At 34.3% G+C, this 1153433-nt stretch overlaps 3 protein-coding genes and 1 non-coding gene across 4 annotated transcripts; 3 read left to right on the top strand and 1 right to left on the bottom strand.

Annotated features, from left to right (window-relative positions):
* The first annotated feature begins 196170 nt into the window (after nt 1–196170).
* LOC118193542 (teneurin-m-like) lies at nt 196171–1023074 on the top strand. The gene is made up of 35 exons (XM_085808642.1): nt 196171–196461; nt 420614–420653; nt 590127–590147; nt 748866–749048; nt 807873–807936; nt 809996–810189; nt 815390–815482; nt 821627–821925; nt 834961–835072; nt 838186–838290; nt 850503–850697; nt 855436–855645; nt 880516–880701; nt 888880–889029; nt 896169–896382; nt 910782–910808; nt 917388–917507; nt 933056–933341; nt 937241–937508; nt 944011–944151; nt 956779–957028; nt 963327–963562; nt 968769–968923; nt 971810–972523; nt 977376–977712; nt 980953–981218; nt 985374–985682; nt 987152–987531; nt 989425–989892; nt 998938–999435; nt 1000850–1001109; nt 1002631–1002826; nt 1004958–1005313; nt 1013787–1014066; nt 1016678–1023074. The coding sequence occupies exons 4-34, from the start codon at nt 748934–748936 to the stop codon at nt 1014062–1014064; spliced, it is 7482 nt and encodes a 2493-aa protein (XP_085664768.1). The 5' UTR covers nt 196171–196461; nt 420614–420653; nt 590127–590147; nt 748866–748933; the 3' UTR covers nt 1014065–1014066; nt 1016678–1023074.
* Nucleotides 1023075–1023201: 127 nt separating this feature from the next.
* Nucleotides 1023202–1033958, bottom strand: LOC146999590 (uncharacterized). The gene is made up of 2 exons (XM_085808628.1): nt 1033679–1033958; nt 1023202–1024641 (listed from the first exon to the last, which is right to left on the bottom strand). The coding sequence occupies exons 1-2, from the start codon at nt 1033721–1033723 to the stop codon at nt 1024273–1024275; spliced, it is 414 nt and encodes a 137-aa protein (XP_085664754.1). The 5' UTR covers nt 1033724–1033958; the 3' UTR covers nt 1023202–1024272.
* Nucleotides 1033959–1051802: 17844 nt separating this feature from the next.
* LOC118193543 (uncharacterized) lies at nt 1051803–1148439 on the top strand. Its single transcript, XM_035364645.2, has 5 exons — nt 1051803–1052129; nt 1133685–1136829; nt 1141991–1142171; nt 1146415–1146994; nt 1148069–1148439. The coding sequence occupies exons 2-5, from the start codon at nt 1133702–1133704 to the stop codon at nt 1148074–1148076; spliced, it is 3897 nt and encodes a 1298-aa protein (XP_035220536.1). The 5' UTR covers nt 1051803–1052129; nt 1133685–1133701; the 3' UTR covers nt 1148077–1148439.
* Nucleotides 1070129–1070201, top strand: TRNAA-GGC (transfer RNA alanine (anticodon GGC)). Its single transcript has one exon. It is a non-coding gene; the product is annotated as a tRNA-Ala (tRNA).
* Nucleotides 1148440–1153433: the final 4994 nt, after the last annotated feature.

The following is a 1153433-nucleotide window of genomic DNA, read 5'->3' as shown; positions in this document are numbered from 1 at the left end:
GGAGGGAGTTAGGAATGCGAAATTTTCCGTTAATCATGATTAAACGGTGGTGGCATGGGAAGGCATAATGATGGAGGGACATACGCCCCAATGCTTTTTCAGTAGCAGATCTATGATCGGCTAGAGATCTCAGGCTGTAAGGTTTTAGAATCTTACACTGAGACTTTTCAGAGGTGTATATGGATCTGCCTTTTTATTTATGGCTGATAATATTCATCCACATCGAGCGAAGCTCCCTCACGAATTTCTTAAAATTGAAGATATAGAGGAAACACTGTTGCCAGCAAAGTCTCCTGATGTTATGAGAGTACCTTGGAAAAGTAGTTGCGTGGAAGCTTCCTCCTGTATTAGAGATGTAAATGGCCTTGAATACCGCATTGCTGGAGAAACGGAACTTAATCCAACTTAAACTGTTATTGACAGCATGTAAACACTTTGTGTGTGCAAGTAATGGGAGATGCATTCAATATTAAATTCATGAACCTTATTTTGGTGCGAGTTATTTGTTTCTTGTTGAGCTCTCCTTTTAGCATATAATTACCATTCCTACTGTTTCATTGTGCAATTTTATATCATATACAGTGTCCTTACATTTTGTTCTTTGTATTTATGCGTCGTTATATTATACACTATTCCACCCAAATTCATAAAATTATAGTTCACACTTTCTGAGAAGATCATGATTTCATGCATGCAAAAATAAACTTGGACACAAGTGTTTATTATCTCTATAGTAAAATTAATTTTCTGTCTCTACCTATGAAATTAAACTTGACAAATCTCTTTTATTTTCATTTTTAAATCTCGGAAATGGTAGGTAAATTAGCTTAAAGATAATATTATTAAGAAATATGATAGAGTGAACTAATCATACTGAATTCTGAAGAACAAGGCTACAAAGTATTCTAGTTACAAACCCTTTACATTGGAGTCTCAGTCTACCAGCACAACAACCAACTACATTAGAGTGAGGAGCTCGCAATACCATGATGTGAATCACCATGGACAGTCACGTCCTCTAGTACTGCATTAAAATACTGTAATTTGCCTCTATGACACAACTGTGTCAGGCAAGTATCAGCAAGAATTCCAAACACATTTATCAACTGCAGAAAATGCTGTATGACAGCTGTAACTGACTCAAAATCTACCAGTATTATTTAGGACACATTATTAGAAACAGCCTCGAGGGAGAAAAAGAATTCTTTAGATTTAACTCCACTGTATTCTTTTTGCTTAGTAAACACTTTGCCATAAATGAATAATTATATGCCACTTAACCTGCTGTTAAGGTCTCACCAGGAATAAATAGACAGCTCTGTTAGCATGGTGATGGAAAAGATTTTGCCATAGCCTTAGGCCCAGAATTAAGTCCTGGAGAAGGTATGAGTGTTTATAATGGTACAGTGTATTTGTAGTATGGACACATTTAAAATATTGCCGAGCCAAACGTTCTCTGAAGAGGTAGTGGTGGAGGAAAAGGGGTAGAAGACTTTCTTATTCGTTTCCTATGGTGTTCTACAACAAGACTGGGAGAGAACTGCTCGTGGCGAAGTGGGATATTCATGCTTTCACCCACGAGATCTCGGTAGCCTTTATCAGTGACAGTCACAATCCCTTGTCTCCTGATTCGCGGATTCGATGAGATTCAGATTAAGCGATTCAACATTAAAGACAACAACAACGGAGATTAACAGGACAAACTGTAGGAATCAAAACAAGTTTGTCAAAACTGTGTAGGACGCTTCCATCTAAGATATCAAATTTGGGACCCAACTGATCTAATATCTAAAAACTATACTAAACGAAAACAAGAAAAAAAAATAAATCAAGATATGCAGAATATGTACAAGCGAAAATAGAGTTTTATCCTACAGATAAAGTATATGGTTCGTAAACTGCGAGATGCTGGATTATTTCAAAGAACTCTTATCATGTTTGTTCCACATTTTTAAATTTCTCGAAACCATTAGTTGATAATGACGCAGGAAGGTACTTTCTCTAAGTCCTCTGAAGCGGAGTACCCTCAGTAATAATAATTAATGCCAACATCTGATATACTACGTGGACATATGGCAATATTTGAAATTAAATCTCCTAATATACATCGAATTATGTTTAAGATTAGGTAAAGCTTGATCGGATGGCTATACGAAATGCATTTCGGAAGGAATCTTGTGTATGAATCTGAATTTATATGATTGATCATTCCATTTATTCTGTTGTTTGATTATGCTTAGCTCATGCAACTTCATTTTATTATTCCAATCGAAGGTTTCAAGTCGATACTGGGTTTTTTACAGTAGCTTTGGCTAACATATCAGCTATTTCGTTCCCTTTCGTGCACGTGTGACTCCTAATCCAGTAAAACTTTTAACTTCTCTTGGAATCTCTTTGATGATTAAGTTCAATTTTCTTGTTCCTTGTTCTATTTTACTTGTTACGAATATCCAATTAGCTTTTAAAGCAGTTTAGCTGTCAGAAGTATTGCTTTACATCGCGGGGCAGATAAAACTGTGTAATGAATAAGGCAGGAATCTATGGGCTAAACAACCAGGAATATAATAGTGCCTAATACTGAAATAAACCTTATTTGAGGTAGATTTTAAGTGACACGGAGGTTGCCTTCGTTGTGTCCTCAATTTTCGGATCCTTTTGTTTCAGCTCCTTAACATTTCAGACTTCCAAGATAAAACTTCTTATGAGTTTCGAAATCTACATGATACATGCTTTAAAGCTTTTCTCTGATGAAAACTGTGTGCTGTAAACTCATCATTGATTCTTGATATGAAATCAGAATTCTTCGTGCGTAGATTACGATTAAGATTTAGTACACTACTTTGGAACAGATTACACTGGAATTTAATAAAAATCGGTTTATCGAAACCGAGTACTATAATAATGACTAAAAGTTAATAATACTGGGGCAGATTTAGAAGTTAGGGTACTGGCGCCATCTAATTGTTGTAAACAAGAAAACTAAAACATTATTTTCTTAAAGACTGATGGTGAAAATGGATTGGAATTAGGGCCGTTAACTAGAATAGAAAGATTTTTTTGAATGAGAAACCCCTCTAAAATAGCTAATTCATGAATGGGAGATGATCTTTGAAAAAGGCTGCAGAAAAATGGAAACTGTGATTTTCTGAAAACCAGTGTTGGGAAACAGAGGACTTCGGTGTCTCCTTTATCATAACATTTGCCGCATGTTCTTTCACGGGAAATTTCAAGGTTCTGTTTAGTTTGAACCAATGTAAATTAAACCACACTGGCAAGGAATCTTGTAAATGCTGCAGGAATTCATATCCGGAAAAGGATCTCTAAGTATGTAACTGGGAATTGAAATGGTAAGAGGGAAACTCTACTTGAAAATAAATTTCTGTAAAATAAGTGCAATTTTATATATAATCAATAGAAAGAAAGGAATGACAGCAGAAGTCTTATAATCTAGTAAAACAAGACTTACTGTGCTTTATAAAATAATCAGAACGGTATAAATTTGAAACGCGTCAGCAATGTTTTTCCTTCAACAAGGTTAAACGTAAAAACGTGAAATAGTCTTTACAGCAATCGAAAACACTCAATTTCCGCCAACATTTGGACATCTTACAAACGATGAAATTTGACATCTTTGCAACGTCAAGGCCGACGTATTTGCTATAAAATCACGGCGATGTTGTACAGCTTGGGTAGGATGTGTAAAAAGGTTATTGTTAGTGAATCAGTTGTTAAATAGATATGTCCTTTCATGTCAAAAAATTCTTTCAAGATCAGTTAATAACAGAGTTCCACAGTCTTCTGAATCCTTTCACTTTTACATTCAGCTTATCCTTACCCTTCACTGTGAAGAAAATATTTTAAAGTTTTGTTGCATTAAACCATCCAGTGGAAGACAATTTCCTAGTAGTGCCTAATTAAATCAAGCTAAACTTTTAAGCGACTAAGGAGTTATTGAATTGTTATAAGGATTTCCAATAGCTTGTCTCTTAATTAAAACTATAGGATTACCCACCTACCTTCTTTAGCAGAGTATCCCTTCGTTACTTAGAGCGTTGTAATGGGAAATGTAAACACGTTCTTTAATGTAATTCCTACTTACAGATCTATACCATCCTTTCAAATTCTGTCTCCTAATTCCGAGATGAAACCGAGAATCCTCTACTATGTATTGTTCAGCTATTGATTACACTCGGTGTACATGCTGTATCTGCGATAGTCTCGTAATGGGCAACAAAGGGAGCTTAGAGTTTTGGCGAATTTGTAGCATTTATTTTTGCTTCATAAGGAACGAACTGAATCGTAGGGGGGTTTGTAGCACAACCTCATTAGGAGATTTGTTATATTTTATCGGATTTATTTCCCCGGAGTCTGAGGGCTGAGTGCGCAGACGTCACATTTGCAACGTCAGGTCGATAACAAGAGAATCCAATGGGGGATATTCGAAGGTTTGTTTACTTCTGAGCTAAACGTGGCCATATGTCTTTATTTGGGATAGAAATGAATTGTGGCTTTAAACGATATTCTCAAGTGTTTGGCATCTTATCTGAGGCTCGGATGAATAATTTCTTGTCCCATAGAAAGACGTTCTGGATATCGGACAGGAAAATTAATAATGAACAATAGCTGGCAAGTTAAACTATAAAAGTGAGTACGCTTCGTATTAAAAACCGATGATTGTGTAGAACTGATGGTTTCACATAGCGAGAATATTTGTCCTCATCGTAAACAAATCAGCAATCAAATATTGTTAACTATTACTTGAGGTTGTTATATAGTCACACAAAGTAGCTGTAATAAGTTGCATTACTTATAGTCTATACTTATAAAGTTAATGTCTTATCATGTCCTGACATTACTAACTTCAGGATATCCTAATTATGTATAAACTCACAAATCAAATTCAGCTTTTCTATTCAGAAAGATTAAAAGCTTAAAGACTCAGACTGCCTTCTAGTCCAATATAATGCTACCATCTTATTTAAAAAGTGAAATGCACTACAAACAAAAAATCATATATCTAAGTATCACACATTAGCCGCCCAGTCTATATAGTGGTCAGGGAAGCTGACTGCGATGCCGAAGGACCTGGGTTCGGATCCCGGAGAAGGCATGATTGTAACTGTCCGTCCCTTCATAGGAAAGGCGATGGTAGCCCACCTATTAGGTGCCTCCATAATAAAGAGACCACCACATCCGGCCTTGTATAGATTAATGGACTAGGTTACATTTGTAATTGTTCACTATCTGCCATTGGAAAGAAAAGTGTCATACCTCAGCGTTACGGGTTTAGCGCTGAAATTTCGAAGTTTCTCAAAATGTCATGAATAAGTGGTATTTTCTTGATTTTAATTACGAGACTACTCTCTCACTTTGTACCTTGATTTCTTCTCTTTAAATATACGTCCAAACCGAAATCGGATACATTAAAAGCTAGCAGAAATTTTCATGTGTAATGAATAAAGAAGCCAACCTTCTGTACAGAATTTTCCGGCCGTAGCGTTGAGAGGCTTTACCAAACTCGGAAATAAATTTAAATATTTTCATAATAATTTACGATAAGAGCACTTACGTTTAGCTTAATTTACGATAAGAGCACTTACTTACAGTGTAAAACAAGCAATTCAATCTTATATTATGCGTCCTTCATGTGGGGACATACCACAAAAGAAATTCTTTTATAAAATACGAATTTCGTAATATAAAGCTCTTAAAAAATGTTTTTATTACTTATGTTCACTTGTCTGACGGTAACATCAGCCCAAGTCCACGAAATTCCACATGGCAAGGAGCCCAAGATTACGCCAGTCGTTGGAAACAACCTTGAGTACCTTATAGATGACAGTGCGATTTGCAAACATCCTTTATGGGATTCAATCCCGGGCCTTTTGGCACAGTAGTCAGCGACGCTAACCTCTACAGGTCACCACAAGAATAAGCAGTTGCAACGCCTTTAAAAAGACTATCAATGGAGTGTGGAAATATCTACAAACTGCCAGACCCATCCAAGCGGGTCTGGGAACCAGCGACATTTATGTTAAATTTTCCACTTGTAGATGTTTTAAATTTTTGCACACAATTTAACAAATTAGTAAAGAAATAATGATCCAATTTTTTAATGCTTCTCTACATCTATATGCAGGAGTAAGAAGGAAATAAAAAGTCCATCCCAATGCAGCTCCAACTAAATTAACTAAACATTAAAAAAATTTTAATGTTTAAACCACATAAATTACTTGTGCGAAATATTAAATTAAAAACATTTTTTCTGCATGTCATTTAAACTTATTTCTTCGAATTTCATTACAGATAGTTTTCTCATTCAATTAATTCAGTTATCACTTCGCAGCATGAGAAAAATACATAAAACCTCAAAATATCTTAGTTAAAAATTGAAAAACGTAGGAAACATAGAAAACATTAAAAAAAAATACAGTTGAAACAATTAAAAAACAGTTTTTGCAATTAAAATGAAAGTTTCTGCGCAGAAACAAGCAGTTCGGCCAGCAGGCAAGAAAGCAGATTTTTCGGTACACAAAACTGAAAGTTTATTTTTGATTCCGTTCAGTAAAAAGACATTGAAGGTGCAGAAACTGACTTAATTCACTATTCTTCTATATTTCAGATTAAACAAATATTGCTGCTGTGTTAAAAATTAGGCTTAGCTGCACTTAAACAACGTTTAAATTTTGGTAATTCTACAACAATCGCATGCAGATAAACTAAAGGCATAAAAACCTTAGCCGTAAGATAAGAATAACATAATTCAATAATTTTTAAAGCAAAAAAATGCACAATTTACCAACACAGAAGAATAAAAATAACTGAGCTCACTGATCCGAGTAACAGAGTGGTTACAGAATAGATATATATATATATGTATATATATACATACTTTTGGTTCGGCCGATTGCAACCAAAAAATGGAAGCATACAACTACATGTTATAGCAGTTCTATAAACAAACTTTCAACGTTCTGAGACTACTCGTTTTAAAGTTATGCGAGATATATACGTACCTACACACCTACGTACAGACGTCACGAAAAAATCCCTTCTGAATCCATTTTAAATCCTTTTTGCAACCCATTTTGGGGAAAAGGGTCTTATATTCTGTCCATACGTACAAATGTCGCGCAAAAACATCGTTAAATTGTATTTGTTAGCGGTCAAAATTGAAATTTTCGTTGAAATATGATATCTGAAAATTTTCGCGATTATAATATTTCCTTTACTTCGTATAATAAAGTGAAAAATATTAATATATATAAATTACTTAACGAAATTAGAGCCTGCTTTCTTAAAAAGCTGGCGTAAATTTTGTTGGTGTTTAAGTAAGTGTTTCTTGGTGTTAAGTGGTGTTAAGTTGGTGGCAACAAGTAAGGAACATTTTGATGGAGCTAGGGCATTCAAGATTACCGTGCGACAGGAGTCTAAAAGCGAAACTTTCTGAAGCTACCACCTTTGGAAGGTTAAATTTATGAAAGACAACAAGTACTTGTTTATTGATGCAACCGTTAAGTATATGAAATTTCCTAATTTTAGAGCTGGTGTGTAAACGCAGGGAAACCATATTTCCCGACTGCGAAGAAGATTGCCTTGGTTACGCGAATCAGTGTTGCATTATAAATTACTTCACGCTTAATGGCAGCATTATCCGATAATCTCGTTAAATACCGCTGGTAACGTGAACTCCCGAAACTTTGCAGAAGAATTTTAATTCATTTAGGGGCTTTTAATATAAAATCATTGACTCGGAAAAAATTGAAATATTACCGGCATTTTGTGTTCCCTGTTCGTGTGTGCAGTATGTTACACAAGCTAAAATTTGCAGAATAGAAAGGCAAAGCTTCTTAACATTTGAATTTAATTCAATTTTATGAGATTTGATTTCAGTTAATTTCTAAGTGAATGAAAATATTTTGGAATGTTTTAGTAAAAGCATTTTGCAGACAATTAACAGATTTCGTCTTTTCCAGTTTTCATGCTTTATTGTGTCATTTTAATCATTTTCATTCGATATAAAAATCCAGTTGCAGAAATAATTATTCAAATACTCCTCACCTAGCCAGGTCCTGTACAGCAAATAAGAGAACAGAAATCAAGCAGACGAATAATATCAAATAATCAATGTAACCAGACGAAGACTGCTTATTTTAGTTCCACTGTTAGTCCCGGTTTGTTCGACCATTTAACAATAATAAGAAAACATAAGATAAAATAAAATTAAAAAAAAAAACATTTAAAAGATTTCAGATTTTAAAGGTCGCCCAAAAGAGTTTTTTAATGTTTTTACGACTTTGCTGAGGTCGCAGTCTACCAGTCTGCTGTTATACTCACTACAACTAACCCCCTTTTTTTTGTCTTTTTAACTTCATTATTAAGCATCATTTTCTTCTCACTTACGCTATATATTATTCAACAAGAAAAGTACAAAAATTTTAAAAGCAGCATAGCGATATACATTTAGAATTATCGATACAGCGTTGGCACACTTTTTTTTTGGGGGGGGGCGTTCCTTAGTTCATCGGTGTCGGCCGATAACATCGCGGATGAAAACGTCGTGGAGAAAACAACGCAAGGCGAAAACGTCGTGCTACAAAACATCGTGGGAGAAAACATCGCAGTTCTAAAACATCGTGGTACAAAACATCGTCGTTGAAAATAAAGCGGTTCAAAAACTTCGCAGTTTAAATCCTCGTCGTCGAAAATATCGTGGTAAAAAATAAAGTATCTACAAATCATCGCATGACGATAACATCGCAGACATGCTTTTTTTTCAGGTTTTAATAATTGTAAATGGATATTCCCATAATGATTTGTGAGCGCAAGATGTAAAGAAGGATAATTTTTACTTTCACATTTTTTTATTAACTAATACATTTTTGCTGAAAAAGTAAGAAGGAAACTTAAGCATAGAAAATTAAATGCAACTTACAGATTATACTTTTTGTGAAAAATTACCAGTAAAAACTTTATAAAAAATGATTTATTAATGGCTTTTGTTAGTTAACTATGTCGGCTTACAGCAAATTTGGGGTCGATCCGAACAAACTCTTACTATTACAGCCTGTACACGAACCAGTTTCTGTTAGAAAGTCCTCCACGAAGGCATGCCTTTCCTAACGCAGATAGACTTAGAGTGAGTTCTTTGCCATAATCTACCAAACTAAACCTTACTGTCACTACTAAAATGCCCAAAATCTTGGTCAAAAGAATGTACAACCCTTTCCTTCTTGGTTAAATGATAATTCATGATGAAGTTGTGGACTTAATATACACGGTGTTCAAATCAAGAGGATTAATTACAACATTTGAAAATCTAAGATAACATATAAATGCATTTTCAAGTATAAATAATTTGCTTTGTTTCCATTTTCGTTTTTGATGTTTTAATTCTTTATTATTTCTACTGATTCTTTTTTACATCAACTAACTTTTAAAGAACTTTCAAGAACGAGAATTAATGGAGTAAGGCTTTAATGAAGGATTTAGTGAGATGAAGTATTGCAATCGCGCAAAATTTCGCGCATCATATTTCAATGAAAATACCTATTTAGACCGCCCTTGAATCCATTTAGACGATCTCTTGACGTGAAATCTGTACGTACGATTAGAATAAAAACCTTTTTGTTTTCAAAAACGGATTTTAAAATGTATTCAGAACGGATTTTTTCGAGACCGTCTGTATGTATGTATGTATGTATATACCTTGCATAGCTCAAAAAAGATTCTCTGTAGAATATTGCAATTTTGTATATGAGACTGCTATAACTAGCTGTGCACTTCCCTTTTTTGTTGCAATCGACTGCACCCAGCATATATATATATGTACATACACTCACGATCTTAGTCGACATGGTCAGCTCTTTTTTTATTCTTATAGGTTGGTAAACTGTAATTTTTTTCCCTTTAACTGTGATTGAATTAACGAGTTCTTATGCTATGTTTAAAGTTTTTGTGCCTTTAGTTAATCTGCATAATTACCAACAGTTAAAAGTTTAAGTGGCTAACGTGAGCGCCATTTGTTTACATTTGAAATGCTTAGAACAATAGTCATTTGGTGTACCAAACTGTCTTTTCACCAGTAAGACCAAAGATTAATTTCAAAATTGTGCTCTGAAACTTTTGTCTTTCTGTCCGTTAGCCAAATTGTTTGCTTTTGCATAGAAACTCTAATTTTAATTGAAATTTGTTTTTAACTGTCTTTAACGCTTTTTGTGTTTTAGGTCTTTCTGCGTTTTAAAATTTTGAATGAGGATGTTTGAGATTTTACGTATTTCTGCCCTGCCGCGAAGTGAGAACGGGATTGATTGAATGAGAAATGTATCCCGAATGAAATGTGAGGAAATAAATTTAAATGGAATACACCAATAAACGTGTATCATTTAATAGGCCGTGCAAAGACGTCATGTGGTGTCCACATCAGAGTTTTTAAATTTTGTCGAAAGCTATTTGCGGTCGATTAGAAGAAATCTGAAAAAGTAAAGACAAATCAAATTACAAGATTCTTTATTGTTACAGTTACTCTCTGTTTGGTACATTTACTTGTTTTTCAAAATAAGAAAATTTAGTAACTAGCTACAGAAAAGAAACATTTAAAACAATAGAATTAGTGCAATGATTGGAAAATAGTTGTACTTTTCTTTGTTTAAAAATTGATAAATCCATCTTTTGAAATACATTAAATTTTTATAATCGAAATTAACCTCAAACAAAAAATACCTATTTGCTAATCATGAAATTCCGGTTAGTTCTTTCATCCATTATCTAAATTAATTGTTCGCTGAGTGAACTACTAATTATGAAAAGAATAAAAAGGGGATTTATAATTTAATGGGTAATCTCAATTAATAAAGCTAAATTGATTTTGAAGATTAAACAACTATATTAAAATAATTACTATTTTTTGGAAAAGTATAAGAAATTCCAGAGAAGATAACTTGTTACATAGCTTTTAAAAGAAATTAATTTAGAAAGGATCGCTTATTATATTATTTTTGAAAGCACTGTCTCAGTTTTTAACCCATTAAATACTAGTGAATTGATTTTGAAACGAACAGCATTGCAACAGAAAATCGATTGATTAAAAGGTACTTCTAATCAAATTATAAGGTACGTATCATTTGCATGCGATGAATTTTTAATTATCTAAGGATCTGTAAAATTATTTTAAATACTCTGTGTCTCATTCTAAATGGAACTCTTCAGTAATGACAAAAATGGGAACAAATACCCTGACAATTCTTTTGCTTGCATCCGTGAAGCAATTCTCTGTTCATACGTTAACAGAATATTTTCTTCTATATTAGGCCAGTTTTTTTTATCATATTGTGGTTTTTACACACGAAATGGTATTAAAATTTCATATTAATACATAGGAAATTTATTTGTTTTATCTAAGCAGTTATTTTGTGTTAAGTATCTTTACTGTCGTCCTCCCTTTTCGTTTCCCTTCCAAAACGTTAATTTCAGTTCCGTGTGTTTACCGTGTGTTTAAATGCGGAAGAAAGAGTTAGTTATTTAACCCTTTCTGGCACACTACCTTTTAAAGTCTAAGTTTTGATAAAAAATAATAAAAAGTAGGCAGTCTAAGTAGGCCTAAAGGAGTACACAAGTAAAATTTTGTGAAGAGAGCACTTATCGTTTTAACTCTGTGGGTGTAGCCAAAGTGGCACACTGATTGAATAGGGCTTCGATAAGAGTGCTGAAACGAGTATTGTTGTCAATGAACTGATCGATGAGATGCGGAGAAACAAAGAATACAGAATCTCAGTTATCCTAGATAATCGGTGAGACCGCTCTGGGCACACCTAGGGTTCGCCGGTTGGTTTTAGGCAAGATTTCGAGGTAAAAATTTAAAACCAATATAGAATAAGGAGATTAGCATACAGCCAAAAGAATAACATAGAAATTTCTTTTCAAACAATTCCTTTTATATCCTAAAAAAAATTTGGAAAATTTCTTTGAAAAATGATGGTCTTAAAAAAACTAAACATGGCTAAAATATATGAACTGATTTGTGTTGAGCTGCGATCTACTATAATTAAAGAAGATTCCGAGTAACATATAAATCGTTTTTCATTCAATTTTTTCTGTGCTTACAGAAGGAAAGTTTTAGGTGTGTCCAGACGGGACACACGGTGCCGCAAAGGGTTAATCGAGATATATAAATATATTGATTAAATTGTTGTTCCTTGATTACAGCATTTTCCTTTGATAAATAGATAAATTATTGTTTCTTCCTTATCACAGCAATTTCTTTAATAAATTTTCATTTTTCTGTTCTTCTTTTCAAAACAGTAACATGCATGTGATTTGCGAGTTTGAAAATTTTGGAAAATACTACTTTTAAAATCATGCTTGTTTTTATCTGAAGTAGAAATGCAAAATTTTCACAGTAAACATAATTTAAAATATTTCGCGTTTTGGAAATAACAAACAAAGAGTGTAACAGAACTTTGATACTTATTACCTAAATTGAATTCTCTAAAATTAAAAATTTCTTACTGACAAGTACGCATAACATATATTATTGTCTTTCTTCCTTAATTTTCTGTATGTTTGTTTAAAAACACGTTTCCAAAGTAAAATATTTAGCGTTACAATTTCTTTGGAAACAGAAACATAATCCTTCTCAAAAGCTGCCAGATAAGCTTCCTAACTTATCACATGAATTATGCCCTGCCTATACCATCCTCTGCAAATCAAATCTTGAAAATCAAAGTATTCAAAATATGTGAGGGATTTTTTTTTTTTTTCATGGAGAAGCCAAAGAAAACTCCTAAACGTGCTATTGTTGTGTACTTCGATTATTATTCATGAAGAAAAAAAGATCATTTAATCTAAACATTTCGCACTTTTAATATTTGTAAAGATTTAACCAGCTTAGAGTATTTTTTATCAGTAAAAACATGAACTAATTTAGCGACGTGCTGGTTTATGCCCAGGTAAGAAAAAAAGCAAGACTGGGCAGGGAATCTTTTTTCTCACAGAACAAAGACTCATTTTTTAAAGAGTATTTGTAAATTTTCTAAAATTTAAACAGTTTCTGCTCTTCGTAAATTCTTAGAAAAACAAAGCAAGGAAGTAAAGGGGGGAGAAAAAAAGAGCGGAATCACGCTTTTGTTAAAGTCAGCCACTGATAATTGCTTCCATAAAAAAGTTAAACACCTTTTAATTAAAATTCTACTTAACTTTGCTCTAATATTTTATCTACTCCTTAACAATTGCTAATCTGTTCGGGAAAAGGCTTAGCTCTTTTATTATTTAATGCATTAAATAGCAGTTTTTGTTTAAGCATTATTATAACTCAGGAAAAACAGTTTCCGTATTTGCATCTTTTGTTCGTTTACCACGTGTGCTGCTTCTCACGCTTAAACGTTAGTATTTTCGGCGGTCCTGACGGAGGAGGTGGGGGAGTTTCTTTGTTTTTGTACACTTCCATAGTTCTTTTTAATCTCTTCCATAGTGAAATACTTAAATAAAAATGCACGCGTGCTAATACACACATTATGTGCAGACGTGTATTTGCTTAGGAAAACTTTAATGAATTTTTATGTGTTTTAAAAAGATTTAAAATTCTTAAAGCGATTAAGTTTTTTTACTTGGTGATTATTAGTGATAAAATACTAACTTCGAGTATGAATTTTGACGTATATGCTGTTTCGTTGATTCTAGAAGCACGTTTCTGTCTATACAAATATTTTTGAAATAGCCTGTACCTAGAATTATAAATCTTTTTTCGAAAATTGTGGCATCTCGATTTCAATTCGAAATCTAGTTGAAATGACTACCATTTATTGACCTGACGTCTCAATTCACAACGTATGTGATCCGGCTGCTGAACAGCCTTTCACTGAAATTTTCCAATATATATATATATATATATAGAGAGAGAGAGAGAGAGAGAGAGAGAGGGCACCGCCATTAGTTTATATGAGGAAGATAAAAGCATGAAGCAAAATTGTAACTGCAATTTGCAGTAGTTACGTAACGCTTTATTTCAGTTTGGGCATGTCCCTTTTCTTTCTAATAGTAGTAACTGCTTATAATAAACTTCTCTAAATTGTGTCATTTCGAAACTAATAGCCATCAAAGGACTCTTACATGAGGCTGACCAGCTAGTGACTTAAATGGTTTTGAAAAATCGAAATTCAACCAGCTAAATGGAGTTATACAGCGTAGCTAAGCAAATAAAACTATAGCACTCAGAATCGCGATTTCCTCTCAAATTCATTTTTCAGCTTCTTCTTCTCTTTGCTAATTATGCGTTTTGTGGCTTTCCCCATGTGTAAAGTATATACGAGCCAGTTTCCCTTAGAAAGTTCTCCACAAAGGTATCCCTACTCTTAGGCAGATAGTCCTCGAGTGCTTTGCCGTAATCAAATAAAGCGAACGAAACCACTATTTGGAGATATTAACATGTCCCGTGAGGTCTCTAAGAGCGCTCTATAGGGAATTAAACATTAAACATACGCACAAACTAAAAATTTATTACACTTAAATTAAAAAATAATTTTTTCTTAGACTAAATGCGAATGCATTTGCAGATTTTTCTTAGACTAAATGCGAATGCAATGCAAATGGGTCTTTCACTTATACATTTTAATAAAATTATATCTAAATATTTAAATTATGTTTAAAGTGCACATGTAATAATTATTATTACGTAAGGCAAACGTTTAATTAGTATGTTTCTTAGTTAAATGTCGCCGCTTGGACGGTATAGTGGTTAGGGGAGCTTACTGCGATATCGAAGTGTCCGGGTTCGAATCCCGGAAAAGGATTGATTGTTTGTAAATGTATAGTTTCTGTACGGCATTGGGACATTCTAAATATGCGGCGAGCCGAATGTCTTCTCGAAAGGTTGGTGATAGGGGAAGACGGGTGAAAGACCCTCGAGCCCATCTCCCGCGGAGAACTCCCCTTCAAAATTGGGGGTGGTACGCTCATCTGCATGGTGCTCAAGGCTTTTGCCATCGAAAGTTTCAATCTTACACTCCCGACCACGATGAATTTCGTAGGCTTGTTCCGATGTTGCTGTCAGACAAGTGAGATTTGCGAGTGTGCTTTATATTCCGGATATAAAAATGATAGATTTAAAAATAAGGAAAAGATGCGCATACAAATCCTAGATTTCTACATTATCCAAATGCTTATATGAAAGAAGTGGCATAGCTTATGAACTTCTAAATTTCCATTACCGGATAGCGTAAAAGGTTCGTCATATTCTTACTCCGTTATACGTTCAGACCCATCATCGAATTCTGTGTCATCTTCACAGACACTGTTACACTTGATCCATTAATAAATAATCCTCGTCCGTTCCATCTAAATTATTAGAAATACCATCTTTTTTAAATGGTTTTTGAATTAAGCCGTGTTTAACCCTCTGGGCGTCCAGGGTTTTCTCTAAGAAAGCACAAATTTCCCAAAACTACTATGAGAACAAAACATTTTTTTGGTTTTAATTCAAAAACTCTCCTGGTATTTTATACCTGGATTTGTTTTCTTTTGATATATTGCCTTAATTTCGTTGACCTATTTTAATATGCACGTATATATACGTTCTTACAGATATCAAAATAAATATTTCAGGCTGTATATATACGGCCTTGCCGCTTAGAGGGTTTCATTCCTTGCGTTTCTTATTCACTCATACACTATTTCTAGAAAGGCATAACGCATTTGCCTCGTTTTGTAAATGTTTTTTTTCACTTTCTAACATTCACGTGTTTCACTGTCGTTTTAAATGTTCTTTGAATGTTTTACTGACCCACACACCTAAAGGCTGAACTAATCGCGTTAATCGGCCTAGATTGACAGCCACGTCTGTGTAAATCTGTTTTAAAAAATTCTTTGTATTATCCATTAGATGGGATCTCAAGATGTTCCAAACTTTCTGGATTCTTTAAGGTAACTAGACGCTTTTGCCAAAAACTTATTTCCGCATCGTTTTTGTCTATCTATTTTTTCTCAATGTGAATGAAAATAACTTTTGGGAAATTAACATTTTGGTACCGTCTTTCTCTTAAAAATAACCATGGTTTCTAATTTTTGTACCAAGTAGGAAAGCACTATGATGACCGTAAGATTTTTCGTGACCTGTTGTTTTACGTAAATCTTTTTGTCCTCTTCACATTAATTATGCATATTGTTCCCCTTATCGCTTATAAATTCAGTGTAACATCGTTCGAAAGTCTAAGAAAAATTTTCGAATGAATGACTTTTTTTTCTTTTAAAAAGCAGGAGAGATGAACAATGAGCAATGCCCTCGCCCAGACTCGAACCTCGGACCTCTCGAATACGCGTCGCGCGTGCTGATCACTACACCACGAAGGCATCCTAAGAAGGCAGTAGAAATACCTTATATACTCCCCTTTTTAAAGAGTGACTGAAGATTAGGGGACCCAATCGCGAAATCTTGGTAGTGGAGAATCACTATCCACCACCTTTTAGTTCGGGCGCCACTGTAGAGATTAGTTTTTTTTTTCTTTTTTGAAAGCAGAAGAGATGAAAAATGAACAATGCTGTCATGACGTGATGACCACGCATGCGCAGTTTAGCCGAACGGCCTGCAACGCCTCTCTCTCATGTGACTTACTAGAGAAGAGTCGTTAGTTAGTAGCTGGTAGCGAAGCAAAGAAGGTAACATGATGTATGCCAGCATGGATGAAAATAGGCAGTTATACTTTTGTGTTAATCGCTTGTTCTTATTTTGTTCCTGTGTTAATAAAGTTTTTGTGCCATTAAAATGGCTGGTTTATGTAGCGCCCACATTTAGTGCACATAACGATACGTCTACGGTAGAAATTAAATATATATCCAGAACCTACACGCCCAAGAAGACGGATATGACAAATGCCTTCGCCGGGACTCGAACTTCGGACCTCTCGAATACGCGTCGAGGTTGCCGACCACTACTCGACAAAGGCATGCTAAGAAGGCGGAGAAATACCTTATACATTTCATGTTTCTTCGTACAGAAAAGAGTGCGCTTTATACGGCGAATATTCCTAAAATTTAAACTATGTAGTTTGAAATTATAGATTATTCACAAATGCTCGTTATACGCTGGATTGTAGGACATTTCGAAGATATTTTGAAATTATAACTCTACGTATTACAGACTGAACTTGGCAGAATTTAATAATAATGATAAAACTACAATAATTAAATTTATACATCGAATTGGAAGATTTAAACAAATAGTATCTCAGCTAGCTTTATAGCCATCAGTCCGAAGCAAATATACATAATTACTTGTTCTCCCTTATTTGCTTCGCAAATGTTGCACTCATCACTCTAATCTAAGAGCAGATTTAATACCGAGGTAAAATCGTATGTTCTGTTCAGGATTTGGCAAGCTTAACTTTGAATGTTTAGTTTGTAGCTGCACATTGTAAATTGGTAACATTTTGGTACCTTTTGTTATATTTATTGGTAACATAAATTACATTATATTGTTAATGATAGCAAAAACACCAAGCCAGTTTATAAATGTTTATAATACATATAAAATATTTGCACGAAATCAAAAGCCAGTGCGCATGTGCGATTCCCTGGAAAAAGTTTTAATAATCAGCAGCTTACAGAAGCATCTCAAATAACAATTTTAACATAGTCCCGATTATTCTTCATAAATGAGACCGAAAGTTGATTAGTTAACCGATTATGTCGGATAATTGAATAGTCGAACCTCAAGTAGAATAGATGAGTAAAAAATTATAATTTGTTTCAGTTTTCACCCAATAGAGGAGCGACATAACTGGTTCACACTGAAATCGTTAAAAATATATAATTTTGTGCATAAAATGTGAATATTATTTTATTACATACACCAGTTTAATTAAATTAAACTAGTTTCTAGTTTTTAATTACAATTAAATTTTAGTAACCAGTTTATCTTCAGGCAATCTATATTGTCAGAAGGAGGTATTTGAATTACCTGTTCATTGCATTTTTTAAAAATCATTTTGTGTTCAATGTTTATTGTTCAATCCTACTTCTCTAGTAATAATTTCACTGCCTCATTATGTTTTATTACAGTTTTGGAGTTCAGTAACGCTTAGTAATATAGTTTTATGATTTTTCAACCATTTTATTTACTTTATTTTAAAGTTTTTCATAACTGGAGAGAGTATTTTATTTTTCTTCTTCATTCTTATTCCTTGCTCATAATTTATAACTTATGTTTTCAAATTTAGCTTATTATTTTTCTTTGTATAATTATTTTTTAAAAGAATATGTTGTATTTTTTGCGTATGTGAATTTCAGGTTTAGATCAACTTTGTACTTTTGTTATCAATAATTTTTATTTCCTTAGTTATTATGTCGGCATAAATTAGGTTTCTACATGTAAAATTTTGGGTTTGTGTTTATGTTGCTTTAAAGTATTTTGACGTGACAAAATTCTAGTAGATTTATTATTGTGTTGATATTCTTTTGTCTTAGAAGTTTTCACAATTTTTATAATTTATAAAATTTTTAACGCACTGAAAGTTCAAAATAGATTCATATATTTTTATAATATTTTTCGTATATCTTTGATAGGTTCTCCTCTGTTCACTGTTTCTCTCATTTTTTTCTTGATTTGGTAATTGCATATAACATTGTTTGTTCTAATTGTTTTGGAACATGCTTTATCTAGAATGAAATTTTAATTTTGCATTGCCTTTAGATTAATCTAATTATTTTAATTCTTTCAGAAATAAATTCAGAAAACTGGCTGATCATTTGAAAGTGCGTCCTCCTCTTTTTCGGTCGGTGAGCTAGTATGGTACGTAATCTTTCCTATTTCTGGCGTAACTTTCATATTCCGTTTTATTTAGATGTTTTTTTTTCCCCTTTCTCTTGATTTTTACCAATGCCTTTTAGGTTTGCCAACCGTGAAAGAAAAGATACTTTTTCCTACACTTTCTTTACTTTATCATCATTTGAAAATATATAAAAAGAAGTTAAATGATAAATGAAACAAGCAAGTTTAATAATAAATTATAGAATCAAAACTAATGGACACCGCGCGAAAAAAAAAAAAAAGTTCTATATCTTTCGTTTTACTGCGCCGATTGACGAAATTCAACTTGTGTTTTTCATGTTGCGAAAGTGCGATTTAAAATATGTATCAGATTTATATGTATAGCGCTGTTCTAATATAGGTATTTTGACACGAGTTGGACTTTTTCTGAAATGTCATGTCAATTTTTATCCACATTTGGATTCTACGATTCAAATTATGCCAAAATTCCAAGTTTTGTAAAAATCGCAGAAGTAGATTTTAAAAATTTAGTTCTCAAAATTTTAGATCTTCAATGTTAATTGAATTTGATATATATTTATTGATATCACTTTTTTTATTAAACGTACTTAATTCTTTCTTCCAGAATTCAAAATTTAGGCTTAATCAAAATATAATTCGAACCTGTTTTATGATTTATTTTTAAAATTTGTATTTGTGAATAATTTTTATAAATTTTTGGGAAAAAAATTTTAACTATTACCTATAGAATGTTTACCATCATCTTAAAGTAGATGTATTTGTAAGTAAACCTGCAAAAAAATCAGAGCTCTTTATTCAAAATGTTTGGAGATATATAATTTCAGAAAAGTGTTTCAATTTCCTGAGGTTCCTGTTCCAAAGTTCCTGTGATTTCAATTTTGGAATGATTTTTGTTAATTCTTTTAATTTTTGGTTTTAAATAAAGTAGTTATTTTCTACGATCCGGTGTATTATCCAGAAATAAAAAAGGAGTTAAAGATTATCCACTCATAATTCGTTTCTACAATAAAAGGGCAATAAACAACGAAAATATTAGACTATTTCACTAACTTTCATTTCTTGAAGGTTTAGAAATAGCAAATCTGTTTTACTGATACACAATATTATCCGATTTTGATTGGAAATACATGAATATATTATTAGGAAATCTCATAACCAACTAATCGAGCATCACGAGAGGTAATTTAAACCTACCAATTTAGTCCCCTCATGCACAGGACAAGTGATAATTTTGCAAACATCCAAGTTCAGACTGAAATTCAATGCAAATCCATTAATCACTGCACTGATTAAATGTGCGTATTATAAGCGAATATATAATGGAATGTTACGTCTACATCGTCTTCTCTTTTTTGAACACGAGACTGAAATTTAATGTATATATATATATATAAAGTAAAATCTGAAATGTTTTAGATTTTACATTACGCACAAAGAGGCGTTTTTTAGCGTTTTGTTTGTGTGTTACCTTTATTTATTAAATATCATGTTCTTCGCACTTAAACCATAAAATTCAATTAAACAGCAACATCGCAAAATAATTTAAAATGAGCATATCGTTAAAATCTCTGATAAACTGTCTCGCGCGCTGAAGATAAAAATGTTTTTAATTTTTCGTACAGTGTTGCCATTGCTGCCTTTGAAATAGCTGAGTTTGTTAATCAAAAATTCATTAAAATGTTACAAAATATGAAACCGATCATAAAACAAATTTCAAATTTTAAATTCGGCTTCTAGATGCTCATATTTGGGTGTGTAAGTACGTTATTCAAAATTGGATGGCTCTAGGTACCGTTGCTTTATCACAATGTTAGAAACATATGTTCATTTACGCAGATTCTTCATTATTTAATTTCTTTAAATATAACACAGGGATCTAATATTTGGTGGCAACAATTTGAAAAGTGGTTTGCCGTTTATAGTGGACAAACGCAAAATGCCGAAACGAAATTAATAGGCCTTTTGGGCTAACGCCGTTTGCGCTAAAATATTTACTGCATTCGACTTAATTTCAAAAAGTCTAAAACTTTTTAATTAGTTTTACCTGCTTTGCATGATTAAATTCTAAATTTAAAGCATACTTAGTTACTAAACTCCACTTTGCTTAACGTTCTTGTGCTTTAGACGATACCACCCCCCCCCGTTTGCGCTGAGAAATATAGAATTCAAAGATATTAAAGGATAGGTAAAATTGAAAAAAAGACTATTATTAAAAGCTACATTATTTTCGTAATACAACGAAAATATCGTAAAACTTATGTATCACTACTTGTGAAGATATCCCAATTTTTATAAATATGTAAAAACACAATAGATACTTGAAAGCCTAATCAACGCAGCTATGGGGACAGCGGATGCTGAAACTATGTGCTATTAAGTACAAAATCACTCACCAGCTATTGATCTGATGATCACAGACTCACGATTCAGGAAATAAATTTCTTTTACATCGTTGCAGCAACTTTCTTTTTAATTTACTGTAAAAATACTTAAACTAATAAGCTTTCAGGTGTAGGATGATGGAAGAAATAAGAGTTATATGATAGAATAAGCATAAAAATATCGTCTTAACTAAAATAAATTTTATAAGTATGAAGAATATTGTGTTGTTGAGCCCAAACAATGTATGTTATGTTTAGAGTCTATAAGCAATATGTTTATTTAAATATGTTTAAAGGCTGTATGTAATACGCTTATTTAATGTTTAACCCTTTCTGGCACGCTACCTTTTAAAGTCGAAGTTTTGTTTAAAAAAAAAAAGGTATGCAGTCTAATTAGGCCTAGAGTAGTACACAAGTAAAATTTTGTGAAGATAGCACTTATCGTTTTTATTCTCTGAGTGGGCCCAAAGTGGCACACTGATTGAATAGAGCTTCAAAACGAGCGATTAGATGCGAAGAAGCAAAGAATACAGACTCTCAGTTGTCCTAGATAATCGGTGAGCCCGGTCTGGGCACACCTAGGGTTCGTCGTTTGATTTTAGGCAAGATTTCAAGGTAAAAATTTAAAACTAATATAGAATAAGAAGATTAGCAGACATTCAAAACTATAGCATAAAAATTTCTGGAAGATTTCTTTGAAAAGTGAGGGTCTTATATAAACTAAACAGGGCTAAAATATATGTACTGGTTTGTGTTGAGCTGTCATCTGCTATAAAAAAAGAAGGTTCAGAGTAACCTATAGTAACCTATAAATCCTTTCTTTTTTTCAATTTTTCTGTGCGTACAGAAGGAAAGTTTTAGGTGTGTCCAGACCGGACAGACTGTGCCGGAAAGGGTTAAAGGCTATATGTAAATATAATATGTTTCAAATTTATATAAAGGAGTGAAATTTAAGTGACGCAATATCTTCGGATTCTTTAGAAATAATATGGGGAAAATCATCGAAACCTGCCTTCGCCGATCTGTATCATACAAAACAATCGCATGACGATATAAATACCAGAAATAAAGAAACAAACCCTCGTTTGCTTCACATGAGAACGTCAGAGTTAATTACATGAGAATTATTTCTATTTAACGTAACTTATGCTCTCTAATCTACACAGATACGAGAATCATAAGCATCTAAGAGGGCCACCAGGGGCCGAGCCGTAAAGTCTCTGAATACTGGTAATTCGGTGCGAAGTTCAAAATCCTGCGAACGGGTTGGCTGCATAGGCATTTTCGTGGTTACTTATTGAGTCCCTTAACAAGCTGAGTGTCCCTTAACAAATTATCCACGAAGGCTTCGCTCGCCTTAGGCAGATAGCCCTCAAGCCTTTGCCGTAATCCCATGAACCATAAACCATAAGCAACCATAACCGTAAACTATAAGTCGTTCTGAGTAATTATATCCATCCCCGTCAACCACCTTGATACCATTATAAATTGGCAGAAGTTCATAGCGCCATATTTCTCCTCTGCGTTCTGAAGTGTTAGTTACAAACGAATGCTGCTTGAGTAGAAAATCTAATCCGAGACTTAAAAACGGAAGCACTTGTTTTTGGAAATTTCGCGAATTCTACTATATTAAGATGCCTTCATCAAAGGCATTGCTCTGACATAAAACAAAGAATATGCAAATTTCTTCCTATAAAATTTCGTGAGAAATGAAAAATCCAACTGAAAATTAAATTCAAGCAAGACTGTGTGTCCCTAGGAAAAGGAAGCATAAGTTGGTTTCTGGTAGTTTCATACTTTCGGGGCATCCTTTGCAACTACTTACATGAAAACCATTAGAGAATGGTGGATACCTAGATGTAATACGTATCTAGAATTATGTGTACATCTAGCTATCGACATCAGAGCCGTTATTCTGATGTCCAAAACCGTAAGTAAAAAATCAATGTATACCACTCACGCAAAACCCTCCGTTCTCAGAAAACGAGCAGATGTTATGCTAAAAAAGGAGTGTATTGCAAAAACTGTAATTATTAGAAATACAATATATTGATACTTCAATTGTAAATTTTAATTATTTATAATAATACCTGTTTCGATCATTATTTGGGTTCTTCTAAAATATAATAAAATAACTGATGTGAACACCACATGACTTCCTTGTACGACCACCTAAATTATTTCGCGGCAAGTCAAAAACGCATAAAAAATTAAAACATCTTCATTAAAAATTGTAAAACACAATAAAACCTAAAACACAAATAGGTTAAAAATAGTTAAAAAATCTTTTTACAATTACAATTATAGTTTCTACGCACAACAAGCAAAATGGGCCAAAGGGCAAGGCAGGAAGACCAAATTTTCTGTGCACAAAACTGAAAGTTAACTTTTTCTTCCACTTCGCAAAAAGACACTGAATTTGGTGCACCAACTGAATTTACTATTCTAAGAGGTTCAAATGCACACAAACGGCGTCCTTGTTAGGCCTAGCACCACTTAAACTTTTAAATTAGTGATAATTCTACGCCCGTTGCATGCATATTAACTAAAAATATAAAAATCTTAACCGTAACATAAGAACAACATAATTCAACTACTTTTAAAGCAAAAAAAGCACAGTTTACTAAAATATAAGAAAACAATACTGAGTTTCCCGAGCCGGGTCTCATATACAAAATTTCAACATTCTACGGTTACTTGTTTTTGAGTTATGCGAGATACGTACGTACAGATGTCACGAAAAAACTTTATTTTGAATGCATTTTAAATCCTTTTTACAATCCGTTTTATGAAAAAAAAGTCTTTTACCCTGTCTGTACGACAGATTCCGCTCAAAAAAAGCCATTGAGATGGAATGGAGTGCGGTCTAAATGGATATTTTCGTTGAAATATTATACCCGAAATTTTTCCCAATAACAATAATTCCTTTACTTCATACAAGGACGATGAAAGGGCTGCATAGCGAAGGGATAAAAAAAATTACCATTGCTTATCCTAATAAAAATGAATTATGTTCTACACAAAAGTTATTGAATACCTTGTGGGTGTAAGCTCTTTTATAACACAGGTCCTGATTTAAATTAAGTAAATTCTTTCATAAAAATTAACGTAAATTAAGTTTGATTTCAAGAAAGTCTTGTAATTTTTCAGAAATATAAACTGTTCCATCTTGATTGAGAAATAAAACAAAACATAATTCCTTCCAATGCTTGATTAAAAGTTATTCCTCATGCTGCTGTTACAAATACCGGAGCAGTTCTTTTTCCAACTCCTTTCTCTTCGGGATCCGGGAAAAAAATTTTCTCAGTAATTAGCAATTTTCCGGTATTTTATGCACCCATGTTGAAAAGGCCCTAAGTTATTAAAACGTGGAATGCAGCGGCTTAGACCAATTATTGGACTCGATGGAAGAAACGAAGGCAGAAAAAGTAATGCTGGTACGGAAATTAATTGCTAGTGAATTTCAATAGCTGATTCAGTTAAACAACGCTGGAAGATTTAATTAAACATTTCATGTGTTTTTATTGGGGTCTGGGTTAGAATTGTGATCGATAAAGTAATTTTCGCAACTCGACGAACACAGTTGCAGTTTCCTTACTTCTTATTTTATTAACTAGGGATTTTTTTAACATTATTTCGAATGATTATTGACTACCGTGTTTACCAATAAAACGGTCCATTTTTTTAATGCGTTCGGTTAGAAAATTCTTGTTTCTGTGCAATAAGAGGTACCTTTGAGTATTAGGTTCAAACTGATAACTTGAAACTTATGTTAACAAATTTTCCTAACTGAATTTTAATATTGTTGCGTTTCTAAAGGGTTCGTGGATTTGGAGTGATTTAAGACAACATATGATGAAGTATCAAAACACAATTTATTTAGCCAGTATTACTCAGGACAGCTTCAAAAACATGCTTACAGTCGTCGAAAAAATACTATAAGCACGCTGAAACAATCAGCAACACAACCTTCAGGATATCAGGCTATAACGGTGAAGACAGCTTCACGGTAAAGTGCTAGCGTACAGCTCCAGACTCGGTTGGGTCGTTCTTGGAATTCACCCCATTCTCCAGACTCTCCATGCTACATATCGCAATGCACCACTCGACAGCCTCAACGATGCACCAACTCCCGATACTGTTGACGACCAACTCGACACTAGACTGACAATCAACTCGATAGACTGCTACTTCTCCTACAAGCAGGGTTTATATAGGTTTTGCCCTGCCTTCGAGAACATTCTGGGCCAAACCGATAAGTATTCGTTCCAGAAGGTTTTCCACCCGTCCATGGTATATCGCCAATTTTGTCACCAAATGGGCGATTCCGCGCCATATGTGGCAATCGGGCCTTCCCTTGCCATTTTCTGACAACCCAAAACACACCTTACGGGGAAGCTATCTTATCGCAGCTGGACATTTCGTAACAATGTTTACGTATATGCTACAAAGACAAGAACAATTCCAATTACAGTTATACTATTTGAATGACTTTAAACTTGGCTTCCGTCTGTTTCATGGAAACACTCGGTAAATTTTGAGAACACCTTTCGTGTGTCAAGAACAATATACATTTTGCCTTCATTTCTTTAAAAATGCACCGTTGAAATAAATAAATAAATTTTCTTGTTTTTTTTTTTTTTTTTGAGATTGACTTTGTCAGGTGTCATTTCTACAAAGAGCATTTTGTGCGAAACCAAACTTAATGCTTACTAGCTCCATTTCTTTGGGTCGCCCAACTAGTTTATAAAGACTGAGAACGATTTAATAGAGCTCAGGTGTATAAAGCTTTAGTATTGAGAATACCTAAACTAGTCAATTTCATCAAAAATTTCAGGTCAGTAACCTGTTCCTCACATAAACGCTTCTAGGTTGGCTCTCAACGTGTATAGCCATCTTGACCACTGTAAGAGCGGTATAACCTCCAGGTCTGTCACTTTTGGCAGTTTTCGGGGCTGTGTTCTGCTCCATCCATTGAGATTACCTTTTTGATCTTTCCTCTTAAGTTTTTTCAACCCAAGTACCTTTGGCAATTTTCAATTCACGGGCACGCTTCAGTTTTTTTTTTTTTTTTTTTTTTTTTTTTAATCTGAAAGGTTTCAAATTTTAACGGTCTGACCTCACGGACTACCAGTCTGCTGTCACATTCACGCCTCCTGTTTTTTTATCTGCTTAGCTTTAATATTAAGCATAATTTTCTTCGCACTTATGCCATGTATAATTTAACAGCAAAATTACAAAAAGTTTAAAATCAGCATAACATACGTTAAGAATTTCCGATACATTTTCTTTTGAGTCTTCGCTCAGTTTATCATACTAATGTAAAGTTTTCTAACTAAGGTGGTTTTACAAAACTTTTTCTTGTCTTTTTGTTATTAACATTTTGTATTCTTACTTTATTTATTAAATATCACGCTGCTGGTGCTTATGCCACATAAAATTCGATTCAACAGCAAAATCACAAAATATTTGAAAACAGCATACCTTTAGAATTTCCCATAGATAGTCTCACGCGCTGTAGATAAAAATATTTTCTCCGTACAATGTTGTCACTGCTGGCTCTGAAATCATTTACTTTTTAATCAAAAATTCATTAAAGATTTACAAAATATTAAATAGGCAAAGAACAAATTTGAAATTTAAAATTCGATCTTCCATTTGCCCATGTTCGGGTAGGAGACTCCGCTATTAAAAATTCGATGACTCTACATACTGTTGCTTTTTCACAATGCGAGAATACATACGTACATTGATAAAGATTCTTTAAACGTAACGCAACACGATAATATTAGGTACAGCAATTTTAAAAATAATACAACGCATTTAAATGTTCCGAAGCAAAATGTGGTTTCGAGATTAATAACCTATTCGCGACTTACGTCTCTTTTGGGCTAATAAAAATGAAGATGTCAAATATAACAGTAGAACGAACAACAGTAATAGTAGAAGTACTACTAATAGTAGTTTAATGATAATAAAAGTATTAATATAAATAAATGAGTAATGCAACGACTGTAATTTTTATTGAAAAGAAAATGAACGAAAAAATGACGTAATGGCTTTGAAATTTAAGGCAAAATAATTACAATCAAAGTAAGTAAAATAAAAGAATATAATTAACGTAAGTGTTTAAAAATCGTAGCTTTTAATGAATTCAGAAAACACTGAGAAAATTTAATTCACTAAATGAAGAAGAATGGACGGTAATTTTAGTAGAGCTGATGATAAAAATATAGTAAAGTTAGGAACAATGATTATTCAGGAAAAATTAATTAATTTCTCTTTGTTTGATATAAATAGGCTTCTTTTCTTTTAAAAAGGAATAATAGTCTATTTTATTAGATATTTTAAGGAAAAAACGGTGTAGAATTGGTTTCCTTCTTCAAGAAAAAAACGACTTTCTTTGTTATAACCACCATCGCCTGTAGCAAATTTTTGCTTTACTCCTGAGGAATACCTTCTCATCTTGCACTTTTTTCATTTTTCACGTAAACACGAATTGTTCTCTTACAGGTATTGAGCTTGGAATTCTGATTTGACTTAATGTCCATATTTAGTATTCAAATGTTTGCTTCGGATTCTTATGATATTTCTGTTATATTGTGAATCAAGGAGAATTTTTATACTGACAAGGTTTCAAAGAACGCATCTTTAGAAACACCCAAGGCAAAGTGGGAACTACATACGTGATCTTGTACATACACAGACGAGCCAAAGCATTATGACAATCCCCACATTTTTCATGTCTGGATGACGTGGAAGGCACATGATAAAGTAGGAAGGGTATTTAATTTCTGTTTTGGAGAAGGTAAGGAATCATTCTTGGATTTACTTTAACGAATGATGGGAAAGACTGCTGATCTAAGAGAATTTGATAGAAGGCAGATTGTAATGGCCCGAAAACACGGAAGAAGTATCTGCGAAACTACACGACTGGTATGTTATTCGCGATCTTTCATTGTTAGTATTATGTTGTAGTTTATGCAAAGTAGTTAAATGACGGTGAAATCAGTAATAAACGCTTAAGGTGTTAGATGTCCATGCGTCATTAAAGAGAAAGGACGTCAGAGACTGTCCCGTTTGGTACAGCAAATTCGACTCCAGACACTGGCTCAGCTGGCAGCCCAATACAGTGCAGGTCCAAGTGCAAGTGTTTAGAAACACACAGTTCAACGGACACTGTGGGGAATCTGGAACTGCGCAGCATACGTCCCACTCGCGTGACTCTCGAACAAGCGTCATTGCAGTTCCGTCTACAGTGGACCGGGGAACATCGAAACTGGACCATGGATAAGAGGAAGACAGGTTCCTGGTCGGATGAATCACGATTCGTCATTCATCACGTCGATGCTCGTGCCAGGGTACGCCGTCTTCCAGGCGCGAAGTTGCTTATGCCGTTCATCAGGTCATAAATATACCATGAAAGCTGCAGGCTACCTGAACATAATTGCGGATCATTTGTACTCTTACATGACATCTGTCTTCCCAACTGGAAATGGAATTTTCCAGAAGGACAACAATCCATGTTACAAGGCTCGAATTGTGTTAGAGTGGCTCGAGGAGCATAAGGATGAACTCCAGTTAATGTACTGGCCACCTAATTGACAGGATCTTAACCCGATAGAAAACATTTGGGATGACATTGAGAAATAGCTCAGAGCTCAAACTCCTCTCAGAATATTTCGACTTTGCGTGACCGCTGCTAAGAAATCTGGTACAACCTGTCTCCAGCCATGTACCAAGAACTTGTGGCATCCATACCAATGCGAGTCTCAGCTGTTTTGCAGAGCAAAGGTCGCAGAATACATTATTGAGTAGGTAGTCATAATGTTTTGGCTGATGCCTGTAATTGTGGTAGAGAATCGTATTTTATATTCTATGAAGGGAGAAAAAATTCATAAAATATTATATATATATATATATATAATCTCATATTTTTACAATTTTAGCTCTAATTTAAGAGGTTTTGTTTACTTTATATAGAGGCTTTGATGTTAAGAACGACTTACGCGGAGTTTTTTCAAACATTTTGGGCTGTTGCATCATGTTACCATACTATAAAATCCCCCCCGCTTTCCGGCAAGTACTGCCATTGCTCACGATGTAAGACCTCTAAATTTGCTTTCCGTGATTTTCAAATAGCCAATTTTCAGATTTCTGTTATTCATCCCAAACTGAGGCCTTGAAGGATTATATTACACTAATTATCATAAATTAAGGAAAAATCACAAAAATAGCGATAACTTCCTCAAAAATAAGCCAAACCGTGTAAAATTTGAATATGCTGCCTAGTAAGGGTAGCTGAGTAAAACTGCGATATGCAAATTAGTGGCGCTGCTTACGTCATCTGCGAGGAGCATAAAAGTCCATGTTTGAGAGCAAGCCCACATATTTTACTGTGACAGTGACATCAGAAATCTGAGATAGAAAATTCGTAACAATGACCTCCAGACATCATTTGCCTACAGAACTGCGATGGAGAGCCATTGGGAGACTAGAGGCAGGACAAAGTCAAACAGAAGTGGCCAGATGGCTAACTGTGAGTGTGAGTCCTTCTGTCGTTCAAAAACTTTGGAGGCAATTTCAAACCACAGATTCGGCATCTAGGAGGTTCAGCCAAGGACGGCCAACTGCTACGACGAGCGCCGATGACCGATATTTGACATTATGTGCACGCAGGAATAGAACCGCTACTCCGACTCTTCTTAGATCCTCCCTTGCTGCAGCCACTGGAATGTTCGTGTCAACGTCAACTGCGCGTACAAGGCTTCACGAAGGTGGTCTGTATGCGACGCGACCAGCCATTTGTGTGCCGCTCACGTCATGCCATAGTAGGGACAGTTTTCAGTGGGCACGACAACATGTCCACTGGATGCCTGAGCAGTGGAGGGCTATTCTCTTTACGAATGAGTCCAGTTTTAATCTAGTAGAAAGCGATAGTACGCGTTATTTGATATGGAGAGAACCTAGAACCCGTTATCATCCGTCAAATATCCGTGAAAGAGATGCATAGAGAAGGGGCAGTGTCTGTGTTTGAGGTGGCATCTCTTTGGGTGGACGCACAGACCTCTATGTCTTTCCAAGGGGAACCGTGAATGCTCAGATTTATAGAGATGACATCCTTGATGTTTATGTGCGCCCATATGCTGGGGCAATAAGTGATGCTTTCCTGTTACAGGACGACAACTCAAGACCACAAAGGGCTCGCATCGTAGATGATTATCTTCGAAAGGAAACAATTATGCGCATGGAGTGGCCAGCTCGATCCCTGGACTTGAATCCTATCGAGCACGTTTGGGAAGCTTAAGGGAGACGTCTAGCTGCTCTCAATCCGTCCTCTCAGACCCTTGTCGCGCTTGCAACTGCTTTGCAAGAGCAATGGCTCTCGCTTCCTATGGTACTGATAGACCGCATAATTGAATATTGCTTCTAGAGGCGATCATATTCCATATTGAAGGTACTTTTCCTATAGCAAACTGACACCTTTTGATTTTGGTTTGGTTTTGATTTTGATTTGGAAACTGACACCTTTGGAGGATTTGTTCATTTTATACATGTGCTAATTTCTATACTACCATATTTGCCTGGTAATTTCTTTTTATGTTATTTGATACCTTACTATGTTTTGTATATTATGGGTAAGTTTCATTAAATTCTACATGTAACTTTTTCAGTAATCGTGATTTTTATGATTTTTCCTTAATTTATGATAACCAGTGTATTTTATACTAGCGGTTACGCTGCTAGGCTTCATCTGGCTTCTAAATGTACCAGAAAAATGCCTAAAGGGAACACCAAACATTACATTAAATTTAAAAACTGTACAGAATTTTACTTTGCAGAACAAAATGTATCCCTCCCCCAAAAAACATACAAATTTCAATAAAAATGTATTACATTAAAAAAAATTACAATGAAACAAGCAACATCCCTTTATACAAATATTAATTATCCTAATAAAGAAATTAAAAAACTTCGTTTTGCCTTCTCTCGATAAACGTCCAGTATCCAGGAGAAACATTAAACTGAAAAACTGTACACAATTTTCGCCCTCATTTCTCCGAGAACAGTACTGATATCAGCAACAATGGGAACAGTGCTGATATCAGCAATAATGGCAACAGTGCTGATATCAGCAACAATGGCAACAGTGATATAGCAGTAACAATGGCTGCGTGCCTTTGTTGCTGATATAATGAGAGAGAATTATCTATTTGGCGCGTCCTGGTGTAGTGGTTTTACTCGCTGGGCCAGTATTCCATAGGTGCGTGGTTCGATTCACGGCGAAGGCGATTGTTCATTTTTCATCTCTCCGTCTTTTCCAATTACCCTAGGCAAACACATACAAAACGATCGGCGAGCACAAGTTTGGGGGCACCGTTGGTTTAGAAGATCATACCGAAAAATGGAGTATAAAGGTAATATATTTGACAATCTCCCCAACACTGAACAAAAAGTAAAAGGTTTCATGGAATTAAATCTGAAGCCTGCATTAGCCATGGCGTTAACACTTTTTCGCTTTGTCCTGGGTCCTTCCTACCTATATATTTACTGCAAATTTTGAATGATGTTTTCATGCTGACCTGACCAACAGGGATAGCAACGAACAGCCAGGGTTTGAATCCCGGAGATGGCATGGATGTTTGTAAATGTAGAGTGTCTATGTCACATAGGGACATTTTAAATAAGTGGCGAACCGAATGCCCTCACGAGAGGTTGCGTGTAGCGGAGAGGGTGGGCGAGGGTTAATAATGGCTATTTTTCTCCTTCAAAAATAGGGTCGGAACTGAGCAAAGTCATGCTTTCACCTGTATGGTGTCCAAGGATGTTGCCAACGACAGATACAATCTTGCCTTCTTGCCACGATGAAATTCGGGGGCTTGCTCTGATGTAAGACAAGCAAGATTGGTCACAGCAACAACAATAACTTCATGCTGAAATGTTCTTTTTCTATGTTGGCGAGTTTTTGCCATGAAATATTTATCACCTTTTCTTGAAAAACAGCTTAATACTCAGTGACACTTTATCTAGCAATACCTGGTGAGTTATAACTGAAGCCAAGAATTGCACCGCCAAAAGTGGGTAATTTTCTGTAATGCAATAATGAAATTTCAAGCGATTTGCTTCGTTGAGATTTACAGGTTTACGAAACCAGTTTCATACAAACCCCGCAAGTGGTTGTGTTTAACCAAAGAAGCACTCAAAAGTGTTTTCCAAATTGTTTTTCTCCGTGGAGTTGTTTAATAATGCTGAGTGAGATCTGTAATATGACAACCATTGGCACTGGGAGTAAAATATCATGATAATTTCAGTTGTTATCCTTCCTGAGAGATTCATCGTGGCAAATTTCTCGTAGATGCTAAGAGACTGTGTGAGGTATTATCCTCAAGCACGACAAAGCCCAGAGAAGAGTGTAAAAAACCCTTTACTAACTCACAGTCACAAATGGTATCGACTCTTGCTTACCAAACCCCGTACATGTGACTCAACTCAAAAGGTAACAAGTAACTCAAAACAGAATAGAAATAAATTAGACTAAAGCCTTCCACGTGCTATTTAGGTACTTAGGCTTCTTTACTTTTGCAAGGTGTACAATAAAATAGAATCGTGAATCGTGATCATAACGTTCAAGTTTTATACATTTTTCGGCGACAGACGATAAATAATAAAAGACAAATTGGCTCCATCGGAGAGAAAAGAAATTTCAACATGAACCCTTGGAATAATTTATTTTTTAGGAGCTTTTTTAATGCTTGACTTAAAAATAACCCTATAAAAAACCTTATCTGCATTCGGCTCTAAACGTTCTAATTCAAAAGAAAAGAAAAAGATGAATCTTTATGATCGTTGCCAATCCAAATATAAGAGAATAAACTTGTTAAAGTAGCTCTGCTGGTTATTTATATGTTCTTATAAGTTGGGAATACATTGATATATATAATCTTCCATGAGGGAAGCCTTAACCTCCAGAGTAAAATCGACCTTATTTTACCCGTTTCTCTAAAAGACGCAAGTTTGGAAAGAGTCTTTGTAAGGGAGGGTCTCAGAAACAAAAAATCAGAATCTTACAAAAAGTTACAAGTACCTACTAGTAAAAGCCGTTCCCTTAAGATTAATTTAAAACACAAAGATTTTCTACGTCCTGGTAAAAGACATTCAATCATTCTTCCATTTAACATTGTCTTTACCGTTTTTTACTCTCAAGATTATATATATTTTGTTCTATTTTTTCATTCTTCGGTTTCAAACATTCTTATGTTTTTCTTATTGCCACTTTTTTTTTAAACTTTAAGTTGAAAGTCATGTTACTTGCGGAAAGATTACAAGCGGTCTTCTGATTATGCTTTCAAGGATTCTTTTCTTTTTTATCTTAGATTTCAGCTTTCGTTTCTTTTCTACACAAGTTTAAAAGAAACGATTGGAAATCGGAGATTTCTTTCTAAGTTCTCTTCAATTGCAATTGGATTCACAGTTTTATTAACTGCCTATGTAACGATTACCGCTTCTCGGAACGTATAAAACAGTAACTTCTTTTCAATGCGGCTGTTTATTTAACATTAAAATTCCTAAACTAGTTCATAATGGAGGTCATAAAAATGGAATAGGATAAATTAATAAATTTTTAGTTCTATTTTACGATTGTGTTAAGATTATAAATATTATCATCTTGACCCTCTTCCCCTACCACCGACCTCTAAGAGGACTTTCGACTCCCCATATATTTAGAGTGCTTCCATGCCGCACAGACACTATACATTTACGATCATGCATGTCTTCTCCGGGATTCAAAACCGGGCCCTTCGGAACGGCAGTCGAGGTAGTGGGCGCATTAACATTTTAACTGCCACTATGGGAAATTTTCTATGTAATTTCGAAAGTTTCTTAGTAAAAATCTTTGAATACGTTTTGAAAAAGCGGTCTTTGAATTTGGTAACCATCCATTCTGTATATGATTTGTCGTTTCCGTGGGAAATTTTCAGTCTTGCATAAAAAATAAAATAAAATAAAATAACTTAAAGCTTTTAAAAAATAATAAATACTTTTTCATAATAATCCCCGAACTAAAAATTGCAGTAAAGAAGAACACTTTTGATTTACTTTTAAAAATACATCTTGCCTGAAAATTAAAGACTAAATTAATGTTATTATTACAAAATAAAAAAGGTAATTAATAAATATGATTTCACAAATTGTCGTAAAAAGTAAGACCTCGAAGTTATGGCATGAAAATCTTTATTTCTTGACTGCAGTACATACGGAAAACTATTTTCTAATAATGGAACATCAGAATCTTTATCCTCTATTTTTTCCTTATCAACCTGGCATATTAGAAGATTTACAGATGCTACCGACACCCGACCATTACGAACAAATTACTCTACAATGGTAGCAGGATATATTCCTAGCGAATCTATGGACTGTTCTGAAACGACACATTGTAGAGACATTAAGAATTTTCGGGAGCAAGAGAGATTGAAAAATTAGCAACGCCTTCGCCAGGAATAGGCCCGCCGACATCTGGAATACGTGCCCAGCCTGCAGACCACCGCACCACGAAGGCAGAAAAAATACCTTATATATTCTCCATTTTAAAGGGCGACTAATGTTTTTAGGGGACTCATTCGCCAAATCCTGGGTGTAGAGAATCATTATCCACCATCCTTTTAGTTCGGGCGCCAGTGTAGAGACATCAGAAATTTTTGGAAGCAACAGAGATTGAAAAATTAGCAATGCCTTCGCTCTCAAATACGCGCTCAGCGTGCAGACCACCACACCACGAAGGTATGCCAAGAAAGCGGGATAAATACCTTATAACTTAAATTTATATTCTACGGCACACCCTTCCAGAATGTTAAGTATGCTGCATTCAAATCAAGTTCTTCTTTCCCCCGAACCCTCTATAGCGTGAATATGAACCAGCTTTCTTAATATGATCTTAATTTTGTTGTATTTCAAGTTTCAACAGTTTTTCGAGACAAATCATCATATTTTTACCTTAATTTTAAAATATCCACTTGCTAAATTTGTCAGCAATGGAAGAAAATGCGGTAAAATTTCTGCAGCAGAATACAGCATTTTGCAGCAAAATGGCTAAAAAGAAAAACTGTTTTGAATTCTTTGTTGAAACGATATTATGAAATTTTCTCTGAATAAAAGAACTAAAAACAGGTTTGTAAGTAGAATTATTGATTGATTTTGGTAAAAAATACCTAATTACAACGTAAATTGTGTAATAATATTTAGGTATGTAATATACTTTTTTCCAATGAATAGAATGGTGACATATGGCATTATTCTCCGTTTTCCCCTTAAAAAGTCGCCAAACTACGCCAGGGTGGTTATGTTAATACGAAAGTACCTTTTTTTTTTTTTTTTTTTTTTTGTTGTTGTAAAAATAAAACAAGGTAAATTATCATCTAAGATTTTCCGGCAGACATTCCTTATATTGAAGGAAACAGTTAAAAATGGATTAACAATTATAATTATTAATACTACTTGAATTCATTTTAAAAGACATAAAAATACCATTTAACAAAAAGTGAAATCTTTTGAAATAATTCCCGAAAGGTATATTTGTCTGTAAAAATTTTATATTAATAATTCTAAAGAATTATTTTCATGCAAGCTTTACTTAATAAATATAAAATGTTTGTTCATCTATCATTATTCGAAATTGATAACTACCTGTATCAAAATATTTCCTTTATGTTTTTGAAAAATGCAATTTCCATAGACCGAAGAACCTGTGGGGGGGCTGAAGGAAAGTACATATTATTTAAGTATAATGCTTATGCGTTTCACCTTTTCATAAATATGCCAATCATTTGCTTTCTGTTTACATAGGATTATTCAATGAAAGTGTTTCTGCTGGGAATAAAATGATTGCCTTTACGTGTCTCGTATATTATACGGGTTTCAAAGCAACTCAAATATCTTTCGGTAATGTTGTTATTTGCTTAAGGTTATAAGACCTATTTTCAAGTTTTCTCTTACAAGAATCCCTTTTGCTCGCCTCGTAGAATTTCCGCTGCAGTATCTCGTGAAAAGAAATGAGGTTATATAAATATATAATGATCCTACAATGAGGGGCTGCGAGATAAAGGGATGCGTTAAAATATATTTTCATCACGTATGGACCATATATATATATATATATATATATGTAAAATTCGAAAAAAACAGTTTTTCGTGAAATTCAATTAATGTCACCTCCTGCAAGAGTAATGGTTCGTGCCTTCATTTAGTCCCAATGCAGTGTAAGGGAACTTTTTCAGATGCCTTCAAATAATTTCGATCTAATGACAGCTTGCACATGAATTATTGTTATATTTATTTACGCGATAAAGGAAATTTTGTAATGGTTTTTCTCGAATAAAAACTTTGCTGAAGTGTATTTATTATACAGCAAATATAATAAAAGCTTTTCATGTTTATTCTTTTGATTTTCAAGGTCTAACATCATGACTATTTTTTCCCAACTTCATTTTGAGTAATTTTCCTCAAATATTTATAGTATAGTATATCCCCAAATAATAAACAGTATAAGGTATTTATCCCCTACGTCTTAGCGTGCGTTCGTAGTGTAGTGCTCTGCATGCTGGGCGTGTATTCCAGATGTCCGTGGTTCGATTCCCGGAGAAATCCTTGCTCATTTTTCATCTCACTCCTGTTTCAAAAATAACTTATGTCTCTACAGTGGCGCTCGAACTAAAAGGGTGGTGGATAATGATCCTCCACTCCCAGGATTTGGTCATTCGTTCCCCGAAAATCCCCAGTCGCCCTATAAAAGGGGGAGTATATAAGGTATTTCTACCGCCTTCGTTGTGCAGTTGTCTGTATGCTGGACGCGTATTCCAGAGGTTCGTGGTTCTATTCCCGGCGATTCCTCATTTTTCATCTCATTCCTGCTTCAAAAATAACTAATGTATCTGCAACTGTATAGAACGAATGACGATTTTGGCAAATTTCGATGCACACTCGGCTATTTAAGGAAGCTGAAATACATTTAAAAATATTCACTATTTACTAATTTTTTTGCACCATTTGATTTAGCTTATTTGAAATTCACGGATCTAGTACTGTGGATAGATGATATATTGTATTAAAAAATTACAGTAAATATCCATTTTTCTTTTGCGTAACATTACTTTGCACGACATTAATAAACTACGTGATCTAGTGAATTGGCAACTCGTGTAGAAAAAATCTCGTTTAAGGTAGTTTTGTAGGATGTTTAGACTGCCTACAAATGAAAAGGATTGTTGTAGTTACTGATCCTAACTGGACTAGACCAAATTCATGAGCGCAAACCGTCAATAAATCCAAAACGAAGGCAGGCCATTTCAATGATCCTCCTTTACAAGTCCCAAACAGGTGAAAAGAAATTCGGGAGTGAAATGATCAGTATTACATTTCCAGATCAGTATTACATTGGGGGAAATCGTATTTCCCTGATCAAATTTAGGGCATTTTTGGTGTTCACTTAGAATCCTCGTTAAAGTAGTGTGCTGAGCACGTTTACCCCCAAAAGCAGTGGAACTTGCCGGCTGCCTGAAGAAGGTACCAGTCATGAGCCGGATGAGAATTCCAGGAAGAAGCAACAGAAGATTTAACTCTCGAGCAGATATCCAAAACGGTCAGAGTGCCAGCGGTTGCAGTCGTTGGATTACCTCCCTCAGCTAGAGCATCAGCCATTCTGACAAAAGGTTTTGATTGAGTCTGTATTAATAAGCTGGTCATAAAGCTATTTAAATCTGATGGGAAGGCACTTGTCTGGGTTGAAGATTTTCTGAGTGGCAGATCTTTCTTTGTCAACTTTAATGAAGGAAAGGATAGAAGGGTATTGTTCCACTTTATATCTTTCATAAAAACCATAGCGCATGATGAAACTGTACTGTTGACTTGATGTTGATGAAACTGTACTGTAGACCAGATAGGTACAAAGATGGTAAGATATAAATAGCTGATCGCTGTCCTCTCTCTTCCAATCTTCAATGGTTCAATGTACCATCTTTAGTTGCCACCTCTAAGTCTTGAAACTATTCAAGGAGATAAAGCAGCAAACAATCAAATGAAAAGGACATTATCCCAATAAAGAATGAAGATATTCGTTCACCAATAGAGACATGTTTTTACAATTCTGCAGCGTGGGCAAAGGAGACAAGAACCTTCTTTGAATTGCTCATTAAATATTTAGCATATGATATCCCATATAACTACGCGGTTCCTAACTAGCTATTAGTCTAGTATGAAACCGCATACATGTGAACATCAAGAACTCTTTTATGCAAAAATCTTTATTTTCATGCCCTATAATGCATTCGTATGATGTACCATGAAATGCATTTATTTACATTTTCCTTTTAATGCAGAAACATGTTAGGATATAGTTCTGATTATTAATAGTATATCTCTAGTGTCTTAACGCACTTGTCTCCCGTTTATTATCATGATATATTCATAGAGTGTACTATAATAACTGCGTCGCTAATGGATTGTTCTTACTCACCTATTCCTGCCACACAGTACACATGTTTCCCTCTATAAAGCACGTATTTACCGTATCATATGGTATCTTTTCATGTTATTTCAAGTTTTTAGAGTAGTTTTTTAAAGTTCGATAATGTTTTTTGAAACTCTGGGAGCATTCAGAAATTTTTCCACATAAACTAATAGTAATTGCGATTTCGAGTTACGCCATTTCAGCTTACGTAAAACTTCACCGGCAGGTTTTATTTACATAAAGTTAAAGAATATTGTTCACAAATAAAGTGATTTAAAAGCAAAATTCGTACTTCTTTTTATACTTATGTTTTATTTTCAATAATATACTTAATTATTCTAATTAGTAATACATATAACTTTTATAATATATTTAAATGAGCACTTTTATAATATATTTAAATGAGCACTTTTATAAGCAATTACTTCCTTATTGTATTTAATAAAAGACATTCTTAGGATCATATATTATGCATCTCGGAACAGAATAATCATTTACGCGCCGTAATACATATATTATTACGCCACTGCGTGAAAGCGTCATAATAATATTAATATTCAAAGTCAAGAATATTCTACGTCATATCGCGTGAGCCGTGTTAGATTGTCTTTTCGTTTTATAACACGTTTTTAGTTTTACCGCCTTACAACTTAGTATTATGATCCAAGATTTAAGCAGATCCAATATGTATTTTAGCTATAAAATTTAGAATTATGAACTCAATTTAACGAAACTCGGAGAATGCCTGACAACCTCAAAACAAAACCGTTAGTTGAAATACCAGATGAAAACAACGAATATTCGTTGTGACAGAGCATTTTAAGTAAAACGTTTTAACAGCGCTCCCCGCAAAATATATCGACATTTTTCTTTCTTAATTTGATAGTCATATATATAAAGCAATTTGTTTAGACGTTTGAGTAAAACCTGTGCAATTTCAGAACAATATGCACAACGTAGTGAGCTAGCTATATCGCCGTAACTTTCTAGTGGTAGCTAGAGAACAAAGGATTTTCCCCAAATTGTCATTTTCTTAAGTAAAAATCTTTGTTCTTTTTGATATTACACGTGTTTGATGTTCAAGCACCATTTCTCGTCGCCTATATAGCATCAGACACATAATTTTCATAGTATTATTTGATTAATTTACTTCAAACGTTAGATACGATCATATTGTTGCGTTCGTAGTGGTTCGTAATAAATTGAATGCACATGTCCAATGAAAAGTGAATAAAATTTATTATTATCACAACAAATAAAACAAAAATGCTTAAATTTCCTGAGATGTTCGTACAATATGGCTATGACTCAGTTATATTTTAAACTACTAAAACGTTCAACAGAACTTAATTCAAAACAGAGAAAGCTAATCTTCACCGTGAATTCGCTGCAGTAATCACAACAGTTATCCAAACAACAACTGAATTCAGATGTTTTCCTGCGGCTTTTATAAGATTTCTAAATCACCCACGAGAATTTTCTCGTATTTTCTGGACTTTTCTGGACAACGAAAGAGTACAATTACGAGATATCTGTTTATTAAAATGTTAAATGCGCTTGCTACTGTATTTTAATTTTTCCAGCGTTGCTTTCTCTTCAAATATGTCTCGTGCTGCATCGCAAGGGAATATAAAACAATTTAACGAGAATTCTATTAAGATAGCAAACTAAATAAATACAAAACAGGTAACGATATCATGGGGAAAATCAGCTGATGTATTTCACGTAAGCGTTAATAAAGATATTTTATTTAAATCTTCACAGTTCATCGAATATTTACTGCTTTCATTTCAATTTTCTCTTAAATATTTTAACGTGGTCTGTGAATTTGTTAATTTAGTTGAAAACTCTGCTCTTACATACCTCCCTCTCAAAACAAATTAACTGAAAAATATTTGCATCTTCTTTATCGTATGCATTACTTTTACTATGTTCAGTTAACACCCCAAACATTGTATGAAGCCTTTACTGACTCAAAAAAACTTGCATATGCTTCTATCTTGGAGAAGAAAATTGAAAAATACTTTGAGGCAGGATAAACAACTGTTCAGGTTCTATTTCTCTGTCGCAGTTCCATTTCGAAGTCTAGTTTCGCAGATGTAATAATCTCGGAAGATCTTTTTAAATTCCTTGTAGATTTATGGGTCAACCGTCACATTTTTTGGAAAGTTCCAGATAGGAATTTCAATTTGCCATTCAGATCACGGGGAGAAGCAGGAGGAATAAGAAGATGGTATTAGAACAGCTGCCATTTCTACAGAAAAGAGAGAAAATGGAGTCGGTGAATCATTTTCACTTCTACCGCAAAAGACTGAAAAAATAAATATATGTTTTCAGTAGCAGTAAAGTACTGCGCTCTGAATACTTATTTAGGTCCTAAATGGTGTTACCGTGGATTAGTGAGTAGGTGACGGTAGGTAATAAATTTCCTGTGCGTTTCATTTTTCACGCTGAAGTTCTCTTCACTAAAAAGTATTCTACATATTATGTTCGCGTTTGTTTCAAAATGATGTCCACCTTAAATTAGTTTCAGTTCACTTTAAAACAGTTTCCTCTTTAAATTAAAACTTTCAGTTTTAGTAAACCAATAGCCTGTTATAGGTAATAAGCTTTAATGCTTTGCGAATGGCATAATTAATGTTCATAAAATGGCGTCATTGTCTTTAAGCTGAAAAGCAAAACAACCTGTCTTTACGAGCCTCGGAAAGCAGTCTGATTCAAAATCCACCTAGAGAAATCTTAATTTGGCTGTTTCTAGAAATCAAGAGCATTAGAGGGGAAAAGTTACAAAGGTTAATATAAACTCACAATAGCAGTCCACGAACAGCTGCAGAGATTAAGGAAGAACACTTTTGCAAACGTTAGGGTTAGTTAATCCGTTAGCTAATGAAATTGAAGTAAGCTTCAAGTTTTACTTCAATTTCATTAGCTAACTATTTATGTTTACGTTTTTTCTTATTTTCTATTCTACGTTTATTGGCTCGTCACATCTCTCAAACAGAAACCAGAAGTTTACGCAAGTTGTACTGCAAAAGGCTTAGTTGAAAACTAAGATATAATCTTGATTGTGTTCAGTTTGGAACTTATTCCCTATTTTTGCCATTTTACTCTGGAACCTGCTTGCACAGTAGTGGTAGAACACTTACGTAAGTGTTACTTTGTGTTAGTCTCAGTGTTAGTTAGTTACGTTTTCTTAGTGTTAGGAAGTAGATGTTTTTAGTTCTGGACTAAAGTGTACTATGGATTTTCACTGGGTTTAAAATCTCGTCTTAATTTTAATATGCCCGCAAGCAATTGTTGTTGCAAACTTGATGAGCAGTATTGAGGTTTGGTTTCTTTGTAATAGTCGTGTATAGTGAAATTATGTTACATATTTTACATCTGAGTCTTGTTTTGTGTATTTATAAATATTTTCTTATACATGTATTATAGTGCTAAACAATACGAAGCAATACCTTTCCAGCTATTGGATGTAACTTCTGTGGACTACTGTTAGGCACTGAGGGCAAGCAGTGCAGCGATAATTTCTTCCGTATAAGTTGAAGAATTAAGTTTGCAGAAAAAAATTAACAATGTGATATTTATTTATTAATATACACTTAAACAACGATCTGGATATTCCACGAATAATAATCAAATTAATTACTGAAGTGTTTGATTTTCGGTAATATCTTTATCCAATTGTGTTGAACAATTACCTTTGCAAAAAAAAATTAAACAATATGATATTTATTTATATGTACACTTAAACAGTGATTTGGATGTTCCAGGAATAATAATCATATTATCTACTGAAGATTTTAATATGATTTAGTAACTTCAATCAAAAAGTGCTTAAAAATTCCTAGATGAGAAAGGAATGTACACTGCTGACCATTAAAATTGCAACACCAGAACGGAATGATCTGACGAACGTCAAAATTACATGAAAGGAAGAAGTTGAGATAGGCAAATGATTAGTAATTTAGAGCATTTGGACGACGCAAGAGAGAGAAACGACATCTGATAACACTGCATAAAAGAAAAGTTCGTAGTATATTTCTCATTCGGAAAATGCTTCGTAAGTTTGGAGTTTGCTCAGAATACCGTGTCATGCCTTGAATAAGAAGACGAAATATTTACCAGCAAATTTCGAAATTCGATAGAGGCATGATTGTTGCCTATCAAAAGTGTAGATCATCAATCCGTGATATCGCCGGTCGCACTAGTCGCCATCCAACCACTGTCATGCGAATACGGAATCAATGGATTGCTGAGGGTCAAACTGAACTGCATGCAGGATCTCAACGCCCTCCCATGACTGACGCCAGAGAGGAGAGACATATTTTGAGGTCATCCCTGCGAAACCGTACGACTATATCACGGACCATTAATCAGGAAATGGGCATGTTTGCAGCACGCCCAGTATCAGCTGGTAAGGTGCGTCGACGTTTACAGCAGCTTGGACTATCGGCAGGGTGACCATTACTTCGGTTTCCCTTGACAATGCAGCATAGAGAGAGACGGCGACTCTGCTGCGCCAAACGACAAAGCTAGGTAGAGGAGTTGCAGAATGTCTCCTTTACAAATGAGGCCCTGTTCTACTTGCAGGATCCTCGTGGCCGTACGTGTCTGGAGCGTTCGAGGAGACCTCACGTCGCCTCCCTGCATTCAATATAGGCGTAGGAGCCCTGCAACTGGTGTAATTGTTTGGGCAGCCGTTGGTTACACGACACACACATTTCTAGTTCGGATCGATGGTAATTTGAGCGCAGATGTGTACATTTCTGACATCTTACGTCCAGCGGTTGGGCCCTATATTCGAGGCCCCCAAAAGCCGTGTTCCAACAAGATAATGCAAGATCACATGTTTCAGTCGTGTTCTGACCTTCCTCGATACACATGTATTCGACCGATGCCCTGGCTCCTGATCTGTCACCCATTGAAAGTATCTGGTTATGGGTTGCTGAAAGACTGGCCCGCCACCCCTTTCCAGCTAATGTAGTTGATGAAGTGTGGCGCAGACATGAAGTTGCATGGAATGGGTTGTCCATTCTTGTCATCCAAGCCCAATTTGACTCCATGCGTAATGGGGTAAGGACCGTTTTAGCTGCCAGGGGTGGCAGCTGTTTCTATTAAATTCGCACCCCTGTAAACCTCCAAAATGCTTACAAATTTAATCAGTTTGTCTTCATGCCATGCTGTTTACGTGCAATAAATATCTTTTTTGTATTTTCTTTCCTTAATGGTGTTGCAGTTATAATGGCCAGAAGTGTAACTTTAAATAAAAAAATATGTGATGTTTATGCAGTATACTTTCATACTCAAATTTCATTTCAGCAAGTTCATGAAATGAAATTAATTATTTAATGATGGTGCTCTTAATTTCATCTTAAATTTCAATAGAATCGTATATGTGCAAAAGTTTTTCAAAAGCAAAGAAATTGAAAGTATGGTAGGCAGCAGATTTTGTTAACTTTTTTACATCATCGAATCATTTATTTATGAATATAAAACATATTCTGCTGTGCAGCTGAATATTTTTATTGAAACTAAGCACGTTTTTTGAAAATTAAAAATTGGTAATAGAAATTCTTCCTCTTTTTAAAGCTTAGCATATACATTGACATGTTAATACTGATTCTCCAGACATGATTCATTTGTTAGATTAAATTTTTATAAATTATTCCCTTTAATACTTTTTTACATTTCCCTCGTTATGAAGCTTAATTTAAGCATGCAAACGACATGTAAAATTGAACGTAAGAAAATTAATACATGAAAATATCATCTAAAGAAATAAATTATTTTCGAAATTTTAGAATTTAATAAAAAAAGAAACTAATTTTAATATTCTAAACTTAACAGTTTCTTGTATGTAATTACGTTTAATGTAACTAACGTAAGCTTAATAATATTCCTTAAATATTAATAAAGTTTTTTTTTTTTTTGAGTTTAGCATTAAATATGCCTAGAGCTGTCTGGAAAATTTATTAGCAGGAGGGGAGGAAGGCTTTTCAAATATCTAGAACTGAGTCTTTGAGAGAGATTATATATCGCAGTTTTTTCCCCAAATACCTAAACACTTGGAAATGTTTGATAAAGTAAATGATATACTTTGACCAACTATCTTGTTTAGACGTATGAAGTCGCGTTTGCTTTGCTTTTCTTAAAACAAAATCTCTTAAGTTTCTAAATTAAACTGAAATTCATTAAAAACCTCCGACTCGAGCTTAACTCTATTTTCACGATAGGAAAGGCTCTAATGAGAGCATTTTAAACGTCTTTAAATATGCAGATATCGTTTCCTGGTTCACACAGTACAAATTTTCCAATGCACTTATACCAAGCGCAGAATACCAAGAATATTTAGACATCACAGTGCAAGTTTATGCACTTCAGGCATTTTCACTTCCTTGTACGAAGTATAGGAAGTATTGATATTTTCGGGTGTCATATTTTAACGAAAATATCCATTTTCACCGCTATCGAATGCAATTTAACGATGCCTTTGCGTGACATCTGTACGTAAGGACAGAAAATGGATTCAGAAGAGATTTTTTCTTGACGTTTGTACGTAAGTATGTATGTCCGTATCTCGAATAACTCAAAAACGAGTAGCCTCAGAATGTTGAAATTTTGTGTATAGGTCTGCTATACCATGTGGCTGTGCACCTCCCTTTTTGGTTAGAAACGACCACACCAAAAGTACATATATATCCAGTATGTTACTCGGCTCAGTGAGTTCAGTTTTTTTTTAATTCTTATATATTGGTAAATGCTGCATTTTTTGTTTTAAAAACAGTTGAATTATGTTTCTGCTATCTTTCGGTTAAGGTTTTTATGCCTTTAATTAATCTGCATACAATAGCTGTAGAATTATCAATAATTTAAAATCTGTTTAAGTGCGGCTAAGCCTATTTTTTTAAACCCCAGCACCACAATTGTTTACATTTGAAACTTAGCAGAATAGTAAATTAAGACAGTTTATGCACTTTCAGTGTCTTTTTGCCGAGTGAGACCAAAAATAAACTTCCATTTTGTGCACCGAAATGTCTTCTTTCTTGCCCGCTGGCCGAATTGCTTGTTTTTGTGTAGAATCGCTAACTTTAATTCTAAAACTTGCTTTTTAAATTGTTTGAACTGTATTTGGTATTTTATATTATTCTACATTTTTCACTTTTTAAAAGCTATTTTGAGGTTTTATGTATTTTTACCTTGAATTATTTAAATGAGAAATATATCTCTGATAAAATTGGAGGAAATAAGTTTAAGCGAAATGCAGGAAAAAATGCGTATTATTCAATATTCTCTATAAGGAAAGTCTATAAGGAAATTAAGATCTTTTTAATATTGCCTTGTGCTGAGCATTTTGAGTAGTTTGAAATGATAACAACTGGTTGTGTTTTGTCTTACTTAAAAGAGCTGTACGAATACTTTTGGGAAAAGTTCCAGAACTGTAAAGTGTTTTGGGGAAAATATATTTTATCAAGCTATCATCGGTTCTGTGTGCTTTAAATTCAATACGAATACATAGGCTTGTAACTTTTTCACAGCAGGATTTTTCAAAGGATTCATTTTGGCTACAATGTAACTCATTTTTAAGGAGTCCTTTTTCCCTCTTTCCGGAAATCCAAATCGGAGCAATTTTTTAATGTTTTCTGATAAAGATCGATGGTTCCGTAACTCAAAATATCATTCTGACAGCGCAACGTACTTAATGTCTAGGCTCATTTTAAATTTCCACTCCAGTGTGTTCCTGGAAAGGCGGGGAAACGCGTTATTTCGCGGCTAGGCTAGAGAAATGGATTTCTCGACATAATATCATTTTAACTGGAGGGGGGAGGTTTTTTTTCTTTCCAATTTTACTGGAGCAAATATATAAATGCAAAATGTCTCTCATCGCTGTAGCTTTCCGTATTTGCGTGCGCGTGAAATATGAAGCAGAACCCGAGAAAAATAAAATGTAGGTATATATCCAAGGAAAATACCGGAATGAAATGAGAATGTGAAAAAATATTCTCTTTGGACCGTCCCACTTCCTTGACGAATAAAAAAGGCAAAAATGAAAAAAAAAAGTATATATACACGCAAGCATATATATATATATATATATGTCTTTTACGTTTGGAAGAGAAGGGGGTGAATAAAAGAGGGCGCTGCGATTATGGGAGATGGCATATAAAATAAAGAGATCGAATTCTATGGCGTCGTTGATATGTCAAGGATTTTATATGGTTAGAGGGTGTAGCAGCCAGAGGGTCGATTCTATCGCATGGCTAAACTGCTTTCTTGGGAGTATTTATTGACATTTTTAGGGAAAAGGTGGACTCTCATATTATTCTATCGCTCGATCAAAAATTTTCCTTCCTGACAAAAGAGCTCTTTCTCTTCGTTAGGAAAACACAGACGTATAACTCGCTTGTTGCTACTGGGATCCGTGTGTTTCGTTTTTGTTGCACGTCATCTAAATGACAGAGGCGGATGATCGGAAGAAAAGGAAGCAGCGCATTGGAGAGATGCATTAATGCGATATGCTTTCAGAATAAGTTAAACTTACTGTATTTGTTGTGATGATGTAATAACCCATATTAAATATTTATTTCTGGCAGATATGGATGGTAGGTTTTGTTTAGATATTGAACATGCTATCAGGTTAGTCTAAAAACAATTTAATTTGTTGATTCATATTGTTAAAAGAATTAATTTGTTCATTTATATTGTTCAGTTACTGCATACTGTTTAACTTCACAATTGCTGAAGTATCCATGCTAAAATTACAAGTATATTTACATTACAGGTAGTGTCGCTTATACGGTATTTCTCCCGCCATCTTAGCATGCCTTCATGATGTAGTGGTCAGCGCATTTGGAGAGTATTCGAGAGGTCTGGGATTCGAGTCCCAGCGAGGATATTTCAGATTTCTCACGTTTCCTGCTTCCAAAAAACTTAGTGAATCTTACACGTTGAAGTTGTGTTACTTTGGAGTATTTTTAAAACGCATTTCTCTAAAGGTATAGAATCAAAACATAAAATTAAATAAATAAAAAAATAGAAAAAAAGATCTGAAAGATTTCAGACTTTATATTACGCCCAAAGTGGCTTTTATTTAACATTTTGCATGTAACCTTTGTTTATTACGTATCGTGTTCTTCACACTTGAACCATAAAATTCAATTCATCAGCAATATCACAAAATAATTAAAATAGATAATATCTTTCAAATTTCCGGTACACAGTCTTGCGCGCTGGAGATAAAAATATTTTATTTTCCGTACAGTGGGGCCATTGCTCGCTTTGAAATCTTTGTGTTTCTTAATCAAAAATTCATAAATGCTTTACAAAATATAAAATAGATAATAAAAGAAATTCCAAATTTGGGCACTCAGATGATCATATTCGGGTGCAGACGTACGTTATTCAAAACTGGATGGCTAGATACCGTAGTTTTTTCAAAATGCGAGAAACATGCATATATTCATGCAATTTCTCCATTAATTAATTTCTTTAAATGTAACACAGGGCTCTATTATTTGAAGCAACAATTTAAAAAAATAGAACGCCGTTTATAGTGAAACGCCACAAAATGCCAGTAGCCCTTCTGAGCTACTGCCCTTTGGGTTGAAAATTAGGTGTTTTCTGTTAAAAACCGCAATGAAAGAAATTGCTGTTTTTATAAAAGAAATTTCAAAGTTAAAAACACATAAAACAATTATACTAAAATTAAAAACCCTTATATATGTATATTTATGAGCAGACAGAATTTAAAACTCTTAAAAATTTACATTTATTTCAATTGGTTTTTTTCACCCCATTCAGATATATGATAAAATGTTCTTCTAATCAATTATCAAATTATTATGTAAATTTTAAAATTTAACATTTCTTGTTTATAATTTAAGTAAACTTATTAACTCTGATTAGTGCAAATTATTTTCGGTTTCCACCACCAGAATAGTTTCGGTCATTCAATCGGAATAAAATATATTGTGATTCCTTATTTTATTTAGGTTATTAGCTATTGATGGTAGCTTGAAAGCTTTGACAGCACCAACATAAAGATCTCGCCGGGGGGTCGACAGGGATCAATCCCAGCTATCTGACTAGGTCAATAACTAGACAGACTCGACTCCTGGGAAAAAATTAACAGGCTTACAGTGACTAGAACCATTGTTTATTCGGTAGTATGTTCAGGCTCGGCTGGACAGTATGGTCCTGTCTTGTCTGTCTCTTGGCTGTGAGGACGCTACATATTCAGATATCGGAAGTTGTCCTGGGGGCAGTCGATGTCTAGCTATGACTTTGTTCCCTTTATGGTGGATACGTAGCCGTCCACCTTCGACATATATGCTTATAACCCAGACTGTGGGAAACATTTAATTCCCCTGGGTTGACCGGGGGTATGCCTCCTAGGATCGCCTGTAGGTCGTGGGGCATTAACTGTGTAAAGTCAGCCACAATCCAGCCAGGTCTGGGTGCACCTTCCTCCTAGTGTACTGTACCATCATAAAAAAATTTTATTTACTCTGAAAATGCATGGTGTAACAAAGCTCATTTTCATTTCATATCATCTGTTCTTTCGATCAGCACATACATGAAATTCCAACAAAGGTTTTCTGCTAAGACGGCAGGTAATTCTAAAGAACGTTTCAAAGGCATATGGACATTCAAGCCAATGCATATATTCATAATATATTCGATTGCACTGTTAAGATTATTGTTGGATTGGCCAATATGGGCCAATCCAACAAAAAATTCATGCAGAAAGCTTAGAGTTCAAATCCGGGTGAATATATCACGTAATTGAAATAACACAATTGAAATTTCTGCCTCGTACCAATGGCTTGGTTTATGTGATTACGGCAAAGCCTTGAAGGCTATCTGCCTAGATGCCTTCGTGGAGGACCAGCCCTTTCGCGACATTTGAACCTCGGACCGAACTATGAGTGTTCAGCGACTTTACCGCTCGGCTGCTGGTGGGCGCCAGTGTACCAATGCGTTCAGAAATTAAAAATTGTGCTGCTGATTCATCAAATATTAATTTGAAACTTAACAAGTATGTATCTATTGATTCACCAGACTTTCACTTACATTGTAGAGACATTAGGTAACGTTTTGAAGCAAGAGAGATGAAAAATGAGCAACGCTTCATCAGGACTCGAACTGGAAATTAGGGGGCCCCAGTCGCGAAATACTGGTTGTTGAAAATCGTCATCCACCACCTTTTAGTTCGGGCGACACTTTAGAGACATTAGACAATTTTTTGAAGCAAGAGAGATGGAAAATTAGCAACGTCTGCCCCCACGGGCGTCTCGAATGTGCGCCGAGCGTGCAGACCTCTACGCTACAAAGGTACGTTAAGAAGGCGGGAGAAATGCCTTATAATGCTATAGCGAAAAGGTTCATATTTAACAATGTATGCCTTAGTTATAAAATAATCTTTTCTGTGTAATTTTAAATGGTGACTTTTTTCTACGTATTTTCATGATTTTGAGGATAAGTAACTAAATTGCTTCTATTTTCAATCATAGAAGACCATCAAACACGCTTGGCAAAACATTGTTGATTTTTAAAATTTGCGTGGCCATTATTATTTTATTTACAGTTTCAGCTAGTACTATCTCTCCTCCTTTCCGTTTCTCTACCAGAATGCAAATGAGGCAAATGTTCTTGAGAAGAATGTTTTCCTAGAGAGGTCACAGATAGAGAAACAGAGGTGGGAGACCCTTGAAACTGACACCCAAGATGCTCTTCTGTAGGATCATTATAATTTTGACTAACCAGCTTTTAGACCTTGACTATAACTTCTTCGTTTCCGCTTCCTCACCAGAAATGATAATCAATTAGAGAGTATTTAAGCTGAGGATTATGGATTGTGTTTCTCACTGTCAGGACCACGTTAATAGGTTTCGATTGCACTGTTAAGATTAAGTTCTTCTGACTTACGTTATAGTTGAGGTCATTAAACTGTACTTCCGGTGAGAAGTTTTAAGCCAACTTCACGCGGAACCAGTCGTCTTTGAATACTAGACTTGGTTTTAAATTGGAATTAATTGCCATTTTAAGTTACATCACTACAAGTGGTGGTTGATTTTTAAGAACTTATGTTGAAGTTCTAATTTAATAAAAAGGTTTGCTTTAAAGCTTTTCCAAGACTCTGCCGTTCATTTCAGAACAAGCGATAATTTGGTCTTACGTCTGCTAGGAATTGGATATCAGTTTGTGCTACCAAAGAAAAACAGACGACTTAATCTACATTAAAGGAAAAGAAGAAGAAAAATCACATACAGCGTTCTTTTGAAACTAAGAATATTTCTGTTCCATCTGATAAAAAGTTATAATTAGAAGTATTATAGACTAAAACTAGTATTAATTTCATAGAAAGCTTAAGTGCTCCCTTCTGAAAGGAAAATGCTGTGTCTCCTAAAAGCAAATAGAGCAACGGAGCACATGAAACGAATTTAGAAGTTCTTATGAATATCGCTACATCTTCGCCCGGAAGGGTTATTAGTTTCGTTTAGGCATTTTCAGTTGATTCCCTATAAACGGTGATTCACTTTTTAAATTGTTGCCATGAAATATTAGAGCCCTGTATTATATTTAAAGTAGTTAAATAATGGAAAATCTGCATAAATGTATGCACGTTTCTCGCATTGTGATAAAATAGTGGTATGCAGAGCCATCCAATTTTGAATGACGTACGTCTCCACCCGAATATAGTCATCGGAACGCCCAAATTTGGAATTTTTTTATTATGTATTTCATATTTTATAAAGCATTTGTGAGCTTCTGATTAAGAAACTGAATGATTTCAAAGCTAGCAATGGCAACACTTGCCAAAAAAAAAAAAAAAATCTGCAACTCACGAAATTGTGTATCCGAAATTCTAAAGATATGCTCTTTTAAATATTTTGTGATATTGTTGTTGAATTGCATTTTGTGTTTTAAGTGCGAAGAACATGTTGTTTAAAAATAAAGGTAACACACAAAACGTTAAATAAATACCCATTTGGGTGTTCTATAAAATCTGAAAGCTTTGTGATTTTTTTAAAGGAACTCATACCCCTCTTTTGCAAGACTTAAAATATTTTATTTATTTTAAAAACAATTACTTCCAACATTTTATAGCTGACTGTATAATATAGCTGCTTTGGAAACTAGTAACCAGAAGATTTGTGTTACCACAAGTATTTTTTTAATTTAATTCGCTTTGTGACAAAATTTTTCGTTCTGTTTCCACCTTGCGCGCATGATATTTTAAAAATGGCTAATGGCACATACTTAAAATTTGATGGAATTCTTTACATGGGCACTAGTTTCTAACTGAATCAAAAATCTGATGAATGTTTTAATATTAAGAAGTTTTATGCACGAAAATATTACAGATGTTTTTAATAAAATAGATTTTTTAAACTCAACTCCAAATAAAATAAAAATTGAACATGAAATTCTTAGAATGTTTCGTTCTCAGTAGTTTCCAAATGTTATAAAAGCTATATATTAAATGTGGAATTAAAGTATGCAACAGAATGTTTTAAACTGTGCGTGCAAGGTGAAAACATGACGAAACCTTTTGACACAAAGCGGATGAAATTATGAACATATTTGTGGCAACTCAAACTTTCTGATTGCTATTTCAGAAAGCAGTTATATTACGTAGTCAGCTGTAAAAGGTTGGAAGTAATTGCTTTTAAAATAAATAATTTAACCCAATTCTTGCAACAGTCACATATTCGAAGATCTTATTTGTTTTAAGGTGTATGAGTCCCTTAGAGGTTTTTACTTCATTCGAATTTAACAGTTATATTTATATTGCTTTGGAAAACAAAGTTTTGTTGGCTGAACAAATACTTAGTTTTCTAAACCAGAAACATTATCTCACATTATCTCACGTAGACCTTTGAGTTTCTTTCTTCGTAGTATTCTCGTGAGCATGACATTCTTACTCTGCATGTGATTAGGGTAAGTCTCTTCTCGTTTGTTTGTTGTTAGAATCGACACCCGATGCAATATATCTGGTAATGGGGATGTCTTTGCGTGAAGTTCTGTTTTACAATAGCTTGACATTTCCTCCAGTTTTTCGGGATGCCACTAGAAACGCACAGGAAAGCGACCCCTCTTCCCAGAAATAAAGTCGTTTGAGATACTTTATTTTATTCTATTCCTGGTGATGAAATAAAGTGTAAGTGCCGAGGACGGCGAGAGTATTTTCAACTGCCATAAAAGAAATAGACTTTCGCGTTGTTACTCTGTAAGCTGAAAATATTGGGGGAAGTACGGGTCATTGCCAAACATTACTCCTTCGCGTTATTCTCACTTTAGATATCGAGGAAATGGTTCGGCAGTCTGCCCCCTGTGCACTCAAGTAAGGTTTTTTTTTTTTTTTTTTAGTTGTTGTTGCCGTTGTTTGAAGTTTCGAAGAAATGGGCACGAGAGTGCTTTTAGGCTCTTTCAGTGTTGATTTCGTAGGCTGATTTAAGAATTACTTTATGTTCTTACAATACAATTATGTGGAAATGGGAGAGATTTAAAAAAAATCTAACCAAAATACAGTAAAATCTCTAATATTAGATTATTTTTTCATTTAAAATGTTTTATCGAAATTCGTACCCGTTTCATCTGAGCAGTCTAACGTTTAAAAAAAAATCTACTTTATTTATCACTTATCCTTTATCCTTTATGAAAACGAAAAGTTATATTCTTAGTTTAAATTTGAAGGAAATTTCTGAAAGGTTTAGTTCGGTATGAATCACGTGAAACATTTTCAAACTAAAATTTGCGGAGCAATACTATACAAAAGCACGTAGTATTTTTGCTTGTGAAATGTCTTGCGTTCATACAAGATGTCATTTTGGATGGGCCAAATGCAGAAAAAAGTAGTTAAAAAAATAACTTTTACAAATCAAATTAGAGTTTCTACGCAAAGGCGAGCAATTCGGTCAACGCATATATATATATATATTTCCTTGTTTAATAGTTTTAATGAGTTTGCATTATTTTAATATAATCGAAGGAGAAGGTGGCGGGGAACAATTTTCTCAAGAAAATTTAACTCTTGTATGAATTATATATTCCGATTTGAAGATTGCATTTAAAAGACTCACAGATCCTCCAATTTCTTAACGATTTTAAATTATCACTGTGAATAATTTTAACTCAAGTTTACTAAATAGCTTTTTCCAGTAATTACATAGTTTGTTGGTTACATTTTCTCTTTTAACTATTTCAGTTTAATAGGTCTATTTTAAATTTCAATAATTGCATTTTAAATATGCTAATGAATTCATTCAATTCACAGAATTCTAACAATTATTTTTACAGGAGATAATATATTAAATAATGTACTAGAAAATAATTTATTTGTATTTTATTATTAAAGTATTTTATTAATTTTGAAGCTTTAACGCAAGTATTAGGCAATTTATTACTTATTATTACCTTGTTTACTTTATATGTAAGTCAATATATATATATATATATATATATATGTGAACTTATAAAGTATTTCTCCCGCTTTCCTAGCGTGCCTTCGTGGTGTAATGTTCTGCATGCTGGGCCGGTATTCCAGAGGTCCGTGGTTCGATCCCCCACGAAGGCGGTTGCTATTTTTCATCTTTCCTGCTTCCAAAAACATCCTAATGTCTCTGCAGTGGCGCCCGAACTAAAAGGGTGTTGGATGAACTAATATATTATCTCCTGTGAATTGAACTAAAAGGGTGTTGGATGAGCACCCTATTAGTTCGGGCGCCACTGTAGAGGCAGGTGGTTAGCAGGTGCCAGATTCCTTTTTGTTTTCTTTAAAATAAAACAGGATTCAGAAAAAGTAAATATTAAAAAAGCGTCTTAATGATAGTTCTGCCTTTTCATATATTAGGAAATAGGAGGAAATGGCATGGAGGCAATGCGAAACTTACTGAAAATTTTAAAATAAAGGAGATCATGAATGAAAAATAAAAAGTTAAAGAGGGGGATAGGTAGTAAAAGAAATCAGCGTGAAAAATATTTCAGGGAAAATAATTATCCCACAGCGGATTTTTTGTGTCCTGGTTTATAGCGCACACTAGAACTTTTGTGAACAGTAAGAAACATAATGCCTTACCTTTAAAAATTTTCCTCACATAATACAAAAATTTTATAGTTTAAAATTGCATCTTTTCTTTACAAGAGTGCAATAATAAAACTTTTTAACAAGAAATGATTAGACAAAAATGAAAATATACTTAAAATGAATGCAGACATTCCTCTGCAAAGAAAGGTTTTGGAAAAATGTAATAAACTGCAGTAGAATATAGTTTGTTTGAATACATTTGGACAAGGAAATTTTGAATAATCTATGACAGCGGTTCTCAACCATTTGACTGACGCGTACCATCTAAACAAAAATTAAAAACCTTTAGTACCACCACTACAAAGTACTACTACCACCACTCTTGAACAAAGCTCAAATCGCATAAATTTACGAGTGTTGGAGAAAAAACTCAATCAGGATGTTGGGGTTTTAAATTTTGAATTTAATAGTTAAAAATACTTTGCTTCTTTGCGTCCCATCTATTTTTTCCTTGCGTACCACCGGTTGAGAACTCCTGATCTATGGTAATTATTTTAGGTTATCAAAAGTATAAATGAATCAGCATACGTAGCTGCGCAGAAATGTGATTTATAATGCATTTACCTACCTATATATTATTTAAAATAATGAATTATCTGCACCTTTCCAGATGCCTTCGTTATATAACGGTTAGCCCACTCGGCACGTATTCGAGAGCTCCAGGTTCGAGTCCCGGCCTGAGAATTGCTCTTTTTAAACGTCTCCCGTATTAAAAATTCCCAAATAAATGTACAGTGGCGCCCGAATTAAAAGTGGTGGATGATGATTCTTCACTACCAGAACTCGGCGATTCGGTCCCTTAATCCCCAGTCATCCTTTAAAAGGGGGCGTATATAAGGTTACAAATGAGAGGAGTACGACCCGATCCACCTGGTCTAAAACTAGACCATTTGATCTTGATAGTTTCCCCTTTAATTTCACTACAGAATAAGGAATCTCACCACAAAAACAAACTCAAGCACAATCACAACATTAACACACAAAGTATAAACACACAGTTAACAAATACCAAGTAAAAAAAAAAAAGGACATATAGAAATTAAAAGAAACACACAATGCATAAAATTAGTATCTGAATAAATAAAATTACAATTAAAAACTCCAAATCAAATCTATAAAATTCTAAGATCATTAAAATGCAAATAAAAACACAATAAATAAAATTTTTAGTTAAAACAGCTATAATTTTGATTACATAAAAACGCTACATGCACTCTGTTTGCCGTTAATAATTCTTTGGCAAACTTACGTAATTTATTAAGGCTTATATTTTCGAAATTTGCAATGGCTGCGTGGTGTAACGGTCAGCGCACTGGGTGCGTATTTGACAGGTCCAGGTTCGAGACCCGGCGAGAGCATTGCACATTTATTTCACGTCTCCTATTAAAAAAAAAAATGTCTGCAAGCTTTCAGCGCTCTATTCTCGCTGAACTTCCAACGGCTGTTGTCACTCCACTGTTTGATGATTAGTATATAGAATATCGAAAGCAACATCTTGAATAATATAGATTTTACAGATTTTGTTTTAATATACATTTACTTAACATTTTTCACTTTTACGTTTATACATTATGAGCAAAAGAATAAGAAAAGATGTATATACATAAATCTTAAAACTTTCAGATTTTATATTACATCCAAAGGGGCGTTTTTTAATTTACATACATATACACGTTTGGAAAGTATTTGGGCTAATGTCCGGTTGGGCTAAAATATTTGAAACCAACATGTCTTTAGAATTTCCGATAGATAATCTCACGCTCTGGAGATAAAAATGTTTTTTCCCCCGTGCAGTTTAAAGCTATTTCACCCACTTTCTTAGCATGCCTTCGTAATGTGGTAGTCTGCACGCTGAGCTTGTATTCCATAGGTCCGCTGTTCCATTCTCGGCGAAGGCGTTTTTCATTTTTATCTTCCATGCTTCCTAAATTTCCTAATGTCTCTACAGTGGCGCCCGAACTAAAAAGGTATTGGATGATGATTCTCCACACTCAGGATTTGGCGATCGGGTCCCCTGAAACCCCAGTCACCCTTTAAAAGGAGGAGTATATAAGGTATTTCTCTCGTCTTCTTAGCATGCCTTCGTAGTGTGGTGGTCTACATGCTGGGCGCGTATTCCAGAGGTCCGTGGTTCTATTCCCGGCGAAGACGTTGCTCATTTTTCAATCTCTCTTGCTTCCAAAAAATCCTAATGTCTCTACACAGTGATGCCATTGCTCGCTTTGAAATTGTTGAGTTTTTAATGAAATATTTGTTAACGTTTTAAAAATTTGAAATAGATAATAAAACGAAGCTTCGAAGCAAGAAACCTGAATATCCAGTTGCCTTAACCAAGATTCAAAACACGGTTCTTCAACTTCTAGCTAGACGTGATATATCTGTTTGCCTGAAAAATCATAACTCATTTTTTTCTAGTTTCTTCAAAGGTTTTATATTTATATAAAGAACAGTGGTCAGTGGGTAGTGAGCACGCCGTTTTGTTCGATAACTATTTGATTTCTTTTAATGAGCTTCTTAATTCCTCATTCACAAAAGAACCTATCTTTATCAGAAAAAAGCTGAACAGTGTACTAACTGGCCTCGTTTAATTTGAACGCCATATCGCGAAACAAATTTCAAAAAGAGCTAAACAATTCTGACGGCACCAGCTGAGGTGATTATGATTCGTGTGGCAACACTTTTAATCCAAGCAACAATTTTTGGCCGCACAACCGGTATAGCGGTTACCGTCGCTGACTGCCGTGCCAAAGTGCCCGGGTTCGTATCCTAGAGAAGGCACGGATGTTTGTAAATATATAGTGTCCGTGTGGCATGGAGGCACTCTAAATATATGGCGAGCCGAATGTCCTCTCGAGAGGTTTTTAGTAGATGAAGAAGGGTAGGAGACCATCAGACCCGTCTCCCCCCTCAATCAAAATTGGGTGCGGAATTGAGCTAAATCAAACTGTCATCTATAAGGTGTTCAAGACTGTTGCCAACGACAGGCGTATCTTGCGTTCGATACGCCTGTCGAGCGAGCATTATTAGTCAAAGAGCGAGCATTAGTCAACAACAATAATTTTTGTCGGCGAATGCTCACGCGGTTATCTGTGATGGGATCCCGATGTAATTGAAGTCGACGATTTTCGAATGTTTATTTGTTCCATATCTAATAGGTCTAATGAATATTAACTGGAGCAATGATAAACAGTTTCTTGAACCTGCGTAATTAAGTGAAAGTTCATAATGACAACACCAAAGAAGTAATGTGAATATTTTTTTTTCAGTTACCAACCACGTGTGTGGTGAGGTTTCCAAATTCCTGCCAACAAATCAGTTCGAACGTGTGCTGTCGCAAATTAGACAGTTCCAACGAATCCATCTTCCAGAAACTTCCAGAGCTCATTAATGGTTTAAGAAATGCATTCCATGTCCATAACGCGAGACCACACCCAAATTTGATCACCTGACCAAAATGTTTGGCATTTGGATGAAAGGTGTTGACGCAGAAGTCATACTCGTTTGAACTTGTACCCTTAGACTTTCATTTATTCCGCTCTCTTGAAAATTTCTCGCGTGCTATAACACTCAATTGAGGTGAAGCCGTAAATCAGCATCTTGTGTAGCTTCTTCGCTGATAAAGCTAAATTCGATACGAAGCTAATTAAAAGAAAGGAAAACGTTATCGAACAAAACAGGCAATATACTATTGACTGATTATTGTTCTTTATACAAATAATGGACCTTTGGAAAGCCAAGGAAACGAGCGTTATGACTTTTCAGAAAATCTAATATATGTATAGTACAAGGGTTCGCACGGGAGAGGGTATAATTGTCTGCATTCTCTCTATTTACACTCATGTCCATAAATTAAGGATAATTCGGAGTCACGCATAAATCGAACTCTAAAATAAATATATCACCTGTAAAATCACTACACACATCTTCAAGAAACATATGCAAATTTCAGGAAGTAACCAGATCACACCGATGGTACGTCACAGTGACGAGAGTGTAAGAGACTGATATATAAGGAATACAGGCAAAGAAGTAAACTTGTTCGCAGGCATTTCAGTGCAATAACAGAATAGTTATGACAAAAAGCACGCATTTGGATGATTTTTTATGTGGTAGAATTATCGGTCGTCTAGAATGTGGGCGTACCCAACTGGAAGTATCAGACGAACTTGGAATTGCCCAGAGTGTCATCTCCAGTGTATGGACTGGCTTTGGCAACGATTCCAAGATGATGGTAATGTGAGTAGACGTTACAGCACAGGTCGCCCTAGAGTTACAACGCCGAATGAGGACCGGTATTTGGCAGTTACTGCCAAAAGAAACAGGCGGAGCACAGCCTCAGACCTGTCTCGTCAGCTCTCTTCAGCCACTGGTACGACAATTTCAAGGCAGACCGTGTACAGACGCTTAGGGCGGATTGGTCTATATGCTCGTAGACCTGTCAGATGTGTTCCACTTACTGCAACTCACTGTCGCCTGCGGTTAGCCTGGAGTAGAGAACATGCATTGTGGACACCGCAACAGTGGGCTTGTGTGATGTTTTCCGACGAGTCCAGCTTTAGCTTGCAGTCTGATTCTCGCCAGACTTTCATATGGAGAGCTCCAGGTACCCGTTACCACCAAAAAAACATCATTGAACGACACCGTTACGGTGTTGCCGGAGTGCTCGTTTGGGGTGGAATTATTCTGGGTTCCAGAACTGACCTGCATGTTCAAATTGGAACCATGACAAGCCAAATCTATCGGGACGTCATTCTGGAACAACATGTACGTTTTGCTTCGGGGCGCCATGGGCGCACAATTTGTGTTTATAGATGACAACGCCCGTCTTCACCGTGCAAACATCGTAAGCGAATACCTTCAATCGGAGGATATCACCCGTATGGACTGGCCAGCATTCTCACCGGACTTGAATCCAGTAGAGCACGTGTGGGATATGCTTGGCCGACGAGTTGCAGCCCGTCAACCTCCTCCTACATGTCTACCATAACTTCGGAGAGCATTGCTTTTTGAGTGGTGTAATATCCCCCAAGATCAGATCGATAATTTGATACTCAGCATGCCTAGGCGTTGTACGGACTATATTGCGTCGTCTGGGAGACATACAATGTATTAACAATCATACCAACCATGTAGTATTGGTTTTTTGTAAATACTTTTTTTTTGTAATTTGCTCTAGGGAGAAAAAAAAATCGCTAATGTTTTTAATAATATCAAACATATAGCATGTTTTTTGCTCTTTTGTTTAATAAGTAAGTTTTACAAATAAGTCAAATTTGTTTTGCTTCTAACTCTTCCTTTGCCTGATTTTGCATTATCCTTAATTTATGGACATGAGTGTAAATGGCGCAGGGAGAAAGCCATGAGATTTATTAGAATAAATGAAGGTCGTCCCTCATGTACTAGTTCGCGTTTCACTCTAGGGATTCATTAGACAGTTTGAGCAAGTACTTTCGTCGAAATTTCAATCACACTTTTAACTGCTAGCTATACATGCTAACCGCTTACACAACGAGGGTACGAATACGAAAATACGAAAATTGCATGCAACGTAATCTGAAATCTTAGGCAAAGCGATTTGCCTATCTTCTTCAATGTTGACTTTTAAGTGTCTTGTGTTAAAAAAAAGAAAATTTTTAGCTCAAAAGGGATATTAATCTCGTAACGGCATTTTGCGTCGAATCACTGAAAGCATTTAATCACTTTTCAGCTTGTTGCGACCAAATGTCATCGATCTGTATTATATTTTAAGAAATTAAATGATGAAAAGCTGAATGAATATATGCAATTTTCTCGCACTGTCAAAAAACCGTACCTCGAGCGATAGAATTTTGAATAATCTAGTCTTTTACTCGAATATGGGCACCTAGGAGCCTGAATTTTAAATTTCGAATGTATTTTACTATCTGTTTCATATTTTGTAAAATGTTAACGAATTTTTGATTAACAAACTCAACGATTCCAAAGCGAGCGTTGGCACTGTACGGAATAAAACATTTTTATTTCCAGAGCGCGAGATTCTTTATCGAAAATTCTAAATATACGCTGTTTTTAAATATTTTTTGCCCTAACAGGTGTTAGCCCAACTGCTCTCGAAGCGGGTTTCGAAACGTGTATGATTGAGTAATGAAAATAGAAAAACGCCTCTTTGGAATTTCGCCAAGCAAAGTTCAGTTTATTAGAACCTTGCAGTATGCTAAATACATTAATAAAAGTCAAATTATCAGTCTATATTAAGGTATCCGACCTCGTTCGGGTACCATTTTTTTAAAAACAGTTTTTATTTTAACTATAAACATATTAATTTGAAGATAAGCATATTAATGAGTGAAAACAATTCAAAACGTAATGCTAAGTAATTTTAATTTTGAAAAATAATGAAAAAAGGGATAATTTTTGCTTAAATTTTGCCTTTACGGCAACAACCACGGTGAATAATGTTTATATAAATATGCAGTTTTTTTAATTTGTATTTATGTTTACACTTGTTTTGTATGCAATGAAGCAAAATAATTAAGAAATATTCATATATTCTTGAGATATGTCAAAAGGTATAGTATTTACTGTATATTTTCCCATTATTGCATCCAAAATCTAAAAATAAAAAGTAACAATTCAACTTCTAATTAATATTTCTAAAATCTTTTGCTTCAGAGCATGCATCAGATTATATGAAACATATATAGAAAGTATCATTAAATTTTATCCATAAAAGCTTGAGTTATGGTTGTTACCATTGGCAATATTTACAGAAAAAACATTTTTCAGAAAACAAGTTTAAAGTTTTCATAAAACAATTTCTTAGTGAAAGAAGCATCCCTGATAATTAAAATTCCCCTGCTTTTTAACTTGACACCTTGCTTTTTTCTTCCCACACTTTGCACCTTTTCTTTCTAACAAAGCCTAATTTTTTCTTTGGGTTTTTGTAAAACTCGTGGAATACCACCAAAAGTCATGATTTTTCACTTTATCAAGTTTTCGAATTCCCTGCTCAGTGTAAAATTCAGGGCACATACCTAACCTTGAAAGTGCTTCAAGCAAACCTATAAATCCATCATTAAATAACATTAAATAACAGAACACTTACATTTGCTCCAAACATTAATATTTGCAAGTTTATGAATGTTTCTTTCGGAACAATTTGCAATAAAATGCCATTAAAACGTTCCTTGATATTTTGAGTTTTGCCATGTAGACACTTTTTAATAACTCTTGTTTATGTAGTCAACACCATATACGTAGGTTTAATTAAATTAAAAATATATATTGATATACCAGAGCTATTGCCTAATTTTTTTCTTTCTGATTTTTTTCCTGATTTCTGCAGTCACACATTCATAGTTGCACCATTTCATTGATTATTGAGTAGGGCATTTGCTTCGAAGAAGAGCTACAATGCAACAAGCAGTTAGTACAACCTGCTGCATCTCAATTAAGTTTCAAACATGACTTCTAATTGCAATCCATAATTCTGCAGTTTATCAATAAAATAATCAGTCAGTTTACCTTTTCCTTTCAATTCAGGAGCGGAGATTTTTACTTTCCGTAGTCAACTACCAACCCTTTTCTGTACATGTTCAATGCATTCCACTTTCTTAACCGAATCTTTACCATATATATCTTTCACAATTAAAAACCCCTTAGAATCCCCATCCTCGTAATACTCCGTGTACTTCAGCTTTCGTAATGTAATAGATCATTCAAACAGGGGATGAGCACCAACTGCTTCCATACCCGAAGCTGCTTCTTTATAATTTTCAGAACAATTATGTTACGCTTTACATATGTCGTGCTGAAGATTGCATGCCATTCTGTTTATTTTGTTGCAAATGATGCAAAAATGTGACATAGCTTTCAAATCAAGCACTTTATCAACGCTAATCGACAAAGCAGCAACACATACATTCAACGTCGAATACCCTCTGCGCCAAACTAAATACGAAATTAAAGGAAAAAACTAACACCAGATTCTTAAAATGTATTACAAAATATCTAAACTTAGTACGCAGGTTTATAATTTACAAAATCGTGATGATAAATAAAGTTTCTAAATAGGTATATCTATTTAAACGCTCACTTCCGGCCCAGAATATTGGAACTTCCAGTTTATTCAGTTACAGAAAAATGCTTATAACTTCAGTTCTAATTAACCTATCAACAAGCAAAAACTTGTATTTGATAGCTAAAGATGTATTCTTTAAGATAATGTAATAAAGTAAAAATCGAAATTTTGACCGAAAATCGTCTTTTGTACGAGGTCGGATACCTTAAACACCGATAAGGAAGTATAATTTAAATAATTCTGGAAACTTTATTAAATGCCTGTCAAGAGAGAAAAAGAGGAGAACGGGTTATCTCTCTCTCTATGTGTATTATGTATATATATCTATATATTTACAAGCTTGCGAGTTTGCTCTGAGGGGAAATTTCTTGCCAAGATTCTGTCAAAAGGGATAGAAAAAACCGCTCTATCTGTGTCCGTGCGATACGGACTAGGCGAGGGGAGTTCTCGAACAAAAAGAGAGGTCCGCGTGTGCATGAAATACGCTTAGTAGCCGAGAAGACGGATTACTGTTCGATCCAGCCCACCTTCTATTGAGAAGACTACACCCATTGTCCAGTCTGTTGATTTTCAAAACACCCTGGGTTGCAAGCGTTTTCCTCTTCTGCCCAAATGTAAGGTTTGAGAAGGGGAAGAATGCTTTTTTACCCTCTGAGTGAGTGGGGGTGAAACAGATTGTGTCGCGTTTGCTTCGGCGTATTGCTTTTGATCAGAAAATGGAATGTCCTCCCTCTGCTTCTCTTTTTCATTTATTTATTTTTTCCTCTTAGGCTACTGGTGGACTTCCGTACTACTCCCATTAGATCTCGGGGCTTTAATGTTTGTGCTCAGCGGGAAAAGTTTGGCGAAGTCCACTAATTGATTTGCTAGATGTCTTCACCGGGCAATGGTTTCAAAAACATTTATTGTTTGAGGGGAAACTGAATCTCTCTTTTACCTCCTCGCAAAGAAGAAATCGTGGATTTTTCAGGAATTATAAATCTTTACGTCCTTTTATTTATCGCATATCATATGCAGTCAACTCACCTTTCATCAGAAGGGTATTAACCGGGTTGTTGTTTAATTTGGTTTTGTCTAAAAATACATATATTTCGTCATTTCTCAATGATGAAAAATACTTTTTTTTTTTTTTTTTCAATTGGCGAACACTTAGCCGACTTAGGCTTGACCACTATTAAGGCCGGTAGCGGTGTCCACTTTATCGTAGAATACATAGGTGGGCCACCGTTACATCCTATGATGAATAATTACACCCATGACTTCCCCGAATTTAAACCGGGCCCGTTGGTATCGCAGTAGGCTTCCCTAAACACTATACCGTCTGGGCTGCATGATGGAAAATACTACTTTGCAGCAAAGCTATCTACGTAAAATACAAAAATAAAATGCTCGAGATAATATCTGTGATAACAGATGATAACTATTAAATAAACTCTGAGAAGTTCCTTCTCCGAAAAAAAAAATGCGTTATACCGTGATTATTTGAACTCCGTGGCATTCTTCCAGTTCTGGTGCGTCGCTCAGAAGCCAAGCGGCAAATCGTTAGCCCAGAGTGGCTATTAGTATGGTACATCGCTGGTGTACCGCATACTTTGACCTATACCTGTATCAGTTTTCAAGTTGTCGCCAGCAAATATTATCGCCCTGTATTGCATTAAGGAAATCCAACAATGAAGAATTCGCGTAAATGTATAAATGTTTCTCGCACTGTGAAAAACGAACGGTACCTAGAGCCATCCAATTTTTAATAACGTAGTCCTCCGCGCAAAATGGGCACCCGGAAACCCGAATTTTGTATTTCAAACTTGTTTTGTTCCTAATCCTTTGCCTCATGCCCAGTATTATAAGATTACTGTACAAAGAACTCTATAAAACACCATTTAGTGCTTGTTGCCAGTTAAAATATACTCTAACGTTGTTCATGAATTACCAGAATATGCCTTGCACCTGTTTACAGAGAGAATAATTAAGGATATTTATGTATGACAAATCTAAGCTTCGAACTAAACTACTTTCGACAAAATTTCCGTGTCGAGGAACTCAAGTGTTCTGTAGTACCGGTAATTAGTAATTCTTAACGTAATTACATTCGAAAACATTCCCTTTGCGTGTGTGGCAAAATCATTAAGCGATGTAACCTAGCTGCAGTTTGACGTATGTAGGATTGCGAGTTGCCCAGAGGAATACAAATGTCCTCAGGAGGAAAATCGATTTTCAAAATCTTAAATGAAGCCTCACGCGGTATGTCGTGTTACAAGGGGATGGTTTTGCTGTCTCCATTTCACAACGCTTAGCTCTATTCTGAGAAATGAAAATCGTTGAAACGAAATAAATTTTATGCTCCAAAGTTAAAAGGTTCCTGACTACCGTATTGAAAAGATTGATGTTTTTCAAATAATCTACTTCAAGATTTGCATTATTTTAGTTAATTAATTCGCAAATGCCAAGTAGGGACCACTTATCTTCTCAACTGAGGATGTATGAGCAAAGAATTTAATGTGAAAGCATGTATGTATATATAAATGCAAACCTTGCACCCAACAAAAAGGACAGTTCTGTATCTTCCGTTCTACTAGGCTGATTCACGAAGTTCAACTTGCATTTTTCATGTTTCGAAAGCGCGACTTAGAATACGGTGTTATGAATTTTGTATTTAGTCAGATATTTTTAGTGGAATTATAATTAAAATTGTTGTATTTCTCCGTGCAATGCAGCATGAGATAAATTTTAAGAGAAAGCTATGCCGGAAAAGTAAAATTACAGAAGCACGTGCATTTAACCTTACCCAGGGGGCTGGGACATATATGTTTCGCACTTGCAGTTTCACTACTTTAAATATGTCTGAAGAAATTTAAGTAAAATATGGAGATTTAAAATTTACTCCTTAATATGGATTAGGATGTGCAAGACCCTGTCGATTTGTTTTTCTGTTCCGTTCATTTAAAATAAGTGACTAAATGGCCATAATACGTTCGAAATTGACCCCTATAACCCACGGGAAAAGGTTAACATTGAGTAAAGGGTTATCTTGGTAATTTGTATTGTGATAAGGTCGTATAAATGTTCTTTGTCTAGGATGAATGGTTTCAGAATGCAATAGTACCTTTTTAAGTACATAGGTGAAATCCTGTTACAATGAAGTCCCTTTGTTAATGAAACACTTTTGACACTTAAAGTTAATACGTGTGACGTCATGATTTAAAGTTAATGTAATATAACAATATTTTATGAATATCAAATAAAAGAATTAACGTGGCAATACATACCGTATCAATTATACTAACGTGAAATAAAAAGCTGCCAACAATAGATATTTAATTTAAATGCTGACATTAACGAAATAGTTTCGACATACAATGACGTCACACGCAATCGCGTGCTTTCTTTAACGTCAGAATATGACCCTTATATGATAATAATATGTTTAGTATTTGGCAATGCTATTTTTACTTTAAATTTTATAAAACTTGGAAATTTTTTATTAACAAACTGTACGATTTGAACGCGAACAGTGCCAACATTTCTCGAAATAAAACAGTTTTTTTTATCTCCAGCGTGCAAGACTGTTGCCACTCTGAAAAACGAGGGCGAAAATTAGCGTTTTCCGATTTCTTAATTAATATCTCAGCTAATACAAGTGGTACGAAAATGAGAATGGTCGAAATGGCTTCCCACGAGTTTTGGTATCCTGGGGTACTTCTCTCGACACTCAACTCCCCATCGTTCGGGAGGAGATCGTTGTTGTTGTCTTGTCCATATTACGTGGAAAAATGGTTGGCAGAGCCAACTCCGAAGAGATGTTGGACTTCTGTTTTCCACACCCAATTTTGCTGAAGAGCACCCCGGGATGGATCCGAAGATCTTCCACCCCTCTCCTCAACAATTCACACGAGAGGACTTTCGTCTCGCCGCATATATATATATGTGTATATATATAAAATATACATATATGTGTATACATATATGTGTATATATATTATATATATATATAGTATATATATATATATACATATATGTGACATGATATGTATGATTTGGAACTTGGTGATGGCGTAATACATGCCTAGCGAAGAAACTTGGCAAGACAGACAGGGCCAGATTCAAGATGATTTTATTATTGAGGAAAGCAATCAGAATTCTTAATATTTGGTTCACATAGGACGAACGTTCTTAGATACCGTACATTTTTGTGCAGCTTACATTTTAAACAATGGACAAAATTAGAAAAGTAAAACTAGTGGCAAGGCGACCCAGCGAAAAGAAGAAGAGGTGAAGCACGAAGAGAGAGAGAGAGTGGGGACGCAATTGACGTTTTATACCGGATTATATTTTATATATATATATTACTTTTAGTACTCCTGATTGCAATAAAGAGAGATGCACAACTAGATGTAATACTAGTCCCATATACGAGATTTTAACGTTCTACAGTTGATCACTTTTGACTAATTCGAGATACATAAATACATCTTGCATACACCCAAAAAAAGGGAAAGTTTTCTATCTCACGTTCTGCTGAACCGATTGCTGAAATTTAACTAGCGTTTTCCATGTCTCGAAAGCGCTACTTAGGATATATATTAGATTTATATATAGCATTAATCTAACATAGGTATTTTGATACAAAATCCTACTTTTTCTGAAATAACATAAATATTGTTTTCCATATTTGGATTCTACGACTCAAATTATGCCAGAGTGCCGAGTTTTGTAAAAATCGCACAAGTAATTTAAAAAAAAATATATATAGCTCTTCTGTGTTAATTGAATTTGGTCCATATTTATAAATGTCTCTCTTTTTATTAAACCTATTTGATTCTTCCTTTTACATTTAGAAATTTACTTCATTGCAAATAAAATTCCTCTGTTTTTTTAGGATTTATTTTTAAATACTTTTTATAAATTTTTTTTATAAAATTTTGAATTATAATCTGTAACATTCTTACCATCATCTTAAAGTAGATGTATTTCTAGGCATGCCTGCAAAAAATGTAGAGTTTTATATTCAAAATTTTTGTAAGATATGCGTGAATTTACATATTGGCGCGTTTTGAAGTCTGGTGTATATGCTGTAACTGAAAATAACGTCAAATGCGGTTTACGCCCTTTCTTATGCTTTTATGCTTTGAAAGAATGATCGACACACTTTTTTTTTTTCCACTCGCGCATCCCGGGAAGGAAAGGAAAATAGGCTATCAGAAATTAGGAAGTTTGCCAAGTCAATTATTCTTGGCGCAAAGTGAAAAAAATGCGCCAAGGTAAATTTTTAAATTTCTCCATGCATTTGTCACCAAAAATTACAATATTTAATATCGAGGCATAATATTAGTCTTAGAATTGAAATATGGAAAAAAAAATAGTGTGTTGTTTCAGAAAAAGCCGATTTTATGTCAAAATACCTATGTTAGAACAATGATATATAATAATCTAATATATATCCTAAGTCGCGCTTTCGACACATAAAAAACGCAAGTTAAATTTTGAAAATCAACCCAGTAGAACGGGATCTATATAACTGTCTCATTTTATTTGTGCAGCGTGTATCTACGTACGTACAGACGCCAGGAAAAAATCACTTTTAAATTCATTTTACACTCCGTTTTCAGAAAATAATTTTTTTATTATGTTTGTATGCACAGAAGTTACGTAAGAAATAGGCAAAATGGATTCGGGAATTGTCCAAATGGATATCTCCACTGAAATTTGATAACTGAAATTTTTTGCGATTTCTTTACTTCCTTTGCTTTGTATGAATATGTAAAACATACTTTACTACATAAATGTGGAGAGCGTGGATTAAATTAACACAGAAAATAGAAAATATCCTTGCCTGTCAAAGAATATTTAAAAAAAAACCTGCATCGCAATAAATGCAATACCTATTATAATCGTTCTTCGCGTAGATCAATATTGGCTCGTGGCATTAAAACCAGGGAAAAGAATGAATAAAGACTGCTTTGTGGTTGCGAATAAAAATAAACGACTTGCGGCTAGGAAAAACGTAAACAAGTCCTTTTGGGGACTTTGGGATATACCGTATTCTATTCACAAAACTCTCTCTTTAAGTCGATTATTGTGATGGTGAGTCTATTCTATTAATCTATGAAGCTTGCATTTAGACTGAGTGCATGAAACTACTAAACATCGATAGTTTCTTGAGTCAGCAGGGTACATTTGCCTTTGAGTTTTCCTTCCTTTGTTGTAAATAAGAAACTGTTTTTAAGAAACCCTTCAAGGAAAATGCTTCTTCTATGTTTCTGTCCTAAGTAATTACTCCTCACCTGTTAATTAGTTTTTTACATTAACTTATTGCGTGTTTACCTTTGTATTTTCTCTACATTAGAAAAATTTCTACGGGATAGATTAGACGTATCAGATTTTCTTCACTGGAGGAGAATGCACGCAAAGAATCTTCTCTAAAAAGATACATGCGTCCACTGATAGTTAAAAAATCTGATGCGGATACCACATGACTTCCTCTTCCGGTATATTAAAATATGCGCATTTTGTTTAAACTTATTTCCTCGAATTTCATTAGTCATAAATTTCATCAATGAACTTCATTAGTGATATTCCCATTTAATCAATTCATTTCGGAATTCGTGGCAAGGGAAAAATACATAAATACTCACACCATCTTCGTTAAAAACTTTAAAATGAAGAAACATACCAAATACAGTTAAAAGCAGTTGAAAAATAATATTTACAATTATAATTAGAGTTTTTACGCAAAAACAAGCATTTCGGCCAGCTAATTTTAAGAGAATTTAAAATAAAAATTTTAATCTTCATTACTCATTCATTGAACAAAAATCACTAATACCGATTGAACGAAAATTACTAATACTGATTGAACGCAACGATTGAATCACTACCGACTGAAAGAAAATCGCTAATAAAATCCCTGAATGAACGAAACCTAGATTCAGATGAAAAATTTCATAAAATTTCTCCGAGAGGAAAACATTTCTCGTCCTAAAATTCTAAAGTACTATACTATAAAATCAATTTGCTCTTCTACATCAGTAATTAGATTTCATAGATGAACATAGAAAAATCGAAGTGCAAATCTTGAGCCACCGAAGATTATTGATTTTAAGCAAGACATCATTCTACACTCTATATTATGTTACTCCAGGAAAAACATTCGTTTGCTAAAACGAAAACACTTCAATAAAGTTCAGAAGGAATATTTCCATACGGAGAAAGATGATCTCATGGAGACTTGTTAAGAGAAACTGGCTAGTTTTCATATTACATAAGGAAGTAATCCAGAAAACACTTACACTACCAGCCCTTCCGCCTGGGATACACGCCTTACAAGCTTTCAATGTTACAATCATCTGCTCAGTGATGGGCCAGATGAATAAAATGACAATAAACACATTTGTTCTCATCTGACAAAACAGAAAAATCTTCATATAAATGCAGTACCTATAAGATCAGTTTATTACCTGTAGCTTTGTTATCTTACTAAACATTAAAGTAAACATTCATCGCCACACTGTAAGTAGTCGTGAGGGTATTCTTCGGTGCGAGGAAGCTGTAGACAGCTTATTAGCCTTTAACACTGGCTAGTAAATTTTGTTTAAATACAGTATTGACTCTCCTATTTCTCTCCCTCCTCTAGTGTTTCAGCATCGCTTTAGAAACTTCTGGTGTATGATGGCAATATGATGTGTATGTATAAGAAATCTACCGTGTAGGTAAAAAGAATGTTATTGAAATAAATTCTTTTGAAATACATAATAACTATTCGCACATGTTTTAGGTGACTATGCTTTGCTATAAAAAATTGCCTCTTTGAAAAATGTGTTTTCATTGCGATTGAAGTTTTGAAAGTGTAAATTATCGTCTGTTATTTGATAAATTTGTTTTCATGCAAAATGGCGCTTTTAAAATAGAAATGGATGGAAGGCTATGTTTGTGCTATTTAGGAGAAAATTATTCGCATTTAATTATTAAAAATTTTGTGAAAGCCATGATGTTTCGGCATTTAAAGCCTCAATTCATAATAACGTCAATAAGAAAGGGAAAAGACATCAAAGTTTGGGTTCAAGGAGAAAACTTGTTCAAAATACACATCTAAGGAAAAAAGTGGAATGTTTTGAATGTTGGAAAGGAAAGAGCTTTAATGTTAAAATTAAGTCTTCAAAGTCAAAATAAATTTGCATCATCGTTAAAATGCTCAGTGTCAACTATAAAAAAAGTGATTAGTGCTGATTTGATGAATCTTAAACTGGTGAAACAATGTAATGAGCACCGTCTTTCTCCGAAAGCAGAACGCGCTGTGGAATTTTTTATGAGAAACAATTATTCGGACAAAAATGGAATAATAGTCAATCTTGGGTACATTTATATGATCGCAATGAAAAGAGATCCGTTTATTATCATCAATGGGAAAAAATCTTAGAACATGGTTCGAAGAATCTAAAGAAAGTTTTTTAAAGGGATTTAGGATAGTTGTTGGTTTTTGATATAACGACAAGTAAAAATTGTAGAGAGTTCAGAAGACTCTTGAAGTCAGCTTTACATATTATTAGGAATAAATTTTCTACCCAGTTTTCAAATATGAAGTACCTTCTCTTTATCCATAGTGCAATCCAACAGTAGAAATTACATCAAGGTAAAGCCTCACGTCAAAAAATCCACTGGTAATTTCCTCGAAAACATGGAACAATAAACGTGTGTCAAGGCCATGCCCTTCAGCCATATCTCTAATAAATCTTCTTATGCATCATCCATGGAGTTTTGTGCCTTTGGACGATTAAAAAGCCGAGTCTCTAAACGTCGATTGACAACCCTCTTTAGAGTTTAGAAAGATGTCCAAGAGGAATATGAGATAAAATACCTCTTCCGCTACTAAAAGCATCTTTATTGTCTTGAAAATGACGGTGTAGAAAGATTGTGAAGAATAAGGGTATCAAGTGGAATATTTAAAACACAGAAAGTTTATTTAAAATATTTCTGTAAATACAATAAAAATCGTTTAAAAATGGGCGAATATCCTTAATGGTATGTCTTTATGTGTTGTTTTTAATGTCCTATAGTTATCATTTAAGATGTACTTTTAGAAGTAGTATGTATAGCGTAGTTTTCTCTTTCCTCGTTTCAAGCAGTGAAATTAATAGGAAAATGGGGGAATATGCGAGTATATACGGTATTCCATTTTATAATAAAAAAATGCTGATTTTTTTTTCCAAACGTCAATGATTCATGTTAGTAATAGTCTTCGAAATGAGAATTTGTATGAATTATAGTATTGTAATTTAAATCATTCACTTTCTGACTTTGAATGCGCAGTTGTATATGCGCATGTACATTTATACATGTGCATCTATTAAACAATGCGCTTAGTCTTCGCTGTCTAAATATAAATACCCCCTGAAATTTACAAATGGATTTCATTAGTGGACATCATACAACAGAGTTTTAAATGTATTCGATAGCAAATGTAATTCGCAAGCGCTTGGTAAATAACGTTTTGGAATGCCCCTCTTAAAACGAAGTCGCTTTCATCGTCGGAGGAAGGAGTCTCTTCGTGAACTCAAATGTATGCACAAAATATGACATCAGGCATATTTGCTGAAGGATTAATGTTGTGTTCAGTCACCTAGATTTAGGAATGTGTAAGTGGACCTCATTGTTTGAAAGAGAGTCGAAGTTGGATCTAGTTATTAGTGAGTTAAGAGATTTATAATGAGAACAAATATTTCCATGGACATAATTTAGATCCTCTATAACAAATATATGAATTTAACCGTTCTATTCAATTAATATGACTTTGTTTGCTTCTGAAAATATGAGTTAATGGTAACTGTCTGGCGTACTACATTAATACTATTTATATTAAACTAAGAATTTAACTTTCATAGTCTTGCTTTGGAAATAATTTCCAATACTAGAATCGCCATTCGCCTAGTCTTGCGTTAGTATAATACATACCTAATTACTTTTAATAGAAATTAGTAGGGCATTTTATTAATCTAAATGATATATCTTAATTAAAAATTAATCTATACATGGAAATGTTTATTAATCTTTCCGAAACATAATTGTTTTTAACGCCAAAGGGCTACTAGTTTCAAACCAACTCTGTTGCGTTTCACTATCAACAGCGAATTACTTTTAAAATTGTTGCTACCAAATGTTATCGCCCTGTATTACATTTAAACAAATTAAATAAAGAAGAATCTGCATAAATGTGTGTATGTTTCTCGCATTGTGAAGAAATGACGGTACCTGGAGGATCAAATTTTGAGTAACGTATTCCTCCACCCAAACATGCTCACCTGTAAGCCTGAATTTTGAATTTAGAATTTGTGTTATTATCTACTTCATGTTTTGTAAAAACCTTAAATGAATTTCTGATTAACAAACGCAACGATTTCAAAGCGAGCAATGGCAACACTCTACAGAGGAAAAAAAAAAAAAAAATTATATCCAGCGCGAGATTGTGTATCGGAAATTCTAAAGCTATGATCATTTAAATATTTTGCGATATTGCTGTTGAATTGAATTTTATAGCTTTCAGAGTTTTTTCTGTTTTTTTTTTACTTTTTGTGTGTTACCTTTCATGTTCTTCGCGCTTAAAACACATAAAAGTCAATGCACTAGCAATATCAGAAAATATTTAAAAACACCAAAACAGCATATCTTCTGTATTATTTTGCGGCATTGCTGTTGAACTGAATTTTATGGTTTAAGTGAAAAGAACATGATATTTAATAAATAAAGGTTACACAAAAAACGTTAAAAAACGCCCCTTTGGACGTAATTTAAAATCTGAAACCTTTCAGATTTTTTTTTGTTTATTTTTTAATAGTTCCTACGATTTACAGCTATTTATTTATTTTTTTATTATATAAGGTCATATTCTGACGCTGAAGAAAGCACGCGATTGCATGTGATGTCATTGTATGTCGAACATTTTTCATTAGTATTAGCATTTTAAAATAGCTGCTGATTCACAATGTTTTTTTTAAGTTAGGTATAACTAACACAATATGTTACTGCTAAGTTAATTCTTTTATTGATATTGTGAAAAAGGTGTTATATTACATTAAATTTAAATCATGACATCATACGTATACGTATTAAACTGAAGTGTCAAAAGTTTTCGTTTCCTGGTTCGGCAACAAAAAATTATTTACGAATTAGTTTTTGCTTGGAAAGAATAAACTGATTTCATCCATATTGAAATGTTTTTGTTCATTTTCTTGTCAGGTTAACATATAAATTTTGCTTAGGCCGCATCTAGCAAGTTAAACATTAAATTAATTGTTCGTTTTAATTTATTATAAAAATTTGACTGGAAAGTTTGATTGAAATCAGAGGGTGTTAATACAGAGTGTTAATTATCTGCCACAGAAATTGTAAATTACATTCGATTTCATTCACGTTATATAGAAATCTTAAGCTGCTCTTTAGTTTTGTTAATTTCGCCGACATGTTAGTTTTAATGAATATTTTTATTCGAATTTATTTGCATTATTTCTTTGTTCCATTTGAGCTCTAATCCACTGAGTGAAATATCGTCTAGCCACTAAAGTTAGTCACGTACAGTTAGCATCAGTAAAGGTATAAGGTATTTCTCCCGCCTTCTTAGCTTGCCTTTGTGGTGTGGTGTTCAGCATGCTGGGCGCGTTCGATTCCCCGCAAAGGTGTTGTTCATTTTTCCTCTAACCGACCTCGCAATAACCTAATATCTTTAGAGTGGCGCCTGAACTACAAGATGATGGAAGGCGATTGGGTCCCCTAAAATCCCCAGTCCCCCTTAAAAAGGTGGAGTATATAAGGAATTTCTCCCGCCTTCTTAGCATGCCACATCGTGGTGTGGTAGTCTGCATGCTGGGCGCATATTTCAGAGGTCCGTGGTTCGATTTCCGGCGAAGTTGTTGTTCATTTTTTAATCTTTCTTGCTTCCAAAAATCCTAATGTCTCTACAAAGTAAAAGAATTTACTCAAACGAAATGTAGACATTTGCGTCAACAAAGCATTTCATGTTTGCTCCTATGTTTCACAATAAGAGTGTATGTTTGTGTTTGTTAAAATGTATGCTTTTCCTCAAAACTATTCAATCTTCATATACGAAATGTTTAAAACATATTGTTAATTGTCATTAAAAATTACTCAAACGAAATGTAGACATTTGCGTCAACAAAGCATTTCATGTTTGCTCCTATGTTTCACAATAAGAGTGTATGTTTGTGTTTGTTAAAATGTATGCTTTTCCTCAAAACTATTCAATCTTCATACACGAAATGTTTAAAACATATTGTTAATTGTCATTAAAAATTACTCAAACGAAATGTAGACATTTGCATGTTTACTCCTATGTTTCACAATAAGAGTGTATGTTTGTGTTTGTTAAAATGTATGCTTTTCCTCAAAACTATTCAATCTTCATATACGAAATGTTTAAAACATATTGTTAATTGTCATTAAAAATTACTCAAACGAAATGTAGACATTTGCGTCAACAAAGCATTTCATGTTTGCTCCTATGTTTCACAATAAGAGTGTATGTTTGTGTTTATTAAAATGTAGGCTTTTCCTCAAAACTATTCAATCTTCATATACGAAATGTTTAAAACATATTGTTAATTTCATTAAAAATTCCCAAAAGTTTAAAATTTCTCCAAACTATGCATTGTTTTCCAATGTTACCTATATATAACCTGTTTTGTTTATGTATTCATCATAGTAAATGTCTGCGTATCAGTTTGAGAAAAGCCGAAGCAAAAAAAATTTAGAGTCGATATATATCACATCTGCTTTAAAAGTGTTAAATTTTTACAGTAAATAATAGTGCAAATGAAATGAAAATTTGCAGTCACAACATAATTCAGAAATGAAATTTTGCACTGAATTTTACAATGGTCAGTTTCACTCGTCGTTCTAAAGGATGCCATAACGCCTTGTTCGTGATGGTCTTATTCATTGCTAAGAATAGCTAAACATGCTTCCCTAGTTTGCATTTCATCGGGCAGCTGGACCAGTTGCCATACCATAATAGCTGTGCACCCCCTCCTCTCCTTCGTCTGCCCTTCTCCTTTCTGGCAGGAAGAGTCCAGATTTAATAAAGCTCCCATTGATGTGATTCGACCGGCTGTTCGTATCAATGGGCTTTTAAACCTGGACCGTTTTAATTAAAGGATGAAGAGTCTTTGCTCGGTCGTTACTTCCTATTGGTCGGAATTACGGAAGCGGCCGAGATCCCTCTCACGGAAGTGTGACGTCGGGGCGCGCGCTCTTTGTAAGAGAGACTCTCGCGTGAGTGGAGGCACCCTTGTGTTCGGAACTCTGGATCCAGGTTGAATTATGCCAGAGCGCGCGGTTAATTTAGATTGGCTCTCCGTTGTCTTCCATCCCCTCTTGAATTTCGAAGGAAAGTTAAGGGCGTCCTATTATTGACGAAGATCGATTGATTGTAATGGAAATCGGAATTTTTCTGCTCCTTCGTCGAGGGACCTTTGCTTCGACAATGGGCAAAACGAAACGAACGCCGACTTTGTGTCGCGAAATTTCGCTAAGATTTAAATGGTCTTAAGCAAACTTAAACCTGTGGCATTAGCATGTCCTCTCGAATGAATGGGATGCGTTTCTAAAGATAACTCCAAAGTGTAATTCTCCAAAGAACGAATTATTATTCACTAGTAACTTTATGTTATTGTCTTTAACGTGCCACTCAACTAATCGCAGTTTGTAAATACACGACACTGCTTTAATATAAGATTGTTTTATAGTCTACGCTTACCTATATTTTCACCTTCATGATACAGTATCATGCGTTAGGCTACCACATAGTGGACCATTGGTCTTTGCTTTACTGTATTCGTAGCAGCTTTGCAAACAGCCAGTTCACTCAATATAAGATCTTTAATTTTATGCCAGTATGTAATTTCTCCTTCGGGATCATCGGTGTTTCAATGTAAACCACTTAAAAACGTATGTACATCTTAAAACAATATTGTAGGCTATCGTTGGTAGCAACTTTTATTAATATTTATATCCGTGTCCTAATGAGATACATTCCGTTGACCTCATAAATCACGTGACTTAATATAGCTTTTCTAACCAAACAATTCAGATGACATCAGAGATCACGTGACTTATGTATAGCTAATGCAAACAAGCAAGGTCATTCTTCCTCTTCCTCTCTTGCGGAATGTATCTCATTAATAAAATATGCTCATAAAATTATGCATTGTATTTAGTGGATGCAGGACCACACAGGATAAAAACAAGCATTTTAGACACCAGTACTTTATCATGAGGTGCAGGTGCAATAGATATTGTCTTGCAGTGCCTCTACTCTTTACCAACACCTTAGTAGCGTATGGTACTGCTTTGACGTACTTTTACGTACCGTTATTTTTTTGATGGGTACGCACTCTCAGGCAAAGACTTGTTTCATATAGTTATTACTTGCATACAGCTCACCCTTGTGTTGAAAGTTTATCTGACAGTTTTGTAGATGTAATAATGAAGTTTCAGAGTGTTTATCAAAAGCTTTTGAAAAGTCTAGAATCGTTCATAATCGGTTTAACCGTCTGACGTACTTCCGTTAACGGACGTGAGAAGAGGCAGTATGCCGCCCAACAGGGACAATGATTAGCGAAGCTGACTGCTGTACCGCAAGAGCTCTGATTCGAATCCCGGAGAAGGCATGGATATTTGTAAATGAATAGTGTCTGTGCGGCATGGGACATTCTAAATATACTGCGAGTCAAAAGTCCTCTCGAGACGTTGCTGGTAGGGTAAAAGGAGTAGGAGATCGTCGGGCCCGTTTCCTCGGGGAGAGCTCTCTTTCAAAATTGGTAGATATTGCTGTCGGACAAAGGAAATATGTCTCAATAATAACAACAGAGGTAGTTTTCTGGTGTTCTTTTATTCAGCAGTTTGAGGAAGCGATATTATTTTTTCCGAATAATAGAAAAGGAAGGAATAGATTCTAGATATGAATACATTTAAATGGAGATTAGTAACAGATCATTCCTTCATCTATTTCTTTAATTAACTTGTATTTCTTCTACTTTGAGTTATAGTGTTTTGATCACTCAGCTAAATTCCATATATTTATTTTGAGAGTGTTTCTTTTGTTTATGTACGACCATATCATGTTTCTATCTTGGAAATCATATCCCGCAACTACATTTTGACAAAGAAGTTGACGTTTTCATTTCTGGAAATCCCCGCATTTCTATCCAAACGAAGATGTTTTCCTGTCCAGCCGAAGTTAAAGTTAGATTTCTTTTTTCGAAGCCATAAAATATCTCTCGTGTTACTGAAAAATAATGTGTTTTATTATGCGTTTACTATTATATGAAATGAAAAGAGAGTTCGATGGGATTTTAAATTCTCTAGTACCCACACATGTTTACAAATTGTGATGATTGCCTTATTCAAATCATATAGTAAAGTAATAAGGTGGCGCTCAGTTTTAGTATTACATTGGCATCGTGAAGTTAAACATTGCATTTAACCAAACCAATTATCTAAACACTTCTGTGGTTATTATAAGCGGGATTAGACGAATGTATTAATATTTACATGCATGTTGACAACTACAGTAATGTGATACTATTGTATTATTAGCATATTTTGGAAGAGCATTTTTGAACATGTCATAGGCTTTATTTTTAAACGGGGGCGTGAAAAATGTGCAATACCCTCACCAGGACTCGAACCCTGAACATCTCGTATACCTTTCGATTGTGCTTCCAATTACATCACGAAATCATGCGGAAAGGAGGGAAAAATATCTTACATACTCCCCCCTTTTAAAGAGCAACTGGGGGATTAGGGGAGTCAGTCGCGAAATCCTCGTGGTGACGAATTACCATCCACTACTTCTTAGTTCGGGCGCCACTTGTAGAGTCGTTTTTTATATTTTAAACAGTAAAAAATGCTATGTTTTCACCGGAACGCAAGTCCTGGACCTCTCGAATATGCGTCGAGTGTGCTTCTAATTACTCAACGATGGCATGCAGAAAGGAGGAAGAAAATACTTTATATCTTTAATTTGAGGTTATGCGGGTATTTGTAAGAGCTATTTATTTTCATCTGCAATTTAAACCTGTAATGCCGCAAACTTCACCTACATAACAGGCCACTTTGCTTCAAAACATGGAGCTCACACACATTGTAAATTAGAATTTATAATATTCCTTATTCGGATTGGCAAAAATGTACAAGTAAATAACACGTTTGTTACTTAAAACCTAACCAAAGTGTTTTGAATTAAAAATTTAAGTATTTATACAAATATGCATAAAAAAGAATAAAATCCCGAGCTTAGATTAACAGAGAACATGTAAGTTTCACTTAAGTAAAATTATTAAATATACCTTTTGACTGACCGTAGCTAATACGCAAAACCAATCGAATCTTCGAAGATTTTATTAGTAAACCAGATTAATAGGTATTCGAAAGTACAAGAAAGTTCTTTGCGCATTGGCAAGACAAGGAGATTTCTTTTCCTTAATTTAAAGATACCTTTTATTGAATTTAAAGAGTCGATTTTCGCTGGTTTTTTAGTTTAATTTTAAATACACTCAGTTTAAATTTCTGATAATTTTATTCATCATAGAACATATAACTACATTTAATTTAACATATTGTTTTAGGTTAAAGAAATTTAAACAAATTCCAAACATACATTAATGTTTTACAGTGTAATGCGGATAGCTCTTTTTCGTAATTGAATTAATAAAGTTATGATAAACGATTAAATCACTTAAAACCTTTAGAATTCATGATGTAAGTGATATGACAAATAAAATGCCCTTAAGAAAAATAATTGGTTTATTTATGTCATGTTATCTACTAAAATTTCAAAAATATGATTTAGTGTATTTATTTCTCTTTTGCAGAAATTGCAGTTGTATTTGCTTATTAAATTTTTTTAGTATGATATAAAATGTCTTAAATACTTTATATATGATATTTTTAAGTTAGAGAAACTGCGATTTTTCTTAGCTTCCATTGCTCTTTTCTATTGTCTCTTGGGACCTAAATTATGAATGCACTGAACGTACATAAAGTTTGCTTAAACCAAGAATTCAAATAAATACGTTTCGTTGTTTTTACCACCTTAAAATTTTCTATCGTTGATTTTTTTAGTGCCTTTATTTCTTAGACACAAAGCAATAATTTAACTGACTCGAAAGATTTCAAAACTTATGTTTAGGATTGTTCTTAATTTGACTACATAAAACTTTTGCATTCTGAGAGTTTAATATAGCACCACGAAATCATCCACTATGTCCCACAGGCTCCATACCTTACGCTAACGCTGCTGAATAAATAGTTTTATAGCAACGAAAATATGATTTCTAATAAATTTAAAATCGTAAAGGGCAAAAGTATTCGTAAATGGAGGCATAAAATACTTAATGTTGGAAGATAAAAGTTGTACAAAAATCGTATTTTAAAAACTTGCAGCACAGGACAAGGACCCTTGCAATGGTTTGCATTTCATTGAATGAGCCCAACAAAGTTGCTAAGAAGCTCATTGCATCATTTCATGCACGTTAGAAGAGACTGTTTAATATATGCTTTTACAACCAAATAAGTTACTCATAGATGCTTCCTCACATAACCTCTAGAAACTTGGGGAAGTTCTAGATTTGCCTATATTTTATAAAATATAGCCTGTTCAGTCGCTGAGGTTGTCATTTTATTTCCAAAGCTGTTAACAAATTTTAAACGATTATGCAATATATAACACATTTTCGTTACCTTTATTATTAAAATACATATACGGAGGCTATTTGCATATTTTTAGACGACTTTGCTTTGCTATAAAAAAACCGCCTGCTCGAAAAATGTTTTTAACTGGAGTTACTCGTATATTTCAGAAAGTGTAAGTTATCATCTTGTACCCACCAATTTTGTTTTCATGAAAAATGGCCGTTTTAAGGAAGCCGTGGACAGAAGGTTATGTTTGTGCTCTTTCCGAAGAAAATGTTTCGTATTTAGTTATTAAAAATGCAGTGAAAGCCCTGATATTTCGGCAGCAATAGATAATAATAATGTTAATAAGAAAGCAAAAAAAAAATCAAAGTTTAGCTTCAAGGAGAATTGCAGAAAATACGTATCTAAAGGAAACAACCGAGTGTTTCAAATGTTGCAAAGGTTAGAACTTTAACCCTTTCGACGTCCTCTCCTGTCCGCGAAAATTCCTCCCCCCCCAGCGGCCGTCTGTTTTTCGTAGCGTGTAATGTTCTGTATATCATAACTTTCCATACATGACTTTCGTAGTGGATGAATGTCAATGAATATTAAGTAAAATTATAAGGAAATAAAGCATAATGGAAAATAATAATATCTCTGCTTATTTCTTAACAGCAGGATAATTTGATAATATCTGATCCACTTGGGCCCATTTTGTTGTTGTAATCTTTTACAATTATTGGCGTTTTTTACAGTTCTTTTCCGTGTTCCAACATCCATCATTGACTTATTATGGACTGTGCTCATCAAACGTATATCCTTCTTGTCTTTCCAATTCACAACCCCATTTTTCTCTTTTTCTGCCAAGTAGACGTTGATGATCTCTCAGTGTCTTGTATATTATGTAAAATGCCGCGAATATTCATAAAACCCGAGGCAAATTTAATTAGAAATAGAATGCCTGGTGAGTGCTGCCCTCTAGAACAAACAAAAATAAAAGGTAACATTTAGAAAGCGTTTTAAACGTTTAAAAGTTTTAAAATGTAGAAGAACGCTTGAGGCGCGTTACGGCCGCCCTGCGGAAGTTTCATTTGAATGCGCTAGACGCGTTACGGACAACGAAGAGGTTAATCTTAAAATCTTCAAAGTCAAAGGACTTTTCTCTCTTTGTGTTTATTTATTTATTTATTTATTTATTTATTATTTATTTTTTTATGTGTGTAATTTGTGCTTTATGTGTTCCATGTCATAATTTTAATTAATTTTAACGTGTATATTAATGTGTTTTATTTATCTCTTGTTTGTAATTTTTATATATAACATATGTACTACGTTCCCACACAATGTCTTACATCAGTTATAGCCCCTGTATGGCCATCTAACAAATTTATTTAAGATTCAAACGAACTCCCGGTGCAGCCTCCTGGCGCTCCAGGGAGTTGTTTTTTCTAGATAGTGGAGGGCGCGGGACATACGCCTGTTTACCTATGTTAAACACCAGGCGTCCCCGTCCTCCGTAACCTGTACCTGTACCTGCAAATCATTAAAATTCTCAGTGTAAACTGCAAATAAAATAATTAAAGTGCTGAATTGAGTTATAAAAAGAGGAAAAATTATAAGTTGCCTCGTCTTCATTCGCCATATACCGCCGAATGCAGAACGCGCTGTAGAATTCTCTATGCGAAACAATTATTCGGACAAAAATGGAAAGGTGTTGTCACATTAGATGTGCCTTGGGTATATTTAAATGACGGAAATAAAAAAAGACCCATTTATTATCATCAAAAATAAGAAAAAAATTTTAAGACTTGGCTCAAAGAATCTAAAGAACGCTGGTTTTTCAAAAGGATCGCTGGTGGCTTTTGGTATAACGACGAATCAAAATTAGGGAGAGTGCAGACAACTTTTAGGATCAACTCCACAAATTATCAGAAACATATTATATACAGAATTTTCCAATATGAAATAACTTCCCTGTACCGACAGTGTCATCACTCAGTAGAACTGCATCGAGACAAAGCAGCCGCACATCAAAATTCACTGTTAATTTCCTCGAAAAAATCGAACAAGAAACGTGTATCAAGGCCCTATCCTTCATCTATAATAAATAAGATATAATAAATAAGATGTATAATAATTTAGCATCTTATTTATTATTTAATAAGATGCTAAATACGATACTTCTGAAAATTTTAGGATTATATCCAAAGAATCTCAACCATATGTGATCGCATTTCTATTTTCATAATTAAGATAGTATGGCATATTAGATGCACAGACTCCGATACTTCGTACTAAATAACTGCTTCATATATATCATGATATTCTAACCTAATAACAGTATTCAGGAGTTGCTGCTCCTATAGTTTCTAAGAGAAATAGTTATAGGGGGCGGGTTCTAGTCGGAATCTTGGAAGTCCAATCTGAAATATTATCGGAACCACAATCTGCCTTCTCTAGCTTCATGAGATTGAATTATTTGGCTCATTTTAGGCATCATCGTATTCCATACTGTCATGGGTAGAGCATAAATCTCTTAATAAGCTGCATCACCTCCCGAATAGGAGAATTATCACTCAGATATCTGCTTCTGAAAAGAGTATTTTGTTCAGTCTTAATTTTTTGACATTTTTTTTAAAATTTGAATTGAGGTACTCCTATATTGAGCATTTCAGTTTTTAGATGTAAAAGTTATTTGAGTTTTCAATTCTCCATTCACTTGCAACTGAAATTTTCTTTTCCCGCTACTTTTTATTTGTCGTGGAAAGTTGTTTGTGTTGTTTTGATTTTTTTCCTTAATCTTTTAGATGTCAGTAACTTTAATAAAATGCAACAAAAATGATTATTTATTTCACTTCACAATGAAACTGCTTCGGATAAATGTGAGTTAAATCAGGACATAATGCGTTTCGAGCCAAGGGAAACAGACAAATCATCAGGATGTCTCTAGGCTGAACAGGATGGGCAAACGTGCAGTATATTCAACAAAAGGAAAAAGTAATCGATCATTCAAAACACTACATTAGTACAACTATTATTCCTTAGCAAAAACTCAAAGTAAATTATTGTAATTTCTTACAGTTATATCGCCATGGCAGATAGATATCTAAATTTTCGATAGCGTAACTCGTCTCATGAACTGAAAACACGGTCGGAATACAGAAAGGAAAAAAATGTTTGATGGTTAAGATGGTAGAACATATCAACACAAATGAATCATTTAAAAGAATTTTAATAGAGATAAGTAGAGTTACCACACAGTTTAAGTAGCCTTTCTCCAGCTCCACCAATTTTCATGCAGCAAGAAAAATTTCAGAGAATAGAAGAAAAATCTGATGTGTACACCACATGACTTCCTTGTACGGAATATTAAATTATACGCATTTTTTCTTGCATTTCGTTTATACTTATTGGATTGAATTAAATCTACTTCGCCGACAGCGCACAAATCACAATAGAATAAATGCATTCTTTGAAATTCACTCTATTTGTTTACCATAGCGACACTCTGGCGCTAGGTTCACTTAACAGTATAACATTTCGCTCAGAATGCACAAAGTTTATATCATTTAAAGAATTATCTAATCGTTGCCACATGTTCTATTCAAATACTACAATAAAGCTAGAACGATATACGAAAGAAATTAAGCAAACAAAACAAAAAAGAATCAGTTTTTTACAGACGATTGAGTATTTCTCATTCAATTAATTCCGTTTTCACTTCGCGACAAGGCCAAAATACATAAAAGCTCAAAATATCTGTATTAAAAATGACAAAGTAAATCTTAAAAGCTTATTTCCTCGAAAAAAATCCAGAAAAAATTAAGCATGATTTAATTCGCAATAATAAATGAAGGCGTTAGCTTTGTTGTTGCGAAGCTACGTTTCTCTAGATTTGCAACAAATCCACTACTCTGCTGTTTCAAATGTAAACAAGCAATGGCCGTCATCAAAAAAAATATTAGGCTTAGCGTCATTTAAACAACTTTAAAATTGTTGATAATTCTAAACATATTGCATACATATTTACTTAAGAACAACATGATTCAATCATTTTTAAAGCAAAAAATATACAATTTACAAACATATAAGAGTAAAGAAACTGAGATCACTGAGCCGGGTAATAGAGTGGATATATATATAAATATATTTATATACGTTTGGCGCGGCCCATTGCAACCAAAATACGAGGTGCACATCTACATGTTATAGCAGTCCTATATACAAAATTTCAACGTTCTGAGGCTACTCGTTTTTGAGTTATGCGACGTTTGAGTTATGCGACGTTCGTACAGACGCCACGAATATTTCTCTTCATAATTCATTTCAAAGCAGTTTTATAATTTTTTGGAGGAAAAGAGTCTTTTATTCTGTCCTTACGTACATATATCACGCAAAACCATCGTTAAATTGCATTTGAAAGCGGTCAAAATGGATAATTTCGTTCAAATATGCTGCCTGAAACTTTTCGCGATTATAATACTTCCTTTTTACTTGGTACAAGGAAGTAAAAAGGACATTACTGCGAGGAATCTACAATTTAATCAAATTCCACTTGAAATGCATACACTACACGGAATTGCGAGCCCGAAGGTAAATTTGTCACTGCACCTCCTGCTCGGGAGAATTAAACGGGAACTTGCTAAATTAATTGGCCTACAATTTATTGAAGGATCAGCAGGATACGTTCAGTTTACCTTAATTCACCCGAGTTGGTTGCATTGCCGTTCACAAAAGAAAAGTATTTTCGTTCCATGTGAGGTGGACCAAATATCGATGCATTCGTGTGAGCAGGGTGATTGTTTCGGCATTAAACCCTTGAAAATGTCAATTTTCGAAGAATACGTATTAAATTTTCACCGTATATACATGACGACATGTTTGGACCACGAATTGCATATCTATAGCTAAGAAGATACTGAAAATACTTGCTCGTCACCATTACCCCAAGTATAACCGAGCAGGATATTTCATGTTTACGAAAGCTGACTGCAAGATATCGGTACCCGATCACTGTAATTTCATGTCGAATGTTATTTGCCCTTCTGGAACGGTGCGTCGATTGATGATATAAACTTTCACTTTTAAGGAAACCGACAGGAAGAAAGAAATTGGGGGTTTGTGTCAGAAAAATATGGCGGACATATTTCTTAGGAAATGATGATAAAAATATCTTCGATTTTGATCAGTTGATATCCTAAAGACATCAAGAATTTCCCTTCTCGTTTTCCTATGTCATAAGTATCTTCATAACTTACTTGAATAGCATGATTTCCTTGAGTTCAGTATCGAAAGTATCATCCTTTACTAAAAGTTCAAAGTCAAGATCAAATTTTAGCCCAAAATTGCTTTTATCGTTGTATCCAGGATTTAGATGTAACGTACTGCACTATCGCATCTGAAAACGTTCTCCCAGTACAGCAGGTATTGCAATTGATGTGTTGCCATTTGTTGGCACAAATCGCTCTTTAATGTTACATGATATATTTTCATAAAAATATCTTATATATTGGCCTTGGTTAGTGAAGTAATGCAAAATTTAGCGTAAATTTCTTTTGAAAAAGATTATTCAGGTGTGTACTGCATATGATTCAAAGACAAATATAGAAGAATATTCACATGTAGTCAAATATAGAGTATTCAAGTGTGTACTGCATACGATTCAAAGACTGTATTATTTAAGAGGTGTATTGCATACGATTCAAGATGTCCCTTGCTTCAGTATTAAGATCATCTTAATATGCAGTGTTCTTCAGTGACCCACAGGAAAGATAAACATATTAACTCATAATTAGCCTTTATGCTCTAATTGGAAGCATACTCGCCATGTATTGGAGAGAACCAGGGTTCCACTCCTGGAAAGGCCAATACAAATCTTTCACGCTTTCTGTTTCAAAATAACCTAATGTATTTACTGTGGCGCCCAAACTAAAAGTTAGTGGAAATAATTCATCACTACCACGATTTGGCGATTGGGTCCCCTCATACCCAGTCTCCCTTTAAAAGGGGGAATATATAAGGTATTTTCACTATCCTTTCCGCTTGCTTTCGTGGTGTAATTGGAAGTAAACTCGATGTGTATTCGAGAGGTCCACGGTTCTAGTCCCGGCGAAGACGGTGTACAATTTTCGCGTGTCCTGCTTCAAAATAACCTAATGACTCTACAACATTAATGCGAATCAAATTAAGATGCCTCACGCTTTTTTGTTGAGTTTGTGTAGATTTGTATTTGGAGCAACCTATAGAATAAGAAGGCTCCGTTAGTGCGTTTAGATGTAATGTATATAAATAAAACTATATTTAGTGTATACTTACTTTTAACTTCTCTAACTGTTAATTATATTAAATGCATTATTTTCTATTCTCTTATTCCCAGCATCAAAATTCAACTGGCTTTAAGTATGTAGAGACATCAGGAGTCATAAAAATTGAGCAATGTCCTCGCCGGGACTCGAACCTCTTGAATACGCGCCGAGCGTGCCCATTACACCACGAAGGCATGCTAAGAAGGCGGAAGAAATATCTTACATACTCCCCCTTTTAAAAACCGAGTGGGTATTAGGCGACCCAATTGCCAAATCCTGGTAGTGGAGAATCATCATTCACCACCACCTTTTTTAGTTTGTGCGCCACTGCAGGGACATAAGGTTATTTCGAAGCAGGAGTCATGAAAAATGAGCAGTTCCCTCGCCGAGAGTCGAATCTCGGACCTCACGAATACGCGCCGAGCGTGCTGACCATTACACTACGAAGACATGCTAAAAAGGCGGGAGAAATACCTTATAAGTAATAATTTGTAACAACTTTTAATTTGAGCAAAAGCTTTTATAGGAAATGAAGAGCTTTTAGATAATTTAGAGTGAAAAATAAGGAAAACGAGCGATGAGATATACTGCGTAGTATTATATGGGATTTCTCCTTATTTTGTTGAAACTGTAATCTCACGAAATACATTTTTATCTTTAACCGAGATGAAGTATGCAGATCCAACCTTAACATATAACACATAGTATCACTGACTGTTAAGCTTTTTCAATTTATTGGTTTATTGTAAGTAATAAACCTTATTTTTACTTTGCTGATTTGATCTGAAGTCAAATAAACTACGTTTGCTGTTACTTTATACATAAATCTTAAATAAACCGTTACAGTTTATATTTTTCTCCCAGTGAATTCCCTATCTACTGAGCCAACATCGTGGGCGACATCCGTGATGATATTAAAATCACGATTGATCCGAGGCCAGATGACAAAAACAAAAGAGGAAAAAAATGGAAAGAACGCATAATCGTATTTGCGTATATTCCGGTTTATAATGCGCACTTTTAATGCAAAATATAAGATTGAAATTTACGGATGCGCATTATACGGCGGATATAAATGATAGATTTAAAAGTAAGGAGAAGATGAGCTTACAAAAAATAGATTTCTAAGCGAACCGAAATTCCGTTTATCTAAAAGAAATGTCAGGCCTTATAAACTAAAAAATATTCATTGCCGGATAACATGAAATTTTCATCATATTCATCTTAAGTTATATCTTCAGGCACATCATCAGATTCTGTTTCATCTTCACCATTACTGTTACTCTGACTCATCTCACCTGCTTTAAAAAAAAAAACTAATGTCCCTACAGTGGCACCCGAACTAAAAAAGTAGTGGGTGATGATTCTCCGCCACCAGAATTTGGCGATGGCGCCTCCTAATCCCCAGTCGCCCTTTAAAAGGGGAAGTATATATGGTATTTCTCTCGCCTTCTTAGCATGCATTCATGGTGTAATGAGAGGTCCGAGGTTCGAATCCCGGCGAGAGGACTGCTCATTTCTTCAGTTTCCTGAAATTGAAAAATTCTAAGATACTGTACAGTGGTGTCCGAACTATCAAAGGTGGTGGATGACGATTCTTCACCACCAGGATTTGGCCATGGGGTTACCTCATTTCCATTCGTCCTTTAAAAGTGAGAGTACATAAGGTATTTCCCCCGCCTTCTTAGCATGCTTCGTGATGTAGTGGTCAGCATGCTCGGCGCGTATTCGAGAGGTCCGTGGTTCGAGTCGCGGCGAGGGCATTGCTTATTTTTCATGCGTCTTGCTTCTAAGTAACCTAATGTTTCTACAACATTGATTACACATATATTGTTCCCCTTATCGCTTGTCAATTCAGTATACCATTGTACTAAAGCCTGGAGAAAAATTCTTCAAATGAATGCTCAACAAATAAGAATATTGCGCATGTATCTTAAGTTTTTCGTAAAGAAATGGGTGAGCGTTATACGGCGAATACACCTAAAACATAAACAAATGTAATTTGAAAACGTTATTACCGGTACGTATTATACACCGAAATATACGATTACTGAAAATAGTTCGATTAATCTTTAACTGTGTTTAAAGAAAAAACAGAATAAACTGATTTGTTCTTTTAAGTCAAATCAGTATTTAAAGCAGAAAAGACAGTAAATAATGAAACAATAAATATCATTAAAAATAGAGACGGTAAGTTATAAATGATATTTAATAAATATATTTTGATAGAGAACTGTCAATGATTATAAGCTCACATAATAAACCTCGATTAGAACAGCGGTCGCCAACCAGTGGTCCATGGACAACTGGTGGTCCATAAAAACGTTTTGATGGTCCGCAGAAAAATTGGGACCTTATTTATATTTTATTAAGATTCAGTTTAAAAAAAGTCGAGTAAGAAAACCTATTATGGAATATGGATTACACTTTTTTTTTTTTTTTTTAAAATTTTAGCTACTACTTTTAGCGAAATTATTTCTGAATTTAGCGACATTTTAGCTGTTTAGCAGGTGTATCTAGCGACATTTGAAAGTGAGAGTTGGCATCCATGGATATGCTGCTGTTATCAATAACAGCGCGAACTGGAATTCTCTTTTCTTATCAATTACAATCATATGCTGTTAAAAACACAGTTTTTCTCCGTGTCACTAGGCATCTTGATGGAGTTTTATGATAATATCTGCCTTCTTGTTTATAATTGCATCACTGAAAGTTTCCATTTTTGTTTTGTCTAACAGTTGATCGATGGCGCCATTGCTGAGAAAGCGATGATTATTATGCTTACAATAATTAAAAATTTGTGGCATTACACTGTTAGCTTATTGATATTGCTTTGCGCTTGCCGATTTGTTCTTTCTTTTCTTCTTTCTGAAGTTCCTTTTCAGTGATATGGAAATGTGAGGCTTTCTGTACAAGAAGGTAAGATTTTTGTACTTTTCATGTAAGTTTCCAATGTGCACGAAATATGTGTAGTTTGCTGATTATTATTGCATAAATGTATTTACCTTCTTTTTTTAATTCATATTAGTGGTTCGCTAAATATAAATTAGATGTGTAGTGGTCCGTGAAGTTCTAGGAGTTGACGACCGCTGGGTTAGAATACCTTATTTTTACTGTAGAATGTTTGTATATTTTGGATTGCTTACGTTTAATTTACGTACTATTCTTTATAAAAGAAACTTTTAAATATTGTGACATCATCTGTTACTCTTACTGCTATTTCACAGAAATTTCCTTTCCCTTCTTGTTTTTTCCATAGAGAGTTTTGTTTCACGCTGATGGTTTCTGATATCGTTTTTTTTTTCATCGTTCGATTATAAGATCGACGTCATCTAAATGTGCTGAAATACTAATCATTTGCATATTCCAAATTCTTCCTTTCCTATGATTTTGACTTTCGTCAGATGATTCCTTCCTGGTGTTGCAATTTTAATGGCCAGCAGTGTACTATTATTTACGCGTTCCACTCTAAGATACTACGCGGAAGAGAGGAATGCTCTTCGTGAAGGACTTTCTCTAATGGAAACTGGCTCGTATTAACACGTTGCACATGGCGAAACCACGAAAATGCCCACGCAGCCAGCCCGTTCGCCGGGATTCGAACATCGAACCGAACTACCAGTATTCAGGAACTATACCACTCAACCGCTGGTGGACCTTACAGTGTGGGATTGACCGTAAAATTCCCATTCACCTCTCTGAGTACGAAAAGTTGTAATTTATTTTCTTAATAAAATTTGCCAGCCTCAAATTTACATTTTCTGAACACTGGGGCACATAAATGAAAGCCTATTATTTACTTTGTTTTGTTGCTAAATCTTAACAAAGGAGAGAGAGAGATACATAAAATATTTCTAATCGTATATGAGCCAATAAGCTTCAAAACACTTGACTGCTGCCATATATCGTAGTATTACCACTCAACACTGATTATGAGTCTCACAGGACGTATATGCAAGCTTTCGGTCTCCAGAAATGAGTAATGGATAGGCTTACTGTCTGCTCCTGAATGACAATTATTAATACAAACCGTAAGGAAAGGGCTTTCCCCTCGCACTCATCCCCTTTTATTTAATTTGAGTAACATTTTTCATCGAGTGTCAACGTCATTTTTGTCTTCTGCGTTTTTATCCTTTTTTTTTTATCTTTCAGAGAGTTAAAAAATGATGCATCCATTTTTCTCTCCCCTTCCATACATCTGTATAGAATGGTAAGAAAGATTTTGCTTGATAAATGGTATTATTCGGATTCTGATGCATCGGACACCGGCAGAGGAGTTTAAAGAGGATCGGATAATCGTTTATAACATCGCTCATGAGAGGGGTGCCCGTTTTGACGCCGGCGAGATGGATAGCGCTTGGGATTTTTTGGAGGATCAAGTTTGCAGAAACTCGGTTGGGAAGAGTTTCTACACGATGGACTGAGGCAGTGGAATTTTGAGAAGACTTGTTTCAAGATTTTTTTATTCTTTTCAGCTACAGAAACGCAACTGTTTGGGATAGACTACAACTATAGTTTTAAAAACAGGTATTATCTGTTCCGGTATATATGCTTTAATGTTGCAGAATAAAAATATTAGTTTTAATTCTAAAACTAATATTTTTATTCTGACTTCCGAAATGAATTTTGAATTTTAATAATCGCACACATACAAGGCATTACGGGTTTCTAAAACCTGTGAAATTTTTCTGTGTAACTGAGTTTAATTTGTAAATTGATTTTAAAATTGGTAATGAAACAGCCTTGTATATGGCGTAGATTTGGACAAGAAGTCAATCGAATTCGAGGGCAAATAGGTCCTTCTTCATCAGGAGCAAAGAATTTTGCAACACAGGAAAGCAGCGGTCCTATTTACACCCTACAGCAATAAAGCAAACAGGAAGGTAGCGCCATCTGTTGGCAAAATTAGTAACGAAAATTGAAAAATTAAGTTAACAGAATTTTAAAAGCGTTAGGAAGGACTTCAATGGGCTTAAGGCCATTAAAGAAACAAGCTAAATATTTATGAATGTGAAAAGCTTCAAGAAAAGGGACAACATATGACGCTACCATCCTGGTCGTTCACTGCCGTTAGGGTATAAATAGGACCGTAACGCCCGCTGCTTTCCAGTCTTGCAAATTTCTTTGCTTCTGATGAAGCGGGACGTGTTTGCCTTTGAAAATGATTGAATTTTTTGTTTAAATGCAAGGTTCTTTCTTTACAAATTTGAAGTTTCAATATGGTGGGATTCTCTTCTGATTCAATTTGATCTGTTTTTCTGCTAATAGATACGTAGATTGAAATCAAAATCGTTGCTTTGTTTGTCATGTGCCGAGCTGCTAAAATGGCTACAAGCGTATTGCATTTGAAGTAATCCATTAGACATTATAGTAATAAAACATTTTAAATGAGGAACACTGCCGTGAAGAGGGAATCAGAACTCTTGTGAAATGGGAAAATACAACTTCGGTATTTTTGTACATTGAACTAATTTGCACAGCAAAAAATCTATGATAGCATGTGTGGATAGAACTCGACAATACTTGTCAAAATAAAAAAAAAAATAAAAAAAAAAACTTTAAACTAGTTCACATCATGGAAAACGGTTTTAATTCTTTTAAACTTGCAATCCAATACCATTGATCAAATTGCAAATTGATCATGTACCTTGAGGAGATTAGTGATATGAAGTGGCAACCAATCTGTCAGAGAAGTTGTACGAATTTGCAATTATTTTGGAATCAAAAGAATATACAGTTAAATTACAATCGCAGTCCACGTCACATTATAAATATATAATTTAGTTCGGGAATACCTTGAATATTTTTACTGTGACTCATAGCTACGATAGCCCATTCGGCGAAGCATATATAGGAACAAAGAGACTCATTGTTTTATGACATTGTCTTTTAATTTCAGCTACCAAATAGAGAATTACGTCTAGACATTTAGCTTCCTTTTGGAGTTGAATGTCTACGAATCATAATCCGGTTATTAATATTATAATTTCATGTCTGTTTCGTATAAATAACTGTAATGTATTGATTCAAATTCATACATTGCATTCTATTTACGTTTAATGTTAGTAGGAAGTTGAATGCTTATCATTGCATACTATGCGTTAACATACTTACTCAGAATAAATGAATAACTACGATATAAAAAAATCTTATGTGGACACACATAATTTTCCTGTAAGGCCTATTAAATTATGTAATTTTTTGCTGCATTTCCTTTAAATTTATTGATCTGAATTTCATTAGACATTTGTTTCCATTTCAATCAATTCTGTTCTTACTTCGTGACAAGACAAAAATACATGAAAACTCAAAATATCTTCATCAAAAAGTGTAAAATAAAGAAAAATGTAAAACACCAAATACAGTTAAAATAATTGAAATTAAAATTAGAGTTTATACGCAAAAACAAGCAATTCGTTTAGCGGGCAGGAAGACTGATATTTCGGTGCACCAAACTGAATGTTTAGTTTTGGTCCCACTCGGCATAAATCCTCTGAAGTTGGTGGAGAAACTGACTTAATTCACTACTCTATTAAGAGTTTGAGATGTAAGTAATGGTTGCTTCATTAGGTTTAGTGGCACTTAAACAACTTTTAAATATTTGATAAATTTACAACTGTTGCATGCAGGATAACTTAAGGCATAAAACCTTAACCGGAACATAAAAATAGCATAAATCAATCATTTTTAAAGCAAAAATGGACAATTTACCAACATATGAGAATAAAAAAAGCTGAGGTCCCCGAGCTTGGTAACAGATTGGTTGTATAAACCAGTTCACATAATGGAAGATGATGTAAAGATATATACACACTTTTGGTGAGCTAATTGGCAAACAAAATAAGACGTCCACAACTACATGTTATAGCAATCTTATATACAAAATTGGAACATTCTGAGAATACTCGATTTATAGTTATGCGAGGTTCATGCATATGCACATCACGTCCAGACTTCACAATTTTTTTATGAATCCATTTTGAGAACACGCGTCTTTTATTCTGTCCGTGCCTACAAATGTCATGCAAAAGCATCGTTCATATGGATACAAGGGCGGCCAAAATGTATATTTTCGTTGAAATATGATAACCGAAATTTTTCGCGATTACAATATTTCCTTTACTTCGTATATGGAAGGGAAATTGCCATCTGCCGAGTCAGGTGATTCGCCTGTGAAGGAAGCTAAAACCTGCTGTAGACGGTGACTGTCCCAGGAAAAAGACCAAGAATCTAAACATTGATTGTGTTTAAGGGAGGAGTAAGAAACACATATGTGTAAATTACATGTTTTCAGCCTGAAAAATGTGTGAAAATTCCATCCGCAAGTAAAATTTAATTAAATTTGATGTATATTACTTACTTTTACTTTATAATGCATGTTAGCTATTACAAATCATCAGTATATTTCCATTTAATATATTTTAGACTAAAAAAACGGCTGCAGGTATGTGCTTTTCGGTCCATTTGTTCACCTTTCTTCGCGAAAATAGGAATTTAAAATTCAGCCCACTAGTATCTGCTCATTTAAGCAAATAAATTATAATTACCTGTCCCACAGTTCTTATGAGAATTAAAAGGGAAGTAAAAAAAAAAAGAAATCTGAAAGGTTTCAGATTTTAAATTACGTCCAAAGGGACATTTTTAACGTTTTGTGTGTAAACCATAAAATTCAATTCAACAGCAATATCGCAAAATAATTTTAAATTGAGCATATCTTTAGAAATTCCGATACACAGTTTCGCGCGGTGGAAATAAAAATGTACTTTTTCCCCGTAGAGTGTTGCCATTGCTCGCTTTTAAATCGTCGGGTTTGTTAATCAAAAATTAGTTAAAGATTTATAAAATATGAAATCGCTAATAAAACAAATTCGAAATTTCAAATTTGTTATTCCAGATGCCCATATTCGCAGTAGGTTTACGTTATTTAAAACTGGATGGCTCCAGGTATCGTTGTTTTACCACAATGCGTGGGAAACAGACATACATTTATGCAGATTCTTCATTATTTAATTTCTTCAAATATAATACAGGGCTATAGTATTTGGTGGCTACGATTTGAAAAGTGATACAGCCTTTTAAAGTTTTCAACGCGAAATAGCAAAACGAAAACAATAGTCTTTAGAGAAACAAAGCCCCATTTGGACTAATGAAACCTAAGTGCTCCGAATACAACACTCAATGAAGATAGAGCTAATTGTAATACTCTTTTAAAAGAAAAAATAAAAAAAAATATTTTGACAGTAATTTCTCATTTCTGGTAAAATGTTTCAACTTCGTTTCGCAAACAGACACTTTGTAAACAATATTTCATCAGATATCTATTGACTGTTCTATCAGATCTTTTAATTTTTCACCTAAATGGTACCTAATGGTATCTGAGTACAAAATCCGATTAAATAAGTTCTTCCATGTATAGCATATTGTGTAATATTCTCCTTAAAAAGAACAGCAGACACCAAAATTTTGAAAAGAAACTACACAAATTACTGAGAAAAGCATTTTAATTTGCTGTCCATTAAATATTCATCAAAAGCGGCTTAGGGAATTGCAATAACATTTGTACGCTTGATTCTCTTTTATTTTGCAAGCAGTTCTGTTTTTTAAATCTAAACATACGAACATAATGGATAAAAAATGCTGAAATTTAATTACAATTGCGTACTTTTCTAAATGAACTAACTAGCTGTGCATTCTCGATTGTTCGTTACAAAATACAAATATTAAAAATGAACTTAATTTCTGTATTTTTAATTAGTTTTAGATAAATATTAAAAATGATATCAACAAGGATTTTCAGAACATGTTATTTGTTTAATTTTTATGAATTATTAATACCATACTTTGTTCCGCAAGTTTAAATTTCTACATAAATTTGAATTATTCCGTTGTTAATTAGTTTGTTTTGTTGCTATACCTTTGCTAATATACCATTTATTAGATTTCGAAGATGTTTCAACGAAAAATATTCATGTCTAACATCAAACTTTCTGATATGCAATGCAATTTACATTTATCAAAGGTTTAGAAATAAAACGTTAAATATAAATAATAATTATGAATGGAAAATTTTAGTTTTTGAACTGCTTTAAAAGAATGACTTGGAATGGATTTCTTAAGAATGCGCATGTGACCGAATACGTTTTTTATGTACATGCGCATGATTTGTTAATGTTAAAAATTATATTATGTGTGTAAAAAACGAACTTTTAAATTGTTGGTAATCTGAAATGTTTCAGATTTTAAATTACGTCCAAAGGGGAGTTTTTCTTTTAATGTTTTATGTGTTACCTTTGTTTATTAAATATCCTGTTCTTTGCACTTAAACCATAAAATTTAGTTCAATAGCAATGTCACAAAATAATTTCAAAATGAGCATATCTTTAGAATTTCCGATAAAGAGTTCGACGAGCTGGAGATAAAAAGGTCTTTCCCCTCGCAGAGTGTTGCCGTTGCTCGCTTTTAAATCGTTGAGTTTGTTACTCAAAAATTCGTTAAAGTTTTACAAAATATGAAATCGATCATAAAACAAATTCCAAATTTCAAATTTGGCATTTCAGACGCCGATATTTGCAGTAGGATTACGTCATTCAAAATTGGATGGCTCCAGGTACCGTTGTTTTATCACAATTCGAGAAATAGTCATACATTTATGCAGATTTTTCGTTATTTAATTTCTTCAAGTATAATGCAGGACTCCAACATTTTGTGGCAACAGTTTGAAAAGTGAACCGATATTTATAGCAGTCCGACGCAAAATGCCAAAAGGAAAGTAATAGTCCTTCGGGACTCAAATCTCTTTGGACTAATAATATTAAAACTTAATAAACCCAGACCAAGATTAAATTAGAAAAAAATGTTTTGTTGCAATTTACTTAATAATCAGTTTATAGTTTCTGATTTTAATTTTTACTTTCTTGCATGAACTAAAGGAAGAACTGTAGTCGCAATCGGGTATCATATTTCAACAGAAATATGCACTTCGACTGTTCTCAAATCACTTTGCACGATTTTTTGAGGGGTAACGTCTGCACGCGCGGACAGAATAAAGCGCTCTTTTATCTAAAGCAAAATGTAAAATGGATTTAAATTTGATTTAAAAGGGTTTTGTTTCGTAACGTCTGTACTTACTGTATATATGAATATGTAAAACCTCGCATAATTCAAAAACAATTAGCACCGTAGAATATCGAAAGTTTAAATATATTGGACTGCTAGAAAATCCATCTGTGCACATCCTTTATTTATTGCAACGGGCAGTATATATATATGTATATATATACATATATTTTATATATATACTGCCGGTATATATTTCGCAATCGTTGGTATTTATATTCTGAATCTTTGGTAGTAATCATATACTTCCATATATAGAAGTGTTTCAAATGACGAAAATGTTCATATTTTGGCAACGTCAAATAAATATTAATTTTAGACAAATAACGAAATCTATATTCTAATGCGGTCTCCAAGTTCCTATAATTATATTTGGAAAAGTTGTATCTCGTTACGAAAAAATAAAATTATAGGAACTTTGACTCTTCTACGACAAAAAATGACTGGGATATGTAATTTGAAAATTTGTAATTTTTGTTGTCATTTTTAACATGCTTTGACGGATCATTTATTCAGGTTAAAATAATTAGAAGAAATAAGTTTGAATTAACTGAAGCAAAAAATATATATAATTTGAGAGGTAGTACAAGGAAGTCATGTCCCTTCAGGTTTTTTTTTTTTTTTTGTTGGTAATGTGATGCTGCTGAGATAACAAAGGGACAACTATAGGTATGAAAATAATGTAGCTGCTATGTCTTTCAAAAATACAGTAAGCAAAAAATTAAATTGCATATTTATAAAAACTAGAATTAAATTAACAAAAATTACAGTTAAGCATGAGCATAAAATCGTTTTCTATGTCACATTTCATCAAAATAAAATTTCGAAAACAGCAGTGAATATATATGGGCTAGATAGCGCTTTGGCGGCTTGTGCAACGATGCTTTAGTTTCATTATGATCTTGCGTAAGTAATTTGTTATTCTTTTAGGCAGTCTACAAAAATTTAATTAATTCTTGCGAGCAGAAATACCTTACGGCAAATAATCATTCAAAAATGAATAACATTGTCAAATTATGTTCCGCAATTGCCGACGGCAATATTGACATACTCCTGCTTTCTGAATGAAGTTAAAGTTTGTTCCTTCGTTCCTTAAATGCATGTTATTCTTTCTACAGGAAAAATAGCTTTGAGTATTAAATTAGTTGTAAGTTTTGAATTTTTTAATCGAAGTAATTTAATACATTTTTACAGACACGGAATGAATAAATGTTACACGAATAAACGTTATCCATGTATGGATTAAATTTAAATGAAGAAATGCATTTAAAAAAAATCTGATGTGTACACCACGTGACTTCCTTATACGGAATATTAAATTATACGCAATTTTCTTGCATTTCATTTAAACATATTGAACCAACAGTTAACGAATTTTGAATTAAATCTACTTCGTGGATAGCGCGTAAACCACAATAGAATAAATGCATTTTTTAAAGTTCATTATATTTATTCACCATAGGGACACTTCGGCGCTAGGTTCACTTAACAACATTACGTCGCATTATTTTATAACTCAGAGTGCACAAAAACTATATCATCTAGAGAATTACTACACGTTTTATTCAAATACTATACTAAATATAAAACGATGTATAAAAGAAATTAAACAAATAAAAAAGAAACAGTTTTTCGCAGAAGATTCAGCGCCGCTTACGAAATGCGAATGCGCTTCTAAATTAATTTAATTCTCACTTCGCGGCAAGGCAAAAATATATATTCAAAATATTTTCATTAAACTTTGAACGATAAAACACCAATAAAAATTAAAACAACCATAAAACACCAAGACAATTAAAACAAATAAAAAAACCATTTTTACAATAAAAATTAAGTTTCTACGCAAAAACAAGCTAATAACTTAAATGATAATTCCAGATGAATTAAGCATAACTGAATTCGCAATAATAAAAGAAGACGTTACTTTGTTGTTGCGAAGCTTAGTTCCTCTAAATTGGCAACAAATCCACTATTCTGTCAAGTTTTAAATTAAAATAAACATGGCTGGCATGATAATAAAATATTAGGTCTAGCCACACTTAAAATTCCTTTAAATTGTTGATTATTCCTCAATTATTGCATCCAGGAAAGGCATAAAAATCTTAACCAGAACAACATAATTCAATCATTTTTAAAGCAAAAAGGGCACAATTTACAAACATATAAGAATAAAGAAACTGTGTTCATTGAGCCGAGTGTGTATGTATTTATATATACTATATATACTTTTGATGGGGCCGATTGTAATCAAAGTACGAGGTGCACATCTACATGTTATAGCAGTCCTATATACAAAATTTCAAAGTTCTGAGGCTATTCGTTTTTGAGTGCGAGATACGTACGTACGTAGGCACAGACGCCACGAAGCATTTTCTTCAGAATTCATTTTAAATCAGATTTATAATTTTTTTGGGGGGGGGGAGGGAAGTCCCCCCAAAAAATTATAAATCTGAGTCTCAAAAGATTTATAATACTTTTTTTAGATTTATAAATCTTTTGAGTCCTTTATTCTGTATTTACGTACAGATGTCACACAAATGCATTGTTAACTCGAATTCGACAGGGGTAAATATGGATATTTTTTTGAAATATGATACCTGAAATTTTTTGTGATTACAATACTTCCTTTTCACTTCGTACAAGGAAGTAAAAAGAGGTTTACAGTTATAGTAAAGGCAGCTTTGGAATAATCTGGCAAAATTCTGAAATGTGTCAGGTAGAGTTCTGAGCCACGATCTCGAAGAAAAAAGATGAAATGTATTAAATTTCCTTGCTCACAGCACTTTATATTCAATCTCAGAAATAGTTAATGGAACTAATTATAAATTCTAATATGTTTTATATATATTTAATGTAACGTTCTGAAAATGTTTATTAATTATTATAATTTTACAATGTTCAAAAATTATAAATGAAATGTATATTAGAAATTAAATTTTAACAATTAATAAGATAAAAAAAATACAAAAAAATCAAAATCTGAAAGCTTTCAAATTTTATATTACACCCAAAGATGTGTTTTGTTCGGGGGGGGGAATTAAAACGGGATTTAAAAATATGACACAGTCGCTCAAACTATTAGACGCAAAATAACGTTAGCCATTGTAATGTCTTTGCGTTGCTATGCTATCAATATAATACCAGAAAGAAATGTAAAGAAACCTCACGCATAAAATATCCGTGCTTGAAGATACAGCCGTTGTTAATGCTAATGGAAAGTTTTGAAATCATTGAGTTTGTTATTCAAAAATTTGTTAAAGTTTTGCAAAATATAAAGTAGATAATAAAACAAATTCCAAATTTGGGCTTTCAGATGCTCATATTCGAGTGGAGGACTACGGTATTAGTTTGATGTCTCTAGGTATCTTTGTTTTCTCACAGTGCGAGACACGTACGTTCATTCATGCCAGATTCTTCATAATTTAATTTCTTTAAATACAATGTAGGGCTCTAATATATGGAGGCAACAATTTGAAAACTGAATTAAACTTTTACAGTGAACCAACACAAAATGCCAAAACGAAATTAATAGTCCTTCTGGGCTTACGCCCATTTGGCTTAAAATTATAATTAGGAACAAGTCCTTTTATTTATTTCTAATCTTGCAGCTTATTAAGCTAATGCAGTTATAATCTAAAATGTAAAGTGAAAACCTTGACAATAATTAGACAATAATAGATTGACAATACTCTGAAAACCAACAATTTGTGTGCACGCAAATCCACATATAAAAAATAAAGACTTCTTGTTTTAGACGTGTAGCACTTGCTTGACATCGTGGATATAAATGCCCAGCAGCATAACGTGATGGAACAGCTGGAACGGTTGGAAATATTCTAATTCAGATATTTTCAGCGTCTATAATAATCAATCAGTCTTAAGAGAGTTCAGTAGTAATCATCCAGTAGTTATTACATCAGTAGTAATTACATCCAAAAGCGATTATAAAATTGCATTTATTTTGTTTGGTATAAAATGATAAACATGCAGTGCCATGTAAGAGTCCGAATTAGCAGAGTTTTTGTATTAAAATCATTTGTTTCTTCAAATCTTCATTTTCAGTACTGCTAAAAATAAAAATTCTCTGCTAAAATATGCATTGAATGGCATTTGAAATGCCTTTTACTGATTTCAGTGTTATTGTAAATGCCCATAACTATCAGTCTGATGTGTTATAAATATATTTTAAATTAAGTCAGTGAAATTATAAGGTATTTCTCCCGCCTTCTTAGCATGCCTTCGTGGTGTAGTGGTCAGCACGCTCGACGCGTATTCGAGAGGTCGTGGTTCGAGTCCCGGCGACCTAATTGTTCATTTTTCATCTCTTCTGCTTCGGAAATAACCTACTATCTCTACAGTGGTGCCCAAACTAAAAGGTGGATGATGATGATTCTCCACCACCAGAATTTGGCGCCTGGTGGTGGGTCCCCTAATTCCCAGTTCCTCTTTAAAAGAGGGCATATGTAAGACATTTCTCTCACCTTCTTAACATGTCTTCGTGGTGTAGTAGGTCAGTGGTTCGAGTCCCGGGGAGGACGTCGCTCATTTTTCATCTCTCCTGCTTCGAAATAAATGATAATGACTCTACAAAATAGGTACTATTACTCAACGTTCATCCTACCGTTGTGTGCTGCCTGTTCATAAAGATATATGTCGGGAGCAAACTCAACGGCTGTGTAAATGTAACTTTCCTTCAAGTTTTTTTTTTCACGGAATTCGCAACACTATATTTTTATTTTATGTTTACAATATAAAAAAATAAGAACGGCGAAAATTAGTTATGTTTTTTCAATGAAAATGTTTCAATGCTATGTTTCAAACAATGATGCTTTAGTAATAACACGCATTAAGATTGAAGCGGATGGCAAAGATGATCGTGGTAAAATGGAGGACGATGAGATTCATCTGATTTTCACTATTGCAGAGAGAGATTTCCAAGAATTACGTTAAATTTCCGAATCTGTCTCTGATATTGGCAAATTTAATTAATGTCTGTTAAGATTAGAAAAATTAAAACAGCCTTCTTTTAAGTTAACTTTACATATTTCAATCTAGTGTGTAAAGGTTTTGTCCTTCTTCCAGCTAGTCTTCAGGTGGTAACTGGAAAGGAGCTCCGGCTAGCAGTCGGCAGGTCCGGAGTTCGATACCTGGGAAGGGCACTGAAGAAGTTTTACGTCTCCTGCTCCTCAATAAAAATCCCAAATGTCTAAATGTATGTTTTGAAATATTTGTTTTCTGATCGAAATATTTGAAAATCATTTTGAACTTGTATATAAGTCAACTCTCAAACTACAGCATTAAAAGTTTCGTTAAATTTTCTGTCTGCTGTTGCTGGTTTTTCGATCATGGATTGATTTTTCTATCTTTGTAAATTATAACCATACGGAGTCTTACGGCTTTCGGCACACTACTTAGGAAACACTGTTATACTTCGTGTCATGCTTTTATAAGGTATTTGTCCCTCCTTCCAGTATGCCTTCGTAATGTAACGGATACACATTTGAGAGGTCCAGAGTACGATTCCCGGCGAAGGCACTGCAGGTGTTTCCTGTCTCCTGCTAATAAACTAATGACTGTCTAAAAGTTGGTGGATAATGATTCTTCACCACCAGGATATGCCGATTGGGTCTCCTAATCACCGGTCGCCCTTTAGAAAGGAGAGTATATAAGGTATTTTCTCGTACCTTTCCCATACCTTCGGGGTGCAATTGGAAGCATACTCGACATGTATTCGAGAGGTCCAGGGTTCACGTCTCGAAGAGGGCACTGCACATTTTTCACGTCTCCAGCTTAAAAAACAAACCCGAAGGACTCTACATATTTTAACCTGATCTTATCTCCTTACTTTAGCAAATAAGGCTTTTCTTAGATTATACGTTTGTTTGGTATTTTAACAGATAGGTTACGAGTGGTAAATCCAATTTTAAGTTTTATAGATAAATTTGTATGTTTTCGTCTCTTTCTTCGAGCTCCTTTTATGCAGTTTTTAAATCTACCATAGAATTTGCTAATAACATAATTCACTATGAACGTCATGCTATCACAGGACGTTAAATATTTCATTTTTCTTCATATTATTATGACAATGAATAATTATTCCGGAATAAATTAAGCAGAAATTGCATTTACCCTAATGATACTATTTGAATAGAACTTCGTTTTGTTCGGAGCAACATTTTCTTTAATTATGAGCAAGAACAATTTTTCAGACATCATATAAGCCATTAAGGACAATCGACGCATAAAGAACGGATTTCTAAATTGTTGATGTGACTGTGCCTCCTTATATCCACTCGACTGAAAACGTATGGAAAAGAATTTGAAATCATTTCTAGCTCAGCATGTCTTTAAACGACTGAGATGATGAATATTCCCAATTCTTTTTGCAGATTAAGCCCTCGTTGATACCCTGGCGTCCTTTCATAAATGACCTTTATTTCTTCAGTTACGTAGCATTAATAGGTCTCTTACTATTAAGACTGTGCTGCCTTTTTATCATTGGGGATTCTAAACGATTTTGGAACTATAAATGTAATTTATGCTGCAGTTTGAAAGGAGTACATCTTTTAAATGGTTATAAAGGTTTCGAAATAAAACAGCCCGCTTTCGCTAACTGAAAATTGCTAAGTGTATACGTACGTTGGAAGTAAATAGCTTCTCTTAATACCTGATCCTTAAATGGTTCACAAAATGTGTTTTAAAAGTGGCTCCATCCTTCTCTTAAAGAAAATAAAATGCTCAGATCCGAAGATTCGAATCCAATCCGAAGTTAAGTGCAGCCGAAGTTTGCAGAAAACCACATCCTTAAAAATCCTAAAAGGATAATAATAAAAAAGAAGAGGGAAAAAAGTAAAATAATCAGAACTTTAGGAACTGAAACTGGATAATTCGTTCAAGTTTGCGCTGGCTTTTTTCTATTCCTCATTTCGAGAAGGGAAGAAATGATAGTCATATAGCTCGCAGCAATTTAAAGAAAAAAATAAAAAAAAAGTACCGTTGCAAAAGGGAAAATAAAGTAAGTAGCACATGTAACTGAATTTTTGAGAAGAAAAGCGTGGTAAGTCAAATATAGAAAAAAAAATGTGTTTCTTATTTTCTCCTTTCTTTTATATTCATTACACTAGAATTTGAACCGAAGATAAAATAATGCTATGTTGTGAAAGTTTTTATATGCGGTGCACCTGAACTCAAATATTCAAGCTATCTGAGAACACAGCCCATCCGGAATATGCGGCTATCGTTTTCCAGTAACAGCGCTGGCATACATTAATTTATTATAATGTGCGTCACATAATTTTATTTTTTCGTTTAGTTACTGTATTTCAACAAAAATTACTACTTTCAGAAATACTTTTATTTCCTTGACAAAGAATTTAAAACGCATACTCTTTTGATAAAGTTAAGAATCACATTGTTTTTATATGCCTGAAACACGTAATCTAGACTCATTTTAACTAAACGAATGTAGTGATACTAATATATAAATACGGAATAAATAAAATATAGGAATATGAATATATGAATTTTAACAGTGCTGACGTAAATTGGTCTAGAAAGAAAAAAACGCTGCGTGTAATTGGAGATGTAAATATCGGCAGTCCAGGTATATGGAGTTCTACTTTTATTTGATTTATAGAGATTTCGAGCACCATGTTAATATTGAGTTTTGCAAATACTCAACTAAAATAAAATCTTGAACCGTAACTTGGCACTATGCATTTTTTTTATCATTTCCGTGTTATGATATTAATTATGTGTGAATGCTTTTTTAAATATTTTATTCACCGTATAAAAATACTCAAAATTAAAGCCACAAGTTTTATTTCTTGGGCTAGGAAAGAGAGATATTAAGGTGAAAAATCAAATATTTTAGTTCTCAGGTATATAAACCGACTTAGTTTGCGTTATAATAAAACACCTAAAATTCCATTGGAGCTACCTTTCTAATTGTAATCATTACCCCTAAGTGTTTCTTAGAGTAGAACTTTAAAGGTTTAAAAGATGTCTGTAAGGGTATACCTAAGGGAATTAGACACTAGCATGAATAAAAATGAATGTAAGGAAAATAATAAAAAGTCTGAAAGCTTTCGAATTTTCAAATGTAAATGCAAGGAAATGTAAACAAAAAGAAATTTCAAACGTAAGGAAATGTTGTGTAGCGAATTTAATTTAATTAAGTGATTCATAAAAATCAAAATTTTAATTTGTAATTATTCAAAATTTGAGCTACACAAGTTTGGTTATATTCTTTTTGGGCCTATTAATTCTAGTGTAATATATTTTGGCTTTCCGAGTTTACGCGAACTGCGTCTTCATTCTTGTACACGCAAACAATGGATAAGTATTTTTTTTCCTACGTAATAAACTCAGTTTTTCATGTCAAAAATTAATTTGATTTTTTAGTATATTACTGTTAAAAAATTTTAAGTGTTATGTCAACAGAGTAGGAAACCTTATTGGTACCGTGAATTTTGATCATAACTTATTGGTGCCATTTGATTTCTCTATAACATATTGGTGCCGCGAACCTTCGAACCAAATTTTAGCACTTAACAATTTTTGTTGTGCTGTTTATTTTTGCATCACTTTTGGCTTGCGCTTATAGTGGAACTTAATTTTGACTTGAGACTGGTGATTGTCATGTGTACTATTGCATATTTATGTGAAAGTTTTCTTCCACATGTCTAGGCTTTTTACTGAAACCCTACTCGTTAGTTAGTTACAGTGACAGGCCTATACAGTGGTCGTATTACTGTGCTTATTTTATACTTATTGTTTGAGGTTGCATACCAGATATGTACTACTGATACACATTTGGACTTTAAAACTATTGTATCCAACACAAACATTTTCACGCAGTACCTGTTTAGTTAAGTATTTTGTTTTGTGCAAAATTTTGTATTGCATGTTTACATATTGATTTTGAGGATTACTGTTTCACACTTTTGCAACTGTATGTTTGCAACATAAGGTTAAAAGGCACGCGTGTTAATCACAAATTGGCATACATCCCTACTTTATGTGCTCGAAATTGCTGATCGCAGTTTAAAATGCTGTGACGTCGTGGATGCTTAAGTGGGAACGGAATCAACACTGATAGTGGTGATGCATCACTTTTTAATAACACAACATATGACAGATACAACATTAATACATTTAGAAAACTTTAGTAGATATCCGAGCTGGTGACACGATCAGAGACGTTAACGAAGATGGTACTCGTCATCAGTCGACAAACAAAGTCTCCACACCTCAGCTCGCTGGCGGAGCTTCCTAAACTCTCTCACTGACAGGCGTCTCACAGAAATCTCATCTCTTTACGCATGCGTAATCCTCAGTTAAGTCGTTGCCATTCACAGTTTTTTAAAATAAGGTGTTAAAATGAATTATAGTACTCGTACTGTGAGGAGTTTGCTAACGACGTTCTCTCTAGTCAAGAGCATCATAGGTCTTTCTAGTAGAGTTCAGGAGCGTTCTTTACAGACTAACTCCTTCCGCCTCCAGATTTTGTTTTCCTCGGACACAGAGGAAACAAAACGTTTTTTTTTTTTTTAGTTCCCACGTGATAAAATACAAGTTCAGGCAGGCATTCGCTACAAACAAACATCTTCCGCCTCCAGTTTTTGTTTCTCCGGACACAGGAGAAGTAAACGTTCACAGTTTATAGTTTCAATAGATTGTTCAACATTTTACCAGTTAATTTTAAACCACACTGTTACAAAGGCTCTCCACTCTCATAACCAGGCCATCATAAAAAATACATACAACAATACATATACAATATATGAAAAACCAACACAGAAATTTTGTCTTTAAGAATAAAGCTAACAATTTACTATATAGTATGAATTTTAAAAAAAATACAATATACATAATCAAATAACAAGACAACTTAAAAGAAATGATAACTAGTCTATTTAACTGGCATGTACAGAGTTTCTACTTAAGCAGTCTACATTTAAGTTGTTACTTCCCTTTTTATGATGTATCGTAAAATTATAAGATTGCAAGGCTAAGGCCCAGCGTAATAATCGACCATTTCTACCTGAATTATTTTTTAGCCATACTAGGGGATTATGGTCCGTTTGAATTGAAAATTTAGTCTGCTCATCTATATACCCTTTCAATTTTTTTTATTCCATACAGAATTGCGGCACACTCTTTTTCAGTGGTGGAATACTTCCGCTCACTATCAGTAAATTTTTTACTGAGATACAATATGGGATGTTCTTTTCCTTTATCATCCTTTTGGGCTAAAACAACACCATATCCTTGATCTGACGCGTCTGTCTGTAGTATAAATGGTTTAGAAAAATCGGGTGCATGTAGCACAGGCCTACTAGATAGCTTTTCTTTTAAGGATTTGAATGATTCATTACATTCATCATTCCAAACAATTTTACCCTTTTTGTTATTCCCTTTTAACAAATCTGTCAAAGGTGCGGCTATAGCAGAAAACATGGGTATATATTGTCTGTAATATCCAGCTAACCCTAAGAAAGCTCTAATCTCAGTTTTAGTTGTGGGAACAGGAAAATTTTGAACCGCCTCGAATTTTAGTTCTGCTGGAGAACGTTTTCCTCGACCTACTATGTGACCGAGATATTGCACTTCTTCTTGTGCAAACTTGAACTTAGAGGGTTTAATAGTTAAATTGGCTTTTCTTATTCTTTCTAAAATTTCATGTAAATGTTGTAAATGTTCCTCCTACGTTTCAGAAAAAATAGCAATATCATCTAAATAAGGGGTAGCATATTTCTCACATCCGCACAATATTTCGCTCATCATTTTACTGAAATAATAAGGAGCATTTTTAAGCCCAAATGGCATGCGCAAAGGCCTATATACACCAAAGTTTGTAGCAAATGCAGCAATTTTCTGCGCTCTAGGGGTCAGCGGAATTTGCCAATAACCTTTAGTTAAATCTATCAAGGGGATAAATTTGGCTGCTGCAACAGTTTCAACACGTTGCTCTATATTGGGGATCGGATAGAACTCAGTACGCGTTATTTCGTTTAACTTTCTGTAATCAATACACGGCCTAGGATCCCTACCTGGTGCTTCAACAAGGATCATGGGTGAAGTATACTCAGAGGGTCCTGGTTCAATAATCTGGTATTTTAACATTTTTTCAATCTCGACTTTAAGAATTTCGTTCTGTCGATTTGTCATTCTATAAGGCTTATGCTGTACGCGTTTGTCACTGATTAGTTCGATATCATGTTCGAATAAATTTGTTTTCCCTGGAATATTCGAAAATATAGCAGAAAACTTTACCAACAACTTTCCCAACTGCAGGATTTGTTTATCACTAAGTCTTTCTTTAAGATTATCTTTTGCTATTATTTCATTAAAATCAAACACATTGGGGTCGGTTAACATATAAGGAAAATCCTCCTCTAATTCCGAGGGTTCAACTATCTCCTCGTTGTCAAGGAGCACCATATTCAAAAATTCAGGTCTCTTATGATAAGGTTTTAACATATTGATGTGATACACTTTATTCCCTTCCTGATTCCCTTCAAAACTAACCACATAGTTTGTTTCTGATAATCTTTTCTCTATTTTCCCCGGCCCTTTCCATTGGGGAGCGAGTTTATGGGGTTGGTTCACTGCTAATACTAATACAGAATCTCCTTGCTGGAATTCCCTTTTCACGGCATTTTTGTCATACCATTTCTTCCTTTTGTCTCTCACCTCTTCCATTTTCTCTGTAGCTAATTCTCTACTTTTCTTTAACCTATTGATTAATTCGAAAACATATTCTATAACGGTATCTTCTTTTTCCTGAGGATCTAACCATTTCTCATACAATAATGCGACAGGTGTTCTGAGGTTGGTCCCGTACACTAATTCAGCTGGACTAAATCCTGTACTATCATGCGTTACTGTTCGCAGGGCAAAGAGAGCGGCAGGTAATTGTACTTCCCAATTTGGGGCAGCTTCAATACATAATACCTTTAAGACCCTTTTTATTGACCTATGGAACCGTTCTACAGGATTGCTCTGGGGGTGGTAAACCGAACTTCTGGAAATTTTTATACCAAACCTCTTCAAAAATTCAACGGTTAAGCGACTCATGAAAGATTTTCCTTGATCAGTTTGAACCTCCCTTGGAAAACCCATCCGACTAAAAAGAGTGCACTTACAACAGATTTCGACGTTATATCCGGTACCGGGACGGCGTCAGGATATTTAGATGCTAAGCACATAACTGTAATAAGATATTTATTACCTTCAGTAGATGTAGGCATAGGCCCGCAAGCATCTACATTAACCTTACTAAAGACTTCCGATATCACAGGTACTATTACCAACGGTGCTTTCTTTTTCTCACTTGCTTTTCCTACACGTTGACAGGAGTCGCATGTTTTAACGAATTCCTCAATGTCTTTATAACAGTTTGGCCAGAAAAAATGTCTTAGTAACCGGTCTTTTGTTTTCAGAACTCCTAAGTGACCTGAAGTTCCTTCATGACAAATTGCTTTAATTTGCTCTCTGAGGTTTTCTGGAACAACAATTAAATGTTCTTCTCCTCCTAACTTATTTACTTTCCTTTTTACTAAAACTCCATTTTTTATCCCATAACTTGTTTTACTTCCGCTTTTTACTAGTTCTAATAAAGGGGCAAGTTCTTTACTTTTTTGTTGTTCATCAATGAAAGTACTTGAGTCAATTTGAATTGCAGGACTTGTGGGGACACAAAGGTCGACAGGAGGTAATATCTCTCTGTTTTCAGACCTCTCATGAGCATCGTCCTCCTCTTCCAATTCTAACTCATTCTGCTCAGAATTTTGATTCGTCTCACATAAATTTTCCGCTTCCTTTAATTGTCGTGCTTGAGATCGAGTAACGACCGCATTAACATTACCGACATACGACGAATAATTTTTCTCAGTTCCTCTGAGAAGAGCCGCTGTCTGGTTGCCTAATATATATCGTCCTTGGTCTAAGTGGTCTCCTATAACAGCTGCTTTGGTGGTTACTGTACCCAAATCGCATTCAATATCTACTTCAGCAACAGGTAAACAAGTCATATGATCATCCAACAAATGTCGAACCCACACATGTTCCCCCTTCATTCTATCTCTGTCTACATATTTCTGACAAATAATATCGACCGTTGCTCCCGTATCTCTTAGAATAGGTACTTCAAAACCATTTACTCTTCCATTTAACGTATAGGGATCTAACAGATTCTTCTCTCATCTCCCGCTTATCCGATACAAATCTGCCTTTTGAGTTTTTAAATTAGGGCACTGAGGACGTAAATGGTCAAAAGATCCACATTCATAGCACTGGAGTCTTTTTCTCCTATCAAAATTCGAGTCCGACGTTTTCCCGACATTGCGTGCGTCATCATCTTTTTTTAATTGTGTGCCATGAGGGTTTTTTCTATTTTTGAAAACGTTACCAGTGGACTGAAAAACACCCATTTGTCTACCTGATATTTTCGTTTTCAGTTCACCCAATTTCGTTTTCCCAACCATCGTCTTTTTCGCATCTTCAAATTCCTCTATTTTACCCACCAACTGTTTTGGTGAAGTGATCGTGGCCCATTCATCTATAAAATGTTCCTTAAACTCATTAGGCGTGCGCCTTTTAATCTGATCTACCAACATTAAATCCTTGAGTTGCTCAAATGTTTCGATTTTTAATCCCTTGAGCCACCCATCTAAAATGTTTTAATTTCGTGATAAAAATCGTACCATGTAGAATCCGGATTTTTCTGAGTCTTAACAAAAAGTTGCCGAAACTTCTCTGCACTTAATTTAAATCTTTTAAGTAGTAATTCTTTAATATGTTGGTAATCTCTAGCCTGTTCCTTAGGTTCCCTAGCAATTATATTATTTACCTCAACCGGAAGGACACCAATGAGATATGACACCCATTGATCCGTGGGCAATTTTAGAACTTTAGCTTGCCTCTCAAAAAGTTCTAAGAATAAACTGATATCATCAGTTTTTAAATTAAACTTGGGCATTAGTTTCTGAAAATTCTGATTAAATACCGTTTCACCTCCAGGTTTAGCAGATTCAGTGTTCTGTTTTGCTTTAAGGCATTCTAATTCTAACTGTTGCTTTTCAATTTCTTTATTTTGCTGTAGTATCTGAAATTCCCTCTCCCTAGATTCCTGTTCTAACTGTAATTCTTTCGCTCTTGTTTGCTTCTCTAAGTTTTCCTTTTCTATCCTATCAGTCATAATACTTTCTAACAAATTTTTAACAAATTCTTCTTCATAATTTTTACTATTCGTTATTAATTGTTTTAAATCTATCACTTTCATATCTTCTAAAGCTATTTCCCCAAGTTCTGAAGCGACAAGGAATAGATCCCTTTTCTTAGCTTTCCCCAAAAATGCCATTTTCGCAAAAGTAATTGTTCAAAACAAATAACTCAAATAGTTTTTCACAAGTAATACACATAAAAATATATCAGAGATATAAAAAACACTTTCTTCTTTCTTACAAAATTAAGCAAATAAAAATAAAAGGTTAATAAAAGCATTAATCATTTTGGATTTATTTCCATTCAAACATAAAACGAATAAACAACCTTACTGGATACTTCGTATAAAAAAATAATAACAAATTCTTTTCATTTGGTACAGCCAGACAGAAAAAAAACCAGAGTGGTGCCAATAAATATAAACACCTTTAATTAACTATCGTTTCAGATACTTCCGTTAGCAACCACATGGCCAACGCAAATACTACGTAAATTCGACAGGCGCAGGTTTAAATCAGAACACTATTAGAACTTTTCTTTACTGCTCAAAGCTTTAAAATGTAAAATGAAATGATAAAATTTAACATTCTACTTCTCAGAAAATACGCATCCTATTAAAATACAGCACTGGTGTGCTTTCATGAGAAAACCAAAGTAACAAGTTTTTAATATCTTCAACAACTTATTTCTTTCACAAGAATTTAACATAAATTTTCTTCTAATGACTTAGAAATGAAAATTGCAATATTGCACTGATGTGCTTTCACATATACACAAAATAAACAGTTCAGATTCTATCACACCAATTTATAACGAAATGTTAAACATAAATACACTGATGTGCTGTTTATTTACGGGAATGGATTTTCCTCATTATCATACTAAAGAAAAATATCTCGTTAGATATATAAATGCAACACTTTGATTGTTTTAAAAACTCTTATGCACTGACGTGCTATAAAATGCACTGATGTGCTACGTGTTAATGGGAAAATGTTTTCCCGAATATACCACAAAAGGAAAATATCTTGTTAGATATATAAACCAAACACATTGAGTGTTTAAAACTCTTATGCACTGATGTGCTACTTCTGCTTGGGGAATTGATTTCCCGAATAAGTAATAAATAACTACATTATACACTTCAGGCCTGGAAATGAATATTGTGGAGAACACATACCTGGTCTCTTGTCACACAAATCTCGGTTGGAACCTCCAATTTTTTTATTTTCTTTTGTCTGTGACGTCGTGGATGCTTCAGTGAGAACGGAATCAACACTGATAGTGGTGATGCATCACTTTTTAATAACACAACATATCACAGATACAACATTAATACATTTAGAAAACTTTAGTAGATATCCGAGCTGGTGACACGATCAGAGACGTTAACGAAGATGGTACTCGTCATCACTCGACAAACAAAGTCTCCACACCTCAGCTCGCTGGCGGAGCTTCCCAAACTCTCTCACTGACAGGCGTCTCACAGAAATCTCATCTCTTTACGCATGCGTAATCCTCAGTTAAGTCGTTGCCATTCACAGTTTTTTAAAATAAGGTGTTAAAATGAATTATAGTACTCGTACTGTGAGGAGTTTGCTAACGACGTTGTCTCTAGTCAAGAGCATCATAGGTCTTTCTAGTAGAGTTCAGGAGCGTTCTTTACAATGCCAAAGAAAGTGTCAAAACGAGCAGCCAGAGCGGCTAGTAATAGTGCAATAGACTGGGAGGAGAGTCAGGAAGTAATGGCTCTATCAGTTTTTGGTTCTGATCCTCTGGATTCTGTTCCTCTGTTCTCAGGTGCAGACAAGGGAATTAGTCTGAATGACTTCTTAGATAGGATTGATCTCATTGCCACTCATGTGGGTTGGTCAGATGAAGATAAGTTAACAGTGATCAGAGTCAAGGTGGCAGGTGAGGCTGCAGAATTAATTAGGAATAATCCTAGGTTAAAGAAAGAAGCCAGTCTTGACTATGTTGTGAAAGCGTTGAAAGAGAATTTCAGTTCAGTGCACAATTTGCACTCTAACATCCGTGCTCTTATTCAGGCTTTTCAGAAACCACACGAGTCAGTGCGACAATTTGCAGCACGTATAGAGGCTCTTTCGTACAAAACTGTACCAGTGGAAAGAAGCAGTGACCCTGCAGCAGAAGCACAGAGACAGGATTTACTTCTGCCAGTGTTTATCGAAGGATTGCAATTGCATTTGCGACGCTTGTTGCTGCCACAGAATCACAAAACTTTTGCATCTGCTAAACAGCATGCAATTATTGAGGAAGACATGTGGGCTAAGAGCCATGCTAGTAGTGATTTTGCAACAGCTGATGTTAGAGCAGTGAATGCTGCTAAGCCAGCAGTCGAGAAGGCAGTTACACCACCATCAGGTAACCAACTCAGAGCTCACTACAGCTATTAAGATGCAGCAGGAAAATATAGCTCAGCTTACAAAAATGATGGGCTCTCTCCAAACACAGGTGCAGAGTTTAATATCACAAGGTACTCGTTCAAGACCCATACAGCCTCGTTGTTACAGATGCAACAGAATAGGGCATGTTAGCAGGGACTGCTATGCGAATATTGTGCCTAATCAGCACTCTAGACAGGGTCAACAGAGATTTCGAAATAACCAAACAGCCAGGAGACATTCTAATAACACCACACCAGCTGTTTCGGGTGCTCCAAATACCACAAGTGTGGCTACAAATGCTTTGAATACCCAAGCACCAAGTTTTAATTTAAACTAATTCAGGGTGGGGAGAAACCAGTCTCCGTTTCGTCTCCTAAAACCCTTTTGGAGGTGCCATCGGTTTTTACAGTATCCACTAGTGAGGCGTCTTTGCCTATTGTTGAGGGATCTATTTTGGGGAATAAAGTAAAGTTTTTATTGGACTCGGGGGCAACTGTAAACATCATAGAAGCTAAATACATTCAATGTTTTGGAAATAAACTCTCATTGGATTCCTGTAACATATATTTAAAGGGTATTGCTGCAGAAAAAGTAAAAATAAATTTAAAAAAATGAATTTAACAATAGAATTTCAACAACAATATTTTGAAACAGAATTTTTAATTACTGACACACCTCTTTCATCTCAGTATGGTGCTTTATTAGGAACTAAATTTCTTGCAGACCACAATATGCATTTGGATTTCTCCACTTCTCAACTCTTAGGATCAAATGTAATTCTTAAATGGAATCTAAGTCAGCCTAGTGCTATGAGTAATAAGGTTTTCTCAACTTCAGTTTCTCAGTCATTTTGTTACTCTGTAACCAAACATAAATTACCACCTTTTTCTGAAAATATCATTAAGCTCACTGCTCGTTCTGTAAATTTCACTACTGATACTGTCTTAATTGAACCTTTAATAGAACATGCTCAAAGTCAATTTTCCATAGCCAGGTCAGTTAATCAGACTTCTTCATCTAACGAATTTTATGTCAAAATTGCAAATTTTTCACCGAATACACTACATCTCAATAAAGAAATGAAATTGGCCAGTGCCCAACCTGTGAATGTCATCACACATAACTCTGAACTTGTAAACACCACCACCATAGAAACAGGGGAGGATTTCGAGTCTTGGGGTGGTGAATTTGATCTTACACATTTACCTGAGCAGCAACAACAACATTTATCACACCTTCTCAATCAGTATAGTAACATCTTTCCTGCCTCAGTCACTGAGTTAACAGGGTGTGACACCATCTTACACAACATCAACTTGCGTGATAATATTCCTGTTAGGCAAAAGCCTTACAAAGTACCTTACCATCTCAGGGATGAATTAGATAGACAGGTAGCAGAGCTGCTTGAAGCCAACATCATTCAAGAAAGTGACAGCCCTTACAGTGCTCCTGTTTTATTTGTTAAGAAAGCGGATAACACCTACCGTTTAGTCACTGACTTCCTCAAGTTGAATGAGAAAACGATAGAAGACAGTTTTCCTCTGCCTTCCATGATTGAATTGATAGAACAGTTAGGAGATTCAAATTATTTTTCCACACTTGATTTAACTTCAGGGTTTTTCCAGATGAAAATTCATCCTGATGACACCTTCAAAAGTGGTTTCTCGACTCCTTCTGGGCACTACGAGTGGTTACGAACACATTTTGGCATGCGAAATGCTCCTAGTTCCTTTCAAAGGTTCATGTCTATAGTTTTGGCCAATCTTTCACCATTAAAAACAGGGATTTACATTGATGATATTGTCATTGCTTCTAAAACTTTTGATGAACATTTGGAAAAATTGAAGTTAGTTTTTGATAGACTAAAACAGCATAATTTAAAACTTAAACCTTCTAAATGTCATTTTCTGAAAGAACAAATTACGTATTTGGGATATAAAGTTACCAAGGGTATTATACAGCCTGATGATGAAAATTTAAAGACCATTCAGAGTTTTATTGCACCTAAAAATAGGAAAGAAGTTAGGCGATATTTAGGCCTTATTGGCTTTTACAGAAGGTTCATTCCAAATTTTGCCCAAAAGGCACTTCCTTTAACTCAGCTCACTAAAGATAAAGTTCCATTTTATTGGTCACATGAAGCTCAGCATGCTTTTGATATTCTAAAAGCTGAACTTCTGAATGAACCCATTTTGGCTTTACTTAATTTTCTTAAGCCTTTTTCCTTGTGTACAGATGCTTCTAATTATGCATTGGGTGCTGTCTTGTGTCAAGAAGATTCTAACGGTTTCCAACTCCCAATTTGTTATGCTAATAGAAAATTAAAAGGTCCTGAAACACGTTATAGTACTGTAGAGAGGGAAATTTTGGCAGTTGTTTGGGCCACAGCACATTTTAGACAATATCTTCTTGGTAAACCATTTACAGTATATTCTGATCAAGCTTCATTATCTCATGTTTTAAAACTTAAAGATCCCACTTCTCGAATTGCACGTTGGATTATGGGTTTATCCCAGTTTGATTATAAGATTGTTCACAAACCAGGTAGATTAAATTTAACAGCAGACTATTTATCTAGAGCAGTAAATGTTACACAGTTAATTCAAACTTCCATTACTCCTGAATTGTTGGATTTATTCAAAAAAGAACAAGCTTCTGATCCTTCTTGCCAACAGATTGTAACTGGTCTTAAGAATAATAAGTCTCCTACACCTAATTCTCAGATATTTTTTGTAAAGGAAGATGTTTTGTATTGCAAATACAAGAAACCCAAATCACGTTGGCAGAAACAAGATAGACTAGTTGTTCTTAAAACACTAGTATTAAGAATTTTGCAGGAGCATCATGATTCTCCTACTGCTGCACACTCAGGCTATCACAGAACACTTCATAGAGTTCAAAAGTCTTTTTTCTGGAAGGGTATGCATAAACAGGTGCACAATTACATTAAGTCCTGTCACTCCTGTATCCAGAGGAGGGATCATAGACCTGCTCATAAGGCTCCCCTTATGAGAATGCCTATGGCTACCCGTCCCATTGAGCGAATTGCGATGGATATAGTGGGTCCCCTTCCAGTTACTGCGGCAGGCAACAGATATATTTTGGTCGTAACTGACTATTTTTCACGATGCCCTGAAGCTTATCCTTTGCAGGACACTACATCCATATCCATAATTGAGAAATTAGAACAATTTATTTCAACTCATGGTATACCTCAGCACATTGTTACAGATAAAGGTACTAATTTTATTTCTCAAGCTATAATGGAAGTTTATAAGAAATTGGGGATTACTAAACATACTACTACGAGTTATCATCCACAGTCTGATGGTGTAGTAGAAAGATTAAATGCCACCTTAATTAATTCACTTAGCCACTTAGTTTCTCAAACTCAGGAGGATTGGGATAGAGATCTGCCTTTTGCCTTATTGGCACACAGAACTGGTCGTCATAGTGCACTTCAGGAATGTCCAGCTTTTATTTTATATGGCAGGGATTTGTGCTTACCAATTGATTTATTATTGCAAACCAATTTTAGAACTTATGATGACACAAACAATTATTCTAAAGATTTGGTTTTGAGATTACAAAAGGCTTTTAAATTAGTAAATCAGAATTTAACAGAGGCTGCTGATAAGCAAGAAAATTTACGTGGAAAGAATTCTCATGATAAGGACATAAAAGTGGGAGATTTGGTGTATTTATGCACTCCAGTAGTTCAGCCAGGTATGGCTAGAAAACTCTCTAAATTGAATCAGGGACCTTTCAGGGTTATTGAGAAACTGACTAAAGTTAACTATAAAATTTCTTCAATTACAAATCCTGATCGGATTCAGACGATACACGTAGACAGACTCACGAAGGTACCAGAGAGAATTATTTTTCCCACACTTCAAAAGGATGACTCAATTTTGACAGATAATGTAAAGAACTCATCACACGATTCACCTTACCATCTAAGGCCTAGAGATACACATGGTTTTGTGTCGAAAAAGTGAAATGAAATATTTTGAGAAATAGTGTGTTTTGTATACAATTTTGGTTAAATTATTATTTGTTTCTGGTAATTGTATTCTTGTAGTCAAATTTTATAATCAATTAGTATAGTTGTTGTAGTCTTCTTGGCTTATCATTGGTCGAGTGTTGCATTTGGATTTTACATGTTTTGGCATGTGAGGTTGTGATCAAGTTGTCTTGGCTGGGAACTTTCTAGTCTCAATAGCCCAGGTTTGTTTTTTTTGGAGGTTTTGCTGGGCTGGTCCCCGCTTTTCTCCTTTTCTTAAGTTCAAAAATTTTTTTTTCTCTTTCTCTTGATATCCCTTAGCCATGGTAGTCGGGATTTGTTTCGGTTAGAATTTTTGACTAGATAGTTTTCCAGCCAACACTTCGTGGTGATTGTCTTCTGTTCTTCTTAGTGCAACTCGTTTTTACTTTTCTTATGCCAAGAATTTATTAGTAATTTAGTCGGCGCTGTACAGTCGCGGTGTTTACTCATTTGCCCTCTCGTATTGGTGGGGTGTCAGTTCTTAGGGAAGTGAAATTCTGTGTGTTAGGGAAACTTAGGATTTATACGGTACACTTTTTCCTTAAGCGTACTTTTGAGTTGATATTGTCACTTCAATGGGTGATTGCAAGAACTAGTTTGTTTACATTTTGTGTCAAGCGCCAGTAGTTCTTGAATTGTTTGCTTTAAACACTCGTATACTCAGTGGTGTTTGTTTATTTACATATATTTTTATTTTTACACACTTTTCACTTGATTTGCCTTTGGGGGGTTTCGTGATTTTACATTTTACTTCTCACATTTTATTTTAGGGCGTGTCACGTGTTGTTTGACAACATTTTTATTTTGTTTGATGTATGCTTGTTGTGTGCCAGGGACACTTCTTGACCCTCTTACTCGGTTCACTAAAGGATTTGCTAACCATACAATTATGGTAGGATTTGGATTTGCTAACCATACAATTATGGTAGGATTTGGATTTGGTAACCATACAATTATGGTAGGATTTGGTGTTGCTAACCATTGTTTTGGTAGGATTTATATTTGCTAACCATACAATTATGGTAGGATTTGGATTTGCTAACCATACAATTATGGTAGGATTTGGATTTGCTAACCATTGTTTTGGTAGGATTTATATTTGCTAACCATGATTTATGGTAGGATTAATTATAAATAGGTATATGTGTCCTTCTTTGTGATTAACATGTGGTACCATTATGTATTTTTTTTTCCTCTTCGTATTTAGTAACTTATGTTAAACTTTTCCATTGTCTGTGGGTCCTAAATTTTTTTTTCACGATCATCGAAGGGATGTTGTGTAGCGAATTTAATTTAATTAAGTGATTCATAAAAATCAAAATTTTAATTTGTAATTATTCAAAATTTGAGCTACACAAGTTTGGTTATATTCTTTTTGGGCCTATTAATTCTAGTGTAATATATTTTGGCTTTCCGAGTTTACGCGAACTGCGTCTTCATTCTTGTACACGCAAACAATGGATAAGTATTTTTTTCCTACGTAATAAACTCAGTTTTTCATGTCAAAAATTAATTTGATTTCTTAGTATATTACTGTTAAAAAATTTTAAGAGTTATGTCAACAGAGTAGGAAACCTTATTGGTACCGTGAATTTTGATCATAACTTATTGGTGCCATTTGATTTCTCTATAAGATATTGGTGCCGCGAACCTTCGAACCAAATTTTAGCACTTAACAATTTTTGTTGTGCTGTTTATTTTTGCATCACTTTTGGCTTGCGCTTATAGTGGAACTTAATTTTGACTTGAGACTGGTGATTGTCATGTGTACTATTGCATATTTATGTGAAAGTTTTCTTCCACATGTCTAGGCTTTTTACTGAAACCCTACTCGTTAGTTAGTTACAGTGACAGGCGTATACAGTGGTCGTATTACTGTGCTTATTTTATACTTATTGTTTGAGGTTGCATACCAGATATGTACTACTGATACACATTTGGACTTTAAAACTATTGTATCCAACACAAACATTTTCACGCAGTACCTGTTTAGTTAAGTATTTTGTTTTGTGCAAAATTTTGTATTGCATGTTTACATATTGATTTTGAGGATTACTGTTTCACACTTTTGCAACTGTATGTTTGCAACATAAGGTTAAAAGGCACGCGTGTTAATCACACATTGGCATACATCCCTACTTTATGTGCTGGAAATTGCTGATCGCAGTTTAAAATGCTGTGACGTCGTGGATGCTTAAGTGGGAACGGAATCAACACTGATAGTGGTGATGCATCACTTTTTAATAACACAACATATGACAGATACAACATTAATACATTTAGAAAACTTTAGTAGATATCCGAGCTGGTGACACGATCAGAGACGTTAACGAAGATGGTACTCGTCATCAGTCGACAAACAAAGTCTCCACACCTCAGCTCGCTGGCGGAGCTTCCTAAACTCTCTCACTGACAGGCGTCTCACAGAAATCTCATCTCTTTACGCATGCGTAATCCTCAGTTAAGTCGTTGCCATTCACAGTTTTTTAAAATAAGGTGTTAAAATGAATTATAGTACTCGTACTGTGAGGAGTTTGCTAACGACGTTCTCTCTAGTCAAGAGCATCATAGGTCTTTCTAGTAGAGTTCAGGAGTGTTCTTTACAGACTAACTCCTTCCGCCTCCAGATTTTGTTTTCCTCGGACACAGAGGAAACAAAACGTTTTTTTTTTTAGTTCCCACGTGATAAAATACAAGTTCAGGCAGGCATTCGCTACAAACAAACATCTTCCGCCTCCAGTTTTTGTTTCTCCGGACACAGGAGAAGTAAACGTTCACAGTTTATGGTTTCAATAGATTGTTCAACATTTTACCAGTTAATTTTAAACCACACTGTTACAAAGGCTCTCCACTCTCATAACCAGGCCATCATAAAAAATACATACAACAATACATATACAATATATGAAAAACCAACACAGAAATTTTGTCTTTAAGAATAAAGCTAACAATTTACTATATAGTATGAAGTTTAAAAAAATACAATATACATAATCAAATAACAAGACAACTTAAAAGAAATGATAACTAGTCTATTTAACTGGCATGTACAGAGTTTCTACTTAAGCAGTCTACATTTAAGTTGTTACTTCCCTTTTTATGATGTATCGTAAAATTATAAGATTGCAAGGCTAAGGCCCAGCGTAATAATCGACCATTTCTACCTGAATTATTTTTTAGCCATACTAGGGGATTATGGTCCGTTTGAATTGAAAATTTAGTCTGCTCATCTATATACCCTTTCAATTTTTTTATTCCATACAGAATTGCGGCACACTCTTTTTCAGTGGTGGAATACTTCCGCTCACTATCAGTAAATTTTTTACTGAGATACAATATGGGATGTTCTTTTCCTTTATCATCCTTTTGGGCTAAAACAACACCATATCCTTGATCTGACGCGTCTGTCTGTAGTATAAATGGTTTAGAAAAATCGGGTGCATGTAGCACAGGCCTACTAGATAGCTTTTCTTTTAAGGATTTGAATGATTCATTACATTCATCATTCCAAACAATTTTACCCTTTTTGTTATTTCCTTTTAACAAATCTGTCAAAGGTGCGGCTATAGCAGAAAACATGGGTATATATTGTCTGTAATATCCAGCTAACCCTAAGAAAGCTCTAATCTCAGTTTTAGTTGTGGGAACAGGAAAATTTTGAACCGCCTCGAATTTTAGTTCTGCTGGAGAACGTTTTCCTCGACCTACTATGTGACCGAGATATTGCACTTCTTCTTGTGCAAACTTGAACTTAGAGGGTTTAATAGTTAAATTGGCTTTTCTTATTCTTTCTAAAATTTCATGTAAATGTTGTAAATGTTCCTCCTACGTTTCAGAAAAAATAGCAATATCATCTAAATAAGGGGTAGCATATTTCTCACATCCGCACAATATTTCGCTCATCATTTTACTGAAATAATAAGGAGCATTTTTAAGCCCAAATGGCATGCGCAAAGGCCTATATACACCAAAGTTTGTAGCAAATGCAGCAATTTTCTGCGCTCTAGGGGTCAGCGGAATTTGCCAATAACCTTTAGTTAAATCTATCAAGGTGATAAATTTGGCTGCTGCAACAGTTTCAACACGTTGCTCTATATTGGGGATCGGATAGAACTCAGTACGCGTTATTTCGTTTAACTTTCTGTAATCAATACACGGCCTAGGATCCCTACCTGGTGCTTCAACAAGGATCATGGGTGAAGTATACTCAGAGGGTCCTGGTTCAATAATCTTGTATTTTAACATTTTTTCAATCTCGACTTTAAGAATTTCGTTCTGTCGATTTGTCATTCTATAAGGCTTATGCTGTACGCGTTTGTCACTGATTAGTTCGATATCATGTTCGACTAAATTTGTTTTCCCTGGAATATTCGAAAATATAGCAGAAAACTTTACCAACAACTTTCCCAACTGCAGGATTTGTTTATCACTAAGTCTTTCTTTAAGATTATCTTTTGCTATTATTTCATTAAAATCAAACACATTGGGGTCGGTTAACATATAAGGAAAATCCTCCTCTAATTCCGAGGGTTCAACTATCTCCTCGTTGTCAAGGAGCACCATATTCAAAAATTCAGGTCTCTTATGATAAGGTTTTAACATATTGATGTGATACACTTTATTCCCTTCCTGATTCCCTTCAAAACTAACCACATAGTTTGTTTCTGATAATCTTTTCTCTATTTTCCCCGGCCCTTTCCATTGGGGAGCGAGTTTATGGGGTTGGTTCACTGCTAATACTAATACAGAATCTCCTTGCTGGAATTCCCTTTTCACGGCATTTTTGTCATACCATTTCTTCCTTTTGTCTCTCACCTCTTCCATTTTCTCTGTAGCTAATTCTCTACTTTTCTTTAACCTATTGATTAATTCGAAAACATATTCTATAACGGTATCTTCTTTTTCCTGAGGATCTAACCATTTCTCATACAATAATGCGACAGGTGTTCTGAGGTTGGTCCCGTACACTAATTCAGCTGGACTAAATCCTGTACTATCATGCGTTACTGTTCGCAGGGCAAAGAGAGCGGCAGGTAATTGTACTTCCCAATTTGGGGCAGCTTCAATACATAATACCTTTAAGACCCTTTTTATTGACCTATGGAACCGTTCTACAGGATTGCTCTGGGGGTGGTAAACCGAACTTCTGGAAATTTTTATACCAAACCTCTTCAAAAATTCAACGGTTAAGCGACTCATGAAAGATTTTCCTTGATCAGTTTGAACCTCTCTTGGAAAACCCATCCGACTAAAAAGAGTGCACTTACAACAGATTTCGACGTTATATCCGGTACCGGGACGGCGTCAGGATATTTAGATGCTAAGCACATAACTGTAATAAGATATTTATTACCTTCAGTAGATGTAGGCATAGGCCCGCAAGCATCTACATTAACCTTACTAAAGACTTCCGATATCACAGGTACTATTACCAACGGTGCTTTCTTTTTCTCACTTGCTTTTCCTACACGTTGACAGGAGTCGCATGTTTTAACGAATTCCTCAATGTCTTTATAACAGTTTGGCCAGAAAAAATGTCTTAGTAACCTTCATGACAAATTGCTTTAATTTGCTCTCTGAGGTTTTCTGGAACAACAATTAAATGTTCTTCTCCTCCTAACTTATTTACTTTCCTTTTTACTAAAACTCCATTTTTTATCCCATAACTTGTTTTACTTCCGCTTTTTACTAGTTCTAATAAAGGGGCAAGTTCTTTACTTTTTTGTTGTTCATCAATGAAAGTACTTGAGTCAATTTGAATTGCAGGACTTGTGGGGACACAAAGGTCGACAGGAGGTAATATCTCTCTGTTTTCAGACCTCTCATGAGCATCGTCCTCCTCTTCCAATTCTAACTCATTCTGCTCAGAATTTTGATTCGTCTCACATAAATTTTCCGCTTCCTTTAATTGTCGTGCTTGAGATCGAGTAACGACCGCATTAACATTACCGACATACGACGAATAATTTTTCTCAGTTCCTCTGAGAAGAGCCGCTGTCTGGTTGCCTAATATATATCGTCCTTGGTCTAAGTGGTCTCCTATAACAGCTGCTTTGGTGGTTACTGTACCCAAATCGCATTCAATATCTACTTCAGCAACAGGTAAACAAGTCATATGATCATCCAACAAATGTCGAACCCACACATGTTCCCCCTTCATTCTATCTCTGTCTACATATTTCTGACAAATAATATCGACCGTTGCTCCCGTATCTCTTAGAATAGGTACTTCAAAACCATTTACTCTTCCATTTAACGTATAGGGATCTAACAGATTCTTCTCTGATCTCCCGCTTATCCGATACAAATCTGCCTTTTGAGTTTTTAAATTAGGGCACTGAGGACGTAAATGGTCAAAAGATCCACATTCATAGCACTGGAGTCTTTTTCTCCTATCAAAATTCGAGTCCGACGTTTTCCCGACATTGCGTGCGTCATCATCTTTTTTTAATTGTGTGCCATGAGGGTTTTTTCTATTTTTGAAAACGTTACCAGTGGACTGAAAAACACCCATTTGTCTACCTGATATTTTCGTTTTCAGTTCACCCAATTTCGTTTTCCCAACCATCGTCTTTTTCGCATCTTCAAATTCCTCTATTTTACCCACCAACTGTTTTGGTGAAGTGATCGTGGCCCATTCATCTATAAAATGTTCCTTAAACTCATTAGGCGTGCGCCTTTTAATCTGATCTACCAACATTAAATCCTTGAGTTGCTCAAATGTTTCGATTTTTAATCCCTTGAGCCACCCATCTAAAAATGTTTTAATTTCGTGATAAAAATCGTACCATGTAGAATCCGGATTTTTCTGAGTCTTAACAAAAAGTTGCCGAAACTTCTCTGCACTTAATTTAAATCTTTTAAGTAGTAATTCTTTAATATGTTGGTAATCTCTAGCCTGTTCCTTAGGTTCCCTAGCAATTATATTATTTACCTCAACCGGAAGGACACCAATGAGATATGACACCCATTGATCCGTGGGCAATTTTAGAACTTTAGCTTGCCTCTCAAAAAGTTCTAAGAATAAACTGATATCATCAGTTTTTAAATTAAACTTGGGCATTAGTTTCTGAAAATTCTGATTAAATACCGTTTCACCTCCAGGTTTAGCAGATTCAGTGTTCTGTTTTGCTTTAAGGCATTCTAATTCTAACTGTTGCTTTTCAATTTCTTTATTTTGCTGTAGTATCTGAAATTCCCTCTCCCTAGATTCCTGTTCTAACTGTAATTCTTTCGCTCTTGTTTGCTTCTCTAAGTTTTCCTTTTCTATCCTATCAGTCATAATACTTTCTAACAAATTTTTAACAAATTCTTCTTCATAATTTTTACTATTCGTTATTAATTGTTTTAAATCTATCACTTTCATATCTTCTAAAGCTATTTCCCCAAGTTCTGAAGCGACAAGGAATAGATCCCTTTTCTTAGCTTTCCCCAAAAATGCCATTTTCGCAAAAGTAATTGTTCAAAACAAATAACTCAAATAGTTTTTCACAAGTAATACACATAAAAATATATCAGAGATATAAAAAACACTTTCTTCTTTCTTACAAAATTAAGCAAATAAAAATAAAAGGTTAATAAAAGCATTAATCATTTTGGATTTATTTCCATTCAAACATAAAACGAATAAACAACCTTACTGAATACTTCGTATAAAAAAATAATAACAAATTCTTTTCATTTGGTACAGCCAGACAGAAAAAAAACCAGAGTGGTGCCAATAAATATAAACACCTTTAATTAACTATCGTTTCAGATACTTCCGTTAGCAACCACATGGCCAACGCAAATACTACGTAAATTCGACAGGCGCAGGTTTAAATCAGAACACTATTAGAACTTTTCTTTACTGCTCAAAGCTTTAAAATGTAAAATGAAATGATAAAATTTAACATTCTACTTCTCAGAAAATACGCATCCTATTAAAATACAGCACTGGTGTGCTTTCATGAGAAAACCAAAGTAACAAGTTTTTAATATCTTCAACAACTTATTTCTTTCACAAGAATTTAACATAAATTTTCTTCTAATGACTTAGAAATGAAAATTGCAATATTGCACTGATGTGCTTTCACATATACACAAAATAAACAGTTCAGATTCTATCACACCAATTTATAACGAAATGTTAAACATAAATACACTGATGTGCTGTTTATTTACGGGAATGGATTTTCCTCATTATCATACTAAAGAAAAATATCTCGTTAGATATATAAATGCAACACTTTGATTGTTTTAAAAACTCTTATGCACTGACGTGCTATAAAATGCACTGATGTGCTACGTGTTAATGGGAAAATGTTTTCCCGAATATACCACAAAAGGAAAATATCTTGTTAGATATATAAACCAAACACATTGAGTGTTTAAAACTCTTATGCACTGATGTGCTACTTCTGCTTGGGGAATTGATTTCCCGAATAAGTAATAAATAACTACATTATACACTTCAGGCCTGGAAATGAATATTGTGGAGAACACATACCTGGTCTCTTGTCACACAAATCTCGGTTGGAACCTCCAATTTTTTTATTTTCTTTTGTCTGTGACGTCGTGGATGCTTCAGTGGGAACGGAATCAACACTGATAGTGGTGATGCATCACTTTTTAATAACACAACATATCACAGATACAACATTAATACATTTAGAAAACTTTAGTAGATATCCGAGCTGGTGACACGATCAGAGACGTTAACGAAGATGGTACTCGTCATCACTCGACAAACAAAGTCTCCACACCTCAGCTCGCTGGCGGAGCTTCCCAAACTCTCTCACTGACAGGCGTCTCACAGAAATCTCATCTCTTTACGCATGCGTAATCCTCAGTTAAGTCGTTGCCATTCACAGTTTTTTAAAATAAGGTGTTAAAATGAATTATAGTACTCGTTCTGTGAGGAGTTTGCTAACGACGTTGTCTCTAGTCAAGAGCATCATAGGTCTTTCTAGTAGAGTTCAGGAGCGTTCTTTACAATGCCAAAGAAAGTGTCAAAACGAGCAGCCAGAGCGGCTAGTAATAGTGCAATAGACTGGGAGGAGAGTCAGGAAGTAATGGCTCTATCAGTTTTTGGTTCTGATCCTCTGGATTCTGTTCCTCTGTTCTCAGGTGCAGACAAGGGAATTAGTCTGAATGACTTCTTAGATAGGATTGATCTCATTGCCACTCATGTGGGTTGGTCAGATGAAGATAAGTTAACAGTGATCAGAGTCAAGGTGGCAGGTGAGGCTGCAGAATTAATTAGGAATAATCCTAGGTTAAAGAAAGAAGCCAGTCTTGACTATGTTGTGAAAGCGTTGAAAGAGAATTTCAGTTCAGTGCACAATTTGCACTCTAACATCCGTGCTCTTATTCAGGCTTTTCAGAAACCACACGAGTCAGTGCGACAATTTGCAGCACGTATAGAGGCTCTTTCGTACAAAACTGTACCAGTGGAAAGAAGCAGTGACCCTGCAGCAGAAGCACAGAGACAGGATTTACTTCTGCCAGTGTTTATCGAAGGATTGCAATTGCATTTGCGACGCTTGTTGCTGCCACAGAATCACAAAACTTTTGCATCTGCTAAACAGCATGCAATTATTGAGGAAGACATGTGGGCTAAGAGCCATGCTAGTAGTGATTTTGCAACAGCTGATGTTAGAGCAGTGAATGCTGCTAAGCCAGCAGTCGAGAAGGCAGTTACACCACCATCAGGTAACCAACTCAGAGCTCACTACAGCTATTAAGATGCAGCAGGAAAATATAGCTCAGCTTACAAAAATGATGGGCTCTCTCCAAACACAGGTGCAGAGTTTAATATCACAAGGTACTCGTTCAAGACCCATACAGCCTCGTTGTTACAGATGCAACAGAATAGGGCATGTTAGCAGGGACTGCTATGCGAATATTGTGCCTAATCAGCACTCTAGACAGGGTCAACAGAGATTTCGAAATAACCAAACAGCCAGGAGACATTCTAATAACACCACACCAGCTGTTTCGGGTGCTCCAAATACCACAAGTGTGGCTACAAATGCTTTGAATACCCAAGCACCAAGTTTTAATTTAAACTAATTCAGGGTGGGGAGAAACCAGTCTCCGTTTCGTCTCCTAAAACCCTTTTGGAGGTGCCATCGGTTTTTACAGTATCCACTAGTGAGGCGTCTTTGCCTATTGTTGAGGGATCTATTTTGGGGAATAAAGTAAAGTTTTTATTGGACTCGGGGGCAACTGTAAACATCATAGAAGCTAAATACATTCAATGTTTTGGAAATAAACTCTCATTGGATTCCTGTAACATATATTTAAAGGGTATTGCTGCAGAAAAAGTAAAAATAAATTTAAAAAAATGAATTTAACAATAGAATTTCAACAACAATATTTTGAAACAGAATTTTTAATTACTGACACACCTCTTTCATCTCAGTATGGTGCTTTATTAGGAACTAAATTTCTTGCAGACCACAATATGCATTTGGATTTCTCCACTTCTCAACTCTTAGGATCAAATGTAATTCTTAAATGGAATCTAAGTCAGCCTAGTGCTATGAGTAATAAGGTTTTCTCAACTTCAGTTTCTCAGTCATTTTGTTACTCTGTAACCAAACATAAATTACCACCTTTTTCTGAAAATATCATTAAGCTCACTGCTCGTTCTGTAAATTTCACTACTGATACTGTCTTAATTGAACCTTTAATAGAACATGCTCAAAGTCAATTTTCCATAGCCAGGTCAGTTAATCAGACTTCTTCATCTAACGAATTTTATGTCAAAATTGCAAATTTTTCACCGAATACACTACATCTCAATAAAGAAATGAAATTGGCCAGTGCCCAACCTGTGAATGTCATCACACATAACTCTGAACTTGTAAACACCACCACCATAGAAACAGGGGAGGATTTCGAGTCTTGGGGTGGTGAATTTGATCTTACACATTTACCTGAGCAGCAACAACAACATTTATCACACCTTCTCAATCAGTATAGTAACATCTTTGCTGCCTCAGTCACTGAGTTAACAGGGTGTGACACCATCTTACACAACATCAACTTGCGTGATAATATTCCTGTTAGGCAAAAGCCTTACAAAGTACCTTACCATCTCAGGGATGAAATAGATAGACAGGTAGCAGAGCTGCTTGAAGCCAACATCATTCAAGAAAGTGACAGCCCTTACAGTGCTCCTGTTTTATTTGTTAAGAAAGCGGATAACAACTACCGTTTAGTCACTGACTTCCGCAAGTTGAATGAGAAAACGATAGAAGACAGTTTTCCTCTGCCTTCCATGATTGAATTGATAGAACAGTTAGGAGATTCAAATTATTTTTCCACACTTGATTTAACTTCAGGGTTTTTCCAGATGAAAATTCATCCTGATGACACCTTCAAAAGTGGTTTCTCGACTCCTTCTGGGCACTATGAGTGGTTACGAACACCTTTTGGCATGCGAAATGCTCCTAGTTCCTTTCAAACGTTGATGTCTATAGTTTTGGCCAATCTTTCACCATTAAAAATAGGGATTTACATTGATGATATTGTCATTGCTTCTAAAACTTTTGATGAACATTTGGAAAAATTGAAGTTAGTTTTTGATAGACTAAAACAGCATAATTTAAAACTTAAACCTTCTAAATGTCATTTTCTGAAAGACCAAATTACGTATTTGGGATATAAAGTTACCAAGGGTATTATACAGCCTGATGATAAAAATTTAAAGACCATTCAGAGTTTTATTGCACCTAAAAATAGGAAAGAAGTTAGGCGATTTTTAGGCCTTATTGGCTTTTACAGAAGGTTCATTCCAAATTTTGCCCAAAAGGCACTTCCTTTAACTCAGCTCACTAAAGATAAAGTTCCATTTTATTGGTCACATGAAGCTCAGCATGCTTTTGATATTCTAAAAGCTGAACTTCTGAATGAACCCATTTTGGCTTTACCTAATTTTCTTAAACCTTTTTCCTTGTGTACAGATGCTTCTAATTATGCATTGGGTGCTGTCTTGTGTCAAGAAGATTCTAACGGTTTCCAACTCCCAATTTGTTATGCTAATAGAAAATTAAAAGGTCCTGAAACACGTTATAGTACTGTAGAGAGGGAAATTTTGGCAGTTGTTTGGGCCACAGCACATTTTAGACAATATCTTCTTGGTAAACCATTTACAGTATATTCTGATCAAGCTTCATTATCTCATGTTTTAAAACTTAAAGATCCCACTTCTCGAATTGCACGTTGGATTATGGGTTTATCCCAGTTTGATTATAAGATTGTTCACAAACCAGGTAGATTAAATTTAACAGCAGACTATTTATCTAGAGCAGTAAATGTTACACAGTTAATTCAAACTTCCATTACTCCTGAATTGTTGGATTTATTCAAAAAAGAACAAGCTTCTGATCCTTCTTGCCAACAGATTGTAACTGGTCTTAAGAATAATAAGTCTCCTACACCTAATTCTCAGATATTTTTTGTAAAGGAAGATGTTTTGTATTGCAAATACAAGAAACCCAAATCACGTTGGCAGAAACAAGATAGACTAGTTGTTCTTAAAACACTAGTATTAAGAATTTTGCAGGAGCATCATGATTCTCCTACTGCTGCACACTCAGGCTATCACAGAACACTTCATAGAGTTCAAAAGTCTTTTTTCTGGAAGGGTATGCATAAACAGGTGCACAATTACATTAAGTCCTGTCACTCCTGTATCCAGAGGAGGGATCATAGACCTGCTCATAAGGCTCCCCTTATGAGAATGCCTATGGCTACCCGTCCCATTGAGCGAATTGCGATGGATATAGTGGGTCCCCTTCCAGTTACTGCGGCAGGCAACAGATATATTTTGGTCGTAACTGACTATTTTTCACGATGCCCTGAAGCTTATCCTTTGCAGGACACTACATCCATATCCATAATTGAGAAATTAGAACAATTTATTTCAACTCATGGTATACCTCAGCACATTGTTACAGATAAAGGTACTAATTTTATTTCTCAAGCTATAATGGAAGTTTATAAGAAATTGGGGATTACTAAACATACTACTACGAGTTATCATCCACAGTCTGATGGTGTAGTAGAAAGATTAAATGCCACCTTAATTAATTCACTTAGCCACTTAGTTTCTCAAACTCAGGAGGATTGGGATAGAGATCTGCCTTTTGCCTTATTGGCACACAGAACTGGTCGTCATAGTGCACTTCAGGAATGTCCAGCTTTTATTTTATATGGCAGGGATTTGTGCTTACCAATTGATTTATTATTGCAAACCAATTTTAGAACTTATGATGACACAAACAATTATTCTAAAGATTTGGTTTTGAGATTACAAAAGGCTTTTAAATTAGTAAATCAGAATTTAACAGAGGCTGCTGATAAGCAAGAAAATTTACGTGGAAAGAATTCTCATGATAAGGACATAAAAGTGGGAGATTTGGTGTATTTATACACTCCAGTAGTTCAGCCAGGTATGGCTAGAAAACTCTCTAAATTGAATCAGGGACCTTTCAGGGTTATTGAGAAACTGAATAAAGTTAACTATAAAATTTCTTCAGTTACAAATCCTGATCGGATTCAGACGATACACGTGGACAGACTCACGAAGGTACCAGAGAGAATTATTTTTCCCACACTTCAAAAGGATGACTCAATTTTGACAGATAATGTAAAGAACTCATCACACGATTCACCTTACCATCTAAGGCCTAGAGATACACATGGTTTTGTGTCGAAAAAGTGAAATGAAATATTTTGAGAAATAATGTGTTTTGTATACAATTTTGGTTAAATTATTATTTGTTTCTGGTAATTGTATTCTTGTAGTCAAATTTTATAATCAATTAGTATAGTTGTTGTAGTCTTCTTGGCTTATCATTGGTCGAGTGTTGCATTTGGATTTTACATGTTTTGGCATGTGAGGTTGTGTCAAGTTGTCTTGGCTGGGAACTTTCTAGTCTCAATAGCCCAGGTTTGTTTTTTTTGGAGGTTTTGCTGGGCTGGTCCCCGCTTTTCTCCTTTTCTTAAGTTCAAAAATTTTTATTTCTCTCTCTCTTGAAATCCCTTAGCCATGGTAGTCGGGATTTGTTTCGGTTAGAATTTTTGACTAGATAGTTTTCCAGCCAACACTTCGTGGTGATTGTCTTCTGTTCTTCTTAGTGCAACTCGTTTTTACTTTTCTTATGCCAAGAATTTATTAGTAATTTAGTCGGCGCTGTACAGTCGCGGTGTTTACTCATTTGGTCTCTCGTATTGGTGGGGTGTCAGTTCTTAGGGAAGTGAAATTCTGTGTGTTAGGGAAACTTAGGATTTATACGGTACACTTTTTCCTTAAGCGTACTTTTGAGTTGATATTGTCACTTCAATGGGTGATTGCAAGAACTAGTTTGTTTACATTTTGTGTCAAGCGCCAGTAGTTCTTGAATTGTTTGCTTTAAACACTCGTATACTCAGTCGTGTTTGTTTATTTACATATATTTTTATTTTTACACACTTTTCACTTGATTTGCCTTTGGGGGGGTTTCGTGATTTTACATTTTACTTCTCACATTTTATTTTAGGGCGTGTCACGTGTTGTTTGACAACATTTTTATTTTGTTTGATGTATGCTTGTTGTGTGCCAGGGACACTTCTTGACCCTCTTACTCGGTTCACTAAAGGATTTGCGAACCATACAATTATGGTAGGATTTGGATTTGCTAACCATACAATTATGCTAGGATTTGGATTTGCTAACCATACAATTATAGTAGGATTTGGTGTTGCTAACCATTGTTTTGGTAGGATTTATATTTCCTAACCATACAATTATGGTAGGATTTGGATTTGCTAACCATACAATTATGGTAGGATTTGGATTTGCTAACCATTGTTTTGGTAGGATTTATATTTTCTAACCATGATTTATGGTAGGATTAATTATAAATAGGTATATGTGTCCTTCTTTGTGATTAACATGTGGTACCATTATGTATTTTTTTTCCTCTTCGTATTTAGTAACTTATGTAAAACTTTTCCATTGTCTGTGGGTCCTAAAATTTTTTTTCACGATCATCGGAGGGATGTTGTGTAGCGAATTTAATTTAATTAAGTGATTCATAAAAATCAAAATTTTAATTTGTAATTATTCAAAATTTGAGCTACACAAGTTTGGTTATATTCTTTTTGGGCCTATTAATTCTAGTGTAATATATTTTGGCTTTCCGAGTTTACGCGAACTGCGTCTTCATTCTTGTACACGCAAACAATGGATAAGTAATTTTTTTCCTACGTAATAAACTCAGTTTTTCATGTCAAAAATTAATTTGATTTCTTAGTATATTACTGTTAAAAAATTTTAAGTGTTATGTCAACAGAGTAGGAAACCTTATTAGTACCGTGAATTTTGATCATAACTTATTGGTGCCATTTGATTTCTCTATAACAGAAAATAAAATAAATTCTGAAAGCTTTCAATTTTTATAATTCGCCCAAAGGGTTTTTTTTTCGTAGGTTTAGAATTACTTTATTTATTAAATACAATTTCTTCGCATTTATAACCCATGTAATTCAATTCAACAGCAATATCACAAAATATTTAAAAATAGCATATCTTTAGAATTTCCGACAGACAGTCTCGTGCACTGGAGATAAGATTATTATTTTCCATAGTGTTACCGTTGCTTGTTTTGAAATCGTTAAGTTTGTTAGTAAACCATTCTTTAAAGGTTTACAAAATAGGAAAAAGATAATAAAACATATTCGAAACTCGGGTTTCCTGCTAACCATGGTCTGGTGGAGGATTGCGTTATTCAACATTTGATGGCTCTAGGTAGCGTCGTTGTTTCACAATGCCAGAAACATACATACATTCATGCAGATTCTTCATTATTTAATTTCTGTAAATAAAATATAGGGTACATTTGGTAACAACAATTTAAAAACTGACACTCCATTTGTAGTGAGCCAACGCAAAATGCCGTTTTCGAGACTAATAACCCTTCTTGGCTAACGCTCTTTGGTCTAAAAATACTTGCGAGAACGTTTTATTCGCGAGAGATGTGAGATTGATAAAGGAAGTGACGTAGCGACCCCGGAAACCGGTCGAGGGATACTGGTGGGGTGAAAACGAAGACTTGGGACTTGGAAATAGACCAGTAAGCATGCCATTTGAAAGATATAGCTAAAACATGTTTTGCGCGCCTTATATATATATCTTAATATATAATAGTGGTATTTGTTTGTGTTGTGTATTGGGATGTGTAATAAATGTGTGGATAAAACTACCTAAGGGGTGAAGATTATTTTCCTTCTATGGTGAGCTTTAAAAAAAAAAAAAAAGAACCAGCCTCGTGTATGGAATGGTGGGAGGTGACAAATACATAATACTCTGAGGATATTATGATTTGTTTTAAACAAACTGCAACTGATATAAATAAGTTGCTGTGCATAGGTTTAGATCTCAGTTTTCCTACATAAATTCCATTTGGTGGCATCATTTCCTTGTAATTCTGAATGCTTCTAAAGAACCGTTCCCACTGGTATTTATCTAAACTAACGGAGTCAGTTCCATGTGTTGACTAGCTCTGCTATGTCTGCAGTTCATATTTTTCAACTTGCTACCCTATGTGTAAAAACTGGTTTGGAGATGGGTCCGCTGCGTTAGTTGTCCCCGTTAGCTCAGATAAACCCCAGTTGGTACAGCCCTTTAAGAGACCTGAATGAACAATTCGTTTGCGCTGTCCAAGTTTCGTTTGCTTTTAATGCCAATGATAGCAGTCTGGTCATCAATATTTTATAAGTACATCAGATCGCTTCAAGCATTTCTTTAAAACAATTGATAAAAATTCTTCGTATCGCATTTAAGTAAATTCGAACAACCGCTTCCAGCAGTTCTTTAAAGCAGCTAGTAACATCATTCTCATCGTATTTAAGTAGCGTCTAACAGTTGAGAATATCTTACAACGGATCCCGGCTCATATTGGAATAACTGGTAATGAATGAGTTAAAAACCTTGCTAAAAAGGATCTGAAATTTTCGAATTTAATAACAGTGGGTACCTGGGTTGATGCTTGCTAAAAACAGAACTGAAATTTTCCACTATAATAACAGTGGGGTACCAATTGTTTCATCAATGAAAAGAACAATTAAAAATGCTTTAACGAAAGAATTTGATATTACATTACTTGAAGAAATTAAGAATAAGAAGTGAAAGGATTCCATGTATAGTATTCCAGACTCTCCTAGATCCCTCGCGGTTGCAGCATTTCGTTTCCAGCCTTGACATGATTGCGTCGCTAGACATCCGCACTATATTGGTATATATGATAGTCCCTTGCGCAATTTGTGCAACCAGAATTTTGAGATGGACTGAGATTAATTACTAAACTGTTCCTTTCGAAAGGAAGGAAACCTGTACATTCGATATTGGCGGGCTAGTGAGTAGATGCAGTTGATATCCAACGACTCTTTTTTTTATCTTAATGTAGTCATATCTCATACCATTTCTCAGTTTCGATGTAATTATTGTCATTGTAATGATGTTAATTACTATTTTGTGTTTTTGTAATTCTAATTTTTATGCTCCGATCTCATGGATCTTTCCTGTACGGGAACCAAAGATTTCTTTGGAATAAAAAATGTTAGGTTATGCACTTTCTAAGGTTTTCTAAAGTCTTCTTTCTAAGGCAGATAGCGCAAATCGCAAAATTCAACAAACAACCTTTAGTAACATAATATATTTAGATTAGTTTGTGAGGATTTATCAGTGTAATTTTAAGTTTTTAAGTGTTAGTTAAATTACTTTTCTGTCATTCTCTTTCTACCCATTCTTTTCATGCCATCATGTAAATGAGATAGAAAGCGTTTATTCAGATTGAGGGAGAAAGAACTGCTATTTAAGCGAAGGTTTTGCAAGTTAACTATAGAGAGCGTTCTGCCTATTTGTGGCCACGTTGTACTATGACTTATCAGCGGTTAGATACTGTGGTGTTGAGTGCTTATAGCCATTAATCTTGTCTCGCCAGTTTTTCTACGAACCAGAGCCTTTTCTGCGCGTTACTTTATCCTGCGAACCGTTATGCTAATATATTACGTTTAATTTACGGTATAAACCAGAAGTTAAACCAGAAGTGTTGGCTTGTGTAAACTCAGGCTGAATAATTGTTACTTCTTTGTCTTCAAATAAAAGGGTCTTATATACCCTTCTTCTGACTTTTGTTCTCGTAATCCCAAGACTTGAAGAAAATTTTTCTAGAGTATTTTTAAAGTCTGTAGGGGTATGATTCGTAAGAAAACCAGACTTTAATTAGTTAGTTAAGTTATTAATTAGTTAATTATACTTAAAATATACCTCTAATGTTAAATATGAAAGAGCACTATTATTATTAAAATATCTTAATTATCACTGTTTTATTTCATGAGCAAACGACCTGCAAATGGTACACGAATAGATGCTTTGTTTAAAGCCTTCAACTTAATGTCTACTAGACATAAATATCTAATAATCATAAAGCCCAGCCCAAGTTCAAAGACAAAAGAAAATGCTATTCATAGACACAACATTTTTAAATGAACAGAAGACATTTCCTGAGAGATAGAATTCCGAAAGCGATTAGTGTCTACGTAGTTAGTTCCCCTTGACCATGAAGAAGTTCATCACTCGGGTGGTTGAAGTCCATTTATGGCTATGATGATGGCCGATGGTTGCTTTGCTGTGACATGTATACGATTAGCGATGATGGTAAGAGAGATTTTTAATTAAAGAACACAGGAAAGCATAATGGTTTAAATCACGACTCGCGCCAGAAGAATAAAGATATGTTTATTGTGAAGGAAAAGGTCCGAAGAGCTTGGACATTGTCCTATGCAAATGTGCAAAGTAATAAATTAATAATTAAAACACAGAAATTTACGTTTCGAACTTGCAGATATTTAATGAAACGGGATATATTTAGATATTTTATGCTTCCATTGAAACAGGAAGCTTGGAAACTATGAATTCTGTTAAGTGATGAAAAATCTTAAAAATGAAAATGCATGATACGTCAGGATAAAATATCTTAGTATAGATTAGACCATTTAAAAAAAAATCTGAGAATTTCATACAAATGTTAGTAACTTAGATCTTGCCGATTTGTGTAAAATACCGCATTTAGCCCAAGGAAAAATGTTTTACGGATTTAAGTAGCATATAACAGTTTAAAATACGTACTTAATACATACCAATAAATGTACAGTTTGGAATACAAATTACCAGTTTAAAAGTTTGAGTAGGTCATATTTCCAAAATATTTTTCATATTCGCAAGACATTTTTCTTAATCGAAATGGCTACGAAGGAGCTAACGGGACATTGCATTTCTTGCTGAGTTTGGTTGTTGCCCTCTTGTTTTGATATAATTTAAGATGATACAACATCTTTTAAATCCGTCATTTGTATATCAATCTATTTTCTCCAATGGGCGAATATTTATTAGAAAACTATACGTTTGCTGGAATCCTTCAGCATTTAAAATGAAAGTAAGAAAGCAAAATATCTTAAGCTAATATGAATCAAGTAACATCATGACCGGATAAAAACGGTCATGCCGCTCAGAGGGTTAACTGACTCATCACTTAGAAAGTTTCCAGATGCATCTCAGGAAGAGGAGAAAATCATACAGAGTTCCAATTTTCAAGGAGGATATTCCAGATAATAGATATTAGAGTTTCTTACCTCTTTTTGTTTCCTATCATTAGTCTGTATAGAGGACTTTCGACTTGACGGTATTTTAAACGCCTCTGTACCGCACATACATTGTATACTTACAAACATTCGTGCTTTATTCGATATTCGAAACCTGTCGGCCGATTTCATGGTTTATTTGATTACGCCAAAGCACACGAGGTTTATCTGCCTAAAGGAAGGGATACTTTCGAGGAGGACATTCTGAGGGAAATTAGCTCGTATACGCGTTACACACGAGATAAACCATGAAAACGCGCATGCAGCAAGCCCGTTCACCGAGATTCGAGGCTCGAACCGAACTACCCGTGTTCAGCAACTTTATCGCTTGGTCTCTGGTAGGCCCTCTACCGTCATGCTAAATAAAATATGATAGAATATTTACCAGTTTTTCCTCTTGTTATGCTTATCGTTTTCATATTTTTTCCTAGAGACGTTCTAAAGAGGCATAACACCGCCCTTTGTTTAATCCAGAAGGGACAATTTTCATGCACGCAGTCTGTGAATAAGAACAGAAGTGAATGGCGACTGATAAGCAGTCACAAACAAAGAGAACATAGACTATCCTCCAGTATTTACCAAGGGGAGCCAAAATTCAAAGGAAAACCGTCGATATCTAACCATTTAACGTTCCCAAAATCAAGGGGCAGACAAGACACTTCCAGTACGTCTGTCGAACCTGAACGCAACACCGAATAAACGATGCTTCTAGTCACAGTGAAGACTGACTATTTACTTCAGAATTGAAGTCGGTTGCCGACATAATAGGCGCTTTCATAATAATGTGGGCACCACTTCCGACCTTAGTAGTGGTTAAAACTAAGTCGCCTAGTTTTCGCTATTGGAAACAAAAAAACTCTCAGATCCAAATATCTCACCAAAGAAGAAGTTAAAGAAAGTGAAGATTAAAATTATAATAACTGATTATTTAACACAAAAAACCTTACAGTGTCTTCGTGTCTCTTCAATCTCCTGTGGATTGCATATCCGATCATGTTTTCCTACGTAAATATGGATCATATAGACATTTTCTACCTTCCTTGAAAGCGTCTATGAGGAATTTTGAGACTCTCTGTATAAGGACTTCAAAGACACCTGTGGTCATCAAAGCAATTGTTTATCAGTGATGTAGACTGCAACTGGCGTAAGTTATTGATGCGTGTGGAGCAGTAAACATAGGTACATTAAAATTAAATCGAAGCAGTTGAAATTTGCTACTGTTTTTCGATTTAATCATCTTAAAATAAAGTAAACCACAAGAGATAAGTGTCATTATCTTTGGGCTGACGTCATCGGAGAGATGAAATGAAATGTTTCATCCAGTAGCAAATCTGTTTGAAGCGCGTGGGTGACAAATGCAAACAAGAGTAATGAAAGTAGTTTATAGAGCTATTAAGTATTTGTTTCAAGCAAGAAATCAGAGGAAAATCAGCCATTTCTTTGCGGATATTCGACCTGCAGATCTTTCGAATCTTAACGAGGTGAGCTACCACATATGCCAAGAAGGAACACAATAAGGGAGCCAAAAATTCCTTAAATTCTGTCTCATTTAAAGAACAATAGAGAAAAGCAGAAGACGCTGTCATCAGATCTAATTGGTGAGGAAATGTCGTTTACAACATTTTAGTCGGGCATCACTGGAGAGCTATCAGGCTTTTCAAAGCAGAAAAAACGAAACATCCACTATACCAGCACTAAAATTCTAACTCTGGGATGTTTCGACTGCTAGCCAGGTGTGATATCAATTATATCACGAAGGAAAGCGTAGGAGAGAAAGCAAGAATTCCTTACAATGTAAAACAACTGAATGCTACAAAATTTTTGATACGCTGCTCTAAGATCGTTCTAACTATTAAAAAAATGGAAAAACTTTACTCGGCGTGTTTTGGTGAGACTTTTTAATGAACAAAAGTCAGATGGGTGAAAAACACTAATTTTCGTATTAGCTTTAAATTTAATTAGAAAGAGTATATATTTCAAACACGGGTAAGTGCGAATCAAGCTTTATGATACATTCATTTCCGTCCTGCAGATGGATTAGAGTTTATTTGAAAATCAGAACTTTCATGTTATGAGAAGCTCGATCATTATTTTTGCCCGTTTTCCTTGTTTTTTATCTGCTTTTCCGTGAGGAGAGGCGGTTACAAGTGCTGAGAAAGACTATCTATACTGCTCGCAATCCATCTATCTGCACGTCATGTTTGCAACGAGGAACGTTGCTGATTGTTAATTTATATCTTTCAGAGGAAAGAGTAATTATTTTGGTCATTACTCAGTGTCTTTCATTTGAGCATTAATCACCTCCAGCAGAGTGCACCCTATCTTCTCGCGCTTTGTGTTATTACCATTAGATTCGCATTGGAACACCTACTGTGACATCTCATACATTTGGGTCATTGACGGATTAACGTCCTTGAAATCAACATGGTTGCTGGATGGAAGACTCGCACGAAAGCCTTTCCCATTCAAATGTATTAATTCAGTTTCTAGTAAACTATAGCTAGTCTTTTGACTGCGAGTTCTGCCCGTTTTAAAATAACAAATGCAACTGGAAAAATGAAACTTTGACGGAACAGCGAAATGATTAATGCCCAACAAACATAACTCTGAATGCTTCGGTTCCATGGAATGGGGAAAATTTCTGATTCTTACATAGATGCATTAATTACGAATATGCAATTTATAATAATAGCTATTTTGTTTCCGGTTATGATTTACTATTTAAGTATAAAATTTTATATAGAATAAAGGTCATTTAAGAAATTTTATTCTGTCACGGATGGAAAGGAAACACTACATTGCAAACTTTTATATGAATATATCTAATTTATTCAATAAATACCAACGATAACGATTTTTCCAATAAAGTGAATAGTAAAGACTCGTGAAAATGAATATTTTTTAACTTAAATGAAAATATAGAGTCATTAGGTTATTTTGATGCTGGTTACGTGAAAAATATGCAATGAATGCCCTTACCGGACTCGAACCTGGATACGTGCCAAATCTCGAATACGTGCCAAATGTTCTACCGTTACACCACGAATTCATGCCGAAAGGAGGGAGAAAATACCTTATATACTCCTCCTTTTAAATGACGACTGGGGACTAGGGAACCTAGTCGCCAAATCCTTGTGGTGAAGAATCATCATCCACCATCTTTTAGTTCGGGTGCCGCAGTAGAGATATTAGGTTATTTCGAAACAGGAGATCTGGAAGATGTGCAGTGCCCTCACCAGGACCCGAACTTTGACCTCTCGAATACGCACCAAGTGTGTTACCGTTACATCACGAAGTCATGCCGAAAGAAGGGAGAAAATCGTTTCTAGAGATTAAAAAAAAATTAAGTAGTAACTGAGATTTGCTCAAACTCGAACTGAAAGACTGATTTTTTATAGATGGGATTGACTGTGTTCGAGTTAATTAATAAGATCTACTCCAACGCTCTGCAGAAATAGAGCACAGATAACGTAATAAAAGTATTTCATATACAGGTCGTCGATAATTTCAGATCTTCAGTTGTGAAAGATATAATACCGAAACCCAGCATTCTGTTGTCGGGACAGAAATCATAAATTCCAATTTCTGAAGTTTAAAATTATTACGGAGCTGCCTTTCCATTTGGCTTTCTCATAAACTTCCCAAATTTTCCAACATAGTAAACTCATGAATAACATAGTTTTTCACTCACTTCCTATCGGAGGAAGCAAAATAACTGAAAAAGCTGATGGAAACATCATCCCTTTTATTTTGATCAAGCAGTTCCGCATTTTACGTTTTAATTTTTATTATTTCCGCTGTAAGAAAAACATTTAAGAAATTTAACAAATTCAGGTATAAATTTAACACCTGAATTCCAACAGAATTTGCTACCATTTTACACTCGTTTGTGTTAATTTTTGCTTCTAAAAGTTTCATTTGCTTATTACTATGCACGGCAAATTAGGACAATGGTTCTGAACTTTTTCTGGTACCTGCAATGCTTTTAACATTGCTTTAAAATCATTCCTCTCTCGTCCTCTGAAGTCAAAAATGCATATAAATTTATTTAGTTTAGATTATTTTATAAATTTTAGCTTTAGCCTTGCAGTAGAAAGTAAAAAAGTAGTACTAGTTTTGCTTAATAAGAAACCGTGTTAGATATAAAATGGCCCGACTTCAGAAATATATTAAAATAGCCAAAATTTGGAACATGAGTAAGGCGAATGAAAGAAGACTGAAATGTAATACCCAAGCTTTCTGTCGTTTGCTGCTGTGAAACAGAGTATTGCGCTCATATACCTGTTTCGAGAAAGACTAGCAAGTGGGCACTGAAGAGTCACAACCGATTAATATGACCGCTGTTTGTGTGTGATACGATGTCTGTGAAACTAATCGCTGCACATTAACCTGCTTCTGACCTTGTAGCCCCGATATGATAATTAACCTCTGCAAACTGTTTACAGAAAGCTACATACAGTCAGCTGTTATAGAGTAATTAGCATTTTTGATGCTAAACAAATCTGAAAAATGAGCAATGCCCTCGTCGGGCCTCGTCGAACCACGTACATCTCGAATATGCGTCCCGGGTGCTGACCACTACACCACGAAGACATGCTAAGAAGGTGTGAGAAATATCTTATATTCTCCCTCTTTCAATGGGCGGCTGTGAATTAGGAGAACCGATCTCCAAATCCTGGTGGTGAAGAATCATCACCCATCACCTTTTTTTAGTTCGGGGGTCAAAGTAGAGACATTAAGATTTTTGATGCTAAGAAACGTGAAACATGAGCAATGCCCTCGCCGGGATCGAACCACGGACCTTTCGAATACATGCCCAGTGTGCTGAGCACTACACCACGAAAGCATGCTAAGAAGCCGGGAGAAATACCTTATACTCTAATCCAATTAACAAGTGATTTGTGTATCACAGGCATTCTTGTTGAGGCCCGTTTAAATCTCGATGATCTCGAGATCATCTAACCTAAACTCTACTATAATGGAATCAACTCATCCGTACAAAGCACAAGAGCAGAATATTTGGATAGATCTCTATAAAGAGTAACAGTGATTCATCCATAAGATCTCCATAAACAGTGATTCATCGATAAGGAGTTTCTCTTTTCTCTTCAGGTTAATTAATGACGGTTATTAGTCTGTAGAATTTCATGAATAGCTATTTTGCCAGTTCCAATGATATTATGCTTTATGCAGAGGTGGTATTGTAATGTTTTGGGCAGGGATTGCTGTCGGTGCTCGCTCTGATCTCTACATCGTTCTTCACTTATAATGACTACAATGCGTATTCGAGAGACAAAAGATAAACTGAACCCATAGCAAATGAAAATTAAATGAAGTGTAGTGCGATATTATAAAGGTGGCCCAAGATTGTAAAATTGGCCCCAAACAAGTGAAATCTGAAGGAACTGAAATGCCATATTATAAAAGTGGCCCAAGATTGTAAAGGTGGCCCAAAACAAGTGAAAACTAAATAAACTGAAAGGCGATAATATAAAGGTGACTCAAAATAAACCGAAAATGACAAGATTGATTTCACTTGTTTAGGTTCATCTATCTCAGGCCACTCGACAGAAATCATATTCCATCATTATGTTTATCCATTTCGTTCAGATATGTCTTGATTCCTTTCTTGTGGATATTAAAACGCCATTCTCAAGGCTCGCACTGTCGGCCAATACTTAAAACTTGACACATTGTTGCGCATGTCATTCCACTTGAATTTCATCGAGTTTAAATTCTCTCCACGAATGCCACTAAAATCTTTGAGTGTTACGAATATGCATGTTTCATGAACAGGGAAGGATAATTCAACTCTCTAGATGTGACCTTATTCCTGGTATGAATCTGCAATGTTGGGAATACATAGGCTGATGATTTATCATACGCCTTCATCAAAGAACGTTTCTGGAGAGTAAACTACATTTTTCATATACATTATTTAAGTATTTACTAGTTATTTTCTTTGCATGTTCTTACTAGTGTTCTTTTTAACACATTATGATCTATAAACGAAAAAATTAGTTGAAATAAATATTTTTGCTTTCATCCACCAGCTTCCATTTTATCGCTTAAATTTGTTGGTATAAGTAAGCCTTATAAGGTATTTCTCCCGCCTTCTTAGCATGCCTTCCTGGTATAATGGTTAGCACACCAGGCGCGTATTCGAGAGGTTCATGGTTCGAGTCCCGTCGAGGGCATTGCTCATTTTTCATCTCTCCTACTTAACAAAAATACTAATGTCTCTACAGTGGCGCCCGAACTAAAAAAGGTGGTCGATGAGGATTCTTCGCCACCACGATTTGGCGATTGTGTCTCCTAATCCCCCAGTCGCTCATTAAAAGGGGGAGTATGTAAGGTAGTTCTCCCGTTTTTTAGCATGCCTTCATAGTCTAATGGTCAACATCCTCTTGGGGTTGATTCAGGAGAATTCCTGGGAAGTACTGGTTAGGATCTGTACATAGGCAATCTCAACCACGAGGGCATAATCACAGAAGGCCTGAGGACTCTCGGCACAGAGTAAGGCTCAGCAGGGACCATACTGATACTGCCTTGTCTGCCCTTGTTCAGTGGGGTCGCAACATGGTAGACTGTGTTTCGTGCGGGACGGCACTCAATTCCGTGTGGTAACATAGCTAGGTCGGAAGCTGTCCTATCACTTTGCGTTGTAATGATCAGCACACTCAGCGCGTATTTGAGAGATCCGTGGTTTGAGTTCCTGACAGGGCATTGCTCATTTTTCATCTCTCATGCTTAAAAATAATACTACAGCCTCTCTACAGCCTGTTGTTACGAATTGCATTGTATTTCGTAAAACAAATTAGGTTTAAGTAAGTATGATTTTATTATTTTCGTCAAGAAAAGGAAGTATTGTTATCGCGAAATATTTCGAGTATCATATTTCCACAAACGCATCCATTTTTACTGCTCTTGAAAGTTTTTCCGTGACATCTGTACGTATGGACATGTGTATGACACTGCTAGAACGTATAGTTGTGCATCTTTCTTCTTGGTTGCAATTAGTGAAACCAAACTATATATATAGACCCACTCTCTTACACGACTCGATGAGCTAGGATGTTTTATTCTTATGTGTTGGTAAATTGTGCATTTTTGCCTTTAAAGTAGTTTAATTATGTTGTTCTTATATTCCGTTTAAGGTTTTTATGTCTGTAGTTAATCTGCATGCAATGCTGTAGAATTATAAACAATTAAAATGTCCTAATTTAAAAGTCAAACAACAAAAATTAGCGTTATATTTTCAAATTTTCACAGGACTAGTTTCGATGGTACCACCATCGATTTACCGAACCATCATCCTCAGCTGCAAAGTATGGAGCTCCATACACAAGGATCCCACTCCGGATTTGAATTCCTGGGAAATTTACAGGATTCCTTGCCAGTGTGGTTTAATTTACATTGGCCAAACTAGGAGAGCCTTAAAATTTCGCGTTAAGGATCATCAGGCATATGTTAGAAGAAAGGAAACACAAGTCTTTTGTTGTCCAGCATTGTTGGTCCGAAAATCACACTTTCAATTTTTCTGCAGCTAAAAGTATTCATAAAACATCTTCCATTTATGAACTAGATTTTCTAAAGGCATTTCACATTCGCAAAAAATCTTTCTGTTCTAGTTAACGATCCTAATTCCAATCCATCTTTGCCTTCAGCCTTTGAAGAAATTATGTTTTGGTCCTGGTTTCATCAACAGGTGGCGCCAGTAGCTTGACTCATGTCCGTTCTTTGTTATCTTTTCTCGTCTAATCACTATATCTCATCTCGTTAATTTGTGCTTTTGCAGCTGTGGATGATGTTTCGGTTAAACCATAGTCCTGTGAAAATATGAATATATAACGCTGATTTTTGTTGTTTGACTTCTAAATTAGAACTTGTTTGGAGTGTAATTGTATCATAATTAAAATGTTGTTTAAATGGTACTACGCCTAATGAAACCAGCATAGTAGAATAGTGAGTCAAGTTAGTTTGTGCACCAACATCAGTATCTTTTTGTCGAGTGCGACCAAGTATAAAATTTTGGTTTTGTTCACCGAAAAGACTTCCTGCCCGCTGACTGAATTGTCGTTTTTGCATAGAAACTCTAATTTTAACTGTAAATGTTTTTAACTGTATTTGGTGTTCTCTTCTCTGTCTTTTATAATTTTCAATGAAGACGTTTTGAGTTTTTATGCTTTCTTGCCTTGCCACGAAGTGAGAACTGAATCAATTGAATAAGAAATGTATCTGTAATGAAATTAGAGGAAATAAGTTGAAATGAAATGCAGGAAAAACTGTGTATAATTTAATAGATCGTACAAAGAAGTCATGTATTGTCCACAAAAGATTATTTACCTTTGAATATGTTGGACAAAATTTAGTATCAAATACGATTTATGTATAAGGTGATGCAGAAAGACGCTAGAGAGAGAATGAAGAGAAACACCTAGTCGGTTTATTTTCCAATTCTTTTTTCAATATGCTTACTTATTAATAATATTTCATAGTAATAGTTCAGGCTATGTTAGTTTTATCGGTTATAAATTTGTAGTAATACATTTTTCAAAACACAAATTAATCATCCAAAGACCTTAGGGTGAATTCACAGTTGTCCATTTATATTTTCGCAGGGATTTAAATTCGGTTCTATTAGGACTAAAGCACTGGACGTTTCTCAGACATGGTTGGCTGAATATTTCCTGTATGTAGGTGTTAATGACTATCGTTATAACTACTTGTTATCCGTGTATTACGAATGTCACTGAAACTCTGCGAGTAATTCAAAACTGTTTCAGTGTGTGACTGTTTCGTCGACCTTCTAACAGCTAATTTTCTATCCATCTTCTTTCTATACAGTATAATAAATTAAATTATTTGATGAAAATATATATCTTTAATTTCTTTGGAATGTGATAAATAATATTAAGAAATAAAGTATTGTTTTAAGAATTAATTTTATGCTTTATGGATACATAGAGTAATTTACTACTATAACAATTAATTTAATATTTAATGAAAGTTTAAGAATTGATCCAATTAATTTAATTTCTTTGTTATATTTTTATTTAATATTTATTTTTATTTTTATTATTAAGTTAATATTTTTTCTCTTAACTCGCAGTAGAATGTTAAACAAACAACAATAAAAATAATTAAAGAAACTTATTTAATAATATTCTGAGTAATTTAATTTCACTGGGAAACTTAAGAAATAATTTAATACACTTAAGAATTAATTAATATAATTCATTAATTTTCTTACCTCCTACAAAAATATAAACCAGTTATAATTGAAGTAAATTTTATTAATAAAACACAGCTTGGTATTCCTTCAAATAATCCTTTTGCAGGGACAATTGCATCCGATATTCGCAACTTAGCTCTTAGGAAGATTAAGTATATGTTTCTTAATGCATATATGTGGCTGAAATTTATATATATATATATATATATATAATTGTGTAGTATTTTTATAATGTTGTATCAAACATTTAAAACTACGAATAATGCAAAATTTTCTAAAGCTAGCAACATGAATAATAAACTACGTTAAAAGGTATTTTCTAACTCTCTTTTGTATGCCTTGTTGTAGCACACTTGGCGCGTATCGAGAGGTCCAGGTTCGAGTCTCGGCGAAGACGCTGCACATTTTTCATATCTTCTTAAAATAAACTAAAAGGTGGCGGGTGATAATTCTTCAACACCAGGATTTGGCGACCCAGTCGCCGATCAAAAGATGGAGTATATAAGGGGTGTGCTCCGTGCTTTCCGCATGTCATTGTGGTGTAAAGGTAACACATTCGGCGCGTATTCGAGAGTTTTAGGTTCGAGCCTCGCGAGAGCACTGCTCATTGTTCATGTCTCCAGCATCAAAATAACCTAATGACTCCAGCTTGAATAACTGATCTTCCAGCTGACAATCAGATGTGCTACTACTTACACCATGAAAGAAAACACACGGAAAAGTGATGATTTCATGTATCTCCTGCTGATACCAGCACGTAAAGAGCGACAGATTAGAGAGGAATGGGACCCAGTTAGATTAGAAGTGGTGTCGAAATATGTTTCACCACACGTTATTTGGGCATTGCTGTGGAAGTGTTATACTTTTTAGTGCCAAGAAACTTGGAAAATGAACTCTGTCCTCTTCGGTATTCGAGGTGCAAATACTCTGATCTCCAAATTGACGCGCTACTACAGCACATGCGCGTGGACAATCCTTCCTTAGAATCTTAATGGGGGTGTTACAAATATGCAATATATTCTCAAAAAAGTGTATGGAAAACGAACAGGGCATGTCAAAACATGTTGCGTTGTAAAATCAGATTTTTACCGATTGAAACGTTCCATCGTAGTAAGATTTCTTTCTACTTTTAAATATAAACCATGTCAAACTAGTCACCCAGACGATGTAGTTAGTGGCTACCGAAAAGTATGGACTCGAATCCCAGAAAAGGCGTGGCTGTAACTGTATGTCCCTTCATAAGGAATTTACGGTGGCCCACCTATTAGGCGCTTCCATAAAAAAGGTAGCCTCTAGTTTTAGCCTTGGTAGTGGCCAAACGTAAATAGGCTAAGTACCCGTCAATGGGGTAAAAATCATGTGAGACTTTCCTAGTTTCATCTTCAATGCTTTTAACACTCAGAAAAATATTTCCTTTAAAAAGGTGTGTTTAGAAATTTTCAGTTTTAATATTACAGTTTGCAGGCTATTCTCATAAACATAAAACTACAATTTATTATCAGAGTGTCAAAGTAGAGTTACTGAAAATGCTGTAAAAAAACACTTATAAGCAACAAGATATTATTCATTCTTTTTTTTCTCTTTCTTTAATATCAGCGAAAATTCCTGAAAACATTTCTTAGAAACGCAGATGGTTTCCTTCGCTCTGTTTTTATTCTTAATCGATTTTTAGGTGACAGATCACGAAGTACATGGCTGTTCGGAAACTCTTTTGTCTTTGGAACGTAGCCTACTCTTTTTTCGCCAAACATACTTACAAATGAAAGACAAAATCTCCTAAAATGCTGTTTTTTCTTTCGCGACATTATAGCCCACTTTCTGATACTTGTTTTGAAAAATGAAATGGTGAAAATCTTTAATTCAGGGGTATGGTGTTATCTTTTGTTTAAAGAAAGACATTTACTGCTGCATATAATTTTCTTGCCTTTCTCGCCTAAATAGCTTTTAAATGCGTCGTAAGGATGTAGGTTATTTTCTCCCTCCTTTCCACATGCCCTCTTGGTGTAACGGTAGCCCATTTGGCACGTACTCGAGAGGTTCAGGATCGAGTGTTGGCGAGGGCATTGCACATTTTTTACGTCACCTGCTTCAAAAAAAATCTTAATGACTCTTCAGTGGTGCCCGATCTAAAACAGTTGGTGGGATGATGATTCTTCACCACTAGGATTTGGTGATTGGTTCCCCTAAATTCCAGTCGCCCTTTAAAAAGAGAAGTATATAAAATATTTTCACCTTCCTTTCGGCATACATTCGTAGTGTAAGAGTAGCACACTTGGCGAGTATTCGAAAGATCCAGGTTCGAGTATATGTATAAGAACTAGTACACTTCATATGCAAGAAAGGAATTTTTTAATTTTTCATAAATATTCAGCATTTTGAGCTACGTTATACAGAGATCTGTCGGATAATCATACTAAGAAAATTTATCTTTTACAGAAATAGGCAATGGTTCATAAACAGATATGGGAGAAATTTTCATTAACATGGATGTTTCAGATTACCAAAATCATTCATACTGCAAAGTCTAAAGCACTAACCAGACATGCATGAGCTCAGTGTAGTCGCACTGCTCTAAATGAATTGACTAATTTTGAATATACTTATAAATGGACTGTCTGACTATCGACTCCAGTATTTCCAAAAGTTACAGTATTGCCTAACTACTGCTAGAAGTTGGCAAGAAATGGCCGTTTATCGCCAACCATACACCTGACCATACACGCTATAATCAATATACGTTAACCGCAATTCTGTTCTTATCTCAGGTTCTAACTGAGCTATCTGAGTAATTTGAATGTCGATCGATTCAAAATTACAACATGAGGCACAAAATGCAGCCTAAAAATTAAGACTAAGTGAACAAATACGTGTTTAACAAAATTCTATTTATTTATAAAATGTATTTTAAAATACAAGTTTTAAAAATAATCATAAAAAATGGGCGAATATTATTTGGAATGAGCCTATATTTCGAAATGTGAAAGGAAGAAAGAAACAAGTTTAATAATTAAAGAGAGAATAATAAATGTATACAAATTCAATTAATATTGAGGAGCTAAAATTTTGAGAGCTAATCTTGTGAAAACTGCTCTTGTGATTCTTGTAAAATTTTGCAAGTTGGCATAATTTCAGTAGTAGAATCGAAATATGGAAAAAATTGGCATGTCATTTCAGAAAAATTCCGATTTTGTGTCAAAATACCTATATTAGAATAATGCTATATATAAATCTAATATATATCCTAAATCGTGCTTTTAAGACATGAACATCGCAAGTTGAATTTCGTCAATCGGCCCAGTAGAACGGGAAATAAAGAACTGTCTCTCTTTTTTTTTCTTTTTTTTCTCTGTGTAACTTACTAATATACATCTTTAAAAGTTAATTCTTTTAAATGCTTCGTTATGTTCTGATGTACAACGTTTCATATCTTTTCAACTGTTCTTTCACGGTGTGCCATTTTCTTTTTCAGCCAGCGTTTGCCATATGCATGTAACAGAAAGGTTACCCTGAAAGATTATATCATTAGACTGCTACGTTGAAAATCTGAAACTATATATGATGGAGGTAAATTTTATATTGTACATTTTTCACGTCTGGTAATCTGATTATCTATTCCAAAAGTACAAATAACACAATAGGGGTTGACAATGAAAATTGTTAGCGCTCATAGTGATGCAGTTTGCTTTAGTATGCTTAAGTTATTAGTCCAAAGGGATTTGAATCCCGAAGGACTATTAGTTTCGCTTTGGCATTTTGCGTCGGACTCATAAATGTCGGTTCACTTTTCAAACTGTTGCCACAAAATGTTAGAGTCCTGCATTATATTTGAAGAAATTAAATAATGAAAAATCTGCATAAATGTATGTATATTTCTCGTATTGTGATAAAACAACGGTACATAGAGTCATCGAATTTTGAATAACGTAATCCTCCAACAAATATGAGCATGTGGAAGACCAAATTTGAAATTTGAAATTTGTTTTATGATCGATTTCCTATTTTTTAAAACTCTGACGAATTTTTGAGTAACAAACTCAAGGATTTCAAAGCGAGCAATGGCAACGTTGTGCAGAAAAAACATTTTTATCTCCAGCGCTTGAGTCTCTGTATCGGAAATTCTAAAGATATGCTCGTTTTAAAACTATTTTGCGATATTGCTGTTGCACTGGATCTTATGGTTTAAGTGCGAGGAACATGATATTTAATAAAGAAAGGTAACACACAAAATGTTAAAAAAACGCCCCTTTGGACGTAATTTAAAATCTGAAACATTTCAGATTTTTTTTTAGTATAAATTTCTACATTCAGAGCATAGAATTTACATTATATTACATTAGTCTAGACATGAAATAATGCTCTATATCATTAAAATATACGTAGAGATAAAACTCCGTATTTGTAAAGAGCATAAAGAGTTTTATTCAGTGTTCAATAATGTGTAATTTTCAAGTAATAAAATTTGGTGTGGAATCATTTAATCGTCTAAGATGAAGAACTTCGCACCCAATAAATCGTTTGCACTTCCTGTAAAGTGGTTTCCTTTGCAGCTAGATGTCTAATGCAGAGAAACCCGTGCTACAATGACTGTAAATTACTTATCTAAGGCACTAAAGAAGAAAAATACCATTATGAAAAATACTTCTATTCCAAAAGTATAAATCACACAATAGGGGTTGACAATGAAAATTGTTAGCGCTCATAGTGATTATGTCATATTAATAATAAATTGTGCTGCAATTAGTTTAATTATTAGGACTATGAATGATTTTGCTGTATAGTTCACTTTCATTTAACAATCATTTCCATTTCGTTTAAAATATTATGCATTACCAGTTATTATTATTACTTTTTTCTATTGCATTACCAGTATCAATTCTCTTTAATAATAAAAACAAAATTAACATTAAATTTAGTTATAGAGTTAAATCAAGAATCACAGAATTTTAATCATCACATTTAATTCAGTTTTAATATCATTAGTTACCATCATTATTATTCCACGAAAAAAGTGATTAAATGCTGTTTCTTTGAATGTTTGCAAGTTTTTCCTTTAACTGTTTAAAACAGGTAGTATCAAAATCTTATTTATTTAACTAGAAGGGAAATATGGCTGCATAAAATTAAAAATTAGTCGAAATAAACAATCTTAAATTCGCCAGCTTTCAAATAAAATTATATTCATTTCGAGAACAATACTAACAATTCAATTCTAACAATTTTACAAAATTTTCTATAAATATTATTGTTGCTCCACCAACCACTGCAAAATTTTATTTTGTTGTAAAAGGCGGATCTATGACTAATCGCCCTCAAATGAATAATGTACCTCGATTGTACTTGTAGGCAGGTATATAAAAAGGAAACATAACGTTTTATTTTCTGTAATTTCAGTAATGATTTTTATTGATTACATGAGCAAATACATCTTTAAAATGTTTATAAAATATGTGACTTGAAGAATCCACATTATTTAAACTAGTTTTTAGAACATAATATTACCCTAGCTAGTATAAAAATCAAATCTGTTGAGAAGTTACTGTCTAGTTTTGATAAGAAGAGGCCCACCAGAGGCCGAGCGGTAAAGTCGCTTAACACTGGTAGTTCAGTCCGAGATTCGAATCCCGCGAACGGGCTGGCTGCATGGGCGTTTTCGTGCTTTTCTCCATGTGTAACGTGCATACGAGCCAGTTTTCCTTAGAATGTCCTCTACGAACGTATCCCTCCCGTTAGGCAGATAGCTCTTGTGGCTTTACCATAATCATACATATAGTACACAAAATTTGATAAGAAGAATGATTCTGTACATTAAAACACAGGAGAAATATTTATAATTTTTATTAATGAATATTTCAAGCAATAATTAATGTAGTCAAAATATAATTACGAATTAATCGAATTGCTGGTAAATTGATTCATGTTTAAAAATTAAATTTGTTTATTACAGAATGATGCAAACGTTGTTAACACAAATCGTCAAGGTAAAATAAAACTGTCTGCGGAAAATACAAAAACGAAAAATCACCTGTGAGTGGGAAAACAGCAGCGATAGTAGTTAATGTTGAAAAATTGAGAATCATTTCTCTTCATTCAAAACAGTATTTTTTTTTATTTTATATAATCCGAAATATATGAGTATTAAAAAATATTTTAACTGAATGTTCCAATTCCACGGCAATGTTTATACTCTACTATAAATTCTAATCTTTAATATTATTTATAATTTAGTTTCTGTATTAGAAAAGATGATTATTCTGCGATTGCTTACAGTGCGGTTTTTGTTTGTTTAGAATGTGGATGTTTCCTTTAATTGAAATTTGGGTTATTCGCCTTTTTCTATGATTTTTTGTAGCTTCTGTCTACTTTACTGAGATTTTTATTTAATCCTGGTATGCAGGAGTTGACTTAATTAATATATTTAATTTTATAAATAGAAAGATTAATGCGATTATTTCAAACTTTGAATTAAGTTTTATTCAATATAGTTTAGGTTTTTAATTATGATAAAATCAATAAGAGTCTCAAAACAGACTGAATTGGAAGATATTTATGTATTTCTGTATGAATATATCTCTGTCTATCTATCCATCTACGATTATGTCTATTTGTACAAAGATGTTTTTTGAAATGAAATAGAATTTGAGAAAAATTGTTTATTCTCAAATGAATGAAGTTTAGAGCAATGAATAGCCTAAATATAAAAAAATAAATTACTTTCAGGAGTTTACTTAAAATTATATTGCAATGAAGGCGGAATAATTAGTGAAGACAAGAACATTAATACATTTCCATTTTTAATATTAAATTCACAATTAGAAAATGAAACAAAATATTCATTTATTATGAAAGGTCCAGAGAAATACAAGATCATATTTCGAAGGTTAGACTAAATAAACATATCAGTTAATTGAGCGACAAACTGCCTAAAGCAAAACCTGTAAGACCTTCTGATCGAAAGTAAAACTTTCATACATCGCAGCAAAGGTAATAAATACTTATTTTCTAGGAGTAAGCTCAATTGCTTTGTTAATTTTCTACATAAATATTTTGCAGATGGATAGATGTGTGCTCTGTGGATGTTCTGGGGAGAGTTTGCAGCGTAGTTAGAAAGATGGCACTCGAATAAGAGACTTGTAGACCAATGTATCCGAATTGAATGTTATTTTTTGGTGGATATAAACTAATTATTGAAAATATATTTTTCGCCGCACATGAGAGTGAGCGAAATACGAACTCCACAATGTTTTACAGAATGTCACATTTTAAGATATGGGCGTAGGTAGCAGCACGACCAAGAAAGGAGACCGAAGTAGCGTTTTGGCAGCAAGACAACTGAAGCTAAAAATGAGCAGTTACCCAATATATCAACATTTCGAGAGTTGAAACCTTTCTGACCAAGAGAAATTTTGGTTTAGGCTAGAAATGTTTCAGTTCTCGAAATTTTGAATTCATATTCCCATTTAACTACATCATTAGCGTTACGCAATTAGTACAAGATTTATTGATCTACAAATAGCGCATTCCATAAATTTTATTACAGTTTTTAAAACAAACAAGGAAATTACAGGATTATCACTAGTTTAAATTATAATTTGTATTTACACATATATATACATTCTCTTTCGATTAATGCCATGTACTCTACCCTTAAATAATTGTGTATATTGTCTTCATTAATGCATTATTTTATCTTTTCCTATTAGTAACTCTGTTAAATATTCGTCGTCACAGTGCATTTCATTGCTGACGGTACCATGTATATACATGTAAGTCAGTTATACGTATATCTGCATTGTAAGTATCTGTAGAAGACTTGGCTTTTGAGAGAGTGAATGAATGATGGGGAACTTGGGCACCATTCCTCTACAATTGGGGTTAATCAGTTTAGTACCACGTACACCATTCTGTAGGGATACCGACTTGTGAAGTTGTTAGGAGTCACATAGGGACCCGACCACATAGTGGTCCCTACTGTGGTTAGGAGTCACATAGGACCCCGACCGACGGAACCTAGCGCCTAATACATGCTCACTGCCGCCTATTAAATCGCAGTGGCCATTGGGAATTGTAATATTGTTGATATTTAAATACCATAGATATTACAAATTGGTTACATATTGATTACAAACATGTTTATGAATATTACATATCGATACAGGTACACTGCGCTTAAAATTGGGACAGTTCTATACCTCTTCTACTGGGCCGATTGACGAAATTCAACTTGCCTTTTTTATGTCTCGAAAGCGCGACTTCGATATGTATTAGATTTACATATAGCTTTGTTCTAACGTAGGTATTTTGACACAAAATCGTATTTTTTCTAAAGTAACTTACCAATTTCTTTCCATATTTCGATTATAGGACTCATATTATGCCAAATTGCCACGTTTCGTAAAAATCGCAAGAGTAGTTTTTAAAAAATTAGCTCTCAAAATTTTAGCTCCTCAATGTTAATTAAATTTTATATATATTTATTAATATCTTTTTTTTATTAAACTTATTTGAATCTTCCTTTCATATTTCAAAATGTAGGTTCATTCCAAATAAAATTCACCAAATTTTTATTATTAATTTTTAAATAATTTTTATAAATTTTTCGAAAACATTTTGAATAATAACCTAATCAAATTTTCCATCATCTTAAAGTAGATATATTTGTAAGCATACCTGCAAAAAATTAGATTTTTATTCAAAATTTCCTAAGATGTGCGTGAGTTGATATTATGACGTTTTTCCGCTCGTGGACAATGAAGAAAAATGAAACTAAAATAGGTTGCGATAAATTAAGAAGTTCGCTAAGTGAGTTATTCTTGGAGCAAACTGAAACAAATTCGCCACGATAAAATTTTAAATTTCTCACCAAATATTACAAAATTTAATATGTAGGCATAATAAGAATCGTAGAATCAAAATATGGGACAGAATGGGTATGTTGTTTCAGAAAAAGTCCGATTTTGTGTCAAAATGCCTATGCTATAACAAAGCTACATATACATCTAATATATATCCTAAGTTGCGCTTTCGAGCAGTAGGAAACGCAATTTGAATTTCGTGAATTGTCCCAGTAAAACGGGATATATAGAACTGTCCCATTCTTCCCGCAGTGTACATAAACACATATTGATTACATACCGCAGTGCATATTGATTACATTGATTACATAATAGTGTATTAGTATTGTGTTACCATTACAAATTGCATTAAGGGGCCACACGAACACCTCATACCAGTCGCCGATTTAAATTGCAGTACCATACAAAGGCCATTTGTCTTTTGAAAAGGACCGTTTACTAGCACCTAGGCTAAACACAGGCCTGAGGATCCTCTAATCCAGGAACTTTTGTAACAATTTCGTCTACGAGGCCACTCACCGCCCCAGTTGGCCTCGCCATCGCTGGGAAGAAAGAATTAGCGCGGTAAAGAGAAAGTAACGTAATGTAAAGAAAACGGTTAAACTTTTCCCAGAACAAATAATCTAAGCGTATTTGTAACGTCAAAATATATTGAAAAAGAATCTAATCTTTCAATTTCATATTTGATTTTTTTATATATACATAGCAGCGTAACATCACAAACTTTAAGATCCTAAAATATTTAGAAAGACATTTTTAACGTCCAAAATTTAAAACAAATGATCTAGTTTTCAATTTATGTTGCTGTGTTCATATAGAGACGTAACGTAGCATAATAACGCAAGGTTAAAAATTTCGTAACGTAAGCAACGTAAGGTTAACAATTTCGGAAATACTTAGCTAAGGAGGTTTCAGATGTTCTCCTAAAAATAAAAAATTCTGATGTTTTTCCAAAAATAAAAAAGTGATCTTTGTGTTATGTTTCTATTTCTCTTTTATATATGCATAGTAGAGTAACATAATATAGTTCAAAGACCGTAAGGCAAAAAATGTTTCGAATAACTTCGCTAAAGATCCTTATGATAAGAAAAAAAAAATTAAGAAAAAGCCAAAAAGGTCTAAAATGCTAAGCAGTGATCTTTCTTATCACCTTCATATTCCTTTTTTTACATGTGCATGGGAGTGTACACAATTTTAGCTCCGTAATAAGAATTTAACGTAAGCAGTGTATAGAGTACGAGGAGGAAGACGAAAATATTTCGAAAGTTATAAATATTGAATATTGAATGATTTAAATATCCTAAAATAAACTTTAAGCTATCATTTTACACTTTCATATTTCTTTGTTAACTCATCTCATTAATTTAAGATGCTAATTGTTAACGTGGTTAAAACATAAACAGGTAATGTTCCATTTATGCATTTTTCTTTCTAAAAACGGCATAAATTTATAGCAGTATTTTTAACTGCGTTCCATTTATGCAATTTTTTCCTTTTAAAAACGGCATAAATTAATAGCAGTATTTTTAACTGCGTACTGAAAATAATCATCGTCTAGCGTTTTCAAAAACTTTTATTGCGACCTAACAAAACATTTTATTAGGTTCAGAAACGAGTGTCTGATACTGCGACTGATAAATGTCACAGCGGACAGGTCTTTGACATATCCCATTTGTCTGAAGAACGGTAAATTGGTAAGTTGAAAAAAGTAAACGTTGAAAGTACTAGTGAAGAAGAAAAGTAATAGAAAATGTAGCCTAAGGCGCCTTCTGGCGGCCGAGTTTTCCACATCGATCCTGCCTCATTAAACGAAAGGTTGGAGACGACTTGTTAGAGATGGTTGCTATATCTTGGCGCGACGACCACAGGACATCTTGGCATCATTATCATCCCCTTTACAATGATACTAATGAGGGTTCTTTTGTTTATGCGGTTTTTCTTCAACTTTAGTTCACCTAATTCCTCGAGATGGCTCCTTTCTTTAAGTGTTTTTATGAGTTTTTTTAATCAGAGATATTTCTAAAAATACATCTAAATTGCTCTCAACCGACTTTTCGGTCAAAATCATTTATTGTGTATACTAGTATAATATTTCATCCGCTTCGTTTTATTTCGAAACAAATTTAAAATTTTGCATAGTTTACGTCCCTGCCACGTTCATTAAAATTTTCTATTATATATTGAACTCTTCTTATTGTTAAGACACAATAACACGCCGAATAAATACTGATTCAGAAGACAAACAACAAAAATCAGCGTTAATTCACAAAATTTTCACAGGACTAGTTTCGATGGTTTTACCGAACCATCATCTTCAGCTGCAAAACCGCAAATGAACAAGATAGGAAATAATGTTTAGATAAGATAAGAAAGCCTGGACAAGAATAAGCAAGTGGCGCCATCTGTTGGCGAAACCAGAACTAAAACATAATTTCTCTAAAAGCCGAAGGCAAATTTGGATTGGAATTAGGATCGTTAACTAGAACAGAAAGATTTTTATGAATGTGAAATGCCTCTAGAAAATCCAGTTCTCCAATGGAAGATGTTTTTTGAATAATTTTGGCAGCAGAAAAATTGAAAGTGTGATTTTCGGACCAACAATGTTGAGCAACAGAAGACTTCTGTGTTTCCTTTTTTCTAACATATGCCTCATGTTCTTTGACGCGAAATTTTAAGGCTCTCTTAGTTTGGCCAATGTAAATTAAACCGCACTGGCAAGGAATCCTATAAATACCCCAGGAATTCATATCCGGAATGGGGTCCTTGAGTATAGAATTTGGAATTTTATTGATGGAAGAGTAAACAACCCGAAAGTTAAATTTCTGCAAAATATGTGCAACTTTATAGCTAATTGATGGAAAGAAGGGAATGACAACAGAATTTTTATAATCTCCTAAAATAAGAGTGTGGCTTTTAGTGTGTTGAGATGAGAATTTTTTAACTGCTTGATTAATAATGTTGGGTGAAAAGCCCCTGTCAATACCTATTGCTTTTAAATAATTTAGTTCTTCATCAAGGGCTAGTTTGGAGGAGCAAACTTGAAGAGCACGGAAAACATAGGAATAAAATGAAGCTAACTTTTGTTTAGTCGGATGACATGATTTAAAGTGTGGTGGAAGGCAAACCGATGAAGGTTTACGGTAAACTGTAGTACTGAAGTTGGATGTGTTACGTGTGACCAGAATGTCGAGAAACGGAAGAGAATTGCAAGTCTCAAGTTCAAAAGTGAACTGAATAGCAGGATCAATAGAATTCATTGTTGAAAGAACTCTATTTAAATCATCTTTATTACCTTTAAACAGGGTAAAAGTATCGTCTACGTAGCGGAACCATGCCGGGAAGTTTAAAGTTTCAAACAATTTTGATTCATAATAATGCATGTAGATATTAGCCAGGATGGGACTGAGGGGGCTTCCCATGGCTAATCCCTCAGTTTGCTTGTAATATTTATTTTGGAAAACAAAATGTGTTTGTTTCAAACAGAGTTGAGTGAGAGAAATTAGCTCATCAATTTCGATGCAAGAGAAATGAAATTCGCGAAGTCTGGTTTCTAGACATCTTAATGCACCCTCCACTGGGACATTGGTGAATAATGATTTTACATCAAAAGAAACCATGAGTAAATTACGAGGAGAAATGTTTTTAACCTTTTTTACAAACTCTATTGAATTTTTTATGGTGTAAATGTTATTGTCTAATAGAGTGGAAAATCTAGAAACTAAATATTTAGCTAATGGATACGAGGCAGTACCTAAATTTGATACAATAGGGCGGAAAGGAATACCACTTTTATGAATTTTCGGAAGAGCATATAATCTGGCACAATTCGCAACAGATGGGATAAGCGAATGTTTTAAGTTACTTGAAATGATTTGCGAAGATTTGATCGCAGTTTTTATTTTGGATAAGTCCGAAGGTGAAGGATCTTTAGGGATCGGATTATATGGTCCTTCGTTTAAGAGTTTAGTGACACCATCGATGTAAGTGTTCTTATCCATGACGACTATCTGGCCACCTTTGTCGGCCTTTGAAATGACAATATCCGGGTTAGAATGAATCTCGCGCATTGTAGCTCTTTCTCTCGCAGTTAGATTTGGTTTCAAAGGTTTATTATTGAATTTCACATTATGAGCGATAAGATGCCTAATCATTTCTTTCTGTGAATCTGAAACTTTACTGAACTTGAAAGCTTTTTCGATAGGAGCCAAAATCTTTGGAATCGAGGGTTTACAGGTTTGTGAGAAGTTAAAATTATATTTTAGAATTCTCTCTTGTTCTTCTGAAAGACTAACATTAGAAATATTAACTATTGGCTTGATGTTTACAATGGAAAGATTTTTTGAACTACTTGAACTGGAAGACTGTAAAAGAAGTTTTTCGAATTTAACTGCAAGGGTGTTTTTATGACGGTTAACTGCATTCTCTGTTCTAGACCAAGACTTTTGTTCAAGGGCAGTGAATTTTGGATATGTTTTAGCGAGTTCCAGATGAAGCTTATAGAGTTCATGTTCAATTTTGGACAATTGTTGACGTGTATCCCTTATCACGGATCGAAGTAAGGCAAGTTTGCAATTTAACAGAATTCTTGAAACGCGACTCGAAGGTTTTTGATTAGATTTAATTTGAATAAAATTGGGGATCAATTTTTTACATTTACATTTAAGTAAAAAGTCAAGATGATTCAGGAATTTCTGCCGTTTCAGGCGTAATTTAGTGAAACGATTAACGGATGAAGGCATGATAAACAATGCAGAAAATCAAACTAAATTTACTGAGCAATAATAAAGTACACACAAAATAGCAGAAAAATCCCTCACTGAAATGAATAGAAAACAAAATGTTTGTAAGCAAAATGCATGAAATCAGACAAGCAAAGCGCAATATCCAAATGTACAAAACATAAATATAACTTGAAAATTGCAAAAATGTACTCACCGAAACTCCTACAATCACAAAATGGCGGCCACACCACGTGCAAAAAAGAAAGCAAAATGTAAGCCTGTTTGGGCTTCTATAATTAAGACACAATAACACGCCGAATAAATACTGATTCAGAAGACAAACAACAAATATCAGCGTTAATTCACAAAATTTTCACAGGACTAGTTTCGATGGTTTTACCGAACCATCATCTTCAGCTGCAAAACCGCAAATGAACAAGATAGGAAATAATGTTTAGATAAGATAAGAAAGCCTGGACAAGAATAAGCAAGTGGCGCCATCTGTTGGCGAAACCAGAACTAAAACATAATTTCTCTAAAAGCCGAAGGCAAATTTGGATTGGAATTAGGATCGTTAACTAGAACAGAAAGATTTTTATGAATGTGAAATGCCTCTAGAAAATCCAGTTCTCCAATGGAAGATGTTTTTTGAATAATTTTGGCAGCAGAAAAATTGAAAGTGTGATTTTCGGACCAACAATGTTGAGCAACAGAAGACTTCTGTGTTTCCTTTTTTCTAACATATGCCTCATGTTCTTTGACGCGAAATTTTAAGGCTCTCTTAGTTTGGCCAATGTAAATTAAACCGCACTGGCAAGGAATCCTATAAATACCCCAGGAATTCATATCCGGAATGGGGTCCTTGAGTATAGAATTTGGAATTTTATTCATGGAAGAGTAAACAACCCGAAAGTTAAATTTCTGCAAAATATGTGCAACTTTATAGCTAATTGATGGAAAGAAGGGAATGACAACAGAATTTTTATAATCTCCTAAAATAAGAGTGTGGCTTTTAGTGTGTTGAGATGAGAATTTTTTAACTGCTTAATTAATAATGTTGGGTGAAAAGCCCCTGTCAATAGCTATTGCTTTTAAATAATTTAGTTCTTCATCAACGGCTAGTTTGGAGGAGCAAACTTGAAGAGCACGGAAAATATAGGAATAAAATGAAGCTAACTTTTGTTTAGTCGGATGACATGATTTAAAGTGTGGTGGAAGGCAAACCGATGAAGGTTTACGGTAAACTGTAGTACTGAAGTTGGATGTGTTACGTGTGACCAGAATGTCGAGAAACGGAAGAGAATTGCAAGTCTCAAGTTCAAAAGTGAACTGAATAGCAGGATCAATAGAATTCATTGTTGAAAGATTCTTCAAATCTTCGCAAATCATTTCAAGCAACTTAAAACATTCGCTTATCCCATCTGTTGCGAATTGTGCCAGATTATATGCTCTTCCGAAAATTCATAAAAGTGGTATTCCTTTCCGCCCTATTGTATCAAATTTAGGTACTGCCTCGTATCCATTAGCTAAATATTTAGTTTCTAGATTTTCCACTCTATTAGACAATAACATTTACACCATAAAAAATTCAATAGAGTTTGTAAAAAAGGTTAAAAACATTTCTCCTCGTAATTTACTCATGGTTTCTTTTGATGTAAAATCATTATTCACCAATGTCCCAGTGGAGGGTGCATTAAGATGTCTAGAAACCAGACTTCGCGAATTTCATTTCTCTTGCATCGAAATTGATGAGCTAATTTCTCTCACTCAACTCTGTTTGAAACAAACACATTTTGTTTTCCAAAATAAATATTACAAGCAAACTGAGGGATTAGCCATGGGAAGCCCCCTCAGTCCCATCCTGGCTGATATCTACATGCATTATTATGAATCAAAATTGTTTGAAACTTTAAACTTCCCGGCATGGTTCCGCTACGTAGACGATACTTTTACCCTGTTTGAAGGTAATAAAGATGATTTAAATAGAGTTCTTTCAACAATGAATTCTATTGATCCTGCTATTCAGTTCACTTTTGAACTTGAGACTTGCAATTCTCTTCCGTTTCTCGACATTCTGGTCACACGTAACACATCCAACTTCAGTACTACAGTTTACCGTAAACCTTCATCGGTTTGCCTTCCACCACACTTTAAATCATGTCATCCGACTAAACAAAAGTTAGCTTCATTTTATTCCTATATTTTCCGTGCTCTTCAAGTTTGCTCCTCCAAACTAGCCGTTGATGAAGAACTAAATTATTTAAAAGCAATAGCTATTGACAGGGGCTTTTCACCCAACATTATTAATCAAGCAGTTAAAAAAATTCTTATCTCAACACACTAAAAGCCACACTCTTATTTTAGGAGATTATAAAAATTCTGTTGTCATTCCCTTCTTTCCATCAATTAGCTATAAAGTTGCACATATTTTGCAGAAATTTAACTTTCGGGTTGTTTACTCTTCCATCAATAAAATTCCAAATTCTATACTCAAGGACCCCATTCCGGATATGAATTCCTGGGGTATTTATAGGATTCCTTGCCAGTGCGGTTTAATTTACATTGGCCAAACTAAGAGAGCCTTAAAATTTCGCGTCAAAGAACATGAGGCATATGTTAGAAAAAAGGAAACACAGAAGTCTTCTGTTGCTCAACATTGTTGGTCCGAAAATCACACTTTCAATTTTTCTGCTGCCAAAATTATTCAAAAAACATCTTCCATTGGAGAACTGGATTTTCTAGAGGCATTTCACATTCATAAAAATCTTTCTGTTCTAGTTAACGATCCTAATTCCAATCCAAATTTGCCTTCGGCTTTTAGAGAAATTATGTTTTAGTTCTGGTTTCGCCAACAGATGGCGCCACTTGCTTATTCTTGTCCAGGCTTTCTTATCTTATCTAAACATTATTTCCTATCTTGTTCATTTGCGGTTTTGCAGCTGAAGATGATGGTTCGGTAAAACCATCGAAACTAGTCCTGTGAAAATTTTGTGAATTAACGCTGATTTTTGTTGTTTGTCTTCTGAATCAGTATTTATTCGGCGTGTTATTGTGTCTTAATTATAGAAGCCCCAAACAGGCTTACATTTTGCTTTCTTTTTTGCACGTGGTGTGGCCGCCATTTTGTGATTGTAGGAGTTTCGGTGAGTACATTTTTGCAATTTTCAAGTTATATTTATGTTTTGTACATTTGGATATTGCGCTTTGCTTGTCTGATTTCATGCATTTTGCTTACAAACATTTTGTTTTCTATTCATTTCAGTGAGGGATTTTTCTGCTATTTTGTGTGTACTTTATTATTGCTCAGTTAATTTAGTTTGATTTTCTGCATTGTTTATCATGCCTTCATCCGTTAATCGTTTCACTAAATTACGCCTGAAACGGCAAAAGTTCCTGAATCATCTTGACTTTTTACTTAAATGTAAATGTAAAAAATTGAACCCCAATTTTATTCAAATCAAATCTAATCAAAAACCTTCGAGTCGCGTTTCAAGAATTCTGTTAAATCGCAAACTTGCCTTACTTCGGTCCGTGATAAGGGATACACGTCAACAATTGTCCAAAATTGAACATGAACTCTATAAGCTTCATCTGGAACTCGCTAAAACATATCCAAAATTCACTGCCCTTGAACAAAAGTCTTGGTCTAGAACGGAGAATGCAGTTAACCGTCATAAAAACACCCTTGCAGTTAAATTCGAAAAACTTCTTTTACAGTCTTCCAGTTCAAGTAGTTCAAAAAATCTTCCCATTGTAAACATCAAGCCAATAGTTAATATTTCTAATGTTAGTCTTTCAGAAGAACAAGAGAGAATTCTAAAATATAATTTTAACTTCTCACAAACCTGTAAACCCTCGATTCCAAAGATTTTGGCTCCTATCGAAAAAGCTTTCAAGTTCAGTAAAGTTTCAGATTCACAGAAAGAAATGATTAGGCATCTTATCGCTCATAATGTGAAATTCAATAATAAACCTTTGAAACCAAATCTAACTGCGAGAGAAAGAGCTACAATGCGCGAGATTCATTCTAACCCGGATATTGTCATTTCAAAGGCCGACAAAGGTGGCCAGATAGTCGTCATGGATAAGAACACTTACATCGATGGTGTCACTAAACTCTTAAACGAAGGACCATATAATCCGATCCCTAAAGATCCTTCACCTTCGGACTTATCCAAAATAAAAACTGCGATCAAATCTTCGCAAATCATTTCAAGCAACTTAAAACATTCGCTTATCCCATCTGTTGCGAATTGTGCCAGATTATATGCTCTTCCGAAAATTCATAAAAGTGGTATTCCTTTCCGCCCTATTGTATCAAATTTAGGTACTGCCTCGTATCCATTAGCTAAATATTTAGTTTCTAGATTTTCCACTCTATTAGACAATAACATTTACACCATAAAAAATTCAATAGAGTTTGTAAAAAAGGTTAAAAACATTTCTCCTCGTAATTTACTCATGGTTTCTTTTGATGTAAAATCATTATTCACCAATGTCCCAGTGGAGGGTGCATTAAGATGTCTAGAAACCAGACTTCGCGAATTTCATTTCTCTTGCATCGAAATTGATGAGCTAATTTCTCTCACTCAACTCTGTTTGAAACAAACACATTTTGTTTTCCAAAATAAATATTACAAGCAAACTGAGGGATTAGCCATGGGAAGCCCCCTCAGTCCCATCCTGGCTGATATCTACATGCATTATTATGAATCAAAATTGTTTGAAACTTTAAACTTCCCGGCATGGTTCCGCTACGTAGACGATACTTTTACCCTGTTTGAAGGTAATAAAGATGATTTAAATAGAGTTCTTTCAACAATGAATTCTATTGATCCTGCTATTCAGTTCACTTTTGAACTTGAGACTTGCAATTCTCTTCCGTTTCTCGACATTCTGGTCACACGTAACACATCCAACTTCAGTACTACAGTTTACCGTAAACCTTCATCGGTTTGCCTTCCACCACACTTTAAATCATGTCATCCGACTAAACAAAAGTTAGCTTCATTTTATTCCTATATTTTCCGTGCTCTTCAAGTTTGCTCCTCCAAACTAGCCGTTGATGAAGAACTAAATTATTTAAAAGCAATAGCTATTGACAGGGGCTTTTCACCCAACATTATTAATCAAGCAGTTAAAAAAATTCTTATCTCAACACACTAAAAGCCACACTCTTATTTTAGGAGATTATAAAAATTCTGTTGTCATTCCCTTCTTTCCATCAATTAGCTATAAAGTTGCACATATTTTGCAGAAATTTAACTTTCGGGTTGTTTACTCTTCCATCAATAAAATTCCAAATTCTATACTCAAGGACCCCATTCCGGATATGAATTCCTGGGGTATTTATAGGATTCCTTGCCAGTGCGGTTTAATTTACATTGGCCAAACTAAGAGAGCCTTAAAATTTCGCGTCAAAGAACATGAGGCATATGTTAGAAAAAAGGAAACACAGAAGTCTTCTGTTGCTCAACATTGTTGGTCCGAAAATCACACTTTCAATTTTTCTGCTGCCAAAATTATTCAAAAAACATCTTCCATTGGAGAACTGGATTTTCTAGAGGCATTTCACATTCATAAAAATCTTTCTGTTCTAGTTAACGATCCTAATTCCAATCCAAATTTGCCTTCGGCTTTTAGAGAAATTATGTTTTAGTTCTGGTTTCGCCAACAGATGGCGCCACTTGCTTATTCTTGTCCAGGCTTTCTTATCTTATCTAAACATTATTTCCTATCTTGTTCATTTGCGGTTTTGCAGCTGAAGATGATGGTTCGGTAAAACCATCGAAACTAGTCCTGTGAAAATTTTGTGAATTAACGCTGATTTTTGTTGTTTGTCTTCTGAATCAGTATTTATTCGGCGTGTTATTGTGTCTTAATTATAGAAGCCCCAAACAGGCTTACATTTTGCTTTCTTTTTTGCACGTGGTGTGGCCGCCATTTTGTGATTGTAGGAGTTTCGGTGAGTACATTTTTGCAATTTTCAAGTTATATTTATGTTTTGTACATTTGGATATTGCGCTTTGCTTGTCTGATTTCATGCATTTTGCTTACAAACATTTTGTTTTCTATTCATTTCAGTGAGGGATTTTTCTGCTATTTTGTGTGTACTTTATTATTGCTCAGTTAATTTAGTTTGATTTTCTGCATTGTTTATCATGCCTTCATCCGTTAATCGTTTCACTAAATTACGCCTGAAACGGCAAAAGTTCCTGAATCATCTTGACTTTTTACTTAAATGTAAATGTAAAAAATTGAACCCCAATTTTATTCAAATCAAATCTAATCAAAAACCTTCGAGTCGCGTTTCAAGAATTCTGTTAAATCGCAAACTTGCCTTACTTCGGTCCGTGATAAGGGATACACGTCAACAATTGTCCAAAATTGAACATGAACTCTATAAGCTTCATCTGGAACTCGCTAAAACATATCCAAAATTCACTGCCCTTGAACAAAAGTCTTGGTCTAGAACGGAGAATGCAGTTAACCGTCATAAAAACACCCTTGCAGTTAAATTCGAAAAACTTCTTTTACAGTCTTCCAGTTCAAGTAGTTCAAAAAATCTTCCCATTGTAAACATCAAGCCAATAGTTAATATTTCTAATGTTAGTCTTTCAGAAGAACAAGAGAGAATTCTAAAATATAATTTTAACTTCTCACAAACCTGTAAACCCTCGATTCCAAAGATTTTGGCTCCTATCGAAAAAGCTTTCAAGTTCAGTAAAGTTTCAGATTCACAGAAAGAAATGATTAGGCATCTTATCGCTCATAATGTGAAATTCAATAATAAACCTTTGAAACCAAATCTAACTGCGAGAGAAAGAGCTACAATGCGCGAGATTCATTCTAACCCGGATATTGTCATTTCAAAGGCCGACAAAGGTGGCCAGATAGTCGTCATGGATAAGAACACTTACATCGATGGTGTCACTAAACTCTTAAACGAAGGACCATATAATCCGATCCCTAAAGATCCTTCACCTTCGGACTTATCCAAAATAAAAACTGCGATCAAATCTTCGCAAATCATTTCAAGCAACTTAAAACATTCGCTTATCCCATCTGTTGCGAATTGTGCCAGATTATATGCTCTTCCGAAAATTCATAAAAGTGGTATTCCTTTCCGCCCTATTGTATCAAATTTAGGTACTGCCTCGTATCCATTAGCTAAATATTTAGTTTCTAGATTTTCCACTCTATTAGACAATAACATTTACACCATAAAAAATTCAATAGAGTTTGTAAAAAAGGTTAAAAACATTTCTCCTCGTAATTTACTCATGGTTTCTTTTGATGTAAAATCATTATTCACCAATGTCCCAGTGGAGGGTGCATTAAGATGTCTAGAAACCAGACTTCGCGAATTTCATTTCTCTTGCATCGAAATTGATGAGCTAATTTCTCTCACTCAACTCTGTTTGAAACAAACACATTTTGTTTTCCAAAATAAATATTACAAGCAAACTGAGGGATTAGCCATGGGAAGCCCCCTCAGTCCCATCCTGGCTAATATCTACATGCATTATTATGAATCAAAATTGTTTGAAACTTTAAACTTCCCGGCATGGTTCCGCTACGTAGACGATACGTTTACCCTGTTTGAAGGTAATAAAGATGATTTAAATAGAGTTCTTTCAACAATGAATTCTATTGATCCTGCTATTCAGTTCACTTTTGAACTTGAGACTTGCAATTCTCTTCCGTTTCTCGACATTCTGGTCACACGTAACACATCCAACTTCAGTACTACAGTTTACCGTAAACCTTCATCGGTTTGCCTTCCACCACACTTTAAATCATGTCATCCGACTAAACAAAAGTTAGCTTCATTTTATTCCTATGTTTTCCGTGCTCTTCAAGTTTGCTCCTCCAAACTAGCCCTTGATGAAGAACTAAATTATTTAAAAGCAATAGGTATTGACAGGGGCTTTTCACCCAACATTATTAATCAAGCAGTTAAAAAATTCTCATCTCAACACACTAAAAGCCACACTCTTATTTTAGGAGATTATAAAAATTCTGTTGTCATTCCCTTCTTTCCATCAATTAGCTATAAAGTTGCACATATTTTGCAGAAATTTAACTTTCGGGTTGTTTACTCTTCCATCAATAAAATTCCAAATTCTATACTCAAGGACCCCATTCCGGATATGAATTCCTGGGGTATTTATAGGATTCCTTGCCAGTGCGGTTTAATTTACATTGGCCAAACTAAGAGAGCCTTAAAATTTCGCGTCAAAGAACATGAGGCATATGTTAGAAAAAAGGAAACACAGAAGTCTTCTGTTGCTCAACATTGTTGGTCCGAAAATCACACTTTCAATTTTTCTGCTGCCAAAATTATTCAAAAAACATCTTCCATTGGAGAACTGGATTTTCTAGAGGCATTTCACATTCATAAAAATCTTTCTGTTCTAGTTAACGATCCTAATTCCAATCCAAATTTGCCTTCGGCTTTTAGAGAAATTATGTTTTAGTTCTGGTTTCGCCAACAGATGGCGCCACTTGCTTATTCTTGTCCAGGCTTTCTTATCTTATCTAAATATTATTTCCTATCTTGTTCATTTGCGGTTTTGCAGCTGAAGATGATGGTTCGGTAAAACCATCGAAACTAGTCCTGTGAAAATTTTGTGAATTAACGCTGATTTTTGTTGTTTGTCTTCTGAATCAGTCTTCTTATTGTGTTTTATTACTATAATGTTTGGTTAAAATGTTAAATATAGTTGTGTATTTAAAAATATGTTATTTTTTCCTTATATCATAATAATGAACCAAGACATGCCTGACAGCCTGTTCAGATGGTTTTAATATGAGGTTGTTTGGAGTCTTAGAAAGCTTACCTTTTATTTATAAAGATCTGAATTTAAGGTTTTAAACCAGATGAACTTAGAATTTAGATTTTCTTTATTCTTCAGGTTAGTATCCGGGTTGTTAGAGATATTCCATATGAAACGAGTTGAATTTTAAGTTATAGTTTTATTTTTATTCTTATTTTATGAATGACACTAATTTCGGAAGTATGGAAATTAATTTAGAGTAAACTCACTTTTATTAACGTAATTTAAGGTACAAATATGCAAGAAGTTAGTATAGCAGGTGTAGCAGACATGAGATCAAGTACTCGACTTACGACTGCCCGTTTTTTAATAAAATTAGTTAGTATTAGTCCATGGTGTATTTAAAGGGACAAATTTAAGTGGAATAAGAATACCGCCAATGTCGCTGAAATTTGATCCAAACTCTAACTGTTAAAAGTTTCGTTTTAAAAGTTTTAGTTATTAAACTATCTTTAAACTCAAGGCACACGAAAACTCCGTATGTACAAAAATATAAGTTATTTACAAATTTTGCATATATGCCATGGTACAATGCGCAAAAAAAAAGTGAGACATTTCTAAATCTTCCATTCTACTGGGCCGATTGATGAAATTCGACTTACGTTTTTCATATCTCGAAAGTGCGACCTGGGATATGTATTATATTTATATATAGCATTGTGATAGTATAGGTATTTTGGCACAAAAGCGGAACATTTTCTGAAATGACATGCTAAGTGTTTTCCATATTTCGATTCTACGACTCAAATTATGCCAAACTGCCAAGTTTTGTAAAAATTGCACGAGTAGTTTTTAAAAAACTAGTTGTCAAAATTTGCGCTCCTCAATGTTAACGGAATTTGGTATACATTTTTAATCTCTCTTTTTTTATTTAACTTATTTGATTCTTCCTTTGACATTCCGAAATTTAGGTTCATTCCAAATAACATTCAAACTTTTTTATGGTTTATTTTTAAAATTTGTATTTTTAAATAATTTGCATCAATTTTTCGAAAACGATTTTTATAAGGTATTTCTCCCGTCTTCCTAGCGTGCCTTCGTCGTGTAGTGGTTCTGCACGTTGGGCCGGTATTTCAGAGATCCGTGGTTTGATTCCCGGCAAAGGCAGATGTTCATTTTTCATCTTTCCGGCTTTTCCAATTAGCCTAACGTCTGTACAATTTTGAAATATATCCTGTAACATTTTTATCATCATCTTAAAATAGATGCATTTCTAAGAATACCTGCGAAAAATCAGAGTTTTTAATTCAAAATTTCCGAAGATAAAAGCGACAATAACATCACATGTGGTTTGCACTATGTTATGTTAAAATTATTTGAAAGTAGGAAAGATGTGACTTTCCTCCGCTCATTCACATTGTAAAAAGCGAAAGGAAAATAGTTTGCCATATATTAAGAAGTTCGCCAAGTGAATTATTCTTAGCGCTAACTGCAAAAATAACGCCAAGATAAATTTTTGAATTTCTCCGTAAATGGCGCACCAAATTTTACACAATTTAATATTTAGCATAATCTGAGTCGTAGAATCGAAATATGGAAAAATAAATTGGTATGTCATTTCAGATAAAGTCCGATTTTGTGTCAAAATTCCTATATTAAAACAATGCTATATATAAATCTAATATATATCCTAAGTCACGCACTTTTTGTTTCGCCGCGTACTTGTAAGCTGCAGGTATTCTCTTTCCAAAAACTATCCTAAATTTAATGAAACTATTGACTTGTTAGTCATTAATAAGTATTTCACTGTAGCTGCTTCGTCTGTGATTACTTCTCTGAATGTGTTGGCATTCTCGTAGCAGTTTATTTCCCCGAATTTCATTAGAGATAAATTTCGCATTCAATTAATTCAGTTATTATATCACCGCAAAGTAAAAGAAAATAAATAAAATAAAATAAAAATAAAAATAAAACTACAAAATATATTCATTAAAAATTGAAAAATATAGAAAAACATAAAACACTAAATGCAGTTAAAACAATTAAAAAGCAATTTTTACAATTAAAATTAGGGATTGTACGGAAAACAAGCAATTCCGCCATCCAGCAAGAAGGCAGATTTTTCGGTGCAAAAAATTGAAATTTTACTTTTGATCCCACTCGGGCAAAAGAAACTGTCTTAATTTACTATTCTGCTAAGTTTCGGATGCGAACAAATATGGCTGCTATGGTAAAAAATTAGGCTTAGCCTCACTTATAGATACTTTTCTTTGCGGCCGATCTTATATATACTTTTGGGGATCTTATATACACTTATATATACTTATATATACATTTGGTAATCTTATATACACTCATATATATTTTGCATACACTTGTATATAGTTTTATATACACTTATATATCTTCTGTATACTTATATAACTTTTGGTGCGGTCGAAATAAATCTTACAACGTAGTTCAGGGAATCTAAAGAAAATTTTTCAAAGGGATTTATAATTGTTGCTGGTTTTTAATATTACGACAAATAAAATTTAAAGAGCGTGCAGGAAACTGTTAGTGTCAACTCTACATATTATCAGGAACATATTTTATACCAATTTTCAAATATTAAATACATTCTCCTTGCCCACAGTAACATCAGTTAGTAGAGCTGAATTAAGACAAAGCAAACCAGCCGCAAGTCCAAATTTACTATTAATTTCCTGGATAAAACTGGGCAAGAAACGATTATCAAGGCCATACCCTTCACTCATATCCCTACCAAATCTCTGGATATATCATCCACGGACTTTTTTCGCTTTTAGACTTTTAAAAATCGAATTATTCAGATGTCGAAATATAACCCTCTTTGGAACATAACTCTCTTGAACAGCTTTGGAAAGTTGTTCAAGGAAAATGGCTGAACACTGGTAGTCGGTACGAGGTTCGAAAGCCACGAACGGGCTGGCGTCATGGGCGTTTTCCTGATTTTCCCCATGTGTAACGTGTATACGAGCTAATTAATTCCCCTTAGAAAAGTCCTACACGGAAGCCCTTAGGCAGGGGCCTCTGCCATCGAGGCTTTGCCGTAATCTCATAAAATCAAGCAAGGGCTTTGAAAATTTCCTAATACAACTATATAATATTCGCAACTTTATTTTGTAAATATCGTTGTTTAATATCATACTAGCTTTTGATTAGCAGTGACTTGGGATTGTATCCTTTGTATTATAATAATGTATCTTATATTTAGTACTGTCAATAAAAATAATGAAGATTTTTTCAGATCCTTTACTTACGAAGTAAGTTTTCAGTTTATGATGGACAAAATGGAATTTCAGATAACTGGCCTCTAGACTCGAAGTCATCCTGAGATAACAAGATAGCGTTTCATTTGAAAAATATACGAATTTAGATGCGTTTATTCTAAAGTATATGTTATCTAAGAATGGTAATAAAAATATACATTTATTGATTTACAAAACTGCGAAAACAGATCATCTCCAAGGACAAGCCTTTCAGCTTAAGATGTGCTGTGCTAGTTCTCCGCTTTTTCGGATGGCACAGATTTTTATTCACCATCGACACACAGACTTGTATCATCGATAAGCAAGTGGGCGCTGTTTATCATGACCGCGTATGTATGCATGCATGGATGGATTGATGGATGTGTTCATGTATGCGTGTATATATTTACAAACATTTGTATTTTTGTCCGTATACACATATATATGCACATACATCCATTCACTTTTGAATCTGGTTCTGTAACATAAGAGCAATATATTTATTCTATTCTAAAGTGTCACAACTGATTAAAAACAATTATTGGCAATTACAATGATATTCCGTTTGGATAAATGCTTTTATAAATTTAAGAACAAACATATGTTTTTATGCCTATTTTTACTTCCTTGTACGAAGTAAAAAGGAAGTATTGCAATCGCGAAAAGTTTCAGGCATCATATTTCAAAGAAAATATCCATTTTCACCGCGATCGAATGCAATCTAACGATGTTTTTGCGTGACATCTGTACGTAAGGACAGAATAAAAGACTCCCCCCAAAAAATTATTAAACTGATTTAAAGTGAATTCTGAAGAGACTTTTTTGTAGCGTCTGTGTGTATGTACGTATCTCTCATAACTCAAAAACGACTAGCCTCAGATCGTTAAAATTTTGTATATAAGACTGCTATAACATGCAGATGTGCACCTCATATTTTGGTTGCAATAGGCCGAACCGAAAGCATATAAATATATGTATATATATATATATATATATATGTAAGATAAAAATGTATGAATTAGAATTATAATATAACTATAAACATTAATTCTTCCTCTCTATTCTAAAATCGTAATAACTTATCTGCATTGCGTCATTCAAATTAATCATGCGATCTTACGTAACCGTTAATACCAGATGCCTTTCTCTTCGCGTGCTTCCATCTTTCATAACTACGCACTTCAGCTTTTGCCCTCTACTCTGCTAAGATGTAATTTCGCTGGCCTGCTTTCTATCTCAACAATATCAAAAATGTAAATCTTCTGTGGAAAGGCACGACTAGAGTGCCAAGTGATTGTGGCCACAAATATCAATTGGAAATAAAAATGGAATTAAAACTGCCTCGACTGCCAAGTTCTTTAAATACTACGCAATCAAAATTCTTCTTCAATATGGATCTAAGCACGCATCTACAGTGTCTTTTCCTTTTCCTTTTGCTTTTATTATGACAATTAAGCCGGCAGGATAGTTTCCTGCAGCCTGAAACCTCAATGGAAAATTTAATTCAGCTCTTCAAATCATCGTTTTGTGATAAATCCAAGATAATGTGAAAGAAGTGAATCATCAAGTTTGTTTTTTCAGTGTGTCAAAAAATAACAGATCATTCTTCTGCTGTGGTGTTTTGCAAGTGCTTCAAAAGAATAATCACGTGTATTGTTTACAGATTGAAAGTGATCTCTCGATAAATTGAGAAGTTCGAATGCCTAGTGAAAATAAAATCATCAGTGAATTACCGTTTAGGAATTAAGCATTGCAGCGGGTTCAAGGTCGATCTGAGTTAGTGTTTGCAAGTATGTGCGACAGAAAATTATTTGCCCTTCCGCTTTTTCAACAGCTCAAAAATTATTACATTCGTGTGAATCTAGCTCAGGAACTAAATTATTTAATGTGCTTCGGATTCTATAGTTTATATTTCAACTTTGGTTAAAATTTCTGCAATTTGTTTTGAGAAAATCTGAAATTCTTGTTCATTAATTTTTCTAATTTTTCATAATTATGTGTGAGCAAATTAAGTAATTAATTTTAAGCTATTTAAATTACTCATAGGGAAGGATATTAAGATAGGTTTAGGTTTTTAGGTTTTTGAAATTCTGTTGAGAATTTTGAATACGAATTTTATAATTATTCTAAAAATGAAGTTGGTGTTAAAAATAAATGAAATTAGTACAGATACGTAATATGAAATTATGGTAAATGCATGTAAAATTTATGGGTAATTGTATGTTAAGTATAGTGTATGTCGAGGTATTACTGGGTTCCTAAGCAGAGGCCTGTAATTACCTCTGTACAGTTGCTCCCTTCACTCTCTTCAAGTAAGATAATATTGGAGGCTCTCATTTTATGAATGTGTGTAATTTTTTTTATATTATTATTATATTTTTTATTATGGAATGTATTTGTGCAGTTCGCAAAGGCCAGTTACCTTATGCAAGGAACGGAGGCCTTTTCAAGTAACTGCCTAGGCACCCTGGGCACCAGTGCAGAGAACACACTGGTTAGCTCAAGAGGAGAGCCCTATTGATGGATATGTTTGTTTAGAAGTATTGCGAGGCTTCCAGTTTGGTAAAATCAGGAATTGTAAATGAAAGATGATAACGGTGAAACCATAAATTCTGAAAATTTTAATCCTATTATTTATCATGTTAAATTATAATTTATCAGTATAGAAATAAGTATCATAAATATTTATGTGCATTACATTAAATTATAAGTAATGATTATGTAAATGTTTATTTTGTGATATTCTGCGATAACAAGAACCTTCCCTGAAGAATTATGATTATGTAAACTCTCAAACAAAAAGACTTTTGGACTGAAATGTTGAAAAATTCAATAGGACTCTAAAAATTAAGAATTTATTTTAAAAAATTGATATTTATAAATAATACATTACAGGATCAAAATTTTATTATTTATTTATATTTTTTTTAATTTGCTAATGCTTTAACTCTCTCTTTAAAAAGGCTTCTCTGTCGCTACGCCTTTTTCTTTTTGAAGGGGGGAATATGTAAGATAAAAATGTATGAATCAGAATTATAATATAACTATAAACATTAATTCTTCCTCTCTATTCTAAAATATTCTAAAATCGTAATAACTTATCTGCATTGCGTCATTCAAATTAATCATGCGATCTTACGTAACCGTTAATACCAGATGCCTCTTGACAACAAATCACCGAATTGTAAACCAAAACTTTTCTCTTCGCGTGCTTCCATCTTTCATAACTACGCACTTCAGCTTTTGCCCTCTACTCTGCTAAGATGTAATTTCGCTGGCTTGCTTTCTATCTCAACAATATCAAAAATGTAAATCTTCTGTGGAAAGCACGACTAGAATGCCAAGTGATTGTGGCCACAAATATCAATTGGAAATAAAAATGGAATTAAAACTGCCTCGACTGCCCAGTTCTTTAAATACTACGCAATCAAAATTCTTCTTCAATATGGATCTAAGCACGCATCTACAGTGTCTTTTCCTTTTCCATATATATATATATATATATATATCCACTCTGTTACTTGGCTCAGTGATCTCAGTTTCTTTATTCTTATATGTTTGTAAATAGTGCATTTTTTGCTTTAAAAATGATCGGATCATGTTGTTTTTATCTTCCGGTTAAGGTTTTTATGCCTTTAGTAAATCTGTATGCAATAAGCATAATTATTTTTGCGATGGCGTGCATGTTTGTTTACATTTGAGACTTGGCAGAATAGCAGATTCGTTGCCAATCTAGAGAAACTAAGCTTCGTAATAACAAAGATAACGTGTACTTTTATTATTGCCAATTAAATCATGCTTAATCCATTCTGGAATTTATTCGAGAAAATAAGTGCTTAAGCTTTACATTAATTTTTAATATACATATTTTGAGTTTTTACGTATTTTTTCTTGTTGCGAAATGAGAACTGAATTAATTGAATGTGAAATACTGAATCGTCTGTGAAAAATTGTTTCTGTTTTGTTTGCCTAATTTCTTTTATACATCGTTCTAGATTTATTATAGTATTTGAGAAGAACATGTGGCAGCGATTAGGTAATTCTTCAAATGATATAAATTTTGTGCATGAGTTATAATATGAACGAAATGTAACGCTGTTAAGTGCACCCAGCCACAGAGTGTCGCTATGGTAAACAAATATAGTGAATTTTAAACAGTGCATTTATTCTGTTGTTGTTTATGCGTTATCGACGAAGTATATTTGCTTCAATCCAATAAGTTTAAATGAAATGGAAGTAAAAATGCGTACAATTTAGTATTCCGTAAAAGGAAGTCATGTGGTGTACACATCAGATTTTTTAAAATTGATTTCCTGTGGTTTCCTTTTTCTAGTTTTTATTCATTATGTTTCTATCGCATGGCACTGTAATACGTCAGAGGTAAACATTGCCGACCATTCCGCATCTATGCCAACAGGTTCGGGTATAATTTAAACAAAATTAACCATACTGATATTCCCCCATTTTAGTCAAAGTACTTGTAACTTGAGCTTGACATACTTTTAGTTATTTTCTGAGTTTGGATTTGTCGGAAGAAAGTTTCGTGAAAAGAGATGTGCTACTTCAGAAAGAAATATTTCATGGCATTCCTCAGAAATCTGGGCCAACCACATACCGAGAGAAATTCTCTTGCTTCTCTTCCTCTTTCTTCGATTTGAAGTCGCATTGATTCGCAGGAAATGGAATCCGAGGTTTTCTCCAGACTTGGTGGGGAGAAAGATGGATTGGCAGATGGGTATTCAAAATTTTGGAGAGGAAGTACATTTTCTTAGAAAACGGAATTCTTGGTGTCTGAGATGTAGCAATTAGTAAAGCCATCTATTTGCAGCTTATAGAGATTTCTGGCTTCAATGGCTTAATATTTAGCTTGAAACATATCGTCTTAAATACAAGAAGTAAGTTCGAAAGTCACTGGATGACTGCGAAAACAAAAAGAGTACACAAAATCTGAAATCTATTGACCAGTTATTTAGATTCTTACTCAACTCCTGAAATCGTTTATTAAAGCATCGATGACTTTGAGCTGACGTTTAAGGCTTTGGCGTTATTTTATATTCAAGTATAGTTTCTTTACACCTGCTTGTTTCGTTAGAAAGAGAGCAAATAATATTTGTTCTCATGCACTCATTTGTTGTCAGGCTTTCGAAAAAAAAAGGGAAAAAAGGGAAGGTCTTTTCAGGAACCATATATATATATATATATATATATATAAATTATTTGTAATTTCGCTCATAATTACGAAGCGTTTCGAGAAAGAATGTCCCAGTGATCAAAATAAAATCGCTGACTTAATCTCTAATAAATATAAAAGATCTGAGGTGGACGCCAAATGACTTTCCTTCCTTGTACAGCCTATTAAATTAAACATATTTTTTGTTGTATTTCATTTAACTTATTTCCTCGAACGTTTCTAACTTGAATAATCGATCCCTCAAAAAACGTTAAAACGACATCAAAAATTGCAAATTTTGAAAGTAAATATTTCGGTCAAGTTTTATCTTACGGGAGTCGAGCATCTGGCCCGAAACATTTAATTGACGATTACTATGAAAACAGTAGGTCACAACAAAATGTAATAGCAGTCCCATTTACAAAACTCAATTTTCTACGTCTAACCGTTTTTGAGCATGTAAGATTACATACATGCTTATGTACAGACGTCACTAAAAATCCTTTTTGAAGCCATATTAAGGGGACTGATACACCTTAAAACCCGTAAGATCTTCGAATATGTGACTGTTGCAAGAATTGGGATAACTTATTTATTTTAAAAGCAATTACTTCCAACTTTTTACAGCTGAATACATAATAAAGCTGCTTTCTGAAATAGTAATCAGAAAGTTTGTGTTGCCACAATATTTTTATAATTTAATCCGCTTTGTGACAAAAGTTTTCGCCATGCTCCCATCTTGCGCGTACACTTTAAAACATTCTGTTGCATAATTTGATTCCATATTTAATATGTAGCTTTCATAACATTTGCAAATTATTGTTAACCAAAAATTCTAAGAATTCCATGTTAAATTTTTATTTTATTTGACGTTGAGTTTATAAAATATATTTTATTAAAAATGCTTTTGTGCATAAAATTTTTTAATATTAAACTTTTCAATCAATTTTTGGTTCAGGTAGAAAATAGTGTCCATATAAAGAATTCCATCAATTTTCAAGTATGTACCATTAGCCATTTTTAAAATATCATGCGCGCAAGGTGGAAATATGAAGAAATATTTTGTCACAAAGTGGATTAAATTACAAAAATATTTGTGACAACACAAGCTTTCTGGTTACTAGTTCCCGAAGCACCTATATTATGTAGTCAGCTGTAAAAAGTTGGAAGTAATTGCTTTTAAAATAAATAAGTTATCTCAATTCTTGCAACAGTCACATATTCAAAAATTTTACGGGTTTTAAGGTGTATGAGTCCCCTTAAATACATTTTACAACATGTTTCGGAAATAGAATCTCTTACTCTGTCCGTACCTATAGACCTCACGTAAAAAAATCATCCAAATGAATTCGAGAATGGTTAAAATTGTTATTTGAGTTGAAATGTGATGTCCGAAATATTTTGCAATTACAATACTTCCTTTACATCGTACAATGTGATAAAAATGCTTAGAATATTATGGAAAAGCCATTAAAATGCTACCGCATTTTACCGCCGAAGTCATCGCAAATGAAAAAATCTTTTTCATGTTATATGATCCAGAAAAACGCCCATCAAAAGATTCAATGATTTTTATTAGAATTTAAGAAATAGTGTTTAGATTAAGTAAATGTTCTAACCTTTAAAGGTTGTCTCCCGAAAGAGCGATCTAGAAAAACGTATTTTGGATAAAGAATTCAACACCAAAATGACGTTTCAGATGTAAGAGCTTCAGGCTTTAATATCTTAATCATTTAATTAGTCTAAATTCAAAACCATCAAATGAAGCATTTTCATCTTCATGCAAAACAGTTTAAGTACAAACGTATCATTTTAAACCTCATTATTAAGATAATGAGTAAGCTAACATTCAAGTAAAGTTATGAAAGAAATAAGCACTTGGATGATTAAGGCAGATATATTCTGCAGAACTTCATTTTTATTAGTTCTTTGAGAAATATTACAGAAATCTCTGTGAGCATGAAGTTAAACTTAATTATTTTTAAACAAATTTCACAATGTATATATTCCTTAGTTAAAAAGCACAATCTGTATTTCGTATGTAGCTCTTCTATTAACAACCTCTCGACAGGGCTTTTCATAATGGTAGATTTTAAGTACCCTAATTTTACAAACACTACACCATGATTTCCCGACCAGCGGGTCCATTAACCCTTAGAAAAACGAAGCGTTTGCTAACCTGTAAGCTTAAAATACCGAAACGCTTGTCCCTGTCCGTTACGCGTCCCGTCCATTTCCTTCCCTCCCTGTCCATCAACGCGCAAACAGGTGTGAAGGTTTCAAATGACATCCTTTTTGCTTTCTATTAAAGGAGCTTCCATTAGCCTTTTAGGGCAAGCTGTCTGCAATAAACTGATACGTTGCATTTGTGGAAACTGCACCTGCTACTGCATACCTTAGGGAGAGGGAAGAAAACAACATCGCAACCGCGAGCGTTGTGGTCGTTTGAATGAAAAGTTGTTTCTGGCGTTTTGGCCTTCAAAGAAATATAGGAGTAATTTCAGAGAAAAACTGGGATCTTGGGACATCATTGCGGTCTATGATTCATCAACTCCGAGTCTTTCTAATGATAGTTAGGTGGACGAATCACTACATCACAAAATCAAATCAGAGGATTGGCTTTAATTCCTTATCACTTCCCAAAATATTAAATCACACCCAAAATATTAAAATTTGCACCATTTCATGTAAATGCGGCAAAAAACAGCAGGGGTTATTTATTTATATTTATTAAATGTGATGATAACATTTGTATTACTAAAGACTTAAATGATATTTATTAATATAATAAACCTTAAATTTATATTCTTTTTATAACGTATTAAAATAAAATCTTCCAGCTTACACGTCATTTGGAATACACCACTTGAATTAAAACATCTTTTCGGCGGTGATAATCACTTACTTGTAGTGAATAGGATAGACTGGGGTATGAATATTTCGAAGATTTTGCGTATAAATTTACATAACCTCATAAGTAAATACTTTCCTAATCCGATATATGAAAAGCAGGGAATGTTTTCTTCCCTCACAATTGAAGTGTTGAAGAAAACGAATTTTTTCGCAATTATGTTTGCTAATGGTAATGATATAATATAATATTAAAGCTAATCATTACAGTAATACTATCCATTTACATTCAAAAGAAAAATAATACGAAATAAAAAAGGGGATATAAAATTTAAAGTTTTTCTCATTAGGTACTTTCTGAGCAATATAGAATAACTAAAGAATGAAGATTTTCAAAAGGAACATATTTTTGCATTGTTTTTTATGAATTCGAAGCTTAGAGACATTAAAGATCAAGCTTGCGTCGTTTCAATGATTGTAAAAGAAATATTTTTATTCATTTGTCTTTAGGCTGGGCTCACAAGAACAATAATCTTTGGCTTAAGGGTAGTATAGAGAATCGTGGATTTCCGTTTTCAGATTTGTTCGTTCTATAGAGATTATTAAGTTTATCTATAATTATATAAATGAATTACCCGACAAGAACCTCTTGGTGAGAAAATCTTGATTACATTGTTTAGCTTAGCACTAAACGTGCTCTGATATTCACATATTTTGACGCTTGAGCGAAGAATTCGTAGTGTTATTCAAACAAAGTTAAACATCCGCTTTCCAGGACTGAGGATTGGATGGAGCAGTTACTGCAGAAAGTATTTTCGAATGGAGATTTTCTAAGATTTACATAAATGAGAAAATAACGAAAATTTTGCAGCCAGTCATTTCTATCAGAAGTAAACAAACTCAGATAAAACACCAGCGTTTCGCTGTGGTAACCGCTCTATCACTGGTGTGCCAGTTGGTTAATATTGATTCATTTCAAATGGTCTAGTGCTAATACAAATCCCTGTTATTTAAAAACTCTAATAAAATATTTATAATTTTAATTTTCTTAATTTTTAACGTTTGTTACCACGTAAATTAACACTAAATCGTATTACTGGCTAACCAGCGGGCATGCGGAATGATTTCTGAACATTGGTAGTTCTGTCAGGGCTTCCAATCCCAAGAAACGAGCTGTCTGCATATGTGTTTTCATGGTTATTAATGATTTCATGGTGTAATGTGTATACGAGCCATTTTTCCGTCGAAAATTCCTCCACGAATGTATCCCTGCTCTTAATAGATAGCCCTCATATGCTTTGTCGTAATTAAATAAATCAAACCAATTCTCATTATTAAACTTGGATGAATTTTTGCCATAACAGTTGTATTTTAAACTTAATTTTTCGGTCTCCTCGTGCCTTCTCGATACAGTCTCTTCTGTAGGCATTAAGTATTGTTACAAATTTTGTGTACATGTAAATAATATTAGTGAAATTATATGTGGAATTATAGTATCTTTTGTAAAGCATAACATGAAAAGTTTAAAAAAGCAAAGCTCTGACTTAAAAATAAAACTACAAACACAGTTCTATTAAAATTGAGATAAATGGCTGTCCTGTTAAATTGGTGAGATGTCGCCAAGCTGACGATAGTTTTTTTTTTTTTTTTTTTTTTTTTTTTTTTCGTTTAATTTTTGTCGCCGACTTTGCCGAGAAATCGCCATTTTGGTCATCTCCATTTGGCGACATTTTGGTGCGATCAATGTATAACTGTAATTGATCTTTATATGTAACTGTAAACTTATCCAACCTTTATATGTATCTTTAACCATATATGTCTCTCTATATCATATATGTCAGTAATTTCGAAAAATGGAAGGTACTAGAAATTTCACTGCGGCCGGGGGAAGCTATATAAGACTCAGAATCAACTACGGAGTATCGATATATCTCCGTGCGAGCTTCGCTGCTAAGATTCGCTTGCATTGCACTGTTTTTAACGTTCTTAGTTGTTCTTGTGTGATTCTGAAAAGAGCTATATGTGTGCTTTTGCGAAAAGTTAGAGAGAACTGTAAGGTGTTCCATTTTGTAATATAAAATTTATCAAGTTATCACCGGTTTCATGTGCGTTTAATCTGTTATGAATCCATATGTGCGTAACAGTACATTACACGTTAAGGCGGAAATGGGGAAATAAAGTAATGCAAAACTTTGCAACTTTACGGGAAAATACTAAATTTCTTTATTCAAGTTTAATTCTATTTTTGTATTTCAGTATTTCCTTAAATAAAAACCAGTTAATTTGCATCATGGAATTTTGTTTCTTCTTTTCCTAAAAATACGAAAAGACGTTTAGTATCTGCGAATGAGAAAAACGAAACATATTTTCAAATTGATGTTATGCAGTTTTAATACACACTGGTGTGCAAAAATTAAGGACGAAGTCGAAAAATTAGCATATCAGCTGAACGAAGAGGCAGAGCGTACAGAAAGACCAATCAGGAGATTAAGTAAGGTGATATACGGTAGCACATGCGCAGATATGCAGGTAGACGTAATGGGAGGTGTCTGAGTAGTATAAAGCATGTTGTCGGTGTAAGATCAGTATTTCTGGCAAAGAGATTGCACGCCGTATAGCAGTTAAAATCACACCGAGTTGCTGCCTCAGCGAGAAATGGCGAATAATCAATCTGTTAGACGACATCTGGATGCTTTTACCCGAGGTCGAATCATTGGGAAGTTGGATGAAGGCCGCAGTGTGACAAGTGTGGCTGCAGAGTTCTGAATTGCTCACAGCATCGTTTCACGACTTTGGAGACAATTTCAAACTACAGGAACAGCTATCCGGGGGTTTAGCAGTGGTTGTCCACGAGGAACCACACCCGCAGATGACCGGTATATTTCCTTACAGGCCAGAAGAAGCAGGCGGCAGACAGGGGGAGAAATCGCTAGACACACGGCACAGGCGACTGGACGACCGATATCACGTTTTACCGTGGCCAGAAGACTGCACGGTGGTGGTCTGTTTGCACGATGTCCTGTACGGTGTGTACCTCTAACGCCTGCCCATCGGAGAAGGCGTTCTCTGTGGTGCCGGGAATACCGGAATTGGAGAGACAATGAATGGGGACGAGTACTCTTTACAGATGAGAGCAGATTCAGTCTGAGTAGCGATTCTCATCGCATACTCATCTGGAGAGAGCGGGGAAGCCGCAATCATCCCTCGAACATCATTGAACAAGTGTGGCTGCAGAGTTCTGAATTGCTCACAGCATCGTTTCACGACTTTGGAGACAATTTCAAACTACAGGAACAGCTATCCGGGGGTTTAGCAGTGGTTGTCCACGAGGAACCACACCCGCAGATGACCGGTATATTGCCTTACAGGCCAGAAGAAACAGGCGGCAGACAGGGGGAGAATGATTTCATGGTGTAATGTGTAAAGGAACAGGTATGGAGGTGGCGGTGTTCTCGTTTGGGGAGGCATCATGCTTGGTAGTCGTACAGACCTTCAAATCTTCGACGCAGGTTCAGTCAACGGGACCCGTTATTGTAACGAGATTCTTCTTCCAAATGTGCGTCTTTTTAGAGGCGCTATGAGTCCGCAGTTCCTTTTCATGGACGACAATGCACCATGTCATCGCACAGTTGCTGCCGAACAGCTCTTAGAGAGTGAGGATATTGAACGTATGGATTGGCCGGCACGATCTCCGGATCTCAATCCCATCGAGCATGTATGGGATTTTCTAGGCAGACGCTTGGCAGCTCATGCCTTACCACCAGTAACGATTCCGAAGCTTCGATTGGCGATTCAATTAAATTTACATTTTTTTAAAAGTTTCTGTTTTTAGTCAAACACAGTAACGTTCCGCTTTATCTAAATTAAGCTTATGACCCTAAGCTTAATTTTAATAAATTTTATCTTTCCGTAATATTTCTAATGTGTTCAGTTACAGCCTGTACAGTTTGTAACACATGTTCCAAATATCATGGCTAGGTCAAACTATTATAACAATAAGGTGTTATATATGTTTGTTATATCGAAATCAAATGGCACCAATATGTTATATCGAAATCAAATGGTACCAATATGTCATAGAAAAAAAATCATGATACCAATAATTGTTATAAAAAAATCATATGGTTTCCTACTCTGTTGACACTAACGCTTAAAATATTTTTAACAGTAATATACTAATATCTATAAGCCCTGTACATTTTGCGTTGTGTTTTCGGATTAACCCTGAAATCAACTTGAGAATGAGAAGGGTGAAAATCATGAGCACACTCACAAAAATTTAACCTTTGAATGATCTAGAAAAACTTATTTATTTAACTATTAATGCCAATTATAAATATATATATATATCCATTAGTTGAAAAAAAAAATATCAAAATATATTCAACAAAATTTGAACTATTGTTTTACACATTTTACATCCTTGTAATTACTATTAAATTTAATATTGCAAATCTGGTAAAACATACCAAAATAAACTATAAATTTAAGAACACTACCCTCCCTGGGGAGAAAATAATAAAAAAAAATTAACAAGCTACACTTTCTACTTCACACAGAATTCATCAATACAACAAAAATATTGCTTAATATTGCACTTAATATAATCATTTAAATACTATTATTGCACATAACAATTTTATTTATTTAATTTTTTTTTCTTAGATTAATTAAATATGGTTTTAACCGGATAAGATAAGTATTGACACATTTACTATTCTACAAACAAGTTCGTCCTGAGAAACAAGAATGCTCTAATACAAGCACTATTTCAAATCATCCTCACCAATGAGTAATTCAAAAAAAAAAAACATTAAAGTAAATAATTTCCTGAAGAACTTAATTTTCTTAACCATTAAGTTAAGTTACAATAATTTTAATAAGGTTATAAATCTTTATTCCATTTAATGCTTTTACTTGATTGATACACCAAAGAAAAATGATTTCTATAGAGTTAGGATAAAGCAATCAACTACAAAAAAAATTTAGGGTTCAACAAATTAACAAATTAAGTTAATTCAATCATTTTAACTGCAGGAATCTATAATATTTAACTAACCAAGAATTAACCAAAAAGAAAAAGGAACTTATCTGTTAAGGATCATCAAACAAAAGAAATCTATCGAAGCTCATGAGGAATGCTGGCAGCCTGTTGAATGAAAAGAAAAAAAAAATGTTCGTCGAACAGTTTGGATTCAATTACTGTAGCCTAGAAGTTCTAGTAGATTTTAGGATGAACAATTGAGGTTCCATTACGGCAAGATAAGTGAAATACAGTGCTGGCGGCCTGTTGAATGGAAAAAAATGTTCGTAGAACAGTATGGATTCCTTACGGTAGCCTTGAAGTTCTAGTAGAATTTAGGATGAGCAAATGAGGTTCCAAAAGCAACGTGTTTAATTTATTCATTATGGTAGCCTTGAAGTTCTAGTAGAATTTAGGATGAGCAAATGAGGTTTCCAAAAACAACGGTTTTTAATTAACGCTCTGGTCTCGAGTGAAGCGAAGAATCAATGGTGCGCATCATTTTTCTAGAAATTTACTTCTGTATATTTTCCTTGAGATGCACAAACACACACAACAAAAACTGATGAAAGAATTTCGATTTGTTTTTTTTTTTGAAGACATAGATGCCCATACCTACGGTCCGCGCTCACAGCGCTTAGCCAAGAGGCCCGTAGGCCTATCGGGAAGAAGCTCCATTTTCTTCGTCGGAGTCAGCTGTCGCCTCCGGCCAATTCAAAGGGCAACAGAAGTAAAGTGCGAAAAGTGTCAAAAAGTGAGTTCGTCCCCTAAAACAACCCGTTAAAAGGGAGAGCGCCGGACTGCCAAGTTGGCGCAACCCATTTTTTCGCCGAAAGTTGAAATAGTTGCAACCACAGCATACCCTCATGTTATCAAGCTCGCCAAAACCACTATTTTGAAACCTCAACGGAAAATCCAAGTCGCCAAACCCTCGCCAAATAACTGCCACCTGCGACCGGGGGAGATTAGGAATTTCAACAACCCTGCAAGGGTCCCAACGAAAGAACGCTGAAAACTCTCGAAAAGTGACTTTTCAACCGGAAAGAAGGCATTTCATCCCCCTTTAACTAAATCACAAGCGAAACGAAGAAAATCTACTAATTAAAGCTCATAACTGAAATGCAATTAAAGTTAGAAAAATGAAAGTTATGCCAAATTAAAGAGCTAATTTTTCTGCAACTAACGATATTAAATACTAAGAAATCAAATTAATTTTTGACATGAAAAACTGAGTTTATTACGCAGAAACAAAAATACTTATCCATTGTCTGCATGTACAAGATTGAAGACGCAGTTCGCGTAAACTCGGAAAGCCAAAATATATTACACTAGAATTAATAGGCCCAAAAGAATATAACCAAACTTGTGTAGCTCAAATTTTGAATAATTATAACTTTAAAATTTTGATTTTTATTAATCACTTAATTAAATTAAATTCGCTACACAACATGTTCTGTGAGGTGAATTGTCTACACCAGAATAACTCACCATCAAAGAGACAAGTAAAAACACTTTAAATGTATCTAAGTCTACCATTCTGATAGATTAAATTAATATATACAAACATAAAATTACCAACCAACCTGGATCTAGTTTTGGCGCAAGCTATGTGTTCACAATTTTTATCAAATAAATTTAAATCTAACATGGGCTCAAAATACAAGCTGCGCTTAGAGCGCAACAGAAATTCAAACACACACTTGCCGAAACAGAATATAACTTTAATGTACGGTTCTTGCAGCAAGACTAGCACTAGTCGCCAACAGACATTTTCTTGAATCGACCGCATCCCAAACTCTCACATCCCAGTTGGTTCATACGTGAGAAGATCCCTTGCGTTCAGCCCAATAGAAAGGCTGAAAAATACATAATGGCGAGAAGGTAGGTCAGTGAGATAATTCCAAGAAGTAGCGCAAGACTGTGCTGGATCAGGATGAGTATAAAATGAAGATAAGGACAAGGGTGATGCAGACTAAACCAAATGAGAAGTGTGAAGTGTAGGATAGAAAATCGTAAGAGGGCGAGTGTGTTATGTAAAGTGAACATGTGAAATAGGAACGAAGCAGGTAATCAGTGAAATATAAAAAATCCAGAAATTGCAATACAAAAGTCGCAAAAATGAAAATGCAATGCAAGAGATACTAAGAAAATTGATGTATACAATATGTACAAACTTAAAAAGAAGGTACAGGTACAATGAGAACATAATTTAAAAGAAAAACCATAGTCCTTCGTTAAACATAGCCGCAAAACAGAAATAAAATCTTTAGAAAATTATAAGAGAATATAGGTAGTGTATGCGGATTTTAAAGTGAAGAGGTGAATAAAAGTGTTATGTGCCTATGATGGAAGAAGGAAAGAAACGGAGGAGAGAAAGCTGAACTGAGGGAGGCCAGGAGCAGAATCCTTCGAATTCACAGATCTGTAACCTTTACCATAAAACCGGGTGCCACTTAAATCTATACAGATTGTAGAATCAGCGAACCACGTCTGGAAAGGAAAAAAGCAAATTATATAACATTTCATAACAACAACAACATTTGTACATCCCTCCTGCGAATAGTGACGCAACTGGGAGAATCGACCTACTGTGAACCCCCATATCAGGCAGGGAGAGGTCGTGGCAGGTAGGCCACAAAACGAATTCGACTTAATGGGCTGGAGTCGTGGGGCCCTATCCAAAACTTAGCCTCAGCCCGACTTTTACGAAGACCACCTAGGAGTTTTAAACTAATCCTTAATGTCTGAGGAGCCGGGTCCCACACCGGATCTTCCCCAGACTGAATAACTCTAAAAATCCTCCGCGTACTGGGCCGGGCCCGAGGGGTCACCACTCCCTGTTCTTGGCTTTTCGACGGAGGTGTGACCTGAAAACCTGATGGACTTGACCGGTCGTTAAATGCTCCCGCCAGTACTACACGGGCAGTGCGTCCCATCAGGACATTACCTAGCAAACTCGGTGCCGTCCCACACCGTGGTGCCGTCCAACACCAAGCTACAGAACCATCTGGTATACGTCTTATGCCTTTCCCCCGGGGTCCAGCCATACAAATGACCCAACCCCGGGCTCTGGAACCGCCAGGCTCGTGATTTTATACCCCCGTGGCCGAGACTGCCTAGGTACAGATCCTAGCCAGTAGCTTCGCAGAGTTCTCTACGTCGACCCCCGGGGTAAAACTTGAATGTAAGTTGTTGTTACTTATGCTCTTTCATCTGACAGTAACATCAGCCCAAGAAATTCCTCGTGGCAAGGAGCGCAAGATACGCCTGTCGTTAGCAACAGTCTTGAACATCATACCGGTGACAGTCCGATTTAGCTCATTTTCGCCCCCAATTTTAATAGGGGGCACCCCGGGGAATAGTTCCGAGGGTCTTCCCTTCCACCAACCCACACGAGAGGACGTTCAACTCTCTGCATATTTAGAGTGCCGCCATGCCTCACCGACTCGTAAAAATCTGTGTTATCGTAAATATGTTTTTATCTAGAATATACGAATAATTATTACCTGGTTATGGTTTAATCCTAGATCCTCCATTTCCTGTAATTTAGTTATCTACTCCATAGCTACGAAAGCCCGCAATTTGCATGGCATGATTATTCTTTCTTCTGATGTTTAAATCACGGCAAAGTTAAATGCCAGTGTAACGAAGTTAGTATTCCTTCAAACCTTTAATTTAATCGAGAGATATTCCATATATTTGGCTTTAGACAGATGTCTGAATGCTTCCTTTTCTAGCTTGGATATCTGAGTGCTCCTGCTGTCCAGTACCTCCTCCTCAGTCTAAATATGTCTGCTATTAAGTTACAATACGTAAGACCATCTGCACATGTTTCCATTTCTGGCGATGAGGCTCGGAAAATAAGTCTTTTGTCTTAAGAGAAGGTGGCGCATAGTGTATACATCATGTTTAAATAATAATAAACAGATAATGAATGCTGCAGTAACTTCATGTGGTTATGAAATAATAGTATGTATATAAACATTTAATGCCATATATAATACGGGTAATTGAAACATACAGTGAACCTTTGAAAAAAGTCTTTTAAATGTGCTTTTAAATAGCTGCATTCTACGAATCGAGGGATGAGGGCTACCATGACACGTCTGTTTATGTTCCGTGGAATAGAGCGGATATTTCACCCTTGATGACGTCTTTAGTTCTTCAACGGCGTACAAACGATATACAAAAACACTCTCATTCGTATAATTCAGAAGAAAATATCCCGCGGCTGTCAAATCTGGGAAGCAAAATCGTTAAAGTGAAAATTAAAGAGTTTGGAAATATATATCGGAACATGGCCATACTTGCGTTAAACATTGCGTCGTCATTTTTAGAACCGAATTGCATCAAACGATTGTCTGAGCCACAGTTCTGGCTATCTTCTTTGTTCTCCTGCAATACCCGCAGTGTGTTTGTAATAAAGCCTGTTTAAATGAAGGCTTCGATCGCAATCTGAAATTTCACTAGATAATGATCCACAGTATAATAATTGTCTGCTTCCTAACTCCCTACTGATTGATATAGGTATGTTGCAATTTGAATGTGCACTATTTTATAAAATGTATAAAGGCGCCAAAAGTGGTAGGAAAATTAGAAGCCTAAAGGTTATAAAAATGCAATGGTAATATTTTATAGATTTAGTTGGAATAAATCGCGTCTTGATTAATTTGACTAAGAATAAAAAATTCTGCATATTAATTTTTGCATATTCATCCATGCTTAGTAACTTATCGGCGGATATGTACATTGAGTACTGATAAAATAAAATAACCTGAACATAAATTATTTTAACAGAAATTTTGCTTGCTTACTTGTAACGCCACTGTATGAAAGAAACTCTGACAGGTGAAGAATTTATTAGGTTGAGCATAATTGGAAGAACAAATCGGAACTGATGCAGATTCTTGAATATATATTAATAGCTGTGACAGTAAAAATTTCAACAGAATTCGTTTGAAAATGTTGAGAAAAATCCAGTTAGAATACAGTTACGTTGATTAGTGTAGTGAGGGAATGGTTTTCAATCCATATTCATCCATGCTTAGTAACCGCATATCTTTGAATAACTAGTCGAATAAGCGGCGGTGGAAAAGATCTCATAAATATATATAGAAGTAAATTAATTTATCACCGCCTATATATCTGTCCGCCACTTGGTCGTTTGAAAATTACTCAGCTGATTAAGGAATGAATGCATGCTTTGTTTCTTTAAAGTTCCAAGAAATTGTTGGTTAGATGATCCAAGAAATTGTTGGTTACTTACATCGAAGTAATCTCTAACATATTTATATTGTTATAGTTTCTTTACAAAAAAAAAGGGAAAGAAAAAAGTAGTTTTCAGATTTTAACGACTCCTCAAAGGATTTTTTTAAACGTTTCATGTGTTACCTTTATTTATTAAATATCATGTTCTTCACATTTAAATGATAAAATTGAATTTAACAGCAATATCACAAAATAATAATTTTAAAATAAGCATATCTCTTTGAAATCGTTGAGTTTGTTAATCAATAATTCCTTAAACTGTTACAAGATATGAAATCGATAATAAAACAAATTTCACATTCCATATTAGGGCTTCCAGATGCCCATAATCGGTGGAAGATTACGTTATTCAAAATTCGGTAGCCCTAGTTACCGTTGTTTTATCGCAATGCGAGGAACAGGCATGCATTTATGCAGATTCTTCATTATTTAATTTCTTTAAATATAACACAGGGCGATAATATTTGCTGCAAACAATTTGAAAGTGAACCGACATTTAAAGTTTACGGCGAAAAATGCCAAAGTGAAATTAATAGCCCTTGTGGGCTAACGCTCTTTGGGCTAAAAAGGAAAATCTGAAGACGATATTAACTTCATCGCACTATACCAGTGGAGAAAAGGCGCGAGGCGATTAGGGGAAAGACAAGTGTCATCTTTACCCTAACGGCGTGGTGTCAAGACTCTTAGTGAAAGTCTTGTCAACAAGTTTTTTACATCATGTTCAAAGACGATTATGATAAAATGAACGATTTCAAATTCTTAGACTTGTCTTTCCTTATTACTGCAGGAATGCAACTTAAATTGGTTGATACTATACATGCCATCCTGTAATTTATTACAGCTTCAGTTGTTGATTTATCTAAATTTCTGCACATCTATATAAATGTAAGTACATTTAAGAAAAGTAGTTTTAATTTCCCAAGCGAAAACTCTGGTTTTCATCTTCCTCTTGAACTGAAGTTTTTATTCTGCTTTCTTAGGAAAGAATTTTATGTAACAACGTTTATTTACTTGCCGTTTATTTGTTCTAGTATTTTTAAATTATACCGTGCATTTTTATAAAACGCCATTTAATTAGAATTACGTAATACACACATACAATTTTTACAAAGTTCCAGAAAATCTGCCGAAAGATAACTGACAGCATTTATTAGTAAAACATTTCAACTTGCCTTTCCTAAAATATTATCTGCTTACAGATAGGATTTTAAGGAAGCAATAAATAACGATAAAGTTTTGCTGCAAAGTGGGATTAATTCTGTTATTTTAAATAGAGGAAACGTTGTGCTTTTTTATAATCTTGAGACAAAATGGCTATCACCTCGTTGGGCTGAATAATGTTCGCAGCAGCTATAGATAACTCGGTCTCAGAAATCTCGAGCAAAGATCAAATTTTTGACCGTTTTTGATCGGAAAGGAATATTCATAATGAATATACTTCTGCGAAATATACACTGAACTCTCATTATTTTACGAAGACATAATGAGTAGGTATCAGTGCGGTAAATCTGAAAATGCTTGCTCTGTGTTAATACTGAAAGTGTAGGATCTTAAATTGCTAAAATGGAAACTGAGAACAAACGAGAAATAGTTGAGGTATATCTTTCTGCAAATAATGTGAAACGTTGCTCCTCCAAATCCCCTAAATCTTCTAATTTGAGACGGAAATTTTTATGAAAACCATACAAATTCAGATGTCCTATCAAAACGCGAAATTAAATGCCATCGCTTATTTAAAGGTAAAACCTCAGGGTTGTTTTTTAATAATTAACATATATTCTGCCATTCCTTCTGCCAAAAAATTATTTAAAAGCAAGTTTAAATCGAATAGTGGGCAAACTACACTTCTTGCCACTTGACTACCAAAGGCAATTGGGGTTATGAAAGAATACTCGGGAAAATACTTCGGGTATACTAATAGTTGAGATCACGAGCTACGATATATTTTCCTGTCAGTTATATTATGTTTTGCAATAAAAAATAATAAATAATTGCTAGCTTAGTTATTATTTCAATTTCCTATTAATTTAATATCTTTACTGTTATCTTTTAAACATGTGCACTCATTAATTTTATGTTAGCCACAAATTATGTAATTTTCAGCAATTTCCAATTCTTAAAATATCTGTAGCTTCACCCCACACAGTTTAAATGAAGTAGAATGTAACCGAGTTAAATGTTCAGAAAAATACGTGCATTATTTGAAATAAATTTTTGAAGGATGTGACTATTAGAAATCAGTTTGACTTTAACAGTAAATAAAACAATGATCGTGAAATTTTGAAATTCAAGTTTGGAAGTAGTAGTATATGCGTAACACAAAAGACTCGTATCGTATTCTGATGAAGCAAACAGAAATTAGCAGCAACTGATTTGCCACTTTCGGTATCTTAGTGATAGGTTTGTCTGCCGTCCCGAAAAAGACACATTAAATCCGTATTTGGGCTGAAATCGTGGTACATGTGAATGGATTGAAGTTGAAATTTTTGATATAGAGCAGTATCTACCAGAGCGACATTGCACTAGTTGGGACACTTTCCTTTACGAACAAATAAGATAAAGTACAGAATGGGAGTGTTTAAAATCCCATTTTTTCTTAAGAAAACTTCATGTATGTTTGATAATAAGACCATTTTGTACTATCTGAATCTACCATCGAATTGGGTTAATGCCTAAAATATCGTGGGAGAAAATAAAGCAAAGAAGAAAATATCGTGGTACAAAATTTCGTCGTCGAAAATAAAGCGGTTCAAAAACTTCGTAGTTTAAAAACATCGTCGTCGAAAAAATATCCTGGTAAAAAATAAATGTTCAAATGATCGCATGACGATCAGATTAACAAAAGTGGAGAAAATAATTTCATAATTACCTTAGCAATTTTTTTATAGATAAGTCCATGAAGTTACTTAGTTTCCTCTTTCTAATCTTTCTTATAATATACTTACCATGGAAAATTACTAGTAAACTTTATAAAAAATAATTTATTGATGACCTTTGTTAGTTAACTAAGTCAATTTAAAATTCTATTAAGTGGAATAAGTTGCATTAATTTTCTATGATGCTTAAGTTTCCATTTCACATTTTCAGCAAATATTTAATAGTTAATCAAAAATATGAAAGTAAAAATTGTACTTCTTTCCATCTTGTGCTCACGATTCATTATGCGAGTATCCTTTCACAATTATTAAAGCCTGAAACGACGACGATATATTAAAGCCTTTCGAGATTTGATCATTTGTACCGAGACGACAAATTTTGATTCAACGTTCTTAATAAAAATCCAAAGAAATCGAAAAACTGTTCAGGCCGCCATTGCTTATCGAACGCTTAATCAAAAGTTGGCGCTTATTAGCTGAAAAATAATGTAGATTTATTTTTCTGTAGTATTATAACGTGATATCGAAGATACTTTTTTTCCTGAGATATTCCAATGTAGCACAGCTTGCTTTGTCTACTAATGAAATTACTACGTTAATCCATAATGTATGGCATTGTTCTGGCAGTCTGAACAATGCCATACATTATGGATTAGCGAAGTAACTTCATTTCACTATAACATTTTCAGATACAGTAACATGTAAGCCAGGTCCAAAATTGTATTCTGTTTTAAAAATGTAACTTATGTATACGATTAATATATTTTCCTTACAGAAAATACGTTTATTCAACTCGTTTGGACATGACTGGGATAGTGTCGATAACTTTGTCTAAGCCGGAAATCTAATATTAGTATAAACATATCAAAATTATTCCGGTTACTAAGAACCTAGGGCTTAGTCTAGTTCAACAACCCATTTCTTTGATATAGCTGCTCAAGACCTCTGGTTTCTTTCTAAAACACAAAGCTCTTACATTCGGATAAAGTACGAGAGCGGAAAAGATGTCACAAAAACTATGTATGACAACTTTATAAATACAGAAAAAATATTTTCCTCGTACTGTGATAAGGATCTACCAGAAGAACAACTTTGAGCCGCCCAGACGGTATAGTGGTTAGATTATTTAATTACGGCAAAGCCTCGAGGGCTATCTGTCTAAGGGGAGGAATGCCTTCTTGGAAGACTTTCTAAGGGAAACTGGCTCGTATGCACGTTACACATGGGGAAAACAACGAAAACACTCATGCAGCCAACGTGTTCGCGGGATTCGAACCTCGGACCGAACTACCAGTGTTCAGCGACTTTGCCGCTCGGCCGCTGGTGGGCCTAGTGCTTAGAAGAGTCTACTGCGATACCAAGCATAAGGATAAGGATAAGGAACGGGGAACGTTGGCACTATGCCTGTACCATACGGTTAATTAGTATAGCACTACGTGCGCCATGATCTAGAGAAGCCTTAGGACAACACTCATTCAAGTACATGAGTAAATAATTGAAAATGAATGATTCATTACAAACAATTGTGATATACCTTGGCAGTAAAATTGTTGCATTTGTGTAAATAACAGGTTACGATACATTTAACATAATACGATGTAGTTAAGAAATGATATGTGTTACTGCATAAGACTTCTAACAAGTGATATATCATTAAACTTAATACAGGACACAGCGCGAGAATAAACTCCTGAGAAGAAGTCAAACATATAACTATAGAGAGATTATAATATGATAAAAATACGGTTCAGTATGATAAAAATCCAGTATAGGATGACAAAAATACAGTAGTTTACAGCAGATTACAGTAATGATGAATACAAAGGTATGGATTAATATGTTTGCGGTAAAATACATTGAAAATATAATGCCAGTTAAAAATAGATGTGCATATGACACAGTTTAAACAGGCAATAAGGAATTGTTGCATTTGTGTAAATAGCAGATTACGATACATTTAACATAATACAATGTAAATACGAAGTCATATATGTTATTGCATAAGGCTTCTAATAAGTGATATATGATTATACTTAATACATGATACAGCAACTGCGATACCAAAGGGCCCAGGTTCGAATCCCGGAGACAGCATGGATGTTTGCAAATGCATACTGCCTTTGCGGCATGGGAGCACTTTAAATACTTGGCCAGCCGAAAGTCCTCTCGATAGGTTGGTAATAGGGGAAGGAAGGTGGAAGACCATCGGACGAGTTTTCCCCCGGGTTGCTCTGTATCACAACTGGGGCTGTCATGTGTATAGTGCTCAAGGCTCTAGCCAACGACAGACGAAACCTTGCTCTCCTTGCCGCGACGAATTTCGTGACCTTGTTCTGATGTTATTGCCGAACAAGTGAGACAAGGCGCAACAACACAAGAGAATAACTTTGAAAGTACGAAGTATATCTGTATTGAAAGGAATGGAGGAACTTGATCACTATGGGAAAAAAATGTTTGCTATGTAAATTACTTCTAAGAAATTAAATCTCTCTTTAAAGCTTTCTTGCGTCATATAATAGTACTGTTGCAAATGCTAATTAAAATCTTCTTGATAATATTTCGCTCAAGGGCATTTGTATTTTTATTTGGAACTTTACTAACAGAGTCTAAGCTGAGTACTTATAAACGCATTACGCTTAACGTTAAAAATATTTCTCCCCTCATCATAGATGCTTCTTCCGATGCATCTTCACTTTCATCCTCTAACTGCCATCCCGAGATTCAAGCTTGTCGTCGCGCTTTTCAGCCAGACGACCTCGCTTATCGCTTCATTTGGCTACACTCCTGGCGACGATCTTCGACTCCAGTAACACCCCCGTTGCCCTCGCGCTCTCTCTCCCGTTTTATTCCCGGGCAGAACGGGAGCCACAGAAGTGTCTCCGGCGCTCACCGAACAAGTTATCGGCGCTCTTGTAGCTCGCGGATGTGACAGCTGCACGTGTGTCCCACTCATTCGACTCTGGATAGATAGCTGTATCCGTAACTTCCCAGTTTGCGTCCCCATATTAATACTTAATTAACCGTGGTCTCATATTTCACGAAAGGTAGACTTCGTGTGTTTTTTTTTATATTTATTATCTCCTCGGAGAAATTCTACGCGAACTTTTCTGCTGGTGGAAAAGTTGACTTTTCTCTTCATTCGACTGACTGCAGGTAAGATCTCGATAATCTCTATTATTCAAGTTGAAAGAATCTCTTCGCTTAAATGTTCACCTCGTTTAATAAAACTGTAAAGAATCAAGGCGTGAATGAAAGGCTACCATTTTATTTACATGTAATTGAAAAGTACTGATAACAATTTCATAAAAGGGAATGGTAAGCCAAATAAATCCCGTTTCCAGAAGTTTAATGTGTGATGAAGTATTATTACTGTTACAACCGATGTTTGATTTTACGAAACCGACAGTAAGAAAAATGGTAATTTAGAAAGCTATGAAGGAGGATGGCATTAAAAATCCATAACTCGTACCAACGGAAATCATTAAAATATTATTCATAAAAAGGCAAGCCCGTTATATTAAAAAATCTTCCTAGTATGTTAAATTTGGAACGTAATTTTTGTTAAACTGTAAATCCTTCCGAACCGGCAGGTCTCAAACCAAACAAAATGTTATCAAAATGGTATAACGTTTTCTCAACAGATTAGCAGATGTCGATTATGTAGCTCTAGCCGTTGTATGTCAGATAAAGTATTACCATTATTAAAACGTAAATACTTTACACTATTAGGTTCGGTATTCTAATTCTTACGTCGTGAGACTCATTTGAACGTACTTAATCTAAACGTGAAGAAGAAGGTAATCAGTTTCCAAAGGTAATCAATTTCAGAAGTCCAAACCTCCTTTGATTATCATGATGTTTCCTAGGAGCTTGCATCGTTGAACTCTTTAGATCTGGTATATGCAACATCTCTGGCATATTCTGGAGCAAGTTTTAATTGTTACAAAAACGAACGATATCGATTTACACTAGCTTGGCTGAGTATACCGTAGTTTTTACGGAACTGCGTTACGTAAATTTGGTTCCGCACGCCATGAATATTGCTTAGGTTTCACTTTTCAAGGTTTACTGCTTTTCAGTGAAAACATTTTCTGTTAATTGAAAAAGGTGAATTGTTATGTTAGTGTAATTGATTTTCTTAAAACAAATATTTTCTAGTGTTTCTAAATATCAAGTATTGATGATTAGAATATGAAATAGGATTATTTTATTCGTCATCAATACGCATTTATTAGTTTTGTCAGCATGTTAATGCTTTATCCACCATATTTCGGATAGTGTTGTTGCGATTATTTCTTTACACTTCTGATTTACATTTAATGTTTAGAGAACTTTAGCGATACTTTATTTTCTTCCAAGTTCGGCTGTATTTCATGGTTTCATTTTTAACTTAGAATGTATCTGCATGTGCCATATTGAGTCATTTATTGCAAAATTTAAATATGCTTTTTATTAAATCCAATATATTTATTTTAGTTGCTTCTCGGTGGTATTATGATACTTAGTTATAATTAGTGAATTATAATTTATAATACTCGTACTTTAGTTGTCGGTTGTATTATACTGTAATACTTCAGAATGTGGTAACAGAATTAAAACTTTACTGCAAGCGCTGTCCATTCGCATCTCTCAAAAGGGATGGAATTTCAGCCTCTTATTTTTTAAGTTTGTAGTTTTCAAATTGAGTTTATTATAGTAAGTCAGCATTTAATAAAATTGACTGTGATGGCGTCACGTTAAGAACAAAAGCTACTGAAAAAAAAGGCTATCGTGAATAGACTGGATTTTTTTTAATTAGTGTCAAATATTACAAATAATGAAAGATTAATTTGCTTGTTCTTATCTAATAACTTATGTGTTCACAGTGGATTTACCTTAACTACCTTTTAATGCCTGAAAAATGACTTCATGATTTGAATCTTGAAGATATTCGAATTTTGTATATTGCGTGATGCAGATATCATTTACGATTAGTTCATATGAAATTTTCTGTTTTTTACAGCTAAATGTTTTAAAACTTTAAGTCGAGCATGTTGAAATTTTTAAGCTTAATTAAAAATAGTGAAAGTTTTCAGAAACCAAAATCTTTTGCTCCATTTATCCTAAAAAAGATTTCAAAATTGTATTCAATCTTTTTCTTAGTCCGCTGACCTTTGATGTTCCAGTGGTTATTCTGGCTGCGATTAGCTAGCGAAAATCACTAAAAATTTCGCTGTATACAAAGTTCTTCGTGAACTCTCACGAAATGAAATTCTTTGGGAGAAAGACTGTACCTTTTGGAACTTAATTGTTTGAGATACTGCGGGATTTCTGGCAAGGAAGTTGGTTCACGCTTCCTTATTCATGTATTGTAAAGTGTTTCATTTTCATCTTTTTTTTAATTTATCAAATAGTATTCAGTTTATTTGCATATCAATATTTTAAAAAAATGAACACCTTATTTATTAAAGTTATAATAACATATTTTGAAAATCCAGACATATTTTCTGTGTCTCTTTCTGAACCCCCTATGGATGATTATTTTCGTCGTGGTTCAGTCTTCTTTACAGAACCTTTAAAGTATTATTGTAAAATTTGTATAAAAGTGTGATTTAAAGATGAAAATTATAAACTGAAGCGTTAAGTATTAATAATATAATCACATATGAAATTTTAAATTTGAATCTTTAAGCTTTTTAGTACCGAAAGACTATATATCGTCGTTAGCTGCACTTGCGAAAAGTCCGAACGACGTTACGTATCCAACATCACCTTGCTGATTGCATTGTGAGAGGACTCTCTCTCAACATAAATTTATGAAAATTTATAAACGGTCTGATTTCATTTCAAAAAAATTGTTTTTGCGTTTTCGTAATATTTTATATTATTGTTATTCGTATGGACTAAAAAATGTTGAAATGCAATTAGCATTACTTTGTTTTTTTATTTCGTAATATGTTGCTTTTTGTAAATATGATTCTTTGCTTGGTTTTTATAATCTTTTTCCCAGACCTTGTCAAATTCGTTAAATTGCACCGGTATAATTCGCATTCGTACGATACTTTCGTTCGGCACTAAATGGGTTAAAATTCTTATCAAAATGAGTGTACTTGACTGTATATCTCGTTTATCCACTTTCTTTACTCCGATATCAGCCAAAAATTTATTATAATTCATCAAACGTTTGCTATTACTTCCATGATATGGTTATTGAATCACAAGGACATTTAATACCGGTCATTTTGTGTAAAAGATTGTCTTAGAATGCAATTTCACTGATTATGTCTGAAAAATTCGGATGTTTTGAGATACCTCGTTTACTAAAATAAGAAAAGGACTGTAAGGACGTTTACTGAATGCAATGCTTTAGTTTCCCCACAGGATATGCTGTTTCAGCTTTCTGTATAAACGTGGGTACTGGCAGATTTAGTATGTTACTTACACACATTTGGATTTTTTCCTAGTCCTAACTGTATCGTGTGTGATCACGAAGTTCTAGACGCAAAACAGACTAATAACTGTCCATCTGTCGTGGAAAATGGTTTTTACAGATATTGTCGTAGTAATACTAAGACAGATAATTTAAATCTTTTAAACTCGTTTACCATTTTTATATGCGGAATTTAATTGGATATTTTTAGCGTTATAACAGGCTGGCTTCTTTTCCTTTTAGTGTTTTTTTTATAATTTTTTATTTGGTCTAGTTCCTTCTGTGTTTGTCCTCTGGTTTCTAAAATCAATTGAATAATCTTATAAACAATTACTGGTGGGGATAAAATTAATAAAATTAAAAAGAATCTTTTTCCTTATAAATTGATTTCATCATCATTCGAACGAAACGGTTTGCATTTAAAAACTCAGACTATGAGTATAGATCTACGTCTTGTTCTTTACTTACATGGCAATAAAATTCAAGAACCGTAAAATGTAAGATAATATATCAAGAAAGAGAAACCTTTATACTTATTTCAGAAGCCTCAATCTTAAACCCTTCATTTTATTTCATATCTCGTTATTTGAGTTTTATGCAGATTTACGACTGTTTCTAGGAAAGGAAGAAATTTGATCTCAAATAGCTGAAGCAATCTACGATGAATTTCGAAGGATGCTACATTTGAAATGTTAATGAATGTTAGAACTATGAAAGAGTAAGGAAATAAAATTTATTTCTATTCCATTTTTTTATCTCTTCAGTCGTTATTTTAATCAACCACTTTTAAATATACAATACCAATACTTAACATATGCTACCGCACTTTGTCGTAAATCTAATTAATGGTTGTTTTATTTACACCCGATGTCTGATAATAACGTTAATCGTTTTTGATCTTTACTGGAAATCGCACTTTAATCGTACTTATGAAAGTACTTATGAAAGTTACTTTTCATAATCGTACTTATGAAAACCACGAGTACTCTTACATATTTATGTTATGTATAACACTAGCTTGAAATCATTTTAAGGTTCATATTTATGCTTTTATATTTTATAAATACATAATTTAGCGAATAAGAGTTTTTATCATATGTGATTGTAAATCACGTATTTTATGAGGAATTTCAAATATAATCCGGAATTTTTATGCATCGCTCTTGCAAAATGTTCAATGTATGCATGACTCATTCGGTAAATACCTAAAGGCGGGAATTTGTCAGTAACAGTAGTTTTTTTTTTTTTTTTTTTTTTTCATTTCATTTATATTCATCACGTTGGTATATTAGTTTCCCAAAAGTTCGTCGGTGTAGGCGTTTCGCAGTGAATAATTATTAGATTTTTTACTAACAAAATTGTTCATTTTCACACACACAGGTTTATTTGAGACTTTAAAATCAATTAAATCTCTACTAAAACCGTGGGCATCGTTTTCAGTAAACCTTATCTGTTAAGTTTACTTTGCAACTTTTAGGAAGGGTAAAACTGAAGTCAGTAGACGTAGGTTATTAATGCTGTGCAAGAATGTACGAATTTGCAATCAAAATACATATCCATCTGAAAATAAAAACGTTCCTGAACGCTCGAACACGAGTATTATATTAGTAGCCTCTTCGTCGTCCGTAACGCGTCTAGAGCGTTCAAGTGAAATTTCTGCTGGGCGACGGTAAAGCGCTTCAAGCGTTCTTCTACATTTCAAAACTTTTAAACGTTTAAAACGCTTTCTAAATGTTTACTTATTTGAGTTTATATTTTTGTTTGTTCTAATACCTGCTAGAGGGCAGTACTAATCAGGCATTCTATTTCTTATTGAATTCCCCGGGTCTTTATGAATATTCGCGTCATTTTACATAGGATACAAGAGAGTGAGAGATATTCAACGTCTACTCAGCACAAAAAGAGAAAAAATGAGGTTATGAATTAGAAAGACAAAGAAGATATACGTTTGATGAGCACAGTCCATAATAACTCTACGATTGATGTTGAAACACGGAAAAGAACTGTAATAAAGAGTTAAGATATTTTATGGTATGTAAATTAAAAAATACATTTTGCAGTGATCCACAACCGTTTACTATTATGATGCTAGTATGCCCGAATCCCGGGATGATTTAGGCATTTCAGATTCGCAAAACGTTGTTTCAAATCTCAATACGCAGAATGCAAAATTATGCTCCTTTCAGTAGCTTAGTATTAAAATACATTTCTGTATCGAACCCTCCGTTATATATTTATGTTAATGCCATTACTTCCCAGAAGTAGATATTTGATTTTTACGCTAAAACGTAAGAAATTTAATTTCTTCCAATGCAGTCAACATTACAAAACAGTTTTCAATCTGTGGAATCGTTTTACTTCGTATACGAAGCAAAGGAAGTATTCTAATCACGAAAATTTAGGCTGTCGTATTTCAACGAAAATATATATTTTAGCCAATTTCGAATCCATTTCAAAGATATTTTTGCGTGAAATATGTACGTACAGACAGACCAAAGCTCTCCTTTTTACAAAGAGATTGTAAAATTCATTTAAAATGGATTCAGAAGAGATTTTATTGTAACATCTGTACTTACGTACATACGTATTTATCTAAAAAAAATCACTAGTCGTATAACGTTGAAATTTAGTATATGGGACTGCTATAACATGCAGTTGTGCACCACCCCTTTTTTGTTGCAATCCGCCACAGCAATATATATATGTATATATACTCCCGTTCTGTTACCTGGTTCGTTGATCTCGGTTTCTGTTATTGTCATACGTTGGTAAACTGTATTTTTTGTCTTATAAATGATTCAATTATGTTTTTATGTTCCGGTTAAGGGTTTTATGCCTTCAGGTTATCTGCATGCATTAGTTGTAGGATTATAACAATTTAAAAGTTGTTTAAGTGGTACTCAGCCTAAAGAAGTCTCTATTCGTTTACATTTGAAATTCGTAGTAGAATATTGAATTAAGTCAATTTCTGCAGCAAATTTAGTGTAAATCTTGCCCAAAGGCACTGAAAGTTAACTTAAAATTTTGTGCACCGAAAGTTTGGTTTTCCTAAACCGTTGGCCGATTTTTTTTTTTCTTTTTTTTTTTTTTTTTTTTTTTTTTTTTTTTTAAAGTGTGGAAACTCTAGTTTTATGCAAATTTTTTTAAAACTGTTTTAACTGCATTTCGTGCTTTGAGTTTTCTGTAGTTTCCAATTTTTAATGAAAACATTCTGAGTTTTATGTGTTTTTGCTCGCTGGGAAGTGAGAACTGAATTGATTGAATGAGAAATATACCGCCTACGAAATTCGAGGAAGTAAGTTTAAATGAAGAACAGCAAAATATATGTATAATTCAATAGGCATGCAAGGAAATTGTGGTGTCCATATCAGTTTGGTTTGGTTTATTAGATTACGGCAAAGCACTCGAAGGCTATCTGCCTTAAGAAAGGGATGCCTTCGTGGAGGACTATTTAAGGGAAACTGGCTCGCAAACACGTTACACATGGGGAAAACCACGAAAACATCAATGCAGCCAGCCCATTTGCGGGATTCGAACCTCGTACCGAACTACCAGTGTTCAGCGACGTTACCGCTCAGCCGCTGGTGGGCGTCCATATCAGAATTTGTACTTTAAAAGTGATTGAATTATATGGTTTTTATGCTCCGGTTAAGATTTTTATGACTTAAATTAATCTATATCCTAAGATTGCAGAATTAATCAATAATTTAAATGTCTAAAAACGCTAGGCCTAACTAGACCACCATTTGTTTACGTCTGAACTTTGCTAGAATAATTAATTAAATTAGCTGTGGGGGACCAAAGGTTAACATTCAGTTTTGAGCACCGAAAATTTGTCCCTCCTCCCTTCGGGCCGAATTGCTTGCTTTTGCATAGAAACTTTAATTGTAAAAATTTTTTTGTAGTAGTTTTTAACTGTATTTGGTGTTTTAGATTTTTCTGTACTTTACAAAGTTTAATGAAGATGTTTTAAGATTTTATGTGTCGCCACGAAGGGAGAACTCATTTGATTGAATTAGTAATACATCTTAAATGTAATTCGAGAAAATAAGTTTAAAATGAAGTATAATTTAATAGACCGTGTAAGGAAGTCTTGTGGTATCCACACCAGATAGTTTTTTTATAGTTCGTGGGGAAGATATAATATTTAAAAGCAATGTTTTTAATTGTATTTTATATCACAAAACGTTATGTATTTTATTATGGTTTTATTGAAATTATTTTTTTTTATAATTTTCCTTACCTATTTATTACATTTCATGCTTATACTTGAATAAATCCAAATATTAAATGAGCTCTGTGGCACAAAATCTCAGGTTATTAATTATACAGCCCTTGAAACACATGAAAGTAAAGTTTTGTTTAGATTTCTGATCTTAAGATCACGACATATTTTCGAAAATCTATCGGAATAATGCATTACAGCAAAACCTGCAAAAGCACATTATAACGGATTAATGAAACGATATTTCTTGTGTCAAATATATGTATTTTTAAAGTATTTGTGAGAGATACAGAAGAAATTGGAAATTGATCCCTTTGAAGAGTTTGCTTTGTTTGTAACGTTAGACACATCCCTGCACATCCTCAGTGGCTAACCCTAGAGAGGACACATGAGAATCCCATGAACTTATGACTTAACTTTAACAGCTTTTGCATATAATCGTACCCTAAACCACCTTTAAAATTGCAACTCAAACTTTGGAAATATATTTTTATTGAGAGTCATTAGGTTATTTTGGTTATTTTATTCTAAAAATCATTAGGTTATTTTGGTTATTTTATTGTAGAGTCATTAGGTTATTTTGGTTATTTTATTGTAAAGTCATTAGGTTCTTTTGGTAATTTTATTGTAGAATGAAAAGGTTATTTTGGTTTTTTTATTCTAAAACCATTAGGTTATTTTAGTTATTTTATTGTGGAGTCATTAGGTTATTTTGGTTACTTTATTTATCTTATTGCAGTCATTAGATTATTTTGGTTATTTTATTGTAAAATCCTTAAACTCTTTTGGTTATTTTATTGTAAAATCATTAGGTTATTTTGGTTATTTTATTGTAACGTCGTTAGGTTATTTTATTGTAAAGTGATTAGGTTATTTTATTTATTTTATTGTAGAGTCATTAGGTTATTTGGGTTATTTTACTGCAGAATCATTAGGTTATTTTATTGTAGAGTCAATAGGTTATTTTTGTTATTTTATTGCAAGGTCATTACGTTATGTTGAAGCAAGAGACGTGTAATCGAGCCCTGGATCTCTCGAATATGCGTCGAGTGTGCTTCCATTTATACCACGAAAGCATGCAGAAAAGAGGGAGAAAATATCTTATATACTCCTCCATTTTTAAAGGGCGGCTGGGAATGAGGGAACCCAAACGCCAATTCATGGTTGTGACAAATTTTTGTGCAAAACCTTTTAGTTCAGGCACCACTTAATAAAGTCGTTAGGCTATTTTGAAGCGGGAGACGTGAAAAATTTGCTGTGCCCTAGCCCGGAATTCTCCAATATGCGTCGAGTATTCTTCTAATTATACTACGAAACGATGCGGATAGGAAGAAGAAAATATAAGGTTCATAAAACGAAAATTTAGCATTTTGCGTTGGATAAAAAATATTTGAATTATTATTATTATTATTATTATTATTATTATTATTATTATGTAAAGGATTCAAGAATTTGGCATTCTGAGAGATTAAATTAGTATCAGTACATGCATTTAAATTTGAGAAAATGATGCATCCATCCTACCTTTACGAATAATTGTTCTCTTTGCTTTGCTAATTTCAAAGATATGAATTTCGAGTCAAGTGAGCCAAATATTCTGAAAAATGAATTTTAAACAGTTTTGAGATATTTATTATCTTGGGTGCAAACTCCTTCTTCCTTATGCCCAAAAATTAAGAAAAAAGTGTGTTGGACGCTACTAACAATGTTAAATCTGTAACTCTGCTAAGAAACAAAGCCCGGAAAGCACACAAAAGAGAAAACCCGAAATGAGTTTGTCAGAGGAGAGATTAGGATTTTCCTTTCCTTTCAGTCTCCTTCAGAAATATCGGGGATTAGTTACGATAGAAGATTATGTCGTCTTAAACCCGAGCGGACCTGGATTTGGAGCGAAGAGAAAGCTTTTCTTTTCCCACCCATCTTCGACCTCTTCTAGTATTAGAAGAGGAGGTCAACTGGATGGAACAATTCGAGGGCTCCTTTATTTAATTTCTTTGCTACACAATTTACGGAAATTCAATTATATTATAAAAGACTGCACGTTTCCTCCTCAGAAAAGATTTATTTGTCTGAGTCTTAAGTGTTATATGTTCAATATCTAGGAATATTAAGCAATTTATATTCTCGTTTCTTGCTTTTAATCGAAAAGCTATGTTTTAAAGGAGTTAATTATGTTTCAGGTTCTCCGAAATTTATATCCGTATACAAAAAAATAAATAAATAAATAAATAAAAGGGTCTTGTTAAAAAAAAAAACAAAAGTCTGAAAGTTTATCACTTAGTTTCAAAATAGCTCACCCGTTACAAAAGAGTTGATAAAATATTTATGATAGTAAAAGATGGTTCATAAGCAATTTGTCTTTTCGTAAATAGGACAGTCCGACAGCTTATAAAAAGAGTTCAATTTCAATTCATAAAATAAATCATAAATAGCATAAGTAATAATTATAAGTGAATCATATGTAGAGTTCATGAACAGAAAGTTAAAAATATAGATAGAGTTTATGAATGAAGAGTGAACTCTAACGTTTAAAATTAGTCAAAAAAATCCACCTGTTGGAATAAATGTGCAAAAAAACTGTCGATATTGAGGGTGATGAAACATGAGCTCAATAGAGACCCCTATGTCGTCAGAAGCATTTTATTTTCTCTTGAAGAAGAGGAACCTGTACCTGATACCCTCAGAAAACAAAAGAGTTGTATTCGAAATCTACGTCATTTTCAACTTATTTTCCTGCTTAATTTAAAATTTTGCACCTGAGCTTTCCTCTTCTAAATATCTCTTATTTCTATGCAGGTCAGTGCTCATTTGATGTCATCAGAGATTCAAGTATAATACTTATCGGAAAGTTATGTTAGTATTCTATTTTAATTCTCCTGTTCATAAGGAATCTATGTTATATATGCAGAATTCCAGAAGATCAAGAAAAATTAATTGTGTTGTTTAATACTAATTACTAGGAACAGCTCTTTGTGAAAGTTGTATTGTCTCAGTCAGTACTATCAGTAATGGTTTTAAATAAATTTACCCGATGAATCCGAATAAGATGAGTATGAACGAGAGTACGAAAGAACCGAATACCAGAAGTATTTTAAGGGCCCGAGCGTCTCCAATGTGATTTTGACGTAGCATGTTTCTTTCGTCGATGAAAAAATGGCGGAAACAAATGTTTACAACTGGAAGAAAATAGAAAAGAAAATATTTGTGCAAGTATTGCAGTAGAAGCAATGATTGTGTTAAACGTGTTCGCTAACAATCCACTTAGGAATGCAATAACGTTGCAAATAAATGCATCATAGTTGCTATTTTTTCATATTATCCTTCAGACGAAAGGCTAGCTGAATTCTCACTGGCACTGTCTCAATTCACAGAGAGATAATACTGTCATCATATGATTCGATCAAATATGAAATTTTATTTATGATTCAAATTGGGTTTCTGTATGGGATTATAGTTCATTCATTAGTTTGGAAAGACATTAGGTACTTCGGAGCAGGAGAGATGAAAAATGAGCAATGCCCTCGCCTGGCCTCAAACCATGGGCTGAGTGGGCTGACTACTACACCACGAAGGCATGTTAAGAAGGCGGGAGAAATACCTTATAAGTTAAGCAAAGAACGGTGAACAGCAATAGTGGTTAATTACAGAAAATGATAACTCTAAACGAGAGGAATTCTCTCCATTTGATATATATTAGTAGAGAGGAAGAACATGAATGCATTCCAAGTTAGAAATGAAATGAAGTTTACTTTTCAATTCACCTTTTCTCCCATTAATACCATTTACATCTCAATTTATAAAATCCCTGTCTCGGGTATGAATTTCTTGGAATGGTTTTTCATTCATCGACAGAGTAGCTTAATCTATATTATCAAAACAAAAAGAGCTTAAAAATTTCGAATTGCAGAATATCAGACACTAGTTCTTTCTGTAATAAAGAAAGAGACCGATATGTTTCAAGAAACATCGAGCATTTCGAAACATTTCATATCTGTAAGTATTCTTATGCTTTCATATTTCGAATTCTATTCCTAAATGGGATACATAACGTGGAATAATCGATCTTTTCTTTCCTTTTCTTGGAACACTAGAACTTCCTCGTCTTTCAAAATATAAAATGTCTGAAATGCAGAGCTGCTGGTTGAAAAGAATTTTCCAATGTTTTTAAATCAATATTCTTTTTTCCGTTTGCATATTTTTTCAATGTACAATTTTCAAAAGAGAACTTCTGTTGAATTCTCATTTTTTTAACTTCTTGTATGTTTTCTAAAATCTGAAAGACCAGCGAAATTCAGCCTTTATAAAATATGACCAAAACAAGAATACTCTTTCGTATGTATCGTATTTTGTTGCATTTTCTAAAATCATTCACTCGATTTTCATTTTAAATCTCAATCTAGCTTACGTTTTAAATTTAATTCATATTCAGTGTTCAATATTTTTAGTTTTCCCTCAAAATTAATTATGCGGAATGCTGTCAAGTTTTAATAAATGATCCAACTGCTGTCATCTGTCTTTCAATAACGTTTTACATTTCTAATACAGCCTTTATTTTTCCACTTAAATGCTTATAATGGGCCACGTGGTATGAAATAGTGTATCAGAACGTCTTTTAATTTAAATATAATTTTATATGAAATAAGTCTGGTGGAATCCTATTTTAGAAAGAACAAAAAGTAAAGTTCATATGATTCTTCATTAACTATATCCAGAAATATAATAATCTTTATTATTTTAATGTTATTTCTTCCTAGAATTTTGCCTCAAACAGTTCTACCATCTCGCCATTAAATAATAAAATTATACCGTTAAACTGTAATAAAAATACAACCATTCCTCATAATGATGTTTCATGTTATGCTCTTTTAATGACTTTAAATAAATTTGAAGCAGAAATAAAATTTATAGTTTGATTCAATGCAGTAAATAAATGTACTGCTCGTCAAAATTAAAGGATACTGATTGAAATCAACTGTTATTTAAAAAATATTCAAAATCAATTTGTACTAAATCATTATTTACCATAAAGTACATGTTTTCCAGTTCATTAATGTCAAGATCTTGAATTTAAAGTCAAATTTACGTAACTTCAGGAATGATGGAATAATGGTCTTTACTATTCGTGGCATATTTTCGTTTTATATTGTGCACATTCACCTACCACAGAAACACATTTGATTTCATAGAATTTCAGAAACTGTTAAGTTACGTAGAATCTCACGTCACTCGTCTGAAATTGGTATGTTTAACAGGGAAGAATTTGGCATGCTGTAATTTTAAAACAATGGCATCGCACACATGTTCAATTAGGTTGTTGCTTGGTGAGCAAGCTAGGCAGTCCACTACAGTGATAACTTCAGTTTTGAAGCACTTTGACAGCAGGGATGATCTATGCAGACGAGTATCATCGCCAAATAGCAAATAGTATGACCTAAACATCCTAAACAATATTGTATTAGGTTCCAGGACATCATTCACATACCTGGTATCGTTTACGGTACATCCATAAAAGATACGCAGCTTAATGCGGAGATTGTTTAGCAAGTCCTCCCAAACCTTGAAACAGTTTCCATGAAAACTGGATCTCTCATGAAGAAAGAAAGTCAAGTTACGTGTTCCTTCCACTCTTCGTATCAAAATATAGTTAGAATCACAATTTAGGTTATATGCACACTCACAAAAGGAGCACACTGTCTAATTCTTCTCAGCTATGTATAACATGAAGACAGCTCCAGCTTGAAATGGTCATTCTGGAAGATGAAGTGAGTGAGATACAATCAATTGATTTTCTCGTGTAAGGTCCAAACTCCTGACCTTCATGCAGCAGCAGAACGGTTGATTGAAGTTCCTGTGGCAACCGAAATGTCTCAAACCGACTCGCTTCATGTCATTTAATAGTTTCTTAAGTTAACACTGACAGAAAAGACCTTCAGATTCTAAGATTTGCTCTTGCCTAAGCTGTATATTAACCCACTCATTGTTTAGAAACAGCTTCAAGTTCTTGATATGAAACTTTGAGGAGTATGCAGATCTTAGTTGCCATTTGCTTGTGTTTGATCTGCTATATATATATATATATATTATATATATATATGTCTACCAGTTTACAGCCGTTTTTGCCTTTTAGTTTGAATCATAGTTAATGAATACGAATCACTGTCAAAACTTATATCAACTTTAAGCAACGGTGCACACTCAATTCTAACATGCATCCGATACACAGCACATTATCAGCCATTTAATTTGAATATTTCGTTCGCTAACAGTACTCAAAAGCTCAGGTTTGCATTCAGTGAGAGATAATTATCGTAAATATTTACACTACTGGACGTTAGTTGAAAATTTTAATCAAATAAAAATACAATGTTTTCAAGATTTTTGCTTCACTCTTGATGAGCAGATAGAGTACACGTTCGATAATCCGGCAAGTTTGGAATATCGATAATGTCAAATTATCAAATATCTGACCAACTTATTATGAAAAAGCACAGCAAAAACAATTTTCAAAACGTCATTTAATACGTTCTGAGATTGCGAAAGTTCAGGAACGTGATGTAAAAATGAAGATCTCATCGGGTAACTCTAGAAATTCAATAAAGGAAAATATGTCGCAAGATAAGTAAAAATTATGTATAATGTATTATTCAAAATAATAAATATTTATTATATTTTCTAAACCAATATTCAAAATAATAAATATTTATTATTTTGAATATTGGTTTAGAAGCTATTGCTTTGCTGTTGCATGAAGACTACTCAGAATTCGATTTCGACCTCGTTCTCAAAGCATCAGTGGACAATATTTTCATTATTTTCCCATAATTCTATTAACAGTTCTATAAAGTACATTAATGCTATAGAGTGTGACCTTCTTTGGTAATATACACTAGAGTCCAACTCCTAACAGACTTGGATGAATTATCGCTGTATTTGAAATTAACGACAGAGACTTAAGAAGGTTAAAATAACATCAAATTATTAAATCAGAACTTGAACATAAAATGCACGTCTCGTATTCACAAATCAGCGTCCATTTGTGGCGATGTAATTTATAGTAAGGCTTAACACCTTATTTTAAATTCTAAGTTGGCTCAGAACTTCTCACCGACGTAACTGTTAAATTTCGAGGGAAATAACACGAAGCAATTACTATCTTATCGGACCTGGCGAAACGTTGGCACGAGAGGCAGAAAAGCGTTGTCTTGCAGTCCGAAAACCTCGACTTAAATACTCTCTAACTGATTTACATTTCTGGTGGCTCACCACCGGCCGAACGATAAAGTCGCTTAACACTGGTAGTTCGGTCCGATACTCGAATTCCGCGAACGCGCTCGCTGCACAGTCGTTTTAGTAGCTTTTTCCATGTGTAACGCGTATACGAGCCTCTTTCCCTTAGAAAGTACTCCACGAAGGCATCCCTCCAACTAGGCAGATATCACCTCGAGGTTTTGCCGTTAATTGCATAAAGCAAACCATTTCTGGTGAGGAAATGGAAAAAGAGAAGTTGCAGTAAAGGTCTAAATCACAATAACACAGTGTAAGAGATAGAAAATGACGCGAAAATATCAGAATAAAAAAATAACTAAGAATGCAATACTATATACTTATATTTACATGATGTCAATAATGCAATATTACATACTGATATTTACATGATGTCAAGAATGCAATATTACATATTGATATTTACGTGATGTTAAACTAACAAAAGGTTTTATACTAAGTATGCTACCACATTGCAGTACTTTCCCCAAAGATGGTTATTTGCTGATAGGTTGAGGTCAAAGACGGTGAAACTATCATTTTTCCTTTATTTTGTAAGAAACAACTTTATCAGTATGCACAAAAGAATTACTCATATCGTTCTTGCAACAAGAAGAGGAAATATTTAAATAGGAACATTTCTTTTGAGTTTGTGTATAATTTTATAACGATATTATCTCGATGAAGAGATTTAAGATGTGAGCTAATGATGAGAAATAAATGTGAATCCTTTGCTGCTAATCACTTTGGCAGGAAAGGCATCATGTGACATTAACGTGACGTGATAATATAACTTCGTTCTACACGCCAAATGAAGCTAACTTGAGCTCTAGTAATCAGCTTCTGAAGATGATCGGCAAAAAGGTAACCATGCCACATTTATATAATGTGATAAAATAACTTATCAAATTATATAAATGTCGCTTCCAGTAACTAAAAAACGATTCATTCAAAATCCCCCCCCCCAAACATGGCTTTTCTAAGAAGTGCTGGATTGTAGTAAAAGAGGAAACTATGTTGTGATATTTTTGTTTTTTACATTATTAAAAATAAGGAACGCCGTACTCGCTTCATAGCTTAGTATTCGTATCTAGATTTTGCTCCATATAAACTTGTGCAAAATTAAAATTTTAACATGAGCAGTTTGTCAGAAATTTTCTTATTCCATTGACCACGTTCTTGTAATAAAACTTGTTAGCACGTCAACTTGGCAACTGGTTTGGATCCCGGCAAAGACATTATTTTTTCTTAGTTCCCGCCTACAAAACTCAAAGATTATAATTTGTAATTTCAAATTCCCGATTTTAGGCAATGTTAAAAATTACAACACATTAACATAAATATAAAGTAGACACAAAGATACTAGAAATATTTATTTTCTATTATACAGCATGAATGCTATATTGCTCCATTTATAACTTATGGTGATTTCGTGTTGTAAGATGCAGTTGATTTTTATCTCTGCAATGATGCCCAGATTAATATGTGTAGGATAATAACGCGTTACCCCCTGGTTTGGCTAGCAGGGTATCGTTCCCACTTCCTTTTCTACCTAATACTTCTAAGAAATTTGAGGAATTATTGCATTTCTTCAATGCTTTCGTAATATACTTGTTTAGCACTTCCACCAAGCAAATGGACGATCGGCAATTCAAATCTTTGTGAAAATTTAAAAATAAAATTTAAAAATCTGAAAGCTTTCAGATTTTACATTACTCCAAATAGGGCGTTTCTTAATTTTTTTGTGTTACCTCTTTTATTAAATATCATATTTTAAGTACTCGAACCACAAAATTCACTTCAACAGCAATATAGCAAAATAATTTTAAAATGAGCCTATCTTTAGAATTTCCGATACACAGTCTCGCGCACTGGAGATAATTTTTTTTTGATACAGTGTTGCCATTGCTCTCTTTGAAATCCTTGAGTTGGTTAATCAACAATTTGTTGAAGTGCTACAAAATACAGGGTGCTTCAGCGTTCATAGCGTAATTTGACTTGCGTAGCACCATGATGTACTGCATGAATGCGCGCCACCTCGTGCCGCATTCGTGTACTCATGAGCTGCCATTTCGAATGGGAAAGTGATATGGATCGTTGGAATGCACAGCATCGTGCCTTTGCTGTTGAAAGTTATTTCAAGAATAACTGCTCTGTTACTGCTACCCAGCGTCTATTTTGGCAACATTTCAACTTGAGACGTTATAAGAAAGTTCCAGATGGACGGACCATTGCGACAGACATTTCCATGTAATTTCCCGTTTTGGTGAGATTTTCCTAGCCGCCTCGATCACCTGATCTTTTACGTGCCGACTTTTGGGGCACCTGAAGCAAGAAGTTTTCCGAACACGTTGTGCCACCATTCCTGACTTGAGGGATGGATCGCATCCGAACTGCCGTCGGCAATGTCCCAGGAAATACGTTACCCCCACATATGGCAAGCTTCCAACGGCGCCTAAATGAATGTATTGTGCAGAGGGTTCATCATATTCATTAAGTAATCCACGCAATGGACAATGACTTAAACATTAGTAAATGGCATATCTTTAACAATTAATTGACATAAGAGGTAATAAATAAATTACATTTACTGCCTTTATGGTGTGCTTTTAATATCCTACTATGAACGCTGCCGCACCCTATATTAAATCGATAATAAAACAAATTTCAAATTCAAATCACGACTCCCACACGTCCATATTGCATTGTATGGAAGATAACGTTATTCAAATTTTGATGGCTCTAGATACCGTTGTTTTATCACAATGCAAAAAACATACATACATTTCAAGGGATGAAATACAATATGTTATAAAAATACGCTCGAATGTTTATATTAATACAAATATACATGAGCATTACGTTTACAAAAACTCGCGAGCTCTATGCTGTTTGCACGCAAGCTGTCAATCTATGTTATATATCTTTGGGGAGACATTTTTATATGAATCTGCAATTACACTAAGCATGGGAAATAGATTTAAGTTACGCACAGGTAAGATCGTGAAAATCACATGCCGCTACCCCGTTTACCGGGAATTAGAATAAGGGCAGTACTAATGGCCGAGTGGATAAAATCACAAATAGGCTGGTTGCATGCGTGTCTTCTTCATATATAGTGGGAATGCAAATAAGTTTCCTTTAGGAAACCCGTCGCGAAGGCATCAGTGTCTTCAAGTAGATAATAGTAATGTACTTCTTATTACCCAGATTGAAATAGAAACGGGTATAAAACTACAAGTATTCATGTTTCCTTTTACTACGAATTGCAAACAAAGGAGAGAATTTTTCTCTTCAGTTTGCCGATTGAAACATATTTCCATGAAGAATGCTTGTGTGAAACTTTTAAGTATTTAAAGAATTTTATTTGGAATGCATAATATATATAACGTTATTTCAGTTAAATAAATCAGTTAAGCTTCTCTTTCCCTCTTTTTCTTGACAGGCGCAGATTTCCTGTCTACGCAAGTGCTATGTCAAATGAGTTAACAAATGGTACTCTGCAAGATAAATGCAAATTCTTCATCTATGTTTGGTGGAAAAGGACATTTAACCTTTTCTCATCTTCAAGAACGTTTCAAATATCGAAAAGAGTAGGTCTTTAAAAAACGCTCAGACGACCGGAGATGTGACAATTTGTTTCCAGGGGCCAAGCGAGAACCAATTACCCGAACCGTCTACCCCCGAGCGTTTAGTAGCGGGGTGTCCGAACGCCGTATTAATTATGTTCCTTTTTAATCAAGTTTTGGGCCAGTTCGATACAGCCGTCGTATACAGACACTCATTTTGCACGCTCTCAAGATTAAATGGTAGGCAGAGGGACTGCTAGAATCCCGCCTTATTGGCAGTCCCTTCGGTTGACGGAAAACTAATGAAGGCAGACATTTTTTAATGGCCCTCGGATGATGAGCGAATTTAATCAATCATGTGCTTAACAAAGAGTTATGGATTTACGCAAAAGGCATACGAACAGAAGGCATTAAAATAAGCTTCTGCTGCTGAGTTTTGTAATATAAGGTTTGGTCTGACTTAGCTTTCTTTAGTTGCTTAACATTACTTTGCGGAGACCATTTATCATTTACTTAAACTACACAAAGTTATAACGGAACTTAAATAACAATAAATATTAAACTCAGTTAAGGCTTTATTTCTTATTTTAAATTAAAACTCAAAAGTAGCAAAACTAAGCACTTCTACTTCTGGGGTTTCTATTCAATATAAGCATTCAAGCAATAAGAATATAATGAAGATATCACCTATTATGTTTCGGCTTCACTTTGGTTTCTTCCGATTAAGGCATATCTATAACACAAAGAGCCCACCAGAGGCTTAGTAGTAAATTCGCTGAACACTGGTAGTTCGAGTCGGGTTTCGAATCGGTCCACCAGCGGCCGAGCGGTAAAATCGCTGAACACTGGTAATTCAGTCCGAGGTTCGAATCCCGCGAACGGGCTGGCTGCATGGGCGTTTTCGTGGTTTTCCCCATGTGTAACGTGTATACGAGCCAGTTGCCCATAGAAAGTCTTCCACGAAGGCATCCCTTCCCTAAGGCAGATAGCCTTAGTGTGGTTTGCCGTATTCTTAATACACTATACACCATCGGGTTTCGAATCCTAGCGAATGGAATGGTGCATAGGAGTTTTTGGGGGTCTTCGCTAAGTGAAACCTGTATACGAGCCAGTGTTCCTCATAAAATCCTCCCCGAAGGCACCCCCCCTTCCTTAGGCAAATAGCTCTCGAATGCCTTAACATAATAAAATAAACCAAACCATATCTCAATAGAAAGAAACAAAAAAAAAAAAAAAAAACTTATCGTCAACCAAAAGAGACATTAGATTTCAATGGCACGGTTGAGAGATCTTGCTTTGCTGGATAAATAGATTGGAAGTGTGTCAATCCACATTATCTAAAATTACTTGCACTTGCTACTCAGTTTTCGCTTTTTACAAATTTGCTGGTGAAAGTTGAAGGAAAAACAGAAATAACAGAAAAGAATATGCATAAAAAACTGGTTAATTAGTTGAACATTACAAGTTAAGGATGCATAACTGCATTTTAAAAAAATAGTTTTCTAGTTTCAGACAGTGAACGTTTAAGACAGTTCTAGTTTAAGACTAATTTTCTAGTTTAAGCTAGCCTCTAGTCTAGCTAGACTTTTTCTAGTTTAAGACAGTGAACAGTGGATTAGGCATATATAAACATGAAGATTTGTAAATATGTAACAACAACAAGTACATCTAACAGCCAGCCATAACGCAACCAAAGTTAAAACAACAATACTTGCAGAGACTTCAAAATAGGCTTCTTCCTACTCAAGATTATAACATAATCATTTTTTGAAAGAAATAGTGATAGGGGAATTTGCTCTATTGCCCGTTAAATATAAAACAAGAAAGACCAGTGAAATGAATAAGCGTGGATGGACTTTGTAGATGTTTTAAAATTCTGGTATTCTTAAGAAAAGAGTACATGTACATTATATTTGACTGAAGCGGGTGTAATTAATAACGGTTTCCTGAAACACGACCTAGAGATAATTGAATCATATTTCAAGAGTATTTTATGCATGCATTATGAATTATCGCTAACCTCGCAGTCTAAACGTCTGCTCTTGAAATCACTCCTCAATAAAATCACTCCATTCTTTTTGTCATTTTAGCTTTATTATTAAGCATAAATTTCTTAGCATTTACGCCATGTATAGTTAAACATTAAAATTACAAAAAAATTAAATCGGCACAGCAGTATACGTTTAAAATTCTCGATGCAGCGATAAGTGTTGTCATGCATTTTTCTGTATTTTTTTTTCAGTTCATTATATCAGTGTTTACTTTTCTTACTAATATGGCTTTACAAACCGTTTTTTATTATTATTTTTATCGTCTTGTGTGTTTACTTGATTTATTAAATATCACGTTTTTGGCGCTTACGCCGCATGAAATTCTATTTAACAGAAAAACCCAAAATATTTAAAAACAGCATATCTTTAAAATTCCCGAGTGTCTCACGGGCTAGAGATCAACATTTATTAATACGCAGAATGTTGCCATTGCTCGCTTTGATATCGTTGAGTTTCTCAATCAAAAATTGATTAAAGTTTTACAAATTACGAATTGCAAAGCCTGCATCTCTTATGTTACTTTCTTTGTTGTTTAAATTTTTAACTTTTTACTTTTGTTCCGATGTTCATTTATTCTGATTAAAATGCTTGTTTCTTTCAATTATATATCATTGTTCTTGTGTGAGACTTGAGCTCTTTTATATGTTTGGATGGATTTCAACGATGGATTTAACACGAATTTTTAAGATATCTTTCTTTGAAGATAATGCAAGGATGGTTAGAAGTACGAAAATGTATATAAATTTGGAAATTCTTTCAATAACACTAAATTTATTAACATCAAAGAGGATTTCGGAAAATCTCCAAAGCCTGCAGATCACCGATTGGCTGCCAATTATCTGCCTTATTTCAAAACTCTGGTTATCTTATTGTATAACTCTAAAGGCCATTCCTTCTTTTAGAAGCGCTCTGTGCTTGTTGATTGATGTTTCAAGAACAAATTATTTATAAAGAAAGCAAACAGCACATTTCGAAAGTATATAGACTAATTAAATCGCACAAAAGAACTCTAGTTAGTTTATTAAATATATTTCTATTGATGAGTTCAAATAAAACAATTTTTTTGTGAGTGTGTTCCACAACAGCTCACAATATTAACACGATTTTACTAATTGCAGTCTCTTGCATGACAAAGAATATCTATGATGAGTAGAAGATCTTTTTTCGTATGTAGAAAATCGGGAGAGCAAGTATTTGAATCACTACGTAAAGCTCGCAGAAAGATAATTTATCCCATTTCCCACCTTTGTTTGCTCTAAGAGAGATAAACATGGTTTTTAAAAGCGTCAATAAGAGTATTATTCGAGTTTCTTTTGAGGATATCTTCTTTTTTTTGACAGAAAAGAAGGGAAAGAATCCAGGGTTTTCAGACTGCACCTCATTTAAATAATTCCGCTCAAATTTGAATACCATTTTTAACATTTAATATCGAGGAAAGAAAAATAAATCTGCATAAATTACTACGAAATAAATATGAAAATTGCGAATAAATTCAAGCTTATCTCTGACTAAAATAAGCTTCTTCCTCTCGAATGCAAAACATATTTCATTATTCTTTCGTGTGTTTGTGCATCTGTGAAAATCTTCTTATTTTTAAATAATAACAACAAAGATTGGCATGAAAGATTAAACCCAGTTTTCTTCTTTTGCAAGGTCTTTTTATCAAACCGACAAACAATTCTTTAAACTCTGATAAATACTTTGTGGAATTTACAAACTCTCGAAACCAAAGAAATGTAGAATATTTTCATATAAATTTGCATAATACTTATCATAATGCCACGAAGAACAGAGGCAATTCTAGTTTTCTTAATATTACTTTGAAATTATAAGCGTATCAATTTAAATAAAAAAGAGGCCACATATGTATGACCAAAGTGATACATAAATGTATAAATTTGGTGTTAGATTCTCTGCATCGCCAGTTTTTCTGCAAAGGTAAGTATTTTGTTACTTTGAGAGTTTTGATTATTGTGAGTGCAACTTTAAACTGTTGCAACGGTTTCAAAAAGTGTTACGTGAAAAATCTTCAGAATTTAGCAAAGGCATGAAAGAATGCTCCGAAGTAAAAGATTATTCAAAATGATTGATTTGATTTCAAAAGGCTTCGGTTTTGAAATCAACATGCAGAGACGTATAAATAATTCATAGCAAGGAAAGAAAATTCCTTAAAGTTTTGTTTAATGGCTTATGTTACTTTCTTTAGTAACACGGAACATCAAAAGGAAAATTCATTCCATTGTTATTTCTACTCTAACTTATTCTTTGATGCTGAATCTACCAGAAGAATAACGCAAATGTGACGGGAAATGCGTTTACGGACAAAAGTGTCAAAACTTCAACATTTTTAACGTGCTTCACAAGCAACCTATGCTTATGTCATCAGATATGATAACTTACAAAACTAGTTACGAAATATTTAAGTCGTTAGATCTATTTGTGTCTAACAGAGGACTGATAAGGGATAAGACAAGGAGGGATAACATAGAGGGGACAAGGAGAGATAACGTGGAGAACATATTTGTAAAATAATGCAATTCAGTTCTATTATTTTAATGATAATTTCGTTTTCACTTGTTAAACGAGAAATTTGTGTTGGCTAATTTGTACAAAATTACGTTCTTCTACAATATAAAAGATTTGATTCCAACGAGTAGGATACCAATCATTTAAATGTAATCTCAAAAATAAATAAGCGAAATTCTAAAATGTATAAAACGTTAGTTTTGCTTTCTAAAATTTGATTTTAAGTCATAACTGAAAGCAAACCTTTAACGAGGATTTAGTAAAATAAAGCACGTCTTTTTTTAAACAAAATAAATTTACTATAAACGTTTGTAAATTAAGAAGCGTAAGTTTCCTAACATGCATTTTGAGGAACCTGCTTCCTCTGTAACCTTTTCTTCAAAATAAGCTTTTCAGGAATAATCTCTTGATTTTTTTTTTTTGGCCCAGAAGGGCTATTATCCTCGAAACTGCATTTTGGTGCTAAATCACTAAAAGCGCTGTTTCACTCTTCAAATTGTTGCCACCAAATATTATCGCCGTGTATTCTATTTAAAGAAACTAAAAAATGAAGAATCTGCATATAAGTCTATATAAGTTCCACGCATTGTAAAAAAATAAAGGCTGTATCTAGAGCCATCAACTTTTGAGTAATGTAATCCTCCACCCAAATATTGGCATTTGCAAGTCCGAATTTTGAATTTCTTTTATTATCCGTTTGATATTTTGTAAAATATTAATGAATTTTCGATTAACAGGCTAAACGATTTGAAAGCCAGTAGCAGTGGAACACTGTTCGAAATAAAATATTTTTATCTCCAACTCAAGAGACTGTCTATTGGAAATTCTAAAAATAAGCTGTTTTTAAATATTGTTACGAAATGTACAGGCGCGGTGAGACAGCTTCCCCGCAAAGAAGGTTTAGGGTTGCTATAAAATGGCAAGGGAAGTCAGGGTTGCCACATTTGGCGAGAAATCGCCTATTTGGCGACAAAATTGGCGTTATAGCATGGACGGATGGAGAACCTTCTGGGACGAATTCTTACTGGTTTAGCCCAGAATGTTCTCGAACACAAGCCGAAAGTTATATAAACCCTGCTGGTCCGCAGTCAGTAGTAGTATGTGCCTCGTCTAGAGAGCTGTTATTCAGTCAGGGTGAGTGTGCCTCGTCGAGTGCGAGATACTCAGTCTCGAGTTAGTCAGTCCGTGCGGAGTCGATCGAGTTGACAGCCGGACAGCGAGTGCTGAGTGGGTCGTTGAGTGCATCGAGTCTCTTAGTGTATCACGGTTAGAGCATCGTCGAGAGAGAGTGTTGAGCTCCAGGAACAACTGAACCGAAGAGTCGGGAGCTGTGCTCTGTGTGTCGTCGAGTGCATCGCGAGTTGTAACGTTGAGAATCTCAAGAGTACGTGGAGTTCCGAGAATGACCAAGCAGAGTCGGGAGCTGTACTCTGGCTTTGCAGTGAAGCTGTCTCCACCGTGATAGCCTGATAACCTGAAGGCTGTGTCGCTGATGGTTCAAGCGTGTTTGTAGCAGATCTTCGACGACTGTAAAAGTGTTTTGGAACTGTTCTAATTAATATTGGTAAATGAAGTGTATTTCAGTATTCCATCGAGCGCTGTCGTCGTTATTCACTCCAAATCCACACGAACCCCGTACGAACGTGGAGGAAGAAAATAACGTGGTGTCAGAAGAAAAATGCTACAATATTTTTAGCCGAAAGGGGCATTAGCTCAAATCCTCTCGAAGCATATATATGTGCGAAATGTAAAAAAACGCCCCTTTGAGCGTAATGTAAAATATAAAAGGTTTTAGGTTTTATGTTTTTAATTTAATTAATTAATAATGTTTTTGAAATATGTCAGTAAAAATGAAGTTGATATATTTATATATTTTCTATGAGAGCAATTTAAAGAAAATGAAAACAGTTAAGTGAAATCTCTTGAAAAAATTGCCGGAAGACTGAATATCCACAATACTGAAGTGCATGCAGAACAGGATAACAGGAATGGTCTCCACAAGTTACACCTTCTCTCCGAATTTTATTCCTGCCTATATTCAAGAGTTAAGCAGTGAAGAATTTCTAACATATTCTGGTCACAGTTTAAATTAAACAAAATTTTCTTAATTTTAAATTATAGTAATGCAAACGAGTTCCAAATCAGAAATCAGAACTAAATGTTTTCTCCCTTTCACCGAAAATTAAACATTAATCATCAGTTCAAATTATATTAAAATTGTTACGTAACCTGTCAGTTTATGTTCGGCACCGTGTTAATATATCGTTGTTTTTTCTTTACCCTTAACAAGAATGTAGTGCAAGAAAGGAAACTTTAATTCGATTCAAATAATATCAAGAACTCGGCGTATAAATAAAAACAAGAGGTTTATTTAATTTCTTTCACTGTATTCATTTATATGGAAATCGAAAGAAAAAATAAAAGCATTCTTCAACATTAAGCTATACTATTAAAATCTGTGCGCGTTTGTTTGTTTGTGGCATCATCTCTTTCGGAACGGCATGGAGTTGAGTTTCCAGAGAGGTACTCACGGATTCCAAAAATTCGTGAGAAGCCATTTCGGCAATAATCATCTTTGTACGACTTAAATCAGCCGAGATATTACTTAAAATCTTTGAAAACGCTAATTTTTCTCATTCATTTTTGCGAGTGGCAACAGTCTCGCGTGCTGGGAATAAAAGTCTGCTTTATTTCGAAAAGTGTTACCACTGCTCGCTTTAAAATCGTGGAATTTGTTAATAAAAAATTGGAAATTTTACAAAATATCAAATAAAAATAGCATTACCAAACATTAAATGTGCTATTTAGGATCATATTCTGACGTTGAAGAAATCACGTGATCGCATGTGAACGTCATTGTTTGTCGAAAACGTTTCGTTAATGTCAGCATTTTAAATAAATACCTGCTGTTGGCAACTTTTCTTAAGGTTAGAATACCTGACATGGTATGTTGTTGCCATGTTAATTCTTTACTTGATATTGAGAAAAAGTTGTTATATTACATTAAATTTAAATCATGACGTCACATGTGTATAGATTAACCTGATGTGTCAAAAGGTTTTGTTGCCTGGTTTGGCAACAAAAAAAGTATTTAAGAATTGGTTCTTGCTTGGAAAGAATGAATTAATTTCATTCATATTGAAATGATGTAATGCATTTTCTTTTCAGATAAAGTTGTTATATTACATTAAATTTAAATTATGACGTCATATGTGTATAGATTAACCTGATGTGTCAAAAGGTTTTGTTGCCTGATTTAACAACAAAAAAAAGTATTTAAGAATTGGTTCTTGCTTGGAAAGAATGAATTAATTTCATTCATATTGAAGTGATGTAATGCATTTTCTTTTCAGATAAAATTGTTATATTACATTAAATTTAAATCATGACGTCATATGTGTATAGATTAACCTGATGTGTCAAAAGGTTTTGTTGCCTGGTTTGGCAACAAAAAAAAAAGTATTTAAGAATTGGTTCTTGCTTGGAAAGAATGAATTAATTTCATTCATACTGAAATGATGTAATGCATTTTCTTTTCAGATATACATAGAACTTATAAATTTTCCTTTGCCCAGGGCTCGCTGATCGGGAGGCTTGTCCGCTAGTTTTTACATTAAATTTAGAAAAATAAATATAATAAACGCAATGTTAGGAATTATTTAATTATTTAATCGAATTGTATATCACGTAAAATAAAATTCAAAGTAGAAAATGCAGCATAATAATAATTATAATAACCCGCATTCTTAAGAATGTGCTGATGAGTTTCATAAAGTGTTTATCACATGAAATAAATGTCACTCAAATTTAGTGCCAAAATTTGTTTTCACTCCTGCACTGAATCAAATGTTGAAAAGAAATCTATTTGAAAATCCCAACAGCAATCTATATATTCAATATTATATCCCCAATTTCTCCCGTTCGCGCAGAAATATTTTTGTTGCCACCAATATTTTTTTAACTTCCGAGAGAACCTTGATGGCGTACTTTTTGTATGTAATATCTTACCTGCAACAACAACACGATTTCCGCTTCAGAGTCATAAGGAAATTTTTCAGACTCGCACGATAAGCCTAAGCACGTTATATTTACTAAGTTAATGAAAGTCAGGAAAGGTTATTCGTATGGCTTAACTTTTTTCCTTTCTTATTTATATAGAACTCCTGAAAAAGGAATGTCTTTTCCTACCTCTAGTTTCTGTGTTTTATTCTTTTCCCCTCCCCTTTCCATTTCCCCGAGAACGTGGAGTTGCGATTCATTTCTCCTGACGAAAAGAATAAAAAGAAATAAATAAAAAAAAGTGAAATAAAATATACCATTAACGGGTGTTGAAACGTCCCAAGATGAATGACGTCATTAGTCCCATGACGCGTGACGTGAAGAACTTGTCATTTCCGCTCAGCGCCATCTACCGACGCCGCTGGTCTCTATTTGTCTCCCGGGGGAGTTTTCGTGAGGGCAGAAGACGTTACACATTTCGTTTTTCATTATTTATTTGTGCGGGGATAATTGAGAGAGATGAGGATGCTAGAAAAAAGTATACCCCAGGATACATTTTTGCTATATTTAAATGTTAAATGTGAAGTAAATTGTTTTGGGATACTTGCATTAATATCTCTAAGAAGTTGTTTAAATTTAAAGGTAACTAATACGTAGTAAAATTTGTAAAAATTAGCCTCATTCCTTTATATTTATTCCAACAAATATTAGCAATCTTAAAGCATACATATATATTATAAAATAAAAACCAGATCGGCCTTAATTTTTAACTATACTCACCTTCTTCCAGCAGTATTTTATTTAAGCACATGAGTCCTAGAATTTTTCCTGTTATAATTTCGCGAAATGATGTTCTACGCTTCAGTTAATAAGCGCATTATTGATCTCAGAAATATGTTTAGTAGAGTGGTTCTCAAACAATTTACAACGTTGGGTTACGTTACTTTAAGGTACCAAGTACTTAACATCCACTTCCTTGTTAGTGTTGCTACTATAGTAGTATAATACTTCTCTACACTAAGCTTATAGCTCAGTTTTGATTATAATTGCATTACAGGCCTCGCCCAATAAAGACACAAACGAGGGTGACCAGCGAGCGACCCTGCCATGCCCAAGAAACGGCCTATAAATGATGTAGTATATAAGCGACCGGAAAACCAAAACCGGAATCCTGAATAATAAAAGAATTAGCATAAGGAAAAGGAAAATCAAAGTACCACATTCAGCCTGAAGTATGCCAAACAGAACTGAAAGTGTGAAGGAAATCTAAACAATATGATAAATAAGACCACAAATAAAACTCCTTTCGAAATGCTTCCCGGATATTCACCAAAATTTAACGACGGATTGATGAGGATGATTACAGATGAAGACGAAAATGAATGGGAGAATCCAGTAATCTTACAGAATGAAGCTAGAAAAAGAATTGAGATATGCAGATGAAAATAAAAGCAAGCAAATTATGACAGAAAGAAAAGTAATTCTTTAACATTCGAACGAGGTGAAATAGTAGTTATGGAAAGAGTACCTAAATCAACTGAAGAATCAACCAAAACACAACAAAAGTATCGAGGACCTTTGGTAGTTAACAGAAGTTTTACCAAGTGATACCTATAGAGTACTCAATTAGACGAGAAGGTGAAAGGACGTTTCTTTAGTACAGCTCACGTGAGCCAATTAACATCACGGCAGTGTCAAGCAGAATCAGAGGAGGAGAATGATGATTGGTTATGACATTAGTGTTGCTGGGGGTAATGATAACAACACGCCGCATACTACTAAAACGGAAAAGGAATAGAAAACGGCGGTGAATCTACAGGATGATTAAACACTTTCGAAATAATTATTTTAATATTACAGATTTAGTTTTTTAAGTATGAGTTTTTGATGTTCCGAAGTCGTAACAAAGTCAGGATGCCCGAATGTAAACGTTTTTTTTTTTTAACCTCTCGCTGCGCATCTCCCGATTTCCACGGGCAACGTAAAAATAGCAAAATTTGCGCAACTCGCGATTTCCGCGTGGATGAATTTTTGCCGTCTATTTAACTGTGCAACTCGCTCTTTCCCCGTTCAAGGTTTCCTTTCGGCTTTTCTACGATGTTTAATTGTTTATTTAGATGTAGGCTAACATATGGCTTTAGTTGTCCCACATTTCTGCCAAATATACTACAAGAATAAGTAATGTAGCATTTTGCGCGCGCATTTCAGGGCTCAAAGATGTCTGGCAGGAAGCGTTTCGCGAGTGATATAATCTATATTCCTGACGATATTTTTGACACTGATAGTAGTTCTGACTCTGACTTCAAGTATATTGAAGATAGTTATAGCGAAACTGATGAGAATTGCTCGGATTTTTCTGCAGATAGTGATGAATCCGAAAATTCAGTTTCCATTGAAAACGTTCGACAGTGGTGCAAAATTGATATGCAAAATATTACATTATGCAAATATTTTCATTAGTATGTATGTTTTACCTTTGTATTTTATAAAATAAATCCTAATTTAACCAATATTAATTTTCAAAATCTTCCTTTTATATCATTATTGTTCAATTTCAGTATTATATGTAGATCAAATATGTCAAATATATGTAGATTTGAAATATGTAATAAAAAATACGCAATTTTTGAACCTATTTTGAAAGTACGCAGTAAGAGGGTTAAATGTATTTTCCCGATTAACAACAACAGTTTTTTTTTTTTTTTTGTTTTGTTTTGTTTGTTTGACGGCAATGTTTCGGAATAAAGCAAGTATCTAACAAGTAATGTTTAAACGGGTAATATTTGACGGAAATGTTTTGGAATAAAGGAAGTAAAGCAAACATTACCGTTAAAAAACACTGTTGTTGCTAATCGGAAAAATACATTAAAAAAACCGTTTACACTATATTGCTAAATTTTCCTGTTCCATTACATCAAACGTGATTCACGAATTTCTGATAAACTTAATGAAGAATTTATAATAAACCACTCTTTCAAATTAATTATTCACCATCAAAAAGAAGAATTATGAATATAAAATAGTTGTTCTGATAAGATTTGTTAAAATACCACATACAGATCATAACTGTCCTGAAGGTCTAATTGAAAGAAATACGAAAATAAAGCTTCAACGTTAATGAAATTTATTTAAAATTTCAAAGCTATGGAAGGTAAAAGTATGCATAAAATAACAAAACACATACGAATAACACATACGAATGCGTTACCCCGTTTCATTAAAAAAATGGAATTTAAAAACTAATCGATGTTTTAATTGGTTTTGACATAACACTACCCTTTAAGCAATCAATAACTTGTCTTTACTCCATCAAAAAGATTTTATAAAATGAAAGCACTAGCGAAATTAATGAAATTCTACTTTCGTTTTTTCATCCTTTCTGCTTGAGCCTTCGTTTAAAGTTTCCTATCTTCTTCACTCATCTTTCTAAAAGTAGTAATTTGTCAACTAGACTACTCGAAGTCCTTTCTTGTCATTATAAAACCCTTTCGTTCGTTTAGTTTTTTATTTCATTTTATCAGTTTGACGGTAGTTTTCATTTAACTCATCGTCGTAAAGCTGATAAATGGTTAAAACAGAGCTTTCAGCTTGTTCCCCGTGAAAAATGATTTCACGTTTTAGTGCTGTATTATTAGAAATATTTTTTCTTTTTACCTTTGTCAGATTTTTCTAGATTTTTAATCATATTGTGACAACCCTCCATTTTTGGGCTGGAGCCTCAGATGTTAAATCTGTAGTTCTACTCAGCAAGACTAGCAATGCCTCTTGAGAAATTGCGATTGCAATTAAGCTCTGGAAAAGAAAACGTGTTTTCCTGCTTTTATGATTGAATTATACACGCACGAGGGAAACTTCCTCCATTGAAATAATTTGTTTTCGGGTTATGTTCATCTCCCTAACGAAGTTTAAATCCTCTGAAGTATATAAAATCGTCTCGCTTCTCGAATCAGCTGTGAGGATTAAAATCTTATGATGCGATATGAAACTTCCCCGAGAAAGTATGCAAGCGAAAGGCTAGCCTTTTAACTGCCTTAAAAATGCAAAAGGCTCGAAGTTTTAGTGGCTTATAGAGTGAAGGAAATAAATTAAGTATTAAACTCAGTTGTTTGACTTGAATTCAGTTTCAACGCATATTCAACATGGCATTTTGACTGCATAGCTAAACATTATTCAAGATTACACACGTACTAGTTAGTACCTATGAACTGCATTTAAAAACTCTTCAAAGTCAAGCCATTGTTATATTAAAGACAGCTTACGAATTATATTGTAATAAGTTCATAATAATGAGTTATTTTTAATCAATTTGTAAAGTATATTTCAATTTCATAACAGTTATTTTAATTTAAAAGTGCTTTTCTATCAATTATTGTGTTCACCACAACTCCCTACCAGAACGAGGTTTTAGAATCGCCTTGAATACAAATGAGAGAGAAGCAGTATTTAAGAAAGGTTCAATTTACTTTCAGAGACAGAGAGCTAGAAATCCTGAGTAGCGCACTTTGCCTACGGGCTAAATCACCTTTGAAGCTGTTACGCTCGGCCACAAATTATGTGCCTTTTGATATTCGTCGATTGGTGTAAATTAAGGCCCACCTACATTAGATATTTGTATTAGCTTCCGCTAAGTCTCTTAGTTAGTTCTAATTTAATTTTTATTTCTTAATATGAGTTTAAGCCCAAATGGAGGCTTTGTTGTAAGCCCGAGAAAGGAACCAACTGTTCATCTTTTTTTGAGTGAAATAAAGGGTAGTTAATACTTCTTGAGTTTACGACTTTTGATATTTGATCTCAGCGAAAAGTCGCTCAACAGTTCGCTAAGTTCCTCCACATTTTACTTTAGCCAAAAAGAGTGACGAAACCTACAAATGAAAGAAAAGTGCATTTCTTAAGAGCAAATTTTATTTTGCTCTATTTAAGAAATTTTGAAATTGCATTGTTGTTAGGCGTACGCATTCGAATTCTAGAATGTTGCTTTGGTTGAATAAGACCTTTTGCACATTCTCCTTTATTCAAAACTTTCCAAATCTAACGTAAAGTATCTTTTAACATTTTGATACAAAACTTAAGAAAAATATTTTTTTTTTTGAATCCTAAGGTAATGTCCACAGTAATTAAAAAAATAATAATGGTTGCAATTTAGTAGCGGTAGATCATAAGGATCCATTCCTCATAGTCTGTCACATCCTTAATTTTCTGGAGAGAATTTAGCGTTTTTTGTTAACTCTGAACTTTAGTTCTGTTAGCGTTTGCTTTCATTTAAAAATTCTCTGAAAAATGTGTGACAATAAACTACTACTGAAATAATTATTGATAGATTATACACTCTTTTTGCAAAAAAATCGAAACACCAAGAAGTACTTTTGCGATCGTGACGAAATTTGATATGTAAAAACATCTTAATCGTACATGCAAATAATCAAAGTTTCAAGGCAAATGAACAGGAATTGCCATCGTAGCGCGCATTACTATTGCGCAGTTCGCAAAGCATAAAACCCGTAACAATTTTTACAGTAACCAGTAACAACCAGAAAATTTATCTTTTTTTTTTTTTTTTTGTTGTTGTTATTGTTGTTGTTGCTGCCATTGTAATTCCGTAAAGAAGCAACTAAAGATGCCATTACGATGATATCGAAAACCTTATAGATAACTAAATGACTTCGAACGTGGTCACATTGTAGGGGTGCTATAGCAAGGTTTATTAAGTGAACTCATAAATAGATTGATATCAAGATCTGTACCTAAAACACGTATACATAATTCTGCGTTCCTGCTGTTTGTTTTAATACTTATTGCCACATGTTGCTGTTTACCAACATCAATTAGAGTTAATATACAGGATGATTCAGAATTCATCATCAATATTTGATGGGGAGGTAGGGAACAGGAAAAGAAGAAGATTTCACATAGAAATGCATGGGCGTATGCAATGTTGTTGTTGTTGTCTTGTCCATATTACATGGAATAATGTTTGCCAGAGCCTACTCAGAAGAGAGGTTGGACTTCTTCTAAAGAGAGGGATGCCTTCGTGGAGGACTTTCTAAGGTAAACTGGCTCGTATACACGTTACACATGGGGAAAACCACGAAAATGCCCATGCAGCCACCCCGTTTGCGGGATTCGAACTACCAGTGTTCAGCGACGTTACCGCTCGGCCACTGGTGGGCCGTATGCATGTAGTAGGGCAAATTGACCCCACTTCAATGATGGAAAGAACACATAAGAAGGAAGTAGTAAGGGAAAAAACATTTATTATCTTATATGTAACATTTCTTTGCATTGGGTTTTACAGACTTACAAGAGGTGCTCGAACTGCTGACCATGTGTTAGAATGCATGACTCGCAACGGCGTTTCATGGACAACCGGACCTTCTGGAATATGCCCGGCATTTACATGCATATTTGCAAGTTCATTCCACGTATACCGGTTCATGTTACTTCTGCAAAGTCACCTAGTCGAATGACGACTGGCTGCACACAAGATCAAGATCATCCTTTTAATTTTCTAGGTATCAACTACTTAAGAATTTTTGCCTATAATTCTAGTAAGGCCGAAGGCCGCTCATTTTTAATTCAAATTAGTTAGCGTGCATTAGCACCGCGCCGCAGGCGAAGATGACGAGGTGGCAAGTCATACGGGGAAGATATTCTTTATAGATGAATTAAATCACAGTAAAACATAGCAATAAATGGTCGTAAAATTTTGAGAAGGTGCTGGGGCAGTTTATCATACTGAGGAACTTCGTCAACTAAAAATGAGCATGGATACGTGAGAGTAGCTAATGTACATGTGACTGAAAGTCGCAATTTGATTTGCAGAACACAAAAAGTAGTAATTCACTTGAAACAATTCATTAGAGTCCATAACCCTCTGATAGCAAGTTAATACCTGAAGGAGTTACTAATAAGAAGTACTTCTTGGGTTTAAACACAGTAAAATGTTGAAAATACTTTAGAAATCTTGTAAATCTGTTGAACTATTAAAAGTGGGCGTGACGGTCACGTGAACCAATCGGAGAAACACAAATTTTGCTGAGTCGGTTAACGATCGCCCTGTACACCACCATACGTTCGTCTGCGCCCATACTTTCCTATGTGAAATCTCCTTCTTTTCCTATTCCCTACCTCCCCACCAAATACTGATGATGAGTTTTGAATCACCCTGTATTTTAACTGTTATCCATGTTACAAAAAGGTTAATACAAACAGCAAGATTTTTACCATTTTTGTTTTTGGAGAAGCAGTATAATCGTAACAAATTGTTTATATTTTAAACGGGACGGAAATGAAAATTAGAAGATAACAATAATATAAATATTATCAGTAAACTAAAATTCAAACAGCGTACTTGGTTTTTAGCATATAAAATACAATATATTTTAAAACATCAGATGAAATATACTTTAATATTCTATATCAGAGATAGCCAACTCGTGGAACACATGCCAAAGTGTGGCACGTCGGAGTTTTAACAGTGGCAAGCGAAGACTTATTAAAAAATTAAAATATTTGAAAAAATAAAGGCATTTGTATCAACTCGTCGATAAATATACGCATAAACACATTAGAATAAATATATAAATTCAATTTCTGTGAAAGACTTTAATTGTTACCCAGCAATTTTCCAAATTTACGCGATCTGGCTGTCAGATATTGTTGTAGGTTTGGATCAACATTTGTTTAAGAACAAATGTTTCCTATTATGACCATAATAAAATCAAAATATCGTTGAATATTAACTGATATGAGATATAAACGTTAAACATCTAATTTTGTTAGCATCTTCAAGAACGAATCCTAATACAGATGACTTGGTAAAAAAATACATATTCTCAAACCACATTAATTAAAAACTGACTGTTTAATAGTTATTTATAATGAAATATTTACAATCATTCATTTTTTTATTCATAACCTTTAAAAAATTTTTAAACCTTTTTTTTTCGTTCGCTGAACCTTTACAAATGTTTATTAACAATAAAACCCTAGTTTGTGCGTTTGTTTTACTTATTATAATACTTTGTAAACTCAGACTTATATGAAATCCCATAATCGGCCTTTAAATATTTTTTTTTCCTCTTTTATATGTTTTAGTACGTTGGAAAAGTTATAAGTGGCACGCATAACTTTTTTCAGTTAATTGTACTCTTTTTTAGATGGTTTGCCACCCCTGTTCTGTATACTCAACATATTAAACATAAGCGGATATTTATTTTGGTGATGAAGCCAGTTTTTTAAGTCTAGAGTTTTCTCTGAGAGCAAAAAATCAGCTTCCTTCTTAAAATAACTTGATGATAAGAAAAGGTGTAATTCTAAATACTTTTCTAGGAAACATCTTTGCGAAATATTTGGAATGCTACGTTCCCTTACAGCGAGATAGGTTACCTTTCACATATCATCTGCTCTTTCCAATAAATGCTGCCATTACAGTAAACAAAATCTTTAATTCACCTTCCATGAATCTTCGCTCAGATTTAATCCATCTGCACATTAACAAACTGAGTGATTTAAAATTAATAAACATGCTCATTAAGAATTTAAATCTTTATTTTATTTTAATATTAAATTTATTTAGTTGACATAAATTAAAAACTTTTTTAAAATATTTTTTTTAAAATTACATTTAATGTTATCAGTATTAAATTCGTAATTTTGATTAAAATTTGCAGCCTTACTTTTAAGCATGAAATATATTTTAAATGATGTATTTCGTACACAGTTGTTCTTTTCTCATGTTTATGGCTAGTTACTGTACGGCTTAAGATTTGAATAATAAATATAATTTATTAATTATTTTATAATTATACATTGTTACGAATTTTGTATATATTTATAAATAATTTTAGCGAAATCATATGTGAAATTGTAGTATTTTGTGTGTAATGTAAAAATTAAATGCTTGAAAGAAACGACGATCTGCATAAAAAATAATATACAGAGGTAAGACTATTTAACATTGATATAAATGGCTGTCTTGTTGGCGAGATATTGTCAAAGTGGCAATGGTATTGGCGACTAATTTTTGTTGTCAAATTTGCGAGATATCGACAAAAATGGCCGAGTTTGGCAACCACTAAACGACGATTTTTGTTTCGTAACGCCGAGTTTGGCGACGCCTTAGTGGATTTGGTGACTAATTTTCAAATATGGCGTCACATGACTAATTCACAAATATGGCGTGTCAAATATGGCGTACAGTGACATAAAGGGATTTATAAGAATTATTCAATTACAGTACCAGCAGTTATACAGGGACCGAACCAAAATGTCGCCAAACTTCCTATATGTACCTGTAACCGTATCCGGCCCTTATATATAACTTTATATGCTTTCCGGTAATTTCGAGAATGAAAATACGAGAGATTTCTCGGCACAACTATATAAGCCTGAAGAGAGCATCAGCTCCCAGTTTTCTCAGTTCAGAGTCAATTACGGAGTACAGAGATATCTCCGTGCGAGCTTAGGTGTTTTGATACACCTTGCATTGCGTTGTGTTTAACGTCCTTAGTAGTTTCAAGGGTAACTACTGATCGTGCGCTGTGACACAGAATAGAGCTGTACGAGTATTTGTGCGGAAATTTCCAGAACTTTTAAGTGTTTCTTTTAGTAAAATAAATTTTATAAAGCTATCATCGACTGTCTGTCCATTCAATCCATTGCGAGCCCGAACACATATAACAATATATTCCATTATGCATCTTAAAGCAATGCATGCTTGAGGAATTTAAGTCTTTTGCATTAAAAAATAATGATAAAAAAAATTGCGCCTCTCCTTTTGAATAAAAACTGGGTTTGATTTTTTACATGCAAATTAAAGCTTCAGAATTTAATCATGGGAACTAACTTCCACTTTTTTAATAATTGTCAAGGAATTAAAATTTACGCTCCCATCTATCAACGTCAAAAATGTAGTCGCCTATTTTTGAGAATAAACTAATCAGGCTAATGCTCAGTAAGTTAATGCGCAGTTTGTATTGGACGTATCATAAAATCATGATGAAGGATTGATCTCTTAGGATTGGCAATTAAATTTCAGATAATTCTTTTTTCTTTATGCAATATTTAAAATATGCATACTTCGTTAATAGTACATATAAAAATAGAAAGCTGCACTGTATTTTCAAAGTAAACTGTTTAATATAGTTTACTATACTGTCGGACCGTCATGTGTTATAAATTACTCCAGCTGGTAACAGGGCCCACAGGGGTCCGAGAGATAAAATCGCTGGACACTGGTAATTCAGTTCGAGGATCGAATTCCACGAACAGGCTGGCTGCATGGGCGTTTTCGTGGTTTTCCTCATGTGTAACGTGTACACGAGCCAGTTTCCCTTAGAAAGTCTTCCACGAAGGCATCCCTCTCCTTAGGCAGACAACCCTCGAGGCTTTGCCGTAATCACATAAACCAAACAAAACCAACTGGTAACAAAAAAACATAAAAATAATTAAAATATTTATGTCATTTCAACTTGAAATTTACAAACAATAAAAATAAGAAAACTAAATCTCTACTTCTTGGTGCCTTTGTAACATAGTAGTAGTGTAATATTTATAAATCAAAATAATGAAGGCTACAACCTGACTACAGTTGTTAACGTTCTCATGCGACTAGAAGCGCAAAATTAACTCATCAACTCTAAACTCAGATTTCCGCTAGTTAACTAAAGCTAATTAGTTTGCATTTTCTAGATAAGGCGGTACATGCGGACAAGTGACGGAGGACGCGAGCACTACCCGTCTACCATAGCGGTTAATTGGTATAGCTTGTCTAGAGCAGCCCAAGATTATATGGGGAAGGGTGAGGAGGGCCACAGAATCCTCTCCCACAAGTGGCCAATTTAAAATAATGCTAAGGTTTGTAGAGCATATTCATTACAATCTTGTCGGAAATACCATATGTAACGGTGTTATCTGTACAAAAGGTACATGTGCAGCATGTACGGCATGTAAAGGCGTTACATGTGATAAGTGATAAGTGATAAGTTACGGTGGACGTGGGCACTATCCCATTTCCGTAAAGATTAATCAGTACAGCACCACGTCCACCCTTATCTAAAGTTGGCTAGAGATTGCATATAGGTACATATAGAACATAATAATTATTCCTGTAATTACGCAAATGAACTTGGGAGAGCTTTCATGCAGGGCTAGTACATATGCACTACATGTGTGCAGAAGGCTGTTGCAACTAAATTACTTCAGTGCACGTATAAATAGTGCTGTGCATATACATATTTACATAATTATGACATTGCATGTCTTATATAGACACTATGCGATACGGCATTGACATTATATATGAGGTATGAGATAATAGTGGTATTACATTACCATTATTGACATTACATTTACGAATTACATTATGCAGATTCAACTCTGTAAATACATTGTCAGGAGCAACATTGCATATAGAACACATTTATAACACTATATTTGCTCTTGCTTTTATGTGATTGAGCTTCAGGATGGCGTACAGGCATACCTGATATATAGACATTATAGGTGCTCAAGGCAGAGGTCCTGCTGTACCTGTGAGATTTTTGTACAGGCACATAGATACTTATTTATGACAGTGTTTGCATATAATGCGGTACTGTAAGTATTTTCTATATTATGTTACGTAATTCAATACAACATCGCATATGATTTTACATTACTATTCAGAAATGACGCTACACTTGCCTTACGTGGTATTACATTTACAGTTTGTGCAGCGTTCGCATTCAGCAGTGTTTTTATTATGTCCAACGTGACATTAGATTTTTGATACATATTGAGCAATATAATTGCTCTGGCAGTTATGCAAATGAGGTTAGGATGTCTGACATGGCGGGGCATGTGAGTATACATTTCTACTGTTCATAGGAGCATCTTGCTATGTCACTGCGGTGTAAGGACGATTTAGCATAATTAACGTATGAGGTGTTTCTCCTGCCTTCTTTGCATGTCTTCGTGGTGTAATGGTCAGCAGACTCGGCGCGTATTCGAGAGGTCCGTGGTTCGAGTCCCGGCTAGGGCACTGTTCACTTTCCCCGTCTCCTGCTTCAAAAATATCTATTGACTCTACAAGCGTATTAATGAAGCACATTGTTGAATGCATACGGGTTCGTAATGGCTGTGATCGCACTGAACAGATGATAGCTTGATAAAATTTACTTTACCGGAAGAAACAGCTTACGGTTCTGGAAATTTTCCCCAATAATACTCGTACAGCTCTTCTGAGTATCACACAGCACAATCAACAGTTACACTTCAAATTACTAAGATCGTTAAACACATTGCAATGCGAAGCTGATCTAATGAGCGAAGCTCACACAGAGATACCTCAAATCTCAGAAATCACGCTGAACTAAAGAACTGACAAAGTGATGCTCTTACCCGTCTTTATGTAATTTTCACCCGGACATCGAGAAATATCTAGTAGCTTCCGCTTTTCGAAATAACTAAAAGTCATATAACAGCCGATACGGTTACAGTTACATAAGGGATAGATCAATTACATTTATTTAATCGCAATACCAATTACTGTTTTACACACGGACCAGACCAAAATGTCTTCAAGTGATCGCGAAGTTAGCGAGAGACTAAAATTAGTCGCCATAAACTATCGCCAGCTTCGCGATATCTCGCCAATTAAGAGAGATAGCCCTTTACTCAATATTAATAGACTTGCCCCTGTATTCTTACTTTTCCAGCAAAAGCTTCGTCTCTTTAGATTTTCATGTTGCACTATACAAACAAAGTGCTATCATTTCATATATAATTTTACTAAAAGTGTTTACAAATGTACAAAATTCGTGACAGTATCTTGTGGAAACTAAACATTTACTGAAAAATGGGGAAAAAAAATCATACTAGCTGAATTCCATATCACGTAATAAATACATGAATAAAGGGAAATTCAAGGATATATCTTTCATTTTTGATGATTTTGTTTTCATAGATTTCATTTTCTTTCCCTGCAAATACTCAAACTTCCGAAACATATAAAAAATACATCTACACAGAAAAAATTCATATGGCTCTTTCCTGTAAATGGAAATTTTGGTGGGATTTGAGGCTATAGTGCTTTTTATATTTCCTACATATCCTTAGATCAAATTTCTCTGTTCCCTCATGTATGTCGATGTACCTAGATACGATACTTATCACTTCCTTTGTAGAAAGATGAAACATGCCTTCGCTGGGAATCTAACCACGGACCTCTGGAATATGCTCCCAGCGTGCAGACCACTACACCACGAAGGCACGATAAGAAGGCGGGAGAAATGCCTTATATACTCCCCCTTTTAAAGGGCGCCTGGTGTTTTAAAGGACCAATCGCCAAATACTGGGTGTGGAGAATCATCATTCACAACTATTTTAGTTCGCGCGCCAGTGTAGAGACATTAGGTATTTTGGAAACAGGAAAGTTGAAAAATGAGCAACGCCTTCCCCAGAAATCGAACAACGGAATTCTGGAATACTCGCTCTGCGTGCAGACCACTACACCAGGAAGGCACGCTAAGAAGACAGGAGAAATACCTTATACCTTCTTTGACCAGATTTGAATAGTATTAGCTGAAGACAGAGCTTTTACCAGAAGTCAAAAGATTGTTGGACTCATTATTTCTTTTGCAGTAAATTTACGTTTTCAGTATTTCCAGTGATTAGCGTAATTTTTTTATTTAATAATCTAGAACATTCCTTCGGCTTTTGAGAATATTTCCTTTACACTTTTAGAAGAATTTAGAAAAATATGCAAAACTTTTCAATTAAATTAAAATCCCGAATTCTCTGAATGAGAACTAATATACGTCTTATTTTTACGTCAGTGCTTTTACGTAGATTGCCGAGATTTAAACTAATTTTAAGTTGCAAATCTGCTAACTCAGAATTCCACCCAGAAGTAATTAACTGATAAATACTGTAATTATGTTTGAAGTGATTAGCAAGTCCTCGGCTATTATCATAATCAACAGTATTATGCTTAATTGTAGTAAAAGATATGAAATAAATCTTCCAGAATCAATAATATCATTCTTCGTGCGGCGAATACCTTTTCTAGGATTAAGAATATGAATTTAATTTTACTTTGATCTGTAATGAAGCTTCTAGAAATAACACGACTTTCTCGAAAAAGTTATTCGTACAAAGTTAAATGAGACAAAGGCCAGAAGCACACGTACTTTAATTTTGTACTATAGTAATGTGAATATTTAAATACTTGCATAATTTTGAGGATCAAATATAAATGTTCAATAAAGTCATAAATTGTTTGAATTTTTCCTGTTTTTAAGTATCACAAAGAGCTATCGTTTGCATTTTGTTCTTTCCATCATTTACGACTGTTTCCAGATAGTTATAAATTTCATATCAACACTTCAATAAACGCACAAAGTATGAACCTTAAAAATTTGATTTGCTTTTAATTTACTACATTAAAAATAGGATGTGTACACTACGTGGCCTTTCTCGTTAGATCATATGCATTATTCCTGCATTTCATTTAATCGGATTTCCTTGAAATTCATTAGACATATATTTCTCATTCAATTAATCCAGTTCTCACTTCCCGACAAGGCAAAAATACATAAAGCCTCAAAATTTTTTTATTAAGAACTAAAAAATATAGAAAAGATAAAAAAAAAAACAAATATAGTTAAAACAATTAAACAAAATTTACAATTCAAATTGAAAGTAGATTTTACGAGTGTTCAACGTGTACAGCGTTTCAAAATAGTTATCTCCCGTAACGTTTCAGTTTCGTGCCCACGATGATCCCTCAAAATTACTTCCATGGATTTCTAGTTCTAGGGTTATTTGAAATTCAAGGTGTATATCACATTCACGGTACTTAATCAGACTTGAAGGATGTCATAAAACATCAAGTTATACAGATTTCTTCTGCAGTATTATTGCCTTGGTCATTGTCACCAACAATCTCTCTAATGTGATGCATAATCGTGTGCGAAGATGGGTTTTTAATTCTAATGAATGGTTTATTGTGATAACCTCAAAGCATGCTAAGGCCATCTTGCTAAGGGAAGGGATTCCTTCGTGGAGGAGGTATTAAGGAAAACTGGCTCGTATATACGTTACACATAGCGAAAGCCACGGAAACGTCCATTCAGCTAGCCCATTTTCCTGGAATCGACGGAAAGTCGGAACTGCCAGTATTCAGTGACGTTACCACTCGGGTTAAAATTCTAATAAAAGCTTTTTTGACTCTCTTCTCTTGCGTTGTTATTAGTCGTTTACAATGATCTTCTTTGCAAATGTTTTACTCCGGCAATTTTCGTTATACGTGTATCGTTTCAACGCCATTATATTTTTCAGTGGGTGCTGCTATTTGACAAATTCGAACCGTAACTATAAAAGTTCCATTGTTTTAAATCATCACGATCTAGAGTGCATATCTTCAAATAAAAATATATAAAATTTCATTTCGATTCGTTGAGCGGATAAGCCGCTAGGGGTTTATAAATCGAGAAGTTTATTTATGACCCTCTGTATTATCGCACTTTAACATTATTCTTTTTTTCTGGAACAAGCATTGCTTTCGAGTGAAATTATGCTACAACTTCTACGTGCAGACATTTCATAGTGATTTATATGTAATTTCAGAGTTTATTTTTGAAACTTATGCTGAATGCTTGCAAATATTCAGTGCCTCATTATTGAATACATTGAACTACACATTTGTGTTTCAATTCTATCAAATTTGATTCTGGAACAAATAATCTGCTTAGCGTTAACATATAAATAAGTTTACTTAAGACATTCGAATTACGTCATTATTTACGTCATTATTCACGTCATTATTTAAGACACTCGAAATATTCTATGGCAATAATGAAAAGATATGTGCACTGCGAAAAAAATTAAAGAAAATCTGAAAGTTTTCAGATCTTAAATTACGTTCGAAGCGGCATCTTTTTAAACATTTTGTGTGTTACCTTTATTTATTAAATATCATGTTGTTCGCAGTTAAATCCATAAAATTCAGTTCAACAATAATACCGCAAAATAATTTTAAATTGAGTATATCTGTAGAATTTCCGATACACAGTCTCGCGCGCTGGAGATAATTTTTTTTTTCTGTACAACGTTGCCATGGGTCGCTTTGAAATACTTCAGTTTGTTAATAAAGCATTCGTTAAAGTTTTACAAAATATGAAATCGATAATAAATCAAATTCCAAATTTGGGCTTCCAGATGCTCATTTATTTCAGTAGGATTACTCCATTTTCACCTGGATGGCTGTAGGTACCGTTGTTTTATCACAATTCGAGAAACATGCATACATTTATGCAGATTCTTCATAATTAGTTCAGTAATATATATTCTTTAGTATTGTTACGAAATTTGTTTACACGCAAATAATTTTAGTGAGATGGCATGTAAGTTGCAGTATCTGTTGTATAATGTACATGAAAACCTCAAAAACGAAGCATTGCAGAAAAAATAAGGTTACAGGGTTATCACGATCTGACAATGAGAGAAAAGAACTATATCGTAAAGTTGGCGAGATAAAGCGATAGTTTCTGCAACTAATTTTTGTCACCAAATTTGGCGAGGAATCGCGAAATTCGCCTACTTAGGAGACAATTCAGCTACACTATGGTCCTATCCATGTGTATTCGGTCTACAACTGTATCCGGTCTTATATAACTGTGTATGGCTTCCAAGAATTTCGAGAAATCCAAGGTACTGGAAATTTCTCGACGAACGGGGAAAAACTATGCAAGATCGAAAAAAGCATCAGCTGAAAGTTGAGCTTAGAATTTTAGCTTAGAGTATTGATAGATTGCTGCGCATTTGAGACTTTCTGTATAGTCTTGCGTTTAACATTCTTAGTCGTCCGAGCTGTGCAAGTATTTTAATGAAAAGTTCCAGGACTGTAAAGTGTTCCGTCGGGGAAAATAAATATCTTCGAGCTACCATGGGTTCTATATACATACAATCCATTAGGAAACCGTACGCACATAATAGTATTATTAGGTTAGTTGGCTATCTTTTGAATACCCAGTATTCTTTCTTTACGAAGAAAATCTTACAGCGTGTGTTTTCTACACTGATTGATGGACTGCATCATTAGCAGAGTCAGAATGTTGCATTAGATGCCTCGTACAAGATGAAATAATCGATACATTTCTTTTTTCCAACTTGGGTATAGCATTTTTCTGCCGTTTTATCCTCATCTGTCGGCACTAAAATTTGATGGATGCTCAAAACTTCGCCTTTATTTTCTGGCATTTTTCAAAGCTGCATACAAAATTTGTCTACATTTTTTGGAGTTTCTTTCTCTCTCTGTATGTCTGTTCTCCAGTGTGATTTATCACAAAAGCTTTTAAAGCTCCCTTTACACTCTTGAAAAATGAAGAGGGGACCTCCGGGCTTAATGCTCAACTTCGCGCTTGGCTGCCTCCGATGTTATTATCACCCGCGCCAATTCTTTTGTTGGAGCGCGTTAAGAGGTGCTAATTATGACTTATTATTGTACGGAATTCGCGTGTTGCGACGAAGAGCACTGGCGGTGCTAGTGCCACGAATTTACACAGGAAGGTGTATACAAGCAATTAATGGTGAATAATTAATATTCTGCCACCCGCTCGGTGGACATGCTACCTTGATTGGATATGTTAAATAGCTTTGTCAGGATATTTCTGCTTTACATACGATTCTCAGTTGGAATCTGGTTGCAGATAGGTTGTGCTTTGCCACTGAAGCAGTAGCGAACCACTTCCGCAATGGGTCTGCAAATTTTATCTTGATATAATCTAGCTATTTGAGCATATTAATACTTTATTCACTATCTCTTAAAATTCCACCTCCTTAGGTTAGGCTAAATATATATTCCCTCGCAGGAATAATGCGTAAAATTATACCGTTTGTAATACACCAAAAAGCGTTTTCTGTGTACTTTCCTCTAATATTTTGAAAGATAATTCTTGCATGCCATAAATAATGATTTTATGTTTCGCAGTGAAACAAAAACTTATATATATATATATATATAGTATATATATGTATGTACATATATAGATAGATAGATAGATAAAGAGATAGATATTTAGCACCAAATTAAGTAAGAAATTTAGAACCAAATTCACAAAGACACGAAAGAAATTAAATTCAATGCCCCTAAAATCCAAAATTCTCAATAAATAATATTAACCAAATGTCACCAAACCAGAAGCATTCTCAAAAACTACAGATATGTGAAATGCAAAAAGTACAAAATGTATAGGGAAACGAATGCAATCAATATCGGATTCAACGTTATCGGGAAGATACTATTATATACATACACACGCACACCATATATGTAGACAGATATAGATATAGATATTTACACTATAGACCGAATATTTGGTGATATTATTCTATATTTGGACCATCACCGGTTATTTTGCAGTAAACAAGACTGTATAACGTAAATCACATAATTAAGTTTATTATTGGTGTTGTTTTTTCTCGTTCAGAATTACAGTTCGTTTTACGTTCAGCTGTTTATTCACATTAATTAAGCTTTTCCTATTTTGAGATATAGCATTATATGTTTTAATAATAAAATATGATTTAGAAACATAACAAATATATTTTTATTCTACGTTCGCCATCAGTGAATGGCGAATGTCGACAGTTTTCAGTGTAAGTCATAAATAAAGATACTTAGCAAATATTTCGGAGATACACCCCATTTCGGTCGCCAATGTCGACATTTCCCAGGTTTCGGTCTTTCAGAATAATATATATATGCATATAAAACAAATAATCTTCGGTATATGATCCAAGTTTAATTAATTAAAGCGAAAAGTATACTGTTTTAAATGCCATAATTAATATTGAAGCCAAAAGTATGAAAAATTACATCCGTTCCACATAGTCATCCTCAAACGAAATTTTTATGTAACGAAAGTCATCAGTTGTGTAATTAGACCTTATATAGTTTTTCGTTGAAAATCAAAATATTTTAAAGACTTTTCGTGTGTCTATGAATAAAATATAATATATTTAGCAATAGATTGCATTTAAAAACCTTTCAGATACTTAGACAGTCGGGTACAGCTTGTTTTTTACTAAAATGCACTAAAAAACATTGTCGTTATAAGGTATTTCTTTCGCTTTTTATCATGTCTTCGTGGTGTAATGGTCAGCACACTCGGCGCGTATTTGAGAGGTCCCTGGTTCGAGTCCCGGAGAGGGCATTGCTCATTTTTCATCTCTCCTGCTTTCAAAATATACCTAATGTCTTTGCAGTGGCTCCTAAACTAAAACGGGGTAGTGGATGATGATTCTCCACCACCAGGATTTGGCGATTGGGTCCTCTAATCCACAGTCTCTCTTAAAGGGGGAGTATATAAAGTATTTATCCCGCCTTCTAGCATGTCTTCGTGGTGTAATGGTCAGGACACTCGGCGCGTATTCGAGAGGTCCGTGGTTCGAGTCCTTGCCAGGTTAATGCATAATTTTCATCTCTCCTGTTTTCAAAAAATACCTAATGTCTCTATATCGTAATTAAAAATTACATATTCTTTGCTTAAATTACAAACCATGTTAAATATATTTCGTTTAGAAAATAAAGTAAAATATCATACATTTTTAAGAGGTTACATTAAAACATATTTAAGTACTTCGACAGCGGATGCTGTGTGTTCTTCATTTACACTATGCGCAGTATTTGTCTAATTAAAAATTTTATATTCTGTTATGAAATCGTTAAGCACGAATGCCAAAGACATTTCTGTTTATAATGCATTTAGTAACACATAGAATTTGTATTTCGTACAATTAGATATTCAAATACACTTGATTTCTTATTCACAGCTAAAAATAAGATTATTACCTTTACATGGAAAAGAAAAATTCTAACAGTGAATCGAAAGTTCTTAACGTCTCACTTAAGTTATTCATGGTATATTTTTAATCAAAATTTCGTCAAGTACTTTTCCTTCTTCCTGAAAGTCTGTGGAGAAGAATATTGAATTCTCTCACACATTTCGTTTCCTCAAAAATATGTTTCAACTCCTTAAAAACTACACTTTACTTTAAAACTTTAGTACTCGTAATCTTATAAAATATGTTAATTTAATGTGCATAGGTACAGAAAAACTCTATTGTTAACACATGAGACATTAACATTCCGTTTCAAAATAAGTGATGAAAATGGAGAGTATGGGAAATAACCGAAGGCATGTTATTCCTATTCCATTTTTCTCTGCAGTAGTTTCTGATTTCCAAAATCTTCCAATAAACTCAGATATGAGATGAATTACATTTGTTATTTTCCTTTATTTAGATTTAAATTAACTATATGCTTGGTAGATAGTGAAGCTTAATTTCACATGCATTCAGTATAAGCCGGTAATATTGATGACTGCTTTTTAAAAATATGTATACTTGTGTAACTATCACCTGTTTTATTGGATGAAACGAGAAACACAGAAGTCCGCTGTTACAGAGCATTGTTGGTCCGAAAATCACACTTTCAATTTTTCTTCAGCCAAAATTATTCAAAAACCATCTTCCATTGGCGAACTGAATTTTCTGGAGACGTTTAACATTCAAAAAAATCTTTCTGTTCTAGCTAATAACCCTAATGTCAATCCATCTTTGCCTTCAACCTTTAAAGAAATTATGTTTCAGTTCTCATTTCATCAATAGATGGCGTCGGTAGCTTAACTCCTGTTCAGCCATTCTTATCTTATCTTATCTCGTTCATTTGCGCTTTGGTAGCTGAGGTTGATGGTTCCGTAAACCATCGAAACTAGTCCTGTAAGAATCTGCAAATATAACTCTGTTTTTTGTTGTTAGACTTCTAAATTAATATTTGTTCGGCGTGTTATTTTACCTTAAGACATAAATATTTGAGTTCTGCAGGACGGTGAAATGCTTAAATTATTCATTTTTAACATTTTAGTTGATACTTTCGTTAACACACCATAATATCATATACATCTCCATAATAAACTGCTGCAGAATAAAAAAAAATCTACTTTTCAGTACTAAGCTTTTTATTGATCGAAGTATTTTCTTTATGTTTTTTGTTTATGTTTCAATTTTTATTTTTTATAATTTTTTTTTAGTTTGCAATGCTGCCTAAAGTATAAGTTGTGGCTTTTCTAACATTGAACTAAATTTATTTGAAAATGTCCATTCTTAAAATATAATATCTATAATCATAAAGGATATACCCACGAAATGTAGGAAGACTCTTAAGTCGTAACTTTCCCATTTAAAAAAAAAGGACACAAGTTTTAATTCCATGCAGCAGCTACATTTGCGACTATTCTTAATCCCAAGCCACGGGAACAAGCTGCATATTTCTCAGTTTGCAATCAATAAATACAAATAAGTTCTGCCGAGGAAGATAAGGCTCAAGATTTTACTTCAGAAATGGCTTTGTTATTCTTCAAGTACTAAGTTGCACTTGGAGAATTCAAAAATCTAACTAATGAATAATTTTCTTAATGTAGAAGGCCTCCATTTTACCGCCTTACTACTCTGAGGTTCATTTTAACAAGATGAGTGAGAATTTAATTACTGAGGAAGAACTCGGCTAACAATGGAACTCTGTTTCTGCTTTCCTGCTTTTCTAGAAGTGAATCACTATTCGTTAAGATAAAAGGGCGTGAGAACGTTAAATGTTGTGCACTGATGAGCTGCTCATTTGGGAAAACGCTTTTACATGTATCTGATGCATTTCAGAAGGAAGTGGTGGGAGTGCTAGAAGAATTTACTTCTTTGTTAAAATCCCAATCTTGTGTTCTTTGACACAGAAATGAGAAGTAATGAAGTACTTAATGTAGCATAAGTAAGGAAATAAAAAAAATTTAAAAAAAAAAAAAAAAAAAAGAAAGTCAAAATCTGAAAGCTTTCAGAATTTATATTACGCCCAAAGGACTTTTCTTAACGTTTTGTGTGTTACCTTCATTTATTAAATATCATGTTCATCTCACTTTAAACCATAAGATTCAATTCAGCAGCAAGATCACAAAAATATTAATAAGAGCATATCTTTTGAATTTCCGATACACAGTTTCGAGCGCTGGAGATGAAAACTTTTTTTCTCGTACCGTGTTGCCATTGCTAGCTTTGAAATCATTGAGTTTCTTAATCAAAATCTCATAAATGCTTTACGAAATAGATAATCAAACAAATTCTAAATTCTGGCTTCTAGATGCACATATTCGGGTGGAGACGTAAGTTATTGAAAACTGGATGGCTCTAGGTACAGTTGTTTTCTCACAATTCAGAGACAGTGTTAACGTTGCTTCGCAAATATAACATATTCAACCTCAGTTATAATAGTTTTTTCAGCCCAGAAGAGACCCTACACTCTGATGAAATATTAGTCTCGAAACAGTATTACGTCGAAGTACTTAAATGCGTTGTATCGCTTTTAAAATTGTTGGCACCAAATATTATCGACCTGTATCTTATTAAAAGGAATTAAATAATGAAATATCTGCATGAATGTATGTATGTTTCTCGCATTGTGAGAAAACAACGGTATTTATAGCCATCAAAATTAGAATAATATAGTCCTCCCTCAGAACTTAAGCAGCTGGACCCTCAAATTTTGAATTTGTTTTATTATCTATTTCATGTTTTGTAAACCTATAAAGAATTTTTTTATTAAGAAACGATTTGAAAAGGAACAATGGAAACACTGAAAGAAATAAGGCATTTTATTTCCAGCGCGCGAGACTACCTATCGGAAATTCTGAAGGTATGGTTGTGTTTAAATATGTGATTTTGCTATTCAACTGAATTTTATGTGGTGTAAACACGAAGAACATGATATTTAATTAATAAATGTAACACACAAAACGTTAATAATAAACAAACAAAAAATTGTAAGTAATCTTAGTTAGAAAACTGTATGTTGATATGATAAAATAAGAAAAGACTGAAAAAAAAAAAAAAAAAAAAAAAAAAGAACAGAAAAATATATGCCAACATTTAAAGTTTCATCGGGAAATATAAACATATATTGCTATGCTGCTTTTAATTTTTTTTTTCAATTTTGATGTTGAATTATATATAGCGTAAGTGTGAGAAAATGATGCTTAAGAATGAAGCTAAAAAGACAAAAAAAAATGTGGATTAGTAGTAGTGAGTGTACTATTTGAAACTACAAATAAAAATTTCGGTTTATTATAATATCGAGCCGTTTCCCTTTCCTTTGGTTTTTCTACTCCTTTCGAGTTATTTAATCCCGGACATCATTCCCGGTATTGACCTGTAAATGAGATGTTAATCGTAAAGGTATATTTAAAACAGCATAGCATTAAATTAGTGTATGAGCTGTAGCAACCTTTTACTTAGTTAATTTGTTACAATCTCAGTTTCCAATTGTCAGATCCACAGGAAGAATGATCCGGTAAATTTCTCCATGAAATGCGGCTATCTGCTTTGATCAATAAAACTATGCAGTTTATCTTGCCTAAATTTATAGTTCACATTTCTCTGTGTTTGACCAGTCTATGAAGAACATAGATTGCGAATAATATTTGTTTAGAGCAAAATTAGTAGAGAAAAAAAAAAAAAAAAAAAAACGTTTGAATACAGAACTGAAGGATGCTTATCCATTTATGAACTTGTTTGCATGATTTTAATTGGAGGTAACGGTCACTGAAACCCATAACATCTTATTTTTGTAAAGGTTAACAAAATACATTGATTCTCGGTTATAGAGAGTGATGTTAAGTGATATATTTATCTCTTTTTACATTCATAATACGGCTTTCGCCAGTGTAATACAAGTTATATCATGAACGTCTAAATTTAGCGTTTAAAACTGCTAATAAAGCAAAAGAATGGTTGTAAGAAGGCGTTAGGAGTGGTTTGTTAAAACAAATGTTAATGCATTTGCGTTGGCAATAACATGAAATGGAAACATTTCCAGCAAACATATTATTACTATAAAGATGTTGTAAATAAGGATATGGATTTTTTCTGTCACGGGAGAAAATCTGGTAAACAATTTATCAGAAAATTTTCCTCTCCTCGCAGATTACCCTCTGTTACAACTGGAAGAACGTCTTATCAGTCCGGATTTCAAATCTTGGAAAGAACGTAGATAACTTTCTCATTTGCGCCCCCCCCAAAAAAAATTTAAATCACTCTGCCAGCTACTCTCAGATTAAAAATATAGTAGATGATAATTTATCACTAAAAATCCCCTTTTAAATAAATGAAAATGCAAATATATTTTTTGGTCTTTACCAAATGCGTTTGTGGTGTAAATAGAAGCACATCTGGCTAGTAATCGAATAGTCCGAAGCTTGAATCTTACTACAGGCATTGTTGATTTTTCTCGTTTTTTTGCTGCGAAATAAACCTAATGGTTCCACTACTTTTTCTCAAGAACCTTGTATGTATCAATTGGATTACTGTCAGCGGAAACACATGTTTACATCATTAGCTTATTTTGACCGTGGTAAAGTTTTCCTAAAAACCATAAATTCAGTTTGAAAACCTTTATTTAGTTATTTTTAGTCCAACGTCTTTAGTCCAGAGGGGCTACTGATTTCGTTTTGTCATTTTTCGTTGAAAATTTTGCGTTTTGGCATTTTGCGTTGAATGTCGTTTCACTTTTCAAATTTTTCCACCAATTATTACAGCCGAGAATTATATTTGAAGAAATTAAATAGTGAAGAATCTGCATGAATGTAGGTATGTTTCTCGGACTGTGAAAACACATCAGTATCTAACGCAATCACACTCTGAATAACGTAGTCCTGCACTCGAATATGGACATCTGGAAGTCCAAATTTAGAATTTGTTTTTATATCTATTTCTTATTTTGTAAAACGTTGACGAATTTTTGGTTAACAAAATCAATGATTCCAAATCTAGGAAGATAAATATTGTACTGAAAGCGAAAAATTTTAGCTCCATGATGAGACACTGTGTATCTAAAATTCTAAAGATGTGCTCATTTTACATAGTTTATGATACTGCTTGTTGAATTGAATTTTATGGTTTAAATGCGAAGAACATGATATTTAATAAATAAAGGTGTCATTAGGTTAATTGGAAGCAGAAAAGATGAAAAATGTGCAACCGCCTTTGCCGGGAACCACGGACCTCTGGAATACCGACCCAGCGTGCTACCGTTACACCAGGAAGGCACGCTAGGGAAGTGGGAGAAAAATACCTTATAAAGGTAACACACAAAACGTTAGAAAATTTCCCTTTGGTAGCAATATAAAAAGCTGAAAGTTTTCAGATTTTGTTTATTTTTTATTTCTTTAATGTTTATTTTCTATACATTACTAATTCAGAAGAGAATCTAATGAAGATGAAACAAGCGCATTGTCTTAATATTATTTCATTTGGAGGCTATACAAGATGAGAAATAATTAAGAGCTGTTCTAACTCTGTATTAGTTTTGTTAATTGATTTTATGAATGATTTTTTCTGGAATTAAGTTTATCTAACTGCCAGTAAATTTATATTTGTTGCAAAATTTTATCCCGCAAACTCTTTACAATTTTGATTTGCTAGCAAATGTTACCCGCTGGTGTCTCTCGGACTGTGAATCATTGTCAGATCATGCAATGATTGAATTCGACTTATCTGTTTCTGATGCTTCTTTAATTGCTGTCAGTAGAATTTTGTTTAATACAAAAAAAGCAAATTGGGGATATTTTGAAAAATATTGTTCACAGTATATTTCTTTGATCATTAATGGTTTGGATTCTTGCTCGAGCACTGACTCACTTAATGCGATTGTAGATTTTATGACTTCAGTTATTTTTCGGGCATGTATTAAATCTATGCCTATTAGAAGGACTGGTAGGCGAAAAGTACCTTGGTGGTCATTGGAAATTTCCATTATGAGAAAGAGAGTCAACGCGGCTAGACGGAGGTTCCAGAGGACTACTAGCAATGATATAAGGGACTTGTATAAGCGGAAATACCTTGATTTAAGGAAAAAATACAATGAAATGCTTATTGAGGCCAAATTAGAGTCTTGGAGGAAGTTTCTTTCCGATATCAATAATGAGAATGTGTGGAAAAAAATTTACACTTATGGTATTAAAGAAAATTTTATGAGGAAGATTGAGATCTCGGGCCTTCGGCTTTCAAGCGGTAAATTTACGTCTTCCTTGGAGGAAACTATCGATGCTATTCTTGATAAAGCTTTTCCTCCTGATTGTGTGAGACTTGATAATGACTTTCATACTCAGTGGCGCTCATCTGCTCGCAGTAGTTATGCGTCTCAGATTGATCCTCCTTTTTCGCAGGCCGAGGTTGATGATGTAATTCGTAATTTAGGGCTTGGCAGGTCTCCTGGCCCGGACTCCATTCCCAATGAAACCATAAGATACTTCCATCGTCTTTTTCCTGCAGTTTTTCATAGATTATTTAATATATATTTGAATTTTGGTGCTTTTCCACGAACGTGGAAGAACGCCCTTGTTATTGTGATACCCAAGAAACAAAGTATCACTGTTCCACATATGAATAATCTTAGGTGTATCTGTCTTCTTTCTTCTTCAGGTAAATGTTTTGAAAAACTAATTACTAACAGAATTACTTGGCATCTACATAAAGAAAATATTCTTAGTGCTGACCAATATGGTTTCATTGCTCAAAAATGTGCTGAGGATGCACTTCTGCGTCTTAGCAACATTGTACAGAGGGGTAAGATGAGAGGTTTGTACACTATTTTAATTTTTCTTGATATTGAAGGAGCTTTTGATAATGCATGGTGGCCTGCTATTCTCAATTTACTAAAAGAAATGAAGATACCTCAAAATGTGTTTAATGTTGTTTCTGATTTGCTGAAAGACAGGACGGTCGAGCTTACTTTGGGTGGCACCTCAAGTGTTCGCCGACCTCAAAGAGGTTGTCCACAAGGTTCTGTTTCCGGTCCCAAGCTTTGGATTATTATTATGAATGATCTCTTACAGAAACTTTCTGATCTCTTCAGTTGTGAAGTCATTACCTTTGCAGATGATTTGTTGATTTGTATTTAAGGAAAAGAAATGCAAAAAGCTTTTCGTCTCGCCCAAGATGTTATAGATTTCATTTATCATTGGTCAATAGATTTTAAGTTAAAGTTTAACCATGCAAAATCCAAGGCCATGTTTATTGATAGAAACAATACTACTTATGAAGGATATCAATTGCTTTTAAATGACAATCCCCTTGAGAGGGTGAATGAAATTAAATATCTAGATGTTTTTTTGGACAGCAAATTTAACTGGAAAAAGCATATTTCCTACATTTCTAATAAATGTGAGAGACTTCAGCGTGGGCTGAATCGAATTGCTTGTAATAGTTTTGGTGTTAAATCGAATGTTAGCGCAATTATTTATAAACAAGGCATTGTACCCCTTATTTCATATGGATGTAGAGCTTGGGGATTGTCTCTAAAAAAGAAAATTAACTCTAAACGCCTGCTTCGAGTTCAAAGACGAATTTTGCTGCGAGTTATAAGCGGTTACCGAACTATTAGTTACAATGCTGTTTTCTCTCTTGCCGGATTTCCACCACTGGATTTGTTTATTCTGACTTTTATAGATTGTAAGAATAGTCTTTCAAATTACTCCAATTCTCACTTTGGTCGTTTATTGCCCTTGTCTGTTCTACCACATCCTTCTGTAAGACAACCAGTACAGATTCTGGATAGTACGGACACTGATGTTAATTCATTCTCATTTGTGCTGTATACGGATGGTAGTAGGATTGATGATAAAGTTGGTTTTGCTTATGTTATTTTTGAAGATGATATTGAAATTGAGTGTCACCAATTTTGCATTAGAAATGAATGTACTGTATATATTTCTGAACTTCTGTGTATTAATTTTGCAATCAAGTGGATAATTAGCCAGAATGGAAGTGGTTCCAGCTACTTAATCTGTACGGATTCACTCTCTTCCCTGGAATCTCTTAAAAATACCTCTTTATGTAATGATATTATTGTCAATATACAGCAGTCTCTCGGAGATCTGGAGAAGAGGGGTATTTCAGTGTTTTTTACATTTGTCCGTGGTCATTCGGGTAATTATGGAAACGAGAGAGCTGATTGGCTTGCTAAGAATGCAACTAAAAATGATATTAACGTTGATGTAAATATTCCAAAATCTTTTTTAAAAAAAACATTCAAAGCTAAAATGATTGAGCGGTGGAACTGTGATTATATCTCTTCTGATAAGGGATCTGTTACAAAAGCATTCTTCCCAACTATTTTTGAAAGACTGAAAAGTAAGGACTTGTTGCTTAATTTTAAAGTTACGCAATTTTTGTCTGGACATGGTAAGTTTAATGTTTATCTTGAACGATTTAAGCTGATATCTTCCAATTTGTGTAATTGCAATCTTAGCGTTGAGCAAAGTGTTTTCCACCTGCTTTTTGATTGCCCACTGCTTGATAAAGCAAGAAATCTTTTGAAATGTAGATTGAAATTCATTGGAATTCATTGGCCGCCGAAATGTTATGATTTTGTATCCTCGATTTCGGCCTACCGAGCTTTCAATTATTTTGTTGACTTTTATTTTAAACACTGTTAATGATTTCTTTATACATTTTTATACTTTTGTATTTACTTGTGTTTTTTTTTCCTTGTTATGATTTCATCGTATTGTTGAAAACTGATGATATTACTTACTATTCTGCCTTTTTCACTTACGATTTGTAAGTCTCGTGCGATACTTTGTGATGCACGAGGATTTCTTTTTCTTTAAATAAAAAAAAAAAACTCTTTACAATGAACTATATTATTCTCGATTTATAAATTTGTACCTTTATTTAAAGGCGTCAGTACTGAAATCTTAAATCTTTTAAAACTATCGAAACCCCCAAGAGTTAGAGCTAATTCACGAAGGAAAGAAAACAGTGCTTTGACAGAAAGCATATGCTGGCATTAAGACGCTATGTAAAAATATGTTTCAAAATGCTAGTTTTTACTGTACATGAAATTTTACTACTCATCTTCATTTAACAAATTACTTTTCGTAAATCTCCTAAAACACGGAACTAGTTTAATCTAAAGCATCAAGTAAAATGAGTACGAATACTTTCAGAACAGTATCACACGCGAAGTTTCAATCCAGTAAATGTTACGTTTGGTGATTAAAACATGATGAAACTGTTCCAAATGTCATTGCAAAGCATGGATATTTGTAAAGAACAAATGTTCTTTTCATCGATTTTTATAAATCATTAGTTCGGACAATCATTAAATCAACAGGAGCTCTCTAAACAATTGAAACAATAGTTCCACCCTTATTAGTTGCTGACTACCTTTTGTGTTCTAGGGTTTCATGAAACATGTGTCTATAGCATATTTATGAAAAGAGCTCGTCTAGAATAAGCGAACAGTCTTTGTAATCCGATACAATAACTTTGAATGAATGACTTACTTTAGTAAGAAGCTGAAATATTTGGCGCTATATAGGAACCGGTACAAATGGCTGAAAACCTCAGAACAACAAGTGAGACCTAAAAAGGACTTTTACATCTGAGGAGCAAGAGAACGGTGGGCCATGAATTTCTGAAGGTCTGTCTTAAAGCGCACATATTTATAGAAAATATTCAAACATTTTTGTAACGATTTAAAAAAAAAATATACACAATTTTATTTTCTAATATGTTCTTCCTGAAAGCCCTTTTGTTGAACTATCCTATTACATCTTGATTTCAAACATAAAGGTCCTTTTCTTAAAACACCAAAGTTGATTTTATTCCACTCCTCCTTCACAATCTTCCAGAGTCCATCCAATGATTTGGGATGTCGCTTATAAAGAAATTGTTTTAAGAGTCCAAATGCATAGCAACCCATGACTTGTGTGCGATGCATTTAAAGGGTTTGCTTCAATTCCGGTTTAATTTCTCAATTTTTTCAAGAAAATAGAGCAGTAGATTGAGAAGTATGACCTTTTCCTGATGGAATTTAACACAGCCTATTTGGTGATTTAAATGTTTCTATATGTTTCAATTTTATTGAAACTATTTTGAGATTTTATATTATTTTGATTATTTGAAATATTTATCTAAAAATATTTTCATTTTTTCCCTTGCCGCGAAGTGAGAATTGAATTAATTGATTGAGAACTATATCTTTATTGAATTCGAGGAAATAATTTTAAACAAAACGCACGAAACAATGCGTATAATTTAATATTCCGTGCAAGGAAGTCATGCGGTATACACATCAGATTTTTTATTGATGTGATGCAATACATTAAGAACTAAAATTTAAAATTCCTTAACAGGATAGTGTATGTTATCTGCTACACACTCATATACGCACAGACATATGCATATATCATTACATACACGCACATATATATGTGCGTGTATGTAATGATTTTGAATGCGCAGTCGAACGCCGGAACCCTCAACAAGCCGCCAAACCCTTTGGATGTTCGTCATGGCTGATGGTTAAGGCATTTCGATTAAGATAACAAAAACTGGATTTCTATAAATCACCAAGCTTTATTTTCGCACATAATCAAATCATTACTTAGTAGATATGATAGTTCTAGATCATAAGAAATTAAAATATTTTTATATGCACGTTATATCATCTTAGAATAAGAAAAAAGGAGGATATAGCAAAATAGAGATGTTTGCAAGGCGGAAGCTACGAAAGGAATGCAGCATAATAATGACGTAGTGAACTCGCCGGAGGTATTTATACCAAAGTAGGTGCGATTCTAAAGACAAGCTATGATCGGTTAAAATTATTTGCCCATTTCCAGTAGCGTTATATAACGAAAGATCTCCAATTTGGGAGAACAGATGAATTTAGGGGAAGATTACCAAATCTAGAATGTTAGAGATTGAAGAATCACAATCTTTATTTTTCACGCATATCAAATTATTCTTTTGCAGACTTAATTATAGTTGAATACAGTAAGTACGACGTTATCCTAGAAAAAATAAGCAGCAGCGTGGAAAAGCAGCGTTTTGCCGGCAGGGCAACGTAAGCGAAAGAGAACGCTGCAACACAAAGCAAGAAGAAAAGGAGTCAATAGTTACATTTCGAGTTAGAGAAAGTTTTGGTTTACAATTAATCTGATTGGACAAGAGGTATCTGCATTAAAAAATAGCATAACCTAGAAAAATCTTCATTCTGAGAGAAGAGATGAATTTAGGGGAGAGAACCAAATCTAGAATATTAATTTTGAGTCGCCAATTATGTTTTTTAAGTCAGATATCTTATTTTGTTTAATCTTATATATATTGTTGCGTTTTTCTCTTCCCGACACCAGTTGTTACGTTATTTTCTTCCTTCCCGTTCGTACGGGGTTTGTAGATTTGGAGTGAATAACGACGACACTTGATGAAGTATCGAAACACACTTTATTTACCAGTATTGTCAGGACAGCTCCAAAACACGTTTTACAGTAGTCGATGAACTACTATAAACACGCTGACACCATCAGCGACACAGCCTTCAGGTTATCAGGCTATCACGCTGGAGACAGCTTCACGGCAAAGCACTAGAGTACAGCTCTTGACTCTCCTTGGTCGTTCTCGAAACTCCGCGTACTCTCGAGACTCTCCACGCTACAACTCGCGATGCACTCGACGATACACAAGAGTATAGCTCTCGACTCAGCACAGTCTAAGATAAAACTTCGGATGCACTAATTCGCGATGCACTCGGCGCTAGACTTGGAGACACTCGCTCAATGACTGACTGTCAGCTCGCTAGACGAGGCACACTCACTCTAGCTGATTGCGGACCTGGGTTTATGTAGCTTTCGGCTTGTGTTCGAGAACATTCTGGGCTAAACCGGTAAGAATTCGTTCCAGAAAGTTCTCCATCCGTCCATGGTATATCGCGAATTTTGTCGCCAAACGGGCAATTTCTCGCCAAATGCGGCAACCCTGCTTTCCCTTACCATTTTATTGCAACTCTGAAACTGCTCTGCGGGGAAGCCATCTTACCGCGCCTGTACATTTCGTAACAATATATATATATATATATATATATATATATATGTGATGTACCAGCTTTAGTCGTAACTTAAATTATCAGACGATAAGTTTTTAAAAAAAACAGGTTCCATTTATTATTATTCAGGAGAAATAGCAGTTACAAAATCAGATATCCAGAGTAAGTAAAAAGAATTACTAATAACTTTTTGTATGAAGTTTACTGCATCGTGACATTTAAGAAAAAGCCCGCGATATTCCTTTGCGAGTGCTTTTATAGCCTCTGGAAAGGCGGAGCTTCCAAGAAATGACGTCAGCCTCGTCAGCCAATCCAGTTCGCTTTAAATATTTCCAGAACATTCTATAACTGTACGTGTAGAAAAGGCGGGAAAAATGACTTGACTACGGGGCTGTGGATTTAATTCCACGTACTTTCAAATAAGAGAACGTCGCCATTAAAAATGAAAAGAACATACAGTTAGAAATTTAAGTGTATTCTTGACTATGGAATTTTATTATTACACACACACACACACATATATATATATATATATATATATATACATATAGGAAAATTAATAACGAGAACTTTAATACTAGGGAAGTAAAAAATTCATTACTAGTAAAATGTTCAAGTATTGTCTTTGAGAAGTAAAATATTATTTTAATTAAACGTAAATTTAACGAGAAAAACCTTGAAAATGCTTTTATTTCTTTTGGCATGCATCTTTCGAGAAAATACAAAACAAGTCTGAATGATCAACATGTGTTTTATTAAAAACAAATTTTTTGAATACTTGAAAACCATTTATTTACTTATTTAACTATACTTTACTAATCACTTCAATTCCGCTCTCATGTAAACCGAGTCTTAAAAGAGTTTAAGTAAATCATCCATAAAAGGACGTACTTGAACCTGCACGCTCAACATGTACGAAATAACGTTTTTGCTTTCGCTTCGTACTTTTTTTTTTTCCTGATACGGTCTTCCAAAAGAGTGATTTTTAAGGTAGATAGTATCCTTATATGAAACCTAAACGTGCAGAAAATAATCTCATTTCTTTCAGAGCTTCCTTTTTCTATTGGAAGTGTTTTCGCACGAGTATTGGAAATATTTTTTATTCGAGACATGTAAACCTTTTATGTAAATTGGTATTCTTTCAGTTTGCGATTTTGATGTCCCACCTCTCACCCACCCGTTTTCTACTTTTTCGTTGATTATTTGCCTCTTGTAAGAAGGCGTTATAAGTGGGTGCATTGGTTGCTTTCAAACTCTTCTTTTGCCTCAAAGTAATAGAAAAAAAACACTTTCATACAATACATATCTAAGGTAGATAGTTTGTGGAGAATATTAGATAAAATAATATGGGTTCAAATATTAAATAAAATATTCGGATTTCTGAACCAGTGAAATAGTGGTGTTTTCTCATTTGTAATATCTATGATTGTTTATGGTTCATAAAAATAATTCTGTACACAACGATTAAATTTATACTAGCGGGCAAGCCCGTCAAATGAGCTATTTGCAGCCAAAGCAAAATTTGTAAAGAAAATACATACAACCATTTCAATATTATAATAATCAATAAACTCAGTTCATTCTTTCCAAACAACAACCAGATTGTAAATAATTCTTTTTGTTACCAAACAAGGAAACAAAAACTCTTTACACTCTTGGTTAATACGTATGCGTATGACGTTATGATTTAAATTTAATGCTATATAATAATATTTTATCAATATAAACAAAAACATTAACGTATCAGTAACATCTCGTGTGTAACATATCGTGTATATGTTACCGTGAAAGACCAAAATTGGAGAATGTCAATATTCACCAAATACGTCGGTGAAAGATCGAATATTGCACTACATTCTTGTATATTCGGACTCTCACCGGAGTATGTCGACAATTACAGATATGCTCTGGTGAAAGTCTAAAAGAGAGGTTATAAAGTGCCATAATAGTTTAAGTTATTGCAATAAATAAGATTTGAATCACATAATTTAGTAAGGTTTTTACTACTGTTATTTTATTTTCTCATTTAGAACGTACTGCATAATTAAGTAAGCTTTTAACTTCTATTACTTTCCCTTCTCATTTTGAATGTATTGTGTGTTTTAGGTTCTCATGTTCTTAAGTTCTTATTTCAAGTCTCAAGTGCGTTTATTCGCGACTGAATTACGGAGAAGAAAATGTAGCATTTTTATATAATCAACATTCGCCGAACGATTTTTATATAATCGTACATGGTGAATGTCGACATTGACCGGTGTAAGAAATAAGAGTATTTGGAAAATATTTCGGACATACACCAAGAGACTATGTGAATGTTGACATTCACCGGTGAAAGTCGACATTCTCCAGATTTCGGTGTTTCACCGTAACATATACATTAGGTTATCCTAACCTGAAACAAAAAAGTTGCCAAAAATAGCTATTTATATAAAATCCTGAACCTTAACGAAACATGTTCGACATAGAATGACGTCACTTGCAATCGCGTGCTTTCTTCAACGTCAGAATGTGATCTTCTATAATAAGATATTTAATGTTTCGCAATACATTTTATTACATATTTTGCAAATCTTACAAATTTTTATTAACAAAAATCTATGATTTGAAAGCGAGCATTGGCAACGCTTTTTGAAATAAAGCATATTTCTCTCTCCAGTGCACGAGACGGTTGCCACTGGGAAAAAATGAATGCAAAAATTAGAGTTTTAAATTAATACCTCGGCAGATTAAATTCGTACAAAGATGAGAATGGTCAAATCCCTTTCGATGTAGCTTTAAAATCGACGGTACCTTTCTGGAAACTCAACTGCCCGCCGTTCCGTAGGAGATGATCTTACAAACAAATAAAAAACAGACGGACAGATGCGCACTGATTTTAATAGTATAAATTTCATCGAATTATTGCCACAGAAATTAAGAATATTTAAATGAATGATTAGTGAGTACTATGAAAGTAGTCATGCTTCTGTGATATGATTATCCTTTCTTTGCTGTGAAAAAGGAAGAACCTAAATATAAATAAAATGTAGCTATGGTTGTTATGATCTTGCGATCCTTATGTTATGGTATACACAAGAGTTGTTGAGAAGATTGGAAACACCAAATACTTTAAAGATTTGTGCACCTGAGATAGTTTAGACGCAATTTTGCCATTTGAAATTTATGAGGTCTGAAAGAGAGTTATACAAATTCTGAGTGAGTACGAAGGTTCTTCTGTATCATTGTTCTGCCAGTAACTATACTAATTTCTTAAAAAATTCTGAAAAGGGAAACATGGTTCAATTCTCTTTTTTTTTTATCTTCTACTGGAAAGATTCAAGGATATTTAAGGCTAGGCTATGCAAGGCAAGTAAGCTGTTTAACTTTTATCATCGCGTTCTTCAAACTAACATATGAATGATCTGATTTTGGTGAAGGAGAGGAGATTCGCCATACAGTCTTCGTCACTGAATGGAATTGATTCCTTAAAACGTTAGTCAACGGTAGTTATTTTTTAAGATGATATCGGAACCAATCCTAGGGCATGAACTAACTGCCATAACATAACTGATCAGTCCTCAGTGTACGAAGTATTTAGTTTGAATTACAGGATTTTGCCGGTATTGTTTGCTCATAAACTCGCCCTGAAAGGGGAAATAGTTTAAAAGATTTAGAAGGATTAATCTGAAAACAATAATTGTCTCCAATGATTACTAAGCACTTCTGAGATAGCAGCTCTCGCAGTAATCCTATGCCGATGCTATTCGCTAATTACTGTAGCTGCCGAAACTTTGTTCTGTAGATTAGATATTAAATGACCCGTCATGGGCAGTCACCCATTTCAAGTGAGATTTTTTGACATAAATCTCTCATTTACCATCATGTAAACAAGGTTTGTTATCGTCCCACAACTGTCTCATAACTCATGTTTTGCAGAAAGCATAGTGTTCTGCCATGACTTTAGATATAATGCCTTAGGATATCGTCAATAATTATATTTTATAAATTATCACTATTTCCTCTTCCACAGAGAGTACAGACGTACAATTTATTTTCTGTGATTGGTTTTTATTTTGAAGTTATATTGAAATTCAAGTTACATTTTAACTCAAGCAAAGTTTATTATGTATATGAGCAAAGTGTTTCCGTAGTCTTTGATTGGACATGACTGAAATAAAGAAATAGAACAAACCTTTCCTTTTCTACCTTTTCTTAAAAAGTGAGCACGAATATACAATTCTGTTCTTCTGCACAGTCAACATATCGATTCGGTAATCTGCGGGGGGCAAAGAAATTGAAAACTTCTGTGAATCTTTTCTCTAAACATCTCTCGTTTTATAACTTGCACGTGAACTGAAACAGTGATTAATAATTTATCAAAGGATATGAAATCGTATGCTGTGGATCTTTTCCTCTTCTCAAGTCAAGACTAAGAATGAAAGAAGATAAACAATTTTTCTCATATCCAGAACGTATTCTTACTGCTACGTTACAGCAGTTATGTAAACAAACACATATTATGATATGAAGATGACGATTGCGTGTAAGGGTAAGATGACGATTGCGTTTCTTTGCTTTCACACCTTTCTTATCCTCGCAAGATTCAAATTTTCACCTAACGTTTAAGGAATAAATTATTCTTTGATATGTTTGAAGAGTCATTAGCTTATTTTTAAAGCAGGAGACTTTCAAAATGAGCATTGCCCTCCCAGGGGCTCGAACTTGGACGTCTCGAATACGCGCGAATGTGCTACCGTTACACCACGCAGGTAGGCAGAAAGAAGCGAGAAAATACCTTATATACTCATCTTTTAAAGGACCAATGGGGCTTAGCAGAATCCGTCGCCAAATCCTAGCGGTGAAGTATCATCATGCACCTCCTATTTTAGTTCGGGCGGAACTGTAGAATCATTGGGATTTTTTGAAGCAGGAGATGTGAAAAATGTGCAAGGCCTCCTTTAAAGGGCGACAAGTGATTAGACGACCCAGTCATCAAATACTAGTGGCGAAGAAGCATCATCCACCATCTTCTTAATTCGGGTTTCACTGTAGATACATTAGGTTATTTTCTATGTCAGGAAGCTGAAAAATATGTAGTGCACTCGCAGAGAATCGAACCTGGACCTCTCTAATACGCGCCGTGTGTGCTAACCGTTATAACACGAAGGCTTACAGAAAGAGGGAGAAAATGCGTTATATGTTCTGTTGGCATGGCTATCTGCACAACATTGTGATAATTTAAAGACTTGTGAAAACATCATAGCTTTATTTAAAGGTTTAAATCTTAGGTCCCGACAGTGACTATCATAATAAAAACTGATAAACGTTAATTCTCTGTCAACCTGTTCTGGTTGATTTAGAATACCCGCTTTACCAGTAATTGTAAGGAAACGAAACATTCTTTCCATGTGGTCTTAATCTGAATATGATCAGCATATCAATCTAGTAACCCGAAAACTAGAATTCGATTTCTAGCGAAGGCAACAACAATAAATGTTTCGAAGATACTTGGCTTCAGAAAGTTTAAAGGATTTTCTATGAAGAGCTGAAATTCTTAGAAAATTAATCAACCTTCCAATGTCAGTGCGTTCTACACAGCCATACTCTTGCGTAATATGGGTCGCACAAATTAACCAAAGATCAAATCACATAGTTAAAGGTTCCTAGGAACACCATTTCTGAAGTCCGCTAGACAGGAGTTTCTGATTTCAGTCTCAACCGGAACTCAAATCTTTATAAACTGATTATAAAATCTTCAGTAGTTGTGAATAACATAATTTTGCCGATTATAATAACATATATTAATGTGAAAAATAAATGTGAAATCTTTATTTATTTAGTTTACTAACCATGTCAATAAAGCTGATTTACAACTCGTGAAACCTCTTAGGTATCAATGACTAGACAAAGAAGTGCACAATATTATAGAAGCGAATTCCAAAATCAGATTCTAAAATATGCACTGCACCTCGCATATGTTAGAATTTCAGAATCTTAGAATTCTTGTATTTCAGATATAAAAAAAGTCTTAGTCCTAAAAGTGGGCGTATTAATTACAATTATAGCCGTTTTAACTATATCTTCCATCCTCAGTTTTTCTACAAATAAGTATTTAAAGTTTGGTTTGGCTTATTTGATTACAGCAAAGTACATTTGAGCATTCTACCTGAGAGAGAGATGTTGTTGTTGTTGTCACTTATGCTCACTTGTCTGGCCGTAAACATCAGCCCAAGCTCACGTAATACCTCGTGGCAAGGAGCGCTAGTTTACGCCTGTCTTTGGCAACAACCTTGAACACCTTACAAGTAACAGTGCTATGTTGCCCAGTTCCGCCCCCAATTCCCCAACGGAGAGCACCCTGAGGGGACGGGTCCGAGGACTTCCTATCCTTTTTTCCTTTCCACCAAACCACACAAAACGACTTTCGGCTCGCCGCATATTTAGAGTACCGCCAAGTCGCACCGACACTATACATTTACAAACGTGCATGCCGTCTTCGGGATTCGAAACCAGGCCCTTCGGCACGGCAGTCAGCAACGCTGCCGCTTGGGCAGCTAAAGAGAGGGCTTCGCAGATGACTTAATAAGGGAAACTGACACTTATACACGCTACACGTGGGGAATCCACAAACAAAATGCAGCCAGACCGTTCACCTGGAATCTAACCCATGTCGGAACTACCCGTGTTCAGCGATTTCACCCCTCGGCGTCTTGTGGGCTAGAGGCTGAAAGACTCATTTTGCTAGTTACATTGCTGTTATAAATAATCCACCTGTTTTGACCACAACTCAGATCATGTCTACGAATTTAATGCATAAGAGAGTGTAACACCTATCTTCACATAAAGCAATGAACACGTTATCGGTGATAGCATGAGTTTATTCAGCTTTTTTTCTGTTTTGGTGAATATTATCATGAAAAGCAAATCCAAAGCATATTTCCTTCTCTTGTTTACCATGAACCTGTCTATAAGCCTTTAGGTTCAAAGGAATTCGACATGCCCCCTCTCGTGCCTCAAAGACATTGTACAGTTACAAACGTCAGTGCATTCTCCGACACTCGAGCCCAGGGTCAAAGATATAGCGGTAGGTATTCCTAATAAAAACTCAGATCGGTATTAAATAATGTTTCCCTGATAACGGCCGAAAACAAGATTAAAATTTTGTTGCCAGATGTTTTTGGATAGAAGGGTATCCCCTACTGTTTAATTGTCCTCTCATTCTAAATTTCGACCGCCTCTGCATCTTGTATAGGCGGTCGACATTTAGATAATAGAACGTATAATAAATAATAATTTCCTTGCATTCGGGAGAATAAAACGTATATATATAAACGTTTTAATCTGCCGATTGCAAGGAAAAAGGGGTGCCTTACTGGATGATACAAAATTTCAACGTTATATGGCTAATCGTTTTAGTTATACGAGATATATAAATACGTACATACATACATACTTATATACGTACAGACGTCACGAAAACATCACTTACTTTTGAATCGACTTTAAATCAATTTTATAATCCTTTATTCTGTTCATACCTAACTACGTCAGGCAAAAATCGTGCTAATGGATTCGGGAAAAGTTAGAACGGATATTTTTGTCGAAATATGGTATTTGAAATTTTTCACGATTACAATGCTTCATTTACTTCGTACAAGAAAGGGAAATCGGAAGCAAATTAATTGTGTCGATACCTCTAGTAATTAACCAAACAATGAAAGTGTAGTCAGTACTGACCTATACATATCACCTTTCAAAATAGCTGCAGTACTCAACTTGTTTGTTTTATACACATCACCTTTCAAAATAGCTGCAGTACTCAAACTGTTCGTTTTATAAGATATCTCTGTGTAATGCAATCAGAATTCAGAAAATTCAATTGGACAGATAAGTTTTCTTTAGGCGCTGTATGTCGATGCTTATTTTTTTCGCTCTCGGGCCTTAGACACTTCGGCTTCCCGTTTAGTTTGCTACATAACTATATCTATACATTTTGTATATACATATTTATTCCTCCGCTCACAATATTATAATGGGAAAAACGATTTTCTTAACAATAGGCGACAGGGAGGATTTGTATTACGGTTCTTGCTCTTTTGAATTGCAAATGTAAAGAAATACGCTGGCGAGCAATAGACAGCAAATGAGTTTTGCGCCTATTCGTTCCGTCTCGTCTTTTTCTCTGTGTATGTGTGTGTGCGAGAAAGAGAGAGAGAGAAATAAACTCAAGTTCGAATTCAACAGATGTATTTGCGAGATGTTTTATTTCCTTTTGGTATCCGATAGAATTTTACCAGAGATTTCCAGTTCATAATATTCCTCCCAAGGTCTCTCTTAGAATTTTGGACTTTCAAGATTTGCCAGCACGGGCGAATCCTTTTCCTGTGGGAGGCCATGTTGCAGATTTTATTTCCATCGCTTTTATACATTTCAAAAGACCTGGGATTCAAATATCGTGCGTTCCGCAACAGAGTAGAGGAAATGGTATATAAAATTTCATCATTTGGTATCGCGAGATTGGGTTTAAAGTTTAAGACATTCGAGTGGCGTGGATAATATCAAAGATTTGATATCAAAATTCATTTTGCAGTCATAATCGTATCGTATAAATCTGTTTCTTCTCTCATATGAAAACCAGATACGTATTATATATGTTGGAATACATTGACAGAAAATTTTATTTACTTCTGCATCTTGCTTGTTTTAGGTAGATCAGACTTTCCAAGTCCCTTCCAGTCTTGAACTAATATTCACGCCTCAAGGATCCGTGCTTAAATGCCAGATAGGATTAGCCATGTATCGTATTTACGCATTTTGTTATTTCTAGAAAACCTTCGATTCTACGTTAAGGTCGCTTCAAATTCTTATTGTGCCTTACAATGTAAAATAAGACAAATAAGACATTATAGGAATTGAAATAAAACAGTAAAGTTCATCAAGCGAATATTTGTGGCGACTTTGATTTATTTTCAATTGCGTAATGTCTATTTAAATTACAGACTTAGAAAAATTAGTCAATTTAGAATAGTTAGTAACAGAGAAATATCTTCAATTCATCGATTCTATAACACATCGAATGATGTTTTCTAAAGACGCTCATATACGAAAATGATGCGCATGTAACGTGTGGTCAAACTACTGTTTCTGATACGTCATATGTTTACATTCATTTCAAACCTCATACTGTAGAGAGTTCTTCAGCGTATTGCATGTTTTTCTATCGGTTTTGTACGAAACTCTGTCTTCCAGAAGATCATGTAGTTGGAAAAGAAGACTTTGAGGCATGTTTTGCTTTAAGAATACAAATTGGGAACCAAAGCTGCAGAGGCCGCTAGAAGAATATGCTTCACATTTGGAGAGAAGTCCGTGAGTGAACGGACTACTCAAAAGCAATTCATTCGATTTTCTTCCGGCCTTGAAGACAAACCTCTTGTTAGTCGCCCATCGACCGACCATCGATATACGAAAATGATGCGCATGTAACGTGTGGTCAAACTACTGTTTCTGATACGTCATATGTTTACATTCATTTCAAACCTCATACTGTAGAGAGTTCTTCAGCGTATTGCATGTTTTTCTATCGGTTTTGTACGAAACTCTGTCTTCCAGAAGATCATGTAGTTGGAAAAGAAGACTTTGAGGCATGTTTTGCTTTAAGAATACAAATTGGGAACCAAAGCTGCAGAGGCCGCTAGAAGAATATGCTTCACATTTGGAGAGAAGTCGGTGAGTGAACGGACTACTCAAAAGCAATTCATTCGATTTTCTTCCGGCCTTGAAGACAAACCTCTTGTTAGTCGCCCATCGACCCTCGACAAAGTCCAACTGGAGGCGGAATTCAAGTAGAATCCTCATCAAACCTGCCTGGAGGTTGCGTACAGGCTTGGAGCATATGATGAAACCCATTTAGTCACATCTTCATAATCTTGGGATGATACGGAAACTAAGCAACCGTGTTCCTCGTATGCTGTCCGAGGGAAACCAGCTGCAACGGTTGAACATCTGCCTGTGGTTGATGTTGCATCATTATAAAGCCTCGTTCCTGGACCTCGTTCCCGTCCTCTTTCCAAATGGTAAGTTGAAATTAAAAATCGATAGGAAAGAAGTTTAACTAAAAATTTCACTGTTAATAAAATTAACGTAACCCTTACAAGGTGTTATGCAGTTTTAATAAAAACCAGTAAATAATTGATATTAACAGTTTTGCTGGTCTTGATTCTGATAAATAAATTTGTTAGGTATCGAAACACAAGATAATTCTTATGTGCTCCTGTGTTGTAATGATTTGCCTTTTGAACTAGTTATTCAGATATCGTGTTTGATTTACAGAAATGACACAATTTAAATAGAAAGACATTTCGCTCCTTAAGTCCTTTTTTTCTGCACAATCTAACAAATTTAACTCTAAGCGCAGCTAATTTAAGAAGAAAAGTGTAATTTAAACCTCACTTATAGGGGAAACCTGACAAACTAGCTCTTAGATATCCTGCTTCGCAAACGTGCAGGCTGGCAGGAGACGTGAGGTTCTCACAAGGAAATTCAGACAACGATAGCAAACAAGAAACAATGAGCATGGGATTCAAGCTACAATCTTCGGGATTGCTGGACACCAACACTAGGACAGCAGGATTTGCAATGCTGTAATTCTTCACATTCTCCCTCCACTTAAAATGTGGTTACGAACAAATGTAAAACTCAGTCAGTATACAGAATGACTAAGCCATAATGTTTTAATGCGGGTGTCACTTTACTGATGGATAAGTTTCTCGAAGCATGCAACATATAAATGAATTGAGCCCGCACTGCGTTCAAATCACCGATCTTCCAATTCGCTAACTAGACTTTCTAACCACTTATAAGAACTCGCACGGGGGAAAGGTATTATAAAGTATTTCTCCCACCTTCCTAGCGTGCCTTCGTGGTGTAGTGGTCAGCACACTGATCCGGTATTTCAGAGGTCCGTGGTTCGATTCCCGGCGAAGGCAGTTGCTAATTTTTCATCTCTCTGGGATTTCAAAAAATCCTAATGTCTCTACAGTGGCGCCCGAACTAAAAGGGTGTTGGATGAGAATTCTCCACACCCAAGATTTGACGATTGGGTCCCCTAAAATATCCCAGTCGACCTTTAAAAAGGGTAGTATATAAGGTATTTCTCCCACTTTCCTAACGTGCCTTCGTGGCGTACTGGTTCTGCACGCTGGGCAGGTATTCCACAAGCCCGTGGTTCGATTCCCGGCGAAAGCGTTTGCTATTTTTCATCTTGCCTGTTTCAAATAATCCTAATGTCTCTACAGTATGATTTCATATCGTAGCATACCGATCCTTGTTGTTTATTCTGTATATATCTGCGTTTTATTGAAGAGAAAGATGCAGCTAAAAATACAAAATGATAGGACAGAAATGTCAAACTCTTACCTGGAACGTTAAAGTTAAAAGAAACCACTGCTCTTCTCACGAAAAATATTCACTTATTTCCAGAAATAAACCAAACGTAGCAGAGAATTTTATAAAATATTTCTCTGAAATCAACCAAGGAATCCTTGTTACAAAGGTAAATTACGATAAGTTGACACATACATAAAACACTTTTCACTTTATCTCCAGTGTTGCTATGAATAGATTGGAAGAAAATTGTGCTTAAAGGAAACGGTTTTCTCGTTCACTATCCTTTGCAGCTTGAATGCATTTTATTTACTGATCAATTTTTGTTTCAGATCAAATCAGTTGTATTGGTTTCACGTGATTCAAAATCGATTGTTTTATCAGTAATATAGAATCGTGTCGTGTCTGCTTTAACTGGAGCTTGAGTTATGTAATCTTAAAAAAAGTTACAGATATACTGTAAATTTCATGGAAATAAATAATATTGAAATTATATAATTATTTTGTAATTACATAGTGAATAAATATAATGAGAGTTATCTATGCTTAGATTAATGAAGATAGCAAAATTTAAAGAAATTTAGGATAATATAAGAAAATGAAAAAACAAAATGTGCCTTAAACATATGTAAGAAAGTTTTGGATGTAAATTAATAAAGATCAACGAGAAATATTATATTTTTGGAGGAAATTTCTTTTCGTTCTACGAAAGATATTGCCTTAGTGTAAAAATTGCATTTTTATTGCACGAGAGGCATTATTTTTATCTCAGAAAAGTACTAACCTTTTATAGAAAGACTGTAATTTACATGCAAGCTATTTCTTAATCCGTTGTGCATATATTTCTATATTGTAGTAACTTAAGTTTTAATGTGAATAATGGCCGCCTAAACGGTATAGTGGTTAGGGAGGGAATGGAACTATTCGCCGTGGCCGTTGGGACGTTCCGTCGTCGGGATGGTTCGTCGTCAGTACATATTTTTCTTTACATGACTATATTATATTTTCACGTATTATTTTAAGTTGATTTAGTCTAATAATTCTGTTTACCTATTGTATGTATATTTGAGAGATATTTTTTTATATGCCTATATTATATCTTGCCACATTATATTATAAAGTTTATTTAATTTAACAATTTTGTTTACCTATTTTAAATCTCTAGCTGTCTTAAATTTTTAAAGAAAAATACCTTTTGCCATTTCTTGCAAGTACTTTACTAACACTCTAACTACAAGTACTGCAAGTACTTTACTAACTCTACTTACTTTTAAACAACTTTCTAAATATTTGTCATTTAAAGAACCAGATAGTTTGCTAACTTTTACAGGCATTAAAAGCTTTTCAATAATGTATACAATGTTCTTGCGTACATATTTATAAAAAATACATCGTTATACATGACAGATGAATTATAAGAGAGTAATGTGCTGACAAGATTCCAAAATAATTCCGTTTTCAACTCGGATTTCATAAAAATGTAAATTTCCTGCTTGCATGAGTGATTGCTGTCAAGTACCGATTAACATTTCAGGAAATTTTGACGAATCGTGTAAAACTTTTACCTGCATAATTTTGAAAACTATAATATAACTTCTTTTACATCAGAGGTTTAGCCCCAATTCTCTTTGATACTGACAGAAGTTTCTAACTAACTATGTGTAATTTCTTTCCATCTTATATTTGTAAACAACTATATATAAATTATAAGAACCTTTGTTACGTTTAAGAAAGGTAAACACAATTATTAAACTTAATCAATTTAATACGAGTATAATACGGCAAGATATGATGCAGTCATCTAAAGAAAAATATGCCTTGACGGCGAATCGGCTCGATGGCGAAAAATCCCGACGGCGAAACGTCCCGACGGGGAAACGGCCACGGCGAAATGGCGACGGCGAAAAGTATTAGAAAAGTCTACTGTGATACCAAAAGGCCCGGGTTCGAATCCTGGAGAAGACATGGATGTTTGTGCATGTATAATGTCTTTGCGGCATTGGTGCATTCCAAATATATGGTGAGACGAAAGTCCTCGTGTGGCCTGGTGGTAGAGGAGAGGGATCAGAGACACTCCTGCCAAATATGCAGGACTTTCAAAAGGGCAACAGTCTGTGTAATGGCATAATTATGTTAGTGGAACACGTATATTAGAGACACCTTACCCCCTGATGCCAAAATTTAGAATGGAAATTGAAATCCAACTTCCTTGAATCTCTGGCAAACATTCTTCCATGAAATTCATAGGCAAGGACAAAAACAGCAACAACAATGTGAATAAGACAACAACAGTGGGAAATAGAAGTTCAACTTCCTTAAGGCTCTGAAAACCATTCTTCCCTAAAATTCATGGACAAGAAAACAACGTATTATAAACATATGCTATCAAAATGCAATTAAATTGCACAAAGTGATGTAGTAAAATACTCTCCATCTATATCAAGGTGACAGGCAGTCTCTGTTTAAAATATGCTCTTAAAAAAGATATACTATAAGGTTTTTTCCCTCCCCCTTTCCTTAAAAAAATCAGTTTCGATTTTAAAATATAATTATTAAATAATAAATTTAAAATTTTCTACAATGAAATACATCATTGTATTTCCATCTCTAACATAAGAACTTAAAAATAATGTACTTATATTTGAATGGGATATCATTTGTGTTTTGCAATAATAAGATTAATATTTTATTTCTTAACAAATTTATTGTCAATATTCACTCATTTCCGTCGTTTTTCGTGCCAAAAACTGTAAAATAACGGATGTCGTAAAAAATACGTGTAAAAAATACGACGCGCGCGTGCTCATGTAAAAAATTGCCAGGCGCGCGTGCTGGAAGGTTAAGACAAAGGTTCAATACTCAGATTAGTGCCTTCAAGCATTTTGAGGTAATAACTATTTTACATTAATTCCATATGACAAAGAAATAAAGTAAGCTACGTTTTATGAAGAGAAATTAAGATTTAAAAAAAAATAAAAGTGCCAAAATTCAGTATCTTCAAAACTTCCAATGCAAAAACACTTCTGCATATCAAGACTTTCCGAGTCCGATAGTTGGTCGAGACGATATTTGGTAGTCAAATATAGTCCGCTACCTCTCAGCGTTTTTTGGCATATACGATGGATAGTAGCAAACACGGGCATGAAAAATGATGAAATTTTGTTTAAGAATAATAAGCATCTCAGTGCCATAATTCGCCCTCAGGAATCTGCATGAAATTAACGGTAACAATCAGTGGTTTAAGAATTGTTTATCTCCTGCCTCTTGATCCGTACTTGCAGCGCTGAGATTCTAATTAAACCTAAATAGCGCTAGTTGTATTTTTTTCTCTCATGCTGCCTTAGTTATCTACGAGATGTTTTCGAAGCTTAGAGATTCAATTAATGTCTTTAGAGGTCGTTAAATATTCATTGCCGTCTTTGCAGTTCACGAATGGAGGCTAAATACCCAGGAGCCTTATAATTTCCATTAAATTTTTAATTTAGCCATTGTTCCCAAGATTATAATCATTAAATTTTCGTTATCGGTTTGTTTTCTAGTAAACAAGTATAATTACTCCATTTTTAAAAAGTACGGCACTTAAAAAGATATGTTTTATTTCGAGGGAATTTTAAAAAAAATTAATTGGAATATGAGATATTAAAATAACATTGTGATATCGATCGCTAAGTTAGAAAAAATGTATGGAGGCTATGACTACTAATTACTTTATCATTGGATAAAAATAGTTTTTTCAACAGCATTTTACATACTTTTAAAAATGCTTTTATGAACTTCGAGAGCTTGATGTGGATAAAATCTTTCATTTTTGATAAAGAACACTTCAGTTTTCTAAGTCGTAGAATTTTTTGTTCGTAACGTCTACATTATAAGTTAAAATGACTTTGAAATGCTTGAAATGTATGATAAACAGGGGTTAAGTTTATACAAACCTATACATAAGTATATCACTGCCTTCTACATTAAATATATTACGAGTAATAATGTTTTTTTTAAATTCTGAGGGCTTTCACATTTTATACTACGGCCAAATGGGCGTTTTTTACATTTACGCATGCATACATATTTCGAGATCATTTGAGCTAAAAATATTAGCATACCTTTATAATTTCTTATAGACAGTCTCGCGCGTTGGAGATAAAAATATTTTATTCCGTACAGTGTGTTGCCACTACTGTTTTTGAAATCGTTGAAATTCTTAATCAAAACTTCTTAGAGTATAGCTCGGAGTAATTTTTTTTGAGCGCCTCGTATTGTTATACCCGAATATATATCGGGAGACGTTTATTTCGGCTTCATCTCTCTGTCAAACCGGACTACATCTCGGGAAAAGTTAATGTGTGCTCAATTCAATAGATGACAGCACTTTACTGAAGATTTTAAAGCTTAGAGGTTATACGTTCTTTGGTTCAAAGTGCACGGGATCTTTTTGTTGTAAAATGGCGTCCAGTTCTTTGAAAAGTTATGTAGATGATTTATATTCTTCAATCGAAGATGAAGGATGAGTGTTTGATGAGCAGTATTCATGATACTTCCATGGTCAGCTTCTAAAATAAAAAAATGGAGATATACTCAAACCTAAGATTGTTTCTGACTACAGTCTAACTACGGGTGGTGTAGATCGCTGTGATTAGGAAATATCCTTTCATCCAACAATCCGAAAACGTCAGAAAAAATATTATAAAAAGATATTTTTACATTTACTAGACAAGGTACTCTGGAACTCATATTTGCTCTATAAAAATGTAGTTGGGAAACGTATTACATTTTTAGAATTTCGAATGCGAGTTGTAGAAGAGCTTTTACATAAATATGATGATGCAGCTTCTGGACAAAAGAATGTTGGCAGGCCACCTACAATAGATAACCCTGTCCGTCTTACTGAACGACATTTTATATCCCATATTCCTCCTACTCCTGCGAAACGTGAGCCTACAAGACAGTGCAAAGTGTGTTGTTCGAAAAAGGATAAAAATGGAAAAAAGATAAGGAAGGAAACACGATTCTGGTGTAGTGATTGTGGAGTTGGTTTATGCTTGGAAAAGTGTTTCCAGTTGTACCACACAAGACTGAATTACTGAACTGCTAATAGGTATTCACTTTTATTTATTTATTTTTTAGAAAATAATTAATTTTTTTTTCATTTTTAGAAAATAATGCTCCACTAGAAGCGAACTTTACAACTGCCATGTTGAGTGGCAGCAGCCTCAAGCAAATATGCAGTGGCTACAAAACTTTAAAAATTTTACCCATGTACTTCAAATATCAATTTTTAACTACTTAAGTATATTTTATTTTGTACTAAACATTTGATTTTTGCAATAAAAAAATGTGACAATTTGTGTACCCAAATCATCAAAATAACTTGACAGTTAAAGGGTTAATCCTAGTATCCGGTGCACACGGGATTTGACTACTTTTGACGACTTTATGATGAGCAGTGAAAACGGGACATATACGATGAGTAGTTAATGGGTCATTCAAAGAAAATATATAGTTAAACATAGTATATACTATGTATATAGTATATATACTATGTGTGTATATACCAGAGGCGTAGCTAGGGTTTTCAGCATCCGGGGACAACTGAAGATTTTGCGTACCTTTCTCTGTACCAAGAACCGGCTTCCAGGCGCCCATATTCGGGTGCAGGATTATGTTATTCAGAATTTGATGGCTCTAGGAATCGTCGTCTTTTCTCATTGCGAGAAACATGCAGATTCTTTAATTCATGCAGATTTCTTTAAATATATTTGGTGGCAACAGTTTGAAAAATGATACACCCGTTTAGAATGATTCGACGCAAAATGCCGCTTCGAGACTAACGGCCTTTCTGTGCTAATGCCCTTTTTGACTAATAATCAGATTGTAGAGACATTAGGATATGTTTATAGCAGGAGTGATAACAAACGAGCAACACCCTAGCCGGGAATCGAACCACAGATCTCTGGAATACGCGCCCAGCGTGCAGACCACTACACTACGAAGGCATGCTAAGAAGGCGGGAGAAATACTTTATAAAATGTATTTAATTTATGGAGCATAATTTATTTTATTATATTTTATCTGAAATTTCTAGTACAAATATTTTAAATTCAGTAAATTTATCACTCAACGTATGCGTGAAAAATATAGCGCAGTATAAGTGTGATTTCTGATCAATCACTAATAATGTTTCGATCAGCGAATGTTCTGATCTATGGGATGAACGCAAGTTCCTTACAAGCTCAGGGTTACATCAGAGTAAATTTTTATTTCGCTATTGTCTAATCAATTGTCAGAAGGAATAATTTTCAGTTTTACTAGTCTTAAAATAAGGAAATGAAATTATTCACCTCGCATCTTCGTAGCCTCAGTAAACTTTCATCAACTGCTTGGGAAGTCTTTAATAAATTCTCAACCAAAATAGACAGTAGTGCTTAACTGTAGTTTCCTCATCTTAAGAAAAACCTTTTTGCTATTTCCCAGAACAAATCTATAAGCCAAACAAAAAGCGTTGCTCTTTTTTGTCTCATTCTGAGCCGACGTGGACTGGAGCACTTCCATTCCTTTCGATTGCAGGGCACTCTTCCAAGCTTTTTTAGAAAGCTATGTGAATATACGAGTCTTTTGCGGAAGTTTACACTGTCTGTAGCGAGCATTACTCAATGAGTTACGGGGGTTCAGTGATAGGCCTGGGGAGAAGGAATTCGCAGCCCCCCGTAGAAAAAGAAAGATTTTATTTGGAATAAAAATCTTCAACATAAGAATAGTTTCCTCTCGAGGGTTTCGTTAGTCTTCCACTGAACGTCGAAATGTTCAAATTGAATTGTTAGGAAAAAAGGGGCGATTCTCTCAAAAAATATTTATTTTCTTAATGGTTTCGAAGCATTCCATTTACTTAACAAAATGGAAAAGATGAATCAATGGGCGAGACATATTTTGGTTTATATTTCTAAGAAATTCTAGAAGATGAAAAGGGTAAACTTTAATACAGTGCTTAGATGTCCACTGCACTGCACATTATGTTCTCAATCGAGCAAATGGCTTCAGAATTAATATGGCGGCCATTCAAATGATCATTAATCATGTTCTTTTCATTGTGAAGCTTAAACATCTCTTTAATCAGAATATTTTAGTATTTAGATGTTAAGAGATTTTTATGTTGCATACTCCTTTTTAGTGGAATAGTTAGTGCGCAATAAATTAGTTAGTAGAGCCATCAAATTTTATATAACGTAGTCCAACAACCGAATAGGAGCCCTTGGAAGCCTGAATTTCTAATTTGATTTATTATCTATTTAAAATTTTGTCACACTTTAACGAATTTTTGATTAACAAACTCAACGAATTTAAAGCGAGCAATGCCAACATTGTAATTAATTTTTTTCCAGAGCGCGAGACTGTATACCGGCTATCATGCATTTTCACCTCCTTTTTGTTTCAAATTTCCTCTGTAGCTTCTTGACGGGTGCTCTTCTGATTATTAAACTGCAATGAAGTTGAGATATTAATACCACTTCTTTTAATTTCTGACATTTTTCTTCCGAAAACTGGCGAATGCCACACACTTACAGAGCAAATATAAACATTCCTTAAAATTATTTTCTAAGATACCCAGCAACCCTACTCAAAAAGCTAGACAGAGACCTAGAACAATTTTAATCATAATATAAAAGTAAAATCAGCAAAACAACGACCTTGTGTTTGGCGTAGATTTAGAGAAATCAATAGATTTCGAGGGAAAACAGGTGTTCTTCATCAGGAGCAAAGAAATGCACAAGACTAGAAAGCAATTCTTGGATCTTGGATCATATCTTTACTGCTGGCTTTAGCTACTAGGAGCTCTTACCAGTATATTATCATTATACCATAGGCCATAAAGTTTAAAAATACACCGCGCCCGAAGGCGAGATCAATAAATGAGAGAACTCATAAAATAAGTTTTGCTAAATTCATATCATGGCATAGCATAGGTGATTATATAAATGGCGGCGAGAGGCGAAATGAAAGCCTAAGCTTCTGGGTGAGTCTAGAAGAGCAGAAACACGTGATCAACGTCCGGCATTTAGATTGGTCGAGGAGTCAGAGTTCGAAAAATGAAGTATTTTGTAGTTTTTGGAAATAAATAAAGTTCGAAAATAGTAAAAGCAACATCTCTCTGTGAATTTAAAAGTCCTATGTCTTTTGAAACACTTGAAAATCTTCTAAACTTGCGATATAATCATTAAATGAATAGGAAACTGTAAAAGGCGAAAATGAGGTCATGTAAGTCACTAGGGCTAATGAGTGAGAGTAAGTACTTTGTGTTACCACGAACTTTGATTTTAAAGCACACGATACGAAATAGTAAAAATAAAAATCTTGGTTAAATAAGTAGTAAAACTAAGAATTCATCGATGAAAAATAAAATCCTAACTTTTGCAAAGTTCATCTTTCTTGAATAGTAACTGCAGAGGAATAGTAATTTTTTTTTTCTTTTTTTTTTGTTTTGTTTTTTGTTTGTTATATTATATACACTACCACCACTTAGAATTGTGGTGGATCGTTCGAGGTCTTTTCACTACGTGCTCAATAGTAGAGTCATAGTCTGTAAGCGATTTAATAGCTTCATAGGGAGAATTTCTCATATCTTCAAAGAAGTTTGAGTGTAATGATCATATTTATATCCTGCGGCAGTGAAGCGAACGAGAAGTTAGCGCCATCTGTTGGCAAAAATAAGGGATTGTTGTTTTTAAATTTTATGTTTTATTTTGGTGAGTTTCTCTTCTGTTTTTTCATAATCCATAGAATTCTTTCTGTAGGTAATGTATATTTATTACTGCTCACTAACTGCTAGACGTTCTATTATTTTTACCGATTACGGTCATGAACTTTCTGCAAAATATTTATCAGTAATAGCTGAACACAAATATTTAATCGAATCCTTAACAATTTATACATAAAGCCGAGTAGGCGAGAAATGTCTTGTAAAGGACATATTTAGTAATAATAAATGGGTCGTAATGAATGCTGTTTGATCATAAGTTGTGAGTATAAATATCTGCAATGTTCCCTACTTGTAAGAATGATTAAGTCACATAATAGCAGAGCGCATATTATTTTTTCGTCAACCAGCATCAGCAAATATTACCAGTTTAAAAAATTTTTTGCTAGTACATAATTCATTCGGCTTCCCTTTCTGCTTTTGAAGCATATTCGTGTGTAACATTGAGATGAAATGGGAAATTCGAAAGCGCGCTGTAGAATACAAAATAATCCTTTAAAATGGTTTAAGTGGCTCGTGTCCATGACCAGAATTTTAATTATACGAGTGAATTATATGATTACATTTTCATATAAGCCTTTCACAATGAGTCCAAATAACACTCTTTCAGTTCGCTTAATTTCCTATAATTCCTAAGTATTATAATTCAATGCACTTGCGCTGAGAAACCTTGTGCTTATAACGCGGCCAGCTAAATATATTTTCATATTATAGCAGCAGTCAAGAATCAGTTTATTACAGCTATTTGCATTTTATCTTATACTAACTGAAATATGATTTTAAATGTATTACAAGCTAAAACTACAATATTCAATTCAATCGTAAGAACTAAAATATCCTTAATATTATTTTAAACCGCTGTTTTAAAATTGTTTTAATCTTTCAGTCTTTCGTTTCCCTTGTGATTTATCAGGGGATCCTAAACATTGAACTCACATTAACAGAACTACAAAAGATTATGTACAGCCTACAAAAAAAAAAAAAAAAAAAAAAAAAAAAAAATCTGAACGCTTTGATATTTTACATTACTCCCAAAGGGACGTTTTATTAACGTTCTGTGTGATACCTTTATTTATTAATATCATTTCTTTGCACTGAAACCATAAAATTCAAATCAACAGCAATATCGCAGAATAATTTTAAAATGAACATCTCTTTAGAATTTCCGATACACATTCTCGCACGCTGGAGATAAAAATGCTTTTTGTTTGGTACAGTGTTGTCATTGCTCGCTTTGAAATCGTTTAGTTTCTTAATAAAAAATTCTTTAATGTCTGACAAAATATCAAATAGATAATGAAACAAATTCCAAATTAGGGCTTCCAGATACCCATATTGGGTGGAGGATTACGTTATTACAATTTTGATGGCTCTAGGTACCGTTGTTTAACACATAACGGTTATGCAGATTCTTCATTATTTAATTTCGTTAAATATAATACAGGGCGATAGTACTTGGTGGCAGCAGTTTTAAAAGTGAATCAACGCAAAGTGCCAAAACGAAGTTCATTAACGTCAGGAATTAAATTTAATGTAATATAAAAACTTTCCCTCAATTATCAATAAAACATTTAATGTAGTAATAACATACCGCTTCAGTTATCCTAACCTTGAACAAAAGAGTTGCCAACGGCAGCTATTAATTTAAAATGTTGATATTAATAAAAACGTTTTCCGCATTGAATGACTCCCTATAAGATAGAGTACTTTCTTAAACGTCAGAATATGAACTTATATAATAATAATAATATGATATATTTAATGTTTGGTAATAGTACTTTTATTTCATATTTTGTAAAACGTATACACATTTTTGATTAACATACTCTAGGATTTGAAAGTGAGAAGTAGCAACACGTTTCAAAAGAAAGCAGATTTTTAACTCCAGCGCGCGAAACACTTGCCACTCGGAAAACGGAGGGCTGAAATTAGCGTTTCCAGAGCTTTTAATTAATATCTCGGCTGATTAAAGGCGTACGAAGATTAAAATGGTCGAAATGGCCTCCCATGAATTTTTGAAATTCGGGAGTACCACTATCAAAACTCAACTACCCGCTGTTCCGTAGGAGATGTCACAAGCAAATAAGCAGACGGTCTGTTTATAACAGTACAGGTTCCCGTTGCCAGGTTTATGAAAATTTTAGCAATCAAAATTTCTTAAAGTAGAGAACTAAGTAAAATAAACAAACTACTAACAAAACTAAAGTAAGATTTATGTTCAAACAATGACTCTGAAACGCGGACTTTAACTGATGTCCAAGCCACTCATCTAGATGTTTTTGAAAGCAAGGGTCCTACGAAAAACCTTCTATAAATTATACTATAAACATTGAGGGTTCAGGCCTGGTTATTAAGATTGCATCGGTAATATCTTTAAAAGTGTTGAAACTGTCAACTACAATAGCTGTCTAAGCACAGAACGGAAACAAAGAAATTTCTAAGCAAGGCCATGACTCTCACGCCAAAAAAAAAAAAAAAAAAAAAAAAAAAGTTTTTTACGTCGATGAATTAAAAGATATTCGAAGTGCTTTCAATTAAAATATATACTAATATTTTCTGTAAAGAATTATTTTAAAATTCAGCTCATTTCTATCAAGAATTTGATAAATCCATTTCAAAGAAATTTTAAATAATGGCCTTCTCTAATCGATCACATAAAGAAATGGCGGAAAAATTTAAACAATTTGAGTTCAATAAAAAATCAGTCCCCTCCCAAACAAAGTTAGTTTTTAAGACAACTTAATAGCCCAACCCGTTTTCTTAATTTTATGTTACGCTTTAAGGAATATAAAATATTTATCATAAAAAGTATCTTTTTGAACTCAAGTACAGAAGTGGCAGCATTTATTATTTTCAATTGTCGATCGTCAGGGAAGTAAAATGAAAATGATGAAGTTTGCGGAACATGTATAGAAGGCCTTGTGAGCCAGGTGTAAGAAACGTTTTGCGGATCTTCTGCCAACAACAAATCTCAACAAACCGTAGAAACAGGAGAAGTTTTGTATTGGTAGCAGGTGGAACGCAGCGTTATAAAAAAGAAGTTCTCATATTCTTTTCTCCCACAAATAGATCTAGATATTGCCTTCAAATTCTGCAGATTTTCTGGTAAGAGGAAAAGAAAAAATTCTGCAACAGAATCGTCCATTCGCTTCAGTTGGACGTCACTCCATGGCACGTCTTGATCCTTTACGCAAATATCCCACTTCTTATCATTTCTTTCGCCGAAGACAGAATATCGACAACTCCACTCCACTCAACATCTCCATGACTACAGGAACTCATTCTGCTTTTTTTCCCCTTCTGCTTTCAAGACTCACTGTACTTTTTTCGTTTTAACCTGTAGCCGTGACCAGCTGCCCGCTGGTATTTTTCACGTCATCTGTTTATCTCTTTTCCTGGAGACAACTGCAGGATAAAATAAAATGTATACCTAGCTGAATAGCTTAGATTTAACGCCTCAGATCTTCTGAGGAGGATATTGCTTAAAACAGAAAGTATAGCAGTACGATGCTCAATACGAACAGACCGTATTATTGAACTCAATACAAACAGACCGTATTATTGAACTCAATACGAACAGACCGTATTATACCACTTTACGTGGGAAAGCATCGTGCATTTTTAAAAAATTTTATATTATCTTCCTGATACCAAAGTTTAATATATTGCCTGAACCCCAAACTCTCGGTAGCACACTCGGCGTCTCCTGATGACTCTACAAATATATGCTCAGTTTCGTATTTTATAAAGACGTAATTGGCAGTTATCTACAGATTATTCAGCGTATCAGGACATGAAATGCTCAATTAAAGAACTGTTTTGTGCTGCGTCATTGTCGTTAAATCATTTCTAGCTAAGAAAGTTGTCCTAGTTGTCAACTAGTCTCCTCCTCCAGTTCAAAAGATATGGCATCTGTAGACTAATTAAGACACAATAACACGCCGAATAAATACTAATTCAGAAGTCAAACAACAAAAATCAGCGTTATATTTACAAAATTATCACAGGACTAGTTTCGATGGTTTTACCGAACCACCATCCTCAGCTGCAAAACCGCAAATGAACAAGATAGGAAAGTAAATATAACGCTGAATTTTTGTTGTTTGACTTATGAATTAGTATCTGTAGACTACTTTACCTTCCTTGATATTTAAATCTAAACCAAAAGGCGTACAAGCAACAGTGCCTTCTCCAGGGTTTGAACACGTGATTAGAATTATGGCAGCCAGCTTGCCAACAGAGCGGTATAGGACCTGCAATAAGCAGTTAATGTTAGAAATGTCTGTAATGGAGATCCTTTAATTTCTGTGCCTGGAGTTACATTATATTTTCACACCGATTCGATGGCTTTAAAAATGTTGCAGTTTCAGAAGATATAAAACCATTATTTTATCTTTTCAAAAATAACCTATAGTCAGAGTGCTTTTAAAGCAATAAAGTGAGTTCTCAATAAATTATGCCAATATTTTCCTTTAAAATAATATACCTATTTTCTATAAATTTTAATGTGTTTTAAATAAATTTCTACTATATTTAAATATCCACTTGATAATTTTAAAAAAGTTTGCATAGTTATCGGGATTAATAAAATATATTTTAATATCATATGCTACTCACCAATTTACAGAATAAACACTTGTTTTTTAAGGTAAACCTTTTCATACTCAACGAATAATATTTGTTTACTACATTTAATATTCAGTTTAGAATTTAAACGCCTTGTTGCCTAAGAAAACTAAAAAAATAATTATCAATTATCAAATTATCTTATCTATGTTATCTCTGTGGAGTCTTGGAGTAACATATTGGGGATATAAGCAACGAAAATATATATCTAGTGTACGTAATTTAATAAATATATTTTCAGAAGGAAATATTGCTTATGCGAATGAAGTTATAATGCAAAAACAGAACTAGTTATACTATTTCTTTTGTACATGAGGCGCAAATACATATTCATATATTTAAATTTAATTTAACTTAGTATTCATTTATTTAAATAATATAATAAAATCATTTTTATGACACATGCCGCAATAGATTCTAAAATAATTATTACATGTAAAATTATTTTTTAAATATTGTTTTCTATTGTGTGCTTCTAAAATCTTTTCTTTACGATTTTTATTGATCCTAAAAAATAAATGTAATCGTCTATAAAATGTAATCGTATTTTTCCTCAACTACAATAATTATAATATAGCATATATATATAATACTTTAAAAGTTGCAACACACCGAGGCTCAGTCAATAAATTTGACTTTCAAATTTATTGAATAATAATTAATTGAAGAATAAAAATGCAGATAAATCAATTGTTCGATTGTTTAAACCCGAAACAAAATTTGAAAGAGATCGCTGTATAATTAAAATTAACTTAGAAATGTGTATAGGTACTTACGTACTATCGCAATCACCTTAGTAGAAATAGCCAAATTTTCAGAATGTGCCAAACTCTGGCAACCATGCACATATAACAAACGCTTCAGTCAACCTACGCCGCCATTTTCGTATGTGTTCTATTTAGTTGCATTATAAGTTTCAACGGTTTTCTTATACGCAAATCGTGATTGTTTTCCCTTAAACTTAGAGTCAAAATATGAGCTGATGAAATTCGCCAGCAATGGAAGAAACTATGGTAAAATTTAGGCAGTAATACAGAATTTTGCTGAAAGTTTTCTAAAGTGATCAATGAGAAAATGCGTTTTCTAGATAGCCGTTGTTGACGAAGATTGCACTAAGCCGAATCTCCGCAATTCTGTAATTAAGTGAAAATAGATCGCAGGGTCCTTTGGGAGAAGAATAACGTAAGGAAAAGTACAGAAAGATTAGAAGACGAATGTAAGAGTTTTACCTGTTTAAAGTATGACATAATCCTTATTTAATGATTCAAATTTTTAGTTTAAATTGGTTTTTTTTTTCTTGTATTGATATTATTTGCCAAACTCACTCTAAATATCGATAGTTTGAGAATCGTTCTAAAAAAGAACCGCGAAAATCACCAACTTGCACATACTGAATAAATTTTAAATTTTCTTCTGTAAAAAATTGCCAAATTCGACTACGATGGTCGCGATAGTACATAAGTACCTTTTCAATAATATTTAGAATTCAGAGTCATAATTTATAGTTCAATAAATTTTTTTTTCAAATGCAGTTTTATTCAAAGTAAATAAAGAAATTATTCATAACACTATGAAATTTAAAGTGAAGAAACTGTGTAGCTGATGCCATTTAGGCAAATATTCTTGTGGTTAAATGATTTAATGAAAATAATGAACGACACTGAAAAAATATTTAAATATTAACAATATTCAACACAATTTACATTTAAATTATTATTTTTTTTGGCTCATATTTTTCTTCTCCTTTAATACTCGTATTTCTAGACCTAATTAATGTTGTTATAATGGCTGATTCCACTCCTATAAACTTACTTTAAGAATTGAACAACTTACACTGTAGAGTCATTAGGATTTTTGATGCTGAGAGAGTAGTCATGTTCTCGTCGGGACTCGAACCACGGACCTTTCGAATACACGTCGAGCGTGCTGGCTACTACACTACGAAGGCACGCTAAAAAGACGGGAGAAATACCTTATAATACTACTGAGTTTGTTTAAACAGTATGTTTCATATAATGTTACTAAATTGCCCCACCTGAACTTAAAATGTGAACAACAAACCTGCTAACATGAAACGCTTTCGTATAATAATAGTGTTTGTTCATAAGACAAATATACAGATCTCGTTGTGCCTCGCATGGCAAATGTAAATCTGGTCAAATAATATTTTTGTTTAGCGCAGAAATGTTTAATAAATGTGATATTTATAGGTACTTAAATTTATTTTAATATACTAATAAAAATGAACTTGCTAATCAGTGTTATGTTTCCTATCCCGGTTGATAGATGCAACCATTTAAAGTAATTAATCAATACCTAGATCTCTTAAAGTGTGCTATCGAAAAACTTTGGAACACTTTGGAACAATTGGGAAGAAAAGGATTGATTGAGTGGTGTGTAACTGAAGATTTAAACGGTTTTGTTCACCTCTCGGCAAATTATCTAGTGAGATTTAAGGATTTGGAAACCAGACCTCATATTCAACACTATGTGAAGTATGTGGGGTGTAATAAAAAATGGTTTTCGAAGGAAATGACAGCGACAGTCCGGACACTATTTTTCATTTTTACTTTTGTTAATTTATGTGGCGACCGCAGTACACAGATTATAGTTTAGATAATTTTAAAACGTTTTGGATGCTGTTGAAGAATTCTCCGTGTCTCACATATCAAAGAAAACAGAAACTTTTAAATAAGGTTATATCGATATTTCCTTTTTGTATTGCGTAGATTAAATAACATGTACTTACATTTTTATGTTATTTCCTTGTTTGATTTAAGATGAAATTAATTGAGTATTTTGTTTTAATTATGTTTTATTGCATTATGTTTGGACGCCATTTTACTGGGGAGGTCGTTGGATGTAAACAGGAATGGCGCCAAATAATCGCCAATTTTTGCCAAGGTGTACTATGAAATATATTTTTACAACTAAGAACCCCCAGAATTGAGCAAAATGCACAGGCAGGAAAAAATGCTTATACAGAAGAGAAAAACGAGCGTTTTGTACAGTTTTCAAAAAACCAAACTGAAGAATTAGCTAGGCCGGGAATAATCAAATCTCTTACAGCTGCTTGTATCATAGAAGAATCCTCCACAGCACAGAATATCCTCATTTCGTCCTACTCAAGTCACAACGAACCGGAAGATCTTGAGTATATCCTGAAGATGTAGATTCTCAGAGGTTTTGAGGACTTCATCATTAAGATTCTGAGGGTATTCGTAATATATTTGACGTAAACCCTACCACCATCAAACATTGATACATTTATTATCAATTCTAATGATTTAAGCTTAACAAACATAGTTGCTGACGTTGTAGAGATATGAAGGGATGTGGCTCTTAACTTTCGAAATCATAACTTAAAGGACCATTTCAGGACGTGCTATGGATGTGGAAAGCTAGGATATTAAATCCTCACAATATCCCATACACTGTCTAGGAGGACGACAATGTTCTAAAGATGCGACATTGTCTCAGGCACTAGTGAGAGGAGACACTGTGATTCTTTCTTTTTTCAGTGGTACTCATTGACTTATCTATTGCAGATTCTTATAACAGTGATTGATTCATGGTCAAAGTAAACAGGAATTCCACAGCACAATAATCTACTGTTCGCGTAAGCTAAGACTGTTCCGTGATCAGATTCTACATAAAATGTGCTATTATGAGTTCTGCGCTTGCGAGAATTTTTTCGTAAGGTCGGAGATATTCTAGAATTATATAGATTGGAATTAATGTTGACTTCAAATTGAAATTCCCAGTTTTTGGCTACATTTGCACTACTCATAGAAGCTATTTTTATTTCGGTAATTTTTTTATATGTAACATACACACACACATGCATATATACTTATAATTACGATTAACACGTATTGACGTAAGTGTGCTTTGCATTACATACACTCTCTGCTTTGGCGGATTATTCGCTTTAGAATAACTAAAATTGTATTACTACATAGTTTACACCAAATAAATAATAATCAGGTAGATTTATTAGTGAACCGAACATATGGTTATGTAAATTAGCTAAAGCCTCTGAAAAATATTGGTATGCAAATGCATAGCAATTCTGTGTGTTATCCTATTAACAATCTTTAACTATTTCCAAAGTTTAACAAATTTCTATTCTCTGACGAGATTCCTCGCCAGCTGCCTCCTTTTAACTAACTTCTTAGATTGTCAATTCTGAATTGACTAACCGGTAATTCAGCAAGCTGAATTTCGACAGCTTCCCGTAAATACTACTAATCAACACAGCATTGGCTGTAAGATACAGCTTCAAATAGCCAACTAGCGTTTAAAGGCATGAATAATTGCTTAGTTAAACTATATTCAGCACATCTTATCGAATTTTCATCGTCGTTTTTACTGTTAGTTTTCAGTTTCTAAAACGAATGTGCTTTTCTTCGAATTCGAAGAATCCTAATGCAGAGTAACTAGAACTCGAATAATTCATATTAAAAACAATCAGAGTTTCTAACGTTTATTTTGAAATAACCAGAAAACATTAAATGAAATCAGAAGATAAATACGCCAAAGTGAAACATAAAATTAGGAAAAAAACAACCTTGTATTTGGCGTAGATTTAGACAAAAACTCACTCGATTTAGAGGGCAAACAGGTCCCTCTTCATCAGGAGCGAAGAAATTCGCAAGACTGGAAAACATCGTGCATAGCGGTCCATTTATAACTTACAGTAGTAAAGCTAACGGGGAGGTAGCTGCATCTGTTTGCAAATTTAGTAATGAGAATTAAAATATTAAGTTAATGAAATTTTAAAAGCTTTAGGAAGGACTGAATTGGACTGGAGTCAATAACTTGGTAATATGTGATATATACTCCCATTTATCTGAAATTTCCTTTTTTGTGAAAGACCTGTAAACTTGCAATTTTATGTTATACTTTGTCGGAGAGTTTAGTTACATTGAGATAAATAAATATTTCGATGTTTTCCTCTAAAGCTTTATTTCCATGAGCCTTCCTTAAACAAATACACAAATACAGTTATACAAACGCTTTACTAAGCCACTAGGAAGTTTATCGAGATATGATATATAGGTAATAGGAGAAATCTATCTGCTTAGCATCAGTAAATTATAATTTCAGTAAAAGCTAAAAAGGTAAGTGCTCTAAATATCAATTTTTTTCCGCCCAGACGGTATAGTGGTTAACAAAGCCTGCTGCGTTACCGAAGGTTCCAGGTTTGAATCTTGGAGAATGCATAGTTGTAAATGTCCGTCCCTTTACAGAATGTAAAGGTGGCCCACATATTAGATGCGTCCATAATATAGTGGCCACTACTTCCAACCTTAGAAGTGGTCAAGCCTAAGTCAGCTAAATGCCCGCCAATGGAAAAAAAAGTAAGTTATAAAAACCTCTTCTGTATTCACTTACGTAGTACATGCTGTAAGAAATATCTTAGTTAGAAAAGAGCTTAACAAGTTGTTTATTGTTAAATGAAGATTAAGTACATTTTAAATTTTATCAACTACAGACACTATTAATTTTTTTCAAAAAATAAAGCAATGTAAGTAACTGAGAAAAGCTTCTGCTCCTTTCAAGTTTATTTTGTTAAGCAGCTGCAAACTGAAAGGTAAATTAAAGATCTCACATCATAGTGTAAGAAAGTATAGCCTATCCCGTGCGTTCTTTTCCGGTGTAAGTGGTACCATTTCCGGGTAGGATTAATAGCTGGAATCCCTGCGAAGCCACGCATGACGGTTCTTGTTATCTACTGTAAAAAATGTGGTATCTGTACAGTGGCTCCCGAACAAAATGTGTTTAATGATAATTCATCTAGGTCTCTCTCCTCTTTTTCCAACACTTTTTTTAATTAGGGAAAATATCAAGAATTATCGCTTTCCTCCGTGTGTGTTCTCATACCGTAATTGCACGTCCACCTGCCATTTAGAAGATGTATTGTTCGAATTACAGGGAAGGCATAGCTAAATTTTCACGATTCCCGCTCTGGAAATCTGATAGCTAACAGGGTATTTCTAGCCTCTTTAACATGCATTCAGGGTGTAATGGAAACATACTCCACCCGTATTCGAGAGGTCCAGGGTCCGAGTACCGGCGAATGTATTGCACATTTTTCCCGTTTCCTGACATCAAAAAATTCTAATGATTCCAAGCTTTACAATGTCAAATACCACTCTGAAAAAATTTTATTTTTCAAATTTTTTGAAAGATAAATTAAAGAAATTGTGTCTTGTACAACCCATTAACAAGAAAATACCGGACTCTTCCGTACGTGCTGTGGCGATATAATTGGTTTAGCACGTCCAGCTAGCAACTGCAAGCCCAATCATTTGAATCTCATTCGGGGCACAGTTAATTTTTATAACCTGACTTCAAAACTTTGATAGAATATGTACGTTTTTCTGATTTCAAATCACTAAATTGTTGTGTAATGAAGTTGAAATGAAGTACATGAAATTTGACTTTACAAACGTCATTTACCAATGAAGAATTCAAGTGATTACAAAACTTTTCTCCTGGTTATATCCGAAACGTGTTTTAAATTGCATAAATTAGATTTTTAGTACTTTAAAATGCAGACTTAATACAGTTGCGCTTATTTCTTTTCAATTGCTGAATTTTTAGAGGTTGGGTTTGGAAGAAATACTTCTTGTATCAGGCCGTAAGGAAACAGTTTGTAAACTTTCTATTTCCAAGATTACGCTGAAATTAAAACTACTAATGTTTCGAGCAGTAGCAGTACATTCTAAGCCGCTTATGTACTAAATGTCTGGTACCAGATTATGATGTAATCGGTTCAAAGATTTCTGAAGCATTCTAATAAAGTTGTTTTGCTACAATGTGTTTTTAATTTGATAACTTACAATTCTGCATTGAGTCCTTCACTGTTACTTTTTATTTATTTATTTATTTTTTTTTTTCAAAATCAAATCAATCTATGCCCATTCTGAGAACTGTTTTTTTTCCCACGCTTTACTCTGCGCCACTCTGAAAACATACATTTATGGTAAGCCCTTATTTCCAGCTGGGGAATTTCCTTACATAAACGCAAAAAATGCATTCCGACAACACCGGATAGAGCAAAAGGTTTTAGGATAGGGGATGGGCGAGTTATATAGTAATATCGGATTTTTCTCCACTTTCCCAATCTCCATCAAAATGTGCCTCTCAGCCATCTGCGCTCCTGGCAATCGGGGGTTATCCTCTTAACAAAACTCGTTCCGGCCCCTTTGAAAAATGATTGATGTTTAAATGTGATACGCATGCAATCATTTTATCAGCTGTGCAGCTAGGTATACATTCGAGTTGTTAAGATTAAGAGTATAATCTAACTGAATTTTTCATTTGCCGGGAATTTGATAAAATTGCTAATTAAACGCCGTTTACGGATATTTTACTGGTAGTTTTTTGTTTCCAGGAAACCTATAAAACGTATATGAAAATTACAAAACCTTTATGAAAATAAAATGTTATCTAAACATTAAATATAAAATGACAGTGCACATTTTTGTAAATATTTTCATAACTGTTTGTGCATATTTGATTATAATTATGCTTTCCTGTATTGTTACAATGCTACGCATTTTTTAATTTTTTATCTTAATATTTCCGTAATTAAATTTATGGCTACACTTTCACACATTTTGTTTGTAAATGTTATTTACGTTTTAACTTTTAGTGCTTTAATTATGAAAATATCTCAATTGGAAATAAAGATATAGGCAGAAAGTTTGCTGACGGCCTTCAGTGAGAATTCTTGTTACCAAGTTGGGGCTCACTAGCGGCCGAGCGGTAAAAATCGCTGAACACTGGTAGTTCGGTCCGAGGTTCAGGTTGGCTGCATGGGTGTTTTCGTGGTTTTCCCCATGTGTAACGTGTATACGAGCCAGTTGCCTTTAGAAAGTCCTCCACGAAGGCATCCCTTCCCTTAGGCAGATAGCCCTCGAGGCTTTGCCGTAATTAAATAACTTAATCTAACCTAACCTTGTTACCAAGTTAAAAACATCCGGCAATTACGCGCCGACTTAACGATTTTCTGGAAATTTTCAGAAACGCATTTTAAATGGTAGAGGAGAAAGTATTTTTTCCGACACTTCCAGAGAAGGTCTTGTGTGTTTCTAAGCTTTTATCTAACAGCTAAGTGTGTAGGAACCTCCTGAACACTTAAGCGAATAATCGCTTTAGTTCAGAAAAAGATACTTAAAACTCATGAAGGGTTAATTACCCTTTATTTCTCAAAATAAGAATTTAACAGATGGTCCCTTTCTCAAGACGTACAGCAAAGCCCTCACTTGGGCTTGAACCTAAAGTAATAAGAAATAAAACTTAACTAATGCTAACTAAAAGGACATAGCCTAAGCTATCAAGATTTCTAAGTAGTTGGCCCTTAAGTAGTTGGGTTGTTTGAATGCAAGGAAGTCTGTTTTTTTTTTTAAATTCACTTAAGTGATTCTTTAATGAATATTCCCTTAGAATTAACTCTGTGAGTGACATCGGAGATCTGCGATATTTTTCGCATGTTAAAAGAATATATTCGATCTTCACTTTTCCTTTCAGTTATTTATAGCAGCTTAGTTTGCTGTGTGTTAGTATTATTTTAATAAACTGTGAATTTTGTTATGTTCATCTATCAAAATTATATAAGTGCTTTCCACGAACATACAGCTCGTAATTATATGCAAAGAATAATTCAAAATAATTTTCGATTTGTGAATAAATAAATATATATGCACATAGAATCTTTATTGCTTAAACATTTGGAAAAATCTATCTAATTTTTAAAGTTATAATTATCATCATTATGAAAATTTCAATGGGTAATAAGAAAACTCTTGGGTTGCAGATTGTCCCCACTGTCATGGGCCATGCCTTATACGTAGAGTAATCAACAAGTGATAAAGATATGTTTGGATAATCAAGTGATTTTGTAATACAAAATTTCCTGGCATCTACTACTTCGTTAATCGATAATTCAGTGATATTCTAACTTCAGTTCATTCGCTACTGCAGAATATCTAGTGTCTTCTCTAGTCAAGCATTCATCTAATATCAAAATAACTGCAACGGGTTAAATTTTCATCAAACAAATCTGTCTATATCTGAAAAAAAAAAATTGCAGGACTTCAAAGTAAATAATTCGTCTTTCTTCTATAGATGCCTCAAAGAATTATTAATTTTGTTACTTAAAACTCTATTTTCATCTGTTTGTCCGTCATGAATTCAGATGGGATCCAGTCCATGTAGTGCGAACAGGCGGACTGAATTTGACATTTATATTAGATTACCGAATTAGTGTAACCTAATGAAGATTCACTGGTAAACATTTCAACATATAGCGTACCTAATAAAATATTATTCTGAATAAATAAGCATATTGGACAGAAAAGTCTGCATTTTAAATCCATTAGGTTTTTAAAAACTTCGGTTTTCAAAAATTAGAAATGTAAATATAAAACGTATCAGAACTTAGTACACAAGATTTTAACATTAAGGTACTTTTGTTAAGAATTCTATTAAGAATTAGAAGATCTGACAAAACATATGAGTTTTAACATTAGGAACATTTTAACACTCGTTAGTTCTTTACTTCAGGGGTATATAAATCTGACTGTTGTAGTTAAGTTGCAAACGATTATTTTCGAACCAGTTATTGCGTCGAATGCCTACGTGTTCGTTACATTTTTTTCACGTCGCATTTCCAAAACGTTGGTTTTCCAAAATACAACATTACAAAATACGAATCAGAATATGTCTGCCTTTAAAGAAAAATGATATGTTTCTGCAAAAATTTCATAGAACTTTCTTCATTTGCATTCAAATATCCCAAGTGTATAATTAAAAATTCAGCTAGAACCAAAAATACCGCAATTTGCATTCTAATTAATACAACCAAAACAGCATATACGAAAATGGCGACGTTGCATATCTAAACGTACAGTTGTCTATATGGTTACCTGAAGAATTATTCTACGCATGCTTGCCACAGGTTGGCGAATTCCGAAAATTTGGCGACTTCTACTATGGTGGTTTGCGATAATTTTAAAATACCATTATAGGTTAGGTTAGGTTACTTAATTACGGCAAAACTTCGAGGGCTATCTGCCTAAGGGGAGAGATGCCTTCGTGGAGGACTTTCTAAGGGAAACTGGCTCGTATACACGTTACACATGGGGAAAACCACGAAACACCCATGCAGCCAGCGCGTTCGCGGGATTCGAACCTCGGACCGAACTACCAGTGTTCAGCGACTTTACCGCTCGGCCGCTGGTGGGCCAAAATACCATTATAAGTTTAATATTTAAATGTTTTTATAACTGACTGTATTTATTACATGAATTTTTATGTACTTATCTAAATAATGTTGCGATAACGTTAAACGCTGAAATCTGTTCTGTTAAAATTCAATTTACGTCAATTACCCTTGTTACGCAAGAAATGTTATTGTTCTATTTGATGAATGTAAATATTAAGGAAATGTGTAAATTGGTTTTTCTGGACTTACTTGAAGCCTATATACTGCATTTTGTTTTGTTTGGTGAAATGATTTCAGATGCTGCATTGCACTTCCGCTGTTGTGAAACTTTTGTTGTAGTTGGAATCTGCCATACTGAAATTAAAACAGTCTAGCTCTTCACTCAGTACCAATATTATTAAATAGCTGATACATGGAGTCGATCCAGTATCCCATAGGATATCTTCCATGAAAATATTTTCCTCCTTAGGCAGATAACCAACGAATGATTAGACGCAATCAAATATTTCTTGAAACCGCAAAATTCCGCTTTTGGTATGGGAAATATTTCTCGGTTTCAGCAGCCACGCTGTAGTTATGACCTGTGAGTGATTACCAACGATATTTTGCCGACATAAAGTTTTTAAAATGTTGCATTTCCATATTACGCTAGAAACAGCGTAGATGCAAAATGATTTTTTTTTTTTTTTTTTTTTTTTTTTTTTTGCAACCAATGATGTCTTTATTTTCATTTCTATTTCTTTCCTATATTCAAACGTTTCATCTCATCTATTCTCTCCAAAGGTATGTAAGTGAAAGAATAAATTGGAAGTAAATTGTAATTAACTGTTATTAACTGCAACCATAACAAACTAAGTTGTTTCCTTTGTCGCTTCCCGACACGTTGAGGATATTTAAATTCAACTATTGAGTGAATAATGCAATTATCCCAAAGTTTGATTGCCTGGTAGTAAATTTAGTCTACTTTACAAGCCTAGTTTAGAGTGTGATCTGAACTGATTAACCTTAGTAATGCTTTGAATTTCTGTTGTTACTGCAAATGAATTTAATTGGAATTCTACTCAATGAACTAAGTAACATTAAGTACTCTTTGTTTAGTTTCCTACCTTCCTGTTGGAGCTTCAAATCAATTTATGTTATTTATTTTGTAATGGTGTTTATTTAAATTCTATTTTATTGACTAAATCAGGAACTCTGGCTTAAAGTCTTTAGGTGAATATTAAAAGCATAATATGTTGGCAGCTAATATTCTTCCGGTAACAAAAAATTGTCTCTAAGAAAGAAATTCAAAAATGCCTCTTACTATGTTGCTGTCGGTGATCTGTCTTTTCCATAACCAATAAATTAATTTCATCTCAAATTCCATATGACTCACAAGAAGCGAGAGCCTGAATTCTACGTATTTACCGACGGCAGTCTTCTAAAAACATTTTAAGCGTTATCAAACATGGAAATGAATCAACTTCTGGAGTAATGTTATGTAGGTTTTATGCTATTGGTTTTAATCGATTTAATTTGTTATTTAATTTTAATTTGTGTGAATGATTGAACTTTGATTTATTGGATTGTTGCAAGAATTTGGTTTACGAATTAAGGAATTTGAGTTGCAATTGTTTTATGTAATTTGTAAGGGTTTTTGTTTACTTTTCTTAGTAATTTTTTGTCTAAAAGAATGTGAAATCCTATGAGTTAATATTTTTTTAGAAAACTAAATTATTATTTTAAGTTGATGTATACTTTTGAACATAAAAACTTAATCGATTCAATTAAAGTTATTAAGTATTTCTCCCGCCTTCTTAACATGCCTTTCGTAATGTGATGATATGGACTCCAGGCGCGTATTCCAGAGGTCCGGTTTCGATTCCCGGGGAGGTCGTTGCTCATTTTTCCCTTCTCCCAAAAATGCCTAATGACCCTACATTGGCTCCCGAACTAAAAGGGTGGTGGATGATGGTTCTCCACACCCGGGATTTGGGCATTGTGTCCCCTAAAAATCCTAGTCGCCCTTTAAAAGAGGGAGTATATAAGGTATTTCTCTCGCCTTCTTAGCATGCCTTCCTAATGTGGTGATCTGCACGCTGGGCGCGTATTCAAAAGTCAATGGTTCGATTCCCGGGGAGGTCTTTGCTCATTTTCCACTTCTTCGGCTTCCAAAAATATCTAATGACTCTACAAAGTAAAAACTGATTAAAGTAAAAATTTTATCAGTTTTTACTTTAATTTTCTCCCTTAACTGTCGCAAAATTTAAAAATCATTAGTTTCTGTTCAGCTGGTATTTTTCGACTATATTCTATCAGTAACTTAGTATTTCGCCATTGTCCAGAACCCACAGAACAGCGCCTGAAACGTGCTTCGCATGACCGTAATATATACAGCCTAAGACTGTCAAACGTATGGCATAATTATAATGCCATTCTGTGATACGGCATAATCCTGGAAGGTGACATGCGTGTCATACGTTAGTGAAAAATTGCTAAGTACATGATAGAAGTACAGGTATGATCAACCGTTGAAAGACAGTGCTTGGAGGAATTAAGTACGTTTATTTTACATGAAAGTTAAATTGTTGTAGTTTTCATGTTCTGGTACAAATATTAGCAATGGAAGTGATGCAAAATTACGCTATAGACGAGGAGTATCCAATGTACATTGACAACCACTTTATATTAGTGTAGTTTACTCTATGGAGGCAACAAAATTCCGTAGCTATAAAAGTCTGATAGAAAAGGCAAGCTAATACCGAAAATGTGCGGTAAATTATCACGCCTTTTACGACAGCTGGCACAACAGAATACAATGTGACACGAATTTGCTAATATATTCCAGAAAGAAGTGTACATCAAATTTCAGAAATCACTTAACATGGGAGGACTCGTTGGAAAGAGTGCTTGAAACCTCATAGTTACTACGCCTTTGCCCATCTATGGTTGGAAATACTGTGAGCGCCACTTTATACTCTTGATCGGGTAACACACATAAGGGAGATCTCTGCCCCACCTGTACGCTAAAACGGAGAGCTTATGATAAAACAGCGGCCCTCATCTACACCACACACGAAGGCAGCCAGAGACACAACCCCCCCCCCAAAATCATTAAGAAACCGGGATATAAAGAAAGAATAATTCAGTACCTACACTCCGTATAAATCACGTCTATAGTCCCAAGTAATAAAAAGGCTGAAGAAACTAAAACTACTTATAAACGTTCGTCTAGCTTGATTGCAAATCCAACTCGTCATTCATAGATCAAAAGCTGGATAGGCGACACAAAAGGAAAGAAGAAAAATGAAAATAATTGGGTCCTGATCGGGTGTCGGACGACAGCAAAATGCCATAATTTACACTGCTGTTTTGTTCCCATGCTTTATTACAACTGAAAGCTTCTGAGAAGTACGGTTTCCTTATACTTAAATTCAAGAAACGTACCTTCATAGAGTATGGAATTCTAAATCCTTCCATTACCTCGACAGCAGCATAGCAACATGTATTCTCAAAGATGGCTTAGAAGGGAGAATTGAATCCAAAATACACCAGATGTCGACCAAATCACTGCTAAATAATTCCTAAGAAGTTTCCTGCTTCGATTACGTGTTATTCGTAAAATATTTCTGATACTAAGGGTAGAAACTGTTTGAAAGACAGAATTTAAAAATTAGCTTCTAATTCTCTCTTATTTAACTTGTTAATGGGAATTAAAAATAAATTTTAAATCATATTTTTGGCATATAAGGTTCATATTTCTGTACGAAAATACTTTATGTCACTTTTATAGGTTTTTTAACAAGTAAACAACCAAATTTTAGCTTTATCAAAGCGCAGGAAATCTCGAATAATTTTCATATCTCAAGGACTACATAAACATTAATTAAACCGCAGTTAAAAAGTGTTTTATTATAATTGATTAAGATGCAAATTAGACAATTCAAAATAATTGGCAATCTTCTTTTGAACAGATTTTTTTTAAATTGCTTACTATGTATGTTAGGGACACTTAGTATTTCAAGAGCTTTGCTCATCTGGGAAGGTATCATAGGTAATGCAATTAAACGATGTAAAGGTGAAAAATTTAGTTTAATTTACCTAGATTGCTCTTTAGACTTTTATTCTACCCAAGCATACTCGGAACGTAGTCACTAATAATCTAATATGCTTCTATTATACTCGTTCTTGAAGAGGCACCGAATGTGTATGAACACTTTTTTCTTTTTAAATTACGAATTTGTCCATGATAACCTTACATACCGAAAAAAAATAATTTAGTTTACCTTTCTTAAATACAAGCTCCTTCTTTGAACTGATTTCATAAGTAACTTTAGACTGTACTTACCCTGTATTCTTTGCAGTGACGGGCTACGTCTTGTACACTTCAACACGTTTTCCTCTCTTCTTCGCCGTATTGCATTAATCAACCACTCAGCCCAACAAATTGCTAATTCACGCTACCCAAAGTAGTGTATTTATCGCCCAAATTAGAAAAGCACACTTCTTCTCAACATATAATTAAAATAGCCGTTTAAGATCAGGTCCTTTTCGGCAGCATTGACTTTGTTATTTTTCGATGGCTTCGGATTGTATAGATATTTATATCATTACCATATTTGTTAAAATGTTAGTAACATCAGAGAATAAAAGGTTTTCTGTAAAGAACGCAGCTTTTGAAATGCCCGCCCTTTTTGTTCTACTATGTTGGCAGCACTGGACATTATAAGATTTTCATCTGTTATCTTCCGGAGCTCCCGGAGATTACCCGAAGAGCTGCCGCTGATATCCAGCCACAATCTCAGATTTCCGGCTAGTACAGGTGACAGAATCCCGTGCAAACGGTACATTGTCAAAAAGGCACTCTTCAAGAAGTTGGAGGCTATTCTGGATATCCTGGCAGCAAACGGGCTGGATTTGCATGATATAATTTAATTTCTTCTTTTTCGTCCCCATAGCAATATATAGATTTTGTGTAAACATCACTCCTACGAAAACTCCTTTCTTTGCCGGACCACACCGTGAAGCGTGTTCTAGCATAACGAGAAGCGTGGGCATATCTAACTGTCCAATATGATGGCAAAGTACTGGTGCCTCCATCCTTCGTTACCTGTTAACTTGGTGGTAATAGTACAGTGGGAAATATTGTCAACAAGAAAGTGATGTTCAGTGATGAGACTCTCTTTCTATTGAACACCTTCGTGAACAAGCAGAGTTGCAGGATTTGTAGCCATCTCCGAAGAAGTGCAGGCCAGTTATGCCCTCAGCCCAGACGCCACACCACACAGCCCCACTTTGTGGATATAACAAATTGTCAATAATTACGATAATCGATTGTCAATAATCGAGGGTTTTCTGAGCTCCAACCTGATCACGGAAGTGTTCAATAGAAAGTGCTCTTTATAACTAAAAACTGCTTTCTTGATGAAACTGCTGTCTACTCCACTACCAACCATAAAGAAAACCGATGAAAATCGTGTAACGTTCAGTACTAGAACAGAAATGGTTGGACGTTTCAAAACTTGCGTTTTTTATGGTACACCCTTTATTTCCGCTTCATATTTTATGTTACAGTTTTTTTTCTAAAGCTCAGTAAAAATGATTTTTTCCGTTTAATTTATGATGCAGATATAAATTTATTGGGGTTTAATATTTATATAAATACATTATGTGTAATTAATATACAGGGGTTGGACAAAAATATGGAAACACCTTTAAAAAAACACTTTTCTTTGCTTAATATGGTGTAGGAAACTCGTTGGCATCCAAACCAACTTGCAGTCTTCTCGCAATGGATAAATACAGTTCCTGTATATTTGCCAAGGGAATATTATACCATTCTTCCTGGAAAATGGTGGCAAGTTCAGATAACGATGTTGGCGGTGGATAACGAGAACGCACTTTCCGTTCCAATGTAGACCACAAAGGTTCGATAATATTCAGATCTGGTGACTGTGGTGGCCAGGGGAGATGGGACAACTCATCCTCGTGCTCAGAAAACCAGTCCTGGACAATGTGAGCTGTGTGAACAGGGGCTTTGTCGTCTTGGAAGACACCATCACCATCGGGGAACAAAGTTTGTACCATGGGATGAACTAGATCGGCCAAAATGTTCACATAAGTCTTGGCAGTCATGTGCCCTGACACAGGTATCATGGAGCTAGCAGAGAACCACGATATGGCTGCCCAAACCATAACAGAACCCCCGCCATGTTTCACTCTTGGCAACAAGCAGTCTGTATTATAGGCTTGAGATGGCGTTCTCCAGACGTAAACTCGGCCAGAAGTGGGAAACAATGTGAAAGAAGACTCGTCAGACCATATTTCTCGCTTCCACTGCTCTATAGTCCATGCTTTATGACTTAAACACCACCTTTTCCTGTTACGGGCATTAGCATCACTGATGAGTGGCTTCTCAATTGCAGCACGGCCAGCAATTCCCTGTTTATGAAGCTCCCTTCTAATTGTTTTGGCACTCACAGGGTTCGGTAACACAACATTCATTTCAGCAGTAACTTTTGCAGCTGTGGTCTTCTAATTTTTCGTCACAATTGCCCTTAATGATCGTCTGTCACGATCACTCAGGACACACTTTCGTCCGCGCTGTGATTTAGCAGATGATGTTTTTCCGCTTTTCAAATATGCGGAATAAATCTTCGATACAGTACCTCTTGAAACATTAACACCTCGGCTCGGAAGCACCTACCATACGTGCTCCAACAATTTGCCCACGTTCGAAGTCTGTTAACTCTGACATAATGCAATGACAACCTCACATAACAGTACTTCCGACAACAACTGAACTGTTTAGCACATTTACGAAGTTGTATAGGTGGCGTCAGTAGTCAAAAATGCCATCGCCACCTACATATTTCATTAAAATCAATCTTTCTTTTCAAACATGCATTTCACAAGGTGTTTCCATATTTTTGTCCATCCACTGTATATCTTGAATGATAGAAGAAAAAACTGTAAATTTCAATGATATCTTAATTGTAAATACCTTTCTTGAACATTAATATGTTTAGTACGATTCACGGCACTAAAACATTCTGCTGAAAAACTTACTTTCTCCCTCCTTTTTTCATTGCTTCTGGGTGTTACGGTAACACACTCGCCGCGTATTCAAGAGGTGCACGTTCGAGTTCCGGCGAGAGCATTGCTCAATTTTCGTGCTTTCTGCTTCAAAATAACCTAATGAATCTACAGTGCGACCGCACTAAAAGGATGGATGACGATTCTTCACCACCAGCATTTGGCGATTGGGTCCCCTTATCCCCAGTCGCCCTTTGAAAAGGGAGTATATAAGGTACTTTCTCCTTTCTTTCTGTATGCCTTCGTGGTGTGACGGTAGCGCACTCGGAGCGTATTCGAGAGGTCCGGGTTCGAGTCCCGGCGATGGCGTTGGTCATTTTCCATGTCTTCTCTTTAAAATAACCTAATGACTCTGCAAACTTATTATTAGACTTTAGAACATTTTTAATGAATTATATAAGCTTTTGGTACAACTCTAATATACGCTCTAATTTCACCAAATGTGGCGATATGTGTTCTGCGCTGGTTTTTAGCACGATTGCTGTTCTATGGCAACCCTGTTGACATTGAAAAATCTTTCGCTGGAGCTCGTTGATTCGCCTCTGTGTCTGAGAAGATGGGAGGGAAAGATAAAATGGTAGTTGTTGAATTGAAGTTCGGCAAAAGGAAATATCATTGTGGGTATCCTGTTGAGGGGTAGTGGGTATTTGGAAGTGTGGAAAGATCGTCTGGGAGATTATTTTTAATGGCAGTGCATGATAGAAGTAGGGATTTGTGATTTTATTTATTTGTGAACCATACTATAAATTTTCTGGATAGTGTGTCTGGCTGTCATGTAAATATGATAGTGATTACGTGGCGGCATATTAAAGGCGGTATGAAATTTATATTTCTGCTATTCGAAAACGCATTAATTCATGGTAAGTGCATTTTATTTTATCCTTGTTCTTATTTTGTAGAATGTTATGTTCATTGGTTCTTTATGAATTTCTGTCGTTATTGTTGTTTTTTTAAATTGTTTGAAATTTATTTTATTTTGTTGTTTAGTGTCTAGACTGTGCAATTCGTAGATGTTTTTTAAAGTTGAAACAGAACGCTGTGTACATGGTATTATTTGAAATTTATTGTTGTTATGTTATTTTATTAAAGCGAGGAGTGCGTAGATCGTAGATTCCTTCTTTGCCTAAATTGTGCAATTCGTAGAATGTTTTTTAAAGTTTAAACAGGATGCTGTGTACATGGTATTCTTTGAAATTTATTGTTGTTATGTTAATTTATTAAAGCGAGGTAGGTGTGCGTAGTTTGTAGATTCGTTTGTTGCCTACATTGTGCCATTCGTAGATGTTAAGTTAAAACATGTCGCTGTGTACATGGATTCTTGTCAAATATTTTTGGTTAGAAACTTTACGTTTTTGCTATCTAAATTTTTTGTTTTTGTTTCGGATTTTTAGCTAAATTGTATGTTGAAAACGTAGTTTTTGCATGTGCGAAAACCGCGTTTTTGGAGATATTTTAGGCTCAAAGTTCGAAATGTACACAAAAAATTTAGATAGGAAAATGGCAGCGTGAAGTTTCTCGCCAAAAATATTTGGCACGAAATTTGGCGACTTGAGGGCGCATATCAGAGTAGTTCCAAGCTTTTTTATTTAGTTATTAAATTAATTAAAAATGAAAAGCATGCCAAATGATAGCAGCTATATTAAAATAAATACAGTATCTGTAGCAGATCAATACACTAGCAATGCATGAAATTCTTCTAAAATCTACAAAGATTACAATTAAATGTAATTAGCGAATGTGCGAAACATTTGCTACACATCAGTAGATACATCACCATATTACTGTTGTACTCATAGATATTAGGCTCACAAAGCTGAGTTATTGAAATCGATCAATAGTCCATTCTAAACCCAAATCGTATCATGCTGATGTAGTATAGATATGGAAGGTTTTGCGAACAGGATTATGTACTCGTATCTTGACAGATTTATCAAGCTTTTTTTTTATTACATACATTTGTTTATTCATTTGCTTTTTGCAGTCAATGAACATTTGAAGTCATTTTCACAAACTACACAGAAGCTCCAATTGAATTCAGCAAGTTAGTGTTGTTTTTGTTAACAAGAGTTTGATGAGCTAATTGGCCATTAAAACGAAATAACGATATCCGCCTGAATACAAAACGGATTCACATATAAAATGCCTCTGCAGATTTGAAAGTATCATAAAGGGGAAACAGGGACTGCAACGAATGAACCCTTGTCTGAGTTATCATATTAAAGAGATTATGTAATATCATAACTTGAGGTATTAATAAATACGCACTGGCTATCATTAATTAAGTAAAAACCACAAAAATGACAATTACTCGTAAGGTTATATGTATAATTTAATGAAACTGACCCACATTCAACACATAGTAAGGTTCAAAATATTATGGTAAGAAATTACCAAGCAATTATGGTGTTTATATGCATAAAATAAAAAAATCGGATGTGTCAGTTTGGTATCGAAACATTACCTACAATATGGAGTATGATCTCGTCTAGAAGCAATAAAACACATAGTGAGATTTGCGATGATGTCTATTATGCACTCTATCAGTTCCGTAGGAAATGAGAGCCATTGTTCTTGCAAAGCAGTTGTAGGCGGGGCAAGGGTCGGAAGAGGAGGACTCAGAGCAACTATACGTCTTCATAAAGCATCCCAAACATGCTCGATAGGATTCAGGTTCGGCGATGGAACTGGACACTCCATGCGCTGAATTGTTTGCTGCTGGAGATAATCATCCACGATGCGAGCCCTGTGCCGTCTAGAGCTGTCGTTCTGTAGCAGGAAATCATCACCAATTGCCCTGAGCATTTACGGTTCCATGTGGAGAGACATGGAGGTCTGTGCGTTAACCCAAAGAGATACCACCCCAAACACAGACACTGCCTCCTTCGTGTGCATCTATTTCAAGGATATTTGATGGATGATAACGGGTTCTAGATTCTCTCCAAATTAAATAACGTCTACTATCACATTGGAGACCAAACCTGGACTCATCTGTAAAGAGAAAAGTCCTCCATTGATCAGCCGTCAAGTGGACATGTTGGCGTCTCCACCTCAAACGTTCCCTTCTGCTTCTTCCCTTCACATGTGTTTGCCGTTGAAGGTAATAATACACGATGCGAGCTTTGTACGGTTATCGTCCTGTAGCAGGAAATCATAACCTATTGCCTGGTATAGGGTCGCATATAAGCATCAAGAATGACCTCTGTGGGCCAGAGCACGTTCCACACGGAAAGAAAGCGAGGTCTCTGTGTCCACCCAAAGAGATACTACCCCATACAAAAGGTAGTTGCCACAAAGGACAGACTAGACTAACAGGAAAACAGAGTACCCCTCCCCCCGAAAAAAAGGTGCTGGCAAGAGGGAGTGCAACAGCAGACTGGTAAACTACGAGCTCAGCGAGAGAGTAAAAAGCAAATGGTGGTGACCGTTAAAATCTGAAACCTTCCACATTTTGTTACATTTTTTTACTTTATAGTCAGAATACAATATGGCTCTTGAAAATACTGTTGGTCACGTCTACATATAAACGAGAATGGAGTAAATAATGTGTAAAAAAGAAATTTATTCCTCATATATATAATTATTGCTCATATATTAGCATAGCTACTATGCAGTACTTTCGCCGCAGTGCCCCATACCACCTTCCTAATATTCATACATTGTTAATGGATAACAACTTATAAACCAAAGATATACGTTTCTTATGCGAATATGTTTAGTTCAAGAGCTTTAATGCTGCATTAATATATTTAATATTTTCAGTCGGTTCTAATAATTGAAAAACGTTTCATAATTTTATAAATTTAAGCTAGGGAATGGAAATTTTTCTTACCAAATGTAAAATAAAAATGCATAAATATATATTTCATTTTGAGCTTATCATATCTTTTAAATAAATTACATGTGGCGCCACCTTAAAGGCAAAAAAAAGTATGTAACTCTCTGCTAGTGATCGAAATTTTCATTTTTTTTTCCTGCAAATACATCGCAGATTCTTTTCTATCATTTTTTTTCTTCGTTTACCCCCATTATGGGAGCAATTATTTTTGGCTCTAATCAAGCATCCATTTTACGTCACTGACTTCTTTTGGCACAGTTTTCTGGCGTCCTCCTTATCTTCTCTTTCTCTTCTTCTTACTCCAGTCCTCCTTTTTTGTGCTCTCTCTGTCCTAGATGCGAATATTTTTATGTTGCTTCTATGCTTTTGGGTGCTCTTCAGTTCTTTCTTTTGGATCACGTTCAGTTGAAGAGCGAGCAGAACGCATCGATGAATTTAATGGTATGTTACTGTTTTCCTGCTGGCTTTTGTTTTTAATTTATTGTTGCTGTTGCTGTATATATCGGGTGTAAGGAGGGTTCTGCGCTGCTTTCTAATGCGTTTTTCATTTCTTGATTTATATTATCGCTATTTATTATTATTTTTTTCGTTTCATATTATTCCATTTTTCCTTTCAATAGTCACGTTACATTAGATTTGAAGAGCTTACGTCCTTTATTAAGTCTTCAGCGTTGTCGATAAAGAATCGTCTTGGAAAAATTTATTCGACACTTATTTAGATAAAAAAAAAAAGCAATGTAAGATTTCTGAGAGAATGTTGTTTTGCTCGAAGATAATTCGCTTCAGAATGTAACCCGCAGTAAAAATAAAAGTTTTATTTCGCAATTTCGAAGTGATATGTAGACTCAGAACAAGCAGTTACTTTTTATTTCTTATTTCTATGCGTAGTAAAGTAATACGAATGAAATAGATAGTGTTTCTGTATTACTAGAATCACGTGTGATAGTGCTTTTAGGAAGTTTATTTAAAAGAGCGAAACAGAAACCAAAGCATTTCCATTGTTTAATCGTAGAATGTAACTCTTTCATGCAGCATGTCATTCAAGCGTCTCATTGGTTAAAGAATTTTTAAAAAATATGATGTGTAAACCACATGACTTACTTGTATGGAATATTAAATTAGACGCATTTTTCCTGCATTTCGCATAAACTTATTTCGTCGAATTTCATTACTGCTTATTCTATTAATTCAGTTCTCACTTAGCGGCATACATAAAAACTCAAAATGTCTTCATTAAAACTTGAAAGGTATAAAAACATAAAACAACAAATACAAATAAAACAATTAAAAAATTATAATTAAAATTACAGTTTCTACGCAAAAACACACACTTTGGCCAGCAGGCAAGAAGGCAGATTTTTCCGTACACAAAACTAAGCATTTCCTTTTGGTTCCACTCAGCAAAAGGGCACTGAAGGTGCAGATAGAATTAATTCACTATTCTGATGAGTTTCAAATGTAAACAAATATGGCTGTTGTGGTGAAAAAATTAGACTTAGCCGCACAACATTTTTATTGTTGATAATTCTAAAACTATTGCATGCAGATTACCTAAAGGCATAGAAACCTTAGCCGAAAGATAATAACAATATAATTCAATCAAATCATTTTTAAAGCAAAATGAATGCACAATTTACGAACATATAAAAATAACTTTTATATTCTTTTAGTGCGGCCGACTGCAACCAGAGAGAGAGAGAGGTGCACAGCAACATGTTATAAAAGTCCTATGTACAAATTCCAAAGCTCTGAATCTACTTGTTTTTTAATTATGCGAGGTACATACGTAACTACGTGCGGACGTACAGACGCCACGAAAATATCTCTTCTGACTCCATTTTAAATCAGTTTTATAATTCGTTTGGGGAGGATTCCTTTATTCTGTGTTTTGGTGCTGAAACATCCTTAAATAGTTTGCAATAGCCGTCAAAATAAATATTTTCGTTGAAATATGATTACCCGGAACTTTTCGTGATTACTATACTTCCTTTATTTTGTGCTAGGAAGCAAAAATCAGAAACTCGTGCTGTAAGAGTTCATAAGCACTCCTTCATAGCAGTTTTTTTGTAAATATAGTTGAATTAAATTTGTAAATTTAGTTTTGTGAATGCAGTTGTATTAAATTAAATTTTTGTAAAATTAGTTTAATTGAATTATTTTTTTACTGTTATAAAATACACAGATTAATTCTTAATAGTGCAGTGAAACTATATATAACATAATGTTCTATATAAATGTTTAATGACCATTGACTTCTAATAAGAGTCCTGATACCCTATCGCCATAATTTCGTTTCACCCCAATGTTTTAAAGTTATTGCACATTTTCTAAATTTCACTGGAAGAGCAGAAGATCTCGATTTCCATTTTTTGATACATTACTTTTCTTTCTTTGGAGGCCACATATTATACAGATTAGTTAAATTTGTGATTTAATAAATGAAAGAGAATATTATTTATTTTAAAATTAGATGACATATTTATTAAATTAGAATCAAGACTAAAGATATATATTCTGCAAGAGATGAAGTGGGAGAATGACCTTGTTTGTTTACATTAGCTATACGTAAATCACGTGAACTACGAGGCCATCAAAATATATTTATTACGAGAGAGTCAGTCTTTCAACTTCAAAGTGCTATTTCTGATTCAAAAAAAAATAGTTTTTAAAACTGTTGAAGCAACCACCTTAAATAATTCGGAACCAACAACGTCGTCTTTGAGAATCGATGCATTGGAATGCAAAACCTATTCCGGAAAATCCCGCAATATTCTTGCGGATTATGTATATAACACCCTCCGCGATCTGAATTTATTTCCTTGTCAACAATGCAACTGCTGGTTGAATCTTTCATCAAGTACCTCACATATTGTCTCTCTTCTCCCCACAGGGCAATTCATATTATGCTAAAAGCTGCACATTTCCTCGATGACATGAAGAGTCTATCCTGCCTTAAGTCGCAACTCAGCTTTGATTATCTGTGATTTGACACTATAAATCCTTACTTCTGACTTAAGCTTGCTTTACTTTCGATATATAGGAGTGGCATCACTCTTCTTTATATAAAGTCTTATTCATATAATATAAACAGATATCTTTTAAACACCACTAAGTATTTTCTATTTACTCTGTTTTAAATCCACGTATATCTTTTCCTTCTTAGTACTTTTCTATTTTTTTTTTCATTTTAAATGCACAAGCACGAATGCAGTTCGAGGAATAAAAGATAAAACTGTGCTTGTTTTATGTCTGCTTCAGTTTTTTGTGGTAATATTGACTTAAGCACATTAATTACATGAAGTACTAATGTGCTTAATAAACACTAATAGTGACTTAATAAAAGTCACTATTAAGTCACTATTAGTGTATAGCTTAAATAGTGACTTAATAAAAGTAGCGATTTAAAGTGTCTACATTATTATATGGTAGTCATATTTGTCCCTATACTCACCATTGGAGATCGCTGAAAACTGTTAGATGTACCCGCATTCAAGTTCAGGTACAAAATTTGGTTAGGTGGTTACTTTTCCGGGTTTTTTTTTTTCCATTTTTAATTTAAATGCTAGCCAGTTTCTTTAGAAAGTCTTACACGAAGACATTTCTTCCTTTAGGGAGCATATACATACTACTTTGCAGGAATTAACTAAACTATATATGTGATAATTTAGAGGCTCGCAGTCATGGCACGTTTCACTTAGCAATCATGGTCGAAGTGTAATACTCGTAGATACGATGTACATGCACGCGGCGTAATAGATGTCTTGAATTCTTAGAAAAACCATAAAATCATTGGATAATCAGAATATATATTTATTACTTGACGATTACCCTGTTAAAACATCATATTGAATATCACAGCATGATGGTTGGAATTTACCCTCCAAAATGTTTAAATGGCGCTCACATTTTTTTAAACAATAGAGAAAGAAGGTGATGCGAGAAACGTGGTTCTTTCAAGCAGTAGAACGCGAGAAAAAATGACTCCTATTAACTTCGGTCGTATTTATAAGCCAAACAGTCTTTGTTTTAATCCTGAGAAACTATTGGAGTAAAGATTTCGCAGTGCAGAGACATTGGAAGGAAAGAATGAACATACTGCATATTGACGCAAAATGGTGCAAAGCGTATGCTTGAAGAGGAGACGTGTTTAGTTAAAATTATTATTTTAAAGGCCTATTGGCAATTGGTTCCAATTCCGATATTATATTTTCGTATTTCATATTTTACATATATATTTTCAATATTATAATTAGAAAAGAAATATGAAAAATCTGATGTGTACACCACATGACTTCCTTGTAAGGAATACTAAATTGTACGCCTTTTTTCTTAAATTTCGTTTAAACTTATTGGATTTAATTAAATCTTCTTCGCCGACAGCATATAAACGACAATAGAATAAATGCATTCTTTAAAATTCACTCGATTTGTTTATCATAGCGACACTCTGGCGCTAGGTTCACTTAACAATATTAGATTTCGTTCATATTATAATCAGAATGCACAAAATTTATATCATTTAAAGAATCATCTAATCGTTGCCACGTGTTCTATTCAAATACTATAATATAGCTAGAACGATGTATAAAAGAAATTATGCAAACAAAACAAAAAAGAAACAGTTTTTCACAGACGATTGAGTATTTCTCATTCAATTAATTCAGTTCTCACTTCGCAACAAGGCAAAAATACATAAAAACTCAAAATATCTGTATTAAAAATTACGAAGTAAATCTTAAACACTTAGTTCCTCAAAAAAATTCCAGAAAGGATTAAGCACGATTTAATTCGCAATAATAAATGAAGGCGTTATTTTTGTTGTTGCGAAGTTACGTTTCTCTAGAATGGCAACAAATCCACTACTCTGCTGTTTCAAATGTAAACAAGCAATGGCCGCCATCAAAAAATTATTAGGCTTAGCGGCACTTAAACAACTTCAAAACTGTTGATAATTCTAAAAACATTGCATAGAGATTTACTAAAGGCATGAAAACCTTAACCGGAAGATAAGAACCACATAATTCAATCATTTTAAAGCAAAAAAATTACAATTTACAAACATATAAAAGTAAAGAAACTGAAATCACTGAGCCGGGTAACAGAGTGGATATATATATAAATATATTTATATACGTTCGGCGCGTCCGATTGCAACCAAAATGCGAGGTGCACATCTACATGTTATAGTAGTCCTATATACAAAATTTCGACGTTCTGAGGCTACTCGTTTTTGAGTTATGCGAGATACATACGTACGTACGTCTGCACATTCGTACAGACGCTACGAAAAATTCTCTTCAGAATTCATTTTAAAGCAGTTTTATGATTTTTTTGGAGGAAAAGAGTCTTTTATTCTGTCCTTACATATATCACGCAATAACATCGTTAAATTGCATTCGAAAGCGGTCAAAATGGATATTTTCGTTGAAATATGCTACCTGAAACTTTTCGCGATTACAATACTTTGTACAAGGAAGTAAAAATGTTGGTCATTTGATCTAACTATAAACATTAAAATTAACTTTCAGAAAATATATGTTAATTTCAGATGAATTTCACTAATTTCTCATAACTAGTAAATGACCCATGATTCACCGGATGTACACAGGGATGGATACTAGTGTTTCATCCCGGCACTGATTCAGCAACTGACATGGCTATTATATAATACTTCCATAAAACTCTCTGTATTATTTCAGTATGATATAGTTTACTTTTAACACTCCCTCAAGGAAATATCATTCTTAAGGACGATAATATTTCTCAATTACTATATTGTGTAAAGCTGTAAATAAAGTTGTTATATGGTATTAAATAATTTTAACCAGCCAAAAAAACAGTGTTTAAATTTCACATGGAAGAAAGCTAATGTTAAGATCTTAATTCGAAAGTAAATAAATGTTCGATACATAATCATATTAGGGCATATAGTCACAATTTTTAGTTTGTTCTCGAAAATTATTTGTGCCAGTTGTACATCGTATTCCCTTGAAGTCTTTCTCATTCGCAGAAACGTAATTTCTTTAATTAATGACATTCATTCCAATCTCAACTTTTATCAAAACTATCGAAATTCTAATATCTTAATTTTTCACTTTCCCTTACTAAATGCATCGATAGATGGCGCTTTAAAAGGTTTGGCTTTTCTAGTTGTTCTTCGGATGTTTTCGCTTTACTAGTTCTCTCACCTTTTTAAAAATTATTTTACTGCTAAAGAAGAGGAAATTACGTCTGATCATCTTCGAAGTCAATAGAGTTTCAAAATTTAACCCAATTTATGTTTTTTTTTTTTTTTTTTTTTTTTTTTTTTTTTGTTTAATTTTAAATTTTAGATTCGTTTGTTTTTATTCCGAATATACTTTACCTAATCCGCAATAAATGGCAAAATTCTGCTTGCAAACCAATTATAATTAAGTAAAAAACTAAGCGCTATTGCAAAATTTTTATTGACATTTATAAAGATAAAATTTAAGAATTTTCATTAAAGAGAAAATAAAACTTATCGGTTAAGATAACTGCACTTGAAGATTTGCTTGAAAATTTAGAGAGAAAATAAGTAAACGCCAATAGGAAATTCATTCTTTTTTCTAAATTATGTATCATTAAACCTCGATACACAATATATCAGGCTCCATTAATTAGTCAGATTATATACATATTTTTATACTTCCTGTCTTTTATTTCGTCTTGTATCGGACAGAATTATTAGCTAGAAAATAGAAGGAAAATAAAATTTAGATCATAATTAAACTTCCGTTCTTAAAACTCCCTAATTAATAGGGTATCTAATTTTAATTTTCTGGGCTTTCATATATAAGTATTTTTTTTTTTTTCGAACTGATAGGATTGAGCCTCTTCATTGGTTAAACAGCAATTAGTTGCATGCTGTATAAGTAAATTCACGCGTTATTTAAGTTTGGAAAATATCGCATGCTCTAAGGTTTTAGCTTTTAAACTTTACTTATTATTTCAGAATGCGAAAGAGGTTTGAAACCGCGTGGTTTGTAAGTAATGAAATTTTCTGGCGGGTTGCCAGAAAGTAGTAGTTTTGCTGTTCCAACGAATTCCTCAAAGAATATTTTCAGCGAATATATGAATTAGTTATATGTAATATATGTATCATCTGCATAAGAAATATCCGGTTTGTGACTTTCAATTGAAGAAAGGATTTTTTGCATACATACAAATAAACATTGATTTGAATGCTTTAAGTATTATTTATTATTTGAATCCTTTAAGCATTAATATTTCAAATATAATGGTGTAGGCTTTACTTTAACTAATACATTACTTTTAGACCAAAAGAAGTTAGCACAGAAGCGCTATTAATTTCGTTTTGACATTTTGCGTTGGTTCACTATAAATATCTGTTCAATTTTCAAATTGTTGCCACCAAATATTATAGATCTGTATTATATTTAAAGAAATTAAATAAGGAATAATCTGCATACGTGTATATAATCTTCTCGCATTGTGGTAAAACAACGGTACCTAGAGCCATCCAATTTTGAATACCGTAATCTACAACCGAATATGGGCATCTGGAAGCCGTAATTTGGAATTTGAAATTTGTTTTATTATCTGTTTCATATTTTGTAACACTTTAACGAATTTTTGATTAACAAACTCAACGATTTTAAAGCGAGCAATAACAATACAGTATGAAAAAAAAAATATCTCCGGCGCGTGAGACTGCGCATCGGAAATTCTAAAGATATGCCCCTTTTAAAATTGTTTTGCCATATTGCTGTTGAATGTTTAGAGACATTAGGTACTTTTGAAAGGCAGGCAAGATGAAAAATTAGCAGCGCCTTCGCCGCGAATCGAACCACGGACCTCTGGAATACGCGCCCAGCTTGCAGGCCGCCACACCGTGAAGGCATGCCAAGAAGGCGGGCGACCTTATAAATTGAATATTATACCTTATAAATTGAATTTTATGGTTTAAGTGCGAAGAACATGATATTTAAGATATAAAGGCTGCACACAAAACGTTAAAAAACTCCCCTTGGGCGTAATGTAAAATCTGAACGCTTTCAGGTTTTATTATTTTTTTTTATTATTGATACTAATATTAACTAACACGTTGTTTTATGTATTTTTGCCTTCACAAACTGAAAAGCAGGTTAATTTTAAATAGCGACCCGCTATGAAACCCAGCGAAACAGATATTGCAAAGCATCCAAAAGTAGTTAATATCCAGTACCTTCTATTGTACATATCAATGTACTTTTGAGAAATTTTTTTATTGAGATTTTTTTATTGAGATTATTTGAGAGATTTATTTGTTTCAGGCTAAGTGCATTTATTTGCTGCAGATTAATACGTTTTTACTTTTCAAGCTTCAGAAAAAATTTAGCTTATATAAAGTAATTTCAAATTCCTTTCTTTACGCCATTCTAAATTTGAGAAAATTTTAGAAAAATTCTCCTTAACTATATGCAGCATTAGATCTTCAACGTATCATTCACAGGTCCTCCCGAACAGTCAGTTCTCAGAGTACTGCCATTCGGCAAAACGTAAGATCTTAATATATCTTTCATATTCAATTAATCTAATTCCTTAACAAAACTTTAAAAGCAATAAATATATTTTTAGCAATCTGAATTTTTAATTTTTAAAAACATAAGCCACTTTCACGGCCAATCATCTATTTGCAATCTGTTACTTGAAAACAGGCATAGTGATCATACACATTTTTATGTAAATTTTATCACTTTTTGTAATATTAAATTCACTAATTTATTAACATGGTCTACAGTGTAATGCACTTTACATATAAATTGGAAAACCGTTTCAGCACCGTTTTTACTTCCTTTATACAAAGTATAGGAAATACTGTAATTGCAAAATATTTCGGTTATCAGATTTCGAATGTTTTATCTATTTAGACCGTTCCCGAATCCATTTTGACTATTTTTCCAAACAGACGGACAAATTAAAGGACACTTTATTCCAAAACGGACTGCAAAATGGATTCAGCATGGATTTTGTTGTGATATCTGTACGCACGGATCTTATGGAACATTTTTACGTAGGAAAAAAACAATACTGAATATTATACATTAATTCTTAAATACGAACATTACAAATTAATTGTTCACAGTAAAATAATATATTTACTAAGAATAATTAATTTGTTATGGAAAATTGTTATGTATCATTATTTTGTTGTGTACAATTATTTCATATTATTTTTACTGTGCATAAGGTATTCTTAGTAAATATATTATTTTACTGTGAACAATGAATTTGTAATGTTTGTATTTAAGAATTAATGTATAATATTTATTATTGTTTTTTTTACATAACACGTACAGATACTATGTATCTCGCATAACTCAAAAACGTTTAAGCGGCAGAACGTTCATATTTTATATAAGGAAGTGCTATAACATCCAGTTGTTCATCAGTCATTTTTATTGGAATCGGCAATACCAATCGGCAGTATCCTCCTCCCATTACCTGACGTAAAATAGCCTATCCGGCCTTAGGCCCATATCAGTGGCCGAGCGGTAAAGACGCCGAGCATTGGTAATTCGGTCTGAGGTTCGAATCCCGAGAACGGGCTGGCTGAATGGGATTTTCGTGGTTTTCTCCATGTGTAACGTATATACGAGCCAGTTTCCCTTAGAAAGTCCTCTACGAAAACATCCCTTCCCTTAGGCAAATAGCCCTCGTGTGCTTTGCCGTAACCAAATATACTCAAACGCTTGCCCGGATTATAGATTTATTTGCAGACAGTGTTACTAGTCAGCCAAATTTACCCAGCAGTATAAGGAAAATATGGCACTGCTATAACATCTTGTTGCTCACCTCGCTTTTTCATTGCAGTCTGCAACAACAAAATTATATATATATACACCCACTCATAGCCCGATCTTTATTTTCACAGTCATATGATTATTTTTTCAAAATTTGCAGTTTTTGATGTCGTTTTCGACTTGTCTTGAAGGATCGGTCAAGCCAGTGAAAATAATTGTAAAAAATAAGTTTAAATGAAACGCAGCAAAATGTGTGTATAATTTAATACGCCGTACAAGGAAATCAAGTGGTGTTCGCATCAGATTTTTTTAATTAAAATAACTTTGTTTTATTCAGATTTTAAGCAATAAAAATTTAACTACTTGGGCAATCGAAGTTTTCTTATATTACTAAACAAATCCTTTTATTTTTGGGATTTAAACATAAAATCAAAAATTAAAGTCAAAAAGGGTTTAAACAAATTACTTGTCAATTAGTAGGCCTTTTACTTTACGCATATAATATTGTAACAAACTTCTTTTCCTTCTTCTCGAACCACAATGAAACACAGAGATACAAAAAAAGAGTTAAAAATATGCGAGTACATGCATTTCTCAATTTTCTTACTCCCAAACGCAAAGTGGCGTTTAGGAAATTGATGAATAAGCCTCGTGGGTCTGAAACCTCGAAGACTGCGACAAATGATGCCTCTAACTGCGGGCGACAAACGAAAAGGAACTGGGAACAATAGCACGCGAGACGGTTGCCACTAGACACCGAGAGGAGAAGAAAAACGTTGCTGGAAATAAAAACGATGCATGAGACTTCGGTTTGAAATGACAATCTTTTTAATGCATATTAAGTTTACGAAAAAATAAACAATAACTAGAAAGATTTTATTCTTTCACTTTGTCCACAAGAGACTGAAAAAATGATGGAATGGAAAAATGCAAGATAGTTTTCTTTTTCTTTCTCTTCTGGGAATAACTATATTTCAGCTGCCGTTAGACCTTGCGTCGGAGCCCATTAGCCCGTTGAAGTGAAGTGAAAAGCGTTTTATTTTTGCCCGAGCATTTTGACAAATTGTTCGTGAGTTTCTTAACTATCGTCTTTCCACTCGTGGTTGGCTCGCTTGCCCATTTACACAAATTCTTGCTTCTTGCAGCTAATTACACGGAGTTTCGAGATCGCTGGGTGGAACAAAAGGCGAAATGTATTCCCAGAGCGAACGTTTATAGCGGCTTCTGATAGAAATTTCCAAAGCAGTTTCTTTCTGGAACTTTGTAAAAGTCTTGAAAAATGAATTTCGAAATGCTTGAGGATTTTCTTGAAACTGAGGTAAGAAAATATATATTTTTTTAGAACGTCGGAAATTACAATTTTCTCACATTTAAAAAGTAACAATCAAGATGCAACGTTTGCCAAAGCCAAAAATAAAAATTTATTTTGAAATGATAGAGTTGGATTATTTAATCATAACAAATTACGCGAGGTCATTTCCTAAGCACCATTTTGATTTTGATTGAGTGCATGGAAGTCTGGGATCGCTTAGTCTTCTTTTTCTCTAATGCAAATTCTCGAGAGGATTGATGAATAAATGGATTTAAATGCTTCTTTATTTCAGTGAAACTATTGTCAAGCATCTATTTCTAACTCAGTTTTTGAAACCTAGACTATCAGCAGAGTTTTCAGGTTTTTCTAGACATAAAAATATTTTAAAGCGGCAAAAGCTATCCTGGAAATTCTTCTCTTCTTGAATCTAAGTAAAACTAACTTATTTAAGATAAACTGATTACAAATACAACTCCTTGCAGAAAATCCAGAATGCTTGAATGATTAATAGCTTATATAAAATCGACGCCAATTATTGTTGATTATTTTACAGTGAATTTTAGTTCGTGTTTGAGGCCCAACTCGCTATATTTTTAAGTACATAATTATTTATATAATTGCATGTTCATTAAAATAATTAAGTATTCCTCAGATGTATGCCTCAGAATTATGTATACTATCTTCTTAAAAACTTGAAAATATTTAGCAAATCTCCCGCTATCTATTTTCAAATTTTTAAAAAGATAGTATAACTTCCTCTGAGGTTTATTTACACGCAATTATATAAATAGTAATATACTTAAAAATAACATATAAGCCTTCTAATGATTAAAACGTAAAGTGTTTGGGATGTTAATATTGATGACAACGAGTGCATATGCTAAAGCAGCTCAGCAAACGCCTTGTTCTGGTAAAATAGTTTATTTAATTTACTTTCACTAACTTTGCATAGAGCATCCAGTTTTAGAGCAAAAAATATGAAAAATCAACTATGAACTGTTGTATTAATTATAGATCATTCTCGAGACTATTTATTATTATTTATATTAAATATTTCTAAACCAAATGTAAGACAAATAACTCATCCGAGTAAACGGACTCATCCGGTTATGGTAATGCCAAATATTTGTCGGTTTTGAGCATACAGGGTGATTTAAAACTAGGGGAACAAACTTCTAGGAAGGGTAGACTGCACCTAGAGGACTAGGAATCCCGCAGGAAAGCAGGGTCGGAAATACAGTCCTAACGAGTTAGGTGAGTTGTTAGGGACCGTCGCAGGAAAACCGTCGACACCCACAAGCAAAGGTATTAGGAGGGAAAATATGAATACATCATGATCGCAAACTGGCATTCCAAGATCGTAAGCTTGAAATATGTCACGACAGCCCTGATACTGAAGTTGCCCGAAGTTTCGTAACACAGATACCAAATAGAAACTCGGGAGTTCGTGGTAGTCATGAAGATTCGTCATTCGAAACGTCCAGTGTACATCAAAACATCCGAGGTTCCATGTCTTATGCCAGGTTACGAAACGTCGGGAATGCTTTTGTTGTCTTTAACTATCAGTCAGCGATCTCTGCCTGTTCATGTTTCCCATCGTAACACCTCTGTGGGTTACGATGTCTGTAGTGTCTGCGGGTGTCTGTGGTTTGCTTGCAACAGCCAATAGTATCCTCTCTATCTCGTTAGGATTATATTTCCAACCTTCATTGCTATGAGATTCCGAGTCGTTTACACGTACCCTACCCCTCCCAAAAGCTTGTTCCTTTAGTTTTGAATCACCACGTGTATCTGCCAAAGTTAGTTGAACTTGCTGATCACATATACCAAGAAATTATGCAATGTGGAATGCGATACTACTTTACAAACTATCAAACGGTTAAATTATATAGTACACTACAAACATGTCGTTTATGATTTTCGTATTAAATCTTGTGTTTACTAGGTTTAAATTCAAAAAGCAATAATTAAGTACGACATCTACGTACTCGTATAAACTGGAAGAGGCTCAATAGGACAAGTAAAATCTTCTGTATTTAATATCGTATCGATAATCCAGGAGAGGGTTACAGGATTTCACATTTAAAAGACGAATGGATAGAATAGCTTATGTCTATTGTTATATCTTTAAACCTAGCTGATGAATTACATTAAAAATATCTGATGACGACACAACAGGACTTCCTTATACAGCCTATTAAATTATACACATTTTTGCTGCATTTCATTTAAACTATTTGTCTCGAATTTTATTAGAGATATATTTCTCATTCAATTCAGTTCTCATTTCTTCATTAAAAATTGTAAAATACATGCGACATGCGACGGAGGACGTGGGCACCACCCCTCCACCATAGGTTAATTGATGTAGCACCACGTCCACCTTTATCTAAAACAACCCCTGAAGCCACACAAGGGCCCCACACCTGGCGCCCAAACCCAACGCCTAATTCACCCCGGTGGCGGTCCTACTGACCAAAACTGCCCCCGGGAGTTCACTCCATCCTACCGCCCGGGCCCAGTATTTATTAAATCATAGAATTAATATAAATATGGCCTTACAAGGGCTACATACAGATTTCGCTTTCTGGCACATTATATTGCTTTCTAGTACATTATAATTCTGTTTGTTACATTTTTATTCGATTATTACATATGATTGTCTGTAATTACTGATACATATAGTACAGTCATTGGATTTCTGTTTATTAGTTCGGTTCATTGGTAGTAGTTCATGTGTTATAAGCTTTGAGACATTCATAGTGTCGTCCATCCTCGGGTTCCTGCTAAACTTATTTGCTGCAGTTTATATTCACATCCCTTATTTGCTGCAGTTTTATATTCATATCCTGTTGTGAACGTTTGCTTTTGCACCTGTAATGGTGCTTGCTATCAATAGAAACTTATTTACATATTTACACCATTACATAACTTTCTTTCCACATTGAGGCAACACTTGTAATGTTGCTTGCTAGACTGAGGAGGCTTAATTACATATTTGCACTATTTATGCTGAAATCAATTTGCGACGCACTCGATTAATACTTTTGCATCAATCATATTTACATATTTACATACGCAGAGCATATTACATATTACAAGCGATGCTTATGAAATCTATTTACATATTGAGTATTCTCTTAAATACTAGATCTATAATCTTTACTGATACCATTGGGTCTTATGATTGCATAAGATTTCTTATATTAAGGATGGCCTATATGCACTATATGCACATTTTCGAGTATACAGTGCACATTTTCGGGTACATATGTGATAATGCTGTGTGCCAGTAAATTGAAGTACACTTGAAAACACACTTGATTAACACGCTCGCTTAATAAACACATTTGCACTGAGCATATTTACATGTATATAGCGTTTTACTTTGAGGGGGATGCACTGTACATTGCTTGCTTGCACCACGCTACATTTCTGTTTGCATTGCTTGTTGAAGGTATGACTCATGCACATTTATATAGTATTACTCGCGAGCTTATTATATTTATTTACATATTTACTTTCTTAATACTCTCATTGATTCTGGGTCTATAATTTTTACTGCTGACATTAAATCTTATAGTTGCATAGGGTATTTTATTTTGAGGATAACATACGCTTTATGTTACGGAGCTAAATTTGTCACAAATCCAGATTGAGTTCCGCTAATTTGTCCATTAATTGCACAATCTTTTTAACTAGGTGCCGTTGCTTAGAAAAACATAAAACACCAAATACACATAAAAGACAATTTTTACCATGAAAATTAGAGTTTCTGTGCAAAAAAACAAGTAATTCGGCCAGCGGGCAGGAAAGTCAATTTTTCGGTGCACAAAACTGAAAGTTTACTTTTGGTCCCACTCGACAAAAATACACTAAAGTTGGTGCAGAAACAGACTTCATTAACTATTCTATTAAAAGTTAATGTAATGAACTATTCTATTAAAAGTTAATGTAAATAAATGGCGGATTCGTTAGGCTTAGTAGCACTTAAAAAATTTAAATTACATCTACTGCATGCAGGTAAACTAAAAGCACAAAAATCCGGAACATAAGACCAACATAATTCAATCCCTTTTAAAGCAAAAATGAATGCACAACTTATCAACATATAACAATAAAAATCTGAGCTTACCGAACCGGACAACAGAATGGATATATATGTGTTTATATACATTTGGTGCTGCTGATTGCAACCAAAACGAGAGGTGCACAACTAAATGTTACAGCAGTCCCATACCCGAATCAGAACTTGAAGACGTATGTTTTCTCAAAATTCCGATTACTCGGTGTCATGACGTACGGAAAAACATTACTTCATGAAAAATGCAGTAACCGTTATACAGATAATAAAGTTGTTGCTTGAATTGAAACAATACGAAAGTTTCATCTTGGTAGCTTGTAAAAGGCCACTGCTTACACCCTTTGAGCAAGGCGCTATGTTATTAGTCTCATTACTTTATTTAGAAACCTCAAATATTCTTGTTGTTGATAAAGCATTTTGATTGCGACTAGTGACATTACACTGTTGCCTAGATCTGTATTTGTGATTGAGATTACCTCGAGAAATCGAATTTAAATCTCTCTCAAATCATCTTCCTTTATCCCTAACCTCTCGACTTTATTTAACCTCTCGACCTTTAAAGATTTATATAGCCTTTCTCCTCTTCTATATAAATTCTAGAAGACCTTTCTCATTCTAGTTACAAAATTTCATGGCTTATAAAGGATTCGAAACAAAATCCATCGGTATTGTTTTATTTAATATAAAATATTATGTAATTGTAATAATGGTTATCTGATATTGTAAAATAAACCATTGACTTAATATTCGCAAGCGGAAATAACCATTATTCTCATAAAAATTCGAAACTTGTGTAAGGTTCGATATCATATTTGTCGGCATGCTAACTTCAAACAAAAACAACTGATAAAAATCGTATACGTGCGTGATGTATCAAGAATTTGAAATCCAATCTTCAGTGTGGTAGCCCGGACCACAATTAATCCTCTGCTGCTCAATTTGTGAACCGAAATCGCTTCAAAAAATGTGTATTTTTTTGCATATTTTAAAGCTATAAATATTGGAGAACTGAAATATGCATTTTTTTCTTTGTAGAAAAGATTTTTATCATGAGAAACTAAGCTGTCAATTACACCAATTTCAGATGTTACTGCAATTTTTTTTTAATAAATTTCAATTGAATTACAGTTAATTTCTATTTATTACATAAAATAAAAAAATAAATGTATAAAACTTAAGAAAATATAATGCACTGAGAAAACCATACCTTAGAAATGTGGGTTCGAAACAGGTATGTAGAGTGTGTAGAGTTCGAAACAGGGTTCAGAGCAAAGTCTTTGCACCAGATTCGTGTTTCTTTGCGAATTTTTTCTCCATTTGCATCTTTCTTTTATCAATCTCTGAACATTTCCTAGTAGCCCTTATAGAGACATTAGGTTTATTTCGGAAGCAGGAGTGATAAAAAATAGCAACGCCTTCGCCGCGAATCTAACCACGGATCTCTGGAATGCGCCCCCAGTGTGCAGACCACCACACCACGAAGGCATGCTAGGAAGGCGGGAGAAATACTTTGTACACTTTCTGATTAGAAAAAGGCAGCAAACATAGTGATGTTAGAGCGGTAAATACCAAGTGCGTTCAAATGCCGGAATTTAGTGGACGACTAATGGCATATGTTTTTAAATACCTAAATTAAACATGTTATAGTGTATATAATTTATTTCACTGGTTAAACGGTAAAAAGGCAGGATACCCTCCTCCGTAAAGTAAGAAAAACAAATGCCCGCGAAAATCGCTGAATGAGCAAATTTTGCTACATTTGATTTGCCCGTGGAAATTGCGGGATGAGCAGCCCGAGTGTTAAACATAATAATCATAAGGCTTCATGCCTAATACTGGATCCCAAGCGAAGATCATAGTCAAATGAACAACCAGAAATAATGATCGCTATTTTCTCCCTGCTTTATGCTTGCCTTTGTGGTGTAACGATTAGCACAATAGGAGCGTATTCCAGAAGTCCTGGTTCGAGTTCCGGAGACGGCACTGTTCATTGTTCGTGTACCCCAGCATCAAGAATACGTAATGATTCTAACAATGGCGACCGAAACTAAAAGGTGGTGAATGATTATTCTTCACCACCAGGATTTGCCGATTGGAACCCCGAATCCCCAGCCGCCCCTTAAATGGGGGGACTATATAAGGTTTGTTTTCCTTTAGAACTCAAATTCAAGCCAAAACCCATCGGCATACCATCTCCAGCCATAATTAACCATTATCTCCATAATACGTCCCTCAGAGGATTCATACCCATGATAGCCAGAAAAAAAAAATTATTACAGATACAGAAATGCATGGTTTAACTGGTATTCGAAAGCAAATTCATCGGCGTATACTTTGTTAATCATTATGTACAAAGGTAGCTAGGTTGACTCGTTAATCCGGATCTTACCATTCATGAGCAGCGCTGAAGAATAGTGCATTCCCTTTGCAAATCATCTTTTCTCGCTAAACTCGTAAGTTGTTTATTCCCAAGAAGCTAAATAAGTTACGAGTGTCTTCATTTCTCCCCATCGTTATTTTCATCGACAACTCCACTTTTTCCTACCACTCAGCGATTAGCTAACTGAACCATAAAAATATCATCTCATATATATTAAGGGTGGATGCAAAAGTGGTTGGAAATCCATATTCGGAGCTAATCTGTTCCTCAACGAGCTCGGGAACCCCGAGCCATTTTTTACACCAAATTGTCTAAGTTTGAAACACGTTTTCTCAAAACAATTTGCATTTCACTTTCCAAGATATCTTTTCTCCTTCATTTCCGCATGGTTTACGCTCTTCTTTCCCCTCCGCAAGAAACCGATGCCCGGAATTTATATATATGTACGTATGTATGAAAAAAATGGCTCCAAGTAATACGATTCCTTTTTTCGACACCCTTTCTACGTGGAATATTATTACTTACGCATTTACCGAATCCTTTCAGATACGGGCGAAATGTTCTCAAAATTGCGAGTAAATTACCCTGGAATCATCCCTTTACATCAATGGTGAACACGCATGGTCCATTAAACGTTCTTTTACTGCTTTTTTTACGTTATTTTTCCTTTTTTTATTTTTCCTCACTTTACTTTTGCCCTTTTTCCCGAAGGAAAAGGTCTTTAGTCTCCCGTAATCGCCAAAGCCTCAGTTTCGGAAAAGAAATAAAATAGTTATCTTAGTAACCGAACTGGAATTCTGCGACTGTCGAAAACTTAGGTCAGAAAATTCCCTTCAGGGATAGAGAGAGAATATAAACATTCCTTTGAGTTCGAAATTAGGTTCTGAATAATGTGAGATAAAATAATTGATTCGGGGAAATTTGTCATTAGTTTTGTTCCGTTGAACATTTGCTTTACTTACTGGGACGTGGCGAATATTTAAAATAACTTCCAGACTAACAGATTATTCTTTTCCTCGGGAATCAGGAAGTATAGAAAAAGAAGAATTTTATATTAAAATTTATAATTATTAATTAAGGAAATGGATTCGGAAACCAGAGAACTATATTAAAATTAATGTTGCCTATAACGTAGTAACTATATAAATTATTCAACATTTGCAAAACAAGCAATGGAAGCTGTGCTTTTAAAAGAAAGAAAGAATTACAAGGAGAAAAATTTTAATGAATTTGACCATTTATATAAAAATGACTTAAAAAGTAAAATCCTAAAATCCTGCACTATGGCGGCAAAGATTAAAAATTTAATTTATTATAGAATATATAATTGAAAAATTATTTCCTAGAAAATGTTAACTGAAATAGAAAATTAAAAATCTGAATTTATGTTTAATAAAACTGGAGTTGGTAATTAAAATGCTTAATAAGGAGTTAAAAGAAAGCAATAATTGTTGTGTGAACATAATGATTCATTGTTGTGTCAATACGTTTTTAATTTTTTAAAATTAATTGTAATTAATTATGTATCATCGCATCAGGGAATTATTTCCCATTTCTGAACTTAAGCTTCAAATTTATATTTTATAAAATGGGTCAGATAATTTAGCATTGAATTGGGGATTTTGTTCAGAAAATTGGAATAACGAAACGCGATTCTCATGAATAGTTGGTGGATATACGGAGAGATTTCAAATTCCCTTTATAAGTCCGGATCTTTCTATGGTATAAAAATTATATACACATACAGGAGGTAAATCGATAGATAGATATAGGTATATAAGTACATATATACATTTAAGTTGTTTCTTTCTTGTTTCAACGTATTTTACTCTCTTAATCTAGACGTCTCAAGAACTTTTACGGCTACAAGTGGCTAGGTTTAAAATAAGAAAAAAATTTGTAACTGGTATTATTTCGAGTAGACCTTTGGCTGATGCTTGCCTACAGAACTGCGCGTTCGAATACAAGGAAACATTTGAAGCTGACGTCATTGGTAAGTGTCCACAGTAAGAATTAAAACGATGGCTCACCAACAAGTACAGGTAACTTCTAAAGATTAGCAAATAGGGAACAAGCAGTTAATAAATAATTCGACACGTTTAGATTTTAAAATCTAAATACAGCTAAAGCTTACATCCTGATGCAGATATATAATTTAAAGTTTTATAATTGAAATTAAATATTAACCAACCTGCTGTAACTCAAGTTGCTAAATTTGGCATTAAAGTTAAGCACTTAGATGTTGTTATTTGGCCTTAATACCATATTTAACAAGCGTAAATGTCATAAAAATTACCTTTTTGCTCTTCTCATTGACGTTTGTTAGGATATTAGGGCGCGCGGTTAAATCGTCTTCATCCAGCATCGAAAATTCGATGCCTCACTTTAATTGGAAACTAAACCCGTAATTTGGGTCTCATTTACAGATAAGCAAGAATTAAAAGGTGCTCTTTAATTCTTAATTAAACGGCAAAGCTGGTCCAAATCCCCAGATGCCCCTTCCCTTCGTAAATAAAGGCGTAATTTGCATTCCACTTCCACGCGCGGATGCACCGGAGATGGTTATCAGTTTCGTGGAAGAACCCTTGGGAATTGCTGGCTTCTCTCTCTTCCAAAAATATTGCTGCAGAACGTAACGACCCGGCTAGGCAGGTTTCTTCGTAAATATATGTCAAGGGAAGAGCAAGAACCGCGGTAAGGTATAATATTTATTTGAATGTTTTCAGTGGAAACCGTAATCCCAGTCTAAATTTCTGCTTAATGACAGGAATGAAAATCATTCATTTAAAAATTGAAAGAAAATGAATTTGTCACAGAACATTACGGGTATCATATTTCAACAGAAATATCCATTTTGACCGGTATCGAATGCAATATAACAATGTTTTGGCGTGACATCTGTATGTAAGAATGGAATAAACGATTCTATTTCCCAAAACGAGCTCCAAAAAGGATTTAAAATGGATTCAGAAGACATTTTTCGTGATGTCTGTACGCACATACGTATGTATGTATCTCACATAACTCAAACGAGTAATCTCAGAACGTTGAAATTTTTTATATAGAACTACTATAACATGTAGTTGTGCATCTCTCGGTTTGGTTTCAATCTTCCACCTCAGAAGCATATATCTGTACATATATATCTCTCTATATATGCCCAAACTCATCTATTATTTGACACGGTGTGCTCAGATTTTTTTATTCTTATATGATGGTGAATAGTGCATTTTTTGCTTTAACTTATTCTTCTCTTCCGGTTAAGGTTTCTGTGCGTTTAGTTAATCTGCGTGCAACAGTTTTGGAATTATCAACAGTGTGAAAGTTATTTATGTGCGGTTAAGACTAGTTTTTCTTTATCATAGCTGCCATAGTTGTTTACATTTGAAAGTTAGCAGAAATTGAATTAATTCTTTCTGCACCTTCGGTGTCTTTTCGCCGAGTGGAACCAAAAGGAAACTTTTAGTTTTGTGCACCGAAAAATCTGTCTTTTTGCCTGCTAACCGAATTGCTCCTTTTTGCGGAGGAACTCTATTTTTAATTGTAAAAATTGCTTGTTTTAATTGTATTTGGTGTTTATTTTTATTTCTAGTTTTTGCGTTTTTCAATTTTTAATAAAAATACGTATTTTGAGGTGAGGTTTCATGCAGTTTTGTCTTAACCGGGAAGTGAAATCTGAATTAATTGAACGAGATTTCTATCTCTAATTAAATTCAAGAAAATATGTTTAAGTGAAATGCAAGAAAAAATGCGTATAATTTAATATTCGTACAAGGAAGTCATGTGGTGTCCGCATCAGATTTTGTATTCGGTATAAATGGTTAAATGTATCGCGAGAGCTTGTTGTGACGCTTCTTACTGCTTCTACATATTGCAGGACTAAATTCATACAAATTCGGAAACCGGAAAGAAAAACAATATTTTTACTCTTTAGGCTTCAATTTACCTCTTTCTAAGCCTGCACAGCTCTTGGCGCGATCACACAGCTGTTATGCGTGGAACATAACTTTGAAACACTTTTCTGTTAAAGTTTTCTGAATAACTTCTACATCATTATAATAATGGCCATGCATGTGACACTTTAGTTTAGGCAAGCGCACGTAGTTTGTAGATATCAAATAAGATGAATAAATGAGAAGGGAGAGAACTGTGAAGATTTTTTCAGCTAGAAACACTTTGACGGTAATAGAACTGGGTGCAAGCGCACCGTCGTGTAGCTGAGACAAAATGAAAACGAATTTCTCTTTTCTCAAGACAATTTTTCTTGCAGTTTTTGCATTTTTCTTACGAAATTTCTGTATATTATCTTCATATGTTGCAATTACTGCGTAAAACCAGAAAGGGAGAATTCTGTATCTCCCGTTCTACTGAGCCGATTGACGAAATTCAACTTGCGTCTTTCATGTCTCGAAACGCGACTTAGAATATGTATTAGCTTTATATATAACATTGCTCTAATATAATTTATTTACTAAAGAAATATTGATTATATTATCTCCTAATATAAATTTAGTAGAATGTAACAAAAAGAGTTAACCCATATGTAGGAGAATTTTAGATCATTCAATATTGTTCTAATATAGATATTTTGACACAAGATCTTACGTTTTCTGAAATGGCATGCCACTTTGTCAATTTTGTCTCCAAAGAGGCAATTTCGCGCCAAATCTGGCAACCTTTTTTGGCAACCCTGAAGCCACTTTGTGGGGAAGCTATCTTACCGCGGCTGGGCTTTCGTAGCAATATATGCAACCTTATATGCTTTCACACTGTTTTATAGTTTAGAATTGAACGTGTATTATGTTTTCACATTTTTAGACGGCATTATACTCTCTGCAACTGTTATTACTTTTGCTTTTGAATCACGAAAAGCCTCTTAGTTTTTAAACTCTGTAAATATACCCTTTTTTCCTGTTTAAAATTGTACTTGCTAGCCCAAAAGGCCTATTAGTCTGGAAAACTCGATTTTGCGTTGTTTGACTTCGAGTATGTTCGAGTACTTTCGACAAAATATAAGATGTTTCAGATTTAATCTGTCTGTTATTGATTTTCAAAGATTACTAGTTAAAAGAAGTAGATGCAGTTCTTAGGAATATTATTTTTTTAACTTTTTAGATGTACGGAAGCTATCTATGTAATATTCTCATGTTAGCCTAAATATGCATATCATCCAGTATACTAAAAATATTTCGCTGCCCCCCGCAGGACATCTCTATCGATAATCTTGACTGGTAAACTATATTAGACTTTAAGAGCGCTTTGGGGCGAAAGTTATAATTTGAATCCTTTCAGAATTATATTTCTTCTTGTTAGATTCAATAATTTATAATTATCGTCTAAATGATGCATTTTGTTGTATTTTATTGTTTTTGCTATTTTTGTAATATTTTGCAACGTCGAGGATGGGACTATGGCATCACTAAATCAAACATTGAATTATTATTAATGAATTATCATGGTGTTGTGTTAATTTTGTATGCGGCGACAACGACTCTCGCTGCGACATCTTCAGCCGAGTCCACAGGAGTCTTAAATACTAAAGAGTTTATGTGCCTTAAGAACAAAAAGTCCAGTGGATTGTTCGGTGAGCGAGGAGGCCAAACCACTGTTCCACCACGTCCGATCCATCGTGCGGGATATTCCCTTCTCAGATTGGAATGTTAACCACGGTAATTATTGCTTCGTCTGGAGGGGTACTACTATATCTCTTATTTTGTAAAAAACAATTGAGACTCCCCCTGTATATTAAATACACAGTGTATAAATAACAATTGTAAAAAATACTTATTCCTAATACAAATGAACAAACCAACTCTAACAACCCAGCATGGCCTAAGAAGAATCAGGACACAGAAGATGAAAATGAAATGTCTATTTTTACATGGAATAAAAACCCACCGGAAGAAAGCAAAAGAATTCCTACAGAAATTTAAGAATGCAAAGTGAATGATGAGTAAACTTGAAGTCGGCAACTCTGCCCTCGTTTATTTTTCAAGTATTGATTTGGAATTCTAATTTTAAAGAACTACAATTCCTCAATCTGCAACTCGTGACTTTACATAGTTTTTATTTAATCAAGATTTTACTCTCCTTTTTGAATTTTGTGTATTTTCGTGTAATTGGGCTTCGAACACTAACCACTCATCGCATTGGTTCTCCAAAGCCTCGCCTACATAGTTCAAGTATTTCATTTTTAACATTAATAATTGAGTATAAATAGTGCAATCTGTATTTTTCTCATTGCTTTGGACTATGGACAAATGGAAAATACAAAAATGTATTTCGTTATAAGCTAAATTTTAGTTTTACTAAATTCATGAGCTTTCATTATTATTTTTCGCCTTGTGCGACGATGTACAAGTGCACATCTTTCATTATTTAAACCTAGAAATCTCCAAATGGTTATAATTTTCAGTGTACTGGTAAAATCTCTTAGTAGTTGAGGCTAGAAATAAAGACACAATTCAAGATCCATGACTTATTCCGTCTATAAACTTGCTTAAAAACTTCATATTTAATTTAGGTATTTTGATATCGCTTTCTTTATAAATCTGTAGTTCAAACAGATAAATTAATAGAGCTCTCAATAAATCCATTTTGTTACTAAATCTGACACATGTTTTGATTCTGCTTGGGTTTACAAACTGCAAACTCTAAAATATAAATTTAGTCGAAAACTGTTTTCATGATATTACTCAGTAAAATGTATGCTATAAAATAAATATTTTTTTTTTATTTCCACATCTTTGCTGCTAATTTCTGACATTTATTTAGACGTTTGCTCTTCCCCCAGTGCTTGCGTAGCATTTAAAAGTAGGCACGAATTGATAGTGTGTATGCGAAGGCTACCTTTGAATTTGCCAATCTAATCAGAAATGTTTAAATTTTACCTATTAGCACTTTTTATGTATTTTAGGCTTTTGTACTAATTTTCTGGTTTCTACTTAACATTAACTTAAACAGTATTTTTACGAGTACGTTGGTGAACTCATAAGAGTGGTTGTTTTATCAGTTAATCAGTTATGACAAGGCATGCGGGAACCATCTACTTCGGGAGAGATGTCTTCCCGAAAGACTCATTAAGATAAATCACTTAGTTTCGCTTTACAGTGAGAGAGAAAACCATTTTACAGTTACCTAGTTATTCTGAAGCCACACACTGGACATAGTACTATATTTATTTGTTTTCCATTAGGTCAGTTTGTACCTCAACATGTAAGAAACTGAATATATTTTCCCTATGGTTTATTGGTTTAACAAATGATAGAAAAGTTGTGCTTACATATATTTAACATAAACATAAATGCTATTACTTTTGTATCTTCGTGCTATCAAAAGAACAGGCAAAGTTTATTCCCCAGTTTAAATGATTTTTATTGTTTGCCGCAAAGCCAATGCTGAATCATACATATTTAAATAATTAGAACAATAATAAATGTAAACGGAATGTCGTTGCTTTAACTGTAAGTAAAACTGGACCACGACGGCTCAAATGAATATTTTTTGACCAGTTCTTGTTGTAGTCAGACGTTTACTTTTGTTGAGAGTAAAATTTCGCATTCCTTAGCTAGAGAAGAGAAATTTTATGACGGGCTTCTTAAATATAAAAACTAATATCAAAATAAAATAAAAAAGACGTTAACGGGCATCCGTTGCTTCCATCCCGGATCTTTTGCGGCCGGATGGAGACCACGAACTCCCGAGTAAGACTGTCACGGCCTCAAGACATTTCCAAAATCTCTCGCCCGTGGTAAAACCTGGCGTTCCGTGACGCGATGGCTCTAACGATTAATCGATTAGCATCGCTTCCCCGGGTGCATGAACGATTGAGCAAAAGGACATTTCCGATGCTCAGCGTTTGACATGCAACTCTTCGTGACATCATTTATTTTCTGACTCTCTCGCCCTCTCCTCAACCAACTTTCTCCCCTTCGAAAGGAGTACTCTGATCCCTCCGGTCCAAACTTTTCCGGCTGTCTTCAGAAAGAAAATCGCAAGAGGAGGTGATTTTTCGGAAAGAGAGCGACCTCTGTGTACTCGTGTGAAGGCCAAGTCACTTAAGTGACTCCTTTCATGGCAAAGTTTTAATGGCAATACGATAGATACTCGATTTGATGACGGAAGCAAATCCTGCCTAAGTACTCGTAGTTCTAAAGGTCTGGCTACCGTTAATCTCGAGTCCAGTGCAAGTTGTTTATTCCCTAAAGACTCTTCAACAATTCTAGCTCAAACATCTAAGGTCATCGAATTTTGACTGTGTATTGATTTAGAGTCTTAAGATCTTGATAAATAATGAATCGAAAACGTTACTGTTTAGCGGTGAATTCTCTTTCGGAATCCACAGCTCATTTCATCTGCTTTGTTTGTGTAAACTTATGGATATATTAGTTTGAACTCCAGTCTATTTCTCTAAAATAATTAGTTATCAATGTTTTCTGAGATAAACCATTAGGCTGTTATCAAATATTGATTATTTTATTTTCCTGTATTTCGTCGGTTTGTTTTGGTTTGGTAAATGTGATTATGGCAATGCCTCGAGGGCTATCTACCTAAGGGATGGATGCCTTCATAGAAGACGTTCTAAGGGAAACTGGCTTGTATACACCTTACACTTGGAGAAAAACCACGAAAACGCCCATGCAGCCAACCTGTTCGCGGGATTCAAACCTCGAACCGAACTACCAGTGTTCAGCGTTCTTGATCGCTCGGCCGTCGCTGATAGGCCGTTACGTCTTCCACATTTCTGGGAAAACTTTACAAGTTTTCTGGATCTTGGGCATAAATTTAGAAAAATTACTTGTTTATATCTCATATGTAAAACAAGTTATTTTATAAGAAGGAAAAAGAAATTAGTTTTCAGTCTTCGCAAGAAAAATTAATGTGTGACACCATAATGCAAAATTAAGTACATTTTAAAAAAAGGACTCTTCCATAAAAAGTCTAATCCTGCACTGAAAATAAATTTTAATGTATTTCTGTAATAATTCATTAAAATTAAAAATGACATTGCTATTATAACTAACTGTGAACGTTTGCCTTCATGATTAATAATTATTACAGCTGGAGAATATCACAAATGGTTAATCTTTCAGCTTAAATGGAGATCGTAAAAGTGAATTTTAAGGATATGCATGATGTTGGTAGCTATTTTCTCTCGTCTAATAACCATCACCTGCCTGCTATAAGCAAACTGTGGATGTAACTTTGTATTCAGTAAAAGATTTGATCTAAAGCTTGGAAGAAATTCACACTGTGTATCTTTATTTTGATAATTTTTTTGGAATCAAATCATAATTAAAAGAGTGTTAAATCACTATCTAATTAATATAAAGTAAATCATAAATAAATCTAATAAGATAAAATAGATTAATACTCAAGCAGTTAAAAAATTCTTATCTCAACAGACCAAAATTCACACTCCTGTTTTAGGAGATTATAAGAATTCTGTTGAAATTCCTTTTTTAAATCAATTATCTATAATTTGCACATATTTTACAGAAATTCAGCTTTCGGGTCGTTTATTCTTTCATCAATAAAATTCCGAGTTCCGTACAGAAGGATCCCATTCTGGATCGAACACTTTAGCTGGGTATTTACACGATTCCTTGCCAGTGCTGTTTAATTTACAATGGTCAAACTAAGAGAGCCTTAAAATTTCGCCTTAGGGAACATGAGGCGTATGTTAGAAAAAAGGAAAGACAAAAGTCCTCTGTTGTCCAGCATTGTTGATATGAAAATTACACTTTCCAGTTTTCTGCACCCAAAAGTATTCAAAAAAACATCTTCCATTGGTCAATTGGATTTCCTAGAGGCATTTAACCATCTCAACGGCGAGGATTTTCGCTAAGAAAGAAGAAATTTCCGGAAACTACTATAAGAGGAAATTATTTTTTTGATTTTAATGTAAAAACTCTCCTGGTTATTCATGTATGGATTTGTTTTCTTTTGATATATTGCCTTAATTTCTTTGACATATTTTAATATGTACGTATATATACGTTCTTACAGATATCACAAAAAATATCCTAGGCCGTACATATATGTATACGCTTAGAGGGTTAACATTCAAAAAATTCTTTCTGTTCTAGTTGACGATCCTAATTCCAATCCATCTTTACCTTCAGCCTTTAAGGAAATTATGTTTTATTCTCATTTGATCAATAGATGGCGTCAGTAGCTTAACTCCTGTCCATCCATTTTTATGTTATCTAATCACTATATCTTATCTTGTTCATTTGCGCTTTGGCAGCTGAGGATGATGGTTCTGTAAAACCATTTAAACGAATCCTGGGAAAATTTGCAAATATAACGCTAATTTTTGTTGTATGACTTCTAAGTTAACACTGTCTAATTATTGAGCGAATGAACTAAACGAAGTAGTATTCTTTTTCATCTTTCATGCGAAAACTCATTTGCGTGTTGTGTTATTTTGATAGGAGGATAAATGGAATTTTTTTTTACCAAATTACAGACCATTTTTCCACATATTGGTTTTAAATAGATTAATTAAAGGAAAGTTAATTCTTCCTGAGAAATATGAAAGACCTAGGAGCTAAAGAGCGATATTTTTTTTTTTTTCTTTTCTGGGAGGTACCACGGGTTCCCCGTGAAAAACTGATAAACCATGTGTTTATTTATGCATTATCTAGGAATTTTATTTTGTCCCTGTTGGGATGAAGTAATTAATAAACAAAAAATCTCTGAAAGATTCAAATTTCAACGGTCGCCCAGAAGGATATGTTAAGATTTTGTATGGTCTTGCTGAGATCGCAGTCTACCGGTCTTCTGTTATACTCACGTCTACTAACGCATCTTTTTTTTTTTTTTTTTTTGTCTTTTTAGCTTTATTATTAAGCATCATTTTCTTCGCATTTACGTCATATACAATTCAACAGCAAAATTACAAAAAAAAATATTAAAAGCAGGATAGGTAGCATTTGTTTAGAATTCCTAATGCAGCGTTAAGTGTTGACATATGTTTTTCTGTCAATTTCTCAGTTCATCTTATTAATATTCAGTTTTCGTACTAAAGTTGTCTATAGAAACCTTTTATTTATCGTTTTATCATTAACGTTTTATGTGTTTACTTTATTTCCTCATTACTTTCTTACGCTTACATCCCATAAAATTAGATTCAACAGCAAAATTACAAAAAATTTAAGAACAGCATATCTTTAGAATTTCCGATTGACAGTCTGGCTCCCTGGAGATGAAAATGTTTTTCTCCGTACAGTGTTACCACTCCTCACTTTGAAATCGTAGAGTTCGTTTGTAGAGACATTAGGTAATTTTTGGAAGCAGAAGAAATGAAAAATTAGCAATCGCCTTCGCCGGGAATCGAACCACGGACCTCTGAAATACCGGCTCAGTGTGCTGACCACTACACCACGAAGGCACACCAAGAAGGTGGAAGAAATACCTTATACGTTAATCAAAAATTTGTTAAATATTAAAAAAATATGAAATAGATAATAAAACAAATTCGGAATTTAAAATTCGGACTTACAGGTGCCCATGTTCGGGTGGAGGACTACGTTATTCAAAGATGTGATGGCTCTAGTCACTACTGTTTTTCTACAATGAGAAAAACGTGCATACATTCATACAGATTATTTATTATTTACTTGCTTTAAATATATATATAATACAGGACGATAATATTTGGTAGCAACAATCTGTAATGTGATGCACCGTTTATAGTGATTCAAAGCAAAATGCCGTTTCGAGACCAACGTCCTTTTTGGGGTAATGAAGCAATTTAAATATAAATGTGTGAATTTTAATTTATGTAATTTGCAAATTTTTTAAATTTTATTTCACTCATCATTCGTCCGAGACAAATTCAAAATGTAAAATGAAAATTCACAAATTCATACAAATTCATTCTTGAGATAAACATATTGCATCTGAGAGCAAGACTGGTGGGGAAAATCTTGCCAGCGAACGCAACAAATATTTTTCATTCATATTTAAAATTTTAGCTGCAGTTATTGGTGTAAACAAATAGTTATCAAAATAAACGTTTGGCGTGTATACGGACTGAAAACGCTGTGAAACAATCTAAACTACTTAATAATAATGCTCATTTCTTAACAGCATTTTGCAATAAATTATTAAAATTTTATAGCGCCATACGTATAATTAATAAAAAATTTTCTAAAAATTCTTTATCTAGTTGTTTATTCTTTATCTAATTATTCTAATTATTCTAAAAATCTATTTTATAGTTACTTATTCTTTATCTAATTATTCTAGAAATTTATCAGAATTTTTTTAAAACTCAAGATATTGTTTTTTCTCCTTCACTGACTCGATAGCCCAGGGTGGAATCTGGCCTTATCCATGCATCTGTGCTTTTGAAAACTGTTTTCTAGTTTTTCTGTTTTCTAGCATGTAAATTGCAAAACTTTGTATCCAAAATAACTATATAAATATTTTTCTACTTTGGATGCTACTGTTATATAGAATTATGTGAAGCAAATATACTTTGATCCATAAAATTGAAATTAGATAATAATTTTGCTTTAATATTCTACAAAAGTGTACATATTTTCTAAGCAGTTACCTTCCTTACATCCTCTGTCAAAAATGTTCAAATGTTCCAGGACAAAGGTCGTAAAAAGTAAAAAATTGTGTTTACCAAGTAACGATCCTAGCTGCTATCAAAGTACTCCCTTTGGCTATCTCTACACAATTGTCAACGTTTCTGGAGGCCTTGGAAGCAAGTGGGAAAATCTTAACTGCGATGCTTGCAAGCTCATTTGTCACAGCCCATTGGATCTCTGCAATAATCTTGATGAAGTTTCCCTTTCAGTAACTTTTTCACTTACAGAAACAGGAAAAAATCGCAATAATCTTTGCCACAAAGTGTGGGATCACGTATGGCTCTATCCAATATTTCAGCAGAGATTCCTTGTCTTTCCTCTTACTGTTTATCTCTTAGAAGGTGAGGGACGATTCTAGCATTAAGTTTCCTTTTCCCTAAATACGAGTATTTGCGTAAAATATTATGACACACATCACGATTTAAATTTAGTTCTTTCAATATCATGCGCACAGTTACATGACGATCTTCTTACAATAAATTGCCTTATACGCTCCACGTTTGCATCGGTATGTGCTATAGATGGGCGACTAGCTCTGGGGTCGTCTTTTACTGAATATCTGCCTTCACCAAACCTTTTGTGCCACTCAGAAATACTACTTGAAAGTGTCTCGCCTGCATATATTTGCTTAATCATGTTACACGTTTCACTAAGGGTTTTCTCGAGCTTAATGCAGAACTTAATGTTCACTCTTTGCTCACAGTCAGCATCATTATGTTACCTTAACGATTGCGACAACAATCCGAATAGTGTGTTGCTAAATACAGCCTTGCTGTTTAGTAAGAAACATGGTAAAGGTCATGTTAAGTACGAATACATACCAGGTAACATAAAAACAACATTTGTTCCTTTTTAGTACTGCAAATTCAGAAAGAACAACAAATTTGTCCTGCAACTTTTCTGACATCGATGTATGTGAGATATTTAAAAAAAAATAAATTAATAAATTAAATTAAAAATAAATAACTAGATAAAGGTAAGTAAAACATAAATAAATAAACTGTTTAAAATTTTAAAAAATAATATTTGTATGGGTTTCATGTAGCCGTAATGTTTGATGAGCTATATGTCGTGTATTGCATCACTACTTCCATAATTCTATGTTTTAGAATGTTTATCTAAATATATAAAAAAGAATGTCTGTGTGTTTGTTCACGATTGACTCAGTCACTACTATAGCTCTCGTCACCAGATTTTCTACAATTCTTTTCTGGGTCTTGAAAAAGGTCGACGACCACTTATTCCCCCAAAAGAGTGCTAAAACCAGATATATTAATTAAAACTTCATAAAGGCTCTCATTTTTCCGCGTGGCAACAGTCTCGCACGCTGGAAACAGAAATCTGCTTTATTTTGAAAAGTGTTGCCACTGCTCGCTTTCAAATCGTAGAGTTTGTTAATAAAAATTCATAAGTTTTACAAGGAAATAAAAATAGCATTGCCAAATATTAAGTACATTATTCCCATTTCCACAAATTTGTGGGAAGCCATTTCGACTGTTCCCATCTTCCTACGGCTTTAATCAGCCGAGATATTAATAAAAAACTCTGAAAACGCTAATTTTCGCATTCATATTTCCGAGTGGCAACAGCCTCGCACATTAAAGATAATAATGCTTTATTTCGAAACGTGTTGCTACTGATCGCTTTCAAATCTTAGAGTTTGTAAAATTTTAAAAAAAAATAAGTTTTTCAGAATCTCTATACATGAAGAAGAATGCCTGTTTGTGTGTTTGTTTGTTTGTTCGAGTTTTTGATTTCTAGTCAATTTTTTGCCACAAATAATCGACTAAAACTGTAGCTAGATGGAACAAGCTTTTAGGACAATGTGATTAGAAGACGAAAATCATTCAAAACTGCGAGTCACTTTTTCTGATATAATGAGAGAGAATTAGTTTAATTTTCTAAGTAAATTTTTTATGTGGATTCCATATCGCATCAGACTGAAAAGGTATGACTATGAATCGTATTTTTTGCATCGTTATTAGAGATGGATTATTACTTTTGCATCGTTATTAGAGATGGATTATCGTTATTAGAGATGGTTTCTCTCTGTTGTTAGATACATTACTCTGTATCTAACGTAACGGGCATCGGTTACTTCCGCTAGTAATTCGGTATAAAATAATAGATTTGTTCGAAGATCCTAAGCTTAATTTACTTAGAGAGGCTTTCATTAAAAATAATTATATCTCTAGTTTTCGTAAACATCCGTCGTTTATTACTAGGACCTGCTAATGAAAGTAACGAATAAGCTGATATGGAATGAATTAAGTGCTCAAACAATGGACGTCCTTCGAGTAGAAAGAATCTCGCCAGATAATCGGCAACTGACACCAAATCAATAAAACAACTGCAGCTAGTCGACACGTCATTGCGTGTGTGACAACCATCGAAGTTTACCTGCCGCCGATAAGCAACCAGCATCTCAAATCAGGACAGGAAATTTCGCTTCTTTCGCCTGCACTCAAAAGGATCATTTTGTCGGTGTGCGAAGTCCTTAAATCGAAAATTATGCCGAGAGAAGGGCACGCGAACTCCGATAATTGGAACATAAAAACGATAGTTGAGCTATCTTGCGAAATAAATAAGCGGTTTTGTCGTTTTTCTGCGAACATCGGTAAAGTACAGCATAACAGATGTTACAGAATTTTTCGGAATATTGTTTCTAAGGGAATAAAGTGTGTTGAGAATACACGTATTCGTGTTGCTATTTCTTCTAGAGTCTCGAAGAATCAATAAGCTTTCATTCTGTAGCTCAATTATGAGCTTCAAAGCAGAAGACCTGTAATGTGAATTAAGGCGTCGTTAAAGTGAAAATGTATGTCTATGCAGCATTTCATGTCTATTGCATAATATTTTGTCTGAATCTTTAGTGATAATTCGTAACTGAAAATGCCTAAAATTCTATGTTATTTCTGACTTTAACGAAGTGAAAATATTGAAAAAGAGGTTACACAGTAGATAAAAATTAATTAATTAATTAATTAATAACGGCTTTCGCTGCAACACGTTATTAAAAACATTATTTACCATGTTTGCTAATTTTATTAGAAAACATCTGTATTACAACTGTGACTTTCCAATGATTAGTAGGTACACTGCGGGGGGAAAAAGGCTTATATCCCGTTTTACTGGTCCGATTGACGAAATTCAACTTGCGTTTTTCGTGTCTCTAAAGCACGACTTAGGATATGTATTAGATTTATATATAGCATTGTTTTATATAGGCATTTTCATACAAAATCGGACTTTTTTCTGAAATGACATGCCAATGTTTTTCCCTATTTCGATTCTACGACTCATTATTCCAAATAGACACATTTTGTAAAAATCGCACGAATACGTTTTTTTAAAAAATTAGCTCTCAAAGTTTTATATCCTCAGTGTTAATTGAATTTGATGTATGTGCATAAATATATTTTTTTATTAAACTTGCTTCATTTCTTCCTCCAGAATTCGAAATCATGCTTAGATATTACAAAATTTAATATCTATGCATGATTTGAGTCGTAGAATTGAAAAAAAAAAAAAAAAAAAAAAAACACTGATATGTTATTTCAGAAAACGTCCGATTTTGCGTTAAAATACCTACGTTAGAATAATGCTGTATATAAATCTAATATATATCCTAAGTCGCCCTTTCGAGACATGAAAAACTCAATTTTAATTTTGTCAATCTGTTCAGTAGAACGGGAAATATAGAACTGTCTCATTTTTGGTTTGCGCAGTGATATCTCATCCCGTATTTAGGTTATGTTCGACTAACATGTTCCTGATAAACTTTCCTCTGAGAACGATTGTCTTTCTGTGGATCCAATTAACAAATTATAAATGGAAAAAGAGCGCGGGATGTATCCAAAATTTACAAGTTTCATGGTACTTTCTTTAAATTTTTTAATTATTTTCCAATGCCGGAAGCTTTTCTAGTTACGCTTTCAACGGAAAGTTAAAACATATTACCAGTCTCATTGCATTATCATTTACCAGTCTCATTGCTTGGACAGGGACAGTCAACCTGGTTCCTACCACCCACTAGTGGATGATTTAAGTTTTTACGGTGGACGTTGGATGTGTTTGTCCTAAAATGATCAAGGTAAATCGAAACATGCATGGATGTGTTGATATGTACCCCTTAAAGTTTAGTTCTCTACTTGACCATACCTCTTCGCACAGTGCTCTTCTGTTTCCCTACATTTATGTGGCTTTGTTGTTTTTAATGAATTTTCTGTCTATTAAAAGTTTAACATTGTAAATTACAGTATAAATAAATGTATAAATTTAACTATATATCTTTTATGAAACATCCACTTCTCTGAAAATGCGCAATATTGAGTTACAGTTAACGGGTGGGCGGTATAGAAATTTTACTGGCTACAAATTGGGCGGTAGGTAAAGAAAAGTTCATTATCCCTGGCCAGAATGTTGCCACGGGAGGCGGAGAAAAGAACGCAAAGCGAAAACGTAGGGGTACAAAACATAGTGTGAGAAAAGAAAGCAAAGAGAAAGCATTGCAGTTTTAAAACATCGATGGTAGAAGAAATATCGTGGTCAAAAATAAAGCGTTTCAGAAACATTTCAATTTAAAAACATCGCCGAAGACAGTGTCATGGTAAAAAATAAGGCACCTGCAAATCATCGCACGACGATAGCGTCGAAGTTATGCAATTTTCTGGTTTTTAAAAGTTATAAATGCACATTCACATAAATATTTGGAAGTGCAAGAAATGTTAACGACACTTTAAAAATAAACGGAAAGGAAACAAGATATAATTTTCGTCAAACCAATATCAGATTAACAAACGTGAAAGAAAGTAATTTGATAATTAACTAAACGATTTTTATAGAGGTAACCTCATGCAATTATTTATCTTTCTTTTCCTAAACACTGGCTGTATTTTTCATGAAATATTATGAGTTTATACTCTTTATATAAACGGATTAATTTATTAATGACCTTTGTTAAGCAACTATATAAATTTAAATTTCTGTTAAGTGCTATAAGTTGCATTAATTTTCTATTTTTAAGTGCTTAAGTTTCCTTCTTATTTTTCAGCAAACGTTTATTAGTTCATTCAAAAATATGAAATAAAGTAAAAATATCCCTCTTTCTTTCTTGCGCTCCCAGGTCATTATGCGAAAATGCATTCACAACTTTTAAAACCTAAAAAATGCATGTCTGCGATGTTATCGTCATGTGATGATTCGTATGTTCTTAATTTTTTTACCACAATATTTTCGACGACGACGTTTTTAAACTGCCAAGTTTTTGAACTGCTTTATTTTCGACAACGATATTTTGTAACACGATGTTTTAGAACTGCGATGTTTTCTCTTTGCTTTCTTTTCTCCCACGATGTTTCGTACCATGACGTTTTCGCTTTGCGTTGTTTCGTCAGCGACGTTTTCGGCGGATACCGAAAGCTCCAACCTAATTTTGATAGAGACTACTTTGGAAAATGGATCCAGTGATTTGTCATCTCTCTTCCCCATGACATAAAAGTGACCAGGCTGCAAAAATAGTCTTTACTTACTACAAACAATCCGTGCCTTCTCCGGGATTCGAATCCAGGTGCATGATGACATCAGCCAGCTCTCCTTCAAGCTTGAGAAAAGAACACCATTTTCTAAAATTTGAAACATAAACTATGGTATAAGAAAATTCTTGCGGGTGAAGAGATCGCCTCGATTGTTAACAAATAATGCAGATGTACTTGTAAAGAATACATGACACGATTCAAACTGGAGACGAACTAAAGCCCAATTTAAAAAATCGGAGGTAAAACATTTTCTAATTTTTCAATATAGAATGTGTCATATATTTCATGTTAAGTGCATATCATATAACGTATTTTGTAAAAAAAACTTCTAATTGAATATTTTTCATTCAAAATTAAAATAATTTAAAGTTTTTCAGTCCCTTTACCTATAGTTTGTTTTTATTTTGCATTATGTTAATTTATGTAACTCTTCACTTCAGTTTCATCCTATTTTCGTGGAGGCAGATAGCGATCGTGTGCAGTTTTTAAACATTCTTTTGAGTGCGCATTTCAATGGTAATAGGCTATATTGGTAAAGAGGTGTGTACTTTTTTTTAAAAAACGGATTTACTGATCTGATGAAATTATCTGATGAAAATAAGCAAAGATCCAGAGTCTGACTTTTAAAAAAACAGAAAGCATTTAAGTACGAAATTAGATATTTCTTATTTGCTTCTGCTTTTTGCTTCTGTTTGTTTCTTTATTCTATGTGCAACGAGAACAAGCACATTATAAAGACGAGCTATCCTTATGAAGCTAATAAATGTTATTTTCTATGACAAATCACTTTTCAAATAAAGGGATACTGCCACCAAATGTTATCGTTATGCATTATTTTTGAAAAACAAAATTACAGCTAATATATTACAAATGGCTGACAACACTCTATCGGGAATTCTACTGATACTCTGAATTTTTTTTTTTTTATTGTTGAGTCGTTCTCTGATGAATTCGAAACAGTCTATGACTAGAGGATATACTACAGTCGATGGAATGTACAGTCCTATAAGATATGGTAATTAATAATTGAAGCAATATTTGGACTGATTCGGATAGAAACAAGGAATTTTTCAGATTTTTTAAAATAAAAGAGAGAATGCGGCTTATTAATAACACTGATTTGTGCATTTACTTACGGGACATGGTCGTTTCCCGTTTTATTTGCACAGATTTGGTATACAGGAAAATCAGAATTGTCTTCTTTGCAAAGCATTAGGAAATAATAAACATTTTGGGTGGATGGGGTCTAACGTTTTCATTCCATCAAGACAATAGGTTCACTTCTACAGAAGATTGATATGATAGGAAGAATTATAAGACTGCTCGAGAGATCATGAAAATTATTAATTCAAATAGGGAAAAAATTGGGGTTATGGCTTGAGTTCAACTTTTGACGGCTTGCCCAACTTCAACAACTTGCTTGACATTAGCTTTTGTCTGTTTTATATTCTTTTAACTTGATGTCGTGCTAACCCCTTATTTACTTGTTAGTTCTCTATTGTCTCGTAATTTGACGTCTTTCTGGTTTTTATAGCTTTGTAACCTTGAGTTACTATTGTATTTTTATTGTATTGCATTTTTTGTATTGCATTTTTTGTTCATATTTTTTTTTTGTGTGTATAGGTGTAATATGGGCGCAGCTCCTTTGTGTCATAAGACGAACTTAACTCGTTAGGAGGGCTGGACTGCGTTCTAAATAAATAAATACTGCAGTCGATTCGATATTTTCAAGCCCACCAGCGGCCGAGCGGTAAAGACGCTGAACACTGGTAGTTCGGTCCGAGGTTCGAATCCCGCGAACGGGCTGGCTGCATGGGCGTTTTCGTGGTTTTCCCCATGTGTAACGTGTATACGAGCCAGTTTCCCTTAGAAAGTCCTCCACGAAGGCACCCCTCCCTTTAGGCAGATAGCCCTAGTGTGCTTTGCCATAATTGAATAATCCCAATCCCGATATTTTCAAATCAAAGTATGAGAACGGATATGTTTACAAGTACGTATATATCCAATTACGGAATAATAGACTAATAAAATATGATTGGTGTTCATAATTAACACTGAGTTATATGTTTATAAATAAATTAGTTTTGATATATAAACGATCACTCGGAAGTGATAGTTTACATAAAGCTCGTTGCTATTTGACCAGTTCCATATAAAATATGAAATTAGCGGGAGTTCATGCAAGTCGCGCCATCAGACTTTTGTTTTTACTTTCTTGAACGGAATAAAGGAAGTATTGTAATCGAGAAACATTTCGGGGTATCACATTTCAACGAAAATATCCATTTTGACCGCTCCCGAATCCCTTTGAACGATGTTCTTGCGTGACATCTCTACATGCGGACAGAATCGATTTCAAAATGGATTTAAAATGGAGTCAGAAGAGAGTTTTTCGTGACGTCTGTACATAGGTATTTATCTCACAAAACTTAAAAGTGATTTGTCGTAGAACGTGGAGATTTTGTATATGAGACTACTATAATACGTAGCTGTATATCTCCGGTTTTTCATTCCAGTTTTGCACACCAAAAGTATATAAAAATAATATATATATATCTGTTAAAATTATGTTCAGGTTGAGATTTTTATGCCTTTAGTTTATCTGCATGCAATACGTTACAATTATCCAAAATTTAAAGTGTAAAAGGCGGCTAGGCCTAACGTGGCGACTGTTTGTTTACATTTAGAACTATTAGTAGAATAAAAAATTAAATCAGTTGGCATGCGAATTTTAGTGTGTTTTTGTCCAGTGGGACCAAAATTTAACTTTCAGTTTTGTGCACTGAAACTTTTATTTTTCTGCCCGCCGGCCGAATCCTCGTTTTTGCGTAGAAACTCTAATTTGTAAAAAGTTTTTTTTTTTATTGTCTTTAATGATTTAGATTTTTATGTACTTAAAAATTTTTAATGAAAAACATTTTGATTTATTATGCCATTTTGCTTTACTGTGACGTGAGAACTGAATAATTGATTGACTGAGAAATGCACGTGTAACGAAATTGGAGGAATTAAGTTTAAATGAAATACAGCAAAAATATGTATAATTTATAGGCCGTACGAGGAAGTCATGTTTTGTCCACATCACATTTGGTAAGTTATTTTCTTTTCATGAACTTGTAAACAATGCCGTGTGAGAAATTTGAACAAGAATACTCTAATGGGAAATAAAAATTACAAAGTTCTCTCTTCAGAGAAAAATAATATACTTTAAAATTTTGCTCTAAACCGCGCCAAAGTTAACATATTTACTACGAAACTCTGTCCCGCAGGAAATCTAGTCATTCGAATGCTTTTAAACTGCAATCAGCTCCCTCTTGCATAATTCAGCGACTATTTTATTCTATATCAGTTCTCTTTCGAGCATAATAATCCAAGTAAATATATAACTTTAAGCGATTTTTAAAAGCTTTCAGAAAAACTATTTATGGAATGAAGTGAAACACCTGTTCAGTATATTCTAATGAAATGCTCCCTCTTTCATAATGTTGCAATAGGAATTTTAAAGGCACATTAATACGTTCATCAGACTGCGATCATTCATACAATGCTTGACTTTTAGAATGTTTATGGTAATGCAAGAAAGAATGAAAACAATATATTTTAAAATCATAACTACTATGACGTTACAATCTTTTCGGTCTCTAATTTGTACTTTATGCAAGTTAGAATAGCAAATTAAAAAAAGTGCACATGCGTATAAATTAGAATTTCATTTTCTCATTATACGAAGTATTTCCGACAATAGAATCCATCTTAGAGTTTCAATTATATTTGAATGTATTTTGATATCATGATATCATAAATTATTCATAATTTAAAACACTGAATTTAGCAAGAGATTCCATTTTCTTTGTCATGTTAAAGAATAATTTTAGTCTGATCATTTGAAATTCCATTCAAGTTTTACAAAGGCGATCAAGAATTATCATTTGAATTTAAACGACTGCGAGAACAATTTTCTCGAATTTAAGACGCATTAGGAAATATGTCACGATTTCTTGAAACTGCAAAAATTTGTTTTCAGTGAAAAGTTATCTAATATACATCTAGAGAATCAAATTAAATTTAATTTGTAAATCTTATTAAATAAAAGAGAACTTTTCAGAATCAATATATGCATGGCTGACAATTCAATACGATTTGTTAGCCATTAATATTTCTTAAAGGAACGCAAGATTACGTCTTTGGTTGCAACAGCCTTGAGCACCATGCGGGTGAAAGAGCGATTTAGCACAGTTTCGCCCCCCCCCAATTTCAAAGGAAAGCACCGGGGGGACTAGTCCTAGGGTCTCCCCTCCCTCTTCCCCTACCACAACCTCTCGAGAGGACTTTCGGCTCGCCACATATTTAGAGTTCCCCCATGCCTCACGGACACTATACATTTACAAACATCCACGATTTCTAAGGGATTCGAACCCGGGCCTTTTGGCACGGCCGCCATCGACACTAACCACCATACCGGTTGGGCGGTTCATTTTAAATGCGGAAATATAGAATTCGTTATTTATATTAGGCCTATTAGCTGCGAACCTTAAAGTCGCTGAATACGGGTAATTCGACCCAGATTCAAACTCCGACGAATAGGCTGGCTGGAAAGGAATTTTTGATGGTTTTTTCAATGTGTAACGTGGATCCTTAGAAATTCCTCCATGAAAACATCCTTTCTCGTAGGGAATTAGCCCTCCAGTTGCTTTGCCTTAATCCGTTAACCTAAAGAGTGTTTCCAGTAATTATGAATCGACTGCAGTTCTATTTCTTGTTGACAAATTATACATAAGTAATTTATTTACATATACAATACATAAACAATAATGTATTTTTGCGTGCGTATGGGACTGTAATAGATTGAATCCCCAAGTCCGGTAAAAGGTTAATAAAAATCTATTTTATGAAACGAAACATTCCATAACTCTGTTTTTTTCCGCAGAAATATTCGTACAAATGTTCATAATATCACGCAGTATAATCAGTACTTACACTTCAAACGACTAAGAACTTTAAACACAAAGAAATGCAAAGCGCATCTAAAGAGAAAGCTAACTCGGATATCTAAATTCGTGCGGAACTAACAGTTCGTAACAACAATAACTAAGCAACTGAGAGCAGATGTTCTCTTTTCGGCGTTGAATAGTTTTCAACCCGCCGCTGGGCTATTTCTAGTATTTTCTGCTTCTGGAAATTACCGGAAAGCAATACAAGGGTTGAATTACGGTCACAGCTAACATAGTGCTCAATTGCATTTATTCAGTTTCAATACATATTACAGTGATGCAGGGACCGGACCCCAATGTCGCCAAATGGTAGCCAAATTTGGCGACGTTTGGCGATCTCGTCCTAATTTGGCGACAAAATAAGTCGCTAAAACCGTCTTTGTCAGCTTTTCGTTATCCCGACAAATAACCGAGATACCCATTCACTCAATGTTAAAATGCACTTACCCTGTATTCTTACTTCTCTGGCATAGCTTTCTTTTAAAATTTGTTTCGCGTTACATTACACAGAAAAATACATTTTTTAAAAATAATTCTGCTAAAATTACCTAAGTATAGAATTCGTAAGAGTATAATTTCAAAATATTTTATATTTAGTGAAGCAATGTGATATGTAGAGCATTTTTCTTCTTTCCTTCAAGCATTTCATTTCATATTTGTTTATTCATGAAATGTCGCCGTAAGTCATGATTAGGAGAAAATCACGAATAAAGAAAGCAGCGAAGCATAATCTATTATCATACCGAATGCTATCTTAACTTCCAAGTTTTCCACTAACACTCTGTGTTTCGAGTACTCTCCTAACTTAAATAAATGCTCGCGGTTTTGTTCGCCCTCTTCCTCCCCCTCCTTCCTCCGTCACTGACGCGATGATCACGATTTACGAGATCCATTCCGGGAGGTGGCGTGTACGAGGAGAACCAACCGACCTGCACATTTCTCACAGCTGCAGCAGATGGAAAAGAAAAATTACACATGTGACTCAGGTATCGGAATATATTCCATAAAATTCTTATTAACACGCGATGATAAAAATATAAATAGAGCACTTTACGCGCCGTTAAGAGCTTTTATTGGTACGGCGTGGATTCTAGTGTGTTTTGAACATTTAAGGAATTTCCAGAAATAAACTTTAAAACGAGAGTCATCTTTGAAATGAAATATCCAATATTTCAGACCAATGGCCCATCCGAGTACAAGCAGAATTAAGGGTTTTAGCCCAAACGGCGCTATTGGTCTATTTTGCGTTGCTTAGCTATAAAAGCCATATCATTTTTCAATTTGTTGCCACTAAATATTATCGCCCTGTACCACATAAAAAAATTTAAAAATGGACAATCTGCATGAATGTATGCATCTTTCTCGCAGTGTGAAAACACAACGGTACCTAGAGCCATCCAGGTTTGGGTAACATAGTCTTCCACCCGAACATGGGCAGCTGGAAGCCATAATATTGAACTTCAGATTATGTTTAGCGCAAAGGGGCAATTTTGCTCAGAATTTCGTTTTGGCGTCTTGCACTGTAAGGGTAAATGCGATGAATCACTTTTCAAATTGCAGCTACCAAATATTATCGCCCTGTGTTTTATTTAAAGAAATTAAATAATGAAGAATCTGTATAAATGTATGTATGTTTTTCGCATTGTGATAAAACAACGTTACCTAGATCCCTCCAATTTGGAATAACGTAATCTTCCACCCCAATATAGGCATGCGGAAGCCCACACTTGGAATCTGGAATTTGTTATACTATTATCTATTTCATATTTGTAAAACTTTAACGAATTTTTGATTAACATACTCAAAGCTTTCAAAGCAAGAAATTGCAGCACTGTAAGGAAAAAACAACATTTTTATGTCCAGACACTGTATGTCGGAAATTCTAAAGGTATGATCTTTAAAAATTATTTTGTGATATTGATGTTGAATTGAAGTTTATGGTTTAAGTGCGAAGAACATGATATTTAATAAATAAAGGTAACACACAAAATCTTTAAAAAAGCCCCTTTGGGCGTAACATAAAATTTGAAAACTTTATAATTCTTTTGTTATTTTTCATTTCATATTTTGCAAAATTAATGTATTTCTGATTAGCAAACTCATTGTTTTAATAGCAAGCAGTGGCAACACAGGTCGAAATAAAACATTTTTATCTCCAGCGTGCGAGACTGTTGCCATTGGAAAAAATATAAGATGTTTTAGAGTTAATTTTCTTGCATGTGCTTGGTTGCTTTTAAGTATTAAAAACATTAAAACATGCTTATTTTGCATTGTTGTTACTTCTAATAAAAAAAAAGAATTCTTGCATGGTAACAAATATATATTTAAAAAAATATTGTGAAACACAGATATTGAAAAGAAAGAAAAGTAGAAAGGTGATTCCTTTTTCATAACTTAATTCATACCTCAATATTTCTTCCTAATATAAACGACAAATATTTTTTGTAGTTGTATAGAATGTTATATTGGTTTCTACTTCATTTGGGCATTTAAAAAATTACGTTTTACATACCTTAATACGGAATGAGGACATAATATTGGGTTGTTAGGAAAGTAATTTCGTTTCTTCCCAACAGAGGGATTAATTGTATTTTTGCACAGCCAACTTCATATTTAAGTCGCATAAACGTTATATATTTTGACAGCTGATGTAGCAAAGCTTGTTTGTGAAAGCGTTTGATTATTCTGCGATTTTTTAGGCGGTACTCTTTCAAATGTGGAAAATGAAAAGCAGCATTTTCGGCATATTTTAATTTTTTACTAACGAAAAAGGTAAGCAAGGAAAGGATTAAGTTCAAGCAAGGATTTGTTCAAGCAAGGACAAAATTATCCGATGTGTATAGAGAAGATGTATTGACAGAACACCAATGCCAAAACTGGTCTGCAAATTTTTGATCGGGCAATTTTGATTATGAAGATGCACCACGTTATGGATGGTCAGTTGAAGCTAGCGTAGAGCTTCAGAGAATGAGAAACCCGTATGTCGAGTTTTGAGATAAAAACTTAGGCTTTTCAAATTCGATAAATTTAAACTCTCAGCGACCTCAGGAGATGTTATTCGTCGGTTTTCATCAATGGGTAGAGCTATTAGGTTATTTGAAAGCAAAAGACTTGAAAAATGAGTAACGCCTTCGCCGGGAATCGAACCACGGACCTCTGGAATACGCGCCTAGCGTGCAGACCACCACACCACAAAGTCACGCTAAGAAGACGGGAAAAGTGCCTTATAAATGAATGCCTTTATTGTGTCTTCATGATCTTCAACTGGCCTTCCAGAACGTGGTGAATTTTCACGCTCAAATTCGCCGGATCGAAATTTTGCAAACCAGTTTTGGCACTGGCGTTCTGTCAATTCATCTTTCTATACATTTCGGATAATTTTTTTCTTGCTTGAACAACATTTTAACTTTTTAGATGGCAACAAAGTAAAATATCCCGAAAATAATGCTTTTCGCTTTCCATATTAGAAAGGGCACCAACCAAAAAACTGCTGTTTAAAATCAATCGAACCTTTTCGCAAACAAGCCTTGCTATATCAGCTGTCAAAATATAATGATTATGCGGCTAGTGTGAAGTTGGCTGTGAGAAAAATGCAATAAAGATCTTTGCCCGGAAAAAACGAAATTACTTTCCGAACAACCCAATATAATGAACCCAGTCTGTACTACTAAACCGGAATCCACTGTACTGTATAAATTTGAAAAGAATCTTTTTCAATAGCCAATTCTGCTAAAGCATATGCATCAACTTATTAATATGTTAAAGATCGGTCTTTTTTTTATGTCTTTACCCAGTATTTCCGATTATGTTTTTCATTCATGTTATCTACGTGATGAATGTTTTCCTTTTCTTTTTTTCTTTTTATTCTACACTCTCATTGCAGTTCAGGAGATTGGAATAACATTTCTAAGATGGCTGTAGCAATCAGTATGTAATATTTCATATGTGGAATGTTTTTGAATATGATATATTGCAATGTACGGGTGTTGTCTGTGAGTATCCGAGTTCATATTGCTATTTGAACATTACAAATCGTGATTTGATTACAAGGTTTTGCATTTTAATGATATGTAATACGTTCAGACAAATGTTTGCTCAGCTGGAAAATTATTTTTGGAAATTATTGGAAAACTGAAAATATTCTACTAAATATCTTATACATATCCATAATTACATTTCAGTAAGCTGTTGCATTATTTGTTTACCTGAACATCCTGTTATATTGCGGTAAATTTCAAAATAATACCTACTCATCTGTATTAATCGGCCCCTGAGCGGTAAAGTCGCTGAACACTGGTAGTTTTGTTTAGGGTTCGAATTCCAGAGAACTGGCTGGATGCATAGGCATTTTCGTAGTTTTCTTCATGTGTAATGTGTATACCAGCCAGTTTCCTCTAGAATGTGCTACACCAAGGCATCCCTCTCCTTAGGCAGCTAGCCATCAAGTGCTTTGTCACATTTAAATAAATCAAGCCAGGATTATCTGTCTCAATCACTTATGATCCAGCGCATATATTTTGAAGCTAACAGCCATTCTCACATCGTATTAGTACTTCTTTTTAATAATATTTACTAACTTAAATTTAGTCTAATATTTTAGGAAAAGGTTTGATTTCTTTTTAAATAAATCATTGCTGAAAGACTGAAAACAATTTTCCCAAACAGAGGTTATTTATCTGCTAATATATTATATATATATATATATATAAATGACAAGCTAATAAATAAATATATTGGGTTAATAAATAAATATATATAACGCCCAAAGGGGCTGTTAATTTCGTTTTGGCATATTGCCTTGGATCAATATAAATGTCGTTTCACTTCTGAAACTGTTACTGCCAAGTATTAGAGCCCTGCATTATATTTAATGAAATTAAATAATGAAGAATTCCATATTCTTCTACTCCCATATTTGAGTAGAAGAATGTTCCATATTCTTCTACACAAATATGGGCGTCTGGAAGCCCGAATTTGGAATTCATTTCATTGTCTATTTCATATTTTGTAAAAACTTAACGCATGTTTTATTAACAAACTCAATAACGATTTAAAAGGTAGCAATGACAACACTGTACGAAAAAAAAGGACTTTTTTCTCCAGCGCGCGAGACTGTGTATCCGAAATTCCAACCATATGCTGTTTTCAATATTTTGTGGTATTGTCATTGAATTGAATTTTATATTTTAATTGCGATGAACATGATATTTAATAAATAAAGGTAACACACAAAGCATTAAAAAGCATTAATTCCCGATATTTTTATACTTCTGCGATAAACCCTTTAGTTTTTAAAGAATTCTAATTTGAAACAAAGACACTTTTATTTTACTGAATTTCGTATTTATTAACCCATCTATAAATTGATGTCATAATAGTTTTGCCTTTGCAGTTTCACTAACATTTTAAAATATTTTGAAATTAGTATCATTTTATAATCGAAAACAGCATACATTAACTTTCAAGAACCAATGAGAATTAGTATTGATATAGAAATATTCAGTTCTATCCCCAATATTCCCCCCTCAAATCTTAAAAGACACGCATTTGTATCCTACATTTCAAGTTAAATATAATTAAGTAACTACTCGGATCAAACATGTCATGCTGACTGAAACATTGACTGTGAACGCTTATACTGTGTTCAGAAAATAAGCAGTTAGTAATTTAAATACAAACTTTTTTTTTATGAGTGAGTAGATTTTTACGGATTTCTACCTTTCCATTTCTGTCTCATATATCAAACGCAGCCAACGTATAGGCTCAAAAGAAATTCAATAGCATAGAAATGACAACTGAAATCATATACTATTCAGCCACTTTCTCAGTCAATTTTCAAGATCCAGGAGAAAGCTGATCGAGAGAAATGGTATATCGAACAGAAGCAGCAGGAAAATTTTCAGCGAAGAAAGTATAGTTCAGATTATTTGAAGAAACAAAAAGAGTACAAGTCCATTATCGTGACTACACTAGCCCGGCCTACGCTTTTTCCTGAGATATGTTTTACTGAACGTGGAAGACTAAGAAATGAAACAAGATGTCTGTATAGATGAAGTAAAGTGGAAAGACTTTTATTTTACTTTCTTTTTAAATTGCTCTTGAGTATTTCTAGCTGAAACGGGAAGTACTAATATTAGTACGACCTTTTCTAAGAAATTTAAGGAGAGATGAGTGGTATTAATGCATACAGTTGGTCAAACAACCTGAATGCAAGATATCATTCATATTACACCACTGGCTGTTGAGTTATCAGAAAATATCGTTTTGAAAGAATGTAATGTTTAAAACATTTTAAGATAAATACCTTATTTTGTTCCTAAGTTTCCTAATTAGTATCACCAGAATTTATTGGAGCCCACAAAAGCCCGAGCGGCCAAATTGCTGAACAATGGTAGTTCGGTCCGAAGCTCGAATTCCGGAGAACGGGTTGGTTGCATGAGCCTTTTCTTCGTTTTTCCCGTGTATAACGTGTATATGAGCCAATTTTTGTTAGAAAGTCCTCCACAAAGGGCATCCTTTTATACAGGTAGATAGTCCTTAAGTGCGTAAGGTATATCTCCCGCCTCCTTAACATGGCTTCCTGGTGTAATGGTCAACATATTCGGAGCGCATTCGAGAAGTGCGGGTCCCGGCGAGGGCATTGCTCATTTTTTAATACGCCTGCTTCGAAATAACATAACTCTACAGTGGCGCCCGAACTAAAAGAGATGGAGGAGGAGGATTGGCCACCACCAGGATTTGGCAATTGGGATACCTAATCCCCAGCCACCCTTTAAAAGAAGGAGTATATAAGGTATTTCTCTCACCTTCTTAGCATGCACAAACATACATTCTTCTTTATGTACATAGATTTATTACTGTCAATCACCGGTGGCTGGTGCGGCCCGAACGGAATGTTCAGTGTCAGCCACCGGTGACGTTCGTGGCACTTAACGTATTAGCCCCAAACATTGAAATATTTTTAATAGTTGCATACGCGAAACATTTATGTATATAACAATAGTGGCAGATTTAACATGTTTCATTCGTAATAAAAGTATTTATAGAAATTTATATCTTAAAATAAAAAATTGTATAATTATTCTGAATAAATTTCATATTTCACTGAAATTTCACTGGTGTTATGTATTAATATGGCACTTTTTAAGTGTGAATGCTTTTTAAGTGATTGTTAAATGTGATTGAATTCTTTATGTATATGAATGAATCAATGAATTAATTGGCTAAAACATACTTTTCACTTCTCAGTTTTAGCAGTCAACAGTTAGGAGGTTAACTCTTCTTTACAGCCCAGCGAATTATGCTCTACTTTCAAGTTATACACTTCAGTGATATTTTCATGTCAAATGAAAAGTTGGTACAGAGTTCTTTTCTGTAGTGCATGTTCAAAATATAAAATATGATAATATTTTCAGAGTTACGAAGAAAAATTGAAAATATGGTATTCAGTTAAAAACTTTTCTTATTCTTTATTTAATTTCTTATTCTTTATTTAAGTATCTCTTTATTTAATTAAGTATCTCTTTATTTCTCCAATGCGGTATTTTGCCCCTCCTTTTTGCATGCCTTCGTGGTGTAGCGTTCTGGCGAGGAAACTGCTCATGTTTCATGTCTCATACTGCAAAAAAATCTAATAACTCTACAACGTGAACAGAAATATTGGAATTCAGTACAAATTTCTCCAATACGATGCGTTAATGACTCAGAATTTGAATGTCAAATATCAATATAATAACTTCCTGTTTTCTTTTATATTTTCTAAACGTAGAAATATTTAAGCTTTGATATACTATTTTCGAAAGACTAATCTGCACTTCTGAAATGCAACTGAAGGTTACATATTATTTTATACCCAAATATAAATCTGAAAATTATTTTATACTTTTCCATTACATTTCATTCATGTGTGAATGTCAGTTTTCGGAATAAAAAGGACGGGAAAGAACAAGCCTATATTAAGTCGCAGTTCCATCTTAAAAACTCTCATTTCTTTATATTCATAGAGCACTCACTGCCGTCTTTAATCAAGCAACATTCACCAAAGCATAATAAAACTGAGATTTTTAATATTATGTTATGCATATGATATTTGCTACCAGTAGTTTACCAAATCATATATAACCTAGCTGTAGAATGCAATTTTATGTTATCTTGCGAAATATATATGACATACACTGTCATTTGACTCAAGAGAAACGAAAAAATTTTTAAATCTAAGGATATGGAATCTACTTTCCTTTAATAATCCGGACTTACGTATTGCAAACCGAGATAAAACATAATTTATTGCACTTCATTTTCACATCTATTTAAGTATAAGCAATTGCTGCATTTTTACCAATACGAATTCGGGATGTCATAACGGAATTGTAATATAAATCTGTTTAAATTGTTCCTCTGTTTATTAGTTCTCCGATATTGAAACTCTTCTCTCAGGATGAATTTTTCTCATTCTTAATACGATATGTATCTCCATCCATTAAGTATCTCTTTATTTAGAACGAAATGTCTGAAAGCGTTTGAAAATAAATAATGTATTCTGGGAAGTTATTGGTTACATAGTAAATAACATAATAAAGTTTAAAAACTCTCATTAAGCTTTGTCATATGATAAAAAGATGAGGGATAATGTATTTTATTATAAAGCGTGTAAACAAATTGTATGAAATTAAATCCAGACAAAAATGGAAAGCTTCCGGAATTCAACTAATGAATCTGATTGCAAAATAGTATTTAAATTCTGTGATACAATAATTTTTGTATGGGTATATGAATCCGTCATATCTATATCAAGACAATCTGTTAAAAAATTTCAATACAAAATAATAAGAAATGCAAATCAAACTCATTTTTGCTAGAAAACAGCAGCCTCATCATTGGTTAATTTTACATTTATTAAATACTAGTGGAAGTACCCGACGCCAGTTAACTTAGATTGACAGTAACACACGGGTCGATACCGCTGTAATCCTTCTTTAATAACGACGCAAAAATTACCATTCATAGTCATAAATGTTTCAGATGTGATCTAGAAACTACATAAAACATTTCGACAGAAAAATAAACTAATTCTATCTCATTATATCAGCAACAATAGTACGCAGTCTTCAATGATTTTCGTCTTTCTAATCAAATGGTAAATAAAGCTAAAATTCCATCCAGTACTTTACCATATTCAAATTTAGTCGATTAACTGTGGCAAAAAAATTATCATAATTGATCAGAAATCAATAACGCGAACAAACAGACATTCTTCTTTATATATATAGATTTTGTACAACTTAGAATTTTTTTGATTAACAAATTCTACAATTTGAAAACGAGGACTAGCAGCACTTTTCCAAATAAAGCACTTTTATCTCCAACGAGCGAGACTGTTGCCACTCGGAAAAATGAATCCGAAAATGACTGTTTTCAGAGTTTTTAATTATTATCTCGGCTGATTAATGTCGTATGAAACTGGGATTAGTTGAAATGGCTTTTCTCACGAATTTTTGGAATCAGAAATAATGTGTTTAATATTTGGCAGCGCTATTTTTATTTCGTTGTAAAACTTATGATTTTTTTCTGAATAAACTCTACAATTTAAAAGCGAGCAGTGGCAACACTTCTCGAAATAAGGCAGATTTTTATCTCCAGAGAGCGAAACTGTTGCCATTCGGAAAAATGAGGTTGAAAATTAGCCTTTTCAAAGTTTTTAGTAGTTTACTTGAGCTATTTTTGGGGAAAAAGGAGACGTCGATTTTTATCAGGACCCAGAAAAGGATTGTAGAAAGTTTTATGACGATGGCTGTAGTAGTGACTTGGGTAATCGCGAACAAACACACAGACATTTTTCTTTATATATATATAGATACTGTGCAGCAGATTTACAAAAAATATGGAAAAACTTTGTGGTAATTTGTGTGCTGCTAGCACCATAGGGTCAAAAATTCTTGTGTTTTGGCAAGTGTTTTCAGAAGGTTATAGAAATAGCTAAGTAGAGTTTGTTGAATGTTATTTTACCAGAATGATGAATCGAGCGAAATTGGGCCCATGTATTGGCCTCTAAATTGCTATTGTTTTTCCTCGCTGGATTTCTTTCGGCATCACGTAGAAACACGTTTAAACTGAAGAACACACATCCGCAGTCTTTTGCACTTGAAAGAAAGAATTTGCTGCGTTGAGTGTTTGCGTTGAGTGTTTCCTATAACATCCGCATAATTTGAACATTGTTCCCGTAAAACGCGTTATTAATGAGTCATTTATTTAGGACACAGTCCGGCCCGCCTGACGAGCGGAGCTCATCTTACGACACGAAAGAGCTGTGCCCATATTACACTACACACACACACACACACAAAAAAAAAAAAAAAAAAAAAAAAAAAAAAACATATGAACAGAAAATACAATACTAAATCAAGGTTACAAAACTATAAAAACTAATAAGAGTTCCCATTACGAGACAATAGAGAACTAACAAGTAAATAAGGGGTTAGTGCGACATCACGTAAAAACAAAATAAATAGGGGGTTAGCACGACATCAAGTAAAAACATTATGAAACATATAAGAAACATACAAAAGCTAATGTCAAGCAAGTTGTCAAAGTTGTGCAAACAGTCAAAAGTTGAACTCAAGCCATAACTCCAATTCTGTCTCTATTTTGAGTTAATAATGTTCATGATCTCTCGAGTAGTTTTAGAATTCTTCCTATCATATAAATCTTCCGTAGAAGTGATCTTAAAATTATGAAGGAATGAAAAAGTTAAACCACATTCACACAAAAGGTTTATTATTTTCTAACTCTTTGCTAAAAGGACAATTCTGATTTTCCTGTATACCAAATCTGTGCAAATAAAACGGGAAACGACCATGTCCCGTAATCAATTGAATAAAGTCAATGTCATTAATAAGCCGCATTCTTCCTTTTGTTTTGAAAAAATCTGAAAAATTCCTTGTTTCTATCCAAGTCATTAAAGATATTATTCCAACTATTAATTACCATATCTTGTAGGACGGTGCATGCTATCCTCTTAGAGCCAGGAACCTCTATTTCCATTAAAGAATAACATTTGCAAACTCTTTAGCTAAAGAGCCCGCCCTCTCGTTGCCAGTATAATCTACATATGCTTTAATCCATGAGAATTTAATTCTACATCCTCTATTATTCAACTCATAAAATAGGCCCTTTATTTCTTTATAAATCTCATTATAATAATCAGGGCGGGAAAGAACCTGTAAGGCAGAAAGACAGTCAGAACATTATCTCACATTGTACTTTCAAGTATTAGAAAATACCATTATCTCACATTGTACATTCAAGTGTGTATATGACCATTTTAAAGCATATAGTACAGCGGAAAGTTCTCCTGATATACCGAATTATATGCGTTCATTCTCAATTTGCCACTTCCGATTTCGGTGCCAAAAATATACAACAACAGTACCACGCAGACTCTCGCCCATTCCGGAACCATCAGTTTATATGCCATTCTCAATGGATTATAGGAATGTCTCTAATACAATGTTATGGCCATTTGATCTCTAGGATGATATAATCAATGTTGAACCTTTCAAAAGCATACTATATTACAATCTTTTCCTCACATGCTAAAACGTCCAATCTTCCAGAGCGTAATAGAAATTTATTATAAAAGCAGCTGTATGACAGCGAGAGAGGCCGGACGCCAACCAAAGTAAACACCAACTCGGTCGGCGTATAGTCCTGAACGTTCTTGTGATCGCCAGCATTCACCCGCCTTGAATTGTTTCCAACTTCAATCTAATTCTTTTCAAGTCTGCCGCCCTGGATTTCCACTGTCCAATGATAATGAATCATACACGATAACGTTGCAACTCTGTCCAGTATGCATAATCTTCTATTCAAAATGTTCACGTGAAAAGATTGCACAAATGTGGAATTTACGATGACTGATTTTGGGTGTTAGATCGTGTTAGCATATTCTCTGTAATGTCGACGATGCTGTCCTGAATGAATGTCTAGTCATTTTTGTTGTAGTTCAAATAATGTTTAAAGCACTTTTCAACTCTCTGGACCGACGCCGCTAAGTTAGCAAAAATCGTTTAAACGAAAACAAATTTCGTTTCTATGATTAAAAAGACTTCTATGATGCCGCAGCATTCGTATTTGCCAGATTCCGCGCTTTTTGACACCGCTGTTCTCTGTCATCCATATAACTTATGAGATAAACCTTTTTAACAAATTCATATCATTCGAAATACCATAATGGTCATAATTTTCCAAAATAAGCAATCTACCACTGCTTCCAAGAACGACAGAAGAGCTGGAAAAAAATCTTTGCATTCCGATGGTTACCACTTCGAAGGTAATCGGGTAATAATCGTTTTTCATTTCAAACATCTCTTCTAGCATCTACGATTTCGTGAATATTTATTTACTTATACTATAAGATATTTCTCCCGCCTTTCTTGGCATGCCTTCGTGATCTGGTGTTCTGCACGCTGGGCGCATATTCAAGAGGTCCGTGGTTCGATTCCCGGCGAAGGTGTTGCTAATTGTTCATCTCTTATGCTACCAAAAAACTCCTAATGACTCTACAGTGGCGCCCGAACTAAAAGAATGGTGGATGATGATTCTCCCCACCCAGGATTTGGCGATTGGGTCCCCTAAATCACCCTTTAAAAGGGGGAGTGTATAAGGTATTTCTCCCGCCTTCTTGGCATGCCTTCATGGTATGGTAGTCTGCACGCTGGGCAACAACAGAATTAAAAGGTAATAGTGCAGTGCATTCGTCACTAGGCTTCGAATCCTTGGACTGTCCAGAGTTAGGAAGAGTACACACTGAAGAGTCCTTAAATCGAATTTTAAAAAGATGGGCTTTCAGACAATCGTGCTCTGTCAAAAGACGAAATAACGCCACGGCTGCAGGACGAGGAAAATGTGGAATAACTGGCTTTGAACTAGTGAGACTCTCCCAGACTTTTCCCTTAGCTTCATTTGATAGTTGGAGGTAATCCATCTCTTAAGATCTAATTTAATTTAAGGTTTTGCAGAATTAAAAGTCATATAGTTATTAGTGGTTGGTAAAATAATCGTTCCTTTCTTTTCCAGGAAATCGGCTCTTTCATTTACCTCAATGTCACCATCAGCAGAAATCGTGAATATAACCGTATCAACTCTTAGCTGCAAAAATATAGCTCAGAATATATTGCATTTATTTCCATTGCCATATAAGTAATAACGAATCCCTTTAAAATATCCGTCATATATTATTATGACTGTCCGCCTCCTTATCAGCCGTCTTTGATTGTGTTCTCAATTGTCGAATTTAGGCATCTAATTGAAAATTGACGTAAGCTTGCAACGAATACAATTCTCTCAAAACGAGAAATATTTCGATTTTATCTTTACTGAAATTAACAAAATACTATGCGCACTGGTATATTGTAAAACATAAAATGTTTGACCCTCGTCGAATATGTTCCTAAAAGGGAGGACTATTGACAGCTCAAAGCGAGAAACCAGCGCCACCATGAAGCGGATTGAAGCTATTATATACCACCTTTAATTTACCGTAAATTTTCATTATACCGTCTTCCAGTAAAATAGTATTATATTGCTTCTAATAAATACTCTTGCTAGATGACTGAAACAAATAATAAAGATTTTAAAAATTATCGCAGATTTGGACACTAATGTTCTTTGATAGAAGTCATAAAGCTAACTTCGTGAAACAATTTTAATTAAATTGTTTCTTACTCATAACCACGCTGCAATGATTATCATTTAAATTTGCAATGCATGGGTGCTTGAAGCTGAATGCTAAAAATATTGGTATTTTATCAAATTATCAATCAGTCTTAATATCTCAAACCTAAATATGATAATCTCTTTCCGAGAACTTCTACAGTTGAAAACTGGATTTTAGTACTTGTTGAAACAGAATATATTTTATGTCGCCGGAAAGTCACTTGGAGAAATTTTTGAGGTGTGATCTTTCTACATTTTAAGTTCAAGGTAGGAACTTATGGAAACGCAGTAGGCAGAAGACTGGAAATAATGTTACTCTGCAATCAATGTTATACTTTCGGAAGTAGCCTCAGTTAACAAAAGAAGAATGACTTTTTCTCAAAACAGGTTTCTGTTTGCAACTGTCCATCACGGCATAAACGTTCAAAGAAGCAGCTGAGTTCAGAGTGTGCAGCTGCTACTGGAACTTTTGAGTCTTGGTAAACTGAATGCACAAGGCTAAATGAGAATGACCTTTATGCCAAATAGCTAATCACTCAGGCTTCATGAATGTCATATTAAAATAGTATCCATTGGAATCGCTGGAAAGAGAAACCAGATTTGCCATTTGCAACAATGGCCTGTACTTCCTTCAGTCAGATTTTATGGGGAGAGATAATATCAATGAGTCAATTCACTCCACGTGCTTAATGCAGGATTTGCTGACTAACTCGAGAGACCGAGATGAAGATCGATAGTACATAGAGCAACCCTAGTTGATTGATTTCTTGAAACCAAAGGCACTGTGACAATACATTGGATAGCCAGATCTCCCGATATGAATCGCCAGACTTTATCCATACAAAAGGCAACTTGACGTAAACTTGTATTCATTAGATTATTTCATTCTGGAATGTGGAAAATGTTACCGGGACTCAAACCTGCACCTTTCGAATACGCGCCGAGTATACTTCCAATTACACTACAAATACATGCGAAAATGAGGGAAGAAAATATCTAATATACTCCTATGGTCAAAATTGCACTCTGAATATTAATTTCTAAAGCTTTGGTTTAATATTTCCCATCTGTTTTCCTTTGTCAGTGCGTGAAATATAAAAAAACCAGAGGCCTATATATTAGTACTTTCTGGTTATATTTTATGATTTATCTTTTGTTATATTTTTTAACTCTTTTTTGTTTTGTTGGGGCTGTCGTTGTGGCGCACTTGCTGTGGCGCAGCCTATAAAAACATCATAGGGCAACACAAAGTCTGCCAGGAACTTTGAGCTGCGACCCTGACATCACATCACCTTCACATCACTCCCTCTTTCTAACGGGCGACTGGGGATGATGGAATCCGTTTACCGAATTCTGGAAGTGAGGAATTATCGTCCAATTCCCTTTAGCTCGGAAGCCATTTGTAGAGTTGTTTTAGAATTTTTCGATATCAGGAAACTACAAAAATATGCAGTGCCTTTGCCGGGACTCAAACCTTGATGATGATGATGTCGTGTCTATGACAAAGTGCAATTATATAGCTTCGAAGCTGTCAATGACAGCTTTTGCAACCTCGGCAGCTCTATCAGTATAAAGTAGGTCCACTGGGTCTTCAATGCCGATGTAGAACAGTTTGGACTGGATTGCTGGGCAGCTGAAGATGTGATGATGTCTGAAGATGTGATGGCCTGGATTGCTGGCAGCTGAAGATGTGGGCAATGAGGACAAATGTTGATGTAACTACGCTCAAACCTTGACCTGTCGAATACGCGCCGAATGTGCTACTGTTAAACTACGAAGGAACGTTTGAAGGAGGGGAAAAATACCTTACAAACTCTTTTTGGGAGAGTGCGTAGAGAAATAATTTTTGTAAGAATCTCAATCCGTTGAAGGTCTTATGCACTAAAAATGGTTAATTACTTAGTTTAGGCTTTAGTTAACCACCTTCTTAACAGCACAAAATCACTTTTCATTATGGATGCACGAAGGTAATAATGCTAAAAGTCTGCATTTTTTCATTGATATTTATTTATTTTTTTTCTTCAAAATATCTTTCTTACTTATTTTTTCCATTTTATTTATTTCATAATATAATTTTGTATAGTATATATTCATACCTATATTTTTAGTATGTATTAATGTTAAGACACAATAACACGCCGAACAAATACTAATTCAGAAGTCAAACAACAAAAATCAGCGTTATATTCACAAAATTTTCACAGGACTAGTTTCGATGGTTTTACTGAACCATCATCTTCAGCTGCAAAACCGCAAATGAACAAGATAGGAAATAATGATTAGATAAGATAAGGAAGCCTGGACAAGAATAAGCAAGTGGCGCCATCTGTTGGCGAAACCAGAACTAAAACATACTTTCTCTAAAAGCCGAAGGCAAATTTGGATTGGAATTAGGATCGTTAACTAGAACAGAAAGATTTTTATGAATGTGAAATGCCTCTAGAAAATCCAGTTCTCCAATGGAAGATGTTTTTTGAATAATTTTGGCAGCAGAAAAATTGAAAGTGTGATTTTCGGACCAACAATGTTGAGCAACAGAAGACTTCTGTGTTTCCTTTTTTCTAACATATGCGTCATGTTCTTTGACGCGAAATTTTAAGGCTCTCTTAGTTTGACCAATGTAAATTAAACCACACTGGCAAGGAATCCTATAAATACCCCAGGAATTCATATCCGGAATGGGGTCCTTGAGTATAGAAGTTGGAATTTTATTGATGGGAGAATAAACAACTCGAAAGTTAAATTTCTGCAAAATATGTGCAACTTTATAGCTAATTGATGGAAAGAAGGGAATGACAACAGAATTTTTATAATCTCCTAAAATAATTATGAATCAAAATTGTTTGAAACTTTAAACTTCCCGGCATGGTTCCGCTACGAAGACGATACTTTTACCCTGTTTGAAGGTAATAAAGATGATTTAAATAAAGTTCTTTCAACAATGAATTCTATTGATCCTGCTATTCAGTTCACTTTTGAACTTGAGACTTGCAATTCTCTTCCGTTTCTCGACATTCTGGTTACACGTAACACATCCAACTTCAGTACTACAGTTTACCGTAAACCTTCATCGGTTTGCCTTCCACCACACTTTAAATCATGTCATCCGACTAAACAAAAGTTAGCTTCATTTTATTCCTATGTTTTCCGTGCTCTTCAAGTTTGCTCCTCCAAACTAGCCCTTGACGAAGAACTAAATTATTTAAAAGCAATAGCTATTGACAGGGGCTTTTCACCCAACATTATTAATCAAGCAGTTAAAAAATTCTCATCTCAACACACTAAAAGCCACACTCTTATTTTAGGAGATTATAAAAATTCTGTTGTCATTCCCTTCTTTCCATCAATTAGCTATAAAGTTGCACATATTTTGCAGAAATTTAACTTTCGAGTTGTTTATTCTCCCATCAATAAAATTCCAACTTCTATACTCAAGGACCCCATTCCGGATATGAATTCCTGGGGTATTTATAGGATTCCTTGCCAGTGTGGTTTAATTTACATTGGTCAAACTAAGAGAGCCTTAAAATTTCGCGTCAAAGAACATGAGGCATATGTTAGAAAAAAGGAAACACAGAAGTCTTCTGTTGCTCAACATTGTTGGTCCGAAAATCACACTTTCAATTTTTCTGCTGCCAAAATTATTCAAAAAACATCTTCCATTGGAGAACTGGATTTTCTAGAGGCATTTCACATTCATAAAAATCTTTCTGTTCTAGTTAACGATCCTAATTCCAATCCAAATTTGCCTTCGGCTTTTAGAGAAATTATGTTTTAGTTCTGGTTTCGCCAACAGATGGCGCCACTTGCTTATTCTTGTCCAGGCTTCCTTATCTTATCTAATCATTATTTCCTCTCTTGTTCATTTGCGGTTTTGCAGCTGAAGATGATGGTTCGGTAAAACCATCGAAACTAGTCCTGTGAAAATTTTGTGAATATAACGCTGATTTTTGTTGTTTGACTTCTGAATGTATTAATGTGTTTTAATTTTATCTGTCACCGCGAGTAATTCATTCTAAAATCTCAGAGCAATTTTTTCTGCCTGAAAAAATACATTTAGAAGTTAGTGTTATTACCACGTGATACTTTTTTGTGTCTGTAAAAAATTATGCACGCAGTTCTGTGGCTCTTAATCCTCAACACTTTTATCCTTTGAACTTTCTCCGTAAAAAGTGAAACATGAATAAAAAGTAGTTTCTTGTACCGGAGCAACACTTTAGAGGAAATTTCTGCTTAATATGCAAAACGCATTAACGTATAATTTATAACTCCTTTAAAATCGTGTTTTATTGGGGCGCAAGATTTTGTCGAGACCTTACTTTTTAAACTTGTTTTAAAAGTTATTCTTCTTGGTTTTCTTTTATCTCCCTGCATATTGTGAAACCCTATTGACATCATCTGATCTGCCTAAGTGCTCCTGGGTATTGAAATCCCTTAAAATTTATTTCGTTCTCTTTTTCAGCCTTCTTAAAAACCTTTTTTGTTGTTTCGAATTCATTTTAAGCTTGGACCTTTTTAAAGTTTTTTTAGAAGAAATACTAAAAAAAAAAAACGAAAAGGAGAGAGAAGAAGGAATAAAAAACTAGATTTATAGAAAAGAGCTCTTAAAGGATATCAGAAAGTAATTTATTTTTTTTTCCCTAAATATTTAACTTCTTTGATGTTTAAAAAACATTCTTGAAAAAGTTGAACAAACAATATAGTTGGTAAAAAAATAAAAGCTAATTGCATTTGAATTTTATTCCTTTTCGTTTTGCTCTTATGGATACATAGTTGTGTTCTCAATAAACATGGTTTTTGTTTATTCTGAATTCTTTAGAGAATAACATTAGTTTATGCCAGCTTTTAACGCAAACGAAACAAAGTTTTATCTTGACCCGAATTGTTGTTTTCTTTTTGCATTAGCTATTAAACCGAAAACTCGTGAATATCTGAAAAAGATTTCAGATAAAAAGCTTACTTTTAGAATGCGATTTGAGTGTAAATTAGATGAACAAAATTTAAATAGTTTTATTCAAATTCGTAGAGAAAGATGTCATAATATGAAAACAGTTAAAAACGTTTCCTGGAAATTGCTGCAATGCTTAGAAAACTGATAATATGAGTAATGAAAAATAATTATTGAATAGTTATAAATAGTTAATGAAGCTTGTAATATATATACGTTATATATATATTACAAGCTTCAATAACTTCCTAAAATAAAATATTGGCTAATGATGTCCCATTATAAAAAGCGAAGATATCTATATGAAAGTCAGTTACGGTTCGAAAAAGCAGAACTCTTCAAAAGGATACGTCAGCATAAAATTGATCAAACATTTTGGCAGATAAGTTTCTAATTTGAATAAAATCAATCTTTATAAAGTTACGGACGCATTTATCCTGGTACACTGCTATCAGGAACATTTTTCATTTGATTCATTGGCCACAGCAGCAATCCTAAAACCTAATTGCTCACAGTGGTAAAGATTGAACCATACATTTTTTAGAGGCGACGTTTTTTAAACTATAGATTGATCTGCATAAGTCAGGAGCATCTTAATAGAAGGGCAATTTTATTAAGATTTCTGTCTTTTCTAAGAATAGACTACATTAAATAAGCAACTTTATGAAACGGTTTAGCCTTTAATATGATGTACCCGTTGCACAAAGAAAAAATTGGACCGATGTAACCCGTTCTACTGGGCCGATCGACGAAATCTAACTTGCATTTTTCATGTCTCGAAAGCGCCTCTTGTACGTAGATTTATACATAGAATTGTTCTAACATAAGTATTTTGAAAAACATAAGATTGTTTTGGAAATAAACATACCCGTTTTTCCCTTATTTCGATTTTCTGACTCACATTATGGCAAAGTACCAAATTTTGTCAAAATCGCACGAGCAGTTTTTAAAAAAATTAGCTCTCAAAGTTTTAGCTCCTCAATTTTAATTCAATTTAGTATGTATTTATTAATATTTCTTTTTTACTTCCTTGTACGAAGTAAAAAGGAGTATAGTAATTTCGAAAAATTCCGAGTACATATTTCAACGAAAATATCCATTTTGACCGCTATCGAATGCAATTTAACGACGTTTTTTGCGTGACATCTGTACGTAAGAACCGAATAAATAACTCTTTTTCCCCAAACGAATTATAAAACTAATTTAAAATGGATTCAGAAGAGAGTTTTTGTGGCGTCTGTATGTATCTGCCATAACCTAAAAACCAGTAGTCTGGGAACGTTGAAATTTTGTATATAGGACTGCTAAAACATGTAGTTGTGCACCTCCTATATTGATTTCAATAGTCTGCACCTAAAGTATATAAATATATATATCCCTTCTATTACTCGGCTTAATAAGCTCAGTTTTTAAACTCTTATATGTTGGTAAATGGTGCGGTTTTTGCTTCAAAAATGATTGATTTAAAATATAACTTTCTGCTCCTTCAGTGTCTTTTTGCCGAGTGGGATCAAATGTAAACTTTCAGTTTTGTGAACCGAAAAATCTGTGTATTTGCCTGCTGGTCGAATTGCTTGCGTTTGCGTATTAAATGTAATTTTAATTGTAAAATTGTTTTTTTAATCGTTTTAACTGCAATTGGTGTTTTATATCTTTCAATTTTTAATCAAACTATTTTGAATTTTTAAGTATTTTTGTTTAAATGAAATGCAGGAAAAATGCGTATAATTTAATATTCCGTACAAGGAAGTCATGTGGTGCACATACCAGCATTTTTATTACACTTACTTGATTTCTTCTTTCAGAGTTCGAAATTTAAGTTAAATCCAGATAAATTTCGCTGGTATTTTTGATTTGGTTTTTAATTTGTATTTTTAAGTAATTTTCATAAATTTTTCGAAACATTTCTGCATTAGAACCTATAACATGCTTACCATCACCTTAAATTATATGTAAATCTAGGCATACTTGGAAACACTGAAAGTTGTTTTATTCAAAATTTCAAAAGATATACGTGAATTTATATATTGTCGCGTATTGAAACTTCACATAGATGTTATAAGCGATAGTAACGCTAAATGTTTACGCACGTTTTTAAATTTATTTGAAAGAATGGACGAAGCACTTTTTTCTGCTCACTATATTGAAAAAAATGGGGAAAAAAAGGTTACTATAAATTAGGAATTTCACCATTTCTTGGCGAAAATTGCGAAAAGTGCGCGAAGATAAACTTTTAAATTTCTCGCCAAGTCTCTCACCAATTTGTTTTTAATTAATATTTGTGCATAAAGTCTTAGAATCAAAATACGGAAAAAATCGGTATGTTAATTAAAAAAATGTCCGATTTTGTGTCAAAGTAACCAACATTAGAACAATGTTATATGTAAATCTAATACATGGCTTAAGTCGCGCTTTCGAGACATGAAAACTGCAAGTTAAATTTTGTCAATCGGCTCCATAGAATGGGATATAACACTGTCCGATTGTTTTAAAAAATAATTAAACGAAAGCTGAAATTAAGCAAGGTGAACAAACCATTAGAGTAAAAATTACAAATTCGAAATTAGAAAGTTAAAAGAATAGAAAATTAGAGGAAAAATGTCTTAAAGTTTCAAATTTCCACAACAGAAATAAAACCTTGAATACATTTAACTCACTGGTTGTAATCATCATATTACATATTTTATCATTACCTTATCACTCAAAATAATTTTCATTGAACACGTGCATAATCTCACATACAAGATTCAACTCATACGCTTTTAGTTTTAAGTTTTGTTAATTCAAACCAATCTTTTAAGTTCTCTTCTACTTGTATATTTTCCCCGTAAGGTTTGTTCTTATTTCCAGAAAAGTATAGCAAATAGCTTTAACAGCATTTCTATAATGAAAAAAAAAATTGAAAAACACGTTTATGCTTCTGAAACTAATTAGCTAAAATGCTTATCGATTTTGCATTACGTTTGAGGCAGCTGCTTTTGTACATCCTCACTTATTGTAAACTGGCAAATGACATTTTGCAGCATGACACGAATACCCTCGAAATATAACGCTTTTAAATTTTTAAATTAGTAACAATACATTTAAAAGAACTGAGCGCAGACAAGCAATTCGTTTTCTTTTTTCACGTTACATCATAAATTATTCATGCTTTTTTCCAAACATTGTAATCGCAAAATGTCGATAGAATGCAACAATGCAGATGTAGACTTAATATTATGCAAAGAGTTTTTTATTCTGCATATCGTATATTATACTTTAATTTCACATTTATAACAATAATATAAAACATTCTTCTTGAGCTGCTTATTTAATTATTAATTTGCAATCAAATAACTCTTTTCCAGGTTTTTACCTAAAATGAAATAAATATCCAATGTATGCATTATCATTGTTGTAAAAGCTATTATATACGTTATACGTATATATAACACATACACTATCATATATGTAACCTATATAAGCTTAAATAATAGTATTTATTAAAATTTACATCTTTTGAAACTAGCAACTATACTACGTTTCAATCAGTCTGTGAACATGATGTGATATTGTGATTCGAAAAGTAGGTATCGTTTAAAATTTTCGTTATTGTGTGTCTTTTTTTAAATGTATTTCAATATTTGAGTATTTTCGTGCAATAAATTATGCGTGTATTTTTATTTAATCGAATATGTATTCCGATTATTTATTTCAAATATAAAGGTTTAGATTTTGCACTATTAAATCAAGCAGCGTTTTAAATTGTGAAAATAATTTCATTAGAAGCAAGATATATAGGCAAAAGATCCTCTTATGGGTCTTGGCGATAAGGTTCGCCACGTTTACGATATTTGGTGATTTCTTGTCATTTTAGCAACTTTCTAGAAGTTTCTTGGAAACGTGTTTTCGCCAATTGAGAGAATTAGATCAGAATTATGCGACTAATGCTTTACAGGTTATTCTGCTAATTAAAGCTTATTTATTGATCGTCGACAGTTTTCAAGTGCTAAGGAGAATTTTTTTTTATTTCTGTTTCCTCCTTGAACTATTTATCATTATTTTAATAACTATGAGTTGTTATTTATTCCATCAAATCGTCTGTATTTAATTCCTTGCACGAAGTAAAGGGAGTATTGTAATCGCGAAACATTTCGGGTATCATTATTTAAAAAAAAATATCCGTTTTGACCGCTCTCGTACTTAGAGTCATCCAATTTTCAATAACGTAATGTTCCTCTGAACATGGGCATCTGGGAGCCCGAATTTGGAATTTTAAATTTGTTTTATTATCGATTTCATACTTTGTAACACTTTAACGAATGTTTGATTAACAAACTCAACGATTTCAAAGCGAGGAATGGCAACAGTGAACGAAAAAAATTATATCTCCAGCGCGCGAGACTCTGTATCGTAAATTCTAGAGATATGATCATTGTAAAATTATTTTGCGATATTTCTCTTGAACTGAATTTTATGGTTTAAGTGCGAAGAACATAATATTTAATAAATAAAGGTGTAGAGATGTTAGGTATTTTAGAAAGATGAAAAATTAACAGCGCCTTCGCTGGCAATCGAAGCGCGGACCTCTGGAATACGAGTCCAGTGTGCAGACCACCACACCAAAAAGGCACGCCAAGAAGGGGGGAAGAAATACCTTATAAAGGTAACAGACAAAACGTTAAAAAAACGCCTCTTTGGGCGTAATGTAAAATCTGAAAGCTCTCATATTTTATTAGTTTTGATTGTGTTTTTCTTTAATTTTTTTCATTATATGTTGCTATAGGCATTTTCATAGATTTTTAACAAATATTTCAGCGTAATAACAGTCTTCCTATAGCTGCGGAAGCATTTTATGCAAATATGTTATGTATCCAATTTAGAGGCAGGTGTGGGGAAAGAGCGAAAACGTTTAATAAAATGTACTTTTTTCTAAATAGGAATATATTTATTTAAAGTACAGAACTTCTTTTAAATAGACGCTTAGATAATTCTTTCGTATCTTCAGATAACTACTTCAGCAAAAATAAGAACAACTTTAATAATGCATTAAACATTTTTTTGGCAAAATATGAAAATCATTTCAAGCGCCTTATCTTCCGCGCATTTCAAAACAATTAATGTCGATAAGGATTGCATTTCTTCTTAGCTTTTTTAGAGATGTTTACGAAATTGTCAATATTTCACATTCATGAAGCAGTAGGTAGGCGAAGTATGCAGGAAACACCGTTACGGATTTAATGTAGTCTCTTCCTGCATTCTTGATAGGTACGTATAGAGAACGGCCAAAAAAAAAAAAAAAAAAAAAAAGAATTTCCTAAAGATCGAACGTGATTAGCATTGCAAATGAAGGAAAAGTAAAACTGGCTAGAGGGTAGAAGAAGAAAAATATATTTCTTCGGTAGTCGACTAAGACAATTAATAGTCGTCGATTCTTCGAAAAGGGGAAGTTCTAGATTTTTTTCTCTTTTTTCTCTTGAGATTTTCCGCCAGAGTCAGTACTCATCCCTTTTTTACAAGTCCTGATTTTGGAAAATTGCTTTATTCTTTCCGCCTTCCATTCGCTCCTCAAGCATCGAGAGTGAAGATTACAAAGCAGAAAGAGGGAACGATTCTGCAGTTGTACCTTCGAGGCTTTTGAATATTTTTCATCGAAAATTACGCCCACTAATCCTCGAGGGATTTATTCTTAAATTCTCGGAAAACGATAACTTTAACCTCTTGTTAATCTCTGAAGAATGTTCATTCGTTGAAGGATTAAGTTTTCTTATCGACAAATGTTTCTATGTCCATGAAATTCCATCAGCTTAAAAGGACCCGGAACATTAAAAGAAAGCTTACGTTTTTCTCTCAAATTCGAAAATGGTTTAGAAATACGTCTGTAGTGCATATTTTGAAGTAATTACATAATTAAGCAGTGATAGAACCAATATTTTCTGTAATATCTATCTATCTATCTATCTATACATATATTTTTTCCTTGTTTTAGTTTCAATTTTGTTTTTTAAGTTCAAATTAAATTAAACTTACAGGCACGTCGGGAAAATGGAAGAAGCTATTGAGACTTTATTTATTGATCGTCGACAGATAATAAGATAAATTAATTTAATAATTTTATTAATGAATTACCGCTTTCAGTATCAATTTTTTCGTTTTACGAAACATGCCTAAATCATTAGCTAAATTGGATATTTCGGGCACTTTTCCCTTGATGAGTCTGTTTGAAACATCTAATTGAGCTAACTGACCATTGATTGCAAGTTTTTTGTATATAATTTCTTTGTCTTTAAAATGCTTTTGATCGTTTGCGAACAAAATATGATAATTTTTTTTTTTTTTTTTACTTTAGTCTTTTCAAATTTCCAATTTTTTTATTGTTGTTTATTTAACTTCGTAGTAATTACAATAGGGTTTTTTTTCCCGTAAAATTTAACTGCTTTAGTTGCTAGTTGAGTATTATTGTTTTTACTTGGTGCTACATGTATACTTTCAAATTGCTGCATCAAATGTACTTTAAAACCTTAGCGAATTTTAAATGTCAGAAATAAAGTAATTAAAAGTAAATTAAATTGTGTTTCTTGGAGATGGTATATGGAAAGTTTTTGTATATGTATATATATGTTACTGGCAAAGTATGAAATTCGGCATTCTATAGAATGCCCAGGCATTGTATATAATGCCTAAAACTAGCCGGCAATGTGTAGAAAGATTCATATTTCACACATTTTCTAGGCGTTCTATAGAATGCCAAATAACAAAACAACAAAGTATAAAATACATTTCCGAATCGTTTCGAAGAAGCGAAACTACTTAACAGAAGTTAATAAATGATGTAAAAAGGCCAAAATGACTCCTAAGAAGGAACCACAGAACTGATTCGCTAGGATGTGAGGCTGCTGATTTGCTAGGATGTGATGTTTGTGGAAAGCAAAATCACACTCATTTGTCCTGTTAAAGAAAGCGTCAGCACTGTACAGTATTGCGTCACGGACGCTGAGTTATTTTCCGTATTTCATGGAAACTCATTTGAGTACTTCACAGGAACGACTTGACAGAATGTCGAAAGAACTTTTGACCAATTACAAAAAAAGTTAAGCGTAATGATATTGAACTGTAACAACCACCTTTGTAAGCCTTGCCAGAAAATACAGAAAAATATTAAAAAGGGCAGTGATTTGTGAAACTTATGATTATTTCTGAATTTAACTTCCGTTGTCAGATAGATGTCAACGATTCCCAGTGTCAGCCAGATAGAAAATACAAATTTATTACGTTGTATCAAGATCACGTCACTATCGTTTTTTTTTACATATTTCGAGAAACAGTTTTTTAAAGCACTCTTTCATTACTTTTTCAAAATAGCATTTGTATTTTAAAAGAATGAACATCTTTTAAATAATAGCCTTATCATAAACCTTTTCGCATACTTTGCCTAAAGAGCATTAGTCATTCCATAGAATGTCTAGGTATTATATGCAATGCCTAGGTAAAGTATGTAATAATTCTCTTATTTCATACTTTGCCTAAAATCGTTCGGCATTATATACAATGCCTAGGCATTCTATAGAATTCCGGCGTTTTATACTTTGCCGGTAACATATATATATATATATATATATATTAATCCTTTGGATAATGTTCTTTTGTTAAAACAGGCAAATTTAGATTTGAATTTTTCACTGAAGTATTTTATTACTTCACTAACGTTTTCAATTCTTTCAATAAAGTTATCTTTTTTAAAGGTAAACACTTTTAATTAGACTTTAGTTTGTTTTTTCCTTTGCTTTGGGGAAGGGCCAGAATTTTTGGATGAGCTATTATAATTAAAATACACTGAAATGGCTCATCGGCTAATTCTGGATACAGAAAAGCAAGGGTTTTTGTGGAAGACAGATTTCAATTGATTTCAGTGTTCCTCCTCCTGACGAAGTGACGTTGAAGTTAATTGAATTCCTCTTCTGTTATATTCTTGTTTTGTTTAAATTTTATTGATTTTTTAATATGAGTATTGCTTGTTTGAGATGTTTTGGTTTTAACATTAAATTATTTTTGCATTTATAGGATTTTTTCAGATTTATTACTTATGAATTTCAAATTTTCGCGAAAAATTTGTTGTAAATTTCTTATTTTATGTCTTTACTGATAATGTTTCAGCAGCTTAATGTTCGAAAATACTAGGCTTGATTAAATATTTAAAAAAATTGTTTTATATATATATGATGAATAAATGTAAAAGTATAAAGAAATTAAAAACCTAGTCCAATCGCACGCTAATAGCAGCAACATGTGGTGATAATAAAACAAAGTAAAATATAAAAATCCGTTTTATATTTTATTTAACTCACTACTAACCGGTTTTTATTAAACTCAAATAATAGTAATTTATAGTCACTCTTGACCGCTGATGAAAAATAAAATAGCTCTCAAAAGCTCAGGCAATTCTTTCACGAAGTGCGCTAAAAATAACTTAGTAAGTACCCACCTATTTAAAATCCGTCAAATGTAGATCTGCAGAGAAACAAACTGCTGCTGTCAAAATATGCCTAAGAAATTGTTAACAGAAACGAGCATAAAAATTAAGCAAGCGCTCCCATAAACTCCAAACCGTATGAGAAAAATTAAATTTTCTTTTATTAAGTTTACGCTTCGAAAACCTTTCCCATTTCTAATTTAAACTAATTTATTTTCTTTAGAAGTACAAAATTTTTACGAAATGTAATTTAGTTCGTTTGAGAGCATAAAAAGTAAATCAATTATTTATTTCAGTCAACAATTCTATTTCCAAGCTTCTTCTCGGAAATTGATTTATTTTTTAAATGGTATTTTACCTTTTATGTCTTAAATACCTAACCCTCTTACTATGAAGAAAGACCTGTTCCTCGAAATAAAGTCATAATCTTTTGCGCGAATTATTATGTAAGAATACCTCCTTTATCTTATATATTCTGCGAATTTCCTCTGATATAACGCGACATAATGAATAAAAATCATAATTATTAGATATGAGATCGCCGGTATATTTTTAAAACGTTTGTAACAATTAGTTTTGTTCGATGAAAATATATTGATGTATAGAATGTAAGGTTGCATTTCCCCGTGTTGCTCTCGTATTTTAAGCGATTAGCAACGGTATATCTGTCGCTCACCTTTCCTGCTTTGAAAAACAAACTAGTTTTCACAGTGGCTTCTAAATTAAAAATCTCTTTAATAATAATCCTACATCTTGTGGATAAACTGAATTTGCATGATGGAAAGTATTGCATTCAAACTGTTATTCAATTGCATTCACATTTTCAGTTTGTTATTCATCTATTAAATTTGAAATATAAATTAAAAAGTTATTTTGGCAGGCAACACTGTGAGAACCAGCTATGCATGAGGGTGTGTAATATATAGATTATAATTTTATGTTTCGAGGAATGGTAACATCTGACAAGGTTGTTTGTATATTTTTTCCGTTATTCTCACCCGCCATTACTGCCAGGAGAAGATTTGGTATTTTAAGAGATATAGAAACAATAAATTTCTTTCGAGGTATAAAAATATTAATTTTCACAATTGTATTTCTTCAGTTCTTCTTTTGCTTTGTCTGTTTGCTGGTAAAATACAGTATGATATAATAAAACTGTTGTGTACATTCCTTAATTGACACTTCATTTGTTATCCTAAACATTTCATCTACGGCATTTGTTATTCCAGATTGTTATTTTTATTCAAAACTAGCAAAAGTATCCGAAGTCAGTTAAGTTAAATTGAGAGTAATGTATCTAACGACAGAGAGAACGATACCGCTGTAATTACTCTCTAGAAACGATGCAAAAAATACGATTCAGTCATACATTTTTCAGTCTGATGCGATACCTCTCTCATTTTGGCTCCAGCGAGGGCAACAATGGCACGTAGGTTTTAATGATTGTCGTCTTTCTAATCAAATTCTAATCACATAAAAGTTATGCTTCTCGAAATAAAACAACGTTAAAAGTAATCCTACATTTTTCAAACAGGAAAAAGAACTTTGATTAAAATTTCTTTGAATGTCTAATTATAATTGCAATAATATACTTACATGTCGAAAAAATGAAAATTTTATCACAACTATTTTGGCTGAGTGTTATGCACTATCGAATATTTAGTACTTCGTTATAGCGGTATCCTAGATTGAATTGGCAATCAAAATCTGGCTATGTACTCATATATCTCGCCCCGTCATATTATATTAGCACCAGTTGCGTCTTCTTATATCTCACCATGTAATCTTATATTAGAACCGTGCCGCATTTTTGCTCACCCCGCGTGCTCTCATATTATTCATTTTTAATGAGGCTTTCGAATTCATATTGTTTATTTAAAAATTGCTTTTTGTTTGTGAATATTACGTTAAGAAACTTTAATTTATTAAATAATGAGATTAATACCGTATCATATTTTCAAGAAAAGATCTTTTACCTGATAAACGAGTATGCGAAAATGGCCACAGCCTGAAACTATATGTTGAGATGAAACGGTTTGGAGGTTCAATGTTAAAAATTGCAAAATTAAGAAAGGCTTCCATGTTGGAAATCGTGTCAGCGCTTCCAGAATATCGTTCGTCACTGCTTTAGATTTGTGTATTCTTGCGCAGAGGATTTGATGTCCACGCAATGGTGTAATAAACAAGTTAACATGTGCGAAACTGCTGCAGTTGACTGGAACAGTTACGTGCGATAAAATAATAAATCCGAAAGCTTTCAGATTTTGTATTACGCCCAAGGGATCTTTTTAGACGTTTTTTGTGTTCCCTTTATTTATTATATATTATGTTCTTTGCAGTTAAACCACATCAAATTGTATTCAACGGCAATATCACTAAATATTTTAAAAAACCATATCTTTAGAATTTCCGATAGAGCGCACTGGAGATAAAAATATTTTTTTTCCATTATAGTGTTGCCATTACTTCCTTCAAAATCGTTGAGTTTCTTAATTAAAATTCGTTAAAGTTTTACAAAAGGTGGAATAGATAACAAAAAAAAAAAAAAAAAAAAAAAAAAAACTGGAAATTCAAAATTCGGGCTTCCTGGTAACCATGTTTATGTGGAGGATTATATTATTCGAAATTTGATAGCTCAAGGTACCGTCGGTTTTTCCCAGTGTGAGAAACATACCTACATTCAAGGGGATTATTCATTATTTACTTTCTCAAATATAATACCGTGCGATAATATTTGGTGGCAACATTTTAAAACGCGATTCGCTATTTACAGTGAAACGCCACAAATTGATCTTTTGAGATTTATGGCCCTTCTGGGCTACCCATGTCTTTGGTAAACTTCTGAGCTAAACATGTCTTTGGACTAATAAGGATAAGGGTTCTTAAAAATATTCTTAGGAAACGACATGTGAGTATAATTATTATGATATATCGTGTTGTTTATTTTTACATTACCGGAATAATAGCTGAGATCTTGGCGCAAAACTAAAACTGCCAACCGCTTAATAAAGAAGTACCGACATTTTTTAGCTAATGTTGTTTTCGAAAAGATTGCTTGTAGACTTTTAAATTTAAAAATTACGAGCTAGTGTAATGTAAAAATAATTATTGCCTTCAAAGTAACAGCTCTCTGAATACAGAAATTTGATCACATGCTCTTGTCATTCTTGGAAGAACTGAGAGAAACCATAGCTTGTTTTCTCTCGTTGAATGGTAATTTAATCGTTCTGGATACATTGAACTATCGGAAATTGAAATTCGTAGAACTAAATTAATAAGAGGGAAACCTGAAGTCATCGGATGAGAAATATGAGAAATGATATGGTTATAGGCTATTAGTGATATTTTTCTGGTCAAAAAAATCAATGTGTCTCTGTTAACATTCGACCTCGAGTTAAATAGTTAAAAATGCCTCAACATTTTACACTACAACACGAGCTATGTGGGATGGTGGAACTTTTTAAATTTTTTCGTAGTCATTACACACACTTTGTTAAACAGCCTGTAGACTCATTAGGTTATTTTGATACAGTAGACGTAAAAAATGAGTATTGCCCTCGCCGGGACACGAACTGGACATCTCGAATACGCAACCATTACACCACGAAGGTATGCAGAAAGTAAGGAAAAAATACCTTATATACTATCCCCTTTATACGTCTACTGGGGAGTAAAGGACCCAATCGCCAAATACTGGTGGGGAAGAATCATCATCCATCACCTTTTTAGTTCGGGCTCCACTGTAGAGTTATTAGAATTTTGTTAAGCAGGAGACATGAAAAATGAGCAGTGCCCACGCCGGGATTCGAACCTGTATTTCTCGAATACGCGCCGAGTATGCTAACTATTACACCTCGAAGGCATGCAGAAAGGAGAGAGAAAATACCGTACAAGCCAAATTCAAATACTTTAAGTCTGACGCAAGTGACAGGAATTTTCCTTTTACTTTTTGAACAGAAAAGTAATTTTCTCCATGTATTCCGTTTACGTTTTTCTAGCTTATGCTTAAATCTTCTTAACTGCTATTTAATTGTGGAGTTTTTCAGCTACTCAGCCTTGATGCATTTTTGCTTTTATAGTTTCTGCCATTTCTCCCATTCAAGCACGTCCGACTTAACAGACCGTGAAAGTTGCAATAAGCCATGCGTGCAAGTGCTTATGAATAACATAATAAATGAATCATATTAAACGACGCAGCATTTTTTGCATATTCGGAAGCACAGCATGACTTAACATCTGTTAATAATTTTCCAACGCTGAAATATGTCTCTTCTTTAAAACGTACATGTACTGCATAATAATTAATTATTTAATTTATCCTTATCTCATTTTCTTTTATTTTGTAAACTTTCACTGATAGATAGAGTTATTTTACATGGATTCATTTGATTTTTAGTGGAAGCGTACCAAATCAGCCATCTCTATTTGAGTGGTTATCGTAATCGTTTTCCAGATATCTAAAACGTCTTACGGTAAGATGCGAGGTCATTTTTTGTTCTTTAAAATACCTCTAATATCAAACAGGGTTCTCTATATAACAGTTCAAAATTTCCACTATAATTTCAATAAGTTATTAAGAAGAGATTTTATCTTAACGATGTTGACAAGATTCCGTATCTGTCTCCTGTTCTTCATCTAACTCCATTTGGATCCCATTGTCAGTGTACCTAAAGATGAGACAAGACAAGCAACTACTAAAAGTTTTAATTAAAATAGTTATTCAGCAAAAATGTCCTCATTGAATATACGCATAATCGCGAATTAATTTTACTCATGATCGTAAAGTCTCCGCTTTGTTTGATATTATGAATATGATATATAATTTATATTTGACAATAATGTAAAAATATATAATTTATGTTATGTGTAAATTTCAAATTCGATTTGTCGTCAATTTGTAAATCGTAAATTCTGTACTCTGTTTGATCTACATATCGTTTTGATGTGATGCGCAGTTTAGTTTTGCATTATTTGAAACCTCTCAAAATTAGTAGTGAATTAAAATTATCATCTGGCCTTGAAAATTAAACAAATGATGCATAAAAAAAGAAATTCATTTATGTAATATTGGCAACTTTTATTTCTGATTCAGCTTTCTTTAAGCGTTGGTTTTGACTTCCTTGCACGAAACAAAGTTAAGCATTGTAATTGCGAACATTTTCACTGTAATATTTCAAAGGAAATTTTGACCATTCCCGAATCCATTTTGACTATTTTGTTCTTGACATTTATGCATATGAATAGAACACTCTATTCCAAAATCAATTGTGAAATGGATACAAAAGTGTTTTTTCATCACTTCCGAACATCCGTATGCATGTATCTTGCACACTCAAAAACAATTAGACATAGAGCCTTGAAATTTTGTATATGAGGCTACTATAACATCTAGTCGTGCACCTCCCTTTTTTTTGTATTCGGAAATACCAAACATATATACGAGGGCAGATCAAAAAGTATGTTGCACTTCCAAATTATGACTATTTATTAAATTGTCGATACAAAAGCAACACGGCTATGACAGCATACAATATAAGTTCACTTTTCCACATAGGTTCCAAGAGATTCTAAACATTTCTGCGAATGAACAACCAACGTTTCCATGCCGGATGCATAGAAATCTCCTCCAGCACTCAGCTCTGTCTCTGTGTGGTTGAGGAGAAATCTCCTTGGCCACACAGAGACAGCTGCTTTCACCTCCTCATCATTTCAGAATTGTTATCAACCGATATCCTTTTTTTAAGCTCACCGAAAATATGAAAGTCATATAGCGCTAAATCGGGACTGTATGGAGGATGTTGCCATACCTCCAACTGCAGTAGGTCGCAGGTTTTGCGGGCCTTGTGAGATGCTGCGTTATCGTGTAACAAAATCACACAGTCGCTCAGTTTTTCCCAGCACTTCTCTTTAATTGCTTTATACAATAGATTCAACGTTTCGCAATACGTAGCCGTGTTGATATTCGTACCTTTCGGCAAAAATTTCGCGTGCATCAAACCCTCCATGTCAAAGAACATTGTCGCCATCACCTTTCCTGCTGAAGGTTGGACACTGGGCCTTCCTTCGTTATGGTGATGAGGTGTGCACCCATTCCATCGATGTTCTCTTCGTTGTGAAGTGGTGGTTCCACATTTCATCCCCTGTGATGATTCGCATTAGAAACTCGTTGCCCTCTGCAGAATACCGTTGCAAAATTTCTAGTGAGGCTTTGGAACGCTGTCTCTTGTGATAATTGGTGAGAAGACGTAAGACCCATCTTTGACATAGTTTACGAAATCCAAGGTCCTCGTGATCAGTGCGGGAACATACTATCATACGAAATGTTCAGCATGCTTGAAATTTCCCGCAGTTTCGCCTCTACACGGTCAACATTTGCAAAGGTACTGGATTTTTCGGGCCTCCCTTCGCGATATCCATGCTTCCGGCTTCAAATTCGTGACACCACGTTTCAATACCTTGCTGAGAATTTGTGCTCTTACCATATACAGCAGGGATTTCACGATGAATTTCCGTGCAGCTCATCCGTTTGGCCCATAGGAATCTGATTATTACATACAACTCCAATTTGGAGTGAACATTCATTTGACTCGCCACTGATTTTAGCCCACTACCCACACACAACAAAACGGGATACTGCACCAACCTTCCTACCGGATATCTCAGCAGTTTATGTGCCTTCTCCGCATTGCCCAAAATTACGACACACAGCGCGCTCTTGTGGCGAGTTAGTGCAACCTAATTTTTGATCTGCCCTAGTACTTTAAAATTCCTTACCTAGCCTTTATTTTCGCAATGACGGACTCTAACTTTTAATGATGTCTCTCGATTCCTATATTGATATTCAAAATATGCTCTATATAAAATAAGAAAATTGTTAAACGTTTGACTCAGTACGACAAAAAGTAACCGGGATATTTAATTTCAAAATTTGCAGCTTTTCATGTTGTGTTCACTTTGCTTTGAGGGATCGGTTTACTAAGTTCTTCGAATTATTAATTCGAGGATAGAAGTTTAAATGAAGCGCAGTAAAAAATATGTATAACTTAATACGCCGTACGTGGAAGTCATGTGGTGTTCATATCAGAATTTTTAACTCATTTTTCGAATATTTAACTCATCGTATTCTTTTACTACTTTTGAATTCTCAATACACATTTATATAAATTAGAAACTGTTAATAATTATAATCTGTCTGTTAAGAAACGTTCTTAATTATACTCTAAAAATTATATTTTACTTAAATATTTTGAAAACGTTGAAAAGGTGTCACACTGATAGTAAATTAAATTGTGTAGGTATACCACTTGAAGCTGAGAATTCATATGAGTTCACTTCTCGATTGATGATTATTTTCGCTATGGCAAAGCACGCGAGGACAATGTGCATAAGCGGAGGGATGGCTTCGTGAAGAACGCTCTGAGGGAAACTGGTTCATGTACACAGTACACATTCGGAAAACCTCTAAAGAGCCGATACGGAGCCCCATTCGCCTGGAATCCAACCTAGGTCGGAACTAGCAGCATTCAGCAGCATTACCACTTGGTCGCTTGTGTGCCAATTGATTGATGAATAGTGCATCGAGTTTTCAGGGTTCTTATTGTGTAAAAAATAAATAAGAATAAATAAGGATTTTGTTTTTAAAAATCCTTCACAGACGTACTTGTACTAATGCAGATTTCTCTGAGTTAGAATCTATAAAATATGTGTGGTTTGTTTTGACCGAATTTGTTATTTAAAGGTTCCTTTCTTGAGAAATATTTATTTGATTTAAAAAAATAAAGTATTGAATGTACGCTATGAAGCATCATGCTATCACTATAGTATGCTGTCACTATGCTGTCATCATGCTGTCACTATAGTAATGAATCTTAAAAACAAAAAAAAATTACATTCCTTTTCTTATTATGTTGTTATTAGGTTTATTGATGCTGGAGCCGTGAAGTGTATTCAGTGTCCTGGCTCGGATTTGAACTCCGGACCTCCCGAATATGCGTTGTGTGTGCTTTTAGTTACACTACGAAGTGTACTCTCACTATGCGTATGCTTATACTACGAAAGCATGCGGAAATAAGGGAGAAAATAGCTTATCGTTATTATACATACGACATTATTCACTGATTGCTTATTATTGATTTAATATTTCCAACTGAATGAATGTAATGATAAATATAATTGAAATTCTATAACCCTGGATAATTATCATTCATTACGTAATTCTTTCCTATCCAAATTTATTTAATTGTTCAACTTAATTAATATTGTACTGAATTATTGTCACATGAACTAATCAATTTTAATTTTGTGTATTACGCTTAATTCACTAGCTCCTTTGCCTGAATTTAAATTATTTTCTTCAAAAATATAGAATAAAGTATTCTTTTTCATGTACCTTCTTATAATGAAATTGCAATTATTAGACAAATTACTAAATATTTTTATATCCATGCATTTCAACTCTCATTAAATTAACTTATAAAGAAAGTAAATGGCGAAAGCAGTGAAAAATTTTCTCCATTAATACAAAAAGAACATCTAATTAAAATATTAACGAGAATTTTCACATTCAGTTTAATAAATGTAATCATTATATATCTCTTTGAAATTCTATTAAGTACCATTGTATGATTCGAACTTACTACATAATTCAGTGTGAATACAAAAGGAAATAATGTTGCATAAGAAATCATAAAAGAAACAAATAAACGGTTATCTTCGTTTATTACTAAGTAGTTTGCCGTGATATAAAGCGAATACTGAAAATCTTTTCAAACAAGACTTTGTAACTTGTTTTATAAGAGTCTAGGCGTGTATAAATAATCCAGTTTTGGAATAATTTAGAGCAGATTGGCAATAGTACTTTTAACTTTAGACTGAAGTTATTCGCTAACGACATTAAACTGGGAAAAATTTTAAAATACCTTTGCAGAATCAGTTTTCAAACGGGAAATAATTCAACTAGTACAGATATACTGAGAACTCTTTCGGGAAGTCCTGAGGCTGAAATTCTCACTAGCTACAAGTTTATTTATCCTAGAACGAAGTTACACTTATTTTCTTCCAAAATGCTGAAAATTAAATATTAAAATCTAGATATTAGAGTTATTTGTCATGTTACAGTAACGCTGCAGTTCTCAGAACCGGTATTCCAATTGACCAAAATGTCTGTTTTCTCAAAGCCAAGTAAAATGAAGCTTTTCTATTTATTTCTTTGATCTAAATGATTATTCTTTAAAATCATGAATTTATTTAAACTACAAAATCATCATTTATCAACGAAACAAGTTCAAGAGTAGAAACGAAATTAGCTCAATAACATTTTAGGGAAAGGCGGCAGCGTGCAATTGTTGAAAGCGCTTCTGCTGAAATGTAGCTGAGCGTCAAACATATTGTTTATGCAGAGTTAGCCTCAAAGAAATAAACACAAGGAAATTTTGTGAACTGAAAATTCTATGTTTTTTGTCACCATTTTATAGAAGCAGCCTTCAAGTTTACGATCTCCTTCTTTCGTTTGTTCCCGTGCCACTAACGTCACGTGAGCATAACTGGACATCCCTCGAGTAATAGAGTCGATAATGAGGTAAAAATACTTTCCCGGGAGTTACTTCAATAAGCAAAACCAAGTTTTGTTTCTGTTGTGCGGCTTCGGTTTTAGGGTACAGTATGAACAAAAATCTACGTTGACACTGAAGTGACCGTTCATCAGACCAGAATATGGTTCTGAAACATTGGCTTATCAAAAAGCAGGATTCAACACCGTGTGAATGCTTTTTGTGGGCTTGCATTCTAAGACTCTGATTTTAATACTTCACTTCCAACCCGATCTAAAACAACGCATCACAACAGCTTGTAAAGTCATTTGGTTTATTTGAAGCAGGAGACATAAAACATGTGCAATACCTTCGCCGGGACTCGAACACCGTGACCTCTCCAATACGCGCCGAATGTACCAACTGTTACACCACGAAGGCATGTTGAAATGAAGGTTAAAATACCTTAGATGTTCCTCCTTTTAAAGGGCGACCGGGGATTAAAAGTCCCAGTCGCCAAAACCTGGTGGTGAAGGATCATTATCCACCACCCTTTTTTAGTTCGGGTGCTACTGTAGAGACATTAAGATATTTTCGATATCAGGAAGCTGATGAAATGCGCAATGCTTTTCCGGGACTCGAACCTGCACCTCTCGATAATGCTCCGAGTGTGCTAACCATTACACCACGAAGGCTTGCTGAAAAGAGGGAGAAAATACCTTAAAAGCTGAACTTGTTTCGTTAGGTGGGTCGGGCTGCCCCCACCTTTGGTACGGTTTAAGCTTCTGCGATTTTTAACGCTGATAGTTGGGAGTATGGAACTCCCATCCCTTGGACCACGCGGGCCCAATACCTAGGCGTTATCCTTGACCAATGTCTCATATGGACCCCACACATCACGCAGCTCATTGCCAAGTTCCGAGTGCGTAAACGTACAATCTCCCCATTAATTGCTCGGAACAACGTTCTTTCTATTGACAATAAATTACTCAAATCCATGTTACGTTCCATCATCACATATGCCTGCCCTGTCTGGGGGTATGCAAGTGAAACTAATATAAAAAAAAACTGCAGTTTCTGCAAAACATTGCATTAAGACAAGCGGAGGCTTGTCCGTGGTTCAAAACGAACTCGGCGATTCACCGCTAACTGAATATGCCGTATATGCATGTCTACATGGCCACTCTGGCCCATAGATTTTTTCAACAACATCCCCCAGGGTATTAAATCCTACTACGCCTGTGCAAAATTATAACTTTAAAACACGGGAGTATTGAAAATGGCCACTTGCAGTATAATTAAAAAAAAAGACTCTTTAACTAACTTGTTATCCTATGTGCATTGTCAACGTATCATGTATATTTGTTCTCTCATGTATGTGTATACTCCTTGTCTTATATGTTATACCTTATACCTTATTTTTCATTTGTTTTCGTGTATGTAATTAATTACCTTTTGCTATACACTGTTGTCGTCCTACTGCATTTGTATGATACGTACCAGGATCATATCTATTGTGTCACACATTTGGACTCTCGGACTCTCCTGCAATCACTGGTGTTTCTTTAACTCTGTACTGCCTTACACGTTGTCTTCGCTCGACATGGCATATCAGTTTCAGTCGTAATGCCAAGTCTCGTTAGGACTCGTTTATTTTGTTCTTCATGGTCATACTTACAGATCTGAGTGCATATTACTTATCTCACATGTATGGTATGCCATGCACATGTTTCGGAACTTTATAAAATCGAAAATCGGCTATAATATTCAACCAGGGTAGCGCTCCACGTGCGGGTACCTACATTCAACGTAAAAATTGCCTGAGCCGACAGTTGAAGATGTGTTTCGGAAGAAATTGACTATCGTGTTAAAGTCTGCCAAGTTTCAAAAGAACATTTATAGAACATTATTAAACCTACCATATAAATTCCAGAACATATTCTTCTAATCATATGAGAATTTCAACCTTGCTGTTAAAACTACTCTTTTTGTACTGTTTCTGTAAACATTGAAAGTATCCAGGTCTTTCCGTTTAACCCTAACACTAAGTAAGGCAACCCAAATATTACATTGTAGGCCATTTTAGCAATCCCTAAGACTAATATGATGGATTTTAACTTTCTCGAGTTTTTGCGTTATAGTGCCATTGTAGACCAGACTGTTTATTTACTGAAAAAAAAATTATTTCTACTAAGAATGCAGGAAGATATTTTTTCATTCTTGTCACTAATATATGTGATGCACGTTTATGACAATTAATAGGTTTCAGAGGAAAAGCTTTTGCATTAAACCAGACAGAAATATATGGCTGAAAAGTTTAATTTGAACGATTATTACTCTTATGTATTAGACACATATTTAATAAAAGGTATGGGAAATGGAAACTCAAAGTTTTAAACTTTTCACTATTTCCATTAATCACTGTTTCAAAGTTAGAAAACAATTTTGAAATTCACGAGACAATCCTTTCTCTGAAGGATTTCGAAGACTTAAATGTCGATAGAAATTCGACTGTGTTAAGTATGCTTCGGAATTTTTAATCCTTTAGGAAAACTGACAAATGAAGTGACTGTAAGTTATAAAGAAATTTAAGTTACTTTTGTTTTTATATCCCAAGTAATCCTTCGTATTCTGTGAAAAATCTAACAGATCATTTTGCTTAGAACTACAGGGAATTTCTTAAACAATTTCAGATGAATTATGATTCATTTGCACGCGCATGAAAATAATGAACAGTATTATTTATAAATGATATACTTAATTTTATTCACCATTTAATTCTCTCACAAAATAGCAATTTAATATTGTTTGATTACGTAACTAAATCTTTAAACTATTTTTAATTATAATTTTTTTAAAAATTTTGTTTCTATTTTATGAGGAATCAAAAGCAATCCTCCCTTGGGTTTTTCTAGTGCAGAGGTCAGAAGATCATTCCAGCACTTTAAAAACTTGGATTAAATCCGCAAAAAAACGTGGACTAGAAACATTTATATTATATTACGCTCGGCGAAAGTTAAAACATCTACACTATTAAAATATGCGCACGTCTTTCTGTTTATTTGCTTCTGTCATTATCTCCTCCGGCGAGGAGTTGACGTTCGAGAAATGTATCCCCTATTTCCAAAAAGTCTTGGAAAGTCAGTTCGAACATTCTCATTTTCTTGCGACTTTAATTAAACGAGATATTAATTTAAAACTCTAGAAATGCTACTTTTTGCACTCATTTTTTGAGTGGCAACAGTCTCGCACGCTGGAGATAAAAATCTGCTTTATTTCGAAATGTGTTGCCACTGCTCTCTTTCAAATAGTAGAGTATGTTAATAAAAAATTTGTAAGTTTTACAAAATATGAAATATAAACAGCATTGCAAATATTAAATACATTATTATTATATAAGCTCATTTTCGAACGTTGAAGTAAGCACGCGATTGCAAGTGATGTTATTGTAAATCGTAACGTTTCGTTAATGTCAGCATTTTAAATAAACAGCTGCTTTTGGCAACTTTTTTGTTTCTGGTTAGGATAACTGACACGGTATGCTATGACCACGTTAATTTCTTCATTCATAATGAAAAAATCGTTATATTATATTAAATTTAAATCATGACATCGTGTGTAGTAACCTGAAGTGTCAAAAGTTTCTGTTTCCTTGTTTGGAAATAAAAACGTATTGTTACGTTATTTTCTTCCTTCACTTTCATACGGGGTTCGTAGATTTGGAGCGAAAATAACGATGACACTTGATGAAATATCGAAACACACTTTATTTAGCCAATATTAATCAGGACAACTCCAAAATCACGTTTAACAGTCGTCGAAGAACTATTATACACACGCTGACACAATCAGCGACACAGCCTTTCCACTATCAGGCTATAACGGTGAAGACAGCTTCACTGCAAAGCACCAGAGTACAGTTCCCGACTCTGCTCAGTCGTCCTCGGAACTCCACGTACTCTCGAGACTCTCCATGTTACAACTCGCGATGCACTCGACGACACACAGAGAACAGCTCCCGACTTTTCGATTCAGTCGTTCCCGGAGCTTAACACACTCTCTCGACGATGCACTAACCGTGATACACTAAGAGACTCTTCGACGGACTCGACGATCCACTCGATACTCGCTGCCCGGCTGTCAACTCGATTGACTCCGCACGGACTAGCTCGAGACTAACTATCTCGCACACTACACGAGGCACTACCTGACTGCGGACCAGCAAGGTTTATATAGCTTTCGGCTTGTGTTCGAGAACATTCTGCGCTAAACCGGTAAGAATTCGTTCCAGAAGTTTCTCCATCCGTCCATAGCATATCCCCGATTTTGTCGCCAAACGGGCGATTTTTCGCCAAATGTGGCAACTCTGACTTCGTAGCCGTTTTTATAGCAACCCTAAAACTGCTTTACGGGGAAGCTATCACACCCCACCTGTACATTTCGTAACAGTACTTACGATTTGGATATTGTTTGGAAAAATGAACTCATTTCATTTATATTGAAATGTTTTTGTACATTTTCTTTTAAGAAGTACATAGTACTTATATATTTTGCTTTGGCTACAGCCCGCTCATCTGGTGGGCTTGCCTACTAATTTATGCTTTAAAGTTTGAAAAGTCGTTATTTTATGTGTTAGTTTTTGAAATTTGACTTGCGAAAAAGGCTACTCTTGATAAAACCCACAATAAAATGCTATAGCACGTGAAAGTAAGTTCAGTTAATTTCCGAAACAAGCTTTATAGGATTGAGCACTGAGTAAAGTTCGCATTATTCCTTTACCACCAAACTCATTACTGTTTTAAGAAATCATTCTTAAAGTATAGGCGGTAAATTAAAAAATCTAAGTAAATACTTTGCTTTAAATTTAGGCATTTTTTTTTCTTTTTAATAACAACAGTGAGGTTCTAAAATCATTCTCGAATTTTTCGAATAAGAAAGCTGAAGAAATCCGCAGAGCACTCACCAGTACTTGAACTCCGGATGTTCCGAATACAAGTCGAGCGTGTTTCCAGTTACACCACCGAGGCATGCGGAAATACAGGAGAAAATACCTTATAAGATTTTAAGAATGTTTGCCGCTCTAACTGTCAACATTTACATGCAAATAAGGAAATTGGGTATGAAGCTAAAAAAAAGATGATTCTTAGCTTTTCTAAACTCACTTCCAGGTATTTTAGACCACGTTGCCCTATGCTAATTCATATCGTAGTGTTAGTAACTGCAATGAATCATGTGTTAAAATTTTAGTGATTGGTCTCGTTTAGATAACGTTTCATATTTGAAAATTGGGTATATAATATATTTCTGATATTATGTAGAGTTAACCTTAAAGTTTCCTGCCCTGTCTTTAATTTTTATTTGCCGTTACATCAAAAAATAACGACAGTCATAATCCCCTACGAAATACATTTTTTAGATTCTTTGAACCATGTTTTAATATATTTTTTTCCTCTTTGATGATAATAAATGGATGTCTTTTTATTGCAGTCATTCAACTATACCCAAGATTCATCTATTGTGACAATATTGCTTTGCAAAATTCGAAACATACCGTTTTTTCCTTGGGTATATTTTGAACAATTTTTCTCCTTAAATTCAAACTTTGAAGTTTTTTTACTTTCTTATTTTCATTATTATCTGCTGTTGCTTTAGATACTGGAACATCACGGCATTTTAATAACTAAATACGAATAATTTTTTTCTGGAAGAGCAGAAACATAGCCTTCTGTCCATTGCTTCTTTAAAAGTGACAGTTTTCATGAAAACAAAATTATTAAGTAGCAGACGATAATTTACACTTTGGAAAATAAAGCTGTAGTTAATTTTTTTTCCTAAGCAGGCGATTGTTTTATAGCAAAGCAAAGTCTTCTAAAACATGTGCATACAGTCTCTGTATGTTCTTTTCTAAAGGACTTACTAATCAAATTCCTTTGCTAATCAAAAAAAAAAAAAATTCTAATAATTAAACCATGTTTTTGTTAACTCATCTTTGATGCGTGAGGCAGATTTACTTCATCTGTGCGGAAGCAGAGTTTACATACTTGAATTTGAACTTATTGCCAAATGATAAGAATGATCAGGATAATTCACGGGTCCTTCAGTTCACTGTATCATCTTGGTAGTGAGTGCTAACCTCAAAATATGTCAATATGGATGATATAAAGTTTCGTTTGATTAACACTCTTATTTCTTACGTTACACTTTTTAGTTTACTTCTATTGTTCCTTAACTCCAACGTGAAATGCAAATGAAGCGCATTTTAAGTAAGAATGAGGATATAAATTAGATGAGCGGTGTGAAAACATCAGATTATAATAATTAAATCTCTTTTTTACTCATGGCCTTGTTCAACTTCCCCTGCTACTAGATTTTTGCGTATGTCTTCATTAGAAATAACTTTAGTAGGAAAATAGCGAAACCAGGTTTCTAGGCATGCAGTTGGTTCTGGATTTGCAGTATTGCTTTTAATAATTGTTTATTGTGTCTCTCTCAATAAGTGGAAGTAAAATTTGTGAATAGATTGGAATCACTAGGTTATTTTGATGTTCGAGATGAGGAAAATGAGCAACGCCTTCCCCTGGACTCGAACCCGGGCCTCTTGAATATGCACCGAGTGTGCTAACCGTTACACCATGAAGCCATGCAGAAAGGAAGGAGAAATACCTTATATAACACGTCTTTTAAAAGGCGACTAGGGATTTAGGTACTAAATCACCCAATCCTGGTGTTGAAGGATTACCATACACCACTTTCATTCGGGCGCCACTGTAGAATCATTATGTTATATTGATGCTGGAGAACTGAAAACTCAGCAATGCCCTCCCCTGGACGCGAATCTGGACCTCTTGAATACGTGCCGAGTGTGCTAACCGTTGCACCACGAAGGCATGCCGTAAAGATGGAGAAAATTGTTGTGTAACTTAAAAGAAAGGTTTTAATAAGTTTCTTTCGAATTGCTTCTTTTGGTATTGAAAGTTTAAGACTATTTCAAACTTCGGCAGCTCTCTAGGAGTTTAGAAAGGTTGCAGGACTTTGAAGATTACATAAAACTGAGTTTATTTATGTCATTCTCTAATAATAACATTGAAATTATATCACATTATCGGTTTCGAAAGATTTCAAGATTGATAACAGTTAGATTTAAAATTTCGAACATCTTTGATGCAAAATGTATAAAATAACTTAAAAGTTTCCATAAATTTCCTTAAAACTAAATTTATCAATTCTCTTTCCTCGTGTAATAGAAAAAGTACGTCCCCAGCTTTTATTTTTGCTTTTAATTTACGGAGAACCATTTTTATCTGAAATATATTAATTCAAATTAAATTCTGCTGCAATTTTACTCTAGAAAAATTCTATTTTCCAAGAGGCTGTGAGAATCCTCCTCATTTTATCGTTCCTAACTAAAAACATGAATCTCAGGAGAAGAATATTAAAAGAAATATTATCCATTTTTCTGAAATCTCTGCAAGAACAAAAGACTGAAAAAGAAGTTTTATCCTTTGGCATCAGAAAAGAGAAGAAAGAAAAATTTTCTTAAGTAATCGATTGGCTATATATCGATAAATCAGGAGAAGTTGAACCCATAGTTCACTAGATGTCATTATTTGGGAAAGATTGTCTATAAAAAGTATCGCTGTCGATACAAAAAAAAAAAAAAAAAAAAAAAAAAAAAAAATAGAAGAGAAAGGTCCACATCTTGCATCGAAAAAAATGGTCTCTTTACACTACTTTAAAAACAAACAAAACACGAAAACTTGATAGGTAATATTTTGTCACTCTACGTCGATGGAGTTATTTGAAAATTTTCCTTTCTGCTCATTTTAAGATCCTTTTTTGCATAGGGGGATAATATAGAAATTGAACCGCTACGCGTGATGACCAAGAAAGCTATCAGGAATCTAGTTTTTACGTTTAAGAATATGAATTTCAAAGCTACTTTCAGAATTTTATTTGTACTCTTTATATCGTTTTAATCCAACATGAACAATTTAATATTAAGTCCAGTTTCATGGAAACAAAATATTATGCCACTTTAATAATTTTTTATTCTATAATTTAACCTAAAACGTATGCATCGAGTGCAGTTTTAATAATGTACTTTCTGAAAAATAGTTAATTGACACTATTAGAACGATTCTAAATCTGAGTAAAATCTGCAAATTTAATTCCAAATGCCGATATTTAACCCTTTGACTACGAGTTAAAAACTATTACCCAGTTTTTTTATCTAAGTGAACAAAATATGTCATAAATAAGGCACGTAGCATTTGGAATCTCTTTGTCAAACGGTTTTTCAAGCGAAAGGCTGGATGGAACACAAATGTCCCAGCCGCCGTTAAATGATGGGATAGATATGTCCCAGGTGTAGCTATCCACTTACTATAAGCCCACATATTATTTTGGAAAATGAAATAGATATTACATCGTATGGTACAGGGTAAAGCATTTCTTGCATAACCCAACATTACACATTAAACAACTCATATTTGTTCTTTTCCTTATGTTCATTTTTGTACAACGATCACAGCGGCTTCTTGAGTTTACAACTATTGGAAGGTGATCCCCAACATTCAGGAGATTCTAAGTACTTTTTAACCCAGCAGTAATGTTTAAACTTTGAGAGGGACACATATATTTCTGTTAGTAGTCAAAGTGTTAATCATTGCCTGCCGCTCAAACGCTGTCTATTATACAAATAAAAATCTTGAAGATGGCATCTGAAAGCGAAGTTTATCTCTTAATTTCTTATGCTAAATGAAAAGAAGTGTTTCTAAATATTTTATCCGTAGTAAATTCTCTCTATGTCTACCACGTAGGGTTTCAGACGATTTTGATCTTTTGTGTAGGGAAAGGCCTTCTATAAGGTGATATTCATTAATGATATTTATTTATGTCCTCAGAAGCGTTGGCCATTTAAAGCTGGTCTTGTTAGCGTGATGATCGTCAGGATAAGGTATAGTGCACGCAATATTTTCTCTCAATAAATATAGCATATTATTTTGCATATTGCAAGCAATAAATACTTAATAAATATCGGAATTTGATAAATAATTAAAATTAGATTCTCTTCAGAGATTCAAGTCAACATGAATTTCTAAAAACAACGAATACGTGTATCCTTCTATGTTGCTCAGACCAAATGACCAATGGTGGGTACCGTCTCTTAATTAACTGATGAAATCTCATACAGCTTTCTTGGTCTGATATTGAGCTGATTTCTTAGTCTTGGACCACGGGCCACACTTTTGGCATGATCGAAGGAAAACACCACAGCATGATGCATTGATTTGAAGAGTACATGGATCTTTGTAGTTGCCACATTTGTCCTCGTAGCTGTAATATTCGATTACCTTTAATGTTCAGCATGTTTGGTAATGAAACGTTACACTGGTATATTACTTTTTCGTGGATCAGTAGTTGTGGTTACCCTAAGCAATGTTATCGGTGAAGCACTCGTTGATTTGGATAATCCGGGCAATACTTATCAAAGAATGGAGCGTTGAATCAAAAAATAGTTTTTAAGTATATTTGGTCAAGCTTCATGAAATTTATCAAGGACTTACAGAGGCCAGAACTGACTCTTTCGAGGAAATTGTAAGATAAACCTTTTTACTGATAACTCTTATTCTTATATAACTATTTCGTAATTCTTATATATGTATTAATTTCACTATGTCGAAATATTAGAATTTACTTTAGCGTTAACTTTCTTTCAAAGTGAACCAACATTTTCCTTTTTCTTGCCATTCTGGAGAGTTGAATGATTGAGGGATCTTATTTCTAAGCAAAAACAGTGCTTAGAAATCTCGGTGCATGAAAATCGAAGTGGGACCCTTGCAGCGAAACACGCAGGCAAACAGGAAGGAAGGCGTCGACTCAAAGCCTTCTAATCCTCGATCGGTATTCCATGCACACGGCTGAGTGTACGTGATGCCACGTTCATTTTGAGTTCCACAAACTGTGGACTCTTGTTTTTCAAGCTTTACGCTTGTCTTTTTAATCTCGGTTTGTCACGTGCCGGAAGAAGATCTCAGGAGCTTGTGTGAATTGTTTGATGAATCCATGATCAAACTCCAGGGGATTTTGTTCTCCAGCTGCTCCCTAGCAAACATCAGTAATGTCACTAAGACACTACAAGATTACGGAAGATAGAACAGTTCGTGAACTCAGTACTAACAGAAATAAACTTACTCCCTGCTTTGAAGGCATATATATATAATTACATTTAATTTTATTGTTATTTTATTGTTCGATATACGGGACCTAATTCTCTTGATTTTTATCTTGTTACCGCTTTTAAACAAAAATGAAAAATTTGCAGAAGGCAGGACCCTTTATTATATTTCTCACCTTCTTGATTTATATTTACAATGCAGAGATTTTATAAGCAAAGTTCTCAATTTCCCCCCCCCTGTACGAAGTAAAAGTATTGCAATCGTGGAAAATTTTCCGGTATCATATTCCAAAGTAAATATCCATTTTGACGGCTCCTGAATAAATTTCACCGACTTTTCTGCATGATTTCTGTACGTATGGACACAATAAAGGATTCCCCAAAATGGATTTAGATGTTATAGTTAGTGATGGCCGTACGTACGTATTTACGTATCTGGCATGTACTTACCTCGCATAACTCAAAAACGATTAGCCACTGACCGTTGGAATTTTGCATATGGGACTGCTAAAACATATAGTTGTGCACCTCCCTTTTTTGTTGCAGTCGGCCGCAACAAATGTATATTTAAATATATACAATATACCCATTCTTTTATTTGTCTCAATGAACTCTGATTCTTACATGCTGGTAAATTGTGCATTTTGTGCGTGCTTTAAATACGATTGAATTATGTTGTTTTTATATTCCGGTTAGTTTCTTATGCCTTTAGATAATCTGCATGAAATAATTTAATTATCAACAATTTAAAAGTTTAAGTATGGCTAGGTCAAACTAGGCCGCCATTTATTTACATTTGAAATTTTTAGTACAAAATTCACTATTAAGTCACTTAATGCACCAGCTTTATTGTCTTTTTGCCCAGTGGGGCCGGAAATTAACTTTGAATAATTGTGAACTGAAAATTTTTGCATTTCGCACTTTGGTCCTATCGCCTGTTTTTGCGTAGAAACTCTAATTGCGAAAAATGGTTTTAAACTGAATTTAGTGTTTTAGGTTCTTCTGTATTTTACGATTTTTAATGAACATATTTTGAGTTTTTATGTATTTGTGCGTTACTGCGAAGTGAGAACTGAATTTCTTGAATGAGAAATATACCTCTAAAGAAACTGGAAGAAGTAACTTTAAATTAAGGGCAACAAATGTGTCTATAATTTAATACACTGACTACCAATAAGTATTTGGACACCTGTGATAGAAAAGAAAAACTAACTTTATTCAAAATCAATAGTTGGTAGAGCCTCCAGGAGAGGTAATTACAGCGTGGACCCTCCAGGGCATATTTTCCACAAGTCTTTGTATGACAGCTAGTGGTATTTTCTTCCACTCGGCTTGGAGAAGACATAGAAGTTCCTTCACCGATTTTACACGGGTTGTGCACCCCTGAATTCGGCGATGCAACTCGTCCCAGAGGTTCACGATAGGGTTCAGGTCTGGACTCTGGGCAGGCCAGTCCATTCGATGAACTCCATTGGCACCATACCAAGCCTTGGTTAACGTCGAAACGTGACAACTGGCATTTTCGTCCTGAAAGTAACAGGGGTCCAACCCGTAAAACTGCCACAACGTAGGAAGCACATTGTCATCCAAAATAGTGCAGTAGGCATCGGAGTTGAGCTTACCATGAATGGGGACCAAGGGTCCTAGCTCATACCAGGAGAAACACCCCCAGACCATAATTCCACCTCCGCCGAACTTGACTGTTGGCACAATACATTCTGGCAGGAGACGTTCTCCAGGTAGACGCCAGACCCAGGCGCTGCCATCCGAATGGTAAAGGGTGAACCTTGATTCGTCACTCCAAAGAACCCGTTTCCACTGATCTACGGTCCAATTTCGATGTGCTTTGCACCACATTAACCGAGCAGCGCGGTTGGACTTTGTGACCAAAGGCTTATGGGCAGCAGCACGACCATGAAAACCAAGCAGATGTACTTCCTTATGGATGGTATTCATTGAAACAACACTCCCGGATGCCTGTTGAAACTCCTCGCGGATGAGGGCCATCAGCTGGGTGCGGTTCTTCCGAATTTCTCTGGACAGCACTCGTCGGTCTCTATCTCCCAGTTTCATTGGTCTGCCGACTCGGGGCACATTCGAACAATTACCACTCATCTTCTACTTCTTAATAACATAGGCCACTGTCGATTTTGGGTACTTCAGATCGCTAAATATGTCTCTTAAGGATCGGCCACATTTGTGATACCCGATAATTATACCTTTCTCGAAATCAGAGAGGTCCGAACTGCGAGGCATCTTGCATGCGACTAAAGCCGATACTGTTTCCTACACGATATATACCTGCGGAGTCCGTGACTTACCTTAGGACTGCAGATATCGTCATTTGCATAGGTGTCCAAATACTTATTGGTAGTCTGTGTAGTTACAAGGAAGTCATGTGAAGTGCATATGAGATATTTTATTATGAATTTCTTCATTTAAAGATTGTTATCAACCGCGACATTGAAACTTATTTTAATACGTACTAAATATTCATTACAACTCAGCTTATGTACATTTAAAATTGCTTTTGTTATTAATGATCTGAAAACTATCACGACCAAATATCATATTCATAAAAATTAAATTCCTTAACTTGGTTTAACACTATATTACGCATAAATTTATTAGGCAAAAAAGTTCAAAATAGTTCTACAGATTTCAGACCGAAGTTCTCCATACATATAATAAAACTGTACTTGCCGAAAACTGAAACTCATTTTAAAACCTCTAACCCTTTCCGGCGCAGTGTGTTCGGGGTGAACACATCAAAAATATTTTCTCTTTAGACACTGAAAATAATCGATAAATATCACGAAAACTACACTAATGGTTACTTTTAATCTCTATGAATGATATATGGAAGCACCACACAAGCAAATCATTAACTTTGAGATATATTCTATTTTTAAAGACACTGATTTTTCAAAGAAATGTTTCAGAAAAGTTTCAAAGAAATGTTTTTTTAAATATAAAAAATATCAATGAAAAACAAATCTTTATAAAATTTTGTTGTTCGTATGCTAATCTGTCTATTCTGTATTACTTTTAATTTTTATCTTTGAAATATTGCGTATAGTGAAGTCTTCAGTGTATGGAAGTGTTCGCTTCGAACACACCCACAAAATGGAAACGGTTTGTGTAATCTTTGTAAAATTATACTTGCATACTCTCCGAGGCCTAAATAGACTGCCTACAATTTTCTTTGATAAAATTCCAACTTTAAAGAGTAGCGTGCCGGAAGGGGTTAAGCTGAAAATTGTGATTTGAAACAACTGTTTTTAATTCTGCAGAATTTTTACCTTTTGCTATTGGTTGTAAAGAGATGTTTCGAACACCTTTTCTGGTCTAAACAGTGGATTTTATACACACGTGAATTTATTATAGAATTTTTGGAACACGGGTTTCTAGTGCCATAGCTTTCAAATAAGCATTTCTTATGAATTACTTGATATTAATCAAAACGTTTTAAATAGGCGGACTTTCTTGAAGCTTGTGAAGAAACATTTTCTTGGTCGAGGCTAATTTTAAATTCCCATCTTAGATGGTTTTCCTTTTGCGTCTGACTTATAAGTCAAAATCATATTCCTATATCTAATAATGATTCCTTGAAAGGAAAAGCTCATAATTATTTTCTGCCATTAGTATTAAATCATTATTAAAAGCCATTGAATCCATAAAAGCAGGTATTCTGCATAATTTCAAGCAAATATGTCAACTATTTGTTTAATAGCGGGGCTCTAATTTAAAGATACAAAGAAAACTTTTTTCAAACTAAATAATTTTCATTGCGACTTTTTATCATTTGGCAAATGATTTGAATATTTCGGTTTTACAATTTTTAAACGATAGCTGTATGTAGACAGTTTGCTTAAAGTGGACTAATTTTTATTAGTTTGTAAGGTATTTTCTCCCACCTTTCTGCATGCCTTCGGTGTGTAACGATAGCACACTTGGCACGTATTCGAGAGGTCCGCATTCGCCCGCCGAGAACACTGCGGATTTCTTCAGTTTCCTGACATTGAAAATTTCTAAGTTTCTCTACAGTGGCGCCCGAACTAAAAGAGGTGGTGGAGGATGATTCTTTACCGCCAGGATTTGGCGACTGAGTTTCCCAATCGCCAGTTGGCCTCTAAAATGGGAGTACGTAAAGTATTTTGTTCCTCCTTCTGGCATGCTTCCGTAGTATAACGGTAGCGCACTCGGCGTCTATTCGAGAGTACAGGTTCGAGTCCCGTCGAGGGCATTGCTAATTTTTCATTTTTCCAGGATCAAAAACCTTAATGACAAATACGTTAGGCAATATTCTGATGAAATATTTCATTTGTATTTTTAAGAACATTAGATCATTTTGATTTTTAATAAGGTAAAACCAAAATTAAAATTTTATTTATTCCTAAACTTATAAATTTCGCCAGAGCTATCTGCAAAAAATCTCTACTAATTTTCCATCTTAGCATTAGTACAAGCTAAGACATCTTTGAATATCTTACCCAGCATTATTTTCCTCCACAACACAACAGTTTTGCTCACAACACAACAGTTTTTCCACAACAGTTTTGCCTATCGTATATTTTCCATGTTCGTGTAAAACGTTCCTTTGATTATTAATATCAGCAAATTAATGTTAGTAGTAATATACATATAAATTACTTTTGATATTAAATCATACTATAGATAACAAAAACTATCGAATTCAAGCTTGTTAACCATATAGTAGATAAAAGAAAATGGAAACATCGTATATAATAATAAGGTGAATATTATGCTCAAGTTTTTTTTCCTTCATCGTAGTTTCTGTTTAGCCATACAATCGGATTCTACTATTAAACTCAAACCTCTTTATTATAGAAATGTTCCTGTTGAAGATAATATTTGTCCCGAACTTCCTAAAGTATTTCCGAATTCGAAAAGTCCCTAAGAAACATGCCTATAAAACTGGGGAAGGACGAATCCAAAAGATGATATTTCAATCAGAAGGCGAAAGGTTAAAATCCTAATCATCAAGGAGAAATAATGAGAAGCGGTGAAAAGGTTTCGCATTTCACAACGGGTCTTTAGTTAGAATCTTAAAAATACGGTCTTAGATCAAACTATTTTTGATCGCCTTTCTGTAAGTCAAGCGCCATCTTTATCTATGTTGTCTTAGGAGTTAGGCGCCATCTTTATCTATGTTGTCTTAGGAGTTAGGCGCCATCTTTATCTATGTTGTCTTAGGAGTTAGGCGTCATCTTTATCTATGTTGTCTTAGGAGTTAGGCGCCATCTTTATCTATGTGTTAGTATGGGTGAAATAACACTATCACCACTACAACATTAGATTCATCGAATGGTATTTCGGCCACACCATAAACTGAAGCAAATTAGGACATGGAAGTACTAAGGTAGCATATGATTAGATCCCAATCCAGTCATCAAATAAAAAGGCCAATTCTACCAACATGAGTAGACTAGAGCAAAAGCTTTGTGCAATCCGCTTTAGACCTCAATTCATTAGCGAAAGTTTGTAAGTTGAAGTTTTAAACCAGAGCTACTCAACGTCCTTCGAGAAAGGGAGATATGATTTTCTATAGACATTATCTTGTTGCACCGATGCGCAAGAAAAAAGCAAAGAGCTAAACATTCTAGCTGATTTACGTGTCCTTGGCTACTAAAACTTTAGGGAAGTGTCTAGCCACTATTTGGGTGTCTAGCCACCACTTGGTAAGTGTCTAACCACTTTAGGGAAGTGCATAGACACTATTCGCCGGTCTGCTCACAACTATGAGTCCAAAGAACTACTATATGAATCCAAAGAAGGGTTTAAATACCCTCTTATTTACTCAAAAAATACTAACGGACAGCCCCTCTCAGCCTTAAAAGAAAGCCTTCACTTGGGCTTTAACTTAAGATAGAGAATAAGAAACTAAGCTAATTCTAACTAGCTAAACTTTAGCCGAAGCTGTACAAAGATAATTAACCGTATTGGGCAGTAATTAAACATCGCCGTCGAATACTAACAGGCACTTAGGACTACAGCCGAACGTAGTAAGGTAGGCTTAAAGCAACGACTTGGCCCGAAGGCAGAATACGCTCTACTGAGAATTTCTGAGCTTACCTACGGAAGTGACTGAACATCCCATAAATACTGGTTTTACTTCATAAAACGCGATACTGAAATCTCATTCTGGCAGGGAGTTTTTGGTGGAAAACAAGAATTTAAATGAAAGGGTTTCAAAATTAAAAATAACTATTAGAAAATTTAAATAATACTTAAAATTGTATAGACTGACACTCATGAGGGATTCAGAAACACTGTTCTATCGATAGATCAATTATCGGCAGTCTGGTTTTAGTCACGTTCCTTAATTCACGAACTTCCTACCAAAGTATTTGCATTCAATCCATTTACGTGTTCGTGTTTTTTTTTTTTTTTTTGAATAACTTGTTTTAGTTTTTTTTTAATTTTTTTTTATTTTATTTGTGAATAGCTTTCAATTATTTAATAACAAAAAATAGTCTCTTTCTTTACTGCCTTGTTTAACGTTTCGAGAAATTTCAACCGAAAGGAACGAAAACATGGTATAAACCAATAAACCTTTGTAGCTAAGCCATTTAAAATATATTTTATATTCAAGTACAGAGTTAAAACATCTAATCTCGATTTCTTATTCCGATCACATATTTCCGTGGCTTTGGTTCCAAACTGAGGCACTGGCCAAAACTTGGGTTTTTCATTTTTTTAGCCTCTGTAGTGGAACCGTTACTGAGGACGGATTTTTTATCATGCGGTTCTTTTTTTCCTCCTCTTTTTCTTATTCTCCTTCGCTCGAACAAGCAAGCGATCTCTGGCTTTCATCTTTTTCTCTTCACTTAGCCGATGGACTTACAACTGGAAACTCCTGTGTGGTCGAATTTCACGAGAGGGGAGACACACGGTTGGAATTCGTTTCTTCTCCCCTCTCCCTTCGGAGTTGGGAAAATGTGGGCATTTGGTGGAGTGGTTTTCGCACACGTTTTGCGCAAAGGTTTTCCTTTAGGAACGTTAGAAGGTTAATTTCTCCTTCGCGGTCGTGTAAAGTGATATTAAAGATGAAAGAAGGGAATGGGAAGAGGGTAGGGGAAGCAGCTTTTGGAAATGACGGGAGTTACAACTCTCAAAAGAGAAGGGAGAACAAACTGCTAGAACTTGTTAGCTTTCATTAATGATGACCCGAGGATCAAAATGAAGATATAAATGAGATGGGAAGAAAAGGGTGAAAGTGCAAAGCTAAGCGTTTTAAAGATTTAAGATTGAAGAGTTTTTTCAACATTAAACAGAAGATTGAAGAGTTTTTCGAACATATTTGCATGTGGAATAAAAAAAGAAGCACGGAGCCCACAATTCTTCGATTAAAAATGTAACTCCATAAAAGCCTATAAAGCATTTTCATGATTTGGCAGCTTTTTAAGCAATAAATAAATGCCCATAAAATGAATGTAAATTTAGTTACTAATCCCGTTATACTTTTATACGTTTTATATAAAAGAGAAACAAAGAGATCAGTCAGTAATTTTCTGAATTCAAAAACAAAATAGAAAAAGAAAATATTTTTTCAGGATTATGAATAAACTGTGTTTAAGCACGCAATACTCGCATAAAGTTTAAAAATTAGGATAATGTGCGAAACACGTGTAACAAATGTGAATGTTTAAAGTTTGTATGTATTAAGTTCAATCTTATTATTAAGAAAAAAAAACGATGGATGGTACTGCGTTAGTTCTACAGCTATGTAGCAATTATTTCATCACTGTACTGAGAAACTATCCACTGTGTGGATACAAAATTACCGGACGCCCACCAGCGGCCGAGCGGTAAAGTCGCTGAACACTGGTAGTTCGGTCCGAGGTTCGAATCCCGCGAACGGGCTGGCTGCATGGGTGTTTTCGTGGTTTTTCCCATGTGTAACGTGTATACGAGCCAGTTTCCCTTAGAAAGTCCTCCACGAAAGGCATCCCTCCTCTTAGGCAGATAGCCCTAGTGTGCTTTGCCATAAATAAATACACCAATACGATACAAAATTACCTAAAATTTATTTATGCATTTGTTTTGAATTTAAAATGAATCTATGTAAACAATAACTTCAGAAAATTAAAAATTTGGAATCCATGCACAGTGATACATATTTAAAAGCTCGAAAATTATACATTCAACAATAAAGTTCTAACAGTGTTTGTTCTGTTTGTTTTGTTCTACACGTTTTATACTTTTTTACAAGAAAGTCGAAGGATTTCTATTTAACATTTCTACTGCAAAAGGTTTGGTTTGGTTTATGTAATTATGACAAAACACACTAGGGCTATCTGCCTAGGGGAAAGCATGCTTTTGCGGAGGACTTTCTAAGAGAAACTGGCTAGTATACACGTTACAATTGGGGAGAACCATAGAAACGCCTATGCAGCCAGCTTTTTCACGGAATTCGAACCTTGGACTGAACAGCCAGTGTTCAGCGAATTTACGTATCGGCTGCTGGTGGCCTTATTGCGAAAGGTGGACACATATTTCAGTTGCATAACCTGCACACTTTCCTTTTACATCGTTTACATGTTATTAAAGTGTCATAGCAGTGTACACGTGCCAACTGCTGTCTAATTATGCGTTAGAAATAATACTTTGCCATTCCTGTTTTATTGCTTAACTTTTCTATTTTCATTTTGAATTTTTATATAAATCCTGATTTAAAATTTTTTCATAGCTCAAAACGCTCTATATTTAAAATTCAGTTCTGAATTCTTTCAAATGAATGAATCTTAAACAAATAAACCGGGACAGGTTTCCAAATATCATTTTTTTGGGGGTCACACCGCTTACACTTAAGTGGGCATTTACTCGATACCTGGAAATTATACAGATTTTGTAAAGATTGACTTCAAATACGATTTGAAATCAAGCTTGATTACAAATGAGGCTAAAGAATCAAATGCTTTCTTTACTTTTTAAAAACCTACTTTAAAAACGCAAGAAGATGTGAGATCGCCGTATGTTTCGTCCAATGCAATAACTTTTATTGTGTAATGTAATATCTGATCGCATCGTCTGCATGTAGCACGTAGCATCGTAATATGGCATTCATCGTCTTAATGTAATACTGGCCCACCAGCGGCCGCGCGGTAAAGTCGCTGAACACCGGTAGTCCAGTTCGAGGTTCGAATCCCGCGAACGGGCTGGCTGCATGTGTGTTTTCCCCATGTGTAACTTGTATACGAGCCAGTTTCCCTTAGAAAGTGCTCCACGAAGGCATCCCTTCCCTTAGGCAGATAGCCCTAGTGTGCTTTGCCATAATTAAATACACCACCACTTAATGTAACACTTGAAGCTGGACAAACAGGTATATTTGAAGCAAGAACATACAAATGCACACTGGGGGGATGGGGCAGTGTTATATCTCCCATTTTACTGGGCCGATTAACGAAATTCAAATTGCGTTTTCCATGTATCGAAAGCGTGACTTAGGATATATATTAGATTTATATATAGCATTGTTCTAACTTAAATACCTAAACACAAAATCGTACTTTTTCTGAAATAACATGCCAATTTTTTTCCATATTTCGATTCTACGACTCAAGTTATGCCCAAGTATAAAATTTTGTAATTTTTGGTGAGAAATTTTTGAAGCTATTCAAAAATTTATCTTGGCAAATTTTGTTTCAGTTTGAGCCATGAATAATTCACTTTCCGAACTTCTTAACTTATAGCAACCCATTTTCCTTTGCCTTTTTTGTGTACGAGAGGGGGAAAATTCATCGTTCACATTTTCAAATACTTTTAACAAAGTGCGTACACCGCATTTTCGTTAATATCGCTTATAATAAATACGTCAAATTTCAAAACGCGCCGAAATATAAATTCAAATATATCTTAGCAAAGTTTGTATAGAAAACTCTAATTTTTTGCAGGTATGCTTCGAAATACGTCTACATTAAGATGACAGCTAACATTTTATACGTTATAATCCGAAATGTTTTCCGAAAAATTTATAAAAATGATTTAAAAATACGAATTTTAAAAATAAATCATAAAATAATTGGCGAACTTTATTTGGAATGAACCTAAATTTCGAAATATGAAAGGTAGAATCAAGTAAGTTTAATAAAAAAAAGAGAGAGGTTAATAAATATATACCGAACTCAATTAACACCGAGGAGCTAAAATTTTGAGAGATAATTTTTTAAAAATCGCTGGCGCGAGTTTTACAAAACTTGGCAGTTTGGCATAATTTGAGTCGTAGAATCGAAATATGGAAACAAATTGGCATGACATTTCAGAAAACTCCGATTGTGTGTCAAAATACTTATAGTAGAACAATGCTATATATAAATATGACACATATCCTAAGTGGCGCTTTCGAGACAGGAAAAACGCAAGTTGAACTTCGTCAATCGGTTCAGTAGAATGGGAGACACCAAGCTGTCCCATTTTTGTTTCGCGCAGTGGACATCTTTCAGTTCTTTAATTAGTTTTTATATTCCAACCCACGTGTTTTCAAGTGAATAAGACTGCTGCGCACTGGTAGCTCGACCCGGGCTCAAATCACGGCAAACGGGTTGGTTACATCTTCCCTCCTATAATGAGGAGACAAGCCAATTTTCCTTAAGCCCATTTTCCTTTTCCCTTAAAATAGCTAAAAATCAACGTTGCAAGCATTTAAAATGTATAAACAATGTAAACTTTGCTCTTTAAATTTTGAAGAAAATGCAAAAAAAAAAAAAAAAATGTATTTCAACAGTTAAAATTTATATATTCGCCCAAAAAAGTGTTTATTAAAAAAAAAAGGCTAGTAATGTCAGGATTGACAACTGTTTATGAATTTAACTTCTGTTATGTCAATGCTATATGCGTAGAGCATGGGGAAACTCATTTTCCCTATTCGTTGCAAAAAAGGCCGGATCAACGTCGCTTGAACCAAAGCAAAAAGAGAAGTTTACCTTCTTGGAAAAAAACAGAAATAGTAAAAAATATTGTAAAACGTTAATAGATAATGTAAATGTGACAAATGAAAGTAAAAAATATGGTGCGGGTGAATTTTAAAAGTTTCATTGAATATAATGCATAAATTGTTTCTCCCTATAACTTTGAATCACATACCAATTTGAAATATGTTTATATTTGTTATATTTAATATTACGAGATTAAAAATAGTTAAATGATACAAAAATGTTATCTAGCGTTTACAAATTCATATTTAAAGTTAATTTGCTGTTTCTCATGACCATGTATTAAATGAAAGTTTGAAGAAAAGCTTTAAATTCGGTTTTCACTAAACAAATTTTTTCGCAGTACCTATGTCTTGAAAATGCTCCATGCGACTCATTTTTAGTTAAAAATGAATGATATTTGGAAGAAACTATCTTGTTATATGTTACAGTAGAACTGTGTATGCATTTTTGAGTACGAGGTTATTAATAAATTTAAACTAGTAATAATATTTAACAAAATGTGATATTTTTCCGAAAACTGGGTTTAAGTTCACAAAAGTCCTTATTAAAAATATTTGATTCATTATGTTCAATAACGGATACACAAAATCTTGTGTTAAGTCTTTATAACCAACTAAAAGGAAAAAAATATCGAAAATTAGAGCGCAAGGAGCATTTTTAATCTTTAACTAAAATAATTAATCTTTTGTTTTAAAAATTTTTAATTTAAAATAAATTGGAATTTTGAACATGTTTTTTATAAACTGATGTTATAATATATGTATATGTGTAAAAGCTTTTGTTAAAAATACAAAAACTTAAAAAACTAATTTTTAAAGTCCACCGTCCCCTTAACCCTCTGACAGATAAAGTCGTAAATATGCGTCGAAGAATATCTAGTTGATGTTTTTTAAAACGTATATAAAAGGGCATCTTGAAATATATCCAAACGATTTCATTAAAATTTCTTAAATAGAGGTATAAAGAACTAGGGGCATTTTGGACTAGGGCAATAAAACTAAGAAAATATATCTTTTCATCATAGTTTTCGGGAATTTGAGCTTTCTTAATGAAACCACGTGCCGGTCATAGGATTTTGAAACGTTCTCTATGTAGGCATCTTTCCGGTTAGACAGTTTCATCATCAAATAATTCAAACCATAGCATAACTTACATCCCAGCCGCAGAAAAGTTGCTAACTTGACAACCTGTCTATGCTCATGCCGAAATTTCATTCACCAGTTTCATTTCTGGCGCCAGATGTATAATAAAGAGTATTTAAGAGAAAGTTCGGTAAACCTTCACTGTACTCTCAACTAGATTCTATCGCGGAATCTCTGAATATTCCTTTGCTAACCTCTAAATGCTTCACGATAACTCAGTTCCAAATGTTTCACACCTCCATAGTCTCTCTTAGGAATTTGAGCAGTCAAATAAAAGATATTACTTCAGATGAAAACATAAGCAAACCTCCAATGTCCTTTGCATAGTTGGGCCCACCAGCGGCCGAGCAGTTAAGGTACTAATAGTTCTATTCCTCCTTTCTACCCTTCCCCTACATCATGGAATGTGCCAACAGGAAAACATTTTTTTTTTTTAACTGGGCTTTTATACTACGTGGCAGCTTTTTTCATAAAAGCTACGATACGCCCGTGGTCGTGTTTTAAAATTCAGAAAATACTTTTTTCTCAAATATTTTGTTAATTGCCGTGTATTATTTTAATTTGAATACATTTGGCTCTGTAAATTTTATGTCGGTTTTCACGGCAAAAAAATATGTGCAACCAGCAGATTTTGCTCGGATTCTTCAAGAATTGTCTGATAAAGAAAATGAAGACAAGGAAACCTTTGGATGGTAGAACAACAGTGATTTCCATTCCTTATTTTCTTCTATTTCTATTTTTTGGAAATAAATAAAAACATTAAAGTTAGCTTAAAGTGCGTTTTTGTAACCAGTAAGAAGCAAATTTCCTCGCAGAAGTAAGTAATGCTAAACTTAGTTTTTTCCTACCAAGGTGTTTTCCTTTTTTACTATCTATACTTGTCACTGATGAATATTAAAATTAGCTTCGATTTTAAAATATAATTATTAAATAATAAATTTAAAATTTTCTATCATGAAATACATCATTGCATTTCCATCTCACTAACATAAGAACTCAAAATTAATTTACTTATATTTCAATGTGATATCATTTGTATTTTGAATAATAAGATTAATATTTTATTTCTCGACAAATTTATTATCAATATTCACTCATTTCTGTCGTTCTTTGCGCCAGAAAGGGTAAAATAACGGATGCCGTAAAAAATGCGACATGCGCGTGCTCTTGTAAAATTGCCAAGCGCGCGTGCTGGAAGGTTACGTAGATTGTATTCCAGTGCTTTGTCATAATCAAATTAACCAATCCAAACTTTGCAACCTACTTCAGACTGAAGTAGGTTCACTGCATGAGCACATGCCAAGAATGCCCTTAGTTTGTATGGTATTTATTTATTTCGATTATCTAGTCTTTTTATATTGCTCATCTTTATACTCACTTCTTCCTTTCCCTTTTCCTGCCAGAATGTTAATTTTCGCTCGCACGTATTTACATGAGGTAGAAAGAGACACTATTTAAAGGAATTGAATTTTTACAATAGCATTCAGCCCACCAGTGGTCGAGCGGTAAAGTCTCTGAACACTTGGTAGTTCGGTCCGAGGTTCGAATCCCGCGAACGGGCTGGCTGCATGGGTGTTTTCGTGGTTTTTCCCATGTGTAACGTGTATACGAGCCAGTTTCCCTTAGAAAGTCCTCCACGAAGGCATCCCTTCCCTTAGGCAGATAGCCCTCGAGACTTAGCCATAATCACTCACACACACACAATAGCATTCAGTCTTTTGCTTTGCTTTTATTCTTACTAATAGTGCTTGTCAGAACGGTGTAGGTTTGAGATACTTGCGCGCTAGTTAATTCAGAGTAGGCTTTGGTAAACGTAAGAATTAGGCAGCTTTAATTTGAATTCCATACTTTTCAGATACGTCGTAATTGCCAGTTGGTTTGGTAAGCAAAACAAGTGCCTTCTGTTCAGTTATTTGAGTTTTTAAAAAATGAATCTTTGGTTAATCTTCGGATTATGGTAACTTGGCCATTTTTGGCGAAAATTTGGCGACCAACCCTGCTACGGCAACCTGATAGTTTTTTATTGTACGCCATTTTGTTTTCACGAAGTAAAGGCATTTTTTTTAACTCAAAATTTTTTTACAACAATCTGCTAGCCGAATTACGCTTATGCTAGAACTTTTATGGAACAAAAGTGCTTAATCGTAACGAAGATTAGGTGCGAAATTGGGAGAAAGTGCAGAATCGCCCACTGCTTGCCGCGTTTTTAAGAATTGCACATACACACTATCATCCATGTACACGTCGACCTATTTTCAATTAAAAAAACATCCCAGAATTGCACAAAAATGGCATTGCGCACACTCCTGACTTTATCCATGTACACTGCTGAAGTCCTAGCTAGTAACCTTTATCGCCCTGCCAAAATGTCGCCAAACTACCTGTTACCATATTCCAAAGATTAGCCGAATCTTTTACATCCTTTTTTACGTTTCTGTTGTTAATTTAGGCAAAGCGATAATTCGCATAGGTTTATTTACAAAATCCTATGCGAGTCTTGACACAGTGTATGCTATATCTAAAAGCAGGAAACTCTTACAAGTTTATTAAAAGGTTTAAGTTATAATTTGTGGAAAATAAAATTAAGTAAACACTTTTCATATGATCCTTTCATTTGAAATAGAAATATTTAATATTTTTATTAATAGTTATATTTAATTATTTCTCTTCCAATAAAAAACGTTTTCTTGATAAAACTCTGACGTCATGTAAACACTTATTTTTAAATGGTGGCAACCAACGTATTCAGTGCATCTAAAGGTATTTTTGCTTTTAACCTGAACGTTCAAAGGATTTGCATGTTTCTAATTGTATAATATCCTAGATGAGGTGAATTCTTAATTTTCTAGGAGGCGAAGTAGAATCCTGAAGAATTCTCGAATCTTTTAGATCTCTAATCACTGGAATGTTTCATATAAAAATAAAAAGATTAAACAAAGGAGAAAAATAGCTTTTACTTTAAAATAAAAATTTTTAATGTGTTTTTGATGAGAAAAAATGTATAAATACAGTTGTTAAAAGCAGACTTATATCTATTGAAAAAAGATGCAAATTAAATTTAGTAACATGAGTACATAATTAAAACTCTTGAAAACTTGAGGTTCAGTTTCTCAATAAAATATCTTCAAAGTGTTTACGAGCAGTTTACGTGTCTTTCTGAGTTTCAGAGAAATATTTTAAATCAAAATAAGCGCACAGAGGATTATTTCAAGAATTAACATTGCAAAAACACTAGACATTGAATCTTCAGAAAGTTTCTTCGGGAAATTAAAAGTACGGTTTGCCTGGAGACTTCAGTGGGATTTGGGGGATTCCGGTCGACTGAAATTCCAACATTGCGTTCGATGTGGAAACTAATCTTTCCAAAATTTTGAGTTAAGACGATTAATATTTGATTTAGTATATTTTTTGTAACGTTTAGATTCGAATCACGAGAGGAACGGAAAATGCTTAAAGACTCGAGTCTCTGGATCTTGAATATATTTCAAGAATTCCCGTTACCAAAAATAAATGTATGAGATGAGATAATTCATTTAAATGATGGTATAGATGTCTACCACTTCTGGTGAGCTAGGAACAGAAATTTATTTTTAGCTATGTTTTATATATAAATGATTTAATTCTAGCTCGGGGTCTGTTTTAAAGTTATACTGAATTTCGAACTCATAAATATCTAATTTTTCATCCTCAGCCTTTTCAAAGACAAATTTACTTTCAGCGCAAATAGCAAAAATTGTCGACAAGCAGCTACTAACGGACCGAAACGCGTTTCCGAGGGAGGAATTAAGCTTTCGAAATCATTCATAATTTTGGCCTGAGTGGTAATTAACAGAATTGCGATTTCCCCATCTCTGCACCAGAAGGATTTGAAAGAGTGCTGCAGAATTAAGTTTTTCGCAACCAACATTCATCATAAGGTGTCCCCGAGCAGTTTAGCTAACTCTTATTCGGAAGTTAATGTAGCGACTGCAAATAAATGATGCAGAAGTTTGGATTCGAGATCCTCCCCATTCGGCGTTTAAGTCCTGATGCCATCCCAAAAGTGCCAGACGACCTACGTGTATATGCCCGTCGAGCTGTTTCATTAAAGCGTATGTGAGGACTTTGTTTTACTGTGAGAACACTGGTATCTTAACATGAATGTCACGTAGGATACATTAAGACCTCTGCATTGTTTCTTTATGGAAATTACGGGTAGATATGGCTGTAGATAAACAACACAGAAGTAACGCGTCAATCTAGTATATAAGATTTTTCCACAGCTGATAGAGTAAAAGTGGTATTGGTATAGGATTCAATGATGAATGCTTTTCGAAGTATAATTATTAGCCGTAAATAAACTATCTGAATATTTAAAATTCTAATTCGCCATTCAAAAAGTAAAAACATAAAGAATTATTTTATTTCTTATACGGAAGTAAATAGCAAATCCCTCGAGCACCGGCAGATCCGCGTTTCGAATCCAGGGAGAAGACATAGTTTATATACTCTTGTTCCGCAAAACTCAATAAATTATAGACTGTTACTTGAACTGAGATGTATTGTACAGTCGTTAGATTTGTTGATGCTAGAGACGTGAAAAATGAGCAATGATCTCGTCAGGGCTCGAACCAGGACCTCTCGAATAAGCGCCGAACGTGCTACCACTACACAACGAAGGCATGCTAGAAGGAGGGAGAATATTTCTTGTGGTGATAACAAATAACTCGCCATCACCTGAATTTACTAGACCTGATTTCTGTTTTCTCCCCCGTTGACCTCCACTGAGAGGGAACAGAAGAATGATCCCTTTCCTGGATGCATATTCTCTTGATGTAAGGTTTTAACTCATCATTAAGTTAGCAACCGGAAGATCTTTGGTTCGAATCTCGGAAAAGCATAATTGAATCACTATACTTTTTGGGTTCACAACATCTAATTATTTCTGCAACGACGCCCGAATTGAAAACGTGGACTATAATTTGTATCCATCTGAATATGATCAACTGGATCTTTGCATTTTCCGCAATCGCTTTATACGAGGTTAGAGAATCTTAGGATCTATCTCAGAGTTGACTTTTTTATGTTTCCCGGCTCAAAAAAAACTTGTAGAAAAACAGATACTTATATCTTAGTTTTTAAACAGAAAAAGAATTGTCTCAGGATTTGTATTATGAACATAGTAACAGAGCCATTTTTGATGAGGCTCAGTCAACCAGAAATGGCTATTTCTCGCGCCAGATGTCATTTTCGAAAAGAATTGATTTTTCACAGTTTTTATGTGTCATACTCTAAAACGTCATACCATTCAGCGTCATACCAAACGTCACACTATTCAGCCTTCAAGAAGTCTTTGGAGCCAATGTTTGCAAGGAATATGTCATTTTATTATATTATAATGTTTCTAACTTCTTGTCTATGCTTAGTACAAACCTTTTTGAAGTATGGAGCGACTTATCGCTGAATCCAAGTGTGTAAATGAAAAGTCCAAAGAAGGGTCAAACTCACCCTTTTATTATCTCAAACAACGAACACAGATTGCCCTTTTCTTGGGCTTACAGAAAAGCCTCCGTTTGGGTAAGAAAATAAGAAACTAATCTAATGCTAAACTAAACTGAACTTACCCGAAACTGTACAAAATTACGTATCTTAGTTGGCACTTAATTAAATTAACCGGCGAATATCAGCAGGCACGCATAATACGGTCTAGCGTAGTGAGGTTTAAACAACGAAGTATCCTGACGGTAAACACGCGCCAATAAGGACTCCTAAGCTGTTCTGCTGAAGTAAGCGAAACCTTTCTTTAAATACTCTACCTCATGTACATGTAATGCGATACTAAAATATTATTCTGTTAGGGAGTAGTAGGTAGGAAACAAGAATAGACAGTAAATCATGTTTAAAAATTGAAATGACTGTTAGAAACTTAAAATAACGTCTACAACCTACTCAAATTGAAAGTGCGATTGTTATTTCCTTCTCTGTTATCATTCCATAAGAAGTGTTCTCCTCGAAGCTTTTAATGAATATTTTAGAAAAGCGAACAACTAATTGTGTAAGATCTAGTTTTGTTTGCTAACATACACTGCTACCAGACCTACTAGAAAATCTGTGTAGCGACTTATCACTAAGGCCAGAAGGTGAATACAACAAAGGAATGTTTATTGAACTCAGAGTTATAAAAATAAATTTAAAGGTAAGCTAGTAGCTCAAAACTACACCAATTACTCTGAAATCTACGCCGGCGTGATAATAACTTCGGAGGTAGGAACACGAAGCCGAGATTCAAAATTTAAACTGGTAGAAGTAGCAACATGCACACGGAAACAGCGGAAACACGCTCTTTTCACTACTTCAGTTTAAATATAATCTCGTTCACCCTAACTCATTTATAGTTCGACCGTCTCAAATGCAACCCTAGATGGCATTCTGCCAAAATGCATAGACTCGTCTAAAAGGTGCGTTATTACTTGCTGTGACGTGAACGGTCACGTGAAAGTCTTCTCTCCTCCAGGTTCCATTATATGCCGGGTGTAACCTGTATATTTGCAAGCTTTTTGCTGTCTGTCATCAGTTAATGCTGCAAAGAGTGATGCAGAGATAGAAATGTCGTGATAAGTCTCGGAGACAGGATCAAACGGGAAGAGGAGCGCAACACATAGTCACGTGGTGCGTTCAAAGACATATGATAGGCCGAGGAGATAGTTCCAAAAACATGATAATAACAAAATATATACAACGTCAGGTACAAATACATTATTTTCCCGTAAAATGCGGGTCGTAAATCATATAGTAAGGATGTTATGTAGTAAGGATCATGTCAAAGGATGTTATCTTCCCTTCTCTGGAACGAGAGAGTTTATATGCTGGAGAGAAAGAAAGTCCTAATCCTTCCACCCTATTTTGAGAATTATTCCGTCCGAATGGCGCATGCGAGTTTGCGCTCATGGCCGCGGATGAGGCAGTCGAACTATACAGCATGGCGAGGAAACGCAAGGTAAGCAAGCAGTGATAGAGAAAGCTAACAAACTAAAATAACTATTAGTGAAAATGAGACATCCCTATAATTGTATTAAAGCTAGCTCAAAAATCATGTTTGATATATAAGCATTATTGTCCTTTCTTAAAAATAACAGTTTCGGTTATATGTTCAAGACGACACAAATTTATAGCTATATCTCATGTCATATATAGTTTTTAAGAATGCTGTCAAAATAACTAACACGATGAATAATCCTACTTAATATTACATTCTCTTATGACAGTTTGTGTTTCGCCTGGATTATAAAAATGACACAGATATTTCTTGCCCTGCATTTTGCACCTCTGATCTGTTGGCAACTCCACGTGTATCGTTAAACGTCTGCGGCAGTGACGTCAGAATACACAAACTCGTTTATTTTAATTGAGCATTATTTTAACATATTTGCATATTTTTGTACCCGTTGGTCTCCAGACTATAGTTATCTATGGAAGATAATTGTTATCACATCAGCTGTACTGCCCAGTTACATAATTCTAGGTAACTTCGAATGAACAACCAATCTATCTTGATTGATGTTCAAGGGTATAATTTGTATTGTTGTCTAAGATATTTAATCCCCCCCTCTACGAAATGCTGTAATGTATAAATAATTTTAGGCAAAGCAATATTTTGATAATTTATGTACATGGATTTATAGACAGTAATATTAAAATAAATATGAAATATATCCTACTTTAGCAGACATGACCTCTAGAATGCACTTACGCAGTGAGTCGACAATGCATATAATTTTTACTTCTGTATTATGAAACCACACTTTTTCATAGCGAAATGATCCGAAACGCCCGTGCATTCAAACATCGGCAGATCGCCCTAACGCATGCATCCATTTTCTATTTGGTGCTTTCCTTCGTCACGTTTTACATAGCTTATTGGCTTCGGCAATATATCATCAGTTAATGCTGCAAAGTTGTTAAATGACATGCCAAACATTCGTTTTAAGACAAGCATTCTTCTAGCTCTCTTACTTGAATAAACCTTCCCTCTCCTTTGTTTACATTCAACGTTTTTCTATTCATGTTGGCATTTGTAATCGTGTCATAAAGGGAAATTACATACAGTGGATGAAACCGCATAATCCTGCGTTTTAAAATTTTTAATCACTTCTTCAGTGTACTTCTTCAGTACTTCAGTGTGTAAGGTATTTTCTAACTTCTTCCAGCATGCCTTCGGGGTGTAACTGTTAGAACACACGATACACATTCGACAAGTCCAGGTTCGTGTCCGGCGAGGGTACTGTACATTTTGCACGTCTCCAACATCAAAATAGCCTAATGACTCTACAAATGATTTCATCATTCCATCAATAGGAATTAGATTTAGAATGCCATCTGCAGCGAGAAAACTCCAAAGAGGGTTTTTGAGGGTATTTCATGTTTTGTTGGATGTGCTGAGGTCTTACCTAATTCAACCTTGCTTCTCCTAACAACATTAGATATATAACCATGAAGAAATAAATGAGTGTCGTCGCTGAGGTTAGTAACCAATTCTGTGTGGATTACGTAATACTTTGGGACAGAAGCCAACTTAGCGGATTTCAAACATTTGTAGTCAACAGTTCGGATATTTTATTCCACAATAATCATTTTTACTTCATTTGACGTGGCGGAAGTCTTTGTTTAATTGCTCTCTCCTCTTCCAACTAGCAGCGGATGAAGAATATCACTACCGATAGACAATAGATCTCTTTTAAAGCTTTTGATAGTTTTTGTTGGATTAGTAATGCTATTTCGGAACAGGAATCGATAAGATTTTGGAATTGTTTTTTTTTTACTCCCACATTCTTCCCTTCCTTTCTAGAGAAAATGATCCAGAATTTCAGAAGCGCTCAATTTTCCAATACCAACTGCTGAAGCAATATTTCTTCCATCATGAATGTGTTACTGTTAAGTGCAATAATCTAAGCTCTATAGGCGTTATTTCCATTTCAGTGCACTATTATGAACGAATGCAAGAGCCTTTTAAATTGTATGCAAAAGCAACCTCCGCTACTTCCAGAAACAAGCTTAAAATGGTACAATAATCCTAATTTATTATCTAAACTAGTTCTACGTGTCAAAAGCAGACGACATTAAGGCAGATGAAGTTTCTTTGAGGGACATACTGACGCCAGCTTGTAATCTAGCTTACAATTTGTGAAACAAATCGGTTTGTCCAAATTTATTCGACACTAGCAACTGCATTGTGCTTATAAGAAGCGTTACATTGTTAAAAAGTTCATTGAACAATAACAAGTAAAATTCACATCCCCTGTGTAAAATACATTCATTACAAGCAAGAAAGATTTGAGAAAAGCTGCACAACATGTGATAAGATGTTTGTTCATCTATAAAGAATGAGAATAATTTCACGAAGCTGATGGTATCAGACTTAAACCAATCTTCAGAAAGCTAAATTAAAATGTTTCAAAGCATTCAGTCATTAGGTCGAGTGGATCTGCAAGATAATTAAGATATCAAATTTAATTAGTTTAAATTTACTGCGCATTTCTACTTAACACGATCTTCTGTTATAAGATATGGCATATCTCGACTTACAGCGGAAAAAACAGAGCTTTGTAAAGGATTAGGATGCAATACATTAAACTAATTATCATTCTCTTATCAAATTAAGAGAACAGAAGAATAAGTGAAGCACGAATGTGAATATTTTTATAGTTTGAAATTTAACTACGAGATTTGAAAATTAAATATTCACTCACGTTAATTAAATTATCAAAGGAGAAAATATTCTTATTGCTAACATAATTTTTATATGAATTTGCTGAAATTATGGTATACTTTTCACAGCTTCTTACAGATTTTAATTATTAAAAAGCACAATTTTTACACCGAGACACAAAATGAATACAAAATTACAGAATACTATTTTTAACTAGGAAACTAAAGCAAAAGTAAATAATTATTAAAATATAAATTAATTATTCATAAACTAACTCTTTACTACGACATTTTAAATAAACTATCTAATGCAGTTTTTAATTGTACAATTCGTATTGTACGCTTATTGGGACAATGAAAAGATTATGCAAAGAATAAAAAAGCCCTTCTTACGCCTCCGCTCTATAAGCTAATAAAAATATTTAAAAAATATCTGAAAGCTTCCAGATTTTATATTATGCCCAAACGGGCGTTGTTTCATTTACAGACGCATGCACGTTTCGAGAGCATTTGGGCTAACGCCATATTGTGCTACAAATATTTGAAAACATCATATCTTTAGGACATTCTCGTGTGCTGGAGATAAAAATGTTTTATTCCCTATAGTGTTGTCACTACTCACTTTGAAAATGTTGATTTTTTAATAAAAAATTCCTTAACGTTTTACAAAATATAAATAGCTTATAAAACGTATTTCAAATTCGGGCTTGCAAGTGCCGATGTCCGGGTGAAGGACTGTGTTGTTGAAAATTTGATGACTTTCGGTACCTTTTTTCTCAGATTTCGGGAAACATACCTACATGCATGTATATTCTTCATTATTAGTTTCTTTAATACATACCGTTAGCATTTAGTGGCAACAGTTTGAAAAATGATTCAACGCAGAATGCCGTTTCGAAACTAATATCTCTTCTGAGTTAACCCTTATCTTGGCTAAAAATTTAAGAATTTAATACTAAACCATTCCATCCATACGCATATTTGAAGTGAAGGCATAACTGTTGAAATTTGTCGCAATGAATATAGTTCAAGGCCAGCCATTTAAAAATGGTCAAGCTTTCGTCTCTCTCTTTCTCTCTCAGTTCTGAAAATGATTACAGTCGCGTGCTTTTATCTAATATGTTTGACATCAGGAGCATGAAAATAGCTGTGGATCATATCTACCAAATTATGACACTTGAGTTAATATACTTGGTTGTTTTTATATACTTATTTGATTAGTCTGTAACCGGATGTTCTTTTCCTATTCATTTATTATCCGATATTTTCTGAAAACTTTTATTCATGAATTCATTGCATTCTTTTGCTTTTAAACTGCTTTTAGAATTCAAGCATTGTTAATCAATTTCATTCTGATCACACTTCTGTCAAGAATATTTACAGTAAATTTACTACAGTTCCGTAGAATGAACGCCGAGACAAATGAGACTGGATATATGTCCTATAACAATGCTAAAAATCCCTGTTTTGTAAACACACGGTAATGTTTATGTAATATTTTTCCCTTTTTTAACCAATTTTATTTTAATTTATTTTTTTAACCAAATTTATGGAATTAGGATGGGTAAATTATGAGAATAATTTAAGTTACGAAGCACGTGATTACAATAAGAAAACGTAAAATGAAAAGTATTCATTATTAAACTACCGATAACCGCTAAACTATTATTTATTTAACAGAAACATCTATTGAAATAAAAATAACTATTATTATTACCATTACAATATCTAATAAAATATTTTTCATATTTCTAGTTCCCAGTACCTTGAATCTCACCGCTTCCACTGTTAACCCCTAGACATTAAATCATTTAAGGCTTCTCTGTAGCTCTTTATGCTTCTCTTCTACAACTTGCATGTCGTCGAAGTCGAAGTCTTCTATGTTGTCATCGTTTTCGTCACGGTTCAAATCAGTCATTTTTCGCGGAATGACCTTCAAAACCATCAAAAACATTATTTTTAAGCTAATCATTATTATTTCGTTCCATATCAGACCGTATGCACCCAAATTTGACGAGGAAATTAATTGTTAAGAGGAAATTAGTCACCGAACGGGCGAATATATTTTTAAATTTAAGGCAGCTTGCTTTTTGAAGGATTTGAAGAAGAGAACAGCTATGTGAATATTTAAAAAATTAACAGAATAGGGCATAAGTAGAGAAATGCTTCTTTGGTCTTGTAAAGTGTTTTATAAAGTCGATAAATTAAACAATTTAAATATTTATTACCGTAAATTCTAAATATATTACGAATAAAAACTTTCCGCTGTGATTATTCCGTTTTTCTGCTGATTTTGCTCACACGCAAAGAAGAACGTTCTACAGGCACAGTTACCAAGCAGACGGTTTTTAAGCTTTATGAAAGTAGCTTTTACAGTAATTTTCAAACATAAATCCAACTTGAATTTTTAATTATAATTTTATACTTGAATTTTTTTACAATTTTTAAAATGAAAAGTATCCCAGAACCTATCAGAATTTTTGAAAATCTACAATGAGATTTTGGAATCTATAATGGGATTTGGGGTAATTGAGACGAAGAAAATAATTTGTATGTACTAAAATAATGAAATTTTATGAAAACATTTTTAGAGATATTACAACATACACTAGTTAATTATTTTTGAAAATCTACAATTGGGTTTTGGAATCTATAATGAGATTTTGGGTAATTCAGACGAAGAAAATAATTTGTATGTACTAAAATAATGAAATTTTATGAAAACATTTTTAGAGATATTACAACATACACTAGTTAAAGCCAAAGACAGTTATTTAATCGATATTTTCTAATTCTTTTTAATGCAAGACTACGGTGGGTAAAAACTTATTACTTTTCTATTTAACATTTTTCATTTTTAACACTTTGTGATATTGTTACAAAATTAAAAATTACACTTGATAAATAAATAACGATCAGTAATATCAAATTATAGTTTCGCATTTCATTTGTGACCAAACATACGGGGTCGGAAACGAGCATGTTGCGAACGGACAACATATGTTAAGAATAACTACTGAAAGAATTCATTTGGTAGTGATTACTGCTTAGAAAATTGCTCTTATGGATCATCTGTATCAAAGCAAGTTAAGACAGGCTAATCATTCTAAAAAAGTTAGTCTCCTTAATATGACGTGACATCAAATCTTCAAAACGAAATCTTTTGTTTGAGAGTATACAGTCTCATATCTCAAACTTTTTATGATTTAAACCCTGCTAAAAATGCCCCGTAGAAACCCATAAAATTTTTTTACGGGGAATTGGCCTACGGGTACCCGTACAGCTCTGTGGGTACCCGTAGGCCAAATCCCCGTAAAAACCCATAGACAGAAACCCGTACAACTGTACGGGTACCCGTAGGCCAAATCCCCGTAAAAACCCATAGAAAGAAACCCGTACGCCAAATCCCCGTAAAAACCCATAAAAAGAAACCCGTACGGTTGTACGGGTACCCGTAGGCCAAATCCCCGTAAAAACCCATAAAAAGAAACCTGTACGGTTGTACGGGTACCCGTAGGCCAAATACCCGTAAAAACCCATAAAAAGAAACCCGTACGGTTGTACGGGTACCCATAGGCCAAATACCCGTAAAAACCCATAGAAAGAAACCTGCATGGCTGTACGGGTACCTGTAGGCCAAATACCTGTAAACAGAAACCTGTACAATTGTACGGATACGAGTAGGCCAAATCTCTGTAGAAACCTGTAGAACTGTAGGCACTATAAACAAAATCCCAGTAAAAACCCATAGCCAAAAATCAGATTTTTATATGCATATCCATTGGCCAAATTTCCATGGGTATTCATATACAGAATCCCTATAAAAACTATACACAAAAATAGAACTGTAAGTCAAATTTCCATAAAAACATAAACCAGCAGAAGTACATAATTAGCACTGAAATGTACAGAACTAAATGGCTGAGAAAGCATGTAAAGTAATTTTAAATAAAATTCAATTCATGCAAATAAAAATTTTTAAATATCTAGAAGCCTACGAGCCCCTGTCCTTAATGCACGTCAATATCTATAAACATATTATAAAATATTTGTATAAATTTTCTTTACAAAATTTTAAACTACTTTTATATAATTTTGAAAATAAAATGAAGAGAAAGATAATAACCAAAGTCATGATTCACAACCATCGAATGATATATGTACATATATATATGTAAGAAAAATAAGGAATAAGCAAAAGGTTAAACTAGCAGCATAAAATTAATTTTCCTTCTCTATTCTAAAAACAGTAATCTTTCTGCACTGCATCACTTCGAGATTAATTCATGTCATATGACGCTTACATAATTTGATGTTGTAAAAGGAACTAAAACTCAAACAGTCAATAGTAATTTTATAGCAGTATTAACTATCAAATACGAGTAAAAATGCATCGAGAACCAAAATTAACTCGGTCTGAATTAAGATTTCACCCTTAACATAACGTATTTGCTTTTTACGCTTTGGCCTAGCTGAATTGCAGTCTGTCTGCTCCTTGTTTCTTACTACACATTTATCAAAAATGGTAATTTTGGAATAGGCATAAATAATGTGCCAACTTGTTTGTGGTTGCAACATATTCGCTGAAAGAAAAGTTGAATTAAATCTACGTCGACTGCCAAATTTATTATTCATTGTGGATTGGAGTTTCAACATCTCTAAGCCGTCAAAATTCTTGCTGTTTATTACGGATTCAGCTGCTTGTATTCGACTACAGAATCTATTACACACACACACACACACATATATATATATATATACATATCATTTCATTTGATGGTTGTGAATCATTACTTTGACTGTATATATATTATTGATTTCATTATAAATATATACATATAGTATCTCACTGCATATATTTGTATTTCAGTTCTTTAATTGGGAAATTAAACAATTGTATTTAATCACATCAGCTTGTTTAACAATTTGATACCTAATGAGAAATGTATTGCCAAAGGATGGTACTTTCTAGCATCTGCTTAAATTTTAAGTTACCTACAATGCACTAAACCATATTAAAAATCAAAATTAGAAGAAACCCAAATTTTCAGGAAAAGAAACATTATTAACAAGCAAGCAAAAAGAATACGGGACTTGCAAATTAGAAACTTAACATAGAGTTCAAATTTAGCATACTTGCTATCCTCTTAAGGCTCGCTTACCACTGATAGTAACACCCTACAGTTTATTATGACACGCATACACATAGATGTTTTGCGTGGAAGAAAGGATGAACCCTAGAATATAATGTAGTGACAAATAATAATAGCTAATCTTTGGAATATGGTAACAGGTAGTTTGGCGACATTTTGGTAAGGCGATAAAGGTTACTAGCTAGGACTTTAGCAGTGTACATGGATAAAATCAAGAGTGTGCGCAATGCCATTTTTGTGCAATTCTGGGATGTTTTTTTAAGTGAAAATAGGTCGACGTGTACATGGATGATACCGTGTATGTGCAATTCTTAAAAACGCGGCAAGCAGTTTGCGATTCTGCGCTGTCTCCGAATTTCGCGCCTAATCTTCGTCATGATTAAGTATTTTTGTTCCATAAAAGTTCTAGTATAAGAGTAATTTGGCTAGCAGATTGTTGGAAAAAATGTTGAGTTAAAAAAAAAAAAAAAAAATGCCTTTACTTCGTGAAAACAAAATGGCGTGCAAAACTAGCAGGTTGCTGTAGCAGGGTTGGTCGCCAAATTTTCGCCAAAAAATCGCCAAGTTACCATAATCCAAAGATTAACCATAATAATATACATACACTGTGTCGACCCCTTATTACAATACTTTGAATGTTACCTGTATCTCTCAAAAGATAAATGAAACATGAAGATAACATATAATAAACTTAATAATACCCAAAATACAATAAATCATATTGTAACAAAACGAATTTTAAAAAATTTACAAGTCTCAACATATACCAATTCTCAACGCACAGTTCGGGAATTAAGCAAATATCTCATAGCGTATAATGTTTTATTCCGTATCTCACTTTTAGTGCTATATAATCTTCCACAGATTTTATATAAATAAAATCTATAATATAATGGGTATTTATACTATATGTAGTTCTTGATGTAAAAAAGATCAACTTTCGTACTGTAAAAATTCCATCTATGTGAATAAGTATGAATATACTCATATACACATAATTATACTAAATAACTAATTTAATGAAACTAAATTCCTATAGAAAAATGGGGAAAGTGTAGAATCGCCCACTGCTTGGAGTGTTTTTAAGAATTGCACATACTCGGTATCCATGTACACATGGATGTATTTTCACTTAAAAAATCATCTCAAAATTGCACAAAAATGTCATTGCGCACTCCTTTGACTTTATCCAGGTACACATCGACCTATTTTCACTTAAAAAAGTCAAAGGAAAATTGACAAAAATCCAATTCTTTTTACTTTATTAAAAAGTACCAAATAAATAAGTAGGCGATTATGCACTTACCCGAAAAAATGTATAAAAATACCATTTACCTATATATATTAATAATTTATTATTACACAAGGTTTTTCATATATCATCTCAAAGTAACATAAATTTAATTAAAGCGATGCATTATTGGAATAAATTTAGTCAGTGTTTTAGGTGTAAGTTATTTAGATTTCTATTGTAGAAAGAATACTTTAGAAAATGTATAGAAATATTATTTTGAACCATAAAAATTCTAAAGAGTAAAATTTAAAGTACTGAAATGGTAGCTAATGTTTTTGACAGTAGATTATATAATATAAAAATACCTCATGCTGAGCATTTTCTGAAATTACAAATGAAATTTATATAGTGCCAAATGAAATTTATATAGTGCAGTATTTAGCAATAATAACTTTTTGTAAACAAATGTAGCTATATTCGCTTAATTGTAATGACTGTAATTTTAACTGCATTTGTATAAGGCTGTACAGAAGATTTATTTATATGGGATTTCATCCGCAGAGAGCAACCGGATTCTCTGTGTAAGTGCTTCCGAAAATAATGTTAAAATATTACTCTAACTATACTTGAAAGCAATGCTATAACAGTGCCCTTATAAGACTCACGATCCGAAAAGCTTTTGTTTTAATTGTCTCGTAAAAACTTTCAATTACCTCTGCAAAATTCATACCCATGTAAAAATTACTACACCGAAGTCAATTGATTATACAGCAAAACGTTCCTAAAACAATCAACTCCACAATTCAAGATAATGGCAGTTTCCTGTAGCCTGACAAATCTATGAGTGATTTTTTAAGTCCTGTTATTTAATTATTGTCCTGACAAATGTGCCATTACCAGAGGTGGTCATTTAAGAAAATAACCACTATATGAGGTTTCAACTTAATGTAATTTTTTTCAAATAAATAATTCACTTTTTATACTCCCAAAACTAGTACATTTAATATTACATAAATCTTATTCAGAAATATATTTCTATTTCAAAAGCAATTTATGAAAAACCCATTTGAAATTTTCTTCATCAAACAAATAATAATGAAAACTAAAGTATGCATAAAAATGATTATATGTGTTTTAACAAAATAGCACAAAATATTTAATGTAAAAATGTGGTTCTAGTCTCATACTTGTAAAGAAAAATAGACCAAAAAGAAAAAACAATGTAAGCTACTATGATCATCTAAATTTTCACATAATTTTAGTAGTGGAAAAAAGATTCCTTAAGCTTGTATGTCTTGTCTACCCCATTCAATAAGTAATAAACACATTAAATATGTCAATGTTTATTTCATTAATAAAACTTACCTTTTTTGCTAGCGAAATACAATTAGTACATTTTTTAAAACGTAAAAAAAGTATTCTTTTTGCTCGGCCACATCACATTAGTCGAAAAATTGAAAACTGAATCATGCAAGATCATTTTTAAGTAAGGTATGCTCAAATTTATTAGTACATAATATTCAAATGATAAAGCATCTACATGAACAAGCTTTAAAAATGTATTTCTAAACTGTAATCAAAAAAATAAATTTTTTTTGATTACAGTTTCAGTAGAATGCAAAAACTATATTTCTGCATCTGATCACTGAACCAAATTATCAAGTCTGAAATTATCACTTTTCAGTCTTTAAGCTCATTGTTTTTCAGGATAAAAGTAAAGATGGAAAATCAATTTCACGCTCAGAAACTCCCATTTCACAACTAGTCAGTTATCAGCAACGTTCTCTCAAACATTAGACACGATTACACGTGCATGGCTTTAGTGGTATATTCATAGTCAATGCTGGTATTTTCTTATTTATTATTAATTTCTAAACAGTAAAACATAGTAAAATTTGTAATACATTAAAGTATAGTAAATAATATATTGCATTACTACAACTACGAAGAAAATAACACCACCATCGCATAACAATAACTAGGGCGGCGCCATATTGCTTATTTGGGAAACTTCTAAGAGTGGAGGAGGGAGGGGGAATTTTTTCTTCACGTCAGCGTTAACAGAGAGAAAAGTTTTGCGATTGTGAATGAACTTGTTTGCGTTAAAGAGATGTTAGTTGATACCGGTGTTTATTTGTAATATCAGAAATGTAAGTGCTTATGTGTGTGTATTCAGAGAACCAACTCGTAGCAAAAACCACCTCCCTAATACGACCGCCTCTGAAAGAGACCAGTATTTTTGAAAACATAAGTATACTTTGGCATTGAATATTCCCTCTGTAAGGCGACCATTCACAAAGAAAATTCTGCTAGTGTGGCTGGTCGCCTTAGAGAGATTCATTCCGTAGATGCAATCTCCCTAAGACGACCACCTCTAAAAGATAATCGTGTCTCTGAGAACGTGAGTACATATTGGTATTGAGCATCACTTCTCTAAGGCGACCACTTTCAAAGATGAGTTTTTATTTGCGGCTGGTCGCCTTAGAGAGACCTCGTTGTGTGTGGTGTATATGATTACTGTTATTGTTTCCGAAAAACAATTTTTAAATCAAATAAATAAGCATATTTAGTAAAAACCCTGTCTAAAACGACCACCTGCGTTTCCAGGTTACTCTGATGGTCTTAAAGAGATCATATTTTCATTCTGTTAATTTTATTGTTTACAAGAAGTCTATTAACGTCAGATAAAAAAATAGCATAAACCCATATAAACCAACAGAAGATTTATTATTATATTGATACCAGTAAGGAAACCATCTAATTAACCAAGTCAATATAAACCTATACAAACCAGTACAAAGTTCTGCCGTCAAGTGATACCAGTAAGAAAAACCCACAGAGATCAATAGAAACCAGTAAAAGTCAGTAGAGACCATCAAAAATTCTATAGGTACCAGTAGTTAGTTTTACTGGTTTCTATGGGTCATTTTGATACCAGTAAGAAAAACCCACAGAGACCAACAGAAAACAGTAAAAGTCAATAAAAACCCATAAAATCTTATGGGTACCCATAAAAAGTTTTACTGGTTTCTATGGGCATTTTTAGCAGGGAATACAAGATTAGCTTGTAGTATAATAAGCTGAAAGACGTCAGCCGTTCTGAGATCATCGCCACTTATTTTTTAACTTTTCCCTAATGAATGCAGATTTAAATTTCATCCAAACGCTGAGATTCAGTTTATCCAATACAACCCCTTTGTAGAAGGCATCTTTTTAAAAAACAACGCATTATGTCAAGAAAAGTTTAGTTCTTTGCAGAGTGTTAAAGGGAATGAGACAGAATTTTTACAGTATCTGTTGTTGTGTATTTTAACTGTGAAACATAGCATCATTCTCGTGATTTAAAACGTTAGAATGCCATACAGGGAACTCATATATAAGCGACTGGTTAGAAACTTAGTTTGAATATGTTCTCATGCAGCATATTTCAAATTCTAGGAAAATACTGTTTAAAAGACATGTCTGCCCTGATTGTTCTGTGCAGAAATTGGCCAAAATATCTTGTAAGTGTAGACCGAAATCTTTCAGAAATAAAGTTACAATTTATTTCACTTCTGGCAAACAGAATATGGGATTATATTAATGTTAATGACGCATACTATTTTATTTATTCTTTACAAACTCAAAGACCTTTTCTAAGAAATCCCAAGCCTCATAATTTAATCTTCAAATTCTATATTTCAGCATTTTTTATCATAGTATTTTGCAAATTAACATCCCGATTGCTATGGCTAATTTATTTTTTCTCTTTATCAGTGTTCATGCATTTACGTTGTGATGTTATTTTGGATACTAAAACTATACCCTTTCTTTCTAGGATACATTCAAGATTTTCCTAAAGTTCGAGCTGACTGACTGTAAGTACGTTTTACTAAAATGTTATTTAATATATGTGGAGAAAATCCAATTTTTTTGCATGAAATGTTGTAGAACAAATAGACGTTAAAAGCAACAGAAAGGTTATCTGCTTTTCAATTTCTGAACTATCACTATTCTGATGAAATGAAATTCTGTTACATTATATTGGCACAGATTCATAATGACTTGAGTGAATTGAAGTAGACAGGAGAAAGAAAGAATAATTTTTTTAATAATTTATATTATAACTTTGTACAGTTGTTTTTTTATTAAATTTTAAAACCTTCATGCGATAGTCGAATAATAAGTTAAAATATTTTTATTTGTAACTAAGCCTTTTTTTCTTTAAGAAAGTTATTTCTCCTCCAGATTACATCAATGGTTTCAATGGATACTTATTTAAAATTCTGTGCAGTTCTTGTTAAACTTTTCTGCATTTTTTAAACTCCAGAAATTTAAATCTTGACGTAGCTCAAAATTGCACAGTATGTATTAACAACAGCAGGTTAACACAGAAACAGAGAGAGGGTTCAAAGCAGAAAATAACAAAACAGTTCGATTTCTAGCTTAAAATATAATGACTGTGGTTCATTAGTTTGCAATGATTGTCTCTCGATCTGAAGTATGCGGGGAACTCAAAATAAAAATTGGAACTTCAATTGAGAAAGCATTTCAAGTAGTTTTAATTTTCAGTCAAAATATTACATTTTTAACTTTATCCAGACAATGGCGCGACATTTGCACCATTTATAAGTGTGCATCTGAATAAGAATTTAATAGGTACAAAGTATTTGTAAAGCTACACATTCTGAATGAAGTATACTCTCTTGTGCGTACCTGAAGTCCGTTAATTGATTGTGTAAATTACCTAAATAGCTATGAAACGAAATATCTTCAGTTAGCGTTTCGAATTTTCACTCCAATTATAGCAAAAGAATTAAAGTATCCAACTATCATAATTCTCATAATACTTATTCACTTAGAGCGAATTCAAAGAGGTATGCAACTTATTATTTAAAAGGTTATACAATTAATCTGCATGATTTTTAATAAGATAAGTGTTTATATCTGAATACGAGGCTGTAAGGGTAAATTCACTTTTGAATTGAATAAATATTTTAGCTTAAGTCCTTCTCGGTGAATACACTAATAAGCTATTGATATATTAAACAATCTTCCTGAATAAATATGATACACGAGTGTTTATTGTTTATGCAATCAAGATACGCAAAACTGTTTTTAAATTAATTAATTAATATTCCAAAAGATTTCATTCGTTTGGTTCAAATGCATTTACAGCCACTTATGCTTTTAAGGGGTGCTTTTGCTTACATTGTGTTTCATAGAAATTACGTTATTTCGAAAAGCCGTGTAAAATTAGTAATTATAGGTAATTTTTAATGCTGGTCCTTATCTCTCAATACGCGTGTTTCGTTTAAAATGTTCTTATCTTTAGATTATTCATGACATAAGCATTTAGAAATTACTTATTGAGAAAATGTTGAATAACTTAGAGAGGAAACGGTGTGTGTGTGTGTGTGATTATGGAAAAGCCTCGAGGGCTATCTGCCTAAGGGGAGGGATGCCTTCGTGGAGGACTTTCCTAGGGAAACTGGCTCGTATACACGTTACACATGGGGAAAACCACGAAAACGCCCATGCAGCCAGCACGTTCGTGGGATTCGAACCTCGGACCTAACTACCAGTGTTTAGCCAGTTTACTGCTCGGCCACTGGTGGGCGAGAAGAAACAGATATAGCTCGTATTGAGAAAATAAGTTATATTTGTATGACCGATTGTGAAGGGAATAAAATGAACCATAAATACGTTACCATATAAGGTATTTCTCCTGCCACCTTTGCATACCTTCGTGGTGTAATGGTCAGCACACTTGACGTGTTTAGGAGAGGTCCGTGGTTCAAGTCCCGGCTAGTGCAATTTTTCATGTCTCCTGCTTCGACATAATCGTAATGTCTCTACAGTGGCGCACGAACTAAAAAAGGTAGTGTATGTTGATTCTTCATCACCAGAATTTGGCAACTGGTCCCCTAATTCCTAATCGCCCTTTAAAAGGGCGATTATTTATATAAGGGATTTCTCCCCGCCTTCTTAGCATGCCTTTGTGGTATAATGTATATATGCATCCCGCATAACTCAAAAACGAGTAACCTCAGAGCGTTGAAATATTGTATATAGGACTGCTATAATATGTAGTTAGAAACCTCCTATTTTGTAAGAATCGGTCGCATTAAATCTATATATATAAATATATAATTTATGTTTTTGTTAATCTGCATGCAAGAGTTATAGAATTATCAACAATTTAAAAGTTGTTTAAGTGCTACTTAGCCTAACGTAGCTGTTATTTGTTTACATTTGAAACTCTGGGGGAGTAACTAATTAAATCTTTTAGCTGAGAGAGACGAAAAGTAAATTTTAGTTTTGTGCACTGAAAGATCTGCCTTCTTGTCCGCTGGCTGAATTGCTTGCATTTACATAGAAACTTTAAATTTAATTGTATTTTTTAACCTTTTAAGTATATTTGGTGTTTTATGTTTTTCTGTATTTTACAATTCTTAAAGAAGATGTTTTGAGCTCTTATGTATTTTTGCCCAGCCGCGAAGGGAGACCTGAATTAATTGAATAAGAAACATATCTTTAATGAAATTCGAGGAAATAAGTTTAAATAAAATGCAACAAAAATGTGTATAATTTAATAAGCCGTACAAGGAAGTCATGTTGTGTCCACATTAAATAATTATATCTTGTATTCATATTACTGCTTTCTCTGTAAGGGATCTAAGGATGCTGAAAGAAATATGAATAGAAATTCTGATACACTTGCGGTTCTTTTTATTTTGTTAGTATATTGGGAGATCAGACTTATGTAGGAATAACAACCTGAGCTGCACAAGAAGAAACTTGTGATTAAGTGGCACAATATGTAACTAGAAAAAAATTCCACAGGGAGAATTTCGCCTGGAAAGAAGTGCCGAGTCTGCTGATATCGACTTCCCTTAGAAGGGTTCCGTCTAATCTCTCCAAACGAACCGGAACTGAAAAACCTGATGACCGGTGAGACCAGAGACAACCATTAGGCAACTGCTAAGTCTCTTCCAGAAAACTAAAGAAAGAAAAATGTAGCTTCAAAGTTGAAAGAGAGGAAATGTTGTGGGCGAAAGAAGCGAGATTGAAGATTATATTGGCGAGAAAAACAGCAGTATCGGTTTTCGAGCAGTTGGCGACAGTACTGGGATAAAAATAGCGACATACGATAGATACCTTTGAAGTTTTAGATTTTCACGCTCCTCTAGATGATGGAAAGATAGCCGTATTGCAATGAAATCGCTTTCAAGCTTCAGTAGGTAACTATTTCTGAAGACAGAACTACGATTCTGAAAATAGATTTGAATGGGTAGATAGATATATGGATACCTTCGAGCCTTTTCTGTGTTTCATGTAAGGATGGAAGGCTTTTTATTCTTTTCAAAGTTTCCTTTTGAAATCTAAACCATTCGAAGACGAGTGTACCTTTCTCAGCAATCCAAAGTAGCTTTTTTGCTGTATGTGAGAAAGTCAAAAATTCACATATTCAGTTTACGGAAAGTAATAAAGCCACGATAATTTTACTTCCACGTACGAAGTAAAGGAAGTGTTGTAACCACGAAAAATTCCGGGTACCATAATTCAAAGAAAATTTCCATTCTGACCGCTACAGAATGCAATTTAACGATGTCTTTGAATGACATCTGTACGTAAGGACACAATAAAGGTATCTTTTTCCCCAAAAAACTATAAAACTGATTTAAAATAGATTCAGAATAGAATAGTTTTTCCCTGGCATCTGTACACACGTACGTATGCATCTGGCATAACACAGAAACGACTAGCTTAACGTTGACAGTTTGTGTATAGGACTGATATAACATGCAGTTGTGCATCTCCCTTTTTGCCCTTTTTGATTGGAATCAGCCGCACTTAAAGTCTGTCAGTGTGACGGTTGCAGGGTGCGCTGATATACTACAGTATCGCATCATCCGTAAACTTGTAGATATGTTATGAAGAAAAAGTTTCGAAACCAAGGTTAAATAGTTTTACTTCTAGGTACCATGTTATATCTGAAATTCCTATATTGTTAAATGTTAAATATGAAACTACTTGCCGTAAAAGGCAGTAATCGTATAGTGAAACGTGTACAGCATTTTTGCGTTGTGAAAAAAATGCATTCCGGGACCGCGCCGTGAGAGGATCGAAAACATAAAACATATACAAGATATAAAGGAAAAGTTCATATTAAATATATAAAGAAAACATACTGTAAGAGGTTCCAGATTAAATATCAGTTTATTCAATTACAACACAATAAGAAAAATCTTAACCTCATCTGAGAGTCTGTTCATTTAAATTCATAAAAAAACTTAAGGTTTGTCTGGTGATTTAAAAGAAAGGAAAGGGAAACAATTTAAGGCCTGAGAGTTAAATTTTAGATTTGACGTTGTTTTTTTTTCTGCTAAGGACGTTTTTGAAAAGCTTGCCTAAAGTTCAAACACACCAAAAAAAATAAAACTTATCTTGAAGGGACATCTTGAAGCGGAGGACTCTTATCTTATCCCGCGTTGATGTCGGCCGGGCTCATCTTGACACTGGTTCTAAAAATGTAGACCCACTTCACTACTGTAGAACAGAAACAGGAGCACTGCTGCCCAGGACGGCTATCCGCTTGGTCCTGAAAGTCCTATGTCAACACGCAGGTAACTCGTTCAAATTTCGCCGGTCAGAAACGTTGTTGCTAGGAAATTACGGCTCGCCTGTTCTTACTCATCCCAAGAGCAAGCTTCACGGGTAACGTCCCAAGTAAGTTCCAGAGTAACATCCACAAGTCCAGCCAACCAGTAAGTGCGCGAGTCCAAAAGTAAGAGTGTCCAGAGTAAGTGTGTATCCAACTCGAATTTCCTTCGTCTCCTTCACCAAACGGGCTCCCACTATGGCTTCACTTATCGCCCCCTTAATTATGGCAAAATCTTCGTTTTCAACTCCAGAATGCAGAAAAAAGGGTGATCGCGCATGCGCGCCCTTCTTCACTTAGCCAACAACCGGACCCTCAATCGCCAAAAACCTGAATGACTTACATTGAAAGACAAGTAGCAACCTTTGACCTTTCCGTCACGTACTTTCCTCTCTTAAGGTCAACTAACAATGAAAATTCTTTCTCGAACATTCTAAAACGCGCGAAATCATGACTTGGCGAAAATTGCCTCCCTTTCCCTGCTTCTTTCACAATGAATAAAAGTTTGTACAAGATTTGCAAATAAAAGAAAATAAATAATATTCATTTATACTAAATAATATTTCCCGAAGCATCTGTTTCTCCCCAAAATTAAAGCCTTAAATTAAATAATTCAGAATCTAAATAAAATTTAAATTTCCATAAATCATAAAATCATTCACATAGTTTTTACAACGCTATCAGATAATTTCTCTACATAACATTCCTTTCCCCTAAGGAATTAAATTTTGGTTTACCAAAATTTAGCAGACAGACACTTCTTGAAATACCATAACTCATACTGTGCAATAAGGCTAAAGGATAACATAATGTAACAATATTTCACACGACTACTTGGTACAGTGACATTACTGACACATTAAATTTCAAGTCCAAAATGTGCAAGTAAAACAACAAGATTAATCAAAGCAATTACTAATTAAAATACTCAAGGAAAATCATCAAAAATAATTAATCAAAAACATCAATTAAATCACTTAATTAATTACATAGAAATATTCAGAACACATACAAAAATAAAAATAAAAATAAGGCGTTAATCACAAACAAAATATGTCTAAGATCAATCAATAATGACAAAAAGAATTTTTTTTTTTCAGTTCATTGCATCACACTAGTGTTGCAGTCTGTGTGGCCACAATTCTGAACATGTAATTATCTATTCATTCCATTTCAGTCCATTAATGTGAACAATTTCACCTGAGGTCGAACACATTCTACTATTGTGATAATTTCTGCTGAGCACAATCATGGAGTACATTAAATGAGTACGGAGTTGTCAATGCAATCGAGGGAAAACCCTGTAGTTAGAAATCATTGTGTTAGCAACTCCCCCCCTGCAGCCTTCAACGCGAGAAAATGAAAGCAACCAACCCCGGAATGTGAACTCAGCACCACAATACTCCTTAGTAGAGGAACTTGACCTTAAAAGAAACCAGATTTCACCCTCCTACGTCTCACCTTCGACCAAGGAAGAACAATCACTCTTTCAAAGTTGAAGAAGACTTTATCTTTCAATTTTTCCTTTCGATAGATAAGCCACTGAATGTGTTCGAATACACACACCTGAAGAAAGAAATAATCTAATCCAATTGCTCACACCACAAAAAAAATGAAATAAATAAAAATAAGATAAATAACGCGCCGCAGATACATAAAATACATTCCTGAGAAAATAACACACTAATAATTCAAACAATTCCAAATAAAATATGTCACATGAACGTATTCAAACAAAGAGTAAAGATCCCCCTAAGTACTACGAAATTGAATAACTTCCCGGAATGAATCCCAAACAATCACGTCTAAGAACAGAAGCGGCCTGATCAGGGCCCAGCATCAGAAAAGAAAAGAACGTTACAACACAAGGAACCTCGGAACCAGCCGAAAATACCCCACACAAAAAATAATCAGAAAGAAAGAAAACGTGATTGTCCAAAAATTCAATCCAACCAAAATCAATTCCGAAAATAGCATCCAGAATACGCTGTGCAAATACCCATTAGAATTTTATCCAAGACACACAAAAATAATAATAATAATACAACCTAATGCCTATACAAAATAACGTTTGGCCAAACTGAAAAAGGTCAAACTATATACAACAAAAAAATATATATCTATATGTATATATTTCGCTAAAGTCTGATTTACTGAGTCCAAAAATAAATGTTTGCAAAGCCCTACATTAGTAAGCAACAAAACCCTGCGAATCCCTACGTCTCAGGTTATAAGGAATATCAGCACATTGATTATGAATTCTCTCTGGAGCATCAGAGTTGCACGCCTGCAATGAAGGAAAGTTTATACCTTCAGGTACCTTTGTCAATCTATCCACATGTACTACCTGCGACTGCTGTGGGCTCGTAACTGACTCAATTTTAAAATTCACTTTGGTGACCTGTTCGACCACTCTAAATGGACCCTTATTAAACTTCGCAAATTTCTTAGTCAATCCAGGCCGCAACACAGGAGTATAAAGATACACCATATCCCCTATTTTAATATTTTTTGAAAAAACAACCTTGTCTCTAATCTTTTCCTGTCTTTCAGCCGCTTCCGTTAAGTTTTTATTTACTAAAGAGAAAACCCTGCGGAGTCTTAAAATTAAATCCCTTGAATAAGTGTCTGTGTCACGATAAGTCTTAAAGTCTGTTTGTGTCAACAAATCAATAGGTAAATTTAAATCTCTTCCATAAAGAAACAATGCTGGGCAGTCCCGTAATGCGCTATGCCGTCCAGTTCTGTGCGCTAAAAGTGCGAAAGGCAAATGTCTGTCCCAATCTTCCTGCGTCTCACTCACAAGGTGGCTGAGAGAATTTATTAGAGTAGCATTTAAGCGTTCAACGACTCCGTCAGACTGCGGGTGGTAACTGGTGGTGGTGTGCTTAGTGATGCCTAATTTCTGATATACTTCTTTTATTGCATGTGAAATAAAATTCGAGCCCCTGTCAGTAACTACATGTAAAGGCACACCGTGAGCCGAAATAAAAAGTTCCAGTTTTTCTATGATAGATTCAGAAGTAAAGTCTTTCAAAGGATAAGCCTCGGGCCACCTCGTAAAATAATCAGTGATAACTAAGATGTATTTATTTCCCTGTAAAGTAATGGGTAAGGGACCAACAATGTCCATGGCTATTCTTTCTATCGGACGGGAAGCCACAGGCATTCTCAGAAGAGGAGCCTTGTGAGAAGGCCGGTGACCCCTCCTTCCGATACAGGAATGACAAGATTTTACATAATTATGAATGTCCCTATACATGCCTTTCCAATAAAAGGATTTTTGAATACGTTGCAGTGTGCGATGGAACCCGGAATGTGCCGCCACCGGCGAATCGTGGTGCTCTTGCAGAATACGTGAAACTAAAGATCGTGGAACAACCAACCTGTGCAGTTTTTGCCAACGGGTACGTTGCTTAGCATATTCACAATATAAAATGCCATTACGCATAAAAAATTTCAAAAAACGAGGACTAGGAGTCAAATTTTTTTTTATATCTGAAATAATCTGCTTACAATGCATATCTGAACCCTGCTCTTCTTTGAACGTCTGTAATAAGTCTGGACTGACAGAATTTTGAACAAGGTGCGTTACATTTACTGCTTTAGACAAGAAATCAGCTGTTACGTTCAATTTCCCTGGTTTATGTATTATTGTATAGTCAAATTGGGACAAGCTCATAATCCACCTAGCTATCCGAGAAGTGGGATCCTTCAATTTTAGCACGTGGGACAGCGACGCCTGATCTGAATAAATTGTGAACCTTTTCCCTAAAAGGTACTGGCGAAAAAAGGCAGTAGCCCAAACTACTGCTAAAACTTCCCTTTCAACTGTACTGTATCTGGTCTCCGGATCTTTTAACTTCCGGCTTGCGTAACAAATTGGATGCAAGAACCCAGTATCATCCTCCTGACAAAGAACAGCTCCTAAGGCTAAATTGGAAGCGTCCGTACAAAGCGAAAACGGTTTGGAAAAATTGGGTAGAGTTAAAATAGGTTCCTTTAAAAGTTCATTTTTAAGAGTGTCAAAGGAATTTTGAGCTTCATTGGTCCATTTAAATACAACTTTGTCTTTTGTTAGCTGTGTAAGAGGAAGAGCCTTCTGTGCGAAATTAGGTATAAATCTTCTATAAAACCCTACAAGCCCGAGAAACCTTCTAACTTCTTTTCTATTCCGAGGAGGAACAAATGCTTGTACAACTTTTAAATTTCTGTCATCTGGTTGTAAGATACCTTTTGATACCTTAAATCCTAGATAAGTTATTTGGCTTTTGAGAAAATGACACTTGGACGGTTTCAACTTAAGATTATGATTTCTGAGTCTGTCAAAAACTATTTTAAGCTTTTCAAGGTGTTCGTCAAAAGTACTCGAAGCTATCACAATGTCATCTATGTATATGCCTATTTTTAACGGGGACAGATTGGCTAAGACAACAGACATGAGCCTTTGAAAGGAACTGGGTGCATTGCGCATTCCGAAAGGTGTCCGAAGCCATTCGTAATGCCCGGAAGGGGTCGAAAAACCACTTTTAAATGTGTCATCCGGGTGGATCTTCATTTGGAAAAATCCCGAAGATCCTGGTCACGGCACCAATGTTATGAAGAAAAAGTTTCGACACCAAGGTTAAATAGTTTTACTTCTAGGTACCATGTTATATCTGAAATTCCTATATTGTTAAATGTTAAATATGAAACTACTTGCCGTAAAAGGCAGTAATCGTATAGTGAAACGTGTACAGCATTTTTGCTTTGTGAAAAAAATGCATTCCGGGACCGTGCCGTGAGAGGATCGAAAACATAAAACATATACAAGATATAAAGGAAGAGTTCATATTAAATATATAAAGAAAACATACTGTAAGAGGTTCCAGATTAAATATCAATTTATTCAAATACAACACAATAAGAAAAATCTTAACCTCATCTGAGAGTCTGTTCATTTAAATTCATAAAAAAACTTAAGGTTTGTCTGGTGATTTAAAAGAAAGGAAAGGGAAACAATTTAAGGCCTGAGAGTTAAATTTTAGATTTGACGTTGTTTTTTTTTCTGCTAAGGACGTTTTTGAAAAGCTTGCCTAAAGTTCAAACACACCAAAAAAAATAAAACTTATCTTGAAGGGACATCTTGAAGCGGAGGACTCTTATCTTATCCCGCGTTGATGTCGGCCGGGCTCATCTTGACACTGGTTCTAAAAATGTAGACCCACTTCACTACTGTAGAACAGAAACAGGAGCACTGCTGCCCAGGACGGCTATCCGCTTGGTCCTGAAAGTCCTATGTCAACACGCAGGTAACTCGTTCAAATTTCGCCGGTCAGAAACGTTGTTGCTAGGAAATTACGGCTCGCCTGTTCTTACTCATCCCAAGAGCAAGCTTCACGGGTAACGTCCCAAGTAAGTTCCAGAGTAACATCCACAAGTCCAGCCAACCAGTAAGTGCGCGAGTCCAAAAGTAAGAGTGTCCAGAGTAAGTGTGTATCCAACTCGAATTTCCTTCGTCTCCTTCACCAAACGGGCTCCCACTATGGCTTCACTTATCGCCCCCTTAATTATGGCAAAATCTTCGTTTTCAACTCCAGAATGCGGAAAAAAGGGTGATCGCGCATGCGCGCCCTTCTTCACTTAGCCAACAACCGGACCCTCAATCGCCAAAAACCTGAATGACTTACATTGAAAGACAAGTAGCAACCTTTGACCTTTCCGTCACGTACTTTCCTCTCTTAAGGTCAACTAACAATGAAAATTCTTTCTCGAACATTTTAAAGCGCGCGAAATCATGACTTGGCGAAAATTGCCTCCCTTTCCCTGCTTCTTTCACAATGAATAAAAGTTTGTACAAGATTTGCAAATAAAAGAAAATAAATAATATTCATTTATACTAAATAATATTTCCCGAAGCATCTGTTTCTCCCCAAAATTAAAGCCTTAAATTAAATAATTCAGAATCTAAATAAAATTTAAATTTCCATAAATCATAAAATCATTCACATAGTTTTTACAACGCTATCAGATAATTTCTCTACATAACAGATAAACATCTCTTCTAAGGTATGAAGTTTATGCAGGATGGCTCTCCACAACATATTGGTACACATGTGAAATATCTCTTGCACAGATAGTTTGGTGAAGATCGAGTGCTGAGCCGCCACATCCGCCACGCTTGACCTCTCAAGTCCCCAAATTTCAATCCATGTGATTAATGATGTTACCTGAAATCGCAACTCTACCGTGATCATCGGATCACTTTAGGGATGCTAAAAGACAACAACCGACGGTAATTTATCACCATAGCTATAATAAATGTTGTACAGTAGTGTTAAAAAAATTGTCCCTCGACTAACAAGTATTGTTGATGAATGACGGCCGGCATGTTGAGCTGTAAACAGCATAGTTTTGGCCAAAAATTAATTGTTATGCTAATTATTGCTTTTGTTATCATTTTAAGTTCCATTTGTTGGTCGTTTCAAGCATTTTTTTGTCTTTTTGCTTTCGATAAATCCCCATGACATCTGAAGAATGCGTTTCAGTTTTTAACTCTATACATATATTATTCAGTGAATTACTGAATTTCGTAAATGTTAAGGGATCACCCTGTACATTGATATTAACACAAAATGGCATTCGAGACGGATTATTTTAAGCGACTACGCTTTTGATAAGTGATTTATACCTGCAAAGCTGCTATGCAGATTAATACATTTGCATATAGTCTTACATATTGCTCTTATATCTTCCCAAGATTTAATTTGGAGCTATCATTTGCTCACCTACTGTTCTAAAGAACAAATTATTATCTTCCTCATCTTCAGGTTATTATTTGCAGAGAAATGGCTTCTCATCATTGATGCAGAGTTCTTGTATTATTAGTTTTTTAGCTTAAAGAGAACAGCATTGCATCCGAATAATGGAATTCATTAAATTTACTTTGGTAAGAAGACGTATATTTTTCTGTATGTTATTTTTTTCTACGTGCTAGATTATATGATATCATGTGCTTTGCCGTATCCTATTGAAAAAATTGTCACTTGCTAATAATTTTCATAATTTTTATCTCTACAATCTCGCCAACATCTTAACTCCATTACTATAAAATAGCGTACATAATATATAAAGCTCTTATAAATGTTATTTCAGAACAGAACAGCTTTATGTTATTTCCTTATTTGCATTTTTGATACGTGAAAAAAAAGGAGCATTATCAGTTAGCAGCTGAAAGGTAAGTCCTGTAATTCCTGAAAAGAACATAGTTGATAATTCAATTTTCGTGTCTTCAAAGATATTGAGGTGACCCTAGTGACACCCGAGCTAAAGACATGGTGGTTAATAACTTACCTTGATTTGATTCACATTCATGACACCTAGATTTCACCGACTGAGTCTCATGCTTCAGCCATTTAGGCTTTCATTGGAGGAGAATATTAGAAGTTCCCAAGTTCTTGTGTTGTACGTGTTAGCAAATTCAGTTAATAAATGGAAATTCTTTTTAACTGGGGAAGAATTCGTATTTTGCCATATTCACATTTCTGTGTGTGTGCAAGAGGCAGCACGTCCAGCTAAGCAGTTGGAAGATCTGTTAAAATCCCAAACAGGGTGTAGTTAATTTTATAGACTCATAATTTTATAGACATCATAATTTTATGACACCAAACAGGGTGTAGTTAATTTTATAGACTTTTATAGACGTATCTAATCTCTCAGCAAGTTTGGTACTGACCCATATCGGACCATATCTCCCGTTAATACACGATGGGACATCGGTGGCGTTGAGGCATACAAGTCCTATATGATATCCTGCGTCATCTCATGCAACAGTCGACATAAAAGCATTTTTACTTCGATCAGAATCCCGGTCTGCCCATCTTACAGTCCCAAAAGATCCTAGAGATGGTCGATAGGTCCAAAATAGAGGGATGACAAATCAAAACCTCTAAAAGGTGATAATGTGGCAGAGGCATTCCTGTGATGCCCTTGCTGTTTTTCACAGGGTATAATCGTATTAAAAATGCCTCCTGAAGGCCTTCCTATGAGCAGCAACACACGTTACTGTAGGGTGTCATCTGTAGGATCGTTGTGCCCGTAGGATCGCTGTGCCTACAAACCAAAGACAGGATTCAGGTGTATAGTATGGAACCTTCACATGTATTCTTGATGAAATAAATCAATTGGTATGGCCTAGTTCCTTCGAGAGCGACGCTATTCCAGAGGCGAGGGTGGATGGGTTTCACCGTCAGAACACGTAATTGGCGTTGCGATACCAAATGCTCTTCAGCTAAGTGCCTCGCGATGGCATGAACGGACAGTGTTGAAAGTGGCTTGTGTCACAGTGGCACAGACAGTGGATCGTGTTGAAAGTAATACCTATATCTAGTAATGCGACGGTCCTTTCGGCTAATGATATGCCGACAGTGTCTTAGCCTCGCTGCCGTGTATTCGACTTCTCTCTTATCTTCTGGTTCTAAAAAGCTTCTTCTCATTAAAGTTAAAGAACCTCCGGTATGAGCAACTGGTAATGCTGATCTCCCGGCTTCGTTCAGCCGGTTCAGGTGGGTCGGGCTGCTCCAACTTCTGGTACTTTATATACTCTCCCTTTTAAAGGGCGACAACATCCACCACCTCTTTAGTCCGGGCGCCACTGCAGAGTCTTTTTTGAAGCAAGAAATGTGCAATGACTTTGCCGGGACTCGAACCTGGACCTCTCGAATACAAGCCGACTGTGCTACCGTTACATCACGAAGGCATGCAGAAAGGAAGGAGAAAATACCTTAAAACAAATCAACTCAATTATTTTTTTTTCTTTTTACTATGTCCAATGAGGAATATCCACATCTCAGATCTATATTAGGTAGTTTATAAAGTACTATTACAAATGAATTTTTTATGTCATGTTTTGGAAAACTACGATTTTTTTTTGTAATATCTACATTATTTTCATGAAACCGTAACAGAAATCTGCATTCAAAGAATATTCGTTACACTGGATTATTTAATTCTAAGTTATCAAATAATAAGTTGATAGTTAAAATAGTTGAACCGTGTAGTTAAATTCAATCATCGTTTCTTCCGGAATGGATTGATTAATATTACGAAACTTCAAGTCATACCATCAATTTCCCATAACAAATGGTAATTGGCAAAAATATGCCAAAACTCCAGGCTGTCTGTTCAGTCAGTGTTGACTCGATCGTCCGAGAAGACAAGATTGTTGAATACTAATTTTTTGACCAGGGTCCAAATTTCAGCGAATGAATTGTTTGCTTGGACGTCTTTGAAGTTTCCCCCCGTGTCGATGTAAAATATATGCACAAGTCAGTTTCCTTCAGATCGTCCTCTTTCACATTAGGCTTGTTTTACTCTAATAAATCCAAGCCTAATTAATCCGTTACTAAACTTTTGCAATTAATGTAACAAGACATTTTTATCTTCAGAATTTGAATATAATTTAGTCGTGAAAACATATAAGTAACAACGTAGTAAAAATTTATAGAAGTTTGCACAGATTTCGAGTAATAATAGATTAATGAAAAAAGTAAAAATATGGTCATTTTTCTAAAGATTACTTTTATATTTTTAAATAACAGGACATAAACAAATATCACCATTGTCCTGTATCCTGCAGCCTAGTGATGGGACGGATGACTGGTTCGTGTCAAGTGCAGCTGTTCAGCAGTTGGGAGAACGAGGGAAATTTCCAGAAAGGAGTGAGTACAGGGCCATTAATCCCTAGCTTTGGCGCAACTGTCCTTTGGCGAGTGTATCGAAAAAGGCGGTAACCCTATCTCTTAAAAAACAGACTCCGAAATTGAGCGAAAGTCTTGGCAGAGAGTGTCCGATTTTTCTTAGTTCCGCTCTGATGGATGAAGTAAGGTTTATCAAAACCTCATTTTCTCCTTCGCGACCCCTACCCTCTCTGCCGCCACCCTTTTGTCGCCTTTATTTCCTTTTTCGCTCTCTCGTTCTCTCTCTATTTTTTCTCTTTTCCTCTCACTCGCCTATTTTTGTGAAAAGGGTCTTTTCGGGCCGCCAAATGTGCTAAATGCCCGACGCCCTTTTCAGCAGGGGCATTGGGGCGAAAGTGAAAAATGTGATAATTGCACCGGCCATAGTACGAAAGCCTGTTCCTCCCCTCCAAAATATGTTTTTTTTTATTTCTTTTATTTATGAGAACGTGTTAATAAGGTGAGATAGGGGAAGAAATGTGTTATTCTCTGACATCTACGCTGTACAAATTTATAATTTTTCACTCCCATGATTTCTTTATTCTATTTTAAATCGATATCTAATAACAATTCTATAAAATGAAAATAATATTTTGGGAATTTTTACAGCCTTTCTTCACAAAAATGCCTTAATTAGGCTTCAGAGTAAAAATAGATCAAGTGATATAATAAATAACGTATGCTATTATGTAGACTAACGAGGACGAGAGCAGTTTTTGACGTTAATTGTTACATTTTTAATAGACTAAATCTTTATAGCTTTATTTTGGGTCATCTTTCTTTGTTGGAATAAACTACTGGAGCAAAGATCAAAATACATTCACAGACCTTCCTATTTTTGTAAAGTGTTTAATTCAAAATTTACAGGAAATAGTTTAATGATACGAGAAATTACTTATCATACTGTTGCTTTCTGTACGGGTTCAGGGATTTGGAGTGATTGACGACAAGACCTGATGGAGAAACACACAATTTATTTAGCTAGTACTACTCAGGACAGCTCCAAAATCACGTTTACATTCGTCGAAAAAGTACTAGAAGCACGCTGAAACAATCAGCAATCACAACCTTTAGGCTATCAGGATACAACGGTGGAGACAGCTTCTCAGCAAAGCACCAGAGTACAGCTCCCGACTTGGTTCAGTCGTTCTTGGAATTTCACGTACTCTTGAGATTCTCCACGCTACAACTCGCGTAGTAATCGGCGATACACTCGATAGACTCGACGATGCGCTTGCTGGACTGGCAATACTCTCGACGAGCAACTCGCCACTAGACTGACGATCAACTGTGAATAAATAGCCTTTGAGTGCTTTACCATAATTAAATAAATAAACCATGTATAAACGTAGCTTTTTCAAATAGTAAAGATTTAGCCAACTAGTTTTTTAGATATTGGTTCTTTTTTCCTTTTAATATAAAAGAGGCTTGTTTAATAATTTTACCTTCTTGTACAAAGGAAGTATTGTAGTTACGAAAAATTCCGGTCTCAAAGAAAATATCCATTTTGAACGTTCCTGAATCCATTTGAATTCGTTCCTATTTCCTATTTTCTTTTGTGATATCTATACGTACGGATAGGATAAAAGACTGCGTTTTCCTAACTTGGTTGTAAACTGAATTTAAATTTGATCCAAAAGAAAATTTTCTGTGACGTCTGTGCGTAAGTATGTATAACATATAACTCAAAAACGCATAACTCAAAAACGATTAGCTTTAGGATGTTGAAATTTTGTAGAAGTGTCTGCTATAACATCTAGTAGTGCGCCTTCCTTTTTTATTGAAATCATCAGTACTAAACGTGTATGTAAGAAGGAGGATATATATGTGTATATATCCTCCTTTTTAAGGGCTTAATCGTCTTTACCTGGTCTTTATTTTCGGAATTGTTAGTTGTAGTCATATACTTCCAATTGTAGAAGTGTTTTAAATGACGGATATATTCATGGTCTCATAATGTCAAATTGAAAATTATGTTACTAATTTTAGGCAAATAACGAAGTCTAACATTTAATGCATTCTCCCGGTTCCTGTACTTAAATTTGGGTAACGTTTTATGCTCATTATGAAAAAAAAAATAGAAGAAGTTTGCTGTAGAACATAAATTACCCGGGATATTTAATTTCAAAATTTGCAATTCTTGATGACATTCTCAACATTTTCTTGAGATATCTGTTAATTAAGTTAGAATAATTCGTGGGAAAAAGTTTAAGTAAAGTGCAAGAAAAATGTGTATACTTTAGGCTGTACAAAGAAATCATGTGATATCCACATCAGATTTATTTCTCTTATTTATGGGGGTAAATTTCTTCCAGCACTAGAAGTACCAGAAACAAAATTCATGCTTGGTGAACGACTCCATCGAGTGTATCAGAAACCTGTCTTCTAGTATCTTAACTGTTGTAAGAGCCTCCTTGCTGACAGAACATGAGTTTTCTCATGAGTGGACCGGCGGTAACAATTCTTAAGCAGATCTCTCCAAAATCTCTGCAGCCAGTCTGGGGCTTTTCTTCCATTTTTATCTGGGACTACAGACAGAAAAGTGGCTACACTTGTACCGTAGCTAATGCTCAGGGAGCTGAAATGGCATCAAGTCTTCTCCCACATCTTTCCAAACTCGAAATCTCATCAATATTTATAGCAGTAAGCTCGCCGTCTTATTGTGCTTTTTGAGCGTGTTCAATTCGCCCAGGATTCTTGATTCCCATTACGTATTCAGGTTTCGTGCTCAGAAATATATCGTTTTAAGAGCAAGGAGAAAGGAAAGGGAGAGAGAGAGTATCAAGGGTTTTGATGGGATTCTCTGCACCTCCTTCTATCTATCAAAGACTTCTCCAAGAAGTAAAGAAAATTTTAATACCCCACGTATTGGATAGATGTACTCATCGGTCTCAAACGGTTGCCGTTTTATCATAAAACCAAATTTGAAACAAATTTAACGTGTTTGAAACTTAATATCTTTCTAGTTTTTTTTTTTTTTTTTTTTTTTTTTTTTTTTTTTTTTTTAATAAGGTTACCGATTTTTCCAAGTTTAATTCCTAGTTTGTTATATTAGAAAATATTATACATTTGGTTTGAACAGAATAATAAATAGGCTTAAAAATTGAGGAAAACTGTAGGAGATTCTTTAATTCTTCATTTTGTTTTAAACATACGTTCTAATAGAACTGCATTTTGTAATCACATAAAACTTTTATTCAGAAGAATAGCATGATAAAATTGTAGAAACATTAGGAGTTTTTGTAAGCCAGAGAGATGAAAAATTAGCAATCGCCTTCGCCAGGAATCAAACCAAGGACCTCTGGAATACCGGCCCAGCGTGCTGCCGTTACACCATGAAAGCACGCTAGGGAAGTGGGATAAATATCTTATAAAATAAAGTTCTGACCCTGCTTACGCAATTAATAAAATATAATCTGGAGTTTAGTAAAAAATTCAATTTAATACCAATCTTTAAACTGAAATATATTTGTACTTTTATTTGGGCTTTCTATTAGTTTTTTAGATTGTTCCAAAGCATTCTACTACTTTGTTCCCTCAGACTTTCTACAAGTTAATAACTTCTAAGGCGGTAAATAAATTTAAACATTCTTTTAACACCTATCGGATAAAGACAATCTAGTGCTTCACGAGTGCTTACACTTGGTGAAGATGTGAGGTTCATTTAATTTTAGTAAACATTTATTTTGGATCTGTATTGTCACTTCTTCCTTTCGTTTTCTTTCCAGAATTCAAATTTAGTTCGTGATTATTTGAAGTGAGATTTTGAAATTGTAAGAAAGACCGTATTTTGTCCCTCTTGGCCTATTAAATGGGTTGCTATTTTGGATTTCTTGTCTTCGGCCTTGTATTATAATTGGCGATAGTTGAATTACACGCCGGTGAAGTTCTGAGCCAACCTCGCCTTGAACTTATTATCTAACTTCAGCTACTAGTTTTTTAAATTGTGACTTATACATGATTAACTACTTTGAGTTTCGCGTCATAAATGCTCGCGGAGTTGTAAGCACTTCGCGGAGTTGTAAGTGCCTTCTTGTAATTTTATTTAGTTTAAGGGTTTTTGCCAAGTTTCAGTTGTTAATTAGACTTAACGATAAGTTTACCAAGAGTTTAATTACTTTGGATGATACTCAAGCACGTTAAACTCTACAAAGTTAATGTAATGCTTGATGACTTATTACCCTTAGTACTTCTAAACTATCGATGCAAAATGCAGTTCAAATGTAAAAATGGGAACGGATCTTTATTTGCCATCCTTGTTAGGTATTAGGAAACGTAAAATATTAGTAACCTAGCACTTCTCTTACAAACGTTTCAGCAACACTACTGTTAGCCTTTATGCTGAAATCTCAATTTGGTTACAATAATATCCTAAATTCAAATTTACAAATACCTGCATTCTAAATGAACAATTTACAGAACCGCCAACAACTATCGGTAGTTCATTCACAGTGACTGCAGACAGCTTTCAGAGCAAGGAGACTGAGATGGATACAAACTCCATTAGGCTCACTTTTAAGATTGACATCCTGCTTTTAAATTACGCTGCTTGTCATTCAGTTTATGTAAGCACCTGGTTTGAGCATTAGTCGTGACAGAACGAGAAGAACTGGTGTAGAATTAATCTCGCGACTAACAGTAAGTAGAACCTAATTGCATGATTATCACATGTTTATTAGACATGAATAGTTTTGACTAAAAATGATCTAAATACATTTTTAATTGCAGTATTTCAGATTTATCAAACACGTTTAATGAACAACATGTAAGATAATATTAATTTATTAAAGTTTAATTTGCGGTGTGTTTACTAGGTCTGCTTACGTTTATGACCACGCACTCTTATCCTAGAAATAAATTAAATGATTTAAAAGAGAGGGCAGGTAGGATTGGATAATTCCTAGAATGCAGATTATCTGTTATCTTATCAATTGGGTACTTCGTTATTATATGTCACTGGTAAACTGTTCAAAATTTATTACATTTATCTTCTGACAGAAATCATATCAAATGCAATACTTAACTTCGTTCTGGTCCACACACATTCCTAAATTTATTTAACCCTTTGCACCTTTAGATGTGCCCGGTGTGGGCACATTTAAATATTTCCTTCTATAAACAAAAAAAAATGAATGAAAAAGGATTTATTGTTTACTATAGGTTACGCTGAATCTTCTTTATTTACTGTAGATGGAAGCCAGTCCATACATTTTAGCCATGTGTAGTTTTTAAAGGGCCTCATTTTTCAAAGAAATCTTCCAGACTTTTGTTTCTCTGCAGCTCGCCGGTCAGCTCATTCACAACAGAAAGGAGTGTCCACCCACATCTGTGTTTCATTTCCTGTTTTTGACTTTTACTTGGGGGGGAGAGGGGAGGTTTGGTTATCAACTAAGAAATTGTTGAGGTTATTTTCCGAAGGTCAGAGGTAATTTTATGAGTTAGCTGTTTGGTTTTTCACTAGGGCAGTTCTCTTTTACTCTTACGCTTTCGTTCAAAAAAATTTGTAGTGTTACATTTTAATAGGTTTGAGTTGTAGAAGTTTATTTAATTTTATTTTATAGTTTGTGCTACACAAATTGCCTTCAGATAGTGAATCTGATACGGATACCGGCACATGTGCAAAACATGCAATGATCGGGTGTGCTTTTCCAAAGGTGGTGTCACTTTCTTCGAAAAGTACCACCGTGAAAAATATAGACGAAAGTTTAAATATGAAATGAAAGTAATGTAACTCCCATATATACTCAAGTTACTTTATACGCATGTAATCATCATATAACCAAGAAGAGGTAGAAGAGGTTTTTAGGGGTTGTAGAGTAGCAGTCCTCCCCGTGGCACATCCTCGGTAATGCTAAATCTGCTGCGGAAAAACTAGAAACTAGTATTTTTTAATAGTAATCAAAATTTCTTACTCTTTTACCCGCTTCCTAACAATGCTCGTTTCAGCACTCTTTTCGAAGCTCTGTTCATTCAGTGTGCCCGCTCGGACACACCCACAGAACTAAAACGATAAGTGCTATCTTCATAATATTTTACCTGTGTACTCCTCTAGCCTTCATTAGACTGCCGTTCCCCTTTGTTTTTTCGAAATTCCAAGTTTAAAAGGTAGCGTGCCGGAAAGGGTTAAGGTACTTCAAGAAGTCATAGAAATATTCAAGTGGAAAAATGTAAAACTAAGCAGTGTCCTTGCTCAGAGTCGAATTGGAAGACTTAGAATTATCCGAATAGTGCTCTTGATCCTTGCTTCATAGATTTGCATTAGATGAATACACTTAATCTCTTCCATTTCATCACAATTACGAGAAACTTAAGGACGGAAGACGAACTCATATCGATCGATCCAACCTCGTGTACAAAATTAAAATCTTTACACATTATGTCGAATTTCTGAAAAATTAATTGAAAGATTTTTAATGAAATTTGGTATGAATATACATTTATACGAGATATAACATTCAAAAGTCATTTAATGTACGCATAATTATAAGCTTTGCTGATATCGAAATGAAAATGACTCTCTTTTTATCGGGTACGGTCCGCTCTCACAGCTAGACGGGTAGAATAGCTTGACAACATACTGGACAGGAGACAGTTGACAAGTCCTTGTGGCATTTGTTCCAATTTCTGCAGCAAGGCAGTTCTAAACTCCGGTATTGTGATGGGATGGCGAGATGAAATTGCCTTCCCAAGACCATCCCATGCGTGCTGTATAGTATACGATCAGAAGATCTGTATAGCCATCCATGCAGTGAATATCCTCAATTTCCAGGTAGGTTGAGCCTTATCGTTCATTAATAGTAACCCGCTGAAAATGTCAAACATAAGGTTAAGATCTCATCTCTATACCTCGTAATACTCAGGGAGCCTTTGTCAATTACAGTCAGGGGTGTGAGGCGCCAAACCATTACACCTCCATCTCCGTAATTACAATTTTCCGTGATGAGGGAGGGATGTATCGTGTTTCAGGCTCTCTCCAGATACAGGTACTCAAGTTGAATCTCAAACCATCTTTAAAAGGCATAGTGATCCTACTGAAACCTTATCCAATTCGCATGTTGTCTGCCCCATGCTAAAAGCCCTTTCTTGTGTGCTGCAGTAAGCGGAACGCAAAAAGTGGGTCTTCTGGTATACATCCCTATCTCATGATGCTTTCGGGCTACTGTAGATCGTGATTCCAGTTTCAGTATACAGCTCATCTAAGAACTGTGAAATGGTAATAATCCTATGTCGCTGCATTGAAAGTGCAGTGCCTAACAAAGCTCTACATTCGTCGTCTACATAGGCCTTCTTAAGGTCTTCTTGATATGGATCCAGCGTCAGTCACAGTAGCTACCTTCTCTTGTGACTGACGTGCGTCCAGTCTGGTGATAATTCTCCATCTCATTCCGATTCCTGTATGCTGGTGGCTACTCGTTTTAACTGATATGTTATAAAATTTACTCAACCTTTGCAAGAAACACGGCGAATATCGTGAAGGAGTACCAGCACACAATTCTCCGAAAACCTCTCATGCGTTTATACTCCCTTGCACAATCACAGCTCCTCAGACACGAATGTGTACCCTTACATATTCGACTCTAAATATCTGCATAATTCGTAACAGATAATTCGTAACGGTTCGATACTTTTCGTAAAAGTAAACAAAATTTGAAAATTCTCATAATTCTGCACACGTATGCAATTCTGCTGATTCACTTTCGTCCGCTGGTATGGTGGTCATATGTAAAAATGGTAAATACATAAAAATGTTCCGCATCATATGCTTATGCAGAGTACTGGACTTATGCTGAGTAAGAAGCAAGTTCGAGAGAGATCATTAGTGGCTTAGAGAAGTTATCAACAATGAATAAGATGCAAATATGGCTTCAATAAAATCTAAACTTATTATAAAATTATTTTCTATAGTGCTCCATACAAGTTCAGAGTAACTAATTTTACTTAATATTAATTGGCTTCCAAACCAGGATAGTGATTACCGATGCTAACTGCCGTACCCAAGGGCTCGGGTTCGAATCCCGGAGAAGGCATGGATGTTTGTAAATGTGTAGTGTTTGTGCGACATGGGGGCACTTCTAAAGTTATGACGACTAGAAAGTCCTCTGGAAAAGAGAGCTAGGAGACAGTCAGAAGCGTTCACCCCCGGGGTGCTCTCCTTTATAATTGCGGGGGGGGACTGTGCAAAGACGTACTCTCACCGCTATGGTGCTCAAGGCTTAGGCGCAATCTTGCACACTTTTCCGCGATGAATTTAGCGGGCTTGTTCTGATGTTACTGCCAGACAAGTCGGAAAAACAACACTGCATCAAATGACTGTGCTGTCATGTTATTATATAATTACAAGATTTCCTTCTGTAAATGACTCTTAAACCTATAGTCCTTCCCTACTTAAAAATCATTTCCTGATAGAGAGGTAATAAAGGTGTATAGGTATGAATCTAACTTTGAAGCTCTGGTGTTGCGTCATGCGCGGAGGAGAGAAGTTTGAAACTATTGAAAGCAGATGTACCCTTGCATAGACTTGAAATCGGGACCTACCTGTTATCGCATCTATGTGCGGTAACACGGAATCTTACACTGGAAGAACGCTTCGGATAAATATTTTTAATTTTACCTCCATGATATTTAGCAAGTCCATAACTCGCTAAATTATCTTAACACAGTTCCGTGATTACCTTATATTGTAGTTTTTGCATTTATCATGGGAGTGTATTCAAAAACCTATATTTTTATATTGCCTGTGGAGACAAAATTAGTTAAAGCATAATTACTTCTTTCTAGTCTAATGCTGTGTGATCGTAATTAAAATTGCTCGTTTCTCCAGAGATTTAAATGCAAGTCTTAATTCATAGCATTTTTATTTTAATTCCTTTCCTTATTCATAAGCTCTCATAACGGAAGAAACCCCTTTTGTTCTCGTCGCGGTGAATCCCTTTAAGACGGTGCTTATCCTCTTCGGAAAGCAAAACGCTGTTCCGCATTTAAAGAAGTTGTTTGGCAGCAACGGCAGATGTTTACGATCAGACGGCTTATAAAGCAGGTAATTAATTTTGCTAGGAAGAAACACGTCGAGCCTTAAGGCAAGGCACAGCAAAATACTAATCAAAATAAAACGCTAAATGAAACAGTGGAAGAGGAAAGGGATAGCTTTGGAAGGATCATTTTACAACTCTGTAAATGTTTGATCAGTTTCGCTCTCAGGAAAGATATGTTCCTCGGAGTTAAATGTTGTTTCTGAAAAATAAAATGAGCTCAACGGACAGGAAAATTCACCAAGATGAGAGCTGAAATGTGGCAAACACTGTTTTAATTATTTGCAGATAGAAGTACATGAGAAGAATTAAGTATATTAATGATAGAGTGACGCTTTCCCGCCTCACAACTGCCTTGTTTGGGATGAAAACACGCCATTGGACCAAGGGTCGTCCAAATACTGTTAAACAAACGCACTGGCTCGCACAGGAAGTGAGGAAAACATCCTTCTAGAGAAATGTTTTTTCTTTTGGATATAAATTAAAATACAACAGGAGCTTGATTTTAAAGTCCTGTTACTTAATTATACTATCAAAATCTGTACTTGTCTGTTTGCTTGTGACATCATCTCCTGCTGAACGGCGGAGAATTGAGCTTTCGAGAGAGGCACTCCCGGATTCTAAAAGTTCGTGGGAAGCCATTTCGGTCATTATTTTAGAAGTCAAACAACAAAAATCAGCGTTATATTTGCAAATGTTTCAGGACTAATTTCAATAGTTTAACTTCGCTAGTTATAAATACACTTTTTGGAAATATTTGTAAGGTATTTCTCCCGTCTTTCTAGCCTGCCTTGGTGGTGTAGTGGTCAACACACTGGGCCGGTATCCAGAGGTCCGTGGTTCAACTCCCGGCGAAGGCGCTGCAACTTTTTCATTTCTTCTGCTTCCAAAAAATTCTAATATCTCTACAGTGGGCCCGAACTAAAAGGGTTGTGGATGATGACACTCCACTCCCAGGATTTGCGATAGGGTCCCCTAAAAACCCCAGTGGCCCCTTAAAAAGAGGGAATATGTAAGGTATTCCTCCCGCCTTCCTAACGTGCCTTCGTGGTGTAGCAGTCAGCACACTGAGCCGGTATTTCAGAGGTCTGTGGTTCGATTCTCGCCAAAGGCATTGCTAATTTTTCATATCTCTGCTTCCAAAAATTACCTAATGTCTCTACACATTTATTAAAATTACTAAAAAATATAAATTTTAAAAACGAATCAGAAAATAGCTGCGAATTGTGAGAAAAGGAATCTAAAAAGCTCTATAAAGAAAAGACATATTAATATATATATATACATACTACATTGAATTAAGACTGAGCAGCTAAAAAATAGAGAGCTAAATTAAAAAAAAAATACACGTGCGGTTTTCGAAAACATGTCAATTTTTCATTATTTGAGTTGTAGAATCGAAATATGGAAAAATATCGATATGTCACTTCAAAATGTCCGACTGTGTCTCAGAATGCCTATATTAGAACAATGCTATATATAAATCTACTATGTATCCTAAGTCGTGCTTTTGAGATATGAAAAATGCCAATTATATTTCGTCAATCGGCCCAGTAGAACGGGAGATACAGATCTGTCTTTTTTTTTCCTGCAAGGTGTACGCAACCTAAGTACCTTAAGTTATAATATCTGGCTTCTTGGAGACAGCCAGCAGGGGACATATCGCTACGTCCTGATCTATCAGCAGAGTAACATCAACCCAAGGAAAGTTTTAAACAAAACTTTTCATTGGTTCTTCATGAGTTAACAACTTGTGCGGTTTCAAAACTTCAATTCATGAATTTAACGGAAAAATTCTGCTTCTCTCGGGTTTGAGAGAAAACAAAAGTTAGTCAAATATTTAAGATATCAGATGCACAAGACAAAGTCAATAAGCTTTGGCTAACACAAACAAATGCAGCTGTCACGGCCAAGGCCGATTCAGGTAAATTAATAAGCTTAAAGAATATAGTATATTGAGACAGTCCACGATCGCTGCCAAATCCTAAAATTTAAGTATTATTCTTAAATATATTAATTAATTTTCATCCTAGTGTGAGTCGACAAAAGGGGAAATAATATTACAAGCCAAGTAATAAGATTATCGTAAAATTAGGCAAAGCTGTATCCAACAAGTACAGGTCCCTTTTCATCAGAAACAAACAAAGGAGAAGCCATAGTCGTATTTATACCCAAAGCAAAAGAGTGAAGCGAACGAAAAGGTAACGCCATGTAGCCACAGATACAGTGAAGGAAACATACATAAAAAATTTAATTAATGGAATATTAATAGTAATAGGAAGCATTGTGTTGGTATTAAAGTCGTAAACTAAGCAAGATAAATCTTCAGCATCTTGAAACGTTTCAAGGTAATTCATTTCATCAAACAAAAAGGATTTTCGGATACTTCTTGCAGAACCAAAGTTTGCATCTTCTTATCAGATATTCATGTTCTTCAATGCGAGCCTTTAACATTGTTTCAATTTGGCCGATATATCATGAACTCTATTGACAAGGTATGCGATAAATACCCCATGAAATAAAGTCAAAAATTGCGACAAGAATCGAAATATTTGAAGAATTTAAAGATGGATTTTATTGACAGGTTAGAAAGTGACTTTATAAGTGAACGTTTGGAAAAACTCGTAACTGATAAAAGGATGAAATGGAAGAACAACAAGTTTAACAATGGGACTTCTGCCAGCGGAAAGTCTTCTTTGATGGGAAGATGTAAAGTTTTCAATGACTGTGGAAAAAATTCCTTTGTAATGGAAACTTTTTTCAAATAATTAAGTTCTTTGGGGAGCAACGATTCTGAGGAGTAAACTTTGAGAGCGCAAAATGTATAATAGTAAAAAGAAGCCATTTTTTTCATTAGCTAAGTAACATAATTTAACATGGCAAGGCAAAAAACAGAAGAGAGTTTACCGTAAACCAGTAGTGCTGAAATCAGTTTCCTTGCGTATTATAAGAATACCGAGGAAGAAAAGGTTATTGTCAGTTTCAGTTTCAGAAATGAATTGGATGGCTTGGACACATTTGGTGAATTGGATGCATTTATAACTGGGAAACAAATGCAAATTGAAACGTAAACAACATGCACGACGATTTAGCGTCACAAGAGCAATAGAAGCTCATTAGTCCATTGTCGGTACTCCTTCCTCAGTGGCTACGCTGATGTGCACTTGTGAAATATGCACCTGGGACGCCACCCCGGGCTACCAGAGCCCTCAATTCTAGGAATTGTCAGACTCTCGGGCCGGCTAATAAGCGGCCTTTCCGGGATTTCTTCCTCCATTCTGTATGGCTTCGTAGTATAACGGTTAGTACACTTGGCAGGTATTCCAGAAGTCCAGATTCGAGTCCCGGCTAGGGCATTGCTCCTTTTTCCTGTACTTCTGCTTCAAAAATCTCTAAAGTCTCTACAATATAAGCTTCAATAACGGAATATGCCATTGAGATAATCTTTTAGTTAGATTTTTGAGTACTTTAATATCGACGTGAAATGCACGAACTAATTTTAAATGAAGCATTTCAACATTTCTTCCACTAACAAATCTGAAAGATCTATATAATGAATACAAAATTTATGCTTTGAAAACGACAGGAGGAGATAATTATCACGTGCTTTGTATTTCGCATTCCTTCCTTGTAAGATTGAGAAGCGTTTCCCAAATTAGAAATTTGTCTTGCCATTTTCCCGTCGTTCAGAAACGTAATGCTTTTTTCCTGATTGATGAGAAGATGAGCAAAATTTGTGAAGAAAAGATTACAGGCTGCTACTTTCTTCAAAAACCTTATTGCAAGTTTTGCATCATTAAGAGAAAAAATAATTATATATAATTATTCTTTCATTCTTCTTTTATAACTGTACATTTAACAGCTGCTCGCGGTCTTCGGAGTTATTTGATAATAGTGTCTGTTAAGTGGTTTGAAAATATAGAAAACTTCGAAATCTCCGAGATAATGAATTGATGGAACGATCGGAAATATGGGAACAGAGCAACCTGCTTGTAAAACTCTCGAATATGCATAACAGAATATTGAGTTCTTTGCACCGATTTTTATCGCTTAATACAGATAAAATAGCACGTTAAATTTTTCAAGTCACATGACAAGTTACAAACGAAATTTTCGTTAAATTATCAGTGTTCGCCTGAAGTACATGGGCAAAAAATGCCACATGCGATGCAGGAAGATAAGCTTTAATGACGCCAGACAGTTCATGGTTCCCTGCCTGTCCGCCCGGAGACTGGAAAGCCTGCACGCCAGTTCGGGGTCCAAAAAAAGGAAGAAATGAAGGAGAAATAATTGCCGGCAACCATTAAATTTCAATTTGCTGGAGTTCCCAAATTCCAGCGATGGAATTATAGCAAATGTGAGATTCGCATTTATAAAGTTAACAGTGTCGTTGGAAACGCTTTCGTTTGCGCTGTTACACATTAGAGAAAAGAATGGAATAAACTAAAGAAGCGCTGAAAAAGTGTTTTACATAATGAAAGCGACATTTTATGAATTTGCTCCAGATTCGGTTTCTGATACGGGATTTAAAATATATTAATCCTCTCGAAGAGAGTTAATTTTGTTTACAAGAATTAAAAATGTCAAGAAATCAAATCTTTAATTGTTGTTGTATGTTTTACTCTAATAGATAACGCGGTGTATTATAAATATTATTATTTAAATGATAGACAACTTTTCTGCCAGCATTATTCATGTTCTTAACATTATAATTTGTAGAAATATATATGCAGTGAGTTCGAAAAAAAACCACAAGATTATTTGTATTAGCCTTGACGATCTCTATCAGGCAGAGTTTCCATACCGTTTTTAGTTTTGGGGGTCATGACGCTTGAATTATTCGTCAAATATTAGTTTATGTTGCTGTGTATTCGTGACTTCTACGCGTTTCCTTTTAAATAGTCACCATTTTTTTTTCCTTTAAGAGGAAAAATCTGGATTGGACACCCCGTGACTTCCTTGTAGGGTCTATTAAATTATATACGCATTTATTGTGTAACATGTGAATTTATTTCTTCGAATTTCGTTACAGCTGTATTTCTCTTTCAATGAATTCATTTCTCACTCCGCGGCTAGTCAAAAATACATAAAAACTCAAAGCATCTCAATTAAAAGTTGTAAAATGCAGGAAAACCTAAAGCAGCAATTACAGTTAAAAAAATTTTTTTTAAAACAAAGAAAACAATGTTTGCAATTAAAAGTCAAATTTCTATACCAAAACGAGCAACTCGCAAAAGGGCAGAAAGACAGAAATTTTTCAGTGCACAAAAGGTTTAAAATGTTGTGTCCTACAGGGCAAAAAGACTCTTAAGCTGCTGCACCAACTGACTCAATTCCTCATACTACTAACAGTTTGCAACGTAAACAAACAGCAGCCATGTTAGGCTTAGCACCTTTTTAAATTGTCAATAATTCTACAACTGCTGCATGCAGATTAACTAATGGCATAAAACCTTAACCGGAACTTAAAGAAAACATAATTCAATATCGTTTAAAGAAAAAATATGCAGTTTACCGACATATAAGAATAAAATAGCACAGAACTCACTGAGCCATGTAAGACAGAGACGTTTGGAGCGGCAGATTGTTAAAAATAAATAAACAAAAATCAAGAAATTATGCAGTTCACAAAAATGTGTCGATTCATTCAACGTTTTCAATATTGCATGAAGTTTATTTTCATTATTGAAAATCTTGAATCAATCTATACCCAAGTAGCATATGACGTAGCAAAGACGTTGCGAACTGGTCCGAGAGGTTGCAAAATGGACGTAGTATAGTATGTCATGTGATACTTGGGTAAATAGTTGGAGCAAGAACAGTTCCGTTACTTGCTTTACAAAAGTTGCGGTATGCTCGCTGCGACAAAATAACAGAGTATTGATTTTCGAAGTAAAACTGAAAAACATTTCGATATTTGATTGGTGGTAAAACTTTCTGCCAGAGCATTTCCAAACATTAGTTTTACAACAAAGAAAAAGTATAATACAAAAACATTGTTTACTATTTAAAACATAACTTCGTTTATGCGTAACGCTATTTAATGTAATTAGTATACCCATTAAAATTTACAATATAAATATCAAATAAAAGGACTGTTTCGTTGAAAGTAGGTTTCCATGAAAAGAGGAAATGATATGGATTTATATGCAAGTTATTTTGAGAACAGAATTTGAGCGGCTTCTAACGGGTTACGACAAGTTTAAAATCATGTCATCCAAACAAACTGACAGAGTGACAAAGGAGCATTTTTATTGGCTTCACGGGATTAATATCGAAGCAAGAGAGTAAATCTCTAGTCTTTGATGTTCGTTTTCTTTCAACTTTTCAGGCTTTCAAAGAGAGGAACTTTAAGTTCTCTGTAACTAGTGTTTTTGTAAGGAAATAGATTAAAAATCGTAAACTGATTTATGTTTTATGCAAATAAACAACCTTTTATCGTAAAGGTAACATTTAACTTTAGAACATCAGTCCCAGATAAAGGACATTGTTAAAGATATAATATTGTCCTAGAAAAAGGACTCAAGCAGTTTCTGGGAGGAATCTTAATCATAAGCTCCAAAGCTTTTCACAGCTGGAAGAAATTGCTCTGTTAAGGCAGCTATTACAGAAATATACATTAGTTATCATTAATTAAGAAAAAATCACAAAAATGACGATTACTCAAATAGTAACATGTAGAATTCAAGGAAACTGACCCACACTATACCACAATTAGGTATCATACTGTAAGGTACCATATAGGTACTATACAATAAGGTAGCAAACAGTTACTATACAATAAGGTAGCATAAAGGTACTATACAGTAAGGTACTACAATAAAATACCTTACTGACCACAGTAAGGTATAAAATATCATGAAAAGAAATTACCAGACAGTTATAATGTCATAGAAATTAGCATATATATAAAATGGACAAATCCGATATATGTCAGTTTGATACAGTAAATCTACCTTCAATATGGTATATGGTCTGCCCTAGAAGCAATACAACACACACAGCAATGTGCGATGCTATCAGTTATGCAGTCTATCATTTTCGTAGTAAGTGAGAGCCATTGCTCTTGCAAAGCAGTTGCAAACATGAATAGGGTCTGAAGAGGAGGATTGAGAGAAATTCCACGTCTTTCTAAACATACTCGATAGGATTCAGGTTATCCCAAACATACTCGATAGGATTCAGGTCCCGTGATCGAGTTGGCCACTCCATGCGCTGAATTGTTTGCCGCTGAACATAGTCATCCACGATTCAAGCTCTGTGCGGTCTTGCGTTGTCATCCTGTAACAGAAAATTATTATCTAGTGCCCTGGCATAACGGAGCACATAAACATCAAGGATATCATCTCTAACACCTCAGCATTCATGATTCCACGTGGAAAAACATAGAAGTCTGTACGTTCACCCAAAGAGATACTATCCGAAACACAGGCACTACCTTCTCCGTATGCATCACCTATCACGGAGGTTTGATGGATAATAACGGGTTCCAGGTTCTCTTCAAATCAAATAACGTCTACTGTCGCTTTGGAGGCTAAGCCGGGACTCATCCTTAAAGAGAACAGCCTCCATTGGTCAGCTGTCCAGTGGACATGTTAACGTGCCCACCTCAAACGTTCCCTTCTATGACCTGACGCGAGCGGCACGCATAGTCGCCTCGCGTACTGACCTCCTTCGTGAAGCCTTCTACGCACAGCTGACGTTGGCGACAACCTTCTGGTGGCTGCAAGTAAGGGAGAATCGGAGTTAAGTCTCGGTTGCAGTTCTAATTCTTTTGTGCACATAACAACAAATATTGGTTATCGGCCCGCGGCGCAGTGATTGCCGTCCTTGGCTGAAATTCTTGAATGCCTTATTCAAAAGAATTATTTTATTATATAGCTTTAGCGGAAGAAAGGTATGCTTGAGATAGCCGATAATGATTAACAATGCACCATCTATCAATTTCATTTGTAGAGTGCGACCTATAATACTTAACATAAAATTACAACCTACTTTTCAGATAATTTCTATACTTAACCTCATTAAAACCATAAACAAGTTCAATACTAAGATAAGGTGTAAAAATGAAAAAAAAAAAAAAAAAAAAAAAAAAAAAAAAAAAAAAAAAACAGATTTGAAGGTTGCATCATTGGAAGACAAAAACAACAATAAATTTGAACTTACTTATATGACTATATTCCTACTATTACTGGCTTTCTCAGCGATCTCGTAATATGCACATCTCCTTGAAACAATAAAGAAGATAAGTACTTGATGACTTGAAATATATTGCTCTAATGGAAAAATATCCATATAACAAAACAATATCCTTGTAATATCTTGAAGACTTTGCTCACTAGATCAGCGCACATCCTTCAGAATATTCCTCTTAGCTTCCCACATTTATCTTCTAGAGTTCTTAATGTAGCACATCAGTATATCCGCACGAATTTCTAGCTGTTCTCTTGTAACAGTATTATAGAGTCGTTATTTAGAATTTTTCGGTGTCAATTAAGTGAAGAAATTCTAAATTCCTTTTTACGGGATTTGAACTCCGAATTAAGCTTCGGAAGTGCTATGCTGTTATACTCCGAAGGCAAAGGGGGGCAAAATACCTTTTATATAATCAATATTATGCGGATCTACAGTTACACGTTTGACATCCTTGGGACATCCCGGAATGTCTCCTAACATATCTTGTGTGCTTAATGTCAGATACCGGTCGAAAGGTTAATGACTAAAGTATTAAGAATAGACACCCACAGAATATTTGGCGACGCATCTCTCCGGAAGATGCAGTGAGCCGGTGGAAGGGAGTCCCAGACCTGGCTAACTCGTGGTCGCCTAGCAGTGTTAAAAACGCCCCAACCTCCAGGGGTCATCCAAAAGGGCACTACTGTCTCCCCCTGATCAACCCATGGAGGTAGGAAGTAAGATGGAGTGGCCCTAAACAAGTTTCTCCCGTACCCTGCTCTGAAGCACCGGCGATCCCTACGTGGTGACCAAAACATTGGGTCATTTATCATTGAGTTCTATGGGATTTGACGCGTTCGGATGTAAATATTTTGTAATTACGTCGTAAATATACATATAAATGCATATATTTTCTTTTTCTACAACACTTCAGAGTCCTAAGTATGTGAAAACAACATATTTTTAAACAACATTTCATTCTGAACGGAATTAAATGCTATACTTTTCACAGGACAGTTTTCTCAGAATGATTTAATTTGAATGAAATGTTTTCACAAGTCTTCGTTAATTACATTAGAAAAAAAAAATTAAGGTAATTCGATTTTATTCGGTTAAGGTACAAAAATTAAGATCAAAGTTTATTGTATTATTAATATTAAAATTATGCATTATTTCTTTTCTATTCATAGAGCTTCTTCCTAAAATACTTTCTTAAATATGACATGATTTTTTGGCTTCTGAGGCACCATTTAAATCGAAAAATGTAAGTCAATTTATAATTAATGCTCTATTCGGTTCATTTTAAATTAGAGAATTATTAGGAATTAGCGAAATACTTTAAATAAGTATTTCGCTAATTTCTAATAATTAAATAGTATTAAATAGTACTTGACTTTCTCTGAACATTTCTGAAAGGGAATAAAATAAGTTTTTTTTTTTGTATTATTTAATACTTGTAACTGAGTTATTATAAAATGTAAGGGGAATAATTATTTTAATTATACTTATCAGATTTCTTTTTACCCTTCATTTCAACAATACATATTCCAAAACTCTTTATTACGTTCTAGCATTTGCTTTACAATACCTTTTAACAGATTGCTTTCCAATACGAACAATTCTTGCTTAAATAGCTTTATAACATATTTGTCAACAGGTTTTCAATTTATGTTTACAATATAATATTAAGGTTATTATATATTTAGATAACATTTATAATCATTATAAATTAGATACATTTAATAATTAGATTTCTTCACAGTACTTTCAGAGTTGTTTATAAGTGAATAAATTCTTCATTTCAAATACATTTATAAATAATGTAATGAATATTTAAGTATTTTGTCAAAGGCAGATACATGCTTTTTGCAAGCACATGCATAAATACCCATACATATTTCCTATTTTTCATTTCCGGCATGTGCAAATCTTTAATTTCTGTGCATTCACTATATTTTTCGTGTAAAGTAATTTACACTAATTTAGCTTACACCTCCAAAGTTTTACAAATATATATATATGAATATAATTTGAATGAAAATTATAAGTATTATTTTTAATACCCACTCAAAGGTCAGTTTTTCTTCAAAATTCCTCCACGATGGCATCTCTCTCTTTAGGCAGATAGCCCTTGCATGCGTTACTCTTTAATAAAAACTTAATCTGACCTATGTGCCTAATTACAAATATTTTAACAAACATAATTTTATATTTATAAAACGTGTAAGTCCAAAGTGATTATTTTTCAGATATATAAAATTAAAACGATGGGTTTAAAATGAGCAGCAGTAAAGCCTCTCTTCTAAAAAATTTTAAAAGGTCCATGTTACAATAATATATGGATGTGAAAAAAATTTATTTTATTTAAAACATTTTGACGTTTGGAAAATAAAATAAAAGTAGCGAATACTCTATGAAGAGTATCGAAAGACGTATACAATATTAAATGTACCGTAAGGTATTTTGCATTCTTTAAGCATACCATTTTTCTTAAAATCTATATTTTTGTAATGCAACAGCTTATAATTTTATAAAACAAATTCATAATCAAAATCGCTGTTGTTAGTTATCGAAAAATAACCAAGATGGGATTTTTGCGTAAATGTCACTAAACTATACAAATTGCTATTATCCATCACACTATGAATGTTTCTTTCATGCGAAAGTGTCCCTTTTTCGATTTCTATGGAACTGTCGTGTGTCGAAATACTATCAGAATCTTGTCAAGCGAGCTTCTGAATGTAAACAAATGTAACACCCCATCTGGTGACCCAAGCTTCAAAGCAGTGCTTCACTTTTAGCGCGGGTTGGCCCCTCCTCCCTTTCCTACCTCCATGATCAACCCAGGGGGACTTAACAACGTCGGACACCATCCGGCCTCAAGAGTTGACCAAGGGAAGCCACGTCGCCGTATAATCCACGATATCTGACAATGTAACGTCCCCACATCCAAGGGGCAAACAATACAGTACCGGTCCAAGCCTGAACATACCACCGAATACACGATGGCTCTAGCTCTGTGAAAACCTTTTATTTACGTCGATCGAGGCTGTCTGAACATTGATCTAGTCAGAAACATTCTCAGGATATTAAAAGACGAAGCCTTCAAGAACCTCTTAAAATTAATAACTTTAGGACATCTTCACTTATACCAGGACACAGCGACTTAACAGCAACAGAATTTTAAATTACGTAGTCTTCCGGATACCTGAAAATCAAGATCCTCAGCATATTCTCTGTATGCTTCAGAACACTGCATCTAATTCAGGACCCCATGATCATATTGTGTATCATGGGATTGAGGTTGTAATATTACCAAGCCTTTATTTTGAAATAATATCTCACACACTAATGGTTCACCGAACTTCGACACATCTGACCCAGTTCTCATATAGTTTGTTCAGGAAAACTATAAAATATTAAGAAAAGAAAATCATAAATAAATGTTTTTTAAGCTTCTTTGAATACTTAGTTTGCATAACCTTTAACAAAATACAAAAAAAGGCTTTTTTAAAAGTAAAGAAAGAATCACTAAGTATTATTTTACATGTTATAATCTGATTGCAACATCTTACTTCCATAAAAACAACTGATGGGTACTCCTCAATACTTTCTTCCCCGTCGCTTTCTGGTGGATCCAGTGATAATTTTCGCAATGCCAAATTAGCAATTATGACAAATGTTTGAACAGCAGCTCAAATGGAATTTTCGAAATCCGGTTTCAAAATGTTTTAATTCTTCTACGGCAGCTTCGTCAATAAATAGTAATTTTGCACTGCAATTGCAAATCCTGCCCACAGTAATTGAATTATGAGAAGAAATATTCATACATTGGAATGAAAAAGGAAATTTTTCACGATAAACACATGGAATTATTATGGAGGAAATCTGTTATCTAAATATTTGGCTAATGGATGGGAAGCAATTCCTGAATTAGAAAATAACACATCAGAAAGAATGTGCTAGGCTTAGGAATTTTTCTGTGATTTTTGTTGTCTCTTGTGCTAGTAAACTGGCAGCGATTCCTTTTTATTTAATTTGCCTGATTATCTCCATTAATATTTAGTCCAAACGCAGAGTGTTTCCTTAGTTTTCTTATTTAATAATGGAACAGCGTCATTGTGTGCATAGTTCACCACCAATAATTTGTGCTTTCGTATGAGTTTCCAGGGTTTGAGATATTTCTAGCGATACAATTATGCACATCATTTTATTCGAATACCATTTAATTAATGGAAGCAAATCAATTGTATGAAATAGTTCCACTGAGGTTCCAGTCGAAACAAGATCTGTTAAAATTTGCAAATGTAAAGCTGATTTGCGTTGTTTGATTTCTATATTAATATTTCAGATGTTCCATATGGAAGTTAGAAGATGTATCCTTGGTCAGATCATAGTTAATTTTCTCGAATTTTCAGGTTCCGAACAATATAAATAGGCTCTACAGTGGCACCGGATAAAATATGATAATTCGTCCTCATCTGGATATGGCCTACTGAATATTTTTGCTTTCTCTCGCCCCACTCGTCTTTTAACTGTACGAGAATTATTAGGGTTATAAGAGGCTAATTAGGGTTTTCTGATCTCAAGTAACTGAAGAAATCAGCAATTCCCTTGGCGAGACTCGGACCTAGACCTCTCGAATTCGAGCCGAGTGTGCTAACCGTTATATCACGAAAGCATTCAGAAAGGAGGGAGAAACTACCTTATATACGCCACCTCTTAAAGGACGACTGGGGATTAGGTGACCTAATCGCCAAATCCTGGTGGCGAAGAAACATTATCCACCACCTTTTAGTTCGGGCGCCACTGCAGAATGATTAGTATATTTTAAAGCAGGAGAATTAAAAATGATCAATGCTATCGCTGGGAATCAAACCTGGACCTCTCGAATACGTGCCGAGTTTGCTAACCGTTGCACCACGAAAGCACGCAGGAAGGTAAAAATTAGCAAAAATGTACGAATTTTAGGAGATATAAATATCATTCAAATTCGCACTGCACATAGAAGTTTCCCTGCTTACTTAAAAAGGTTTCACCTCCAGGAAAATGATATATGTAAAGTTTGTAATAAATTCGGGGATTCAAAGCATTTCTTCGAGGACTGTTGCCTGACTGGAAGTGTGAGAGGAAAATATACGTTTGCGAAGTTTGAGGATTTATTTATTAACTATAAATTGGTCAGAAAATTTGCAAGAGATATTATGCAAATTGTGAATGAAAATAAGAAGAATATTGGTATCGAGCATAAAATCATACTGGAAACAGAAATAATTGAAGTAACTTATAAATTTAAGATGAATTTTGATAATATAAAGAAGATTTGAATAATTTTGATAATATAAAGAAGATTTGAACTTAGGAAAAAACACAGAAATGGAAACGACACATCTATATACTATTTCACCGAGAATATTTGGAATGTTACGTTCCTTTCGAACGATTGTATAATCTGAACTCATTACCAGATGTTTATTAAGGTTGTTACTTTCTGTTGCTTTAACTTTTTTTTTTGTTATGCTTTGTGGCTTGGCCTGTCTCCTCATAGCCACATGGCAGATTTGCCTGCTAGTTGGGCTGGGGCCAGTGCTTAGAACTAACTAACTAACTTATAGTGTACGGTGTAACTAGAACCCCCATCCGGCCGGCAATCGTAAGATTTATGACTCGAATTCTCAACACTCATTATCACATTTCCTAGTATGAAATATATAAAACTCTTACGTATGTATTTTTGATAGAAAAAAGTACTGATTTTTTGCTGCTCTAATTAGAAGAGTTAATTCCATATTGGTATTTGTATTACGTTTGCTTGGCATATAACAGAAACAATTATAGCAAGTTTAATAATTGTCTAGTCAGGCATAGCTAAGCTAACGTTTTTGCTCTGTGTTTCATTTGCAATACATAAATAATAGTATTTGCTTATCATCATATAAAGTATAATTATTCATTATTGTTCTTGGATGAAGCATTTTTAGTATTATTTTAATATAGCTTGCAAAGCAAAGTAGTCCGTTTTCCGATCTTAAAGCTGGTTAGAAGTATAATCTCAAGAAAATCTTCAACATGTATTATGAGGTAATTTCTTCGTCCTTTCTGTAGGCCTTCGTGGTGTAACTGTCAGCACACTCGGCGCTTATTTGAAAGATTCAGATTTGAGTCCCGGAGAGGACATTGCTCGTTTCTTCAGCTTCCTGACATTGAAAAGTTCGAATGACTCTACAGTGACTCGCGTACTTTGTGGTGTAACGGCTACCACACTCGGGGGTGTGAGGTCGAGGTTACAGTCCCGGTGAGGCCATTGCTTATTTTTTCACGTTCCCTACTTTAAAAATCTTAATGACCCTAAAAAGTTATGAAAATTTTAATATCTCAATTAGACTCATTACGTTGGAATTATTTAAAACACTAGTATCCTTAATTGTGCAGGTTTCAAATACACGCTTCATCCCTCTTGACTATCTGAGTGCAAAAACTAAAAATATAGAAGTTTAAATTTAAAAAAGTAAATTAAATCTCGAAATCGTTTACAAAATACGTACACCCCATCTCAAAGAACCAACAGTAGGGTCACTGACCATCTGTGTACATTGGGTAATATGTAAGGTGCCTCATATGTAGAACTGCTATGTTTTGAGCTGAAGAAATCAGTAAACCAAGTTTATAGAGCAAAGTCATCAGGACAGAGTGTAAGGTCTAACTGTCTTTGTTATCATAAATACCATTAGATCTCGCTAAGGAAACTGACGCCTTCTTGCGCAGGCGTAAAAGATACAGAAGAAAGGTAAAATAACCCTTTATTATTCGTCAAACTCTTAACACAAATGCACGCATTTCGTGCTTACAGCAACACGGGTGACTTGCGGTGGAACTTAAAAATAGGTTACAAATAAATTCAAAGAGTAGTGCCGTACTAACAGTTTAATTTAAGGCTAACTGGGCTGACTCAGCAGCCTATCTGGCGATGTACTTATTAAATGGCCAAAAAGGCGTATCAGAAACTCAGCGTAACAACAAGAGTAAACCAGTAACGTGCGCTGGCTAGCAAAAGGACTCTCTGAATAAACTACAAGATTAGTCTGACTTTATACTTACTTCGCTGAATTGTAAATTTGCATCCTGGCGGGGAAATGCGTGGGGTAAATGAGTGGTTCAGGAAAGACATCAATCATAAAATAATTTTCTATGCAAAATAAGAGAAACACTACAAGAGGATCGATGAGTAAAACTGAAAAGCAGAATGTGCGGAAAATGTTCGACTTTACACTCTTTATTCTGGACTAGCCACCACTATTCATCAGCAAAATATATAAAATGTCCTCAGAATTAAATCACGCTGTGTTTTCACGAAGGCAAAACTGCATAATAAGCCATAACAATAGACTTGCGAATTTATATAATAACAATATTTCTTAAAATAACAAACCGAATTCTAGGAACTATGTATAAAATAGTCATGGCTATTTTGAACCAACAATTATAAGATCTTGCGGAGTCACTAGGTTCTTTTTGAAGCAGAAGAAGTGAAAAATAGGCAATGCCTTGCCCGGGACTCAAGCCTGGACCTCTCTAATACGCGCCGAGTGTGCTAACCGTTACACCACGAAGGCGGGATAAAATACCTTTCATGTGATTTTCAGCTAATTTCATTTCAAGTTAAATTGAATGGACGCAACATGTTTCCTAATTTCCAATCCTCTGATAAAATACATCCAGTAAAATAAGTCTTCGTGCCTTGATAATAACATAAAACTCCGCATATCTGTTCTGTTGACTTCCTTATATGCAGTAGTAAGGACTTCTATATGGATTCATGTTTGCGTTGATGCGAAAACTTCGTCTTCTGGAGCGAAAGCAATTCCCTTTTTATTATCATTCCAGTTTGATCACCTAAACCTAGTTCTGTTAAGACACGAAGAATTGATGAGACACTGAGTAGTGAGTTTTAATTTTTATCACAGCCAACAACAATTCACAAAAGCGGAGCGCTAACTGGGAAAGCGTTACGCTGCCAGAGAAACTCAGAATAGCTTATAAATTGATTAAGATGGGTGATCGCTTGTGGCTTAATTAGGTTATCTCTCCCTTCAGCGAGATAACTATCGTTTCCCATCTTTCATGCAAAACTTGTTCTCCATCATTTGAACGCCGTCTGACGGTATTCAGAATAAATTTCAAGTTGTTCTCACAGCTCTTAATGAAGAGACTAATTGTGAAGTTGCTTCCCAATTCCAGTAGGAATCGAAAAGCCCGATAATAAATATTTTACACCTCTGATGCCTTGCATAACAAAGTTTATAAGCTTGATTCTTTTCTTGACTGAAATATATATATATATATATACACACCCTTTGCTCAGAATATGAAACTTTTAGGACAACTTGAAGGTTCTTTTCAGCTGTTACTAATTTTATTATTGGTTTCATATAATTTGATTTCTCTCATTGATTTTGGTTGAATTTCAGGCTTGTTTGTTTGTGCTCAAGCATTAAATTGATTCTGATCACGCTCTGTCAAGCAGATCTACATGAAACTTTGAAAGATATTAGTGTGCAATAACAGTGTTAATTGTACAATTATTTTTTCAAAGTAGGCTATAATTAGTCGCCGTATAGTCCGATGTATAACGCGCACCTATGGTTTCAAACCACAATTTTTAATTTTTAGGTATATTCGCCAGATAACGCGCATCCTTTTCTTTACGAAGAAAACCTGAAAGATAAATGTCCGATGCTCTTATCTTTAGAACACATGTATTCGAAGATTTTTTTTCAGGCGTTCGAACAATGACATATTGAATTCACAAATGATAAGGGAAACAATATGTATGTGGAGGATGGAATGCTTGAGGGAGTAAATAATTCTGCAAAGAGAGTACTTTGTATTCAATGCAGCTGTGCATAAGAATGCTATTCTAGTGTTTCGAGAAAAAGGAGACATAATTTGAGGTGAGAATGTCCTTCCGCCCTGATTGAATTCGCTGAATGAGGAGTATACGGTATGTATTTTGTTTATTTTGTGTTGAATGTTTTTTCTATAAATCCTTGTTAAGGCAATACTAATCATAGCAAAAATTTGATCTTTACTCTACCGGGCAAACAGAAATACAATCCTCTAAATGGGGGCTTTTGGGAAGTTGTAATACAATTTGCCAATGATATTTTTTTAATGTTGTTTGATTATTTTACCTACGTGTAGCTGCTAAAAACGATGGCTTTTTAAATCAAAATATTTAGTTCTTCATTGCTAGAAGCCTCATTAATTGACGATGACATTGGAATTCTAAATCAAATACAAACGACATTACATAAGAATTACGGCAGTACATAAAAATACGTCGGATATAGATCAAAATGTAAAGATGTCACAATATAAAGAGTAATTTCCTTTAAATTCAAAAGTAAAGTTATTCCACATTCTACAGTCTAAAACGTACGAAATAAACAATACAAAATTTCATTTTAAATTAATTAGTTTTATTTAAATACATGAAAAAGTAAAATGCTTTAGCGATCAGTAACCTTATTGGTTAGCAGCTTCATGACTTTACCACGATAATACACACACATGCCAAGGGGAAAAAACTTTTTTGGAAGATACCAAACGATTACTACAGCAGAAGGATAGATTACTGCCCCATTCTATCTCTCGCGCAAATGTAGTACCTGTCGCGCAATAGATTTGTGGAGCAAAGGTTGCCGAGCAAATGAAAGTTGAGCAAAACGTACCAGACCCAAATTAATTATGTCTTAATATAAAATCATTATAGAATATATTTAAGCCTGTTCTTTCCTCAATATGAAAAAAAAATTATTCCTAAATCATATGATACTTCATAAGATATGATTTATTCGACACTATTGCTACCCTTTAGGCCGTGACATTAGGATTGTATCCATTTCTGCGTATCTTAACCCTAAAACCTGAATGCAGAGAACGACTTAATAATAGAAACCTAATTATAATTTTATAGATATCCGAGTTCGAAAATCACCCGCTTGCGCTTAGCAACTGTTGCAGTCTTCAGTTTAATAGTCATTTAGGAGACTGGAAAATTTAAACCTTTTTGCTTATTTTGAGGCATATCTCAAAATGTTGAAACTTATTTAAAATAATTTATATATATATATATATATGTATTTTTGACTATGGAATTTTATTATTACAACTATAGCTGGTACATCATATATATATATATATGTGTAATTGTGCAAATAGCGTACTGCAAGTACCTCCACAATACAAAGTTAAAGGTTTTCAGTAACACTTTTTTTCGTAAGCTGAAAACTTGCAAAACGGATAAATAACTGCCATTAACAACATGCTTCAAAATCATTTGAAAACATCTCGAAAAGAGTTCATATAAAACAAATAAATAAAATAAATCTGAAAGTTTACAGATCTTATATTGCGCCCAAAGCTGCATTTCTTTAGCGTTTTGTGTGTTGTCTTTATTTATTAGCCATCGTGTTTTTCACACTTAAACCATAAAATTCAATTCAACAGCAATATCACAGAATATTTAAAAACAGTATATTTTTAGAATTTCCGATAGACACTCTCGAGCGCTGGATATAAAAATGATTTTTCGGTACAACTTTGCCATCGCTCGGTTTGAAATCCTTGAGTTTGTTAATCAGAAACTCGTTAAAGGTTTACAAAATACGAAATAGATAATAAACCAAATTCCAAATTCGGGATTCCAGTTGCCCATATTCATCTGCAGACGTACGTTATTCAAAATTGGATGGCTATGGTTACCGTTGTTTATCACAGTGCAAGAAACATACATACATTTAAGCAGATTCTTCATTATTTAATTTCTTGAAATATAATACAGGACTTTAATAATTGGTGGCAACAATTTAAAAGTGATTCGCCATTTATAGTGAATCCACGCAAAACGTCCAAACGAAATTAAAAGCCCTTCTAGGCTAATGCCCTTTGGGCTCATAAGTAAATTAGGAGATGTTAAATATCAAATAGAGGATTATAACCATCCCCCATAAGGAAATGACAGCCTTCCAAAGGAACATTTCGTAAGCAGAAGAATAGCTAAGCGAGCCACCCAGACGGGGAAGTGGTTAGTGAATTTGACAGCCGAAGGGCTCGGGTTCCAATCTCGGAGAACGCCATAGATGTAAATTGTCTATCCCTTCACAGGAGGCAACAGCGGCCCGCCTATTAGGTGCCTCCTTACTTAAGTGACCATCTCTCTCGGCCTTAGTAGTGGCCAACGCCTGTAATGGCTAGTGACCGCCATTGGAAAAAAAAAATAATACCTCAGCGAAGAAATAACTGCACGTTTTAGCTAAGGGAACATTTTGAGCATTTGAAATCCCACAAAGGAACTTACCAAATCGTTATAAATAGAAAACAAACTGAATTAATGCTGTTGTGTAATACTGTTAGGAACATAATAATGAATATATAATTTATATAAAACAAATCGTGTGCGTACAAACAGAACATAATGTGCATACAACATTGTTTCACTTTTCAGTATTGTGAAGACAGTGCGCATTGAATGCACAGTGGACTCATTGGACCTGAATTATCACGGTTTAATGCACAGCAAGCGTGATACTCTTCCCATTATTTCGTAGAAGATAGTCCTGTTCGCATCATTACACAATAGATGGTCTAAAGGCGATAATGATTGCGAAGATTCAGGATTAGTTTAGATGGCCCACTAGTATTGATGACGGAAATGGCAGTGATGATGAGGATGCCTTAAACTAAGATTATGGAGGACGGTAGTGTATGGAAGAAAGGTAATATTCCCATTGCTGTTTAATTCTACAGCACAGGCAAATCGCCCTACAGTTTACACTTACTTGAAGTTGAATGCAAAGATTGTTTTCTGTTGTGCTATACACGAAATGTTTGAGGTATTGCAATGTATTTTATTGGGCTCAGTCACTGTCAGTCATATTCAGTCATGTAATACATGTCTGCATGTACATTGCTAAAAAAAGAGACACTTCTGTATCTCTCGATCTACTGGGTCGATTGACTAAATTCAAATTGCGTATTTCATGTCTCGAAAGCGCGACTTAGGATATATATTATATTTATTATATTTATTTAAGCATTGTTCTAATATAGGTATCTTGACACTGAATGGGACTTTTTCTGAAATGACATGTCAGTTGTTTTCCATTTTTCGATTCTACGACTCCGATTATGCCAAACTGCCCAGTTTTGTAAAAATCGCGTAAGTAATTTCTAAAAAAATGGCTCTCAAAGTTTTAGCCCCTCAATGTTAATTGAATTTGGTATATAGTTAATGTATCTTTTTTTATACATATACTTGATTCCTTCTTCCAGAATTCGAAATTTAGTTTTAATCCAAATAAAATTCTCCCATGTCTTATGATTTATTTTTACAATTTCTATTTTTAAATAATTTTCATAAATTTTTCGAAAAAGGTTTTGAATTTATAACCTGTAACACTTACCATCACCTTAATTGTAAATGTATTTCTAAGCATTCCTGCAAAAAATTAGAGTTTTGTTATTCGAAATTTCACAAGATGTACGTAAATTTACATATTGGCGCGTTTAGAAGTTTGGTATATTTGTTGTAAGCGATAATAATGCCAAATGTGGTTTACGCACTTTGTTAAAATTATTTGGAGTAATGAACGATTACTTTTTTTTCCTCTCGTTTACAATGACAAAAAGAAAGCAAAATAAATTGCTATAAATTAATAAGTTCGCCAAGTGAGTTATTCTTGGCGGAAACTGAAAACAAAAATGTGCCAAGATATATTTTTGAATTTCTCCGTAAATTTTGCACCAAATTTTACAAAATGTAATATTTAGGCATAATTTAAGTCGTAGAATCGAAATATGGAAAAACATTGGCATGTCCTATCAGAAAATGTCCGATTTTTTGTCAAAATACCTATATTAGAAAATGCTACATATAAATCTAATATATATCCTAAGTCGCACGTTTGAGACATGAAAAAGGCAATTTGAATTTCGTCAAACGGCCCAGTAGAACGGGAGGTATCGAAATGTTCCGTTTTTTTATGACTGTACTCAGAGCATGTTATGAATTTGCGTAATTTGTTTTACCACCAAAGTTATAGCCTTACTTTTTATAACACAATTTATTTAAGGTTTATTTTATTTAATGCATTGTTTTCCTACATTTAATTTTTTCTTTCACTCCTGCTTATCTCAGCTCCACGAAACTCCAAATTAAGTGAGTCAAAATAATGAGTCATAATTTGATTTAAAGAAATTGAATTGCCAGTTTTATCCAAGAGTTGTGTAACTGTCAGCTTTTACCTGTAACAATGTTGAAGTGTTTGTCTTTATCTTTGCTTACAGTTACATAAGAAGACACATTAGAATAGAACAAAGTTTCTGGTGTCTAATTTGGTATTTGATTTTAACTAATTAAAATACTACAGCACTATCAGCTCTTAAGGAGTAGATTTTATGAAAGATTGCTTTAAGATTTAAGATTGCTGTTTTCACTTTGTTAACTCAAAAAAGCGTCCGCTCAGAAGGGCTATTAGTTTCGATATGGGACTTTGTATTGAATCACTATAAACGGCTGAATCACTTTTCAAATTGTTACCACCAAATATTATAACCCTGTATTATATTATATTTAAAGAAATTAAATAATGAAGAATCTATAGGAATGTATGCATGTTTCTCGCACTATGAAAAAACGACGGTACGTATAGAGTCATCAAATTTGGAATAACGTAGTCCTCCACCCGACCATGGGAGCCCGGATTTGCAATTTGTTTTATTATCTATTTCATATTTTGTAAAACTTTAACGAATTTCTGATTAATAAACTCGATAATTTCAAAGCGAGCATTGTACCAAAAAAAAAAAAATCTTCATCGCGCAAGATACTTTCTATCGAAAATTCTAATGATCTGACAACATTCTAAATATATTCAATTATTTTGTGATATTGCTGCAGAATTACATTTTTTGTGGTCTAAGTACGAAGAACATGATATTTAATACATAATAGCACACAAAACGTTAAATATCCTCCCCTTTGGGTGTAATATAAAATCTGAAGGATTTCAGATTTTTTTAATCATTATGTTTCTTGTTAAAGATAGTATGAGAATTCCTTCGACAGTATAGAATTATTATCCCAGTATTTTGATTAAATGTTATTACTAGTGTAATCTTGCGGTTTGATTTAAATTTAAGGGAAAGTATTATTATTTTTTTTTTTCAAGTTTTCAATTTTCGAGTTCTGTTTAAGTCTTGCTCTTTTGAAACTTTTTGCACAAACAAAGCTCTTTTCATTCTTTTCTTTTCTTTGTAGAAGAGAAAATTCTCCTTAAATTTCAGTTCCTTAAAGAATAAACTATTAATGTAATTGTAAGCGTGACTTGCCGGCAAATAAATTTCTGAAAACCTGTGTGGTATTTTACCTGTAATTGTGTATTTATTTTTATTTTTCGCCAATTATGTATGAAGGCTACGCCAAAATGTGAATATGTTACCCAGGCAATGTTGCACAAACCTTAAAAATGCTTTTATATTAAATGTATTTGGAATTTTGTTAACGAAACGTATAATACGCTTATGCACAAGTCATTAAGAGCAACAAAATGAGCAACAAAAAAACCCTCCCTAGAATTCGAATCTGGAACTCTCGTATACTCTCCAAGCGTGCTACTGTTACACCGCGAAACTGGGGTTTAGGGGATCCATCGCTAAATCCTAGTTGTGAGGAATTATTGCTTAGTATCTTTTTTAGTTCGGACACCCTTATAGTGTTTTAGGTTATTTTGAAGTAGGAGTTGTGAAACATGTGCAATGCCCTCGCCGGGGCTCGAACCTGGACCTCTCAAATACGCGCCAAATGAGCTACCGTTACACAACGAAGACATGCTGGAGGAAGGGAGAAAATATTTTAAATATGCATAGAAGTTTTTGAATCAATCTGCCAGGGTAATTTGTCCTTATTCTCATGGATTTGAGACATGGCTTTAAATTTCGGTATAAAGTTTATTTTATTATGAAGAGTGGAAATAGCAGACTTCAAAGTGAGATATTTAAGAGGCATTTCATCTGTTATGTTTCCTGTTAGTCGAAACTGACATTTCTAGAGACGCTGGATAATATCAGGGACTGGTCGGACGCATCTTGTTGTGATCCGTCGCTTGAAGCCAAAATTCAATCATGTTTCACTTACCCTTTAAAACATCATAAATATTTATCGTGATTGGTCGGATGGCGCAGAGGTAATTGTTGGAACCGACGATCGCCCCTTTCGCTGTTCCTTCTCCACAAGCATCCATCATTTTCTCGTTGACAGTCTGAGACGCGCCCGGTTGCACTCAAGACTTCTTCTTCGACGGGATGTCGTCGTCTGCCTAGTGATAAATGTTGGACGGCGATAAGTGAAGTGAAGTGAGAACTCTCGTTTTGAATGTCCCACGTGCATTTTCTCATGATGATGGGGTCGTCTCTCTTTCTTTTTTTCTGCCTCTCTCCTCGTTCCGCTTCCTTTCCTATTTCTCTGAGACGTCTCGAAAAATTTGCAGATTTTATGTCAAAGAATATTCATGGCAGGCATTGCAGAAAATATGTTTTGTAGATTTTTATTTCCTAACTGATGCGTATTCGGATCATTGATTTCCATTTTTCTTTAGAAACGTGAAAGTTATGTGTATTAAAATTAATCTACTTTAACGAAAAAAATCAAATTGCTATGAATTCGGCGATAATGCTTTAGTACGCTTTTGGCTTACGTCGTATATCTAAAGTACCCGAAAACAAAATTTTTACCTCATGACCTTCCTTGTCCTTGTAAATCCACATAACGCTTGGCAAAATTAATAGTAATTGATTCCTTCATACAGCTCATCTTTTGAAATACAGTTTAAGGTTTTAGTTCTAGTTTTCTAGAACTAGGAACTGTTAGAAGCAGAAAGTTCTTCTAGATACACCGAAATAATGCTTTGCAGCTCAAGATTTCGTTTTGGGTAAAAGAAAACAATGTGCGAGTGGAATACCTGCTGAATAAGGTAGTAAACGTTTGAGAATTTTGATAATTTTCTTGCTAGGAACCGCGAGAATGGACTGCGTATTGTTGTACAGCAGAAATTAGTTATTTGATTGAACATTTTTAGGCCTAACGCATTAAATTCTTATCTGAAGTTTGTTTATTACATTTAGAGAGTTTAACATTTTTAGGCTTAACGCATTAAATTCTTATCTGAAGTATGGCCATTACATTTAGACAGTTTAACATTTTTAGGTTTAACGCATAAAATTCTTATCTGAAGTTTGTTTATTACATTTAGAGAGTTTAACATTTTTAGGCTTAACGCATTAAATTCTTATCTGAAGTATGGCCATTACATTTAGAGAGTTTAACATTTTTAGGCTTAACGCATTAAATTCTTATCTGAAGTATGGCCGTTACATTTAGAGAGTTTAACATTTTTAGGCCTAAGGCATGAAATTCTTATCTGAAGTCCATTCATTTCATTTTTAGAGTTTGGCGTTTTTTGGTAGCCTAAAGTTTTATCGAACTCCTAACAGATCGGGAGAGAAATGACTCTTGATCTGAAATTGACGACAGAGTCTTTGGATGGTTTCAACAAGAAACTGTTTTTCTTGGATCAGAATGAGAACACAAATGGACGTCTCCTGCTTGATAAAATCAGCCAACCACTTGTGGCGACGTAATTTATAATAACAGTAATTTCAATATTTAAACTAGGTCTAGTAGTCGAAGAATATACAAGTGATCTAACGTTGGCTCAAACTTCTAATCGGCGTAATAGTTTAAATGTTGACAACTGTACTCCAAGCCCAGAAATGATAATCTATCAGCGCAAGCGAAACCTATTAACGTAACTCGCGGGAGGATAAAACGCAGTCTTTTTTACAGTCCGTAAAACCTCAGCTTAAATATTCTTTCCCTAATTTGTACGCTGGTAGGGAAACGAAAAGGAGAAGTGGGAATACAAGCTGAAAACTATAAATAACTGGTTATATAAAATAATAATGATCTTATGGTTATTTTCTTTCTCCTTCGCAGTGTAACGGTTAGCACACTCGGCGCGTATTCGAGAGCTCCAGGTTCGAGTCCCGGAGAGGGCATTGCTCTTTTTCACGTCTCCAGAATCAAAATAACCTAATGAATCTACGGTGGCGCATGAACCAAAAGGTGGTGGATGATGATATTTTGTTTCTCCCTTCTTCCAGCATGCCTACGTGGTGTAACAGTTAGCACCCTCGGCGCGTATTTGAGAGGTCCAGGTTCAAGTCCAGGCGATTATATTTCTGATTTTTCATGTCTCGAACATGAAATGCTTAGTGACTGTACAAGCGTTTAGAGTGTCACTCTTTTAGATAGCATACACTAAGTCTCTAATAGATTTAAGCGAATTATCGCTATATCTAGATAAACAACAGAAACGTAAGAAGGGTCTAAAAGACCATTTTAATCAGAACTCAATATAAGTGAACAAAAGGCACTTCTTGTGTTTACAAAGCTAGCCAGCATTTATGGTGTAAATCATGAGATAGAATTTCAAATGAAAGCTAAGTCTTAGGTTAGCTAAAGGCTACACAGAAATAATTAGCGAGCAAAGTGGCACAAGCCTACATCGGGGTGACACAAGCACTATTAGCGAGAACAAAGCAACGTAAAAACTACCGTAGAAATTCAACTACTACCGTAGAAATTCTACCGTAGAAATTCAACTACTAACTACCGTAGAAACTACCGTAGAAATTCAACTACTAACGTGGCCTTCAGCAGGCGGAACACGCTCTGTCTAAGCAATTTAAAATCTCTCTTTAAATATTGTCTCTTTCTACCTTATTTGAATTTGTGCGAACTAAAGTTTGCATTCTGGTAGGAGAGCAGAAAGGGAGAAATGACAGTAAAGGTACGTAACGTAAAATAACTGGTTAAGCGGGCTCATACACCTTAAAACCCATAAGATCTTCGAATATGTGACTGTTATGTTATGACTAGTTTATCTTGCTAAAAATTGTAGATTATATAAAACTATTGACAATTCCCTTGAAATTTTTTAATAAACATTTTTAATCAACGTTTTGCGTCTTGAACATCCAAATATTATTACATATACAGTAATATTTTTATTTTATTTTAAGTAGTGGATTAATAATAAAAATTTTAATTATATCCTCTGCTTGTACTTATTATTCAAATTCTTTTTTAGCGGCTGCTTTATTTTGATTTGGTTTAATGCACTTTGGCGGTAAACGAAGTGTTTATTATAAAGTGAAAATCGACTAAAAGATGTTAGAGCTGTTATTATAACTATTAATTGCATCAGGATGTTTTTTTTTTATTTTAAGTTTAAAAGTATTTTGCAAAAAGATATATATTATTTTCAATATATTAGTAATATATTGTAAATGAATAGTAAATTTTTATAACATTTACAGAACGATTTTTAAATAATAATAATAGGGATGTTTATCTGTTACGAAAAAAGAAATGAATTTCAAATTTTTACTAAAAACTGAATATGAGATTTAAACAAAATTTGGCATTTACTTGTATATTAATAATGTTAATATTCTACTGATTTTAACTTTCTGGCCCATTTCCGAATTTGGCTTGCACGTGCTGTCCCAGAATAAAATTAAAAAATTAAAGATAAATTAATATTTACAGTTTAATCTGAGCAATGTATTGCATAAAATGATTATAAATATATTTCTACAATTTAAAATATAACAAAATCAATTGAAAAGTTTTAGATAAAAACTTAGCAAATGAACAAAAATAATTTGTCTTTACTTCATGTCAAGTCCGTTACCTTGAGATTATTTCTCCCCAATTAGTTTGTAAATTTGCCTAAAGAGGGGCAGCATATATTAAAAGTAGTCAAACTTAGCTTGACTAATTTATCTTTGTCACTGAATATGTGCGACCCCTTTTAGACAGATTTACAAACTAATTTTGAGTAAAATAATCTCAGGGTAACAGACTTGACTTGAAGTGGAAGATAAATGATTTTTCTATTGATTTGTTAAAGAAAAAAACTTCTGTAATCAGTATTTATCATGCAAATAGCACACTAATAGTTCATATTTAAAATAATTAAACTTCTTTTGTAGAGCCATTAGGTTATTTCGAAGCAAGAGAGAGGAAAAAAGAGCAACGCTTTCGCCGGAACTCGAACCACGATCCTTTCGAGTACGCGCCGAGGGTTCTGACCACTACACTACGAAGGCGGGAGAAATGCCTCGTACTTTATTAAAAAGAATAAATTAGGTTTCAAAACAAAGGGGTTGAATAACATGAAACTTGAAAAGGACAGGCTTTTTTGTCTACCATCACACATTTTAAGATTTATATGTAAAATTATCATTTTTTTATATTTTGAATTGTAGAAATGCATTTATAATCATCTTTATGCAATGTATTTATCAAATTAAACTTTAAACATAATTTATCTTCAATTTTTCTTTTTTTTTTTCTTCTGGGGTAGTAAATGTAAGCAAAATTTGAAAATGGGGCTTTTACTTATTTCATTTAAGCAGATTTAGTGCGTCTTAAAAGCAACATTTGAATGTACGAAATGGTAAATTATTTCTCAAGAGCGATACACTTCTCAGATGATTATTCTAATAAAATCGAGCTAACGGGAGAAACAGAAGCAACATATATTGTTGGGAAATACAGCAAAACAGAAAAAAAATGTATGAAAATAACCATGAGAAAATCTTTTGTCAAAATTCTCGAACTTTTATTTTTGTAATTAGACCATTCGAAGAAAAATTACAATCCTCTTCAAAAAGATTTACTTTAAAAAAACGCCTATTTTTTACTGTGGCATAATTAGATAATTTAATCATAATTTGCTTGAAACTTTGCGAAGCTAGGAGCTTTGGTTATGAAAGGAAAATCTTCTCTCAGACTCACTTTTTTCTCTTGCGAAAGAAAACTACAGGAATTAAAGATTTTCCCCATGGATCATCAAGGCGTTGTAGTCTCAAATAGGAGATTCTTTTTTTAATTAAATTTTGATCTTTTGTTGATGTTTATTATTTTACCTTCTTTTGAAAACTTCAAGTTTTTTTTTTCATAAAACGTTAACTCAACTTTTGCCCATTATGCTACATAACAACTCGTTCTAAGCGATGTATTCCAATATCAGTCTTCATGCATGAATTTTTTACTCATGAAATTCTTTTGTGCGCACGTATGCGTATGTGGGATGAAAATGTACTTAAACTGATTTTAATTAAGACATTATTCGTTTAGCGTTAATTATGCAGGGCCAGAGAACATTTTTACTTACACTTTTTTTTTCTGTTATTTTCTCACCAAGAAGATTTGCCTTTTCTCTTGTCTTTCGTTTGCATTTAGCGCTTCCTCACACAAAAGAGTATTCAAATAACTCTTTCACAGAGAGAAAAATCATTGCACAGGTTTTTTTTTTTTTTTTTTTTTTTTTTTTTTTTTTTTTTTTAACGGAAAGATAAAAGTATTGAATTCAAAGTCTGCATCAAAAAGCTTCTTTGTTAGTTTATCTAATGAAATAATAAAAAAACGCAACGTTAAATTAATTTTCCACTTGCGTAAGAAAGGGAATAATATATTTTAATTTTGATTCCTGCAGTGCTTTAAAATTCTTTGTTTCTTTAAAAGAATGGTTCTTAGTATTAACATTTTAGGCCGTTATGAGGAATTAGCAAATTCTAAAGTTTCTAATTACAACCACAATTAAATTACTGATGCAATCCTTACATTTTTTAATTAATTTTTTCAGGGGTACTTATTAAAAATATGCATAACAAAATGCTTGGTAGAATAAAATAAATGCTGGGCAAAGTTTAAGCATAGAAATTAATAATTTAACCATCCTACTGCTAAAATTTTGTTTTATCCTTATAAAAGCGTTTATTAAATCTATCCCCAACGAGATGCTTTTAACCATTTGAGTACTAACAGGTCCCACTAAAAGTTTTAAAACTACTGCTGGGTTAAAAGTACTTAGAATCTTTTGAATGTTGGGAATCATCTTATAGGATCTTGCACACTCTGTCCACATAAACTCTACTAAATCTAACTAACTAAAAACCTGGCGACTTTTCTCACAGGCGTGAAATAATACCAGCACAGAAGAAGGGGGAAAGTAACACTTTATTACTAACAACTATGAACAGAAAGGCACGTACATTGTGTTTTACAATAACACCGACAACTTGCGGTAGAACCTAAGAATCGTAAAACAGTAAATTCAAGTCTGAAGAGAAGTGCTGGACTAGCACCTTAAGTTAAGGCTAACTAAGTTGACTCGGCAACCTACCCGGCCGTATACTTACTTGAATCGGCAAAAGGCGTCTCAGCAACTCCGAGTAACAGCAAGGGCAGAGTCCGTAACATGCGCTTGCTAGCTGAAACACGCTCTGAATAAACTCCAAGAATCACCCGCTTAACTACTCAATTCACTTAACTTTAAACTAGTATCCTCCCGAAGAAATGCGAGAGGAAGTTGAGGAGTTCAGGAAAGATAACAAAAATTTGAATAATTAGTTAATTGAACTAAAGCTATAATCTTCCAATGGTTTAAAACTCAAGACGCCGCTGTGCCCGTTGTACACAAATGAACAAAAGAAAAGAAACATATATGACTTGCCCAATGTCTAATGTCGGGTTACGCAAAGAATGTACGCTTTTTACCCTGTACCATACGAATTAAATCTATTTCATATAATAAAGTTTTCCAGAATAATAGGTGAGTTTATAGTGTGTCAATCGCTACGTGTGGGACATACGTATCCCACCATTAATTACGGCTGGGACATTTATGACATATTTTGTTCACTTGGATAACGGGGTAATTTTTATTTCGTAGTCAAAGGATTAAGTATTAAACTAACTGCTCCAGAAAATGTTATGATATAATCTGGTAAAAATAATGATGTTTGTAAATAGTATCGATCTTTGGTATGAGGTTCAATCCTAAATGTGTTAGTTTATGTAGTTCTAAACCTTTTGCAATATGCAATAAAATGTTCCATTGAAGCCAATAACTGACTCGAGTTCTGAAAAAGAATGAAACGACCCTTCATTCAGCTCAAGGTATTTACAGTTGGCACGCCAGTAAATGCAGGGAACACGCTCTGCCAAGTAACTCAGACAACAGTTTAAACAGTATCTTTTTACCCTACTTTGCATATGACTCGAAACTGAAATCTCATTCTGGCAATTAAGTGTGGGTTGAAAATATGATCAATAGGAAAGTTTGCTTCAAAATAAAATTTACTGTTAAATAAATCCCCACAAGCACACGTTTATAGGCGATAGCACACGTTTATAGGCGATTCACCCTTGCCTTTTAAACACATTTTAGATTACGACAAAGCACATTAGGGCTGTCCGCTGAATGGAGAGATACTTTCGTGAAGGTTACCTAAAGGAAAACATGTTTATTCTTCTGTTATGTATTGTGAAGAGTACGAGGCTGCCGTTGCAGCCAGCTCATTCTTTGGGATTTAAATCTGGCCAGTGTTCAGACGTCTTAGCTGCTTGTTTACTGAGATAATTCCTGTAAACATTTTCTAAACATAACTAATGTATCTCTTGGCTGCTGGTGGTCAGAAAAACCTACAGAAATATCAGCTTTGACGCCGATTAAGACATTATATATTTCGGCGAGCCGTTTGCTTTAAAAATTAATGTTTAACGTATGCTTCATTGAACACCAAGAGTGCAGCATCCATTTCCTAGCTTGCTTCTTTGAGCTGCCTTAACATGTTAATAGCTCTCCACACTCGGAGACTGTACGGAGGGGCGCCACACCCACCGATCAGCCCGCGGGGATTTCTCATGTTCATAGCCACACTCCATCGCCGGGTACTGAGCGGGGAGCCAGCTTCTCCCCGCACAGCCTTTAATATCTACATGAGAGCGTCCCCACATCCAAGGCAACGGACACGACAATACCAGTACGGTCCCTGCCAAGCCCGCGCCTAACACCGTATAAACGATGGTTCTAGTTACCGTGAAGACTGATTGTTTACCCAAGAAACCGAAGCTGTCAGGACACAATTCCAGCCAGTGATCTGGAAGAACCCCGGATCTCCTCCTAAGAATAGTTGGTTCCGGAAATTCCTACCAGTCGATCCCAAGGGATAAGTTGTCCACCATTATTAGCCTATGCCAACCAGAGCCTAAGCACCAGTCGACATAGTTACTAGCGGGCGCCAGGAGGAGGCTGATGCTGAACTGAGGGAGACGAGAGCAGGTTTCCCCGTCTCCATTCCCTCAACCCCTGCCCTTTAGTGAAACACTGGGTCCCCTGCCTTCTCCCACTGCTTACAACGGTCTCCTGCGCACCGTTCTTGCCGCTTACAGTAGGTTCCAACAGGTTCTGGACCTCCGTCCTCCGGGTCAGGTGCCGGCAGTTCGTCCCTAAGCTCAAACACCAGGTTTTCTCCCGCAAGCGGTCGGTTCTGGATATTTGTCCTCGGATACGAACGCCACGGACGTATGGTACATAGATTCTACAATGAATGGCGGGGGTGAACAACTTAGGAAATATGTTATAGCGTCTTGTACACTTAACTATCATAAACAGATCTCGCCGTTAGACGACTATCTAATTATTAACTAATCACGAAGTCTTTAAAGTGTTACAAAGTCAGGAGAAGGGTGTAAAGGACATTTTATTAACTCAAATCAGGCAATAGCTCGTGATCATAAAATCCAATACATTTGACTTAACTCGAAAGTTAATGAATAACTTAAAATTAAATGAAGTTAAGTTTAGCTAAACAGCTTCATGAGTTAACCATCGTGCAAGCTGGCTGTGATTCGAAAATGTCGGCGTAACAATCCCAATAGCAAGAACACCTAAACGCCGCAAAAAAATCTAATCGCTAGAAAATCAGAGATAGCAACGTGGTCTTCAGGCTCTGATTTCACCTTCAAAAACCTTATGTGGAATACTGACTTCTTTCTACCTCGCGCAGGACGATTTGCATTCTGCCAATAAAGTGTGAATTGAAATCAAGACTGTTAGGAAAGTCGCTGAAACGCAAAAAAAACTGCTAAGTAAATTAAATTAATCTCTACATTGCGATTGGATTCTTTTGCCTTGGAATCGGAGAAACATACATTTTTCAACATATCTATCTATACAATTCAATTTTCAACATTTATTTTCTGGCTGTCTTGTATATTATCTATATCTATGGCAAAGTATGCGCCCGACGAGAGGTATAAAAGCACATGTTCATTATTGTATGGCTTTTTATCAGTCCAGAATTTTACCACTATTTTTTTCTATGAATCCCCAAAATATCCTGGAATTACTTTTATGTAATTTTGATTCCTAGATACTGTTTGTAATTACCCTCAAGTCTTTATTCTTTTGATAGGGACATTTCAAATGTATGATGAGACATTTTTGCTGTAACTCAAAGATGTTCGATAAGGCTAATATTTTTTTAAAATGTTTTATGCATAATTAAATTTTTTAACGCTCAAACAGAATAGTGATTAATGACTCTGACTACCGCACCGAAAGGCCGGGGTTCGAATCCTGGAGAAGACATGGATGTTTGTAAATATCTAGTGTGTGCGTAGCATAGGGGGCACTCTAAACGTGCGAGAGCAGAGTGTCCCCTCAAGAGGTGGGTCGTAGGGGATGGTAGGTCCCCAAGGAGTGCTATTTGGTGCCCTTTGGTTCTTTCCCATGGCAGGCGCAGTCTTGCCCCCTTGGCCACGATGAATTTCGTGTTTTTGTTCTGATATCAGGTATATGAGATTAGTCATAAGAGTACAACGAATTTTGTCTCGTAACACAACGTTGATGTTTGGGTCATTTCAATATGATCTTCATGATTATTAAGTGAGAGACATTAGCGGTCATTTGCGTTTTATGCCACTTTAGACAACGTATGCGTGGCCCGCACACTGGCATATGCGTTGCAATTAATATTTTTATCGAATTTTTTAGAACTATTGGGACGCGAGAAGGTAAATGACTCTGGTGCCTGACATTTATATTATGACTAGCAAAATGGGAACTACTCATGTGATATTTACGAATGATATGTCCAGATAAGCACCTCATATAAGCCTGTGGCACCCTAAAAGCTTAAGATTGAGAAAAGGAGTTATTAACTTTTAACCAAGTCTTATATAACAATTACTGTGGAAAACCAATGAGACATTTCTGTGTGTCCCGTTCTACTCGTACGATTGAAAAATTAAAATTGCATTTTCCATGTCACGAAAGCTTGTTAGATTTGTATACAGCCTTTATAACATAGGTATTTTTAAACAAAATCGAATTTTTCTGAAATCACATTCCCACATTCTTTTATTCAGTTTGCGCTAAAAATAATTCACTTGGCGAACTTTTTAATTTATAGCAACCTATTTTTCTTTCCTTTTTTTCATAGCACACGAGCGAGAAAAGGTCATCGTTCATATTTTAAAATAATTTTAACAAAGTGTGTAAACCATATTTGGAGTTATTATCGCTTATAACAAACATACCAAATTTCAAAATGCGCCAATATATAAATTCACGTATAACTTAGGAAATTATGAATAAAAAACTCTAAATGTTTTGCAGGTATGCTTAGAAATACATCTAAAATACAAATTCTAATAATAAAATATTGATGAATTTTATTTTGAATGAACTTAAATTTCGAATTTTGGAAAGAGGAATCAAGTAAGTTTAATACAAAAGAGGTATTTATAAATATATATCAAATTCAATTAATATAAAGGAGCTAATATTTTGAGAACTAATTTTTGAAAAACGACTCATGCGATTTTTAAAGAACATGGCAGTTTGGCATAATTTGAATCGTAGAATCGAAATATGGAAAATAAATGGCATGTCATTTCAGAAAAAGTCCGATTTTCACATAGCCTAAGTCGCGTGTTCGAGACATGAAAAACGTAATTTAAATGTCATCAATCGGCCCAGTAGAACCGGACATATAAAACTGCTCCATTTGTTTCGCAGTGTAAAACTTTACAATGAATACTAGATTTTATTTATAATCATAAATTTGTAACGAAACGAATTTCGCGCTATCGTTTGTCGCTAAATGATGGTGTGTGTTTTCAGTTACAGCACCAGGTAGCGAAATATTTTCACGGGAAAAAGAAATTTCTCAGTTCACCTTCTTTCACCCACATCTCGGCATATTAGATGAATTCCAACTGCAGAAGAACAAATGACATGCGACCGTTTATCGCACGCATCTGTATTTGAAGATTCCTTTCAATGCTTTCTCCTTTGATTTTAAACCTAAGCCCAGTCTAGTTAGATACGCGGTTCGTAGAATTTAAAATAAAAATATATAATTCGTCTATGTAAATACATAATTTCGTACTGAAGTTTCATAACAATTTGAAGATTTTATATAAGGTACTCATTAGGTAAACACATTTTCTCCAAAATATTTTTAAATGTCTCAACAAAGATTTCATCAGAAACAAATTTTTACACTGTAATAGAATATACTATCTTCTCTACACTCATAAAAACATAAATAAAGAGTCAAAGTTTTTGAAAAGCGGTATTTGCATTCAGGTTTAATATTCAAAAAGGGAACTAGACACCAGACGTTTTCTATGCGAAAATGCAAATATGAGAAATTTGTTTGGTTATCGTTCTTAGCTCCGAGAATATTTTACCCCGATTTACATTCTGTAACTTTTCTACGGGATTTCGCTCAGCGTGTTTTCCGTTTCTCTATTTTCCAAATGCAGTTTTCCCTACTGTTTGCTTACATAACTAAATAAAGCTGATTGCCATTATATCTGTTCTTTTTCTATAACATTTTTAACTTCGTTGATAAGAAAATTTCATTTGTAAAGTTTACTTATATTTGTATACAATATGATACCAAAACGAAGAAAAATACGCCTAAGTGAAACATAAATTTAGCAAAGCAACAGTTTTGTGTTTGGCGTAGGTGTCATTAATCGACTGGCAAACAGGTACATGACCTTCTTCAACAGGAGCAAAGATTTACTTCTTGCAGATTTCTTTGCTTCTGATGAAGAGGAACCTGTACCTGGTCTCCCTCCAAATCGATTAATATTTGAACGCACAAATCGATTAAGACCTTCACTATATCTACGTCAAGCACAAGACTATTGCTATGCTAATTTTGTTATAAAACCAGTTCGAACTATTTCGCCAGTCACTGCAAATTTTTATTTTAATTTTGTATATATAATGTAAATGTATAATTTTCTTTAACTGTCGCATTTATTTCAATATATACATACAAATGCATTAAATAATACGTTAAATTCAAAATTTGGCATTAATATAGTAATATAAAATAAAATCCTTAGCGTATTTGGAATGAAAGCAAATTTGGAATTCCCCGGGAATTGTACAGTCATTAGGCATTTTTTTGGAAGCAAGAGAGCTGAAATGATCAAACGCCTTCCCCGGGAATCGAACCACGGACCTCTGGAATACCGGCCCAGAGTGCAGAACCACTACACCACGAAGGCACGCCAGGAAAGTGGGAGAGATACCTTATATACTCCCCCTTTTAAAGGGCGACTTTAGTTTTTAGGGGATCCATTCTCCAAATTCTGGGTGTGGAGAGTCATCATCCACAACTCTTTTAGTTCGGGCGCCACTTGTAGAGTCATTATATTAATTGGAAGCAGAAAAGATGAAAAATATGCAACCGCATTCGCCGGGAATCGAACCACGGACCTCTGGCATACCGGCCCAGCGTTCAGAACCACTACCCCACGAAGGTACGCTAGAAAAGCGGGAGAGATACTTTATAGCATATTGTTATTTTTCTTTAGAAACAATATTGTAAGTAGCAAAATCCTGAAAAGAAAGAAAGTATTCTTTGTCCTTTGAAAACAAATTTGCATTTCCATTAATAAACACAAATTTTTCAAATCATTAAAACTCCAACTAGTCAGCTTCTTTTACATCTTTGAATATCTGCTACCGGGATGGCCAAACATTTCTCACATATTATGTAAAATTTAATATAACGTTTTATATCTATCATTGTTCTAGGTCGGATATCAATCTTACTAATGTTATTCGGGAATCTGTACCGCTCCAAGGCGTCTCGAGAACCTAACTTCATGATTTGAGATCAACAAATATTCTCAAAAAGCTTTTAAGAATGGGCCCTACTAGCGGCCGATCTGTAAAACCGCTGAACACTGGTTGGTCTGAGCTGAGTTCGATTTCAGGTGAGGGGACTGGTCATGGGACTTTCAGGTCATGGGAGTTGTGGGTTTCCCATGTAAAACATGTATACGAGCTAGTTTCCTTTAGAATGTCATCCACGAATGCATTCCTTCCCTAGTTGCTTTACTTTGTAGAGATATTAGGATTTGTTTTTGAAGCAAGAGATGAGAAAAATGAGGAGTGCCCTCGCCGGGACTCGAACCATAAGCCTCTGGAATACTTGCTGACCATTATACCATCAATGCATGCTAAGAAGGTGGGAGAAATACCTTATAACTTAACTAAATCAACCATTTTTAAGTACGGAATATGCATGAAGGATGTCAATAAATTTATGAATTTGCCGTAGTTAGAATTTCGTTATAAAGTACATGTAAAGTAAAATTTCATTTTGTAATATAATCTTCTATTGATAAATTTGCTACTTTTAGAAACATTACGCTGGATGTTTCGCATCCGCAGACACTTTTCATGCTAGTAGTACATAACATTCTGATAGATGTATTGTGTGTCAAGGAGGTAGTATTAAATTTATGTAAAGTTTTCAAGCTCAGTTTTTTCAGATACATATACATTACATTTTAATACAATTCATCTACCTATCCAGAGAATCTCTGCAGTAATCCTCCTTCAAGAATTTCTTAGTATAATTTATGGCAGCTCTATAAAAGTGAAAGTTATATGGAGAAAATAACTAAGCCTATAAATATGGGAAAGCTCCTTTGCGGATTTTGAATGTCTATCCATAAATTATTTTCTTTCTAAGCATCAGGTAAAACCGTTAAGCTAATGACGTTCCAAAAGATATTATCGGCTATACTGCTGCAAAAGCTGTAATCTATCTTGGTTTTGTTGCATATGCCTATAACATATTAAGCACTATTCATAAGCTTCTTCGCCTTCAGTGAACTATTATTGCTTGCATTTTATTCGGAGCGAGTAAATTTCTAATTAAATTTTAATTACCGTTGCGCTATTCCTGAACTTTATAAGATCATTATTGCCATGTAAGTAAATTTCTTTCATTGAAAGAGCCATAAAATTCTGCAACAGCGGTTTACATTAAATTGTGATAATAATGATCCAAAATGACTAAGAAGATAAAATTCAGCAAGCTGTATGGGTGTTTATAGCTGGCCATCTATTAGAATTATTCTATCCTATATATTAATATATGTAATTGATAGAAATTCAGTAACTCTGGTAAAAAATAATTTAAAAAAAATATTATAAAGTGTATAAAAAGTATTATAATTTTTAAATATTTAACTTATAATTTTTAAACCAATATCGATACAAATGTCAAATAGGTTAGGTTAGGTTACTTAATTACGGCAAAGCCTCGAGGGCTATCTGCCTAAGAGGAGGGATGCCTTCGTGGAGGACCTTCTAAGGAAAACTGGCTCGTATACACGTTACACATGAGGAAAACCACGAAAACACTCATGCAGCCAAATGTCAAATAGAAAAAATAAAACTATTATAACTTATATAATACATTTCAGAATGATATAAATATTATTAAAAGTATCGACTCAAACTGTAGTTTTAGAACCATATTCTGATAAATTATTGTTGCGTTCTGCGGGTTTGTGTATATGGAGTGTTTGACGACAACACTTGACGAAGAATTAAAACACAGTTAAATCGCCAGTATTTCTTAAGAAAAACTGGTTCCCCATTACAAACAAGCTGATAGCTGATTGGTTGAAAACGAACAACTTGCAATTTTTTTTTAAACGTCACACGTCTTTCTTTCTATATTAAACCAGGCAGAAAAATTGTCCGAAACAGTTGTTCATGCGAAACAAACGCCGTGTTATATGAGCCTTACGCGACTGTTAATATCTGATATTTTTCAGATTTTAATTTCCTATAGGGGGAAACGGGACGCATATTTCACAAGTAGAAAATCTCGTAGTGCTTTCGTTTTATGAGTTTAATTAATCGCTGGCAAATTCACTTTCGCGATTTTTACCACACATCGAAAAAATGACTCAAGCTACAATTAGCCTCGAATATTATGCATTTCCTAACACCTGTGGATTAAGAGAACTCAAGTGTATAGTTTTTTTTTTTTTTTTTTTTTTTTTTTTTAATTGAGCTGAGAGGGCCTGGAAGTGTTACAATGAATCTAGTGTTTTCTTATTTCAGTGCTTGCATTCTTTTGATTTTTAAAGTGTAAGAATCAGAATACATATTGTGTATAACCTGATTATATCCATTGTTAACATTAAAAGTTATATGTGAATAAATTGAATATATTCGTTCTGATTAAGATACGTTCATTCTGTTTGATGAGTATTTCTTGTGTAGACCGTACATTTAAGAGTGAGCAGTTATTAAATCTGAAATTTAACATACTAAATATATGCGAATGCAAATTAGTTCGTACATAAAAAAGTTCACTTTGAGTAAAATTCTGCCTTGGCTGTTATTTTAGAACAGCTTTTTTATATAGACAGTAATAAAAAGTGCTGACTTATATTTACATATTCAATATCGATGTAAATATTTTTCTCATATGCGTGGTTTTATGAAAAGATAGAATTGGGGCTCATATGTTGATCACATATTTCTTTTTTCATCTTATTTACCACTTATTAAATAATATTTCACGTGGATATTTTTGCGGGGTGTCCAACATGTGCTTATATGTATTTCAAATTCTTTCAACCAGGTAGTAAAATCTTCACAATTGCTTATATTTGATCTAATTTCGCAATGAAAATTTTCAGAAGAAATAAACGATGATTAAATTATTTTGCGCAGAAAATTGCGCAAAATATTTTCAACCATCTTGCTTAAATCTTAAAGCACGCGAAATATCATGTCACATGACAGAAATGTTACTGGATGCCCATTGGTCCCTCCTAGAAGCCACTCCTCGGTGGTTATACAGATGTGCACTTGTGAAATGGGTAAACGGAACAAGTCAAGTAAGTGCTCGCCAAAAATGAAACCCCGATCCTTAAGTTTCAAAGTGATAGCCAAGGAGGTTAGAATAGAAGGAGGGAGGGTTCGCAGTTTCCTCCACTATCGGGGAATGAAGCTCCATGGAACAAGCGGCGTCCATGTTTGTAACTTCAAAACATTTGCCATACGGTAGTGAAACGTACGTGTTTCTCAGCTGTTAAATGCAGGGATTTTCCAGTAAAAATATCTTAAATTTATAATGAAATGCTTCGCTATTGTTAGTTTTTTGTTTTAAAGTTATAAAGATGATATCCGTGATTTACAATGTACAGAAAATCATTAAGAAATAGTTCGAAATCTAAATGATGTTTCTGCATAACTTCAAGAATTTGTATAGGTTTTATTATCAACTTGTTGGGTATACTTTCCAATTGTTTCTTTAAGAAGTGATATTTCTGATTTATTCGTAATATTATTACAATTTATTAAAGAATCACTTAGAATAATTTTTACCTGAAATTAATAGCAGATAATTATCTAAAAAAATGGTAACATGTTGCTTTTTTTAAATGAATGTTTTAAATAGATTTTTTTCACAACCAACAACCTTATATCAACAAGCAAATAAATATTAATAAAATAAACCAGATTTATGTGAATTCAATGATTTCAGGTTATGCGCGTTTCATATTTATAAATCTCAAAGAAATTACCCTGAATTAAGCTGAATTACAGAAATGTACCTATATAAATTTTTGGATATATCTTTCCACATGTTCAATTGTGTAAATATTTTACTTACTTTTATCGCAATACTGCCTAGAAATTTATAAGCTTATGCAAAAACATTTTAACAACTGAACAGTTTATCTCGATGAAATGCACAAATTATTTTCGTAACAGTTCACAAAACTTAAAAATGAATAATAATTAATGCATAAAGAAAGCGTTGCTTTATTTAACACTTTTACAATTCATAAAAATAGTAACAATTGATTTTATACTTTTCATGAAAATTATGAAACTATTTACCTAAGCGTTCAAATCATACAGTTTAATTACTAGCACATATCATTGTATGTTAAGGAACGAAGATACCAGCTGTAAGCAAAAACATTAAAATGTATTTAACATGTTTAGATTATTATTAAGTCTTTTTTTTTCACATCTGGAAAGAAAACAACATGACATTGTGATATTTTTTAACATATTTATGAAATTACACACACACACACAAAAAGAAAATCAATACTTACGAGTAAACAGTAATCCCAGGAATATTTTTTGAAAATCTATTTGTGCATCCATATGAAATATAAGCTGACATGCTTCAAAAAGAAAAGGGGGAAATATATTACAATTAGACTTCTTTGCACAAGTCACAGTGATAACAGTAACATGGCCGACAAGCTTCACCGTTTGAGTTGAACCTTCCCTCCTTCTATTCTAACCTCCTTGGTGATAGCGTGATAACCAGTACGCGTTTTTTATTTTCACGTGTCAAATTATGAATTTAATTTGGCGATTTTCTTTGTCACTGTCACATCCAACGTAGGTCTCACAAAACTTCTGGTAATGAAACATATTTAAGATTAGCAAACTACAAGTCATTGCTGAGCTCATAGAATTTTGAGCAAATTTAATCCAAGTGCAGGTAGTACGGCTTCCTGTAAATGTTGTTTGTCTGCAGTTACAGCAACCTAGCAGACAAAATCAGGCATTGCTGTCCTACTCGGCTTCCGGTTAGAGTCAACCTAGAAGATGATAAAGCAGAATAATGTAATAAAAAAAAAAATAAATAAATAAATAAATAAAATAAAATTTAAATACGCTCAAACGGGCAATTTTTTAAGATTTCTGCGTTACCTTTATTTACTAAATATCATGTTCTTCCCTCTTAAATCATATAAAATTCATTTCAACAGCAATATCATAGAAAGTGAACGTAATACACAGTCTGGCGCGTTGGAGATTAATTTTTTTTTTCGTACAGTTTTGTTATTGCTCGCTTTCAAATCGTTTAGTTTGTTTGTAGTGTCGTGTGGCCCCAAGTTGTCAGCAATTGTAGTAGAGCGCGCAGTATATTCAAATTTAGCAGAAGTAAGTTTAGTTTAAATAGAAGAAAAACGAGATTGTAGGTGTGCTTCTTGAATCGCGAACATGAAGGTTGCTAGGTAGAAATTTAAGAACCGCGCGTTTCGGCCTGTGTGCCTATCTCGGCAGTTTTTGCTATCTTTTAACTGCTTAATTAGTAAGCTCGCTGAATTTCAGCGGTATTTTAGAACGCCGTTAGGTTAATTTTAGATCTCAGATCCTCATGGATAGTGATCTCGCTATTTTATTCATCCAGTCATTATTGTTCAGTGTTACGTTCTGTTTCGGTCAACCGCCGGGTCGGCGTAGTTTGTGAGCGTCAAGTGGACGCAGCTGTTAATTTTAAAGTTGAATAAAAAGGGCTTGAAACCCTTCTTACGTGTCTATGTAAATTCAAACTTCGTAGCAGTCACTACCACAATTGCTGACAGTTGGGGCCACACGACACTACATGTTAATCAGAAATTTGTTAAAGTTTTGCAAAATATGGAATAGATAATTAAACGAATTCCAAATTCGGGCTTTCAGGTGCCCATGTTCGGGTGAAGGTTTACCATATTCAAAATTGGATGGCTCTACGTACCGTAGCTTTTTTACAATAAGAGAAACATACATACATTGATGCAGAAGGTATTTGTCCCCCCTTCTTAGAGTGCCTTCGTGTTTTAGTGGTTCTGCACGCTGGGACGGTATTCAAAAGACCCATGTTTTGATTCTCGCGAAGGCGTTGTTAATTTTTTATCTCTCCGGCCTCCAAAAATCTCCTAATGTCTCTACAGTGGCGACGCTGGCTGCGTATTCTAGATGTCCGTGGTTCGATTCCAGGTGAAGGTGTTGCTCATTTTTCACTTCTTGTTTCAGAAATAACCTAATATATCTACAACATATCAGTATTATATATATATATTGGTATTTTCCATCTGGAATCATTCTGATTAATTTCTACATACGCTGCAGCTCGTAACATCAACATAAATTATTAACTATTCCTTTCCTAAATACTGCACATGTTTTTAGTAAATATGTAAAATAATTTTAATTAAAGTAAAATGTACTTACAAGAACTAATTTCTGAGGTTTCATATCGAACTAAATACTCATAACTTTGTTAAACATGTTTATGTGTTTATGATGTTCGCCGACAAATATGTAGATTTGAATTATTAGATTAGAGAAAAGAAAACAAAAAATGTACGCCTACAGAAGAGGATGCCATTATGAAGAATTTTGTTAGAGAATTTCTCTCTCATATACAGGGTGTTTCAAAACTCATAAGCAAAAATTTAAGAGGTAATAAATTAGAAAAGTCTTCATTAGTTGAGGTGCATTCATCAATGAATAACACATGTGCACTGACCATCATCTGCGCTGCTAGCTGTCGCAAAAACTAAAGTGCAAACTCGGCATGTGGCGTATAATCTACAGGTATCAAGACTTTCCCTTTCTGTACGTGTTAAGGGTGTAATCCTTTGTCCAGTAATACTCGCCAAGAAATTGTGTGGGGCACATTTACGGGTACGGGAAACCACTCGCATGCTAATATTTGAACGATCTAAGACTCTTGGTAGAATGTCTTCTACAACTTGTAGTGCCAGTTTACTCCTGCCACGTCCTGTATCATGCATGTCTGTGACAAAGGATCCCGTTTCATACAGACACCAATGCAATCGCTCGAATATTTTCCGGTCTGGCAGGTGTTTTGTCGGAAGTGCAGCCTTAACAGTCTTTCGGCATCCAGGTGTTTTCTATCACCTCTTAACGTTTTGCCTATGAGTTTCGAAAATCATTTATATAATCTTATCCTGCTGAATCTCGGTTCGCTTTAGCTTGTCAAAAAACGACTCTGATACATAATCAGTTTGCTTAATTGTTCGTAAGCAACTATTTTAATAACAGTATTAATTGGAAGTTTTTTGTTTATTAAATACAACATATAGTTTCAATAAATAGTTAAAAAACAAGATACATTGAGACAATGTACTGTTTATAATGTAGGGACGATATAATGAGAAACAGACTACTGCATGAAACACGATTATCAGTGGAAAAATATCTTAATTTATGTACATTAGAATAAATGTTCATCAAATGGAAATAATAAAAATAGATACAGTTGTAAACATAGAGCAAGACAAGCCAGATAAACATATTAAGGAAACAACTTAAGAGGCAAACTTCGAGAAATAAAAATAATATTTTTTTAGACACGAAACATTTCATCAATATCGAAACTGTGCATGTCAAAAAACTTATTTTGCATGTAAAACAGCAAATTTGTTTCGAAATCTGTAAAGAAGATATTAAAAGGAGAAAAAATATCCGTATTTAAAGAAAAATTTAATTACAAAATAGAGACTCTGAGGGAGAACTAAAATTTTGTGTAGATGTACTAAACTCTAGCTTGCATAACAAAGGAGACAAAACTGATTTTTTATATAAAAGTAAATCAAAGTAACTTTAATTTTCAATTGGATTCTGGAACAATGTACTATGCATTTCTAAAACTAAAATGAAAATGCTGAATGTCATAATGAAGAACCTGAAAGTAAACAATCAGCTACTTAAGTTCGAAATTAAGTAGATTTAACTACTTCGTATTACGCAACTACCGGTACAGGAACTATTATATTATAGAATTCTACGTCATTAAAAACTCTGTTATTTCGTAAGTTTGGTCATATTCCTCTTTCTGAACCAGTCGTTAATTTTTAATACTTATTTCTTGGTCTTTAGCCCTTAAATACCTAAATCTTCCTATTTTGGATTGATAAATCCAAAGGAATTGGAAAGTCTTCAAATGTGACAGCGTCTGTCAAAAGAATGCAAGGTTAAGAAATAGTTTTCCCAATTTGTTTTTTTCTCTGGAAGTCAGCCGGATTTTGGTCTTCACTTCTAGAGGATCCATGAAAAGAAGGAAAAAACTTAATCCTCAGCTAGTCCGTCCTTTTCTATAACTGCGCCAGTTTTAAACGAACTTTCAAGAATTGGTCGACTTTTCTTTTTCCATCGCCATCTTTAAAGAAACTTGGGTTCCCTCTCTCCTTCCCTTATCAAGTTTAACCCGAGGCAAGAAAGTTCAAGTCTTTTTCCAAGTTTTTTCCCCTGAACAATGTCCACAATTTTCCAGAGAGAGAGGTTTTTTCCCACGCAGTTGATATAGTTGTTTTTGTGAAGGTAAAAAACTCTGTGCAGGTCTTATCTTAGCGATAGGCGCAAATCTTTTACTTTAGTAGTTTTAGGTCCTTGTATTTTCTTCACCTTTCTAAAGCCATAAGATTTCTATGAATCTTGTTTTTTTCACTATACCATCTTGGCGTAATTCTGAAGTATTTCTTTCTTACCAAATGTTTTATTAGTCTTATTTATAGTGATATTTAGGAAGTTAGAAAAGGGATTCCTTTTTGTATTTTTTACATTAAATTTGTGGCAAGTCACAAAACTTTAAGAGATTGTTTTACAAAATTTATTTGTAGATCGCAGTGTCTGCTGCTCAGTAAGAATGTTCCATTACAGTAAGATGCATTGAAAAACGTTTTATGGCAAACATAGGTTTTTCAAATTGTAGCACAAACTTTTAATTAGCGTTTCCTTCATAACGATAAGACTGTTCAACTAAGATTTCCTTCTAAGGTACCAGAACTTGACGCAGCCCGATCCACCTAATCAAACAAGTTGGTCTTATGGTCATAACAGGCCACGTCCTCTTTCTTTCCATATGCCTGCATCCTGTAACTGGAAGCATATTCGACGCGTATTCGAGAGGTCCAGGATTGAGTCCTGGCGAGGGAATTGCACATTTTTCGCATCTATTGCTTCAAAATAACCTAATGACTCTTGCTTTGGAACTTGTTTACTTGCACCCTTACTTTGGACACTGTGAAATCTCAAAACAATAACAGAAGGTTCGAAAACAATGCAAGATTATATTGCAGACGAATAAAAATCCCCAGTGGAATCCATTCGACCAAAGTAAAGATTTTGTATCATGAAACACAAATCTTATATCAGAAAAGGACAAATTAACAAGTCTTCGATAGCTAATCACAGGGAGAATTTAATTATTATTTTCACTTTGGGTTTGCAAAAATTCTGTAAAAGGTTTCTTGCATCGAGCAGTTGAATTTCCTAAAAGCTTTTCACCTGCACGAAGATATATCTTCTTCAGTTAATGACTCTAATTTTCAACCTAGTTCTTCATAATGCTTTTAAAATTCTATTAACTTAATTTTTCAATTTTAATTACTATTTAGGCCGGCAGAAGGCTTTGCATTCTCATTAGCCTTACTCCTGTTGGGTATAAATACAACAGTGAATTTACCTTCGTTTCGGATTTCTTTGTTCTTGATCAAGATGGACGTCTGTTCGTTTGCTCTCGAAATCGATAGAGTCTGTGCCAAATAGAATGTTATTGCTTTCCACATTTTATGTTGAAATCTTATATTTAAAATGAATATTAAAAATGACAAAGCCTAATGGTAGGAAAAAAATGACTAAATATTATTTCACAGAAAGTTAATGCCACTCGCTTGGAGATTCGTGTACTTACGTAATAAGGAAAATATTCAATTATTCACTACGAGCTGTTCATATATTTCGCTGGATTGAAAACGCTTAAGAATTGGAACAATAACTTTCCTCAAGTTTTTTTTTTTTTTCACAAGATCCGAAAACTGAAAATAACAAATACGTCGAATATGTTTCAGTTCGAGGTGTTTAATAGTTATACATGATTTTATAGTAACGCAAATTGTGTAGAAGTATATTTTTATGTATACAAACAAAATACAGTAGAATATACATACTTGTTAATTCTTTATTTTGTGCAGCAATTCCTTAAATCTCATAGATACATTTTTCGTTTAAACACAAAACATAATATGTACAATATTTAACAAGATGTACCTAAAAGGGATTTCAAGAATAGTTTTCTAGTAGAAACAATTCTTTTGCAAAGTTCTGTACTTTAATAAGATGAGAGTAACTAAGAGTAATTAAATTTGAATGACTCTGAATTCTTCAGTCATGTGTTTAGCAAATTAAATGCTATGTAATAAATGCTTTTAAACGATTATAACTTCATAAATGATCAACTTACATGACAGAAAATGAAAATTAATTTCAGTCATCGAAAGAGAATGTGAAAGAAGTTATTTAATTAATTATTTAATTACTTCTGCTAGCAGAATTTTTTTCTTTAGTCTAGCATTTAATTACGGTTCGAATATCGCATTATTTGATTGATTGCTTCTTCATCTAGTAACGAGTAAGTTTAAACTTTCTTTCTACTAAAGCTGGGAAATGAATAAATTAAACTATTTTCGCTCATAATTACTCTTATTTCAATTAAAAACGCTTCTTTTATGAAATGTTAAACGTTAAAAAGCAAAATAATTGTGGTTTAGATTACTTGATGGAATTTGTTGTTGCAGATTCCCATGGCTTTATTCGGAAATCAATCCATTCACACCAGGTCACTTGCCAAAAAAAAAATCGAATTCAAATTACATCACCGAAATATTAAACACTTAAAATTCTTCAGTGGTTAGAGGCAAAGAAACTGATCTTATGTTCTCAGGACATAAGATCCCTACTATGTTGATTACCACTATGTTCTAACTTAGGATCAAGGTCAACTTAGGGTCAAGTTCAGACGAGCAAATGCTGCTTATTTGTAGTGTCTGTTCTACACTACAAATTTTAATTGTAGTTACAAAATTACTACAAATTAAATTATTTGTAGTGTCTGTTCTACAAATAAGGCATTGGCTATAGGCTATTATTCTAACATTCTTTTATTTAATTCGCAGCTCAGGAAAAGCTAAAATATTGGAAAAAATTCCAAATTTTGAAACAGACTCCGTTACTAAATACAACTACGCGGACTAATAATCAGCAGAAATTTAGTTCAGATAATTTTAACAAAATTGGTTATTTTAGATTAAAAAATTCGTAAATATTAAACTTTTTATGACTGAAAGTTGTATGTGTGCTACCAACGGTTTTCAAAATAAAGCCAGCATAATTCTATGGGCATAGTGTATAACGACGCTAATACAAGTACCGTTTTTGATACCGAGGCATGAATAAATTTAACAATACAAGCTCTATATTTTAACGGTATTACGAACACTTAAATACATCTGCAAATATAAAGCTCCAACTACAGTCTACTAAGTTTTCATTATAGTTGAAAGGTATCAAACCAGTTGCTTAATAATGGAAGTTGTTTTGCACCTCTACTGCTTACAATGTTATGGTATCAAGTACTCGTTGTATAATGCAGCACTTTATTAAGGTATGGGTATCCAAAATGTTATAACATAATGTCAATACATTTTATTAAGGCATGGAATTTTCAATTGATGACTCAGCAGTAACAAACAATACACTATGTAAAATTTACACATCAGAAAAGACCATGTTAAACAAAACCTTTATCATAATGTGATTTATTGATTATCCGATATTGCCGATACTTAGCCGAAAACACATTCCATGACTAAATTCTTGCAAAACATTTGCAACCGTAGAAACCGTTCCGGTTTCTTCTATTAAAGAAAGATGAAATTTTATTTTTCCTTTCTTGTTAAATGCTGTATGTTTTCGGCTAAGGATGTGGACTCCTTCTTTCCATAAATTTCCTTCTCAACTTTAATCCCCAGACTGTCGTTCACACTTAAGTAATGGAACTCGTATTGTAATCACCTAAATGGAGAAATTAATGGCGATTTGGTACGTCTCGTCATAACTTGCGTTTTAACTTCTCAGAATTCAAGTAGAAGTAGGTGCAAACGTCAACAATCTCCTTTGACGCCATTTTGAAAAAGAAATTCCAAATAATAAAGATATGGAATTTTCAGTCAAGGTTCCAACACCTGATAACTGACAGTTGATTGGAAGATAGAGACACCCTTCTAAGAGGATTGATGACATTATATCGCGTCCCTGCATATCTAGAATTAGGAGGTGTATCAAATAACAATGTAAGATATTCCAGCCGTTGTGGCTCAGGACATATTACGTAATTTACTTATTATATTATTTTAGACACTCAAATTATTTTATAGCTAAACAATGCACTTTACAAAAGCAACATTTTACAGACACTACCGAAATTTACAGACGTATATTGCGCGACATTCAAATGCAGTACTCATGCAGCGAGTTAAACTTCTAAAAAAATGCTGAGTGACTACTAAACTCTTACTCTAGGCAATGTTCCTATTAACCTCCCTCCAAAGAAGTTAAATTAAAGTTTTAAAAAAGTATGTAACGAAGGTCAGTTCCCTGTTTCACTAGCTTGTCGATAACCTTGGTGATACTTGCCAGCAGATGACGTTGTTTCATCATAAACTTACAAAGGGCTTGTGTATTGTTACTGGAGATTTTAAGATAATGGTCTCTAGTGAGTGAGCAAATGGTAAGATATTGATCCGGAGTATCACTTTCTAAGCAGACACAGAGATCGGTGTTGCTGACTCTGTGAAGGGATCAATGTCCTGTAATAAAATCTTATTACTTGCAGGGAAGTGATCTTTCGTTCGTCGTTTACTTGTGAGATGTAGTAGTATGTGCGGCGACCTTGTTCACATTCCTCCTACTCTGTTTGCCGTTTGATTTGTGCCTTGCATTTCAGTTGCTTCTTCAAGAATGAGCGGGCCCGAAGTGCTGGTTGCGAATAATGAATATCAGATCCAATATACTAAATCCAAACGGTGAAGAGTTATCATCAGTCACACATTTAGTTAGTAGATTACTTTAAAGACGACTATATTCCTTAGAGTGAGAAATAAGATAAATCAGAGGGCCGTAGCTAGGATTCAAAACAAGGATCTTCCGATGCTAAATGGATATATCAGCCTTTTACACTAGCAAATCAGGGAAAGTCGTAATTATCCACATATTGGTGGGTTACGATGGTCGTCTCAAACAGGCTTCCCCTAAGCAAATCTCTGCAGTCTCCGAAGACATTTCAATCATGAATTTGTTGCCAATAGAAAGTCACAAATGTGTTCACATTTTAATCATTTGAAGTCCGAGTTTAATCTAGTACTTTCATTATCATTAAGAATTACTGTCAATAAAAATCTGTAAATGGATCTAATTAATTTACAGGGATGTATAAATTTCATCCAAAGATTTGCAGATACATATTTTATTAACTTTTGTTCGTAATTGTCAAAAAATAAATCAGTTAAGAATTTTTGTACTACGAACAAACTTTTAATTCCGAAATACGTACTTATTGTGAACAGTTACTTCTCGTAGTTGGAAATTAATAAGAAAAAACCCTTATTGCTTTTTAAGCATCTACAATTCGTGAAAAAGATACTTTCTAGTAATTTTTTTCCTAGCCTATAAGTTTCATCAAAATCAAAACGCCATCAAGTGTCAAGCTCTAGTGAGAAATAAAAGAAGTTTATAACTACTTATATACAAACATACATATTTTATTTATGCTTTGAGGAAAAATTTAGTAAATAAGAGAAAGTGACTAAGTTATCATAATTTATTCTCAAGTTTTTCTCCTACTTGCAAAATTTTCTGTGAAAAGTTAAGGAAGTTGTCATAATTTCTTTGTTTCAACTAATTTATTTTATGATTCATTAAACATGTTATAATTATTTTAACTAAACGTCAGTATGAAAATTTAATGTTTAGCTGCCTAGTATGTTTGAATTCCAAATTATAACCAGCAAAAATGTCTTGCAGATAGCAAGTTTTAGATTTCACATAAAAATTAAACAACAAATTATTTTTTTTTCTTTTGCGATGTTATTATTATTGTTTATGTAGATTTTGCAAAATGCTTAGAAAGAGAAATTTAAACTTTATTTTATACACGTTTGTGTTATTAAAAATGTATGACTTTGTTGAAAACAAATTCTGGCTGGTCAGCTGTTTTCAGATCGTGGAGATGACCCGTAGTTTGAGTTTGAGACCTCCGGCTACGATATTTGCTCCACTGAAGCATAAAAACCTTGAAAATTAATTTATTCTCGTTCTATTCTCAGAAATATAATTAACGATAGTTGTTGCATTAGTTTATCGAAGTGTTAAAGGTCACAAATCTGTTTATTACGTTGGGTTACTTCCGAAACATAAATTCATCATGTAATACAGCCCCCTGTGAAACTGGAATGCGGTGCGCGTAAGACCATGGTTATGACAACAACTTTATCTGTTAGCTTGTTGTTGCTGTTGCTAATCCTCAAGTCTAGCTTCTGCTAGACGAGATCCACGAGTTTATTTACGTTCAAAAAGTCATAGACTAGCAAAGAAGACTTAACCAGGTCGTCGTATGATAAACCCCGACACCTAAGAATATGTGCCGGAGAAGCCTGTTCATTGTTATATTTCGGACGAATCAGGTGTGTTTTTTTACCTCTCTGGAAGGCAAGGCTTCTTAAATGGCCACTAAGAAAGCGGGAGATTGCCGTGTAGGTGCATAACTCACAGTTCATAGCGAGGGATCCACCAGAGGATATTTGTCTAGCTTTCTCAGTCCTAGTGCTAGGAAAGATTTTTAAACTCATCTTTGAGCAGATCTATCCCAGTTTACGTGGTTTCGCCACCTATTGAAGCTTTAATAACTTCTAGCAGTGCAACAGTTTGGGTAAAATATAATTTTTAAGCTATTATATCTTTTGTTTAATAAATAGAACATGCACTTTGTTTAACTAAACGCGTTTGGTCAAGAAGAGATAGTTTTTTCATAGAACTATTCAGTCTCAAGATTATAGTAACCAAACAAGAGCTACATTTACATAATGACACCATATGCATTCCATATACCAACCATACTTTACTAAAATTTAATACTAAAATAATTTACAACTGTAAAAGCTATGATCTACCTTACACTAAAACTTTTATAAATTCTTCTATTTTTAAAGCGAAGTTTTCTGTTTTTATTTCTTATTTACTGAGGTTATAGTGAAAACTGCCATTCTCTTTTATTTGAAAATCGCCATCTACTGAAAAATCGAAGTTTTGGGAGGGGTTGGGAACAAAGTGCTCTCATAGAAAACAAAATGAACAGAGTGTGTCAAGAATAGGACAAAATACTGTGACAGAAATTGTCCATTTTTTTACCCGAGTAGAAACGATAGTGACCGAATGAAAGGCAAAACAAAAATAAGATCAAGCACACATTTCTGCCCCCTGCACACCTGCTAGAGTGATGAAATTTTATTACTTTTACTTTGCTATTCGGTACTGCTTTTGTCCGATAGTTTTTTTTTAGCCATGAACAGCAAGTAAGGCTGACTTCACTGATAAACAGGCGGTCGATGTATGGAAGAAAGGTTTTTGCCAATGCTAAACAATAGCCAATTTTGCTATTTTTTTCTTTTTTCCAGCTTGTGTTTTGACTGGTTTGCCATCTTCTCGCCTTAAAATCCTAACTCTCACTTCATTTTTTTATTATAAATTGTTTTTATAAATATATGTTTATTTCTGCTTCTCCTTCGAGTGTTTCACTGTATACAAAGCTTATGATAGGAAAGATTTTCATATAAATTTATTCAGGTTTTATTTTCTATTTCGTGAAATGTATTTTTATGACTTTCGAAAACTTTCTTAGCGCTCTTTCGAACAGTAGATGCAATAAAAAGAGGGAAGACATAAGTCTGTATACTGAAACCAATCTGAGAATACGGGGAAAATACTGAAGTTTTTATTTTATTTATTTTGCGCTATCCTGTACTCTATCTCATAAATATGCATTTTTAGTTCATTCTGCGGAGTAAAGGAAGTATGGATATGGATATGGAGAAATGTGGTGGACACCCATTGTTTAATCATTGGTAATGTAGGTATTGTCCAGCCACACTAGATATCCAGATAAATTACACCCCACAGGACTTGCAGGAGATTCTGCCAGGCGTTGCTTGCAATGCTTTGTATTTTACCAGACCGCAGGCAGTGCCTTTCTTTTTCCCTTAAATATACATTGGTGTTTTTACAGTTGGTGCCTGTAAAAACACCAATGTATATTTAAGGGAGTAGTGTAATAGCGAAAATTTTCGGGTATCATATTTTAAAGAAAATGTCCATTTTGACCGCTATCGAATGCAGTTTAACGACGTTTCGGCGTGACATCTATACGTAAAGAATAAAGGACTTTCTTTTTCCGAACGAAGTATAAAACTAATATAAAATAGATTCAGAAGAGATTTTTTTCGTGACGTCTGTACATACGGGCGTATGTATGTATCTCGCATAACTCAAAAATGAGAAGCCTTCCGGTTAAGGATTTTATGCCTTTAGTTAATCTGCATGTGACAGTTGTAAAATTATCAACAATTTAATAGTTGTTCAATTGCGGCTAAGCCTAATTGTTTTTTACCATAGCATCCATATTTGTTTACAATGCAAACTTAGCACAATAGCAAATGAAACCTTCCTGCACTTTCAGTGTCTTTTTGCTGAGTGGGCCCAAAAGGAAATTTTTAACTTGTGTACCGAAAAATCTGCCTTTTTGCCTGCTGGCCGAATTGAACGTTTGCGCAGAAACTCTAATTTTAATTGTAAAAATTGTTTTATCTATATTTGGTAATTTATGTTTTTCTATAACTTTCAATTTTTAATGAAGATATTTTATTAGATTAGATTATATTTTTATATATTATATTTTATTATAAGATTATGTATTTTTGTTTTGCCGCGAAGTGAGAATTAGATTAATTGAATGAGAAATATATCTTGAATGAAATTCTAGGAAATATGTGTTTCGTATTCGTGTGTTCGTTCGGAAACTGGCTCGTATACACGTTACACATGGGGAAAACCACGAAAACACCCATGCAGACAGCCCGTTCGCGGTATTCGAACTGGGACCGAACTACCAGTGTTCAGCGACTTTACCGCTCGGCCGCTGGTGGCTTAAAATTATTTGAAAAAATGAACAATACTCATTTTTTTACGCTCCTTCACAATGGAAAAAGGAAAAGGAAAACAAGTTACCATAAGTTAAGAATTTCGCCAAGTGACTTCTAGCGTGAAGAATTTCGCCAAGTGAATGCGTAATGTTAAATTTCCAAATATCTCAAATTTCTCACCACATTTTACTAAATTTAACATTTGGAGATAGCCTGAGTCTCAGAATATGGGAGAACATTGGGTATGTCATTTCAGAAAAAGTTCAATTTCGTGTCAAAATACCAATGTTAGATAAATGCTATATATAAATTCTAATATATATAATATAATATATCCTAATATGTAATATAGTAATCCTAATGTATAATATAATAATTTTGATTTTTTGGTGTCTGTGTGTGTGTGTGTGTACAAAGTGTGCATATATATATATTTACTCTGTGTTTATACTTTTTTTAAGTTAGTGTTTTTACATAAACAGGATGAGAAATATTCCTAATGGAGTTACAGCGAGCTTCATACCTGCGACAAAATAACCGATCTTGTAAAATCAGCCGTGCTGAAAAACTTATACTTATTACATTCCGGCAACTTTGCAAAACGTTTCTCCTTCATAACTATGACTATTGTTGAAAATTGTAAATATCACCTCTTGGTCTCTTTCTGAATATTCACCATCGGATTGTCATTCCCTCGTGAATAGTTTCAGTCTATAGCTGCTAATGCATACGTTTATCGAGAGAATACCACAAATTGAAATACGTCAACAAACTGAACAACTTTCCTGCTGAAGGAGAAATGTCACAAATATACCTCCATCTCTACAAACACTAATGAAATTACATCTTTCTGTGCTTTGGATTTTAAGAGGACACATAAGGTTAGCATGTCTTCAAAGCCCATGCAATTTTGAAAGTAACCCCCCAAAAAACACCAGGCTGGTTGCGTATAACAAAATTGTTTTATGCACTAGAAATTCGATTGATGAAAGCAATATGTGGATTAAAAATAATTTTATTTATAATGCCTGATAAGTGAACTTTATTTTTAAGTCAAAGAAAATCCAAATTAATCTTTATGATGTAGCTCAACGTTCATGCATTTTACACATTAAACCTCTGCCCATTCTCTCATTAACTTTGGATCGTTATCAAAGTCCGTACTAAAGAAAAGGAGAAGATATATATAACATCTTGCTTGTAAATGATTTGACATTTATTACTCTTTTAATTTATAACATGCCTACTGCATGGAAGCGATTGGAATAATGTTTTCTGCCAAGATAATGCGCGTAGAAAAAAATATCGTCTCTCTTAAAGAGCATTAGTTATCTTCTACCAAGACACACATTTATGAGTTTACGCAAAAATTGTGCGGTTATTGATAAATGGTTGGGCCATCGAAGGAACGGGAAAAAATTTCAGAACTCGGTAAAAAGAAAACGACATAGCTTGTAAAATGTGCTATCCGCCGGCCTCGCGAGACTTTCTTTCTGAACTGCCATTTATTTCTGTGACCGTGACCGCGGAATTTTGGTGGACGGCGTGCATATATAATTATTACTTTGTCGTCGGATATAATTAAGTTTAAAAGTTCAGGTTTGCTATCTCCTGGATATGTAATGGTTATTAATTCTTCCTCTTCTAAACCACGGCTCGGATGACGGGAGTAATTATTCACGGTAAAAGTTCGAGAAAATTCTACTGTGCTAACTACATTCGTTCTCCCAAGCGTGTCATAACGATAAAATATTTCGTAGGAATAATTTTTTTATGATAATTTTGTAAGTGTGCATTTGATGATTTCTAAATTATCTGCAATTGTTTTTGCGTTACTTTTCATTTCTATTTCCTGACAGAAGTAAATAAAAAATTCTGTTCTATTTTTAGATGTAAGATTGTATCCAAGCGAAATTTTATTTTCAAATATGCCTCTCTTCCTAAAGTAAATACATTGATTCACACTGCTGCTATTTGTTGCGTTTCTGAAAATTCGGGGATTCGCGAAGACATTTCTTTCCCACTTGACAGTTTTACAATCAATTTTATCTTTATGTGGTCACTTTACTTCAGCTTAAAAGATTTATTCTACATCAATTTCATCAAATTCATTGCGCTGTTGAATCATATTAACCTCTCTGTCGACCGTAATGCGTCTAGCGCGTTCAAGTGAAACTTCCGCACAGCGACCGTAACGCGCCTCAAGCGTTCTTCTACATTTTAAAACGCTCTCTAAGTGTTTACTTGTTTGAGTTTTTATTTTAGTTTGTTCTAATACCTTCTAGAGTGTAACACTAATCAGGCATTCTATTTCTAATTGAATTTGCTCCAGGTTTTATGAATATTCGCGCCATTTTACATAAGATGCAAGACAGTGAGAGATGGCTTCAACTTCTACTCGGCAGAAAAAGAAAAAAAATGAGGTTGTGAATTGGAAAGACAAGAAGGATATACGTTTGATGAGTACAGTCCATAATAACTCGATGATGGATGTTGGAACACGGAAAAGAACTGTAAAAAAAAATGTAAAAGATTACAACGACAAAAATAGGAGGAGTGGACCGCCTGGATCAGATGTTATCAAATTATCCTGCTGTTAGAAATAATCAGAGACATTATTATTTTTCCATTATGCTTAATTTCCTTATAATTTTACTTAATTGACATTCATCCACTACGAAAGTCGTGTATGGAAAGTTATGACGTACACAGAAAACAACATTACACGCTACGAAAAACAGACGGCCGCTGGGGGGGGAAATTTTTGCGGGGAAGGAAGAGAACGGCGAAAGGGGCCATACATTTTCCACATTTTTAAATATAAACCAGAGTAACATTGCAAATCGATAAAACAAAAATCTGAAAGATTTCAGATTTCAGATTTTATATTAATCCCAAAGGGGCGTTTTATAACGTTTTGTGTGTTACCTTATTAAATATAATGCTTTTCGCACTTGAGCAATAAAATTCAATTCAACGGCAGTATCGCAAAAATATTTAAAAGTGCATATCTTTAGAGTTCCCGATACAGTTTCTAGCGCTGGAGATAAAAATGTTTTTTTTTTTTTTTTTTTTTTTTCCTTCGTACAGTCGTTGAGTTTCTTAATCAAAATTCTTTAATATTTGGCAAACTATGAAGTAGGTAATAAAACCAACTCCAAATTCAAAATTTGGGTTTCCGGATGCCCATATTCGAATGGAGGATTACGTTATTTGAAATTTTAGGTCTTTAGGAGCCGTTGTTTTATCACAGTGCAAGAAACATACATACATCCATGCAGGTTCTTCAATTTTCTTTAATATAATGCAGGACTCTAATATTTGGTGGTAACAATTTGAAAGGTGAACCGATATTTATAGTGAACCTTCTGGGCAAACTGCTCCCATTTTTTACTTTTTTTACCCATTGTTTTTACACGGAAAGGAAGGGATGCCCTGTGGAAGTCTTTTTAAGGAAAATTGAAACATGGGGAAAACCATGAAAACGGCGATGCAGCCAGCCCGTTCGAAGCGACCTCACCTCCGGACCGAACTACCAGTGTTCAACGGCTTTTACCGTTCTGCCGAGGCTAATAATATCCAAGCTCCAAGCTAAGATTAAGCGAAATCACAATGAAGTGGCGTCTGTTGCAACAGATATCATTGGATTTTCTTTCTTTTTCATCCTTTTTTTTTTTAACTGAAACAAAATATTTTGATTATTCACGTTTGCAAAGTTTTCTAATAAATTTTTGCGAAGCTCTTACTGTGCAAATGCTTTTGCAGTAGTACATCTTAGTGACAACTTCTGCTGTTCATTATATAAAAAATTTCCTTAAAAGAAACAAACTGTTTTAAATTGACAGAGAAGGGCAATTTTAGCAAGCTATATTTATTTTTCAGTGACTTTTATTTGACCAATTGTACAGCAAGTATATTAAATTTAACTTCAACAGGCAGTGATAGCTTATTGCATTTCAATAACATATTCCTACTACTATTAATTTATTATTTCTCTGAAAAAAGTTCTAAAATTTCGAATTCCTTAGAACGTCCTCCACGAATGCATCTCTCCCCTTAGGCAGATATCCCTCGAGAGTTTGCCGTGATTAAATAAACCAAACAAAACCTAAAATTTTGAATGATCTCTATGATATATTCATATTAATAGTACTTCGCAACATCTTATATATACCTTCATATTCAAAGTCGAGTGCTAGTAAAATATTACCAACTACTTCCATATTTAATGCATATTCATTGGAAAAGGGAAACCAAAGCTGCAGACAGAAAACTGTTTCTTTCTCTCCTCTTTCGTTATATACAGCCATAACATCGTCGTTACACACCATCTTAAGAAAATATTTTATTTTCATGTATTTTCACGAAAGCAGATATTTGATTAAAAATAATATACTTCGACCTCTGAAAAGCATATCTTTCGCCTATGTTGGAACCTACCTAATTTAATTTTTATTTTATTAACGTTGTGGAACATTTCCTCTGAAGCTTTTCTTGTTCGGAGATCCTTCCTTTCCCGCTCCCATAAACAATGTGATAAGATAACTGAACTTTCTTTTAAACTAAAAGCTACATATTTGCTTAGACATTTCTGCTTTCCTCATTTCTCATACAACTGGCTGAAAATGTATTCTTATTTTAAAGCTTTAAAAATTTGTTATAACAAACCGAATTTACTTATTCTTACCATTAATGATTTTTCACTTACTAAGAAATATAGGTATTTACATTATAGTTGGATTAAATTATAATAGTTCTTAGTAGTGCAAATATAAACAGTTGTTAAATTTTATAAAGCTCGTGAAATTTTAATTTTAATACAAGTACAACCATCTCATTTCTTTGTCAGTTATGTAAATTGATATGATTTAGGAACCTATGACGTTATATAATTTCTAACACTAAATTTATTGCACTTGAGTAATTAAATTTATTTAATATTTAAAACAAATATTATGTAGTTGCCCATTTGCATGTATCGTAAACGTGACTTATTTTTAACGAGTTAGTATTGTTACGAAATTTGTATATAGATAGATTATTTTAGTGAAACTTTTGTATTTTCTGTTTAATGTAATATGAAAATCTAGATAGACGGTTCTCTGCCGGAAAAGTAAAAATACAGGAATTAATTACATTTTATTTTAAGTCTATATAACATTGAGTAAATGGTTATCTCGCTAATTTGGCGAGAAATCGCCGAAAGTCTCCAAACTTAGCGACCATTTGGCGACATTTTGGTCCGGTCCCTGTCTAACAGTAATGGCTATTGTAACACAATAAATGTAACTGATGTTCTGTGTAACTGTAATCGTATTCGGCCCTCATATTCCTTCCAGTGCAGAAAGGACTAGAAATATCGCGACGGCCGGGTGAAAATTATATAAAACCAGAGAGAGCCTCTGCTTTCAGTTGTTACTTCAGTGTGAGTTCGAAGTATTGTGATATCCCCGAATTAGCTTCGCTCTTCATATGCGCTTTGCATTGCTTTCTGTTTAACTTAATAGTTTAAGGTGTAAACGCAGATTGTACTCTGTGATTATGTGAAAAGTTGTACAACTATTTTCTCGGAAATTTCCAGAACTCTGAAGTGTTTCTTTTGATAAAAGAAATGTTTTCAACCTATCATCAGACCTGAGTGCATTCAATCTATTACGAACACGAGCGCACGGAACAATCTCAAAAACTGATAATATGAATGTAACATTCGTTACCTGTAAAAAGAAAATCCGCAATGTAAAATACGTCTAGGCATTCTTTGCAATGCAAATCGTGCATGAGCGTTCTCTTCGTTTTGACCATGTGACCAGTGTGTATGAACCAGTTCCCTTTAGAAAGTCCTCCACGAAAGCCTCCCTCTTTAGGAAGGTAGCCTTCAATGTTATGCCTGCTTGAAGGCCACATTGTTACTTTGACTTACTAGTACTTTGATTCTGTGGCATTGAGTGCTTCTAGCCATGAAGCTTGTTTCCACGGGCTTCTACGAGTCAGAGCCTTCCCGCGCGTCAATTTATCCTATGATCCGTTAGGCTAGTTAAATTACATTTTATTTTAATTTCCACATTACCTGTTTGAGTTAATCCGAAAGTATTGGCTTTATGAAAGCCCAAGTGGGGTCGTCTGTTCAACTAAATGTGATTGAATTAATGGTCCTTAACATCCTTCTTCTAATTTTGTCTGTTGTTGTCAAGGATAAGATAATCAAATAAACCAAACCAATACGGATCAAGAAGTGGTTTTAGCAAAAGTATTTTTGATAATGATGGCATTGTAAATCTAACTTATTATATACAAAGAGTTATACATATTTAATTGTAAACTTACTCGATAAAATGCTGATGAAAATAAAATTGATGATAAAAATGAAAATTCGTCTGATGTAACACTAAATCATGAATATGCAGAAATAAGACATTTTTGACCCATCATATGGTTTATTGCTCATTTTCAAACTGAATTTTAAAATATTTTTAAATAGAAATTATAAATGTGTAAAGCGAAAAACTGTTTTTTAAGCTTTAGAAAACTAACTGAGCATATAAGTTATTTCTCCAGCCTTCTTGGCATGCCTTCGTAGTGTGGTGGTCTACACGCTGGGCGCGTATTCTAGAGGTCTGTGGTTCGATTCCGAGCAAAGGCGTTGCTTATTTTTCATCTTTCATGCTTTCAAAAATACCTAATGTCTCCTTGTAAATGCTGAAAAATGAAGTGTAGTTACCTGCTGCTGGATTCAGATTCGCAGTTGAATACGATATAAATATTTCGCCGAAAGCACAGCTAAGTAGCACAGCAGTGCTTAACAGGATTACTTACCTGATACCATTTTAATAGCTTTCTTCGATAACGTGCCGGCAAGAACCATATTTAAGTTAGAGCTGCAAGCTGTACGAGGTTTGCTAGCAATTTCGGTATAATTTAACCGTTATTCAGATAAAATTTCAGTAAAGCTAACAGAAAACTTATCAGTTCAGAGTATAGAGTTCATTAATGGTTCTTCAGAGCTGAAAGAAGCATTAATAAAGTTCTAATCTGTTGCTACGTATTTGAAAATGCAAAACATGGATCTGTTTTGAAGTCGGGATAACTAATTAATTGTTATTCTTCCATAACGAATTGGACTATTCAGTTTGTTATCAGAAATAGAAAGTCAAAACGGTATTCTCCAGCTTTCTTAGCATGCTTTCGTGGTGTAGTAATCAGCAAGATCGAAGCGTATTCGAGAGGTCCGGGGTTCGAGTCCCGGTGAGGGCATTGCTCATTTTTCACATCTCCTGCTTCTAAATAACCTAAAGTCTCTACAGTGGCGCCCGAACTAAAAATGATGCTGGTTGACGATTCTCCACCACCAGGATTTGGCGATTGGATTCCCTAATCACCAGTCTCCCTTTCAAAGGGGAAGTATATAAGGTATTTCTCCCGCCTTATGGTGTAGTGGCCTTTTTGCATGCCTTATGGTGTAGTGGTCAGCACGCTCGACGCGTATTCGAGAGATCCGTGGTTCGAGTCCCGGCGAGGGCATTGCACATTTCATTCCCATTTTTCACAAAAATATTTAAGGCGCAAGATATGTCTTAGTAGAACGCTTTTATGTCAGTAACTCCAAAAGCTATAGTTTTCGAATACAAATTGCAAACAAATCCAAATTACAAACAAATCCAATTTTTACTTTTTGTGCGTTACAAAAAAAAATTTAAATTGGATTTGTTGTTTATCCATAGTAGAGTCTCAAAGTTAGGCAAAAATACACAATATTGTGATGACGTCACAAGTGCTCGCGCACGAGTTACATTACGATACTTCTCAGTTTTATGATGGAGTCGATGGCGAGCGGCTGTGGGAGCGGCGTTGATTTTGTTTGTACAAAAATTAATATAAAATCCAGAAAAATAAAAATGCGCTAAGAACACAGCTCAAGAGACAAGCAAAAAAATTAAAGAAGATAATAACAAACGTTTTGCTATAAAAAGGAAAGAACACAATAAGTGATATTATGAAAATACTAATAAAAAATTGCCTGAAGTTGCTAGTGTTAAAATATGTCAAGGTGCTTCAACTTCTTCTACTGTTGCCAACAATAAACTGTCAAATTTGGGTGTACCTTTACCATATTATAGTGGAGAAACTTTTCTCCAGTGCCTGACAAATAAAAAAAAAATTATCAGTTGTGTAAACAATATTTTGTCAAGAACATGAAGGATAATGAGTTTGGACATGTTTGCAATGCTTGTGACAGATTATGGTTTATGAAAAACTTAATACCAGCCAATAAACATGAAAATGTTGTCTCTTTGTTGCGGGCATCGACGAGGATATACCAATGATTACTCTGGGAGATTTTAATATCGATGTAAAAAAAAAATGACAAGGCATTCAGTTTTATGAAACGACCCTTAACATGTTACCAAAGTACTTAAAGTAGTTCATGTATATATAATATATTTACGAGGCACATCAGTGCTGAATTATTGAATTATGTTTCTTTTTTATTTTTCGTATCATCGACCCAAATGTACATAAAGTTTTCACTACTTCACATTACATTCAGGAATAATGGTTAAGAAATAAATAATTAATAACAATCCTATTAATTTCATTTTATTTTTCTCCAAATTTCCTTACCATTCATTCTTTAAAGTAACAAAATAACATGTAAAATAAGCAAAAAGCACTTCATGAAAAGAATAAAAATTACCAAACATTAAAAATCCCAAGAAATAGTCTTCATACTATAATCTAATGAATGTATAATGTTGCGAAGCCCCAACTTGTCAGCAAAGTGGTAGTGACTGCTTTGAACTGTAAATTACACAAACTCGTAAGAAGGGTTTAAATTCCTTTTTATTCCACTTTAGAAATCACAGCTGTGTTCACTTGACGCTCACAAACTACGCCGACCCAGCGGTTTAACAGAATAGAAAAGTACAACTAAAAATAAATGACAGGATGAATAAATAACGAGATCACTAACTACGAGTCTCTATAATCGTAACTAACTTAACCGCGTTCTAAGATACAGCTGAGATTCAGCAAACTTACTGATTAAGAAGTTGAAAGATTCAACGAACTGCCGAAGTAGGCACACAGGCCGAAACTCGCGGTTCTTAAATTTTCTACCTAGCAACCTTCACGCTCGCGATTCAAGAAGCACACTTACAGTCTCGTTTCCCTTCTATTTAAACTCAATTTACTTCTGCTAAAATTTGAATACTCTGCGCGTTCTACTACAATTTACATACTCTGGCATTAGCAATTCTAGGGGAAAGTAAAGGCTTGACAGGAAAGATAGCTTAAAATAAATGTTAGTTAAAATAAATATAAACCCTACAAATGTTTTAACAATAAATATGTTTTGTTTAACAATAAGAAGGAATGCAAAACATCGTGCATAAAAATCATAATAAATTGTAATATGAGTAATGTATTTCAAAATTTTGAAATTTTAGTTAGTCATTAAAAAATCAAATATTTTCTCTTGAAATCGTGACGTTTAAAATTTCCGATATGTATTGCTATCACATTCAAAGCAAATATTTTCCAGCACTTTGCTGCGTAAATTTGTCATTATAATGAGATCAGGTGTCAGTTTTATATCTCGTATTCATGATTATCAGGCATATTTTGAATCTGAACTTATTCACCGTGAAATCACCCGAAACTTCATTAGACATCGGCAGGTCCCCCGAAGGCCTGCTATATGGTGCTTTACCCCATCACGTCAGTACATGGCTCATTGTCGTTAAATAACATGCCAATCATATTTTTGAAGCGACTAAAAGTAGATCTGTTATTCAAATGTACCTTTACTCTCTTTTGTTTAGCGTCAACGTTAAGCTATTGATGCTCATAGTTGCAATCCTATCCTAAGGATAAACTGCACACAACGGGTGAAACCGCACAGCGATCCTCAAGGGAAAAGTTATCGCTTCGCTTAAGGAGGTTATTGTGAACTCTGTTATTGTTAACGCCGTACGTACGGGCGTTTCAGATGTATTTTGGCCTCTACCGATGCGAAAGAGTTAATGACAAAACAAGGTAGCAAAAAGAACATCTGGGGTCTTTAACTAAATATTTCATTTAAAAACTTACTTCAGAAATTTTTAATTTAAAGAAGATACTAGTAAATGTTTTCATAGATATTAAACAATGCATAATAAGTTTAAAATACCAGAATAATGCGGTAAACAAATTCAAATGATAAAATAGACTGTTGCCTGAAATTTAATTGTTATGGGGAACCATCTTTAAAAACATTCATTAATTATATTTTTGACATCCAGTTTATTGTGAAATTTTTTTCTATCAAGAAAGTGCTGCAAGCCTCTGTATGGATCGCGTATGGGTAAAAATTTCTCATTAAACCTTTAACGAGCCCTATTTGAGGTATGTGATTTAACACTATTTTGCGAAAAGGATCAAGGCAGGCCGCTTGGTTTTCTAGGCCTTTTCAAGTTATCTAAATGATGAACAACAGATGTTTGCTTTAATTGTTATGTAATTTGCTTGTTGTTTAAAACAAACCCCACCTTCCATATCTCATCATTTGCAGAACAAAATTTTCTTCATATGCAGTCTGTGTGTATTCTTGTGAAATTTGTCTCTTTAGGGGGCCTAAAACACTATCTTTCTGAAGGAACTTTGGAACAAAGAATTCTTTTCAACTCCAGTAACAACGCGCAATAAGAAAATAATTCATTTTTTGTGAGTAAAGTACAAATTAATAGTTATCGCTGACGGTTTTCAGCCAGGCATCAATATAAGAAGATTTCCAACAAATTTTATTTGGCCTTCTGCTTTTACTGTTAGCAGTGAAGCTTTTCTGCTATATTTTAATGATGATGTATGAAATTGATACTATTAGCCACTTCAGTTCATTTTTTGCGTCCCCTTTTATTAGTATATTTCTAGCCTTGTACTTCTCCCAAGCATTTAAATTTTCATTTCGCTCTTTATTAAACCAGCTTTGGCACTGACTTTAACATATCACCTGGGTTGTATGGAAAAACAATGATGTGGACACCACATAACGTACTTGTATGGCCTATTAAATTACACACATTTTTTGCTGCCTTTTATTTAAACTTATTTCTTCGAGTTTCGTTAGAGATACACTTCTCATTCAATTAATTCAGTTCTCACTTCGCCGCAAGGCAAAAATACATAAAAACTCAAATTATCCTCATTAATAATTGAAAAATATACAAAACCATGAATTATCTGATACAGTTAAAACAATAAAAAAATTACAATTAAAATTACAGTTTCTACGCAAGAACAAGCAATTCGAGCGGCAGGCAGTTTTTTTCGATGCACAAAACTAAAAGTTTCCTTTTGATTCCAATCGAAAAAATCACACTGAAGGTGAAGAAAGATTTCGTTCACTTTTCGGCTAAGTTTCAAATGTATATAAATATGGCTGCTATGTTAAAAAAAATTAGGCTTGGTTGCACTTAAACAACCTTTAAATTCTTGATAATTCTTTAACTATCGCCTGCAGATTAACTAAAGCATAAAAACCTTAACCGGAAAATAGGAACAACATTATTTAATCATTTTGAAAGCAAAAAATGCACAATTTACCAACATATAAGAATAAAAAAAACTGAGCTCACATTTTTCGTGATTACAATGCTTCGTTTACTTCGTACAAGGAAGTAGAAATCTCTTCTTAATCCATTTTACAATCCTCTTTGGCAAAACGTGTATTTTGTCCTTTATTTTGTCCGTAAGTACAGATGTCACGCAAAAACATTGTTCAAATTGTTTCGAGAGCGGTTGAAATAGATATTTTCGTTGAAATATGATACCTGAAATTTTTCGCGGTTACAGTACTTTCTTTCAAGGAAGTGAAAATTAATTTTCCGATTAGTTTCTAAAGCATTTCCTTGCAGACGAAACTCATCAGCCTGGAAATGGAGAATATGTAACTTATTATATAACCTCATTTTCCTGTAGATGAAATTTATAAATCTAATTTAGGGTAGTCGTGGAGGAAAGTGCATACAATGGACAGTATAAATAAAAGTATGTAAAAATTCCGATGGCAAAATCGCTTCTGTGATGTTTGAATACTGGTAAACCCAAAGCCTACATTACTTTCTGATCACGCTAATAGTTTCTCTTAAAAGCATTTCCTCGTTACAAGATTGTTCTATAATTCAGCTGTTACGATCGGTAATTGAAGTTATTTGTATTTCTGTCTTTTCTGAACCTGAAGGTTATATTTTATTCAAAATTCCATTCTTTAAAAGCGAAATCTAGTTTAAACCTTTATTGTTTTTCATTTTCTGTAATGTCCAATTCCTTGGGTATGCGCTTTCCAAAACAGGCAATTTTCGTTCCTATAATAGGCGGCCACAACTTTTGAATTATATAAAGAAATAATCTCTTGAGTTTACTCGTGAGAAAAAAATGCAGCTGCATCATGTCTTTTATATCCTTTTTTTTTAAGAAAAAGAGGTAGAATTTATTTTCAAAAAAACTCAGTGAAAAGGACTTGAAAACGCAAGCCTGTGAAAAGAAGACGAAGGGACAAAACCGTCGCATTTCGAAATGCAAATAATGCTCGTGTGTTTCTCCAAGTTTGATATTAAAATCTGAATCGATATCTATGGGGAAATGTTGAAATATTGGCACAAGCTGGCTTTAAATTTAACCGATATTGGGATCCACGATGGCTATATGTTATTCATTTCGCTTTTTCATTTTTCGATGTCGGTTTTACTGTTCGCTGTTGAAAAGAACCGTTTCTATTTTTCCCCCAGAGCGTACCTGCAGGGAATTTTAACAAGATGCATTTTTTCTATCTCCTTTCTTGCCAGGTAGTTGAAAACGCTTTTTAAAGAAAAAAGAATACAAGGAGCGTTTTGGCTGTCATTTGTGATTGATTGTTTTAAGAATTCTTCGAATAGCAAAAGCAATGTGCTCTTTGTGTATCTGAGAGTTTTGCAAATGGCTTTGTGCAGGAATTGATCACAGTATCATAAAAATATTTAAAAGTATTTTATCTTAGTGTGAGTTTTTCTCATTTGTGACATATATGTGAGCAACTTTCTCTCAAAATTTGTTTCCATGGTATTCCTCCTCTAAGACAGATAACTTTCGAGTGTTTACCTAACTTCAAGTTGTTTGAGTTTGTAGATATTCAAAAGATTCTTTGTATTTAGAAAACAAAGTTTCTTTTTTTCTGTACGTCGTAGCATACAAGGGCTGACACCTAAGCGCAGGAATATTTTCTCAAATGACTTTCTAAAAAATTCATATATATATTAGACTTTAAATAAGAGAGGACGTTTGAAACCTAGCAAAAGTCGTAAAAACATTTGTTTATCCTATTAAATTTCTGAAACTCTGTGTAAAATAAGTGACAAATAAAATTTTAAAAATGTGATAAATCCTATCTAATTTACAAAAAAAAAAATGGAAAACGTGCACAAAAAAATATTAATGTTAATCTTCAAAGCTTCAAACAGAACTTATCAAGGGAAAAGCTTCAAGCTTTCAACCAAGTTGATTAACTAAGAGCACTTTCGTCTGTCACTTTTCGTCTGTCAAAACTATTGAGATTAAAGGTATTAAATGAAATCTATTTTCTTTTCAGACTAAAACTAACAAAATTGCTATTTCGTTAGTTTACTAATTTGGGCTATTTTTGACCTACTAGGTCATTCGGTTTTTAATACCTTTTCCTACTTTTCACTTATATATATATATATATATATATATATATATATATATATATGAATTTATTTGAATTTATATAATATTTGCATATATATATATAACAAAATACGATGGCTGCTTTAAAAATAATTGGCGACCTCAAAATTAACTCTTCTAGATTTGGTGCTCTACCCTTAAATTCATCTATTCTCTAAAATTAGAGATCTTTCCATGTTACGTAACACTTAATGCAGATACCTCTTGTCGCTTAAGCTTTCCTCTTGACAAGACGCTCCTCATGCCCGCTGCTGCTTATTTGCCTAAAATGACGTCGTACTGTAAAACCCGTGCGTATGGAAATTATTGCATTCAACTATGATTGAAAAACGTCTTATTTACAGAGAGATTATCTGATGTGAATTATCCTGCCATAGAATTATGTCTTGAAACGGCCATATCTGGCAGTTTTCGGTTTGGGCATTCATCCGTCCAACTACGCAATAGGAGTCTTCGGAAACCAGAAATTAAAGTACCGGATTCAATCATCTAACGCATTAAAATATTACTACGCTTCTATCTTAAGTGTTCTTACATCAGTGTTTCCAAAATTGTGCTTTCATTACATAAATATTAATATGCAATACATGCATAGAAATCCACTTAAAAGTCCTGCAGTTAGTTTATTTACCAGGCTTTGAACCACGTGGAATTATCTGTGTTACGTGGCTTTGACTTTTACAAATACTGTAAAAGGTTTGAAAACCTTTTATAGCATTTGTAAAGACCGGTCCTAGGAAAGAACACATTTATATATTTAGACGATATCATTATTACTAGTGATAATTTGGATCAACATATAAAAGATTTCAGAGTGGTGTTTTCATTATTAAATGTGGCCAGTCTAAATGTTAATGTTGAAAAGTGTGAATTCGCATCCACTGAATTACGATATCTGGGGTATAAAATTTCCCAGAAAGGAATCGAAACGGATAAATAAAAAATAATAGCAATTCAAAACTATCCGCCGCCAAATATGGCAAAGAAGCTGTCTTCTTTTCTAGAACTTTGCTCATATTATAGTTCTTTAAAAGATTTTGCAAATATTGCTGAGCCATTGATAAAATTAAAAAGGAAAAAGGACAGATTCTCGTGGACGGCCGAAGCCAATAGTGCTTTTGAAAAGTTAAAACAAGCCCCTGTTTTGAAATTTCCTGAGAACGACGAGAATTTAGAAATTTCAGCGAACACTTCGGATTATGCTGTAGGAGTAACTCACTAGTTGGCAACCTGAAAAACAAAACAAAATGCAATGAACAAAAGAATAAAATAAAGTCGGAACAAAAGAATAAAATAAAGTTGCAAATTTTTTCATTTACAGACACATACACGTTTCGAGAGCACTTGGGCTAACGCCACTTTGTACTAAAAATATTTAAAAAACATCACATTTTTGTAATTTCTGAAAGACAGTCTCGCGTGCTGGAGATAAAAAAAAAATTTTCTCTATAGTATTGCCGCTGCTTGCTTTGAAATTGTTGAGATTTTTAATAAAAATTTTGTTAAAGTTTTACAAAATATGAAATAGACAATAAAACAGATTCCAAATTCCAAATTCGGGTTTCCCGTGTTCGGGTGCAGGACTATGTTATTCAAAATTTGTTGGATCTGGGTATTGTTTTTTTTACAGTGTCAGAAACATACATACATTCATGCAGATTCTTCATTATTTAGTTTCTTTAAATATAATACACAGAGATCATGTTCTGTGGCAACAATTTTAAAAGTGACACATCTCATTTAAGTTATTCGATGCAAAATGGCGTTTCGAGACTAACAGCCCTTTTCGGCTAACGCTGCTTTGGGCTAAAAATATGTCATACGAAAATCTACGGATTACTTGTGGGTAAATTGTCTTATAATATGTTTTCCCTCCGATAATATGTGTACATTCTAGGAGCAACGACGCCTGAGTATTTACCTACTAATAAATAACATATTTAATTCAAGTGTAATGTTAAATTAATGACATTTTTTCCTAAAATTATATTCCTGATGTGTTTCTAGTTTTTATGTCTTTAAAATACAGTACAATAATAGTTGCATTATCGCAACAAAGAGTTTTAGAAGAAGTTTTGATCTTGTTTAGTACTCTGTATTGCTTTTGGTACTTTGATGTTAAACGCAATATGTTAAAAACTCGGTTGTTATAGCTTAACTGATTTAATTATATACAATAATAATTGTAATAATGTGTCCTATAAAAACGGTTATCGTCAAGTGTACCAAAAAATGAGATAAGTTAGGTTTCTAGCTGTCACGGTATTTGTGACTTTTGAGACTAAAATCAAGAATGTATTAAGGATTTTAAGTCTAAACTGCCAAAAATAGAATTAAGTGAATAGAAATAATAAATTGTTATATACCATTTTTACGCAGCCACTTCTACTATTCCTCTAAATTCATTTAATGCTCTAATGCACTTATCCAAAGTCCCAGGACTTCAGTCACATATAACCGAGAATACTGTAATAGCTAGTTTTTAATTTTTTTAGTGCACTTAACTATAGTTTAAAAGTTAAAAGCGTGTATAAAAAATTTTGAACTTTAGCTTAAAGGATAAGTGAAATGCTTAAGATTACATTAGTAATTTTGAGCCTAAAAAACTTGTACTTTCTAACTACAGTAGCATCGACGATTATATTTCACTTTTGATTGTACAGTTTCCGAGCTGTAGGAAGATTTAAACATCGCAAATTCAATTTTTGTTCGTTTAAAACTCCGATCTTATTACGATTTAAAATCGTGTGGTTATTAAAAATAATGGATTAATATTTGATTCATAAATGAGTCATCGTTAATAGATGCATGTTGCTAATCTTAAAACTGTGTAGCATCAAACAATAAGAATAATGAAATGCCATGTTAGAATACTTTTCAGGCCACTAAATTCTTAATTTATTTCTACTCATATAAAGCAGTACGTTTCCCCTTTTTTAGTTTTAAATACTTCATTCATTAATATTTATCATTTTAGATACATCATTTTCTATATTCAGCTTGGCATATTTTCATGTAAGCATTTCTTACGACTTGTGTGATTACCAATTTGATGCACAAGAAACATTTACGACAAAAGGAAGATGTACGATTTTTTAACAAAACTTTAATAGTTTCAGTAAAGTCCAAATACCTTAATTTTTAATCGTAATACTGAAAGAAAATGGCTATTTTTTTAAAACAATTGACTATTTTTTCAAACAGTTTTTTTTTACTGGAGTTATCTTTGAAGAATATTTTTCATTGAATAGAATCCCTGTATAAACATTTCATTTGCCTTTAATGGTGCATTTTTCCTCATCAAATAATTAGATCAATTAACTTATAAGTTATTCTCGCTCTTCTTTCCGCATGCCTTCCTGGTGTAATTGAAAGCCCACTAGACGACTACTCAAGAGGTCCAGAGTTCGAGTCCCTGCAAGAGCGCTTCTCATTTTTCATGTCTCTGGCATAAAAAAAACCCTAATGACTCTACAGTGGCGCCCGAACTATAACAAAAAGGTGGTGGACAATAATTCGTGCCTACCGAGATTTGGCGATTGTTCACCTAAACCCCAGTCGCTCTTTAAAGGTGGTAATATGTAAGATAATATTTTCCATCTACTTTCCATATGCCTTCATGCTGTAATTAGATGCATACTCGACGCGTATTCGAGAGATCAAGGGTGCGAGTCCCGGTGAAGGAGTCACTCATTTTTCATGTCTCCTTCTTCAAAATAATCTAACGACTATACAAAACAATTAGTGCTAATAGTACTATGAGGGAAGAATTTGTTTTCTTTAAAACTATTTATATTCATTTTATGTTCTTTTAACTATGTTCCTTTTAACAAAATTCTCTTTAAATTACTTTTCCTATTCGTGAGTTAGTTCTTTTATTTTTGTTTAGATAAAATCTTGAAATCAAATGTTGATCCTCTGCTACATTTTCTCTATATTCATGAGCTTCTCCTCGCATTTCTCTGTCCAATGGCAATGTAATATGTCACAGAAAGGATTCCTGAATTCATTCCAAGTATATTTTATGAATTATCCTCACAAAACTTTGTTTAACCGTGACATTGATTACCGAAGAATATTTTGATCTTTATACCATCCGGTAACTGAAACAAAAGCATTCGAAATGATGACGTTATTTACAAGTTCTCTTGAAGTTTGTCAACCTTCTATGAGTTTTCAAAAATTATTCGATTTTTTTAATTACAGTGTAGTTGCTAAAAGAATTTTATCACAAGATTTTATCTTTCATTTATGAAGCCCGTAAAAACCTTCTATGATATACCATTGCTCTGCAGATCGTATATCCTAGTGTGAATACAATTCCGGTTGGTCACAATAATGATATTTTACAGTAGTACTGTAAGGATTTTATTTCATTTCTACCCAACTATTTTTAGTTTTCCTTTCCCTCCTGATTTCACTTTCCTGCCAGAATGTAAATTTTTTATGATGCAGATTCTAATCTAAACGTGTTTCAAAAGCAGTATTTAAGATGCGTTTCAAGAGTTCGAAATGAATAGTAGTGAACTTAGTTTCGAGATTAGACTGCGTATTTGAATATAGCTCTCTAGTTGGTGTTAGACACCTTTCAGATTTACACTTATATTTTCTAGTCTCGGCTTTGCTGTGTGCAGCCGATGTATCGTTAGTTAAGCTAAGGAGCCAGTATTTAGCTATCTTAATTTAATATGCATTTTACATTCTTATTTTCTGTTAATTCATTTAGCCACAAGTGGTGGTGAATTGTGAACACCGAGTGCGTTCAATTTACTTAAAATAAAAGGTTATTTAAAATCTTCTTCTGCAGTATTTATTCTTCAAGACATAGCGAGAATTCACTACTTCGTCATCTACGTAGAGTCTACATTGTATGCTACCTAAAAGAACACGGAGACTCTATAACTATTTCTCAGCTATTTTAATTCATAACTCTTTCTCCATTTCGCAAGCTACGATGTAAATTACAAAGGTGTATTATTAATTCTTAACGATTTTATTTACATTGTTATCTGCTTAGAAAATGCTTAAACTATAAATTGAAGAGAAATAAAAGATAATTATTAATAATTAATGGATAACATTTATTTCATCATAAATGCAGCATCATTGTTTTTCTTATAAAAATTAATAATAATAATAATAATAATAAATTATTAATTTGTTAGTAATAATAACAGTTAATTATTAATAATTCTAATTAATAAGAATATATAATGACATTTATTTCATGCTAGCTCTTCCCGATTTTGAGATATAATGCTAATTAAATAACAGATTTCCACTTTTGTTTAAGAATACGTTCAACAGATTGTTTAATTGTATGGAAGTAGAAATTGATTTCAAAATCAATATTTATTATTTCGCATCAATGAAAGGTATTTAATTTCGCCTTTCGCTCGAAAGCAAATTGAATTTGCTATGATATTCGTAGCATAGCAGTAATGAATCTCTTTGAGTTAGAAATTTTATTTTTTGAAATCATTAAACGGTTGCCAGTGTGTTCATTCTATATGAATGCATTAATGGATATCCTGAAGTTTTCATTGGCAGGTGTCAACACAATGAATATATTATTACTTCCTTGTACGAAGTAAAAAGGAAGTATTGCAATCGCGAAAATTTTCAGGCATCATATTTCAACGCAAATATCCATTTTACCGCTATCGAATGCAATTTAGCGATGTTCTTTCGTGACATATGTACGTAAAGACAGAACAAAGAAATCTTTTCCAACCAAAAAAATTATAAAACTGATTTAAAATGAATTTTGAAGAGAATTTTTCGTGGCGTTTGAGCGCACGTACTCAAGTACGTACGTATCTCGCATACCTCAAAATCAAGTAGCCTCAGAACGTTCAACTTTTGTATTTAGGACTGCTATAACATGTAGATGTGCATCTCGTATTTTGGTTGCAATCGGCCGCACCAAAAGTATATATATACATATATATATATATATATATATCCACTCTGTTACTCGTCTCAGTGATTTGTTTCTGTCAGTGATTTCAGTGATTTCAGTTTGTAAATTGTGCATGTTTTGCTTTAAAATATGATTGAATTATGTTGTTCTTATCTTCTGTTTAAGGTTTTTATGCCTTTAGGAAATCTGTGTGCAATGTTTGTAGAATTATCAACAATTTAAAAGTTGTTTAAGTGCGGCTAGGCCTAATTATTTTTGCCATGGCGGCTGTGTTTGCTCACTTTTGAAATTCGGCAGAATAGTGATTTGTTGCTAATCTACAGAAACTAAGCTTCGCAACAACAAAGATAACGCCTTCTTTTATTATTGCGAATTAAATCATGCTTAATCCATTTTGGAATTCATTCGAGGAAATAAGTGTTTAAGATTTACTTTCTTAATTTTTAACATAGATATTTTGAGTTTTTATGTATTTTAGCCTTGTAGAAGACTTAATTAGTTCGAGTGAATGAGAAATACTGAATAGTTTGTGAAAAACTGTTCTTTCTTTCTTTTTGGTTTGGTTAATTTCTTTTATACATCGTTTTGGATTTATTATAGTATTTGAATATGAAAAATAAAAATATAAATTGTGTGCATTCTGAGTTATAAAAGGAATGAAATGTAACGCTTTTAAGTGAACTTAGCGTAGCGCCAGAGTGTTACTATGGTAAACAAATATAGTAAATTTTAAAGAATGCATGTATTCGATTGTGGTTTATGCGCTATCGAAGAAGTAGATTTAATTCAATCCAATAAGTTTAAATGAAATGCAAGAAAAAATAATAATTTAATATTCCGTACAAGGAAGTCTTGTAGTACACACATCAGATTTTTAATATACGTGTTTGCGAATAATATATCAGAAAATGAGAAACTATAATAAATCAAAAAGTGTGCTTCTTAATATTTCAGATACATAAATATAAAGCAATAAATAAATCAGATATAAATTAACATCTCATTGAAACATTTATTCACATTTTCAGGAAAGCCTTTAAAATGTTCTCTTAGGTCATGATGCCGTAACTTAACAGGTAGTTAGTAATATCTTCTGGATTCAATCTTCGTAAGAATCTGCTGTATTTCCATTGTATTGAATACCATTGTATTTACAGAAATACTTCACCTAATGTTTTTCAAAACGTTCTATTTGATTACCCTAATTCTACAGTATCTTTCTACACCATAATTTCCCAGACAATAAAGTCTTTTATAGTATAGGAAGAAGTATTTTTTTTCACATTCCTCTCGAACAGCTTTCAAATTTTAAACGGGTTTGTAAGTAGACGCTTATACAAACGCTTTTTAAAATTCTAAACGCGCAGACATTCGTGGATGATACATCAGGAGATTTATTAGGGATTATGAGTGAAGGATATGGCCTTGATGAAAAATTCCAAAACTTTTTCAGTGTCGCATTCGAAATCAAAAAAATTTAGAATTCTTCCCAATTCTGATAATTTATTTTCAGTAATTCAAAACTTAACTGTTTTCGTGATATAAATTCCTGTTCTTCATCTTTTGTCTACTATAGAAAACTAAAGTTTCTCTAGAAATATTTACTGTTTTCGTTTCTCAAATATGGAATACGTTTCTTCCACATTTCCTCAGACATAGATTCGATCCATTTCTGTTCTTTCTTAAAAACGTTTTAGAAGAACTCAACCGAAAATCTGTTACGGATCCGAGAGCGATTAAAAAAACATTTCCCGCACTCCTTCATCATATTCCCGCGCTTTGCACCTAAGTTAGTAAGTAGCGCCCTCTATTAATCAGCGTCAACTTCACCTGGCCCACTCACAATCCTCAAACGATCATTAGTCCACAACGTCTCTGGAGTCTTTCTTTCCGGCAAATAAATGACTTCAACTTCCACTCTTTCTTCTGAGTCCTACGGAAACTCTTTTAATTTGTATATCCAGGATTCTCATAATAATGAGAGATATTTTGAATTGATCGTTAGTAATTAAAAGAACGAGTGAGTAAGAAGAAAGGAGGAGATTAAAGGAAGGAAGCGGAATTTAAAAGAAAAAAAAATAACTCCTGCCGGAAATCTCGATAATGATCATGATGTATTTTTGATGGAAGAACGTGGAAAAGCAAAACTTGCGAGATTCCAATTCGAATTCAAGCTGCCTGATGCACTTAAAATGTAATATGAATGGATCAAAGGGAAATCGAAACTTTTTTTCTTCTTTAAGACTTCGCTACGTTTTAATCATAATTCTTGGTGCAACCACCTTTAATCATGATTAGATTGAGATTAGATTCATCTTGAGATTTTGTAAAAATTTTACCTTCATTTTGCATTGTCAAAGAATAGAGCTTGCCATCTAAGAGGTATGCCAATTTGCCTTTATTTTCAAACACCGTTAAGTGAATTAGCCGCTTTGCAATAAACTTGCATGTGTCACTTGCACTTAAATCTGCGAGTGATCTGTGTGGAAAGTAAGATGGAGGTACATTTTCAATTACACAAAACAACTGGTTCCGTTTTATAAATCTCGGATTTTAACTCCATTTGACGTCAAAACACAAATCTTGAGTTGCAAGGAACGTAACTCAATTTTGTGTTAATTTTAAAAGCTGAAAAGATTTTAATTCGGTCGCAGGTGGGTCTCGCAACTAAGGAATCAGAGATTTTGTTTCTAGATGTAATTTTTTAACATGAATACTACTTTGTCTTCCTGAAGTCGAAAAGGATTGCGATTGTTTTTATTTTTAATTATACAAGTACTAATCAGCAATCATTATTTTGATTATTGTTACTCATATGGACATTTCATTGACTTCCATGTTCTGAAAGAACACGTATTTGCTTGACATACAACTGGAGTTGAGTATATTAGTAGACAGAATTAATATGACATACGTTTATTAAATAAGTCTAAAATTAGAATACTGAAGGTCTATCCCTTCAGTATTCTATCATCTATTTTGGGTCATTTATAGTTTCACTGTGTCAGAACGCTTTAAAAAATAGCATATGCCTGAAAATGATAAATTACTTCGACTGCATTTCTCAGCAAATTTAGTAAAAGCAACATGCAAAATACGTCAATATTAACATAAGAGAAACAAATGTTGTCTGATTTGTTATTTCGTTTATTATTATTAGGTTATTTGAATGTGGCAATACTTACAAGATCTATCTGCCTAATGATATGGAAAGTTGGCTCGTTACATACACATTATTCACATTACACATAAGAAGTACCACTAAAGCCAACGATGCAGTCCATCCCTTTGTCTAGGTGCAAACCCAGGAAAACAAAAACTCGGCCACTGGAAGGGCTCAGCTAAAAAAGCGTTACTGAAAATGTGCCGCAAAGCATATAGCCCTAACTGATTTCAAGCTGCCATTGTAATAAATAAAAAGAAGTTATCACTGAAAAAAAAAAAAAAGGAAAGAAAGAAAAAATATCTGAAAAATTTCATATTTTATATTTCGTTCAAAGAAAAGTTTTTTGATTTACATATACATACACATTTAGAGAGCATTTAGGCTAACGCTCCTTTGGGCTAAAAATATTTAAAAACAGCATATCTTTACAATTTCCGTTTGACAGTCTCGCGCGCTGGAGATAAAAAAATGTTTTTCCCGTACAGTTTTGCCAATGCTATGAAATTGTTGAGTTTGTTAATCAAAATTTCGTTCACGTTTAAAAAAATATAAAATGGATAATAAACCAAATTCGAAATTAAAGATTCGGGGTGCCAGGTGCCCATATTTGGGTGGGGGACTACGTTATTCAAATTATCATGGCTCTAGATACTGTTGTGTTTTCACAATGCGAGATACCTACAAAGAGGACATTCACACTAAAGAAGATTTATATATATCCTATGTCAGCATAAAAAGCTTCCAAGATCACCCTGTCTTACACCCAGGAGATCTACCCATCCTTCCCTGGTACAAATCGCCACCCTCAAGGACGAGTAGGGGCAGCGTTCACGGTCGTTTCGAATAATAAAGAAATTTATCAAGCACAATTCCGTATAAGCAACCATGCTTCAGTCTTCCAAGCCGAGTCCCTAGCACTCAGAGAAGCAGCACTATGGTTAGGTACGCAACCAGCAGTTCACACTTTATTCTTCACAGATAGCATGAGAGTTCTGAATGCGCTGAATTCCTTTCCTCCAAAACATCCGCACACGGCAGCACTTAGAGAGTTCCTCTTGACGTTAGGCTCTTCCATACCTTTAAAAATCAACTGGATAGAAGGACATACCGGGAAGAAAGGCAACGAACGAGCGGATTAACTAGCTAAGACTGCAGCTCTCAAACCAGAAATTGACAAGGAAGTTCCGCTTTCCGCAGAAGTTGCAAAAAGGCTCCTCAAGACAACATTTCAAGAGACATGGTCCTCACGATGGCAGGAAGAAGAGACAGGAAGATTTACTTACATCTTCTCAATACCTTTTCTCAAGAGGCTCAAATGCAACCGATTCTTCCTCCAGGCTTGTACCAACCACGGGAAATTCCCAACGTATTACAGACAATTCCTCAGACGGGACGTCAACTGTTCTTGCGGTTTTCGCGGGGAAGACGCAGACGCACTTCATTACCTGCTCTCCTGCCCTCTGACAGAGCACCTTCGATAGCAGTTCTTTCCTTCCGACTACATCACATATCCTGTGAATAGACTGTTCACGGACTATTACTGCAACAAGGTTATCTTAAAGATAACGAAGCAAGTGAATGAAAAGAATTATATTCAAGAAACTAAAGATTAATGTAAAATGTAGAAAGGCGGCTTAACCGTTAGATTGCTAGCAATTACTAGGATGACTTCTTAACCCTGTAGTAGTGCCATTAACTAAGTTTGGCGGAACAGGTTAAGTAAAGTGACCATACCATACATATATTCACGCAGATTCTGCATGATTTAAGTTCTTTGAGTATAATACAGGGCGACAGTATTTGGTGGCAACGATTTTAAAAGTGATACAGCCGTTTATAGTGATTCGACATAAAATTCCATTTCGAGACTAATATCCCTTCTTGGCTAACTCCCCTTTGGTGTAATAAAAACAATAAAAAATCAATAACAAATAGTTTCTTTCGATAAAAATTCCGAACCTGTTCTAGGGTTTGCGCAATGCTTGCAGGAAAAGAAAATCATGGGCTGCTGGTGTACTAACCTTTCATAACATGACCTTTCACTACTTTGCTGAGGGCAGATTCTCAGTGGGACAAAGGCTTATAGAAACAATTGTTTTTTAAATTTCTCGTCTGTAAGATACTGCTGCAGAAACCAGGTCTTTGTTTATCAGAAAGCAAATTCACATCATACAAATTAAAAACCAAGAGATTTTAAGAGTTGACTGTTGCTATCTTTCATTTTCTGCTTATTCTACTTACTCAAAAAAAAAAAAAAAAAAAAAAAAACTCTTTTACGTTTATACAGAAATAATTGGATAATTGGAGTATTTCTATGCTAATAATTAAAATATTAAAAGTGGATAAGTGGATTAAGATATCAGTTATTACTTACAAGGCAATTACGTAGGCACAGATCGAGCAGTTAGTGTTGTATTTCTAGAGAAAATCCACAGTTTGAAAATAACAGCAATTTGTATGGTGCTTAGTTCCTATTCATAAAATTAATCTTTTTCAAGCGGAATTCTATTGAAATGCAAAAGAAAACAATAGAGCAAATGGCAGTTAACAATAATGGCAGTGCAGCAAATTAACTTCATTAGTTTTGGGATTTTCTACAGCGAGTCTGCCTTTCAAACTAAAAAATTGTTAAATGCTTCTAATCTTGAAAATTGACACAAACGGAAAATAAATTTTGGGATTAATTAACAAGCACTAACTATACAAGGCTTAAATGTATTTTCGTAAAACAATAACTTACTAAACATCAAATAAAAAAAGATATATAATTAAATAAGTCCGAAAGAGATAATTATTGTTAACACTCGTGTATTAGACGATAATACAAAAATATACTGCCAGCTATCTATTGCCCATTTTTAGGCGATGAAATGTATTTCCGACGTATGCAGATCGGCGAAACATGTTTTCAATTATTTTTCCGATGGGTATTATTTGTCAGCAACAGTCAAAATTGCATCGCATCGTTATACTCTCGGCAAATATATGAACAACTCTCTGCCTCTATATGAGGTAATAAGGCAAGTGACTTCTTTCAAACTAATTCTCCTTTGATTTGGTTTGGTTTATGTGATCATGACAAAACCTCAAGCGCTATCTGCCTAAGGGGAGGGATGTCTTCGTGGAGGACTTTCTAAGGGAAACCGGCTCGTATACACGTTACACATAGGGAAACCACAGGAAAGCCCATGCAACCAGTCCTTTCGCAGGATTCGAAACCTACCAGTGTCCAGCGACTTTACCGCTCGGCAGCTGTTGGGCCCAATTTTCCTTCGAGAGAGTCACTTTTCTCCTTAGTCTATTATTTCACGCCCACCAGCGGCCGAGCGGTAAAGTCGCTGAACACTGGTAGTTCGGTGCGAGGTTCGAATCACGCGAACGAGCTGGCTGCATGGGCATTTTCGTGGTTTTTCCCGTGTGTAACGTGTATACGAGCCAGTTCCCCTTAGAAAGTCCTCCACGAAGGCATCCCTCCCTTTAGGCAGATAGCCCTAGTGTGCTTTGCCATAATTAAATAAACCAAACTATTATTTCCCATAAAGGCTATAACCCATGTGGGCTGTAATTTCCACCGCATATATTTCGTCCGGTAAACTTCCATTGTACAATAATTTTACCACCGTATATTTTCCGTCAGGTACAATTTTGTTGTACAAGAATTTTAAACACTCGCGAGATAATTGCGGAATTCCATATTCTGGAAGTTCTGAATTGTTTCTGCTTTTTTTCTCGGCAAATCTAGTGAATGCCTGGTGCAAAATGCAGTAAAAATTAGCATAAGACGCATAAACAATGTCCGAAATATTTCCACTGGCAAAGAATTACCAAAATTATTTATATAAATAAAAATGACAAAAAGGAAACATGTGAACTGCTTGGGAACAACAAAGAAGAACTCATAAATATTCTAGTTGAATGTTACTGTTAAAAAAATTTTATCAACTTTGTACTATTAAAATTTTTTGATCATTAAATAGATAAGTGAAAGTTCACTTACCTTCTAAATAGGGCTGCCCTGAACTGCCTTCTTTCCTTCTTGTCGGTATCTGTCTCTATGATGAACTTCGATTTACTGCGCAACACAGCTATAAACTTTTTAAGAAATTTTAATTCGTATGAAAGATATCTACAAAATATTTACAAGTTATAATGATTACAAGCATAATTTATACGGAGACGGTCTATCGTTATACATCTGTTAGACGCGTCAGCCGTTCAACTGACTACTTTTAGTCTCTTTCGCCAGAGGGCGTCCGTGGAAGTCCGTGGAAGTAAAGTTCTAGTAAGCAAACGCGACACTCCCACCTTGAGGTCCAGTATCAACAGAGGATGGACCTCAACTGACCTGTAGTTCAAGTCTTTTGAGTTTTCGTCATACGTCGAGTTCTGTACCTCACTAGCATATCCGACTCAGGTGTAAAGTTGAGTTCAAGAGGTATGAGGTTCTTAGTAGGTCTTATAATCTCCCCTTGTGCAGTTTTCAGTTTCACTAATCTAATGTGTCCGTCGTGGGATGGAAAAATTTCCACGATTCTAGCTAAGGGCCAGTTTATCCTTTTTTCGTTGTTGGACACAATTACAAGATCACCAACTTTCACAGAAGATGGTTCGCGGATGAATTTTGAGCTTTGTTTTAATTGCCCTAAATATTCTGATCGAAATCTTTTTCATAAATCTTTTCTCAATTTGACTCTGTAAAGGTATCTTTTATTGATGGATTTAGAATCCAAAAGATCTAATTCAGGAACTCCAGTCTCTGGAATTTCTGTTAGAAACATTGCTGGGGTGAGAGCTCTTAAATCCTTTACGTCTTCTGACAAATACGTGAGAGGACGGTTGTTCATAATGCTCTCGCAGTCACAAATGATTGTCAACAGTTCTTCGTAGTTCAGAGAAGATTTTCCTAGTACCTTTCGAAGAATTCTCTTTAGTACTCCAATTAATCTTTCCCACCACCCTCCCCACCATGGCGAGGAAGGGGGAATAAATTTCCATTCAATTTTCTTAACTGTTGCATTTTCTAAGATAGAATTCCAATCTATGGTCTTAAACAAATTATTTGATCCAACAAAATTGGTTCCATTGTCAGAGTATACATGTAGTATATGAATCGCATGAACGCGTGCAGGAAACTTTCAGTTGATAGAGATGAGACTAGCTCTAAGTGAACTGCTCTATATATTGCGCAAGTAAAAATGACGATCCATGTTTTTTGGCCTCCTTTTAAAATTAAGGGACCCGTCAGATCAACACCAATAATCTCAAAAATTAAAGCATCTCTTATTCTCTTCTCAGGTAGTGGCGCTTGAGGAATCTTATATGAATCAGAGTCGAACCTTCGACATCGTACACAGTTTTGGATAACCTTGCGTACGGTCTTCCTACTCTTTATGATCCAATATTTTTCACGCAAAGCGCACATAACGAATTGTACTCCAGCGTGACTTAGCGTTTCATGTTCAGATTTGATCAGTTTTAATACTAATGGATGTTCTGAGGGAAGTAAAACTGGGTAACGAAAGTCAGCATCATCGACTCTCTGAAAGATACGTGTTTTCACTTTTATAAGGCCACTGGAGTCCATGATAGGTTCTAGAGCACGTATTCTTTTATCTTTCAATCCTTCGAAAGATTCTCGTTGGATGAGTCGGAAAACCACTGTTTCAGCTCCTTTTAGTTCTTCGACTGAAATTCTCCCATGAGTTCTTTCAGATGGTGGTGTTGTAGCATTTTTAACGAATCTAAAGATCCAAGATACGACCTTTATGATCTTTTCGAATTTTGAAATATTGTCAAAAAGTTTAAATTTATCTGTATTCGTGTTATTGCTGGCTGAAACCACAGTTCGTTTTCTCTCTCCATTTACTATATCGAAGTCAGGATGTTCTCCATCTGCAATAGGCCACTCTTCTTGAGGTCGATAAATCCAATCTGGTCCTTTCCACCATTCGGATTTCCTCAATTCTTTTGCAGAGCAACCGCGAGATGGCAAATCCGAAGGATTAAACTTTCCGGGAATGTGATGCCAGTGATCTGGGTTACTCAGTTTTCGAATCTCATTTACTCGATTGGCTATAAATGTGGACCAATTTTCTTTCTGTTTTATCCAAAAGAGAGCATTTGTGGAATCCGTCCAGTAAAAAACTGGAACCTCTTTTAGTTTCAAGTCTTCTCTTATTGTATGAGAGAGCCTGGCTCCAATAGTGCAAGCGAGTATCTCTAGTCGAGGTATGTTGAGTGCTTTTAGGGGAGCAACTCTCGCTTTAGATTGTATCAATTGACAAGTGACTCCACTCTCACCGCTGTGTCTAAGGAAAATGCAGGTCGCATACGCGTCCTTGCTTGCGTCCGAAAATACATGCAGAGTGGTACTTTTGTCTATTTTGGGAAGCAATCTAGGAATTTTGATGTCTTTCAAATATTTTAACTGAGATGACCATGTGAAAAATTTCCTTGCTAGAGCATTCGGCAGATTAGTATCCCAGTTAATTTTCTGTTTCCAGCACTCTTGCAGAATCAGTTTAGGCATGAGAGTAACTGGACTAGTAAACCCAATTGGGTCAAAGATTTTACTCAATTCGGAAAGAACAGATCGTTTGCTCAATACAGGGTTTTCTTCATATTTTACGTGACAAGACAAAGTATCGTCAAACAAGTCCCATTTCAATCCCAATACTGACACAACATCTTCATAATCTTTATCAGAAAGGTTTAGAATTGAAGTTTCATTTTTAAGTCTATTATGTTTCCAACCTCTTAGGTCAAATTTTGCAGTAGCCATGATTTCTCTAGATCCTTTGATAAATGAGTTTAATTCTTCAATTGATTCCACGCTCGCTACGCAGTTATCCACATACATGGCTTTCTTTAGCTTTGAAGCTATTTCCTGATGATGTTTTGGTACATTTTCCAAATGGTAGTTAATCGTGGCAGCGAGTAAAAAGGGGCTGGCGTTTACGCCGAATACAACCCTTCGGTGCCGATATATAGTCAGTTTTTCAGGCTGTCCTTTCTCCCACCATAGGAACCGGAGAAAATCTCGATCCGCTGGGTTCACACCTATCTGAAGAAATGCTCTTTTTATATCCGAAATTACTCCATACTTCCCCTCTCGAAATTTCGTCAAAATTTTGGGGATCAATTCAAGATAATTAGGACCCTTTTCCAGACAGTCGTTCAGAGATACCGAATTTTTCTCCTTTGCAGATGCGTCGAACACTGGTCGAATTTTGGTAGTCGAATTTTCCCGAAACACGGGTCTATGTGGCAGATAATGCCCTTTGATCTTTTCTGCCTCCGAAATATCGATAGGTTCAATTATTCCCTCTTCTACCCAATCCTTTAAAACAGTTTCGTAGGCTTCTAAGGAATTCTTTGTCTGAAGGGTTTTCACGCAAGGCTTCAGACGCTTTTCTGCAAGGATTCTATTATCTGGCAACTCAGGATGAATTTGAAGCCATGGAAGTGATACCTGATACCTTCCAGCGTCATCTCTTTCTAAAGTACGGATAAAATAATTTTCTGTAGCCTTTTGTATTTCTTGTTTTGTTTGCGAAAGAGCTGGTTCAGTTATCCCGATAGAATCAAGAGACCACAAGTCACAAATTTTTCTGTCACTAATGTGTAGTGATAAAAGAACTTCATTAAAATTTTTTCCCTTTACCTTCGTTCTCCCTAATATTGTCCAACCAAGGTGTGTATTCATCGCTACTAAACTCTCCGTTACGTGTATTATTTCCCCTGTAAAGAGTTTTCCGGCATAATCTGCTCCTACAAGCATGTGTATTTCGTTAGGGTGTTTTTCAAATAAACAAGAATTCTCATTAATTACATCACTGGGAAAAATTTTGTAACCTCTTAGTTTCTTTAAGCATTCCCTATCCTCCAATTTTGGAATATGTGAGCATATGGTTTTTTGGCTCAAAACCTCCATTTCGCATGTGAATCCTGTTTCTGGATTATTTAACTTAATCAGATACTTGTTGTGATTTTCCCTTTTTTCTATCCCTCCAAAAAGCCCATGAGTCACACTTTCCTGACCTAAAGATTTTAGTTTTAATTTCTCCGCAAGAAATGTGCTGATATATGATCTGCTACTTCCGGTATCCAGAATTATTCGTATAAAATTGCTTTCACCATCTCCGTAAACATTGGCAATTAAAGTTTGCAAGATTACACTTTCATAGGATGAATTATTCGTTAAGGCCTTATTTTCAATTTGTTCTTCCTTAACTTCTCCGTTTTCGTTTTTAAAACACATTATAGTGGCATGTCGTTGTTTACATAATTCACACCTTATTCTAGAAGTGCAAATAAAACTAAGATGCCGTGGGCGTAAACAACGATAACAGATCCCTTTCGCTTTGCATTTCTCCCTTTTTTTCTCAGTAGACCATAAAGATGCTTGTTTACACGTTATAGACTCGTGATCAGAAGAGTCGCAGAAAACACATGGTGTTTGTCCCCCCCGCAAACTTGCGTTCGTCAACTCCGAAGCTGTGTGTTTCGCAATAGGTCTGGTTTCAATCAGTTTGTTATGCTTTTGCGGCGCCGCCTTTGGCTGGACCGTCTGGAATGTACGTTCCCGCGCAACTAACTGTTCAGAAAGAAATTCCACTAGGTGACTCAAATCGTAATTTGATTTCCGAACTGTTTTATTATACTCCAAAACCAAATCTGCGGGCAATGTTTTAAGCAAAATAGGCGTTAATAAAGCTCCATATGTTTTTGAGGTCATATTTAATGATTCAAGACATCGAATATGTTTCTGTATATAATTGAATAACTTACGGAAATTTTGAATGTCATTACAATCCTTTAGAGGTCTTATTTTCAGTAATTTATCTATATGGGCGTTGATCAGTACATCTTTATTTCCAAATCTTTCTGTGAGGAGTTTAACTGAAGTTTCGTAATTTTCTTCGGTTAAATCGAAACCGTCAATGGTGTTATAAGCAGTACCTCCCAAAAAGGATTTCAAATAATTAAATTTGCTTATAGCGTCAAGCGTTTTATTTTGGTGTATGACTGATGAAAAAGTGTTCCAAAATGTCAGCCATTCGCAGCTCTCGCCATAAAACTTCGGAATCGTAAGTTTAGGAAGCTTCACATTATGACTTTCGATTTTAACGTTTTCTATAATACTTTCACTTAACTGTTCAGTGCTTCGTAACACATTAAATTTTTGTTGTTCTATATTAATTTCTTTCAATTTTTGTTAGCTTTGTATTTAAATGTAGTTATTCTTTCACGATATTCGTCAACACCGTTTAATTCCTGGTCAAGATAATTTATGTCTATTAATTTTTCTATATCGGCATCTATTTGTTTTAACTCGTTCGATTTTTCATTTAAGAGTTCTAAGAAAATTTCTAGTTCCTCTGCATTCACTTCTGTTTTTGGTAATTCAGTTTCGATTCGGCCAATTAATTTTGTAACGGCAGCCCTTATGTGGCCGCGTTTCCTTTTCAATGTATCGATGAATTCCGTCATTGTTTAATATTCAGCAATTCAACAACTATCAGCAATCACTAATTATTTATGCTTATGTATCATCTATATAACTGATATCAATTTAGACAGTTTCAATAGTTAGGAAAATAGCAGTTACTGGCAGTCCCTGTTCGGGCGCCATGTTAAAAAAATTTTATCAACTTTGTACTATTAAAATTTTTTGATCATTAAATAGATAAGTGAAAGTTCACTTACCTTCTAAATAGGGCTGCCCTGAACTGCCTTCTTTCCTTCTTGTCGGTATCTGTCTCTATGATGAACTTCGATTTACTGCGCAACACAGCTATAAACTTTTTAAGAAATTTTAATTCGTATGAAAGATATCTACAAAATATTTACAAGTTATAATGATTACAAGCATAATTTATACGGAGACGGTCTATCGTTATACATCTGTTAGACGCGTCAGCCGTTCAACTGACTACTTTTAGTCTCTTTCGCCAGAGGGCGTCCGTGGAAGTAAAGTTCTAGTAAGCAAACGCGACAGTTACAAAACTGAAACACTAATGTCATTAGTTCATCATTTTCTTTTTCGTAGCTGAGAAAGAAAGTTAACTTCTTCGAAACTATAATATTAGAAATTTATTCGTGTTACGCTGATTTTTGTTTCTTTTAATTACTTTCTTTAATGTCATTTATCGATTACAATAACCCTACAACTGTTCATACAGTTCATACATAGTGAATGCAAGAGAAACTTGTATGGCAACTTCTAGCAAACCTGCCAAATGCTAATTAACAGCATTCGTTATTGAGATAGATTCCAACAAACCTGCCAAATGATGGCTAAAAGCATTTCTTTTCCTATGACAAATTACAGCAAACTTGCCAAACGATAATCGATAACATTTGTTATTATACCATTTCAACTTACTTTTTCCTGTTTACGAACAGAATATTCAATGCACGTAATTGTTTGCTTTGATCCAGTGACCGCCTGTTCTGATGTGTTCAAAAGCTAGGCGAAGAATCGAAAAAACCTTTGACGTAAAACGCGATAAGCAGCATAAATTTTCAAAAATGTTATCTGTAACGTAGCCAGAGCTTTGCTTCTACAAAATATCAAAAATATATATGAAACAAATAAAATTCGCATGTTCTTTTTTTTTTAAATAATATGTCCTTCTAAAACGTCATTTTACATGTTTTCTATCAACTAGAAATTTTACGGCGGTTTTAGAAGTTTCTTTTCGTAATCCAGGGACTGTTCCGTTGGTAGTACTTCAAAACTTCTTAAACGCCAGGTATTCATAATTAGATCTTAGGTAATTCTTAATCAGTTGGTACTCAAAAATACATTCCACATCAAATAACACTTATAGCAGTCGTGAGAAAAAATTGCTTCTATAGAAATGAGTTTTGGACATTGTAGTTTAGAATAATCCACTTAAGTTCAATGCGATCTATTTCCATCTATATTTTGTCTTTCCAAGCATAAATAAACCTTTCACGCATTTTCTATTTCAATGAGATATTCTTATTTATGTTGCTGTGATAATAATTTAATTGGCATTAGTATTTTTCATTCAAAATTTTTGATGGAATAAGAATGGCATAGCAAGAATATGAAGCTGTTGAGAAATCCTTGCGAGTTCTTTGGATACGCTGTCTAGTATAAAACCTGTTTAAAGAAAATCCAATTCCCATGACAATTAGTATCTTGAGATTCCTCACAAGTGTGTAAAACAGATGAATGCTGGTTGTTTGATTTGGTATCAAATCCAGAAGACCGGTCTTAACCGCCTGAAGTTTTAGTATTTTACCCTAACTTGGGGTATATAGACCTCGCAAAAACAAAATGAGACAGTTATATATCTCCCGTTCTTCTGGGCCGATTGAAGAAATTCAAATTACGTTTTTTCTGTCTCGAAAGCGTGACTTGGGATATATATTAGATTTATACATATCAATTGTTCTACTTTAGGTATTTTGACACAAAATCGAGCTTTTTCTGAATTAACATGTCATATTTTATCCATATTTTAATTCTACGACTCAAATTATGCCTACATGTTAAATTTTGTAATTTTTCTTGAGACATTTATGCAGAAATTTAAAAATTTATCTTTGTACATGTTTTTTTTCTCAGTTTGAGCCAAGAATAATTTCATTGGCGAATTTCTTAATTTATAGCAACTTATTTTCCTTTCCTTTTTTTTCGTTGTTCAGTGCTGAATGAAATATAACGAGTTTAAACATGATGTTTTGCTTAATTATTGAGGGAAAATGGCAGTCATCTTGCGTCGATCAGGTGAGGTATACCATGGCCGCTGTCATTTCGGTTTCAAAAAGGTAGATACATTCGTATCTACATTTTAGTATCTACATGTAGATTATTTTTGATTGGAAAGGAATAGTTGAAGAGGAATTTATTGCTTCGGACGAACGAGTGAACGTCATGTTTTACAAAGATGTCATGAGCAGACATCAGAAGATAAGGGTTAGGCATGAAAATGCTCTATTCAGTATCTGGTTTCTTCTTCACGGTAGTGACTTCACGGGGAGTATATAAGTATTTCTTCCGCATTCTTAGCATGCCTTCGTGGTGTAGCGGTCAGTACGCTCGGGTCCGAGGTTTGAGTCCCGGCGACGGCATTGCTCATTTTTTATGCCTTCTGTTTCCAAAAATTCCTAATGTCTCTACAGTCTCTTCTCCTTTCCCAGATTTGAAAAATGCATTTACATTCACTAAATTTATATTATTTATAGCGTTTTTCATGAATTAAACAAGAAAATGTGAATAAAATGTTAATAAATAACCAAACTTGCATAAAAGTAATTTTTTATTAGCCCAAAGGGACGTTAGCCCAGAAGGGCTATCGGGCCTGAAAACGGAATTTTGCCTCGAATCACTATAAACGGCTGTGTCACATTTCAAATTGTTACAACCAAATATTATTGCACTCTATTAAAGCAATTAAATAATAAAGAATCCGCATAAATGTATGCATGTTTCCCGCATTGTGAAAAAGCAACGGTACCTTCAGATTTTGTATAACATATTCCTCCACTCCAGCATGGGCACCTGGAAGTCCGAATGTGGAATTTCGAATTTGTTTTATTGTTTATTTCATATTTTGTAAAGCTTTAACGAATTTTTGATTAAAAAGACTCAACAATTTCAAAGAGAGTAGTGGCAATCCTGCACGAAAAAAAAAAAAAAAAAAAAAAAAAAAACATTTCTATATCCAGCGCGTGATACTGTCTATCGGATATTCTAAAGATATGCTATTTTGAAATATTTTTAGCCCGAAGTGGCCTTAGCCCAAATGCTCTGGAAACGTGTATGTGTCTGTAAATGAACACAACGCTTGTTTGAGCGTAATAAATATGAAGGCTTTCAGATTTCCTTTGGTTTTTATTCATAAGCTAAAATCAAATACTTAACAAGCAAAAAATAAATAAATAAATTACCCCCCCCCAGAATGGAGGGATTGCCACTGGGTGAAAGGCAGTAGAGCATGTAAAGGTTCAAAAAATTCGTCATATAATTGGAAAGAATTCGTCGAAGATGCTTTTTATATTAATAATAATACTGTACTAAAATCTAATTTCCTACTTTATCTGAACTCTAATAGATAGGTTGAGGCTATTTACTTCAATATACATACATAATAAATATCATTCTTAGTTATCACGTAAGTTTGAACACAACAGCTCACAACATCGAGATCTTTGCATAGCTGGAAATAGGCTACTATATTATGCAGGACTCTAAAGCAACAAGCAGACGGTACACATAAACATAACTTCACATATCCTTTAACAATATCGAAGGCGGTCATAAACTTCCTAAATGCCAAGAGAGAGCCATTTTGGGATTATTTATAATACATAAGAATGCGTATATTTGCACGAAAGTTACGGCGGCTATTTAGAAAACTCCAATATCGGCCTAGGATAGGAGAGAAAGAGAAAAAAAAGGACAGAGATACTAATATTGCATGGAAAGGAGATGACCAGCCAGAAATAGGTTTGTTCAAAGCCTTCCAAATGAGACTATCTGCTTCCTATTTACGAAACTACGGGTTGCCATATTTGGCGATTTCGCATTTAAATGTCTTTCATTCATTCTACAAGCAGTGTTAGAAATCGATACAGGATAATGCTTACTGTCTTCATTTGTTCTGTTAATCTGATATTCCTATGTGATTGATTGTTTTAAAATTCGTTGATTTTGATTTTCTGTTCCAAATGAGTCGACCACCATTTGAGGATTTAAAAATTCCCTGTGTCTTAAGATGTTACTTTATACCGAAAGTAGAACTTTTTCATAAGAAAGAAAATTATCTAAAGAAAACTTCACATCACAACTTCATATCACAAATAACTTAAATATGCAGTTCAGAAAGGAAAGCATTTTAACTTATTCTAAAAAAATGGTTGTTACGAGTTTGATTCGAAGTAGAAAACCGTTGGGCTTAAGAAAGCAAAAGTAATTTACGTATATACGTCAACATAAAGAATGTATATTCGACAACGTAAAATAAGAGTGGTATTTTACATTAAGGTACACATCAATGTTTATAAAATCAGGTCAAAGCATCAAATTTAAATTATATCAGATTTTATGTAAAATTCGATCAATTTTAAAAACGACTGACACAAGTCTTTCTTCACATAAAATGTTTTTGCAAAAGGTTCTGCTAACAAATACTGCAGATTATTGTTTTCTTCTTAAGAAAAAGAAACTTCTTTTCCTTGAAATCGATATAATATTCTTTTAATTTTACGAAGACATAAGGTAATGATTTGTTTTGAATTCTAAAATTAACTATCACTATACAGTTGAAAGGTGTAGGTACGACTTTATTTTCCAAAAAAATTATTTTAATATAGCAAGAAACTGGTAGCTGTTTAAATTAAAAAATCCTGTATGCGGAAATGTATTCACGCAAATCCAGCGCGCAATTTTTAAAACCCCAATTACACGTATGGTAGTTTGTTGAAAAATTCAAGCAAGACATTTTTTTTTTTTTTTTTTTTTTTTTTTTTTTTTTTTTTTTTTTTCTGAAGCCCACCAGCGGCCGAGCGGTAAAGTCGCTGAACACTGGTAGTTCGGTCCAAGGTTCGAATCCCGCGAACGGGCTGGCTGCATGGGCGTTTTCGTGGTTTTCCCCATGTGTAACGTGTATACGAGCCAGTTTCCCTTAGAAAGTCCTCCACGAAAGGCATCCCTCCCTTTAGGCAGATAGCCCTCGTGTGCTTTGCCATAATTAAATACACCACACCACACCACCATTTTTTTCTGAACATTATTTTCATTTTAATAACAAAATATTTAAGACAGAATAAGTCCTTTGTACTCCTCATAACATGTTATCTCTTCTCAATAAACTAAGGGTTCGAACAACCAAAGCATCGGAATCATTACCGTATATTCCGGAGTATAACACGCAATTTTATTACAAAAAACGAGATCAAAATTTACGAGTTCATTTTATACACTGAAAATAAAAGTCATAGATTTAAAAGTAAGGAAGATATAAGCAAAAAAAAAATTGTTTCTATATGTACCTAAATGCTGTTACTGGCGATTCGAGCGATTTTCTAAAACACAGTTCGCAATACGTTTTTCTAAGACAGTCCATTTCTTTATATATATTACATTTATATTATTAGCCCGAAGAGCGGTAGTCCAGAAGGGATATTAAATTCGTTTTGGCATTTTTGCGTTGAAAATTTTAAATGTCGGTTCACTTTCCAAATTGTTACTATCAAATATCTCTGTTATGTTTAAAGAAATTAAAGAAATAAGAATCTGCATAAGTGCATGTACGTTTCTGCATTGTGAAGAAACAACGATACCTAGAGCCACCAAATTTTGAATAATGTAATGCGTTACCGAATATGGGCATCTGGAAGCCTTGATGTGGGATTTGAAATTTGTTTTATTATCGGTTTCATATTTTGCAACACTTCAACGAATTTTTTATTAACAAACTCAATGATTTCAAAGAGAGCAATGGCAAAGCTGTACAAAAACAAAACAAGCAAACAAACAAACAAAAAGAAACATTTTTATCTCCATCGAGCGAGACTGTGTATCGGATATTTTAAAGATATGCTAAAGATTATTTTGCAATATTTGTGTTGTGTGTTACAAACAGCAATAACTTTATAGTAACAGCAACTTTATAGCAACAGCAATAACCCTAACAACAGCAATAACTTTATAGTAACAGCAACTTTATAGCAACAGCAATAACCCTAACAACAGCAATAACTTTATAGTAACAGCAACTTTATAGCAACAGCAATAACCCTAACAACAGCAATAACTTTGTAACCATTTGTGTGTTACTAACGTAACTCCTCTTACACTAAGGTATGAAACTTTCACAAATACCAAACATCCTTGCTGCAGCACGGTTTACATTTTCTTTCCCGAACTGAAGGTCTCCGCATTTGAAACCAGAACTAGCTTTTTTCGTTTAACAGGACTAAACTATTTACCACTAAAATGAACGTTAGATGAATCATCAAAGCGAATTCGATTTACTAAACTTTACTAAAAATTTACTATTACTTTTCTTGATGTTGACTTCAAAATCACGTCTTTAAATGACTGCAGAAAGAAAAAAAATATATGTCTTCTAATACAGCGAATTCATTCGGGTTGGAAGTACATTCGTATACCAAAATATTTTCGATTTTTCTCTAAACCCTAGAATAACATTCTTGTACACACCTTCACTGAATATAACCCAACGTCTTTGCAGAATTATTTACTCTCTTAAGCATTCCCCCCACACACATATTGTTCGAAAGACTACGGAAAATCTTTGAATGAGCGTCTTCAAAGATAACAGCATCTTTCATGTTTCTTCCTTACGAAAAGGGTACACGTTATGTGGCGAATATACCTAAGAATTTTAAAATGTAATTTTAAAATACAGAGGCGCGTTTTACATCGGAATATACAGCAACTTTGGTGAAAACAAACTAATCACATTCATAGTTTGAGTTCTGTACTTGATTTTCCCATGTGCAACATAAATACAACACGGGTTTTCCTAGAAAGGGCTTCAAAATTATCCCCTACACGAGATGGATAGCTTTGTATTGCTTATTTAAACATGAAATTTATATGAATATTTAAATACGGATAGGAATATTTAAATGAAAAACAAACTCTTTTTTTTAAATCTTTTTGTATGCAAAGTTTCATGTAAAATTTAAAAAAAGCAGGGGAGAATACTATTCGTTAAGAGTTAATTTATACATGAAATAATAAGAACATGTTCAGATAATCATCACAGAAGATATATGTTGTGTAAAAAATGTTATCAAAATAACTGAAATAAATTTCAGTTTCATTTAAATATAAAAATTGTAATGCATATTAATTCATTAGCTAGTTGCTGAATTATTATCCGAAAGATAATGACTGTCTAGTAATAATTTATTTTGAAGATTATGGAAGTAATTCAGTATTAAAATGGAGAAAATTCAGTTGTGTAAAATTTGTTAATCTTTCTTGATAAATGCGTCAAATTAAATTAAACTTTCAGCTGCAGCCTCAGTTAAGTGATTTTATTATTCTCAAAGAACTTACATTTATTTATTTCAAAAGAATAGAATGTTTAGAATTCAGAATTAATAAGCAGAAATTATTCAAAATGAACTGAAGTATTAGAAACGATTATTAAAATTATTTTAATTTGAAACTAAAAAAATTATAAATATGTAAACTGCGTTATTTTATATCTGAAAACTCTCAGGTATTTCTCAGGAATTTGAAATGATTTTGAAATATTAATTTTATTAGTTAATTTGGTTTTAGCTTCCTTTTCTTAAAACAATTTAGTTCGGCTTCAGTATTTTCTTTTCAAAATTTTCTCCAGAACGGAAATCGCTTTGAAAAAATCTGATGTGGACACTTCATTGTTGTGTTGAGTCATTAGGATTTTTTGAAGTCGAAAACATAAAAAATGAGCAATGCCCTCGCCAGGACTCGAACCTTGACCTAACGAATGTGCGCGAAAGTGCTACCGTTACGCCGCAAAGGCATGCTAAAAAGGCGGAAAAATACCTTATATACTCCCCATTTTAAACGACGACTGGGATTAGAGAACCGAATTTAAAATTCTAGTAGTGAAGAATCATCATCGAACACCTTTTTAGTTCGGGCGCCACTGTAGACTCAGTAGGTTATTTTGAAGCAGGAGACGCAAATGCCCTCGCCGGGGCTCAGACCTGGACCTTTGAAATAAGCGTCGAGTGTGTTACCGTTACACCACGAAGACATGCAGAAATAAGTGAAAAAATACCTCATACAGCCTGTTAAATTATATGCATATTTTGCTGCATTTCATTATAATTTATTTTCTCGAATTTCACTAGAGATATATTTCAATTAATAATGGCATTTAATTTTTGAAAGAAAAATATTAATTATGTTCTCAAAAATAAATTCTGCTCATGTTGAATTATATTTTGCCCATTATGAACGATAATTTGTGCACAGAATATAATAAATGTTGATAAATAAAATCACTCCATCTTTTTTTCGTGAAGAAACAAGAACTATATAGCATTTTACTTACACACTGTGTAAGTTCATACCATAGTTTTTATAAATAAAATTGAAAGCAATAATGTTTTCAGTGTTACATGTTATTTAAATTAATAACACATTTACTTTATAAAGTTAATAAGTCAATAATTTCTGCAATTTACATGCAGTTAAACTTCTCGAAGAAATCCAACCGCTTTATCTGATGATATTGTGTTTCTGTTTACGTGTTTATCTTAGAGACGTGATCTTTAATACGAATCTTTGTGTCATGTGTATCTTAGATAGGCACGATAGTCTTCATTACAAAAATTTAATAGAAAGTTAGCGAAATTAAAAATATTTCGACATATTTTGGCGGACACTAGCCGTATTTAGGCTTTCGCCTCTACTAAGGCCAGATTGGGTGGTCATTTTATTATGGAGGCACCTAATAGGCGGCCACCGTTACTTCCTGTGAGGGAACAAACAATTAAATGCATGCCTTCTCTAGAATTCCAACCGGGACTCTTCGCTATCACAGTCAGCTCCCCTAACGCTATACAACTTGGACGGCACACTTGGATACATAAATGGGCACGCTGCGGGGGGGGGAGGGAATTAATTTGTCATCAGACTAACTGTGATAATGACTAGTGAAAATGCGTCACATAAGCAAAATCTTGTTTTTCATTGTCCCCAAAACATAGGGTTTAATATATGTATGTGCAATTAACAGAAAGTTTCAAGCTAAAATTTCTGGTTCAAGCAGCGAGGATTAATATTCTGAAAAGGAACTTGTAAGAATTGTCATTACCTCCGCCTTTCCCGAATGGTTGTTTTCAAAGGTGTGCGAATTAAACAGATAAATGAGTTGAATCCAGGGAAAGGCACACTTACTTCGCACTTTTCCTGCATTGACAAGCTTAGTAAATTTCACAACCGTAAACAAGGCCTGCTCCAAGCCTAGACAACATAGATAATAGCCTAGACCGCAAACGTTTGAATGGGTACTAACGAAATTATTTTTCCAAAAGACAAACATAAAAGTTAATGAAGGAAATTCTACTTCGTCTTGAATTATTAAAGCATTTAATCTTTATGAAACATCAACAGTACTAGCAGCCTAGTATGCCGAAAGTGCTAGATCTGGGAATGTATTTTCTCCCTCCTTTCTGCATGCCTTCGTGGTGTAATGGTTAGCACTTTCGACGCGTATTCGAGACGCCTAGTTCGAGTCCCGGCGAGGGCATTGCTAGTTTTTCAAGTCTCCCACATAAAAATAAGTTAATGTCTCAACAGTGGCGCCCCACGTAAAAAAGTAGGGGATGATGATTCTTCACCACCATCATTTGGCAACTGGATTCCCTAATTCCCAGTTGTCCTTTAAAAGGGGAGTATATAAGGTATTTCTCCCTCTCTTCTGCATGACTTCGTGGTATAACGGTTAGCATACTCGGCGCGTATTCGAGAGATCCAGGTTCCAGTCCCGGCGAGGCTATTGCACATTTTTCATGTCTGTGGCTATACAACAATCTAATGGCTCTACAATCTAACTAATCTATGGCTTGTTTCCCATATTTTTGATAGATTTTAAAATAAAAATATAAGATAAGTACCAAATTAAAACTGCTTTGGAATGTTTATATGCAAATACTAGTTTGCTAATTTTAGTTTTTCAATTACGTATTAATTATACGGATTTAAAACGGAATGCGCTTTCAGAATGCGTTGAAATATATGGTACCAAAACAAAAGTATTCAAGGGCTCAGAGTTTACGGATGGCCCGAAAGGGGTCTTTTACAGTTTAATACTGTTTATGAATCGAGATTATCAACATAAATGGCCCAGGTAGAACAGCGAATCATTTTGCAGCATATTAGATGATACACATGTAGATTAAAAGGGGAACATTATATCTTCTTTATATTGAAAAGTTAAATAATACATGACGTAATTATATAAAAATATTTAATATTTTTAATTCATGAATGATCATGAATTAACTCCATTTTCATATAAATCAAATAAATTTTTAAAAAAATTAAATCTGAATTCTGTCACATTTACTCCCAAAAGGTCGTTTTGTATGTTACCTTTATTTACTAAATATCATGTTTTTAGCACTTAAAGCACATAAATTCAATTCAAGAGCAATATCACAAAATATTTAAAAAGAGTATATTTTTGGAATTTCCGATGGATAGTCTCGCGCGCTGGAGATAATTTTTTTCCCCGTACAGTGTGCAATGGCAGATCGGTTTGAAATCGTTAAGTTTGTTAATCAAAAATTCGTTAAAGTTTTGTAAAATTTGAAACAGATAATTAAAATTCGGGCTTCCAAGTGTCCATGTTCGGTTGAAAGACTACGTTGTTCAAAATTGGATGGCTCTAGGTACCGCTGTTTCTTCACAATGCGAGAATCCTTCATGCATTTATGCAGATTCTTCTTTATTTAGTTTCTTAAACTATAATACATGGCGATAATATTTGGTGCCAAAAGTTTGAAACTTAATTCGACGCAAAATGTCGTTTTGAAATTAATAGCCCTTCTGGGATTTGAGCTAGTAATATTCTTAAGAACTGCAGCTGTTTCTTTTGAAAAGTTTAGTTTGCCAATCAGCAACAGATAAATTAAATTTGAAAGATATCTCACATTTTGCCGAACGACAACAGACACGAATGAAACGTGAAAAAACGCAAAATCGTATTTCGATACCAGTAGCCCTTTTGGGCTATGGATATGTAAGCTAAACGTAGAAAAATACAATGTTACCAATCTCATTTGTCTGACAATTTGTCCGCACAAGCCTAGACATTCATTTGGCAAGGCTCCAAATGAACCTGTTTTTGCAAGAATCGTGAGCACTGCATAGGTCTTAGCCTGATTTTAGCTGTTACGCCTCCAGTTTTGAGAGAGAGAACCCCGGGGGGGGGTGACAGATTCACAGGTCTCCCACCCCTCTCCTTCTGTCATCAACCTCTCGAGAGGATATTTGGCTCACCGTATATTTAGATTGCCCCCATGCCGCACAGATACTATATCTACAAACATCCGTACCTTCTCCGGGATTCGAGCCCGGCCCTTCTGCGACGGCAGTCAGAGTCAATCAATAAATATTATCCCGGTTGGGCAGCGGCAAAAACATATACATACGTTTATACGTTATGCACGTGCAATAGGCTTATATGGAAGTTTTCCAAAGCTGTGCATTTTATATACGAAACACAGGGCTACTATTACTTGTTAAAGAGATTTGCCTTTAGTCTGATTGGCGCACATGCACTACAGGAGACAATGGTCTCTCCATCTTTGCCTTACTTTCTAGACTATTTCCGGAGTTTCATATCCTAGCTCGTCATGTGTCCTCAGAGGCTTTATTTTCTTATCTACCTTATTAAAGCCTCCTGTGGGGTTACGTAAGTAACTTCATAATCCGTATCCGTATGCTGAAGGAAAATCGATTACCTGTGGTAACGGTAAAATCACTAGAAGGTTTTATAACGTTCTTAAATTTTTACACTGATTTCCAATTTGAAATGCCTGAAGTGCATTTCTTTAAAGAATATAAATGTTATTGTTGAAGTGGTAAGATCTGCAGTTCACTTAACTTAATAGATTTCACAGAATATTCTAACACTATGGAGAAATATGGAAAAAAAAAAAAAAAACATGTAAGAAAAGCGAATTTTTGCAGTTAACACTTAAATTTCTGGGGGTCATATTTTCTTTTAAATACCTAATTAGACTGTGTTTGTTGATATGAGTGTTTTGCGTTTGGAAAATGCCAAACAATTTAACCTGGGTTGTCAAATAAAGCAAATCTTATAAAAAAACAGGACTGCCGAATTTACGCATAAATTAGAACTCAATGATTTTTACATGCTTCTGGAACATATTACTTATCTTAATGAAATCATCCATGATTTCTTTAATCTTTGAAAGAAGAATTTTTTTTAAAAAAATTTAAAAATCTGATAGATTTCAGATTTTACATTGCGCCCAAAGGAGCATTTTTTAACGTTTTGTGTGTTACCTTTATTTATTAAATATCATGTTCTTCGCACTTAAATCATAAAATTCAATTCAACAGCAATATCGCAAAATAATTTTTAAAAACATGTCTGTAGCATTTCCGACATACGGTCTCGAGCGCTGATATATATATATATATTTTATTCGTACAGTGTTGCCATTGCTGGCTTTGAAATAGTTTAGTTTCTTAATCAAAAACTCATAAATGCTTTACAAAATATAAAATAGATCATAAAACAAATTCCAAATTTGGATTTCCCGATGCCCACGCTCGGGTGGAGGATTACGTTATTCAAAACCGGAGGGCTCTAGGTACCGTTGTGTTATCACAATGCGAGAAACATACATACATTTATGCAGATGCTTCATTATTTATTTTTTTTAAATATAATATATGGTGGTACTTTTGGGTGGCAACAATTTGATAAGTGAAACGCCGTTTATATTGAAATGGCACAAAAAGCAAAAACGAAGTTAATTGCCCTTCTGGAACTTTTGCTTTATTTTGTACTCACGGATAATTGAATCCTGAAAGTAAAGGGAATAAAGCTTTGACGTAAATTTATCTCTTCATTAAACTTTAGGAAATGTTTCTTTCTGCCTGCAAGATGAAATATAACAAATAAGTAATTCCTTTGGGCGTCGTAGTACTATAGAGTAATAGTTATCTTGTATTACATTATTATAATACAAACTCAGAATAAAACTATCTTTTGTAAGGAATAAAATTAATTATTCATAGATAATAGATAAAGGATCTCATTCGACTCGTACTTATTTGCATAACAAAACTTTAGGAATTACTCACTTAGAAAACTGAGCATGATATCAGTCATTTTCTGTTATCTTTTCATTTTCTATTTAGGTAATTTTTATATTATCTTAAATTATAATTTATTTTTATAATAATTTTTTTAAATTGTACTGTTAATACTTTTTCTATATATACCAATGGATTTCACTTTCTTAGGACTTAATATTTACCTTAGTTGAATTATATTCAATATGAATTTTTAATTAAATTGTAACTTATGTTTTAAACTGTTGATTTTCTTTCTATGAAGGCACTTGTTATAAAACTGTTTTTCAAGACATTGTGAAATTTTATTAAACGGTAAGTTAACGAACGAATCAATATTTATCTAAACGCAGAATCGATTAAATCCATTCATCTTCGTTGCATTTAATCGCAGAAAACGATAATTATCTTTCCTGCTTTATTTTATCATCAGCTTCAAAACTATGTTTTGCAAAATCTTGGTTTGGTTACGTGTCTTGCTTTTTAACAGAAATTTAGAACTTATGAATTTCTTTCTAAAACACAATCCTAAGAAAAAAGAAACAAGAACGAAAATAAAAATTATTAAAGTTTTCAAATTGTATATTACTCCCAAATGGGCATTTTTTTCATGTACAGACACATGCACGTTTCCAGAGCATTTAGGCTGACGCTACTCTGGGCTGAAAATATTTAAAAATAATATATCTTTACAATTTACGATAGATAAAAATATTTTATTCCCTACGGTGTTGCCACTGCTCTTTTTGAAATCTTTGAGTTTTTTAATCGAAAATTAAACAAATTCAAGACAATGAAACAAATTCGAAATTCCAGATTTGAGCTTCCAGATGCTCATGTTCGGGTGGATGGCTACGTTATTCAAAATTTGATTTCTCTCGGTACCATTGCTTTTATGCAATGCGAGAGATATGAGAAATATACATACGCTCATGCAAATTCTTTATAATTTAATCTCTTTAAATATAATACAGAGAGATAATATTTAGTGCAATAATTTGAAAAATGACTCAGACTTTTATAGTAATTCAACGCAAACTCCCGTTTTGAGACCGACATCTCTTCTTGGCTAACATTATTTGGGCTAAATAAACATAATCAAGTTAATTTGTAGTGGTATTTCTGTGAACAATAAGTATCTAAATGTAACAAAATGTATATAGCTTAAAAATATAGCAAATTATGTCTTTTTAATTGAAAGTAACAACACCCATGTAAAGAAAAAATGCCAAAAATTTGCAGTTTTTCATAACAGCAAACAAATTCTTTTTAATAGTTATTACTAGATAATTACAAATAATTAATAAATGAAAAAGGAAAGGCAGCAGCGGATTTAGTGTTTGTTTTCAGAGACTAACAGAGTAATAATTATGTTTTCTCGCGTGCTTCAATTAGGTTCAATTTCCGAGCTAACATATTCTTTCAACTATTAACACATTGATCGCCATGCGGGTCAACAATGACCATCATCTGGTTATTTCAGTTATTTCAATAGCACCATGGGTATCAGAGGTGATCGACAAAGTTCTGCCCGTGGTTCGAATCCCGGCGAACGGGACTGGCTGAATGCGCGTTTTGGTGGTTTTTCCTATGTGTAACTTGTATACGTGCCAGTTTTTTCCTGGAAAGTACTCCACGAAGGCATCCCTCTCTTTACCCAAATAGCCCCCGAGCACTTTGCCATAATAAAATAAAACAAACTAAACCAGACCTTTTCTTTGTACACGACAATGTAATAAATGTATCTATGCCACATTTATGTCATGAGAAATTTATACAATATTGTAAGCGTTGTTAGGAATATCTATAATAAAATGTTGCAGATATCTTACATGCAAATTATTATATACTGAATCGAGAAAATCGCAAAATTACCGTGTTATTCCATGCATTGTGAATGCAATTAAGCTACGTAAAAATCTCATATCATAATATTCCTCTAACGTATCTTAAATCATCATAATGTTGTACATATGTATGCATATGTTTTCGGTGGAGTGATCAATTCCGCACTGTGTACAATGAATGCGGGCATTCCATGCAATTCCGGTCTATATATATAGAGAGAGATAAATATAGATATATATAAGGTAATTATTAGTAATAAATTGTCTAATATTTGCGTGAAAGATGGAAAGTAATAAAATAATAATTTATTTTCTAGTATATTTCAGAATATATTTATTATCTCCTTTGAAAAGTAGTTAGAATACTATTGAAACGAACTTACTGATTAACATATTTAAAATTGAATTAATAAAAAGGAGTAATTAAAAGCGAAATGGCAACAAACAGACTAAGTAATTATCCTCATTGACCGGAAATTAGTCGACGTTTCAATATGAACAAACTAGCTTCGGATCAATTAACAATAATTAAAAGATGCGAAAGTATTGCATTTTTTCCATAAGTAAGAATCAAGACTGAAAAAGCTGTTAGTAAGATTGAATTAAAATTGTTCTAAATCCTAATTAAGAATCAGTAAGAAATTGGCAGTTCTGTCTAACTTCAAATGCAAACTACAAAATCATGATATATTATTAGAAGAATGAGTGTTTTCTTACTTGAGAAAATTGCACCCCGACAGTTTCGCCATTGATAATATTAAAACACTGCATGGTTCATGTTGTCTCATGCTACATGTGCCTCTTGCTAAATGCTATGCTCTATCTCTTGCTATATGTAATTAGAGTTTACGCTTTATTTTCTTTCTACGCAAGGGCAGATTAAGTTTAAACTCCTTTTCATATCATTTTAAAAGTAAACTTTGCATATTTCTTCAGGAATTTTCAAGTATTAATTAAAATCGTGCATAAATTTTGATTTTTTTTTGGATCATTACCTTCACATTTTTTAAAATCATACCACTTACAAATTTTTCAACTGAGAAACGTTTTACCAATGATTTCCTAAAAGATGCCAATGCTAAAAAGTTACGAAATATTGAAGTCTTGGTATCTGTCTCTACTCATGTAATAAGTTATGGTACAAAGGCCTTTGGGGTCATATGTTTGGGATGCAGTATGCATTCAGGAAGACTTTTTAAAGAGGAAGCTGTGTTGGATTTACGTTAGATATGTGCAAGATAACGAAATTCTATACATTTATCCCGTTTCCTGAATTCCTGTACAACTGGAACTATGTTCAGTGGACATATCCACTAGTGAACTTTTAAAATATGCGCAAAAATCTTTTTATTTACTGAGCTCACTGAAAGTAATACGTACTGCTAAGGTAATAAACACATCATAGACCTCTTAAATTAATCCTGAAGTCTAATTATTTGATGTAGAATAGTGTATATGTCATCACAGAATAATGAGTATATAGTTTACTTTTTGGTAAACAGTTTATACAGGAATCTATTCTTGAACCATCTTGTTCATATGTAAAACTTCAGGCTGTTTGCATCGCAGACATAGTCCACATCTGAATTCGCAAATTTCTCTAAAAAAAAAAAAAGGAAAACTTCACCAAATTAGTTTTTTTTCCCCCTCCCCGAGGCTGAAATAAGATACAAACAATTCTGGGAGATTTGTAGAAATTCTTTTCCTTCCACGCTCCGGAAAAAACACATCAACGGCGGTGCTTCTTATTCCTCAATTTTTATGTAGAAGATAATGGTGCCAAATTTTGGCGGCGTGCTGTTAGAGCTGCTCGCTGTAGCGCATTTTAATATGGCAACCCCACGGCAAAATGCGCCATAACCGGGACCGTAGGATATCCCACTGCAAGCCGTTACACTCTATAAATTTGCCGCCGGAATAGCGCCGCCGCCCCTTAATGGCATGCGCTTATCATCCCTCTGGCTCTACAGGTTTCTTTATGGGCTTCTATCGCTGTGTGGAGGTTTAGCGTTGGATTCTTGCAATCCGATTCCTCCTGCGATGAAATGATAATGACTTTGCGCCATCCAGAGCTCCACCGCTGTGTTCGAGTGAGAGAGGGAAAAAAGAATGGAAAAAGAAAAAGAATTACCATTTGGAAAGTTTCTTAAATGGCATGACAACCATTCTTCAAATTGTCAAATATTTATTATTTATTGCTTGCTGAAAAGTCCGTACATAACGAGAAAAGGAAATGCGTTTTTTAATGCCCTTTTTTTGTGATAAGATATTCAGATTTAAATGAGTATGTTCTTTAAATATTCACCACTCATCCAAGGATCTTTATGACTAAATTAAGATTTAATTGCTATGCGGACATTCGTTCGATGCAATGTATCTGAGACGCTAAAGAAATGATATTATTTTATGAGTACTGATAAATTTTCCGAAGTTTAACTGGGGCATCCCTTACTAACAAGTTTCGGTAAAAGATGAGCGTTCATAAATTCGTTAAAATTTCATAAGAAATGAACTAATCAACTACTAACACCAAATTTTAATTTGGCTGTGCCTGTTTTCAAACTAATTGATATTTCTTTTTCAAACGCGAAGCAAAGTCAGTCTTCATAAACATAAAAAATCTTTTCCTTCTATACTTATACACAATTTTTCCCTTATGGTGCTATCAGTTATGTTGATTTTCACAGCGTTAAATGTGGCGGTTAATTGAGATGATTAAACTCGTTGTTGCTACTCTAAACAGTTTTTCTCTTAAACTGTGCATTCTCTGTACATCTCGGTCATTCACAAATCAGCGATCTTCGCCCCGAAATCATCTCTACTAACAGCATACATTATTTTTAGAGTGTAACTTTGATAATGTTTCAAATAGGATGGACACTTAATTTAGCAATACCTATCTCACGATCTGCGTACCGCACAGCTTTCCTGAAATTCTGGCGATGCGTTCCTCACATTTCTTTGTCTTGTGGAACTTAACGATGTCCGGGGTCTTCCGAAATGTTACCTAGGTTTCTTGTGGGCATTTTGAACAATTCTATTTGCCTCAAGCTTCTCTCCTATTTGAATAGCATAGGATGAAGCAGTGGTTCAATCTGAAAATCTGTCTTTGAACGTACAGAACACTTTCAAGCTTCCGGTAGCGTTTTACTTTTCTGTGCTCAAAGATTAATCTGGTGGTTCCGAATTTTTTTTTTTAAATCTGCGAGAAATAAAAATTAAATAAGTTATAAATTCTAGTTTTCTCCGGTATCATACACTATAGACTTTAAAAAGACTATTAAAGAATTATCTTTTAACCTTGTGAAACAAAGAAAAGTCAGAAGAAGGTTATAAGACTCTTTTATTCGAACGCAAAATTAACAATTGCCCAACTTGGGCTTACACAAGCCAAGCATTTCTGGCTTAAATACGTAACGCTGAACAATTTCAAATGTGGCAGATTAGCCTAGCGGCTCACAGGATACTTTAATGCGGAAAGGCTCTGGTTTGTAGAAACTGGCGATACAAAGCTAAATGGCTAGAAGCACTCGAAGCCATCGAATCAAATCGCTAATAATCGCGGCACAACGTGGCCTGCAATAGGCAGATACGCTCTAGCACTAAGTTCCGAAACTCTTACTTAAGTATAACTTCTTTCTACCTAGATCTGAATAAACACTCTCTATCTCATTTTCATTCTGGCATGAGAAGCGTGGGGAAAAAGAGAGTAGTAGGAAAGTATCAAAACTTAAAATTAACTATTAACTATTAGTTAAAATTAAATAGATAAACTTCACAAAGTTATTAGCCGTTACTTTCTATCATATAGATTAAATATATTATTAGCTTTTAATGTATATTATATAAGCATTCGTTACATCATGTAATAAGATTTAATGCAGCAAGACTAATAATTAACACTTTGACTGCCGACGGCAATATTTATGATCAGGGTGACAGCTTTCCGTATTCGGGTGACAGTTCTTTGAATATTTAAGAGGGAAAGCTGGTATTTGAAAAAAAAATTGCTGATTGTTCAAGGAAAGAAATGGAAATGATTATTGCCGACAGATAAATTCATTCCATTCACTAAACTGAACTGTGCTTTCCTTGATATCCACCTTTCTTTCTTCCTAAAAAACAGTTCTTGTAAAACATGATCAGCAGTATCTACATTACATTTATTATCGCTGCATTTATCAGTATTCGAATTAGAATCTGAAGACGTAATTTTGTTTATCTTTCTGAAATATCTCGACAATTCCTCATCTCCTAATATTCGAATTTTTGTAAGCTTAGCAACAGGTTTCTTCTTCATTGCTATATGATTCACTTGAAAATTACTCATTCTTTTTTCTTTTGGACATTGCACAAAGCTGGGACAACAATTTTAGCACAAATAATTTCAAGCATTTATCACTAAAGAAAAAATATTTAGGAAAGAAGTAATTATTCTAAAATTTCGCATTTTTTCTTGAGGAAAGATTTTAAGCTGAATGCGTGTCCCAAAATGCTTCGTTCTGGACTTTCTAATCGATCGGGAACAATTGATGCATGGTATAGCAGTGATGGTGGCTTAAAGGAGAATTTCTTACAAACTTGCGTGACAACCAACGTGTGACAAAATCTTTTTATGCTACATTATTTCTAATTATTGGACATACTGATTTATGGAAGCCACCTAGACTATATAGTGGCTAGGGGAGTAAACCCCTGAGTTGGCTTCCGACCCAGGTATAGATATATCCATGCAGAATTGGTTACCAACTCAGCGGGAGTCAACCACTAGCTGCCAGGCCGCAGCCCTGGGCAGCCCCCGGCTGAGCAGACGACATTTATAAAACGCAAAAAAGAAATATACATGTGCATACAAGGCACTTGAAGAAGTGTACAATCAAAATATATGTATATACATATAGATACCAACTCAGATACAGATATATACACACTTACATACATATATATTCTGAAACAAATAAAAGCATACATACTCATATTCATATATACATATATATATATATATGCGTTAGCATGATAGTTAAAGTTTACACGAAGCATGCCATTGAGGTACGCGTAATCCCTAGTATAAATTAGGTACCATAAATAAGAGACATAAACATACACAGATATATTACAGCATTCAGATACAGTACGAACTTTGTGTTTGAAAACCTGGCACAGCATAAGTATAAAATTACATATTGAACATACATATATCGCATACTCTGTTGCTGACATATTGAACTAGATTATATAAACTTTTATGGCTACTATCTTCCAACGTCAGAAGAGTAATTGCTAGTACAGTAGTCCATTATTGTTTTCAGTTTCCGTTGGGCAATTCTGTTACTTTGTAGATTTTGGAAACAATTTGGCCAGAATCTGGCTCCTGGTTGCTTGAGGCTTTTAAGTGCTGTGTGTGCGCGGGAGAACACAAAATGGTTAGGGAAGCCTACTGCAGTACTGAAGTGCCCGGGTTCAAATCCCAGAGTAGGCATGGATGTTTGTAACTACGTTATAAGGTATTTCTCCCACTTCCCTAGCGTGCCTTCGTGGGGTAACAGTAGCACGCTGAGCCGGTATTCCAGAGGTCCGTGGTTCGATTCCCGGAGAAGGTGGTTGCATATTTTTCATCTTTTCTGCTTCCAATTAACCTATGACACTATAAGGTAATGTCTTTGCGGCATGGGGGCACTCTAAACATATGGCGAGCCGAAAACCCTATCGTGTGGAGAGGTGGTAGGCGAGAAGGATGGGAGGCCCTCGGACCCCCACCTGGAGTCCTGTCCCTCAAAACTGGGGTGAAAGTAGAAGTCCAACCTTCTTAAGGCTCTGGCAACCATTCTTCTATGAAATTCATGGACAAAACAACAACAACATCGATTTATGGAATTTTTAAAAAACATATTTAGTTAAGAACCTTTTCCTTTAATCTTTGAATTCAATAAAATATGATAATTTAGTTAATGTTAATATGCTTTTTTGGACAAAATAATACAAAAAGCATGCAACACATCTGATTATGAGAGAGAGATGGAAATATAAATGGTGTCTGCACTTTTAAAATTAAGGGCAAATCAGCAACCCCTATTCCGGCAATGTTAAACTGGCCATTTTCGATCTACCTCTTCTCAAAATCTGCTGTAGAAACACGCCTGAAATTTTTTGTGTAATTAAAGTATACCTATCTGATTACACTGAAATGAGGCTTTGAAACATTTTGAATTTTACAGTAATTTACAGTATATTTTGTTAGGCATAGTAAAATTTAGTACTTTTCTCACACACAAAAATATTTTAATTTTTTCCCCTTAGTTTATCCCAAAATAGCTCACTTTAGTAAATATTAGGAAACCTAATAAAAAAGCCATAAAAATTTTAGATACCTGTGAGCAGTAATTCCTGAGAAAAGGTACATCGTCTATAAAAAAATCACGTTGGTAGAAAAACACGTTTTTATGTAAAAATCCTCATTGATTAAAGCATTCGATGACAAATTAAAACTATATTTTTTACAGTTCTAATTTTCATAGAGATTAAACAATGGTATTTTTTGGAAAGATAAAAGTGTAGAGAATTTGAAAATGCAAAAATCCGAAATCACCATTTTTTTAAACTTTTTGGGTTCCAACATCCTTTAAGTAATTAAAGCGCAACACATCAAAATACTATTTCAGTGACCTGAAAAAGTTTCAAGTGGTAGCTTCTTAAACATTCCATTCAGTACACAAGATATAATGCAGGGATTTTATTATTTAACAATTTCTACAAAGACAGAATTTAATATGATGAGATAAATCCCTTTCATAAAATGTTGTATTTACCTCCTTGTCAATGATGAAGTTGAAATACCCAAATGATTGCAAGCAGTAAACAGGCGTTTAACACTGCTTGAGATAAAATATTTCATTTTAAAATTCTGACGCTGCTGAACTAGTAGAACGTAAGAAAGTCTGATAAATAGCGTAGACATATACTAATGTCATATATATTGATCGTGATTTATAGTTATTGTCATTGCTCTGCTCGGAAAATTGATGACACCAAACTGGGCTTTTAACAATCGAATATATTTAAAAGAGGATTTTTTTCAATTCTAAAGAGAAATCGGGTGTTTATTGTGAAGTAAACTCTGTACCTTGTAAAAGAATATATGTTATCGCTATTTTATGTTATCCAATATTCGGTTAAAATAAACTTAAGTTTTAAACTGCAATATTTTTAACAAAAATTGTTGCAACTGATGATTTATGATTTGATTAAATAACTTACCTAGTTTTGTTTACTTGAGCGATATTTTTAAACCATTCCTGATCATATTGTGTGGAATTAATAAATCCATACACTAATTCAAACATTCGGGCCATAAATTTCTTAAAAGTTTAGTTTAATAACTATAATATATGTACATCACAAATAAAACTAAATTATCAATGTATATAATAAATTCCTATTAGAAATAACTTCATCAGTTAAAATGAATAATTTTAAAAAAGAAAAGTTAGTTATTGTTAATAAAAAAAAGTGTATACAATTGCACTTGTAGAGTTCCTCACTTTGTAAATTCTAAGTTACTGTTGGAAGTAAAGAATCTTAAGAATTGATAAGCGAATAATCGCTTGAGTTCGTGTGACAGGAAACAACAAGACAGAAGGGTAAACTAACCCTTTATTATTTCAACTAAGGTTTGACAAAACTCAGTCTTGGAGTGTACAATAAAGCCGACACTTGGGATTTGAACTTAACAGACTAAGAATAATACTTAACTAAAGAGGTATAGCCGAAGCTATCAAAAATTCTAACCGAGTTGGCCCCTTAACGTTAATAGACTGCGAAGCTATCAAGGGCCTAAAATACGGCCGAGCTTACGAGAGAGTAGCCTAAAAAAAAAGGCGGACGCGTGCGGACAGAACACCTGGTATGTCTCTCACTAAGATCGAAGAACTTCGTGGTTAAATACCGCTCTTCTTCATTATGTATTCAGATGTGATTCTGAAACTACGTTCTGGCCGGAAGAGTGTAAGTTGAAGTCAAGAATTGATAGGAAAGGAACTTTAACTCAAAGTTTAACTGTTAATAAAATTAGCATAATCCTTACACACTGTCTGCAAAGATATCTGGATTTTGACTGACAGTTGTAGTTCTATGCAGCATCTGCAAAACTGACCTCGTATTGGTGATTTTTGTTGTGTTGAATTCTTCGTCAAAATTTTCCTTTACAAGAACAGTGCCATATTCATTCACTAGAATCATACATTTTTAGTAACTGCACAGAATACACTCGCCAGAATTGTATTTCATAAAGGTTGCGCAGAATGTGATAACATTTCTCTTTTCAAGAATGATAAACCAAATGAAATTAAGCCATCTTTTGCCCTCGCAAAGTCTGGATACTAAGGCTTTGTATTTGCTCCTAGGTATCGTATAAAAATATTTATTTCGAGTAACAGTTCCAAAATCCCGGCAGCATATTTCACAAGTGCACATCAGCGTAGCCACTGAGGGAGGGGTTTCGAAAATGAACCAATGAGCTGCTATTGCTCTTGTGACGCTAAATCTTCATGCATGTGAGCGTATGTTGTTTACGTTTTAATTTGCATTTGTTTCGCAGTTATAAATATAGGGCTTAATAGTAGAAATCTTGCAGTGCTTTCGTTTTCTGAGTTTGATTAATCGCTGACATTTCACTTCCGCGATTTTTTTCACGCATTAATATTAGCATTGATGTTCACGGCATATTATGTGAATTAAGAGAAGTCAAGTGTATATTTTTTTAATTCATCTGAGAATGACTGAAACTATTCCAATGAATTTAGTGTTTTCTTATTTCAGTGCTTCCATTCTTTTGATTTTAAAGTGTAAGATTCAGAATACATATTATCTGATTATATCCATTGTTAACATTAAAAATTATATGTGAATAAACTGAATATACTCATTGTGAATACGATAAATTCACTCTGTTTGATCAGTATTTCTGGTGTAGACAGTACATTTAAGAGTGAGCAGTTATTAAATGCCAAATTTAGCACACTAAATGTATACGAATGTAAATTAGTAAAGTTCACTTTGAATAAAATTCTGCATTGTTTATTATTATAAAACCTCCTTTTCATATAGATTGCAATAAAAAGTGCTGACTTCTATTTACATATATAATTGGTGTAAATATTTTTCTCATACGCGTAGTTTTATGTAAAGATTGCATTTGGGCTCAGATGTTTATCACATATTTCTTTCTTCATATTATTTACCACTTATTAAGTAATATTTCACTACGATATTTTTGCGAAGTATCCAACATGTGTTTGTATTTATTTCAACCGTGTAGTGAAATCTGCATAATTTCCTATAATTGATTTAACTTCGCAATGAAAAGTTTCAGAAACAATCGACGATGCTTTTATTTTGTACAGAAAATTGCATGGCAGAATATTTTCAACCATCTTGCTTAAAGCACGCGAAAGGTCATGTGACATGACAGAAATATTACTGGATGCTCATTAGTCCATCCTAGAAGCCACTCCCTCGGTGACTACACAGATGTGCACTTGTGAAATAGTATGCATCCCGGCATCTCCTAGATACGTCATTCTCACCAGAAGGAAATCCTCCTGAAATTCAATTGTTTCAGGGGGGAATGCGATCAGCCTTTTGTTTTAGTTTTAGTTTATGGATATAAGAAATTATTTTTTGTTATAAAAGTTTTGGTATTTATTAAAATTTTCTGTACGTTTTGTTGTTTAAATTTAAATTATTTTTAATATGTATTCGAAATTAATGTAATACATATTAAAAATAATTTAAATTTAAACAAATTTATGAATAGTGTTCGAATTTTGGAAAGGCGGATGTGATGATCTTCTAGCAATGATGAAAAAAGTGCATGCGGAAAACAGGCTGAAAACCACTGTGCTAAAAGTATTTATGTCAGCATGACATTCAGAAGATTTTCGCTCAAAAGTGGACTGAAAATAATATTGTTGTTTCCCAGAATGACGCAGATACAGAAACATATATTTCTTTTGGAAGTCTATGTTTACAAATAGCGTTTGTATAAATACAATGAGAAGGCGGTAATTCGAATCGGGGAGCTTACAAGGGATTAAAAATGATAAGTAGTTATTTTTTTTTTGGTATACGAATGTAATAGTAGGTATGCATTGTGGTATATAAATGAATTTACATCAGCAACCCTTTGTCGCCCAGGTAAATTTGTGTGATTAGCAGTTTGTGCGGAGCAAACTAGTTGAGATACGCACAATCACATAAGCGGAATGTTGCCACAGGCAGTGATGATATACGACAATGTTGTTCAAAAGACAACATGCTTCGAATTATGGTTCATTTGAATAACCGCATCCTCCATAATTCGATCCTGCTGCATTTCAGAGATGATTGCATAATAACATTTATAACTCCAGAAAAAAAAAAAAAAGAAAAAAAAAACGTTCAGTCATTATTTTTTGCACATCTTGAATGGGGTTTAGATTTAATCGACAACTAAGCTGCGAAAGAACATCACGCTGCGGGCGGGTGTATTAACATAGCTTCAGATGTTATAATTTTGCTGTCATTATAACAATAAAACAGCAAAAGTAAAATTAAAACTCTCTGACCGCCAAGGCCTTATATATATGGTATTTTTTGTAATGTCTGTAAGAACGTATCTATACGTGCATCTTATTATACGTCTATAAAATTAACGAAATATATGAAAAGTACATAAATTCAGGTCTAAGGCACCAGGAGCATTTTGACATTAAAATCAAGAAAATAATTCTTTCTCATAGTAGTTTTGGGAAACTTTTGTTCTCTGTGGGAAACCCTGGGCCGGTCACAAGGTTAAATGATGGCCAAGTAGACATTATCGTGTCTTTATGTCCTTGAGGTGATGGAATTATTCGGTTGAGGGTGTTCAGAAACTTTAAAATACAGCGCACTAGGAGGAAGAGGCACCAAGACCTGGCATTCTGGAAGCTGCCTTACAAGGTTAGTCGTCCGAACCCCTAGAGGCGATCCAAGGAGGCATAAACCCCCGGCCAACCTGAAGGGAGACAATTTCAATTTCATAAAATCTGGGTTTTGTAACGCTTAGAACAATGGTGGACTGCAACGAATCCACCGAAAAAACTTAGAACGCCTGTTATACATCGACCATCTCCCAATGTTGACCAAGGGAAGCTAAACCCACAAGGACCACCTTCCAAATTCAACCATGTAGCGTCCCCCAACCAAGGGGCAGAAAAAACAGTACCATATTGTCCTACGGAGCCTGAATCTAGCACTGAATAAAAGATGGCTCTAATCACTGTGAAGACTGTTAATTTTTCCCCAGAAGGTCAGATCTGTCTAGATACTGACCTAGCCAGAACGCCGGGACTAAATACAATAGAGAATTATTTTATCGTTCATCCCTCTAGGTAAACAATAAAATCGGCGTTTTTAGCATGTTCCCTCTTGCTGATTTTGTTACGTGGATATAACTTATTTGATAACACGAGAAACTTTCACAAGTAGGTATTAAACTAAGCCACAGCGCGGTTTGTTTATTAAACACAGAATGTTTTGAATAAAACAAGGAAAAAATCCGTTTGTGGCGTAACGCTGGCCAACTTTCTTACTCAAGGAAGGCGGAAAATATTAAATAACGATATTTTCTCCCGCAAGGTGCAAAACAGTCGCTCGATAAAATAGTCGATAGCGTGGAAAAAATGTTAAAGGAAATAACTTTTACGCCTCCGCAAAGTCCCTTGAAGCAAAACTTTTACCCGATGGGACTGAAACAAAAATAAAATTTCGTAAATAAATAAAACAATTTCGTAATAAACAAAACAAGCTTAAAAAACGAAATAAAAGAAAGACCTCCATGAAACCACACAGTGCCAGTGTGATTGGGGACTAAAGAAAAAATCGAAAAACTTTATTTTTCATCAGATTTCCTTTAATAATAGCAAAAAATACGGAAGTCGGAAACCGAAAGAGGGAAGTAGGAAAAAAAAAGTAAATCAAGTTATTCTCCGACAAAACTAAGTTAAGATTCGAGACGAAATTTAACGTTCTTCTGACTTCATTGTTCTGATATATACTTTTCTTTCTTGCCGACAGAATTTCTGCGTTCCCTTCTTATCGGGTACTTTTAAAAGGTCCCCTATGGGCCCTGGTTTCGATTTCTATTGGTCGAAAGGATATGTCAACAGAACTTTTCTTTGCTGCAATTCTTGAAGTTGAACAAAAGCAGGAGAGAGAACACTTAAACTCTTCACCTTCCAAGAACCTTTATTTTTAGCAAGTTGTAAGATTTTGGCATTGGATTATTTCAAGAATAAGGAAAGAATAACAATCATTGGAAAGTGCGTTACATTTTTGAGGAATTGGTGCTCAAATAAGACCACGGGAAACCTTTAATTTTCAGTTATAAAAACGCGGACGTCCAATAGTAAGGCATTTTAAAAAGGTTCTTTTATGTACTCTGTCCAATGAAATACTTTTGATTTGAACTATGCCTGAATTTTTACTCGTAGATACACATTTTGATATAGCACTCGTACAACATTTTTTATGTAAGATATTTACCTGTGATAAGTGATCGAGTCAAATATTCATCCGTCAAAAATAATGCATTCAATTTTAGGCTTAATTATTTTTTCTTTCGCCAGAAATTTATATTCGAGCTTGACATATGCTCAAGCATAAATGTGACTGCCTTAATATATAGGGATGTAAATTCAAGTCGCAGTTTATGGGTTACTGGTGTGTCTCTTCAAATAATTACTTCAAATGAGCATGAAGAAACTGATAATTAACGGGCAAACAGCACAGTGCACAGCAAAAAGTTAATAAAGAAATAAAGAAAAAAATTTTAACGTTTTCAGATTTTACATTACGCCCAAAGGGAGTTTTTTTAACGTTTCGTGTGCTACCTTTACTTATTAAATATCATGTTCTTTGCACGTAAATTACAAAATTCAATTCAACAGCAATATCGCAAAATAATTTTTAAATGCGCATATATTTAGAGCATGCGATGCACGCTGGAGATAAAAAAAAAGTGTTTTCGTATAACATTGCCACTGTTCGCTTTGAAATCGTTGATGTTGTTAATCAGATATTCGTTAAAGTTTTACAAATATGAAGTAGATAATTAAACAAAGTCGAAATTCAAAATTCGATGGCTCTAAGTACTGTCGTCTTTTCACTGTGCGAGAAACATACATACATCATACATTCATTCAGATTCTTCTTTATTCAATATCTTTAAGTATAATGCACGGTGATAATATTTGGTGGTAACAAATTTAAAAGGGATTCGCCGTTCACAGTGAAATGTCACAAAATGCCGTTTTGAGACTAATAGCCCATCTGTGCTACCCACCTTTTGGCTAATTAATAATTGCGAATTGCTCAAGGAGAACGTTGATATTAAACAAATATTGCTTAGCGTATAAGGAATGTTGTAAATTACTGATATCTCTCTCGGAGAAACTCTAGAGTGAAATTTAGTGAAACTGTTTTTTATCCTCAGCCTGTCAGATTTGAATAACAACTGATTCCTTCCGGCTCTCGGAGCCACCCTTATACAGTGTTGAGCAGACTTCTCGAAGCTTCGGGAAAAATCGGTCTTTGGGTTTCGAAATGTTACTAAGTTGGCGAAAATTGCAAATTGTTGCTTGCAAGACGTCAAACCATGTTGCCAGGTGTCTGTCATGAACTTTTTTGCCATTATCTAGATTTCTAAAGGAGCTATTTTAGCTCTTTCACAGCGAAGTTGCCCGAACCGCCCATGCATTCAGACATCGGCAGGTCGCCCGAACGCTTGCGTTCCTTTCCTACGGGCTGCTTTCCCCTCAACACATTAGTGCAGGGCTCTTTGGTTTCGGTTGAATGTAAGAATTTGTAAAAATTTGGGCTCTTACTTGAATGCTCATTTCCTCTCTTTTGCAAAGTGTTAACGTTTAGCTAATGGTGCTCCGGGATGCAATCGTTTTGTAAGGGAAGACTGTATACACTTGGTGAAACCGCACAACCATCCCTAAGGGAGAAGTTATCACTTCATTTAAGTAGGTTATCTGTAAAGCTGTACCATTCTGCTTTGTCTGGGCGAATGAAATCCATTTCAACCAAAATTCATATACACGGGCGTTTCAGATGTTTGAGAGGACCAGATTTACGCCTCTACCGAAGCGAAAGTGTTAACTACTTAAGTGTTGTTGGATCTAAAATTTAAAAATCTTCCCTTCTATACAAGAAATTAACATTTATTGACGACACAAGAGGCCATATATTAAGGTACATCCAAAATATACCCTAAAACTATGAACCTAAATGCAAAATTTGTTTTAAAATGTATAAACAACAACTATGCAATCGAATGAATTTAAATATTTATAGACATTTGCAACCGCATCCTTTATTAAAAGGTATTGAGAAGTATTGAAAACAATAATCGCTATTAAGGAATTTCCACTCTTGCATTAGATTTTCATACAGTAAATAAATACTAAGCAGACGTCTTTTAACCTCAATAATCATTTTTCCATTTGCAAAATTCCATATTTCTAGAGATCACAATAATGAGAATCTGCAGTGCAGCGGTTTTTTGATTGTTGTTACAATGCCAAACGTACATAAGCCAACGATGAAAGAAAATTTTGACATCAGAACTTCAAATTACTCGGATTATTTTAGCTAAATAGCATCAAAAATTAATTAATTACTTAAATTCCAACAAAACGAGTCCATAATTAGGCTTTCAATGAATTTCGTTTCCATTTCCATGTATTTCGTACACATTTTTCTAGGATGTAAATGCAAATTCGATTTACTTTAGAAAGTTAAATTTTTAAATTTCCGTTCCTAGTCTTGAGTCGAAATTAACTTTTCAAAAGAGCTTCTGATGAGGATTTGAAATGCTCCTTGGAATTCGTTAGATTTTCTGCTTCGTTTTTAATGAAATCCACTCTTGTTTGCAGACATCTTTTGAAGGTCGACCAACCGAAATGGCTTTTGCATTTGATCTCAAATGGAGCAGGTTCTCAAATAGCTGGCATAAAACGGTTTAATGTTTTGCTTCTAAACCATCGTTCAAGACAGGAGGAAACTGGAAAAAAGTAATTGCAAATCCATGCTGGATGTTGTTGTTTCAAACACAAGTAATTTCAAAAGGTGTGTCTTTGCAGCGTATCTTCTTATCCGTATCCGATTTATAGCTCGTCGATTTAATTTATTTAATTACTTTTATTTGAAATGTATTGTAATTTAAAGTGAAGACAAAAGTAACAATAACGACTTCTGGGGAAAAGGAACATTCTTTTGAGTTACTTCTGTGCAATTGTTTATTTATTGAAAGCCACTGAGGTAAATAGCATATCAAACCGCTGAATACTGGCACTTCGAAAAGTGTTCAAATTTCAGTTAATGGGCTGGCTGCGTCTGTTTATTATTAGCCAAATGGGGCGTTAATCTATAAGGGCTATTAGTCTCGAAACGGTATTTTGCCTCGATTAACTATGTAAGGTATTTCTCCCGTCTTCTTAGCATGCCTTCGTGGTGTAATGGTGCCCAAACTCGGCGCGTATTCGAGAGGTCCGAGATTCGAGTCACGACGAGGGCATTGCACATTTTTCATGTCTCCTGCTTCGAAATAACCTAATGTTTCTACAATGGCGCACGAGCTAAAAGGATGGTTGATGATGATTCTCTACCACCAGGATTTTGTCGATTGGGTCCCCTAATCCTCAGTCGCCCTTTAAAAGGGAGAGCATATTGCTCCCGCCTGCTCGCATGCCTTCGTGGTGTACTGGTCAGCACACTCGGCGCGTATCCAGAGGTCCCAGGGGCAATGCTCATTTTTTATAAATAACCTAATGTCTCTACAACTATAAATGTCCGTTCCACTTTTCAAGTTCTTGCTACCAAATATTTTCGCCCTGCATTATATTTAAAGAAATTAAATAATAAAGAATCTGCATGAATGTACGCATCTTTCTCGCTTTGTGAAAAATCAACCGTACGCCTAGAGCCATCAAATTTTAAATAACGTAGTCCTCCACCTTAATATGGGTACCTGGAAGCCCGAGTTTGGAATTTCTTTTATTGTCTATTTCATATTTTGTAAAACTTTAACGAATTCTGGATTAATAAACTCAACGATTTCAAAGCGAGAAATAGCAACACTGAACGAAAACCAAAACGTTTTTATCTCAAACTCACGAAACTGTCTATCGGGAATTCTAAAGATGTGCTGCTTTTAAGTATTTTTAGCCCAAAGAAAATTAGCCCAGATGCTCTCGAAAAGTGTATTTGTGTGTAAATGAAAAAAAACGCTCCTTGTGGCGTAGTAAAACATTTGAAAGATTTGAGATTGTTTTAATAATAAATATTATTATTTATATGTGTAGCTTAAATGTGAGACATTTTCTTTTAGCTGAGCCTAAGTGAATTCATACCTTAGAAATTTGCAAATAAACAAGACTAACACAGTAACAGTTAGGATTTTACAGTAATATACGTCAGTAAAAATATCTCCAGTTCAAGTACAAATTAAAATAAAATTGATAAGAAAGTATAGGAATATATACACAATGCCAACTTCTATTTTTCTTATATTACTTTATTTGATATCACAGACCTACATTCTTGCTTTTCACAATAATATAATAACTGCAACCATAATGCACTTGAGATTGCAAATTTACAAATTAGCCAGTCTCATTAAAATATTAAATAAAACTGTATTGCTTATTTAAATTATAAATTATCAAGCATTTACCTAAAATACAACTTCTTCACAGTCCCCTTTCTCACAGTTACCCTCGTACTCAGAAAATGAGCAACACGCTCAAAAAGAAAAGGTACAAATGTAAAAAGGAAATTAAAACATGCAATTTACGCATGAGGTGGAGGTTAGATTAAGCATAAGTACAGCGGCCATGACATGCTTTTTGAAATGTATTTTTGAGTTGCATCCTGAAGTGAGAGCTTGGCCATGGAACGGTTAGTTTCGTTGCTGAGATGGAAGTTGCATCGTCAAATACAAATAGGGAACCAAAATTAACAGAAAATGCAATCCCGCAGTCACACCCGAGCGCATGAGCATGCCTGATCTATGAATCAGTTCGCTAGCAGTTCTGTATAATCCGAGATAGCAAACGCGGAAAGCATGAACCTAAGATATCATTTACAAGGCGAAATGCGTTGGAGGGCTGTCAGGATGTTGCAAGCTAGTTTAAACCAGTCCGCTGGTGCCAGAAAGCTCAATGTGTATCAAAGTGTCATCAATAGACTCTGGAATTGTTAGCAAAGGAATCAAAACCATGTAGAATCCGTGGGTCTGGATACCAGAGGATTATTTCAACGGCAGACGATCGCATCCTGTTGCTATCTGCAAGATGCCGTAGATCACTAACAGCACTACAACTGCTGCTGTTTCAACTCTCAGCTGCTGTAAAACGGCCCATTCTCGCTAAGCTGTGTCGTGTCAACTGCATGAAGGTGTACTGTACTCCCGACTATCTGTGCTTTTTTATCCTTTGTCTCCATAGCATATTATAGCGCAGATGAATTGGGCCCATGAACATTGCAGTTGGATGCCAGAGCAGTGGGCTACGTACTGTTTACGGAAGAGTGCCTATTTAACACCCAAAACGATTCCGAAATGTAATGTTATGGCGAAGGCCAGGGACATGTCGAATCTCTCCAGAGGAGGATGCATACTTGTATGAGGTGAGATAGCAACGAACAGCCTCAGCAACCTATATGTAATTTCTTGTTGGTTTCGCACGGCCGTTCGATATCCCAACGAAATTCTACACTCTTTTTATGTGTCCTTTTATTGCTACAATGGGTACCGACGCGATATTTATGAGCCATAACGCCCACCTGCAAACAGCTTGAGAAGTGCGTAGTTATTTGGAGATTTACACCTTTGGCCTACTACACCGTGGCCTACTACAGCACCCGTCCTGAACCCCTTAGAGGATTTGTAGGACATGTTGGGACGATGAAACAGGTCGCAGTGTAACGCTAGGCACCCTTCAAGAGCTCCGACATGCATTGCGATAGGGACGAGCGCTATTGCTAACTTGCCTCACCGTTGTCAAATAAGCATTTCAGCTAGATGGTATCATACTCGTTATTAGCGTGATATTTCCATTGCATATTCTTCCGTCAAATATGATGGTCGTAATACATGTCTTCTTTTATGTCTTTGTTTTAGTGTTTGCTATGTAGTCTAGTAATACCACACACCAACCTCTTGGATCAATTTCATGCATATCCATTAAATAGTTTTTTTTATGCTGTGTTCTGCCTTTGTTGCTTATTCTTTCAGCAGGAATGTATTTACGTAGCTTAAAATGTCTGTAAAGCCTTAGCTTTTATACAACTCTAAATTAACAGCTTTAAATTTCAGTATAAATCATGAAAAACTAAAAATTAAAATGATAAGTGTATTTTAAACCTAATGTAAATTTTCAAACGGAATGAATGCATACATCGAATTGAAAAAAAGCGTACCTTATCGAGGGGGGGAAAAAAAGAGAATTCGTGCAGATAATTACAAATAAGCAACTATGACTGAGATCGCTTCTAAGACATGTTCTCGAGTAGATTCAAATTACCTACTTTGATAACTAAAAAAAATTAACTACCAAAAGATGGGAACAAGCCTGCGGTAACATTTCCGAATTCGTTTTCACTTTCAATGCCATAAACGTCTAAAAAGCGTCAGATTACACTTATAGTTGTTCCTTTAAATCTTCGATGAGCTTTCTTAACTTTTTTTAGACTTCATTATCTATGCAACGATACTGTTTATGAAGTTGCTTGTGTGGCCTCAGATGTGGCCTTAATAAGATATGTAAGCAAATAAACCACTGAGGGCATATGACTTTGATGAGCTAGTTGTTAAAACTATAAGAACGGTCAAGAAAGTGAGGTAAAAATGAGGAGACCATTGTCCTCCTTTACTGCATGTGCGCCAACCTAATTGAAAGCGACGAGAGACAAAAGGCGCACTGAGCAAAAATCATGTAAACGTTAGTTACGAAGTTGTGATCTGTAAACACGTGAGCAGCAAATGGTATGATCAAATTATCTTCTGGAATGATTCGGTAACTAATAAATTCTAAAACCTTTGACGTATCAGGGCAAGTCCAGTTTTGCAGAAACACTTTTTAAATTTAGTCCACTAACGAGGAGAAGTTTTCAAGGTTTCATGTAATCATGTAATGAGCGTAGTACCTGAAGTTCTGCCTTTGAGGCTGACGCCCAAGTTGCAGATGCGTGTATAATTGGCCTTATAATGCATAGGTTATATCATTCTCTTTTTTGTTGAGAGACAGTCCAGAGTAATTTCCAAGGAGTACAGAAAGTTGGCTGGCGATGTCACAGGTTTTTCCTATGACGTGCTTAAGATAACAAGTCCATGTGGGCCTTTGTTTGACGATAACCCCTAGGTAACTTACATTATTTACACGGTTTAGAATTCATTATCTAGTTTTTCGCATTCATATTTAAACAGCAAGAAAATATACATACCTGACGCAAGCGGACCAACAACAACTACGTCATCTTGGGCATGTGCAATAGCTATCCGAAATTTCTTCAGTCTGTTAGTATTAAAGAGATTGCTTCAAATTCTTCATATTTTTATACTATATTTTATTCTTGCCCAAATTAATTGTGAAATCATTTTTTCAAAATATTAGAGGTAGCTATTGCGAATTGCTGCAACAAATGTGTTTGTAACTTTAATTTCGGACACAAATATGCATTTGAGTTTCATATAAAACATGAATTATAATGCTACAGAAATTACTTAGTCTTATTTCTACTTTTCAACTTGTTTGAGAAATATTGCTAATTATTTTAAGTAAGATATATTCTGTAACATTCTTTTCAAAGACATGATGTATCCGAATGTTTAGACAATAATTATAACTATCTTCAAGTAGCTTTCGTTGACATCAACATTTGATTAATTATTATATGCGTGAATTATGCTTCGTGTATCAGCAACATATATGTTTCTTAACACACTTCTGAAGCCAGTGCATAAATTAACAAGATTTATTTTTAAAATATTTGCGTTCAAATAAGGAAATGCATCTTATTTCGGAAGCAGTATAGTGAACCTAGCAATACATTCGAAATGAAAAGAAAAAAAAAACGAATCTCTTTCATTCTCTCCCCGTCAAGTGAATAAAAGAATGCTAACTGAGAATGAAAAATGGGCCCAAAAAAGGATTAGAAAAAAGAAAACTAAAAACTACTTTTTTCGTCTCTGAAGGAAAAACGTATACTGAAAGACATAGATTCTCTGACGAGCCCTCTCTTTCTCTCAATATTTCCATAATGAATGAGGTAAACATTCAATTCTTCTCCACTCTCCTTTGATAGGATTTATAAAGAACAGGAAGGATTGTTGTTTTCGTAAAACTTTGAGTGCATTTGTTTTACGCAAGACAAAACTAAATAACACAATAGGTTATGATCAAGTAGGCATTTAATATTAAAAATACTGGATCTTCATTTCAATAATGCATTTCTATAGAATTATTCAAAATTCTTCTTAGGAAGTATAAAAATTTAAGGAGTAGTTCAAAACAACTGTGTGAGCTGTTAAACATTGAAAACAAGAAACTTGAAATAACAAGTGTGTTCTTGCCGTGTTTTGGACCACGGAATTTTCAAGTGCTAGTTGGACGTGTTAACACACATTGCGTAATGCGGTAATTCCTTATGTTCATCCTCATGTAATGTTTGTTTAACACACATGAGTTAGGGCATCCATTAAATTTTAGTTTAGGAGACAGTTCAGGTATTTTAGCTGTGTTAAATGTGAAAACTCGGTGTTACCCTCATTAAGATTCGAACCCCAGAGTTGGTAGCATTCCAGTTGTTAGCTCGATTTAGATCACAAGAATTCACCGCTTACATCCCAAAAGTACAGCAAAAGAAAATAAAATAGTTCTCTAGAGAACTGTTATAAATGGAATAGCGGTCGGAAAATTTCAGATTACAGTCTAATGTTTAGAGAAGACATTGCCATTAAAATGTTTTGTAATTAAGAAAACAAAAATGTTTAAACATTTATGAACTCTAATCTTGATATGCTGCTTCAAGTTTAAAGCTTAAAACAGTTCTGTGCCGCCCAACCGTGATAGCGGTTGGTGACTCTGGCTACTGGGATTCGAGCCACACGCTAACCACTTACATTCCAAGAGCATAAGCAGTTATGAAATGTTTCCCTACTCTCTTTGAATCTTTCGACAGTTTCGAATTTTTATGAAGTTTTTGGGAGTTTAAAAAGAAATATCTGCTTCACAATAACCGGAGTTGTGTAAGAAAGAGGATTAAAAATAGTTAAAGTTTCTGTCGCAAAAAAAAATGCGCAACGATAGCGGCATTGTACTAGGAAATATTTATTACTTTTTAACTTTTATAGTCTTTTAATTTTAATAAACCATGTTCAGCTGCACATAATTTTTTCTTTTTTCCTCACGGCTTGGGTCTTCATCGGTTCTGAACCCATCTGTTATTTAGTCATAACATCACCGACAACATTATCCTAGGAGGAAATTGATATTACATGATCGAGAAGGAGAAGACGAGCACATACAAGAGGCCTTAAGAGGGAGTCCAACTCGTAAATTTCAGGCTAGCATTCAACATCTCTTAATCCAAGGATAAGCTGCTTAACAGGAAGCATGAGACTTTTATTTAAATTCATTTAACTGAACCATATTTACATCTATCATACTACATTATTATTCTTACATTCATTTATTCCGTTTAAACATATTGTTGCGAATTGTGCACATATATAAATAATTTTTGTAAAATTATATGTAAATTGCAGTATTTTTGAATAATGGAACATGAAAGGCATTAAGAAAGCGAAGCCTCACCAGGAAAATAAAGTAACTGGCTCAGGTCTATTTAACATACAGATAATGGCTTCCCGTTATAGCTCCGAGTTAGCGATGGTTTTGAATACTAATTTTTGTGGAGAAATTTGGCGAGAAACCTCGAAAGTCGTTAAATTTGGCGACCATTTGCTATATTTTAGTTTGATCCCTGTATAATTGCAACTGCGTCTGCAAATTAGTGAGCCGATCTCTGCATAACTGTAACTATATCCGTCCCTAAGTAACTGTAACTGTATATGCCTTCCTGAAATTTCGAGTACTGGAAATTTCTTGACGGAAGGACAAAAACATTATAAGACCGACGAGAACCATTTACAGTTTAATTCACAGTTTAGCTCAGAATATTGAGATATCACTGTGCACGTTTAGGCATTTGAGGCTTATTTTACTCCCTTGTACGAAGTAAAGGAAGTATTGTAATCAGGAAAAATTCCGGGTTTCACATTTCAACGAAAATATCCATTTTGACCGCTATCAAATACAATTTAATGATGTTTTTGCGTGACATCTTTAATAAGGACTCTTTTTTTCCCCAAATGAATTTTTAAACTGGTTTAAAAGGGATTCAGAAGAGATTTTTTGTGTCGTCTGTACGTACGTATGTTATGTATGTATCTCGCATAACTGAAAAACAACGAGTAGCCTCAGAACGTTGACATTTTGTATACGGAATTGCTATAACATGTAGTAGTGCATCTCCCCTTTTGGTTGCAATCGGCAGCGCCAAAAGTATATATATACATACATACTACTTTGTTAATCGGCTTAGTGAGCTGAGATTTTTTATTCTTATATGTTGGTAAATTGTGCATGTTTTGCTTTAAAAATGATTTAATTATGTTCTTTTTAATCTTCCGGTTAACATTTTTATGCTTTGGTTATCTTGCATTCAACAGTTGTCGACAATTTAAAAGCTGTTTAAGTGCAACTAAGCCTATTTTTTTTACCAGAGCAGCCATATTTGTTTACGTTTGAAACTTAGCAGAACAGTAAATTAAATTTTTGTACACCGAAAATGCTGTCTTGCTGTCCGATGGCCGAATTGCTCGTGTTTACGTAGAAACTGTAATTTAAATTGTAAAAATTGTTTTTTAATTGATCTAACTGTATTTGCTGTTGTATGTTTTTCTATATCTTTCAATTTTTAATGAAGATATTTTGAGGTTTTGTGTATTTTTGCCTTGCCGCGAAGTGAGAACTGAATCATTGTATGAGAAATATATCTCTAATGAAATTCGAGAAAATAAGTTTAAATGAAATGCGTGCAGTCTAATGTTCCGTACAAAAAGATATGTGGTGTTCACATCAGATTTTTTTAATATTGTCTTCTGTTGAGCATTCTTAGTAGTTTGAAGTGGTAACTACTGACTGTGCTTAATATTAAGCTGTACTAATTTGTTGAGTAATTTTGCGGAAAGATCTAGAATTGTAAAGTGTTTCTTTTGAGAAAATAAATTTTATCAAGCTGCCATAGTTCCTGCGTGCATTCAGCCCATAACGAGCTCGTACGCACATAACAATATCTTCACATTTCGTAAGTTGAGATGTAAAAGTAATCTTTACTACTAGTTATGATTTGGCAATATCGGTATGATTAAGGAAAACCAGGAAGCTTGAACTTCGTAGACTATCTTTTTTGAAGTTTGTAAAGGCATGAGGTTATTTTTTGGAAGCAGGAGAAGTGAAAATGAGCAACGCCTTTGCCGGGACTCGAACCACGGGCCTCTGGAATACGCGTCCAGCGTGCATACCACCACACCACGGAGACATGCTAGGAAGGCGGGAGAAATACCTTATATACTCCGCATTTTAAAGGGCGACTGGACCCAATCGCCAAATCCTGAGTGTGGAGAATCATCATGCTCTCAGAACATTCCCGGTGTGGTCCCTTGAGGCCCCAGGGAGCTGCTGCTACTAGATAGTGGAAGGCGAGGGACACATGCCTCTTTATTTCTGGTAGCCACCAAGCGTCCCCGTCTTCCGTCACCTACCTATCTGCCACCTACCTACCTACTCTTTTAGTTTGGGCGCCACTGTAGAGACATGAATTTTTGAAAGCAGGAGACTTGAAAAATTAGCAACGTTTTCGCCGAAAATCGTACCACGGACCTCTGGAATACACGCCCAGCGTGCAGACCACTACAGCACGAAGACACACTAGATTTCTAGCGGGAGAAATAACTTCTAAGTTTCTAAAACATATAACATACTTGTAAATTAGATCATAAACTAAATTTATTTACCATGTCTCGATTTTAAAGATGTCTATTTCATATTCCTTTCATTATGTCCCGTATAATAATCTGTATCCTTCCATCTATTTATTAAAAAAGGGTCTGCAGTTTTTTGTGAAAGAAGTCGTTTAATAAGATCGGTTAAAATCCCTTCAGCCATTTTTCATCGCCGCAAATCAAAAATATAGCACGGAACACAGATATGCAAATGAACTTCGGAGTTCGTAAGAAGTAGCAGAGGTTTTCATTGATTTATTTTTGAAACTGTTTTTTTTTTTTAATTCTTAGTACCAAGCTAAAAAGAATTGAAATTCTTTAATATCGGACAAACTTTTTCAGAAGAAGCACCTTAAAACCTTAACTCTTTGTGATTAAATGCGATATTCCTGAATCCTGGACTATTCTTTTCCTAATTATGAATTTAAAGGACATTTTTTTAATCTCCGCTAAACTCACCATAAAGAGAAAAAGTTTTAGAAAAGTTGTTAAATAAGGGTTTTCTTCAAAATCTGTATTGAAATTCGGGTTAATAAGATTCGCTATTTTTTTCGTACCTAAGGTTTCTATTCATTTATATAGATTTTATCCTCTGTTTTCGTACGAATTCATTACTTTTTATCTAAAGCATGCATAGTAAATTGAATTTTGTTTTAATCCCTTCCACGCAAATTTATTTTTAGAAACACCATTTTTTTAATAAATGCTTAAGATTTTAGAAAACGAAATGTTTCATAAACGGATTTATTTGATATAAGTTTTATATTAAAGCTCATAACTTTCTATTATAGTATACGTTAGTTTTAATTTGCCGAACTTTGGTGTATCAATGCATATATTCTTCCACACTGCACATTGTTTTGATGACGCTTGCACTTTTATGACCCCGAGAAGGAGAGATTAATATTTGGAAATTACACAGAATAAAGACTTGGACTTAAGAGAAGTTTGTTGTGTATTCTTAGTGAATAAAACAGAAGCTTTCATTTTAAATAATTTTTGATTTATTTCTGATAATTTCGAATATTAGATAAATTATTTTATTTTTCAGTGCGTATACCTTAAGGATTTCGTGAGTATGGGAGTTTGTCGCACCGTTTAAAAACTTTGACATTTAAAAACAACTAAATTTGAACACACATATTCTTGTACCGAAAATATGCATCTACAAATTAAAATTTTGAGTTTCAAATTTTTGTATCATATATATAAATCTAAAAGAAAATATCAGAACGAAATTGAAAATTTTTTGTTCCTTCTATATGAAAATTTATCCTTTCTTCTCCTGGTAAAAAATGACCAAATTTAATGGAAAGTAAATTTAATGGAATTTTCAAATATGGTATCTGTAACTGAAATCAATATAAAGAAAAGAGAGTCTCTTTTTTTTTTTCAATTTGCAGAACATTATACAAAACAAAACAAAAAAAAATAACTTTTTCTTAATCTCCTCTGTTTCAAGCTTCAAACAGGACTTGTCAATGGAAAAGTATTTTGAAGCCTTAAACCAAGTCGATTAATGAATTTTGAATACATATTTAGTTCCTCTGAATTTTTGAGACTCAAAACCGCTTTTTATTATCCAACCTTCACTTTAAAACTCAAAGCGGAAAGCTGATTTATGTGTGTATACATTTATATATATAATATGAAACAAAATTATTAAACTTAATTGAATCAACTTGCAGTAGATCTTCAAATTCATAAAATTAACTTAAACGCATGCCCCTTCAAGGGACACACTTTGCAGCGTCACTCTGCCGCATGTTATTTCATTCCTTCTTTGCAATCTCTCTGCACTGCGTCATCGGTAGCTCAGTCGTTGTTCAGGATTAAAACAATGACTTTCTGGTTATAAATAGGATCGAAGGGAGTGATTTTCTTGCTTGCTATTGCCTAAGTAACCCATGTCTCTAGCTTCGCCTTCTTTCTTCATTGTCTAAAATGTAAGCTGCGTGTATCAAAATTGTGGGGCGTGTTTAGCAACCTTAGTGATGTAGCAGATTTAAGTAAAAATATATTTCTCAATATTTATTCCTGTGAAAAATAAAAATTATATTTTAACAACTAAGCCAGTTGTGATTTTTGCACCAGTCGTCTCATATATATATATATATACGACGGTTGGGGCAAAAGTCATGTTAACTATTTTTTCTTGTAGATATGTGAACGGATCACAAAACACATATGTGTCGTGTCGAAGTTCTGCAGGCATAGTGTGTATGCAGAGAACAACAGATGGCTCTGTGTTAGCTGGCTCTGTGGTAGCGAGAGCTCTCAAATCAGTCAATTGGTGAGTGCCGTGAGAGATGGAAGTAACCCGTGTTGAGCAGCGCGCTTACATCAAAATAGCCGTTCTCCGAGGGCGAAATGCGATAGAATGTCACAATAAATTAGTAGAAGCCCTTAGGAATAATGCCCTACCATATCGTACAGTAGCACGGTGGGTAGGAAAGTTTCAGCAAGGACGTATGTAAACCAGTGATCAGCAACGTTCGGGACGACCGGTGAGTGTGCGGACCGACTTGACACGTGCCGTCATCGAGCACCTCATGAATGAAGACAGACGATGGACATTACTGGAGTTAGAGAGGGCAAGTGGCATCGAGAAACGCACCGTCCACAGGATATTGCGTAATGAGCTAGCATCAGAATCCTTCCCCAGTCAAATTGATGGTGATCGTCGCGCATGACGTCAGGGGTGTCATTTTTTGCTTCTTTGTTCCTCATAGCAGAACAGTGACCGCACCACAGGGACTTCCTGGTGGTGCGACGTGGCTTTCGGGATAAAAGTCCGGATCTTGTGTACAGTGCAATAATTCTGCACGACAATGCAAGACCACATAAAGCAGAGTATGTACGGTAGCTACTCCGACGTTGGGGAAGGGAAGAATTGGAGCACCCACAGTACTCTCCTGACCTTTCGCCCTGTGACTTTGATCTTATTCCCAAAATTAAGGAACCAATATTTGGTAGGCGGTTTGCAACACGAGAGGACACTGCTCATGCTGTGCGCCAACAGATGACCCAATTTACACATGGTGCGGCAAATGCTGAGGCTGATGGTATTCAGCGCCTCCCAAATCTTTGGCACCGTGTGGTGACAGTAGCAGGGAACTACACTGAGGGTCTTTAGGCCCAGGTTTGTAATGTCAACTTTATGTGTACTCTATTATCATTCTTTTGCACGATGAAGGCTATATTGCTCTGTATACTATCCTAATAAATTTGTGTTTTACGATATTTCAGTGCTATTCATTGTCCACACATGTAGTTAAGACCTTATCCTTTCGCCTGTATATGTCACATTTTCAACCGGACTGGTATCTTCAAGAAAAAAAATAGTTACCATGACTTTTGCCTCAAAATTAACATTTCTAGATTTCGTGCTCTTCCCCTAAATTTATCTGTTGTCCCAAACATTACGTTATGTAACGCTGCTTGAAAAGGGCAACTAAAACTAACCAATCATAGATTGGTTGTACTTGTACACCAAACTTGGTCATTAAACAACTAATTACGTCATTACTCTGCTAGCTTCTACCTTGCTAATAACTCCTCGCTTCACTTCTGTAAAATGCCTCGTCATTCTTTTCAAAAAAACAAATGTGTATTAGCCGTAATTGTATTACCGTAATTGTATGATTATAGAGTATGTTGTCTACTAGAAAAGTACTATGTTAGGAAGTATTCTACTATGCCTGAAAATCTGCAAAAGATGATAATTGGCTAAATCTAGTTTGCTATCATCATTGTAATAAATTAAAAAAATATCCTATAAATGTACAAAGGAAGAATTTAACAAATGTTAAAATTAAAATTGTTCAAACAGTAAAACCCAAATTGATTGAATTCCTCTTCTTTCATATTCTTTTTTCTTCATTTATTTTTGAATTTGGATTTTACTTGTTTGAAGAATTTTAGTTTTAACATTTGCTAAATTCTTCTTTCATATATTTATAGAATTTTTTTAATTTATTGCTTATGAATTTCCATTTTTGGTTTTTGTGACAAATTGGTTCTAAATTTCTTTGTTTATATATAACATATGTTACCGTGAAAGACCGAAATATCACAGATATGCTCTGGTGTAGATAGAAAAGAGAGGTCATAAAGTGTCATATTAGTTTAAGTAGTTGCAATAAATAAGATTTGAACCACATAATTTAGTAAGTTTTTTATTACTATTATTTTATTTTCTCATTTAGAACGTATGGTATAATTAAGTAAGTTTTTAAGTTCTTATTTTAAGTCTCAAGTGCGTTTTTTCGTGACTGAATGACAGAGAAGAAAATGTGATATTCTTATATGTTCAACATTCACCATTAATACTTGGTGAATGTCGACATATACCGGTGTAAGTCAGAAATAAGAGTATTTGGAAAATATTTTGAACATACACCAAGCGACTATGTGAATGTTGACATTCACCGGTGAAATTCGCTATTCTCCAGATTTCTGTGTTTCATCGTATTTATTTCTTAATTATTGTTCATTGAACGGGAGTTGGTTTGTTTCCCTTGAAAAGTCAATTAATTTCCGATCAGTGGCAATGATTACTTGCATTTAATTTAATTTCTTGCTTTTAATTTATTCCTTTTGCAACTAAAATTCTGTTATTCATTATTGAATTCAATTCCCCGTTAAACATTTTTAACAATATACATTCAAGTTACTTCGAAACATCTTTCGAAATAGAACTTACTAAATATGGATTCACTCTCTTCAGATTATTCTACTATAATTAATCTTAGGAGATAATATAATCAATATTATTTAATAAATAAATTATATTTATATATATTTACCACCCCGCATATTGTTACAATGATACACTCTTCTTTTTTACGACCTCAAGGGGTTGAGATTAAAATTTGAAAATTTCACAGAATACACAGTTTGTATTCTGTGTCATTTTCCAATTTTAATAAAGACTTAGTATTAATTCTGGGCCAATTTTAATCTCTCCTTTTGGAGTTTTGTGTATTTCAATGTATAAAATAGAAGCTTTAATTATAAATAATTTTTCTTTATCTTATTTAAATTAAATTATTTTTATTTTTCATTGCGTAAAATTGTATTAGCGTATTATTATTTAACGACTGGTAATAAAGAATAAAATAAGGATAAGCTTTTTTTTTCCTATATTTCAGCTATAATTCAACTATATTTTTATTCCTTTTGGTAACTTATTCTCGTTCATAATAGGCATTTGTGCGACTAGTATTTATATAAATATGAAAATTAAAGCAAATATATATGGATAAATTTGTAAAAAAATGTGTAAAATAAAACACTTATTCCAGTTTTTATAGCAATAAAAATATGAAAATGAATGCGTAGAAATGCAATATAAATAGTTGAAATTATAACAACCCAAATAACTGGATATATTAGGCAACAAATGTCCCACATTTAATTTTGGCTTATTTCCAATTTTTTTTATTTTCGGTATTGGGCTACGACAAAACATATCTTGTCATCTGATTCATAAATTAACCCTTTTGTCATCAGAACCGTTCTTTTTATTGCACTGTGGTATGAGTTATCTCATATTTGTCCCCATATTAGCCTGTCCTCTGTCATCTAACATATCTCCAACCAACCCAATAATCAAACTGATCTTCTTCCTTCCACCATTCTCTTAGACGTCATCTTTACCCGCCTTTATTTATGCTTTATCTTTGTTCTACGCCAGCACTACACTACGTCTCTTGGGTTTCGTGGCAACGTAGAATACACTTGGTCCAATTTTATTTCGAAGCCTTATCTCCCATTACAACCGACATCTTTAGGCTGGTTATAGCTTTTTCAAATTTTCGAAATTACTCGTATAGTTAAAACTTAATTACTAGTGAAACTTCGAGTGGAAAGTTCTTTTATTTATGTTACATAACGTGCTAAAATATGGCGGTGATAAATGTTTTCTTTATATAGTTATGAATTTTGTATCTATATGCATAATTGGGGTGAAACTGTTGAATTTTTGTGTATAATGCAACAAGAAAAGCTTGAGAGAAACGATACTGCGTTGGAAATATATATTTACGGGGGCAAGTCTATTTAACATTAAGTGAATGGCTATCTCGCTAATTTGGCGGGATATCGCCAAGCTGGCAGCGATTTTAGTGACTAATATTTGTCGCGAAATTTGGCGATACATCGCCAAACTGGCAACGATTTTGGCGACTAGTTTTTGTCGCTAAACTTCGCGACCATTCGGCGACATTTTGCTCCGGTCCTTCTGCAACTGTAATGAATATTGTAATTGAATAGTACTGTTAAACATTATTCGATCTAAATTTATCATGCTTTCTAATTAGTGATCGAGTGTAAAGTTACAAGGTTTATGTAACTAATAGTTCGGTGCAAAGGAGTTGATATAAGCAGATTTAACTGCGTTAACTTTTCATCCTGTGAGTTATGAAAGTGATTTCGCACAAATTTTTTCGTAAATTATTCTATCTGTGAATAAGCGTGAGATTTGTGTTTATTTTTATCGACTGACTTAAGTTAATCATTTATTTGATTATTTTATCGACTGTCTTAAGTGAGTCATTATAATGATTTATCGACGTTTATTTAGACCTTAAATCAAACTTCCTTTACCCCAGTGGTATTCAAATGATTATTCACCAATTGCAAAATCATTGTTCAGCAGTGTTCTAATGGAGGGTGCAGTAAGATGTCTAGAAACCAGACTTCGTGAATTTAATTTCTCCTGCATCGAAATTGATGAGCTAATTTCCCTCAATCAACTCTGTTTGAAACACACGCATTTCAGTTTCCAAAATAAATATTACAAGCAAACTGGGAGTTTAGCTATGGGAAGGCTTCTGACTGATATCTACATGAATTATTATGAATCGAAATTATTAGAAACTTTAAACTTCTCGGTATGGTTCCGCTACGTAGATAATACTTTTCCCAATTTGACGGTAATAAAGATGATTTAAATAAAGTTCTTTCAATAATGAAATCCATTGATCCTGCTATTCAGTTCACTCTTCCTTTCCTTGAGATTTTAGTCACACTTAACACATCCAACTTCAGTACTTTGGTTTACCATAAACCTTCATCCGCTTGCCTTCCACCACACTTCAAATCATGTCATCCGACTAAACATAAATTAGCTTCATTTTATTCCTTTGCTTTCCGTGCACTTCGAGTTTGCTCCTCCAAATTGGCTCTTTATGAAGAACTAAATTATTTAAAAGCAGTAGCTATTGACAGGGGCTTTTCAACCAATATTATTAACCAAGCAGTTAAAATATTCTCATCCCAACACACCAAGAGGCACACTCTTGTTTTAGGAGATTATAAGAATTATGTTGTCATTCCTTTCTTTCCATCAATTAGCTATAACATTGCACGTATTTTACATAAATTTAACTTTCGGGTCGTTTATTCTCCTATCAATAAAATTTTGAGTTCCATGCTGATCCCATTCCGAATATGAATTCCTGGGATATTTACAGGATCCCTTGACAGTGTAGTTTAATTCACATTGGGCAAACTAAGAAAGCCTTAAAATTTCGCGCTAAGGAACATGATGTATATGTTAGAAAAAAGGAAACACATAAATCCCCTACTGCCCAGCATTGTTGGTCCAAAAATCACATTTTCCATTTTTCTGCCGCCAACGCTATTCAAGAAACATCTTCCATTGATGAATTAGATTTTCTAGAGACGTTTCACATTCAAAAAAAATCTTTTTTTTCTAGTTAACAACTCTAAACCCAATTCATCTTTACCTTCAACTTTTAAGAAAATTATGTTTTAGTTTTCTTGTTTCATCAAGTTTTGTTCATGTTTTTTCTTGTATCAGTTGGCTTATTGAGGTGGAATTCTTTAGTTTCCGGACATTCAAAGGTATAATGTTCTGGGTCTCCCAACTTGCCACAGTCACATAGATCTATTTCACTGAAAACGATGAAGACAGATCAGAAAAGGACCATGTACAGTGAGGAAACTCGTTATCCAAGTCGTTTTACCGAGAAAATTCGTCAATTACTTTTGGAACCATTTTGAATGTTCTTCTTCCAGTTAAAGCTGTTTCCCAACTCGTTTGTCATTTCGACATGAAGGATTGCCATATAGTGGCGTTGAGGTGCAAAATCGGTAGTGGCACTTATGTCTGTTGTGTATATGTGGACATAACTGCTTATTTCGCAAATGGTCAGCTATTTCATTTCCCTGAATTCCCACGTCTGCCCGGAAAAGTTAATAACGGTCTGAGGAATGAAAATTTAACAACTGTTGCCGTACACTGCGGGGGGGGGGGAAATCAGTTCCATATCTCTCGTTTTTCTGGGCCGATTGAAAAAATTTAAATTGCGTTTTTCATCTCTCGAAACCGCGACTTAGGATATATATTAGATTTATATCTAGCTTTCTTCTAACATAGGTATTTTGACACAGAATCGGACTTTTTCTGAAATAACATACCATTTTTTTTTCCATATTTCGATTCTACGACTCAAATTATGCCCAGATATTAAATTTCGTAAAAATTGGTACGAAATTTACGGAGAAATTCAAAAAATTACCTTGGCGCATTTTTTTTTTTTTTTAAGTTTCTTCCAAGAATAATTCACTTGGCGAACTTCTTAATATATGGCAACCTATTTCCTTTCCGTTCCATTTTGCCGGAGCCGGAACAAAGGCACTTCGTTCCTACCATTTTGCATTGTGCATGAGCGGAAGAAAAGACACATAATTCTAGTTTCAAATAATTTTAACAAAGTGTCTAAGCCACATTTGAAGTCTTATCACTTTCAACAAATATGTTAAATTTCAAAATGCTCCAATATATAAATTCACGTATATGTTCCGACATTTTGATTAAAGAACTGTATTTTTTATTTTTATTTTTATTTTTATTTTTATTTTTATTTTTTTTATTTTTTTTTTTTTTCAGGTATGCTTAGAAATACGTCTATTTAAGATGATGGGAAAATGTTATAGATTATAATTCAAAATTGGTTTAAAAAATTTATAAAAATTATTTAAAAATACGAATTTTAAAACTAAATCATAAAAGGTGTTCGAATTTTATTTGGAATGAATCCAAAGTTCGAAATGTGAAAGGAAGAAACAAATAAGTTTAATAAAAAAAGAGAGATTAACAAATATATACCAAACTCAATTAACATTCAGGAGCTAAAATTTTGAGAGCTAGTTTTATAAACCTACTCGTGCGATTTTTACAAAACTGGGTAGTTTGGCGTAATTTGAGTATGGAAACAAATTGGCATGTCATTTCAGATAAATTCCGATTTTGTGTCAAAAATACCTATATTAGAACAATGCTATATATAAATCTAATGCATATCCTAAGTCGCGCTTTCGAGATCTGAAAAATGCCAGTTGAAGTTCATCAATCGTCCCAGTAGAACGGAAGATATAGAACTGTTCCTTTTTTTTTTTTTTTTTTTTTTTTTTTTTTTTTTTTTTTGCGCGGTGTACTTCACGAACCAAACTATTTCTGCGCTTGTAGATGCAGAAAGTCTTTAAGCCAGAGGCAGAGTCTGAAAAGATTGTGACTGAATGATTTTTTGCATATAAGTCTGCCCTATATTTAACTGTACATGTATCCGCTCCTTATGTGTAATTGTAACCGTATATTCCTCCCAGCAATGACGAGAAAGGGAAGACGCTGGAGATTTCTCGACGGCCGGGATGAAACTATATAATGTTGAAGTGAGCACCAGATCTCAGTTTTTCAGTTCGGAGTATTGAGATTATCTCCGTGGAGTTTCTTTCTGTAGATGTGCTTGGCATTTGTTGTGTTTAACGTTCTTAGTAGGTTGCAATGTGACTATTGATTATGCTCTGTGATACTAAAAAGAGCTGTAGGAGTACTTTCGTGGGATTTTTCCAGACTTTGTAGTGTTTCTTTTGTTATTCATTTCCCGGTTGCCGGGGTAAAACTGTAGAAGTTCGGAGAGAACATCATTTCTGAGCTTTTAGTTCAGAGTTAGATCTCCGTGCGAGCTTTGCCTTTTTAATGCGATTTGCATTGCGTTGTGTTTAATGTTCTAAGTCGTTTGAAATGGTGACCACAATCATGCTATCATACTGAGAACAACAGTAAAAGTACTTATGTGGAAAGTTCTAGAACTGTTAAGTTTTCTTTTGTGAAAATAATTTTCATTAAACTATCATCGGCTCTGTGTACATACAATAAATTACGAACTCGTATGCACGCAACAATATTTTACATTACGTTCTGTTACGTGCTGATGTATTTTGCTATCGAAATCGGTAGACCGAGTCTAAAAGAAATTATAACTTGCTCCACGTGTGTTCGGCTAGTGTAAATGGTTAGCACATCCAATTAACAAATGCGGGAACTGCGATTCGACAGGGGGAAAATCCTTTTTTCATATTTGACTTCGAAAAATCTGAAAGTTTCTACAAGGCAATCACGAGAAGATGTATTTGGTAGCGTAAAATATGCCGTACATTCTTCTTCCTCTGCCGTACATTGTACTATCATCGATTAATAAATTCATGATCAAATTAAGTAATATGAACAGAAGAATGAGTATCGTATGGGTGTCCTTTTGTGATTCCTTTGCATAAGCTCTTTAAAACCATTCACCTTTCCTTAAAAAGCGCGATAATCTTTCAGAGATAAAGCTTACTTAATGATGAAGAAACAAAGGACATCCGTAATCCTTAATGAATAAGAAACAAGAAGCACCTTAATCCCTTTTCTGCTTAGCAGCCGACAGTCAGCGGATCTTGTTTACAGTAAATAGAGCCTCTTTCCTTGCATTTTACCGTCGCCTACGCGTTCAAGGGAAGAAAATTATGAAAACTCGCTAAACGTTACAACTGTCTGAACAACAGAAGCATAAATTTCAATAATTAATGGAGCTTGTTTCTCTGGCCTTAAGTTACGAGCATACAGGAACATTACTTAATTCTAATTACTACCCCGGCAATATCTAGACTAAAAAATCTGCTCATTAAAATGCATGACATTGCTTTAGTGGATATTATGCATAATTCTGGGGACTCTCCTTTCCCCCCAACTATATTGTAATTAAGCTCACAAAGTACTCCCCCCCTGCCGAAAATTACATTACCCTCGAACTACAAACGTGGAATAACTTAATTATTCAAATCCGTTAAAACTATTTCAAACTTCGCGATGAATTTTCAGTGTTCGCAATCAGCGCCACCTTGCACATTCTAGAAGAATGGTAATTATTTTAATTACCTTTTCGCGCACTATCTTGCTATAAAGATTGCTGTTTAGCTCTGTAACCCCGAATTCGTTGTTTACGAATTTCGTTCCAGAATCTTGCTTCGAAGCCCAGAGCAGTAAGTGAAATTGTTTGGATGCCTGCACGCCAGGGAGCTGAGTACAGGAAAGAACTTCGGAAAGACGGAGGAGGGGAAGACCTTTCTCTTAAACATTAATTTTCTTCTGGAACCAGAATCTTATTCCAATCGTATATCTTCGCTTCTCAGTTTCGCCCCGAAAAGTGCTAAATTCCATAATACTTCGCTCTGGAAAATATCTATTCGGAGACTTTATTCTGAATTAAAGTAAATGCCCATGAGAACCATATCAAAAGTTTCTTATGATTTTAAAGATTTTAAGAATTATATGAAAGTATGTATTATGTTAGTTTCATGTAATTACAATTAAGCTCCGATCATTATGAGGATAATAAAATTTTGCGTTCATGAATTTATTTCTGTATTTCCTTTATAGCTTCTTCGCGTCTTGAAAAAGAAGAATAATTTTATCGGATTATTATTACATACATTATTACATATTATTAACAATATAGGTTAGATAATGAATAACACTTTTTCTTTCAGCATTATTTACATTACGACGAAGTAAACATATTTACAATTTATGCAAGTATATTTACATTATGTTTCCAAAGTAATATCGAGTAAATGTCGGCCATTGTTAGCCTCGTACATGTATCTGGAGAATGTAATCCATGTAATTTTCAATAACTTTTGTTAAAATTTCGAGTCTCATCTCTTCAGTTGCTCTTCGAATATTGTCTTTAAACTACTTAAGATCCTTGGCTTATTTGCATAGAGTTTTCCTTTACATAGTTCCAAATAAAATATCTGCTGTCGTTATAACTGGAAGATCGCAATGGTCAGCTAAAATTAAAAAATCGAGAAGTATTGCTATTCAAAAGTGGATCGCCAAAACTCTCCAAAGCTTCTCTCAAAAAAAGCCTTTATTGGCCGAAAAATGGTGAACCAGTTAGTAAACCAGAGATGCATTCCGGACATTAAAAAATTTGAAGTGTTTTTAGCGTGCGTGAAAATAATATTAATTAATAAAATAAAATTAATAAATTAATTTGAAGTGCGTGAAAATAATATAGCATTGATTTTGAAAGGAAAGACAGTGGCAAAATGTTTCATTATTAGGTCTCTAAGTGTCTCAAAATCGAACAAGGAAAAACAAGCTTGTTTACTATATTTAGGTGATAACATTAATTATGCTTCACGCTACATATCTGGTGGTGGTAAAGCTGACATATCGTAATGGAGGTAACAACATATAAATTTAGCGTCACTGAACTAGATATTTTAGATTGATACTTCTTCATTTGCCGAAAGAACTTAATGACAAAATGTATTCAAGCAGTAAACGCCTCTTCATGAAACATGACGTCATCTGGCTTAGAATCCTCAATAGATTATCAATTCAAATTATACTTTTAATAATCTTAAATGCTCAATTCAGTTTAAAAATTTATTATAGTATGCTTCTTGACGAAAAATAAGGACGAAGAAAAATGGAACCACCACTTTTTTTGTTTAAGCCAACTTTTTAGTATGACTTAAATTAACAACAACAAATGGGAAAATGCGTTCTGATATAATAAATCTGCTATCACAACGAAATTAAACACATTCTTGAAAATTTCATACTACAGAATAATTGTTCATTCATAATACCAATGAAAAGCAGCCCCACAATCAAATGAATCTGGACTACGTCCCTCGAGACCCGACAAAATCGCCTTGTGTTTTATATCCCTTTCCTTTTAGTGTTGGCAAACGCGCGGGCTTTAGGGATGTTTGGTTCGTTTTATTGGGATTACGACAAAACACACTAGGGCTATCTGTCTAAGGTGAGGAATGCCTTGCTGGGGGACTTTCTAAGGGAAAACTGGCTCGTATACACGTTACGCATGGAGAAAACCACGAAAACCCTCATGCAACCCACTTGTTCGCATGTCATCGAACCCAGTTCAGAACTACTAGCATTTAATGACTTTTACCGCTCCGCAGAGGTGGGGCTAGGCCTTAGCTTTGTGGAAGTTTTCATGATTTTCCCCTTGCGTGACATGGTATGAGCTAGTTTATCCTACAAAATACTCCATGAATACATCTCTTCCCGCAGGCAGGTAATACCAATTTGCTTTGCCGTTATCAAATAATCCAATTCAATTCAATTTTATGCAGTTAGACACTAAAGTGCTTATGATTGCTCTACTTATCATAGTAATGCCACTAAAAATCCAAAAATTTACATACAGGTATGTGTATAAATAGTAAACTCAACTCAGTGGCGTAACAGCCCTAATGGGCCAATTTCTGCAGTGCCCCGAAATCTGCTTTCTTGAACGTGGGCCCCGAGGTGCGTAAGCATATGCCCTGAACAAATGATCAGCTTGTCGCAGGACCCCCAGTATTTAGTCCCCCAGCGAACTTAATATTCATTTTATCGACCCAAGAGATGGAAATCAAGGGATGAAAGGCTGAGTCGACCTTGTCCAGCCCGGGGATCGAACCCCGGATCCATGGTGCAGCTGCGCGATGCGCTATCCACTGCGCCACCGGGCCTCGTGTATAAATATTATGTGTATAGAATTATTATTATGATAAGACCACCTTCATTTAAACGAAAAAACATTTGGTATGATTTTGAATAGTAATAAAACAGATATTAAGAACACTTAATTGATAGATTAAGTAATTAAATCGACAGATTAAATAATCTATAGATTACGTAATATTTATAATTTCAATAAATATAACACTGAAGAGAAGGAAATTTGCTGGCATCCAAGAATTTGAGTAAAACAGAAATGCGATGCCTAATTATTTACCAACATTCCAAATTAAACATTTTACTCATAAATGAATTCCTTAAACCGATCTAATTTAAACTTCGCAATTAAAGGCAAAGTGAATCTCGCATCTAAATATTTATTATGTTTCTTTCCAATTTGTTTCTCATAATCCCAGAAAATAAACATCGTGACAAATAAAATAACATGCGAATAAAATATATTGAGTAATTAACGAATGATAAGTAATGTCTAGCCGAGTTGGCCTGAAATTCATTTGGTTAATGCATCTAAAGACACTAATTTCGCTCTTAATCAGATTTCAATGAACATTCTCATTCTGCAAGACGATAAGCAGGATGCAGCGCTAGCCTCTAATTTAATTGCATAGAAATAGTAAATGACTAACCACTCAAACAGTGTAATAATGTTACCTTTGAGGAGGAGAATTAAATTGCATAGATGGATTACAGGGAAATGCATAAGATGCTTCAAAAATATTGCATGATTAAATTTTTGAAATTGAACTCATGGTAGATTCCAGTTAAGGAACGAATCCAAGTTCAAGAAATGAATCGCATAAGATAGGGATAAAAGCAGCTAAATTTTATGTCTGCTAAAGCGTTAGCAAAAGACAGAAAGAAGTTGCGAATGAAAAAAAAAAGATAGATTTGCACTGCAGTTAAACATAAAAAATTTAGTGGAGCAAAGAAAATTCGAGGTATTTTTGTGTCAAACACGCGGAAAATAACTTCGATACTTACCTATTAATGCAACCACCTTAGCAGAAATCGTCAAACTTTCAGAATATGTCAAATTCTGGCAACCATGCACATAGCCATTCTTCCGGTAACCATACTCATAACAATTCTTCTGTCAAGCAAAGCCGCCATTTTCGCATGGTCTTCTTTTTGTTGTATTCCAAGTCCCAATTGTTTTTATAAACAACTCGTGATATTTTGTGCCATGAACTTACTTGTGAAATTTGCGAGCTTGTGAAATTTGCGAGCAATGGAAGGAACTGCCGTAAAATATCTGCAAGAATACAGAATTTTGCTGAAAATGTTCTCAAGAGAATAATAGAAAAATGCATTTTCTTGGTAGCCGCTGTTGCTGAGGGTTACCCGAAACCGAGTCTCTGCATTTCTGTGATGATTTTTAAGTGAAGACAGATCGCTGTGTACTGTGAGAGAAGAATAACAAAACAAAAAATGCAGAAAGATATGAAGAAGAACGTGTTTTATTTTTTAATGAATCGCATAGCTCTTATTTAATAATTAAAATTTGTATTTTAAGTTGCTAAAGCAACTTTCTTTTCAACTTTCTTTTCATATGTTGACGATGTTCGCCAACTTATGGTAAATCTTTCTAAGAAAAAGCATGAAAACCAGTACTCCATAAGTAACCATTACCTCATAAATAGATTTTATCTTTTCATTCGTAAAAAATTCTTGAATTGCGTTAATACGTAAGTACCGTAATGTTCCTCTAGAAAGAAACATACTGCAACTTGTTCTCCAGCGAAAACAAATTGTTATTAGCAATAGTGTAATATTTCTAAACCTAAGAAATGTATCTCTTAGGGTTAGTTACTTCAGTAAAAAAGAATGAAATGCAGTGACACACTTTGAAAAACTTCATGTTGATAAAACTCACTTAAAGGAATAATGATGTGAATGATAACATCAACACATTTAATTTTCAATTTTCCAAAATTATTTCTTTCTAGATGAATTAGTGAATGAATAATTTTTGAAGCATCCATGACATCAGACTACGAAAGGTATCGCCGCTGCGCTACATCATTTATTTTTGTGAAATTGTATTGATTGGAATATGAAATTATTTTTTATTTATTCTTTCGTTTCAGTTTGTTAATTTTTTGTTTGTTCAGTGGAACACGAAAAGAAAAAGGGCGTGATGGCTGTTGGATTGAGTGGCTGATTTTCTAAAGGAATTTAGGCCATATTCACGTTAGACATGTGGAAAACCACGGAATGGCCATCTTATTCATAAGCATTCAAAACTGATTCGAAATACCAAACGTTCTTAACCACCTAGTGGTTACTAGTGGGCTTTTCCTGACTGAAGAGACTGTTCATGTACTCTGTCTCCTACAACAAATCATCTAATTGAACTGTTAAAGAAAGGTTTCAAGGCTACTTTCGACAGCTAAAGGAAATTTGTAATTGCCGAAAATAAATATTTAAGGGTTATAGAGGGCGTTTAACAAATGCCTCTCTTCTTTCCTTTTAGACCTTCCATCGGCCGAGCGGTAAAGTCAATGAACAGTGGTAGTTCGTTCCGAGATTCGATTCCGCCTGGCCGAACGGACTGGCTGCATGTGCGTTTTCGTGGTTTTTCCCATGTGTAACGCGTAAACGAGCCACTTTCCCTTAGAAAGTTCCTACGCGAAGGCATCTCTTCCTTAAGGCAGATAGCCCTCGAGTGCTTTGCCATAATCTAATAACTTTCCTTTTGACTAACATTAATCTAGAATACTTCGCCGTAGCTGGATTAAACATGTATAATTTCGTACAAAATGTGAGGTTTCCCCAAAAATTTCGTGATTAAGAATATTTCGAAAACGCGTCTTATACTATGATTAAGTAATGTGCAGATTAAGCCAAATTTACTTTGACAAATTTGATCACAATCGTTTATTAAAAATTCTGGAAAATTTTGATTTTTAAGCTTTCATTTTCCGTATAAAGCTGTACATTACTAAATTTACTAAATATATTTTTTATAAAAAAGAAATTTGTTTCAAAATATGTAGTTTTTGTCACCCAAAATTGTCAATTTATGTGACTTAAGCCACATTCAACTGATTGAAAGGGAAGCAAAACTTTTCATTTAATCTGTCTTGACAGACTCATTTTTGACAACAAATCTTAACAGTTTTTTTATATGAAAGATATATTTTGAATATTTCATTTAAAGTTTATATATGCATATATTATTTAGCAATACATATATTATCTGTGCATATACATCTCATCTGTACATACATATATTATCTGTATATGTCAATACATATACATATATTATCTGTGTGCGTTTCTAAATTACCCTACGAAAACGTTAGTTGAAAATATCTCGAAATGTTTTAGTCATGTGAAGATGCTTTTCCATAGATCTAAGTGAAGACATTTTTAGTTATGTATTTTCTTAAGATTCTGAAATAAATAACGCACATTTTTAATACTGTCGCTTGCGTACGGGTTGCATATTTCACAAGTGCACATCAGCGCAGCCACTGAGGGAGGGGTTTCGAAAATGGACCAATGAGCTGCTATTGCTCTTGTGATACTAAATCTTCGTGCATGTGGGCGTATGTTGTTTACGTTTTAATTTGCATTTGTTTCGCAGTTATAAATATATGACGTAATAGTAGAAAATCTCGTGGTGCTTTCGTTTTCTGAATTTGATTAATCGCTGACATTTCGCTTTCGCGATTTTTATCACGCATTAATATTAGGATTGATGTTCACGGCATATTATGTAGATTAAGAGAATTCAAGTATATATATTATTTAATTGAGCGGAGAATGACTGAAAGTGTTGAATCTAGTGTTTTCTTATTTCAGTGCTTGCATTCTTTTGATTTTTAAAATGTAAGATTCAGAATACATATGATCTGATTATATCCATTGTTTAACATTAAAAATTATATGTGAATAAATTGAATATACTCGATGATAAATTCCCTCTGTTTGATGAGTATTTCTTGTGTAGACAGTACATTTAAGAGTTAGCATTTATTAAATGGGAAATTTAATGCTCTAAATGTATACGAATGCAAATTAGTAAAGTTTTATGTAAAGATTGCATTTGGGCTCAGATGTTTATCACATATTTCTTTCTTCATCTTATTTACTACTTATTAAATAATATTTCACATCGATATTTTTGCGAAGTTTCCAACATGTGTTTGTATTTATTTCAACCAGATAGTGAAATCTTCATAAATTCCTATATTTCACTTAACTTCGCAATGAAAAGTTTTAGAAGCAATCGACGATGCTTTAATTATTTTGTAAAAAAAAATTGCGTAGCAGAATATTTTCAGCCATCTTGCTTAAATCTTAAAGCACACGAAAGGTCATGTGACATGACAGAAATATTACTGGATGCTCATTGGTCCACCCTAGAAGCCACTCCCTCGGTGGCTACACAATGTGCACTTGTGAAATATGCGTACGGGTTCGTAATGGACTGAATGCACACAGAACTGATGGCAGGTTGATAGAATTTTTTTTTTCCCAATAGAAACACTTTACAGTTCTGGAACTTTCGACAAACGTACTTGTATATTTCTTCTCAATATAATTCAGCACAATCCGCAGTTATCGCTTCAAACTATTAAAAACGTTAAACACAACGCAATGCAAACCTATGGCAATGATTAAACTCCATCAAAAGTTGGCATAGTAACAATAAGCGTAGAATAGCCAAAATTGTTTTATATTTTACTTTCAAGATTACATTGCCATAATACGTTTCCTCTCTGTTATTTTCAACTTGTAAATAAATGAATAGATTTCTAGAAACTAACCGAGTCATGAATTGGAGAACTTATCTCCGATTACAAACCTCTAAAGAACGAAGCTGGCATGGGGGTCACTCAATACTCCGAAGTCTACTCTGAACGGAAAAATTGAGAATTAATACTCTCTCCTGTCATATATAATTTTATCCTGGCTACCAAGATATTTCTAGTGCCTTCCATTTTGGAAATTACTGGAGCGCAAATGTAGTTAAAGTAATATATGGCTATAGTTACATAGAAATCAATTACAGTTGTACAGTTGCAATACCAATCACAGTTATACATTGTCCGGTCTTTCTTTGTTTTTGCCATCGACAGAACAGCTGGCCCATTAGATTCTCTTCAGCCTGTCGGATTCCATCGATGGAATTTTTTTTAAAAAAAGAGCTTATTACTGTGTCTTCCGGGAACTGACTATGTTGTACCAGGAACATTGAAAGAAGGATCAAAACATGGAAAGAAGGTGCATGGTGGGAATGTTGAGAAGGCTACGTTCAGATGGCGACGTAAATGTCACAGAGGCATAGTCACAAGGAATAAATTGCGGAAGTTCCGTTCTCAGCTGCGACACAGGGTTTAAGCCGCACCCATTTAGAGAAGATAAATTTGCTACAACTTTCTCGTTCCGTTTTCCCATTCAGGTTTCGCGTGTTCGCTCTGATTGATCGACGCTTATCCCAAGTCGGCATAAAGTTCAAAACTTCGAACTTTATGCCAAGAGCCCTTAACCAGATTTTGTGACGTAGCACAGACTGGTTACCTGCCAACGTAGCTCGGCTTAAACCACCCTTTATACCGTCGTCTGAATGCATCTTTATTAGAACAAGGACCAATCTAAAATTTCGCCAAATGATCGGTAAGTTTGGCAATTTTCGCCACATTTGTTGAGAAAAATTAGTCAACCAAAACATCGCCAGCTGGGTGATATCTCGCCAATTTAGAGAAATAGCCATTTACCTCAGGATTCAATAGATTACCCCAGTAATTTTATTTTTCCGTTAGGGCCTCGCTTTTTCAAGGTATTTCATGCTGCATTATACAAAAGATATTATAATTTCACATATAATTTGACTAAAATTATTTGTATATATTCAAAATTCGTAATAATATTTTCACTGAAATGAGCCTTGTAATCAAATCTAAACCTTATTTGATTCATTCCTTGTTACCGAGTCCAAGTTTCTATCACCAATCGCTCAAGACATACACAAATTATATGAATTACTTACTGTCTTCTCCTCATACGTGTTTACATGTGCATTTTTTTTTACTTTGCGTGTAGGCTGTAAGCATAGAAAAGGCAATAAATATTCCTTCATCTAAACTAAACTCAGTGGAGCAACAGCCCTGTTGGGCCAAGGCCTGCAGTGCCCAAAATTCTGCTTTCTTGACCGTGGGCTCCGGGGTGCTTAAGCGTATGCCCTGAACAAGTGGGTCAGTTTGTCGCAGGACCCCCGGTGTTTAGCCTCCAAGCGAACTTGGTACTCATTTTATCGACCCACTCAAGGGATAAAAGGATGAGTCAACCTTGCGCAGCCCAGGGATCGAACCCCGGACCTGTAGTGCTGCTGCGCAACATTCCTTCATCACTGACTTTTTATTCTCCATTATTCTATCAGACAATTATAAGTGCTGTACTCAAAATTCCTGCGGTTAAAGTCTTTTAATCAAATCAGCAATGAAAATTTTAAAAATATAGTTTTATAAATAAAATTAAGTAAAATGTTATAACGTAAGGCATTTTAAGCATCAGCCTGAGTAAATATTTCAGTAAGTGCACATATTTGCTAGCTTTATTTTAGGTTTTAAGTATTAAAACTTAAGGTAATTATATCATAAATATTTTACAGAAGGTTATTCAAAACATTCATCTCATATTTCTTTAAGCACTGTTATGGGAAAGAAAGGCATAATATCTTTTCCTCATACTGAGAAAAGTAGCAGACGTAATTGCTTTTATACGAACCGATGCCAGTACTTTACCAACCAAATACCATCTGTTTGCCTCTGCAAAAATAATACGTAACTGATTCTGTAATCTTGTAACTATATTAAGGTGCTACCCTATTGATTCTTCATGCAAGTTTTACAGATAGCGCCTCAAAAAAACAAAAGAATTGTATATGGATACATATTAAGCGTGTAAATATACAGTAAGATGTATAACTATAGATATCTTGAATATTTCTGCAGTGAACTATTTATTCCATTGTTACGCTGTATTTATTGATATAGGAAAATGATTATATTATTATATTCTCATTTATTTTGTTCCCAGTGAAAACGGACGAAAGTATTTTCGTATACGTAGTTAATAGATTAAGATTAATAATTCAAAGATATGTATTTCATAAAATGTGTAATAATTGTTTTCTCTTATTTTCCAGGTCAATTATTGTTGGGGGCAGGTATGTGGCATAGACATTTATTTCTTAAATATTCGCCTTTTTGTTTAATTAAATAATTTTTAAATTTGTAATGATGATCTAATTTATTAATAAAATTTAGGCTATCGTGTATGGCATATGACTGCTACAAAATTTAAAATTTCTAATAGTTTACAAATATTTTTAATAACAAAAACAGATTAGACTGTTTTACATCCAGATTAACTGGAAACACAGCCGGATAACGAGGTAGCTTATTTTCTGTAAGCGTCTTTATTTTCTTGAAAGTAAGAGTATTTTTTTTTAAGCCCAAAGCGCGTTAGACCAGAAAGGCTATTAATTTCGTTTTGAATTCCATCTTGTACCGTTTCACTTTTCAAATTGTTGCCACCAAATATTAGAGCCCTGCATTACATTTAAATAAATTAAATAACAAAGAATCTGCATAATTGTATGTGTGTTTTTCGCATTGTGATAAAACAATGGTACCCAGAGCCATCAAATTTTGAATAACGTACGTTTCCACTCGAATATGGACATCTGGAATTCCAAATTTGGAATTTGTTTTATGACCTATTTTATAATTTGTAAAGCATTTATGAGTTTTTGCTTAAGAAACTCAACGACTTCAAAGTGAGCAATGGCAACACTGTACAAAAAAAAAAAATGCTCGAAAATGTATATCGGAAATGCTAAAGACATGCTTTTTAAAAATTATTTTGCGATATGGCTCTTGAATTGAATTTTATGATTTAATTGCGAAAAACATGAATTTTCATAAATAAAAGGAACGCACAAAACGCTAAAAAAAGCCCCTCTGGGAGTAATATAAAATCTGATCATGTTTTTAATAAAGACGATTCAGTTGAAAAACAAGATATAGGACACTTATTTCGTGACACGTCTAACGGAAAAATAAAAGAAATTGCTTACGATTAACAATGCAATTTGTATGGACATAAAGTACGTTCAGACGGTGGTATATATATATATATATATATATATATATATTATACAGACATAAGCCATAAATTGCGGAAGATTGGTTCATACCTGCGAGACCCATAAGAATAAGACCTGCGTTGAATAGATGTACAAATTGGAAAGGAATAATCTCTTTACTAAAAATGTCCTAATGTATCCCAGTAGCTACTATTCTGAAGTGAGGTGATTTTTCTTATGAACAGAATGAGAACATCCATATTTTTAAACTTCTTTTATGAAGTCATTCTCTAAAATCCTGTAGTCCTAAAACACTTTACTTGTAATCCTAGCATATAATCCAGTAATATTTTACTTGTTCTAGAGTCCTTGGTCTATGTCCTTGGTTCTATGGTCCTAAGACACTTTGCCTATGTTTCTAAAGTACTTGGCCTATAATCCTAGAAAATGTTTTATATACTTCTAGAATACTTAACTTAGAATCGTAGAATAATAACGGAATGTATGAATGAGGATGGTACTTATGTATTAACTCGACGACCTTGACTCAATTTGGCGACTTTCCTTAAAAAGATTGCTGAACCACGGATGTTTTTCGTAAAATAGACTTTAGAAATTTAAAATAAAATTTAATTATTAAACAAAGATTATACGATACATTAAAAATAATAAAATATAGTTTTCGCGAAAAATTTTCGCACTGCTTTCCCCATGCACGCGTCGATCTATAGCTGCTCAAAAAAGCATCAGAGAATTCCACAAACTCGTCATTGCGCAGCAGATGGCTACAGAACACACCTCGTCATTATTCCCTTTAGCGATTTTGCAGCAAAATACTATACGCTTGTAGGTCTTCTATTGCTGGCAAATAGTTTAAAGTTGAATAAGGCAAACAATATCAGGTATTGTCTATAAAAACCATTATACCTGGGAATACAACAGAAATAACGAACATGAAAATGACGGCAGTGCTTGACTGAAGGACTGTAGCGAGCATGATTTGCCAGAGTTTGGCACATTCTGAAAATTTGGCAACTTCTACTAAAATGAATACCACCGTGATGATTTATATAAAAACCTCAAACTCTTAAATAAATGTAAATACAGCTTTATCTTATAACTATAATAATATATTTTAGGACATTTTACCGTCATTTGCTTATATGTCAGCTAAGAAATATTATTATAAGTTTATAATTAATATGCTTACATGTCGCTAGAATTTAATTTTTCTTTCCTGCTAAATCTGTTACAATGCAAAGAAATTTTGGTTCTATGGTTTCCTATAAGGCCATGGTAATTGCAAACTTTCAACAGTTTTTTTATTTTGTTTTTTAACCCTAATAAATTTTCCTCTATCGGCAGAAGAAACTCCGTCCATATCTGAAAATAAGAATAAAATATTACTCGTAAGCTCGTTAGCAACCGAACATAATGAGCAAAGAACAAAATTAGTGAAAGGAAAAAAAAAATACTATGGTAGCGTAATTGGTAGGCTTAAGCTAGATTTGTGAGCAAAAGAGTCAGAATTGAATTAATTGAACCACGTGTTTGCGCTTCGGGCAGAAATTAAAAAGATTTATTTTCTTTGTAGAAACGTTTCTCAACTTCCCTTCTGATGTAAAGTTTGCCGTTGCGGAATAATGAAACAGTTTAAGTCTAAATAATAAATAAAGCATTTTTCGTTTTCCTCTTTTATACTCTCGACTTTGGATTATGAGCGTGTGGATTATTTCCTGCACTGATTATCCATGCACTTAATGAATAGAGTTTAGAATACTGTTGCATTCTACGGGTTCGTGGATTTGGAGTAACTGACAATAACATTTGATAAAGAATCAAAATACAATTTATTCGCCAGTATTACGCAGGACTGTTCTGAAAACACGTTTACAGTCGTCGAGAAACTGCGATAAACATGCTAAATCAATCAATAACGTAGCCTTCAGTACTAAAGTACAGCTTCCGACTCGATCGGTCGCTCTCGAGCTAATCTCTGAACTCAAGACACTACTTTCTCTCCGTGCAGACAGGTTATATACAGCTTTAACCTGCCTTCCACAATATTCTCGAGAAAACCGCTAAGAATACATTCTAGAATATTCTCTCTCCGTCTATGGTATATTGCCAATTTTGTTACCAAATGTCGCCAAATAAGCGATTTCGCGCCATATCTGTCAACACTTCCTTTCCTTGGCATTTTCTGACAACACTAATCCGCGCTTTGTGGGGAAACTATCTCACCGCAGCTGGGCATAACGCAACAATAGAACACAAAACATCTGGGATACATTTAATAAAATTCGTTTTTTTAAAGGATGTTATATTAAAAAACTCGAATATGTGTCTTGTGAGCACAAGTCAGTGGTCCAGTATTCACGTTTACAGAGTATTAAGTATTCCCATACATTTTTGTTTTCACATTCGCTGTGCTATTTATATTTGGGATGTAAACTGATTAAAGTATCCGAACGATTTTTTCCAGATAACTTCACCTGTAAAAATTGTTACTGCTTGGGTAAAAATGATTGTAATTTTTTTTTAATTATTTTGCTTATTTTGCTCTTAAGTTTATACGAACTTTTAACACAAAAATACCACTTCAGTATCTGAAAATATCGGAAATAACAAAATGGCAAAATTTTAAAATTAATTATTCTTTGTTGTCAAGCTGTAGATGACACGATTTGTAACGAATGCAACAATATTTTTAACTCTACAAAAACTCTGCACCTACCTGCCTAAAAGGAGGCCTAAGCGGAGGGCCACCTGCCAGAGACGAAGGATGCCTTCGTGGAGGACTTTCAAAAAGAAACTGGCTCGTATATAGGTAAAACATAGGGAAAACCACGAAAATACTAATTAACTCAGTTCTCACTTCACGGCAAGGCAAAAATACATAAAAATTCAAAATATTTTCATTAAAATTTAAAAGATATAGAAAAATATAAAACACCAAGTGCAGTCAAAACAATTTTAAAAAACAATTTTTACAATTAAAATTACAGTTTAAACGCAAAAACAAGCTAATAAAGTAAATTATAATTCAAGCCTGAATTAAGCATAATTTAATTCGCAATAATAAAAGAAGACGTTACTTTGTTGTTGCGACGATTAGTTTCTTTAGACTAGCAACACATCCACTATTCTGTCAAGTTTCAAATATACACAAACATTACTGCCATGGTAATAAAAAAATAGGCTTAAAAAACTTTTAATTGTTGATGATTGTATAATTATTGCATGCAGGTTAGTAAAAGGCATAAAAATCTTAACCAGAACAACATAATTCAATCATATTTAAAAGCAAAAATTGCATAATTTGCAAACGTATAAGAATAAAGAAATTGACCTCACTGAGCTGAGTAACGGACTGTATATTTGGTGCGGCCGATTGCAACCAGAATGGGAGGTGCACATCTACATGTTATAGCAATTCTATGTGCAAAGATTCAACGTTCTGAGGCTACTCGTTTTTGAGTTATGCGAGATACGTACGTACAGTCGCCACGAAAAAAATCTCTTTAGAGTTCATTTTAAATGAGTTTTATAATTTTTTTTTGGGGGGGGGGGGCAAAAGAGTCCTTTATTCTGTCCTTACGTAGAGACGTCGCGTCAAAACATCGTTAAATTGCATTCGATGGCGGTCAAAATGGATATTTTCGTTGAAATATGATAGCTGAAATTTTTCGTGTTTACAATACTTCCTTTTTACTTGGTACAAGGAAGTAATTATGGGTTATATTTTAACTATTGAACGCAAATGACGCACACTGGTTGAGCGTTCTCATTCAGTATGTTGCGACAATTTGAAGCTTGATGAGTATTCTCGTGAAGATACCGCTTTAAGCGATCTGCCTCAAAATCTCTCTTCCTGAACCTGGATCATCCGGAAAGTCAGATCGCTTCACCGGGAAATGAATGACCATTTCCTTGCATTGCTTTCATAAATTGTAATAGCTCAGGTCATAGCACAAATTTCTTTCACCTCTGTTGTTGCAGTTAAATTTGAAAAGTAAAAATGTGTCTGAAATGTCAACTCTGTCCACCCGACACTCCAACATCGCATAATTATGAACGCTTGTTGATTTCTATCATTTACGAAGGTTAAGAGTTTTATAGAAAAAGAATTCCCTTTGTTTTTGTTTAAAATCCTTATCACAATTATGCATGTTTATTCAAATTATCCCGGCATTTAGAACCACTGAACTTGAGTCTGTCTCGAAAGAGGAATTAAGGCACTTCTTACTAATAGACTTATTTAAGCATTTCTTTTATTTTTTTTTGCACTCTAGTTGGCACTGAGACAAGTCTCTGTATAAAACGTGAAATCGACCCACTTAAACTAAGTGGTAAAAGTATTCTTTATTCTCGGGGTCAATGCTTTTTACTTGTTAGACCATTAACATCTAGAATTCTTAAGCAGAGGAGGAGAATAGTTTTGGCTAGGGAACTGGGCGAAACAGAACAGCGAGTGTAGGTTTGGCATTCAGCCAGACACTGCCTCCATTGGTAAAGCGAAATTGTGGACTCTCCTTGAATACCAAATAAACTCCCTATTGCGAAGAAACGAAAATTTTCTTTCGTTTTCCATTTCGTGAGCTTTTATGGAGTGGCTCATATATATTTCTTCAGCAATTTTGCTCTGTTCATCCCTCTGTTAATCCTTGTTTGTTTAAAACTAAGCACATCTTCTATAATTTCCTATGCAATAGTCTCGATTGCATGAAAACCGATTTTCAAATGTCTTTTTTTAGGCTTTTAAATAACTTTTAAAATCATCGATGTTGTTTATAAACAACGTTTTAAGGGAACACCCATTATAAACAGATATAACAAAGATTTCGTGCAATCTAGATTTAAAAACGTATCTATTGAAATACTCGTACATGGCTGATAATTCTTTTTCAAAACGGAACGGCTAATTTCCAATTATAGTCAGCTGTCGATTAATCTGGCCGTGTTTAAAAGGGCTTAACTTCACTTATCACCGCAGTTACAATCACAGACCACAGGTGTAAAAGCAAAATTATCCATAGAAAATAGGAAAAAAAACGGAAAATTGTGGAGAATAGCTGTAGTGATAGCTAACAGTGTTTAACCAAATCAACTTTGCCAAATGTAAAAAGTTGTAACGTCATAATTTTAAACGAATTTTCTTAATGACATTGTTCATACCTGCAAATATTATTTTTTATTTACGTTTATAACTTATGTAGCTGTTTTCTTATTTTTTATGATTTTTTTCTCCTGTTACTTAGAATGCTTTTGTTCTGAATAATGATTCACGAAACCCATATGAACCTTTATCCAGAATTAATTGCTGAAAAGTACTCGTAAATTGTCAGTAGAATTTATCTGTTAATCGTAATACAGGTTTATTTCTCTGTTGTTGTTGTTGCTTTCGTTTTTCTGAATTGCCCTAATGTTAATCGTGTTTTGAGTTAGCCGTGGTCTTCCGGTATAAACCGTTTAAGTGTAGAAAAATGCGCAAAAGAATAATGGCGCTGCTGCTCGTTGCTATAATTTTAGCATTAGTTCAGAGTTCGCCTCCCCACATCAATTGAGGTTTTTATTAATTTACTCAGTTGTGTTTTTAATAAGATAGGAATTAATCTCTTAGGAATGATACGCTACTATAGTGGCTCACTCTATTAATGCTTGAATCGAATGATCGTTTTCATATGCTGTACTTCACACTTTTGTCTTTACAATTCGTTATAACACTGTTAACATTATACGGACAGAATATCAGTTTCTGTTTTTGGGACACCAGTGTCAGGTATGAATTGTTTCTTTTCAAATATTCTACTACTGTATCTATCGTTTATATTTAATTCGCATTGAAATCTACCGTACAAAGGAAAGGTTTCGCGCAAAATTCATCCCCGCCTAAATGATTAAGTAAAAGGTTTTATTTAGAAAAATTGTCTGGGCGAAACATTTGCGACAATGTGAGGTATGCAGTAAAAGATATGGTAACGGAATTAAATGTTCCCACTTAATTTGCACTGTATGTAAAAAAAAATTCTCGGAATTTCTGCAGCAAAACACTCTTGTAATAAGTGAGAATAAAAAATATTTTTGTTGGTAAAAATTACTTTTAATTATAATCGTTTCTATTATTTAAAAAAAACTATGCATTTTATTCCGCATTTTTAGCACATATACAAGAAAATTTTTCAGCTCTCAAACGGTTAAGCCAGCTAAATGCGTGTACATTAATTTTAGAAATTCAGAAAGAATAATCTTGAAAGATCGTAGCACGCAGGCCTAGAAGCTAGGGCATAGCCATGGGATTGTTATGCTTTAGAAATGCAACGGCGGCAACCACGGCTTCAGAAATGCAACGACGGCTGTATTCATTACCGGCTATGCGAAGAACATGTAACTCTTATGTGTACCTGTTGGTACCACATATCAGCACGCCAGGTATTGGGCACCTTATGACGATGACGAATGCAGGCTGGCAACGTACGTTCTCCTTGGTGCCTCCTCACTTGGAGATGTCCATCTTGAAGCTGTACGCAGAACCGGAATTTACCTGAAAAGACGTCGTTATGTCAGTCCTCTATCTAGTGTCGTTAATCATCGCTCTGCCCACCTGTCTCTACTGCAGGATCAAAGGAACTCGAAACAATGTTCGCCATGTTGACAGTCCTTGCTGCTGCAGACGTCATCACACCGATCGTGCTTATTTATACTTGTACGATGTACTTATTTTTCTGCATACCGTCCAATTTCCTGATCAGGGTACGTGACAGGGTGTATGATCCCACAACGCCTAGAAGCAACGTCTGTCGCTTTGGGAGTTAGTGGTTCGAAGTCGCTGAGATCCTGCGTGGACCACCTGGACTCATCGATTTCACATTCTCCTAACAGTTGTGAGATTCCGATCAACACGAACAGCAATATCGCGGAATAAATCGTAGTCCCGATAAGTCACGATCCTACCGCTTTGTAATTATGACTGCTGCTTGTAGGAGTTTTTTTTAACCGATGCATGACACGACCTGTTGTGTCACCTATGCTCACTATTTGAAAGTAACATCAGTACAAGCTCACAAAATTCCTTATTTAAAAGAGCACAAGATACGCCTGTCGTTGGCAACAACTTTGAGCATCTTACAGGTGACAGTGCGTTTTAGGTCAGTTACGCCCCCCCCATTTTGATGGAGAGCATCCTGAGAGACGGGTCCGAGTGCCTCTCATCTCTCTCCCCTTCCACCAAACCACACGAAAGGACTTTCGGCTCACCGCATATTTAGAGTGCCGCAAGGCCCAACAGACACTATACATTTACAATCATCCATGCCTTATCCGGGATACGAACCCAGACCCATCGGCACTGCAGTGGCGCTAACCACTATACCAGTTGGGCAGCATGACACGACCTTGACACAAGCAAACAAACTTGAAATGCAGTGTCCAGATGAGAAACCCGCTGTACAGTCTTCTTAGTTGTGCACAATGCGAATGACTTTATTCATACATGCGCTGTGCGCAATTCTAATCATTTGCATATCTTAGCGCATAGTACCTTTCATGCAAACCACCTTCATGGTCCAGCAGTTGTAATGGAAGTGAATTATGTGTTAGTCGTATCACTGTGGAATACCTAAATTGTCTTATTCGACGGATGTAAGACAGCTTCATATTTAAGATGGACAGGTCCATCTTGATGCTGTCTACAGATAGAAATCAGCTTCAGGTACTACAGAATAAGTTCTACGAATAAGAAAATGCAGCACAACTTCATTGTAATAAAACGTCTACTGAACTGCAGTGTTTATTAAGTTTCACATACAATTTTCTTTTTGCAACTATTGTTACTTTGTGTACTTTGCACACAGTTCTTAATAAGCTTCTAAGCATTTTCTCTCTTCTGCCAGCATGCTTTCGTGATGTAACGGTAGCACAATCGGCGCGTATTCGAGAGATCCAGGTTCGAGTCCCGGAAAGGGCATTGCACGTTTTCTTTACTTTACTGACATCGAAAAATTCTAATGTACTCTGCAAGTGGCACCCGAATTAAAAGGTGGTATACCATAATTTGTCACCACCTGAATTTGGGAATTTGGTCTCCTAATCCTCTATCGCCCTTTAAAAGGAGGAGTGTATAAGGTATTTTCTCCCTTCTCCCGTATACCTTCGTGGTGTAACGATAGCCCACCCAGAGCGTACTCGAGATGTTCAGGTTCGAGTCCCAGCAACGGCATCGCATATATTTCACATCTGCTGCTTAAAATAACCTAATGTTTCTACGAGCTGTTGGATCTGTTTTTCTTATTAAGTCTTGCACTGGATATAGTTGTACTTATGTCGTAGGTTTACAAATGCTGCACTAAATGATTTTCGTTATATTTCACCGTGTTTTCTTGCATTTTTTCGCTTTTTATTCTATTTCACCCGGAGTGTGTGCCTCTTTCTGATGTCGGGTTTCACCCAAGAGACAATAATCGTCCATTTTCGTACCTTCTTCCTGTCTCCTCCCCTAAGGGAAGTTGAATTTCGTGCGTATTCTTACGTGACTTGCCTTTGAGGCTGACTTCAAAGAGCTTAAGGAGGCCAAGTTTGTTGGACAATTAAGTTTATTCATTCGATCATTGCTGTTGTACGCAAAACCGAGATTTGTCTGAAAATACGACAGGGGCCTACCTCTATAGGCTACCTCTATAACTATAGGCACGCCTACCTCTGCTGCAAGGGAAGCCAAAAGACAAGCAATGCTTTTGAAAGTTTTCCCAGTGAGTTTCAAATTAATGCCCTTGGTGTGTTAAAGGTGCTCTACAAGACAAATGCTATGTGATATAAATACCATGCTTAGGTAAAAGTTCGTAAATGTGAAATTTAAAGGCTTTTTAATAGATTACTTTTTAATAATTTTCTAAATATTGTAGTACAAATATAAAACGGATATATGTTCCAAACGATATTCTAAGTAAACATAGTTTTATATTTGGGCCGGTAATTTTCGTGAAATATTTTATGAAACGGGGCTACAACTTTATTGGGGAGCGAATTTCCTTGAATTTAAGGGAACTTTCTATGATTTTGTAAATATCAGTTTTATCAGCGAATTTCAAATACTTCATGAAATTTTCCATTAACAATGATTAGTTTGTTTTTATGTTTAAATTTATTTTATGCTACTTTCCGCAAAAACTCTTACAAAAATACTCTGCGAAGTAATTCTATTCCAAAATCGAAACAGAAGAATAAGCTTCGAATTGCCCTGCATTTAGCTGGATTTCTTGAATGCGCGTACAAGTCATTTTGAAGTTAAAAATATTCTACTTTACATCTCAGTCGCAGTAAAATATGACTGACTTTTTCTATGAAGGGCGTGCAACTTCGAAAAGAATACTTGTATACATGTAATATAGTATATATTTTGTATTATGGATATTTTTACACACTTTGTATATATTCATTGGACGGTGTGCTAAGTAAAATTCCAATTTTGGGAAGGCTAGGAGGTGAACCTAAAATATATATTCCAATTAAACAAATATACAGTGTAATTGTATTTGAAAAAATGTATAATATAATTTAAAGCAGTTTAATACTAGTTCTATGTGTTATTGTTTCGTTTCTGGTGTACATTCCTCAAAAAGATGTTCATATAAATCCTCCATCGCAAGTGTTTTCAGAAAACTGATCGTGCAAATTTCAAGTCACGAATTTTCATTACACATCCCGTTATCGCCTTGTGAAATTTGCTTTTTTTCTGCAACAACATGGCTGCCCTAACTATATCTATGGCTCAAAAGATTCCGAGTGATAGAAGCCACTGGACACAGATAGTTCGGTTCAAGGTTCGTGTTCCTGTGAACGAGCCGGCTGCATGCGCGTCTTCGGGGTTTCCCGTACATTGAAACGTAGAAAAGAGACAGTTTCCCTTAAAATGTTCTCCCTGGGTCTTCCCTTAGTTTCCCTGTAGTGTTTAATAGTAGATAAATAAAAGAAAACTTGTATGTATATATGTGCCTAGTGGCGAATTATGCTATAGCTATTCTAGAAACTCTGGGAAGAGAATCCGTGAAAGTCAATAAATATTATCTAAACTTTGTGTTCGTTATTTGAAATTTTCGGTAGTGTACACATTTTAAAATATTTTCACTCACTGTCAACGGCTGTATCACTTTTCAAAATTGTTGCCATCAAATATTATCGCCCTGTATTATATTTAAAGGAACTAAATAATGAAGAATCGAAATGAATGTATGTATATGTTCTCGCATTGTGGAAGAACAACAGTACATTTCTGAATAACATAGTCCTCCACCCGAACATGTCCTCCTATAAGCCCGAATCTTGAATATTAAATTTGTTTCACTGTCTATTTCATATTTCGCAAAACTTTAACGAATTTTTGATTAAAAAACTAAACAATTTTGAAGCAAGCAGTGACAACACTGTAAGGGAATAAAACAATTTTATCTCCAGTGCGCGAGACTGGCTATCGAAAATTCTAAGGGTATGCTGGTTTTTAAATATTTTTAGCCCAAATGCTTCCGAAACGTGTATATGTCCGTAAATAAAAAAAAACGCCCGTTGAGGCGTAATATAAAATTTGAAAGCTTCCAGACTTTTGTTCTTATACGATCATTTCATTGGAGTTCTTTCTTTTATAGATCTAAAAGCATCATGTACCAATTCTTTACTGATGTTTAAATTCCCTATCTCTCTAAAGCAGCATTTTTAAAGTTAGCAGAAAAATAGTTTCTATAAGTAACGTTAAGCGTAGTTTTAATTCACCGTTGTATGAAAGACAGTGTTACATTTCCTTATTTCTGTTCAAATGTTACGTTGTGAGGCATTTAGTTGTAATGAACAAGCCACTGCACTCAAGTAACCTTCAGCTCCACGGTCCGTGGCATTAACGCAAAGTAAATGAAGCGAACTGTGAAGCACATTCCTGATGCAGTACGGCTGGATCTTTAATAATTTATTACTATTCCAACTCGTGCGGGCTCTCGCTTGAGTTCTGGGATTTGGATGCGTCTGCATTCCGCATTAGAGCTGCATCATTAACGTATGGAACGAAATTCCTTCCTAAATTACGGGGTTAGGTTCAACCCCTTCTTTCCCAAAGATGTGTCCAAAATGCGTATCAGAACACTCCTGTGAATGAACAGGTAATTTTACATCCATGCTTTCTCCAGGATTCGAATATCGCAGTCAGGCTCCCCTAACCACTATGCCATCTGGCCGCCAATCATAGAAAAATGAAATTTTATAATTTTTGACGTTACATGGGGATCTGGAATGCTTTATGATTAGTTAAAACGGTCTGTTTTAAAGACGATCAGACAACTCTTCAATATAAATGATTTACAGCTGCATTTTATACTTCAGTCTCGAGTGCTTTTTTAAGGTCATTACGTTATCTCTTAGAATGCTACCATTGAGATATTTATGCTTATGAGCTAAAAACAACCAATCAAGACGAAAATTTAAGAGAAAACATAGCAAATGATGCTTTCGTCGGGTATCACAAGCAATAAAGAAAAGCCGCAGTTTTCGTAGTAAATTTTCATTTTAAACTTTACACTCAGCAATAATGAAATATTCTCGTACGATTTTTTACTTCGGTATACGAACTAAAGTAAATATTGTTATCGCGAAAAATTTCGAGTATCATATTTCATTTCAAAAATAAAATATTCATTTTGACCGTTCTCGAATTCATTTGGACCATGATTTTTGAGCGACATGCGTACGTACGAACAGATTAATAGACTCTCTTTCCCATAACGGAATGTTAAAAAAAATTCGTAAGAGATTTTTTTCGTGACGTTCGTATCTATGTATGTATCTCGTATTAGTTAAAAACGAGTAGCCGTAGAACGTTTAAATTTCGTATATGGGACTGTTATAACATTTAATAGTGCTCCTTTCATTTTTGTTGTAATTGGCGCTCCAAACATATATATATATATATATATATCCTCTTACCCGGTTCGGTGAGCTGTTTTTTCTTTAACACATGTTGGAAAACTGTGCATGTTTCGCTTTAAAAGTGATTGAATTATATTGTTCTTATATTACGGTTAAGGTTCTTATGCCTTTAGTTAATCTGCATACAATAGTGGTAGAATTATCAAACAATTTAAAAGTTGTTAAAGTGCAGATAAGCCTAGCAAAGCCTCATTTATTTACATTTGAAACTCTTCGTAGCATAAGAAAGTAAATCCTTTGTTTTACGAACTTGAGAACCCAGTAGGACCAAAAGTTGACTTTTGGTGCACTGAAATTTTTTTCTCTTTGCTCGATGGCCTATTTCCTTGTTTTTGCGTATAATCTCTAATTTTAACTATAATTTGTTTTAACTGTTTTTTTTTTTTTTTTTTTTTTTTTTTTTTTGTGTGTGTTTTAGGTTTTTTAGCATTTTATAGTTTTTAAGAAGATAGTATAAGTTTTTATGTTTTTTTTTTTTTTTCCTTGCCATGAAATGAGAACAGAATTGATCGAATGAGGAATAATTCGATGAAATAAATTTAAATGAAGTGCAGTAAAAATGTGTATAGTTTATTAAGCCGTACAAAGAAGTCATATGGTGTCCACATCAGATGTTTCATTTCGAATTCTTGAACCGTAACTTATAAATCACTGCATTCTGAAGACCTTATCTAAAAATCTTCTTTAAATTAATATGCAGAATGTGAAATAATACACATTTTTAAATCTTAAAGCTATTTATTGTCATATGAAAGAACAAACCACCAAAGAATAGATGACGTTGAAAGAAAATCATAATGTTTTCTCACCTCGCATTACTGTTGAGTTAGGCTATTTGAATACGGCAAAGCACATGACGGCTATCTGACTAGGGGATAATGCCTTCATGAAAGACTTTCTGAGGAACACTGACTCATATTAATTAGCTGTAATATGAAGATTCACAATTTTCACATTTTTTGTAGTTATTATGTGCAAATTTCATAGGCATATTTAATGCTTCGGTATCCTTATATACCGAATGACAACAGTCCCAAACATTCATTCACGTTAACGCCTAGTACTTTTAACACCAAATGGGTTTAGTTTTGGCATAACGGGTTTATTTTTGGCTTCTTTTCAATATATCTTATATTCAGAGAGTACGGTTAGAGAATTTTTTTAAGGAAGATTTTTGGTGGATTTCAAACGTTATAATTGTTAATCTCAAGACTATCAATATTTTTACATTATTCGAAAGAAAGTTTTATGTTAATAATAATGTTTGTGTCAAAGAAATCTTAAATGGTTCCATTTATTTCCGGACAACACTGTCATATCTTGTTCAAATAACATCCATTGGATATAGACGTGTCTCATTATTTTCTGTTCCGAGCCACTGGGGACCAGATTGTTCGACTTTTACTGCATATAAAGCTTATCCTTCAAGTATGATAAGTTGGTATCAGGAAGCAATGAGAGTCAAGGTACGTTAAAGATTGCAGAGTCATGGAATGTTTTTTCCAATGGCGCGCACCTGCCTATAAAGGGCATCGGCGACTACTAAGCCAAGATGTGATGGCCATTTTCTTGTGGAGGCACCTAATAGGGGGTCATCGCTACCTCCTGTGAAGGAACAGGTAATTTTACATCCATGCTTTCTCCAGGATTCGAATATTGCAGTCAGGCTTCCCTAACCACTATGCCATCTGGCCGCCAATCATAGAAAAATGAAATTTTATAATTTTTGACGTTACATGGGGATCTGGAATGCTTTATGATTAGTTAAAACGGTCTGTTTTAAAGACGATCAGACACCTCTTCAATATAAATGATTTAAAAATGGCATAAAACGTAACAGAACCTAGATGATTAGCACCCTGTATTACAACACAAATGATACTGATTTTAGCTGAAGCAGGGAAGCTTCGAATGAAAGTAAAACGAAAATTACTTTAAAAACGATCGAATCTGTACATTTGGCTCTGCAATCATCTTTCCTCAACTTAAAATTAGAAAAGATGATATTTAATGACGAGATCCGAAGAGGAGAATTTTTCCGAGACATTTCCATCACATCAAACAAACCAGCCATTACCCAAATCGACATAACGACCCTAAATTAACTGGCAGGCATAACGGGCCTCCAAATCAACCTCCAATGTCTCCTTCAAATGCCAGTCGTGGCCGATGACGATAAAAGGAATATATATAAAAAAAAACTCGACGAGACTGCCATAAAAATCAATTAGAGCGCGAGAGCACCGGCTGGCACTCCTCATAAATTTCGAAATATGGGAAGTGCTGGGGAATGGTCCCGCCGGCTAATTGCGGACATTACGTTCAGCCTTTGAAATGTTAATGGCGACCAAGTCAATGAATACTGGGACATGAGAGTCCCCCCGTCCGGAAACAGGGAGGGGGAGAAATACGTTTTTAGTGTGGTACAATTCTCCGAAATCGCACATGATCCGCTAATGCATACTTGGTGTTCTACTGCCAAAGCTTTAGTTTGTACAGCAGAATTCGATATGTCCACGAATAGGATTTCCTGATATTATTTAAGAGCGTTTCGGCCCGATGCTTCCCTTTTACATTTAAACTAGAATTATACAAACTAATTAAACATAGTAGAACTCAAAACATTCTAACTAATTAAGGGGAAAAACACATCGAATATTCTAAAACTATCAATGTTTGAAATATTTTCCTTTGCTGCAGGCGAAACGAGTATTTCGTGTAATGTAAAAGGATGATATTTATTTTTCTAGCTTACTATGTTTACTTTCAACAAATATTATGCAGTTATAAAATAAAACATAGTTCTTCTATTATTCGGTAAAACACGCCACATAATTTTCCACAGAAAATATATGCATCAAAGTTGCATATTGCTCACCGTTAAATTAAGAGAATGTCTTTTCTCTCATAATATTTTTGCTTTTAAAAGATGTATTGTCAACAAAAAGGTTTTAAAATTTAATCCATTGATTTCGTTCTTTGTTTGCTGAAATATAGAAAAAATAGAAAAAAAATATATATTTCTTATGTTTAGAAAAATCTTAGCATGGTTACAGAAAATGAAAGTTCCTGAGTTCCAACCCGGCTAGTGGGAAACACGAAGACGAACAACAAAATCACTTTCTGTAGTAACTAGGTCTTGATAGACTAATTCCTCCAGGTAGCCCCACAGGAAAAAAATGTAAAGGTGTCAGATCTGGCAGTTTTGACGGCCATAAAATCGGAACCACAACGTCCAGTCCAGCGGCTTTCCTGTTTTGTATCTAGCCAGTCACGAATTGAAATGCACTAAATCTCCACCATGCTGGAATCGTAAACGATGGGACAGACGTTTCTTTCACATTTATCTCGAAACCTGTGGATCGTACAGATAAAATTCCTTGGGCATTTTTTATAGATTCCATGCTAAGAGCATCTGGCTGTGCACAATTTGGAAGGTGTTGATGGGACACCCTGTATTTTCTCGCCGGAAATATTGGTTTAATGCGTATGTTTTTCTGTTCGAAATTGTTTGGTGTGCGTGGCTTTTTGGAGCGGAAAAAATCCAATAAGCACTTTTATTCTTATAAATAAAATATATTAAAATCATTCTTTGGAAAAATCTGAGAAATGAGTTTCCCCCCAGTTTATTTCATTTAAAATACTTGCGTCTTGTTAAAATAAGTCGATCAGATAAATATTTACTTAAGCATACCTAAAACTAAGTACATAATCTTACTCTTACCGTGTTAAAATTAAGTTGAAATTACTTTAATTTACGCAAAAAAACGCGTACATATTTCTATTCAGCTAAAATCAGACTGTTTATTGATTTAACATGACAAAATCAATAATCTTGGATATATTAAAGAAATTCACCATTTAATAAATTTACGATTTTAATTAAATTAGTGAAATAATGTATATATATATATATATATATATGCATATATATATATATATATGCATATATATATATATATATATATATATAGTGCACATAATATTGACTGGCCCACCTGCAGGCGAGCGATAAAGTTGCTGAACGCTTGTACTCCAGTCCGAGGTTCGAATCCCGCGAGCGGGCTGGCTGCATGGGCCTTTTACGTGGATTTTCCTATGTCTAACGTGTATACGAGCCATTTTCTCATAAAAAGTCTACCACGAAGGCTTAGGTAGATAGTCCTCAAGGTGTTGCCGAATTGCATAAACCAAACCAAACCAAACCATAACCTTAACTATGCTAATCCTCTCGAGCTAAGAGTTACTGACTTCACTTCAACCATATCAGATGCATGCGTAAGTACTCTAACGAAATGTTAATATGAATTATTACTTCTAGCTAAAATTAAACTTAAGGAAAAAAAGAAAAAAAGAACCTGAAAGCTCTGAGATCTTATATTACGCCCATAAGGGCGTTTCTTCATTTATACAAACATACGCGTTTCTAAAGTATCTGCGATAGCCCCACATTGGGCTAAAAATATTTAAAAACAGCATATCTTTAGAATTTCTGATATACAGTCTCGAGCGCGGGAGATAAAAATTCTTTATTCCCTACAGTGTTGCCACTGCTCGCTTTGAAATTGTTGAGTTTATTAATCAAAAATTTGTTAAAGTTTTACAAAATATGAAATAGACAATAAGAGAATTTCCAAATTCGGGTTTCCAGGTGCTCATATTCGGGTGGAGAAGTGTGTTATCTAAACTTTGATGGCTCTATGTACCGTTGTTTTTTCACAAGAACCATATCCTTTATTATATAATTTCTTTAAATACAGGGCGATAATATGTGGTGACAACAGTTCGAAAAGTGATACAGCGCTTTTTGTGATTGAGCGCAAAATGCCGTTTCGAGACTAACAGCCCTTCTGGTCTAAAGCACCTTTGAGCTAATAATAGTACTTGAATTATTCTCGTAGAATGAATTTAAGCTGTGATTATTTTAAATTTCAAAAATCATCGTTATTTTAATGTAGAATTTTAAAAAAACAAACTACTTTCTTATTCAGATTTCCAAAATGCCAAAAGATTTTTCGTTTAAAAGAGTTTGTATAACCTTTACATTTTTTACGTTGAATATGAATAATAAAATGCTTCATCGCATAAAAGCCTAAATAAATAAATAAATAAATAAATAATTTTTTTTTATATTTAGTGCCTCAGGCATACTAATCTATCAAAAAGTTGTTTTTTAAAATCTTGTGAATATTATCGATCATAGGTATTATTTTTCTATTTTTATGTATGTACGTTTGGTAAGTAAAGAACCTTCCCAGTCAACTGTTGACTCTTTCCTTGATCTTGGACTCAAAATATATTTTTCATGGGGCTTTGTATTAGAGATTTTGCGGTTTGTGTTTTAACTTTACTGTGATAGATATCATCAAGAAATTTTTTTGCAAGAAGGGAAATCGACCAATCCATCAATAAAGGAAGAATCTCAAGCACTCTGATGTCGTCGCAGTCACGCAGGCTTTGCGTAGTTAAGAATTTGTTTTGGCAGCAAACGCGGAGTGAAAAAAGATGGGTCGTGAAGATCAATCATTTGAACCAGCGAGTTGACATGTGAATTGTTAGAATTTTAAAAGATTTCGGGATATGTGAATAGTAGCTTGTTGTTGGTAAAAGTGGTGGGTTCCTTAAAGTTTGCTCTATAAATACTACATTAAAAAACGCAATTTTCTGAATTTACTGCTTTAAAGAAAGTGTTATTGAGTAAGCTTTCAGTAACTCTAGTCAATTATGCTATAAAACTAGTGCTCTCCCAAAATCAAATTCATTTTCATAAAACAGTAAGGATTTATTTTAACTAATAATTTGTTTATTATGTTGAATGTTTTCCACATTCCGATGTTTCATTTGTTCCATTAGAAATTTTAAACTACACTGGTGTGCAAAAATTAAGGACGAAGTCGAAAAATTAGCATATCAGCTGAACGAAGAGGCAGAGCAGACATAAAGAAAGACTAATCAGGAGATTAAGTAAGGTGATGTACGCTAGCACATGCGCAGATATGCAGGTAGACGTAATGGGGGAGTATCTGAGTAGTATAAAGCATGTTGTCGGTGTAAGATCAGTATTTTTGGCAAAGAGATTGCACGCCGTATAGCAGTTAAAATCACACCGAGTTGCTGCCTCAGCGAGAAATGGCGAATAATCAATCTGTTAGACGACATCTGGATGCTTTTACCGAGGTCGAATCATTGGGAAATTGGAGGAAGGCCGCAGTGTGACAAGTGTGGCTGCAGAGTTCGGAATTGCTCACAGCATCGTTTCACGACTTTGGAGACAATTTCAAACTACAGGATCAGCTATCCGGAGATTTAGTAGTGGTCGTCCACGAGGAACCACACCCGCAGATGACCGATATATTGGCTTACAGGCCAGAAGAAACAGGCGGCAGACAGCGGGAGAAATCGCTAGACACACAACACAGGCGACTGGACGACCGATATCGCGTTTTACCGTGGCCAGAAGACTGCACGGTGGTGGTCTGTTTGCACGGCGCCCTGTACAGTGTGTACCTCTAACGCCTGCCCATCGGAGAAGGCGTTCTCTGTGGTGCCGGGAACACCGGAATTGGAGAGACAATGAATGGGGACGAGTACTCTTTACAGATGAGAACAGATTCAGTCTGAGTAGCGATTCTCATTGCATACTCATCTGGAGAGAGCAGGGAAGCCGCAATCATCCCTCGAATATCATTAAAAGGGACAGGTATGGAGGGGGCGGTGTTCTCGTTTGGGAAAGCATCATGCTTGGTAGTTGTACAGACCTTCACATCTTCGACGCAGGTTCAGTCAACGGGACCCGTTATTGTAACGAGATTCTTCTTCCATATGTGCGTCTTTTTAGAGGCGCTATGGATCCGCAGTTCCTTTTCATGGACGACAATGCACCATGTCATCGCACAGTAGCTGCCGAACAGCTCTTAGAGAGTGAGGATATTGAACTTATGGATTGGCCGGCACGATCTCCGGATCTGAATCCCATCGAGCATGTATGGGATTTTCTAGGCAGACGCTTGGCAGCTCGTACCTTACCACCAGTAACGATTCCGGAGCTTCGATTGGCTCTGCAAGACGAATGGGCAGCAATGCCTCAACAACTCATTGACACCCTCATTCTCAGCATGGGCAGACGCTGTGAAACCTGCCTAGCAGTCAGGGGAGATCATATCCCCTATTAAAGACCGGATGTTTCTTGCTGGACACTCATCACAGGGATGTTTCGGCCTTCAGTCGCACTGCGCTCCATGCTACTTTTTCAATAAAGCTTGTTTTTATCCCTCTGATTTCTCTTTTAGTAAGTGTTGCTTACATTACTCATGTCCTTACGTATTGGGGATCTTACGGTATTAAATGTGTTAATTTGGAAAGCTTTTGAACAAAGTTATATTGAAAAAACCGTCTCGTCCTTAATTTTTGCACACCAGTGTAAATGGGTTTAAGCAGACTAGGAACCCTCTATACCGACAACGTTAAATTGGTCAGTTTTCGATGTACCTATTCTCAAAATCTGCTGTAAATAAAAGTTTGAATTTTCTTGTGTAATTAAAGTACACCTATTTGATTATATTGAAATGAGCATTATAAACATTTTGAGTTTTAGAATAATTTATAGAACATTCTATTAGGCATAATAAAATTTAGCACTTTTTCACCCCAAAAAATGTGAATTTATTTTTCTAAATTTATCACAAAATGCTCCTTTTATTAAACATTAGGTGGCATAATAAGTAAGCAATTAAAAAGTACACTGTCAACAGTAGTTCCTGGGGAAAGGTACATCGAGTACAAAAATCACATTTGGAGAAAAACGCATTTTCATGTAAAAATCCTCATTTATCAAAGCATTGGATAATAAAATAAGACTGGCTATTTTGCATGTATAATTTCCATACGGATTAAAGTATGTTATTTTAAGAAAGCTAAAAGTTCAGAGAATTTTAAATAGCAAAAATCTCAAAACTTTTTAAGATTTTTGGCTTCCAGCACATCTTAAAACACGAACAGGAATCTAAGTTTGAAGAAAGACAGCTTTGACAACTTAGACTCCAAACCGGTGGTTCTGACTCGACTTACTAATGAGTTAATGTTTTTTTCACTCGCAGCTACTTGATAAAAGCATTATCACAGCAATTAAGTTCTTACACTTTAATATATGTTTTTTACATAATTTAGCAATTATTGTATTCTCAGACCGTAAGTACCGGAACTTCAGTTTCGCTGATGTCGGAATTTCAAGCTGAAATATTGGGTATACACTGAGAAAAAAAAGAGGAGCAGTTCTATATCTCCCGTTCTACTGGGCCAATTGACGAAATTCAACCGATTTTCATGTCTCGAAAGCGTGATTTAGAATACGTATTAGATTTATATATAGCATTCTTCGAATATAGGTATTTTGACACAAAATCGAGCTTTTTCTAAAGTGAGATGCCAATTTTTATCCATATTTCGATTCTACGATTCAAATTACGCCATACTATCAAGTTTTTGTAAAAATTGCAGGAGTAGTTTTTAAGAAATAAGCTCTCAAAATTTTAGTTCCTCAAAGTTAATTGACATTGGTATAGATTTATTAATCTCTCTTCTTTTATTAAACTTATTTGATTCTTCCTTTCACATTTCGAAGTTCAGGTTTATTCCAAATAAAATTTACAATTTTTTATGAGTTAATTTTAAAATTTATTTTTTAAAATAATTTTTATAAATTTTTCAATAAAAAATTTGAATATAATCTATAAAATTTTTACCATCATCTTAAAGTAGACGTATTTCTAAGCATACTTGCAAAAAAATTACAGTTTTTTATTGAAAATTTCCGAAGATATACGTGCATTTAGATATTGGCGCGTTTTGAAATTTGGCATATTTGTTGAAAGCGATAAAATATCTGATGTGGTTTAGACATTTTGCTAAAATTATTTGAAAGTATTAACGATGTGACTTTTTCCCTCTCATGCACAATGTAAATAAGTGGGAACGAGGTGCGAGGTTTTTTCCGCTCCGGTATTAATGGAAGGAAAGAAAAATTGGTTGTCACATATTAAGAAGGTCGCCAAATAAATTAGTCATGGCGCAGATTTTTCAGTTTGAGCCAAGATAAATTTTTGAATTTATCCGTAAATTTCGAACCAAATTTTACAAAACGCAATATCTAGGCGTAATTTGAGTCGTAGAATCGAAACATGGAAAAACAAATGGTATGGGATTTCAGAAAAAGTACGATTTTGTGTAAAAATACCTATGTTATTACGAGTACAATGCTATCCTATGCCGCGCTTTCAAGACATGAAAAACGCAACTTGAATTTTGTCAATCGTCCCAGTAAAAGGGGAGGTATAGAACTGTCCCCCTGTCCCCTCCTTTTTTTTCGCAGTGTACAAATAAGTTTTTTTTTTTTTTTTTTTTTTTTTTTTTTTTTAAGTTTTGAAGCTTTACTCAGAGAAATTGGAAGAATGTATTTCTTTCAAAGTCAACAGCGTATTAGCAGACGGAAGGCTATTAAATCTTAGTATCCTCAATAATGATTATTTTACTAATCTAATGCTAATTTTTCTAAAGTGAAAAATATGAAGGATTTAGATGTAAATATATTGTTTTGGCAAGCAGTCAGCCTGCCTCGAGTCCTCTTTTGTGGTGTCAGCGGACGTCATCCTTAAACGCCATCTGCCGTGACGTCTGATCCAGAGCTCAGGGATCTCCCAGAGGTACCATCAAACCTTGAAGGATAGCTTCCTCGGCAGGCCAACCGCCAAACTGTAAGTTTGGGGACATTTGTCTTGTGTCGTTGACTTCCGCTTTGTTTTGTTGCAGTTATCTTCCATTCTGAGAATGAATTCCCAAGAGGGCCGTTTAGGTTGAATTTAAATTGGCGATCTGTTCCGGCATTGAATTTATTGCGGATAGTCCATCATGGTGGTCAATAGAAGATGCTTCTTACAGGAAATTCCTTCTTTAAGTACGCCCAAAGCATTCGCATTTTATAAGATACTCTTTAGGATATAAGATATTTAAATGTTCTTCTCAAGACTGCAGAACCAAGCTCTCGGATATAATTTGGATTATAATTTGAAACCTCGGATTTATAATTTTTTGTTGAGGTAGTCTCGTTTTTTGGTAAAATATGCTTGGATTTTTCTTAGTTATGTAAAAGCAAGAAAGGCTTATCTTCCTAAGGGAAGACGAGCCTCATAGAATTTTTTAAATGAAACACAGATACATCGAAGTTGAACACGAGCATCTGTAAATCTACATACAAAATATTGTTTGTTTAATTGGTCTTTGGAGGTGGAAGTAAGTACATCGCAGATATTTTATATCGCATTAAAGTTCATTTGTGTGCTTGCGGACTCGTTTTGCTTTGTAATTTGCATTGCAGATTAAGCATATGTGGCAACGGAAAACTATTTTTACTTCCTTGTACGACATAGAGGACGTATTGTAATCACGAAAAATTCCAGGTATCGTATTTCAACGATCCGTTTTGAACGCTAAGGAATGCAATTTAACGATGTTTTTACGTGACATTTGTAAGTAAGGACCGAATAAAGGACTCTTTTTTTTTCCCAAACGGATTATAGATCTGATTTAAAATGGATTCAGAAGAGATTTTTCCCGTGGCGTTTGTACGTACGTATGTATGTATCTTGCATAACTCAAAAACAAGTAACTCAGAAATTTACAATTTTGTATATAGAACTGCTATAACATGTTATTGCGCAATTCCCTTTTTGCTCAGCTCAGTAAGCTCAATTTTTTTATTCTTATATGTTGGTAAATTGTGCATATTTTGCTTTAAAAATGAATGAATTATGTTGTTCTTAACTTCTGGTTATACGTTCAATACTGACATTTCAGCTCAACGAAATAACTCAGTTACTGATTTTTTAACTTCTTTTTACGAAATAAAACGGAAGTATTATAATTTCGAAAACCTCGCATTCAACAGAAATATCCAGTCTGACTGTTCTCGAATTTATTTGGTCGATATTTTTGCTTGACGTCTCTACGTACGGACAGAATAAAGAACTCATTTTTCCAAACCGAATTACAAAACGGATTTAAAAGGGATTCAAACGTGATTTTTTTCGTGATATCTGTACGTACGTATGTATCTCGTATAACTCAAAACCTATCAGTCGTAGAACGCTGAAATTTTGTATATGGGACTGCTATAACATCTAGTTTAAAGAGTTCATTTCATTCTTAATTACTAAAATAACATAAGCTGAAATGAAGGGTATTCTAGATGAGACACATAAATTTAACAAATATTCGCTAGTATATCAGGAAACATTTTGCTTTATGTGTGCAGTGTTGGTGTGTATCTGGCTTCTCTTTCTCAGGTGCCAAAAAGCATGACAGGTGCATAAGAGAAAAATCCTAATTTCCTATTGTTTATAGTCTTATGTGCTTGTTTACGCACTTTTTGCCAATCAAGTGTGTTTGTTATGTAATAATGTCATAGTATAAATGGCATGTCCACAAATAATTGTTTAAAATTTGTAAGATTGTTAAAAAATTTTGGTATAACCATGACGGAAAGGAAAGCTAATATTTCCTAATTTATACTTTGTAATTTTAGAGTTAATTCTAATATTTATTCTTCAAATTTTGATTTTATGATTAGCTCGCCTTAGTTATTTATTTTTTTTTTGAATTTATTTTTGATTTTGAGTTTATTTTTTAAGTTTTATTTTTGATTAAGTTATAATAAAATGTTTTGCAGATAATTGCATAGTTGCACACTGCATTAACAATATAAATTATTGAAAAACTATCTTAAAATCTAGTGACTTCATCTCGTAAACTCCAGATATTTAGTTTTCAACTTACGTTACGACATTTAGTACATGAGTGAAGTTTTTTAACGTAGGAAGGTTTGAACTGCTGGAATGCAATAATTGTCATATAAATGGTCACTTTGCATACAAATGTATTCAGGTCATTTTCAAAAAACATGAATTAATACTATTAAAATTGCAAAATTTGGTACCCAAAGCCATGCTTCATGTCACGGCGACTAAGAACATCGAGTGTATTCAAATCACCTTGAACAGTAAGTTTTAGATCCTTATTTATCAAATTCTATTTATCACATTATTTAAAAATTTATTGACTGTAAAAAGTACGATTTTTTTAATTCTCTCTAGATTCATATAAGTTTTTATAACTCATTATTTTTTAATAAGAAAATTTATGAAATAATCCCATAGGCGAGTAATATTTGAAAGTTCTCTGACAATTACCATTTGGGATTGACCAATACGCATTATTGATATTTAATATATTCCCTCTCCAGTTAAAACACATCACTTTTCTTTTTGTTTAATTCAGTCTTCTCATTTTTTACATTCTTGACGAAGTAGAGGAAGTATTGTAATCGAGAAAAATTTCGGGTATCATATTTCAACGAAAATATCCATTTTGACTCCTCTCGAATCCGTTTGAACAATGTTTCTGCGTGACATCTGTACGTACGGACGTCATAAAGGACTCTTTTTCTCAAAAAGGATCGTAAAATTGATTTAAAATGGATTCAGAAGGGATTTTTTCGTGACGTCTGTACGTACACTGCGCAAAAAAGGAAATGGAGCAGTTCTATATCTCCCGTTCTACTGGGCCGATTAACAAAATTCAACTTGCAATTTTCATATCTCGAAAGCGCGACTTAGTATATGTGTTAGATTTATATATAGCATTGTTCTAATTTATATATTTCGACACAAAATCGCACTTTTTCTGAAATGTCATGCCATTTTGTTTTCATATTTCGATTCTACGACTCAAACTATACCAAACTGTCAAGTTTTGCAAAGATTTGCAGGAGTAGTTTTTAAAAAATTGGCTGTCAAATTTTTAGATTCTCAATGTTAGTTGAATTTGGTACATATTTGTTAATATTTCTTTTTTTGTGAAGCTTATTTTGTTCTTCCCTTCATATTTTGAAATTTAGGTTCATTCCAAATAAAATTCGTCCATATTTTATTATTTATTTTTTTAATTTGCATTTTTAAATAATTTTTATAAATTTTTCGAAAAAAAATTTTTGAATTATCACCTATAAATTTTTTTTACAGCATCTTAAAGTAGATGTATTTCTAGGCACACCTGCAAAACGTTAGAGTTTTTTATTGGAAATTTCCCAAGAGATTCGTGAATTTACATTTTGTCGCGTTTTGAAATTTGGCATATGTGTTATAAGCAATAATAACTCCAAATGTGGTTTACGCACTATGTTAAATTTTTTTGAAAGTAGGACTATGACTTCTTTTCGGGTCGTTTGCAATGAAAGAAAGGAAAGGAAAAAAGTTTTCGTAAATTAAGAAGTTCGCCAAGTGAATTATTCTTGGTGCCAACTGTTAAAAATGCATCAAGTTAAATGTTTGAATTTCTCCGTAAATTTCGCACCAAATTTACAAAATGTATTATTTAGGAATATTTTGAGTCGTAGAATCAAAATATGGAAACTAATTGAGATGCCCTTTCAGAAAAAGTCCTATTTTCTGTCAAAATACCTATATTATAGCAGTGCTGCATATAAATCCAATATATATCCTACGTCGCGGTTGCGAGACATGAAAAACGCAGTTTGAATTTCGTCAATCGCGCCCAGTAGAACGGGAGATATAGAACTGTTCCATTTTTTTCGCAGTATATATATATATGCATCGCTTATAGCTCAAAAACAAGCAGCTGTAGAGCATTGAAATCTTGTATACGGGACTGCTATAACATATAGTTGTGCATCTCTCGTTTTGGTTGTAATCGGCAGCACCAGAAGTGGATAAATATATATATATATATATATTGACAATTTTAAGGTTGTTTTAGTGCTACTAAACGTAAAGAAACCGCCTTTTTTTTTTTTTTTTTTTTTTTTTTTTCTTTTGCAATTTAAACTCTTAGTATAGGATAGTGAATTAAGTCACTTTCTTCACCATTTTCAATGTCTTTTTGCCAAGTGGGACCAAAAGTAAACTTTCAGTTTTGCGCACTGAAAAATCTCCCTTCCTGACCGCTGGCCGAATTGTTCGTTTTTGCGAGAAAACTCTAATTTTAATAATAAAAGCAGTTACTGTCTGTGCTGTTACTGTCTCTTTTGCTTTTTTACTGTCTTTGATTTTTTAGTTTTTTCTGTATTTTACAATTTTTTATGAAGATGTCTTGCGTTTTTATGTATTTTTGCGTAGTCGCGAAAGGTGAGAACTGAATTGATTGAGTGAGAAATATATCTGTAATGAAGTTTGAGGAAATAAATTTCAACATACGCAGTATGAAATGCAGCAAAAGTGTGTGAAATTTAATAATAGACTGTGTATGAAGGTCATCTAGTATACACATCAGATTTTTTACTCATGTGTATATTGTCTCCTAAGACACTATCAGTTACACTGCCTATTGAATTTCCTATTTTTCGACAGCAACAATACTTCTTTAGTAAATTAAAATCTTGAAAGCAGGAGTTACGTGATGCGCATTCCCTTTGCTTATACCTACGTGACTTAAACGCATAAAAATAGCAATAAGTCAGAATATTTTCAACGGCTTTCTTAATCCTTCCTAATGATCAGGCATCTATATACGTATGAATTATGGAGTAAATGGGGTTCCATCTCGAGAGATTCTGCTCCTATTTCATCCATTGAATTAAAATGGGTCTTTGGATTACTTTCAGTGAAACCCTTTGGGGACTTACGCCTTATAACAGCCCCCAGTCGTCCTCCACATAAAGTTCTCTTCAGCCTGTCATCAGAGTGTAATCCTTTCATTGTCCTCCCTCCCCCCCCCTCCTGCAACCATCTAACAACGGTCAGGAGCTGAGCCAACAGGTCACCGCTCAACGACCCTGCGAACTAAAATGGAAAGGGAAGCTGTTTAATCCTGCAAGACTGGAATGGGTCCCAGCGGATGGTAGGAGCTTGCCTTTCTTTGGACATTCTATGCACACGTCTCTATTGCCCGAAATACCTTAATGGAAAAAAGAGTCATTTTCTACGAATGTAAACAGCTCGTCATCGGGGAATTTCTTCCTCAGCCATTTTTTCCTGCTAATCCAATGGGGAATTTAATGACGGGCTCCAAAATAGCCAGTGTTTGTTTGCAGGTTCCCCTCTCTAGAAATCGATGAAGTTTAACTACGAAACTAGTAATAAACATATGTGATATGAATGCATTAATTGACAACTACGAATTCCCTAATAACATTTCATTGCAAAGGTCCTAGAGCTCCCTCAGTGGTTCGCTGAACTTCTTGAACTAAAGCATTTATATTGAATAGAGATGCCAATCCGTATAATTTTCATAAAAAGTGTGTTTGCTGCTTTCAGTTGGTTTTAATTAAAGATGAATGCGTGTTACTTTATTTATACACATCTTCAGTGTTTAATTCTATGTTATCAGTTTACGTTTTAAAGGGAAGTTTAGTTTGAAAATTTTTACTCTTTTACCAAAACTTAATCATACATTATTCAGAACATTAGATTTTATTCCGAAGTTTTAAGTATGTTGAAAATTTCATTTTCCACAATGTTTTGGAAAATAAATTTAGTTACTGATAATTACGATTTTAAAACTCAAGAAATATATTAATTTTAGAATTATCATTTTAATAGAGTTGAACAAGTTTAACTTCCGAAATGTGCATTGTAAGCTATAAAAATACTATGAAACTTACTTAACAGTAAGTACAAATTGTGGTGTTTATTCAGAATTTTGAATCAAATGGAAACTTAATACTGTAGAGTCATTACGTTATTTTGAAGCAGCAGAAGTGAAAACTGAGCAATACCCTCACCAGGATTCCAACCTGTACCTCTCGAATACGCGCCGTGTTCGCTATCATTGCACCACGAAAGCATTCAGAAAGGAGGGAGAAAATACCTTATATACTTCGCCTTTTAAGAAGCGACAGCGGATTAAGAGACCCAGTCGCCAAATCCTGGTGGTGAAGAATCATCATCCACCATCTTTTAGTTCGGCCGCCACTATAGACACATTAGGATATTTTGAAGCAGGAGAAGTTACAAACGAGCAATGCCCTCGCCGGAACTCGAATTTGGACCTCTCAAATACACGCCCAGTGTGCTACCGATACACCACGAAGGCTAGATGGAATGAAGAAGAAAATACTTTAATAATATTATAATCATATATGTGCATTCTGGGGAAAAAAGAAGAAAAAAGGTGTTATAATTTTATGTCTCTCGTTTTACTGGGCCGATTGACAAAATTTAACTTGCTGTTTTTTATATGTCAAAAGCCAACGTATGATATGTATTAGATTTATGTACAATATTGTTCCAGCATAGGAATTTTGACAGAAAACTGGACTTTTTCTGAAACGATATACCAGTTCTTTTCGATATTTCGATTCTACGTCTTAAATTATACTGAAATATTACATTTTGTAAAATTTGGTGAGGACCTTTTTAGAATTTAAAAATTTATCCTGGCGAACTTTATTCAGCTTGCGCCAAGAATAACTCACTTGGAGAAACTCTAAATTTAAGGTAATCTATCTTCATTTCCATTTCATTGAGCACGAGTAGAAAAAAAAAAATGTGCCATTTTTTATCGTCCATTTTTCAAATAATTTTACCAAAGTGCGCAAACCGCATTTGGCGTTATTATTGCTTATAACAAATATTCCAAAATTCAAAAACCGTCAGTATATGAATTCATGTAAATCTTTGCGAATGCCGAATAAAAATTACAATTTTTGTATGTATTTTTAGAAATACATGCACTTTAAAGTGAGGGTAAAATTTTTAAAAACATTAAATAAACGCCTTCTAAAAACGTTAAATAAAGGCAATGCAAAGCGCATCTAAAGAGAAAGTTAACTCGTATTTCTCATTAACACCGAAATAACAACTCGCAATAACAGTAACTAAGCAACTGATTTGAGATGCTCTTTCTTCGGCTTTTTATAGTTTTCAACCGGTCGCGAGATGTTTCTCGAAATTACTGTAAAGCAATAAGAGTGTGGAATTACGGTTACATCTAACACAGTGGTCAATTACATTTATTCAATTTTAATACATATAACTGAGATACCCATTTATTTAATGCTAAATGCACGTGCTCCTGTATTCTTACTTTTCCGGCATAGCTTTCTCTTAAAATTTGTCTCGCGCTGCATTGCACGGGGGAATACAACAATTTTAATTATAATTCTACTAAAATTAGCTATCTCAATACGAAATTCGTAACAATATTTTATTTATGGAATATTAAGCTTCAAACTCGTTATTTTGTTCACATCTTATCTTGCATACCTTCAATTTTGTACAAAATATTTAGCATTTTATCTTGCCGAACTTCTATTTTATTGCTTTAAAAAGATTAGAAATAATTATAGCAATTCTGCGGAAAACGCTTTATTTAAGTTATTTTTTCATGTTCTGAATACTATTTTTCCCTTTAAAATGAATGTGTTCTACTGGTGTCTTTAAAGAGCATTTTTATTTAGTTACTGCTTTGTTTAGATGATGTAAATGCGAATGAGATTTGTGTACTTAACTATTTTGAAATTTATCCATTTATCTTGTTCAAAAAAGAAGTTTAAACCTAGGAAATCTTCCTTTTCGTTGTTCTGCTTCTAGAAGCTTTTTTCGTTGTTGGATACACAAGTTTTTATATTAGCACATCGTTTGTAGACTTCCAGGCTTCCAAACGTTGCTTGAGGCTATTTCCTTATAATTCTGGGAAAGAATTCGGCGAACTTTATTCCGTTTCTCAATATTTTTGTTATTGACTTTACATAGATGGCGTTAGGAAAACTGTTTTCAAAAGATGGCTGCATTGTTTTCTTGAAATATATTTTGAGGAGTATCTAATATTAAATCTAATTGGTTTCTTAACCGAAACTTGACTTTAGAAATCTTAATTAAGATTGAACTATATCTGAAAGATAGATTACAGTTTAATTTAATAAATAATTATTTTAAGCATGCTATCAAGCGTAGTTTGAAAGGATTGGAAAAGCTATTTGGAAAGTTGTAATGAAAATAAACAAATGAACTTCACATTCATGACGTTATCAGCCATCTAAAAGTCTGGATAGTATTTTTGAATCAAGTTGTATTGGTTTTAGATGTGTTTACTAGAAATATTATATTTCAAACAACTCTAAAGACACATTAAGTTAGCTATTTAAATATGGCGAAGCATCCTATCCTGGTCCTATTAGAAATATCTTCGTAGAAAGCATTTTAAGCGACATTTTTCTTCCCTATGCGTTACGTTCCTTTTTTGTCTGTGCGTTACGCAAGGGGAAGTGAAACAAAAATCTCTTGCATTTACTGAGATTAAAGCCAAATGTAAATTTCCAGTGCTCTGCCGCTTTTTCTAGTCATCTTCTAATGAATGGTTTCGTTTGCATTTATGAAAGGTCCTGGACTACTGGCAAAAAGAACCTTTACAGTGTAATAAGACATTAGGAAGATAATTAAACATTTGTGGTTATGAATGCATTAAAGAAAGGGAAACTTGGATGCTTCATGGAAATTATTCAATCTCATTTCTATTTTCCAGCTAATCTCTCTGCTGTCTGCATACGAATCAAGTAAATAGTCCACCAAACTAAAGATATAACAATTAATAGCGGTTCAGCCTCTGGACTTAAAACCATTGAAGACCCACTCAGCTGCAACCGTTTGGTGCAGGACCTCCATAAGCTTTTCATTTGAGATTCCCACAAATATCAGACCTGTTGAGTGCCCGCCCATAGGGACACCACTGGCAATGAAATTGCTGACAAAATGACGAAACCAATTATCAAAACATCTAGAGAGAGGAACTCCGCTTTCCTTCAGTTTCCTATCCAAAATGTGCCACCAAGGAGCAAATGGCAGTTGAGCTGATTGGTTGCTCTTGTAAGTTGTAAATCAATTCCATTTCTTTGCAAAACTAACCAAGTATTTGCGAAGTAGCAGTTCTTGTTTCCACACTTCCTTACTCTGCGTAGACCATTCTTCCCATCTGCGTCTCTTTGGCCGAATCGTGAGCGCCTAGTGTGGATTTAGAAAAAAATGTCAATCCTGATCGCTTTTTGAGTGTTCCGAATCGTCACCTCTTCCGCGTCCACAATAAACACAAAGGCGCATACACACTTAAAAAGATCAGCTTCAACTAACTGCTAATTTAAAGCCACAAATATCCAAATAAATGGGGTAGTACATCGCACGATTGATAGCATCATCAGTGTAGTAGACATGATAGCTCAGTATGCTATCACGCCTCCGTCCTGCTACATCCTAACCTACCTGCAATGTGTTCATTCATTTATGTATTTTGAACTTTTGACAGCACGTTATTTATTATCTTTTGAGCCACAGGATATTCTGAGATATTATAATAGAACTAGCACGTCTCATTCATATTCTCAGCAGTAAAGCACAACGCAAATATATGCATGCAAATATCTAACTGCATATACTATCCTTCGTGTAATATCTATGAAAATATGTTCAATCTACGTGAACTGGGTAAAACGTAGATAAATAGGTACTAATTCAGAAGTCAAAAAACAAAAATCAGCGTTTTCAAATTTTCACAGGACTAGTTTGGATGGTTTTACCGAATCATCATCCTCAGCTGTAAAAGCGCAAATGGATGTGTCTTAATTAGATAAATAGTAAATAGTATCAATAGTCTTGAAAAGGCCTTTTTGCCGAAGATACAAAAACTTATAATCCCTCAATATAAAATCACCTGCCATGGCTTTTAAGTGTTTTTAAGTGTACACTCTGAAAAAAAAAAAAGGGGGGGGGGCAATTTAGTATCTTTCTGTTCTTAATCGACGAAGTTTCATTTGAGTTTTTCGTGCCTTAAAAGCTTCAGTTTATAAAGTTTCACCCTTAAAGTTACAGCTGAGTGTGCGGAACCTTGAGAACTGTTAAGCGAATAATTGCTTTAGAAAGGGCTAATTACCCTTTATTGCTCAAGGGTTAACAGATGGTTCTTGCTCACGACGCACAGAAAAGCCTCTACTTGGGCTTGAACGCAAGAATACTAAGAAATAAACTTAACTAATGCTTAACTAAAAAGATATAGCCGAAGATATCAAAATTCTACGGGAGTTACTAGCCTAAATGTTAACTAAATGGCGAAGCTATCAAGGGCCTGAAATACAGATGAGTGTAGTAACAGCTTTAGAGAGAGTGTAGCAAAAAGGCGAAAGCGCGCTAGTTAGAATCTCTGGCTCTCTAACGAAGTTAGTGGAATTTCGACTTAAGAGCTGCTCTTCCATCATTTGCATTTAATTGTGATTCTAAAAAAACACTCTGGCCGGAAATTTGTATGCTGAAATTAGGAGGGATAGGAAAGTAAGTTTAACTAAAGATAACTGTTAAAAATGTGCGATAAACCTTACAACTTCGAATATGTATTAGATTTATTTGTATATAGCATCGTTCTCATATAGGTACTCAGACACAAAATCGAACTTTTTCTGAAATGAAATCTGATTTTTTTTTTTTTTTCCATACTTCAATTTTACGAATCAAATTATAAATAAATATTATATTTTTTAAATCTGGTGAGAAATTTAAAAATTTATCTTGTCGCTCATTTTTCAATTTTCGCCGAGAATAATTCACTTGGCGAAATTCTTAATTTATGGTAACCTATTTTCCTTTCCCTTTCATTGTGCACGAACGGAAAAAAAGTTGCTTCTTTTATGCTTTCAAATAATTTCAACAAAAGGCGTAAACCACATTTCGCGTTACTGTCGCTTTTAAGAAATATGCCACATTTCAAAACCCACCAATTATTCAATTCACAAAAGAATCTGAAAGTATTCAGATTTTAAATAAGGTCTTTTTTTTAACGTTTTGTGTGTTACCTTTATTTAAATATCATATTCTTTGCACTTATACCATAAAATTCAGTTCAATAGCAATGTCGCAAAATAATTTTAAGATGAGCTTTTCTTTAGAATTTTAGATACACAGTCTCGCGCGCTAGAGATAAAAAGGTCGTCCCCCGGGCGTAGAGTGTTGCATTGCTCCCTTTCAAATCATTGAGTTTGTTACTCAAAAATTCGTTAAAGTTTTACAAAATATGAAATCGTTAATAAAACAAATTCCAAATTTCAAATTTGGTCTTCCACATGCCCATATTCGTTAAATGATTACGTCATTCAAAAACGGAAGGCTCTATGTACCGTTGTTGTATCACAGTGCAAGAAATATGCATACATTTATGCAGATTTTTCATTATTTAATTTTTTAAAATATAATGCAAGGTTCTAACGTTTGGTGGCAGCAGTTTAAAAAGTGATTCGCCGTTTATAGTGATTCAACGCAAAATCGCAAAACGAAAACAGTAGTCCTTCAGGGACAAAGCCCCTTTGGACCAAAACTCTAAATTTTTTTCAGGTGTGCTTAGAAATAAATTTACTTTAGGGTGATGGTAAAACATTTATAGGTCGTAATTAAATATTTTTCCCAAAAATTTATAAGAATTACTAAAAAATACAAATTTTTGAAGTAATTCAAAAGGTATCTGCGAATTTCATTTGGATTGGACCATATTTCATGCATAGTTGGCCTCCCAGATTATGTGATCAATTTATAATAGCTTTTTCAGCTTCCAACCAATAACAGACAACTTCATTCCATAGCATATAGTCTAAACATTTATTTTCAGAATTAAGCTCTTTCAATAGGGATATCCAAAATCAGTGTATACGCCATTTTTTTTTAAATTCCATGCTTAAAATTTCACTAATATTAATTTGATAAATTTAGCCTCATCGTCTTAGTAATAAATATTTGTCGGGTCTTGAAAATTGACCGTCTCATAATATTTATGTTTTAAATCCGGAATGTTAATTATAGAAACAAATCAGTCTAACAAGCCCAACAAGGGATATATTTAATCTAATTAAAGTTACGAATTTTAATACAAAATTTAAGAAATGTAAGCATGAACAATACCTGTCTTGCAAAAAATAAACTCGTAAAGTATTTTTTTAAAGTAAATATGTAAAAGCAATATATCTGCAGTAAACAGCCTTCTTAAATTAAATGTTTATTATTAAATTAAAGTCTTTAGATAACGTAAATCTCTTTATCAAGAAACAACAACTAAAAAACTATTCCATGCATTGAAAATTTACTATTAGAAAAACTTTTTCTTCCATAAATAATATAAATAACTGGAAGATAAATTAATTCCTCTTTAATTAGTAAATTTTGCTTTTCGCTTTAGTAAATAATTCAGACACAAATATTTTCTTTAATTTACCACATCAAGATTTTCGTAGACATTTCGAAATAAAATAAATTAATTTTTCTCGCATGATGTCTTTTCTAACTTTTTTATTGCTTCTTGATATCTTATTTTGTTTTTCACTCTCTTTCTCGATATAAATAATACTAGTAATGATAATCTGAATTATTTGTAATAAATCCAATCAAAAATTTCAATGGAATAAAATTTAATCAGTACCAATTTTTTTTTTCATTTCTTTACAAGGTATTATAAAAAATGCAAAGAATAATTTATTGCTGAAGTGAAGTATTTTAACTCAGACCCTTTTTTATACACATCTAAAAATCATCTAGTCCTCTAAATAAACTACATTTTATTATATTAATTTTTCTGTTTATAATAATCTATCGAAGCATGATTTTAAGAGCTAAGCAAGCAGCAATATAACACATTAAGCGCAAAACATTAGTAGTGGTGAGAAAACGCTTACAAATAAATGCAAAAATTAATTTAAGATGTGGATATAAGTCTCGGGAAAAAAAAAGGATCTCACATAGAGCATCCGTGCAAGAAACTTGGATAACTGAAGTTTAATTTGATATATCACAAATAAATATGTGCAAATTAAATAATTTTTCTGTAATCATTTGCAGTAAAATGATTCCTTTTGACATGATCAGCACATTAATGAACATGAGCGTATCAGCAATGAAAGAACCATGGCATGGTGTGAAATCTATAAAGATACCCGCACAAAAAAATAATAACATGGTATTTAAAACAAAGTAGTTTTATATGATTATTAATAACTGAAAAAGTAATGAGTTATTTTTTTTAAATCCAGAATCAAGCATAAATTTATATATCAAATTAAAAACCATAAGAATCCAATAAACATCAATCTGACAAGAAAGAAGTTTTGAAAACTTTAACACATAAACAAAAAATTCCATAATACTTCACAAATTTTTAAATCATTTTTTAAATTAAAAAATTACATATATAATGTTTCTAGCGTGCTTGAAATTGTTTAAATCATCTTTTCGGAATTAAAAAAATTACATACATAATGTTTTTAACGTGTTCAAAATTTAGAAAAAACATCTTTTTAAAACGATATATTCCTTCGAGAAATGGAACTGAAAATGATTTCTTTAGTTTCGTTTCTTTAAATCTATATTTAATCCCTCTAGAAAATAGCTAAATGTTAGAATTGTGTTTTCTTCTGTTCTATTCCTTGTTTCTTGGTACTTTTTCTGCAATCGACGAGTATGATTTATGGAATTTTAATAGAATCTAAGACGGGAATAACTGCTAGCGTTGGGAATTTGTTCTCCTGGTTTTAAAGGCAAAATAAACCTGAGGTATTAAAATAAGACGGAAATTAAAATAATGTCAGCTTAGATTCTTCGGAGTAAGAACAATACTTTTCGATTTATGTTTATGCATTTTTGAATTTAGTATAAATATGAAATGAATGTTTATAATTTCTAATTTTTGAATATCATAAATAACTCTGGAAAAATTTAAATATATATGTTCTTTTTCTGGATGAAAGGGAGACTTATATTTAGCCAATTTGAGTAATATATCGAGTTTTGTAGCGTGAATAGATGAAAACATTAAAGCTGTTTTGTTAACAATTCTTTAAATATTCTTAATATTTACGTTTGTTTAAGATGGCGAAACATAAGATGATTTCGATTTTATGACATAAAATACAAACTTTATTTTGTTTTATATGACATGTAAAATACGTTTTATTTACTGGAATCTTATTGGTATTCATTCACCTCTATCACATTACACTTTAATAAGTATTACTGGCATATCTCAATATCCATGCACGCGAGTAATGAGTTTCATACCATGATTCTTTTCGTAAGCGTGGGGAAAATCCCATATAAAATACGTTTAAAAGTATCTGACGTAGACTCCAATCACTTGCTTGTACGGCCTATTAAATTATACATATTTTTACTGCACTTCTTTGAATCTTATTTCCTCGAATTTCGTTAGAGATATATTTCACATTCAATCAATTCAATTTTATTTCGCGGCAAGGCAAAAATATATAAAAACTGAACATATCATCACGAAAAATTGTAAGATACAGAAAAACATGAAGCACCAAATACATTTAAAAACATTTTAAAAAAACAATTTTTACAATTAAAATTAGAATTTTACGCAAATAGGAGCAATTCGGCCTGGGGGCAGAAAGATAAAATTTTCGATGCACAAAATAGAAAGTTAACTTTTGGTTACACTGGGCCAAAGGATACTGAAGTTACTGCACCAGCTAACTTTCTTCACTATTCTATTAAATGTTTCAATGTAAACAAATGGCAGCTTCGTTAGGCTTAGCTCAGTCTTTTCAGTTGTGGATAATTCTACAAGTATTGCATGCAGATTAACAAAGTCATAAAAACATTCATTGGAATGTAAGAAAAACCTAATTCAATCACTTTTAAAGTAAAAAAAATGCAGTTTGTCAAAATATAAGAATAAAAAAAAATCTGAGGTTACCGAGCCGGGTAACAGAACGGCAATATACAAATATGCATTGCTACGAAATGCAACAGCCGCAGGGTAAGATAAGAGCTTAAACCCGCGGGCTTAGGGTTGCCAGAAAATGGCAAAGAGAGGCGGGATTCCCATATTTGGCACAAAATGTTCATTTGGCGACAAAATATACGATATACCATAGACGGTGCGAGAACACTCTAGAACGAATTCTTACCTATTTACTCCAGAATGTTCTCGAAGGCACGTCAGATTCCCAGTTTAGAAACTCTGCTTGTACGCGGAGTAGGAGTGCATCGTCAGTTTTATCGTGAAGAGTATCTTGAGTGTGTTGAGCTTGGAGAGCGATCGACCGAGTCGGAAGCTGTACTTTAGTGTTTTGCCGTGAAGCTATCTTCACCGTTATAGCGGAAGGCTGTGTTGCTGATTGCTTCAGCGTGTTTACATAGTTTTTCGAAGATTGTAAAAGCATTGTTGGGAACTCTCCTGCGAAATACTGGGAAATTAAGTGTGCTTTGATTCTTCGTCATATCTATATCTATATCTCTATATGTATATATAGACGTCGGTGTGCAAAAGATTGCAAAGAAAAACAGAAGTGCACCACTGCATGTTATAGTAGTACCATATACAAAATTTCAACATTCTGGCTACTGGTTTGAGTTATGCGAATTGCATAGATACATACGTAAAGTTTATCGTGACGTCTGTGCGTGCGTCGAACGTTTTAACTCGAGAGCTTTGGTTTGGTTTACTTAATTATGTCAAAGCACACTAGGGCTCTCTGCCTAAGGGGAGGGATGCCTTCGTGGAGGACTTTGTAAGGGAAACTGGCTCGTATACACGTTACACATATTAACTCGAGAGGAAATCAGAGTATTCGGCTGCCAAACAACTCGACGGTTTTGAGCATAGAAGCATCTGAAAACTTACAACAATATTACCTAAATAGTAACCTAAAAGTCACTTTCTACTAACTTTTCTATTATTACCGACCTGTTGACATTACATGTTATTTTACCTTAATGTACTGAACAAAGTAATGATAATAAAATGAAAGAAATTCCCTTCACAGCATTTGAAGTTTGTTAGACAGTGTAAATAAAATCGATTGGAAGCTCTTCAACAAAATGTTGGTTCTGATAGCGTTAAAAATTTTCAACCAGTCTTCTCATACCGCTTTTAAATGTAAATTTAAATCTTTACATTAACTTCTAAAGATGATAACAGAAAAAGAAATGATTATAAAAATCCCAATTTTCAAGACCAGTGATTAGATAAATATTTATTCAATTTTTAGCGAAGGATCATTATGCTATTTGCCCTGGGCAAGAAGAATAATGTTGTAAGGAATACATTTTATGATAAATTATGCAACAAAATAAATGTCTCAGAAACAAAAGTTAATACTGCATTGTAAGAAACAGAAGCAACTAATACTAAACTGATTTTCTTAAAAAGTTTGCAACAGAGAGAAATTATATAGATTTTTATTAGCCCTAAAGGGCAATTATCCCAGAAAGGCTATTAGTAACGTTTCGGTATTTTGCGTCGTCGACTTTAAAACGGCGTTTCACTTTTCAAATTGTTGCCACCAAATAGTGCAGCCTTGCATTATGTTTAAAGAAATTAATTAATGAAGAATCTGCATGAATGCATGCATGTTTCTTCGCATTTTTAAAAAACGACGGTACCTAAACACATCCAATTTTGAATAACGTATTCCTCCACTCGAAGATGGGCATCTGGAAGCCCGAGTTTGGAATTTGTTTTATTATATATTTCGTGCATTGTAAAACGTTAAAAAATTTTGATTAAGAAACTCAACGATTTCAAAGCGAACAATGGCAACACTGTGCAGAAAAAAAAAAAAAAAAACACCTTTTTTTATCTCCAGCGCGCGATACTGTGCATCGGAGATTCTCAAGATAGTATCGTTTTAAACATTTTGTGATATTCCTGCTGAATTGAATTTTATGGTTTAAATGCGAAGAGCGTGATATTTAATAAATAAAGGTAACACACATACATTAAAAAAACGCTCCTATGGTCGTAATATAATTTGAGATGGTACCACAAGTGAAGGTTTTTTTGTTCGATTAAATATTTGCGATATAGCATTTATATGTCTTTGCTTGCAGAGCCTTTTTCTTCGCATGACAAGTAATAGGCAGAAAATAGATAGCCAAAGTTCCTGAAATGAATGAAACTGAAACAAAGTTGGCATCCTTTTCCACTCCTCGTATAATGTGTTCAAACTTGCGCTCTTTTAGCATAAAATATGCGGAAATGTATAAGTTGTGCAGAGCCAAGGATTATTATGAATTGTAATATGCCGGTTTAATGTCCGTCTGATTCTTTTCTATGTGTTCGAAAAAGCATCAAACCGGACATAGACGCGTGTGCTTCTGCAGACTGCGCTATCAAATTTCCTTTTTGTCAAAGGGGTCTTTGCGCAACCGTACATGCATGGTTTCAAAAAGAGGAGAGGGAAGAAAAAGAGTCCCTCCCCCCCAGAAAAAAAATTCCATTATCGATTTAGTCTTCAGCTTTCTTAGATGGGGATCTTCCCAGGGGATTTCCCGCGTAAAAAGGGGATTTTTAGTCACGTTCGGGAACATGACAAGAATGATAGGTTGCTTGCTGTGTGTCGGGATTTTTAGGTTTTGCTACTTATTGTGTGGGGAATATTTTTCTTTGCTTTTTCTTTATTTTTTATTTTGGAGCAAAATATATTTGGAATTTTTTCTTCAAGCTGAATCGCTGCGGTGAGCTTTATAAACGACACGTTTCCTTTTTTAAAATTTCTACAGTTTCAAGACAATTTTACTTATTTCAAATGTGCATCTACATGGATGTCATTTGTATAACACCAGCCCACCAGACCCCGAGCGGTAAAGTCGCTGAGCACTGGTAGTTCTGACATTAGTTCAATTCCAAGCGAATGGAATGGCTGCAGTAAAGTTTACGTGATTTTCCCCGTGTGTAACATGTACGTGAGCCATTTTCCCTTAGAAAATCCCTCCCATCACCAAGACATCCCTCCTCTTAGGAAGATAGCCCTAGGGACTTTTGCCATAATCCCAATAAAACAAACCACTAGTATAAATCGTCACGAAAAGAAAAATTAGTTTCTTTTATGATTTGGTTTGGTTCATGTGACTACGGCAATGTAATTAATTACAATAAAAAATTGGCTGTGAAGTTCTTTTTTAAGTCCAAAGAGGTAATTTGTCCAGAAGGGCTGTTAATTTCGCTTTGGTATTTGGCGTTGATTCCCTATAAACTGCGAATCACTTTTGAATTTGTTGCCACCAAATTTTACAGCCCTGTATTATATTTAAAAATATTAAATAATGAAGAATCTGCATAAATGTATACATGTTTCTCGAATTGTGATAAAACAACGGGACGGAGCCAACAAATTTTGAATAACGTACCTCCTCCACTCTAATATATACATCTGTAAGCCCAAATTTGGAATTTGTTTTATTATCTATTTCATATTTTGTACAGCATTTGTGAGCTCTTGATTAGGAAACTCAACCATTTCATAGCGAGCAGTGGCAATAATGTACGAAAAAACAAAAAAAAAAAAAAAAAAAAAAAAAATTATCTCCAGCGCGCGAGACTGTGTATCAGAATTTCTAAAGATATGCTCTTTTAAATATTTTGTGATATTGCTGTTGAATTGAATTTTATAGTCTAAGTTCAAAAAACATGATGTTTAATAAATAAAGGTGAAAAAAGTCTCTTTGGGCGTAATATAAAATCTGGAAAAAACTTTGAGTTTTTTTTAATCATTTATTTTTAAAATTTATGTTTTTAAATATTTTTATAACCTTTTCGAAAAACATTTCGTATTATAACCTATAAATTTTTAACATCATCTTAAAGAAGATATAATCCTAAGCACACCTGCAATTTTTTTTTTTTTTTTTTTTTTTTTTTTTTTTATGAATGTACTGTTATGATATCAGAATATTATGTTAAAAGTCTGGGTGGAACTGAAAAATGGCGCAAAGAACACTTTTTAAAACTGCCCACTTAAATGCTGTATAACTGACATCCTTTACTGTTCCCGTTTTTTAAATGAAATTATAGATTCCATTTAAAATTAAATGTAAGAATGTTGACGACGTAATAAAAGCACCAGCTGCTTATTGTGCCACAAACGCCACAACAATAAGTATCGCAATTACAATATAAATAGTTTGAGGCTCGCATTACGTACTTTCATACCGTCGGAAACCAATGAGATTCATTTGGAAGCATAAATATTCAGTGAACCTCGCGCGACGCAACAACTCGATGAGATTTAGAAAGTCAAAATTAGGTTGTGAAATAATCGGCTTATTAATTTAATTCTATTGTGATATTTTCATTTGCTTTATGCTTTGACTGTTCAAACTTTTTAATTTAATTTAAAGAATCGTTTGCTTTCTTTCAGTCTGATTAATGCTATTTAATATCTAAAGAATACAGATGTAAATAATTCCTATTTATATTAACACACAGCTCGGTTTTGCGCTCGAATATTAGAGTATTAATGATATTCTCTATTGTTTAAAGGTAATATGCAATTGGTTGTAAAAATCATTTTCATCACTTATCTTTACCATTTTACTTGGGCATCTTGAATGCCCTTAATTATGTACTGCGCAGATATATTAGAAGGTATAAAATAAAAATTACCGTATTTATTATAATAATATTGATATTTGTACAGCATTTAGTTTGTTTAAAATTACTCAAAAATTCGGAGATTTATGCTGTGTTAAATAACCTCTGTTACGAAAGCGAAATTTTGAAGAAGATTACGTTGCTTTTGAAGGTTATTAGATTGTTTGATACTTACGTATTGTCCCGCCGATTTAGCGCCAGTTGTGGATGAACAACGTGTTGTAACAGCACGCCTATAGCATCTGCGCTTTTGTTTATGTAAGCCTGATTAATTCTTGATAAGCCACGTTTTGTTTTTATGAATAAGGATATATATAAACTGACTGTTATTACTGTATTTTTTCCTTGAATTTGGAAAACAAAATGCTTAAAATTTGGGATTATCTTCTACAGAACAAAAAGAAGCGGATTATTTTCAAAGTTATGGAATCTTTCCATCAAACGAAGTCTGGGTATAGAGCAGTTCTGTTACCAGGACCGTATTATATATATATATACCAGGACCGTATATATATATATATATATATATAATTTATCAAGCAAAGCAGTAATAACAATTTTTGAAAATATATATTATTATTGTTTATATATTACGCCCTAAGGCACTACACGGAAGGTAAGAATGCTTTTGTGGAGGACGTTCTAAGGGAAACGGTTTCGTATTAACACGTTACGCATGGGAAAAACCACGAAAACATCCATGCAACCAGCCTGTTCGCGGTATTCGAACTCGGACCGAACTACTAGTGTTCAGGGACTTTACTGCTCGGCCACTGATGAGCCTACATATATACTTGCATATATGATCACATAGATGCATTCATACATATATTTCTGAATCCAGTCCTGAGAACATAACAGTATAAATGTCTGTATTAATGAATACATACGTTCAGCTGAATATGAACAACGAAACAGAAATAGATTGAACAATTATTTGCGAGAAATTTTATTCATAGCGTTCTAAAGAGCTTCTCGTAAAGTAGGGGAACCTAACAAAATATAAACCCGACGGGAAGCAGGTCGAATATTAATTTTTTTTGTTAGATAGAGAGGCATGTGTTCCTTCAGAATTCCTCAGAAACGATTGGTGCAACTTTGGTGGGATCTCCTCCAACTTTCATGGTTCGATGCTAGGCAAAATTCGAGTTCGACAGGACAATACGCAAGTTCCATTTATCTAATTTTATGTTTCATATAGACGCGTTTCTTTCCCCATTAGATATGTTACCTGCTTCTTTTGATTCTTCGTAACTGTAGAAAAAGAAAAAAATGCTTTTGGTCAGTTACTGGGAGGTTCTTTCGAAAGTATTTCAGTTCTCATTGTCTACCTCTCATTCTCTACATTGAACCTTATAATATGCAGTGTTTTATTTTGAATTAAAACTAACGATTTGGATTTCTGTTCCTGCCCTAGCTCATAGAAGGAATATGAATATTTAAAAAGTAAAATTTAAGTAACATTTAAGAGCAATTAACGATATCCAACAAATAACACTGAGGCAGCTTGGGCACAGTCAGTCATCTTCAATCTGTTTTACGCAACTCCTCATGACGTTGTGAAATTTCAAGGTATATTTACGTTAGTAGATCCAACTATGAGCTTCTTAACCTCAACAAATTAATATACATTATTGGAGCTGGAATTACCGCAGCTGCTGGCTTCAGACTTGCCCTCCAATTGAACATCGTTAAAGGATTTGCTTTAACGAGTAAATCCTTTAACGAGGAAAATTTAACGATTTTAACGGAAAATTTAACAATAATTTAAAGGATTTACTTATTCCAGTTACGGAGTCTCAAAAGAAATCTGAACTGTTATTTTTCGTCACCACCTCCCCGTTCTGGGAGTGGGTAATTTGCGCGCCTTCTGCCTTTCTTTGATGTGTTAGTCATTTCCCAGCCTCCCTCTCCGGAATCGAACCCTGATTTGCTGTCACCCGTTACAACCATGGTGTATGCGTAACCTACCATCGACATTTGATAAGGCAGACACTTGAAAGATACGTCGCCTGGACCAGCCGTGCGATCAGCCCAAAGTTATACAGAGTCACCACATGGTACGGACACGAGGTCCGATTGGTTTGGGCCTAATAAAAGCGCTCGTTCCCAGAGGGTGGAGTTTTGCTGCATGTATTAGCTCCAGAATTGTCACAGTTATCCAAGTAGTAAGGTACGATCAGTTTTGCAACCATACTTCCCCCAGAAGCGTAATGCCAGACCGCACATTCAGTTGAACAATGTCAAACGAATTTTGCGTACTGCGCATGCCCAGAAGAGAATTTGGCGCAATTGGAAAAGAAGATAAATACGGTATATGGTTGATATTCTGTTATCTGGATGTAAGCAGTTCGGGGTTTTAAAATTTGTTTGATTGTGAGTTACTTTATTACATAAAGTGTAAGTATCGATTGTAATCTACGCAAATTTTCTTTTAATAAGGATTACAAAACTGGAAACATTACAAGATGTATTAGCTGAATGTTAATTATACTTCTGAAGAATAAAAACAATCAAGTATTCACCATACATTTCATTCGTACATACTTTAAAAAATTAAGGAATAAATCCAGTTTAAATTACTGAATTAAATTCAAAGCAAGTATTATAAATAACCTTATATTAAGTGTAATGTTTATGAGCAAAATAAATCAAAATGCAATGAAACAGAAGCAAATGCAATAAGCACAAAAAAATTTCCGTAGTTTTTTCAGCTGTAAGTAGTCGATAAGACTTAATCACGAACAGGCTTGTGTAGGGTTGCTATGCCCCTTAGTCGCCAGTATTTCCTCCTACGCCAACGGTACACCACTGAGCATGCGCAGTAAGCGAAAATCGTTAACATTGAGCAACTGAATGTGCGATTTGCCATTACGCCCTCCGGAACCCAAAAGCTTTGGTTTCCCGGAAACTGCCCGGCGTAAATTGAAGTTAAGTTACTTTCACACAGATAAGGATGTTAAATCTGAAAGAAGCGACATTTTTATCTTGAATATAAGATTTTTCAGAGCAAAAAATTTGAAACCTCAGTTGGGATTTCGTCGTCGTCCTTTCATAGCTCTCGAAATTTAGGTTCAGTCTAAATAAAATTGGCAGATATTTTCTTATTTTATTTCAAAATTTGTATTTTTTAGTATTTTTTTATAAATTTTTTTAAAACATTTTTGTATTTATAACCTATAACATTTTTACCACCATCTTAAGGTAGACTTAGTTATAGGCATGCCAATAAAAACACCAAATGTGGTTTACCAGTTTTTTTAAAAATTATTTGAAAGAATGAATGATGCTCTTTTTAGCTCGTGCGCAATGAAAAGGAAAGGAAAATAGGTTACCATAAATTAAGAATTTCGCCCAGTGAATTATTCTTGGAGGGAATTGAAAAAGTGCGCCAAAGTAAATTTTTTAATTTCTCAAAACATTTATCACCAGATTTTACAAAATTTAATATTCAAGCATAGTTTGTTTGAGACTTAGAATCGAAATATGAAAAAACTTCGCTATGTCATTTCATAAAAAGTTCAATTCTGTGTCCAAATACCTACATTGCAGTAATGCTATATATAAATCTAATATGTATTCTAAGTCGCGCTTTTGAAAAACGTAAGTTAAATTTCTTCAGTAGGCTCAGTAGAACAGGAGATAACTTAATTCTCCCTTTTACGTGGAGAGTGTACCTTTCACTTCATAGCCAAATACATTGAAGTGACAAAAGTCATGGGATACCTTCTAAGATTTTGTCGGTCCTCCTTTTGCCCGGCGAAGTGCAGCAACTCGACGTGGCATGGACTCAACAAGTCGTTGGAAGTCCCCTGCAGGAATATTGAGCCATGCTGCCTCTATAGACGTCCATAATTGTGAAAGTGTTGACGGTGCAGGGTTTTGGGCACGAACTGACGTCTCGATGATGTCCCATAAATGTTCGATGGGATTCATGTCGGGCGATCTAGGCGGCCAGATCATTCGCTGCAGTTGTCCAGAATGTTCTTCTAACCAATCGCCATCAGCTTTTACCAACTGAAATCGTGACTCATCTTACCAAGCCACGGTTTTCCATTCGTTAAGGGACCAACCGATATGCTCACGAGCCTACGAGAGTCGCTGCAGGCGATGTCGTGCTGTCAGTAAAGGCACTCGAGTCGGTCTTCTGCTGGCATAGCCCAAGGAAGAGAAATTTCGCCGCACTGTCCTATCGGACACGTCCCTCGTACGTCCCACATTGATTTCTGCGGTTATTTGACGCAGTGTTGCTTGTCTGTGAACATTGACAACTCTACGCAGACGTCGCTGGAATGCCTGAAATTAGATACTCTCGGCACACTCTTGACACTGTGGATCTCGGAATGTTGAATTCCTTAACGATATCCGAAACGGAATGACCCATGCGTCTAGCTCCAACTACCATTCCGCTTTCAAAGACTGTTAATTCTCGTCGTGCGGCTATAATCACGTCAAAGCCTCTTCACATAAATAACTTGAACACAAATGAAAGCCCTGCCAAAGCACTTCGCATTTATATATTTTCTACGCGATACTACTGCCATCTGTATATTTGCATATTGTTATCCCATGACTTTTGTCACTTCAGTGTATACTGAACACTTTCAGAATGAGAACAGGCAAATCAAAACTGTTTCTGGATGTATCTCGGTTTCTCATTGAGTAATTTAACAGTTTAAGTGTCGATAAATTCAGAATTGCAAGATCTGCAACATAATACACGAAATAAACATTTAGAAACACAATAGATGACAAAAGAAATATATGCTAAAAATTATAAGACAAAAAGCACCTAGTAAATAAGTTATAATACAGTATGTAATTATAAATACAATATGTATTATAATAAAAGTAAAGAAAAAACAAAATGCAATGAAATAAACACAAATAATCACAAATATTTGCAACATCATCTGTATAACAGAATCATTGTTTTAGAAAACCACTGCCAATCGATATACATACATGGATTTAATGTTTTATATTAACAGAGAAGTTTGAGATAAAACATTTCGAACCATCTGATTGTGAGCAGAAGTTTATATATCTGATTACTGAATCAATGGAATTACTTCATTTTAGCTCTAGAAATGCTTTTCCCACATTCCTGTAAAACATACCGAAGGCATTAATATTCCCTTCCACATTCTTCAGAGAACACTTCCAGTTCAATCGAAAAAAAAAAAGCAAATGTCGAAGACATAAATACCATGCATATTCCTTCAAGGAAACAGCATGGTCCTTATCATGTAAACAGCCCTTCGTATGGGAAATAAATTTTAGGGGGTCTCTCCTTGGAACTGCGAAAGGAAATGCAAAGGGGGAAATATTACGAGCAGATAGCAAAGTAGGAGGGGAACAAGATGAATTATTAATAGGGAAGGTTACTGCGCCCTATGTGAAATGGCGCATGCAGCATTCTGCTAGGCGTAGGAGAGGGGAGCGGAGTAAGAATTTTCACTTGGTTACGTTTTCGAAAGTTTTCGCTAGCTAACAGATTTCAATTCCTGAGAGTTCTGATCTGCTTCTTCTTTTTCTTTCTGTCTGTCCTCTCCACTTTGCTTTCAAAAATTTTTATATATATGTATGTATGCATTGATATATTTTCAAAGTGTCCTGATGGATAAACTTATTGTTCAAAGTGTTTTTCAAAAACACTTTTTGTGCATACTTGGAAGTGTATGTTCTGGGCACCGTGTCCAAGTTAAGAGAGTGTGTAAATTGTTCATTTCCTTTTTTAAATTCTTTTATAATCCTGGGCTCATCAGCGGCCGAGCGATAAAGTCGCTGAAGACTGGAAGTTCACCCACGTGTAACGTGAATACCATTCAGTTTCCCTTAGAAAGTTCTATACGAAGGCATCCCTTACCTTAAGCAGATAACCCTCAAGTGCTTTGTCATAATTACACAAACCAAACCAAACCTTTTTATTATCCTGTAGAGCCCGCTAGGGGCCGAGCGCTAAAATCGCGTAACATTTTTAAATCCGACCTAGGTTCGGACTCATCAGGTGGCCGAGCGCTAAACTCGATGAAATAAGCAAGCTCCGCCCTAGGTCAAGTTCCAGGTGAACGGGTCGGCTGCATAGGTGTTTTCATGCTTTTCGCCGTGTGTAATGTGTATACGAGGCAGCTTCCCTTAGAAAGATCACCACGAAGTCATCCCTCCTCTTAGACAGACAGCTCTAGTGCGCTTTGCCACGATCATCTTAAACAAACTAAACCAATTATCGTCTTGTAGTTATTTTTTGTGGGAAATATAGAATAATGAAACGTTATATGGAAGTATCGTATCCCGCCGTATGTTTGTCTTGTTGTAAATCTTAGCACATGCAGGTAACAACTTAAGATCTGTGCTTAAAATCCCAGGGAAGGCATATCATTTTTCATGTTCCTTAATTTGAAAAACATTTTAATATTTACCCCACTGGTTTTCTGTGTAGGATGTTGCGATCATTGATTCGTTAGCACTTGGATTTAGTCGACTAGATCTCGTATCTCTCCCTTGTCAGCTTTTAAGTAAGGAAGAATGTTAGAAATTATAGCATTTTGCTGAGTATATCTTCACCGTGTAAGTGGGATAAATTATTACGAGATGTATGTGAGCCTAAATTTCTGAAATAAAAATAAAATTTCTCTTATAAAAATCAGATAGTTCTTTTAAAATTATATATGGACGTAGTATCTCAGACATGCTTCTTGGGGTAAATTAAGATTACCAAAATTGAACAAAACAAGCTTTTAGTGTTAAATTTCGATTACATACAGCAAAATAACGTAAAATAACTGCAGGTGATATAGAAGCCTTATTTCTTCACACTGTCATAAAACTGAATGATCCAGGGATTTAGCCAAAAAAAAGGACAAATTTACTAAGAAAGTAGGGATCATACGTGGTTAAATGCCCATCACACCTGAGAGACAGCCTAAAATACACGTGTCACGCTCTATCTTCCTTCTCATGGAGCCAATTTAAAAGGGAAAGACACCCCCATTATGACAGCTTGTTACTCGGTCTATTAAATAGGAAAGAGCTCATCCTGCTGCTCTGATGTTGTTTTCCATTAAAATTTTCTGGCAGGTTAATTCCCGTGGAACTGACCGGATCGTCATCGGCGCTAGACATTAGATGAAGGAAAACACCCGGAACCTCCCCACCCCCTACCTCTTTGGAAAGGAAGCTTAAACATGGATGCTGATGAAATTTACCACCACGAAAAGAAAGAGAGAGGTCAACAAGGAAAGGCATCGAAAACAAAGGACTTGCCACTGTCAATAGCGCTCCCGCTGTCATTAATTGGGTTTGGCATTTATTGTACGGCCGCTGACGACGATAGATGGCGCTACGAGACGCGCGAAATTAGCCTTTGGCCAAACAGGCATAATGGTTTCGTGTTACTTTGGCACAGTTATTTCTTTTCGGTACGAGATGAGAATATATGGAATGTTTTCTGGATTAATTTTCAAATTTACTTTGAAGTACGACCTTGCAGTGGGAATGAATAGGCTTAGATTCGATTTCCTGAGAATACAATTATTTATTCAACATTTTTATCATTTTCAATGCTAAATAGCTTAGCCTTACAAGAACAGCTTTTTTTCTTCTTTTCGATGACAATAAATGGATCCCTTTTAACTTCCTTCTAGGAAGTAAAGGAAGTATCGTAACCACGAAAATTTACGAATATCATATTTCAACGAAAATATCCATTTTGACGGCTATTGGATGTAATTTAACGGTGTTTTTACACGACTTCTGTACTTAAGAACAGAATAAAGGACTCTTTCTCCAAAAGCGAGTTATAAAACTGATTTAAAAGGGACTTAGAAGAAATTTTTGTCGTGAAGGCTGTACATACGTATGCATGTATGTATGTATCTCGCATAGCTCGAAAACGAGTAGCCTCAAAACGTTCAAATTCTTCATATAGGCCTGCTATAATATGTAGTCGTGCACCTCCCTTTTTGGTTGAAATCGGCCACTACATATAATATAAATAAATATGTATATATAATAGTAACAGAGGGAGTATATATATATATGTCATAATAAAAGCAAAGGAAAAGACCGAACACTGTAGATGCGTGATTAGACCCATATTGAAGATTTTGATTGCGTAGTATGTTAGTAATGCTAACTTGGTAACATCTAAAGAACTTGGCAGTCGAGGCAGTTTTAATTTCATTTTTATTTGCAACTGATATTTGTGGCCACAATCACTTGGCACTCTAATCGTGCCTTTCCACGGAAGATTTGATATTGTTGAGATAGAAAGCAAGCAAGCGAAATTACATCTTAGCGTAGTAGAGAGCAAAGCTGAAGTGCGTAGTTATGAAGGATGGAACACAGCGTAGAGAAAAGTTTTGGTTTACAAAGGCAGTTTCAGTTCTTAATTATTACGTCATCAGAGTTGCACGGGCCATAGAGTGATCTAGAAATGACGCAATGCAGAGAAGTTATTATGATTTTAGAATAGAGAGGAAGAATTAATGTTTATAATTATATTATAATTCTGATTCATATAATTTTATCTTACATATATATACTCCCTCTGTTACTCGGCTCTATGAGCTCTGTTTTTTTTTTATTCCCATATGTTGGTAAATTACGCATTTTTTGCTTTGAGAATGGTTGAATTATGTTGTTCTTATCTTCCGGTTACAGTTTCTATGCCTTTAGTTAATCTGCATGCAATAGTTGTAAAATTATCAACAATTTAGTAGTTGTTTAAGAACGGCTAAGCCTAATTTTTTTTACCCTAATAGCCATATTTGTTTATATGTAAAATTTAGCGGAATAGTGAATTAAGTCTTCCTGCACCTTCAATGTCTTTTTGCCGAGTAGGACCAAAACGAAACTTTGCGTTTTGTGCACCGAAAAATATGCGTTCTTGCCCGCTGGCCGAATTGCTTGTTTTTGCGTAGAAACTGTAATTTTTATTGTAAAAAGTGCTTTAACTGTATTAGGTGTTCTTTTGTTTTTCTGTATCTTTCAATTTTTAATGAAGATGTTTCGAGTTTTTACGTATTTTTGCCTTGCCCTGAAGTGAGAATTATATTAATTGAATGAGAAATGTATCTTTAATGAAATTCGAGGAAATACGTTTAAATGAAATGCAGTAAAAATGCGTATAATTTAATACTCCGTACAATTCATGTGGTGTACACATCAGATTTTTTAATAACGAGATACGAATAATTTTCGTCGGAAAGAGCACAAACACAGTCTTACATCCATTGCTTTTGTAAAAGTACCATTTTGCATGAAAATAAAACTGTCAAGTAGTAGACGATAATTTATATTTTCAAAAATATAGTAGTTGCAGTTTAAAAAATTTCCAAGCAGACGAATTTTTTTATAGCAAAGCAAAGTTGTCTAAGAAATTGCGAACTGCCTCTTTAAAGGAAATAGAATTTTCATAATTTTCGAATATTACAATATGTTTCCACTTAAAATCTGAATCCGGGATCTCCATAGTGGGCCTATCCCGTTCCGTAAATGGTTTTCGTTTAAAACTATCTCCCCAGCTCTGATGCGTTAAAATTTTCCGTTATCTTGTCGTCTAAGCGCCCTCAAGGAAAAATCCCCGAGAGTCCTGTTGGCGGATTTTGCGCGCAATTTTATGCTAATAGCCCTTTCGGCTGATAACTGTAACCGTGCCCGTGAACACGTATTTGCATTTTGATTTACCGTAACGATGCATTTGCGAGCGGAAGTCTTTCTTATTCTCCCTGGTGAAAATATTTCATTCAACAACACTTTTCCTTTCACGATTGCAAAGAGCTTATCAGTTCTCCGGCAACAAAAACCTAATATCCATGCATTGTAAAGTTGAAGAACGAACAAAGACAAAACTTTCTGCATCAAAGTTGCCGTCGTTTGCGTATCCTAACTGCTAAAGTGATTCCAGGCTCATAAAGAAGTGACTCCGTTAGGAATTAGCCGAGGCCAACTTTTACCTGTTCGGGTATAAATTACTGTACGTTTCATAAATATCTGCAAGGCATCTAATTTAGATCATGTTAGTTTGCAGTCCTAAATTTATGTGTCATATTGAATTGTTAGTTTCAGACGATGTGTTTGTAAAGCTAGTAGCAGATTTGTGTGGATTAATGGATACGTCGGGAGTTACGGAACATCTTGCTGATGAATATATTTTGAGCGAGTCAAAAACCAGTTAATTTACTTGAAGTTTGCCTGTATTACTTAGAACTTTCTTATCTTTTTAAATGTGATATTACAAGTGCATTTTGTTGCATTGTTTGATTAATAAGTTCTTTAAACATCAATATGTAAAATGTCTTTTCAACCATCTGGAAGATAAATCTTATTTCTTTTAATGTGCATGTAAGTCAAGTACCTACATGACATTCTTCAGTGTACAGCCATTAAATACTTAATTTTTATTAATTTTTAGGAAAGTACACATTAAAATACTGACAATTATTAGCTCTAATAGGGCAATTTGCCCAGAACGGCTGTTAATTTCATTTTCGTATTTTACGTCGTCCACTATAAAACAACGTTTCACTTTTCAAACTGTTGCCACCAAATGTTAGAGCCCTGCATTATATTTAAAGAAATTGAATAATGAAAAATCTGCATAAATGTATGTCTATTTTTCGCATTATGATAAAACAACGGTACATAGAGCCGTCTAATTTTGAATGACGTAATCCACCTACGAATATGGGCATGTGGAAGACCAAATTTGAAATTTGTTGTATTATCTATTTCATATTTTGCTAACCTTTAACGAATTTGTGATTAACAAACTCAACGCTTTCAAAGCAGTGGCAACACTACACGGAAAAGAAAAACCTTTTTATCTCCAACACCCACGGGACTGTGTATCGGAAATTCTAAAGATATGCTCCTTTAAAAATTTTATGATATTGCTGTTGAATTGAATTTTATGGTTTAAGTGCAAAGAACATATAAAATCTAAAAATAATATAAAATCTAACTTTTTTTACATTTTATATATATAATATAGTGATATAATTTTTTTCCTTTAAAATTTATTCCGTTAATTAATAAACTAAGCGATTTAGAAGTGACAAACACAGATTCATTTCAGTTATTAATTGCAAATCCTAGCGAACATACCGTTGATTGTTTTTTCCTTTTTTAAACTTGAAACTTTCAAAAATCTTTATGGTCTCTACGAACATATAAAAGAGTATTAGAAATAAAAAATTAAATTAAATTAAAAAAAATTGAAAGGTTTCAGATTTTAAATTACGTCCGAATGGCCGTTTCTTTAACGTTTTGTGTGTTACCTTTATTTATTAAATATCATGTTCTTTGCACTTAAATCATAAAATTCAGTTCAGTAGCAATGCCGCAAAATACTTTTAAAATGAGCCTATCTTTAGAATTTCCGATGCATAGTTCCGCGCCCCCGCTGGAGATAAAAAGGTTCCCCCCCCTCGCCGTAGATTGTTGCCATTGTTCGCTTTTAAATCGTTGAGTTTGTTACTAAAAAATTCGTTAAAGTTTTACAAAATACGAATCGATAATAAAACAAATTCCAAATTTGGTCTTCCACATGCCCATATTCGTAGGAGGATTACGTCATTCAAAATTCAATGGCTCTATGTACCATTGTTTTATCGCAATGCGAGAAATAGACATACATTATGCAGATTTTTCATTATTAAATTTCTTCAGATATAATGCAGGACTCTAATATTTGGTGTCAACAGTTTAAGAAGTGAAACGGACATTTATAGTGATTTAACGCAAAATCGCAAAACGAAAACTATAGTTCTTCAGGGAAAAAGCCCTTTTGGACTAAAAGTCTAAACATGAAGTATTTTATTAACTTGATAACAGAAGACCAAAAAATGATTTATACAAAACGGTGAGACTAACACAGTGCTATGTTCTGTTTTTAATATTCCAGGACGTTTCCTTTATTATCGGGCTGTGAAAAATATCCGTTATTGTATATCATTTTAAGCTTTTAGCATTAAAATTTTGAAGTTTAGAGTCTGCAGTTAATACTGAATGTCTGGATTCCTTACACTTTGGTCGCAGCTGTGGGAGAAGTCATTTAAGACTTGCGCCATTTTGTTTCGCAGCCGGCAATCTTAATGAGATACAAACTGAGCAGTTGAGAAGAACCCTTCTGGAGTTGGGTGAGTTTTGCATAGCGTTCCTAATGACCGTGCGAAAGAATTACTCGCTGACACTACCGTAAGATGACTGCTTTATTGTCTTACAACGCTTACAGGACCCGCGAAATTGTCTTTTCCTCTTCCACGCCAAAGTGTTTGTTCTTCGGAATTCGCTTTAAGTATCTCCTTACCTTTCTGAAATTCAGTATAGCTGGGGAATGAATGTTTTATTTGTTTTGAGGGGACAACTAAGATTTTGGAAAATTAAAGCGAGATCCATTATCTCCTGCTTTCAAAAGCATTCCCTGACTTGGTCTTATCTTTTGTAACTTATATCTGCCCTATGTGTCTGTCGGTATGGTAGAATTATACCATCGTCTACCTTCTGTCTGGTAAAAGAGTCTATATATATTTGCAGAAGTATTTGAATTCACTAGTTTTAATGATCTTTTTAATCAACTTGTTTCAATCGCTGCTAGAACCTTCTTCTTTCGATAACTGTCAATACTTTCGAATTTCAATTAAAAGTTGGAAGACATTTTCTTGGCTTCAGTCTACTGTCAAAATACTTTGGGTCTCAGTCAGAAAATGGGGAATGGTTTTTATTGATACGATTTCATTGCAACTAGTTTTGATTTCTTCATATTTTCGTATGCCACTACCTCCAACTCCGATTGTTATACTGGTCGCCTCCTGCAGTGCGTCCTGGGCCATCACGGTAATAGATAACCTAAATGAAAAATTAATGTATCTTCTGAGTGAATAATTATATATTTCTTGTTTTCAGGAGCTATTCCTTGGCAAGTTCTCATTTCTCATTGTTCTGTACAGATTTAGATCTTAAATGCATTGATATTTTTTAACAAATTTATGTATTTTCTCTAGGATGGAGCATATTGAATCCTCTAGTTTTATTTTTCACGTGTGTTTACGTGACATAGTACATATGAAGAGCTAGGAGTCAGGTAATTGCAGTACACCGTGCTCCCTGGGTCGGTGAGAGTGCGGACTGTGGAGGTAGATTTAATTCAAACAAGCTGTGTAACTGACTGGGCCCAACAGCGGCCGAACGGTAAAGTCGCTGAACACTGATAGTTCAATCCAAGGTTCAAATCCCGTGAACGGGCTGGCTGCATGTACATCTTCGTGGTTTTTTCTAGCGTAACGTGTATACGATACATTTTCCCTTATAAAATGCACCACGAAGTCATCCCATACCTTAGTTAGATAGGCCTCGAGGCTTTGTCGCTATCACACAAACCAAACCATACCAACCTGTAACAACAGACACACTGCCGATATTCTGACAGAGCAAATTGCCAGAACTGAATTTTGCCCAAATTGTAGGCAAGAATGTGGGTCGAAAAAGTAAGTTTCCAACAAGATGGTGAAATAGTAAACACGTGTATGGTTGTACTGTGACAGACATTTTCAAGACCTTTGATTTCTCACCTTTGGTCCTTTGACTTAGCCTTGCCACATGTCAGATTTGGCATCCCAACGTTTCGTCAGTTTCTGCTTTCCTTTTGTTCCTCTGATGAAGTGCATTGAACAGTAAACTGACCATAATTGATTTCTTAGATTTACCAGTAAAAAGCAAATCTTGTTTCAAAATAATCATGATTACCTTATGATCCAATACGTATTGGATCATAACTTATTGGTAAACTATTAGGCACTGTGGCAAATGTTTTAGCCTTTATTCCGAGTTGAGTTTAAGTTTTCAATTTTAAGAAATAAAACATAATTTTATTGCCATTTTATCATGTGCTTTACAAATTAAAGTAAATTTGACAATGCGACCAAAGGTAGCTGTCCGACAATCCAGTCTACAGAAAGGCTTAAAACTGGACCACTGAAACGAACAGAATTTCTTTAAAACTGAAGAGCAATCGTTCCTCAGTTTAAACGTTAAAAATTCTGATGCTGCCAGCACTTGGCCTCTCGCCAGCTCAACGACTTGACATGAAACTGCTGAACAACAACGCGCTTTGTGTAAGCTATCACTTCCGGATGATTGTAAGAAAAATCTAATTTGTTTTGTATACTTTATGGCTCAATGTTAATTATATACACTACTAATTTTTTATTATTATGTTGTCTCATACAGTGGGCAGGGATAACTATACATACTCGTGTACACATTAGTTCTCATGCTTTGATTTGAAAATATGGCATCAATCGTAGTAGTATATCCTCTGGTCATGCACTGTTTCGAATTCGCAAATCAGTGCCTTAATAATCACACAATGTTTAACAGTAGCATATCTTTAAAACTCCCGAGTGTTGCCCGATTGATGAGTGATGCCTTTTGGCTTTATTTATTAAATATCACTTTCTTCCCATTTATGCCACAGAAAATTAATTCAACAAAAAAAATCTTTAAAATAAATACATCTTTAGAATTCCCAGAAGATTGTTAATTGTTACTATACATTCTTTTTTATATACTCCTTATATATTTAATTTTAGTCTATTACTTCTTTAAAAGTAATATATAGCTATAACATCTGGTGGCATCATTGTTTTATTTGAAAAGTGGCTCGACCCAAAAATGAAAGGCACCCAAAATTGACGATTGAGGCTAACACATTTTGTTGCTTCATAACGAGCGCTCTCCTTCATAATAAGCTTGTTCTCGAGCATAATTCCAAGAATACATTTAATACTTACGTAATATGCTGTTCTCAATTGAATACCTATTTTAAATACAACATTTAGAAGTGCTGGATGATCTCATAATATATTTTTCAGGAACGTCTGTTCAGCGTTTCAAGTAAAGTATCGCTACCAATTTATCAGTTATAGTCAAAATCTAATATTTTGTCCCCATTGATATAAAAGTCTTGAATACTAATATTGAAATTTCTTGTATTATATATTAATACAGTTTTTTTATTAAAACTGTTACGAGATTCAAGTATGGTACGATTTTATGCAGGAAAGAGAGTAATGTACTTGATGTAAAGTACCATTTCCTGTTGCCGAGTTTTATCCCAACTCTAATAAACTTTGCACATTTTTTTGTAGAATTTGTGTAATTTTTAATTTTGGTCTAACAGTTGTATTTTTATGCGTTTAACTGGCTTTTTATTTCGTTGTATGTACAATTTTTAGCCCAAAGGGGCGTTAGATCCAAAAGGCTATTATTTTCAAAACGGCATTTTGCGTCGTTTCACTTTTGAGTTGGTTCACTTTTCAAACTGTCGCCTTCAAATATTATCGCCATATTTTATATTTAAAGAAACCAAATAATGAAGACAACAACGATACCTAGAGCCATCCAATTTTGAATAACGTAGTCCTCCAACCGAAGATGGGTACTTGAAAGTCCGAATTTTGAATTACGAATTTGTTTCATTCATTTCAAATTTTGTAAAACTTTAATGATTTTTTTATTAACAAACTCAACGATAATTAAGATACAGTAACATGTCGAATAAATATTAATTTAGAAATCAAGCAACAAAAATCAGCGTTATATTTTCAAAATAGGACTACCATCGAGAGTAGTGCTATGAAAATTTGAAAATATAACACTAATTTTTATTGTTTGATTTCTAAATTAAACTCAGCGATTTCAAAGTGAGCAATGGCAACACTACGGAAATTTTTTTTTTTATCTCCAGTGCGCGAGACTGTGTATCGGAAGTTCAAAAGATATGCTGTTTTTTAATATTTTGCGATATTGCTGTTGAATTGAATTTTATGTGGTTTAAGCGCTAAGAACATGATATTTAGTCAATAAAAATAACAAACAAAATGTTAAAAAACGCCATTGAGAGCGTAATATAAATGCGGAAAGCTTTCAGTTTTTTTTTTTTTTTTTTTTTTTTTTTTTTTTTTTTTTAAATTAATTTTGAAACAGACCGGCCAGTCGGTATAGTGGTCAGGGAAGCTGATTGCGATGCCGAAGGGCCTGGTTTCGAATCTCGGAGAAGGCAGGGTTGTAACTGTCCGTCTCTTCATAGGAAAGGCGATGGAGGCCCACCTATTAGGTGCCTCCATAATAAAGAAACCACCACATCCGGCCTTGTATAGATTAATGGACTGGGTTACATTTGTAATTGTTCACAATCTGCCATTGGAAGAAAAATGAAACAGAAACAGAGCTTCTTAAAGTGTACAGAACTTTAGCCTAGGACAGAGCCTATCTTTAGTTTTCTGCTGTTACAATCTAATCTTTAATTATTTTATTTATTTGTAAGAAACGTTACTGCAAGAAACAGCAAGCTAAATCTTCAAATTTTCCTCTTCATTCTATCAATTATTCAGTAGAATTACCTGAAGTCTAAATACGCTAAATACGAAACAATGCTCTCCTCTCTCTTTGAGTCATCCTATTTTGCTCTTTATTACTTTACATGTGCACAAACGAAAAAAATATAAACACCATAAAGAAGTAAAAAAAGCTAAAACTTTAATTGGTTAATAAAATAAAACTACATTTACGCATTGTTTTCAAGGATTAATCGTTTAAATATTGATCTTTTGGTATCGTATTTCTACTAGGCGTGTATTCTTTTTTAATCCTGATGAAAAGAAGGTTTTTGGAAATTATAATGTTTTATCGTTAAAAGGATATGCAAACTTTATTGTTAAATTACAGAAATTAAATTTACTGGCCTTTTTATGATTTCTGATACACTGAAATAATTAAAACTTTCTTCAATAACTGTAGAACCGAATTAATTTATCTGCATGTGTCATTTAATAATGTAGACGATATCTAGAGACCTATCATATTCGTGAATTTAAGCGCAGAAGAATTCTCATTTATGAGGCAATCTATTCATGGCTTGATGAGTTAGATACTTTTGGAGATAAGAGTTCCGAAATAAAAGAACCTCAGGTTGGGATATCTTTCCAGTTTAAGTAGGGGGAAAAAATGTTTATTTTGCGCATGGTCCCTTTATAGCAGAGGTGCACTTGTGACGTCTCGAATAAGAATAAGTAAGGTATGCAAATGACGGACTTCCTCTTCACAAAAGGAGAGCGTATGGTTTTGTTTTAAAGTCGAAGCTCTCTTAATTGAAGGACTGACGAAGAAGAAGAGGAACTTGGACGAGAAAAATTTTCTCCCGGCTTTGCAGCCTCGCTCTCTGGAGAAATTTGCGTTGAGTTCTCATTGTATGCCTGGAGATTCTTATCCTAATGCTCGCTGGTCTCGCAAATCTGCGAAGTGCAGATTTTATCGAGCTCAATTAAGATGAGCGTGCCTGTTGGGTCTTTTGCATTCAATTCCGTTTGGCGGAAACTTGAGACATTCCAGAAATAGTAGAATAAATAATACTTTGCCCATTCTTTAACAGTCTGTTTCATTACTTTACACTTATTTATTAAATAAATGAGTCAACTGCTTCAAAAAACAGCTCCAACAAGACAAAAAGGTTCAATTTTTATAATTTTAAAGTACTTAAAATTTATTTAATCAATTGATAAATAGACCAGTTATTTGTAAAAACAATAATAGAAAGTGCAGAAAATATACTTTTGGTAAATTTATAATGCAAGCTGTAACATTCTTGAATTATGGGGGCCCACCATTGGCCGAGCGGTAAAGTTACTGAACGCTGGTAGTTTGGTTCGTTAGGCCTGGCTACATGGACGTTTTTCCCAAACTATAACGTGGATACGAACCAGTTTACCGTATAAAGTCCTCCATGAAAAGATCCCTCCTCTTAGGCAGATAACCCTCGAGTGCTTTGCCGTAATTACATAAACCAAACAACTTGAATTATGAGTTTCTGTTTCGCAGAAGATTTAAGCATGTAATCTTCAAGATTACTCCTTGGATATGCCCTGAAATTTTAGATTTTTTTAAAATTTAGGTTTTAAATCAGTCTAGTTTCAACTTCATTATATTTTAATTTCGAATATCAGACGATATAGAGGTTAGGGTAGGCAGGTAGGTAAACCGCCGAGTTGGTTTCCGATCCAGGTATAGATATATCCATGCAGAATTGGTTACCAACTCGGCGGGAGTCAACCACTAGCTACCAGGCCGCAGCCCTGGGCAGCCCCGGCTGAGCAGACAATATTTATAAAATGCAAAAAAGAGATATACATGTGCACACAAGGCAGTTGAAGAAGAGTACAACAATGTACAAAGAAATATATACATGTGCATACAAGGCACTTGAAGAAAAGTACAATGAAAATATATCTATATACATATAAATACAAACTCATATACAGATATATACACACTTACATACATAAATATTCCGAAACAAATAAAAGTATACATACTTTCACTCATATTGATATATACATCCATACATATACGTTATCATGACAGTTAAAGTTTACAAGAAGCATGCCATCGAGGTACGCGTGATCCTTAGTATAAATTAGGTACCATAAATAAAAGATATAAGCATGTACAGATACATTTCAGTATTCAGATGCAGTACGAACTTTATGTACGATAACCTGGCACAGCGTAAATACAAAATTACATGTTGAACATACATATCACACACTCTGTTGCTAACATATTGAACTAGCTTATATAGACTTTTATGACTACTATCTTCCAGAGTCAGAAGAGTAATTGCTAGTACAGTAGTCAATTATTGTTTTCATTTTCCGCTGGGCAACTCTGTTACTTTGTAGATTCTGGAACCAATTTGGCCAGAATCTGGCGCCTGGTTGCTTGAGGCTGTTAAGTGCTGTGTGGGGGCAGGAGAACACAAAATGATCTGGATGACCCTCCTCCCCAAATTCACAGTTACCATTCTCTCTCAAGCCAAAGCGGCAGAGGTATGAAGGAAAGGGCCCATGACCAGTGAGGAAATACGTCATGTAATTGCTATTAGTTTGGATTGTTGTCTTGACCTTGGGAATGAGATTGTAAACACGTCTCTCTGTGGAGGCTTGATCCCAACGTTCTTGCCATATTCTTAGGAGAGGTTAGGGTTACAGGTTAGGGTATCCTGACAGCGATTCCGTAGGCCCAGGGTTCGAATCCCGGAGAAGGCATGGATGTAAAATTGTCTGTCCCTTCATAGGAGGTAACGGTGGCCGCCTATTAGGTGCCTCCACAATGAAACGGCCACCACTTCTGGCCTTAAAAGTGGCCAATACCCGTTATAGGCAAATATTCTTCATTGGGGGAGGGGGAATTGACTAGCTGGAAGGAATGCCTCAGCTCTTATATTCCCTTCCTGACAATAAACCAAATTATAGTCTAGTGTTGTTTAAAACACGAGAGAAATTTACGAACGAGGAATCAAAGGAAAAGAGCCCATGCTGTTGTCGTCATTAAACTTTGAGTTTTGATATTAATCGATCGATCTACTGTCCTTTGCAAGATCAGCACATGACTGAAAGGCTTCATTCCTTACAGCTTCCGCTGGTATGGAAAATGGAATCATTTATAAATTCAATCGTATATGTGTATTCATTTTCAATAATTATCAGGAAATTTCGTGTGGAAAAATCTCAAAGAATTAAAATTTTTAATTAAAAGAACACTTTAGGATAGACAAGTAAGCTAAATAAATGAAAGTTTAAATTCTTTCAGAAACGAGTTTCATTCCTCGCTTAATAATTTACTTCAGAAGCGAAAGGAATGTCTTCTCAAGAGGTTGGTGTTAGAGGAAGAAGGGTGGGAGACCCTCCAACCCGTTCCTCCGGCAATTTCTGATAACAGAAATAAAGAAGGTCGAATATACTCAAGAAATTTATAAATGCTGATAAAATAATTTTGTTCAAGGTTTACGATACAAGGTTAGTCATAGGGGAATGGAACATTACTTCATCACTGTGCAAGAGACATTCAATAAGGGGACATAATGTGAAGACACACTGGATCTTCCCATTCCACAAGTTCAGAATCCAAACATCTGCCAAGAAGATTCAGGGTGACGGGTTTTTAGAATAAAAGAAAAACTAGTGCTTATAAATTTGTCGTATAATACCACGTTTAAAGGCTTTTGTTACGCTTTTGTTGAATTAACTCTCACAAGCTTTTAAGGTACCGCCACAAAACTTTCAGATTTCTCATCTGCTATTTATCATTGCTATTTATCATGGCAACTTCTTCTCCATCCACCATACGCGTCAGATGTGGCCTGAAGTGATTTCTTCATGCTTTAAAAACTGGTGTAGCATTTGCATGGCTCTCGTTACAATGTAATAAATGAAGCCGTTCAGGAATGCTTTGAAAGGTACGACAAAATTTGCTACATTTTCTCAGCTAGAATCCAGATCTTAGCAAATCGTTGTTGTCAAAGTGTGTTTACATCAAAATCTCGTCTCAGTATGGCAAAATAATTTATGTAATAATGATAAAACAATAATAATTTTTTTTTACTTCAAATATGGTCCAACATAAAAAAAAAACGCTGAACCTTCCGCCGCCGATTTCTTCAAATCCTATTAAAATTACGTTACGCTGTCAGGGTATTTATGATCCTAGCAAGTATTGCCACAAAGCATAATGGCCTTCACTTAGTATCTACGCAGTATGAGAAACTGCCTTTTTCTAAATGTACTGAATACAACGTGTCCCAAAGGCTTTGTTTATCTTCCAGGTTAAAATAATACATTGTTTATCAATTTAATTGATTTAACGAATGTATATACTACTTGTTTTATTTTGATATTCGAACGTTAGATGCTAGCTGAGTTTTTCCATATTTATTTGATGGTCATGTTACGTTATACTGCCATGCAATTATCATTCACATGATTTGTGATATATTATTCACATTTAAGTTGTGGGATTTTCAACTTCATTTCCATTTGACTTGGCAAGTAAATAATTTCGTACTGTCGTACGATACCCGACAGTGCTGCCGTACGATGAGACATTAGTTTCTCTTTCCCCTTTCTTTGTCTACTAAATTAAAACTGCATTGCTTAGAAAACGATTTAAATCACTTAAATTAAAATTTTAATAATTTGAATTATTATTTTTCTTTTAACAGTATGCGAAATAAATATAATTTAAGAAGAATTTAATTTATGCAGATCCAGTGACTGTTAAAATTCTTTGCAATTACTTAAAAAAGTTCAATACTTCATATCAGAAATTTTATTTTTTAGGGCGGAAAATTGCATGATATGTTTGTTTAATGTGCTTTATAATGAACGTAATTCATAATCACTCTAAACGTATGAACAAATTATTGCGGGTGATAAAAAGGTGATCCTGGATGTCATGTTTATCATATAGCTCATGCGGTGTAATTCCTTGAGCACCACCAAACAACAAGCTTTCTTTATTTCATTAAAATTGTGTCTGAGAACCAGATAGGCATTATATTAATTAATTTTATTTCATAGATCTTAAAAGCGATGGAGCGTAAAAAGCAATCAGTGAGAAAATAAAGATTCTTTTCTTTAAAGGTCCAAAGGGGCAATTTGCCCTGAAGAACTAAATTTTCGTTTCACGATTTTGCGTCGAATCGCTCTGAATGTCCGTTTCACTTTTCAAACTGTTGCCATCCAATATTATCGCTCTATCTTATATCTGAAGAAAATAAATAATGAAGAATCAGCATAAATGTATATGCATTTCTGGCATTGTGATAAAACAACTTTACCTAGAGCCATCAAAATTTGACTATCGTAATCTTTCAAAGAATATGGGCATATGGAAGCCCTAATTTGAATTTGAAATTTGTTTTATGATCGATTTCATATTTTGTAACACTTCAACGAATTTTGATTAAAAAACTAAACGATTTCAAAGCAAGGAATGGCTATGTGGTACAGAAAAACACATTGTTATCTCCAGCGAGTGAGACTGCGTATCGGAAATTCTAAAGATATGCTCAATTTAAAATTATTTTGCGATATTGCTCTTGAACTGAATTTTATGTTTTAAGTGCGAAGAACATGATGTTTAATAAATAAAGGTAACACACGAAATGTTAAAAAAACGCCCCTTTGGACGTAATTTAAAATCTGAAAACTTTCAGATTTATATTATTTCAGATTTATATTGTTATTATGTTTCCTTGTTAAAGTAAATCATTAAAATATACGACTAGCATTCTGAAATATATTTGAGAACAACATATTCTGAAATGTTCAGTAGAACGAGAGATATAGAACTGTCCCTTTTTTTTATTCCAAAGAGGCTTTGTCCCAGAGGGACATTGTTTTCGTTTTGCAATTTTGCGTCTAATCACTCTGAATGTCCGTTTCACTTTTCAAACTGTTGCCACCAAATATTACAGTTCTGTATTATATTTAAAGAAATTAAATAATGAAGAATCTGCATAAATGTACCGCATGTTTCTCGCATTGTGATAAAACAACAGTACCTAGAGCCATCCAATTTTGAATAACGTAATCGTCCACCGAATATGGGCATCTGGAGGCGGGGATTTGGAATTTGTTTTATTACCTCTTTCGTATTTTGTCAAATTTTAAAGAATTTTTGATTAACAAACTCAACGGTTTAAAAGCGAGGAATGGCAAAACTGCTATTTTATTGTATTTTATGTTTTAAGTGCAAAGAACATTTAATAAAAGTAACACACAAAACGTTAAAAAACGCCCCTATGGGCATAATGTAAAATCTGAAAGGTTTCAAATTATTAAAAAAGTTCTTCTTACATCTGTTTTTTCCCCAATGTCGGGCCCTCAGCCGAACTCGCTTGGCCACTACTAAGGCCAGAACTGGTGACCACTTTCTTATGGAGGCACCTAATAGGTAGGCCACCTTGCCTCTTATGAAGGGACGGACAGTTACAACCATACTTTCCCTGGGATTCGAACCCGGGCCCTTTGGTATCGCAGTCGGCTCTCCTAACCACTATACCGTCTGGGCGGCAAATAAAGATTCATAACTTAAGCGAATTTAAATTATGTATTAATCTAAAATTTATGTCAAAAGCATATTACTTAAATCAGGAAAACATAAGAGCACTTTTCTATCGCGTGTTTAATTTCCGTAATACCATATTTATATCTGTAACTTTTCGATTTTGGAGTACCATTAAAATCCGTTGTGAGTTTGTAACCATTAATTGCAGCAGGGATATATTAACGCATATCTTTTCCCGCTGCTAGAAATAGTGGATCTTGGAAAATTTATAAGGGGATAATTAGACACGCTGGAATAACATTCGAAAAATCTTGGAAACTTTAAATTAAATGCAACTGAATGACGGACGTCCTCGAGGAATGAATTCCGTGACCCGAAGAATGATTAATATTCGAAAGTCTTCACAGTGATTAAAATCACATTCTGCTTCAGCGAAGTCAAACCCTTTCAAAGATTCAGCTCTTTCCAAAGAACATCCGGGCAAAGTTTTCCCGAATATATCCGAAACGTTCGGCGAATTAACGTGGAAAAATAGCGTGAATATATATTGCAAAGGGCAACTTCGAAATCTTAGTTCGAAGCCATCACCGAGATTCCATTTCTGAGTAATTCCCTCCTGTCACGTATTCAGTCGGGCACTCTTGCATTAAAGAGTCTCCCTCCTTCAAATAGCTGGAATTCAAAAATTCATCCTTTTGACGATGTAGAAATATCATGATACCCACGGCTTTCAGGAGAAGACGGCGCAGAGAAATGATTCCATTCTCGGAGGAATACTCCTACTTCTTCTGCGCAACAGCATGTGGGATGCATTGATATCCTTGTTTAATTAAGAGATAAAACGCAATTAAAATGCACTGGCATCCGCTGACCTAAAATATCAAGGGAATAGGAATTGTCTGCTTGCTTTAAGAATGCCAGATAACAGGATATCTTAATTTTTAAATTTTTCTGCTTGTAAGAGGAACTACTAGAAAATCTTCCTGCTTGAACCAATGAAACGACTCTAATACAAGTTGACATCCGTCAACAAATTCTACAATCTAATTAGCCATGCTGTTAATTATAAATTCATTTACATTTGTTTAGCAGGGACTTCTCCTCGGCAAGATTGTAGTACGCATAATAAAAGCAGAATTTTAAATTGTTTACAACCGGTCTTGAGATTCATATCTTCACGAGTATTGATAACTTTCTTTAGATGCTAGAAATCTCTGAAATTTTTCCAGTGATGAAGGGATGATGACACTAGAGACAACTGGAAGTACGAATAAGTCGTATCTGCGAGGGTTAACATTTGAATAAAATGTGCTTACGTGAACAATGCTAAGCTTTGTAAAATATGTAATAAATCTCTCAGATTATAATTAGTACGATACTGTGCAGTCTTGAGAGACTTGCTTTTCAGTATCAGCGTATTTTGTCGTAAAACGCAAGCTTTGATTATCCCTCATTCTAAACGAATAGATGCAGCGAATGTTTCAAGGAACTGAAATTTTTGAATTACGTGTATCGACCCTATTCGAACAAAATATCTGTAAGGTATTGTCTCATTCCCTGAGCGTACTGTCGTGTCATCAAATGGATAATACACCTAGATTACAGGCTAACATACACACTGAAAGCTTACACACTAGCTACACACACAATCCTAATACACGCACTGGAACATTATTGATTCGAATCTCACCGAAGCAAGAACTGTTTTTCATGATTCTCGGCTTCGAGTACCCTAATGATTTGTATAGTGAAGTACGAACTAAAATATGAATTGTGATAACTTATCATTGCTGGGATTGGGTTGACTAGGCCACGTTATCTCCCTAGTTGAGCGTTAAGCGAAAAGAACTTTGCGGAATTTTCATATTCCCCTTGCTTGCTCTCGTAGTGTAAGTGATCGCATGTCCGCTGACTGGAGAACTCGTGGTTCGTATTGCGACGATGGCGGATAGGAGTTTTCATGTTAACCATCTAAAGATTTCTACCTCTCTTTCTTCTAAAGGAAAGTGATCAAGCAATTCTGTCACCAAAAAGCGTGCATCTCTTCATTAAAAAAAAATCTGTGAGCAAATTGAACTGAAATTTATCAAACAAAGTAGTATTTTATGATGTGAGTTAATAATCAGGCTCAGCCTTAAAAAAGTTATAAAGTATTTCTCCCGCTTTCTTGGCATGCCTTCGTGGTGTGGTGGTCTGCATGATAGGCGCGTATTCCAGAGGTCCGCGGTTGGATTCCTGGTGAAGGCGTTGCTCATTTTTCTCTTCACTTGCTTCCAAAAATTTCTCATGTCTCTACAAACTCCTAAAAACTTATTTCAGTTGTGTAGACTGGTTATTTGGTGGAGTTTATTAGCAGTAACATGTTTGGTTTGGTTTATTTAATTACGGCAAAGTAAACGAGGGTTACCTACCTAAAAGGAGGGATGCCCTCATGGAGGAGCTTTTTGAGTGAAATTGGCTCGTATACACGTTTCACATGGGAAAAGCCACGAAAGTGTCCCAAGCCATTCACCGGAATCTGAAATCCAGACCGAATTACCCGTGTTCAGCGGTTTTACCCCTTTGTCGATGTGGTCTAACAGTACTAGGAAAAGGAACTAATGAAAGAAAAGATCTTTACGTACTTAATGTCTTACATCATAATTACTTTTAGAAATAATACAGAAATTTTAAAACTTCTGTATTATGGCTGATGGTGAATGGAATCTCTCTTCTTTGGAAACAAAGCACATGGGGGAAATCTTTCTTGCTGTTGAAGAGGACAGACTTATGTAGGGTTGGTTTAAGGATCCCTATGGATATTTTCAAAATCTACGCCAACTGAGGCTTCTGCTTTATCTCATTTTAAATTATATTATATGTCTTCGACTTATGCTAATTCAAAATTTTATGGGATTGTTTGAGAAGATCAAATGAGCTTTTTAGACTTGCCATTATGCTAAATTATACCTTTTTATTCACAAAATATGCACTATTATCCTCGCCTTTCTCTAAATTTGCTTTTGCGCGTACTCATACTAGAAACTGAAACAAAGCTGTTTTCTTCCGGATTTTGTATTATACGCTACATGTTTATTTTCCAGCGCTACCAATTTCCGCCTTATTACTTGCGAATTTCGCATCAATAGCAAGGAAAATGATAGAAAATGCCCAAGTGAGTTTATTTTAAACTAATAGAATGCGCTTCATCCAAACTTGCAACTGACAGTTTGGCAGAAGCTTCCCTAGTCGTATGAATACCAATTATTAGAAGCGTTGATATGAATATGGATTGTAACGAATCCAGTTTAAATGTGTTGATAAATTCATCCGACTTGTTATATATGCTGCATAATTTAATCCGTCTCTCTGTTTACTTGGAATACGTCAGAAATTTAATAAACCATCCGTAACTTAGACCGTTAACACAAAGCGAAATTTCGCTTAAATTTTCTATGGTAGTAACATTTTCTCCGTTTAAATTATTTGCACCGTAAAGTAAACAAATAATGGGCTTTCTTTGCTTTAGTATATTTTAGAAAGCAAATATAGTTTAAATTTATGATCAACAGAGTTTAAATGTATAAATTATCTCATAGAGCTTTGACTAAAAGAACAATCAAATCATTTTCATAAGCTATATCAGTTTTATTAATATTAATAAATAGTTCAAATATAAATTTTGCTCACAAACTAAGCAAAGAATTTTTGATAATTATGTTTAATTTTCAATGAAAACTTGCTGTGTTATGGCTTATCTCACTTTTCTGTGAGTGACATCAGAACAAGCCCACAAAATTTATCGTGGCAAGGAATATACATTTTCAAACATTCCTGCCTTCTCCGATATTTGAACCCTCGCCCTTCGATACGGCAGTCAGCGTCCCTAACTATTATCCTGTTGGGGGGGGGCACAGGAAAATTTAAATTTTATTTAAGAGCTAGTAATCATGTTATTGGTATCAAAGCTTTAAGCAGAATTTAAAAAATTACTTTTTAAAAGTACTTGTACTTAATATATATATATATAAGACAACTGAGGATTCAGATAACGCATTGATAAAAATATGCATAAAGGCAGAAATTTATTCAGGATACTTCTAGAATTTTTCTTTGTTTTCTTTACATATCAAACGAAGGTTTCTCGAGATGTTTATTGTTTTTGGATCGCGGATTTAGTGTCTTGGCGAAATAAAAAGTATTGTTGTTGTCACTTATCTCACTTGTCTGGTAGTAACATCAGAACAAGTCCACGAAATTCATCGCTGCAAGGAGTGCAAGATTGCGCCTGTCGTTGGCAAGAGCTTGGTTGGCTAAATAACATACGGATGACAGTACGCCTTTGCTCTGCTCACCAACAAGTTTCGATAGAAAGCCCCGGGGAGACGGATCCGAGGATCTCCAATAACCTCTCGAGAAGACTTTTGGCTCACCGCATATATAGAGTGCTCCCATGCCACACAAACACTAAACATCCAAGCCTTCTCAGGATTCGATCCCGCGCCCTTCGGTACTGCAGTAAGCGTCGCTAACTACTTTCCCGGTTGGGCAGCGAAAGTATTGCCATTTTGCAGAAAATAATTTTTTTCAATCGTCGTACGCAAACAGTCCATTAAGTTAAATACACAGATACGTCCTAAAAAATTAAGTTTTTTTAAATAAGTACACAAGTCTCAACATGACATACATTTACCATGAAATAAACACCACTGGATTTTCTACTTTTAGGGTTCGCCATACAAGCAGTGCATTTTAAATATACAGTTTTATGTTCGGAAAATTTTATTTCTGGGGAAGTAATTCTTAGATTAGTAAGCCCTTTCGCAGTTATTTTGCGAGCCCATTTGGTTATAACGATATAGGAAACTAAAAAATGTACACTACGCCAAAAAAAAAAAAAAAAAAAAAAAAATATGATGTGTACGCCACATTACTTCCTTGTACGAAATATTAAATTATACGCATTTTATTTTTGCATTTCATTTACACTTATTGGATTGAATTAAATCTACTTCGCCGACAGCGTTTAAACCACAATAGAATAAATGCATTCTTTAAAATTCACTCTATTTGTTTACCATAGCGACACTCTGGCGCTAGATTCACTTAACAGTATTATATTTCTTTCATATTATAATTTAAGAATGCAGAAAATTTATATCATTTAAAGAATTATGAATCGTTCACATGTTCTATTCAAATACTGTAATATAGCTAGAACGATGTATAAAAGAAATTAAGCAAACAAAACAAAAAAGAAACAGTTTTTCACAGACGATTGAGTATTTCTCATTCAATTAATTCAGTTCTCATTTCGCGACAAGGCAAAAATACATAAAAACTCAAAATATATGTATTAATAATTACGAAGAAATCTTAAACACTTATTTCCTCGAAAAAAATGTTTTATTCCTTGCCGTTTTGTACTGCTCGCTTTGAAATTGTTGAGTTTTTAATCAAAAATTCATTACGTTTTACCGAACATGAAAGAGACAATAAAACTAATTCCGAATTCGGGCTTTCAGATGCCCATGTTCGAGTGGAGGACTATGTTATTCAAAATTTGATGGCTCAAGGTACCGTTGATTTTTCACAATACCGGAAAGTTGTTTTTTCACAATACATTCATGTAGATTCTTCATTATTAAGTTCTTTAAATATAATATAGGGCGATAATATTTGGTGGCAACGATTTGAAAAGTGATTCAGCCATTTAAAGTGATTCAACGCAAAGTGCAGTTTCTTGACTTACGGCCTTTGTAAGCTAATAATATTTAAGTATACATAATTGTATTCAGAAGTTTTATTTTACTTTGAGTTATTTAAGTTGTTTATGCAATTTAAGTTATTTTTGCCCTAAAATTATGAACAACGTTGAGTACTGAAGTTGTAATGATGTCGCACTTAAGTCGTGCGGCAAGTCACTCTGAAGGAATTGAACCTTGCGTATGATGTTTATTTCATATGCGTGAGTTAAGTCACAAGATATTAATATTTTAGAGTGCTTTCTATTGCGCTAAGGGTGCAGTAAGATTGAGCTCCATTAATATTAATCTGTTTACTTGCAATCTAATATCATCATCATTAAATTATTCGGCGCTTGATGAGTTAATAAATATCGTCAGATATCGGATCGTGAACTGTCGTGTTACTTGACATATCCAGTTGAATTATCCGGCTGGAGATAACCTGCTTTCCCCACTTAGAGTTCTGAGAAGTAGTATGGTAAATTAACTTTTAGATCTCTTCAACACAATGGATAATAAACTTGGAAAGAAAGTAAATATAATATCATAGAACTTCTATATGTACACAATGAGACAATGACAATGCATAATTTTTTAGAACATTTAATTTAGACAAAAACAGTGATGCAAAATATAAGTGTATGGGATTTGTTTAGGAGCAATATTCCAGAGATTTAGAGGAATAGTTTTGAAAAGATGCTTTCAGTTGTAGATTCTCACCTTCTTTGGTAGCATCAAACGGTGAACTCTAGAAGGATTGCAGAGGAATTATCCTGGCTTAAACTGCAAACATAGTCAGAAGAAGGGTGTAAATAGCTCTTTAATGCGAGCACAAAATTAACACTTACCCAGCTTGGGGTTACACACGTCAATCACTTCTGGCTTAACAGAAATACATACTGTTGAACTAATTCAAATGTGGTAGATTAGCCTAACGACTCACAGAATAATTTAACGCACAGAAAAGGCTCTGGTTTGTAGAAACTGGCGAGACCAAGCTAAATGGCTAGAAGCACTCGAATCCCTAATAATTACGGCACAAAGTAGCCTGAACTAGGCAGACACGATCTAACACTAACTTCCGAAACTTAAATAGCACTTCTTTCTACCCCAATCTGAATAAACGCTTGCTATCTCAATTGCATTCTAGCATGAAAAGAGTCATAGGAAACTCTTGCAACTTAAAAATTAACTATTAGCTAAAACTAAATCGATAAACCTCACACATTTATGCATCGAGGTGCGTTTAAAAATTTAAATAATATTGCATATGTATATTTAAAATAATTTCGAATTGCAAAAGTCGTTTACAAGATATTTTGGAAAGACTTCCTTTTAAAAAACTTTTAATGAAGTAAAACTATTTTGTGTGAAGGCAATTATTATGCATTTCCAAAAGTGATTTGTACCATTTTGGGATACAAAACGCCATTTGTACCATTTTGGGAACAAATTGTGGGACAAATTGTGGGAACAAATTGTGGGAAATGGGAACAAATTTTGGGAACGCGATTTGTACCATTTTGGGAACAAATGGTTTCATTCGAAGAAAAGTAACGAGGCTACAAAAAATGCAATTTTCTACTGAAAAACAGCGTTATAAACTGCAGTCTCGTTTAACTCATTAGTTTCTTAAACTGTTAAAAAAATGAAAAGCGTTTCTTACGAAATAATAAATATAGCTTTATGTCTAATACACGGCAGTTATTTATCTCTATCATGCATACAGCTATTTAAGTCAAAAGATTCACTTCCAAATTCGAACACAAAAAGTTCATGACTAGGGTTTGTTCCCTAATGCAACAGTTCGGCGGGATTACATGACAGAGTAGTATGTATAAAAATGAATAAACAAATTGTAAAATCTTGATTAAGTTCTTGAATTAATGAAAACTATGTACATTAAATACGGTTTTGTATGCAGCGGTTATATTTATACTCCACAGTAAAGTGAACGAGAAGGTAGCACCATCTATCGGCAAAAATATTAAAAATTATTAATTTATTTGGTACAACTCTGATATACGCCCTAATTTCACCAAATGTGGCGATATGTGTTCTGCGCTGGTTTTTAGCGCGATTGCGTGTTGTATGGTAATCCTGTTGACGTTGAAAAGTCTTTCGCTGGAGTTCGTTGGTTCCCGTCATGCTTTGTGTCTGAGAAGCTAGGGGGGAAAGATTTAATGGTGAAAGTTGTTGAATTGAAGTTCGGCATAAGGAAATATCGTCGTGGTCATCCTGTTGAGGGGCAATGGGTATTTGGAGGTGTGGAAAGAAGGTATGGGAGATTATTTTTAGTGGTTGTGCGTGATAGAAGTAGGGATTTGTGATTATTTGTTATTTTATTTATTTGTGAACCATAGTATAAATTTTCTGGATAGTGTGTCTGGCTGTCATATAAATACGATACTAGTGGCGGCATGTTAAAGGCGGTATGTAATTGGTATATCTGCTCTTCGAAAAAGCATCAATGGTAAGTGCATTTTATTTTATTCTTGTTCTTATTTTGTAGAATGTAATGTTCATTGTTTTTTTTAGTATGAATTTCTGTTGTTATTGTTGTTTTTTTGAATTGTTTGAAATTTATTTTAGTTATTTTGTTGATTAGTGCGTACCATCTGAATTGTGCAATTCGTAGATGTTTTTTAAAGTTGAAACAGAACGCTGTGTACATGGTATTCTTTGAAATTTGTTGTTATGTTAATTTATTAAAGTGAGGTGCGCGTAGTTCGTAAATTCGTTCGTTGCCTAGATTGTGCCATTCGTAGATTTTTTTTTTTTTAATTAAAACATATCGCTGTGTACATGGACTCTTGTAAAATAATTTTGGTTAGAAACTTCACGGTTTTGGTATATAAATTTTTTGTTTTTATTTCGGATTTTCAGCTTAAATTGTGTGTTCAAAACGTGGTTTTTGCATTCGCGAAAACCGTGTTTTGGGAGACATTTTAGGCTTAAAGTTCGAAATGTAGACAAAAAATTTAGATAGCAATATGGCAGGGTGGAGTTTCTCGCCAAAAATATTTGGCGAGAAATTTGGCGCCTTGAGGGCGCATATCAGAGTAGTTCCATTTATTTTTTTCAATTTCGATAATATTTTTGCAAATAGATGGCGCTATCTTCTTGGTCTCTTTATTGTGGAGTATAAATACGGTCTTTGCTCCCGACGAAGAGGGACCTATACCTGCAAGCCCTCGAAATCGATTGAGATCTTATCATAAATCTACACCAAAATGAAAGTTGTTGTGTTACTAATTTTCTCTTCGCATATTTTAAAACCATTGTGCGTCGCTTCCCAAGGACTGAATGGCTGCATGGGAATTTCGTACATTATGTTTCCTTTTGTAACTTGTGCACGAGTCTTTCTTCTCAAAACGTTTCCAGAAAAGCATTCCTTCATAGGGTATAAAAAGACCAGGAAATCTTTACTGTAATGAATAACTGATTCTAATTTAACCATTAGAATTTAGAAATCGTTTGAATCATTGCTATAATTATTCTCATTTTATCACGCTGGAAATATTTTCAGTTGAGTGCTAAAACGGAACAAAAAGGTAAAATTATGTTTCTAGTGCTATTATAAATTATTTTTTGATGTTAGAATCATTTTTATCGGAATTCTTCCAGACTTTTTGATGTTACGTTGCTTCAAATTGCACCGTTGCCACTGCACAAAACTTAAAATATTTACTTACCTTTCCATATGCCCTCGCATATAGTCAGTTGTTAAATTCATACAGCAGCACATTTCTAAACGCACTCAGCGATTTAAAAGCAATTAAAGAATTCTCTAATTATTTAAGTCTTTATTTTTATTAACGAATGTAACATATAAGTTCAAATATATTCAGTTTACACTATATCAGTTTGATAATTTTATGAATATTAATTACATAGTCTAAGATGCTAGGTTGAACTCATAAAAGATGCCATTATTGTGCACCTGGCACAGAATTCTTTAAAATTTTTATTTTCAAACTTTAGTTTAAACCTGTCAGTCAACTTGTGAAGCATCTTATGTAACAACATAATTTTGCCAGTTTTATGATTTTAGACTTTATTATAACTTCTCCTTTGAGGATTCTTCACCAAAATACGAATTAGTTATTTGTGTATTTAATCTGAGGTTTGGGGATCTTACGAGAGAGAGGGTTTCTGGTATTGTGCGCTGTGTGCTTAGTTTCTGTCAGTTTTTTCTGAAGTTTTGATATTTCAACTTTGCATCTCTCGCCGTCTTTAGGCCGACACGCCGATAAATTATTAAACCAATTTTCTAGCTTAGTATTTGAGCTTACTAGCGGCGGAGCGTAAAGTCGATGAACATTGGTAATTCGGTCCGAGGTTCGAATCCCGCGAACAGCCTGTTTGCATGGGCGCTTCGTGGTTTTACATAATAAAATTGAAAATGGAGTAAAATGTGTTTATAGTATGTTTGGAAATAATATAATGGTTAGAGTTAGGGGAAAAGAATAATTGTTTTAATTTCCATTTAGTCCCTCGTAACTGCTAATTTGTATACTCATAGTTAAACTGCAAGTATTATTAAATTTTATAGTGAAAAAAGCGTTATTAAATAAAGTGAATATTAAATTTTATTTATTAATTGGAAGCTAATTTCACAAACCTGTATTACAAACAATCACTCATGATGTATAGTCAGTGATACAGGATTGACTAACTTAAATTTGTTGCGAAATACGTGAAAGAAAAGTTACAAGAGTAACAACGAACATAAAATAACCTTTCGACAACAAAATTAAACTTAAAATGAAGACAAAACTATTCCTTCCAAGCTTAAGGTGCATCTGAAACCTCAGTAACTTTAAAAATTTCATTGACGTGGAATGACAGGCATTTAAAGGTATCCATAGCTCATCAAGTTTTCTTCTTATCGATCGAATCTTTATTAAATGTTCCATTCAAATAAACACAAAATTTGGAACATTTGTTTCAAGCATTCAGCAACTTAGCGTTCATTCACAGTAGTTATAGAGCATAAAGAAAATCACTATTCAGAATTCAAATACTTTTATATAATCCGAAGTAATATGAGATGTATCGATGAATTTTATATCCTTTCCTCATATCTTCTTTTTCTTTTCGTTTCTTTTTTTTTTTTTTTTTTTTTTTTCATTTAATGATCTTTTAATAGCTGACCGAAGAACATCTCAATTTCCGTTGGTGGAGAATTTTCGGAATGTCGGGAATTATTTTTTCGTTTTCCAAAAAAAATATTTCACGGTTATTGCTTCGTAGTCCCGGTTGGAAGCTGAAGGTATTCCCTTCTAATAAACAAAGAATTTATGGGAGCAAGCAGTATTGAAGTAAAAATTTTATTTGTAATGAACCATTCTAAGCCTCAAACTCATATTTTTAAAAATACATAATACGTAAATATGTTTCCTTTCAGAAATTATTGTGAGGCTCATTTATAACCCAAACTGTTCAGACAAAAATATTATTATTATTCATAAAAGTGAAGCAACAACCTATTTCTTTGCTCCTGATGAAAAGGGACTTCGTTCGCCCTCGACATCAACAGTTTTCTATGCTGAAAATCTATGCCTAACACAAATTGTTGCTTCACTTTTATGATTTATTTAAGGCGTGTTCTTCCTGTCTTGAGTATTTTTTATTATTTTTAGGTAATCCCTGAGAACAGGATGGTCGTATAAATTTTTAATAGCTTTTCATAAGCCTAACGCCAATATGAGCAGTATGTACATCCGCGAGATACCGTCTGTTCTTATTAATTTTTCACATGTCGAAGGAAATTAATTGTTCTTTGAAATTAAAAAAAAAAACTTTGTTCTACGCAAACATAAAAATTAATAAATCTGCGCATGAATGCAAAACTAACTAGTATTAGAAGTTGGCAGAACTATATAGTACTATTTTCTATATGTTCGACTTGCTTCTTATACAAGCGCCTGGCCCCAGCCACCACCCTAAGCTCTTATTGGACACGACTTCTGATGTCATACAGTGACGAAAAGAATTCTCTGCAGCATTTTTGTGCGCCAAAAGCTTGAGCTCGAGATCATTTTAGCGCTGAAACAGGCGAAGCAGTGGAATAATTTGCCATATTTGCGAAAAAATTACAAAAATAAAAAGCAGCTTCAGAAATATATTGTTAATATACATAATATTAGAAAAAAGGTGCAATTCGATGTGCAGTCGATAACCGTTTAGCAGTATTTTGGTCATTAGACGAATATCGAAGTCATTTGACAATAACACTTTTTATAAGATATAAAAGTTAAGAAACAAAACAATAATACATAAAAAAACAGAATGATAACTCCAATTGATAAAGTCAAATAAACGATATTGTAAGTATTTTTCGATTTAAAAGTATCTTATTACTTTATCTTATTTTTAACCATAAATGAGGAGAAATTAATGCCTAGGATTAGAAAGTAAAAAAATTAATCTGACTAACGAACAATTTTGATACCAAACAATCTCCATATAACAAGCAATAAATGAAAGGAAGGTTATTTAATTATCAAGCAGTTCATTTTTATAAAGAAAGAACTAAATTTTACAGTTATATCACTTTTAAAAACACTTTTCTGTAAAATAAACCGCTAATTCATGAAAACTGCGGCAGACATTATTTACACAGTAAGAGTTAAGTGCTATTTCTTGACATTGCTGACGAAGCAAATCTTGTTAATGGTCTCCTTTTATATGAAATTATAAAATACATTTCTTAAATATTAGTATAGCGCTATGAATTGCATTGAATACAGATTGCTTAGCCAAACACTATTTACGCATTATAAAGTTTTATCTATTCCATTAACATGATTAAACCTATTTATATAAAAAGTGCCGATATATTTTCTTATACTGTTAGGTTCGTTTTAATTGAAAATATTCTGTTACATTGCACAAATTCACATTAACACAGGAAAGAACCAAATCCAAAGTAGTTATAAGTTCCCCTTGACATAACTCAAACGAAACAGATAATGGAATCTTTTCAGCCTGACGTCATAAACGGCAACCAATAAGAACAGGGGTGGTGGCTGGGGCCAGGCGCTTGTGCTTCTTATGCAGAATGGGCCGACAGTTAATATTTAGATCACACAGAACCGGGAAAACATTATGACTCGTTTCAGCTTTCTGCGCTGTCGTCTTCAAAGTTGCTAAGCTGCTTTGAACAGCAACTAAAAAGGCAGTAGAAATAGGCACATTCCGCGTTTCTTGATTCTTCTACACTTGAATACGAATATGACAGGAAAAAAAATAACTTTAAGTTCAATTTTTGAAGGTGTATTGTAGGAACCGAATATTTGCGATATTCTCGTGTTTCGTATATTAGTTTGATCGTAACATCACTTTCAAATATTATAAAGATGTCGTACATTTTCATTTCTTCTTACGGATTATCTGTTTGATACATATGTTTTCCAGTAAGTGAAAATATTAATTGCGAGACATTTGTTAAGTCCGTTTGGCGACATAATTAACAGTCCAAAAGGTTAACTTAATATAATTTGGGAGGAAATTATCTCCAAAATTTAACTCATTTTTCAGTTCCATTATTATAGCCTTTTAGTGTTGAGGTCCCGTGAAAGATGTACTTTCACGAATTCTTTTACAGACAGTTTATTAAAGGGCTTTATGATTTATCTTACAGAGCCTTTTATATTCTTTTTGAGTCCTTATTCCGAGCTTAAGTATTAGTAGCAACAGACTGGTTCTAGGTTCTAGTCAAAATTTTGTACAAAAATGAATTTCACTTCTAAGTTACAGTTAGCCTAATTGTTCTTCACATCGCTTAAGGGGGCTCGTACACCTTAAAAACCCTTAAGATCTTCGAATATGTTACTGTTGCAAGAATTGGGATAACTTATTCATTTTAAAAGCAATTACTTCCAACTTTTTTACATCTCACTACGTAATATAGCTGCTTTGGGAACTAGTAACCAGAACGTTTGTGTTGCCACAAATATTTTTATAATTTAATCTGCTTTGTGACAAAACGTTTTATGCGTTCACCTCATGTTTCTACCTTGCGCGCATCATATGTTAAAAATGGCTAATGGTACATACTGGAAATTTGATGGAATTCTTTATATGGGCACTATCTTCTAACTGAACCAAAAATCTGATGACAATTTTAATATTAAAACATTTTATACCTGAAAGCTATACAGATTTCTTAATAAAATACATTTTATAAACTCAACTTCAAATAAAATAAGACTTTTACATGAAATTCTTAGGCGTTTTTGGTTCACAGTAGTTTTCAAATATTATAAAATCTATATAATAAATATGGAATTAAATTATGAAACAGAATGTTTCAAACTGTGCGCTCAAGGTGACAACATGACGTGAACGCATAAAATTTTTGTTACAAAGGAGATTAAATTATAAAAACATTTGTGGCAACACAACTTTTTGGTTACTAGTTCCCAAAGCAGCTATACTATGTAGTCATCTGTAAAAAGCTGAAAGTAATTGCTTTTAAAATAAATAAGTTGTCTCAATTCTTGCAACAGTCACATATTAGAAGAACTTAAGGGTTTTAATGTGTACGAGTCTTCTTAATAAAGAGCGCATTCATTAAGCATTAAATAAATTTCTGTGTCATAAAAAATGACTGTGAGAACTATCAAACCAGGCAACGATGACAGAGCCTACTTTTAGAATAAAAATATTGCACTTCCGAATGAAATCGAAAGAGTTGCAACTAAGGCTAATTTCTACAATTGGGTTTTCGGAGGATAACTCTTCCAATTACGAGAAGGTTATAACATTTTCTTCACTGGGTGAAAAATCCCAAATTTTTATTTTAGCACGAAGCTTGTGTGAGCTCGAATTACAGAATGTAATATTACAGAATGTAAGAATAATGTATATTACAATATGTATATTACAGAATGTATATTACAAAATGTAATATAAAATGCGACGCACCGTGAAGGAGTTATCCGAATTGGACGAAACTGCCTGTGCTCATACGTTACGATAGAATATGCAAATGATTAATTTTTAACGGCCAATGCCTGACTATCTGGAACTCCAGTGCATCGTGACGGAGCATCCGTATGGAATATGAAAGAGAGGACATTCTAATGCTAAAGTACAACTTGCATGTGAATGGAGTTCTGTCGATTCACGTGGACCGTAACAGCGCTTCGCAAATAGAATGAACAGCTGTCACCATTAGAGAGAGGACGAGCAATTGGACGAGGTAACAGGGTGTGCAATTACAAGATTCTATACAATTGGTTATTTGACGATGTTGTCAGGAATGGGTGAACCATGTTCATACAGAGGATCAAGAAGGTATTTCAGCCACTACTTTCTTGACCCTCTGTATGACCATCGATCGCTCGATCGGCGCTTATAGCCCCTCTTTCATCTTTATCAACGATCCGAAGTGTAACAGGAACACCGGTGACCACTGATAGGTGAATCACGGAGGCCACTGCGCCCACTGCCACTCATCGTTGTACACCGCCAGCCACCTTTGAAGTGTTTGCGGACACATTCGACTTGGGATCTTTCGAACTGGAGTAGAATTGTTTTCAGTAGCGAAAACGTGTCTGGACACGTCCAGAACAGAGGTGAGATACTCACCTGAATGTCGGTTCGCCACATAGACCGACAACCATTATGGTATGGCGTGTTATTTCAGTCAGATCCGTTTGGTTGCCATCTGTGACTCTTATAGTGCGTTGGTAAATCGACAAGATTCCTACACCCGGTAATTTTACCCCTCCTTTTACGTTCTGGGCTTACGCATTTCAATAGAAAAGTTAGGAGGCCCACACGGCACATTTTTCTACCGAATGTCTTCGTGCTTCTCCAACACTTCCCTTCGCCAGATCTCTCTAACATAGCACAGTTTGGACTCTGATGAGCAGTCGTCTCCGACCATTTAAAGTCTTCATTTGGAATATGTATGTCAAGTAGTCTTGCAGAAATAATCAGCCATCTCTACGAGACAGTTCTCAGCCAGATAACAGCTTGTTTCATGTACAAAGGTGAGCCAACGCATTACTGATATTTTTCTCTTGTAGCTGTATTTCCTGATTAAAATATTCAATATCTATGATACTGTTTGCGTTTCGGATTCAATACATGCGCATCACATCTATCGACTTTTGTCCCTTCGAATAACTCTTTCTTAGCACGTCGTTTTTTACGGCATAGATTGTACATGAAAAAATGAGCACCAACGAATGAATCAAGATAAAGCCAAAGCCATATTTGAATATTTGTCAAATGTATTTGTCGATGCAACAGATTTCTTTCCTTAATATGTAAGTACTTTTAATTCTTTTACATTCATACATTTGATTTAAAAATCTTCTTTATTGTTTTTTCTTTTATTAAATGAATGTTTAGACAGGGATGCACATGGGAATATATATCTATCAATTCGTGTAAGGATATGGTATTTCCGCCCATCTGTCACCTGTAATTTTTATATTAAGCACCATAAAATTCATACGGAAATATACGTGAGCTTTTAGGTACCAAAAAACAAATTCATTATTCATGTTGTAAATTATAAGTACCCTATTTTTTTATTCGCCAGTTATCAAGCAAATAAGACAGCTGAATAGTGATAATTCAAAACAGGATTTAAATCTCGGTGATTAGATTGCCTATATGGTCGTTTTGGTGATTTTTCTCAAGGAAACCTGATTAGGAGTTAGTTTACCTTCAAACGTTCGCTTCGAAGTGATTTCTTCCCGTAAGTAGACAACTGTAGGGTGTTTGTCATTCCGAAATAATCCAGACGAATCTTCTGGGTTTTCGCTCTCAATTTGAGTTCGCTCTCTTTATGAAAGTCTGTGACAGATTCAAAACTCCATAATTACATCAACAAATAACAAAATGAGTTTTATTACTGTTTGAAAATGTTTAGAAAACGAGAGACATTTTAATGTTATGTTTCTTACAACTTAGATGACTATACACGTTGGTTGCTGTTGTTACTAATCTCACTTGTCTAATGTAATCAGATCAAGCCCACGAATTATTATCGTGGCAAGAAGTACAGTAGTGCGTCTGTCGTTAGCCAGAGCCTTGAGCACTGTACTGGTGACAATAAGTCTTAGGCTCAGTTCCGCCCCAATTTTGAAGGAGCGGAATGTGAGGGTCCCTCACTCTTCGTTACTCTACCATCAGCCTCTCGATAGGACTTTCAGCTCGCCGCATATGACGAACAAGTGCTATATGTTTGCTAACATCCGTGACTTCTCTGGGATTCGAGCCCAGACTTTTAGGAGTGGCAGTCAACGTCGCTAACCACTTTTCCATCTGGGCGGCAATACACACTTCTAAGTATGTTAATTGGTTGATTTGGTAACTAAGAACGTTAAAAACAACGTACTGCAAAACGCATATAAAGGAAAATCTAACTCGGATGTCTCACTTCACACGGAACTAACATCTCGCATCAACAATAACTAAGCAACTGAGATCATATACTCTCGTTTTGGCTTAATAAATAGTTTTCAACCGGCCGTTGAAATATTTCCAGTACTTTCTGCTTCTCGAAATTACTGGAAAGTAATAAGAGGGCGGAATTACGGTTACAGCTAACACAGTGATCAATTACATTTATTCAATTTCAATACATATTACGGTGGTAGAGGGACCAGACGAAAATGTCGCCAAATTTGGCGATAAAATAAGTCACCCAAGCCTTTGTCAGCTTAACGATATCTCGCCAAATTACCGAGGTACCCATTTACTCAATGTTCAACGCACTTGACCCTGTATTCTTACTTTTTCCGGCATAGCTTCTGTTGAGATTTTTCATGTTACGAAACAAATACAACAATTTTACTTATAATTCTAGTAAAATTACTTATCAAAGTACAGAATTCTCAACAGTATGTTATCCTAAGCATTTTTATTTCGTTTTTGTATCTTCCATAGACACTTTAGTTTTGCGCATATGGTTTGGCATTCTTATTGTTCCTCAATGAACAAACCTTTGCCATACGTTAATCAAATGCCTTTAGACAGTTTGGTTAATCTGCTCGCGGTAAATCGGAAGCTGATTGCATAACAGATATTGTTTTTATTTCTTGCGAGGAATATCACGTCCTTATACATAAGAATTTCTGACATAGTATAAGACATTTTGCATGCTTTCCCTTTAATATATTGCCCAGCAATGTAAAATAATGAATCTGTTTCAAAATTTTGTAATTTAATAACAATAATTAAAAAATTCTTGCTGGTAACAAGATTATTAAAAGCATATTTGAATTTCTTTCTGTAAAGATTTTACTCTTTTTTTTTTTTTTACACAAACGTAAATTTGCTGTTTTTTTTTTTTTTTTTTTTTTTTTTTTGTGTGTGTGTGTGTGTGTGTGTGTGTGTGTTCAAATATAATTCTTTCGCTGCAATTAAATAATGCCTTAAGAGAAAAGGACAAGAGAACGTATTACTGTTTCATTTTAATCTTAATAAAAACTGCACTTTTGTGTTCAATAGTCTTAAACATTCATCTTCAACAAAGGTGTATATGTGAGAACGAATTAAAAATGTCTATAAATTCGAACTCGAGAGCGTTTCTTGTAAACAAATATAATTCAAAGAAATCCAGATTCATCAAAGAAATAGGTGATCGATTTCCATTATAAAAGCTGGTAAAAAAATGAGAGGAAAAAAAAGCGAATGCGAAATTTGAAATAAGAGCGTTAATTGCATTCATGGAGAGCTTTTCATAAAGCTCGAAAATCTTGCGAGAATTTTTTTTTATCTCTTTCTCATAAATATTTCTTTTTGTATTATGATCTCTTTTTTTATTTTCATTTTTCTTAAAAAGTGAATGGCAGCACTTCTATGAGAGGTGCTTTTGAGAAATAGTTTTATCTTTTTTTTTCCTCCATTGCGTCCTTCTCTGTTATTTGATTTTTACTGCATTTTCATTCTGTCGGAGCAAACACAGAAGACGATAAAGCAAGGACAGGGGAAAAAAATAGTGGTGTCAAATTGAAGTCAAGTCAATACTAAGAATAAATATTTTTTTTTTCTTTTCTAATTACTCTTATTAGCGATCCGAAAAAAAGTCTGCCAAGTTATTTGTAATAAACAGTTAATAAATAAATGAAGCATAAATTCTTTTAATAAAATCTTTTAAATAGAGTTATTGATTAAAATTTCATTTTTCTTTCAGAATCCTTCTTTTGATAACAAAATACTTTATTAGTCATGAACATATTTTTTATGTGCTATATTATTCTTTACCTTCACAACTCGAAAATAAAACACTTTTTAGTATTTATTTCCTTCATAATTCCAACATTTCTTCTCTTTGAAATTGCACAAAATTCTTTTTTCTCTTATTTCTTTAATTTTAAACTCCTTTGTGTACAAAACCATTCAACCATTTCATGTCAAAAATTAGCTCTAATCTCTCAAACAGATAAAATAAATTTTCAGCCCGGGAAATATTAAAGTTTTTAAATAAATTTCACGTTACACTTTTCTGTCTCCTGCATTAATTAATAACTTCATTCTTGCATGCGAGAAAGCAGTTTTATCCTTGGAGGCGTTTCTTGAAGATGTAAAAAAACTCCTCACATTCATTTTTAAGCCTCTCGTAAATGTTTGGGTATAATTACGTGATTGCAATCCATTTATATTCTTAATGCGCCAACGATTCTCCATGCTGTTACCCAGCGAGTGCTTTATCTATCGTAAATGTGATGACCTCTAAAAAATTCAATTTAGTAAGCTATCGAGAGGACAAATACTTTTTAGAAATTTATGAAAATATCTTTTGTGGGAAGTTAGATACGTTTGATTTGCACTAATATTAATTTATCAGTTGCTTTTCACTTATTTTGAGTTATCCTAGTGATGCTTGTCGTGTTGTATTGCTTCTTTTTGTATCTTACAAGCCACAGTCACTGAATTAACATACATGCATATATTGTTGAGTCATTAGGTTATTTAGAAGTAGGAGATATGAAAAAAAAAAGCAATACTCTCTCCGGGATTCGAACCTTGGACTTTTCAATACGCGCTGAGTGTGCTGGCGAAGGCATGTTAAGAAGGCGAGAGAAATACACTCCCTTTATAAAAGGGGGACTAGAACACCCAGTCTCCAAATCCTCACCTTTTTAGTTCAGGCACCACTGTAGGGTCATAAAGTTATTTGGCAGCAGGAGACGTGAAAAATGTGCAATTCCCTCGCCGGGACTCAAACCTCGGACCTCTCGAACACGCGCCGAGCATGCCGCCCATTACCCCACGAACGCGTGCTAAGAAGGCGGGCGAAATACCTTATAATTTATGCTCAAACTATAGCTTAAGACTCCAGCTCATAAGAAACCTGCTCTATAAAACCAGGTAAGCAAGAAAGTTCGTGCAGTTTTCGTGGCTCATCATAAACGGCCCACAAAAATATGGTTTTGATAGATAATAGACAGTAGATTGGTTTGTTCCCCTTGGCAAGTCAATTAATCTGCAGTCAATGACCTTAACTACTTTTTCAATATTTAAAAGTTTTACTTTAGTATTTTTCCGATTCGGGATTTTTCTTTACTGGTTTTCAAAAGCTTTTACTCCAATGTGAATGAATGAATGTGAGGTCTATATTAACTTAAAATATAAATATATATAATATATATAAAAATTGAAATTAAAGTACTGACTAAAAAATTGCTCTTATAGTAATTAACGGTTTTAATTGAATTTATGTTCCTCGGAGATAATATATAGTTTTTCTGATAATATATTATTGGTTTATTACTTAGCAAGTTTAGCGCTAGTTTTAGGCTCATTAATTTACTGATAATTACTTTTATATATAACTATATGTGTGTGTGTGTGTGATGTTGGATGTTAATTAGCAAGTTTCAGTATTACTTCATATATTTTATATACATGTTTTGAAAAGTTAGAAAATTAAAATTCTAGGAAAAAATTAAGATAAATATCATACCTTTCTTCAAAGGTTTCATAAATGAAACTGTAAACAATGAAACACTCCCTGTAAGCTATTTCCCAGCATCAAACCTAAGACTGTAGAGAAAGTTCTCCCGCCTTGGTGCTAATTTCAGTACATCTTTCTCTGTAAAAGCTAGTTCTCCTAATAGAAAGATGTGTTCCTAAGTTGTGTTAAAATAATGTTTTTCTCGATGGGTACTATCATCCCTTTCACTTTGTTGAAATACTTTACGGACAAAATGCATTGCTCCAGTCTAGAACATAGCATTGCGTCCGTACGAGTTCGTAATAAGATGGAACGTAGACAGAAGAGATGATAGCTTGATCAAATTTACTTTATCAAAAGGAACTCTTTACAATTTTGGAACTTTCCACAACAAATACCTGTACAGGTCTACTTAGTATCACAAAACACACTCGCTAGTTACACTTCAAACTAGTCAGAAAGTTAAACACAATGCAGTTCCAATCGCATTTAAAAGGCGAAGCTCTCACGGATTTAGCTCTGAATTAACAGAAACTGAGAGCAGATGTTTTCTTCTGTGTTATATATCTTTAACCCGGCCGCCAAGAAATCTCTAGTACCTTCCATTTCTCGAAATTATCAGAAGTCATATAGGCAGAATCCGTAAAAAACTAATGGCCGGATACGGTTACATATAGGAATCAATATGCATACTGCATATAGGAATCAATTATAGTTATTCAATGACAGCATCAGTTACAGAGGGACCGGAACGAAATGTCGCCAAATAGTCGCCAAGATTCGCGATTTTTGGAGACTTCTTGCGAAATTTGAAGAGAAAAATTAGTCGCCAAAAACCACCTCCAGCTTGGCGATATCTCGCAAATTTAGGGAAATAGGCATTTACTCAATGTTACATAAGCTTGCCCCCTGTTTTATCTTCTTTTTTCGATAGAGCATTTTCTCTTACAACCATTTCATGTTACACTATACAAAAAAATACTACGGTTTCACTAAAGTAAGTTACATGAATACAGAATTCGTAACTAAAGTTTTCACATTTTCTCTGAACAAACAGGTTGGCTGATTGGTAGTTTCCGTGGTTTCAAACATGCATAAATGTGAATATAAATCAGTTTCCCTTGAAAAGGCTTCCACGAAGACATTGTCCTCTTAGGCAGATAGCTGTGGTGTGCTTTGCAGCGATACTGTGATTAAATAACTTTTAAATCTGAGAACATAAATTCAAATAACTAAAATGTTGTAAGTGCTACAACACTTACATTGCTTTTACCTCATAAGATTGTTAATTAAAACTCATTACACAAAAGTGAAACAGAATCGTAAAGAATAAACATTTACCCTAAGATTTACAATTATAGACCTGATAAAGCATGCAGAGATTTCTGCAATGGCACGCTCAGTTGTGTAAGTGGAAAGGCCATGCTGCTTGCTACCTCTGCCTTAACAATTGCCTTAATAAACTGCCAAAGTACTTTTCGAATTCTACTCCAAAATTTTATGGTCTACGACATTAACCCTAACAGCCTCGAGGGCTTTTAAATGTTCCTAAAGCATTTGTTTTGGGTTGCTACTTCAAGTTTCGTTTCATCGTCATTAAAGAGTGTAGTATCAGAGCAGACATCTGACGACTAAAAATGTTCACAAACGCAGTTTCGTTCTGTTAGATTCCTGTGCAGTAAATCCGACGCTTTCAGTATAAAGATTTGGGGAATGTTCTAAAGTGCTCGCGCGTGTTTAACTCTAGGTTAATTCGAATACGATTTTACAAATAGCACTTGACAAAAATACAAGTCATGTCTTCACGTCCGTTTATCGATTGAATATTTGTCACGGTCCACGTATTCTAACGATCCTTAATATGTGAGTTACTGCTGTATTTTAATATTTAGCTAATGATAATATAGTGGATCACATTGAAATTTATTTGTGTTACAAATATTCGGAATTCATACTATTTACTAATTATTTTATTTTGTTCATGAGATGCTGCATTTATTTATTTATTTATTTTTGTATTAAAATATGTTATTCTATTGTACTGTTATTCCTCACCTATTTTATTCTGCTTACTTTCGATTTTACATCTGTTAGTTAAATCGAAGTTTTTTTCTCCAAATGATGATTTGAGCAAAAGTTAAAATTCTGCGACAATTTTCTTTTTGGCGAGGAAGAAAAATAAAAATGAGGCATTCATATAAAGAGAAAAATTAATTTTAAATTAAAATTTATAAATAATATCAATATAATTTAAATTTATAAATAATGAAAAATTTTACAAAGATAAACCAAAACTTTATTCATTAAAAAGCAGAAATTATCATCCTGGAAAAACCAAAAACATGAAAAATATGATTATTAAAAGTAATGAAACAAATAATGAAATTGAGATAATTTTTTAAACAATATGTTTATCATGACACAATATTAATTTAGACTATGATATATTATTTCTCAAACAACTAAATAAATCTAACGTTGTTAAAGGATATGTGCTTAAATGAAAATAATTCTAATTTATTCAGATTTTTAAAACTGATTTCTTGAACAGTTGCCAACGTTGTCGATAGAAAGAAAGATAGAAAGAGGCATAAGAGAAATAAGAACGAAGAACACAAAGAAAAAGTGCAATATAAAGAAAACCGAAGCAGAGTAATAAATAAAAATATGAACAGTGGTGGAAGATAATGAAGTCTTTCTTTTAATTAAAATCTCTCGGTAGCTATAAAAATAAAATTATGGACGTAAAAAAGAAAATTTTGGAATAATAAAAATGGCAGAAGAAAAGATTTTGATGCCCCTAAAAAAAGGAGAACCCTCCTTTTGAAGCTATGGCTGAAGATTAAAGTTGCAAATATCAACTGAAAATTCAAAAATAAAACAAGTTTAATGATCGCCCTAAAGAATTGCAAACATAGTACCTAAACATAGTAATATGTACATGTCTCAAATGTACATATTACTATGTAAACATAGTAATATGTACATTTGAGAAGCGTAGCAGAGAGAAATGCGTTAAAGTGAGTACTTCAATTGGTATGAATTATAAAATAAAAGGTAGTTTCTTGCTAGTAAATTACACGATTCTTTTATTAACTCTGGTTACAATTAAAAACAAATCTGATGATCACCACATGATTTCCTTGTACGGAATATTAAATCATGCGCATGTTTCCTGCATTTAATTTAAACATATTTCTTCGACTTTCATTAGAGATATACAGGTATTTCCCATTCAATTAATTCAATTCTAACTTCGCGCCATGGCGGAAATACATAAAATCTCAAAATACCTTCATTACAGATTGGAAAGAAATAGAAAAACATAAAACGCCAAGTACAATTGAAAGAATTTTTAAAAAAAAATTATAATCAAAATTAGAGTTTCTACGCAAAAACAAGCAATTCGGCCAGCAAGCAAGAAGGCAAATTTTTCGGTGCACAAAATTAAAAATTTCCTTTTGGTTCCACTTAAGAAAATAAAAAGAATCTGAAGGTGCAGATAGACTTAATTCACTATTCTGCTAAGTTTTAAATGTAAACAAATATGGCTGCTACGGTATGGAAATTAGGCTTAGCTGCTCCGTCGCACTTAAAAAACTTTTAAATTGTTGATAATTCTACAACTATTGCTTGAGTATTAACTAAAGGCATAAAATACTTAACAGGAAGATATAAACAACATAACTGAATATTGTTTTTTGGAAAAAAAAAACGCAATTTACCAACATATAAGAATAATAAAAAAGAGCTCAGTGAGCCGAGTAAAAGAGTGGGTATAATAATATATATATTAGTATAAAGCTAATAAAATAATTAAGAAAATTTAATTACAAAGAAATTAAAATATTTTTGCTGCGAACTAATTTACAATATCAGTTAAATTCTAAGAGCATATGTGAATTAATGGTATGTATATAAAGCCTCAAGAATGTTGCGAATTAGTAGTAATTCACAACTACTTTTACCCTTGCCTATATGGATGACGAAACAGGAATTGAGTAATTGAAGAGTTAGGTTTGGGAGCAACTTCCCCTTGATAAGTCTGTCTCCTGCCTGCTCAACAATTATTCACTTTTGCAATTTTTTGGAATAATATATTTTTGCATACAATGTAAATTAATTGCGGCATATGTAAATTAACTGTACGTATTTTTTCGTACGTACAATCAATTTACATATGCTCCTAATTTAGATGATATTGTAAATTCGTTCGCAGCAATAATATTTGTATTTGTATTTGTATTTCTTTGCAATTAAATTTTCTCACTTATTTTATTTGCTTATACGAATAGAGAATATTTGTTAAATTTAAATTTCATTCCTTGAAGCAATAGCGAAAGAGAATTATTTAAATTTAATTTAATTTTACTATTTTCTTGTGAAACTGTATATAGATATATTTATATACTTTTGGTGTGGCCGACTGCACAAAAAATATATAGTATAGCAGTTGAACATACAAAATTTCAACGTTTTGAAGCTACTCGTTTTTGAGTTATGCGAGATACATACATACGTATGTGCAGACGTCACGGAAAAAAAAAATCTTCAGAATCTATTTCAAATCCATTTCACAATCTGGAAATATAAAAAGATATATAGAAATGTAATAAAGATAGACAAATATAAATAAAAAAGGTAAATATAAATATAAATCAATCTAAATATAAACAAAAACATAGATAAATATAGATAAATAAACAGCCCTTCCTCTTGCTCTACAAATGAATGCGAACTCACTGATAATCAGTAAAAACACTTCAACAAAATCAACGAGTATTTGTAAGCGCTACGAAAACTTAAGTTGCCAAACTGTCTCTCTCTCTCTATTCCTTTAAATTAAACTTAATTAATGTGCAGCGTATCGCGGAATTGAAGAGACCATAAAAGTGCAGAAAAGATTCAACTTAAAAAATAGGTTGTTAATTAAAATAAACCTTGTATCAGTATTTTAACTTTTTCTGCCTTTCACAACAACAAGTACTATTTCTGTTGTGATGATTTTAAGCTAAGCAATTTATTCAAAGAAAAAGTTAAGCAAAAACATCACTCACACAGGACGACCCAGCGTGCATAATAAATTATTTACATCTGATGAAAACTATTATGTGTTATAGAAAGCGTAGCAACATTAAGAATATATGCACAGAACCTTTTACCTGCTTGTTGCTTAAAAATCTTCTGCAAACATCGGATGCAATTTCTTTTTCTCTCTTGCATTTCCATTTGATTTTAGAGGGGGAATCTGATATTCAGGAGCAAAAGCAAACGCTGAGTACGGTGCTTCTAGTTCTGCTTTTAAGCGTTCCATTCTTGTAACCAAGACCTGCACGTAAGAAGTGCTTGCTTGCTTTTCGGAGCACGTTTGCAACCAAACAGTGCGTATCCGTGGGAGGAGGGTCATTCTGATTCTTAAAGGAAAGAAACTTCATTCCTATACTGCAGCCATCGAGTTGTCATAGAACCTCCAAGAAAAAGGAGCCACAAGAACTTCCATCTTTTTGCCATCTTAATGCCCCTTCTCGCCCTCTCCCTGGGGAAATCCCGTGGATTTGTCTCCTGAAAGTGACTGATCCCCCCTTGGGATATATCTTAGGAAAGAAAAAAGGAAAGAAAATACCTGGAGTTTCTCCCCCCCCTCCGGCATTCTTCTTTCTTTCTTCCTCCGGTTCCGGCCATCTTTCCTTTGTTCTTTGCCTTGGTTGTTATGTAGTGTCTTGATGATGGGTCGTCTCTCTCTCCCTCTCTGCTCTCTTCTGCAGGATGTTTTACTTTTTTTTTCCACTTTCCTACTACTTTCTTTTTTTATTATTACTTTTGTTGTCTAGGTGATCTTCAGGAGGTGGCTGGACGTGTTTCTGATGTTAAGCTCCTTTTCGTGGGAAATTACGGTTTTCGTAGAAGATAATCGTCGTATTTCAGTTGGAAGGCCACTGAAGAAAATAGTAAGAATTTAAAGGTGTTTCTCCTCACGCCTATTGCACGGGGTGGGATATTAAAAGATTTTCAATGCAAAAGCCATGGATAAACTCGCTTTTGAAAATTCTAAAAATTACATTTCAAAAAATATAATACTTTAGAAATTCGGAAACCATTTTTATTTCCTTGTACGAAACAAAGGAAGCATTGTAATTAGGAAACGTTCCAGGTACCATATTTCAACGAAAAATTCATTTTGACCGCTATCGAATGCAATTTAACGATGTTTTGGCATGAAATCTGTACGTAAGGACAGAACAAAGAATTCTTTCCCCAAAACGAATTACAAAACTGAGTTAAAATGGATTTAAAACATAATTTGCCGTATCATCTGTACATACGTAGGTATGTATCTCGCATCATAACTCAACGCGTAGCCTTAGAACGCTGAAATTTTGTATATAGGACTGCTGTAACATGTACTTGTGCACCTCACTTTTTGGTTGCAATCGGCCGCACCAAAGGTATATATATATATTTCATAATTACAAGAAGTGGCAATGAGGTAGATTGAATTCCTCTTCTGTTATATTTCTTTTTCTTTTAATTTCATTGATTTTTTAAATTGGGATATTACTTGTTTGAAGAGTTTTGGATTTAACAATTATTAAATTCTTTATTGCATATATAATAGAATTATTTGAAGTTTATTACTTATGAATTTCAGTTCTTTGCTTTGTGTAAAATTGTTCTAAATTTCTTACTTTACTGATAAATATATATATACCCACTCTGTTACTCGGCTCAGTGGGCTCAGTTTTTTTTTATTCTTATATTTTGATAAATTGTGCAATTTTTGCTTTAAAAATGATTGAATTATCTTGTTCTTATCTTCCGGTTAAGGGTTTTTTGCTTTTAGTTAACTTCCAAGCAATAGTTGTAGAATTGTCAACAATTTAAAAGTTGTCTAAGTGCGGCTAAGCCTAATTTTTTTACCATAGCAGCCATATTGGCTTACATTTAAAACATAGCAGAATAGTGATTTAGATCAGTTTCTGCACCTTCAGTGTCTTTTTGCCTAGTGGGACCAAAAGGAAACTTTGAGGTTTGAGCACCGAAAAATCTGCCTTTTTGCCCGCAGTCCGAATTGTTTATTTTTGCGTAGGAACTGTAATTTTATTTGTAAAACTTTTTTTAATTGTTTTAACTGCATTTCGTGTTCATGTTTTTCTAGCTCTTTCAATTTTTAATGAAAATATTTAGAGTTTTTTATATATTTTTGCCTTCCCGCGAAGTGAGAATTGAATTAACTGAATGAGAACTATATCTGTAACGAAATTCGAGGAAATAAGTTTAAATGAAATGCAGGTAAAACTGCGTAGGATTTAATATTCCGTACAAGGAAGTCACGTGGTGTGCATGTCAGCTTTTTTTAAGGTACTTCACTGTATAAAATTAATCTCCATTAAGTATAATCTGAAAGACCAGTCTAACGGTTTAGCCTTCCAAACGAATTCTTAAGCCGGCTTTAACTACAAATATAAAAAAAGCTAAATGAATACAACAGATATAAAGACAACTAAAAATTCATTGCCGACATTACTTGAAATACGAAGATAAATTAATGAGTGCAAATTCCTTTCCGCTTCTTACGGGAGTAATAAACAGAGTGCAATTTAAATTGTTTACAATACATGTGCTTAATTATAGTCTAGCACTTGCCTTTCTTGATTTCTGAAACTATTGCTTAATATTCAAAACAAGGGAGAAATTCATCAAAACTAGTAGAAATATCGCTCACGAGCAGGGGAGTTTCTTTACTACTAGCGGAATTTGCTTAAACTTGGATTCTTCCTATTTAAATCCCCACTCATTTGCTTATTCTGGTGGAGTAGCTGAAACAATAGAAGTAGAGGACAGATTTTAACACAAATAATAACGTGTTAATTAAAATTAACTTAACAAATGCTTTTGCCTATCGTAAGTTTCCAATAGCAATTCGCCAATTAAAATCTGTTAGTGTAGTATTGGCTGGTGTGTTCCTGTAATAATGTATATTAATATTACTTTGCTATCTCATTTCTGTGAGGAAAATGCAAGAAAAATGCGCATATACCAGACTTTCTTTTATGCATATATGGTAATGTATTGGACAATATTTTTATTTCACTTTGGCATTTTACATATATTTATACATACATTTTATACATACTTTGGCATAAAATATTCCATATTTAGAATCCGAAATAGCGAAAGAAGGAAATAGAGTAAATTCTCCATTCACTGAAACGGAATTAACCGAGCCATGTGTAAGAAAAGGAAAGTTTATTTATTTCGGAACGACATGAAAAATTACTATGACAGGCTATCAGCGTAAAACAAAACTGTCTACGAAAAGGCAGAATGACAAAGAAAAACGAGTGTGATAACTACTGTGGCGGCAAATGGTTTTATACTATTTGGAAGATGATTTATTTAAGTGTACGGGATTCAAAATGTATTAACATTGCACAATACGAAACAAAAAGTTCTAAATTGTGTATGTGCGTTTGAATTCAATGACATTGTTGAAGTTTTCATGCACATACGGTTTCGTAATGCTATTCATAACGTAGGTTTTTCAGTTATAAAAATACTCATTTTTCTGTTACTTACGTTGTGTTCTTTTAGCCTTGAATATTGATTTAGTTTAAGTAATTAAATGAACTTCCGGCTTGAAAATATAGGTAAATTTTTTATGCATTTTTCTGTTAATTAAATTATGGGTTATTTCTTCATGTTACGCTTATTCAACTGCATTGGTTTATCCACTATTTCAAGTTATCTAGAGTTATCGGTTTATTATTAGACGTTTTCCTTCGTAAATCGATAGTTGAAGATAAAACTTGTTTTTATAATCACAAGAGTTTTCCCTTCAGAAATCCAAGCATTTTACAAATGAACTTAAGTTGAGCATATTATGAGTTGGGACACTACACATTTTTTCAAATCTCCCTAATCAAAATCACCTAATAACTGCATGTTAACCATATTTCTGAATTTAAGCAGCTTACATTTATGCTTCACTTCTTATAGAAAACAAAAACTATAATTTTGGGATTAATTGTGTTTTCCTTTTCCCTCTGACTGCTCAATTTGCTGACCGAAATCGCTTCCAAATTTTTTTTTTTTTTTTTTTTTTTTTTTTTTTTTTTTTTCATATTTTAAATCTTTATATATTGGAGAATTGAAAAATGCACTTTTTCTTTCTAGAAAAATTCTTTTATATAGATTTTTATCATGAGAAACTAGATGTTATCACAAAAAAATTCTTTTTTTAAAGTAAATTTCAATCGAATTACAGTTAATTTATATTTCTTGCATAATACAAAAAAGTAAAATTTAAGAAAATATAAAGCGCTGAGGGAAAAATACGCTAGAAATGCAGTTTAGTGTGATACAGTTCAAGGCAGGGTTCAAGGCAAAATCTAACTTCACGTTTTTTGCACCAGATTCAATAAATCTAATTATTAATAATCAATCTAATTATTAATATAATTAATAATTCAATAATTTAATTAAGTAATCAAGATAATCGCTGAACGTTTTCTAGCAGCCATTTAAAAAGCGGCAAAAAGTGAAGTTTGAGCGCTAATACCACGTACCTTCAAATGACACAATTTAGTGGACTACTAACGATATGTGTTGGCCAAAAACGTAAACTAAACGCCTAATACTGTACATAATTTATTTCAATGGTTAAACGGGGAAAAAACGGAATGCGCTCCTCAATAAAGGAAAAAAGCATATACCCGCGAAAATCGCGGGATAAGCAAGTTTTGCTACATTTGAGATACCCGTGGAAATCGCGGGATGATCAGCCAGAGGGTTAACTTTCGTCTTTGCTTATTAAATGATATCAGGAAATATTTTATGACAAAAAATGTAATATTAATGCCATATTTTTATACTAATGTTTTCCCAAACCCATTAGTTTGCTGCATAATGATGCTTGCTTCAGACGTTCTTAATGAGAAAAATACAAAAGAGCGTTAGAGCGGAACCTCTTAGACTATATTATAACTTATTCGTACCATAATAAGATGAAATACGAGGTTAAAATTTTTATACGAGGTTTAAAAATTTAAAAGTCTGAACATTAATAAAAGTTTTAAAAATTTAAATCCCTTTTTTTTCAGTTTTTCTTAAAAACACTCGTAGTTACTATTTATACAAAAAGTAAACTAAAAAACCTGATTGCAAATCGTAAATCATAGACAAAGTAATTTATCGCATAAACTTAACAATAAATCACGCATACCAGAAAAGAAAAGAACCTCTTGTCTGGTCATGTTAAAAAATTCGTTTTCGAAATTGAACAAGAACTTTAATTATCGTATGCTTCTAATATGCTTTTTTAAATTTTTTTTTGGGGGGGTGGGGGGAATATGCTTCTTTTTAGAATTACCGGCTTTACATATCAACTCGTGTCTCTGTTCTATTAGCATGTGGGATAACAAGCCTAATATGTTTGTCGGAGCATAAAAGAATGAGGTAAAGCGATATATTAGATTTTTCCATTCGTGTTCCATGTTTCTTATTATGCGAGCCAGTATGAAGCGAAGAGATGGCCGCCAATCGATGGATTCCTGTTCCGAAGTTTATTAAGTCCATTAAAGAGAGAGAGGCTGGATTGCATTTGTTTGAATGGAACAAGTTTGAAGTTAATAAACATGAATCTTTGGTAATAAGAGCTTTACTTGTTTCTTTTGTTGACTTAAGATATTCAATCTTAAGTTAACAATACTTTTAATCTGAATAGAATGTATGAATTTTCTTTTTTGTCCTGGAAGGAATAACGGCGTTTAAGAAGGTATAGAAAGCGGGGATTATGTAATTCCGCTAAAAGTTCTGCTTTGTTTGAAAGGAATAATTCGAAAGTCTGCGGTCATCTACATTACAAAATGAATTTCGAAAGTTCTTAATCACTCATGTAACTTCAAGATTAGTTGAATTTGGTTCTCTTAAATATTTGTTCTTAAGCGCTCATTTAAGAGAAGATCGTAATATTTCATAATCATTTTAACAAATTTAAGATGGACCTGCATTTTTGAAGAATATTTTAACTATGAAAAGTTTTCTAAATCGTCAGTTATAGAAATTTTAACCCAAAGGGGCCGCAGCCCAGAAGGGCTATTATTTTCGAAACGGCATTTTACGTTTCGAAATAAATGTCCGTTTTACCTTTCACATTGTTGCCATCACAACCTTACATAATATTTAAAGAAATTAAATAATGAAGAATCTGTGCGAATGTGTGCATGTGTAGAGTCATTAGGTTAATTGGAAGCAGAAAAGATGTAAAATATGCAACTGCCTTCGCCGGGAATCGAACCACGGATCTCTGGAATACCGGCCCAGCGTGCTACCGTTACACCACCAAGGCACGCTAGGGAAGTGGGAGAAATACCTTTTACATGTTTCTTGCACTGTGACAGAACAGCGGTACTTAGAGGGATCAAATTTTGAATAACGTAGTCCTCTACCCAAACATGGGCACCTGGAAGCCCAAATTTGGAAAAATGAAAGGAAATGTATTATTAGGATAATTCGCCTTAGGAATACAACTAAGTACAATGAGATGTACAAAAAAAATTCTTGTCCAATTAGTTCCTTAAAAAGACGTTTATTGTAATTCGATGTAATTAGATATACTAATGTAAATATATTGTTTGTATGAAGTACAATGTACAATGAAAGTTTGTATGATGTATGTTCGAAGTAATTATGTTATATTAATTTGATAATCCAACTTTTGTTAATAGATTAATTTTTTTGTAATAATTGTATACTGTATCTTTGTAATTGTATATTCAATACGTAAGTCTAGTATTAATGTAAAATTACTATGTAAATGTCTTAGTAGGTCAGCATCCGATGCGGGCCAACCAAATGCCTAGCAGTGTACAGTAGTGCGGCGGAGGAACACCTGTAAACGTCACTGACGAAGTTCTGGTGCTCCGTCCACTTTTTCCCTGTCCCTGTATATTTAACATTTTGTAAAACTTTAACGAAATTTTTATTAACAAACTAAACAATTTTAAAGCGAGCAGTGGATGTACACCTATATTCTTATATCATTAGAATTTTTTCTATCGTACAGTTTTCCATGGGCAATAAAATAAAATTTAAAATACTGCGTTGAACATAACTGAAATTTAACTTTTCTCAGGTGTACTAAAATAAGTCAAAATTCTATTTGAATTTTTATCGAGAAAATAATCAAAGATAGGTTAATACCTTTCTTTGATTCTTCTTGATTAATACTTTTTTTTTTTTTTGATTATTTCAATATTTTATTTTTCGAAAAAGCAAAGTAACGTAAAACAACTTTCGTTTTATTATTATTAATCACAGCCAAATAATTAAGAGAATTTAATTGTTCGTTAAATCATGGTTCGCATAGAATTACGATTTGGGATGGTAGTCTGCTTTCAGATCGAACAGAAGTTAACAAAATTTAGTACAAATGTTGAGAGGTGCTTTTGTAGCTGATTACGTTATAAGGTATTTCTCCCGCCTTCTTAGCATGCCTTCGTGGTAGAGTGTATTCGTGAGGTCGGTGGTTCGAATCCCGGCGAAAGGATTGCTCATTTTTCATATCTCCTGCTTCCAAAAAAAAATGCCTAAAGGCCCGTCCACACGAGTACGCTCGAAACGTAGCTGACGAACGCGCTGTTACGTTACCAGCGTAAAAGCGTCCAAACGAGTACGCTTGCGAAGACTGCGTTTAACCACTAGAATTATTTTGCGCAAAAATCACGTGACGCTGTGATATAGCGTCAACAGAGCTGTATCTTATTACTTCGCTGTTCTTCTGTATGTTTGCGGCAAGTTGTCCGAATCAGATGATTTTTTTTTTTTTTTTTTTTTTTTTTTTTTTTTTTTTTTACTGCCTTGTTTGCGAAAGGAATATCTGGAATTATTAAATTCCTACTGTTAGCTCACACTCTCCCTATATCTTGTTCAAATTTTCAGTACATAAAATGCTTTTTATTCATCCACTCAAGTTCAAATACAATTTTTTAAACTTGCAGTGAATGACACTTGAATTTAATACAGCTTTTTCACATATTAAAATTTTTTTAATTTTTAATTAAAAAATTATGTTTGTATTTTTATTTATTTATTTATTTATTTTTGTATTTTAAAACTTTTCTTTGTGGACCTAAGTAGGAATTGACTTCATTTTTTTGGGGGGAGGGGGTATATTACTTGTTTTTTAATTCCTTCAGGATGAGTATCGACCTGTTTGACAGACTTGCAGATTCTATATCGTATGAAAATTAGGATTTATAAAATTTGTTTGGAATATAGTATATAAAGAGAATTAAATTACTTAATTCTTTTTATATACACCATCCACCATATAATAAAACCAATTTCATATTTTTTAACTCGCTCTCCCTCGGTCTTTTGTTTTTCTTTTTATTTATTTTTGAATTTAGAATGAGGTTCAAACTTTGGACAGTTTATGAGAAATTATGTGCATGATAAAATATGCAATAAAGTAAAAATAAAGAGAGAATTTATAGATGATATATGATAAAGAGATGTTGATATATTTTTACATAAGGATTTCTATTTGCACTGCACATTTTTAAACTAAATTAAAAACAATAATAATAATGAATAAAATAAGAAATGAAAACAATAATAATAGGTAAAATAAAAATATAAGAAACACGTTTCAAAGTGAGAAAAGCTAACTGAATTATACCGCCTACGGGAGAGGTACGAACTTGCCACCTTTCCACTCCTGCGCCACTAGAGCAGCGCGCTGACCACTCAGCTATCTGTGATAGCAGTGATTGTGAAAAATAATGTAACAAGTAGAAGTCGCTGCAAAGGTAATTTAATTAAACTTCAATAAATGATTGCTGTATGAGACAAGTTGTAACTTTCCTCCAAAATTTCGTAATTGTATTTTATTGAATACTCTTTCACAGTCAACTGCTTTATTTTAGAAGTTATTATATTGCTGAAGTTAGTTTTTGGTGTATTTAATATTGGGATATTTATAGAGCTTTTTATTACACATGATATAGCCAATATTTATAATAATTAAGGAGAATTTTGTAAGGCAGAAACTTTGATTTCGTAGAAACTGTAATTTATTTAGGTTCCTATTACTTACGGTGTTATAAATAGGTGAAGCATATGGATATACTGGTCGGATCATTGCTTTATAAGTATACAGTTTTTCCCTTTAATGAAAATTTTAAATGTACACTAATATGTACGGTTTGAGAAATCTGAAGATGGCGTGAACAATGCTGATTATTTTATTGCTGTATACAGTTATATTTCTAAGCAAAAACTCATCTCTGTGTGGCTCTGACGCCATATTGAAACGGGTAAGCAAGAAGGTTTTCTGATTATGACACGTGATAAGAACTCGGTCGGCTATTGGCTATACGCGCGCGTCGCGGGCGTAAAAGCTGAACAGGAGCGTACTCAGTTTTACGTCTTCTGCGTCCTGCGAATTTACGCCGGCGTCAAAAAAGTTACGTCAACTACGTCGGGAGCGTCCTCGTGTGGACAGGCCTTAATGTCTCTATAACGTATCTCTACTAATCTCACATCTTCACTTAGCTATCATGTTTAGCTTAAATTGACAGTGGAAAAAACAAAGATACAAATGCAAAACCATTTTCTCATCCTTGTGAATAAATTTGCAATAATGAAGCAAAGAGAAAGTTTAAATCTCATTTATTTATAACAGCTGGCTGAAACACACAACAAATCAACCGGCTGCAAGATTTAATGCTCTTACCTGAAGCTACAAATAGGACAAGAAGGGTGGGAGACCCTAGGACCGTGCCCCAGGGTTGCTCTCCATCAAAATTCGGAGGGGGGGACGGAACTGAGCGAAGTCGTACTGTTACCTGTATGGTGCCAACGGCAGGCGCAATCTTGCTCTTCTTGCCAAGATAAATTTCGTGGGTTTGTTATGATGTTGCTGTTAAACAAGTGAGATAAATCACAAACAGTAATAATAACAATGTTTCGTTTTCGACTAAAAAACGGATAAAAATATTAATATTGTTATCCGTGTTCACTGTTTTTAATTCTTTTAATGTAAAAGTTAGAAGATGAGTGATATATCTTAGGTTTAGTTCACACTTTAAAAGAATGAAAAAGAAAATAATTTCATGAATAAGTAACAAAAAGACGACTCGTGTAAACTAGTTCAAAGCAAGTTGTGAGGGTTTCGGAAGAAATATTTTTATAACTTTACAAGCTCTAAATTTCCCTAATCAGTCAATTGCCTGTGAAAGAGAATCCTTCGTCTATTGATGGAGGGCTGTAGGGTGAGAGGAAAGAGAGGCTAACGACTAGGGATGCTCGATAAATGCTCCGACTAATTTAGATTTTGAACAAAGATTAGAACAAGGGAATTTAAAACTCTTCTTTCTCCATGACCAGAGAAAGAGATGGCTTGTTTTTGCTCTGTTATTTCCCTTCATAAGCAATTAGACTATCAGGCTCCAAAATCGAGTTCCATTTTGTTGAAACTGTGCCACACTTTTGATAGGAAAAGAATATTTCAGGGTATCTTTAATTAGTCAGTGATCAGTGACTTGGAGAACGGAAGACTTTTTATGACAGAAGAGAGATAAGAATTCAATTTGTCCCTAACTTCCTTTCCCTTTCGTGGCAACACGGGCTTTGGCATTGCCATTCATGAATAATATTGTCTTTTTTATTCGAGTAAAGGACGTCTCAGATTGTTTATCTTGTCTTGGACTGGAAGAAGATTATTTCTGAGTAAATGAGTGTTATGAATGCGAGGAGCTTTGTATGGTAGTAGGTTATAGAATAAAGAACAAGAAAAAAAGTTAAAAAAAGCATTAATATTTATGAAATTTTAAGTACAATAGCGGTATACTCTGAAAAGTTTAATTTTTTAACATTTTTTTTATTTTAATTTAAACTAATATTTTTTTTTACTTTAAATACCTATCACTCTAGAGAAAAAATAACAAAATAATACATCTAGTAGCTAATAATGCATATATTTTATTTAAAAGTTTTCTCTGTATATTTCATTGATGATCATGGCCAAGTACTATTATTTAGGAACAATCTGGCATTTTATTTCACAAAATTTAGGATTCTATAATATTAAGGACGAATTTTAAATAATTTATCTTAATAGTGAGAGAGTTTAGTTGTGATAGAGTACAGTAAGAACTTTTCCGTAGCTTAAATATTTATTTGAATGTAAATATCAGATAAATATAACTGGTGTAGAAACATGACAGTGGAAAAACTTGAAATGTTCAGAAACACAACCTTAATTTGACAATGGTTTTGAATAAAAGTTCATCGATTTCGTCGCCGATCAAACACAGTCCCTTTTCTTTCTTAGCAAAATTAAAATAAAAGGGTTGCTCAAAATGGCGTTTTTACTTCCTTGTACAAAGTAAAAAGGAAGTATTGTAATCGTGAAAAGTTTCTGGCAGCATATTTCAACGAAAATAATATCCATTTTGACCGCTATTGAATGTCTTTTCTGTACAACGTTGCCATAGCTCGCTTTAAAATCCTTGAGTTTGTTAATAAAAAATTCTTTAAAGTTTTACAAAACATGAAATTGTTCATCAAACAAATTCCAAATTTCAAATTTGGGCTTCCACATGCCCATATTCGCAATAGGATAACCGTCATTCAAAATTCGATGGCTCTAGGTACCGTTGTTTTATCACGATGTGAAAAATATACATACATTTAGGCAGAATTTTTATTATTTAATTTCTTCAAATATAACGCAGGACTGTAAAATTTGGTGGCAACAGTTTGAAAAGTGAAACGGATATTTATAGTGAACCAATGCAAAATCACAAAACGAAAACAATAGTCCTTCAGGGACAAAGCCCCTTTGAACTAAAAATAGTAATTAATTAAATTTAAGAAAAGCATCGCACCTAAAAAATTCGTTATGATCTTCGAAATTATTCTTTTCTGGATTTTACTTTTTTAAGCATACTCTTTTTATTAACGGGCCAAGCAGCGGCTGACTGGTAAAGTCGCTAACCACTGATATTTTCCACCTGGGGGCTCAATTCCAGACGAACGGGCTTGGCTGCATGGGCGTTTTCGTGTTTTTCGCCATGTTGTCCCCGGGGGTCGACGTAGAGAACTCTGCGAAGCTACTATCTAGGATCTGTAACTAGGCAGTCTCGGCCACGGGGGTATAAAATTTATGAACTTGATGTTTCTGAAGGACCTGGGAAAGGTCACTTATTGGCCGGCCTCGGGGTCTGGCATGTTCTGAGCGGTTGGATCCGTAGCCGGAGGGGGTTGCCTCCGGTTTGCTGGGTAACGGCCTTCTGCGACGGGCTCGCCCATGCTACTGGCAGGTAGCAATTGACGACCAGTGCTGCCTGGAGATCATATATTTCCAGGAGTGCGCCACGCCTGGGAGGGGTAATAGTGGAGGTTGAATCTCCACGACGTGCCCCAAAGGGGGGTGGACCCGCAGTCTGATTTAGTTCACTTAACGGGGAACGCCCAAAAGTTGTTGTTTCTCCCCATGTGTAACGTGTATTTCCCTTAGAAAGTTCTCCATGAACGCATCCCTCCCCTTGGGCAAATAGCCCTTGCGTGCTTTACAGTAATTAAATAAGCCAAACGAAAACTTTTGTATTCTTGAGCTTTTGGTTCCTTTTGGAGATATTTTTGTAATCTTATAGAAATCGTTTCAAAAGGTTAAATCGAAATTTTTTGCATAGCAATAAATTATTTCATTTATTTTTTTTAATTATTATTTCTGAGATATGTATACTTTCCTGTTTGAGGTCACCTTTTTATGAATTAACTGAAAACTACAGTGTTATCATAGCTATAAAATTGAAATTCGATAATATATAATGGTTAGAGTTCAAATCTATGAATATCAAAATAAACAGGAAGCGCATGAAAATAGTTAAAGAAGAATCGTTTCCATTTCAGTACTTTGTTTAAAACAAAATGCAGATTTCTTAATATTGCGTGGCTTTCATTTCAAAAAGTATTTACTAAATTAGAATCCTGACGTTAAGTATTTTAGAGGGGAGCATCTTTACTTAGCTTTAGAAATAAAAGTCCATTGCGAAAGATTCTAAAACAAAGAGTTGTTTTAAAAAATAATACGCCACTGGAAAGGCTGTTTAAAAATTGAAAGCCCTCCATCTAAAATGCTCTCCACGAAAATAGAAAGGGAAATGAAAAATCTGAAAGGGTGCGAAAGCAAAAGAGAACTTATTTCGTAAGATAAAAGATAACAGTAATGGCGGGAGGAAAAAAAATATAAAAAGACAACGAAATGCGGACAGCTGCGAAATGTCATTCAAAACTGGAGGGATAAACTGATTGAAATCTCACGGGGTGGTTTGCAAGCGTCATAGAAAAAAAAAAAAAAAAAAAGACGAAGAAGAAAGAGAAAAGAATTCCATTTTTATTTATGAACATAAAATTTTGTTAGCGTAGGACAAATAAAATAACAATAAAAAAATTGACTTAGCATTGCAAACGTTTTTGTTTCTCGACGGTCCAGCGCTCAAGAAGAAAAACAGACACTTCCTCAAGCACAAATGTCGGTTTCGAATACAGCCACTTTCTCCCCCCCCCCGAAAAAAAAGAGGAATTTTAGCAAAGGGAACAAGCTTTCTCAATCACTTCAGCTAGCTGATGAAACATTGTTTATCTTTTACTCCTCAGACGCTATAAATATACATAAAAAGGCATGAAATAAATGTGTGCTTTAAAAAAAAACTAACTCTGGGGATTCGAAAAATGTTCTTTTTGCTTGAGACAAACATTTGCAAATGAAATTAGATGATTTCGGAAATATAATTCTCAAAGTTTACTTTTAAATATTTATATAGTATAATCAATGAAATGGAATATTTCTTGTCAGCTTTAGTACGCATATATGCATACATAGACAGAAACAAAAACAAAAATTGCATCAAAATGATATTCTGACATTTTTATGTAAGGAAATTATTTATTAAATATTTTATTTTTATACATTGGCTCTGACTATATTTTTTTAAGATTACGATGATTGCAGATGCTAAATTTCCGTTAAATTCTAATAATTCCGATCCTTACTTAAATTACGGATTTTATATCTAGGTAAATAATTTTAGTGAAATTATATGTGAAATTCTATCCCCCCCCCAATAATGTAAAATGAAAATTCTTAAGAAGGGATGTTCTGCCGGAAAAATAAGACTACAGGGAAAGTCATTTTAACGTTGAGTAAATGGCTGTCTCGCTAAATTGGCGAGATATGACCAAGCTGGCGATGGTTTTGGAGCCTAATTTTTGCCGCTAGACTTGGAGAAAAATCTGCAAAGTCGCCAAACTTGGCGACCAATTGGCGACATTTTGGTACGGTCCCTGTATTACCGTAATGGATATTATTATAATTGACAACTGTAATTGATTCCGTATTGTAGCTGTACCATAATCAGCATCTGGTTAGAATGATGCTTGTGTGTCATTTCCATCTTTATTTATAAGGAAATGTGTCGTTTTCAAAACAATGTCTTGATTTTTCTTTCACGTCTTTATAACTAATATTATTTAGATTCCTTTCCGAATTTCCAACGCAACATGATTCTTCAAGATAGAAAAAAATTTGATGACTGTGCCTAAAGCTGTTTAATATACAAGATACTGTTACGAATTTTGTATATATGTAATTAATTTTAGTGAAATCATATGTGAAATCGTATTATATTTTGTATAATGTAACATAAAATGCTTGCAAGATGCGATGCTGTGGCGGATAAATAAGTTTACAGGAACAATTGTATTCATCATTGAATAAATGGTCATATCAATAAATTGGCGAGGTACCCCCAGCGGGACATGGTGTTGGCGACAAACATTTGTCCAATAGTCGCCAAATTTGGCAACCATTACACGACATTTTCGTCCCGTCCCTGTATAGCTGTAATTGGTATTGAGAAAGAATAAATGTAATTGTTGCCTATATGTAACTTGTAACCATATCCGGGTCTTATAAGCAACTTCCCTATCTTCTGGTAATTTCGAGAAATAAAAGGTACCGGAGATTTCTCGGCGGCTAGGTGAAAACTATATAAGACCGGACAAAGCATCTTGTTTACTACAGCGGGAGTTCGGAGTATTGAGAGATCTCCGTAGGAGCTTCGCCGTTTTCGATGCGCTTTGCATCGGGTTGTGTTTAACGTTCCTAGTAGTTTGTAGTGTAATTACTGACTGTACTCTGTGATACATGAGGAGCTGTACGAGTATGTTTGTGGAAAGTTACAGAACTGTGAATTGTTTCTTTTGGTAAAATAAATTCGATCAAACTACCATCGGTACTGTGTACACACAGTCTACGACGAACCCGTATGCACGCAACAATATAAATATAAAAGAATAATTCAATATCAAGCGATAACAAATATAATTCTATTCAATAATCATATTTTAAAATTGTTATCTTACATTGTTATAAGATAAATACATGGGTTGATGTGTACAACTGAAAACTCGCAAATGAAAAATGGACTTAAAAAATAAGAGTATGATAAATATAAGCTAATAAATTTGCCCGTTAAATTTCGAAAACGCAATTTTTAAAATTACCAGACAAGAGTTTCTTTTCCTTACGAGCATGTGCGATTCATTGTTATATTTATGCAATAAATTATATCATCTATGATTTATGATTTTCAATGAAGGTTTTCAGTTTGTTTCTTTAATATATCTAGCAAATGAGAACATTTATAATAAGGAAAATATTAAGCAGAGATATTCTTTTTATTTGTGCTAATGTTTCGCAAGTATATTTTAATTTGAAACTTCTGAATAACATGACGTGTGCCAAATCTTAGAATGTTATATGGTACGTTATTTTATTGTCTAATATATTATTGTTATAATATATTTATTGTTACAATATATTATTGTTATGACTCCCTTTCCTATATTTTTTCCTTCTGAATATTTATTCTCTAAAGATTAGGCCGATTATCATTATACAGCAAACTAAAGTGTACTGGAAATAACTAAGTTCTAAAAATGAATTAAAAATATTATACGTTTTTCATAGGATATAATTTATGACATCATTTAATATGCACTGTAATGAAACATGACTTATATTCTTTCACAATTATAGGAAATTTTATTTTCACTCGTGCTAATTAATTAGTGATGACAAAGTAGACATCACTACTTCTAAGGAGAACTATACTTCCAAACTAAAGTACACAATAATATATTTGGGGGTAAACGCTATTTGGAGCAACTTTACGTTTTAGTCACGTGATTGGAAACGATAAATCACAGCAGGCTGCAATAGGTTTGTCCTATGTCCTAAATGTCTTTCCAATTTTCAGATTACTATACTGAGAATGATGATGAGGATGATGACAATGAAAGTCTCAATGCTGACAAATCATGGACTGAAAAACGCAAAACTTGAATCTGTTTTCAAAAATAAGGTATAAAGCAACGTTCTTTCGATCGCAAATACAATATCGCGTTGAGTTTATCTTCAGTTGGATTTGGCGTTTGTTGGCGACACTTAGGCATTATTCGTGTCAAGATTTCTCATTCAGATTGAAGCAGGTTAACATTTTTCTCTAATTATCACCTTAATAACAAATAAACATTTCCCTAAAAGTAGTCAGTCTTGTATTCCTAAATGAAAATTATCTGCATCTTGCCCTTCTTTTTTAAAACATTTTATTGATCCTAATTGAAAGAACTGTCATGAATCATTCGCAGCCTTAATCGATATACAGTATTTGCCGGCGTATAAGACGCACCGGCCTATAGACACACTTTTTTTATACACACGTTTGAAGGATAAAACTGTATTACTGATCATTATAAGGATTTATAGTATTTTAAATATAAAGTTGTAAGGTATTTCTCTCGACTTCCTAGCGTGCCTTCGAGTTGTAGTGGTTCTGCACGCTGGGCCGGTATTCCAGAGGTCCGTGTTTCGATTCCCGGCGAAGGCTTTGCTAACTTTTCATCTCCTCGGCCTCAAAAAAATTCTAATGTCTCTACAGTGGCGCCCGAACTAAAAGGGTGTTGGATGATAATTCTCCCCACCCAGTATTTGGCGATTGGGTCCTTTGAAAACCCCAGTCGCCCTTTAAAAGGGGGAGTATATAAGGTATTTCTCCCGCCCTCTTAGCGGGCCTTCGTTGTGTAGTGGTTCTGCATGTTATGGCCGGTATTTCGGAGGTCCGCGGTTCGATTCCAGGCGAAGGCGATTGCTCACTCTTCATCATCCCGTTTTTCCAATTAATCTAATGTTTCTATAGTGGCGCCCGAACTAAAAAATAGTGTTGGATGAGGTTTCTCCACACCCAGGATTTTGCGATTGGGTCCCCTGCAAACACCAGTCGCCGTTTAAAAAGGGAAGTATATATTTCTCCCACTTTCCTAGCGTGCCTTCGTGGTGTAGTGGTTCTGCACGTTGGGCCGGTATTCTAGAGGCCCGTGGTTCGATTCCCGGCGAAGCCGGTTGCTATTTTTCATCTCTCTTGTCTGATTCCAAAAAATACCTAATGTCTCTGAAATGTATAATTCCTAATAGTTTATAATTGTAATAGTTCATAAAAGTAATATATTGGCATACAGTTCAAAAACAGTTCTTTGCCATATAGTTCATATAAAGTTTGCATATAGTTTATAATAGTTCTTTTATAGGATATTGGTAAAAGATTCTTAATAGTTCATTGGCAAAATTATTGCTGTTTTAAACAATAAAAATAATTATAATAGATCATTGACATACCTAACTGCAATAGTTCATTGTCAGTATTATTGGTTTCATAATTAGCAGATTTATAAACATGATGATGTCCCCAATGGGATATTAGTCTCGAAACGGTATTTTGAGTTGAATCACTTAAATGCTTTGTATCACTTTTAGATTTTTATACTTAAAGAAATTAAATAATAAAGAATCTGCATAAATGTAAGTATGTTTCTCGCATTGAGGAAAAACGACGGTACCTACAGCCATCCAATTTTGAATAACGTAATCCTTCACCCGAATATAGACACCTTGGAAGGCCGAATTTTGAATTTTGTTTATTATCTATTTCATATTTTGTAAAAGTTTAACGAATTTTTAATTAGCAATCTTAATTAAAATTTATTTTCATTTCAAAGCGAGCAATGGCAGCAGATTTAGGGAAAAGAATTTATTTCCAGCGCGCGAGACTGTCTGTCGGAAATTCTAAAAATATGCTGTTCTTGAATATTTTGTGATATTGCTATTGAATTTAATTTTATGGTTTAAGTGCGAATAACATGATATTTAATAAATAAAGGTAACTCACAAAACATTGAAAGAACGCCTCTTAAGGCGTGTTATAAAATCTGAATGCTTTCAGATTTATATTATTATTGCTCTTATTATGTTTTTGTTAACGTAAATCATATTACGTTTACTTCTTAAAGTAAATCATTGAAATATGCGACTAGCATTCTGAAACATATTTGAGGAACAACATATTCTGAAATGCTTTTCAAATCCCGCGTTTACGAATAGAATTGAAATCTAACTATCTGAAATCTTGAAACTTAGAAAGTTTTGCATTAAGACACTCTTAATGATTCTTAATAATTTTCTCGATTTTGTTATGGTATAATAATAATCCAAGGTGTTTCGTAGATTTTCGTTAGTTTGATGTGTAGATTATTTTGATGAAAGAAGCGGTTAATTAATTTTTTAACAACAAAATCTCAAAAACCCATCAACTAGATTTGACACTTGCTAAGAAATAAAACCGAATTTTTATCACGCTATCAAAATTTTGAAGAAATCTTGTATAACACATATAATTAAAATCTCTTATTTTTTTGAATGCACAGAATCTGATACATTTCGTTTTCCTGTCAGTTTTGCATTTGGCGTCGTTTATTTTCCTGGAATAGTTATTAATATATAAATTATGATCATTTTTACAATGTTTGCATTGACTGCATAAGGTATTTCTCCCGACTTCTTAGCATTCCTTCGTGGTGTAATGGTCAGCACATTCGGCGCGTATTCGAGAGTCCCGTGGTTCGAACCCCGGTGAGGGCGTTGCTCGTTTTTCATTTCTTCTGCTTCCAAAAACGTACTAATGTCTCTACAGTGGCGCCCGAACTAAAAAAAAAAAAAAAAAAAAAAAAAAAAGGTGGGGGATGATAACTTTCCACCACCAGGATTTGGCGATTGGGTCCCCTAATCCCCAGTCGGTCTTTAAAAGGGGGGTATGTAAGGTATTTCTCCCGTCTTCTTAGCATGCTTTCGTGGTGTAATGGACAGCACGCTCGACGCGTATTCGAGTGTTTCGAGTCCCGGAGAGGGCATTGCTCATTTCTTTGATTTCCCTGCTTAAAAAAAAATCCTAATGTATCTACAATTGCTGTTCTTGCCAGTAAATATACAGACATTTTTATAATTTTCCAGATTAATCAGGTGCATACACATGCAGTTCGCACAATTTTAGACAATTTTGCTTTGCTGTACAAAAAAATCTTCGGCTTGGAAATTTTTTTTCTGCAACAATATTTTTGAAAGTATAAATTATCGTCTGGTTATTGAAAATTTTGTTTTCATGCAAAATGTCGCTTTTAAAGAAGCAAAAACTGTCTTGGGTCATGAAATGTGTCTCGAATAACAAACGTGCAATTTGCAAATAAGTCATTTTTAAGGGTGCTTTGTAGTAAAGCACGCGGAGACTTCTGTAAACATCATTTTTATATCTTTCTTTTTCTATTTGCTTGGCAGCAAGTAACTTGCAGGACCATCAATTTGGCCTAGTGTAAATTACAAACTTTAAGGACTTTTACACTAAAGATATTTTGTTATCTACAACGTTGTGGCAAAGACGTGAGCTTGAAAAGTTAACAATGAAAATATGAATTACCTACTGAAAGAACCATAAAAGTGGCCTCACACAGAAAGGAATTGAATAGCCTTAGAAGCAGAAGCAAAATGCGACTATGGAAGAGTGACTGACAGATAATGAGACAGACATGATGACAGGCAACGATGACATGATATGACACACAATAAGAAAAGAAGGAAAGATAATCCCAGGTCTTTGATCTGTAAAATGAGGTAACAACATTCAAAATTTCATAGAACTATTACTTCCTGATAAAGCAGCAGTAAGTTGCAGCGCAAATCTTTTCAGTGATAATGTCGTGTAACATTTTAGAAACATTTTACACCGTAAATATTAATGCACATTGAAAAAATAGTGATAAAATTGGAGGTAATTTCAAACGGTAAGAGACAGAGAAGAGAGGTGCTAAGAGACAAAGAATCAAAATGGAACCTCAGAAAGACAATTACCTGTTGTTTTTATGGAAGGGGACTAACAGATAATAATACCTCTTCCTTTTTCATTTATCATCTCTTTCCACTTATGCCGTCAGCGCTCCTTTGTACATGTAAAATTAAATTAATTGAGTGTCGTCTGCCCTTTGTATCTGTTTAGTATTATTTTTATCTCTTTTTGTCATAATGATGTTCATTGAACTTTTGTTATGAACGTGTGCTCAAAGTATTATTGTAAACGTTTCAATAAGCAGCCGCAGGGCAGAAAGATATTAATCCGTTTTACGGTAATTTCTGTGAACGAAACAGCTTTAGATTCCGAGTGATAAACGGCTGTCGAGAGCAACTTATTTTCGTGAAAGGAAGCTTCTCTGTGTGTATCTTATACATGTATGTGTGCATAAGATAAAAAAAAATATGTAAGTATTCTTTCGTTCTCCCTTTCTATTCTAAAAATAGTAATGCCCTTTTTCTGGATTGCGTTATTTCTAGATAAATCCATACATGCGACTTAATAACACTGATGACTTAGCTAATTCGGAACTTCAACCAAATTTTTATCTTAATAAGCTGTCATATTGGATAACTGCGCACTTATGCTTCTACCTCTGTCCTTTCTAAACGCTACCTCCCTGCTCTCTTCCTATCACAATAATATCAAAAATGTAAATGCTCTTTAAATAGGCACGATTAGAGCGGCAAGGGAATTGTGGCCTCAGATCTCAATTGAAATAAAGACACCTATTTAATCTGCCTCGGCTGTTAAGTTTGCTTTTCAATATTAAAACATTGGCATCAATATCGCTAAGTTTGCTTTATTACATACTAGCGGAAGTACCCGATGCCAGTTAAGTCAGATTGAGAGTAATGTATTATTTTACTCAAGACATCATTTGAAAATTCGCATGATAGCATATTACACTTCACAAGGACTATGAGGCGTCATTGTAATGCATAAAAAATGCTAAAGAAACAAAGTAATATTCAATACATGTACCACAACTGATTACGTAATCATAGTGTCCTATGGTTTATATAATCATATGACATATGGAACTGCCATTTGGGTCAACAAAATTAAAATCCAGTACATTATTATTTTGAGCGATATGAAATCCACATAAAAATTTCGATAGAAAAATATTAAAGTACACATTAATAAAGCAAAAGAATTCCTTCAAAAATTCAGAACTGCGAAATCAATGATGAGTAAAATCGAAGTAGACATAGCCGCTTTCGATTATCTTACGAGTATTGACTTAGCATTTTAGTTTAATTTACTACAATTCCACAACTGCAACTTATTACTCCAACTCATCCTCATTCTGTATATATCATTCTTCAACTTGTAGTCTGTAAATATTTTTATTTACTTTTAAATTTTACCTGTTTGGGACTTGGTTTATTTTATGATTTTATGCTTCGAGCTCTAACTGCACTGCATTGGTTCCCATAAGCCATTTTTTCTATGGACTATGTTTTAAAGCAAAATACAAAAATTTATATCAAATTAAACAATTTTCTAGCTTAATTAATAACTTTTAACGAACGTACAGACTTTACAAACTCATGAACTTTCATTTTGTTTGACTTTCGCCCTGTGTGCTGTATATCTTTATTAATTTTAAACCAATCAAATGTATAATGTATAATGGTTGTAATTTTCATGATACTGGTAAAAGCCCTTGGTGGTTGAGGCCAGAAAAAAAGGTACGATCAAACGATCAAAGATCAAAGATAGAAAAATGAACTAATTCTCTCTTATTATATCTGCAAGAATGGCACGCAGCCATTCTTCCTGATGTATCACTGTTGCCATTCTTTCTGATATCAGTACTGTTGCCACTCGGAAAAATGAAGGCGCAAAGTAGACATGAAATATACATTGTGGAGTTAAAAATGTCAATTGCCTTCGTAGTAATTTTCCTTCAAAACTAAAAAACATGAAACGTTCATGTCTAAACGAAACGAAAATCACCAGTCCTTGAACATTAAATGTTATAGCGGAAGTACATGAACTTTAAACTACCTAATAATGTAATTTCAGATAATGTTTTATTTCTCAAAAAACTTAATGGATGAAAAGTGTTGTCATGCCTTTCATATTCACTTTATCCTGTGCAGTCAAACTTTTACATATTTCGCTGTCTTTAAAATTTCCTTTGTGGCATAAGGTTCTATTCAGATGAGGCCGTCAATCATCACCTTGTTCACCTTTTTGACGAGAGAACTGTATTCTTTTCTGACCGAAGAATTATGAAGCTCATTAAAAGATAGCAAAAAGTAATCAAACAAAATGAGGTATATACTATTAAGCTGATCATTGTTCTTTATATAAATAAAGGACCTTTGAAGAACAAAGAAAAAAATCTGATGTGAACACCACATGACTTCCTTGTATGGAATATTAAATTATACGCATTTTTTCTTGCATTTCATTTAAATGTATTGGACTGAATTAAATCTAATCGCCGACAGCGCATAAACCACAGTAGAATAAATGTATTCTTTAAAATTCATTCTATTTGTTTACCATAGCGACATTCTGGCGCTAGGTTCACTTAACAGTATTATATTTCGTTCATATTATAACTCAGAATGCACAAAATTTACATCATTTAAAGAATTATCTAATCGTTACAACATGTTCTATTCAAATACTATAATAAAGATAGAACGATGTATAAAAGAAATTAAGCAAACAAAACAAAAAAGAAACAGTTTTTCACAGACGATTGAGTATTTCTCATTCAATTAATTCAGTTCTCACTTCACGACAAGGCAAAAATACATAAAAACTCAAATTATCTGCATTAAAAATTACGAAGTATATCTTAAACACTTATTTCCTCGAAAAAATTCCAGAAAGGATTAAGCATGATTTAATTCGCAATAATAAATGAAGGCGTTAGCTTTGTTGTTGCAAAGCTAAGTTTCTCTAGATTGGCAACAAATTCACTACTCTGCCGTTTCAAATGTAAACAAGCAATGGCCGCCATCAAGAAAATTATTAGGCTTAGCGGCACTTAAACCACTTTAAAATTGTTGGTAATTCTAAAAATATTGCATAGAGATTTACTAAAGGCATAAAAACGTTAACCGGAAGATAAGAACAACATAATTCAATCATTTTAAAGCAAAAAATGTACAATTTACAAACATATAAGGTAAAGAAACTGAGATCACTGAGCCGGGTAACAGAGTGGATATATATATAAATATATTTAATATATTGGTGTGGCCGATGGCAACCAAAATACGAGGTGCAAATCTACATGTTATAGCAGTCCTATATACAAAATTTCAACCTTTCTGAGGCTACTCGTTTTTGAGTTATGCGAGATACGTACGTACGTACATACGTTGGTACAAACTCCAAGAAAAATTCTCTTGAGAATTCATTTTAAAGCAGTTTTATGATTTTTTTGAAGAAAATGAGTATTTTATTCTGTTCTTACGTACAGATATCACGCAAAAAGATCGTTAAATTGCATTCGATAGCGGTAAAAATGGATATTTTCGTTGAAATATGCTGCCTGAAACATTTCGCGATTCTAATACTTCCTTTTTACTTCGTACAAGGAAGTAAAAATGCATCATAACTTTCTTGAGAACCAAGCAAATCTTAAATTTATGGAAAGAATAATTTTTTAAATTTAGGTAATTTAAAGTTTGCTTTTCCTGCCTAAGCAGTTAGTTTACTTAAGTCTTTTGAGAATCAGTAATTCTTGTAGCATAAATATCATTCTTCCTTTTAAAACAAAATTACTTCAGACAACCCATTCCTAAAAGACTTCTTGAAATGCTTCTTTTAACATGCAATCTTTCATTAAAATGGAGTGTTTACAAATTACGGTACCTATTTAGTAAATTTCAGATATGTTTTATTTAATAAAAAATGAACAATATTGTTTCCAAAAAAAATTCTGTTATTTTACTCTTCTGTGATTTACTTTACTTTGCATTACTAAATTCTGTAACTTAAGTTGCATTATGAATATTTACCTTGTATAGCAAACTACTTTATAAAAATCCAATATATGTAATTTAAAGTAAACAGATATAATATATCTGCGGAACATCAGAGATATTTCCTCTTTATAAAAGACCAATCTTTAGAAATTCCTCATTTTTTACAAATTATCATTGCGTCTTTTAGTTATTTATTTTAATTAACCTAGGGTAAGATAAATTATATCCCGAAAAGGAATTGAATATAAAAAAAATTATATACGAGTATTTCAGCGCATTCAAAAAACAACTCCGCTAAAGGATTATCATTGTAGCATTATACACCTTTTGAAATATACATGCGATTTATAAACCTTTTGCAAATTACAATTAAAGCATACAATTAAAATCCTTCAATGACAAAATTTTATAAGTATTACAGTCTAATTTACGCTTGCAACTGCCGCGTAGATAAAATCCTCAAACACTGGTATTTCAGCCAAAATTCAAACCCCTGCGAATGAGTTGGCTACATGAGTGTGCTTTAGCGCATTTCTCTCTTATGTAATGTTAGCAAAAACCAGCTACCTTTGAAAAGACCTTTTCTAAAACTCGCGTTTATATTTGTCAAATACTCCTTGCATTCTCAGTCGTGAAGAATTGAAGAAAAAACGAAACGAATATAAGTAAAATACAAACTTTTATTAAATACAAATTTTTTAAACTCATAAAAAGTTCCACGGCTTTCATATTTCGTCGGAGTATACTTTTAACATTGTTCTCTTATTTGATAATAGGATTATGAATGAAGAAAGAAACAGACCATCGGCGGTCACAGTCCATAAATTCAATGATAATACGCTTGCAAATTAATCTTTGATTTTCATGAACGTGACAGATTTTGACTTCTCAAACACTAAAAGTGTTTTAAACTCTGTGAGAGAAAAGAGATTAAAAATACCTCGTTGAAAAAAGAACTAAGAGGCAAAGAAAAATCAATACGAAATCGATGACTGTTGCTTATTAAAATGCTAATATTCGTCCACTTGCTTTCTTTTCTGAGAAACGACATAACTAGAAATAACTCTCGAAAATGCGTCCATTGATAGAAGACACAAATAGGGAATCTGCGCTTATTTTCCTAGGACGTATTTTTATTTCAACGAAATTGATTTCCGTTAGCAAGTGAGAACAGATAAAGAAAATAGGAAAAATATACATCATTTCGTTAATTACGTTTTTAAAGGAGCCTGGAAAGTGTGCGACTGCCAGTTAAAATTCTATTTTAATAGGGTGATTTTTATAGTTTCTTGAATTTTATTTTTAGTTTTTTTTAATGAAGGGCTGATAGGAAAAAAGCATTATTTCTGCCGCTAAGTACAACTTACTATTCAAATAAACGTAATATAGTAGGATAGGTACTGTTTTAAAATTATATTGGATACCAAAAATGTGCTGCAATGTTTTGAATGGTTTAGCCTACCCCCCTTTCAAAAAAAAAAAAAAAAAACGGCGTACCACGAACGCACCGAGAAGGTATAAACCAAATTGGACACAAATTGATATGCATAAAGCTTTCGACAGGTTTTACATTTTGCTGCCAATGAATGAACGGTGGTCGCTACAGCGCATCTGATCTGCGCAACTGGCAGAATATTACGAAATATATAGAGAAATTACGAATAAATTCTTCACGAATTTCATTCCGTGTACTCTGGTAGACAGTAACTATGCCTTGCATACAGGTGCGCAAACGATATGCGCAGATGTCAGAATTTGAGAGAGGTCGTGCAGTTGGGCTCAAAGAAGCCGGTTGGTCTTATCGAAGAATAGCTCGACATTTGAGCATGAACGATGCCACTATTAGACGATGTTGGCAGGAATGGGTGAACCATGGCCGCACACAGCCTCAAGAAGGCAGCGGTAGGCCTAGAGAAACGACAGAACATGATACAGAGCAATCGTCAGAGCGTCACTCACAGCCCCAGATGCATCATTATCATCGATTGTAGGGGCCACTAGTGCTTCAGTGACCTCAAGGACCATTCATAGATGGCTCGTCGGACTCATTCGCACTGGAATGTCACTGACTGGAGTATAATAGTCTTCAGTGATGAGTCCCGCTTTGAACTGAGCCCCGATGACTAGCTAAGGCGAATCTGGAGATAACCCAGACAACCTGACTGTCTTCCGGCAGACAGGCCGGCAACCAGGAATGATGGTCTGAGGTGCCATTTCATTTTATAGTAGGATCCCTTTGGTTGTCATCCGTCGCAACCTTACAGCACAGCGGTACGTCGACGACGTTCTAAGGCCCGTTGTGTTGCCCTTCATATCACACCACCCTGGGTGGGCATTATCAGCAAGATAATGCCCGCCCCCACACTACACGTGTTTCTACTGCTTGCCTTAGTGCTTGCCGAACATTACCTTGGCCAGCAAGGTCACCGCATCTCTTTCCTACTGAGCATGTTTGGAGCGTTATGAGCAGTAGTCTCCAACCAGCTCGGGTTGCTGACGATCTAACGGGCCCGTTGAGCAGAATTTGACACGATATCCCTCAGGAGGACATCCGCAACCTCTGTCAATCGATGCCAGTCCAGATGTGGACAAACGCGTTACTGACGTTTTCACTTTGTGAAGATCTATCACTTCAATAAATCATCCAATTTTTCTCAAACTGTAATCATTTGTTCTGTACATGTACATCAATTCTACCGATTTTCGTCCCATTTGGATAACTCTTTCTTGGTGCGTCGTTCTTTTTTGTCTAAGATAAAATGCTGTATAATAAGCCCGCAGATCCATCGATTAACAATACACACAACAGCTCAAGTCCAGTATAAGGGGGATAAAATGAATAAACTCGTTGTATTAGATAATGTTTCTACTGTGTCCTTAACCCAGGTTGAATAGCAGACATTTCGCAAAAGGTTTCTTTATCCTATAGGCACAACTCCTTGACAGGAAGGACAGAGAAATGAGCTGAACAGAATATTGAATACCACCAGACTGTATGTATTAAATATATGTGCGCACTTTATTACATATATATTTGTAACGAAAGTAAAATTTAGAAGTACTAATGTAGGAACACTAAGATGTAGAAGGGTAGCAGTGTTATTTGGCGTAGATACGTGATGCTTAATACGTTGATCCATATGGAAGAGGAGGGAGTCAAGCCGGTTTAAATTCCATATTTATTTAAATTCACATTTGTAGCCACATTCACTTGGTACTCTAATGGTGCCTATTTCCAGAACATTTTTATTTTTGATACTTTTGCGATAGAAAGAGAGCATAGCGTCCAGACAACAGAGAATTTGCTAAAAGTGTGTAGTTATCCAGCATGGAAGCTCACCAAGAGGAAGGTTTTGGTTTAGGTTAGAAAAGTTTCAGTCCTCAAAAGTTCTGAAATAACTACGTCATCAGCGCTATGCACGCTTTGTGGCATAAATTGATCTACATACAAGCTTTGAGATAAGACATAGAATGCAGATAAGAATCATACTTGCATACAAGATCAGAAAAGTAGGCAAATAGGTAGTGCTGGTCACCAGCGTTCCAAGTAAATAATCCAGAGCGTGACCGACCCACTGTATGGTCCACATGTTCGCCCGATTTTCTGTGGCCGTTCAGTGGCATTCTGTACGATACTCTCGCTTCTTCTGACATAGACCTCCTTGTGCCAAAAATTGCCTTCGGCTCTGGTCATTCCGCAATTCAATTTATCTTTGAAAATAATCGGACCTCTTGCTAAACCGTATTCTGTGTCTATTATTTGTTGTACTGGCTCAAATGGGATAATGATTAGCGACGTTGACTATCGTACCTGTTTTGTTTGCAGAAGAAGACATGGATGTTGCTAAGAGTATATTGTCTATGCAGCAAGGGAGCACTCAAATTACACGGCGAGTTTAATTCCCCTCAGAGATTGCTGGTATGGGAAGACTGGTGGGAGACACTTGGGATATTTTTGTCTCAGAATTAAGCGGAAGTTTAATAGTTTGTAAAGCCAGGTGATACCTAATATAAACTTTTAACTAAGCCCTTTTACACTGTTTTCTGTAGTCTGTTCTTGCTGCGTCTTTGGGCCTGTTTTACATATTTGCTTGGCGTATAACATTATGGTTTACTGTAAGAATATATCTCAGATCTTTTCATCCTCTAAGTCTTATAAGCTGAGCTTTGAGACGTCTTGTGCAACACAGATCTCTGACAAACTCTTTTCATTAACTGTGATGTAATATGCAACTTAGTATTCACAATACAACTTGCAAGTGCATTTCGGAAAATCATTCACTTAGTGAGAGATGGATCATTTTAACAATTTCTAGTTAACGCATAAAATATTTGTGAAAACTGAAAACACTGAACGCCGAAATTCTGCATAGTAATATAAAATTTCCTTTAAAAATTATTTAAGATAAATTACAATATTATTAGAGAAAAAAAACCGTCCATATAATTTAATTTTAGTAATTTATTTTAAACTCCAATTTCATCGTATTTTAGCCCAGCATTGTCAAAATGTTTTGTAAAGTAGAGAACGCGTTAGAAGTATGACGTTTGAGGTGGAAGTTGTAGTGTTTAGTAGAAAAAAAAAGAAAGATGGAGCTAGGAACAAGTTTTTCACACCTCCGCCAGGAACGCCTTCACTACTGTGCGAGGAGAAATAACGATGAGTACAATTATACGTTAATCTACACGAGAACAGATAGCATAATATTGAGAGACATGTATTCATGACGTTGAACAAAAGATTACTTCAGATACAACTAAGCAGGTGCTGTACGCTTTGTGCTGCTGCTTTTGAATGAAAAAATGTCATTACGTTTATAAGAAATCAGCTGTTACAATTACTAAAAGTGTAATTGTATTATTTAGTAGGTATGTCATTCCAGATATTCACTGGTTCCTATAAGCCAAAACAAAATTTGATTATATACAGATTCAAACAAGAATATTTAGCAGTAAGATAGAACATATTGTAAATACGGAAAGTTCGCGCCAGATATATGAAGAGATGTACGAAGAAAGTCAATCGCTAAATTAAAGTAATTCTAAGCACAATAGTCACTACATATTATTACACATTATTACATTTGTATTCAAAACCTGGTTATTAATGCAAGTAAGAGATATACGCAAAGATATACAATACTGGCTCAAATATATACAATATTACTTATTTCATATAAAACTTACTAATTACATTAAATTACACAAAACATATTACATATTGTTACATAATGCTTTATATACATATTAATATACATGTTGCATATTATCATTGTAAATACAAAAAGACAAAAGAAAATAACCTAAAACATTTTAAAAACACAGTACTTGTTACAAATCAGTACACATTATAAAACGTTGCAGTATCAAACACCAGAAGTACACCAGATATTCATGGATAAGCATAATTCTAGTCAAACAATGTTAAAATTATTGAAATAAACAATATAAAAGACAGATCATAACCTGATACATTTTAAAAACACAGTACTTGTTACAAATCAGTACACATTATAAAAGGTTGCAGTATCAAACACCAGAAGTGCACCAGATATTCATGGATAAGCATAATTCTAGTCAAACAATGTTAAAATTATTGAAATAAACAATACATAAGAAAAGACTCGAACAATTAGGTTATGCACAGAAACTCTGGTGAAGTCAAATAAAACTAAATATGAGCGCAAACTGACGTTACACACTGTAAACTGACGTTACACATGAAAATGCCCCTTCGCCGGGATTCGAGTTCCAAACCGGACTACCAGTGTTCAGTGACTTTAAGCGCTCAGCCGCTGATGGGCCATTTCAAGTAAGGATTATTATGTCTATGTATTTTAGCGATACAAAATCTGTTTCGGGTAGCCCAAAATGCTCAGGAATAATCTTCGTAATATAGTATATACTTATTGCTAACATTTTTACTTCTAAAAAGCACGAGTAAATAATAGGAAATCCTGATTTTTTATGTTGCCATTTAGTATTAAAGTATTGTCACTTCCCTCCACTTGTAAATTTAAACCAAATCCATTTTACTACAGCGTATTTAAACAACTTTTTCAGTTTCAAGGTCAACAATGGACTGAAAGAACTTTGAGCCAAGTACCAAAATACGAAATCTGAGCTCATTTTTTAAAAAAATCAAAGTTCCTTTTGATAAATGTACTCATTTTGCATCATCATATGCTCTGGCTTCCTGGAAAGATAACGATAATGAATTCTAATTTCCTGGTAGTAAGAATAAAGAAACCCCATTCCTCTGATGACGTTTGAGTTGAACTAAAATTAGAGAACAAACGCTCAGAAGACTCGATTGAGCATAATGGGAACGTTTCCTTTCAAAATACAATTCATAACCTTTAGAGACCAAAACAAGTAACGTTTTACTAAAAATAATTCCTCGCTGAATTCACGAGAATTCTCCACTTGCTTTCAAATGCTCGTAAGACTGAAATATTTGTTAGTCGATGCAATCGGGACGTAATAAAATTGGTGTCACGTGTAGGATGCTCTTCTTGTTTTGCGAAACATCCCATTGTCTGGTTTCCGTATTTCCAACAATGTTTGTCGTAGGTAAACATTGAAATTCAGTTCCATTTTGAACAGTAAACTTGTTTGTGTTATGAAGAATGTTTGACTTTTTCCTCGTAATTTTATTAGGATGGTAGTTGATGGAATGAATAAACAATTATCGTTCGCTACTATCTGCTAATTGGAAATCGGTGCTTCTCTAATAAACGGTGTTAATAAAAATGGAACTCCTGCAGCCCTGTTTAAACAGATCGACGATATATTTATGTGCGGAAAGCTACTAATGCGTGAGTATACTTAAGGCAATACTTCCATGATCTCTATGTCACTAATTTGGTAAGTGCATATAAGACTGTTTGCTGGCATGCCACCCGTCCTCAATGAAGAAAGGTAAATCAATTTGCATATATATTTTTTTATTAAAAGGGAATTCCCACTATGTATGATTTATGTACTGTGTATAGATATATTGAAAATTACAAAAAAAAAAAAATCTTAAAAGTTTCAGATTATAAATTACGCTCAAAGAGAATTATTATTATTTTTTTTTACGTTTTGTATGTTGTCTTTATTTATTTATTAAATATCATGTTATTCACATTTAAACCATTATGCAAAGAAGGACAACTCATATTTGTTCTTTTCTCTATGTTCATTTGGGTACAACGAGCACAGCGGCGTCTTGATTTTCCAAGTATTGGATAATGATCTCCGACATTCAGGAGATTCTAAGTACTTTTGAACCCAGCAGTAATTAGTAAACTTTTAGTGGGACATAAATGTCCCATTAGTATTAAAAGTTTTAAGCACATATGATGGATTTAAAAAAAAAGAGAGTGGCTTTTAAAAACATGGTGTCCAATCTGTCCATTATTCCATATAATTTTCAAAATAAAACTCTATTCTTTAACACTAATAAAAAACGGAAAATCTTTCAAAAACGCAGCAATAGATCTTCTTTTTAATCTAACGATATTAAAAGACCTAGAACGTCATTTGAATAACGAGTGATGAGAAAAATATTAAGTAAAACCATGATTGAAATTACAACCGCTGCAAAACGTGGCGGAATGATGGATTAGAGAACGTGCCTCATTTTGTTTTTGAGCTAACTTTTTAGCGATAGTAATCACTTTTAATTAAAAATGGAACACATCTTAAATATTTTCATGATGTTAAATATTATAATTACCTGGGTGTAAAAAAAGGACTAAGCGAAGAGGGCAAAAATCTTTTATTTTGAAAAATTTCAAGTTTAGCGGACTAATCTCGGATAAGTGTTTTTCTCTTTTATTAAAATCTTCAAGGATCCTGCTATGTCGAAACTTGTTATTTTCCTATCATATTTTAACGTAGCGAATATTTTCTCCTGAAATTTTATTCTGTTTGATTAAATTTAGCATCTTTGCGTCACAAACAACTACTTACGTAATAACGCTTAAAACGTTATAACAGGTGCAGTAAGTATGAATCAATTATTTTATAAAATCTTTATTAAATCCTTAAACTTGAGATTCAAATTTTGTGTTGCGACTAATTTTTTTGTTACGTACACTGCCCAAAGAGAAAAACAAAGGGGGGCAGTTCTTACGTTCTACTGGATCGATTGACGAAATTCAAATTGCGTTTTTCATGTCTCGAAAGTGCGACTGAAGATACATATTAGATTTATATATAGCATTGTTCTAGTATAGGTATTTTGACCCAAAATCGGAATTTTCCAGAAATGATATGCCAATGTTTTTCCATATTTCGATTTTACGATTCAGATTATGCCTAAATATTAAATTTTGTAAAGTTTGGAACGAAATTTAAGGAGAAATTCAAACATTTATCTTGGCGCCTTTTTTAGTTTGCGCCAAGAATAATTTATTTTGCGAACGTCTTGATTTACTGCAACAAATTTTCCTTTCCTTTTTTTTTCATTCTACACAAGCAGAAAAAAAATCGTCACTCATACTTTCAATTAATTTTAATGAAGTGCGTAAACCCCACTTGGCGTTAATATCTCTTATAACAAATGTGCCAAATTTCGAACGCACCAGGATCTATATTCACGTATATCATAAACATTTTGAATAAAAAAAAGTGTAATGTTTTGCACGTATGCTTAAAAATACGTTTACTTTAACATGATGGTAAAACGCTTAAGGTTTATAATTCAAAATTGTTTTCGAAATATGTCCCTGAAGGACTTTTTCTTTTTTTTTTTATTTGCGTTGAATCACTATAAATGTCAGTTAATATGATAAAAAATAGAGAATAAATTTTTTAAGTGAAGTAAAACGCTCAGATAACATCAAAGCAGGTTACAAAAATTAGCTTACGTGAAGATAGTAATGTCCCCAAGCAAAGGATTAAATCACCCAATAGCCTGGTTTCGATTTTATCCAACCATTTAAATCTAAGCAAAATATGGTTTGGTATAGATTCTGAATAACTCTATCGACCTTTGGTGGTCAGACACGCGTCCTTCTTCTTCTTCAAGAGCCGCGGAAAAAAGGAGACAATTTTTTTTCCCTCCTCAAAATGAAATTCATGAAAACATTTACTAATGCTGCTTTTTTTGCCCAGTTTTTGATTTATACTAGCATTTGTTTTCCAGCGAGGTCGCCTTTTAAGTAAGATTAGGCGATTCAGCTTCGGTGAAATAATTTTCTGAAACGTTACATACAGCTTATAAATAAACTTTTGTATTTAAAGCATCGTGAACATCTCATAAACAAATTTTTGCCTTTTCCTAATTAAAAGAATTTAAACTACCTGGCTAGACGTCTCTGAGTATATTTATATTATATTTGTTAAATTTCATCGCGATTTTGAGGGGAACATTTTATCTTATCAATTAATTTTTCAAAATAGTACGGTTGAAAACTATTATGTGAATCAATATTTTTTCATGAAAATCTACGTAGCAGTTACTTTATAAGGTATTTCTCCCGCTTTCCTAGCGTGCCTTCGTCGTGTAATGGTTCTGCACGCTGGGCCGGTATACCAGAGGTCCGTGGTTCGATTCCCGGCGGAGGAGGTTGCTAATTTTTCATCTCTTCTGCTTCCAAAAATTACCTAATGTCTCTACAACCTTAGCCTTTCAGATCAAACGTGGAAGAAAAAGCCTTGGACTATTTGAAATAAAAAGATTAAATTTTAATTTGGCTCATTGTTCCTTTCCTAACATGTGTGGTTATATTACAGTATGCCAACTAATTGAAACAAAGCGATTTTTTCACAGAATTTCAAGCTGGTGCTGACATTTTTCTCAAAGCAATTGTATCTCCCTTAATATCTTCCGCTTTAAATCACTTAGATGTGGTTTAGCCAATAAATTAGTATTATTGCACCATTTTTAAGCTTGTTTCTGGGAGAAGAGGAAGTTGCTTTTGCATACCTTTCAAAATGATGTACATTTGTTCATTTTAGTGCACTGAATTGGATATTCCGCCTAGAGAGACGAAAGCTTATCGCGTTTAACATCCACATAGGCACGACTATAAGAAATATTACTTCCGCAGCTGGTATAGGAAACCCGAATGTTCCTCCAATTCTGAGGATTCGCAAAAAAGTCTGAATCATTTTCTCCAGAAATGAAGGGCAAATGTGGAAAGAAAACAAAAAGCAATTCATTTTAGTGAACTGAAATGGATATTCTGCTTAGAGAGAGGAAAGATTATCGCGTTTAACAGCCACATAGGCACAACTATAATAAATATTACTTCCGCAGCTGTTGTAGGAAAATCAAATGTTCCTCCAATTCTGAGGATTAGCAAAAAAGCCGGGATCATTTTCTCCAAAAAGGAAGGGCAAATGGGGAAAGAAAACAAAAAGCAACTGAAAAATCTGCTTGATTCCTAATTTGAAATTGAAAACAAAACCCAGCAAAGTCCTTAAAAGCTATTGATTACATATTGATATTGATAATCATCCTTGAAATGTGCGCTGTAGATTTCTCACGGCGATTCGGAAAGCAAAAAAGCCAATTGATAAAACAACTTTGACTCGTCAGATGAAGAAAACGGGCGAAAAATATAAATCTTGTACAATAAATAACTGGATAAAGGTACTTTTCGAGGGGTGAGACTGATTTACTTGCTGATTTACTTGGTTACACATTTAACATTGTTAGACAAAGCAAGGATGAATTGTTAAAACTGAACTGATCCAACAAATCGTAAAATATTCTCAAAAGCAAAAGTTTCTCGATTTTTTTCACTGCAGATGGCAATGCAAGTCTGATTCCTTGTGACGAAACGATGCGTTCATCGATTTACTATACGAAAATTTTGAAACATAGAATTGTACCGTTTTTGAAACACTCTGCACGGATATTTCAACATGCCTTGGATCCATGCTACAATTCGAAATCTGTCAGAATATCGGTGTTGGAAAATAAAATTGTTGTGCTAGATTGATTTGGAAATTCACCAGACTCAAATCCCACCAACAAGTTTCTACTTGTGTCACATTCTCTAGGAACATCAGCTTAGCAGAATGGACTGTACGGCCAAAGTGTCCATGATTAAGAACTCTATAAAAGTATGATTCTGTGATAAAGGCGTAAAGAATATGTACAAAAAATTAGCGGGCTGACGTCTGAGGGCATTCTAGCGGTCATTTTTGAAAAAGGACGTCATATTTCCTATTAATTTTAATATTACCACCGAATAAGAAGATATGTCCATAAATTCTCAAAGAAATAACTTTGTCCCAATTAATTTGCACACTACAGTAAATCAATTTCAGTTTCTCTTGCTTCGAAGCGAAAATGAAAGTACTGCTGGTATCAGTGGTATTTTATTTTTTAAATCAGTGGTGCTTATTTAATCAGTATTTTTTAATCAGTAGTATTTATTTAATCAGTATTTTTTAATCACTGGTTCTTATTTAATCAGTGGCATTTTATTTATCAATAGTATTTGTAAAGGGGAGGGTTTTCGACACGAAAGGACTTTCGACTCACCTCATATTTAAAGTGTCGCCATGCTGCATCGACACTCTACCTTTACGAACTCCATGCGTTCTCCGGGATTCGAACTCAGGGCCTTCGGCACGATGATAAAATGCCTTTTTCACTATGAATGTGGTCATTTTGTTTACTGATTCACGGCACGCAGCGTCGAATTTCGACACTGCATATAATTCTGGAGGAAAACTTCAGGTCTGTGCACACATATTCCTTCATATTTTATCTCGCTGTCCTTCGCTGTCTGTTTCTTTTACACATAAATTAATGAAGTTGCATGCTTCTTTTGAAATAATCCAGTATTTTCCCATAAATGTCTTTATGATTAAAATACTTAAAAAAAGCATACACACTAAAAACCAAATATATTCAAGAAACTAGTAAAGTCCAAAAAAAACGCGCGTAACGTAAGTAAATTTGTAGAAGTATTATCTTTAAATAAAATCTTCCTTTTCAGCTGGGGATGTGAAAATACCGACAAAGGAACTTACGCCTACATGAGACAATAGACAAAAAACTCGAGAATACCCTTGCGAAATGGTAGAAATCGCACCATCTATTGACTGAATTGTGAATGAAAAATGGTAACAAACTAATTCTTTTGAAAAGCAAATAATAAAGAAACCTTGAAATTGGGATGATTATCACGAACCGATGGATTTTTATGGACGTGAAACGCTTTTCAGATATCAATTTCATCAACGGGCAACGTTTCCTGCATACACTTAGCTGTAAAGAAGAGACTGTGACTTTTGCACTAGTTTGTTGTTGTTGAAATAGCAGTTGCCGCTTGACCGGCTTATAATCAGCTGAAGTCTACGAAATTCCTCCTGGCAGAGAGCACAGGATGACGCCTGCCGTTGGAAACAGTCTTGAGCACCATACAAGTGATAGTGCGACTTTGCTCAGTTCCGCCCCTAACTCTGATGGAGAGAACCACGGAGCACAGGTCCTAAACCCAACCCTCTTCCCCTACCACAATTTTGAGAGGACTTTCGGTTCGCGGCTTATTTAAAATGTCCCCATGCCGCACACGGACACTATACATTCACAAGCATCCATGCCTTCTCAGGGATTCGACACCGGACCCTTAGGTACAGCAGTCAGTATCGCTATCCACTATACCAGTTGGGCGGCTTTTTTCACCAGTAATAGTGAGCAATGAGTTCTCGCCCCGACTGTAATTCTCATGCTCTTTAGTGCGAAATTTTAAGCCTTAAATAAATGTATGGTATGCCAATTCATTACTAGTTAAACTATACTGTACCGGTTTCCGAAATCAAACACTGGAAAAGTAGTTTCATCTTAACTAATCAAAAAGCAGTTCGAGAATGAGTTATTTTTATATCCTTTTATCGAGATATAGAAAAATAAAATATAAATAATTCCCTCTCGACCGGTGGAAACGTCTTCCCATATATACGAAGTTTTATATTTTGCAAATTTGGAGAAAATTTACCAGCAACGTAATGGGCTTAAAAGCGGCGTCTTCGCAATGGCTGAAAGCTGCGCCAATAAACCTGCTTAATATGCAATTAGAAGTTGAGAAATTCCGCCGTTACTGATAATTAACTACGCTGCTTTGATGTGTCTTCTGCACTCTCACAAGGAGCGGAAAAGCGGAAAGAAAAAGCTGCTTGCAATTTTAAATTGTAATTCGTTAAAGCGGGATTGAGTGAGCCGTAAAAATGAAAATTGCGAAGATTTGTCATAAAAAATAACTTAAAATTCGTACACGTAACGACTTTAAGAACATTAAATCTACATTAAAATCTTCGTTAGAGGAAGAAAAGCCTAAAAAAAACATATTCCTAGATATAAATTAAATGCGGAGAGTGTTTCATATCCACCAGAAGTAATTGCTAACGAAATTGCAGGAAATTATCGCAGAAAGAAAATATTTAAGTGCCATAAAGATTTGACGGGAAATTCGATTAGGCCTAAAAGAGTTCCTTAAGGAGAAGATTACGTGCAACTGGCAATGATCCAGGCAGCCGGAGCTCAGCGCCCTCTAGTGATGATGATTAAATTAACTGGCAATGCACGGAGATGATTTCCGGAACAAACTCTTCCGGAAAAGATGTTCTGTTTTTGGGTAATTTAATTATTTTTCGCATATTTTTTTTTAGTACGAAAATCCGAAATGAGTTTTCGTAGTAGTGGGTCTTTTGATGAGATGGTCGTAGAATCCATGAAGAGACCTTTTCCAAAACCAAATCTCAAGAACTCGCGACTGCAACTGCAAAAACGCAGAAGTGCTTCGCATTTAAGCAGCGACGTAAATTGCTTTATTTCACTTATTTTTAATTCTCGAGAACTCGCTATCCAGACCATGCCCAGATACTTTAAGAGGAGTATTCTTTCTGCAGCTGTAATTAAAAGTAATTAATTTTAATTACAAATAGGAAACAGGGAGAAACTCTACATTTTAGATTATAAATAGTAACATTTTCGTATATAATAGTTGTGTAATTTTTATTTCGTGTCTCAAGGGAAGGATTAGTAGTAAAATTAAAACTTCGAGAAAGTCGTTCTGTAGAATAGTGCGCTTTTAAATACTCTAAATAAAAATGCAATAAAATTAAAGGGAACAGTAAGTCAAAATTGCGAACTTTAATGAAGGCTTTTCGAATTTGTGGAAATAAAGGGATAATATCCAAATATGTTCCATAAAACATTTTATAATACTGTTCAGCTTTTTTAATTTTTTCAGCCATCTAACTTTCTGAGCGTTTCTAATGCAGTTCGTACTAAATAATTGTAATTTAATTCTTTGGAGGAAATACATGAAACTAAATTTTTTTTAAAATTTAAAAATTAGCATATAAATAAATCTAAAAAATAAATTTAAATTAAATACAAAAAAGAAAATCTGAAAGTTTTCAGAGACATACTAAGAGGTTCTCGATCTGGTGAACGTCGAAAGTGATTTCCTAAGTTTAAAAATGTACTTAGAGATGGGACGAATCTTAAATTTTCTCGAACCTAAGCCTGAATCCTGAGAAGTTCTCCGCTTATCGACTGTCAATGCCCAGCTCTGAATTAAAATCTGAAATCACACATTTTGCAGGTAATCACATGTACTTTTACGGAACTACACTATTTAAACTAATCAATTAAAGATTAACAAATGAAATAAACTACAATTATGGTGATATCTTTTGAACAAAATAGGAGTGAAAGGTTGCATGTCATGAGATAAACTTTTTTAAGTTTGTTGAAAAAACATAACAGGAAGAAAAATACCTGTTCAGATTTGGATGTAATTGGTAGACAAAATCTAATTCACCACCTAAATAAAGCTTTTGAATAAATTTAGCGGAATGTAACACTAAACATCTGATGTAGATATCACGTGACTTCCTCGTACGGCCTACGAAATTATATATATTTTTTGCTCCATTTCATCCGAATTTAACTTCATTTCCTAGAATTTCATTAGAGCTGTATTTCTTATTCAATCAATTCAGTTTTCCTTGCGCGGCAAGGAAAAAATACATAATAACTCAAAGTATTTTAGTTTAAAATTGTAAAATACTGAAATACACCAAGTACAGTTAGAAACACTTAAAAACAATTTTTACAGTTAAAAGTATACTTTATACACAAAAACAAGCAATTCAGCCAGTGGGCAGGAAACTGAAAGTTAACTTTGGTCCCACTCTGCAAAAAGACACCGAAGTCGTTGCACCAAATGACTTGATTCACTTTTATCCGATGAATTTCAAATGTAAACAAATGGCGGCTTTTTCAGACTTAGCGCCACTTAAACTTTCAAATTGTTGATAATTCTACAACGGCATAAAAACCTTATCCAGAACATAATTATAACAACTTTTAAAGCAAAAAAATGCACAATTTACCAATATATAAGAATGAAAATACTGAGCTCACCGAGCCGGGTGTATGTTTTTCTTGGAGCTCAAAATTTTAATAAACTTGTACGTTGAAAATATAAGCAAAAATTATGTAAAAATTCCCATTTTAAAAAATTAATAAAAATATTTAAATTCATTCTAACTTGCGATAAAGACAAATAAATGACTCTTAAATACTAAATCGTCTTTAATTTGAATCAAATTATTTCAAAAACTTTATACAAATACCCTTTATATATGCTGTCCTATTTTTAGGACGATGAGGAAATATGGCTTAAATCCATTTTGGAAAAAAGAGACTTTTATACCCTCCGCACGTACAGATGTCACACAAAAAAGTCATTCAAATAGATTCGAAAGCGGTCAAAATGAATATTTGCATTGAAATATGATACACGAAATTTTTCCCGATTACAGTACTTCCTATGATTGGTTCTTTGAGGAAGAAAGATTAGTTTAATTCTATCTAGAAAAGTTTCTATAAAATTAATGTAAAGGCTGAATTTTTGTGTAATTTTTTGTGTATCCGAGTTTTGAGACTGGTGCTTTATTCCAAAGAACTTAGAAGAGACGTAGAAGGAATTTAAACAGGAACAGCATCCACTCACCATCATACAAGTAAAGTGTGATAAATTCTCTTTGCAGCATGCGAACGATTCTCAGTCGCATCTGCGCCTTTGCGCTTTCTGTTGATGAATGGCGTGTGGTCACTGACGCGGCTGTGGTGGTCTCCCATCCAGGTATATGCACCTAGCTTTGATTAACAAGCCTTACGCCTCCACAAAACATGTTCAGCGATCGATACACCTTATCTGGCTATTTCAAACATATGAGCCACAGCTTGTTTTATATCCAGACCACATTAGCCCGATTGTGGTCGGCTAATAACATTCATAATAATACGTGTCTACACATAGCAAGGTTAAATGCATTAGGAGTATTTCGAGGCACATTACCGCACCTTGCTTCATTTACAAAATACTAATGACAGTGCTCCGAAACATCATTATATTTCAAAATTAAAGAATGGTCTTCTAATGCAGGATCCTGCGCAAAATTCCCACAAACTCGGCATCCTAAAACAAAATGTGTACGCACGTGCGCTATTCCTTAAATAATGCAAAAATAAACTTTTCCAAAGACAATTAAAAGGTCAGCTCCATTTATCATTTTCGATATGTTAGTGCTGGAAAAGGAGAGAGTAATTCAAAATCGATGTGCGCCATCTAGTGGCATCGAACGGCAATTTTGAATGCATCAAACTGCAAGGTAAAAGTGTGACGCCATTTTTGCTTAAGAAGATTACTGAACTTAAATCAAAGAATTATTGCGCCATCACTTATCGTTAAGAAATGTTACATTTATGTTTTTAAGAAAAATTTTAATTATTTTAGCTGCTACTCAGCATTTATTTTAAAACGACTTTAGATATTTTAGTGTCTTGTTCTCCATCGATTTGGCAAAAAACATTTTGTGTTACAGAATTTCTTAAATCGATCTGTGATAAAAATATTAAAGCTTTTAAAATTTTTTCGCAAAATATATTCTCTTAAACTAGTAGTTTCTACACACGATATAGAATTATTTTACTTCAATCATGTGCTATTTGCACCGTAAATTCATAAAGCTTTGAAATGTGATTGTATGTATTTACGCACATTTCTATTTTTTTTGTTTATTAATTTTTAAGCATGCAATGCTTTATTTTTGTTCATTCCGTATTCTATTTCAATGAATAAATAATTATTCTTCGATTTAATCATTTTTATTCCCTTTTGATCCAAATTAAACAACAACTGTAACTTTTATTTTAAATTTTTACAATATAAATTTTATCTAAAATGTTAATTTTTAGTCCAAAGGGGCAATTTGCCCAGAAGGACTATTAATTTTTTTCGCATTTTGTTTGGATTCACTAAAAAGCGTTATTTCACTTTTCAAATTGTTGCCACCAAACATTAGAGCCCTCTATCATATTTAAAGAAATTAAATATGAAGAATCTGCATGAATGTATGTATGCATGTTTCTCGGATTATGATAAAACAACGTTGGCTAGAGTCATCCAATTTTGAATAACGTATGTTACCACACGAATATGGGCATCTGGAAGCTCGAGTTTGGAATTTGTTTTATTATATATTCCATATTTTGTAAAACTTTAAAGAATTTTTGATTAGCAAACTCAACGATTTCAAAACGAGCAATGGCAACACTGTACAGGGAAAAAAACATTTTTATCTCCTGTGCACAAGAGTATGTTTCGAAAATTCTAAAGATATGCCCATTTTAAAATTATTTTGCGATACTGCTGTTGAATTGAATTTTACAGTTTAAGTGTGAAGAACATGATAGCTAATAAATAAAGACAACACACGAAAGACTAAAGAAACGCAGCTTTGGGCGTAATATAAGATCTGAAAACTTTCAGATTTATTTTATTTATTTGTTTTATATAAATTCTTTTCGAGATTTTTTTTTTTAAATGATTTTGAAACATGTTGTTAATGGCAGTTGTTTATCCGTTTTGCTATTTTTCAGCTTACGAAAAAAAGTAATTACGTAAAATCTGAAAGCTTTCAGATTTCGTTTTAGTCCAAAGGGGCTTTGTCCCTGAGGGAGTTTTGTTTTTGTTTTGGCATTTTCAGTTGAAATCGTTAACAACCTGTATCACTTTTCAAACTGTTGCCACCAAATATTATCGCCCTGTATTATATGTGAATAAATTAAATAATGAAGAATCTGCATAAATGTATGTATGTTTCTCGCATTGTGATTAATCGGCGGTACTTAGACTTGTAAGAATTGGAGGCTCCCTTCAGCCCACCTGAACACGAGTGTCCCCATAGCTCGAAAGAAGGGGTCCCGTGATACCCGAAAGAAGGAGCCCCAACGATACCTAAAGCCATCCAATTTTGAATTACGTAATCCTTCTGCGAATATGGGCATCTGGAAGCCTAAATTTGAAATTTGGAACTTGTTTTATTATCGATTTCATATTTTGTAAAACATTTAGCGAATTTCTGATTAACAAACTCAAGTATTTCAAAACGAGTAATGGCAACGTTGTACAGAATATATATTTTTATCTCCAACGCGTGAGACAGCGTATTGGAAATTCTAAAGATGTGCTCAATTTAAAATTATTTTTCGATATTGCTCTTCAACTGAGTGTGAAGAACATGATATTTAAGTGCGAAGAACATGATATTTAGTAAATAAAGGTAACACCCAAAATATTAAAAAACGCCCATGGGTCGGGGTTTAATGATTGATTTGTGGTTCTGCTCTGCCAAAGACAAAATTATATAACAATATCCTAGTTTAATATTTATTTGTGACGAAATCAAGATCTTTAAATATAACAATGGATGGCAAAGAAAATTCTTTTTTCCAGAATGGTAAGTTTTAAGGTACCAGAAGAGAGCGCAACCCGACCCACCTAACCTAGTATGTTAAGGTATTTTCTAGCTCCATTCCGCAGGCCTTTATAATGTAATTGGAAGCACAATCGACGAGTATTCGAAAGGTCCAGATTCGAGTCCCGGCGAGGGCATTGCTTATTTCTCACGTCTTCTGCTTTTTTAAAAGGACTAATGACTCTACCAGTGGCGCCCGAACCAAAAGGTCGTGAACGATAATGCATCACCACCAGGGTTTGGCGATTGGTTCCCCTAACTCTAATTCACCCTTTAGAAGGGGGGAGTATATAAAGTATTTTCTCCCTCCTTTCATCATACCTTCGTCGTATAATTGGAAGCATACTCCAAGCTTATTCGAAAGACCCAGGGTTCGAGTACCGGTGAGGGCATTGCTCACTTTTCACATTTCCAGCATCAAAACACGTTATGACTCTGTAAAGTAAGAACTTTTCGTTCAATCTTTGATTTTGTCCTTCATTATCTGAATGCTAGTTCCGATTATACATGGGCCCACCAGCGGCCGAGCGGTAAAGTCGCTGAACACTGGTAGTTCGGTCCGAGGTTCGAATCCCGCGAACGGGCTGGCTGCATGGGCGTTTTCGTGGTTTTCCCCATGTGTAACGTGTATACGAGCCAGTTTTCCTTAGAAAGTCCTCTACGAAAGGCATCCCTCCCCTTAGGCAGATAGCCCACGTGTGCTTTGCCATAATTAAATACACCAACACCAACACCGATTATACATGAAAAAAATTAAAGATTTTTCACTAGTGCTAATATAAGTTCACCAATGCTAATTTAATTTTAATACACAAAGACTTGCAAAACAGATGAAAGTAAATCAGCCATATTATTTACAAACTTTTTAAATGAAACGTTAAGAGGTTTGCAGTAAATATGATGTTTACAAATAAGACACTTTCAATAGTGTAGTCATTTGCGCTTCTTCCCTGAATTCTTCCTGAACACGCTTCTTCCCTGAATCAAAACCGAACAACGTAACTCATGTTGCCACATTTTTTGCCTTCCCTTTTTCCATAATTTTAAATTATTTTTAGCTATGTAAATTCGTTTCTTAATAAATTTTTGCATTTGTAATCTTAGCTTTGAATATTGGAATTTCGTGTAAATTATTTTTGCCGCTAGTAATTATTATTATGAATATTTCACTCTATCTTTAATTATATCTATACTTAGATAACTATATCTTTAGTTATCTAATTATATATGTATATAATGGAATGATTAGAAATAGGAATGGTAACGCTGTTCTAACCACGCTGTCAGATGAATTCTAAATATCTGCTTCATTTTTTTTATCCCCATCTGAATATTACGCTCTTTTAGTTCATACAAGTAAATTTAGTGAGGAGTTCGTTTCCTTTTTGATTTATTTTAAATTTTGGGGAATAATACCATCTATTTTACTCTTTTACGATGTAGTATATAAAAAGTTTTTATTATATTTTTTCGACTAAAATAAAGTCTTTTGCTTGGGTTTTGCCAAAATGGCCAGTTTATTAGGTAAAAAATTTGTAAGTTTTACGGTTAACTGGCCATTGTATTTTTAATTTTATAAAACACGTGATTGTTCCAGAATTTTCGTTTTTGCATTATATGTAGCTTTTAATTGTTCTCTGGTACTTCAGTAACTGTGTTAATGTAATTTTTGTTTTTTAGTTTTCGAACAATGAAATTGCGTTTGATGTGATCTCTTGGCTATTTGAGTAAGGCTGTAGATATTTTTGTATAGGACTTTTAGTTTTATTTGTTCTTTTATTAGTCCAAAGGGGTAATTGCGCAGAAAAGCTATTAGTTTCATTTTCGCATTTTGCGTTGATTCACTTTTCAAATTGTTATCACCCAATATTATCGGCCTGTATTATATGCAAAGAAATTAAATAGTGAAGAAACTGCATAAATGTATGTATGTTTCTCGCATTGTGATAAATCGACGGTACTTAGAGCCACCAATTTTGAATAACGTACGTTTCCACCCGAATATAGGCATCTGGAAGCTCGAATTTGAAATTTGTTTTATTATCTATTTCCTATTTTGTAAAACTTTAACGAATTTTTGATTAGCAAACTCAACGATTTCAAAGCCAGCAATCGCAACACTGAACAACAAAAAAAAAAAACTTTTATGTCCAGCGGGATAGACTATGCATGGGAAATTCTAAAGATATGCTCATTTTAAAATTATTTTGCGATATTGCTGTTGAACTGAACATTATAGTTAAAGTGCTACGAACATAATATTTAATAAATCAAGCTAACACAAAAGATGTTTAAAAACTCCCCTTTGAGCGCAATATAAAATCGGAAAACTTTCAGTTTTTTTTAAAATTATTTTATTTTTATTTTTATAATTTTCGATTTTAGGCACAAATCGTCAAACAGAACGGATCGTCTTTTCATTACACCTTACTTGTTGATATGTTTAATGTTTCATATGATTACCCCGTGACAAGTCGATCTGAACCATTAAAATATAAATAAATTATATGCAGATTTCATAATTAATTTTTATCAGTATAACTACACCATTTCATTAAGAATTTGTTTTTAAATTTAAAAGTTTTTGTATATTTTAATTATCTTAAAATTCTTTTATGTTAGAAATTTTTCTTTATATTTTTCTCAAGAAATTTTAGAACGGTATAATCTTTTTCTACTATTTTTCAGGAAAACATCAGCATTATATAGTATATATATTATATCTCATATGTGTAGATAAATATGCAGGATGTTTTATTAATTCGGTTGGGAACTTTCAGGAAAGGTAGAGTACACCTAAACGATGGAAAATCACATAGCAATGCATGGCTCGAAACGCTTTTCTGGCGCGGTAGTGGCAACACAAAACACAAGAAAGGGTGGCCGGGACAAGGGTGAGAAAGCGTGTTTATTATGATCAATACAATTAAAATGTTGGAAATATTAAATTTTGCATACGTTAATAACTTTGATGTGTGTCTCCACCTGAACTCAACGTATCCGCAATATTGAATCGGCAGGAGTGCTCCCGTGCATTGGCCAGCAAGATCACTACACCTCCCTTGCACTGACCACTTTCCCTGGGAGTACGTCAAGACACCGGTGTACGAAACCCCTTTTAAACAGTACCTAGCAACTTGTTGCACGCATCGTGGTAGCTGCTGGGGAAGTCCGGAACACGCCAGCTATTTTACAGAACACCAGATCTTCCATGCTCCAGAAATGTGAGGCCTGCATCATTGTCTGGGGTGGTAATTTCGATGCCGTGAACTTTAATTCATCCTTTGATGAATATTGTTGTTGGTTTTTGTTTTTTAATTTCTTGGTTTCTGCTGTAGTAAGCATAATAAACACGTTTCCTCACCCTGTTCCCGTCCTTCGTTTCTTGTGTTTTGTGTCTTTACTGCCACAACAGGAAAGCGTTACCGACCATTCAGTGCTATGTGATTTTTCGTCTTCCAGGCGTACTCTATCTGTCTTAAAAGACTGTAACCAAATTTTTGGAACACCTTGTATATTCGTAGCATACTGCGCGACTAATAATTTATAATCTTAATTTTCAAATTTCTAAACTCAATTTGATTATAAACTCATGTTTATTTTAATAAAGAGATTTGCAGATTTTAATGAATATGACGGATTTATTATTTATTATTTGATTTCTCAATTATATGTATATGGGTTTCACTTCCAAGATATGTTCAACTTTTTTCTGTAACAGCTATAAATTTTATCAATTTATAATTTGAAAATTGCAATAAATTTCAGCAATAAATTTTATCAATTTATAGCGATGTTATTTAAACGCTACGTCCGCGTTCCAATCCCGGAGAAAGCTTAGGTGTTTGAAATGTTTTTGCTGTATGGGGGTACTTATAATACTGACGGGTCGAATGTTATGTCGAGAGGCTTGGTTTTAGAGAAGAAGCCGTAGGAGATCCTGAGGTCCTTGCTATGGGGAAATCTGCTTCAATGCTGGAAAGGAGGTGGACAAAGTCCTATATCTTTTATAAAATGTCCAAGGCTCATGCCGACTGCAAACACAAATCTGAGCTCCAAGTCACCATAAATTTCGTGCACTTGACCTTATGTTACTAGTGAGGTAGAACACAAGAAAACTTAATTATACTTGAATTAATTGTGTCTGAGATTCTGATGCTTGTGTTGTAATGTAAAGATTCATGAACACTGCATATTTCTTAGTGATGCAAGAAATCCTCTTTTCTAAAAAGCAGGCTTCCGTGTTTTTTTATATTCAAATGTTAAGAGATTATCATACATGGCTACAGTCCTTGCTAGATGGGACTTTTCTGAGAAACGAGATTCTGGTAGCACTGGTTTAAACGGGAGGATTCCTAGAAAAAAGAGCCCCGCCTGAATCGAAGTCCCGCCTAGCTACGGAAACAATGTTGCGGCTACGTGGGATTTTTTCAAACCTCACCGAAAATGTCTCGGCTGGACTTCAGTCCCGTATAGAGATAACCAATCAGACGAAAGTTCTGCTTCTGAAGCCTCACGTGATCCCCAATCTGAGCGATAATCGATTAGTGTTTGGCGTTCAAGTCTTTATAGTAAGTGAAAATGGTAACCTGGCTACGTGGGTTTCTTGGAATTGTGCGGGTTCTGAGAATTGTCCCTTTCGACGTCAAATCTCTCGTAGCCGAAACATAATGTGATTGGGAATTAATGACTCGAAGTTCTTGAGTATAAAGATATATTTGCCTTTTTACATAGATTTAACAAGTCAGTTCATCTACTACTTCTCTACAAGAATTTACATATATAAAAAATCTGAAACCTTTCAGATTTTACATTACGCTTTTTAACGGCTTTAGGGGCGCTTTTTAACGTTTCGTGGGTTATCTTTATTTATTAAATATCATGTTCTTCGCACTTAAACCATAAAATTTAGTTCAACACCAATATCGCAAAATAATTTTAAAATGAACATAACTTTAGAATTTCCAATACACAGTCTCGTGCTTTGGAGATAAAAATGTTTTTTTATTGCGTACGCTTATCAGGACTGCTATTCCTTCTAAATGGCTTTGGAAATGTCTAGTAATCCTGAATTGGAACAGGGAGCTTACTTATGTTCGTGTGGGCGTGGAAGAGACAACACAAATAAGAAGGGTTAACTTTACCCTTTATTACTCACAGAGTACAGAGACCAACACTTTTGGGGTAAAACGGAGAAAATAAGAAATATTCAAATAACTAAACTAAATAAGAACTAAAAAAGAAGAAAAATACATTAATTATTAAGCTTTTTATTCTGCATAAGTTAATATGTAACACAAGGACGTCATAACGACGTTTTCACAACTGTTGCAAAAAGGTTGAATTCTGCGAACATTTAGGTGTCATTAAGACGTCGTCATACGATGCTTTCACAACCAAAATATAACGTGAGAAAGGCGCAATAACGACGTCTATTTAACATAAACCTTATCTGCAAACACGTAATAAGCACGTCTTTGCAACGGTTGCAAAACAGTGGACATCTGGGCAACAAAACATCTGGACGTCTTAAAGACGACATATTGCAACGTTTTTGCAACGACATCCGCGACCAGTTTGCAACGTCGTTACGAAGCTACCGTGATACTTGGGAAATGGTCGCCAAATTTGGTGAATTTTGGCGATATCTCCCCAAAGTCGTCGGAAAAAATTTAGTCACCAAAACCGTTGTCAGCTTGACAATATCTCGCCAAATTATCATGATAGCCATTTACTCATGTTAAATGGACTTGCCTCTGTAGCATAACGTTTTCGGCAAGCCTCGTCTCTCTAGATTTACCATGTTACATTTTACAGAAAAATACAATTTCGCCTATAATTGTACTAAAAATCCTCTGTGTATGTACAAAATTCGGAGCGATAAGAAATATTTGACATTGTTTATTTTAATAGATTATTGATTTTTCTGATTCAGAAAATTTATATCGCACTAACATTGATAGGACATTTTGGGCGAATATTGGAGATCATGTGCTTTCAAAATTTATCATACGTGTATTACTTTTTTTACTGTAGTTCTTTGCACTGCCGTGGATTTCGTATAAAGCACTGTCAGGCTTTCACAGTTTCTTTGATTAGCTTGTATTTTGACATCAAAACTGTGAGTAGATCACCAATTAAAACAGCCATGGCCAATAATTTATTCAAGAATCCTTACAGAAAGTTATAATCTGTACGAGTTACTTATCCTAAGCTTCGGAAATACAATTGTTAAAAGATTATCGGGAGAAGGAAAGAAAAAAAACATGAAAGGTTTCAGATTTTAAATTACGTCTAAAGGGGCATTTTTATACACTTTGTCTGTTACCTTTATTTATTAATTATCACGGTCTTTGCACTTAAACCATAAAATTCAGTTCAAGAGCAATATCGCAAAATAGTTTTAAATTGAGCATATCTTTAGAATTTCTGATACAGAGTCTCGCTCGCTAGAGATAAAAATCCTTTTTCTGTACAACATTGCCATAGCTCGCTTTGAAATCCTTGAGTTTGTTAATAAAAAATTCGTTAAAGTTTTACAAAATATGAAATCGATAATAAAAGAAATTCCTAATTTCAAATTTGGGCTTCCACATGCCCATATTCGCAGTAGGATTACGTCATTCAAAATTCGATGGCTCTAGGTACCGTTGTTTTATCACAATGCGAGAAACATGCATACATTTATGCAGATTTTTCATTATTTAATTTCTTCAAATATAATGCAGGACTGTACAATTTGGTGGGAACAGTTTGAAAAATGAAACGGACATTTATAGTGAACCAACGTAAAATCGCAAAACGAAAACAATAGTACTTCAGGGACAAAGCCCCTTTGGACTAAAAGAAAAAAGAAAGAAAAAATTATTTTGCATTATAGCAGAAAAAAAAAAGAAGCTATAGAAGATTTTATTATTTATTGCCTCTTATTCTCCTATTCCGATTTATTATCGTTATCACAATGCTCTCGTTCAATGCTTTTTCGCATAATATTCTATTTTCTGAGAATGCATTTGGAACGTAATACTTACTATTAATATATGTATTTTTCTACTAAACTATCACAATTATTTATATTTCTTTCTAAAACGTAAGAAAATAATGTGTCCCTTAACATTTATTAGACTTTTTTTATATCTTTCATATAAACCACGTTTAACATATCAGGGTATGCTAACCTCTTTATGACGTAAGAAACATATTTACAGGAACATTTAGGGAATTTTGAGGCCAGCAAGTTACTTTATGTCACGCTATTACGCAACTTAGCAGTCACGTGATCACTAAGTTTGGGTATCGCACGATAACGGAAAATCTCTCTTTCCACGCTATTCAGTAAATAGCCATTTTCAGTTATCCTGCTATTCCAATGACATAAAATCCCTCGGAACGCATTGCCTGCATAGATATCTTAGTAGCCTTCTTCGTACGTGAAATAAATATTAAGCAGTTTTCCCCAGAAAGTCCTCCACGAAGATACCTTCACTTGGGCAGACTGCCCTAAAGTGTTTCACTGTAATTTATGACATATGATTTTTAGTTTGACTTCAAAATATAAGTACTTAACAAATTAAGAGCTCTTAATGCAATACATGTCTTTTAATACTATAAATCTTTAATCCTTTTAACACGAGTAATATGAGTAATTTATCTTCTTAATAGTGTAAATTTTTAGCACTTTTTTGTGTTTGATATAATTTAAAATGCATCTAGTTTGTAAATGATAAAAAAATTTTATATTATCTTATATTATATATTTCGATGCAGAATTGTTTAGTCTTCATTCAAACATCAAAGTACTTCTAATATTTTAAACAATTTAACGTTACAGTCAATAGTACAATTACAGAAAATATTGCATGCCAGATATTTCATTAGAGTATGGTCTAAAATGGCGACTTCCAGCTTGGCTGTTTGGATATTTTTACAACTTTTATTTAACAAGCGTGTTTTAAAGTTATTTACTCTTGATGAATCCTGCCGATAATGCGGCTTTTTCTTCAAGCTAATAATGAAATGGCTTTTCAGATGATGGATCTGTGGGTTGCATTCCAATCTCGCTTCCAGGAAATAGAATTTGGAAAAATGCATTTCGTTTACTTTTTTCTATTCTTATTTCTCTGATGATTATAACGTTTATCAAAGCTCTCTTTCTGTTCTCTGATAAGCTCCTATTTTTAGTGAACTTAGATAAACTCATCAAAATAATAAGCCTTTAAATACATTGATGGGTGTTGTGGTCTTTTATGAATATTGATTTTGGTATTTTTGTGTGAATTAAAACTATTGTAATTATTAAATATTTGTTCATTATATGAAGATAAATAGGTATAATGCAAGATAAAGTGGAAAATTTAAAGAAAAGAGAGAGAGAAAAGAAAAAAAAGAAAATTTGAAAGGTTTCAGATTTTATATTAGGCCCAAAAGAGCGTTATTTTAACGTTTTGTAGTCATCTTTATTTATTAAATATTATTTTCTTCGCACTTAAACCACATAAAAATTCAATTAAACAGCAATATCACAAAATTTTTAAAAACAGCACATCTTTAGAATTTCCGATACGCAATCTCGCGCGCTGGAGTTAAAAATGTTTTGTTCCCCCCCTACAGTGTTGCCTTTGCTCGCTTTGAAATCGTTAAGTTTGTTAATCAAAAATTCGTTAAAGTTTCACAAAATCTAAAGCGGATAATCTCGTAAAATAAATTTGAAATTAAAAATTCGGTCTTCGTGAAATGTTCGGTTGGAGGACTACGTTATTCAAAATTGGATAGCTCTAGATACCGTTGTTATCACAATACGAGGAAAACTCGTACAGATTATTCATTATTTAGTTTGTTTAATTATAATACGTACCGATAATATTGGTGGCATCAGTTTGAAAAGTGAATCAACTCAGAAAGTGAAACGACGTAAAATGCCGTTCTGAGACTAATAGCACTTTGGGTCTAACGCCCCTTCGGGCTAATAAATTGCAATTCTGTTTGCGAATAGTAGTAATTAAGCAAAACCTTTATAGATTATGAAATGATGGATGAAATTTAAAAATACGTATAAACAAATTATAGTGAACCTTAGCAGTACATACAAACAAGTAAGACAAAATAACATGTAAATCGAAATTTTAACTCTAATTTGCAATAGCCCTTTAAGTCTCTATTTTATCTCCTTCCCCTTTGTGTTCCAAACGTAGTATTTGCTTATCATAAACATCTCTAAACTATATCATTTCAAATTAAATCGTTATCACATGATTTTTACGTAACGCTAATAACGCAAAGACTTACATAAGATTTCAAACAATAATAATTTCAGACAGTGAACGTTAGCCAATAGAATAACAGCTAAATAATAACCAAATTATTCTCAAATAAGCTTTCATATTCAACACGTCGCACTCGTTCTCTGCTTCTTTTGCATTGAAACACTACAAATATCACTTTTCAAATTGTTGCCACCAAATGTTATCGACCTCAATTATACTTTAAGAAATTATATAATGAAGAATCTGCATGAATGTATGTATGTTTCTCGCATTGTGGAAAAACAACGGTACATAGAGCCATCCACTTTTGAATAAAGTAGTCCTTCACCCTAATATGGGCACCTAGAATCTCTATATGATAGTTTTGAATGAATTTTGCATCCATAACTTCTACATCAAATGTTACATGATTAACAACTAAGAATATAATATAAATTAAATATCAATAGTAAATGATAAATAATAAAGAATGAATAATAAATAATGAATATTAATAATAAGAAAAAATAAAATAAAACTGAAAGCTTTCAGATTTTACGTTACGTACAAAGGGGCGTTTTTTTAACGTTTTGTGGATTACTTTTATTTATTAAATATCATGTTCTTCGCATTTAAATCATAAAATTGAATTCAACAGCAATATCGCAAAATAATTTTAAAATGAGTATATCTTCAGATTTTCTGATACACAGTCTCGCGCGCTGGAGATAATTTTTTTTTTTCCCCCTCCGATGAGTGTTGCCATTGCTCGCTTTTAAATGGATGAGTTTGTTAATGAAAAATTCGCTAACGTGTTACAAAATACGAAATCGATAATAACACGAATTTCAAATTCCAAATTAGTTCCTCCAGTTCCCCATATTCGGTGGAAGATTACGTTATTCAAAATTGGATGGCTCTAGATACCATTGTTTTATCACAATGCAAGAAACGTACATACATTTATGCATATTCTTCATTACTTAATTTCTTTAAATATAAGACAGGGTGATAATATTCGGTGACAACAATTTGAAAAGTGAAACAACGCTTATCGTGAATCGACGCAAAATGTCAAAACGAAATTAATAGTCCTTCTGGACAAATTTCCTCTTTGGACTAATAATGAATAATAAATTATAAATAAAACTATAATATTTGAAAATGATCCCAAAGGATTAATAATCTTTACCTTCTTCTTTCAAGTTTTTTTTATTTTTTTCAAAAACAAATTTCAACTTCAAAAACTTTGACAGCAGTTTTTAGAACACTGAATTACACAGCAGAGTGTTGTTCTGGAACTTGTAGTCTAAGATAACTTGCTTTCGAATTTTTAATATTTCCTTCCATTCCTTTTTAGTGTTAGCAAGGCTCTATAAATTGTGCACATATACTTTTATTCTTTCTAACGCGAGCCAATTTTCCCCCGAAATGTTTCTATTCAGCTCTGAAAAAAGAGCGACGGCATTGTGAGATGTTTAACATGACAACCCTGGCACCATAATTTACACAAAGAGCCTTATCCAGCGGAAATTATTTAAGAGGGCTACACGAACTAATTTAATTCGAGGCCCTTTTTTCTTCCCGTACACGCATCACCCTACAAGAGTGCTCGCACCTTATTTATTTATTTATAGACGGCTCAAATCCACAGCACCCAGAGCAGGCTTTTAGGGTTTAGGCGAGGAAACGCGAGTTTAATAAATAAGGCTTTGAGGCCACTAACGCAGTTCTTCTTTATTAGAGAAGTTTTCGGCGATCCCAAAGAGGTGAACGGTTTTAGGGATATTAACATCAGTACGAGGGATGCTCCACCAACCACGCTTCCTTAGCACATGTGCTGGATGGGGAATCTCCGAAATTTGTGACGAGGCAATAGCGGGATATTGTTGGTAAATCTATTCACGGATTAAACTTTTAACACCCGAAAGAGGTGATTTATTTTTTCTAACTCTGTCTCTTTGTGATCAATAAAATATACACTAAGCTCACATAAGTAAGTCATAGCTCTGATATAATCTCTGATTGATAATGTAAAATAAAGAATTTATCAGTGAGTGTCTGAGTTCGTTTACTTTAGAAACACAGTAGCACCTAGAACCACTAAATTTTGAACACATGTAGTCCTAAGCCCGACTATGTGCACCTCGAAGGCTAAATTTTTGATTTATTTCTTCATTTGTTTAATAGCTTGTAAGAGTTTTATATTTATAAAGATTTACGAAATCAATGCATATATTATGCCCTCACTCACGTTGTCATAACAATACACGCATATTTTATGGTATAACTATTCTTCTCAATATATGTTGGTGGTGCTGATGTTAGCTCAAATATCGACTGTTTAATCTTTTTTGTTAAAATTTTTTTATTGAAGAATTCTATGGTTATCAACATATATATTATACCGCTTTTAAAAAATCTTTTTTTTTTTTTTTCAATTCTAATTCTTATTGATTATTAGTGCAATCAATTATTTGGCGAATCTTTCTCAAAGAATTTCATATTAAAACAAGTTAAGAAAATAATTTACCAATAATATTGGATTCGCGTGAGTTTGCGTACTTCGAAGATTTGGAGTAATTGACGATAACACTTGATAAAGAATCAACGCAAATTATTCACCAGTATTACACAGGAGAGTTACAAACACACGTTTACAGTCGTCAAAAAATTGCGATAAACACGCCGAAACAATCTGCAACGCGGCCTTCAGGCTAGAACGGTGAAGACAGCTTCACGGCAAAGCACCAAAGTGCAGCTCCCGACTCGATTCGGTCGCACTCTAGCTAATCTCTAAACTAAAAAAACTACCACTGAACTCAACTTCTCCGCGTACAGGAAGCTTCTCCGCATACAGGAAGCGTATGCATAGCGGCAGTAGCACCTACGCATTGTTTCGTGGCCGATCGATATGGCACCGAGTTAAAGGAGACAAACCTGTAAATATAATTGTTATGAGCTAGAAAATACGTCAGATTCCTTCATCTTAATTCATTTAATAGCTTCTCAAAAATACAAGGTATATTATTATTTCTTTCAGTTGCTTAAAGCAATGAAAAATTTAAACATGAGTAACAGCCAGCTGAATTTCAAATAACTTCGTAAAACGAAATCACTATCTGTGCTTGAAAAACCAAGACATTTATTTGAGTAAAACATTAACAGTACGCTTAATGAATATATTTTCTTGAAATATATTATTGTTGTTTTATGTGATTATTGCAAAACCTCGAGGGCTATCTGCCTAAGAAGAGGAATGTCTTCGTGAAGGAATTTCTAAGGGAAGCTGGCTCGCATACACGTTATATACATGGAAAAAACCCCAAACTGTTGTTGTTGTTGCTAATGCTTACTTCTCTGAACCACACACATCCCAAGCCTAGAAAATTTCTTGTGGCAAGAAGCACAAGTTTACGCCTGCCGTTAGCAACAACCTTGAGCATCTTACAAGTGACATTGCGATTTAGCTCAGTTCTGCCCCAATTTTGATTGAGAGCCTCCCGGTGGGACGAGTTTTAGTGTCTGCCACTCCTCTACCCACAATCTCTCGAGAAGACTTTCGGCTCGCCGCATGTTTAGAGTACCCCTAGGCCACACAGACACTATACATTTTCAAATATCCGTGCCTTTCCCAGAATACGAACCCAGGTCCTTCGGCACTTTATCGACTGCTCTGCCACTGGTCCGCCCCTGAAATAGAGTATTAAACGAGGAATGAAAATCATTTCTAAAAGAACATAATTTTTCATTTATTCAGCTTACTTGCCTATACTAAATTGTACTTTTAATTAAAAATTTTAGTTCTTTGAGTTCTTTTCTAAACGAAAATTCCTTATTTTTATTGAAATTGAATACACAATATACGATTGAATTTATATATGATTCCATTTTCCATGCAAGCGGAATCTGTAAAGAATGAAGCCTATCAGGCATGTGCTACTGTTGCAAAGATCAGTAGATTGATCGATTAATATCAAAACCCAGCGTTCAATGACGACAAGAGCACGGGTTCTTTTCCTTTGATTCCTCGTTCGTAAATTTCTCTCGTGTCTTAAATTGCAACGGAAACTGATGCGGTGAATTATAATTCGTCACTAGACCATAATTTGGTTTATTGACGGGAGGGAAATATAAAAGCTAAGCCATTCCTCCCATCTTGACAGTTTTCTTTCCCCCGTAATGGCGGGCGGCACTTGCCTCTAGCGGCATTATCCACTTCTAAGCCCAGAAGTGGTGGCCATTTTATTGTGGGGGCAATCTAATAGGCGGCCACCGTTATCTCCTATGAAGGGACAGACAACTTTACATCCATGCCTTCTCCGGGATTCGAACCCGTGCCCCTTGGTATCGCAGTCAGGCTTCCCCGGGGCTGTCCAGGGCTGCAGCCTGGTAGCTAGTGGTTGACTCCCGCCGAGTTGGTAACCAATTCTGCATGGATATATCTATACCTGGGTCAGAAGCCAACTCAGCGGTTTACCTCCCCTAACCACTATGCCTTCAGGGCGCAGTCAAAATTTGTACACCCCGAATTCAATTCCGTGAAAGAGTAGCCTAATTTTCTTTGAGAATGAGACACAGGATTGGAACTGCATAGGATCAACAGCTTCTCTGGCAGCATAGGATCGAAACTGCAGCTGGAAAAGCGGTTTCGATCCTCTACAGGTCAGTATCTGTTTTTATGCAAGTATTTATCCTACGTCTATGTCAATCCTCTGCAGTTTGTACTGGAGAAAATAACAATAACATTATTTCCTTCTTGATTAGACTTAAAGGTTTGCCTACGCTATGACACTCTTATTTGTATGATAGTGTCTTCTCTGCGCTGTACTGATCCGAAGTCGATTTTATGCCGTGTCAGTCTTTTACCTGTATCGATTCTTTTACTACGCCCTAATTGCTGTAGTGATTCGGAATGCAGGCCGTCGTACCGATGGACCTGGGTTACAATCACGAAACAGGCATGGATGTTTATAAAGCTTCGTGGTTTTATCGTCATAAAGTGGTTTGTGGTTAATATTATGAAAAGCATTAAGTCCATTTACACCTGTTTTGCAGTGTTTAAGCCATAGCCAATATGGGAAAAGGAAGTTGCGAAATCATCGACTGATGTTTGCTTCGCTGTGACGAACTTCTCTTAAATTTGAAAAAGTCGGAACTTTCAGGTAAAATCCTTAAGCCAGTTTTTATGAAGTAGCAAGCCCTGGTTGCTTAGCAACGAAGCTCTGCGTAAATCGCTTACATTAAAGCCACCGTCTGAACGAAACTTAAGCGTACAGTGTCTGTGTCACATAGGATCACTTAAAATAATTTCGAGCCAAAAGTCCACTCATGTAATTTGGTGTTAAGAAAGAGAGGCTGGACTCCTCTTGGTGTTCTCTATCAAAATTGCGGGCGGAGATGCGCTGTTAATGCGTTGGGATTGTACCTGTACGACCGGTTAAGTTCTGGTTTCTTACCTACTTGTACCTATACATATCAGTCCTATGCCGATGTTATGTCGTTATATGGGTTAGAAAAATGCAAGCATTTTCATTGCATAGGAAATTGATTAGTATATGTTCATTTGTAACATAAAATGTATCGTGTAATTGCTTGCATTTATTACATTAACAACCGCTAATATTATTTCAAAGGCTAAAATGAAATCAATATAGAGCTTCCATGTTCATGCCTTTAAACTCTAATTTTATTAATTTTTTAATGATTATGTGTTTCAATAAAGATACGGCATTATCAGATGTTACATTTTGGCATTAAAATGCTCTAAAAAAATTCCACTATATGAAGAAAATCTGAGAACAATCTTAACTGGTAAACCTAATATACTATTAGTCAAGGTAGCATATTAATTTCTTCATTAAATTTGCTGATTTTGGGAAAGAAATATGACAAAAACCAATTGAATTGAGAGGGGAAGAGGAATTTGAAGCAGTTACTTGTAAAATAGATGAAAAGAAGTTCACAGTGAGTAAGAAAAAAGCCATAAATAGACATACAATAAAATATTTAGTGTTCATAAAATATTCATATATTTTCCATTTTCATAGGAATGGCATACCTACCTATATAATGCCGTTTTCTCTCTGGGATGCTATTCCTTGCAATGGCATTCAATAAAATTTATTCACGTAAAGCTTCATTCAACTCTGTGACTAAAAATAAAATGCATTTGTAAACTATCCATTTCTAAAAAGAAACTAGGCATAAAAACTCTAGGTTTCTATGTAGCTCAAAAGGAAACTTGAAATCGGATTTATTCGTAAAACATTTCATGAATTTCTTAGCAAACACTAAAACATTTTGACTGCGAAAAATTTCTGAGTTACGAATAAAGCAACTTTTTACGTAAAATAGAACATTGTTTTGTTAATATTTGTATTTAAAATTCTTATAGGTGAATCTTATAGGTGTTCATAGTGTTTTATTAAGTCTTTTTAGTTAATAAATTTTGTAGAATAATTTACGTTTATTTCCTGCATTATAATACTTTGTATTTCTCATCATTTTGTAAGTTTATTTGTCTGTATTCTGTTGCTTATCTTCCAAGTTTGACTTGTAAATAAGATGGAATCGAAGGTATGGTTAGATCCCCCCTGCTGACATTAGTGAAGATTTTTATCACAAATTAATTACGTTTCGCAGTTCTTAGACAAGACCTATATAAGCCTTCGAAAACGTGTCATTCGAAACCACTTCTATATAGAAGTGATTTTTAACACAAAAGAACGTTAATCCCGAAAGGGATATTATTCTCTGAACGGCATTTTGCGTCGAATCACTAAAAACGGCATATCACGTTTCAGACTGTTGCCGCAAAATATTATCGCTCTGTATTACAATTAAAAAAAAATTAAATAAATGCATGTTTCTCGCGATGTGAAAAACAATGGTACCCAAAGCCATCAAACTTTGAATAACGTAGCCCTCCACTCGAATACGGGCAACTAGAAGCCCGAATTTGGGATTTCTTATGTAAACAAATTCCTAATTAAGAAATTCGATGATTTCAAAGCGAGCAGTAGCGACAATGTACGATTGAAAACATTTTCAACTCCAGCGCGCGAGACTGTCCATTGGAAACTCTAAAGATATGCTGTTTTTAAACATTTTTGATTTTGCTCTTTATTCGAATTTCATAGTGTGGAAGCGCCAAGAACGTGATATTTAATGAATACTGTACACACATAAAACGCTAATAATAAAAGACAAAAAAAGTTTCGTAAAGATATTTTAGTAAGAAAACTGAACACTGATATGATGAACTGAGAAAAGCTGGAAAGAACTGAAACGTTTATGCCAACACTTAACGCTGCATCGGAATTTATAAACGTATACTGCTGTGCTGCGTTTGAAATTTTTATAATTTTGCAGCTGAATTTTATGTAGCGTAAATCCGAAAGAAGTCTCGCTTAATAATAAAGCTAAAAAGACAAAAAGAAATGAGTTATTAGGAGTGAGTGGTAGACTACGAGCTTAGCCAGAGCATAAGAAAACCTTAACAAACCCTATTAGGCGTCTGTTAAAATCCGAAACCTTTAAGTTTCGTTTTATTTATTTTTTATTTATTTATATTTTTAAGCCCAAATGAGCGTTAGACCAGAAGAGCTATTAGTCTCAAAACGGGGTTCATTCCGCATAGAATGACTGTAAAAGTTTGAATCGCCTTTCAAATTATTGCCACCATATATTATCGCCCTGTATATCTAAAGAAATTAAATAATGCATGGATGTATGCATGTTTTTCGCATTGTGAAAAACAACGGTACCTACAGTCATCAGATTTTGAATAACGTAGTCCTGCACACGAAGATGGCCAATTGGAAGCCCGAATTTTGAATTTCCAATTTGGTTTATTGTGTAATTCATATTTTTAAAACTTTGACGAATTTTTGATTAACAAACTCAAAAGCCAGAAGCCTTTAACGTTGTAGGGGGAAGAATATTTTTATCTCCAGCATTTCTGACTAAGAGAGGAATGTCTGCATGCAGAGGCTGTCTATCGGAAATTATATAGATATGTGGTTTTAAAATATTTTATTGTATATTTCAAATTGTGTAAAACGATTTTTTTATTAACAAACGATTTTTTATTAACAAACGATTTTTTTATTAACAAACTCAACGATTTTAAAGCGAGGAATAGCAACACTGTACGAAAAAAGAAAAAATTATCTCCAGCGTGCAAGACTATCTGTCGGAATTTCCAAAGATAGGCTGTTCTTAAATATTTTATGGTATTGTTGCTGAATTGAATTTTTAGTGTTTTAAGAGAGAAGAAAATTATATTTAATAAATAAGGGTAACACACAAAACTTTAAAAAATGTCCCTTTGGACGTGGTATAAAATCTTAAAACTGTCGGATATTTTTTAGCCCAAAGGGGCAATTTGCCTAGAAGGGCTATTAATTTAGTTTTGGCATTTTGCGTTCGTTCACTATAAACGGTGTTTCACTTGACGTTTCAAATTGTTGCCACCAAATATTAGAGTCCTGCATTATATTTAAAAAAGTTAAATAATAAAGAATCTGCATGTATGAATCTCCAGCGCGCGGTACTGTGCATCGGAGATTCTAAAGATACGCTCTTTTTTAATTCTTTTGCGATATTGCTGTTGAATTGCATTTTATGCTTTAAGTGCGAAGAACGTGGTATTTAATATATAAAGGCGTAAGGCACAAAACGTTAAACGTTAACGTAAAACGTTTCAGGCGTAATATAGAATCTAAAAGCTTTCAAATTTTTTTATATTTTTTTTTAAAGCTTTCAGACGTCTTGTTTCTTTTGAGCAACCTTGTAAATGGGAGGCTTTGAGCAACAGTCAGTCAGTCAATTCGCATATTTCAAAACCATAGGCCTATTTCACACGTGATCTGTTACTGGAGCATTAATTTGAGCTGCTTTAAACTTTGCTCCGCGAGTGATTTTGATGATCTGTATTATTCCTTTTGTGTTAAGGAGACTTATCTATGTGCTTTTTATCCCCTTTTCGGGTTATTTATAGATGTTTATTTTGCAGTATGAGCCAATATTGATCACAAAATTTCAAGTCTTGCTGCTCGCTTGCCCCAATCATTTAAGATCTTTTCTAACCCGCAGCAAGTAACAATAAATCTAAGTTTTCTTCTTCTGCACTCTTTGTAGAAGTGTTCGTGCGAGGGAACATTGTTAGGAACGATTTAGTAGATTAAGACCGTCTTTGTTGTCAGTTTCAATACAATGTCGATACTTTACATCTGTAAAATATTTCGTATTTTTTACAAAAGTATTTTCAAATTTTCATACACTTGTATCGTAGCTGAAATTATAAAGCAGCGATACTTTTCAAAGCCATTCCTATTGTTCTCTAATTACTTAATTTTACTGCGTTCATTTGTTCCATAAATAACTAATATTTGTTTTCGCAAATATTGATATCTTGAAAGTTACTTGTAGAGTTTGAAGAAAACAAAGAAATGTGTTTTAAATAAAAGTAATTCTAAGAAAACATGCAAATGCGGTTAAACTAGGGGTGAAATAATGCGTCCGCTAAAATCGTCTGGGATAAAACGAAGCGATGGAAGACATCGCCATACAAAACATCAGGGAAGAGGAAGCGAAAACAGTAATCTCTCATAGTTTTTAAAACATTCTCGTACAAAATACTGCCATAAAAATTTGAAATGTTCGCAAAAATATATTTTTGAAAGATTTTGGTTTTCTTAAGCTGTAAAGTACATATTCCTGTGAAGCTTTACAATTTGTATACTTTTCCATACGTTTTTCAAAACGGTCCTTTGAAAGTACAAAATGTTTTTTCATTTGTCTTTTACCTTATTGTTTTAACACTGCGAAGTTTTTTCTTTTTCCATCTTCATTTGTTCGTCTTGTTTTCTGTTTTTAAATGACTTCGTCGAAATATTTTCATCGAGAAAACAAAAATGCGTTCAAATGTTTAAAATATATACTTTTTCAAGGCCATTGCTCAGAAGTGGCATCACATCCACCAGCTACCCTCAGCGCGTCAAAAGAAACCGTTCCCGATATTTTTACTTACATGAAAACCAGTTCTTCAGAGAAATGGTACCAGGGAAAGTGCTTCAAATGAAACATCTTTGGTTCTATTTCAGAAAGCATTCCATAGCTAGGCCGGACATAGCTTTCATCCAATTGTGTTTTGGCTAGGAACACTCTAGTGCAGCGAACGCCAAACCAGTAGCTCGCGATCGACGGTTTCATAAATCGCGCTAAAGAGGTTATCACATCTAGCGACGGTTCCTGCTAGATGGAAATTTTCTGAGAAACGAGATTCTGGTAGCACTGGTTTTAACGGCCCCCCTGGATGCGTAGTCTCGCCTAGCTACAGAAACGATGTACCGGCTGCGCGGGATTTTTTTAAACGTCGCGCCGAAAATGTTTCGGATGGAGCTCTGTCCCGGTTAGAGATCAACCAATCAGACAAAAGTTATGCTTCTGAAAGTTCACGTGATCCCCATCTGAACGATATGGTATTCGATGATATTACGGGAGATATATTCATGCAGACGTACGTGTACGTAGAGATGCCACGAAAAAAATCTCTTCTAAATCCATTTTAAATCAGTTTTATAATTCGTTTTTGAAAAAAAAAGAGTCCTTTATTCTGTGGCTACGTACAGATGTCAGGCAGAAACATCGTTAAACTGCATTCGATAGCGCTCAAAATGGATATTTTTTGTTGGGATATGGTACCCAGAACTTTTTGTGATTACGATACTTCCTTTACTTCGTACAAGGAAGTAAAGTGGTTAAGTGCACCAAGTACTGAAGAGATCTTTCAAAAACAAAATACATATATTCAATACTTATTAATTATATGTATAGTGTTTTCTCGGAAAAATGTGTTATGAATTCTTATTTCTTAGTTCGTTAAGAACTAAACTAGAAAATGAATTCACTCTAAAATAATGCTTTATGCTGAATATTTTCTCGTGTGTCAACACTCCTATGAACTTTATTCAAGGTTAAAGTTCTTTGTTGTTAAAACTCGTACCTTACTTTCTACTTTCTTCGCACTTGTTACATTATTTTCCTTAAGTAAATATTGAGCTTCCTTGAAGGTATTTTCATTTTCTTAGATGTAACTTATGGCGTAAGTGAGGGATGAGAGTAATGCAAATACATCTGGAACATGATTCTAACATAGTAGTTAAGTTGTAAGAATTCCGAATAAGTTTTCTTTTAATATGAATTGAGTCTTCCTGTAAGGCTATTTTTCTCGATAGAATAAAAAAAATTCTATCGAGAAAAATATTTATTTCAGAAAGATAAATTCACATAATGAGAAGCTACAAAACCTTAAAAAGTTTCAAATAAATAGTAGTTCGAATTCTGTAATTTATACTTACATAAATGCATTCATAATAATCTATGCTTATATGGTAGAAACATATAGAAATTTTGGGAAGAAAGGAAGTATGTCCTTGTATAAATTCGAATCGCGCATTTTCCAGGGCTAGCTGGATATCTTATCACATACATGCGAAAACACGATAATTCTTTTTACTCTCCCCATTTAAAGGGCGAATGAGATGAGGCACAAAACCCAGTCGACCAAATCTAAGTGGTTATGAATTCTCATCCACTAGATTTTAGCTAAGGCACTACTGTAAACTTATTTAGAGTTTTTGGAGAGCGAAAAGTGACAATTTTGGAAGAAGAAAGAGAAAAAAGTTTCTGGAGAGTGAAAATGCCCTCACTGGAATATCGAACAACAGATCTTACAGTGCTAGATGTACCTGCTTCTACTTACAGCACGAGAGCAAGCGCAGGATAATGCGATATTTTCTTCTAATATAAGAAATCATAAAACTTTACGATGATGACGATTCTCATCACTATCATAAGTAGAAGAACATAATATCATATTCACATAGTAAGTTTATGTAAATAATCAGTCAAAACAATTCAGGTTCATATAAATTTAACTTTTATATTATAATTGCATATTCACTTAGTATAATCATAATATCATAATCACATAGTAAATTCATATAAGTAAACAGTCAAAATAATTTATGCAGATATGAATTTATATAATAATTGCGGATTGCGTTTTTTAACTCTTTCGCATCCGCAAAAGCCAAAATCTGTTTCTCTTAAACATCTTAAACGATCGTGTATACAAATTTTTGTTGGAATGTATTTCCTTTCCCCCAGGCCACGTAGAATGCTACGTCGTAAATAATAACCTACTTAAGCGATTACTTCTTTATTGGGGATCTTTGTGCTGTTTCACTCATTGTATGCAATTTCACTTTAGGACAGGATTTCAGCTGCAGGCATCAGTAACTAAACGTCGACGTTATACAGAGGACAGAATAGATGCATTCAAATAAGAGAGCTTCAAAATTGTTTCGGTACAAAAGAATGACTGGCATTTCGTTTAACAACTCCGAAACCAATAATCCGTGCACTAACGTGATGTAGGAAATAATCAGGTAGATAGGAACGCAGGCGTTCGGGCGATATGCCGAATGCACAGGCGTTTCGGGTGACTTCGCTGTGAAACAGTTATTAATAAATATACAAAATATAATATTTTGATAAAGTTTTGTTCAAATCTGAAATAGAGATTATACTGATTACTTCCATTTTGTCAGAATATAAAAAATGCATTTTTGCCTAGTGTCTCAAAAAAAAGGAAAATAATTCTTTCATATTTTTACGTCTCTAATTTTTTAAACGGCGCTAATGATATCGCCAAGTCTTAAGAAAAAGTTAAAACTTACATAGCAAAAAATTTTACTTCTTGCAGGGAGTTTGCGACTGCCATATATCCCCGATTACATTTAATACAGCATCAAAAGCACTTTCTCGTTCCAAGGTGTTGAAGCGTTTGGATTTTTTTTTTTATTTGCAGCTTTTCCAATTACTCCTCCATATGCTTTTGTTCATAAATAGTTTCGTTCTCTGGGCATTTTCTTATTTTCTAATGCAGGTAAAACTCCTCTTTCTTGGAAGAATGGTATATAACCTTCCTCATTCCTTCTTTAATCAAAAAATAGTAACACATTTTGAAGAAAACTGTAGGAAATATGAGAGAAATACAACGGTAAAGCTACGTTCAGACGACAGTGTAAAAGGCGTAAATGGCTTAAGCCGAGCTGCGTTACCAGGCAACCACTCTCTGCTACGTCACAAATTCTTGTTTAGGGCTCTTGGGATAAAGTTCGAAGTTTGTAACTTATGCTGACTTGGAATAAGCGTCGACCAATCAGAGCGAGCGCACGAAACCTGAATGGGCAAAGAGAGCGAGAAAGCTGTAGACGCATCCACGCATGCGCAAATTTAGTTTGTCTAAGTGGATGCGGCTTAGACCCTGTGTCGCAGGTGTGAACGGAATTCCCGCATTTTATTACTTGTGACTATGCCTCTGTGGCATTTACGTCGCCGCCTGAAAGCAGCCTAACGTACTTACTCGGAGCTTTTCCAGGCCCACAAGCGGTCGAGGGATAAAGTCGCTGAACACTGGTATTTCTGACAAAGTGGCTGCGTGCATAGGCTTTTCGTGTTTTACCCCATGTGTATCGTATATACGAGCCAGTTTCTCTTAGAACGTTCTCGAAGAAGGCATCTCTCTTCTTATGCAAGTAGCTCTAGCGTGCTTTGCCTTAATTAAATAAACCAAACCGAAGCTTTTCCCGTGCCGGCCGGACATCCTTTGGCGATTTATCGGTAATCTCGCCAACATTTAAAAATAACGGGGACAGTAATAATAAAAAAGTAGCGAAAAAATATATCACAGCATAAATTTAGCTTAAATTTTTCTTATATCTTATTGTTTATAAAAACAGGTATTCTATTTTATTACCTTTAAAACATACTTTTCGAAAAATAGCTATCGTAAATTGGTTAATTAACGATTGCAAAGACTTTTCAATAACGTTTTTCAATTTAATTATTTTCACTTCAGTGTTAATTTATTTTAATTCACATTTCACTCGAATTCGCAATAATCAAACTACTCTTTCATCGTGAGCCTTTTAAACATTATTTCTTTTCCATTCCTTTGGTTTATTAAAGATGTATCACCGAACAGCATTGCAAGTTATTCTTAACGCGAGCACTATTCAAGTTTTCATATTCTACTTCAGTTTTTTCCAATAAAAATATTCCTCTGCCTCTTATGATTGAAAGTAATTGGCTGCGTATGCATGTAAAAGCAGAATATCTTTCTGAAGACAGGAAAAGTATATTTTTTTAGTCTTCGTTGAAATACTTATTTTTACTGCCTTTAGAAAAGAGCACTTGAGTGGAAATGCTCAGGTTGAAAGCTTGATATATGTCCTTTCTTATAAAAAATATAGAAAGTAAACATAAAAATAAATTATTGAACAGATACTTGAAGCTTGGTTTTATTTCTGCAATGTCTTATCAACTTATTATAACATATATATATATATATATATATTAATTATTAGCTGTGGCAAAGGGCGTTGAGAACTGATATCTTGTCTCTCCTAATAAAAAGAGAAATCTAGTAATTTTGTTACACTTGCGAGGAGTTATCATCATCCACCGCGTGTGCCCTCATAATGTAAATCGTTAACACATCTAGCTATTAATTGAAAAACCGTTGGTTGGAAACTCGTGTAGGGCGCTGTTGATCTTTCATATTTCTCCGTTATAAAAAAGCCTTATTTATAATCTCTATAGTGACATCTGAACTAAAGATGAATGATTACTCGTCACTACGTGGATTTGTCGAGTGCGTCTTGTGCATCTCCCCAGATGCCCTTTAAATGGAAGAGAATGTAAAGAATTATCACATTCCCCTATATGCAAGGAATAGCACATTCCTCTAATGTTATATGGTACTCTAATTATTCATTACCAGTTAGGACTTGTAAATGAATTTCGGGGGGGGCCAGGGGTGCTAATTTGATTTTTAATGTTTCTCCCTCCAAAACTTTATCAGAGCACAGTAGTTTTAAACTCGCTGATACTGCAGAAAGTTTACGCCACACAAGGATGCAATTTTAGAAAATTAATAAGGATTGTTGTAAAATTAATTATCATGGCAGGAATTTGGAGAAAGAATCAAGATTTTGATAATTTGGAGTCCAATCTTACGTACTTTTCCTTTGTTTTCATTAAGAATGAGCCCGAATAACGCCCTAGAAAATCTGAAAATGGATTTAATTAATTTATACTACCAAATAAATCTAAAAATACAGATTTTGATCTGAAAATCTTCATAATCAAATGATCTGAAGATACAATCAAAAGATCTGAAGATACAGATTTGATCAAAGATCTATACATCTGAAGATACAGATAAATCAAAGATCTGAAGATACAGATTTGGTCAATCATTTTGCGTATTATCCAAAAGTTAAACAGCTTGGATTACGGCGAAAAAAATAATCGCTTTATTTGGTAATATAGAAGATATTCTTTTAAAAAAAGAATTAGAGCGTTTCATTTTTATACAAAAACATATGCCGTGACATATCGACATATTTTTCAACAAAAGTACTTTGTTGTCACATTTTCAAAACTTCGAAATCTTTGTAATATGCTTTTCTTTTCACATTTCAGGTGGACGCTGCAAATGCCTGAGAGGGGTGACGCCGCTGTGATTCTGAAGATCCGGAACAAGCTGCTCTATGGCGAGTCTCGGTTTTAAGCGCAATCCCAGCTTAGGGGAGGTAAAAATCCCCCAAAGGGAACCCCAGTCACCGGAACTTAGAATACCTTGTCCAGTGAATCTCGTCAATCAAGGTCAGTTTCCACTTTTATTTGAAAAAAAAAAAAAAATTGTACTGTTTGACCACCACAAATGCAACCTTGGCTGTTGTTTCTCTATTCACACATGGTTACAGTCCCTGCTAGACGGGACTTTTCTGATAAACGAGAAGCCCCACAGAAAGCGAAATCCCGCCTAGCTACGGAACGATGTTGCGGTTACGTGGGATTTTTTTCAAACTTCACCGTAAATGTCTCGCCTAGCTACGCTAAGATGATGCGGCTACGCGAGATTCTTTCAAACCTCAACGAAAATGTCTCGGCTGAAGCTCTGTCCCGGGTAGAGACAACCATTCAGACAAAAGTTCTACTTCTGAAGCCTCACGTGATCTCCAATTTGAGCAATAATCGATTACTGTTTGGCGTTCAAGTCTTTGTAGTAAGTGAAAATGGTAACCTAGCTACATGGGTTTCCTGGAAGTGTGCGGATTCTGAGAATTGTCCCTTTCGACGTCAAGTCCTGCGTAGACGAAAGATAATGTGATTGGGACCTAAAGACTTCAAGTCACTCAACAGAATAGCGTTTAGATTGAAGGAAAGAAAACGTGCGAAATATATTCTGTACTTTTCGATTTAACCTATGGTCTCAAGAATTTTCAAAACAGCCGTCCTTTTCAGGGCCAGCTAAACGGATCCTCTCACGGCCAGCTGATGCGATTGTTTGGGAAAGTGCCAAACAACGTTTACACTACGAAAATGTTTAGATTCGCATATGCGAAGTTGATTCATATGAGAAGCTGCCACTGCCTAGCTCTAACGACATCTAATCAGAAAAAAAATGTAAAGGCATATTTAATTGTTCTGATCCAACGAGGTTAGAAGGGTGAGAATAGAAGGTTGTCAGGGTTCGCAGATTTCTCCACTATCCGAAAATGAACCTAAACTCATAAACCGTACCGCTAGTATTCGAAAATGGATCGAAACATTGTTCTGTGACAAATGAAATATACTTGTCACTATAATGTTCCTTACATGTGTCTTTAAGTAATTATATGTTAAATTTACAATACAGCTCGATTTTTTGTTTCACAGATGATATCTATACTTTACCGTATATATGAAATTACTAAGACGAAGTGTGAAATCTAAATGCGTATCAGTAGTTAGTGCTACTAGTTTCTAATATTTCCTTTAAAAATAAGTCTTGATTAATTCACAATATTATCATAATTTAATAAAGAACAATACACCCGCCCCAAAAAAAATCTGAAAGTTTTCAGATTTTAAATTACGTCTAAAAGGGCGTTTTTTTAACATTTTTTGTGTTACCTTTTTTTATTAAATATCATGTTCTTTGCACTTAAAACCATAAAATTCAGTTCAATAGCAATGTCGCAAAATAATTTTAAAATGAGTATATCTTTAAAATTTCCGATACACAGTTCCGCGCGGCTGGAGATAAAAAGGTTCCCGCCCCCCGTTGAGTGTTGCCATTGCTCGTTTTGAAATCCCGAGTTTGTTAATCACAATTTCGTTAAAGTTTTACGAAATATGAAATCGATAATAAAACAAATTCCACATTTCAAATTTGGTCTTCCACATGTCCATATTCGTAGGAGGATTACATTCAAAATTCGATGTCCCTATGTACCGTTGTTTTATCACAATGCGAGAAATAGACATACATTTAGGCAGATTTTTCATTATTTAATTTCTTCAAATATAATGCAGGACTCTAACATTTGTTGGCAACAGTTTCAGAAGTGAAACGGACATTTATAGTGATTCAACGCGAAATCGCAAAATGAAAATAATAGTCCTTCAGGGACAAAACCCCTTTGGACTAATCATCTATCTATATACTATATACAATAATATATGCTTGTTTGTCTTTTTTACAAATCTACAGTTTAATTCTGATCTTTATGAAACTTGCCACACTTGACCTTAAAAACAAGAGGAAGGTCACTGTCTGTATAAGATTTCTCAAAAACTAGCCCCCAGATGAGTAGGCTGCACCCACAGCAAAATTAAGTTCTATACACCCCGGAAAAGCAAATGTACAGAAACATTTCAGTGTGATTGAAATCAGTTCATTCTTTCCAAGCAACAACCAATTCGTAAATAATTTTTATATTGCCAAACCAGGAATTAAAAACTTTTGACATTTCCGATTAATACGCAAACGTCATAATTTAAATTTTATGTAGTATAATGTTTTCTCAATATCAATAAAAGAATTAACGTGAAGTTAATATAGCGTATCAATTACATAGCGTGTCAATTACACTAACCCAAAATAAAAAATTTGCCAACAGCAGCTATTTATTTAAAATGCTCACATTAATGAAACATTTTCGACATACAATGACGTCACATGCAATGTTTAAATGATTTAAATTGTTTGATGGAAGAACCTTCTATCTTTTTAACATAATTGCAACATTCCAGTGTGACTTTAGATTGGACTGCTATTCTCAAATGTTCATATCCGACCTTTTATTTGCCCAATGGCTTAATGAAAAATTTAGAAACAATGTATTGTTACAAAATGCCCGGCAGCGGTAAGATAGCTTCCCGCAAAGAGGGTTTAGGGTTGCCAGAAACTCGCAAGGAAAGGCAGGGTTTTCAGCTTTGGAGTGAAATCTCCCATTTGACGACAAAATTCACAATACGCTATAGACGGAGCAAGAACATTCTAGAACAAATTTTTACCGGTTTTCTGCAGAATGTTCTCGAAGTCGGGTCAAAATCTATAAATATCCTGCTTGTATTCGGAGTAGCAGTTTATCATGACGAGTATCTTGAGTATGCTGATTTCAGTAGTAGTGTCTTGAATTCAGAGATTAGCTCGAAAGCGATTGATCGAGTCGGGAGCTGTGCTTTAGTGCTTTGCGTGAAGCTGTCTTCACCGTTATAGCCTGACGGCCTGAAGGCTGGATTGCTGATTGTTTCAGCCTGTTTATCGTCGTTTTTCAACGACTGAAACGCTTCGTTCGAACTGTTCTGTGTAATACTGACGAATAAATTGTGTTTTGATTCTTCATCAATTGCTGTCATCAATCACTCCAAATCCATGAACCCGTAGAAACAGTACAGAGAACCGTAACAGTATAGAGACAGTTATGTTCTTAATAGCGGGAAACATTAAAAATTAACCATATTCTCTCCAGGATTTATACCAAGGATCTACGACTGGTAACTGAGGAAGCAAACCACTTGCACCACTATCTTAATTTTTAAGTTTTAATATCTCTAACAAATATAACTCATAATGCTTCTAATTACGACTTCTTTAATTATGCTCCATTGTACGTAATACTTTCAGACCCGCTTAACAATGTTTTTGATTTATTCTTTAAAATTTTTCTGCTATTTGAAAGTTTGGCTTAAAAAATTTCCATATGAACGATAAAACTACGGTAGGTTCCTCCTTTTTTAAAAATTTCTTAGTTCCAGTCTGTCATTGGTGATACAGCTTTGTTAAAATACAAATTTATGTTCTCTTTGCATTCGTAAAATCGAAACAGGAAGTAATGCTTGCGAATGTGTAAAATACACAAACAGATTAAGTTACCCCTTCACTATGTATCTAGCACTTTTGTGTGTATCACTTAAGTTCCGTAAGTGTAAGCGTAGCTTGAGTGTCATTCACACCTGTCTACGGGTTTAAAGCAGCTTCCTCGCATTTTGGAATATTCATTGTGGAAGATAAGCCCACCCCAATATATGCATAAGCAGAGCATTAGTCTTTTGGGAACGCCTAATACCTTGAACAAATATTTCATCCAACGATTGCGGTTAGAAATTCCAACATAACATATTGTCAGAATTTTGTAGCAACGGAAAAGCAGTAGATTCCCAACCGTGTTTGCAAATTAAATAATTCAGTAAAAGCTTCTTGTTTGCATAATACCTGAGTAATAAACAGAATGAGAATGATACATACTTCAAAAATATATGCTAATGTTTCCTAAGCACTAGCAGATAAAATCATTTTACTCTGGTCATCAAAATTAAAGACTAATGACAGAAATAAAACGTAACTGATACTTATTGAAAAATTATTAATATAAATTTGTAGAAAAGGATTAGTTAATAAGTAAAAATCCTTTCCTTATTTCAATATAATGGATATTGAACCTTGTAGGAAGAACAAAGCTAAATTTTCAGAATGAACAAAATATTTTTATTTGAATTTTTAAAGAGAACAAAAAAATAAATACTGCAGCTCTTAACTATCAAAATTTTGAACTCTTAACTACTACAGTTCAAAATTCTTACAACTATTAAAAAATACTCAAAATCTTAAACTCTCTAAACAAAATATATAAAAATCTTCCGAATCCTCTTCTTGTTGCCACACCGTAAAATGCAAGTTCTTGTCCTATTATTTATATTTCACGTTCTCTTTAAGTCACGATCTTTACATAATATAAATTACAATGTTTGAAAAATTCAAATATTGAAATTTCAATATTCGTAAAATATTGAAATTAAAACCAAATGTATGGAAACTGGAAAATAATGGAAGAATTATGTCACCTCTGGTGGAAAACAGTTTGCTTTAATATGGAGTACGGTCACCTCGGACAGATATGTATACCTCACACCGTAATTTGATAAACTTTAGCAAGTGTTGATCAAGCCTTGTGGAACTTCACGTCACTACTAAAAGTGCACATTTCAGCTTCTAGAGGGTCCCGAGCAGAATTTGGCGATGAGTAACTTTTTTAAACTTATATGACGTCATTATTCTCCTGACATTTTTAAGTGAAAATAGATCGATGTGTACATGGACACCGAGTTTGCGCAATTCTTTGGTTTCATGGTTCCATTGATGATGACTACTGCACGAGTTTAAATGGTCCTTCTGGAAGCTGTTGAGAGTGGGACACAAACCACTGGTTTTCTCGCATACGGTTCAACTGGTTTTGTGCAGCAGTAGAACGGATGATTCGAGTTACCTGTGCAAACTGAAGGTCTAAAACAAAATCTCTTGTAGTGTCGTCGAGCCGACAGCGACAGAAGAAATCCCTCTTCTGATGCAGTTGTTGCTCTTGGTTAACCTTGATCAGGCTGTCTATCAACTGATCCAACACCAAAAGAGTCTCCAAAGTCTTGACATGACACTTTGAGGGATATTCAAATCTTTGGCGGCCTCCATTTGTACTTGACATCTCTGGATTCTACCAATTATTCGCCACTTTTGTCCTTCACTTAAATGATGCCTTTGAGATATAAATGCTGAATCCTGATCACTCTCAGAAACCACATTTACTTTAAACAACAACGGAATTCTAACATGCGTCCATTGCGCACCACATTGCCAGTCACCGAATTTGCACATTTCCGGCGTTAACGTAAGCACGGAAGTGCAGTTTCGCGTTCAATTGTATTTAATTAACATAAATAATTGCAGCACTAGGCATTGGTTGAAACATTAACTTCGTGAGCATATTTTTCTCATTGTCCTTTACTTTTGAAGACCAGAGTGTAACTGATTTAAAAATCTTCTTGTAATGTACACTGTAATACCATTTATGTTGTTACAGTATCTGCGTGACAGACTGCTTGAACTTAATTTAAATACATTCACAAACCAATTTCTCAAAGCACAATAGACAAAATAAAATTATAAATATTTAAAAAAAAATATGTTACGTGATATGGCTTCGATCGATCAGTTTGCATAGTTTCTGAAAATAAAACACCAAATACTATTAAGAAATAATCTGACTTCAAAGAAGGTTAAATTATTCTAACCGTTTTCATTCAAATTCTTTGAACTTAAATACGGGCAAAATTTAACTTGATATTGGATAGGCTTGCAGGCACCGGATAAAATGCCATAGACTTCAGAAATAATGCTATGGCCTTACCATCTTTTTTAACCTTTAAGGCAAAAGCTAAGATTGTTGTTCCAAAGGTTAAAAACAAATGGCATGTGGGTTACAATGGGTACAGAATCTAAGACACCATATAATATTATTATATGGGATACTAGAGAAACTCCTAATAATTTTATGTAAGAATGAATTATTTAATATTAATCTGAATGCTCTCCACTACTCTGTAAAGAATTTTTCTTGCAAATATGGATTAAAAACTCGTGTTCTTCACAGATTTATACAGCTTTGGGTATACTTCAGAAGTGTCTTATTCTAAACTGCCTATGGCTGGTGCAGACCTCAAAATAAACTCCTTTTTAAGTGCTATTTCATTTACTATATAAAATATTATCTGAAGATATCTTTTATTTTGTGCATACATGTGTAAAATGCCTTCATTCTGCCTCCTCTATTTGATATTGATTTTAACTGAAAAGGTTTCATGCATTTAAAGAAATAAACTAATTTAGGCTTTTGATATTGAAATTAATGCTCAGCAAATATTTAACTTTAAGAGTTCGTATTTAGATTCACGTATGTCGTTGCAGAAATTGATGGAATTTTAGAAATAGGCATCAGTTTGAATAATATTTTTCGAAGCTAATAAATAAGAGAACACGTATCAGAATTTTTGAGATTTTTAATGTTCGCAATATATTTATTTAATATTATTTATTCTTAAACAGAATCTCTAAATTTCGTTATCTATTCAAACTCAAAGCACACAGAGATTTTGTAATCGTATTTAAATAAACTGAATATAAGAATTCTTGTGCTTCTGAATTTAGCATATTATTTCCAAACATTTAACTTTTGGTTTTCATTTTTCTGATTTGTAAAATTATTCGTCAACTAGATTCCTGAGACTGAGATTTTGGAACGAAATTTCTGGAAAAAGTGACTATCATACGAATAGAGCAGGGAGTCTTCAATATAACGTAGGGGTATAGTGATCATTACCTCATATGAATGTATGGGACGAATGTTTTTATTTCTATAGATTGTATCCCATGTAATGGGAGACAGAAGGGAAATAAAATGCTATGATTGTTTTCGATTAATTTGAACTTGCTGCTCTAGGTTACTGAAATGCTAATGTTTCACTTCTTTTTTCTATAGCATGGTATACATTTTTTCACTGATTATAGATTTGATTGACTTCAAAGCTACGTACTTTTGTGTGAATTGACCTAGGCCTTTTCTCAATGTCAGTACAATGAGAGCCAAAAAACGAGATATGGTGAAAATTGCACGCAATTCAACTTATAGTAGGGATCTTTGAGTAGGGATCTACTCAAAGCGTACGTAGTGTCTGTCTACGAGAAGAAGAGCTCCCGCCACAGTATCTGCCGGGTGGCGGTCGCTGTAACAACAAGGCTAGTACATCTCAAATAGGGGCGAAACAAGGGTTGCTTTATTGTTATTTTGTTTTTGGCGACTGTTGGCTGAGGGAAAAAGAGTTATCATTCGTCTTCAAGACACCCCTACGGAAAATGGGTCAAGGCTCGTTTCTACGGCAACAGACAGCTGCAGACTAACTGGCGAGAGCTTTTCTTATGATAGACTGACTGTAAGCCATATTAGATGTATACTGACTGGAAGTCACAACATCTGTCCGACCAGTCCAGCTGATGACGACTGCCCACCACTTTTTTTTGTAAGGGTGCCCCTATGTGGACAATAACATTTGAAAGAGAAAAGCATCTTGTGAAAACTCATCCATTGCGCACCCACCGGGAATCGCAGTTGAAGACTAATATTTATATTTCAACTGCAGACTTAGGACTTTCTAATAAGACAGCTCACCAGCGGTTGAGCGGTAAAATAGTTGATCACTGGGTAGTTGGACCCGGGTTTCAATTCAAGTAGGCAGGATATTTGTCTGAGGGGTTTTGTAGTTTTTTCCGCGTAAAACATAAACACGGACGAGTTTCTCTCGAAACGTCCTTCTCGAAAACATCGCTTTCGCTCCTCGTACGCTTAGAACCCTTCCATAATCCCATGTACACATGTGCTACATTACGTATTCGATTTTGAATGATTGCATAATTCTTCGACGGTATAATGAATACTTTTTAATAATTTTTAATAAAAATAGGAATAATTTACAAATTCTCTTAATTCTGCAGGAGTGTATAATATGTATAGCCTAGCCTTCTAATGGCATTACTTATTTATTTATTATTTATTTCCTTTTTATAAAGATAACACTGTGTGAAGACATTTGTTCAAAAAAAGTTCGAATTGTCTTTAGATGCTGGTAAAGAACAAAATGGTAATATGTATTTATTTTATATAAATGCGGCATAATTCATCGAAAGATAAATTCTACGAAAGATCTTGCTCTTTTCGTGTAAATTTTACTTATCAGCTGTTGATCTGTGTTTTTGAACTCATGTTACGAAGAAATTAAAAAGCAATATCTTTATTTAATTTCAACAGCTTAAATGCTCTTGAGAGTTTATTTAATTTTGCTTTTCTTACGTGTGGTTTGATTTACATAGTAAAAGGCATTATAATTCAGACTTGAAATGTTTACGGTACAATTATTTTCTATGCTTGTCATACCCATATGCAACGCAAATTATATTAATTAAAGTTTTGAAGCTGGTGCAGAATTAGCAATAGAAACTTGTCACCTTTTAAAATTAAACAAAGGATATGAAATGCAAATTTTACCCTCTTACGCATACAAGATTTCTTTAAACACAATATTTATTTTAAAAAAGCTAAATGTGGTCATAACAAAAAAAGTAAATAGTCTCTCGGTCTGCACAAATTCTGCAAATAAAGAACATCCTTTGAATCTAATTAATCATAGCTGCCTCTAAAGAAACCAGTATTCCTTCATTCCTTTGGGCACAAACTAAGAACATTTTTTTTTTCTTGTTTTTGAAAATAGTTTTACATTTAATCCAAAAAGGGTTTGCTGTATTTATGAAATCCTTATTCCTATAACTGTGATAAATTACCTTTATAATTATCTAAATCGTTTCAGCCATTTAGTTCAATTTCCATTAAAATAGCTTAGGCTTAGGTTTCCTAGTGGCAAGGCAATGTCACGTCTGCTCGGAAAATATAAACATAAGTTGTTGTTTTTGGTCTTTAGCCCAAAGCGACGGTAGCCTAAAGAGGCTTTTAGTTTCGAAACGGCATTTTGCGTCGTTTCACTATAAATGACCATTTCACTTTTCAAGTTGTTTCCACCAAATATTAGAGCCCAGTTTTATATTTAAAAAAATTAAATAATGAAGAATCTACATGAATGTATGTATGTTTCTCACATTGTGAAAAAAAAACAATGGTACCTAACATCATCAAATTTTGAAGAGTATAGTCCTCCACCCGAACATGGGTACCTGGAAGCCCGATTTGAAATTCGTATTTGTTTTGATAGTCTATTTTATAGTTTGTGAAACGTTAACTAATTTTTTATTAACAAACTCCATAATTTCAAAGCGAGTAGTGGCAACTTTGTGGGGAATAAAACATTTTTATTTCTAGCGCGCGAGACTGCCTATCGGAAATTCTAAAGATATGATGTTTTTAAATATTTTTTCCCAAAGAGACACTAGCCCAAATTTTCTCGATGTGCGTGTAAATGAAAAATACGCCCTTTTGGGTGTAATATAAAATCTTAATTTTTAAAAATTTTCTTTAACCGTCAAAATGAATAAGTGGTTAAATTTCCTGTTGTATGGTGTTACAACTGATCTATACTTAATTACAGTTTTAGTTAAGCAATTATATTAATTTAGTTAACAATGCAAAATTGTTTCTAGAAATAAATAAAATCAAAATTCTTTTATAAAGTGTTTCTCCCGCCCTATTAGCCTTCGTGGTGTAATGGTCAGCACACTCGGCGCGTATTCGAGAGGTCCGATGTTTGAGTCCCGGCGAGGGCATGTGCACATTTTTCACGTCTTCTGGCTTCAAAATAACCTAATTACTCTACTGTGGCGCCCGAACTAAAAAAAGTGGTGGATGATGATTCCTAACCCCCAGGTTTATCTTTACCGACAGAAGTTTGCTGCAAAAAAGAAGTAATCGCTGACCACTAAGCATCTCTATCATCTTTTAACGCTCAACTTCTGACGGCATATTTATTTTAACGATATCACGCTTTAAATATATCACATTTCTAAATGAAATTATATTCATCACATATTATTAATTTTAAAATAAAATCTTAATTATTAGTCTAAAGAGGTGTAATATTGTCAGTGTTTTTGGTGCTTACAATATTATTTGGTGAAGCCGTGAATAAGTTACTAATTTAAACCTAACTATCTAAGCCAGCAAAACTTAAAATAATCCTGGAAATATAAGTGCTAGCAAATTAAATATTTAACTGTGGTCGTAATTACTGGTGGTATAATGCGTTGTGTTTTCATACATCCGTGACCGTGCTTGGTAAGTATCGGACAACAAGATAAATGTAATTCACAAATAAAAACATGATCTAAATTTCAAATTAATTCTAGTTCATTAAGTATTCTCATGTCAAAAGGAATCTGAAATTAATTTACCTATTATACTTTCATATTTAATTTAATTTAAATTTTGGTACAAGATTACAGATATGACATATTTAGCATTGTTCAAACAAGCTATTAAAGCAGAAGATAGGTTATTACTTTTTTTCACCTTCAGGTGTTAAATACGCATTAATAGTAGGATGAACAATTAATTCAGATAAATTTTACATTTTTAATTATTAATTATTAGGGTTTCAGCCAAAAAATAAGTCTCCAGTAGAACCAAGGAAAGAAAACCAGCGAATTTTCAAGAATATTACATTAGAGTTCAATTAGGTAAATTCCTTCAATAAGTTTACTTTAGTGCCTAATGCCAGTTAATATCAATAGACCTTTACTTAATAGTAGGAAGAATAAATTAGAGCTACTTATTTGCTTATTGAATGCGGTGCGGAGGTTCCATCCGAGATTTGAAGCAAGCGTCCGCCAAGGAATAGACTCTTCAGCTGCAGCGATTCACTAGGCTCCCGGTTGCAGGACAAGTTGAAGAAAAATCAGTGCTTCATGGACAAGTGAGCTTAATGATTTGCAGCATTATGCAGTAGCAGGCGAGGATCAACATCAGCAGCAAAACGATGACAATGCAATTAGCAAGATTAAGGCCAGAAATCCGATATCCGACACGTGGAACCCACTAATTGATGATAAAACAGCATGACAATCGAGGTACGTTCCTTGAGATCACAGATTCCATTCTGACAAGAAGACAGCTTTCTTTATAGTACAAGGTAGGTAGGTATTAACGCTTAACTGGCCACGAACCGCTAGGCTTAATCGGTCGGCCATGCCAGCACTCATCAAAAGAGTTAGGAAACATGAGGAAGAAAAGCGAAATCATCCTTTCATTTAGTACAGATAAAATTACTAGTTTGGGAGCAAAAGCATTTATATGCTATCCAACGAGAGCTTTTTATTTTCCCGAAATTAATGTAAAAGCAACAAGGTCGGGAGCATAAGTGCAGCTTCCTCCTTTTGCCTTCGCAAATCACTCCACGGCAACCAACACTTACCACGACCCGAGCAAAAGTGGTCTATATTCGAAATTCCTCCTTCACTTCTTTCAAAAACACAGGCTACCACAAAAACTGGATTTTCGCTCCTTTCAGTAGAGTCCATAATTCCGCTTTTCACCCTAAAGACCAGATAACTCAAATTGCATATGCGCCATTTACTTAAAGGCGGCCAAAACCGGACGTTTAAATCTCCAAGCAAAAGACCTACCCTGTAGATGAAACATTAACCTCTCTGACCTAAAGAGTGTTTGACCGTCACGTGCTTCCTGTCCTAAAAGGCCTTCCTCGGATTTAACTCTGAAGAATTCCTGTGAAGTACTGGGCAGGATCTGTACTTAGACAGTCTCAACCACGAGAGAATAAAATCAGTCTTCACAGGCTGTGCCTGGTTTACTCGGGACGGTGTAGGCTCGGCAGGAACTGTACTGGTACTGTCTCGTGAGCCCGGCACTTAATTCCGATTGGTAAAAAAAATCTTAGGATGGAAGTTGTTCCGTCACAAGAGTTGTCTTAAAGGGCAGGAGGTAAATATTAAAATCTCCTCAAAGACAAGGTATGGACGGGTGGTCCGGATCCGGCCACTTTGTGGAAGGCGATTTAGAGCCTGACTGTGCCAAATCCGAGATGTTGCTGATACTATAGGGCAAACGATGCGCAATACATAGCCTCTCTCTGCTCTAACTCGAACATAGGCCTCTTCGTGACGCCGCTACGTAACCGAGTTGTAATTTCTTAGATCCAGGTCTGGTTAACTATGTTCGAGTGATGGAAAGTTGCTGCTGAAGATGCCACTTAGCCCTGTTGGCGAGTCGGGGCGTGGCTCTTTCCGCGGCTTTCGGCGATCCCTGATGTTTTGGGACTTTGGGGTCAGGGTTGGCCTTAAAGTTTCAAATTGTGGGGCGTCCTTTTAACGACATAAAAGCTAATATGCTTGCTATTCTTATCTGCTATATCATCAGGTGATTTCTCGAATCTTGCGAACAGATTCTGAGGTTATCATCCTGGTGATGAATCCTACATGCCCACTGGAAACGCGGATATGCTTAATTGTTGAATGGGCCTATTTTATGTTCGCCAATGTAAGTTGACTGCCATCTTAGTGCCAGTTTGTGAGGGTATCAAATGGTGGCTCCTCATTTTAGTGTCGCGAAGGCCCCACGGTTATGGCGGCTAATCTTCATGGTTTTTATACCGTGGTTCTTTCTGGTGACGCACTGCTTTAACATCTTTCCTGGGATTTTTATGTAATTTAGTTACATGCTTCACTAAAATCTCGCATAAGCCGCCATTTGGTATGCGTTGGACCTTTGTCCGTTCCAGGGGCCCCTGTTTGGCCTTTCCTCCATTACTTTCGTACGGTGTCAATAAGGTCAGTGGTGATAGCTATAGGCTCGGCCGCGGATCTGTCGAGCCCCCGGCCTCGCGGCTGCGGCTCGCGACGATAGTAGTATGTTCCTCCTAGACTACACCATTAATCCCTAATATACAAGTTGTTTTGCAGAGTGGGGGTGTAGTTTTAGTATTAGTTGTATTAAAGGGCAACCGAAACAAAGCAATGTTTTCTAGAAAGTTCTAAGAAAGCACGTAACCCCGAGAGAATGACTAAACGAAAATTCGCTTTCTTTCCCTAATCCTTCACAAGAACACAGAAAACTTGATTAAATTTAAATAAAAGAAAAAATAAAAATATCATTGAAGCATTTATTGTTTTCTTCCCAAAATTAAAGAATTTTCATAGCCAAATATTAATTTAATAATAAAACATTAAATTAATAATTCAAGGAATTAAATAAACATTAAGATTTTTCTTAAATAAGAAAAATAATTAACTAGATCTATTTCATAACCGAAATATCAAGGTACTATTAACTTAACAGAGGTAATTTGCACTAAAGGACTATTCATTTTGTTTTAGCATTTTAAGTTGACGCACTAAAAAAAAGCATTGACTCACTTTTCAAACTGTTGCCACCAAATATTATCGCCCTGTATTATATTTAAAAAAAAATAAATAATTAAGAATATCCATAAATATATGTATGTTTCTCGCATTGTGATAAAACAACGGTATCTACAGCCATCCAATTTTGAATAACGTAATCTTTCTGCGAATATGGGAATACGTTTTACAGAAAAAACATTTTTTATCTCCAGCGCGCGAGACTGTGTATCGGAAATTCTAAAAATAGGCTCATTTTAAAATTATTTTGCGATATTGCTCTTGAACTGAATTTTGTGGTTTAAGTGCGAAGAATATGATATTTAATAAATAAAAGTAACATACAAAATGTTAAAAAAAACGCCCTTACGGACGTAATTTAAAATATGAAAACTTTCAGATTTCTTTTTAATTTTTAAGATTAATTATTTATTCATATCATTATCATTAATTATTTATTATCATTATTATTTATTAGTATTATTATCATTAATTATTTATTTTATTATTTATTATTTACACGTTATACATTTATCGCTATTTATTAATTCATGAATCAAATTTGTTTATCACATATATACCACACCTATATTTAATTACATCACGTTCATAAAGGTTTCATAAATGATGTATAAGTCACTCAGTAAAACCTATATCGGCATATTGACTTACGCTTTCTTTGCTATACTTTATAGCGCAAAGCACAATTGTTCAGCAGCTCAGCAGGAATTATCAATACTTACCATTACAATAAAATGCTTCATATTACGAGTACTTTTTGCCTAACAATCACAACCTGCTCAGCATCGGTCTTAATGATGCGTTCAGAAAAAAAAGACATCTTGATGAAGATCAATAAAAGGCCCTCTACCTACCCTATGTGATCAGTAATGAAGTTATCGGAATAATAGAACTAGACTGTGACTAATAAAGCAATTAATAATAAAATATAAATAACAAAAAAATCTGAAAATTTCAGATTTTAAATTACGTCCAAAGGAAGGTTTTTTAACGTTTTGTTTGTTACCTTAATTTATTAAATATCATGTTATACGTATTCAAACCATAAAATTCAGTTCAACAGCAATACCGCAAAATAAGTTTAAAATGAGCCTATCTTTAGAATTTCCGATACAGAGTCTCGTGCGCTCGAGATAAAAATTTTTTTTTTTTTTCGTAAAGTGTTGCCATTCTCACTTTTAAATCGTTTAGTTGTTTAATAAAAAATTCGTTGAAGTGTTACAAAATATGAAATCGATAATAAAACGAATTTCAAATTCAAATTAGGGCTTCCACATGCCCAATATTCTATGGAAGATTACGTCATTCAAAATTTGATGGCTCTAGGTACCGTTGTTTTATCACAATGCGAGAAACATACATACATTCATGCGGATTCTTTATTGTTTAATTTCTGTAAATGTAATGCAAGGCTATAATATTGGATGGCAACAATTTGAGAAGTGAAACAACGCTTGTAGTGAATCAACACAAAATACCAAAACGAAATTAATAGCTCTTCTGGGCAAATTGCCCCTTCGGACTAATAAACAATTATCGTCGTGACGTAGATAAATTTGCAGGACTATTATCACTTGGAAAATACCCATATGAGAACAACTAGAAGAAATTCTAGAATTTTCTAGCTAAAAGTTATAAAACGAAGCCTCTGGCGCCCGCTGTTCGATAAAAATTAACGATTAAGCCTGAATTAAATTCTTTAGTTCCATGCACCCCATGGCCATAATATCATTCCCTCGCCCTTGTTTCTAAAACTTTAAAAATAAATATATATATTTATCTAGGTTTAGATGATTTTGAAGGTGTTCCGTACATTTAACAACAAAAAGTGTAGAAGATGTTGATAAATACCAAAACTTGAATAAAAGAAGCTTTTTATATTTATAAACTATATACTTAACAGGTAAATAAAATGCTCCCCGCATCCCACGCTACAACTATGAAGTTCCTCCAAAGAGGAATTATTTTTAGATTATTTTTTAACGAGTCAGGCTGATAGCATTCCCTCTTGAAACTATGAAATGTTTTCCTCCATGGTTGAGAACCTTTAATATAAAACATTTTCCTGATTTCTAAGCATATATCTCTTTTTCTACATTTTTATTACAATAGCTGAAAAAAAGGTTCAATTTAACCTATGAAATAGTTCCACAATTTGTTTTCCTGTTATGCAGAATTTTATTGCGTTTTATGTAGAATTTTATTGCCTTTTATGTATTTGCATCGCAGAAGTTTTGTAAATTATCGATTTTTTATTGTTACCAATGTTGATAAATTTTTTTACTTCCTCGTGTACTTGTATTTTAATCGCGAAAAATTTCGGGTATCGCATTACAAGGAAACTATCCAATTTGTATAACGTATCGACAGAGTAAAGGATTCTTCTTGCCAAAACGGATTGTAAAATGGATTTAAAACGGATTCAGAGGAGATTTTTTTGGTGACGTCTGTACCTACGTACGTATGAATGCATCTTACATAATTCAAAAACGAGTAGCGTCAGAACGCTGAAAACTTGTACATGGGACTAATATAATATGTTGCTGTGTACCTCCATTTTTGGTTGCAGTCGGTCGCAAAAAAAATTTATATATATTCACTCTGTTACCCGGCTCGGTGAGCTCAGTTTTTTTATTCTTATATGTTGGTAAATATTGAATTATGTTGTTCTTATGTTCCGGTTAACGTTTTTATGCCTTTAGTTAATCTTCGTGCAATAGTTATAGAATTATCAACAACTTAAAGAGCTGCTAAGCCTAATGAAGCCGCCACTTGTTAACATTTGAAACTCTTTTCTAGCATGCAATGAAATAGAATAAAATGGACTCTTTTGTAGAAGGCATTTTCGGCACTAACTCCAGTGTCTTTTTGCCGAGGGTTGCCAAACGTAAACTTTTAGTTCTGTGCTCCGAAAAATCTACCTTCCTGGCCGCAGGCCAACATATATGTTTAATTGTAAACATTGAGATTTTATGTATTTTTGCCTTGCCGCGAAGTGAGAACTGAATTAATTGAATGAGAAGTATATGTCTAAAGAAATTGGAGGAAATAAGTTTGAATGAAATACAGCAAAAATGTGTATGTTTTAAAGGCCATATAAGTCATGTGGTGTCCACATCAGACATTTTGTTGTTGTTGTCAAAGTTGCTTCAATGTTTACTGCTTCGTCTTTATTTTGTTATAACTAAACTTTTCTTAACTCGTTAATTACATTCTAAAGGCAAAGCTTCTTTTTCAATCTGATTATGTATTTAATAATTTTATAATTTTTCGTACATTTGGAAAGTAGAGGCTACATCTGGAAAACAGATGTGTTTAAACTGGTTAAAATAAATTGCAACTGCTACTGTTAGATGATATTTAGGCCTATAAGTTTTTGATAGAAACTGAAAATTGGAAAAGCAACGTTTCTTACCGAAAGCTCATCCACAAATCATACTTAAGACTATTTTAAAAACATTTTTGACTCTGTAGAATAAAAGTTTAACATTTAATAGAAAAACGAAAATTTGTACCTGATAGTTGAGAAATATAAAACAAAACTCTCTCAGAAATAAAAACTTTCCATTCTCTTTACCTATTCAGTATGGCATGGTATAAATTTCTGAGAAGTCCTTTCTCCCATAGACAAGAATCCCGCTCGTGCCCATGAATATGAAGCATGGGCAAACACTAAGAAATCCCGCAGAAAATAAGTAAATCTCGTGTTTCTTCCGGGATTTCATCTGCTCTCATCCGTTTTCGAGGAAGATGTCCCCTCCTTCCACTTAGTATTCAGTCAGAGATCACGAGAAGAATAGAAGACAAGGTAATGGCATTTCCTCTCAACAGTATTACGTTTTTTTAAGAATGAAATCGTATAACTAAAACGTGATGCAGACAGTGCAGATTCGTAAGTAAAGAATAGTGTTAATACGCATTTCTACTGTATAATAATTAAGCAATGATGAGCGGATACTCATGTTTTAGAGTATGATTTACACTGATGTGAATTTTATTCCAGTTCTTATACTGTAGAGACATTAGGTAATTTCGAAGCAGGAGAGATGAAAAATGAGCAATGCCCTCTCCGGGACTTGAAGCACGGACCTCTCGAATACGCGTCGAGCGTGCTCACCACTATACTACGAAGGCATGCTAAGAAGGCGAGAGAATTACCTTATAATGCAAACCCGATATGCTTTTTTTCTCCACCTATGTGTAGCAACTACTCACCTGCCGACGATAAAACCTTTTTTCCACCTTTACGTATTCAGCACAATATGACCATTCTAACACTTGGAACACTTTTCAAAGCCTTATGGATTTCAGAGCACAAAAAATTACCTTCATTGCTTTATCTTTTAATATTCTGCCATTATTTTATTTGCCTTGGCATCCAACCGTACTTATTTTATTACGCGCTGTATAGCCGTTTGTGACCCTCCTTAGCAATTGTCCAGCAGTTATAATCATATTTTCTCTTTAATATTCTATTCTGAACAGTGTGGAGGCTAGAAGACTTTCGAAATACATTTCCTCCCCTTTGTTTTTATTTATTCACTTTTGAAAGACAGCTTCAGTAGTATGCGATACAGTTTTCCATCTTAATCGTCTCTTGAATTTGGTAAAAATTTTATCAACGCTTAAATTTAATTAAGTTAAATTAAAATTTAACTTCCACAAATATCAAATTAATTATGATTCGTATCAGAAAAATTTCAAATTATGAAAGTAGGGAATACAGTTTTACGTCAAAAAAAACGAAAATGTATTAATTTGTTTTTTTGAAAGAAAGTCAGAATTTGTTTTTAGTGGTTATGTTACTACGAACCAATGTAGTTTTATACAGATTTATTACATCAAAGCATGGTATCAGAAAAAAGCAGTTTGTTTTTACCTGAACTTAAATCAAAGAAAAGAGAGAAAAAAAGAAGGGTCTCCTAAAAATTGTTTCAGTTCTATGATCATAATGGCACTGACTAGCCCGATTCACTTCGATTTCATTTCGAAGCCCCTGAAATTTCTTTCCTCCCTACAGTTTCGAAACTCGGGGTGAAGTGCACAGAAGTCCATTTCATGTTAGCTCAGACATTTCACTCAATTGACTGACTGACCCTCGAATCTTGATGGACAGTCGGACCCATTGTTCAGAAAGCTCTAGACATTTCAATTTCCCTGCGCCATTGTTTGGGCCTATCAAATGGAGTGAATTTAATCGGTCAACGTCATTCGGAATGCAGCAAGGAAGAGTTTATGTTAGAACCTCATTAAGTCTCCCATACATCCTTCAGAATTTAAATGGCGGCTCCTATTGCAAGGAATTGAATTTGAAAATGTTTTGTGGTGCAGGAAGTTATTTATCGATTTTGCTTTTCATGCAGTCCATATAAATAAACTTCTCACGGGTTTTTTTTATATAGATTTTTTTTAAAAAATAAAACGATTACGATATGATAGATTACATGACATTCAATAGGAACCATTCAAACTCTCTATAATGCATAAATAAATTTACACAATTTTTACGAGGCTCGATGCATAACGATATTTTGTCATAGAGGTGCCAACAGCTTTATGCAAATCGGCTAGTAATAGCCAAGGCCAAAACCTTTGCAAAGATATAGAAGTGTTGGTGCTTTGATGACTTGAGGCTAACTTGAGGCTTGAAGCATAACACTGAGGCTTGAGACTTCATAAAGCTGCCAATATACAAGTAGAATTTTCTTTTTACTTCCTCGTACGAAGTAAAGGAAGTATTGCGATCTCGAAAAATTTCGGGTATCATATTTCAACGAAAGTATCCATCTTGAAGTGAAAGTGAAAATGTCGCGTTTATAGTGATTCAACGTAAAATCCCCTTTTGAGAACAGCATTTTTGGGCTAATAATACTTCTCAACCAAATGATACTGAAAGCGGATATGATACGTTGTTAAAATTCTTATGTATCTAAAAGATGTAAAATTGCTGTCTTTAAACTCTAGATAATTGGTCCAGAATCAAAAGTAATAATTTATTTAGTTATAAACAGAGCGAGGGATATGTTAATATCAAGCAAGTTAAAATAGATTTGAAAAACGAGCGAAAAAAGCCATAATAATGGTTCACAGAAGTTGGCCGAGGAACTGGACACATTTATCGGTTACAACGCTCAAAACGAAAAATATAAAAAATAACTATTTACTGAATTTAAGGAAGATCTAGACTTAGAAACTTATACTAAACAGATGGTTACAAAATACAAAGAAGCGTACAGAAATTCAAATAAATCTTAAAATCTGTGTGCTGTTAATCTAATCGGAAATGTACAGCAATTCAAGGTAGATGTCAAATCGTATTTAATGTTTGATTTTAATCTCAATGCCAGCCTCACTTCTTATCATTCAGTGTTGACTATATTCCTCTAGACCAGCGGTTCTCAACTTTTTGACACGCACCATTTAAACAAAAATTGAAAACATTTAGTACCACCACTACATTTTTGAATGATTATTAGTCCAAAGGGGTTTTGCCCCTGAGGGACTTTTGTTTTCGTTTTGCGACTTTGCGTCGAATCACTGTGAATGTCCGTTTCACTTTTCAAACTGTTGCCACCAAATATTATAGCCCTGCATTATATTTCAAGAAATTTAATAATGAAACAACGGTACCTAGAGTCATCCAATTTTGAACGACGTAATCCTACTGCGAATACAGGCATCTGGAAGCCCAAATTTGGAGTCTGGAATTAAATTTATTATCTGTTTCATAGTTTGTAAAGCATTTATGAGTTTTTGATTAAGAAACTCAACGATTTCAAAGCGAGCAATGGCAACACTGTACGAAAAAAAATCCTTTTCTATCTTCAGCGCGTGAGAGTGTGTATCGGAAATTCTAAAGATATGCTGAATTTTAAATTATTTTGAGACATTGCTCTTGAACTTAATTTTATAGTTTAAGTGCAAAGAACATGATATATAATAAATAAAGGTAACACACAGAATGTTTAAAAAGAGCGCCCCTTTGGACGTAATTTAAAATCTGAAAGCTCTCAGATTTTCTTTTCTTTTATGTATTATGCATTTTGTTTATAAATATTTAGTTTTTCAATAGAAATATTAAAATTTATATATAGAGAGCGAGACACATTTGAACAACCTCTTAGCTATTTGTATTAAATAAGCACACTTTAAAAATTAGATTAAAAATTGGTTACCATTTTAATTATCAAAATTTAAGTTCTAAAATATAGTGTGACATTTGGGGCTGTTTAAGAGAGATCAGTTTCTTTATGTCTTGTCTTATTTCAGTTAATTTTAACCGTAAATTATGATCCCTTTTTAATTTTGTTCTGTGTTTATTTTTTAAAAATAACATAGAAAGAAATCTTTATTCACAGAAATAGGTTGTTCAAAAAGGCAATAAAAATTTAATAGCTTTAGTTTAAAATGCCTTTAAATTCTTTATTGCAGCCAAATCTGAAAACCAAATTTCTGAAATCTTCAGTTAGAGTTCGATCACAGGAAATTTCTCTCAATATTTCTTTTTCTTCACGAGATAAAATTTCAGGTACATTTGAACAAAATGGAATTCTTATCCAATTTTCGTTTTCATAATCCTCGGGAAAATACATATTCAAGTAATTTATCAATGAAAAACAATTATTTTTAATATCGGATGCTAATTCTTCTTTTATTTTCAAATTATTTGCGGATAGAAAACTTTATAAAAGTGGTAACAAGCTGAAAGTATTATTATCCAAATCTTTGATTATTAGCTCGAGCTTTTTTATCATTGCATTTATTTCATCTCCAATGGTAAAATAAATTAACATTTTGTCCTTGTAATCCTAAATTTAATTCATTTAACTTTCCAAAAATATCAGTTAAATCTGCTAGACGCGCCAACCAAAATTCACTAAATAGACAATTCTGCATCACAGAGAAAAATTTTATTATTTTTCACAAATATTTAATATATTGTGCGAAGTTAAAAATTATTACGAGTTTTTCGAGTTCTTCAAAAATAAAGACGATATTCTCAAATCATGTAGAAAGGTAAGGAATGCAAAATACATGCTGTTAGAGAAAGTAAATCGACATAAAAAATTATTCTAATTGAAAATAGAGCAATATGAGCCCGGAAATGGTGGCGATGTAAAGTGTGGACTTGCTAATAAATCGATTAACTGTAAAATAATTAATGAGGCGGCACTGTTATCTTTTTATGGGAACTTATTTTTATTTTCGATTGAATACAACATCCATTTCTATTACTACTTTTAAAAACGTTATTTATGAAAAATTTTTCATGTCTATGCCTAAAAGAATATTTGCGAAAATAAAAACGGTTTGTAGTCTGTAAGCGGCTATTGACCTTGAACAAAGCTCAGATCGCATAAATTTATGAGTGTTGGAAAAGCTCATAAATTTGTTGGAAAAACTTAAGCAGGGTGTTTGTTATTTAATTTTGGAATTTTTTAATAGTTAAAAATACTTTGTTTCTCTTGCGTACCAAGGACTGAGAATCGCTGTTCTAGACTATAGATAAAGCCTAAAGAAAGTTTCGTGAAAAATATTATGTAAAAGCATGCTGTATACAAAAACAGTAGTGTTTCTACACCATTTTTCCCCTCCCGGAACTGTAAATGACGTTGTTTATTTAAATCAAACTCCAAAATAACTGATACCTTCGTCAATCATTATGATCAAAGATATTTTGTTAGTTACCAACCAACCATTTTATTGGGTTGACAAGAAAGTAATTTCCGTTTGCAAAATTAGCGTCATGTTCGTTTTTTTATCCTCCTTTATCCTTTGAGATTTGGCATCTGATATTTTTAAGTTGCTATAGAGAAAAGGTCCGTGAATTTGTATTTGCAACTGTTAATTTCCGGTCAGTTTTAACATGGAATGCAAAAATAAAAATTTTCGAAATATTTTGCTTTCCTATTTAACATTTTTACAAGAATTATTTACAAGAAGTTTATGGTGTTGATTGTACAAAAGAACGCATGTGTCAAAAGTGCTTTAATATATTTCGTTTTGGATATTTTTCACTTGAAGGTGGACAATGTCCTGCTCGATCTTCTGACCTTGATAATGAGAAAGCCGTAATTGAATCGAATCGAATATTTAACTGTGCGAAAGTTAATAAAAAGGTTAAATGTGCCACATGCAACAATTAAAAATCCAATGAGATGTCTTGGTCTCGTTAAGAAGCTTGATATTTGGGTTCCGCATGAATTGAAAGAAATTCACTTAAAAAAATGAATCAATATTTACGATACGCATTTCAAACGTTATGAGATCAACCCATTTTGAAATAAGCTATCAATGGCCATGGAAAATGGATGGTCTACAGTAGCTACAGTCGTTAATCGAAAAAATCATGGTCTAAGCATGATGAATCAGCACAAATCATATCGAAAGCTTAACTGCACATCAGAAAAAGATCACGCTGTCAATTTGGAGGGATTACAAAGGTGTTGTGCATTTGGAACTGCTACTAAGCACCCAAACGGTCAGTTCAGATGTTTATTGCCAACAGCTTTTGAAACTGGAGGAAACAATCAAAGAGAAAAGGCCTGAACTAGCAAATCGCAAAGGTATCGTGTTCCACCACTGTAATGCAAAGCCTCACACATCTTTAGCAACACATACGAAATTACCGGAGCTTATTTGGCAAGTCATGTCGCATCCACCATATAGCCCCGAATTTGCACCATCGGATTATTATTTACTTCGAAATTTACAAAACTTCACAAATGGTAAAAACTTTAGTAATAACGATGACCTCAAATGGCACTTGGTTAAGTTTTTTGCTGATAAAGACAAAAAGTTCTATGAATGCAGAATCATGAAGCCGCCAAAAAGCTGGAAAAAGGTCATCGAAAACAGTGGGAAATATTTGACTGATTAAAATAACTTTTTTTAAGAAAGAGTTTTATTTTACACTAAAAACCGGCATTACTTTCTTACCAACCCAATAAAAAGATATCGGTTATTTCAATAACCAGAAAATTTATTTCTGCCTAAATCTAATAAACCCTCTAAAGCACCTCAAGCTAGAATTAGCGGAAAATTTAGAGGATTATTAAAAATACGCATTCCATTTAAAAAAATAGTTCTAAACCTGAAGTTAATTTTAAAAAATTTACCTTGAACTAACCAAGTCATTTCCTAAAAACGAATACTATAGAAGCACGCGTGAGGGATACAAGGTCAAGTCATCATATGATAAGTCAATAAAGAAATAATAAACTACTTAATTGCGCATATCAAAGAACCCCAAGTTAGAAACTAAAATAATATCACAACTAAGTATAAATTTAATATGAATTATTTTGGTAACTGTAAAACATTTCAAATATGTCTCATTTATATCCGGGATGTTGTTCTTAAAGAGAAAGAACAAACGACAAACATTATTGTAACTCTAAAATAGAAAACGTTTAGCTACTTTTAAAATGATTTAGCTATAATTGCAGTTTCTTTTAAGTAAAACAAAAATACATCAACAGAAATTTAAGAAACATAAAAAAAATGAAAGGAACAAAAAAAGAGGAGAAAAAAAGATGAAAAGACTGGCTCTAAAAATTTTGAAACCTATCGGAAATTACTTTATTTTCCCTAATGATACGTCATTGAAAATTACGCTTCTGTCTCGGAATGAACTGGCAGGTTCATCCCAAGAGAATTTTTTAAACTTCCTACCATTTCTGAGAGACAAAAAAAAAAAAAAAAAAAAAAAAAAAAAAAAAAAAAAAAAAAAAGACAAAAACTTCAACGAGATATTCAGGATCACTGGGGAGACATTAGGTTTTCCTTTCTTTTAAATCACATTTCGGACAATGTTCGGGAATCTGTTCGGAAAACAGGACCCATTAACAGTGTTTCAGGAAAACAAAGTACCTCATCCATTCTAGTTTGAAAATAAAACAAAGAATCAAATAAAAACCTAACGTATCTGAACCGAGGCCTGAGGGACACCCTGAGAGTCATCCATACTTATTTTCTTGCAGCTGCACAAGAACAGAAATGGTAGAAGCAGACTCATTTGGAATAGTTTTCTGCGCCTCCGCGAAAAGCATCTTTGCGCTCATACCTTTGTAAAATAACACATATATATACATAGACAACGCGCTGAACTTCGAGAGCAGGCCAAGAGATAGTACTTGCTTCATTCCAACAGGTAATATATCCTCTGAGAATAAAAGTAGGTTCAACAACATTTCGAACAAGAACGCGAAAAAAATGGCATTTTGTTCTCAGAACAAGAAATTTTGGGTCACATCCGTGATTCAAATCATATCTAAATCTAATGGACAACATCTCAGACTATATACAGTCGTACTGTTAGATGAATTAAAAAGGACACAAAAAAATTAAGAACACCATATTTTTTAATTGAAAAATAAAAGGAAAATATCTGATGACATCCGTTGATTATTACTATAACACTGATAGCAATGTTTTTTGAAGTTCTAAGGAATTATTGCATTAGTCTGTGCATGCTTAAGGAGTGGTAAATGGTTAGTATATCTAACTAGCAATAGGATGACCTATAGTTTGAATCCTGGAAAGGTGATAGTTAATTAGCCGAAAGGGGCAATTTGCACAGAAGGGCTCTTAATTTCGTTTTTGTATTTTGCGTTGGTTCAGTACAAACGGCTTTTACCTTTTCAGATTGTTGCCAGCAAATATTATATTAGGGCCCTGCATTATAGTAGAGAAATTAAATAATGAAGAATCTGCATGCATGTATGCATGCATCTCGCATTGTGAAAAAAACGGTACCTAGGGACATCAAATTCTGAATAACGTAGTCCTCCTAGTCCAAATATGGGCATCTGGAAGCCCAAATTTGGAATTTGTTTTATTACCTATTTTATATTTTGTAAAACTTTAACAAATTTTTGATTAACAAACTCAACGATTTCAAAGCGAGCAATGGCAACACTGTACGGGAGGGGGAACATTTTTATATCCAAAGCGCGAGCCTGTGTATCGGAAATACTAAAGATATGCTATTTTAAAATTATTTTGTGATATTTCTGTTGAACTGAAGTTTGTAGCCTAAGTGCGAAGAGCATGAAATTTAATAAATAAAGGTAACGCTCAAAGCGTTAAAAAACGCTCCTTTGGGCGTAATATAAAATCTGAAAGCTTTCAAATTTATTTATTTATTTATTTAATTTTTATTATTGTCGGTTTAAACAAATGAGAGGATTCAGGTTTTAACGTTGCAACAGAGGATTTGTTAAGGTATTTTATTTTCTCGCTGAGTTTGCAGTTTACCAAACTGCTCTTGGACACACTCTTGTTAACATAACTTCTTTTGACTTTATCATTATATATCACTTTTTTGCATTCACTTCACATAAAATTCAACATTAAAATCCCAAAATGTTGAACAGCAGGATACTTTTAGAATTTCTGACAATATATTAAATGTTGCCATACATCTTTTTTTTATATATATTTTCTCCTCAGTTTTGCTATCAAGATTTAGTTTATTTTAACAAGATGACCTGCACGATTTTATGTCTTACAATTTTATTATTAAACGTCACTTTTTTCACACTCATGTCACATGAAATTCAATAATAAAATGACAACATTTTGGAAAGCATCATATGCTTAGAATTCTCGATGTAGTGTTAATTGTTGCCATTAGTATCTCCCCCCGAGTCTCCTCTCAGTTCATCAAATCAATTTTCATTTCTGTTAGTAGGATGACTTCCGTAACTTTTTTTTTCTTTTAAATTTTATTAGTTAAAATTGCTGTATATAATATGGCCTTAAGTGCGAAGAATCGCATGCAGGTGCGAAGATAATTCAACAGCAAAATCACATAAATATTTAAAAACAGCATGTCATTAGCATTTTCGATAGAGTTAACGCATGCAGCTAACATAAGGGTTTTCACAAGTTTTATTTAGTTCACTCGTTGTGATTGTGCGCATGGTCAAAAGTTTAACATCGTTATTTTTTCTTCACACTGGGCAAAAAGGCACTGAATTTGGTGCATCAACTTAACTTAATTCACTATTTTACAAAGATTTTAAAATGTAAACAAATGGCGGCGTCGTTAGGCTTAGCGACACTTAAACTTTTAAACTGTTGATAATTCTACAAGAACCGGAACATAAGAGCAACATAAATCAATCACATTTAAAGCAAAAAATGTACAGTTTAAGAACTTATAAGAAAATATATCTGAGCTTACCGAGTCAGGGTATCAGAGTGCAACTACATATATATGTGATGATTTAATACGTAGGAGGAATCCGAATACGTTAACAGCTTACAGTCTTAGACGGCTTGAGTGGAAAGATGAACAGAAGACGCCGACACATATGAATTCTGAAAGTGTCCCAATCTTTATTTTCACCTATATGGAACCATCTTAGCAGACATTTATCTAATCATAATGAATTACAACAATTCCTTACATACGCAGGTGGTTAACGGGGGCGACATCATTTTAGACGGACAACAGCGGGAATATGTTAGCAGGGGCAAAACTAGGGACAGAATAATGTAATTTCTTGCGAGCGGTATTTATACTGAAGTAGATGCGTTTTAGTTACCTTTTTCAAGCAGTGTTATATAACATGGAAAGATCTCGAATTTGAGAGAACAGATGAATTTAGGAGGAGAGCGTAAGATCTAGAATCGTTAATTTTAACGTCGCCAATTATTTTTAAATCATCTATAGTATTTTGTTATATCTTACAGATATATATTTGCGCTTGGTGCGGCTGCTTGCAGCGAAAAGGGAGATGCACAACTAGATGTTATATCGGTTCTAAATACAAACTTTTAAAGTTCTACCGGCACTCGTTTCTGAGTTATGCGAGATACATACGTATGTACGAACGTAGAGAAGTCACGAAAATAAAATCTGTTCTGAATTCATTTTAAAATCCATTTCGGAAAAAAAAAGAGTCCTTTATTCTGCCCGTGCATACAAATGTCACGCAAAAACATAGTTCAAATGGATTCGAAAACGGTCGAAATGGGTGTTTTCGCTGAAATATGATATCCGAAATTTTCCTGATTTACATTACTTCATGATTGCTTAAAACTTCGTACAAGGACGCAAAAATGTGAAATTTCCATCTGTTCTGAAAATAATGACTTTCGAGAACACTGTTTAAACTGCTGAAAAAAAGTGGTGTTCAGGTGAGTATTGCGAGCAGTGAATAAAATCCAAGATCACTTAATTTGTTTATTTGATGACTGAATCATCAATCCATCCCCCCCGGAAGTTGGACACGATTGATCTATGGGTCATGGTTACAGACTGTGCGTGAGTTTTTCTGCTTCTACCTTTTGCATGTGGCAACAAGATTAGCTTAGTTAGAATATTGTGTCTGTACAACAATGTTGAATGAGTCGCTTATTCCCTATCTAGATTCCATTTAAAGGTGAAGGAAACGCATTTCATGTTTTAAGTGAATTATTCAGTGAATTAGTGAAATATTTAAAATGAATGATCAGTTGGTGGATAAGTATTTCGAAAGAAAGACTCATAACTCAAGTTAAATGCAATAATAAATAATCGTATAAACGAAATAATTTTTTATTAAAATGAATACGTTCATATAGAGACAAACAAATGGCATATAAATGTAAAATATGTATAATGAGAAAAATTCTGTAGAGTCATTAGGTTATTTTGAAGCAGGAGACACGAAAAATGAGCAATACCCTCGCCGGGACTCGAACCTGTACCTCTCGAATACGCGCCGGTTGTACTACCGTTACACCACGAAGGCATGCAGAAAGGAAGAAGAAAATACCTTAACCCGTGGAAAAGCGCGTGGGGTGTATCATACTCCAACCCTACATAAAAGTGGAATATTCCTAACATGCGAAACTGAAATTCTATGCTGCTTTCAGTAGTTGAGAGTTTCTAGTTGTGGTTGACGTTCAGAACCGCTTTTTCTTTGCCTGTGTGTTTCAGAAAAAGATTTATCGGTATTTTGTTGGAACTGGGGTATGACACACCCCACGCGCCTGTCCGCGTAAGTGTTTTTCTGACTGAATATTTAGTTCAGAAATTTATTTCTAGAGTGTAGCAGTAAATATTTCTACTCGCAAGTGATTTTAAAGTATTTGACATTAAATTCTTAAAAATTTCTAACTGCCTTATGCTAAAAGGAATCACTCCCTATGAATTGGAGATGCAACGCCTGTGAGATTTATTAGAAATAACATTAATTCCTGATGTTCCTAAAAAAGGAAAAAACTGTTCTTATGCTTTCAACATTATATAACGATCATACTATAGATGATACTATTGGAGAAAATAAAACGTCAGGAATTATATGTTTTAGTAATATGACTAAAGAAGCAGTGGATATGGAGGATGAAATGGCAGCCAATTATTCAATTGCCAGAATAACAAGGAGGTGGCCAGTGGTAATTTTCTTTCCTGCACTGAATGTTGCTGTAATAAATACTTGAATTGTGTTACATTCAACTGCTAATCCACCAACCAGAAACAGAAGTCTGTTTTTGAAGGACTTAACATTACAGTTAATGAAAAAAGTATTAAACAAAAATCAGAGATTAATACTTTACCAAGAAACTGAGGTACTGCATGCAAAACAAAAGCAGAAGTTTCGACGAAGAATTAAAACGAATACATGAAATTCGAAACAACTAAGTATGAAAGATGTGATAAATTTTTTGGCTCTCGCGCCAAGGACAGAAGAACGTGAATGCAATGCTTAAAATGTGAAAACATTCTGTGCCAAGAACACATGAATGTATTTCGTTCAAACTGTGAAGAAATAAAATAAGTATTGTGAATTAGAGATGCAATGAAACTTAGAGGCATGATGTTTATTTTTTTATTATTTTCATGTATCTTAATTTTAACTCTAAGATTATTTTGGAAATTAATTTTTTGAAACCCAATTATTATTCAGGTATTTATATTACACGAGAACAAGAAAAACAGCTTTAAAACTAAGCAAAACTAGTTTTATCGTATTTTAAATATGGGGGTATGTGATACCCCACGCGCCCACTCTAGTAACTTTTCTTGGTGAGACTTCCGCCGGGTTAAATGACGTTTTCCTGTAATTAGTTCCTAAAGTTCAGCTATCACTTAAACTTCACATTGTTTCACCATTTTACTCATAATTCTTGTATTATGAATGTCGGTGCCTGTAGTCTTTCATCAGTGCAATAGCTATATGAATTTGCCTATTTTAACATTACTGACGAATTTTAAATAAAGCCAAAGAAAGATTTATCGGTTTTACAATTTTACAATTTCGTGCGAACAATTTTTCTAACTCTTCAGTTGCAATAAATAATTATCGCGCTTGCCCAGTTCCCATTGTATTTTTCTAAATGGTAAGGCTTAAGAAATTTTTGATTAACAAACTCAACGATTTCAAAGTGAGCAATGGCAATACTGTACCGGGGGGGGGGAATTATCTCTATTGCTCGAGACTGTGTATCGGAAATTTTAAAGATATGCTCATGCGATATTGCTGTTGAATTGAATTTGATAGTTTAAGTGCAAAGAACATGATATTTTATAAATAAAGGTAGCACACAAAACATTAAAAAAAACGCTCCTTTCGGCGTAATTCCCCCCTTTTTTTTTCGAAATAAGCGGTAGATTTTTTTCCCGGCGGTATTTTTTAGATGTTTTTATTACTTCCAGCTGCATGGGCTTCTAAGTGTTTTCCCACATTTAAGCCTAAGATACCAGTTTTCATTACAGCTAATCCTCACTAAACGAATAGTCTTCATGCATTTTTTGACACTTAATTAATTAAATATCAAACATCCGTTATAATTTCGATACAATATTCTAGCGAAAGACTAACAAAAATTCAAATCATGCATTCCGCATTTTCAATAAACATGACTTCTTAGCAGCAACTTTGGCTAGATAGAGAAAATGGGCATCAGTATATTAGGTTAGAAATATTTCATTTAGAAATGTTATTAATTTAATCAAAAATTTATAAGGTTCCAGTTATTATGATTTGGACCTAAAATCCAATTAGTCCAATTAATAATAGCTAACTAATTGTTGTAATTTGGATCTTTACTTTAACTTTTTGTTTAACTACATTTTGTTTGTTTGCTTTTTGTTTCAATTTTTGTTTACTGTACTTTACTTTAAACTAACATTTCCGTATGCCTTAACAGAATACAAATAAGCTTGTAGTATATTTAATCTGAGGATATTTTGATAGATAGAGAGAGAGAGAGTTCCCGGCATGCGTGTAGAAATGTTAGAATTCTGCCAGCTGTCGGTAAATATAATTCTATCGGGTTTGCAAATTTTTCACAGAGGATTGATTTAAACCTAAGCGCGAGTAAAGTTAGGTTTACAGCTTATGTTATTGTCGCTGTATAGTCTTTGAGTACTTATCGACATTTAAGTTTTATTTGGCCATTATCGTTTTATCTGCCTCATCACAAATAGTGGTTATTTGTAGCATAGTCATGCCGTTATGGTCTGTTTAGTAAAAAGATTTTTTAAAACTTTCCAAGTCTTAGTCGTACCTATTGCATTTCTGAGGTTACGGCCCTGTTTTTTTTTTTTTTTTTTTTTTTTTTAGCATCGTTTCTCCCGCCCTCAAGCGACCTCTTAAGTGGTACGCTTCTCGGCCAAGACAAAGTGATAGCTGGTTATCTCTGGGCCTACTAGCAACCGAGCGGTAAAGTCGCTGAACACTGGTTCGAATCCCGTGAACGGGCTGTCTGCATGAGCATTTTCGTGGTTTTCCCCATTTGTAACCTGTATACGAGCCAGTTTCCCTTAGAACGTCCTCTACGAAGGCATCCCTCCTCTTAGGCAGATAACCCTCGAGGTTTTACCATAATCACACAAACTAAACGAGCTAGCTACCTCTCTAGTATGTTAAATTAAGCTCTTAAATTTCACTTCAGCCCAATTTAAAGTTCTGTAAGAATAAGGCATGCAAAAAGTTAATGCAGTAATTCAAATTTCATTTTCAAATTTCGTGCAACAATTTTCTTGTAATGCGTCATTATATTGGCACATTTAACGTTAACCAAAAGAGAATAATAATGTGTGAAATACCAAATAAAATCATCTTTAATGAAACGTATCCAGAGTATTATACATTTGCTCTTGATCCATGGTTACAATCCATAATTTTAAATTCAGCACAATCATTCGATCTTTCTTCGCTTTCTGCCTAAATTAAACTTCGCTTTCCACAACATTATCCTGTTAATGAAAACTGGTTACGAGAATTATTTTTTTTTTTCCTTATCGATGAAGCTCCTTCAAGTTCCGTAGTAATGACCTCGAACCAGATAAAAGAGTGAACGTGGAAAGTCCTTAACGCAAATCATCTCCCTGCGCAGTCCCGCAACTGTAATCAAGCCTCCTTCGTGGACGCCCCTCCTGATAAATGGGGCGCGCCCACACTCTAAAATTAAATCTGATGGCCCCTAAACACGTCCCGGGGTTAATTTCCGCTGAGATTTATCACCGAATTCTTTACTGGAAATGACCCACTTAAAGGAAGCGAGCATTCTGGTGTCGGTGGGAAAGAGTTGGCGGAACTTTTGTTCCCAACCTGCCTGATGGTTTTCTGGTAATTTCCCTACCGCTGAGTCTAGTCTTCCTTTCTCAGTGGGGCCAATCGAGACAAGTTTTGAAAGGCCCATTTTGTGCCTTATTGTTTTCCCGCCGCTGCTCATCACGTTTCCGAGGACCTCTTCGTCATTGTTGTAACGCTTCCAGCTGCGTATCCTCTGAACCTTTTGGGATCTTGCTCCTTCAACAAATTACGATCCAGACTAATTATCCCTCCCGGGTAAACGGAAGCGGAAGGGAAATTTCATAAACATATAGCTTACATATAATGCTCGATGATGGACAACGTGTCTTTCCTTTTGGGATGGAGTGTGGAAGATTTAGGACTGCAAACTTAAGCGGGAATGCGAAAGTCTTTATTTACGGGATACTTACTCTGGCAAGTTTTATTGGACGACCAGCAGGAAGCAGCGATTCGTCAATTAAAAAGATAGATGCGCTTGTGAATCCGTAATTCTTGAGATTTTGCTTGTCATCTGAGAGAGAGGTTCACGATAAAGATAAGTACTCTCATATTTCACATCTAAATGCAGTTTAAAGATAGATATTTTGCTATAGAAGATATAGAAGATAATGGTTTTTTAAAAGGAATTGTAGAGACATTAGGTATTTTTTTTGAAAGCAGGAGAAGAGACAAATGAGCAGTGACCTCGCCCGGACTCGAACCATGGACCTCTCGATTACGCGCCGAGAGTGCTGTCCATTAGACATGCTAAGAAAGCGGGAGAAATATTTTATATATTCCCTCTTTTAAAGGGCGACTGGGGATTAGGGTGTGCGGAAGAAATGTCACCCGGAAAAAAGGGAAACGGAAAGAATGTCCCTGGAAAATAAGGAACGGAAAAAATGTCACTCGGAAAATAAGGAACGGAAAAAAAGGAACTCTAAAATCTCGCCAAATAATGTCGCCGATTGGAGATGGGGAAACCTGCCAAACGGGCAGGGTTATAGCGGGCTGTCTTGAGGGAGGTTTTAAGAGTAAGACGTTGAGCTGGCTGCAACTGAGCAAGGTCATTTCGATAGCAGGTTTTTCCAACTTGCCTGCGGGAAAATCGTATGTTCTCCCCCGTGGTTTGCTTCACCCGTTTCCTTAAAAAAACCGACCCACCTCACCCGGAAGGAAAGAATCCACGGGGAGCAAATGTTTCTCCTCTGTTAAATAATGATTGCCGGTCTTTAAACTAAATTTCATCCATCCCTAACTGGAAGCTAACAGCTTGTTCACATTAAACTGTTGATAAATGACGAATTGTCAGTAAAGACGGCACACGAAAGCTGCTAAACAGAACTATTGGCGTAGTATAGTTTGTTATTTTTTATTACGGTTTAACGAATGTAGCAATAATATTATATTATGCATTCCGTTATTATTTAATCTATCCGTAATATGAAATATAATTTTCTAAACACTAACAGTTTATCATCAGTTAATTTATAAAACGACAGATATTTTATAGTGTCATTTTTTCCCCCACTTTAACGGTTTATCATTAGGTGTAAGAGACTTTGATCCTGGAGGACCATTCTTTTCGTTTTGCGATTTTGCGTTGAATCACTATAAACGGCGAATCACTTTTCAAACTGTTGCAACCAAATGTTAGAGTCCTGCATTATATTCGAAGAAATTAAATAATGAAAAATGTGCATAAATATATGCATATTTCTCGCATTGTGATAAAACAACGGTACATAGAGCCATCGAATTTTGAATGACGTAATCCTCCTGCGAATATGGGCATCTGGAAGCCCAATTTTAATTTTTTTTTATTATCTATTTCATATTTTGTAAAACTTTAACGAATTTTTGATTAACAAACTCAACGATTTAAAAGCGAGGAATGGCAACACTATACGAAAAAAAAATTATCTCCAGCGCGCGGAACTGTGTATCGGAAATTCTTGCTTTTTTAAAATTCTTTTGGGACATTGCTATTTAAATGAATTTTATGGTTTAAGTGCAAAGAATATGATATTTAATAAATAAAGGTAGCACACAAAACGTTAAAAAAAACGCCCTCTTTGGACGTAGTTTAAAACCTGAAACCTTTGAGATTTTTTTTTTGTTTGTTTGTTATTAGTTTTTTTTTTTTTTTTTTTTTTTTTTTTTTTTTTTTTTTTTTTTTAATATGAATGATGGTCCCTCAGCCGACTTCGACTTGACCAGAAGCAGTTGTCACTTTATTATGCAGTCACCTAATAGGTGGGCCACCTTTGCCTCCTATGAAGGGACGGACCATTAGAACTATGCATTCCCCTGGATTCGAACCCAAACCGTTAGGTATCGAAGTTGGCTCCCCTAACCACTACACCGTCTGAACGGCATTTATCATTGGTTAGTTTATAGAATATTATATTCTATACTAATTAATATAGTTATTTTAAAATAATTAGCTAAACCGGCTTGGCTAGTTCCCCCCCCCCCCCGCCAAATACTTACTTATTCGAGGAAATAACTTAATTATACGCTTTAACGGTAACATATATTTTACACTATATTTATTTTATATTAAAATTTTTACTATATATAAATAGATACGGCCATACACGCAATCGAATCGGCTTAATGTACTTTCATTTATAGAATAATGCACTTCCGAATGTGAACAGTGAACTTTCTTCTGGTGATTATCTTCCTATGATGATCAGTATTTCTGAGAACTTGGACATCGGTGCTGAGAGCTATTTCTCTAATTCGCAAAAGCCAAAATCTTATGAACCTGTGGTCATCTTAGAAAGGGTTTACTGTACTTTCTGTCTCTAACTGTGGCAATTTATTGGTATGAAAAAATTTCTTATAGTAGAATATAATCTATTCATGCAAGCCCTGTTATAAGAATAATTTAATAAAGAAGCAAAATTGTCATTTTATTCAAAATTGCATTTTTCGAGCGAGGTAGTAAAGAGTTCTGACTTTTTTATCGGTTAAATGTTGCTATTTCTGACTTTTAACTTGCTAATCTAGCATTTATTTATTTTTTTTAAAGCCCAAAGGGGCGTTAGACCCAAAGGGCTATTAGTCTCAAAACGACATTTTGCGTGGTTTCACTTTCTGCGTTGATTCACTTTTCAAACTGCTGCTACAAAATATTATTGCCATGCATTATATTTAAAGAAACTAAATAATGAAGATTCTGCATGAATGCATGAATGTTTCCGCATTTTCAAAAAACAACAGTACCTAGAGCTATCCAATTTTGAATAACGCAGTACTCCAAACAAACATGAGCACTTGAAATTCCGAATTTGGAATTTGTTTTATTAGCTATTCCCAATTTTGCAACACATTAACGAATTTTTTAATTAACAAGCTCATCAATTTAAAAGCGTGCAACGGGAACACTGTAAGAAAAAAGAAATGTATCTCCAGCGCCCGAAACCGTGTATTGGAAATTCTTAAATTTTGCGCTTTTTAAATATTTTGTGATATTGCTGTGGAATTGAAGTTTATGGTAAAGTGCGAAAAACATTATATTTAATAAATAAAGGTACCACTCAAAACGTTAAAAAAATCCTTTTGGACGCAATATGAAATATGAAAGCTTTCAGATTTTCCTTTAAATAATGAAAAATCTGCATAAATGTATGTATATTTCTCGCATTGTGATAAAACAACGGTACATAGAGCCATCGAATTTTGAATGACGTAATCCTCCTACGAATATGGGCATGTGGAAGACCAAATTTGAAATTTGGAATTTGATTTATTATCGATTTTATATTTTGCAAAACGTTAACGAATTTTTGAGTAACAAACTCAGCGATTTAAAAGGGAGCAATGGCAACACTCTACGGCTGGGAAAAACCTTTTTGTCTCCAGCGCGCGGAAGTGTGTATGGGAAATTCTAAAGATATGCTGCGGCATTGCTATTGAATTGAATTTTATGGTTTAAGTGCAAAGAACATGATATTTAATAAATAAAGGTAACACACAAAACGTTAAAAAAAACGCCCTTTGGACGTAATTGAAAATCTGAAAACTCAGATATTTTTTTTCCCCCAGTGGCGTTGTAAAATGAATCATTAAAAAAAGCTTCTTAATTACATTTTGCAGCTTTAGAATGATACCGCTAATTTGATTATCCAGAGCTCGAAATATTGAATAAATTAGAGTTAAATAAAATTCAAAATTAATGCGAAAGAATTTGTTTTAGCAAATTTCGTGAGATAGAAGATTATGTTCTGCTGTTCTGTAATTTTTAATTAGGACCGTAAAAGAAATGCATCTTGACGAAGAGGTGAAAACTGTTGAAAACAGTCAATTTCCTATTTATGAGAAAACTTTATTATGACTTTGGAGATTAAAAAGTACATATAAATATTATAGTTCTCATTTTTCATGTTTAAATAATTAGTAAGAAATATGGATTCTAATGCAGCAATTGTAGTGTAATTCTAAATGAACTATTTATAACATTGTTATCAATGAAGCAACAATCGTATAATTAAAAAAATGAATGCAAAATTCTATTCTTATTGTTTTGAGCTCAAGTTCTATGTTTCAAGAGCTTAATAAGTCTGAATTAATTACTTTTCAGACTTAAAATTGCAGTATAACTTTTGTATTTAAAATTTTGTTAGCAGTTTGTTAGCAGTTCTAAAACAAATATCATGCAGAATTTTAGCAGTATTAGAAAAGGCCTCAAAAAGAGCTGACAAGGAAACTTCCTATCTTTTGGCTTTTTTAATTGTTGAAGTTATCAGGTTCAGTGTTCCGCCTTACTTTCTTTGGGAACATGCAAGGACCTGACTCGGAACAGGGAGCTTACTAAAGCTATGTTCAATAACTGTGGGAAGTAGACAAGATACACAAGAAGGGTATACAAAACCCTTTATTTTTCACTCTTTACAATAATTTCCGTACTTCGGAATACAGATACCAACTACTTGTGGTCTGAACGTAAGAATATAAAAATATTTAACTAAACTCTAACTTAACTTTGGAATAATAAACAATGAAGATTGGCCGTATATTAACAGGAAGCCGTATGTAGTACAGAGAACTGTTAACACTACAATATGTTTAAAATTTATCACGAGGATTAAACCTCTGGCCTGGAAGGCAACCAGCAACCGAGTAAAACTTCTAAGGCAAGCGGCCTGCTTCGACCAACTCCTTCCTCTCTCTCGCTTGGCAAAAAGTCACAACTTAAGTACTTGGCGTTCGCCAGACAAATTTTGCATAAATAAGTTAACGCTTTTAATTCTGGCCGGAAGTAGAAAATAAGAAGTGATAGTAAAGATTTAAAATAAAATAAACGTTAGTAAAACTTAAGATCCTTACAAAGTGTATGGAGTCAAAATTAAAGCTACTAACAACCAGATTTTAAGGTTGTTATTAATTAAAACATCTGTAATTTTTAATAAGCATCATGTTTATGAGGAAATGACAATGCAGATAATAAGTATTATCTGAATTATCGTGTCCTAGTCATTCCTAGTGTCATCAGGGCCGGTGCCAGAGCATATGCAATCGGTGCGGCCGCACCGGCCGGCAGAATTGAGAGAACGCAAAATGTTTAGAACTTCGGAAAGAGCTTGCTGGCAGAATTTTGAAGTTGTAAAGCAGGCACCGTGCGGAAAAACGTCTAGCGCCGGCCTTGAGCATCATTCCAAGTCTTAGTAAATCAGCTTAGAATAATTAGAACTGATTTATAGGAATTTAGCAAAACTGCGCTACAGTAACATATCATTGATAAAAGTATATCCCAGGAGAAAATATTCTTATTATTATACTATAATGTTCCCTTAAAAAGAATGTAATATTTAGCAATCATACTTAGTATTGCCGATTTTTCAAGAAAAACAAAATTCACAAGGTCTTGCAAGCGAGTACACCATTCAATACTTTACAAATGAGTCGCACTTGATCAAACAAACCATAGGTTTATACACAACCATCCAGGAGTAATTTAGTCAGGTATTTTTAAAATGTTAATATGCAAAATATAGAATTAATACTAAATATGCATAAATTTTAGACTTGAGCCTTCTTGACGTGCTTTCGTGGTGTAGTGGTCTGCACGCTGGGCGCGTATTCCAGAGATCCGCAGTTCGATTCCCGGAGAGGGGGTTGCTCATTTTTCAAGTCTCCTGCTTCCATAAAATATCGAATGTCTCTTCAATCTAAGTGAAGAAATATTCGACATAACAGACATTTAACTTTTTCTTATAATATAAATTTTGCGTGGGAACAGTTTTACATTGAGCTGAAAATAAGTTTATGTATTCTGCAGTAAAAATTTACATTCATTCAATTAATTATTTATATGTACTGAAAATTGTTTTTTCATTTTATGTAAAATTTATCTGGCGAAATTGAATTTAGAAATTTTCTGCATTGGATATAATTTTCTTCCTTCTGCAAAAAATATATACGTATATATATATATATATATACGTAAACGAGACATATTTTGTCGAATGCCGTAACAGCATTGCCGTATCTTTTTGTGTTAATATATTCAAAAATTTTAAATGCTGTTACGTAAATTACAGCATTATATGTTACATGAAGGGGATTAAATTGAATCCAAATTCAAAATATTTACATGTCTTTTCACTCATATTTCTAACAATTTTATTTTCATAGGGAAAGTTACCAAACACTGATGATATAATAAAATTGACAGTCATTTGTGTTCTATATTCTTAAGCAGAATACATAATGCAGCTCATCAGCGCTCCAGCGGTCGCCAGGGCCGTAGCTAGAAGGGGGCAAAGGGGGCATCTGTCACCGGGCGCAGAATCCAAGGGGCGCCAAACTGATATTACGACATTGTAGAATTAATCTTCAGTTGTGCTTTGGGCGCTGAAAACCCTAGCTACGACTCTGGCGGTCGCTTAACACTGATAGTTCGACAGGGTCTCAAATCCCAGCAAACAAGCTGGTTGCAAGATAATTTAGTTATTTCTTTTTGTGTAAGGTAAATACAATCAAGTTTCCCATTCTCATACTTCGTTAAGTCCTCCACGAAGGCATCCCTTCTCTTAGACAGACAGTTCCCGTGCTTTGCCATGATTCAAATAACCACCAAAAAAGAAATGAGGAGAAAATGCAGTAGATACTAGCTATTCAAGGGATAGAACAATTATTAATAGATGTAGAAGAGCATTTTTGAAATCATTTCTTGAGTACCAATTCCGGGGAGTTCTAAATCACCGAGAGTTCTTAAATGTTAAATAACTTCAGTGCCTTTAATTGAGTCTGAAAATTGGATTGATGGAGTTGAATTTTTTGAATTTTAAAATTTGCAATTTGCTAGAAAAGACGAATTTTCTGCTCAAGTGCTTGCAACAATATTGAAAATTCAAAATTTGCGAATCTGTGGGCGACGTACGTCATTAATTACATCAAATGCTTCTAATAATTCTTCTAATAACTATTTTAGAGTTTAACATAAAACCTCTAAAATTGCAGGGACTGTAAATAATCTAAAGATATTTAGAAATACAACAAGATTTGACAGTTGAGGAAAATTGAAAATACACTAATTATCATAAAAGATGAACTGAAAATAATTATAATGTAAGAAAGAAAAATTTTCTCCTTTCTTTTTGTTTATTTTCACAATTTAAAAAAAAAATTATATAAATCTAAAATTTGGTTACTTAGTGAAATTGCTATAAATTAAGCATAAAACAAATCAGTGCGAGAATGGTTTTGCATACGAACTGCGACTGCAACACATTTCAACCAGTTTTAACCAGCTTCAAATGTTAAAAAGTTCCAGAATTAAGACCTTCTTATTGTAAATGCACAAAGTTTAAATCTTGGCATAAAATTAAATAACTTGGGCATTTAAAGCCCGAATATTGGAAAATATCATAATTAAGAATTTTTAAATTTTTGAAATAGCATACGTACAAAATAATTATCAACAATTGATTCAAGGCTTTCATACGAATACAATAATCCGAATGGAATGTAAAAGATTATTACTATTCTAATTTATATTGAAAGTTGTTACACGACCTTGAAAAATCAATATTATAGTTTATAAGGCAGACATGTAACTGAAATTATTAAATGCCACAAAAATGCAAATATAATGAGACTTTTCTAATGCGACCACTAACGGCGGCTTCAAGCGATTTTTAGGCCACTTATATAGTAGATGGTTGCATTAGAGAGGCAAATGTATAAAAGCCTGTTTATTTATGTTGTAGGAAACACTTTTAGATTTCGCCGTCATGAGATTCTCTGTACTTATATGTAAAACAGTTACAAATAATACGTCTTACTAAAACGATCTGACATATTTAGGCTTCTAAAATGATGTGAAAAATTTCAAAAAGGAAATCTAACAGAAAAAAATCCTGATTTGGTTAATTTAAAGCAGTTAACACAGTTTATGATAAATAAAACATTAATTAAAGCATCACAGGATTCAGTATGAGAAAAAATTAGCATAATCATCAAATCAGATTATTTAGGTTATGGCAAAGTACCATAAGATTATCTGCCGAAGTGAATATGGATGCCTTCATGGAGGACTGTTTATAGCGAGTAGTTGACAAAAATTATTTCATACGTCTGATAGAAACTGCCTCGTATTTATGTTACACATGGAGAAAACACGAAAATTTCCTCGTAAGCACATCCGCCATGGTTTGAACGCCATGGCGGATGTGCTGCTTACCAGGAAATTATCGTGGCGTGCCAGTCGAACTACCAATATTCAACTATTTTTACCTCTCGGCTGCTAGTGGTCAAAGGTCATTTAAGTTATTCTCTGAATTTCAAAGTTATCTGTCTATGCTTTATTACTCGTTTATTCATGCTCAGATTTTTGGAAACAAGAGATAAATTGAAAACTGGAATTCTAGATAACCAAGTTAAATAATTAAATTTATTTAATTTCCCCATTTTGATACGTTTTACGTTATGAATACGAAAAGCTCCCACGTATGACTTATTTGGATCTCAATTTGGAGAGTAGAATAAATAAGCTTCTTTAATTTGGTTTGGTTTACTTGACTATAACAAAGCGCACGAAAGGTATCTGCCTAAGAGAATGGTTGCCTTCGTGGAGGGCTTCCTAAGGAAAACTAGCTCGTAACCACGTTATATAGGGGAAAAACCACGAAAAGCTGCTTTGCTAGGAATCGAACCCAGATATAACAACCAGGGTATTCAGCAACTTAACCGCTCGGCCGCTTTTAAGTTTCCATAAGCTCTACATGTAATTGTAATTAATATAACTACCATAAGTAAAAATCCTTTCGAGGATATCCATCAGCCATCCATCAGATTTCAGCCTATCAGCGGCCGAGCGGTAAAGACGCTGAACACTGGTAGTTCGGTCCGAGATTCCAATCCCGCGAACGGGCTGGCTGCATGGGCACTTTCGTGGTTTTCCCCATGTGTAATATGTATACGAGCCAGTTTCCCTTAGAAAGTTCTCCACGAAGGCATCCCCCCCTTTAGGTAGATAGCCCTCGTGCGCTTTGCCATAATTGAATAATCCTAATCCATCCATGTTTCTAGTTGATTTTTGATATCTGTGAAGATCACCACCCTAGAAAGATGATATTCAGTGCAAGTGTTTGTTTATACCCATAGAAATGCCGGTCACTTTTGGAAGTGATCGTCTTAAGGAGATGGTCGCCAATCGTTTATGGGCTACTAGATGGTCCGGCTCTGAGTAGGTTACGCATTGGTGCATTGTAAAATGCATTAAATCCTCTCTAATACGATCATCTACGTTTCAAATTATTTTGGTCTTTGGTGGAAGTGGTCATCTTAAAGAGATAATGCTCGGTACAAGTGTTAATTTCTACTCTGAGAAATTATTTTGGAAGAGGTCGCCATAAGAGGGTTCATTGCATATTGAATGTTTAAATCCAGATCGCGTGGTTATTTGATCCATTTTAATTAGATTTTAAAATTTTAGTAAAATAAAAAATCTGAAAGGTTTCAGATTTTAAATTACGTCCAAAGGGGCCTTTTTTTAACATTTTGTGTGTTACCTTTATTTATTACATATCATATTCTTCGCACTTAAATCATAAAATTCAGTTCAAGAGCAGTATCGCAAAATAATTTTAAATTGAGCACATTTTTAGAATTTCCGATTCACAGTCTCACGCGCTGGAGATAAAAATGTTTTTTCTGTACAACATTGCCATGGCTCGCTTTGAAATTCTTGAGTTTGTTAATCAAAAATTCGTTACAAAATATAAAATCGATAATAAAACGAATTCCAAATTTCAAATTTGGGCTTCCAGTTGCCCATATTCGCAGTAGGATTACGTCATTCGAAACTCGATGGCTGTAGGTACCGTTGTTTTATCACAATATTTGGTGGCAACAGTTTGAAAAGTGAAACGGACATTCAGAGTGATTCGACGCAAAATGAAAACATTAGTCCCTCAGAGACTAATAATTTTGGACTAATAATTTTGAAATAAACCTCTTAATTTTAATAACTGTGGTATTCTTGTTTTCAAACTTAAGTGCAAACTTAAACAAATGTTTCCTGTGCAGATGCGTTACTTTTAATTAAAATCAAATGAGAAAAAAAAATTATGCGAAAATTAATTAGGTAAAAAATTTAGTCCTATTCTTATCGCAAACCGTAACTTGAAATTGCATCTACAACTGTTTCTTATACCAAAGCTCAGGATGAATTAGTTTTCTGTTGTGTGTCAATAAATGTTTCACTAAACCGCAGCTTAAGGCTATAACTACATGCAGTGCGAGGAGAGTAATTACTAAAGACCTATAGTGCCCATGGAGGTAGGAAAGGGAGGAGGGGCCATTCCGCGCTAGAAGTGAAGCACTGCTTTGAAGCTTGGGTCACCAGAGGGGGTGTTCTTTGTTTACATTCAGAAGCTCGCTTGACAAGATTCTGATAGTATTTCGACACACGACAGTTCCATAGAAATCGAAAAAGGGACACTTTCGCATGAAAGAAACATTCATAGTGTGATGGATAATAGCAATTTGTATAGTTTACTGACATTTACGCAAAAATCACATCTTGGTTATTTTTCGATAACTAACAACAGCGATTTTGATTATGAATTTGTTTTATAAAATTCTAAGCTGTTGCACTACAAAAATATAGATTTTAAGAAAAATGTTATGCTTAAAGAATGAAAAATACCTTACGGTACATTTAAAATTGTATACGTCTTTCGATACCCTTGATAGAGTATTCGCTACTTTTATTTTATTTTCCAAACGTCAAAATGTTTTAAATAAAACAAATTTTTTTCACATCCATATATTATTGTAACATGTACCTTTTAAAATTTTTTAGAGAAGAGGCTTTACTGCTGCTCATTTTAAACCCATCGTTTTAATTTTATATATCTGAAAAATAATCACTTTGGGCTTACACGTTTTACTTATTTGGGTTAATTAAAAATAAAATTACCATCAAATGCTGCAATCCTCGTCAAAATTAATAAATATACACGACAAGTTAGCTTTCCCTTCATTTGGAACCCCACATTTGTGAATGAATGGTAAAAAAAAAAAAAAAAAAAAAAAAAATCTGATAAGTATAATTAAAAGAATTAATTCCCCTTACATTTTATAATAACTCAGTTACAAGTTTTAAATAATACTTAAAAAAAAAAAAAAAAAAAAAAAAAAAAAAAAAAAAAATCTGAAATGTTTCAGATTTTAAATTACGTCCAAAGGGGCGTTTTTTTAACGTTTTGAGTGTTACCTTTATTTATTAAATATCATGTTCTTTGCACTTAAACCATAAAATTCAGTTCAACATCAATATCGCAAAATAATGTTAAATTAAGCATATCTTTAGAATTTCCGATATACACAGTCTCGCGAGCTGGAGATAAAAGTATTTTTTTTCTATATAACGTTGCCATTTCTCGCTTTTAAAGCATTAAGTTTGTAAATCAAAAATTCGTTAAAGTTTTACAAAATATAAAATCTATAATAAAACAAATTCCAAATTTGGGATTTCAGATGCCTATATTCGCAGTAGGATTTCGTCATTCAAAATTCGATGGCTCTATGTACCATTGTTTTATCACAATGCGAGAAATAGACAATCATTTATGCAGATTTTTCATTATTTAATTTCTTCAAATATAATGCAGGACTCTAACATTTTGTGGCAACAGTTTGAAAAGTGAACCGACGTTTATGAGTCCGACGCAAAATCGCAAAACGAAAACAATAGTCCTTCAGGGACAAAGCCCCTTTGGACTAAAAAATTATTTTATTCCCTTTCAGAAATCTTCAGAGAAAGTCAAATACTATTTAATTCCTAATAATTCTCTAATTTAAAGTGAACCGAATAGAGCATTAATTATAAATTGACTTACATTTTTCGATTTAAAAGATGCCTCAGAAGCCAAAAAATCATGTCATATTTAAGAAAGTATTTTAGGAAGAAGCTCTATAAATAGAAAAGAAATAATGCATAATTTTAATATTAATAATGCAATAAACTTTGATCTTAATTTTTGTACCTTAACCGAATAAAATCGAATTACCTTAATTTTTTTCCTAATGTAATTAACGAAAACTTGTGAAAATATTTCATTCAAATTAAACCATTCTGAAAAAACTGTCCTGTGAAAAGTATAGCATTTAATTCCGTTCAGAATGAAATGCTGTTTAAAAATATGTTGTTTTCACATACTTAGGACTCTGAAGTGTTGTAGAAAAAGAAAATATATACATTTATATGTATATTTGCGACGTAATTACAAAATATTTACACCCGAACGCGTCAAATCCCATAAAACTCAATGGTAAATGACCCAATGTTTTGGTCACCACGTAGGGATCGCCGGTGCTTCAGAGCAGGGTACGGAGAAACTTGTTTAGGGCGACTCCTTCTTACTTCCTACCTCCATGATAGTGCCAGGGGGGAAAGGAGTTGTACCCTTTCCCCCCTGGCGTCCATCGCGAAAGCTTCCCTCTCTAAACAACTCTCTATTTTTAACCTTAGAGTAGAAACTATGGAGGTAGGCTCCATTTAAGAAACAAGCAGCCAACACATCTTCTTGCTTCTACTCGCACATGTTTCCGGTCATCCGAAGTTACGGTTGTTGAGATAAAACTTTTATCACCCAGCTTGGCGATCTTTCTAAACATGCCTTATATTTCCCATTGCAAACGAAGGGTGACATTTTTTCCGTTCCTTATTTTCCGGGGATATTCTTTCCGTTTCCCTTTTTTCCGGGTGACATTTTTTCCTACAACCGGGGATTAGGGGTCCCAGTCTCCAAATTCTGGAGGTGGAGGAGAATCATGATCCACCACCCTTTTATTAGTTCGCTCGCCACTGTAGAGAAATTAGGTTATTTCGAAGCAGGAAACATGAAAAATGAGCAATGCCCTCGCCAGGACTCGAACCTTGGACTTCTCGATTACGCGCCGAGTGTGCTGGCCATTGCACCACGAAGGCTTGCTAAGAAGGCGAAAGATATGCCTTATAGAATACTTCGACCAAAAAACTTGGAAACGGATTCCTTATGTTTGCAATTAAGCCCTGCAAAATCCATCATGAACTGATATCTCTTGTAAGACATGCCCATCAAAGTCCATCAAAAACTACATTGTGAATTATGATGGGCCTTGTCTAAAAAAATGAAATTCCTTTATGGTGTTTAAGGAACGATGGGAAAATTACGACCTCAAACTAATAAAATAATACAAATATCCCATAAAATAAACTTATTATTCAAAATAATTGATTGAAAACATAGCTAAATTGTTAACAATACTCTGTCAATTGTAATATAATTTTTTCCTCTTTTCTGTGCTTTTCTAATTGCCCTCGAATTAAGCGCAAGTTTGAGTTACGCCTGGACGTCGTTTTATAGTGACTCTATAAAAGGGATATTGACCGTACTGATATATTCAAATATTGTGTTGAAACAAATTAAAGCAACTTTATTTTTATCGCGAAAAATACATTACTCGCAGAATTTATTTTAGATAAATAGCAAAGCATAAAACCTTTTCGATTTTTCAGTCCAAAGGGCCAAATTGCAAAGAAGGACTAATAATTTCGTTTTGGCGTTTTGCGTTGATTCACTACAAGCTTTATTTCACTTTTCAAACTGTTGCGACCAAATATTATCGCCCTGTATTACATTTAAAGAAATTAAATAATGAAGAATCTGCAAAAATGTATGTATGTTTCTCGCATTTTGATAAAACAAGAAGGCTTAGAGCCATCAAATTTTGAACTATCGATTTCATATTTTGTAAACCTTTAACGATTTTTTTTTTATTAACAAACTCAAGGATTTCAAAAGGGAGCAATGGCAACGTTGTACAGAAAAAAACATTTTTTATCTCCAGCGCGCGAGTCTGTGTATCGGGAATTCTAAGGATATGCTCATTTCAAAATTATTTTACGATATTACTCTTGTTCTGAAGTTTATGCTTTAAATCCGAAGAACATGATATTTAATAAATAAAGGTAACACACATAATGTTAAAAAAACGCCCCTTTGAATGTAATTTAAAATCTGAAACCTTTCAGATTTTTTTTATAAACAATAATCTTTTTGTCATCGAATGAAATGAAAATTTGCCTCTCAAATAAAGTTAGAAGGTAAAAAAAAAAAAATAAAAATAAAATCTGATAGCTTTCGGACTTTTTTATTTATATTACGCCGAAAGAGGAGTTTATAATTTCTTTGTTGTGCAGTGTTGACATTGCTCGCTTTAAAATCGTTCAGTTTGTTCATCGAAAATGCGCTAAACCTTTACAAAATATGAAATATATAATAAAGCAAATTCCAAATTCCAAATTTGAGCTTCCCGATGCCCATATTCGAGCGAATTCAATTATTCAAAATTTGATGTCTCTAGACATCGTTGTTTTTTTCACAGTGCAAGAAACATGCGCACATTCACGCGTTTCTTCATGATTTAATTCCTTTAAATGTAATGCATTGCTCTAATGATTGGTGGCAACAATTTGAAAAGTGAAAGATCGTTTACAGTAACCAACGCAAAATGCCAAAACGAAATTAATAGTCCTTCTGGGCAATTTTACCCCTTAGGCCTATACCTGCAGTGGGGCAGTATATAGACTGTCATCTATATATTACTTCAGAATGCAACTAATTAATCTAGGTGAAAATGTATAGTTACATAAAGCTTAAAAAATTATAGAAAGATAAAACAAGACTACAATAGTATTTTGTCAATAAAACTGTTGATAATATTTTATTTGAAGGCCATTGATAAATAATCACTATTAAGTAGTGTTTTTTAATGGTTCTCTGTGTTACATTAATAATCAACACGCTGCCGTAATCTGAAAAGTAAGTAAAAATATCATTATGTCACATACTTTACGCTAAATGCAAGGTTCTTATTGCGATTTTGATCATTGTGTCAGTTAGGACAACGACGTCTTGCTATAGTATCGGGACATGATTTTCTTCCAAAATGAAAGCAATAACACTCTAAATAAGTTTTATAGGTTTAAAGATACTTAAAAGTTTAAAACTATGGAAAATATAAATAAATAAATGAAGAAATGAAGAAAAGATTAAATTAATGAAATAAGAAAAAGCCCAAAGATGTTAGCAAGTACTATCTCATTGCGCCCAAAGAAACGTTTGTTGTGTGTTACCTTTCTTTATTAAATATCATGTTCAATAAATATCATGGAGTTTGTTAATGAAAAATTCGTTAAAGTGTTACAAAATAGGAAATCGATAATAAAACAAATTCCAAATTAGGGCTTCTAGATGCCCATATTTGGGGGGAGACGTACGTTATTCAAAATTTGATGGCTGTAGGTACCGCTGTTTTATCGCAATGCAAGAAACGTGGACATTGTTCATTACTTAATTTCTTTAAATATACCGCAGGGGGATAATATTTGGTGGCAACCAAATCGAAAAATGATTCGTCTTTTATAGTGAATCAATACAAAATGCCAAAATAAAATTAATAGCCATTCTGGGCTAACGCCGTTTGGGTTAAAAAGAAAAAAAAAATACGATTGTCCTAAATTCTGTTTAAAAATCAAAGTATATGCCAATTTTATGATTTCTGTTTTTGCCTCAATTTAAACTGTACACTGGCGTGCTTCTTAGCATCTCAGAATGGTCGGACACTTGCTCGTTAACAAGAATAGGGAATGTTCGAACACATCAATACTGTGCCGTAGGTAAACGATATTGCTCCGCCAAGGAAGAGGGGGAGGAAGATACAGAAACTACAGCAAAGTCATTCTTAGGTATCGAAACTCCCAGCCTCAATTTAGGATCAGCAACCAACCATTATACTATTCAGAAGAGCCCAGATAAAATAAATTACAAAATGCCAATGTCAATTGTAAAACACTGATGCAAATTTAATTAAACAACGGCCGAAACAAAAGTTTATAACAGAGTCTTATTTTTTTATGCTGGAATTTTGAGCAATAATAAACTTACCAGTTTCTTGCAAAAGCAAGAAAATTCTGCCTTTAGCTAAATAGAACTAACTGTACGCACTCAATTTTGAAATGAACTGCATCATCATCCTCATATCTAGAGTATTCAAGAAGCAATTTTCTCTAGGGTAAACTGGATCTAAGCACTTTGACGATCACTGATAAAATAATTTTCGTAGGATAGAAGTAATTCGCTCGTGGATTTTAAGCTAACATTTTTTCTTATACATTCTTTTCTAGAAGAGGGGGAAATACGAGAGAGTGAACCTTGAAGCATGGTGATTAATTACCTTGAAAGACAGTACCCTAACTCTGACATGAGCCTCTTTACACTTGTAATTCCCAAACACGATCAAAGTCCTCTGTTGGGCCACATTCATCCCTCAGCTAAATCACGATACAGTAAAAAATGAGGCTTTTAACGGTGTCCCCTTTTGTTGTCTTTATCCTGATACGAAACGATACAATGTTCTAGATCGTCTGGTATTGATTGCATCTCATTCCCCGCGCGTATGTATGTGTGACAGAGATCGTGTTACAGAATTTCTTTATTTTATTATCAAGGGGTAGAACCGTCGTAATAAGGATTAGAATGCTATAATTGAGAATTTGGGTTCCGATACAATCCTTGCAGCAAAAGTACATTTTAATTCAGTGCTTATTAAGAGTTTTATTCCGAAAGTTGTTATTTGACGTTTACATTGCTCGACAAATATTATTTTTATTTTGTCTGGTGCTGATGCTATAGCTGCATATAGAAATCTGCATTCGTAAAATCTTATTGTATATGGACTAACTGAAAGCTTTTAAGATTGTCACAGTTACGCTTTTCTGATGTTAGTTGGTACAACCTTGTACCGGGTTTGCGTAAGTCAAACTTCGGCGTGCATGAATTCCCAATTCAATATCATGGTCTTCAATAAGTGATAAGTGACGGAGAGCGTGGGCACCATCCCTCTACCACGATGGTCAATTGGTATAGCGCCACGTCTTCCCTTATCTAGAGTCTGGCTTGAGGGGCCTCACGCGAGCCTCGCACAGGACGCCCAGTCCCAACGCCCGGACCGTACCGTCAGCAGTCATGCCGACCAAATGCCAACTTGCTCCCAGCGATTGGCAGCAGTTATTGCCATAGTAGGTGTGATTGGATTTTAAGTTAAACTTAGTAAGAGCAGTAACAGTGGCGCGTATATCGTTGGAAAATAATTAGCCACATATTGTATTTCAGTGAGGAGGTTCTTCAAATGCGGTAGCACACAAGTGATTGACAGACCACAGAAAGGTGCTCCCAGACCTGGCATGCTCAAGGCTGCCTTAACACGGTTTATAAAGAGGGATTTTAAATATTACCCTTGCACAGAAAAATGAACCAACGCACAGTGGTGTACGGGAAGCATCGAAAATAGCTACGTTACATGGTAAACATCGTCTGTCCCTCAGTATTGACCAAGAGAAGTCCATCCCCTTCAGACAACATTCGATATCTCACCCTGTAACGTCCCCACAACCAAGGGACAAGACAGTACTAGTAAGGTCCCTGCCAAACCTGAACCTACGACGGAATAAACTATGTTCTAGTCCTGTGAAGACTGATTATTTACCCCAGAAGTCCAGGCTGTTTAGATATTGATCTAGCCAGTACGCTAAGATGATTAGTCTCAGTCGACCCCCAGGGATGACAACTGATTGACAGAACACATTCTGGGAAGCTAACAATTGCTTGTCAACACATGAGCAGTTGAACTTAAAGTAGAAAATGTAAAATTAAACTAATGCTAAGAAGTAAACAGCCTAAACTGCATAGAGTTGTTACCGCGTAGCTGGCTTTTATCTAAAAAAACACTTGCGTAGATTACAAAGCAAGTAATAAGCGCTCCCGTAAATTAGCAAGGTTTACCTAATAGCAGAAATATGGCCGAAATGCATGACACATACTATCTCTCTATCTCTCTAATTGAATTACACTACTGGACATTAAAATTGCAACACCAGGAAGGAATGATCTGAGGAACGTGAAAATGAAATGAAAGGAGTAAGAGGTTGGGTTTTGCAAATAATTAGCATTTCAGCGGATTTAGACAATGCAGGAGGGAGAACCGACATCTGAAGCATTGCATAAAGAAACGTTGTGCAGTGAATTTCTCATTCGGAATGAGCTTTATAAGGTCGAAGTTTCCTCTGAATATAATGTTATGTCTGGAATAAGAAGTGCTTACCAGCAAGTGTCGGAGTTCGATAGAGGCAGGATCGTTGCTTATCGAGAATATGGATTATCGTTCCGTGATATCACCCGTCACACTGGTCATCAAACCACTGCCATGCAAATGTGGGATCAGTGGGTTGCTGAGGGTCATACTAAACGGCATGTTGGATCTCAACGCCCTCACATGAAAAACGCCCGAAAGGAAAGACATATTGTGAGGTCAGCCCTGCAAAACCGTACAACCACATCAAGGACCATTAGTCAGGAAATGGACATATTTGCAGCACGCTCAGTACTCTCTCGTACCGTACGTCGATGTCTGCAGCAGCGTCGACTATCAGCACGGCGGCCATTACTTCGCCTTCCCTTGATAATGCAGCATACAGAGAGATTTTGACTATGGTGCGCCGAACGACAAATCTGGATACAGGACTGGCAAAATGTCGTCTTTCCAGACAAGTTCCGGTTTTGCAGGCTTCTGATGGCCGTATACGTTTCTGGAGACTTCGAGGAGAACACACGTCACTTGCTTGCATTCCATATCGGAATAGGCCCCCTGTACCTCTTGTAATGGTTTGGGCAGCCATTGGGTACACGACACGCACATCTCTAGTTCGGATGGACGGTAAGTTGGACGCAAATCGGTACATTTCTTTAAGGAACAGTGGTTGTGCCCTATGTTCGAGGCCAGCCAAACTCCATCTTTCAAAAAGATAATGCAAGACCACATGTTACACGTCGTGTTCTGAGCTTCTTTGCTGCCGTGGCCTGCACGGTCTCCAGATCTGTCACCCATTGAAACCATCTGATCATGGGTTGGTAAGAGACTGGTCCGCCACACCTCTCCAGCTAATACGGTTGATGAAGTGTGGCATAGACTTGAAGCAGCATGGAATGAAGCGCCCATTTCTGTCATCCAGGCCCAGTTTGTTTTCATGCCTAATGGGGTAAGCGCCGTTTTAGCTGTCAGGAATGGTAGCTGTTTCTACTAATTTCGAACCTCTATAAACCCCCAAATTGCTTACAAATGTAATCATTTTGTCTTCATGCCATACTTTTTGCGTACATTAAATACCTTTTTTGTATTTGCTTTCCTTCATGGTGTTGCAATTTTAATAGCCAGTTGAGTAATTCAGACCTCAGCTTAAATAGCAATCTATTTACTTAAAAATGATTCTGGTAGGAAAGCGTCAGTAGGCAAATGAGAAGTAAAGGAAATCAGACTTAAAAATAAAAATAACTAATAGTAAAATGAAGTAAAGCTGTACAAAGCTCTGTATGATACAACGACATAACGCGTATGTAATCCTAAAAGAGTGCCGTACAGTTTATTGATTTTCTGTTTTCATTACCTGAGAATTTTGTTTTTGTTTATTTGTTTTTGGAACATATAGCGTCGTTGAGAACCTAGATCCATTTTGTAGCATTTGGTAAACTAAAAAGCGAAGCTAATAACATTTGCTCCGCTAATGTGCAAGAATGATAAAAAACAGCAATGAAAATTCTGAATATTGATCTTCCATCCATTAACAGATTAATTTTCAGTCGGTATTATTATTTCAGCGGGAATTCACAATTTGTTTTAAAGGAAAACACGTTCGGTTTATATTCAAGTAAAATCCATTACATTTTATCCGATTTTCATTATTAACAACAAATAGCGGGAAAAGATTATTGCATAAAGTGGATTTAGAAAGTAATTTATCAAAGGGTGTAATTCGGGAATAGATATTGCCGATAATAAGAAGCCTGTGGGTAATGAAAATCTGTAATCTTTTCCATCTTTATGGGCTTAAACTTCGAATTTTCAACATCAAGGTTTGAAACTTAATTCCGGTATTTTTTTACCTGAAATATTACAGAAACAGAAACGCTTTTAAAAATAATGCATATTTTTCCATTTTGATTTCAATTATGCATTTTGAGTCTAAAACAGTTTAAAACGACAGTTCGAATACGGGGGGGACGTTTTATTCAAATAGGACAGCTTACTGTGGACCACGATTTGAAATAAACAGTTTATTTAGATAGTTCAGTGTGTTTGAGGGTATTATATAAATATTCTTTTAAAGACGTGTAGAATCAACAGAAATTACAAAGAAAGCGCAATGTAACTATCAGAGAAATCGAGATTTGGAAAGTTAAAGGATGTTAACGAAGCAGAGTGTAAAAGTGACCACCACGTAATTTGACGGTTTTGCATGGCATGAACTAGATACGCATGTATATGAATTCAAAAATTTAAGATCATGATTGCTAGTTCAAAAAGAGGCACTTCAGGTAAAAATAAATAGACTTAATGCCTCCTATTTTACTAAATTATTACCAAAAAAAAATAATCAATAACAAAAAAAACTGGAAGCTTTCAGATTTTATATTACGCCCAAAGGGGTTTTTTTATAACGTTCTGTGTGTTACCTTTATTTACTAAGTATCATATCCTTCGCACTTAAAGCATAAAATTCAATTCAACAGCAATGTCACAAAATATTCAAAAGAGCATATCTTTAGAATTTCCGATACACAGTCTCGCGCGCTGGAGATAAAAATGTTTTTTTTTTCGTACAGTGTAGTCATTGCTCGCTTCGAAATCGTTAAGTTTCTTAATCAAAACTCATAAATGCTTTACATAATATGAAATAGATAATAAAACAAATTCTAAATTCCAAATTTGATCTTCCACATGCCCATATTCCAGTGGAGGACTACATTATTTAATATCTGATGTCTCTAGGTACCATTGTTTTTTCCCAGTGCGAGAAACATATATGCATTCATGCATATTCTTCATTATTTAATTTCTTTAAATCTAATGCAGAGCTCTAATATTTGATGGCAACAATTCGAAAAATGAAACGCCGTTTATAGAGAACCAACGCAAAGTGCCAAAACGACATTAATAGCCCTTTCTAAGCAAATTGCCCCTTTTTGAAACCTGAATGACATCTAAACAATACTCGAGATTCAGTTAAAAAGAAATATTACTCACGTCTCATCTTACGTTTTGCAAATTAAACATACCATATAATATTTACAAGTTTTGCAATCTACAAATTGCTGAAATTATTTGTAATTATAACAGAAATTTAGCCTAAATTGGACGAGACATATTCTGAATTTTTTTTCTCGTGTTAATTAAAATTTATTATAGCAATTTATATATTCTAATTTATCCAAGCAAACAAATCTTTTCGGGGCATTATATTCTTATCCCAAATTCATTTTAAATCCTCAGTAGCTTATTGTTGTCAGGCAACAAAAACCAAGATAACTCCCGAACTAAGACCTATCAATTTTACTGGCCAGTTTTCGTAACAGATTTTATTTTTCAATTATTTACTTGTTTCTGAAGTAAAGAAAATTAAGGAGCTAATTTTTTATGAAAAAAAGGAAGAAAGAAAATGTCTTCAAGATTAAAAATTCGAGAATGCAGCTTCCTTTTCTCGCCACAGTTTTGTCCTCTCCCGAAACTCAGTAATGTTTTATTCAAACTTTTCCTCAGATATTACCATAAAAACTATTGGATCGTCAAATAATAAATGCGATTATTTATTCTTCATTATCAAATTGGAAATTCTTTCATTTTATTGAGTTAGAAAATGACGAAAAGTTGCTTATTATGAAATCTGAAGCGTAGTCATTTTATGAAATCGTGTTTTATCCTTTTGACGGGAACTTCTAGTGTGACTGATGTTTTTGTAATCACACGAAATCTATTCTCGTAATGATAAGACATTATGCTCAATCATTTGCAAAATGAAACTATATTTATCTTTCACTTTGAAATCTGTTACCAGCCTTTTCGTAGACGTTAAGTAACTTATCTCTGAGTAAGAACAGAAAATTAAAAAAGAAGTGGAAAACATTTTATTTAAACTAAATAGAATGAACAGAAGGCACTCATGGAATTTACAAAATCCCCAGCACTTATGGCAAGAAACTCAAGCTAGTAAGTCAAATGTAAAATTAAATATTCAAATCGTCAAATGTAAAATTAAAACCCAAAGGCTACACGGAACAATTTACTCGAAGCTGGTTCGGAGTTCACCGGTGTGAATTCAATTATCAACAAGTGTACTGCAAGGCCGAATATAGGAACTCTTATCTCACAATAGCAAACCTAGCAACGTGGCCTTCAAGAGACAAAACACGCTTTGTCTTGATAATATCAAACCCTGACTTAAATATACGTTGCATTCTGGTTAAGTGTAAATATTCTGGTTGAACATTCTGACTTAAATATACGTTGCATAATTTGCAATCTGGTGAAACAACGGAAAGATAGAGGTGACAGTAAAGATTCAAAGTAAAAAAATAACCGGTTATTCAAATTAAAGAAACTCCACATAGTTAACGTAAGAATGAATTTCTGTTTAAAATTTTCTATCACATTAGAATTTAATTTCATCCTTTCGATGAAAAAAAAAACTTAATGCATTACGAGGTCTACATTTAATTTTATTGCTGGAAAGCATAAATATTGATTTGAGATCCTTATTTTTTGTAAGCTTCATAAAAAAGTGTATTATTATATATTTTTTCGATATCCCTTGAGGGAATATAATAACATTAAAGGCTAAAAATATAAGTCAGTTACGAAATTCTCACTTCCTTGTATGAAGTAAAAGAAATAGTGTAATCCCGAAAAATTCCAGGTACCACATTTCAACGAAATATCCATTTTGACCGCTATCGAATGCAATTTAACGATGTTTTTGCGCGACATCTGTACGTATGGACCAGAATAAAGGACACTTTTCCCCCCAAAAAAAGTATGAAACTGATTTAAAATGGATTCAGAAGAGATTTTATCGTGGCCTCTGTACGTACATGCGTATATATGTATGTATGTATCTCGCATAACTCAAAAACGAGTAGCCTAGGAACGTTGAAATTTTGTATATAGGACAGCTATAGGATGCAATTGTGCAATTCCCTTTTTGATGGCAATCGGCCGCACAAAAAATAAATATATATATATACCCACTCTCTTACTTGGCACCGTGAGCTCAGTTGTTTTTATTCTTTATGTTGGTAAATTGTGCATTTTTTGCTTTAAAATGATTTAATTATGTTGTTGTTATCTTCCCGTTAAGGTTTTTATGCCTTCAGTTAACTGCATGCAATATTTATAGAGTTATCAACAATTTAAAAGTTGTTTAAGTGTGGCTAAGCCTAATTTTTTCCTATAGTAGCCATATTTGTTTACATTTGAAACTTAGCAGAATAGTTTATTTGATGCCAATCTAAAGAAACTAATCTTCGCAACAACAACTGTTTCTTTTTTTTTTTTTTTTTCTTTTTTTTTTTTTTTTTTTTTTTGTCTAATTTCTTTTATATATCGTTTTAAATTTGTTATAGTACTTGAATAGAACATGTGGAAACGATTCGATAATTCTTCAGTTGATATAATTTTTACGCATTATTAGTTATAAAATGAATGAGATGTAACGCTGTTAAGTGAAACCAGCGCCAGTGTCGCTAATTTAATATTCCGTGCGAGGAAGTCATGTCGTGTACACATCAGAATTTTCTAATAAAGAAAGCTTAAAAAAATTATTAGTGCTTTTTGAACAAAGGATTTCACATTTTTAATTCGTAAGGAATTATTCCATTTTTGCACACATGCTTTCGTAGAATAAGGGAATAATTTATCCAGCTAGCTCGTGGAAGATCCGTGACTTGAATCACAAGGACACAGTTAATTGTTCGCGTGCTCACATTAGATGTGTACCTTGTGGGACAATTCTGTATCTTCCCGTTCTACTGGACCGATTGATGAAATTAAGTTTGAGTTTTCCATATCTCGAAAGCGCGACATAGGATATATGTTAGATTTATATATAGAGAATTATTCTAACATAGGTGTTTTGACACAAAATCATACTTTTTCTGAAATGACATGCCAATACTTTACCACATTTCCATTCTACGACTCAAATTACGCCAAACTACCAAGTTTTGCAAAAATTGCACGAGCAGTTTTTAAAAAATTAGCTCTCAAAATTTTAGCTCCTCAATATTAATTGAGTTTGAAATTTATTAATCTCTCTTTTTTATTACACTTATTTGATTCTTCCTTTCACATTTCGAAGTTTAAATTCATTCCAAATAAAGTTCACCCATTTTTTATGAATTATTTTTAAAATTCGTTTTTTTAAATAATTTTTATAAATTTTTCAAAAAAAATGTTGAATTATAATCTATAAAATTTTTAACATCATCTTAAACTACACGTATTTCTAAGCATACCTGCAAAAGATTAGAGTTTTTTATTCAAAATTTTCGAAGCTCCACGTGAATTTACATATTGACGCGTTTTGAAATTTGGCATATATTTTATAAGCGATAATAACGCCAAATGTGGTTTACTTACTTTGTTAATATTATTTGAAAATTTGAACGGTGACTTTTCCCTCCCTCGTATACAATGAAAAAAAAAATGAAAGGAAAATAGTTTGCTATAAATTAAGAAGTTCGCCAAGTGAATTATTCTTGGCGCAAAAATGCACCAAGATAAATTTTTAAATTTCTCCGTAAATTTCTCACCAAAAATTACAAAAGTTAATATCTAGATATAATATCAGTCGTAGAATCGACAGTGGCGCCTAAGCTAATGCGTGGGGACGACAATTCGTCACCAAATAGTTTCGTGGTTGAGTTTCGAGGTTCCATTTGAGTTTCGTGGTTCTTCCTAGTAGCCGTTTAAGAAGGGTTAATTTGAAGAAATTATTGAGTTCCGTCGCGCGCGTCCCATTTTGTAAAGTGTTGCGTTCAGAAATCATCATGCAAGTATCCTTTTTCAGTAATTAAAGCCTGAAAAACGCATGCGTGCTATGTTATCGGCACGAAATGATTTTGTAAGTACTTTATTTTTTACAAAGATATTTCGCCGATAATGTTTTTAACCTGCGAAGTTTCTGAACCGCGTTATTTTCGACGACGATTTTTCGTATCACGATCTTTTAGAACTGCGATATTTTCTTTTTACTTTATTTTCTCCGAAGTTGTTTTGTTCCACGACGTTCTCGCCTTACGTTATTTTCTTTGCGACGTTTTTGTCCGCGATGTTTTTTGACGCCATGTTTTCGGCGGACACCGTTAGAAGGACGTTGGTTTGAATCCCGACAATGGCACAATTGCCTCTAAATGCAAACTCAGTCTCTGCAACTGCAGCCTCCTTTAGCACTTCAGTTCCCACAGTTACTGTTGTCAAATGTTGTCTGTATTTAACTGTATTTCGTAACACATCATGGAAATATTATATCCCGCTACGTACAGTAATATCAGGTAGCACACTTTTAGTCCAAAAGGGCTTTGTCCATGAAGGACTATTGTTTTCGTTTTGCTATTTTGCTTTGAATCACTATAAATCTCCGTTTCACTTTTCAAACTGTTACCACCAAATGTTAGAGTCTTGCATTATATTTGAAAAAAGTAAATAATGAAAAATATGCAAAAATACATGTATATTTCTCGCATTGTGATAAAACAACGGTATATAGAGCCATCGAATTTTGAATGACGTAATCATCCTACGAATATGGGCATGTGGAAGACCAAATTTGAAATTTGTTGTATTATCGGTTTCATATTTTGTAAAACTTTAACTAATTTTTGATTAACAAACTTAACGATTTCAAAGCGAGCAATGGATTTTGAAATGAAATGAATCTAAGAAATGAATTTTGAGTGTCAATATAGTAAATGAAATCAAATTTGAACATGGACTAGAATAAACAGTGTCAAAAAATAAATATTAAAAAGAGATTATATGTTTCTTAATAGATAATTTTATACACACTTTTTCATATTAGAATTATTATAATGCATTAAAGTGGTCAGATTTTAGTTATTCATATTCGATTTATGTCATATTTTAATTGTATTTTGTTCATAATACATCTATATCCTAAGGCCTAAAAGGTATATACGTATTCTTTACCTTCATAGTTTAATTCAGTTTGATAACTGTTTCATCCAGAGCAGATGCGGAACTGTCTCTACATTTATCTGCTATTAAGACACCAATGAATTTCAAACGTAGTCCACAGCCCATTTTTTAATTATTCACTATCTCTGTATGCTTGAGGTATTAGTATGATTATTTCTGACTACTATTACAAACTCTGTGTGCCAATAAGTGTGTTAGTGTTTGAATGTAGAGCAATGCATTTGCTTCTCTTTCATTAAGGGAACTAAGGACTGATATTTTAATAGTAATATGAATTCTGTAAAAAGTTACGTTTTACCTTTATAAAAATTAAGCATACCTTTTTGTCTTTTTCAGATACCCATTCCGGTGTTGGTTACCCACATTGCGAGGAAGACCATATCAATCACAACGCTGACAGGTAATTTCAAAGATTTTTAATTCACCTTAAATATTTGAAGCATCCTAAAAGACGCTCAGTTTGGTTTTATCATTTGCTCCCCCTAAGGAAAAGTACCTGGAAATTTGGTGAAAAACAGGCAACATCTTGCAATCAAGAGATCTGATGAAATTACTACCGTTCATTTTTACTTCTTTGTACAAAGTAATATTATACTTTAAGTTAACGAGTTATTTTTTTATCTTTATGCACATAATACGGCATAAATCGGGTAAAGAATTTGTTTGCCTAAGTCTTCACCACAGTTTGACGAATCGTCTCTTAATCAGCCTCAGATTCATCTTTTATCATTTTCACATTCAAACAAAAATCTTATTTCAACAATTCTCTGACTTTTGGGAAAGATTTCTCATTACTTGCAAAACCCAGAGATTCAGATCGAGCTTTATGTTCAATCGTTTCTTAACCATTTTGGTATCATACCACTTCTCTGCAGCGGGAAAGGAAGCCTTCGTACATTTATTTTAAAAATTCAACTATTTCAGTAGATCTTTTTTCGGAATTTAAAACAAAATTTAATACTTGCCCTTTGCTTCATGTTGCTTGTGTAACAACATTCTCTCTTTTATTAGAGAAAACAAATATATTTTCTTTTCTTCTAACTGAACCAATAGTATTGGAATGTTGCCAGACTATAAACGATTGCTTGTAGTTTGGATGACATGTGTTACTTGGCCAACGTCAGTTGTACTTTGGCCATATACAAAAGAAGTGTATCAGCACAACATGTGTGTGTCCTCAGATAAATTCCTGTTATCTTAGGAACGAAACCCCAGTATCAAACGTAGGGCCGGCAAAAGTGTTCAAGAAAAATCTCTAAAGAGGCCCCCCTTTTGGTGGAGTTTCATCTTGTAAGAGTAAAAATGTTGCTTTTGTCTGCGAAATGCCTAGACAGTAAGACGCGTTCAAGAGCCGGGAATATTGTCTTTCTCCTTCCATAAATAAATTAAATAAATATAAAATTAAATATAAATTTTAAATAAATCTAAAAAGGCAACCTATCTTGTTATTTTTCTTCACGGAAGCTCGCCGATGTTACAGAAATCTCATTATTTAATTATTCAGCATATCTATGTACGTCTGAAAAAGCGCACCTAGATGATCTTCAATTAGTCTTCGATATTCATTATTTCATTTTAAATAATCGTCAGCTTTAAAAGTAGAATTTAATTATATTTTTGATTTGAGGGAGAGAAACTGCTTGTTTGAATGCCGAACTTAAAATTTAGTGAGCAAAAAAGTATTATTTAATTATCGCGCTTCAGCAGATACTGATACTTGAAGCAATGAGAAAGTCAGTATAAATTCTACTTTCACAGTTATACAAAGTATATTAACTAAAATATTGGATTTTGTTTAACTTCCTAGAAGTAAATTTCATTACTTTTGGATTCTTTTTAAGTTTTTTAAAGGCAAATGTTATTGTTTTTCTACCAAACTTATTTCCTATAACACAGCACTGCTAGCTTTTAAATCTTATTTTCTAAATAATTTAATTTTTCCAATATCATCGATAAACTAAACTGTATTTCCTTGGAAATAAATATGTAACAAATAAATTCAATTGTATTTTCTGTGAAATATATTTTAAGTTACTGAAATTGATTTCGTATATAATTCATTAGTATCATATGAAGATTGATCGCATTAATGAAGATTCTTAGCATTATTAACGTTACTGAAATGGATAATTTGGGAAGTTATTATTATAATTACTAAAGTGGATGTTTGGCTTAATTTTTTCCATTATTTGATATAACAATTTAATATGTACATTATACTTTGAATTGCAATTTTAAAACATACGTAGAGAAAGCTGTTTTATGTCATAGCTTGAAAAAATGAGGCATGTTTTCGTGTAAGGGTATTTGCGTGAATCACCGAGAAAGATACGAAGTATGAAAATATATGTGTAGTTCATTTAATAAGTACTGTGCAATTTTCCCCAATTTTTCTTGTCTGATAATTTATGTTACGTTAAACCAGAAAGAGATTTTCACCTTCCTTTCCATTTTTTCAGGTATCACGTGACTTACCCGGCGTCGACGCTACCCAATCGCAGTATGCTACGTCGACCCCTCTCGGCCAATCAGTTCGCTCACTCTCACTTCCAGCTAAGGAAGTCGAACTCAAGGCAGTGTAGCTGGAAATGTACGGCCTTGTCCTTCATATTCGTCACCGTAGCTCTTACAGCCGCTCTTGCCTTTTTCCTAAGTGAGTCTAAAACTGTATCTCTACTACATCTTCTGAACAGAATCCCCTGCTGCTCGAAATTAACATGAAATCGTAATTTGAAGTCTTGAAACTAATAGTAAATGTAAAATTATGATATTCCAGTGGTATTCGCCATTTCCTGTTCTACTGCTAGTGAATTACAAAAACAATGTATTTTTTTGCGGGTCTGCTCTCATTATACACAGAGCTTCATTTTCAAAACTAGAAGTAAGGAAGCATCATGGGAAATTGCCGGAAACCACAAAACAAACAAGCAAGCAAAACAATAACTAATTCGTATTTGAAATTAAACAAAACTTAAAAACATAGATGCAAATATTTGTTTATTAATATAAATTAACACTGATTTGATTAATAATAATGCATTTTAAATGAAATGAAATAAAAAGCTGAAGGGTAACTAAATTGATAATAATAAGACATGGTTTTCTAAAGACAAAAAGGTTTTGAACCGTGTCTTTCGAAGTCAGATAAAACTGATTCTTCGATATGACATTTGATTTGTTAGGCTACTTGAATAAATATGTACTATGTATATATCATTACAGATATCAAAATTTCCCAGCCATTTCGTCTTCCGCGAAAAAATAAATTTCAGTAATACATTCGCTGTAGCTGGTATAAATTTGAGTTTTTCTAACTATTAAAAGCAGTGGTTGTCGGAAAAAATGTCACCCGGAAAAATAGGAACGGAAAGAAGGGCACAGGAAAATTAGGAAACGAAAAACAAGTCACCCTTCGTCTGCAATGGGAAAACGTAAGGCGTGTTTAAAAGTGGTTAGGTACGCAACCAGCAGCTTGGATACTTCATTCTTCACAGATAGCATAAGCGTTCTGAATGCGCTGAATTCCTGAAACATCCGCACACCGGCAGCACTTAGAGAGATCCTCTTGACGTTGGGCTCATCCATACCTTTAAAGATCAACTGGATAAAATCACATACCGGGCAGAAAGGCAACGAACGAGCGGATGAACTAGCTAAGACTGCAGCTCTCAAACCAGAAATTGACAAGGAAATTCCGCTTTCCGCAGAAGTTTCAAAAAAGCTCCTCAAGACAACATTTCAAGAGACATGGTCATCACGATGGCAGGAAGAAGAGACAGGAAGATTTACTTACAACATATTCCCAATACCTTCTCTCAAGAAGCTCAAATGCACCGACTCTTCCTCCAAGCCTGCACCGACTCTTCCTCCAAGCCTGCACCGACTCTTCCTCCAAGCCTGCACCGACTCTTCCTCCAAGCCTGCACCGACACTTCCTCCAAGCCTGTACCAACCACGGGAAATTCCCACCGTATTACAGACGATTCAAGATTCCTCAGACGGGACGTCAACTGTTCTTGCGGTTTTCGCGGGGAAGACGCGGAGGCACTTCATTACCTGCTCTCCTGCCGTCTGACAGAGCACCTTCGACAGCAGTTCTTTCCTTCCGACTACATCACATATCCTGTGAATAGACTGCTCACGGACTATTACTGCAACAAGGGCATCTTAGAAATAATGAAGCAAGTGAATAAAAATAATTATATCCAAAAAACTACAGATAATTGTAAAATGTAGAAAGGCGGCTTAACCGTCAGATTGCTAGCAATGACTAGGATGACTTCCTAACCATGTAGTGCCATTAACGTAGTTTGGCGGAACAGGTTAAGTAAGTGCCCCCTTGCACCCCATGCAGTTACAGCCTTAAGCTGCGGTTTAGTGAAACCTTTCCTAGGTTTCTCTCCTTATTTTCCGGGGGCCTTCTTTCCGTTTTGCTTTTTTTCCGAGTGACGTTTTTTCGGCACACCAAAATCAATACTTCTAACAGAAATTTCTCTATACCTTTCGATTCAATTATACATAGTAGTTCAAGAGGCTAATCTTATGTCGGTCTCCGACGCGCGCTGGGAAGAATTCAGATTTTGTTCCAAAATTGAATACCGGAAACGAGCTTCGGTGAACTCCAACTGAATTTAACCCCTGACTATAAATTATCTAATGCATAATGACAACAAAATAAAAAGTATCATGTTCCACTTAATGTGTATAATTGACGCAATATTGTTGCAATTCAGAACTGTAATAATAATAACACTATTCATTAAGGTTAATAGAGATAGATGATCAGTCAAATGAGAGCAACATTTTGATGCATTGATGCAATGAAGAAAAAATTCTACGTTATCGAATTATGTTTCATCCCCACAAAAGTACGGTACTTACATCTTCAAAATAGAATACAGGGGTTGGACAAAAATATGGAAACACCTTTAAAAAAACATGTTTCTTTGCTATATGGTGTAGGAAACCCGTTGGCATCTAAAACAGCTTGCAGTCTTCTCGGAATGGATAAATACAGTTCCTGTATGTTTGACAAGGGAATATTATACCATTCTTCCTGCAAAACGGTGGCAAGTTCAGATAACGATGTTGGCGGTGGATAACGAGAACGCACTTTCTGTTCCAATGTATACCACAAAGGTTCGATAATATTCAGGTCTGGTGACTGTGGTGGCCAGGGGAGATGGGACAACTCATCCTCGTACTCAGAAAACCAGTCCTGGACAATGTGAGCTGTGTGAACAGGGGCTTTGTCGTCTTGGAAGACACCATCACCATCGGGGAACAAAGTTTGTACCATGGGATGAACTTGATCTGCCAAAATGTTCACATAAGTCTTGGCAGTCATGTGCCCTGACACAGTTATCATGGGGCTAGCAGAGAACCACGATATGGCTGCCCAAACCATAACAGAACCCCCGCCATGTTTCACTCTTGGCAACAAGCAGTCTGTATTATAGGCTTGAGATAGCGTTCTCCAGACGTAAACTCGGCCAGAAGTGGGAAACAATGTGAAAGAAGACTCGTCAGACCATATTACTCGATTCCACTGCTCTATAGTCCAGGCTTTATGATTTAAACACCCCCTTTTCCTGTTACGGGCATTAGCATCACTGATGAGTGGCTTCTCAATTGCAGCACGGCCAGCAATTCCCTGTTTATGAAGCTCCCTTCTAATTGTTTTGGTACTCACAGGGTTCGGTAACACAACATTCATTTCAGCAGTAACTTTTGCAGCTGTGGTCTTCTTATTTTTCGTCACAATTGCCCTTAATGATCGTCTGTCACGATCACTCAGGACACACTTTGGTCCGCGCTGTGATTTAGCAGATGATGTTTTTCCGCTTTTCAAATATGCGGAATAAATCTTCGATACAGTACCTCTTGAAACACTAAACACCTCGGCTACCGTGCTTACGGAAACACCTACTATATGTGCTCCAACAATTTGCCCACGTTCGAAGTCTGTTAACTCTGAGATAATGCAATGACAACCTCACATATCAGTACTCCGACAGCAACTGAACTGTTTAGCACATTTACGAAGTTGTATAGGTGGCGTCAGTAGTCAAAAACGCCAGCGCCACCAACATATTTCATTAAAATCAATCTTTCTTTTCAAACATGCATTTCACAAGGTGTTTCCATATTTTTTTCCATCCACTGTATGTCCTAAGTATTAAAATTCTCAAAAAATAGTGAAAAGTCGAGTCTTACACCGTTCGTCAAAACTAAAAGATTTTATCAGGAAAAAATTAAAACCAATTTACTGAAAAGGATTATATAACTCAAATTGCCTTGTTTGCCAGTTATTAATCTTAAATATTGAATTTAAATTCAAATTTATAGCACTTTAAATGTGATAGAAAAATAATCTGTCCTTTTTTTCCACCAAAGCTTCCTTTTCTATAGTGTTTGGTCACCTATAACCGAAACATAAAACTCATGTATTTACTTCATAGAATACACCAAGTCATTGATCTAGTCTAGTAGAGTGTAATACCATTTTTTCTGAAAGTGCAGTTCTCAGATCCTGGAGAAGCTATAGCCTTTCATGGGGCTTCAAGATCCCGTCCACCTATTTAGCCTTAAAACATAGCCTTAAATTCACGACTTGTTTAATGCTAGATTTTGAAAAAGGAATCAATTTTAAATAGAAGACAATATAATTTATTTCAAATAATAAGCTGTTGCAAGAAATTTTTATCTTAAAACATTTACTTTCTTAAAATTCTTTATCGAAATCGTTCTAAAATTCTACAAGCACGCTCTGTATTTATAACAAGAGTTTTAAGTAAACAAGGTTTTTCACTCTAAACTATAAATATCATAACTAAAAAGGAAAGAAAAGTACTTTTAGAAACCTTTTAGTATTCGGGAAGGAATAAAACTCGAGAATTCATGTATCCTCACAAAAAGCAGTCACATGATGTTAAATCAGGGTTTTTTGGTGGCCAATATGCCATAGCCATGTTCTAGCCTGTTGAATGACCACTACGCCGATGCAGATTTTTATCCCGGCGCGTTCTAAAAATGCGCTGTACAATACTAAAAAGCTTTTTTTTTTTTTTTTTTTTTTTAATTATTATTATTATTATTATTATTATTATTATTATTATTATTTTCAAGCACACAGAAAGCTTTTAAAAAAGATTACCTATCATAATACTCCACTGACATTAAAAACCACGCAAGTTATTTTGACTTTCTGAAAGGAAACAAGAAAAGGATGTTCATGAACTCGAAAACCTTTCTCCATAACACGGTATTAAATGCTTCATGGCAAATGTAAACACCTTTTGATTTATTAGCATTCAATCTGTCTAGTTCTTTTGAGCTACCACTAAAATTAAGTACAAAATTAATTACTGTAACTCGAAGCCCTTTATAAGTTTTGCATTATTATTAGCCATTAAATTATTCTTGTCATAATTATGTATGTATAATTTTAAAAAATGGTGTTTTAAACTTTGTTAGTAATATAAAAGCATACATATGAATTTCATTTAACAAGTGAGTTCCTTTTTTGAGTTGATACGCCAAGTAACGATTATTGGAGGAATTAAAGCAACAACAATTAGCGTAATATTCATAAATATTCAGAACTAGTTGTGGAGATTTAAATATAACAGCTACGGCTAAATATAGCTGAAGAAGGAGGTTCTGTATTTAAACCTTCGGAAACAGTTCTGCAAATTTATGAATATAACATTGATTCTTGTTGCTTTACGTATCTCCTCCAACAATCCGTTCCTTATTTGGCAATGAGCGCACTGTTACTTCACGTTACAAATCATTTTGACTCTTCATCTTCTTTGCATGTTTAAAACTTTGAGCATCAATTTTTATTTCAGTTTTACTGTCGCCTACGTGGCAACAGGATGCCAACCATGCCTGTCCTTTAGTTGAAGATGTTGATCTTGTAGTAGAATCTTCGAAAGCAAAAGGTAAGTTTAGAAAAATATTATTCGTTATCGAAAATAGTTTGTTTTCATGACTTAGAGCAGGATTACTTTTTTATAACTTTGAAGGCACGTTATCATGTGAATCGTTGCCTAAATGGATGTTCCCAAAGATTGAAGGAACAACTCTATTACTTTGAAGATAGGTTATTACTTTGTAAGCAAGCAATTTTAAGACTGGGTAAAGTTAAATTGATTGATGCATTTCGGAAAAATAATTTAAATGGATTGATTAACCCATTGGAAAGAATATTAGTTCTTGAAGCTTGTACTTAAATTTTGTTACATGGGTAGGTTTAAAAATTATTAAATTATGAGAAAAGGTCATGCAGCTTTTTTTCCCCCACAACCAAAAAGAAAAAGAATAAAGTGTTAAAATTAAATCGTCATTTCGTTTCAAAATCCCTAGAAACTGGATAGAAGTTTCGAAATCACAGAGGTCGAATGCCATACGCATGGATAGAAGATACATTCATGTTTTATTCCAAGCTTATTTTTTACAGTTGCACCAACGGGCAGGTAGGTGCACACACATATATTTATCTTGCACCAAAAAAAAAATCTTAAAGCTTTCAGATTTTATATTACGCCCAAAAAGGAGCTTTTTTAACATTTTGTGTGTTAGCTTTATTCATTAAATATCCCGTTCTTCGCACTAAATCCACATGAAATTCAATTCAACGGCAATACTACAAAATATTTAAAAACAGCTTACCTTTAGAATTTCAATACACAGTCTCGCGCGCGGGAGATAAATTTATTTTTCGTATAGTGTTACTATTGCATGCTTTGAAATCGTTGACTATTATCTATTTCAAATTTTGTAAAATGTTAAGGAATTTTCGATCAACAAAGCAGATTCCAATAGATAATAAAACAAATTCCAAATCTGGGCTTCCAGATGCCCATATTCAAATGGAGAACTACGTTATTCAAAATTTGATGTCTCTAGGTACCGCTTTTTTTTTACAGTGCGAGAAACATACATACATATATTCATGCAAATTTGTCATTATTTATTTTTTTAAATACGCTCTATAACAAAAAACAAAAAAAAAAAAAAAAAAAAAAATCGACGCACCGAAAAGGAGTTGTCCGATGGAGACAAAAATTAATGGATAGGGAAGATTATGTACAGAATAGAAAATGATTAAAATTTCAGAACAATTGAAATAATTATTTTTCAGAGTTTCATAGTTACAACGTAAAGAGCTCAATAAGGTGTTGATCCACCTCTAGCCTGGATGCAAGCTGCCACACGGCGTGGTATAGACTGATAAAGCTCCCGAATGGTCTCCTGCGGTACATCTTGCCAAATTTGCTCCAGTTTCGGGCTAGGTCATCAACATTCCCTGGTAGGTGCAATCAGGGGCTTATATGAAGAAGAAATGCATACGGTTTGATAAATTTATTTAGAAAATGTTTGGAAATATATCGACATTATATCGTGAGATACTAACATAAGATTATTGTATCTGTTTTGTATATGAAAATAAATTCACACTGTTTGTATTGGTGATTAATTTAGAAAAAAAAATCACTTATGAAAGTAACAAAAATACAAATATTTTTCTATTAGTTTTTCTCTCATTAATTAGCGCAGTTAATTAATACTAGTTAGGGGAATCTACTGTGTTACCGAAAAGCCCATGTTCGAATCTCGGTGAAGGCATGAATGTTTGTAAATTAATAGTATCGGCATGGGGGCACTCTGAATATATGGTGGACCGAAAGGCCCTCTCGTGTGGTTTTTTGGTACTCGCAATGATGCAGACACAAATGTTCATCACAGATGTAATATTGTTCATACATGTCCTGTAAACGGTTTTAACCTTATGCTGTATGAATTCTAAGGTATTTCAGAATAATGTACCATGTATAAATGGCGTAATATCTAATTGCCGTGAGTGAAAAGCATCTACAAACGCTGAAATTCACAGCTTAATATTATGTCGCCTTAGATTTCGTTATAGAATGATTCTTGGAGATGATTCATCAAGGCAATTATATATACGATAATAATTCGTTAATCTTACGTTTGATGCTACATTTCAGAGCATCTCTCTGCTCATTCTACCATTACGCAACACCTATTCTGCAAATCTTCTTACATTTGAACATCATAACTTTCACAAGATATAGGACAACTCCAAATATCAAAAGGCTGAACACTCAGTTACTGTTTGCAATTACATACTCATTAATGCCAAACGAATAAGTAATTTTGTGACATTCCCCAGGCGTAGGTATAATAATTACATTGGTTTAATCCTCGAGATTTCTCTCTATCAAAATTTTTTTTCGCTATCTATTTAATTGTACTTCGATCTGAAAATTAATCGATAAGAAGATTAAATTAGATGAAACTATATTTAAATAACATTATTTCGAGCAACTGTAGCTTGAATCCTTCTGCAGCCTTCATATTCTTATAAAGCAGTTCCGTTTCATAAACATTTTGTGTATTCTTTTTCAAAGGATTGCTCAGTTTTCCTTCTATCCTTACTGGGATCCTTCTACCCTTACGGGGATTAATTCTATCCTTACGGAAATCCTTTACTAGACACAGTCCTTACTTCTCAGACTTTGTAAGTTAACATTTGTAGGTGACTCTGAACGTTACACGAATGCTGTAAAGATTCAACACAATATGCCATGTACAGGGGGCCCCGTTTCTAATTGCCTTCATAAAATCATTGAATACAGATTTTCTGCTTATTATCAACTCCATTCATCTACAAACAGTTTCTTCTCGATGGGAAGAATGGAAATTTCGTTTTCTCCCTTTTTTCCAAACAGTTAATCGACTTTTTGTATCGAATGACATGATATTTTAGCCTCTATAAAAATCTCAGGTTGAAAAGTATGGAAATATGTTTTATGGCACAGAGAGTGTTTACTTTTAGAACGATTTCGATTAAGAATTAAAAAAAAGAAAATCGTTCGGAATAAAAAGTTTACACAATAGCTTATCGTGCGAAATGAGAAATATCGTAGGCCAATTTTAATTTATTTTGTTTCAAAATATCGCATGTAAACAAGCTCTATGGATACGTTTTTGTCCTTTCTGAAGAGAAATATTTGCAATCCATAATTCGTAAACTTTGCCAAATGCATGATATTACAATTTCCGAATGCAAAATAAGTAACACTATTAATCGGAAAGGAAGAAACCGTCACTCATTATTTCAACATGGAAAAATGACTCCAAAGGAATACCCGAAAAAGGAGTTTATGTTCCTAAATCTAAATCGTTGGTAACAAGAGAAAATCCGCCGACCGAGGTAGAAATCGCAAAGACGTTAAATGTGCACCCATAGCAACCGTAAATAAAGTAACAAACCAAAATTTCTAATATAAAAAGTTAGCAAACATAATGTTTAACTGCTTTTGCCAAGGCATAGGGAGAAACAATTTGTGGGAACTTCTGTGTAAACTATATAGCAGGAGACGAATGAAACCCTCGGTGTCACTTAGTTCCGTCAATGCCAAGAAAATGGACGGGAAATTAAAAATAAGTAGAGAGGAAAGAAAATGTTCAAATCAACTCAGCGTTCTATGAAGTGAAAGTTTTAAGTCATATTTACGGAAGAAATTCCATTTCCTTATCCCAATAACTTTAAAAATGAGTTAAACTTCATAAAAATGACGCAACAAATCATACTTCGAAAAATACCGCCGCATTCCTTGAAAGAATGAAGACTGATACAGGTACTGCATTTATATAATTTAACGTGTTACTGCGAATTGTCTTGGCTTTTCACGAATGGGCTTAATGCCTTCGGTCCTTTGAAAAGAGCTCTTTCTAAGTGCAAGCCCACCACGATGGATGAACTCTAAAAAGTAGTGGAAGAAGAATGGAGTTCAGTACCTTTGGTAATTTTACGAAAAGCACTTTTATCACCGAAATCCCGATGAATATTTATAGAAAAAAAAAAAAAAAAAAACGGTATCAGATCCAGCATCTAAAAAATACCTTTTACATTTTAAACATTAATTAAAGGGCTCCGCAATCGTTCTAAAAATAAGTAAACACCTTCTATAGGCACCTAAGCAAAGTGGTATATTTTATAATAAAGTGATTTTAAATAACACAAGTAATTTTTTTAATAATTTATTTCACAGCTTCAAAGCATATATATATATATATATATATTTTAATCTGAAATCCTTCCAAAAAACCTTCAACTACACGCCCTTTACAAATACCTGTTATGATTTCTGTATGAATAATCATTTCACTCTAAGATACCTCATAGACACTTTCTATATCACTTTTAAATATAATAGCCCTCTACAGTTTCATTTATACATGGTAGTTCGATCGGTCTGAGATAAATTTTAGAGATAGGTCCAGAATACAAAAATAGACCATTTTTACTAATGTACACATGTACTAAAAAATTACTTTCAAAAGAATGCATAGGATAGCGTGAAAGGTTATCGTTCGTTGCACTAATATTACAGGATAAGGAATTATCTTTTAGTATTTATATGTCTTACGTGTGCTTTGTTTACGGCAAAATGGCACCACAGTTATGAAAGCATCAACTGAAAATAGGCGGTCCATTATGCAATTGCATGATTGACAGTTCAAAGCTCACACGTTGTCTATGACCAAATGTTCAAGAGTAATCATAGGTTTTGACAAAGGCGAATGAACTTAGAGTATTTTCTTTGAAATTATAAACATGTTATGGCCTATTGCTTTAAAATAATCCCTTCAAGGTCATACCGACCCTTCTATCATTTACGGTTGAAACATCAGTCGAATTTAATGCACAGAGGGGATTAGAGGATTTTAGCAAGTTAGGAACGTCGATCGGCTTTCGTAGCAGTCGTTACTATAGTTACGAAGAAAGAAAAGAAATGGTAAATGACTTTGTAGTGCCTGTCGTAAAGTAACAGACTACAGTGTACATGCTGATATGAAAAAATGCTTTACTACAATATTCCTGACTGACTGTCAAATTTTCTCTACGACCTTCCGAATCCCCATGTGGCCATTGAATTGCTTTTGTCATTTGAGTATATAGGAAATTTACATATGCGAATTTCTGAGAAATCATGGAAGAGATATAACCATAGATCTTAATAACTGACTTCTTTTACTAAAGCTTTCATGCCGCATACTAAGAATTTTCTAATGGATGTTACTGAATTCACACATTCTCGAATTCTCGAATATGTGTTTCCTGCAGTTCCTATATCCTTGATCCACATGAAGACTAAAAAATGAATTATGAGTAAACTTTAATACTTCTTTCGAATAAACCATCTTTATTTTCTTCTGGCAAATGCATGACCTTAATTTGTTAATCTAAATACAGAATCGAGCTTATTTTTCATTTTAATATCAGGAAACGCACAAATTTTCTTATTTATTGGTTCGATGAAACTTAAATTTTACGTAAAATTTTGGGTCAGTATATACTTTTTCCAAATCTTATGTTCACATTTAGTCAATTGATCAAAGACGAGTATTTTTTTACCTAGGGTAAGGATGCGCAAGTCGTACCATTGCTTAAATCGTACCTTTTAAATATTAGGCGTAATATCACGCCAGCTGCGCTTCTTCTGGCAAAATGAGTTACGCTTAATCAACCATATTGTTTCATATCGTGTTCTCCCTGTAATATCTGCGAGGAAGACCGTTATGAGAATATGATTCAGTGACTAAAATACATAGGATAGATACACCATGTGCTGGAGTTGACAAGAAAATGAAAAATTATATTTTTAATCATTGTCGTAATTAACTGTATAAATTAATTAATTGAGAAAAAGGAAGTTTATTATAATTTTCCAATTTGAACCTCAGTATGACTTAGAATATTGGTTGTCTACGTCGTATTAAATTCGTCTTCATAAACTTTATTAATTTTACCAAGAGAGTAGACAGCATATAATTTCATTATAGTAAATATCAGCAACCACAACACAAGATATTATTACCACACATTTTTACTTTTTTTTTTTTCATAAATCCTGCGATTTATATTTTTTTCCTCAAAGGGTACGACTTCCGCTACCGTAGCCTATTAACAATTAGATCATTTTTACTTTTTTAGCTCATTCCTATTTAATGATGTCGGTTTTATTTTGTTATATGTTATTCCACTTTTCTAGTGACAGACGCGCCCGCATCGTCCAAGCCCAGCAGCAGTGCGACGTCCTTGTCCCCTTCCACATTGTCCTTCGTGGAGATCACGCTTGGAAGGCGTTCAGAATTCCAGGTTGGGCCTTACAGTCACTGGATAGTCCAGATGAGGCAGAAGGGGCCATCGCTAATACGCTTCAACTACACGTTGCCGCTTGGAGCAAGACTAGGAGTCTTTGGAAGAAGAAACCAGCTACCCACACATACGCGGTACAATTTTCTGGAGATCTTGACGACAGATGGGGCCAAAAGCCTACGTTCTGAGAAGGCAAGAAACCATTTTTTAACATAAAAAGTTAGCTATGTTGTACCCTGAAATTAAGTCATTTCTGTGCTTCTGTGTTCTGCCAGAAGATTTCCTGAACAATTGCCATTCGAAGAAATAAAAACAATGTTAGAAGAAGTTAGAGGCATTTATGGCGGAAGCCAAAAATGCTTCTGGCTTCTTTGAATGACGTCTGTTTAGGAAGTCTTTCGGATTTGCAAAAGGATACCTGGAATAATCGAAAATTTTTATCACACATTGCCAGGAAAATTGTGACCTATCATTACTCAGTGGGGATATTATGCAAATAATTGCAGTAACCTGACTAAAAACAGAATTAAAAGGTGTGATTGAAAGTCATGCACTTCTCAACATGAAGTCATCTGTAAAAGTCAAGCCTACACTGTGAAAAAAAGGGATATCTTCCGTTCTACTGTGGCGATTGACGAAATCCCAGTTGCGTTTTTCATGTCTCGAACACTCAGCTTAAGATATATATTAGATTTATATATAGCATTATTCTAACATAGGTATTTGACACAAAATCAGACTTTTTCTGAAATGTCGTGTCAACTTTTTTCCATATTTCGATTCTAAGTCTCAAATTATGCCTAAATATTAAATTTTGTAAAATTTCGAGCGAAATTTACGAAGAAATTCAAAAAGTTATTTTGCTCCAATTTGTTTCAGTTTGCGCCAAGAATAATTAACTTGGCGAATTTCTAGCAACCTGTTTTCCTTTCCTTTTTTCATTGCAAACGAGCAGAGAAAGAGTCATCGTTCCTACTTTCAAATAATTTTAACAAAGTGTGTAAACCCCATTTGGCGTAATTATCGCTCAAAAGAAAAGATGCCAAATTTTAAAACGCGCCAATATGTAAATTTAGGCCTATCTTAGAAAATTTTGAATAAATAACTCTACTTTTTTGCAGGTGTACCTAGAAATACATCTACTTTAAGATGATGTTAAAACTTTTATGAGTTATAATAAAAACATTTTTTCAAAAAATGTATAAAAAATATGTCATAAACTACTGATTTGATTTTTACGTAACTTGGCAGTTTGGCATATTTTGAGTCATAGAACCTAAATATGAAAAAAATGGCTTGACAATTCGGAAAAAGTTCGATTTTGTGTCAAAATATCCATGTTTGAATAATGTTATATATAAATATAATGTATATTCTAAGTCGTGCTTTCGAGACATGAAACACGCAAACTTAATTTCGTGAATCGACCCAGTAAAAGGTGAGATATGGAATTGCCTTTTATTTTTCTCATTTTTTTACATAAACTCTTTATAAATTATGCATTATCATAATGGCTGGGCCCAATATTCCACTAGAAAGCTCATTCTAATTAAACGGCTTTGCGGCACATCTTTGAGTGTAAGGCGAAATTTTGTTTTTCAGCAGCACTTTGTTAAATTTTCCTTTTTCTGTGTTTGAAATTTTTAATTTTCATGATATGAAATATATGACATTCTTAGTCAGTGGTTTGACATTAGTGTCATATGATATGACATTCTTAGTCAGTGGTTTTCATATCATGTTACACTGATCATCCGCTTAATTATAGTAAAAAATAAGTAATATAAAAGAATTAAGGCCAATTCCTACCTAGGTCAACAAAGAAAAAACTACAAGTTTAAAAAAGTGTATTACAACTTGAGTGGATGAATAAAAAGTATTTTATTAACGGTTGAAAATCATTTAATTAATAATTAATTTAATAAAAAATTTAATTCAATTCCTACTTAGGTCAACAAAGAAAAATTTTTAAAATACAAAAAACAGTTTTTAATATGTGAAAAAAACTGTATTAACATCAAATGTCATCCACTACAAGTTTTAAAAAAATGTATTTGAGCTTAAGTGGATGAGTAAAAAGTGTTTTATTAACGATTGAAAATTTGAACAAGATATAGGGAGAGTGTAAGCTAATTGTAGGAATTTAATAAAAACGATTTCATTATCTATTAAAATTCAAATTAAAACTATAAGTAGTGAATCGCATACTTCAATTATAGGAAGATCCGGGATAATCTCTTTTAAAACTCTTTAGCTCTTGAAAATTGATCTGAATCATTGTTACCTTCCTGCCTATATATTTTGTTCTGTAAATTTAAAGTATGGGCGTGGGTCCCTTATGCCTACTTTAATTGCAGGTGTTCTGTTGTAGAGTCTTCTAATATGTTTTGGAATCATTTACGCTGTAGACCCTAGCTGAAAAAAAAAAAACTAAGTAGAGAATTCTCGCAGGTCTTGGAAGAACAGTTGACTGCATAGGAAGGTTTAAGTAACTTGTCAGGACTACTGTTTCTTCTAATTCACTTTGAAAACATCACGAAAATCCTGAGAGGGAACAAGGAGCTTACTCAAGCTATGTTCGTGTGTGCGTGGAATAAACAAACAAGTTAAGAAGGGTTAACTTTACCCTCTATTTCTCATAGCATACAGGCTCTCTCGCACTTCGAGATACAGAGACCAACACTTTCCGTCTAAAACGTAAAAAATAAGAAATATTCACTTAATAACTAACTTAACTAAATAAGAATTAAATTTATGCTTTACAGAGACTATTAACACGAAGACTGGCTTTCGACCCTGCATATGTAGTGAACTAGATGCAAATACTACAATACGCCTATTATATTAGCAGGAACTAAGTTCTGGCTTAAAAGGCAGACACGAACTGACTGAAAAGCACGCGCGTAGCAGGGCAGCAGGAAGGCTCTCTCTCTCTCTTGGCTAGAAACCACTCGCGTGGTGCTTACAGTCTATCACCACTTGTGACTAAGTAACGTAACAAAAAAATTAGATGTACACTGCCCCCCTCCTCCCAAAAAAGGCACAGTTCTATATCCCCGTTCTACTGGGCCGATTGACAAAATTCAAATTGCGTTTTTTATGTCTCGAAAGGGTGACTTAGGATATATATTAGATTTACATATAGCATTGTTCTAACATAGGTATTTTGACACAAAATCGGATTTTTCCTGAAATAACATACAGATTGTTTTACATATTTCGATTCTACGACTCAAATTATGTCTAGATGTTACATTTTGTCAAATTTGGAGCGAAATTTACGGAGAAAAAAAGAAATTTATTTTGTCGGAATTTTTTCAGTTTGCGCCAAGAATAATTCACTTGGCGAACTTAATATATAGAAACCAGTTTTCCTTTCTCTTTCATTATGCTGCAGTGGGGAAAAAACACTTCATTTCTACTTTTTTACACTGTGCATGAGCGGGCAAAAAGTCACTTCGTTCCTACATTCAAATAATTTTATCAAAGTGTCTAAACCACATTTGATGTTTTATCGCTTTCAACAAATATGCAAAATTTCAAAACGCGCCAATATATAAATTCATGCATATCTTCGGAAATTTTTATTAAAAAACTATAATTTTTTGCAGGTATGCTTAGAAATACGTCTACTTTAAGATGACGGTAAAAAATTTTATAGAGTATAAATCAAAATGTTTTTTAAAGAATATTAAAAAATACAAATTTTAAAAATAAATCATAAAAAATGGATGAATTTTATTTGGAAAGAACCTGAATTTCAAAATGTGAAAGGAAGAATCAAATAACTTTAATAAAAAAAAGAGATATTAATAAATATACAACAAACTCAATTAATATTGAGAAGCTAAAATTTTGAGACCTAACTTTTTAAAAATTCCTCGCGCGATTTGTACAAAAACTTGATAGTTTGGCATAAATTGAGTCATACAATGGAAATATGGTAAAAAATTGGTACGTTTCTTTCAGATAAAGTCCGATTTTGAGTCAAAATACTTATATTAGAACAATGGTATATATAAATCTAACACATATCCTAAGTCGCGCTTTCGAGATATGAAAAACGAAGTTGAATTTCGTCAATTGGCACAGTACGAACGGGAGATATACAACGTTTTTTTTTTTTTTTTTTTTTTTTTTTTTTTTCAGTGTACGTTCGTAATAAAAAAATCTTGGCTACACGACTGGCTCCGTCGTTATCTAAACCGCTAAACCAGTTGCACACAGCAAACCCGAACCTAGAATATCAGTATAATCTAAGTAAAGTGGCTATGCACCAACTATTCACGTACAAGGCTTCTTCAAACACTTGGCATGAATTCCGATCTAACTCTCCTACTACAAACTCTTAAAACCGCAGCTTAAATGCTGATCCCGAACTCACTCAGATTTGCCTACTACGTCATAAAGTTTATATTCTAGTCTAGAAAGTGAAATCAGAAAGGAAAGAAAAGTTTCTTTAGAACTAAATATAATTGATTAGAATAAAATAAGGTCTTTACACTGTTACGTTATGCTTTAAATAAAGGAGAGTTGGTTAAGATGTTCAATGTTGCCTTTTTATGAAAAGTTTCTGAAATTCATCATTGCGTATTATGGTTAATTTCTCCATCAGAACAAAATACTGTTCAGTATTCTGCTTCTTACACTTTCTTATTTATCTGTTTTACATTTTTAAATTCATAGCACAAATAATTAATAATGCTGATCGCAACTCGGTAGGAAGAAAAATGGTGCCTGAAAATATTAGAAATATTAAATTGGTTAAGAAAGTGAATGAAATCGTTTTTTACTACTATTCTACATACATTTTGAACACAGATTTATCTTTTGTCAGTTGTCTTAACTTTACGAATGATGAAAAATGCATCTAAACGTAATTTATGATGATGACTGTATATTTATTTGTCTTCTCCTTTCCTTAATCCCCACCAGTGACCAAGTGTTTAAAGTTGGTGGATCCCGGACAAAAAATGCCAGCATTGTTGATTTTTCTCATGTGTGAGTCAATTTCCCTTAAAAAGTTATTCACGCAGGCATTCCTTCCCTTAGGCAGATAGCTTCATGTGCTTTGCTGTTTCAAATAATTTCTTCTCCTGACGTTGATTATCGTCTTCAGAAAAAAATTAATATTCTCATCCGAAATTATTTTAGGCTTTACACGATGACTTTCTATAAGTTTTAAATCAAATTGCGATGAACAATTTATTAAATAAAAATGGCAAATTAAAAATTGCTTCATCTTCCCACGGGACAGCAGTAAACTAAGAACCACTGATAATTATCAATTTATTTCAGTAAGGAAGGCTACCAAATGTTGTTTATCAGCAATCACCGTGAATAAAGAAAACATCAAACATCGCTCAATCGTTGATTTTGAGAAAAGAAAGCACGAAACCCGAAGATAGTCATCAGAATGTGATTACTTTCTGTATTGATACTTACCTTCCTAAATCACCATCCAAGGGTGGGGTACATTGTTTAATCAAAGGAATGTGCCAATCGAAAATGATTTAACTGGAAAATGGTTTCAGGCATGACCGACCGCAGTGCGATCTAATACCGAAAATATGTACCCGAAAATCGAACAATATGTGAAGAAAAATCGCCGTGTGACAGTTATGATGGAAATTCGCTTAATATTCAAACTGCAGAAAAAGCATTACTTCCAGAGCTGGCCGTGTAGAAGATACGCACCTCATGACTTCTTGAATGCTGGCGCCAGACACAAAAAGAAAATGGTTGATTATTCTTGAAGACTTGCTTTTTTGATAAATGATGTTGGAGATAATTTTTATTCTCCACTAGTGAAAGTAGATGAGAGAGGGATTCTGTATAGCGTCTCTAAAATAAAAGAGAAGAATATGATGCGAAAGCACACGTGAATCTGCCCAACCTCACAAGTACAGAATACTGCTTAACTCTACCGGGAACACTTTGGCAATCATTTTTAGTAATTCGGAAGCCTTTCGAATTCATTATTTGTCATAGAACACCGGAAAAGCAGTAATTAAACATGCAAGTCTTTTGACCTAACTCCAGCAGACTATAATGCAGTGGCAATCTCAGCAGAAAAGCATTTTATTCGTGACACCGTATCCTCATACAAGGCTCAGTCTCATAGAATTGATTTAGCAATATATAGATTGCAGTTCTCACTCACTCACCGTATTCACCAGATCTGATGAAAGTAACATTTAAAAAAAAAAAAATACTTTAAAGCACTTGCGTGGTTCATGTTACACTGCTGGCCAATGTAAATGCAACACCCTGAAGGAAGCATGCAAATAACATGAAATTTACAACATGCATTAGCGAAGGTGAGATATGCAAATGATTAGAATTTTAGCGCAAATGCACATCACGCGCAGCTGTGGCGCCACTTCAAAGCGCTATTTAAGCCTTGGAGTTTTCGACGATTTCAAGTTCGGCAATTGTGTTTTTCTTGTGTTTTTTTCCCAAAAAACGATCAATTATGCCTCCTAGTAAACAGCGATCATCGTTTGATCAAGTATCCGAGTTCGACAGAGGAAGGATAGTGGCCTACCGAGAGTCTGCATTACCTTCAGTGAAATCGGTAGTCGTGTTGGACGAAATCAAACAAATGTAATGCGGAAATGTGATCGTTGGATGCAGGAGGGTACGACGGACCGACGTGTTCGATCGCATCCACCTCAGTGCACTACTTCACGTGATGACAGGAACATTGTGCGCATGGCAGTGACGGATCGCTCAGTCACATAACGAACCATAGCACAGCACATTCAGTCTGTAACGCATCATCCAGTGTCTGCGCGTACCATTCGACGTCGTTTACAGCAGAGTGGTCTGTCCGCAAGACACCCATTCCTTCGTCTTCCCTTGACGCAGAACCACAGACGTCTCCGCTGCCAATGGTGCGATGAAAGAAGGATGTGGAAGGCAGAATGGAATGAAATTGTCTTTACTGACGAGTCGCGCTTCTGTCTGCAACACCACGATGATCGGATTCGAGTCTGGAGACACCGTGGAGAGAGGATGCTGACCAGCTGCGTTATACGCCGCCACACTGGCCTGCATCGGGTATTATGTATGGGGCGGTATTGGATATCACTCTTGCACTCCTCCAGTACGTTAGTCGCCAGATTGAATTGTTTCCCAGCCCGGCTCGCTCTCCGGATCTTTCGCCGATAGAAAACATGTAGTCCATGGTTACTGAACGATTGACCCAGATTACATCCCGAGCTGACACACCAGATCAGCTTTTGCAACGTATGGAAGCTGCTTGGTTTGCTGTACCCCAAGAACATATTCAAAGTCTCTTTGAATCAATGTCGAGGCGGGTGGCAGCGGTGATCTCCAACAATGGCGGCTACTCTGGCTACTGATTCTGGAAGAAACCACACTTCACAGAAGTCATTTGATACTTGGTCAACATGTTCTTCAGTTGCACTACAGCCTTTCACAGGCCAAGGCCGTCTCAACAAGCTTCCTCCAACGAATCTAATTAGTCGGTACGATCCACCAACGATTGATTAGAATACGAGATCTGCCTCCGCATAGTCTATCCATCTTGTGAAAAGTCTTTCTCTTTTCCTGGTAACATCTGCCTTTGCAAAGGTCACCTTTTAAACAAGATGCAAGCTGGCGTATCTAAAAATATGTCCAAGCCATCTCATAAGATAAGATTCAATGACTGGGACAATATTAGGTTGTTTGTATCTTCTATATATTTCATTGTTAAACAAATTTTTCCATCTATTATTTTCTATAATTGGACCACATATTTTTCGCAGTATTTTCAAAAATTAGAAGTCTTTCTTCATATGTTTTGGCTAATGGCCAAGATTTGTATACGATACAATATTGTTGCGTTTTTTCCTATTCCGACACAAGTTGTTTTTCTTCCTTCACGTGCGTACGGGGTTCGTGTGAATTTGGAGTGAATAACGACGACACTTGATGAAGTATCCAAACACACTTTATCAGCCAGTATTGTCAGGACAGCTCCAAAACATGTTTTACAGTCGTCGATGAACAACTGTAAACACGCTGACACGATCAGCGACACAGCCGTCAGGTTATCAGGCTATCACGGTTTAGACAGCTTCCTGCAAAACACTCGACTCTGCTTTCTGGAGTACAGCTCCCGACTCTCCGTTCTCGGAACTCCGCGTACTCTTGAGACTCTCCACGCTACAACTCGCGATGCACTCGACGACACACGAGCACAGCTCCCGACTCTTCGGCTCAGTCGTTCTCGGAGCTCATCACGCTCTCTCGATGATGCACTAACCGAGATACACTAACAGACTCCTTCGGTGCACTCGACGACCCACTTGGCACTCGCTGCCCGGCTGTCAACTCGATCGAATCCGCAGGGATTGACTCACTAGACGAGACACCAACTCGATACTGACTAATTCGCACTCTAGACGAGGCACGCACGCACTCGCCCTCTCGATGAAGCACATTCCAACTGACTGCGGACCCGCAGGGTTTATATAGCTTTCGGCTTGTGTTCGAGAACATTCTGAGCTTAACCGGTAAGAATTCGTTCCAGAAGGTTCTCCATCCGTCAATGGTATATCGCCAATTTTGCCACTAAATGGGCGATTTCTCGCCAAATGTGGCAACCATGTCTTTCCTTGTCATTTTATAGCAACCCTAAAACTGCTTTGCGGGGAAGCCATCTCTTCGCGCCTGTACATTTCGTAACTATATGATAGGTGCCTGACCATTCAGTAGCTTTAAGTATACCAGCCAGGTATGTGAAAAATGCATTTCAGGTTTTAGGTTTGTAGCTAAATATGAAATTTGGTACTTAACTGATAGAACATGTATAAGGTATTTCTCCGACCTTCGTGGTGTAGTGGTTTTGCACACTGGGCCGGTATTCCAGAGGTCCGTGGTTCGATTCCCGGCGAAGGCGTTTGCTAATTTTTCATCATGCCTACTTCCAAAAAATACCAAATGTCTCTACAGTGGCGCCCGAACTAAAATGGTAATGGATGATGACTCTCCACACCCAGGATTTGGCGATTGGATTTCCTAAAACCCCAGTCGCCCTTTAAAAAGGGGAGTATATAAGGTATTTCTCCCACTTTCCTAGCGTGCTTTCGTGGTGGAGTGGTTCTGCCGGTATTCCAGAGGTCCGTGGTTCGATTCCCGGGAAAGGTGTTTGCTATTTTTCATCTCTCCAGCTTTTCTACAAATATCCTAATGTCTCTACACATGTTTCAGACTTATGAGAAATTATATCGAAAACAAGAAGTCAATTTGCATATTTATCTCACGCCCGTCTTAAAACTTACTGGAAAGTCTTAATATCTTTTGTTTGAAAGCGAAGAAGACATTGATAACAAAATAGTTATATAGGTGTCAAAATAAATATAGCCTGTTTTAACAAGCTACTACTAGCCAATATAATGAAATGTTGTTTTAGTGGAAGGAAGTTTTATTTGTGATACTTCTACCAAAACAATTTTTATCGTTTCGTCTAACATTCAATGCTGTGTTTTCTTTATGTATTTTATTGCAGTTGGACAAATTGTTAGATTTGAAGGGTATTTACTTCTGACTTGGGGTCCTGCAAAAAGCATTAAGAACCGCATAAATGGAAAATCCCTCCAAGACCACAAGTAGGAGACACCCCAATCCCCTTTTCAAAACAAAAGCTACGTTCTACAATCTCACGTTCATAAATACTCGGTTGCGTTTCCTTCTGTCAGGCACAATAAAACTTCCTTTTTCTGAGTTTTTCTTTTAACTGACGAAAAACCAACCTCCTCTCAGAAGAGTAGGCGGCCATCTTCTTTTCTTTTGTTCTCACCGGAGCAGCTGGTTTGATTGGAAAAACGGTTTTAACAGAATGTCGAGTCAAAATTGGGTTTCATTCCGCCTGATGTTTTATTGTAACTTTTCTATCGAGTCCAAAAGAAAGCGACCCTATTGTATCACTTGAGGTTTTTATTGACATTGGACGATTTTTCGAGGATCGGTTGTTTCAGTGTGTGTGTACTTTTATGCTTCTCTGACAGCCTATCTTCCAAATATTAAAGAAGCATCTATTCCTTGCCGCCGGCCGATAGAAAACCGTTCATCTGTGCATTAAATTGACGTGGAAAATTTTATTAATAGAGACTGATCTGATCTCTCTTTTTATTTGTCAGTTTGTTACAATCTCTGCTGTTGACGCCTCGAATACATTTATATTATGAAATCGTTTTTAAAGTATTTCTTAACAGTAGTTTTCTTGAAATTACTTTCATAGGAAGCAACTCTTAAATCGCAATAAGAATATAACATGTATGTTATAGAGACTATTATGTTGTTTAAGCTGGAAACGTGAAAAATAACTGAAATTTGTTGAAATTCGAAGCACATGTTTTCTAACTACTAGCAGGATTTGTTAACCACCTACGTCACGACAGCACTCACGAGCAAGACGGGATAGTTCTTGATAACAGTAAATCGATTAACCAAATAAGGGAGAACATAATATAACGGAATGTAATAATATAATGGTAAATAATTATAATAACGATTAATCATATAATATAGCGATATGATAATATAATGTAACGGTAAATCGATTAACCAAACAATGGGGAATATAAACATTTTACTCATAAGGGTACAGTCGCACATTTAAAACAGAGCTTATCTATTGGAAAATATTCATATAAGTACGCTACGAAATTGCATTTTGTTGATTTAACGTTTCGTAATTGTGCAATAATCAACAAATTATTGATGGTAATCATTTCAAGAGACCATTAAGATTTTCAGTGCCAGAAAAATTAAAAATCAAATGTGCACAAAAAATTAGAATGCGAACAATGGATCTTCCAGTCATAAGTATGTGATCACCATTTGTACTACAAGAGCTCGCACTAGGGATATAATAAATCCTTCCCACTCAAATGGCGATGGTACCAGCACGAGACTCAGCCGACCAGATTCAAGCTGTGATGAATTATAGTCCCGCGTTTTGAATTCCAAAAATCAAAGAACATACAAAATCAAAGGCTCCGGGATTTAAACTATGGATCATCGAGTGCTGTTTTGGCTAAACCATGCACTGGAAAATGCAATCATTCCTTTTACGTATATTATTATTAACTTCTGATTCATTATATTGCTATTACTTATAAAGTGTTTTCTCCCTTCTTTCGCATGTCTTTGTGGAGTAACTGAAAGCACAGTCAATACCTATTCGAGAGGTTTGGAGTTCAAATCCGGCCATTGTATTGCACATTTTTCATTTTCCTTGATCGATATAACCAAGTAACTGTGGCGCCCGAACTAAACCGATGGCAGAGGAGAATTCGTCTGCACCAGGATTTGGCAATTGTGTTCCCTAGTCTTCGGACTGCCTTTAATAGGGGGAGCATATAAGATATTTTCTTCCTTTCTTTTGCCTGCCTTCGTGGTGTAACTGCAAGCACGCTGGACGCGTATTCCAGAGGTCCGGAAGGCGAATCCCAGCCAGCGTATTACCTATTTTTCAATTGAGAAACACTTCATACTAATTCACTGATATCGTTTCCATGAAATTCATTGCATAAAACCCGAAGCCCGAAGACATTATAGTACAGAGGTTCTCAACCAGAAGGAATTCCCACCTGAGGGGTGGATTTTAAAGTTTCAGGAGGAAATATGGGTCAGCCTTTCGTCTTTTTTTTAAGTATTTAATTTTATTTTATGAATGCAATAAGCTACTTGTATTCAAGTTTTGGTACTCATTAACATTTTCTATACATTTTTTTGTTTAATTTATAAAAGATATTAAAAATATTCTGAATTTAAATAAATGGTTATGTGTATTTTTCGAATTTGGAAAATAGGAATGGAATGATCTTCCAGCAATGGTGAAAAGGATGCATGGAATAATATGAAAAAAATTAGTTTAAGTTAAATGATCAGTTCACCTTTTTTTTAAAAAAAATCAGTTCTTCTTTCTGTCAACTGCTGTTTAAAGAAAAATTGAATCCTGTTTTTCTACAGAAATATCCACTTCAGTGTTTCTGTTAATTTCATTTCGGAGAAGCCCCAAAATTTACGAAGTAACAATTAGGGTTACATGTCGCTAGCTAACAACAGTAATTATTTATTAGGCTTCAATTAATGTGCAGTAAATTCCTATTAAAAGTCAAAGAAAATTCTAGAGTTCAGGGACAAATGTAATGTAACACTGACAATAATGCTAATGCTGGATAAAAAATTTGATGAACACAGCTGCAGAAATACCGGATAAAAATTTTTATAAATATACCTGGAAAAATATTAGTTGCAGCACACACATATATAATTATTTAAGAAGTCTCTCTTACAGAAATAAAAGCAGCATTCTTTGAGTGAAAATTTGATAACTGTTTTCCTTTTCGAAGGACTCTATCTTCGAAATAGTCATTTATGGATGCCAAACATGCTGTGAATGATTTTCAGTGTATTTTATGCTTCAGTGTATATTATGTTGTAATAATATATCTTTATGTAAACATCTTGTGATACAAAAAACAATTTTCATTAAAACTGTTAGTTTTCTTTCTAATTGCACATTTAAATATTACATTAACTGTTCCTTAAATTCTGCTTTATATTTAGTCCAAACGGCGTTAGCCCGGAAGGGCTATTAATTTCGTATGGCATTTTGCATAGAAAATTTTAAATGTCCGTTTCACTTTTCAAATTGTTGCCACCCAATATTATCGCCTTGTATTATATTTAAAGAAATTAAACGATGAAGAAGGTGCATGAATGTATGTATGTTTCTCGCATTGTAGTAAAGCAACGGTACCTCAAGCCATCCAATTTTGAATAACGTACGGCTCTACCCGAATCAATGGGCATCTGGAAGCCCAAATTCGGAATTTGGAATTTGTTTTATTATTTATTTTATATTTTATATAAAGCATTTATGAGTTTTTGTGTAAGAAACTCAACGATTTCAAAGCGACCAATGAAAATACTGTACGGAAAGAAAGCATTTTTATCTGCAGCGCGCTAGACTGTGCATAGAAAATTCTAAAGATATGTTCTTTTTAAATTATTTTGCGATATTGCTGTTGTATTGAATTTTATGCTTTAAGTGCGAAGAACATGATATTTAATAAATAATGGTAACGCACAAAGCATTAAAAATACGCTCCTTTGGGCGTAATATAAAATCTGAAAGCTTTCAGTTTTTTTTTTTTTTTTTTAATTTTACTTATTTATCAATATAATCTTTTATCTCTTATTCAGAGGCTATACAGCGTGGAATTCATTCAGTTTTTGGAACGGGGTCTATGGTACATATCTGCTTACAATGATGGCGACCAAGCACTGGACATTAGTTTTGAAACCCAGAGTACAGGTATGATCGAACATTAGCCTACCCTGAAATATAAATCCTTACCTCGTCTTTTAACCTGAAGCAACGTAAAAATGTTTGTAACGTGCCTTACATCGTTGCTTATGTGTTAGCTGGGTGCAAAATTATATTGTATCTCGTCATGGTTAAGAATGAGATAAGTCTCTAGGTATGTTTTTGAACAGGTTTATTTTTTAATAAATTACAGCTGCGTTTCCGAGAAAGGAAATTTTCATCTTGAAAAATTTAAATTAAAAAATGTTGATACGAAGTAATACTTGCTCATAATTTACGATAAATTTAATCAAATTAAAAATTTTCTCTCTTTCTGTAAAATTACTGAATTGGCGACTTGTAATTTGTCGCCAAATTTGCCAATGTTAAAATTGCTCTTGACGATTTATTACTTGCGCCCAGCTAACATATAAGTGATGTTAGTTCTAATGAAAGTTATGTTATGTAAATTACGCGAAAGTTAAAAAAAAATTCATAAAATTAAGTCAGAGGTGATAATTTACTGTTTGCAGTCATTCTTCTCTTGAAATTTTTATAGCAGTTATTTTTATATTTTATTCAAAAATAACCTCCCGTTGAGTACATTGTAACTTTCTGTTAAAATGATTAACACTTTCCTGAAAACAAGCTGCTTTCAAACCACATGAAATGTAAACCATTAAACATCTTCCAGATTAAATTAGGGCATCGCTTGTCGCTATAACGAAGTGAACAATTTAAAACGATGCCTATATTCTTTGCCTGTCAATGTATTTGGATTTTTTTATTTTGCTGATTTCGTTTTAAAACGCTTTACACTCATAGAAGAATTACAAACAAAATGCTCCAGCTGCTGGAACTAAAACATTTTTGTTACTGATTTCTGTATTCGAATGTTATTTTCAGAAGGATTCTGATAACGCTGAAAAAGAATATGTATGGTTCTGTTGCCATTAGATGTTCCAGAATTATAGAAGTATGTTTCATGTTTCATTTGCATTTGTCATTGTTTGCAAAAAATAAACAATTCAAAATAAATTGTTAGGTTAAACCTAATTGACTCGTATTCACTGTGTAACCCTTTTGTGCTGCACACGACTTGCTCTTTTATCATTTAATAATAAGTTTAGAACATTGAGAACATAAACAAAAGGTAAAATTAGCTATCGTATTCAAAACTTGCTGATTCTGCTGACGATGGAGTTGCAATGCACCTCCGAATGCAGTCATAAGACTTATTCGCTTGTAAAATTAACATTCGTCCTACATTCGCTTGTAAAATTAAGAGAAGTTGCACATTATGTCGAATCGGTATGAATATACATTTATATCAGAGTAAAAGATGTCATTTCCAAAGTCAAAATCATTTTATGTGTGCAAGGCTATCAGTAACGCTCATAGTGCAGAGATGTTCAAAGTCCATGTTGTCATATCGAACTGAAAATAAGACTAATATGGTGTATGGTCCACTTTCACAGCTAGACATGTCGCGCAGCATGATGGTGAACTGGACGAGAGGCGGTTGAGGTGTATCCGTTAAATTAAGGCAGTTTTTAATTGCGGAAGTTTCTTGGAGGAGTAAATCTGGCTGCCCAATCCATGCGGCAAATTTCCTCACTTTCCAGGTAATCATCGACCATCTGAGACCTATGCAAACGAGAGCTGTCGTCCATTAACAGGAATCCAAGACCAACTGTTCTCCTGACGAAAACAATACAGGGCTCTCAGATCTCATCTCTATACCTCATAGCAGTCAAAAAGTCTTTTTCAAACACATGTACGGTTTTGCAGTTCATGCATAGCCAATAAAGCATATCCAAACCATTATACTTCCACCGTAATAATCTTTTCCTCAGATAAATAAGAGATCATAAGGTATTTTTCTCGCTCCTTTCCGCATGCCTTCGTGGTGTAATTGGGCGCATACACGACGCATAATCCAGAGATTCGGGGTTGGAGTTCCGATGAAGGCATAACTCATTTTTCACGTCTGCTGCTTTCAAAACACGCTTAAAGGTAACTAGGCTAAATTTACGCAAACATCTTTGATGCCAAACCTATGCAGAGAGGAGATACGTGGGTCATATACTGACAAGAGCTGTTATTTAAGATTTGTCCACTTTTGGATTAAAATGAAACTGTCTTCTGTCTGTTGTTCTCGACTCCGAGTAGGTTACCATTATTTCATTAGTTCACTAATATCAGTGATTTTCAGGTATGATTCTGTAAGACGCACACTGATGCTGCTCACTTGGGGCTCGCTAGCAGCGATCTTCACAATCACGTCTGCTACTTCATTTTCCTATAATACCAGTACAAAATAGTACCTATCAAAGCTTGGGCCTCAGCCTTGCAGGAAGCGATATTTTTTTTATTACCTTGACTAGAAGATGTTTACTGCAGTCTGCAAGCTTTACATTGAATCTGATTAAATTACAGTATACCTTAAATTACTAGTCCAGAACCTAATTTTAAGGCTAAAAATTCCACTTGGAACGCTGAATTATTGGCATGGAATTTGAAACTTCTTAACCAAATTCATTTAATTTATATCAATTAGCTCATTAAATTACATCATTAAAACACCAACATCTAAATTATTAAAAGATAACTTTATTTTTTTAAACTTGCTCAATTTCTAAGCAATTAAAAATAGATTAAAATCGAAAAATAGATCAAACATTTTAATTTTTGTCGAAGGACAGAAATTCAAGGATTTGAGAGCGGGATCCTGTGTAAGCCTAGTTAAAAGCCTTATGTTTAGCATACTTCAACTCTCATCAAGGCGAAAGCATGATGTATTCGCGGTAGTCTTAACATAACGCTGAAACATTTAGGAAGGAATCGGAGAAAATGTTTTAAAAGTTGAAACGGTTTATCAGTTGACGAAGCAAACAATCCTTTTCCTATGTATTTTAATTGCATTGTCACTTTTACAATGTCAAAAAGAATCTGTCGAAGTGTAATCGGGGACTAGAGTTAATTAAATTCTCTTTATAAAATTTGAGGATAATCTAAAGGGCGTCTAAAATATTACCTTACAAGTTATCTGTTATTATTATCTGTTATATACAATTAGCTTTTAGTATGCTTTGCATACATTAATTACCTTTACTTCCTAGATGAATCCAGCTTGACTTGCCCTTACGACTGTCATGGTCATGGCCGCTGCGTTATGGGAAACTGCGTCTGTAGCCCAGACTTTGCTGGAGATTCTTGTGCTTATCGTAAGTAGGAACTGATATTCATGGTATACTCATAATATCAATATGATGAGATATATATTACTATTTTATTATGCATTTCGAGCATTTAAATATATTATCACTTACATTTTACAATACGTCCTCAAGGGTGGTTGCAAGAGTATACTAAACTAAGTATGTCGTATATCCTAGCCATTTCCATCCCCCCACATTTTGTTTTACTAATTTTATCGTCCAAAACCCTAGAGGGTAAAATTATGAGAATAATTTAATTTCCAAAAGTTGTAGAGTAAAAACATAACAAAAGAAATAAGATACCTTTATTTCTGCTTCCCTTTAACCTCATCCTTTCTTTTCCTTGTTAGCTATAATTTAGGTCTCAAAGTCACCTATAAATAATTTTAGAATGTGCTGCTGATTCAGAGAATTCTTAGATCGAAAGACAGATCGTGTTTGCTTCGCTGTGACTGGTAGGCTTTTGTGTTAGGCCGCATAAAATTCAACACTTAGAACGGAAAATTTCGGCATGTCATTCGTGAGAGTTTGTCTTTGTTAATAAGACGAAAGCAGTCACTGTATGAATGAATCTTATTTTGATATTTCGAGAAGCTCGTCCTATAAAGCACTGAGAAAGAGAAAAATTGAGCGAATATTTTTAAAAATTTCAAAACCTGGGGCTTGAAAGCAAGGAGGGTCTAATACCGGGAGGAAATACGGTAAGTACTATGCAACAACACTTAGGAAGTAGGGGCACTCTGTCAGATTACTTAAACCATCCAGCAGGGGCGTCAGGTCAAAAGTCGGTTATCAAAAACTTCATTTTACTAACTGATTACTTACGTAATTATTATCGACTTGTTTTCTGAATATTCAATGAATTAAAGAAGAGGATAAAATAATAAAAGATTCGGTGTCTTGATGTTTACATTATCCCTGCTATATGTAAAATACAACTGTTTATGTTTTTTACTCATGGCTACCATTATAAAAGATAGCCAATATATTTTCAGAAGTAGTGAAAATTGCTCAAAATTTTGTAGAGACCTTAGGATTTTTTTGGACGCCAGAGAGATGAAAAAGTAGCAACCGCCTTCGCCAGGAATCAAACCACGAACCTCTGAAAACTGGCTCAGTGTGCTGACCGCTACACCACGAAGGCACGTTAGGAAGGCGGGAGAAATACCTTAATGTTACCGATAAAGCATAAGATTTTCTTCTATAAAACTATTTAAAAGAAGTTACAATACATGTGCGTTTTGCGAAATCGGATGATCTCTGTAGCGTTACTTGGATCACTAATCAGTACTAATCATAAATTATGAAAACATGTTGATATGTCGAGATTTTAGTTATTCCGATTCAGTATATTGTTGCGTTCTTACGGACACGTGGATTTGGAGTGATTAACAACAACACTTAATGAAGAAAGAAAACACAATTTATTAACCAATATTATTCAGGACAGCTCCGAAAGTGCTTTACAATCGTGGAAAAACTGCGATAAACACGCTGAAAGAACCAGCAGCACAGCCATCAGGCTATAACGGAGAAGACAGCTTCACGGTGAAGCATTAGAGTACAGCTCCCGGCTCGGTTCCGTCGTTCTCGGAATTCTACGTACTCTCGAGGCTCTCCACTCTACAACTCGCGATGCACTCAATAACTTCAACGATGCACACTCTCGATGCACCAATTCGCGATACACTAACGAGACTAATAACCTAATAACACTGAACAAAATTAGTAACTTTTCGAAATCATCAAGAATTCGTGTTTTAAATCGAAAAAGGATTTTGAATTTCCTGAAATATATCCTCTGTTTTTTTGCTCAGACTTCGTTACTCAATCTGGGTCCTCCATTTAGGTTATTGCGTACAGAGAACTCGCTGCCAGATATTTTCAAGAGCTTGCCTGCTACTTTCTTACCAACGGTTTTTTTTTTTTTTTTTTTTTTTTTTTCCTTCGTGTTCTTGAGTTTAATTACGGAATCCACAATGCTTCATTCTTTTGCACTCTCAAATTCGATTTCGCAGTTCCTAATTCCTTATTTCAATTTCCCTAAAGTTCTTGAATTTGGTGCCATACATATTTATGAACGAATAGGAAGAGGCTTACTTGTGCTCTGGATAGTTTATCTCTGGTAACTTACTATGGTACACTGCGCAAAAAAAAAAAAAAAAAAAGGGGGGGGGACAGTTCTATATCTTCCTTTCTATTGGGCCGATCGACAAAATTCAAATTGTGTTTTCATGTCTCGAAACCGCGACTTAAGATATGTATTAGATTTATATATATAGCATATTCTAACATATATATATTTTGACACAGAATCGACTTTTTCTAAAATAACATACTATTTTTTTTTCATATTTCGATTCTACGACCCAAATTATGCCTAGATATTAAATTTTGTAAAATTTGGTGCGAAATTTACGCATAAATTCAAAAATTTTTCTTTACGCAATTTTTTTCAGTTTTTTTTTTTTGAAGAATAATTCACTTGGCGAACTTCTTAATATGTGGCAACTAATTTTTTTTTTCGCTTCCATTCTGGAGCGGAAAAAAGGCCCCTCTTTCCTACATTTTTACATTGTGCATGAGCGGAAAAAGTCACGTCGTTTCTACTGCCAAATAATTTTAGCAAAACCACATTTGATGTTTTATCGCTTTCAAGAAATATGCCAAATTTCAAAACGCGCCAATATATAAATTCACGTATATCTTCCTAAATTTTGAATAAAAACTGTAATTTTTTGTAGGTATGCTTAGAAATACGTCTACTTTAAGATGATAGCAAAAATGTTATAGATTATAATTCAAAAATATTTTTGAAAAATTTATAAAAATTATTTAAAAGTAAATCATAAAAAATGGGTGAATTTTATTTTGAATGCGACTAAATTTCGAAATGGGAAAGGAATAATCAAATAAGTTTAATAAAAAATAGAGAATAATAAATATATACCAAACTCTATTAACATTGCGGAGCTAAAATTTTGAGAGCTAATTTTTTAAAAACTACTCGTGCAATTTTTACAAAAGTTTGGGGTAATTTGAGTCGTAGAATGGAAATATGGAAAAAAAATTGGTATGTTATTTCAGAAAAAGTCCGATTTCTCTATATGAGAACAATACTATATATGAATCTAAAACATATCCTAAGCCGCGCTTTCGAGACATGAAAACGCAAGTTGAATTTCGTCAAGCGGCCCAGTAGTTTTTTTCGCAGCATACTTCAATCAGTCATAGTCTTATTTACTTTTACATACATCTGGATGTTGTTATTATTCATAGTTTTCTTTCACTTTTAACAATAATCAAATTATCACTGCTATCTGCATTTTTCATTTATCATATAATTTGAACATAAAAAATGCCAAAGTTTTTTATAAACCGAAAATTGCCGTTATAGCTGAGCAAAAGTATATTCAAAATAGGAAAAATCAGTGTAAACTTTTAATAAAGCGTCTAAAACTGCATCTTTTACTAGCGATATTATAGTTTTTGCCTTATATAATTTTATCAAATTATATTTATTTATATACACAGTTGGCCATTAAAATTGCAACACCAGGAAGGCATAATCCGATGAAAGTCAAAATAACATAAAAGGAAGAGATTGGGATATGTAAATGATTAGCATTTCAGCGCATTTATAAGAGGCAGGAGGGAGAAGCGACATCTGAAGCACTGCATAAAATAAAAGTTGTGTAGTAGATTTCTTATTCGGAAAGCGCTTTGTAAGGTCGCGGTTTGCTCAAAATATCGTGTTATGTCTCGACTAAGAAGAAGAAATACAAGGGTCGGAATTCGATAAGAGGTAGGATAGTTTCCTATCGACAATGTGGATTATCGTTCCTACATATCGCCGGTAGCACAGGTCGACATCCAACCACTGTTATGCGAATATGGAACCAATGGGTTGCACTGAAGGGCATGCGAATTCTGAACGCCCTCCCATGAATAACGCCCGAGAAGACAGGCATATTGTGAAGTCAGCACTTGAAAAACCGTACGACCACATCACGGACCATTAGTGGGGGAAATGGGCATGTATGCGGCACGTCCAGCATCCCCTCGTTTGGTGCGTCGACGTTTGCAGCAGCGTGGACTATCAGCACAGCGACCATTACTTCGTCTTCCCTTGACAATGCAAGCATAGAGACGGCGACTCTGGTGCACTGAACGATAAAGCTGGATACAGGAGTGGCACAATGTTGTCTTTGTCTTTCTCGACGAGTCTCGGTTCTGCGTGCAGCAGTATTCTGATGGCCGTATACGTATCTGGAGGCTCCGATGTAACCGCACGTCGACTGCTTACATTCGATATCGGCACAGGGGCCCTGCACCTCATGTGATGGTTTGTGCAGTCATTGGCTATACGACAAGCACATCTCTGGTTCGGATTGACGGTAATTTGAACGCAGATCGGTACATTTCTGACGTCTTACGTCCAGTGACTGTGCCCTATGTTCAAGGCCTGTCAAGCGCTATCTTCCAACAAAATAATGCAAGACCACGTGTTGCACGTCGTGTTCTAACCTTCCTCGATACACAAGGTAGGGTATTCGATTGCTGCCCTGGCCTGCACGGTCTCGAGATCTGTCAACCATTGAAAACATACGGTCATGGGTTGGTGAGAGACTGGCCCGCTACCCCTCCTCAGCTAATACGGTTGATGAAGTGGGGCATAGACTCGAAGCAGCATGAAATGAGTTGCTCGTTTCTGTCATCCAAGCCCAGTTCGACTCTATGTGTAATAGCGTAAGGGCAGTTTTAGCTGCCAGTGGTGGCAGCTGTTTCTGCTAATTTCGCCCCCTATAAACTCCTAAACTGCTTGCAAATTTAATCATTTTGTCTTTCTACCATACTGTTTACGTACAATAAGTATCTTTTTTGTATTTGCTTTCCTTCATGGTATTGTAATTTTAATGGCCAGCAGTGTCTATGTATATGTGTATGATTTAAGTATTGAAATTAAATAATAATTGAAAAATGTATATTTCATTTTCGTATAAGTGTTATGTCTAATTAATTAAAATGTTATGTCATAATATGTTATCTAACTGTTAACGAGCTTAAAAATTCCTGTATTTGATTCGATAAAACTGAGAAATAATACACCAACAGTTACAGTAATTGACCTCATTCATTAAACAAGAAAAACATAACGGGAAAATTGCCAAATAAATAAATATTTAATTTAAATATTATTATTACTTACGAAAGTGCGGGAATTATAAATTCCTTTTCTATTTATTCCACACATTTCGAAAGATTGTTCTTAAAATAAGGGAATCTAGTTTATTAACAGTTAACGAGAACTTACCCAGAAAGATCTAGTGATACAGAATCTTGCCCAACTAATCTGCAAGCGAGAAATTTACACATAGAACATTTATCATTGTATCTACCCTGTAATTACATAACCTATATCATCAACGAACGTGAGTACAATTATATCCACACTGAAAACATTATTGTCGATAAGTACCCTAATAAATATATAGCCAGAATCACTGCCAATTAATTACATATATTACAGCGTTTAAGTGTGTGTTTGGTTTTGAGTTCTAAGGAAAACTCAATATTTCATTTACAGAAATTCAAATTTAATTTTATTTGTTGCTTTATGTTCACCATGGCATATATTTGACACACTAGAATATTAGACAGATATGATTTGGGAATGCTTTTGACAAAAAATTTGAAGGAAAACATTTGAAGTAACAGATTGGAGTAAAAGTAGTAAAAACTAAATTCAAGAAAACGGACACCTTTTACTCATTCTTTAAATCGGAGATATTCGTAAAAGCTACAAATATAACCTCTAGAAAGCAAGCAGGTTTCAAATATTGTTTCCTTCCATGTTGCTACTAATCTTCTTACCTTCTGGTATTTTGATAGCAAGTAGCCAGTGGACATTTCCTTCCCTCATGTCCGGATGAATGTATTGATATTACCCCAGAAGTATGTACTTTTTCGTTTTGCAGAATGGATGAAGACTTTCTCCCTAGTGCCATTTTGTAAAATGGTATTTTTTCTGGCGAGATGTTTTTCCTTTACTTTAATCTTAAAAAGTACCCTGGCTTGCGTGTTTCCAAAAAACTATTTTTAAGCTGGAAGGCTCGCCATACAACTACTGAACATTGAAAATTTAGTCGTGGGTTTAGTTACTGGTTGTGGAATGACTAAACAGTACAGCTTATTTCTTTTGCGGGCACGTTATGTAAACTAAAGATGATATGCACTAGAAAGATCAGTCCAGGAGTGAAGTGTATTTAAAATGGTGGAATAGTACAAGGTTAAAGAAGGCCATACTCTCAGTGGCTGAGTGGTTTCATCAATGGGTATTTTTTGGAGGGTTACATTATTTGTGATTTTCTTCATACACTAGCTCGGCAAAAAAAAATGTTTCAAAGTAGGTATCTACATCCTGAAACTACGAGTATGGTGTAATTAAATTGTACTATTCATTTAAACAATGGTAGCTTTATTAACATAAACTTGTATACTGGCTTTTAAATTATTACATTACTAGCGGAAGTACCCGATGCCAGTGAAATTAGATTGAGAGTAATGCATCTAACAACAGAGAGAACGATACCACTGTAATCTTTCTTTAATAACGATGCAAAAAATACCATTCATAGTCGTCCATTTTTCAGTCTGATGCGATATGCAACTCACATAAAAACTTCGATAGAAAAATAAACTAATTCTCTCTCATTATATCAGCAACAATGGCAAGTAGTTCTTAATGATTTTCGTCTTTTTGTTCAGATGATCATCAAAGCTCAAGCTCCATCCGATATTTCACGTATATTGAATACATTAGTCGATTAAATGTGGCAAAAAATTGATCATAACTCATCAGAAATCAATAATACGAACAAACACACAAACAGGCATTCTTTCTTTATGTAGAGAGATTTTATAAAATTTACAAATTTGCGATTAACAAACTCTACGATTTGAAAGCGGATCAGTAACAACACTTTTCGAAATAAGGCATTTTTGTTTGCAAACGCGCGAGGCGGTTGCCACTCGGAAAAATGAGTTCGAAAATTAGTATTTTTAGAGTTTTTGATTAATATATCGTCTGATTAAAGTCTTACAAAGATGGGAAACAGTCGAAATGGCTTCCAAAGAATTTTTGGAATCGGAAACAATGCATTTAATGTTTGACAACACTATTTCTTTCATTGTAAACCTTCAAAATTTTTTATTAACAAACTGTGGAATTTGAAAGTGAGCAGTGGCAACACTTCTAGAAATAAATCAGATATTTATCTTCAGCGTGCGTTACTGTTGCCACTCGAAAACATGAGAGCGAAAATAAGCGTTTTCAGAGTTTTTAATGATTACAACAGATGAACATACAACCTGTTCAATTATGAAACTACCATGTTCAATAGAGCTACTGCTCATTTCACAAAACAATATGCAATACAATGCACGTGAAAAAATTAAAATTCACATCGTACAGAATTCTGGTGTAAATAATAATTAGTGTAATAAGTCGAATTTACAGGACATATGTTGTCATTCACTGCTAACTCATGCTTCTGACTGTTCTGCATTTCAAATAGTTACAAAAACGATACAAATGAACAGCTTAGACTTTTTATCTACTCACGTTATGAAGAACAGGACTCGAATTGCGAAAGAGAGCTACAAAATCAGTTCGCAGTGACAATCTACTTGTGAACCCAACGCGGCGATAAAAGGCTTCATTAACCAAGTGGTCAATACAATGAAATCCATTGCATAGTTATGCATTTAATATAACATTATAAGCAAAAAAATCCGTTCTTCTCTTTTTTCTGTGTTCTGAAGTAAATGATGTCCTTGCATCTAAAGCCGGATGGGAATAAAACCAGCTTTTAAAAATTTCATTTCTTTTTGTTACATTCATTATTTTTAAAAACTTCATGACTGGATTCATTCTGTTTAAGAACACTCTTTATTCTAAATGTCTAAAATTTCTTTCTATTAACCCTTTGTTGCATGCAAATAATCTAGAGAAGTTAAACGAAAATGTTTGTATTTTTTCTACTTAAAATAACCTTAGTAATAATAAAAAAAATTATTTTATTCAAATTTCATTTTAAATAATTGCTACAGTTTGTTCACTACAGTGAACTACAGTTTGTTCACTACAGTGAACTACAGTTTGTTCACTACATGCATATATGTATATGCATACAAATCTCTTCCCAACGATTTACGGTCATTGCACTTGAAATCATTTCCTGCCTTGTTTGCAGTGATCATTACCATCTTCTAAATGGTAAATCTACAACTGAGATGCACATACAGATCCTCCAAAATACCTTCATTTCGTCGATTGTGATTGAATTCATTTTGCTACGATTTTGTAACCTGTACCTATTGGATTCAAATGTGAAATGTTCTAGAAATTCCTTGCCAAACATAAACATTTCCAATGGTGTTTTGGCTTGATAAGCAGTCCATTTGGATTTCAATTCACTCTTTTCGCTAGATCTTCATCTATACACTCAACAATTTTCTCAAACTGACATTTAAAATAAAATGCCTAAAATTACTAATTATGAATAAAATTAGCAATATTATATACTGTTTACTATGAGAAATTGTACTAACTTGGAAACAGAAGTAGCAGCCATTTTCCACATAGAAATGTTTAACTTAGTGATGCTATACAGCCATCTATGATCCACAGTTGAAAATTCTAATATTAAAGCATGAATAAACACATGAATGGAATCTGTTAAGGCATTTACAGAAGAATACACAAATTTTAACTTTTGTTTACTATAGTGGGCATGATGCAACAAAGGGTTAATTTTTCAAAAATGTCTTCAATGGAAATACTAATCTTAAAATAACTAAATTAACAACGTAGTAACAACATTTCCAGAGCTATAGTGCAGTATAGCCCAAGTAACATGTAATAACATAAAACACTTTATAACCATAACCGCATTTCATTTATTTTTTCATATGATTTCTATATTACAAAAGTTGATATAGTGAAAGTTTAAGATGGAGGATCATCATATTTCAAAAGACATCTTAAGAAGGATCCTTAACGCTGGATGAATGTCTATTTATTGTAACAAAAATTTCCAAAAATAGCATCATTAATATTGATGCTTCGCTTCAATTTAGTAAAGAATTCTTGGTAAGATGAAAAAGCACTAAACTTCAGCCTTGCAAAATTTATTAGTCCAAAGGGTCTTTGTCCCTGAAGAACTATTGTTTTCGTTTTGGCATTTTGCATTGAAAACTTTAAAAAGGCTGTATCACTTTTCAAATCGTTGCCACCAAATATTATCGGCCTGTATTATATTTGAAAAAATTAAATAATGAAGAATCTGCGTAAATGTAGGTATGTTTCTCGCATTGTGATTAAACAACGGTACCTAGAGCCATCCAATTTTGAATGACGTAATCCTACTGCAAATATGGGCATCTGAAAGCCCAAATTTAAAATTTAGAATTTGTTTTATTATCGATTTCATAGTTTGTAATTTTTGATTGACAAACTCTACGATTTAAAAGCGAGAAATGGCAACACTGTACGGGTGAAAAAACCTTTTTATCTCCAGCGCGCGGAACTGTGTATCGGAAATTCTAAAGATAGGCTCATTTTAAAATTATTTTGCGACATTATTGTTGAACTGAATTTTACGGTTTAAGTACGAAGAACGTGATATTTAATAAATAAAGGTAACACACAAAACGTTAAAAAAACGGCCCTTTGGAAATTTAAATTCTGAAGCCTTTCATATTTTTTCTTTCTTATTTTAAACTGGTTTTGTTTTCCTCCTGCTTTTCTAACCACTTTTAATTTTCTATGAGTAAGGTTTAACTATAAAATGAATCACTTAAAAGCAGTTTTGTTCAAAAAAGAAATATGTGGCAGTAAGCTAATTTTAATCCAAAGGCGCAATTTGCCCAGACTGACTATTAATTTCGTTTTGGCATTTTTCATTGGTTCACTATAAATGTCGATTCATTTTTCAAATTGGTGCTACCAAATATCAGGGCGCTGTATAATATTTAAATAAATTAAATAATGAAGCATCTGCATAAATGAATGTAGATTTTTCACATTGTAATAAAACAACGGTACTTAGAGCTATCCAATTTTGAATAACGTGCGTTTCCAACCGAACATCTGGAAGCCCAAATTTGAATTTTGAATTTGTTTTATTGCCTATTTCATATTTTGTAAAACTTTAAAGAATTTTTCATTAACAAACTCAACGATTTCAAAGTGAGCAAAAGCAGCACTTTACAAAAAAAAAAAAAAAAAAAAAAAAAAAAAAAAAAAAATTCATCTCCAGCGCGCGAGACTGTGTATCTAAAGATATGCTCATTTTAAAATTATTTCGCGATATTGCTTTTGAACTCAATTTTTATGGTTTTAAGCGCAACGAACATGATATTTAATAAATAAAACACACAAAACGTTAAGAAAAACGCACCTTTGGGCGTAATATATAATCTGAAAATTTTCAGATTTTTATTTTTATTCTGAGTGATATCAATTCAAATCGTGTGCGGTATGTTCATTTCAACTCAAAAGACATCATCCCCATTAACGATATCAGTATTATTGAGAAGAACACTCAAAATGACTCCATAAACGATACAGCGTTATCAGCTATCTATCAATGAGGTGTTTGAAAAGGGGCAACATTTGCAATATTAATGGTTGAAATAATAGGGGGTAAGAATTAGATCGACCAGAGGCCGAGCGGTAAAGTTGCTGAAAACTGGTAGTTCAGGACGAGGCTCGAATCTCGGCAAACTGGCTGGCTCCATGGACGTTTTCGTGGTTTTCCTCATGTGTAACGTGGATTAAAACCAGTTTCCCTTAGAAAGTTCTCGAGGAAGGCATCCCTCCTCTTAAGGCTCCTCTCGCCCTCGAGTGCTTTGCCATAATTAAATAAACCAAATCAAACCAATCCAGGTGAATAAATTTGTAAACCTGTGACAGACAAGGCTGCTTTCTAACTGAAAGATTTCGTCAATAAATAGAAAAAGCAACACTGAGACCAAAGTCCCCATTCTCTGCATATGTAAAAACTTTGTAGTAAGGTACACAATAACAGTTGAGATTTTGCTGAAAGTTTTGTGACTGGACATTGTCAATTGAAATAAAATTGAAATTGTGAAATATTGGCAATTGTTGACAAAAACAAAATTTCTTTTCTGAATAAGAGTTAATATCTGCCTCAAGAATGATTTGATTAAACAAAACGAAGCTCAGTGGAAATTGTTACAAATGACTATCATGCACCTCAAATTTTAATCCTTACCGTAATTCCACCCGACACTGTATTAAAGACAAAGTGTGTTTGGATGCCCGGACTCAAAATAAGCAAAGCAAAATAAACATTTATTCTTAGGCTTATGGATATAACATCTGACGTATAAAAATTTTAATTCCCAACATTGTAGAGACATTAAGTTATTTCGAAGCAGGAGAGATGAAAAATGAGCAATGCCCTCACCAGGACTCGAAACACGGACCTCTTGAACACGCGTCGAGGGTGCTGACCACTACACCACGAAGGCATGCTAAGAAGGCGGGAGAAATACCTTATAATATTAGTGAACTCCATTTTACACAGCTATTTTGCAAGAAGTCATCGTTACGAAAATCTCATTAGTTAAATTTTTTAATTGCGTAAATTGATTTAATTTAATCATATATTGCTACCGTTACACCACGAAGGCAGGCTAGGGAAGTGGGAGAAATACCTTATATACTCCCCTTTTTAAAGGGCGACTAGGATTTTAGGGGACCTTGTCGCCAAATCCTGGGTGCGGAAAATCATCATCCACCACAACCCTTTTTAGTTCGGGCGCCACTTGTAGTCATTAGAACTTTTCGGAAGCAGAAGAGATGAAAAATATGCAACCGCCTTCGCCGGGAATCGAACCACGGACCTCTGGAATACCGACCCAGCGTGCTACCGTTACAGCACGAAGGCACGCTAGGGAAGTGGGAAAAATACCTTATAATACGACCACTAACACAAGTAGTTTTATATTGAATCGGACTCCTGTAAAAGAGAAAACATGCTTTATGATATCAACTTACATAAAAAGAGTTCTTAGGCTTAATCTTCGTTTCATAGATGTGAATAAAAATAATCTTGAACTGCAATTTTAAATGAAATTGAATTTCTTTTCTTGGTTAATGTTACCTTATGTCACTTTCTTTGCTGTAGGCATTTGTCCAGTACTATGCAGTAACAGAGGTGAATATATTGGGGGCGAATGCGTGTGTAGTCCTGGCTGGAAGGGCAAGGAGTGTCAGCTTAGAGAGTACGAATGTGAGCGATTAGACTGTAGCGGTCATGGAGAATGCCTGGAGGGAGTATGCCGCTGCTTTCCCGGCTACAAGGGCACGCACTGTGAAACAGGTAAGTTTCGATGACCTATCGGAGATCATGTGTAATTGGGCGGGGATTTAACGAGGCCTCGCCGGTCGTAATTAGATAGATACCCGAGGCCATAGGGAGCTGTGAACGAAAATTGGAATCCTAAGCCAGTGAGATATACTTTTCTCTCTTTTCTATTACGCGGAAAGATTTGCTTGAAAAGACAGACCGAGATTCCTCAGTGTTAATCAAGTGCAAATGAATTCGCTAAATATATAATAAATTCATTACCATCATAGTTGTAATATTTGTTCTCCGAAATTAATGAACAAGTGTTTAAGAAATGTTCTCATGAAAGATAATTGCATTTAAGGATGTACTTTGCAGAACTGTGTGATATAGTAATATTACAATGTAATGCATATGATACTGTTAAACACAGTACACCTTATACATTTACCATACACTTAACAAAAAATCATCAAATTTAAGTAGGTTTCCTTCTGAATGTGTAGAAGCATTTTTTTTTTTTTTTTTTTTTTTTGAAGCAAGAGAGATGAAAAATGAGCAATGGCCTTTGCCAGGAATCGAAGCATAGACCTCTGAAATACCGGCTCGGTGGGCTGACTACTACACCACGAAGGAACGCTTGGAAGGCGGGAGGAATACCTTATATACTCACCCTTTTAAAGGACGACTGGTGTTTTAAGGGACCCAATCGCCAAATCCTGAGGGGGGAGAATCATCATCCAAAACCCTTTTAGTTCGGGCGCCACTGTAGAGATATTAGGTATTTTTTTGGAAGCAGGCAAGATGAAAAAGGAGCAAGCGCCTTCGCGGGGAATCGAACCTCGGACCTCTAGATACCGGCTCCGCGTGCATAACCACTACACCACGAAGCCACGCTAGGAAGGCGGGAGAAATACCTTATAAAAAAATGTGTCATATGAAATTATTTTTGTGATCGACCTTGTTTCATGGATGCATAACGATGTCAAATTTAAGAATAACTTCTTTTTAATGTCGGGAAGAAGCGAGCTAAGAAATGTTTTCTTTTATAACCGCCGTGCTCGACATAGCGGTTAGCGGTGCCAGTTGTCATATCGTTGGGTCCGGATACGAATTTCGGTAAAAGCATGGATGTTTGTAAGTGAGTCCCTTTGTGGCATGAAGGCGCTTAAAATATTGTAAAACTGAGCGCTTTTCCGAGAGGTTGCTGGTAATCTTTCTCTTGGACATTGTGCATCAAAATTGCGTTGGAGCTTGGAAAACTCGTGCTATTACCTATAAGGTGACTATAAGGGGATACGCGAAAGTCTTTCTTTCTTGACCGCAATGACCACAGAGATCTGAATTTGACTACATTCAGAGCAGGAGGATTAGCTCCATCACAATAAGAATTTTTCATAGGAATATAAATTATTTAATTAAACAACTGTGAATACAAAATTGAAGTGGAAATTTAAATACCATTTTTGGCAAAGCAATAATTTGCAGTTAGTCTCAATATGTTCCAAAAAATAATAATCTGTCACTAGATAATGATCAGTCATTGGCTAGAACATAATGAAAAGTTAAAATAAAATTTTATGACGCTCACCAGCGGCCGAGTGGTAAAGTCACTGAACACTAGTAGTTCGGTCCGAGGTTCGAATCCTGCAAACGGGCTGGCTGCATGGGCGTTTTCGTGGTTTTCCCCATGTGTAACGTGTATACGAGCCAGTTTCCCTTAGAAAGAGCTCCACGAAGGCATCCCTTCCCTTAGGCAGATAGCCCTAGTGAGCTTTGCCGTCATTAAATAAACCAAGCCAAAATTTTATGACTCGAAAACTGTCTAGATTAAGTGCAGTTATTTAAAAAGGAAAACCAGATAACATAATTGCGCTAACAGCTGACAGTTTCATTTGATTTTAGTGGGCAGCTAGTTTGGCTGTATGAAAATTGTTTTCTTCTCCAGTAGCATTCATATAACATTTCTAACTCAAATAGTCTACTTCCAAACGCTGCTTTCTGTAAGAAAGTTGTTCCTTGCGTGCATTCTTTCCTTGTTACTAATAATTTAACTATCCACAGATAATTCTCAGTCCCCACCCGTTTATTAATTTAAGCAAACAGTTACGTGCATAACATGTTATGCTTGTGTCTCTTGTATGATGGATGTGAATTATGGTTTGATTGATAACTCTATTCATACATGTTTTGTGAATTTAATTTTTCATTTGAAACAAATACTTTTATATTTTTAAAATAACTTCTAAATTTAATAGAGAAATTTCAAAATATTCACAAAGTATACATGCAGAATTTTAGACATACAATGAACTGAAATTATTTTCACCCATAATCTAATTAAGGCATTTAAATAAAGCTTTCCTGTAATTTTCTTTTAGTTATACTTTTACATATTGTTGTTATGCTGTGTAAAATTTATAAACATTTATTAATATTGTAAGAGTTACAAATAGTTAGAGATATTAATTTTACAAGCGTTAATATTATAAATCTTATAAGAGTGGATAAATTTTATAAACACGTTTTATAAAATTCACGCATTTTATTTATAAAACATCGAAGTAAGTGTATAAATAAGCATGGATGCACAGTGTTTTTAAATGCTGCAGCAGACTGCTGAAATGCTAATGAAACCAGTTGATAAATATTAGATTTTATTTTAATTAGTGATCACTTAAAATGTATACAATTTAGAAGCATTTTTATTAACATCACCGTACATTCATGTCATATTATCAAGTGTTCACTTATTGGTAAAAATCTATATTTTATTCTATTGCCAATTTGTCTGCGGAATATACTGAATTTTTTAGAAAGTAAAATTTATAAATGACATGTCGTGCATTTAATACAGTAAGGCGTATGAGTACAAAATCCTCTATTTAGCACAATTTTACTAAAGAATCAAAATTAGAGTAACGATGAAATCTTTATTTAACAATTTAAGAGTTTGCTTAACTCAGAAAGAACACAAATAGAATACAAATCAAAGTTACCTTACAAATCAAGTCCTTACAAACAATTAAATCGAAGTGTTTACAAGATTCTCATTTATAAGCTTTAAATATCTTCAGGCTTACTTATTGGGCAATATTATGAGGAGTATATTCCATAAAAGAAGATAACATACTAAAAAACGCATGAACCACAAGTGCAATGTTAGCACAAAATCTTTTTAAGACTTCTGCATCTGAAAACTTAAGTAGGATCCCATTCTCGCCAATATATCGTTTGGCGCTCGTTTGTTTTTGCCGTTGCCGAGTTTCATTATACAAAAGTGACACTAATTTATTCTAACAAAAAATTCCGTTCAGTTTTATATACAAACTTGATGTCCTAAGGGTTCTCTAGATAATGGTGGACGTAGTGCTATACTAATTAACCGTATGGTAGAGGCATAGTGTCCACGCCCCCCCCCGCGTTCTTTATTCTTATACAAACTTGATGCGACTGTAGTAATAATAATAATAATTTTAACATATTTGCTACATACATAACATTTCTTTAATCTGGTAAAATTTTTAAATCCTTCTGCCCCTATCCCTAAGATTAAAAACTACCTGACTACTTGTTATAAAGAACCTAAAAATGTTCCGCACCAACTGTTTGCTTCTAATCAGAAAGTAAATTGCAAGAATGTGGTTAATTTTGAGATCAGAGCTAATCTGTGAGCGCGTATCTTTGAAGCAAGCAACTATTATAACATATTGCTACGAATTTAGTATTTAGATAGATAATTTTAATAGAATTATAGTTAAAATTGTTGTATTTCCCAGTGCGATGCAATGCGAGACAGTTTTAGAGAAAGCTATGCTGGAAAAGTAAGAATACAAGAGCACGTTCATTTAACATTCAATAAATGGGTATCTGGGTAATTTGTATTGAAACTGAATAAATATAATTGACCACTATGTTAGCTATAACCGCTAACATATATATACGTATTTATATTGTTTTCCAGAAATTTCCGGAAGTAGAAAGTACGAGAAATATTGCGCGATCCGTTGAGAGTAAGAAACATAATGTTGATTGACTTGGATTTTATTGAATTATTGGAATAACGTTGATTGACTTGAATTTTATTGAATTATTGGAATTATTGAAATCTATAAAAGGTCCGAGAGAGAGCGTTTTAGTTAAAAGTTTCGTTGCTTTAGGTACTGTTGTTGTGAATTGTTTAGTTACGCGTAAACTGGGATATCAGAGTTAGCTTTCTCTTTAGATGCGCTTTGCATTGCTTTGTATTAACGTTTTTAGTAGTTTGAAGTATAACTACTGATTATATTACGAGATATTCTGAACACTTGTACCAAAATCTCTGAAGAAAATTCCAGAGTTCTGACGTATTTCTTTTGATCAGAATAAAATGTATTAACCTATCATCGGACTTCTGCATTCAATTCATTACGAACCCTTACGCACGCAACAATACTGTTACATGCGCAAAGGTCAGAGGGGTTGAAATAAGGGCATGTTGTGATTAATTCATGCTTAGTATGAAAAATTTGGACTTCGACGGATAATCCATTCTAGGACATTCTTTCATTTGGGTTAGTGTTTTATGTTTAGAATTATAATTCTTCTAATTACATATGTCAAAAAATGTAAACATGTATATATGCGCAATTTATTAAGAATAATTATTCAATTAGTTCAATTTAACAACAATTTATTCTGTGTTGAATGCTTCTCATACTTCCATTACATTTGCCATGACTTTTATTTTTCGCAACTATTTCGTTCAAAACCACTTTCTTTTCCTTACCAGTGGACTGTCTGGATCCCGACTGCTCAGACCACGGCGTCTGCGTATCAGGTTTATGCATCTGTCGTAAAGGTTGGAAAGGGAACGACTGCAGTGACCCGGACACGGATGCTCTGCGATGTTTGCCGGACTGTTCAGGACACGGGCAATTTGATCTGGAACTCCAGAAATGCATTTGCGACGAGCGATGGACCGGATCGGATTGCTCTCAAGGTAAGTTCTCTAGAAGAGACTTTCTGAACTCCAATGCTTGTGCCCGTTCGAGTCACTGGTAATTAATTCGCTTGGCGGTATTTGTGAAATGTAATCCGTGTTAATCTTTGCAGAATGTGACAGGGTTGGCAGGTTTTGTAGTTGATGGCATTTGGCCGGATTGTTGACCACCAGAATGTTTGATTCTCTAGTCTAAACCTGATAGTAAACACTATGGAAAGATGAGAAGCATTATAACTGAGAGTAAGAAAATAACGTTGATTGACTTGGATTTTATTCCGTGATTTACCTCAACATCTCCTTCCTGTCACAGTATTTATATAGACTGGAAGGTTTTACGGATTTAATGGCATACTGAATATTTGCCGAGTTTATCCGTAGACTGAGCACGAAGTTTAATTTCACAGTTCATATTTTATAATGTCCCGTAAATAGATAAAACAGTGTCAAATTTTCGAAAATTTACTAATAATAATTACAGGCAAAAGTAATAAATGTCTAAGAGTAATAAACTATTATTATATAAATATAATAAATGCCACAGCAAATTAAATTTTTGGCCTTTTTGCTTAACAAAATGCTTTTATACAAAAACAAGTTTTAATAGCTGAATACTGGCAAATTCATTTTAACATTTTCATGATTAGCTGCTAGTTTAGTCCCTCAAAAAAATTAAGTATTCTTTTTTTTTTCTGTTTATTGTTCATGTCGTTCATTTACTTGCAGCTGAAGTAGACGATAGTCGAGATGGTTTGAGTCGCTAAAAGAGCTTCTACTGAAGTAAAGGGTTCACCAGCGGCCGAGCGGTAAAGTCTCTGAATACTGGTAGTTCGGTCCGGAGTTCAAATCTCGGAGAATTGGCTATCGACACTAATTAATGCCGATACTTTTGTACTTTAAGAAGAAGCCTTCCTGATGTTAATTCTCTTGTGTCTGCATTACGTACGGCAGTGCTATAGATTCACCTCATTTTACCGAGAAATCTACGTTCAAAGATTTTATACGTTTGAAATAAGTATTTTACACGTATGGAAAATATTAAGTAATAATTATAAAGATTTTAGGGGGAAGTAATAAAAAACCTGTTGCGAATTCGAATCATGGATCTTACACTTGCCAGCTGGACATGCAAAGCCCTTACACTACGCGAACATGCTTGGGGAAAGGCAATAATTCTTTACATTCTCCCCTACGTAAAAAGCGACATTCCCCTTTCGGTCGTCATTAACTATTAGATGTGGAATCAGTAAGGTTGTAATGTCAAAAATCAGCTGTGTTCTGGCCGAGTTTCGAAACATGCATCTTCCATGTGCTAACCATTCTTCCATTCGAAACATGTATCTTATACAATTTACACTATAGTCACCATTTCTTTCCTGTGTGTTTCGGAAGGTTGAATTTTAAGTTAAAACATGTTAAACGCTTGAACTCAATAATTTGAAAAGAATTTGAGTCATGGCCAGTAGAAGCACTAGAAGCAACGCTTGTACAATCGCTAGTAGAGAAAAGAATTGTGTCACAATTTCATTAGACTTTGTGTCGCCAGAATCAGTTTTACGTTATCAGTTTTACGCCAGCATCAGTTTCACGTTAAATCAGTTTTATGTATCAAATTTCTAATTCTTTCGAGAGATTCTCTAAATATAATTCCATATTTAGAGTTTATCTGAGTTAATTCTTGAAGAAATCTTCTCCCATTCATTTGTTAAAACGGTTTGGATAAACTGTACAAAATCTGAATTTATATTCTGTAAGTATTGTGTTAATTTATCTAACAGTTAAATTTTGAGTTAAAGATACTGTGCTAACTCTTCTTAATTTCTAGCTTACAACTTCCGGCCAGAACGTATTTTTAGAATCGCGTTTGAATGCAAATGAGGAGAAGTATTTAACTGTGAAGTCCTACTGATTTCGTTAGAGAGAGAGAGAACCAGTGATTCTGACTGGCGCGCGTTCGCCTTTTGAGGTTACTCTCTCTTAAGCTACTATTACGCTCGACCGTAGGCCCTTGATAGCTTCGCCATTATTTAGCGTTAAGGGGCCAACTCTGTTAGAATCTTGATAGCTTCTGCTATATCTTTTTAGTTAAGATTAATTCAAGCTCGAGTGGAGGCTTTATTGTAAAACTCCAAGAAGGAGTTCTGTGAAATTAATTTAAAATAATAAAGGGTTTTTAACCCTTCCCAAGTTTTATCTTCTGTCTCACGAACTCAAGCGATTATTCGTTTACCAGTTCTGAAGTTTCCTCAACTTTAGCTATAGGAACTTTAGCTATACACTTAGGAATCTTAGAACTCAAATATCAGATATCAAGTTATATTAAGAAAACCAGCTTCAAGATTTTAAAGTTTTAATTCTGTTTTTGTTTACTAAATTTCATACTTACTGCTTTATTTAAATAAGTGTAATTTAAAAAAAAAAAAACGTTTTTAAATGCCTTTTTCAATAATATAAGATTTAAATTTTACTACAGCTAGTTTTAATATTAAGTAAGGGGTTACTTTGGTTCTTTTGCATTAGATTTATTTGGTTGCTTGGAAAGTAATTTCGTTGTTTTATAAAAATGAATGAAAATTTTCTTATAGTGAATAAATATCTAATGAATTATATATTGTCCATTCTGGTCCAATACCTTTCGCCAGCTTTTTGACAGTAAAATGATTCCACGCTCATATTTTTTTTTTTTCTTTTTTTTTTTTGCTGCCAAAAAAGGTGATTTTTGGCCTTTTCATCTGAAGTAAAGCTTTTACAGTCTAAGCAATTTTGTAGAGACAGGATCAAATAATAATCATCAACTGAGGAATATTGTGGGTGTGGCAATATATTCCAGCCATGCTGTGCAACCTGTTGGCGAGTTAGCTGAGGTCTCGCATTATCTTGGTGGAACAATACACCTTTCCTATTCATCGATTCTGGCCTTTTCTGTTTACGTGAATCATTCATTTTGTCCAGCTGATGGCAGTACAGTTCCGAATGAAACTTTATGTTGTCCGATAGAAGCTCAAAAAAAAAAAAGATTCCTTTAAAATCCCACAAAATGGATATCATCATCTTTTTTTTGATGAATATAGAATTTCGCAGTGTTTTGAACCAATTCATCTTTTTTACTCCACGAAATTTTTACCGTAAGAACTTGATGAACCCATATGTCAAGCTTTGAGATTAAACCTAGGCGTTTCATATAATCATGATATCGATGATGATTTGATGAGTTGTCATTCGACGGTTTGCATCAGTTAGTGCCTTTATTGTGTCTTCATCAGACTTAAGTGGCCTTAAAGAACATGGTGTATCTTCAAGGTAAAAATTGCCGAGTCGAAATTTTGAAAACCAGTTTGAGCACTGGAATTCTGTCAATACATCTTCTCCATACACATCGGATAATTTTTTCTTGCTTGAATAACATTTTTAATCTTTTCAGTAGCAAAAAGAAAAAATATGCCGAAAATGTAGCTTTTATTTTTCAATATTAGAAAGAGCATTAACAAGAAACAATTTTGCAGAATCAATCGAACTTTTTGACAGGCAAGCCTTGCTATATCAGCTGTCAAAATATATAATGATTGCGTGGTTTAAGTGTAAGCCCTCTGTTGGGAAAAACAAAATTACTTTCAGAAGAACCCAACGTAAAAAACATACGAAATTCGGATTCAAGATGCATCCATTGAAAAGTTAACTTTTTAATATACATAACCTCCCCTTTATACTGTACAGACTTTTAGAAATTTTTACTGTTTATATCATGAAACCTTGTAGTAAAGAAATGCAAGTCTAAGTTAAACATTTAAGTAAATAAGATTTGCATCGCCTTTTCTCAAACATACGATACATGGTGTGCGAACAGAAGTAAACATTCAAGAATAAATTCTTTCTTTTCCCATTATGACGCCAATAAATCACGATCACATAAAACACATTTTCTATAAAAATGACTTTAATTCTCAACAGACTGCAAATATCTCTTTCTGAAACGTATAAAAATATGCAGAATCGAATGTGGAAACGTACTTCGACGCATCGAATTTAATTACTTGCGGCAGCCGTTCCGTCTGCAAATACGAGTACACAACCGAACGACGAGTGTTTAGCGGGAAAAAAATCAGTATTTGCACAGCTCTGATAAATAATACGGCTTATTTCTGAATGTAGGTTTTTATTGCTTTCTTGTGTTTAATTGCTTCGGTCATTAGCGGGACCAGAAGCGAAAAAGAGAAGTGTGAATTACCATCGAAATTTACTACACGTGGCTGCGCAATGAGTAATTTTTCAAACTATGGTCAATATTTTAACTAGGATTGTAGTTTTTGTTTTTCAGAGAAACATAATGAGCTCTCTTTATTTTCTTTGATGGATTGACATACACTGGGAACTTATTGCTCACAAAGTATCACACATTGCGTAATATTTGGGTTGAGCTGTCGTGAAATAACGGAAAAGTCTTTATTATGGTGGGTTTTTTTTTTTTTTTTTTTTTTTTTTTTTTCCCTACTGATTTTTCTGAAATTTGGGAATTTCCTACTGCTTTATTAGCTCATTTTGCAAAGTTTATTGTTAATCAAAATTTTATCTCATATAAGTTGGATCTTTTCTGCACCCCTGCTTTATACCAACTCTAGCAGAAATCCAGATAAAGTGGGTTTAAATAATGATAATATAATCTTAAAATAAGAACTTAGCAACTTCAGTTAGAGCTTTGTAGTTCTCAGATCCTTCTCCGTGTTAGAGCGCTGACTGTGTTAGAGCGCTGTTTGTGAGTTCTAGCTATTGACTTATGCTCGCAGTTACGTTAGAGAATGCGATAGCATGAGAGTTAGATTCTTAGTCTCTAATTTAATATATCCATTCCATAAATAACTGAAATAATGTTACTGTACCTCAAGAAGTGTCTGTTGAGTTTCTGTTAATATTTCAGCTCCGTAGCTTCAAGACGAATTAATAATAAATATCTGAATTGATTTTTACAATTGTTGTCATTACTTCAGGTTATTGAATTCTAGGTTAGAAATGGAACTAGAATTCTAGGAATTATGGTAATCTCGGAAGATTATCATACTTCCTAGAATATGTGATGTACTATCCTAGAATGCATCTGAGTACAGTAGTCTGGGAAGTTTACTCAGTGTTAAAGGTAAGTACACCGAGATTGAATAAAAAGTAGTGGCGAAGCATCGATTGCTTTGAAAAGTTCTGAAAAGATTTTATTACCATTACACTTACAATCTCTCAACATGATCAGCACGTCTACTTCAGCTGAAGCCCGACAGTGACCGCCTCAGGACACCCGTGACATTTTTTCTACTATTGGAATGGGTCCTTCACAATGGTTCCTTCATTTTGGAAAATACATCATAGTCACATGGACTTGTACAGGATAAAAGCGGCACATATTCTCATACTTTCCACTACTACCATCACAGGTAGCAGTAAAAACACGCGCATCGCGTTGGAGGATGGGTTCATATGTCATTTCAGCTATCATCTGCTTACAGCACCCTGGAGAAAGCGACGACACCTATTGGTGATGATTCCGTATACAACGTTTGATTTCCTTTACTTTTAGGAAATTAGTTGAGAAATATAATTAATACACTCTTCATAATTTCAGTAACACTGGGAGTCCTGCGACACGCTGATCACTTGTTCAGGCCATATGCTTATGCTGCTCGGGGCCCACGGTCAAGAAAGCAGATTACGGGCACTGCAAGCTTTGGCCCATTAGGGCTGTTACGCCACTGAGTTGAGTTAATTTCAGTAACAATGAAACTGCTGTATAGAAACGGTATACAAATGGTAGATATTTTGTTAATCATGTTACCACCCAGTATTTTTAAAATATCCTTAATAGTTTTATTAGTATATTACAACTTCAAACAGTGTAATATTACAATTTCAAAAATAGCTTAAATATTCGGCATACTTAGCAGGATTCGTGGATTTCTATTACAAATACTTTCCGTTATTTTTTGCTGCCCCAGTGACGAAAAGCCAAAGTTCTGATGAGGCTGAACTAAGCATTTTATGTAGATTATTTTTATGTCAGGTATATTTTCTTTAAACAAGTAGATGTTTGATAACATGAAAAATGTAATATTTTAAGAGCATTTGATTTCATCCATTTGCGATTAAGCGCAGTTTTTTTTCATTCTTATCAAAGTAAGGAATCCTCACTGACATTAGGCTGTTCTGAAACTTAAAGTCTGTAAAATTTTCCGACGTTTGTACATCACACCTTCTTCCTATTACAGGACTAGAAGTTCTATGCAATCCAAACTTCATGAAAATGAATACGAGCATAACTCAGTTTCTGACCGTTGGCTAATATTATTTTCCATTTAAACCATTACTTGATTCGATTTTAAATTAAAGACTGATTCCGCTCAAGAATGTGACTCTACTATAGCGTCTTCAAACGGTAGCCAGCTCCACATAATTTTTACTTTGGCAAAACATTAGAACAAATTTTCCTTCGATTTTGGTTTTAACTGTGACCAGACTAGTTTCAATTTTCACAAATCTCTAAACGGTGCCCCATTACAATATACACGCCATCTTTTTGAAAACGTATGTTCATAAGCCTCCCAGCACTGAGGTATCGTAGCGAAAGCTTTGATTTCCGTAAACACTATATGAAATATACAAATATTTTTAGGATAATGCAGTTTTACCAGTGCAGCTTTCAAAATTATCCAATATTTTAAAATTTGGATATGAATTTAAGGACATTTAAAAAGGCTCTATACAAAAATCTTCTTTTTATATTTAATACGAAATGAATAATGCATTTCGTTTTGAAAGTAACTCCATTAAAATGTCCATACGTGGAAGAATTTTAACATACTCTTTCCACTTAAATATCTTACGTTACATAATGTAACCATCATGTACATAATGTAATAATTACATTAGATAATGGAATGTGTAATGTTAATGTAATCATCCTAGTGAATACCATGATTACATTAAAATTCTAGCTCAAGTCTATAGCACACTTGGGATGCTACGAAAATTAACTCACCGAGTTCAGCTAAACCCACTCGATAGAGATTTTACAATTCTGACAGCAATCTTCACAGACAAGGCAGCAAAATGACGGAATAAGCTCCAATAGATTCGCGATTGAGATTGTATCTTATTTTTAAACTACGACGCTTGTCATTCATTTACATAAAGCTCCAATCTGAGCACGTACGATACACCAGCCAAGAAGCATAGGAAAATTACTAATTATTAATAGATTTTAACTATGATTATCACAAAATAAGTACGTTTTAATATAGTAATAATTATAATAATTTGAATTCGAAAACACGGGTGTTTAACTGTGTGTATCATCACTAAATATTTTTGGGAATCGGAACATAATAATCGAAATCTCATTTACATAATGATTTTCTTTTGTCGTCAAGTAAAAAAATTTAGTCTGTTAGTTTATTCTGAATAGGAAACATACAATTTAAAAAGAAAGGCATAGCACCTTAAAATTTCTTGGCTTTGTGCAGAAAGGCCATACAGTTCTAAATACCTCCTTCCTTTCATCCCCTTGTCCATTAATGGCTGGATCTCCCCCTTTCTCCATTACGAAACAATAGGGCATTACTATTCAAGACGATCGATCCACCCAACCTCTCTCCACTGACGGCATTTGACCACCCTTTGGAAGCGGGTCGCTTCAAGGTGAGTCCTAATCATTCCACGGATCGCAAGTTCCAATCCCTATTCAGCACTCACCGCAAAAAGAACCGATTAAATTTGCCTAATCATGTGTTAATTTCTTTCTCCGTAATGAGAGGACCAGCCATCCTTTTAGTTATCACCAGATCCTTAATTATTAATTCTGTTTTTGCATTTTACGTGAATTGCTTCGAAAGGGATCGTTTTCTGTAAGAAGATCTTGTTAAATCTATTATGCACTCAAATACTAAGTTTAATTTTAAAATTAAATCCTCCGAGGAATATTTTATTGTCCTTACATGCATTTGTATACGGCATAGTGTTTAAAGAGAATGTTCACACATTTCGTGGAATATGTACACAGCCTTCTATTTATTTGCATATTAAATATTAAAATTTTATCAATAATGTTAGATTTCTCTGGAATTTTTTCCAAGTTTCTTTTCTTACTATCATTTACCTATAAAAGCATTCTGAAGTTTCTTTCTGTTTTCCTGATAGATGCTTTTTATTTTCGCCATTTTCTTTCTTGAAACGGACAAAACAAAGTTCTATTTAACCTTCAGAATTATAGTACTGCAAGTTACATATGGTTACGCCTATCCACTTTACTTATTATGAGTTCCTTAATATTACTTACTTATTATTAGTTTAGTTCTTTGGCATGTCCCCTTGCCTGTAACATGCAATGCATGACATAATTTACTCCAGGAATCAGGAACCAAATTCAGATTTCCTTTTCTTCTTATATTTTTGTATAAACTCTCCGTTTAACAGGATCCCGGTGTAACAGATTTAGTACAAAAAGAAGGGAGCAAGAAAATGTCTCTTGAAACAAAATCGTTAGCTTAATTTACCGATTCGCTTCATTCTCTCGTCCACATTTTGCTCATGTATGTCTTCTACATACATAGCTATCAATTTTATTTAATTGTAATTGCATAATATATTCTATGTGACCTCTTAAAATAAAGAAGACTTATTCAAATGCATTAGTTTAAATGTTGAAAACATTAAAGTAAATTGAGACGTTTAAATATATTCAGCTGCGTCAGCTATTTTTGAAGCCAAACGAAATACGATTTCTGGAATTCGTAAAGAAGTACCGTTTGCACTGAAACAGAGCAGGAGTAGTTACATACGTATAACGGAGGAGATTATGACTATTCTCTGATCGTTTTAAAAATTAAAGGCAATTTTTGCCATGTGTTATGTTCTAATAATTCGAAATTATTTAGTTCGACCACAGGGAAGGTAACCGATTCTTTTTCTGAGGCACTCTGCCATGAATTCCTGTTCTCTGCTTTAGTGCCCGAATTAAACACGATAAACTGTTAATAACAACCGAGACTGGATTGGTCGAATGCCCTGCAAATTAAGATTTTTATTTCGAAGCACATTTTTCCCCATTGGCAGTGGCTTAACCGATTTAGGCTTGGCCACAATAGTTCGACAGTCTCATCCGCGACCATGAGAACAAACATGTGCCATTCAGACCGAATTATTCTCAAAATAGGGTGTAAGGATGGGAACTTTCTTTCCCTCCAGCATATCTCTTTCCGGAGAAGAGAAGACTTTCACATGACCTTTCACGTCGCAGCAAGTAATAACGCCTCTTTTGGACGAGTCTATGTGTTTTAGCAGAATGCCAGCCACGGTTGCGTTTGAGACGGTCGAACTATACTAAGGTCGTAAGTGGCGGTCACTTAATTGTAGAAGCACCTAATAGATGGGCCACCGTTACTTCCTATGAGGGGACGGGCAATTACAGCCATGCATTCTCCGGGATTCGAAACCCTATCCTTCGGTATTGCAGTCGGCTGTTCTATCCACTATACTGTCTGCGCACCATTTTTGGAAGGATATAAAGACTATATCCCGAAGTCTTTGTATTTCGAGGGAGGCAAAGAATTAAATTCATCCTTCCATTATTGTTCAGCGTATCGAATCCACCAATACGAAAATTTGGATTTTGACTATGGGTAAAAGCGTGACTGATTTTTTTTACTTCTCGTTTCAAGCACCTTCACCCTTCAAAACGTTTATATTTTCATGATGTAGAATGTACTACACACATGTTTTGAAATTTTATTTTTTTATCATTTTTGTCAAAATTATGAATAATAAATGATTAAACCATGGTGAGTGTCCTAGAATCTAGCAACATAAGACTAAAAAACGATAAAACAAAACAAATATGTATATTATAGGGTGTTAAAACACCTTTAGTGAATTACAGTAACTCTGAAAATCTTCGTAATCATCATTTGGAAATATTAAAATTTTAATTTATACAATGTTATGTCAATTAAATATGCTATTAAAGAATAAATCAATATTTAAATTTTAAGATGTGCGTTTATTGCTTTAAATTACCCAGCTCCATACATAATGCAGTTATAATTTGAAATATAAATTAAAGATATTATACTCCGTCAAATCGTAGCATTTTGTAAACTAGCAGTTTACCATACTACGTAGGATATAAATTAGGGATCTTATGTCTCTGCAATACCAATCCTAGTCGAGTGGAGCCCGGGTAGGGAGAAACCAGAAGATCTGTTATTGGTAAGTGTGGGACTGGCGGCAATAAATGATACAAAAAAATGCTCTCCAAGGTAGCGTGTTGCCTGATTTCCTGCCTCCCGCCTTCCAAGGAGGATTCTAGGATGAGGAACAGGCCGCGTTGTGTCCTCAGTATTGTGACGGTACGCATAAACAGGGACAGAGAAAAATAGACGGAGCATATACTCATACAGGTATTGCTCCGTCACACTACTGTACAGGTACGCGTAACTAACAGTACCCGTTTGCTTACTATTTTGGTTTAAGCGGTTAACACTTCCTACTAGAAGATGGAAGATCAGTTTGAATTTCAGTGACGGCACAGTTGCTATCTACCTTATCTGGCTCGAAAACAAATTAACATTCCTTACTTCGGCATCTCAACTAAAGTGCGGTTAACGATAGGATCACAATCTAGATTTGCTGGAATGAGTCTTATTCCGCCTTCCATTCGCCTTTTCAAATGAAAAAGAATGTAAGAAATTATCGCGCTTTTCCTATGCATACTGTCGATGTGTACGTGGCTAGTACATCCAGCTATCGACTGTGAGATTTGTGGTTTGGATCCCGGTTAGGGTACAGTTGATTTTGTACGTGTTTTATTCCTATGAAACCTAATTTTCTTTACAAAACTTATTTCTGTTTTTATTTTTCAACCAAACTTCGCTATTTCATGCATGTCTGATATACAGATTCCCCAAGCTACCAAAGCCATTAAGAAGATAAATATTAACATATCCCTTTAATTATGTGGTATAATTATTTTCGTATACTGCTTTCTGAAGCTCAATTCACATAAACGAAACCGTGGATAATATAAAATGCTACATACGACAGCTGTTAAAAAAATGACACTAATATGTTTGCTGAAAATATGTCGCAGTAACTTTAACTAACCAAGTTTACCGCATTATTGCGCTATATGGGAGCGATAAACTTCTCCATATTTACGAGTTATGGCATTAGATGAGAGAACGTTATTATAACAGTTTCTACATAAATGGCGCAATGAAAGTATAAGTAATTTTCATCGTGCCTTTAGCTGAAATAAATGCCACTTATAACAAACCATAAGTAACCAAAACTTTATGCAACGTCTAAATAAAACAGCAACAGAAACGTATGGAATAGTCCAAAAAACAATGCGGTGAATATGCTCTTCTCAGTCTATAATTGATGTCTCAGACTGTTAAGTAAGAAGGAAAGATTAAATTTTGGATTTAGATTTGTTGGATTATTAAAAAAATATACTGGGGTTATTATGCGTAAGGAAAGAGATGACAGCGTAAAGAATTATCTGATGTGAAATATATAGAACTTGCTTTACATTCCAGAGCAAATAAATGACTAAACTGTTTGTCGCTATTTGAAACTCGGTCGAACTACCGGTGTTCACAGATATCAACAATTAGTGGGCATGATAATGTAAGAAGTACAGTTATTTATATCAGATTCCTCAAAATAATAAATTAAAATTTACAGTTATCCGTCAGTTTTGATAAAACTGCTAGATAACATCCGATGAGAATGTTAAGAATGCCACTTTTTCATGTCATCATCAAGAAAAGGCACAGCCTCATGTGGTAAAGATTGGCACATTGCTGGCAAAAAATAATACTAGATGTATTTTTCATCCAGCTGTCCAACCGGGTTAGCGACGCTGACTGCCATACGGAAGGGCCTGTGTTCGAGTCCCGAAAAAGGCACGGATGTTTGTAAATGTATAGTAACTGTGCGGCAATGGAGCACTCTAAATATCCGTCGAGATGGCTTACCAACGACAGGCGCGTTTGACTTCTTGCCACAATGAATGTCGCGGATTTGTGCTGACCTTTGTCAGACAAGTGAGATCGGTAATGACAGCAGCAACATTTTTAATCCAGTATATGTCTGAGATCTTGCCACAAAAGACTGTTTTTTTTTTCAAGTTTTTGTACTGAAATCTCACATATGAGGAACGCATTATGAAACTTACAGAAGCGATCTTAAATGGCATCATGTAAATGTTCCTTCATCACGTGTTTAACAAATGGAAGAAATTTTTGTAGAAGTATATGCCAATAAGTGGTGATTATTTCAATAATAATCATTGAAGGTGAAATAAAATTATTCCTGAAAATATACAGCTTAGGTTTTGTTGAAAAGCCTGCGTCTACCCTCATGTTCTATTAATATACAACAAAAACCGTAACATCTCATTTTTACAATAAATTGTATGATGTGTGTATTACGAAATCGAACTTGTGGACTTGTGTATGCTAGGAAACAGGAGCATACCCTAAAGAAAATTTTAATTAAATGCGCACCATAAGGCGTTGTCAAGAATAGCCAGGGCAACACTAAAGCATACTGTATGCTGATTTTACATTTATGGGGTAGTTCATGCTTTTTTTCTCTCTTGCTTTTTCAGAGGAAAAAGCTTACCAGTAGCTGAGCGGTACAGTCGCTGAACTCTGGTAGTTCGATCCGAAGTTTGAATCCCGGTGAACGAGTTTGCTGCATGGGTGTTTTCATCTTATTCCACGTGTATAATGAATATATGAGACTATTTCCTGTAGAAAGGCCTACACGAAGTCATCCCTTCCTTATGCATATAGTTCTCGAGTCTTTTTCCACAATTCAATACTCCAAACACTCAGGCTGAAAATTAAGGGACTTTAATCTGTTAATCTCCCCATCAGTGTCGAAATTAATAAGATTGTTGAAGACTAGTCGTTTGACCTGGTTTAAATCCCGGCGAAACTGCCGCCTGCATGTGTGTTTTCTCTTTCTCTAAACATAAATACGCGCCATTTTCCTGTGTAAAGGCTTCCACAAAGGCTCTCCTTCCCTATGGAAAATAGTCTTCATATGGCTTGTCGTTTAGAATTAAAATATCAGATTATTTCTAAAGTAATTATCAAACCAGCACTTACGTTATCCAATCTTAAATATTTCTTACGTCACACAGTTAGCATTTCAAATTTGTAAATTTCCGGTTTGCTGTGTTTCCGTAACATTGGACTTACTTTACACAGATTAAGAACTTGCTATTAAGTCGCCTTGAATGATATAATAGATAGCGAATGTTGACTGCCCCAAATCAAAGGGTATAAGTGTAGGTCAGGGGGAGCTGTGTACACAAAGGCTCAGCTATATGTGTTTTTTTTTCCTTTCCTTCTCCTTGCGGGTGTAATATCAGTCGTCTTCTGCGTTATAGCTAATGGAAAGTTATCGATGATATGCTAATTAAATTACTGATGTGTTGTACCATTCCAAGTGTGTGCTTAAAAAACAATTTGTCCGGCCGTTTAAAAAGATGTTTTCGGTATCATTTTAAGTTTTAATACTAAATAAGATGATCATTGCTTAAGAAAATTTCTTTATTCATTTTATTTAATTAGTAATCATTTCAGGCGTAGTTTACTCTATGAAAGAAATCGATCTTCAGTTATTCTGACAGGTATCTTCCCTTTTAATTATATTTGCAAGTAATTGCAGCTTCACGAGTGATTACGTTTACGCTTGATTGAAACCACCCCAAGGATAGATAACGTTTGAATGATGATTCTTTGTCCAGATAACCCAAAAATGGACTGATAGTGAAAGGTTTTGCACCTTTTGAGTTGCCAGTTACTAAGAGAAAATTTGCTTAAAACCAGTTATGCATAAAAACAAATAAAATTCAGGGAATTTCTAAGAACCGCGCAATTTGAAACAAATTCCGCAATACAGGTAAACAAAATATACCAACGAATTTAAAGAATGCTTACCAAACTGCGAGTTTTTTTTTTTTTTTAAATACTTCTGTGTGTAGAGCATGCCAAAGCATAGTTTTAACAAGTATATTTCCAACCTTTCTTCTCAACCAAATAAATGAAAAAAATTAATGTTATCTTCTATTCAGATTAGTCACGTACGCAGTCTAATATAATATACCATTAATTTGCTGAAAATTAAGCATTCATCGAATAATTATATTTCGTTGGTTCTATGCAGAATTATACTAAAAAATGATAAAATGTAACGTTATTATGGGCAGTTATATGCAGTTATGTTTGATTGGTCGTCTGATTCATTAAAGCAAGCAGGAGTATTTCCTATTCCACTATGTGTGCTTTCCAATGATATTTAATTACGAATGCGGCTGTCCTCTAACTCTGTCTTATACAGATTCGGAGGCCTTTGGCGAGTTTTAGCTTTTATATTACTTTGTTTATTTAGAAACAGCAAATCACAGGATAACTATCTTCCTAAGGAAGGAAAGTTTTCATGGAGGACGTTCTAAGAGAATTTGGCTGTATTTGTTTGCATATGATGAAAATAACAAAAACGCATACATACAGCTCTTTCACCGGGATATAAACCCAGGCTGAACTACCAGTATTCAATAGTTTTATCCATTCCTGTCACTGATTTTTATACTGGGTTTATACTTAATACTGGGCTGTTATACTGGGTTACTGTGTAGGATTCCTCACTTTTATCTTCTTAAATGTAATGTCAAGGAATCTAGTGCGAATCATCGCTTAATTCCAAGAACAGAAACGTGAACTGAACAAGGATTAATTACCCTTTATTTGCTCAAAATAAAGATTTACAGTCAGCCCCTTTCTCAGGGCGTACAGCAAAGCCTCCATTTGGGCTTGAACTCGAAATGTAAGAAATAAGAACTATCTGATGACTAACTAAAGAGATTTAGCCGAAGCTAACACAATAACAAGTTGGCCCGTGATATTAAATTACCCAGCGAAGCTATCAAAAGGAACGTCATACGGCCCAGCGTAATAACAGTTAGAGAAACGTCGCCGAAAGGCAAACGCGCGCTATATAGGAATCCTAACTCTCTTTCGTGAAGTCAGTGGAACTTTGATTTAAATACTTTCTACTTCTCATTTGCATTTAACGCGATTCTAAAAACTCATTCTGGTAAAGAATTGTAAGGAAAGAGATAGGAAAGTGCTAATAACTGTTATAAAATTAAAATGTACATTACAACTGGACTAAATTTAATGGTCATTTAAATCAAAAGACATGAACTTAAATCAGAAACTAAAATTTATTAACTGAAATGATATCACTGGTAATAATAATAATAATGCTTACTTTGTTACCCGAGGAAGCTATGTGAACCTGCAACATAGCTGCTGTTAATTCCAAATGTGTAAATAAAATTCTTCTGCCATGCAAGGAGCTTTTATGATAAAAAGTTACTAATTGTATAAATATATATATATATATATTTATTTATTTATATTATAAATATATATATATATATATTATATAAATAATAAATAAATACATATATATAGGTGATAGGCGAGAGCAGAGTCTGGACACCCGGGCGGCTTTCACTGACTATTCGGGTATCGTCCGAATCCCGCAACTGTCCAGAAAAGAATATTGCAAACAGGAGCAGATGGTGGAAAACAGGGTTATTGCGGATTCCTACAATAACAATGCTTATTATACAATAAAAAGTACTTACATCAAAAAGTGTTGTAACTATGTTGAATTACCACATTAGTAATACATCATATTACATTATACATTAATTATGCACTATTATAATATTCGACACAGGAACGATAAATTAATACGTATAATAATAAAATTTCCTGAACTCTACAGACATTGCAGAGCGGTATCAATGCGCATTGTATAACCTATAGCTATATATATTACACATTAATATTACATGCATATAAAACATTAATACACAGATAACATAAAAGTTTCATTCGATGTATTAATACACTACACATTAATAGTGCAAAATTTATATGTTCTAAGGGATTTTCTCCCTCTTTTCTGCATGGCTTTATTGTGTAACTGGACGCAAGCTCGGCGCGTATTCGAGAGTTCCGGATTTCGAGACCCGGCGAGGGCATTGCAGATTTTTTACATCTCCTGCGTCAAAAATCCTAATGATTATACAATGTATAAAATACTTTGCTAAAAATCAATAGACAAAGGTAAATTCATACAAATTTATTTATTCATCGAAAGTATGGAAATTATCTAATAAGAAAGAGAGCATGTGTAACTGTTTGTTGAACTCGGACCTCCGCTAACTACGCTTAAGTAATGTGTAAACACGTTGTGGCTGGAAGAGTCTTAAGATTGTTCCTCAGTATCATTTTTTCTAGTGAAAGTTTCACCTTACTTATCATTTACTGCAATGACACTAACGGGGTGCCGATCTATGTGAAACAGCAACACGGGACATATTAAAAAATATGTTACATACTGCAATCTATAAGATTAGTATGACTTCAGATTTGCAGTTTGCAGCTTCTTAATTTTTGTACAGGTTCTTGAAAAATTGCAGATGAGCATTTATGCACGAAGTTTGTAATATAAAATAATACTTGTTACAAAAAAATTATAAAGCTGTGTAGAGTCATCAGAACTTTGGAAGGAGGAGACATGAAACAAGAGCAATGCTCTCACCGTGACTCGAACCTGGACCTCTCGAATACACTCCGAGACTGTTAAGGTTACATCACGAAGTCGTGCAGAAAGGAAGGAGAAAATAACCTTATATACTCTCCCTTTTAAAGGGAGACTGAGAATTAGGGGACCCAGTCGCCAAATCCGGTGGTGAAGAATCATCCTTTAAGTTCGGGAGCTACTGTAGGGGTATTAAGTTAAGCAAGAGATGTGAAATATGTGCAATGTCCTGGCCGGGACTCGAACCTCGACTTTTCGGATACGCGCCGAGTGTGCTACCGTTAACCAGGAGGGCATGTAGAAAGGAAGGAGAAAATACCTTAAAGCTGTAGCGATAAAACAATTTTTAAAAGAATATCATGCTTGTCTAACAGGCAATTAATTGCTTTCCTTACAGCAAACATAAACTAAAGATGTTCTGCCTGATCGATTGTCAATAACTTGTTCTTATGTTTGTGAATTTTATTTTGGACAGGATTTTATTAAAACTTTAAACTGTAACATTTGTTTAAGTTTTTTTTTTTTTATTTTACATTAATAAAGCTAAAAATACTATTTCAGAAGTCAAACAACAAAAATCAGCGTTATATTTTCAAAATTTTCGAAGGACTAGTTTCGAGGGTTTTTACCGAACCACCATCCTCAGCTGCAAAACTCAGCTGTTCATTTACGGTTTTGCAGCTGAGGATGGTGGTTCGGTAAAAACCATCGAAACTAGTCCTGCAAAAATTTTGAAAATATAACTCTGATTTTTGTTCTTTGACTTCTGAATTAGTATTTATTCGGCGTGTTATTGTGTCTTAAGCTAAAAATATTTAGAATCTTTAAGACGAAAACTCATGCACATATTAAAAAAAATCTAATAGTTTGTGTCTTATGACAAAGCTACATAGGCTGCATTTTGTAGGTAAAATCTACATCCATTGTTGTTACAATCTCGGCCCACAACATCTAAAGAAAGATTTATATGTATTAATGATTTTTACATTCATCCAGTATGAAAGGAATCGAAATTATTATTTTTATTATTGGTTATTCATATTCATATATAGCATATTTATTTATAATATATTTTATTTACATTTAAATTCGATATAACACAGTAATAATTATAATTATATTTTTCGAATTAAAAATTTAAAACTGATTTTTCAAAGAAATTTAAAACTTTTTCGTATACTGTAAATATGAGATAAATATTATGCCTAATCACATGTAACCAGGATTTGCACTAAACGTGAGAAAGAATTTGTGTCTGAAATTAAATACTATTCTATTATAAAAATCAAATGCTTAAATGAGTTAAACGATTAATTATATTTCTTCAATTGAGAAGTATCTTTCATGACGCACAATAGATTTTTATTCTTTTTATAAGGATGCGATAGAAAGAATTAAATACGACCCGTTCTTTGTAGCCTTAAACTGTTTATTTAGCTCTCAGGATTCTTTCTTCAATGTTGAATCAAGGTCACGTTAAGAAAGCTATGATTTGAGACTATTCGTTTGTTTTGTTTCTTTATTGGTTCCCGCTGTTTGTTAATTACATAGATTTATTCAACTTTTTATTTTATCAAACATAGTCTTAGACATTAAGGTTAATATTAAGGAATAATGTTTTAAAAGCGTGCAAATTATTGAAGTTTTTCTTTTCGCATACATATTTATCCAGCATTGTCAAATGTGTCACAAAATTATCAATTTGCTTGAGGAAATTTCTATGCTTTAACTGAGTTAGCCGTAAAAATATGGCTCTCGGTCAAATTCGAAGCTAAATTCAAGTTTTTTTAAATACTCTAGAGTGCTAATATAAATTACTGTCTAGCCTCGTAAAGCAAATAATTGTCTATCTCATTTAAAGCAAATTATCGTTTAGTTGGGTTTCCTTCAAGTACTATAATAACTAAAAAAATTGAAACAAATAAATAATGTTATCTTTCAATGAACTTCTGGATTCAATTCGAAAGTTACTAAACCTAATTTTCTTCTTCTTGCATATTCTCATCAAACTGTCTATTTCTGCGTGAGTTGTTTCCTGTTTTAACGACTATATATGACTATAAGTCTGTGATCAACTGCTGAAGTGTAAAAATGCATCCGATGCTTAGATTGAACTGAATTTTTCATGATTAACTGCGAAACAAAATGTCCTTATTCGTATTTTTAATCTATGCTATTGCAAAAAGCAACAAGTGAAAGTAATTAGAAATGCGATGAATAAGAAATGGCTTTTATCTGAACCCTAAAATGAGAAGCTCTCGGATATTCAACCCTCCTAACCACTTTTGATCTGGTATTTTTCGTGATACATTTATTTTTCTTTAAAAGAAAAATATAAATAAAATAAAAAGTTAGAACCGAAAAAAAAATCCGAAAGCTTTCATATTTTACAGTTTCCGATACTGTCTCGCGCGCTGGAGATAAAGTTCTCTTTCTCTGTACAATGTTGCCATTCCTCGCTTTGAAATCGTTGAGTTTGTTAATAAAAAATTCTTTAATGTCGGACCAAATATGAAATCGATAATAAAACATATTCCAAATTTGACTTTCCAGATGCCGATATTCGCAGTAAGGTTAAGTCATTCAAAATTGGATAGCTCTAGGTACCGTTGTTTTATCCCAATGCGAGAAACATACATACTTTTATGCAGATTTTTCATTATTTAATTTCTTTTTAATAATATAATACAGGGCTGTAATATTTGGTGGCAACAGTTTGAAAAGCGAACCGACATTTAACGCTTTCAACGCGAAATGCCAAAGCGAAATTAATAACCCTTCTGGGATGACGCCTTTTCGGTTAATAAAATTTGAAAGTTTCTGTTATTTCTGAGTCGTACTGGCATTTAGAGAGTGCTCAAGGCATTGACCAAAGAGAGCACTAACCGTTCTCTCTCAGCTACGACAGCCTTCAGAGACATGATTCGGAATCTGAATTAGGATCAGAAAGATTAGAAACAATAGCAAAAAGGGAATAGGTCAGCTACATATTGTAAGAATTATGTTAATTTTATTAACAGTTAAATTTTGAGTTAAACTTATTTCCTGTCAAATTCTTAACTTCAACTTACACTTCCGGCCAAAACGTAATTTTAGAATCATGTCTGAATACATAATAAGGAAGAGCAATATTTAATCGCGAAGTTCTTCGGTCTTAGTGAGAGAGATACGAGGTATTCTGGCTGTACGCGTCCGTCTTTTTAGGCTACTCTCTGGTAAGCTATTATCACGCTCGACCCTACTTTAGGCCCTTGATAGCTTCGCAGTCATATCATGTTTAAGGGGCCAACTCGGTTAGAATCTTGATAGCTTCGGCTATATCTCTTTTTAGTTTAGATTAGTTTTAGTTTACTTCTTAGCCTCTTAAGTTCAAGCCCAAGTGTCGGCTTTTATTGTACACTCCAAGATGGAGTTCTGTTAAATCGTATTTGAATAATAAAGGTTTATTTACCCTTCTATCTTGTTGTTCCTTGTCGCACGAACTCAAGCGATTATTCGCTTACTAGTTCTTAAGATTCTTCACGTTCAACTGTTAATTAGCATTTATAAAATTAAGATCTCTGCAATATATTATTAGGAAAAGTGTTGGAATGTAAAATTTATATTTATTTCAAGAATGTGTAGGTTCAGGATATAATTTTCCGTACCTTCAATGATAAACGTTTCAGTTAGAAGTTGGACTGTACAAAATGTATTCTTTGCAAATGTTAAATTACGAAATTGTGAAAAACATATATATATATATATATATATATATATATATATATCATAGAAGCAGGCGCATCCAAAAAAAAATGAAGAGAGAACGAATTTTGTGATACATCCGACCAGATTTGTTTTCTATTTTATAAATACATTTATCAGAATTTAGAATTCAAAATAATGTTTATATTGAAAATATTAACACTCGTTTTTCTCGTTTGTTATTTAAAAAACTATTATACAATCATCAGTTCCGACACCAAATCAAATACCGGGGAAAAAGCTTTGTAAGCATGAATATTTTCATAGATTTTTCCTTATGTAAGGTGAATTCCCTTAATAGGTATTCGCCAAAGGCAACTTTCTTCTTAGGCAGATAGCTCGCAAATCCAGATAATCCAATTCAATCTAAAGAGAGAGCCAATGTTGGACTAACTACTATTACATTTCATTGTTGTTGTTGTGACTTATCTCACTTGTCTGACAGTAACATCCGAAAAAGCCCGCGAAATAATTCGCGGCAATGAGTGCAAGATTGAGCCTGTCGTTAACAAAAGCCTTGAGCACCATAAAGAGGACAATAAAACTTTGCAATAAAACTTCCCGTACCTCCAACCTCTCGAGAAGACTTTCAGCTTGCCGCATGTTTAGAGTACCTCTATGCCACACAGACATTTTACATTTACAAACGGTACGGCAGTCAAAGTTTTTAACCACTATTCCGTTTGAGCGTCATCACATTTCATTCGTTAGGTAAGTCCTCTTATTAATAAAGTGGATCTGGAAGAAAATATAAAAGTTTTAAACATTCTAGAAAAATTCTGTGATAAAAATGAAAAGAATTTTATAGTATTCTCAAGATGCAACACGAATATTAAAGGAAAATCACTCATCGAAAAACACTTCATACACTGTACATGCTGTACAAAAACTACGAATATGTTTTCAAATATTATTACCAAATGTTTTGCAAATGAAATATTCTGTGACGTACAGCCGAATTATTATTAAAATAAAATATCTTTTATCAGTTGCATTTACATTCTAACTTATCCCATCATTAAGTTGAATTTCTATATGTTTTAAATCAAGAGTTGTAAGAAACGTGTAATCAGTGAAGCCCTAACTGCTACTGAGTTTACTGGTAAAGGTCACTCATTAACTTTCTTCGCAACTTTAAAAAAGTAAAAATGTTTATCCACTGTAATAAACGAGACCCTTTCCTCCAACTCGATAGCAAAGTCCCTTCTCCTTTCTCTTAAGCGCTGAAAGCCCTGAGGAAAGTGAACAAGGACCATCAGATTGCATTTTTTCCTCCGGGCATCTATTATGTCAAAAACTTTCCTGGACGTCCAACAAGCGTTGGAGGTTTTCATCCAAAAATCGAAGGTGAATGAAAGAAGCGGGTCTTTTCTGGGAATTATCGATCGCTTTCCATTAACATACGAGTCTAATGATCAGCGACCCATGACCCTAAAAGTGCTCGAAAGTCAATGGAGCGAATGAGAAAAGAAAAGAGAGTTCTTAACAATAGAAGTAAATGGTGGTCTGATAGTCGGTGGCATCGATTTCAAAACTTGCTGATCACTCATTATTTTTAAAAGCTGACTAGCAGGTAAAAGATTCTAAAACTTTCTCCGCATTAAGAAAGCCACAGTTGTTTTGGCAACTCAAGATGCTCCAGAACTAGGTCTGAAAATAGATTTTCTTTACAGAACTGCACGCTTATCGCCCTAGAAAGCATATCAGTCATAGCCGTCACCAAAATATTTGGTTCAGTGTTAGTTTAGAAATTTCATTATATCTTACCTGGATATTATATTACCTGGATATTCAAAAGCTAAGAGAAGAAATGTCTTCGTGAAGGACTTCCTAGGGAAAAAAAGCTGTTATTCACAATACACATGGAGAAAACAATAGAAACGACCTAAGCAGCCAAATGTCTGCTTGGGTCGTTCCAGCATTCAGTGCTCTTAACCACTCTGCCATTAGTGGAGCATTACACCTTACGGAGAAACTTCTGGGCTCTGAAGAAGAATGTTATGATTTCGTGTAAAAAGAAATAAATCTTGGTACTCGATTTGGAATATAATGTGGTAGGAATTACGTTATATATTTCATATTTTCACTTTTATACTTTACATTTTATATCTTATACTTTATTTTTTTTTTATTTTATACATCTAGAGATAGAAACTCTTGCTGAAAATTTCAAGAAATGCAACCAAACACTATAGTTTCGAATTAAATTGAAATAGTTACTTACCGAAGCACTGTTTGTTTTAATTTTAAAAATTTTGATTTTATTTCATTTAATAATACTGACAGTTCCAATTATCTTTAAATATAATTACTATAATATTCATCACTATTGTAATATTTTTAGCTGAGCTCTGCTTAAACTGAGCAGTTTCTTACTGTGAGTCAAAGTACCGTTTCTGTATTGGAATAGTAAATCTTTGTTCTAAGGTCCAATGAATACAGAATGTCACAAATAATGTTTGTACTTTTGAATGCTAAAAAATGGGTATTCTGAAGTCACATTAAAGTTTTAAAAGTTCAAAACAATCATCATTAGTAAAAACATATTGCCGTGAATGATCATCAGTAGTAACAATATATATATTGTTGCGTGCCTACGGATTCGTTATAGATTGAGTGCACACAGGTCCGATGATAAGTTGATAAGATTTATTTTATCAATAGAAACAGTGCAGAGTTCTGTAACTTTCCTCAAAAATACAGTTATAAGTGTTCACATTATCATCACAGAGTAATTTCAAACTACTAAGAACGTTAAACACAAGAAAATGCAAAACGTATAAGGCGAAGCTTTCCAATTAATACCTCAAAATAAAAACTGACAGCCGGTCTTATATAGGTTTTACTCGGCCGCCGAAATATTTCTAGCACTTTCTGCTTCTCTATATTATTAGAAGGCAGGCCGAAAGGCGTTTATAGGGCATCTAAAATAATTACAATTATTCAATTACAATACCAATTACGGTGATACGGTGATAAAATGTTGGTGATAAAATGATTTGCCACGCTTGGCGACTTTTGGTGACTCGCCAAATTTGGAGACAAAAATTAATCGCCGAAACCCGTTGTCAGCTTGGCGATACCTCGCCATTTTGCCAGTGTTAAATAGACTTGCTCCAGCATTCTTACTTATTCAGCAAGCTTCACTTTTTTAGATTTTATTGTAACATTCATTATACAAAAGAAACACAACAATTTTCACATATAATTTCACTAAAATTATCTATGTGCAAAATTCGTAACAATCTATACGTTTTCGAATGGAGCAACAAAGAACGAATATAATTCCAATGAGAAAGGAAACGCCGACAGTCACAATTTCATATTTCTTATTATAAAATTTAGTAATTTCCTTTGTTACCATTGATTTGTGCAATCAAACTTTAAGGCAGCGAATTTTAATTTAGTCTAAAGTAAGAACTGAAACTTGAAAAGAAAAATCACTTTTATTTAAAACTAAATAGAACAGATGAGGCTCACTTGTTGCTTACAGCTTAGCCAACCACTTACCGCAACATAACTTAGCATTAAGTCAAATGTAAAATTTAATTTTAATAAGCCATTAGTCAAAGGCTACACAAGTTAGTTATCGCGAAATTGGCTCAAACCTTAACCGGCGTGGATATTCAATTATCCGCAATTATTATACTCGCTATACTATTATAATGCAAGACCCAAGACTACAAATCTTATCTTATCTAGCAACCTAGCAACGTGGGCTCGAGAGGCAGAGCAAGCTGTGTCTTATAATCTAAAATCCTCGGCTTAAATAAAAGCGAATTTATTTTCATCGAGGTTGGCTTTTAATTAATTTGCATCTAATTACTAATTAATCTAATTTATTTGCATCTAACTAATTTCCAATCGAGGGGGAATTTTTAAGGAAAACTGGCTTGTATTTACGTTACACATAGATGAAACTATGAAAACATGCTTGCAGCCCGTGTGCCACAGAACAGTAGTTTGACCGGATTTGGATCACGACTGAACTACCAGTGTTCTATGGTGTCATCTGCACGTCCGCCCATGGGCACCGAATATGAAACTAAAAACAACTAAACTCAGTGGCGCAACAGTGTCCCCCAAATCTGCTTTCTTGATCTTGGGACCCAGAGTGCGTCAGCATATGCCCTGGGCAAGTTGTCAGCTTGTCGCAGGATCCTCCCCCTCCCGGTGTTTAGTCCCCATACGACCTTGGTATTAATTATGTCGAACCATTCAATGGTTGAAAGACTGAGTCAACCTTGCCTAGCCCGGGGATTGAACCTCGGACCTGTGGTGAAGCTGCGCGATGCGCTAGCCACTGCGCCACCGGGCTTTTTTCCGAATATGAAACAGCTTTTATAAAAACTGCGAGCATGGTATCATAGTAAAATATCTGAGTTGTTATTTCTTCGAATATAAATATTCTCTATTAGTGAGAAGTGATATTTTTAATGTCTTTTTGTATTCTTACAGAGAAATGTGACTTAGACTGCGGCTTCCAAGGTCACTGTGAAAATGGCCAATGCATCTGCGCAGAAGGCTGGTCGGGAAGTAAGTGTGATGAGAAACTGTGCGATCCCCGATGCAAAGATAACGGACAGTGCAGAAATGGAACATGTCTTTGTATACAGGGCTGGAACGGAAAACATTGCACTCTTGGTGAGTACACGTGTATAAATATTTAGTTCTTTTCATGTACGTTTTTATTATGATACAGCAGCTGTGAAGATTACAAATTAAATCTCCGCAATTTTAAGACGGTATGAATTTTTATCACATAAAACTACCTGTTTGTGTACAAAGTTTCGCTAAAATAAAATTTAACACTTTCATTAAAATGATGTGCTTTTAAGAATAAAAAAAAATACTAGAAAATGGAAGAATATTTTGGTACTTAAATATTAACGCAACCATATTAGTAGGCCTCGTCATGTTTTCAGAATGTGCCAAATTGTGACAATCGGGATTGTGAACCATTCTTCCGGCAACCGTTCTCATAACAATACTTTAGTCAAGAAACACCGCCATTTTCGAATGTTTTTTTTATTCCAAGTTTCAATTATTTTTATTAACAAAATGTGATTTGTTTTTTGCCTTACACTTAGTTTTAAATAATTAACGTGTGGAATTTGCCAACAGTGGTAAAATTCCTGCGGTAAAATTTCTGCAGGAGAACAGAATTTTGCTGAAACTTTTCTAAAATGAATACCTAGGAAATGCGTTTCCTAGTAGTCGTTGACGTGGTGTGTACGAAACTAAGTCTCCGCAGTTATCTAATGTTTATTGAAACGAAAATGATACCGCTGTGTTCTTCGGTAGAAGAATTAGCATACACACAAAAAAAAAAAAAAAAAAAAAATACTGAAAGATTTGAAGAAGAATGTAACTGATTTTTAATGTATCATGTAACCCTTATTTAAGAATCCAAATTTGTATTTTAAATTTCTAAAGTATGTTTTATTTTTATATGCTAATATTGTTTACCGCCTTGGGATAAATATCGATATATTTGGAACCTTTCTTAAAAAAAAGCGCGAAAAGCGGCAGATTGCACCCGATAAGCAACTTCTGCCTTTTCATCTGTAAAAAAAGGCCAAATTGCACCTAAATTGTTACATTAATACGTAAGTTAGAATACGTTTGTATATGCACTGCAAAGTCCGAAATTCAGACTTCCACTATTCTGATTTGCAAACCAGTAGGAATTTTCTTTAGGATAACTCTAAAAAAACAAAGAAAGCCGTAAAAATGCTTTTTCTGCCCGACAAATTGAGATTCCTCTATGTCACTTTCAAACACTTGCTGTTTAGAGAATCACACCATAGCCAATGACAAGACACTGCCGTCCGTCATGGCCGCTCTTGAGATTTGGAGGTTAGCATTTTTCTTTCAGCCCTGAACAATGAGTCATAGTTAGACATAGTTATTTGAAGTAGGATGTTGCTCATACTGGTGTTCTTTTGTTGGCATAGCAACGAGGAATACAAAATGGGTACTTTTCCGTTTTGCCGGCGCAGGCGATAAAGTCACCAATAATGGTACAACTGATGCCAAACAGAATATCCTCGCTGTTAACATTTTACGCCTCATTTTCAAAACAAGTCGCAGCCATTTCTTATCAGATTGGTTGTTCTTTCAATATTGGTATACAATTACATAGAATGTTTACCCAGATAGTTCTATTTTATGCCTTAAGGCCATTCGCGGAAATTAAATCAATTAGGATGCAATCACACCGCTCATCTGAAGGCAAAAATTTAGAAAAGGCAAAGTCAAGGGTCAATCAGTTCTAATGAGAATGCACTAGCGAAGTAAAGCACTGCGGTTCTACATAATTTCTGAGTAAGCTATTCGTACGAACTGAAATAATTCCCGCATTAAAAATTGTATTCCAAATTAAAATTTAACTTGAAATGAATGTAGATAATTACTGAGAAAATTAGATTTTTGTAGCGTAGTTTACGTGAGATGAGATCACTTGGGATCACGTGATATGAACCGGCGAATCGGGATGTTGAACCGTAAAACCATAGTAAATTCTTAAATTAATGTCTCTTTACAAATTTATTGGCTTTTTACAAAATTTTAAACGATATTAAAATGTTTATGCCATCAAAATACAAAATTCTTAGAACTAACATTTGTTAGCGTTTTTTATGTGTATACTTTATCAAAATTACAGCTTTAGGAAATGATAACGTCTTTGTTTTACTTTTTCTACGAACTATTATCTGTTAATTAGCCTAATTTATCCGTTAATCAGCCGATGGATATCGGAATTTTTTGGGCATTGAAATGCAGATATAAAGCAACATTTTAGAAATAATGTTAAAATAACGCCATCCAAGAATTCTAGAAACATTTGCATACAAAATCCCATGTGGTGGGGGACATTGCAAGATCGTCACAGGGTATGTCTGCAGATATTTTTTAAAAGCTTGACATAATTTATAAGCAACCAAATTTCATGATGATGATGAGAGCTGCGAATCTGTAGGTTGAAGAATCATTAGGTTATTCTGAAACAGGAAGGGTGAAAAATGTGCTCTCCATGACTCGAATCATGGACCTCTCGAATACGCATCGAGTATGCTTCCAATTATGCTGCAAAGGCATGCGGAAAGGAGGGAGAAAATACTTTATAAGGTTTCCGGAAATTACAAGAAAAAGTAATGTTTCCCAATTAATTGAATTGAGAAAAAAATACTAAATGAAGATGATATGACCGAAGATACTGTCTCAACTATCAATAAGTTAAAAGAATGGCGAATATCTCTAGCATGAATATAAGTTTACAGAATATCGCCGTTTAGTCTCCGAGTCACATTTTAAGTTCACGTGATGATGTTTCAGGAAAAATCTTTCTTTACGCAAACTTTTTTACGTTTTTTCTTGTCTTTCTATATTTGCAATAAATTCTACATGTCATTTTACTGTATTTAAGCTATTTAAGCTGATGATACGAAATTCAGAAATCTCCGAAATCCGAAATCGCCGGTCTCGACATTTCCTGCTCTCGGAATTTGTAAGTTTTATGAGTTAAATTAAACAAATATCAAATTATCGATACCTACAGAGTTCGAAATTAATAACATAAGTCTCAGTAACAAGTGCACCTTTTGAATAAATCTTATTCTGCTACCTGAGTTCTCTCATGGTATGTGTGATGTAATTCTGTCGTTTCTTGAGAATGTGCTTTCTTTCTGACCAATCAGCTCCTCTTACGCGAAACGGATTTGTCATAAGAATGATACTTATAAGAATATGATTCTCATTCCATCTGACAGCCAAAATATAAAAGAGATGTAGAAAAAGGAAACTATTTCACTTTCAGACATTTAGGATATAGATAAAGGTGCACTGCAATGAGGTGCTCTTATGCCACAGCTGTACTCACCTAGAAAAGGCAACCTATGGTCGTAAAAGGGCTCTGCCAGTTTCCAACGAACAAACAAGGACAGTCAACGATCCAGCCATGTCCCAAACCAAAGACAGCGTAACTTTCAAAAAGCTTAATTAATTGATAAAGCTTCGGAAAACCAAGCCATGTGTCTTGAGTACCCAAAAACGTAAATACGAAAGAAATGGAAGAAAATTAAAACTATACAACAAACAGTATAACATATTGTTACGTTTTTTTCTGACACCAATTGTTACGTTATTTTCTTCTTTCACGTTCGTACGGGGTTCGTGTGGATTTGGAGGGAATAACGACGACAGCACTTGATGGAATATCGAAACACACTCTATTGGCCGATGTTAATCAGGACAGCTCCAAAATCTCGTTTGCAGTCGTCGAACTGTTATAAACACGCTGACACAATCAGCGACACAGCTTTCATGTTATCAAGCTATCACGGTGAAGACAGCTTCACTGCAAAGCACCAGAGTACAGCTCCCGACACTGCTTGGTCATTCTCGGAACTCCACGTACTCTCCAGACTCTCCACGCTACAACTCGCGATGATGCATTTGACGACACACAGAGCACAGCTCCGACTCTTCGGTTCAGTCGTTCCCGAAGCTCAACACGCTCTCTCGACGATGCACTAACCGCGATATACGAAGAGACTCTTTCGATGCACTGGACGACTCACTTGGCACTCGCTGGCCGGTTGTCAACTCGATCGACTCCGCACGGATTGACTTGCTAGACGAGACACCAACTCGCACTCTACCAACAGGGTTTATATAGCTTTCGACTTGTGTTCGAGAACATTCTGGGCTAAACCGGTAAGAATTCGTTCCAGAAGGTTCTTCATCCATCCATGGCATATCGCCAATATTGTCGCCAAATGGGCGATTACTTGGCAAATGGGGCAACCCTGTTGTCCCTTGCCATTTTATGGCAACCCTAGAACTGCTTTGCGAGGAAGTTATCTTACCGTACCTGTACATTTCGTAACAATATTAACCGTTGATTAAGGAAAAAAAAGGAAATCTAAAAAAATATTATAATTAACAAATAGCACATATATTTCTCTCTCGCTTGAAGTATAGCAATATAGCAAAAAGAGAACTAAATAAATAAAACACAACACAAAAAACATAAAAGTATTAAAAAGAAAATTCTGCAAATTTATTGCTTCCGATACGGTATCGACAACATGTTATGAATCACTTTTATGATCAAAACTTGATACTATAATATATACTTTTATCATTTTTTCACGTCTGTCAGTTTGTTTGTGACATCATTTCGTCCGCAACGGCAGGGAGTTGAGGTTTGAGAGATTCGAAATTTCGTGGGAAACGATTTCGACCGTTCTCATCTTTGTACGACTTTCATCAGCCAGACATTAATTAAAAACTCTTAAAATGCTAATTTTCACACTCATTTTTCCGAGTGGCAAAAAAATCGCTCGCTCGAGATAAAAATCAAAATCACGTTCTGACGTTGAAAAAAGCACGCAATCGCATGTGATATCACTGTATGTCGAAAATGTTTTGTTAATTTGAGCATTCTATAAATACTTAACTGCTGTTGGCAGCTTGTTTTGTTTCAGGTTAGGATAATTGACACGATATGTTATTGCCACGTTAATTCTTTTATTGAATGTATGTTGTATGTTGCATTAAATTTAAATCATAACATCATTTGCATGCCTGAATTTTCAAAAGATTTTGTTTCCTGGTTTGGCAACAAAATTTTTTTTACAAATTGGTTATTGCTTGGAAAGAATTGCCGTGTACATAGAACTTATAAATTTTGCTTTGGCCACAGCGTTCCAGTTAACGTTATCATTTGGTGCCAACAAAAGAGTCTGCATATTCTTCTCTTTGATGCATTGCCTACGACAAGTTACGAAGCATTTCATAACTATTTTGTCTGTAACTTTTAGATCAGCTGCAAAATTCCATTCTATTAGTTGATGCAAACGGGAAAATGAGAAGATTTGTGCTTTTTACATGGCACCGACGATATATTTCGTATTATTATATCTCTGATGCTTTTAAATTTGCAATTGGCTCTCCTAGTTTAGTGCATTATTTGATACAAAGTGTTAGTGTTTACTTTAGCAGTCCACTAACGGCCTGAAATTTGTGTATATTTCCACTGACACATTGACAGTAATCAAGGAAATGTACATTTAGAGTCAACGTAGGGACTACATTTTAATCAGCACTTCTGAGTTAAACCCGAAATGTTTAACGTCACAGACTATTTGGCTAAGTGCAAAGGATTATATAAACGGTTTCCTGCATTATTGTCGGTAGAACAATGAAATCCATCGAAAGTAAATTAGCATTTACATGCAACACAAAGCGGTATTTTTATTTCCTTGATAGTATAACGAATAAAATCATTATTGCCAGAGCTTCAAGAACTTTATTACTCGAGGGTTTTCTTTGTTTGTAACGTAGCATTAACAAAAACCAGAATTCTTGAACTTTTCTTTATACCTGTGGTTTTTTTCGGGAATAATATAATGCATGAAGAATTGGACATAGAACAATTTCGTGCCTGCTTCCATCACCTGGCATAAAATTTCCCATTAAATCTTAGGAACTTAAAGAATAAAATCATTCCTACCTTTAATTATGATCACAATTCTCGTAACTATATGAAGCGGCCAATGGCCGAGTTAGGTAATTATTTGTATTTCATTATGTTTATGTATTCTGTTTACAAATTCTGTGCCATTTCTTATTGCTTCTTCATTAATGTATAGTGAATGTTGCCTAAAATTTTTCCACGTGTTTGTGTAATTACGCTGGTCATCAAAATTAAAGCATAATGAAAGTAATAGAACGTAATTGATACTTAATGTAAAATTATTAATAGAAATTTGTACAAAAGCATTAGTTAATATAATTACAATGTTTGGCAGTTGATCATTCGTAAAATATTGAAATTAACTCTGTAGAATCGGTACTTACTGTCTAGGAATATGATGTCTGTAAACTTACTTCTTTTGTGGCTGTCTAGGGGCTAATAAACTAGTCCAATTTACAAATAACTTGAATATTTAATGGAAGCATGAATAGTTGCTACAAACTACAAAATGATTAGAAGGATGAATTTACACAGATGATATTTACAAATGAAGAGAATCGATCGTCTTTTACATGTAAATATCTTTCAGTCGCATTATCGTCTGACTTCTATCATCGGAAAAGTAAAAGATTTATTCTAACAGCTTGTCGTGTCATCCGATTATAACGAACGATGCCATCCCACAAAACTAAATTTATGGAAACTAGAAAATGATGGGAAAATTAAATCATCTCTTATAGAAAAAAAATTTCTTTAATATGATGTACGGTCACCTCGGAAAGATATGCATACCTCACATGTTGATTTCATAAATTCTTTACCAAAGCGTTGATCACGTTGTGTAGAACAGAACGCCACTCTTCTAAAATTGTACCTTTCAGCCTGCGAAGAGTCCGTGGAGGAATTTGACGTGCTGAAATTCGGTGCCTTAAGGCATCCGATACATGCTCAATCAGGTTCAAGTCGGATGAGTAAGATGGCCAATCCATTCGAATAATATTTTCTGTTTGCAAGTATTCTGATACTACATATGCTAGATTAAGCCAAGCATTGTCATCCATTAGCAAACCTTCTAGTCCAAAAGCACCCTAAACAGTCTAACTTGGGATTTCAATATCTCGTCCACATATCTCTGAACGGTTACAGAACATTCACACATACATTCATGCAGATTCTTCATCATTTAATTTCTTTAAATATGTAGGGTCTACTTGTCTAACTTCTAAGTGAGAACTTTAAGAGTAATCGAGGCTAACACAGTACGCCTCCCTTTGGCGGTAACTGAAATCACAGAACTAAACTAAAAATTCCAAGATATGCACAAGTAGTAGAACTAAGCACCAGGGTTCAGATAATTCCTGTTTCTTAAACCCGCGTCGAAACGAGTGGCGGCAAGTAATTGCAGTTAAGCCACATAAACCAAACAGTAACTCCGGAAGCAGAAGCTTACGCAACAAAGGCGACGGCAATAGCCTAACTCTCTCTAACTTTCCAACCGAACCTCGGTTTTTAAACTTTTTCTTCACAAGGTACAATCTGCATTCCTTCACGCGCGCTACCAAATTTAAATATTTTGACATTCACAATTAGGGAAATGAAGACTTATAGGAAAGTTTAAAATTAAAACTTAACTTGTTAGTTAAAAATAAATATAAATTCCTACAAATACAATGCAGGACTGTAATATTTGGTGGCAACAATTTAAAAGTGAAACTCTGTTTTATAGTGGACGACGCAAAATGCCAAAAGGAAATTAATAGCCCTTCTGGGCAAATCACCCCCAAAATATATTTATCTTGAACGTAAAAATCAAAACACATTAATTTAAGAAAAACAGTCAAATAAATTATTAAAACGAATTTTTAAAGCGCATATGAATAACTTCATAATTAACCCTGTGCTTACCTATACCACTGAGCTCAAATCATTCAAATATACGTTAACTGTTCAATCGATTATAGGAACTCGTTAAAAGTTAGCAAATATCCAAAAAAAAATTTAAAGCTCTTTTTGCATTCTTGTCTCCTCATTTTGCTGAAAAAATAATACAATGTAAAAATAAGTTGCTCAAGGCGTAAAAATTAAATTTGTATTTAATTGAATACGTAATAAATACTCGCTAATAAACGGTTAGCCTAAAACAACCATTGTTTTAAACACGGAAACTGATTATCTGAAAAAAAAATCTACATCACTAACCCTTTTTTTCATTCTTTAGATAATTCGAAATTCTGCTGTCATTTTTTCTGACCAGCTGCAGTGATTTCAAGCCATCACTTTATTTCTAAAAAATTTTGCCAGAAAATTGTTTTATTTATTTATGCTCTTTCTTTTTGCAGAGGGTTGTCCCAAGAACTGCAACAACCACGGCGATTGTGTTACAGGTGAAGAAGAGGAATGGGAGTGCTCCTGCAAATCGGAATGGGAAGGACCGGATTGTTCCGTTCCCCTGGAAAAAATTTGCGACGACAACATCGACAATGACAACGGTAACGTATTTATACGGTACATAAGCGTAATACTGTAGTTTCTGCAAAGAGAGAAGGGTTCCTCCCCCCACAATTTTTGCTGTTTTTACCTAGTGTGGGTATTTTTTGTTTTTCGTTAGATCCGTTCGTAATATAAATAGTGAATAAAAGTGATTTAATTTCCTTCTCAAAAAATAAAAGTTTCGAGCATTAGCATTCGGAAGTGCTTGTAATCTTCTAAAACCTCCAAATAAAACTAGGAAGCAGCACATAAAAAATAACTGTGAATTTTATAACGAAGATTACGGCAGTGATTCAAACTAGAAAACAAAATTTTGAGTTGCACATTATAGATAATGCATTTGCAATATATATTTTAAGCTTAAACAAGTGAGCTTACCGTCCCTTAAAAGGCCTTGACTACTTTTAATTGTGACTATTAAACATTTTTTTTCCAATCTCTATAAAGCTGTTAATAAAGAAATGTTATTTAAACCTCTCGCTGATTCTCGGTTGATTTTTCTAATGACTATTATATGAACAGCAATTATAAACTTAAATTTAAAAAGTACACCTTGCACAAAAAATGGGACAGTTCTATATCTCCCGTTCTACTGGACCGATGGTCGAAATTTAACTTGCGTTTTCCATGTCTCGAGGGCGCGACTTAGGATATATATTAGATTTATGTATAACAATTATTCTAACATAGCTATTTTGATACAAAATCGGGCTTTTTCTGAAATAACTTACCATTGTTTTTTCAAATTTCGGTTCTACGACTCCAATTAAGTCTGGATATTACACATAGCAAATTCAAATAACATGGAGAAGCTCAAATTTTGAGAGCTAATTTTTTTATAAATTACTCGTGCGATTTTTATAAAACTTGTCACTTTGGCATACCTTGAGTCGTAGAATCGAAATACGAAAAACCTTTGGTATGCTAGTTCAGAAACCATCCGATTCTGTGTCAAAATACCTATGTTAGAACAATGCTATATATAAATCTAATATACGTCCTAAGTCGTGCTTCCGAGACATGGAAAACGCAAGTTAAATCTCGTCAAACGGTCTAGTAGAACGCGAGATGTAGACCTGTCCTGTTTGTTTGTGCAGAGTGGATCTGTGAAAATTGTTCAGTTTCTTTCTTATCAAAGAATGTAAGGTTTTTTTTTTCAATTATTTGATTTTTTGACAATATTGCTGTAATTACCAGGAAAATTACACCAGACGTAAAAACAAATTAAAAAAAAAATTCTCAAAGGTTTCAGATTTTGAATTACGTCCAAAGGGGTGTTTTTTAACGCACCTTTATTTATTAAATAGCATGTTCTTCGCACTTATACCATAAATTTCACTTCAATAGCAATGTCGCAAAATAATTTTAAAATGAGCCTATCTTTAGAATTTCCGATACACAGTTCCGCGCTCGCTGGAGATAAAAAGGTTTCCCGCCGTAGAGTGTTGCCATTGCTCGCTTTCAAATCTTTGAGTTTGTTACTCAAAAATTTTTTTAAAGTTTTACAAAATATGAAATCGATCATAAAACAAATTCCAAATTTCAAATTTCAAATTTGGGCTTCCACCTGCCCATATTCGCAGTAGGATTTCATCATTCAAAATTCGATGGCGTCTAGGTACCGTTGTTTTATCACAATGCGAGAAATATACATACATTTATGCAGATTTTTAATTTCTTCAAATATAATGCAGGACTCTAACATTTGCTGGCAACAGTTTGAAAAGTGAAACGGACATTTATAGTGATTCAAAGCAACAGTCCTTCAGGGACAAAGCGTCTTTGGGCTAATAATCTTAGAACTCTGCAGTATCCAAAACAAACTATGTATATGTAGTCGTACCTACTATTTGGAATGCTCCAAGACCATATGACACAGCTAAGACGATCTGCATTTTTCTCTAAAGAAGCCATGTGTAACTTTTTGATCTTAGGTGGAGAACTCCAAATACCCGTATTAACTGGAACAAAATACCATTCGGATGCTTGAAAATACAGATAATTATTTTTTAACTGCCGTTTTAACGGGCATTTAGAGTAATGAAGTGATAATATCTTATCTTTTCTTTTATCATATGTTATCTCATTAAAAGCGATGCAGTTGAAAGGTAAAATGTTAAAAAGTTAAGCAATTGAAAAAATTTTTAATTTTAATTCCGTAAAACAGAATATAAAACTCATTTTTCTAGAGGTACATAAGTAATGAAGTTACAGAGAATCCATCTGGAAGATCACATCCTTAAGACGACCATCTCTAAAAGTAACCAGCCTGTCTCAGACACATAAACAAATATCTGCAATCCATTTTAAAGAAGATAAATAGAATTTATTTGTTTAACTACGTAAGCTCTTTTACCCAAAATAATTATATTTATTCGGCTGATTACGATGAAGAATAGAAACAATTAAATTCCAATGAATTGAAACAGTAATAAATTGAGTACTGTTATGTCTTTCAAACAAGTAACAAAAAAGCATATGCTGCGATTCAACTAAAATTATTTCTGTCTAAAATGGAGCTAATATTCTTACGTAGTTTAATTACTAAAATTCTTACTGAAATTACACGCAAAAAAATTTGTTTTGCTTTTTCCTTACTGTGAAAAAATTAACAAAGGCATGCATTTTATTTGCACACGATGAGACATAAATTTTGCATTTTAAAATCCCTTTAGAAAACGAGGCTTATTATGCAGCAAGTAAAGACTCAAGAAATAAATAAAGAACAATAGAAGCATTTTTAGTAAATAACTGCTTTTCTCATAACACTTAAAAGTTAAGTATTGTTAAGAGTTGTAAAGCAGTCTACTTATCACACATATGTATCTATATTAATTTATTTAACAGTTTCTTAAATATATGTGCGGTGTATTATGTATTTATGTCATTAAAATTAATAAAAACTTTAAAACGTATAAATGAAACGTATAAATTAAAAATAATGATGCTTATGTTTTTTTACTTTTTTTTATTTTTTACATCATAAATATCACTTGTTTTTGAATGATTGATTTTTACAGCATCGTTTGTTGTTTTGATGTTATTGAAGCTATTTTCTATATATTTAAAATTTTTTTTAATAAAAGATGACTCGGAAATAAATCAACAACGTCATTCCTGCGCCTTTATTTTCTGTCAGTATAATCCCCGTGTAATCTCTTAGCTGAAATTCTCTAATAAGTTTTTAACAGTGAAGCATTTCATTGAGTTTCAGTTTCGTTATAAGTTATGCACAGTGAGTTCATAAAAGTCCGTACACGGTCTTCATTACCGTTGGTAATATATATGTACTTCCATTTACAACATCGTTTTAAATAAAATAAATATTCATATTGTGGTATTTTTAAAGTATAAAAAAAATCAGTTTTGTAAATACTACGGAATTCAGTTTTTTATAAGTTCTACTATTCTATACACTAATTATTATTAGCATGTAATATACTGAAGTTCATACTCGTTTCTAAAAATGAAAAAAAAAATAAATCTGATGCGGACTTCACATGACTTCCTTGTATGGCCAATTAAATTATACGCATTTTTTGCTGCATTTCTTTTAAACTTATTTCATAGAATTTTATTAGAGATGTATTTCTCATTCGACTAACACAGTTCTCACTTCGCGGCAAGGCAAAAATACGTAAAACTTTAAAATAATTTCATTAAAAATTGAAAAATATAGAAAAATATTAAACACCAAATACTGTTATAACAATTTTAAAAACAATTTTTAACATTAAAATTAGAGTTTCTACGCAAAAACAAGAAATTGGGCCTGCGAGCAAGCAGGCAGATTTTTCGGTGCGCGAAACTGAAAGTTTACATTTGGTCTCACTCGGCAAAAAGACACTGAAAGTGCAGAAACTGATTTAATTCACTACTAAGCTACTAAACTGATTTAACTACTAAACTGATTTAATTCACTACTAAACTGATTTAATTCACTACTACAGCTAAGTTTTAAATGTAAAGAAATATGGATGCTTGGTTAGGCTTAGCCGCACTTAGCAGTGCTACAAGTATTGCATTCAGATTAATAGCGTTAACCGGAACCTAAGAACAACACAATCCAATCATTTTTAAAGCATAAAATACACAATTTACCAACATATAAGAATTATATGTACATATATACATATATGTAAATATTTAGTATATTTATATACTTTTGTTGCTTTCCATTGAAATGAAAAGGGAGGTGCACAACTACATGTTGTAGCAGTCCTATGTACAAAATTGCAACGTTCTGAGGCCATTAGTTTTTGAGTTATGAGAGTTACATGTGTACGTACGTACAGACGCTACGAAAAACTCTCTTCTGAACCCATTTTAAATCCATTTTGCAATCCGTTTGCGAAAACGAGTCCTTCATTCTCTCCTTACGTACATATGTTACGCAAACACTACATAAATTTGCATTCGATGGCGGTCAAAATGGATATTTTCGTTGAAATATGATATCCCAAATATTTCGGGATTACAATACTTTCCTTACTTCTTACAAGGAAGGACACATTTTTGGCTCTCGTTCGACCAAAAGTGGGACGGGATAATTAATTTGAAAACTTGGGACTATTTTAGGTTTTTCAGTGTCAGAAAATGAAACATCTCTTTCGTCAAAAGGTCGGTTAAAAATACATTAGAATAACTCTAAGGCCCCTTTTTTATTTAAAGTCATTCCTTAATATTTCATGTAATTTACAAGTGTGGAAAATTCTTTAATTCCTAACTTTGTTATATTATAGTATGCAAAATATATTTTCATACAAACCATTTATAAGTTTTCAAATGCTAAATATACATAATTAATATTCAAATGGAGTTTCATTATAACTTTAAGACCTCCACTGTTCTCTAGAACTCGATATCTACAAGAATCCTTAAAAAATATCTATGTCATATTTAATAAAAAATTGTTTACGACAGTGTCCTTATCGCTTAATCTGTTAATACCATATTTTTTCCTAATCTGATATTTAATTTTTAATCATGGAAATTTACATGTTTAATTCTTCAATATGTGTACGTTCCCTGAATTTTCTCCTAAGCTGATGGCAACTCCTGAATTTTCTGGAAACACGATCTCAATATTTCGGTCAAATTTTAGGGTACGCATGTCAAGCATTTTGCATTTAACTTTTTAGAATGTTTATAAACTTTTGCTAAACATAACTGCTGGTACCAAGAATCCGTATAAAATATTAGATTTTATAATTCTTGCAAAACTGTTTTTTAAATTCTAAAAGAGGAATATTTGCTTTAATTAACAGATTTTTAGCCCAAAGGGGCTTTGTTCCTGAAGGACTATTGTTTTCGTTTTGCGATTTTGCGTTGAATCACTATAAATGCCCGTTTCATTTTTTAAACTATTGCCACCAAATGTTAGAGTCCTTCGTTATATTTGAAGAAATTAAATAATGAAAAATCTGCATAAACGTATGTATATTTCTCGCATTGTGATAAAACAGCGGTACATAGAGAAATCGAAATTTGAATGACGTAATCCTACTGCGAATATGGGCATGTGGAAGGCCAAATTTGAAATTTGGAATTTGTTTTATAATCGATTTCATATTTTGTAAAACTTTAGCGAATTTAGTAACAAACTCAGCGATTTAAAAGCGAGCAATAGCAACACTCTACGGCCAGGGGGGGATACCTTTTTAGCTCCATTGGGCGCGGAACTGTGTATTGGAAATTCTAAAGATAGGCTCATTTTAAAATTATTTTGCGACATTGCTACTGAACTGAATTTTATGGTTTAAGTGCAAAGAACATGATATTTAACAAATAAAGGTAACACACAAAACTTTAAAAAAAACGCCCGTTTGGACGTAATTTAAAATTTGAAACCTTTCAGATTTTTTTTCTTTTTATGACTGGAATTATATGCCTTCAACCAGCACTAGCGAAAATAAAACGTTGCGTCATTACGTTTACGGACATCAGTAGAATAACATGTAGATTCCTCAGTGTTCTATTAAATAAACGTTGAAGAACTCTAGTGAAATATTAAACGACTTATCGCTGAGTTCGAATAAACAAAGTCATAGACTCAAGAAGGGTTAACTACCCTTTATTTCACTCAAAATAAAATGAACAGTTAGCCGCCCCTTGCTTGAGCTTGCATCCAAAATAAGAAATAAGAATTAATTAGAACTAAGTAAAAGAGACTTAGCCGAAGCTAACGCAAATCTAACGTAGATTAATTTAAACTAGCGGGATAATATCAAAAGCCAAATAATATACGGCCGAGCGTAACAGCTTCTAGAAAGACTTAACCCGAAGGTAAACCCCGCGCTACAGAGGATTCCGAGTAAATTCTTAGAAATGTAATTTGTATTATGTAATGCGTGAACTATGTACAATGCAAGTCTTCTCAGTAAATATAAGCTGTACTATGTAATGTGTATAATATGCACCATGCAAACCTGTAAACAATAATGAATGCGTAGTGTTAAACTATGTGTTAACCTAAATACCTAAGATGTAAAGTACCTTTAACATAAGTATTAATCAATCTCTCTGTGTGTAATATGTACCATGCAAGTCTGTAAATAATAATGAATGCATAGAGTTAACCTAAGTATCTAATCATGTATAATTAACGTAAATATTGAACCTTACGGATGCAAAGAACCTTAAACATAAGTCATATTCAATTTCCCAGTAAATGTAATGTGTAATATGAAATGTGTGAAATATGTACCATGCAATATGAATGTAAATGCACCATGCAAGTATGAATAAGCAAGTCCGAATATGGTACGGCATGTGTAATAGTCGTGCAAGTCAGAGTATGGCAATATGTACCATGCAAGTCTGAATGGGTAGCGATAACCTAAGTACCTAATTATGTCATTCTAGAAAAGGGTGCTCATACCAATTAACCGTAACGGTAGAGGGATGGTGCCCACGTCCTCCGTCACTCACTCACTCTTACGAAGTAAGCTGATCCTTCCTTTAATACTACTTCTAACTCATTTGCATTCAACGCGGTTTTAAAACCTCCTTCTGGTAGGGATTTGTAAGTGGAAACAAGAATCGATGGAAAAGTATATTAAAATTAAAATAACTGCTACAAAATTAAAATATACCTTGCAAACATACTAACCGCATTCCTTCTTGTGCTCTCTTTTAGATGGTCTTGTGGACTGTGCCGACAGTGAGTGTTGCTCCTTGAAGGAAAAATGTGAAAATCATATTTTGTGCCAAGGTGCTCCGGATCCCTTGGACATTCTGTTGAGAAAGCAGCCTCCGGCTATCACTGCTTCTTTCTTCGAACGCATGCAGTTTCTCATCGAAGAACAATCTTTGAGAAATGGATCACCGATGAAGACAGCTATTAATGGCAGGTATAGCCTTGGCCTTTGCACTTAGATCAGAATTTTCCATTGAACATTTCATTGTGGTGTTTTTGAGACAATATGTAAAGGGTGTCCCGTAAAGAACGCAACCTTTAGTGCGTAATGATTTGCAAATTCAATGAGGAAATTAATTAATTTAAGTATTAAATTTTTACACACTTTTGCAGTGTATGCTACCTGTGATTATGTATGAGATAATGTGATATTACTCAAATGCCCTCTACAACTCTGCAAGCACATTCTCATTCATTCGATGAAATTTTCCAAACCTTTCGGCATACTTGCACTTCTAGTTTTGAAATCTCTCGTAAAGTATTTTTTCCCTCCCGTCCACGTGTCTTCGTTGGTAATACACACTCGGCGTGTATTCGAGAGGTCCAGGCGAGGGCATTGCAAATTCCGCATGCCTCCTGTTCCAAAATAACTTAATGTCTCTGCAGTGGCGCCCGCACTAAAAGGTGGTGGATGATGATTCTTCACCACCAGGATTTGGCGATTGAGTACCCTAATCCCCAGTAGCCCTTTAAAAAGGGGGAGTATATCAGGTATTTTCTCTTTCCTTTCCTCATGATTTCGTGTTGTAACGATAGGCGCGTATTCGAGAGGTCCGGGTTCGTGTCCCGACGAGGGCATTGCTCATTTTCCGCGTCTCCAGCATGCAAAATAACCTAATCACTCTATAAGCTGCCGAAGTGATCTTTGTTTGCTGGCGTACGGACGAGAATTACAATACACCCCCCCACACACACACACAGGGAACGAAATTACAAGATCTAGGTGGAAAGTACTCAAATGTTGTGTACATTGGCGAATAGATGTCACCGGGTTTATAGCAACATTATCACTCGAGTTGGCGATGTTTTCCGCAGAATAACTCACACGAGGACATCCCGAGGATTTAATGCCCACAACAGAACCAGTTTTCTCAAATTTAGATTTTCTGATCCCAGTCAACTTATTCGGTGCATTACGCTGAGCAAACATTTCATAGAGTCTGCAAACAGTCTCTAAACAACTTTCATCATATTTGTAATACGTTTTCACTACGACAACGAAGAGTTCCGTGTACCATTCCTAATCGTAGAGAAAACAGGTGATGATCATGCGCTATTCCTGACTTCTGACTACAAAAACAACAGACGAAAATTGTGTACCTTACTAGAACAAAACAGAGAGCATATCAAAAGTTGCGTTCTTTTTGGGACACCCTTTATTTCAGGTTTTGAACTAAACTTTTCATGATAAAGTTTTAGAACTATATTTTGCCGTTCTTAAGTTATTTCATACTTTATTAACATTGAGTTATTTCATAAGTTTCGTTATTTACATTAAGTTATTTCATACTAATTATATAAAAGAGAATTTCTTATAATTCGATAGCTAAAACTAACGTGTTTTAAGATTCAAAAAAAAAAAGACTTTGCTTCACGTTTATTACATTTAAAATACCTGTTTAATCTATTTATTCATAATGAAAATTTAGCAGTTTCTTTATGATTTGAAACCTTTGTTCTAAGATGTAAACGGCCCACTAGAGACCGAACGGTAAATTCGCTGAACACTCATAGTTCGGTCCGAGGTTCGAATCCCGCGAACGAGCTGGGTGTGTGTATGGCGTATTATTTTACCTAAAGTTTTACGTATTAAACTTTCTTTGAAAACTAAATACTAACTTTTAAAATTTGATAACTTGATCAGTTTAAACCCATGTTAAACAAAAATAAATTTTATTTATGAAAGATCATGTTATAAAGAAGTATATAATCCTCTGGTGCATGTGCTTGCAGACCTTTTCTCCCTTACTTGTATGTAGAAATTTTTTTTAAGCCTAGAAGGGCTGTTAGTCTCGAAACGGCATTTTGCGTCAATAAACTTTTCAGATTGTTACCACCAAATATTACCTCTGCGTATTAAATCTGTATTATATTTAAAGAAATTAAATAATAAAGAATTTGCATGAATGTATGCATGTTTCTTGCATTGCCAATAAACAACGATACCAAGATCCATCAAACTTTGAATGACGTAATCCTCCACCCGAATATGCTCACCTGGGAGCTCGAATTTGAAATTTTGAATTTGTTTTATTCTCTGTTTCATATTCTGTAAAACTTTAAAGAATTTTTGATTAAGATACTCAACGATTTCAATGTGAGCAATGGCAATGCGGAATAAAAGGGATACGGAATGTACGGAATAGGACACTTTTATCTTCAGCACGTGAGACTGTCTATTGGATATTCTAAAAATATGCCGTTTTTAAATATTTTGGGTTTTTGCCTTTGAATCGAATTTTATGTGGCGTAAGTGTGAAGACGGGATACTTAATAAATAAAGTTAACACACAAAGTTTTATGATAAAAAGGCAAAAAGAAAATTTGGTAAGCCATCTTACAGTCGCCCTGTAAAAGGGAGAGTATATAAGGTATTTCCTCCCAGCTTTCTGTATGCCTTCGTGGTGTAACAGTAGCACACTGGGTGAGTATTCGAGCGGTCCAGGTTCGAGTCCCGGCGAGGGTATCGCATATTTTTCACATCTCCCGCATTAAAAAAAAAACCTAATGACCCTACACACTAAGGATGAGAAGATGATGAAATGTGTTTTAATTTCGGACCACCTACTGCTGAAAGTGAAAATAAAAGCATTTTGTTTCAAATACGAATTTAAGTCACAGATCTATTTATCCTAAATGCTATGAAAAGTTTGAAATTGGAGATGACTGAACGAAAAACATACTTGAAATGTGTGCCATAGCTCTTGTACTAGAAGAATAGGAAGCCGAAGAGAAGAAACTCCAATTATTCCCTCAGCTGTAAATCCTATAAACAAAGGAACAAATTTACTGCCTAATCTTGCGAACAATAACACAGTTCATTTGCTTTACGAATTTAAAACTGTTTTCGAAAAGGAAGTGATTAAGGTTAAAAGAAATAATCAATTTAGCAGAATTTACTGGATGAATATTTTTAGCGACGACTAAGCCCTTCTGAATTAAACAAACGAAATTTCTATGTACATTTTGTCCTTGTTAATATTTAAATTCTAAATTATGAAAGCAAGTTAAAACAAGTAGGAGGTTTTTAGCAAGTAAAACAACAGCTTATCTACTTTATAAAGTTCAGCTGTAATATGGGATTAACGAAAAGCGAAAGCCAAATAGGCGTACTTGATTACTTATATTAATAAGCAATGAGTGTTCTTAAAACATTAAAAAAGAGTATAATACATTAATTTTCGTGTTTTTATTTTCCTTACACATATTATCCATTCATAGTATTTTAACGTAATAGGTATTCACAGTATTTCAGATAAATATTGAATGTAAATTGATAAATATTGATACGTTTTTTTTCTGCCGCCCAAAATGGATAGTCGTCAGTGACTCCGTAACGAGCGTCCCGGTTCAAAACCCGGAGAAGGTAGGGATGTTTGTAAATGTACAGTGTTCTCTGCGGCTTTGGAACTTTGTGGCTATACCGGCTTTCAGCAAGGAAAATTTATGCTGCTCTTTCCATTTCCTAATGTAATCCCATATAGGACCTGACAGTGAAAAGGCCTGAAGGGAAGGTTTTCTCCTGGAGATGCCGTCTCTGCAGCATGGCGGTAGTCTAAATATATGTCCAGTTGAAAACCCTCTCTCGTGTGGTTTGGTGGTCAGGTTGTACAAAATATCTAAGCAGCGTCGAGATTTTCAGACATGATGGTGTTTGAGCACTAAGCATCGCAAATATGCTGTATTGGATTAAGATACAGCGAGTTAGGTAGTCAGGACATTAATTGAGCACTAAGAATCGCAAATATGCTGTATTGGATTAAGATACAGCGAGTTAGGTAGTCAGGACATTAATTGGAATTCATTATTATACTCCTCGAACCACTCCAGCACCATTCGAGACTTATGACATGGGGAGTTGGCCTGCTGGAAGATCCCGTTTCCAGTTGGGAAGATAGATTCCAAAGAATGGTACAACGGATCAGCGATTATGTACAGATAGACCGCAGATTTCATGGTCTGTTATGCCACAACTAAGGGCTCCAAAAACACCCATGGGAATGTCCCACAAGGCAAAATACCGCCATCATCAGCCTGTGTATGATCGACTGTACAGGGCGGGAGCAACTGGTCGCCTGGAAGACGGCGTGCCCTGACGCGACCATGACGTGATGAATGAGAAATCGTGATTATTCCGATCCGGCATCTGTCTCCCGCTTATCCATTTTCCAGTCTCAGTGTTTCCAGGCCCACCGTGTGGTGTAGTTGACAACAACACTTGTTCAACAGAGGCACAGGAGTGGGACGTCTGCTGTGCAGTCCCATATCCAATAGTGTCCGCTGAAATGTGTTTCCAAAATACTTGCTTTGGACCTGCATTTTATTGGACTGTCAACTGAGCCACTGTCTGGCACCTATTTTGCTGTACCAAGCAAGACATTCTTCTTCATCATTTTTCTTTCATGACGCGTGGACGTCTAATGCCTTGATGTTTGCTGCTGGTTTCACTGTCATGTATCCACTTTGCATAAATATTCACAACTCACACCGTGAACAACCTACCAATCGTTCAGTTTTGGAAATATTCCTTCAGAATCTTCGGCTCATTACAATCTGCCCACTATCAATTTCGCTTAGATCAGTAGCCTTTCTCACCACTCGCAAAAGTAAGTGCAAGAATGTTTCCTTACCTTCTCCAGCAGTAGTTAAATACCATTTCCACTTAATAACTTGCTCTTCACGTCATCCAGACGAGTTCATTAAAAAATGTACGGATACCGCCAATGTTTTGGCTCGTCAGTGTATATGAGGCTCAAAGCTCTCGCCAGCCAGCAGGCGTAACCCTGTACTCCTTGCCACGATGAATTACGTGGGCTTGTACTGATGTCACATAATTAAGGTTAGTAATAACAACGAAAAACAACGTTTTGTTCTTCTATGTCTTTTCCCGTTGCGTTTCCCATATTTTCTTTGCAATCAGTTTATAGTTTTGCAGTATAATAATCTTAATAAACTGATATACTACATTTCTACTACAAATACCTTTCTTTAGAAATTCCCAAACCCAGAATTGGCTAAATCTAAAGATTAGCCAATACAAGGATTTGGAGTTTTCAATCACTGTTAACCAGCTTATTCAATTTACTGTACATTATCACTATCATCGATAGCCATTTTTCCTAAGACAATTATCTCAACGGGAAGCTAAAATCGTCTTAAATCGTGGGTCGTTTACTTAGAGAGGATTTGCTGCAATTTTATATCAATTAGTGCAAATTCATAATCGTTATCATCTTTTATCGGTTAGTTATTTAATAAAATTTAATAATTAAAATTTTATTATTAATTATTTTTAACTTATAATTAAATACATTATTAATTTAATTTAAAATTTAAAATATTGTACTAAATTCAAATATTAAAAAAAACGAATTTTAGATTAATATAACATCAAAGTTATAAGACGAATATAGAACTATAAAAATTTAGTTATTAGATTTTGTTAATAAATCTACTAGTGTAAATGGAAAACTGTATACTTTCAATGTATTTTTACCAATAAATATAAAAAATATGAACATACTTAATAACTTTATAGAGTTTCACTCCCTTTAGTAACATAAACTAGATGAGTACTCTAAGACGGTGACGACTTATCGCATGTCTTGGAAATTACGACAGAAACTTGGTTGTAAAAGGCTCTTTTATTTAACTTCGATAAAAGTTAACAGAAAGCAGATCCTGTGCTTACTGAACCAGCCGGCATTTATAACAAGAATCAAAAAGTAATGGATTGTACGTAATAAATTGTAAGTTACTCCAAAGGCTACACAGACAAAATGCTAGGAAGTTGGCTCGGACTTAATGGCAAGAATAACGTAATGCCACACAGAAACTACTCGCAAGAGAACCAGCTAGGGACGTGGCCTTCAGCAGGCGCAACAGGCTCTGCCCTCTAAAACATTTTACCTTTTAAAACGTTCCTTTAAATTCTATCTTTTTCTAACCCACTTGAATACGCGCGAACTAGAAATTAGCATTATGGGAAGAAAATGGAAAGCGAGAAAAAATAAATTAATACTCTGAAATTATATTTTATATAATTTTAAGGTATAACTAGAGTTTGGACCTCGTGTTTGTACTCGTGATTCAAAGTTAAACATTAATTTATAAGGTCTGTCATAAAATTGGTTACTTTCTGAAAATCATATGAAATCAAAATAATATTAACGTATAGAGTAAATTATTTCATTGTGCTAACATTTTCTTTCGTAATGTTATCTGAAGAATACCATAGGAAGGTAGAAAGGTGATAGTTTACCAGTGTTACTTAGCAAAAATGTTTCTGTTTAATGCACTGTAGTATTTATCATTTAATGTAATATTCCAATGCTTGTCAATATTATTTTCATTCCATTTCGTTTATATAACAATTTCATAAAACTGTAGACATCTTTAATATATTCACTTATCACATTCATATTTATAAAAGAAATACTTTTTCAGAAAGTCAAATATTTCGTTAGACAAAGAAAAGCGTAAAATTGGAACCAGCTCCCGTCACCTTTAACTCGCGACACTAAAAATGAAATACTTTATTTGATAATAAAAGGTATGCGAGCAAAATAATATTTCTTTTCTAGTTAGAAGAAATATTTTAGTATTTCTGTCAGACATTAAAATGCAGGTGACTGCAGAAATAGAAGAAACACGGTATAAAATGCTTTCATTCACTGAAGAACAAGAAAAGAGCTCTCTGAAAATATAAAAGTAACTAAATGTTTTCCCGGAAGTAAAGAGGAAATCCTTTCAAAATACTTTTAGCAATTACGTTTCGGGCAGAAATAGTCTACCTACGATCAATTGGTTGAAAAAACAAGAAAGAGGAAACTCGACGAGTCCTGCGAAACAAATTGTTCCTGAAAGGTTTTGATGAATGGGCCGAAACCCTGCAATCAATCAAAACAGTGGTCAGTAAGAGGAGTATGATAGCAGCAGCGAACGGAGGGGGTATTGAATCGCTCTAATAATACCTTTCTTAAACGGTACCCACTGCTAAGTACACCTTTTATTAAACTAAAGATTAGGAGGAAACTTATACTCAGTTCAAAACAAAAGAAGGAAAAAAATAATAAAAATCCCAGCTGATATAGCGAGTATTAACGGTTATTATTCCAAACTACTTTTAACAAACTACACGATCGAAATTCCCATTTCTATAATTTCTATTATTTTTGTTTTTTAGTTCGAAGGGCATTAGCCCAGAAGGGCTATTAATTTCGTTTTGGCATTCTGTGGCGTTTCACTATAAACGGAGTTTCACTTTTCAAATTGTTGCCACCAAATATTATTGCCCTGTGTTATATTTAAATAAATTAAATAATGAAGAGCCTGCATAAATGTAGGGATGTTTCTCGCATTGTGATAAAACAACGGTACCTAGAGCCATCCAATTTTGAATAAAGTAAACGTCCACCGAATATGGGCATCTGGAAGTCCTAATTTGGAATCTTAAATTTGTTTTATGATCGATTTCATATTTTGTTAAACCTTAACGATTTTTTGATGAGCAAACTCAAAGATTGATTTCAAAGCGAGCAGTGGCAACACTGTAAGAAGAAAAACAAAACAGTTTTACCTGCAGCGCGCGAGACTGTGTATAGGAAATTCTAAAGATGTGTTCTTTCTCAATTATTTTGAGATCCTGCTGTTGAATTGAATTTTATGGTTTCAGTGCCAAGAACATGATGTTTAATAAATAACGTTAATACACTAAACTCTAAAAAAAAGCCCCTCTGGTCGTAATATAAAATCTGATATCTTTCTATGTTTTTTTCCCTTTTATAATATCAATAAATGATGAAAATTGTTGCAAATTCATAACTGGGAACAATTTCATTTCAAAGGGTAATAATATCTGTAAAATGCTTTTATATCTTTAATAGTTGATGAGATTCGAAAGTCGTGCTAAACAGAACTGCTAGTACGAAGTTAAGTAAAGACGCACATCAAGATATCAAACAACAAAACATGATACATTCTGGATTGTTCACGGTGAAAGGATAAACACGTATTACTTTATCATCACATATATTGCTTTATCTTATTTATCACTGTATAGGCGACAGTACGTCTTGACTGACATCGTGAGCTATGGTCCGCGTGCTACACATGATAGTAAATGCTCAAACTGCTGACCGTTGACGTCAATATTAACGGCTTTACATCTTCAAAGTATTGACTTTCTCGCGTGTTCAAAGACGTCTGACTTCATCCGAGAGTTCTCAAAGACGCCTGACATCATCCGAGTGTTCTCAAAGACCCCTGACATCATCCGAGTGTTCTCAAAGGTTACCTTAATGCACGTAGTAAGCTCCTGAGTTGCCAGTACCCAATTAATTTCACATGGATGTCTAAGAAGAAATCAATAAATTTCAATACTAACTATTTATAGATAGAAAGAATATCGCCCAAGATAAATCCAAAATGTTTTCTAATTCGCCTAACCATAAATAATATCACAATATTTTTAAAATTGTATATTTCCTGAATCAATCTGTGCAGTGAAATCATTTCCACCACATTTGATTTCATTTACTCCCCCCTTGAATATGACAAGTAATGCTATCACACCTTTCCTGACCACCCTACAGACACACACATACATTTATATATGTGATACGTGAATCACTTGAGAATTATAATAACTTGAATTTGTTGTACAATCAAATTGAACAACAAATTTAACAAATTTGCCACTTTTGGTTGTAGAATTTGGAAATCACTTGAATTTGTTGTAGAATTTGGAAATCAATTGAATTTGTTGTAGACTTTGGAAATCACTTGAATTTGTTGTAAAGGGTTGAGAGTAATTAAGAGAGCATAACAATTTTGAAATAATCGGACATCTTGATGACCACATAATACACACACGATACACTATGATCTATAACACGGTAACTAGTTTACGGTAAAGAAGCTAGAAATCCAGTGACGTCACATTTTACAAGTATCCTCCTCGGAAGATTTTATATTAGCAGCAAAATGCAAATTTTTCAGAGTTAAGCAGTAATACAGGGTGCGTCAGAAAAATGTATACACACTTTGAATTATAGTAGAAAATTTATTTTCCAATCTACAAGCTTAAATATCCAGGAAAAGTAACGCTACAATCCAGTTTGAAAAATAATTGTACTTTCTAGTGAAAATGAATAACCCAATTGGTGACTTTTAGCATGGTGTTTAAATGATGACGTTCAAAATGATGACCTTTAACATCGATTCATTTCTGAGTACGAGTCACGACGGATTCCACACTTCGCACGAAACTGTCCAATGGGATTTTTTTGCGCACCGCTTGCATCTCATTCCAAAGTGTGACAAGGTTGCATGGTTTACGTCAGTACATCTCATCATTCAATATTTACGTCAGTACATCTCATCATTGCTCCATAAAACATTTGAGCCGTGTACGGTCTGGAGAGCGTGCAGGAAACTCGGTTGGTGCCCTGCGTCCTATCCACTGATCTGGCACATTATCACACACCACTAGCACTTAACCCAGGACTAGCTTTAGATCTCACGAGATCCTAAGCTATTTCAGGTATGGAGCCCTTTAAGAGGAATATGAGGCAATTTTTTTTATATAAAATATGGTACAATGTTTGGGGGTGGCCCAAAGAAAATGGGACCCTTAAGCTATAGCTTGTGTAGCCTTATACGTAAATCCGGTACTGCTCACACCACTTTCATGTGACTCTTGCCTTGAAAACTTTTGTGGTAAACATTGAAACATTTCCAGCACTGAAACTGAGTATTTATCACATGTAGCCGCGCGAGGTAGCATTGATTGGTCTTTCTTCACATCCTACACTGTTCCATGAGCCTCGAAGTTTCCTCGTAGACGTGTTATTGTTAACTTCGAAGGTGGATCTGTCCCATACTTACATCTCCATTGTCTCTGAACCACAGCAACATTATCAAACTTCTAGTACCACTCCGCTCTTGAAAGTTCAAACAGGCCCGAATTGTGGATGTGACGCTCTTGGCACTAACTGAGTTGCAAAACTAGATCGGCGACTCTGCTGTCACCTGTTGAGGAAACTTAATATTACGTATTCTTACAAAATTAAACTTCTAGGTAGGAAAATAAATTTTCTACGTGAGATTAAAGTGTGTATACATTTTTCTGATGCACCCAACTTATTCAACTGAAGATGATATGCAACTATCTCTCAAGTCTGCGCTATTTTGAGGTTCCCTTTGGCACCTACTTTGCCACTCTCCCTGGAGAACCCATAAGTAAGGAAAAGCTCATCGCCAAGTGCCCTTTGGTGCACTACTTCAACAGAGCCGGAACACGTCGTACTATCTGTACGATATTTCACGGCGTAAAGCTGAACTTGGAACCATTCTTGCTTCTGAAGGAAATAAACCTATGTCTGATATTCTAGAAAAGGATATACTGGTATTCAAATATGTTCCTAAATAATTTAAAATATTACAACTCCCCCCCCCTGTAAAATTCACGCAGTCAGTTAATCCTGGTAAAACTACCACAAGCCTAAAGAAGGTAGAAAAGTATTATGAGAATTACAGTTTCGTTGAATAATCGTCTAATAACATGCTAGACAATCATACTGTCTAAAACTATATAATGCAATGTGCTGTGGCATCATAGATCAAATGTATGATAAGTCGTAAGGTTAACTTTAATTATTGAAAACCTTTTAACATTATTATATAAGCATGTTGACAAAATACCGTACACACTTAAAACTTTTCACCAGATAACAAATTAATATTACTAATTATCTGGTAAAAAATTAACACTGTGATTTTATTCACATAGATAACATAAAAATATTCCGTAACTAAAAAATCTTATATGAAATCTAAGTATGTAAAAATGAAAGTACATTACATAAATAAAAAATTATGAAATATATAGCAATTTAAAGCATCACAAAAACACACATTACTCATGTGTAACGTTTAAAGCTTAATATTCAAAGTTCCAACATATAATGTCTATATGCATGAAAATTCGAACTTAAATTAACTGAAGAATGAGGGAGGATAATAAAATTCAGAACTAACAAGAAGTAATTGTAACAGATATTTTAAGAATGAAGAAGCATGCATTATATTAAATTTATTTAAAGCAATGGAAAATTTAGGTGAAACAAAAATGAAAATTATTTCACTTTCCTTTTTATTCACTCTTAATGAAGTTAAATAATTATACTTTTATATATGTTACTCCGAACTCACATAAGATTATTTCAAGACTTATTATCCTTCAGGCAGACAATAAAAAAATCTCCAGACACCCCAAATGATGACTGCATTTCAATTTCAATACAAAATAAAATTTACAGCCATAAATTAGATTCCACATGTTATTCCCAATGCAACAAATATATGCGATTTTTACCATGCTGTACATGGAAATGTAATTACTTTAATATGATACAAAAGGTAATGAAAATAATATATTAAAGTAAATTCCATGTAAATAATGCATAAAGGCAAAATTAAAACCAAAAGCGAAGCTTAAAAAGATGATATTAATTGTTATATTATTCCATGTTGCACATATAAATATGAATAATTACTAGAAGTTTAGAGAACGAAAATTAAGGGAAAAAAGCTATTTTCATGTTTTTTATTTCTCTTTGGAATTCCATTTATTTTAATTATTATTCGAGTAAAGATCCCTGTTACGTGCTTTTTTCGCTGGCAATTCCTGCCTATTTTATTATGGAAATGAAAACAAAAAAGTTTTCATTTCCATCCGGGGATATTTTAACTCACAATTCCTTTATCGTGCTTGTATGCATACTATATGTCACATTTATGTTTTTTTCTTCAAAGGAGAAGGATAATTATAATTAGCTTCCCCAATTTTAATTTTCTGTTCTCAAGCTTTTAGTAGATCTTAACAACTTTAGAGAGATAAGTATTAATATAACTGTATAATTCTCTACACTTCGTTTATAGGGTATAAACGAAGTATAAGATATTTTATACTTCGTTGGTTTATACCCTATAAGATAATAGTTTATAGGGTATAAACGAAGTACAGAAGAAAAATATACTGATATTTTGCTTTTCTTTCAACCTTAAAAAAACTCAAAGGTTTCAGAGTTTAACGGTTACCTCAAAGGGTTCCTTAAGATTTTTTACGCTCTCAACTAAGTTGTCAACTTAGTTGACTTAGCGAGCTTAGTTGACTAAACCATTTTTGTTGTCTTTTTATCTTTTATTAAGCCCAATTTTCTTCTCACTTGCATTGTATACAATTCAACAGCAAAATTACAAAACTTTTAAGAAATTTAGTATATTTTTGGAATTCCCGATGCATCGTTAAGTTTTGGCAAACCATTTCTCTGTATTTTCAGTCTTTTCTCAGTTCATCATATCAATGTTGGGTTGTCTTAGCATTATTCCTTAGTTCAAAACTATTTTTAGCCCAAAAGACGTTAGCCCAGAAGGAATATTAATTTCGTTTTGGCATTTTGTGGCATTTCACTATAAACGGCGTTTCGCTTTTCATATTGTTGCCACAAAATATTATCTTCTTGTATTATATTTAAAGAATTTAGATAATGAAGAATCTGCATGAATATATGTATTTTTCTCGCATAGTGATAAAACAACTGTACCTAGAGCCATCAAATTTTAAATAGCATACGTCTCTACCCGAAAAACTGTACTTTTTTTTTATTTCCAGATGAGATTTAGAGAGGTATGATTGTTGGTGTTCGTATCGTTGGTGTATCGGTAACTTCAGTTTTAAAATTATTGAGGTTTCCGAGAGGTACTGTCTCTAAAGTTATGATAGCATAAAATAATTTCCCTAAAACTTAATCTGGGAGATGTATTCGTGAGCTAACCTTTCTTACGAAGCTAGAAGGATGTTTAAGAGGATTGGTATGTCAAAAATAAAAACCACTGAGAAAAGATAATCGCCGAGTTTTGCCGAGCTTTCTATGCATTATAGAACTTAATTTTGATATATACACTATGACGTGAATTGCATAAGCAGAACATTTGCTGTCTCAAAACCTCTTCTTTAGAGATAAATAAAAAATTATAATAATAAAAAACTACCGTAGTGCCAGAAACATAAAACGTAGAATTTTAATCAATGGAAACGAGTATTATTTTCAGATGAAGCAACCTTCATAATCTTCCACCAATTTGGACGCGGAACATCAACAAAAACTCACACTAACTGTTGGTTTCTTCAAGTAAATCATCATTGCTGTTCTAATATGCTTAAGCAGTTATATCGTGGCGTAAACCATTTTAAGTAACCGTATCCATTCAGTGGCGTCCACACTGTTTCCTGTGTATAACAGCATCTTTCAAGATGATAATGCTCCCACTATTTTAAGCGACCATATTCCATTCAGTAACGTAAACTCTGTTTCCTACGTATTCCTACTTTCAAGATAATAATGTCCCCACTATTTTAAGCGACCGTATCCATTCAGCGGCTGTAACAGTGTTTTCTACGTATAACAGCATCTTTCAAGATGACAATGCTCTCACCATTTTAAGCAAGAATATTCATTCAGTGACGTCAATACTGTTTTCCTACATGTAACAGCATCTTTCGTGATGATAATGCTCCCTTCATTTTAAGCGACCATATCCTCTGAGTGGCGTAAACACTGTTTCCTAGGTATAACAGCATCTTTTAAAATGATAACGCTGCCATTCACCAAAGTAAAATTTCTTAATTTTCGAAATCAAATGATTCAATAGAAGATGAAAATGAAGTTATACAAAGAAGATACAAAGATCAAATTTATCTTTCTTGGCCTACAGAGTAAGATCCTATTTTTGTCTCTCAGCATCTCTCAGTCAACTCTAGCCGTTCTGGTAGAAGGATAGTGTAAAGTATTTTTAATCACCGTTTCAGAAATTGTACGCCTCTGTTCTAAAACATTATTAGCAGTTTTGTATGCCAAATCAATCTTTATATGGTATTAAATACAAATTTCTTCCTATTTTCAATCTTTTCTATTATTTTGGACAGCTCTTTTGTATCTTTCTAGATGAATGCTTCTAGCAGGGCAAATATTCTGTGGCGTTCATCTTAATTATGTATTTGTGTATTAAAATTCTCATTTCTCAAATTAAGGTAGTTTCTTATGAATAAAAACAGTCAAGGGGAGAAATGCGTCTAAAACGTTAATAAAGTATGTGCTTTATTTTTGAAGAAGTCACATTTTCTTCCGAAATTCTAGATTTTAAGTACCATTTGCCTTATGAATATTTTTTTCTGGACTTACTTTGTTGGAGTTTATATTTTATTCACGAATTTAATCACGAGTGTTGCTTATATTATCTAACGTTTCTTTTTTCTTTTATTACATGCAGCATGTTTTGGAATCACTACGAAAAAAAGTAAGCCCTTTTCCTTCTATTCCGTTTAAATGTAAATAACATAAAAATGCTTAGTTATTCATTTCTGTTACCTTTACTTTCTCAGATAGCCATTTTTCGTTACATTTTCGTAGACGCACCAGAAAACTCATCAATATTTCATTCGCGTTGTTAATGTTAGAGGAGAAAAATGGAGCGGGTTTAGAAATTTATCGTATTTGCATTGTTGCGCTGCTCGTGCTGCTAAAGAAAGTGGGATTCTTCTCTCCGTCACCTTGTCTTTGATGGATTTCGAATCTCACCTTTAAAATGTAAATCTCTGTTTATTGTTTCTCGCGACACTAGAGGGAACGGCGAAGGGGGAAGGTTCAACAACGCTGTTTTCAATTCAATTTTCGAGGCTCCAAATACATCTCGTGGGAATAAATTTCGCTTTACTGGAACTGTTACCCTGAAATAAGAATTCTCCCGCGCGCATAAATTTTTTTTATGCACCAAACCAACCGTTTGCGGCCTAAGAACACCATAATCTAGAACAGCATTTTTCAAATTTTTTTGTGTCGTCGAAGGAAGTTTTAAAATATTTTTCCCATTCCTAAGAATTTTTTCATAATGCATGGTTATTCAAAACGATTGACCTATTTCAGATGGCTTTATTTTTTAAATTTGCACATACACGGTGGCAAATAATTCATTAAATGGAAAGATATATGCCCGGGTTTTATTTATAGATGCCGTATGTCAATTTTACGTTGCACGAATAATATCTTAGTTTCTTATCTTATCTTAATAATATCTTAGTTTAACTAGCAATGTTACCCTGAATTATTGGCAGCTAAGGCAAAGTTATAGAAACGAAATCAAAATATTCATAGAACTCCCTATAGAATAAAAGTACGATAATACGCACACCTTGAGACCAAAAGTAGCATAGATTTAATTTGCGGATTGTTATGTTTCTCTTTCTTTTGTTTAAATTTTTACTCTTTATTTATTTGTTGAAATTTGATTTATTGATCATAAATACCTAGTCGAAAATACTCATAATTAAAAAATTGCATAATCAAGATTCATTGCATTGAAAATTATTGAGTAAAATTATATAGTATTTTTTAATTTATTAATATAACATGGAAAAAAACTTTCGAGGAAGAAAATATTCACTTTTAAAAATGCATAGATGTATTTTATAATAAAAAAATTGTATATCCACCTGTGAAATTATTCTCACCGTGTTTTTCACCGTGTTCTACCGTGGTTTTTTTTTTTTTTTTTTTTTTTGAGTATCCATAAGTCACTGCACTAATCCAACCAGCTATGCTCGGTACATCACTTTCACACTAATATGGAGTCATATATACTTAATTAATTAGTCTGCAAAGGCAATCATAGTCTTTACAGCGTCAAATCCGATGCGTAATTTTTCCATGGAGAATTTAGCCTCTTAAATTTTTCCTTTGCACGAGATGACTTTTTCTAGGAGTTCGTGAATTTTCTTATTAAACATCCAATTTAAGGCTTAGTCTAAAGAGGCATTTTCCTCTTGACGAGTAGGTATTTTCGTATGAGTTCCTTTAACTCTGTCTCTGTAAGAAGAGTGCCTGTCTTAACTGAGATTTCTACTTCAGAATTTGTCAGCTTCGGGAAATCTGTACTTTTCGAACATGAGAGGAGGAATTTTCTTTTGATTTTTCTTTCTTAGCGAATTTTTCTTCTTTGAAGAAAATTCGCATTCGCTTTACCCCCTCGATTGCGGCTCACATGTTCTTCTCCGCAGAATACGCAAGTGGGCATTTCTTCTGGCTTTTCTGGGCAATCACTTGTATGATGATTTTTTGCCGCACTTGCAGCAACGTTCCTGATATTGGCATAGATGATGTGTGTTTCCGTAGGTTTGACACTTGTATTGGCATTGGTAAGCCTGACACCTGTAAAGGCAATAGGTAGGCCTTTTCATTAAAGAGAATTTTTCAGTCTTCACATTTACACTGATCATGTTGTTTAGATGGAAAATAGCTTTCTCTTCTCTATTTTTTTTTAATTCCAGGAAGAAAATCGGCAATTTCTCTATGATTCCTCTCCTTGATCTTGTGAATTGCTCACCTTTAAATTGGAAACTTCCGTCTTTGAAGGTTGGGATAGATTGCTTCTTCTGCAACCCTTTAAGGCAAATTTTTCACGATGGCTTTCATATTCCGTTTGCTTAACAGTTGGTAGTTATGATAAGGAATATTCCTTTCACTGAGAATTTTCGTTACTTTTCTAAAGTCGTTTGAGTTCTTAATATAAACGTAAAGAGTTTGATTGCGTGTTCACTTCGTAATCCTCTGATACGATTTCTTTAAAAGTTCGTCAATTTTCAACTAATCAATGGTTTGTTGGGGGATTCTCCGTCGCAATGGGCCGGAAATCTCCGTTTGGATGGCTCCTTCTTCTTCATTATCATCAGAGTTTACAAGACTCTTGAATCTATTTCCATGCCTAATATCTATAGGTTCTATTTTCTCAGGTGATTTTGATGGATTTAGGGGAATCTCTACTCGTTGGCCTTAGAATTTCGTTGCTGCTTTTCTACCTTAATTCTGGGTTTCTTTGAAGTGCAACGGAACTGGCTCCCGGCGTGCTCTCCATCAAAATTGAGAGCGGAACTGAGCGAAGTTGTACTATCATCAGGATGGTGCTCAAGGCTGTTGCCAACGGCAGGTGCAGACTTGCACTCTTTGCCACGAAGAATTTCATGGAATTTCATGGGACACATAAGAAAAAATGTCGTTGTATTTGCAGTATTGAAGTTCCTGACAATCAAAATTTTGTTTTTTACATTTAAAAATGAGTAAGGAACATAAGTATTCGCAGATCAAAACCGGAGAAATTACCTGTCATCAGTAGCGCGTCGAAAGAAACATTTCCTGGAATGTTCGCTTTCGGGATATCTGATTGGTTGACTTCGCGAAAACCTGTTTTTTGGGCAAAAGCTTACGAAGGACAGAACATTAAGCAAAACAGTTTTATCTCAGTTGCAAAATGTCCCTCCTAGCCAGCCGGAACATCAGTTCTGTTGAAAATGTTTCGGCTAGAAACCCTCTAGTGTTAGGAGAAGGAAACCCTTGTTTTTTGAAATTTTGCCTAGTCTCATGCACCATTAGTTGTAATAACCCAATGAGAAACTACGAAATTCTATTAATTAAACTCGAAATTCTACTGCAATTTTTACCACTACTACTAAAATGAAAGGAATTTTGCAAGAGGACTTAGATAACATTCTAGTTGAAATAATACAAATAACAAAAGAGAAACTTCAAAATAAAGAAATAACGTGTAGACTGTTTAAAAATAAAGTGAAATTACAAAAGAAAGAAATTCATTAGAGAAAATTCTCCAATCGAAATTTATGTAATAAGTTATGTGAATATAATTATTGTATAGACTTTATTTGTAAATCAGCCAATTTATATGGCAATGTAAAAATTTTAGAATTATTAATAAATACTAGACAAGGGCGGACGTGGGCAGAACCGATTAACCGTAATTATAGAGGGATGGTGCCCACGTCCTCTGGTACTACTACTACTACTACTACTGATTATTTTTAGGCACATCAAAAATTATTTCTTTGGCAGACAAATTACTTTTTGATCATAGTTGAATACAAATAATTTTATATAATCAGATAAAAAGCTACGATGTCATTTCAGGCAGGGAAGCATAGGTGCCGCGAAGTGGTTTGTACGGCAGAAGTCAGGAAAAAAGGTGAGCGTAGTGCTCGTGACTCAGTATTTATACTTCGTAGGCATAGAGAGTATTTTAAGCTATGATTGGTCAATATTAGTTTTAGTTACTTTTTTCAAGCAGTGTTATGTAATTTGGAGTGATCTCGAATTTGGGAGAACAGATAAATTTAGGGGGGAGAGCACCAAATTTAGAATGTCAATTTGAGTTCTTTTTTTATTTTGCTACTTTGGTTACAGAAGCAAATGTTTCAACGACGACAGATTACTTCATTAAAAAAACGTTATATTTTAATGCATTATTCTGATGAGAATCTCAAACTCAGAAATTTTCTTTTTGACATTTCATGTGCAGAAAAATTCCGGTCAACAAAAAGAAATCCTCGCTGTTAAGCTCGAAATTCACTCATTTTTTTAAGTCTAATTTTCTTTCATAGTCTAATTATTCTAATACAAATACATGTTATATAATGTAAACAACTGATCGTAGTTTATTTCTATCTAAAACTGTGAAATCTCTGACTGTAAGTACACGATGCACAAAAATAAAATAAAATTAAATAAAAAAATATATAAATAAGTGAGTTTCTTTATACACACAGTTACACAACAAAGGCATGCGGCATGTTCTACTAGGTCGATTGACGAAATTTAAACTTGCGTTTTTAATGTCTGGAAAGCTCAACTTAGGATATATATTAGATTTATATAGAGCATTGTTCTGTGCATACTGTGACACAAAATTGGATTTTTTCTGAAATGACATACTTTTTTCTTTCTATATTTCGATTCTACGACTCAGATTATGACCAAATATTAAATTTTGTAAAGTTTGATGAGACAGCTTCCGAGATATTCAAGACTTTATCTTAAAAATTCACTTAGAGAATTTCTTAATTTGTAGCAAGCTACCATTCTTTCCCTGTTTTTCATTCTGCACGAACGGAAATTCTACACAAATATGCTACTAAGACTCATTTCAGAAGTGCTGAAAAAAAAAACTTCTCCCACTTCTCATGGACCCATCAGCGGCCGAGCGGTAAAGTCGCTGAACACTGGTAGTTCGATCCGAGGTTCGAATCCCGCGAACTGATTGGCTGCATGGACGTTTTCGTTGTTTTCCTCATGTGTAACGCGTATACGAGTTTGAACCAGTTTCCCTCCACGAAATCCCTTCCCTTAGGCAAATATTCCTCGAGGCTTTGCTATATTCACACAAACCAAACCAAAACCATTTCTCCTACTTCACAAATAATGAGTTAAAGAAACGCAACCATTTAATAATATCGCAAAAAATATAATTCTAATAACACTACAATTTATTGGTTATATCGGTTTCAAAATGATATTAAAATATTTTTGCGAAATGACCAGCTGCGTTAAGATAGCTTTCCCTCAAATCGGGTTTAGGGTTGCCAGAAAATGGTAGGCTGCGAGATTTGGCGCAAAATCGTTTATTTGGCCACAAAACTGGCGATTATTTTACACATAAAATTTATGTATAAGGTTGCTTCTTCAAAAGCATTTACTGTTTTATCATTGATTTCTTCAAAGAGAGGGGGAGTTTGTCTTACTCAGAGATGTAGAGCGTTAATGAGAGTTAGTTTCTCATCCATACTCTAAGTAGGATTTCTTTCATTTCTTAATCGATATATTATTTCAAAATCATTCTTCTGTCATGAATAACAAGCGTCCGCAGCTAACTAAAATTTAATGACCTAGAAAAGCTTTAATTAAAACAAGTAAATAAAAAGCTATCTGTTGAGATAATGTAAAACATTTGTGTTGAAATTCTTTATCATGTCTGGTGAAGTTTGAAAAACATTTTGTATTACGAATGATGATATTGTTGCATTCTTCGGGTTCGTGGATTTGGAATGATTGGTGGCAACACTTGATGAAGAATGAAATCACAATTTATTCGTCAGTATTACACAGAGCTGTTTTAAAGATGCGTTACAGTCGTTAAAAACTACGGTAGACACGCTGAGAACATTATCGGCGTGTATCTGCCTTGGAGAACATTCTCGGGAAAACAGGTAAGAATTTGATCTAAAATATTCTCGCTCCGTCTATGGCATATCGCCAGTTATGTGGCCAAATAAACGATTTTGCGCCAAATCTCGCAGCCAACCTTTCCTTGCCCTTTTTTGGCAACCCTGAACCCGATTTTAGGGGAAGCTATCTTACTGCAGCTGATCATTTCGCAAAAATATTTTAATATCATTTTGAAACCGATATAACCAATAAATTGTAATGTTATTAGTATTATATTTTTTGCGATATTATTTTATTATATCGATATACGATGACATTTTTTTTTTAATTTAAATAATATTTTCGGTCAAAACGAATAAACTCATAATAATTAAACTTCAGATTATTCCAATTTAAAATACGCGAATAAAAGCAACCGGAATACAGAGAATCTGATGTAGACACTGCATGACTTCCTTGTACGGCGTAAACATTATACACAATTTTTAATGTACTTCATTTATTAATCTTATTTCCTGGAGCTATTCTAACATAGCTAACCGTGGGTTGTACTTTTGGTACTCGAATTTCGCACTAACGATAAATTTTCTACCATTATTGTTTCCATGTGAAAGACAATGTATTCCTCTGCGTTTTACAGCGCTTGGGTCACTTCGTAGAGATTCACGATATTATTGAATAAGCGAATTGCATTTTTTTAAGTTGCTGTATTGGTTTCCCTTGTTTTGTTTAAGTATTTTTAAAGATTTCTTTAACGTTGAAAATAGTGTTTAGAATTTCTACAACTTAGACATGCATCAACTTGCTTAAAGTTACTAACTTTTGCAAAATTTTAACATATGATTTTAATAAAACTTGGAATTCTTTTTTACAGCCGAGTAAGTGTCATCAGGGCTCAGGTGGTGACTGAGACCGGCAGTGGTATCGTCGGTGTCCGAGTGGGCATTGACCCTTCCAGCAAGACGGGTTCTATTCTGACGCAAGAAACTGGATGGTAAGTTGCGTACAACTAACATTAAGCGTACTCTAAACATTAAGTTTCATATTATAAGGTACTTTTTCCTACTCTTTTCCGTTGTTTTAAAATCGAAAATTACTAAGATATAGAGAAGAGGTAAAACTGGTCAGCTAATTAAATCTGTAGTTTGTATGATCTAATCCGTGACATAACAATGTGCATTTTTATGTAAATATGGTCACGTAGTTATGTATAATTTTTCTACCGTGTAGTTTTTTTTCATTTATTCTTTATTAATTATGACATTTCATATATAAATTTGGTGCTTATTTATTGTTTTTCATTTGTTTCGAAGTTTTTTTCCAATTAATATTTTGTAGGCGTTTATTTTATACATTATGCTGTAAATCTTTTTAGTCGAATGAAGCATGAACTGTGGAGATAATTCAAGTAGAACCAGAGATATGGGCGAACAGTCTTTTACTAGGCCTTGATGATATTTACTAATTTCTCACCAATGTAGCTATATTCAAGAAATTCCCGTTAAGCATATTTCCGTATTTTTAGAAAACATTTTCTCCAAGCTTCCACAAAAGCTTATCTTCCTCTCTTAGCAACCCTCCAAATATATGGCTGTGAGCGGCAGAGTAAAGTAAAAAGCCATGTTAAACATTATCCTTTGGCTACCATTCTAAGTGATGATATTTTTTTTTCTTGATATTTTTAGTTGGTTTCATCTTTTATTACTAGCGAGATGAATCAAACGTCGTTTGCAGGAAGAGAGATAATTTCCTGATTTTCCATAATCTGAAATTTAAATTTAATCTAACAAAAGTTCTGTCATTACATTTAATTTATTAAGAACAGTTAAAATTTAAACCGTTTCTGTAAATTTTTAGAAAAACCTTTTAAATTATAACCTTTAAAAATTGACATATCATCTTAAAATAAGTAATTTCAATCATATTCCGCAGCATACAGAATTCTTAAAAACTGATGGAACTATAAATGCGTATTTAAATAATAAAAAAGGGTTAATTAAGGTTTTTTTCACTCTTTCGCTGAGTTCGCATTCTAGCACTCACTCCTACTAACCCATTTTTTTCCCTTTTTAGCTTTATTATTTAGCATCCGTTTCGTCGCACTTACGCCATGCCAATTTTTGTAATTTTGCCAAAAGAGCAAAATTACAAAAATTTTAAAAGCATCACAGCAATATACGTTTAGAATTCCTGATGCAGTGTTAAGTATTGGCATACATTTTTCTGTTTTTTTTTTTTTTTTTTTTTTTTTTTTTTTTTTTTTTTTCCAGTCTTTTCTCACTTTATCATATCAACGTACAATATTCTAAGATTGCTTTACAAAACTTTTGCCTTTTCCTTATTAGTTTTGTGTGTTTACTGTATTTATTAAGTATCACGTTATTGGCGTTAGGACTAGTTCTAGAATAACAAAAAAGATCAGCAACTAAAAGGCAACGTGGCCTTCTGTATGAATACACAACTACATGTAAAGGCGCCAGTGCACCTACGAACTATTTCCAGAAGTTTCGTGGAAGCGAATGTAATATTCCTTCTATCTTCCTACTGTACCTTTAACACCGCAGCATTGACAGCTTCCTTAGCAGCAACGTGGAATGGCACAAACTGCAGATGTCTGGTAATTAGAGATGAATGTCTCTTCGTTCTGAGAATTGGCAACCATTGAATCCGAGTAAAAAGGTTCACTTCTGATCAAGAAACGATTTGTGCTCTGGGATGCAGTACCTGTGATAGCTCATATATTGCAGTAGTTGGTACTCAAAACATTTGACTGCCCAGAGGTACATGGATCAAATTTTACGTCCCCTCGCTCTTCCTAGCAAGTTACAGGTATATTATTTTAGCAGGATAATGTCCGAGTTCCACAGGATTGCCTGCATTATGTTCAGACACTCAGATGGTCTGCCTGTACCTCAGATATGTCTTCTATTGAGCCCATCTTCTGTCAGATAAAATGCCAACGACCACCGTGCTGTAGTATTGAGGATTTGGAGTTGCTGGTCTTTTACATTTTGGCTTACCTACAGACCAGCAACAAGAGTTGATTCAAATCCACGCTGGACAAAAATGCAAGCAACTAGGTTGGCCGATGCGCAGCTGAAGATGAAAGAACTACATACCAAAATTCATTCTGAAAATGTCCTGTTGCTTTATGCAATCGTATTTATCATTCACCTTCGTCTTTATTTCAGTGAACATTTATTTCAGTCAGTTATTTCTTTCTTTGCGCGCTAATTTCACTGTCTACAAATGCGCTTATTAAAAAAATAACTTTTCCTACCTAATTTAATTCCTACTTTCATATAGTGAAGGTTTTGTAGAAACAAATCAGAAACCCTGAAATGAGCTGGAAAGTTTCTGTCACATATTTATCCACATACAGCTATAAATGCTTGGCAAAATACTATGCTGTGTTATCTTTATCGTAATATATTTTTAGTATTAGTCTGTTTTCCTAATACTTTTAAATGCTATTCTTTTAATCTCAAACTGCTGTCAGGTCATACAAGTTTTCCAAGGGTAATCGATTAATCGAAAGCCCTTTCTCCAATAAGGTAACCCCAGGGTTTTCCGTAAAGACCTTTTGCACGTCTAGTTAGTTATCTAACCAAGCTACTCTATAATGTAATTAAGCTATTAGGAGTTACGATAAAAGTGCTTTAATTAACTCTAAGTGGTTAAGGGAGTCTCTTATTTCCTAATCCTAGGAATGATCGCATTTCTTTGGTGAATGTGTTGAACAGCATTCGGAAAGTTCTGTTTATTTTTCAAATTAAACTACCATACTTCGCTACAAAATTCAGCTCTAAATTTAGTTTAGATTTAGCAAGTGAAATCCCTTAAAAAAATGAAATGCAATTAGTTATGAAATGACAATTTCTTTAATTTACTAAGGCAAATAGAATTTTCTTTTCAGTTTCATATAGTGTCTAAATAACACCTGCAGAAGTTTCTGCTATGCTAGATGATAGTACAAGGTGTGACACAAAAAAAGGAGACTGGTCCGATAAACCATTGCACTTACTGAATCAGTTCTCCACTAAATGATCACTTTAGTAGAAGGAAGTAGTTCCCTTCAGCATTCTGTGCTGCCATTATTGGTAAAAACTCTGGAATGATATTTTTGAAAAACCCTTCAGGGAATTCTCGGTGTTTACCTGAACCTCTTCATCTGAGATAAAAATGGGTTCCCCTTAAGTAAGATGTAACTTAAGGAAATAAGAAAAGTCGCATGGACCCAAATCAGGTGAATAAGGACGATGCCCCATCACAGTAATGTTTTTGCTGGTCATAAACTGCTTGATAGATAGGGTGCAACAGCCATCCATCACTCCACAACCGTGGCCTCTTTTCCCTAATGTTTTCACGAATTATTTTAGTACTTCAATTTAGTAGTGTTGATTAACAGTCTGACCACTGGGAACCCATTGTATCATGATGAACGTGCTGGGCGCCCAGCATTTTCATCATCTTCCACACTGCCCCTTCCACTGAAAACCGCTTACGCCATTCAAACACACGTAAATTAAGACGACGTTTCATCTACATAAGCCTCGGTTAACATTTGAAACGTTTGCCTCCGTGGCTTATTTCTTAAGAAACTTGAATATTGATTCGCTGTTCGATTTTTACATTAGACATTTTCCCACCAAAATGTAGTTGCACATTAAAATTGTATTTTAATCTATTCCTTATAAAATTACACATTAAATTTATCTAAATAATATTTAGCAATTTAAAATAAAAATAAATTTGCACGCACATAAATATTTCGCAAAAGTGGTACCATTGCGAAGAAACTGACAAAAGGGGAAAAAAATGCTTAACTTCTGAAAAGATTATCACTTGATGATAAGTTGCTATATTTGTGGTAATGATGTACTCAAAACACTGTTGAACAAAGTCTTCTTAAGGGGTTAGTGGTAGATGACTTGGATCCATTCCTAATAGGTTCTCCATGAAAACTGGGATGAAGGTAAAAACAATGGCGAGGCTTACTAACCTATAATGCTAAGACCTCAGTTTTTTATTACATACCTCAAATGAGCAAACTAACATTTTATAATTTTAGCATTAAAATTATTCCACTCTAATTAAATCCCTTTTTTAATTTGACTTTTATTGAAATCTTATGTTTCTTAATTTTTATCTCCAATTCACTCAAAATATATTTAACTGGATTTAAATCTAGAGATTCGATTATTGCTCCGGGCAACTGTAGAACAATAAAACGCAAATATGTAAAGCAACATGCTCACTGTCAAACTACTGCATAAAGACTGCATATGCAAAGTACTGTATATGCCTGAAATTTTCCTAATTTTAACAATTCTTCTTCATTGTTCTATTTAGTTCGACAGACTGTCTATTTTTTCTTCGACTGCATTTTCGATCTATTGTGTGTGGGTTACTTGCCACCTCTGGCATTTGCCCCATCAAATTTATTAACTTTAAAAGTTCCCTCCAAAACTTGCCAGATTCCCACTATATCAGCACCTAGAAAAATTAGAAACACTGTTTCCTATCGTGTTCTTAACTCAGGCTCTTCGCTTTCGAAAACTTTCACATGGAGGGTTATTTTCTTTCTCGAAATTGAGTGGGGACATTGACTCATTACAAAGAATGTCCAGCATTGTAAAGCGCAGCTTTGAGAACGTTTTATTCCGAGATCGGAACTTCGAAGAAGAAAGTATTTCCAGTTCTTTTGTTGCCATAGCAACTCAGCAAATAAATCAATTTCGGAAACTGAAACAGGGTGCTAGTGTATTTGTTACTCGAAGCTTCATGCATTATACATTTCTCAGTCAGGAAGCGGAGAATTGTTTTTAATTAAGAAACTTTTGTGGAAAGTTTAAATATTTTACCACGCATTTTCGATTGCTCACATTTAAAAGTTGGGCAGGAAACCGAAACGCGAATGTAATTTTTTAATTTGAAGTCTGCTATCGAGGGATACATGTCAAGAGGCTCTTTGGGGATTATAAGTTATGTACTTTATCCTCGCAAATGGAAAAATATTTTATTTTAATTGATTGACATGAATTGACTGCGGAGTTTCTTGAAAAGACCGAAAATGTTTCCTTAATGAATGTAAGTGGAGTAGAATTTTCTTTTACACAAATACATAAATGCAGCTCAGCTCATAACGTACGAGCAACTTGAGGTCTCTTTGCAAGGTAAACGCATTAAGGCTGCTTTATACTAGGATAGTAATTTTATCGAAGAGAAAGGGCAAAGTTCTCGCAAAGGCAGCGGGGTATACAGTGAAAATTCGTAAGCTTTTCACAGCCTAGGATTTATGCTAACAAACCTGAGAAACATTTCACTGTTGAGTATTTATATTAGCATCTTTTGCAAGTATACTTACCATAAATGAAATAATAAAACAAGTAACTAGTGTGGAACTAAATTAGTGACACTTCTTTTAATTTAAATCGACATTTATAAAATGATCAAATTTTGGAAACATTCGAGACTTATTTTAGATCAAGATTTCCATTTAGTTGGACAATGTACGTTGCATATACAGAGGTTTTCTTCGTTAAAAGGTATGTTAAAAAAAAAGAAAGAAATATTTGGTGTTCAAATTATTTATTCGCAGTCACATGTACTGGAGGAAGAATTTATTTAGTTTGTAGAGTCATTAGGTTTTTTTTCGAAACAGGAGATGTGAAAAATCAGTAACACCTTCGTCGGGAATCGAATCACAGAACTCTAGTATACGCGCCCAGCGTGCTGACCACTACACTACGAAGGCATGCTAAGCAGGCGGGAGAAATACTTTATATAGTCTCCCTTCTAAAGAGCGGCTGGTTGCCAAGGGGGTTTAGGGGACCCAGTTGCCAAGTCCTGGGTGTGGAGAATCATCATCTACCTACCTTTTAGTTCGGCCGCCATTGTAGAGTCATTAGGGTTTTTTTGCGAAGCCAGGAAAGATGACAAATGAGCAACGCCTTCGCCGGGAATCGAACCACGGTCCTCTGGAATACGCACCTAGTGTGCTGACCACTACACTACGAAGGCATGCTAAGACGGCGGGAGAAACACCTTATAAGTTTAAATGAAGGATCCCTCTTCTCGATTTCATAAAGCAGTCAAAATTACGCCCCCAACTGAGATTGTGGTTAGTGACTATGGGTTTCGGCTATGGGTTTCGGCTTTCCTGTTCCGAGTAACTAAATCTCACTACAGGTCGACTCTGCCTTTGGGCACGTCGTGGAGGTTCAACCTCCACTATTACCCTCCAGCAGAGCCGCGCACCACCTGGATACGACACCAGGCAGCACCGGTCGTCTAATGCTCCTGCCAGTCGCTCGGGCGAGCCCATCGCAGCGGGACATTACCCAGCGACCCCGGGGGAAAACCCCACGGGTTACTAGCACCACGCCGCGTTAGGACGTGCCAGACTCCGAGGCCGGCCAATAAGTGACCTTTCCCAGAGCCTTCAGAACCACCAAGTTCATAAATTTTATACCCCCGTGGCCGAGACTGCCTAGGTACAGATCCTAGCCAGTAGCTTCGCAGAGTTCTCTACGTCGACCCCCGGGGGGGGCGTGGTTAGTGACTGTGACCTCAGTGTCGAAAATCCCGGGTTCGAATTCCGGACAAAGCACGAATGTTTATGAATGGATAGTGCCTGTACAGCATGCGGGCACTCTAAATATGCGGCGAATCGAAAGTCCTCTCCAGAGGTAGATGATAGCGCTGGAAGACCCTCGGACACGCCCCCGGGGCTCTTTCTCAAGTTTCTCAAATTCTCAAAGTCGGGCTGCCACTTACTTGTATATGGTGCTCAATGTTCTTATCAACGACATGCGCATTTGACTCCTCGCCACGATGAACGCAGTGGCTTGTGCTGACCATCGTCAGACAAGTTGATTTTGCTAACAACAACATCACTTATCATAGGACTCATCATATCTCTTTCTGTGGCCGTTAAAGTGCAGATCTATGTGGTGATATTTTTTAATATATTTTTTGACTTCAATGAATGAAGGGCAATATATTGTTAGGAGAATTTTCTGTTCATTTTCTATGTGTACATTCTAAAAGTGTATGATGGAGTGGTTATACAGAGGCTGTTCCTACATATTTTAGACGATTTTCGTTATGTTTGCAGAAGTATTTTATCTAAAATTTTTGTGTTTCAAATGTTCTCTTTGATAACCCTTATTCTTCATTATCCTTCTGTGCCGTAATTTCCAAAACTTTCCTTTTGTAAAATGGGAAGATTTATTTTATCCCATTCAACTTGAATCGCTTTCCAAAGTCCAAGGAGGATGGCAGGTAGACATTTGGGCAATCCGCATTTTAGAAGTAAAAAATTGCAAAAATCCATGGGTGATAATGGGTTTGATGAGTGTATGATGAACAGCAGTGAAATCCATGGTGAAATCCCATGGGTTCCATAACGGTGAAATTCCATAGGTTCCATGGTGAAAATCCATGGGTTCTATGGTGAAAATCCGTGGGTTCCATAATTGTGAAATCCCTAATTCCATAATGGTGAAATCTATGGTGAAATTCCATAATGATGATATCCATGGGTGAAATCCAAGGGTGAAAGCGGTGAAATCCAAGGGTGAAAGCGGTGAAATCCATGGGTGTTACATGGGTTTGATGAGTGTATGGCTTTGGTACATATTTCTTGTTCCATTTTGTTCCAGGAATTTAACTATGGATTTTGGCGTGTGGCTGCTTACTTTGTCTTCAGGCGGTTCTACTGGTTAATGGCATTGTCGGTAAAGAGAAAATATTTCATATTTACAAACTGGGCATAAAATATGTTCCTGAGAATATTTGGAGTTAATCATACCACTTTTATACACACCCTTTATTTTTAATTTGCCGTTATATGAAAAAACAGCAACAATCATAAATCTCTCTGAAAAACTTTCTGTAGATTCTTTGAATTATGCTTTAAGATCTTTTTCTTCTCTTTGATGATAATAAATGGATCACTTTTTATTGCAATCATTTAAATACACCCACGATACATCTATTGTGACAACGTTTTTCTATTTTTATCCGGATAGATGTTTCTCATAAAGAATTCTGCAGCACGTTCTGCGTACGGCGATATTTTTTGCTGAAAGGTGATGCGTATTACGTTCTGTTCTTTATCTTAAGATTAAAATCAGCATTAATCATTTTGTTTATAGTTGATAATGAACATCTTCATGATTTTGCAACTGTCTTTGCTTCAACTTAACTTCTCATCTCGAAGAAATTCCTGCACTAATTCAATTCATTTTAATTGTCTAAAATTATTTTTAATCTAGAAACCTAACCTAGGCGTCAGCTTAGCAGCGTTGCTTTTCTATAGCATATGAATGTAATGCTCTTCTAGGAAATTTTTATACAACGATGATTTATAAAAATATTTTTTTGAGCACGTGGGTACACAGAACCATGGAAGTAGGGAAATGTATATTTCCAACGTCATAGTTAGTCACCTTATAAGGTATTTCTCCCGCCCTCTTAGCATGCCTTCGTAGTGCGGTAGCCTGCACGCTGGGCGCGTATTACAGAGGTCGTGATTGGATTCCCGGCGAAAACGTTGCTCATTTTTCAACGCTTCTGCTTTCAAAAAATACCTAATGCCTCTACGACTTTGGAGGGTCTATTAATTCAGGAGGGTAATTACTAATCCGAATTCAGGAGGGTGATTACTAATCCGAATGCATCTTCTTGTGAAGTGTTAGTGAACGTTTGTGTGCCTCACGGTGCACTAATTGCTGGGGCACTGCCCAATAATTAGTGCTACAACATCCTCATGCTTTTTTTTCAGTGTTTTCTATCTTTGTCCTTAGTGACGCTACAATAATCAACGCCTTACGCAATCCAGCTGCACTCTTCAGAGATATGAATTAAAAACTCTGAAAACGCTAATTTTCGCCCTCATTTTTCCGAGTGGCAACAGTCTCGCAATCTGGAGATGAAAATGTACTTTATTTCGAGAAGTGTTGCCACTGCTCGCTTTCAAATCGTAGAGTTTTTTAATAAAATGTTTCTAAGTTTTACATGAAATTGAAATATCATTGCCAAACATTAAATACATTATTCCCGATTCCAAAAATTCGTCGAAAGCCATTTCGACTGTTCCCATCTTCGAATGACTTTAATCAGCCGAAATATTAATTAAAAACTCTGAAAACACTAATTTTCGCACTTGTTTATCCCAGTGGCAACAGTCTCGTACGTTGGAGATAAAAATGCTTTATATCGAAAAGTGTCGCTACTGCTCGCTTTCAAATCGTAGAGTTTGTTAATCAAAAATTTGCAAGTTTTTACAAAAATTTACATATATATAAAGAAGGATGCGTGTTTGTGTGTTTGTTTGTTCGGGTTACTGATTTCTGATCAATTATGATCCATTTTTTGCCACATTTAATCGACTAAGATTGAATATAGGTGAAATATTGGATGGAACTTTAGCTTTGACAACCATTTGATTAGAAAGACGAAAATCATTAAAAATTGCGTTCCATTGTGTCTAATATCATGAGAGAGAATTAGTTTATTTTTCTATCGAAATATTTTAAATGAGTTCCATCTCACAATCAAACTTAAAAATGTATAACTATGAATCTTATTTTTTGCAGCGTTTTCAGAGAAGGATTAGAGGGGTACCGTTCTCTCTGTTGTTAGATACATTACCCTCAATCTAACTTAACTGCCATGGGGTACTTCCGCTAGTTTCGAAAATTAGACTCTTTAACTTCATCAGCAACATTAAGAAATCATCCTTATTATCTCCTTCGCATAATCCAAAATTTCATTCTTGACTGACTGTCCAAATTTAAGTTTCCCTTTTTAGACTTTTACGGTTAAATATTTCAGAAATCGTTTCGAAGCCCGACGAATATATTTAGGGGTAAATTCACGTCACTTATAATCTCCGGCAGTGCCAATCAACTTGAACTCGTTGTGCTCTTCTTTCATTGGTCGGAATAGAAATTGGACGTCATACGGAGCCATGGCAGGAAGAAGGGAGTAAGGGTGGCGGTCGCGTTTGACAGGTGATGCTGCTTCAGCCGACACAAACTCGTGGCCGCAAACGATAATATATATTTATGAATTTTATTCCTTGGACGTCAATCTAAAGCTGATTTTTATGTCCCACACTCGTTCTTCGCTGGATATGGCGAGTTTCTTTTTGCCCTTTTCTTTTTGAGGGGAGAGTCAATAAAGTTGGAAAGTTTTCTGAAGAAGTTTATTTTTTGTAAGATGTTTAATCTTGGAGAAACGTTAGAAGAGTCGCCATGTGCGTCGATGTTTTGCAGAGGTTTAGTAGTATTTATTCATCCTTCGCCTTATTGTTGAGTGCCGCAGACCTAGGTATTAGAAAGCTGCAGTTTAAAAGACAGCTGCCGTCCTTAGAAAGTTATTTTTTAATATATATATATGTAATGAAAACAAGAAAAAGACGGAACAGTGTTGATGCGTAATACCTAGATAGGATAGATCGTACATCCATATTGAAAAGTAGGAATTCTGATAGCGTAGTATGCTAATATGTTCACTTGGTAATATCTAATAAACCTGGCAGTCGTGGTGGTTTTAATTCCATTTTTTTTTTATTTTCAGTTGACATTTACGGCCGCGGTTCACTGGGCACTTAAATCGGGCCTATTCGAGAACATTAACATTTTTAATAGTATTATTGCGATAGGAAGCGAGCAAAACGAACCGACGACAATCAGCACAGAAGTTCAAACTGAAAGTGACGCACTTACCCAATATTGCAGGCTCTTAAGAGAAAGGTTTTTTTAAGTTCTCCAAGTTTAGGTTCCCAATTAGCTACGTCATAACGCAATGACTAGAAATGAGGCAATCCAGAGAAGTTATCACCATTTTTAGAACAGAGAGGAAAGGATTAACGGGTTACCCGTTAGTTTAAATTATAATTTTGATTTACATTCTTTTAATCTTACATATATATATGTGATAATTTCGAAGCACAGTCCCGATGGCTGCGTGGTATAGCGAGAGGAAGGAGTTGATACCAAACTAGATTTAGCCAATTCTCATCTTTATTCGCAGATTTGCAGGCACACTAATATAATTCCGCGTAGACAACATACTCTTTAGTCATACAATTACGATAATATTTTACGCACATTCTTTTTTTGAAAAGAATGACGCAGGCATTTTACAGAAGCGAAGCGAGGAGATATTAGCAAGGTACAAGCTAGCGGAATAATGACGTAGTTATTCTGCCAACAGTATTTATATCAAGTCTGAGGTATAAGTAGAGCTAATTCGTGATTTGTTGATAGTATTAGTTTAAGTTGCCCTTTCCCAGTAGCGTTACATAAAGTAGAAAAATCTCGAATTTGAGAGAACAGATGAATTTAGGGGGAGAGCACCAAATCTAGAAATGTTAATTTTGAGATCGCCAATTATTTTTTTTAAAACAGCTATCGTATTTTTTATATATATTACATATATAATTATATATTTAATTTTACCTTAAAATATTTATGTCTGTTTCTGCATCGTGTGCTTTTCAGCTTGATTATTTTTCTTGCGGAACCTTTTAGATGTGGAATATAATAAAAATAGGTTAAAACTTCCATAGTTATCTAGAATTCTAAAATATTATTTTTAACGAACAATAAACCAATTTTGTAATTCCTCAGTATAGTATTACAGCTCTGAAATATTTAATTTTTAACTAGAAAAATATTCGTCCTTCTTCCAGCATGCCTTCGTGGTGTAACAGTTAGCACAATCGGCGCGTATTCGAGAGGTCCAGGTTCGAGTCCCAGCGGTTTTCACATTAACAGCTTCAAAAAAAAACAAAAAAAAACAAAAAAAAAAAAACAAAAAAAAAAAACTAACGACTCTACAGTTTTTTACTGAAATAACCCACTGGCGGCAGAGTGGTAAAATTGCTGAAAACTGGTTGTCCTGCCGCGACCCCGTAATGGCAGACCGCACATTCAGTTAATCGATGTTAAACGAATTTCGTATATTGCGTATGCCCAGAAGACGATTTGGCGCAATTTTAAAAGAAGACAAACGGTATATGGTTAATATTCTGTTATCTGGGCGTAAACAGTTCGGAGGTTTAAACTTGTTAGTTTTAATTTGCTTCATTACTTAGAGTGTAAATATCGATTGCAAACTATGCAAATTTTCGTTTAAGAAGGATTATAAAACAGGAAACATTACAAGCTATATTAGCTGCATCTTCATTGATTATGCTTCCGAGGAATAAAAGCTAATGAGTATTTACCATTCCTTCATTCGTATATGCTTTAACAAATTAAAGAATAAATCCAGTTTAAATTATTGAATTTAAAGTCAGAGAAATTATTATAAATATAACTGATAATACATATATTAAATGTAATATTTATGAAAAAATAAACCAAAATGAAATGAAACAGAATCAAATGCAATAAGCACAAACAAATGTACGTATTATTGCAACTGTAAACAGTCGATGATACCTACATGACGAACAGGCTTGTGTAGGGTTGTTTATGCTTTAGTCGCCAGTATTTCTTCCTGAGCCAATGGTACACCATTGAGTATGCGCAGTAAGCTAAATTCGACAACACTGATCAACTCAATGTGCGGTTTGCCATCACGCGTCCCGACCGGGTCCGATTCCAGGCGAACGAGTCGGCTGCAGATTCCCTTAGAAAGTTCTCCACGAAGGCATCTCTTACATTAGGCGAGTAGCCTTAGTATACTTTGCCATAATCTCCCAAACCATCCAACCAACTTTTATTCAATTATCTGATAATAAAAGGCCTCCATGTTCGCCGCCAACCGTCACAAATAATTTCGCGATACATAGCCTTTCCCCGCAGAAAGGAAAAGAGTGTTGAAATAATGAATACGGAAATATTTATTAAAAATAATGAAGAAACATCATTAAAATTGTGAATATGAGAGTACTCATAGCTACAGATGTATGTCACCCATAATGAGTAAGGCTGTATCTGACAGCAGATTCCAATAAGCTCAACAGCTTTCTTCTCAGAGTTCTCTTCGAGTTTTCCGAGCAAATTAATTACATTAAGTCGTTATCTTCCATGTAACGAGTTATTTTTGCAACCTTTATTTTCTACAAGTAAACACCAGCATTGATTTGATTTGGTTTGGTTTATGTGATTACTACAAAGCATCGAGGGTTATCTGCCTGAGGGATGCCTTCGGGGGGGGGACTTTCTAAGGGAAACTGGATAGTATACACGTTACACATGGAGAAACCACCCATGCAGTTAGCCCTTTCGCGGATTCGAACCTCGGACCGAACTACTAGTGTTCAGCGACTTCACCGCTCGGTCGCTAGTGTGCCTCGGTAAACACCAGGAGAATTCACAATTTATCGCTGCGTTATTGTCACAATCACTGTTGCGTCAAAAATGTAAACGTCCTTCTGAATATACTATTTAGTTACTCTTAAAAATCCACTCAAGCTTTAACGTTGAGAAATATTCATTCTTGAAAAAGTGTTAAACGCACTGGAAGTTGTAATCGAAGGTCAACCCTCAGTCATCAAATATGTGCCCTTCCTTGTAGTTAACTTTTCACATTTCTAAATTCTAAGAATGTAATGCAAAGAATAAAACGACAGTTTTTTAAAAAGAGTAGATGATTGAAATACTGTTAAATTTTACTATAATAAGCAAAAATATATGACAACAGAATGTAGACAATTTGTTTAGTATTTGGAAAGGCAAGTAGTACGTTTGTGCATGCTTCCTGTAAATGTTCTAACGCAAAAAACACGTCTTTAAAAAAGTAACAAAAACCAAATGCTCCTAATCAATAAAGAGAAGCTATCTTTATACCCTTATATAGCTCGCTCTTTCCAGTGCGTCGTATTTTAGTTGTTGTTCATCTAATGTCATAACCTTTGCCCTTTGCGGATAAAAGTCCATTTTCGGTTGACGTTATATGCACGTTTCTTATTTTTCTTACCAAAACTGCTCATTTGCTATATTTGTAGAGTCGTTAAGTTTTTTGGAGATCTGAAAAGTGTGCAGGGCCCTGACCGGGACTCAAACTCTGAAGCTCTCGAATACGCATCGAGTATGCTTCCAATTACAACGGGAAGACATGCGGAAAGGAGGAAGAAAATACCTTATATACTCCCCCTTTTAAAATGTGACTGGGGATTAGGGGATCCAGTCGCCAAACTCTAATGGTAACGAATTATCATCCACCACTTTTTTAGTTCGGAGCATGTGTAGAATCATTAGGTTTTTCTTTTGAAAATGGAAGCGTGAAAAATATTCAGTGGCTTTGCCGGGACTCGAAGCCTGGATCTCTCGAATACGTTTCCAATTACACCACGAAGGCATGCGGAAAGGAGGGAGAAAATACCTTATATACTAATTAAATATTATTGAAATTTAGAAGCTGATATCCTATATTTGCCTCAGGTATTCAAGTATCTTGCTCTTACGACCAAATCGAGCCTATTCAAAAGAGAATTAATACATTTTTTATGACTTCTGTTTTTTTTTTCGGGGGGGAGGGGAAATTCTCTTTTTCTGTAACTTTAATTCTCAATTTCGGGAACTGATATCCAAGAGCCACGAGAAAGGTTAAGCTTGATGAAACTCAGTTCTAGTATGTTACACTAATATGCTTAGGGTGCACATCTCTATTTCAGAGTGTTGTTTTTAGTATATCCGTAATAATTTTGCTAAGGTTCGTTCGGGAACACCATTTGAAATTTCGCACGTGCATGAGGGTGCACGAGCAAACTGTCCACATTCTTTGTGCAGTACCTGAAGTCACTTGCGTTTACAGTATCAGTCCGTACCCTTCGTAGTGTGATGTTCATGAAAACTATCTGTCCCGCTAACTGTGAAATACATTTGTCATCTGTTTCATATATTCCTTCACTAACACACTAACAGTGGGACTTATTTACAAAGTTTTCATCTTTATACTTTCTAGTTTCTGTTATTTTACGAATTTCCACTGTTATAAATTATTTCTCCCGATTTCTTAGCATGCCTTCGTGGTGTAATTGTGAGCACACTCGGCGCGTATCCGAGAGATCCGAGTCCCGGCGAGGACATTGCTCATTTTTCATGTCTGCTGCTTCGAAATAACCTAATGTCCCTATAGTGGCGTCCGAGCTGGATGATGATTTCCCACCACCAGCATTTGGCGATTGGGTATCCTTATGTCCAGTCGCCCTTTAAAATGGAAAGTATATAAAGTATTTCTCCCGCCTTCTTAGCATGCCTTCGTGGTGTAATGGTCAGCACACTCGGCCCGTAGAGGTCCGAGGTTCGAGTCCCGGCGAAGGCATTGCTCATTTTTCCTGTCTCCTGCTTTCAAAAAATGCCTAATGTCTCTACGTTGTAATTAAAACATGAATAGAGTATGCACTAATATAATACTGTAATTCAGATGTTTTTATCTTAGTTCAGTTATATCATTTGTATTTCAACTGTATGGATTTTACTGCATTTGTTTGAATTAACTGCATGAAAAATTAAGTTTTTAAGCCTGATTCTTTTGTCTAAACAACAAGCAAGTAAAAATGACTGATATTTTTAGGTTTGATCTGCTTGTGAATGGAGGCGGAGCTGTTAAACTTCACTTACAGAGAGAGCCATTTGTACCTAAAACGATCACAGTTATTGTACCCTGGAATGAGATCGTTGTAGTGAACAAGATCACCCTCACTCGAGATCGTGGAGAGCAGACTAAAGAAAAAGATTCCGAGATAGTTCCCTGTCCTCATCATGACTATGAGACGATGAAGCCCGTCGTTCTGGCAACTTGGAAACATGGGTTCCAAGGAGGCTGTCCTGAAAGGAACTCAATATTGGCTGAATCACAGGTAATTTTGCGAAAACAAGAAGTTTCAGTCTCAAAATTATATGTTTCTTTCTGAACAATAAATAAACTTCATTGATGGTTAATAAACAAGCATAGGAATTCAGGAGGTCGATCAGAAAATCGTTTTATTTATTTATTACTGTCAGTTGTAGTACTTAATTAGTTTTAAAACTTGGTTTTCTTTCAATTAGTTTTCAAACTTGGTTTTTCTATCTAAATTAGTGTATTATAAAATCTCAGGCAGAGCTATATTTTTAAGTATATGTTCGAATTAACAAATCTTCCGTTTCAGAGCCCTTCATATGTCATTCTGGATTGTAAAAATGTGGCTTTCAGATAGAAGTGGTTAAATTATAAATTTTTAAAGTTAGAATTCAATGATAAATGTAAAATTTTATTTGATTTTTAACTTCACCCTGAATTCCCGTATAACGGTTTCAAAAACATTTGAAATATAATTACATCTTCTACTGCAGAAGGAACTGAACGGTTATTATAAACGAAGGACTATGGCAGTCGAATGTATCAAAAGAAACTTTCATTGTTTATTATATTCATATATTGGGTTGTTTGGAAAGTAATTTCGTTTTTTCCCCAACAGAGGGCCTAATTGTACTTTTTTACCGAAACTTCACTCTTAAGCTGCATAATCATTATATGTTTTAACAGCTGATGTAGCAAGTCTTGCTTGTGAGAAAGTTCAGTTGATTCTATGCAGTAGTTTTTGGTTGGTGTCCTTTCAAATATGGAAAGTGAAAAGCAATACTTTCGGCATATATTTTATACTATCGAAAAGGTAAAACTGCTGTTAAATCAAGAGGAAAATTGTCTAATATGTATGGAGAAGGTGTACTGACAAAAACCTGGTGCCCAAACTGGTTTGTAAAATTCCGATCCGGAAATTTTAGAAAATGCACCATTATCTGGAAGGCAAGTTAAAGCTGATGAAGGCACAATAAAGACATTAAATGATGCAAACCGGTTATCAACAACTTGTGAAATTGCTGAGAGATTAAATTTATCGAATTCAAACGTTCATGATCATTTGAAACGCCTAGGTTTAATCTCAAAGTTCGGCATATGGATTCCTCATTATTCCAAGGAAAGAAACTTGTGCCTTCGCATTGACGTTTGTAATTTGCTTGTCAAACGTCAAGAAAATGATCCATTTTTGAAGCGCATCATCACTGGGAACGAGAAGTGTGTTGTCTACAACACTGAATGCAAGAGACCATGGAGTAAAAAATATGAACCCGCTCAAAGTACTTCGAAAGCTGATATTCATTAAAACGGCCATGCAATCCGTTTGGCGGTATTTCAAAGGAATCTTCTTTTTTTAGACCTCTACCGGACAATACAAAAATCAGTTCTGAGGTGTATTGTCATCAGCTTGACAAACTGAATTCACTTAAACAGTAAACGCCAGGAATGATCAACAGAAAAGGGGTAATGTTCCACCAACAGCTTTTACAGCTTGGTTTGTATATACTGCCATACCCGCCATATTATTCAGATCTGTCACCTTCTGATTATTATTTGTTCCGATCTCTATATTTTTAGGCGGTAAAACCTTTACTTCAAAATGATGAAGTCAAAAATCACCTGGATCATATTTTTGCCAGAAAAAAAAAAAAAAAAAAAAAAATATGAGCATGGAACTCCTAGAAAGGTGGCAAAAAGTATTGGATCAGAATGAACAAGATATAATTCAACAAAATATTTATTCACTATAAAAAATATCTTCTTTCATTTTCATAAAAAATTACTTTCCGAACAACTCAATACAAATGAAATAAGAAAATTGCAATAATAACTTTATCCTGATGTTGATAAGGTTTCAAATATTACTTTAACTTAGCAAGACAAATTCGGGGGGAAAATAGTTTTATGACAAATACCAAATTAATCGCAAGTGTATTTTCCTAAGGCCATCTTTCCATTTTTTTAATTTATATATACTTTAAAAATTACATTCATCACTTGTTTCTAAGTATTATAGTGTATTAGATTATTGAATCACATCCTCTTGATTAAGCGTATATAATAAAGATTCTGTATAATTTAGAACATTTACCGAACAAAAAAGAGGATAAGAAGGTGTTCAGTAGAATTTATGTTGTCATTTCTGCTTACCCTTTTTGTGGGGGATTGGGGTTAATTGGTATAAGTTTTCAAATACTTAATTTTTGAGCAAACTTGTAATGTTTGATATTTATTGATTGATTGATTGATTTAATGTATAATGATTTAATGTTTGACAGAATTGATAATTTAAATGCCACCGAAAGCACAAAGTTAAAAAATGTTTCTCAAATTTAATTTCTTATTCGTCTAACTAGTTGCGGAGTTTAAATTTATTCAATACTGGTAATAAAGAGCTGGCTGCATAAATGTTTTCGTGTTTTTCTCCATGGATAACGTGACTGCAAGCAATTTCGCATAAAATTCCTCCATGAAGACCTCCCTCCTCTCCCTCGGTTCCCATGAAGACATCTATCTTTCTGACAGATGCTAAACATTATACGAGTATTTGGGAATGTCCATTACTTTCAGTTAAAGCAAAGCATTTACTAGGATATGCAACAAACATTCCAAAGAAATATTTATTGTACAATACAAACAATTGTACAATACATGTGTGTCTCTACACTTCAACAAATTGTGTAATATATTATTAAAACCGAAGGCACGGTAATTATAAATAATTAATTATATTACATGAGCAAATTAGCAATTATTTAAGACCAAGTAAATATTATATCATTATGTTCTATCTACATTTCTTAAGAGCAAGAGAACTTGCATGAAATCGTTTCCCCCCCCCCCGTATATGTTTTTCTTCCTTACTCTATTATTTTTAGCCCAAAGGGGCAATTTGCCCAGAAGGGCTATTCATTTTGTGTTGGCATTTTGCGTTGGTTTACTATAAACGGCGTTTCACGTTACAAATTGTTGCCACCAAATATGACAGCCCTGCATTATATTTAAAGAAATTAAATAATAATGAATTTACGTGCATGTATGTATGTTTCTCGCACTGTGAAAAACAACGATACTAGAGACATCAAATTTTGAAATTTTCAAATTTTGAATATGGTCATTTGGAAGCCCCAATCTGGAATGCGGAATTTGCTTTATCATCTATTTCATATTTTGTAAAGCTTTAAGGAATTTTGTATTAAGAAACTCAACGATTTCAAAGCGAGCAATGGCAACACTGTACGAAAAAAAAAAGACATTTTTACCTCCAGCGGGCGAGACTGTGTATCGGAAATTCTAAAGATAGGCTCTTTTTAAATTATTTTGTGTTATTGCTATTGAATTTAATTTCATAGTTTAAATGAAAAGAATGATACCTTTAATAAAAGAAGGTAACATACAAAACGTTAAAAAAACGCCCGTGTGGGCGTAATATAAAATCTGAAAGTATTCAGATTTTTTTTGGTTGTTATTAGTTTATATGTTTGGCACAGACCAGTGGGTTCCGTTGCTGAGGTTAACCGAATTTCCAGTCGAGCGCGGTTATTTAATGTTAACGCTTCCAATCTTATGGCTGCATATGCTGAGCGTATGGCTGATCAGTTGTTTCGTCAATTTCGGGAAAGGATCCAAAATTGTCTCCCCGTAGTGTTCTTCATTGAACCAGAAGAGAGTACAGGATGTAGATAGATAGATATACGGATAGTCCTTGAGCATTTTTACCATAAAATGTAATGAACATGCTTAGATAAAACTTAAACACGAAGCAAGTATAGAACATCGAATTATGAATTTAATCAGTAATACGGCTACTATATAAATACTTCCATTCAAGACTAATAGATTAATTTACGGCATAAGGAGAATTAGCGATACCTTCAAGTAAAAAGATCTGAAACTTGCCCTTTGTTGTTATTTCAGGTAATCCAAGAGAGTCTCCCTATACCAGGAACTGATCTACATTTGGTATACCATAGTAGCAGGGCCGGAGGCTACCTCTCTACTATCCAACTACAGCTGACCCCAGACACTGTGCCGAAAGACCTGAAGCTCATTCATCTTCGAATTTCCATAGAAGGTATACTGTTTGAAAAAGTTTTTGAAGCAGATCCTGCCATCAAGTACACATACTCCTGGAACAGAAGGAATGTCTACCGGCAGAAGGTATACGGGGTCGCAACGGCTAATGGTAAGCAAGTATCATTTCATAGCAGCTTAAACAAGAAATTTTTTTTATCGTTAGGACTTCAAGCTTTTTCATACTAGGGTAAGAGAAATATTTGCGCCGATGAGAAATCGTTATAAGGTTAAACTCAATTCGACTTCAACTAGATTTTTCAGAATGTTGACGAATTCTCATTCCTCTTTTCTCTTTCAATACCAAATATATTTCGTCTTGTAAGGCTGGGGTCACCAAAATGTTCTTTCCTTCTATTTACCATAGACTGCATTCCGAGTCTTTCCTCTCTATTTGTTTTAAAGTATCTCAGTTTTTATCTGGTCACGGCAAATTTGCGAGTTACCTGTTTCGTTTTAATCTAAGATCAAACAATTTATATGAATGTTCAAAAAGAGTACCTCTAGATGTGGAATATTTGATTTCCTCATGCCCTCCATTTGGTGGTCTTAGATTATGCTTGCAGAACGATTTGGAAATGGTGGGAATGACTTGGCCAGTGAACTTATCTGTTTTCGTGAAGTCCAGACTGCTGTTCTCTGCATTTGTTCGTTTTATTTATGTATGCAAGTTTTAATTATTTTTCTGAACTTACTTCTGTAGATCCCGTGTTGTACATCTGTGGTGCACGGGGAGTTTGCATGTTTTCAAATAAAAAATCCCACAACTTCATATAAATACAATAATATGAAATGATTAAAAGGTTTCTTTGGAGCTTCAGCTAGAAGATGCAGAACTACAACAATTAACAAGATTAGACTCTGCTTCTTGGGCGACAAACAGGAAGCAGTTATTTAGAATACAAGCCAAAGGTTAAATTTAAAGCCTGACTGTCTTTGTGTATTAATTCACAGTGTAAGTATGGACAGAATGAAGGATACTTTTTTTCAAAAACGGATTGTAAAATGGATTTAAAATGGATTCAGAACAGAATTTTTTCTTAACATCTGTTCATACGTATGTATATCGCATAACCCAGGGTTTCTTAAAATTTTTTCAGTCGCGACCCCTTTTTATCACTGATATTTTTTCGCGACCCCAGGACTCCATAATATTTACAAAAATTTTGATGGACCCCTTAAGTATTGAGCAAATCCTACACGCGCGTGAGTGAAACTGTCAATTTTTTTCACTTATACTGTAATATACTCGTAGTATTGCAGTTTTAGGTCATTAACTTTAATTTCTAATTTTAAGACATAGAGCAATGTGAAAATTTTAAAAAGTAACAGACGAAAGGACAGCGTCACATGCAAAGCAAGAAAAACGAACGTTTATATTATAGAAAGAATGCCTCGAAACTTTTTTGTTTTTGTCTGCATTGTCTTATCTTTATCTATTTTCAGATACATTGTGTAAAAATATTTGGTAATTGTAAAATTATTATAATAAGTTAAAGAAATATCAAAACTGCTAAAATGTTTGGCGACCCTCTGCTGCAAGTCCCGCGACCCACAATTTAAGAAACCCTGGCATAACTCAAAACCGAATAGCCCTAGAACGTTGAAATATTGTACATAGGACTTTCTTTTTGGTGTTGTCTCTAGACAGGGGTGGACGCGGTGCTATACCGATTAACCTAATGGTAAAGGGACAGTGCCCGCGTCCTCCGTCACTTGTCACTTGTTCATAGGACTTCTGTAACATTTAGTTATGTAACATTTAGTTAGCCGTTTTCATTGCAATCGTCCATACCAATCGCATATGCTATCCCACCCTGTCCACCTGGCTCGGTGAACTTAGTATTTGTAATTGAGCATTTTTTGCTTTTAAAGTGGTTGAAATATGTTGTTTTTATTCTCCGGTTAAGTATGTAATGCCTTTATTTAAGGTGAATACAATAGTTACAGAATTATGAACAGTTTGAAAGTTTAAGTGGCGTAGGTCTAACGAGGCCACTTCTTGTGTACGTTTGAAACTCTTAGTAGAATAGTGAATTTAAGCACCAATTTTAGTTTCCTTTCGCACATGGGACCAAAAGTTAACCTTCAATTTTTCAAACTGAAAATTTGGTCTTCTTTGCCATTGGTATTGTTTTGGCGCAGAAATTAGTTTTAACTCTGAAAATCATGTCTTTTACTGTATTTGGTGTTTTATGTTCTTCTGTAGTTTACAATTTTTATGTATTATTGCATATTCTGAAATATATCTGTAATGAAATTCAAGGAAATAAGTTTAAATGAGGTGGACTAGAAAACGTGCTTAATTTAGTAGGCCGTACAAGGAAGTCATGTGTTTCTCACATTAGATATTTTATCACAAACCCAGATAGAGCAGCTAGAACAAAAGGCGCCATTTAAGATTGGAGAGTTACAACTAATATTATTCTTAAAGGCTTAACAGAGTGAAAATTGCACTCATGCCGTGCAGGGAATTAAATATTCCTTTTGCTTTCTTTCCTTTAGATGTCAACTTCTCTCCAAGGCGAATCGATCCAGAGAAAGACAATCACTGGTCCAGGATGCTTTTATCGTAATTACACAGTCAGTTTCCAAGACGTCGATTGAAAAGATGGGCCTTGTGTCAAGGGAGACATGACACATTATTGACAAATGTGGACGTCTTTTACTTCGCATATGAAACGATGTTTATTCGATCCAAGCGTCCTATGGTAGGAGAGGAGGGGTAGGAGGGAGCGAAATCCACAATCAATTCGTCTCTTTTCACTTAGCCAAATGGATTCGAATGAAGAGAAAAACACATTTTCGACACTCTCTTTGCCTGCTATTTTATCTCGTGTTCTTTCGATTAGATATATTTGGTACAAATTACCCCATCGAAGTAAATAATCATTTTCGTTGCGTTTCTCTTGCAAGAGGTTTAAAAAAAATTGCGTAAGGAACTTCAGGCAAACTCGTAATTATATGTTTTAATTTGTTAAATTGTACAGCAAGGTGTCTGGTTTGTTTGTGTGAGTTTTAATGTGGCTTTTGTTGCATATATTATCCCGAATTCATGGTACTAAAGTAGCTGGGTTTTATGTAACAAATAATATTACAAATATTAACTTTTATTTGTAAAGATGTATGACAGAAAGGGCGTTTTTAATAACAGAATAAATAACTCTGCATCTTCAAAGACACTGATAGATAATCAGTTGTCAGTTTTGAAGGAATAACGATAGCTTTGGAAGGTGAATAGTTATGATTTCATTTTTCACATCGTGTGCATTTTTTAAATGCGTTTCTCCGTAATAGGAATCTTTTATACTTGCATTCGCCATTATTAAATTTCAATGCATTTTATCTCATGAGATTCTCGATTCAGTATCATTTGAAAGGGATAATTACGCAACTGGTTTGACTTCCATAGCCCATTCCATCCATTTCCCTGTGATTAGAAATGCAGCGACTAAACTTCTTACTAAAAAAAAAAAAAAAAGAAAATCAGAGATGAAACGCAACATATAATAGTGTTCAGCACTGGCTTTCTGTAAAAGGATCATCAACCTCTTTTTTATTTATGTAGAATCAGCTTATACGGTTATACACCAAACCGTTTTATCAACTTATTACACATGTTGGAAAAATACGGAAATATACTGGAACGAGAGAGGCATATCAAATAATATATGAACAAAACTGTGTACTGTTAAATGTGCCACCAAATTTTAATTCATTTTGTACTTCCAACATGCCGTATCGGGAAACTTGAAAAACTCTTGATATGTTTCGAACTATGGACTTTCCATTTCTTACCCGGGCGTCCTCAGCTCTTACACATAAAGAAGATGATCATCCCTTACATAGTGATTAAATTATGTTCTGCTAGACAGCGGCATTGAATGGTGTGCATGAAGAAGTAAGAAACGTGAAAAATGAGTAATGCCCTCGCTGGGACTCGAACCTCGACCTCTCGAATACACGCCGAGCGTGTTACCTTTACACCATGAAGGCATGTAGAAAGGAGGGAGAAAATACCTTAGAAACATTGCTCGAGCCATGAGAGTAGTACGAAATTCGTTCCATTAAGATTTATAAGTGGGATATGAGTACAAATACCTCACTTATAATAAATCTGAATGCAACGAACTTCATATAGCTTTCACGGCTCGAACAATGTTTTGCAATCAAAGGCAGAAACACTGATCTTGGTGCTAAATGCGTTTATAAGCCTAGCTTTACACTCTAAAGATCCTATTCTATTTTGTTATAACGCCCTTCTTCCAACGTCGATCCTGAAGTCGAAGCTGGAGATGTTTAAATAGATACCGTCATTCTGTTCCTTCATTTCGGACCGGCTATAAAATTCCAAAAGGACGACAATTTCAGGCAAAAAAAGAACTATAATGAACTTTGTTATGCAGCAAACAACAGAGTTCTACAAAAGGGTACCTTTAAACACATTTGTTAATAAGATGATTACCTTAACACCGGCGGCAATATTTTTCAGAGCATAGTAATCCTTCCAAATCATACAGCTCTCGAGTACCGATCGCTCCATAAACACTTTAGAGCAGAAAAGGTATGCACACAAAGGGAATGCTCAACAGTTTCGGATTAAATGGCCAGTCAGAATTGCAGAAAACAGAAAATCGGATTATTTTGCGAAAGAAAGTGTTTTTCAAGAATTTTCCTCGACGAAAAGACATTGATAAGTCTATTCGAATCTTGGATCAGTAAAGAAGCTTTATGTCTTAGTAACAGAAATGGAAGAATTTTCTAGACTAGGTTATAGTATTTTTCACAAGTAAGCCGTGCGTAGAATGAGAGCGAAACAATTAATTCGATATTCTTTTAAGTTAATTGGTAGTACTATAAGGAGAGAGCAGGGTCCGGACATCCGGGCGGACTATTCGGGTATCATCCGAATCCCGGGTAGTACTATAAGGACAAATAAGGCGCAGCCCCATCCACCTAATCGACAAGATTTTATGACAAACAAGGGCTGCGCCAAGTAAAAACAAAAAAAAAAAAAAAATCATATAAAATACATATAAAAATACATAATTACTATAAGGTATTTTCACCCTCCTTTCTGCTTGCCTTCGTGGTGTAACGGTGGCATACTCGGCGCGTATTCGAGAGATCCAGGTTCGAGTCCCGGCGAAGGCATTCTCATTTTTCATGTCTCCTGTTCAAAAATACCTAATGACTCTTCTACAGTAGCGCCCGAGCTAAAAAAATGTTGATGAATGAGCATTCTTAAACCCCCCCCCCCAGGATTTGGCGACTGTGTAGCCTAATCCCCAGTCGTCCTTTAAAAGGGCTTTTTCTCCCTTCTTTCTGCATACCTTCGCAATGTAATGATAACACACTCGGCGCGTGATCTAGAGGTCTGGGTTCGAGTCCCGGCGAAGGGACTGCTCATTTCTCGTCTCTTGCTGCGAAATAACCTAATCACTCTACAGTACAACTGAAGCGTATAAAGTATTTTCTCCCTTTTTTCCGCATGCTTTCGGGGTGGAATTTGAAGAATACTAGAAGCGTATTCGACAAAACCAAAGTTCGAACTTCAAAAAGAACATTTTTCACGTCTACGGCATCAAAATCTCTAATGATTCCACAAGCATTTAATGCCTATGAAGGATTTACTGTTTACTAAATATTGCTAAAGCAAACTATCATAATCCCAGGGCTTTTCTTACCAGTTTGATAAGAAATTTACTTATTTTCGCGGTTTAAGTAACGCTAATATCTTCCACGTTCTAGTAATTATATATTTAGGTATGACACAAATTTGTGTCGAAAATCTCACTTCTGAATGATATTTCCAAAGAACACGTAAGATGTATCGTATCTATGTACGCATCTGCACGTATGTATCTCGCATAACTCAAAAACGAGCAGCCTTAAAACGTTGAAATTTTATATATAAGCTTGCTATAAAATATAATTGTGCACATCCTTCTTTGGATGCTATCAGGCTCACCAAAAGTATATAAATATAAGTGTACCCATTCTGTTACTCGGCTCGGTGAGCTCAGATTTTTTATTCTTATATATTGGTAAATTGTGTATTTTTTGCTTTAAAATGATTAAATTATATTGCTGTTATATTCTGGTTAAGGTTTCTATGTCTTTAATTAATCTGCATGCAATAATTGCAGAATTAATAATTTAAATATTGTTTAAGTGTGGCTAAGCCTAACTTAGCAGCTATATTTGTTTACATTTGACAATTAGCAGAATGATTAATTAAGTCAGTTTCTGCACCTTCAGTGTGTTTTGGCGGAGTGGAACTGAAAGTAAACTTTCATCACAAAGTTCACAAAACTGAAAGCAAACTTTCGGTTTTGTGAACCAAAAAAATCTGCCTTTTTTCCCGCTGGCCGAATTGCTTGTGTTTGAGTAGAAATTCTAAGTTTAATTGTAAAAATTTTGTTTAATTGTTTTAACTGTATTTGGGGTTTTATGTTTTTCTATACCTTTCAATTTTTGATAGGATGTCATGTCCACATCAGGTTTTATTTTCATTATATATGATGCCAAAATATTTTACATTCTTTCATGAATTCGCAGACTATGTAGGATTGTTCGTGTGATTTGTATTCTCATAACTGTAAATTTTGCAGTTTTCGTGGGGTACGAATATGCGTCATGCATGAAGATCATTTGGGAAGTACAGACGACTCAAGTTAGTGGTCATGATATGAGCGTTTCGGACATTGGTGGATGGAATTTGGACATACATCACAAATACAATTTTCACGAAGGTAAGTAATTTTATATGCTGAGTAAACTTTTAAATTTTTTATCCAGTACCCAACAAAAGATTTCATGTACTTTGCGATATGGTACAGATGTAGTTAAAACAGTTAGAAGCAATTTACTCGGAAACCTATCGAACTTTCTGACAAGAATTGCCATGAAACTTTGAGAACGATCAAAGATATAAACAAACCAACGGTGCAAATTGTAGCATTTCGCATTCGTCCGCAAACCGTAATAACCTGGCGAGGAGGCCCACAATATTTATAAATTTATAAAATCATTTAATAAACTTAATATATATCTGTGAGGGTTGAGACAATTGTTAATCAGTCCATATTTTGCGCCTTCTGGAATTTGATGTACATGCGCTAGCGAACACGTGCTTCAATCGCATCATAGCGCCTGTCTTAAGAGTCTTAACCATTTACTGCAATTCATTTAGGATTTCGCTGCTGCATTTTGCAGCAAAGGATTGCTACAATATTAGAGCACTGCTGCAAAGGATTTTTGCTGCTTCGATGGGGTAAATAAGCCTGTAAAATCACTTCTCCGTTAGAACCCTATTGCTTGTTTAAAATCATCTCCATTGTAAACATTTGTAAAATAGCCTCCTCAGGTCAGGGAAGCTGACTGCGATGATGCCGAAGAGCCTGAGTTCGAATCCCGGAGAAGGCATGGTTGTAACTGTCCGTCCCTTCATAGGAAAGGCGATGGTGGCCTACCTATTAGGTGCCTCTATAATAAAGAGACCACCACATCCGTCCATGTATGGATTAATGGACTGGGTTACATTTGTTATTGTTCACATTGCATTGGAAAAAAAAAAACCCAAAAAAAAAAAAAACAATATTTGTAAAATATAGGAAGATTATAATCCATTTCATTTGGTTAATTGTATAACATATCTATTACTTCGAAACAGTCTTTTTTATAGATGTCGAATATTCCTGTTCTGTGTAGCATACTAGCCCACCAGCGACCGAGCGGTAAAGTTGCTGAATATTGGTAGTTCGGTCTGCGGTTCGAATCCCTACGAACGGGCTGGCTGCATGGCCGCTTCCGTGGTTTTCTTGCTGTGTAACGTGCATACGAGCCAGTTTCCCTCGGAACGTCCTCCACGAAGCCTCTCTCCTCTTATGCAGACATCCTTCCATTGCTCTGCCACAATTAAAGTAACCAACGAATAACTCTGTAGCATGCTACAATAATACCAACGAATATTCTGTAGCATACTTAAAATAATTACTAACCTATGAATACTCTGTAACATACTTAAAATAATAATTCCCATTCGACACGGTTGCCACCACCTGCCAAAAAGTTGAAAGAGCAAAAAAATCTTCACAATAGCTCTTAACGTTAACGTTTTTCAAGATATTAACCTTAAACTTCTAAAATTTAAAATTCAGATATTCTGAATTAAAATTCTATTGATTAATTTTAATTAAGAGATTTAATTAATGCTTACTTTTAAATTAATCAATTTAAGTAAAGTTATTTTCCTAAATACGGATATTAAGGCTATCTGAATCTGATAATTAATTATTAGGTAATTATTAAATTTAAATATTCTAAATTAACGTCACATGTCTCATGCTCATATACGAGTTAATATTGCTAAAGAAATCTTGCATGTTCGATTTCGGAATGCATCTTCTGTTTACTTTTCCAGCGAACAATTCCTTAGTTGCCACATTGTCAGAGTTATCCAACTGTTCTGTATAAGCGTGGCAACCAACGAGGTTAAAGTAAATGGAGTAAGCCTCCCCGTATGTCCCGTGCAATGAAAATGAAGCCAGGAAACGTTACGGTATGACGTCACGACTTATCATGATCTCTGCCATAGACTGTGTTCTAGTTCGTTTTGTTTATATTCTAATCGGTATTGTCTACGTGTTAGCTATTCATTGAACGTTTATAAGTCACCCGTTCTAATTTAATCAAATTTAGGTATATTAAGATGTGTAAATGGTAGCTATAACACAAATGTATATTTGGTAAAGCGTGGAAGATGTGGAAGTTTCAATGGTGTTTTATGTAAATAATGCCTAAAGATACTTTTCTGAGCCTGCGGACATTGTTACTTGCTCTCAAAGTCAATGTAATTTTATTTAACAATATGTTCTATAGTCTTAACTGTAGGTTGTATGGCGGCCATGATAAGTAGTGACGTCACATTGCTGACATTTCCTTGGCTTCACTTTTGTGACATCAAGGCTTTTGTGACATCTATTCTAACCCTCTTGGTGGTAACCTTCATATTAATAAATGATAACGTCACAATTTTGCTTCAGAAATTTATTTTAGGACTTTTCCAGTCTGTTGATGCATTTAAATTTAAATAGTTGATGCATTTAGATTTAAATCTATTTCTTCTAAAATGTTATGATAAGGACATTACTAAAATAACTAACTGCTTATGATCGTATAGTGTAATAATAAATAAAGGAAACAGAACTACGATTCAACACTAAGCTGTTGAAACTTTTGTGCAAGGCTGTACTAGAAGTTCATAATCCGCTAAGACTCTTTATCCTCTGTACGTTAATTATATTTCGTTCGCTTCTCTTCAATGATGCATTATAACGCGAGTGAAGATGAAAGGTGTTTAGTGTTAAATTCAATTATTGTTAGGTAACGGGGAAAATATTCATAGTAAATAATTAAGAGAAAGCTTAATTTAAAATAGCTGCTCTCAGCACTTTTAAATGACATGTTTATGACTTATGAGAAAGAGTCAATATCATTCCTTTCTATCAAGAAATAAAAATAGAAAAACAAATTAAATTTTAGAGTACTTGAAATGATACGTGATCCTTCTTTAAAATTCTGAAAAATCTGAAGACAAATTTACGCTAAACTGCAGAAACTTTACGTCATGATCGCACATCGTTATTCATGCGGAGCAGATTCCCAGATTCAAAATGCAGGTAGAATGAATTCTAAATTTTCTCGAATCCGAATCCTAAAATTTTCTCGAACATTTTGAATCTCGGATCTTTCGGATCATTTATATAAAAATAAGATGAAGTTGAGAAAAGAAAAAAAAAACCTTTGAAGATTACTAAGTTTTAATGACCAAAAAAATCTGAAATATATCAGGAAGGGCAGTCAAAAAAAAAAAAAAAAAAAAAAACCCGAAATTAGAACTACGCCGAGATTACCCGTCAACGGTTGTTCTGAACAGACCCTTAATAAACAAATGCTGTTCACACATTTTTAAATTATTTTCATTGTATTTTCAGAAATATTTTCTCCACAATTTTTTTATTTTGAATATTCCATTTGAAAACTCTTTATCTTTACTATCTTTCTACACTGTCATTTCAAAGACAACAAAGCTTTTTTTAGTAGTGGAAGAGGTATTTAATCCCATTCTTCTTGAACAGCTTTCCAAAGTCCAAGGAGGGTTGTACGTCGATGTTTGGACAATACGCTTTTTACAAGTCCAAAAGCGCAAACGTCCGTGGATAATACATGAGGAGATTTAGTAGGGATATGAATGTCGGGATTTAGTAGGGTATTAATAGGGATACCCTGTTCTTTTTCCATTTTTTCCAGAAAATTAACTGTAGATTTTAATTTGTCGCTGCTTGCTTTGTCTTGATGAACTTCTACTGATTGATCCCATTGTGTATAAAGAGAAGGTATTTTATATGGGAAGTTGATCTTAACATTTTTCTCCACTCTCTTTATTTTTAATTTATTTTTACTAGAAAAACCAGCAGTAATCATAAATCCCTTAGAAAAACTTTCCTGAGCTATCTTGAACCATGTTTTAACATTTTTTTCCTTCTCTTTGATGATATGAATGGATCTCTTTTTATTGCAACCATTTAAGTAAGGTTTATCAGTAATGTTCAATGTATATCTCAAGTTTCATCTATTATGACAACACTTTTCCATTTTAGTTCGGATAAATGTTTCTCACAAAGAATTATGGAGCGCGTTCATGATTCAGCGATAAGTCGTGGAGAAAAACGATGAATATTATCTTTTTTCGCCTTTTTAAGGTTCAAATCAACAGTATTCACTTTATTTACAGTATACATTGATCATTTTAATGATTATGCAACTGCTCTTTGACTTCGAAGATTTTCTTTTAACATTAAAGTACTTTGGTTTGCAACATTCGAAACATTCCGTTTTTTCCTTGAATGCGTATTTTGAACAATTTTTCTCCTTGAGGCCAAACTTTGACGATATTTTCTTTTCTTATCGACAATATTCTCTATCGTTTCTTTAGATATCGAAACATCATGGCATTCACAGTATTTTTAATAACTAAATACGAATAATTTTCTTCGGAAAAATCACAAACATAGCCTTTCGCCCATTGCTTCTTTAAAAGCACCATTTTGCATAAAAACAAAATTGTCAAATAGCATATGATAATTTACCCTTTCAAAAATATAGTTGCAATTAGAAAAATATTTTCTATTCAGACGATTATTTTATAGCAAAGCAAAGTCGTCTAAAAAATGTACTAACACCCTCTGCAAACCTTAAAAAATACTTAAACACAATGAGTCCACTATCAGAGTATTTGTTTCCAATATACCTTCAATATTTAGAAACTAAAAAATACATTTCAATTAAAACGTAAATTTCCCAATGAGATATTATCAAAAACAGACATATTAATAGAATTTTTATAACACTACAAGCAAAAGTTTGAAGCATAATGTGCGCGGCAAATCCGATGCCATCTACAAAAAGTAAAGAAACAGACTTATTCATAAAACAAGATCTTGCAGACAGCTCCCGCCATCTATTGACTGTTTTGTGTAACTATACATGTTAAATTAGGAATAAAATTAAAAACATAGTTTCTATAAAATACACTTACAGATGCACTCATAAAATATAAATAAAATTTAGAACACGAACTATACTGATATAATTCATAAATTTTTAGGTTCAGTTTCTCAATATAATTTGACAAACTCTTCACAAAATTTTATACATTTCTCAAAAGAACAATGTTCCTGAGTTGATACTCATCTAAGAAAGTTGGTTAACAGTTTTTTTTTCTGTATTGTACAATACTTGCATGTTCCAGATTCCATATAATTTAATTGCATACTGTTGTGGATAAAAGTGACTGTACCATCGTGCAATTCTTTTCTCATATTTTCTATAGACAGTTATATTTTACGTGATCATTTAAAATAATTTTTTTATGAACAAGAACAACTTTTTTTTATCGAGACCTCATTGGACTTTTTTTCTGTGTCACTTTTCTTACTTTATTGTACAAAACATGTATGTCCCAAATTTGGTATAATTTAATTACATACTATTGTGTATTAAAAGAAACTGAATGTTAGGATGCCATCTGTTCTCCGAACTGTTATCCATCCATCCATCTTTGCTTTTCATATATTTTCCATAGACAGTTTTGTTTTACGTAATCATTTGCAATAATAATTTTTTCATAAACAAGCATAACTTTGTTTTTTGAAGTAATCCTTTTAATCCTCAACTAGGAGTTGACATTTAACGAGGATTTGTTTTCGAAGTTATACGTAATACATTTATGTTACTTGTAGAAACACTTTTGTGATATTACGAGTAGACTTATATCATACGCTAGTTTATGGATTTAAATCAGCGGTTCTCAACCTTTGGTGTAATGCTATCTAAACTACGTACTATCTAACAAAAATTGAAAAACTTTAGTGCCACCACTCCATTTTACAATGTTTATTTTTCAATTTTTCAAATATTAAAAAAACATTATATTTTGCCCTTTGCATAACCTGTTGGCTATTTATTGAACAACAGGCTTTGCATAACCTATTGGCCTGTTGAATATTTTTATGCGTGCTAAATATGCACGCATAAAAATATTCGATTAAAAATTGGTAACCATTTTAAATATCAAAATTTAAGTTATAATAATTTAATTCTAATAAAGTTTAGTGCGAATTTTGGGCCTGCTTAAGAGAGTTCAATTTCTTTATGTCTGGTTTTATTTCACTTAGTTTTAACCGTAAATTAGGATCCACTTTTAATTTTGTTCTGTATTTATTTTCCAAATACGGCATGGAAGAAAATACTTGTCCACACAAATAGGTTTTGCAAAAAGGCAACAAAATTTTAACACCTTTATTTTAAATTCCTTTAAATTGTTTTTTCCGGTTCAGCCTAAGTTAACCAGTCTTCTTAACCAGTTTTCTTCTCGAGAATTTTGAATTTAATAGTTAAAAAAACTTTAAAGTAGTTAAAAAAAGTAGTTATGAACACTTTATTTCTTTGACTGCTACCTGTTTTTCTCTTGCGTACCAGCAGTGGTACGGTTACCACCGGTTGAGAATCCCTGATCTAAAGAAAACATTTATATGGCTCAGTTGTTGTTAGAGCTATAGGAACTAAAGTTACGGTCCTGAGGTTCATTACAATTTGAAGATCTACATTATAAGAATATCATCAATTGCAGAGTTGCTAAAAGAACCCCTAATAATAACAATAAAAAAGACAACTACTTTTTAAATAAACATTTTCACCAAATAAGTTTTTTTTTTTTTTTTTTTTTTTTTTTTTTTCAATCTTTAATAACACATATGAACTCGCCGCTGACAAGTGACAAATGCCTTTATATAGAAAAATTATTTAACCAGCACCTGGAGAGAAAATTTTTAGATCTGAAATCCTCGAATGACACTTGAAAACTAGCATCGTCTTAGGCATATGACTATGTCCCGTTTCATTATATGTAAGGATTATGTTAATTTTATTAACAGTTAAATTTTAAGTTCCTTTGCCGTCAAATTCTTAACTTCAACTTGCTACTTCCGGCCAGAACGTAGTTTTGGAATCCCTCTGAATACTTATTGAGGAGGAGCGGTATTTAAACCGCGAAGTCTACTTGCTGAGTTAGAGAAAATCAGATTTCTGATTTGCGCGCGTCTGCCTTTTGGCTACTCTTTCTCAAAGCTGTTATTAGGCTCGGCCGTACTCAGGTCCTTGATGAGCTTCGTTAATATAATAGAGTTAAGGGGCCAACTCGATTAGAATCTTGATAGCTTCGGCTATATCTCTTTGGTTAATCTTAGTTTTAGTTTATTTCTTAGTCTCTTAAGTTCAAGCCCAAGTGTCGGCTTTTATTGTACACTCCAAGACGGAGTTCTGTTAAATCTTATTGGAATAATAAAGCGTTGGTTACCCTTCCATCTTGTTGTTTCTTGTCACACGAACTTAAGCGATTATTCGCTAACTAGTTCTTAAGGTTGCTCACTTTCTACAGTAACTGAGAAATACACTAGTGAGAATCTCACAAACTTAAGCAGGACATTTTGTCTCACAGAGAGATAGATCCATAGAACCTACACCTATTGACTAATCCCACAATAAATATCTCGAAGGCGCAGGTCTTAAATAAGTATTAAATTCGAATTTTGCGAAGGGGGTTGGGGAATAAAGAAAAATATGCTTATCAAAAACTGTTTATTTAAATTAATCTTTGCGAGTTGCATAGTATAAGAAATTACATGTTTAACATTTTCCAAATAAACTTTGAAGTGAGATATTTCTTTAAATATGTATCTAGCTCTCTCGGAATATTCTTGAGAAATCCATCATTATTTGCGCACATTATCGAAAAATTTGAGACTAGTAAAACTGCATTTTCTAATCACAGCCTTTCATCAACTTCAAAATCCTACTTCGTCTCCGAATTTAAATATCCGTTGCAGAAGCAGGAACAAGTGACGGGGAGTGAATTGATTTCAGTTCCAATCGTGAGTGTGTCAGGATGACGAAGGAGGTGGCGAGGCAGTCATTCAAAAGGTAATAATCCTCGACTTCCCCTCACCTCATCCTGTCGGGAGGCTGCTGTGAGCAGTTGGAAACGATACATCCGGGGCAGATTAGTTCGAAATCAATGAAGCGGCCGCACTCCTTGTAGATTGTCTGTCCGGTTGTGTTGTTTAATGCAGTGAATTAATGAATGTGTCTGCTTGCTCGGGAGGTCGATTTGTTTTGGTCTGAGTGGTCCCTCCTGATTTTAGATGCTTTGGATTCAATTGAACGTTATAGGTCCATACATAGCTCCGTTTCGATTCAAGCGTACGAACACAATCCGTGGAAAAGGGTATAGTCAACAAGTTCAGTCGCCCGTCGTTTTATGTAATTTGACTACCGTGTTTAGAGGAGAATATATGAGCATCAAGTGTTGATGGGAGGGAAATGACATAGTCTGCCTTTCACTCCGACGTCACAAGAGATCTTATAAAAGCGAAATAGAGAATGCCTTTAACACTGCATATAGTTTTACAACTCAAAACGAGTCTCTGGGTTTAGATACCATTTACCTGAGGGAATGGAGGCACTGAACGACATATTAGAATAGAATTTTATAGTCTCTTAACTTATTCATCGTATCTTATTCCAAGGGAGACTTCTAAGGTATTTCTCCCGCCTTCCTAGTGTACCTCTTGTGGTGTAGTGGTGTAGTGGTTCTGCACGCTGGGCCGGTATTCCAGAGGTCCGTGGTTCGATTCTCGGCGAAGGCGTTGCTAATTTTTCAATATCTCTTGCTTCCAAAAATATCCTAAGGTCTCTACAGACTTAATTGCCTTTTAGAAATCAAACGATGTAAGTGAAGCAGCTTTCGGAACAGTATCAATTTTCTGTTTACAAAAGCAATTTTTGTGCTTAACTTATAATGGCGCTCATACTGATGCTAAATTATACGTCTTTTTTCATTCGCTTCTAAACGTTCCGGATTTAGCTTTTTTACCTTACAATTGCGATGTTGATAAACATGAATTTCTAACTCTAGTCACAGGCGACGTAGGCAGCCCCCTACGCTTCGGGATTTTCGGAGGGCACCATTTAAGGTGCTGTCCAGAAAGAAAATTAAATAATGATATATTTTGATTTTAGTTATTAATATATCTAATTTATGCGGGGGGAGAGCAATTTGCAATCCTCTAGGGTGCTTAGCCTTCTGAAGCAGGCCCTGTTTATAGTTTCTTCCTAGCTGCTGAGAAACCTTTAGATGCAAACTGCTGATGAAAACTTCTGTAGAAACTTCACATACATTTAAATGAATTTGAAAGTAGCCAAACAAGAAGGTTTTCGAGATAATGTTGAATGCAATTCATGTTATGGCTTTATTAATCTTCCTGTTCTGAACCTCAATCAAATCAAAACCACAAATTTATCGTGGACTAGAAAGAAGTACCTGTCACTGGGCGTAGTCTTTGCCCTGTCATAAGTGACAGTGCAACATTTAATGTATTCCAATTTCGATGGAAAAGCTCCTGAAGGCCGGATGAAAGGTTCTGTACTGTTACGAAATGTAAAGGCGCGGTGAGATGGCTTCCACGCAAAGCAAGTTTTAGGGTTGCTATAAAATGTCAAGGCAGGGTTGCCAAATTTGGCGAGAAATCGCTGATTTGGCGATAGCCCATGGACGGATGGAAAGCCTTCTGGAACGAATACTTTCCGGTTTAGCCCAGAATATTCTCGAACACAAGCCGAAAGCTATATAAACCCTGCTGGTCCACAGTCAGTTAGTGTGCCTCGTCTAGCGAGCTGATAGTCAGTCATTGAGCGAGTGTCTCGAAGTCTAGCGCCGAGTTGGTCGTCGAGTGCATCGAAGAGTCTCTTAGTGTATCGCGGTTAGTGCATCGTCGAGAGAGTGTGTTAAACTCCAGGAACGACTGAGCCGGGAGCTGTGCTCAGTGTGTCGTCGAGTGCATCGCGAGTTGCAACGTGGAGAGTCTCGAGAGTACGTGGAGTTCTGATAACGACTGAGCAGAGTCGGGAGCTGTACTCTGGTGCTTTGCAGTGAAGCTGTCTCCACCGTTATTGCCTGACAGTGCGAAGGCTGTGTCGCTGATTGTTCCAGCGAGTTTATAGTAAATCTTCGACGACTGTAAAACGTGTTTTTGGAGCTGTCCTGATTAACACCGGCCAATAAAGTATGTTTCGATATTCTATCAAGTGCTGTCGTCGTTATTCACTCCAAATCTACGAACCCTGTACGAATGTAAAGGAAGAAAATAACGTAGCAGTTCTCTGCTTCTCCTACTACCAAATTTTCGGGCAAAAATTTCATCTCAAGTGCTTTCTTCAATACCATACATTTATGCACATTTATTCATGTTTTTTTTTCCTGAGATTCAAACTCGAGACTAATGCTATAATCAGCATTACTAATTATTGTGTTGATCAGAGCGAATGGAAATGTATAATCAAACAAAACCACTTTAAAAAAAGCAGTAGTCTTCAAGTAGACATATGATATTTATAAGCGTTTTAAAGACGTTCACAACTCACTTTTTTCGCTTAAATGTAAATAAAAATGCTTGTTTTTTTTTCCTTTGGTTACCTATTGTTATGTGCTTTTAACGGTTCCTTAATTGATTGAATACACACAGAACCGATGATCTTGGTGAAATTTATTTCTCCAAAAACAATTTACAGTTCCAGAACACTTCACTCAAAAGCACCTACAGAGGTGGAGTTACATAGGGCCGGATCAATTACAGTAACAAAGATTGCACCAAAATGCCGCCGAATGTTTGCCAAGCTTAACGACCAATAAAGATTTCTTGCCAAATCTAGCGACAAAAATTAGTCACCAAAACCATCTCCAGCTTAGCGCTATCTCGCCAAATTGTTAACTCAATGTTGAATGGAGATTTGATACAGTGTTAAACTCCCTGTAACCCTATATTTCCGAAGATGTTTCGCATTCTGATGCCTGTAATATCCTATTATGTAAGAGATACTACAATTTACATGTAATTTCACTAGAATTATGTACATATACACGAAATTCGTAACACTATTAACCTTTCAACAGCAAACAGAAACGTATATTTGCGTAGTTTTTTTTTTTTTTTTAATAAAGTTGAAAGGTGATTTTAATAATAACATTGAATCACCTCCTTGCAAGTGAAACTTTTGAACTGTCATTATCCAAGCGACTTTATCTGAGGGAAGACCTTAAGCTGATCAGATGTCGCTAAAAGATATGTTTATGTGCGTTACGAGCATTTGAGCGAAACTTCACTTTCTGCTTTTTTTTTCAGTACTTATATACTAAATAAGACTTGCGGGCTTCGAGGACTATCTGGCTAAGGGTTGGGATGCTTTCGTAAAGGACTTTCTAACGGAAACTGGCTCGCTTGTGGGAAAACGCCCATGCAGCCAGCCCGATCGCGGGATTCAGACCTCGGACCGAACTACCAATGTTCAACGACTTTATCGCTCGGCCGATGGTGGGCCATACTAAATAAGGAATGAGGTAAAAATACCAATGTGCATCCTGTGAAATAATTTATTTTGTGTTCATTAATTTGGTAGCGATGGATGCTTCTAAAGCTCTGCTATAAAGTATCATTTTTCAAAACATGCAATAAGTATCTCAAGCTAATTATCAAATGCACTATGAGCCGTAGACGATAGTTACATTTACCTAATTCTACAACTATCTAAGTTACTACAATTACTAGTTGTTGTACAACGCAAAGCATATCTACAAGGTCGTTATGCAGTTTTAAGGATTAATAACGATGGATATTTTAGTAATATATACAGTTTAGGGATGACATCTTACCAAACAAGCTTGTAAAATGTAATGGAATTGCAAAGCCTTCCTTTGTCTGATCTTATTCAACTCTCTTTTGTAGATCATGTAAAATAATTTCTTAAAGCCACATTCTTCAAAAGGATCCTTACCTAAGAAATCCCTGCGCAGCTTATTATAGCTGCTTTTTTTCTAGTTGTAAACTCAGTTTGTACGATATACCATAAAAGATAACAGCTATATTTATTGTATGAGTTATGTTAATTTTATTAACAGTTAAATTTTGAGTTAAACTTCCTTTCCTATCGCTTCTTAATTTCAACTTACCACTTCCGGCCAGAACGTAGTTTTAGAATCACGTTTGAATGCAAATGGAGGAAGAGCGGTATTCAACCGCGAAGTTCTACTGTCTTAGTCAGAGAGAATCAGAGATTCTGGTTAGCACGCGACCGCCTTTTTAGGCTTCTCTCTCTTAAGCTATTATTACGCTCGGCCGTACTTTAGGACTTAATAGCTTCGCAATCAGTTAGCGTCAAGGGGCCAACTCCGTTCAAATCTTGATAGCTTCGGCTATATCTTTTTAAGATTAGGTAAGTTTTAATTCTTAGTTTAAGTTGAAGCCTGAGTGTCAGCTTTATTGTACAACTCCAAGACGGAGTTCTATTAAACAACTTTAGTTGGAATAATAAAAGGTTATTTCACTTTTCTTAGTTGTTGTTTTCTATCTCACGAACTCAAGGGATTATTCGCTTACTAGTTCTTAAGATACTTCATATTCAACTGTAACATAAGGTACACAGTGGAGAGTCCTACATTATTGTTGAAAATAAGGATTCCATTACAGTAGAACTTTAGACAAAGCTTAACATTCACGTTGAACTCATTCTAAGAATTTTTCTAACTACGTCACCTATCATTTTCACTAAGATAATTAATTGTCGACTGGACGTAATGATGCCTTAAAGATATTAATGGATTTCTTTTCATATGTGCATTATCGTAGATGTCATTTATTATTCATGGTAAGTGAATTGGGAGTTCTAAATAATATAGCAGTTGTGATTTATTGATTTGTAATCCATAGGTATCCTACAGAAAGGGGATGGAAATAACATTTATCTCAAAAACAAACCAAAGTTGCTGCTGACGAAAATGGGAGACGGGCAACAGAGACCACTTCAGTGCCAGAGATGCAATGGTTTGGCTAAATCTCAACGACTGCTAGCTCCCGTGGCATTAACCAGTGGACCGGATGGTACAATATATGTTGGAGACTTCAACCTCATACGGAAAATAACAACAGACGGGCAGGTTACCACAATAGTTGAACTAAGGTGGGTTGAACAGTTTTTTCTGCATTATTTGATAGAAATTCGGTAATATGTAATGCATGGGAATCAATTAATAAATTTTATTTATTACCAATAAATAATAGTAATGTTTGGTATAAACTAAAATGATGGAAATTTCGTTGCACTCCAATATATTTTCAACTGGGGTTAGATCTGGAAGAAGTGCTGGCCATGCGAGGAGCTGAATATTCTCGTTGTCTAGCCAGTCCCGAATAGGAAGTGTTCGATGACGTAGCTCGTTGTCGTCCATGAGAAGAAATATATAGCTGAAAGCACCATGTAAAAGGCAGTAGAACTTTTGTGAATGTATCGTTGGCCTTTCATAATTCCAGTTGCATCTACTTGTAGGAGTGTGCGGCCATTGGTCATGATGCTGGCCATTGGTCATGGCCCACAACATGATACCGGTCCCTTTGGTGAATATTTTCTGGACGATAAACAGTACCACTCTCACACCAGAACAGTTAGCAGCTACAACCCATGACAGACTGAAGTTAACTCTCATCTGAGAATAGTACACAAGCCCAGTCTTGTCCAGTCTCATTGCGATGTTCGTGACATCGTTGCAAACGGTGTCTGGACAATGTAACAGACTCAAATGATCAGCGGACAAATGGTTCTCTTCTTCCAAGCACCTGGCTACAATTTATCGATAGATCCGCTTTTCTGTGGTAGCAAGAAACTTCATTCACTAGCTTCTTCAAAGCTTTTGTGCGCTGGTTTCGTTTTGCCGAAAAGGCAATGTACTTGCCTCCTGCAGGCGTCGTACATCTCACACAACTTCCCATGTAACATTGGCTACACGTTTCAGTTGTTTAAGTGTTTTCCGCAGCCGTAAAGCTGTGGTGGATGAACTTCCTGACAACATCTCTTATTTTTCGCCCTTCTTCGATCTCCAATGAAACGGCCATAAGTAAAATCATCAAAGGGATGTCGGGAAGACACATCGAAATTTTCAGCATCGTCAGTTAAATTCTTCCCGTAAACCTTTCACTTAGTAAAACAACTGCCCGCACATGTCAATTCCTTTAAATCTTTTTTCAGTGCTATTGCATGATGAATAAGTGATGAAAGGAGTATTTGCATGCACACACATCTTCTTATTGTATTCCTCACTTATTCTAATTTCCATATTTTGCTTCCCTTCATTTTGGTTATTGATTTGGGTGACAGTGTTGTCTGTCCTTATCAATTATCCAGCAATAGGCGTTATAACCTTCTTATTAAAAAAAAAGTGTAACAAAGAATGAGTATCGCTCTGGCCGTGTGTAAGCATTCTAAAACAATTCTAAAATTCTATTTTGTAAACATTCTTGCACTGTGTAAACATTTTAAAACTTATGCACTTTGCAGCACAGAGACTGTCTATGATGTCTTTGCGACGTAAAGCAGTTTAAAGGATACCTATGAAATATTTGTCAATGAAACTTATAAAACTTTGTAAAAATCATAGCAGTATGTACAACGTATTATTGCATGAAAATAAATTGTAAGAAGGGTTATTTTTTAGCAAGGTGTAAATCTTTAATTGACTTCTTTTCTCTGTAAAACCGCAGAGTAATATTGAAAGTAAAGATTGCAGTCAATGTAGCATTGAAAATGTATTTAAATTATTTCCAATAAACACGCTACTTACATGCTACAGTGCAAATGTATTTTGAAACTGATTACGTCATGTAAAATGTGTGGCGTGTTAATGACACAAAAAATCTTGGGTAACAGGTACCTTGCTAATAACGTAAATAAAACACATAACAACATATTAAATAATTGTAGTGGGCAATACAACACAGTCCAAGGATAACTATTTGCTGTATTCTCTTGAACGTTGGTTCCTAAACGGTGGTGCTCGTACTCCTTTAAATACGCGATGTCAAGATCTATTTAGTCAGGATCTATTTAGTCAGGATCTAGATGTCATGTTAATCAGGGGTACGAGAAAACATAATCAGTAGTGTCGGATAGCAGCAAAGTGTGTAATAAATGCTGATAAAAGGGAAACTTTTCAAGAAGTTTAAATAAAACGGAAACAACTAAAAGGAGTTCCAATGTGACCGTTCTTGACTGATATGTGAACAAAACCAAAATAATTAGAATAAATAGTCCCGCCCACATTTGCCATGTTACTTGATTCCTTACACATTCCCTCTACTAGCGGCCGAGGGATAAAGTTGCTGAATACGACCTGGTTAGTTCGACCTGGGTTCTGTTCTAAAAGAGCGTGCTGGCTACAATGATGTCTTCTCCATGTGTGATGTGAATACGAACCAGCTTTTCTTAAAATGTTCCTCAACGAAGGCACCCCTCCCGTTAAGCAGAGAACGCTCGTGCTCTTAACAGAGGGGATGGCGTAACATTACTATAATCAAAAATTTTAATTTGGGGGATCTAATGCAGAAAAAATTCGGAGTAGTGGATTTGAGGCACTTTACTACTTTATGCCAGAATATTATCTTCACTTCGTAACGAGGACTTGATAACCTACTTAACCCCTTGATATACAAATAAGAGAGGAGGTTGAAAACATACAAAACAAGATATTTGTCTGCTGAGAAGGGGACAACATACAGAACAGTGTCAAGGCACGACTGCAGCAGTTAAAGAACATAATAATATACTGCACGGCGTCCGCCGGAGACGTCAAAGTCTACAATGACGCATGATATGAATGACATCTCCCATGATATGAATGACAACTCGTCAGTGTATATCAAGGGGTTAAATAGATTGCAAGAGTCACTTAAATATAACTTTCTCAAAGGAAGAGAGGAAGATCACAGGATTTTGAATCTTTTCAATGAAAATTTCTTTAAAGCAGCCTCAAAATTATAATCCTCTGAAAAAAGATTGATTTTATGCTTTTACCTCATTCACTACAATTCCTTAAATCTGTATTAAATTAATACAATTGTAAGATATATTGTGGGAATATTAAAGAGGGAGGAAAATCATAGGCTGTGAAGGGGTAGGTTAAGAATACTATTATAATTTTAAGTCTTATCAAAGGGTTCTCGAAGGCAAAAAGGTTGAAAACCGCTTTCCTAGATTGGTTTGGTTTATTTAATTATGACAAAGAACTCGAAGGCTATCTGCTTAAGGGGAGGGAGCCCTGGACCGAACTACCCAGACACTTAATCCTTCTCACAATATGAAGCCCAAGGCTATATCAGCCATCTTCCGTTTTACCAAAAGAACTCCACATTGTTAGCAGCCCGACGATTTTATTTTTAGTCGCATGTGAACAATTAGAGGATAACTGATGGAAGAAAAAAATGCATTTAATTCAAGTTCCTTCGATTTAGAAAAGTTTTCTATATATTTAATTATCATTTAATCATTTTTATTTTGTTATTAATCTTGTTGTATTCACTCATTAGTAGCCGAGGTGCCTTACATAATTACCTTACATAGCAATTTCAAATTCTCAGCTCCCTTATAATAAAGATATTTAATGAATGATGCAAACATTTCGCTTCCTAAAAGGAGCAGAATTTATAGTATACTTCCTTGCAGGGCGAATGGAACTGTCTGGTGTCGGGAATTCAGATAAATAGAATGGATATTCTATCTATAGCCGAAGCTATTGTGTTAAAGCGCGATGCCGGATCCATAAAATTAAGCCCTGAGGCACATATGACATTGTAGGATTCCGCACGTGGCTTTTCTCTTAAGGAGAAATCGGAGATTGCGAATTCCGAAAATAGCAACTAGACTTTTATAGTAAAAATAAATCAATAAAATAAAAGTAAATAACAGAGTGGCTTCTGTTACAAAATTAATCATTCTTGCCCATGTTTCTTTTGAAGATACACAGTGGACTGAATGGTGGCGCCATCTCTTCGTTTCAACGAGAAACAAATCGATGATAAAAACAAGGTAAAATGCACTTGAGTAAATCGTGCACCTTTAATGTGTTTCATATGTGCAGAAAAATTTTCCTCTTTATGTTCTTCCTGTATTCCAACAAAGGAAAGCAATTTTTATTGAAAAAGAATGTAATATTCACTTGTGTTACGAATAATTAAAACATACATTATCATCAGTTAAAAATGTCATATGCCCGTATTCCAGTTTCATTTAGTTACTCAGATAATGTAGAAAATATCGTCAAATTATAAAACTTTCTAGAAAATTTTTGCGATGCTTATATAGAGATTTTCAGAAATCTCTATTAAGATGCTTATATAGAGATTTTTAGGAGAGCTATAAATTTATTACCATATCATCATCCCCGCTGTTATTAATAGTTATATTAAGATCTCATTATTGCGGTATATTTTTAATTCATGGTCAAAATATGTACAAATAGGAAAAAGAACGATGATAAATTGTTTTTAGGAAATAATAAATTGCATGTGATGCTAAAATGGTTTGAAGATTAAACAATTTTGACGTTTTAGGCTTTCTTTAAAGATGAACTAAATACTGATTTATTAAATATTGAGTTATAAATAATATTGACTTCCGAGGACGGTCTCGAAAGAGGATAACTCAAGATTTGAATTTCTTATATAACAGCTCTTTATTGAAATAAATTGTAAAATTCACTCTTCATTATAGTTGATGGATCATTATGAACTTGTATCTCCCTTTTATTATCATAACTGAGAAGTGTTCTGCCTTCTCGTGGTTCATGCTGGGAACATTTTCGTAACGATGGTGTATTAGCAATGCAGGTTTCGAAAATAAAGCAAGGAGACTGTCACTTGTGAGTGTTACAGTAGAATACAGGACGACTTACTCAGAATAGCAAAACAGAACTTACTAGTGTGCACATTTATAAGGCATTTCTCCCCCCCTTTTTTAGCATACCTTTCTGGTGTAGTGGTGAGCACACTCGACGCGTATTCGAGAGGTCCGTGGTTCGAGGGCATTGCTCATTTTTCATCTCTCCTGCTTTCAAAAATACCTAATGTCTCTACACATTAATGTGCTCAGTGAATACATTAATGATGCATTTTGTTTTTTAAAGCTAAATAAAACACGCGAATTTACTGCGCCCCATTTTTAATAGTACAGAACAACCTTTTTTCTAGAACAGCGTTTCTAAGTGTAGCCCTCTAAGATTTATGGGCATAAAATTCCATATAGAAAAATATCTTTCCAGTTCGTTATACATGAAAATTTGTACCATCTCGTGATTTATCTGATTTCGAACTGCATGTACATCTGAAGAAAATAAGTATAAAGTAAGAAGGTCATTTTAAAATTATAGTCAAGAAAATATTACTTATTCATAACATTCGGAAAATTTTCAAATTTCAGGCCCAAGCCCATAAATACTAGGAGAGCTAGAACAGCGTTTCTCAGTCTGTGCTTAGCGAGCTACAAGTGGTCTACGAAGCCTGCCTTTGTGGTCCTCCTAGATTTCTTTAAAAAAGAACATGGACCATCAGCGGCCGAGCGGTAAAAACTCTGAACACTGGTAGTTCCTACCTGGGTTACGGGGTAGCTGCATGAGCGTTTTCATGTTTTTTTTTCCCATGTATAAGGTGTATATGAGCCAGGTTCTCTCAGAAAGCTCTCCACGAAAGCATCCTTCTGCTTATGCAAATAGACTTAGTGAACTTTGCCGCAATCATCAAGAATTATGCAATGATATACCTTTGCATCTCGAAACTCTGAGGTCACAATTCGAAATTTATTTTCCAAATGGTTATTTTCACTCATTTTTGATCCTTTCCATTGGACCCTGACCGGAACAGATTGTCATAGAATGAAAAAGAACAGTTAATTGAAGTATCGGATAACATCGGATATTCAAAAATGAAATTCCAAGTAGAAAAGATGGTTGATTTCTGGATCTCATTACCAATGAAAAAGCAAAAGTTAAATAGCTAATTAAGTTCAACCGTCCAAAATCAAGTCATTCTCTTAGTGTGATCATGTGCTAGTAACAATCGCTTTTCTGTTATTTCCTTCAGCTTTCAAGACCAAAGTTGCGTTAACTATAGTTACTTGGTGTTTGATTTTGAAACTATATGCTTACTAAGAATTGTATTTAGCAGCACTTTGATACTTAACCACGAAACGTATAATCTGGCCTGTACTGGACGAAGACATTTGCACCTCCAAATCAGTCTTCTTTATAATAATTTTAACCCCACTTAAATAACTTATTAATTTTTATATCTTTAGATAGCCCAATTAAGATTAGCCCCCTGGGTGGCAAGCCCTTCGGCTTACATATTTAACTGGCACAGATTATAGCTAAGAATTAGTTAGGACAACAAACATGTGTCATAATGTGAGCCTGTTACACTAATCATTTCTATTTCAGCCCAGCTCAAGTTTCCTACAGCTATCATCTTACGGTGGGACCGGTAGATGGTCATCTTTATATATCAGACCCAGAACAGCATCAGATTTTGAGGACCCTCTCCATGTCTGACTTTATGAGTCCTAAGAACAACACGGAGGTTGTGGTGGGCAGCGGGGAAAAATGTCTACCACGTGACAAGGAAGAATGTGGCGACGGAGGATCTGCTAAGGATGCTAAGCTTGCTTATCCCAAAGGTACGAAGTGGAATTCTGCATTCTGTATATTAGCTCTTTTCTTCAGAATACCACTTAGTAATTTGCTTCAAATATAAAAAGGGGGTAATACATTAAGATTTTTTTTGTTGTTGTTGTTTGTTTGTTTTACGCATCATAACATGGTGCAAAAATCAGTTTGAGTTTTATGTGAAGAGATCGTCACATAGCATAACAGTGTCTTTAATCGAATTTTTCTTGTCTATCTGTAAAAGCGATGCTTATTAATTTTGAAAATTATCGCATAACTGATATAATTCATTGAGCTCAAACGACTTTGTGTTATTCATTTATAATGTGTTTATATTTTTAGAGATGAAATATTATCTTTAATTATAATCAAGGTAGGAGCAGGTACTTTAAAGGAAGGTATACATTTCGAGAAAAGGATCTGAACTATAGTTTTTAAGTACTTTATCGTGTAAAATTATTAATGTATAGGAAACCTGAATAAGAACGGAAAGCAAATGTAATAAGTGCACTATATAATAATTGTTACTGAACCGCCATAATATGATTTTCAATTAGAGCTCCAGATAATATCGCACTGTATTATATTTAAAGAGACAATGTGATGTAGCTGTTTCTCAATAGACACTAATGCCGGCTAGCTTTAAAACGATTTATTAACAGAGCACACAGGAACGGTTACAAACAAAAGAAATATACATAAAAATGAAACAGATACCAAATGGAACATCAAACAGTTGAATAACAGAGACATAGTAAACTAACATCATGGCGGCTGGAGTTCGACTGACGTTTTTTCATATCGCCACGAGATGGCGTTTAAATAAAATAGTTCGGTTACAGTTCATGAGTTCATGGCGTGAATAAAATAGTTCAATTACACTTAAATAGGTCTGTTACATCCTCCCCCTGTGACTTCGTAGACGTCTCGGCAAGAAGTCAGGAACTGACATTTGTCTACTTTGTGCAGCGGGCGGAGAATCAGATGGACGGGCTCCAGTTTGACGAGGAGTAGATTTTGCGTCACCAGCACCTTGTGCAACAGGTGCAGATTCGGATGGTATTACACGTTTCGGGCGTCCTCTTTTCTTTAAGGGAACCACTGGAATTACACGAGCTGAGTTTTGCTTATTTCGATCTTGATATGGTTTCAAGGCTGAAACATGATACTTGCCGAGAACTTTGTCTGGTTCATGACAAACAATCGGCAATATCATATGTTGTTGGAGATCTTGTAGTCACTATCACATAAGGACCATCTCTCTTGGGCATGAATTTAGCAGTTTTCTTCAGTGGACCTTTGCTGATTGGGTGGAGGGTGACCCAAACTTTATCTCCAGGAACGAATTTCGGTGTTTCTCTTCGTTTTTTGTCAGCATATCGTTTCTGCTTATCTTGATGCATTTCGACTCTTTCTCGTACCTGTTGTACATTTCTTGCAAAACGTTTCAAATATGGAGTAATTTCGGGAACAAAATTATCGTTCTCAATTACGGCTTTTATATCATGCTTTACATCATCTAAGGTTCGTAACTCTCGTGCAAATTGAAGAAAAGAAGCAGAAAGTCCAGTTGAATCACATTTGGCTGTATTCAAAGCAATCCTTATTAATGGCAGTTTATCCTTCCATGATCGTTACCAAAAAGTATTGCTAAACGTAATTTCAGATCTCTATTCTTCCTTTCAACTGGGTTAGATTGTGGGTGATAGACAGGAGTAAGACTTTGATCAATGTTCAAGATATAGCATAGTTATTGCATAACAGCACTAGTAAACTGGGTACCATTATCACTTATTATTTTCCTGGGTAACCCAAATCGAAGGGCGACTTCTTCCAAAAGAATAGTGGCACATTCTCTGGCGGTGGCTTCCTTTAAAGCAAATAGTTCTGTCCACTTCGTGGCACAGTCCTGCACAATAAAAATCCATTTTTCACCAGACGATGTTTCAGGAAGGGGACCGAAAAGATCAATTGACAAGGTCTCAAAACGTTGAGCATAGACTGGAGTTTGAAGTAAGCCAGATGGCTTTTGATTAGTGGCTTCTCCCCCTACTTTGAAGACAGTGTGATATTTGTTAAGCAATGCATCAGTTGCAAATAGTTGGGCTGTAGTTAATTGCTGTCCTTCATTTTCTCGTAGTCGGCAGTTGTTTACAACAACTGGGGTTTCTTCCAGTACTTGGGATTGATGAGGTTTCACGAAGCTATATTTTCTTCGAGGTTCATCAGAAAAGTTCCACCTATTTTCAGCAAGATTTAAAACAATTTTAGCTTTTTGAAGAAAGTCAATTCCTAACAGAGTCGAGTTATTTTTGGCATCAGGCAACACAAGGAGTGGAGTTTTGAACTCTCTGCCTTCGAGAAGAATAATTTGTTCGGTGCGAAGTACCTCTTTTTCAGATACCAAACCATCAGCGAAAGACACCTGTAGTGTTTTCTTTTCAAATACTGCATCTTGTTTCTGCAGAATATGATAGAGGGATTCACTTGCGATTGAGTGACTAGCACCACTGTCGGCGAAAGCTGTACCGGAAACACCACCAATACTAATTCGAAATACAGCAGTCCGAGGGGAAGATAAACAGGATCGGATTTAGATAGTGCCAAAATTTGATGAATTTGAAGTCTTTGGGGGATTACAGTCTGGACATTTAGACTTGATAAAACCAGTTTTTCCGCACCCATAGCATGTTAAAGGAGGTCACGTTCCTTCTGTTTGTTGCTGACTACGATTTAAAAAGGTTTTATGAGTTCCCTGTATGTCACTTGTTCGATTTTCTACTTTGTGTTTGGATGGATTAGTCGATTTGTAAGAATAGTTCCGCCTGCCAGGAAGTTGAGTTTTATAGTTCGTATTTTTAACACGTACAGCTTCATAGTCATCCAATTTCTGTACTAATTCAGATGAACTCTTTATTTTTCCCCAAGTATTAATAAAATGCTCTTTAACGTCCCTACTGACTCTTCTTTTAAGCTGATCCGTCAGGACCAAGTCTTTGAGTGATTCAAAGTCTGTAACATCGAGACTATGAAGCCACTCTTCGAGATAATTGTTTAATTCGTAAGCAAAATCTTTCCATAAGGACCTAGGGTGTTTTTGGTGTGTAGTAAGTTTAATTCGAAATGATTCAGCATTTAATTTTAATCTTTGTAGCAGAATCTTCTTGATGTAAGAATAATCTTCTAATTTGTCTTTTGGTTCTCTTAAAATAATTTGCGAAATGTCTATAGGCAGAAGAGGTAGGAGATGAGTGACGTAATCTATTTGTTTTATATTAACTTTCTCACATTGTCTTTCAAAAATTTGCAGGTAGGTTGCAATGTCAGAAGTTCCTGTAAATTTAGGGATTAGGTGTTGAATATTTGTTCCAATAGCTGCATTTAAAGCAAAGGCAGCATAGTTAGGGTTTGAGCTAGCAGCTGCCAGGTTTAATTTTAAACGTTCCAATTCTAATAAAAGTTCTTGTTCTTTTCTTTGACGTGTCTCAGATCGTTGCTTTCACGTTGTTTTTGTTGTCTAGTTTCCATTAAAGTTTCCAGAAGATTCCTGGTAAAAGATAAAGAGTAGTAGATCTTTAAGATCTACTACTCGCATAGTGTCGTTTACAGTGAAACCCAGTTCTGCAGCGAGAGTTTTTAAATCCTCTTTTCGTGCTTTGGCAAGGTAAGCCATAATTATATGAGAGGTCAGGGGGGAGGGAAAAGATGAAGTTGAATTTGTTGTTATTTCGATTTTATTCACAATACAGTATTTTAGAATTAATAATTATACCTTTAAGTAAAATGTATATACCCCTATTAAACAGCATGTATGAATGTAAACAATGTTACTCGTACATTTATATACCACTATTAAACAGTATTTATAAATGTAAACAATAATAATTGGGGGCCAATGTGATGTAGCCGTTCCTCAATAGACACTAATGCCGACTAGCTTTAAAACGATTTATTAACAGAGCACACAGGAACGGTTACAAACAAAAGAAATATACATAAAAATGAAACAGATACCAAATGGAACATCAAACAATTAAATATCAGAGACATAGTAAACTAACATCATGGCGGCTAGAGTTCGACTGACGTTTTTTCATATCGCCACGAGATGGCGTTTAAATAAAATAGTTCGGTTACAGTTCATGAGTTTATGGCGTGAATAAAATAGTTCAATTACACTTAAATAGGTCTGTTACAACAAAGTAATGAAGATTTTTTTTATAAATGTATACATATTTATCGCACTGTAGAGAAAAAGGTACCTAGAGTCATCAAATTTTGAACAACGTAGACCTCTACACGAACATGGGCACCAGGAAGCCCGAATTTGGAAATTGTTTTATTATCTATTTCATATTATTTTTAAGTTTAACGAATTTTTGATTAAAAAACTCGACAATTTGAAAGGGAGCAGTGGCAACACTGTAGGGAATAAAACATTTTTATTTGCAGCGCGCGAGACTTTCTGTCGGAAATTCTAAGGACATGCTGTTTTTAAATATTTTTAGCCCAAACGGTCGTTAACCCAAATGTTCTCGAAACGTTTATGTGTCTGTAAATGAAAACTAAAAAACCACCCGTTTGGGCGTAATATAAAATCCGAAAGCTTTCAGATTTTTTTTAATTGTTTACTTTTATTATTATTTATTTTTTCATTAGTTAATTTTTACGTTTTTCTGTGAGATAATTCGTTTTTCTTATCGTCTTAGATGAAGCGAACCAAACATGTGACCCTATGAAATATCTTATATGAAACTCGTTATAGCGGAGTTTGACTGTAATTAGTTAAGAAATCTTACAAATACACCAAGTTAAAAAATGACCGTTTTAGAATCAAAAGTGTCCTTTGAGATGCACATATTAAAGAGAAAATTGCATTTTCTGAGAAGCTGGGAGCAAAGGATTATGACTGAACTGGAAAGCATTAGCTTCACCTCAATCAACTAGTTCTTTGATTTTAAAATCAGATTTTGTTCTAAATCGATAATTATTGATGCTATATCATAGATTAAACAATTGTTTTGTATTAGTAATACAAAAAGAAACTTAATTATGAAAGATGAATGAAACTAATTATTCTATAAAATAAATGCTTTTCTGAAAATTTATGTCCACCTAACTAAGTAAACAACATGCTTTTAGAGAAACATTTTCATCTATGTATTAAAATAACTTAATTATTAACTTTGTGTTACATATGTATTTTCTCCTAATTAGGTATTACCATTACCAAACATGGCGTAATCTATATTGCTGATGGCACCAATATTAGATTCGTTGATGCTCGTGGGATCATTCATAGACTTATTGGTGATTATTATCACAAAAGCTGGCGTCCAATACCTTGTTTTGCTACACTCAGCTTACGTCAGGTAAATATTTAAATATTTTCTTTTTCGGCTGCTTTATTCGTAGCGTAATTTCGTTCAACTTCCTGTGTGAAAAAGAATTAGGTTTATGGATATATATAAGATTTCATGTATTTTAGCCTAGCAACATACCTGTGCTTATAATTCATGTGGCAGCGTGAAAACTTTATTTTTCCCAGTTAATTTATCTTTAAGATTACACTTATTTATATATATATAATAGAATGCTGGTTGTGATATGAGTTGTAATGTTTTAACTTGAAAGAATGTCCGCACTGAAACCGGATAGGACATTTCCAAAAATCAAGTTGCAGTTATTATTAAGACCAAATAAGTAGGAAGTTTAATTGACGTAAATTTTTGGGCGTAAATGGCTATATGAAAGATAGCCATTTAGAATAAGCACTATGCTATAGAAAAATTTTAGAAACTCTGTATTCTAAGGCCGTATTTTATACTACTGTCTGTTCTAAATGTTATTAACTTATTAAAAAATCAGATTTTGTTCTAAATCGATAATTATTGATGCTATGTCATTGGTTACAGTTACTTAGGTTATCGCATTATTTTAAACTAATAATTAGAGATAGTATGTAGTCACACAAGAATATCGACACAATCGGCTATTTCTTATTCCATTTCATACAAGAAGATAAAAGCATTTCTATTTTGTTTGTTTCCGATCAACTAATAGTGAGGTATTAGGCTATCTTTGGGCACTACAGGTTTGTTGGAGTGATGAGGTAGTTCAAATCCTTTTGGCCGAACAGTTGTCAAGAGTGATAGTAACTCTATCCCTCTTGACAACTATCCCTCTTGACAAGTGTCTCGTCAGCTAAGCGGCTGTTGGCTAAGTGTCCGCGACCGGAGCACCATTACCTTAAAAGTTGCCAAGAACGAAGTAGTTACCAAAATTCTGATAATTGTTAGTTGTGAAAGACAAAAATACCTACAGCATTTTCGAAAGACAAAAACTGTACAGGCATTTACAGTGGGAGGGATGAGATTTAAGAAGTAGTTGATTATCTGAGCATTTTCAGCGGCATAAAGGATGAACATGTCTAGTATTAAATGTAACAATGTGGCAAGTATTAAATAAGTACTACTGTTTCAAATATTAAATGATTTTTCACCATGGTAGCCTTCCGATGATCATAGTAGATGAGATGAAAATTGAGAACTTTGCCACTAAATCTGATTCCTTATAACACTTGACAACTTGATGGTCATCAATAGATGATCAGACGATCAAAGTTAAAAAGAAAGGCATTTTTTTATATAGGATAAGAATACTGAAGTAGATATAACATTAATGATTTTTCCCCTTTGCCTCCTTTCTACAGAGATTACATTTTAGAAAAGTTTGATTACATTTTAGAAAAGTTTGTTTAGAAAAGTCAATAATTGAAATATAACATTTCGAGAAGTCACTGTTTCCTATATAGTTAAAAGCGAAAAATATTTTCATCCCCCTTTATACGTTTATTTATTTATGAGTTAATATTTTGTACATTATATATAAAACATTGCAGTTTCCAATACATTTTAAAATACAAATATTGATTTGTATAGTTTTATGTTTATTAGCAAGCTATTTTATTATTTTGCCTGCATTATCACTTCTACTTTAGCCGACTCCCAACAGGATATCAATTAGTTAATGTATCCAAGAACAGTATTTTTTAATTTGAGGGAGAACTTTTGGCAGCCATCTCTGGCCATCTCGATATGATTGTGTCCCAGGTTAGCGCTTTATTTGAACGGGCTCTGCTAGCCTTTACCAGTCTCGACCACCTCGTATTTGAAATTCTTAAGTTCTGTTTTAGATTTTGTGTTCTGTTAATCGCGCAAGCAGTGGAGTCTTTCTGCTATTACACAAGCTGTGTAAATTGTTAAGTTAAAGAGCTAATAAAAAATTTAAACTAAACCTTTCCTTGAATTATTGTAGCTTTACTGAAGAAGAGGACGATAAATTACAGGCTGTCTTCACGACTCCAGGGATTAACATTTTAAATAATTCAGTTCTATACACGCAAAAACCTTTTTTGGCACATCAGATCTACGTTCAATCAGTTTAGTTTTAGTGGTCTAGTAAACGTCAATTTTGTTCACAACCAAAATAAGTAACAATGCTCCAAATTAAAAGAATATTTGACATGTACCAAGCATCACTGTAATGTGAATACCATTCACGAAGCATCTGTGAAATAATAAATCAAATTTTAATTTCCAAGAAATAAAGCATCGAATCCTTCAAAAACTAAACTTTGAAAAATGTAACCTTCTATACAAGAAGAGATATTTATTGCGAGCTACTACATATTTTATCTAACTAATTCTCATTCCTGGTGGTTATCAAGAATGCAAAATTTTGAAAAATTCCCAATTTTTTAGTGTATATATATTTTCATATACTAAATGTGTTCATGTGCATTTCAATAATACGTATTAAAATATTCAATGTGCTAACCACTGTCATCCCAACACAGTATTCTGTATAAAGGTTAAGAATATGTCATAATAAATTTCAAGCGAATATCCTAGGTATGTGCTCAGTTATTTAATATGTTAACTAATAAAATCAAAGTAATATTCGCGAGTGCAAAATTAGCCCACAATAAGCCTTCTGTGAATTAGTTACCAGAATTATAACAAACCAAAATTACCAATCTAATTACACTTCATCGTTTCCTAGAAAGTATAACGGAAGAACTCTACCTACTCCCTATCTGATATGTTATAGCTAGATACAACTCGTGTTATCGATAAATGAGAAAAACTAGAATAGTGGGTAACAAAGAATTAAATATATGATCAGTATATTCCTAAATGTAATTTTAAAAAATGAATGTTTAAAGATGTCACTTTTACTTTCATTACCTACCTTAGGTTAACCTTCGCTGGCCGACAGAACTAGCCATCAACCCTTTGGATGATTCCTTGCACATATTGGACGACCATCTTGTATTAAGAGTCACGCCAGACAAAAGACTGAAGATAGTAGCTGGCCGTTCTCTTCAATGCCCTCCACAATCTGCTGCCAACAGCCGCGAAAAGAGTGATCTAGCGACGGATGTCTACTTAGAATCGCCGCAGGGAATTGCATTTGCACCTAACGGTGACCTTTATATTGCCGAAAGTGACTCCCAGACCGTGAACAGAGTGCGTATGATTGGAAGTGATGGTCGAATTTCTCGCTTTGCTGGATCCGAATCGAAGTGCAGTTGCTTGGAAGAATCCTGTTCTTGCTTCGACGAGGAGCACGTCTTAGCAGCTACGACGAAACTTAGCACTATCTCCTCCATCACGGTTTCACAAGATGGATTGCTTCACATCTGCGACCAAGGCAACTTAAGGATTCGGTCAGTGACAGCTTCCCTGCCACAACTGAACAGCAGAAGTGAGTATGAGATTCATTCGCCAGAATCTCAAGAGATTTATGTCTTCAATCGCCACGGGCACCACACTTTCACGAAGAACACTATCAGTGGAAAAGATACCTATGTTTTCACATATAATAGCAATACAAGCTATGGGAAGTTAAGTACTGTAACAGACGCAGCGGGGAATAAAATCTACATTCTCAGAGATTATAGCAATCAGGTAAGGGGCATGACTTTGTGCCTAAATTTATTTTCTCTTACTAGTAATCCAATATATTATAATGCTCTTTTAATTTTAATTCTTCTTGTCAGTAAAAGACTTTTTCTAATTACTTATAAGCGTACAATACCCCTTGTCATATCACAAGAAACTGGAAAACCCAATAACGTGAATTTTGTTTTCCTAAGATTTGATACTATACCAGTATAATCAATTTCAAAAATATTGTAAATGATGTAGCGACATTTCTAAACTGTACTAACATTTAGATTTTGAGTTAAAAGTTCTGTTACCCTTCTTGGCTGATGTAATACATTTCGCTCAGACCAGACTGTCATGCAAATTTAAAGACATGCAGTATAGTCGAAAGGAGGAGTTCAATTTTAACTGTGGCCTGTTAGAGTATCCGCCGCCGTGTCACTGAACACTGGTTTTTGCTGAATCGTTTCATGCTTTAGCGCAGATTAATAGTTACGCTGTTAGTAAGTTATTTTAACCTTTTAACTTACATTTACTTTCACACGATGCACTGTTGTCCACAAGAGACAAAAAAGCAGGCAAGTGAATATATAAACATCGTAATAAATGTTTTTACAAATTAGAAAAAAAATGTATGTGGTTCTGAAATATTTAATACTCTCGCTCGTCAAATTCGCGTTTGGCACATAAAATGTATACTGGAGAGTCTCCTCATTTCTACTTTCGAGTTAAAGGTTTAGCTGATAAGGTCAAACTATGACTCAATTCATTTTATCTGGATTTTAATTTGACTTGTTTTTGTGTCTGCAGTTAAATGGTTGCATCTGCATTATCGGCCTGGCTTGAAAGCCGATAACTCACCAACAGTTTCAGATAACTCTTAGTCGTTAGGTTAAGTGTTCATTTTAAACAAATTTCACCCAACTATAATATAAAGAATTAGATTAGGCAGAATGGATGCTTGTAAGGGTTAATTTAAGAAACAAAATCGAAAATATAAATTTTTATACCCTCACTGTCCCCAAAATGAATTGATTTTTAAACTTTAAATGTTCCATTACACTTCTAAATTTTGAATGCTGGATTACACTTTGAAATTTTTAAGTAACACTTTGTTAATTATTTGTTTTTCTGGAAATGCGAAGTAGTGAAGAAAATTTCCTGACTTTTTTGTCACTGGCTATCTTTTCTTCACAAGAAGAATTTGGAATGAACTGGAAGCCATTCAGAAGTCACAATATATAAAATTCAGAGTTAACCCAAATGAAATTTTAGCATTTTGCATTTTAAAAGTTTGTGGAGGTCAAGAATTTTAATAGCAAGACTGATATATTTACATAACTAAAAGAAAGGGTTGTAAAGTATTCATATGGCCTAGGTTACAGATGTGCTATGTGTTACCCTCTAGATCAAAAACTCGATCTTTGATGTATCCCCCAAGAAGTTACTCCCCCCAAATGGCGAGTTTTAACTGTTTATAGGCGTTGGCCACTACTAAGGCCGGAAGCGGTGGTCTCTTTATTAAGAAGGCACCAAACAAATGAAATACCGTTGCCTCGTTGAATGGTCGGAAAACTTACATCCATGGCTTCTCTAGGATTCGAACCCGGGCTCTTCGGTACGGCAGTCTCAGTCTCTAACCACCTTGCCGTCTCCCGCAAGAAGTAGTCTTACGATTTTAAATCTCGACTTTTATACGATCCAAACCCAGAGCCATGTTCATGTGTGTTCAGCTATTCGCTGAGACAGATTTTTCGTTCACATTGTGTTCTAAAACGAAGATATATAAAAGTTACAAAATATTTCTTTCGCACATTCAAATTATGGTTTAACAGTTGTGGCAGGAAATACCACAGAAAATGAAATCTGGCTTACAGCAAATAAACAGAAACTACTAAACTAAAGAATAATTATTTACACACTTTTGCTTAGGCAATAAGACACAGCAATCAAACAATCAATTTAACTTTTGGAGCATTAGTGTCTTCATTCGCAATATTTTTAATTATTATTATTCACTAGGTAATATAGTTTAAACTAAAATATTAATAAATAAAAAAACTAAAATTAAAAATAAACTAAGTAAACTTAAAAAATAAATCGCAAAAATATATTTTCGAAACTTGATTGTAATGTCTAAAAAAAATTAGCTATAGAATTTTAATCTGATTCTAATGCAAACTTAAGTTATTAATATTTTCCAGACTGAACAATTTTAGTTAGACTGGATAACTATCGCAAAGTATACTAAAACTATCTACGGAGAGGAATGGCTTCGTGGAAGAGTTTTAAGGAGAACAAGTTTTTATTCACGTAATACATGAGGAAGGTCATAAAACGCCCATGCAACTAGCCAGTTTGCTGGACCTGAAGCCATATCGAAATACTAGTGGTCAATGATATTATCTATTTCGCTCCCAATGGACTACAGTAGTTAGAAAATAAATGCAAACCAACTGTTCTACTATGTCTGTTTGCATAAGTGATTTGGTTCAATAAGTACTGCACATTTTCTGATGCATTTCTGAAATTCTCTCCATTCATTGAACACGAAAGAAAGGTAGCCGGTAGCTATAAATGGTAGAAAAAGGATAACATGTTTCAAAATTATTTCATTTTCTAAGAAAAGTATTTCACTAATTAGAAAATAGACACTAAGAGGAAAAGCGAACTAAAATACTTTCATCCTTTTATAACTAGCGAAGCAGCAAATTAATAAAACTTACATGTTACGGTTAATTAAAGACACCAGGGCCAAATTAATAGTAGCTTACAGTTAATATAATCTTAGTAATAAGAATGCTATATTCAATTAAATTCAATTTATGAAATTCAAATTATCCTAGCCAGGAGAAATTTCAGTCTGGCTCACCAGGAAAGCAGATGCTGACTAAACTACATTTTCGTCAAAATGGCTTTTTGGTTGCTTAACTGATTAAGGGTCAATATTCGGGGGATATATGTTTAAAGAAATAGATGATTGTTTGAGATTTTCTGAGGAAAACAAGCTCACATTAACGCTACGCATTAGAGGAAACACTAAAGCCCAGTGCACCCAACTCATTTGACAAGAAGCAAACCTGAGATGAATTATCACTTTTTAGTCGTCTTATCCTTTAGAACTACAGCTAAACTAAAACAACAACCAAAGGATATTAGTCACAATACTCAAGGCAGGTGAGAGCGTATTTGAAAATCTAACCTTGTCTTTTACATTTTACTTATTGATAAGTTTATACTGAAATAATAGTACGTCGTCTCAACAAAGTTGACACTGAGACATTAAGAACTGAGTGAATTAAAATTTCACAAGTTTACAGAAGAAATTCCATGAAAATAACCTTGTAATTCTGTTGCTGATTTGCTTCAAATTCTTCAAAAATATGTTAATGTATTTTGAATTGACAACAAAAAACTCGTACGCATGATTTTCTATGTGGAACATTATAAACTCTTGTTGAACGCAGGGGTTACGTTATTAACACATTGCGTGTACAGCAAAACCACATTTCTCAAAACTAACTTTCTATAGATAAAACGAGTTGGATATAGTTCAGATTAAGAAAGTATGTATAATTTACACAAACCTAAGCATTGTTAGAAGATTAATTAGAAGGAAAACGTGAAACAAATGTTCACTGAAATGATTTATATTGATGCTTAATTTGTAGATATATGATAAAATTACTTTTTTAAAAGCTGGTTATTTTTGTTTCGGACAATGTCTGAGAAAACCCAGTCAAGGTGTCGCGGGAAGGTGGGCAAAGTTTTTCAATACCTCTCATAAAGTGTTCTTTTGCTTCTTCATTTGGGTCAGACTCCATTACAAAATCAGAGAGTTCTTATGCTTTTTTTAAACAATTCATTCAATTTCTTGTACTTTAAGGCTGCTTCTTCCCTACCGCTGCTTGCGCAATCTTCTAGTGTTATAAGATAAAACCGTTCTTCATTTATCATTTCATGATCATCATTCTCGACTAATTCTGTGATTTCTTTTTCTTTCAATCTAAAAATCCATTTCCGGCTGTTCTTTTTGTAGTTTGTACGATTTCATTAGCTTTATTTCCAATCGATAGAAATTCTTTAAAATTGTTGACAACTTCTGACCACAGCTGATGCCAGCAAACATTTGTTGTTGATGAAACATGTTCTTATGTTAGTTTCATCAATTCTCCGCAATGATTATGATGAATTGCTTCCAAAGTGCCATTAGGGTATCGTGCTTTAGTTTCAAAAATGTAAACATGCGTGACAAAGTAGGTTTCGAATGCCTTTATGATTCCATGATCCATTGGTTGGATTAAGCAAGTGATGTTAGGTGCAAGGAATAAGATCGCTACATTTGAATGATTTTGTTGTGAGGGCTTCAGCACAGCATCCTGCATCATTACCCAGAATTAGAAAAACTTTGAAACGATAACACATATACGCAAAATCGCGTTCCCCAAATCCACGTCCGACAAGAATTTACTGTACATAATAAAAATTATCTCTACACATAATTGATTACATCCGCGAATGGGTACATAAACTGAAAGACATCTATGAAAGCTTCTATAGTTGTTTCCCTCCTGAAAGTGGCAAGTTTTTTGCAGTTTAAATGTTTTTATGCTGTCTAAAAGTGGAGCTCATGAGATGAATCATAGCATTCTGGAAGTAAAATAGACATTTAGATTTTCCCTAAGAGCATTTCGACTAGTATATGTTTTATGTAAAAGCATCCTTTAGGTTTTATTCAAATAATGTACTGGGTAATATAAATTGTATGAAAAGATTACTGTTCATCGCATGTTATTTTAGGAACTAGTAGATATATCTTCCTTATGAAATTTTCGTGTTATTTTATAATGAAACAATTGTATTCACTCTGCAGGTCAATACAATAGAGAACACGCAAGGAGGAAAATGTCGCTTGGAAATGTCCAGGATGATGATGTTGCATGGTTTCACTACTCCGTCCGAATTCAAGACTATTTTTGATTACCACGGTAGTACAGGTCTTCTGAAAAGCAAAGAAGACAGCACAGGACTGACCTACATGTATAATTTTGATGAGTATGGCCGACTGACAGAATCTGTGACACCTAGTGGGCAGGTAATTCGTCTCACTTATAATCTCAGTTTGAAGGGAGCCTCGGTGACAATCACGAGAGATGACAAAGATCCTGTTTCTTTACTTATCAAAGGCTCAGATGTTACCGCAAGAATTGGTAAGTAGATTTCGACGTTCATAATCCCTAAATTAGAATATTTGAAAAAGGCAGAAAATTCTGCTGATTTTTTTTTATTTGTATTCAGACCGTCAGCGTGAGCTTACGAATAATGAACTATTCGCGTTCAGATGCTACAGACTTTTCGATCATTGACTCATAATTTAGGAATAAATTATCTTCGAATAGCATCCCATTGACAGATCGAAAATAAAATGTTTTTGTATTTCCTCGAATACAGCGCAAAATTTCTCTTTTCAAAAGCTTCACCAATTACCAAAAAAACTTCGCTAATGGTATTCAAAATGAAGAAATTTAATTTGAGAAGGAGACACTGAAATCAGGAAGCGCATCAAAGAATTAAGAATAACGACACTGAAGCGGGTGGCATTATAAATAGGAAAGAGCATATATGATAAAGCAATTAAAGGAAATAAATTTAAAAACGTATCATTATAAAACGAATCAGAACAAACTAAATATCACACTAACAAGGCAATTCGAAGAAATACACAAAACGGAGGGTACTGAAAGGCATATACAAGCTAAACTACAAAGCGACTACTCATTTGAGTAAATATAATGTGTTATTGCGACCACTATATTAAAATTCGAAATTATGTTTTAACTTTCTTGGTCGAAGTAAAGGAAGTATTGTAATCGCGAAAAATTTCGCGTATCATATTTCAACGGAAATATCCATTTGATCTTTCTCGCATCAGTTTGGACGTTTTTGTTACGCATGACATTTGTACGTACCGACAGAATAAAGAACTCGTTTTCCGAAACAGATTGTAAAATTTATTTAAAAGGGATTTTTTTTTTTTTCGTGACACATACGTGCCTACATACGTACCTACATATGTGCGTTTGTATGTATCTCGCATAACTCAAAAACGATTAGCCGTAGAACGTTGAAATTTTGTATATGGAACTGTAACAAAATCTAGTTATTCTCCTCTGCTTTCTATTTCAATCGACATTACGAAACGTATATATACATCCACCACTAAATCCACCATAAAATAAATATACATCCACCACTTAACCGGCTTAACAGTCCCCAGACGGATAAAAATAAAGACGGATAAAAATAAATAAAAATTAAATAAAGGGGTGGGGACTGTCACCCCTTTATTTTCGCGATGGTTGGAGTTGTAGTCATATAATTCCAATTACAGAAATTTTTTAATTGATGAAAATATTCATGTCCTGACTATGTCAAATTTTTAAAAAAAAAAATCATTTGGGAAATTAATTATGGACAAATACCAAAATCTAACTTTTAATGTTTTATCTCGGTTCCTATACTTATATTTGGGGAAGTGTTTTATATATTAATACAAAAAATAAGAAAATAAAGATTTATAAATATAAAAATATATAAATAATAATAAAAAACAAGATTTAAAAAAAATTCGGAAAGGTTTCAGATTTTAAATTACGTCCAAAGAGCTATTTTTTTAACTTTTTGTATGTTACCTTTATTTATTAAATATCGTGTTCTTTGCGATATTTAATAATAATTCAGTTCAGTATCAATGTCGCAAAATCATTTTAAAATGAGCCTATCTTTAGAATTTCCGATACAGTTCCGCGCCCGCTGGAGGTAAAAAGGTTTTTTTACCCGCTGTAGAGTGTTGCCATTGCTCGCTTTTAAATCGTTAAGTTTGTTAATCAAAAACTCCTTAAAGTTTTACAAAATCTATCATAAAAGAAATTCCAAATTTCAAATTTGGGCTTCCACATGCCCATATTCGTAGGAGGATTACGTCATTCAAAATTCGATGGCTCTATGTACCGTTGTTTTATCATAATGCGAGAAATATGCATACATTTATGCAGATTTTTCATTATTTAATTTCTTCAAATATAATGCAGGACTCTAACATTTGATCGCAATAGTTTGAAAAGTGAAACGGACATTTATAGTGATTCAACGCAAAATCGCAAAACGAAATCAATAGTCCTTCAGGAACAAAGCCCCTTCGGACTAATAACTGAAAATATAAAAAATATAAGAAAATAAAGATTTATAAATATAAAAATATAAATAATAAAAAACAAATAATAATTAAAATATTAAAAAATATAAGAAAATAAAATTACAAGAAATTTGACTCACGTATGTCAAAAGTACATTTGCATTTGCGTTTACAACTAAATATGCTGCAGCTGATCATTGTGTAGATCATCCCAATCCCTGAGATCCTCCTGAGCAACGATCTGGTTAATCCGATCATTGCCCAGAATGATCGTGAGGTACTGAGACCGAAGAAACAAAATTTTAATGCAACCTTGTTGACAATGACTGTGGAAAGGCGGAGATAAAGATCCCATATAACATGAAACACGCACAGAAAGAAAATCTCTTAAATCACTGGCAATTTCACTGATCCAACAACATTGGTGAGCTCCTGACGAGTTCGAAAGGGTAAGCAGTTTAAGGCAATAACTTTTATTAACTTCAGCAAAACTGAAAATGTTCATAAAACATCATAAGGATACATCATAGCTTAAACGTGTTTTAATTTACGTATCAGTTCTACACATTATTCAAATAAAGAAGCTTGAAGGAATTAAAGACAACGTTCAATCATTTTAAATCACTGAGATTCTGAATAACAATTTGATTAAATCTGGAAAAGAAAATTAAAGATCTTACGCTTTGTTGAATAGCAACACCGAGAATCAGCTAAGCACAATGGCGGAAATTAAAAGTTTCAGGTGGCATGGAATCGCACCACTCGCCACAGAATGCATCCACTAGATCCCTTCGTAAAGTTCAGTTCTGAACCATGATCGTGTCTGGAGATTTTATTTTGCAAAGACGTGATATTTTATGTTAATTGAAAACAATATACTTTCTTCGAAGTTTAATAAGTTAAAAATATATAAAAGCGGTAAACTCAAAACTGAGTTCCAAATTTAGTAAACAACAAACCTCAACAAATATAGATGTTAATTCTAAATTGTAAGTGAATTTCTAGATAATCCGAGACCCCTCTTCATCAGTAACAAAAACTTGTTTTCAGTAATAAAACGTGAGCTAAAATTTTCAAGTGAATGATCTGTCAAACAATTGTACTGTACATTGTAATGTAAAACATTATTTCTGTAGTAAAAGCGTTGAAATGGACTGATTTAATGAGTGTAAGTTTAAACGTAAAAAGACTTTATTAATTAGATCCTATCAAAGCTTGTTGTGAATATTTATTTGAGGACATTGTTCATGTCTAGGTTTAACAGAAGAACGAATAACACAGCATCAAGATGGAAGTTTGTCTGTAATTCAAAGAGATTCCAGCAAAGTCGATGTCGAGACCGTCCCGAATCCAGTGCTGTCCACTTCAAATCCAGTATCAGGAGAGATGTTTCCAGTTCCGTCTAGAATGCGCATGGCCTTCAGTGATGATAATGTCCAATATCTGGAATGGCATTACTTTGTCCATGCCGATGGTAAAAATGGCAATCGGGATATTACACGAGTAGGAAGAAAATTCAAGGTAGCTAAGTTTCTAATTAAGTTATAATTTTAGTGTTCCTAATATTCTCAGTCTCAAATATTGTTTTCTTTTGTTTATAGTCTCCAGAGTTCTGGAAAATTAACTTAATTTATTGAATTTAGGATTAAAGATTTCGGAATTTGTCTGCAAAGTTAAAATATATTTTTCTATGTAAATTAGAATTTAGTCAACCCGTCTTGTTTCAACAAATTATACTTTTCACAAACTAAACAAAAGCTTAATTAAACTCTAAGCACAAATTAAATTCAAGACTGAATTAAAATGCTTATTGGAACTATGTCTTTTTAGCATAACTAAAAATTACCAAATATCATTTACCACTACTTGCGAGTTTTCAGGAACTCAAATTTTTAGCACAATTAAAGCACGATATTTATTTGTTCTTTACTAACTCCTCTCCGAAAACGAGGAACCAAAACCCATACTCCAACAAGTGCAAAGTTCATTCATCAAATCCACAGGTCAGCTGGGTGGATGTCTCATCCTCTCAAACTAATATGCTGTGTTAGGTGTTGTCACAGTACTCTGACAAAACTGCAGCTCTGTCCATTAATTTGTATTCTGGATTTGTATTTGTATATTATTAAAACAATATGTATAATTTACTTGCCTTTGAGTAATCTTCAGAAATTTGCTACTGACTTCAAACATCTATTATGATTTTGTTAATCAATATTGTAAATAAATAGCATTGATTGCGGCTGGTTCCATTCATATTTCTATATTATTAAAGTAACATATAATTAATTTTTGGTCGAAAGTATTATTTACTTGCCTTTGAGTATTCTCAGAAATTAATACTACTGATTTCAAATTGCTGTTAAGCTCCTGTTAATCAATATTACAAGTAAATATCATTGACTTCTGCTAGTTCCGTCACAAAGTCCGTTTCGGTAGTTATATCATGATAATACTTATTCTGTATTTATTCACAGTTAAAGCAATGGCTGAAACTAGACTTTCTTGGTAACATCCTTTGGGAAACACAGTACTTCCAAAAGCGCATTTATCAGTCAAAGTATGAAACCGAAAGAATAAGTTACAGATTCAATGAGTTTTACTTAAATGTTTTAGGAAGCAGAGAGCAAAAATATAAGTTTCAGTAGATTAATAAATTGATTCCAAATTTACAGTTTAAATACCCAATGAGATGAGATGGATCGCAATGTTATGAGAATAAACTGATGAAGACAATATGCAAATAGACAACTTGACGATTGTTTCGATTTTACGTTACTGCTTTAATACGTTAACAGAACTTCTAGATGGCAAGCGTTGGAATACTATTGAATGCCCAAGCATCACCTTGAAAGAAATGTTCTCAAAATGTTACCCTTTTTAAGTAAGATTTCATTCCAAGGAATAGAAAATAGGCCTTAATTGCTAAATCTGGCAAATAAGAGGGATGGTTAAGAACTGCTATATTCTTCTCTGTCATAGATGTTTAATAAAAGTTGCTCTATTTGAAGGCAGCTTTTATTGACTCCTACCCATCAGTATGTTAATCTGTAATAATATATTTCTATAGCATAGAATAAAATAAAAACTTCTATTTAAAATTACAGCAGAAGATTTAGGGATCATTATTACAATTTATCATTTCGCTGTGTTAGGTTGAAAAGCTCTAGTCCTTAAGTTTTGTGGAAGGATTGTGTATTTTCAAATTTTCATGGTTTCCTGCTATCCCCCATTAAATTGTTGTGCTTGCAAAATGAGAAAAACTGAGATGACAAATGGGTTCTTTATGACGATCCCAGATGTAAAAATCAATGGCTTTTGTAAATTCAAAAGCCACTACATACCTTATGTCTCAGAAAGATCCTATTACCTCTTTGTTGGACAACTTGGGATATAATCTATTTTGCGATTCGAGAACTATATGACACCAATACTTAAGACTCTTATTATTCACAATTAGATCGAGTAAACCAAGCTTTGATTGAAAACTATCTAACCCTTGTTAATAGAAAAGCATCATTCTACAAGATCACGCTATGAAAAGAAGAATCTGCATTCACGCTATGCAGAAAGAAAAGATGACGATCCCAAAAATCAATGGCCAAATCAAATTCCACTAGCTGCTCTAAAAACAAAGTTTACGTCCCAGAAAAATATTGTTTCCTGTTTTTAGGAAAACTTGGGGTATAGACTATTTTGAGATCCTGGAGCCATATCACAACATAACTTCAGATTTTTATGATCTACAATTAGATCGAATAAACCAGGCTTTGAATGAAAAGTATCCAACCCGTATTAACTGAAAAGGCGTCATTCTTTAAGAATGAAGATTCTTTAAGAAGGCGTCATGAAGCTGGGCTAGGAAGACTGTGAATAAAACTAAAGTAGTGGGATGGAAGGTGTTAGGTATGTTAGGCGAATAGGTTGGCTGAAGTATACTTAATTTATTCACATACTACATCGCTTCCTTTGATTAACATTTAGTTAGGTTGTTGTAACATTTCTTGAGAGGAAAAAATTTCGAAATACTGAAGAAGTCAAAAACGGAATTTTCGTATTGTTTACCAAGAGCATGTTTGTTCTACAACTACGTTTCAAAGCATCGTTGATGATGAGAATGATTGCATAGTTGAGTCAAAATAAAAAATGTATTATACAGTTATTTTTTCCAATTTGACTAAAAATACGATATTATTTTCCGGTTTCTCATAAACGTTTTTTTTTGCCGAAATTGTGAATGGATTTTACTATCTTCATTAGCATATAACTTTCGTTCTTGAATGCTGCAGTCCCAGGTGAAGTAAGCCTGTAATCTTAATAATAATCAAATATAATAGCCTTCCGTCCCATAAAAATAGCAGGCGCGTGGAATGCACTCTCATCCGGTAAATCACCAGTTTAAACATCCAGTGCCTCAAAAGATTGCAAGTTTCGCCTAACACGGCACTCGCATGACCCATTTAAGAATCTTTCTTCTGAATGATCAGTGTGAAAGGATAATATCTGTAAAATTCCATAGTGAAATTCTGGTGTCCCCTTCAATTTCACCTGTCACCTAATGATACCATTGCAAATGCTTTTGCACACCTGTAGGGTGGTGATTATAATTTTGGTTTGTACGTAATTTCATTCCTACTCTAAGAAGCGATTTTAAACTGCTCTGTTCTGCTCATAATTAGATGTACTACAGATCTAACACCTCTGTTGCCATGGCCATTCTGTCAGCTCAAACAGCCTTTTCTGCGTGATTACTGGTAATCCATCACTCTGGTATTTTTTATCCATCAGCCATTCCAACTTTTTCCTCAGTTGGGTTTCCTTGAAAGGATCACCTAGTTTTTCCATGGGCCTCGTGTCACTTATGTAAAAATGCATGTTTCCATACAGATTTCTGTATGATTGTTCTAAAAACGAACATGAAATAAGACTATTAATATTTTGCAAAGTAAGCTGTTGAATTAACCTGAAGCTGTTACTTTCTTACAAAGTAAAGCTGGGAATGATCTAACGTGCATCTCTTGCTTTATGGTCTCGCTTACATATTTGATTATTATCTAAGAAACATTGAACACCTTGTACTAGCTGGATTACTATGGTAAATATTTGAATATAGTACCGTCTTCTTTCGTGGTACTCAGGTTTTAGTTTTGGCCAGTATATCAGTAAGATATTTAGGTAATTATGCACTGCGATAGACGATGTGTCAGACTATTTTCACCACACCATGAGAATGCTTTTTGAAATAAAAAAAGAAATATAAATTAAGAGTTCCAATCTTGGTTAAACTTATAATAAATGACAAACTTTTAAAACAAGTTTTATTCTTTGTTTTATCCTCAGATCGGTGAGATGTCTTTTAGTAAACATGTTTTCCGAAATTATACCTATGCTGTTAATTTAGCGAAAACATTAAAGCAACTTCTTGAATTTATATGCATTCACACTGACAATAGGCAATATATTTTGCTTTGTTGTCTTTTCATAGGCTTGTAATTAAATTGCCCTAAACTTTAATGTTTCATTTTTTTTAATTTTATACGCAAAATTAATATTTAAATTAAAAAAGCAGTTCAGCAGAAATCATCAGTTTGATTTTATAGTATGAAAATTTTTTAAAAAGTTCAGAAGTAATTTATATTTATTGCTACAATTTAATTACATTATCTTTGTTTTTAGAGAAATGGAGAGCTCATATTTAGTGTCGTTTATGATCGACTCCAGAATTCAGAAATTATTTATGACCGCCACCAAGTTCCTCTGGTAATGGCTACCTACAACATAATGGCTCGCTCTGTGCAATGGCAGTCACCACAAAACATAACCCCTGTTAAAGTGGAATTTGATCAGTTTGGACGTTTAACGAAATGGGAAAGAGGACATCTTACCAAAGGCTATGATTTTGATATGCTGGGTAGACTAATCGAAGTTCGGCATTCTGACAACAATGGAATAATGTACAAATATGACAAGAAGGTTGTGGATATGGTATGCGTTTAAAATTATATTAATTACTTAAATTCCATATTTTTTTCAGTTTTACCAATTAATTCCATGTAAATTATTATTGTGTTAAGTGGAAAAAAAAGGAATTTTTCGCTGACAAAGTATTTATTTAAAAACACTGAAATAATTACAGTACCTAGAACTCAAAATAATTTTCATCTAGCTTTATTGTGATGGTTTATTCTGAACTATTATTGCTGACAAATGAGACACCAAAGGAAAACATTCGCCCTCATGAATGCACAGTCATTCTTGTGCCATTGATGGAACTTCATCTTAATCATGAAAGACTGTTCTACTGTCCAGCTCTGTAGTTCGACTGGGTTGGAATTTCCGGAACTGACCATTTTATCGGAGGAGACCTGGGGTTCTGTCCAGCAAACCGGCTAGACCAATGTCTAGACAGCCTCGACCTCTAGGGTAAATAAACAGTCTTCACAGGACTAGAACCATCGTTTATTCGGTGGCAGGTTCAGGCTTGGCAGGGATCCTACTGGTGCTGTCTTGTCTGCCCCTTGGATGTGGGGACGTTACATTGTCAGATATCGTGGATTGTCCAAGGGGGTGGCGCCCCTTGGTCAACACTTAGGGACAGATGGTGTCTGACTTTGTTTAGTGCCCTGGGTTAAACGGGAGAAGTGGCGCCCTCTCGGATGGCTTCTGGAGGTTGGGCGTTTTGAACTGTGTAAGGCACCGTCGAATTAGCCAGGTCTGGGAGCCCCTTCCTCCGGCTCCCTGCCCAGCCCTTATCTCTAATGATGATGTGCTTCAAAATGCTTTATCGTCTGCCTTGCTTTGATGCAATATTTGTTAGAAAGATCGACCCATCTCTCACTTGAAATGTCAAGCACTTATACACACACCTGTTATATAATTGTTGGATCTTCAGCTATGAAAACGTGAATGACGAGATGGGCTTACCTGAAATCCGCTGAGTTGGCTTCCGTCTCAGGGTATTGCTTACCCAGTACTTATGTCGAGCAGTATGATGCCATTATCTTCACTGTGATGCTGAGATGTTCGCAAACAATATTTTTCACGACTTTGGTGCTGTCTTCTGTTACAGCTGTACATGATCAACGAGAACCATCCTACCTCATTCATATATAAATGAGGTACATGAATGAATATTCATTTGACGATGAACCTGTGTAGCTTTTATTCTTTCATTAAACAAAGCTCTTAACGGCAATTCGCTATTGCTTTTTGGTGCAATATCATTCCTTGGTCCATTTCTGCTTGTGTTTTTAGTATAATGGTTAAATGCTTTTATGAAACTGTTGTTCCTATGTATGCAGTAGGCGAGCTAACACCATCTATTGGAAGCTAAGGTCACTACCCTGCATAGCTGGCACAACGATCTGCCTCGTATTCATTTTTAATGCCTAATATATATATTTAGCTAATATCATTGAAAACATATAACCAGATTTCTATAACTCTTATTTCAGCCTAGTGAACTGATCCTACCGAGTGGAAGTCGATACCTTCTTCAATATGACACAGCTGGTGGTTTGCATACTATTATCACTCCAAATGGGCACAAACATGAAGTGGCTATGCAGACATCTTTAGGCTTCTACAAACTGCTTTATCTCAGCCCCGGCATCAAGTTCCCATTTGTGATGCATTTCAATGATTATGGAAAATTACTAGCAAAGATGTATCCTGATAATAGCGGGAGAGTCACTTATATTTATGATTCGAGTGGACGGCTGAAAACAGAATTTTGTGGTACTGAAAGAACAGACTTCGCTTATCAAGAACAAAAAACTTTGATACGATCGTGGACAAAATCAGTCTTGGATTTAGAAATGAGAAGTGAATTCAGGTATGCAAATTTTCTATAAGTAAAACTTTTGCTTTTTGTTGCCCATATAAGTTAATTATATGCACAATATTCTGTAAAATTAAAATTTTTTGAAGTATATTTTTAATGTAATAATTCTTAAACATCTGTAGTAAAATATTCAATATAGAATCCTTTACCGTTTCAATTGAGTAATCTAATGATAAATGTAACGTCTCAAGCGTAAGTCTGCCTTTTCAATTGTTTCTTCAAGTCAGTCTTATTGGGAGGATATTTATTAGGGCTTAATTAAAGATACCATTTTCCAATGCATTTGCTTTACCAAATGAACTACTATAGATTATATATCTTTTGCCATGCTGATACCTATAGACCAGTTAACTCCCAGAATAAGGTCTGGCTTAATGAAAAATATCATCTTAGATAGCATTTGGTTTCCTAGATGGACTGCTACAGATTATATACCAGTTGCAATGCTGATACGAAGGTACCTTTTAACTCCCGTAAGAAGGCTTGGTTTTGTTGTTTGCCCCCCTCTTTTCCGATGAAATGTACATCAAGCCCATATGATACATCTTCTCAGCGATGAGATGGTGAAATGACTATCACCCACGAATTCCAAATTCACAAATACTAGACTGTCAAGGAAAAAGTGAAAACTTTCCTAAATGTGACATAATTTCAAAATCTGTTTCCATTTGTTTATACTCGTAGAACTAAATATCTCGTTGTACGAGTAATGATTCCCAAGATTTTATTTCATAATTTTTGTAGTATTTATAGTAGTATTTATGAAGCAACAAATTATAAAAGCCCAATCCAAGGAAAGCATTTGTATATTGAAACTTCTAGCGAAAATTATTATTTAAGTACTTCTTTTCATATCACCGAAATAAAAAATTCTTAGTTCTAGAAGTTATATAATTTATATCGATAGTAATTCCAGTGCTCAATTAACAATGATAAATTTTCCCATAAAAAGTTAGGTGCATTTATTTATTTTTAAAATTATTCTCAAACTATATTAATAATTAAATTATTAACTCTATCACTCAACCGGGATAGTGCATAGCGACGCTGACTGCCATATAGAAGGGCCCGAGTTCAAATCCCGAAGAAGGCGTGGATGTTTGTAAATGTATAGTCTCTGTGCTGAAGGGGGCAATCTATATATGTGGCCAGCCAACAGGTCCTCTCGAGAGGTTGCTGGTAGGAGAAGAGGAGTGGGAGACCTTTCCACCGGTCGCCCCGATGTGCTCTCCATCAAAATTGGGGGCGCAACTGAGCAAAGTCGTAGTGTTACCTGAGTATCTCAAAGCTGTTGCCAACGACAGGCGCAATCTTGTAATCCTTGCCACGATGAATTTCGTGGGCTTGTTCTGATCTTACTATCAGACAAGTGAGATAAGTGACAACAGCGTTATTAACTCTACAGTTTATCATTATCCTTAGTACATGATACCTCATGTCTAAAAATTTAATTTCCAAAACAATATTAAATATTGTTTTGGAAAAAAGGAGTCCTTATGTCTGTAAGTATAGATGTCACGCGAAAACATCGTTCAAGAGGATTCGAGAGCGGTCAAAATGGATATTTTCGTTAAAATATGATATCCGAAATTTTTCGCGATTACAGTAGTTACTTTACTTCGTGCTAAGAAAAAATAATAAACTAAACAAAAACACGACAAAAATACATAAAAAGTCGAAGAAAATTTAAATACATACAAGTATTTATATAAATTTACAACAATATGTCCTGATAAAGAAAAATTAGATTTTCTCTGGTTCGTAGTATCATACATAACGCTATAAAAATAAATTAATAAAAGGGCAAGTATATTTAAATACACGCAAATAATTTACGAAAACTGTATTTGATAACTAAAAAGCTCTATTTTTCTTCAATTCCAGGTACCATGGTGTTCTGGTCAGAGAAGAGCGCATTCGTTACTCAGCTCAGAGTAAGTTAAATAGTCTGAAGTATCGATACCGTTACGAGGGTCAGGTGACAGTTGTCGAAGTGGAAGCAGCTGGTAAGGTGGTAGCCGATGCTAGGTACAGATATACGGGACAATCAGGTGCCCTGGAGCAAGTTCAGCAGTTCTTAGTTCACAGGCCGAAAGTACACAACGTTTTCATTCAAGATGAACAAAGGCATTTCAGCAAAACCATTGGCCACGATTCCTATGGATTAATTTCTCTATTAGCAATCACATTATGGAACCATGAAGTGTATTCGCTTTCCATTCAGTATGACAACAGGGGCAGAGTCCGAAGAACCCAATCAAAATCTGAACAAGACATTGGCACAGAAACCACAGAGTATTCATATACTCCTGATGGATTCCTTGGAGAAGTGATAGGTAGACGGCGTTACAGGCAAGTAATTCATTTTCTAAAGCATTCTTGACTTGCTTTTTATCAGTACATTATAAAAACTCTTAATCCATAGATGCCAGTTTTACTTGGTGTTACCTTAATTCAGTCATCTTTTTTCCCTATGAAATACATGAAGTAAAAAAAAAATATGAGAGAAAATAATTACAAGTTCTTTTTTAAAATAAAAGAAACGCAATTTGAAAATGATATACTCATAAAACTGGGTGTTTTCTATTAGCTACCTTTTTCTTTATTTCGAAGCACAAAGTTCTGTGTTTAATTTAGGGATCTTTAAATCCACGTTAACAGTATTTTAACGATTTATCGCATTCCCCCTTGTGTATTCTCCCGTGATGTAAGTGGTCATCCCATCTAGCTAGTACCTGTAAGTTCCATGGTTAGAATCACTCATTTTCCGTGTTTCCTGAATCAAAATGTCTACTAATCCTTACAGCGGTACTATAACTAAAATTGTAATTAACGATAATATGTCCCCACCTAGCTTTAGTCGACTCAGTCACCCTTATCATACGGAAGAATGTAAGGAATAATCGCTTTCCCTTGTGTATTCTCTAGCAGTATAAATAGTTATCACGTTCAGTTAACAAGTGGCAGATCCAGCGCCATACCCGTGGTCGTGATTTCGTCCGTGTTTCGAAACCCGAGGACTGCACAGTTGATTTTTCACGTTTCCTACTTCGAGATGTCTAACTTTGCTAAATAACGTCCATCTTAAATATGTGGTAAGTAATAATTAGTCACTGCTTGGGTTTAGTCGACTGGTTCTCGTGCCTCGCTTTAGAAGCCCTTCTATTCGGGAAGATTATAAGGAATTTTCCCATCTTTCCGCTCATATTCTCGTCGTCCAAATGGTTATCATGTCCAGATAGCTAAAGGAAATTCCGCGTTTCGAATCCCGGTAAAGGGATATTTTAACTTTTTCTCTTTCTCCCGCGAAAAATTTAGTTTCGTGGATGGGATTGACAGGTACCTATGGGTATGAGCTGACAGAAATGGACAATTTGCATAAGGGTCTGGCACCTTTTTGCTGGTTGATCGTCGCTGCTCGCCAAGACATAAGTCTAACCCGGCATAAAGACACAAAGATTTCGCTAGGACGCCCACATTAAAGCTGTTTTTAGTAAAAAATCAGGGATTTTGTGCCTAAATTTTTATGATATCGTAAAGGTGGCGGGACATGAAACTCTTCCACTTTTGTGCTATAGACTAAAGAATTAATTTCAATAGTTATGAACTTGCAACGAATCTACTGCCGACGGGTTTGAGAGGGTTCTTTTAATACGTTTCTTGTTAGTTTTTTTTTTTTTTTTTTTTTTTTAATTTTATGTATGGGGAGAAGGTTGATAAAATCTGCCGCGAACTCCAAAAATTTCATTTTGCCGGCCTCTGCCGCTCATACCTGAATCTGTTTCAAGAGTAAGCTCAGATTATTTTCCGTGCTGTCTCAAGAATTTTGTTATTGCAGTTAAACTACTTTAAAACTATTTCGTATTTACTCATATTTAAAAAGCTCCAATGGTATTTTTTCTTATTTTAGAAAACTATTGTTGCGTGCGTACGGATTCGTTACTAAATGAATGCACAAGTCCGATGAAAAATGAACAAAAATTTATTATTATCACAACAAAAATGCTTAAATTTTCTCAAATTATCCCGCAGTATTACAATATCTCACAGTAGTTTTCTTTTAACTACTCAAATGTCCAATAGAACGTAATTCAAAACAGCTAAAGAACGCTAATCCGCGAATTCGCTACAATCAACAACAGTAGTTTTCTAAACAACAACAAACTAAGCAACTACTACAAACTGAGATGTTTTCCTCCTTTTATAAGATTTTAAAATCACGCGCTAGAATTTTCCAGCACTTTCTCGAAATCAAAAAGAGATATTTATTTATTTAACGCACGCGCTCTTGTATTTTTAATTTTTCCGGCTTAGCTTTCTTTTAATATTCGTCACGCGCTGCACTGCGCGAGAAATAAAACCATTTAATTTATAATTGAACTAACATTTGCTTTTTAAATACCAAATTCGTAACACTGCCCCCTTCCCAAGGACTGCACGTCCCGGGCAGTACAATCCCTGGATAGGAAGCTAAACTTACAACTGTGGCATAAATGCAACTGAGGCATAAACATTACATTACAATATCAAACAACATGAACAATAAATGCAATAACTAACTTGAACAAATCAAATGCTATCAAATACTAAATATAAAACAAATACTAAATACAAATCAAATACTAAATACAAATCAAATCAAATACACATTTAAAAACAAAAAGGACCATGGTCTTATACTATTTACAATTATTTACATTATGTACTATGGCCATAGTAATGAGCTAACCTGTCGTAATGAACGACTTTAGGTTTAGAGTTCGAAGACTTACGAATCCGAACCACGACGTCATTCAGCCTGTTTAGGACTGTGTACGGCCCATCCCAAGGTGACTGTAATTTCGGACAAAGTCCTTTCCGTCGAGTCGGACACCTTGTCTCCTTCGTGGAATTGATGTTCAGTAGCTCTTGTGTCGTATCGGGTCTTCATCTTCTCCGTCGCCAAGTTGACTCGCTCTCGTGCAAAATTGTGCATCACTTCAAACCGGGCCTGGAGATCTTGAATATATTCCTCAGACGATGAAGGAGCATCCGGAGGGCGGCCAAACAATAGATCACAAGGCAGACGAAGGTCACGACCGAAGAGCATCTGTGATGGAGAATAGCCGGTAGTCTCGTGGACAGCACTGCGGTAAGCCAGTAAAAAGAGTGGTAATTTCTTGTCCCAGTCCTGTTGGTTTCTGGAAACCACTAATGAGAGGTTATTAAGGATGGTTCGATTGAACCTCTCTACCATGCCGTCCGACTGGGGATGCAATGGCGTCGTTTGAGTTTTGTCAATGCCAAGTAGTTTGCATAGTTCTTTGATTACTGCCGAGGCAAAATTCCTTCCCTGATCGGAATGTAACTGAAGAGGCACTCCGAACCTGGAAATCCAGTGCTGTATCATTACCTCAGCTACTGTGACTGCCTCTTGATCAGGAATAGGATAAGCTTCAGGCCACTTGGTGAAGTAATCAATGACAACGAGTATGTATTTGTTGCCATCAGCAGTTCGTGGCAGAGGTCCCAGGATGTCAAAGGCGATACGTTCAAAAGGCGCACCTACGTTGTAACGTTGCAGTCTGCCTCGGCTGCGTTTCCTCGGTCCTTTCCGACCTGCACAGGCATCGCAAGATCGGCACCACTTTTGCACGTCATTCTTTGCATTATTCCAGTAAAAGCGCTCACGAACTCTCTGTAAGGTCTTCATAATTCCAAAGTGACCTCCTGTAGGGCTGTTATGTAGTTCTTTGAGGACATCAGGAATCCGGGATCTTGGAAGTATCAGTTGCCATCGGAACGTCTTCCCATCATCCGACTCGAATTTCCGGTATAAGACGCCGTTTCGAATGTGAAGTGAATCCCAGAGTGCCCAGTATTGTTTTGTTGTAGGACTACAGATAGAAATGTCCTGCCATGTAGGTTTTCTGTTTGATGACTCTATTAAATCAAGTATGGGTTTAATGTCGCGGTCTTCCAGCTGGTCTTTCCTGACTTCATCATCACTCCACGGGTCTCGATCAGCCGATGTTGATGTTGTAATTTGTCTTGCGACCGGAGTCAGCAGCTCGTATTTCGCTTCCACCCTGGAACAATATCCGCAGCTTCCTTGGCAAGGTCTTCTAGACAGGGCGTCGGCGTTTCCGTGTGATGATCCCTTACGATGACGGATAGTGATGTCATATTCTTGGAGTCTCTGTTTCCACCTGGCTATTTGACCCTCATGATTTTTGAAATTTAAAAGCCAGGCCAATGAGGCATGGTCCGTGCGGAGGAGGAATTTTCTCCCGTATAGATAATGATGGAAATGTTCTACAGCTTTGACTATGGCGAGCAACTCTTTCCTTGTGACACAGTAATTCCTCTCCGGTTTAGACAGGCACTTGCTCCAGTAAGCTACTACACGTTCTTGGCCGTCTATTTCTTGGGACAAAACAGCACCGACACTTTCATTGCTCGCATCGGTGTCGAGAATAAATGGTCTGTCGAGCTGAGGATACGTCAGGATTGGAGCAGATGTTAAAGCTTCCTTTAAGTTGTTAAATGCATCCTCGCATTCCTTTGTCCACAAGAATCTTTGCTTGCTCTCTGTCAGCTTGTGAAGTGGTCTTGCGATGGAAGAAAAGTTCTTCACGAATCTCCTATAGTAGGTGCAAAGCCCTAGGAAGCTTCTCAGCTGATGGACATTTTCGGGACGCGTCCAGGATTTAACCGCTGATACCTTTTCAGGATCCGTGCGCACACCTTCTGCAGAGATGACATGTCCCAGGTAAGTCACTTCCTTTCGAAACAATTTGCATTTAGCGGGAGTCAGCTTCAGATTGGCCTCTTTCAGTTTCTGAAGCACCTTTCTTAGATTTTCTAGATGCTCTTCAAAACTCTTTCCGATGATGATGATATCGTCCAGGTATATCAGACAGGCTTCGTAGGAAAGGCCTTTCAAAACAGTCTCCATAAGACGTTCGAATGTTGCCGGCGCATTACACAGTCCAAATGGCATCACTTTGAACTGCCAAAGTCCTTGTCCCGTAGTAAATGCCGTCTTTTCTCGGTCATCAGGATGGATTTCTACCTGCCAATACCCACTCTTTAAATCAAGTGTTGAGAACCACTTGCTTCCAGAAAGAGTGTCTAGAATGTCATCAATTCTAGGAAGAGGGTAACTGTCTTTCTTCGTAACCTCATTCAACCGGCGGTAGTCAACGCAAAATCTTGTTGAGCCGTCTTTCTTTCTGACGAGAACGATGGGAGATGCCCATGGACTCGCTGAAGGCTCGATGACATCGCCTTCTTCCATATCTTTTAACAGTGTTCGCACCTCTTTCTGTTTAGCAAACGGTAGACGTCTTGGATGTTGCTTGATCGGGGGATGATCGCCAGTATCTATTCTATGTTGTGTCAAACTAGTTCGACCCACGTTAGAAGACGAGCGGGAGAAAACAACTTGAAGATCTTTAATGACGCGATCGGCAGCATTTTTCTCTTTATCGTTTAATTGTGCATTCTGCAATAACTCCGATGTAATGCTCTCTGAGGACACGGATTCTGGGATGTTACTCTTTCTTTCAACGCTGGTTACTGGAGTACATGTTGCAACCACTTCACCTTTCTTAATAACTCTCGACTTTTCAGTTACATTGGCGACTCTCACCGGGATAACCGTTCTGGATAGGTCGACGAGTGTTGAGGCTACTAGTACTCCTTTTGGGATATTACAGTTATTGGGATATTCTATGATGCCGTAGCGGAAATTTCTATTTTCGGCTATGGATCCAGGAAGTAAAATTTCTGTTCTTGCCGGTATTGTGATATAGTCTTGTGCTATGATTTTATGGACAGATTTAACTTCTTCATCATTAACGAGAAATAACGCTATGTCCTCAGATGTAGAATGCAATTCGTTATTTTTAAAATCCAAGGAAAAATTGTATTTCCTTAGAAAGTCCAATCCGAGTATGCAAGAATCAGTGATCTCTGCTACATATGCCGTGTGATGGTAAGCGGCACTTCCAAACGTGATGTTAACATTTACTTTTCCGTCGATGTCGATCTTCTCACCGGACACAGTCTGGAGGGTAACGCAGGGCGGCGTCCAGATAAGTTTGTTTCCTAGTTGTTGAGCCAAATCTTTTTGGATGATAGTGACGTTGGCTCCTGTATCTATAGTCATATTGCACGGAACTCCATTAATATGTCCTATTATGAAAAGTCCATTACTGCCGCCTCTCATTGCAGAAATCTGAAGCGCTTTAAACGGGGGCTTTTCATTATCTGGCAACCTCCGCCCCGCGAGATGGCCACTAATTAGTTTCCCTGCTGCTTGTTAGAAGCGGTCTTAAAATCAGTACCCTGGGGTGTTTTGCAGTTTCTTCGTATGTGTCCTTCAGCACCGCAGTTCCAGCACTTAACGGTCGGTTTCTTCTCACCAATATTCCGTCTCAAGGCGTTCAGTTGTCTAGTTAAATCGTCAAGTCGAGCGGTGACTTGATCCCCTGGCTCCTGGACTTGAGCAGCTCTGACTGGGTGGCGGTCTCGACGAGTGGCTTGCTGGGCTGCCTCAAATTTCATGGCGTACACTAGAGCACTTTTTAAATCTTTTACATCCGCCATTCGTAGAGCTTTCTGTATTTCAGTATCTCGGATGCCGTCGATAAAGTATTGCAAGGACAGGATTTCCCTTGTTTCTGTCGGGCATTCCGAAAAGGCGAGATGGGACAGCCTTTCAACATCCGCGGCGAGCTCCTGAAGTGTTTCGGTAGGCTTCTGTTGACGAGATTTTAATTGGAGCCTGCTGTAGTCTTTTAAACACTTCTCCCCAAAGCGCAACTCCAAGGCGCCGGACAGAGCTTCGAAATCTAACCTTTTGTTTTCGGGAAGAGTCTGAAGGATATCCGCTGCGTCGGCTCTTAGAGAAGCGGCGAGATGACAGGCCTTAGCTTGGGAATCCCATCCATTCGCATTCGCCACGATAGAAAATTGTGTCTTATACACCTGCCAGGAGGTCTTCCCATCATATGTGGATAGCTTCAGAGGTGGACGAGCAGGCATTGGTAAGAATTTAAAATCATCACTCCTGCTCCCTGCCGACGCTACGAATTTCTTTAAAGTATCCATTTCTTTGGCAACTTCAGAAACTCTCTCATCAATTTGTTGTTCGATTTGGTGTTGGACGGCACAAACTCTTCCTTCAATTCGTTCCTCCACAGCAGAAACTCTCCCTTCTATATGTTCTTTTACAGAAGAAACTCTTTCTTCTATTTCTTCTTTCACCGAAGAAACTCTTTCTTCAATTAGTCCAACTTTATTTTCAACTGTGTCAATTCTGCCTTCCATAGCTTCAAATTTATTTTCTATTATGCAGGTAATCTCTCTTTTCATTTCTTCTTGACCTGCTTCAATCTTTTCTTGACCAGCTTGAACGGCTTTCATTTCGTCCTTAACAGAGTTGACGGCCCCTTCCATCTTTCCTTGGCTAGATTTCATCTCTTCTTTCATTTCTTCTTTAAACGAGGCAAAGGCTGTTATCAATTGCCTTAACTGCTCTTCCATCGCTCTTGTTATTGGCATTCAAATCCCACCGCTGCCACCAAAAATTGTTGCGTGCGTACGGATTCGTTACTAAATGAATGCACAAGTCCGATGAAAAATGAACAAAAATTTATTATTATCACAACAAAAATGCTTAAATTTTCTCAAATTATCACGCAGTATTACAATATCTCACAGTAGTTTTCTTTTAACTACTCAAATGTCCAATAGAACGTAATTCAAAACAGCTAAAGAACGCTAATCCGCGAATTCGCTACAATCAACAACAGTAGTTTTCTAAACAACAACAAACTAAGCAACTACTACAAACTGAGATGTTTTCCTCCTTTTATAAGATTTTAAAATCACGCGCTAGAATTTTCCAGCACTTTCTCGAAATCAAAAAGAGATATTTATTTATTTAACGCACGCGCTCTTGTATTTTTAATTTTTCCGGCTTAGCTTTCTTTTAATATTCGTCACGCGCTGCACTGCGCGAGAAATAAAACCATTTAATTTATAATTGAACTAACATTTGCTTTTTAAATACCAAATTCGTAACACTATGTTTAATTAACCAAAACAATGTAACAAGATAATACACACACTGGACAGTGAATTAGAAACCCAAGATCAATAAATATTTTATTGGACCACCTTTTACACGGATAACGGCACTGATTTGTTTGGGCATCGAGTCTACATGCTTCTGGAGTGCATTTACGTCCAAAGAATACCATGCATTGGCTATGCAGCTGCTTAGATCGTCTAAATTAGATGAAAGAGGAGAGGGCTGTCGGATGCGTCGTTTCACCATATCCCATACATCTTCTATGGGGTTACGATCCGAGCTATGCGGTGGCTAGGGAAGGTGTTGGAAGTCAGATTGATGTTCAGCGAACCAATTTTGAACACTTCTGGCACTACGTATAGTTGCATTATCGTCCATGAAGCATCCGTCATGATCAGGATAAAAATGCAACATTGCAGGGTGCACTTGATCTGCCAGTATATCTAGGTATCTCGTGGCTGTTTGCTTACCCTCGAGGAACACCAGGGTCCCACTTCCATGCCAGCAGAACATGCTCCATATCATGATACTCCTACCAGACACTTGCACAGTGCGAGTAAGGCAAGATTGACTCATGGCTTCATGGGGTTCTCGCCAAATTCGACGTCTTCCATCAGTACAAAATAAGGTGTAGCGTGATTTATCCGACCACATTACCCGCTTCCAATCCTCAGATGTTCAGTGACTTCTTTCGCGACATCACTGAAAACGAATTCTTGCATGTCGGGCAGAAAAGAGTGGTTTTCTCACAGGCATCCGACTATGCATTCCTATCCTCTGCAATTCTCTGCGCATGGTTCGAGATGAAATCTGTTGAAAAGTGCCTTGGTTGACGATCTGTGTCAGTTGATGCACAATAGATTTCCTGTCCTCCCAAACAATTCGTCGGAGACGACGACGACGATCACTGTCTTGGAAAACTGTGCTCGGACTGTGGGTTCTGATTCCAACTTTTGAAAACTTTTGATATGGTTGCTATTGAGAACCCAGTGAGATTTGTTGACTTCGAAATCGACGCCTCTGCTAAACGGGCACCAACAATAAACGCTTCTTCAAATGGTGAAAGCTCTGTCGTTTTTTCCATTTTACTTCATTCATCGTGAAAAGCACAATTACGCCTTACTTATACTAGCATTCTAACCACGTGTAACCCATGTCATAAAAAAATTTGCAGATTTTATCCTTGGCACACATTCAAAGAAACTCTCAACGGTTTCTTATTCATTGGCCGGTGTGTGTCTAACTGAATGCAAGTCAAATGTTTCAAAAAAGTGTTTCTTATCCTATCTTTCTGACCAAGCTCATTTCTTTTCTAGGTACCTTTATGATGTTAATGGTAATATGAATTCCTTCTGGCACGGTGACAGACAAATAACACTTCAGTATGATGAAGGCGATCGGTTAATTGGATACGATGACAACATACCTTATATTGTGGATGCGCGAGGCTTTATTGTATCTAGGGGACCAGAGAAATTCACGTTCAATGCCAAATCGCAGTTAACTAATGCTATCAATCCAGGCGTATATGATGTCACTTATGTTTATGACGCCTTGGATAGGCTAGTTGCATGGAGCAGCGGTGATTACAATGTCACTCAGTTCTTGTATACCAACCCAAAGGATCCAAAGAAGGTGACACACGTACATCTTCCAAATTCACGAACCACCATGTCACTGTTCTACGACACGAATGGACATTTGATGTACATTGAAGATACTTCTGCCAATAGGTACTTTGTGGCTTGCGATCATTTAGGTTCGCCGATTATGGTTTTTGACACAGAAGGAAAGGTTGTCAAGAAAGTTGTAAGGTAAGCATCATACTTGTTCTCAATAATTATTGCTATTATTGAATTCAAAAGATAAATAACACACCAGCAATGACATCAGTGCCCTGCAGTGTGAATATTTGCTTTCAAATTCCCATTTGGACTCACGTGAGGTAGTCATAATAAAATAGCATTTATTGTTATAAATATGCAAATATATATATATATAAAAAAGACAGATATTTCCAGAAATAAGTGCAGACATACAGAATGATTCAGCTGAGGGAGTAGGAAATGAATAGGATGCATTACACAAAGACATATCGGAATCACAGAGTTGCGCTGGACTGGAAGTAATATCTCCAACAAGGCTTAATTTCTAAAATTAGAAGTGCCGGAGCTCTAAGGAAAACAGTCAGCAAAGAGGAACAAAAATAAATAAATAACTAAAATAACTATTAAAATCATTAATAATTTAAAAATTAAATAGTTAATTATTACCAAATTAATAAATTAATATTAATTAATATTTTTCAATTATTATTCAATGATTATTATTTAATTAAATAACATTAATTTATTATTATTATTATTAAACAGAATAATAATAAGCATCAGTAACTACAGAGTCGGATCAAGATTTATTTAAACCTTTACCTGACTCTGTAGGTACTTTCAGACATAGAGATAATTTACCTCACGTCTGTTAGGGTTTTTGAACTGATTACCTTCTACCAGGTAAAGGGAAATCCCATGAGCTTCAGCCCTAAATGTTTACAGAAGCCCATTATTATAACAAGTCCATTAAATTTTGAAAATAAATATACCCCCATTTTTAGCTCAAAAGGGCTATTAATTTCGTTTTCGCATTTTGCGTCCAATCACTTTCTGCGTTGATTCAATTTTCAAACTGTTGCCACCAAATATTACAGCCCTATATTATATTTAGAGGAATTAAATAATGAAGAGTCTGCATCAATGTATGTATGTTTCTCGAGTTATGATAAAACAACGGTACCTAGAGCCATCGAATTTCGAATAAAATAATCCTCCACCGAATATGGGCACCCGGAAGCCCTAATTTGGAAGTTTTTTATTATCTATTTCATATTTTATCAGACATTAAAGTATTTTTTATTAGCAAACTCAACGATTTCAAAGCGAGGAATGGCAACACTGTACAAAAGAAAAACATTTTTATCTCCAGCGTACGAAACTGTACGTATATCGGAAATTCCGAAGATATGCTTGTTTTAAAATTATTTTGTAATATTGATATTGAACTGAATTTTACGGTTTAAGTGCGAAGAACGTAATGTTTAATAAATAAAAAAAGGTTGAAAAAACGCTCCTTTGGGCGTAATGTAAAGATTAAAATCGTCAGGAAAGTTCCCATTTTTATCGAATTATTTCACCTTTAACATCAAAGTATACTTCTTTGGTTTCTTTTCTACAGGACGCCTTTTGGCGAAATCATCTCCGACTCCAATCCGCAGTTCCTTTTATACGTGGAGTACTGGGGAGGCATCCGGGACCCATCAACGCAACTTCTGTTCTTCGATGGCAGAGCTTACCAGCCAGAAACTGCTCAATGGCTGACGCCGCAGTGGGAAGACATCTCGAGAGTATTATATGCTCCCTACGATATCCACATGTACAGATTCAAGAATAATAATCCCCTTAGTCCAGCTGTAGCAGAAGATGATTTAATGATGGGTGAGAAGAGATTTTAAATTTGTTTTGGTTTCAGTAATTAAATTATCTCTGCGAGGTGAATAAATTTATCTTTCATAAAAGTCGTGGTTTTCTCCTAATTGACCATTAGAAATTTCCTTCTACTTCTACATTAGAAATTTTAAAAAATCTGGTGTGCACTCCAGACGACTTCCTTGTTCTATTTTACTTCCTTGTACCACTCCTTGCCTATTAAATTATAGACTCTTTTTTATTGCACTTTATTTACACTTGTTTTCTCAATTAATACTAATTTGACTAACGGATTCCTGAAAAAAATTGCAAATTTTGAAATTAAACAGATCAATCAATTTTGTCAATTTTTGTCGTACTGGAGTCAAACTTCTTAGAATTTTTATTTTTCCATAATGAGTATAAAACTTTCTCAAATATAAGTATAGAAGAACCCGGATACCATGTTAAAAGTTAGATTTCGCTATTTGTTGAAAATTTTTTTTTTTTATTTTGACATTGTCAAAACATGAATATTTTTGTCACTTCAAGCACTTATGTAACTGGAAGATATGACTATGACCAATGATTATATTTAATATTATGTATATAGACCAAAAACGGAATGAAACGGGATTCATTTCCTTAGGATTATTCAGGATTTAATGCTCCAGATTGTTACCCCCCCCCCTTGAAAAGTTGGTCTGGAACATGAAAATATAAATAATCTAAAATATATTATAAAACTTTAACATAATTGTTTATTTTAAAGAAATTAAATGTTTTTCAAAAATAACATGGAACGGTCTTTAACTTTTGCTTCATATTTTTTTAATTTAATAGATTTTCATTTAATACAATTTTAGAAGTTTCCTAAGATGGTTTAATCTACTTCTAACTAAATTACTAATTTATGTTTTTGGTCAATTAAATTTTACGCAAATTTAACACTTGATTTTAAAGGTGTCCAGTGACTTTTAGTACTGAATTATTTTGGTTTAAATAGCCGTTATATATACTTATATATATATATATATATACTTATATATATATATATATACACGTTTCTTACTGCCGATTGCAATAAAAAGATAGGTGCACAAGTAGATGCTATATCCATCCCCTCCCATATACAAACTTTCAACATTCTGTGGCTAATCGTTTTTGAGTTAGGCGAAATATATACATACGTACGTACAGAAGTCACCTAAAAAATCCCTTTTGAATCTATTTTACAATACTTCTTCCGATTTAATAAATTTTGGAATTACAATTTCCGAAATCTATTTTAGAGTTCAACTATTTCATTACTCTGTTTCTTCTGACAGCCAAAAATGGAAATCCATTTTGAGTTATTACCATGAACCTCAACTAGTTTTGCTGAGACATCAAGATCATACTTAATGTCCTTGCAAGCAATAACCGAATTGAAGTCAAAAACTAAGCTTACTTTTCCTTATCTGTAAATATTTAAAAAGCTTGTTTTTCAGATGGGAATAAAGAAAATTATGTAATCATTTAATCATACTTAATGTGACTGAATTGTTCTAGGTCTACCGAAATGGTTGTCTTCCTTTGGTTATAACATGGACCATTATCTTCGTAGTCCTTTCTCCAGCTGGAATGTGGCACCTTTCAGGGCATCAGTGAGACAGAGCCTTCCAGTTATTTCGGGACTCAGTTGTACAGCAGACGTAGTTATCAAACATTTTGCGAGGCTCAGCGCTTCTCATCTTTCCGATGCCAAGTGAGTATTTCAAAACGTTAAACCAATTTTAGCAGTTACTGGAGATTTTTAAAGATTTCAATACCCCCATTGAAAAAAAAGAAATTTATCTACAAAATTCTTTTTAAAAAAAAAAGTATTATTCGGTTGTATACGGAATAGATACACATCGATATAAAATATACAGTTCGGAAAAAAAAATTCTGACTTGCTTGGATCTTTTGCCTATTTAATTTTGCTGGTTAATTTCCTCACAAATAATAAAAATGATAAATTGCATGATTTAAATTGATTTCTTTAAAAATATTTTTTTTATTGAAATGTCTAAAAGTTACCGATTTGAAATAATCTTTGTTTTTTTAATGGCTACATTACTATGCTTAAAAAGAATAGACTAATTTTAGTCTTGAGACAGAGCGGAACTGTGTAGAATTCTTTCATAGCCCTTTGAAATGCAAGGTTTTTACTGCTGTGCTTATTGGGCGGGGGACCGTGTAAAGCCTACATGAGAATTCCTTCTGCGCCAAATTTTACAACTAGTATAATAAAATCTTTTTGTATCAATAAAGAACATTACCATAGTAATCATCATACGCACTACCTTAACACATCACAAGCATGAGATGTCCACAACAAAGTTATATACGTAATATATTAATCCACAAAGTGTTCTTCCATTGTTACAGTATGCATTGATGACATGCTTTACCATGTGGTTGACAGACAAATTTGCCTGCAGTAATTATTACCTATGTTCTTCAGCTCGTGTATGAAATCAAAGCTCAAAGATCTTTCAGCAGATTATACGATAATTAGGATCACTACTTGAAGACAAGCGGAAGTTTGTAACTAGTTTATAACACTACTTAGCAAAGATTGCTGGTTTTATTTCACTACAAGTCGAAAGCTTCAACAATAATGTGTTACAACTATATACGCGCAGGTTCGGAGTGAAGTTTCATGATTCCCTCACGTTTTCTGTAACCTTTTACATCGCTTATTCTAGTAGGCGAAGTCTGTAACTTAATCTCACAAATAGAATGACCAGATCAGTAGTAACTGAGAAATGTATCTTAACCCGGATCACGACATGTATGGATGAGATATGCCTGACGGTGCTATTACATATCATTTCAAATTAAATACAATGAAGAAAATATCTCGTTTTGATCTAGTTTAATTTCCCCAAGTAATAAAAAATACAGATACAAAATATTCTGTTTCCTTAGCCTACAATTATCTGCGTGGTTAAAGCTAAGGCGTGCCAGCAATTCATCTTGGACAAATTGCCTGCGAAGTTCTTAGTGACTAAGCAAGTTTGTAGAGACATTCCACTTTTCACCCTGTCGGTCGAAGCAAGGAATTCGAACCAGTCGTCTCTCAGTTGCCAGCTGCTAAACATTATAACCACTCATGCACTGAGTGCATGAATGCTGCAGTGCATGAGTGCACTCACTCATGCACTGCATTTCCTGAAGCACTTTTCATGAGTGCCTCAGGAAAGCACTCATGGAAGGATGCGACAACTCGTTCTAAGACGGCTGTTTACCCTTTCGTGTAATTTTAATGTAAGACAGACTTCTTCCGATAATTTTTATGGATATATTCTTTCTTAATTATCTCTATCATATTAATAATAGCTAATTAATCACCCATTTGTGCTCTGAAGAAAGTTGCCATACGAGTTGTAACTTTTCAGGGAATAAAACTCAAATTTTCTTGGGTTATTTTTCGAGCCAATGAGCATATATCTAGAAATTCCCATGGACATGGCCAAATTTTAGAACAACACGAGCATACATCTTCACATGATGCATTACCGGTATTACAAATCATAATTTAGGTAAATATGAGCAAAAAAACTACGTTTTTTTTTTTTTTTTTTTTTTTTTTTTTTTTTTTTTTTTTTTAATGCTAATGCTTTTTCTAATGCATGATAAAACTTTAAGGAATGACAAGTTTTTGTTCTAAATTCAGAATGTTTCACTGAGTGCTATGTTAGTTCTTTTACTCTTTATTTAAACAAGTGTTCGTATAATCTGTATTCTAAAACTTTAGATTGCGTTTTAGAGTAAAAATTTTTTAAATGGATTCTAATGTATCCCTACTGAATACTGTCAATGCTTGAAATTAATTTGTTGTATTCTTACAGATATAAAGCAGAACTGCAGGCACAGTTCGCTAACTTGCCCTCCGTATTAGGTGAGGGTCTCTTGATGTCCACAAATCAAGGTCGTGCTTACATCCACGTGCTGGGTGATGCTAATTCAGTTGTCCGGAATGTGATGAAAGAAGTCCTTAACGACACGGCCCGTGTGGATGTGCGATTTTCTCTCAACGGTCAAGACTCCTTTTATTTGGTACAGACAGAACAAAAGAGATTTCAAGAGGACTGGAACCAGTTTCAAAGACTGGGTACTATGTATAATGTCACAAGGCATACTGGAGACACACACATGGATTTGCGATTGCGCAGTCCAGCTTTATTGCTCAATATACGATATGGAGGTAAATTTTGCCTATTTTCAAGAAACAATTTAATATTTATTGTTGATTTGAACTTCATGATACAAGTACAAAGTGTCCTGAAAGAGGTATCTAAAATAATCAAACTACCCAGAAAAACTTTATCATAATTATCATAATTTTCTTCTTCTTAGAAGTAATTTGTTAAAGTACCACTCATACGGGTGTGCCTTGCAGTACTGTATTATGCCCATGCGTCGGTTAGTAACAGTCGACGAACATCGTACCTAAATGTATGCTGAAAATTGTTATACCTTGATACTTGCTTACAGGCTTGTTTCAGCGCGAAAATTTATGTCGCTATTATAAGCACATCAGTATGCCTCTACTGACTGACTGACTGATAACTTATAGCCAGAATACCACTGAGATCAGTAGTTTATCTGGCTCAATCAAATTTATGCCAGATGGGCACAATAACATAGAACTATCTTCCCATAATGTTCGCCGTAAGGAGGAGCAAAGACAGATAAAAAATAGGAAGACCAGCAACGCAAGAGCTCACTAGCAAGTAACCGGCCCGGTAAAGGCGTGACTAAGTGGTAGTCATAAAATGAGTGTAGAATGTGAATAAAACTAGTGAATTTAAGAAATACACATTACAATAAATGAGTAAGATACAAAATTAAGAATGCTTGTACAGTTGCGCGCCTCCAACCTGCACGCAACAAAGTGGTGACTGCTGAAACTGGATATTAGACAGTCTTGAGAAGGGTTTAAGTCCCTTTTTATTCAACTTTAGAAGTTACAAATGCGTGCTCTTGACGCTCACAAACTACGCCGACCCGGCGGTAAAATAAAACTAAGAAACTAAAAAGAGAAAATAACAAATGGCTAACTACGAGGCTCTCTAAACGTAACTAACCTCACCGCGTTCTAAAATACCGCTGATAATTCAGCAAACTCTGAATACCACGTTGAACGATTAACAATTTGCCGAGGCAAGCCCACAGGCCGAAACGCGTGGTTCTTCAATTTCTGACTAACTGCCTCCGCGCTCGTGAAGTAAGAAAGTACACTTCGAACTCGTTTCCTTTCTATTTAACTCAGAATACTTCCGCTGATAATTTGAATCCTTGCGCGTTCTACTAAAATTTACATACTCTGGCATTGGCAGTTCCATGGGAACGTAAGGCTTGACAGGAAAGATAGTTTAAACTTAAAATAAATGTTAGTTAAAATAAATATAAACCCTACATTTGCCGCTGCCAGAATTTGGAAAACTTGGAAGCAGGTCCTACAAACGACCTGTTTCCAAGTTTTCGAAAGTTTCTACTATTCTGAACTAACTTTTAAGAGCCTCGTTTACATAAAAAAAAAAAAAAAAATCTTATGTCACAAAAGGTATGCTAAATTTCTGTGGATACTTATTTAAATCTCTCTTCTTACAGCAACTTTTCCTGGACTTCAGCAATCAATCTTGTTCTTTTCCTTCCAGCATCTGTAAGGAATAAGTATCAGTATCTTTCTAAATACATTATAATTTACACTTTCTTGACACTGAACACATTTTTGTTTTTAAACGATTTATTTTCCTTAGTTACTGCTTAATTCACATTCATTCAAGTATTCAAACATTAATTTAACTTTACCCTGGCTCTCCACCATGTGTGGTGTCAAACGGGAATATTCGTGTTTTAGTATTACGACACTTCCCCTAACTACCATGATTTGTTAGAATTCAACGACCAAATAGACACACCTTACTCGACATTCTACAACTCGATGAGCTACTTTTACATTCTTAAAATTCAAGTGTAGGTGGAGAACCCTACAAAACACATTCATTCTAACTTCCGCCTCATTCATCTTTAGGCATGCAGGCTTTCACTCTAAAGCATGATTTTATCTACAGTTTAATACTTAAATTAGAATTCATTGCTTTTAAGCATTTACTTTTAGCATCTACAATTTTATGCTTCTAGACTAAATTCTACTTTTACATAACTTTCAAGTATTTACGTATATTTACAAAATACATATGATTTTTACAATTTACCATAAAATGAATAAGAGAAAAATAAATTTTTACTTTACTCATTCTTCGCCAAGCTGGCGGCACTGAAACTAAAATTCTTATTAATACAAGAATACGAAGTTATTTTTATCTTCGGCCGAATTTTGGCTTTAACATAACAGAATTAGTCTTTCGACCAACAGAAACTGCTTGTTCTTAGATTTTATACTGAAAGAAAATACTACTTTTGCCTTAGCTAAATAAGTAAAACAAAACTAAGTCTCAACCGAGACACATTGACTTTCGTCAAAACATAGAACTTCGTATTTACGCATAACATTTTGGAACAAAAGAAAAATTTTATAGAAGATTTTAACTTATCTTTGAGTTTTCGATGATTGGAACTCCGTCATTCTTTTCTGGCAGAACTGTTCCCACGTTATAGGTTTCATGGACGTCAATCTTCTCCTTACTGACCTGCGAGTGTCGTCCACATTAGTTTTTCTTTTGCGTCCTCTGCATGCTGGCCTCTTGGCGTAATAGTCGTCGGGTTGCTGTCTTTTTCGTTTTTCCCCTGGACGGCTGGTCTTGGCGTCCTCCGGTCTGGAGTCATTCTTGAATTTTTTCTGTTGTTGCTGGTCTTTTCGTTCCTCCTGCTGTCTTTTTATTTTCCGGAACGGCGGCCTTGTTTCCACCTGACTCTCTGGCCCTGGGAAGCGTTCTCCTTGATGTATAATTTCTACTGCGATACGTTGTAGGTGGTGTTTTCCTCTTTACCAAGGTTTCTTTATGCGGTGGCTTTGCATTCTTGTTTTTCTTAAATGCTGGAGTCTGAAAGTTTTCGTTTTTTCTTTTCGGTACCGTCGCCTGGGTTGTAGAAGGGCTAGGTCTCTTTTCAGTTCTCTGCTTCTTGGGTGGTGGAACGGGTGACGTTATTTCGGGACCTTCTACTTCTTTTACGCTTGAGTCCTGCAAGAAACTTTTAAGGATTTCAAAATCATTTTGATTATAGTATTTTTTCACCTGTTCGGGACTTGCTTTACAGATTTCCCCTCTCTCGTTCTTAAGGTACAATACGACTCTTTTGATTTCCTGAATTACATAGGGGCCGTCAAATTTTGGAGCTAACTTTGCAGTAAAATTGTCTGGGGCACTTAATAAAGAAAATTTCCGCTTCAATACTTTATCCCCAACTTTAAAATCTGCTTCACGGCGTTTTCTATCGTAATATATTTTTTGCCTATTTCTTGCCGTATCCGAGCTTTTAAGCGCCTGGTCAATAAGTTTTTGCACATCTTTCTGTTTAAATTCTTCCTCTCTTTGTTGCACAAAGAATAATTTATCTAAAGGCGTAATTAACTTTCGGCATAAAAATAATTCTGCTTTGGGGTAAAAATAACTGCTCTGGGGTTTTTCCCGTAGTATCGTGATTTGCCGTTCTTAAAGCATAAGCTAACTCATTTATGTAGCCATCCCAGCGCTTGTGATGTGTGCTAACGTAACTGCGAATTATTTTTACAGTGTTTTTATTAACTCTTTCTGCTATGTTTGCCTGTGGTCTATGCCAAGTCCAGTGCATATGTTTTCAAATATTTGACTAATGAATTGTTTACCGTTATCGCTAATGACTTTTATCGGTGCACCGTATTTTAAAATGTATCTGTGTAAGAATGTATCTGCGACTGTTTTGGCTGACGCGCGTTTAAGTGGAACAATTTCTGTCCATTTTGAAAAATGATCTACTATTACTAAAAGAAAACGATTTTTATTTAACTCACTCTGGGGGAAAGGACCAAGAAGATCTATGCCTAAAATTTCATTCGGAAATGTAGCGCGAATGCTATTTAAGTACCCGGCCGGGCTGTAATTAATATCATTTATTAACTGACATTGATTGCAGGACCTGACATACGCAGTTACTATTTTGCATAATTGCGGGAAATATATCGCCTCGCGTACCCTTTTTAAAGTCTTTCTGACCCCTAAATGACCCGCTGTTTTCGCGTCGTGTAATTCCTTCAAAATGCTTAATCGAAGCGAGACTGGGATAACTCGTTTGTACTCGAGATTTTCGTTTGTTGTTTTCGTATAAAATAATAAATTATCTATTATTTCATAGTTTTCTGCTCTATTTCTTATCGCATCGATATCTGTATGTTCAAAGCTTTCGGGGTCTTTCAAATATGCATAGATACTTCCAAATTCAGGATCAGCTTTCAGTTCAGCGATAATTGTATCTCTAGAATCTAAAATTTTTCAAATCAACACAGCACATTTAAGTTCATTACCTTCATCGTCCAGTTTTATACGAGAAAGTGCGTCAGCTACATTGTTTTCCTTACCCGGTTTATATTTTATTATTAGATTATATTCTTGGAGTTTTAAAGCCCATCTTATTAACCTGGGCGTTAGGTTTTTCCCCGAGTAAAGTCTACCAACAGCCGCATGATCCGAAAAGACTGTTACTGGCGCTTTGCCGAAATAAACTCGAAATTTGTGTACAGCCATTAATACGGCTAATGTTTCTCTCTCTGTAGCTGTATAATTCCTTTGTGTGTGATTCAACGTTTTACTAAAAAATGCCAGAGGATGGCTATTTTGCATAAGAACCGCACCCACCGCATAGTCCGACGCATCTGCTGCAATTTCCAGGTTTTCGTCCCCCTCCAGGAATTTCAAAACAGGGACATTGATGAGCGCTTCTTTTAATCTTTCAAATGCGGTATTTGCTTCCGCTGTCCACGTAAATTAACTTTTCTTTCTTTTAATTACTAACAGGGGTTCAACAATATTAGCGAAATCTTTTATGAATGACCGAAAGTAAGAACATAACCCAAGGAAAGAAGAAAGTTTCTTGGCGGTGTTGGGCGGTGGGAAATTCTTGATTGCTTTTATTTTTGAATCTTGAGTTTCTATACCCTTTTGCGAAATTTTATAACCCAGATATTTAAGTTCTTTAGTTGCGAACTTACATTTTGAGGCGTTAATTGTAAGACCGGCCTCTTTTAATAATTTAAACACTTCTAGATCTTTAATATGTTGTTCCAACGTACTACTTGTTATAATTATATCATCTAGATAGATTAAAATCGATTTTCCTAGGACAGGCTTTAGAACAATGTCCATAGCTCTCTGGAATGTTGATGGGGCCCCACACAACCCAATGGGCATGCGTAAAAATGCATAAGTGCCCGATTTTGTTATAAACGCGGTTTTATGTATGTCTTCGGGTTTCATAGCTATTTGATAGTAGCCAGACGTTAAGTCCAAAGTAGTCATGTATCTAGTAGATTTAATCTTTCTAATAATTTCCTCTATAACCGGCAAAGGGTAAACTGGGAATTTAGTAATACTATTCAGTTTTCTGTAATCGATAGCAAAGCTCCAAGCCCTTTTATCCGAAGGCGGAAACTCGTTCTTTTTCCTACATAGTACGACTGGACTCGCGTACTCACTATTTATGGGCGTTATTATTTTATTCTTTAACATTTCCTGAATATGTTCTTCGATGATTAGGTCTTTTTGTTTATCATAACGATACGGTTTAGTCCTACAAGGTTTTTCGGCAGTTAACTGTATCTCATGTGTAACTATTTGACAGCTACCAGGCCTTTCTGAAAACAAGTTTGAAAAATTACTCACCACTTGCTGGATGGCTTGACTTTCATGGTCATTCAAATGGCTAAGGTCAACTTGCGGTTGTTCCACAGGTTCCACCACCCTCTGGTCCATCTCCAGCACAATAGAACTGTCCTGAAAATTCAATTTGACCCTCGCGGCCCTTTGAAACTCCATACCTAAAATAAGAGGATTTTGCAGATGTTTTACTACAAAAATTAATACTTTGAGGCTTTCCTCTTTTACCTGTATGTTTAATGATAATTTCCCGATGCAGTCACAGGTTTTTCCTTGCGCCGCTATAATTTTTGTGTTTTTGTTTTTAAATAATCGTAACCTATAAAAATTCTTTTTGAAAAATGTCTCATTCATAAAATTACCTTCTGCTCCTGTATCGATGAGAGCTTCTACTGGTATATCGCCAACCAGGACTTGTTTAATTGGTAGATGTGAGTTCTTGACGATGACCGTATTTAAGTGTCTTTTTGAGGGTTTTTTTTAAAACTTCCGGGGTCTGGACCCTCGCTTTCACAGGCCCCTCTACTCGTTTAAAGCGTTCCTTTCAACTTCTGCCTTCTGGGTACGCGGACGTTTGTTTTCGAATTTCCTTTTTGGGCCTTGACCTTCAAGGTTCGATGAGTTAGCTTGATAGCTCTTTCCCCCGTAAGAGCGGTTTGCATTTCTGGTCTGCTCATTTGAAGATTGCCTTCGGGTACTTTGAGAATACGATGCCCCTCTAGCTTTTTCCGCTATTCTGCGATTTTGAAACTTCACCGCCAATTCGAAGAGCTCCTGCAATGTGCTTGGGTTTCTAATTTCGAAGTAGTCTTGAACAGCAGGTAACAATCTTGGTAAGATTATTTCAATAATCTCCGCGTCGGGTTTCTTCCCATACAGCATATCCGTCAGTTTAATTTTTCGCAGAATAAAGTCCGTTAACTCTTCTATATCCCGTTGATAGAAACTATATAGTTCGGCTTCTAGCCTTGCCCGATCTTTCACTATGGGGAAGGCCTTTAATAACGATTTTTTGAAATTTTCAAATGTATATGTCTGACTTCCAAATTCCCCTAATAAAAATTTGCCTATATTCTTCCACCATAGCGCGGCCTGTCCTCTTAGTGCAGATGTGGCGGTGGCAACTTTTTGTCTTTCAGGCACAGGGTAGAGCTGAAAGTGATTGTCGAGGTTTTCTAGAAATATCGCCACCGAATTTTTTCCGTCGAAATTGACGTTTGGCTTGATTGACGCTCTCAAAGTCTGGACCAGGTATCCAAATCCTTCCAATTGGCTTGCCATTTCTTGGTGTTGTCCAGGGGCTTCCATCCGATTTTCGGCCATTTCAGTTCGATAAGTGTTCGGGCGCCAATGTAGAGTTGCGCGCCTCCAACTTGCACGCAACCAGGTGACTGGAAAAATGACAAAGTCTTGCTAAGGGTTTAAGTCCCTTTTTATTTAACTTAAGAAGTTACACTTGCGTGGTCTTGACGCTCACAAACTACGCCGACTCGGCGGTAAAATAAAAATAAGAACCTGAAAAGAAACTAATAACAAGACTCTAACTACGAGGCTCTTTAAAAGTAACTAACCTCACCGCGTTTTACAATACCGCTGCTAATTCAGCAAACTTTGAATATCACGTTGAACGATTAACAATTGTCCAAGGCAAGCACACAGGCTGAAACGCGGGGTTCTTCAATTTCTGGCTAACTACCTCCGCGCTCGTGAAGTAAGAAAGCACACTTCGAACACGTTTCCTTTCTATTTAACTCAGAATGCTTCCGCTGATAATTTGAATCCTTGCGCGTTCTACTAAAATTTACATACTCTGGCATTGGCAGTTCCAGGGGAAAGTAAGGCTTGACAGTAAAGATAGTTTAAACTTAAAATAAATGTTAGTTAAAATAAATATAAACCCTACATGCTAATAAACACATTAGGTACATTATTTACAGGTGGGCGCTAGGTGGGAAAGTTCGGGTCCCTGACAAGGTGGGCCGCAAGTGGGCGCAGTTTGGCGTCCTCATTCAATATTTCGTATGTAAAAATATCAAAATTTCTCATATGGTCACAGTTCAGAGCTTTCGTGAAGAATTTCCTGTTGATCTTATTCAGGTTCTCTTCTAGAGTGTCCAGTTTTAAGTCACAGTGCAGTGTAGCATTGCTCACAAAAAAGTGAGCATGGGTGATAAGCCTTAAGACTTTGTTTTGCATGATTTGAAGTCTTTTTATATCCTCCTTGGTAGCCGTGCACCAGGCCAGCGACGCATAAGTCATCAATGGCCTAATTGCCGTGATATATACTAGCCTCTTTTTCCTGAGGTCTAAGCTAGAATAATTACCCAATATAGGGATGAGACTATTTACAACAGTAAAAATTTTTCTTCTGACCTCTGTTATATGATCTCCCCATTTTAATGTTTCATTTAGCATAACTCCTAAATATTTCGCCTTACTAACTCTAGGAATCTCTTCAGAGAATAAGAAGAGCTTGCTATTAATAGTCAACTTGTATTTTTTCTCTTTATCATTAATAATTGCGACTTGCTGGCATTAATAGCAATTCTCCAAGTCGTACACCACTTTTCTACCACTGGCAGAAGCTCCTGTAACTTCTTGATTGCATGGTGTACGTTTGCGGACTTTACGGCTAATGCCGTATCGTCAGCATAGCACCAAAGAAAGTGATTCATCTCTTCCCTCTATCAAGGGAAACCTCGCGTACGTATTCCCCATGCTTGGGAACTAAGTGGTGAATATCAGGTCCCATATATATATCACGTTCATTTATCATAATAACATAAGACTGCAAAAAACTTCATGAACTTCCTGTGTCTAAATAATGAAACTCTAAATATGTTGTAACTTTTTTTTTATCAGGAGGTCCAGAGGAGGAGAAAAAGCGGTTAGTTCACCATGCGAGAAGGAAAGCCATAAATGATGCTTGGCAAAGGGAGGCGAATCTTGTAAGAGAAGGATTCAAGGGGAGTCGGCCGTGGACTCCAGAAGAGAGGAGAGAGCTGCTTGAAAAGGGAATAGTGTCCGGTTACCATGGTTCCATAGTTCATAACACAGATGAATTCCCGGAGCTTGCTGATGACCCGACAGCAATAGCATTCCACAAGTTAGAGGCAGATATGGTCTATGAAGATGTCTGAGAGTAAGTACAATCTTCGGTTGGAGATGAATCCGAAATGATTTGATGTAATTAAGATTTGTGTCAACTACAAGTTTTACGATCATATCTGTATCATAATTAGTAACACAGACTAAAAGAGTTTTCCGTAGAGTAGAGGTGCCAATATTTCTAATATGAAACGATCTGATAATTGTATTATCTATAAGTTTTAGGATTATAACTACATTATAATTAGGAATACAGACTGGAAAAGTCTTGCCTATAAGCCCTAACACAAACCTCGTGAAATTTCCTACATTTATGAAATGAAATTACTGTCGAAAGTCACCAAACTGTAAAACCCAGCTTCCAAATGAATGTTTTACCCAGAAAAGTATCATGAATGTTTTCAAAAAAAATCTTAAATTGCCTTTATTTTCGCAACCTTAACTGCCAAGTTTTTAAGTTTCCATATACTTCCAGTTACAAAAATATTTAAAACGACCAAAGATATATAATTTTTAAGTTTAAAGAATGAACTGCGTAAAAAATTAGAAAATATAATTAACGACACAAGATATATAATTTTTAAGTTTAAAGAATGAACTGCGTAAAAAATTAGAAAATATAATTAACGACACAAGATATATAATTTTTAAGTTTAAAGAATGAACTGCGTAAAAAATTAGAAAATCTAATTATTTATATGGCCTATGTTACGTACAGTTATAGTTAGTGAAAGTTCATGCTTATTCTGGAACGAAAACACAGAGAGGGTTCTATTGTCTTACGACAGCAACTGACAGAGACATTTAATATTAAATTTTGAACTCACACCTAGGAATAATACACAAACTGATGAGAGAAAATTTCATTTTCGTACGTAGTAAAAACGAAATAATGGCTTAGGAAAAGTTCTTGATGTTAATAGATTAAATAACGAGCAGTGGTGAGAGTGTTATGAAAAGCATAAATATAATTTTTTAATAAAAAAACTTTGTTCACAGAATTGTATAGAATTCAGGCTTTAGAATACGGTGGCAGGCTTGAGTATTGGCACAGAACCAACTTTTAATATTATCTGCATTAATTAAAAAGGAAAAATGTATTTAGTGTTACGAACGTTTTGTATGATTAATTACTATATACTTCGTTTTTTTAAGATTAATGTTCTATTAAGGGATAATTTAACAATATTTATATACTCCTGATTACGAACTATTATGGATGAACACAATTCCTGATTATTATCTATCATTTCATATTACTGCTGTTTTCCCATGCACTTTTGTTATTGACATTTTTCTTAGCCAATTTACACAATTTTTTTTCACTCTCATCGTTTGCGATAACAATTTTTAATCTTTCCCCAATAAACAAACTTAATGTATTCTTAGACATGGAGCTACTTAAACCGTCACCGGTTGTTCAAAAATGGATTGTATACCCATTTAGGAGGTTAAAAAAACATTTTTTTATAATTTTTATAAGAAAATAGCCAAAACGTATTTTCCGTTTCTGCTAAATGTCTCAAAATACAACTGAGTACTCTGTAGTATTTAAGAGTCTGAAATTTTTCATGACTTCCTAATGTTTGCTGACTCTTCAACAGTTGTTGCCATGTGATCGTGTTATGCCTTAATTTTTTAAGCGTCACTTTCTTCTTACTTCAACTCCTATAACTTTTGGTAGCACTGCCAAAACAGTTACGCTTGTCCAGCAAGAAGCTGAAGTAGACAAACGCCACCCCAATAAGGATAACTCAGAAACTCACCCTTCCTCCCTCTTTGGTATATAAACCAGTCTGTATGTTTGTACTAATGGCAGGCCCGGATTGACGCTTTTAGATGCCGTAAACGCTAAAATCCTTTTAGTGCCTCCATATCCATTTACAGTAAGTTCTTCTTCCTATTATTCTGGTTTAGATGCACCATACATTCTTTGGTAAAACCGGCAATGACAAACTTACGAGCTGTCCCTTTCTTTGAGTTTCAATTTTTGCCCTCTTTCCTTTTTATGCCCTAAGCACGAGCTCATTTTACTTGTAGAGTTATTAGGTTATTTTGGAAACAGGAAGAAGTGAAAAATGAGCAACACCTTCGCCGGGAATCGAACCACGGACATCTGGAATACGCGCCCAGCTTGCTGGCCACTACACTACGAAGGCGAGCTAAGAAGGCGGGAGATATACCTTATATACCCCCCTTTTAAAGGGTAACTGGGGTTTTACGGGGCCCAGTCACCAAATCCTGGGTGTGGAGAATCATCCTCCGCCACCCTTTTAGTTCGGGCGCCACTGTAGAGTCATTAGATTTTTTTGGAAGCAAGAGAATATGAAAAATGAGCAACGTCCTCGCCGGGAATCGAACCACGGACCTCTGGAATACGTTCTTAGTGTGCAGACTACCACACTACGAAAGCATGCTAAGAAGGCGGGAGAAATACCTTGTATGCTTAATGGTTATTCTTTCATGGCTGGATAATACTGGCTTCCTTCTTAGGAAAACAGATATTTTAATGTTTCTTTTCCTTGTTTGGTTAATGTTATCCACGTTCTTGTTATTTATTTAACGTGCTTTAGTTTTTAGAATTATTTGTGGCTTGCAAAAAATTTATTTAATCTTACGAGCTAACCATTGTTTTTTATTCACAGATGAGCGATAGTGTCACATACGGTAAAGACATGGAAGACGAGTGGGGTGCAGTGGAACCCCTCTGTTCCGTCCATTTAGCAGCCTCATGTTCAAGCATTGTGCAATCACGTGACTCTGTACATTGTTGTTATCTACAAAATACAGGGAGAAGTACACGAAAGAAATGGTTATTTAATATACAGTTATGCTGTGAAGAATGTCGCTCATTTATCTGATGGGTGGCATTGATAACGGAAAAGATTACCTTTGCAGCAAGTGCACCCCCTCAAGCTATGGAAGTATAATTTGCTGATGTTAATTTTAAACAAAGATATCAATCACAGTGAAGTAAAGGAAGCTCCGTTGTATAAAGTGCACATACAAAGCACAAACTACTTCAGTATCTTTCAAGTTTGTGATGTGTTGCGAAGGGTATTTCAATCTCAACGGCTAAACAAAGAAAAGATATTTCAATTTACAATTAAAATTTCCTACACAGTTAAAAAGATAAAAATGTTATTATGTAAGGGTATTTATGCATCATTTCTAGAAAATGTATAATTTTAAATGAAACAGTTTCTTTACAGATATTATGTAATTAATCAAGGGATTTCTTGCGTATAGAATTAATTTTCCAGCGTTATATAAGCTTTCTCTAAACAGATTTTGAATATGAAAAATAGAATTTTAAATAGTACCTTAATGGGTCGACTTTCTTTGCAGATGTATAAACATTACTTATCTGAATTGCTAACTATTAACATTGATAATCACTTATGCGCAAAGTGTGCTTCACTATGAATATACAGGGTATAAACACACTGTCGCCTTATTCTAATGCTGTGGATTTTACCGCAAGGGTTAAAAAGTAATTACATGTTAACTTTCTGGTTTAATATAACTTTAGCCTTTTTATTATGTAAAATTATCTTTTGTTTGCGACAGGTATTAGAATAAATTCTCGGCAATATTTTTCGTATAAGAAATGCTTTGTTTCAATAATTTAAATCGATTCCAATAATATCAATTAATTATATATTTTGAATTCTGAACTCTTCTCAAATAATAAGATTTTTTGAATGTTAATTTTTTTTTTTTTTTCCGTAAATGATTCCCCGCTTTTTCCCGTTAAAATTATTTCTGTTAAATAAATATCAGATAAAGAGTAAGCTTTTTATACAGAGGAAACTGACGGTGCAAAAATCTTTGCAAGAATCAGTTCTTTTATACGTAATTATGACTTAGTTTACTCTTCACTTACGGTCCTAACACGTGCAAGTTTGATAATATATTATCTAAAAACGAATTATTTATATAATAGTTGGTTTAAACAAACAGTTTTATAATCTTATGAAAACAATAAATAGATTGTAAATACATAATTTAATGTAAAATATAATTTATTAAATTCAGTTTGAGAAATATAATATTTGCAACTACAATTAGATATGCGACTAACTACGTCATAATAAAAACAAATATTCAAATTTAAAGTTATTCCTTTTTGAATAATGCATTACGGCTATGATTGCAATTCGCACCAAATGAAATAAATTATTTCTGATGATTGCAAATTAATTCTCAAGCGTCAGTATATTATGTACTGTTTATCGTAAATGTTGATGTGCCAATATTTAAAAGAATATATACATGTAAGCACCATTTGTTACGCCGTGAGAAGTACAGCAGTCATCTTAAACACAAATAAAGCATGCTGACTTTGATAAATCATAATGACAATTGTATAATTGCAGCATAAATTTCAGCATAAAGTTAAATGTGTTTGAAGATAAATCTGTGATCCTTCTCCTTCAGAAGGTAAAGTCTGCAAAAACATATGTTTTGGAACAAGCTGTTAGTTTGCGGCAAACTCAATTATCAATATTTAATGATGCTGACAAGAAGTTATTCTCATCTTCCCTTGCGTTAGCTCCCCAAAAAGACATAGATTGCCTAGTTGCTTGGTGATGAAGGAGTGTGTTACCCTCCTGTAGACAATTCATGTTAGTTTCGCTTGTTTCCGGCGTCCCTCTCGCCTTGTGAAGGTGAGGTTCACAATCGAAGGATTCCTCAGAACATCTGGGAGCAGCTCGGCCCTCGTACCGTTGCTGGGCCTTGCAGAGGTGTAAAAAGACATTGAATCACGTGTTTTGGATATTTGTGCCCCATGCCTCTCCATCCCACGAATGCTCACCTCCTGTAGCTGTGGTCTCCTGTTGTCCTGCAAGCGCATTTCCAAGGTGTTCGCTTTCACTGATAGATTCGAGTTTCGAGTATGGTGGCATGCATGTCGAGTACATGTTTTCTTAAGGGAAAAACGCGAATGGGTCATGAAATCAGTTATGGATCCTGATTGCACCTCGCTACTTGGATAACTGTGTGAATTCTAGGGCTAGCACTTGCCTTGGATGCTTAGTCCAACGCTGTCGTTTTATTTCACACGCATGGAATCTTACCTCCTGCTTTCACAAGTGGTTTAAAAACCTCTAAGCGGCAAAGCCGTATATATACGGCCTAGAATATTTATTGTGATATCAGTAAGAACGTATATATACGTGCATATTAAAATATGTCAACGAAACTAAGGCAATATATCAGAAGAAAACAAATCCATGTATGAAATACCAGGAGAGTTTTTGCATTAAAATAAAAAAAAAAACAATTTGTTCTCATAGTAGTTTTGGGAAATTTGTGCTTTCTTAGCGAAACCGCTGGCCGCCCAGAGGGTTAAAAGTTAGAACGCCACGGCATGAGCGCATTCGTGGGCATGGAAAAGCTCTACTGAGAAAGACAGAAATGCCAGTAGCTCGTGCTTGTATAACGTCTCTGCAGGGTGCAGCAATACTGGTTTCCTGGCTGGTTGAATGTACTGTACTTTACTGTACTTCACCGTTGCAGTTCTTACCTCTCTTGTGGGAAACATGTTTTCTATCTTCCCTGCCCGCTTCTAACCCCCCCGAATCTTCAACGGCCGTTCCTCTATATTAGCCTCATTACTTAGGCTTTAACTGACCTATCTCCACTGATGAGCTGCAAAAAAGCCATCATTGAAATAGTACATTATTCTTCACACTTACATAATAAATTTAGCAGAAGACCCGAATATGGGTGTGTCCTTTTTTTTTTTTTTTTTTTTTTTTTTTTCCTTTTTATTACGTTACTCGATTATTTATTACAATTTCATCTCAAAATTACGCAAAACAGCTTCGAAACACCATAGTTTTCTTCGGCAACATTTGCCATCTTGCCTGATTTTCAGTTTTACATCTTCACATTTCTTCACATTTAATTTAATTTGAATGTTTTAATTATGTTACGCATTTATTTCGTTTCCTCTTCCCTCACGACCTTTCATAGGCTTTCGACACTTCTAATTTTAAAAATTAAGGTTTATCTGCATCCCTAACTGAGTTCGATTATTTGTCGTCCCTACATCTTACTTAGCTTCCTAGATAATGATACAGCAGTCTAGCCCAAGTTTCCTTGGAGGTAACTTGGGCTTCTAAATACTGGGTTAATTTAGAGAACCTTTTGTTTCCATGGTTTATTTTTAAATAACTGAAACTAGAAACCTTTGCATTTTCATTAAATAATGCGAAAAATGAAAAAATACAAATATATTTTTCTGTTATTAAATTTTGTTTAATACACATTTACGTTTACTTTTATTAAAATTATTCCAAAATATTCTGTTTCTCGGTCATGTCTTTTCGAACCAATTTTCATTCATTTCTCAACGCAAACAGTAGTTAAATTCGCTGAATCTAAATTACTAATTCCCTTATTCAGTGCCAGTCTCTTTTACAAATTTGCCATTTTTCGTTTTTCTTCAAAAACACATTTAAATATCACTTCCTATTTCCCAGCATTTGAAAGTTCCAGAATCTTCGATATAACGAAATTCATAAAATTCTCCATAACTAACGGTATAATTTAAATTATTATTATTTTTTAATCTTATTTTTCCACATAACATTAAATGCAATTCAAGCAAATATATTTAAATAACGTTTTAAAAATTATAACTAATAATAATAATAATAAACTTAAATAATTTAAAAATTATAAATGGCGGTCCTTGTCAACCTCGATTTAACGTGTTCGTATGCAGGGAATTTTTCATAACACTTGTTAGAATTTCGTGTCTTAACTCTTGAATTGCTTCTCGAATATTTGCTTTAACTATTGTACGGTTCGTGGCTTGTTTGAATTCCCATTTCGTTTTAAATAGCCTCAGATGAATAAATCTTCAGCCATTGAATCTTGCGATAGTGAAAGAAAGTTGAAATTTAGAAATCCAGATATCATGCGCTTACCACATATTTCCCTTCAGAAAACCGGTGTTTCACTGAAAATGTTGAACCAACAAATAAATTATTGAAGCACTGGGCACGTTCATATTGTTACAGATATTATGCTATAACAGATAATACAATACCTGTCACATTAATGTTACCGAAAATCTTACATTGATCGTCCTAAATTTAAAAGTAAAATTGAACAATTTTCGTCACCTGCTTTCAAGGTGATGAATCTTTCCATCATTAAATCACCTGGTATCAGCTGCACTAATAAAAAGAAAAAGGAAATTCATTAGAAGGAAAGCATTATTTCCTGCTCAAATCAGAATGCTAATTATGCACCCCCCCCTTATATTTTGATAATGATACTTTGATAATGATTTGATAACGACAGTGGATTTTTCAATAATTCTGCTACTGCACCTTAAACTTGTAGGTAGGATTCCTTGGCAGTGAACCTTTGCTTTCCCTTTATGAACAAAAAGTTATTGGAGTGATTCTTCTTAATTGCTTCTAGCATAACTTATTCAAGTGACAGAAACGTAGTATCCAGCATTTCGAGAGAAACATTAGCAAAGGCTATGTTTATTACTTCTGTGGTATTTCTTCTGCTAAGAGGAATATGTCTAAGTTTCCAAGTTTTTCTTCATAATCTTTGCACCTGCGTCCACAGTTTTGTGTTTTCAAAGTATCAACATTAGCCATACGATTCACCTCGACAACTCTTTTCGGAAGCACGTCTCCAAATTCTTCATCCCGGTCATTCTCTTTCACTTAAACTGTTTTGCACCTAACATAATTGAACTTTCCTGTAACTTTTCCTTTTTCTTTTCACCCATCAAGAACTGTACACTAGCAACTCTATCTTTCCTTGAAGACTCTCCTTATTTTCATTTTACTTTTACAATGCATAGGTGTTCACCAGACATAAAACAATTCATTTCGATAGGTGGATGAAGTTAGAAGAACAGCTATAATTTGTAATAATTCGGTTAACCTAAAAATTAAAAGACGTATCAAAACAAATGACAGATGTCACGAAACATTGATTTTGGCAGAAGACTTAAAAACATAGCTTCCAGCGAGCGGCATTTACCAATAATTCCCTCTTAAATATTCACTTTTTACTACTATTATGAGTCATGAATAGTGCTCAGCAACCGTGGGGTTTGTTAATGTAAACGTGAGAAGGTTAAAAAAGGGTAAAATATCTTAAACCTAAGTATATGCACGTGCTCTTTAAAACTAGTTAAACTGACTTTCTGAAAAACGATCACGTATTTTTTTAAACACATTTATTAATCTTTGTGTTGAAATTAAAGCTAATTATACTGCAAATGTAATTCATAAAATATTTCTTACTTTTTTTTTACATTTCCTTAATTTTATTTCTTAAGTAAAATACGAAAAGAGGCAATGCTTGAAATTTTTTCGAAAGATGTATACAAAATAGATACTGTGTATCTACGAATTGTACAGGATCGTCCACTCATACCCAAATAGAAGTTGCAGCTGAATAAGAACACTGAGAAACAAAAAATTCTACAATAAATTGCAGTTTTTTAACTTTAAATAGAATATAAACGAATGAGTTTTAACTGCACTAAACGGTAAAATTCGCAATGAAGCTACTACACAAAGTACCCGTCTAATGAGTTATTGAGATTTCAAAAACTTGTGTACGTGTCATCAATCCTGAAAACTCGTCTAAAATTAACACGTATATAGTTTATATTATGGTTATATCAATCTTCAAGTTGTGGTATGTAAATATATATCACCTAACAGTACTCAAACAATTATATAATACGACCAAATTGTGGTTGGCGTGAAATGAAGCCAAAGGTGGACTGCATTGAAGCAACTTCTGTATGCTTGTGTATGGGAGGACATCAAATCTGCTCAACCACAGTATTTGGGAGCTTCTGTGAATTCCCTTACAATTCTTGATGTTTCATTTGGACGATATATTTAACATTAATTTGTGATTCAAGAGTTTTTTGAGAATAAAAAATTGTTGTGATGTTAAAAATAAATTTAGCAGGGAAAAATGAATTTCCCTGTTACGAAGAAAAGGACTTGAATTAAAAAAAAATAATAAAATTGCTTCTGTATATGAGTTCTGTCTTATTTAATATTCATGTCGTAAAGATAAGTGCCAAAATATAAATAAAATAATTTTACCTGATAAATCAAAAAATGAGGTAAATTGTATTCATTTTAAACTGGAAAACTGTCATCATTTAACTCTGTTCTCCTCTCTATTGAACCGTTATCGTGCATGTTTTACTATTGCTTTACTGAATTTCCCTATCTATTAATACAATATACCATTTGCTCTATAAGTTCATACATAAAAATTATTGACGTATATACTAAATAAATATATAAAAGTGGTCCTTTGTTACTTAATGTGAACTTTTTTTAAATGGAATTTCCTTATGAAAATTCCAAAGCTCCAAAGGTATCTTCATTCGAAGTACGGAATCTAGGAGTTTCAAATTCATTCTATTCCTTTCGATGTTTATTTTTGGTCGATGCGACTCTAGAAAATGCTCTTCTTACAGCTGCATAGTTTATTTTAATTTTTAAAATAAATTAATAAATCAAGCACATAAAAAAACAACAGCCACTGGCCCTGAAAACTGTTTGCACCTACTGCATGATCTCAGCATTGCGAGATGCCAAATTCTTTTTAAGTCTAAATAACATTTAATATTGGTTTACTATAAATTTAGTTTATCAGATACATTATTTTAACATATAAACGTTTTACGAGCTATTAAAAGTTTTTTAAAGTCTCTAAAAGTAACATAAGATATGACAGAGTAGCAAAAGTTTCGCAAAATCGCATACACGCAAATTTTAGTCGCAGAGGTTTGTCAAAAGCAGTAAATTGGCGAAAAATCGCACGATACGGAAACACATCCATGACTGGCTAAATCGCATTGCCTGACGAAAGTTTCAAGGTTGATGGGATAATACTTTAGTACCCAGTTAAGTTCTACGAATACCCTGAGGAACTGTTGCATGAAATTAAATGCAAATTAATGAACGATAAACTTGTTTCCTTCAGATTTCAATTTACAATCAATCCGAAGATTGTATAGGTGTATTATGTGTGTCTAAGATATTTATACTGAAATCGTACTTATTCTTAAATCACATACTGAATTCTCATTTCTGGATTTAGCAAGGAGTAAAGTTTCTTCGGTATCACATGCATCGATATCTGAAACATATCCTTCGTGTCAAACAGCATGGCAGTTTAATCGCTCTACACCACTTCTGATGCCTTAAAGTGTGTAAAAACATTATAAAAGCGTTTTAACAATAAACAGGTGAACAATAACGTACATAAATCTTAAAGTATTATAAGGCACACACCAAAACAGCAGTGACAGTGCTTGAAACAGATAGTCGATGAGACTGAGAGTAAGATGTCTTCTGCACCAGATAGCGTACAAAATTTCAGTCACGCCTGCATTAGGTATATGGATTACTTCTTGCTGAAATGCACGCAGACCACTGTTCGCATCATGAAACTGTTCCGTCATCCAAATTCTCCTTCGGCGGACTCCGCAGTATGCATGAGCTATTCGGCGAAGCATAAAAGTCTCTAACGAATTCCGCAGATAATTCTTCAGATCTCCAACAAGAATTTTTGTTGTCATTCCAATGACCTAGAAATAATACAGAAATTTTATATTTTAAAATAAATACCAAATAGATCTTTTTAAAAATAAAATAACACGCCGAACAAATATTAATTTAGAAGTCAAACAACAAGAATCAGCTTTATATTCGCAAATTTTCACAGGACTAGTTTCGATGGTTTTCCAAACCATCATCCTCAGCTGATAAAGTACAAATAAACGAGATATTTGTACTTTGTAACTATAGTATTAACATAAGACTGCCTGGACAGGAGTTAAGCTACTGGCGCCATCCATTGATGAAACAAGAAAACTAAAACATAATTTCCTTAAAGGCTGAAGGTAAAGATGGACTGGAATTGACCTCTTGTTCTAGTTAACGACCCTAATTCCAATCCATCTTAACTTAACTAGAACAAGTTAAGGTAGAATAAGTTAAGTTAACTAGAACAAGGTATAGTTCCAGTTAACGACCCTAATTCCGAAATTATTAAGGAAGGCCTTTTAAGGAAGAGAAATTATGTTTTAATTTTCTTGTTTCATCAACTCACGGCGCCAGTAGCTTAACTTCCGTCCAGCCATTCTTATCTTATTACTATATCTTATCTCGTTCATTTGTACTTTAGCAACTAAGGATGATGGATCGGTAAAACCATCAAAACTAGTCCTGTGAAAATTTGCAAATATAACGCTGATTTTTGTTGTTTGACTTATAAATTAAGATCATTTCCAGTTATAATTTACTTTTAACAATCCATAGCTGAGAAATAATAATTCATTTTTTAACTCCATTCTCTTTTATTTTTTAGTTTAACTTCCGTTTAGTTTTTAAGCGTTTTAAACTGGAAATTCTGTTTAAAATACATAAAATGCAGCTTATTTACAATTCCGTAACATAACATAATGGAATTTTTGATGTGATCTACAAGAGCCGAAGCAGTTACAGTGATTCACAGGCAGACCAGCAACTTAAAAAGATTTAAAACATTAAATATAATAAAATTAAATATATTCTCTAAAATTCAAATTTTTCAATTTGTTTTGTTTTTTCAATTTGTTTTGTTTTGTTTCAATTTCAATTTATCATGTTTTCAGTATTATATACGAAAATAAAAAATTAATTACTGCAAAATTAAGTTAAGTAATACCGATACTTAACAAAAAGGAATTAAATTAACCGCACATAAAGGTATTTGACTACTAATACAAAATATTAATTTCTCGATTTAGTAATCAAATGCTATTGTAAATATCCAAACTCTAGTTTCTTTACTTGTTCAGTTAAATCATTTATTTAAAGTAGTTTCAAATTTAAAATAGTTGATTTTAATTTCAAAAAGATTAAAAAGCGATAGTTTAGCCTGTCTGAAACAGAAGTGAGTCATTATCAACGTGAATATGTATGACGTCAAATGATTAATAAACTCAACCGCTTATTACGTTCTCATTTCTAGGAACCATAACAAATGCATACTAATCAATAAAAAATCGCCATTCATTAAATTCCTGTCCGCTACTTATTAAATCCAAATTGGCAACAGATTTATTCTTCAGCGCCGGAATATATTACTTGTATCTATCAACGCCTTTCGTAGTTCCTTCATTTAATACGAGTATATTGTGGACCGTGACTTTATCATTCACGTTAAAAAGGATTTGACCAAAATTTTCCTACTCCCAGGTCACTATACCTGTGAGACATTGTTTTCAGAGCTCTTTGTCGCACTGGACTTCAGAAGGGCAAACTTTCCTTATCTAGAAACAAACAAAAACAACCCTCTGGAATAACAGCTGATAGGAAGTATTAGCAGTATGCTGAATGAAAAGCAAAGAAAGCATTAGTCCTGCTTTGTAATCATGAAGTGGCAGACTGACTAAACAGACGAAAGGCAATATTCCTACTGTCTAGAAAATTAATTTTGAAATGTGAATAAATTACATAAAGAAGCATTTTTTTTTTTTTTTTTAAATCTGTTGCGTGGTTAGCATGTTTCTGTAGCATGTCGAAAATACATGCTACAGAAGGCAGCTATAAAAAGACTACACCTAAACTGAGAATTTCCCCAAACAGAATTGTGCAATTCATTTAAACTAGGAATTATAATTTATGAGACATTTTCTCCTCCCCCCCCCCAGCATTCTTCCTGGTGTAACGGTAGCAAATTCGGCGCGTATTTGAGAGGTCAAAGTTCGAGTCCCGGCGAGGGCACTGCACGTTTTCATGTCTCCTCCATTATATAAGGTAGTTTCTCCCTCCAACATTCCTTCGTGGTGTAACGATAGCACCCTCGATGCGTATTCGGGAGGTCCAGGTTCGATCCCAGGCGAGGGCATTACACGTTTTTCACATCTCCTGCTCCCAAAAAAAATGCTAATTACTCTACAATTTAATGAAGAGTCAATAAAAAACAGAAATATCTTAAGGAAGCGCAAAAAAAAGTACAGAAAATCGAAAGACATCGATTATTTAAACGTCGATTATAAGTTTATTTTGTATAGAATGGTTTCAAGCTATAAAACTGAGAAATGTTTTTCTTTCTAGAGCTTTCTTCATTCATTCGAAAAATGAGAGAATTCCATATCAACTGTTAGATGGTTCACTTGTTGGAGAAAAATAAATTCATTATTGCTCATTAAGAAACTGCATGATCAGCAGGAAGATGCATGTAGCTGATAATTGGATAAAAGTCGTTTTACTTAGGCAGCTAAATTAGTACAAGCCTCACGAAATTTATCATATTGTTATGAATTTTGTATTTACTTAGATAATTTTTGTAGATCTGTAATTAAAATTGTTGTATTTTCCCTGCAATGCAGCGCGAAACAAATTTTAAGAGAAAGCTGTGTCGGAAAATTAAAAATACAGGAGCACGTGCATTTAACATTGAGTTATCGAGGTAATTTGTATCAAGAATTGTATTGAAACTGAATATAGGTTATTGACCACTATGTTAGCTGTAACCATAATTCCATCCTCTTATTGCTTTGCAGAAATCTCGAGAAGCAGAAAGTACGCCAAATTTCTCGCGACCAGTTGAAAACCATGAAAGGCCGTAGAGAGAGCGTCTGAGTTCAAGAACTCTCAGAAATGGACTTTAACAAAATTAAAGGTGTTGTGAACAGATTACTTACGTTTGTTGAGCAATTCAAGAAAAAGAAGACTGCAGCGGAAAATCTCAAGCTAGCACTGTGCTTAGTTGAACTTCTAGCACATCTACTTCTAGCACTAGCACTACGTCTAGAACTTCTATCACTAGTTAGAACTTCTAGCACTAACTTAATTTTTCATCTCCTTATGTAAGATAGCTGAACTAGTTAAATCTAGACTGGACAGATGGCCCCACATTACAGTGACTTTTCATGATGTCTCTCTTCGCTCCGCCCTGTTTAGTTTGTGGTCTCTCCTTCTCCAGCTTCCTCCGATTTCTCTAAGTTAAAATATTACGCTTCAGGAAACTATTATCGTCATGCGCCTTTTAGGCTTCTTTCTCACTGAGCCGACAAAATTACACTTCTGTGTAATAGTTCGGCAATATGTTTATAAGTTGAAGTCTGAGTTCAGTTGCTTAGTTATTGCTGTTGCGAGTTGTTTGGCTCCGTGTGAACTGAGATATCCGAATTAGCTTTCTCTGGATATGTGCTGCATTGGGTTGTATTTTAACGTTTTTAGTAGTTTGAAGTATAACTACTGAGATGATACTGCGTGATACTACGAATATTTCTGAGGAAAATTCGTATGAATGTAAGAGAATTGAAACACTTTTATATCGTTCGTTCCTTCTATTCGAGATTCTTTTAATCATTTTTATATCATTCCTTGCTTCAATACGAGATTCTTTGAATCTTTTTTATATCGTTCGCTCCTTTATATTTTAAATACTTTTAATCTTCTCGTCTACTTGAATGTATTCTTTTTACTATTTCTTTCTAAAAAAAATTCAAATCTCCACAATCAATTTGGTTGATTTTGAGCCTCCTTTGATTTCATAAACTCTCTCAATTTCAGTACAATTCACAACTTCATTATTTAACCACTGAAAAGTGACAATGAATTTTCTTAATTTTTGGACCTCTATGCAATCTTCCATTATTAACAAGCCTTCATTGACGATTCGAGATTTTATAAGAAAAGGGGGTACCTTCGTGGAAGATTTTTTAAGCGACCCTGACTCTATTTACGTTACAGATGGCAGAAACTACGAAAATTCCCGTGCAGTCGCGCTCGCCGATATTTGAAGCCGGGCTGAACGACTAGCGTTCAGCAATTTTATCACTTGCCCTCTGGTGGGTGAGTTGCTGCGGAAAATGCCCCTCCCCTACAGTCTAATCATGGAGGTAGGAAGTAAGATGGAGTTGCCCTAAACAAGTTTCTCCCGTACCCTGCTCTGAAGTACCGGCGATCCCTACGTGGTGACCAAAACATTGGGTCATTTACCATTGAGTTCAATGAGATTTGACGCGTTCGGATGTAAATATTTTGTAATTACGTCGCAAATATACATATAAATGTATATATTTTCTTTTTCTACAACACTTCAGAGTCCTAAGTATATGAAAACAACATATTTTTAAACAACATTTCATTCTGAACGGAATTAAATGCTATACTTTTCACAGGACAGTTTTCTCAGAATGGTTTAATTTGAATGAAATATTTTCACAAGTTTTCGTTAAAAAATTAAGGTAATTCGATTTTATTCGGTTAAAGTACAAAAATTAAGATCAAAGTTTATTGTATTATTAATATTAAAATTATGCATCATTTCTTTTCTATTTATAGAGTTTCTTCCTAAAATACTTTCTTAAATATGACATGATTTTTTGGCTTCTGAGGCATCTTTTAAATCGAAAAATGTAAGTCAATTTGTAATTAATGCTCTATTCAGTTCATTTTAAATTAGAGAATTATTAGGAATTAGCGAAATACTTTAAATAGTACTTGACTTTCTCTGAACATTTCTGAAAGGGAATAAAATAAGTTTTTTTTTTTTTTTTTTTTTTTTTTTTTTTAAGTATTATTTAAAATTTGTAACTGAGTTATTATAAAATGTAAGGGCAATAATTCTTTTAATTATACTTATCAGATTTTTTTTTACCCTTCATTTCAACAATACATATTCCAAAACTCTTTATTACTTTCTTAAGTGCGCATATCATAACATTTGCTTTACAATACCTTTTAACAGATTGCTTTCCAATACGAACAATTCTTGCTTAAATAGTTTTATAACGTATTTGTCAACAGGATTTCAATTTATGTTTACAATTCAATATTAAGGTATTATTTATATATTTAGATAACATTTATAATCATTATAAATTAGATACATTTAATAATTAGATTTCTTCACAGTACTTTCACAGTTGTTTATAAGAGAATAAATTCTTCATTTCAAAGACATTTATAAATAATTTAATGAATATTTATGTATTTTGTCAAAGGCAAATACATGCTTTTTGCAATAATATGCAACAATAATATATGGATGTGAAAAAAATTTGTTTTATTTAAAACATTTTGGCGTTTGGAAAATAAAATAAAAGTAGCGAATACTCTATCAAGGGTATCGAAAGACGTATACAATTTTAAATGTACCGTAAGGTATTTTTCATTCTTTAAGCATAACATTTTTCTTAAAATCTATATTTTTGTAGTTCAACAGCTTAGAATTTTATAAAACAAATTCATAATCAAAATCGCTGTTGTTAGTTATCGAAAAATAGCCAAGATGTGATTTTTGCGTAAATGTCACTAAACTATACAAATTGCTATTGTCCATCACACTATGAATGTTTCTTTCATGCGAAAGTGTCCCTTTTTCGATTTGTATGGAACTGTCGTGTGTCGAAATACTATCAGAACCGTGTCAAGCGAGCTTCTGAATGTAAACAAAAAACACCCCATCTGGTGACCCAAGCTTCAAAGTAGTGCTTCACTTCTAGTGCCAACTGGCCCCTCCTTCCTTTCCTACCTCCATGAGTCTAATGCCTAGATTTCCTCCCACTGTCTAATTATTTGGTCGAATTTCTTAATTTCCCCAATGACTATTTATTATATCATTATGTCCGTCGCGTTGTCAAAGGTGCTTAGCAAACTTATCGTCAGATTGTTTGAGGAAGTGTTGGGAAGATGGTGAGGCCATTGCTCATTTTTCATAACTCCTGCCTCAAAATAACCTCAGTGGAGCCCTTACTAAAAGGTGGTGGTTCGTCACCACAAGGATTTGGCGACTGGGTCCCCTATAATCACCCGTCGCTCTTTAAATGTAGGTATTTGCTTCCTCCTTCCAGCATGCTTTCGTAGTGTAACAGTAACACACTCGGCGCTTATTTCGAGAGTCCCAGCGACGGCATTCCACATTTTCCACATCGCCTTTAAAATAACCTAATGACTCCACAAACTAAATTTTTTTTTTTTTTTTTTTTTTGTCAGCGTTAGAAATATGTTCTCTAACTTTCAAACTGCTTCACTCTGCATCTTGTAGTTTCACTTTCATTCCGTCTCCAAGCAGTACTTTAGAATCTGCACTAACACTACTCTACTCATTTCGATAGTGCTATATACACTGCACGTAGTTTTCCTTCTGATGTTACAATCAAGTTAAAATTCATTTTACATAAATTTCTTTAAAAGAACGCCGGAAAACTAAAAACGCACTTGCAGCACTGAAGCAATTATCAAAGATCGAATGGGTGTTATTTATAAAAATATGGGAGTAGTCATGGGTTTATTGATTGCTCCTCATCGGTTGCATGGGAATACCACTTGTTGCTCTCGGTTAGTTTTAGCTGTTAGAACATTTCCTCCATTCCGTCCTTGAATGTGAAAAAGATACCATGTGCCGAAATATCTCATCACCTTTTAAGAGCCTAACATCAAAATTCTATGACGTATCTTTCTTTTTATTTAGCTCCTCATTAATGTCTTTTGAAATTTCAAAACATAATTCGGAATTGTAGTATTCTTGGTTGGCTTTGCCAAATTAACCCGTAGCGAACTAATACCGCCAAAGAGTGCTCTGTAAATAAACTTTAAAAGAATTCCACATTTCACAGAAATCAAATTAATAATATTTATACAGTCCTTGTCTGGGTAAAATTTGCTCGAAAATTCAGCAACATAAAATTCTACGTTGTATACTAAATGATATCATGTTCCATGATATCATAGAAAGAGATAATGTATGAAGATCTGAAACTCAATAAAAGCTATTCAGTTATGACATGATATTCAGTTGAAAAGAGATCATTTAATCTCTTCTACAGCCAAATTGTGTCAAGCAAGGGTCCTTCTTGCTCTTAGAAGAACTTTACTTTTTACATTAGAATGATTTACACTTGACAATATTCATGGGATTTATTGTAATCGTGAATATGACTCTTTGTCTAGTAGAATGCCAAATTTGTATTTAGATTTATTAATGTGTCGTGTAGTTTACATACTTAGAAATACACTAGTTAAACGAATCTTTTTGCCACAGAATTAATTACTCCTTTATCTGTCTTCTGTCCTCCTCACTCCAAGGTCAAGTCTCATCCGCGACTTTCAGCTCTCCCCTCCTTCTTTGCATTGTGTGTGAACAAGATTGTTATCCAGTCAATAAGGAGTTCCACGAACTAGAATAGACAGTAGGGATATTGTCAACGGGTGGGAAGCTACTCTGACGGATGGCGTAAACTTGCCGCAGCCCGCTATAAACTGCATTTATAGAAATTTGCAGGTATAGAAAATTTATTAATAGCCTCAGGTAGACAACCAAGAAGAGAGTCAAGTTTAGTTCAAAACCAAAAAGTAATTTTAAAAGTTCTAATATTTACAAAATTAGAAATTTTAGAAACTGCCAGAAGACTTAGATATTACTTTCCTAGCAGGTATTTCACAATACGCCTAAATGTATCCCCCAAAATGAAAGAAACACATTTCGAAAATTAATAAAATTGTCAAAAGAAGAAAATAATGTATTTAAGGTATATTTACAGGCTGCATATTATATACCGTAACTCATTTTACGAATGTTAAATATTCGTTTAAAACACATCTTTCTTACTCATTGCTTTTCCTGGGAATAGTAAATAGTTGTTTGTTTAAACACTGTATTAAAATATTGGCTCCTTCATCATCATCAAAGTGAAGATATTTTGTTTAACTAAAAACATACCTAGGCTTAAGTTATCAGAAGGTTTGGGGGAATTATTTAAAGCATGCATTTCAATGGGAATAACAAGAAGTCTAAAAACTTGGCTCACACTTTCAGAAAATATGCTTAATTATTATAGCCAGTTACTAAACAAACAATGCAATTGCATTGGGAGAGCCAAAGCAGATCTTCAACAAGATAGAGTAAAAAGATCTCGTTTATTTAAGAACACAAGGGCTATCTGCCTAAGGGAAGGCATGCATTCATGGAGGACTTTCTAAGGCAAACTAGATCGTATACTCATTACACATGGAGAAAACCACGAAAATTCCCATGCAGCCACAAAGAACAAAAAGCGATTTACATACCAGTTTTAAGCGTGGGTATCAGAAAAGAATTACTTTAATCATATTAAGATGGAAATTTTAATTTTACATGAATTACAATGTAAATCTTAAAAAAATCTCAGAATTGTCGCCACCTTTTTAAGACGCTGTTTATTATAAAAGTAATATTCTGAATAAAAATCCTATTATATTAGATATACGTTAAATATATATAACATAATGAATATGAGATAAAGTTGAAATATTAAACCATATCGAATCTACGTAACAAAGAATAATTACAGCTGCAACATTTACAATAAGTACAGACAAACGTAAAAGTGACTGAATGATTACTTAACATTACTGAACTATTTTTATGAAATTTAATAAGTCAGCAAAATGCTAAATGTAAGACTTTTATCAGCTCTTGTTTTTGTTGTAATTAAACACGAATTTTAGAAAAAAAAAATTGTAAATTTTTAAAGAATTTTTAAACTAAAAAATTAAATAAATATGATTAAATATAACGTAAAAATAATTATATCAATAAACAAAATTATTTTGCTAAATGTGAAGAAAAAAAGGGTATCTGCTTACTTGGAATGCCGATGAGATGAATCGAAGAAACAAAATTATACACATTTTGTTTGCAAGAAATTTCAAAATGTCCTTGGGCCTCTCGTCGTTGAGCAAATTCAGTTATTTTGTTATTCTTCCCTAAATGACAGATTTTTCGCACAATGACTGTTCCTTACAATATCACGGTTTTCTTCCGCTAACCAACTCCTTGGCGCCATTGGCGCTACCGCAAAAAGGACCCGCTGGCGAGACTGCCTTCGCCAAGTTCGCCAAAAGTAATGGTTTAGCGATATAAGGTTCAGTTCTGAAACAAAACATAATATAAAGCATATGTAAATTAAATTTAACATTTTAAACATCATATTTATTGCACAGTGTATTACTAAGCATATGTAAGTTAAATTTAGCTTGTTAAACATGATAATTAGTACAATTAAATTCAGTTAGCAGAAGAGCATGATATTATGAGATGCCGTTAAAAATTAGCTGGTTCAAAATGGTATTTAATACAATTCAGGTTGGTGGAAAAATATGATGTTAAACATTCGTAATTAAGAATTAGCTTAAAAAAGTAAAGTATATGTTAGTATTATTATTGAAATATATTTCTAATTCTATAATTATTTATAATAATATAATTATAATAGTTGAAAAAAATTGTATACTACAGTATATAGCAATGCACTTATTTTTTTTTTCAGATTTTTTGGCCCTGATAAGGGTTCCTTTTTTTACAAAAATCTATGCCATTAAAAGTATATTGCATGAGACGTGCTACCCTAAAAGGATATACCTTTAACTGCGCTTAAAATTTTCGTTAATGTATCTTGCCGTTAGGTTTAACTTCACACCGAAATAGGTATTCGAGTACATGATCTGCTAGATTTTCCTTGTAAAGAGCTTTTTTTTTTTTTTTCTTTTTTTTACTTTCAGAGGCCGCCTCTTCTTTTCTTTAGGCTGGATATGTGCACTAGTTGCCATATTAACAGTGTGATGCACATAATACCCATCATGCCTGTCTAAGAATGAATATGCCGCCATTCATTAGTTTTTCTCTTTGCCCCGCGCTTCTTAATCAGCGCCATCAAAATAATTAGCGATGCTAATCCTTTTAAGACGCACTACTGCAGACAAGCATCTGTCTCAGATAACTTCCGTAATTGAACGAAAATAATTCCATCTTTAAAAAATTCAGATAAGATTGTGAGGAGTTCGACAAAATAATTATTGCTGTTGCTTATGCTCACTTATCTGACGATTACTACGTCATATAAGTGAGCCCAGGAGCCCATGCCCAGGAGTTTCTCGTGGCTAGGAGAGCTAGATTACGCCTGCCGTTGGCAACAGCCTTGAACATCATTCAGGTGACAGTGCGACTTAGCTCAGTTCCATCTCCAATTTTGATGGAGAGCACTTCAAATTAAGAATTGGAATGAAATCAAAGAACCTATTTAATGCCTTTGTTTCGTGCTCATATTGTTCTTGCTCAATGCGATCTCCTAAAGGTATTAAACATTAGGCTTGAATAGAATGCTATCTGAAAGTTTAATCAAAGAACTCAAACTGAATCAAAGAGTAGATTCGATGTCTTTGTTTGAGTGGACGAATAGCTGTTTAACTTAATATGAAGCACGATAAGTTCTCCTAAGACAGTCATCATGAATCTTCAATATAGCTCTGTATGAAACCTAAATCAGCGAACTCGGAAGTAATCAAATTCTGATTCAAAGTCTTTGATTGGATCATTGATTGCTTGGTACCGTAGGATCTCCTAAGATATTAAGTATTATCCTTGAATAGCTCTGTGTGATCGTTCAATAAATGAACTCAAATAAAAGGACCGATTCATCGTGATTTTCTCATAGAATCGGATGTTTATCTAGCTCAGTAAAGGACACAACAGGACCTTCTAAGCTAAGAAGCGCCAGCCTTCAATAGAGTGCTGTCTGACAACTGAGTGTGAATGAACGCGAATAGAATCAAAGGGCTGATTTAAACTATGTCTGAATAGATCAATGTTTAGGACAATGCGTGGCAGAATAATATCTCGTAAGGTAGACTCAGAGTAAAGTGCTGTCTTGAAAGTTCAATCAAAGACCTAGAATGAAATCAAAGAGCCGATTTAAAATCTATGTCTGAGTGGATCAGCGGTTCTTTAGCTTTTCCTGGTAATGGATGGTCCTTGTGTATTAAAGCTAATTTGAGCTTAACTTTCATTCGTAACAAAACGTTTTTCGCTTTGGACACTTCACAATCGTCCATTGCTGAAGAAGCTAAGAGAAATAAAGAGTAGAATTTTGCGACATTTTGATGTCATAAACTGTTGTACGTATATTAGCAAAATTTTATGTGCGTTGTAAGGCTCATTATCATTGTCAATATTATTTGCGATATCTTACTCAAAATATACTAACTAGATGAAAAAGACGAGGTGTTTAGTTCGTTTTTCCACATTTCTTTAACAAACAAATTTTCATCGACAGCTGAAAAAACTAAATGTATGAATGCAATAAAAAGACTGTTTAAGTTTAATTTTTAATAAATTTCTGAGTATTTAATGATTATTTGAATTCTTTCACCATTGTCTTTGATAATGAAGGAATAACTGAATTTTATTTTCGATATAATCTATGCATGATAAAGATTACTTGAGCCGTAGTCTCAAAAACGAACATAATATATTTTACATAAAATATGATACCTGAACCTTCGACAGCATATATTAACCACTCGGATTCTAGCCACTCTTAAGAGATACTGAAAGTGAAAACTTAACTTAGTTACATATATCACCGCATTATGATGATATAAGTATATAATTTTTACAGTACTTCCTTGTTATAGCGGTCCCAAGACTGAATCACTACTTAACTGATATATCTCGCCCATTGTTCTTAAACTTTGCTACGTATTACATCTCGGTTGATTAAATTTTGGGGGCCACTATAATAAGAAAATACCATTTTTGTTTGCTTATCCATTAGTCTGTCCCTTGTTAACTGGATTAAGAATTCATATAAACAATTTTAGAAGTTTTTATACGAAAATACTTAATTGGATTTTGTGAGAAATACAAAAACTACCAAAACTTCAGACAGCTTTAGTGAAAGGCGTGAATTAATATTGCTAATAACAATAATTAAACTGCACCCAACTAAATCTGAATATCTTCAATTATTTTCTGTTAACAGAGACTTCACAAATTTTATCACAAGTGTAGCTAAAGTCAAAGAAAAGTTGTACTTAACCAGAGAAACAAATGACCTTTATTGGTAAAATGGTTTACCTGTCAATATACATAATTTCTTTTTTCTCAATAATTTTCAGATATTGTAAAGAAATTCATTTTTCACTTTATCAAAAACACCGCAATTGGAATTCGCAATTTTTCGTGTACATTCTATAATATTTCACTTTATCGCATAATTTTCACTTTAGCTTTTGAGAATACTATGTAGAAAAAATTCTAATTTATGGTAACAAGTATGGGTCTATATAACAGTATACTGTGAATAATACACAAGAATTAATTTTACTTTTTACTACTTGTATTTTCTAATATAAAAGTAAAGTGTTGAAAAGCAATAATTATAATTGACTTCTTTGAACTGTAGTTATAATAATAAATCTAACATAAGTGTATTTTTAATCCATTAAGTTCCTTCTTTACCCTGTAAATATTTTCTGCTCAGTCAGAACTCAAGATAGCATAATTTTAATATTACTTTATTATAGGTTCCTTATCTAAATTTTACTACGTGGACCGTCGACATTCAGTTAAACATAAAATGTATTTAAGTTAATTATTAATTAAGTGTTAAAAATTATCTACTTTCCAGCCTTTTTATATGTTATTTAAATTTAATATTTATAAATCAAACCTCACTTTAGGATCCAAAAGTTATTGTTGGTTAGTGCAGCGATCTAGCGAGTATTTTTTTAATATTTGCTTTTGCAAAACCATATTTGCAATTGTGTACATCAAGTAATTTGTTAGTCTTAATTTTTAGAAGTAAAATTAGCAAAAGTTGGGGAAGAAAAATTATATGCAAATAAACACCATGCATATGGAACCTCATTATATCACCACCACTTTCATGTTTGCAAAATAAACATTCGTTAAAGACCAAAATTTTGATCACTTCTACCAAGACCAACAGATGGAGCCACACCATATCCTCACCAAGCAACTAAAACTCAAGAATGTTTCCACTTTAAATTTACTAAAGTGGATGTCATTCACCACTATGACGTAGGGGTAAATAACTTCTGAATCAAAGTCTTAAAGACAAATACTCATTACTATCTCAATTCATATCATATCATGATCATTTAATCTGAGACAGCTTTGCTCCAGAATTTATTTTACAAATGTGAAAGATCAAGTTCGGGATGTCTTGTGGCGCCATCTGTTATTCACAATATTAATAAAATTTAACTTCTGCTGTCGTCATTTCTGAAAAGCCAAATTTAAATTAATTACTTATTCGGGTGAAAGCTTACTTTATAAATCGTCAAATTACCAATAATAAGTAATTGCGAGAACATGTACACACTGGAATCCTGATCTAACTGGGGAAGCAACTCAATATGCAATCAGATCTGTTGTCGACTTCCCAAACTGCATAACACGTCTGTCATGCTGTCAGCAAGTTTTACGTAAGCTTCAGTTGTTGAAAGGTTTTAAGCGTTTAAATTTTGCCCTAACCATGCGGCTGATCTCAAAATTCATAATTTTGGAAATCACATTATTATTCTAAAGAAAACTTCTTTATCAGCATTCGTTTCAGAGAGTGATCTATTGTTACTTTTAATGCCGAGGTAGAGTTTTGTTTATTGAATGCAGTATATAAAAGATGCACCCAATTAAATTATGCTCAAATTCGTAATGGTGAAAAGATTCAGACTGGATCATTTAATTAGGGAAAAAATGTACAAGGACTTTCAGGAAAGGAAGTATACAAGGAAGAATCCTTTTGTAGAGGTGTTTACAAAGAAAAATTGGCCATAATTATGTTATACTTGTTGACAGTTACTCCTATGCAGTCAATTGTGAAGAATAAAACTAAAGGAAAATTAAAAATATGTCTTGTCTTTAGCCATCCCTTCACTTCAGCTATTACTATCTAGCAACTTGGTAGCCTAACTGCAATTAGACATCAAGGTCTCTGCAAATCTGTTAGAAGAAGTAATCAACAAAGATCCAACCATAGTCGAGACTGAGGTACTGATTCACATGCCACCTGTTACTGCGCTTCTTTTACTGTTACACTAAGTATTATAATGCAGAGTTAGCTTAAATGAACAGACACGTTTAGAATTTTACAGCAACAGAAGTTTTAATAGTACGATTGAAATAATTATGTAGTTAAAGAAATATGCCCTGAAGTTCATATTTGGCATATTTTATGGGGGACCTTTCTATCGCATAACAGATCTTTCCAACACGATTCATCATGCCACTGTCAACAGTCACGATAGCTGTTGTCATGAACTGTTTAAATTCATCCGAACTTGTTGGAAGGACAGAAATAAAAATTCAGTCCCCTAGGGTCGCTCATAAGAAACAATCAGATGGTGATAGATACAGACATTTGCCAGCATGGAGGCCAGCATTTCACAGTATGTTCTGCTCAGTCGGACAGCCAAACCAATACCGAGGTAGAGTTTCGTCCATACCCTATTCTAAAGCAATGTTGTCAACTGTAATAATAGTTGTTTGGCGTACTGGTTTTGCAAACACAAAAATCTTTTCCTACCTGATTAATGGCCATATTATTCCAAAGACGTCATCTAAATTTTACTTAATGTGAACGTCACAAAAATGAACGAAAGGAGATTCGTGAGCTTGAAAATTTCCTCTACCAAATGGTACTAAATGCTTCTCGATAAAAACAAAGACTTTTCGATTTATAAGCATCTAATCTATCTATTTATTTTAAGCTCTCTTTAAGCTTCGCGTATCTTTTATCCTTTTTGGGGCCATTTCTGTGGAGCACCAGTTACACTAAAGGACTTATCACATCTAGCGACGGTCCCTGCTAAACGAAACATTTCTGAGAAGCACTAGCACTAGTTTAAACGGGAGGATCCTTAGATAAAACAGCTCCGCTGGAAGCGAAGTCCCACCTAGCTGCGGAAACGATGTACCGGTTAAGCGGGATTTTTTTTTAAACCTCGCCGAAAATATTTCGTCTGGAGCTCTGTTCCGGGTAGAGATCAACCAGTCAGACGAAAGTTCTGCTTCTAAAAGATCACGTGATCGCAGTCTGAGCGATAATCGATTACTGTTTGGCGATCAAGTCTGTTTAGTAAGTAAAAATGGTAACCTAGCTACGTAGGTTTCGTGGAAATACGTGGGGTCTGAGAATTGTCCCTTTCCACGTCCAGTCCCGCGTAGAGGAAACATAGGTGATTGAGACTTTACAGTGTAAGATAAGATACTATATATTGGGTGTTCCCCTTTCCGTCAGCTAAGGATACTAAGGGTCCTCATCCCCGCCGAACTAGACCCAGGAATTCAATCGCCGTTCTAGAACCTTGGAAGGATCAGCGTCAACGCACCTGGTGTGACACAGACCTCAGGGCGCCACTGGTCTTCAATTTGCTACCTACCAGTAGATTGGGCTCCCAGTCGCAGAGTGACATTACCCAGCAAACCCGGGACTCTACCCCCGGCTGCTATTGTCGTCTGCTCTATGACAGAAAAGGTTAGTGCAGTGGGGCAATACCATTTTTGTCTATGACGATGTCGTGGTGCCCCCTGCACTTTTTCCTGTCCTGTCCTGCTCTATGACATGGTAGACCAACGGACCGGCCAATAAGTGATCTTTCCGGGGCCTTCAGAATCTCTAGGTTCGCAATTTGTATACCTCCGTGGCTAAGATTGTCTAGGTACAGATCCTATAGCCAGTAGCTTCGCAGAGTTCTTTACGTCGACCCTCCTGGGGGGGGAGCACTTACAGTGGGAACGACCGCCGTAATGTTTCAATTTAAGTTCTCTAGCGTATGCAGATTATAAGTATAGATATTTCCTTTAAGACACTTTCATTGCAAAAAAAGGGAAAAAATTATGCGTTCGATAGATCAGATGAAATTTTAAAAGGATATGGTTGCCAAGAAATCCAGAAACGAACTCTATGGTTTTAATGGATGTGTGTCAAGTGGCACTGTCTTTCTGCAACGAACATTTATGTTCATCGACGACAAACTGTGGCACATTTCACTATTGACTGCAATTTCAAGTACTTTTAAACAATGAGAAGAACAATAAAAATAAATTATATTTGGCTGATTCGCAACACTGATTTCTCTGCCTAACATTAGAAACAGATTCTAAAATAGATGTCATATTACTGCATAGGGTTTTATGTTTAAACATATTATTTATATTTTTATTGACACTTCTATGTTTATCTTCTCCTACCGTAATGCAAATTGGTTAACATCTATCAGAATAAAGTTCGTGAAATTAAGAGAGAGCTTGTGGTAAATGTCTCAGAACTATTTTTGCCCAGCTTCGAGCTTTACCTTAATCGGGTTTAGACTTTGCTAGAAGTGTTTGCTCGTTAGTCGTGTTTGCTAAGGTATTTTGAACCAAAATCTTACAAAACAAATTTGCAGTTTTAATTTATACATTGATTGTTTTACTTTACATTAAGGTACTCCGACTACATTGGCACGTAAAGTTTGAAAAATAACTCAAATAAATCTATTACTGGTGTGATTTAGCAGAATGCTGCATAAATGACAGAAACAGATGATAAATGTATCATCAAAGCGTAAGTTTTTCGTTTTTCTGACATTTTGGACACACAGCAGTTATTTTTAGAGAAATTTCTCTCTGAACATTTAATTAACTCTGAAATTTTCTGAAAAAAATCTTAAATATATACTTAAACCTATGCTTTTGCTCCATCTGATTTAAATTATTTTATAAAATATTTGGAAACATAAAAACTGAAAAAAATTAAGTTAATCAAAAGATAGGTTTAAACACAAACAGAACGAAAAGGAAATGTTGCCCTATCTAAAACAGAAATTGCGAAACTAATCTTGTTCCCGAGCATTGAATAACAATGGGAAAGTTTTAAATTTCTTCTTTTGAGCGTCACCAAAATTGTTCAGATGAAAATTAAACATCAGCTTCCGGACTACTTCTAGTTTGCGGCCTAAAACACGAGCAGCCGTAACTTTGTTTCTAATCACCGGAGAAACAAAGTAGTTTTGCGAAGATAAATGTATCAATTTCATAATGCAATAATTTAAAAAAAAATTTTAATTTAAGGAAAATTGACGATTAGAAAGTAGTCCGATGGATACCTTCAACTTTTGTGTTCTATTAATCACGCAATAAAAAGGGGCTTGTTCTGTTGCACATCAGGCTGCTCAGTTTTGGTTAACTGAAGAACAAAATAAAAAGATAACATTTTTAAACCTTCTTCTGAGTTCCGTGTCATGGCACTGGGCATCTAAGACGGGACTATAAGTCAAGGCCATCTTGATGGGCCATGTCCCCTCAAGACAACACCCTCTAGATCTTTCGTGACGGTGTTGCTCAAGATGGCTTGCTATTAGTCGCCTGTCTATTCGGAGCCAAAATTTAGCATTTGAGTAGTTAGGTTAAGTTCTGCACAACCGACGGCAGATGGCGTGTATACTCGGTGTATTCTTAAAATGGCATCTAGAGATAGATGATACAATTATTCCAGCTGCAAATCATTTTATAATGAAAGGTTCATGTAATGCGCATGACTTGCCGTTTTCTCTGTATTTCTTTTGAACATCTGTAGCCATTATATTCATACTCATGTAATATGATGTACAGATAGTATGCAGTGTACTCATGTACACTGCATACTATCTGTGACATTTACTGCTGCTTTTTTCATTCTCCCGTACTGTGAATGCTGCAAAGCAAGTAACCATTATTATAATATTACATTATATCATTGTTTATTATCATTTCCCATTTTTCCTATTCCCATTTTACATTTCGCATTGTTTATTACCATTTCACATTGTTTATTGCCCTTTCACATTTTCACCATTATTATCCTTTACCATCCCATTTCATTTTATTACCAAACCATCGTGCATATTATGTACCATTAATAGAATGGAATTTCAGTAAAAATCACTCGCATCGCCTCTTAAGGAAAAAATTATTCAAAACTGGCTGTGTGACTCTTCGTATCACAGCGGTACACAGGAAGTTATAATCTTAAACCCATTTTTTTCCCTCTTTGTTTCTTCAGTTAACTTATCAAGTTATTATTTAAATTAACCGGTTATTTATAATTTCAGCATTTACTACAACTTCTCCTTTTCTAGGACTTCGAACGGCGAAGTCGTTGAACACTAGTAGTTCGGTCCGAGGTTCGAATCCCGCGAACGGGCTGGCTGCATGAGCGTTTACACAGATTTCCCTATGTGTAACGTATATATATATAATATATATATATATATATACATATATATATATATACAAGTATGTTTCCATCAGAAAGTCCTCCACAAAGGCATCCCTACCCTTAGACAGATACCCCTCGAGACTGCCGTAACCATATAAACCCAACTATTCGGCTTTGCGCCATCGCTGCCAATATCTTTTTCTGATACTTTGGTTAGAATTTCTGAGCCAACTTGACTGTAAATTTAATTGTGTTGTCTTTGACTACTAGTTTACGATTTTAATCGGAAATTTACTGTTTGTGTTTAGTTGCATCGCAACGAGCTGTGGTTTTATTTTGTTAGCACAAGAACGTGCATTTTTGTTTCAAGTTTTGTTTAAATAAAAAGATTCATTTAAGCCTTTATCTGACTCTGCGATTACTTTCAGACATAGCGAGCAGACGTAGCAGATGTGGAGCGATAATTCGCTCCACGTCTGCTACAGATTTTAAAACAATTTAACGTTTACCAGATGAAGGAAAACCCGATAAATTATAAGGTATTTCTCCTGCCTTCCTGGCGTGCCGTCGTGTTGTAGGGGTCAGCACACTGAGCCGGTATTTCAGAGGTCCGTGGTTCGATTCCCGGCGAAGGCGATTGCTAATTTTTCATCGCTTGCCTGCTTCCAATCAACCTAATGTTCTCTACAAAACTTAATATTATCTTCCATAAATTCTGCATTCTGATTCCTCGTAGGTTTTTCTCTTTATTTGTCAAAGCTCGAATTCTTGAACTATTTCATTATTATCAAACTCATTTTTCAGCTACGAAATAATGTACGACTGAATAGCTCTCTTGAATTTTTCTCTTCTCGCGTACAGAGGTACCTTGGTATGCGTCATTAATCTGTTCCAGATTCTTGGACTTACACCAAACTGGAAGGATAATAAACGAACTCTTCCAGTGAGTAATAAAGAGAAAATAATTAACTCATTCATATAAAAGATCCCGTTGTTGTTATGACAACACTTTTTAATATTAAAATAAAAATGCAGCGGTGAATACTGCCCATAAATGATTTTCTGTTATCTAGATCAAAAACAATTTCCCTACATGCTGTAATATCTCTGAGCTTTGTTTCGTAATTTATTTCATCTTCTTCGCAACGTTAGCCTATTTAATATCGCATTTATTTTTCACAGTCATAGACAGCATCGTTACCGGCATGTGGTCTGAAATAACCAAGTCCCGAATACGCATGTCATCTTCGTAATTTTCAACAATCCCTTTTTCCCCCTTCATGGTGATGAGATCTTAATCATTTGCAAATGGTTAACGCATTAACTTTCATAAAATTCCCTGTTGACTAATTTACAAAAACATTTATGCGAAAGAACACAAAATCGGGAGAAAATTCAGAGTTAAGAGCAAGTTGTGTACTGAATAGTAGCAACAGAGGATCTATTGATGCTAATCAGCAGTCGCAACATTGCCTCAAAAAAGGTAAATAAGGGATGTTTAGACACGTGGCCACCTTACAGAGTTAAATACCGCAGCCCATAGAGGCGTTTCAAGGAGGCATGAGCCTCCATTCAACCCAGGGGGACAAATTTGTTTCACTAAATCTGGGTAAATCAACAAAAAGGCAGTTGTTGTTTGTTATGCTCACTTGTCTGATGTAGTCCCGTTGCAAGGACCACTAGATTTGGCCTGTCATTGTCGCCAACTGAAACAGACCTTGAGACCTTGAGCTCAGTTCCGCCCCCAATTTCGATGGAGATCACCCCCGAAGGTATGGGTCCGAGGATCTACCACCCTTTCTCCTTCCACTAAACCACATGAGAGGACTTTCGGTCGCCAAATATTTAGAGTGCCGCCTTGCCGCACCGACACTATACATTTACAAACATCCATACCTTCTCTGGGACTCGAAACCGCGGCAGTGCATCCACCGAAAAAGCATAGAACGCAGTTCGACATCAACCGTCCTCCAGCATTGACAAGGGGGAGTCAAATCTCCAAGGACAACCTTTGATATCAAAGGACAGACAAGACTGTACCATATGGCTCCTGCTGAGTCTGAACCTGCTACAGAATAAACGTTGCTTCTAGCCACTGTTGAGTCACTGAGTCACTGTTGTAATTTTCCTCTAGAAGTCGAGTCTGTCTAGGTATTGACCTAGCCAGGAAGCCAGGATTGCTCCCAGTCGACCGCGAGGGGAAATTATCCCCCCCCGAGGTACCTGCTATGCAATCGATTTTTCGAATTCGAATCGTATTCTAAATCGATAACGTTTATTAAACAAATATTTTTGCATCGGTCCAAGCAGGATGCATGCCAAGTTAGGCATTTATTAAGCCTGACATGTACCGAAAGATCGTTGTATTCTTCCCTCTTCATCCTTCAGTTAATTTTCTTTTTTGATAATGAGAGATTTTCCAGTTACGTTAAAGGCATTAAAACACTGAAGTTTAATTATTTCCGTCTACGAAGTAAAGGAAGTACAGTCAAAGCTCGAGATATGAGCTTAATTCTTTCCAGCCTTGAGCTCGTATAGCTAATTTCTCGTATCTAGAAACAAACTTCCCCATTGAAAATAATGGAAATCCAGTTAATCCGTTCCGCACCTCCAAAAATATCAACATATAAATCAATTTTTCATAATAAATAACACTGGTAAATAATATAACCGTAGTTTACCTTTATGATAGCTTCCGACACCGACCTTTTAACTGCTTCTCGTTAATCCACGCCAACAACAGCTTCTCAACATCTTCTAGAGTTTTAGACGGTACTCAGAAGTAACGGTAACTCCTTTGGCTACATTAAGTTTCTTAATTTCTTTTCCTGCTTCTTCAGAACAGAGCAAATAGTCGATGTCGAAAGACCGTAAGTCTTCGCCAATTCCGTCACTCTTACACCACGCTTATGTTTAATGATTTCTTTCTTAATTTCAACGGCCAAGGCTTCTTTCTTTCTTTATTTTTTGCAGCACTATCTGAGGCAGCAATCTTCTTTGGCTTGGGCATCGTGAAATAATTATTTTCACGTTAAATGTAATAAACAATTGGCTTACTAGCTCACAAACACGTAGATCAAAGGACACCGAGTGATCTTATGAGGGGATTCCCCGAGCCGGATAGGCAAATGGCGACACGCATACCAACAGCCTGTCTCATTGCTCGTTACTCGAGTCAATGCTCGTATTTAGAGACAAATATTTTGCTCATACTTTCCTCGTATCTCGAATTTCTCGTATACAAAGGTGCTCGTCTCTCGAGGTTTCACTGTATTATAATCTTGAAAAATTTCGGATATCATATTTCAACGATATCCATTTTGACCTCTCTCGAATCCATTTCAACGATGCTTTTCTGTGACATCTGTACATACGGATAGAATAAAGGACTGTAAAGTGGATTCGGAAGAGACTTTTTTATGTGGTCTGTACGCATGTACGTACAGTCTCGCATAACTCAAAAACGAATAGAGGTGGAAAGTTGAAATTTTGCATATGGCGCTGCTATTTAGTTGTTCCGATCGAGCTTTTATGGCTTTAATTAATCTGCATTCAATAGCTGTAGAACCATTGACAATTTAAAAGTAGAATTAAGCCTAACGAGACCGACATTTGTTGACATTTGAAACTTTTAGTAGAATAGTATATTAAGTCAGTTGGTGCACCGATTTCAGTTCCTTTTTGCCCAGTGTTATAAAAAGCTAACTTTCAATTTTGTGCATCGAAAATGTTTCTCCCTGCTCGCATCATAATTGCTTGTTTTTGCGTAGAAGTTATAATTTTAATTGTAAATTTTTATTTTAACTGTATTTGGTGTTTTAGGTTTTACTATATTTTAGAATTTTTAATGAAGCTGCTTTGAGTTTTTATGTGTTTTCCCCTTACCACGGAGTGAGAACTGAATTGATTGAATTAGAAATATATTCCCAATGAAATTCGACGAAATAATTTTAAATGCAGTCCTGCAAAAAATGCGTATAATTTACTTTTACTAGGCCGTACAAGAAAGTCACGTATTGGCCACATTAGATATTTTATTATATTGCACTTCCAAAATATGCTTTCATATTTTCATGAATTATACATATTTAGATTACAGTTAGTGCTCACAAATCGTGTCGGCAGTTCAAATTATTATTAAACATATATATTGTATACACTGTATAACGGAAAATTGCAGTACAGTCAATATGAGTTCGAAGTGGCACTGACTTTGGCTGCTATCACATTTTTCTACTGAATTTGGAATCCAGATTAGCGGAGTTTAAGCAAACAGTATCAGAAATTTCCGATTTACAAGGGTCTTGTCACTGAGTTATTTACTCTTGAGTGAAGGAGAAACGAAAAGTTAAAAATTCGTGTGTTTCTTAAGTTTTTTCACACTTTCGCTAACGGTCTGCTGTTGCACTAATTTCAGCCAACCCCCCCTTTTTTTTGTCGTTTAGTGTTATTATTAAGCATTTTTTTTTTCCGCTTCACACCTACGCCATGTACAATTCAACAAGAAAATCACAAAAATTTTACAAGCAGCATAGCAGTAATGCGTTTAGAATTCCCGATGAAGTGCTGGCATGCATTATATATATATATTTTTTTTCTGTCTTTACTCAGCTTATCAGATCAATATTCAGTTTTTATTTATTTATATTTATTTATTTATTTATTTATTTTGTAAGACCCGTTACATTTTTTTTTTTACTTTTTATTATTAATGTTTTGTATGTTAACTTTATCAAATATCGCGTCTTTGTACTTAACGCCACATAAAATTCCGTTGAACAGTAAAAACATTAAAATATTTAAAAACAGTATATCCTTAGAATTCCCACTAGACAGTTGTGATAAAATTGTTTTACTTCCTACAATGTTGCCACTGCTCGCTTTCAGATAGTTGAGTCTGTTAATTAAAAATTCATTAATTCATTAAAGTTTTACAAAATATAAAATAGACAGCAAAATAAATTCGAAATTCAAAATTCGGGCTTCCAAGGGCATAACATGAAGCACTAGATTATTCAAATTTACATGGCTTTAGGTATCGTCTTTTTTTTTTTTTTTTTTTTTTTTTTCTTTCTTTCTTTTTCAGAATGCAAGAAACATATATATTTATTCATGCAGATTCTTTTTATTTAATTTCTTTTAAAATATTACAGGGCTATAATATTTAATGAAAAAATTAAAAAGTGATTCGCCTTTTATAGTGAATTGGCGCAAAATCCTATTTGGAAACTATAAGCCCCTTTTGAGGTCCTGAAATTGAATATCGGCGAGAACATACCTGGCTTTCCTACTGAAAATTCTAAATAGCTCTAGAGTGACACTCGAATAAAATCTGACGAACGATAATTCGCCCCCATTTGGATCTGGCAACTGGGTTCGCTCCCCCCATTCGACTTTTAAGTGGGAAGAATGTAAAGAATTTTCTCCTCGCTTACCGACTGTTTTCACGAAGGAGTTGGAAGCGCATCTGGCTAGTAATCCGGAGTTCCAATCCATGTAAAGGTACAGCTGACCTCTCACGATTAAGATTTCTTACTCCAAAACAATAATTTTACAAAATTGCTGCAATTTTTATCGCAAATTTTCTAAAATTTACACGTGTATATTCACAGCAATACCCGTATGCGAGTGAGGCGTCTTGAGTTGGAGCTTAGGTGAAGCCTAATTTTTGAAATTGCATCAATAAATAGAACCTTTGGGGAGTAATTAGACCGATTCCTTTTTTCTTTCCACAGTTGATATATTTTAACCTATCTTTTACCTAATGTCAACAGAACTGAGTTCCCGAACAGCACGCAATCGCTTTTCTGCATAATACTGTTCACGATTTATTAAACACAAATTGTTGGACTTTGCGTGATTGACGACGGGGAAGACACAGTTGATTTTTCATGTCTCCTTGATACGAGATTTTTAATGGTCTCCACAAATTTTTTTAATTAAATTTTATACTACCATACTATGCTTTGTTAGTTATATTTCTTAACAGCATCTTGTGTCGCCCAGCCGGTATGATGGTTAAAATCCCGGTTTCGAATCACGGAGAAGGTTTGTAAATGTATTGAGCCCGTGCGGCATGGAGGCACTCTAAATATGCGGCAAGCCGAAAGTCCTCTCGAGACACTGATGGTAGAGGAAGAAGCGTGGGAGACCCTCGGACTCGTTTCCTCGGGGTGCTCTCCATCAAAATTGGGGGAGGAACTGAGCCAAATCACACTTTCACCTGCAAAGTGCTCGATGCAGTTGCCAACAATAGGCGTAAACTTGCGCTCCTTGCCACAAGAAATTTCGTGGGCTTTGGATCATTATAGGTCAGACAAGCAGCATTAGCAACAACAGCATCTTGTAGAGGAGAATTTAACTTCAAATATATATCACAAATATAAATTACGATTAGATGTATTGTGAACTCTCACTAATACAAACATCATTCAGCTAAAAACAGCCTTAATCGAAAGAGTGGACCCGTGCTATTGTAGACATTTAAATAGGAGGAGGATAGAGAATTGGAGAAACTATAATAAAAGATAAAGGTCATTATAAAAAATAGAAACTATTAGTTTATGGACACACACTTAAGAATCCTGTGTGTCATTTTGTAACACTATGAGTCAGTATCATTCATAATACCATTAATAACACTATCATATTTTCATACAGAGATTAAATGCATGTTCCATGATGTTAACAATGGATCTCAACCAATTGTATGCAAAAATAAAGGAGTGAGAAATCTTTGTTGAAGCTGTCCTATGAATGACGCTCGAATGCCCACGTTCATTAAGGGATTATGTTAATTAAAAGAATTCTGTGTACTAAAGAGGTTCTATAAAGATAATAAAGTGCCAAAAAGGAAAATATCGAAAACATTTCAACAAACTGCCAAAAGCAATATTAAACTTCAGTTCATTATATATAGATGTGTAAAGAAGAGCATCCAGAAAATATTTGCAATTTTACGAGGAAATTTGTCAGTGTCCTATCATTGGGAATGGAAGTATAGTAGAAGAGGTTTCCTGAAGCCAGAAATTCAAAATTATTTCTGAGACATTATGAATACTCATGCTTTTAAAACATAATCGCTGATTTTTATCGGAAGTTTATCTAGAAGACACTAATCATTCTATACGGAATTTTTGCTTTCTCTCGTGCGTGCTGTTTTTACGTAAGTGGTTAAGAGCAAGTAGTTACAATCCTGGCAAAAGTGCATTTAATTTTCCACATTTCCTGCTATCGACTTTTTCGTGCAAATATTACTAATATTCTTCTTCTTCACTGGCTCGACCTGGGCCCTGGCCTTCTCCAGGCGTCTCTACTTTTGGCAACTGTTTTCCAGTTTTTAGCCTTTAAAATATTAAGATCTTTTTCGACACAAGGAATCCATCTTGGTAGGGAGTCTGCCCCGAGGTCTGTTTTCCAACGGCTTTGCCAGAAAGATTTTTCTTGCAGCAACAATCTTCATTCATTCTAGCCAGACGGCCAGTCCATTTAAGTCTCCGTAATTTGACGAATTTTACAATATCAGGTCGTTTGTAAATTTTATAGAATTCTAAATTAGATCTTCTTCTCCATGATCCGTACCCCCACCAAGACCTCAACGTAAGACCTTTCGCTCAAAAATTCCCAGAGCTTCCTCGTTTCTTAAAGTCAGTACCCAAGAATCTGATGCATAATCAAGACAGATCTTATAAGTCTTTTGTAAAGAAGCAATTTAGTTCTTAATTTAAGAAAGCTGGATTTTAAATAACTCTTCAGCGCATTAAAATCATCTGTTTGCAGCAATGATTCTATTATCTATTTCTGGGGCCAACACATTTTTATCATTTATCTCCGTTCCCAAATAAATAAAACTGTTAACTTTTTCAAATTTATAATTGCCAATTTCTAAGTGACTGAGTTGTAAATCAGACCTTAAGCAAGGTAAATATTTAGGTTTATTTTCGTTTACAAATAAATGAATTCTCTTAGCATTTTGTCCCACTGCCATAAATGCCGGTAAGGTTCAGGCAATAATGCCAATGTCATGATCATAAGCCAGTATTTGAAATATTTCCTCTAATATTGATCTTTAAGCATATTCTAGCGGATAAAAAAAAACTATCTGAAACGATTTCGCTTCCATTAATAGGAATAAACGAGTAATTCCCGATCATTCATTGCAATTAGATCTAACGAATTTAATTCTAGTGAAGGACAGGTAAGAAAATAGGACTGAACATGGAAAAAGTAATTAGATATTTAAGGAGTAGATTTCACGTTGGTGGTTCTGAATCTATTCTGACCTTTTTAAGTAAGTATGTTTAAAAATTGGCCTGAGGAATAAGTTAAATCTATGTAGTAATCTACCCTAAGCATCTAATGTAAGAAAATTCAGCAGTATATAATTACTTGATATATAGCACAAGCATTTCATAATGTGTGAAATGGGATTAGTATAACATACGGATAATACAATGAAGAAATAAACCATGAAGCTAATTTTACTGGAACTTCTGTCTGCAATTAATACTTTATATGAGATAAGAACTATCTTATATATTTATGTATTAATGTACAGAATCTTATCTATATATATTAGTATGCACGCTCCACTTTGCTCGGCGCAACAAGTTAATTGGCACGCATGCCACTGGCACGCAAGAGGCGCAGTTGTCCCGTCATTACGCTTACCGAAAACAAAACCATCAAGAGGGAAATGGAGTGCCTTGCAGAAAACTCGGTAGTTTAATCTCAAAAAGTTGCATGACTCGACGCGGTGTGGAAGGATGCCCGTTGTTGCACGCTGAACTCGAAGAAGCCGGTTTTGAGAGAGAGGCAAAGAAAACCCTTCAGGCTGAGCGAGAGAGGACTGAGGTGTGTGCGCGTTGTTGAGTGTGTGCTGCTTGTTTCGGTTTTCATTCATCCACTTCCTCGATCTGTCGGAGAGGTCGTTCGGCCGCGGATGCTTTGGGATCAACAGGGCCGCTTTAACGGATCCGAAAGAGGGTACTTACAGAGCCACGCAGGGCATGAACTCAGGAATGACGGACTTCTTTCCGATATTCGAAGAATGACAAGTGAGTACTTTTTTTTTCATATTGCTGTTTCACGTGAATGAATTCAATGTCCGACCAATGAGGGGCGAAACTTCTTGGGTTCCGGAATTAAGGGGTGTTGAAAGACAAAACTCTTCCAAAAAAAAAAAAAAAGATCTGAAAGGTTTCAGATTTTAAATTACGTCCAAAGGGGCGTTCTTATAATGTTTTCGTGTTACATTCATTTATTAAATATCATGTTCTGCGTACTCAAACTATAAAATTAAGTTCAACAGCAATATCGCAAATTTATTTTAAAATGAGCCTATCTTTAGAATTTCTGATACAGAGACTCACGCGCTGGAGATAAAAATGTTTTTATTTTTTTGGAAAGTGTTGCCATTCCTCGCTTTAAAATCGTTGAGTTTGTTAATCAAAAATTCGTTGAAGTGTTACGAAATATGAAATCGATAATAAAACAAATTCCAAATTATGGCTTCCACATGCCCATATTCTATGGAAGATTACGTTCAAATTTTGATGGCTTTAGGTACCGTTGTTTTATCATAATGCGAGAAACATACATACATTTATGCAGATTATTCATTATTTAATTTCGTTAATAAACAGGGTGATAATATATGGTGGTAACGATTTGAAAAGTGACACAGCCTTTTAAAGTTTTCTACGCAAAATCCCAATGTCCTTCAGGGCAAATTGCCCCTTTGGACTAAAAATGGTGATTTGGAATTATTGCATTTTCAAAATTTCAACACTTAGAAGTGTAGAGAATTTGAAAAAAATTCTTAAAATGCCATACTTTAATCTCTATGAAAATTAGAACTGTAAAAAATTTAGTTTTAATTGCTTTGATAAATGAGAATTTTTACGTATAATCACGTTTTTCTCCAGATGTGATTTTTTTTATATACTCGATGTACCTTTTCTCAGGAACAGGTATATAATTTTTTATGCTTCTTAATATTTACTGAAATGAGCTTTTCGTGATAAACTAAGAAAAATAAAATTTCACAAATTCTTTTTTAGGAGAAAAGGGCTAAATTTTACTATGCCTGATACAATAGTCTATAAATTATTCTAAAATTCAAAATGTTTTAAAAGCTCATTTCAGCATAATCAGATAGGTGCACTTTAATTAAAAAAAATTTTCAAACGTGTATCTACAGAAAATTTTGAGAAACTGTACATCGAAAATGGCCAATTTAATATTGTCGGGATAGGGGGTTCAGACTCCTTTTAAGGAGTGCATTAAACGCTTTTACTATGCTATATTTATTACACGTTTGTAATTATAAAATATGTTATATTATAGCTATAATGTACGTTGCGTATGGTTTAAGTCGGCCGTAGATGTTCAGAGATGTTTCAGCTCCGCTGCTTGGTGGCCCCTATAATTTTTTCCGGACTTGAATAGATTTATAGTGATGTTCCCAGTATATTTGGCATAAGCAGTCGCCTAGGGCGCCAGCTAAGTTATTCTCAAAAGCAACTGCTTCAGTCAACTCTCGATTTACTGGACGTCCAGAGTTAACTGTATCAAGAACTGTGCTTTTAAGGCAGTTTAATCTACAGACTAAGTTTCTTAGGTTCCCTAAATCAAATTTATGTTTAATGAATTATTTATCAGTGTTTATGTATTCTAAATTACGTACAACTAGATTAATACACACTCTTGCGGATAAAAACAACTCAAAGATGATGTTATATAACCTGCTGTCACTGCTATGACTCCGCGCATTATTCTGTTTAGAAGTTTCCGTATACAGTTTTGTTTTACACTGATAGTTAGGGATAATTATTTTTTCATCATTCCGATCTAAGCAAACTTAATATTTTTAGACGAAGCCCGGTTAATCAGAAACTGACTATAAATAACAGTATATTTCATTTTTAATTATTGTAACATTTAATAGAGGGCGAAATATGCAGATCATTTTAAGATGCCAAAGGCAGTTTTATCGAAGCTGTGGGTATCAACTATTCAGATAGTCTGGCGGTAGTGTTTCCTTTAAGCTTTTCTTGTTTTTATAACAAACAAAACAAAAACAAAAAAAACTATTAGATGTAATTCTGGAATAGTTTTGGGAATCTCTATAATGTCTCAAAAGGAAGTAGCCCAGAAGGCTGTTAATTTCCTTTTGGAATTTTGCGTTGGTTCACTATAAACGGTATCTCACTTATCAAATTGTTGCCACCAAATATTAGAGCCCTGCATTATATTTAAAGAAATTAAATAATGAAGAATTTGTATGAATGTATGTATGTTTCTTGCACTGTGAAAAAACAAGGGTACGTAGAGACGTCGAATTTTAAATAACGTAGTCCTTTTTTTAATTTTTGTTTCTAATTTGAAAGAATATTCCTGAACGATATTAAACATGTTTTGCTTGCAATATTTTCCCCCATATTTGTTAAATTCGGGCAAGTTTTAATAATTCATTTCGAAACGCCCAACGAAATGAGAAAAAAAAGTCAAATCAAATTGATCTCAAAAGTGAAAAATTCTTCCATAAGACCGATTAGTAATTTATTCTAACCTTGATTAATCGCAATAAAATGCATACAGATTACTTGTATATCCTGTAAGAAGACCTCCTATGCACAAGTAGCTTTTATTAACATTACACACAAAGAATAACAGTAAAAAAAATGATACATTGAATTGAAGTTTTCTAAAGACAGCAAATCTAAAGCAGAGTTAATATTTTCAGAGGTTTAGCTTTTTGCTTTTGTTCAAATCCTAAAGATGAATTTACGAATAAAAATTGTTTTTACTGTCGAGAGACATATTTAAAACATCATAATGTAGTGAATATTTTTATAGTTTGTTTAACTGCGCATTTAATTTGTAGTAGAAATGATATTAAGAAATCGGAAGAAATCCAACCTTGGGCACCAGAACAGGGTTTCTATGATTAGATTCTGAAAAGCGATTGTCAAAAAATTTCGTGAATTGGTTTGACAAAAACATTTGTTCGGAATACTAAATAGAATAGATGGAACATAGTACTATATTTTTATTTAAGAGTAAAAATGGTTCTTTAGGTTAAAGGAACATCTTTCAATCCCTAACGTAGTTATCCATTGTTTGAAATTCTTATCGTTCAGTTGGCCGCTAATTACTTTTGTCAGGTACGTTATTCGTCGAACTTCATTCTTTTCCTCCTAAATTGGATCTCAGTTTCTGTGTTGTGACTTAGCTCACTTGTCTCACAGTAACATCAGGACAAGCACACGGAATTCGTGGCAGCAAGGAGAGCAAGATTGCGCCTGTCGTTGGCAACAGCCTCGAGCACCATACAGGTGAGAGTACGACTTCGCCCATTTCCGCCCCCAATTCTGATGGAGAGCACCCCGGGTGGGGACGGATCATAGGGTTTCCCACTCCTCTTTCCCTACCACCAACCTCTCAAGAGGACTATCGGGTCGTCATATATTTACAGTGCTTCCATGCCGCAGAGACACTATACATTTATAAACATCCGTACCTGCTCTGGGATTCGAACCCTTGACCTTCGGTACCGCAGTTGGCTCCCCTAATCACTATACCGTCTGAGAGGCCCCCTCAGTTTCTTTCGAGTCAGGATTTAGACCAAGAATAGGAAATCATTTTGAATAAGGAATTACACAACAAAAAATAACTGAAGAAGCTGAAAGGCCTAAACAATTATTAAGATCACGGAACTGATAACTAATGATAGGAGAATAAAATTCAGTTAAAGATAATCTCCGATTATATATATTGTTGTGTGTATATGTGTGTGGGTGGGTTCGTAAGGTCTGAATGCACACCGAAGCGATGATAGCTTGATAAAATTTATTTTTACCAGAAGCACCAGCTTTACAATTCTGGAAATTTCCACAAAAACACGCGTACAGTTCTTCTCGGTATTCAGAGCACAATCAATAGTTACACTACAGACTACCAAGAACGTTAAACACAACGCAATGCAAAGCGCATCTAAAAGGCGAAGTTCTTACGGATATCTCAATACTCTGAAGTTGCTCTGAACTAACAAATGAGAAACTGATGCAGTCTCTGGTCTTATATAATTTTCAGCCGGTCGCTAAGAAATCTCCCGGTACCTCCCACTTCTCGAAATGACTGAAAGGCATATGAGGGCCGGATACGGTTACAGTTGCAAACAGAGATAAGTTGTAGTTATTCAGTTACAATACCAATTACAGTTATACAGGAACCGAACCAAAATATCGCCCAATGGTCGTCAAGTATGGCGACTTTGGGCTATTTCTCGTCAAAATTAAGAGCAAAAATTAGTCGCCAAAACTATCGCTAGCATGGAGATATCTCGCGAAATTTAGTGAGGTAAGTGAAACGTACAAGAAATCCCTATTTATTGATACTGTTGCTTACATATGGGTTCCAAATGATAGCCTGATGAAATTTATTTTTATCAGAAGAAACACTTCACAGGTTTGGAACTTTCCACAAAAATAGTCGTACAACTCTTCACAGTAGCGCAGAGTACTATTAGTAGTTACACTTCAAACTACTAAGAACGTTAAACACAACGCAATACGAAGCGCATATAAAGAGCGAAGCTAACCTTGAGGTATCTCAGTACTCCGAACTCATGCTGAACTATTAACTGACAGTGGACGATCTCTCCGGCCTAATATAGTTTTCACCCGGCTGCCGAGATATTTCTAGTACTTTCTACTTCATGAAATTTCCGGAATACATGTAAGGCCCGATACGTTTACAATTACACATAGAAATCAGTTACAGTTATTCACTTACAATACCAGTTACAGTTATACAGGGACCGGATCAAATGTCGCCAGGTTGTCGTGAAATTCGGCGAATTTTGGCTAATTCTCACCAAATTTATTGTCAGCTTGGCGATATCTCGCCAAAGTAGCCAGACACCATTTACTCAACTTTTTTCATAGACTTGCCTTTCTATTCTTACTTTTCCGGCAAAGCATCGTCTTTCTAGATTTTCATGTTAAAGTTTATAGAAAAATACAACAGTTCCACATATAATTGCCCTGCAATTATCTGGCAATGTACAAAATTCGTAACAATACTACGTGAAGACACTAAGAACTCTTCTTTGTTAAATTATAGATTAGCTAAAACTATAGACACCCTTCTTTTTTTATTTCTCTTACCTCAGATCAAAAATTAATAATAATTCAAAGAGATCTTAAGGGGTGTTGGACCCCTAAAAATCTTCAAAGAATTGTGATTTGGGATTTTTCCATTTTCAAATTTTCTACACTTTTATTTTTCTAAAAATATCATTCTTTAATCTCGATGAAAATTAGAACTGTAAAAAATCTAGTTTTAATTTGTCATTAACTGCTTTGATCAATGAGGATTTTTACATTAAAAAGCGCTTTTCTCCAAACGTGATTTTTATATAATCGATGTATCTTTCCTCAGGAACACAGGTATCTAAAATTTTTATTGCTTATTTATTAGATTTCCTAATATTTACTGAAATGAGATTTTTGTAATAAAGTAAGAGAAAAAAATTTTAAAAAATTTTTGTGTGAGAAAAGTGCTAAATTTTACTATGCCTAACAAAATATTCTGTAAATTACTCTAAAATTAAAATTAAATTACTCTAAAATTCAAAATGTTTCAAAAGCTCATTTCAGTATAATGTAAGTATATTAAGTATACTTCAATTACACAAAAAATTTCAAGCGTGTATCTACAGCAACATTTAAGAAAATGTACATCGAAAATGGCCAATTTAACATTGCCGGTATACGGGTTGCTGATACCCCTTAAAGTGTTCTAATTTCGTTTTATATGTTTATTACATGTGTTGTAAATGAACGCACATGAAATGTTGCATTGTAGTAATAAATTAATACAGGTTTTGCCAAGGTAACAGAATTCCATCAGAAGACACTTTTTTTTTTCATCTTATGCGACATGTAGTAGCATTTTACTTTCCAAAATAGGCCAAATTTCAGGCAAGTAATTTCGAGCCACTTAAAATCAATCAGAATGCCACACCTACTATTTTAGCAAGCTTTAGAATATTTCAGAGATGTCTCATGAGACACACAAAATAACTGCGATAATAAATATAAAAGGTATGTACGGTTCAAATTGAGAAAACCATTATAGGATTTTCACGATGAAAATAATATAAACAAACAAGGAAATCATGTTTCCTACTTTGAGATCGGTACCGGGAGATTTGTTTTAATTCAACACATTTATGAAGTAAGCACTAGAACAAGAGTTTCGCTTCTTTAAAACTGCATTTATTTTGATTTAGACAGTAACTGGAGCATTTCGGAATGCACTTAGCGGAGAAAACATGCGTTTCAGATGAAAAGAGAAACAGAAGAAAACTGCTGTTTATTTTCGAGCATTGCTCTTGATATGTTTACATTAGCTCATTGAAATATGAAGACAGACATTAACTTGGAATGCTATTTCAAGATATTTACAGATGTTAGAATTATGAAAGAAATATTATACAACAAAGAGAAGGCAAGAGAAGAAAATATTGGGAATTAGGAGTAAAACCGGCATTATTACAATGTCTAAGCTTTAAAAAATATCCCATTGAACTTTTTTCCTTTCACACCATAGCGCGCATAGTTTGCGGTAAAAATCTATAAAATAAAAATTTTAAAAAAAAATCTGAAAGCTTTCAGAATTTATATTACGCCAAAAGAGCGTTTTTTAACGTTTTGTGTGTTAGCTTTATTGATTAAATGTCATTTTCTTCGCATTTAAAACGCATAAAGTGCAATTCAACAGCAATACCACAAAATGTTTTAAAACAACATATCTTTAGAATTTCCGCTAGAGTCTCGCGCTGGAAATAAAAACGTTTTCCGTACAGTGTTGCCATTGCTTGCTTGAAATCGTTGAGTTTGTTAATCAAAAATTCTTTAAGGTTTTAAAAAATATGAAATAGACAATAAAACAAATTTGAAATTCTAAATTCGGGCCTCCAATTCCACCACGAAGGTATCCCTTCTCTTAGGCAGATAGTTCTCATGGGACTTATGGGACCGTGGGACTCATGGAACCACGCACTTACTTTTGCTACTGTTATCTAAAAACTGAACCTCACTGGCGTAACAGCCCTAATGGGCCAAGGCCTGCAGTGCCCGAAATCTGTTTTCTTGACCGTGGGCCCCGTAGTGCGTAAGCATATGCCCTGGTCAGCTTGTCGCAGGACCCCCATTGTTTAGTCCCCAAGCGAACTTGGTACTCATTTTATCGACCCAAGTGATGGAAATCAAGGGATGAAAGGCTAAGTCGGTCTTGCCCAGCCCGGTAAACGAACCTCGGACTGTGGTGCTGCTGTGGTGCTTAATGGGACCGTGGGACTCATGGGACCACGAAACTTACTTTTGCTACTGTTATCTAGATTACCTTATAAATGCAAACAGGTCCATGATAATCATCTGCTGGGCAAAGGAATGGTGCTAGTATGCCTCCCCCCAGAGGCATAGCGCCGTTTTTCAGCTCAGGGACAACTGAAGATTTTGTGCCCCTCTCTGTGTGCCACAAATGGAAAACACTTCATTCTAAAATTTCGTATCATCAATTTGGCGCCCCCTGGATGCTGCGCCCGGGCACAGATGTCCCCCTTTGCCCCATCCTAGCTACGCTACTGCCTCCCCCAACACAGTTGACAGGAAACCCTTTAAAATGTGATACCTGATGATTTTTGCATCTGTATTTTTTTCTTTCTTGCCACATCTTTCGAAAGGAGAGTTGAAGGATTTTGAGTGTATGGAAAATCCGTCTTTTACTACGAATTTGACCCCAGAACTTCGTGAGACAGGTTTCTTCGGAGCACCATAGTGATCAAGCACTAATGAGTTCTTGATAGGAAAGACTAAGAATTTTGTGAAAAAAGAAAAACTCTTTTACTTGCCTACAATAAATGTTTTCAACTCTTGGACAAATGTCACTTTTGAGAACGGATGCAATATTTTTGGTTTCTCAGAAAAAGAAAAAAAAAACTAAAAAATTGAAAATGATTTTATAAGTATCACCAACAAAGCTAGAAAAGCAAATGTATGCGACGCAAATATTACACAGGTTAATTCATAAATTGTGATATGCCTTTGAGGAGAACAAGGGGAGAGGGGATTCGATATTAAAGAGAAAAAAATGAAAATGATGTACAAATAGAAAAATGTATCAATTATTGCTACTCTTCTAGGAAGGACAATGACAGCAAGTTCATTTATATCATACAGGAATATAAATTGAAATTTTTTTCAGAGGAATTTCAAATACGCGGAAGAAAATTCAAGATGCAGTTGTGCATTTTCTTCACTTAACCACAACAACCACGAAAAATTGACATATTTTCATGGTGTTGTTTAACACAAATGCTAATAAAACTATAAAAGATATTATCAAAGATTGTGTACTGTTTTTAAACGTACAATTGTACAAGCTTACATAAGCTAAACAAGCTACATTTGTATTTTCATTATTAATTTATTCAGAGCTCTGAAAACAAAGGTCATCATAAATTATTAGGTTGTTTTAATTGTTTTTAATCGCATACTCAGTTTATAGACAGAAACCAAATTTTACTTTACGAAGAAAAAGCAATCATTTTTTCTCGTGAGTAAAAGGGGCATATGTAAGGTGCTGTCAACACCAGTATATTTTTATTTAAAAATCTCTACAAATCGAAGTTCTTTTTTTTTCCGATGGGGAAAGAGCTAATTTTACATCTCAAAGGAATGCTATTGTTTTTTTAAGCTATAAATTCCTTTCCATTGCAAAAGAAAAATAAAAGCGCCCTGCTACATGTCGATGATGGCTGAAATCTTTTTTATATTCGATGATAAACACGCGTCGTTCCTTAACTTAAGGAAGTGAATCACAAAAAGTTATTTTACTTTTTATGATTATATTTATATTTGATTTCTCTTCTTTACAGAATTTTAAAACAAATATTAATTTATACAGATGTGATGTATGAAATAGTTTCTTATAACATGTCCGCGAAAAAATTGAATAATGATAAGAAGAAAATACAAATACTTTGTAGAGTCATTAGCTTATTTTGAAGCAGGAGACGTGAAAAATCTGCAGCGCCCTCGCCGGGACTCGAACCACGGACCTCTCGAATATGCGCCGAGTGTGCTATCGGTCACACAATGAAAGCATGCTGAAATAGGGAGGAAATATCTTATATACTCCACATTTAAAAGGGCGACTGGGGATTAGGGAACCCATTCGGCAAATCCTGGGGTTGACGAATTATTGTGAACCACTTTTTTAGTTCGGGCGCCATTCGTAGAGTCATTAGAATTTTTTTGATGTCAGGAAACTGAAGGAATGTGCTGTGCTCTGGTCGAGACTGGAACTCTGAATACGCTTCGAGAAAGCTTCCAATTACACCACGAAGGCCTGCGAAAAGGACGGAGAAAATACCTTATAGCTTGTATAATTATTTTTTATTTTAAAATTAGTTTTGTGCATTTATTTATATTTTATCATATATATATATACATGTATACATGTATTGTTTTAAGCTCTTCTTTGAGATTCATAACAAACTCATACAGACCGCCGAGACGGTATAGCGGTTAGGGAAGCCTGACTGCGATACCAAAGGGCCGGGGTTCTTCGAATCCCGGAGAAGGCATGGATGTAAAATCCTCTATCCCTTCATAGGGAGTAACGGTGGCCTCCTATTAGATGCCTCCACAGTAAAATGGCCGTCACTTCTGGCCTTAAGAATGGCAAATGCCTTTATAGGCAAGTGCCCGTTATTGTAAAAAAAGAAAAGAAAAAACTCACAAATGTTCCAAAGAGGAAAAAAATATGTTTCATTCTCAGGTTCATTCATCTAAATCCGGAATCCCCAAACCCATGACCGCGGGTACGCTTACACCAATGGGTTTTGGTTGCCCACTGCTGTGCAATCACAACTAAAAATTATATAAATTTTCAATAAAATGTAATTTTTTATAGTTAGTAATTTATTAGAGGTGTTTAAAAAGCGCATTTTTAAAAATTATTTATTTATATTTATACGTTTATAATTTAAAATGGGCTTAGCAGACGTCCCGATTTGAAGATATGGTCCCGGCGTCACAGCCAATTTGTCGTTTTGACCGATTATTTCTTAAAAATTAAAAAATGTCAAATATCATTATTTTCAATAATGAATTTCACAAAATCAAAATACAGATCTCGACTATGATTGCTTTTGTGCAAGAATATCATCGTACTCTCCTAATTATGAAGCAGTGGCTTATGAAATGCAATGCCAAATATCACAAAATTTTGTATGTGGTATTTAGTAAGTATTTATTTTCCATAAGAATACAATGAAGAATTTTTACATCTTAAAATTATAATTTTGGATATTTAGCGCAAAGGCACAATTTGCTCAGCAGGACTATTAATTTCGTTTTGGCATTTTGCGTTGATTCACTATAAACTTTTCAAATTTCAAATTCACTTTTCAAATTGTTGCCACCAAATATTAGAGCCCTACATTATATTTAAAATTAAATTTATCAATGATAAAATTAAATATTTAAAATTAATAATTTAATAAATTAAATACTCAAATATGGGCATCTGGAAGCCCAAATTTGGAATTTGTTTTATTATGTTTTAAGCATTTATGAGTATCAAGAAACTCAACCATTTCAAAGCGAGCAATGACAACTCTGGACGGAAGAAAAAAAAAAAAAAAAAAAAAGCAATATTTTATCTCCAGCGCGTGAGACTGTGTATCTGAAATTCTAAAAATATGCTCTTTTAAATATTTTGCGATATAGCTTGTTGAATTTAATTTTATGGTTTAAGTGCGAAGAACATGATATTTAATAAATAGAGGTAACACACAAATCGTTAAAAAAAAAAAAAAAAAAACACTCCTTTGCGCGTAGTATAATATCTCAAAACTTTCAGCTTTTTCTGTAATAAGTATATAATTAACTATGTTAAACTGTAAATCTATCTAGAAAAAATAAGTATGCCCGAGACCCATCAATATTCTAGAATGCTCTTCAAGGTACAAAAAGGTTGGGGATCTCTGATCTAAAGCATTCTACGTTTTGCTAAAAGCATTTTATGGGTACACAAGTACATTCATTATATTAAAACAAATTTAGGTACTGTATCGTTGTTTTACCGGTTAGCTTAAAATTGTAAGTAACTGACATTACAAAAGTTCAAAAATAACTTTTGTACATTTAGCAAAGTAAATTTAATTAAAACGCAAACACTACATAAAAGAAATACATGCCAGAATTAGCAAAATGTAGCAAAGAAATTTACTTTCAGGAAAAGAGGAAAAGTTATTGCTGTTATTGAACAGTTGAAAAGTTATTGGTTGAGCTGTTTGTTTTTTACTTCCTTGTACGAACTAAAGAAAGTAATGTAATCTCGAAAAATTTCGAGCATCATTATTTCAACGGAAATATCCATTTTGACGGCTATCGAATGCAATTTAGCAATGTTTTTGCGTGACATCTGTACGTAAGGGCAGACTAAAAGACTCTTTTGCCCAGAAAAATTATAAAATGGATTTAAAATGGGTTCAGAAGAGATTTTTTTAGTGTCATCTGTACGTACATATGTATGTATCTCGCATAACTCAAAAAAGAATTGCCTCAGAACGTTGAAATTTTGTATATAGGACTGCTATAACATGCAGTTGTGTACGTCCCTTTTTGGTTGCAATTTGGTTAAACGTACTCCTTTTTGGTACTCCTTTTTGAGTAATAGTAAACTCCCCTTTTGGTTGCAAACCAAATCGTAATCGTAAATCGTTTACGTACAAATGTATGTATATCGCATAACTCAAATATGAGTGTCCTCAGAACGTTGAAATTTCGTATATAGGATTGCTATAACATGTAGTTTTGCAGCTCCATTTTTGGTTGTAGTCGGCCGCAACAAAAGTTAGATAAATATCTATATATACCCACTCTATTACTCGGCTCAGTGAGCTCATTTTTTTTTTTTTTTTAATTCTTAAATGTTGGAAAAATTGTGCATTTTTCTTTTCAAAATGATTGAATTATGTTCTTCTTATCTTCGGTAAAGGTTTTTATGATTTTAGTTAATCTGCATGCAACAGTTGTAGAATTATCAACAATTTAAAACTTATTTAAGTGTGGCTAAGCCTAATTTTTTTTTACCATAGTAGCCATATTTGTTTACATTTCAGACATAGCAGAACAGTGAATTAAGTCATTTTCTGCACCTGCGGTCTCTTTTTGCCGAGTGGAACCAAAAGTAAACTTCCAGTTTTGCGCACCGAAAAATCTGTTTATTTTTCTGCTGGCGGAGTTGCTTGCTTTTTCACAGAAATTCTAATTTTAATTGTAATTTTTTAAATTGTTTTAATTGTATTTTGTGTTTTATCTTTTTCTATATTTTTCAATTTTTTATGAAGATGTTTTGAGGTTTTATGTACTTTTGCTTTGCCGCGAAGTGAGAACTGAATTAATTGAATGAGAAATGTATCTAATGAAATTCGAGGAAATAAGTTTAAATGAAATGCAGCAAAAAATGCGTATAATTTAATATTCTGTACAAAGAAGTCATGTGGTGTCCACATCATTTTTTTTTTTTTTTTTTAATCGTTTTCTTTTAAAATGTCCTCTAACCGTTGCCATTTACCGTTAAGTTACAGTACTAATTTACATATTTCACTACTTAAAAAATTTTAAGTTCGAAATAAAAAATATTCTATCTTATTTTGATGTCACTGATAAAACAGCATATATATATGAAGATTAATTAATGACCTACTAAATTAAATAAAAAAGAACACGCTTTTGATTTCATTGGTAAAACTAAACTAAAACTTGATCTAATACTTAATCTTCCATAATTGTAACCCAAAACAGTAATAATAATAAGGTACAAATTAAGCAATTTTTTAAAGTATTTGGTAAAAACTGAGTGTTAAATGTGTGAAAGTTGATTTTAACGCGGTTTGATCTAAATTGTTTGTGACTCCCAACCTGTCCCTCGGAGATTCTTAGAATTCAACTTTGTAATTGCTTTACGTAAACACGTCCTTGAGGTCAGACGGGGTTATAGCCCGTGGCCTCGTCATAAACGCAACCTCCTGATGAGTTTTCGCATTTCCCGAGAGCTTCACATTCACATTGCAAGGAATAAATTTGCCGTTTACATAATTCGCTGAACTAAATTTATTTGAATAGAAGGAAGGGATTTGCCGTTTAGGAGAGCAACATTTAAATGCATTGGACAGAAATGGTTTCTATAAATTACTGTAAGTCCAAATTTATGCATTTATCTCTAAATTTTCCTGTTCACGAGCTTAGGAGGTAGGTATTCAGATAACTGCTATTAGATTAATATTGTGCATATTATATTAGAATGAACCTTCGTTATTTCAAATTTGCATTTACCTCAGATGTCTTCATTAGGCGTTTGATTTTTCCTGTGATAACAGAAAAGATATTTCACTTTCAAATTTTGCTGAAACTGGTTTTAAATTCTGGAGGTATTTTTCTGCACAAAGTAAAATTCAGAAATGTGTTAATTTATTCACGTACATTTCGCGTTTCGCTTGATTTAAATAACAAATATATGCATTACAACATGTATTTTAAAAAACGAACAGGTTAATTTATTTAAAACAATCAAACAACTCCTTCGAATTTATGCTTTGAAATCATAAATGTAAACTGAAATTTTTAAAAATAAAGTACGTACCATATGTTATTTGCCCAAAGGGGAAATTAGTCTCGAAAAGGCATTTTGGGTCGATTATCATTGTCTAGTTTAATATTTTGGGTCGATTATCATTGTTATTATATCGAGATATCATTGTCTGAGTATCTCTTCCAACTGCTTATTCCCTGCTATACAAACAGATATATTAGTCATATTTTAAATTAATTTTTATACGAACTTTTGTATAAAATATATTGTATATTTTATTTATGTAGGTCTTTTGAACTATTTAATAAAATCAACAAAGGATTAAGAAGTTTAAAAATTAAAGGGCCAAATAATTTTCAATTCCCCAAGTCATTATTTCTAAGAAGTTACCACGCTCTAAGCGCAAAAACATATTAAAGAAAACATTTAAAAATTTCATCACGTTCGGAAGAAAACATTACTTCTGGCAATTCTAGGGGAGTTCCCGAACAACTTGCACGTGTTTATTATGTTTTGACCTTTAAATGGCTGTCATAACTGAAGTCTACGTGAGAAAACTAAGATTAAGAAATGTCTTTTAGGTTTTTTATGTGTGCTTCTTTCAGCTGCCATGTTTGTCGCTAATTTGTTATCCATATTGCGAGTAATTAATTCAAAATAAAGGAATATTCTATATGATAACAAGTATGAAATATTTCACATTGATTCTGAGTACAATTTAGAAGAATCGATGTCTAATGCTGTGCATTATGGACAAGGGCATATAAGTATATGAATTCTCAGATATGATCTTTCTTCTTCCCAATAATATTAATTACATTTTTACCTTCATGCTATATCATAATTTTGCACATCATATCACAATTTGCGCAGGAGTTTTGCACACGAAGCCAAATCTTATTCAAGAAGAATTTTAAAAAAAAATTTAATATTGCACGGTTATAAGAGTACTTGCATTTTTTTTTTTAATCTCGAAAGAAACCCCTTTGAGGTGATTATTATTTTCAGTTCGCGGAATTAGCATGATTTGCTTTGATTTTTATGAGGTTACAACAAAGCCTCGAGGGCTATCTACCAAAATGAGGGATGCCTTCGTGGAAGACTTTCTAATTGAAACTGGCTCGAATACACATTACACATGGGGAAAAGAAATAAGCCTTTCAAATGTTAAAATATATTATAAATATGTTAAAAAATTAAGCGTTGCTGTTTTCATAAATTATAAAATTCTGTCATAGAGAAATGTGTCGGAAAATCTCAAAATGATAACTTATTTTGGTACTTCTTTGTTACAGCGGTCTCAGAATCGCCAATCAACCGAGATATGTCTCGAAATTATATTTTGCTTTCACCGCGCTAGTCTTGTATTATTCATTTTTGATAAGTTTTTCGAATTCACAGTGCTAATTTAAAAATATATTAATTGCTTTTATTTGTCAATATGACGTTAACAATCTATTTTACCAGGTAATGAGATGGAAGGCATATAATATTTTCAAAAAAGATGTCTTTTATCTGACAAACGAGTATGCGGAAGTGCCCACAAAAGGAAACTTTGTGCTGACGACGAAAACATTTGGAGGCACAATGTTAAATATTGCGAAAAGAATAAAGGACCCGTGTTGGAAATTTGCTCAGCGGTTCCAGAATATCATTCGTCACTTCTGTTAGATTTATGCATTCTTCGGCAGGAGTTTGACATCCACGAAATGGTATAATAAATAGCTTAATATGTGTGAAAGTGCTTCAGTTGACTCGAACAATTACATGCGATAAAATAATAATAAGGATATGCGATATTCGATATGCGACGGGGGACGTGGGCACCATCCCTTTACCATTGGGTTAATTGGTACAGCGCCACGTCCACCTTTATCTAGAGTTTGGCTATTAGAATAATAATATAAGGATAAGGTATCTTAAAAAAATAGTCTTAGGAAACGAAATGAGAGTATTCTTGTTACTATTATATATTATGCTGCTTATATTTACATTGGCGCTTCACGAGCTTGGCGAATTTTTAGCTGAGATCTTGGCGCAAATCTAAAATCGACAAATATGGTTGGGGGCCACTGTAACAAATACCTTATTTTTAATTTAATCAAAAAAAAAAAAAAAAAAAAAAAAAAAAAAAGAGCAAAAGGTAGAAACAAGAAAAAAACTTCAGACGCTTTAAAGAGTTTAACATTAAATTTTGGAAAATATTGAAAAAGTTCTACTATACTAAAAGTGTATATGAATTATAAAATTAAAAAGAATGTCAATCTAATCTTGGTATGGTGACTTAAGTTAACTGCCTCAAACAATTTTGAGATAAGCAGTTACGATAGGCCTAGTAATCTTAGAATTAGTCCCCAGAAGTTAAAGACGTAACACCTAAAATCTTATGTTTGAAATGACGTGGTCTAAAAGAAGGTTTCAGATTTTAAATTATATCCAAAGGGACTTTTTTTTAAATTTTGTCTGTTACCTTTTTTTTTTATCAAATATCCCGTTCTTCGCACTTAAACCATAAAATTCAGTTCAAGAGCAATATCACAAAATAGTTTTAAATTGAGCTATCTTTAGAATTATACGCAGTCTCACGTCGTGGAGATAAAAATGTTTTTTCTGCACAACTTTGCCATTGCTTGCTTTGAAATCCTTGAATTTGTTAATGAAAAACTATTTATTTAAAGATGTACAAAATATAAAATCGATCTTAAAACCCCGAATTTCAAATTTGGGCTTCCACATGCCCATATTCGCAGTAGGATTACGTCATTCAAAATTCGACGGCTCTATGTACCGTTGTTTTATCACAATGCGAGAAATATACATGCATTTATGCAGTTTTTGGATTATTTAATTTCTTCAAATATACTGCAGGACTCTAACATTGGGTGGCAACAGTTTGAAAAGGGATTCGCCGTTTATAGTGATTCAACGCAAAATCGCAAAACGAAAAGAATAGTCCTTCAGGGACAAAGCCCCTTTCGACTGAAAAAAATAACTGGTAGAGAAAAAGAAATTACTGATTGTAATCTGCCCATTCATTTCACTCATCCACAGGCACCTGTAGGTAGTGCGTAGCTTAAATACATAGAAAGGCAGTTACGCACTTTCGAGAACTTTAGTTACCGCTCTGAACTTCCTTAATCCTTAGATCTGAATTACATGAAAGGCTGGGAGTTAAAATTAATGTCCTTAACAGTGTCACAGGAATGTAGCTAATAGAATTTTCGAATTCTTATGTTAGATAAGGTTACATCCCACACTTGGGGGCCACAACTGGTTTAAGATCGAAAAGTCAGGGATCAACAACCTGAGTCGACCGTCAAATCAACAAACAGCTCTAGAAGCATAACTGCCTTTCCCCTTAACGGATCTATCAATGAAACCTTTAATTTACAGAAAAAAACATTTGACAGCGCCTTTTTGTAAAATGTTTTTTTGTAAAATGGAATGGAAAAGGGTGATATGAAACTTAACTAAACCGGTTTTTACGGTCTCATAATTTGTGATGAAAGGTTAGAATGTTTAACTGTTTTCATCTCGCACTCTCATCGCCAGCATTGTTCTTTTGCCGAAGTTGAAAGCTTACAAACCGTCGTAGATTCAAATATGTTACATTGAAACATTTTAGACGGCTAAGTTCTGAAATCCTAAATCAATTTTTCTATATTATTTGTCTTATATTGTTTTTCTTATTTGTTTAAGTGTCCACTGCAGTTAAACAACTTTCCAAAATATTACATTATTTTATTCGCTCATGCTTAAGTTTTATTATTTCACACACGTTTATCGTTTTAAATGAGATCATGAAGAGTGTGTTAATTATGCGACATAAAGGTAATAGTGGGGCTGTTCGAACATTTCTTAGACCATTTTACTTTGCTATAAAAAAGTCGTCTATTTGGAAATATTTGTTTTAATCGCAGCTATATTTTTAAAAGTATATACTTTTTATGTCTTTTACTTGACAGTTTTATTATCACACAAAATGACACTTTTAAAGAAGCAGCGGCTAGGAGGTTATGTTTGTGCTCTTCCAGAAGAAAATTATTTGCATCTAATTACTAAAACACGTTGGAAAAGCCATGAGTTTTTTATATCTAAAGCTACAATAGATAATATTGACAACAATAAGGGAAACGAACGTCAAAAAGTGGAAAATGTGTTCCAAATACATATCCAAGGAGAAAACGGTATATCTTGAATTTTGCAAAGGTAAGATCTTTAACGTTAAAAAAAAAAAAAAAAAAAAAAAAAAAAAAAAAAAAAAAAATTCGCTAAATTAAAAGTACATTTTCAAAGTCATTCAAATGCCCAGTGTCAGCTGTAAACAAAGTGATTAAAATTGATTTACGTTTATACGGTATTTCTCTCACCTTCCTAGCGTGCCTTCGTGGTGTAGTGGTCAGCACGCTGGGCCGGCATTCCAGAGGTCCGTGGTTCGATTCCCGGCGAAGGCGATTGCTCGTTTTTCATCTTGCCTGCTTCTAAAAAATGCGTAATGCCTCTACAGTGGTGCCCAAACTAAAAGGATGGTAGATGATGATTTCTCCTCACCCAGGGTTTGGCGATTGGGTCCCCTAAAGACACTAGTCACCCTTTAAAAGGGGGAATATATAAGGTATTTCTCCCGCCTTCGTGGTGTAGTGGTTCTGCACGCTGGGCCGGTATTCAAGAAGTCCATGGTTCGATTCCCGGCGAAGGCGGTAGCTAATTTTTCATCTATTCTGCTTCCAAAAATTACCTAATGTCTCTGCAAGTTTTAGAAAGTGAATATAATGTACGCATTCTTTCGCCACGATATATCGCCGAACGCGGAACGAGCTGCAAAATTCTTTATCAGAAACATCTGATCGTACAGAAATAGAAAAATGTGTCAAAATAGATGAATCTTGGATGTATTTAAATGAGTGCAATAAAAAGATATCCGTTCATTACCATCAAAGAGAAGGGAAAAAAATCTTAAAATATAGTTCAAAGAATCGCAAGAAAGTTTTTGGAAGGGATTTATGTTTGTTGCTGGTTTTTCATATATCTCCAAATTAATAATAAAGAGAATGGGGGAAAATGCTCAACTCCACATATTATCAGGAACATATTTTGTACCAATTTTCAAACATGACATGTCTTCTCTTTACCCACAGAGCCATCAATCAATAGAACTGCATCAAGACAAAGCAAGCAGGCACACTTCAAAATTCGCTGTTAATTTCCTCGGAAAAATGGAACCAGAAACACGTGTCAACTCATATCGAATTATTCATATTCCTGCTCAGTGCTTAAATTGCGCCGGAGCCCACCGGAGTCCGGCTCCGGTACTTCTCAATTTTTAAGATAAATTATAATTGTAGCCGGAGGGCGCCGGAGCCCTAAATAAGATGTACTTGTTTTTATACAACTGAACCACAATTTTAAGGAAAAAAAATTAGAATTCGAAACGCTTTAGTTTAACAATAAGCAGACCTTGCAATACTCTATTTCCCTAGAAATACAAGACTCATGAACACGAGACAAACTCATGAACATGAGACGTTCAATTAATTAAGTCCCCTCACTCACATGCGGAAACCTTTCCCTTTAAAGAAGGGCAATAAATGTGGGAGAATTTGTTTAGGAACGCGTAAATTTTTCGCCGTGCCATCTTATCTGGTGTATTGTTACAGTTAGTTATCCTCACAGGAAAGAAAATTTGTGTTCTTAAATATGCGCTAAGTGACAGGGAGTACAATAAGAGTGAAATACTGAAATAAACTACTTAAGCACGTCCTATACATAATCTTCCCACAGTATCCGCTAATGTAACCAAATACGGGGGGGGGAAGAGCGAAAAGCCTAAACAGCAACTTTAGGAGTCGGATTATTATCCTTAAAGGATCATTAGGAGTCAGATTTAGGACTCATTTTACCTCTGACACACATCCGTTTGATGGCTATAATTATATCAGCAGAGAGCTGCGGTAAAAGAGGATGTTCTCTCTCACCAAGATTCCCCTCACTTTTTGTTTCCACCCACTTATACCCTCACGCCCTCATTCTGTTTCGCCCTGTTTTTAGAATTATCTGAATTATCATCAGCTATACTTTAAGTATATTTAATTTTTGTGATGATAAAAGAACTCCCCTCTACGATCAGAGCTTAAATTGGGCTGTAGTTCAACTGATCCCGGCTCCTGTGCTTCTTAGTTTTTGTAATTTATAATAATAAAAGCAAGTGTAATGTGTCTGTCTGTCTGTCTGACCGAGCTCTCCAGCCAAATCTATCGCACGCAGGGACCTGGAATTTTTTATACGGAAGCACAAAGGGGCTGGCCACCAGACCTCGAAGCCCGATTTTCGATTTTTGAATTAGAAAAATTTTAAAAAAATTATTTATAATTAATTAATCACGGTTTTTTTGACTCACTGATATTATTATTTGTTTTCAAATAACGTTCGATTGTAACAATTGATTTCTTTATTCTAGCGTTAGTTTGCTGTTTTGAAGATACATTAAATCGATTAATTACAATTCATTTCTTTTTTGTAGCTTGTGGGGGGGGAAGAGAGAGAGACAGTCTACATGTCCTACACTACTATTGCTGCGCTATTCACTTATCTGCATTTTCTAAATGCACGGGCAACGCCGGGCGGGTACATCATAATTCTAGTAAATCATAATTCTAGTAAATCATAATTCTAGTAAATCATAATTCTAGTAAATCATAATTCTAGTAAATCATAATTCTAGTAAATCATAATTCTAGTAAATCATAATTCTAGTAAATCATAATTCTAGTAAATCATAATTCTAGTAAATCATAATTCTAGTAAATCATAATTCTAGTAAATCATAATTCTAGTAAATCATAATTCTAGTAAATCATAATTCTAGTCGGAGCGCACCGGAGACCTAAATAAGGAGGCTGCAGCTTTTCTTTTATGTAATTGAATAACAATTTTAGTTGAAATTTTATCTTGAAAATTTTATTTTTAGCAATAAAATTGTATTAAAAATCGCTTATTACATTTTAATTTATCTCTTTACATTTAATTTAATTTTAATTATGTAATTACTTTAATATTTAATTATTTCAACAAATAATAATTGATTAATTATCTAATAATTATCCATTAAAGTTTAATTAATTAATTATATAATAATTAACGTTTAATAACAATTATTAAGCATTCATTAACTAGATATTAATTAATTTGATAATAATTAACTGTTTAATTTAAAAATTATTAATGAGTTTAATAGTCATTTTAATTATTTATTTACTCTTGTTCCTCTTTGCTGACGGTCTTCCATAGGGCTTCGGCACTTCTAATCTTAGAAATTAAGCCCTGTTCCTGCTAAAGCTTCTGATGTATCACCCATGAAATTCTGAGCTTTTGGACTTTTAAAAAGCAATTGAAAAAAGCAAAGCTAAAAAAGCAAAGCAAAGAGCAAAGTTAACGTGACCTACAACTCTCTTTGGATTTCGAAAACTAATCAAGAGGAATGGGATAAAATACATCTTCCGATACTCCAAAAGGCATCATTGTCTTGGAAATTACGATGCAGAAAGGTAGTAAAGAATAAAGGTTATCAAACAGATAATTTAAAACACAAATATGTTTGGTAAAATATTTTCTTGAATACAATGAAAATCGTCTAAAAAAATGTACGAACAGCCTGTCTATTTCCACCGCATTTCTGAAATTAAACAATCGGTTTCACCACTCTTGAGGAGACACGACAAGAGCTTCTTAGAATTTCACTCAAAAATTAAACAGTGTTAACCCTATTAAGTGAACATTGGCGTACTCTTAATTATTAATTAATATGATTTAGTGATATGCTTTCTTAAAAGAGGCAGAAACGGATGCTTCAGAAATTGCTTTCAAGAAGCTAATTTCTTGAGCGCCTATACAGTCTGATTTAAGGAATTTGAAATGAGTTGGACAAATTTCAATTTACTCATGAGATAATTTAGTATGTTTACTATAAAAATAGAAAACGCTGAACTGAAGTTGTTTATGATAGAATTAAAAAGGAATTCAAATCCTGTAAATTGCAATTTTATAAGCTGATTGTACTCCAAAACTAAAAGTAATAATTAAAATCTATAAGACGAACATAACAAATAATTCTGAGATTTTCCCAACAATAAACTAATTTTATTCACTTGTAAAATTGACGGTTTATTTTCTCAATTATATCTTTAATATAAATTGTTTTCGCTCACATTGTTCTACCTTAAGAAGTATTCCACGAAGGCATCCCTCCCTTAAGGCAGATAGCCCTCGATTGCCGTAATTTAATAAACCAAACCATTGTTCTACCAAAACTCTGTGTAGAAATTTCTAAAGGGCATTGTTTTGAAAGTAATTAAAATTAAGGCAATTTAAAAAATATATACTTTTTTTTAAAACTTGGCGAAATTTTAGCCATACATCATTAGCATTTTACTAAAAATCTGACGTGACGTCCTGTTTCCTTTTACGGAGTATAAAATTATATGCATTTTTTTCTGCATTTCGTTTAAATTTGTTTTCTCGAATTACATTAAGAGATATATTTCTCATTCAATTAATTCATTTCTCACTTCGAGACAAGGCAAATATACATAAAACCCCAAAGTATCTTTGTAAAATATAGAAAAATATAAAACAACAAAGATAGCTAAATCAATTTTAAAAAAAATTTTACAAATAAAATTAGAGTTTCTGCGCAAAAATAAACAATTCGGCCATCGGGCAAGAAGGCAGATTTTTCGGTGCCCAAAACTAAAAGTTTTCTTTTGGTTCCACCCGTGAAAAAGACACTGAATGTGTAGAAACTGACTTAATTCAATATTCTGCCAAGTTTCAAATGTAAACAAATACGGCTGCTATAGTAAAAAGAAATTAGGCTTAGCCGCCCTTAAACAACTTTTAAATAGTGGATAATCCTACAACTATTGCATGCAGCATAACTAAAAGCAGAAAAACCTTAACCGGAAGATAAAATAATTCAATCAATTATAATTAAGCAAAATATGCATAATTTATCAACGTATAAGAATAAAAAAAAACTGAGCTCACCGACCCTAGTAACAGAGTGGGTATATATGTATATACTTTTGGTGCGGCCGATTGCAACTAAAAAAGGAGGTGCACAACTACTTGTTATAGCAGTCCTACATACAAAATTTCAACGCTTTGAGGCTACTCGTTTTGGAGGTATGCGTGATACATACATAGGTACGTACAGACGCCACAAAAATATATCTTCTGAATCCATTTTAAATCGGTTTTATCATTCGTTTAATGAAAAAGATTTTATTCTGTCCTTTCGTACAGTTGCTACGCAAAAACATCCTTAAATTGCATTCGATAGCGGTCAAAATGGATATTTTCGTTAAAATATGGTACCTGGAAGTTTTTGTGATTACAATACTTAAATTATTAAAAACTTAATTTCTTTCTTTACTTTTTTTCTTTCTTTCTTTTTTCGAACAATGAAGTAAAAATGTATTCCTTACAGTTATTGTCTGATTTACTTAATCAAATATTATAAATGTGCGCAAAATGAAGATTAATTAATTTTATTTTCAGTATACCTGAAAGAGCTTTTATTTCACAATTAAACAAACTGAATATTAATTTTAAGTAATTAAAATATGGAACCGGTACTTAAATTTCAAGACCTTTATTACTGATGTGATGCTCGTATTTCTAGTTATTACATCAAAATCGAATGCGTAGGTAATATCAAAACTAGGTTACTTTTGCTAAAACCTACGTCCTCGCAGTTTTCTCATTCAAGTAGTTTTCTTACTGCATTTTGGCAGACTTGATAAACATGTTTTAATCGCCCACTTCGGATTTTATTTCGATGTGTCTTGGCAGCGAACTGAAACCGAATTCTGGTGCATATACCTTTTGAAGTGGAAATCTTTCAGAACGGCGAACCGAAAGATTTAAATCTAAAATCTTTCTTTTAAAGATTATTTCGTTTAAAGAAATAAAAATTCCTTAAAAAAAATATTTCCTTTAAAGAAAGCATAGAAAATGTGTTTAATCTTACGTAGGGTTATTATAGTATTAATTTATTTTTATGTTAAAAATAAAAAGAAACTGTTAAAAACTAAATACCATTTTATTTATAACAGTTTTTATTTTTTAATATTAAATGAGAATTATTCTTTTAGAGAAAGATAAATGGTAGGCATCCATACTTTCAGATAACAATTACAATTAATAAAATTAATAAAAATTTAAAAATTAAAACTTAAATTTATGTAATTTTAGGAATTTTTTTTACCTTCACCTCTATAATTTCTTGAATTGAAGTTTATTAAAACAAAATAGTTCTTTTTGATAAAAGCGGTGCTCATAAAATAAAAACTTTGGATAAAAATTAAACAAAATATTTTATAATTGAAAATCACATAATCCAACGTTCAGAAATACAAGATTTAGCATGTAGATCGATTAAATACTTATCGGAGCAGAAAACACAGAAAATAACTATGATGTAATCGGTATTCAAACTTGGGACATTCCGAATGTCACCCAGCGAGGCAGGCAAAATTTCCTTAGAAGCTCATATGTATATTTTCCTCGGGAATGTTCATCTGAATAATTATGATAAGTGGTTTCACGTGTTCTATGTTTTTTTACGAATGCTACATCGGGAAGAAATTCAACTTTGAATTCACATATTTTCTTCCTTTTAAATATTTTCATAAAAAAAGAATATTGTTAAAATTAAAGATTTAATTTCTTTCAGTGAAGCTAGAAACTGGTAGCAGCAGTACTGTTATTGGTTATATATTGTTATGAATTTTGTACATTTGTAAATAATTTTAGTGAATTAAATGTAAAATTGTAGTATCTCTTGTATAATGTAACATGAAATGACCCCAAAACTAGGCTCCACCAGAAAAGTAATGTTATAGTGGCAAGTCCACTTACTTGTTTAGTCCACCGACCATTTAGCGAGATAGCGTCAAGCTGGCGATAGTTTTGGAGACTAATTTGGTCACCAAACTTGGCAACCATTTGATGACATTTTGGTCCGATACCCGTGTAACTGTAATTAGTCGGATACCATATAGAGACATTAGGTATTTTTTAATGGTGAGACATGTGAAAAGGAACAACGCCTTCACCGGGACTCGAACCACAGACCTCTCGAATACGCGCCGAGCGTGCTGACCACTACACCATGAAAGCATGCTAAGAATGCAGGAGAAATACCTTATACGCTATAATGTAACTGCAACTTTATACGCCTTCCAGCAATTTCCAGAAATGGAATGTATTGGAAATTTTTCGGCGGTCTGGGTAAAACTATATACGACCTGAGAGAGCATAAGTTCTCAGTTTTAATTCAGAGTTTAACACAGAGTACTGAAAAATGCTAACAGCGCGAGCTTCAAATCTTCATCAAACTATCTTCGTTTCTGTGTGCATTCAAGCCATGATGAACCCATATGCACGTAGCAATATTGTTGCGAAATGCCCAGCTGTGGCAAGATAGTTTATGTCGTGAGCGGGTGTTATATCGTGAGCAAACTATTCTTACTTTTCACACCAGACTGCAACTGGCTCCGACATAGCAATGTATACTCAACATCTACAAATTTAAATACCATTCCAGATTTTTTTGAGAATGTATTTAATAGAATTCTAATCATACTTATATTTGCAAAGTATATATAACCACAATTACATAAAATCTCACTTATCTGAACAACGAGAATAAGCCCAGCGTAAATTTTTTAAACTTGAGACAACTTTTTAAATTTAAATACCGCAAAACCTAAACATAGGAGTCCTCATCTTCTCGAATGCAGCCAGTTTGATAAATATCACTAATATCCGCAACGGATTACATTTCATTAACACCCAAACTCAGTTTCGTAACGCAATCGTATAACCAGAAGAACTGGCTGAATTCCAAACAAAATGTGTGGCATGTTATCCGCTGTTGTCATTCAAGCGATGCACAATTTTTTCTACTACAGTTGTTGCCAGACTTAATCTCGATGTATGTGAGAAGTACAGCAGCGGGGTTAAGGTTGCCAGAAAGTGGCAGGGAAAGGCGGAGTTGACAAATTTGGCACAAAATTTTACACTTGGCAAAAAAAAAAAAAAAAAAAAAAAAAAAAACGGCGATATGCCAAGGACGGAGCAAGAACATTCTAGAACGCATTCTTAGCGGTTTCCTCGAGAATATTCTGAAAGGTAGATTAACGCTAGATATACCCTGCCTGTACGAGGTGAGTGGAGTGCAATAGTATCTTGAATTAAGTGTAGTAGTAGTGACTTGAGTTCAAAGATTAGCTTGAGAGAGACCAAACCGCGTCGGGAGCTGTATTTTAGTGCTTTGCCGTAGAGCTGTCTTAACCGTTGTAACCTGAAGGCTGCGTTGCTGATTGTTTCAGCGTGTTTATCGTAGTTTTTCGACGACTGTAAACGTGTCTTCGGAACTGTCCAGTGTAATAATGGCGAATAAATTGCGTTTTGATTCTTCATGAAGTGTTATCAATTACATAATTCCAGGAACCCGCGCTATGCAACAGTATTAATAACACGGCAAATGAAGTCATAAAACTGTTAAGCTTCCTTTTAATTTTCTTTCAAAATCATGTTTTAATTAGCTAATGTAATATCTATGCAATACGGATTCAGCAAAAATTTAGAATATTTATATTAGTTGTTTTTTAACGCCAACTAAAGGAAGATTTCAAATTAGTTTATTAGTCATCATTTCATTTCCCTAATTTTGAATCATTACATTCCGCTAGTTGTAGACATCACAGGTAATGAGAACGCAGATAAACTGGCAAAGAAGCTTGAAATCTCGATAATAATAATAACGTAAATATCGATGTCCGCCGATAACATCGCGGCAAAATCATCGCGGGCGAAAACGTCGTGCTACAAAACATCGTGGGAGAAAACATCGCAAAGAGAAAACATCGCAGTTCTAAAACATCGTGGTACAAAATATCGTCGTCGAAAATAAAGCGGTTCAAAAACTTCGCAGTTTAAAAACATCGTCGTAGAAAATATCGCGGTAAAAAATAAAGTATCGACAAATCATCGCAGGACGGTGACATCGCAGACCTGCTTTTTTCGGGCTTTGATAATTGTAAATGGATATTCCCATAATGATTTGTGAGCGCGAGAGGGAAAGAAAGATAATTTTCACTTTCATATTTTTTATTAACTAATAAATTTTTGCTGAAAAAGAAAGAAGGAAACTTACTACTTAAGAATAAACTGAAGCAGAAGAAGAAATAATTTTCTTAAGAGTATTAGATTGACAAAAGTGAAGAAAATAATTTCATAATTAGCAATTTTTTATAGATAAGGTAATGCAGTTACGTAGCTTCCTTTTTCTAAATAGATTATACTTTTAATGAAAAATTATCAGTAAAAACTTTATAAAAATGATTTATTAATGATCTTTGTTAGTTAACTATGTCAGTTTAAAATTCTATTAAGTGCTATAAGTTGCCTATGCTTAAATTTCCTTCTTACTTTTTCAGCAAAAGTTTATTAGTTAATAAAAAATATGAAAGTAAAGATTATCCTTCTTTCCATCTTGCGCTCACAAATCGTTATGGATATATCCATTTACAATGATTAAAGCCCGAAAAAAGCATGTCTGCGATGTTATCGTCATGCGATGATTTGTAGATACTTTATTTTTTACCACGATATTTTCGACGACGATGTTTTTAAACTGCGAAATTTTCGAACCGCTTTATTTCGTCCGCGATGTTTTTGACGCGATGTTTTCGGCTGTAACCTAAATATCACCCTCTCCCAGCTGTGGGAGTAACTTTCAATTCTAATGAAGCACCAACTCCTTACCATCAATGGCGCTCGACTTATAACTAAAGCCGTGATAATTCCCCGGACACTGACAACTGTATACATTTTTTATTGTCCGGCTATCCTTGCTGAATTGCTAAAAATTGGGTCTTGTTTAAGAGACAGAACCTCTACGATGAGAACATTTTGCTGATTGCCAGGGTTATCATTTTCGCTCCTATTTGAATAAGCTTTATCACAGATACAACAACAACAACATTTCGCTAGTCACATTCTATTAAAGCATAATGTCATTCTGCTAATTTTCAAAGCTTTCTTGTAAGAAGATTTTTAAAAGCGTACCTAGTTCTGGTTTGGTTTGGTCTACTTAATTATGGAAAACATTCGAGGGTTATCTGCCTAAGGGAAAGTATGCCTTCGTAGAGGACTTTCTAAGGGAAACTTGCTTATATATATACACGTTACACTTGAGGAAAACCACATAAAGGCTCATGCAGCCAACCCGTTTGCCGGGATTCGAACTCAGAGCGAACTACCACTGTTCAGCAACTTAACCGCTCGGCCGTTGGTCATTACTGATTCTAAAGCCGACTTCTAAAAATATTGTTAATTGTCTGATTTTCTACTCAGGTAATCACAACAAATACAGGAATGGGCGTTATTTGAAGTAATCCAATTAAATTATTTTTTCAGCTACAGTTTTCACAAACATTTACGAATATTAAGTTTCGAACAACAGTTTTATTTCATCGAAACAAATTTAATCGTTAACTGCGTTTGCAACAAAAAATTCGTAATTTTGCTTTTCGTTTGTAACGTTCGGTGAAATAGATTGAAAATATTTAGTGATTTTATATTATTCTATTCTTCTAATTGATCTGCTTCCCACTCAATTTATTTTGATCTTTTGTTTCAAATATGCAGCTCTGAATTGGAAGTGTAATAAGAGTATGTAATATATAAATTCTCTGATTACTCCTTTTTAAGATTCGAATCCTGGCAAGAACGCAATTGAATTATGCTTACTGGTTCGAAATATCCTATGAGGTAGAACGCCAGCGCACCAAATTAAAATTTGGTGGAATTCATCGCCCCCGAATTTCACCTGTTAGATTTCATGCGTCGCCCCGGGCCCCTCTGAATGAGGTAGAATGTAAGGAATTGCAGCGTTGCTTCTTTATTTGCTGGTGTGGTGTAAACGAAACTGGCAAATTAGAAGAACCATGATTCGAATCCCAATGAAGGCACTAATGAATCTTTCTGTTTCCGGAATCGAAATATCTAATGATCTGTACACGCTGTATCATTGAGTTACAATCGATACATCGTGAAATATAAAATCGATGCATCGTGAAATATAAAATCATTCTAACTGATTGGTATTATAAATACACATCAAAGAAGACGTACTGCCAATGCTTTCAGGAAAGCCACGGGCGCTGGAGCAAATGCGTGAGTTCCGAATGGCATTTATTGCGATGGCAACTTGGTAATAAATAATAGTTTATGTTTTAAATAGCCTTGCAAACATATGAGTATCCCGTGAGCATTTGGGCGAACAGTTTTCAACCCCTGAATAATACCTTTTAACCTTTAACCCTTTTCACTGATATGTGGTAACCAAAGAGGTGACTCTCGATCAGGATCTAGGACTTTTCGCCGTCGGGACGCTTCGCTGTCAAGACTTTTTTTTTTCTTTACATGAATGTATTAAATTTATTGAGACTAATAGGTCTGTTTACCTTTTGTTACTGTATACATAATAAAGGTTGCTTGTAATATATATTGTTATTTACAAGTATGAGATATAAAGCAATTACACATAGATAGTTGGAAAATTATATCAGTATCAAAGAGAACTAGGGCTAAACTTCTGTTACATCAGAAGTTATATTATCGATTTTAAAATTATGCGGGTACAACGTTTACATAATTCGCCAAAATTTCTTGAAATTGTAATCGAGTAGTTCAGAGAAATCACACGTTACAAGCAGGAAATTCACATTTTTATGAAATACTTTAAGAATCTTGTCATTGCTTTCTTAAAATTAATATGTCATGTGCAACGGTGTATTTGTATAAAACTGTATACAAAAACACTTTATATATTATTTTATCTAAAATGTTTATTAAATTAAGTGAAATTATTAAAATAAACAGAGTTATTAATTTAAATCAATATAATACAGTCGTATAAGGAAAAATATGCCTTGATGGCTAAACGGCCACGGCGAATAGTCCCATTTCCCCTGAGTTACCACTCGGCTGACGCGATAATTCGAGCGGTGACGGTGTTTAGATTTCGTTCGGGCAATATCGCTTCATGGGTCTATTCAACACTACATACGTATAAAATAACTGCCGTACATACGTCTAAACAGAGCCCAATAAGCATGGTGTGCGATAAAGAAATCAGTCAAGTGAAGATGAGTACTATATTTTGTTGATGAAGAACAAAATTACATCTATGCTTTGACTGCTTGACCATAGAGAGGAGGAAAGGAGTGATGAAGATAGCGCTGAAATAAGAGGTGTAAAAATGCGAAAAGTCAAGGTAATAAAGTTGTGAAAGCGGCAGTTATTCCGCAGAAATGGCAGAAAATTCAGAATCGATAATGTGCACAACATCCAAAGAAATACCAAAGAATGCAGTTTTATCGGGCGAAAGAGCTCTTGAAATGATTTGCTTGAAATCATTTCAAGTTATCTGTAAGAAATTCAACATCTATTTAGACATTCGTCAGATAACGCTCTTGGAGGTCTCCTACAGTATTGCATTAACTATTTGACTGCTATGGGCGATTTTATGCGTCCAGTAAAAACCATCGATGTGGCCTATAGGCGCATATATACGTCCAGCGTAAGCCCAATGGTGTAGATTATGAGCGCAAATGGGCCCTCGGCTAAGGCTTTGGCTGCTTATTGCTGTTTCATGTGTATTTCTATCGTATTATAAGGTATTTCTCCCCCCTTCTTGGCATGCCTTCGTGGTGTGTTGGTCTGCACGTTGGGCGCGTATTCCAAAGGTCTGTGGTTCGGTTACCGGCAAAGGCGATGCTCATTCTTCATCTCTCCTGTTTCCGAAAATATACCTAATGTCTCTACAGTATATGTGAAAGAAACTCGTACTAGCAGAAAGCTCATACCTCTTTCGTTGCTTAGCAACGAGAAAAAATGAAATCTAATTTATTTGGTCAGTCATTCTGCCGTCGCAAGACGCTCATTCGAAGAGCTTCAACTTAGAGCAGATAGCAGTCAAAGGGTTAACAAGGTAACGTACAGTAATTCCGCTTTCCCAGGCATCAAAGTTAGATAGGCGAACAACAAAACTGCTGGTTGAAATCGTTTAACCGAACCCATGACACAGTACGGAATAATACCCAGACTTGGTATAGAATAATAGACTTAGCAGCAGAATGGAAAGCTAGTGACATCCAACACTCGATAAGGATATTTCATGCCTTTGGCTAAAAGTAACTTCTATTTGATAGGGTATCAGATTTTATTGTCTTATTGTCAACTTGCCTACTTGCGTAAGAAAGAGATCGCAGGCTCCTAGACTGAGAACTCCGTTTCCTTCTCATCTAAACAATTACAAATCGGAAAAATTATCGCTTGTACTGAGACTCCTTTTAGTAGTTACTGCTTACCGATTTGAAACCGCCAATGTTTCGATTAGATGAAAAATATACGTATTAACTATGTAGCAGGAAACTTGGACAGTTAAGGCCATGTAGTTTGAAAGTAAAAGCAAGTTTTAAAATTAAAAACAATTTCTTAAAGAATATAATTTATATCTGATATTTCTTTTACAGATATCGCGTTAATATTTTAGCCTATTTCGTAAGTATGATGAATCTTGTTTCTTGGGTTGTATGTATATTGAATACACAGCTCTAGAACTGTTCGTACATGTTGACATTTCGCAAGCATATTGCGTTTAAAGACTTTTTTATTCCCTTTCATTCATTGTATTATAAGTACTTTGTATTTATCTACGCAGCTTATATAATTACTGTTTTTCATAGGCATTCAAACTCAAATTTTTATCACCTTTACTTACTCGGTCCATTATGTTATTTTTTTTCTTTACGCTTATTATTACGTATTGTTACTCCGTCACGCTCCAACTCCCGCATTCCTATTCTCAACGGCGAAGAGAACGAGGTTTCTAATAGGCTGTCAGAATGTTAAGAATCAATTGAGGAAACCTGAGCAGAGCTAAAACACCTACAGAGTTTACATAAATCATCAGTTTAAAATCACTGCACTGTGATTTCAGTACTTAATAATCTATGACAAAAAACTTGACTTTTTTTTAACCCTCCGAGCGCCATGGGCGGTATGCATTCTTACATTCTTATAATTTGAGATATTTTGCTCTCTTACTTTCATTAATAATATAATTGTCATTTAATGAATGTAAGTTTATGAAAATAGAGACTAAAATAGGTTAATATACAAATTTAGCTAATAAAGGCTCTTTAGATATAAGTTTCCTTACAGATCCCAAAACCCAGGCCGCTTGTTTTAGCATAGTCTATTTTTTTCCCTCTTTTTTTAAATTTCGCTGTGCAACAAAGTTCAACAGAAATTATAATTACTTTTTATGTTTTATAGATCTTTTACATTTTTCATTTTCAAAAGTCTTATTAATTTTTTAGCTATTTTTATTTTTTATTTTATGATTTTATCGGTATATACTTTTATTGATTATTTTAATCCTCTGATTAGAATTAAGCAAAAATCATAATTTACGTACTATCTCCAATACGTTCATCATATGTTGTTGTTGCTTATGCTCACTTGTCTGACGTTGTCAGCCCAAGCCCACGAAATTCCTCGTGGCGAGGAGCGGTAGATTACACCTGCCGTTGGCAACAGCCTTGAGCCATTCAGGGGACAGTGCGATTTAGCTCAGTTCTGCTCCAAATTTTGATGGAGAGCATTCCGGGCGGGACGCATCCGAAGGTCTCTTCCCCCCCTCTTCGCCTACCATCAACCTCTCGAGAAGACTTTCGCCTCGCCCCAGGGGGACGGTTCCGAGGGTCTACCACCCCTCTCCCCTTCCACCAGCCACACGAGAGGACTTTCGGCTCATCGCATATTTAAAGTGCCGCCATGCCACATCATCATATTGTACCTGTAACTTTCACAAAGATTTTATCGATATAAGAACAAAAATGCAAAAGTATTTTAATAAAGATAGGGTATTAAGCCTGAAAATTTATTTTAAATTTAACTCATCATTTAAAATTTTATATTCTACCTCAACCTTCGTCTCCAATAGCATAAATATTACATTTTCATTCCAGTATAGTATGTAAATTAAATTGATATAAAACACGAAACTCAGCACATTTCATAAAGTTATAGAATATAGCTTTCCCTATTTTCCTGCACCGGAAAGGTATGTCTTCCACTGAATTATTGAACCATTGTTATTTATTGTCTCATCATATGTATATAGTAATATTTCTAGTGCTTTATTACTGCTTTCCCCAAGTTACATTTGGCCACAAATCCCGGTGAATGGGCCAACTGCATGCGAGATTTCAGAGATTTTCACACAGATTCCCTCAGAAAGTCCTCCACGAAAGTATTTTTCCTCTCAAGTAAGATAGCCCTAGTAGGCTTTGCCACATTTAGAGTAATCTAATCTAAAAAACCATAATTTAACACAAAATTCAATTCGGTACTTACATAATTAGACAAAGGCTTTATTACATAATTTAGGATATGATTGTGAGAGTGGTAAGACACTAAATAGAGCCATTATCGGAGATTAGCACTTATAGTTTCCAACGAAAGTTACTTTTAATAGCTGAAGCATACTGATCAAAATGCTGAACTGCAATGCTTAGCGTTTCTTTCAAAGGAAAGTATTCAAGGAGATCAGAGATACAGAAAACGCTCCAATTTCTCATTCATTTTAAAACAATGCTTTCGAAGTACCCCTTCACAATGCCTTCTAATGAACTCGTTAATACTTCTCCAAACTTTGATCCCTCAGAGCGATAAATGGTTGATGCAGTGATAAAATTAACGCGTTCTCTCAAGCCCTGTCGTGCGTAAAGAGAAATTTACAATGAAAAAAGGTTCCATCATCCTTATAAAAAAGGTCTTAAATCGCTGAGAAGTCAGATTGCGACACTTGATTTCAGCTAGAGAAAGGAAAAAAAGGGCAATAAACTGTCTGTGTATATTAAGAAACACTAACTGAGAGCTAAAAGGATTTTAAGGATTACGCCCGATCGCTGTTATTTTGAAAGTTCAATAGCATTTAAATTAGAGCTGTTATGAAAGATTTCTTAGAGTAAGGTCACTGAAATTGGGTTTTCATTTCACTACTTAAGATTCACTCACTACTTAAGATTTCAAGAAATCTTAAGTAGTGAGTATACACAGGGATTTTAGGAATAACAGTTATAAAGAGTTTTAGTGTTTTAACTTATTTTCCTAATACTTATTTTTATTTTGGAACACGTCATTTCCTATACTTTCTTATTTCCCACCTACACTTCCCCGACAGAATGAATTTTCAATATTACGCTTTATGCAAATAGGGTAGAAACAATTATTTAAGCTGACGGGTGAGTTGCTTCAGTAGTAGAGCGTGTTCTGCCTTTCGGCCACGTTGTTGCTATTAGTTAAAGCTTTCTATTCTATGGCTATACTTAATACGTGCTTGCTAGTATACGCAGGTAATACTTAATTACGCGCCAACTACGCGAGTTTGATTCTGTGCAGCTTCTACTAATTAATTTTATCTGGCATTAGATTAGCTTTGTATTTTCCATTTTGAGTTAAAAACCAAGTACAGGCTTCTTGTACGCCCAAGAAGGGCCGTCTGTAAATATATTTTGAGTTGGAATAAAAGGGTAATTCAACCCTTCTCCGGAGTTGTTACTTAAGCACAAGAACTCAGCACAGAAACTTCAGTATTCTAGCTTTCATAGAACTCTATTTTAGCTAGGATATTACATTGGCGCCCGATAACTGTCGAACCATGTCCCTGGAGTCTGGAAAGTTTACTTTAGCAGCTCCTAGACTTAATGTTCCACCGGCACCAGTTGGCTTTGAGACCATGGGGGCCGCAATGAAACCGTTTGCTGCGTTCAATGAAAAATTTTCTGTAATATCCTTCCTAGGTCAACTAACTGGAACAACATGTTACGCTGCAGTCTGTTCCAGAACTACAAACAGTTACTATTGCCATTGCAAATTTAAAGGGCCAAGCTCGTACAAGGGGACTGGCAAATCCAGCTTTAAAAAATAAATAAATAAATAAAAAACCTAATAACTCTACAGAGTATGCGATGGAGTAAAATGCGATTTATAGTATAATAATAAAAAAAAAAAAAAAAAAAAAAAAAAAAAAAAAAAAAAAAAACCTATAAACGAAACTTGTAGAAGTATTTTCCAAGGTTAAATCTAACTAATTATTAAACGACACCGTATTCAGCTTTTCTATCTGTCTGACGAATTCTGATCTTCATATCTAACTAGAAGTTTAGAATTCCAACAACAAAGAGAAAAGGGAAAATTTACTAAGGAGTTGGCTGAAAAGTACATCGTGTAGATACAACTAAATTTCAACAAAATGTAGGCATCACTACTTGCGGGATAACAAAATTATTAATATTTAGATATATATATATACAATACAGCAGTAACTTCAAATGTTAGTTAAACAAGCTCAAGCTGCTCGCAACTTCTAGACTTAAGACTCTAGAATTAAGTCGCGGATAGCTAGAGCTCGGTTAGCAATACAAGAAATCAGTGCCGCCCAACCGTTATAGTGGTTAGCGTTGCTAACTGCCGTGCCAAAGAGTCCAGAGAAGGCATGGATGCTTGTACATGTATAGTGTCCGTGCGGTATGGGGACACTCTAAATATACGGCAAGCCGAAAGTCTTCTCGAGAGGTTGCTGGTAGGGGAAGAGGGGTTGGAGACCTTCGGAACCGCCCCTTTCCCGGGGTGCTCTCCATCAAAATTGGGAGTGGAACTGAGCTAAATCGCACTGTCACCTGTATGGTGCTCAAGGCTGTTGCCACGACAGGCGTAACCTTGCGCTCCTTGCCACGAGAAATTTCGTGGGCTTGGGCTGACTATAGGTCATAAAAGTGAGCATTAGCAACAACAACAACAGTATCTTGTAGAGGAGAATTGTACCTAGAATGTATCTAACATGCAATAGTTGGATTATAAGTATTCTATTGTGAAATTAAATTAGGTTTCTGTAACAGTACCGTGTAGAAATTACATTTAAAATATTAATATCGTAAGTAATATAATGATTGTTCCCAAAATGCCACAGTAGGCAATATATGTATATGTACTGAAATAAGTGTCTTCAGTATTGTAATGAATTGTATTCTTGAATGTATTATAAACGCTGTATGTATCGTATGTATAGAATTGTAAATTTATATGTAATTATGATGTAAGCAGAAGCGTACTATAATAACAGTGGTAATCAGGAGCCAGCTTATGTGTTGTATAAATTCATGTAAATGCACAAATGTATTATGTAAAAACCAGGTCCTTAACTGTAAGCTAGAAATGTTATATATGTTAAACTCTTAAGTAATCAATATTGTCAAGTTACAGAAATCCAGCCCGCGTCATGCGGTGAAGACCCCTGTATGGCCATGTTATGATTTGTTTCTAGGTTACCATAAACGCTGGAGTCCGGATCGTTGGACGACGGGCAGCACGGGGGCCTTTGGTCGGCTGAACTGCTCCTGGGCTGAATCCGGCGCTGGGTCTGGGAGTCCGGCGCGAGACGCGCACATGGTTCTAAACACAACCTGCTCTAGATAAGGGTGGACGTGGTGCTGTACTGATTAATCGTATGGCAAAGGGACAGTGCCCACGTCCACCGTCACTTGTCACTTGTAGAGGAGAATTATGTTAGACACCAGGCGCCCCCGTCCTCCGTCACCTGTCACCTGTAGAGGAGAATTTAACTTCAAATATGTGTCACAAATGTAAATTACGATTAGATGTATTGTGAACTCTCACTAATACAAGCATCATTCAGCTAAAATCAGCCTTTATCGAAAGAGTGGAGCCGTGCCATTGTAGATAGTTAAATAGGAGGATGATAGAGAATTGGAGAAACCATAAATCTTGCACTCCTTGCGACGAGGAATTTCGTGGCAAGGAGCTGGGGGCTACATGTCAGACAAGTGAGGCATTAGTCAATAGTCGGTCACTAAAGTCGGTACACAAGTCATTCAGGAATTAAGTTGCTTTCTAGCACACTACCACAAATCTCTCTCTAAATTGCTTATTATATCGCTATTTAAACTCGGTCTAATTTGCATTGTGGTGAAGAAGAAATAACAGATAGAGGTTCTGACAGAAGAAATAAAAGTAACAAGACAAGAATTAAAATCCAAATAACTTGTTGGATAAAATAAACCTTTTAACTTGAGCAAGAATTTATTGATTTATGTTACTTTTCTGTGCTAATATATGATCAAACTCAGCAAGTATTGAGAAAGTGGGTTATTAATAGCTTTCTGTTCAATAAAATACCATTCATTAATGAATTTGTAGCTATTCATGGAAATATTAGCATGAATTTTGCACAGTGATCTACAAGACTCAAATGGGAGGAGAAATAAATTAATTTAAAATAAGGCGAAAAAAGTAGTCTTACCCTGATCAAGATTTTGAATAAAACTCTATCGATATTGCAAAAATCGATAGATTGCAGATCATGGAGATGCAGTGGGCATTAATCAATTAAAATTTTTATTTACAATTTGGGATTTATATTTTAAGACGCTTTTAATTTCCTGGTTTAATTTCCTGCGCTAGGGTTATCATTGTGAAATTTGGTACTTACTTATTAACGCAACAAGCTTGGTAGAAGTCTCCAAATTTTAGTATTGTGCCAAACTCTATCAACCATGCGCATAACCATTCTTACGGCAACATGTTTATAGCAGTCCTTCAGCCAAGCAACTCTGCCATTTTCGTATGCGTTCTTTTTGCTGTATTCCAAGTTTCAGCGGTTTTTTTTTTTTTTTTTTTTTAATAAATCGTGATATTTTTTGCCTTAGTTTTAAAATTTGCGCTTGCGGAATTCGTCAGCAGTGGAAGAAGCTGAGATAACATTTCGGCAGGAATACAGAATATTGCTGAAATGTTTCTAAAGAGAAAACGGGGAAATGAGTTTCGTACATAGCTGTTGTTGACGAGATTTGCGCGAAACCGAATCTCCGCAATTCTCCGATTTTTTTTAAGAGAAAACAAATCACTATGTACTTTAGAAGAATAATACCGCAAAAAAGAAAAAAAAATACAGAAAGATCTGAATAAGAACATAAGTGCTTTATTATTTTAATGTATCACGCAATTCTTATTTAATAATTAAAAATCTGTGTTTTATATTGCTGAAAGTATGTTTTCTTTTCATATGTTGATAATGTTTATACATATTATGTGTATCAATAGTTTGGGAATCTAGAGAAAAACGCGAAACTATCTACTTGCTCTTGATGCAACATTTTCATTTGTAAAAAAATCACCAAATTGTGCCAAGGTTGTATTAAAGTAATCGCCTATTAACGGTCGTAATCGTTTAGTTCGTATCGTTTAATAGAAAATAGTTTCTACATAATTCGTAAAAAATAAGTCTGTATTTGCTAATTTTATCGTTTATATCCTTTTCCATGCATCACTTCTCAAAAGATCGTTTTTCCGTGAGCTGTTATGTAAGCCTATCATTTTGGTTACGCTGATTCCGTGCGTTATATTTCTGCTATAAAAGGAACAAGGCGTAAAAATTGTTTTTGCATGCGATGTTATGTCGGCCTGTCATTCTAAATACGCAGTTTTCAAGTGTCACATTTCGACCGTGACAAGCTGCGCGAACTGATGATTTAAAACAAAACACTACTCATCGTCGAGCACATCAACTTCTACGAATCAGCAGACTCCCTCCTTTAAACTAATATAACCACTTGCAGATCCAGAGGAAAAAAAAAATATATGTAAACCCCGGTGAAGAAGAGTTAAATGTCTTTGAAGATTAAAAGGCGAGATGTTAATTTTTCTGCATTATATAGTTCAAAGACGTCAGTTAAATTTTTTTCTATATTTTTATTTCCACGTTAAATGCTATTAGATGTCCTTTGACTATGTAGATCTACTTCACGCTTAAAATACCACATATCATTATAATCTTTCGATAATATTATAAAACTATTGTCTATGTTGTCTATTTTTGATACTTCATTTGGATCATAGCCACCGTTTTTTACGTCATCCTGAGTGAAACAATCCTTGTAGCCAAGAAAAGCGTTGGATGTTTCAGTTTTCTTTGAATAATTCTAGATTATTATTGCCTCTGTGCCATCTGCTTCTGAATTCCGTCGGCTTGATCTTAACTATCACAATTGCACTTTTTATCAACCCTTGTAAAATGATCCTTTCTAGTGATAAAGTATTTTCGCCCTGCCTTCCGCATACCTTCATAGTGTTGTGGAATTCTCACTTGTGTATTTCTCAGTTACTGTAGAAAGTTAAGAATCTTAAAAACTGCTAAGCGAATAATCGCTTAAGTTCGTGGGACAAGAAACAACAAGATGGAAGGGTAACTAACCCTTTATTCTTCAAATAAGATTTAACAGAACTCCGTCTTGGAGTGTACAATAAAAGCCGACACTTGGGCTTGAACTTAAGAGACTAAGAACTAAACTAAAAAAAGATATAGCCGAAGCTATCAAGATTCTAACCGATTTGGCCCCTTAAATCTATTTGACTACGAAGCTATCAAGGGCCTGAGTACAGCCGAGAGTAATAAGAGCTTTGCGAAAGAGTAGCCAAAACGACAGAAGCGCGCAAATCAGAAACTCTGATTCTCTCTAACTCAGCAAGTAGAACTTCGCGGTTAAATACCGCTCTTCCTCATTATGTATTCAGAATGATTCTAAAACTACGTTCTCACCGGAAGTAGTAAGTTGAAGTTAAGAATTTCACAAGAAAAGAACTTAAAATTTAACTGTTAATAAAACGAACATTATCCTTACAGTGTAATTGGAAGCGAACTTAACTCGTATTCGAGATGTCCAGGGTTCAAGTCCCGGCGATGTAATTGCACATTTTTCACATTTCCTGCTTCCAAAATAGCTAATGGCTCTACAAGTGGATCCCGAACTAAGAAAAGTGATGGACGATAATTCGTCACGACAGAAAAATTGGTGACGCGAAATTTGCTCACCTCGTCCCCAGTCGCCCTTTTAAAGGGGAAGTATATAAGGTATTTTCTCCGCCCTTTCCTCCTTTCATTGTGTAACTGGAAGCACACTCGAGGGGTATTCGAGAAGTTCAGGGTTCGAGTCCTGGCGAGAGCACTGCACATTTTTCACTTCTCCTGGTTTCAAAAAAACCTAATGACTCTAGATAGTGATGCAAAAATTCGATATTCCAATCTCAACAAAATTATATTATATTATTCAAGTGTCACGAAGGTAATTAAATTATACCTTCGTGTCACTTCCTTCAGGATTCTCGTCATTATCTTCATCTTTTTCAATACTGCTGCGTTCGCCATCCACCCAAATGAAACTATCCTCGAAATCATCAGGGGCATTTGGTATTCGAGGTTGCTTGAAGCGCTTAAAATTATTACGGACTTATTACCAAGGGCCCAGCGTCAGAATACACGAACAAAACATTTCAATAGAAGTTTGCTATGTTTATCCAATTCTGACTATATTGCGGGATTTCTAATGACATCAACACATTATAGAATTTGCGGAAAGGGAACTAGTTAAGGAAATCCAGTGTCATTGTAAAATTAAGGATTTTATATTGCTTATTTAGTAAAACCTGCAGTGGTTGAAGAACAAATATAAATACTCCGATCTTTATGGCAGGAAAAGTATTTAACCCTTTCCGGCACGCTACCTTTTAAAGTCGGAAGTTTAATTAAAAAAAGGTAGGCAGTCTAATTAGGCCTAGAGGAGTACACAAATAAAATTTTGTGAAAATAGCACTTATCGTTTAATTCTGCGGGTGTGCCCATAATGGGCACACTGATTAAATAGAGCTTCGAAAAGTGTGCTGAAACGAGCATTATTGTCAATGAACTGACCGATGAGATGCGGAGAAACAAAGAATACAGACTCTCAGTTGTCCTAGATGATCAGTAAGCCCGGTGTGGGCACACCTAGAGTTCACCGTTTGATTTTAGGCAAGCTTTCAAGGTAAAAATTTAAACCTAATATAGAAGATTAGCATACAGCCAAAACGATAACACAGAAACTTCTTTTCAAACAATTTCTTTTATACCCTAAAAAAATTCTGGAAGATTTCTTTGAAAAATGAGGGTCTCAAAAAACTACAAAGTAACCTATAACCAGTAACCTATAAATCCTTTTTCATTCAATTTTTATGTGCATACAGAAGGAAATTTTTAGGTGTGTTCAGACCGAACACACTGTGCGGCAAAGGGTTAATTTTTCCATTTCGTTCTTTCATCTTTGGTTTGCACACCATGAAAAGTGAACTTTTCATGGCGAACCGAAACCGTAAATTAACAACCGTATTTTTATCCACTATAGCAACTTCCGAAGATTCGGCACAGTCCTTTCATCAATTCAAGTAATATCCACACTTTATTGGAACCCCAAATGAGATACAATCGGAGGAGAAAACGCCATTGTAAATTTTAAAATTAGGCACCAATGAATAGGAATATCCCCTGACAAGAAAAACCTATATTTAATAACCTTCAAAATCTACACAGTATTATTCAAAATCTACCCCTATCCAAGACTGATTTATTTACCTAACTTAAATGTAACTAATATACTATTCGAAAACCGTTTTACCAATTTGTGCTTTCAAAAATTATTAAAGACAGCAGATTTCGGTTGTCGGCAGTCACGGCTAGCAGTTCCGCCCATCGTAAACTTTAATGTGATGCAAAGATTTCTCTCTGTCGCTGATTACTGTCTTTCTGAATATATAAATGAATACAGGGATTGCGAAGAGAAACCTTGAAGGATGAATAAATTAGTCTCGAAGTATATGATCAAAGAGTACCAGTCTGAGATATTCCAGAACCTAGTCATTCTCGTGTAAGAGTGAATTAAAGGGGAGAAGAAAAAATTGCACAAATAAATCAAAAGGTTTAAAATCATGTATTGGAACTGTTTACAGGAAATTTTGAAAGTATAATATTTTAGGTTCATATCTGATTTTGTTAATAGATTCCTTATGTAGCAAATAAAATTCAACTCATTAAGTGTTACTACCGCAAGCAACATGCATTAGATGTAACAATTATTACGAAATATCACTGGAATACTAAAGTAAGCCCAAAGGGGCGTTAGCCCAGAAGGACTGTTAGTCTCGAAACGGCATTTTGCGTTGAATTATTGCAAACGTCTGAATCACTCTTCAAATTGTTGCCACCAAACATTATCGCTCTTTATTATGTTTAAAGAAACTGAATAAGGAACAATTTGAATGAATCTATGTATGTTTCTCGCACTGGAAAAAAAAGGTATGAATAGCATAGTCCTCCACCCAAACATGAGCACCTGGAAGTACGAATTTGTAAATTCGAATTTATATTATTGTCTTTTTCATGTTTTGTAAACCTTTAACGGATTTTTTATTAAAAACTCAACGATTTCAACGATTGTAGTGCAGCACTGTAGGGAAAAAAACATTTTTATACATTCAGCGCTTTTAGGCTTTTAGGTGGATGTAAAGTAATCTCACCTAAATTATGACGTCTTAGCTAGGCGTATTAAATGACTTTTTCCCTTAACGACATTTTCAACAAACGATTAGTGAACTGATGATAGCCTTTGAAATCGCTTTTTAAAGAAAGCAATCATTATCATTCATAGCTTGTATTTCCGAATTATTAACTCAATAACAAGAAATGCGTGATGTTTCCTTAATGCCTTAAAGAGGAAAAGAAACCATTATTTTTCTTTTCAATTATTAGTGTATCAATGAAATATTCATTTGGGTCAAGGACGTCTGCAAAATCAAATAAACATTATACCTAGGGCAATCCGAAACACTGGAATAGGCAAAAATGTTGTAATAAAATGACTGTTAATTATAGAACTTTTATGCTCTCAAACTTAAGTTATACAAACCACACATTGTTTTGTAACTTATAATGTCAGTGTACAAAACACATTTCAGGTATTTTTGGATTCCGAAAAAAAAGAAATGCTTTAAGGGGAAAAAAATGTTTAACTACAAAAAAAATATCCTGATGTGATGGTGTCACATATCCTGATGTGAACGCCACATGACTTACTTGTACAGCCTATTAAATTATACGCTTTTTTTCTCGCGTATCATTTAAAAGTATTTCCTCGAATTTCATTAGAGATATATTTCTCATTCAATTAATCCAGTTCTCACTTCGTGGCAAGGCAAAAATACATAAAAACTTAAAGCACCTTCATCAAAAATTGTAAAATACAGAAAAAACATAAAACGCCACATGTAGTTAAAAAGCAATTTTTACGATTAGATTAAAATTAGAGTTTGTATGCGAAAACAAGCAATGCGGCTAACGGGTAGGAGGACAGATTTTTTTCGATGCACAAAACTGAAAGTTTACTTTTAGTCCCATTAGGCAAAAAGACAATGAAATTAGTGCACAAATTCACTTAATTCGCTATTCTCAAGAGTTCCAAATGTAAAAAAATGGTGGCCTCGTTAAGCACCACTCAAACCTTTTCATTGATAATACTACAACTATTGTAATGCTGATTAATCAACTTATCAGGTCTTAAGTTATGCTTAAAACCTTAAACATAACTTAAAAACAATATAATTCAATCATTTTTAAAGCAAAAAATGCACAATTTACCAATATATAAGAATAAAAACTTCAGCTCACAAAGACGAGTAACAGAGTACGTGTATATATATATACTATTTAGGGATTAAATTATATACAATCATTTAAGCTCCCACTTTTCCTTTCTTTTAATAATTTTATTATTTTCGATCCTGCTGCATTTGCGCAGGTTCGTCTCTTTGCCATTTCATAAACTTTATCTCAAGAATTTTTTTAGCTCTCTTTTGAGTTATACATACAATTTGTATGTTTGGTGTTTCTGACCGCAACCAAAAAAAAGAGGTGCAGAACTGTATGTTATAGCAGTTCTACATATGCATAATTTTAACTTTCTAAGGCTACTCGTTTTTTAGTTATGCTAGAAATATTCATACGCGCAGAGGTCACGGACAAAATCTCTTCTGAATCCATTTTAAATCCATTTTACAATCCATTTTGGAAAAAAAAAAAAAAAAAAAAAAAAGAGTCCTTTATTTTATCCGTATGTACAGATGTGACGCAAAAACGTTGTTCAACTCCATTCGAGAGGGGTCAAAATGGATATTTCCGTTGAAATATGATACTTGAAATTTTTCGCGATGACACTTCCTTAGTTCCTTACAAGGAATTAAAAATTTCCTTCAGCTTTTTACTTTATTATGTGGAAATACTTCCTTCTTGTTATAAATTCATCTAAAAATGAAGATTTTTTAACCGACGGTAACTGGAAAAGGCGTTTGTGTCAGCAAATAATAACAATTCGACATTACATCGCATGCTATCACAGTTGCTAAGTAGATTTTATGCTATTTATGGGCTTTTGGAATCACAGCATTCTTACGTGTTTCTACATGTCGTGTTCCAGTAATGATTATAATGAATGGTTATTTTGTAGAGACATTAGGTAATTTGGAAGCAGGCAAGATGAAAAATGAGCAACCGCCTTCGACGGGAATCAAACCACGAACCTCTGGAACACACGCCCAGGGTACAGACCACCACACTACGAAGGCATGCCAAGAAGGCGGGAAAACTACCTTATATATTGCCCTTTTTAAAGGGTGACTGGGGTTTTTAGGGAACCCAGTCGCCAAATCCTGAGTGTGGAGAATCATCATCCAGCACCCTTTTAGTTCGGGCGCCACTTGTAGAGACATTAGGTAATTTGGAAACAGGCAAGATAAAAATGAGCAACCGCCTTCGCCGTAAATCGAACCACGGGCCTCTGGAATACGCGCCCAGAGTGCAGACTAACACACCACAAAGGCATGCCAAGAAGGCGAGAGAATTACCTTATAATTTAAAATAATGGGTTGCATTTTTTGGAGAATTGAAAGTAAAAATTTATATTTAAAAATAAAAGAAGTTGTAGCCAATTAAAATTAGAAGTTTGCTTTGATATTTTTTATCTTACATATGTAAAAAAATATATCAAAATTATAATCAATGAATCAAAATTATAATTTAAACTAACAGTAAACTCTTTAATTATTCCTCTCTGTTTTAAAAATTGTAATAACTTCTGTGCATTGCGTCATTTCTAGATCATTCCATTTTGCATGGCCTGCGCAGCGCTGATGAGGTAATAATTGGAAACTGAAACTTCTAACTCAAACCAAAACTTTTCCCTTCGTGTGCTTCCATATTGCATAACTACGCACTTCAGCTACCCTCTCTACCGTTACCGTACTAGAATGTAATTTCGCTGTCTCGCTTGTTATCGCAATAATATCAAAAATGTAAATGTTCTGTGAATAGGCACGACTAGAGTGCCAAGTGATTGTGGCCACAAAAGACAGTTGCAAATAAAAATGGAATTAAAACTGCCTCGACTGCCAAGTCAACATATCAGCCTACTACGCAATCAGAATTCTTTCTCTTCAATATGGATCTACGTACACATCAACACTGCCCTGCCTTTTTCTTGCCATTATGCCATATACACAGGGTGTCCCGTAAATGTTGCGACAAACTTCTGCGGAAGGTAGGGCACGTCATATCATTAAGAATTGCATAAACACCCCTGCCCAGAAACGTCACCCCGTCACCGCCAGAGGGTGTTGTACAGAAGAGTGCTAGTAGAAAGTGAGGATTTTCTCTTTCGAGCGGTAGGCACCATAAGAAGAGCATGGAACGCTATACGAACAGAGAGCTTATGAACAAGTGGTTCCAACATGATGGAGCGCCTGCTCATTTTGGACTGGATGTTCGTAGGCATTTGAACAGATCATTCCCGCATCGATGGATTGGGCGTGGTGGACCGGTTCCCTGGCCCTCACGCTCAGCGGATTTATTGAGCCTTGATTTCTTTTGTGGGGCGTCATCAAAAGTGTCGTGTATCATGATCCTGTTGTGTCTGAAATGGATCTCGCGGTGTGTTTGACCATGTCCGGCAATCAATGGTCCATCTGTGTCAGGCATGTTTGACGTCTGATGATGCAAACTTCGAGCATCTGCTGTAACATTCAAGCTGTCGTACACCATTTGAATCCATGTTCAATAAATGTTTCAAATTGATCACTCTTGTTTCTTTTCCCATCTTCTATCTCTGCTATTATTTACTCCTGTCATTTCCGGACATGTGTTCCTATGAAATTCTTAATCCTTAAGATGTGCCCTACCTCCCCCAGAAGTTTGTCGCAACATTTACGGGGCACCCTATATATATATACAAGTGTTGCGCTTGTTCTAGAAAACCTATGTAGAATTTAAAGAAGTTATGACATTTCCCCGTGTTAGCAATACAACTGTAGGCTTTAATTACTATAGCAACTGAAAAATCCGTGGTTCAAATTCCAATTATTTTTCATATTTTCTAGCTCAAAATATCTAACAGTAAGTAACGTCTGAATTAGAATTTGGTGAATGATAATTTATTACTGATTTGGTGTGGTCTACTAGGTCTCGTGCCTCTCTTTAATTGTTCTTTATGTAGGATTGGAGATGTATGAAATTATTGCATTCCCCATGCTGAATCTCGTGGTATCAGTGGTTAGTATTTCTAGCTAGGGGTTGGAAAATCTGAGGTCTGAGTTCTGACAAGAGAACACTGATCTTAAATGTCTAACAGTTTCTATAAATCACACTGAAATGACGGCAAATTGCAAATAAAGAGAGAAAGTAGCAACATAATCTACAGATTTCCAGTTTTCTTCTCATCTTAGTTAAGAATTTTTATGACAAGTATTACATATCGGCAATGTTATATAAAATACTATTTATCATTGCTTATCGATGGCACAGAATTTAAAGCTTTACTTCACCCATCTTCAGACCGGCACTGTTGAGGAAGAGTTTTAGTTCAAAGCTTCTCATTCTTCTGCTAAATCGACAGCGAAAAAGGTTTTCGGACTGAATGATTTAGTTGGTAAATGTTTCGGATGTCTCCTGCCACAGAAGTTATCTGCGTTTCAATCGTCTGTGAAGTATTCAGCGCGAAACAAATGGTAACAAATTCGTATTTATTTCGTGAGTAAGCCATGACCTTGAATGCACGGACGAGTGAATCAGAATAGACTCATCAATAGCATTGTTTCATTTGGAGGAGGCTAACAACGAGTGAATTTGAAATAGGAATTCTTACGTCTGTAGTGGAGCTGAACACATGTTACTAAGTGGGCCTAATTTCTGGAACTGTAAAGAGAATCTAGCTAGAAAACTTTCACACTTCAGTTACGGTCTATTAGAAATGCGTGTTCAGCTTATATATATACGGTGACTTTAAGCTTAAAAGAATGAATACTGAATAGTATTTAATAACTAATGTGCGTTCATTTCAGCTATTACATCACGCACTATGTACGAAAGATTTCCACAGTCACAAGAAAATCAACTCAGCCCTCAATGGATCCGAACTACGGATTTTACAATTGCTAGCTGAACGCAGGAATTAAATGATGCGCATAGCAATTAAATAATGTGCACAGTGATAATTAAATACTGTGCATAGTAATTAAATAACGTGCACAATCAGTACACAGTGACTTTAAGCTAAAGGGAACTAATGCAGAGGTAATACATAATAAACAACGTGCATCAATTAAACCATGTACTATGTAAGGAAGATTTCTAAAGTCAGAATGCAATAAAATCAACTCAACGGATTCGAACTGCGGATTTTACAACTATTAGCTGAACGCTTAATTCACGACGTCACATACTGTGAAATATGACAATTCCTTACATCACTTATAAATTAATTAATTACATTGAACGACTTTTATTATCATTGAAAAAAATTTAATGCTAAGCTAAAAACGATAAAAAGTTAATAAAAAATAAAAAAGGTAAAGTTAAGCTATAAATATTTAAGAAATAACTACTAACATAAAATTATCTACGCATATGTTAGTCTGAGTCATTAGTCGGAGTGAAGTAGATAATATATGTCGTCAAAAACGCTTCACTTAATTATGAGAATAATGAAAACATTTATAAAAATAATCAGTTAAATATAAATTATACAAATATTGATAAATAGTTTATTAGCGGTATTTTTATAAAATGAATTAAGAAACATACAATTTTAAATACTTCATTTTTAAGTAACAATATAGGGTGTTTATAAAGTCCCGGACCCATTTTGATGTTTAACTCATAAAATAATGAAGATATAAACAAACTTTTGGCATTTATTTGATGGAATAACTTATATATTTTCTTTTTCAGGTTTGAATATCTTTACTTTTGTAAATATCGTCTCGCGTGTGGTTAATTTCTGATAATTTCATTTTCCAGTCTAAATATCATCTGCTTATTAATTGCATTTTCTCTCTTTTGTTTCTGACATTGTTAATCGCCATAATGTGCGCATATGGGGATCTGAAAACCCCCATGAATACCGTGAGGCACAAAGGGATTCCCCAAAGGTTAATGTGTGGTGTGGGCTAATGCACGACCGAGTCATTGGGCCTTTCGTTTTTTTACAGAAAAGACGGTTTCATCAGTCGTATACTTAGATATATTGGAAAACTTCGTATTTCCACAACTAGAAGAGCTTTTGCCACATGTCTTTTTGCAACAAGATGATGCACCACCTCATTGGGGTACCATCGTTCGTAGTTCTTTGAATGACCATTTTACAGGAAGATGGAGTGGGCGAGGAGGTCCGATTCCTTGGCCACTCAGATCACCTGATATAACGCCGCTGGACTTTTTCCTTTGGGGATTTGTAAAGGACAACGTTTACAGGAGGAGAGTGTCGAACATGAATGACCTAAAAGCCAGAATTACAACCGCAATAGCCTCTGTGGATGCCGACATGCTTGCCGGTACCTGGCATGATATTGAATATCGACTTGATATTCTCCGTGCGACAAAGGGGACACACGTGGAAGTTCATTGACAAGGGTCATGAAACTTTTTGAGTCTATCTAACCATTTATGTTATTAATTTTAATCTACCTTTATTATTCTATGAGTTATTAAACATCAAAATGGATCCTGGACTTTATAAACACCCTGTATAATGCTGTATTTTTTAAAATGAAAAACATAACATTTGAATTTAAGATGCTAAATTAGGTAAAAAAAAACAGCTTTATATTAGCATAGACATTACATAAAACAGTTACGAGAGAAAATAACATTAGTGTTTCCTCTTCAGCAGTTTAGAGAAAGAAAACATTTTGAGAAATATTTTGAGAAGTCGGACGATTAACCGAGTTAAAAATTATAGAATTGTGGACTAAATATCATAATACTTACTCCATATTTCTAAAACACCTTTATGTTACATCACTGTACTGAGAAAATGTTTATTAGGAAAAATTTACCTTTCTATGAGCAAATTACCATGGAAAAGGTACTCGAATTTTTTAACAATAAATACAGTATTGAGTTCCCCCTGGAACACGATTCTTTTCGGAAATGAATCAGTTTGCATTAACATTCCCCCATATGCTACGTCTTTTGAAATAAATTTATTGCATGCAATATCATAACTTTTTGGAATAAATATTATTTCATTGCCGTCATTCCAGCTGAGACCATGTTTAGAAAAGGCTATAAATAAATAATAGTAGTAAAAAATCTGAAAGCTTTCAGATTTTATATTACTCCCAAAAGAGCGTTTTTTAAAGTTTTGTGTGTTACCTTTATTTATTAAGTATCATGTTCTTCACACTTAAACCATAAAATTCAATTCAACAGCAATATTGCAAAATAATTTTTAAAATGAGCATATCTTTCGTATTTCCCATACACAGTCTCGCGCAATGGAGATAAAAATGGCTTTTTCTTCGTACAGTTTTGCCATTGCTCGCTTTGAAATCGTTGAGTTTCTGAGTTTTAAAAACTTATAAATGCTTTACAAAATATGAAATAGATAATAAAACAAATACGAAATAAAAAATTCGGACTTCCAGATGTCCATGTTCGTGCATTATTCAAAATCTGATGGCTCTAGTTACCTCTATTTTTTCACAATGCCAAAAACACGCATCCATTTGTCAAAATTCTTAATTATTTAATTTCCTTAAATGTAATACTGGGCGAAAATATTTGGTGGCAACAACTGGAAAAGTGGTACGCCGTTTATGGTGATTCAACGCAATATGCCATTTCGAGACTAATATCCCTTTCGGGAATAGTGTTGCTTCTGAGCTAATAAAACAGTGACTGCCCTTTACGCTTTTATTCAATTTCTACATTCTATTGGCTCCTATCTTTTATTTTATTTAAGATATTATTTACATGTATTAAGCTATTAATATTTTATAGATGAAATTGATTTATTTCAGTCATTTAAATTGGATCAGATCGCAATATTCTAAAAACTGGTACTCTATCGGCTACAGAAGCCTTCAACTTAAGGTTTGTTTGGGTCAGTTTCATTATGGCAAGCGCGCGAGGGCTTATCTACCTAAGGGAAAGGGGGCCTTCGTAGAGGACTATCCAAGGGAGCCTGGCTCATATTTCCGTTATATGTAGTCGAAACCAACCATACAGTCAGCCCGTTCACCTTGAATCAAATCGATGTCGAAATACCAGGGTCCAGCTAGTTTCCCATTCGGCCGTTGGCGAGCCCATTCATTTTAAGGATGAATTTTGGAATTTCAAACTTGAAGACATATCTTGCTAAATTAAACGTCTTTATTCGTCAATCTTATAAAAACGTTTAGGACTACCTGGAACAGGAAGCGGTTGATGTCCGTTTTGCTTTCGGCGAGACTCGAATAACGTTTCTATCCAGGGGCCAACAGCACGGACACCACGAAGGCACGCACGGGGAGATATGATAATACTTAACATTATGCTCCAATTAAGTGTCTAGCTCTGAAGTCCACCACATTTTTGGGCTCCACGGTAGAGACTATTAAATTCTTCGAAGTTGAAAACATGAGAAATGAAACTGCGGCCTCGGAGAGGCCTCCCTACTCTTCTAAGGTCTCAACAACTTTGTTAAAGAGCAATGATATTGCAGCAATAACAGTCTGGGTTTCATCCGGTATTTGATTTCAGTAACTATATAATTATTCTTATTTCTGATAATAAGCTTTGTTGGAAAAATTATATGTATTTATTCAATAAATGTTAAAATATACTCAGAGGACTTAATCGTGTCTTTTGTATCACATTTGTTTTAAAATCTAATGTTATTTGCATGATCTATAATCAGGACACAGTCCTTTTTGATTGCTGTGCATCTAGAGTGTAAGGAACAGCTTTAGAAAAGAAGATTAAATCCCGTATCCTTCCCGGAATTCAAAGAAGAATATTAGCTATGAAGCCTGTTTTGCGATCTCATCTTCATGTTTTACATGAAAAGGAGTTTAAAGATATTATCAGCAAACTTATTTTCGATACCAAGGTGTTGTTTAAAGATCTTCCTCACCCTTTTGATCATTTGCCAATTCAAACTATAATTTTTGACAGCACCGTTGCAGATGATCTCCCAGTTTTGTGTTTTATAGGTGGCAGTAAAATTAATAATCGAGTTGGGCTAGCATTTATCGTTTTTAATCATGTTTTTGACCTGGAATAAACTCCTTAGAATTCCCAATGAATGCAGTGTTTTATAATTGCATTACTGTGCATTAATGAGTCAATTAAGTGGGTTGCTCATCATTGCTCGTTTAGTGGTAACTTTCTTATTTGCACCGATTTTCTTTCATCCTTATATTCTGTCATGGATATCTTCTTCTGTACTATATTAACTGTCGCTTTTCATGCGATTCTTAAAGATCTTAATAATAAAGGTGTCGGTGTCATCTTTTCTCATGTACGAGGCCACAATGGCAATCTAGGAAATGAAAGAGCTGATTCCTTGGCAAACGAGCTACAAACCTTCAAGTTAATACCCCATTGGCACTGCTTAGATCATTCTCCCTCTTATTCCTCACAAACTAAGTAATAAACATTTTCTCTGCAATTTTGAAATTACTAAATTTCTTACTGGGCATGGTAATTTCAACTCATGTCTGAAGAGGTTTGGGGTATTTAATACAGTCTTATGCTTCTGTAGCGTCGGAAGACGGCAAAATGTCGAACATTTGCTTACGAAAGGAAGAAAAGAACTCATTTTTTCAATCAAACTCTATTATAAATAATAATCAAGCTCTATAATATTAATATTAAAATCTATAATTATTAATAATTTTAAATATTAAGGATCCACCCCTCTCCATGTGTTTGTTCGAGATAAAATGGCATTCTCTTCTTTCTGTGTATTTATTTCTTACGTTTTATCTATGAATCTGTGACTTTATTTAATTTTTGTATTGTGTTGTTGTATTTGTGTTTTACTTTCTTGTACGAAATCGAGGAATATTTTGGGTATCATATTTCAAAGAAAATACTCATTTCGACCGCTCTCGAAACCATTTGAACGGTCTTTTTGCGCGACATCCATATAAATAAAGGAACAAAGGACTGTTTTTGTCAAAAAGAATTTAAAATGGATTCAGAAGAGATTTTTTTTTTTCTTGACGTCTGTACATACATACGTTCGAGGTAAATACATACGTACGTACGTATGTATCTCGCATAACTCAAGAACGAGTAGCCGTAGAACGTTGAAATTTTGTATATGGGACTGCTATAGCATGCAGTTATGCATCTCTCGTTTTCGTTGCAACCGGCTGCTATAGTCGTATATAAATGCATATATGTTCCCACTCTGTGACCTGGCTCGGTGTGTTTAGCTTTTTGTTCTTATATGTCGGTAAATTGTGCATTTTTTGCATTAAAAGTAATTGAATTAAGTTGTTTATATGTTTCGATTAAGGTTTTTGTGACTGTAGTTAATCTGCATACAATAGCTGTAAAATTATCAACAATTTAAAAGTGACGATTTAAGCCTAACGAACGGCCATTTATTTGCATCTGAAACTCAGAATAGTGAATTAAGTCAGTTTCTGCACATTCGCTGTCTTTTTGCCGGGTGGGACCAAAAGTATAAACTTTCAGTTTTGTGCACCATAAAATCTGCCTTCTTGCACGATGGCCGAATTGCTTATTTTTACGTATAAATTGTAATTTTAGTCGTAAAAAATGTTGTTTTAACTGTATTTGGTGTTTGATGTTTTTCTGTATTTTACAATTTTTAATGATGTTCTTTTGAATTTTAAGTATTTTCGCTTTGCCTCGAAGTGAAAACTGAATTAATTTACTGCGAAATATATCTCTAATGAAATTCAAGAAAATAAGTTTAAATGAAAGGCAGCAAAAAAATGTGTAGGCCATGCAAGGAAGTCATGTGATGTTCACATCAGATTTTTTTTTTTACTTACATCTGCAAGCCTTATGTAATACTATGTGGAGCACAAGGAATTAAACTGTTCTTAAAAAAATAACTAAATAATCTGCACTTTCAAGTTATTTCATCCATTGCTATCCATATAAAGCTAGCAACCATTTTTCTGCTCAAAGATGAATCTCAAACCTGCAACTATGAAAAAAGGAGTCAATTCTTTTAAGCTTGTTTAATTTTTGAACTGACTGAGATCTAATAAATATATATATATATATATATATATATATATATATATATATATTATCGTATCTATTATGTAATTAACCTTTTCTTTATATTTTTATTTACCTTTCCCAACATCTTTTTTCTCTCTAATTTGCTCCTGTAAATTTCTTCAAAGCTTTTAAAACATCTTCGTAAATAATGTGGTAAAAATAATAAGGTTGATTAAAGTGGTAAACTTAATCGTCAAACTAATCTTTATAGTGCCAAACTAATTCATTAATTATTGTTAGAAAAACAAAAGTTTACTTCCTATGTATGCAAGATCAGAAACGATGAGGAACAAGCTTCATAAACAAAAAACGAACGTCGTTAAAATGTGTATCTTCGTCGGTCTATAATTATAATGCTAATAGGAAGGATAATAACCTGCAATTTAAATTCATTTTAATCCATTGACAATGCCTAGATACACAGATAATTGTTATACTGCCCACTTTAATACTAAATTATATAGTTATAATCGTATGATTGATGAAAAATGATATAGTTATAAACGTATAATCGATAAACTCATGCATAAATACATTTACGTAAGATCCGTTGTTTTTATTTTATAATGTTCGGCTCTATATAATAATTAAGATAATTATTACAATACAAAATGGCTACGATAGAAGAAAAAAACAAAAGGTGGCTTCTTTTTACTGTTATGCATATCGTGCTCTCAAAGTTTGTTCCTCAGACCCTTTGCTTGCTAATGAACTCAATTACGTGAGATCAGATCTCACTGACGGAGGATTATCTACTACGGTCATTGATAAAGCCTTTAAAAAATTTATCTTGCCATCAAAGAAGGAACCCCGCATAGCCGCAACATCGTTTCCCTAGCTAGGCGGGACTTCGCTTCCAGCAGAGCTGTTCTTTCTAGGAATCCCCCCGTTTAAACCAGTGCTTCTAGAATCTCAACAGTCCCGTCTAGTAGAGACCGTCGCTATATGTGATAACCTCTTTAGCGCGATCTACCGAAAATGTACCCGCAAGCTACTAGTAGCCCGCGATCGATGGTTTGGCGATCATCACTAGAGGGTTCCTAGCCAGAAACATGATTGTATAAAAGCTGCGTCCCGCCTAGCTATGCAGTGCTTTTTGAAACTGAACCAAAGATGTTTCATTTGAAGCACTGTCCCTGTTACAATTTCTCCAAAGAACTGGTTTTCGTATTATAAGGTATTTCTTCCACCTTCTTAGCATGCCTTCGTAGTGTGGTGGTATTAGTTGCAGTACTCGTTCAGTAGCGGAAAAAATTGACATCGGCATATGGTCGGCATTCTTTTCAACTTATAAAGGAGAACAAATATTTTCACCCATGGAATTTATTTTACTTAAGAACAGAAGCAGATTAAGTACTCATTCAGATACTTGTGTTCGTCTTAAGAGAACTAACTGTACACCAGAATGTTTAAAGCTTAAAGCGTACTGTAATTATTTTCCCAATAAAATTTATCTTATTATTCACCTTAGAAAGTCCTCCACGAAGGCATCTCTCCCCTTAGGCAGATAGCCCTAGTGTGCTTTGCCATAATTAAATACACCACACACCACACTTATTATTCCCCAAAATAGACTATTTGAAAATAAATATACTACTGACACGAAATGTCTTTTTAATATGCGTGTTTTGGCTATTTTGATCCGCAGTCAAAAAGGTTTTCCGACGCATGCTATAAGGCATGGGTTTCTAACCCTATGCCCATTGGCACCATGGCGCCCGACGATCGTTTAACGTGTACCCGCAGCGGTGCGATTACAATAACAATGTTTTAGTTTTCTATAATTCTACGCGAAAGTTTCCTCATTTTTAATGAAATAGAAATGGAGCCCGCCGCCGAAAATTAAATGGAGCCCGTAGTCCAACAAATATTGCAGAATGTGCTCTTAGGGGCAAAAGGAGTGGGGACCCCTGCTATAAGGTAAGGCAAGGTGCAACAAATAGGCATTGCTATGAGTGTATGGAAATTCCACATTCACATGTCACATGCGAAATATATAAGCGATTCTATGCAAACTCTTGAATAAAATGATAGTTGGCCAGCAATAAGATACTTGTCTGTTATAGAACAGAGTTTTACATAATGAAAGACTATATTTGAAACATTTCATTTATTCGTTATTCTGATGTTGCAGGGTGATCAATTTCCTATTTCATATTTTTCTCACTCCTGCAGCTCAGAAATGAAAATTCAAAACTTTCCGTAACTGTCAGCTTTCTTTCATGGCTGATGGCGTTTTCACTCTCTCGGAAAATGCTGGAATAGAGTTTATACCTATCCAACTACGCATTTCAGTGCTCCGTTGAATCATATTGAGATATAGGTGTCTGTGTGTTTTCTTGTCTTAACTGCGTGAGTGGGACTGGTTTAAAGTTGACCAACCTGTATATGCAAGAATATAACTAATTCATTTTCTTATTTTAATCAAAGAAAGTGTGTGACAAAGTAACATGATATGGTGAAAGTGATAGAATAAAAATAGGTATCCGAATATTTCTGAAATTATATCTCATGTTTAAGACTCCGAGATCTTAAATGTGTGATGATACGAGAAGGTGAAGGTTTTGATTTACACTAAATTGTTTTTAAAAACAATATGTTAAATTTTAAAATTTGATAATTTAATGAGTTCAGACGCGTGTTAAACAGAAAAAAATTTCATTTATGGAAGATCAAGTTATAAAGTGGTATATCCATTTTACAGATTTTTTTTTCGCCCATAAGGTACGTTAGTCCCGAATTATTCTTTAAAAAAAATTCGAAATTATTTTTAGTCTCAAAACCATATTTGCATCGAAACACTCAAAGGCGTTGCATCACTTTTTAAATTCCTGGCACCAAACATTAGAGACCTGCATTATATTTATAGAAATTAAATAAGGAAGGAATCTGCATGAATGTATGTGCGTTTCTCGCATAGTGAAATAACGGTGGTACCCTAGAGCCATTCAATTTTGCATAACGTAGTCCTCCACCAGAATATGGACATTTGGAAACCCGAATTTTAAATTTAGAATTTGTTTTATTGTGTATTTCAAATTGTCTAAAACTTATCGCATTTATGATTAACAAAATCAGCGATTTCAAAGCGAGCAGTGCAACACTAAAAAACATTTTTATCTCAGCGCGCGAGACTGTCTATCGGAAATTATAAAGGTAGGCTGCTTTTAAATATTTTTAGCCCAAAGGAACGTTAGACTAAGAGCTTTTGGAAATATAACACCTCTTTGGGCGTAATATAAAATCTGGTAGCTTCCAGATTTTTTCTTTATTTCTACTTAATACATTTTAATTCTTCATAGAAATTCCTTCTGTAACTGAACCCTCTGTTTTTGTTGTCAGTTTGCTTTAAACTTGAATGCTAATTAAAAGATTCACTTATTTCTTGCGTTGTTTAAATTACCTAACATGTAAAAAATGAATGTATTAATTTTATAGTACTCCCATTTATATATTAAACTTAAACGGTCATACATTCGCGTATAATTTTCTGCTTAATTTTATTACGTTCAAGTTAATGAAGTAAGCATTACGTGCAGCTAATTGCTGTTCCCAAGTTGCAGTTTTTTTTCCTTTCTGTAGGGCTGATTCTTTGCATTCTGAAGGTCATAAAAATCGAACAATGAACCCGACTTTCATTCAGATACTAATTGCAACCTCGTTATTTTCACCTACTTAATTTTATCCATTGAAAACCATTCAATTGCGATCTTAAACGGTTGGATTAATTAATCTGGATGAAAATAAACATCAGTCCGTTAGTGTAATTTTAATCATGCCTAAATAATAAATACTTAGAATACGAGTACCCCAGTGTCTTATAATTTTGAGTAAGGAAATACAAGTATAAATAATCGCGATAAGAGAAGACACGTAATTAATTTCGTTGTATTGTTTGCGGTCTTTGTGATTCCGATTCTCTTTATCTTGCGGCTGCGATGTTTTCGTACTATGATATCAGCTTTTTAATGACCATGATGTCAAATTTATCTTCTGTTCATAATATCGGCATAATACCTTGTTGCTGGAACATCAGTGATGTAATGCAGATAATATCCCTATAGTCATTCCGAATGTTTATATAAGAAGACTGATTGTCATGTATGTGGTCTGCAGTAGCTTAATTACGGAACAACTTAATAGTAGTAAATAGTTTAGTAATAGTAAGTATTAGTAAGTAATAGTTAGTAATGCTAATAATTAAACATTAGTTTCAGCGAACACCTAAAAAGACGGGAACACAGCAAATAAAAATATTTCTTGGCTCAAAATTCTTGGCTCAAGATTTTTTCAAGGATCAAGCAAACATACAATCTTAACCCTTTGCACTGCTTTAGTCACTCTGTAGACTAGACACGAGATTTTGTTTATAACCAAAGCATCAAATGTATCATCCAAGTAAAAAGATCTAAATATATTGTCACGAATTTTGTACAATTCTTGTATTTTTCTCCGTAAGGTAGCGCGAGACAAATTTTAAGAGAAAGCTACGCCGGGAAAGTTCATTTAACATCGAGTAAATGGGTATCTCAGTAATTAGGCGAGAAATCGCCAAATTTAACGACCATTTGGCGACATTTTGGTCCAGTCTCTGTATTACTGTAATAAGTATTGTAACTAAATAAGTATCCGGATAAATGTAATTATTAACTGTAATCGTAATTCCATCCACGTAATGCTTTACAGTAATCTCGAGAAGCAGAAAGTACCAGAAATATCTCGAGTCCAATGTAAAACTATTTAAGGACGAAGAGAGAGCTTCTGCTCTCAGTTGTTTAGATAGCTAATTGATGTTATTCTTGCAAATTCAACGTAAGATCGGATAAGCTTTCTGTTTAGATGCGCTTTGCATTGCATTGTGTTCAACGTTCTTAGTAGCTTGAAATGTAACTTTGATTATACTATGTGATACTGTGAATACTTGTACGAATATTTCAGTGAAAATTTCCAGAGTTCTGAAATGTTTCTTTTGATAAGAATGTGATAAGATAATCTTTGAAAAGAATAAACTTTTATTAGCCTGTTATTGGACTTGTGCATTCATTCTATTACGAACTCGTACGCAAAATTCCTTTTTATAAGGTTACGCTAAATTAGTTAACCTCCTTCCGAATTTAAAAATAATTTATTTGGTGTAGTAATGCGAGAAGGTGGGCGAACACTTGTACAGTAAGGCGAATTTCTATATCTAAAACAATGAAGTCCCGATGTTCACTTAAAGCTTGCCCTGTCATATTTAAATAAAAAAATTAAGATTTTTAAATAAAATGAAAACAGGCGTCATTTAATTATGCTTACAAAGAAGAACAAACTTTTTTTTCCCATTGGCACACACATACATGTTGCGAGAGTATTTGGGCTAACGCCACATTGCTCTAAAAGTGTTTTAAAACAGCATATCTTAAGAATTTCCAATAGATAGTCCCGCTCGCTGGAGATAAAAATGTTTTATTCCGCACAGTATTGCCACTACTCGCATTCAGATCTTTGACTTTGTTAATCAAAAATTCGTTTGATTAACAAAGTTTTGCAAAATATGAAATAGATAATAAAACAAATTCCAAATTTCAAATTTGGGCTTCTAGATGTCCATATTCGCAGTAGGTTTAAGTCATTCAAAATTGGGTGGCTCTAGGCGCCGTTGTTTTTACTCAATGTGAGAAGCATACATACATTCATATAGATTCTTGATTACTTAGTTTCTTTAAATATAATACTGAGCGATAATATTTGGTGGCAAGAATTTGAGAAGTGATTCGGACATTTTTTGTTTTTCAACGCAAAATGCGGTTTTGAGACTAAAAGTCCTTCTGGGTTAACGCTCATTTGGGCTACTTAACTAAATGCTTAATAATAAGCTTATTTTTTTTCCTTAGCCTAGACAGAACAACATAAATCCGCTTACTTGGAGCTCCGGATATTTAGAATCTGGATAATTTCTGCTGTACATAATTCAGTTTTTAACTAATCCGAAATGGTTCGATGTGATAACTAAACAAGTAAATCAACTATGAAGTTATGAATCATCACTTGTCACTTCACGCCAAGGCAAAAATGCATAAAAACTTAAAATATTTTCAGTAAAAATTGAAAGATATAGAAAAAACAGCGAAGAGTACAGTAACAATACCAAATACAGTTAAAACAATTAAAAAAACGATTTTTGCAATTTGATTTTTTGAAGTTATAGTTTCTACGCAAAAACGAGCAATTCGGCTAGCAAGAAGAAGGCAGACTTTTCGGTGCACAAAACTAAAAATTTCGTTTCGGTTCCTCTCGGCAAAAAGACACTGAAGATGCAGAAAGACTTAATTCACTATTCTGCTAAGTTTCAAATGTAAACAAATATGATTGCTGTGGTAAAAAAAAAAAAAAAAAAAAAAAAAAAAATGAGGCTTAGTCGCAATTAAACAGTTCTTAAATTGATGATAATTCTGCAACTCATATACGCAGGTTAATGAAAGGCATAAAAACTTTAAACTTTAAACTTTAAACTAAACCGGAAGATAAGAACAAAATAATTCAATACTTTTTTTAAGCAAAAAATGCACAATTCACCAACAAATAGGAATAAAAAACTGACCTCACGAAGCCGAGTAATAGAGTGGGTACATAAATAAATAAATATATATATATACTTTTGGGGCGGCAGATTGCAACCAAAAAGGGATGTGCTCAACTACATGTTATAGCAGTTCTGTATACAAAATTTCAACGCTCTGAGGCTAACGTTCAGATGTCACGCAAAAACATCGTTAAATTGCATTCGATAGCGGTCAAAATAGATATTTTCTTTCAAATATGAAACCCGGAATTTTCCGAAATTACAATACTTAGTTCGTACAAGGAATTAAAAATGAAAAAAAAAAAAAAAAAAAAAGTACACACGAGAAAGACGGGGGGGGGGGGAATGGAGATAAAGAAAGAAAGGAAAGAACCTGAAAAATGCATGAATCTTTTTGATGCTATTGTAACAATCCGGTTGGAATTACTGGTCTCAAACGAGTGCTGTAATACTTCCAGAAACGATAAAAATGCATATCTGTTAAGATATATGACGCAGATTCCATAGCTCTCAGTGAGGATGGCAATGATTACTTAGATCTGGGGCTTTTCAAGTGATGATAGTATGAAAAAGATATAATTTTGTGTGTTTTTTCTAGCTTTTTATTGCCATTGTTTGTCTTTAAATCAAAATTTTGATCTTGTATGTGACGGCCTCGCTTACACATGACTCTTGTATCTTATTATTTATTATATCATAGCTTCTCAACGACTGGAGCGTTTTTCGCATCACAGAACTTGAATTAGCTGAACTTCAGATTTGAAGTACTCAAATTACGCAGCTCACACTTGCTCTTATTTTATGACCAAATAAAATTAAGCTCGTTGATTATTTAGTTATTAGTTTATTAAAGATAAACTTCTCTTGAATTAACAAAGTTATATCCTTCTTCGCCTTCCCGTTAATGGCTTAATCTGTTGACCCCCACATCATAGGGCTTAATCTGTTGACCCCCACATCGTATCCATCTTATACACAATGGGAAAACCACGAAAGCGTCTATGGAACCAGCCCGTTTGCCGGAATTCGAACACCGGACCGAACTACCAGTGTTCAGCGGCTTTTACAGCTTGTCTGCTGCTAGACCCCTTCCCTCCCAACTTTCGCAACCTAGCAGCCGAGTGGCAAAACCGTTGAACACTAGTACTTTGACTTGAACTCTAATCTAGGCAAACGAGCTGGTTGCATGAGTGTTGCGCGGTTGTCTCCATGTGTAACTGCAAATACAGGGTTCGCGAGGAAATTGGAAAATTTTAACAGTCCAATAGTTCCTTTTCTGCTTACAAGAAATGAGTAAAGGCTTTGGATTATTGTTTTATATTCAATGCTATTTGTTAAACACGAAGCAGTGGTCTGGCGTAAAGCGTGCTTTCTACGTAAAATCATTTTATAAGATTGGTGACTGTGGGACCTTAATTGATTCTGGACTGATGAAAATGGCAGAAAAAGCCATTCAAAAAACTACGGTGGATGTGAATTTTCATCATCTGGGTATAACAGAGCAATATAATTTCCAAGCCGACAGAGGAAACGCCACAAGAGTTAATGCAGACCGCTGCACACACATGACAGAACATTTTTTATTTTTGATGCGACAGGTCGTTAGTTTTCCGAAAATTAACTTTTTCAGGTTAAATGGGCCACAAGTCATACTGCTCGTATATCCATAGCTGCTTTAAAAGAACCCTTCCCGGGCGGGCTCATATCGGAACATTGTGGCATCTCGTGGTCTACAAGATCACCGGATATTTCGTTTGTCAGCATGAGACAATTTTCTTTGAGAATTTTCGAAGAGCAAGGTGTACACCGCAAAAAAAAGGGGGGCGGGGGACAATTCTATATCTTCCGTTCTACTGAGCCGATTGACGAAATTCAAATTGCGTTTTTCATGTCTCGAAAGTGCGACTTAAGATATATATATAATTTATACATCGCTTTGTTCTAACTTAGGTATTTTGACACAAAATCGTTTTTTTTCCCCTGAAATAACATACCAATTTTTTCCAACTTTCGATTCTATGACTCAAATTATTTCAAACTGCCAAGTTTTGTAAAAATCGCACCAGTAGTTTTTAAAAGATTAGGTCTCAAAATTTTAGCTCTTCCATGTTAATTGAATTTGGTATATATTTATTAATATCTTTTTTCTAACTAAACTTTTTTTATTGTTCTTTCACATTTCGAAATTTAGGTTCGTTCCAAATAAAATTCGCTCATTTTTTTATGATTTATTTTTAAAAATTTGTGTTTTTAAATAATTATTATAAATTTTTCGAAACAAATTTTGAATAATGACCTATAAAATTTTTAATATCATCTTAAAGTAGATCTATTTCTAAGCACACCTGCAAAAAATTAGAGATTTTTATTCAAAATTTCCTAAAATATACGTGAATTTATCATATTTGTTATAATCGATAATAACGCCAAATGTGGTTTATGCACTTTTGTTAAAATCATTTGAAAATATGAACGATGACTTTTTTTCCGCTCCTGTACAACGAAACAAGGAAAAGGGGAAAAGGTTGCTATAAATTAAGAACTTCACTAAGTGAATTATTCTTGGAAAAATGCGCCAAAATGTATTTTTAAATTTCTCACCAAAAATTACATAATTTAATATCTAGGCATAATTTGAGTCGTAGAATCGAAATATGGAAAAAAGTGGTACGCTATTTCAGAAAATGTCGGATTTGTTGTCAAAATACTTATGTTAGAACAGTACTATATATAAATATAATATATATCCTAAGTCACGCTTTCGAAAGATGAAAAATGCAAATTGAGTTTTGTCAATCGGCCCAGTAGACAGGAGATATAGAAATGTCCCTTTTTAGTCCAAAGAGGCAATTTGCCCAAAAGGACTAATAATTTCGTTTTGGCATTTTGCGTTGATTTACTACAAGCGTTGTTTCACTTTTCAAATTGTTGCCACCAAATATTAAAGCCCTGTGTTATATTTAAAGAAATTAAATAATGAATAATCTGCATAAATTTATGTATATTTTTCGCATTTTGATAAAACAACGGTACCTAGAGCTATCCAATTTTGAATAATGTAATCCTCCTGGGAATATGGATGGGCATGTGGAAGCCCAAACCTGGAATTTGCAATTTGTTTTATTATCAACTTCATATTTTGTAAAACTTTAAGGAATTTCTGATTAACAAGCTCAAAGATTTCAAAGCGAGCCATGGCAACGTTGGACAGAAAAAAACATTTTTATCTCCAGCGCGCGAGACTGTGCATCAAAAATTCTAAAGGATATGCTCAAGTTAAAATTATTTTGTGATATTGCTCTTGAACTCAAATTTATGGTTTAAGTGCGAAGAACAGGGTATTTAATAAATAAAGGTAACACAGAAAGGTTAAAAAAAGGGTCCCTTTGAACGTTATTTAAAATCTGAAATCTTTCAAATTTTTATTTATTTTAGATTTATTTATTTATTTACTTACTTATGTTTTTGGCACAGTGTACATTGATAGACCGCAAATCATACAGCAGAAAGACCGCACATCATAATCAAAAATTGGACAGCAATACTGTATATATAATTAGGAGACAAGAAATTGCACGGCCAACCTGACCTGCTTCGTCGAGTCATGAAACATTTTCGGTCAAAATTTGAAGCATCCAAGCACAGAGATGGTCCGTACTCAGCAGCATTGTTTTTAAAATGTAAAAGGATATACATTACTTAACTCAAACCTGTTAAAAAATTTCTGATGATAAGTTTTTAATGAAAAAATTGTGTACTTTTAAATTTTTCCACTTCATGGGTCGATCCTGAATAAGCCACCAACTGCCCTTAAAAGTACTTTACGAAGGCAACCCTCCCATTGAGTAGAAAGCCCGCGAGTGCTTTACTATAATCTAAATAATTGGAATTCCTACAAACTTTCATCACTGCTGAAAATTTGTGATTTTTAAGACATAAATGTAAAAATCATACACTTTCATGTCATATATTTTTTTTAAATAATGCTTATATAATCCTTCGTGAGTGCCTATATTTAATGTTACAAATACGTGACACGTACGCGTTAGTTGCATTTTCTAATCATTTAAAAGTAACCTGACCTAAGCTAATCCAGCATACAAGGCAATGTTCGTTACAATAACTGCAACAGGTTTTTTTATGGTTAAAAGTGATTATTTCTTACATGATTTAAGAGAAATCATTCTTCCGAAGATTGAGCCGTGACAGTACAATGTTTTGCGTAACTGGAACAGTTTGTCCCACATGACCGTTAACAGAGTTGGCGGTATGTCAAACATCGGAATTAATCAATAGGAAGGGCGTTGGGAAATGGAACATATGGGAATGCGCCAGAAGGAATATTTCATGTAGAATTAAGGAAGTAGATCACACTGTGGTACGCATTAATGTAAATGTAAACTAAATAAGCTCTTTTATGTCCTACAGTTAGAAGCATAGAAAAACAAAATAACTCTCCGCCGTGCATCCATTCTGTCGTTGGAAGATATATTTGTATGTAGTAGTAAGTAAACTGTACATCCAAGTGAAAGAAACAGCTTTTCCATTGAAAATAAAACACAGCTTAATAATTATGTATTTATTATAACTTATAATTAACGTTTTACAAGCTAAAAATTGCGAAAGACGGAAAAATTAAATTATATGAGAAATTGAGCAGAAATGAAAATATATTTAAGCAGATTGTGACAAATCGATTGGTATGCTTTAGTGATTCCGTTTCTGTGATTATCGTTTAGCATAAATGGATGATAATCAGTTAAACTGAATCCAAAGTTTAATTATCAAAGAAATGAAACAGTATTGCTGTCTGTAAGCTGAGAAAGAATCTACTTAGTTTCTACTGCCTGGAAACTCAGGCTTGATATTTTCAATTTGTTCTCTTAAAATCTGTGCGCTTCTGTTTGTTTGTTTATTTGTTGGTTTGTTTGTGGCATTATCTCCTCCAGAACGGGGGGGGGTTGAGTTTCCAGAAAAGTACCTCCAAATTTAAAAAATTTGTGTGTTCATTTCGACCCTTTTCATCTTCGTAAGATTGTAATTAGCCGAGATACTAACTAAAAACTCTAAAAGGACTGATCTTCGCCCTCATTTTTCCAAATGGCAACAGTCTCGTACGCTGGAGAGAAAATCTGCTTTATTTCCAAAAGCGTTGCCACAGCTCGCTTTCAGGTCGTGGAATTTCTTAATAAAATATTTCTACGTTTTACAGAATATGAAATAAAAATAGCATTGCCAAACAGTAAATACACTATTCCTGATTCCAAAAATTGGTGAAAAGCCATTTCGACCATTATCATCTTCGAATGACTTTAATCAGCCGAGATAGTAATTAAAAACTCTCAAAACTCTTACTTTCGGACTCATTCTTCCGAGTGGTAGCAGTCCTGCGGACTGGAGATAAAAATCTGCTTAATTTCGGAAAGTGCTGCCATTCGCTTTTGAATCCTAGAGTTGTGAAACTCGTTAGACTTAGTACCACTTAAACAACTTTTCTTTCCATCAATTAGCTATAAAGTTGCACATATTTTGCAGAAATTTAACTTTCGGGTCGTTTATTCTCTCATGCATAAAATTCCGAGTTCCATACTCAAGGACGCCATTCCGGTTATGAATTCCTCGGGTATTTACAGGATTCCTTGCCAGTGTGGCTTAATTTACATTGGCCAAACTAAGAGAGCCTTAAAATTTCGCGTTAAAGAAGGTGAGGCATATGTTAGAAAAAAAAGGAAACACAGAAGTCTTCTGTTGCCCAACATTGTTGGTCCGAAAATCACACTTTCAATTTTTCTGCTGCCAAAGTTATTTAAAAAACTTCTTCCATTGATGAACTGGATTTTTTAGAGGCATTTCACATTCAAAAAAATCTTTATAACGACCTTAATTCTAATCTATCTTTGCCTTCGGCCTTTAAAGAAATTATGTTTTAGTTCTGGTTTCATCAACAGATGGCACTAGTGGCTTGTATCCTGTCCAGGCGTTCTTATCTTATCTAATCATTATACCTTATCTCGTTCATTTGCGTTTTTGCAGCTGAGGATGATGGTTCGGTTAAACCATCGAAACTAGTCCCGTGAAAATTTGAAAATATAACGCTGATTTTTGCTGTTTGACTTGTGAATTAACTTTTAAGTTGTTGATAATTCTACAGCTATTATATGCAGACTAACTAAAGGTATAAAATCTTTAACCGGAATATAGGAAGAATATAATACAATCATTTTAAAGCACAAAAAAAAAAAAAAAAAAAAAAATGCGCAATTTACCAACACATAAGAACAAAAAAAAACTGAGCTCAAGGAGCTGAGTAACAGAGTGAGTATACATATATGTATGTGATGTACCAGCTTTTGTCCGGAATAAATAGATTGGTGAAGAATCATATATGTAGTCGTAGCTTAAATTATCAGACGATAAGTTTAAAAACAGGATGTATTTATTATTGGTCAGGAGAAATAGCAGATAGAAAAATCATATCTCCGGAGTAAATAAAAAAGAACTACTAATAACTTTTTGTATGAAGTTTACTGCATCGTTACATTAAAGAAAAGATCCCTATATTCCTTTGCGAGTCCTTTTATAGCCTCTGGAAAGGCGGAGCTTCCAAGAAATGAAATCAGCCATTTCAGTTCGCTTTAAATATCTCCAGAACATTCTATAACTGTACGTGTAGAAAAGGCGGGAAAAAACAACTTGACTAGCTGTGGATTTAATTCCACGTACTTTCAAATAAGAGACCGTCGCCATTAAAAAAATGAAAAGAACATACAGTTAGAATTTTAAGTGTATTTGACTATGAAATTTTATTATTACATATATTTATATAATTTTGGTGCGGCGGATTACAGTCAAAAAGGGACGTGCACAATTGCATGTTATAGCAGTCCTATATACAAAATTTCAACGTTCTAACAGTACGTATGTACAGACGTCATGAAAACATCTTTTCTGAATCCATTTTAAATCCTTTTTGCAACCAGTTTTGGGGGGGGGGAAGAGTAATGTATTCTGTCCTTACGTACAGATGGTCACGCAAAAACATCGTTAAATTGTATTCGATAGTGGTCAAAATGGATATTTTCGTTGAACTCTGATACCCGAAAATATTCGCGATTACAATAGTTCCTTTACATCATACAAGGAAGTCAAAATGGGCAATTTTCATAAAGTAATATTATTCATTTTAAATATACGTATCTCTATTTCTCTTCTCTGTTCCTAATCCATAGTAGTCTAACTTGAAAAATAAATTTTCCTTTTTCAGACTAACTACAAAATATTGTGAATTTTCTGCGTATTATGTTACCTTCGAACGTTTTGGCTCTTTTGCGAAAACTGGCTTGTATTATGCTTTTAGAAATTGCGTCTACAGAGAATGGATATTTAATGAATATGAAATACTGAATTAGTAATGTCAACCCCTTTAATGTGAACGGTTTTAAAGTAAAAGTATATTTTATTAAAAACCTCTACGCCTAATATTAATACACATTTACGGATTTAGCACACTAAAAGAAACAATAATATTCCTCTCTAGGAGGAAAAAAAATCACTACATTTCTCATACTAAATTCACCCCACTACAGTGCCGTAAGAAGTGTAATATAATGGCAACAAAAATACAACGAACATCAGTAACAGCAATAATTTTTTCGGTACTGCCATTAAAATGTAAACAAACGGTAAGAAGGTGCACTCTCGAGCCCAAGATAAGTCAAGACATTCCTAAGCACAGAGGAGATGGTGTCATCCATCCTTGCGATTGGAAGCCATAACCAAATTACGAAAATAAAGCCCGGGTTTACAATAGCTCTCCCAGGTAGCAGCTTTACACTGAACTTTGCACTGTATTAGCGGCCTCTATTAATACAGTTAGCACTAACAAACTACTCAATCTCAGTTTAGCAAATGCTAATCCATTTTCAGGAATTCAAATGGGTAGTTCTAGGCAAGTTAAATTAAAACTTGCTATTTACTACACTTTTTAGTATTATTTTTATATTTTGATAGATTGTATATAGTTTATTTTAGGTTTATATGCATAATTCGTGCAGGGGAAGTTTTCAATAGGCAAGAGTTTCTAAATTACTTTGGTTTTCTAAAAAAATTTGGTTTTCTCTTTTAATTATTTTGACATTTAATTAATATTTTAATTCCTAGTCATTTTACTTGCTAAATTTTTCAAAATTCCTACTAGTTTAAATTTCGTTTTTAGTAATTCGCAACATTTGGTTTTACTTTTGGTTTTGAATTGGCTTGCCTATATGGATGACGTAACACGAATTGAGTAATTGAAGAGTTAGTTCGGAGGCAACTTCCTCTTGATAAGTCGGTCTCCTGCCTGCTCAACGATTATTCACTTACGCAATTTAATTTAGTCTTAAAAATTCATTAAAAAATTTTTGAGTTTAATTTTTTGGAAAATTATATGTTTTCATGGTTTTAGATATGTGCACTTTTAGGTTTTAGATATAGCAATAATTAATCTCCTATTTTTTATTTTTGCAATTAAAATTTCTTAATTATATTTTAAATTTATATTAGACTTTTACGAATAGAGAATATTTGTTAAATTTATATATATGTATAAATATAGGCCCGTTTGTTACTGCAATAAAAATTTGATTGCAATAAAAAGGGAGGTGCACAACTAGATGTTATAGCAGTCGTATATACAAAATTTCAACGTTCTACGGCTAATATTTTGAGTTATCCGAGATACATACATATGTATGTACGTATGCCTTTTTAAATCCGCTTTAGAAAAAGTCCTTTATTCTCCTCGTACGTATAGATGTTACGCAATCGTCCAAACGGATTCGGGAATGGTAAAAATGGATATTTCCGTTGAAATATGATATCGAATTGAAAAGAACAATGTAGTTATTACTTATATCTGATAAAGTTATACACTACAAAATTAGACGCCAATATCTTCTTAACTCGGCATCTTATCTTTACTGAAGTGCGAGTAAGCACTACTGCTGCATGATTTTTATTGGATCTGGAAACCTTGGAAATAGTAAAAGCTCTCTTAGAATGACCATATCATTTCTAGCGGATACGGTTGACTTAAGATTCATCCTTAAGAACAACCACCTCGCACATTCAGTTGCACTCATCTAATAGTTTGGGCGTACATAATAATGAAGTTCACGTGCTGCCTCGTGTACACAGATTTTCTAAAATATATGTATTAGTGACGACGTTTCTCTGTTTCGCTGACAATTTCTGAAAGAAAGAGGCATCATTCATTGTTTCATGTTGCTTACACGAAGAAAGGTATCTTTTGTCTGGAAACAATGCTGGCTTTTAATGACACACTGAAAAGAATTACACAGTAATTTTCATCTTCTTGATTTTGCTTTTCATTTTTAACCCAAAGGGCATTAGCCCAGAAGGGCTATTAATCTCGTTTTGGCATTTTGCGGCGTTTCACGTTTCAAGTTGTTGCTACCAAATACCAAAGCCCTGCGTTATATTTAAAGAAATTAAATAATAAAGAATCTGCATGAATATATGTATGTTTGTCGCATTGTGAAAAAACAACGGTACCTAGAGACATCCAATTCTGAATAATGTAGTCCTCCACTCGAATATAGGCATCTGGAAGCCCAAATTCGGAATGAGGAATTTTTTTTCATTATCTATTTCATATTTTATAAAACTTTAACGAATTTTTTGTTAACAAACTCGATGATTTCAAAGCATGCAATGGCAACACTATACCAAAAAAAAATTATCTCCAGCACGCGAGTTTGCGTATGGGAAATTCTAAAGATATACTCTTCCAAATATTTTGTGATATTTTTGGTGAACCAAATTTCATGGTTTAAGTGCGAAGAACATGATATTTAATAAAGGCAACACGTAAAACGTTAAAAAAAGCCCCTTTGGGCGATATACAAAATCAGATTTGTTTTACATTTATTTTTTTAATTTTTTAAAATTTCTTTCGTGTGCAAAATACTAGCATAAATTTATTTATTGTTTTTAACGCGTGATATATAGTTAATTTTATTTGTGCTTTACTCATTTTTTTTTTTTTTTTTTTTTTTTTTTTTTTTTTTTTGAATACTAGCAGCTACGAAGGCAGCCTTCGTCTGGCTTTTAAATGCACCGGGAAAATGCCCCTGAAGGAAACACCAAACGTTAAATTTAAGAACTGCGCAAAATTACTTCATCAAAAAAAAAAAAAAAAAAAAAAAAGAAAGAAAGAAAGAAAGAAAAAATCTGAAATGTTTCAGATTTTAAATTACGTCCAAAGGGGCGTTTTTTAACATTTTGTGTGTTACCTTTCTTTATTAAATATCATGTTCCTCGCACTTAAACCATAAGATCCAGTGCAACAGCAATATCGCAAAATAGTTTTAAAACGAGCATATCTTTAGAATTTCCGATACAGAGACTCACGCGCTGGAGATAAAAATGTTTTTTCTGCACAACGTTGCCATTGCTCGCTTTGAAATCCTTGAGTTTGTTAATCAAAAATTCGTCAAAGTTTTAAAAAATAGGAAATCGATCATAAAACAAATTTCAAATTTCAAATTTGGTCTTCCACATGCTCATATTCGTTGGAGGATTACGTTATTCAAAATTCGATGACTCTCTGTACCGTTATTTTATGACAATGTGAGAAATATACATACATTTACGCAGATTTTCATTATTTAATTTCTTCAAATATAATGCAGGACTCTAACATTTTATGGCAACAGTTTGAAAAGTGAACCGACATTTATCCGTCCGACGCAAAATGCCAAAACGAAACTAATAGTCCTTCGGGATTCAAATCCCTTTGGACTAAAAAAAAAAAAAATAAATAAATAAATAAATAAAAAATTGTTACATATAACAAAATTACAGTGAAATAATCAATATCCCTTAATACAAATATTAATTATTCTAATTAATAAATTAACGAACTTCCCCTTCCCTTCTCTCGACAAACGTCCAGTATCCAAGAGAAACATTTAACTTTAAAAACTGCACATAATTATCGCCTTCATTTTTCCAAGTGGCAACAGTGCTGATTATCAACAGTCAGCAGTCCAGTATACAATTGAATGAAAAACTGTTGCCAAACCACATTTCTAAAAGAAAGAAACTATTCAAAATGATGCGATAAAATCGAAATGATAAAATTAAAAAAATTTGATTCGAATTTTGAAAAAAATCGCTTCGAGGTGCACTGGCTTTTGTCTAGATGCACCTATATACCAAATTTCGTAGCCCTGCGTCTATTAGTTTTTACGCGTAGCACGAACGAAAGACACACAGACGCTTTCTTTTGTTATATGTAGAGATACGGCAAATCTTACAAGGCTATTTATCGAAAGGCTAGGTGTCCTATCGGCGACGTAAAGTGAGATGGGCTTTGACCAGGAATTTATAAACAGTTTTCTTTACTGACAACGGATTCCCCTAATATCCAGGTATTGGACGATCGAGAAACGATCTGTTACATTTCGTTCTCAATCTACTACTTCGCACTCTTACCTCTTCAATAGATTTCTACTCCAACAGGAATCAACAGTAGCTCTAGTATAATAGCAGACCAGCTATTCTGCTAAGGGTTGACTATCGCTGTTCTGTTGCCTTTGCGGTCAAAGGGGGAAAGTGCGTGCTGTATTAAAAAATGTACTTATTAAAAAGAATTAAACTGACGGTGTGTTTTATAATGAATTTAACGCTGTCTTATTCTTTGTTCATCCCCCCCCGCCATCCATAATAAAAATCTAATTTATGTTTTCTCTCTTCTCGCCATTTTTAAAGAGCTCAGAAGACTTAAAATGTTCTTATATGCGTACTTTATAAAATATTATGATATGAAATTGATATTTATCACAGCAGTGATGACTATTTGCTCCTGAAAATAAATTTATTAACTCTAGAATGTTGTTATTATTAAGAGTTTAAATTAAACTTACAAATTAAAGTTACTAAATGTAGATTCAGTTAATAAATGAAACTGCATTTATTAAAATTAAATTGAGTTTCTGCTTTTTTGTGGCAGGGGGAGGGGTCCTACTAAATTGTTTTCTGAATTAAAACTAAAAAATGGTTTGCTTTGGTTTAGTACATTATGGCAAAGCACACTATGCCTAAAGCCTAAGGGGAGGGATAACCTTCGTGGAGGATTTTCTAACAGAAACTGGCTCGTATACACGTTACATATGGGGCTACCAGTGTTCAATGACTTCACTGCTCGGCCGCTGTCGAGTCATTTTATTTGCATGCGTTTACATTTGGGCCTTGTGGGGATATTTTAAAGAATTAATGATAGCGATTGAGTAAATTTAACAGAATAAACGAATTCTGTACTACTTATTATTTCTATTATGAGAACTGTTATTTTGATAAATTCTTGTAATTTTTTTCATATCAACTTGTAGAGACATTAGGATTTTTTGGAAGCATGAAAGATGAAAAATTACCAACGCCTTCGCCGGCAATCGAACTGGGGACCTCTGGAATACGCGCCCGGCGTGCAGACCACCACACCACGAAGGCATGCCAAAAAGGCGGTAGAAATCCCTTATAGTTGTTGTTGTAGTAGCAGTAGTTATTCTTGTACTTTTGTACTAGTAATAGTAGTTGTTGTTGTTGTTGTACTAGTACTTTGTAGTGTTGTGGTAGTACTTAGTAATAGTTGTTGTAGTACTGGTGATAGTAGTAGTACTACTCTGTTAATAGTAGTGCTAATAATACTAGTAGTTGTAGTGATGGTCGTGCTAGTTTAGTGCTGCTAGTGCTAGTACTAGTAGTTTTAGAAGTTGTAATAGCTGATGCTATTGTTGTTTGTAGCTGCTATTGCTGTTGTTGTTGTTGTAATAATAATAATTACAAAGAATTAAGTGCATAAATTTATTTTTAAAAATATTTTAAAGCATAAAAGGCCGCCATTATTTATTTGTTCCTTCATAAAATTTCCATAGAATAATAATTTTAAAAAAATATTTTCTTTCTAAATATTTATTTGGAATTACAAATACATAATTAAGTATCTTTAATCAACAAAACCGTTAATATGGCTGCTAATCGTAAATAAAAGTCTTTATGATAATTATGTCGGTCATCTATTAGACATTTTAGAAGATATTTAATTTGGGGGAAAAAAACCTCGATCTCTATCCCGGAAAATACGGTAATTAGTCCCATTAAGGAAGAATTTGTGCCCCACCCCCTTTTGTAATAAATTTAGTACATGGTATAAAAATTTAACACTTCTTAGTGTCTTCTTAACACTTACATCAAACATATACATCCAAAATGTGTCAAATAAACACAGAGAGAATACCGGTACAAGAACATTGCGTAAATCCATCGACCAGTATAGTTTTATTGACCATTTTAACTAGAACGTTTCATCTGCCTTAAATCATAAAAGAAGTTAGTCGGACGGTCGATATCGGGTAGGAGAAGAATTCTCGCCCACTACTCATCGGATAAACGCTTCCGAAGGTGCGCTTTTGATCTTCGCAGCCGCGTTTCCCGAGGATTCGTTTTACCTTCGCCCGAGGAGAACCAAGACTCCGGTCCGGTCAAAACATGCTCGCCGGTGACCCGGGCGAGATGAATATCGAGCAGAGGCCGACCTTGGTGGCCGAAATGATGATAATGGGGGACAATCAGAACTGGTTGGAAGAGACCGTTCTTCCTTCCGTGGGGGTCACCTTTATGCCAGAGATATGGGTCATTCCAGTTTCCTGTCCGCCATCTTTCGTGATGCGAGATCACACGCGAGCTCTTTTAATATAGCCCGCTGAAGAAGGTATTCCCGCCAGAAAAGAAGAAAGACATTGTTTCTGAAAATTTATTTATTAGCTGAATGAAGTCTTTTCACGTGTTGATACACATGGACGCCTTTAGGAATAGCATGCCGAAAGGTTTTTCTTTACTTCCCCCCCTTCTTTTTATAAAGGTGGATGAAACTTTCGAATTGTTTAGAATTGTACGACGTGTTGAGTCTGCACAAATCAGATGAATTTACTTTTTCAATACTTTGCATCTTGAAGACAATAGAAGGTTTAAAGAAAGGGTGGCAACGTAAGAGATCAGCCAGAAAACCGAATGCAGCATCTAATTATGAAGAGTTTTGAAAAAAAAAAAAAAAACGTCGTATGGAAGAACATTCGCTTTAAGAAATCTGAAAACTCGTTGAAAAATGAGAACCTCATTGCTATATAAAGAATTTTCTTTTTCTTTACAGTTTGCAAAGTTGAGGTGTAGTTGGAAGTCAATCCGGGCCATCATCGGGAGCTCCGAAGTTCGAGAATCTCGGCGATGACGTCACTCTTTTTTCCTACTTCGAAAATCTAATAGTTTCTACCAATTCTACATATACCACGCTTTATTTAAGTAACCATACCTTTATCATTGATTTTATAAAATAGGTAAAATTCAAAATTGTGTTTAACATCGGTTTCATGGTGAAACATTACACTTTTAGAGAATGCATAAACTTGTTACCCGAAATGTAATGAAGCTTCTCTTTCGAAATTAATGTCCGAGTAATTTAAAACAAAGTTTGATAATCCTTAAGTTATTATTGGCATAGATTTTCAAGTTATTTATTGGTATATCACTCTTACTTTTGTTTTTAATCTTTATGTTCAGCTATGTAGAGATGTACTCATTATATACCTTAACTGACTGTAAAATGAATTCTGTGTACAATTTTAAGGAACTAGTTTTTTAACTGATTATGGCAAAAGCTTGGGAGGACCAGAAGGATGTTCGTTTTAGCAGAGATGCCTTTAGGGATGAATTTCAATTAAACATTTTTTTTTTTTTTTTTTCTTAGGAAATGAAAGACTCGTTTATGGTAACATCAAGAAGTACTTTTCGTATTAAATCTTGGACATTTCTTATAAGTTTAGGTGTTGTAGGTCTTTTATTAGTAGTTTATTAATACTTTCTTCTGCATAAAAAAGGCTCATCAGCGGCCGATCTATGAAATCGTTGAACACTGGTAGTTCCAACCTGAGTTCGATTCCTGGCTAGTGGGCTGGCTGCATCAGCATTTTCGTGTTTTTCCTCATGTGTAATGTGTACACGAGCTAGTTTCCCTTAGAAGGTCCTCCATAAAGGCGGCTGCTAGCCAGATAATTCTAGTGTCCTTTAGCGTAATCGAATAAACCAAACCAATTTCCTGTGTAACAACAGGACCAAGACATCTGAACTTACACCTCACCTTAAGTCATATCAGACACAATTGCATTACTGAATCTATTAAGCCTATTTTTCATTCTTAATATCAATATTACAAAACTGCTAAATATAAATTTATATTACTCCTCCTTCCTTGATTTCAACATTAACAAATCAGAAAACGATCAGGTAATATTTTACTTATAGTATTAAAAATAACATTAATATCCGGCTAACATTGTTCAGTGTTTAGATTTAGAACTGTATATTTGGGGGTGAGATATATAAAAAAAATTCCAGAGACGTAAGGCGCTTTAATGTGACATACTTAATTTTTTACTAAAATTTAAATTTTTACTAAAATTTAAACGAAGAAATTTCGAAGATTTTGTATTAATAATTTGAACCCTGAAACCCTGAAATGTTCAAATCAGATTGTTTTTATATTGTTATACCACTTGACTTAAATTTTCATAATCCTACTGAAGAAAATAGCTGAGACGATCTTGATAGAGTACGACATCTACTGAAGAATGTAGAAACACGACGTCAGAAACTCCAACTGTTATCAATACTGCTTTTGAAATGTAAAACACTGTAAAAGGAAAAATATTTCACAATTTAACAATATAAATTAACTTGCATTGTGTCGCCTTCTTCCATTAACAACAACCGAAAAGAAATTTCCAGCACTGACAACAAATAAGATAAAATAATCAACTTCATACTCCTTAAAGAATCAAGCCTTTTAGTAAGGGAAAAACCTGAAACACTTATTAACAACATATTTTTTTAATTCTAATTAATTCATTAATTTAGGGAAATGTATTAAAATAATGAATAAATCCTTTTTTGTTTTTCTAGTGTAAAGATAAGTAATAAAGATAAGTTTCTACTAATTATCATTTCAAATAAATGAAATTTCTTTACGTAGGTAACATACGAATTAGCTAAAATTTATGCATGTAAAGAGAAAAATGAAATAATTAAAAATGTAAGCTTCCCATTTAATCGATAATCAGCTGAGGCTTGATCTTTTTCGTTCCACATTTGTTAGAATATGTTAATTAAGAAATTTCGAGCTGTAGAGTCATTATGTTATTTTTAAACAGGAGACGTGAAAATGTGCAGTGCCTTCGCCGGGACTCGAACCTGAACCTCTCAAATACGCGTCGTGTGTGCTAACCATTACACCACGAAGGCATGCAAAAGGAGGGAGAAAACATAATCTTTTGTTGAAATGGGCATGGCCTGTCATGACCATAAGACCAAGTTGTTTGGTTAGGCGGGTCGGGCTGTGCTCACTACTGATACTGATACCCTATATACTCCCCCTTTTAAGGGGCGACTGGGGATTAAGAGATCCAATCTCGAAATCGTGGTGGTGGAGAGCCATCATCCACCACCTTTTTAGTTCGGGCGCCCCTGTAGACTCAATAGGATTTCTGAAGTAGGAAACACGAAAAATGAGCAATGCCGTGGCCGGGAGTGTGCTGTCGTTGCACCACGAAGGCATGCAGAAAAGAGGGAGAAAACACCTTATAATTGTATTAAACGGTTATAACCGATTTAAATTCTGCTTATCATAGTACACATTTTTATTTTCATCGCACGATCACCATTGTCATGTAAATCAGCTGATTAAAGACAAAGGCATCATAACCGTAAAAGGGGCTTAGTCCCGAATGAACAATAGTGTCGAAGCTCATTTTGCTTCGAAACACTTACATACGTCGTATCACTTTTGAAATTCTTGCCAATATTATCGGCCGGAATTATATTTACAGAAATTAAATAATGAAGGATCAGCATGTATATATCTTTGTTTCTCGAAATGTGAAAAATCAAATTTTGAATAACGTAGTCCTCCACGTTGGCACCTAGAAGCCTAAGTTTTGAATTTCGTATTTCATTATTATCTATTTCATATTTTGTAAAACTTTACTTTTTTACTTACTTGTACTTTTTTAAAACATTTTTATTTCCGGCGCGCGAGACTATGTATCGCAAATTCTAAAAATATGCTGTTTTTAAATATTTTGGGATTTGCTCTTGAATCGAATTTTATGTGGCTTTAGCGCTAAGAACGTGATATTTAATAAATAAAGTAAACACAGAAAATGTTAATAATAAGACAACAAAAGTTTTGTAAAGTCATCTTAATAAGGAAACTGACCATTGGCATGATGAACTGAGAAAAGACTTATAAGGTATTTCTCCTGCCTTCCTAGCGTGCCTTAGTGATGTAGTGGTTCTGCGCGCTGGGCCGGTATTCCAGAGGTTCGTGGTTCGATTCCCGGCGAAGGCTAATTTTTCATGTCTCCGGCTTTTCCAATTAACCTAATGTCTCTACAGACTGAAGAAAGCGGAACAATATATACCGACACTTAACGTTGCCTGGGAAATTCTAAACGTATACTGCTATGCCGCTTTTAAAGTTTTTGCCATTTTGCTGTTGAATTGTTTCCGGCCAAAGAGCGAAGAAATAGCAATAATAAAGTTAAATAGGCCAAAAAAAAAAAAAAAAAAAAGAGAGAATTAGTCAGAGTGAGTGAAACAGCAGAGTTGTACACTGCAAGCTCAGCAAGATTGTAAAAAGCCCTAATCAACCCTTTGAAGCGACTTTTAACCAGTTAACTATGGCGCTCTCGTTTAAGAGTGCGCACCGTTATGTGTCGCCAGAATCGAGCCATGACGAGTATGTTCGCCCATCACAGAGTAAGTTGCGCTGGTAAAATATTGGAAGAAAAAGATGGGTTTATTTTATAAAATTGAAAATTTTATTACTAGTATTTACTTATTTTGTTAACATAAGCATATATTACATTCATATTAAAATAAAAACGCAATCAATTAAATTAAATATTATACATATAAAAGTAAGAATTTAAATTCCTGCTGTGGAGTGATATTCAGCGAAACAGGGTGGGACTTTGCAAATCGAACACCAGTAACGCGATTCCTTCGTGATCTTACGTTTGTAGCAATGCGAACACCTTCGCGTAGGTTTTTTTTTTTTTTTTTTTTTTTTTTTTTTTTTTCCCGATGTTCCGGGTATATAATCGGGAACATGATTCCCGCCTAATTGGTTTATATTAGGTCTAAATGGCGGAGTTTGTATGGATTTATTTTTTTCAACTGGATACGTCGCAAAAGTGTCTTCAATAAATTTGAGCAAAAAGTTGATACGCGATAATGTTCCATTATTTTTTTTTATATAATATGAATGCATTCAGACACATAAAGTCTAAGAAATGGAAAAACATCTTTTTGTAGTACTTTTTGATTTGTTTTCTTGCTGTGGAGTACTCTATGATAATTCCATCGCTCCTATCCACTCCACCTATTTTTTTATTATAATCAATCACTAGCTCCGGTTTCTTTGTTATTATTTTTCTTTTCTCTGTTTCTATTACGTTGTCATTATGTACAGTACTTACTAAATAAATTTCCCTCTTATCTTTCCATTTCATTATACTCATGACGAGTATACTCGGAAATACACAAAATCGTGCCGCTTCTTCATGACGAGTATACTTGTTAATCACAGGTAACTGGTTAAGAGCTGAAACTTTTGAATTTTATTTTTTCAATAAAGGTTAGTTCTCATACTTTAATTTTGCATTTGAAAAATGTTGAAAATTTCCATTTTGTTAAATGGACATTGTTTAGTGATAAGGAATGCACATTGCTGGAAAATACCACAATCTGTACAAAAATCCGAAAATAAACAAAAATACCAACGCTTCAAATTGCTTCAATTTATTGGATGAAGCACGTCTGCGTAGGCATTAATGGATGCGCGAGATATGTGACCTGGGAAGCAAATAACAAGTTACTCATTCAGGAGCTGTTTATAAAATGCACGTTTTCCTTTAGGGTTGAATAATTTACTTGATGAACAACATGCTTCAAATGGTGGACTTCAAGGATGGCTTCGGCAGACATCTCTCACCTCATTTAAATAAACCTGAAATAACTTTAATTGCTCTACCTTCAGTGAATAAAAACTGATTAGAGAAACATTTAAAAAAATATTTATATTTAACGGAAATAAAGGTGGGTCAAAAACAAACTTCCTAAAGTAAAATGCATATTACTTGTCACATATATTACCAGCTCTCTTAGCAGGCAGCAACTCGCAAATAGCCTTAAAACTCATATAGATTTGTTTTTTCTTACGCCAATAATAAAATGCATCTTAAATTTTAGTGAATAATGTACTTACTTGCTTTCTTAATAAATAGCGAAGAAATATTTGAATTACATTTTTTTTTCAAAAATAGGATTTGTAATTTAAAGTAATGTTGTATTTTTTAACATGAATCGGAATTAAATTGTAAATATGATAACAGTTTTACGTATAAAAATCTTAGCTCACGTATGAACCATGATCTTATTTCTTGTGGTATAAATTGTTGTAATAAGCTAAAATGTAATGAAATTAAACTTTTTTTTTTTTACAAAGCAGGAAAATTCATTATTATTTCTTTAAATATATTATTTTTATTTTCGCATATATCTTATATAATTGATTTTATGTCTTAAATCAAATAGTAAAATATACGAATTTACTTTAGCCATTTATTAATTTAAAAAAAAACTAATAAAAATATTTTAAAAAATTAGAAAGCTTTCAGATTTTATATTAATTTATATTTTATATTAGATTTTATATTTTATATTAGAAAGCTTTCAGATTTATATTTTCTTAAACGTTTTATGTGGTACCTTTATTTATTAAATATCATGTGCTTCGTACTTAAAAGCATAAAATTCAATTCAACAGCAATATCACAAAATATTTAAAAGAGCATTTCTTTAGAATTTCGGAAACACAGTCTCGCGCCCTGGAGATAATATTTTTTTGTGCAGTGTTGCCGTTGCTTGCTTTGAAATTACCGAATTAGTTAATCAAAAACTCATAAATGCTTTACAAACTATGAAATAGATAATAAAACTAATTCCAAATTTGGGCTTCCAGATGCCCATATTCGGGTGGAGACTTACGTTATTCAAAATTGGATGTCTCTAGGTACCGTTGTTTTATCACAATGCGAGAAACATACATACATTTATGAAGATTCTTCATTATTTAATTTCTTTAAATATAATGCAGGGCTCTAATATTTGGTGGCAACAATTTGAAAAGTGAAACGCCACAAAATGCCAAAACGAAATTAATAGCCTTTCCGGGATAAAGCGCTTTGGGCTAATTATAGTATAAAATTATTACAAATACTTAACGAAAGGAAACATTTAATTAAGGAAAAAAGAGAAGAAGAAAATTTATATTTTATTCAGAAAAACTTTTTTATTTTTAAACTGGAGTACTGTCTTCTAGTTTTACAAAATAAATTTCATGTTCTATTCATAGTAATAACAATGTATATTTTGAAATTATTATGTCCATGTACATATTTCTGAATATTCCAAATTAGAAAGCATTGGATTATTTGATATTTATGGTTTAGAATTTTTTAATTTTTTTTTGTTTTAGAATTTTAAAAAAGAATTTAAAAATTTATTAGAGTGTCTTCATTTGAAATCATGTCTATGTGACAGATAGACTTTTAGCTCATAACTTTAAAGAAAGCAGAAGAAAAGTTTCTGAAAATTCGAACTTACATTTTAAATTCTAAGATACATTTTCCCAAATTAATGAAAAATTCGGTTTTCATCTAAATTATCAAAATTACTATTCTTATGCTGGGAGCACGAGTTTTTCCTCTGAATGAAAAGATTTTACAGAAACCATGAAAAATATCTGTAATGGTCATTAACACCAAGCTTCCGAAGTATTATAATTAATATAATTTGTTGGCTATTTATTATAACCAAAATGTGTCTTTCATTACTGTACAGGATTCGGTTAAGCACGTAGAAACTTCTAGGAGGGACAAAGTACACAAAGATAAATCGCAATCATATTGTAACGTAGTATCAGGAGCGCTATTTTCTTGTGTTAGTGCATAAATAAAGCGCAATACAGACTAGAATGAGTGCCCATTATTCTCGAAACTGACAGGCTTCTGGAAAGAATCAATTTTGCATAACTTGGGATACAGCAGTATAAAAACTTAGGTTTTTGGCACCCATCGCTATCTGTTTGCAATACAATCGCATAGTGGCTTCTCCGTCACAAGTCCCTGGTCAGTACACGCGATGCGTATCCTTCCATCTCAGAATTCGGGAACACCGCCATTTTATTTTACCTTTGCGTGCAGTGCTTAACTAGCAAACTTTGTGGTTGTTGGGCGGGATCCTTGGGGCCGTTGGGGAAAACCTTTACAAGCGGTTTACAAATGACGATATATTTAAAGAAATCTGGAATAGTCTCGCTACCGAACAATTACAGCATGGAGTCAACTACAACATGGAGATGACGTTTCCGATCTTTCGTTTCTATATGATTCTGATTTGCCTTTCAGGAACCTGTCCCCGCTCTGAAACATTTCAGCATGCTTATCTAAATCATCCTCATTATTTATTATACATAATCTTCTGTTTTCTATAATTACTATTATCCATAATCTTTTGTATTCTATAATTACTATTATACATAATCTTCTGTATTCTATTATTATTTGGTAAATGTTTTCTTCTCTTTCTCTTCCATAGGACAATAAGAAAAATCGATGGGTAATTCTCACTCGCAATCTTCATCCCGCCTGCATACAAATTACCCCAAAGAAGGTCGCGGAAAGAAGTTCAGTGTTGCTAAATTTGCAAGTCCAGAAAACCGTGTGCTTCCCGTTGTGTCCAATGTCCCTCAGCGCCTTCGGAGCACTGACAATGGCAGCATTTTACATAGCGGTGGCACTATCAGTGGACGGAAGAACAACGTCGTGTCCGTACCTGACAAAGAACCAGAGTTCGTTCAGCTGCTTCAGAAGAAGTGCCACGCCTTGCAGACGCCGGCGCAAAATGTGTCTTTTCAAACACTCTATGGTCATAGGAAGTCTCACAGTGATCCGGATATTGTCAGAATGATGATTCGCGAGAACGAGAATGATAATGATTCCTATGATGACGAATATGACACTGATGGAAGAGGAGACACAGAAAACAACTCCAACTTGCGAAGCATTATCGCCATGAGTCCTAGCAAAGCCAAAATCAAATCTAGAAAAAAATCACGTGCTCCAGAACCTCCTCAATCGAATACATTACCCAGAACATTAGGTAAAGCTCCTGTCTACAATAACGAAAGACATAATATGATGAACTCCCAAACATCTGCGTATGATTATAATGATGCTCCAAGAAGGCCACTTCCACCAATTCCACCTGATGAAATGCCGCCACCACCACCGCCTCCGCCGCCTGATTACAACCAGGCTATTGACAGTAGAGGAGTATCAAAAACTCCAAACAAAAGTTACGAGAAAAATAGAAGAATGGTAGACAAATGGAAATTTAGTAAACCTAATCAAGAATACATGACAGACAATGTCCCAAGGCAAAGAAGCAAATCACTAGACCGAACTGAAGAACAAAGAATAAAAGGAAGGGAAGAAAGTAAGCGAAGTGAAATCTCCGATCGCAGTGTTAGTCTACGAAATTCCTATGCTGCTGACAATGTTACTCATCCTAATGGATGCAACAATCACACGACATCAGATAGCGTTCTAAAGGAGGCCATCGCTGATGCCGCAAAACGAAGAGCAGAAAGGCTACAGAGAACACGACAGTATAGAAACGAATCTTTCAAATCATCAATGGAGAAAAGCAGTGATATGCACGAAAAGTATGTCGAAACTGGTGGTAAAGTCACTGTAAATTCAACACAGTTTGCTCACAAAAACCCATTCTTATTAAAGCAAACTGATTCAAATAAACCAGGAAATTCTATGTACAGTAAAGAAGAAAACAATGCAGAAAGAAAAAACCTGGAAAGGTCTAATGTTGATCACTGTGCCCGAAAATTACCCATTCACAAAAAAGCATCGGATATTAGAAAGGACTGCGTTGTTGATTACACAGAAAAGGACGAGGACAAGCCATCTATACAGAAGCAACAGAAGAGAACTTATCGTGATCCTCTTGAAATGCCAAACTCTAGTGAAAGGCAAGCCAAATGGGATTCAATTATCCCAGAATCAGTACCTCGATTTTTTCCAGAAACGACCCTGCAAAGCTCTTCTACTTCTGAGGAAGAGATGGAGATCGATCTTCAGCTGCGTCCCACTTTGCCTCGGAGGCCGGTTGAGCTTCCCCGATTTTCTCCTACAGATGTGTGGAAATCGATCAATTTAGACTTTTTTAAATCTCATCAGCAGCGTTCTGATGTAAGTAGCGACGACGGAGAAGATATAATGGAAGAGAAAATTCATCGAATCAACCGACCAGCTGCACCTCGACGTCTAAATCATGATCGCAGCGGTGATTCAGGAATCTCACCCGACGCTGGAAGTCCCATGTTACTAAATGACAATTTCGATTTGATGAATAATGATGCACTGTGTAATACTCCCGACACCCAATTACCAAATGAAGAATGCGGAGGTACATGGATACCACAGCATGATTTAGTCGACGATAGCGACTGCGGTAGTGATGAATCGCCAGCTGAAATCAATAGTCCAAACAGTCCAACAAAAGTACAAGCTAAGTTTGCAATGCCGAATCTAATGTTTCCGTCCAGATCTCTCCCAAGAACTGAACAGAAGAAAGACTCTGACGAAATTGTTGTTTCTGAAAAAGAAAGAACGAGAAGTAGAGGAAGAAGGAAAAAAGGTGGTTACAAGAATGCAGATGGGCAACACTTCAACAGTTTACGAAATTTGAAGAAAGCTTTAGGCTTAAGAACAAAATGTATTACTGACGAAAGTAAAGGTTTAGATTCAAACTGGTCACTAAGCCGAAGTCTTCCAAATTTCATCAATAATTTAAATATTGAAAATGCAGTAAAACACGATGCAGAAGCTCCAGAGCTGTATGTTTTGGACCATATAAGAAGGAGCAATTCTGAATCGAAAGCTGTTCAGCAAGATAGTACAGGAAGCAAACCGATTAATGCTTACAGCTCTCGTAATCCCGAGTGGAGAAAATCTTTTCCTTGTCAGTCTTCTGAAGGCCATGTCATGTACTTGCCGGAGTACAGTTCTAGTGCCATACCAGTTCAACACAGATCTGTAGCAGATGATATTCATGTTAATACAGACAGTGAATTGATATTGAAAAAACCTAGCAATAGAAAGAAGTTTACTTACCAAAGTACTGTAAGACAAGAAGAAAAAAAGAAATTAGAAGAAAAACTAGCAAGAGAAGTTGAAGCAAGGGAAAGAAAGCGGCAGCAAGAAATCGAATGGATGAATAAAGTCGAAGAAGAATTTCGAAAACAGAGGGATAAAGAAAAGGTTAATATACGTCATCAGCTGCGAATTTTAAATCTTCAAGAGAAATCAACGGATAGCAATGCGGCTTGTAGAAAAGATTCTACCAAGCGAGACTCAGATTATACGCCAAATATTCAACAAGATACGTCAAAAAGTCTACAGACTGACCATCAAGATTATGTCATGTGTTCTGGAGATACGACTCACAAAAGCAACCAAGAAATTGTGGATATGGAGTATAACTGGAAGCAACCAACAGGTATGAAGAAATGGCTGAAGCGTCAGAATAGAGATTACCAGTGTCCTGCAAGACCTGAACCAGAAGGCGGAAGGTCTTCTAGTGATGATTCTAAACAGAAAGATCAGGCGAAAGATAAAATTACGGAATTACCAACTCGTTGCTCGAGTTATCAAACTAATAAAGAGTAAGTTAACGTTTGAATGAAATAGTTACTCAAGTAATAAGAAAAATTATTTTTCAGTTACCTTTGGAGCAACCTATAATTGAAAATGTTCTCAGATAATATTATACGGTTAAATCTTGTAAGGTTCCTAAATTTTGTCTAAAATGAAGCGTCGAAGAACCTAGTGAACTACGTAGCGACTTATCACTGAGTTCAAACAACTAAGACGTACACTCGAGAAGAGTTAAAATACCCACATATTCACTCAAAAAAAAAAAAATAATAATAATAACAGTTGGCCCTTTCTCGGGCTTACAGGCAAGCCTCTACTCGGGCTTTAACTCAGAATAAGAAAAGAAACGAAACTATAATTAACTAAACGAGAGTTAGCTGAAGCTAGACACAATTACCTAACGTAGTTGACCCTTAAATTAAACTACCCGGCGAATATCAATAGGCACGTATAATACGGCCGAGCGTAACAACTTCTTCAAGAGTTGCTTAGCCAGAAGGTAAACACGCCCCACTAAGGACTCCTAGCACTCTCTATCGAAGTAAGCTGAATCTTCCTTAAATACCTCTAGGCAGATAGCCCTAGTGTGCTCCGCCATAATTAAATACACCACACAACATCCCACCACACCTTAAATACCTCTTCTAACTCATTTGCATTCAACGCGATTCTATAGTAGGGATTTATAAGTGGAAACAAGAATTGATAGGAAAGGGTTTCAGAAATAAAATAATTGTTATAAATTAAAATTTACCTTACAGATTAATTAGCTGTCCACTTCCATTTTTTTAAACTTCTATTTTTTCTAAAGAATTTGCGCTTGCGCACTTAATAGAAGCCTAAAACTATAGTAAGACAGAAAAGAAGTAAAATTGCTAAGAACTGCTCTCATAGAGTTTCAGCGATTCAAATATTAAAAACAGTAAACATCAAAATCAGGCTTTCAACTATCAACTGGACTTCCATAATGGGGTTTCGAATCCTGTACATCTACAAATACAAAATTCATTCATACATACTGGTGGCTAAGAAGGTGGCTTGTAATTTTAGCTGAGTAGTAGCCGCAATATGCTGTTCTAAGTAATGTCTGACTTCCTTAGTAAATAAATTTTCAAACCAGAATATAAAGAGCGTACAACAAATTAAATGGAAACACCGCGTATACTCAAAATCGCCTTCCGTAAATCCGTGTTTCGTAAGGATATATTGCACTTTAAATTGCTTATTATTACATTTTTCCAAATTAAAAAATTTTTCACATATATTTTACAATATCAAACTATGGAGTGCATCATTAAGATACATTCAAATGTCAAATTGGAGAAACACGAATGGTATTCCTTCCAGACAACGTTTAATTATTGAAAAGTATATTTTAGATTATTTTTCAATACTAATATCAGTATGTTAAAATATGGAAAGCAAGACAGAAACGTACAAAAGTAGTTTATTTTGCTTAACTGTTTATATACCGTTTATTACTGTACATTATTGTATATTTCTTGGATGGTATAGATTTTATATAGAGTATGCATAAAGTATCATATACAAGCTTACTGTATATTTTTATATAGTGTAATATAATACAGTTTATATGATGCAATTATATAACCTCTATTATATAAAACTATATAAAAATATATTATACAAATAATATCTAGTTGTAATAATACATTTGCACCATATACACTGTGTTTATGTAGTGTATACATTGTCCTTTGAGTTAATTAGTCAGTTTGAGAAGGATTAACGCTTGTTTAAAGAATTTAAGTATCATTTTTGTAGAAATAAGTCAATTTTTCTTTTAAATAGGAAATTAAATTTTGAACACACGATGGTTTAAGAAAACAAATCTTTATCCATTTCGTCAGGTTGATTGATTGATTGATTGTGATTTCTGGCACAAAAACCTTTCAAGGTTTTCTCCTCCAAGCAAAGATTAAAAAACGATGGTTATAAAGTATGTTGAAAGAAATTTCGTATAGGCAATTACTGTGTATTTTAAGTTAGGAAAAACAATAAAAACAGTTTACACTTTATAGTAGCATTCAATATCATTTAAAAACTGAGACAATATATGATAATGCTTTTTTCCTCTTAAGTTTTTAAATCCAATTTTAAACAATTAAAATGTTTTTGGCGAAAATAATAAAGTGGGACATTCCAATAAAATATGACGGACTATCAGATCTGCATTGCACCTTGCGCAACGGCGATTCTTCTTTCCTTTCGGCAGATATTCGGCTTCTTTCCTTTCGGCGACAATGACCAATTCTCAACCGGGTTAAAAAAAACTTATATTTGTTATAGAACGGCCAACATTCAGTTGCGGGTTTAACACTTCTCAGCTTGTTGTTGGTTTGGTTATCCTAGTCACTCTGCCATTTATTAAAAAATTTACGTTTGGTCATCACCCTGATATCTGTGAGTGGGATCGGGAAATTAGACATTGTAGTAGCAGTTTTAGCTATAATGTCCGCTAGTTGTATTCCCTTGTATGCCAGCGTGGCCAGGGATCCAGGAATCCATTTCGTCAGAAGCTGACCTAGTCCTTCAGATAGTAGAAACTAATTCTGACGGCTCGGTTTAAATATCCGTCTTGAATTGCACCTATCTGAAAGATTTAAAAAATCTAAACAATTCGTTTACTTTTTTCTGTTGTCTAAATATGTTAGTACAACATAAATTAGAGAGAGTTTTTATTTTTTTATTTATTTGGTTTATTGTTTTTATTACAGCAAAAAAAAAAAAAAAACTTTTATTTTTAAAAATACTTTTATTCTCATAAACCAAAATAATCTTTCGACAAAATTATGTGATTATGTGAAACTACTTCAATATTTTCCTAAGCACAAGTCACAACTCCTATTGAAATAAAACAGAAGACCTGATTTTTATTTAGTAGGCCTGGGAGCTAAACAGATAATCCTGTTTAAATATTTATTTTGCTAAAACTAAACCAAGAAATTGCGTTTTATTTCCTTAAAATGAAACGCGTGACTTACTCCTATTCAATTAAAATTGAAGCAGCAATTTTTTCGCTCACGTAAATCAATAAAATAATAATATTAACAATGTAATAGTTTCTTAAAAGTCAGTATAGTATTATTTACCTTTCATAGTGATATGTGCTATGGCTTTATAGGGATCTGTATAAATAATTAGGCGAGACGAGCAGGAAAAACTTGAGCCTTTTTTGAGATAAATAAAAACTTACAAGTAAGATAAACAGCTCTTCCCCCCCTCTTGAACGTGACATTAGGCGAAACTCTCTTCAACATGTGAGTAATGCTGCAGATAAAAAAAAAATAAAAGCGGTAATTATTCAGCGAGAAGCTCAGAATAGTCACACGGTTTTGAAAAGAATGAACTGACTGACTGCTATTCACAACCTATTCCGATGGTTGCCAAAGGGTAAAGTTAAATTCTTCTGAAAACTTCGTAAAAAATATTTTCTAGGTCTTCAAAAACATGAACTTCTGAAACTTACAGAATATAGAAAAGGGCAAGACTTTTCCAAATACGTCCATGGACATGTTAGTAGAATTTCTGACGATATCTCTCGTTTTATTGAGGTATCTTTACAACTGAAACATTTATTGATTCAGAATTAAAAGATCTACAACAGGGAACAAACACACAACTTTTACCCACAAATTCAAAATTAAATTAAAAAAAATCTGGAAGTTTTCAGATTTTATATTATGCCCAAAGGAGCTTTTTATAACGTTTTGTATGATACTTTTATAAATAAATTCAATTAAAAAAATCTGGAAGTTTTCAGATTTTATATTACGCCCAGAGGAGCTTTTTATAACGGTTTGTATGATACTTTTATTTATTAAATATTATGTTTTTCGCACTTGAACAATAAAATTCAATTCAACATCAATATCGCCAAATAATTTAAAATGAGCCCGATACACGGGCTCGAGCGCTGGAGATAAAAATGTTTTTTTTTTCCCCCGTACAGTGTTGCCATGGCTCGCTTTGAAATCATTGAGTTTCTTAATCAAAAACTCATAAATGCTTTACAAAATATGAAATAGATAATAAAACAGATTCTAAATTTGGGCTTCCAGATGCCTATATTTGGGTGGAGGCACCTACGTTATTCAGCTTTTAATGTTTCTAGGTAACGCTGTTTTATCACAGTGCGAGAAATATACACACATTCATGCAGCTTCTTCACTATTTAAAATCTTTAAATATAATAATAATAATAATAATAATATATATATATATATATATTTGGTGGCAACAATTTGAAAATATTGCATCAATTTGAAAATAAAAATCTGTTCAATTGCCACCAATATATATATATATATATTTGGTGGCAACAATTTGAAAAGTGACTCGCCGTTTATACTGAAACGCTACAAAATGCCAAAACGAAATTAATAGCCCTTCTGGGCTATTGCTCTTCGAAGTAATAAGCATAAAATAATTATACACCAAATAAACAAATGAAAATAAATGTATAATTATCATGTAAAATGTACTAAAATAAACACAAATTCATAATAACCCAAAAATATATTAGAAACAAATTATTAATTAATATATATAATATTTACATAAATTTACAGCAGTTTTATTCTAATAAGCAAACTAATAAAAAGCTGATAAGAAATCGACAAACTTAATCTTACCTGGATGAAAAGAGAAATAAGCGATCCGATTTATTGACGATTCGTGTAACTGGAGTCCTGCAATATTATTAATAATTTATATCTCTCCGTCCCGAATTAGCCAACCACATAAATCTCTGCTGCTCAGTTAAGCGACAAATCTTAATTTTAATACAGATTAAAAATAATAATAATTTAACTTTTGAAATTGGATATTTCTTTAATTTATTGAGTATTCTCTTTATATAATCTTTGAATAATATCTTCCGTTCCCATTTCATCCTAAAAGTATTGGAGAAGTGGTTTTTCTTTCGTATTTTTTTAAATATATAAAATTTAAATTTTTAAATTTAAATTTTTATGTATTTAAAATGAAGAATCTTGCCTTGTAGAGTTCATGCTGTCTTGCCGGGACACAATGTATAATGCACAAGAAATAAAGTTTGATTCTTGAGTGTTCCTTAAACTTTAATTAAGCATTACTTCTAGTTAATTATTTCAATGATACTTAAGACAAATATTTAAAATTATCCAGGTATATATGCGTCCATGGCTCTGAAGCTCCATGCGGCATTTGCAACAATTTCAACAGCCAAACGTCGAGCATGGTGAGGAGTGACAACGAGAAAAAATCGCCTTTCCTCAGTTACAGATTCCCGAATAATTCCGGTTCCCCGGAGAAGATAGCTGACCCTCAGAAGTCTACAAGACAACAGGTAAAATTTATGCAGCAAAATTTCCGCTTCGATGATTATTCGTCACGATCGACTTGGTTTGGTTTATTTAATAACGGAGCACTCGAGGGCTATCTGCCTAAGGGAAAGGATGCCTTCGTGGAAGACTTTCTAAGCGATATTTGCTCATATGCATGTTGTACATGGAGAAAACCACGAAAACATCTATGCTGCTTCCCGTTCGGCGGGATTCGAACCCCAGACCGAACTACCAGTGTTCAGCGACTTAATCGCTTGGCCGCTGGTCGGCCTCAACTTCAAGAACCTTTAATGTATATGTAAAATTTTGAATATTGTTGAAAATAAACGTTGGAGCACAAATAAGTAAATGGCCGAATTAATAACATTACTTTTTATTATAGTTGACAAATATGACATTAAGCAAACGCAAATAAAAGTGCGTATGTTACAGAATTTATTACATCGTTACTGATTATAATTTAAAATATATAGTTTTGAAGAGAGATGAAGCAGAAGGCTAACTAGTCCAAGAAGCCGAAAACAAGTGCGCTTGATTTCAAAACGAAATCTCAAGTCTATTAATCTATTATTGTCTGAGTTTCAGTTCGGAAAACTGTCTACGTCGGCAGCATTATAGTATAACAATCAAATGCTGGCTTTAGCTAGGTTAATTAATTACTATTTTTATCCCAAACTGAAAGGAAGAGCTTAGAAACTATTACAAATTAAAGTTAGAATTTTTACTTACATGTCTTACGCACACGCACACCTTTTCCTTTTTCAGTGGTCTCTATGCAAGTATATTTACAAAAAACATAACTAGATGGCAGCACTTCCAATTTGGAACGAGTATGGTCTAAATTAGAACAAACATTTTGAAATGCTGTAAAAGAGACATTTTGCTTTTCAATATTATTGGCGCGCCAAATCTAGCGTATTCGCTGATTTCAGATTGCGTAAGTTTATATAGTTCTACATTTCTCAAGACGTCATTGAAATACTGGTTTAATTTTTAAATCCTTTTTTGATATCATATGGATTTGAGAATTGCCCAATTTGAGAATTGCCCATGACGGAAAATCTGTAATAGAATTTCGGGTAAAATGCAAAATCACCCACTGCTTGACGCGTTTTTAAGAATTGCACATACTCGGTATCCATGTACATACTCGATATCCATGTACACATCGACCTATTTTCACTTCAAAACAAAATCCCAAAATTGCACAAAAATGGCACTGCGCACACCCTTTATTTATGTACACATCGACCTATTTTCACTTAAAAAGTAAAAGAAAATTGACAAAAATCCAATTGTTTTTACCCTTGTAAAAAGTGGCAAGCAAATAACTGGGCGATTCTGCACTTTACCGAGAATTTTTCCAAAGAAAAGGCATCATTCATTATAGAAAATTATGTTTGAACAACCAAAGAGACGAAATTATGCTTTAGCGAAATATAAGCGAAATAGCGATGCAGACATCCATCCAATTATGTTTAGCAATTTTTATATAAATTATAATAATGATCTGAAATAGTTATTTACTCTTATGCTTCCATTCAGTCATGTTTAGCCTTTTTTATATAAATTATAATAATAAAAAATATTATATGAAATTAACCTTTCAGCTAAATCAAAACATCAATCTTAGATAGTTATTTACTATTATACTTCCTTTCTTGCGTTAGGGTTGCCGCAATTATATTTGGCAGTAACAATAGTTTGGCGATTTTTTACGGCCCTCAAAACCGAATAGTACCATATATTAATATATATATGTGTGTGTGTGTGTGTGTGTAATGCTCTTAAATTCGCAGTCGAAGCTTGGAACTCTTAACAGCTTTCCATAACAGTCATAGCATGTGGTTAAAGCATACAGAGGAAGATAACGATGTTAAGAGAGACATTTTACTATTCAATATTACTTGGGGCGCACCTGGAATTTGTACAAAGGACATCCTGTTTAACACCATATTAATATATACAAACACATATAAAGCATTCACATAGTCGCTTGGTGTATCTGAAAACGAAATCTTAGTCTATTAATCTATTATTGTCTGTTTGAGTTTCAATTCGGAAAGCCATCTAAGTCGGCAACATTATATTACCTTCATTATTGTCCGAAATATGTCAAAATAGAAGAGTGCTTAAGTAACAGTACATGTAAACAAACTGTTGAAATTAAAACGAACAGTACATTCTAAATGAGAAAGAAAATAACACCAATAGCAAATTTCTTAATTATATTATTGATGTTATACAATCTTATTTATTGCAACAAGGTAAACTGTTATGACACTTTTTTTTCTTCTTTTATTTAGATAGCAATTTTTTTGTGATTTTACCTGTTTGTGGCAGATTGATCAAAATTTATCAGTTGCAGCTTTTGTTTTTAGAAAAACATTTTATAATTTATCAACCAATTTAATTTTTTTTTTTTTACTTTTATTACCGTTTCTTTAAGATGCTTTATATATATTTTCATTTACTGATTCAAATGAAGATTTTTTCTAGACCGCTAATATGTGGAAAGCTCTAAAGTTATTTTAATGTAACAATGAGAGTTTTCGTTTTAAAATAGATGTTAATATCACAGTGAAGTTGCTAAACTTGGTAATTATCGAATGAAATACCAAAACAGAAACCCATTTTGACATTATAAATTACTAAAAGGCTATTTCTTCCCCTAAAAAGAAAAAGATCAGTTCCACTGAAATTAATTTTATTTCAGTTATAACAATTAAAAGGAATAGTCAAAAGAGTTTATCATACCTGAAAATGAAATTTTGTATTTAAATTTTGCAAATGCATATTTCATTTATAATTTCGAATGACTTTTATAATTTTTATTATTTGATTTTTGATAAATGTTCATCTACAATTTGCAACGACTGTTTCTAAATAATAATGATAATATATTTGATTATATATTCTATCTTCTTCATTTAGTTTCATACGGAAATGTTTTCTAAAGCACAGTATTAGACACTTTTTGTTTCGTTGTTATTGTGACTTATCACATTTGTTTGACAGTAGCATCGAAACAAGCCTACGAAATTCATGTGTTGAGCAAGATTACGCCTATCGTTGGCAAGCCCTTTGAGCATCATACAGGTGACAGTACGACTTCGCTAATTTCCGCCCCCCCCATTTTAAAGGAAAGCACAGTACTCCGGGGGATGGGCCCGAGGGTCTTACATCCTTCTTCCCTTACTATCAGCCTCTCGAGAGAACATTCGGCTGGCCATATATTTAGAATGCCCCCATGCCGCACAGACACTGTACAATTACAAACATCCATGCTTTCTTCAGGACTCAAACCCAGGCCCTTCGATATCGCAGTACGTCCCCTAACCACTATACCCCATGGGCGGCATTTTTTGTTTTTTGGAGGAAGATTCCACAGCACTAATTTTAGGTACTTCAAGTTTCTTTCTTTTTTTAAGTGATATGCAACTAGTTTGTTTAACTTATATCAACAAACTCTCAACCCTCTAAAAGTTGAATTACTCTCATTAAGAAGAAATTATACGTTTTCAATACTTTCATCCGTTTAAGCACACTAGTTACATTTATAAAGGAAGTAATTATACGGCCTTTAGAGAGACTAAGCCATAAATCCCAGTCAAAATATCATTATTTTTTTTTCCGTATACAAAATAATTAACAAAACAATTGACTGCATTTAAATTCTGATAAAACACGCAATCTGTGTCTGCGATGGACTCTGTCTGTGGTGAACTGCATTTAAACTCTGTCAGTAGTAAAACTGCAAAGAACTAAGCTTTGAACGTAATTTAACTCAGGTCCTTTATGAGAATCAGCTAATACAAGGAACTAGTAAGCAGACTATACAGCTTGGTTACTAAGCTCAGCTCGTCTAGGATTATAGACGTGTTAGTGTTAGTGTTATTGTTGAATGCTAAAAAGGCAAAACGTTTCCGTCAAGTACTATTTAACGATGATTAGATGAGTGTTTCAACTATACACGAAACTGTATTTGTTTTGACTGGTTTATACTGATTGGTTGCATTTACCTTGATATCATAATGGTGTGGCCGCATGCGTCTTTTATAAAATAAGATGATGAAATATTTTTTAAACCGATATGTAGTTAAGGACTGCATAACATTAGTTTTATTTTAAATTTTGTTTTCTTCTTTCCTGCTTTTGTTATATTACTGGCCTTTCGTTAACTACATGTCTGTCATTTTCTTATGTTATACTGCATGATAATAAAATTCCATTATCTCGTTTTAGGGGAGTTCAAAAGGTGCTCAAGATACCAGAACTACAAGCAACTGCGTAGGTACCACATCGAACTCGAATGACCATCGATTCATTAGCGAATCTGTGGAAGAATATGAACTTCACACGAGGCTGTGCCGAACCAACAGCGGTCGAACTTTCGAATCTCATTCTTATTATGCTCTAGAGAGGCGCAAAGAAGATCCTGCCGAATACGATGCCATTCAGAAAGCAAATTGTGGTACAGATACTAAAACGAATTTTTTCTCGACGCTCAATTTTGAGAAAGAATTGAAAGAGAACGTTCGAAAGAAAACACGAGAATTCGAGAAAAGGACAAGATTACGTGATTACGACAGCGATGACAGCGGAAGCGATGGCAAGGAAGTGCGCCCCCAAAGACCAGTACTGAGAAATCAAAAAAGGAAAAGTTCCGGTGAGATGAGAGAACCTTCCTTTTCCAGAAACCATCCTCACAGAAACGGAGCAAGGGTGAAATCGCAAGTGAATGGACATATGCTAAATGGAAGAACTACAAACTATTCCAAAGCTCTTAATAGCCGTGTCATGTTGCCCCAACAAAGAGTTCCTAGTAAGTTAAAGCAAATTAGGCACTGTTACTCTGAAAACTGTGTATAATAAAATCTTTGTATGATGAAAACATTCTGTATAGTGAAAATTATACACATTATTAATTATTCCATCAATACTTATTCAAAGTACTGTATGGTTAACCGTTGTTGTCGAGTCCATATTTCATGGATGATTGGTCCCCATATTCTCAAGAAGGTTGGACTTCTACTACCACATGGATTTTGAGGAAGAGCAACCTGGGGAGTTCCAGGGGTCTCTCACCCTCTCCCCTAGCACAAAACGATACTTCAATGCAGTTTTTCTGGCCACTAGACAAACAAAATATCCTGTACTATAATGGATAGCGTATATCAGTGGTGGTGAACCCTTTTGGGTCGGGTGCCCAGAACTTTTTTTTTGGGTGGCCGTCGTGCCCAAACCTTTAAATCCCCATCGGAGAGCACTTTACCATGTTTTGCCCGGAACAGTGAAATTTGAACGCTGGCCGTTGTTAGACGGTTTGTTTTAGAAAGATAATTGCAAAAACCAACTTTCTGGTCATTATAATTCTTCAATTTCCCTTCAATAAACACCTTTCGTTCAGCTTCATCAAGTTTTCGGCAACAATCTTGTGGTAGGCGTCAAAGTGCCGCAAGTTAGTAAGTGAAAAGTAAGCAACTAATGATAAGTAAGTAAGTAAAACGTTCAAGCACAGACTAAAACGCTTATTTAAATTACATAGTATCATTTTATTGTGATTATTGATTAGGGAAGTGATATTTTAGTCGCGTGCCGGCTGATGAGGCTCTGCGTGCCGACTATGGAACGCGTGCCATACGTTCGCCATCACTGGCGTATATCTAGAATTGATACTTTATGAGAAACTTTTTAATGTTTAAAAATATTTTCAAAAAAGAAAAATTAAGTCAAAAATTGCAAAACGAACAAATATAATAGGACAACAGTTTTATTACTGTTCCACCTTATACAAGATTTCAGCTGAAATTCTGAAGTTTTTTTAAGTGTAATTTAAGTAAAAACAAAAGAAATACATGATATAAGAATAATTAGTTTCCTTTTTTTTCCTTTCTAGCTTGTTGAGCACTAACACATGCTGCTACAGAAACTGTGCAATACCAAAATGAATGCATTTAGAATGGAGCCATTGCACTGAAGAAGAACAAAAGAATGACGAAGTTCAGCGTTTGAATGTTGTTAAGCAACGATAAAAAAACTAGTCAAAAATGTTGAATTATTCTATTGTAATTTGCTGTAGTTAATTACTAAACATTTTCTGTGCGAACTTCAAATTACTGAAATTGAAAAACCTGATATTTTTATAAAGATGTATTTTTATAACTGCTATGTGTTTAAGATTAATTATTTCATGTAAATATATTTTGTTAAATGAATATAATTAGAGTGGAAAAAATGAAATAAATCAAAATATTATTATTTAACTTCTTTTCCTGAAACTGTTTTATTTATTAGTATTCATAATTTAATAATATCTAAACAGAGCACTTTTATTTTGCATTTGCTGGACAGTTCCTAGTTTTGATTGCAAAAAATTTTTCATCATATTTTATTTCATTCTAACATAATGAAGATATCTTTAGAATTTACGATATATCTTTATATAACAGCATATCTTTAGAATTTACGATAGACAGTCTCGTGCACTGGAGAGGAAAATGTTTCTTTCCGTACAGTGTTATCACTGATCACTTTGAAATCGTTGAGTTTGCTAATCAAAAATTCATTAAAATTTACAAAATAAGAAAGAGATAATAAAAAAAATTCGAAATTCAAAATTCGGGTTACCAAGTGTTGGGTGAAGGACTACGTTATTCAAAATTAGATGGTTCTAGATACCGTTATTTTTTCACAGTGCGAGAAATATGCATAAATTCATGTAGATTCCACATTATTTAATTTCTTTAAATATGATACAGGGCAATAATATTTGGTGGCAACAATTTTAAAAGTGATAAACAATGGTTACATGCAAGTACTACATGTTCTTTGATCAAGAAATGATCCATCCGTACTTGTATCTCAGATCTGGTTGAACTGAGAGGCATTCTATACATTGCTTGGTGCAAAAGGCATCGTATTTTTAGTCTCATGAAGTACTTGTAAGCAGCACTGTCAAGGAGGTTGTTGGGATATGTATTAACGTTTCAAAACGTGCTTCAGTGTTTTAAATGGTATCACTTAAGAGCAATATGCGGCTTCCGGAAAGAGTACGCCACAGCGGCGGCTTCTGACCACGGTGGGGACCCAACAGAAACCTGCCATGTCAGCGAAGAAAACCGTCAAACCTAGGCCAAAGGGCCTTTATTGCAACATACAGAAGTTATATAGAACCATTTACTTAATTTCATGTAAGCAAGTAATGATAAGTAAGCAAGTGAAAGTAAGCAAGTAAGTGAAACGTTCGAGCACAGACTAAAACATTTATTTAAATTACATAGTAACATTTTATTGTGATTATTGATTAAGGAAGTAATATTTTAGTCGCGTGCCGGCCGATGAGGCTCTGCGTGCCAACTGTGGAACGCGTGCCATACGTTCGCCATCACTGGCGTATATGTAGTACTGATACTTTATGGGAAACTTTTTAATGTTTAAAAAGATTTTTAAAAAAGAAAAATTAAGTCAAAAATTGCAAAAAGAACAAATATAATAGGACAACAGTTTTAATACTGTTCAATATCAAGTAATGTATGTATTTGTTGTGTACATACATTACTTGATTTCATGTGTTTCATGTGACACATGCTTACATTTGTTGTACACATACATTATTTGATTTCATGTGTTTCATGTGACACATGCTTACATTTGTTGTACACATACATTATCTGATTTCATGTGTTTCATGTGACACATGCTTACATTTGTTGTACACATACATTATTTGATTTCATGTGTTTCATGTGACACATGCTTACATTTGTTGTACACATACATTATTTGATTTCATGTGTTTCATGTGACACATGCTTACATTTGTTGTACACATACATTATTTGATTTCATGTGTTTCATGTGACATAAGCTTACATTTGTTGTATTTATATATACGTATATCGCTATACAACGCAAACTGCAAATTACAAGAATGCTTTACAGTGTTTTCTGAGATGCAGTTGCTTACATAACTTAAAACAAATTAATTTCATAGCTTGCAAATTGCCTACAGTATGCTCTACAAATAACTGGGCACCAAATTATTTTCTAACAATTACATTGCAGATTACTCCAAGCAAATTTCAAGAATACTTCTTGGTGTCCAAATTGTAAGCACTGAGAACAAGAAGCGACAAACTAATGGGATAAAATTGTCGCCATACGCTAAAATCTATGCAAATTGCAACAATTAAGGCAGAAATACAAATGAAAGAATATACAAGGCAAGTTAGTCTGAGTACGTGACTGATTTTGTTAGAGGTCCGAGCTGTTGTTGGTTTAAACAGTATGGCTGTGATGGGTTTACATTTTCTAAGATGGCGATGCGATGCAGAATAGAATTTAAACAAAGTTATAATAATGAAGTTAACAAGATATATATCAGAAATGACAGGCATAGATTGTCATTACACTCTCTAAAATATAATACAAAAATTATCTACCTTGGCAATGTGGAGTGCTTCGACGATGATCGACGTAATCCAAAAAATTGAATTACATTGTATTTAAACCACATTTTTCAGCACTTGGTAAAATTCTCACACAGAGCACAAGACCTGAACACAGGAACGCTGACACAATCGAAGACTCAAAGCACAAAAACAGAAACTTAGTATCCAAATGAACTTTGGGCGATCGCTCGTAAGAAACAATAAAAATTTTTGCACTAAGCCACAAAAGCAATTAGCTATTAAAGAGGAGATCTTGACCAGTGTTTCCCGATAGCGCGATTTTTCGCACTATCGGGAAAATTTGCATATGTTGGGTGGTAGAGAGAGAAGTAAGGGACTCCATCCTAGTATGAAACAAGCAAGGGAGAAGAATACGTAGTTAACCAATAAGGAAACTTAGTTTAAGAGAAAGGTTTCGGTTCTGCAAATTAAGTTCCGATTAACTACGTCATCAATGTTCTGAAGAGGGGAAATACCCAAATTAAAATAAGGAAAAAAGCACTTATTGCAGATTAAAGTTAGTAGTTTGATTTCATATTTTTATATCTGTATGTGTGTATATCAATCTATATATATATCTATATATACGTTAACGGCAAAGTATGAATTCCAGCGTTCTTTAGAACACATAGGCATTTTATAGAATGCTAAATACTGACCGGCAATGTATGAAACGATTAAACATTTCACACATAGGCATTCTATAGAATGCCAGATGACAAACCGACAAAGAGTGAAATACATCTCCATCTTATACAAAATGCTTAAGAAAAGTGTATAATAATCCAGCAACATTGTTGGCAATGTTGTAATTGTAATGAGCGTGACAGAGGAAAATTTCTACCAACTTGAAACTTCTGAAAGAATTTTAAATTAACTATATAGGAGATCACAGTTCCTTTTATCTTCTAACACCTTGTTTAGAATTGAAGATATGTTTGACCACGAAATTCATCTCTGGACAGTTGCAGTTGCTCAGTGCAGAGGAAGTGCCCAAGGATTCGCCAAGTGTATGCGTAAAATAAACTGCCGGAGCATGAAGTGGCTTTGTGTGAAAAAAGTAATGAAGTGAGTTCGAAATGCCATTCAATCGTACCATGTTGCAACAAATAATTAATCTTAATTTCTTATTATTTATATAAACATTTTGTTTTGCACAACTTTCATTTCGCTTTATGTATTTCGAATAAACAATTTCTAATGGCCCTCTTTCATTATGTTTTTCAAAATAACGTTTATATTTTCGAATAATGAACGTCTTTTAAATAACCGCCTCATCATGTCCTTTTTTTTTCCTACTTGTAAAAATTATGTTAATTATTTAATAGTTAAATTTTGAGTTAAAGTTCCTTTCCCGTCTTCTTGAATTTCAACCTACAACTTCCGGCCAGAATGTATTTTTAGAATCACGTTTGAATGCAAATTTGAGGAGTAGTATTTAACTTCGAAGTTCTACTGTCTTCGCTAGAGAGAACCAGTGATTCTGGCTAGTACGCGTCCGCCTTTTTAGGCTACTTTCTCTTAAGCTATTATTACGCTCGGCCGTACATTTGGCCCTTGATAGCTTCGCCGTTTTTCATCTTTAAGGGGCCAATTCGGTTAGAATCTTGATAGCTTCGACTATTTCTTTTTAGTTAAGATTAGTTTAGTTCTTAGTTTCCAAGCCCGAGTGGCGGCTTTATTATAACATTTCAAAACGGAATTCTGTTAAACCTTACTGGAATAATAAAGCGTAATTTCACCCTTCTTACGTGTTGTCTCTGTCTCACGAACTCAAGTGATTATTCGCTAATCAGTTCTTAAAAGTCTTCAACTTCAACTGTAACTTTAAAGTGCTAAATTAGCACAGGACTGAATCTTACAATCTAAACAGCGTTTGTCATTCTACAGAATGCTTAATGCCTAGGTAAAATACGTAAAAATTCTAATCGTTCTTACTTTACCTAAAAATGCTAGGCATTCTGTAAAATGCTTAGGTATTCTGTCGAATGCCGGTGCTTCATATTTTGCCAGTAACTCCCACATATATGTGATGTGTGCATGTATATATGTTTTGGTGTGTTGTATGTATTGATTTTTATTAAGTATTATTACTTTTTAAATGAAGCATCATGCAGCAGTATTAACTCGGATGTAATATATAAAATTATGAAAAATAGATCGAAGGAATGTAAAAATAATCTGAAATAACACTTTTCAAATAAAATAATACTTTGTGACAGCTCATTTAGCACTGAAGTGAGAGTGTCGGCTTTGAAGACGGATTATTGGGAAGAGAAATCCTGTTCTCCAGCAACTTCTGTTCTTTTCCATTTGAAGGCTGGGATAACTGGAGTCGTCTAAATTGTCCTTTTGTTTTGTTGTTGTGAGCGTTATCTCACACGCATGTAGGGAGTAGGTTGTGTGGTCAGACGCAATTTTTTATCGTAGTCAGACTTATTGTCAGACACACTGAAATGGCAGCTGCTAATATTCGCGAACTGCCTGATTTTCATATTCATCGATAGTATTTTTGCTGACGTCTTGTCTATTAGGTTAAAAGTCTATTAGGTCTCTTTGTTGTAATTTTTTTATGTCTGGAATTGGCAGCTCATTCAATATAGCACTTTGTTTGGAATTTTTGGAATGCCTCCAAAAGAGTGAAATTTAAATGACACGGCCTCTAAGCACTTATATAACTACAAATGTACGTAAGCCACATATTACGTATATCAGGAGGCTACATTATAATGGTGTCAAGGGCATAAAATGTGGAATACTGATCCATATAATTAAGTGTTGTTTCCAGAGAATCCATTCTCGCACTATTTC

The sequence above is a fragment of the Stegodyphus dumicola genome, chromosome 1, assembly GCF_044657685.1.
Source record: "Stegodyphus dumicola isolate Sdum_Otavi_A_Nest chromosome 1, ASM4465768v1".
NCBI classification, from domain to species: domain Eukaryota; kingdom Metazoa; phylum Arthropoda; class Arachnida; order Araneae; family Eresidae; genus Stegodyphus; species Stegodyphus dumicola.
The sequence above is the reverse complement of the archived record's forward strand: the minus strand, read 5'-3'. Positions and strand labels throughout refer to the sequence as shown.

Excerpts from the sequence above, each read along its gene's own strand:
- LOC118193543 (XM_035364645.2), top strand. The coding sequence starts at position 1,133,702 with ATGGGTAATTCTCACTCGCAATCTTCATCCCGCCTGCATACAAATTAC. Across the intron at positions 1,136,830-1,141,990 it reads AGTTATCAAACTAATAAAGA|GTATATATGCGTCCATGGCT; the intron begins GTAAGTTAACGT and ends AAAATTATCCAG. Across the intron at positions 1,142,172-1,146,414 it reads AGAAGTCTACAAGACAACAG|GGGAGTTCAAAAGGTGCTCA; the intron begins GTAAAATTTATG and ends ATCTCGTTTTAG.
- LOC146999590 (XM_085808628.1), bottom strand. The coding sequence starts at position 1,033,723 with ATGTGTATAATTTTGTTTCTTCGATTCATCTCATCGGCATTCCAA. Across the intron at positions 1,024,642-1,033,678 it reads TCATCTCATCGGCATTCCAA|GTCATTGGAATGACAACAAA; the intron begins GTAAGCAGATAC and ends TATTATTTCTAG.
- LOC118193542 (XM_085808642.1), top strand. The coding sequence starts at position 748,934 with ATGGCGAGTCTCGGTTTTAAGCGCAATCCCAGCTTAGGGGAGGTAAAA. Across the intron at positions 937,509-944,010 it reads CGGGGTCGCAACGGCTAATG|TTTTCGTGGGGTACGAATAT; the intron begins GTAAGCAAGTAT and ends TAAATTTTGCAG. Across the intron at positions 957,029-963,326 it reads ACCACAATAGTTGAACTAAG|CCCAGCTCAAGTTTCCTACA; the intron begins GTGGGTTGAACA and ends TTTCTATTTCAG.